General features: G+C 42.2%; 3 protein-coding genes across 33 annotated transcripts; 1 reads left to right on the top strand and 2 right to left on the bottom strand.

The window, feature by feature from the left end:
• Window positions 1-55216: 55216 nt before the first annotated feature.
• On the bottom strand, window positions 55217-60281 carry ci150 (CI150 protein). Its single transcript, NM_001173746.1, is given in 2 exon segments — window positions 55217-57213; window positions 59792-60281. Coding segments are annotated over 2 exon segments (609 nt in total). The 5' UTR covers window positions 60002-60281; the 3' UTR covers window positions 55217-56814.
• Window positions 60282-61124: 843 nt separating this feature from the next.
• tyrp-1b (tyrosinase-related protein 1b) lies at window positions 61125-68138 on the bottom strand. Its single transcript, XM_014206938.1, has 7 exons — window positions 67583-68138; window positions 66624-66946; window positions 65680-65884; window positions 64787-64954; window positions 64094-64273; window positions 63661-63807; window positions 61125-61867 (listed from the first exon to the last, which is right to left on the bottom strand). Exons 1-7 carry the CDS (start codon window positions 67935-67937, stop codon window positions 61677-61679), a joined length of 1569 nt encoding a protein of 522 aa, XP_014062413.1. The 5' UTR covers window positions 67938-68138; the 3' UTR covers window positions 61125-61676.
• A 228072-nt stretch (window positions 68139-296210) lies between these two features.
• LOC106608606 (receptor-type tyrosine-protein phosphatase delta) lies at window positions 296211-939911 on the top strand. 31 transcript variants are annotated; one of them, XM_082977425.1, is made up of 44 exons: window positions 296211-296323; window positions 296465-296571; window positions 296698-296734; window positions 450815-450838; window positions 518173-518246; window positions 533838-533949; window positions 558589-558633; window positions 591194-591241; window positions 664621-664658; window positions 741067-741204; window positions 813280-813425; window positions 815704-815845; window positions 843833-844021; window positions 846054-846071; window positions 848354-848464; window positions 852577-852846; window positions 856916-857497; window positions 859272-859417; window positions 859531-859675; window positions 861471-861776; window positions 862664-862857; window positions 866350-866376; window positions 866987-867104; window positions 867997-868584; window positions 869047-869144; window positions 870395-870651; window positions 871866-871959; window positions 876502-876711; window positions 878226-878386; window positions 883468-883482; window positions 885248-885360; window positions 887444-887485; window positions 888048-888145; window positions 893930-894053; window positions 903943-904118; window positions 907801-907920; window positions 908229-908383; window positions 927423-927708; window positions 928979-929157; window positions 929255-929381; window positions 929629-929754; window positions 930730-930884; window positions 931542-931677; window positions 934603-939911. In XM_082977425.1, the coding sequence occupies exons 10-44, from the start codon at window positions 741117-741119 to the stop codon at window positions 934669-934671; spliced, it is 5811 nt and encodes a 1936-aa protein (XP_082833551.1). In that variant the 5' UTR covers window positions 296211-296323; window positions 296465-296571; window positions 296698-296734; window positions 450815-450838; window positions 518173-518246; window positions 533838-533949; window positions 558589-558633; window positions 591194-591241; window positions 664621-664658; window positions 741067-741116; the 3' UTR covers window positions 934672-939911. The 31 variants fall into 31 exon arrangements, with proteins under 31 accessions (XP_082833551.1, XP_045577605.2, XP_082833549.1 ...); XM_045721649.2 differs by having other exon boundaries at window positions 869044-869144; XM_082977423.1 differs by lacking the exon at window positions 664621-664658 and having other exon boundaries at window positions 869044-869144.
• Window positions 939912-1035346: the final 95435 nt, after the last annotated feature.

The raw sequence follows: 1035346 nt of genomic DNA, 5'->3' as shown, positions 1-1035346 counted from the left end.
CAGTTTTCCACATTGATTCAACGTAATCACGTTGAATTCTGATGTTTTAAATGACGTGGAAACAACATTGATTCAACCAGGTTTTGCTCAGTGGGTTCATACATCAGAAAGTAGAGTCTTGTCTTAAATTACTTCATCCTGGGCCGTGTTCATTAGGAACCAAAGAAGAAGAAAATGTAGCTATCCAATAAGAAACACATTTGTATTCTCTGTTACAAAATGTTTTAACGTTTTTTGGGTGTGTGCCCTAATGAATAACCCTGAAGCTTGTTGAGAGGGAGGGTAGAGAAAGAGGGCTATCCGACTGGGCACACACATCAATTCAACGCATATTCCATGTTGCTTCAATGTAATTTCATTGAAATAACATGGGAACAACGTTGATTCAACCAGTGTGTTGCCAGTGGACTGTTAGATTGACTAGATTTACCAAACAGACAGCTGTTTTACAGCATAGCACGTGGTCCATGTGAAGTCCTCCTACACATGAAATCCTTTTCTTAAGGTGGTTGACAGAAAACAGAAGTGTCCAATTACCAAGGGAAGTCAAGCGGACCGGTTGAAAGGGTGAAACCTTTGTAAGAGGTCTCTGGCTGGGCTTGTTACTGTAGATAGAGCTATGGGATGTCTGTGCGTGCGTGCGCACGTGTGTGGTCATGCTATTGCTAAGCTAAGGCGTTGTCAAGGGTTTACTGATTCACAATTACATGGGAGAATGGCCTCAACCCACTATCTCAAGTCAGCCAGACCTATTTAATCTCCTGTTTCCTTTCTTCACAATTTAAGCCTAACCTAAACAAATACTCATTCCACCAATTGCCCCTATTCAAGTGGGGAAACTTTCCTTTTTAGACATCCATCAATTCATGAACAATTTTGTTATTGTAAATCTAAGAACCACAAACAAAGATAGCATCACAAAAAAGAACACATGCTGCCATCAAATGATGTCAGAAATCCAGAAATATGAGGTTCCAACTGGGAAATAACAACTTGTGACTTTTCATTACTGACCTTTCACCTTTTCAACCAAAATACACTGCTCAAAAAAATAAAGGGAACACTAAAATAACACATCCTAGATCTGAATGAATCAAATAATCTTATTAAATACTTTTATCTTTACATTGTTGAATGTGCTGACAACAAAATCACACAAAAATAATCAATGGAAATCCAATTTATCAACCCATGGAGGTCTGGATTTGGAGTCACACTCAAAATTAAAGTGGAAAACCACACTACAGGCTGATCCAACTTTGATGTAATGTCATTAAAACAAGTCAAAATGAGGCTCAGTAGTGTGTGTGGCCTCCACGTGCCTGTATGACCTCCCTACAACGCCTGGGCATGCTCCTGATGAGGTGGCGGATGGTCTCCTGAGGGATCTCCTCCCAGACCTGGACTAAAGCATCCGCCAACTCCTGGACAGTCTGTGGTGCAACGTGGTGTTGGTGGATGGAGCGAGACATGATGTCCCAGATGTGCTCAATTGGATTCAGGTCTGGGGAACGGGCGGACCAGTCCATAGCATCAATGCCTTCCTCTTGCAGAAACTGCTGACACACTCCAGCCACATGAGGTCTAGCATTGTCTTGCATTAGGAGGAACCCAGGGCCATCTGCACCAGCATATGGTCTCACAAGGGGTCTGAGGATCTCATCTCGGTACCTAATGGCAGTCAGGCTACCTCTGGCGAGCACATGGAGGGCTGTGCGGCCCCCCAAAGAAATGCCACCCCACACCATGACTGACCCACCGCCAAACCGGTCATGCTGGAGGATGTTGCAGGCAGCAGAACGTTCTCCACGGCGTCTCCAGACTGTCACGTCTGTCACATGTGCTCAGTGTGAACCTGCTTTCATCTGTGAAGAGCACAGGTCGCCAGTGGCGAATTTGCCAATCTTGGTGTTCTCTGGCAAATGCCAAACGTCCTGCACGGTGTTGGGCTGTAAGCACAACCCCCACCTGTGGACGTCGGGCCCTCATACCACCCTCATGGAGTCTGTTTCTGACCGTTTCAGCAGACACATGCACATTTGTGGCCTGCCGGAGGTCATTTTGCAGGGCTCTGGCAGTGCTCCTCCTTGCACAAAGGCGGAGGTAGCGGTCCTGCTGCTGGGTTGTTGCCCTCCTACGGCCTCCTCCACGTCTCCTGATGTACTGGCCTGTCTCCTGGTAGCGCCTCCATGCTCTGGACACTACGCTGACAGACACAGCAAACCTTCTTGCCACACCTCGCATTGATGTGCCATCCTGGATGAGCTGCACTACCTGAGCCACTTGTGTGGGTTGTAGAGTCCGTCTCATGCTACCACTAGAGTGAAAGCACCGCCAGCATTCAAAAGTGACCAAAACATCAGCCAGGAAGCAAAGGAACTGAGAAGTGGTCTGTGGTTACCACCTGCAGAACCACTCCTTTATTGGGGGTGTCTTGCTAATTGCCTATAATTTCCACCTGTTGTCTATTCCATTTGCACAACAGCATGTGAAAGTTATTGTCAATCAGTGTCGCTTCCTAAGTGGACAGTTTGATTTCACAGAAGTGTGATTGACTTGGAGTTACATTGTGTTGTTTAAGTGTTCCCTTTATTTTTTTGAGCAGTATATAAAACAATGTCAAACTTTGACAATGTGGATAAAGTAGCTGGTTTGACCAATTCTCAACATTAGCAGATTAGCCAACTTTAATATCGGCGACGTTAGCTAGCTCATCTAGTTAGCTAAAATGTAATTTGGAAGAATTGTTCTGACTTTAAAAGCACTTCAACACAATCATGTCATATTTCCGACTTCAGAACGGAAAATACAAGATTCCAAGGAACATTTAAATGCATCAACAATTAGCCTATACCACCACACCAACATGGGCAATACATCACATTGCATTTACAGTACAATAGCTGTACAATAGCTGACAAAGGTATAAACATATACATTTACTGCATGGATTGCCGCATGATTAGGACCTTTCTTCACTGCATTACAAGCTAGAATTGTCGCCTACAGCTGCTATCCCAGTGCCACAACTCAAGAACCCAACACATGCTATAGACAGCAGAGCTATTCCAAACACCTGCAGCTTTCATTTCCTGTGGGGTTGTGGGTTAGTTACCTAAACACTCCAGACTCAAGAGACATGAGATGGCTGACTAGAGGAAAGGCTTGTCTGGGCTAGTTCCTTAGATGTGAGATCAGATGTGGTGACCTGGTCACGCTTAGCTGAGCAAGGTCAGATTTCAGTGGCCTACTGTAGCGAGCGAGGTTAATGTTGTGTCAGGCGTTTTCAGACCTCAAATGTTGAGAGGAGTCCAAGCCCTGCACTATCTTTTGTGTAGGTCTAGTTTCATCAACAAATTAATAGGTAGGATAGGCACCAACTAAAATGATGAAATTAAGATGGACTTCTCGACATGAGACCAGAAAAGCCAGACAATGTTCGAATTTGGAATGAACTATCAGAAGTCATAAGGGCACAATAGGGTCCAAAATATGAATGTGATACATTTTGACAACGATAGTCACTTCCACGTCTTCCCCAACAGACAATCGTCAACCCCTGACTAATGCTTCAACCCCTGGGCTTTAGTCTATGGTTGTGAAGCCAGTAACTGTCAGTTGTTCAAAAACCTACTACAGTATCACATCGTGGTGTGACTACACGCTGGACGTTGAGAGGTTAAGCGAACAGAAACCGAGCGTGCCATGATGACTCAACTAACATGCCAAGGTAGGGTACGTCACGTTACACAACCCTCCTCATGACATTTCAGTTCATTGCCACTTAATGAGGATTTCCTCGCAGAGTTGGAATACCCGAGGGCGTGCAGTGGGACGGTGGAATGGATTAGAGTATAGAGCACAGAGAGCTGTACTTTCCCTTGTTACAGCAGTCTTTAGTTTGGTTATGGAATACAATGATCTCATGGGAATGCTACAGCTGAAGGGGGCCTTCATATAAGGATGTCAGTAGCAGTACATAAGCAGAACAAATCAGTTGGACGGGCATTTTATTTCTATAAAGGGGCAAGTTTTTTCACAGGACCTCCTGTGTGCACTTGCTCGTGGCCAATTTTTTTTAACGGTTTTATAGTAAAGACCTAACTTAACTGTAATAATGTATTACCTTTTAATGTGGCATGAACACTAACAGTCAAGATGTTTTCATCTGATTATCAAACAAATCACTTCTAAAAGTAGGTTTCCTTCAAACGTTTGTCCCAAATAATTTGGGGACGTTGAAATAATTTCAGCATCCGAACAGTGCACTGTGGGGCTGAAACTATCTCACCGGAGAAAGTATCAGAGCAAAACAGCAAAACAGCACCCCTCTGTCTTACTATATGTAGCCCATGTATCTGATGCTGTCAGGCCAGAAATAGTATGACATGCCCTACTCTATCCAATCAGCATCAGAAACATGTGCTACACATACAGAGACAGAGGGGCGCTGTTTCACTCGCTCGGATGCTTTATGTGAGATTGATGCGACTTTCTGTCAGTGCGTGTCTCGGTCAAATACATTTTCAATATTTAAAAGGTAGACTCTCCCCTAATTTCATGGGAAGCTCTCCTTGCATATCTGAGGTGGCAAATAATTTTGTTTAGTTTAGGTGTTTGTAAGATATATAAGGCTCAAGTAGATTCATTGGAGAAAGAAATTAGACATCTGGAAAATTAACATAGTATAACATTTGACAACTCAACTTCACAAAAATTTGACTCAAAGCGATTGGAATATTGTACCCTGATGACGCACAAAGCCGAAAACGCACTTAGGAGAACAAAACAAAACTACTACAAACATGGAAATCAAGCAGGAAAGTTGCTTGCTTGGCAGATAAGGCAAGAGGAAGCTAGTTATTAGCTCTATTAAGCTGCCAAATAACACAGCTGTTCAGGGTCCTGAGGAAAATAATCTAGTCTTTATAGAGTTTTATGAAACATTGGAGAGGTCTGAAGCGGATGCCCCTGCCACACTGCATGAGTTTTTGAACAAACTCAATTTACAATCATTAACTGATGAGGATAGAGAGTCCTTGGAGAAAGAGATTACATCTGAGGAAATTAGGGAAACCATTTTAAACACTGCTGGGAGGAAATCTAAAGGGCTAGACGGATTCTCTATTGAATTCTATTCAAACTAATTGAGCCTCTTTGCAATATGTTTAATTATGCCATAGAGACAGAAAAGCTCCCAGACACTTGAACAAGCACTGATCACGGTTATGTTAAAATCTGGGAAAGATCCTCTGCTCTGTGGGTCGTGTAGACCAATATCTTTATTGAACACTTCAGAGAAGATTCCTGCAAACTTATACTGTAGCTCTTAGGTTATAAAGTTCTTCCTGACTTGGTTGATATAGACCAAACAAAAACTGCTCATCTCCTGATAATATCAGAAGATGATTTAATATTATGCACTACCTGGATGAAGTTTTACAGAGGATGATTATTGGACCTCAGTGTGTAGGTTTGATTACATTAATGTACAAATGTCCGATAGCTCAGATCCTGACTAATGGAAACGTTTCCTCCCAGTTCTCCCTATCACGTGGCACAAGACAGGGTTACCCCACTATTCCTCTCCTTTTTTCTTTGGCCATTGAGCTACTGGCAGAAGCTTTTAGATCATCCATCCACGGTGTTTGTATAGGTGGGCACGAACATCTGGTCTCGTTATATGCTGATTAGATTATGCTTTACCTCACTAAACCAGAAATTTCACCCCGAGCATTAGTTGACATCCTAAAAGAATATGGGACCTTTTTGAGGATATAAAAAAACCTATAGAAGAGTATAATCATGCCTTTTAACAGGGCAGCTATGCAGAACCCAATCTTAGACCAGATGTTTTCTTGGAGACCTCAAAAAATGTCATATCTAGGATTGCAAATTCCCTCTGAAATGATTAAGGCATATCAACTGAACTATACTCCCCATCTCAAAAAGGTTTGGGAAGAATTGGATAGATGTTGGGATCTAACAGTTCTTCTTACTGGGTGTGTCAATTGTGTAAAGATGAATATATTACTAAAATTCTTGTACATTTTTCAAATGTCGCCCTTTCCTATTCCCAGAGTTTTTTTTCAAACACTTAATTGGAAGGTCTCTTCATTTCAGTGGAAAGGGAAACCCCCCAGAGTGAAACACAACTTTATGCAAACCATACTCAGAAGGAGGACTTACTCTACTTTCTTCCAGTTGTTTCACTGGGCATCTCAGTTAAAGGCTGTGTGGGTATGGCAAAATACAACAACAAGTTTACGCTCTTGGAGACAGATAGAGGAAGAGTGTCTTTGCCCTGTTTCATTGGCATCTATACCTTATAGTAAAGCTTTGCTAGGTCTCATAAACAACCCTTTATTTAAAAACACTTTAAATATATTGATTGAAGTCTGTAAACAAACAGAAGGGCATAGATCAATATATGAACAAACACCTTTCTATAATAACCCCATCTTACCCAAACCCCTGAGAGATGCTATTACATGTTCTTGGTTCAACAAAGGAATTACAATAATTGGTCATCTGTATAGAGAAGGTGAACTACTACCCTTTCAACAACTGGCATCTCATTTCCAGTTACCTCAAAGTCATTACTTCATGTACCTACAGGTTAGGCATTATTTTGCCACTCAGCAGGGAGATAGGATTCAGCCCATGAGTAAACCTATAACTGGTCAACTGTGGCTGGAGAGGAAAGGGATAAAAGGTTTCATTTGTGACATGCACTCTAGTCTTCAAGCTCTGTTGGGGAACGATGAAGCTCTGAAGGCTTGCATGAAGTACCATGATGACCTTGGTCTCATTGTTGAGGATGAGAAATGGGGAAAGCTCTTTTTAGATGCTCAGCCTCTTTCATTTAACACAAGGCACAAGTTGATGCAATTCAATATCTTACATAGGATCTACTTTACACCAGAGTGACTGAATAAGATAAATTCTAAATATAAAAAATGTTGCCCAAGGTGTAAAACGGGGGTGGGCACATTTATGCATATGTTTTTGTCCTGCCCTGAGCTAGGCAATTATTGGGAAGATTATTCTGATCTTATCACAGGTCACTTATACGACTGTATCAAATCAAATCAAATGTATTTATATAGCCCTTCTTACATCAGCTGATATCTCAAAGTGCTGTACAGAAACCCAGCCTAAAACCCCAAACAGCAAGCAATGCAGGTGTAGAAGCACGGTGGCTAGGAAAAACTCCCTAGAAAGGCCAAAACCTAGGAAGAAACCTAGAGAGGAACCAGGCTATGAGTGGTGGCCAGTCCTCTTCTGGCTGTGCCGGGTGGAGATTATAACAGCACATGGCCTAGATGTTCTAATGTTCATAAATGACCAGCATGGTCAAATAATAATAATCATAGTAGTTGTCGAGGGTGCAACAAGTCAGTAACACAAGAGTAAGTGTCAGTTGGCTTTTTCATAGCCGATCTTTGAGAGTATCTCTACCGCTCCTGCTGTCTCTAGAGAGTTGAAAACAGCAGGTCTGGGACAGGTAGCACATCCGGTGAATAGGTCAGGGTTCCAGCAGGTCTGGGACAGCAGATCTGGGACAGGTAGCACGTCCAGCGAACAGGTCAGGGTTCCATAGCTGCAGGCAGAGCAGTTGGAACTGGAGTAGCAGCACGGCCAGGTGAACTGGGGACAGCAAGGAGTCATCAAGCCAGGTAGTCCTGAGGCATGGTCCTAGGGCTCCCGAGAGAGAGAGAGAAAGAAAGAAAGAGAGAGAGAATTAGAGAGAGCATATTTAAATTCACACAGGACACCGGAAAAGACAAGAGAAATACTCCAGATGTGACAGACTGACCCTAGCCCCCCAACACATAAACTACTGCAGCATAAATACTGGAGGCTGAGACAGGAGGGGTCAGGAGACACTGTGGCCCCATCCGATGAAACCCCCGGACAGGGCCAAACAGGTAGGATATAACCCCACCCACTTTGCCAAAGCACAGCCTCCACACCACTGGAGGGATATCTCCAACCACCAACATACCATCCCGGGACAAGGCAGAGTATAGCTCACAAAGATCTCCGCCACGGCACAGCCCAAGGGGGGGCGCCAACCCAGACAGGAAGACCACGTCAGTGACTCAAACCACTCAAGTGACGCACCCCTCCCAGGGACGGCATGGAAGAACACCAGTAACCAAGTGACTCAGCACCCGTAATAGGGGTAGAGGCAGAGAATCCCAGTGGAAAGAGGGGAAACCGGCCAGGCAGAGACAGCAAGGGTGGTTCGTTGCTCCAGCCTTTCCGTTCACCTTCTCACCCCTGGGCCAGACTACACTTAATCATAGGACCTACTGAAGAGATGTGTCTTCAGTAAAGACTTAAAGGTTGAGACTGAGTCTACGTCTCTCACATGGGTAGGCAGACTATTCCATAAAAATGGAGCTCTATAGGAGAAAGCCCTGCCTCCAGCTGTTTGCTTAGAAATTCCAGGAACAATTAGGAGGCCCGCGTCTTGTGACCGTAGCGTACGTGTAGGTATGTACGGCAGGACCAAATCGGAAAGATAGGTAGGAGCAAGCCCATGTAATGCTTTGTAGGTTAGCAGTAAAACCTTGAAATCAGCCCTTGCCTTAACAGGAAGCCAGTGTAGGGAGGCTAGCACTGGAGTAATATGATCAATTTTTTTGGTTCTAGTCAGGATTCTAGCAGCCGTATTTAGCACTAACTGAAGTTTATTTAGTGCTTTATCTGGGTAGCCGGAAAGTAGAGCATTGCAGTAGTCCAACCTAGAAGTAACAAAGGCATGGATTAATTTTTCTGCGTCATTTTTGGACAGAAAGTTTCAGATTTTTGCAATGTTACGTAGATGGGAAAAAGCTGTCCTTGAAACAGTCTTGATATGTTCTTCAAAAGAGAGATCAGGGTCCAGAGTAACGCCGAGGTCCTTCACAGTTTTATTTGAGACGACTCAACCATCCAGATTACCACTAGAACCTTCCATATTCTTCTTGGAGATGACTGTTCTACCAGTTAATATTGGTAGCAAAACCAGATTCATTAAATTGGCAGTCACTGCAGCCAATAAACGTACAGCTATTTTATTGAAGAGTGACACTCCGCCAAGCAAGCAGATGTTGCTAAAAGAACTAACTTCCTATATTCCATCTGAAAGAATGACGTGCAATTTACGTAATAAACCCTTAGAATTTATTGACATCTGGGGGGACTTCCAGCAGTTTCTAGAGTCGTCACCTTAGCTGGCTCGTTATTATTTTCTTCATTAATGTATTATTATTAATATTATTTGTTTTTGCTTTGAATAATACATTTTCTAGCATTGGATGTGAAGGTCATTCTGTTTCATTTTTTGTTGTTGTTAATCATTGAAGCTAATACCGGTAGAGGGGAGGAAGGGGGGTGCTCATGTGTTGGAGAGGGAAGGGTTTTGTATGATGTGCTGTAGCATACTGTTTCGTGTAGCTGGAAGGAATAACGGGAATAATTATCTGTGTCAAATTTGCTGATGATTGTTAAATTGTAAAAAAAATTAAAATAGCCAATAAATAGATTGTAAAAAAACAACAACAAAAAAACAAGTACTCTGCGAGCAGCACCACAGATATTGAGATGAGCAAGATGCAGGACTTATATGTGCTCTCACACATCCACACAAAGTACCTGCTCATGTGCACGGTTCGCTTCACGCTGTTAAAGCGTGGTACCCATGGGACCAAAATAGCGGAGAAGTTGAGCTTCACACTTCAACGCTCTTAGTTGATGCGGACATTGACCCGCTGTGCTACTTACTTTCTGCATCTACGTCATTGCTGAGTCTAACCTTTATATATTTTATTTGGACGGGCAAGGAGGTACAGTAGGGTGGGCCAGGTCCTCTAAGGCCCCTCATAATGCCGGCCCAGTATGTCACAGTAGTCATTTATGCAAGTCTTGACCTATAACAACCTCATCGTCTTATGATAAGCATTGACTGCAACGTTTTCAGACTTTTCACACACACACTGTCGTCTTCTGCATAAGTATCCTTACAGACGTTACAGTGGCTAAATGCAATGTTTGGAAAGACCACATTATATCAAGATCAGCAAGATTTAGGTTTGTTTTGTCCCGTTTGAGTGCAAAACGTATCATTCAGAACTATAAAGCAGCATAGCATTGTCTGGTTAACCAAGAACGGAATGGGGTAGACAGTGGATCAGCACAGTCTATGCTGACAAGCAGCCACATTTTTTTAATTGATGGAATTTAGTTGTTGAAGAAGCCAGTTCTTACACAATGATTCAAAAGGGCAATTCACTTTTGATCCATAACAACACCGTAAAACTTAAATGGGCTCACGACCGTTTCCTGTAGTGTAGGCATTTTTTCACTTGAAATGAAAGTCATATGTCGGATTATTGTCATCACAATGGTATTCAGGGAACAGTTTACTTGAAGGTTGTTATGAATGATACTGCAACACTCATAGAAGTGTCATGGCTGGTTTGCTAAAGCAACTCATGTATGCTACTGGACTACTACACTAGACAAGTAACTTTGCAGGGGGACGCTTATATTCATTTCAATTAAATCTGGGCATAAGTGTGCTGGCTCCACATGAGGCTTACATAAAATTATGTTCTTGTTCTATTTTCCAAACCTACTGCCTTTGCGATTCCCCAGTGCAGCTTACTACTAATATTCACTATTCTGGTATGGAATACATTTTTCTGTTAATCTCAGACATGCCCTAACATGTAAAAAAAGGAAGTGTCACAGAACACTGATACATGTTTGCACACAGGGGCACGGCTGTTATCTTTTGCATGGATCTGGCTTCTACTTTATATGAAAGGCCTTATTGTTGCGCTCGTCGATGGAAGGATCGGACCAAGGTGCAGCGTGGTAGGCGTATATTTTAATTTATTAAATGAACACTGAAACGAAACAAAATAAATCCAAACGAAAATGTAACGTTCAGTGGGGCATACAGCACAGTACCAAAAACAAGATCCCAGAAACTAAGGTGGGAAAAAGGCTGCCTAAGTATGATCCCCAATCAGAGACAACGATAGACAGCTGCCTCTGATTGGAAACCATACCCGGCAAACAAAGAAATAGAAAAACTAGAATGCCCACCCAAATCACACCCTGACCTAACCAAATAGAGAAATAAAAAGTCTCTCTAAGGTCAGGGCGTGACACTTATTATGTAGGCTACACCGAGGAAGACAGTCTACCGACCGGTTGAGCAGGTTATGCTTTCCTGGGTTGAGAGTGCAAAGGGTCAAAGGTCATCGCATACTGAGCCATAGTTAATTCTAATATATGCACAGACAAACTAGTGGACATAATTTAATTTCCTTAGAGGCGGTAATGAAATGTACAGAGGTACAATGCGTTCCATTACCATCAACAGATGCCTTGTTTATTGAACAACTGTCCTGTCTTGTGAAGCAATCGCTTGTCCTTCTTACACCGTGCCTGTATATTGCCTGTGGGTTTATTACTCAGTGCTCTTGATGAAGCACTGTTTTAGAGATTAGTGAGGGCACGTGCTTGCACAATCCTTGAATTGTTGAAGTCAGCATACATTTGTCACTCTGAAAGATCTTGCTCAATCAACACAAAGGACTTAGTGTGTACAGTTCGGGTGGCAAGTGTTGACGTGTGATGTAAGAACCTAGTCACTTGGGATGACGCATCATGTCATGGATGAGATACCTATTTATAAGCGTTAGATAAGGTCGGTATCAACACTGTTTAATGAATGTAATCAAATAACTAATAAAGTCAGGCAATGGGGATTTATGAGGACATATACTGTCTGTTACCTACAGCGGACATTGTCTGTCATTGGTAAACAAGTGGTCCGTTTCTAACAACTTCTTCAATAAATTACATTGCATGAAAGGGTTCTCCCACACCTGCAGAACAGTTCTTTAGGTGCTCATGTTCCCGTTTGCCTCTCCGGTGTCACTTTCCACCCCAGACAGAGCAAAGGAACGAGAACAAGTTGACAAATAAATAAAGTGTATGTCCTAATTTAGATTATAATAACATAGATAATATAACACGTTTCAGTCTCTCATAATAAAGAAACAAGCTTGCAACAACTCTAAATTTTGTGAAAGCCATACTTGGCAAGGATGATAAATGGTATGATTTATGATTTTAACATATAACTAAAGCTTCTTCCTTCTTAAGAGGAGGTTTAAAGGGGCAATGTGAGATTGGTACATACATTTTTGGACCTTTAAATATAGCCATTTCTTCTTGAAGAATTTACTTATAAACGTATCAACCTTATCCCAGATTGCCCCTTTAAGCTTTGCTAGTTTTATGTCTCCTGACTGTCAAATAGAGATGGGAGGTAACCAAATCTAAGGGGTGTGTGTGTGTGTCAGTCAAATATTGAATTGTTTGGGCAGGTTCTGTTTGAGATGGTTGTGTCCACTGACACACCCGGTTTGTGTTTCATCAACGTGTCGACAATGAATTAGGTAAATAGGATATAAATGCAACATAACATGTTGGTGTTAAATCTCTTTCTTCAACATTATGCAATAGTATTATAATCTGCATGTATTATGTATACCTACCTATAAAATCATCTTTGAACATGCAACATGCACATTACTCGCTGTTAGCACCGATTCAGATGAGACGTTGTGATGAAGTAAAGGTGAAGTAAAGATTCAGTCATAATGGCAACCAATCCACATTAAAAACAACGGAGGCACCCAAACTGTTTAAGGGGTTTATCGGCAAGAGAACAAGCAAAAATTAAATGAAATTTTAAAAAAAGAGAAAAAAAAAAGAAATCGACAGGTGGCTTAGGTAAACAGAAGCTAGGTTGCAAAAGCATAGCAGGTGTGTCGGGGAGGGGAGGGTGGAAGAGACCCAGTGTCATGTTGAGTTTAACAGAAATAACACCGATTTTTACCTTATTATTCTCTTAGGTTTCTCAAGGATATATAATGAATAAGGATATATAATTGATATATAAAGCAGTGCTTGATGTTTTTGAATGCGTTTAACATCTTCTTTTTGCAGTTGAGGAAATTGATTGTCAAAGGATACAATCTACATTTTCATGTTTCTTCTATATATTGACCAACAGGGTAAAATTTTACTTGACACGGTCTTGACCATGTTATACGTCATAACAGCTGATATAACTTGTCATAACCTGTCATAAGATGGCCATAACACTGTCATGACACATATTTAGAACTGTTGTGACATGTATTGCATTATTTTATGGCTGGTTATGACATCTACATAAGAGTGTCAAAACCCACAAAACCTACCCTGGTAGTTATTTTATGGCTGGTTATGACATCTACATAAGTGCCAAAACCGATAAAACCTACCACACAAGGCAAAACATTCCATTATCAACAATATGTTTATGTTATGTAAGATTTTTTGAAACTAAACATATTACGTTTTCATTGTAATTACACACAAATTGATGTCAGACATGCACTTAGCCCACAATGCACAATGCTCTGTTGCTGATGACTGGGATGAATGCAGGAACAGATTTCAGGAGCAGGACAAAACACCTTATTTTTGACTGACAACTGACATAAGGGCATGTAAGTGATAGGCCTATCTGGCTAATATGCTTCTTGACGGTATCATAAAGAGTATGTTCTAAGTCCAAGCAAAGTGACACAGAGGGGTCATAATGATTCTTGACACTGTTATAAAGTGCATTTTTTGAGTCCAAGTAAAGTGGCATAGGATGGTCAAAATGCTTCTTATTCTTATTTTCTGCAAGCTTTTTCAAATATGATGAAAAAAAACGACTTTAAAGAATTCATTACAACAAAAACAAAGGACTTACAGTAAGAAGCACACTTCTTGGCAAGGAAAATAAATGAGGGTTGTGACACTCCTATGTAGGTGTCATAACCAGCTATAAAATAAAGCAATATATGTCACAACAGGTATAAATACAGTACCAGTCAAAAGTTTGGACACATAGGTGTCATGACGTTGGCCTGTGGGTAAGGTTTATGACCCCCCCCATAAATACCTTTCCCCCTTCCCCTCTCTTACTGACCCTACTGAAGGACTGCTGTCCTGTTAAATATAGAGAGTCTGGGAACATCAAACAAATGGGGAAAGGTACCACATATTTTGTTAATAAAACCAGTTGGAAATATGCTTGGGAACGTAATGAGTATGTATGTCAGTTCGGTTGTCATCTGAGACATTATGACTGATGACAGGACGACATAAACTGTACCTGGGAAAGTATCCACCCTCTAGTTATCAGAGTCACATGGAATTGTTATGCAATTGAAATGTTTGATATTGAAAATGTTTGTTAGGAGATGAAATGTAATTTTAGCTTCCGAATGAGAGATTTGGGTTTTCATAAGGAAAGTGCCCTGCTCGATCAGTGGCCCAACCCTGTGAAGAGACAGGGGTTATAAACGATGAAACACCTCCCTCCCCCTCTCCACTATATAATCCTTTGACGAAAAGATAACCACGTTGGTTTCAGTACGGGAGGTCTGCAGCCTCTACGTTAGAAGGACACACATGTCAAGTACAGAACTAAGCCAACCTCGGCGTGAGCTCTGGTATGAACTGGTATGAACTTTGAGCTTATTCACTACAGAAGTGCTACTTCCTAGCCGTTGAGTTAGCAGCGGCCGCTGCTAACGTGGGTTAGGAAAGGACGGACGACGGATCCAGTCTAACAACCAGACGAAGATACCACCACGTATCCAATGGACCACCATTGACATTCTTCCGAAAACAGGGAGATCTGTTGGCCAACCCGGCCAGCATCTACGACCAATCTACCGAAGCGCAGCTCAGAGTAAATATTTATTGCATTTTCCTTTTCCAAATGGGCGGTAATTTAGAATGCATAAGATAATGTATTTACGATAGCATAGCTGCTGTTTCTCTGTTCCTAAATCTTCCCGCTCTTTCATTCAAGCCCAACCCCCTTTCCTTTGTGTAACCAGCCATCATATCTGTTCCGTCTACCGGGACGTTTTCTGTATGACATCATTGTATTCTGTGTATTTGTAATTCTGTGTGATTAGTTAGGTATTTAGTAAATAAATAATTAAACCCAATTTTGTATTGCTGATTCAACTTGTTAGCCAGGGTTCGTGAAGATAGCCAAGAATTTACAACTTTCATTATGAGACTGAAAATAAGACAAGGGTTAATATTGACTGCTATCGATGTAAAATATTAAAAAGTATTTTAAGAGTTTATTCGGAAGATAACAGCTCTATAAACGTTCTTCCGTGGTGCCCCGACTTTCTAGTTAATTACATTTACATGATTAGCTTAATCAGGTAATATTAATTACTGAGAAATCATTTTATAAGTTAGCATGTCATATCACTTAATCCGGCATAGCCAAAGACACGACATATGGCACATAGGACACATAGCTCTCAAGAGGACCGCCACAGGAAAGGAAGTCCCAGTGTTACCTCTGCTGCAGGGGATAAGTTCATTAGCCCCAGAAATAGGCATTTAACTGCACCTAAGATTGCAGCCAAAATAAATGCTTCACAGAGTTCAAGTAACATCAGGCCTTCATGGTCAAATTGCTGCAAAGAACCCACTACGAAAATAAACCAATAAGAAGAGAGCCTTGCTTGGGCCAAGAAACACGAGCAATGGACATTAGACCGGCGGAAATCTGTCCTTTGGTCTGTTGAGTCCAAATTGGAGATATTTGGTTCCAACCACCGTGTCTTTGTGAGACCCAGAGTAGGTGAACGGATGATCTCCGCAAGTGTGGTTCCCACCGTGAACATTGGAGGAGGAGGTGTGATGGTGTGGGGGTGCTTTGCTGGTGATTTATTTAGAATTCAAGGCACACTTAACCAGCATGGCTACCACAGCATTCTGCCATCCCATCTGGTTTGCGCTTAGTGAGACTAGCATTTGTTTTTCAACAGGACAATGACCAAAACACACCTCCAAGCTGTGTCAGGGCTATTTGACCAATAAGGAGAGTGATGAGTGCTGCATCAGATGACCTGGCCTCCACAATCACCCGACATCAACCCAATTGAGATGGTTTGGGATGAGTTGGACCAATTGAGATGGTTTGGAACGAGTTGGACCGCAGAGTGAAGGAAAAGCAGCCAGCAAGTGCTCAGCATATGTAGGAACTCCTTCAAGATCGTTGGAAAAGCATTCCAGATGACTACCTCAAGAAGCTGGTTGAGAGAATGCCAAGAGCGTGCAAAGGTTTCATCAAGGGTGGCTACTTTGAAGAATGTAATATATTGAATATATTTTGATTTGTTTAACAATTTTTTGGTTACTACATGATTCCATACGTGTTATTTCATAGTTTTGATGTCTTCACTATTATTCTACAATGTAGAAAATAGTAAAAATAATGAAAAACCCATGAATGAGTAGGTGTATCCAAACTTTTGACTGGTACTGTATATGGGTCATGTCAGTGTTATGACAATATTTTAACAGGTTAAAGTTATTTCAGCGGTTATGACATATTAAGACATGGATATGACCATGTCATAACATGTTATGATGCTGGGTGTCAAGTAAGTTTTTACCAACAAATGAAAAAAATACACCACAAAAGCCTCTAATTAGACTTTTTGTCTCTTAAAGAGGTTAAAGTCGACCATCAATTCAGTAAGCAATGGTTCACTGTCTTAGCAAGATGTCTGAGGGAGATAACATTACCTACAGCAGCACAGTAAAGTGCCCTGAAGTCTGGACAAGGTGTGCGGTCTCACAGAGTAGAGTAATACATTGTGACAGGTTGAAAGTGTAACAGTCGTCGTAAGGAGTGGACCAAAATGCAGCGGGTAAAGTGCTCATCTTCTAATTTATTAAAGGAAAAACAGTCCAATAAGGTGCAGACTATACTGGAAATAACCACCCACAAACACAAGTGAAAACACACAACTAAATATGGCCTCCAATCAGAGATAACAACCAGCTTCCTCTAATTGGAGGTCACTGACAAAACTAACAGAAATAGACAAGCTAGAACATATACCAAAAACCCCGACACACACAAACCAAACACCCCCTGACCAAACTACAATAACAAATACCCCCTTTTACTGGTCAGGACGTGACAGTACCCCTCCCCCCCAAAGGTACAGACCCCGAATGCACCTAAACACAAAAACCCCACACTTAAGGGAGGGTGGCCACCGTCAACGACGGCTCCCTTGCTACACCCCCCCTCCCCAATCCTCCAACCACGGAGGTGGCTCTGGCTCTGGCCTTAGTCCCCATTCTAACCTGCCCACCCCCGCTGAAGGCTCTGGGCTGAAGTGCGTCGCTGGAGACCTCAGGCTGAGGTGCGTCTCTGCAGGCTCCGGATGGGGGACCTGTCGCCGGAAGCTCTGGACGGGGGACATGTCGCCGGAAGCTCTGGACGGGGGACCTGTCGCCGGAAGCTCTGGACGGGGACTGCGCACTGAAGGCCTGATTGGTGGGGCTGGCTTAGGAGGCGCCAGACTTGACACGCACCTCAGGGCTAGTGCGAGGAGCAGAAACAGGAAGTACTGGACTGGGCAGGCGCACTAAAGGCCTGATGCGTGGGGCTGGCTTTGGAGGCACCAGCCTAGTAACACGCACCTCAGGGCTAGTGCGAGGAGCAGGAACAGGACGTACTGGACTGGGCAGGTGCACTAGAGGAAGAGTACAAGGAGCAGGAACAGGATACACTGGGCCATGAACCCTCACCGGCGGTCTGATGCTTGCAACTTGCATCACCGGTCCTGGCTCGATGCTGGCTCTAACATGACACCTGTGAGGAGCTTTCATCAATAGCACCGGGCTGTAGCTGCGCACTGGCGATACCGTGCGTATCTCCGCATAACATGGTGCTTGCTTAATCCGTCGCTCCACATAATAAGCACAGGTGCTCCTTCATGCCCTTTCCGCCAGTACCTCTCTCCGGAATCTCGCGTCAAGCTCCTCGCTTGATTCCTTGACTGGCTCCCTTTTTCTCCACGGCTCTCTCCTGTATGCCCGGGAAGTTAGGTCAGGGCTCCCCCTGACTCAACTAAACTCCCCGTAAGCCCCCCCCAAAAAAATTTGGGGGCTGCCTCCTCTCCTCCTGAAATGGAGGATATAATGCCTCATACCTCCGTCGTTCCCTGTTAGCTAACTCCAGCTCCTCCTTCGGGCGCTGGTACTCCCCAGCCTGGTGCCATGGTCCTTTACCATCCATAATCTCCTCCCATGTCCATGACTCCAAGTAGCTCTCCTGCTGCTCCTTCCTCTGCTGCTTGGTCCTTCTTTGGTGGGTGGTTCTGTAACGGTCATCGTAAGGAGTGAACCAAAATGCAACGGGTAAAGTGCTCATCTTCTAATTTATTAAAGAAAAACCACTTAAACAAAACAAACAACAACAACAACAACAACAACAACAACAACAACAACAACAACAACAACAACAACAAAAAACAGTCCAATAAGGTGCACAGACTATACTGGAAACAACCACCCACAAACACAAGTGAAAACACACAGAACTAAATATGGCCTCCAGAGATAACAACAACCAGCTGCCTCTAATTGGAGGTAATTGACAAAACTAACATAGAAATAGACAAGCTAGATAAACACATAGAAATAGATAATCTAGAACATAAACCAAAAACCCAGAAACACACAAACCAAACACCCCCTGCCACGCCCTGACCAAACTACAATAACAAATAACCCCTTTTACTGGTCAGGACGTGACAGAAAGCCCCGCTATACATGTTGGATTAGTTTAAATATACTCAAGTTAAATTGGCAACCATTAGTCACAGTACTGAGATATTGAGTAAATTGAAAAAATCTAGTAAAGACTTGACAAACTGGACGAATATTTAAATAAATTGGCAAATGTAGAATAGATTTCAATTGTAATCATCCTTATGGTGAAGAACCATCCATCAATCATATTTAAGGGAATAATTGTGTAATTCTCTTGCTTCAGTAAAACATTTACAGTTTTGGTTCAATTTCTGTTGGCACTAATTTCACTCCATACCTATGTAGCTGCAGTCTCCCATTCCCATGGGCTTCTCATATCTCAGCTGATAATGGTCAGCTATGCCCTGGAAGGGAGGAGGGAGAAAATACAAACATTGTGTGCTACCTTTGGTATGTTTGCCTTCTAACTACAGCTTCCAACTCATTATATCACAGCAGCCTGGTAAGTCAATGTTTAGTCAACCTTTTATGATCCCTGTGTGAAGTGATGTAATGACACAGCGAGCTGCACGGTATGTTTACAGAGCTGACGGTTGGGAGACAACCAGGTTGAACACGACAGGGTCACATGCTGCGTAACCTCGGTAAAGGACAATTTATTAACCTGACAGACAATACAGTGAGAAAAGATACCTGGGAAATTGGTAAGAATGATGAACAAGTGGTGGTCTAAGCAACGTTTCAGAAAGAAAGCCTTTTGATGATATTTTTCAATAAAACTGGATGAAAAAATGCATCTGGATTCAAGTAATCATGTAATCAAGAAATCAGGATTTAATGTGTGGAAAGCAAACTTGTATTTTCAGATTTTGACAGTGTAGCCCAATAACTTGGTATTGGCATTAAAGGGTCAATCTGCAACTGGAAAAACAACAAGTGGTTGGCCTGCCACTTCATTTGTTAAACAGCTGAGGGATGTGGCTGGAGAAATGTAACCACTCTCAAAAGCACGGACATTTATAACTTACATTCTTCAAAAATCAATGGCTATGTATCATTAATTGGTGTCAGTGGCTAGGTAAACAAACCCGAAGATTGCAGTCTCTTCTGGTTCATATAGATCGGAAACACTAGGCAAGGAAACACATATGTAATTTGGGTGAGCTATCCCTCTAACATGATCTATAACTAAAGGGCATTTCCATGTAAAGGCCCAATGAGCACTAATGTTGTCACATCTTCTTCTCCTCCTCCTCCCCTCCGGCGTATGAAGTTGCCGGAATAATAACCACCGGTCCTGGGATTCATCATTACGCACACCTGGCACTCATTATTACGCGCACCTGTTAATCATTATGATTCACACCTGGACTTCATTACCTTCATCATTTCCTCCCCTTTATATGTCACTCTCTTATGTTCGTTCACCAGTTGGTATTATTCTTGTGTACCGGTGTGTAGCCGCATGGAATTGTCTCGTTCCTGGTTTTGTTGTTTTATTAAATGTTTCACTTGCACCTGCTTCCCGACTTACAGCTCCATTATTACACATGTGAAGTTCATAGGAGCACATTCAGGTTGGTTTCAAATGAAAGCTAAGAGTCTGAACAAAAATATAAACGCAACATGCAACAATTTCAAAGATTTTACTAAGTTACAGTTCATATGAGGAAATCAGTCATTTGAAATAAATGTATTTAAAAACCTTTAAAAAAGGTAGGGTCGTGGATCATAAAACCAGTCAGTATTTGACGTGACCACCATTTGCCTCATGCAGGGCAATACACATCTCCTTCGCAGAGTTGATCAGGCTAATTGTGGCCTGTGGAATGTTCTCCCACTCCTCTTCAATGGCTGTGCGAAGTTGCTGGATATTGGTGGGAACTGGAACACGCTGTCATACATGTCGATCATGAGCATCCCAAACATGCTCAAAAAACATGCTCAATGGGTGACATGTCTGAGTATGCAGGCCGTGGAAGAACTGTGACATTTTCAGCTTCCAGGAATTGTATAGAGATCCTTGCGACATGGGGCCGTGCATTATCATACTGAAACATGAGGTGATGCCGGCGGATGAAAGGCATGACAATGGTCCTCAGGATCGTGTCACGGTATCTCTGTCCATTCAAATTGCTGTCGATAAAATGCAATTGTGTTCGTTGTCCGTAGCTTATGCCTGCCCATACAGTACCATAACCTCACCGGCAACATGGGGCACTGTTCACAATGTTGACTTCAGCAAACCACTCGCCCACACGACGTCATACGTCTGCCATCTGCCCGATACAGTTGAAACTGGGATCCTCCAATGGCCATCGAAGGTGAGCATTTGCCTACTGCAGGCGGTTATGACGCCGAACTGCAGTCATGTCAAGACCCTGGTGAGGATGACGAGCATGCAGAGGAGCTTTCCCTGAGACTGGTCTTGACAGTTTGTGCAGAAATTCTTTGGTTGTGCAAACCCACAGTTTCTGGTCTCAGATGATCCCGCAGGTGAAGAAGCCAGATGTGGAGGTCCTGGGCTGGTGTGGTTACACGTGGTCTGCGGTTGTGAGGCCGGTTGGACGTACTGCCAAATTCTCTGAAACAACATTGGAGGTGGCTTATGGTAGAGAAATGAACATTACATCTTCTGGCAACAGCTCTGGTGGATATTCCTACAGTCAACATGCCAGTTGCATTCTCCCTCAAAACATGAGACATCTGTGGAATGGTGTTGTGACACAATTGCACATTTTAGAGTGGCCTTTCATTGTCCCCAGCACAAGGTGCACCTGTGTAATTATCATGCTGTTTAATCAGCTTCTTGATATGCCACACTTGTCAGGTGGATGGATTATCTTGGCAAATGAGAAATATTCATTTGCCAAGATACTACACACATTTTTCCACAATATTTGAGAGAAATAAGCTTTTTGTGCATATGGAACATTTCTGGGATCTTGTATTTCAGCTCATGAAACATGGGACCAACAATTTACATGTTGCGTTTATATTTTTGTTCAGTATATATATTATTTTAGAGAAATTACGGCATACATACATTTTTCAACTGTGTTCCATACTAAAACGTATTAATAAGCAAAGGCTTTGATTTCTAGTCAAACAGATGGAAAAGGAGTCTTACAAAACATCTAGCAGAAAAAGTCTTAAAAGATATCAGAAATACATCAAAACACAATAATGCTGAAGTAAAGAACCCCCAACATTTTATGATTCGTTTTTCAGAAATAATTTGCCTTTTGTAAGTTTAAGAAATATTGCCTAGTATCTTGTAGGCAATATTGAGGCGGCAGGTAGCCTAGTAGTTAGAACGTTGGGCCAGTAACCGAAAGGTTGCTTGATTGAATCCCAGAGCTGATAAGGTAAAAATCTGTTGTTCTGTCCCTGAACAAGGCAGTTAACCCACTGTTCCAAGGCTGTAATTGTAAATAAGAATTTGTTCTTAACTGACTTGCCTAGTTAAATAAAAAATAATTGTCATTCTGTTATCAAAAACCCACATATCTTTGAGATTTCCTAATTTTCTCCCTAATGAAGAGGGAGGATCATGAAAGTTCACAGAAGTTACAAGTAAAGGTAGACTTACCATTTAGTTATATTGTGTTTACTAATAACAATTTGGTTTACTGTATGATTCATTAAGTGATTAAAATGTGTAATTCTCTTACTGAATTTGCTACAATGGGGAATCATAGTAATCACAAACCACAGTTGAGTCACCTGCTACTGTCCTCCCTTCCACTGGCATACTGTCATGTTCAGCTCATAGTGTCTCCTGCTACTGTCCTCCCTTCCACCGGCATACTGTCATGTTCAGCTCATAGTGTCACCTGCTACTGTCCTCCCTTCCACTGGCATACTGTCATGCTCAGCTCATAGCTGTTTTCTTTCTCTTTCTGACGTCTGGTGGTCAAAGCAAGAGTGATAAAACAGTCTGGACAACCCCTCCCTCCCTCTCCCCCTATTTCTCATCTCTCTCTCTCCCTCTCTCTCCAGTTAATGTCACCACTCCCAGCTCTTACTGACACCTAGCCATGAGCCCCCTCTCTTTCCATTTACTGTAACCAGCCCCCTCACCCACTGAGCTCTGACTGACACCAGATTTCCATGGATGTTAAAAAGCAGTTGAAATTTGGTCATTCCAAATCTGAACCAATCTTAGACTGTTTCACAAGTTTAGACAGCACAGTACTTGTATTTCCGTTCATTATGGACGCCCATTAGTTCCTGCCAAGGCAGCAGCTACTCTTTAAAAAACATTCAATTACATTTCGCAACAGATTTCACAACACACTAAGTGTGTGCCCTCAGGCCACTACTCTGCTCCCACATATCTACAACACAAAATCCATGTATGTCCGTGTGTGTAGAGTGCATATGTTATTTGTGTGTGTATGCGTGTCTGTGCATGTGTGTGTCTCTTCCCAGTCCCTACTGTTCCATAAGGTGTATTTTTTTAATCCGTTTTAAAAAAATCGGATTTTACTGCTTGCATGAGTTACTTGATGTGGAATAGAGTTCCATGTAGTCATGACTCTATGTAGTACTGTGCACCTCCCATAGTCTGTTCTGGACTTGTGTACTATGAAGAGGCCTTTGGTGGCATGTCTTGTGGGGTATGCATTGGTGTCTTAGCTGTGTGTTAGTAATTTAAGCAGCAGCTCGGTGCATTCAGCTTGTCAACACTTCTTATAAAAACAAGTAGTGATGAAGTCAATCTCTCCTCCACTTTGAGTCAGGAGAGATTGACATTCATATTATTAATGTTAGCTCCCCGTGTACATTTAAGGACCAGCCGTGCTGCCCTGTTCTGGGCCAATAGTAATTTTTCTAAGTCCCACTTTGTGGCACCTGACCACACGACTGTAGTCCAAGTGCAACAAAACTAGGGACTGTAGGACCTGCCTTGTTGATAGTGTTGTTAAAAAGGCAGAGTTACTCTTCATTATGAACAGACCTCTCCCCACCTTAGCTACTGTTGCATCAATATGTTTGACCGTGACAGTTTACAATCCAGGGTTACTCAAAGCAGTTTAGTCTCCTCCACATTATTTATTACAAGATTTAGTTGAGGTTTAGCGTTTAGTGAATGTTTTTTTTTTTTTTTACATTTAGGACTAACTTATTTCTTGCCACCCATCCTGAAACTGACTGTGACTCTTTGTTAAGTGTTACACTGATTTCACTTGCTGTAGTAGCTGACGTGTATAGTGTTGAGTCATCAGCATTACATAGACACACAGGCTTTACTCAGAGCCAGTGGCAGGTCATTAGTATTAGAAAAAGTAAGCTGTCCTGGGCAACGCCTGACTTTACCTGGATCATGTTGGAGAGGCTTCCATTAAAGAACCCCCTCTGTGTTCTGTTAGACAGGCAATCCATAATATAGCAGCGGGTGTAAAGCCATAACACATTTGTTTTTCCAGCAGCAGATTATGATTGATAATGTCAAAAGCTGCACTGAAGACTAACAAAACAGCTCCCATAATCTTTTTATTATCAATTTCTCTCAGCCAGTCGTTTGTGTAAGTGACATGCATGTTGAATGACCTTGCCTATAAGCATGCTGAAAATCTGTTGTTCATTTGTTTACTGTGACATATCATTGTATCTGGTCAAATTTCTCCAAAGGTTTACTAAAGGTTGGTAACAGACTGATTTGTCAGCTGTTTGAGCCAGTAAAGGGTTCTTTGCTGTTATTGAGTAGCGAAATTAATTTTGCTTCCCTCCAGGCCTGAGGGCACACACTTTCCTGTATGGTTAGCTTGAAGAGATGGAAAATATGAGTGGCAATATCGTCAGTTTAACCACATGATTTCTCAATTTACAGTACGTTTGCCAATCGGCTGTGCAGGGCAGACTTATTTCTTTTCCCAAATCCCTCAAACATACAGTTTTTCAATTCCTCATCAATCCGCAGGGATTTAATCGTTTTTACAGTAATTGTCTTAATGGGTGCATGCTTATTAGTAACTGGAATAAGCAATTTCATAAATTTGTCAAGTGCAGCATCTGGTGGCTCCTCACTACACACCATAGACCAGTAATTATTCTTTGGATACTTCGAAATTTCATCAGATTTAGTAAAGATGTGATCAATACATGTTGATGATTTCATTCCTGTGTTATAAAAAATCCCCTGGTTAGTTGACTGATAACCTGAACCTGGTTGAAGGCACTGGTTACAGTTTGAAGCTTTTTCTTGAGTGGGCAGCTTGATGAAAGCCAGTCCATATTTACAGTATAGCACAGTACACTACAATACAGTACAGTAAAGAAAAGTAGAGTATAATTGACTGTATTGTACTGTACTGCACTCTACTTTACTTTAGTGTACTGAACTATACTGTGCTGTGCTCTACTGTGCTCTGCTGTGCTTTACTGTGCTGTACTGTGATGTTCAAACTTGTGAAATATGGACATCTATAATTGCTACAGATTTGGTCCGGACCAACCAAATTTGGTCTTGTTTGGCTCATTAGAATAATAGCCAGTGTGAAGAATAATACCCAAACATAAAAAGAAGGATGTTCTATTTTTCTACCTTTATGTATCTTTTCAGAAAACATTGGCATGAAGAGAATGACATTCATAATGATGTATTTCTGTATAGTACAGATCAGGGACCCATGATGTCATTATTTTACTATCATTTTCTTACCAGGTGTTAGTCCACTTCACTTACTGTAGTTCAATAACCAAAGTATATTTTTTCAAAGTCAAGGTGTCATGTCATAGCTGACACCCCATTATTTCTGCCGAATTTCTGCATTATTTCAGTTTAAAAAAAAATTTAAAACTGAGGGAGATTTTACAGTCATTATGTTACCAAACTTTACATCTGGCACTGTTCTTCGAGTAAATGGGTTTTTGTAAAATTTTCTGTGGCAATTGTTAAAAGTAGTAATTGTGCATAGAGTTTTTTGTTTACATTTGTAATTAATCGGCGTCTCAGCGTCATTCTGTTAACGTGGATTTGCCCAAACTCCCACAATGCTTGACAAAGATGGAACACTGTGTTACATAATGGACCTAACTTAGCGAAGCAAGCTACACTATTATTACAATCCGTCATGTGTTTGTGTTTTGACTTGTTAATGGACCTACTGCATTATTAACTGACGTCGGTCTCTGCCACTTATGTAAAAATAAAGCTACTCCACTGACTAAGTGAAGGAAGTAGGCATAGAAAAACATCCCAAGATGCCCCAATAGGATTTAAGCAGCTTGCACCACTGTTACGGGTCATCATCATCATTCATCGACTGGCTAAACCATTTAATCTGTGAGCAAAATGAGAAAGCCCCTTACGGCAGGGATCATCTAAAAAGCAGCCTGTATAATGCCAAGAAATAACTATACTGAGCTGTAGACAACATTCTATATACATATATATGAAACTTTTTTTTTCACCCCTTTTTCTCCCCAATTTCATGATTTCCAACTGGTAGTTAGTCTTGTCCCATCGCTGCCACTCCCGTACGGACTCGGGAGAGGCTGTAGAAGCTATTCTGAGTAGATCTTAGATTGACTGTGTTACACAGATAAACAGCTATGTTTTGAACCATTTCATGAAATGCAGTCAGTTTCAGAGTAGGTCCTACAATATTTATCATCACTTCAAGTGTTAAAATGACATATTATTGCCATTTCATGTTATTGTCTGGGGAATGATAAGGGGCGTTTGTCAACGGCAGTCAAAATCAGTAATTGTAAACGGCAGTCAAAATCAGTCATTGTAAACGGCAGTCAAAATCAGTCATTGTAAACGGCAGTCAAAATCAGTCATTGTCTTTCACATTGTGAATCACTTCTGTTGTGTATATCATTGTGAGTTTCGAGCCACAATTACGTCCAGATGAAAGCTATGGCATAGCCTATAAAAATCTGTCTTTGTAATGTTATTTATTTTTGCAGCGATTCCTATGCAGCGTTCTATTTTTGTCTTATCAGCCGAGCAGTGTTCCAGTGATGGTTTTAAGAAGTCAAAGACATTCTTGAAAGGTTAGGCAATAAGACAGACCTATAAAAAGGAAAAATGTCTCACAACAGTTCCCATACATAGGTACAGCTACACCTGTTATGTAAATATATACAGTACCAGTCAAAAGTTTGGACACACCTACTCATTCAAGGGTTTTTCTTTATTTTTACTCATTCCTACATTTTAGAATAATAGCGAAGACATCAAAACTATGAAATAACCAGTGGTGTAAAGTACTTAAGTAAAAATACTTTAAAGTACTACTTTATATATGTATATACATTTTTGACTACTTTTACTTTTTTTACTTCACTACATTCCTAAATAAAATTATGCACTTTTTACTCCATACATTTTCCGACACCCAGAAGTACTAGTTACAATTTGAATGCTTAGCAGTACAGGAAAAAGGTCCAATTCACACACTTATCAAGAGAACGTCCCTGGTCATCCCTACTGCCTCTGATCTGGTGGACTCAGTAAACATAAATGCTTCGTAAATTATGTCTGAGTGTTGGTGTGTGCCCATGGCTGTCAAAAAAAGTCATAAAAAAGGTAATTGTGCCGTCTGGTTTGCTGAATATAAGGAATTTGTTGTGTAGAATTAACTTTTACTTTGTACATTTACTTAAGTATGACAATTGAGTACTTTTTTCCACCACTGTACTTAAGTACATTTAAAATCTGATATTTTTAGACTCAAGTACTATTTTACTGGGTTACTTTCACTTTTACTTGAGTCATTTTATATTAAGACATGAAGGTCAATTCGAAGAAAAAAAATGTTTCTTCAAGTGCGGTCGCAAAAAGCATCAAGCGCTATGATGAAACTGGCTCTCATGAGGACCGCCACAGGAAAGGAAGACCTAGAGTTACCTCTGCTGCATAGGATAACTTCATTAGAGTTAACTGCACCTCAAATTGCAGCCCAAATAAATGCTTCACAGAGTTCAAGTAACTGGCACATCTCAACATCAACTGTTCAAAGGAGACTGCATGAATCAGGCCTTCATGGTCAAATTGCTGCAACAACAAAGAACTGCTAAAGGACACTAATAAGAAGAAGAGACTTGCTTGGGCCAAGAAACACGAACAATGGACGTTAGACCGGTGTAAATCTTTATTTAGAATTCAAGGAACACTTAACAAGCATGGCTACCACAGCATTCTGCAGCGATACACCATCCCATCTGGTTGTGCGCTTAGTCAGACTATCATTTGTTTTTCAACAGGACAATGACCCAAAACACACCTCCAAGCTGTGTAAGGGCTATTTGACCACGAAGGAGAGTGATGGAGTGCTGCATCAGAAGACCTGGCCTCCACAATCACCCGACCTCAACCCATTTGAGATGGTTTGGGATGAGTTGGACCGCCGAGTGAAGGAAGAGCAGCTAACAAGTGCTCAGCATATGTGGGAACTCTTTCAAGACTGTTGGAAAAGCATTCCTCATGAAGCTGGTTGAGAGAATGCTAAGAGTGTGCAAAGCTATCATCAAGGCAAAGGGTGGCAACTTTGAAGAATCTTAAATATATAAATATATTTTGATTTGTTTAACACTTTTTTGTTACTACATGATTCCATATGTGTTATTTCCAGAGGTTGAAAAAGTATTAAATTGTCATACTTGAGTAAAAGTAAAGATACTTTAAAGTGATGATGGACTGTCGTTTCTCTTTGCTTATTTCAGCTGTTCTTGCCATAATATGGACTTGGCCTTTTACCAAATAGGGCTATCTTCTGTATACCACCCCTACCTTGTCACAACACAACTGATTGTCTCAAATGCAATAAGAAGGAAAGAAATTCCACAAATTAACTTTTAACAAGGCACACCTGTTAATTGAAATGCATCCCTGGTGACTACCTCATGAAGCTGTTTGAGAAAATGCCAAGAGTGTGCAAAGCTGTCATCAAGGCAAAGGGTGGCTACTTTAAAGACTCTCAAAGATAACATCGTTTTTGGTTACTACATGGTTCCATATGTGTCATTTCATAGTTTTGATGTCTTCACTGTTATACTACAATGCAGAAATTAGTCAAAAGTAAAGAAAAACCCTTGAATGAGTAGGTTTGTCTAAACTTTTGACTGGTACTGTAGGTATCCCTAAATTCGAAGGTGTTGAAAATGTTAAATTCACTCTGGCTTTACAGTACATTATAGGCCAATGTGATTAAAGAAATGTATTTTCTTTTGATTTATTTGTATATACTTCACCTTACCACACATGTAATGGTGAACACAATAATGCATGGCATTGTCCTACATAATGTCAAAACACAAGGTCTCTTTTTTTAACAAGAATTTAGTATGCTCATACGCTACTGTCTTTGCAAAACATGACCTACCAGTGTATCATAGTGGCTGTGCAGTGCTTCAAATCCAGTTCCCCCATTTGATTTACGAGCGTACTCTGGAGAGGAAGCAGCAGGGTTCTGTCCCAAATGGCACCACATTCCCTTTATAGTACACTACTTTTGGCCATGGTCCATAGGGTTCTGGTCAAAAGTAGTGCACTATGTAGGGAATAGAATACCATTTGGGACGGACACTCGTAAGAGCTGCCATATGCCTCTAAAATAGAGTGTGACAGGCAATATACCCTCTTCAAACGGGCATTAAAACCTGTTTACACTCCCATTGCCAGGTGAGTGTTACCTGCCCATTAAATTCCATAAAACATGCAGCTTGACAACCTTGCTGCTGTTTGGGGTCAGTGGTATTGACAGTGCTTCTTGAGTTGGTGTGCAGAGGGTTGTGAGTTCATGACCATGTTGGGATGGATTTTGCATTCCTTTACACTGCACCAATCTGTTCTACTTACCCAAATGCATACATACAGTAAGTAAACATTGAAGGTGTAGGTTACATACAGCTGCAGTCATGATTAACAACAGCCTACACTCTTCATCACTTCTTGGGAGTGGATTCCATGGATGCAATTTTGTGATGCAAATGCTGTCTGTCACCTTTGCACCGTGGAGAGTGGAATGCTGTCCGGCGTCTCCAGGCAATAATTACAGCAGAAATATGTTCACCCCGTGGATTCTTTAGTTTGGTTAAGATCATGCCATGGTGCTGGAGGCTAAAGGGTTTGAACAAGCATGTAAGATACACACTACTAACCTCCTGACTGGATCGCCAAAAATGTGCAGTTTGGCTCGCCAAAAACATGGATATAATTAATGGCACATTATTAAAGAATATAAATACACACACACACACACACACACACACACACACACACACACACACACACACACACACACACACACACACACACACACACACACACACACACACACACACACACACACACACACACACACACACACACACACACATACACACACATATACCTGGTAACTGACTGCACTGTCTAAAGTACAGAGCATTACTCATTGAGGCAAAGGCTTTCAGCTTCTGAAGTGTTGTCAGTTCCATTTAAAAAAATCATATTTCACTTTTGCACGTTTCACACTATAGGGCAGACCGGGACCTTACTGTGCTGGTTCTAGTACAGCTTGTCTTTGCTTGGCTCATTTTGACCCTATAGTGTGCTTTTTGAACTAGAAAATGAAAGGTGCCATTCCTAATCAGTTCAGGTAGTGCATCAAAACCTTTCCTCCAATTTGGTGTCTACTGAACGCGACCTTGATTTGTCCCGATTGTGGTAGTCGTTGTCTTTAATAGGTCTTGGCTACATACACAAGCATCCGATACTGCAGAATGAGTCCTCCTTCACTGACATTGTCTGATATGTTCCATCAGACATGTATCAACCTGTTCGTTGGAACAACAACTTAGACATGCTCAAACCTCATGTTAATCTGTTCTCTTACGGGCAAAGAAAGAATGATAGAATTAGATCGCAAATCATAACTATATCTCGCATCCGCTACAAGACCATGGTGATTGCCTACGGAGCTGTGAAGGGAACGGCACCTCCATACCTTCAGGCTCTGATCAGGCCCTACACCCAAACAAGGGCACTGCGTTCATCCACCTCTGGCCTGCTGGCCCCCCTACCTCTGAGGAAGCACAGTTCCCGCTCAGCCCAGTCAAAACTGTTCGCTGCTCTGGCACCCCAATGGTGGAACAAGCTCCCTCACGACGCCAGGACAGCGGAGTCAATCACCACCTTCCGGAGACACCTGAAACCCCACCTCTTTAAGGAATACCTAGGATAGGATAAAGTAATCCTTCTAACCCCCCCCCCCCCCCCTTAAAAGATTTAGATGCACTATTGTAAAGTGGTTGTTCCACTGGATATCATAAGGTGAATGCACCAATTTGTAAGTCGCTCTGGATAAGAGCGTCTGCTAAATGACTTAATTGTAAATGTAAATAACCATAAAATGATATTGCATGAATCTACTTTATAGCCACATTAAATTAGTTAAATCATCTGACAAGTCTATTTGGGTGTTCTGTACTCTTACTTAGACACCATTATTGCCCAAGCTTCCCTGTTGTTGTGAAATCTGTTGCGTGTTGACGTGCTTAGACAGTGAACTGTCAACAGAAATCAATGCAGGGCTATACTATCACCATCCTTACAACATGCTTTCTCATGACCTGTAGCATGTGCTACCAAACCTGTAGACTTCCAGTCATTGCGCTAACGCTAGTTAGCATTGGTTTGTGAAGCTACCTCTAACTTCCTTCATACTGCACGCAGATACATAAACATGGTATCCACAAGTTAATCTGACTCTGGGAAAGTAGAAAAACGCCTGTATCACAGTATCCCTTTAAAGATGCAGTATTTGTTTTGCACACGTCGCAGCACAGCATGCCACACTCACCTTGGTCAAAACCTGTCGGTACTAAATAATCATCAATGCTGTCAATGACTAATGGTGAGGTGATTCAATAATGGATAATCCTCCCATGTGTTTTTTACCCCTAAGTTCTTGTATTCACATGTACATTTAATTAGACTTGGGGGCGAGGCCTGTTTGCATTTCAATCGATGTCATTCATTCCAATGCTATTTCAATCCATTTAGGTGAAACAGCCTGATACAATAGGAGAACATGTCCCTTTTGAACTTGTGTGACGTCCAATAAGCAAAGTCTCACTTGTGGTTTGAGGGTTATCAGTCACCAATTGTCTACCTGAATGTTCCAGTTTGGCTAGCAGTTACTAGTTGGTATATCTGGTTGGTAAATCTGCTATGCTGTGGACAGAAGACACTTCTTACTGGCAAATACCATAGACAAAAACATTGAGGTTGAAAATATAACTGTGTATTCCATTGAAATGCAAAATACTAACATTCTAATGAATGTTTAATACAGTAAATGCTAACATTTTTTGCCATTATGCCACAGACAATAGCCCTCTTCTGACTACAAATGGGGGTCTTTCAGCCAACCAGTTAGTTATGGAAATCTATCATCCTACTGTTTTCACTGGTGGGCTGTAAAGGAATTCCTGCATTGTGACTAGCTAGCCAACATTCAGAGATTTCCCATGCATTTTCTCCCTCAGTCACCACCAGCAAATGGCTAATGTCAGCTACTTATCTGTGCTTATGCCAGAATTACTTTTCTTTCTACAAACGCTCATCTTCCCATTTCTGTACTGTGCTACTGTGCTACTCACAGTAAGACTTGCTGTGCTATTTCAAAAACCTCCATATCCAAAGAGCAGCATTTTTCATTCTTTCATCAGGTAATGAAATAATGGTTTCCTTTTCCAGAGTAACAGAAAGGGCATATCTTTGAGTGATAAGTGACGTCTTATTCTGTGTATCTTCTGAGATACAGTCTCTGAAGACACTAACAAGAGATGTTGCAAACAAGCTGTGATGTAGAGAGAATTGAAATGAGGAAATACAGCGAACGCTACGAGAGAGTTACTTTCAAACGTTTTTCACCAACATTAAATAAACTTCCACGAGGTTACATTGGGACAATGTGTCCCCACATTTTCCTGTCAGAACAGTGGTTTTAACAATGCTTAACAAACTTTTGCTCTGAGAACAAGAGAGAGGTTCTCAAACGCGAGGCACACAACAATGTATATGCATGTCATCCCACAACAGTCACACGGTCACACATAAATGACTATTTACATATCTGACAACTCATTTGTCTTTATCAGTCTTCCCAGCTGTACGATATGTCTCACTATCCAATGACAATGGTAAATGAGGACTGTGGTAAGGGTTAGACATCCTCCTCAATGAACAGACAAGGTGCCTGTCAGTGGGATGCATAATGCCTGTCAGTGGGATGCATAATGATTAGCCCACCTAAAGATAATCATTAACAGTCACTGCTGAATGCCTGACTTCAATTACCTCTCCTGTCGGTCGCTGCAATGCACAGCCAGCTGGTTACGTCCCAAATGGCACTCCATTCCCCATATAGTGCACTATGTAGGGAATAGGGTGCCATTTTGGGAAGCAGGCAATGTCTCTCTGGCGTGTGTTTGAGTTGAAGTCATTGCAAATTGGCATAGAGCAAAGGTCAGAGTCCTCAGGTAATCAGAAGGAATCAGCTTGTCTGTCCAAATGTTGGTTATTAGGTTATTCAATTATTGCGTCTGAGCTCCTTGAATGTGCAGCTCTCCTTTTCTTTTTCAAGTGTTCTACTCTGCTAGCCAGCACCTCGCCTGAACAGGTGTGCGTTTCTTTCGCCTTCAAATCAGAAGAAATCAAACACATTTACAATGTGTTGTAGAAAATGTAATAATTGCAATTGTCACATCTGACCTCGTGGTGAGGACCAATGAGAAATAGTCAGGGCAGTGTAGGGATGAAGGTTGAAATGTAGCTACTTCATGTGTCTGGTAAAGTACACTGGCATAGGGAGGCTCAAATGCTTTACCTGCAATTGATTCAAATGGCTCATTGGCTCTTTAGCCTCAGTATAAATATAAATCAGATTTACAGTATAAATCACACTGAATCATACTGTAGAGATGAATCAAAATTGAACTGAGTAGCAATAATAGCTAAGTAAATAAGAGCAACCTCAATTCCCTAACTCTTTGCTCCCAAAAAACATGTATTCGTTGAGTAAAAACAAAGCAGTACCCACGACAGCAGAGTGAACATACAGAGTTGTATTTCCTCCTTGAACAGAAGATGCCCCAGGAGTCCTATGAGTAACAGGCTGCTAAGAGGCTTTTCTCCTAAGCACAAAGAGCTGTCTGTTAGGCCGGGGGGATCCGGGGATCCCTGGAGTCAACTGGGCTATCTTCGTGGGGAGTGTATGTGGGGGCTGGGACGGTGGTTGGTGAGTGGCTGAGACAAATGCTCTGTGGTGGTGTCGGCTGGTGTGTGGTGTGTGTTTCAAAAGGTTTCTAACTGTTCAACAACATGCTTACCATGGCTGGGTCAAAGGTATATTCAGAGAGGAAGGCGTGAAGCGAGAGGGATAGCTGGGCCCAAAATCTGTCTTCTCCAGCAAGTGGCATATATTTTGTTTTTGTTTTGAGGTCAATGAGAGTGTCAAATTTGGTTAACAAAAAATGTAATGGCTTATTTTCTTTGTGTGGCTTATTTGATCGATTAGAAGTTTCGTAATGCTTAGGTTGTTACGAGTGTACTGATATACGTAGAACACGTCGCATCCTGGCAATTCTGAGAAAAAACACTTTATATCGGAGTTGTGCCTGTTGTTCCACACGCATATCTGCCCCCTCCCTCATTGGCTAGAATGGTCCCACCTGATCTTGCCTACTCCCGACTGCCTTCTATTTTTTTTCCAATACATTTTTATGAGCAGCCACTTGAGTTTCTGGTCAATATAATGGATATTCTGTGGTATATTAGAGGTAATAAACATTGGGACAGTTCAAAATGGCCCGTAAGAGAAGAAGCTTAAAGAACGGTTAAAGAGTTCAACTGCCTTTTCCATGCATTAAATTGTTTTCCTCAGCTGTAGGCAATGACTTATGGCCACTTAACTCCTTATACTTGTTGGAATTGGCCTATAGGGATAGGGCTAAATCGAAATGTTTCTTACAGAAGAAATGCATATGCATAACCATGGTAGCAATTGAGAGGGAACAGTTTGGAGATTATGGGGAAATTATTAGATTGAGGACACAACAGTTCACCTGACACAAGACTGAATTCAAACATTACAGTGTTGATTTTATGTGAACTGTACATTTACTGTGCTTTTCACCGCATTTGTTGATAACAAAATCTGAAAATACTCTGGATACGTTCAGTAACATGATAAGAATATTCCTGGAAAATGTTGGGTAGGTGCAACATAAAACCATAAAATGGCAAGGGTTTGAGTGAGTGGTCTAACTGGTGTTTCCAAGTGGCCACACACCTCTCCAAAGGATGCACAGTTCCTAAGTAATTTCAATGCACTTTTATGACTCAAAGAAGAGTCTTCCACCATAAGGTGCTTTTTTGAGCTCTCCTAGCCTGTTCTGTTGAGGAACTAGAGCAGGGTCCTTGTAATGGGTGCGTGTCGGTGGCAGGGAAGGCAGGCGCAGGAAAACAAACTTGGTATAAACAGAGTCGTTTAATAAGTGCTCATACAACTCCAAAACCAAAATAATGTAAGTGGGTACAAAACCCGTCGCACACCAACACATGACTTGCACATACATACAATAAAACAATCTCCGACAAGGACATGAGGGGAAACAGAGGGTTAAATACACAACATGTAATTGATGGGTTTGGAACCAGGTGTGAAGGAAGACAAGACAAAACCAATGAAAATGAAAAATAGATCAGTGATGGCTAGAAGGTCGGTGACGTCGACCGCCGAACACCGCCCTAACAAGGAGAAGGACCGACTTCGGCGGGAGTCGTGACAGTCCCTCATCAGGTGGTGATTTTATTTGGCTCCCAAAGTTTTCTGAGCAAAAAATAAATACATGGGGGGGACATAAAAGACAGTAAAAACACTATTAAATCAAATCAAATGTATTCATAAAGCCTCTTCTACATCAGCAGATGTCACAAAGTGCTTATAAAGAAACGCAGCCTAAAACCCCAAATAGCAAGCAATGCAGATGTAGAAGCACAGTGGCCAAGAAAAACTCCCTCGATAGGCAGGAACCTAGGAAGAAACCTAGAGAGGAACTAGGCTCTGAGGGGTGGTCAGTCCTCTTCTGGTTGTGCCGGGTGGAGATTATAAGAGTACATGGCTATTAAGGCCAGATCGTTCTTCAAGATGTTCCTAACTTTCATAGATGACCAGCAGGGTCAAATACTAAGCACAGTGGTTGTAGAGGGTGTAGCAGGTCAGACCCTCAGGAGTAAATGTCAGTTGGCTTTTCATAGCCGAGCATTCAGAGGTCGAGACAGCAGGTGCGGTAGAGGGAGGGAGGAAGAGGGTCGAAAACAGCAGGTCTGGGACAAGGTAGCACGTCTGGCGAACAGATCAGGGTTCAGTAGCCACAGGCAGAACAGCAGAAACTGGATCAGCAGCATGACCAGGAGGACGGGGACAGCCAAGAGTCATCAGGACAGGTAGTCGTAAACGTAATCATAAACGTTGACACTGTATATTTCATGAGTTTTATGATATGGAAATGTGAAGTGCACATTTGGACTCACGGTGTATGGTTTGCTTGTATGACATCAAAGTGGTATTTATTATAATCCTCAATGTCTCATCTTTGAAAATACATAGAGTCCTCACTCAGACACATCTCCCACTGTTGTACTTTTGCAAGCTATAGTAATGTCTACATTTGTTTTTGCCACATTGATTCTATTTCAGACACCTTAATGTCTACTGTTAAATGATATTATGTAAGCTAAACATAAAAAATAAGAAAAATATAAAAACATTTCCTTAAAATATATTATTTTGAGATTACTAATGTTACTGTCCCCACAACAACAACAAAAATACTTAAATACAAATAATTTTGTCCTTGAAACATTTAATTGAAATACTGTGGAATTCCATTCATTTCTATGGAAAACTACTTCTACTGGGGAGTGCCAATATGGCCGACCGGTGGCGTCAAAGCCTCTCAATGGCCATTACATAGTTCCAGCAATCCAGGATTTACTGTATATACAGTAGCGTTCAAAAGTTTGTACACACCTACTCATTCAAGGGTTTTTCTTAATTTTTACTATTTTCTTTGTACATTGTACATTGTACAATAATAGTGAAGACATCAAATCTAGGAAATAACACATATGGAATCATGTAGTAACCAAAAAAGCGCTAAACAAATCAAAATATATTTGATATATTCTTCAAAGTAGCCACCCTTTGCCTTGATGGACTGTCGTATCTTTTTGCTTATTTGAGCTGTTCTTGCCATAAGACTTGGTCTTTTACTAAATAGGGCTGTCTTCTGTATACCACCACTACCTTGTCACAACACAACTGATTGGCTCAAACGCATTAAGAAGGAAAGAAATTCCACAAATTAACTTTCAAGAAGGCACACCTGTTAATTGAAATGCATTCCAGGTGACTACCTCATGAAGCTTGTTGAGAGAATGCCAAGAGTGTGCAAAGCTGTCATCAAGGCAAAGGGTGGCTACTTTGATGAATCTCAACTATAAAATATATTTTGATTTGTGTAACACTTTTTTGGTTACTACATGATTCCATATGTGTTTTTTCATAGTTTTGATGTCGTCACTACTATTCTACAGTGTAGAAAATAGTAAAAAGTAAAGAAAAACCCTTGAATGAGTAGGTGTGTTCAAACAATTGACTGGTACTTAACATCATTGGCAAAAACCCACACAGCGCTGTGAAGCACAGACCCTGAGGTCTGACGTCATGTATAGCATGTTAGTATAAAGCCACTGCATTCCAATTTAGGCGCTTTCAGTGTCCAAATCTGCCGTTTTAAACCCGCATATGGGTACAAGTGTAAAGGGCTACTGGAAGAAGATTTGAAGTATTCTAATATACTTGATTTGTACTCATCGGCTTAGTTAGGCTCTTGTATCACGGTGCATATGTAAAACTAATTTAGGATATAATTCTAGTGTCTGGACTTTCTTCTTGGAAAAACAGAAGCCAAATAACATGAGAGTCTACAACTCAAAGTATGAGTGTTTTTTTGAGAACACACACCACCGAGTCCCGGTCGTAGAGGGGCCGTTGACAGTTATTTGGACCTGCTGACATTACACTGCTCCAAATCCCCTCTCTCCAAATGATCTTCTATTTTTCTTCTTCCTATTTGAATAAGGGGGCTTTAAGTTGTGCCAAGGAACCATTGCCAGTATCAAGGCCTAATCTGCCCAGATATTAGAGGTTCCTCTTGAACCAACCACTGTTTAGAGAGTCTTGATGGTGGAGTGAGGATTAGACCTGGGTTGAAATAGTACTTTAAATAATTTAAAATACTTAATCTGTGCTTGATTAAGCTTGCCTGGCTTAATGGCCCAATAGAATAGTCCTAAAACGGTAAACCCTGCCCATCTGGCACTCTAGGCAGACTAGAGCAAACGCACAAAGTATTTGAAAGATTTCAAATAGTAGTTGAACCCAGTTCTGATGAGGATTGGACGCCTGGGTAGATTGTTTTATATACTACATCGGTTAGAATTGTCTAGCAATAGAAATGTGTTTTTTTTTTGCGGTCTAGCCTCAAATTTGAATAGTGAATTCCTATTTCTGGCTCCCTACGACACTCCAGTTGCAGCAGGATGGTCAACCAGACCTTTGTCTGTTTTGCGCCATCACATCATCAAACTTGAGGCTGAAAGCGATATCTAAGACGGTAAGAAGTGGAGGTCTGTGAAAGAGGAAGATATACTGTATACTGATCTGATAAAGTTAGTTACACGATCACACCAAAACTGGATAACCACTCAGCCAGTAGTGCTAAGAGGATTTAAAACTTAAAGACACTTCTATTGCCTCCTAGACCTATAACAAATCAGCTCCCATCTGATACGATTGAGAACAACAATAGTAATGTAATGATTGCAAACACAGCATAGAGTACAAGCCACTTTTTATACTACATCACCAAAACAGATTTGAATATGTGTAAAATGATTCTACCGTACATATAAATAAGGTTGAATAGTATCAGAGAAATCAGCCATCATTGGAAGAAAATCCATCCTGTGATAGAAATACGAGGGAGGGATCTGGTTGGGAAAAGAGTGATCGGGAGCGTACTTTGTGCTTCTTCCCATGGGAATCGCATCCCTGCTAAGCACTGTCAAAACATTCAAAGACATTTTTATGAGGAAGCGCAGACAGACGGTTTGGAACAGAGGATGATGGGCGCCCCATAATGACAGAACTGGGTTCAAATACTATTTGAAATCTTTCAAATACATTTAGTGTTTGCTTTAGCCTGCCTGGAGTGCCAGATAGGCAGGGTTTGCAATTTTCCGACTATTCTACTTGTTTCATTGTGCAAGGCAAGCTCAATCAAGCTCACTCAAGTATTTGAGATGATATAAAATAGTATTTCAACCTGAAGGACAATAATGAGACATGAATTCAGTCTGAATGAACACATTAATACAACTAGAGAAACTGAGCACTTACAAGAAGCCCAAAAGAGTGACGTGGACGGGGACGTGGGACAAAAACAGAACTAAAATGAAGATTTAATGAAGTAGATCGGTCAGCACCAGCGCTGTCGATGCTCCAGCTAGTGGTAATGGGGAGTCCTCCTGAAGTCTAATAGGATATTTTTTGATGTCAACTACCTTCTTCGACATATGTGTGTCTCTCAAGGGCAGTTGGATATGCAAAAAACACATTTCCATTTCTCCCCACACACTTGTACAGGTTACACACTTGTGTCTGTGTCTCATCTTGTCTGGTCTGTCTTCACTCAGCTCTATCCACTGACTACTGTGTCTGTCTGTCTGTCTGTCTGTCTGTCTGTCTGTCTGTCTGTCTGTCTGTCTGTCTGTCTGTCTGTCTGTCTGTCTGTCTGTCTGTCTGTCTGTCTGTCTGTCTGTCTGTCTGTCTGTCTGTCTGTCTGTCTGTCTGTCTGTCTGTCTGTCTGTCTGTCTGTCTGTCTGTCTGTCTGTCTGTCTGTCTGTCTGTCTGTCTGTCTATGATCTAGCTATATGTTATACACAGTAATCCATGGTCATTTAGTTCATATTGCAGCCTTCTGACTTCTGCAGCCGTCCGTCCGTCCGTCCGTCCGTCCGTCCGTCCGTCCGTCCGTCCGTCCGTCTGTCTGTGTTGTTGGTTTGAGGCTGTGTTTTTTCTTCAGCCAGTCTTAAAAAGCTGCACATTGTTCTTTCCACAATGCATAAACAGGACAGGAAAGGAGCCACGAAAGGCCAATACAATATGGGGTTCTAGATGAATTCTCTGATGGAATGAAGTTAGAAATGACATGATTGCAGTGTAATTATGTTGAATTGGAAATACATGAGATTAAACATTTTTATGAGTAATGTTTTTTTGTAATGTGTTTTGCCACATGGGAACACAGAAACCTTCAAGAGTCAAATTGAATGTATTTACCATATTAACTTTAACCCAAAAAGGTTTTACCAACATGTACCATGAGCTAATATAACCAAAGTCCACAGTGGAAGCCCCTTGCAGTCTGTGGTTCAGGGGGGAGGTCATGTTCTATAGGGCAGAAGATCAAATTCACTTGACCTCTGTAAGACTGTTTATCTGTTGTTGTGGTGTCTGAACACACACTGCTGACCTGAAACTGTCCTCATTGGATCTAAGGTTCAAAGGTCAGTGTCGGAGGTGTTGGGGTGTTGGGGTGGAATTCCCAGCTGTCTACACTAATGAAGTTACAATTTTCCACATTTGTCATATTAGGCATGATAACAATTTCCAAGCTGGTGGAAATAAAATGACATGTGAAGTAAACAATCAACAATCTCTTCAAAGTAAACAAAAATAACTCTTGTTTCTTTCTCTGCAATCTATTACCACTCATGATGCATAACTTAGCAGTCAAAAGCACTGAAGGTGTCAACGTCTTGAAACAGCCTAGTGTTTGATTCCTAATATAGCCATATAGGGCTTCCGGGCTCGAGAGAAGAAACATTTAAAAATGTAAAAAGATCCAATTCAATGAGGAGTTCGTTTTGTTAACTGTATTTTATTTATTTTTTTACAGTTGAAGCTTCCTGGCTGATGTTCCACTGTGTTTATTAATCTACACAGCTCAGTGGATTGATTCTCAGGTTGTGTCCCAAATAGAAGCCTATTCCCTTTAGAGATCAATACTTTGGACCAGGGCCCATGGGGCTCTGGTCAAAATTAGTGCACTTCATTGGGAATAGGCTGCCATTTGGGACAGAGCCTCTGTATAGCGTGGTAGAGGAGAGAGAGCCTCTATCCCAGACAGAAATCAAACAGGACAGACACAGAGGGTGTTGGGAGGTGACCCTACAAACATCAAGGTTAAAGAGGGAGTTGAAACGTGGAGGGAGGGAGAAGGGGGTGGGGGTGAGAGAGGCAGAGAGAGAGAGAGTGGGGGAGAGAGGAGGGGAGAGTGAGAGAGGAGGGAGGCAAAGAGGTGAGGGTGAGGAACTGAAAGAGGAGGGAGGGAGATGGAGATAGGGGTCATGAAGGAGAGGGGTGAGGGAGAGAGAAGGGGTGCAGATGAGATGAGCGAGAGAGGAATGAGATTATACGGTAGAGATAAGAGGATGAGAGAGGGAAAGAGAGGGAGATTATCTGAAAAATAAAGAAAATGGGAGAGAGAAATAGAGTGGGAGGAATGAAACTACATAGACAGGGGAAGGTCACGAGGGGTGGGGGGGGGGGGGGGGGGTCATGCTACCATTGATTTTCATTACTTTTGACAGAGTTGTATCACAACATATCAACATAACAACACAAATCTTCCATCAGTCTGAAAAGGACATCTTCGGCCCATATTCCTGATATTCAATACAGCACTTTGGGGATGGGGACATCCAGATTTTAATCAAGTGGCACATTGTATAATGAGCACTTTAGATGTGACTGTAGTTGAATGCCAATCAGGCAGCCAATCAGATCTACTCCAGCTGTTCTTGCCAGCTGTTCAGTGCATAAGTATACAGAGTAAGAGAGAGCATGAGAGAGGGGGGGTGACACAGACAGACAGGCAGACTGGCAGGCAGAGCTAAACCCCATTCAGCATTTTATCAACTGTTTAACTCCTATATCATCTCCACATTGGATATAAATATGAATTTACAAATGATAAAAAGTTGATGGATGCATTGCTGGCTATATTCAATACAGGTCTTATCGCATATCATTTTGAGTTTTACATTTTTAAATGTTAACGTTTATTTATCCCTATAGGACTCCCAATCACGGATGTGATACAGCCTGGATTTGAACCAGGGACTATAGTGACGCCTCTTGTGCTGAGATGCAGTGCCCTAGACATAGTCAAGGGGAAGGTCGGGGGACTTTAATGCAGGGAAACTTAAATCAGTTGCACATTTATCAGCATGTTAAATGCGCAACCAGAGGGAAAACATTTCTAGACCACCTTTACTCCACACACAGAGACTAGTACAAAGCTCTCCCTCGCCCTCCATTTGGCAAATCTGACCATAATTCTATCCTCCTGATTCCTGCTTACAAGCAAAAATTAAAGAAGGAAGCACCAGTGACTCAGTCTATAAAAAAGTGGTCAGAAGAAGCAGATGCTAAACTACAGGACTGTCTTGCTAGCACAGACTGAAATATGTTCCGGGATTCTTTCGATGGCATTGAGGAGTACACTACATCAGTCAATGGCTTTATCAAGAAGTTAATCGAGGACGTTGTCCCCACAGTGACTGTACGTACATATCCCAACCAGAAGCCATGGATTACAGGCAACATTTGCACTGAGCTAAAGGGTAGAGCTCCCGCTTTCAAGGAGCAGGACTCTAACCCGGAAGCTTATAAGAAATCCCGCTATGCCCTCCGACCAACCATCAAACAGGCAAAGCATCAATACAGGACTAAGATCGAAACGTACTACACCGTCTCCGACGCTTGTAGGATATGGCAGGGCTTGCAAACTATTACAGACTACAAAGGGAAGCACAGCCGAGAGCTGCCTAGTGACACGAGCCTACCAGATGAGCTAAATAACTTCTATGCTTGATTTGAGGCAAGTAACACTGAAACATGCATGAGAGCATCACCTCTCCACAGCCGATGTGAGTAAGACCTTTAAACCGGTCAGCATTCACAAGGCAGGGCCAGACAGATTACCAAGACGTGTACTCCAAGCATGCGCTGACCAACTGGCAAGTGTCTTCACTGACATTTTCAACCTCTCCCAGTCTGTAATACCAACATGTTTCAAGCAGACACCATAGTCCCTGTGCCCAAGAACACTAAGGTAATCTGCCTACATGACTACCAAGCCATAGCACTCACATCTCTAGCCATGAAATGCTTTGAAAGGCTGGCTCACATCAACACCATTATCCCAGAAACCCTAGACCCACTCCAATTTGCATACCACACCAACAAATCCACAGTTGGTGCAATCTCTATTGCACGCTACACTGCCCTTTTGTTTACCTTTATTTAACTAGGCAGAACAGTGGGTTAACTGCCTTGTTCAGGGGCAGAACAACAGATGTTTACCTTCTCAGCTCAGGGATTCAAACTAGTAATCCTTTGTTTATTGACCCAACGCTCTAACCACTAGGCTACCTGCCGCCCCTTACACACCTGGACAAAAGGAATACCTACTGTATGTGAGCTAAGGACCCTGGGAGTAAACACCTCCCTCTGCAACTGGATCCTGGACTTCCTGATGGGCCACCCCAGGTGGTAAGGGTAGGTACAACATATCTGCCACACTGATCCTCAACACAGGTTCCCCTCAGGGGTGCATGCTCAGTCCCCTCCTGTACTCCCTGTTCACTCATGACTGCACGGCCAGGCACGACTCCAACACCATCATTAAGTTTGCTGATGTCACAACAGTGGTAGGCATGATCACCGACAATGATGAGACAGCCTATAGGGAGGAGCTCAGAGACCTGACCGTGTGGTGCAAGGACAACAACCTCTCCCTCAATGTGATCAAGACAAAGGAGATGATTGTGGACTACAGGAAAAGGAGGATCGAGCACGCCCCCATTCTCATTGATGGGGCTGTAGTGGAGCAGGTGGAGAGCTTCAAGTTCCTTGGCGTCCACATCACCAACAAACTAACATGCACACCAAGACAGTGGTGAAGAGGGCACGACAAAACCTATTCCCCCTCAGGAGACTGAAAAGATTTGGCATGGGTCCTCAGATCCTCAAAAGGTTTTACAGCTGCACCATCGAGAGCGTCCTGACGGGTTGCATCACTGCCTGGTATGGCAACTGCTCGGTCCATCCGCCCGCAAGGCACTACAGAAGGTAGAGCGTACAGCCCAGTACATCACCGGGGCCAAGCTTCTTGCCTTCCAGGACCTCTATACCAGGCGGTGTCAGAGAAAGGCCCTAAAATGTTTCAAAGACTCCAGCCACCCAAGTCATAAACTGTTCTCTCTGCTACCACACCGGTACCGGAGCACCAAGTCTAGGTCCCAGAGGCTTCTAAACAGCTTCTTCTCCCAAGCCGTAAGTCTCCTGAACAGCTAATCAAATGGCTACCCAGAGTATTTGCATTGCCCCCCCCCCCCCCTACACTGCTGCTACTCTCTGTTATTATCTATGCATAGTCACTTTAATAACTCTACCTACATGTACATATTACCTCAATTACCTCGACACCAGAGCCCCCACACATTGACTCTGTACCGGTAGCTCCTGTATATAAGCCCGCTATTTTTATTTAATGCTGCACTCATTTGTTATTCTTATCTTTTACTTTTTTCTGTATTTTCTTAAAACTACATTGTTAGTTAAGGGATAGTAAGTAAGCATTTCACTGTAAGGTCTACCTACACCTGTTATATTTGGCGCATGTGACAAATACAATTTGATTTGATTTGATTAGACCGCTGCGCCACTCGGGAGCCCAGTTTGTGTTGTGATTAATGTTGCTGCTGCTTTAATGCTGCCATGTATTGCTAATCAAAGCTTTCATCAAATGCTTGAGACAGGCTTCGCTTTTTGCTGTGCTTGTGCATATTCATGTGGTTACTGCATATTCACGTGTTACAGCTTGCTAAACTAAAAATAGGTCTTGGGCTCAGATTCATTGCAACACAGTCTCTGGTCCAGAGGAGGCTGGTGGGAGTGTAGTGGGCAATAATATTTGACATGTGTATATACAGTATACTGTATATGATATTACAAATACCTCACATGGGACTTGTAATAAGACTAAGCAATTAGCCTATTGAAATGTTTATCTCACTCCATAAAGATAAGTAAAATATACATGCAAACATTAGGCAATGAGTTGACATTGACTAGTAAGAATTGGTCTGAGAATAGTCTATATCAAAGGCGGAGATTTAATTAACATGGTACAATTAATGGATTCACATACAAGGCATGAAGCTTAAGTAACAAGTATTAACAAGCATTACAAAGCATACTTCTAGGCATATAGATCCTAAGGTTAACTTAGAAGACAAAGCATGAACAAAGAGATGCTTACTAGGCCAGAGGTTTAGAAGCCTAGGAAATGAAAATTGATCGTACAACCTTCCTCCATGGACTGAATACAGGATAAGAGAGAGAACGAAGGCATTCAATTCCATTCATAACATCTGGAACCTTTCAACACAAAACCAATCACCTTTGACCAGTCAAACAATACCAAGTTTACAGTGTTACCAAGGTCCAATCTCCACAGGATGTCATAGCATCTAATAGCTTGTGTGGGGGATGAGACCAATGGAAATCAGACAGCATGCCTGAGAGGACAATAGAACCTCGTTGAGCATAATATAGAGTTCACCCTGTCCAGATACAAGTTACCACAGAGATCATACATCCATATAGACAGCATCAGAGTTATCCCCAGTGAATACGTTTCAGATAGATACCAAGCATGGATACTATATCATTATTCTATCACTCATTCAATAGTCAGTCCTTTGGATACTGTAACCGAGATGCATTTTGTTCTCAGAGGACGGAAGGGCTGACTAGTCCTTTGGCATTGTCCTTTGTTCCTAGATCATTTGCCATACAGCTCCAGGTGACAGAGAACACATACGCCTGCAGGAGGAGCTATAGGAGGACAGGCTCATTGTAATGGCTGAAATGGAACAAATTGAACGGTATCAAACATCCACATGAGCCCATCCTCCTATAGCCCCTCCCACCAGCCTCCTCTGGTCTGGTCACAGAAATATTGACTTTACTACAGTTTATACACTGCTTCTACCAGTTGGGGTGGCGAAAGTAGACACATGCGACTTCAGAACTGGGATTTTTTACATGTGTGTCTTGTGTATAATAAACATAACAGATGTACACTAATCGTAGGGGGAAAATGCCTGTCATCAAATATATTTCTGTATGGTCTAATGTTAGGGATGGTCCACACAGTGTACAATTAGGTTGTAATTATAAATTACCATCATTGTGATCTGTTCAATATGCTGCTTATTAAAGAATTCTGCACATTATGACAGAGTAAATGAGGCGAAGAACTTCAAATCAAATCAAATCAAATTTTATTTATCACATGCTCTGAATACAACATGTGTAGACCTTACAGTGAAATGCTTACTTACAAGCCCTTAACCAACAATGTAGTTTTAAGAAAATACCAAAAAATAGTAAGAGATAAGAATAACAAATGATTAAAGAGCAGCAGTAAATAACAATAGCGGGCTATCAGTACAGAGTCAATGTGCAGGGGCATAGATAATAACAGAGAGTAGCAGCAGCGTTCCAGAAGGGGGGGGGGGGGGGCAATGCAAATAGTCTGGGTAGACATTTAATTAGCTGTTCTTCTGGCTTGGGGGTAGAAGCTATTTAGGAGCTTCTTGGACCTGGACTTGGCGCTCCGGTACGCTTGCCGTGCGGTAGCAGAGAGAACAGTCTATGACTTGGGTGGCTGGAGTCTTTGACAATTTTTAGGGTCTTCCTCTGACACCACCTGGTATAGAGGTCCTGGATGGCAGGAAGCTTGGCCCCGGTGATGTACTGGGTCGTACTCACTACCCTCTGTAGTGCCTTGTGGTCGGAGGATGGACCGAGCAGTTGCCATACCAGGCAGTGATGCAACCCATCAGGATGCTCTCGATGGTGCAGCTGTAAAACCTTTTGAGGATCTGAGGACCCATGCCAAATCTTTTCAGTCTCCTGAGGGAGAATAGGTTTTGACGTGCCCTCTTCACCACTGTCTTGGTGTGCTTGGACCATGTTAGTTTGTTGGTGATGTGGAAGCCAAGGAACTTGAAGCTGTCAACCTGCTTCTCTACAACCCCATCGATGAGAATGGGGGCGTTCTCGGTCCTCCTTTTCCTGTAGTCCAGAATCATCTCCTTTGTCTTGATCACGTTGAGGGAGAGGTTGTTGTCCTTGTGCCACACGGTCAGGGCTCTGACCTCCTTCGTATAGGCTGTCTCATCGTTGTCGGTGATCAGGCCTACCACTGTTGTGTCATCAGCAAATTTAATGAAGGTGTTGGAGTCGTGCCTGGCCATGCAGTCATGAGTGAACAGGGGGTACAGCAGGGGACTGAGCACGCATCCCCGATCAGTGTGGTGGATGTGTTCTGACCTACCCTTACCACCTGGGGGCAGCCCGTTAGGAAGTCAAGAATCCAGTTGCAGAGGGAGGTGTTAACTCCCAGGGTCCTTAGCTTAGTGATGAGCTTTGAGGGCACTATGCTGTTGAACGCTGAGCTGTAATCAATGAATAGAATTCTCACATAGGTGTTCCTTTTGTCCAGGTGTGAAAGGGCAGTGTGGAGTGCAATAGAGATTGCATCATCTGTGGATCTGTTGGTGCGGTATGCAAATTGGAGTGGGTCTAGGGTTTCTGGGATAATGGTGTTAATGTGAGGCATGACCAGTCTTTCAAATCAATTCATGGCTACAGACGTGAGTGCTATGGGTCGGTAGTCATTTAGGCAGGTTACCTTAGTGTTCTTGGACACAGGGACTATGGTGGTCTGCTTGAAATATGTTGGTATTACAGACTCAGACAGGGAGAGGTTGAAAATGTCAGTGAAGACACTTGCCAGTTGGTCAGCGCACGCTCGGAGTACATGTCTTGGTAATGCATCTAAGCCCTGCGGCCTTGTGAATGCTGACCTGTTTAAAGGTCTTACTCACATCGGCTGTGGAGAGTGTGATCACACAGTCATCCGGAACAGGTGATGCTCTCATGATGCATGTTTCAGTGTTACTTGCCTGGAAGCGAGCAGAGAAGTTATTTAGCTCGTCTGGTAGGCTCGTGTCACTGGGCAGCTCTCGGCTGTGCTTCCCTTTGTAGTCTGTAGTAGTTTGCAGGCCCTGTCAGATGCGACGAACGTCGGAGCCGTTGTAGTACGATTTTATCTTAGTCCTGTATTGATGCTTTGCCTGTTTGATGGTTCGTCTGAGGGAGTAGCGGGATTTCTTTTATGCTTCCGGGTTAGAGTCCCGCTCCTTGAAAGCGGCAGCTCTACCCTTTAGCTCAGTGCGAATGTTGCCTGTAATCCATGGCTTCTGGTTGGGGTATGTATGTACCGTCACTGTGGGGACGACATCCTCGATGCACTTTGCACTTATTGATAAGCCAGTGACTGATATGGTGCACTCCTCAATGCCATCGGAAGAATCCCGGAACATATTGCAGTCTGTGCTAGCAAGACAGTCCTGTAGTTTAGCATCTGCTTCATCTGACCACCTTTTTATAGCCCAAGACACTGGTGCTTCCTTCTTTAATTTTAGCTTGTAAGCAGGAATCAGGAGGATAGAATTATGGTCAGATTTGTCAAATGGAGGGCGAGGGAGAGCTTTGTACGAGTCTCTGTGTGCGGAGTAAAGGTGGTCTATAATTTTTTCCCTCTGTTTACACATTTAACATGCTAATAGAAAAGGTAAAACTGATTTAAGTTTCCCTGCATTAAAGTCCCCGGCCACTAGAAGCCAGGGACTTTAATGGATGAGCGTTTGTCACGAGAATTTTCAATCCCAATGATAATAACTAACACTTTTTTAAGCTTTGACCAATCCCTGAGGTTTGTAAGACCCTGGGTTTAATAATAATTAGGCAAAGACTCAGCTTATGCAAAAGGTCCGTAAAGTTTATTCACGAGAATGTTCTGAAGTCCATAATACAAAGACATGCCATTTTATAACTCACTCCCTCCCTACCTACTACACGCACATACATACACACAAACAGTAGGTGGGATGTATCTTTTCCCATAGTTCTCACCACTCGTTTATCACTTCCATGCTGGCAGTTCCCTCCTCCCGAGATTAGAGGAACCTTGACAGGACTCCCTTTCTAACCTTGACAGGACCTGTTCTAACCAGGTCAGGTCATACACAGTTTAATTGTTCTCGGTATTTTCTTAGTCACACACACATTTCTACTTGTCTCGACCAAACCTTATTAGACTGAAGTTTATCATTCTAATTCATTATACATGTTACATATCTAATAATTACGTTTCAGGGTGGAATTCTTTAGCCATTACCTTAAACATATAAATTCCCTTATCTGCGTTTTCCTGTTTGCTTATGGTGTTATACAGCTCATTGAGTGCGGTTTTAGTGCCAGCATCGGTCTGTGGTGGTATGTAGACAGCTATGAAAAATACAGATGAAAACTCTCCAGGTAGATAGTGTGGTCTGCAGTTTATCATGAGATACTCTACCTCAGGCGAGCAAAACCTCGAAACTTCCTTAGATATCATGCACCAGCTGTTGTTTCCATAAATGCATAGGCCCCCGCCCCTTGTCTTACCAGAGGCTGATGTTCTGTCCTGCCGATAGAGTGTATAGCCCGCCAGCTTTATGTTCTTAATGTCATCATTCAGCCATGACTTGGTGAAACATAAGATATTACAGTTTTTAATGTCCCGTTGGTAGGATAAACGTGCTTTCAGTTTGTCCCATTTAACAGGATGGAAGGCATGGGCAGGTTAGCCACTCGTCTCCTGATCCTCACAAGGCACCCTGATCTCTTTCCGTGAAATCTGTGTTTCCTTCTCCAGCAAATAACGGGGATCTGGGCCTGATTGGATCATGTTAATGACACTTTGGATCATGTTAATGACATAATAAATATACTTAACAATTCTCCATAGTTTACCTTGTAAAAACCATAGGGGAAGAACTGATCTTTTGCATTTTCAATGTCCTTCGATTGGGAATGTCTGTAGTACTTGGGAATGACCCACTCTAAAATCTGATAAATGTCTAACAGAAAAGTTTACTGTGTGTGGAATGCACCACAATAGACTTGAGGGTAGTACGTTCTCAGAGTGGTGGGCATTTGTATATTGAGCTTCCCATATCTTTCCACAATGGGAATTGTAGTAAACTTCAGACAAAGCATTTCTATTCCGAACCAGAGGCTCCCATTGTTAGTCTAGCTTGTATTGCAACAGGGTGACAGATAACAATACGATAACGTATTCTGATGAGTGATGGGAAAGTGCTCAACTGGGGCTTATTTTACACTAGAGATGCATTAAACATTTGGGACATTTTCCCAACACTTGTGGGCGTCACAGTTGAGAGTTTTCCAGTTATGTATGAGTAGTAATCTAATTGGTCTGAAATATTTGGCGTGGCTGTGAAGTTGACTAGCATTAGCAAATCACAGTGTGGTTAAACTTGACATTCAGTAAGTATTTTTCCTGAGGAAGAAACAAGATATTCATGGTAAAGGACCACCCTTATTAAGTTTTCCACACAGGTTCATAAATCTCCCAACATGCACTCCTTTATGTCTGGGAATGCGTAATGGCAGGCTGACAGTGGATCCGATTTGCTATGGGGGCCACAGATGCAAAAGCATTAGCCAAACCAAGAGATAAAGAATACAATTTGTTGAGCTAGGCATTAACACTAATACTTTGTTTAGATATTGAAAATAATCAATCCAAAATACATTTTCTACCACTTTCAATATTCTCTCAATGCCAGGAAAACATTACCTCATTGATGTAGCACAGCACATAGTATAATGACAGTTATCTTATTAAATGACTTTTAAATTGACTTGGGATTCTTGTTTGAGAAGTCTATATCTGTGCCTTCCTTCCTGTTTAGAGGGGCCCCTGCCTTTGCTGTATGGACGCCCTTTGATCCCCCCACTACACTAACCCATATCCTGTGTCCTGAGTGTCGCATGGTGACAGTTCCCTAGATACCACATGATATTGGTATCCCAAGCCTGGTGGCACAGGCCCAATACAGTGTCTAATTTGTTAATGGATCTCCGTTGGAAGCTCTTTTTCTCATACGCATGTCGGTGTAATTATTTGCTCTGGAGGGAAGTAATTGGGGCCAAGCTACTTGAATGAATAAATCATTGTTTTGGACTTGTGTGATCTTTTTGACTCGGAGATAGCTAGGCCCCCTGTGTTTGTTTCCCATGCGTATCTTTCCCTTTGGATGTAGTTGAGACACTTGCCCCGTTATGGGATCATTCTGTGTGAAACCGGAACAGAAATGTCAGAGGAAATTGTGTAGCAATTGTGAATTATTATGACATTTAGTACAAAGATATGTCTTTTGGAGGAAGGATCTTTGACATAGCCTTGGCATTTCTATACAAAATTAGTATGGAGACAGAAGTGATCTATGTTTGGATATCCCTGAAAATGTGGCCTTACCAAGGCCTCTTTTAATAATATGGAATTACTATGTCAAACAGGTCCGTTTTATGACTTTTAGCTGACTCCCTTAGCTTCCAAAACAATTCTAACATCTCTCTGTGATCTGGCCGACTGCATGGTTATCATACCATTGTATGACGTGAATAGGAAATACAGTACATAGTACAACAGCCATGACATGACAGGACTGAAGGGAGCTGATTATTAGCAGATAGCCTATTCAACCACCTGGTTAGAATATGGTTCATTAACAACTCTGGCAAACAGTTTGACCTGAAGAACCCTATCTTGATAGAACAAACAACACTGAGGATTACAGAGGTGCTGAGAAAAAAGTGGTTCTCTGACCTTTCCTGACGCTCTTGTTGGGGCCTCTTTACGCTGCACTACTTTGAGGACACAAACTAGGTCTAGGAAAGATACGTGTGTGTTATAAACAGACAAATCTAGATTCAAATGTCTCTATAAGAGATGTCCTCCGAAGGTAGTGTGGGAGACATCTACACCACATAACCCCCTCTAAGTGGTACAGTGTAAAGACAAGGCTCTTAAACACCACATGTCCCTGCAAGAATTACATGAATTACCTTAAAGGTGCAATACGCCGAAATCACTCCTGCCATTTCCTGGTTGCTAAAATTCAAATAGTGTATGTGACAAAACAAGCAATGGATAGTGTAGGGAATCATTGTACCATCTAAACCGCTGTGAAATATATTTTCAATAACCAAAAATATAGTATTTTCAGCTGTTTGTAGCTGGTGTACAAAATCAAAAGTTAAAGAGGCAAAAACAAAACTTAAGAACGCGAAGCACAGAAACAGCGCACAAGAACAGATCTGCCACTTCTTAGGCTTGCTTTCAATGAGAATGACAGATCTATAACTCACGTTTCTATGTGATTTTGGTAGCGTCAGTAGACAAAATTTTGCTCTGCTAGCCAAATTGAAAATGGAAGGCTTTTAAAATATCCACACATTTGTGAATCATTGAGTTAATAAAGGGTGCAATACTATGCACAATATGGTTTAGATAAGAAGCTCATGTATAGTTTGAATTTCTATCCTTATTTTGTTTGTCTATATACTATTTACGGTATGCCAAACGCTGCACTCACACATTTACATTTTAGCATATTAGTCATTTAGCAGACAATCTTATCCAGAGCGACTTACAGTTAGTGCATTCATCTTAAGATAGATAGGTGGGACAACCACATATCACAGATATAGAAAGTACATTTTTCTCAATATCTAAGGCTAGTGTAAACAGAAAATGAGCAAATCTGATGTTGAAGATACTGTAGATCTCACTAGACATATTTTACTAATGTAAATCCATCCTTAGTTCAAGGAGTAAATTAAGGGAAAACTAATTAACCATATTCAATACCTTGACTGTCTGTAAATACCGAATTCAATCTTTAAAATTATATTTTGATTCAACAGGCTTTTTTACACTAACAAAATATATGATGTAAAACCTGCCTTTCTTCGACATCAGATTTGCCACTTTTCTGTTGACACTGTCCTTACATTAAGAGTTGATCAAATTGAAGGAGCACTTGCACCCTGTGATTCATTGGGTTGACACACCTCTGCTGAAGGGGAACAGTAAACTGTTGAACCCCATGCTGTGTCAAAGAGAGCCCTTGTCTTTGCATTGTTTGCACTCGCAACCAAGGCCATGTTTAGCTGAGTCAGTATTTAGAGAGATAGACCTGACGTGCTGAATGTTAATGTGAAAGAGACAGTCTTAGAATCTTTTGTCACAAAGGTGCTAAAGGAATATGAGCATGTGGAGAGAAAGTAAGCTTTTAATCCCCGCCTTGGAAATACAAAATACCCAAAACTGTACATGGGTGGTGTACCATTCCCTTCTCTCAGGAATTCCGATGCATAGAAGGGGTTATTAGCAAATCAACCTGAGGAACCTGTTCTTGTTTCTTGAAATCCTCCAATTACTTTATGAGCCACTAGGTCTAGTCATTCTGTTTCCCTGAAGGGGATAGTCAAAGAATAGCCAGTGGCGACAAAGATAAGATTCATTGACAGGAAATGATGATGGTACATTGTCTGTCTCTAATTGAATATGGTCAAACAGAGGTCACACTGTCATTCAAAAAGGCTTTCTGGGGTGGTATGTTTGGCTTTGTTAAGTCTTGACAAGTGTGCTAAAGGCCTAAGAAGCCGAGATAAGGCAAAGTAAACCAAATAAAGCTGCTTTGCTCTTTTAGTCATGGAAATTTGTTGGATCGTCAAGTTAAGGGAATCAAGAGTATGCTCAATTTCCCCCTTGCTTAACACCAGTACAGTGAGATCTCAGACAATATGGTGTGAGGCTGAAGAAGGAGAAAGAGCTATCATAAAAGTGGTAAACAGTATGTGACCAATACTTTAGACACCCAAACATATAGCACAAAAGGCATTTTCTATGCTGCAGCTAAATACAAATCATTGTGGTATTAACTGAGATGTACTGTAATTCCTCCCAATACTTATGCAGTGATTAATACCAATTCAATGCATTCCCTATTTCAGTTTTTAACGGTGATTCTTCACTAATCACTGCACCTCCAAACATGTTATTGGAACCAATATGAAACTTTATTAAACCCCTTGCAAGGGTATTTGTATTTATTTTGCATGCTACCCATCATCAGAATTATCTGTGACTCACAGAGGCGTATGTGACCACAATGGCTGTCTTTAACGCAAAAAGAAAGTGACAAGTGATATAGTATGCAGTTAAATACAGTAGATCATTGTAGTCTCATTCGAAAAAAGAAGTAAGAGGTGATATGCGTTAGCTGCAGTGTTAAATAGAGCAGATGGTGATGTCATCACTGTGTGGGAACTGGAATGTAGTGGGGCTGCTCATCGTACCACAAGGGCCTCCGCTTTCCAATAATGACATTCTATATGTACACTCCGGTCTTGAAATTCAATTATCCCCCTTAGCATCCAACAAGCCAGCGTGATGAATTAAAATGTCCATAAAAATATACTGTGGGTAGCATTCCTTTTCTGTTTCTGTCTTCTCTCTGACGTACATTTGTTTTTAATGACTTGATCCGACTATAATATTGTGTGATGAATACTCCCAAGGTTTGCTTCGTTCATGAGAAGTTAAGTCGTTACTAAAGTGTAATCCCAAATGGTTTTCCTTCCATTAATAGTTCAACGGGTTTTAAAAAGAAAATTAACTACCATTTCCAGAATTTAGGATATGAATCGACCTCTTTGCTTTGTGTTTTTTCAAGTAATGTAAAGTGTGGAGATTAAAAGACAAAGGCCTAGATTTAATCAGATCTAGCGTTAACCGGCGATAGCCGACACCCACATAGCTGATGTTTTGGCGGTGTCGTATGTGCAACTGCATTGGAGCTGCCAAATCAGTGAGCAGCTGCTCACTGTCACGAAGCCACACCCATCCCACTTGCGTTAGAAGTTCAGAATGAGAAAGTGTAGGCTATATAGAAATAATGAAGTTCAAATAGAAAATCATTAAACAAAATAATGAGGATTTCTATCTGCCTAATCGAGGTGTAGATTACTGTACATCTCACAGTGTTCGAATTTGTGAACAAGCCGCTTGTAGATTTGACAGATCTAACGCAGTTCCACCTCCGACACAGCCAAAACAACCATTATGCGGGTGTCAGTTAGCTGGGATCTGATAGAATCTAGCTCTAACTGGGCACAATCGTCCATGGTACATTGGTCAAATTTTTACATGTTGGAACTTAACTAGTCTGACACAAATGGAGCAAGACTGCCTCATCATACAAATCTGCATATAATCGCTTCTGTGGTTTTAATAAATAATCCAAGAATTCTCTCCACTAATCGCATGTTACCACAAAATGGTCATTGTGTGAACCAGTGTGTGTGTGTGTGTGTGAAGGAGTTGTAGAATAAACCAACTGTATACAGAAACTGAGAAAGAAGACCATCACAATATATTATTTATTTTCCCCAACAAACCTTTCAACAACACCAATAAAAACAATAAATTACAACGTTAAAAAGTAAGCAACATGAACCAATAGTCACAGGTAATGTGAATCGACACAGAAAGTTCACAGGAACTTAAAGCTAAATCATCTTTGTACAGAAATAAATGCCATTAGTTTTGTACTTGAATTTTGTTAGTTACCAGTCATTAACTAGTTGACCAGTTCAACATTAAGTTATAAACCGTGATCAACAAATACTATCTAGTAATTAAATTAACCGAGTGTTGTGAACGTCAAGATTTCCGTTTTGTAAATGGTTTGCAATTCATCTCTTGTGGTAAAACAAAACAAAAATAGTAAAATAATGACCTCTTAATAAAAAAGCAAGCAAGAACAATGTATCTGTCCCATGTTTAATATATAAGCATATAACTGTAAAAATTGATGTTTTATTAGAATTTTAATAGCTTCCATATTTAGTAGATGAGCTAAAATACAGTGATTTGGCATGTTCACAAATTGCACTTGAATGATACAACCTCTAGATGAGGGAAAACAGTATTTCTGCCGCACTAAACCAGTCCAGCCGATGTCTCCGCATGGAACCACTAATGCTCCAAATTACCACAAATTCCTTATCTACTACATGAACTTAGTTCAGATGGATGAACGGCTAACCAAAGACATGGTATCTAAGTGAAAAAGAAAAAAGAGACTGAGGTATCAGAGTCTTCGGAGTACAGTCAGAGTGCACTGAATGAACATTTTGTGAAAAAAACACATCACATTTTTGCCAATTCAGTCGTGTTGTTAAAACAACAAAACAAACAACAAAATACTTCTTAAAGGTTAGATTTGTAAGTAAGATTCCCTGTCAAAGAGTCGCCTCAACGCTCCTGGAGGATTCAAGGGGAGGGTCTTGGTGAGAGCACTCGAACGCAACACCAAAGATGATGAGGATGAGAGTGCACTACTTAGCATTACTTTTCTTTTCTTTTCTTTTTGCTTCAGACCTGTTGATTGTGGTTGTAGTTCATATTGTTGGGGCAGATAAATTGCACCTTTGTTGAATTCTCAATGATGTTTAAAGCTCTTCCGAACTGGCGACAAGTGGCTAAGGTTTAGTGAGGTGTAAATGCATCAAAGACAAAAAAGAATTTGGTTTCATAATACAAAATAGCACAACTGAGTATTTGCCCCTTGTAAACCCACTTAAATGGGTTTACAAGGGGTGGCAGGTAGCCTAGTGGTTAGAGCGTTGGGCCAGTAACCGAAAGGTTGTTGGATCAAATCCACAAGATCCTGAACAAGGCAGTTAACTCACTGTTCCCTGGTAGGCCGTCATTGTAAATAAGAATTTGTTCTTAACTGACTTGCCTATTAAATAAAGGTAAACTTAAATGTCACTGTAGAATACTTAGCAGCAGGAAAATAACAGATCATCAAGAGAAACATCCATGTGCTATATTTCCCACAGTGAGCTCAATGAACAAGACAACTTATGAAACATTTGTAATGAACTATTAACATGCCAACTCATAACGCTAGGTAAAATAACCCTGTGGTCTTTGCCTGTGTTGGTAATAGCACTATCCAAAGCAATAGTACTCATCGGAATCCACTCTGACTTGCATGGGTGGCTTGCTGAAAGTCTTGTCCTCTATAATGGGTATATCTGAGAAAAGATGAAGCTCCGTCGGAGATGGGTGGTCTGGAAGGTCCTCGGCTAACTCATCCAACGTATCCAGATAGCTGCCCACGGATATCCCGTCCAATCCGTCACTGTTTCCGTCATGCAGACTGGTGAAGCTGCCGCGTGGAGAGGTGTCGTCCTCGCTGTCCGTTAAGCTGTACAGGCTGCCAGTCAGGCTGCTTTCACGACTGGCTATGCCCCCCTTGTCCTCCATCACCCATTTGAGGGATTCGATGCCCTCGTTGATTGACATCAGCTGCTGCATCAGCTTGACATCGATTGCACGGAGGTGGGCCTGCGTTTTGTGTTAGAAGGAGATTCATTTTAGGACTTTATTATAGATTTTTACGAGAAACATTGACAACTTGAAAGACTTTTTTTTTTACACACAATATCACACTTCCAACAATTAGGCCTACAATCTTATTTGTTTTCTAAATTCACTGCTTTCCTATTCCATTCTTGTGAGAAGAACATCACCAGCATGTATTTTGAGTTGGCAAAGTAATGCTGAAAAGCAAATTGCGGATTGTAAAGACACCACTCTACTCTTTGGCATGTGGACAAGGACAAAGGTATAACAAAAAAGCATGCCACGGGAAATCATTCCATCCTTGGCATGTAACAGCATGGTATGTGAGGGCATAGCAGAATATTCTCGCCCTGACACCCATACAGTACCGCCATTGATTTATCACTTCACCATAAGATTTTCCCTGGCAACTAGTGACAAATAGACAGCCGTTTACACCAATGGACAGTCAGTAGCAGCAGTCTCGAGCCAGTCAAAAAGCATTATGCCAGATGGTGGTTGACAAGGCTGATACAATGGCCCGGACAGCTGGCTGGCTATAAAACAGTGCCATTTTTGGGGGGGAGTGAATCGTGACTAGCTCATAATGCTGCCAGTGTTTGCTTACGGATATAACCTGTCCTTTATGTGTGCACAGACACCCAGCCGGAGCATAGTGGAATTTTACAGAAGCATTAGCAGTGTCAATTAAAATTGGCTTGAAAGGGGTGGTGAATCACAAGATGGGTATAGCTAATGTAATTTACTGCTGCTTGTTTGTTAGTCATTGAAATTGAACTTCATTGATTTAGTATCTAACAATACTTACTTATGATTTATGTTTAAGATATTTTCATAACTCTGTTTAAAACTTGTTACATTATTCTGGACTTTTGTCTAAAACTGGAGTTACAGGCAATGCAGGTCAATCCTATACAGATTTGACAAACTGTTAATCCCTCTATGTATATTGTAAAGTGAACCAGTCAGTTAGCCAAATGGCCAAGAGAAAAGCAGCCTAATTGGATTGAAGAAGTGACAGCAGAGCAAAAGCCTTAGATGGCCCAAATGTGCCATTCACTATAGTAGGGACTAGGGAGCACAGCGGACTATTCTTGTTTTACATTTAATTAAACTGAATGGAATAATACTGGTATTTTTCTACTTTACTCCCAAGAGAGCATGGTGGATGTATTTCAGTCGTTGTCATCAATATCATTTTTGACTGTCCAGTAAGAACACAAAGACTAGCTTTCCTCCATCACGATATGCCTTTGTGTCCAGCAAAATGCACTCCCGGGTGGGGTATCTTCTCTGTTATTATAGTTTACTGGGCCTGTCATCATAATCGTATTATGAACCACCCTTTTAATGACTTCAACATGGAAACTAACATGAGAGAGGTATTTTTCCTCAGTTGGTTAACCAGGCAATGACACAGTACCCTTCTGTACAAATGTCAATTTGACCATCTGTTCAAGGGTCCTAATGCCTTGACTGACCTTAAGCCTTAAAAGGGGTGGGGGGGTCTCCTCAATACAGGGGGTCAAACAAAGCTAGTGGTAGCATGGAATCCAAGTGATAATCAATTTGAATTCCAGGCTATCCTCCTGTATTTTTGTTGAGTTTGGAATTTGTGTAAGTGAGCGTTAACTGAGGTGAGAATTGTCTTCCTGCGTGATACCGGACAATTTATTTAGGATTTTTCATTTAACCCTTATTTAACTAGGCAAGTCAGTTAAGAACTATGCATTGTTGTTGTTATTATGTGTAGAGAGCAAGTGTTAATGGCTTTCGCCAACTGGGTGGCATCACATCTGTAGCTGAGAGAGGGTGAGAAACATCACTAAATCAATAGATTTATAGCTCAATACTCAATAGAATTGGTTATTTAAGAGGTGGGCCAATGTTGATCGTTTTGGGATTGAGACACCGACTCCAATTGTCTTGTTATGTATTAAATGACGGCCAGAAATATGGCAAAAAAACTGTACCCTATAGTGTGTATCCTACTTCTATTTCAGATGATGGAGTTACAGTGGAAGTCAATGAGACATAAACAAGACATGCCACTCACTATTATATACATATTTCCAATGCCTTGCGACCAGGCAGGATTTTAAGTCGTCTATAAACTTCTGAGATGTCAAAAGTATACCCTATGAACATATACCCTATGAACACAATGGCAATACAGTTGGATTGCCATCAGTCGTCTGGAAGTTACTGCATAACATGCTGAGTTATGATATCACAGGTCAGTGAACTAACGTAACGTCTAAGTTCCATTAAAGCCTAAAGCAAACAGCTGCAACAACTAGACTACTGCAGCTAAAAGCTATTTTGTTATCTTGTGTCGATGGTAAATTGCATTTAATGCAATGCACCAATGAATATACAGCATGGTTTTGAAGGAGCAGTGAACTGACTTGAAAAAGCCTGGGTCCGAATTGCAATTGTAACTGCTTCGGTATTCAATAAACTTTATTATAGGCTTACTGCAGGAAACAACTCACAGACCCAACAGCGACAGACGGACATATATTTGAAGATGAATTTTTAAGGCAACCACATAGCCTACCATTTCCTGTTTCAAAAATAATATCTTGCTCTCCAGTCGTTTTAAGTCAGCAGAGTTTGAGCGGTTCTTCGGTGTCGCCGGTTTTCTATCCTCATGTTTGTCGTGATGATGATGTCCTCCCGCTAGGGAACGAATGAGACTTTCAGGAACATTGCGACCCAACTTTTTCTCAATATCCTTAAAATCGGATAACACGTTGTCCTCTTCCATGATAGAATTGCAGTAAGAATATAAACGAAAAGCGGTATATGCTACGTGCAGTAGAAATAACACATAGAGCAAATTATGGGGTTCAGTGGCTTGATGGCTCCGTCTGATTTCACTTCCAAAGAAAAGGTCATAGCCTGGATGGTCTTAGAGGTCTGATGTTGAAAGCGACTGCTATATCCATAGGCGCACAGCAACACAGTTTCCCAATCCAATTCTTATCACCAACTCAAAATATAGTGCGCAATTCAAAACAAAATAGAAACAGCCCCTGTTATTACTGTAGCACAGCCACTACAGACGTGAATTGAGAGATTTGGAAGTCCCTTGCGCCGGGGTGTCAGCCGTGACCATTGAAACAATATTCGTACCACGGAGCGGCACAGTAGGATGACGACGTGCTGCTCAAACACACAGTTTATTACTGAAACCTTACACCCTGGACAAGTGGAACTATAAAACTACGCCTGTTTGCCGTAATGATAAGGCAATTGTCGCAGCATATATTTTTGTGTATTGTGCACAAAATACACCCATATGGTAGCCTACAGTATTTTCACCAGTATCATCAGTTCAATCATACAACGGATTAAATTGCCATTTCATGTCAGCAAAGTAGGCTACAGTAAGCTGTATTTCTGAATTTATTTGAATTCAAACCAATGTTGTGTAGCCATCCTAATGGCCTATTTTTCATACATTGTTATTAAACCAGCATAATAAAATCAAAACATTTTAAAAAGCTATCTTGAACGACTTTAAAGCAAACAAATGAACCTAAGTTTGACCTGATTAATAATGATATATTTCTTCAAAGCAACACATTCATTTTGCCCTTGATTGATTCTTTTTTCAAGTCGTATTGGACTTCACACTTCTACCCCCTTGTGGCAATACATGAGAATTGACATTATCTACACAAGAATGGCAAAGTAGGCTACACAACTTCATGAGAATGAGGATCCTTTCGTTTTTTCTATTCTATTCTATTAAATTACATTCTATTTGTTTCTACTTTGTCCACATAGTAATTTGCTCTTAGCTGTCATGGCACATAAGTAGAGTAAATGTGTATGAATCATGACATTGCACTCCACAAGTATTGCAGAAATTATAATAATGCAAGTCAAATTCTTAACCTTTTATTTTGTTTAACCACCAAATATTGTCAATGGAATTACAAATAAGTTCCATTTTGACCGAAATATGTATACAAATTTACTGAAAACCATCGTTATACTCAGAATCTGTAGTTATACAGGTCAAGGCACTCCTAAAGTAGAATGAGTGATGCAATCAATAAGATTCAATATTATGTACTACAGCAGTCAGCAGTGGTAAAACTTGGCAATGGGAGGACCGCAGTGTGCAGGTTTTTGTTCCAGACTACACTTAATTCAACCCACACCCTGCATCGACAACATTTGGCCACTCCCGGAATACAGTTTGTGATGCATATTCTACGGCACTTGAAACTCAATTTGAAATGATGAAAACATAGCTGCTAACAATACAAAAGTATGAACATATGTGACGCTCAGCTAAGCCTGTGTCATGATCATTAGGCACGAAACGGGAGAAAATTGACAGAAACAGGGATGGACTCATTTTATGTTGCGGAAATGTTGTTGCAAAAAGCGTGCCCTAACGAACATAACACTGTAGTTTCACATACAGCTCAGACCACGGATTGGCCTTTGTCGTCGTCGTAGCGTTGGTACTGTTCTCCCAGCAGGGGCTGGCGGCCATCCAGTTTGCTGTAAGAGTGGGAGCGCACGGCACATGTGGTTGCAGCGAAGATTACAGCGACGACGACCAGGGCCGCCACGATGGCAACGGTGATGATCTCAGTCAAAGTTAAAGGAGCAGCTATAGGGACAAGACAATATTTATAACATTCGTCATATGGAATGTGAAACTCGCAGAGACAGACAGACAGACAGACAGACAGACAGACAGACAGACAGACAGACAGACAGACAGACAGACAGACAGACAGACAGACAGACAGACAGACAGACAGACAGACAGACAGACAGACAGACAGACAGATAGACAGACGGAAGGACTCTTGCCAAAATAGCTACAATGAAGAAACTGTAAGCATAACAAGCTGTAAGCATAACATTGCATATAAAGTCAGGTCCATGATTATTGTCACCAGTGACAAATATGAGCAAACTGTATAAAATATAATAAAAACTGAGCTACAAAACAATGGGACAATATATAACATATGGTGGTGGATCTATTACTTTCTAAACAAAATCTCTTTCTAATTGTATTAGTATAAAATATATAATTTTCCCTTTTTCCCATACAATATAGCTCAGTATTTGTATTATTTATTTTATACAGTCTTTTTTGCTCATCTCATCAAGGCTTCCAATAATTCCGGTCCTGACTGTATATAATAGATAAGACAAATATCCATAATGTATTTATAATGACATTATACACACCTGGCCATTCAGACTGTATTTATATTGACATTATACACAGCTGGCCATTCAGCCTGTATTTATATTGACATTATACACACCTGGCCATTCAGACTGTATTTATATTGACATTAAACACACCTGGCCATTCAGACTGTATTTATAATGACATTATACACACCTGGCCATTCAGCCTGTATTTATATTGACATTATACACACCTGGCCATTCAGACTGTATTTATATTGACATTATACACAGCTGGCCATTCAGCCTGTATTTATATTGACATTATACACACCTGGCCATTCAGACTGTATTTATAATGACATTATACACAGCTGGCCATTCAGCCTGTATTTATATTGACATTATACACACCTGGCCATTCAGACTGTATTTATATTGACATTATACACAGCTGGCCATTCAGACTGTATTTATATTGACATTATACACACCTGGCCATTCAGCCTGTATTTATATTGACATTAAACACACCTGGCCATTCAGACTGTATTTATATTGACATTAAACACACCTGGCCATTCAGACTGTATTTATATTGACATTAAACACACCTGGCCATTCAGACTGTATTTATAATGACATTATACACACCTGGCCATTCAGACTGTATTTATATTGACATTATACACACCTGGCCATTCAGACTGTATTTATATTGACATTATACACACCTGGCCATTCAGACTGTATTTATATTGACATTATACACACCTGGCCATTCAGACTGTATTTATATTGACATTAAACACACCTGGCCATTCAGACTGTATTTATATTGACATTAAACACACCTGGCCATTCAGACTGTATTTATATTGACATTATACACACCTGGCCATTCAGACTGTATTTATATTGACATTAAACACACCTGGCCATTCAGACTGTATTTATATTGACATTAAACACACCTGGCCATTCAGACTGTATTTATAATGACATTATACACACCTGGCCATTCAGACTGTATTTATATTGACATTAAACACACCTGGCCATTCAGACTGTATTTATATTGACATTAAACACACCTGGCCATTCAGACTGTATTTATATTGACATTAAACACACCTGGCCATTCAGACTGTATTTATATTGACATTAAACACACCTGGCCATTCAGACTGTATTTATATTGACATTAAACACACCTGGACATTCAGACTGTATTTATAATGACATTATACACACCTGGCCATTCGGCCTCATAGGAGTAGCCAAGGTTCTCTGGGGCTGTAAGAAACATCTCAGCGTTGGTCACTGGAGGCCAGAAGGGAACCATGTTGTACCCCCTGTTGTGACCAATGGGGGCATTCGCTGAAGGATAGACTGCCAAATCTGCAAAATGTATCAGTTAAGAGTCAGCTTATGAACATGTGCCACTGATGTACAAAGAAAAAAATCCTGCCAGAGATAAACAAAGGGTGCATAGTAATCGTGTAATTGTTGTGTAATTACCATTTTACCATGTAATTTAGAAACGGCCTGTAGCGCATAGTCAACAAGTACATCGAGGATGGAAGAACATCGTATCTTCAGACAAGCAAGCACAGACAAAGCCAATACATGAAGACAACAGATCAGGTATTGAACATGAGATTGATAGGAGGATGGGATCCGTTACCAGGGGCGTGCCTCCTGAGCCACTCGTCAAAGATGGCATCTGTGAAAGTGTGGAGAAGCACGAAGATGGGGTCGTTGGGCGAGAGGTGGGTCTGTCCCCCTGTCCCGTTCAGAAACAGGTGGGCTAGGTTGTGGAGGCTCCGTACCACTGGGTCGTAGTTTCCCTGGGGGGCACTATAGCCTGTGCACACAACACAGGTAGCTTGTGGATTAAATACAGGAAACTGTGCATAGTGGATGTGAATCTCGCCAGTAGCATGTTGGCAGGAGTACACCAGTGAAATGGGTGACGTCACACCTTCCCTAAGACCTAAATCTTTCAGAGTGATTAGACTCTTGCTCTAAGACAGTTGGCTTTGAGTTAATTTGTTATCGTGTGCAGAAGGTTGTTGGTTCACACCCTGCTCGGGACAGAACAGAACAGAATGCACTCTTTTGTGTGTGTGTGTGTGTGTGTGTGTGTGTGTGTGTGTGTGTGTGTGTGTGTGTGTGTGTGTGTGTGTGTGTGTGTGTGTGTGTGTGTGTGTGTGTGTGTGTGTGTGTGTGCACGTGTGTCTGGGTGTATATCATCATGCACAACAACCCTCAACGTTCAGTGTGTGAGCCTATGTACACCACAGGAAGTGTAGTGATAGCTGTGTGTTTCAATGTGAATTACTATATCTATTGGTGTAGACCAGCAATAGCCACTCACCCTCGATGGTGTTCCTGAAGCTCTCTGAAGAGGTGGAGTAGTAGGGAGGGGTGTCAAAGGTGTTCACCTGCAGGCAGTCTGCCACATCCTGGGGCTCAGGGAGACGCTGCACCATGGGGCGGGCCACGTTTCCAGCTGGGTTCCTCCTGATTGGGGTGGTCTCAGTATCTGGGTGGAGAGAGAGGAGAGGGTTAAGAGGGGACTCAGTAACCGTGGTTAATAGAGGGAATAATAAATGGGCTTGGGAAGTTGGGAAGTGCTGAAAGACAAACCAGGGCCATGTTTAAATACTATTTAGATCCTTCATTCTTTTCCTTCCTTCCTTCCTTCCTTCCTTCCTTCCTTCCTTCCTTCCTTCCTTCCTTCCTTCCTTCCTTCCTTCCTTCCTTCCTTCCTTCCTTCCTTCCTTCCTTCCTTCCTTCCTTCCTTCCTTCCTTCCTTCCTTCTGGAAATCACCCATTGGAGAAGGCCCCTCCACTTTGTTGAATCTTGTTCCCTGATGGCTTTTTGAGGAGACGAGGAGAGAGGATGCAAGGAATCGAGGAAAGATTAATTGAGATGGAGCTAGTGCTTGAGGACTAATGTTGACAAGCTCATTGCTTCCCCTGGTGTTCTGACAAGGTGTTGCGCCAACAGCACCAACACTTGAACAAGGCTTAAGCAATAATGATAGTAATCAACAGGTATCACAATATGGAATGGTGAAGTTGCTCAAAGGGACACTACACGTCCCTTGACGTTCTGGTCATTTTTCAACCTTACTGAGCATGTTTCTATAATCTCAGTGACTTTTACGGATTTTAACATCTGTGCCTACAGACAACTTCTACCCAACCAGATAGGGGGTTCTCTTCAAAACGTGGAAGGATATGAGTGCACTACTGAAGGCTTACTGTTGCAGATGGTCCCCAGTGTATCATAGTCCCCCACACTTTCACAGATCACCCTCCAGTTGGAGAAGATGGAGTTGGTGCTGATGGAATTCATATCGAGGTTGCTCCTCGCTCCCAATAGGTCATCTGTGCAGATGTCACAGGTGCTTCCACCAATGGCAAAGTTCCAGTAGGGCAGGGCAAAGGACGGGTCTTGCAGCATATCCTAAATTGAAAGTAGGGTAAGAAAAAATGACATAAAGGGCACACAATTATAATCATATTGTGCAATTAGAAACCCCTTAATAAACTGCAATTAAAATAGTTACAAATAGGCATAGAGGAGTATATAGTGGCTGCATTATTTCCATTCAATTGAACAAACAACATACCACAATCTCAATATTTAGTTGCAACTGATTCAATGTATTTCATTCTATGATTTGCATTGATTGCTATAGCCTAATATATGGTTATGCCAAGATAATGACCAAGATAATGATCTTTAAAAACAATAAACAGTCTTTGTCAGTAATGAACCAATGACTAATACACAATTCAATAAATGACTTGGGCAACAGATGCTCTGTTGTGCCCTATTAGAAGAGAAATCTAGGCTCAGACTAGTAACGCCTAAGCACATTTTCTGCTAATCGTGCTTGATTTTGGCAGGAAATTGCTTCTTCTGGAAAGATATCCTCACCCTTAATGCGGCACTAATTCCAACAAACAATAGGGAAAGTGAAATGACTATTGATGGGCAATAAATACAGATTCAAATGGATTTGCTGGTGGTGAAAATCCATAATAGCGTTAGATGATGGCCTATTAGACTGTGATATACAATTGAATAATCAACCCCCAGTGGTTGGCACACTACAAAAAAAGTTATTTTCATTATGATGCATTATTTCAGTTCATATTTTACATGTATACAGTGACATATTGCCGGTAACCCATCTCACCTGCATGTCACGCTCAAGTTGGAGCAGGTGAAACCTGTGCCAGGTCACAAAACCGGGACCTTCATGAGAGAAGTCGACTCCGCCAAAGCTCGGCTGGCCGGCCCCCAAGAAGGTCTTGCTGACCGAATAGTAGTGGGTCCACACAAAGTAATTGTAGATGGTGATGTTCTCAAACTGCGGGGTGTTTCCATCCGGCCCGAATACCTCCTGGTACCGCCGCGTAGCAATTACAATGTCCGGGTGCACCGCGCGCTTGGCCTGGTCCAGCGCGGTCACGAAAGCTCGCTTCTGATCGGCACTGAGCTGCATCACGTTTCTCCGGACTGAAGGATTAAAACCAGTCATGCGTTAATTAATGAGTACATTCTTTTGTGGGAAGAAATTGAGAAATGATCCACTGGGCACACACTGGTTGCATCAAAGTTGTTTCCACGTAATTTCAATGAAATTACGTTGAATCAACGTGGAATGGACTTTGAATTGACGTCTGTGCCCACTGGGCAGGTAGTCTATCCATAGTACCGTTAACCTTTACGCATAGACCTACACCATTGCCTGAATACAAGGCAAAAAATGTCATTATATCGTACATTAAATGCAACTATATGTAATACATGGACGTTCGTGTCCTTGACATTTGTAAAGTGTTGTATGCTTTCCATAATCCCGTGCAGAAATGTGATTTTCAACCAGCTGAGCGGCCGTGCGTAAAGTACAGTGTGGCGGTGCCTTGTATAGAGGTTGCTTGTAGTAGACTATCATTTACTTATTTTATTCAACATATATATGGACTGTTGATCTCAGTTAAGTTGGTTTAAGTGTGAGATTTACCACAACACTAAATGAGACACATATTGGAGGTTAATAACCCTATGCAGTTTCAATTGCGTAAAAACATCAAATCATTTTGTAATGGAAACTGCCACATTTGTTTTCCAGGGGGATAAAAAAAAACGTACCAACAGCAACCGGTTGGTCACAGTTTAACCCGGCCAATCCATGCCTGCAACGGCCACAATTATAACCGGTGAAATTCCCGTTGCACTGGCAGGTTCGATTGAAGTAGCGGATGGGCCAACGTTCACGGTCATCCCGTCCATCGTGGGGGTACTGGGGGCCGTGTGCACTTGCGTCTGCCGCTATCGAAATGCACTGTCCACGTCCAGTAGCGGACCCGCAGTCGTCATTCGCGACCCCAAGCGGGGATGGACAACACTGACCACTCCGAAGTCCCTCTGGAGTCACACATTCCCTCGGAAACTGCGCGCGCACAAACACTGCGCCCAAGAGCACCAGCAAGCAATACTTCCACATAGCCACGAATAGGCAAAAAGACACACACCAGAAAGTTAGTTAAATGGAAAGATGGATCACTCAATTCTCTTTCTTCAATCACACTAACGTTAGTCAGTACCTTACTCGTAACCTCATCACTTCAAAGTTATTTTTCTGTTTCAATTCACTGCGCGTTTGTCTTTCCATGCCGCCCGACCCTCTCGTACTAATTGCCCCAACACGAGCCAAATAACCCCCTGGCCTTTAAATACTGGATTAGCGCATGACTGCCCGGATTTCTGATCTCCTCGTGATCACATCACATTTCTTACCGGACTGAGAGGGATAGAGGTTAGGTAGTCACGCACACTGTTTCACTAGTCCTACTGTGAAACATCATTTGGCATGTCACCTGTGGAAGCTAGTGAATTAATACTGTCCTCCAGTTTTAACCCCATCAATTAATGTTTATGAATTTCTGGCCTAATTTCACCACATGTTGTCAAAAGGGATTACACTTAAATTACATGGCCACATTGAACACCACAAAATAGAGTGACTGCTCTAAATTAGTATTACAAATCAAAGGAAGTACACTGCAACAACAAAGAAGTGTGGTCTGCTACAGTACATGGTTAAGTGGCCCTTGGAATAAAATGGGACCATATTTACATGTTATTATGCCTACATATATTTATGTTGACCTCATCACTAATACAATCCACTCATCTGGATGTGATTGCAAAAGAGCCCACCTCGACCTAACGATCATTACAATAGTCGTAGAAAAATAGAAGTCACTTTCTCACAGATAACAGTTACATTGTCCTTCGTGATGAACTGCTTACTGTCACTCATTTGTTTCATTACACCTAGTGTCATCAGTTCAGTTGAGTTATTTATTTGCACAGGTAAAACACAACTTTTTATACAACGTTAAAGGTATGCAATGCATGAGCTCTCCTTTAGCTAATCCCTAATTGTTTACGCTTGCAGGTTCTTGAGTTCATGTTGGAATGTGATCATCATACCCAAGTCATTTGACTTCTCACGCAGCACCCCTTCCTCCCTAACTCATTCACCCCCTCCACCCTCGCTTGCCCTTTCCTCCCTGGCTCCAATCATTCCCTCCTCATGTGAGCTGAGAATCCTTCAAGGCCCTTGTGATGATGGCAGCACGGTATAGTGAGGAAGTATAGTTGAATAGCTCTTACAGACCACACGTTACTCTTGCCTCTAGGAATGGAGAGCATTCAGAACCTTTCTATCCCAACTCTCAGCTGATGGCTTCATAGCCAGTTGGCATTTACATATTGTTAATGATCTTTTAGTTGGGACTGCATCATCATCAGCTCAAACACATTCCCCTTTCAAGGTATGTGGAGTTCCATGGATTTGGAACACATTGAGAAGACACCAGCAGAGTTCAGTGTGATAACAAACCAACAAGAACATCACAATAGATGAATCACAAAAAGGCCAAAATATAACCTGCAAGGAATATATTTAAAGTTTCCCACATTACACTGTTTGCTTTGCAGTGGGTTATTCCGAGGGCATCTCCGAATACAGACAGTAGTTGTTTATTGGCACTAATTTGTAGTCATTATTTCATAATAACTAGGACATGCATGGTTTCGTCCTCCTCAGGAGGGTGAACTCCTCCTAATTAGCGAAGGGCCATTTTTCTCGGTGCTATGGTTTGAGAGATAGTTGGGCGAAAACATCAGTTGAGTGCTGGGAAAAAAAGTCCAATGGCAGGTTTTTACCTTTGAATTACCATATGTCTCTTTCCCACTTCAAAGCACAGATAGCACTGTTGGAAAGAACTTGGCAGAAAGCCAACATTCCTTAAAATGCTAAACTGGTACAAAGGGATGGAGAGCCACGTCATTTTGGAAGGTGGACCGTAAGGCCGTAAGGCTGCTAAGAGTGTAAAGGAAGTAGTAATAATGAAAAAGTCAGTGGATAGTGCTCATTCTTAACTCTTTAATGAAAACACTTCAACAGCAAAACAAGAAAAAAACGACCAACAACAGTCCCGTCAGGTACTTACGACTAAAACGGAAAACAACTACCCACAACCCCAAAGGAAAAACAGGCTGCCTAAGTATGGCTTCCAATCAGAGACAACGAAAGACACCTGCCTCTGATTGGAAACCATACCAGGCCGAACATGAAAACCAACACATAGAAATAGAAAACTAGAACAAACCCACATAGAAACAGAAAACCCAAAATACATTCAAAACAAACCCCCCTGCCACGCCCTGACCATTCTACTATGGCAAATGACCTCTTTCACTGGTCAGGACGTGACACTATATCACATACTTTTCTTCATGTAGGCCTAAAAATAGGCACATTTTTGCACATCTGAGTTGGTTTGTTGCCGGTGCTCGGGAATATTTCTATGATATCTTGAAAGAAAAGAGAAACTTGCACACTGCTCTTGGCAGTATCACGTCCGTTTATTCATCTTACGTATCAGCCTTCATGTCGGGCCATTTTTACTCATCTGGCTGCCAGCAGACATACTGGAAGGGAAAAGATTTAGACCAGTCACATGTATTTAACAATGTTAGGGCCATAATACGAGCCAGTGTAAAGATTCTTAAATAGGGTGTGAGGATAAGCAAGATGTAATCCCATTCTAATGAAATACATATGAACATACATTCTTTAGGAGTTGTAAGATCACAGGTTTGTATAGGGAAATGCATATTGTAGATTCATTACAGAACTTTCTTTTGATAACTTAAATCTATATCTGAATCTGTGTTGAACTGCCTTTCCTTGTTTTAAATGAAATGCAAGTGTACTGTCATAATGCAAATTATTTGATAATGTAATAATTTGATGGAATACATATTGTCTCAAAAACAATACAATCTTATTTAGCAGTTCCTGCTTGCTGATAGTCCTGAACCATGATTTATTAATGTAACGGTATTTCATTTCAATGTATATTGAATAATTAAACAAACTAATGTCCTGGAAGGTAATGTTCTCATGCATGTTAGCCATTATAAGGTTCACTTAAGGTCACATCTCTAGGTCAGTGTTTCTTAGTCCTGGTCCTGGGGACCCAAAGGGGTGCACATTTTTGTTTTTGCCCTAGCATACACACCTGATTCCACTAATCAACTCATCATCAAACCTTTGATTTGTATCAACTTACAGTTGTGGCCAAATATATTGGCATCCTTGTTTTCAATTTCAATTTATTTGAGAAGAAATTTGAGAATTATTTAAGAAAAGTGCAAGGGTGCCAATATATTTGTGCAAGTGCATGATTGGAATGAAAGTTCATACATGGTCGAAATTACGGCAATGCTGGGCACTCCCATTATAAATGAGGGCAATCACATACAATACATGTACAACATAATAACAAATCTCTCCATAAGTATTGAATACATATCACCAGGGCCGTAGCCAGGGGATCTGGGAAATTGTAAGACATTTGAAGCTCATTTACTGCATTTCTATACAATAGAAAATCTAAAAGTCTATTTGGAGAACAGCAAAAGCAATAAAAAATGACCACAGCCATTATCACATTGGTTGCTGTAGCTTCATTTACCTCAGTCGATATACAAACACATAGCCTATTAGCTATATGTTTGCCGCTACACATTAACTCACATTAACTCAGCATCGCGATTAAAAACTATAATTTAATACGTAGAGGGATCTGTAACAGAACAAATCTTTTTTTTGACAAAAGGTAAACAAATACGCTGGCTTTACAGAGTTTTTATGTTGTTGTTGCAGTTTTACAGCAAATGTCCTGCAATTCTACACATTTTGCCATGGGGTTGTGGAGGCATTTCTGCAGTTTTTAAAGCAAATTTCCTACAATGCTACACATTTTTCCATTACTTATGCCATGTTATTATCTGAGTGAGAGTGACTAACAAACCAAAGGGGCCCCCTGGAGATCAGGGCCTCTCAACAGTAAATTCCATGTTTTGTTCTTATTTTTATTTTATTTTTTAGAAAAAATTACAGAGGTCTGGACCTTGGTGTCCTTATATGTATTTTCGGCCCTGCATATCACCATTGGTGCAACCCACTCGTATATGAGTTGGGCACTCCCAAGACAATCGACATGAAACTTAAACTAATACACATGCATGTGCACATCCCATGACCAACCAGTATCCCTAATTACCCTTCATTACTACTATTCTGTCTATATGAAGTGTGTGAAGTACACACTTTACAGCCTATTGGATCATGTGACAATATGTGACTGGAGCCCATGGTCAAAAAAGCACAGTGGGAGTCATTAACACTAAATGTAGGAGCTGTTCATATGACTACCTCTTGGATGGAGCCCGCTATCACCCTCCCCCACATTTTCTTCTCCTCCTTCTCCTCTCTTATCCCAGTCATGTGATTATGAGAATCATTCCTTCATATATCCAACTTCACATTAATTCACAGTAGTTAAAGAGGCTACATGGAACCGTTTCCTCTGAGGGTGCTCTTGAGAAAAAGAGGATCCCCTATATGAACAGAAATATTGGACAGAAAAATGGTCAAAAAAGTGCACACCTCCACACACCCTTCAATGTATCGTTTGTCTGAAAATAAGTATTTGTGTGGTTTCATGAGATAATAAATCGATTAATATGAATTCATTCACATGATGACTAATTGCTACAACAGTAGACACATGCTGCATTGGTCTATATAACGTAATGTCTAGCCTGTTTGACTTTGAGAAAAAGTATTATAGGTTTTATAGACCACCTAAGGGTCGGTTCTTGGCCATACAGGAATGCCCTATGGTTAAGGTGGGACTGGCATACAGCATGCCTCTACTCCTAATGGGATGACCAAGCCTCATGACCAGAGCCCTGCGGTGCAGACGGCTCTTGCACATTACACCCCACTGTATCATTACATTTACATTTACGTCATTTAGCAGACGCTCTTATCCAGAGCGACTTACAAATTGGATAGCTCTACTGTGGTTCTCAAGGACTGCTCCTAGTTGCTCCTAGACATTTTGGGGGCCATAAGCAAGATTTAGAATACATTTTCACTTTTAGAATTCATTTCATGCGATTTTACACATTTTGCCGTGACTTATGCCATGTTCATATGATACCTGAGTGAGTGACTAACACCATCAATTGGGGCCCCCTGGAGCTCAGGGCCACTGGGCACGGATTGGTCATGATTACTACAAAGTTTAGATCGCTGGCTAGACTAACTTACCTAGAAATCTCTAAAATGTTAGCTGACATGGGCTAATTGATTAGCTGTCATTGACTGACATAACAAGAGAAACTGCTGATGCAATACCACATTTCGAAATTGCACGTTGTGTAGGCTATTCTACTATGATATCTCTCGACAGGCTATGAAACACTAGCACATTTTTTTCAGCAATATTGCCTGCAACGGAGAGGGGTATGAGACACTGGAGCAACATGGACATAAATAATAGATTTCATATGTAGATCAATTTAAAACACAATTTCTCCATTCATTTACTTATCTCCTATAGCTTGTTCTTGCCAGCTGACTGCCACAGCTGTACTGAAATGTATCAGCTAACAAACAAGCAATAAAGAGGTGTTGCCCCTGCTGTCAGTCAAGTCAATGGCAATGCAGACAAATGGCAATGCAGGTAAACTTCATAATCATAAGTTAGAAATGCCAACCCGTTGCTGTCAGGTGTATAAAATCGAGCACACAATCATGAACTCTCCATAGACGAACATTGGCAGTAGAATGGGCTTACGGAAGAGCTCAGTGACTGTCAACATGGCACCATCATAGGATGCCACCTTTCCAACAAGTCAGTTTGTAAAATTTCTGCCCTGCTAGAGCTGCCCCGGTCAACAGTAAGTGTAGTTATTGTGAAGTTGAAACGTCTAGGAGCAACAACGGCTCAGTGCAAAATGGTAGGCCACACAAGCTCACAGAACGGGACCGCCGAGTGCTAAAGTGCATAGTGTGTAAAAATTGTTGCAACACTCACTACCAAGTTTCAAAATGCCTCTGGAAGAAACGCCAGCTCAAGAACTGTTTGTCGGGAGCTTCATGAAGTGGGTTTCCATGGCCGAACAGCCGCACACAAGCCTAAGATCACCATGTGCAATGCCAAGCGTCAACTGGAGTGTTCTCTGGATTGATGAATCACGCTTCACCATCTGGCAGTCCGACTGGGTTTGGCGGATGCCAGGAGAACGCTACCTGCCCCAATGCATAGTGCCAACTGTAAAGTTTGGTGGAGGAGGATTAATGGTCTGGGGATGTTTTTCAAGGTTCGGCCTAGGCCCCTTACTTCCAGTGTAGGGAAATGTTAATGCTACAGCATTCAATTACTTTCTAGGCTGTTATAGCAGCAAAGGGGGGACCAACTCCATATTAATACCCATTATTTTGGAATGAGATGTTCGACGAGCAGGTGTCCACATACTTTTGGTCATGTAGTGTATATTGCAGGAAGGAAACATTTGAGATGTGAATGGCCAACATTTCACTTCAAAACAGCAGTGGATTTTCTCTCACTACAGCTGTTTTACAAAATATTTTAGAATGGCAGACTGATTACATGACCAGCATTGACCAGATAAAGCAAGCCCTGACCAGACTGAGCCCACGTAAAGCGTGTTTGGTTGATGGCATTCCAGCCTGGATACTAAAAGAGCATGCACACACATTGTTAACACCTCCTACTGGCCGGGGACTGTTCCTGCTGCCTGGAAGATTGCCAATGTGTGTCCCCATACATAAAGTGTCAAACCCATGTACAACGAGTGACTGGAGGCCCATTTCTCTAACGTCATGCCTTGGAAAAATCCAGGAGAGCTTCATTAAAATAAAAAAACTCATGCCCACAGTTTTATCTGAGTGCACAAATCAGTATGCTTACCTACCAAAGTCCAGCACAACTACCGCCCTTGTGAAAGCCACACACTCCTGGCTGACAGCTACAGACTCCAAAAAACCAACAATGGTGAGGGTGTTACTTGCTAATATGTCCAAAGCCTTTGATCGAGTAGATCACACAAAGCTCTTGCAACACCTGTCTGATATTGAACTGTGTCCAAGGTTACTAGCCCGGCTCCACAGCCACACCACAGGAAGAAGGCATAGGGTGATGGCAAATGGCACTTTTAGCCCTGGGTCAGAGGTCACCTCTGGTGTGCCACAAGGGGGCGGGGTCTCACCATATCTGTTCCTCCATCACGTCCACCCGAAAAGTTGTCTTCAGTGACACATTAACCAGCATCAAAGAGGACATTTCCATGGGCTTGGAGGCAAAGCAGCTGGAAGAGTGGGCCGCATCCAACAACATGCTCCTGAATGGGGAAAAGTCTGTGGAAATTGGGATATGTTTTTCTAGAGACCATCCACAACCTGCACCACTAATCCTAGGAGGACAGGAAGTACCAATGGTAACAACAACTAAGTATCTTGGTTTTCATCTAGACTCTAACCTTGGTGGTGACACACATGTGGAGCATTCAGTGAGGAAGGCCTCAAAACGCTTGACTGTTCTTGCCACAAATGGCCTACCCACAGAAGATCTGGTCACAGTCCATACTACACTGGTCAGGCCTTGTCTGGAATACGGTGGAGTGCTGTTAGTTGGATGCAGTAAAAAGCAGCTGGCCCAACTAGACAGGGTGCGGAGGAGGGCCTTGAGGACCATCTCCAGAGGAGGAGCAGTCCAACCACAGCTCCCCTCACTGCAGTGCAGGCAAGAGCAGGCTGCAGTGCATCTGGTGAAGGACATGCGCACACTTGACCATCCACTGAATGACCTGCTCCCTCCAAAAAGAGGTAACTGCACCACAAGCCTCCTGGGAAACAGCCACAAACTGTCCTGTATAACTGCCCGTTTGAACTGCCTGCGAAACGCCACTCTACCCACAGTTATCAGACTGTATAATAACTCTAGCTCTTAAATGGTTCTCCAAATATTTGTATTTTTTTAAATCACATTTTAATATTTCAATTTCCAATCGTTCAATATTCTATTTATGTCACGTATTATGTGTTATGTATTTTAAATGAGTGTTCTGCAATTATTAGTCATGTAAATTCTGCATTTCTTCAGTTTCATCTGTGAGCAAGAATAAATAAACTCAAACTCAATATCTGTGTTCTGATTGAAGGATTTCAAAAAATGACCTACTTGGTGGCGCTGCCGATCAAAATTCCCCAGACAATAAAAACTTGCTAATTTTCAATGGAAAAATGTTGCATCAAACACATATTTTCATTGCCTCTAAATATTGCTAGTGTATCATAGCCTTTAAAGGGACAGAATGGTCATAAACTATCATTCAAATCTGATGTATGTCAAGCTCTATCTTCTAAGTCATGCTTAATGACAACCTTATACAACATGTTGCAGCGTCATACTGATTCCTGTACTTCCTGCAAATTCACTGTGTTGAAAAGAAACGATCTATAATATCCCTGACCTTTTTCGACCAATAATACGTCACACAAAACATTTGGCAAGGGACAGAAGCAACACAGGGAAAATATGTAAGGTTGGAGGGCATAAGTCGAAATATGCAGGCCCAGACAACAGCTACTTTGTTACAGTACAACAATTAAGTCTCACAAAGCTGTCTAGTGATAATCATACTTAGCAGTCACAAGTTACACTAACAAATGGTCCCCTGATAAATCATAGTTTTGGGTTGGCATAGCACTTCATTTGACCACCTAAATCAAGTTGGCGCAACAGTCTCGTACATTGAGGCCAAGTGGTCTTGAGGGAAAGTGATAACCAGACCTGGGTTCATATACTATTTGAAATATTTCAGATAATTGAGCGTTTGGTTTAGACTTCCCGGAGTTCCAGATGGGCAGGGTTTGAACCTTTGGGACCTTTTCTATTAGTTCCATGTCAACAGGTAAGCTCCATCAAGCACAGCTAAAGTATATGAAATCATTTAGTATATTAATATACATTGAGTGTACAAAACATTAGGAACACCCTCCTAATATAGAGTTGCACCCATTTTTGTCCTCAAGACAGCCTCAATTTGTCAGGTCATGGACTCTACAAGGTGTCGAAAACTGTTCCACAGGTAAGCTGGCTCATGTCGACTCCAATGCTTCCCACAGTTGTGTCAAAATGGCTGTATGTGTTAGGTACCCCCCCGGTACTGATGCTCATTCTGTTCACCAGTTCTACGTCACCGGCTTTCTAGGCCTCACTGAACTGGATTCATTATCATCAACCCCGGACTGTCTTGTCTGATTACACACCTGGTTCCCATTTCCCCTGATTAGTATGTTATATATGTGCCCTCTGTTCCCTTGACTTTGTCGGTGATTGTTCCCATGTTCGTTGGTGGTGTGAGTACCTATGCGTTGGTGCAGCTGTTATGCTGCGTGCTTTATATATTGTGTATTACGTGTATCGTCCCGTGTCGTTCAACGAGGTTTACCCTCGCTCTTTTCTTTGGGTACAGCCCTGTGTTTTTGTATACGTGTTTGTTTTGGGTGTATTAAAAACCCCTATTGTGTATTCCTGCATCTGTCTCCAAATCCTTTATACCAGCGTGACAGGATGTGCTTTGGGCAGTGGACCATTCTTGATACACACGGGAAACTGTTGAGCATGAAAAACCCAACAGCGTTGCAGTTCTTGAAACACTCAAACCGGTGTGCCTGGCACCTACTACCATATCCTGTTCAAAGGCACTTAAATATTTTGTCTTGTCCATTCACCCTCTGAATAGCACACATACACAATCCATGTCTCAAGGCTTAAAAATCCTTCTTTAACCTGTCTCCTCCCCTTCATCTACACTGATTGAAGTTGATTTAACAAGTGACATATATAAGGGATCATAGCTTGCACCTGGATTCATATTGTCAGTCTATGTCATGGAAAGAGCAGGTTTTCTTAATTTTTTGTACACTCAGTGTATATCCACATCTTTTCAGAGACGAGAAGGTACAATTTTACAAAGCAAAAATGTTTCGTACACTCAGTGTATGATTATATGAATCATTTAATATATCGTATTTGAACCCAGATCTGGTGGTAACATGTAACAAGTTCATTTTGATGATGGCCATATCTAAAATGTCTAGTAAGGGAAGAAAATCAGAATGGACTAAATATAATCCAACTGATTATTTCATTTCTTTTGACAGTTTTAGTTGGTGTTATTGGCTGTTCGTCTGCTTAAAATTTAAGCTTGCATCTTCTCCATTATCATCAAATGAATAATATCATGCATTCACCAGCAGAGGTCAATGCATCATTTATATCACAAATCAAAACAACTGTTTCTCATTATTGATCCCACTGTGAGTGTTAAATTCCACATCAGTTTGCCATCATTTAGACACTAAGGAGTATATCTGCTCTATTAAAGGGAAGTACATACCTGAAAAACACAGAATCCCCTGTCTTAAGAATACTGTCATATCAGCCTGACATATATACTTGTCAGGCCTGCCATATATACCTGGCATATAGGCCTGAAATATAAACCTGAATTATCGGCCTGAAATATAAACCTGTCAGGCATAACATATAAACCTGTTATATAGGCCTGAAATAAACTCAGCAATATATACCCGACATATAAACCTGTTATATAGGCCTGAAATACATACCTGACATATAGGCCTGACATACCTGACATATAGGCCTGAAATATATACCTGACATATAGGCCTGACATGTATACCTGACATATAGGCCTGACATGTTTACCTGACATATAGGGCTGACATGTATACCTGACATATAGGCCTGAAATATATACCTGTCAAGCCTGACATATATACCTGACATATAAACCTGTCATATAGGCCTGTCATATATACCCGACTTATAAACATAACTTTACACGTATATAGACTTCTAAATATACAAAGACATAAATATGTTTGTCCAACCACCAACAAAGTATTTTCCAACCACCAACAAAGTATTTTCCCAAAACACGTCTGTGTTAGTTTGTTACCAATAAATGTAATATCTAAAGACTAGGCCTACCATCAGTGTGTTATTATATGCCCTTAAAACCCTGCTCAAAGACTTTAAATGAAGAGTATTGAGTTGAGCATGCCAGTTCTTCATAAAACCCTGACCTTACTCATGTCTTATATCAGTCTGCTGGGGGATTTGTAGTTGAATGTCGGATGACCCTTCAATATATCCTTTATAAGGGAACAATACAGTCACAACCCACTGGCACAGACGTCAATTCAACAACATTCAACATGAATTCATTATTACTATCTGTGTTGGTGTTGTGTGACTATGGCACATCATAGTAATCCATGGACAGACACTGATTAAAGGGATGGTTTACCCAAATTAGAAAATGACATCGCCCTACCCTGTAAGCAGTCTATTGACAAAGTATGACACCGATCCATACTTTGGTTTAGTTTACATGGCATCTGTTTCAAATGCTGACTTTTAACATTTGTTGCACAAATCCAATGCAAGTCAATTATATAAGTATATGAACAACTTAATGTAAAGTGATACAAAGTCGAAAAGGGTAATATGTAAACTTTTTAAGTACTTGAAAGTAACAGTGCTTCTGCAACACAGTCGGAAACTGTGCCCATTTCAACAGTAAGCAGAAACTGCCATGAACATAAAGTATGTGAAGAGCGTTTGTTTCACCGGGGAGGGAACTTTTCAGAACCTGGCGTCCACACCCACTAGACAGACATGTTGACAAATGAGCACAGTAGGCCCCTCTCCAAAGTCTCCTTGAATATCGGGTTACTGTCTACTTAGTCTTAGCGCCTCGACCAGTATCTTAAATCTGCTGCTTTCCAATACGAAAGCACTTCAGGTGATTTACATAGCAATAATTTAAACGGTGCTGGAGCCATGACCTGGCGTTAGCAATAAAAACCGGAGAAATACTGTCGAAACCGCTGCTATCACCTGATTGCTTTTTAACCGTCATTAGTCTTGAGGGACAGGCTTCTCAAAGCGCCGTCAGTGAGAAGTTACCTCACCAATGGGAAAACATGGAAATGAGAAAGGAATTAGAGAGAGAGAGAGAGAAGTAGGGATAAATCAATGGGTGGGAGGCTCGTTATGAAGCAGATTATTGCAGACAGTGTTGGTAATTAGCGTGGAATGGTAATTTAGCTCCAGGATGTGCTAGGAACCAACTGGGTTGGAAGGTTAAACCAGTCTGAGCTAATTAAAACGCAGGAGACAGAGGATGGAGAACGAAAGGGAGGTTGCACTACAGTGTGCTCAGTCATGCCAGAGAATTCATATAATGGCAAGATGCTCATGTCTCCTCCCTAATAATGGGAGTCGTTGGCCCAAAGGCAGGACGTCAGGTGACAAACTTAGGTCCAAAATAAGCCCATAGAATTTGGATTTGGCAAGATTTTGGGGAGAGTGAAACCTCTCGCTTCGCCCCTTCCTGTCTGGTCATGCTTTTACACCCCATAGGGCTAGCGTAGGGATTACATAATAGGCACTGATTAAAAGTATAGCGGCATTATTAACCATTTTATTAGACTTTATTCAGTGTTTTCTTACTCACATGTGATCACAATAAACAAATCATGTTCAAAAGAAGACACTGAATAAAGGCTGAACAAATGGCTAATAATACGAAATGGATGCCTGATATATATGTCATTGTGAAGTATCACAATGCTGGTTGATGATACAGTAACAGAGGCCCAAGAGCTGGAAAGACCAGGACCAACAAAGTCCGCAAATACTGTTATAGGGTATGGGTTCATAAGGTGATTAGGGTTGCAAAATCCCCTGCTTTATCTGAAATCCTGGTTGAAGGATTCCCGGATTTCCTCCTTATTCCCCGTAATTCAAGGAATCTTATAAACAGAATTTCTGAAAACAGGAGCATATTGGGAAACTAGTTGGGAATTTTGCAACCCTAATCCTAACTGACTGGACAGCTCTAACAAGAGTGCTATATGGACCACACCTTCTCCAATGGCAGCAATAAGGATACTACAGACTAATAACCAGAAAGAATATGACCAAGTAATAATCTCATCATGACACATGGGCCTTAGAGTAATTTTTGGTGCTACAGCCTACCTAATTAAACTGTCACTGGCTAGTATATGCACAAAAGATTCCTGATAATAGTATTCTCTCTGGTATGCAATCTGGTTTCCGCTCAGGTTATGGATGTGTCACTGCAACCTTAAAAGGTCCTAAATGATGTCACCATTGCCCTTGATTCTAAGAAATGTTGTGCTGCTATTTTTATTGACTTGGCCAAAGCATGACAATCTTGTGGGCCGGCTAAAGCATATTGGTGTCTCTGAGGGGTATTTGGCCTGGTTTGCTAACTACCTCAAGTGCAGTGTACAAAGTCAGAACATCTGCTGTCTCAGTCACTGCCTGTCACCAAGGGAGTACCCCAAGGCTCGATCCTAGGCCCCACGCTCTTCTCAGTTTACATCAACAACATAGCTCAGGCAGTAGGTTGCTCTCTCATCCATTTATAGGCAGATGACACAGTTTTATACTCAGCTGGCCCCTCCCCAGATTTTGAGTTAAACACTCTACAACAAAGCTTTCTTAGTGTCCAACAAGCTTTCTCTGCCTTAACCTTGTTCTGAACACCTCCAAAACAAAGGTCATGTTGTTCGCTAAGAAGAATGCCCCTCTCCCCACCAGTGTGATTACTACCTCTGAGGGTTTAGAGCTCGAGGTAGTCACCTCATAAAAGTACTTGAGTATGGCTAGATGGCACTCCCTTTCGTTCCTTCCCCAGGCATCATTGTTTCTGTTTCCTGTCTGTGTGTTGTTTGTGTTTCTTGTTTTGTATTATGTTTCATTTATTTATTAGAACACTCACTCCCTGAACTTGCTTCCCGACCCTCAGTGCACATCGTTACATTGGCAGGTAAGGGTGCTCTCGAGCAGCTAGATGGGCTTAACCATTCAGCCATCAGATTTGCCACCAATGCTCCTTATAGGACACATCACTGCATTCTATATTCCTCTGTAAACTGGCCATCTCTGTGTACCCAACGCAAGACCCACTGGTTGATGCTTATTTATAAAACCCTCTTAGTCCTCAGTCCTCCCTATCTGAGATACCTACTGCAGCCCTCATCCTCCACATACAACACCCATTCTGCCAGTCACATTCTGTTAAAGGTCCCCAAAGCACACACATCCCTGGGTCGCTCCTTTTTTCAGTTTGCTGCAGCTAGTGACTGGAACGAGCTGCAAAAAACACTCAAACTGGACAGTTTTATCTCCATCTCTTCATTCAAACACTCAATCATGGACACTTTTAATGATACTACTCGATGCTTTGCGTGATGTATTGTTGTCTCTACCTTCTTTCCCTTTGTGCTGACCTCTATGCCTATGTACCATGCTTTATGCTGCTATTATGTTATGCTGCTGCCATGCTGTGTAGTTGTCTCTAGGGTCTCTTCATGTAGTGTTGTGGTGCCTCTCTTGTCGTGATGTGTATTTTGTCCAATTTTTTTTTAAATTCCAGCCCCCGTCCCCAGAGGACACCTTTTGCCTTTTAGTAGGCCGTCATTCGCCTAGTTAAATAAAACTCTCAGCTGTTTACCCGACAAAAAGTGGCGGGGTGCCCACTTAATTGTTTAAATTCTAGAGTAATGATACATGTGGTATCTTTCCGAATATAGGGCAGAGTTTTCTCTAAATATGGAGCTATGGGTTCAGACATTGATGTGTGCTGACTGGAGAGCATGTGGTTCAGGAATGGAAGTTTCTACTTTGTAAGGGATGTGAGTGTGCACAGTAATGCATTTGAAATGAGCTGTCATCTTTTTTGTTCCTCTGTGCATAGATTTTGGAGAATCATATGACAAAGTCATATTCTCTTTGTACCAGGTCAAGTTGGAGGGAAAGAGAGTAGGCCTACTATGGATGGTTGTAACCTAATCTGTCACAAATTACACCCTATTTCTTATGTAGTGCATTACTTTTGACCATAGCTCTACACTCTTAGAAAAAAAGGTGCTATGTAGAACCTTAAAAGGTTATTCGGCTGTCCCCATAGGAGAACCCTTTGAATAACCCTTTTGGTTCCATTCTACAGAGGGTTCTACATGGAACCAAAAAGGCTTCTACCTGGCACCAAAAAGGGTTCTCCTATGGGGACTACCGAGGAACTCTTTTGGAACCCTTTTTAAAGAATGTATTTCACTATCTAGGGCATAGGGACTCAGCCCTACCGCATGTTAATCCACGTCCCGTTTTGCTCTGTAGACACTGTTCTGGTGTTCCATTGTTTAGCTGGAATGGAAGGTTTGTATCCTGTATATTTGAATGTGATACACTACATAACCAAAAGTATGTTGACAACTGTTCGTTGAACATCTCATTCCAAAATCATAGGCATTAATATGGAGTTTGTTCCCCCATTGTTGCTATAACAGCCTCAACTCTTCTGGGAAAGCTTCCCACTAGATGTTGGAAAATTGCTGCGGGGACCTGCTTCCATTCAGCCACAAGAGAATTAGTGAGGTCGGGCACTGATGTTGGGCGATTAGGCCTGGCTTGCAGTGGGTGTTCCAATTCATCCCAAAGGTGTTCAATGGGATTGAGGTCAGGGCTCTGTGCAGGCCCGTCAAGTTCTTCCACACCGATCTCGACAAACCATTTCTGAATCGTCCTCACTTTGTGTATGGGGGCATTGTCATGGTGAAACAAGAAAGGGCCTTCCACAAGTTGGAAGCACAGAATCGTCTAGAATGTCATTGTATTCTGTAGCGTTAAGATTTTCCTTCACTGGAACTAAGGAGCCTAGCCTGAACCATGAAAAACAGCCCCAGACCACTATTCCTCCTCCACCAAACTTTACTGTTGGCACTATGCATTCGGGCAGGTAGAGTTCTCCTGGCATCCGCCAAACCCAGATTCGTTCGTCGTACTGCCAGATGGTGAAGCGTGATTCATCAATCCAGAGAACACGTTTCCACTGCTCCAGAGTCCAATGGTGGCGAGCTTTACACCACTCTAGCCGATGCTTGGTATTACGCTTTGTGATTTTAGGCTAGTATGCTACTGCTTGGCCATGTAAACCCATTTCATGAAGCTGACAAACAGTTATTGTGCTGACCTTGCTTCCAGAGGCAGTTTGGAACTCGGTAGTGAGTGTTGCAACCGAGGACAGACAATTTTTTTGCGCTAAGTGGTTCAGCACTCGGCGGTTCCGTTCTGTGAGCTTGTGTAGCCTACCATTTCCCAGCTGAGACATTGTTGCTGCTAGACGTTTCCACTTCACAATAACAGCTCTATCAGTGCATAAATGTGACTAACTCAAATCAAATCAAAGTTTATTTGTCACGTTCGCCGAATACAACAGGTGTTGACCTTACAGTGAAATGCTTACTTACAGGCTCTAACCAACAGTGCAATTAAAAAAAAGGTATTAGGTGAACAATAGGTAAGTTTATAAGACAGTGAAAAATAACAGTAGCGAGGCTATATACAGGCACCGGTTGGTCGGGCTGATTGAGGAAGTATGTACATGTAGATATGGTTAAAGTGACTATGCATATATGAGGGGGTGGCGGGTGGTGGGAGGCGGGACACAATGCAGATAGCCCGGGTAGCCAATGTGCGGGGGCACCGATTGGTCAGGCTAATTGAGGAAGTATGAACATGAATGTATATCAAATCAAATTTTATTACACATGGTTAGCAGATGTTAATGCGAGTGTAGCGAAATTCTCGTGCTTCTAGTTCCGACCATGCAGTAATATCTAACAAGTAATCTAACAATTTCACAACAACTACCTTATACACACAAGGGTAAAGGAAAGAATAAGAATATGTACATATAAATATATGGATGAGCAATGGCCGAACGGCATAGGCAAGATGCAGCAGATGGTATAGAGTACAGTATATACATATGAGATGAGTAATGTAGGGTATGTAAACATTATATAAAGTGGCATTGTTTAAAGTGACTAGTGATACATTTATTACATCCAATTTTTTATTATTAGTGGCTAGAGATGAGTCAGTATGTTGGCAGTAGCCACTCTGTCACATAATCCATCGTGGTGTTGAAAGGATGACCAAGGCGCAGCGGGAATATGGATGCTCATATTTTAATTTAAAAAAAGGAGTAAAGCATCCACTGAAAAACCAATAAACAAAACCATGAACAGTACTCACGATATGACAGTGCAGCAGGCTAAACCAAAAAAAGCAGTGCTCACAACAATTCCCCACAAACACACAGACAAACACACCCAACTAATATAGGACTTCCAATCAAAGGCAACACCACACAGCTGCCTTCAATTGGAAGTCCACCCCAATTACCTCTACATAGAAACACCCAACCTAGACAGAACAAAGAAAACCCAACTTCTTCTGCCACGCCCTGACCAACACTTGTACACCTACTCCACCTGCTGGTCAGGACGTGACACACTCAATGTTAGTGATGGCTGTTAAACAGTCTGATGGCCTTGAGATAGAAGCTGTTTTTCAGTCTCTTGGTCCCAGCTTTGATGCACCTGTACTGACCTTGCTTCTGGATAATAGCGGGGTGAACAGGCAGTGGCTCGGGTGGTTGTTGTCCTTGATGATCTTTTTGGCCTTCCTGTGACATCGGGTGTCCTTGAGGGCAGGTAGTTTGCCCCCGGTGATGCGTTGTGCAGACCTCACTACCCTCTGGAGAGCCTTGCGGTTGTGGGCGGAGCAGTTGCTGTACCATGCAGTGATACAGCCCGACAGGATGCTCTCAATTGTGCATCTGTCACGACTACTGCCGAGGGCGGTTCCTCTCCCTGTTCGGGTGGCGCTCAGCGGTCGTCGTCACCGGCCTACTAGCTGCCATCGATCCCTTTTTCGTTTTTCTGTTAGTTATGTCTTCATGAGTTACACCTGTTTTCCATTAGTAATTCGTTTTATTATTTAAGCCCGCCTCTCCACCTGTTCTGTGTGCAGGCTTGTTACATGTCGTCACTTTGTATGTTTTGTGGTACATGTATTTTGGACTTCGGGGTTATTGTTTCGCCCTGTTGTGTTTGGACATGTTTCCTCGGTTTTCAGGACTTATTAAATTACATATTGTACCAAATATTTTCCTGCTTCCTGTGCCTGACTCCACACCCACGAAGCCCAAAGTGTTACAGCATCTGTAAAAGTTTGAGTGTTTTTGGTGACAAGCCAAATTTCTTCAGCCTCCTGAGGTTGAAGAGACGCTATTGTGCTTTCTTCACCATGCTGTCTGTGTGGGTGGACCATTTCAGTGTGTCCGTGATGTGTACGCCGAGGAACTTAACTTTCCACCTTCTCCACTACTGTCCCGTCGATGTGGATAGGGGGGTGCTCCCTCTGCTGTTTCCTGAAGTCCATGATCATCTCCTTTGTTTTGTTGACGTTGAGTGTGAGGTTATTTTCCTGACACCACACTCCGAGAGCCCTCACCTCCTCCCTGTAGGCCGTCTCGTCGTTGTTGGTAATCAAGCCTACCACTGTAGTGTCGTCTGCAAACTTGATGATTGAGTTGGAGGCGTGCATGGCCACGCAGTCATGAGTGAACTTGGAGTACAGGAGAGGGCTGAGAAAGCACCCTTGTGGGGCCCCAGTGTTGAGGATCAACGGGGTGGAGATGTTGTTTCCTACCCTCACCACCTCGGGGCGGCCTGTCAGAAAGTCCAGGACCCAGTTGCATAGGGCGGGGTCGAGACCCAGGGTCTTAATGACGAGTTGGAGGGTACTATGGTGTTAAATGCTGAGCTATAGTCGATGAACAGCATTCCTACATCGGTGTTCCTCTTGTACAGATGGGTTAGGGCAGTGTGCAGTGTGATTGCGATTGTGTCTTCTGTGGACCTATTGGGGCGGTAAGCAAATTGGAGTGGGTCTAGAGTGTCAGGTAGGGTGGAGGTTATATGATCCTTGACTAGTCTCTCAATGCACTTCATGATGACGGAATTGAGTGCTACGGGGCGATAGTCGTTTAGCTCAGTTACCGTAGATTTCTTGGGTTCAGGAACAATGGTGGCCCTCTTGAAGCATGTGGGAACAGAAGACTGAGATAGGGATTGATTGAATATGTCTGTAAACACACCAGTCAGCTGGTCTGCGCATACTCTGAGGACGCGGCTAGGGAATAGACAAATAAATACAAGTAAAACTAAATGCATGCTCTTCAACCGATCGCTGCCCGCACCTGCCCGCCCGTCCAGCTTCACTACTCTGGACGGTTCTTACTTAGAATATGTGGACAACTACAAATACCTAGGTGTCTGGTTAGACTGTAAGCTCTCCTTCCAGACTCACATCAAACATCTCCAATCTAAAGTTAAATCTAGAATTGGCTTCCTATTTCGCAACAAAGCATCCTTCACTCATGCTGCCAAACATACCCTCGTAAAACTGACCATCCTACCGATCCTCGACTTCGGCGATGTCATTTACAAAATAGCCTTCAATACCCTACTCAATAAACTGGATGCAGTCTATCACAGTGCCATCCATTTTGTCACCAAATCCCCATATACTACCCACCACTGTGACCTGTACGCTCTCGTTGGCTGGCCCTCGCTTCATACTCGTCGCCAAACCCACTGGCTCCAGGTCATCTACAAGACCCAGCTAGGTAAAGTCCCCCCTTATCTCAGCTCACTGGTCACCATAGCAGCACCCACCTGTAGCACGCGCTCCAGCAGATATATCTCTCTGGTTACCCCCAAAGCCAATTCCTCCTTTGGCCGTCTCTCCTTCCAGTTCTCCGCTGTCAATGACTGGAACGAACTACAAAAATCTCTGAAACTGGAAACACTTATCTCCCTCACTAGCTTTAAGCACCAGCTGTCAGAGCAGCTCACAGATCATTGCACCTGTACATAACCCATCTATTATTTAGCCCAAACAACTACCTCTTCCCCTACTGTATTTATTTATTTTGCTCCTTTGCACCCCATTATTTCTATTTCTACTTTCCACTTTCTTCCACTACAAATCTACCATTCCAGTGTTTTACTTGCTATATTGTATTTACTTTGCCACCATGGCCTTTTTTGCCTTTACCTCCCTTATCTCACCTCATTTGCTCACATTGTATATAGACTTATTATTCTACTGTATTATTGACTGTATGTTTGTTTTACTCCATGTGTAACTCTGTGTTGTTGTGTGTGTCGAACTGCTTTGCTTTATCTTGGCCAGGTCGCAATTGTAAATGAGAACTTGTTCTCAACTTGCCTACCTGGTTAAATAAAGGTGAAATAAAATACAATTAAAATAAATAGCTACACTGTTTGTATTCGGTCATGTTTCCGGTTGCCTTGCCCTGATTAAAAGCAGTGGTTCGAGCTTTCAGTTTTGCACAAATGCTGCCATCAATCCACTGTTTCTGGTTGGGGAAGGTTTTAAATGTCATCGTGGGTACAACATCACCGATGCACTTGCTAATAAACTCGCTCACTGAATCAGCGTATACATCAATGTTGTTATTCAATGCTATCCGGAACATAACCCAGTCCACATGATTGAAGCGATCTTGAAGCGTGGAATCAGATTGGTCGGACCAGTGTTGAACAGACCTGAGCACGGGTGTTTCCTGTTTTAGTTTCTGTCTTTAGGCTGGGAGCAACGAAATGGAGTCGTGGTCAGATTTTCCAAAAGGAGGGCGAGGGAGGGCTTTGTATGCGTCGCGGAAGTTAGAGTAACAATGATCCAGAATTTTTCCAGCACGGGTCACGCATTCTATATGCTGATCAAATTTAGGGAGCCTTGTTTTCAGATTAGCCTTGTTAAAATCCCCAGCTACAATAAATGCAGCCTCAGGATATGTGGTTTCCAGTTTACATAGAGTCAAATGAAGTTCTTTCAGGGCCGTCGAGGTTTGGGGGGGATGGGGGGGGGATGTACACGACTGTGATTATAATCGAAGAGAATTCTCTTTGTAGATAATGTGGTCAGCATTTGATTGTAAGGAATTTTAGGTCAGGTGAACAAAAGGACTTGAGTTCCTGTATGTTGTTAGGATCACACCACGACTCGTTAATCAAAAGGCATACACCCCCGCCCTTCTTCTTACCAGAGAGATGTTTGTTTCTGTTGGCTCGATGCGTGAAGAAACCAGGTGGCTGTCCCGACTCTGATAACGTATCCTGAGTGAGCCATGTTTCCGTGAAACAGAGAATGTTACAATCTCTGTCTCTCTGGAAGACAACCCTTGCTCAGATTTCGTCTACCTTGTTGTCAAGAGACTGGACATTGGCTAGTAGTATACTCGGGAGCGGTGGGCGACGTGCCCGTCTACGGAGCCTGACCAGAAGACAGCTCCGTCTGCCCCTTCTGCGGCGCCGTTGTTTTGGGTCACCTGCTGGGATCCAATCCATTGTCCTGGGTGGTAGACCAAACAGAGGATCCGCTTCGGGAAAGTTGTATTCCTGGTCGTAATGTTGGTAAGTTGACATTGCTCTTATATCCAATAGTTCCTCCCGGCTGTATGTATTAAGACTTAATATTTCCTGGGGTAACAGTGTAAGAAATAATACATGAAAAAAAAAAATACTGCATAGTTTCCAAAGAACGCGAAGCGAGGCGACCATCTCTGTCGGCGCTGGATATATAGTTAAAGTTACTATGCATATATGATAAACAAATCACTTCTATGCCCGTAAAACTGCTGCCATTTCTTCCAGCGGCATTTTGTGACTGACTTGTTGGAAAGGTGGCATTCTATGACAGTGCTACTTTGAAAGTCACTGAGCTCTTAAGTGTCCACATACTTTTGTGTGTATATATATAGTGTATGTGGTTGTCTCACCTAGCTATCTGAAGATGAACGCACTAACTAAAAGTCGCTCTGGATAAGAGCATCTGGTAAATGACTCAAATGTAAATGTTTTACATACAGTACCAGTCAAAAGTTTGGACACACCTACTCACGCAAGGGTTTTTCTTTGTTTTACTATTTTCTATATTGTTGAATAATAGTGAAGACATCAAAACTATGAAATAACACATATGGAATCATGTAGTAAACAAAGTGTTAAACAAATCAAAATGTATTTTATATTTGAGATTCTTCAAAGTAGCCACCCTTTGCCTTGATGACAGCTTTGCACACTCTTGGTATTCTCTCAACAAACTTCATGAGGTAGTCACCTGGAATGTATTTCAATTAACATGTGTGCCTTGTTAAAAGTTAATTTGTGGAATTTCTTTCCTTCTTAACGCGTTTGAGCCAATCAATTGTGTTGTGAGAAGGTACACAGAAGATAGCCCTATTTGGTAAAAGAGCAAGTCCATATTATGGCAAGAACAGCTCAAATAATCAAAGAGAAATGACAGTCCATCGTTACTTTAAGACATGAAGGAAAGTTTCTTCAAGTGCAGTCGCAAAAACCATCAAGAGTTATGATGAAACCGGCTCTCATGAGGACCGCCACAGGAAAGGAAGACCCAGAGTTACCTCTGCTGCAGAGGCTAAATTCCCTAGAGTTACCAACCTCAGAAATTGCAGCCCAAATAAATCCTTCACAGAGTTCACGTAACAGACACATCTCAACATCAACTGTTCAGAGGAGACTGCGTGAATCAGGCCTTCATGCTGGAATTGCTGCAAAGAAACCACTACTTCTGTTGCCAGCAAGCTGGTTAGTAAGCTGCCCACCAGTTCTGGTTTGTATGGAAGCATCCAAGTCAAGAAGTACTTTGTAGAGTTAGGGGTTCAGCCAAACTCTTTTTCTTTTGCAAAGGTAGCAACAGCCAAAAAGTATGCTGGCAGAGCTTAAATGCTCTAAAGCCACAAGCCTGGATGATATTCTTGCATGGTTTCTTATAGATTCTGCTGAGCAAATTGGCCCTTGTGTTATGGATATTGTTCATCTCTCTCTTGAACAAGGCATCTTTCCCAGGGACATGATACAAGCTAAAGTTATACCTCTGTGTAAGAAGGTGATAAAGTCTGACACTGAGAATTATAGGCCTGTATCTACCCTCTGTAACATCAAAGATCCTGGAAAGAGTTGTAAATGAGCAAATGTATGAATATGTTAACAAACAAAGTCTAATGTATGATTTTCATTTGGGTTTTAGAAGAGCATACTCTACTGATTAATGTCTACTTTACTTGACTGACTTCATCAGGAAAGAGATTTATGAGGGAAATCTCTGTGGAATGATACTGCTTGACCTACAGAAGGCCTTTGATACAGTTAACCACTGTCTCCTAATCTCCAAACTGGAGGCACTGGGATTAAGCAGTATCCATCTAGGCTGGGTAAAGTCCTATTTATCAAGAAGGGAGCAAGTAGAAGAGGTTAATGGTTCACTGTCTCAGGCAAAACCAATGAGTTGTGGCGTTCCGCAGGGGAGCGTGCTTGGGCCTCTGCTGTTTTTAACGATATGAAAGATGCTTGTTCTTGACATATTTTTCTTTATGCGGATGACTCTACACTTCTGCTGTCTCACAAAAGTTGGAGAGCATACTTAGCACAGAGCTTACTAACATTAGCAAATGGCTTGGAGATAATAAGCTATCTCTGCAATTATGGAAAACTGAGGCAATTATTTTTGGATCCAGACCTAAATTGAGTAGGTCCTCTGAAATCAGAGTGGAGTTAGGGGGTGAGATGCTGACTACTAAAACCTCTGTTAGCTCCCTGGGATGTATCCTTGATGGAAGCTTGGGAGGTGTGAGCATGGCCAATAAAGTGCTAGGGAAGGTTAATGCCAGGACTAAGTTTTTGGCTAGAAAGTCCAAGCTGCTTGATAAGGACTCCATGAAAGTGCTAGACACTGCCCTCATTCAATGCCATTTTGACAATGCTAGTACTTCCTGGTTTGGGGGCTTATCTAAACTTATGAAATGGAAGCTCCAGATAGCCCAGAATAAGCTGATCAGGGTAGTATTGAAGGTGAGTCCACATACTCACATAGGCAGGAGCTGCTTTCAGGAACTAAACTGGCTGCCTGTTGAGGCTAGAATGTCCCAGATTAGACTAGGTTTGGTTTACAGGAGTATTTATGCTCCTGCGGCCAGATATCTAAGTGATTACTTCCCTCATGTTAGGGATGCACACAATCACAGCACCAGATCAGGTGTTGCTGATGTGTTCTTATACAGGTTCAGGAGTAATGCTGGGAAAGGTACTTTCTTGTATACTGGAGGCTCAGAATGGAATGAGTTGCATCTGCCCATAAAAACAACGTCCTCTCGGGTAGCTTTAAAAAATAAAGTAAAAATATGCTTGATGTCTTCAGTGCCCATATGAATAACCCCTATGATGTAACTGCAATGATGAGATAGATGTTCTTCTTCTCTGTTTTAAAAAAAATTATTTCACTGCCATACTGTGTTTAAATGTGTTCGATCTTGTCTCAAGAGGACCACAATGGAAATAAGTCCCAGACTTTATTGTGTGTTATCCTCGATGATTTTACTTATGTGCATGTATGGCTTTTGAAGTTTTGTGTGCTTGTTTTTTAAAATGGTTGAATTACCCATTACACCAATAAATGACACCAATAAGAAGAAGAGACCTGCCTGGGCCAAGAAACACGAGAAATGGATACTATACCGGTGGAAATCTGTCCTTTGGTCTGATGAGTCCAAAGTTTAGATTTTCGGTTCCAACCGCTGTATCTTTGAGACACAGAGTAGGTGAACAGATGATCTCTGCATGGTGTGGTTCCCACCATAAAGCATGGAGGAGGAGGTATGATGATGTTGTGGTGCTTTGCTGGTGACACTGTCTGTGATTTATTTAGAATTCAAGGCACACTTAACCAGCACAGCTTCCATAGCATGCTGCAGTGACATGCCATCCAATCTGATTTGCGCTTAGTGGGACTCTCATTTGTTTTCAACATGACAATGACCCAAAACATACCTCCAGGTTGTGTAAGGGCTATTTGACCAAGAAGGAGAGTGATGAAGTGCTGCATCAGATGACCTGGCCTCCACAATCACCCAACCTCAACCCAGTTGAGATGGTTTGGGATGAGTTGGACCGCAGAGTGAAGGAATAGCAGCCAACAAGTGCTCAGCATATGTGCTGTCATCAAGGCAAAGAGGTGGCTACTTTGAAGAATCTCAAATCTCAAATATATTTTGATTTGTTGAACACGTTTTTGGTTACTGCATGATTCCATATGTGTTATTTCATAGTTTCGATGTCTTCACTATTATTTTACAATGTAGAAAATAGTAAAAATGAAGAAAAACCCTGGAATGAGTAGGTGTGTCCAAACCTCTGACTGGTACTGTATAGCATTTTGCAAAAAAACATTATTTGTCTCTCTGAAATGAAACCATGAAGTGATTTTGAACAAATACATATCATTGAACATGCCATGATTAAATAGTTGAAAAAACTTACCAATCTCTTTCATAAGTTCTTTAAACAATAAAATCTAAATGACCAACATTTCTGAAAATGGATGTATAGAATTTGGGAAATAAACTCTCCAATTTGACTATCAATCTGTGTGACAAATAAATAATATAAAAAGCATTCAAAACATTACTTCTAATATGGTTTTCTAAATGCATCAAATACTCACACGCCAATTCTAATTGCCTTAAATTTAAACAACAAAGCAAAAAATTACCATGAAATAGAAAGAGGTCATCATTTCATGGAGTCAGTCTGTGAAGGAAGAAACCACATGGAAAAAGTGGTAAGCAAGTTAGATAAAAAAACCCGATTTGCACTAAGTCAAATGAATGTATTGTGTTAGACGTTTTATGATGCTTGTATCTAATCAGTTGGGGTCTCTATAAGCTTCAATATGAGGTCCTAAAATCTAGCATGAAAGTGCATTCTTGTAGCTGTGTAACGGCCGTCGTATGTAGTGGACCAAGGTGCAGCGGGTTGAGTGCTCATATTAACTTTTATTGCGACACGAAACAACAAAACTAACGAACGCACAGTATTGCAGGCTAAACACAGCTATGCAAAAACAACTTCCCACAAAGGACAGGTGACAACAGGGCTACCTAAGTATGACTCCCAATCAGCAACAACGATGTACAGCTGTTCCTGATTGTGAGCCATACCAGGCCAACACAAAGAAATACACAACATAGACAGAGCATAGAAATACAAAACATTGAACATAACCAAAAACCCCGGAATTCTCTAAACAAACACCCCTCTACATAAACACATATCCCAACAAACCCCGAACCACATAAAACAAACACCCCCCTGCCAAGTCCTGACCAAACTACAATAACAAATAACCCCTTTACTGGTCAGGATGTGACAAGCTGTGTGGGCTAATATAGTCAAAATGCTTGCCTTGGGGGGATTTGAGCCAATGGAAAGTTGAGCAAATTGAAGTTGTTTAGCACAAAAAAAGTGACTATGATTGTGTTGAATTGTATTTCGGAAATAAAAATAGACATGGTTTTAAAAAGGTTGTGTTAATATTTCATTCAGTACAAAAGCAAAAAAAGTAGGCGGCTCAACTTGCCCCATACTCAGCGTAAATTGTGCCAAGAGACCACCTTTATGGGACAAGCTATGCTTTCAAAATTGTAATACTGACATTAATTCTGATTATTTACAGAGATACATAACATCCTGAAATATATGTAGATAACTTTGTTAGAAAGAATACTGTATTTCCTTTGACGGAGTGGTGCTGAATGTAAAAAAGGGCTCAACTTACACCACTCTCCCATATATTCATAAATGAAAGCAATTTACACAAATTGAATTCAGAGTCAGACGAGCGACATGTTCAACAAAACAATACACTTGTATTACAGGCGCATAAACCTTAGATACATTCGCAACCAATGGCAAGTGAGAGTATGCATTGTCAATTAAGCTTGGCAGTAAGCCAGAACATAGTTGAGTCAGTCATAATTGAAAAGGTAAAACACCACATTACTTCAGGGCATCCATGGGCAATAGCCCAAAAATTGTTCCTTGACCTTGTGTAAAACGAAACATGACATCACTGCACTGGAAGAAAGGCACAGACATCCACAGATTAGAAAATCTCCCTCCCATTCAATTCCACATATCTAAATCTGCCTCTCTGCACATTCAAGCTCCTTAGCGGCTACATGACAAAGCGCCCAAGGTAGTGATTCACCTGCTCAGTGTCCCTCCAAATGTCCACGCCGGCAAGTCATTTGTTAGTGCTCCATTATGTCACATCGCCAAATGTATTCCATTTGTTATGTGCGCAGGGGTGACGACAGTGGAAATGTTCTTGCTAATTTAATGCCTATTGAGACAGAAGATTGGATGTACTTCAGGGGCCTGCAATGTGTTGCGTGTCGCCAAGCTGCCGATTTCTGCCAGAGATTAATTAAAATGAAATTTTAGGGTGGGGTGGGGAGGGGGACCTGTGACAGTCGCCCTCTCCCGTCCATATTTCTTCATAATTGGAAATGGAAAGTCTCTCAAGGAGCCCCATGGGCCCTGGTCAAAAGTAGTACACTATATAGCGAGCCATTTGGGATGCACAGGGGATTTCTTTGGGAAGCCAAGTTGGGAAAGCTGACGCAATGAAGGCTTTCACCAGAACCCACTCGTGGTCCTTTGAACACTAAACATAGTGACAAAAGGAAGTTAAATTTGAGATGGGATTTCATTCAGGGATTAGTGCCTACATGACTAACTCATCGTCCAATTCATTTTGAGCTGTTCTATATCACAGTCCCATAATTGCCATACAAACCCACTCACTTTGTTTGGTAGGTTAAGTCTCCAAAAATGAACATTGCAGCCACCATTGTGAAGTAATAACATTGCAAGATGCTGTTTTGTAGAATATAAATAGTGACAGGACCAGGAAATGACCACACTAACTGACCCTGGCCCTGCGATAGACTAGCATCCTATCCAGGTACCACGTTTCAGGTATGACCCAGATGCAGACAGTGTCGAAGAAACAAAAGTTTATTTCTAATACAGGGGCAGGCAAACAACAGGTCAAAGGCAGGCAGGGGTCAATAATTCAGGGGGTGCAAAGGGTTCAGAATGGCAGACAGTCTCAGGGTCAGGGCAGGCAGAACGGTCAAAAGCAGGAAAGACTAGAAAACAGGAGCAAGAAACAGGCAGGCACAGGGGAACAAACGCTGGAAGGTTTCACAAACAAAATGAACTGGCAACAGACAGAGAACACAGGTATAAATACTCAGGGGATAATGAGCGACATCTGGAGGGGGGTGGAAACAAGTACAAAGACAGGTGTGACATCAAGCTACCTCATCCTACAGAAACAGGCCACTGGGCACAGACGTCAATTCAATGTCTATTCCACGTTGGGTCAACATAATTTAATTGAAATGACGTGGAAACAATGTTGACTCAACCAGTGTGTACCCAGTGAGAGGAGATGGGCTGGTTCAGACAAGGTTACTTACTTTAAAGGCCCAGTGCAGCCAAAAACCTTATTTCCCAGTGCTTTATATGTACTGTATGTCCACACTATGAGGTTGAAATAATACTGAAATTGTGAAAATGATAATGCCATTTTAGTGGGAGTGCTGTTTGTAAATACACATTTCAGCTTGTTTTGGTGGGATGGAGTTTTGGCCTGCCTGGTGACATCACCAGAAGGTCAATTAGTTAATAGACCAATAAGAAAGAGCACCAAACCTTTCTGCCAATAACAGTTCATTTTCAGTGTTCCTCTCCCCACTCAGATCAGTTGTAGCAAAATTCTTGCTTGACAAATTGCTCTTTGCTAAGAAGCACATTTTTTAAAACCATTTTAATTGAAAACAATCACAGTAAGGTATTTCATTGTTACCCAGAAATGATTTGTGAATGCTGTGATTGGGGACATTGCCATGTGCAAAGTGCCGTCTTTTGGATTCAATGTTAAGCAGGTGTCCTGACTCTCTGTGGTCACAAAAGATCCCTTGGCACTTACCGTAAGAGTATGTTAACCCCGGTGTCCTGGCTAAATTCCCAATCTGGCCCTTATACGATCATGGCCAGCTAATATCCCCCAGCTTCCAATTGGCTCATTAATCCCCCCTTCTCTCCCGTGTAACTATTCCCCAGGTCGTTGCTGTCACGGTTGTCTTCGTCCTCTGATGATATAACGAAATCATCGTTGGAAAATGTGGACCAATACGCAGCAGGTACGTGTATGCTCATCTTGAGAATTTATTAACTTCAAAAATGAACGTACAAAAATCACAAAACAAAAAGAACGAACGAACAACTACAAACAGTCTGGCTAGCATAGGCTCAACACAGAACAATCACCCACAAATCACAAACACAAACACACCCTAATATATGGGACTCTCAATCAAAGGCAGATAGACAACATCTGCCTTCAACTGAGAGTCCCAACCCCAATTAACCAAACATAGACATACACTCACTAGACTCCACATAGAACTACCTAGACATAAACCAAAACCCGGAAATACTAAACCAAACACCCTTTTAACAAACACACCACCCCGAACCACATAAAACAAATACCCTCTGCCACGCCCTGACCAAACTACAAAACAATTAACTTTATATACTGGCCAGGACGTGACAGTACCCCCCCCTTAAAGGTGCTACCCCGGAAGCACCTTAACAAAAAAAAATAACCCCAAACAATACCCAAAAGAAAAATTCCCCCTTACTAAAGGGAGGGAAGGGAGGGTGGCTGCCGTCAACGACGGCACTGTGCTACACCCCCCCTCCCCAACCCACCTATTTTTTGGAGGTGGCTCCGGCTCAGGCCGTTCCAGGCTGTCTGGGCAGTCTGGCAGCTCGGGACAGTCTGGGCAGTCTGGCAGCTCGGGACAGTCTGGGCAGTCTGGCAGCTCGGGACAGTCTGGGCAGTCTGGCAGCTCGGGACAGTCTGGGCAGTCTGGGCAGTCTGGCAGCTCGGGACAGTCTGGGCAGTCTGGCAACTCGGGACAGTCTGGGCAGTCTGGCAACTCGGGACAGTCTGGGCAGTCTGGCAACTCGGGACAGTCTGGGCAGTCTGGCAACTCGGGACAGTCTGGGCAGTCTGGCAACTCGGGACAGTCTAGCAACTCGGGACCGTCTGGGCAGTCTGGCAACTCGGGACCGTCTGGGCAGTCTGGCCACTCCGGCAGTTCAGGGCAGTCTGGCCACTCCGGCAGTTCAGGGCAGTCTGGCCACTCCGGCAGCTCAGGGCAGTCTGGCCACTCCGGCAGCTCAGGGCAGTCTGGCCACTCCGGCAGCTCAGGGCAGTCTGGCCACTCCGGCAGTTCAGGGCAGTCTGGCCACTCCGGCAGTTCAGGGCAGTCTGGCCACTCCGGCAGTTCAGCGCAGTCTGGCCACTCCGGCAGTTCAGCGCAGTCTGGCCACTCCGGCAGTTCAGCGCAGTCTGGCCACTCCGGCAGTTCAGCGCAGTCTGGCCACTCCGGCAGTTCAGCGCAGTCTGACCTCTCTGGCGACTGTTGACTGGCGGGCAGCTCTGACGATGACTGTTGACTGGCGGGCAGCTCTGACGATGACTGTTGACTGGCGGGCAGCTCTGACGATGACTGTTGACTGGCGGGCAGCTCTGACGATGACTGTTGACTGGCGGGCAGCTCTGACGATGACTGTTGACTGGCGGGCAGCTCCGACGATGACTGTTGACTGGCGGGCAGCTCCGACGATGACTGTTGACTGGCGGGCAGCTCTGATGATGACTGTTGACTGGCGGGCAGCTCTGATGAAGACTGTTGACTGGCGGGCAGCTCTGATGAAGACTGTTGACTGGCGAGGCTGGGTTTACGCACTTGCAGTTTAGTGCGGGGAGCGGGAACAGGACGAGTCGGACTGGGTGGACGCACTTCCGGGTCCGCACGAGAGACAGGAGCTGGAAACCCAGGGCTATGGAGGCGCACAGCCGGTCTAGATCTTACCTCCTGCACAACCCGCCTTGGCTGGATGGAACTAGTAGCCCTGTACGAGCGGGGTGCTCGTACAGGGCAGACTGGGCTGTGCAGGGGCCTGATGGTAGCCGTGCGTAGAGCGGGAGTTGGGTAGCCTGGTCCTCGGAGGCGTACCAGCGACCAGATGCGCTGCGCAGGCATCCTCCTACCAGGCTGGATGCCCGCCCTAGCACGGCACCTGCGAGGGGCTGGAATAACTCGCACCGGACTGTGCGTGCGTATGGGTGAGATAGTGCGCTTCTCAGCGAAACATAGCGCTCTCCACCCCATACGCTCCTCCATATAACCACGGGTAGCTGGCTTCCGGCTCTTCTTACGCCTAGCCAAACTACCCGTGTGCCCCCCCCCCAAAAAATTCTTGGGTGTGCCTCTCGTGCTTCTCCATCAGCGCGTCCACTCTGGCCTCGTACCACCGCCTCTCTGCCTTGGCTGCCTCAATTTCCCACTGCGGGCGGCGATAATCCCCAGCCTGATGCCAGGGTCAGGCCCCGTCCAGAACTTCCTCCCAAGTCCACTTCTCCCGCCAGTCCAACTCGAACTCCGTCTGCTCCTTCCTCTGCTGCTTGGTCCTTTGGTGGTGGGTGATTCTGTCACGGTTGTCTTCGTCCTCTGATGATATAACGAAATCATCGTTGGAAAATGTGGACCAATACGCAGCAGGTACGTGTATGCTCATCTTGAGAATTTATTAACTTCAAAAAATGAACGTACAAAAATCACAAAACAAAAAGAACGAACGAACAACTACAAACAGTCTGGCTAGCATAGGCTCAACACAGAACAATCACCCACAAATCACAAACACAAACACACCCTAATATATGGGACTCTCAATCAAAGGCAGATAGACAACACCTGCCTTCAACTGAGAGTCCCAACCCCAATTAACCAAACATAGACATACACTCACTAGACTCCACATAGAACTACCTAGACATAAATCAAAACCCGGAAATACTAAACCAAACACCCTTTTAACAAACACACCACCCCGAACCACATAAAACAAATACCCTCTGCCACGCCCTGACCAAACTACAAAACAATTAACTTTATATACTGGCCAGGACGTGACAGTTGCTATAAATGAGAATGTGTTCTCAGTCAATTTACCTGGTAAAATAAGGGTTAAATAAAATACAACAAATATTTTTGCTAAATGTAAATTAGATCTGTGCTGGGTAACTTCACTAATAATGGCTCACGAAATGTTTCTGCCTGTTCAAGGAGAGACTGCACCAAATGTATAGAGCTCCTTTCAGCTATTTCTCCTGTTCGCTCTGTAATCCTTAGTCAAAGGATCAAACAGGTTTTTTGCCTTTCTCTCGAGACAGAAGATTACAGGCTGTCACTCCAAGGATTTGGGTCGGACCCATGCTGTCTGCGTTCCTGGTGTCTGATATCCTCTCTGCATGAGTACCAGTTAATGGTAAAAAATAACAGGTATTCATGACGCAATTCCATGCATCTGGGAGCCAAGGTGTCCCATTTCGACAGCTCGAGTAATCGGATGCCATAGTATAGAGACGGTAATACATCTATATACTTAACATAACACTTACTTAATGTAACATAAGTAAAACGGTGGAATAAAAATGTCAAGCACTGACACTTCAGTCAGGATTTGGTCCTGTGTGGCTTAGTTGGTAGAATGTTTCACTTACAACGCTAGGATTGTTGGTTTGATTCCCGTTGGAGCCGCACGTATGACTGTAAATTGCTTTGGATAAATGTGTCTTCTAAATGGAATAAATTATATGCCATTTATCTTGAAGACACAACTCCACTATCTACAACAAGGCAATACACCACGAAAAGAACAAACCCCATTTTGATGCATTATATGCTTTGATCTACTCTGTGATGTGTTGTAGAGACGTTAAGCTGTTGCAGGTTGTTTAGCTTTGTAAGGGGTACTGCCCTGGGGTATGTACGTTTTTTCTTATTGTCGTGACTCATTGTTTGGGCTATCAACAATAGCAAAAGGGCACAGAGGTATCTCTATGGAGAACATGGCAAAAGGGTTCATATGCAAGCCTGGGGACCTTGGCTAGTTATTGAAATGACGCACTAGAGGCTGGTGTGTGGTTTTCTGGAAAATGGGGTTGAGAAGTCAATGCTTATAATAAACAACATATTTTACGTGGACATACTGTAGGTATCATGTCAAATTTTGCCAAATTAAATGGAAGTACGACACAATCGAACAGTTTACAAGTGTTTTCCCGCATATAATGGCACCGGAGGGGATGTCTGCCGTTTTACAGGCTCCTAACCAACTGTATTATTTTGTTAAGTTTTAAAAAAATGCAAAAAAACGAACTAATTTCGTACATTTAGTTGCTGCTACCATTGCTGCTAGCATCTCTTATGACCGAAAATAGCTTCTGGACATCAGAACAGCGACTACAGTCGTGGCCAAAAGTTTTTAGAATGACACAAATATACATTTTCACAAAGTATGCTGCCTCAGTGTCTTTAGATATTTTTGTCAGATGTTACTATGGAATACTGAAGTATAATTACAAGCATTTCATAAGTGTCAAAGGCTTTTATTGACAATTACATGAAGTTGATGCAAAGAGTCAATATTTGCAGTGTTGACGCTTCTTTTTCAAGACCTCTGCAATCTGCCCTGGCATGCTGTCAATTAACTTCTGGGTCACATCCTGACTGATGGCAGCCCATTCTTGCATAATCAATGCTTGGAGTTTGCTAGAATTTGTGGGTTTTTGTTTGTCCAACCGCCTCTTGAGGATTGACCACAAGTTCTCAATGGGATTAAGGTCTGGGGAGTTTCCTGGCCATGGACCCAAAATCTCGATGTTTTGTTCCCCGAGCCACTTAGTTATCACTTTTGCCTTATGGAAAGGTGCTCCATCATGCTGGAAAAGGCATTGTTCATCACCAAACTGTTCCTGGACTGTTGGGAGAAGTTGCTCTCGGAGGATGTGTTGGTACCATTCTTTATTCATGGCTGTGTTCTTAGACAGAATTGTGAGTGAGCCTACTCCCTTGGCTGAGAAGAAATCCCACACATTAATGGTCTCAGGTTACTTTACTGTTGGCATGACACAGGACTGATGATAGCGCTCACCTTGTCTTCTCCGGACAAGCTTTTTTCCAGATGCCCCAAACAATCGGAAAGGGGATTCATCAGAGAAAATTACTTTACCCCAGTCCTCAGCAGTCCAATCCCTGTACCTTTTGCACAATATCAGTCTGTCCCTGATGTTTTTCCTGGAGAGTAGAGGCTTCTTTGCTGCCCTTTTTGACACCAGGCCATCCTCCAAAAGTCTTTGCCTCACTGTGTGTGCAGATGCACTCACACCTGCCTGCTGCCATTCCTGAGCAAGCTCTGTACTGGTGGTGCCCCGATCCCGCAGCCGAATCAGCTTTAGGAGACGTGAGCAATACCTTTAAACATGTCAACATTCACAAAGTCGCGGGGTCAGGCGGATTACCAGGACGTGTACTCAAAGCATGCGCGGACCAACTGGAAGGGGCTTCACTGACATTTTCAACCTCTCCCTGTCTGAGTCTGTAATACCAACATGTTTCAAGCAGATCCCCATAGTCCCTGTGCCCAAGATAGCGAAGGTAACCTGCCTAAATGATTACCACCCTGTAGTCCTCATGTCGGGATCCATGAAGTGCTTTGATGACTGGTCATGGCTCACATCAACAGCATCCTCCCGGATACCCTAGACCCACTCCAATTTGCATACCGCCCCAACATATCCACAGATGACGCAATCTCAATCGCACTCCACACTGCCCTTCCCACCTGGACAAAAGGAACACCTATGTGAGAATGCTGTTCTTGACTACAGCTCGGCGTTCAACACCATAGTGCCCACAAATCTCATCACTAAGATAAGGACCCTGGGACTAAACACCTCCCTCTGCAACTGGATCCTTGACTTCCTGACGGGCCTCCCCCAGGTGGTAAGGGTAGGCAACAACACATCTGTCACGCTGATCATCAACACTGGGACCCCTCAGGGGTGTGTGTTTAGTCCCCTCCTGTACTCCCTGTTCACCCACGACTGCGTGACCAAGCACGACTCCAATACCATCATTAAGTTTGCTGACGGCACAATAGTGGTAGGTCTGATCACTGACAACAATGAGACAGCCTATAGGGAGGAGGTCAGAGACCTGGCAGTGTGGTGCCAGGACAACAACCTCTCTGTCAATGTGAGCAAGACAAAGGAGCTGATTGTGGACTATTGGAAAAGGAGGGCCGGACAGGCACCCATTAACATCGACGGGACTGAAGTGGAGCAGTTTGAGAGTTTCAAGTTCCTTGGTGTCCACATCACCAATAAACTATCATGGTCCAAACACACCAGTTGTGAAGAGGGCATGACAACACCTTTTCCCCCTCAGGAGACTGAAAAGATTTGGTATGGGTCCCCAGATCCTCCCCAGTTCTACAGCTGCACCATCGAGATCATCCTGACTGGTTGCATTACCGTTGGTATGTCAACTGCTCGGCATCTGACCGGAAGGCGCTACAGAGGGTAATGCTACAGAGGGTAAAGCTTCCTGACATCCAGGACCTATATACTAGGCATCAGAAGAAGGCCCAAAATATGTTCAAAGGCTTCAGTCACCCAAGTCATAGCACCCAAGCTTCTACCCCAAGCCATAAGACTGCTGAACAGTCTTATGGCTTGTTTTTACACTGCTGCTACTCACAGTTTTTATTCATGCATAGTCACTTTACAAATGACCTTGACTAACCTGTACCCCCACACATTGACTCATTACTGGTACCCCCTGTATATAGCCTCATTATTGTTATGCACATTTCTTGTGTTACCTTTTGATTCGATTTTCTTTACTCTATTTCTTGAACTGCATTGTTGGTTAAGGGCTTGTAAGTAAGCATTTCACGGTTGTATTCGGCGCGTGTGACATACAATTTTATTTGTTTTGTGTAATGATGTTATACACCATCGGATACAACTGAAAATATAACCTCACTCTCACTAGAACTCACCATGTTCTACTACCTCAAATTGTACATTTCAGATCATGTATTCAATGATTTCCGGAGGCCCAAGCTAGGAATTGATTTCCCTAAACTATGTCAAACTTCTCAGACTGAGTGAAATGGATTACCACAGATGACAACAGCTCAAAAATACTAAATCATATCTGTTTGCTCTATAATATTTCCCAACATGAGTCAGAAAATACCTATAATATAACCATATGAAATGGTGACAAAATCCCTCTCAAAACTCAAAAGGGGATCGATAGATTCTGATGCTGCCACAGTGTCTGTGACCAACCATTTGTACTGCAATGCTATAACAAGCTGCAAGGAGACCTCCTTATCTGCAAGGAAACAGACTTATCTGTTAATGTAATATATCATGAATAAGGAGTAGAAAACATAGTAATTCAATTGCCACTTTCAATCGGACTTAGAGCAATTTCTTCAATCCAAAAACTAATAAAAAATGCATCTGTTATTGGTAAATTTCATGGCTCAGGGCAAGTGATTTCCCCGTAACTCCAGATATTAATATTTGAATGACTTCAGTGTTCTATAATATTAATTGTTTGTCTTGGTCAAACTGACCATTCATTCACAATTCTTTCATTTTCTAATGTTATGAAAAATAACTCCTCACTTCCTCTATTCTGAGGATACTAGGGTAGCCTATCTTCTCTTTATTATCTTATTTTTGTAGTAACAACAGCTAGTGGAAGAGACAGACCTGATTCACTGTGAATATGCAAATCTTGTAGACCACACAAGCTAGCCTGCATTACATCATGCATCTTAGTAATGCTATTCTGCATCGAGTCGATAATGCTTCTGGCCTTCAGCTAATACCAACGAGCTAATGATTCCATTCTCCCACCCCTGTTTTCTCTGTTATATTCGGGTTGTGTGGGATGTTATACGGTATATTGATCCTTAGTCAGAAATAGTGCAGACATTCTTTGTAATTCTCACACTGTTTACACAGGAGAGACTATAAGGAGACTGCTTACCTGCAAAACGACTAACCATAATCAAAAACGGACCCTTACCTTAACCTTAGCCAAACCTTCACCCTAACCATAACATAATTTTAACCAATTGTGAAATAAAATATTGGTTTGCAGGTCAGGAGTGTCCGTATAGTATTTTCCTGTGCACACATTTATCCCAATTCTGTGTCCACAGTCATTATGCTATAGCTGAAACAAGGCGTGTGGCTGTACATAGAATATGTTTCGTGTCATGCGACGAGAATTTTTGTTGATGGAAATACTCTAGTCTAAAGTCTGTGTTATGACACTGCCATACACAATACAACACTGCAGCCTTGAAGTTGAATTGAGGTAACGAGTCGACGTCAGAGCAGTGGGTTGACATCTTAAGGGAGATAGAGAGCACATTGAGATAGACAGTACCTTGACACAGAAATCAAATCAAAATCAAACCAAGTCACATTATATTTGTCACATGCGCCAAATACAAGAGGTGTAGACCTTTCAGTGAAATGCTTACTTACAAGCCCTTAACCAACAATGCCGTTTTTAAGAAAAAGTAAGTGTTAAGAAAGTATTTACTTAATAAACTGAAGTAAACAATGAATAATACAAATCTAAATGAAAAAAAGAAGAAAATAGAAAAATAGATAATTTAAGAGCAACAGTAAAATAACAGTAACGAGACTATATGCAGGGGGTACCGGTACAGAGTCAATGTGTGGGGGCAAAGGTTAATTGAGATAATATGTACATGTAGGTAGAGGTAAAGTGACTATGCATAGATATAAACAGAGTACAAAGGGGGCGGGGGGATCAATGCAAATAGTCCGGGTTTCCATTTGGTTAGCTGTTCAGAAGTCTTATGGCTTGGGGGTAGAATCTGTTTAGAAGCCTTTTGGACTTAAACATGGCGCTCCGGTACCACTTGGCGTTCAGTAGCAGAGAGAACATTCTATGACTAGGGTGGCTGGAGTCTTTGACAATTTTTAGGGCCTTCCTCTGACACCGTCTGGTATAGAGGAACTGGATGGCAGGAAGCTTGGCCCCAGTGATGTACTGGGCCATACGCACTACCCTCTGTAGTGGCTTGCGGCCAAGCAGTTGCCATACCGGGCAGTGATGCAACCAGTCTGGATACTCTTGATGGTGCAGCTGTAGAAACCTTTGAGGATCTGATGAGCCATAACAAATATTTTCAGTCTCCAGAGGGGGAATAGGCATTGTTGTGCCCTCTTCACAACTGGTGTGTTTGGACCATGGCAGTTCGTTGGTGATGTGGACACCAAGGAACTTGAAGCTCTAAACCTGCTCCATTACAGCCCCGTCGATGAGAATGGGGGTGTGCTCGGCCCTCCTTTTTCTATAGTACACGATAATCTCCTTTGTCTTGATCACGTTGAGGGAGAGGTTGTTATCCTGGCACAACACTGCCAGGTCTCTGACCTCCTCCCTATAGGCTGTCTCATCGTTGTTGGTGATCAGGCCTACCATTGTTGTGTCGTCTGCAAACTTAATGATGTGTTGGAGTCGTGGTTGGTCATGCAGTTATGGGTGAACAAGGAGTACAGGAGGATACTGAGCACGCACTCCTGAGGGGCCCCGTGTTGAGGATTAGCCTGGCAGATGTGGTGTTACCTACAGTTGAAGCCGGAAGTTTACATACACTTAGGTTGGAGTCATTAAGACTCGTTTTTCAACCACTCCAAAATATCTTGTTAACAAACTATAGTTTTGGCATGTCGGTTAGGACATCTACTTTGTGCATGACACAAGTAACTTTTCCAACAATTGTTTACAGACAGATTATTTCACTTATAATTCACTGTATCAGAATTCCAGTGGGTCAGAAGTTTACATACACTAAGTTGACTGTGCCTTTAAACAGCTTGGAAAATTCCAGAAAATTATGTCATGGCTTTAGAAGCTTCTGAAAGGCTAATTGACATCATTTGAGTCAATTGGAGGTGTACCTGTGGATGTATATCAAGGCCTACCTTCAAACTCAGTGCCTCTTTGCTTGACATCATGGGAAAATCAAAAGAAATCAGCCAAGACCGCAGGAAAAAAATGTGTAGACCTCCACAAGTCTGGTTCATCCTTGGGAGCAATTTCCAAATGCCTGAAGGTACTACGTTCATCTGTACAAACAATAGTACGCAAGTATAAAGACCATGGCACCATGCAGCCGTTATACCGCTCAGGAAGAAGACGTGTTCTGCCTCCTAGAGATGAACGTACTTTGGTGCGAAAAGTGCAAATCAATCCCAGAACAACAGCAAAGGACCTTGTGAAGATGCTGGAGGAAACAGGTACAAAAGTATCTATATCCACAGTAAAACGAGTCCTATATCGACATAACCTGAAAGGCCGCTCAGCAAGGAAGAAGCCACTGCTCCAAAACCACCATTAAAAAAAGCCAGACTACGGTTTGCAACTGCACATGGGGACAAAGATCGTACTTTTTGGAGAAATGTCCACTGGTCTGATGAAACAAAAATAGAACTGTTTGGCCAAAATGACCATCTTTATGTTTGGAGGAAAAAGGGGAGGCTTGCAAGCCAAAGAACACCATCCCAACCGTGAAGTACGGGGGTGGCAGCATGTTGTGGGCGTGCTTTGCTGCAGGAGGGACTGGTACACTTCACAAAATAAATGGCTTCATGAGGAAGGACAATTATGTGGATATATTGAAGCAACATCTCAAGACATCAGTCAAGAAGTTAAAGCTTGGTCGCAAATGGGTCTTCCAAATGGAAAATGACCCCAAGCATACTTCCAAAGTTGTGGCAAAATGGCTTAAGGACAACAAAGTCAAGGTATTGGCCCTGACCTCAATCCCATAGAAAATGTGTGGGCAGAACTGAAAAAGCGTGTTTGAGCAAGGAGGCCTACAATCCTGACTCAGTTACACAAGCTCTGTCAGGAGGTATGGGCCAACATTCACCCATCTTATTGTGGGAAGCTTGTGGAGGGTTACCCGAAACGTTTGACCCAAGTTAAACAATTTAAAGGCAATGCTACCAAATACTAATTGAGTGTATGTAAACTTCTGACCCACTGGGAATGTGATGAAAGAAATATAAGCTGAAATAAATAATTCTCTCTACTATTATTCTGACATTTCACATTCTTAAAATAAAGTGGTGATCCTAACTGACATAAAGACAGGTAATTTTTACTAGGATTAAATGTCAAGAATTGGAAAAACTGAGTTCAAATATATTTGGCTAAGGTGTATGTAAACTTCCGACTTCAACTGTACCCTTACCACCTGGGAGCGGCCCGTCAGGAAGAAGCGGCCGAGTTCTTTGAGCACAGGGCACACCAAGTAATTTCAACATGGATAATTGTGTAATATTTGGTTGATCAATGAGTTTACAACCTATATTCACCCAATCACCCAAAAGTTGAATTTCCAATGTTTTTATAACTATGCTTTCAAACATCTAAAAGCACAACCAAATTCCAATCAAAAACAATTTCTGTGCTTTGGTTTAGTTTTTGGTTTAGTTGTCACCCAAATGTCTATCACTGCGCTTTCAACCATTTAAAAGCAAAGTTCAAATGGGACTATAATGTCAGCTATTTGGTTTATTTATACAGCAGATTGTGTTATCACTGTGCTTCATCTAACAGCAGAACCAAATGACCTGGATTGCAGTTGAGATTACATTACAAATAGGGCAACATGGTGCAAGTGATCAATGCCGTTCAACATTCTGTGTGATAATTTCAGCAATTGTGAAGATCTCCATGGACCTGCGTTGACCTATGCATGCTGTTTTGAACATGCATTCTTTATATGATTACGTCAGAAGAATTCTGGGTTGAATTGAAACAATAGCTGTTGATAACTTTGCAAATGCTATATAGGCCTAATTACCATCGTTGATATATGATTGATAAAGTATGGTGACATTTCATTTGCTATGTTAAACCTACCATTTGGGATGACTTTGATAGCAACAGTGACTCTTCATTTTTAAGTGGAGATCTGATAACAATTGTTCTCATGATAGTACGTTGGCAATAGTCAGTGACAAATATCATAGCTAAGCAAGGCTGGGCTTGGTTAAAACACTGGATGGGAGACCAAAAGGTACCTGTAGATAGATCAATTCTCCAGTAGGAGGTTTTTATTCTGATAGTGGATAGAACGTTAAACATCTGTTTTTAAAGGTATGAATTCAACATGTTTAATACAAGGTTTGTCTATGTTGAAATTTGGTTACCATGATTACATAATGCTGTGGTTTAAATTTCACCCTCAAAACATCCTTTTAAGGTGATTTACTTTTTTCAAATCTAATGTATTTTCCACGTAGATTCCACATCACAGTATGTTGACAAAATATGTTGAAACAACGTTGGTTCAACTAGTTTGTGCTCAGTGAGTGGTGTTTTCTCTTCATAATGCCTAGTCCTCCTTGTATCCCCAACCCCCCTACACACATTTTTTTGGTCTCAAGCAATGAGCACGAAAACAATACCCCTATCTGTTCTCTTTATTTAGGACACTTGCATAACCTAGTCATTGCGGATTACGTGATGCCTGCCCGTTATGAAATTTTCATTGTGTCGCTCTTTGAAGCTGCTGTAATTGGGCGTTTATATGTTTTATATGTTCTGAGCATTTGTCTCCGAGGCCTCCGTGCGCTTTGACGTAATTCCAGTGGCAACTCACTGAAAGCCTCTGAAGTAGAACACACGTTTCCCTTCATTGGCATATGCCCCAGGGGATAACTGTAGATCAGTTGGATTAAAGCATAAACTGATATAGATAGAGGTTTCATCGTTTCCGAATAAACATTGCTTTGCATTGCTTTGCATTGCTTTGCATTGCTTTGCATTGCTTTGCATTGCTTTGCACAAAAGGGCTTCATAGGCAAGGATATTGCTGCCAGTAAGATTGCACCTAAATCAACCATTTATCGGATCATCAAGAACTTCAAGGAGAGCGGTTCAATTGTTGTGAAGAAGACTTCAGGGCGCCCAAGAAAGTCCAGCAAGCGCCAGGACCGTCTCCTAAAGTTGATTCAGCTGCGGGATCGGGGCACCACCAGTACAGAGCTTGTTCAGGAATGGCAGCAGGCAGGTGTGAGTGCATCTGCACGCACAGTGAGGCAAAGACTTTTGGAGGATGGCCTGGTGTCAAGAAGGGCAGCAAAGAAGCCACTTCTCTCCAGGAAAAACATCAGAGACAGACTGATATTGTGCAAAAGGTACAGGGATTGGACTGCTGAGGACTGGGGTAAAGTCATTTTCTCTGATGAATCCCCTTTCCGATTGTTTGGGGCATCTGGAAAAAAGCTTGTCCGGAGAAGACAAGGTGAGTGCTACCATCAGTTTGTGTCATGCCAACAGTAAAGCATCCTGAGACCATTCATGTGTGGGGTTGCTTCTCAGCCAAGGGAGTGGGCTCACTCACAATTCTGCCTAAGAACACAGCCATGAATAAAGAATGGTACCAACACATCCTCCGAGAGCAACTTCTCCCAACCATCCAGGAACAGTTTGGTGACGAACAATGCCTTTTCCAGCATGATGGAGCACCTTTCCATAAGGCAAAAGTGATAACTAAGTGGCTCGGGGAACAAAACATTGAGATTTTGGGTCCATGGCCAGGAAACTCCCCAGACCTTAATCCCAGTGAGAATTTGTGGTCAATCCTCAAGAGGCAGGTGGACAAACAAAAACCCACAAATTCTGACAAACTCCAAGCCTTGATTATGCAAGAATGGGCTGCCGTCAGTCAGGATTTGGCCCAGAAGTTAATTGACAGCATGCCAGGGCGGATTGCAGAGGTCTTGAAAAAGAAGGGTCATCACTGCAAATATTGACTCTTTGCATCAACTTCATGTAATTGTCAAAAGCCTTTGACACTTATGAAATGCTTGTAATTATACTTCAGTATTCCATAGTAACATCTGACAAAAATATCTAAGGACACTGAAGCAGCAAACTTTGTGGAAATTAATATTTGTGTCATTCTCAAAACTTTTGGCCACGACTGTACACTAAGTTGAGCAATTCCAAGGTAACGGAATTGCACTGACTCAGATTTTTCACATACAAATTTATGCCAAACAAAAACCATTGATTTCAAAGTTTTCAAACAAACCAATTTAACAATTTACACAACATTTTTAAAAACATATTTACTGAAAGAACTTTGCAAAGTTTGGTAACAGAATTTCTGTAAAATCTCCTTCCATTTTTTTCATGTGACCACAGTTTCCAGAAACTCTGCTCTGAATTAGGATTCAAAGTTGCCTGCAGAAAGAATGGGGTGTCAGCTATGACATGACACCTTGACTTTGAAATCTATTTTGGTTACTACAGTAAGTGAAGTGGATTTACACCCAGTAATATAATTGCCGTAATGAAATTTCATCATAAATCCTTGATCTGTACTACACAGAAATGCATAATTATGGATATGACTGTCATTCTCTTCATGGTTATGTATCCTAAATAGGTACACAAAGGTAGAAGTATGCAATATCCCCCTTTGCATATGTGGGCATTATTCTACACACTGCCTATTATTTTGGTTGGTCCAGACCAGACCAAATCTGGACCAATCATAGATGTCTATGTTTCACAAGTTTGGACATCAAAGTAGAGCTCAGTAGAGTACAGTAGAGCACAGCACAGAACAGTAGAGAAGAGTTTAGCACAGTATAGTAGAGTTCAGTAAAGTAGAGTATAGTTTAGTACAGTACAGTAAAGTACAGTACAATACAGCTCATGGGTAAGTGTTCGGAACTGAACTCTCCTCTACTCTCCTCTACTCTACATGTTTTACTTTACTGTACTATGCTTTTCAAACGTCTGAAACATAGATGTCTCTGATTGGTTCATATTTGGTCCTGGTCCTGGTCCAAATCAAGGTCCGGACCAAAAATCATCATCTGTGGACGTTTAAATTAAAACGGATCTGGACCGTACCAAAAAAAGATCAAGGCCAGGGCGGACTGACCAAATTACAAGAACTTTTCAACATCCATGGACGTCCGGTGTCAGTACTGAGTGGGTAAGGATGCTGGTGAAGTTTCATTATCCTCCCTCCTCATGAGGGAGATAAAATAGAAAATATCTTAAAGATATGTGTTTTTGGTAACGTAATTTCAATTTCACAGAGCAAAGTTTCTAAAACGTAATATACGTGTTGATATTAGTTGGCAGGTGTTTTTTAAAGTAATTTCTAATACCTTTTAAGACTTGTTATGCTAGATGTTGTCTAAGTCCACTTTTCCATCTGTTTGACCAGAAATTAGCCTTTGCTTATTTCTAATATGTAGGAGAGAAAATGGTTGAAAACTTCATATGCCTTAATAAAAACAAATATAGACTCTTAGCTGTCGTTTGCATGTGTCAGGGATTTCTTCGTCGTCAGACGATATAGCGAAATCATCGTCGGAAAAAGAGGACCAATATGCAGCAGAGTTGGGATAGTTCATTTTGAACATTTAATAAACTCAAAAATTAACATACAAAATAACAAAACGAACTCACGATTACTAGACAGTCCTGTTAGGCTCACACACGCTAAACAAGAAACAATCTCCCAAAAATACACAGACAAACACACCCAACTAATATAGGACTTCCAATCAAAGGCAACACCACACAGCTGCCTTCAATTGGAAGTCCACCCCAATTAACCAAACATAGACATACAACCAGCTAGATCAACATAGAAATACGTAAACAAGGAACAGTGCCCAAAAACCCCGGAATACTTAAATCAAATGCCCTTTTACAAAAAACACCACCCCGAACCACATAAACCAAATACCCTCTGCCACGTCCTGACCAAACTACAATAACAATTAACCCTTATACTGGCCAGGACGTGACAGTAACCCCCCCTAAAGGTGCTAACCCCGGAAGCACCTCAAAAATAACAAACCCCCCCCCCCAAAAAAAAAATCCCCCTAACTAAAGGGAGGGAAGGGAGGGTGGCTGCCGTCATGACGGCACTGTGCTACACCCCCCCTCCCCAACCCACCTATATCTGGAGGTGGCTCTGGTTCTGGCAGTTCCGGGCAGACGACCCACCCCGGCAGCTCCGGGTAGACGGGCCACTCGGGCTGGGCCGGAGGACAGTCGGGCCACTCTGGCAGACCCGGAAGACAGTCGGGCCACTCTGGCAGATCCGGAAGACAGTCGGGCCACTCTGGCAGACCCGGAAGACAGTCGGGCCACTCTAGCAGACCCGGAAGACAGTCGGGCCACTCTGGCAGACCCGGAAGACAGTCGGGCCACTCTGGCAGACCCGGAAGACAGTCGGGCCACTCTGGCAGACCCGGAAGACAGTCGGGCCACTCTGGCAGACCCGGACAGTCTGGGCAGTCTGGCATCGCCGGGCAGTCTGGCATTGCCGGGCAGTCTGGCATCGCCGGGCAGTCTGGCCACTCTGGCATCGCCGGGCAGTCTGGCCACTCTGGCATCGCAGGGCAGTCTGGCCACTCTGGCATCGCAGGGCAGTCTGGCCACTCTGGCATCGCAGGGCAGTCTGGCCACTCTGGCATCGCAGGGCAGTCTGGCCACTCTGGCAGCTCCGGGCAGTCTGGCCACTCTGGCAGCTCCGGGCAGTCTGGCCACTCTGGCAGCTCCGGGCAGTCGGGCCACTCTGGCAGCTCCTGACTAGTGGGTGGCTCTGGCGACTCTTCACTGACGGGCGGCTCTGGCGATTCCTCACCGACGGGCGGCTCTGGCGACTCTTGACTGACGGGCAGTTCTGGCGACTCTTGACTGACGGGCAGTTCTGGCGACTCTTGACTGACGGGCAGTTCTGGCGACTCTTGACTGACGGGCAGTTCTGGTGACTCTTGACTGACGGGCAGCTCTAGCGACGTCGGACTGAGATGACGCACTTGAAGCCTGGTGCGTGGTGCTGGTACTGGACGTACCAGACTGGGAACACGCACCTCCAGGCTAGTGCGGGGAGCGGGAACAGGACAAGTCGGACTGGGCTGACGCACTTCCGGGTCCGCACGAGAGACTGGAGCTGGAAACCCAGGGCTATGGAGGCGCACAGGCGGTCTTGATCTTACCTCCTGCACAACCCGTCCTGGCTGGATGGAACTCGTAGCCTGGACGAGCGGGGTGCTTGTACAGGGCGGACTGGGCTGTGCAGGGGCCTGATGGTAGCCGTGCGTAGAGCGGGAGTTGGGTAGCCTGGTCCTCGGAGGCATACCGGCGACCAGATGCGCTGCGCAGGCATCCTCCTACCAGGCTGGATGCCCGCTCTAGCACGGCACCTGCGAGGGGCTGGAATAACGCGCACCGGACTGTGTGTGCGTATGGGTGAGAGTGCGCTCCTCAGCGAAACATGGTGCTCTCCACCTCATACGCTCCTCCATATAACCACGGGTAGCTGGCTTCCGGCTCTTCCTAAGCCTAGCCAAACTACCCGTGTGCCCCCCCCCAAAAAAAATTATTGGGGGTGTCTCTCGTGCTTCAACGCCAGTCGTGATCCTCGGAAACGTTCCCGGTCCTTACCAGCCATTCTCCATGGGCCCTCTCCGGCCATAACTTGCTCCCATGTCCATTTCTCCCTTTTGTCCAATTCAAAATCCCACTGCTCCTTCCTCTGCTGCTTGGTCCTGGTTTGGTGGGAGATTCTGTCAGGGATTTCTTCGTCGTCAGACGATATAGCGAAATCATCGTCGGAAAAAGAGGACCAATATGCAGCAGAGTTGAGAGAGTTCATTTTGAACATTTAATAAACTCAAAAATTAACATACAAAATAACAAAACGAACTCACGATTACTAGACAGTCCTGTTAGGCTCACACACGCTAAACAAGAAACAATTTCCCACAAATACACAGACAAACACACCCAACTAATATAGGACTTCCAATCAAAGGCAACACCACACAGCTGCCTTCAATTGGAAGTCCACCCCAATTAACCAAACATAGACATACAACCAGCTAGATCAACATAGAAATACGTAAACAAGGAACAGTGACCAAAAACCCCGGAATACTTAAATCAAATGCCCTTTTACAAAAAACACCACCCCGAACCACATAAACCAAATACCCTCTGCCACGTCCTGACCAAACTACAATAACAATTAACCCTTATACTGGCCAGGACGTGACAGCATGCTCCTATGAACTTCACATCTTGGCGTTCGTGGGTCGTTTTACATGGAAATGCTCATTTGCAAACATTGGAATGTGATACAAAACAAGGCAATGGTGTGCTTTAGGACCATGCGGATGCCGCCAAGGCTGGGTAGGCTTTTTGGAGTGTTTATCTAATATATATGCTTTGTGGACTACTGTAGGGAAGTACACCTTGGGACTCTTCAAGAATTTCAAATGTCATATATATATATATATATATGCCCCCCCCCCCCCACTTCTTAAACCAAAGTTACGCTCCTGCACCAAGACATTTGAAATTCTTCAAGAGTCCCAAGGTGTACTTCCCTACAGTATGGACAACCCTGTCCGTATTTATTTCTAAAGGCTGTTGTGGCTTCAATCAACAACAATATGTACTCTTGCCATGATTGAATAACGTGCGGCACCTTTGTCTGACCTTTGTGAGAAACAGACTGCAGAGAACAAAATACATATTGTACAACAGCCCACCGCTAAATGAGACCTGAGACCTCAATCTCATGATGCAAGACGACTTGAATACAGGAAAGAATGGGGTCGATATGATCATTTGTAGCCTGCGAAGAAAAAGCTCCTATTGAAATCTTTATTATGTTGCAATAGTATAACTTTTTTAATTTAGGCCTCCCAAGTGGCGCAGCGGTCTAAGGCACTGCAGTTCTTGAGGCATCACTACAGACCTGGGTTTAATCCCAGGCTGTGTCACACCCGGCCGTGAGACCCATGAGGCGGCGCACAATTGACCCAGCGTCGTGAGGGTTTTGTTCAGCCAAGATTTCCTTGTCCCATTGTGCTCTAGTGACTCCTTGTGGCGGGCAGGGAGCCTGCAAACTGACATTGGTCGCCAGCTGGATGGTGTTCCCGCCGACACATTGGTGTGGTTGGCTTCCGGGTTAAGCGAGCAGTGTGTCATGAAGCAGTGTGGCTTAGCAGGGTCATGTTTCGGAGGACCCATGGCTTTTGACCTTTGCCTCTCCTGAGTCCGTAGGGGAGTTGAAGCGATGGGACAAGACTGTAAATACCAATTGGATATCACGAAATTTGGGAGAAAAGGGTTCAAAGTACAAAAAAATACTATATTGTATGCGGTTCGTGGATAACATAATTGGGGAAGCCAGAAAAAAAGCCATATTACAACCTATGTGGTGTGATAATTGCATTGTTTGCTCTATAACCTGTTAATTCATATGCCTTGCGACCATGATATATAGACCTAAAGGCAGAGAAAATAAGAAAACACAGTGGCAGAATAAATTCAACCACACCTTTGTTTTATCAAAAAACCAGATCGCAACCTCTGTCCGGTTTAGTCCACAAAGCATATTGCATGTAACAGACAGTTACTGTGCATTCGGAAAGTATTCAGACCCCTTGACTTTTCCCCCAAAAATGTTACATTACAGCCTTATTCAAAAATGCATTCAATTGTTTTTTTCCCCTTGTCAATTTACACACAAAAGCCCATAATGACAAAGCAAAAACAGTTATTCTTTTTATATCACATTTGTGATACTAGGCGTATGTCACATGTCACTATTTCACAGGAGCACAATTTTTTTATCAAAATGCATTTTTTGGCAGAAATGCCTTCTGGAACGTCAACTTTCATGTGCCATAATAACAAACTTGTATGCCATCTGTAAATACGAATCAAATTGTTAAATTACGAGTCTAGTTGGTTTAGCCATGGAAAAAGTTAGCAACCTTCCCGCCAGACATGATTGGCTGAGATAATGAGTGGGCTGGACATGCCAAGAGATGAGTTCGGACTGGTCTGCCATGTAGCACGTTTCTGTCTTAATATGAGCTGGTCAGTATGTATAGGTAATCCTTTCTAACGCTGCTTTAAAAAAAAGATATCACCTAGTAGAACTGCATAAGGGTTGCTCTCCCCTTTCTGGAGGACCGAGTTTTGAAATCAGTGGAATTAGAGTATGATAGCTAAGGAGATGGAGACAATTCTGGCATTTGATTGCAAATATGCAACGTGAGCCATTTGCATTTCAAGTTATAGCCTAATATTAGCTAGCTAACATTGAACCTGGTTGGTTAGCTACCTACAGATTCATGCAGGGTAGTAACGTTATGAGTTGGGATTAGGGTTAATTGTTTAGCTAGCTAGCTACATATCTAAACAAAAGACTCCACTAAGCAAGTAACTAATTCAATAGAATGTTTATGATGTCACAGCGACAACTGTCGATAGACATAGCTGGTAAACTGAAAAATGTATGAACACTCAACACCCGTTGAAGATTATATTCTTGATAACATAAAAACAGCCTAACCAGTTATGCTAGGGTGAGAAGTGGTTAGAGTGAGCTGTTCTCTCATTTGTGTCTGGAACCTGTTATGACTAGGCATACCGCTAGTGGCACACCTCGACAACATCCGGTGAAATTGCAGAGCGAGGAATTCAAATTACAGAAATATAAATATTTAACATTCATGAAAATACAAGTGTCATACATCAAAATAAAGCTTAACTTCTTGTTAATCCAGCCGCCGTGTCAGATTTCAAAAAGGCTTTACGGCAAAAGCACACCATGCGATTATCTGAGGACAGCGCCCCGCATACAAAAGCATGAAAAACATTTTTTCAACCAGGCAGGTGCGCCACGAAAGTCAGAAATAGCGATATAGTAAATGCCTTACCTTTGAAGATCTTCTTCTGTTGGCACTCCAAAAGGTCCCAGCTACATCACAAATGGTCATTTTGTTCGATAATGTCCTTCGTTATATCCCCAAAAACTCAGTTTAGCTGGCGGGCTTCATTCAATAATCCCCCGGTTTCCCTCCTTTAAAATGCATACAAAAAGAAACCCAAACGTTACCAATAAACTTCTCCAAACAAGTCAAACAACGTTTATAATCAAACCTCAGGTATCCTAATACGTAAATAAACGATAAAAGTTAAGACGGAGAATCGTTATTTTCTTTACCGGAGTGAAACAACAAAGAACACATTCTCATCCACACGCATGAAAACACTACAGCCAAAATGGGAGCCACTTAGAAAAACTACAACTTCTAGCTCATTTTTCAAAAAACAAGCCTGAAACTCTTTCTAAAGACTGTTGACATCTAGTGGAAGCCCTAGGAACTGTAATCTGGGAGGATATCGCCTTATTATAAACATAACAGCCATTGGAAACAGTGGTAGGCTGAATTTTTTTGGGGGGGGTGGTTTGTTCTCGGGGTTTTGCCTACCATGTCAGTTCTGTTATACACACAGACATTATCTTAACAGTTTGAGAAACTTTAGAGTGTTTTCTATCCAAATCTACCAGTTATATGCATATCTTAGCTTCTGGGCCTGAGTAACAGGCAGTTTACTTTAGGCACACTTGTCATCCGGATGTCAAAATACTGCCCATAGCCCAAAGAGATTAATGGGTGGTACTAAGGCTTAAGAGGTTGTGAACAATGCTAAATGGGTGCAGACCAAGAAGAGCTCTCCAGTAGGTACCAAAACATTCTCGGGCCATTTTCTCAAAAGTGAGGTTAAAAGTTTATAAACTTTCAAAGCAGAATTTCTTTCCCATTGTTCCACAACTGTAGTCTCTACTTTTATCCAATGTAAAAAACACAATTTCAAATTTCGCTACATAAGACCGAATCAAACTGGTCGGTTACATTTACATAAGTATTCAGACCCTTTACTCAGTACTTTGTTGAAGCACCTTTGGCAGCAATTACAGCCTTGGATCTTCTTGGGTATGACGCTACACGCTTGGCACACAAGTATTTGGGGAGTTTCTCCCATTCTTCTCTGCAGATCCTCTCAAGCTCTGGATGGGGACCGTCGCTGCACAGCTATTTTCAGTTCTCTCCAGAGATGTATGATCGGTTTCAAGCCCGGGTTGTGGCTGGGCCACTCAAGGACATTCAGAGACTTGTCCCAAAGCCACTCCTGTATTGTCGTGGCTGTGTGCTTAGGGTTGTTGTCCGGTTGGAAGGTGAACCTTCACCCCAGTCTGAGGTCCTGAGCACACTGGAGCAAGTTTTCATCAAGGTTCTCTCTGTATGTTCATCTTTCCCACGATCCTAACTAGTGTCCCTGCCTCTGAAAAACACCCCCACAGCATGATTCTGCCACCACTAAGCTTCACCGTAGGGATGGTGTCAGGTTTCCTCCAGATGTGATGCTTGGCATTCAGGCCAAAGAGTTCCATCTCGGTTTCTTCAGACCAGAGAATCTTGTTTCTCATGATCTGAGAGTCTTTAGGTGCCTTTTCACAAACTCCAAGCAGGCTGTCATGTGCCTTTTACTGAGGAGTGGCTTCCGCCTGGCCACTCTACCATAAAGGTCTGATTGGTGGAGTGCCGCAGAGATGGTTGGCCTTCTGGAAGCTTCTCCCATCTCCACAGAGGAACTCTGGAGCTTTGTCAATGTGACCATCGGGTTCTTGGTCACCTCTTGGTGGTTCCAAACTTCTTCCATTTAAGAATGATGGAGGCCAATGTGTTCTTGGAGACATTTAATGTTGCAGAAATGTTTTGGTACCCTTCCCCAGATTTGTGCCTCGACACAATCCTGTCTCGGAGCTCTATGGACAATTCCTTCAACCTCATGGCTTGGTTTTTGCTATGCCATGCACTGTCAACTGTGGGACCTTATGTAGACGGGTGTGTGTCTTTCCAAATCATGCCGAATCAATTGAATTTACCACAGCAGGATTCCAATCAAGTTGTGGAAACATCTCAAGGATGATCAATGGAAACAGGATGCACCTGAGCTCAATTTCGAGTCTCATAGCAAAGGGTCTGAATAATTTTGTAATAAGGTAATAACAAAAACCTGTTTTCGCATTGTTATTGTGGGGTATTGTGTGTAGATTGGTGAGTATTTAAAAAAAAAAAAAATTAATTTTAAAATGTGAAAAAATTGAAGGGGTTTGAATAGTTTCCGAATGCACTGTACATGACCTACAGCATGGTCAAGCAAGTTAATGTTTCCAACATTTTCGGACCACAAAACAACTACTGATTTAGAACCACAGAGAGTTACAGGAGCTGCCCCCTCTATTCCATCACCATTTCAACTTCAACATTTCAACATCATCAAATCACCTCAGCTTAGTCCAGTACAGTGACAACAAAAAGATACAAACATATTTTGTCCAATCAACGTTAGTTATATATGATGTCGCTGTCCATGGTTCTGATTTGTGTGTGTGTGTGTGTGTGTGTGTGTGTGTGTGTGTGTGTGTGCGTTTGTGCAAGTTGAAAAACATGTTGACTCACCCTACTTGTAGAGAAACATCTCTTTCAAGTTGTCGAAAAAGTCTATGACTCTGTCATAAGCTTTTGTTTTTTGTTGTCCTAGGCAACCTGGCTGAAATGCTTGCTCGCTAGCTTAACTTCCATTCATGGGCAACGATAGCTAGATCTACTAGCTACATATTGAACTTCCATCCTCTCAGGCCAGGGGCACAACAATGTATGAATTAATCGTTGGATCAGAATCACCGTTATAATCATTGGTCAGTACAGAGAATTAAGTCCAAATCCCTATCTCCATCCATGGCTAATTTAGGAAAGGGCCAACTTTAGCTAGCTAGTTAGCCTCCAAAGGACAACAACACAATGAGATGCAACAAGTCAAGTTGTTTCTGTCAATGACGTAAGATTTTTGATAGGAGTGAAGCCAAAATCCAAGCTGGCTTCCCTTGACACTTTTTTTTGGTGCGCACCCATTCACAGTTGAGCTTACTTTTTTTGTCAAGGGAGGCCAAAAGCTGGCTGGCTTACCTTGCATTCCATTCAACGCTATGGGTGGCAACGATGTCATACTCGTTTTGACCAGACAGCATCAAATAGATGGCCTACACATAGAGAGACAGAGGGGCGCTGTTTTGCTCGCTCACATGCTTTTTCCGGTGAGATTTATTCAGCCTCTTGCGAATTGAAGGAAAATTATGAAACACAGAGACGAAAGATACATTATTTTATGTTCTTTTTTTGGGGGGGGGCGGTGTCAATTTTGTGGGGAAGCATGGCTTACCTTGGCAGCCATGAATACACGCCATGATATCTATACAAGGTGCTCCTTGTCGGACTGGAGTAACAAAATAATATCTACACAACAAGAAAATGATTTACACGAACATAAATGTTCAATGGCAACCCAACCAAATACACATTCCACTAGTGAGCAATTAACCTAAATCAATGTTATTTTTCGGTTTTAAACAACTAATTGACCGATGTCGGTTAAATTATTTTATTTCAATTTTCGTTCGTTTTTTTTCTGTGAGCTCAATGCTCACATTGCATAAATTCTCTAGCAAGAAATCAGATCCAGCCTAAACTGTGCTATTTAGTAGGGAGTTGTAGTTTCCAACAGGCCAACATTCTACAGATTAGTGCATAACTCAATAATAGAAGGTGTTCTTAATGTTTTGTACACTCAGTGAACTTGTCTGGTCTTTGTTTCTTTTATGCCTGCTATGGAAGAGACAGAAGAATGCGAGATCATGAGGTGATATAGAGAGCAACTGTTTCTTCGTGCGTTACCTGAAAATACAATTATTTTATTTAGTTAACCTTTAAGTAGGCAAGTCAGTTAATAACAACTTCTTATAATGACGGCCTACCAAAAGGCAAACATCAAAAAGCACAAATCTCTCAGCACTACATTCCAAACACATCGTGGAAGCATATTGTAATTGCTTGATGGTGAAGTATTCAGTCCAATGTCCTCTGTTCTGTGCAAGTAAACAGAATGGCATCTGAAGGGAAGTTATGCCTCTTTCCTATGTGACTGATTTTGAAGGGAGGCTACTCAGTCATCTCATTGATCAATGGCGTCCCGGTTATTGCTGGATGCCCTTAGGCCTAATTAAATATTAAACCTTTTATTGGCCGCCGCAAAGGAATTACATTTAATACATTTAAAGCGAGGAAAAAAGCATAAAAGATTCCCACTCCCCTACCAACACATAGTTGCGGTTATTGCTGCTCATTCTTTCCCCAGACCAATTTAGATGCATTTAGAATGATGAAAGAGTTGGGAAATTGCCCGTGATGGCTTGAAGCGGAATGGGTAGTATACATCTCAGTCTATCTGGGTGAAATCTAAAACAGGCCCTGACTTCAATGAGATAATGAAAAACAATGATGTTAGAGGATAGAAACCTAGAACAGTTGCAACTTCTGGTACTGTGATAAGGCCTGTTGGATACACTCCTTTAAAGATATACTGTAAGTAAAATTAGAGGTCTTTTCCATTTCAATTCAGACATTTCAATAAGAATACTATTTAATGCTTAAATGTTTAATTGGAATGGACATTTTTTATTTACATCTTGCTTTGATTGATTTTAAATGTAATTTTCCCAATCATGATACAAGTCACAGATGCAACACATCTAAAAGTCCAGTGCAGGCAAAAACTTGATTTTCCTGTGTTTTTATATATATTTGAACACTGAGGTTGGAATAATATTGTGAAATTATGACAATTATGATAATGCCCTTTTAGTGTAAGAGCTGTTTGAAAAGACACATTTCAGTGTTTCAGTGACATCACCAGGCATTAGTTAAGAGACCAATAAGAAAGAGTTCCAAACCTTTCTGCCAAGAATAATTTGTTTTCAGTTTTCCCCTCCCCGCTCAGATCACTCCAAGATTGTCCTAGCAAAATTCTTGCTTGAGAAATTGCCCTTTGCTAAGAAGTTATTTTTGTTATTTTTTTTACCATTTTAATTTAAAACAATTACCGTAGGGTACTTAATTGTTACCCAGAAATAATTTGATATTGAGATAAAAACAGCTGCCTTAGAAAAATAAACAAAAAAACATTTAGCCTATTTTACGATACATAATCATTATAACGTTACATTAAAAAAAAAGATCCAAGTGCACAAATTCTGTGTCTGAGGATACAAATGTCTGAGGATACACTTTGCTTAACGACCGGGTGTTGGGAAGTAATCTGGGACGAGCCGGAACGGGTCAAAAAACATCAGTTTCCGCAGGCAGTGAAATGTGTGATCTCATTCTGTTATAAACAACGGGTGACAGTGTGTTCTACTGTCTGCCCCGGTGAGGTGCCTTTATGGATGGGCTGAGGTGACATTAGCGTATAAATCAGGGACTCCATCATTAATAGAGCCAAGAGTTACAAGTAACAACTCCCAGCAAAAATAAACTGAGGGGAGCACGGTATAAAACATATATTGGCCTTCACTTGGCTGGTATATACATATTTCAACGGTGTAAATCATCTGGTCGGTCACCATCTTGCCATCTTTCGAGATTCTAAACCTTAACAACCGAGTCCCTTATTCCTTCTTCCCCTTTTATGGGGAAATTCAATCGAATGATCTGGAGGAGTGTTAAGAGGTAGAAGGCAACCTGCTCTACCACGGATGGGCCAGGAGAGGGAGCTCCATGCATTGGCTTCATGTACAGTGTACTTCATTCCCTTCACTTAGTGATTCCACACCCCCACTGTTTCTGTTAGCAACGTTACGTCATTGAGTTCTATATCATCCCCAGCACATGCCATATCTGTCATGTCATCACTGATGTGTGTATACAGTATATGGACTGAATTTGTTCAACCTCACAATAGAAGATTAGGGATACGGGCCAAATTTCAACGGATCGTGGTTGAGTCGAGAATGTGATAGAGCTTTGATGTTTGGTGAAAGACATCATGGGAGCTGGCATTTAAGAGAGAGAGAGAGAGAGAGGGAGAGAAGCTACATGGAGTGTATGCATCTGGCTCAGTCTCAAAGGTGTGGAGGGCTCTCTCTCTCTGAGCTGATTGCTAACACTTTCTAAGAGTCTATCCTAACCTTAGGTTATTCTATCTGTTAAGGAGAGATGCTGGCATTTTGTAGTGTATTTAACAATGTTGCTCTCTGTGCCGATTCTCCGGGTGGACAAGCAAGGCCCCGATGGTATGGAGCTGAGCCCGTCAAATGGTTGTGAAACAGCACTGAATGCTGGGAGATTGGACCCTGAGACTGCTTTTTGCTACCTCACTCACACACACACACACACACGTGCCCTGCGCAGACACACACACCCACACACCTCCTTTATGCTATCACTCACACACACAGCAGTGGGGGGCTCGGCCAGATTGCTGTGGCCGAAGATACGCGGGGCGATCATCAATCACGACGGCCTCCCTCTGGTCAAATCAAGTTTGTCCCGGCGCGAACAAAGATGTATGGGAGCTCAGCAAAGGCAGGCCCCTCGCTTGCTGGCAGGCACAGAGGGGCATGCTGGGGCTTTTTCTACGCCCAGTACCGCATCAATCTTGCCACGGACAGACAGATGGATGGATGGATGATGATTAGGCGGAGGCTCCTGGCTCAAAGGGGACGACTGGGACGCTGGTTCCATGGGTGAAGGATTCCTCTCTTCTGCTGTCCACCCACAAAAAAAGAAGAGAAAAACAGCTGGAGCGACCTGGGCTCATTGTTCAAGATAAGCTTGTTCTGTCGAATACCCCTCCAAAGGACGGCTCAGTGTGCCTCCAAATTGTGAGGCTTGATTGAAGTCACCTTGGACAGAGACTTGGTGAGAATCTCCTGCTGCTCTGGTTTCAGTGGCTGTGTCATGTGCTTCCCATGTAACTTATGAATTGTAAAACCACACTTTCCTGATGTCATTCCAGTGTTATCCCATGTTACCTGCTCTCTCTCTCTCGCGCTCTCGCTCTCTCGCTCTCTGAAATGCAGCTCATGAGTTGTAATTTGTTTCCTGACATCCACACGAGGGCTGATTAGCATTGCTTTGAACCAGTCAGAGCACATTAGCCCCAGAACAAAGAGCTGACCCGATAATGGCGATTATAACATTACAGGAGTTACTGACACAGGATCAGAGAAGGCAACTTTTGATTGGCAGATAGGGACCCCATTTTATGAGTCGGTTATCTTCAAATGGCCAGACCAGGTCCAAGAGAAAAGCGTAATAATATTCCACATAGATAGTGAGCCTGCCGTGATTAGGCCTCTGTCAAGCAAGGATACAGAGCCTTTGATGTCTCATCATTATGACTGATCAACGACGGCAGATCTCTGTGAATATACATTAATGTCAGTTGGGCTAAATACTGTACCGGCAGTATCATTAATGGATTGAATGTAGCCTCAGCAAGTAGTTGTAGCGATTTACAAGGCTATCTGCTTACATCTATATTCACAATCCCATTGTCCTTATCTAATCTATCACTGATAGAACCAAATAAACTCAGTAAAAAAAAGACATTTCCCTTTTTCAGGACCCTGTCTTTAAAAGATCATTCATAAAAATCAAAATAACTTCACAGATCTTCATTGTAAAGGGTTTAAACACTGTTCCCCATGCTTGTTCAATGAACCGTAAACAATTAATGAGCATGCACCTGTGGAACGGTCGTTAAGACACTAACAGCTTACAGGCGGTAGGCAATTAAGGTCACAGTTATGAAAACTTAGGACACTAAAGAGGCCTTTCTACTGACTCCAGGGTCCCTGCTCATCTGCGTGAACATGCCTTAGGCATGCTGCAAGGAGGCATGAGGACTGCAGTTGTGGCCAGGGCAATAAATTGCAATGTCCGTACTGTGAGACGCCTAAGACAGCGCTACAGCGAGACAGGATGGACAGCTGATCATCCTCGCAGTGGCAGACCACATGTAACAACACCTGCACAGGATCGGTACATCCGAACATCACACCTGCGGAACAGGTACAGGATGGCAACAATAACTGCCCGAGTTACACCAGGAACGCACAATCCCTCCATCAGTGCTCAGACTGTCCGCAATAGGCTGAGAGAGGCTGGACTGAGCGCTTGTAGGCCTGTTGTAAGGCAGGTCCTCACCAGACATCACCGGCAACAATGTCGCCTATGGGCACAAACCCACTATCGCTGGACCAGACAGGACTGGCAAAAAGTGCTCTTCACTGACGAGTTGCGGTTTTGTCTCACCAGGCGTGATTGTCGGATTCGCGTTTATCGTCGAATGGAATGAGCGTTACACCAAGGCCTGTACTCTGGAGCGGGATCGATTTGGAGGTGGAGGGTCTGTCATGGTCTGGGGCGGTTTGTGACAGCATCATCGGACTGAGCTTGTTGTCATTGCAGGCAATCTCAACGCTGTGCGTTACAGGGAAGACATCCTCCTCCCTCATGTGGTACCCTTCCGGCAGGCTCATTCTGATATGACCCTCAAGCATGACAATGCCACCAGCCATACTGCTCGTTCTGTGCGTGATTTCCTGCAAGACAGGAATGTCATTGTTCTGCCATGGCCAGCGAAGAGCCCGGACCTCAATCCCATTGAGCACGTCTGGGACCTGTTGGATCGGAGGGTGAGGGCTAAGGCCATTCCCCCCAGAAATGTCCGGGAACTTGCAGGTGCCTTGGTGGAAGAGTGGGGTAACATCTCACAGCAAGAACTGGCAAATCTGGTGCAGTCCATGAGGAGGAGGTGCACTGTAGTACTTAATGCAGCTGGTGGCCACACTGTTACTCTTGACCCCCCCTTTGTTCAGGGACACATTATTCAATTTCTGTTAATCACATTTCTGTGGAACTTGTTCAGTTTGTCTGCTGAATTTTATGTTCATACAAATATTTACACACGTTAAGTTTACTGAAAATGAACGCAGTTGACATTGAGGACGTTTCTTTTTTTGCTGAGTTTATTTTGTTACATTGTACAGTTCAGCTATTGCCAGTGTATATTGTACAGTGGATGTGAGGGTTATGCTCCAAATGAAACTTAAGAAGCACGTACTGTATCACAATAGCACTCTCTTAATTAAAATAGATGCAACGTCAAAAGAGAAACTCAATTAAGATTAATGGTGGGTAAATTCGGGTTCTGAATTTTATATAGTACAGTAGCTTCTTAAACATAGCCACATAAACAGTACAACACTTTTAAACTGATCTAAAAAAGATGGACTACGTCTGTCACATCATTTGAGTGTTGTTTTTTTAGAAGGGTAGACACTAAAAGCAAGCTCTTCATCCATGATTGTGGCGGTCAACTGTGCTTGAATACTTCTACTATGTTCCTAAAGTCTCAACTTCCTGTCCAATTTTTTCTGGTTACTTAATGCACTAAATCTACAGTGCTGCATTTCCATTCGAGCAGCTCACGTTCACTTCATCTCCTACTATAGTCAGCCTTCTGTTTGAATTGGCAGAACATGTTCCATTATGACTCTTCATGACACTTACATATGTCATGTCCTATGCAAACAATTTAATAGACATTTTGTAGGATTATGTCCCAATTATCTCTACTTCCTCTCAGTGTGCACTTGTTCACTTCCCTTCACACATTTGAAATTATATGACTAGTATAATAAATATGTTGGAAACTCCCTCTAGCACATGCCTCCACCAATCCCATGCTTTTAGATTTGTTGGAAGTAGTGAAAGAGTGGACACCTCAGGAGAAAGGAGATATTATTGGGACTGCACTGAACTGCTTATAGTGGTGGTGTCAGCAAGTACACTACGATGCTTACTGATGTGTGTGTCACTCAGAGTTTGAGTAATGTACTGCTATGTCTTGGTCAGGGCTGTGACATTTAACTGTGCTGTGGGCAACAGCAAATGCTTTGTTATCCATGCAAGTGTTGTTACTGAACTGAACTCATTTGGGCACTTGGTTGCATTGCATTTCAGTCAATTTTGCAGTACTCTTATTCATCTTACAATAACATAAGCATCCATCCTTTAACACTGTAGTTAGCTCTATGGCCTATTGGTCCACTGGCTCCATTTTTGATCACAAAGAAATGTCAATCATACAGTGATATGATTACACTTATGACAAAATCCTTGAACTGTACTATTCAGCCAATTCATTGTAACTCAGTTCATAGAATCTGTTTCAATAGATGCTACTTATTGCAATTTCCTGTTGCGTGTAGCTGACTAAATGCATGTCATTACATATTGCAGATGTTTCGGTTCACAGTACACTTAGTTTTAATTTGCACACAGTATCAAATAACAAATCATATTTTGGGTGCAAACACAGTTTTGTGTTAGGTTGCAGGGACACATTTAATTTGTTGCCTGAAGAGACACATTTACATCAATTAGACAATGTCATCACAGTAGCGTTTTACAAGCAAATTGAACTGAATTAGATTGCAAGAACATTTGACAAATTTACTCTGATACACTACATGACCAAATTATGTGGACACCTGCTTGTCGAACATCTCATTCCAAAATCATGGGCATTAATAAGGAGTTGGTCCCCCCCTTTGCTGCTACAACAGCCTCCGCTCTTCTGGGAAGGCTTTCCACTAGATGTTGGAACATTGCTGAGGGGACTTGTATCCATTCAGCCACAAGAGTGTTAGTGAGGTCATAACATTGCTACAGTATATGAATTACTTCGAAGTGTAAACTGCCTCCACAACTGACTTACACATTAAAATAATGAAAACTCCAAGTCTGAAGTAAAGGAGATAAGAAACATAAATGCTGAGAGAGAGGGTCAACTGTATCTAACTGATGAAGATATATGTAGTTGTGGGCTATTTACTGTCCAGTGAGGTTAAATTATCTTCATTTCTACCCTTTCTAACACATTAAGTCACGCCATTTCACATATCAGAAGAAAAATAGAATACTATGTTTGATATTTTTCTCATTGTTTTGTCAGTCAGTTTCTATTGACTTTTGTGAAAGGGTCAGTAAGTTTGCTTTTATCAAAATTTTCCATGATGTATCATAAACCACACAAGATAGTTTAACACCGTAGTGCCAATGCTGTTTCCGGCCTTTATACAATCTGTCAGTTCTTAGCAAGCTTTTCATGCCAAAGATGAAAGGAAAGCATGCCTTTTGTTTTTACTGTATAACAAAAGATCAATTAATATAATAAGACAACCCTTAAGGTGAAAGTTCAAGAGATGAAAGGGATTTTGTGAGTGTTGCATTGGAGCGCTGTAGAGCTGTGTACCAGAATAAAAACAAAAAATTATGAATCAGATAATGGCAGTTACAACTTTTACAGAAATTGACATATTTCTTCAGGTTACATAGGTTTTGTATAGGTCTATGGGGGATTTTTAGTAGTACATTTAGGAGATGAACCATTACATGTGAAGAAAGGAAAACACTCCTAGTAGTGTTTTTCCTCCTCCTCCTCTTATGATCCATCATCTAAAACCTAACCTTAATCTAAATGCATATTCGACCATCAGAACACAAGTTTAAGGTTAGACAGAGTAGTCTAAATGTATTAAGGTTAGGGTTAAGGTTATGTTTAGGAACGAGGGTAAGGTTAAGCTTAGGTATAGTTTCGGTGAGGTTAGGGTTCGGGGAAGGCATAATATGTCAAATATATACTGGGTTAAGGGTTAAGGTTATGTTTAGGAACGAGGGTAAGGTAAAGCTTAGGTATAGTTTTGGTGAGGTTAGGGTTCGGGGAAGGCATAATATGTCAAATATGTACTGCTCCAAAAAAATATAGGGAACACTAAAATAACACATCCTAGATCTGAATGAATGAAATAATCTTATTAAATACTTTTTTCTTTACATAGTTGAATGTGCTGACAACAAAATCACACAAATATAATAAATGGAAATCCAATTTATCAACCCATGGAGGTCTGGATTTGGAGTCACACTCAAAATTAAAGTGGAAAACCACACTACAGGCTGATCCAACTTTGATGTAATGTCCTTACAACAAGTCAAAATGAGGCTCAGTAGTGTGTGTGGCCTCCACGTGCCTGTATGACCTCCCTACAATGCCTGGGCATGCTCCTGATGAGGTGGCGGATGGTCTCCTGAGGGATCTCCTCCCAGACCTGGACTAAAGCATCCGCCAACTCCTGGACAGTCTGTGGTGCAACATGGCGTTGGTGGATGGAGCGAGACATGATGTCCCAGATGTGCTCAATTGGATTCAGGTCTGGGGAACGGGCAGGCCAGTCCATTGCATCAATGCCTTCCTCTTGCAGGAACTGCTGACACACTCCAGCCACATGAGGTCTAGCATTGTCTTGCATTAGGAGGAACGCAGGGCCAACTGCACCAGCATATGGTCTCACAAGGGGTCTGAGGATCTCATCTCGGTACCTAATGGCAGTCAGGCTACCTCTGGCGAGCACATGGAGGGCTGTGCGGCCCCCCAAAGAAATGCCACCCCACACCATGACTGACCCACCGCCAAACCGGTCATGCTGGAGGATGTTGCAGGCAGCAGAACGTTCTCCACGGCGTCTCCAGACTCTGTCACGTCTGTCACGTGCTCAGTGTGAACCTGCTTTCATCTGTGAAGAGCACAGGGCGCCAGTGGCGAATTTGCCAATCTTGGTGTTCTCTGGCAAATGCCAAACGTCCTGCAAGGTGTTGGGCTGTAAGCATAACCCCCACCTGTGGACGTCAGGCCCTCATACCACCCTCATGGCGTCTGTTTCTGACCGTTTGAGCAGACACATGCATATTTGAGCAGACACATGCACACATGCACACCTCAAGGAGGTCATTTTGCAGGGATCTAGCAGTGCTCCTCCTGCTCCTCCTTGCACAAAGGCGGAGGTAGCGGTCCTGCTGCTGGGTTGTTGCCCTCCTACGGCCTCCTCCACGTCTCCTGATGTACTGGCCTGTCTCCTGGTAGCGCTTCCATGCTCTGGACACTACGCTGACAGACACAGCAAACCTTCTTGCCACAGCTCCCATTGATGTGCCATCCTGGATGAGCTGCACTACCTGAGCCACTTATGTGGGTTGTAGACTCCGTCTCATGCTACCACTAGAGTGAAAGCACTGCCAGCATTCAAAAGTGACCAAAACATCAGCCAGGAAGCATAGGAACTGAGAAGTGGTCTGTGGTCCCCACCTGCAGAACCACTCCTTTATTGGGGGTGTCTTGCTAATTGCCTATAATTTCCACCTGTTGTCTATTCCATTTGCACAACAGCATGTGACATTTATTGTCAATCAGTGTTGCTTCCTAAGTGGATAGTTTGATTTCACAGAAGTGTGATTGACTTGGAGTTACATTGTGTTGTTTAAGTGTTCCCTTTATTTTTTTGAGCAGAGTAGCAGTGTATACTACCGTTCAAAAGTTTGAGGTCACTGAGAAATGTCCTTGATTGTTTAAAGAAAAGCATTTTTTTTTCTGGACATTTTGAGCCTGTAATCGAACCTACAAATGCTGATGCTCCAGAAACTCAACTAGTCTACACCTCTGCTATCTTCAACCAGGATCTCAGTGATCACTGCCTGTGTCCGTAACAGGTCTGCGGTCAAACAACCACCCCTCATCACTGTCAAACGCTCCCTAAAACACTTCAGCAGGCCTTTCTAATTGACCTGGCCCGGGTATCCTGGAAGGATATTGATCTCATTCCGTCAGTAGAGGATGCCTGGTTATTCTTTAAAAGTGCTTTCCTCACCATCTTAAATAAGCATGCCCCATTCAAAAAAATTTGAACCAGGAACAGACATAGTCCTGGTTCACTCCAGACCTAACTGCCCTTGACCAGCACAAAAAGATAGTGCGGCATACTGCATTAGCATCGAATAGCCCCCGCGATATGCAACTTTTCAGGGAAGTTAGGAACCCACACACACAGGCAGTTAGGAAAGCAAAGGCTAGCTTTTTCGAACAGAAATTTGCATCCTGTAGCACAAACTCCAAAAAGTTCTGGGACACTGTAAAGTCCATGGAGAATAATAGCACCTCCTCCCAGCTGCCCACTGCAATGAGGCTAGAAAACACTGTCACCACCGAATTTCAATAAGCATTTTTCTACGGCTGGCCATGCTTTCCTCCTGGCTACCGCTACCCCGGTCCACAGCCCTGCACCCCCCACAGCAACTTGCCGAAGCCTCCCCCATTTCTCCTTCACCCAAATCCAGATAGCTGATGTTCTGAAAGAGCAGCAAAATCTGGACCCCTACAAGTCAGGAGGACTAGACACATCTGGACCCTCTCTTTCTAAAATTATCAGCTGAAATTGTTGTAACCCCTATTAGTAGCCTGTTCAATCTCTCTTTCCTATCGTCTGAGATCCCCAAAGACTGTAAAGCTGCCGCGGTCATCCCCCTCTTCAAAGGGGGAGATATCTAGACCCAAACTGCTACAGACCTACATCTATCCTACCCTGCCTTTCTAAGGTCTTCGAAAGCCAAGTTAACAAACAGATCACTGACCATTTCGAATCCCACCGTACTTCTCCGCTATGCAATCTGTTTTCCGAGCTGGTCATGGGTGTGCCTCAGCCATGCTCAAAGTCCTAAACGATATCATAACCACCATCGATAACAGCCAATACTGTGCAGCTGTATTCATCGACCTGGCCAAGGCTTTCGACTCTGTCTATCACCACATTCTTATCGGCAGACTCAATAGCCTTGGTTTCTCAAATGACTGCCTTGCCTGCTTCACCATTTACTTCTCTGATAGAGTTCAGTGTGTCAAATCGGAGGGCCTGTTGTCCGGACCTCTGACAGTCTCTATGGGGGTGCCACAGGGTTCTAACCTCGGGCCGACTCTTTTCTCTGTATACACCAATGATGTCGCTCTTGCTCCTGGTGATTCTCTGATCCACCTCTACACAGACGACAACATTCTGTATACTTATGGCCCTTCTTCGGACATTGTGTTAACAAACCTCCAGACGAGCTTCAATGCCATTCAACTCTCCTTCCGTGGCCTCCAACTGCTCTTAACCTGTTAGGGCTAGGGGGCAGTATTGACACAGCCGGATAAAAAACGTACCCGATTTAATCTGGTTACTACTCATGCCCAGTAACTAGAATATGCATATAATTATTGGCTTTGGATAGAAAACACCCTAAAGTTTCTAAAACTGTTTGAATGGTGTCTGTGAGTATAACAGAACTCATATGGCAGGCCAAAACCTGAGAAGATTTCATGCAGGAAGTGGCCTGTCTGAGAAGTAGTGTTTCATCTTGGCTCTTTTTATTGAAGACTGAGGATCTGTGCAATAACGTGACACTTCCTACGGCTCCCATAGGCTCTCAGAGCCCGGGAAAAAGCTGAACGATATCGAGGCAGGCTCTGGCTGAAACACTTTATCGCTTTTGGCAAGTGGCCGCTCAGAGTACTATGGGCTTAGGCGCGTGCCCGAGTCGACCAAATGCTTTCTTTTCTTTTGTCTGTTTACCTAAACGCAGATTCCCGGTCGGAATATTATCGCTTTTTTATGAGAAAAATGGCATAAAAATTGATTTTAAACAGCGGTTGACATGCTTCGAAGTACGGTAATGGAATATTTAGAATTTTCTTGTCACGAATTGCGCCATGCTCGCCACCCTTATTTACCCTTTCGGATAGTGTCTTGAACGCACGAACAAAACGCCGCTGTTTGGATATAACGATGGATTATTTTGGACCAAACCAACATTTGTTATTGAAGTAGAAGTCCTGGGAGTGCATTCTGACGAAGACAGCAAAGGTAATAACATTTTTCTTATAGTAAATCTGACTTTGATGAGTGCTAAACTTGCTGGGTGTCTAAATAGCTAGCCCTGTGATGCCGGGCTATCTACTGAGAATATTGCAAAATGTGCTTTCACCGAAAAGCTATTTTAAAATCGGACATATCGAGTGCATAGAGGAGTTCTGTATCTATAATTCTTAAAATAATTGTTATGCTTTTTGTGAACGTTTATCGTGAGTAATTTAGTAAATTCACCGGCAGTGTTCGGTGGGAATGCTAGTCACATGCTAGTCACATGCTAATGTAAAAAGCTGTTTTTTTATATAAATATGAACTTGATTGAACAAAACATGCATGTATTGTATAACATAATGTCCTAGGGTTGTCATCTGATGAAGATCATCAAAGGTTAGTGCTACATTTAGCTGTGGTTTGGGTTTATGTGACATTATATGCTAGCTTGAAAAATGGGTGTCTGATTATTTCTGGCTGGGTACTCTGCTGACAAAATCTAATGTTTTGTTTTCGTTGTAAAGCCTCGGACAGTGTGGTTAGATTAACGAGAGTTATCTTTAAAATGGTGTAAAATAGTCATATTTTTGAAAAATTGAAGGTTTTGCATTTCTAAGGTATTTGAATAACGCGCCACGGGATTACACTGGCTGTTGAGTAGGTGGGCGTCCCACCTAGCCCATAGAGGTTAAATGCAAATAAAACTAAATGCATGCTCTTCAACCGATCGCTGCCCACACTTGCCTGCCCGTCCAGCATCACTGCTCTGGACGGTTCTGACTTAGAACATGTGGACAACTACAAATACCTAGGTGTCTGGTTAGACTGTAAACTCTACTTCCAGACTCACATTAAGCATCTCCAATCCAAAATTAAATCTGGAATCGGCTTCCTATTTCGCAACACAGCATCCTTCACTCATGCTGCCAAACATACCCTCGTAAAACTGACTATCCTACCGATCCTTGACTTCTGCGATGTCATTTACAAAATAGCCTCCAACACTCTACTCAGCAAATTGGATGCAGTCTATCACAGTGCCATCCGTTTTGTCCCCAAAGCCCCATAAACTACACACCACTGTGACCTGTATGCTCTCGTTGGTTGGCCCTCGCTTCATATTCATCGCCAAACCCACTGGCTCTAGGTCAACTATAAGTCTTTGCTAGGTAAAGCCCCGCCTTATCTCATCTCACTGGTCACCATAGCAGCACCCACCCGGAGCACGCGCTCCAGCAGGTGTATCTCACTGGTCACCCCCAAATCCATTTCCTCTTTCGGCCGCCTTTCCTTCCAGTTCTCTGCTGCCACTGACTGGAACGAACTGCAAAAATCACTGAAGCTGGAGACTCATCATTAAGTACCAACTGTCAGAGCAGCTCACAGATCACTGCGCCTGTACATAGCCCATCTGTAAATAGCCCATCCAACTACCTCATCCTCATACTGTTATTTATTTTTCTCCTTTGCACTCCAGTATCTCTACTTGCACACTCATCTATCACTCCAGGGTTGAATTGCTATATTGTAATTATTTCGCCACCATGGCCTCTTTATTGCCTTACCTCCCTTATCCTACCTCATTTGCACACACTGTATATAGACTTTTTTTCTATTGTATTATTGACTGTATGTTTATTTATTCCATGTGTAACTCTGTGTTGTTGTTTGTGTTGCACTGCTTTGTTTTATCTTGGCCAGGTCACAGTTGTAAATGAGAATTTGTTCTCAACTAGCCTATCTGGTTAAATAAAGGTGAAATAAAAAATAAAATAAAAAAGGTCAGTTTTATTGCTTCTTTAATCAGAACAACAGTTTTCAGCTCTGCTAACATAATTGCAAAAGGGTTTTCTAATGATCAATTACCCTTTTAAAATTCTAAACTTGAATTAGCTAACACAACGTGCCATTGGAACACAGGAGTGATGGTTGCTGATAACGGGCCTCTGTTCACCTATGTAGATATTCCATTAAAAGTCAGCAGTTTCCAGCTACAATAGTAATTTCCAACATTAACAATGTCTAAACTGTATTTCTGATCAATTTGATGTTATTTTAATGGACAAAAAATTTGCTTTTCTTTCAAAAACAAGGACATTTCTAAGTGACCCCGAACTTTTAAATGGTAGTGTATACACACTACCGGTCAAAAGTTTTAGAACACCTACTCATTCGAGGGTTTTTCTTAATTTTTACTATTTTCTACATTGTAGAATAGTAGTGAAGACATCAAAACTATGAAATAACACATATGGAATCATGTAGTAACCAAAAATTATTATATATTTAAGATTCTTCAAATAGCCACCCTTTGCCTTGATGACAGCTTTGCACACTCTTGGAATTCTCTTAACCAGCTACATGAGGTAGTCACCTGGAACGCATTTCAATTAACAGGTGTGCCTTCTTAAAAGTTAATTTGTGGAATTTCTTTCATTCTTAATTCGTTTGAGCCAATCAGTTGTGTTGTGACAAGGTAGTGGTGGTATACAGAAGATAGCCCTATTTGGTAAAATACCAAGTCCATATTATGGCAAGAACAGCTCAAATAAGCAAAGAGAAATGACATCCCATCATTACTTTAAAACAAGAATCTAAAATACAAAATATATTTAGATTTATTGAACACTTTTTTGGTTACAACATGATTCCATATGTGTTATTTCATAGTTTGGATGTCTTCACTATTATTCTACAATGTAGATATTGGTAAAAAAGAAAGAAACCCATGAATGAGCAGGTGTGTCCAAACTTTTGACTGTTACTGTGTGTGTGTGTGTGTGTGTGTGTGTGTGTGTGTGTGTGTGTGTGGTGTGTGTGTGTGTGTGTGTGTGTGTGTGTGTGTGTGTGTATACACAGTTGAAGTTGGAAGTTTACATACACTTAGGTTGGAGTCATTAAAACAAATCTTTCAACCACTCCACACATTTTGTGTTAACGAATTATAGTTTTGGTAAGCTGGTTAGGACATCTACTTTCTGCATAATTCTGCCAACAATTGTTTACAGACAGATTATTTCACTTATATTTCACTGTATCACAATTCCAGTGGGTCAGAAATTCACTTACACTAAGTTGACTGTGCCTTTAAACAGCTTGGAAAATTCCAGAAAATGATGTCACAGCTTTAGAAGCTTCTGATAGGCTAATTGACATCATTTGAGTCAATTGGAGGTGCATCTGTGGATGATTTTCAAGGCCTAACTTCAAACTCTGCCTCCTTGCTTGACAACATGGGAAACTGGTGCACTTCACAAAATAGATGGCATCATGAGGGAGGAAAAATATGTGCATATATTGAAGCAATATCTCAAGACATCAGTCAGGAAGTTAAAGCTTGGTCGCAAATGGGTCTTCCAAATGGACAATGACCCCAAGCATACTTCCAAAGTTGTGGCAAAATGGCTTAAGGAAAACAAAGTCAAGGTATTGGAGTGGGCATCACAAACCCCTGACCTCAATTCTATAGAAAATTTGTTGGCAGAACTGAAAAAGCGTGTGTGAGCAAGGAGGCCTACAAACCTGACTCAGTTACACCAGCTCTGTCAGGAGGAATGGGCCAACATTCACCCAACTTATTGTGGGAAGCTTGTAGAAGGCTACCCAAAACGTTTGACCCAAGTTAAACAATTTAAAAGGAATGCTACCAAATACTAATTGAGTGTATGTAAACTTCTGACCCACTGGTAATGTGATGCAAGAAATAAAAGCTGAAATAAATCATTCTCTCTATTTTTCTGACATTTCACATTCTTACAATAAAGTGGTGATCCTAACTAACCTAAGACAGGGAATCTTTACTTGGATTAAATGTCAGGAATTGTGAAATTGAGTTCAAATATATTTGGCTAAGGTGTATGTAAACTTCCGACTTCAACTGCATATATATATAGTGTACGCTTTATACAAAACATTAAGAACACCTGCTCATTCCATGACATGGACTGACCAGGTGAATCCAGCTGAAAGCTGTGATCCCTTGTTGATCTCACTTGTTAAATACCCTTCAATCAGTGTAGATGAAGGGGAAGAGACAGGTTAAATTAGGATTTTTAAACCTTGAGACAAATGAGACATGGATTGTGTATATGTGACATTCAGAGGGTGAATGGGCAAGACAAAATATTTAAGTGCCTTTGAAAGGGGTATGGTAGTAGATGCCACACACACCGGTTTGTGTCAAGAACCGCAATGCTGCTGTGTTTTTCATGCTCAACAGTTTCTTGTGTGTATCAAGAATGATCCACCACACAAAAGCCATCCTGTCACGGGTGTCGTAGGGTGTAGACCAAAACGCAGCGGGGAAATGTATACTCATCTTCTTTTTATTTAGTGAAGAAGGAAAACACAAACAACGTATACAAAAAACAAACGAACTGGACAGTCTCGTCAGGCACACAGCTAAACAAGAAACAATCTCCCACAATTCCCAAAACACACTCCTAAATATAGGACCTTCAATCAGAGGCAACGATAGACAGCTGCCTCCAATTGAAGGCCCCAATCCCCATTACCAAAACATAGAAATACAAACGCCTAGACAGAACATAGAAATAACTAACATAGAACGATAACCCAAAAACCCCGGAATACATAAATCAAATACCCCTCTACATACACAACCACGCCGAACCATATAAACCAAATACCCCCTCTACATGAACACATACACAAACACACCCTGAACCACATAAAACAAATACCCCCTGCCACGTCCTGACCAAACTATAAGAACAAATAACCCCTTTACTGGTCAGGACGTGACACATCCAGCCAACTTGACACAACTGTGGTAAGCATTGGAGTCAACAATGGCCAGCATCCTGGTTGGAACACTTTTGACACCTTGTAGAGATCATGCCCTGATGAATTGAGGCTGTTTTGAGGGTGTCACGGATCCCTCCGGAACTGTCATTACGCACACCTGGTCCCCATTCTCCCCTGATTTTTAATTGTATAAGTGTGCCCTTGGTTCAGCATTGTCTTGTCAATTATTGTTCGTGTGAGTACCTGTGCAGTGTTGTTTTGGATTTCGTGCCACGTTTATTGTGCAGATGATTACGTGTCTCGTCCTGTGTGATAATCATTGTGCGATTGTGTATTTATTCAAGGTACTCCTCGCTCTTTTGTTTGGGTCTCAACCCTATGTTTTGTATAGTGTTTGTTTGTTTGGTCTTCGTCCCCGTGCCTTTACATGGCAGGCAGTAATTTGGGTATAATAAAAAAAATATATACGCATTCCTGTGCCTATCTCCCGACCCATTTATGCCACCGTGACAGAGAGCAAATGGGGGGGTACAATTCAATATTATGATGGTGTTACAGGTGATACACTGAGTATACAAGACATTAAGAACATGTTCCTAATATTGAGTTCAGCACCCCTGAAAGCAGAAAAAATCCTTCTTTAACTGTTCTCCTTCTCTCCTCTACCCAGATTTAAATGCATTTAACAAGTGACATCAATAAGGGATCATAGCTTTAACCTGGATTTAACCCCGTCATTCTATGTCATGGAAAGAGCATTTTGTACACTCCGTGTATATCCACGTCTTTTAATTTTTACCTAAGAGACGAGAAGGTACAATTTTCCATTGCAAAAATGGGAGCATATTAAACTTGGTTAGGCACTACAGCCTGAGTCATTTTCTGCCGAGTCACTCAGATCAGATCTTTTGCCAATAATTGGGCAAAATATCAGAGTTGTGCTGCAAAATTGGGCTGACTTTGTAAACACAGCCTAATAGTCAGACAAAACACCACATAGTTATTTGTCTGCCGGGCCTGCACAGTAGACCATGAATGTGCTGCACTGAATCCGTTGGTAATTTGGTCAGTGATTGGGTTCCCAGCAGGAGAGCATCCCAACCCCCCCCCCCCCCCCCCCCCCCCCGCCCCAAGAGGAGATTATTTGTTCATATTTATCTGTAACCTCTAATGGTCAGCTAACGTTTTCAAGTAATTAGCCATTTCCCTTTTTTCACCTTTACATTTGCTATGACTTAATGGCCTATGTACAATTAGTGCTCTCTTAGAATTGTCCTGGGATGTACTCATGTTATTCAGTCATTAATTTAGTCGTGTATTTTTATTAAAATGCAGCATCATCAAGGCAGGCTTTGTCTGTCGAGGTCAGTGAATAGTTACCATGACCACTGGTGCCTCTGTATTGGAGAATACAATTCCTCAATTATTCATGTGGTTACAAAAACAGCAGGGTTTTAATTTGACTCTAATAATGCTCCCACCCCTGGCCTCCCTATAACTAATTTGGTGAAGGGTGCAGTGGAACATTCAAAATATACCCGTTATTCCAATTGAGTGTGTGTACCGACAATGTTGGCTTGCTTTACTTGTTTATCCACATTAGCTTTTGCAAAATCAGCAGCTACTCTTTCTGGGCTCCACAAAACATGACATGTAACAAAACGCTGATACAATGTTAGACAAGGACAGTCACACAAATTTAAAACACAACGATATACAGTACAAACAATACGGGGAAAAAATGTATACACACAATACAACTGAAACATAATGTGTGTGTTAGAGTGTTTGTGTGTCCTCTCACTGTCCCCGCCTTTCCATTAGTTGTTGTTTAATCAATTTTTTTAAAGGTAAGTTTGCTGTTTGCTTGAGTAATTTGAGATAAAGGGAGTTCCATGTGATCATGGCTCTGTATAACACTGTTGACGTGAATTCATTTTGGACTTGGGAATGTGAAGAGACCCCTGGTGGCATGTCTTGTAGGGGTGTCTGAGCTGAATGTTATTTGATTATGCAGACAATCTGGAATTTTTGTCACAGTAATATTTCTAATTAAAACTAGTCGAGAAGCAGTTCATCTCTTGTCAACCCTCAACCAGGAAAGACTGGCATGCATGTAGTTGATGTTAGTTCTGCATGTGCAGTTAAGTCCGGTGCGTGCTACTCTGTTTTGAGCCAGCTGCAGCTTTGCTAGGTCTGTCTTTGGTGGACTTGACCAGAGCCTGAACAACTATAACAGTCATACCCCTCCCCATCTTCACAATAACTTTGTCAATATGACTTGACCATGATCATTTACCATCCAATGCTATACCTAGGAGATTCGCTTCCTCAACTTTCTCAATGGTAACTCACTTTATGTAAAACTGCAGATGAGGAATGTTCTGAACCAAATACAATGCTTTTACTTTTAGATGTATTTAAGACCAGTTTACTGTTAATAATTGATTTGATTACTTTTATCTACTATTACATTATATCAACCGAATTACTTTGGATTTTGTAGCAGTTAGATCACACATTTCATCAGAAATAATTACACTCGGACTACTACACTTTTATACACTCTCCTACTAGAACACTGAGGCATTGTGCCTCGTGGTTAGAGCATTGGACTTGTAACCGAAAGGTTGCAAGATCGAATCCCCGAGCCGACAAGGTAAAAATCTGTTGTTCTGCCCAAGAACAACGCAGTTAACCCACTGTTCCTAGGCCGTCATTGAAAATAAGAATTTGTTCTTAACTGACTTGCCTAGTTAAATAAAGGTAGAATTAAAATTGTGGAAGTTTTAAATAAAATAAGAACCCCTTCCCTCTGAGCACCTCTTCCCCCAGGGGGGACACCCATGTTAAGTGAGTATTGCATACACAGGGCCGTTTAAAATGAATTACATTTTTGCCTGATTCCATTTAGTTTTTTCCCAAATTCCGTTTTCTCCATTTAGGTTTTTTCAGATGTCAGTTTTTCACTTTCAAAATTAACCTTTTTAAAAGAAAGAACATCCATTTTTTTTTATTGTCCACCACAATGTTTAAACCACATCAGGAGACATCTTTTGAGGTCTAGGAAAAATAGAAGAAATGTCGATTTTTGGGTGTAATTACCCTTTAATGCAAGTGCACACCAACAAGAGACCGTTGTTTGGTTAGCAATGTTTCTGTAGCTCTCATGTGACTACAAAGTTGGTAAAACAGATGGCCACTGGTTTGATGCAAATAATCATGATATCATTCTGCCAGGTAGGCATAGGCAACGCTGTAGTTAATAATTAATTGGGAAGGTTTTTGGGAAAGCCTTTCCATCTCTGCCAGAAGAAGGTCATCATTAGCATCATCACTAACGGCTACAGAAAGTGTAGACATACGAGCGCAGCGGGCACACACACGCACGCATGCACACACACACACACACACACACACACACACAGACGGGCATTACCATGCCATTTCATAAAGTTGCAGGAAAATACGAATCACTGATGTTGACTGAATGAACTGAATAGGCTACACAACTGTCATAAAAATCTGAATGTCTAAACTACAGTGTGTGGAAAAACTGAAAGAACAAAGACAAAGGACAAAGAGATATTCTATAAGAAGATGGGAATAAAAGGTAGGATCATGTGGACAACACTTTTAGGAAAGGAAATCAACTAAATCATTCATGCTGTGGGTTGAAGATAAATAGATGCATAATTTACTTTTGTAAAACGTTCAGTGTAAATTAATTTTGATTTAAGTTGACTGATGTAATTATCAAACAGTGTTGTAGGAAACTCACAGGTCTACTGTTCAAAGTCAGATAGCAACTCAAATGTTATTATATTGGACTCACCTTGTCTTGTTGGTGTTAAGTAGTGTAACTTTAGTCTGATTCCCTGCTGCAAATCCATTTATTCATTCAAGCTTTGCTAACATCCTTTTTCTGGTTGTTGTGGTCCATCAACAAAATGCAGTCTATGTTCAAATAAGAGAAAATTCATTATTTGTTTTGCTTTCTGAATTTGAAGAATTGCTCTTGTGGTGGAAGGGAGGAACTCGTAAAGAATTAGAAAGTTTTAGGCAGTTATTTGGAAATAGAAATATGATGGTACATCTAATGACAGCTCTTTAACACTAGAACCACTGGGCTTCTCAGCCTCAAAGTACCTGCTAGAAAACGTTCTGTCGGGTGTTTTCTTTAGCCTACACAACAAGCATTTCACTACACCCGCAATAACATCTGCTAAATATCTGTATGTGACCAAAAATATTACATTTTTATCAGATTGACAGATTAACCCACTGTGTTGTTTTTAGGGGTGTGACAACCCGGCTATGCTCATATTTGTTTTCGTGTCCATAAATTGACAGTTGATACTGGTGATGGGAAAAACTCAAGTGTTACCTATCTCCATGCAGGTTTATGGACCCAAAAAATGAGCAGATTAGGTGCAGCGTGGAGGTACAGTATGTGTGTGTGACTGTCTGTGTGTCCTGTTCTTGCAGCAGGCAGACAAATTTGCGCATCAGCGTTTCTTTTTCTTTCCCTACTAGCAAACGTCCTCGCCTATTGATTTATCATAGTAGCAGGCTAACAGAAGGCAGCAGCAATCTAAATGATCAGACCAAAACATGTGATGAGAAGTGATCGGGTGAAATATGAAGAAGTGGACAGAAACAGCTTCGCTCTATCCAATCAGAGCAGCAGGATCAATGCACAGGCCGCCCTTCCCTTTACAGACAGGCAAACTAGCCAGTTGAGTTATTTAGAGCACGGTGCAGAATTCTGAGAAGGAGGATGACGTGCTGTTGCCTTGGCTGCCTCCTTGGCAGCAGTAGCTGCTTTCTTGGTGTTAACAGTACTTAATCATCATTACATTATTGTTCTAAATTCTAGCACCCTCCCCATGTGCTCCTCTGTGTGTGAGTATCCATAGCAATGGCTCTGTATGGTCCCGTGTGGCTCAGTTGGTAGAGCATGTTGTTTGCAACGCCAGGGTTGTGGGTTCAATTCCCACGGAGGACCAGTACGGAGAAAAATGTATGAAATGTATGCATTCACTAGTGTAAGTTGCTCTGGATAAGAGCGTCTGCTAAATGACTAAAATGTAATGTAAATGTATGGGCTGCTCAATGACGAGACATGAGAGAGCTGTTAGCTGACGTTAGCTAGCTACTTTTCGTCATTCTAAACTCAGATCACATAGATCAATATGTCATACCCTCTAAGTTTTGGGCTACAGTGCTGGGAAAGGGGTCAAGATTTCAGTTGTTTGTATACGTTGAGATGAAAAGTAGTTGATGTGGTTACTAAAACATCTGCAATTTTTTTGGTAGCAGATAATTCTATTCTGATTCCAGATTTGAATAGCAGCGATGTAGACCAAGATGTCATACCCTCTAGGTTTTTGTCTAAAGTGGAGGGAAAGTGTTCAAAAGTTCAATTTGTACAAAGTTAGATTTGTTTTTGTTAAAGCAGTTGCTTAAACAGCTCTATCGTTAGATTGGTAAGAGATATCATATGCTTTAACTTTTTGTCTAACTTGTTGGGAAAGAGGTCCAAATTTCAGTTGTTTATAAGAGGAAATGTTGTTGGTTAGTAAACAGATGTATCATTTGAACGGTAGAATTTTTGTTGCTTGAAAAGTGGTCAAAGTAGCTGATGTGTCAAAAATTACGGGACATTGTTTACAATGAATAGAATAGAATGTTTGAAGTCAGGATGTCAAAATGAGACCTTTCAAATGTTGAGGAAATCCCATGAAAGTTGATGAGGACAAAAAGAAGGACAAAAAGTTTAATAGTTTAAAAAGTATAAAATATATTTGACAAACAACTTAATTCAGACCGGTTTACACGTTTTAAAGTTTGAATGACGTTTCTCGCTTAAACAGTGAAAGAGGAGTAGCGTTCCAAATAATAATAAGTATGACAAAGATCTAGAATGGGACATTTGCGTCTCAAGTCCCATGAATTACTTTTTTGCCATGTAGCGGTATAGCTAACTACTGGAACCATATGCAATGTATTTGCCCCAGTCACCCAAAAAAACTATGTTGGGTTTTCAGATTGGTGTATTGTGAGTCTCCTGCCCCTATTTTACAAGTTTCAATCTGATACAATGAGAAGACAATAAGACAGTCATCAGGCACGACTCTTGAAATACCAAATTATAAGCAAAACATCTCACTTATACCTTCCCTATGTTTTATGTATGCCTGCACCTTAACAAATGGTGACATGTACATGTACTATACAGGTAGTCATAAACGCTAACCATGCTGTATGTTTATACCTGGAGTGGGCGTGTGTCTTAAATGCAAACCTTCCATTATGATATGAATAAATGACAGTGAACATAACTTACTTTTTAAATTGTTCAACTCTTGACATTAAAACTTTTTATTTCTTTGCCTGTCTGAATATTTCATACAAATGTTCCGCAGCACTCGAGTGGAGTGTGATCCACTCTTAAGGAAAATTAACCTCTGAATGAATTATGAAAAAGGATTTGTGCATTACTATGCCAGGAGAGATCATATCTAGACTACAATGTTCCAATTCTGGGTAAAATACTCCCTCTGTAAAGCTCTGTGATGCATTTTCTTCGAATTGAGATACTCGGTGACAATATTCCCAGAAAAAAAGTTGACGAAGTGGCAGTTGCTTTGTCTTTTGCTAAAAGTTGCTGGAGGACGTAGCAAAGTAAATGTGGTGACATGACAGAGCCCAAAATGAATGATAGTCCATAATCAATTTAGAATAATAAAAATATTCCAGATTTTTGGGACCATGCTTGCATGATACAATAAATAGTAGAGTACAAATGTTCTGCATTTTTGTGTAATTTTTTTTTTTATTGCTAAGTTTAGACATTAAAATGTTGGAAGAGTTTATGATTCATCTCAAACACTTTTGGAAAAACTGTCAGTCGGCACTTCTGTGGAAATGACAAAAGCTTCTCTGACATGCATTAGTAAAACCCAGACTCATGGGAGGAAAGGATTTCAAGCACGTCTAAAGTGTGAGAATTATTTAACACTTCACTTGATTGTTTTAGAGCACTTCCAGAATGGGAATAAATGTTTTATTTACATGGGAAACCATCATTTATCAAGAGTTAAACATGTTGAACTATCTCCCTGTGCTTAGTTATCTTCAAGCTACTTCCTTTTCCTTGAGAAGTATAAGTCTTGATCCTGTTGTCTTTTGAAAACAATTTACAAAAATGATTGCATTATTCATTTGGCTTTTTTAGTTTGAACCAACTTTCCCCAACGATAGCAGTACTTGCTCTGCAGCTTTCAGAAGCTTCTCCTCCAATTGTCTTACCATCATTGGCACACATTAAATCATGAACAGTCTATTGTTGTTCGACATCTAACTTGTCCTTGTCATTATGAAAAAATATAAACACAAAGACGGCAGTCTGCATGACATTGCCGCAGCCTGGTCCAAATAACAACGTTACCTGCTCTATTTTTTGCACAAAAAAAACATCTGTTTAAAAATGTAATTAGGATATGTCAATCTAGCAAGCCAGGCAAGTAAAATAACTATCTACACAATGTTTTGGTTTTGTTACTAATGTTAGCTTGTTAGCTAGATATCTAGCTGGTTAGCCAGAACATATCTGACGTTTTGAGTTTAACTGTTGCCAATTTTTATTCACCATAACAGGAAAATTAAGGTAATTATTTATGAGTATGGCCAGCTGCTAATTTATTATGTGAATGTCAAGAAATGAAAGCAGTACATTTCTGTCGGAGGAATTTAGAGCAACGATCGTAACAACAGGGTCAAAGGCAACATACCGCAACTCCTGTGTGAATTATTTATTACACAAACTGAAGCACTTTCCCCCCCAGCAGCACACAACCATGACACACTTCCTTAAGCAACACTGATGAAACCATGGTATCAGCAGCGTCTCATCCAGTCACCCTCAATACTTTTTTTTAGAGCGTAAACTGATTTACTCAAGAGATTGGCACTCTGCAACAGCTCTGGTGTGTGATATCTGTATTCATCAACTTCAAGCTGGAATTAAATCATAGTCCAACATCAAATGCCATGACAGAATAACACAAGAAAAATGATTAAATTACAATGTCCCAAGATAAAATAACTTATTTCACTCATCAACATATTCATTGTCTGATAGTGGCACACTGTGGCTTCAAAATTAGATAGCAAGTCAAGCTTTCGCTGAACGTGCCAAGTTTGGATAAGCACTGAAGAGATCCAGTTGTTGAGACATCGTAACCACCTGTCAGCCAGCTATCATAGCAGAAGACACGCCAACCCAACAAGCAGGCAAACAAAATAAAAACCTGCTTCTCCATCGACCCATCTCACTGAAGTGGACAAAAGCCGCTAGAGACAAGACAAAGGACAGAAACCCGACACCAGGGTTGGGTAGGTTACATTACATTCTAAATGTAATATTTTTCAGTTACTAGTTACCCATCCAAAATTGTAATCAGTAACGTAACTTTTGGATTACCCAATCTGAGTAACATAATCTGATTACTTTCAGATTACTTTCAGATTACTTTCTCCTTAAGAGGCATTAGAAGAAGACAGAAAGGATCCATCAAACGCATTTAGTATTTCATCATGGTCGTCTCTGACTTTTGGTCAATCAGGTGGAACAAATTTAAACTTGCACCTTTTTTCAATGCTAAATTGAATGTCATTGAGAAAACAGAAACTCCCAAGATGGCGTAGCAGTCGGATGTGTGTGTTTGTCTTTGTCTTATCCCGTGTCTTATCCCGTGGAAATAGCAATTTTTTTCCGTATATATCTTATTCTCACTTTCTATCTACGAACTAAATATATTTTCCATATCACCGGATTCCTGCCTCTCTGGATCATGACACCGGATCATCGCAGCTAGCTAGTTTCAAACGAGTGGCTACTGTTAGCTAACGCCTCTGTCCCGAAGCAAGCACCAGTTAGCCTTGAGCTAGCCTCGAGCTAGGCCCATATACCAGCTAATTCTAGGGCTACAATACCTCTTTTGCCAATTGGCCTGGACCCTTTATTGTTTACACGGAGCCCTGCCGATCCATCACAACTGGACTGCCGACGTGATCGCCGAATGTGGTCTCAACAGGCTATTCTGTTACGATATCACCGAAGAACCATCTGCTAGCCTCAGCCCGCTAGCTTTCTGAACGCTGTGTCCCCTGCTCGCCTAGCGTAGCAGTGATTACCGAACGGCACCCTGACCCACCTATTGCTGCTCTTTTGACCCTATGATCACTCGGCTACACAGCTGATGCCCCCTGGACTGTTTCAATAACACGGTAGCCAATTTTGTTTACCTGTCAGCCCCAGCCTTGAACTCAGGTCCTGTATGTACCTAACTGACCCTCTCTGCCCATTCATTGCCATTTACCCGTTGTTGTCTTAGCTCTCCTGATCAACACCTGTGATTACTTTATGCCTCTCTCTAATGTCAATATGCCTTGTCTACTGCTTTCTTGGCTTGTTCTTATTGTTTTATTTCACTGTAGAGCCCTCAGTCCCACTCAACATGCCTTAAATAGCTCTTGTTCCACCCCACACACATGCGGAGCCCTCACCTGGCTTAACTGGTGCCTCCAGAGACAAAACCTCTCTTATCGTCACTCAACGCCTCGGTTTACCTCCACTGTACTCACATCCTACCATACCTTTGTCTGTACATTATGCCCTGAATCTATTCTACCATGCCCAGAAATCTTCTCCGTTTATTCTCTGTTCCCAACGTACTAGACGACCAGTTCTTACAGACTTTATCCGTACCCTTATCCTACTCCTCCTCTGTTCCTCTGGTGATAGAGGTTAACCTAGAACCTGTATCCCCCAGTTCCACTCCTATTCCCCAGGCGCTATCATTTGTTGACTTCTGTAACCGTAAAAGCCTTGGTCTCATGCATGTTAACATCGTTTTATTCACTGCTTTAGCACACTCTGCCATTCCTGATGTCCAAGCCGTATTTGAATCCTGGCTTAGGAAGGCCACTAAAAATTCTGAAATTTCCATCCCCAACTATAACATTTTCCACCCCAAGGTAGAACTGCCAAAGGGGTGGAGTTGCAATCTACTGCAGAGATAGCCTGCAGAGTTCTGTCATGCTATCCAGGTTTGTGCCCAAACAGTTTGAGCTTCTACTTTTAAAAATCCACCTTTTCAGAAACAAGTCTCTCACTGTTGCTGCTTGTTATAGACCCCCCTCAGCCCCCAGCTGTGGCCTGGACACCATATGTCAATTAATTGCCCCCCATTTATCTTCAGAGTTTGTACTGTTAGGTGACCTAAAGTGGGATATGCTTAACTCCCGGCCGTCCTACAATCTAAGCTAGATACCCTCAATCTCACAAAAATTATCAAAGAACCTACCAGGTACAACCCTAAATCTGTAAACATGGACACCGTCATTGATATCATCCTGACCAAACTGCCATCTAAATACACATCTGATATGTTCTACCAGAACCTCAGAGATCACTGCCTCATTGCCTGCATCCGTAATGGGTCCGCGGACCACCCCTCACTGTCAAACGCTCCCTAAAACACTTCAGCGAGCAGGCCTTTCTAATAGACCTGGCCCATGTATCCTGGAAGGATATTGACCTAATTCCATCAGTAGAGGATGCCTAGTTATTCTTTAAAAGCGCTTTCCTCACCATCTTAAATAAGCATGCCCCATTCAAAACAATTAGAACTAAGAACAGATATAGCGTTTGGTTCACTGCCGTACTGCATTAGCATCGAATAGCCCCTGAGATATGCAACTTTTCAGGGAAATTAGGAACCAATATACACAGGCAGTTAGGAAAGCAAAGGCTAGCTTTTTCAAGCAGAAATTTGCATCCTGTAGCAGAAACTCCAAAAAGTTCTAGGACACTGTAAAATCCATGGAGAATAAGAGCAGCTGCCCACTGCACTGAGGCTAGGAAACACTGTCACCACCGATAAATCCAAGATAATTGAGAATTTTCAATAATCATTTTTCTACGGCTGGCCATGCTTTCCACCTGGCTACCCCTAACCCGGACAACAGCTCTGCACCCCCCCCAACAGCAACTTGCCCAAGTCTCCCCACTTCTCCTTCACCCAAATCGACAACTACTGTTGTGAAAGAGCTGCAAAAGCTGGATCCCTACAAATTAGCTTGGCCTGGACAATCTGGACCCTCTCTTTCTAAAATTATCCGCCGCAATTGTTGCAAACCCTATTACTAGCCTTCAAAGGGGGAGACACTCTAGAACCAAACTATTACAGACCTATATCTATCCTACCCTGCCTTTCTAAAGTCTTCGAAAGCCAAGTTAATAAACAGATCACCGACCATTTCGAATCCCATTGTACCTTCTCCGCTATGCAATCTGGTTTCCGAGCTGGTCATGGGTGCACCTCAGCCATGCTCAAGGTCCTAAACGATATCATAACCACCATCGATAAAAGACAGTACTGTGCAGCTGTCTTCATCAACCTGGCCAAGGCTTTCGACTCTGTCAATCATCGCATTCTTATCGGCAGACTAAACAGCCTTGGTTTCTCAAATGACTGTCCCACCTGGTTCACCATCTACTTCTCTGACAGAGTTCAGTGTGTCAAATAGGAGGGCCTGTTGTCCGGACCTCTGGCAGTCTCTATGGGGGGCCACAGGGTTCAATTCTCGGGCGGACTCTTTTCTCTGTATATAACAATGATGTCGATCTTGCTGCTGGTGATTCTCTGATCCACCTTTACGCAGACGACACCATTCTGTGTGCTTCTGGCCCATCTTTGGACACTGTGTTAACAAACCTCCAGACGAGCTTCAATGCTGTACAACACTCCTTCCGTGGCCTCCAACTGCTCTTAAATGCAAGTAAAACTAAATGCATGCTCTTCAATCGATCGCTGCCCACACCTGCCCGCCCGTCAGCATCCCTACTCTGGATGGTTCTGACTTAGAATACGTGGACAACTACAAATACCTAGGTGTCTGGTTAGACTGTAAACTCTCCTTCCAGACTCACATTAAGCATCTCCAATCCAAAATTAAATATAGAATCGGCTTCCTATGTCGCATCAAAGCCTCCTTCACTTATGCTGCTAAACATTCCCTCGTATCCTACCGATCCTTGACTTCGGCGGTGTCCTTTACAAAATAGCCTCTAACACTCTACTCAACAAATTGGATGTAGTCTATCACAGTGTCATCCGTTTTGTCATCAAAGCCTCATATACTACCCACCACTGTGATCCTCGCTTCATATTCATCGCCAAATCCACTAGCTCCAGGTCATCTATAAGTCTTTGCTATGTAAAGCCCAGCCTTATCTCAGCTCACTGGTCACCATAGCAACACCCACCCGTAGCACGCACTCCAGCAGGTATATTTCACTGGTCATCCCCAAATCCAACTTATCCTTTGGCTGCCTTTCCTTCCAGTTCTCTGCTGCCAATGACTGGAACGAATTGCAAAAATCACTGAAGCTGGAGACTTATATCTCCCTCACTAACTTTAAGCATCAGCTGTCAGAGCAGCTTACTGATCATTGCACCTGTACACAGCCCATCTGTAAATAGCCCACCCAACTACCTCATCCTCATATTGTTTTTTATTTTTTTGCTCCATTGCAGCCCAGTATCTCTACTTGCACATCTATCACTCCAGCGTTAATGCTAAATTGTAATTATTTTGCCACTATGGCCTATTTATTGCCTTACCTCCCTAATTTTACTACATTTGCACACACTGTATATAGATTTTTCTATTATGTTATTGACTGTACGTTTGTTAATCCCGTGTGTAACTCTGTGTTTGTGTCGCACTGCTTTGCTTTATCTTGGCCAGGTCGCAGTTGTAAATGAGAACTTGTTCTCAACTGGCTTACCTCGTTAAATAAAGTTGAAATAAAAATACGTTTTTCAAAATAATCTATTATCTGAGTACAATATTTCTGCTGGTAATGTAACCGATTACGGTGTTTTTGTGGTCAGGTTACATGTAATCAGTTACTCCCCAACCCTGCCCACCACCTTCAAAACCCAACAGAACTCGACATGTCAGCCAGCAGCCTAGCCTAGCCTAGCAAGGTGTAAATAAACATTTCCAAACTCAGCATCGGGTGTATAACATGGTGTCAGGAATCCACAATGAATGTGGAGGGAAGAGGGGAGCAATCAGCAAGCTTTCCCTCAGCGAGATGGAGGACCCTGCCACACACACAAACAACTAATCAGGCCGGGACAGTGATTGATAGGTCATCCGGCTTTGAAATCTATCACCCCGCCCAAGTGGCTGTCGACTATTGGCCAAACGGATGTCTGAAATGCCGGTAATGTACATCACCTAGATAATTAATTATGCGTAAATTGGGGGATCGGAAAGTTTAAATCTGCCTCACTCTGTCCCCCTTTACGGATGTTCTCAACTCAATGCCCCCAGCTTTACATTTATTTAGGGGAATATTTTTAAATAAAGTCCTGTGTTGATTCTCTAAAGTGATTTATCACGTTTCATCTGATTCCTTCCTGCTGCTGAAAATGCCAGTATGGATTAAATCTATGGCAGCCTTTATTAACATGATAATTAAAAATAATGGTTTTGGTAAGAAATGATAGACGGACCCAGGCAGTGATTCCTTACCTGCATTAAAATAGATGCTATGTGTTCAATAACTGGCCAGGATTATTATTGTATTTCATAACCGCAGGTCATTTCTATAGTAACTCCATAACACTGCACTCACTATAACGGGTAAAATAGTCTGTTAAGTATCTACTCTGGGAGTATGGAATCAGTTTTGTCTTGCCATCAGACACAACCAAAATACCACTTAACAAAACTAGGCCTTGTTCAAATACTTAAAATCCTGCTCCAGTCTTCTTTTCAGCGGATTTACTTAACTAAAGATACATCTAAATAGGTGGTCCAGGTATCCTCATAACATGGCGCAAGTGGGTTATCCAATCACATACAGATCAGTGATTGCCTCAATGAATGAAAGTAGGGAAGGATGCATCTTCTAAGAGTACCAACAGGGCCCTATTTTCACTATGGTCATTGGTGAACACTTAACCTCTCTATAGTATTCAAAAACAGTAATAGCTATGTTCACAGTTCATTAGCAGTAATTCAGAGCTAACTGCACAGTACTTTCTAAAGAAAATTACTGATGGGCCTGAATTTGAGATCTAAATAAATGCTATACATACACAAACAAATGATTAGAGTGGAACAGGTGAAAATGAGAGGGAGGGTAGAGAGAGCGAAAGAGATACAGAGCGAGACAGAAAGAAATAATGCACTGTTTCTTTCTGCTTCCTTAACACTTAATTAGCGAAGATCTTATGTGTCTCAACAGATTTGTTGAGGACACAGTTTGGTATATTTTTAGATCTGTGAAATCACCTGTCACGATGCAAATGCTGCTTTTGCTACATTACCTCACTCTTCAAAGTATGCTGAAACAGTACCAACACGACAAGTAGTCAAAGTGATCTTGGCAGGTTCTTTCCCTTCACTTTTCTCCACAGATTTCTTCAGATTATTTCTCACAAGCTCCTTTATATGACAAAACAAACGTCAAGAAAATAATACTGAATTTGCTCCCATTATTGAACATCAGATTTGGCACTTTGACAAGCTTTCCCGGTTTTGACCTTGTAAACCACTTGTTCTCTGTACTGAACATATTGCCAAATCAAATGTTATTTGTCATATGCTTCGTAAACAGGTGTAGACTAAGAGTGAAATGCTTACTTACGGGCCCTTACCAACAATGCAGAGAAAAATATTGAATATTTATATCACAAGAGATAAATACACGAGTAACGATAACTTGGCTGTAGACACAGGGCAAGTACCGAGTCGATGTGCAGGGGTACGAGGTAATTGAGGTAGATATGTACATATAGTTAGGGATAAAGTGACTAGGCAACAGGATACATAATAAACAGTAGCAGCATGTGATGAGTGGAAAGAGACTTGTGTGAGGTGGAAACTTGCCCGAAGTTGAGCACCCCTCTTCTCGGGTAATGATAGATATCATGTAGCATGGGTTGCATTCATTATCAACACAGGTAAGCCACCCGGGGGCAATTGCCATTGCTTAGGTCTTCCACCCACATGACCGTTTAATTTATCATCGGCCATCTTGACAAGTGTTCCTCATCTCAACACTTATCTGTCCTCCCCGACAGCTCTTCCCCTCCCTCGCAGGGCGAGACATAAAAAAGTGAGGAGAGGTGATTCCAGGCGAGCTCATTTTTCTCTTCTGCTCTCCATCTGATAAGTGTGTTTGCTCTTTTGTGTCTGGGGCCACTCTTAATCAAGGCAAGTTGAAACGTACAAAGGATTTGGAAAACGCACTGATAAAGGGAACATCTGTCTAACGATATATATATATTTTTCTACATGTAGGGGTTACAAACGATAGGCAATTTTGGCCAGGCAGGGAAGGATGCAATAGATAAAAGGTAAGAAAAAGAAAAGCATTAACGCAGATGTATTTCACAAAATCCTTAGCTTTTTGGGGGATAATATAACTTCTGGTCAGAAGTTTTCAGAGCATTCTAACATATCCACATCTATGCAAAGCCTTGGGTCTTATTTTCAGTGATAACATTTACTAAGACAGAATAAACTTAAAAATAACAGTTTTCAATCACCATCATCATATATTTTTGGTGTAAAACGTCGTACCCGAGAAGAAAATGTCAAAAGTAATGGATGTCATCTGAAGATCTGACAGATATTTAGTAAGACACTCACAGCAAATCTTCCCTATATAGCAAACCATACAATAAAAATGACAGGATATCCAAAACAAATGCCGTCACACTTCTTCCTGTTTGTGTGTATGTTCTGTCATCGCCTTGTTGACTGCCTCTTGGAACGTCCAGTTTGACCATTTCAAAGCCTTTTCACAGTGGCATTCAAGCTGTGTTATACCTGTAATCACGTCAGAAAGTAATTTTTAGCTAACGGATTCTGCCGTGACTCCCCACAGGACGGTTCTCTGGGGAAATAATGACTCCCAGCGCTGACATCAGCAACGTGTTTCCTAGTGATCAAACAGGGGCTGGGCCTAAATTGCCCAGCCCCTCAGGATCTGTGCTACAAACAACATAGACTCCTTGATGCCTGCTGCTCATGTGTGACCAGTTCTTGTGGTAGCTTTACAGTTACAGTATTTACAAAATGGCGCACCACAGAGACCAAAGGGCATTACTGTGTATTGAGACATGCCTCCCACTTCCTTTAACTGGTAAGACGAGACACAAGGGACAATGTCTGGTAGTGGTTTCACGGCTTGCATTATGGAGAAAAGTTTGCTCTACTTTCTTTCCACTAAGCTGGTCGGGAAGAGGTGTCGTTTGTTGTCGTGAAATCAAAGCGCAACATATTTTATTTAATGTGGAAGTTGAAATGTGGAATTACGTTTTTAATATGGAGTCATGCTAAATTTAACACAGTACAAAGCAACCCCTTCTGAATTGGTGTGACTCTGTTTCCCATTTTGGGAGCTTGTACACAAAGGAACAACAACGAAAAACAAATGCCTAATTCTGCTTCTCCGTTTTCACTTTCAGAATCAGCATTTGAAACAGTATGCCTCCAAGGGGATAAACCATGTGAAATGATGAGAAGTAATGTTTTATGGACAACACAGCATAGTGTATCCTGCTTTTATCTCTTGGTGGGTAAAATTGCAAGGTTTTGTTTATTGGTCCTTGGAATTAATCAATTAATATGCTTGTACTATACATATTTAAATGTGGGTGCTGCTGAGTTTATGCTCACTAAGACAAATGCACAGACTGCTTACATCCCAGTTGTCTGAACGAGTGAAAAAACCTAGTTTACAGATATAGGAATATCCGCTAAATATATTATGTTATATTTTTAGGTTAACATCATCTTTTATTCTATCCGACGCAAATTGCTCAAGTTCTGATTTTATAATTTACCATACATTGATTATACTCTTAGAATTGGATGTGTTTAAAGCTCAAATGTTACATTATTCTTGTCAGCAAGGCTTTTTACAGTGAGCTGGAGACATCCCACATCCCATCCACCCTCCCCCCTCCCGTCCCCACACACACCCTTTGTAGAATCAACACCGTATCCCAGGGGTTTAATTATTTGTATGTGGAGGGAACGAAAGAAAGAGGGCAGTCTTGATGCATACTGGCCTGCGTCAAGCTCATAAAACAACGCCAGTCAGGTAGGGGCGATCACCATAACATAAATGTGTAAGTAAAGGTCATATAAAATCATGAAGATGCTGTTTCAGTAAGTACTTACTGTATGTGTGGGTGTCAAATCCCCACATCTAACCAGTAGGTAGCTGAGGATATAGAACTTTTCAGAACAATCACATATCTTGGGTGAAATGTGAGGGATATTGTGCATAATAAGAACAGGATATGAGACAAGATGTTGGAGCTTCCGATAGTCATTTTAAAAAGCAAGATGTTTTATAGACCACAGTGTCGGAGGGACAATCAAAAGCTATATCTCACTGTATCTTTAAGTTTTAATGAGACTATCGTGTGTCTGTGGGCTTGTCATGTTGATGCTCTATTTAATGGTGATGCAGTGCCAGGGCAAAACACAGTTCATTTTAGGAGTTTATTTCAGGACCACTGGAAGTTTTGTGCAATCATGATGGCATAATTTAATTCAATAAAATAACCTCAGACTAAAATGTTATTGCAATTAGCATTAAACCTCACTCAGATTATTATTTTTTGATGACCAACTCAAAACATTGTCTATATTTCCATTACTATTATATATGACGGTATGCATTTTGGGGATTTATTCTTTACCTATCTTCAAGTCAATGACTATCTTGGGTGGTTTTTACATTCATGAATATTCAACCGCACACATTCTATATGGTGTAATACATCTGGTAACATGTTTCTAATGCTCGGTGTGGATATGTGTGTGTGTGTGTGTGCTTACAATGTAAGATGAAAGAGTTTGAGAATGTAAAACAACACCTTATTATTAATCTGTTTCTGGTCTGAACTGAAGTGGCCTCCTCATTAATCCCACCTAATTACAGCTGTAACACTTTGGAGAGTCAATGGGAAAACATGAGTGAGAAACACAGCAAAACAACTGGCTGTGTAATTGGCAGTGAGAACAGATGCCCCCTAGATAGCATAGTGTAGGAGCTTGTTTGTGGTTTTTGCGACCCATGAGAGGATGTTGTAATAAACTTGAAATACTTTGAGGCACTACTTTTAAACACAAAACACCTTTCTCCAGAACTAATTCCCTCGTAGCCCTTGACAAAAGCGCCCTCTTTGGCTCATGAGTGGAATGTTCTTAATAATTTTCGCAATTTCATCATTAATAAAGATGTGTTTACATATAGTTTAGTCTTCTGTGATGTGTATATAAAGTGTAATATTGGGATGTAAACTCAAAATGTAATAGATTTCAACTCTATATCTGACATTGTACAGGTGTCTTCTTTTTTAAAGCCCATAACCATGTGTGTGAGGTGTATACTTTTGTTTCAAAGTAGATTTGGGTAAGAATACCAAGAAACACTCTGTGTGACCCTGATTTAGCCCACTGTAGTGAGAGGATGAAATTCTTAAACATTTTAGGGCAGGACATTTTTGGCCATAACAAGACCAAGAAATTTGAGACATGCTGACAAATAAAATGTAAAGCCATTTGGTCCTTACATGTTAAAAAGCAAGCAAGAATGTAAATGGTTAAACCACAGCCACCTGTCACTATAGCGCAATATGATTTTTAATAGCCACTTAATGCCACAATAGTCGCTGCATTGAACCAGAGTGTGATTAAGACACAATTATATTATCACTTTACTCCAAGCACCAAGTTTGGTGAGTACATCAAGGGGAATTATTTGGTTCATTATGCTTTAAGCACATCAGGGATAGCATTAATGCAGCACTAATACATGCTGGAGTGTTGCATGTTATTAGCTCACTGACATTTATTTTGGTCTCTTTTTAAGTGTATTTTCCCTTTCGCTGATGAAAGAGTCAGCATAAAGTCTTACAACACATTGAAAAGTGTTAGTCAGTTACAAAGCTTTTGAAGTACAACTCATACTCACACTACCTCACTTCCACACATAGGAATTGTGGAATTTTAGTGGCTCATAAACACTCAAAGACCTGTTTTCCTCAGCTGATACATTTTACAGGATATATTTCACTAACATTACTTGTTCTTTAAAAGCACCTCACAGTAGCTAATTATGATGCTTTGAGACTATGTGACAATTAACTGTTGAGATATCAAAGCTCACATAGTTAAAGTAAGGTAACATTCATTGTATTTTGACAACTGCAGAAAATCTTACCCTGTATTTCAATCCCTTCATGTGACAAGCAATGCCCATTATTGTAATTCATGCCAATCGCATTAATTACACATAATACATTGCAAATTCAATGTACAATGAAGAATGTACAGTATGTGCATTTTTCCTGCAGTTTTGAGCTAAACCAAACTAATCACCTGGTTTTATTGCCAGAGAGGGCTCTATTATTCTGCTTCTGCTGTATGGCACTTCTGGGTTGTGTCCCAGAAGAGAACCTTTGGGGAAATGGGTCAAATCTTGAAATCTTCTTTTGGATGGAGAACAGTAGAGTCTCAAAATGGGAGTTGATGGTCTGAAAAGGTGTTATAACAACATCTGGAGCAGAGTACAATATTATCTGAAATGTGGGGATGTAACATGCATGAGTATAAGATAAATCAGATAAAAAGCTGCTTTTCTTAAATACAGGGCTATGTTCAGTTGCAAACATTGTTGAACATTGCAGATAGAAATGCCATAAATAGAGCTGATGTGATTCATTATTCTACATGTCAGAAAGGCCTGTTTGTTCATATACAATTTCTATCTGAACGTTCCAAAACGTTATCTCTTGCTGAACGCACACCGGGTTTGTTGAATGAATCAACTGTTAGCTACTTTTGCTTGCAACTTGTTTTACCATGCATCCCCCTAGTTTATCAGGTTACAATGAATCCAATGAATTCCAATGAAATATATGTGCTCAGTGCCATACTCAAATCTCCAGACGTGTCAGCACTGAGGTTATACTTTCATACTGGATTGATTATAAATTGAAACATTTTATGGCTCAAAGAAATGTTGCAAAAGAGGTGGCAAATAAGTCAGGTTGCTCAGCTGATTGGTTGACATACTGTACATTGAGAAATGTTGTAATTAAACTTAATAAAAAGAAGGCATTATATTACCAAAAAAAAAAAAATGACATAAAACACAATGGAAAAATACTTCGTATATTGAAGTTGATGGGTCATTTCGATATTGCCAATAATTTCAATGGCTATTTCACGAGTAAAGAGGAAAAACTCAGAAGTGAAATGACAACACTTGAACAGTGAACCCTCATATTTTTGTATTGTATAAAAGTTCTAATAATGAAAGAGAAGGATTACTGTTTTGAATTTGGTCAAGTTAGTGTGGGAGAAGTGGAAAAACCATGGTTATCTATCAATAATGATAAGACAACCTTGATGGGAAACTATTGAGAAGGGTAGCAGACTGTATTGCCACCCTTATTTGCTATATCTTTAACATTAGAATCACACATTTTCAATTTTGCAATTTAAATAATTTAAATAAAAACCTTGAACACACTTGTTCCAGACTTTTATTTAATATGTGATTTTACATTCTAGCAGTACTTCCAGATAAATATTATAAAAGACTAAAACTGTCTGTGCATTTCATCCTCAAAAGGCCATGATGGTCAAAATGACCTAATGCATATTTAACAGTAGAATAGCAAGGCCACAAGGAGCACCAATAGCCAACAGTCTAATAAATCCATTTAACTAGAAATGCCTCGTTGGACCCCCCTTCGTGCCAGTGTAATTTGGTGGTGTTTATGAAGGTATTAGGTAACATTATAATATGAAATGTAAATATTTGAAGGAATATAATAAGATTTTCATTAATTTCTTACTGTAGGCTATATGTACATAAAAACAAAAACCACTAAAAACACAGAATTTTAAGTGTAAAATACATTTTATTTGTGGAGTCCCTTTGTTACAACTATGGAACAATAATCATGTGCATTGAAACACAGTAAAAACACAAGACAAGCTATCAATGAAGAAAATATAGCCTAAACTTCCGCATAAGCACCAAGCATACTTGTGAATAGTGAAAATCAGCACAAAATAAATAAATTGCATTATAATGCATGTAAGTGTTGATATGACAGCGGTCAAAAATAGTTAATTATTGTCAGTTATTGGACATAATATTTGTGGCCTTGCTCGAGTTCACAGTATGGTGAGCATCTTCATTTAGCTGTTATCTCTTGTCCTAACAGTCACCACAAATCTTTGTCATTTGAACTTGATTGCAACACTTTCCGACAGACAACTGACGTGCATCTGAAACATGTCATCCATATTCCATTCACCCAGCTCAATGTAACATTGATAGGTTTAGGCTACTACATGATACTCAAATTTCCCTATACCCATCATGAGGCTGCTACAACCGGGCCTATGAATGAAAGTTTACAACATGAAGTGCATTCGGAAAGTATTAAGACCCCTTGACTTTTTTCACATTTTGTTACGTTACAGCCTTATTCTAAAATTGATTAAATCATTTTTTTTCAATCGACACACAATACCCCTTAATTAGAAAGCAACATCTGTTTTGTAGAAATGTTTGCAAATGTATGTGTATACATGGCATCGATCACAGCCTCAAGTCTTCTTGGGTATGACGCTACAAGCTTAGCACACCTGTATTTGGGGTATTTCTCCCATTCTTCTCTGCAGATCCTCTCAAGCTCTGTGAGGTTGGATGGGGACTGTCGCTGCACAGCAATTTTCACGTCTCTCCAGAGATATTCAATCAGGTTCAAGTCCGGGCTCTGGCTGGGCCACTCGTGGACATTCAGAAACTTGTCCCAAGTTGTCTTGGCTGTGTGCTTAGGGTCGTTGTCAAGCTGGAAAGTGAACCTTCGCCCCAGTCTGAGGCCCTGAGCGCTCTGGAGCAGGTTTTCATTAAGGATCTCTCTGTACTTTGCTCCATTCATCTTTCCCTCTATCCTGACTGGTCCCGCAGTCCCTGATGCTGAAAAACATCCCCACAACATGATGCTGCCACCAATATGCTTCACCGTATGGATGGTACCAGGTTTCCTCCAGACGTGACGCTTGGCACTAAGGCCAAAGGGTTCAATCTTATTTTCATCACACCAGAGAAACTTGTTTCTCATGGACTGAGAGTCCTTTAGGTGAACTTTTACTGAAGAGTGGCTTCCAACTGGCCACTATACCATAAAGGCCTGATTGGCGGAGTGACCACAGAGGAAATCTGGAGCTTTTTCAGAGTGACCATCAGGTTTTTGGCCACCTCCCTGACCAAGGCCCTTCTCCCCCGATTGCTCAGTTTGGCCGGGTGGCCAGCTCTAGGAAGTCTTGGTGGTTCCAAACTTCTTCCATTTAAGAATGATAGAGGCCACTGAGTTCTTGGGGACCTTCAATGGTGCAGACATTTTTTGGTACCCTTCCCAAGATCTGTGCCTCGACACAATCCTATCTCAGAGCTCTACGGACAATTCCTTTGACATCATGGCTTGGTTTTTGCTCTGATCTACTGTCAACTGTGGGACCTTATATAGACAGGTGTGTGCCTTTCCAAATCATGTCCAAACAATTGAATTTATCAAAACAAATCCAATTTTATTTGTCACATACACATGGTTAGCAGATGTTAATGCGAGTGTAGCGAAATGCTTGTGCTTCTAGTTCCGACCATGCAGTAATATCTAACAAGTAACCTAACAATTTCACAACAACTACCTTATACACACAAGTGTAAAGGAATGAATAAGAATATGTACATAAAAACATATGAATGAGCGATGGCCGAACGGCATAGGCAAGATACAGTTGATGGTATAGAGTACAGTATATACATATGAGATGAGTAATGTAGGGTATGTAAACATTATATAAAGTGGCATTGTTTAAAGTGGCTAGTGATATATTTATTACATACATTTTTCATTATTAAAGTGGCTAGAGATGAGTCAGTATGTTGGCAGCAGCCACTCAATGTTAGCGATGGCTGTTTAACAGTCTGATGGCCTTGAGATAGAAGCTGTTTTTCAGTCTCTCGGTCCCCGCTTTGATCCACCTGTACTGACCTCGCCTCTGGATTATAGCGGGGTGAACAGTCAGTGGCTCGGGTGGTCCTTGATGATCTTCTTGGCCTTCCTGTGACATCGGGTGGTGTAGGTGTCCTGGAGGGCAGGTAGTTTGCCCCCGGTGATGCGTTGTGCAGACCTCACTACTCTCTGGAGAGCCTTACGGTTGTGGGCGGAGCAGTTGCCGTACCAGGCGGTGATACAGCCCGAGAGGATGCTCTCGATTGTGCATCTGTAAAAGTTTGTGAGTGTTTTTGGTGACAAGCCAAATTTCTTCAGCCTCCTGAGGTTGAAGAGGCGCTGCTGCACCTTCTTCACCACGCTGTCTGTGTGGGTGGACCATTTCAGTTTGTCCGTGATGTGTACGCCGAGGAACTTAACTTTCCACCTTCTCCACTACTGTCCCGTCGATGTGGATAGGGGGCTACTCCCTCTGCTGTTTCCTGAAGTCCACGATCATCTCCTTTGTTTTGTTGACATTGAGTGTGAGGTTATTTTCCTGACACCACACTCCAAGGGCCCTCACCTCCTCCCTGTAGGGCGTCTCGTTGTTGTTGGTAATCAAGGCTACCACTGTAGTGTCGTCTGCAAACTTGATGATTGAGTTGGAGGCGTGCATGGCCACGCAGTCATGGGTGAAAAGGGAGTACAGGAGAGGGCTGAGAATGCACCCTTGTGGGGCCCCAGTGTTGAGGATAAACGGGGTGGAGATGTTGTTTCCTACCCTCACCACCTGAGGGCAGCCCGTCAGGAAGTCCAGGACCCAGTTGCAGAGGGCGGGGTCGAGACTCAGGGTCTCGAGCTTAATGATGAGTTTGGAGGGTACTATGGTGTTAAATGCTGAGCTGTAGTTGATGAACAGCATTCTTACATAGGTATTCCTCTAGTCCAGAATGGTTAGGGCAGTGTGCAGTGTGATTGTGATTGTGTCGTCTGTGGACCTATTGGGGCGGTAAGCAAATTGAAGTGGGTCTAGTGTGTCAGGTAGGGTGGAGGTGATATGGTCCTTGACGAGTCTCTCAAAGCACTTCATGATGACGTAAGTGAGTGCTACGGGGCGATAGTCATTTAGCTCAGTTACCTTAGCTTTCTTGGGAACAGGAACAATGGCGGCCCTCTTGAAGCATGTGGGAACAGCAGACTGGGATAAGGATTGATTGAATATGTCTGTAAACACACCAGCAAACTGGTCTGCGCATGCTCTGAGGACGCAGCTGGGGATGCCGTCTGGGCCGGCAGCCTTGCGAGGGTTAACACGTTTAAATGTTTTACTCATGTTAGCCACAGTGAAGGAGAGCCCGCAGGTTTTGGTAGCAGGCCGTGTCAGTGGCACTGTATTGTCCTCAAAGCGAGCAAAGAAGTTGTATAGTTTGTCTGGGAGCAAGACAACGTGGTCCACGACGGGGCTGGTTTTCTTTTTGTAGTCTGTGATTGACTGTAGACCCTGCCAAATACCTCGTGTCTGAGCCATTGAATTGTGACTCTACTTTGTCTCTATACTGACACTTAGCTTGTTTGATTGCCTTGCGGCGGGAATAGCTACACTGTTTGTATTCGGTCATGTTTCCGGTCACCTTGCCCTGATCAAAAGCAGTGGTTCGCGCTTTCAGTTTTGAGCGCATGCTGCCATCAATCCACGGTTTCTGGTTGGGGAAGGTTTTAATAGACGCTGTGGGTACAACATCACCGATGGACTTGCTAATAAACTCACTCACCAAATCAGCATATTCATCAATGTTATTGTCAAACGCTATGCGGAACATATCCCAGTCCACGTGATCGAAGCAATCTTGAAGCGTGGAATCCGATTGGTCGGACCAGCGTTGAACAGACCATGCACAAGCTCCACCACAATCTGGCCACACCAAGTTTGCCCCTGACTTGTGCTTCTGCCTCATCAAGCAGCGCTTCAGAAAGACCAGAGTGAACACTTTGTCTGAGATTGTTGGTGTTGTGAAGGACAGTACTGTGACAGGGGTCAACATCCCACAGCTGGTTGGCCTGGAGGATGGTACGGTTCTGCTGGAAAGCTATGGCTGGCAGCAACACCTGACTCTGTACTTCAGGCCGCTGCCACAGATCAAGCAGTAACAGCACTTCAGGTAAAAAATAATTGTATTTGTTTGAGGTTATTCTTATCTAAACTTGGGAGGCGAATTGATGTTGTGCAGGGTTGTAATATCTTCAGATTTTTTTGTCATTCCCTGTTTTACAGCTTCAATGCTCGGGAGCCAGGTGTTGTTGCCAAGGAGCGTTCTAGGAAGTGCGCAACGCTGACATTCTACCTCCCATAGATGGTCTTCCTATAAAATAACCACCTGGACTGGACACAGCTAGACAAACGTATCTTTTTGACAAGATCAGGGAGTTTTGCGAAGAAGAGGCTATGGACATCACGTGCCCTGCACCAAAGTCAAGGGCAGGACAGAAACAGGCTCTCCGACTATAGATTTCCTTGTTCATGGCGTGGTTTGGACGGACCAGTCATCAGCACTATCTGCAGTGCCCCTATTCACGACTCTCTCCTAACACACGTTGCTATTTTTTTGTTATCCTGCTGCTCAGCCACATTACCCCTGATTGTATGCATATACCTACCTTATCTATCACTGATATTGTTATTGATATTGTTCTTGTACATACTGTATATTTTATTTATATTGACAATATCTACTTGTCTGAATCCTGGCTTAGGAAAAACACCAAAAACTCTGAAATCTCCATTGCTAACTATAACATTTTCCGCCAAGATAGAACTGCCAAAGGGGGCGGTGTTGCAATCTACTGAAAAGATAGACAGCAGAGTTCTGTATTATTATCCAAGTCTGTACCCAAACAATTCGAGCTTCTACTTCTAAAAATTCACCTTTCCAGAAACAAGTCTCTCACTGTTGCCGCTTGCTAAAGACCCCCCACTGCCCCCAGCTGTGCCCTCGATACCATATGTGAATTGATTGCCCCCCATCTGTCTTCTGAGGTCGTGCTACTAGGTGACCTAAACTGGGACATGCTTAACACCCCGGCCATCCTACAATCTAAGCTTGATGCCCTCAATCTCACACAAATTATCAATGAACCTACCAGGTACAACCGCAAATCCGTAAACACGGGCACCCTCATAGATGTCATCCTAAATAACTCGCCCTCCAAATACACTTCTGCTGTTTTCAATCAAGATCTCAGCGATCACTGCCTCGTTGCCTGCATCCGTAATGGGTCTGTGACCAAACGACCACCCCTCATAACTGTCAAACGCTCCCTAAAACACTTCTGCGAGCAGGCCTTTCTAATCGACCTGGCCGGGGTATCCTGGAATGACATTGACCTCATCCCGTCAGTAGATGATGCCTGGCTATTCTTTAAAAGTGCCTTCCTCACCATCTTAAATAAGCATGCCCCACTCAAGAAATTTAGAACTGGGAATAGATATAGTCCTTGGTTCACTCCAGACCTTTCTGCCCTTGACCAGCACAAAAACATCCTGTGGCGTTCTGCATTAGCATCGAATAGCTCCCGTGATATGCAACTTTTCAGGGAAGTTAGGAACAAATATACACAGGCAGTTAGAAAAGCTAAGGCTAGCTTTTTCAAACAGAAATTTGCATCCTGTAGTACAAACTCAAAAAAGTTCTGGGACACTGTGAAGTCCATGGAGAATACGAGCACCTCCTCCCAGCTGCCCACTGCTCTGAGGCTAGGAAACACTGTCACCACCAATAAATCCACTATAATTGAGAATTTCAATAAGCATTTCTCTACGGCTGGCCATGCTTTCCACCTGGCTACCTCCCCGGTCAACTGCCCAGCACCCGCCACAGCAACCCGCCAGCAACCCGCCAAAGTCCCCACTCCTTCACCCAAATCCAGTTAGCTGATGTTCTGAAAGAGCTGCAAAATCTGGACCCATACAAATCAGCCGGGCTAGACAATCTGGACCCTCTCTTTCTAAAATTATCTGCCGAAATTGTTGCAACCCCTATTACTAGCCTGTTCAACCTCTCTTTCGTATCGTCTGAGATTCCCAAAGATTGGAAGGCTGCCGCGGTCATCCCCCTCTTCAAAGGGGGTGACACTGGACCCAAACTGCTACAGACCTATATCTATCCTACCCTGTCTTTCTAAGGTCTTCGAAAGCCAAGTTAACTTCTTTGGGGTAGGGGGCAGTATTTTGACGTCCGGATGCCCGTAGTAAACTGCCTGCTACTCAGGCCCAGAAGCTAAGATATGCATATTATTAGTAGATTTGGATAGAAAACACTCTACTCTCTCCATCCTCTGCTGAAACTGACTAAAAAGGGACACCATGTTCATGTTGATAGTGAAACTCGAGTAGCACCGCATTATTCCTGCCTCATGCACAAATTCATGTTGTTCCACCTATGAACAGAGAAAGTTAAATATTCCCTCGATATTAAAAAAGAACCAAGCCGCCAATAATAACAGTGCAAGCCTATCGATACAGTTGTAGCACCAGTAGATGTAGGAAGAAGGTGCATTTTATGGCGTATAAAAGCGTTGAATAAAAACACTGTTAACAGTGCTGAGTAAGACATTTTTGGTCATCATAGTCATGTTTTTAAAAATGTTAAATCTCACAGTATCAACTTTTCTTTAACTTTCCTTTACGCATGCTATGTTACTGCAGACACGGTAACCGAAGCCATCCGATTGGCCAGCGACAGGCCGATAGTGCGCTTGATTTGCTCTCCGGGCCTGCCGGAACACTTCGCCTAATCGGCGCGCAGGGCAGCTGAATCAAGTGCACCTACCACCAACAGAGCGAGCCGAATAAATACAAATATGAACGCAAGGCTTTGTTGTTGTTTTTTTACAGAAATGTTTGGAGATCGACTAGGAATGCCTTGGAGATTGACCTGTTGGATTAGACGTGGTAGACATTCATATATTGAGTATGAATCAAACAACCTCCAAAGAGTATGTCTGATGCATGAGAAACATTAATTCTCATTCTTAATGGAAAAATCAACCCAAAATCACTCATTCCTTTAATTTACAGTGTTAAATAACACATGTGAGAACAAACACTCTGAAGTCTCTAAAGCTGTTTGAATGATGTCTGTGAGTATAACAGAACTCATATGGCAGGCAAAAACCTGAGAAAAAATCCAACGAGGAAGTGTGGAAATCTGAGGTTTGTAGTTTTTCAAGTGATTGACTATCTAATATAGAGGGTCTGTGGGGTCATTTTGCACTTCCTAAGGCTTCCACTAGATGTCAACAGTCTTTAGAACGTTGTTTCATGCTTCTACTGTGAATGGGGAGAGAATAAGAGCATATGGAGTCAGATGACTGAGAAAATGACATGAGCTCAATCACGCGCGCTCTCGTGAGAGTTAGGTGTGTTCCTTTTCATTTCTGAAGACAAAGGAATCGTCTGGTTGGAATATTATGGAAGATTTATGATAAAAACATCCTAAAGATTGATTCTATACATTGTTCGACATGTTTCTACTAACTGTAATATAACTTTTTTGACTTTTCGTCTGAACTTACTGCGCGAGCACAGTGCATTTGGATTACTCGACTGAACGCGCAAACAAAAAGGAGGTAATTGGACATAAATATGGACTTTATCGAAACAAAACAAACATTTATTGTGGAACTGGGATTCCTGGGAGTGCATTCCGATGGAGATCATCAAAGGTCAGTGAATATTTATATTTATATGCTATTTGTGACTTCTGTTGACTGCAAAATGGCGGGTATCTGTATGGCTTGTTTTGATTATTGAGCGCTGTACTCAGATTATTGCAAAGTTTGCTTTCGCCGTAAAGCTTTTTTGAAATCTGACACAGCGGTTGCATTAAGGAGAAGTTTATCTATAATTCTGTGCATAACACTTGTATCTTTTATCAAAGATTATGATGAATATTTCTGTAAATTGATGTGGTCATTCACCTGAAGTTTTGTAGGCAAACATTTCTGAACATTACACACCAATGTAAAATGGGGTTTTTGGATATAAATATGAACATACATGTATTGTGTAACATGAAGACCTATGAGTGCCATCTGATGAAGATCATCAAAGGTTAGTGATTCATTTTAGCTGTATTTCTGGTTTTTGTGACGCCTCTCCTTGCTTGTAAAATGGCTGTGTGGTTTATCTTGTCTAGGTGCTGTCCTAACATAATCTAATGCTATGCTTTCGCTGTAAAGCCTTTTTGAAATCGGACACTGTGGTTGGATTAACGAGAAGATTATCTTTAAAATGGTGTATAATACTTGTATGTGTGAGAAATTTGAATTATGAGATTTTTGTTGTTTTGAATTTGGCGCTCTGCTATTTCACTGGCTGTTGGCGAGGTGGGACGCTACCGTCCCACATACCCCAGAGAGGTACCGACCATTTCGAATCCCACCGTACCTTCTCCGCTATGCAATCTGGTTTCAGAGCTGGTCATGGGTGCACCTCAGCCACGCTCAAGGTCCTAAACAACATCATAACCGCCATCGATAAGAGACATTACTGTGCAGCCGTATTAATCGACCTGGCCGAGGCTTTCGACTCTGTCAATCACCACATTCTTATTGGCAGACTCGACAGCCTTGATTTCTCAAATGATTGCCTCGCCTGGTTTACCAACTACTTCTCTGATAGAGTTCAGTGTGTCAAATCAGGGGGCCTGTTGTCCGGACCTCTGGCAGTCTCTATGGGTGTGCCACAGGGTTAAATTCTCGGGCCGACTCTCTTCTCTGTATACATCAATGATGTTGCTCTTGCTGCTGGTGATTCTCTGATCCACCTCTACGCAGACGACACCATTCTGTATACTTCTGGCCCCTCTTTGGACACTGTGTTAACAAACCTCTAGACAAGCTTCAATGCCATACAACTCTCTTTCCGTGGCCTCCAACTGCTCTTAAACGCAGGTAAAACTAAATGCATGCTATTCAATCGATCGCTGCCCGAACCTGCTCGCCCGTCCAGCATCACTACTCTGGACGGCTCTGACTTAGAATACGTGGACAACTACAAATACCTGGGTGTCTGGTTAGACTGTAAACTCCCCTTCCAGACTCACATTAAGCATCTCCAATCCAAAATTAAATCTAGAATCGGCTTCCTATTTCGCAACAAAGCACCCTTCACTCATGCTGCCAAACACACCCTCGTAAAACTGACCATCCTACCGATCCTCGACTTCGGCGATGTCATCTATAACATAGCCTCCAAGACTCTACTCAACAAACTGGATGCAGTCTATCACAGTGCCATCCGTTTTGTCACTACACACTACCCACCATTGCGACCTGTACGCTCTCGTTGGTTGGCCCTCACTTCATACTCATCGTGAAACCCGCTGGCTACAGGTTATCTACAAGTCCCGCCTTATCTCAGCTCACTGGTCACCATAGCAGCACCCAATCGTAGCACGTGCTCCAGCAGGTGTATCTCACTGGTCACCCCCAAAGCCAATTCCTCCTTTGGCCGCCTTTCCTTCCAGTTCTCTGCTGCCAATGACTGGAGCGAACTGCAAAAATCTCTGAATCTGGACACTCATATCTCCCTCACTATCTTTAAGCACCAGCTGTCAGAGCAGCTCACAGATCACTGCACCTGTACATAGCCCATCTGTAAACAGCCCATCTATCTACCTACCTCATCGCAATACTGTATTTATTTATTTATTTATTTATCTTGCTCCTTTGCACCCTAGTATCTCTACTTGCACATTCATCTTCTGCACATCTACCATTCCAGTGCTTAATTGCTATATTGTAATTACTTTGCCACCATGGCCTATTTATTGCCTTAACTTACTTCATTTGCACCCACTGTATATAGACTTTTTGTTTTCTTTTGTTCTACTGTATTATTGACTGTATGTTTTGTTTATTCCATGTGTAACTCTGTGTTGTATGTGTCGAATTGCTACGCATTATCTTGGCCAGGTTGCAGTTGCAAATGAGAACTTGTTCTCAACTAGCCTACCTGGTTAAATAAAGGTGAAATATTACATTTACATTACATTACATTACATTTAAGTCATTTAGCAGATGCTCTTATCCAGAGCGACTTACAAATTGGTGCATTCACCTTATGATATCCAGTGGAACAACCACTTTACAATAGTGCATCTAAATCTTTTAAGGGGGGGGGGGGGGGGGGGGTTAGAAGGATTACTTTATCCTATCCTAGGTATTCCTTAAAGAGGTGGGGTTTCAGGTGTCTCCGGAAGGTGGTGATTGACTCCGCTGTCCTGGCGTCGTGAGGGAGCTTGTTCCACCATTGGGGTGCCAGAGCAGCGAACAGTTTTGACTGGGCTGAGCGGGAACTGTGCTTCCTCAGAGGTAGGGGGGCCAGCAGGCCAGAGGTGGATGAACGCAGTGCCCTTGTTTGGGTGTAGGGCCTGATCAGAGCCTGAAGGTATGGAGGTGCCGTTCCCTTCACAGCTCCGTAGGCAATCACCATGGTCTTGTAGAGGATGCGAGCTTCAATTGGAAGCCAGTGGAGAGAGCGGAGGAGCGGGGTGACGTTAGAGAACTTGGGAAGGTTGAACACCAGACGGGCTGCGGCGTTCTGGATGAGTTGTAGGGGTTTAATGGCACAGGCAGGGAGCCCAGCCAACAGCGAGTTGCAGTAATCCAGACGGGAGATGACAAGTGCCTGGATTAGGACCTGCGCCGCTTCCTGTGTGAGGCAGGGTCGTACTCTGCGAATGTTGTAGAGCATGAACCTACAGGATCTGGTTACCGCCTTGATGTTAGTGGAGAACGACAGGGTGTTGTCCAGGATCACGCCAAGGTTCTTAGCACTCTGGGAGGAGGACACAAGGGAGTTGTCAACCGTGATGGCGAGATCATGGAACGGGCAGTCCTTCCCCGGGAGGAAGAGCAGCTCCGTCTTGCCGAGGTTCAGCTTGAGGTGGTGATCCGTCATCCACACTGATATGTCTGACAGACATGCAGATATGCGATTCGCCGCCTGGTTATCAGAAGGGGGAAAGGAGAAGATTAATTGTGTGTCGTCTGCATAGCAATGATAGGAGAGACCATGTGAGGATATGACAGAGCCAAGTGACTTGGTGTATAGCGAGAATAGGAGAGGGCCTAGAACAGAGCCCTGGGGGACACCAGTGGTGAGAGCGCATGGTGCGGAGACAGATTCTCGCCACGCCACCTGGTAGGAGCGACCTGTCAGGTAGGACGCAATCCAAGCGTGGGCCGCGCCGGAGATGCCCAACTCGGAGAGGGTGGAGAGGAGGATATATATATATATATTATATATATATATAAAATATATATATTTTAAATCTGATATTGCTACTATGCAAATAACCATTTGGCTGTACCATTTACATCCACTTAGCAAAACTTACCAAAATATTGATATATAAAATTAATATTGATATGTGTGGTCGTGACATACCACAACAATATGTGACCGTATCAAGTGTCCACCACATATATATAGCGCATGCATCTGTTTATGTACTGTACATGTGCACCTCACTCAGGTTGCACGGCCTTAACTTATGTATGGAATTCTATGTGATAACTGCATGTGTAACAGTATATAAAGTATGCTAATGTACTGGTGTGAAGGCATTTGGACAGTGATGTAAAAATACTTTAAAGTACTACTTAATTTTTTTTGGTGGTATCTGTACATTACTTCACTACTTAAAATTTTGACAACTTTTACTTTTACTTCACTACATTCCTAATGAAAATAATGTACTTTTTACTCCGTACATTTTCCTTGACACCCAAAAGTATTGTCCAATTCAAACACTTATCAAGAGAACTTTCCTGGTCATCCATACTGCTTCTGATCTGGCAGACTCACTAAACACAAATGCTTCGTTTGTAAATCATGTAAGCGTCATCTAATATTTATTTATTAAAAAAGTATCTGGACTCTCTGTTTACCTGGAATTTTTCATTATTGTAGGCTACTACCACTTTTAGTCTTTAGCACATGACCTCATGTGTCACGCCCTGACCTAGGAGAACTGTGTTTTCTCTGTTTAATTATGTCAGGGTGTGTAGGGGGTGGGCATTCTATTTTTTTGTTTCTATGTTTTGGGCGGGCAGCTGTCTATCGTTGTCTCTGATTGGAAGCCATACTTAGGCAGCCTTTTTCCCACTTGGTTTTCGTGGGTAGTTGTTTTCTGTTTCGTTTAGGTAACCTGACAGAACTGTTGGCTGTCGTTTTGTTTCTTTGTCTAAGTGGTTCATTTCATTAAACTTAAATATGAACACTCAACACGCTGCGCCTTGGTACCCTCTATACGACGCCCGTTACATCATGTGAATCCTTAAAGAGATGGTTGGGGCTGACTTAAGTGGTTATGAACAATGCTGAATGGGTGTAGACAAAGGAGAGCTCTCTAGTAGGTACCAAAATATTCAAAGGCCCTTTTCTCAAAAGAGAGTTTACAAGTGTATCAACTTTCAAAGTAGAATTACTTTCCCATTGTTCCTCTGAAATGCCATGTATGATATACCATTTTGAAGCTCCGAGTCTCTACTTTTATCCAGTGTAAAAACTGAAGTTCAAATTGTGCTACATAAGACCAAATCCAGGTGGTGAGTCACATATCAAAACAGCTAACCGCTATACAAAGCCTACATCAGTGTCACCATACTAGCTAACATAAAGTCAACGTAGCTACTAGAACTAACGCATTAGTAAACCCGCTACAATCATGCAGTACAGTATACAGTCAGCAAACAGTTTAGCAGTTACACCGGTGGGCCTCGTGCAACCAAATTAATAAAACCAAAAGCTCACCTGTAGCTAGCTCTGTCTCACTCTCTCTTTTTTGAAGAAATTAATTTGTTCAAAAAATTGTCTTTGAGTCAACTACTCACTGCATTTAATGCACTGCAGTGCTAGCTATATATAGCTTATGCTTTCAGTACTACATTAATTCTCTGATCCTTTGATTGGGTGGACAAGATGTCAGTTCATGCTGCAAGAGGTTGGAGGATGTCTATGGAAGGGGTGAGAACCACGAGCCTCCTAGGTTTTGTATTGAAGTCAATGTACCCAGAGGAGAATGGAAACTAGCTGTCCTCCAGCATAGATTCCCAAACTCGGTCCTGGGGTCCCCCCGGGTGCACGTTTTGGTTTTTGCCCTAGCGCTACACAATTCAAGTAACCAACTCATCATCAAGCTTTGATTATTTGAATCAGCTGTGGCGAGTTCCTCCTTTCACCGAGTACAGTCGTACCATCTGATCCGAAACATTATCCGACACTCACTCACCTGCTGCCTGATATTGATGCTTTCCCAGATATGAAAGTCATTCAGCATGAATCAGATGAATAATCATCAGAGATGTCATGATCCATTTCTTCCCCACCAACTGAGTTTATTTCATTCAGATCTTGTAGCAACACTGACACAGCATGTGCATCCATTCGTCTTGGTCTTGCCATTGTAAATCATGCACGCTCTCACTGTGTAGCCTAATCCAAATAGGCCTAGAGTAGGCCTCGGGGGACTGATATAGGGTACACCATTTTAAGATTAGAATTAGAATAGATTAACACTATAGAATGGCCCTCCCTGTTCTTCATCCGCAAATGGTGATTACAAAATTATCCATTGTTCGCTTACCCTCACTCATCAACTCACCCATTCTGGAGGAAACCTGGCACCTTCCCTATGGTGAAGCATGGTGGTTTCATCCTTGATGAAAACCTGCTTCAGAGCGCTCAGGACCTCAGACTGGGGCGAAGGTTCACCTTCCAACAGGACAACAACCCTAAGCACAGAGCTAAGACAACGCAGGAGTGGCTTCTGAACAAGTCTCTGAATGTCTTTGAATGGCCCAGCCAGAGCCCGGACTTGAATCTAACATCTCTGGAGAGACATGAAAATATCTGTAGAGTGATGCACCTCATCCAACCTGACAGAGCTCAGGGCAGTTCCCTTGGGCCGTTATTCTTCTCAATTTTTACAAATGATTTGCCACTGGTCTTACATGAAGCTAGACTGACTATGTATGCAGATAATTCCACACTCTACATGTCAGCACCCAAAGCTAGTGAGCTCACTGAAATTCTAAATAATACATTCTAAACATATCTAGCCCCTGAAATTGCCTGAAGCAGTAAGGAATTTTAGGGACTCATCTGTCATAAGTGGTTATTATTAATTGAGAGGTTGTCATCATGATGACAATGTAGTACAAAAATTGTGTATAAGTAACAAAACATACAGTATCTAGGTGTATTACTCTTTGAGGAGAATATGAGCTTTCCTTGCAACAATAAAGACTTTTGAGAACATGAAAAGAGTTGTGGGGTAAGGACTAAACTTTGTGGTACACCAGTCCTTATTATATATTGGGATGTAGAGCACAGCAATCAATTTCATCTGATTCTGTGAAATTATATGCTTTTAATTAACACAATTAGAGGGTACTTTAAATCATTATAGTTAATCTAGTTTTCAAATACATCAACATATTTATTGTACTAATAAAAAAGGAAGATTGACATAATGATTGAGTGGATATTATAGAGGAGCCACATCCAATGTAATTGGCCTTATTAAAAGGCATACATATTGTAATGATCAGTGTTAGTTAACCAAGCTAGAAACCCAGTGAAGTAGAATATTAATCACCAATGATAAATATACCCATCTGCTGATGTTGATTAATGGAACCATGCTAACACTATTACCTGACAGAGCAGAGCAGCAAATTGAGATGTCACCCTGCTCACATTAGCAGGCATAAGTGACTTGCATTGTGCTGCTGTCAGTCAGTTTTTGGTGTTGTTTAATTGTACAGTTTGCTTTTAATTTGATTGCTCTTTGAAAAACATTTGCAAATGGCCTTATCCAGTACCTCAAATTCTTTCTGTTTAGATTTGTTTTTATTGTATGCGTTGGACTAAATAAAAAAAAAGGAAGAAAAGTAAATTGGGAACATACTAGTATTTCAAATACAACAACTGCAAATTCCCCAAGCGTTAACACAATACATCATGTAGGGAAAGGGAAAACCTAGTCAACTGCACAACTGAATGCATTCAACCAAAATATATCTTCTGCATTTAACCCAATCCCTCTGAATCAGAGAAGTGCAGGGGGCTGCCTTAATCGACATCCACATCACTGGTGCTAAGCGAATTGAGCATGATTGTGTTTCATTAATACATATAATTCTCTATTATATAGATTTCCTTTTTCGTTCACAATAGAGAGGAGGTATTTTCTTGCTGAAAGAGGTAAGCAATGGCGTGTATTCATGGATGCTAACAGAAGCCAGGCTTCCCAAAACATTTGCCAAGAAAAAAAGAGAAAAACATTAATTAATTGATCTTTCCTCTCTCTGTTTCATAATTTTTCTTCAATTCACAAAAAGCTGAATGTATCTCACTGGAGAAAGAATCCGAGTCAGCGAAACAGTGCCCATCTATCTGATGCTGTCTGGTCAAAGATAGTATTATATTGTTGCCGCCCGTAGCATTGGATGCAAGGGAAGCCAGCGAGCCTTTGGCCTACCTTTTTTTTTAAGTATAAAATAATAGCCAATCAGCATTGAGCTAAACTGAGAGATGCACCATGCAGAAATCACTCCACCATTCCTGGTTTCCTAAATAGTTTGCCTAATTTCAGTTTATGTGATAAAACAAGCAAGTATAGTGTAGAGAATCATTGTACCATCTAAACCGCTGTGAAATATATTTTCCATAACCAAAATGATTGTATTTTCAGCTGTTTGAAGCTGGTATAGTTACAAAACCGACAGTAAAATATGCAAAACAAAACTTAAGAACGGGAAGCAAGGAAATAGCACACACAGAACCAATCTACCACATTTTAGACTTGCTTTCAATGCGAATGACAGATCTATAATGCACATTTCTATGTGAATTTGGTTGGGTCGCCCAAAAGGTTACATAATGCAGTTTTAACTAGCTGGCTCATCGTTGCCCATAAAAGGAATATTCTAGCAAGCAAGCATTTTATCCAGGTAACCTACAACAACAAAAACGAAAAGCCTTTATTACTATTACGACAACATGAAAGAGAGGAGGATGGCATTGGCGTTTCTCTACAAGTGGTGTGAGTCAACATGTTTTTTCTACTTGCAAGCATGCACACGCACCCACACACGTAACACACACACATACACAAAGAAATCAGTACAATGGACATCCACATCATATTTAGCTTACGTTGATTGGACTAAATCTTTTTTTGTATCTTTTAGTTGTCACTGTATTAGACTAAGCATAGGTGAGTTTTTATGTTGAAAAGTTAAAGTTTAAATAGTGCTGGAATATTGGAGGCAGCGTCTGTTTTCTTTGCGACTTGCGGTAGCCTAACTCTCCATGGTTCTAAATCAATACTTGTTTGGTTGTCCGAAAATGTCGGAAACATTACCTTGCTTGACCATGCTGTTAGGCTTTGTGGACTTCACCGGACAGATGTTGCTCTCCGGTTCTGTGTGGTTGAATTTATTCTGCCACTGTGTCTTCTTTGTCTTGGCCTTAGGCCTGTATATCACAGTGGCAAGGCATATGAACTAACTGGTTATAGAGCAAATAAAATAACTAAATAAACCCAATTATCATCAACCCAATTAACATATAGGTTGTAATCAGTGGTGGAAAAAGTACCCAATTGTCATACTTGAGTAAAAGTAAAGATACCTTAATAGAAAATGACTCAAGTAAAAGTCACCCAGTAAAATCCTACTTGAGTAAAAGTCTAAAAGTTTTTGGTTTTAAATATACTTAAGTATCAAAAGTAAATGTAATTGCTAAAATACACTTAAGTATCAAAAGTAAAAGTAAAAGTAGAAATCAATTCAAATGTCTTATATTAAGCAAACCAGACGGAACCATTTTTTTATTTTTTATTTATTTACCGATAGCCAGGGGCATGCTCCAACACTCACACTGTTTAGTGAGTCCACCAGATCAGAGGCAGTAGGGATGACCAGGGATGTTCTCTTGAGTCTGTGAATTAGATCATTTTCCTGTCCTGCTAAGCATTCAAAATGTGATGAGGACATTGGGTGTCAGGTAAAAAGTACACTAAGTTGTCAAAAAGAGTAAAGTAAAGTAAAGATACCCCAAAAAACGACTTAAGTAGTACAAGGTATTTTTACTTAGTTACTTTACACCACTGGTTGTAATATGACTATACTTCCCCAGTGATTTTACCCAGGCATCGCTACTGGGTAAATATTATGTGTTGATTTGTGGGAAAGGTAGAAACATTCCAAAGAGCTGACAAATTCAATACAGTTTAGAGTTCCTTGATACTGTAATCAGATGTTACAGCTCAGTGATACACAACATTGTCTCCCTGTGGTATTCTCCACTTGTATTTTAGTTGTCTTCAGCAACTGGGTGTAATTTGATACTGTCATGGCATTGCCATAATAGACTCATCTCAAATGTCCAATTGGCTTTGGTTCTGTTTTACTTTTCATTAAATAAAAAATTGTTGTTCTGATTGGTCAAAGCTGGGAAAGCCGGGAAGTTGTGCAAATAAGTGGTCCAAATGTATTTGTTTCAGCATTCGAAAATGTTTTGTTTTGTTTGACTGCCATGATCTATGCAATTGACATCAGAGGATGCCAAAATATTCAACTGGTCAAAATTATGTTGAAATCCTCTGTCAGGAATAAGAAAATAATCATAACGTTTTTGCTACGGAATCATATCAAGTGATTAGAGCCATAGTGACAAAAGCTCATGGGATATTTCAGAGGATGTGGTGATTTCCTTTGAATAAGGGGTCTTTATTGTGTGTACTATGCATTCTCTACAATGCATGACAGGGTATAGTGTACTGTACCTTTCGTCTGTGGGTCTGTGGCAGCGTTTACACAGGCAGCCCAATTCCAATTTTTTGCCAATTATTTGCATATGATACCTATCTGATCTTCTCCCTAATGTGTAAACAGCAAAACACAACATGGAATCTGATCTTTTGACTTCCGATTTATACCACCTCTGTATGGCTAAGTTTACACAGGCAGTACAATTCTGATATTTTTCCAAATGATTGGCAAAACATCTGATCTGATTGGTCAAAAGACCAATTAGTGCACAATTATCAGAACTGGCTACCTGTGTAAACACAGCCTATGTGGATCTGCATCCTGATCCAAACCAGATCTTCCATATGCAACATCATGACCTGCTGTAACCATGACAACCATCCAAAGACGTAAAGGAACAGAGACAGGAAATGAGCATTGCATCTGTGTGCTACTTCAGAGACTACATCAGTGTTAATGGGCAAATCTGATATGGGTGTGGACAGTCAGAAAAAATATTGGATATAGAAAGAAAATCCGATTTGGGTTCTTAGGGTGGCTGTGTAAACACTGCCTATGTGGCAGTTGTATGACCACAATTAATAAGTTGGGGGATGTCAGATTTGGCACACTTTTCTCAGAGGTATTTAATTAACTAATGTTCCTATACAGGAGGTCTAATAGCACAACATATACAGCTTTGCATTTCCTTACATACTAAACTACACTTATGCCCACACACCTATATTATCTTCGGGACTGAAGACGGCTGGATATAAGTAGAACACATAGTGCTATATCTATAATAATACTATTATGATTCACAGTACGATGCAATATCTTGACAAGCTGAAAAGCAGCACCAGGACCACACAACATCTTGGGGTTACACTACCAAAGAGAAAAGCTCAAGTATCTAGTCTGTGATGGAGCGAATAGCCCTCCCTGCATCTTCAACGCACAGTATCAACCGCTGGGCGTCACAAGGGCGAAATGTAATTCCTTAATCTACATTAGACAAAATGTCCAGATAAGTGGTAGGGGGGTGGAAAATGATAGCACACTACCACAGTGTGATGCATTTTAGACTGAAAGATACTGAGCCCTATCCAGAGAACTACCCACAAAGAAGCGGACATTGCAGGAGAGAAATAGGCCAGCCGTGTAATTTTCTGAAGTGACACAACAAGCGTATTATGCACTCCTTATCTTTACAGGAGGAAAATGTATTTTGCAGTGCTAGCTGTACAGATATAGGCAGCTCCTACATGTTTTCGGCATGGATACACTGGTGCATGGCATGCTGGGACATCGGAGCTGGCACATTATAGTGCAGCTAATGTGATTGTGAGGAATTAGGTAGAGGTTAGTCTTGCTGATCAATCGCAACAGGAAGCCTAATTTCTTAGGTTAATAACATTAGAATTGGAATATTGGGCATTCGGAGCAGGGACGGACTGGGACCAGAAATCGTCCATGGCATTTCTAACACACACATTTTTTTCCCCTTGAGGACCCCACACCAGCAAATGTTTTCCTTAAAGCTCCCATTACAAGCCAGATAAATATTATTATTAAGTTAGACAGGCTCACTGGACTAAAAATCGATTAGCCCATCTGGCATTTGCCTGAAATGCCAGATGGCCAGTCTGCCCCTGGTTCGGAGCTATAAATAATCCACTGACCTGATAGAAAATAGTGGTTGACCTACTATAAGCCAGAAGCTAAAGGACCAAGGAACTATTTGCTCATTTTTCAGTTATCACTATTTATGGTAAATGTCAACATTAGCATTATCTAGCGTTTTCCTTTCAATTAAAGGCAATGTTTTATTCCTATAGCTTGCACCTGTCAATATGAGACAACGTGATAATAATTCCTAGCAAGTCTAGCTGGAACTGTTGTATGACAGCAGTTGTAACATGACAGGCAGTGCATAAATTGTATTTGCTTTACTATTGTGTGTGAAGCTTGATATTATTAATGCACTATATCTGTCCAATAGAGAGTTAAGTCAACACTAACTGTCATATCAAATCTGTTTTGATCAGAATGGACTCCATTTTGTATGAGTCTCTTTTACTGTAGTAAGAACAGGTGAGTTTGAATGTACGGCTTCAGAACTCTTAATTAGCGCTCACACTTTGCTACTCGAGTCTGCCGAATTAAATAAATAACAGCAAAGTCATTTGAGAAATTAATCTGCCACCCCGCTGAGTGCTGCTGCTGCATACACTTTACACATTCACACTTGAAAGATTACTTCTCATTTCGTACATTTGCTTAAGAGTTGTAGACCAACCACTGACTGAGCCAAAAGCAGTGTGCAAACCAGTCTTTCTCCCTTTTCCAATTTCCCTTTGAAGGATGGAGTGGTTTTTGAAACCTACTCCACACACACAAAAATCAGTTCAAATAGTATACTCAAACCACATCACTGAGGCAGATTCACTCAGAACAGCCTTTTTTATCAATACAAGGTGTTTTGTGTGTCACTAAGCAGGTTTCCATTGACCCAGGTTTATTAGAGCAAGTCGCAAACAACATCATTGTAGATATAGGAGAAATTTCCTAAAGATCGACAACATCTCTATCCGTTCGACAGGGTGTCACATCCTGACCAGTAAAAGGGGTTATTTGTTATTGTAGTTTGGTCAGGGCGTGGCAGGGGGTGTTTGTTTTGTGTGGTTCGGATATTTTGGTTTATGTTCTACATTTTCTATTTCTATGTGTTTATCTAGTTTTTCTATTTCTATGTTGGGGTTTTGGTAGGACCTCCAATTAGAGGCAGCTGGTTGTCGTTGCCTCTAATTGGAAGCCATATTTAGTTGGGGTTTGTTTCACTTGTGTTTTGTGGGTGGTTGTTCCTAGTATAGTCTGTGCACCTTACTGGACTGTTTTCGTCATTTGTTTTGTTTCAGTGTCTTCTCTTTAATAAAGTAAAGAAGATTATCAATATACCCGCTGCATTTTGGTCCACTCCTTACGACACCCGTGACACAGGGGTGGATTTTCTTTACTGCGACAAATGATTATGGGAACGTGTTTTTCGAATACATTATGAGTCTTTTTTTTTTTCCTTTAGGCCCCCACACCGGCCTGTGATGTCATCATGTAAGCATAACAAGTCACATTTTCCTGCCTTTATGTACATATCTACCTCAAATATCTCGTGCCCCTGCACATTGATCTGGTACTGGTACTCCCTGTGAAGCTTAGTTTTTGTGTATTTTATTACTCTTGTGTTACTTACATTTGTTTTACTCTGCGTTGTTAGGAAGGGCTTACAAGCAAGCATTTCACGGTTATGTCTACACCCGTTGCATTCGGCGCATCGGACAAATACAATTTGATTTGACTATGAAGCTCCACTCCACATTTAATTCTAAATGCCTACTGCTTGCAAAATCTGTTTTTTAAAACTATAAAATAATGTTTCTTTGCAGGACAAGGATTGTCCTGACTTTCAAGAATGTCTGAATTGTTTTGCCCTGCTTTTCTGGTTGGCTGGATGCAGGTTTCAACATCCAATTATTTGTTCAAGTTTGACCATAGCACCATGGCACAGACCGTGACGACTTGAGTTGATTAGAATATGGCAATTATTGCATTCTATCCATGCAAGCCTTCGCAGGATACCTGAGACATGAAACCTATAGGTGGGAGGGCTTACAGGCTGTTGAAAATTTATTATTGTGGAAATTGCCTAAATGGGTAATGGAAACACTCCAACCACGTATTCTTTTTTGTTTTTGTCAGACGTCCAGCTGTTTTTATCGACACAAGAAAGTTCAATGGAAACGCACCGTAGCAGGCAATCGTTGCATATATTTCTATGCAAACAAACGATTGTTGACATATGGTCAATATTTTATATTTTCAACATTCATAAAACTTAAATTAAAAAAAAATCTAAATACTACTCATGTTACAGACCAAGTAGTAAAGTTTAATATGACACAAATGTTTGCTTTGTTTCATCTACAGATGGGTAAGACCAAAGTGTCATAAATATGCCACCTTTGATCAATTATTTCTCAATTATGATTTTAGATAAAAATGTAAAATATATGTAAACAATCTTTCCAAACAAAGGACCATCCTATGGTAAAAATTGTTTTGGAAATCACAAAAATCATGGTCTTTTTTTTGTCATCTCAGTGCTCAAATGGATGGCAATGATTTCACAGCACAAACAGTTTCCTATATTTAGACTTTGCCACAACTCCTACGTACTATGCACATATGATCTTATTGAAATGAGACCATACAGCTCAATATCACTTTCTAATTAACTTGTCTCATTGGTCTAAAACGCTAGGCTCCAGTTAGATGGGGCATTGAGTTTGCACGAGTGGGTGGGCCTTCTGACACCACCAGCTGACTTGGCGAGTCACAGGCAAACAGAAGGAAGGCATGCATCATTATTGTGGATTTTGTTTTGCCCAAGTCTCTGCTTAGATGTAACCACACATTAACCCTCTGTAGTAGATGTTCTTATGATAATGGGTTGCTAGTTTGTTTCTATTGAAGTGTTATGTGTACTACCTCATGTCTACAATCAATAAACTATATACATCAAAGTGTCCAACAAAGTTCCTGCAAATTGCTTTAGAAAGATGTATCGAGACCAGATGAATAAAACACGGGTTTGCCAGCCATGTTGAAAACCAGCACTAATCCAAAACATTATGCTTGGTTCTGTGTTCCAAAATGGCTGGCGGCAGTTCCTGCCCATCGTTAACCATTATGCAACAACTCCGGCGGCACTTTGACATCTTCATGTAGCCCAATTTCCAAATATGAATTAGCTTCTGTTCTGAGACCAACAAGCAGCCAAGACTGAGCATTACTCATGCACCCGCTGTATCATAGAGACTTTGGCCTATTACGTACATCTAATTGTATCCCAAGGATGAGTAATGACTGTACCATTTTCTTATTCTCAATGAAGCCAAATTTCTTAATCATGCGTCAGCTGTGACAAACTCCAAACCAGTGAAACCCAAATGGCCCACAGATATATTTGAAATCAATTTAGGGGTTTGTTTTCATAAAGGAGTATTATGCAAAAGAGCATGGAATCAAGCAAAATGGTAATTTTCTATTAGGTTATTAACTAGCGGTTGTATCGTAAGAAAGTTGAAAGAAAAGGTAGGTGGCAAGTCAAGATGTCCTAAATTCAGTTAAAAGAAAAAAAGAAAACGAGACAAAAAAACAAGTACAGCAAAAAAGGCAACAACAAACACTTCTACAAGCTGCCCCCACATACACCATCCCTGATGTGGACAAATCAAAAATAACTAATCAATCCTCCTCTAACTGTAATGGAGGAGGCTTGAATGAACTTGCCCAATCACTATGTAACATCATCAGAGCATCCTTAACTGACTAAGACTACACCCACTGCCCTGGTTGACCCGGTATTGGCCCTCCCTTCCGTCCTTCAAGCACTGGGCCCGGTTGCTCATTTGCATCAGTTAGGAGCGAGGACTGCTTTCCCTCTCCCTCTTCTTAATCAATATGGACTTCCACTCGAAGCGTTCCGAGGCACCAGGACGACAAATGATTAGCAATAATTTTGTTTAGGTTGCCACCAGGGGAAATCTAACTCTCAGGTTTAATGTCCTGTGTGACACAAACTAAGAGGAAGAAAAGGGATCTCCCAGAGAATCTGCAGATCAGCAGTCCGCTTCATCTTCTTCAGAAGATTGGGAGGGAGGGAGGGAAGGTAGTTCACTGTCATCTTACCCAAATGACATTATGATGGGAGTTTGTTCCTTCCCGTCCCGCGGAGATTGGCAAGTGGAGGGCATGATACAGTTCATCAGTCAGCTAACGATGTTGACACTCTTTACCTTGGTCAAATTCACTAGGATCGAAACGAAGAGGGACCCACCTGAATTTGTCCATTAAGAAATGCTTTTTTTGTGTGCACTAATTAATGTGACTAAGTTGGTGGTTGAAAGGATCAGGGCCAGGATGCCATCTCTCTCTATGTTGATTGTCACATGACTTGACAATTATTCATTCACCTACTGAGTTCTTCAGTAGAGATGAAAATCAGATTGATTTGGTAATAACAAAGCGTGAGAGAATGTGATATTTCCTGATCAACTCACAATGATGGTTCGGAAAGAAATTAAATCGAATAAAATGTTGTTTTTAAAAAAAATTATTACAAAACATTAATATCTTAATCTATCACCCAAGGTGAGACGCACTGAATATTCATGCAATGCTACTGAACCATCGACAATGGGCTACTTTGAGAAGCCCTTTCTGAAAATTGTACATTGCCATTCCAGAATGAAAAGCAATCTAAAGATGAGTTATTATTTCCAATGATGCTGTTTGTTAATGTCACTGCTGCATGTGTTGTTTCAGCTTACATTTCCATGTGTATTACTGTATACTGTAGCCTGTATTGAACTATACTGACCACACAGATTCCTGCACTTTTAATGTGAAAATGTATGAGACACAGCAAAAACTCAATAATTCTAATAGAAAGCCCCCCGGTGGTCTTTGAAATCATTAATAACTGTGATAATTTCCCCACTGGACACTACATGATGTATGGCTGTTTATATCTCACAGACAGAAGGAAATAAGAAGTTGGAAGCAGTGAATACTGTGTGGACAACAACATTTATCTACAACTGGGATGAAACGATACGTCACGGTCACAGTCTTATTTTCATCTAAGTACTGTATTATTGAGTGTGCTAATTACTGAAACGGTAAGACTTTTTCAATGTTGGTTTTACTGTGTTGTTGATGGTTTGGAACTCGAGGTGGCAATTTGTGATCACAGCTTCAAGCTATTTGATTTTGCTTTATGTGTGTGGGTTTTAATTGGGGGTACTAAAACATACCTACTCCCTTGATGGAAACATCCACCAATGTCATTGTAACGAAAGTTAAAACTGCATGCTCCTTTCATGTGAGGAAAAAAGTGTAAAAAATGGATACAATCATAGATCTAAAAGAATGTCCTCACAGCCTGATTTTGCTTCTCCCCAACTGACATCTGCCACCTTCATAGAATGCGGAAATGGAGAATCATTCATAACACTGATAAAAAAATAACTACTTCTGGTATTTCAATACAGCACACAACAACATGGCAATAAAAACAGTAACAATAAAAACAGGACCTCAATGAAACACGTCAGCACTGCCATTGCTCAAGATGTTACCCAAGCTATAAAAGATACAGTGGAAAATGTTTTAATATACTGTACACAGTAGAGGTGGTAAAAACAGGTATGTCAGCAGCAAAGGACCAACTCCTTCGAGTCCAGGTGAGAGTGATGAAGGGGCAGACACTAAGAAAAGAGATTGAGGTGGAAACTGTTAATGAATGGGTATTGGAAACCCTAGGTGGAGGCAGTGCTGAAATGCTTACTCGTCTGTGATTAATGTCTACTAGCCTGCTGTAATAGGTACCAAAGGGACTTCGGCTGCCTGCCCCTTTTTATAGAACAGCCCCAAAAGAGAAAGAGATGAACTCCCCATTACAGTTCCTCTTCACCGAAAAGTAGGGCTCAATATGGGCGCCGCGCCCAAGAAGCTGATGTGTTGTAACATTTTATGCAAACCGCAAATCGTTTTGTTGAATCGAATGAAAAGTGGTTCTTGCAAAATAACTGCATTTTTCATTACTCAACATCCAAAACTCACAATGGCCAAGACAGTTGTTTACTGTTGTATAGTATTGAGGTGTCAGGAAAATGTCTTAGTTCAGTGCATCATGTCCCTTGTTTAGAAGAATTGTCAATGGGCTCCAGAGTGGCGCAGCGGTCTAAGGCACTGCATCTCAGTGCTAGAGGCATCACTACAGACCCTGGTTCGATTTCAGACTGTATCACAATCGGCGGTGATTGGGAGTCCTGTATGGGGCGCACAATTGGCCCAGCGTTGTCTCGGTTAGTGCTTGGCAGTTATTGAAAATTTGAATTTGTTTTTAACTGACTTGCCTAGTTTAATTAAGGTTACATTCTAATGGGAGTTTGATTTAGAAGTCCTGGTCTGATCTCTTATGAAGTTGAATTTGGGAAAAAATTATTGTTGAATCATAGGTTCCATTGTCCTCAAAATGATGATATGTTCTGGGTTCATACTTCATTTATTGACTCATGGTCAGTGTGAATTTATGCTCACCCTCAGAAGTTCTCTGTGGGATTTGTACTTATTTTAGGTACAGTTGAAGTCGGAGGTTTACATACACCTCAGCCAAATACATTTAAACTCAGTTTTTCACAATTCCTGACATTTAATCCTAGTAAAAATTCCATGTTTTAGGTCAGTTAGGATCACCACTTTATTTTAAGAATGTGAAATGTCAGAGTAATAGTAGAGAGAATGATTAATTTCAGCTTTTAATTCTTTCATAACATTCCCAGTAGGTCAGAATCCCAGTGGGTCAAAGATCGTACTCAAAAAAGTACGATCTTTGTCCCAATGTGCACTTGCAAACCGTGGTCTGGCTTTTTTATGGCGGTTTTGGAGCAGTGGCTTCTTCCTTGCTGAGCGGCCTTTCAGGTTATGTCGATATAGGACTCATTTTACTGTGGATATAGATACTTCTGTACCTGTTTCCTCCAGCATCTTCACAGGGTTCTTTGCTGTTGTTCTGGGATTGATTTGCACTTTTCGCATCAAAGTACGTTCATCTCTAGGAGACAGAACGCGTCTCCTTCCTGAGCGGTATGACGGCTGCATGATCCCATGGTGTTTATACTTGCGTGCTATTGTTTGTACAGATGAACGTGGTACCTTCAGGCATTTGGAAATTGCTCCCAAGGATGAACCAGACTTGTGGAGGTCTACAATTTTTTTTCTGCGTTCTTGACTGATTTCTTTTAATTTTCCCATGATGTCAAGCAAAGAGGCACTGAGTTTGAAGGTAGGCCTTGAAATACATCCACAGGTACACCTCCAATTGACTCAAATGATGTCAATTAGCCTATCAGAAGCTTCTAAAGCACCATCATGCCTCCTTAAATGCGGAAGACACATTTCAGTTGAAGGAATTCAGTTGTATAAGTGACTAGGTATCCCCCTTTCCCTATTTACAAAAAAATATATGGAGGATTGGAAATGATGCAGACTATTACATTGATATAAGCTACAATCTATCTGCGATATTAAAGCTGATCTACCCCTTAAAATTAAAAAAATGTAATTTTAAAATAGCGTTAGCGCTGTTCCCATAGACCTCCAGTCATTGCGCTAACACTAGTTAGCAATTGCACTAATCCTGGTTAGCAACTTACTTCAAATTGAACTCGGAGACATAAAAATGGTATCTACGAGTTCATCTGGCTCTGGGGAGGTAGATAAAAGGCTTCATTACCAAAATCCCAAACTATCCCTTCAAAGACTTGCGTTAGGCTTTAGATCAGTGGGCTAACAGTATTTGTGTTGCACAAGTGACAGTCACACACATATAGTACATACATGCCTGTGCTCTTGTCTTGTAGGTTTTCAATGTGTGTGTGTTTGTCTGTGGTAAAATCTTGGCACTGTCTGTGAGGCTAATAACCCCAGAAGGAGCCCTATTTGAATCAATGCCAGCTCTCATAAACATGCTGAGAGACTTTTTAACACACTGATTTGGAAACGTACACTTGTTAGTCTATGACCGCGATGCATACAGTGGCAAATAAATTATTCATATCTCTTTTTTGTTCTACACTGTACCTATTCCTTGGAGTAAAGAGCAGAGTGCATCTTGGAATCCTATTACAATCCATTTGACTTTAAAACAACTTTGACTGTGTGTGTGTGTGTGTGTGTGTGTGTGTGTATGTGTGTGTGTGTGTGTGTGTGTGTGTGTGTGTGTGTGTGTGTGTGTGTGTGTGTGTGTGTGTGTGGATGGATGGATGGATGCTGCACAGGTTATGGAGTAACACTATCTTGGCTGCTTCCTCCCAAATAAACATTCATCTTTGCACTCCCTGCACGCTTAGCCCAAACACAGAAATTCACAGAATGAATCTTACTGTGGTCCGTATGCAGTCAGGTACAGAAATCGTCAGAAAAGCAACAATTTATTTTTCAAGGTTATTTTGGAGATTCCACCTGGGTAGAGTGGAAATGCGATAAGGAGGACATGTTTTATTTTGATTTCCATAAAAGAGATTTACATGTTATTTTGTTGTTGTGCCCTTTTCAAATACTGTGTAGTTTTCTTGTATAGTGTTGGAGATTCTTCATTACATTCACAAGAAATATACAGCTACAATACTGCTTGCTGATTGGTCAAAGTGTTAGAATAATGTCAATATCAATTGACAGTCACTTCTTTGTTTTTAGGTTTCTATCTCTGTCTTATCCTACTGTAATGATAATGACCTCAAACTTTACAGAAATAACCTCTCGGTAATTATGTATCTTGCACAACCTAGCCTCGAATATACTGCTACCATTCTGTCACAACCCAACAAACAGAGACATTTCACCATTTCAAACGTTTCTGTCCTTTCACTCAAAAATGACGTAACCCGTCTTTCTTCTCTTCAACACAGCGAATCAATCTGTCTATGAGGCCTTTGTTCAAGTTTTTTTCAGATGAGGTCTTCTGTACAGAATAAAATAAAAAGATTTGGATCTCAGATTAATTGAAGAAGTGCAAGAAAGAGAAGAGAAGCAGTGTGATTGTCCCAAGACCTGGACCAATAATAGTGTCTTGGCTTCAGGGACCCCTCTGGATGTGTCTGTAAGCCTCCAACAATGGAGGGAAAAGAACCAAGTGGTAGCCATCATTGACACCAGGCCCACCCAGCACTGACTAGTTCCATTGTGCCGTGGTACCTCTATTAATTAGTTTTGGCATCATGGAGCTGGTAAACGAATTGATTCTGGTCTTCTGTCAGTCTGTCCACCCAGGGATCACTATATGTGAGGGGAACCTGCAGTTTGAAGTTCTATCAGATGACACAATTTTGGGGAATTTTGTTCACGTTTTGAACAGAAAGGTACCATTTTGTAATGGTTTGTATGGATACAGTCCGAATCCAGAGATTTAGTCAATTTACTTTTAATGTTGACATCTTGCTTGTCAATCAGAAATTAGGATTAGGATGGAACTACCTGTCTTGTGGGTTCGGTAGATTATTTTGATTCCATTTATGTAGCTATATGTTTACATCTTGTAGTGCACAGTAACTGCCACTTTGAGAAGTGACGAAGAAGCTATTTTGACAGGCATTGTAGGTGGATCCAGATGCTGTAATTGCCATGTCCCTGAGATGATTAAAAAAAATAATTGTTTAAACAAAGTTCTTGAAACTATAGGCTTACACAAGTTGAGAGAATTTGGGAGGGATTTATAGAAATCCATACAAGCGCCAACATCTATTTGGAATCATGGCATCTGGCCTTTCTTGTTTGTGAGAACATAATGAACAAATTTTCCCAATCATTCCCAGATTTTTTTTCCAGTCGAGCAACTTCTCACTTGCTATCCAAACTCAGATTTCAAGGTAGCCGTGAAAAGAGTGGTGGCCGTAAGTCAAGCTGCCATCTGCTGTGGCACCTGCGTCATTCCATCCAGACGGGCCCACCACCGGCTCGCCGAAGACATCCCTCACAGCACCGGGAACCTGTCATACATTCTTTATGATGGCCTGACAGGCGGTCACGATTCAGCTTGTTGGGGAAGGGAGACAAATGCAATACTGCCAATATATCAACGGAGACAGGGCAGATTTGATAACTGGTGGCCCTGCCACGACAGACCGAACCAGCAGCATCAGCAACCTGTTGGTGTCCACCGTGATCCTGACTGATAAACAATCTGTCTGCCCGGCCTCAGTCTCCCCGGTCCTCCGAAATCTGATTCAGCTGCTGATGGAACACGAAATGAAAGGATGGTTCTCCAAGTGCTTCTGGAACAAGTGAGCACCCGTTCAAAGTGAACAAGTGTCAAGCTGAGTAGTTATGGCCTTAAAAAACAGGCCATGCATGGTGTTTCTATGGATATACAATTACAGTCTAAATGGAAAGGTTTGTAGATAGAAATGTTGCACTGATGTGTGAGAATTCCATCAAAACACAAAAATCTTCACATTACACACTCTGTATCTAAGCGTGAACACATACAAGATTTCCAACGGATTAATCAAGGCATACATCATCAGTTGCCGGGGTATCTTGAGGCCATTATGAAAATGTCTCAGATGAAGTTTAGCATACGCCCAGTGACCCATATGAGCTAGTGTCGAACTAGCGTAGCATTTGCGTAGCATTAGCATAGAACTAGAGTAGCAGCTACACTAGCACTTCCTGTTAGAAGACAGACGGAAAGGCAGCTGCATGCTAAAGTCCTCATTTGACTCAGCAAAGAGAGAAGCAGAGTGCTGATTCCGTGGAATCCAGCCTTCTCATCAGTGAGGCCAGCTCTGACCATAGGAAATGAAACAGCTCATATGATGTCAAAACGTAAACGCTGAACAGTAGACAAGGTATGAGGTAGATGCGGTTCCATCAAAAGGCATGAAAGGGAGTAGAATGAACTTTACGAGGATGTAACATGGGGGTAGGGGAGATCTCTGTAGATTAGCTTGTGGGTTTTAAACAAGTGTTTATGTTTGTTATGTTCTATCATATAATTCCTATAATCATACACAAACAACATACTGAATATACAGTACTAGTACCAGTCAAAAGTTTGGACACACCTACTCATTCAAGTTTTTTTACTATTTTCTACATTGTAGAATAACAGTGAAGACATCGAAACTATGAAATAACACATGTGGAATCATGTAGTAACCAAAAAAGTGTTAAACAAATCAAAATATATTTTATATTTGAAATTCTTAAAAGTAACCACCCTTTGCCTTGATGACAGCTTTGCACACTCTTGGCATTCTCTCAACCAGCTTCATGAGGTAGTTACCTGGAATGCATTTCAATTAACAGGTGTGCCTTGTTAAAAGTTAATTTGTGGAATTTCTTTCCTTCTTAATGCGTTTGAGCCAATCAGTTGTGTTGTGACAAGGTAGTGGTGCTATACAGAAGATAGCCCTTTTTGGTAAAATAGCAAGTGTATTTTATGGCAAAAACAGCTCAAATAAGCAAAGAAAAATGAGAGTCCATCATTACTTTAAGACATGAAGGTCAGTCATTGCAGAAAATTTCAAGAACTATGAAAGTTTCTTCAAGTACAGTCGCAAAAAACATCAAGCGCAATGATGAAACTGGCTCTCATAAGGACCGCCACAGGAAAGGAAGACCCAGTTACCTCTGCTGCAGAAGATAAATTCGTTAGAGTTAACTGCCCCTCAGATTGCAGCCCAAAAAATGCTTCACAGAGTTCAAGTAACACATCTCAACATCAACTGTTCAGAAGAGACTGTGTGAATCAAGCCTTCATGGTCGAATTGCTGCAAAGGAAACACTACTAAAGGACACCAACAATAAAAAGAGACTTGATGGGGCATGAAACACGAGCAATGGACATTAGAACGGTGAAAATCTGTCCTTTGGTCTGATGTGTCCAAATTTGAGATTTTTCTTCCCAACTGCTGTGTCTTTGTGAGATGCAGAGTAGGTGAACAGATGATCTCCACATGTGTGGTTCCACCGCGAAGCATGGAAGAGGAGGTGTGATGGTGTGGGGGTGCTTTGCTGGTGACACTGTTGGTGATTTATTTAGAATTCAAGGCACACTTAACCAGCATGGCTACCACAGCATTCTGCAGCGATAAGCCATTCCATCTGGTTTTTGCTTAGTGGCACTATGATTTGTTTTTCAACAGGACAATGACCCAAATCACTCCTCCAGGCTGTGTAAGTGCTATTTGACCAATAAGGAGAGTGATGGAGTACTGCATCAGATGACCTGACCTCCACAATCACCCGACCTCAAACACTTGAGATGGTTTGGGATGAGTTGAATCGCAGCGTGAAGTAAAAGCAGCCAATAAGTGCTCAGCATATGTGGGATCTCTTTCAAGACTGTTGGAAAAGCATTCTTCATGAAGCTGGTTGAGAGAATGCCAAGAGTGTGCAAAGCTGTCATCAAGGCAAAGGGTGGCTACTTTGAAGAATCTAAAATGAAAAATATATTTTCATTTGTTCAACACTTTTTTGTTACTACATGATTCCATATGTGTTATTTTATAGTTTTGATGTCTTCACTATTATTCTACAATGTAGAAAATCATAAAAAGAAAGAAAAACCCTTGAATGAGTAGGTGTGTCCAAACTTTTGACTGGTACTGTACGTATTAACAAGTGATAATAATAACACTGGGATTGGACGGACAAAATACTGTTCAGCAAGGGAAAATATTGAGAGACAAGTAGGCTTCACTGTTCCCCGGGCGCCGAAGACGTGGATGTTGATTAAGGCAGCCCTCCGCACCTCTCTGATTCAGGTTGGGTTAAATGCGGAATACACATTTCAGTTGAATGCATTCAGTTGTACAACTGACTAGGTATCTCCTTCTCCTTTCCTTTCATGCTCCCTCTCAGTTTTGCACTTAGTAATGAATATTATTGATGAACATGATACTGAAATGTGTTGTAAAATAATGATCTTGTTCGACACAATACTAATCATGAGTTATGGCAATATTTTAAGTGATAAACATACAATAGTTTCACCACTCTGAAGCATTTATCTGGTAATAGGAGCTCCTTACACTAGGCTAGTCTCTCTGTGTGTTCTACATAAATGTTGTCAGCTCTCATACTAATGAATTATCCATTATTCATGGCGAAGCTCTAATTGAGCACATTCTCCAGTGCACATTGTCTCATCTCTCATCCAGTGTTGGGAAAAAGAGAGATAATATTTAATTTGAAGATTAAAAAACAAGTATTTGCAGGGAGGACTCTCTATTTCTGCCTGTGTCTTTTCTCTGTCTCTCACTTTTCTATATCCCCTCTCTCTTGCGCTCTCTCTTGCTCTCTTTCTTGTTCTCTCTCTCTTGCTCTATCTCTTGCTCTCTCTCTCTCTTCCTCTCTCTCTCGGACACTATCTCTCTTTCGCTTTTCCTCTCCGTCTATTTTCCTCTCTCTCTCTCTCTCTCTCTCTCAATCTCTCTCTCTCTGTCTCTTTTCCTCTGTCTCGCCCCTCTCTCTCTAGCTCTTTTTCTTGCTCTCTCTCACTCTCTTTCTTGCTCTCTCTCTCTCTTGCACTCTCTCTCCGTCTCTTTTCCTCTCTGTCTCTTTTCCTGTCTCTTTCTCTCTCTAGCTCTTACTCTTGCTCTCACTCGCTCTCTTTCTTGCTCTTGCTCTCTCTCTCTTGCTCTCTCTCTCTTTTTCCTCTCTGTCTCTTTTCCTCTCTCTCTCTCTAGCTCTCTTTCTTGCTCTCTCTCTCTCTTTTCCTATCTGTCTCTTTCCTCTTTCTCTCTCTTACGCTCTGTCTCTCGCTCTCTTTCTTGCTCGCTCTCTCTTTCTCTTGCTCTATCTCTTTCGCTCTCTCTCTGTTGCTTTCCTCTCTGTCTCTTTTCCTCTCTCTCTCTAGCTCTCTATCTCTCTCTCTCGCTCTCTCTCTCTTGCTCTCTCTCGCTCTCTCTTTTCCTCTCTGTCTCTTTTCCTCTCTCTCTAGCTCTCACTCTTGCTCTCTCTCTCGCTGTCTTTCTTGCTCTTGCTCTCTCTCTCGCTCTCGCTCTCTTTTTCTCTCTCTCTTCTCCTCTCTCTAGCTCTTTCTTGATCTCACTCACACTCTCTCTCTTGCTATTGCTCTTTCTTGCTCTCTCTCTCTCTCTCTCGCTCTCTCTCTTGCTCTCTCTCGCTCTCTCTCTGTGTCTCTTTCTGTGTGTCTCTCTCTCTGTCTCTCTCTTCCTCTCTCTCTTACACACACACACACACACACACACACACACACACACACACACACACACACACACACACACACTTGGAGAACTGGGAACTGTGAAATGTAAATGCAGACAGCTGCTCCTGCATAGGATTTGCAAGTCAACCCCTCATGTAATGAATAGCCGTCTCCAAATGAAGCGTCATGCAAAGCAGGTGTAGTGAGTGCTGTCAATACTGCACCTCTAAAACTTTGGGAAGCCTGGCTCTGGAGAAGTTAGAATTAATGACACAACAGTCTCCCCAAAAAGGGAGAAGGTGAATCTGACAAATCTTTTTTTGACTCTATTAAAAACAGGAATGGCGTTCTCGCCAGACTTGGAGCCGAGAGGGAATACGACCCATGAGCGTCTCTCCTCCCTTGACAAGTGGATGACACTGTCAGTCGTGAGACGGTGCTCAGTGCTCAAGCAATTGCAGCAAAGCTGTCCACGCCACATGATGGCATAGTGACACAGTGGTATCGTCTTGCCAAAAAGTTACAGTGAACTGGCTGAAACCATTTTCTGATTTCATACCAGTTGGTTATTATGGTGACTTTCTTGGCATTATGTAACTTATTGACATTATTAATAATGAAATATTTCAGTACAATTGTCAGCATTTGGGATTTTATTTCTTACTGTCAAGTTGAAGATTCATTCAATTTACCCTCAATTTTGTTTTTTCTCTTGCCCTAATCCAACACCCTTGATTCTACCCTCAGCTAATCAAGGACCTTGATTAGCTGAATTAGATGTATATGTGTAGGGCTGTAACAAAAGGCTGCATACCCAGTAGCTCTCCAGGAGATCTGCTCTAAATTCTTTATGCCCTTTATTCTGAGATGAAAATACTGAATTACCATGTTAGATATTTTGGATCATAGGTATTCTACTGTACAAAACAGGAGGCTGCTGAGGGGACAACAGTTCATAAAAATGTCCGTAACGGAGCAAATGGAATGGCATCAAACAGCTGGAAACCATGTGTTTGATACCATTCCACCACTTCTGCTCCAGTCATTACCATGAGCCCGTTCTCCCCAATTAAGGTGCCACCAACCTCCTGTGCACCGTTGGTTACAGCACAGCAATGTACTAACAAGAACATTTTACATTTGCATGAATGTGTTTATCATGCACAATACCTTTGACTTGACCCACTTTGTAAAGCCTAAATCAAACATACATACATACATGATGTGTCTGGCCTCTCTCCATGGTATCCCATAGAGTAGTTGTCATGCATTGTTTTCACCTTTATTTAACTAGGCAAGTCAGTTAAGAATAAATTCTTATTTTCAATGACGGCCTAGGAACAGTGGGTTAACTGCCTTGTTCAGGGGTAGAACGACAGATTTGTACCTTGTCAGCTCGGGGATTCAAACTTGCAACCTTTTGGTTACTAGCCCAATGCTCTAACCACTAGGCCACCCTGCTGCCGTTTATGCATGTGTGAAGTGTTTAAACGACAGAAATTCCCTATGTGTTTTTAATGCGTGGATAAACAGATTAGTTCAGCCTAGATAATGCCATTGTTATCGATCTCCTGCGTGTTTATGCTAATTAATAATCCATAAATCTTTACAAACAGATTTAGCCTGAGGTGGAATTAATTGTAAGCTTTCCTTGGTGACTTTTTCCCCCCAATCTAGCTCGGCTAATGTCTTTTAGAATTAACATTGTTCATGACTGATTGGCACTGGCTGGGGAGTAGAGGCAGAATACAGTAAGGCAAGAAAGTAAGGCACAGACAAGAATTTAGAGGGTAAGTTCAATGTAACTGTATTTCAAAATGGCTAACTTCGCACAGTTGTTGTTTTTTGCTCATGTAAAAGAGAAGATGCATTATTCAGTCATGCGAGGCAACTAAATATAAACAGATTAAAGTTTGAACGTTTGAGAGAGCAGTTCTCAAAGGGAATTGGCAATGTAACCCAGTTTCTAAACCTCTCTCCTCCAATGGGATCTTTCACTCCCACAATACTGGAAAAAATAAGATGACCCGTTAGTTGAACAATAACCATTTTGTTATGATGTTGTGTCCATGACGATTCAGTTAACTTACAATTTTCCACCTGGTAGGCACAGCAATGATGTAAACATTCCCTGAGGAAGTTTTTAATTGATCATTCACTGACATGTTATGAAATATTTCTTAAAGAAGTTGGCAGAATAATTATGACTCATTATCATTCCATATTTCTAATACAACAACAGCAAAACCATACCATACTATTGGATCACTTGGACACCAGTCTTCTCAATAGGTTTGCACATTGGATAAAGGCTCACAGAGATGCATTTTGATATTGTTGTGGAGTTAAACAGCTCTTCCAGAAAGCTCTCAGAGTCCAACCTCTGGTTCCAAAACTTTAAGGCTCCAGTGGTAGTGTAATCAATTACGAGTGTATTTCTGGAGATCAAACTTTATTTGTCACATGCGCCGAATACAACAAGAGTAGATCTTACTGTGAAATGTTTACTTACACGCCCTTAGCCACAAGTGCAGTTCAAGAAGAGTTAAGAAAATATTTACCAAATAAACTAAAGTAAAACATTATGAAAGTAGCACAATAAAATACCAATAACGAGGCTATGTAGAGTGGTCCCGTGTGGCTCAGTTGGTTGAGCATGGTGTTTGCAATGCCAGGGTTGTGGGTTCGATTCCCACAGGGGACCAGTACGGAGAAAATGTTTATGAAATGTATGCATTCACTACTGTAAGTCGCTCTGGATAAGAGCGTCTGCTAAATGACAAAAATGTAAAATGGGTACCGGTACTGTGTCATTGTGTGGGGGTACAGGTTAGTTGAGGTAATTTGTAAATGTAGGTAGGGGTGAAGTGCCCCAGACGCATGGAATAATCTACAATCCATGCTTCATCTAGATGTATTAGTGTGACTGAAATAATTTAAAATATTGATAGGAGTGTAAATGCATTTTTTAGGCTGGATCATGTTGTTGTATTGTTGTATGTTTTAGTTATGTAATGTATTGATTGTTGCTACCTTCTTGGTCAGGTCTCCCTTGAAAAAGAGACTCTGGGTCTCAATGGGCTTTTCCTGCTTAAATAAAGGTAAACAAAGTGACTATACATAGATAGTAAAGAGCGAGTAGCAGCAGTGTACAAAACAAATGGAGTGGTGTCAACGTAAATAGTGGTGGAAAAAGTAGCCAATTTTCATAAGAAAATGACTCAAGTAAAAGTGAAAGTCATCCAGTAAAATACTACTTGAGTAAAAGTCTAAAAGTATTTGGTTTTAAATGTACTTGAGTATCAAAAGTAAAAGTATAAATAATTTAAAATGTCTTACAGTGAGGGAAAAAATTATTTGATTCCCTGCTGATTTTGTATGTTTGCCCACTGACAAAGAAATGATCAGTCTATAATTTTAATGGTAGGTTTATTTGAACAGTGAGAGACAGATTAACAACCAAAAAATCCAGAAAACTGATGTATAAGGAAATAAGCAAAGAGGAAACCGCTCACCCAGAGGCGGCGCTCCTAGTGGCCGGAAACTTTAATGCAGGGAAACTTAAATCAGTCTTACCTAATTTCTAGCAACATATTAAATGCGCAACCAGAGGGGAAAAAATTCTAGATCACCTGTACTCCACACACAGAGACACAAACAAAGCTCTCCCTCGCCCTCCATTTGGAAAATCTAACCAGAATTCTATCCTCCTGATTCCAGCTTACAAGCAAAAATTAAAGCAGGAAGCACCAGTGACTTGGTCTATAAAAAAGTGGTCAGATGAAGCAGATGCTAAACTACAGGACTGTTTTGCTAGCACAGACTGGAACATTTTCCATGATTCTTCCGATGGCATTGAGGAGTACACCACATCAGTCACTGGCTTAATCAATAAGTGCATCGAGGACGTCGTCCCCACAGTGACTATAAATACATACCCCAACCAGAAGCCATGGATTACAGGCAACATTCGCACTGAGCTAAAGGCTAGAGCTGCTGCTTTCAAGGTGCGGGACTCTAACCCAGAAGCTTATGATAAATCCTGCTATGCCCTCCGACGAACCATCAAACAGGCAAAGCGGCAATACAGGGCTAAGATTGAATCGTACTACACCGGCTCCGACGCTTGTCTTATCTGGCAGGGCTTGCAAACAATTACAGACTACAAAGGGAATCACAGCCGCGAGCTGCCCAGTGACACGAGCCTACCAGACGAACTAAATCACTTCTATGCTCGCTTCGAAGCAAGCAACACAGAGGCATGCATGAGAGCATCAGCTGTTCCGGATGACTGTGTGATCACACTCTCCATAGCTGACGTGAATAAGACCTTTAAACAGGTCAATATTCACAAGGCTGAGGGGCCAGACGGGTTACCAGAACATGCAGCACATGCTCCAGGCATGTGCTGAGCAACTGGCAGGTATCTTCACTGACATTTTCAACATGTCCCTGATTGAGTCTGTAATACCAACATGTTTGAAGCAGACCACCATAGTCCCTGTGCCCAAGGATGAAAAGGTAACCTGTCTAAATAATTCAACACCATAGTACCCTCAAAGCTCATCACTAAGCTAAGGATCCTGGGACTAAACACCTCCTTCTGGAACTGGATCCTGGACTTCCTGACGGGCTGCCCCCAGGTGGTGAGGGTAGGTAGCAACACATCCGCCAAGCTGATCCTCAACACTGGAGCCCCTCAGGGGTGTGTGATCAGTCCCTTCCAGTACTCTCTGTTCACCCATGACTGTGTGGCCAGGCATGACTCCAACACCATCATTAAGTTTGCAGACGACACAACAGTGGTAGGCCTGATCATCGACAACGACAAGACAGAATAGCACAGTTGGTTAGGAGCACATTAAACGTCTGCCATCCTCTCCGGAACCATTTTATAGTTGATAGTTGATGATACCCTGGTAGATAGAGTGTTGGGCCAGTAACCTAGGTGTTACAGTATTGGGCCAGTAACTGATAGGTACCTAGTTCAAATCCCTAAGTGGACACAGTGAACAATCTGTTGATGTGCCCCTGAGCAAGGCACTTAACTCTAATTGCTCCATGGGTGCTGGATGATTGTGACTCGTGACTTGGATAAGTAAAAAACAAATTTCCAATTCACACGTGTATCAATACACAATTGTGAAATAGGACAAATATAAGCACCCACCTACAGTTGAAGTCGGAAGTTTACATACACCTTAGCCAAATACATTTAAACTCAGGTTTTCACAATTCCTGACATTTAATCCTTGTAAAAATTCTCTGTCTTAGCTCAGTTAGGATCACCACTTTATTTTAAGAATGTGAAATGTCAGAATAATAGTAGAGAATGATTTATTTCAGCTTTAATTTCTCTCAATTAGTATTTGGTAGCATTGTCTTTAAATTGTTTAACTTGGGTCAAACATTTCAGGTATCCTTCCATAAGCTTCCCACAATAAGTTGGGTGAATTTTGGCACATTCCTCCTGACAGAGCTGGTGTAACTGAGTCAGGTTTGTAGGCCTCCTTGCTCGCACACACTTTTTCAGTTCTACCCACACATTTTCTATAGGATTGAGGTCAGGGCTTTGTGATGGCCACTCCAATACCTTGACTTTGTTTTCCTTAAGCCATTTCGCCACAACTTTGGAAGTATGCTTGGGGTCATTGTACATTTGGAAGACCCATTTGCGACCAAGCTTTAACTTCCTGACTAATGTCTTGAGATGTTGCTTCAATATATCCACATAATTTATCTTCCTCATGATGCCATCTATTTTTTGAAGTGCACCAGTCCCTCCTGCAGCAAAGCACCCCCACAACATGATGCTGCCACCCCCGTGCTTCACGGTTGGGATGCTGTTCTTCGGCTTGCAAGCCTCCCCCTTTTTCCTCAAAACATAATGATGGTCATTATGGCCAAACAGTAGTATTTTTGTTTCATCAGACCAGAGCACATTTCTCCAAAAAGTACGATCTTTTTCCCCATGTGCAGTTGCAAACCGTAGTCCGGCTTTTTTATGGCGGGTTTTGGAGCAGTGGCTTCTTCCTTGCTGAGCGGCCTTTCAGGTTATGTTGATATAGGACTCGTTTTACTGTGGATATAGATACTTCTGTACCTGTTTGGCTGAGGTCTTGGCTGATTTCTTTTGATTTTCCCATGATGTCAAGCATGGGAGAGTTTGAAGGTAGGCCTTGAAATACATCCACAGGTACACCTCCAATTTAGTCAAATTATGTAAATTTGCCTATCAGAAGCTTCTAAAGCCATGACATCATTTTCTGGAATTTCCCAAGCTGTTTAAAGGCACAGTCAATTTAGTGTATGTAAACTTCTGACCAACTGGAATTGTGATACAGTGAATTACAAGTGAAATAATCTGTCTGTAAACAATTGTTGGAAAAATTACTTGTGTCATGAACAAAGTAGATGTCCTCACCGACTTGCCAAAACTATAGTTTGTTAATAACAAATTGTGAAGTGGTTGAAAAACGAGTTTTAATGACTCCAACCTAAGTGTATGTAAACTTCTGACTTCAACTGTATTTTATAAGGGAAAACAAATGTCCTAACACTGCTTGATTCACAAATGCCTGAGAGGGTATTGATTTCAGGATGTTTCGATCAAACGCCCCTGGGAAAATACTTGATTTCAAATCAATTGGGGGGAAAAGAAAACCCAGTGATGATGTACAAATGTTGCACCTTTCCCTGTTTAAACTAATGGCTTTACACATTGATTACATAGCTGATGACCTTGGTGTTCAGCTACCACCCATGGAGGATCAATTACCTCAAGCCACAGTTCGAGCTGATAGAAATGCACTGCTAAAGTGAAGGTGATTACAAATCTTTGAGGTGCATGATTGACTTCGGAGTGAACAGTGGGCAAAAATCAAGAGTAAGACGCGGTGAAGATGTCATTACAGCGAATATGTTCTCTTTATTCAACATTTCATTTTACACATAAAACATTTACATGAAAATATGTATTTTTATATTGAGTAAGACATATTTGAAAGAAATTATATGGATTGAGTTAAGCTATCAGGGCATGTATGGGGCTTTGAAAGCCCTGGGTGAACAAAACCATTGTGGCGTCCATTTTATTGCTGCCTCTCATTGAGGTTTAGAGCACTGAGCATAAGACAAAGTTCACAGATATCAAACACATGACCTGCAGAGAATGTTCCATCATTCAGCTGTGAAATTGAGATCTGCAGAGGGGAGAGTGGCTACATGTAGCATAGCCTACGGGATGACCTGGCCCTCTGATTGATCCAACAGTGCTTATAAACCCCTATAGAGCCTCTCTTGTATGGAGTACGACTTATGTATTGTCCCCATCGGAAAGGCATGTTGCTTCCGCAAAAATAATCATTTGGTCAATACCGCTGTGCTCATTCAAGACCATTTAAGACCACGCTTCACCTTGCTGTCAGCCCACAGCACACTCTTAGAAAAAAAGGTGCTATCTAAAACCTAAAAGGGTTCTTCAGCTGTCCCCATAGGAGAGACCTTTGAAGAACCTTTTTTGGTTCTAGGTATAACTCATTTCACAGAGGGTACTGCCTGGAACCATAAAGGGCTCTAACTGGAACCAAAAAGGGTTCTCCTATGGTGAGAACCGAAGAACCCTTTTGGAAGAAGAACCCTTTTTTTCTAAGAGTGGATTTCTCAAGTCAACTGGGGCTTACAGAGGCCAACAACAGGGGCTTACAGAGGCCATTGTATAAGATCTTCTTTGAGAATATCACTCACTTAAAGCTGAAAAGGTTGTACTTTACAAATTTAACCTTGAAACCTAGTGGCCTAACATTTTGGGACGAAAAACTAAAATGGAGTCAGATTCTGTAATACTTTTAGGGCATTTCTGGACAAAAAGCTGACATTTTCTATTGCAACTTTTTTACTGAGCTTTGGTAGGCCTAAATGCACTGCCGACATACCACAGTGACACAAGGTGGACTTTTAGGGCAATCTCTGGACAAAAAGCTGAAATTACCAAAGCTTTTAAAAAGCTGAACGTGGAATGGACATACCACAGCAACACAAGGAGCTGGACATACACACATCATCCCATTGATGAACGACACAAAGAGCTACATACATCTTCCCTTCAATCCCCCCTCATCTATTCACAGCTAAGTCCAAATGGAGTTCCATTCTTCCCTTTTAACAGAGGCCTGTTAAGTTCATCACAAGCTGACAACAGAGGTGAGGACAAGCGTGCTGACAAATTTACAAGGGCAAATGGTAAATAAGTGAAAAGAGGAATGAGTTTAAGATGGAGGGCAGAAGATGCCCCACTCAGTCAAAGACGTATTAGGAGGGTTATAGAGTCAAAGCTACGTTGGGCTTTGATCAGGCAAAAAGGTAAACCGTTTTCAGCCATGTCTGAGGTTTTGGTACATCCCGAACTGATTGAACAGAACAGTATGTTTGTTTTTCTTCTACAATATTTTTTTTGTGAATGGTACTGTCGGGGAAGTTGCTTTATTTTCACTTGCTTATCTTGCCTGCTTGCTTACACCCACATAATATGTAAGTAAGGCTTTGCTAGACATTTATGTTCAAAACAATGCAGGTTTTATTCTAATGTACTTATTGTGGTGATCATGCTGCTTTGTGTTGATACAACAATTGCAGAGTATTACAATCACCCTATTATATAGGCATTTAGCAATTATGTACTTGGAACATTATTGAATTAATTGGCAGCTTTTGGAGCAGTGGCTGTGACAGAAGTTGAGTCTGTGACAAAGCGTCCCCTTTCCATGACAATGCACGTTTGGCAAAGGTCCATCAACCCCCATTACTCATTAGCTGGAGGACCCCAAGTGAGCACTGCATCAGCAGAATCGTCCGGTCCTTCATTGATTACGAAGCACAGCTGGTTATCAGTCTGTGGAGCAACACCGTATTGAATTAACAAGGATTCCCACCGCCAGAGTCCAGCTCTGATAGGCTTTCTCTTCATAATTCATCTTTTTAATTACAGACTGACTAAAGACGAGATGAATGGCAACGCAATTAGTTATTTCAACATCTACTTACTTTAATGTGTTTTATTTCCTACCTGATTCAAAATTCTATGCATTGTACTATTGTACTGCATTGTACAATATGATAGTTGATATGAATGAATAATTGATAACTTGCATAAAGTAAAATGTGGATCACTATACCCCAATGCAAAGGCAGCACAGATTAAGCTTTGCCCTGTAAATCAACCACTCTCTATTTTGAGTTCAAATTGGTAAAACAACACTGCAGAACATGTCTGTGCAGAGGAAAAGTAATGCATGCCTGTAGGTGGTCCTATGACTTTGGGCAAAGTACAGGTGAAGTTGTGCATCTTCACTCACTCCATTTGTCTAGGAAATGGAATACAAAAAAAAACTCTGACCATAATTCTGATGATGCAAAATGTATTGAATTATATATTCCTAATTAAACTCATACAAATCTAATAGAAAGGGTTATCATCAGCACACATAAAATGAAACCAAATTTTATTTGTCACATAGGCCGAATACAGGAGTAGACCTTAATTTGGAATGCTTGACCATGAGCCCTTTACTAACAATGCAGAGTTTTTAAAAAGTAAGTAAGAAAAAGTTGCTAAATAATATAAAGGAAAAATAGTATCACAATAGAATAATAATAACAAGGCTATATAGAAGGAGTAACGGGTCAATGTGCAGGGGTACGGGTTAGTCGAGGTCATTGAGGTTAATATGTACATGTAGGTAAGGGTGAAGGGACTACACAGAGATAGTAAACAGAGATAGCAAACAGAGATAATGCATAGATACACGCATACAGTAATAACTATGTTTTCATTAACTGGTCCAGTGGTGTTTTGGCGACATTTAGAAATGTTGCATTGTAAATAGATGGGATAATTGCCTGATACGGTCTTGTGTCGATAAAAACAGCTGGGCGTAATGACATCACACCTTTTTTTTTTTAAAGTGCTGAATAAAAATTAGGTGTTTGAAGTGTTTCCATTAACCATTTAGGCAAATTGCGCATTAATACATTGGCGACAGCCTGAATGCCCTCCCACCTATCTGTTTCACGTCGCAGGTAGCCCACAAAATCCAGCATGGATAGAATGCAATCATTTATTTGCCATATTCTAACAATTCTCATGTGCTAACGTATCACCACGGTTCGTGCCATGGTGAGACTTGCACTCCTGTAGATCTGAAATAGCTGAATGGTGAAACTTACATCCTGCCAACCAGAAAATAAAGGCGAAGCAATTCAGGCATTCTTGAAAGTCCGGACAATCTTTGTCCTGTGGAGTGCATGGAGCTTTATAGTTACGTGATGACGTCATGTGCCCTGCGTACCTTTGTCACGACTTCCTCCGAAGTCGGTCCCTCTCCTTGTTCGGGCGACGTTCGGCGGTCGACGTCACCGGTCTTCTATAAAATTCCTAGCCGTGCCTGAATCGACGAGCGCCTTATGCTGGGAATGCGGGGAAAACTCAGGAAAAGTGACATACACAAACATATGTGCAACAGAGGGCTCTGGGTGAGAATGGTGCTGGCTCACCTGGTGTGACACCAGAGTGCCCTGCCTGCTGCCTCGACCCCCAGAGGAAGGAACCAACCCGGCACCGACCTGCAGTGTGACCTCTGCTGCCACAGATGGTGCACGAGCTGGAACCCCCTCCGGTCTCCCTGCGCACCGCCCCTCCCAGCTCCATGAGTATCGGAGAGGGGGTGCGAGGGGATGGAACCAACAGACCCCGATCTGAACTTCCGCGGGTAGCCAGCAGGTTATCCAGCAGGATGGACAGGTCCACCAGCTGGTCGAACGTGAGGGTGGTGTCTCTGCAGGCCAACTCCCGACGGACGTCCTCGCGCAGACTGCAGCGATAATGGTCGATCAGGGCCCTGTCGTTCCATCCCACGCCGGCACCCAGGGTCCGAAACTCCAGGGTGAACTCCTGGGCGCTCCTCGTCCCCTGCCTCAGATGGAAGAGGCGTTCACCCGCCGCTCTACCCTCGGGCGGGTGGGTGGTCGAAGACTGCCCGGAAGCTGCGGGTGAACTCCTCAAACTGGTCCAACGCCGCATCTCCCTCTCTCCACACGGCGTTGGCCCACTCCAGGGCTTTCCCGGTGAGGCACGAGACGAGGGCGGACACCCTCTCACGGCCGAAGGAGCCGGGTGGACTGTTGCCAGGTATAAGTCCAGCTGCAAGAGGAACCCCTGGCAGTTCGCAGCTGTCCCATCATATTCCTGGGGAAGGGAGAGACGAATCCCACTGGGACCAGGAGAAGGAGGGGCATGTTGTGGCGACCCCGGCTGTGCTGGTGGAGGCGCTGGGAGAACTTCCTGTCTCTACAGCGGTCCATTGTCTGTGTGTGTGTGTGTGTGTGTGTGTGTGTGTGTGTGTGTGTGTGTGTGTGTGTGTGTGTGTGTGTGTGTGTGTGTGTGTGTGTGTGTGTGTGTGTGTGTGTGTGTGTGTGTGTGTGTGTGTGTGAGAGTGTGCTCATAAAAGTACTGAATTGACCTGTGGAGTAATTAAGAGATTACACAGTGATCCGTTATGCTATAGGGGATTGGCTTCACTCAATACCCTCAGGGTTGCCTCTCGAGATTAGTAAACAGAAAACCAACATAGTCAACGCTGCACTCTGCTGCTAGAGATCCCAGTCAATGTCTTTGTAATCGTCCCCATAATCTTATTTATGTAAGTGTTTGTTATGCCTGCTATATGTGACGGTAGGATGGTGGTTCATTTGACTTTGTTAATTGAGGCATGGTAATGCTACAGGTAGCCTTCTGCTCTGAATGGAGTGAATGCGGGAGTGGGTTTTAAATTCATTGTGGGATTGCGCAGTCGAGTGCTAGTCTGAATTTCAGCTAATGCCTACAAGGGAGAAAGACACAATGGTGTTTTGAGTAGTTTTCTGGAAACGCAGCATCTAATAAATGTACTCTGCATGTAGAGGTCAACCCACTGCTGTCTATTTGATTGTACTTAGTGGTGAACTCTCCACAGCCTCCATACACAAAATGTAGTTGTAGAGGAACTTTTCTTGGATATTACATTTCATGGTTATTGCTAAGGTAACACACATTTTTCTTTGTCTGTCTGTGCGATTGTCAGGCCACATGCCTCTTTCTGTAGACAAGGACCCTGGTGTTCAAGGAACAAGCACGTATGGAGAAACACACACTCACTGGCCCAGTTACACACTTCCCCACCGGGATCATGATTGATGGGCGGATTGGCCATCTGGCAATTCTGGCAAATGCCAGATGGGCCGAGGAATGATGCTAGTCTTAGCACTAACATATCAGCTGCTGCTGCAGAATAGGTTTAGCGAAAACAGAGAAAGACACACACACTGACACAGATTTAGCCTATTACTGCCAGTTAATATTTTGGCTGTATATAGTATGAATTAGCAGTCTAATAAACACATATGCCTAATTAGGGAAGGGAGGATTTGGGGGAACAGGCACTAACTTGCAATAGCACAAAAGTCATTATATTGGCCTTTATAACACATAAGCCAATAGCCATCTACTAGATATTAAAGATAGTCATCATGTATTACAATGAAACACTGAATTAATACATAATAATTGTCTGTGTATTTTAATTGTTTAATCAATGTTTATTGGCTTCTGAATCTCAGTCGCTTCTGCCAGCAAGTTGGTCTTAGTTGGTCTTAGCTCGTCACATCTTGGCAGAAAAATAAGCAGAAGGATTTATATTGAACTCAATAGATGAAAACAGAGAGCGAGAGAGAGAGAGAATTAGTTCCTTGATGTAGCCAAAACATTAAAGAACTGTCAGTCTCTCTCACTCTCTCTCCTTCTCTTTCAATCAATCAATCAATCAATCAATCAATCAATCAATCAATCAATCAATCAATCAATCAATCAATCAATCAATCAATCAATCAATCAAATGTATTTATAAAGCCCTTTTTACATCAGCAGATGTCACAAAGTGCTCTACAGAAACCTAGCCTAAAATCCCAAACAGCAAGCAATGCAGATGTAGAAGGACGGTGGCTAGGAAAAACTCCCTAGAAAGGCAGGAACCTAGGAAGAAACCTACTGTAAAGAGGAACCAGGCTCTAAGGGCTGGCTAGTCCTCTTCTGGCTGTGCCAGGTGGAGATAGCACATGGCCATTAAAGACAGATTGTTCTTCAAGATGTTCAAACGTTCATAGATGACCAGCAGGGCCAATCAGAGGTCGAGAAAGCAGGTGTGGTAGAGACAGAGAGAGAGACAGAGAAAGAGAGAAAGAGCGAGAGAGTCAAAAACAGCAGGACCGGGACAAGGTAGCATGTCCGGTGAACAGGTCAGGGTTCCATAGCCGCAGGCAGAAGTGTTGAAACTGGAGCAGCAGTATGACCAGGTGGACTGGGGACAGCCAGGAGTCATCAGGCCAGGTAGTCCTGAGGCATCGTTCTAGGGCTCAGCTCCTCCGGTAGGTGATGGAAAGAGGGAGAGAGAAAGAATTAGAGGGAGCATGCTTAAATTCACAGGACACCAGATAAGACAGGAGAATTACACAAAATATGACAGAATGACCCTAGCCCCCTGCACATAGACTATTACTGCATAGATACTGGAGGCTGAGACGGGGGGGGATCGGGGGTCGGGGGACACTGTGGCCCCGTCCGACGATACCCCCGGACAGGGCAAACCGGGCAGGATATAAACCCACCCACTATGCTAAAGTGCAGCCCCCACACCACTAGAGCGATATCAACAGACCACCAACTTAATACCCTGAGACAAGGCTGAGTATAGCCCATGATGATCTCCTCCAATGCATGAGCCCAAGGGGATGCAAAACTGGACAGGAAAATCATGTAAAAAGAGACATCAGGGTCCAGAGCAACGCTGAGGTACTTCACAGTTTTATTTGAGATGATAGTTTTTTACATTTTCCAGGTAATTACATTTTTGCTTTTTCAATAGAGGCTTTATTACTGCCACTTTTAGTGAGTTTGGTACACATCCGGTGGATAGGGAGACATGTATTATATTCAACATAGGAGGACCAAGCACAGGAAGTAGCTCTTTCAGTAGTTTAGTTGGAATAGGTCCAGTATGCAGCTTGAAGGTTTAGAGGCAATGACTATTTCCATGAATGTGTAACTCCGTTGATCCTCGGTCCTGGCAGTTCTGTGCAGACTCGGGACAAATTAGTTTTGGAAGAATACACAGATTCAAAGTGGAGTCCATAATTTGCTTTCTAATGATCATGATCTTTTCATCAAAGAAGTTCATGAATTCATCACTGCTAAGTGAAAGCCATCCTCTCTTGGGGAATGCTGCTTTTTAGTGAGCTTTGCGACAGTATCAAAAATAAATTGTTCTTATTCTCCTCAATTAGGTTGGAAAAATAGGATGATAGAGCAGAAGTGAGGGCTCTCCAATACTGCATTGTACTTCCAGTTTGGTGGAGCGCCATTTTTTTCCAATTTTCTGGAAGCTTGCTTCAGGGCTCTGGTATTTTCTGTATACCAAGGAGCAAATTTCTTGTGACAAATGTTTTTATTTTTAGGGGTGTGACCGCATTTAGGATATTTTGCAAGGTTACATTTAGATCCTCAGTTAGGTGGTTAACTGATTTTTGTACTCTGATGTCCTTTGGTAGATGGTGGGAGTCTGGAAGGGCATCTAGGAATCTTTGGGTTGTCTGAGAATTTATAGCACAGCTTTTGATGATCCTTGGTTGGGGTCTGAGCAGATTATTTGTTGTGATTGCAAACGCAATAAAATGGTGGTCCGATTATGAGGAAAAACAGTTAGATCCACAATATTTATTCCATGGGACAAAACTAGATCCAGGTTATGACCGTGGCAATCAGTAAGTCCGGAGAAATGTTGGACAAAACCCACTGAGTCGATAATGGCTCTGAAAGAGTTTTGGAGTGGGTCCGGGGACTTTTCCATGTGAATATTAAAGTCACCAAAGATGTTAATATTATCTGCCATGACTACAAGGTCCGATAGGAATTCAGGGAACTCAGTGAGGAACACTGTATATGGCCCAGGAGGCCTGTAAACAGTAGATATAAAAAGTGATTGAGTAGGCTGCATAGATTTCATGACTAGAAGCACAAAAGATGAAAACACAGTAATTTGAATTTTTTGCTGTCATAAATTTTAGCAACACCTCTGCCTTTGTGGGATGCGTGGGGACATGGTCACTAGAGTAACCAGAAGGAGAAGTCTCATTTAACACAGTAAATTCATCTGGCTTGAGCCATGTTTCAGTCAGGAATATCACATCAAGATTATGATCAGTGATTAGTTCATTGACTATGACTGCCTTGGAAGTGAGGGATCTTACATTAAGAAGTCTTATTTTGAGATGTGAGATATCAAAATCTCTTTCAATAATGACAGTAATGGAGGAGGTCTTTATTCCATCGAGATTGCTGAGACGAACATCGGCATGTTTAGTTTTGCTCAACCTAGATCAAGGCACAGACATGGTCTCAATGGGGATAGCTGAGCTGACTACACTGACTGCGCTAGTAGCAGACTCCACTAAGCTAGCAGGCTGGCTAACAGAATGCTGCCTGGCCTGCAACCTATCTCAAATCAATCAAATTTATTTTTATTGGTCATATGCACATATTTATCAGATGTTATTGCGGGAGCAGCGAAATGCTTGTGTTCCTAACTCCAACAGTGCAGTAGTATCTAACAATTCCCAACAATACACACAAATCTAAAAGTATTTTTTTAAATAAAGAAATATGTAAATATTAGATTGAACAATGTCAGAGTGGCATTGACTAAAATACAGTAGAATAAAATACAGTACATACATATGAGATGAGTAAAGTAGTATGTAAACATTATTAAAGTGACTAGTGTTCCATTATTAAAGTAGCCAGTGATTCCAAGTCTATGTATATAGGGCAGCAGCCTCTAAGGTGCAGGATTGCATAACCGGTTGGAAGCCGGCTACTGATGGCTATTTATCAATCTGATGGCCTTGAGATAGAAGCTGTTTTTCAGTCTCTCGGTCCCAGCTATGATGCACCTGTACTGACCTCACCTTCTGGATGATAATGGGGTGAACGGGCCATGGCTCGGGTGGTTGATGTCCTTGATGATCTTTTTGGCCTTCCTGTGACATTGGGTGCTGTAGGTGTTGTCTTGTCTTTGGCTATGCCGGATTAAGTGGTATGACATGCTATTCTATAAAATCCTTTCTCTGTAATTAATATTACCTGATTGAGCTAATCATGTAAATGTAATTAACTAGAATGTCGGGGCACCAGGAAAGACTGTTTATAGAGCTGTTATCTTCCGAATAAACTCTTAAAGACCTAGTAATATTTTACATCAATAGCAGTCAATATTAATCGTCACCTTATTTCAGTCTCATCTGAAAGTTGTAAATTCTTGGTTATCTTCACAAACCCTGGCTAACAAGTTGAATCATCAATACAAAATTGGGTTTAATTATTTATTTACTAAACACCTAACTAATCACACAGAATTACATATACACAGAATGCAAATTATGTCATACAGAAAATGTCCCTGGTGGACGGAACCTGTATGATGGCTTGTTATACAAAGAGAGGGGGTTGGGCTTGAATGAAAGAGCGGGAAGACTGAGGAACAAAGGGAGAAGCTAAGCTTTCGTAAATACAGTATCTTATGCATTCTAAATTACCGCCCATTTGGAAAAGGAAAATGCAATAAATATTTACTCTGAGCTGCGCTTCGGTAGGTTGGTCGTAGATGCTGGCCGTGTTGGCCAACAGAGATCTTCCTGTCCTCGGAAGAATGTCTCTGGTGGTAAATTGGATACGTTGTAGTATCTTTGTTGTGTGTTAGACTGGATACGTCGTCCGTCCTTTCCTAGCCCACTTTTACAGCTGCTGTTGCTAACTCAACGGCTAGGAGGTCTCACTTCTTTAGTGAATAAGAGTTCAAAGTTCATACCATTCACAACCAATGCTCACGCTGAGGTTGGCTTAGTTCTGTAGTTGACATGTTAGTCCTTTTTAATGTATGGACCGTCATCCTATCGTCCTCGGAACAGGAGGTTACATTTTCGTCAAGGGCTTATATAGTGGAGGGAGAGAAGGGTGTGTTTCATAGTTTATAACCCATGTCTCTTCACAGGGGCGGGCCACTAATTGAGCAGGGCTGTAACCTTATGAAAACCCAATTCTCTCATTTGGAAGCTAAAATTACATTTAATCTTTTCACAAATAGTTTCATTTAAATTGTATTTAAATTGAACACCAATTCCATGTGAATCTGATAACTATAATGTGTAGACTTTCCCAGATACAGTTTATGTCGTCCTGTCATCAGTCATAATGTCTCAGATGACAACCGAACAGACATCATATTCATTAAGTACCAACGCATATTTTCAACTGGTTCTATTACCGAAATATGGTTCCTTTACCCCCACTTGTTTGATGTTCCCAGACTCTCTATGTTTAACAAAGGCTATTCAAGAGTCCTTCAGTAGAGTCAGAGAGAGAGGGAAGGGAGAAAGGTATTTATGGGGGGGTCATAAACCTTACCCACAGGCCAACGTCATGACAGTCCCCCCATGTTGGGTTCAATCTTGCGATTAACCTGCATGTTGCAAACCAACATAAAAATGACCGTGGGTTGTCCTGGTTGTGGACCATCGTTGTGGTCCCCATCTGGTGGTCGACCCGGGTAGGGTTTATGCGAATGACGAAGTCCGCTCCAAGGCTGGGCAGCATATGTCCAGTTGGTGATTGCTGTTGCAGTCCCCCCTCTGGTGGTCAACCCGGTTAGGGTGTCTGCAAATGAAGAAGTCCGCTCCAAGGCTGGGCATGGGATGTCCGGAATGGGATCGCCGTTCCGGACCCGTCGTCTGGTCGTCCAGACTGGAAGATCTGGGTAGTAACTTAGGCAGGTGTTAACTTCTATGGGCTAGGTGGGACGCTAACGGCAAATTCAAAAACAACAAAATGTCATAATTCAACTTTCTCAAACATACAACTATTTTACACCATTTGAAATATACACTTCTCCTTGATGTAACCACATTGTCCGATTTCAAAAAGGCTTTACAGCGAAAGCAAAACATTAGATTATGTTAGGAGAGTACATAGACAAAAATAATCACACAGCCATTTTCCAAGCAAGGACATGTGTCAATAAAACCCAAAACACAGCTAAATGAAGCACTAACCTTTGACGATCTTCATCAGATGACACTCCTAGGACATTATGTTACACAATACATGTATGTTTTGTTTGATAAAGTTCATATTTATATCCAAAAAAAGCATTTTACATTGGCGCGTGATGTTCAGAAAATGTATTCCCACCACAACCTCCGGTGAAAGTGCACATCAATTTACAAAAATACTCATCATAAACGTTGACAAAATATATAACAATTATTTTAAGAATTATAGATAGTCTACCCCTGGATGCAACCGCTGTGTCAGATTTTAAAATAGTTATACGGAGAAAGCACATTTTTCAATATTCTGAGTACATAGCTCAGCCATTACGGTGAGCTATTCAGACACCCGCCAAGTTCGGGGCAACCTAAACTCAGAATTAGTGTTAGAAATATTCTCTTACCTTTGCTGATCTTCGTCAGAATGCACTCCCAGAACTGCTACTTCCACAAGAAATGTTGTTTTTGTTCGAAATAATCCATATTTATGTACAAATACCTCCGTTTTGTTTGTGCGTACAGATCACTTATCCAAAGGCATAACGCGTGAGTGCGGAACGAGAGACGAAAAGTCAAAATGTTCCATTACCGTACTTAGAAGCATGTCAAACGCTGTTTAAAATCAAACTTTATGGTATTTTTTACGTAAAATTGCGATAATATTCCAACCGGACAATAGCATATTCATTCAAGAAGAAAAAGAAGGAACGGCGTGCTCGCGTGACTGCGCATATCCAATCCCTTTGTTGCCAGCCAGTCCACTCAGTAACTGAGCTCCTATTATCTGCCCAGTGACAGGAAAATGCTCAAACCACTTTCTGAAGGCTTTAGACAGCCAATGGAAGCCTTAGGAAGTGCAACGTCCCCCACAGACACTGTAGCTTCGATAGAGAATCAAAAGAAGAACTACAATTCTCAGACTTTCCACTTCCTGCTTGGAATTTTCTCAGGTTTTTGCCTGCCATATGAGTTCTGTTATACTCACAGACACCATTCAAACAGTTTTCTATCCAAATCTACTAATACTATGCATACTCTAGTTTCTGGGCCAGAGTAGTAACCTGTTTAACCTGTTATGGCTAGGGGGCAGTATTTTCACGGCTGGATAAAAAACGTACCCGATTTAATCTGGTTACTACTCCTGCCCAGTAACTAGAATATGCATATAGTTATTGGCTTTGGATAGAAAACACTCTAAAGTTTCTAAAACTGTTTGAATGGTGTCTGTGAGTATAACAGAAGTCATATGGCAGGCAAAAACCTGAGAAGATTTCATGCAGGAAGTGGCCTGTCTGACAAGGTGTCGTTCTTCTTGTCTCTGTTTATTGAAGAGTGAGGATCTTAGCTGTCCCGTGACACTTCCTACGGCTGCCATAGGCTCTCAGAAGGCGGCAAAACGCTGAATCGTGGCTTTGCAGGCTCTGGCTGAAACAAAGTAGCGCGTTTGGGTAGTGGCTGGTTACGTCTAGATGTAAGAGGTTAAATTGGTTACGTTTTTCATCCGGCCGTGAAAATACTGCCCCCTAGCCCAGACAGGTTAATCTTACATCTAGACGTTCCGCTAGCGGAACACCTGCTCCAATATCCAATGATAGGCGTGGCGCGAATTACAAATTCCTCAAAAATACAAAAACTTCAATTTTTCAAACATATGACTATTTCACAGCATTTTAAAGACAAGACTCTCCTTTATCTAACCACACTGTCCAATTTCAAAAAGGTTTTACAGCGAAAGCAAAACATTAGATTATGTCAGCAGAGTACCAAGCCAGAAATAATCAGACACCCATTTTTCAAGCTAGCATATAATGTCACAAAAACCCAGAAGACAGCTAAATGCAGCACTAACCTTTGATGATCTTCATCAGATGACACACCTAGGACATTATGTTATACAATACATGCATGTTTTGTTCAATCAAGTTCATATTTATATCAAAAAACAGCTTTTTACATTAGCATGTGACGTTCAGAACTAGCATACCCCCCGCAAACTTCCGGGGAATTTGCTAACAATTTACTAAATTACTCACGATAAACGTTCACAAAAAGCATAACAATTATTTTAAGAATTATAGATACAGAACTCCTCTATGCACTCGATATGTCCGATTTTAAAATAGCTTTTTGGTGAAAGCACATTTTGCAATATTCTAAGTACATAGCCCAGCCATCACGGGCTAGCTATTTAGACACCCGGCAAGTTTAGCCTTCACCAAAATCAGATTTACTATTATAAAAGTTTGATTACCTTTTGTTGTCTTCGTCAGAATGCACTCCCAGGACTGCTACTTCAATAACAAATGTTGGTTTTGTCCAAAATAATCCATCGTTATATCCGAATAGCGGCGTTTTGTTCATGCGTCCCAGACACTATCCGAAATGGTAAATCAGGGTCGTGCGCATGGCGCAATTCGTGACAAAAAAATTCTAAATATTCCATTACCGTACTTCGAAGCATGTCAACCGCTGTTTAAAATCTATTTTTATGCAATTTATCTCGTAAAAAAGCGATAATATTCCGACCGGGAATCTCCTTTTCGGCAAACAGAGGAAAAATCACAAAGACGCGGGCGGCCGGGGCATGCGCCTAAGCCCACAGTCCCTTGATTGGCCACTTGAGAAACGCGATAATGTGTTTCAGCCTGGGGCTGGGATGACGACATTCTGTTTTTTCCCGGGCTCTGAGCGCCCATGGAAGACGTAGGAAGTGTCACGTTAGAGCAGAGATCCTTTGTAAAAGATAGAGATGGCAAAGAAGTTCAAGAAATGGTCAGACAGGCCACTTCCTGTAAAGGAATCTCTCAGGTTTTGACCTGCCATTTGAGTTCTGTTATACTCACAGACACCATTCAAACAGTTTTAGAAACTTTGGAGTGTTTTCTATCCAAAGCCAATAATTATATGCATATTCTAGTTACTGGGCAGGAGTAGTAACCAGATTAAATCGGGTACGTTTTTTATCCAGCCGTGAAAATACTGCCCCCTAGCCATAACAGGTTAACAACGCACACACACTCATGAAATATATCATTACATTTCCTCCCAAATGAGCGGCGTTGATGCACTAACTGATGGTTGTATGGGGAAGTTGTTTATGGCTCTATCACTTTCTATGTGCCGAAGAAAATTAAACAAAATGAATGAAAGCATAAACAAAACAAAATATAGTTATGCCACCTTAATCATCTAATTGGACTGTATTCTATCTACGTCCATGGTCTTGGCAAAATGACCCTATCATGGCATTGTCTAATGTCATATCTAGGGCTTTCCTAATTTGCGGGGTGTTGCTTAGAGTACTATCCTAAATTGATAACTTTACAGCTGTAAGGCACTAGTTTTGAGCAGTCTACAGGGATGACCTATGGACTTCTGAGAAGAAAACTGGTGAGTGCTGTAGCTGTACAGTTAAAGGCCTCAAAATAAATGTTCAACTTTACTAAGGCTGGTATTTTGCTCGGACCCTTAAGTGATCCTAGCATAAATCCTAATTGGATGTTCCGTTGTGCATGTGCGTTTATGCTTACACAAGCGCACATGTCAAGGGAAGAAAACCAAGTATCCTGGCAGATTACAACTTGTTCAGAATGAGTCTGACGTAGTCAGGTAATTTTTTGGTCAATGCCTGGAGGTCAGTCAGAATTGGTGTCGAGGGAATCTGTAGTGGTTTTACTACCAGTCACTGTCTTCCACTATTGTAGTGGCGTTAGGTATGAAGAAGTCTACTTCATAGCTATGTTATCCACGAGGAGCTAACCTCACGACGGAAGTACTCTAAGTATTAGACCAGTCGTACGTGGTGTGATCATGGTTCATGACTTCTAATAACTTTTCTCCTGAACGGAGGGTTCTATTTATTAGTGGCGTGTATTAACCATTGGAAGAGTGCACTGGAGATTCCCCTCCCCGTGCTGCACTCTGAGTGACTCCTATGTCGTTATTATCAATAGCAATTTAACTTGTGAGGTTACTAATCCTCTTACTGAGTGTTGCTGGACTGACTGTGGTATTGGTACTGGTATTCAAGGGGTCCAGTTGTCCTACCGATTTATTTTGAAATGTTATCCAACAGGAATACATGATTGGAGCATTTTACTAGTTGTCTTTTAGTGGCTACTACACATGGCAAGGAATGATTATGGTTGCCATTTGTTTTGGAGGTGGACAAGTCCACTGGACTTCCTTTACGACCAGTGTGGTACACCTCAGTACTATCTTAGATGTGTTCTAAGATAATCCCCGTCTAGGGGCCTGTCTGCTCCTCACTGTTCTTAAAGGGGAGTTTACAACTAGATTTGATATATGCTCTGGCGGCCTCGTGCGGTGTTGTCCGTAGTTTCGACTCCCCCACCGGCCTCGATAAGGCTCATCATGGGTCTGGGCTACTATCCCCCCCCCCCCCCTTTGTGTCTCGGGACCCCCCCACCAGCAGGTGGTGTTGGTATCTGAGGCGCAAACAAAAAGTTTGTCAGTGGCCGCGTTATTATGAGAATGGCTGTAACCTTTCAACCAAATCTCCTTGTGCTTGTGCTTCATCACCCTCAGTGGCTGTCGAGGTCTGTCAGTCACCACCACGTCCGCGTGTGGCAATCTCTTCAGTACCTGCAAACTGAGACGAGGATATCGGTCTGTGATATTGCAAAGTGTTTCACCAGTGGGAGTCATCGGGTCAGTTGCTGGACTAACGCCATTAGTGTCATTGTAAGGGTTGACAGTCCCCCACAAAGCGGAAGGTGTATCATTGGAAGCAGAGTATACTCTGCGCATCAATGTTTTTTTTGCTGAGACGGCCGCAGTGCTTGTGGAAGTGTCCGAAGGGCAAGAGAAGTTCATCTCAACTACCATATTGCACGACTGCAAGGAGGAGAGAAGTTGCTCATTCACAGAGACAGCTGGCTCGAAATCATGAAAAGAATGGTCAATCAGATTGGCTGATGGAATGTGTCGAGATATCATAATATCCCCTTGGATCGGATTCTGTACCAAGAGGTTTCTAAACGTCTTTTTCCCAAGGGTTGCTTTCGACAGATACCCCTCGTGAATGACTGCATTGCAGCTAGCGTTAGGGGAAGACAGTGTGGTCGGTGGAGAAGGCACTGTGACCATACCTGGTTGGTTTTCCAATCCATCAATGGGAGTAACCGATCCATCAAGTCTGCTCCCAGTAGCAGGGGTACAGTTTTGAGGCTGGTAACATACATAGGGTGAACGAGCGAGATGTCCTGGAAGTGTAGTTTCAGCATGACTCTCAATGTGAGAGTCGAGGTAGTCTGAGTGACCCCTCGAAGTGGTGTCACATCGTTCCACTTTTAACCAACGTTTAGTTGGCTTCAAAGCTCTTTTGAGATCATCGAACAATGTTTGAGAGATGAGTGATATTGTCACACCCGAATCAATTAGCGCATGACAAGTCAAGCAGTCCTCCAGGACTGTTTCCAGGTATGGTCGTTTCGATTCGTGTTTAGTGGATATATTCCCCACAAAGTGAAGTGGTCGTTCGCAACGACGTGATGTGTCATTTCTGTTCAAGGTGGAAGCAGATCGACTTTTCATATTTTGAGTGGGCTTGGCTTTAACCTCCCTGGGCAAGGTGGGACGTTTGCGTCCCACCTAGTCAACAGCCAGTGGAATCGTGTCGCGCGAAATACAAATACCTCATAAATGCTATAACTTCAATTTCTCAAACATATGACTATTTTACACCATTGTATAGATACACTTCTCCTGAATCGAACCACGTTGTCCGATTTCAAAAAGGCTTTACAGCGAAAACAAAACATTAGATTATGTTAGGAGAGTACCCTGCCAAAAATAATCACACAGCCATTTTCAAAGCAACTAGCATGCATCACAAATACCCAAAACACAGCTAAATGCAGCACTAACCTTTGACGATCTTCATCAGATGACACTCCTAGGACATCATGTTACACAATACATGCATTTTTTGTTCGATAAAGTTCATATTTATATATAAAAACAGCATTTTACATCGGTGCGTGACGTTCAGAAAATATTTTCCCTCAAATACTGCCGGTGATCAGCGCCACAATTTACAAAAATACTCATCATAAACATTGATACAAAATTAAACTGTCATTCAAAGAATTATAGATGAACATCTCCTTTATGCAAATGTTATGAAAGATTTCAAAAAAGCTTCACGAGGAAAGCACTCTTTGCAATAATCTGAGTACTGAGCTCAGAAAAATACACTAGGCTATACAGATAGCCGCCATCTTGGTGACATCTAAAATCATACATTGCATTAGAAATATTCCCTTACCTTTGATCATCTTCATCAGAAGGCACTTCCAGGAATCCCAGGTCCACAACAAATGTTGTTTTGTTCGATAAAGTCCATAATTTATGTCCAAATAACTCCTTGTTGTTTGTGCGTCCAGTAAGCTACTCCAAGTGTAGAAAGCGTGCGGACGATGTCACGATGAAAAGTAAAGAAAAGTTGTATTTACGTTCATTCAAACATGTCAAACGTTGCAAAATATCGATCTTTAGGGCCTTCAGAACGTGAAGATTCAATAATATTTAAACCGGACGGTTCCTGTGTCTTGAAAAAGGTTTTGGAACGGGAGGATCCAACCTCGTGAACGCGACCCAAGAAGTGATGTCACCCCCTGCCTCAACAACTTCACCTCCTTGTCATTCAGGCTCTGTTCATCGTAGAAGCTTCAAACAACTTTGTAAAGACTTTCGACATCTAGTGGAAGCCGTAGGAAGTGCACAATTATTACTACGTCACTGTGTATTCAATAGGAAACGACTTGAAGAGAGCTCATGCATTCAGATTTCCACTTCCTGGTAGGATTTCGCTCAGGTTTTTGGTTGCCATATGAGTTCTGTTATACTCACAGACACCATTCAAACGGTTTTAGAAACTTTAGAGTGTTTTCTATGCAAATCTACTAATAATATGCATATCCTAGCTTCTGAGTTTGAGTAGGAGGCAGTTTAATATGGGCACATATTTTTTCTGAAATTGTCAATACTGCCCCCTAGCCCCAACAGGTTTTAACAAAGCGTTTGACCTTTTTCTTCACAACCTTTGTATCAGAGTCTATAGACAAAGCCCGTGGGCTTGTTTCTTGATCAAGCGGGCCCTGGATAGGGTCTCGAGTGAGAGCGGGAGAGGTTTGAATTTTAACGTCCTTGCAATGGGTGTTAATTCCTGCGGACCTGGTGTCCGGTAATTCCCTGTCTAGTCCTTGTGACTTATCTTTTACCCTTTTCTCAAATGTTTCTCGCTTTAGTTCTTCACGTAGTGGAACTTCTGGAGAACATTGGTCTACGTTTTGATCGTCCTTCAACCCTTTGTTACCCTTGTGCTCTGACACTTCGAGTGGGTTGGGTGCAGGAACGTAGCGAACAGGTCGATTGTAGCGGTAGTCGTTTTGAAGGCGATGTACTTCACAGTTCTTTCGACCGCGGCGGTTATTGGATTCGTGGTTTTGTGTTATGCGTCATCTCTCAACGCTCCAATACCTGATAATGCACCCTCTAACTGGAGTGAGCACTCCTGGTCAAACTTCAAAACTGAGTGGTCAGGGCTCTTAGCGTTGCGAGCTTTTGATGCCTCTCTGAGTTGTAAGATAGGCAAGCCAATGTGGGCTGCAGGGCACAAGTAGGTAATGAAGGTGGGATACATGTTTGACAGAAACATTTGTTTGAATGGTAACAGCTCTTCCATTCCTGTTTCAATGAGTAGGCCAAAGTAAGCTGAACGAAGCCTATTATAGTAAGCTTGTGGGTGTTCGTTCCGAGCTTGTTTGACCATGTTAGCCAGTGAGCTATCGTGTTTGCGAGTCGCAGAACCACTGAATTCTAATTTCAAAGCTGTGGCAAGTTTAGCGTAGTCATTTAGCACGTGTTGCTGCTGTAGGCGAATGATCCTCGTCACGTGTCTATTCGACGTTCGCTTCAACAGGTAAACCCTGTCAGAACCCATAGTATTCGGGTAGCCACCTAACGCGTCCTCTATGTCAGCTAGGAACGTCTCAGTATCGTTTGGCAATGTCTGAAACCTATCATCTTCACTCCTTTGAGTAGAGGAGTGTGACCATTCTGGACTTCCTCCAGATGGTACCTAAGGGTGGTATTCTGCTGCATTGCAGAGTCCACTTGAGCGCTTAGAGTACTGATTTTGGACACATGAGTGTCGCACTTGCTCCTTTCGGTCTCAAACTTATCTGTCATGGTTTGCAGATAGAGGTCTTGAGTACAGAGTGAGAGATTCAGTGATGAGATTTCTTCCGCTTGCTTGGAAATCAATATTTCCATCTTCATCACCCGAGTTCTCTCAACATTCATTTGGTCAGCGACTTCAATGAGTTCTGCTGATTTGTCATCCAACTTAGTCATTGTGTTCATCAACTGATCGTCTTTGGTCTGCAGAATTCGGAGTAGAACATTGTTACCTTGAGTAACGTTCAACAAAACTGTCTGCATGTTATCAAATTGTGCGCTCCTGTTTGTAGATAACTCGACAGATTGATCTAGTTTGGAGTGGACTACATCGTATTTAGTTTTGGCTAAATCGAGTTGCTCCTGCAGACGACGATTTTGTTGGAGAGTTTGTGCTCGTTCATCGTCATAAGTATTTGCAATTACTTTCAATTGTTCCGATTTCAAACGCAGTTCCTCGACTAGCAGAATGTTTTCATTTCCTGCTTTTGTCAATAGTTGCTCAGTTCTCTCCACCTGTGCCCTCATGTTAGCCATGTCTTGCACGTGCTTCAGCTGTGCACTGTGGTATTGGACTGATGCCAACCTTTGATGGCAATACATAAGTGCTAAAGTGGAGAGAACCGTCACAAAGCCTGTGTTTGATGGTTGATTTTGGAAAGCGTTCGCAATTTCGGCAGTTTTTTCGCTAATGGCATAATTAGGGTTGGTATTGCTGCTGAGGTCAGAGATCAATCCTTTTATGGGTGGAGGTTCACTAATTAGCAGAGGAGTGGTGACCACCTCCTTTGATAGCTTGCACATTATTAGAAACATTTAGAGGAATAATGTTCCTATTTCTTTTCAAAGTTTGGGTTTGGAATTCATTGGAAGCTGCAAAGACAAGTTTAATCTATTTATAGATGTTGACGAACCATCAGTACTGTACCAGTAATGTGGAAGTTGGACGTGAATGAATATGCAAAAGGAAATTGAATTAATTAATCAATGCCAATGATTAATCCTACCTGGGTAGGTTATCTGGGTATTAAACTTGAATTAACCTGAGAGATTGCTTCATCCAGGTTAATATGAGAAGTTTTAAAGTGTCCCATTTGATTGGAAGAACATTAAGGTATGTTCAACAATTTAACTTATTAAATTGAATGAGACGATAATCCATACAATCTCCATTGATTGGATATTATAAGTGTAAACAGTAGATCAAATGTTGGGAACATTCACCGGTATGTTACACTTCTCCCTAAGGCCGAAGCCACATGGGATTCCCGCTGGGCCGGGACTTCTGTCAGTACTGGATTACTGAATGGGTTTTGCAAAAACCAAATTTTACTGATTGATCAATTTAATGATAAATCAAACCTGTATAGGCTATTTGGGAATTAAACTTTAATTAACCTGAGAGGTTTATTCATCTAGGTTAATGTGTAAAAAGTTTACAATGTCTCATTTAGAAAACTCATAAATTTGGATATTATTTAAAAGATCCACTTGAGAATGTAAATCTGGCAATTTCACTTTTTAGTTCAATTGAATAAGACATGGATATCCGTCTGGATATCATAAGTAACGACTTGAATGTCACCTGACTAATTCTTCTTGAAGGAAAGTACTGGTGACTCTTCAGAGGTCCCTGATTGCACACGCTGAAATCAAATGGAAGTACCCAGGGCGGGACTTCCGTTCCGCAAGGCGGAGGAATTACAATGTGGCACAAGACAAAATGGCTGTTTTCCCTTTGTTAGCTTAGCATCTCGTGCAAGCTAATCCTACTTTTTACGCTTTCAGCATAACATAGGATTCCCTTAGGAAGGGAAAGGTTTTACTTATAACTATTATGTTCAAACCCTTTTCGGCGTTATTTTGACGATGTTTTAACCGGAACGCGAGGCAAACAACGAAATGTGCCGTGGTTTACTCGCGTGGATACGCGAGAGAGACAGAGAGATAATTATCGCTGGTCAAGCTAATATCTACTCAATTTCAATCGGCTGGCTCTTTGTCCTCGCTCGAGAAATTAATAATGACCAACCCTACACGCGTCTGAAACACACGAGGCAGAAATAACCCTGCGTTTGGCCAAATGCTCTATTTCTCAGATAGCTTTATCAGCCCTAGTACAGAAATGTATTCGCTTACGCTACCCACTGACTACGTCAGAGCACAACACGGAGGCATTTCTCCAGAGCATACACCAATAATTCCTGTCTCCAACTCCCATAATGTATATAATAAACGTGGTATACAGTGAGGGGAAAAAGTATTTGATCCCCTGCTGATTTTGTAGGTTTGCCCACTGACAAAGAAATGATCAGTCTATAATTTTAATGGTAGGTTTATTTGAACAGTGAGAGACAGAATAACATTAAAAAAACTGAAAAACACATGTCAAACATGTTATAAATTGATTTGCATTTTAATGAGGGAAATAAGTATTTGACCCCCTCCTTCAGGTAGCCATGACAGGTATTAATTTTATAATATGTATTTAGGTCAATGGTCATCAATAAGGCATTTATTCAGGGTTTTCTTCTTTGCCCAATATATGTTTATTATTCACAACTAGGATGGGAAACACTTTATTTTAAGGATCCGTAATAAACCATTTAATAAGGCATTTGTCACATCCTGACCAGTAATAGGGGTTATTTGTTATTGTAGTTTGGTCAGGATGTGGCAGAGGGTATTTTGTTTATGTGGTTCGGGGTGGTGATTTATTTAGTAGGGTGTTTGTTTAGTTAGGTCCGGATTTTTTGGGGTTATGTTCTATGTTTGTATTTCTATGTGGTTTCCCCTGGTACACCTTATCAACAGCAGGTGAAATATCAAGGGCGCCAAATTTGAAAACAATTAAATGTCATAATTCAAATTTCTCAAACATACAACTATTTTACACCCTTTGAAAGATAAACATCTCCTTAATCTAACCACGTTGTCCGATTTCAAAAAGCCTTTACGGCGAAATAATAAAGTTAGATTATGTTAGGACAGTACATTGAAAATAGCTGTGTGTAATGTTTTGTCAATGCAAAGACAGGCGTCACCAAAAGCAGAAAACCAGCTAAAACTATGCACTAACCTTTGACAATCTTCATCAGATGACACTCCTAGGACATTATGTTAGAAAATACATGCATTTTTTGTTCTATCAAGTTCATATTTATAACCAAAAGCAGCATTTTACAATGGCGTTGATGTTGAGAAAATATTTTCCCTCCAATACCGGCAGTCAATCAGCACAACAAATTAAATAATTACTATTCGAAACCATTGGTAAAATATTATATTGTCATTCAAAGAATTATAGATTAACATCTCGTGAACGCAACCGCATTGCCAGATTTAAAAATAACTTTACTGGGAAATCACACTTTGCAATAATCTGAGTACTGCGCTCAGAAAAATAGGCTTGGCGATACAGACTAGGCACCATGTTGGAGATATCTAAAATCAAAAATACTATGTAAATATTCCCTTACCTTTGATTATCTTCATCAGAAGGCAATTCCAGGAATCCCAGGTCCATAACAAATGTAGTTTTGTTCGAAAAAGCTCATAATTTATGTCCAAAAAGCTCCGTGTTGTTAGCGCGTCCTGTAGGCTACTCAAAAACATGAACGACGCCCGCCGGACTTGTCTTCACCAAAGAGGGAAAAAAATATATTTACGTTCGTTCAAACATGTCAAACGTTGTATAGCATAAATCATTAGGGCATTTTTCAATCAGAACTTCAATAATATTCAAGGCGGACGATTGCATTCTCTTTTAACCTCTCTGGGCTAGGCGGGACAAATTCGTCCCACCTACGCAACAGCCAGTCTAATCCAGTGGCGCGATTTTCAAATACCTTAAAAATCCTATTACTTCAATTTCTCAAACATATGACTATTTTACAGCTATTTAAAGACAAGACTCTTGTTAATCTAACCACACTGTCCGATTTCAAAAAGGCTATACAACGAAAGCAAAACATTAGATTATGTCAGCAGAGTACCAAGCCAGAAATAATCAGACACCCATTTTTCAAGCTAGCATATAATGTCACAAAAACCCAGAAGACAGCTAAATGCAGCACTAACCTTTGATGATCTTCATCAGATGACAACCCTAGGACATTATGTTATACAATACATGCATGTTTTGTTCAATCAAGTTCATATTTATATCAAAAACCAGCTTTTTACATTAGCATGTGACGTTCAGAACTAGCATACCCCCCGCAAACTTCCGGGGAATTCGCTAACAATTTACTAAATTACTCACGATAAACGTTCACAAAAAGCATAACAATTATTTTAAGAATTATAGATACAGAACTCCTCTATGCACTCGATATGTCCGATTTTAAAATAGCTTTTTGGTGAAAGCACATTTTGCAATATTCTAAGTACATAGCCCATCCATCACGGGCTAGCTATTTAGACACCCGGCAAGTTTAGCACTCACCAATATCAGATTTACTATTATAAAAGTTTGATTACCTTTTGTTGTCTTCGTCAGAATGCACTCCCAGGACTGCTACTTCAATAACAAATGTTGGTTTGGTCCAAAATAATCCATCGTTATATCCGAATAGCAGCGTTTTGTTCATGCGTCCCAGACACTATCTGAAAGGGTAAATAAGGGTCGTGCGCATGGCGCAATTCGTCACAAAAAAAATCTAAATATTCCATTACCGTACTTCGAAGCATGTCAACCGCTGTTTAAAATCCATTTTTATGCCATTTTTCTCGTAAAAAAGCGATAATATTCCGACCGGGAATGTCCATTTAGCTAAACAGAGGAAAGTAAACAAAGCTTTCGGTCGACGCGGGCACGAGCCTGAGTCTCACAGTACTGTAACCAGCCACTACCCAAACGCGCTACTTTTTTTCAGCCAGAGCCTGCAAAGCCACGATTCAGCTTTTTACCACCTTCTGAGAGCCTATGGCAGCCGTAGGAAGTGTCACGGAACTTTTAAAGTTTCTTCAAGTGCATTCGCAAAAACCATCCAGCGCAATGATGAAACTTGCTCTCATGAGGACCGCCACAGGAAAGGAAGACCCAGAGTTACCTCTGCTGCAGAGGATAAGTTCAAAAGAGTTACCAGACTCAGAAATTGCAGCCCAAATAAATGCTTCACAGACACATCTCAAAGTCAACTGTTCAGAGGAGACTGCATGAATCAGGCCTTCATGGTTGAATTGCCTCAAGAAACAGCTACTAAAGGACACCAATAAGAATAAGAGACCTGCTTGGGCCAAGAAACACGAGCAATGGACATTAGACCGGTGGAAATCTGTCCATTGGTCTGATGATTCCAAATTTGAGATTGTTGGTTCCAACCCCCGTGTCTTTGTGAAATGCAGAGTAGGTGAACAGATGACCTCTGCATGTGTGGTTCACACCGTGAAGCATGGAGGAGGTGTGATGGTGTTGGTGATTATTAAGAATTCAAGGCACACTTAGCCAGCATGGCTACCACAGCATTCTGCAGTGATACGCCATCCCATCTGGTTTGCGCTTAGTGGGACTATCATTTGTTTTTCAACAGAACAATGACCCAAAACACATTTGACCAAGAAGGAGAGTGCTGCATCAGATCACTTGGCCTCCACATTTACCCGCCCTCAACCCAGTTGAGATGGTTTGGGATGAGTTGGACCGCAGAGTGAAGGAAAAGCAGCCAGCAAGTGCTCAGCATATGTGGGATCTCCTTCAAGACGGTTGGAAAAGAATTCCAGCTGAAACTGGTTGAGAGAATGCCAAGAGTGTGCATAGCTGTCATCAAGGCAATGGGTGGCTAATATATTTGGATTTGTTTAACACTTTTTTGGTTAGTACATGATTCCATATGTGTTATTTCATAGTTGAGGTCTTCACTATTATTCTACAATGTAGAAAATAGTAAAAATATAGAAAAACACTTGAATGAGTAGGTGTGTCACATATATATAATCTAGTATGTGTGAATACTGTTTGTAAATGCCTTATAAAGGCCTTATAAATGGTTTATAATTGAGTCTTAAAATAAAGTAATTTCTGTATTTCATTTTCAATGAATTTGAAAAAAATTCTAAAAACATGTTTTCACTTTGTCATTATTTGGTATTGTGTGTAGATGGTGAGAAGACAAATCTATTTTATCAATTTTGAATTAAGACCGTAACAAAATGTGTGTCACTGTCTTTCACTTAATTGTGGCAGACAGAGTGATAGACAGACAGGCAGGCAGACAGACAGGTAGAGAGACAGAGTGACAACAGAGGAGAACAAGGAGAAGCACAGACAGACCGGAGTGACAGACAGACAGAGTGACAGACAGATAGACAGACAGGCAGCCAAGTGACAGCACAGACGATGCAGAGACAGACTGCACAACAAGGAGACAACAGAAGCACAGTTATACTGGTTGTATCTCCAGTGGTGTTTTTACATGTTGTATTTGTCTTAAACATTAGCTGGTTAAAAAGAGCTGGTTAGAAAGGAGGATGACTTTGTTTCACTTGTACTGTAAAAGTTGAGAAAAGTAATACTACAGTGTACTGCCTATGTTATGTGTGAGTAGAATTTCCGCCTGTGTCTGTAAGTAGTGTGGGGGGTGGGTGCACACACGGTGATGTGGGCTGGTGTGGCTAAAATGCCTGGGCTGAATTTTTGTCCCAGTCCGCCCCTGTCATGAGTTCACACCAATTTCTGACTAATGAAGAGATAGATGTTCAACTTTGTTCATCCTGTCATTTGACAATCCATCTTCATGCAGTGCATGATAATAGCACACAGCTAGGCCTTAAAACTGTCCCTCAGCACTGATGCATGCAGTCTAGCTGTTACATAAATCAACTGATCAAGAAGAATCACTCCCTATTAGAGCTCTGCTACCCGACCAGAGCCCAAAGGCCCCCGACATTATACATCGGGATACGGCCGGGTAAGGCCTGTTTTTTTTTTTATAGATAACTAGGATACGGGTAGGGGTCGGGTATCACTAAATCGATCACTAACATTTTGAAGCTGAGCCATTTGCTCGTGCTCTGCTGCTCAGTACAGTCAAATCTGACTAAGATCATAACGTGGTGTCAGAAATGCTTCAACTATGTCAAATATAAGACAGGAGAGATTATTTCACAGAAAATAGCAATGTTGCTTGAGTTTTGTCTGCGTTTGGAGTGACGAAAAGTAGCTAACAGCTAACTGCTCTCTTATATCTCCTCATTGAGCAGAGCAGCCCAAGAGGAGCCGTTGCTATGGATACTCATAGACTCAGAGCCGCCATGAGCAGAGCGCATGCAGATCGAGCAGTGCACAGGGAGTGAGTGACAGACAGAGGAGCAGCTAATGGATTTACTAACGGTGGAAGTTATTTCTGATTTCGGGTTTCGAGCAGGGCTGGCCCTTAAATTTGAGTAGGGTTGGTCCTGAATGACATGGGCATGGGTAGGGTTCTGGGTCAAAATGCATGCCCGTGCAGGGCTCTACTCCCCATGGGGGCTTTACTGTATCTACCAAAGGCTGAAAAGTAATCTTAGACCAGAAGTTTTAAGTGGGGATTTTTTGTATGTAGGTCTATGAGAGAGTGTCAAATTACGTGAGGCTTATTTGATCTAATAGAAGTTTCGTAATGGTTAGGCTGTTACAAATGTACTGATATAAGTGGATGTACTCGGCATTTCCGGCAACTTTTAGAGAAACAACTTAGTTGTGCCTGTTGTTCACACGCTTATCTGCCATCTCATTGGCTAGAATGGTCCCATCTGATCTCGCCTCTTCCCGCCTGCCTTCCATCTTTAAGGACATGTATTTCCATTGTAAAAGCAGTCACTCAACTATCTGGTCAATATACTAGATCATCTTTGACTGAGTGCCACGCTCAAGGCCTCACCAGCAGTATGTATGCTCCTCTCTGGAATAAAACTGGTATGCCTCAGTGGTTCAATTCCTTCTCAAATAGGCCATAGCAGTAACCTTCATATTCCAGATAGTCTACCGACCAACCAACACCATACCACAGGTCTACAGATCCAAAGAAAAATCAATGACACATTTCTGTCCCGCCAGAGAACAGTCTGTACAGTACCGTGACAAGAATAGAGCCCTCACGTTGTAGGACAAAAGGTCATGTATTGGGTATATATTGTACTTCATTGGGAAATGTAGATTACTTTCAGGCATTAACTCCAAATGAAAGTATGCTTTGACATTGATTGCTCTCAGTTAGATAATAATTTTTCAGCCAGTGCTGGAGGAAGACGAAACAAACAATTTCCTTTGCACTAACATAGGCCAAGTAATGGCCATCAAACTGAGAATTATGAGACAACAATTTCTGCCTAAACATCCTCATAATTACGTTTGAATGGGGTCATCTGTCTTTCATTTGGACAATATGATAGCATCGCCTTGACTAAAGAGAAAGCAGCAAGGAGACTTGCTGAAGACTATCACTTCCTCTTGGGTTTATGGTGGCTTCACCTGTCCCAGATCATGTGATGAAGTTCCCACAAGGTCACCACCTTGTGGATATAAGGACAGAGAGAAATGGATTATGGATTCTCTTGTTTAAGTCTCAGAGGTCAAAATAAGTAGATGTATCGAGCTTTCGACGTCATTCAACACTATGCTGTGATTAATGGTATTGGAAGTTGTGATGTGTTATGGTAGGTTGCCCTGACTTTTGACTACAGTGCACATGTTGGAGCATTCATTGCTAACTGTTCAAAGACTAGGCTAGGTGAATTACATTCTCTGTTCTTGTCAGTTATATTTAACATTTTCAATACACAATTAAGTGAGTGGAAAAGTATTGTTTCGGCTGAAATATGCAAGGACAAACAATCTATATGGAAATGTGGTGGCAAGCACCAACTCAAAGGCTTGACTATATTAGGCCTCATCCTCATTTCCCTGTTTCATCCAAATAATTTAACATCATTTCCGCCTTGGGTGTATTTCCTCATCCCTTACACCCTCGTGAAATATCTCTTTTAAATCTTCAAAATGTGAACAGCATCTATTGGCTGCCTCTGTCACGTTAAACACTTCAAAGTGTGGAAATGAGACAGAATGGGAAGTTCTGAGTCGGAATGCCTGCTCCACATTACATAAGGATATTGTCACTGGTATCTTTTCACTTTCTCTTCATGTGTACAATTGTGTGAGTCTGTGCATAGCGGTGTGTGTGTGTGTCGAGTGCTGCACAGCATGTTGCTCTAACTCTGAAAAGGCAGGTGCCTCAGGAAGATGGAAATATAATTAGAGAAGGGAAAAACATATACGTTTTCCTCCACAATATCAAAAACAATATCTTCCCAGAAAGAAAACAAGCAACGTAGCCTATTATATATGCAGCTCTTATAATGTTAGGTAACACCCAGGCAGTAATTCTATGCTTGTTGCACTGTTAGCTACAGAACTAGTCCAAGTGGTTCATCAAGTCCGCATTTATGCACAACCACAAGTCCAATGAGGTCAATCACCTTAATTAATGAGGAGACAAACTAATGGCTATTGAGACAAGGTCATCGTCAGCAGGGTTGATTTGGGCTGATAATCATGTCTGTATAGTGAGGCAGTATTTTACTTGTGTTGAGGCATATACTGTATAATTAAAAAGATTTCACCTAATGTATTACCAGTGACATGCAGACCTTGGTTCAAATAGTATTTGAAATATGCCATTTTTTTGTTATTTAACCAGCTGTGCTTGATCAAGCTCGCAGGCACAAGCAAACACTCAAATATTTCAAATACTATATGAACCCAGGTCTGTTCACATGTCAACCCGGATTACATGTGATGATTGTACCTGAATAGAAAAGTAAGTGGAGTAGCTCAATGGACTTTTGTAAGCTGTGTTATATTTGAGAGGCCAGCTTGTTAAACTTGAACCTCAAATTTCCTCAACCACTGTTGCTAGTCTTAGGTGCAGGAGAGCACGATTACTGTGGGGAACGCTTGTGTTCCACAACCTGCAAACCAGGATCCATTTGCATCCGAACTGTGAGGTGGTAGAAAGAAAAGGAGAGGGGGAATTAAAACGTAAGGGGTTGCAGAGGCGCCACCTGTCACCGGGGGGTGAGGGGGGCTGCTGTGATGTTGATGTGTCTCAGTGACGGAGGCCGTCGATCTCGAAAAGTCAAAATCCTCAGATGAGCGCCGACCGGGTGGGTGTGCTCGGCTCTTTGTAGGTGTCTCCTTTCATTTTGAAAGTGAGGGAGAGATAAATAGGTTATTGCCTTTCACGACAGAGTCACTAATGTGTTCAAAGATGTCCCAATTTTGGAAGCATTAAAGAGCCTCATCATTTGGGTCCATGATTCCATGATAAGCGTAATTCACAAGCTTTGAATGAATTTGATCTTAAATACTTCCAGAATGTGCCATTAGATAAGTGATAGTTGGGTGTCTGATGAAAAAAGAAACATCAAACAATATGCAGTTCTGTCCCTCATGTCCCTTTGATCGGTCCCTTTGTATTCTATCTAAGGAAAATGCATTTTAAAACTATGGAAGTATGGAAAAAGGATGTAATCTGAATTGTCTATAATGCCATAACCTACTGGAAGGGAAAGGTGAGTACCAGGAACACAAGCGTTTCGCTACACCTGCAACAACATCTGCTACATATATGTATATGCGACCAATCAAATTTCATTTGATTTGAACGTGAACACGATGAGATACATATTAGCTAACTGAAAGAAAAAGATCAATTTTCACTCTTATTCTGAAAGTCACTTAACTCAGCCCTTGTTGAATACTAAGATAATTGTAAGAGCGCTTTCAAACTCTTACTAGCCAGTGACTAAGCCCTTCCACCATGTAGTACAGATTGTTCGAAGAGAAACACTGCCATTTCCAGAATGTCCCAGGACCCTTGATTTGTAGTTTGATTTACAGTTCCCTAACTCCAAGCCAATCTCAGCGATATTGCTAAATCAATACTTTGGTTGACAAATGTGCCCGTTGACAAATGAGGTGTCTGAAATCAACGAAAAACATTTGCTGGCCTCCAGTTTAACAATCCATGTGAAGATAGGGATGCAGAGATGTTTTTTTGGGTCAGGACACTGTCTATGTTTCAACTGATGGATATGTCCAGGGGAAGCAAGTTGAACAAGAGTTCAACGTCAAGAGATACATGGCTTTTATCCGACTCGTTTTGGGAGTTATGAACTTGGTTACTAATTCATCCACTATTGCTGAAGTTCCTTGTCAGTATGTATGAAGGGAGGCTGGGGAGTAATGGAGCTAGGGCGACGTGACTGTGGGAGGTCGGTAGATGAGAGACTGAAATTAGAAGATCAAACTGGATAGACCAATTCTACATTCTGTGTGTCTGAAATGAGATGCGGTACATTACTCTTTTATGTAGAGCCATGTTGAAATTAACATATTCCATCTCTGCTAAACGTGAATAAAAATGATTCTAGGCTCTTTATGAGTCAAACATATTCTTCTGTGTATTCAAAAGCACTTTCCCAACCAGTGCCTTTAAAAGTCATGTCACAAACAATATGGTCATGTATTAAAATATATTTTAGATATATTAATTGCATCCAATAAGAAACCTTGAATGTAGCTCTGCAATATGACATCATCATACACAGCAAGACAACTTCCAGCTTAAAGACATCATCAACCAAACAAACAGCACAATTCTAATCTGCAAAGGCTTTAATACTTGCCTACATTCGGAAGATCCAAAAGTGGCAGTTTTGGCAGATTTGAATTTGTTCCTGTTGCTTTAAGTCAGCAGGACGTCGCCCCACTGTGTATAATGTCATCATATTGCAGAGTCTACATGTCATTCAGGTGTCAGTCTCCTCTGAAAAAGATGTCATGGCTTTATATATAAACAAAGCGGATTTACTTAGAACCCTGTCTTTCAGATAACATGACTCTGTCGTTTAAGTCTTCAGCTGCAGCGTCTTAATTTCGGGGGAAGTCCCATTTAGATGGCAAAGGAAGCTCTTCGGGAGGTCTCAATGCAGGCTAAGCAACTCTGCTGCTTCGCCAGCAAAAGGAATTAGAGACAATAAACGAGTAGACAAATCTGCCATGAATAACTTGGCTGTGAAGATGACAGCCAATTCCCATAAGAGCATGGCAATACATAAGCACATCTCGGTGTCTGGAGGGGGTTCCAGACGACAATCCAATATCTCCCAGCTAAGCAGTAAACGGAACGGTTGAGATGCAGCAGTGGAAGTGACGCTGAGGCTAAAGTTATGGGAAATGGGCCGGGTAATAAGTTCAAGCCAATATTTCAGTTCATACATCAAACATTTGTTTCTGGGCTTAGTGGCGTAGTCCCAGTGATTTTTTTTTCTTTTCTGTAAGCGTTTCTTTTTAAAGAACCTATATGGTTTACACTGTCCCGCGGTATATAACTAGGCTGATTGGGGGGAAAAGAGGATTAAGTCATTGTTAAGTGAATAGGGATTGTATGTTTATGATGTAATCTACCATGTATTATTGAGATTCTTTGTTACCTAAACGTTTTAATAGTTGATCTCAGGTATTGCTACTATTATTCATGTCATGTGGTGTATCTCTTATAGAGTATACCAGAACTGCAGTCACAAATTGCTAGAGGAAAGGGTATTCCGTGTAGTGTTGCTATCTCATGTCTTTCATTGCAATGACAGGAAAACAGTAAAATAGTCACATCATTTAAGGGCTGCCCTCTTAAGACAACTTTATTACAGTAGTTTTCTTTTCTACAGTAATCTTAACGTCAAGATTTTGGGAAGCATTTCTTCTTCCGAAATATCCCAAAAAGGGCTCATGCCAGCATGTCAAAACGCTCAGCTCGCTTAGTAATATCAATGACAAAAGTGTGACAAATGCGGCTGTTGCTTGCTACGTCCAAGGGAGCATTCCTGAGCTGCTCCTGTCACACAACCATCTGCCTCTTGTCAGAGCTTCTTTTCTTCAGCCCTTGAGTCACACCGTTTAGTTGAGCCAAAATGGTGGAAGGTGAGGCTACATCTGAGGCAACCGAGCTCAATCATCAAAGCACCTTGACAGGGACAATTGACGGTTCCTTGACAGGTTTCCTTGGCAGCGTATACGCTTGCCTCCCAAACAACTTTATTTCAAAACATTCAAGTGGACTGAAAGCATATGTGCTTGTGACCTTTTCCCATTTGCCACTATGATAATAATATGAATATTAAAAGCATACGTGCTTGTGACCTTTTCCCATTTGCCACTATGATAATAATTGTATTATTTCAAATGTATCTGAAATTCCTTCATCATTATTATAAAATAATAATAATGATTGCATATGAAACAATGTAATAATAATTTCAAATAGTTGTGTTGTCAGGGTTTTTATATTTCAGGAAACATTTCTCTGAAGAAGTGTGTATTTTTAATTTTTATAACTGTGAGATGTTGTCAGGGTGTCTTGTGATGAAGTGACTTGAACAGCTCACAAAAAGCTCAACCATGCCACGACTCGACAGAATAGGCGTTGTTATGGTGACAGAAAACCCTGTTGTCATAGTCAGAGTGCTCTATAACATCTTGACGTCAAAGGATAAATGGATGTGTAATCACTGGTCACACACTGGTACAGAAAGAAAGCGTAAAAGCCTTGTCCACAATAGATGCCAGCTCAACCATTCTGGCACAACTAACAATTTCATCCCAATTTCAAAGTATTTTGACAGACTCTAACCATTACACAAATGCGGATATTTCCGACGTCATTTCAATGAAACCTAAGTGCAATCTAATTAGGCTCTACGTCTATACCCGAATCAAATAACACTATGCATATTTGCCTTAAAAAATAGCATAAAAGGCTAAATCAATACAACAACCCGGAGAGTGTCTCTGGACGTGTAAAAGTTAGACCATGTTTCAGTGTGTATCACTTGATCTGGGGAGAGTAAAGGAGAGAGTGGAGGAGGGAAGTGTATGGGTCCTCCCAATGGAGTGCTGCCATTTCATACAGCAGTGCCCAGTGATACCTCCTGGGCTGGAACTAATTGGTGCGAGATTAACTTTCCAGTGGGATATAATGACCCCGAGCGCTCCTCACATCCCTGGATCACTGACATCGAAGGAGCCCCGGTTTCCTCTACGCTTCTGGAAGTGATTACTTGGCTCTAGTCTGTCTCCCCTCCACCACACCACAAGCCCTTATGGGACTAAAATAGCTACAGTACATGTGAAAACAGTACTGGCAGTAGTCCCTGTTTAGGTGAATATGCCACTTCCTAAAGAGTTGTTCAACAAATAACTTGTATCTCTCATCTGCAGTGGTAATGTCACGGTTAGATAGCCACTTTTTAGAAGCTTACAGTTTTTTACAATCACTTTGTCACTAATTTCGGAACCTTGATGTCATTTTTCAAAACTCCAGACACAAAACTCACAACCAATGATCAAAATGCACATTTTTCAAAACTCTAACACTTTTTCAAATTACTTGGATACAATACACATAAATCTAAAATCACCTGTTCAAAATTACACAACTTAACATCAAAGTATTGCAATTTCAAAATGCAATTCACACATTACATCTGAGATGACTGTCTATTCATTTCATTACAATGATCTAACTATCAATTGATACAACTGCTCAAAATAATAGGTAACTCTTGCATTACTCTTAATGCATAGTTTTATGGAAACTGACAAACAATATTCCATGTTTAGATCATGAAAGTTTCAGGATAACGAGATCCATTGACACCAATTATTGTGGAACATGAACCAATTGGACTACATTATCTATGGATGTAATATTTCATCATCATTCTTTATCAGACATTGTTTCTATGGTCCAATGTACCACTTTTCCAGATCATGTTTTCAGATTTGACATTACTGTACACTCACCGGCCACTTTATTAGGTACACCTATCTAGTACTGGGTAGGACCCCCTTTTGCCTCCACAACAGCCTGAATTGTTCACGGTGTTGTACGTTAAGAGATGCCCTTCTGTACACCACTGTTTTAAACAGCTATTATTTGAGCATTTGTGGCGTTTCTGTTAGCTTGAATGAATCTGGACATTTTCCTCTGAGCTCTCTCATTAACAAGGTGTTTTTGCCCACAGAACTGCCGCTCACTGAATGTGTTTTGTTTATTGCACCATTCTCTGTAAACTCTAGAGACTGTAGTGCATAAAAATCCCAGGAAGGCAGCTGTTTCTGATACGCTGGAATCACCATGTGTGGCATCAACAATCATACCACGGTCAAAGTTTCTTAGATTACGCATCTTGCTTGTTAGGTCGAACAACAACTAAAGCTCTCTACTCTATATACTCTATATACTATATACTATATATTGAGTTGCAGGCAGCCACATGAATCGCTGTTCGAATGTAACCTTCCTTTATGGGCTAAATCAGGTCTGTAGAGCTGATGGCATGACCTATGTCATTGTGTGGGATAATGTCAGGTTCCACCATGCTCAAATGGTGCCAGCATGGTTTCAGGCCCATCCACAATTTACCACCCTGTACTTACCCCCATACTCTCCTTTCCTAAAACCTGATTGAGGAATTTTTCTCCACATGGAGGTGGAAGGTATATGATAGGCGCCCTCACGAACAAGCCACTCTTCTCCAGGCCATGGATGATGCATGCAATGACATCACGGCAGACCAGTGTCAGGCCTGGATTCGCCATGCCCAAAGATTCTTCCCAAGATGTTTGGCTATTGAAAACATACATTGTGATGTGGATGAGAACCTATGGCCAAATCCACAAGACAGGGTTGAGGGAAATATAGAAGTTCAGTAATCATTCCTTTGTTTTTCTTTTTACAGTAAGCCAGGTGAGGAACACTGCAGTTGATGTTTTACTGTATTTTTTTATTTTTTTTGTAGCTAATTATTTTTGCTTTGATTCAAAGAAACCTATGAGTGATTCTATTGTATTTCATCAATACATTTCAGATTTTGATCAATGATTCCACTGTGTCTGTAGTATTCTCTTTACTAGTCCTTTTACAGTGATGTATTTAAGTGTAGTACCATAATGAAACATGTATCACATATTTTGTTCTACAATATTTAATGATTGAACGAACAACTACACAGTGAAACTATCGATATCTTGTGTGTGGGTGATCTAAATTAATGTTCCTATGGTATTTCATGATAAATTAGTTATTTGAACCAATGATTCTGCAAGTGCAAGGTTTCTTTAAAGATATGAATGCACAATGCAATGTTTTGAATACTGGACAGCCTGTGTTACAAGTGAGGACCATTTTGAGTTGTGTCTAGAGTTTTGAAAAATGACCACAAGGTTCTGAAATTAGTGCCAAAGGGATTGCAAAAAACTGTATTAAATATTTCAAAAGCTTATGTGGCATTACAATAATACAGCAGTAATTATGGACTATTGTGCATTACCATTGAGAATGAGACAGCACACACATCCACATTCTGCTTACTCTGCATTCTACAGTACCATGTTTATAGCATAATTAGTATAATTAGTCCTGATTCAGACTGTGTGTGCGTGTCTCTCTCTCTCTCTCTGTGTGTGTGTGTGTGTGTGTGTGTGTGTGTGTGTGTGTGTGTGTGTGATTTGGTTCCATTAGTTTTACAAAACCCATTGTTTGGTTGTATTTTTAAAGGGCTTCCTCATGAGATGTTTGTCTTGTTTTGTCTTTGAAAACAGTCAAGCCCTCGCATTGATTTGTGTTCTGTGTATTTAATTATTGAGGAATGTGCCTGGCAGAGGATGGAATCCAACTGATGACCCAAACCACAGGCTTTGTCCTTCAGGAGATTCACCTGATTCGTTACCAAGTGTTTTAAAAGCAGCACACTTTACAACTCAAGTTCAGTCTCACCAGGCTCTTATGTACCCTGCTTTAATATTCAGTGGGAAAGTCAACCTGAGCAAATAAAGATATTTATTTCCAAATTAAACCATGTTCATAATTATCCTTAAGGTCTATATGTTGGGGTGTAGGCCTGAGTAGGGTACCAAGGCTCATAAGGCTTTTCAGTCAATCATATTTAATGTCTTTTTTTTTTTTTTTACTTACATAGCTTATTTTTCCACTCACAGCTGTCCCACAGTGTTAGTTATGAAGATGAGATATTATGAAGCAATACAGACAGAACTGAAGTGTCTTGAGTTTTGTCCCCCCCCCCCCCCTTATACTCATAACAGCCTCAATTCGTTGGGGCAATGACTCTATAAGGTGTCAAAAGCGTTCCACAGGGATGCTGGCCCATGTTGACTCCAATGCTTTCCTCAGTTGTGTCAAGTTGGCTGGATGTCCTTTGGGTGGTGGACCAGTCTTAATACACACAGGAAACTATTGAGCGTGAAAAACCCAGCACATACTATCATACCCTGTTCAAAGGCACTTAAATATTTTGTCTTGCCCATTCACCCTCTCAGAATGGCACACATGCACAATCCATGTCTCAATTGTCTCAAGCCTTAAAAATCCTTCTTTAACCTCTCTCCTCCCCTTCATCTACACTGATTGAAGTGGATTTAACTAGTGACATCAATAAGGGATCGTAGCTTTCACCTGGTCAGTCTTTGTCGTGGAAACAGCAGGTGTTCTTAATGTTTTGTATTCAGTGTATAAGCCCACACTAATCATTGTGGATAGAGTATAATTGACAAGCATTGCCTTCTGATACGTTATTCTCCCTTTGTTTTGAGCTCAACAGCCAAATCATCATTAGTCTATGATGTTGAAATACCACACCTTGGGGGCAACAAGTTTTACTTTAAAGGTGAACTGAGCTTAATTGATATGCCAACAAAGACGAGTATATTGATGGATGAAATGTACGTTGTAGTGTTACACTAAATACCTGTCAAATTCCAGTTAGATCTCTCTACTTACATCATATTAGCCATGTTAATATTTTGTGTGCAACTCTGCTGAATTATCGTCAAGAGTCAATCAATTGTTACAACATCAACTGTGCATTTCTTTATCCTTCCATCATATTCTGAGTCACACTTTGAGGGACATCCTGATCATTCCTCCTTCATTGGGAATATGTATTTAGCAACCTCTTGTCCAAGTAGTCTTTCCATGGGAACCTGCTTTGGTTAGCAGTGTACTATAATGCTTACACATATGGGGCTTGTTTTTCTATGTACTAATACACAGTACCCTCTATACTAGCACTTCTGGCTTCTGTGTGTCTGCTGCCATTTGCCCTCCAACTTCACTGTGTGGCTGGTGAAAATGAACAAAATGACAGGCATCCCAGGAGCTTCAAATGGAGAGTTGTTGTCTTTCCTTTTTCTGACATTCTCCTCCCTTCACCCACCCTCCTTCCCTGTTCCAATTTCTACTTTTCCCAAGAGGAGCGCCATAGTTGGCCTTATCAGGGATGCCAGCATGCAATATGGGCCTGGATGGGATTCATGCTTTCTGTAAATCTGTCATTTGTCAAGGGAAAAGAGGCACACATTATGGTGTGAATTTTAGTTGTGTACCCCTGCATCACAATGGTTGGGGTTGACAAGGTGCAGGCCGGGTAACACATTTCACCTGTCAAAAGCAGTCATGTTGACACGAGGAAGAGAGGAAATGTGTCGGTGGGTTAATTCCATGTTGTAGAAAAAGCCATTACTGAGGTAACCAAATGGTCTATGGGTCATGTGTTTTTCTCGGAACACTCAGTGTCTCAACATGCTTCACTGAGTTGTTGCTATTGACAAATTGTCCTTTGTCCGACTTCAGAAACATCTCACCTAATGTTTTTTCAAAGTCTTTGTCCAGGTTTATTGACTGGGATTGATATAAATGAGCAGGGAGACTGACAGAGGCAAGATAGTGTGATTTTCGATCCCAAACAGGTAGGGGGATCACCTTAACCTCTCAACCAATCTCAGGCATACACATCTCACCTATTCTATGTGCAGTTCAGAACCTTTAAGACCAGGGTAGGCTACATGAAAAATCCCACCATGTTATGGATTGTGTTCAAAAGTCAGTGAAAGGGTAAAGATCTGCATAATGTGTTCTGTAGTGAGGTAATTACATTTCAGTTCTTGAATAAATTACTTATTACGTTTAATGGTTTGATAGTTTACATCCTTAACAGTCTAGTGGAGCAATATTTATGCTATTTAGCCACCACTATCATCACCTAAGAATAACAGCACCCTTTGAAGGGCAGTGTGCCTGTCAAGGTTTTGGGGCTTTGGGACCTCCTTGATGAAATGGGGAAGTGCCACCCACTAGTCCTTTATGACTACCTCCAGCAGCAACCTGATTTAACCAGACGGTTTCCTGTTCCTGTATCAACTGGGGCCAGCCTTGCTTAGCTTCAGGAACTAGCCAGTATGGGGATGCAGAAGCATATGGTCTAGAATGTACTACAGTACCAATAACGCTCTGTGTAACATCCTTGTCCTGTGCACAATATCTGGGTTTGCTATTAGTTAAGTTGCTCCTGAAGCTGACATAATGGTTACTCGTCTTCTTATCAAAGGAAAGAGAAACCCGCACACTACTCTTGTTGATATCCATTGTTTACTAAAACGTACGTGTCACGTGAGTTTTAATAACCAAAAGCAGTGTGCGGGTTTCTCATTGGTCACACACCTGCAATGAGAACTCAGATGTGTGAGTGCTTTTTTGAATTTTGAATAACCGTCTTCTTCTCAATATATTTGGCACTGATCTTCAGACCTGGGTTCACTTGAGCTTGTCTGGCACAATGGAATCAAAAGAATAGTAAAAGTGCAAACCCCCCCACCCATCTTGCACTCCAGACACGCTCAATCAAACTCCCAAAGTATTTCTAAGAAAACAATTGTTATTTGAACACTATTTGACACTTTTATTTCAATCCACTAATATAATCATGAAGGCACCTGGAAATGAGTGAATGTTCTTACCTTACACAAGACATACAGAGTTATTGAATGTTCTGATCACCTGATCATTGGCACATTTGACTTACCATATACATATATTCTCCAGTAATGGTCCCTCCAACCCTATTTTTTTTCATCCATACAACTGTGTTATTAAGAAATGAATACCGTTCATTTAGATCAAAGTCTCATGTTTTTCTGGAGTTTGCCTCTCATGTACACGTCATGTGATGAACAGAAAAACATGCATTGTCAGAAAATATGTGAAAAGGGGAAGGAAGTGTATAACCTTCATGTCAAGGAAAGAGAAGACAGCAAGCATCCTAATGGAAACGAGTTTCACATTCCTGTTAACCCTGAGAAATTGATTCTGGGATCTGGTCAATGCCTCCCCCATATTTCAGTCTTATCAGGCACACTGAGCCATTCTGAAGATCTAAGAAGCAGGGCTTCGGGCACAGGCAGACATATTTTACAATTCAGAATGTTAAATACAATTATTTAATTGACATGCCTCGAGGAGACGGACGGGCGAGAGTGTGACACTAATGTAAAGCGAGGCAGTCAAGGCAGATGATGTTCTCGCTGGATAACTTAAAGGCAAATCCAAACTTATTACACTAAAAGGAAAACTTGTCCAGCGAGTTCTGAAGCTCTGAAAGGAGAGGAAACTGAGGTGTGTCAGATAGACAGTCATACGAAGGGGAGAAAAAAAATGCATGCCCATGGACTGTAGTGAAATCATTTACGAGTTCTGCAAGGCTGAAGTTGCTAAGGCGACTTTGATAATCCCCAAAAATGTGATAAGAGGAGAAGGAGCGTGTGCTAGCGTGGTTCAACGTCATTTTAGATTATTGCGTCAATTGTGGATAAACCCAACCATTAACACAGAGGTTTGGGGAGACCACCGTTGTGAAGCTCTGACCTGAAATAATTGCAGCAGAAATCGGAATATTTCCTTACAGAAACTTGGAAAATCAAGTATGTACAGTCAATTATTTCCCCACCATATTAGCATAGCATATCCATATGAAGAAAAAAACTATTTCACAGTTGTCATCTGACATGCTACATGGGATTTACATACTGTATGAAAATGGGTTGGTAACATTATCAAAGTCGGGCATATCAATGGAAAACATGAAACAAATTGAATTAACAGTCGGAATAGGATTAAAAGAATAAATTACCTATCTGATGACTTCTCTCTCTCATCTTGTAGCTCATGCTACAAAACATTATCGAGAAATTCACCACGTCAACCGTCAGGGGTGACTGAAGGACAATCCAAGGCAGGCTATCTATAGTTGATGTGGTTTTTATTTCTTCCCAGTCCAGATAATGTACATTTATTGCTTTTCAAGGACATATTGTAAGACATCCAAGCACTCTGAACACCAAGTAGTGATGCTTCAAAGCAGTGGTGCCCACGGCACGTAGCTGCCAGCATCTAAGCCAACACTGACATCGTCACCCTAGCTTTTGTACCACACAATTTACAAAGCTATTTCGTGGAACCCTGTCATTCTTGATCATACTGAGTAATATTGCTCTTTGCCTGCGGTTTACACTAGAAATACAAGTAATCTCTATGAATGTGAACACTTTGACTTTCATCAGAACAGCTGAGGATCTAATGATGATCCATGTCCAGATCCAAATCTGACAAAAACTAATGCTGCCAACTTTATGTTTGTAGCCATTCATTTACATGCTATTCCCTTGACAGAATACAGACATGCACATTCTATTTTGCAGAAAACTAGCTACCTCAAAGACTGTGTCAAACGTACAGTAAGATCTGTGTCCAAAAGTGTGATATGAAGACCTGTCACAAAAACTTAATCTACAATTGGAGTAAGGACAATATGATGTACAATGGCAAATGCAGGAAAGACACAAGTCATAAAGAACAGGCTTAAGACCTGGGGATCACAGATAGACAATAAAACAAACCCGAATCTAAGACTGTGAAGCCTGAAGTCGATAGCGTCCTATAGCCAGAGGATCAGAAAGGTAAAATGAATTGAGATGTGTCCAGAGAATGTATCACAACTATTGATACATTCAAAGTGAATAATTCTATTGAATTGTAGAGGGATACACAGCCGAGTTAGTTTGGTGGCATTATTTATTTGCTGCATTTGACATTTCATTGAATACTTTCTTGTATTTTCCACCAGTACAATAGGATGACCGTTCCTGGGTGTACACTCAGTTCTGTTTAAATGTTTAGTCTTTGACTATGAGCCAAGAGACAATAACTATACAAGTTAGTGAACAAAATGCAGTTATGACTAGAATGTCAGAATGCTTTTCTTTTCTTTTGTTACTTGCACCTGCATGGGGTAGACCAAATGTTAATTTGGTATTCTGTAAGTAAGATCATGATGAACGCAAAGCTAACAGATCTTAGATCTTAGCAGTAATGTGCTCTATGTTATCTCATGACTTTCCTCCATCAACATTCACAGTAGCTCATAAGGAGGACAATAGAAAATGTGCACCAGTATTCTCAGGATTTTACAAGCATAGTTTCCAGGTGGACTATACAACTACACATTGTATTTTAGTCCAGTACACCCAACAATAGATGTCTTTGATGTAAACAATCAGTGCACTGTCAATACAAGGTCTTTGCCTGTCTTAGAGGTAGAATAAATAAACTATGGGGGAGTTGCCTACCTATCGAGAAGGAGTGAGGCCAAACCCAGCAGAGACCGAGCTGTAAATATGACCTCCCTTCTCTCCTTCCTCCACAGGCCCATGCCTTCAAGAAAACCCTGTGGGGTTTCTGTGGTACTCTGTGTGTGTGTGTGTGTGTGTGTGTGTGTGTGTGTGTGTGGTGTGTGTGTGTGTGTGTGTGTGTGTGTGTGTGTGTGGCTGTGTTTCTGTGTTTCTGTGTGTGTGTGTGTGTGTGTGTGTGTGTGTGTGTGTGTGTGTGTGTGTGTGTGTGTGTGTGTGTGTGTGTGCTTGTCTGCTAGACGAGGGGTGGGGTGGGGGGGGGCTAAGAAAGATATAGAGCCTGCCTACACCTTAGCTCTGAGTTGGCAGCAACCTGGTGTTAAAAATATACTCAGCCTTGCGTCGGTTTTAGAGGGACGATAGATAGAAATAAAACACTAGTTCCACCATTTCTCACCAAACCCACACTGAAATAAAGAGAACAGAAATATCAGCTTTTTAAACAAACACAACTCGACATACTCTTACACAAATAATTATTATGATTTGCCTGCTATGCCATTGCACACACTATTTAAGAAGCCACCTTGGCCTTACCTACAACATTGGGTTTGTCTCAAATGGCACCCTATTTCCTATAGTATACAACTTCTGACATGGTTCTGTAGGGCGCTGGTCAAATGTAGTGCACCTCATAGGGTGCTATTTGGGCCACATCCATTGAGTACATGTCACCTCCATACGACTCCAAACAGTTAGCTTCTCATGGATCACTAACAAGCCAAGGCGACCTTTAGCCAATGTGTAACCTCCGGGAAAGTAAGCAAAAGGAATCCATCCACCGGATACAGTATCTATAGGTCTGTTGGGTGCTTCAAACACAAAGCCGCCCATGACCGATACTGATTGAGTGGGATAATAACAACAACAACGGATAAAAGAGCATCTCAGGAGTACGACCCATGCGGTCTGTGTGAAATGTAGAGACTGATGCAAGCCCTTATGGTGGTGCGTGTGTGCGCGTCTGTGTGCAGGTTATCCTGCTGTCTTGGAAACAGGTCTTACCTAGTCTATCTCGGTCTTCAATGGTCTTGTACACAGAGAGAGTGTATACCCTTGGATATCGGTTCACTCCCCATTCAATACTTGAACTAGGAATTCGTAGAAGCATTGTGTGAAACACTCTTAGTCTTTGCAATGAAAAATGTAGCCTTGTCCGAGCCAGAATGGCCCATCTCTAGCTTCTATAGCCTGAGGCAGCATGATGTACAAGTACCCCCCTGGACAGGACGCTTAGTCTACCGCAGGCCCTTAATGCTGAGTACCAAGCAGAGAAGCATCAAGTCTTTGGTATGACTCAACCAGGGATGAAACCCCAAACCTTCCAACCACAAGGTCGAGTTGGTCTCTCCCAATGACAGGCAAGATCCATCAGCAACTTCTGTAAAGAAATACAGTGCCTTCAGAAAGTATTCACACCCCTTTGACATTTTCCCCATTTTGTTGTGTCACAGCCTGAATTTAAAATGGATTACATTTAGGTTGTTTGTCACTGGCCTACATACAATACCCCATAATGTAAAAGTAGAATTATGTTTTTTGAAATGCTTACAAATTCATTAAAAATGTAAGCTGAAATGTCTTGAGTAAATACGTGTTTCTCATGGCAAGCCTAAATAAGTTCAGGAAGGGCACCTATTGGTAGATGGGTAAATAAGCAGATTAATTACACTTTGGATGGTGTATCAATACACCCAGTCACTACAAAGATAGAGTTGTCCTTCCTAACTCAGTTGCCGGAGAGGAAAGAAACAGCTCAGGGATTTCACCATGATGCCAATGGTGACTGTTAAACAGAGTTTAATGGCTGTGGTAGGGGGAAACTGAGGATGGATCAACATAATAACCTAATTCACAGAGGGAAAAGAAGGAAGCCTGTACAGAATAAAAATATTCCAAAACAAGCATCCTGTTTGCAACAAGGTACTAAAATAATACTGCAAAAAAATGTGCCAAAGCAATTAACTTTTTGTCCAGAATACAATTGTTATGTTTGGGGCAAATCCAATACAACACATTACGCAGTACCACTCTCCATATTTTCAAGCATAGCGGTGGCTGAATCATGTAATGGGTATTCTTGTAATCGTTAAGTACTGGGGGGGTTTTCAGGATAAAAAATAAACAAAATGGAGCTAAGCACAGGCAAAATCCTAGAGAAAAGCCTGGTTCAGTCTGCTTTCCACCAGACACTGTGAGATGTATTTAAGGTTATTATCCTGCTGAAAGGTGAATTCAAGGCCGAATCTACATTGGAGTTGCTTACCAAAAAGACAGTGAATGTTCCTGAGTGGCCAAATTACAGTTTACAGACTTAAATTACAGACGTAAATCTATTTGAAAATGGTTGACCTGAAAATGGTTGTCTAGCAATGATCAACTACCAATTTGACAGAGCTTGAAGAATTTTGAAAAGAATAATGGAGAAATGTTGCACAATCCAGGTTTGGAAAGCTCTTAGAGACTTACCCAGAAAGACTCACAGCTGTAATCGCTGCAAAAGGTATTTCTACAAAGTATTGACTCAGGGGTGTGAATACTTACAGTATGTAAATGAGATATTTCTGTATTTCATTTTCAATACATTTGCAAAGCTTTCTAAAAACATGTTTTTCTTTGTCATTTGTCGATGGAGGAGATACATTTTTTTAAATACATTTTGCATTCAGGATGTAACAACAAAATGTGGAGTAAGTCAAGGGGTATGAATTAATACTTTCTGAAGGCACTGTATAGCATGCAAACATAAAGGAATGTGGAATATGTTATGCTATATATTAATGCATCTGTCAGTCATGGAAGGACTTAAACCATCACTCATTTGCATATAAAAAAAAGCCACAGACAGTGGATTTTCCACTTGCCTCTCTCTAAAGCCTCATTATTGCATGGGACGAAATGACTATATTTGTTGAGACATGTCCAATAATGCATCTGGCATAATATTTCCTAAAGCTATAAATAGCATCATAGAATTCAAATATGGCTTAACTTGGCCGCTTTTATGTGGTCATTAAAGTAGTTACAAACCACTTTCCTTTTTCATGTTTCTGCATAATAAACTCTACAGTTTCCAACTGCTGTTATTTTTTCCTTGTGAAGTGAAGCACATGTGCAAGTGCAAAGCTTGGAGAGTTGTATTGAAGAGTATAAGGCACAGTTAAAAGAACATTGAACATTTTTCATATTGACCATGGATTGGCCATTGCTGCACATATGGAGCAACCAAGTGTATTCAACTAAAGTGGAAGTAGAATGTACAATAAAATACAATCAAATGTATTGTACTTCATAGCGAATAATAGAATAGCTAGGAGTCCTGCCTGCTAGATAGCTCGGTGTCCTGTGATTGAATCGAAATGCATAGCAACAGTCTTTGGTAGAGAATCCTAATATTTAGACAATATGAAGATACAGTGGCTAGTGACATTTATACGTTTTTAGTAGACGTAAACTGTAGGGACCCACAAGATCATCTGAAGGCAGTCAATATTGACAGATGTGTACATTAGCCAATGGGAAAAGTCAGAGAACAACAAGTTTAAATTCAATGAGAGCAGCCCAACAGCCATTTAGTATGAGGGATGATGGTAGCAGACCATACAGACTTTTGACGGGGGACATATGGATTCGGAAAATGGACAACACACTCAAGTTAATGTGGGGGGGGGGTGGGGGCAGAGCGCAAAAGGGGGAGGGTCAAGAGTTGCTCTATGATCTCGAGCTGGTTCTTCATGGATATACAGCACGTACTGTATATATTCACACACCATACATCAATGCTGCATTTCTGTCATGCAATTGAATTGTTATTGGGAATAAATCAAGCTAATGTAAAGTGAGGCCTCTGCCAGCGTCTGCTACACAAAGTGACAGGTATCTCATATGAGTGATAACTTTAACCCATTACAGTCTAAGCCCTGTCTAAGCCGGGGGGGGGGGGGGGGGGGGGGGGCCTTACTGCTATTAGCCCATACAAACACATTGAATAACAGATTCACTACATGGAACAACCGATATGGTCATATTAACCAGAATGGTCATATTAACCAGAATGGACACTCCAGGACACCTAAAGCACCCGATGTCACAGGAAGGCCAAAAAGATCATCAAGGACAACAACCACCCGAGCCACTGCCTGTTCACCCCGATATCATCCGGAAGGTGAGGTCAGTACAGGTGCATCAAAGCTGGGACCGAGAGACTGATAAACAGCTTCTATCTCAAGGCCGTCAGACTGTTAAATAGCCATCACTGACACATAAGAGGCTGCTGCCTATATACATAGACACTGGCCACTTTAATAAATGGAACTGTAGTCACTTTAATAATGTTTACATATTCTGTTCTATTCTACTGTATCTTAGTCTATGCCGCTCTGACATTGCTCGACCATATATTTACATATTCTTAATTCATCATTCCTTTACTTCGATTTGTGTGTATTGGGTATATCTTGTGAAATTGTTAGATGTTACTTGTTAGATCTTACTGCACTGTCGGAGCTAGAAACACAAGCATTTCGCTACACCATCAATAACATCTGCTAAAGACGTGTATGTGACCAATAAAATGTGATTTGATGTGAATGGTTTATTAACCAGCATGGTAATATTAACCAGAATGGTAGCCAAGGAGAGGCCAGTGTTCACATGGAGAAACTGTTGGAATATATACAACACACACACACACACACACACACACACACACAGCTTACTCATCATGTATTTTTGTTCTTCTCTCTCCTCCTCTGACTCTCATAGTCTCTCTCTCTCCCTCTTTCTCTCTCTTTCTCTCTCTCTCGCTTCCTCTTTCTCTCTCCCTCCCTCTCCCTCTCTCTTTCTTTATCTCTCTCTCTCGCTCTCTCTCTGTCTCTCCCTCTCTAGCTCTTTCTCTCTTTCCCGAGCACTGATGCTTCTCTCAATTACACTAGCCTTAGCCAAGGCCAATCGCAGGCTGGCATTTTGTCTCACAGTTCAGCGCCCGCTATTCCCAAAGGGATCTATTAAGTTATGGACCTCTGTGAGAAAGAGCAGGAGAGCAAGTCTCCGAGTGGATTAGTTAATCAATAGTATGTGGAAGCATTGAAATAGATGCATTCATACATTGATATAGGCCAGCTAGTGGGGGGATGGGGGGGGGGGGGCACGTGGGTATTGATCTGGATGGCCCGTGGGTGTGCAACGTTTTGTGTCACACACTCACACACACCAACACTCTTCGCAATGGTGAAGTATTGTACCCGCTTAGCATACAGGGTAGAGTGAGTCCTTGTGAAACCCAGACCAAAAAAGACCATGATTTGGGGGATTTTCACAAAATATAATCCATGCAATGGTTCTTTGTTGACATATATTTGTATCTAAAAGCAAAATTGAGAAATAATTGATCAACGTTGGCATATTTATGACATTTTAGCCTTACCCAGGCCTCCTTTAAGACTTCATTATGTTTAATCTGTTGGTGCTCCAAAGCAAACATTGGTGTTATATGTAACTCTTGCTCTGTAAAATGAGTAGTATTTTTATTTCAATAAAAAATGTTTACATTCATTTATGACTATTGAAAAATATCAACATGAACATTTTAAATTTCCAGAGTGGAATCTCTGTGACTTTTAGAGTTATGATCCAATTTGTAAGCCTTACAATATGAATGTAAAAATGTATTTAAAATGGTCACTTTCTGCTGGTGATTTGCAGGATGTGCAATGATACAAGTAAACGGATGGCTGTGATTGGTTACATTGCCTACTATGCCAATTTCTCTGAATAAAATGGGCCATAACTTTAACACTTGCAGAGATCTCACTCTGGAACTTTTGCATGCACATAGAGTATATTATGTTCAACAATATAAAGGAAAACAATGTATATATTCATATTTACATTTTCAATATTCATAAATTAATGTAAAACATATTTAAAAAAAAAATCAAAATACTACTCATATGACACTTAAACGAGGCCTGGGTAAGGCCAAAATGTCATAAATATGCCAACTCAATTATGCTTGTAAATACAAATGTGAATGATCCCTTATTGATGTCACTTGTTAAATCCACTTCAAACATTGTAAATTAAGGGGAGGATACAGGTGAGGAAGGATATTTGATCCTTGAGACAATTGAGACATGGATTGTGTATGTGTGCCATTCAGAGCAAGACAAAATATTTAAGTGCATTTGAACGGGGTAAGAGTTTCCCGTGTGAATCAAGAATGGTCCCCCACCCAAAGGACATCTAGCCAACTTGACACAACTGTGGGAAATATTGGAGTCAACATGGGCCAGCATGCCTGTGAAAAGCTTTCGACACCCTGTCTGGGTTCGGTAGCACTTCAGTCCTCTCTGTCATAATAAGCAACAGAGGACATCGTATTATATCCCAGAAAAATGGAAGTGCAGTAAATGTGAGTAACCTAATCTATGTTCTTTTAACTGTTAGCTCCAAGGCTATTGTCTGCAATAATCATATGCACATAGAATGTCATTCCACTGTTTGCACTGAAACTGTCTGCCTTAGGAAGAAGCCCACTGTGGGCAACACATTCAGTACCATTGAGTCAAACGTAAATGTCTACCTCAGATCAGCCTCTCAGAATATCACTAAAAACAAACAAGCAACCCAGAAAATGTTAAAAAAAAAATGCCCATATTAATATATGTAGCCTGAGAAACAAGGTTCATGAAATTGACAACTTATTAACATCAGAAGACATTCATGTTCTGGATATCTCCGAAACACTCTTAGATAATTCCTTTGATGATGCAGTAGTCACTATACAAGGTTATAGAATATATAGGAAAGATAGAAATGCAAATGGGGGAGGTGTTGCCATGTACAGTTGTGGCCAAAAGTTTTGAGAATGACACAAATATTAATTTTCACAGTCTGCTGCCTCAGTTTGTATGATGGCAATTTGCATATACTCCAGAATGTTATGAAGAGTGATCAGATGAATTGCAATTAATTGCAAAGTCCCTCTTTTCCATGCAAATAAACTGAATCCCCCAAAAACATTTCCACTGCATTTCAGCCCTTCCCCAAAAGGACCAGCTGACATCATGTCAGTGATTCTCTCGTTAACACAGGTGTGAGTGTTGACGAGGACAAGGCTGGAGATCACTCTGTCATGCTGATTGAGTTTGAATAACAGACTGGAAGCTTCAAAGGAGGGTGGTGCTTGGAATCATTGTTCTTCCTCTGTCAACCATGGTTACCTGCAAGGAAACACGTGCCGTCATCATTGCTTTGCACAAAAAGGGCTTCACAGGCAAGGATATTGCTGCCAGTAAGATTGCACCTAAATCAACCATTTATCGCATCATCAAGAACTTCAAGGAGAGCAGTTCAATTGTTGTGAAGAAGGCTTCAGGGCGCCCAAGAAAGTCCAGCAAGCACCAGGACCGTCTCCTAAAGTTGATTCAGCTGCGGGATTGGGGCACCACCAGTACAGAGCTTGCTCAGGAATGGCAGCAGGCAGGTGTGAGTGCATCTGCATGCACAGTGAGGCGAATACTTTTGGAGGATGGTCTGGTGTCAAGAAGGGCAGCAAAGAAGCCCCTTCCTCCAGGAAAAACATCAGGGACAGACTGATATTCTGCAAAAGGTACAGGGATTGGACTGCTGAGGACTGGGGTAAAGTCATTTTCTCTGATGAATCCCCTTTCCGATTGTTTGGGGCATCCGGAAAAAAAGCTTGTCCGGAGAAGACAAGGTGAGCGCTACCATCAGTCCTGTGTCATGCCAACAGTAAAGCATCCTGAGACCATTCATGTGTGGGGTTGCTTCTCAGCCAAGGGAGTGGGCTCACTCACAATTTTGCCTAAGAACACAGCCAATAATATAGAATGGTACCAAGACATCCTCCGAGAGCAACATCTCCCAACCATCCAGGAACAGTTTGGTGACGAACAATGCCTTTTCCAGCATGATGGAGCACCTTGCCTTAACCTGTCTGGGATAGGGGACAGTATTTTCACGGCCGGATAAAAAATGTACCCGATTTAAACTGGTTACTACTCTTGCCCAGAAACGAGAATGTGCATATTATTAGTAGATTTGGATAGGAAACACTCTAAAGTTTCTAAAACTGTTTGAATGGTGTCTGTGAGTATAACAGAACTCATATGGCAGGCAAAAACCTGAGAAGATTCCAAGCAGGAAGTGGCCTTTCTGCGAATTTGTAGTCCTTCTGTTGCTTGTCTATCGAAACTACAGTATCTGAGCTGTTACGTGACTCTTTCTAAGGCTTCCATTGGCTCTCTAAAGCCTTCAGAAACCGGATTGAGGCGTCTCCTGTCTCTGGGCAGATAACAGCAGCACAGTTTGTCAGTGGACTGCGTGGTGACAGAGAGACTGGAGATTGGCGTTCACGAGACCTCGCCATTTTTTCTCTTCCTTTTTGAATGAATACAGCATTGTCTGGTTGGAATATTATCGCTATTTTATGAGAAAAATACCATAAAAATTGATTTTAAACAGCGTTTGACATGCTTCTAAGTACGGTAAAGGAACATTTTGAAATTTTTGGTCTCGAAATGCACTCGCGCGTTACCTTTTGGATAGTGACCTGAACGCACGAAAAAAACGGGGGTATTTGCACATAACTATGGATTATTTGGAACAAAAACAACATTTGATGTGGAAGTAGCAGTCCTGGGAGTGCATTCTGATGAAGAATAGCAAAGGTAATCCCATTTTTCTAATAGTAATTCTGAGTTTAGGTTGCCCCGAACTTGGCGGGTGTCAAATTAGCTAGCCGTGATGGTTGAGCTATGTACTCAGAATATTGCCAAATGTGCTTTCGCCGAAAAGCTATTTTAAAATCTGACATAGCGATTGCACAAAGGAGTTCTGTATCTATAATTCTTAAAATAATTGTTATGTATTTTGTCAACGTTTATCATGAGTAATTTAGTAAATTCACCGGAGGTTTTGGGTGGGAATGCTAGTTCTGAACATCACATGCTAATGTAAAAAGCACTTTTTTGAAATAAATATGAACTTGATTGAACAAAACATGCATGTATTGTATAACATAATGTCCCAGGAGTGTCATCTGATGAAGATCATCAAAGGTTAGTGCTGCATTTAGCTGTGTTTTGGGTTTTTGTGACATATATGCTTGCTTTGAAAATGGCTGTGTGATTATTTTTGGCTGTGTACTCTCCTAACATTACCTAATCTGGTTCAAGTCATCAGTCAACCTACCAGGGTATTTACAAAGAACAGGAACTAAATGATCCACATGTATCGGTCACATCTTTATGACGAGCATATGTCAATCACTAAGTCATCAGAGTGCGACGTATGTTTGTTGTTGTTGAACGCTGTTGAACGCCGAAACCTAAACTGAAGACCTCGGTGTGTATTTTCAAATATTTTAATTTTCTTTTGAATTCTGCGGCTCTGTTGGGCTAAATTGCTGTGATCGCTGCTATCTGTCCCGGAATCCTGCCAGATTCTGTATGGGGGAGAGACGCGAAAGCCCAGCTTGCTGGCTTGGCGGCCTCAAATAGAGGTCGCTATTGAATGTTTCCAGCGTTGCAGGAGCTGTGTTTACATTGCTTTGTTACAGGACAATGTGGACCACGCTGACTTTCAATGTAGCAACTGCTTGCTTGCGGAGGACTACAGGAGAGAAGTAGCTACTCTTAGCAAGCAAGTAGCAAACCTACATAAGCTACTGAGGAACCCACAACGACCTACCTTTTCTTTTTCTTCCACCCCAGTAGCCGGACGCCGCTCTGTTCTGGTGGAAGTTTCGCCGCCGTGTCGGCTCTCCACAGTCGACTGGCCAGTGCTAGGTAGGGTTCCATCCCCGAAGGGGTCTCCCCCTTCCCTGGAGAGCGGAGCTGTTCTCGACCCAAACAACCAGCCATGGAGGTACCACACTCGCCGTGGAGGTCGAAGAAGGCGTCCTCTGGCAACGGAGGTCTCCATTGAGATGTTGAGCCCGGAACTGACACAGACCAGAAACAGCATTGCCACCCTGGATCCAGAGGTTCTGCCGCCTTCGCCCTTGGTGGCTTCCCAATCAAGATTGGATCCGGAGATACCTGCATCTTCGTCCTCTGTTCTGCCTCCCTCTCCGGGGGCTTCTACCTCAGGTTCAGATCGACGGAGCTCCCTGAGAGACCGGCCCATTCAACATCACCAGCTGTCATCATTGGCAGTTCTATGGTGAAAAACATTTCGGTCCCTAAGGCAAAAACCCTGTGCTACCCAGGAGCACGAGTACTGGACATAACAAGGCTGCTTCAGACTGTTCTACCACAGATGACGGGAGCTGACACTGTTTTAGTCCATGTGGGGTCAAACGACATCAGGAGGGCTAGCTCGGAACATTTGAAAATGTATTTTAAATAGCTGATTTGATCATTAAAAGACTCCAAAAAAAGGCCAATACTTTCAGGTCCAGTACCATCGTTGCTCCACAGGTGTGAAGGATTCAGCAGACTTCAGGCATTACACATCTGGCTAAAAGACTGCTGTAGCTCTGCTGGAGTCACTTTAATTGATAACTTTGACACCTTCTGGAAACAGAAGATACTCTACAGGAATGACGGAGTCCATCCAAATCATCTTAGCTCCTGGACTCTGTCCACGCATTTCAAGGCTGCGTTGAAACAATGACTGGTAAATTATCCAAGACCAGCTCAGTTAATCCCTACCATTGTGACAATAAGTAGTCATAATGCTGCATCAAATGTACATGATTCTAGGGGCATTGGCAAACACTGTAAGTCATTTAATTTATGTACCCCTAATTGCACCGAATACATCTGTTTATCCTACAGCTATTGTAAGCAGTAATCATTAGCCTATTAACCAGAGTTACACTGTTAGCATTGAGGCAGTGAGCAATAGTAGGAAGACCACTTTATGCAGCTCACCCTGCACTATCAGCTCCAATGTAATAACATGAGTAAGTCTACCTCTGATAAGCTTCCCAGTAAAACATTAAAAACAAAGCAAACCAGAAAAGTGCTAAAAATTGCCCATATTATCATATGTAGCCTAAAAAACGAGGTCCATGAAGTCAAGAACGTGCTTGTAACAGATGACATTCATATTCTGAAACTCACTTAGATAATACCTTTGATGATACAGTGGTAGCAATACATGGTTATAACATCTCCCGAAAAGACAGAAATGCCAACGGAGGCGGTGTTGCGGTCTATAGTCAGAACCACATTCCTGTAAGCTTAGACACGATCTAATGTTAAATACTTTGAAGTAACATTGCTTCAGGTTCATCTGCCTCACCTAAAGCCCATTCTTGTGGTAAGCTGCTATTGACCACCAAGTCATAACAGTCAGTATCTGGATAATATGTGTGAAATGCTTGATAATGTATGTGATATAAACAGAGAAGTATATATTTCTGGGTGTTTGAAATATTGACTGGTTATCATCAAGCCGCCCACTCAGGATTTTTTTAAAACTGTAACAAGTGCCTGTAACCTGGATCAGGTTGTCAGTCAACCTACCAGGGTATTTACAAAAACTCAGGAATGAAATCATCAACATGTATTGATCACATCTTTACTAACGCCGTAGATATTTTCTTTAAAGCAGTATCCAGATCCATAGGATGTAGTGATAACAATATAGTAGCCATATCTAGGGAAACCAAAATTCCAAAGGCTGGGCCTAATATAGTGTATAAGAGGTCATACAAGACGTTTTGTAGTGATTCATATGTTGATGATGTAAATAATATTTGCTGGTCTGTGGTGTGTAATGAGGAGCAACCAGACGCTGCACTTGACGGATTTATGAAACTACTTATTCCAGTTACTAATAAGCACACACCCATTATTAAGGTAATGACTGTAAAAACTGTTAAATCCCCTTTGAATGATGTGGAATTGAACAATTGTATGTTTGAGAGGGCTGAGGCAAATGGTATGGCAATTAAGTCTGGCAGCCCAACTGATTGGCAAACGTACTGCAAATTAAGAAATCATGTGACTAAAGTAAATAAAAATAAAAATAAACTACACTATGAAACAAATATAAATTATATAAAGAATGATAGTAAAAAGCTTTGGGGCACCTTAAATTACATTTTGGGAAAAAATGCCAACTCGGCTCCTTCATTCATTGAATCAGATGGCTCATTCATCACAAAGCCCACTGATATTGCAAACTACTTAAATTACTTTTCCATTGGCAAGATAAGCAAACGTATGGATGACATGCCAGCAACAAACGCTGACACTACACATCCAAGTATATCGGACCAAATTATGTAAGACAAGAATTGTACTTTTCAATTCCGTAAAGTCAGTGTGGAAGAGGTGAAACAATTATTGTTGTCTATCAACAATGACAAGAAACCGGGGTCTGACAATCTGGATGGAAAATTACTGAGGATAATAGCAGACGACATTGCCACTCCTATTTGCCACATCTTCAATTTAAGCCTACTAGAGAGCTTGTGCCCTCAGGCCTGGAGGGAAGCTAAAGTCATTCCGCTAGCCAAGAATAGTAAAGCCCCCTTTACTGGCTCAAAAAGCCAACCAATCAGCCTGTTACCAACCCTTAGTAAACTTCTGGAAAAAATTGTGTTTGACTATTTCACAAATTGTGTATGCTATTTCACAGTAAACAAATTGACAACAGAATTTCAGCATGCTTATAGGGAAGGACACTCAACAAGCACAGCACCTACACAAATGACTGATGATTGGCTGAGAGAATTTAATTATAAAATGATTGTGGGGGCTGTCTTGTTAGACGTCAGTGCAGCTTTTGACGTTATCGATCAAAGTCTGCTGCTGGAAAAACGGATGTGTTATGGCTTTACACCCCCTGCTATAATTTGGATAAAGACTTACTTGTCTAACAGAACACAGAGGGTGTTCTTTAATGGAAGCCTCTCAAATATAATCCAGTTAGAATCAGGAATTCTCCAGGGTAGCTGTTTAGGCCCCTTGCTTTTTTCAATTTTTACTAACGACATGTCACTGAGTAAAGCCAGTGTCTATGTATGCGGATGACTCAACGCTATACACGTCAGCTACTACAGCGACTGAAATGACTGCAACACTCAACAAAGAGCTGCAGTTAGTTTCAGAGTGGATGGCAAGGAATAAGTTAGCCCTAAATATTTCTAAAACTAAAAGCATTGTATTTAGAACAAAACACTCACTAAATCCTAAACCTCAACTAAATCTTGTAATAAATAATGTGCAAATTGAGCAAGTTGAGATTACTAAACTGCTTAGAGTAACCCTGTATTGTAAACTGTCATGGTCAAAACATATTGATGCAGTAGTAGCAAAGATGGGGAGAAGTCTGTCTATAATAAAGCGATATTCTGCCTTCTTAACAACACTATCAACAAGGCAGGTCCTACAGGCCCTAGTTCTGTCGCACCTTGGCTACTGTTCAGTCGTGTGGTCAGGTGCCACAAAAACAGACACCAGAACAGGGCAGCATGGCTGGCCCTTGGATGTACACAGAGAGCTAATATTAGTAATATGCATGTCAGTCTCTCCTGGCTGAAAGTGGAGGAGAGATTGACTTCCTCAATACTTTTATTTATGAGAAGTATTTACATGTTGAATGCTGTCTGTCTAAACTACTGACACAGCTCGGACACCCATGCATACCCCAACTAAGGGTACACAGTGTGTTGTGAAAACTGTGAAGGTATTGTAATGTTTCTAAAATTGTATAAACTGCCTTAATTTTGTTGGACCCCAGGAAGAGTAGCTGCTGCTTTGCTAAACGGGATCCATAAGAAATACAAATGGGGTGGCAGGTACCCTAGTGGTTAGAGCGTTGGGCCTGTAACCGAAAGGTTGCTAGATCGAATCTCCGAGCTGATAATGTAAAAAATCTGTGGTTCTGCCTCTGAACAAGGCAGTTAAACCATTGTTCCTAGGCCGTCATTGTAAATACGAATTTGTTCTTAACTGACTTGCCTAGTTAAACAAAGGTAAAATAAAAAAACTAATGTTGCAGACATCTGCTCTAAAGCAGTATCCTCACCCATCGGATGTACAGTGAGGGAAAAAAGTATTTGATCCCCTGCTGATTTTGTATGTTTGCCCACTGACAAAGAAATGATCAGTGTATAATTTTAATGGTAGGTTTATTTGAACAGTGAGAGACAGAATAACAACCAAAAAATCCAGAAAAACACATGTAAAAAATGTTATAAATTGATTTGCATTTTAATGAGGGAAACCCCTCTACAAAACATGACTTAGTACTTGGTGGCAAAACCCTTGTTGGCAATCACAGAGGTCAGACGTGTCTTGTAGTTGGCCACCAGGTTTGCACACATCTCAGGAGGGATTTTGTCCCACTCCTCTTTACAGATCTTCTCCAAGTCATTAAGGTTTCGAGGCTGACGTCTGGCAACTCGAACCTTCAGCTCCCTCCACAGATTTTCTATGGGATTAAGGTCTGGAGACTGGCTAGGCCACTCCAGGACCTTAATGTGCTTCTTCTTGAGACACTCCTTTGTTGCCTTGGCCGTGTGTTTTGGGTCATTGTCATGCTGGAATACCCATCCACGACCCATTTTCAATGCCCTGGCTGAGGGAAGGAGGTTCTCACCCAAGATTTGACGGTACATGGCCCCGTCCATCGTCCCTTTGATGCGGTGAAGTTGTCCTGTCCCCTTAGCAGAAAAACACCCCCAAAGCATAATGTTTCCACCTTCATGTTTGATGGTGGGGATGGTGTTCTTGGGGTCATAGGCAGCATTCCTCCTTCTCCAAACACGGCGAGTTGAGTTGATGCCGAAGAGCTCTATATTGGTCTCATCTGACCACAACACTTTCACCCAGTTGTCCTCTGAATCATTCAGATGTTCATTGGCAAACTTCAGACGGGCATGTATATGTGCTTTCTTGAGCAGGGGGACCTTGCGGGCGCTGCAGGATTTCAGTCCTTCACGGCGTAGTGTGTTACCAATTGTTTTCTTGGTGACTATGGTCCCAGCTGCCTTGAGATCATTGACAAGATCCTCCCGTGTAGTTCTGGGCTGATTCCTCACCGTACTCATGATCATTGCAACTCCACGAGTTGAGAAGGTGAGATCTTGCATGGAGCCCCAGGCCGAGGGAGATTGACAGTTCTATTGTGTTTCTTCCACTTGCGAATAATCGCACCAACTGTTGTCACCTTCTCACCAAGCTGCTTGGCGATGGTCTTGTAGCCCATTCCAGCCTTGTGTAGGTCTACAATCTTGTCCCTGACATCCTTGGAGAGCTCTTTGGTCTTGGCCATAGTGGAGAGTTTGGAATCTGATTGATTGATTGCTTCTGTGGACAGGTGTCTTTTATACAGGTAACAAGGTGAGATTAGGAGCACTCCCTTTAAGAGTGTGCTCCTAATCTCAGCTCGTTACCTGTATAAAAGACACCTGGGAGCCAGAGATCTTTCTGATTGAGAGGGGGTCAAATACTCATTTCCCTCATTATAATGCAAATCAATTCATAACATTTTTGACATGGGTTTTTCTGGATTGTTTTGTTGTTATTCTGTCTCTCACTGTTCAAATAAACCTACCATTAAAATTATAGACTGATCATTTCTTTGTCAGTGGGCATACTTTTCTCCCTCACTGTAGTGATCATAACACAATAGCCATATATAGAAAAAAACTGGACCTAAAGTTGTCTATAAACAATCATATTAATGGTTTTGCAATGATTCCTATGTCGATGATGTAAAACATTTTGTTTGTCTGAATATCCGGGAAGCTGGACTTGAAGCATTTATGAAACTGCTTCTTTGCGTTACTGATAGGCATGCACCCATCAAGAAACTGACTGTTAGAACTGCCAAATCCCCATGGATAGAAGATTAATTGAAAAACTGTATGGCTGAGAGGGATGAGGCAAAGGGAATAGCAAATAAGTCTGACAACACAGCAGACTGGCAAACATACAGTAAATTGAGAAATCACGTAAGTAAACTAAACAGAAAGAAAAAGAAACTATACTATGGAACAAAGATAAATTATACAAAGAATAATAGTAAAAAGCTCTGGAGTACTTTAAATGAAATTCTTGGCAAAAAAGCAAACTTGGCTCCATCCTTCATTGACACAGATGGCTTCTTCATAACAAAACCCTTTGATATTGCCAACCATTTTAATAACTTTTTTGTTGACAAGACTAGCAAACTTAGATATGACATGCAAACCACATGACATATCTAATGGACCAAATTATGAAAATTAAGGGATCGTAGTTTTGAGTTCCACAAACTGGATGTTGAAGAGGTGAGAAAATTATTGCTATCAATAAATAAGGACAAACCACCTGGTACCGACAATCTGGATGGTAAATTGCTGCGGTTGATAGCTGAATACATTGTGACTCCTGTTTGCCACATCTTCAATTTAAGCCTAGAAGACTCCTCCTCTCTGGCACTCGTTGTTGCCAGTTTACTCATTACTACGCACACCTGTCACCATCATTACGCTCACCTGCGCCTCATAAGACTCACATGGACTCCATCACCTTCCTGCTTACCTCCCCCATATCTGTCACTCCCTTTGGTTCTTTCCTCAGGCGTTATTGTTTCTGTTTATATGTTTCATGTCTGTACATGATAAGGGAATTTATATGTTTAAGGTAATGACTAAAGAATTCCAACCTGAAACGTAATTATTAGATTATGTAACATGTATAATGAATAATTAGATTAACGTAATTATTAGACTACGTAAAGTAAAATGAATTGGAGTGATAAACTTAAGTCCAATAAGGTTTGGTCAAGACAAGTAAGGGAGAGAAATGTGTGTGTGACTATGAAAACACAGAGGACAATTAAACTATACATGACCTGACCTGGTTAGAACTTTGAAAAACTTACGACAGGAAAGAGACACTGTCAAGGTCCCTCTAATCTAGGAAGGGAGGGAACGGCATGGAACTGCCAGCTTGGTAGTGATAAATGAAGAATGTGGACTGTGGGGAAAGATACAGCCCACCTACTGTTTGTGTGTGTGTGTGTGCGTGTAAGTAGGTGGGGGTGGGAGGTATAAAATGACGTCTTTGCATTTTTGACTTTAGAACGTTCTCTGAATAAACCTTACGGACCTTCTGCAGAAGCTGAGTCTTTGCCTAATTATTATTAAACCCAGGGTCTTACAAACCTCGGGGATTGGTCAAAGCTTAAATAATTGTTTAGTTATCATCATTGGGATGGAAAATTCTCGGACAGTACACTACTTGTGTTTCTTGTTTTGTTCCATGTTCGTTTATTTATTAAATTCACTCACTGTACTTTGCTTCCTGTTTATTAGCATACACATTACACCCCCAACCAATCAGCACATTGCAAAATTGTGTTTGATCATATACATAGCTATTTTACAGAAAATAAATTAACAGACTTTCAGCATGCTTATAGGGAAGGGCACTCAACATGCTCACCACTGACACAAATGATTGATGATTGGCTGAAAGAAATTGATAGGAAGAAGATTGTGGGAGCTGTTTTGTTAGACTTCAGTGCAGCTTTTGATGTCATTGATCATAACCTATTGCTGAAAAAATGAGGTGTTATAGATTTGCATCCTCTGCCTTATTATGGATTGAGAGTTACCTATCTAATAGAACACAGAGGGTTTTCGATAATGGAAGCCTCTCTCATGCAAACTCAGTTGAGTGTGGTGTACCACAGGGCAGCCGACTAAGCCCATTATTGTTTTCTGTTTTTACAAATGTAACAAGGGTCGTCTAAAGGGGACCAAAGCGCAGCGTGTAGAGTGCTCATATTTACTTTATTAATGAAACACTTAACAAAAACAACAAAATGACCACCAACAGTTCCGTTAGGTAACACATACAAAACGGAAAACAACTACCCACCCCCACACATGAAAAACAGGCTGCCTAAGTATGGCTTCCAATCAGAGACAACAATAGACAGCTGCCTCTGATTGGAAACCATATCTGGCCAAAACATAGAAAACAAAAACATAGAAATAGAAATCTAGAAAACCCCACATAGAAACAGAAAACCAAAACCACCCAAAACACCCACCTGTCACGCCCTGACCACTCTACTATGGAAAATGACCTCTTACAAGGGTCAGGACGTGACAGTACCCCCCTAAAGGTGCAGACTCCAACTGCACCCAAACAAAACAACCCAAACACAAAGGGAGGGCAGGGAGGGTGACAAAAGTCTATGGCGGCTCATGTGCTACACCCAGAACCTTCCTCTCCCTCCAATCCTCCAGCAACGGAGGTGGCTCCGGCTCAGGGCGTAACCCCCGTTCCGCCCGCAGATCCTTCCGCTTCTGTAACACTGGCCTGTGGATCATTATCGGAGGAATTGGACTGTAGATCATTACCGGAAGCTCTGTGCTGTAGACCACCGCCGGAGGTTCTGACCTACAGGCCGCCACCAGAGGATCTGGGCTGCAGGCCGCCGCCGGAGGCTCCGGGCTGCAGGCCGCCGCCGAAGGCTCCGGGCTGCAGACCGCCGCCGGAGGCTCCGGGCTGCAGACCGCCGCCGGAGGCTCCGGGCTGCAGACCGCCGCCGGAGGCTCCGGGCTGCAGACCGCCGCCGGAGGCTCCGGACTGAAGAGCGCCGCCGGAGGCTCCGGACTGAAGAGCGTCGCCGGAGGCTCCGGACTGAAGACCGTCGCCGGAGGCTCCGGACTGAAGAGCGTCGCTGGAGGCTCCGAACTGAGGAGTGTCGCCGGAGGCTCCGGACGGAAAAGCGTCGCCGGAGGCTCTGGACTGGGAGGCATCATAATAGGTTCCGGACTGATGACCGTTGCTGCCTGCTCCATGCCATGGATCATCTCTATAGGTTCTGCGCCAAGGATCATCACTGGAGGCTTCTTACCATGGATTATCTCTACAGGTGCCGGGCCATGGATTATTCCTACAGGCTTCGTGCCATGGTTTATCCCTACAGGCTCCGGACCATTTATAATCCCTCCAGGCTTTTTGCCAAGGATTATTTCTTCAGGTTCCGGGCCATGGATTACCTCTTCAGGCTTCGTGCCATGGAATATCCCTACAGGCTCCTGGCCATGGATCATCACTAGAGGCTTAGTGCCATGGATCATCTCTACAGGCGTCGGACCATCGATTATCACTGGAGGCTTTGTACGTGGAGCAAGAACCAGTCTCACCGGACTGGGGAGACGCACTGAGGACCGAGTGCTCAAAGCAGGCACCGGCCGTACTGGGTTATGGATGCACACTGGAGGGAGAGTGCGAAGAACAGGCACAGGACGTACTGGATTCTGGAGGCGCGCTGGAGGGAGAGTGCGAGGAGCAGGCACAGGACGTACTGTGCTATGGAGGCACACTGGAGAGATAGTGCGAGAGGCAGGCACATGCTCACCACAAAAAGCACGGGGAGTTGACTCAGGCCTCACCCCTGGCCCAGCCAAACTACCCGTGTGCCCCCCAAAAAACAATTTTGGGGGCTGCCTCTCGTTCTTCCCAGGTAGGCTCCGGTATCTCTCGATTACCTGGTCCCAGGTCCAATTTCTCCTCTCCATCCACTCACTATGTGACCAGGTGTCCATTTCAGCCCGGGCCCGCCGCTTGATCCAATCATGGTGGATAGTTCTGTAACAAGGGTCGTCTAAAGGGGACCAAGGCGCAGCGTGTAGAGTGCTCATATTTACTTTATTAATGAAACACTTAACAAAAACAACAAAACGACCACCAACAGTTCCATCAGGTAACACATACAAAATGGAAAACAACTACCCACCTGTCACGTCCTGGCCAGTATATAAGGTTAATTGTTTTGTAGTTTGGTCAGGGCGTGGCAGGGGGTATTTGCTTATGTGGTTCGGGGTGGTGTGTTTGTGTAAAGGGTGTTTGATTTAGTAATTCCGGGTTTTGGTTTATGTTTAGTTAATTCTATGGTTAGTCTAGGTTGTGTGTTTCTATGTTTGGTTGATTGGGGTTGGGACTCTCAGTTGAAGGCAGGTGTTGTCTATCTGCCTTTGATTGAGAGTCCCATATATTAGGGTGTGTTTGTATGTGTGATTTGTGGGTGATTATTCTGTGTATAGCCTTGTGCCTTACCAGACTGTTTATTTGTCGAGTGTTCGTTTTTTGTGTTTTGTATGTTCATTGTTGAGATTAATTAAAAATCAAGATGAGCATTCACGTACCTGCTGCGTATTGGTCCACATTTTCTGATGACGATTTCGCATTATCGTCAGAAGACGAAGACAACAACTGTGACAGAATCACCCACCACCAAAGGACCAAGCAGCAGAGGAAGGAGCAGACGGAGTTCGAGTTGGACTGGCGGGAGAAGTGGACTTGGGAGGAAGTTCTGGACGGGGCCGGACCCTGGCATCAGCCTGGGGATTATCGACGCCCGCAGGGGGAAATTGAGGCAGCCAAGGCAGAGAGGCGGTGGTACGAGGCCAAGTACGCGCTGAAGGAGAAGCACGAGAGGCACCCCCAAGAAAATTTTTGGGGGGGGCACACGGGTAGTTTGGCTAGGCATAAGAAGAGCCGGAAGCCAGCTACTCGTGGTTATATGGAGGAGCGTATGGGGTGGAGAGCGCTATGTTTCGCTGAGGAGCGCACTATCTCACCCATACGCACGCACAGTCCGGTGCGCGTTATTCCAGCCCCTCGCAGGTGCCGTGCTAGAGCGGGCATCCAGCCTGGTAGGAGGATGCCTGCGCAGCGCATCTGGTCGCCGGTACGCCTCCGAGGACCAGGCTACCCAACTCCCGCTCTACGCACGGCTACCATCAGGCCCCTGCACAGCCCAGTCTGCCCTGTACGAGCACCCCGCTCGTACAGGGCTACTAGTTCCATCCAGCCAAGGCGGGTTGTGCAGGAGGTAAGATCTAGACCGGCTGTGCGCCTCCAAAGCCCTGGGTTTCCAGCTCCTGTCTCTCGTGCGGACCCGGAAGTGCGTCAACCCAGTCCGACTCGTCCTGTTCCCGCTCCCCGCACTAGCCTGGAGGTGCGTGTACATAATCTGGTAAGCCCAGTACCAGCACCACGCACCAGGCTACAAGTGCGTCAACCCAGCCTCGCCAGTCAACAGTCTTCATCAGAGCTGCCCGCCAGTCAACAGTCATCATCAGAGCTGCCCGCCAGTCAACAGTCATCATCAGAGCTGCCCGCCAGTCAACAGTCATCGTCAGAGCTGCCCGCCAGTCAACAGTCATCATCAGAGCTGCCCGCCAGTCAACAGTCATCGTCAGAGCTGCCCGCCAGTCAACAGTCATCGTCAGAGCTGCCCGCCAGTCAACAGTCATCGTCAGAGCTGCCCGCCAGTCAACAGTCATCGTCAGAGCTGCCCGCCAGTCAACAGTCATCGTCAGAGCTGCCCGCCAGTCAACAGTCGTCAGAGCTGCCCGCCAGTCAACAGTCGTCAGAGCTGCCCGCCAGTCAACAGTCGCCAGAGAGGTCAGACTGCGCTGAACTGCCGGAGTGGTCAGACTGCGCTGAACTGCCGGAGTGGCCAGACTGCGCTGAACTGCCGGAGTGGCCAGACTGCGCTGAACTGCCGGAGTGGCCAGACTGCGCTGAACTGCCGGAGTGGCCAGACTGCGCTGAACTGCCGGAGTGGCCAGACTGCGCTGAACTGCCGGAGTGGCCAGACTGCCCTGAACTGCCGGAGTGGCCAGACTGCCCTGAACTGCCGGAGTGGCCAGACTGCCCTGAACTGCCGGAGTGGCCAGACTGCCCTGACTGCCCCGAATTGCCAGACTGCCCAGACTGTCCCGAATTGCCAGACTGCCCAGACTGTCCCGAATTGCCAGACTGCCCAGACTGTCCCGAATTGCCAGACTGCCCAGACTGTCCCGAATTGCCAGACTGCCCAGACTGTCCCGAATTGCCAGACTGCCCAGACTGTCCCAAATTGCCAGACTGCCCAGACTGTCCCGAATTGCCAGACTGCCCAGACTGTCCCGAATTGCCAGACTGCCCAGACTGTCCCGAATTGCCAGACTGCCCAGACTGTCCCAAATTGCCAGACTGCCCCGACTGCCCCCCGGCGATGCCAGACTGGTCCGACTGCCCCTCGGCGATGCCAGAGTGGCCCGACAGCCTGGAACGGCCGGAGCCAGAGCCACCTCCAGAAATAGGTGGGTTGGGGAGGGGGGGTGTAGCACAGTGCCGTCGTTGACGGCAGCCACCCTCCCTTCCCTCCCTTTAGAAAAGGGGACTTTTTGTTGGTGTTGCTTGGGGTTATTTTTTGTTAAGGTGCTTCTGGGGTAGCACCTTTAAGGGGGGGGTACTGTCACGTCCTGGCCAGTATATAAGGTTAATTGTTTTGTAGTTTGGTCAGGGCGTGGCAGGGGGTATTTGTTTTATGTGGTTCGGGGTGGTGTGTTTGTGTAAAGGGTGTTTGATTTAGTAATTCCGGGTTTTGGTTTATGTTTAGTTAATTCTATGGTTAGTCTAGGTTGTGTGTTTCTATGTTTGGTTGATTGGGGTTGGGACTCTCAGTTGAAGGCAGGTGTTGTCTATCTGCCTTTGATTGAGAGTCCCATATATTAGGGTGTGTTTGTATGTGTGATTTGTGGGTGATTATTCTGTGTATAGCCTTGTGCCTTACCAGACTGTTTATTTGTCGAGTGTTCGTTTTTGTGTTTTGTTATTTTGTATGTTCATTTTTGAGATTAATTAAAAATCAAGATGAGCATTCACGTACCTGCTGCGTATTGGTCCACATTTTCTGATGACGATTTCGCATTATCGTCAGAAGACGAAGACAATTGTGACACCACCCCCACACATGAAAAACAGGCTGCCTAAGTATGGCTTCCAATCAGAGACAACGATAGACAGCTGCCTCTGATTGGAAACCATACCTGGCCAAAACATAGAAAACAAAAACATAGAAATAGAAATCTAGAAAACCCCACATAGAAACAGAAAACCAAAACCACCCAAAACACCCACCTGTCACGCCCTGACCACTCTACTATGGAAAATGACCTTGTACAAGGGTCGGGACGTGACAACAAATTACCTTCCACTGACCTTGAATAAAGCTTGTGTATTTACGTACGCTCACAACTCAACAGTATACACGTCGGCTGCAACAGTAAAATAACTGAGACACTTAACATAGAACTCCAGTCAGTTTTAGATTGGGTAACTAGCAGTAGGTGCTAAATATCTCAAACTAAAAGCATAATCTTTGGGACAAATCACTCGCTCAACACTAAACCCCGTTTAGATCTGACATTGTTCGTCCAAATATTTATATATTCTTAATTCCATTCCTTTACTTTAGATTTGTGTGATTTGTTGTGTCATTGAGAAATTGTTAGATTTCTTGTTAGATATTACTGCACTGTTGGAGCTAGAAACACAAGCATTTCGCTACACCAGCAATAACATCTGCTAGACACGTGTATGTGACCAATAGCATTTTATTTTATTGATTTTGATTTGATTTTATTGAATAATGTGGCTATTGAGCAAGTTGAGGATATGAAACTGCTGGGTGTAACCCTAGATAGCAAGCTGCCATGGTCAAGACATATAGACTCAATTGTTTCTAAAATGGGAAGAGTTCTGTCCATGATATGGTGTTGTTCTGCCTTCTTGACATCACAATCAACCAGACAGGTCTTACAGGCCCTAGTGTTGTCGTACCTGGACTACTACCCAGCTGTGTGGTCATCTGCGGCAAAGAAGAACATAGGTAAATTGCCGTTAGTCCAGAACAAAGCAGCACATATCGCGCTTAGATGTACACAGAAGGAAAGTTTCAGTAACATGCATGTCAGTCTCTCCTGGCTCAAAGTTGAGTAGAGATTGACTGGTCTTTGTGCGAGGTATTGATGTGTTGAAGGTACCAAACTGTCTGTTCAAGCAGTTGGCACACAGTTCGGACACTCATCGGTACAACACACGACATGCAAGCAAAGGTCTCTTCACAGTCTCCAGGTCCAGAACAGAGGTGGGGAAATGCACAGTATTAAATAGAGCCATGACTACATGGAACTCTCTGCCACCCCAGGTAACTCAAGCTAGCAATAAAATCTGTTGAAAAAAACAGTTAATAGAATACCACACTGCACAAAGGGGACTGTGAAGAGACACAGACATTTTATATATTGAGTATTGTAATTTGCACTGTACTATGTATTAGATCTAGATATTGTGTATGAACTGATATGTAGGCTATGTATGATGTTTTAAAAGTATGTATTTCAGTCCTTGCCTAATAATGTTCTGTACTATGTATTATGTCATATTTTGTGTGGACCCCAGGAAGAGTAGCTGATGCTTTTGCAGCGGCTAATGGGGATCCTAATAAATACTAAAATTATAGAGTCCATGCCCCAATGAATTGAGGCTGTTCTGAGGTCAAAAGGGGAGGGGGTACAACTAAATATTATGAAGGTGTACTTAATGTTTTGTACACTCATTGTATGTCAGCAATCCTTCCGCCAAAGGACTAATCTATGGATTACATTTCATGAAAATCCCCAAAATCATGGTTTCATGAGGAATCACTCAGTAAGCTCCTGTATTAGACAAAGCTTAGCTGAAGTTACTTAGTGTCTCTAAGGATTTTCAAATGTAATCTGGACCTTTGATGATTAATTGTTGTTTCAAATGGATTAATGGCTTTGATACACTGTCTTTTAAAACATCTGCTCCAAAGGTCTGAAGTGGTGGTGTGTGTGTAGGTGTGTGTGTGTCTAGGTGTGTGTGTCTGCTTGTGCATGTCAGTATGTGTCCATGTGTGCAGATATGTACCCAGACCGAGTGCCTTCTCATTACCATAACGTTCTAATATCCTGGTTGGTTTCAGGTGAAAATGACCCTAGAAGATATTCTTATTGTCCTTATGCAAATGATACTTTCGAAGTCACATAGGGACAATGTGACAAACAAGTAAGCTTGTTATCATGTGACTTTGCTGCATCCCTGCACAACTGAGCTCACATACCTTGTTAATATTTAAGCTGGACTGTAGTGTTTTTGCCTTAGTCCCTTAGTCTCAAAGCCCACTGTTAATCTAATTGCTGTGGAAGACAGACCCACTCTTTTCACAGAAGGTCCCTGAAGGTATTAGCTTGGTTTTACACCCAATACTTACTAAGAAAACATTGCCGATTTCTTGGTTATTTTTGTCTTGGTCCTCCACCCAATACTTACCACGAAAGCATTGACGATTACTTGGTTCTTCATGACACATTCATTTTCGAAGAATTCTGTGACAAAAGCTTGTTTCTTGCCACAATACCAAGAAAAATCAAACAATTGCTTGCTTTTTGCCACAATACTTAGTCAGAAAGCCAAGTCTTATTGTAAAGTCTAATGCAAGCAGTATCAATGATAGTCCCGCTATGTTGTGTTTGTATTTAGCAATTACATTTCATTGCCAAGTGGACAAAATAAAGGCCTTACGAGGATGGGGTTTGTTGAGAATGGAGTCTGGAGTGAAAGGGATAATACAACTTTGAGAATCAGTAGGTGACAGGAACATACTTTATATTAAAGGCAATAAAACCACTTAAGCATGCAGTTGAATAGATTTGTACAAACCAGTTTTAATGGCCCCATGACTGATGTACGTTCGTTGAGATCTATCACTCCGTAGACATGATGTGGGGGAGGGAAAATGCTTTCAAATGTACAGTACATTTATCCACGGCTGTTTCTCAGTGTTGAAAATTACAAGTGGGAATCCAAAGGAAATTCTATTACATGGGTGAAGGCCATTCATAAAGCACTCACAGTGGAGGGTTTCATTATACATTTAGAATGTTTATATACAACATATCTGGCAGTAATAACCAAGAGATCAACAATTATATAGTACCATAAATATCAATGATTAAGTCAAGAGGGGTTCCCTATTTAAGTGATAATGCCAGAGAAGCCGGTGTTTGGAGGATATATTGGCACGGGTGTTCTGAGGCCCGAGACGAAGTCAAACCATGCCAATATGTCCTCCAAAATCAAATCAAATTTTATTTGTCACATACAAATGGTTAGCAGATGTTAATGCGAGTGTAGCGAAATGCTTGTGCTTCTAGTTCCGACAATGCAGTAATATCCAATGAGTAATCTAACCTAACAATTTCACAACAATTACCTTATACACACAAGTGTAAAGGAATGAATAAGAATATGTACATAAATAATATATGAATGAGTGATGGTATAGAACGGCATAGGCAAGATGCAGTAGATGGTATAGAGTACAGTATATACATATGAGATGAGTAATGTAGGGTATGTAAACATATGAAAGTGGCATTGTTTAAAGTGGCTAGTGATACATTTATTACATCAAGATGGCAAGATGCAGTAGATGATATGGAGTACAGTATATGCATATGAGATGAGTAATGTAGGGTATGTCAACATTATATGAAGTGGCATTGTTTAAAGTGGCTAGTGATACCTGCACTGGCTTCGAGGGCATTATCACTTTTATACAATGGTTACCAACATATCCAAATAACGATTGACATATTTTAATGAAAATTTTATTTTGATTAATTTATTCATACTATTTCATCCTTCCACAAGATATAGTCCCGAAACAAATCTAGGGTTGCTACCCAAGCCGGTTGGTCATTCGTTGCATTGGTTCGGTTGCCAGAGAAGCGACCCAGTCATTCTGTCTTTTTGTTCTGTATCTATGGACGCGACCCAGTCATTTGTTCTAAATGTTTGATTGCCATACTGGCTGGCAACATTCTTATCCCTTGCTTCCTAGCTGGTCAACTATGGCTAACTTACAGTCACGTTAAACAGTGCAGACAGAATAACAACAGTAGCTTCAGCTGTTTTCGAGTGACATTTATTTGGATACATCCATAACATTGAGCTAATGAAGCACGATTTCCGCTGGCATAGAAAATGTGCTCTCTCGTTGTTCAGAGGAGCTAGCCAACAACACAGCAAACACAATCACTTCAAAATAAAGCTGGAAAGATTGCAAACTAGCTGCACTTCTTTTCGTTGGAGACAGTTGGAGATCAAATTTAAATATTGAAACAATGTTGGAAATGTCAGAGAGACAGACAGTAAAGTGTATACAAATCTCTACTGTTGAAAACGAAATGTTAGTCTAAAAGAAATGTGACATAATGTCTAGATGCTTTTTATAGTGGAGATCAAGTTTATATATTGCCTGGTTGGGCTGATGAGACAGTGGATTGCGCAGTCAGATGGAACAGAGTAAATAGGCATTTTAACGTCATAGATTTAGCCGGTGGTAGCTTGTGGAATAGACACCGGCTGGAATGCGCCTTTAACCAATCATCATTCAGGATTAGATCCCACCCGTTGTACAATGATTCATATTTAATTTTTCATGACAACACTGACAATAGAAGAACCTCCACATAAAGTCAATACAAAACCAAACCTCTAATGGATACTGTGTATCCTACAACCTTGTCCAATGTTTTGAAGATCAAACCCTTCAAAACATTGAACAAACATTTATCTAGTTTGTTTATGTATGATAATATATATCTAGTGTGTGAGCCCCTGTGTTCCAAGCTCACAGTGAATAATTTCACCCAGTGACAAAATGATAAGATGATTCCTATTTCCTGGACCAGGACATCCAGTCTGATCAGGGCATGACTATCCAACAACATGGCAAACCAATCATAACAAAAGTGTTGCTGTTTCTCTCCATTCTCTACCTCTGTCATGTGAATTTCCAATGTTTAGGGCCTCTGCACCCAGCAACGCACAGGCATCATCCTCCTGTTGCCTTGCTAGCCAGCAATATTGTTGATCATTTGTCATTTCCTGTAAAGACTTGAGAATGCTAATTACCTCTTACAGTCTCCATAGCCCATCAATGAGGGAATGAGTACTGACCGCCCCATTAGATGTGGAGGTCTCACAAACCATCAGGTCTTTGTTGTATGTTTGCGCCCCCACCTCTCTCCCTCTCTCTTTCTCTCTCCCTCTCTTTCTCGCTCTCTCTTTCTCTATCTTTCTTTGTCTCTCTCTCTCTACCCCTTCTTTGTTTCTCTCTAGCTCTCTGTCTCCCTCTCATCGACTCCCCCTCTCTCAGACACCCCTGCCAATTGTCATTATTATACACACTCTACCCTATCATCGACAATATTTGTATGCTAATTGGCTGTTTTCACATGGCACCCTAATTAGGGGCTGTGCATGTGACATTATACAATAGCTAATAACCCATGCAGTGCTCTCGGTAGGCAGAGAGATGAGCAGAACCCGTAGCCACCACGCTACACAGCGTGTAAATGTTCTAACCTTTTCCGACACAAGCTTTCGTAACACAGGCTTTAGCTGCTCGGCTGTTCTTATGTTTGCAACAGCCGATCAACACCCCCCCCCCCCCCCCGTGCCTAGGGATAGGGAAGAATATTCTATCGTCATGTTAGTACTTCATATATCACCCTTTTCCCTCGCTGGTCTAACTATACCCCTGGTTTGACAAGAGAGAAAAGTTCAACTGTGTTTATTTTTTTTCACCAGAACTATTTACGATGAAGGTACATAGTGACAGAGATATATTGTGACACGTTTTAACGTTCGGTACTACGTGTTGTTTGTGCATAAGATAAAGTGTATCATTTTCAGTTTCCATCACCCTAGCTGGCTTTAGTTTTGACCCAGAGGATAAAGCTGGAGCTTTGTCACTGTCAAATTCCCTTCATTTTTCTCTCCATACACTGTGCTTTCCCCGGGCACTCCATTGTGTATTTTTATTTTTTTTTCCATTTGTGATAAAATATCCATGGTCTTCACCAAAGGCCCTATTGGCCTTAAGTTCAGATAAAATTAGAAATCTATAATTTAGTTCACACTTCGGAAAACGCTGAGCCAAGTCAATGTTTGGCAGGGGAGAGAGAGGGACACAACTATGTAATCCCTCTCCTGTCTTGGTTGATCAAAACGCTAGTGGCTTGGAAAAGTATCAAACAACAAAAGCATGCATGAATGTACTGGACATGAATAATAAACAGGCTCATTGTTGGTTTTCACATATTTCCGTTATATGGATGTAGAATTAATTAATTGGAAGTACTAAATAAACAATCAAAATGAACTTTTGCATTATATTCTTAGATGTAGATAATTTGCTACAGTGAAGGCATTTTGAAAACTTTTTAATGCCCAAAACGGATTCAACTGTATCTGGTTAATACTCCAACATATTTGACACAATCCTTTGATACCATCAATTATAAGAAATAGAATAAACCCCCCACTTCAAATGGTTTTTGTTCAAGATTCTGCCAGTCGAAATTGTCTCCTCAATGTTCCAAGTTACTTGGAAGTTATTGAATTTTTCGCTCCAATATTACTTGAGTGATCGCTGAGAACACTTCGGCCAATATGAACAGATATTACACCTGGGAAAACTGCTCCCTTTGACGAAGAATAAACTAAACGGAAAGAAATGGTAGGACTATTACCTTGGATGTTAACAGATAAAACAAGCAAAAACATGGCTGCTGTGATTTTTGGGGAGATTTATTTAAACAGACTGTAGGTGTTTTGTTCTGCTCAGGCACTGTGATCTTCACTGCAGAAAAAAATTGAAACTCTAGAAAAACGCTAGGAAAACGCTCCATCGCCTATTTCAGCATCAAGTTAGTTAAGATTACTGTTTTCAACATGTTATACTGTAAATTAGATTTGTGGGTGTTCATCTCTGAAATGGACTGATACTATGAGTGGGGGGCCCTTGGGGAAGAGGGGGGTTGGACGGGGATCAATATTAAGGCAATCATGGGGTGTTTTTGAGGTGTATCACATCTGACCTTGGTTGGATAGATGCGGGCCCTGTACCGATAGAAAATATATCTCAGCTTCCCGACTGGAGTGAAGTCATTTTATGTACACGGCAGTTCACGGAGTCATGGATCAAGGGCCAGAGACAGGCGCAAACGAGGATAGATGGCTATCAGTTTTCTGAGTTTCACTCACTACTGTGCTCGGCCGGAGCTCTCACATCACGTGTCAATCATCGGTATGTCATTGTGTCTTACTCATCATCACCTAAACTCTGTGAGTACCTAATCTGTTGTAACATGTTTACATTGTATTGTAATATTTCATTTGAGTTATCTGACTATATTGAAATTCATCGTTTTTAGTTCTAATATATCTTCATGTTATGTACATGTACAGTGTATGGTATGTGCAACAGATGGGATGCTTACAACTGTATATCTGCAAGCTTTCCTTCAATGGTTTCAGTAATGATCGTATTTTCCAATAATAGTGGCATTACTTCAGTCATAAAAACACAGTCATAATCATTTTCAATTGAATACAATCATCTCGTAACAATCGCGCAGTGGATACAATAACATGAATTTCTGGTAATATCTGTCATGCATCATTTCTACAGCCTTTCCTAATTTCGATGGAGGACCTATCAACATAACAGGATCTTTTCCACCATCTTCTCAACTGGGTGACAGACGGCTTTTACTCCTGTCATACTCTGACTCAAGTCAAAACAGGAGACAGCAAATGATGTGAGGGGTGTTGGGAATATTTCTCCATACCAGCAGAGAATAGTTTCTCTCCGAAGCCACGTTTTTAACAAGACATGTCTAAAAATAAAAGTGAAAAAGTCAAGACACCAACATTGGTGCCACACTGGTGGAGCAAAGAGTAGGGATTATTAGTGTGTTTAACCCTAAAAGAGCCAACAAATCCAATTGTATTTGTCACATGTGCCAAATACAACAGCAGTAGACCTTATCGTGAAATGATTACTTGCAAGCCCTTAAACAACAATGCAGATTTTGTTTTGTAAGTAATAAAATATTTTATTATACTCGGGAGACAAACAAGTTTGGACACTGCATTTCAGTGCTAGAGGTGTTGCTACAGGCAACCTGGTTCGAATCCAGACTGTATCACAACTAGCCGTGAATGGAAGTCCCATAGGGCAGTGCACAATTGGCCTAGCGTCATCCAAGTTGGGCCGGTGTAGGCTGTCATTGTAAATAAGAATTTGTTCTTAACTGGCTTGCCAAGTTAAATAAATAAAAAATAAAAAGCAGCTGCGTAAAAAAGGGTGTCAATGCAAATAGTCCGGGTAGCCATTTTGATTAACTGTTTAGCAGTCTAATGGCTTTGGGGCAGGAGGTGTTAAGGAGTTTTTTGGACCTAGAGTTTTTTGGACCTAGAGTTCTCTCTGCGGTAGCAGAGAGAACAGTCTATGACTAGGGTGGCTGGAGTCTTTGACAATGTTTAGGGCCTTCCTCTGATACCGTCTGGTATAGCGGTCCTGGATGGCAGGAAGCTTGACCCCAGTGATGTACTGGGCTGTGCTCACTACTCTCTGTAGCGCCTTGCAGGTCAGATGCCAAGCTGTTGCTATACCAACCGGTGATGCAACCAGTCAGGATGCTCTCGATGGTGCAGCTGTAATACTTTTTGAGGATCTGAGGACCCATGCCAAATCTTTTCAGTCTCCTGAGGGGGAATAGGTGTTGTCGTGCCCTCTTCACGACTGTCTTGGTGTTTTTGGACCATGATAGTTTAATTGGGATGTGGACACCAAGGAACTTTGAAGCTCTGAACCCACTACACTACAACCCTGTCAAATGAATGGGGGCGTGCTCGGCCCCCCTTTTCCTCTAGTCCACAATGTTTTTGTCTTGCTCACGTTGAGGGAGAGGTTGTTTTCCTGGCACCACACTACCAGGTCTCTGACCTCCTCCCTGTAGACTGTCTCATCGTTATTAGTGATCAGGCCTAGCACCGTTGTGTTTTCAGAAAACTTAAGGATGGTGTTGGAGTAGTGCGTGGCCACGCAGTTGTGGATGAACAGGGAGTACAGGAAGGGACTAAGCATCCACCCCTTAGGGGGCCCCGTGTTGAGGATCAGCGTGTCAGATGTGTTGTTGCCTACCCTGAACACCTGGGGTTGGCCCGTCAGAATGTCCAGGATCCATTTGCAGAGGGAGGTGTTTACTTCCAGGGTCCTTAGCTTAGTGATGAGCTTTGAGCGAAGTTTGGTGTTGAGCGCTGAGCTGTAGTTAACAAACAGCATTCTCACGTAGGTGTTCCTTTTGTCCAGGTGTGAAAGGGCAGTGTGGAATGCAATGGAGATTGCGTCATCTGTGGATCTGTTGCGGCAGTATGCGAATTGGACTGGCTCTAGGGTTTCTGGGATGATGGTGTTGATGTTTGCCATGACCAGCCTTTCAAAGCTCTTAATGGATACAGACGTGAGTGCTACAGGGCGGTAGTCATTTAGGCAGGATACCATGGCATTCTTGGGCACAGGGACTATGGTGGTCTGCTTGAAACATGTATGTATTACAGATTCAGCCAGGGAGAGGTTGAAAATGTAATTGAAGACACTTGCAAGTTGGTCAGCACATGCTCTGAGTACACGTGCAGGTAATCCATCTTGCCCTGTGTCCTTGTGAATGTTGACCTGTTTACTCACATCGGCTACGGAGAGCGTGATCACACAGTCATCCGGAACAGCTGATGCTCTCATGCACGGTTCAATGTTGCTTGCCTCAAAGCAAGCATAGAAAGTATTTAGCGCATCTGGTAGGCTCACGTCACTGGGCAGCTTGTGGCACGCTTTCCCTTTGTTTTTTGTTTTTTTGATTTTTTTTGATTGAACCTTTATTTAACTAGGCAAGTCAGTTAAGAACTAATTCTTATTTACAATGACAGCCTACCGGGGAACAGTGGGTTAACTGCCTTGTTCAGGGGCAGAATGACAGATTTTTACCTTGTCAGCTCGAGGATTTGATCCAGCAACCTTTCGGCTACTGGCCCAACGCTCTAACCACTAGGCTACCTGCCGTAATCCATAATAGTTTGCAAGCCCTGCCACGTCCGACAAGCGTCCGAGCCGGTGTAGTAGGATTCAATCTTAGTCCTGTATTGATGCTTTGCCTGTTTGATGGTTCGTCTGAGGGAATTGCGGAATTTCTTTTTAAGTGGGATTTCTTGAAAGCGGCAGCTGTAGCCTTTAGCTCAGTGCCGATGTTTCCGGTAATACATGGCTTCTGGTTGGGATATGCACTGTGGGGATGACGTTGTCGATGCACTTATTGATGAAGCCGTTGAATGATGTGGTATATTCCTCAATGCCATTGGATGAATCCCAGAACATATTCCATTCTGTGCTAGCAAAACAGTCCTGTACCTTAGCATCTGTGTCATCAGACCTCTTCCGCATTGAGCTAGTCTCTGGTACTTCCTGCTTGTGTTTTTCCTTGTAAGTAGGAATCAGGAGGATATATGTATGGTCAGATTTGCCAAATGGAGGGCGAGGGAGAGCTTTGTACGCGTTTCTATGTGTGAAGTAAACAGGGGTCAAGTTTGACCCCATGGGGTCAAAAATTCTATATTTTCTAAACCCAGCCTCTGAGTATCACAGAAACATAACACTTTGAAAGAATACCAGACAAATGTTTAAAACAAGTGGCTATGGATGCCATTGATCAAAATATATTTAAAAAACATGAAAAACACATTTTGAAACATCAAATCTTACTACAACTGTATGAACAATTTGAAATGAGATGCTTATTTTGGGGAATTTAAACCATTTACTTCACAATAATTTGCAAGTTGGGATCAGAAAATGACCCCGTTGGTGCTTTTACACGTAAGCTAAAACTATGTTGGCGCTTTTAGGATTAAATTAATACAGTGTCCTGTCTAATATGTACAAAATACGACCTCTGTGTATTCATTGTGTCAAAAGGGGATATTTTGCATATAATCAATCAAATGTCCAGCCTATTCTACGCTGTGCTTTCTTTACTGTCCTTGAGTTTCTATATTTATTCAAGACTCATATTCAAGTGCACAGAGCTATGAATTCATATTGATGGGTAGCGGTAGACCACCAGTCTCTTTACATTAGATTTAAGCTGCGGCTTTTCAAGCCAGAGTAACTGATTCTAACACGGTCTTGTTCAACTATTTTGATTAAGAGACTCTTGATTACAAGATGTTCATATGAAGAAACTAATCAAGGAATGCTATGATACTGGGGATTTTCCATTATAACTCATGATTGATGATGGAATGCATTTTTGCGAGCAATAAGTACATTTTCTTGTGGTAAATCCCGATTTTAGTTATAAGTAACACATTATGCAGTGTTAATCCAATGTTTAGTCATCTTTATCAAAACCTTGAGCACAAACCCTCATTTTCTTGGAATAATGTTCTAGGTCTAAAGTGGATTTCACGAAACTCAATCACCAAAGAGAATGCAGTCCCTGTGCATAACTGCAGCAATAGAGATATGTATTGTGGTGCCACCTGTAGATTTTGCACTGTGTAGCCGTTATAATTACAGAATATTTTGACCAATGTTAGCTGAAACTCAACAGAAAAACTTGACATTCATTCCGAGGGTTAAAAAATTGTGCCTAGCACTGAGATTGAAACCGCGATCATCGGCGCAGTAGCTCACGGTTTTGGAAATGGTCATGAAAATAACAATGGTACCTGCACTTATGCACCCAGGAGTCATATTCCGTATGAGAACGGCCTGATGTCACTGCAGCACTGTGTCTGAAATGTCAATTATCAAGCTGTTATTCCTATACACTCCAGCTTGACATATCATCGATATGTCTAATCTGAGTGTTCTTTCATTGAATATTACTAATCATTCATTGGTTAAATGCTCAAATATGGTGGCTTATGACTTCATATTCTAACATACAGCCAGTCATTAACCTCACTTTAGTTTAATAATATCACACACTTTATCCTGCACTTTGTGTTATCTATTTCATTTTAAAGAGTATATTGCCTAGAATAGCAAACATCTGGAGGGTCCAGATTTAGAACTTCAGTCTGTCTATAACGCTTAACAATAAGTTAGGGCTTTGCCGGGGAAATGTACTTTTCAGCCAAGGCAAGCAGTTGAGGTGTTGATGGTGTTAAAACTTCATAAGGGGTGCTTGAACTCGGAACAGGTTTGACACTGCTTGGCAGACGTGACAAAAGAGATATCATGACATTACAGTATTCAACCTTTAGAGATGTCAGTATTTTAGGTCATTCTTTGCTTCTAGAGATAACAGATATAATAATGTCTGTTATAATAAAGAAACTTGCAACACATAGAACACTGACATGTACACCAAGAAAACTGACATACACAACATAACAATATGATCCAATATTAACATTATTCGATACAACTCCATTGGTTACTTTAATCTCAACCTCAATTATTTCATAAAAGACAGTATTGTTCCAGGAATCCATTCTTGATTATATCTGTGGCAGAGCTCTTGAATTATTTAGCTTTAAATACTGGGTATTTCTATTGATATGGCCAATCAATTATGTATTATGTTTCATTATTGTCCCTTTGAATTGATCAGTCTTCTGTACTGGAAATCTAACATATGATGCACTTAAAACCATTTCCTTCACTTTCTGAGTAGATCATTATTTCCCTCCAAACAATACCAGGAAGTATGGAAAATAAACTTTTGATGATGATAATCAAATTAAATCAAATGTATTTATAAAGCCCTTTCTACATCAGCAGATGTCACAAAGTGCGTATACAGAAACCCAGCCTAAAACCCCAAACAGCAAGCAATGCAGTTGTAGAAGCACAGTGGCTAGGAGAAACTCCCTACAAAGGCAGGAACCTAGGAAGAAACCTAGAGAGGAACCAGGCTCTGAGGGGTGGCTGGGTGGAGATTATAAGAGTACATGGCCATTAAGACCAGATTGTTCTTCAAAATAGATGACCAGCAGGGTCAAATAATAATCACAGTGGTTGTAGAGTGTGCAACCAGTCAGCACCCTCAGGAGTAAATGTCAGTTGGCTTTTCATAGCTGAGCATTCAGAGAGAGAGAGAGAGAGAGAGAGAGAGAGAGAGAGAGAGAGAGAGAGAGAGAGAGAGAGAGAGAGAGAGAGAGAGAGAGAGAGAGAGAGAGAGAGAGAGAGAGAGAGAGAGAGAGAAAAACAGCATGTTCGGTGAACAGTTCAGGGTTCCATAACCGCAGGCAGAACAGTTGAAACTGGAGCAGCATCATGACCAGGTGGACTGGGGACAGCCAGGAGTCATCAGGACAGGTAGTCCTGAGGCATGGTCCTAGGGATCAGGTCCTCAGAGAGAGAGAGAGAGTGAGTGGGGGGGGGGGGGGGGGGGGGGAGAATTAGAGGGAGCATACTTAAGTTCACACAAGATAAGACAGGAGAATTTCACCAGATAGGACAGACTGACCTTAGCCCCACGGCACATAGACTATTGCAGCATAGATACTGGAGGCTGAGACAGGGGGGTCGGGGAACTGTGGCCCCGTCCGACAATACCCCTGGACAGGGCCAACAGGACAGGGCCAACTAGGCAGGAGATAATCCCACCCACTTTGCCAAAGCACAGCCCCCACACCACTAGAGGGATATCAACAGACGACCAACTTACTACCCTGAGACAAGGCTGAGTATAGCCCCCCCAAGAAGATCTCCTCCTCCGCACAAGCATGAGGGGGTGCAAAACCGGACGGAAAGTTAATGTCAGTGACTCAACCCACTCAAGTGATGCCCCACTCCTAGGGACGGCATGGAAGGGCACTAGTAAGCCAGTGGAGGCAGAGAATCCCAGTGGAGAGAGGGGAGCTGGCCAGGCAGAGACAGCAAGGGCGGTTCGTCACCCAAGTGCCTTGCCGTTCACCTTTGCAAGCCTGGGCCAGACTACCTGAAATCATAGGACCTATGAAAGAGATGAGTCTTCAGTAAAGACATAAAGGTTGAGACCGAGTCTGCGTCTCTTACATGGATAGGCAGACCATTCCATAGGTCTATAGGAGAAAGCCCTGCCTCTGTTTGCTTAGATATTCTAGGGACAATAAGGAGGCCTGCGTCTTATGACCGTAGTGTACGTATAGGTACATGTATGTACGGCAGGACCAAATCGGTGAGATACTGTAGGTAGGAGCAAGTCCATGTAATGCTTTGTAGGTTAGCAGTAAAAGCTTGAAATCAGCCCTAGCCGTAACAGGAAGCCAGTGTAGAGAGGCTAGCACTGGAGTAATATGATACTTTTTTGTGGTTCTAGTCAAGATTCTAGCAGCAAAAAAATTCCAATTTTTGCAATGTTTCAAAGATGGAAAAAAACTGCCCTTGAAATATTCTTGATATGCTCATTCAAAAGACAGATCAGGGTTCAGAGTATTGCAGAGGCCCTTCACAGATTTATGTGAGATGACTGTACAACCATCCAGATTAATTGCCAGATCAACAGCAGATCTCTTTGTTTCTTGGGACATAGAACTAGCATCTCTGTTTTGTCTGATTTTAAAAGTAAAGAGTTTGCCACCACCCACTTCATTATGTCTGAAATACAGGCTTCCAGGGTATTTTGGGGCTTCACCATGTTTCATCCAAATGTATAGCTATGTGTTGTCTGCATAGCAGTTAAAGTTGACATTGTGTTTCTGAATGACATCACCAAGAGTTAGACTATATAGTGAAAACAATACTGGCCCTAAAACGGAACCTTAAGGAACACCGATAATCCTAAATTGGGGTTTGAGCAGATTATTTGATGTGATTGCAAAAGTAATACAATTGTGGTCCGATAGTCCAGGTATAAGGGCACAAGGCGAGATCCAGATGCAGACACAGCAGGCAGATGTTTAGAGTCTTTGAAGTTTATTTATAATCCAAAAGGAGTAGGCAAGAGAATGTCATGGACAGGCAAAAGGTCAAAACCAGATTCTGAGTCTAAGAGGTAAAGAGTGGCAGACACACTTGATGTCAGGATAGGCAGAAGGGTCAGGCAGGCGGATACGGAGTCCAGAAAAAACAGGCAGTGGTCAAAACCGGGAAGGCTAGAAAAAGAGGATATAAAACAGGTACACAGGAAAGCACGCTGGTTGACTTGAAAACATACAAGACGAACTGGTACAGAGAGACAGGAAACACAGGGATAAATACACTGGGGAAAATAAGCGACACTTGGATGAGGTGGAGACAATCACAAGAATAGGTGAAACAGATAAGTGCGTGACACCAGGATAATGTGGAAAAACATTTAGATCCACAAAATGGGACAGAAATAGATACATGTTATGACTGTGGCAATGCTTAGGTCCGGAGACATGGAGTGGGTCTGTGGACTTCTCAATGTGAATATTAAAGTCACCAAAAATGTGAATATTATCTGACATGACTACAAGGTCCAATACGAATTCAGGGAACTCAGTGAGGAAAGCTGTACATGGCCCAGGAGGCCAGTAAACAGTAGCTATAAAAAGACAAAAAGCTTTTTTATAAATACAGTATCAGTAAAAGGTTTAGACACACCTACTCACTCGAGGATCTTTATTTATTTTTACTATTTTCTACATTGTAGAATAATAATCAAGTCATCACAAAACTATGAAATAATACAAAATAATTTAGTAACCAAAAAAGGGTTAAACAAATCAAAATCTATTCTATATTTAGATTCTTTAAAGTAGCCACCTTTTGCCTTGATGACAGTTTTGCACACACTTCGTCTTCTCAGAACCAGCTTCATGAGGTAGTCACCTGGAATGCATGTAAATTAACAGGTGTGCCTTGTTAAAAGTTCATTTGTGGAATTTCTTTCCTTCTTAATGCGTTTGAGACAATCAGTTGTACTGTGACAATGTAGGGGTGGTATACAGAAGATAGCCTTATTTGGTAAAAGACCAAGTCCATATTTTTGGCAAAAACAGCTCAAATAAGCAAAGAAAAACAACCGTCCATCAGTACTTTAAGACATGAAGGTCAGTCAATCCAGAAAATGTCAAGAACTTTTGAAAGTTTCTTCAAGCACTATGATGAAACTGGCTCTCATGACGACCGACACAGGAAAGGAAGACCCAAAGTTACCTCTGCTGCAAAGGATACATTCATTAGAGTTACCAGCCTCTTCACAGAGTTCAAGTAACAGACACATCTCAACATCAACAGTTCAGAGGAGACTGCGTGAATCAAGCCTTCATGGTCGAATTGCTGCAAAGAAACTACTACTAAAAGACACCAATAAGAAGAAGAGACTTGTTTGTGCCAATAAACACGAGCAATGGCCATTAGACCAGTGGAAATCTGTCCATTGGTCTGATAAGTCCAATTTTTACATTTTTGGTTCCAACCGCTGTGTCTTTGTGAGACGCAGAGTAGGTGAACGGATGATCTCTGCATGTGTGGTTCCCACCGTGAAGCATGGAGGAGGTGTGATGGTGTGGGGGTGCTTTAAAGGTGACATTGTTAGTGATTTATTTAGAATTCAAGGCACACATAACCAGCATGGCTACCACAGCAATCTGCATCGATCTGGTTTGCACTTAGTTGGACTATCATTTGTTTTTCAACAGGACAATGACCCAACACACCTCCAGGCTGTGTAAAGGGTATTTGACCAAGAAGAGTAATTTAGTGCTGCATCAGATGACTTGGCCTCCACAATCACCCGATCTCAACCCAATTGAGATGGTTTGGGATGAGTTGGAACACAGAGAGAAGGAAACAAGAGCTCAGCATATGTGGAAACTCATTCAAGACTGTTGTAAAGCATTCCAGGTGAATCTGGTTGAGAGAAGGCCAAGAATGTGCAAAGCTGTCATCAAGGCAGTGGCTGGCTACTTTGAAGAATCTCAAATGTAACATATTTTGATTTGTTTAACACTTTTTTTGCTCACTACATGATTCCATATGTGTAATTTCATAGTTTTGATGTCCTCACTATTATTCTACAATGTAGAAAATAGTCAAAATTAAGAAAAACCCTTGAATGAGTAGGTATGTCCAAACTTTTGACTGGTGTATATACAGTTGAAGTCGGACGTTTGTATACACCTTAGCTAAATACATTTAAATTCAGTATTTCACAATTCCTGACATTTAATCCTAGTAAAAATTCCCTGTCTTAGGTCAGTTAGGATCACCACTTTATTTTAAGAATGTGAAATGTCAGAATAATAGTAGAGCGAATGATTTATTTCAGCTTTTATTTCTTTCATCACATTCCCAGTGGGTCAGACGTTCACATACACTCAATTAGTATTTGGTAGCATTGCCTTTACATTGTTTAACTTGGGTCAAACAGTTCGGGTAGCCTTCCACAAGCTTCCCACAATTAGTTGGGTGAATTCTGGCCAATTCCTCCTGACAGAGCTGGTGTAACTGAGTCAGGTTTGTAGGCCTCCTTGCTCGCACACACTTTTTCAGTTCTGCCCACAAATCTTCTATAGGATTGAGGTCAAGGCTTTGTGATGGCCACTCCAATACCTTGACTTTGTTGTCCTTAAGCCATTTTTCCACAACATTGGAAGTATGCTTGGGGTCAGTGTCCATTTGGAAGACCTATTTGCGACCAAGCATTAACTTCCTGACTGATGTCTTGAGATGTTGCTTCAATATATCCACATAATTTTCCTCCCTCATGATGCCATCTATTTTGTGAAGTGCACCAGTCCCTCCTGCAGAAAAGCACCCCCACAACATGATGCTGCCACCCCCGTGCTTCACGGTTGGGATGGTGTTCTTTGGCTTGCAAGCATCCCCCTTTTCCCTCCAAACATAACGATGGTCATTATGGCCAAACAGTTTTATTTTTGTTTCATCAGACCAGAGGTCATTTCTCCAAAAAGTACGATATTTTCCCCATGTGCAGTTGCAAACCGTAGTCTGGCTTTTTTATGGCGGTTTTGGAGCAGTGGCTTCTTCCTTGCTGAGCGGCCTTTCAGGTTATGTCGATATAGGACTCGTTTTACTGTGGATATTGATACTTTTGTACCTGTTTCCTCCAGCATCTTCACAAGGTCCTTTGCTGTTGTTCTGGGATTGATTTGCACTTTTCGCACCTAAGTATGTTCATCTCTGGGAGACAGAACACGTCTCCTTCCTGAGCGGTATGACGGCTGCGTGATCCCATGGTGTTTATACTTGCGTACTATTGTTTGTACAGATGAACATGATACCTTCAGGCATTTGGAAATTGCTCCCAAGGATGAACCAGACTTGAAGAGGTCTAAAAAAAAAAAAATTCTGAGGTCTTGGCTGATTTCTTTTGATTTTCCCATGATGTCAAGCAAAGAGGCACTGAGTTTTAAGTTAGGCCTTGAAATACATCCACAGGTACACCTCCAATTGACTCAAATGATGTCAATTAGCCTAACGGAGCTTCTAAAGCCATGACATCATTTTCTGGAATTTTCCAAGCTGTTTAAAGGCACAGTCAACTTAGTGTATGTAAACTTCTGACCCACTGGAATTGTGATACAGTGAATTAATTAAGTGAAATAATCTGTCTGTAAACAATTGTTGGAAAAACTACTTGTGTCATGCACAAATTAGATGTCCTGACCGACTTGCCAAAACTATAGTTTGTTAACAAGAAATTTGTGGAGTGGTTGAGAAACAAGTTTTAATGACTCCAACCTAAATGTATGTAAACTTCCGACTTCAACTGTATATATATAAATTAACAGTTGCTGTCAAAAACGTTTGCATCACCTCCACCTTTGCGGGGGATATGGTCACTAGTGTAACCTTGAGGAGAGGCCTCATTCATCTCAGTAAATTAATCAGGCTTAAACCATGTTTCAGTCAGGCCAATCACAACAAGGTTATGATCAGTGATTAGTTCATTAACTATGACTGCCTTGGAAGTGAGGGATCTAACATTAAATTGTTATATTTTGAGTTGTGAGGTATTATCGCAGTCTCTTTACAGAATGACAGTGACGGAGGAGGTCTTTATTCCAGTGAGATTGCTAAAGCGGACAACGCCATGTTTAGACTTTCCCGACCTAGATCGAGGCACAGACATGGTCTCCATGGGGAGAACAAAGCTGACTACACTGACTGTGCTAGCGGCAGACTTCAGTAAGCTGGTCAGGCTGGCTAACAGCCTGCTGCCTGGCCTGCACCCTTTTCATTTTGGAGATAGAGGAGAAGGAGCCCTGTCTACGTTGATAGATAAGATGAGAGCACCTCTCCAGCTAGGATGGAGTCCGTCACTCCTCAGCAGGCCAGGCTTGGTCCTCTTTGTGGGTGAGTCCTAGAAAGAAAGCCAATTATCTATAAATGCAATCTTTTGGTAGGGGAAGAAAACAGCTTTCAACCAGCGATTGAGTTGTGAGACTGCTGTAGAGCTCATCACTCCCCCTAACTGGGAGGGGGCCAGAGACAATTACTCGATGCTGTCACATCTTTCTAGCTAATTTACACGCTGAAGCTATGTTGCTCTTGGTGACTTCTGACTGTTTCATCCTAACATTGTTGCTGCTGACGTGGATAACAATATCCCTATACTCTCTACACTCGCCAGTTTTAGCCTCAGATCAGATTTTAATGTCGGTAGCCCTGCCCCCTGGTAAACAGTGTATGATCGCTGTATGATTATTTTTAACTCTAATATTGCGTGTAAAGGAGTCGCCAATGACTGGGGTTTTCAATTTGTCAGAGCTAATGGTGGGAGGTTTCGACACCTCAGACACCGTAACAGGTGAAGGAGAGACCTGAGAAGGCTCGGCCTCTGACTCCGACTGGTTGCTTAATGGGGAGAACCGGTTGAAAGTTTCTGTCGGCTGAATGAGCGACACTGGTTGAGCATGCAGACAGCATTTCTTTCCAGGGGCCTTAAGAAAAGTGTCCTGCTGCGGGGACTGTGCAAGAGGATTTATACTACTATCTGTACTTGCTGGTGGCACAGACGCTGTTTCATCCTTTCCTACACTAATATTGCCCTTGCTCAACGATTGCGTCTGAAGCTGGGTTTGCAACTTCGGCTATCCTCACCATAAGGTGATAGTTCTCCTGCATATTATGAGTACAGCGACTGCAATTACTGTAGATGGCATAGCATTAATGTTACTACTTAGATTTTTTGGCTGGTGGAGGTCCTGTAGAACTAAGACGTTGGTAAATTTGTTCAATGAGTTTTGATTAAACGGTTATTAAAAGTAAAACAAAAATAAAAGTTTGGTAGGTAGCCAAGTAGCGACAAACAGCATAGCAACACGGAGACAATGTGTTGCCAGTCACAAATGATGAAGATGATGATGATTATGGTTATGCATTTTATTGTATCCTTTGCTCTTTAATTCTTGTCCCTTTGCTAGGGCCTGTGAGAGTATACCTTTCCCCATGCCTTTTCTTAGAAATAACCCAATCATTAGCCATAGAGAAAAGGTGTATCTAAACGCAAAATAGTAGTATTCAAACACATTTACCTCAGTTCATGTGAGGATGTCAGGGTTTGGGCAAAATTAGGCATGGGACCACTTGAGTGAGCCTATATCCCATCTGCCATTGTCACCTGAGAGCCAAGTTTGACAGGCGATTAGTAAGAGGGAAGCTAACTGTGGAGGTCTACCTCTGTGGCATATGTCTCTCTAATGACACCAGATCAGGACACCATGTCTTCACACCGGACTGAACAGGCCTAATGTACAAAACTGGGAGGTACAGATCTCCAGATATGATGAGTGGACATAATATCTGAGGTGACTTATCATACCGCTCTGTACAAGGAGTGATTGAACAGTTATATTATACAAACCTGACTCTCTTACCATTGAACAATTAACATGTAATTCACAGTGCCGCCCAATTAGGAGGACAAATGTTTACTTTTTAAAAATTTAACAACACCGAGTTGCCTATCCTGGTGCTTGACTGGAACTGTAATGCTGTGCATTTGTCTTCGGAAACACACAAAGGCTTTTCGTCGGTGCTCGTGTGTATTAGTCCATATCCATTTTGGAGTTTCATTAGATGCTGACCTTAATTGATTTCAGCAGCTGTAGTCCAAAACTGTGTTTACGTGAAATGGGAGGCAAAATTAAATGAACATGATTCTGAGTGGTTGCCCGATTGGAAAATAAAATGGTTCCTTGTATGTGTTGGTGTGACCTTAAAGAACGTCAAGTTTTCTTACTGTATATGGCAACCCATTTTCTCAAATGCAATGTAGCGCACATATATAGTACTGTATATACAGTGTATTCGGAAAGGATTCAGACCCCTTGACTTTTCCACATTTTGTTACGTTACAGATTTATGCTAAAATTGATTACATTTTTTAAAATCCTCAGCAATCTACACCAAATACCCCATAATGTCAAAGCGAGAACAGGTTTGTATTTTTTTTTAAATACATTTAAAATATTTGTTAAACAGAAATACCTTAATTACGGAAGTATTCAGACCCTTTGCTATGAGACTTGAAATTGAGCTCAGGTGCATCCTGTTTCCAATGATCATCCTTGAGATGTTTCTACGACTTGATTGGAGTCCACCTGTGGTCAATTTAATTGATTGGACATGATTTGGAAAGGCACTAACTTGTCTATACAAGGTCCCATAGTTTACAATGCATGTCAGAGCAAAAACCAAGCCTTGAGGTTGAAGGAATTGTCTGGAGAGCTCTGAGACAGGATTGTGTTGAGGCACAGATCTGGGGAAGGGTACCACAACATTTCTGCAGCATTGGAGGTCGCCAAGACTCTTCCTAGAGCTTGCTGCCCGGCCAAACTGAGCAATCGGGGGAGAAGGGCCTTGTTCAGGTAGGTGACCAAGAACCCGATGGTTACTCTGTCAGAGCTCTAGAGTTCGTCTGTGGAGATGGGAGAACCTTCCAGAAGGACAACCATCTCTGCAGCAATCATGCCTTTGTGGTAGAGTGGCCAGACGGAAGCCATTCCTCAGTAAAAGGCACTTGACAGCCCGCTTGGAATTTGCCAAAGACACCTAAAAACTCTCAGACCATGAGAAACAATATTCTCTGGTCTGATAAAACCAAGATTGAACTATTTGGCCTGAATGCCAAGTGGTACGTCTGGAGGAAACCTGACACCATTCCTACGGTGAAGCATGGTGGTGGCAGGATCCTGCTGTGGGGATGTTTTTCAGCAGCAGGGACTGGGAGACTAGTCAGGATCGAGTTAAAGATGAACAGAGCAAAGTTTAGAGAGATCCTTGATGAAAACCTGCTCCAGAGCTCTCAGGACCTCAGACTGGGGCGAAGGTTCACCTTCTAACAGGACAACGACCCTAAGCACACAGCCAAGATAACGCAGGACTGGCTTCGGGACAAGTCTCTGAATGTCCTTGAGTGACCCAGCTTCAGTAGAGCCCGGAATTAAACCTGATTGTACATTGCTGGAGAGACCTGAAAATAGCTGGGCAGCAACACTCCCCATCCAACCCTACAGTGCTTGAGAGGATCTGCAGAGAGGAATGGGAGAAAATCCCCAAATACAGGTGTGCCAAGCTTGTAGCGTCATACCCAAGAAGACTCAAGGCTGTAATCGCTGCCAAATGTGCTTCAACAAAGTACAGGCTCTGACACTTATGTAAATGTAATATTTCAGATTTTTTTTATCTTTATAAATGAGCAAAAGTGTCTAAAAACCTGTTTTTGCTTTGTCATTATGGGGTATTATGTGTAGATTGGTGAGAAAAAAAACCAATTCAATCAATTAAAACACTCTTTTTTTAAATTTGGAAAAAGACAAGGGGTCTGAATACTTTCCCGAAGGCACTGTATACAGTGCTTTGCTTTGCTTTGCTTACATTTATAGTGGCTTGCAAAAGTATTCACCCTATTGGCATTTTTACTATTTTGTTGCCTTAAAATCTGAAATTAAAATGGATTTTTTGGGGGGGGTTTGTATCATTTGATTTACACAACATGCCTAACACTTTGAAGATGCAAAATATGTTTATTGTGAAACAAACCAGAAATATGACAAAAACACTGAAAGCTTGAGCGTGCATAACTATTCACCCCCCCCAAAGTCAATATTTTGTAGGGCCACCTTTTGCAGTAATTACAGCTACAAGTTTCTTGGGGTATGTCTCTATAAGCTCGGCACATCTAGCCACTTGGATTTTTGCCCATTCTTCAAGGCAAAACTGCTCCAGCTCCTTCAAGTTGGATGGGTTCCGCTGGTGTACAGCAATCTTTAAGTCATAGCACAGATTCTCAATTGGATTGAGGTCTGGGCTTTGACTAGGCCATCCCCTTAAACCACTTGAGTGTTGCTTTAGCAGTATGCTTAGGGTCATTGTGTTGCTGGAAGGTGAACCTCCGTTCCAGTCTCAAATCTCTGGAAGACTGAAACAGGTTTCCCTGAAGAATTTCCCTGTATTTGGCGCCATGCATCATTCCTTCAATTTTGACCAGTTTCCCAGTCCCTGCCACTGAAAAACAACCCCACAGCGTGATGCTGCCACCACCATGCTTCACTGTGGGGATGGTAATCTCGGGGTGATGAGAGGTGTTGGGTTTGCGCCAGACATAGCGTTTTCCATAATGGCCAAAAAACTCAATTTTAGTCTCATCTGACCAGAGTACCTTCCTTTATATATTTGGGGAGTCTCCCACAAGCCTTTTGGTGAACACCAAACGTGTTTGCTTCTTTTTTTCTTTAAGCAATGGCTTTTTTCTGATCACTCTTACGTAAAGCCCAGCTCTGTGGAGTGTATGGCTTATAGTGATCCTATGGACCGATACTCCAATCCCGCTGTGGAGCATTGCAGCTCCTTCAGGGTTATCTTTGGTCCCTTTGTTGCCTCTCTGTTTAATGCCCTCCTTGCCCGGTCCGTGGGTTTTGGTGGGCGGCCCACTCTTGGAAGGTTTGTTGTGGTGCCATATTCTTTTAATTTTTCAATTATGGATTTAATGGTGCTCCGTGGGATGTTCAAAGTTTAGGATTTTTTTTTATAACCCAACCCTGATCTGTACTTCTCCACAACTTTGTCCCTGACCTGTTTGGAGAGCTACTTGGTCTTCATGGTGCCGGTTGCTTGGTTGTGCCCCTTGCTTAGTGGTGTTGCAGACTCTGGGGACTTTCAGAACAGGTGTATATATACTGAGATCATGTGACAGATGATGTGACACTTAGATTGCACACAGCTGGACTTTATTTAACAAATTATGGGACTTCTGAAGGTAATTGGTTGCACCACATCTTATTTACGGGCTTCATAGCAAAGGGGGTGAATACATATCCTGTTGGGGCTAGGGGGCAGTATTTTCACGGCCGGATAAAAAACGTACCCCATTTAAACGGGTTACTACTCTTGCCCAGAAACGAGAATATGCATATAATTAGTAGATTTGGATAGAAAACACTCTAAAGTTTCTAAAACTGATTGAATGGTGTCTGTGAGTATAACAGAACTCATATGGCAGGCCAAAACCTGAGAAGATTCCATGCAGGAAGTACCCTGTCTGACAATTTGTTGTCCTTCTGTTGCATCTCTATCGACATTACAGCATCTGTGATGTTACGTGACACTTTCTAAGGCTTCCATTGGCTCTATAAAGCGTTCAGAAAGCGGAATGACGTGTCTCCTGTCTCTGGGCAAAGTACAGCAGCAGAGTTTGTAAGTGGCCTGCCTGGGGACAGTGAGACTGAGATGCGCTTCACGAGACTTCTCCATTTTTTTCTTTCAGTCTTTGAATGAATACAACGTTGTCCGGTTGGAATATTATCACTATTTTACGAGAAAAATAGCATAAAATGGATTTTAAACAGCGTTTGACATGCTTCTAAGTACGGTAATGGAATATTTAGAATATTTTTGTCACGAAATGCGCTCGCGCGTTAACCTTCGGATAGTCACCTGAACGCACGAACAAACCTGAGGTATTTGGATATAACTATGGATTATTTGGAACCAAAACAACATTTGTTGTTGAAGTAGAAGTCCTGGGAGTGCATTCTGACGAAGAACAGCAAAGGTAATCCAATTTTTCTAATAGTAATTCTGAGTTTAGGTTGCCCCAAACTTGGTGGGTGTCAAATTAGCTAGCCTGTGATGGCCGAGCTATGTACTCAGAATATTGCAAAATGTGCTTTCGCCGAAAAGCTATTTTAAAATCTGACATAGCGTTTGCATAAAGGAGTTCTGTATCTATAATTCTTAAAATAATTGTTATGTATTTTGTCAACGTTTATCATGAGTAATTTAGTAAATTCACCGGAAGTTTTCAGTGGGTATGCTAGTTCTGAACATCTGTGTCATCTGATGAAGATCATCAAAGGTTAGTGCTGCATTTAGCTGTGGTTTTGGTTTTTGTGACATATATGCGTGCTTTGAAAATGGCTGTGTGATTATTTTTGGCAGGGTACTCTCCTGACATAATCTAATGTTTTGCTTTTGCTGTAAAGCCTTTTTGAAATCGGACAATGTGGTTGGATTAACGAGAGTCTTATCTTTCAAATGGTGTAAAATAGTCATATGTTTGAGAAATTGAAGTTATAGCATTTTTGAGGTATTTGTATTTCGCGCCATGCCGGGACGGAGGTTCGGGTACGTTTTTTATCCGGCTGTGCAAATACTGCCCCCTAGCCCCAACAGGTTTTAACCTGTCTCCTACCCTTCATCTACACTGATTGAAGTGGATTTAACAAGTGACATCAATAAGGGATTATAGCTTTCTCCTAGATTCACCTGGTCAGTTTTTGTCATGAAAAGAGCAGGTGTTCTTATTGATTTGTACACTCAGTGCATATGGCAATTGTATTCCAAACCACTATACACCGTATACACCGTATAGTGAATCTCTATCACCAGCATTTTCATACTTGCTTCAGTCAAAAAGCCTGTGCTACATATGTTATTGATGCAGGCAGACTCAAGAGAGGTCAACATGAAAGCCCATCAAAGGCTTGCCCGTTATAAATAGACCGCGGGGTCTCTGCTGGGTACAGAGGCCTCAACATATTGCTTCACCAAAGCTATGGGCTGCTTCTGAGGCTGCATTCAGTGTCATCGTGGACTGTTAGTGTTTTCAAAAGAACATCCCCGAGACACAACTTTGTATACTATTATTTCATTACACATCAGGACTGTATAACAGCTATTATTTATCTGAAATGTATTTTAAAATATTACTTATTCATTTTTGTTTGTACTGTATGCTATCAACAAACTGCAGGATGGTGGTATTTTAGCACTATTTAGCCCTCTTACATTTTTCCTAAGCCTCAATTGTGTTGATGGCCCCTGTGTGAGGTATGTTTTAGCACTGATGCACTTGTGGACCGTTATGCTTTTCACTCTAATAGCACTCCGTCTGGGTCTTGTCTCCCCGCTCCGACTAAAGCGGCCCAGAATTTATTTACTGAATGTAAGCCATGTTAATTATTGAAGACTGATTGAGATCGCCTCTTAAAAAGCACTCCTGCGGGAGCACACTTACCTTACTGTGCAGTAAGCTATTTAATAGGAGTGGCTTACAGCAGCTAAGCAGACAAGGAGAGTGAGAGGCCATCTATAAATGTAAATGCTTGCAAAAATCGTTTTTTTCAAAGGCGAGATGCACATGGGCTGATAACTTGGCCTATTGGCCACCGAGAGGATAAACGGGGGGTGGTCATAGAGATTCAATATGCAGATGCCCTTATTTAAAACTGTTTCAAAGCTCATTAGGGTGAAAGGGAGACATATCAACCATTTATTTTCAATAACGACAGTGGGGACGAAGGCTGGACTGGAGTAGTGTTGGGTTGATACATCAGCCCTGACCTCATATGCAAGTAGCACGTGACATAGCGATAATTAGGTATCTGTAGGAGCGGGCGGAATCCTAATGAGGTCGAAGCTTCTTCGGTGCTCATTCCGCATGCACAGATTTTTGACTTCTAAGCATTTATTGTCAGTCATTAGAGATTTTTAGATTAAGCGGGCGGATAATGGATGGAGTGTGACCTTCGCCGAATGTCATTTGGAAACGGGGGAAGTTAAATAAACCAAAGTTGCCAGTTACTTAGAGAGACACATCACAGAGATGGCAGGGATTCCTTGAGGTTGAAACAGAAGAGACAGAGGGAAACATGCATTGTTTTAATTACCAGTGCATGTAGCATGCAAATCCTGCCGTGTATTGTTATCAATACTGTATGTGTTTGTTGACCTGGTAGTCATATGGATACCATGAGGCACTTGGAGATTCCACACGTTTTAGCCCAAGGTACTATCCAGAGTATGTAAACATGTATTTATTCCTTTTCATTCATTTAGCAACTGATAACAACCATTCGCTCATTTGTGATAAACAAAAAAGTAGAGTTGAAATTAAAAAGCCGGTTTAGACAGCATTTCACATTTCCATGGTGCCCATTCAGTTGTGAGATAATTTGAGGACAATATTCCCCAAAGATTACTACAGTGTTTCTAGTCCAGCATAATGACTGGAATGGACAGAAGTTCATTTGCATTTGTGGAGTAACTGCCAGTGTGTGATATCAGTACCCACTGCAGCTATCTAATAAGTAAAGACTTGTGCCCTCCTCCAGCATATCTGGCTTCCTTTGTCTCATTTGCTGCAATCTTAATTAAGACTGTCTGTGATGTCCCGGCCGTCACATTCATCTCTCACCATAGCATTCACATGATCAGGGATTAACCTGGAGAACTGTCTGTCGCCAACGATTGCCTCAACATTAGCTGAAACGCATAACAATGGTTGGGGGTTATCTTTGCGAGACCTCATTAGCATACAGCATAATGTTCACATCTTTGTAATTTATTTGAACATAGTTATACTGTAAATGTGTTGGTGGCAGTGTATCAAAATGTCCTACATGCTTTTACAATACAGTGCTGGCGCTATCTTTGCTAAGGACACATTGTCCCCAAACCACCGTCCGTTCTGCGCATGTGGGTCGTTCTTGAATTACGGTGGCATTTGGCCATTGCATTTTATAAAAAAATAATTTTGCTAGATTTTTATTTATTAAAATATATTTGGGTACATTTTCCAATTCTACAATCTGTCAACATCTGTCATCTGATCAAAGCACCGGTTCCAATCCAAGTTCCAATGTCATTCAGCAAACTCCAGGCATTTACATTTGTTGGATGACATGAAAATAGAGCTCTTTGGCCATGCTCACCAGTGTTGGGTTTGCATTGAAATGAGAATGCAGAAAATAACCCCATACCTACTGTAAAATATGGTGGTAGAACTTTGCTGTTATGGGGCTATTTTGCTTTCACTGGTCCTGGGATCCTTGTGAAGGTCAATGGCATCATTAACTTTACCCAGTACCAAGAAATTGTAGCCACAAACCTGGTTGCCTCTGCCAGGAGGCTGAAACTTAGTCACAAGTGGCTCTTCCAGCAAGAAAGTCATCCCAAGCACACGTCAAAATCCACAAAGAAAACATTTTGTAATGGCCTTCTCAGTCTCCGGACTTGAACCCCATTGAAAACTTGCAAACGAAGGATATCAAGGATCTAGAAAGATTTTGTATGAAGGAATGGTCTAAGATCCCTCCCAATGTGTTCTTCAACTCGTAAAACATTTGAGAAAAAGGCTCAGTGCTGTTATCCTCACAATGTGAGGTACTGAAAGGTATTGAAAACAGGGGTTTCAATCATTTTGACACCTACTTTTTGGAGAAAATAAATGATTACGTGTTAAACAAATGTCTTTCTCTGAGCGATTGTATTAGTATCAAATAATATAATTTCCCAATATTTTTTTACATACAATATAGCTCAGTATTTGAATTATTTATTTTATACAGTCATTTTTGCTTATCTTTGTCAAGGGTGTCAATAATTTCGGACCCCACTGTATACCGGTGTTTCAGTTGTTTCACAGTGGACCTGTAATAATAAGGTGTGGCTCATTGCCAATTGATCTCTTTCGCATTGTGTCTGAAAGCTCATATTTCTTACCCTAGGCAAGGCCAGACTGTGGTTAACTCTTTAATCTGGTGAGCGCTAATGACAGCTTCATAGGGACAAGTACTGTACTACCCTCCCCCTCTTCACTCCACACACCCCCCATCCATTATGCCCATTTACAGTGGTCCTCACTACAACACCAAACTACAAAATGCAGCATTTTACACCAATGTATATTCAATGACCTTCCCATCCAAAAATAAGAAAAAAATTGAATACACACTCAAAGTTACACACACTCATTCGTAGTACACACTGTAGGATTGGGTCTAATGAATTCCTAGCCAAACAAAATATGCAAATCCTCTTTGTCCTATAATCCAGGAGAAATCACAAGAGGAGTCAAGAGTGGCAGAGTCACAGAACATGTACCCCTTGAAACGGTGGAAAAACGAATGTTCCATATGATTCAAGTCTCCAAGAATAATATTGATGACTCATAACAGCACCTTGTTCCTGTATAGACCAGAATGGATATCACATGCAGAAATGCATTGAACAACACTGAGTTTCACCCACTCAACTTCGACAGAGAGTATACAGTACACTCTTAGAAAAAAGGGTTTTAAAAGTGTTCATCAGCTGTCCCCATAAGAGAACCCGTTTTGGTTCCAGGTAGAACCCTTTTGGGTTCCATGCAGAACCAAGGGTTCAGTAAAATGTTGAACTTAGCTGAGGTTTCAAAACAATGCTTTTCATTTGTTCATTTTTTTTAAAGTGTGTTTATGTGAATTTTAATCCAATTCAACCTTGCACCCAATTATCAATTTATTTTGTTGCACAGTCTCATCTCCTGTGTGAATGTCACAGTGAGAGTGGTAAAGAGTCAATATAATTTAAGGCTATAGATCACATAGATCGATGCAGCCATGAGATATACATTTCAAATGCAGAGTGATGAATTATACAATAACAATGTAAAAAATAATTGTTCCTCCCACACACTTATACCCACTTTGTCAAAACAACGGCTGATGGAATTAAGATTACATTTTCAATTTTGCCATGACTGTGTCTGCAAGTGTCTGTGTTTGTGAGCAGAAGAGAAGGTAATATACTGGGTTAAAGGTACCCTCTGTAACATACATTTCCAGTCAAAATAAAAATGATATCCATGCTCATAGCACTACTACCTGCCTGGATGAAGAAATTACATTCAAATCACATGGACAACGCGACACTTCCACAGGTGCCATCATTCCCCGGAGGAATACACGCAAACATGTGATGATCCTTCCGCTAGTCACAACACATCCACAAAAGGTCAAGAGTACTTGTGGAATGTAACTCTTGCACGTGGAGAGTGCAACCTTGGGCGGTGAATACAAAGGTTACATCGACCCATGTTGCCATGGAGCCAATGGATGGACATGTTGACAAACTCCCATCGCACCCAATATCTTTCCGTAAGGATGAAAAATCTCCAGGACTTGGTATCAGGGCTCCAAAGTTTGGCAACCTTTAACCATGTGAAATGTATGAGTGGGTGAGGTATCGATACTGTAATCTGTGTTTTCTGCCCCACTGCCCCGATTTCAAATCAATTAAAGGTGTCCTCTACTTGACTTGACCATCAAGTAGAGGACACTGATTTGGTAAACAACTGAGGAATGGGGCTAGGGAAATTTAACTGCTTTCAAATTCATAGACAGAGCTATGGATGCAAGGTCTGGTCATCCATAAGATCAAAACTATAGTTTTAACCATGTTTTGAGGCTATACAGTGTTTGTTTACAATGACATTGTTAGCTAAAATTGAGTAAAAAAGATTGTGTTGGGTTCTGATGGGGTACGACAGTTGAACTAAGCAGATGAGACATTTATGACTTATATTCTTATAAGATTCTAAGTGTATATAATAATTCATTTAAAAATATATATCATACATTTATATAATTTATTTAACATCATCCTCCCCTCTTCGAATAAGTACATTCTCATACACATTTAAACTCATACACTGAGATACACACACGGACTCCATGTACAATATCTGATTATTATGTATGAGTATTGATACAAGTTAATAACCAAAAGTATTGAACACAGCAATCCAGTCCAGTGTGAAAATGACAAATATTACTACATGAATTTCTGTCATATTTCAAACAATGATCAAATCAAGTGTAATTTAGATTCCTATGGCATGTTGTTTTAGTTCCTTTGGTATAACACCAGTTTAATTATCTGTCATGTCAGATATCTGCTCGAAACAGCATTCTATTCCAAATGATATTGCTTTATAGGGTCAATAAGATCAACTGTAGCTGTATCAGAATTGAATCCACATTTTTAAACAAATGTTAAACTCAATTGATATCACATGAATGATTATGCAGATCAAACGCTGGTTAATTGCCGAGGATAGTTGCGCGCAAAGGTTGAACAAGCAGTTTGCCTCCCAGGTTCAAATATCTGCTTCATGTCAATGTTTTAGCAAAACAAGCACAGTGCGCTGCCATGGGAGACGTTTTATATGCGTAACACATCAATTTCTAATGGATTTATTCTCGACATAGAAATCAAGAGATCGGCCAAACAATTTATTGTCTGCGGATCGTTGACGGAGAGTTTAGGGAGGGGGAGGACAAATCCTACCCGAGTTAGTTGCTCTACTAGCCGGCCATCAAGTGGCTAGATAGAGAAATGCAGGGGTGTGCACGCGTGTGTGTGGAAAGTATCTTATCTGGGATGCTGTCTTCCTCGCGCACCCCTCTCTCGCTCGCGCGCTCGGAGAGCCGCTCGCTTTCCAACCGTCGCCAGGAGTGGTAGGCTCCAATTTGACAACAGCAGCGCTTGCTTTCTAAAGAAAGCTTAGCTCTCACTTTTCAGTCTGTCTCATTACCGCTCTCATTGTTTCTTTCGACAGCGAGAAACGGAGCAGGTACCTACTCTCCTCCTCACCCTGTATTATGAATAGCCGTTTTTTTTTTTGCTGCACAAATGTTTATTTTAGCACTTTTTTGGGGGAACCCCGATTCTAACGGAATTTGTTGTGGCTGTTTTGGTGTCTTCTCTCTTTCAGTTCACTTGGAGTCTATTTGGAATAAGAAAGCATTGCTGTTTTCTGACTGGAGAGAAGGAAGATAAGACTCCTCTGGATTTCCTAAGGAATTGTATCTGAACGCCTTGGTAAGTGGTCCTTTGCGTCGCATAGAAAGAGGTCAGGCTATCACAATTGATAAATCCCAGTTTGCCGACATGAGTGTACAATTCAATCACTTATCATTTATTCTCCCTTTTGTCATTTAATTGCAGTTACCGAGGCTTTTGAATTCATCAGCTGGGGTATATAGTAAGTAGCATTTAGACTTTTTCTCGCATTGTTATCCGCAGAGATGTTGCCTACTTTACAGGCTTTTAGAAGTGTCGGGTTCATGAGTTGTGTAAGCAATATTTTAGCAAATTATGTATTGTGGCGTGTTATTATTGACATGCCATGAGCAGACGTTTCAGCTCATCATGGAAGTACGATGTCGGATGCTTTTCAGACGAGCACTTGTTCACTATGCTTAACTATGCCCTTAGTTATGTTGTCTGCTCATATATGAATATATCTGTTCAGCTACCTGCACACTACAGACTCCCCTTTTCAATATTAAATGTTTGCCTTAAATAGCCTAGGCTAGATAAGGAAGTTTATCTCCCAAAGAGATCGGGAGAGGTGGTCCATATATGCCGGGGATGGGCAACTTTGATGGGGGGGGGCACCAAAACTCATACCCACCACATATGCCGTCAACTGATTTGTGCATTCTATTTGTGCAGTTAATCGACTTAACTGTCTTAACGAAATGCATTATACCATTAGCCAGGTCTGTCCCTAGCCTTTTGGGGGCCCTAAGCAAGATTTGGTTGGTTGGCCCCCCCACCTCACAGGCAAAACATTTTACTGGCCTGTCTTGACAGAGAGAAACATTCACGTTTTAAAGTACATTTCCTAGAATTGTAAACATTTTCCTCTGTGGCAGAGAGAACATTTAAAATGTTATACTACAATTCTACAAATTTTTCCATGAGGTGGAGATACAATTTAGCCTTTTTATAGCAATTTTCCTGCAATTCTACTCATTTTGCCATGACTTATGCGATGCTAGTATGATATCTGAGTGAGAGTGACTAACAAAATCAATGGGGGCCCCTTGGTGGTCAGGGCCCCTGGGCATGTGCCCTGCATGCCCGGTCGGTATTCGGCATATGATTACTAGAAGTTTAGATAGCTGGCTAGACGTAACTCACAAATGTAAAAAAATCCCGCTGACATGGCTAATTGAGTGACTGTCAGTGACTAAGAGACAAACTTGAAATTGCACCTTGTGTATTCTACTATTCTAACTCTTAACAGTAAGTTGAGAACCCTAATATATATATATATATTTTAAATGGTCGAGGGCCCCATTTTTGGAAGTTGATCCACCCACGGCCCGCCAGTTGTCCATCCCTGATGCATATCTGTTGTCCACATGGTTGATGAAAACGATGCTGTGATGCTCCACCCTTTTATATATATATGTTAAATATCACAGAATATGTGGGGAAACTTCTCTTGAAAGGTGCTGCTGTTTGTGTTAGGGATGTACATTGGGAGGGGCTGGGGTGTGTAGGCTACTGTATGTATGTGCAAAATCATCACTTGGGGGTGTAAAGTTATTCCAGTGGTGTCATGTCAGGAGAGAGAGAGAGTGTGTGTGTGTGTGTGTGTGTGTGTGTGTGTGTGTGTGTGTGTGTGTGTGTGTGTGTGTGTGTGTGTGTGTGTGTGTGTGTGTGTGTGTGTGTGTGTGTGTGTGTGTGTGTGCGTGCATGCACTCGCTGCTCTCCATTGGATAGACTCTTTACATGTCAAATATTATTGTGGAATCACTGCTGATTGACATAAATAGTATTGCCCACTGCTGCACTGAGAGGGGGCATGTTTGTTTGCCCTCCATCAATGTCATGTGAATCCGCAGCATTTACTACATTCTGTGTTGCATTCTTTTTTGTGGAGAGTGTTGAGTGGTTTATCCCGCGTAATCATGTCTCTCAATTTTAACTCCGATCAAATCAGTGCGATGTGCAATGGCAGTGTATCAAATCAAAAGTCAACTAATTAAATTACCTTACAATGAAACAGCTGTTTGTCTCAAACATTGAAACCCTTGGAGGGGGACACTAAAACCACTTTTCCGTTAATATTGTGCTTCCTGTACACCCAGGAGAGGCAGTTGTGAAAAGCGAAAGAAGGCAAGAGAAAGTCATACATCTCTCCGCTGTACAGCAGAGTGGCACAGGGTTAAGTGAGAATGACCATAAAGGTAACGTGATAGCGTTATAGGTCTCTCTATCCCCGGGGAGATGGAGGGAGGATAGTGTAGCTCATCAATATGGACTACTACAATGAGTCAATCATGATGTAGACACAATTACATGCAGGCAATTACATATTGATAACCATGAATATACTGTATTATTCAAGCTGTGTTATTCAAAGTCACTTTACCATATTTGAGGGTTATATTTTTCATAGCAGAGAGAGGTCAGCAGAGAGAGGTCAGCACTAAGGTTATCTTTGTGGATAGTGATGGCAAGATTTAGCTTGTCTGTGCTAATGTGGCCCTTGTGTAGTAGTTTTTCTGGTGTTGACCATATTTAGTTAGAGCTATCTCATGCTGTAAATGCAAAGAATAGCTTACATGGAAGTGTCTGTCTGTCTGCTTGCAATATTGAGGCCATTGTTATTTTATCATCAAACTATGAATGAAGTATTAATATGGACGTTACTTAAATATGAATTCATACCGCCAAGTCTAATGTCCTTAGCTGGGCTTTAAAATGGTGAAGCCGTCATGTCTCGGTAGATGTTTTGAAGTCGTCTCCTATTTGACCTTGTTTGATTGAGGAAAGTCAACTATACCCTTGAGTAGCACAGCAAGATCACACACACATGATTGACATCACTGCACTACAAAAAGCATAGCAGTTTCACACACATTTCTTTACATGTTACATAATTCATCATCATCATCTAGTGAGGCACTACAGTATTTTTTTATAAGATGAAAAGACAAAGCAGTGACTTTGAAAGCAAGCAGGAAGGCAGTGAAATGTATTTGATCATGCATGCACCTGTCCATTTTCAGCGGTACAGTGGAAACATGCTAACAAGAAGAGGAGCATCATACTGCCAGTGGCAAGAGCAAAAAATACATAAATCCCTAACAGCAACTGAAAAACAAGTTGACATTGCAGCATGTATTTCCCACTACTAGCTCAGCTATCCCTTCCAGGTTGAATTGCAACTTGGCTGAGGCTTTAGGAGATGTGAGGGAACATTCAGTTTTTCTCTGGGAAAGGGGATTTTCAACTTTCACTATTGTCACTCTTTTTTTTCCCGGCAAGTCTTTTTCACGCATTAGTCCCAGGTAAGTATTTTTCCCGCCATCCATTCCCGGCAGCAGCAGTCCCATTTCATAAATTGGCCACCATTTGACAATTTTCTGCCGTTTTCTCCCTGAGTTCTACTTCCTAAGTCTATTTGCTTGCCTTGCATCCATCAGCAAGATATTAGTTAGTTGGAGAAAGACAGCTCTTGCTCATGTGCTTGCTGAGTGGCGGACAAGCATTAATTCCACATTGCTGCAAAGCTCTCCCCCCCTTTAATTATCCTTCAACACCGATAGCTCAACTGCGCGGCTCTGTTGAACACACTTTCATGACTTTTACCTGTTCTTTTTTTCTCCCCGGAGAGAAAGACAGGGAGAAAGGGATTCAACCTATAATTATGGTTTATGAAATTTTTCCAGGTGACATAATCGGGCCATGGCTAAGTATTAGCAGAAGATTGCCATAACAGCAGCAAATTAACAAGTATCAAACTACTTTTACTACTAATTCACTTTAGTATGTAGATGTTTGTTTCCATGCTGAGACAATAGTCTGAATTAACTAATGAGCAGTAAAGTGGAAGGATATGCAAGTGTCCATATTCCCAGCCACTGATTGCAGACATTATCTGCAGTAGAATCCTGCCATTTCATTTACATTTTTAGTAGACTTACAGGAGCAATTAGGGTTAAGCGCCTTGCTGAAAGGCACATCTGACAGATTTTTCACCTAGTCGGCTCCGAGGCCTTTCAGTTACTGGTCCAACACTCTTAGCTGCTAGGCTACCTGCCGCCCTGTTTCCCTATTTCTCTCCACAGTTACTGTAGGCTCATAAATGTTATTTTATTTTTATTTTTATTTGACCTTTATTTAACCAGGTAGGCAAGTTGAGAACAAGTTCTCATTTACAATTGCTACCTGGCCAATTTAAAGCAAAGCAGTTCGACACATACAACAACAGAGTTACACATGGAGTAAAACAAACATACAGTCAATAATACAGTAGAAAATAAGTCTATATACAATGTGAGCAAATGAGGTAAGATAAGGGAGGTAAAGGCAAAAAAGGCCATGGTGGCAAAGTAAATACAATATAGCAAGTAAAACACTGGAATGGTAGATTTGTAGTGGAAGAAAGTGCAAAGTAGAAATAGAAATAATGGGGTGCAAAGGAGCAAAATAAATAAATACAGTAGGGGAAGAGGTAGTTGTTTGGGCTAAATTATAGATGGGCTGTGTACAGGTGCAGTGATCTGTGAGCTGCTCTGACAGCTGGTGCTTAACTTCTATGGGCTAGGTGGGACACTAGCGAAATATCAGGGCGGCAAATTCAAAAACAACAAAATGTCATAATGAAACTTTTTCAAACATACAACTATTTTACACCATTTTAAAGATACACTTCTTCTTGATGTAACCACATTGTCCGATTTCAAAAAGGCTTTACAGCGAAAGCAAAACATTAGATAATGTTAGGAGAGTACATAGACAAAAATAATCACACAGCCATTTTCCTAGCAAGGACATGTGTCAATAAAACCCAAATCACAGCTAAATGAAGCACTAACCTTTGACGATCTTCATCAGATGACACTCCTAGGACATTATGTTACACAATACATGTATGTTTTGTTCGATAAAGTTCATATTTATATCCAAAAACAGCATTTTACACTAGCGCGTGATGTTCAGAAAATGTATTCCCACCAAAACGCCCGGTGAATGTGCACATCAATTTACAAAAATACTCATCATAAACGTTGATAAAATATATAACAATTATTTTAAGAATTATAGATAGACTACCCCTGGATGCACCCGCTGTGTCAGATTTTAAAATAGCTTTACGGAGAAAACACATTTTTCAATATTCTGAGTACATAGCTCAGCCATCACGGTGAGCTATTCAGACACCCGCCAAGTTCGGGGCAACCTAAACTCAGAATTAGTATTAGAAATATTCTCTTACCTTTGCTGATCTTCGTCAGAATGCACTCCCAGGACTGCTACTTCCACAAGAAATGTTGTTTTTGTTCGAAATAATCCATATTTATGTACAAATACCTCCGTTTTGTTCGTGTGTACAGATCACTTATCCAAAGGCATAACGCGGGAGCGTGGAACGAGAGACGAAAAGTCAAAATGTTCCATTACCGTACTTAGAAGCATGTCAAACGCTGTTTAAAATCAATCTTTATGGTATTTTTAACATAAAATTGCGATAATATTCCAACCGGACAATAGCGTATTCATTCAAGGAGAAAAAGAAGGAGGGGCGCGCTCGTGGGACCAAGCATATCCAATCCCTTTGTTGCCAGGCAGACCACTCAGTAACTGAGCTCCTATTATCTGCACAGTGACAGGAAAATGCTCAAACCACTTTCTAAAGACTTTAGACAGCCAATAGAAGCCTTAGGAAGTGCAACGTCACCCCACAGACACTGTAGCTTCGATAGAGAATCAAAAGAAGAACTACAATTCTGACTTTCCACTTCCTGCTTGGAATCAGGTTTTTGCCTGCCATATGAGTTCTATTATACTCACAGACACCATTCAAACAGTTTTAGAAACTTCAGAGTGTTTTCTATCCAAATCTACTAATAATATGCATATTCTCGTTTCTGGGCCAGAGTAGTAACCTGTTTAAATTGGGTACGTTTTTCATCCGACTGTGAAAATACTGCCCCTAGCCCAGACAGGTTAAAGCTAGTGAGGGAGATAAGTGTTTCCAGTTTCAGAGATTTTTGTAGTTCGATCCAGTCATTGGCAGCAGAGAACTGGAAGGAGAGACGGCCAAAGAAGGAATTGGCTTTGTGGGTGACCAGAGAGATATATCTGCTGGAGCGCGTGCTACAGGTGGGTGCTGCTATGGTGACCAGTGAGCTGAGATAAGGGGGGACTTTACCTATCAGGCTCTTGTAGATGACCTGGAGCCAGTGGGTTTGGCGATGAGTATGAAGCGAGGGCCAGCCAATGAGAGCGTACAGGTCACAGTGGTGGGTAGTATATGGGGCTTTGGTGACAAAACGGATGGCACTGTGATAGACTGCATCCAGTTTATTGAGTAGGGTATTGGAGGCTATTTTCTAAATGACATCGCCGAAGTCGAGGATCGGTAGGATGGTCAGTTTTACGAGGGTATGTTTGGCAGCATGAGTGAAGGATGCTTTGTTGCGAAATAAGAAGCCAATTCTAGATTTAACTTTGGATTGGAGATGTTTGATGTGAGTCTGGAAGGAGAGCTTACAGTCTAACCAGACACCTAGGTATTTGTAGTTGTCCACATATTCTAAGTAAGAACCGTCCAGAGTAGTGATGCTGGACGGGCGGGCAGGTGCGGGCAGCAATCAGTTGAAGAGCATGCATTTAGTTTTACTTGTATTTAAGAGCAGTTGGAGGCCACGGAAGGAGAGTTGTATGGCATTGAAGCTTGTCTGGAGGGTTGTTAATAACACAGTGTCCAAAGAAGGGCCAGAAGTATACAGAATGGTGTCGTCTGCGTTGAGGTGGATCAGAGACTCACCAGCAGCAAGACCGACATCATTGATGTATACAGAGAAAAGAGTTGGCCCAAGATTTGAACCCTGTGGCACCCCCATAGAGACTGCCAGAGGCCCGGACAACAGGCCAACAGGCCATCCGATATGTAAGCTACAGCTAGCATACACGGTACTTCTGTGATGTCCCCATGTTCTCCTCCACATACTGTAACTAATGCACCTTGATTACAAGCCCACTTGTTATGACACATCCGATTGCCAACTCCCGGGGGCCATTTTATAATGAGGATGTACTGACAGATACACCTGGCCATGCGCTTTCAGGAAATGTTGATTCATCCCGAGAAAAAAAAAGAAACGTTTCTGCCCGCCAACATGAAGCAAGAAATCTCTCTCCCTCTGTCACATCGCCTCGCCTCTCACTGTGGCAAAAATGTTTTATTTACCCATCTGCTTCATACACTTTTGGGATGTGGCGTGTTTTCTTATTTGGGGGCTTACGTCCTTGCTTGCCAAAGTTTCTCATCACCTGAAGAGTGGCTGCTGGATTTGAAAATGGGACAAAAATATATGGGTCCCTCTGAGGGCCCTGAACCGAATGACTCCCCAGATGGGCTCCTTTTGGCACAGGGTGTCTCATCACCAAGACCCTCCCTTTCAAGCCTAAAAGATGACTTCAGTATACAGTAAGTCCCTGTCAGAAGTTGTCACGTCATGCAATACCATTTTATGGATAGTGGTACAACTGCTCCCAGACTTGGTAGCTGTTTTAGCCAGTGGTGTTAGTGCATTGAGAATCTTGGGTGCCTGTGTGTGTATGTGTGTGTGTGTGTTTTGAATGGTTTGTTGTGGGGGTGGGGCCGTGTTGATTTACAACCAGATCCCTCATGCATATTTTTCAATACAGACATCAACTGTCTGGAGATTTATAGTTGATGGATGCACACGCATCTAATCAACTGTTTCAATCACATACTACATACAGTACACAGTGCATGATCAATTTAATTCACACACAGGACAACATACAGGCAGACACACAAACAAAGCACACACACACAAAAATAACAAACATTTTCTCTGGTGTTGATTGGAAAAGTTGCTTGAAAGGAAACGTCACCTGCACTTCTGCCCACCCGCTTATTTATCAGCCATTCGGCGCCGCTCGTAAATCAGACATTTATTAAGTTGTTAAATGACTACTATTGCCATTAAGCCTGATGTATATGACACGGTAGGAGGGAACATGAGCTATTGCTGTTTCTTCTGGCTATTCAATTAAATTACGTTTTTTTAAAGCCTGTTTTCCCTTTTTTTCTCTCCTTCACCCCTCTCTCCTTCTCTCCTCTCTTCTTCACCCCTCTCCTCTCTTCTTCACCCCTCTCTCCTTCACCCCTCTCTCCTCTCTCCTTCACCCCTCTCTCCTCTCTTCTTCACCCCTCTCTCCTTCACCCCTCTCTCCTCTCTCCTTCACCCCTCTCTCCTCTCTTCTTCACCCCTCTCTCCTCTCTTCTTTACCCCTTTCTCCTCTCTTCTTCACCCCTCTCTCCGCTCTTCTTCACCCCTCTCCCCTCTCTCCTTCACCCATTTACATTTACGTCATTTAGCAGACGCTCTTATACAGAGCGACTTACAAATTGGTGCATTCACCTTCTGATATCCAGTGGAACAACCACTTTACAATAGTACATCTATATCTTTTTTTTTTTTTTGGGGGGGGGGGGTTAGAAGGATTACTATATCCTATCCCAGGTATTCCTTAAAGAGGTGGGGTTTCAGGTGTCTACGGAAGGTGGTGATTGACTCCGCTGTCCTGGCGTCGTGAGGGAGCTTGTTCCTCCATTGGGGTGCCAGAGCAGCGAACAGTTTTGACTGGGCTGAGCGGGAACTGTGCTTCCGCAGAGGTAGGGGGGCCAGCAGGCCAGAGGTGGATGAACGCAGTGCCCTTGTTTGGGTGTAGGGCCTGATCAGAGCCTGAAGGTACGGAGGTGCCGTTCCCCTCACAGCTCCGTAGGCAAGCACCATGGTCTTGTAGCCTCTCTCCTCTCTTCTTCACCCCTCTCTCTGCTCTTCTTCACCTCTCCCTCTGCTCTTCTTCACCCCCCTCTCTGCTCTTCTTCACACCCCTCTCTGCTCTTCTTCACCTCTCCCTCTGCTCTTCTTCACACCCCTCTCTGCTCTTCTTCACCTCTCCCTCTGCTCTTCTTCACACCCCTCTCTGCTCTTCTTCACCTCTCCCTCTGCTCTTCTTCACACCCCTCTCTGCTCTTCTTCACCTCTCCCTCTGCTCTTCTTCACCCCCCTCTCTGCTCTTCTTCACCTCTCCCTCTGCTCTTCTTCACCTCTCCCTCTGCTCTTCTTCACCCCTCTCTCTGCTCTTCTTCACCTCTCCCTCTGCTCTTCTTCACACCCCTCTCTGCTCTTCTTCACCTCTCCCTCTGCTCTTCTTCACACCCCTCTCTGCTCTTCTTCACCTCTCCCTCTGCTCTTCTTCACCCCCCTCTCTGCTCTTCTTCACCTCTCCCTCTGCTCTTCTTCACCTCTCCCTCTGCTCTTCTTTACCCCTCCCTCCGCTCTTCTTCACCCCTCCCTCCGCTCTTCATAACCCCTCCCTCCGCTCTTCTTCACCCCTCTCTCCTCTCTTCTTCACCCCTCTCTCTGCTCTTCTTCACCCCCCTCTCTGCTCTTCTTCACACCCCTCTCTGCTCTTCTTCACCTCTCCCTCTGCTCTTCTTCACCTCTCCCTCTGCTCTTCTTTACCCCTCCCTCCGCTCTTCTTCACCCCTCCCTCCGCTCTTCATAACCCCTCCCTCCGCTCTTCTTCACCCCTCTCTCCTCTCTTCTTCACCCCTCTCTCTTCTCTTCTTCACCCCTCTCTCCTCTCTTCTTCACCCCTCTCTCCTCTCTTCTTCACCCCTCTCTCCTCTCTTCTTCACCCCTCTCTCTTCTCTTCTTCACCCCTCTCTCCTCTCTTCTTCACCCCTCTCTCTTCTCTTCTTCACCCCTCTCTCCTCTCCTCGTGGCATTGCTCTGATAAAATTTAGAAGAGCAGGGATTGATTGCAGGGATGAAGCACAGTGGACCGAGGGGAACACTGCAACGGCTCTATGTTACTGCGGATCAATTCTCGCCTTTGCATACTGTAGAGACTTATACCACCAGACTTAAGCTTTATTCTTTGCTCAGCCTGAAGTAAGGATACACTGTTTACTTCCAAGCACGTAAGCGTGTCAAAGGCGATAACGTGTATGGCTTAACCCAGGGCCTAATGTATTTGTTTGGACTCTGTATGTAACCAGTTGCTTATTCAATACAAAGCAATACCATGGGGATTATTAGAATATGTCTGAATAGGAAGTAGGCCGTAGAGTGCAAATTTAGGTGAAATTGCCAGTAGGTCATTTTCTTTAAATTATATCTTGGTTTGGTTTCTACTCAACTTGAAGAAAATGATGTGGCTGGGTTCACTGCTCAGCACACTTTGAGCAGAGATGAAGTGACTAGTCTTGAATGGTACTGTACTCAGTTGTTTTGCGCGTTACATAATTTCACTGGAAGGCAAGTAGTGCCTCCAACCCAGGGTCAGCCAAGCATGCTCTTGAAATTCACCTCAACTGAGAACTGTGGTGGATATGTTTCCCCCCCCCCCCTTTAGCGTACTTTGCTTTCGCCTGCAGGGAACCAGCAGCAGTCTTGTGCTCACGCTGGCAAAAGTGGACTCCTTTCGGCCATACATGACAGAATCTCACCAATAAGACAAAACTGACTGAAAGAGAAAAGGCAAGATAAGGGGAGACTTGGGACTCTTGAGTATCACCTTGTAGTCAGAATCTAGGCCTTTGTGTGGTTGGAGAACTGTGATAATTAGCGCCACATGTTAGCATGATAGATCATCGCCACGTGATGCTGTATTAAGCGCTAGCATGGCTAATGATTTTTTGCCACATCCAAAGGGAAAACGCCAACCCCATTGTATATTTTGACCTTCTTTGTAGTCTGCATGTACAGTACAACACCAGAGGGGGATTCTGTAAGACTGCTTATTTTGCTCCTAGCCCCTCTGAAGGTTTTCAGAAGGCAGCGATAGGTTGAGTGTTAGCATTGTGTAATCCAGGAGGAACAGAGCAGGAGGAAGAAAGGGGGAGGGTAAAAAAGGAAAGAATATTGCAGGCATGCCGGTGCCAGGCAACTCTGTACAGGTCGATGTTACTGCCCCGACCCGAACATGAGAAATCAATTAGACACTCACTTGTTATCCGAGGGACTTTCACTGTGAGGGAGAGGATGGAGAGAATCAGAAAGAAAGAAGAATGGAGGCGGGAGGTGAACATGGATGCCGGCGCGGCCTGTTCGCTGTAAAAAGATCTTGACCCATATGACCTGCTGCTAACACCTAACCGTTTCAGGCCACGTCCTAATACACTGAAATGACTGCTTTGTTTCAACCTATTTCCTTTATGGTCCAAAATACTAGCCTTCTGAAAGCCTTTGTTGGGGTTTCTACCAGGATTGGAGTTAACTACATTCAGCCAATTTACAAGATTAATTGCAATTCCAATTCAATAATGGAAAAGTTTAATTTATTTACAATGAGGGCTTTCAATTTGTTACATTGTTGGCCTTGTGATGTAAAATGTATATGAGCCTAACCCAGGTATCAACCAAACTGCTCTCTCTTATCAAGTCCTTTCTGATCAGGTGGCCAGGAAGGATAGGAGATGGGGAAAGGATGCTATTGTGAGAGTATTGGGACGTAGCCTTACTTTTGAGTCCTTTCTGATCAGTAGCCAGGAAGGATAGGAGATGGGGAAAGGATGCTATTGTGAGGATATTGTGAAGTAGCCTTACTGTTGTCCTTGCTTACCTCTCCCTACCAGCAGCCTCGGGGCTCTCCGAGCACTATGCTGTAATTACACGTCAGACCTTTCACCCTCTTACTTCACGGCTGCTACTACAGGGACGTTGTCGGCGTGCCAGGGCATCCAGTACTAGCATTTCTTACTGATACAATGAGGGGCACAGTTGGTATTTGTTATATTACACCTCATGGCATCAGTATTATGTCTGTGAATATGCTGGTTTTGTAAACAGGCAACTGTGAAAGAGGATTTTGCACTGTACTGTACTTATAAAAGGACCGTTGTTTGTGAGTTGGTTTGAAAGCAGAGGAGATAATTGATGGACTATTTGAATGTTTTTCATAGGTATTTGTATGTTATTTTTAGTTTAGGTACTGATTATTTTGCATGTTCTTTATCAGGCAATATTTATTTTGCTGAAACCACATTGATTTAATTGAATCTTACAGGGATGAACCTTAATAATGTTGCTAAATTAGATCAATTTTATTATTTTGTGACATTAGCAGTTTCTCATAAGACAATGACTATTCCACTAAGAATATCTCTTTGTTATTGACTATTCCACTTAGAATATATTTTTGTTATTGACTATTCCACTTAAAATATTTTCTTTGTGTTTATATTTTGACGTTTGTATCACTTTACCAAAATGGCAAGAGCTCTTCAATTCTGCTCACTGTACAAACGGTTAATTTTCCATTTAAAATGCATACATTATGGATTTCCCAGAGATCCAGAGAAAATGACCTTACATAATTGAATGAGATGTTTGAAAGAAATGGGCTAATGAATCTTAATGCATATTTGATTGAATGGGGCTTAGCAATGTAAATACAGCGGTTTTGAGCGTACCACTGTCAATGGATTCCACCAGGCCCTAGGGTTCTCTCTTTGATCGCGTCGAAAATAAGCTGCTTTTTGATCATGCCACACCTCGGACATAAATCTACTCTTACGAACGACAGCTCAGAAAAAGAGGAGAGTATAATCTGTACGAACACATAAGCACAGGAGAGCAACCCAGCTGTCATACCACCTTGTATCCCATTACTGGCTTGCCTCTGAAGCTAAGCAGGGTGGAGACTGGTCAATCCTTGGTGTTGGAGGGCAAGTAGGGGCTGTCTTCCCCCTGGTCTAAGGAGACATCAATGCCCCAGGGTAATGAGTAGAGGTGCTATAGACCTGGTGTCCTGGTCTAAGGAGACATCAATGCCCAGGGTTATGAGTAGAGGTGCTATAGACCTGGTGTCCTGGTCTAAGGAGACATCAATGCCCAGGGTAATGAGTAGAGGTGCTATAGACCTGGTGTCCTGGTCTAAGGAGACATCAATGCCCAGGGTTATGAGTAGAGGTGCTATAGACCTGGTGTCCTGGTCTAAGGAGACATCAATGCCCAGGGTTATGAGTAGAGGTGCTATAGACCTGGTGTCCTGGTATAAGGAGACATCAATGCCCAGGGTTATGAGTAGAGGTGCTATAGACCTGGTGTCCTGGTCTAAGGAGACATCAATGCCCAGGGTAATGAGTAGAAGTGCTATAGACCTGGTGTCCTGGTCTAAGGAGACATCAATGCCCAGGGTTATGAGTAGCGGTGCTATAGCCTTGGTCTAAGGAGACATCAATACTCCAGCGTTATGAGTAGAGGTGCTATAGCCCTTGTGTCCGGTTCTAAATCCCCCACCTGGCCTTTCAAACTATCTTGGCCACCTAATCATCCCCAGCTTCCATTGGCCCTATCCGCCTATGCAACTTCCCCAGGTCTTTCCAGTAAAAGAGGACTGGTAAAATGATATTCTCTGATTTGAATAGAAAAATAAAATAAAATGTGTTAGAACCAATTACAATGTACCTCTTTTGAGCTCTCTCTCCCCCCTCTTCCTTAACAACGTACTACCAGTAGGTGAGCAGCACTGAAAAGGGTAAATTCAGTTTGACAGAAAGGGCTGGTCTCGCACTGAGTGAAATGGAAAAGGGTTTTGATAGCAGAAAGCCTAAATGTCGATGCTGGGCTACAGAGCTGCCAGGAATAATGACCATGAAATGCAGCACACTTTAGGTGAATATACTACATAGTAAAAAGAAACTGACAGTTTTTTTTCAGTTTTTTTTAACCAGTATTTTTTTTTTTACCAGAAAAGCAAAACTTTACCGTAATAGTTAATTATGTATACTGAGCTGCTATTTTTTTATTTAACCTTTATTTAACTAGGAAAGTCAGTTAATAACAAATGTGTATTTACAATGACGGCCGACCCCGGCCAAACCTGTATGATGCTGGGCCATTTGTGCGCCGCCCTATGGGACTCCCAATCACAGCCGGATGTGATACAGCCTGGATCCGAACCAGGGACTGTAGTGACACCTCTTGCACTGCAATTCTGTGCCTTATACCGCTGCGCCACTCGTGAGCCCTGCTAACTGAGGTAGAATGACTTAGGGCTGGGCTGTATATTGTATTTTACTATTGTATTGATGCTCGGACAGGTTTGGGTTTTTACTTTACCTTCTATTATGGTATTTCAATGTTTGGTTAGTTAAATGTGATACGCAACCTCCATCCCCTGGAAACACTGACCAACACTTTGGTTCCTACCCTGTCAATAAATCCTCCCTGGCTTAGTCATGTCAAACAACAATGTATTCAAGGTCCTGCCCACTATATTCCGACTAATTTTATTTCCATGATTCCAACAATTCACCAATTAAATAGGTCTAAATATTTTGCACATATCATGCAGCCCAGCATGGCACAGAGTGGAAATTATAAAAGTGCAGGAAATGCTGAATTTTTTTGTTTTGTTTGAAGTTGGATTGAACAGTATAAAACAATCAGAATGAACAGAGCCCCATTAAAAACACTTATGAAACTGGGGAGAAAAGGGTCGGGGGATCACTTATAATTTGTGTTGCAAACCTAGGGTCATGAACTGCTCATAAAAAAATTATTAGAATAATTTTGTAAACTAAGTTGACTTTCTTTCCCCCCTGATAGCTCTGACCTTGCTGATAGCTACTTTAAAGAAAAACGTACTTACCATGACTGTGATACAGTGCATTTGGAAAGTATTCAGACCCCTTAACTTTCTCCACATTTTGTTACGTTACAGCCTTATTCTAAAATGGATTAAATAGTTTTTTTCCCCCCCTCATCAATCTATGCACAATAACCCATAATGACAAAGTAAAACAGGTTTTTAGTCATTTTTGCAAATGTATTAAAAATAAAAGGTATTTAGACCCTTTGAGACTCGAAATTGCTGAGCAGTTGACTCTGAGTGCCCAGCAGATCTGTCGGCATCATGAGTGAATAACAATGAGTGGTATGAGCGATCAGTTCCCCAGGACAGTGCCATAATTGGCAGGGTTTACACAAGTCTCAACTTTCTGAGCACTCCACCGGCCTAAGAAGACAAAAAAATGGTACAGAGGAGGTATGACTCGCCAAAAGGGGATTGCATCTGTTCACACGCTCCCCATCTCCACTCGCACACATTGTGTTTGTACACGCAAGCCCGTGATATGTGGGCCAGATCTCATACATGCCCATGCATGCCAGGCGTGTGTTTTCATGATGCAGCATCATACTGTTGTTAACTTTGAAGCCACCCCTCCCTCACTCCCCCTGTTTTCCCGATCATATGTTCCAGCGAATGAAGGCAGGGATTTGTCAAAACACATCCTTCCTTTTGTCGGCCCGTCAACTTTTTTGGAGGTTGGCCGCCACGGAGATTCACTCAGCCCTGATATTACTGGTGGTGTTCCAATTGTCAAAAAAGAGAGAGGCCGGAGAGGAAACCATGTGTTCTTTTTGGATTCACTCAGAAAAATCTTTATTCATCTATCTACGGTAGAGGACTGTTTGTCATTTCACTCACTACCAGGCTTATTTCTATACTGCTGTACAGTCCTCTCCACTATATGTCATTGTCACTTTGCAGCTCTGGACACCAAAAAATAACTAATACTACATGTAGTATAACCAAGGCACTCTTAATACAGCTAATACTCAGGATATTGCGCCCATTGTGGTGCTGCCATCTTGCAAATCTCCATGCAGGTGGCAAGGCTCAGCAGTGACTGGCGGCTGGCGAACACCTTTCTTTAAGCAGGGCCAGAGAAATGCACGGTTCCGGCTGCTCGCGGGGCTCATTTGTCGGGCTCTTCGATACATAATTGCACCAGGCTCCCGATAAGATCTGTCCCTACACTTCCTTGCTGCTAGGTGTATTTTTAGAACAAAAAAAAAAAAGAGTTGGTGAAGCGCTCTGCATGTGTGCTGTCTGAATTCCAAAACGCAACGCATCCAAGGCTCCGCATTTAATCAGCAGCATCTGGACTGTGCCTGCTTTGAGGAAGAATAAAGGTGAAAGCAGGAGAGAGGAAAAAAATACCTTTTTGTTCTCTGTTGGTTAAGGTCATCGCAAAGCTGCTAAAAAGCCAAATGGGCGAAATACAAAGACAGGCAAGAGGATATTTTCAAGGTGATTTGTAAATATCCAAGATGATAGGAGATGGTGAAACATAGTCAAAGGAAGACAAAAAAGACATTGGGAACTTTCTCAGATGCATCTCTTCCTGGGCAATACATCAGAAAACCTTAGCGTGTTGTGTGTCATTCGACATAGGCCCTGAATCAGAGGTGTTGGGTTAAATGCAGAAGACACATTTCGGTTGAATGTATTCAGTTGTGCACCTGACAAGGTATCTCCCTTTCCCTCACGGTGGCAAGGGATATGAACTAACAGGTTATAGAGAAAACAACGCAATTATCACAACATATAGTTGTAATATGGCTGCTTTCTTCCTGGCTTCCCAAGTGATTTTACCCACGCGTTGCTACTGGATAGGAGATTGTGACACAAAGAAAGACAAAGGCTTTGGGAACTTTCTCAAACCCATCTCTCCCAGGGCGATACAACAGAGAACCTTAGGGTGTTGTGTCATTCAACAGGCTCCAAACTCCCCCCCCCCCCCCATTTTTCCTGAAGAGCACATAAATACATGATAGATAACATTAGGATACATCGAGTCGGAGGAAGGGAAAATCGATAGAAGGTAAACATTTTATTTGCCCAAAGAGCCTTTAGGCAAAGTGCATTTGAAAACACATATTTTATTTTCCCCTGAGCATCTGGAGGGGTTGGAAAAGATGGACTGCAGGTCTAAGCGGGATGGAAAAACAGCAGTGGTTGAGTGAGGGTGGGGAGGTATTCTATGGTGCTATGTTTTGGTCAGAGATCCCCTTCTATGTACCTCTCCTTTGATTACTTAATTCAGTTAGGAGCACGTGTCCATTATCTGATCATATCAAAGGTCAGAGGTGTCCTGTAGACAAATCAATCTCCGTCTAAGGAGGCGCTGAGGAAACACGAACGGAGGGAGAGATGATCCATCTAATGGGCCAGGAGTGAATGAGAGAGGAAGAAGGGGAGGGTGTAAAAAGAAAAACGATGGCATCTGGTGCCTGGAGAGAATTGAGGTGGAGAGTGAGACATTGAGCTGAATTGGGGAATGTGAAATGATCAGAGAGTGTGTTTTCTAGTGGTTGTGAGATAATAAAAAAAAATAAAGACAAATAGTGGAAGATTCCAGTATGGTCATTTAGGTTGATGAGGCAATTATGACTGGATGCCAGTGTCATTGATATACAGTGAGGGAAAAAAGTTTTTGATCCCCTGCTGATTTTGTACGTTTGCCCACTGACAAAGAAATGATCAGTCTATAATTTTAATGGTAGGTTTATTTGAACAGTGAGAGACAGAATAACAACCAAAAAATCCAGAAAAACGCATGTCAAAAATTTTATAAAATGATTTGCATTTTAATGAGGGAAATAACTTTTGACCCCTCTGCAAAACATGACAGTACTTGGTGGCAAAACCCTTGTTGGCAATCACAGAGGTCAGACGTTTCTTGTAGTTGGCCACCAGGTTTGCACACATCTCAGGAGGGATTTTGTCCCACTCCTCTTTGCAGATCTTCTCCAAGTCATTAAGGTTTCGAGGCTGACGTTTGGCAACTGGAACCTTCAGCTCCCTCCACAGATTTTCTATGGGATTAAGGTCTGGAGACTGGCTAGGCCACTCCAGGACCTTAATGTGCTTCTTCTTGAGCCACTCCTTTGTTGCCTTGGCCGTGTGTTTTGGGTCATTGTCATGCTGGAATATCCATCCACGACCCATTTTCAATGCCCTGGCTGAGGGAAGGAGGTTCTCACCCAAGATTTGACGGTACATGGCCCCATCCATCGTCCCTTTGATGCAGTGAAGTTGTCCTGTCCCCTTAGCAGAAAAACACCCCCAAAGCATAATGTTTCCACCTCCATGTTTGACGGTGGGGATGGTGTTCTTGGGGTCATAGGTAGCATTCCTCCTCCTCCAAACACGCGAGTTGAGTTGATGCCAAAGAGCTCCATTTTGGTCTCATCTGAACACAACACTTTCACCCAGTTGTCCTTTGAATCATTCAGATGTTCATTGGCAAACTTCAGACGGGCAAGTATATGTGCTTTCTTGAGCAGGGAGACCTTGCGGGCACTGCAGAATTTCAGTCCTTCACGGCGTAGTGTGTTAACAATTGTTTTCTTGGTGACTATGGTCCCAGCTGCCTTGAGATCATTGACAAGATCCTCCCGTGTAGTTCTGGGCTGATTCCTCGCCGTTCTCATGATCATTGCAACTCCACAAGCTGAGATCTTGCATGGAGCCCCAGGCCGAGGGAGATTGACAGTTCTTTTGTGTTTCTTCCATTTGCGAATAATCGCACCAACTGTTGTCACCTTCTCACCAAGCTGCTTGGCGATGGTCTTGTAGCCCATTCCAGCCTTGTGTAGGTCTACAATCTTGTCCCTGACATCCTTGGAGAGCTCTTTGGTCTTGGCCATGGTGGAGAGTTTGGAATCTGATTGATTGATTGCTTCTGTGGACAGGTGTCTTTTATACAGGTAACAAGCTGAGATTAGGAGCACTCCCTTTATTAAGAGTGAGCTCCTAATCTCAGCCCGTTACCTGTATAAAAGACACCTGGGAGCCATAAATCTTTCTGATTGAGAGGGGGTCAAATACTTATTTCCCTCATTAAAATGCAAATCAATTTATAACATTTTTGACATGCGTTTTTCTGGATTTTTTTGTTGTTATTCTGTCTCTCACTGTTCAAATAAACCTACCATTAAAATTATAGACTGATCATTTCTTTGTCAGTCGGCAAACGTACAAAATCAGCAGGGGATCAAATACTTTTTTCCCCTCACTGTACTGTATATGGTAGTTATGGCATGAATGGGTTTAATGATATCAATGAAACACCAATGAAATGGTAAAGTAAGAACATTAAGTTACAGTTGTGCTTCACTGATAAGAGACATAAACTGTGTCCCAATCGACAAGGGCGCTGCCTTTTCCAGAAGAATAAGTAATAACTTTTCTGAATGTAAGTATAACATTTATTTATTCACCAAATTGTTAAAATCTTTTTACTTTCCTATGAATTTTGAATTCAAATGTTGAGTAACTGTTGTTTATCAGACCGTTGCCAAGCTAGCTAGCTAACACGTTGTACGCGATAGCTTGCTAGTTAATCGATAGGCGATCTTGTCCTGCTTATCGGCTGTTTAGAGATGAGCAACTAAGCTAACGAAACCTATTCGTAAATTGTGTTTTCAATTTAGACCACAATTAGTTGAAAGGAGGTGATAGTAAAGGGCTGGAACAAAAACTTGTAAACTCCTGTCCTGTGTATAAAAAAAACTGTGTCAGTCAATGACAAAATGTTCCCTTACGTACTTAACAAGCTTATGAATGTTGGAGGATAATCTCCTTGAGATGTCCCTCACTTGAGTGTTACTTATTTTGTACAATAGACTGTGTTTTAAGGACTCAGGCACAGATACAGAAAAAACAATGCAAATTTGAAGGACTCATGCACACATACAGAAAAACCAATACAAATTTGAACATTTATTCAAAATCTCTCCACATGTTTCTGGTTTTGAGGCTTGGGCATCTGGTGCCTGTTGTTCATCTGTCTAATCCCCTGCAAGGAGAGAGAAATGCATCAATAATATTACAATACTGTATTCATTTCAATGAATATATATTCCTGGTTGATATGCATTTATATAATTATATTGGACATGTTATCTTTTATCACATACCAGTATTTGTTTCCAATGCATTTAGCTTACATTAGGATGAATTAGCCTAGGCCTTATCTAGTTAGATTGCATAATTTAATCCTTCAATATTAGTTATCAACAAATATATAAAAAAAACATGTTATCTTGAACATCAGTGTCATTTAATATAATATGCATGGGTGTGAAAGTTGAAGGAATGAATCACAATGTAAGCCTACTCATAGAAAAAAACATTAGCAGCTCTAATGCACACATTCGCTTCACAGTGAAACACCACTATTCTGGCCGTTAATTATTCATAAACAGTCACTAAATTATCGCATTTAGCTATTCCAAAATAGGATCCTGTATCATGCATGCAAGGCTGCTTGTCTATCCACAGCGATGGAGCTGCAGACCCTATACTGCAGGATAATTATTCAGGTCGGCGTCAACTTAATTAATTAACAGGTACTAGGATCGATTCTGTTACTTGTTTACTTGTTATTTGTGTCAGATATTTCAATTTTGGGATAGTTGTTCAATGAAATGCTGGCACTAGTTGCTCATGCTGCTACACAGTGGCTACAATGTAAACAAACGTCTCGCTTTTGGGTGGAATGCGAATGCATTGTCACGTGATGATGCCTTCAAGGCCCATCCCAAATGGCAGTTACCTACTGGAAAAGTTCGACCTACTAAGCAAGGTGCCTTTTGGATTGGGACAGATACATAATGTCATTCATGTCCTATAGTTTCTATATTTGACTTGGGTCCCAATGGCATGCATCGCTGACCGCTATTAAATATTGTTTCACTCATAGCCAATTAGTCTCTTCTCACAGCCATTCATTGTACGAAGCGTCCAGAGCTTGGCAAGAGTGACTAACCAATAGTGTTAGAGAATCCCCCTGCTGAGGGCGCTACAGGACGCTATATCGTCGTGTTGTGTGCGCATTTGTTTATTTGCTTTCTGGAGCCGCGCTGTCTGGCTCTCATCATCCTCACCCTTTCACCCCCTCACGTGAGACACACACTCTGCCCATGCATTGATCATGCATCCTTTGATTGGTCAGATGCTCCTAGCTAGCCCAGCACTGGCAAGTCGGGTCGCTGCGTGCTCGCTCAAGTGTATAGTTATTAGCAGCAATAGCTGGGCCTGAATTGTGCATTTTTTTCCAGTGTCAAGAGTGTGGGTGGCATGGGATGCGTGATTACAAAGTAAGTTGTCGCTGTTATCATTGCAGTATGTTCTAGAGTAGCAGTATTCTATGTACCATAATTTCCGGACTATAAGCCGCAACTTTTTTCCCTCGCTTTGAACCTCGCGGCTTAAACAATGACGGCAGTTAATATATGGATTTTTCCCCGCTTTCAATTTTTTTGGAAAGGAGATGACTTCAGTGGTTTCAGTGCATAGGAGAAGGAAGATAGTGACCAATGACTTTCTTGGTAGGCTACTGTTTACTGCTAATTTTTTATTTTTTGTTACAAGCCCACCTACGCAACAGCCAGTGTAATCCCATGGCGCGATATTCAAATACCTTAGAAATGCTATTACTTCAATTTCTCAAACATATGACTATTTTACACCATTTTAAAGACAAGACTCTCGTTAATCTAACCACACTGTCTGATTTCAAAAAAGAAAAACATTAGATTATGTCAGCAGAGTACCCAGCCAGAAATAATCAGACACCCATTTTTCAAGCTAGCATATAATGTCACATAAACCCAAACCACAGCTAAATGCAGCACTAACCTTTGATGATCTTCATCAGATGACAATCCTAGGACATTATGTTATACAATACATGCATGTTTTGTTCAATCAAGTTCATATTTATATCAAAAACCAGCTTTTTACATTAGCATGTGACGTTCAGAACTATCATACCCCCCGCAAACTTCCGGTGAATTTACTAAATTACTCACGATAAACGTTCACAAAAAACATAACAATTATTTTAAGAATTATAGATACAGAACTCCTGTATGCACTCGCTATGTCCGATTTTAAAATAGCTTTTCGGTGAAAGCACATTTTGCAATATTCTGAGTCGATAGCCCGGCATCACAGGGCTAGCTATTTAGACACCCACCAAGTTTAGCCCTCACCAAAGTCAGATTTACTATAAGAAAAATGTTATTACCTTTGCTGTTCTTCGTCAGAATGCACTCCCAGGACTTCTACTTCAATAACAAATATTGGTTTGGTTCAAAATAATCCATAGTTATGTTCAAATATCCTCTGTTTTGTTCGTGCGTTCAAGACACTATCCGAAAGGGTAAAGAAGAACGCCCGACGCGTTTCGTGACAAAAAAATTCTAAATATTCCATTACTGTACTTCGAAGCATGTCAACCGCTGTTTAAAATCAATTTTTATGCCATTTTTCTCGTAAAAAAGCAATAATATTCCGACCGGGAAACCGTGTTTTAGTACAAAGAGAGAGAAAATAAAAACATGGGGTCGCCTCGTGCACGCGCCTCAGTCTCATTGTCATCTGATAGACCACTTACCAAAGGCGCTAATGTTTTTCAGCCAGGGGCTGCCTCGACATCATTCAGCTTTTTCCCGGGTTCTGAGAGCCTATGGGAGCCGTAGGAAGTGTCACGTTACAGCAAAGATCCTAAGTTTTCAATAAAAAGAGTCAAGAAGCCCAAGGAATGGTCAGAGAGGGCACTTCCTGTACAGAATCTTCTCAGGTTTTTGCCTGCCATATGAGTTCTGTTATACTCAGACACCATTCAAACAGTTTTAGAAACTTTAGGGTGTTTTCTATCCAAAGCCAATAATTATATGCATATTCTAGTTTCTGGGCAGTAGTAATAACCAGATTAAATCTCGTACGTTTTTTATCCGGCCGTGTAAATACTGCCCCCTAGCCCTAACAGGTTAAAGCCTATTTATTTTTGTTACAAGCCGTGTTTCATTAAAGCCTATTTATTTTTGTTACAAGCCGTGTTTCGTTAAAGCCTGTGTAAAGTTCATTTGTTTCAATGTACCGGTAGGCACCTGCGGCTTATAGACATGTGCGGCTTATTTATGTTCAAAATAATATTGTTTTTTAAATTCAGTGGGTGCGGCTTATATTCAGGTGCGCTCAATAGTCTGGAAATTATGGTAGTTTGCATCCCTGTTATTAATTTGCTACTAATGATTAGTCACTCAACTACTTCCCTATTTCCTATATATTTAAATACAGTCCTTGCTATTGTGTGTTGCTGTGCAATAGCCTATTTGTATAATATATAGTCATTGACATTATTCTTACTATGCTATTGCCATGCAGAGAGATAATAAATATGCTATACGTGAGATAAATAAATACATAAATGAATATGGTGTTACTAGTAGTGCATGGTACTAAGTAATTATTAGATACAGTCCTCATTGTTCTATCCCATGTCGCATTCTATTGTACTCTGCATATATCTATTCAGGCCAGTGTATTTATCTCCTGTATAGCATATTTATAATTATTATCTCTCTCTTTCTGTCCATTACAGAACCATCCTGATGTTCATCTTCTTCAGTGTTTTTTAAAATAAAGTTCCTGTGTGGTAACTCTCTTTATTCCCTTCTAACCGGGATGGGGTCAGTGGGTGACAAACCAGTAAAAAGTCTGTACTACTAAATTCATTGTTTTTGTAATGTTTTATTCTCCATGACTGTCCATCTTTTCTTTTGATGATTGTTAGTTCTCAAAGATTATATTGTAAACAAATATATAGGTTTTCTACATACAAGACTTTATATCTGGTTTTAGTCATTTAAGTTTACACTGAAAGTGTTTTTCCATCCCAAAAATGGATACAAAAAATGTATAATAATTTCTCCACTGGACTTAGTTGACCCCCCAAAAAACCTTTAGGTGGCCCGCACAAGGATTTCAATGGCAGGAAAATCCCTGGTCTCTGAAATGTTATATTAATCACCTACACCTTATTTAGAACTACCCCATTAACAAATAGTAATAATTACATCAATGGTGCATAAACATTCTAGTGGTGGGCAGGCAGTGATCCTGGACCAGTTTTAATGCCGGCAAGGTGGTTAATTTGGTCCCCCTGAGCACATAATTAGTTAAATTATACCTCGGCACAGCAAAGCACTTGCAGAATGGAGAGACCAGGGTTCCATATGGTACCCGTATTAAAAATGGCGATAGTGGTAGTGTTTTCTCCTGTAAGATTAAAACCCTCTGCGCCATCATTCACCTTAACCTGCTCACGAGACACCATTATGGACGCTTCGTGGGAGATGTTTGCTCAACCACCTAAATTACCATGAGCTACTGTGGAGGTAGACTCATTTTCTGGTCAGGTTAGTGCCGGGTCGGCCTTGACTTTGCAAAAGTCGAAGTACACCACCTGCCTGCCATGAGAGAGAAAGCGCTTCTTCGTCTCAAGACGGATTACACGTTTTTGGACAAGCAAACGCTGCCTAGCTCTTCACCTCGGCTCGCTTCGACACAGTTCCTGAGACAGCTGGCAGATTATCGTTTTCTTTTTTTGTCTCCTTCTCGTGTTTGTGTAATGCAATGAGGAGCATGCTTGTCTGCCTGCCCAAGCAAGTGGACGAACAAGGCAAGCGACTTACACCGTGCTAATTGCTAGTCAGTCAGTCCAGTGAAACGCATGCGCGGTATCTGGAATGAGAGAATCGGGAGAGACTTCTCCTTTGCAACAGCCCGAGTCACAGCAGACTAGGCCTGGGCTTTTAAATGGATTACACTAGTGTGTCATTGCAATTACACGCTGCTAGCAGGTACCGCAACGAGATGAATCACATTTTATGACTTTACAGCAGATATTCCCTCCACCCCTCCTCCCCCTCGTCGTTGAATGGCTTTCTGTCTGCTACATACAGTAGCATCATGGTCTGGATGTGTGATTTGTTTTTTGTTTTTTTGTAACTGCCTAACAAACTGTTATTTTTTTGAGGTTCCACTGCAAATCTGAATTTTGCATGTTGAGCTTAGGAGAGCCTCAGATGGAAAATATGTTTGTGTATGTATCTTTTCTCACACTTTGTATATCTTATTTCAGTGCAGAATGTTTTGGACATGCAACTGGTCTCCATTTCCACATCTTGGAAAATGTTCCCGTTTTCCTTTCTGTTCCCCAAGGACGACGATCTTGGTTCATTTGATAGAAGCTATGGAACTACTGTAAATCAATTTAGTTACTTTGTTTTGTTTTACATATGGCTTAATTCACTAGATTGAGGTTGAAAATAATCAATTATTACTTTAATCAAAATCTATTATATTATTAGGTTGGGGGAAAAAAGGTAAAATACTGCTGTGTGCTAGGAGGCAGGTGGGAAATTTCCAGACCTAATAATATAATAGATTTTAATAGCTATAGCACGCGGATGGGTTTGTCTTGCAGGAAAATGGGAGGATGAAATAGATATATATATATATATATATATATATATATAGATATATATATATTATTAGGTTGGGGGAAAAAAGGTAAAATACTGCTGTGTGCTAGGAGGCAGGTGGGAAATTTCCAGACCTAATAATATAATAGATTTTGATTAAAGTAATAATTGATTATTTTGAACCTTATTTCCCACCTGCCTCCTAGCACACAGCAGTATTTTACCTTTTTTCCCCCAACCTAATAATATATATATATCTATATATATATATATATATATATATATCTATTTCATCCTCCCATTTTCCTGCAAGACAAACCCATCCGCGTGCTATAGCTATTAGCAACTATCAATCAAGTCATTCATATGGACCAAGACGCACTGTAGACCAAAAGAAACACACCAACCCCCTCGCCTTCTTACGTATTGTACAGTATGTCATAAACCTTACTGATAAAGTATGATTTAAAGATGCTCTCTTGGTAAAATGCCCTCTAATTTGTAGTAAAGCTGAACAGAAAATTGGTAGATATGGCAAGGTATGTGTGTGTGCCCGTATGCCAGCAAAAAGGATTAGACATGCTTCAAAGTCAGTGTGTGTGGGAGGTGGCGGCCCACTCACCACTTATCCTCTAGTCTAGAGAGACCATTAAACAAGGGGCGATACGGCTACAGACGGGGTTAAATGCCAGTGACCTGGTCCGCATTGACCCCAAACACACACACACGCACGTGCACACACATACAGATACTGCTCAGACTGAAATATCAGTGTTTCTTTCCATAGCATGTGATATAACCGGTGTCAAGATATTTCAGGACCTAAAGGTCATCCAGATGACCCTATAATTGATTGTTATCGAGTGACTTGCGATCGATACTGCTGTGTCGGGAGACCTTTCACACCTAATGCCTTTGGTAATATCGTCCATCGTCTTTGAGCTCATCAATTAGTCTATCCTCATTTAATTTATTTAACCTTCATTTAACTAGGTAAATCATTGAGAACACATTCTCTTTTACAGTAACAACCTGACCAAGATAGGGACAGATATCTATCTATCAACTAGACCAGTATCGCAATATTTTATTTTCACGAAGCAGACCAAACTTTTTGGTCCTTTGAAAACCTGCTGTATGTAAAATATTGGGTACAGTTTTTCTTTAATTTACAATCTGTAGAAACTAAGAATAGAAAGATTCAGAATGAAAAATATGACGACTGCGTGGTCCCATGGTGTTTATACTTGCGTACTATTGTTTGTGCAGATGAATGTGGTACCTCAAGGCGTTTGGAAATTGCTCCCAAGGATGAACCAGACTTGTGGAGGTCTACAATTGTTTTTCGGAGGTCTTGGCTGATTTCTTTTGATTTTTCTATGATGTCAAGCAAAGAGGCACTGAGATTGAAGGTAGGCCTTGAAATACATCCACAGGTACACCTCCAATTGACTCAAATTATGTCAATTAGCCTATCAGAAGCTTCTAAAGCCATGACATAATTGTCTGGAATTTTCCAAGCTGTTTAAAGGCACAGTCAACTTAGTGAATGTAAACTTCTGACCCACGGGAACTGTGATATAGTGAAATAATCTGTCTGTAAATACTTGTTGAAAAAATTACTTGTGTTATGCACTCAGATGTCCTAACCAACTTGCCAAAACTATAGTTTGTTGACAAGACATTTGTGGAGTGGTTGAAAAATGAGTTTTAATGACTCCAACCTAAGTGTATGTAAACTTACGACTTCAACTGGTCTTCGGGTAGATGGGAGGGGTTGAGGGTAGGTGAAGGGTGGGTCTAAAAACAAAAAAATATCTAATGTTAACCTCTATGGGCTAGGTGGCACGTCACCGTCCCACTCTATTCAACAGCCAGTGGAAGAGCGTGGCGCGAAATACAAAACCTCAAAAATGCAATAATTTCAATTGTTCAAACATACAACTATTTTACACCATTTTAAAGACAAGACTCTCATTAATCTAACCACATTGTCCGATTTCAAAAAGGCTTTACAGCGAAAGCAAAACATTAGATTATGTTAGGAGAGTACATAGCCACAAATAATCACACAGCCATTTTCCAAGCAAGCATATATGTCACATAAACCCAAAACACAGCTAAATGAAGCACTAACCTTTGATGATCTTCATCAGATGACACTCCGAGGACTGCTACTTGCACATTTTTCAATATTCTGAGTACATAGCTCAGCCATCACGGCTAGCTATTTTGACACCCGCCAACTTCGGGGCTCACTAAACTCAGAATTACTATTAGAAAAATGGTATTACCTTTGCTGATCTTCGTCAGAATGCACTCCCAGGACTGCTACTTCCACAAGAAATGTTGTTTTTGTTCCAAATAATCCATAGTTATGTCCAAATACCTCAGTTTTGTTCGTGCGTTCAGGTCACTATCCAAAGGCTAACGCGCGAGCGCATTTCGAGACAAAAAATTCTAAATGTTCCTTTACCGTACTTAGAAGCATGTCAAACGCTGTTTAAAATCAATTTTTATGGTATTGTTCTTGTAAAATAGCGATAATATTCCAACTGGACAATAGTGTATTCATTCAAAGAGGAAAAGAAAAAACAGCATGGTCGCGGAACCGCGCATATCCAATCTCTTTGTCACCAGACAGACCACTGACAAACTGAGCTACCATACTCTGCCCAGAGACAGGAGACGCCTCAATCCGATTTCTGAAGGCTTTAGAGAGCCAATGGAAGCCTTAGAAAGTGCAACCTAACCCCAGAGATACTGTAGTTTCGAAAGGGACTAGAAAGAAGAACTACAAATTGTCAGACAGGCCAGTTCCTGCTTGGAATCTTCTCAGGTTTTTGCCTGCCATATGAGTTCTGTTATACTCACAGACACCATTCAAACAGTTTTAGAAACTTCAGAGTGTTTTCTATCCAAATCTACTAATAATATGCATATTCTCGTTTCTTGGAAAGAGTAGTAACCAGTTTAAATCGGGTACGTTTTTTTATCTGGCCGTGAAAATACTGCCCCCTAGCCTAGACAGGTTAAATATACTGTCTCCGTTGTATGTATAAGCTGTAAGTAGAAGCGTAAGTATTGTTGTCAATGAGTTTAGTCAAATTAGGGGATGGGTGGTAGGGTTAGTGGAAAATAATAAAGAAGAAAAATATGTATATATTTAAAATAATACACTACCCTTCAAAAGTTTTGGGTCACTTAGAAATGTCCTTGTTTTTGAAAGAAAAGCAAAAAAGATTGTCCATTAAAATGACATCACATTGATCAGAAATACAGTGTAGACATTGTTAATGTTGTAAATTACTATTGTAGCTGGAAACTGTAGATTTTTAATGGAATATCTACATAGGTGTACAGAGGCCCGTTGACAGCAACCATTACTCCTGTGTTCCAATGGCACATTTTGTTAGCTAATCCAAGTTTATAATTTTAAAAGGCTAATTGATCATTAGAAAACCCTTTTGCAATTATGTTAGCACAGCTGAAAACTGCTGTCCTGATTAAAGAAGCAATAAATCTGGCCTTCTTTAGACTAGTTGAGTATCTGGAGCATCAGCATTTGTGGGTTCGATTATAGGCTCAAAATGGACAGAAACAAATAACTTTTTCTGAAGTCAGTTTATTCTTGTTCTGAGAAATGAAGGCTATTCCATGCGAGAAATTGCCAAGAAACTGAAGATCTCGTACAACGCTGTGTACTACTCCCTTTACAGTACAGCGCAAACTGGCTCTAACCAGAATAGAAAGAGGAGTGGGAGGCCCCGGTGCACAAATGAGCAAGAGGACAAGTACATTAGAGTGTCTAGTTTGAGAAACAGTCCTCAACTGGCAGCTTCATTAAATAGTACCCGCAAAACACCAATCTCAACATCAACAGTGAAGAGGCGACTCCGGGATGCTGGCCTACTAGGCAGAGTTGCAAAGAAAAAGCCAGACTGGCCAATAAAAAGAAAAGATTAAGATGGGCAAAAGAACACAGACACTGGACAGAGGAACTCTGCCAGTTCAAGCTTGGTTTTATCAGACCAGAGAATCTTGTTTCTCATGGTCTGAGAGTCTTTAGGTGCCTTTTGGCAAACTCCAAGCGGGCTGTCATGTGCCTTTTTCTGAGGAGTGCCTTCTGTCTGGCCATTCTTCCATAAAGGCCTGATTGGTGGAGTGCTGCAGAAATGGTTGTTTTTCTGGAAGGTTCTCCTATCTCCAAAGAGGAACTCTAGAGCTATGTTGGTGTGACCAATGTGTGACCAATTGCTCAGTTTGGTCTGGCGGCCAGCTCTAGGAAGAATCTTGGTGTTTCCAAACTTCTTCCATTTAAGAATGATGGAGGCCACCTTTTTCTTGGGAACCTTCAATGCTGCAGAAATGTTTTCATACCCTTCCCCAGATCTGTGCTTCGACAGAGTCGTGTCTCGGAGCTCTACAGACAATTCCTTTGACCTCGTGGCTTGGTTTTGCTCTGACATGCACTGTCAACTGTGGGACCCTATATAGCCAGATGTGTTTCCAAATAATGTCCAATCAACTGAATTGACTACAGCTGGACTCCAATCAAGTTGTGGAAACATCTCAAGGATGATCAATGGAAACAGGATGCACCTGAGCTCAATTACGAGTCTCATGGCAAAGGGTCTGAATTCTTATTTAAATAAGGTTCTGTTTTTTTATATTTAATAAATGTGTTAACATTTCTAAAAACCTGTTTTCACTATGTCATTATGGTGTAGTGTGTCAATTGATGAGGAAAAAACATTATTTTATCAATTTTAGCGCAAGGCTATAATGTAACAAAATTTAGAAAAAGTCAAGGGTCGAAATACTTTCCGAATGCACTGTATATCTATGTATGTGTGCTATAGCTTGGGAAATCGATACATGTGACTCGAGGTGACAACATAATGATGTTTGTTTCTAACATTAGGTCTATTTTGTTTAAGAAGTGAAATCCGCTTTTGTTTTGTTTCCTTTTCACGCTACTAACGAATATCGTGATACTGGTATCATCCCGGCCCTACAGTCAACCTTTTAATGTCCAACTCAGGATGATACCCAAACACACGCACACCTCAAGCTGTACAAACTTACTTATATCATAGCATATGCACAATATTATCTTACTTAGCTACATGTAGCTAATAATCATTGTGAGCCTGCGTTGAAAAGACATCCAAATGACTCTCTCCGCAACTGACCCATTGGACAATGTACAGTGTTGCTTTCATTACTTACGCCCCGGCTTACTATTAATCATGGGGAACGTACTGTATGAATTAATGCACTGAGGGATTTGCTCTTCTATGGATATGTGTATATTACATTGTCTATCTCAATGTTTGAATTAGCCTGTCGCTGCAACTCAGCGTATGGGGACTGAAGCCATTGAATAATAGGCCGCCCCCATAAACCACATTATTAGAGAGAACTGACTGCCGTTTCATTGTGCGTCATGAAATGGAGCGGAACTGTCATTATCCCATTCATGATATGTCTACGTCTCTGATTGATTTTCATGTACATTTTAAACAGATACCAGCTGAAAGTGAAGGCCAAATTTCTGCTTCTCTCTTGCTCTCTCTCTCTCTCTCTCTCTCTCTCTCTCTCTCTCTCTCTCTCTCTCTCTCTGTGTGTCTGTCTGTCTACTCTGTCTGGCAAACTTTCTCTCTCTCCCACTCACACAGATACACACACCCTTCCATCTCTATCTTATGAGGGCTTACATGAGACAGATTTGAGGAGGAAAAGACAGCCTTCCCATTTAATCTACAGAACCACAGACAGGGTACAGATTCACTTACAGTACACTTTTCCCTCTTTATTTCCATCAAGAAGCAACCTTGTTTGGCAATAAAGAGGGCCATTGTCTGACCATGTGGACGTGAGGTCACCGTGTCCCTCACACTGACAGAGAAACCACTTCACCTCCCTAACAATAGACTAGGTCTGCGTCCCAAATGGCACCTTTCCACTACATAGTGTGCTAATTTTGACCAAAGTCCTATGTGAATAGGGTGCCAATTATGCTGTCTAGACCACAGCCGTCCTATCTACCCTCCAAATCCTTCAAAGCATTATGTCAGACTATCGTATAATGACCATATTACTCTTAAATGTTGCTTCCAGTGTAAAATGTCTAAATACTCTTTTATCTAATCCTACTCAAATACGATTCTCTTAATTGAAAATTACATTTGCAAATGAGTCGTTTAGCACACCGCTTATTCTCCCACGAAGGATTATTTTCAATTATTTTTTGATTGTTCTAAAGAATGGAAGTGAATGTGTTGTATGTATTATGAGCATCTGCTACTAAAAGATCACTCAAAACAATCTCGGTTCACCATCAAATCTATTAACTTCAATGGAAGCCAGCCTCCCCACCAAGCAAACAATAACAATACCCCATAACAATGGATTTATTTTTTATTTTTGGGGTGTTTGTTTTCTTATTTTTCATCCTCGGAGACATGCAGAGGGTAGGTTTGCACTTAGTTTCTCCTGGCATCTGGTTGCCGTGTGTGTTACCAGCTATTGTGATTACGGGAGCCAGAGAGATGAGAAAATAAATTAGCATTCCGCTCCAGGCCATGGCACAATCAAGCTGGAGTGTCTCCGCAGAGAAACACTAGCATCCAAATTTAAACTTGCATGCTGACAGTGTTATGATTCACCTTTCCTACCCCCACCACCACCACACCCGTTCTCACTCGCCTCCCCGTTCCCACCCTCACCTCCGTCTCCTCCCCGAACATGCCGTGCAAAGGCACATGACAAACGGCCGTTGACAAACAGGCATTGGCCCAAGCAAAAAGAAACATGCCCCGGCGAGCCAGATTAATTTTTGATGGACTGTCCGCGGAAGTTTATAAACACATTTTCATTGGAGAAAGAGAAGGAAAGAGAGATGAGAGGGAGGGGAAAAAAAGAGAAACCACAAGATGTTTCTCCACATTAGGCATGCTCCGACACCGGCTGGTGGTGTGAACTTATGGGCAGGGTGGCAGCACCTGCTCCCTGGCAGCTGTAAACATGTCGGCAGGCTCTTATTCCTCCTCGACTACTGGCCCCACCTTCCATTTGGCCCTGCTTTGTTATCACCATATAAGGCCCCCATTGCCTGCATAAAGATGGTGTGCGAGACCAGGGCCCAGTGTTTTCCATTAGCGGACCCCTTTTACGGGAAGGGCCAAGTATATTCTCTGGGCGAGGCCTAAACCCTCACTACCGCACTGCATACTCTGCCAAATAGGCTCTCTGTAATCAAGGACTCAGCTAAAAGAGGAGCTTGATATTAAATTGATATTATAGCTGAGTAGATCAGTAGTTACTTGTTGTGGTAGTATTAACAGCAGCAGTAGTTGACGTAGTAGTAGTAGTAGACCTTGTAGTAGTAGACCTTGTAGTAGTAGTAGTAGACGTTGTTGTTGCAGTAGTAGTAGAGGTTGTAGTAGTAGTAGACCTTGTAGTAGTAGTAAACCTTGTATTAATAGTAGTAGTAGTAGACCTTGTATTAGTTGTAGTAGTAGTCGTAGTAATAACAGCGACAGTAGTAGTAGTTCTAGTAGTAATAAAAGCATTAGTAGTACTAGTAGTTTTAGTGGACTTTTATTCATAGAAAATCTCCTCTCGATCGGATGCCATTCCATTTTTGTTTGCTTTTTTCACATTGATGAGGTATGCAAAAGAGAAAATGTGAAAGTCTTAAAGGCCCAATGCATCCATTTTTGTCTCAATATCATATAATTTCTAGGTAACAACTGATTACCTTAATATAATAGTTTTCCATTAAAATTGTAAAAAAGCAACAAAAATTGCTTTTTAGCAAAAAACTATTTCTCAAGCAAGAATTTTGTTTGGAATGTCTGGGAGTGGTCTGAGTGGGGGACCTAAATGGAAGGGCCTAATGCGAGGGATATGTTACCTGAAAACTATTTGTTATTGGCAGAGAGGTTTGGAACACTCTTTGTTATTGGTCTATCAATTTATACCGCCTGGTGATGTCACCAGGAAAGCCAAAACTCCATCCATGTATCTTCAGTCAGCAGCTATACAGTAAATAACACCGATCACATTTTTTTTCACACTTTTACTGTGTTAGTTTCATCAGCTGTTGTACAATATCATAGAAAACACAAACTGATTTTTGACTGCGCTGGGCCTTTTACATCAAATACATTTGGTACCGCATGCAGATTTTTCCAACAAACAGAAACATTTTCACACATACAAAACCAGCCACCATTTTGATTTGCACCTGGCCAAAGGAAAATGGATACATGAGCTGCATCATTTTGGAATGTTATACATATCACTTGCCACTCTCCCCAAAGACAAAATATTAAAACATCAAGGCAAATCTCTAAGGGGTTCCAGGGACTGAAACACTGACAATAATATATGCAGGAAAAAAATCAATTATAAATACATTGACTTCAGATCAATGTGGGCACTTATTCCCAGTGACAGGACGGAACTATATTATACTCATTAGCGGTAATGCCACAATGAAGAGGGCTGGATGGCATTGCTTTTAATAGTCCTCCCCATGTGTCTGTAAGCAGTTGAAGTTGCCATCTTGCAAGTGGATTTTCTCACTCTTCTCAGCAAAGGTGTTAGAGACCATTTTTGACAAAATCACTAGGCCACTGTGACAATTGCACAGGGAATTATGGGGCTTCGTGAGTTTGATGAAGTGCCTTAATTTCTGCAGTTAGACTCAAAATAATCTACTGAGGTATTGTGAGTAGTTGGAAAATACAGTTTTCTATGCTATTCACTCTATTTAGGCTACTTCTATGTAGCACGTTCTTTTACTTTCCCTGACATGTTCAGTAGTTCAGAGACAAGTTCACTACATTATCTCCGGTCATCTCCATATTAATACAGTACAAAAAATACAATGTTTTCATTTCATATAATTGTCATTTTGAGTAGTATAATTATACAGTGTATATGTAACAAATTGCTTGTTGCAAATTCTAGTCCAGAACAGTTTTTCACAAAGGCAGACAATGCATTACATGTCGTTTTTGGGGAAGAACTATTGGGATTTTATGTATTTTTATTGGTGTATTTGCAGTGGTAAGCTATCCTACCACATACCACAGTTTTTTCACACCTTAGTCAAGTGTATGTCTCAGTAACAAACCAGCTCTTTCCGGCTTCGATATTTCTATTTTGTAAAGAGTTGCCGGCTATGTCTGTGCTTTCAAGGTGTAAAGGCTTATTTGAGCACCGGGGAATATAACCAGGCATGATGGAAACGCAATACAATAGCGATAGCAATTCCAATTAGCATGAACAATCAAGGTATACACACGCTGCCTTTCTTCCCCACTGTAAAAAGGGAGGGGACATGACACCTATTGTCTTTTGTTAACATCTGGCTAGGTAGCTAGCAAACCAAGTGCTATTGCTAACACAATGGGTGACTGCCTACAAGCGGTATTGTCCAAAGCTTGAATGCCACTCTCCAGGATGAAGGATGACTCAGGGTACATCGATCTTCTTCTCTGTTTTTCAGTCGGTGTGTTTATATACTTCGACCTCCAGACACTGGCTTCCTGATTGACCATTGTGAGTTAGATAGTGACGTTTGAAGAGAAAGAGAAAAAAAAAATGTGTACCTCCCAAAGATCCATAGAAATATAATACCGTTGTTGATATGTTTGTGTGCCTGGGTTGGGGACAGTGCCTTGCGCAAAGGCAAATCGACAGATTTTTCACCTGGTCGGCGACCTTTCGGTTACTGGCTCAATTGTAAATTATTCACTGAGTCATACGTCAAATCATTTTCAAAATTCATTGGCATTTTGACATGGAATTGAATCCTCACACTGGTATTTGCCTCTGTAGAGGGAAAACAAGAACTCATTCGATTATATCTCCCTCCCGATATCTTTCACGATTATAGGACAGTAAAGGGAACAAAGTGGGTGTACAAACGGCAATGGGTCGGATTCGATCCCACTCCAAAACTGGCATGTGCTCTAAAGGCAGTAACCTCAGCCACCTCATTCATTACTAGGCTACTGTCCCCTGTGAATTGAGTGACCACTGAACCATCTCTGGTCCCTGCAATCATGAAGGATCAGCGGTCACAGTGACCTGTGACCACAGTAGTGTCCATTCACCAAAGACAAATGGGCTCTTCTCCTGCGTTCTACAAAGAGAAATGTATTAAGTGTTCCTGTCTGTTTGGTTACAAAGCTCCCTTTTTAAATCACACATTTTCTGGCAATGGCAGTGTTCTGTGACATACTTTACGTGTGTCGGCACACTGTTCAGCCATCTTGGGTTTCTGTCTTCATTTCATGTCTTTGAAGTCATCAGATCTTGTACCACATACCGACCACATTGCATGTTTATGCCAATATTCTAGTAATACTCTTTGTGGATTGCTCCAAATACATATATTCATATGAACATATGTTCAACTAGCTATTGGCATATGATTTGTTTGAAATTCACAACAAAGCATCTTCGTACAGAATGTCAGCAAAATTGCATGTTGGCTCTTAGTGTTTCAAACAGAGTTTGCGGAGTGTTTGAGCATCGAAAGATTATCTGTGTGGGACTATCCAAATAGTGTGTGGTCAGTCTTAGTTGACAATGCATCTCAATAGTCTGGTGTTGCTTCCTCTCCTAATCTTCTTTCCTTCATATGCTCCTACGTGAAAGAACTTGGACAGGTGAAAAACAACTGAGTCCACCATTTTGCTTTCATACTCTACCCTGATCAGCACAGATTGAAAGGAGATAAGGAGAGGAGGCCACTTAAGAAGTCTGAGTAACACCCTCTTTGTTTGACCAACCTGATCAACAGAAGGAGGGGAGACAAGGAGAGGAAGTCACTTTAGACTATCGAGACACACCCTGTGTTTTTTTTCTTTGGTCTATCCGTTCTTATCAACATCAGAACACCTTATCATTGGCTTATGAAGGCTCCCCTCCCATTTTATTCACTGTTACTGGTTTGGCCAAATGTTCCAGTTATGCATAGAATAACAAGTGTGAGTTGTGTATGCCAGGAGCTGACAGAAACTGGGTTTGTATAATAAGGTGCTTCAACAGACTTCCCAATGCATCATAATCATGCGCTTGTCTCGTGGTAATGCTAATTGGATCGAACTCCAGATACGGACACCTGGGTCTGCAGCTGACGCTGTCTGTGTGTGTGTTGGAGAGGAGATATGTATGTGTTTGTCTGTGAGTGAATCTGGACTTGGACATCAGTTATATAGATTAAAGGACCTGTGTGTGTGTGTGTGTGTGTGTGTGTGTGTGTGTGTGTGTGTGTGTGTGTGTGTGTGTGTGTGTGTGTGTGTGTGTGTGTGTGTGTGTGTGTGGCTGGAACAACGACCGGTATAGATTTCCGACTTTGATTTAAATTATTTAGATGCCTCAAACTGTAGCTTGAGAAATACATTCCCTCATGCACAGCATGCATACAGTAACCTACACCAAAGGCTCTGAGGACTGTGTGGGTCTGAAGCTAACTTAGCATGCCAAGTCTATGAGTCTTGGAAAGTCTTCCTATAGACTCACATATACTTTCCATGCTAAGCTATCTTTCCACAGACTCACATTGACTTGTCATGCTAAGCTATCTTCCCACAGACTCTGCATACTAAGCTATCTTCCCATAGAGTCACATAGGCTTTCCATGCTAAGCTATGTGACTCTATGGGAAGATCGCTTAGCATGCCAAGTCTATTGGAAGATAGCTTAGCATCCCAGGTCTATTTGAGTCTATATGGAGCTAGCTTAGCACCATGTCTTCTAGATAAGGAGTTAGCCTTGTGCTCTAGCCAGTTCAGCCCAATGGTTGACAGATGGGTTCTTTCCGATTGCCACACACACACACACACACACACACACACACACACACACACACACACACACACACACACACACACACACACACACACACACACACACACACACACACACACACACACACCTCCCGCCTCACGTCTGTGTGTGTAGTGGCTGTGACCCTCTACGTCCATGCCAAGGGTGTACATGTAAATGACCACACTGCAAGATAGCAGACGGATGGATGGACAAATAGATTGATTGATTTGATAGATAGATTGATGGAAAGGCTACACCCATAGACATACGTAGAGGTGGAGGGGTGGAGGGGTGGAGGTGACTCAAGGCCAGCAAAGTGACCTGCCTGCATTTTTACTACTTGGCCCAAAGGAGAGCACAGGGGTTAGGGCCCTGTGGTTCAGTAGCAGAGTGGCATGGCAACAACACGCTCCTAGCACTTCTATCCCTCCCCTGTTAGAGTAAAGTACAGGAGCAGATTGACACGCTCCGGTGCCTCTCCACCCTCCATTTGGCACCCAACATGATTTGTGTTTTATTGGACCTGTTCCCCCTGTCGATCAGAATCTGGGTCTGTCTAAGAGAGCAACTTTCGGAGACTCAATAAAGAGATGAACGGCTGCATTGTCAAGGTGTCTGCCTGCACTGTACCATGAGGGGAGATTGTGTCACCGTGTGTGGTTGTGGAAGTGTCTGCTCTTGTTTTTGTTAGTGTTAATAGGCTAAACCATGTGTGAGTGAGTGTTTATGTATGTATGTATGTATGTATGTATGTATGTATGTATGTATGTATGTATGTATGTATGTATGTATGTATGTATGTATATACACGTACCTACGTATGTATGTATGCCGGTGGCTAGAGAGCGGAGCGGCCACATCCGGCCATCCGCTCACACATCCTGAGCTAGCAGTGCTTGGATTTCTTACCAGCGATGATGATGATGATGGCAGCATCGGGAAACTGAGCCGATGGGTGTGAAATCCTCCCAGCCCGGGGAGACCAGGTATTGATACAAACAGACTACTGCACCAAGTTCAGGTTAACAAGGCAGACTACTGTACCAGCTCAGCGTTCAAAACCATGGTGCCCTCGCAGCTCATCAATAAGCTAAGGACCCTGGGACTGAACACCTCCCTCTGCAACTGGATCCTGGCACATGTGACTAATACAATTTGATTTGATTCAACAAGGCAGACTACTATACCAGGTCAACAAGACAGACCACTGTACCAGGTCAACAAGACAGACCACTGTACCAGGTCAACAAGACAGACCACTGTACCAGGTCAACAAGACAGACCACTGTACCAGGTCAACAAGACAGACCACTGTACCAGGTCAACAAGACAGACCACTGTACCAGGTCAACAAGACAGACCACTGTACCAGGTCAACAAGACAGACCACTGTACCACGGTCAGGTTAACACAGCCACCAGCAAAACTCAATTACACACTGCTAACGCTCACTCACATATATGCACACAAGCAAGAGGGCAGGCACACACACTCACACACACACACACACACACACACACACACACACACACACACACACACACACACACACACACACACACACACACACACACACACACACACACACACACACACACACACACACACACACACACACACACACACACACACACACACACACACACATTTATTTGCACATTACCAAACTTGTCTTACCAGCTCCAGCCTCTCCATGTGAAATCGGATTGCAGTCATGCTCTTATCGTGTTCCCTGATCCCCCTTGACAAGACAGTGTTATCTGGCGTTGCTCGGGGTGAGGTTTGCTGAGAAAGCAGCAACAACCCATCACATTTCAGTCCGCCATCTATATCTATAGAACCACGTAAATACTTACTATTCATATTTCCGCCTGCTGAAAACGAGCACTGCCAACAGAGGAGGCGAGCACGGTGTCGCCCACCTCATCACAATCTCTCCTTTTACCGCTCCCTCCCTTCTTCGATCCACGGAGCGAGGGATGAGGAGGAGGAGGTAAGGAGGAGGGAAAGGGGGGAAAGGTCATCCCACGCCATTAGCCGCGGAGTTTGTAGGCTAGAGGCGGGATAAATAAACAAATATATAAGTAAAAATAGGTGGAGATACTTAGTGACCTAATGAGACCGCTGAGGCCATCCTCAATCAATGCCATGCTCGGGAGACAGTAATCACTACAGCTTCCTTAACACTGTCTTAATTGGATGTCAGTCATTTACACCCAGATCTCAGACCTCCTCCTTGAGTGTGTGTGTGTGTGTGTGTGTGTGTGTGTGTGTGTGTGTGTGTGTGTGTGTGTGTGTGTGCATTCATCGAGTGTGTGTCTCCAACTTGTGTGTGAGTGCATTCCTCCTGTGTGTGTGTGTGTGTGTGTGTGTGTGTGTGTGTGTGTGTGTGTGTGTGTGTGTGTGTGTGTGTGTGTCTGTGTGTGTCTGTGTGTGTGTGTGTGTGTGTGTGTGTGTGTGTGTGTGTGTGTGTGTGTGTGTCTGTGTGTGTGTGTGTGTGTGTGTGTGTGTGTGTGTCTGTGTGTGTGTGTGTGTGTGTGTGTGTGTGTGTGTGTGTGTGTGTGTGTGTGTGTGTGTGTGTGTGTGTGTGTGTGTGTGTGGAAGCGCTCTCTAGTCATTAGCATTGATTTTTCCAGTTGCAAATAGCCATAATTCTGCTCTCATGGTCTTGGTCACTGCGGGCGGATGGTCCAGGCAAGCAGGGGCGCTCTATCCCTGTTCCATCAGCATAAAAAGATGGCCACCATCGATCAGGGGCACCCGGATGGTCTCCTGAAGGATGCCTCTGTCGATGGGACAATCTCAGGTAAGTTATGAGGCCACCCGCCGTTCCAGTTAAGGAACAGACCAATCGTCAGTAGCTGCTACTGCTGTGTCATCTGTTAGCCGTTAGCTGTTAGCTGTTAGTGTTTAAAAGTGTGGCAGTGCGTTGGGTTATTTTGTGTAGTCTGTCAGGAACAAGAGTAGAGGACAAGGATTGTTATTGGGGGAGGGGTGTGTGGGTGTGGAAAATCATGGACGTATTTGTGCACACGTGTGCTTTTATGTTAGCCCACGCACCTTCTTAGTGTGTTTGGTGTTTGAGTTACTGTATGTACCTGCATGTCTGTAGCCTCATCCTTTTGTTTCTTTTGTGTCTATTCTGAAGGCATGTTCTTGAGAAGCACTGTTCTTAGAATTCCATTTTCTATCAACCGTCTCTTTTCAACTTGGATAGTGATTGTCATTCACGGCCACGGAGAGAAGGTTAATAAACGACCATGATGGTATAATCGTAAAAAACTAAGTGTCTAGCCACTTGTGGGGAACGGCCTATCATAAATGCACACATATCCCTTTAGACACGATTGCGCTGTAATAATCAGACTCTGTCGCATCTAGCCAGTCTTAGGCTCTATCCCAGGCTATATAGGCAGTGGCTGCAAGGAATAATGAAGCTAGCCAGCAGTAAACCCCAGTTGGTGTGTGTGTGTGTCTGTCTGTGTCTGTGTGTGTGTGTGAAACTGCTGTGTGTGTGTGTGTTTGTGCATCCATCCATTATTCGAAGTCAGTGTTGATTAAATACAGCAAGACAAGACAGGTGGCTATATTGAATCACGTTCATTATGTTATGTTTGGCTGGCTGTGACTCAGACGTGTAAGCATTGAGACACACGTACTTGTACGCACACACAGCAGTTTCACAAACACACACATTTGCACACACACTGGTTCTCTCTCTTGGTCATGCAATATAATGTACTTCCATTGTGATTAGTTTATAAACATAGAATAGACCCAGGCTAGTTAGATCATATGATTATCCCGTTTTTGCGTACGTATAGGCATAGAACGATTATTAAAACAACACTAGGCTTTTCATGATACAATGGAAAGAGTTCCCAAATTAATTAGCAAAAGACAACAGACAACAGCTGTGCCTTCCAAAACAGAAACCTGGGTCTCACCGAGACGCAATTAATATTCCAAGACGACCGCTGCTAAACCGGTGGCAATTATTTCTAATGCTTCTGTTTTTGCCGCTGAAGTGGTTTAATCATCTTAATGTTTGGGGGGAAAATCTGCCGAATCTCGACATCTTGTTTTTTCCCTTGAATAATAGGGGAGAAATGCTACAAGCCTTAGCATATTAGCGCCACAATCCCCCCATCTCTTCCCTTCATCCCCCCTTCCCTGCTTTCCGTTCCCACCATCCCTCCCTCTCTTGCCTGAACCGAACCCAAGACTTCTGTAATTGTGCCAGCCAGCTGTTTTTTTGGCAGGTGGAGCCGTCCCTTCTACAGCATACGCCACACCGCCTCCTTCTCCCCCTATCCGTCCCTCCCGCACTATGCCTAGTGCACTCAGTGGGGGAGGATCTGGCATTCTGGGTAATATGAGCATAATAACATCAACAAAACATCTCATTCCTCTTCTATTTCGTTGTAGTGGAAGGGCCTCATTGTGTGGGAAGGAGACAATCCTCTCTTTCTCTGTTTGTTTCCACTCCAAACTGCAGGTAGACTTGGTGAATATGTTTTGAATCTGAGAAAAAGGGTCCTGAATGGATACGATCCACATGGGTGTGCAGGCTTTTTGGTCCGGCCCAGTAGTAACACACCTAATTAAACTAATCATGGGCTTGAGGATTAGTTGAATCCGCTGGGTTAGTACAGTGCTGGGACAAAAGCCTGCGCACCCTGTGTGGCATTAGGAACAGAGCACTGAATGTAATGCATAAGATACAGCATCCTCAACAGAAAGTAAACTTCTCTGATTTTGGGTGAGATTTGAGCTGTGTTATAACCACATAATGAGAGAACCAAGGCAACGGCTTTTTAATCAAAGGCTTTTCTCCACTCTATCAGATATATTACAGCCCTCATTACTTCATAAACACACTGGCCCACATTTTACGTCGTTCCGCTTTCTATTAGGTTATTTTGCTCCTAGCGCCAATATCACCCGGCTTTTTATTGCTGCTTCTTTTTCCGTATCCCATGTAGCCGTGGCATTTGAAACGAGGAGTTTGGTTCCATGAATATTTCCTCTCCTCATCTGGCTTAGACATACGTCGACATAATGCATGAGGTTTAAAAATGGATGTAAATAGGGAGGAAAACAGTTGATTGTCAAAGATATTGTATTCTGTGATTCGATAAAAGCAGGAGAAGTTGAAGGGGTCTAAGAGGAAAAAAGTCTGTTTTATTCTGTTCTCTCATCTCTCTTGTTCCCTTTTCTCTCTGTTTCTTCCATGATCTCCATCTGTACTCCCTCTCTCTCTCCCGGTTTTCCCTGCAGTTCTGGATCCCACCGCTGCCACCAAATGCAATCCCTTTCTCTCTGTTTCTTCCATGCTCTCAATCTTTCTTTCTCGCCTTCTCTCTCTCTCTCTCTCTCTCTCTCTCTCTCTCTCGCTCTCTCTCTTGCGCTCACGGGACATTATCCTATGAGTGAAACTGTCACTCACTGATCCCAATGATCCAAACCTCATCGGAGGACAACATCAGACTCACAATTTAATTAGACCCTTACTTCTCCTCGCCTGTAATTGTACGCAGTTCTTCTTAGGCTACCTAGTGCGTCAGGAATTGTGCACAAACGTATCCCCCAGAAAGTGGCCTTTTCTGACAGTCTCTCATTGTCATTGCACCTACTAAAGAGTTTACGAGGTGAGTTGAGAAGACGTCTGTGTAACGGGCGTCATATAAAGTGGACCAACGCGCAGCGTGTTGAGTGCTCATCTTGAAGTTTAATGAAAAATCGAACACTTTACAAAATAAACAAAATGACAGCCGACAGTTCTGTTAGGTACTTAAACGAAACAGAAAACAACTACCCACGAAAACAGTCAATAATACAGTAGAAAAATAAGTCAATATACAATGTGAGCAAATGAGGTGAGATAAGGGAGGTAAAGGCAAAAAAGGCCATGGTGGCAAAGTAAATACAATATAGCAAGTAAAACACTGGAATGGTAGATTTGCAGTGGAAGAAAGTGCAAAGTAGAAATAATGGGGTGCAAAGAAGCAAAATTTAACGAGGGTCGTATAAAGGGGACCAAGGCGCAGCGTGTAGAGTGCTCATAATTACTTTAATGATGACACTTAAACAGAAAACGACAGCCAACATATCCATCAGGTACTACTTACAAAACGGAAAACAACTACCCACACCAACACAGGAAAAACAGGCTGCCTAAATATGGCTTCCAATCAGAGACAACGATAGACAGCTGCCTCTGATTGGAAACCATACCTGGCCAAAACATAGAAAAACAAAACATAGAATGCCCACCCACCTATCACACCCTGACCTAACTAAACAGAGAAAACACAGCTCTCCTAGGTCAGAGCGTGACAGTCTGCCATGGCAAACCTCACAGCGGAAGTCAGACAACAGTGTATTTTTAGAGTTGCGCCAATGAGAGTCGACAGTAGTGACTGTTATATGAAAACTGCTTCCGTTTTAGGAGGCATCATTGACACAGCGGTGGTCTTTGACAGGCCATAGTATAGATGTGGGGCACTACATGTGGTCAGCCTCGTGGCACTGCTGGCTGACATTGAGCCTGAGCTGAGTGCCCAGCCCTCCAAGCCTTGCCAAATTAACAGCATGCCATGGGGCGCCTGGAGGGGACAGTATGTGCTCTGGGGGAACAGCTCCAAGGGCCTCCTCAACACTGATGCATACGAATGGCTACTCAGCTCCCTCCATCCCCCTCTCTTTATCTCTCTGTTTTCTCCTCACACACCCTCATTCTCTACACACAAAAAAGTTGCTATCTAGAACCTATAGGATAACCCTTTGAAGAATCCTTTTTGGTTCCAGGTAGTACCCTTTTTGGTTTCAGGTAGAACCCTTTTCACAGAGGGTTCTATAGTGCCTTCGGAAAGTATTAAGACCCCTTGACTTTTTCCACATTTTGCGATTAAATAAATAAAAATCCTCAGCAATCAACACACAATACCCCATAATGACAAAACTAAAATATATATATATATATATATATATATATATATATATATATATATATAATTTTTTTTCCAGAACCTTTGCTATGAGACTCGAAATTGTTCTCAGGTGCATCATGTTTCCATTGATCATCCTTTCTACAACTTGATTGGAGTCCACCTGTGGTAAATTAATTTGATTGGACATGATTTGGAAAGGCACACACCTGTCTATATAAGGTCCCACAGTTGACTGCATGCCAGAGAAAAAAAAACAAGCCATGAGGTCGAAGGAATTATCCATAGAGCTCCGAGACAGGATTGTGTTGAGGCACAGATCTGGGTAAGGATACCAAAAAATGTCTGCAGCATTAAAGGTCCCCAAGAACACAGTGGCCTCCATCATTCTTAAATGGAACAAGTTTGTAACCACCAAGACTCTTACTAGAGCTGGCCGCCCGGCCAAACTGAGCAATCGGGGGAGAAGGGCCTTGGTCAGGGAGGTGACCAAGAACCCGATGGTTACTCTGACAGAGCTTCAGCGTTCCTCTGTGGAGATGCCAGAACCTTCCAGAAAGACAACCATCTCTGCAGTTGTCCACCAATCAGGCATTTATGGTAGAGTGACCAGACGGAAGCCACTCCTCAGTAAAAGGCACATGACAGCCTCGCTTGGAGTTTGCCAAAAGGCACCTAAAAACTCTAAGACCATGAGAAACAAGATTATCTGGTCTGATGAAACAAGGAATGAAATGCCAAGCATCATGTCTGGAGGAAACCTGGCACCATCCCTACGGTGAAGCATGGTGGTGGCAGCATCATGTTGTGGGGATCTTTTTCAGCGGCAAGGACTGGGAGACCAGTCAGGATCAAGGCAAAGATGAACAGAGCAAAATACAGAGATATCCTTGATGAACACCTGTACCAGAGCACTTAGGACCTCAGACAGGGGTGAAGGTTCACCTTCCAACAGGACAACGACCCTAAGCACACAGCCAAGACAATGCAGGAATGTCTTCTGGGCAAGTCTCTGAATGTCTTTGAGTTGCCCAGCCAGAGCCCGGACTTGAACCCGATCAAACATCTTTGAGGTGACCTGAAAATAGTTGTATAGCAACGTTCCCCATCCAACCTGACAGAGCTTGAGAGGATCTGCAGAGAAGAATGGGAGAAACTCCGCAAATACAGGTGTGCCAAGCTTGTAGCGTCATACCCAAGAAGACAGCTTTAGGCGCTTCAACAAAGTACTGAGTAAAGTGTCTCAATACTCATGTTAATATGATATATATATTTTTTTATAAATTTGATAAAATAAAACAACTGTTTTTGCTTTGTCATTATTTGGGTATTGTGTGTAGATTGATGAGGGTGAAAAAACAATTGAATCCATTTTACAATAAGGCTGTAACCTAACAAAATGTGGAAAATGTCAAGGGGTTTGAATACTTTCCTGAAGGCACTGTGCATGGAACCAAAAAGGGTTCTACCTGGAACCAAAAAGGGTTCTACTTGGAACCAAAAAGGGTGCTCCTATGAGGACAGACGAATAACTCTTTTGTATGTCAACCTTTCTCTCTAATGTCTCTGTAACAGTACCACACTCTATCCCTCTATCTCCTTTTTCTCACTCCCTCTTTTACTCTATCTATCCCTCCCTTTCTTTATATCACTCTCGCTACCGCTGTTTTTCTCATCTCTTTCTTGCTATCTCTGCCTGGCCCCTCCCTCTACCGCTCTCTGTACAGCCACCAGGATTGCACAGCACCGTACGTCACCCTCCTCACCTAATATCCATTCACCGGGAGCCCCACGTCGGCAAGCTAGAATTAATCGTTGCCAAATGAACACAGACGACTTGCGGGTGGACGGGGAGAGAAGAAAGGAAAGAGGCTTTGTGGACGAGGTAAAGCACACTGAGCTGACAGGCAGGGGGCCTCCTTCACTCCTAGTGTTTGTAGGGGGAAAAAAGGCACAGAAATAGGTAAATTACTCCCTCTCTGGTAATGTGCCTTTTTAAATGCAGCTCTCTCATGCTTTCTCTCTCTTTGGGGTGTTGTTAGTTCATGTAATGGACCACCCTCCAGGACTGTGTATGGCCCCGAGACAATAGCGGAGTGCTATATGCTGGGGATAAGCTAAATAATATCCATCAGGCTGGCTTTGATGCCCCCTTACAGGACAAAAGGCAGCAGTGGGGGTCTTTGGGAAGTAGAAATAGTGTCTACTCCACTTGACACAGTGTCCGAGTTTTGTTTTGCCCGTTGGCGACAAATATAATTCATGAGTCTGTAGATACAAAGGGATGGGTCTAATACAACAATGAAGAATTGAGATTGCTCCTATTTTTTTTAACTCTCTGGCCAGACTGTATCTCTTAATTTCTCTCAGTTAAAGTTAAACTAAACTGTATTGTCCATATTTCAATATAGGGTTACCACTAATTGCATTTCAGACCAATCTGTGTTACTGCAGCATAGCACAGACCTGTTGAAATGAGAACGCTGAAGTTCAAACGCTGTCCATGGTCCTGAACATGCCCCATGTAATGTAGGCAGTGGCACCCTCTCTATACAGGGCCTACGCTCTACATTCGCTATCCATGGTCCTGAACCCCATGTAGTGTAGTCACCGTCTAAATTCACTGTCCATGGTGCTGAACATACACTGAGGATACCAAACATTAGGAACGACTTCCTAATATTGAGATGAGCCCCAATTGGTCTGGGCATGGACTCTACAAGGTGTTGAAAGCGTTCCACAGGGATGCTGGCCCTTGTTGACTCCAATGCTTCCCACAGTTGTTTCAAGTTGGCTGGATGTCCTTTGGGTGGTGGACCATGCAGTTTTTCTTTTTTGCTGACGTATAATGGGACAAGAAAATGTTGAAGACATCTTCCATACGGTGTAGTAACCCCTTGTACACAGCTTACACTCTATGTTCACTCTCTATGGTCTCTGCATTTGCTGTCCACAGAACCTACCCCATATAGTGCTGTCAACCTATCCTTACTTACTGCCTTTTCCAATTGCACTCGGTATCCTTACACGGGCCTCCCATGCTGTTTTAGATTGTCTCACTTTACACCAGGCTTTGAAATGGAAAACCGAGTGCACTTCTGCACAAGGCTCGAGGTCAGGGGTCACCGCTCATTTCAGAGCAGACCCATATGGGAGCGTACCCCCTGAGATCACCCGGGTGCACGGCGAGGAGTCTCTCTAGCTCTTGACCTTCCTTTCATTAAGGCCTGACTTCTAAATCTTCCTCTGTCAAGAGTTCAGTCTCTTCCTCTATAGTCACACATAATTCATTACCTCTGGATCCTTCACATTTACATGGCATTGGTCCATATTTATGTGGAGATGTGGAGGTTTTCTTTATATATTTTCTTTTCAGGAGAAGGTACTTTTTCAATGTCAACCTCAATCTTCTAGCAACACACTGCCTCTGCTGCCATTGTGAGCGAGGAATATTAAAGTGCGATTCTCCAGAAGAAAGCCTAACTCTTGAAAATGTGCTGAGCGTGCACTCAGTCCCCCCCTAAATCCTCTCATACTGGTGCGCCGGCTTTTCTCCACCAGTTCAAGTTTCACATCAAACAACACTAACTTCTGTTGGTGCAGAAGGTGCATTAAGAGTGATTCGCGGCCCCACAATGTACATACAGTACATTACCAGGCAACTTATGTCAGGGGAGATTCACCTCCATTATGTATATGATTCTTGACAATCCTCCCCAGATAAGGCCGCATGTGTGACAGCGGAACACGGGCAGGAATACCTGAGGAAATGGAATTGGGGAGGTAGAACATTTGCAATGCTTTTTCTTTCCCCCACGTCAGACTCCCATTCCATCTTCATGATGCTTTTATACATTAAACTATAAGTAATGATTGAGCTAAAGTATATTCCAGTCAGCGATAATAAATAAGCCTAGAGGGGATTTTCAACGGTTTAAAATTTTTATATACAGTATATTTATTTATTTTCGGGGGGGGGGGGGGGGGCACATTCTTTCCCTTCCCATCAATGCTAAGCAGCGGCAGAGGAGAGAGAGAGAGATGAGGCTGAGGCTGGTCTAATGCCTAAAAATCGGTGATCTTATGCAGTGCGTTCTGAATGCAAACCGACTACACAAGCTGCCACTGGCCATGAATTCTGATTAAGCTATGAGAAAGGGAGAGGTAAAGTGCCTTGGGATTTCATAACTCTGTGATTCCACTGCGTTTCACAACTCTGTGAACTCTCGCCTGTGCTGTAACCTATGTAGGTCTCTGTGTGCAGGTAATACTGTATAGTAAAGTGTTATGTATATGTCAGTACATGATGAAGGTGAAGGTAAGTGGGGCTCTGTCTAGTAGATGCTTTACTTTTAGTTGTTGAAAGTGTTTGTATAAAAGAGTAGCAATAGGCATTGAGATGTATAGGAATACATGTGGGAATGGGATTATAAAGAAAGACCGGATAGGAGATTAAGCCAACAGAAACATGGTTCATTCTCTGAGGAGCAGATCAAGTAAGTAGAACTATAGACACAATTGGGAGGCATATTTAATTACTGTTTCAGTGAGCGTGTTAAAAGGAAACTTATTTAGGTTGAAGTATCAATTTCAAAGTTAGTCTGAGAGGCCCATTTTTGGACACTTGAGATAAAGGAATTATTCTCTAAATGGATTTGCTTTGCAGGATCCTTTTACATTCCACATTAGTGAAAATTAAGAAAAACATCTTGTTACATTTTGTCCTTAAATAAAAATGTTCTCCCTTGTTATCACCTCGCAGATGTCATCTCTCGCTCTCTCTCTCTCTCTCTCTCTCTCTCTCTCTCTCTCTCTCTTTGCAGCTCAGAGCGTGAGCTGATTAATTATGTAGGTGTTGAAATTTGGTTGATTAAATAAAGGGTAGGCTGACTTCATTATTCCAACACGTCTTAGACTCCCAGGATAAAAGTAAGAGATCTCATTTAGGGAAGATATGTCCCGAGAACAGGTTTTTTCTTTCACCTCCTCCCTCCTACCCGTCTCTCCCACATGGTCACCTAGGGTACATTTTGCCATCGATCACCTGAAAAAAGTGTCAGAAAAGTTGACAGCCCGATTTTCGTCTCGGTACCAGACAGTCAGTGTCCTTCGACATCAAAAGATGCGGCTACTGACACAGAAAATACAATTATTCTCTGCTGTTATGCAGTTTCGGATGGTTTTGTTTTGAATCCTGTGCAGAATAAGGGATAAGAAAGGGGGTTCACCTTTAACTATATCCACTTCTCTTTCAAAATCCTCAATGTGTATTCATCATCTTCATCAAATCGGGTGAACAAGACTTTTCATTTCAAACCGAATGTAATATCTGATAGTCTGTTCACTAAGGTGTTGAAGGATAGCCTGTGGTTATTATCCCTTCCTTTGTCTTGGGGTCAGGTAGCATTACTTGACTGTACACTAACATTTATCTACCATGGAGGACATTGTTATCAGCCAATCATTTATCCCCTGACTGTTCCCACACAGCCGTAGTGCATGGAACAAAAACCTTGTACACACTCTGTCTCGGCCCTTAAAGCTTGGACAGGCTCCTTATCTGTGCTTAGCGGTAGTTCAGCTCGACAATACGGCACAACATGTATTTGTACATTGCCCTTGTGACATATGATGCATACAGACTGCATTTAGAGCGAAGAAAATGATGAGACTTGAGAGTGAAATGTACTGTCTGCAGTAGAGTGGCGATACGGCGAAAGGAGGGATCAGAACATATGGTCCACCTCCTTCTAAGCAGCATTTCCTGGTAGGATAAACATCACATTTTCAATGAGGTTTGCATTGTGGCTCAGCCTCTTCTGAGAGACTGGGGATAGTATTTTCCGCACATTCACACGCACACGCACACACACATATGCACACGCATATACACATACACACACAGGGATAATTCTCTTATTCTGAATTGAACCCCAGGTGCATCCTATCTTCCCAGCAGGTGCCTGACCAGAGTGAGTTCCCAGGCATCTCTCTCTGAGGACAGTGTCTCACGTTGCTTAAGGGAAATCTGATCCCAAAGCGACATGAACAGAACAAAGTTAACTGAAAGTGTCATAGTTTGATGACTCAAGTATATAAAGTAGAACTCTTGTAGAAGTGAGTAGAACTTGAAAACCACAGCTAGTTTTGATATGGAGTTTGGTGCGTTCAAATGCACAATTCAGATCAGTGCACACTTTACACATTTTGTAGTCTATTTTAGTCAAGTTTATTTGGAGAAAATGGTTGGTGTACACATTAATCTGTTGTGGACATTGCTATGTCTCAAAAACTGTCCATTCAAAGCTCTCAAGTAAATTAGAGAAAGCTTTACAAAAACAAAAACATTTGCTGTGACAGGTTTCACATCCATCCCTCTCCCCAGCCCACACGGCTAGCGTTGCCAGCTAGTCGCTCTTACACAATCTGTGCCTTCATGATCTCAGAGAGCGAGAGAACAAAAGGGAGGGAGGGAGAGAGAGAGAGAGATGGCACTCCACAGCTTCACTGTGGGTCGTTCATACAGTATTAAAACAGAGATGGCCCCGCAGCCGCTCCAACCCGCCGAAGCAATGCCACAGACTCCCTTTGATGTCATGGGGGCCGAGGCGGAAGGGAAAAGAGGGGGAGAAGGAAGGGGAAAGGACGAGGGGAGGGATGGGTAGGCCACAGCTGTTTTAGCCCCTCCACTGTCACAGCTGACAGTGTACTAGCCAACAATAACTTCTTCTCTGTAGTTCAACACCACTCCCCATGGGAGTGCCTCCTGCCTGTCAATACAAACACACTCCAAAAGGGGCTAAGTGAAGCAAAAAATGCATTCACTACATGCTAGTGAGAATTTTAACTCAGGGAAAAAATGTATTATTAATATTGATATTTTTATTTTCTTCGCATTGGATACATTGGTGAAGGAATTAGTCTTGGTGTCTGGCGAGCCTTGAGAATCCAGATGCACACATGTGAAGAGACGACATGTTCCGGAACATCCTTAAGCCACTGCTTCATCCCCAGCACGTCTGGTGGTGGTATGGGAATGTCTGGCTGCGTGCGTCACGCATATCACTTTCCTCCATGTCTGTTCTCTCGGTGGAAGCGTCTCACATGGGGTTCCTGTTCTGATACATCGCCACAGTAGCCAATTAGGCTGCGCAGGCCGTTAGCTGGAGCTGCTGGCGCTCACGTCTCAGTGTTCTATGATGAAGCGCTCAAAACGGATCTTCACTGTGGGTGGCGTCGTCTGCGGTTCATGCTAATACCTCCTTGGCAGTCCCAAGCAAACCCGACCGTGAACTGAGCTTGCGAACAGATTGAGGACGGCATGACTGTCCCTGATTTATTGACCAGACTGACAAGTTCGCTCACTAGGAGGTGATTCCACTGAAAACCAACCTAACTTGGTCACTCCTGACTTTGTAGAACAACCACCTGAGCTATGAAGGCCCATGTTTTGTGCTGTGAAATGGTCATTAATACAGGCAGCACAGCTATGATGAGACTTTTTGGACTGGGCATACATTGGATCCCACATCTGACACCAATGTGGCATATATCTGGGTGACAGAAGGATATAAATGCCAGCCCTAATAACTACCACTGTTCTGGGTGAACTGAATAAAGTGCTGAATAAAGTGTTATAGTTGATATGAGATCCAAATAACTATATATTATTGGCTGGGTTCAGTCTCTCTGCACCTTAGCCACACCGCTAACCTTATGCCTAACCCTAACCTTAACCACACTGCTAACCTTATACCTAACCCTCACCTTAAACTAAAAAGCACATTTTTGTAGCCAATTTTGACTTTGTGGCTGTGGAATCTGACTTTGTGGCTGTGAAATCTGAGTTGTATGCATATCAATGGATGAGTCATTCAAGATAATTACGGTACTCTGGGACCTCCTTCAACCAAAATGTTTCATTTTTCTCTCATTCATAACCCTTTAACAGAATAAATGTCTGGTTTCTAGTTCAGACTGTTCCAACCCCTTCTGTGCGTTTTCTAAGGAGAACATCTTTAGAAATCTGCCTTTGAAGTTCATTTTTAGAACCCCCATGGATTAGAAGTTCTAAGTGGAATAGGGTGAACCGGTTCACATGTACAGTAATGTAAATGTGAATTGTGTGCACTTCATCATATGTGATTCATGGAGAGGACTGGATTTTTCTAATGTTACTCTCTGACTCCTGTCTATAAAATAGGGAAGGACACGGTTATTCGAATATCCAAATGGACGTTTGTATTCGTAAAGTTGTGTAGTTCTGTGTACATAAAAAAAAATATGTTTTGTTGTTACCTATTTTATCATTGAAAAAGCTTTGTCTTGATTACATAAAATGATATACCATGACATTTGACATTCTTCATTTAATTAAATAATAACCTTTTGAATGTCGTTTTTATGACATAGTTTTTATTTAGCCCTTCAGTCAGGCCTGACAACGGTATGCTATTTTCCCCTCTTCAAATAGCGATTACAGGCGCTCACCTAACGGAGGACCTGACACAGATCAATGCAGAACACTCACCAGAAAATGTTTTTTTTGTAACAAAATCTGTTAGCCCAAAACTACCGGAGCAAAGCGCCTGTCCTCTGTTGTACTGCCCTCAGCATATGTGTCATTCTGATTTGTCAAGCGAGTAAAGAGCAACAAAACAGTTATGATATTATTTGAATAGTGAATGAAGTTAAAATTCTCATCCCTAGTATAAAATACAGTGTTGGCTTTTGAATGGGGCCAGAGACCATGAAAATTGAAGACAAATGTATCTATGACTCCTACTCAGAAGTCATGTGTGGTTTTCTGTTTGTATGTCTGTGTGTGTGCCATGACGCCAACAACCGTGTGTTGTCAGTAAACTACAGTACATGCTATCAATACCTTGAGTGGAAGTGTGCCTCTCTGTTCTTGTGTGACTGTACTGAAGCCATAGGTTTACATTCTTAGAAAAAAAATTGCTATCTGGAACCTTAAAGGGTTCTTCGGCTGTCACCATAGGAGAACCATTTGAAGAACTGTTTTTGGTTGCAGGTAAAACCCTTTTGGATTCCATGTGTTCTCCTATGTGGACAGCCGGAGAACACTTTTGGAACACTTTTTTCTAAGAGTGTACACTCGACAGGGACACTGCTGAACACACACAGTACATCGGACGATCAGTTAATTGAAGACATTTGGCCCCGGGGGCAGCAATTCCAGACCCTGCTGCTCAGTAATGACTGTTTAATGCAGTGTTCAGCGGCCTGACATGGGCCTGTTAGCACCTCCTGAAAACTGTTTTTCACGCCGCCACCAAGCGTACAAGGTGTGATATGCTGTGCCTGTCTCTGTGCCATGTGAAAGACTCATAATTTCCTCAACGAAAGCTTCACAAGGAACATACGGATCGAGATTGGGTAACATAAAAGCTTTATTACCGATCTATTGTCCCAGTGTTACTGTAACATTTGCATTTGTATTGGCTAGCTACGTGCCCCTCTCCCCCAACTCAATCGTCATCTGTAGCATTTTGATTTGAGTGATTTAAAAAAATATATTTAATTTTTTACGTTTGCAGCTGTATTAATAAGACTGGTGTATTTATTTCATATAAGATAATGGATATTGTCAGCTATTTGATGTAATACAATGAGGATGTTTGACTTCAATGTGGCAACGTGGCTCTCGGGTACAGTCAGTAGTGAGCCACGGAAGTGGGAGCGCAGCGTATCAAGGCTGTGTTGGTATTCCGACCAAGTTGCACTTTGTCATCCCGAGAGAGAGGCCATACATAATGGATTAATTGTTGCATGCTTTCTCATGTACAGGGTCATGGGTTAGTATTCCATGCAATCATCCAGCGCTCGATAGGTCACCTAAACACCCATGCCACTCACAACCACTTGCGAATCTGCGGAAATCACTCAATTAAGTCCACGGGAGTGCTACAACATACAAAATATGATTCTCAAACTGACGGAACGATCGCTGTTTCAGTATTACTTATCACAGACACATTTGACGCCTGCCTGACTTCTGCCTTTTTTCGCACACTCACACACACACACAGCCGTAGTCTGCCGGGAGAAAGACTTTGTGAATGTCAATGCGATTCAGCGGTGACAGCGAGCCATGTCAGCAGTGAAATGGGTCCTGTGTCGAACGGAATGTAATGACTCAGAAGCCTATCAGGAGTCAGAATGCCGGACAGTCGCCACTTTGTCGTGACGCACCTGGGAAAGGTGACAGACAGGCAGGCTGGCAGGCAGACGCGCAAGCCCTTCAAGGGATGTCCTCTTGCCTGGCTGCAAATATATCCCCCTCCCCATTTTTATTGATGGCTGCTCCCCTGTGAGAAGCTCAGGGATATTGGTTCTGTCTACACCTGAGTAAGAATTCTGGCCCTAGTTTCGTTCTTATACTTTGTCTTTTTAGCATTTGACATCTATTCGAGGGAGATTGAGACCCATAGATCAAAAAGACAACGTTCCAACCTCAAAAGGATGCCAGTATATAAGCTAGTACAATCAAGACTGACGTTGTTATTGAAATATTTGTCCAGATTATTGTTTAGCAACAGAGTTTATTTTATTTGTGTTAGCCAAATGACATAATACTAACTGAAGATCTAGCTTGCCATATAGGAATTTCTTTCCAGATTTAGTCATACCTAGTTCTGGGTTGCCTGCCATGATTTGATAAAAATACATTGTGTCATTATAAGGATAATATGAGCATCCTATTGTAAATGCAATGAAACCATAGCAACAACAAACATGTCCTTTGACAAAGTGATGTAATGTCTATGGAAACAATATTTATCAAGCTGGTTAAATAACCATTTATCCAGGCTGCCAGGTAGATATGCTCCCACACCATTGAAATAATTTGTTTCGATCCATGTTTTAGATAAGAAAAACGGAAAGGCCATCTACTCATAAGCATGAAATGGCAAACAAATTGTATTGCTGTGGGGGGAAATGAAAAGCTTGAAATAGCTCCCCACGTCACAACTGCAAATTGTATTGCTGTGGGGGGAAATGAAAAGCTAGAAATAGCTCCACACGTCACAACTGCAGATGAGGTAATTCTTAAACCAAATAATCAGATGCATAATTAGAATTTAGCACTAACGCTTCTTAAATTAATACAGAAATAGTGTCACATCCAAGCATTCTCAGTTCCCTGTGAACAGTATATTTAGACAATCTTCCCCAGAATATTTGAATTGCATATTACGACAGGCCGCTTATTTCAAAGGCTTGCTACATTACACTTTGATCACCTCGCTGACAAGAGCATGAGCTACTTCTAAGTGTTAAAGGTAATAAGGGAATGCGGGGAAGTGTGGGAGAGTGAGAAGCTTGGATCAGTTTCGTCCCTGGAAGTCCCGAAGATGAGACTCCGTCAGATCAAGCGGGATTTTTTTCTTTGACACCGCCCTACCTAGGTAAATCACAGACAGCCTCAAAAAAAGTCCCAGGAATTGATTGTCAGAGTGAAAGGCGGCCATTTTGTTTCCTAATGACCTAAAGATAAACATCAGCAGTTCGCATGGGGGATACAACATGGAGGAGGATTAGAGGGTGGTAGTCACGTAGCTAAAGATGAAGAAGACGGAACAGAATGCCTGAGATGCACAGGGCTAATGGAATTAACAAGCTGCTTGTTCAAGTTGTTCATACAAAAAGTGCTCCTCTGTGAAGATAAAAGACTGTCATTGTCACTGCCAAGGACATCTTATCAGAAGTATCTATTTTTTGGATCCCAAGATTTGTTAATTCTGATAAGTTTCCGCAGGAGTATACATTTAAGACATCTTTTTTTATATATATTCACTACCGGTGAAAAGTTTTAGAATACCTACTCATTCAAGGGTTTATCTTTATTTTTACTATTTTATACATTGTAGAATAATAGTGAAGACATCAAAACTATGAAATAACACGTGGTAATTAAAAAACTATTAAACAAATGTCACGGGTGTCGTAGGGATTGGACCACAACGCAGCTTGAATATGTATACTCATCTTATTTTTTATTGAAGAAGGAAAACAAAAATAAACACGTATACAAAAACAACGACGAAACAGTCCTGTAAGGCTACTAGGCTATACAAAGAACAACTACCCACAAACCCCATAGAAAAAACACCGCTACTAAATAGGACCTTCAATTAGAGGCAACGAGGAACAGCTGCCTCCAATTGAAGGTCAAAACAATAAACTAGACATAGAAATAGAAAAACTAGAAAATATAACAGAAATACAAAACATAGAACACAACCCAAAAACCCCGACAACACAAAACAAACACAACCCTGCCACGTCCTGACCAAACTACAATAACAAATAACCTATTTTACTGGTCAGGACGTGACAGTACCCCCCCCCCCCCCCAAAGGTGCAGACCCCGGAAGCACCTCACACAAAAATAAATAAACCCCAAAACAAAAAAAAACCTAACTAAAAGGAGGGAAGGGAGGGTGGCCACCGTCACCGACGGTTCTTGTGCTACACCCCCCCTTCCCAACCTCCTACTGCGGAAGTGGCTCAGGCTCCGGCCTTACTCCCCAACCTAACCTGTCCACCCCGCTAAATGCTTATTATATTTTACCCCTCCCAAAGTTTTTGGGCTATGGCGCGTCGCTGGAGACCTCGGGCTGATGCGCGTCGCTGGAGACCTCGGGCTGATGCGCGTCGCTGGGGAGCTCCGGACTGGAGGGCGTCGCTGGGGAGCTCCGGACTGGAGGGCGACTCTGGGGAGCTCCGGACTGGAGGGCGACTCTGGGAGCTCCGGACTGGAGGGCGACTCTGGCTGCGTCGTTTCCAAACTGTAGGCCGTCTCTGTCGGTTCCGGACTGTGGGCCGTCTCTGTCGGTTCCGGACTGTGGGCCATCTCTGTCGGCTCCGGACTGTGGGCCGTCTCTGTCGGCTCCGGACTGTGGGCCGTCTCTGTCGGCTCCGGACTGTGGGCCGTCTCTGTCGGCTCCGGACTGTGGGCCGTCTCTGTCGGCTCCGGACTGTGGGCCGTCTCTGCTGGCTCCAGACTGTGGGCCATCTCTAGACGGGGCACTATCGCCGGAAGCTCTGGACGGGGCACTGTTGCCGGACACTCTGGACGGGGCACTGTTGCCGGACACTCTGGACGGGGCACTGTTGCCGGACACTCTGGACGGGGCACTGTTGCCGGACACTCTTGACGGGGCACTGTTGCCGGACACTCTTGACGGGGCACTGTTGCCGGACACTCTGGACGGGGAACTGTTGCCGGACACTCTGGACGGGGCACTGTTGCCGGACACTCTTGACGGGGCACTGTTGCCGGACACTCTTGACGGGGCACTGTTGCCGGACACTCTGGACAGGGCACTGTTGCCGGCCACTCTGGACGTGGCACTGTTGCCGGAAGCTCTGGACGGGGACTGCGCACTGAAGGCCTGATGCGTGGGGCTGGCTTAGGAGGCACCAGACTAGGGACACGCACCACAGGGCTAGTGTGAGGAGCAGGACGAGCTGGACTGGGCTGACGCACTGGAGGCCTGGTGCGTGGGGCTGGTACTGGAGGTACCAGACTGGAGACACGCACCCCAAGGCTAGTGCGAGGAGCGGGAACAGGACGTACTAGACTGGGCTGATGCACTGGAGGCCTGGTACGTGGTTCTGGCTTTGGAGGCGCCAGACTAGAGACACGCACCTCAGGGCTAGTGCGAGGAGCAGGAACTGGATACACCGGGCCATGAGTAGGCACTGGAGGTCTGGAGCGCACCTCCTGCACAACCTGTCCTGGCTGGATGGTAATAGTAGCCCTGCACGAGCGGAGTGCTGGCACAGGGCGAACTGGGCTGTGCAAAGGCCTGATGGCTGCCGTGTGTAGAGCAGGCGTAGGGTAGCTTGGGCCTAGGAGGCGCTCTGGTGGCCAGATGTGCTGCGCAGGCATCCTCCTTCTAGGCTGGATGCCCACTCTAGCACGGCACTTGCGAGGGGGTGGGATCGCTCGCACCGGACTGTGCGTGTGCATGGGCGAGATTGTGCGCACTTCCGCATACACCAGCGCGCTCCACTCCACACGCTCCCCATAATAAACACGGGGAGTTGGCTTAGGGCTCACCCTTGGCCCAGCCAAACTACCCGTGTGCCCCCCCAATTTTTTTTATTGGGGGTGCCTCTCAGGCTTCCTTGCCAGCCGTGTCCCAGCATAGCGTTCTCTGTCCTCTCCAGCCTTCCTCCATGGTGCTTCTCCCGCTAGTATCTGCTCCCAAGTCCAAAACTCCTTATAACTCTGCTGCTGCTCCTTCCTCCGCTGCTTGGTCCGTTGGTGGTGGGTAGTTCTGTCACGGGTGTCGTAGGGATTGGACCAAATCGCAGAGGGAATATGTATACTCATCTTCTTTTTTATTGAAGCAGGAAAACAAAAATAAACACGTATACAAAAACAACGACGAAACAGTCCTGTAAGGCTACTAGGCTATACAAAGAACAACTACCCACAAACCCCATAGAAAAAACACCCCTACTAAATAGGACCTTCAATTAGAGGCAACGAGGAACAGCTGCCTCCAAATGAAGGTCAAAACAATAAACTAGACATAGAAATAGAAAAAATAGAAAATAGAACACATAGAACACAACATAGAACACAACCCAAAAACCCTGACAACACAAAACAAACACACCCCTGCCACGTCCTGACCAAACTACAATAACAAATAACCTCTTTTACTGGTCAGGACGTGACAAATCAAAATATATTTCATATTTGAGATTCTTCAAATAGCCACCCTTTGCCTTGATGACAGCTTTGCACACTCTTGGCATTCTCTCAAACAGATTCACCTGGAATGCTTTTCCAACAGTCTTGAAGGAGTTCCCACATATGCTGAGCAATTGTTGGCTGCTTTTCCTTCACACTGTTGTTGGACTCATCCTAAACCATCTCAATTGGGTTGAGGTCGAGTGATTGTGGAGAACAGGTCATCTGATGCAGCACTCCATCAGCCTCCTTGGTAAAATTGCCCTTACACAGCCCAGAGGTGTGTTGGGTCATTGTCCTGTTGAAGAACAAATGATAGTCCCACTAAGCCCAAACCAGATAGAATGGTATATCGCTGCAGAATTCTGTGGTAGCCATGCTGGTTAAGTGTGCCTTGAATTCTAAATAAATACCAGCAAAGCACCCCTACACCATAACACTTCCTCCTCCATGCTTTATGGTGGGAAAAACACATGCAGAGATCATCCGTTTACCCACACCGCGTCTCACAAAGACACGACGGTTGGAACCAAAAATCTCCAATTTGGACTCCAGACCAAAGGACAAATTTCCATCGGTCTAATGTCCATTGTTTGTGTTTCTTGGCCCAAGCAAGTCTCTTCTTCTTAATGGTGTCCTTTAGTAGTGGTTTCTTTGCAGCAATTCGACCATGAAGGCCTGTCTCCCCTGAGCAGTTGATTTTGAGATGTGTCTTTTACTTGAACTCTGTGAAGCATTTATTTGGGCTGCAATTTCTGAGGCTGGTAACCTCTGAGCAGAGGTTACTCTGGGTCTTCCTTTTTCCTGTGGCGGTCCTCATGAGAACCAGTTTCATCATAGTGCTTGATGGTTTTTGCGACTGCACTTCAAGAAACTTTCAAAGTTCTTGAAATATTCCATATTGACTGACCTTCATGTTTTAAAGTAATGATGGACTGTCATTTCTCTTTGCTTATTTGAGCTGTTCTTGCCATAATATGGACTTGGTCTTTTACCAAATAAAGCTATCTTCTGTATACCACCGCTACCTTGTCACAACACAACTGATTGTCTCAAACACATTAAGAAGGAAAGAAATTCCACAAATGAACTTTTAACAAGGCACACCTGTTAATTGAAATGCATTCCAGGTGACTACCTCATGAAGATGGTTGAGAGAATGCCAAGCGTGTGCAAAGCTGTCATCAAAGCAAAGGGTGGCTATTTGAAGAATCTTAAATATATTTTGATTTGTTTAACACTTTTTTGGTTGCTACATGATTCCATATGTGTTTTTTCATTGTTTTGATGTTTTATTCTACAATGTAGAAAATAGTAAAAATAAAGAAAATCCCTGTAATGAGTAGGTGTTCTAAAACTTTTCTCCGGTAGTGTATATATATTCTGTCTGCCTCTATGTTGTCATTTGTCACTTTAAGGACTTTAGGTCGGGCTGTTGGTGTCTCTGTGATGTCTGCTGTCCCTAGTGGATAACTGTATGACGTTAGCATATTAAATAGCCTATTATTCCATCTCATCCCCTACACGCTCGAATGAGATGGGTAAATACATTTCTAATTATTTTCGTACAATATTCAATTGCCTTTGTTTATTTTACAGGCCTTGATTTGCTGATGTAAAAGAACAGGCAAATATCTCTGCCTCGTGTCTATTTGCAAAGGCCTCCCAAATTCAAATGAATTAACATAGTTGACCACAGCTCACTGGTACATTTGAACCATTAATGAACGTATTAAAAAGTCATCACCCAACGAGTTCATACTACTCCTTACATCTGATGACTCGTGCTACAAGTGGACATACAAAAGCTACAATAAAACCAACCCACCGTTGAAAATTCCCCCTGCCCAGGCAAACAGGACACGTCTGTCTGACATGAATTCTTTTACGCATTAAACCAACCAAAGACAATTACATACGGTTCAGTTATAAGACAAATCAATTATCTCATTTTATTTGTATTGTGACTTTACTTAGGCAACAAAATAGCTTTGTTTGGTGGCACAAAACACTTTAACTACTCCACTTTTCTCCTTTTCAGCAAGGGCAATTTGGGCTTTCAGCACTGCTGTGGCAGTGTCGCATCAGAATATCAACTCTGGGCCAAAACACTGCCTGCATACATCATAAGCTAAAAATGGGCTAAAAGAGATCTGAAGCAGTTTTTTGACTCAAGATATTATATTCTACATTTGAGCAACACTACCAATGGATATGCCTTCGTGCTGTCAGATGACACATCTATGAAGAACAATGACACACTGAATATGTTATATTTTGTTTTCAGTTTGGATATTTCAATAACGGTATGATTAAAGGGATGGATGTTTGACATCTCCAAATTATACATTTCACACTGGTGTTGAGTATTAAAGAGTCATGATCTTGGTAGGATTTTGTACTACTCCACAAGGTAGGCCTTGAAATACATCCACAGGTACTCCTCTAATGGACTCAAATTATGTCAATTAGCTTATCAGAAGCTTCTAAAGCCATGACATCATTTTCTGGAATTTTCCAAGCTGTTTAACGGCACTGTCAACTTAGTGTATGTAAACTTCTGACCCACTGGAATTGTGATACAGTGAATTTATAAGTGAAATAATCTGTCTGTAAACAATTGTTGGAAAAATTACTTGTGTCATGCACAAAGTAGATGTCCTAACCAACTTGCCAAAACTATAGTTTGTTAACAAGAAATGTGTGGAAAGGTTGAAAAACGAGTTTTAATGACTCCAACCTAGGTGTATGTAAACTTCCGACTTCAACTGTACATATGAGATGAGTAATGCAAGATATGTAAACATTTTTAAGTGAATGAGATACCTTAGAATGGTATAGAAAACAGTATATACATATGAGATGAGTAATGCCAGCTATGCAAGCATTATCTAAGATACCGTAGAATAGTATAGAATACAGTATATACATATGAGATGAGTAATGCCAGATATATAAACATTATTAAAGTGACTAGTGTTCCATTACTTAAAGTGGCCAGTGATTTCTAGTCTATGCCTATAGGCAGCAACCTCAAATGTGCTAGTGGTGGCTGTTTAACAGTCGGATGGCCTTGAGATAGAAGATGTTTTTCAGTCTCTCTGTCCCAGCTTTGATGCACCTGTACTGACCTCGCCTTCTGGATGATAGTGGGGTGAACAGGCAGTGGCTTGGGTGGTTGTTGTCCTTGATGATCTTTTTGGCCTTCTGTGGACATCGGGTGCTGTAGGTGTCCTGGAGGGCAGGTAGTTTGCCCCCAGTGATGCGATGTGCAGACCGCACTGCCCTCTGGAGAGCCTTGCGGTTGTGGGCGGTGCAGTTTCCATACCAGGTGGTGATACAGCCCTACAGGAGGCTTTCAATTGTGCATCTGTAAAAGTTTGTGAGGGTTTTAGGTGAAAAGACACATTTCTTTAGCCTCCTGAGGTTGAAGAGGCTCTGTTGCACCTTCTTCACCACACTGTCTATGTGATTGGTCCATTTCAGTTGTCAGTGATGTGTACGCTGCGGTCCCGTCGATGTAGATAGGGGGGTGCACACAATGTTGTTCCTGAAGTCCACGATCATCTCCTTTGTTTTGTTGACATTGAGTGAGAGGTTGCAATCATCCTCTCGTGAGCCACCAAATATTCCGTAACCCGCAAAGCACAATATTTTTTCTACACCCATTTTCTGGGCTAAAATAAGCAATAATCAAGCCTTTATATGCACCAGTCAATCTGTAAAAGACTTAACCTGGTTGGAATGGCAATCAGAGCCAATTAAAGTCTCCAATGTTGGTCTTTGTAAAGTGCAGTCACATACAGTATGTAATTCAACGACAGGCCCCTGGGGGAACAGTTTGCTTTGTGTCACGGCTTTCTCTCTTATTTTGCTGAATATTTCATAAGCCACCCTACCGAGGGTGGCCTAGCCGTTAAGTGACGCCTGACCTGTCGAGCCTGTGCGATTGTGAAATATGTTCCCCCTCGTCCCTAATTCTAGTCCCCCCCCTCTCCACTCTACCTCAATAGAACAATAGGGGAGAGGATCATACTAGTCATATTGCGTGACTAGAGGAGCGTAATTATATTTGTTTACACTACTATAGATGTTACTGAGCTTTACATGACCATGAGTGAATAACCGGTATTGTTTTTGTCAGATACAAAGGCCTTCTAGTTGTAGCTCAAGCGATTGATCGTTTTTTGCTGGGCTGGACTCCGCCTCTGAGTTGATGTTGTCAACATCAGGATATTAATGATCGGCGTGATAGAGGATATTCTAACGACGCTGCGGATAAGACACAGCATTTGATTGTTTATTGGTAAAGTGCTCATTTAATAACCTTATCAGAACAAATGCTCCACTTATTAAAGTATGGGCAAAGCTTTGGGAGAATAAAATGAAATGAGTGCTAGGATGGATCTTGCCGGAGATGAATCACTCAGACATCAATAGAGTGTGACAGTTAGCCGAGGCAGCCGCTTCCTTCCCATATTTTCCCAGTGCAGACAGTGAAATGGGTGGACCCCATCCATGTAAACACAGCTCTCCTAATATATTTGTAAATGGAAGTATCAGGGTAATTCCGCCACGGCCGTCCCTGGAATATTAAGCACATTATTCGGCTCAGGGACAATGCCTCATATCTCTCTCTCCCTTCCTTCTCACCCAACTCCCTCCCTCCCTCGATAACACGGGAGGATGGTTTCACTCTCTGAGGGAAGAGAGTGCAGCAGAAGCAGCCAACCGTTGTTGGTGCTGTTTCTTTGTTGAGATATTTTTCCTCTCTTCCTCTGTTACGTCCAGTCAGAGCGCATTTCCCAGTCGTCCCTGGAGTATAACACTCGAGAGCCAGTAGCAAATCCCATTATGTCAATACAGCTGGCATGGTCACAGAGCCCAACAAGAGGCGACACACGTGTTTAGCAAGGGGGCACCAAAAGAGTAAACACAGGCTAGTGTCTTGTGTGAGACTTCCCACTGGGCACAGACATCAATTCAACGTCTATTCCACGCGTTGGTTCAACGTCATTTCATTGAAATAACATGGAAGAAAACAACGTTGATTCAACTAGTGTGTGTGCCCAGTGGGTCTTACTATACCAGAACAGTGATGCTTAGTGCCCCCCCCCGCCCCCCCCCCCCCCCCAACACCACCACTGCCCAGTCTACTTTGGAATGAAGTAAACGAGAACTTGAGCAAATATGAAATCTCAGGGCATTAAACTTTCAGAAGATTTAGACTAAACTGGCAGTCCCCTATAGGCACGTTTTATGTTGGAAGTGTAAAGAAACAGTATAAAAAGAGGGATCCAAGTGGGGATGACATGAACCGACTGGATATATTTGGATTTCGTTTTCTTGTTTTGTTTGTGGATTGTATTGGTTTGAACGTGTTAGCTGAGAGAGAAGTCTAAAAGACAATTTGTTCTCGATTTCTCTTTTCACACTTAAGCTAGTGTGTCCATCATGTGAACATCCAAGTTTGTCTCTGATCTTACAGGTGAAGTATGCTCTTGATTCCAGTTGAAATCCCAAAATGTCCGCCTGTCATATCACCTTTTTTTTTCACGTTGCAGTGAATTAACTGTTGGCTATATATTTTCAATCTCAATCAACCTTGAAATGTCATCACTAATAGAGGTTCATATATATTTGCTTAATACAGTAGATTTTCCCAGTGACTCATACAGATCTATATCTGATTGTGACAGTGAGGATATGCCTTAATTAGTGTGATTTGACACAAAGCGATTTGATCACTTCGAGAAAACAAACCATCACAAGATATGCTTGCGGCTTAAAAGGTTTGATCTACAGATGGGGAAGGAAACAGTGCTTTCTTGAGAGGAGGCTCTTAGTTGTGATTGGGAAAAAAGACCCCTGTAGAAATTGCAACACAGTGCAGCTCTTATTTTCCTCCCGATTGATACTAATTGGCAGCGGAGTGTCTTCCTGACAGAGCTCTCGCCCCCAGCACCTCCCGCGCGCGCGAGCATGATGAACTGCCAACTCCGGAAATCATCCCAAGTTTAACTGGGAAGGATCATCAAGGCCTTTAAAAATATGCTGGGAACAAAGTTTTCTCTCTGTTCCCGGGCCTTCTCACAGACTTCTAAGGCATGCTCGCTCTCTCTTTCTCTCCTTCTCCCAGGTCTTGTGAAATGAAATCTTTATATTAGTCATAAACTCGATTACAAGAGACATGACACAGTCATAGGATCTACTAAACAAGCCTGCTTCCTGCGTCTTTATGAAGTGACATGGAACTGTATTTACAGAACAGCAAAGCTATGTATGTAAACCTATACTATATATAATTAGGGTGATTTATGCTACTTAATTACAAATAAAAGAAAAAGAAAAATTTAGACATGGAGACTTAAACCCACCCCATGGTCTCAGAGCTAACAGCTTACTGCGTTTATGTCTGTTTGATATTTCAAGGAGGTTTTCTGTGTGCAGATGCATTGGCTATATCTCACATGCTGGGTTATAGATCTAGAGAAATATTGCCCAAATTAATTTAGCACCCCAGCACTGACAACACACATTTTTCATACAGATGAAATTGACTCCACTTTAAGAGATCATTTTGTTTTTGTTCATGTGGCTTAGGGTACAATTTACTTTTTTCCAGGGCTATGTAATCTGACACTTGACAAAGTGCAGTCGGGTTTAATGGATGAGTGACGGTATCTACCTGGTCTGCCAGTATAACTTTCATTAAAGGCTAGAGGCTGGTCTTTCATATACTGTATCTGCCCCCGGTTCATAAGCCTTCGCCAGCCAGCCAGAGTTATTTTTAGCAGAGTGATATTGTCTGTATGTTTTTTCCAAGACATTTCAAAAGAGAGTTCTGAGGATAAATGTGTTTCTATTCCACCATTTTGGAAAATGGATTGTCAAGATTGACAAATGCAATATGTCCCCGTCCTGTACCTCTGCCTAATATACAGGTAGAGTTATTACAGCCAGGTCAGTTTTGTAACCTTGCTGAAAAAATATTAAGTTGCGATAAAACATTAGCCTGCCACACATCAGCCGCCCCCTAAAATGTTCTTGGGAAAAACATATATTTTTTCTGCCTTTGGTTGCACTTGCCCCCTTGACGGGTCATTAATCGCAAAACGGCCAGGTATCTTTTTGAAGAGGACAGGGTAATGCGGGGGATGCTAAATTGAGTTTATGGTGAACTATTCGATTCAATCTCTGGCAGTAAATCTGTCTCTCATTGGCTAACTTCTCTCATCACAGATGATTTGATTCAGAGCGACTCACTTGAAACAAATCTCCTATGACAGGTCAGGATCCCCTCACAGTCACTGCCCCCTAAAGAGGTCAATGACAAGAATATTTATTTATTTTGCCAAGGCCGGACAATTTTTGGGGGATTTTTTTTCTACCCAAAAGACAAAAACAAGTTGTGTGTGAAAAGGGCTCTGGTAGTGGGTTCGTCGTTTAACGCCCTGCATGAACCGAACAACAACAGACGCTTAAAATATGCTTTAGAGTGCTGTTAAAATGGAAGATAACTGTCTGTACAGTAGAAGACCAAACATGAAGGTCACCTCTCTTTCCCACTTGACTGACTCAGATCATCAATCTCCCCCCAATGAGGGAGTAGAGGTCTAGCTCACTACACACCATCTCTTGTTGTCTGGAGCTCGCCTCACTCCCAGAGGCTATACAGTACCCAGCTTTGCCAAGCCCTCCTAAATGGGCTAAATTGGGGTCTGCCTCAAGGTGCGCCTCTCTAAAAACCCATTGGGTCCCATTCAGTTAATGGTGCCGGGCTTCCCTCAGGCTTGTCTGCAAACTGGATTTACTTGGACCTTCTCCAGCAATTTGGCAACCCTGTCGCTGCTATACCTGCGCAGGTAGTTTTATAGTATTGTCTTTTTTGGCAGCATCGCGCTATGTTAGTACTGTTGTGTAGTGCCTCTGAGAGAAACCAGCATATCTCCATAGGCTGCAGGGCTTTTGCCAAGACCTGGCCAATTTCACTGAAGTCCAAATACCCTCTGCTTTGTATCGTTATGGAGATCGTGTACTATGACCATCTGTCTTTCACAGCACCGAGAGAAATCCCAGAACCCTCTGCTTTAACCTATTAGAGTGAAGGATGTGGTCGACCCATCTCAGCAATTTGCAGTGTTTAGTGTTTTTGGAGTTGCACCAGCTAGTAGTGTACAGAAGTCTTGTCATTGAGTTACATAACACATACCTGTATAATAATATATATTGTAATTTACTGAGCAAAAATATAAATGCAACATGCAACAATTTCAATGAGTTACAGTTCATAAAATTCATAAGGCGCTAATCTATGGATTTCACCTGACTGGGAAGGGGCACAGCCATGGGGAGCCAGACCCAGCCAATCAGAATGAGTTTTTCCCCACAAAAGGGCTTTATTACAGACAGAAATACTCCTCAGTTTCATCAGCTGTCTGGGTGGCTGGTCTAAGACGATCCCACACATGAAAAACATGAAAGTGGAGGTCCTGGGCAGGCGTGGTTACACGTGGTCTGCAGTTGTGAGGCCAGTTGGACGTACTGCCAAATTCTCTAAAATGACGTTGGAGGCAGCTTATGGTAGAGTAATTAACATTTAATTATCTGGCAACAGCTCAGGTGGACATTCCTGTGTTCAGTATGCCAATCGCATGCTCCCTCAAAACTTGAGACATCTGTGGCATTGTGTTGTGTGACAAAATTGCAAATTTTAGAGTGGCTTTTTATTGTCCCCTGTACAAGGTGCACCTGAGTAATGATCATGCTGTTTAATCAGGTTCTTGATATGCCACACCTGTCAGGTGGATGGATTATCTTGGCAAAGAAGAAATGCTCACAAACAGGGATGTAAACAATTTTGTGCAAAACATTTAAGAGAAATAAGCTTTTTGTGCATTTCTGGGATCTCTTATTTCAGCTAATGAAACATGGGACCAACACTTTACATGTTGTGTTTATATTTTTGTTCACTGTACAGTATATATATATATATATATACACTGCTCAAAAAAATAAAGGGAACACTTAAACAACACAATGTAACTCCAAGTCAATCACACTTCTGTGAAATCAAACTGTCCACTTAGGAAGCAACACTGATTGACAATACATTTCACATGCTGTTGTGCAAATGGAATAGACAACAGGTGGAAATTATAGGCAATTAGCAAGACACCCCCAATAAAGGAGTGGTTCTGCAGGTGGGGACCACAGACCACTTCTCAGTTCCTATGCTTCCTGGCTGATGTTTTGGTCACTTTTGAATGCTGGTGGTGCTTTCACTCTAGTGGTAGCATGAGACGGAGTCTACAACCCACACAAGTGGCTCAGGTAGTGCAGCTCATCCAGGATGGCACATCAATGGGAGCTGTGGCAAGAAGGTTTGCTGTGTCTGTCAGCATAGTGTCCAGAGCATGGAGGCGCTACCAGGAGACAGGCCAGTACATCAGGAGACGTGGAGGAGGCCGTAGGAGGGCAACAACCCAGCAGCAGGACCGCTACCTCCGCCTTTGTGCAAGGAGGAGCAGGAGGAGCACTGCCAGAGCCCTGCAAAATGACCTCCAGCAGGCCACAAATGTGCATGTGTCTGCTCAAACGGTCAGAAACAGACTCCATGAGGGTGGTATGAGGGCCCGACGTCCACAGGTGGGGGTTGTGCTTACAGCCCAACACCGTGCAGGACGTTTGGCATTTGCCAGAGAACACCAAGATTGGCAAATAAGCCACTGGCGCCCTGTGCTCTTCACAGATGAAAGCAGTTTCACACTGAACACGTGACAGACGTGACAGAGTCTGGAGAGGCCGTGGAGAACGTTCTGCTGCCTGCAACATCCTCCAGCATGACCGGTTTGGCGGTGGGTCAGTCATGGTGTGGGGTGGCATTTCTTTGGGGGGCCGCACAGCCCTCCATGTGCTCGCCAGAGGTAGCCTGACTGCCATTAGGTACCGAGATGAGATCCTCAGACCCCTTGTGAGACCATATGCTGGTACGGTTGGCCCTGGGTTCCTCCTAATGCAAGACAATGCTAGACCTCATGTGGCTGGAGTGTGTCAGCAGTTCCTGCAAGAGGAAGGCATTGATGCTATGGACTGGCCCTTCCCGTTCCCCAGACCTGAATCCAATTGAGCACATCTGGGACATCATGTCTCGCTCCATCCACCAACGCCACGTTGCACCACAGACTGTCCAGGAGTTGGCGGATGCTTTAGTCCAGGTCTGGGAGGAGATCCCTCAGGAGACCATCCGCCACCTCATTAGGAGCATGCCCAGGCGTTGTAGGGAGGTCATACAGGCACGTGGAGGCCACACACACTACTGAGCCTCATTTTGACTTGTTCTAAGGACATTACATCAAAGTTGGATTAGCCTGTAGTGTGGTTTTCCACTTTAATTTTGAGTGTGACTCCACATCCAGACCTCTATGGGTTGATAAATTGGATTTCCATTGATTATTTTTGTGTGATTTTGTTGTCAGCACATTCAACTATGTAAAGAAAAAAGGATTTAATAAGATTATTTCATTCATTCAGATCTAGGATGTGTTGTTTAAGTGTTCCCTTTATTTTTTTTGAGCAGTATATATATATAAGTTTTGGGTCACTAAGAAATGTCCTTTTTTTGTCAGCTTCGTTAAATTGTACCTGCAAAACACCAGTCTCAATGTCAACATTGAAGAGGCGATTCCGAGATGCTGGTCTTCTAGGCAGAGTTCCTCTGTCCAGTGTCTGTGTTCTTTTACCTATTTTAATCTTTTCTTTTTATTTGCCAGTCTGAGATATGGCTTTTTCTTTGCAACTATGCCTAGAAGGCCAGCATCCCGGAGTCGCCTCTTCACTGTTGACGTTGTGACTAGTGTTTTGAGGGTACTATTAAATGAAGCTGCCAGTTGAGGACTTGTGAGGCATCTGTTTCTCAAACTAGACACTCTAATGTACTTGTCCACTTGCTCAGTTGTGCACCGGTGCCTCCCACTCCTCTTCTATTCTGGTTAGAGCCAGTTTGCGCTGTTCTGTGAAGGGAGCAGTACAAGGCGTTGTACGAGATCTTCCGTTTATTGGCAATTTCTTGCATGGAATATCCTTCATTTCTCAGAACAAGAATAGACTGACGAGTTTCAGAAGAAAATTATTTGTTTCTGGACATTTTGAGCCTGTAATCGAACCCACAAATGCTGATGCTCCAGATACTCAACTATTCTAAAGAAGGCCACTTTTATTGCTTCTTAAATCAACACAGTTTTCAGCAGTGCTAGCATAATTGCAAATGGGTTTTCTAATTATCCTTTTAAAATGATGAACTTGGATTAGCTAACACAACGTGCCATTGGAACACAGGAGTGATGGTTGCTGATAATGGGCCTCTGTATGCCTATGTAGATATTCCATAAAAAATCTGCCGTTTCCAGCTATAATAGTCCTTTACAACATAAACATTGTCTACACTGTATTTCTGATCAATTTGAGATGATTTTAATGGACAAAAAAGATGCCTTTCTTTCAAAAACAAGGACATTTCTAAGTGACCCCGAAGTTCTGAATGGTAGTGTATATGTAATATAATTTTACCTTCAGCTTGAATTGTTGTCTCAAACACAGTTCTCATAGAGAGGTGTTACTTGAAATGTGTCATGGATTCAAAACAGTTGTATTAGCAAATATGCTAACAGTGCATGGCGGCTAATGTTTGGTGAATGGAAGGCCTGTGGGCTTTTTTGTGGCTTTCTTACCCAGGACTCTCACTCCAGTGGCACAAACCTGAATTCCCTGTCGACGTGTACTATCCACTCAGTCAGCGCGGTCAACCAGTTTAGACAAGGCTCAGCAGTCTTGGCCCAAACCTGTCAAAGGCTACTAGGTCATCTGCCTGTTAGCGAATAAAGAGTCCCCTTTCCATTCAGAGCCATTACACTGACACACTGGTTCAGCACCCTAGGACTGTACCCGAGCATGACTCTATGATGACAAATCAAAGCGGTGGCTCTCTTAACATCAGCTTTCAGGCTTCACTTGTGGAGTCAATGCAGGAACTTTCAAGACAATTGGCTTGTAGTATAGCATAATTATATAACATAGTCCTAGCATATAGCGTATGTTCCCAGTTGTAGTTAGATGCGGTTTAGGTTAACGTAGTCTCCAATTAGTACAGAAGACAATGACAATTGCATCTGTCTCTCTACCGTTTCTTTATTATTCACAACTGTGCATGCATTGGCACTTATACATGCTACTGATTAGAGGTCGACCGATTAATCGGCATGGCCGATTAATTACGGCCAATTTCAAGTTTTCATAACAATCGGTAATCGGCATTTATGGATGCCGATTATGACCAATTACATTGCACTCCACGAGGAGACTGCATGGCAGGCTTACCACCTTTTACACGAGTGCAGGTGGTAAGTTGCTAGCTAGCATTAAACTTATCTTATAAAAAACAATCACTCTTAACATAATCACTAGTTAACTACAGATGGTTGATGATTTTACTACTTTATCTAGCGTGTCCTGCGTTGCATATAATCAATACGGTGCCTGTTAATTTATCATTGAATCACTGCCTACTTCACCTAACGGGTGATGATTTAACAAGCGCATTCGCGAAAAAAGCACTGTCGTTCCACCAATGTGTACCTAACCATAAACATTGATGCCTTTCTTAAAATCAATACACAAGAAAAATTTTTAAACCTGCATATTTAGTTAATATTGCCTGCTAACATGAATTTATTTTAAATAGGGAAATTGTGTCACTTATCTTGCGTTCTGTGCTAGCAGAGTCAGGGTATATGCAGCAGTTTGGACCGCTTGGCTCGTTGCAAACTGTGTGAAGACCATTTCATCCTAACAAAGACCGTAATTAATTTGCCTGAATTTTACATAATTATGACATAACATTGAAGGTTGTGCAATGTAACAGCACTATTTAGACTTAGGGCTGCCGCCCATTCGATAAAATACGGAAATGTTCTGTATTTCACTGAAAGAATTATCATTTTGTTTTGTTGAAATGATAGTTTCCGGATTTGACCATATTAATGACCTAAGGCTCTTATTTCTGTGTGTTTACTATATTATAATTAAGTCAATGATTTGATATTTGATAGAGCAGTCTGACTGAGCGGTGGTAGGTAGCAGCAGGCTCATAAGCATTCATTCAAACAGCACTTTCCTGCGTTTGCCAGCAGCTCTTCGCTGTGCTTCAAGCATTGGGCTGTTTATGACTTCAAGCCTATCGTCTCCCGAGATTAGGTTGGCAATACTATAGTGCTTATAAGAACATCCAATAGTCAAAGGTATATGAAATACAAATGGTATAGAGAGAAATAGTCCTATAATAACTACAACCTAAAACTTCTTAAATGGGAATATTGAAGACTCATGTTAAAAGGAACCACCAGCTTTCATATGTTCTCATGTTCTGAGCAAGGAACTTAAACGTTAGCTTTTTTACATGGCACATTTTGCACTTTTACTTTCTTCTCCAACACTGTTTTTGCATCATTTAAACCAAATCAAACATGTTTCATTATTTATTTGAGACTAAATTGATTTTATTTATGTATTATATTAAGTTAAAATGAAAGTGTTCATTCAGTATTGTAATTGTCATCATTACAAATATAATTATAAAAAGCGGCCGATTAATCGGTTCCCGCTTTTTTGGCCCTCCAATAATCGGTAACGGTATCGGTGTTGAAAAATCATAATCGGTCGACCTCTGCTACTGATATTGTAATCTTGTAATTGTCTCTAGTCATGTATTACATTTTTTGGTAAAGGGCCATCAACTGGCCGGAGGCAGATGCAACCAATTATTATTTGTTCAATTTGGATCCCTCTGGATTCCCTTATCTGGAGTATTAATCTACCTGTCTGGACTGTGATATCGAAAGTGATGGATGAATGGATGGTAGCCGGCCAATGCCAATGTCAGCTATTTTTGAGAAGCTATCTGGTTCAGACTCACTCAAGCACTAAACTAAATGCCACAGTCCCTTCAAACATCAAAGGGCCCTTTTTGGATTCATTAATTCCACAGTCGCCGTCCTCCCCGTCAATTATGGGCCTGATTAAAATGTTTTGGAGTAGTTGTTTGAACTATTTTGAAGCCAAAGACCACTTTGCACATCTCAAGAATGGCACTTGAAATCTCCTTGAAAAAAAATGGACTCTAAATATTAATGAACTGTGTGACAGAAACCATTTCTCAGAATTCCATGTTTTATTTACATGGATATAAGGTCACTTTGTCGTACCTGTTGTTTTCTCAGGTAGGATTACATAAAAACAATAAGAATTATGATAGATGGATCTTAGAAGGATCGGCAAACTAATTCCTTCGACCTGATTTAGCTGATCTGGTCGACAAACACGGTTGCATCATTCGGCTAAATTAGGGCTTTATTTGTTTGGTCGTGACTCTTTCTCAGTGAAAGTGGAGAACGACAAATGTGCTGAGAAAAGAGCCACCATTATCTGTGGCGACGTAAACACAGCTCTCTCTACCTTCTCTGTTTGCTGTGATGTAACTGCAACCCAATACACAAGCAATGTTAACCTTGTCTTCAATAAAGTACCTAATTAAATATATTCCCATATTCCACAATTTTGTAGTGACATGTTGTAAGACGTCTCTGTGCGGAAGCATACACCTTCACGGTTATGAGAATGAATACAAATGACGCCATTGAGACCCAGCGTTTTTTTTTTTGCCATGGAGAGATCTAAAGAACGAAGACTTGGCAACTTGACATGAACATTAGAAGAAAAAAACTCCTGTGTGTAAATTCTGTTTTATCGCCATCTTCCCTTCATTCACAGTCAGGCACTAATTTACTTTGTCTGGCCCTTTCACTTGAAAGAGCCTTTGAAGAGCTGGCTTTTGAGCTTGTTTATGAGGGGTAGTCATGCTGTTTATTTTCCCCTCATCGGAATGCCACTTCCTCCAAGTAATTTTAGAGTGAAATTGAAAATGATTGTTTATGATGTTGATGGTGGTAGTGGTGGGGGTGATGATGATGGTGACTGTCTTTTTATTTTCGGCGTTGTCGTCATCACTTTTTGAATCGTTTTTTTTCCTCTTGGTCTACACAACGCACAAGCCTCTGTCAGCTTCCCTGTGACCAAGGTTCAAGCAAGCCAGTGTGCAACCTTGCCTTCTGTTTAGCTGAGTCCCTCATTTTCTGAATTGTTAAGCATCAAAGCCATCAAAAAGCCAATTGCTACTAAACTGAATCCAATAGCAGGACACGCAATTAGTGCGAGCCAGTCTCGGTCTAGGATTGCAATACACAGCGTTTTATCCCCCCTAAAAGTTGTCAATTTACCCCTACAGTAAGACAATTGTGGCTCCCTAAGCAGGGCCCATAGAAAGGCCTGAACACTGTGAGTATGCTAATGTGCAGATGGTGCACTATGCTTCCATGTAGCATTTTGAACCACTTCCCACAGTCCAATTTCTGCTAAACAAAATGCTGATCCATGGGAAATGCTGTCTGAGGAATAACACAGTTAGATTGCAGAGCTCGACTGCACGTAACGGGCCTCAGTTTTTCTGGAGAGGGGATAGCTGGGTATTAATCTAGCTGAGGCGAGAGAAGACAACGTGCTGCGAGAATGCATGGTTGGAGCCGTGTAATCTGAGAGCCACTCTAAACATTTAAATCGTCTTCCTTCATATGATTAATGTTGTGTTTTCTCTTGCCATACTCTCCTCAGGTAGGGACTTGTATCAGACATTTAGTCATTCTATTAGTGTTTTGTGTGTTCTTTAGTCTCGTGCATGGTACACCTTGTATAGGTAGGTGGCTCTCAAACAGAACCTTGATGTCTAAGCTTTATATCCCCTCAGTTTGAGCACCACTCCCACACCAAAACCTGACAACCTGCGCTAGTTACTGGTTTGTCTCGTCCTCATGTCTATCCATCAGAAGACAGAAACATTCCCGAGGCAAAGCAAGCAATCAACAGAGCTGTCATGTGGAGAGGGCATAAATGTGAAACAGTGGTCGTGACAAGCTGCCGTGCAGGTAATAGGTCAGGCCTATTGATTGATCTGTTCATAAAACCCTACATCTTAGGACAAGCTTCTGCCATGACATTTCCAGTTTATACTCAAAACGTGCATGTGCTTTTAAACATTTACACTGTTGACGTGTTTGATCGCTTCCGGTTGCAGTTGTCTCACGAGAGCGCCGCCTGTATTTGGAAAAGGTCTTTGATGAGTTTCCTACTTTAGAATGCGCACAGTGTGGCATATTTTCCTGTGTTTGGAACAGAGGGTCTTATGTTACACTATATGTTACAAGTATGTGGACACCCCTTCAAATTAGTGTATTTGGCTATTTCAGCCACACCCGTTATGGACAGGTGTATAAAATTGAGCACACAGCCATGCAATCTCCATAGACCAAAATTGGCTGTATAATGGCCAGTACTGAAGAGCTCAGTGATTTCAAACATTTTACCGTCATAGGATGCCACCTTTCCAACAAGTCAGTGCGTAAAATGTATGCCCTGCTAGAGCTGCCCCGGTCAACTGTATGTGCTGTTATTGTGAAGTGGAAATGTCTAGGAGCAACAACGGCTCAGCCACGAAGTGGTAGGCCACACAAGCTCACAGAATAGGACTGCCGAGTGCTGAAGCGCATAGCATAAGAATCGTCTGTCCTCAGTTGCAACACTCACTACCGAGATCCAAACTGCCTCTAGAAGCACTGTTCATCGGGAGCTTCATGAAATGGGTTTCCATGGCTGAGCAGCCGTACACAAGCCTAAGATCACCATGCGCATTGCCAAGAGTGGTGTAAAGCTTGTCGCCATTGGACTCTGGAGCAGTGGAAACGAGTTCTCTTGAGTGATGAATCACGCTTCACCATCTGTCAGTCCGATGGACGAATCTGGGTTTGGCGGATGCCAGGAGAACGCTATCGGCCCCAATGCATTGTTCCAACTGTAAAATTTGGTGGATGAGAAATAATGGTCTGGGGTTGTTTTTCATGGTTCGGACTAGGCCCCTTAGTTCCAATAAATAGAAATCTTTACACTACAATGACATTCTAGACGATTCTATGCTTCCAACTTTGTGGCAACAGTTTGGGGAAGGCCCTTTCCCTAAAGCATTACAATGCCCCCGTGCACAAAGCGAGATCCATACAGAAATGTTTTGTCGAGATCTGTGTGGAAGAACTTGACTGGGCCACCCTGCTTGTGGGGGCAGCGGGGTTGTGTGCTAGTGTGCGCAGCTTTTGAATAACCGCGTAAGATGTCGATGACAAAGCAATATTTTTTAAGTGACGTGTGTGTGTGTGTGTGATGAGTTCGCTTCATAAACTGGAGACGCGTGCATGTATATTTCCGTTTCATACAGATGGTTAATTTGATAGGTTGTTATTATGTTATTTGTTATTGGGTGCAATTGAATACTCCAACTCACATCAGCCTTCGTTCAGCTAAGTGACATTATGAGAGTGACTGTGCCATAAAGTAATGGTTATTGTGTAACCTGACATTTACTGGCCAGCTTATCCTGTGATTTTTGAATGCGCTCCATTCATTCATACACAAGGGAGTAGCAGACCTTTCTCCATAAATATCATACCATTATGCTGCCAACCATTTGAAATGTGGACTTGTCATAATTCTACCATTTTGTGCATCCCACTTATTATAAGTTAAGTAGAACTTTTGTACTGTAGGTAACTATGTTATGTAGCAGTGGACTCAATATACCAATGTCTTCAGACCATATTAGTATATACATTTACAGTTGAGTAATTTAGCAGACGCTCTTATCCCGAGCAATTTACAGTAGCGAGAGCATACGTTTTCATACTTTTAGTACTTTTCATACTTTTCTGTCCCCGCGGGAATCGAACCCACAACCCTGGTATTGCAAGCGCCATGCTCTACCAACTGAGCCACACTGTACACGTATAGTATGTTCAATATTCAATATGTAATCACAATTAATCTTCACGATTACTACTCACAGCCTATATACCTTTAGCATATAATCAAAACACAACACACAACAGTTGATCAAAATGTTATTGATATTCCCGCAGAACATTTGACTTCATAAATTTATCGACCTCACCGAGACCTTATTTATACGATTTCAGGAGAGGCATGGTGTTCCTCATCAATCAGAGAGTGAGCCGATATGACCCCCCCCCCCCCCCCCCCCCCCCCCCACATTCCCTCTCTTTCTCGCTCTCCTCTTCTCTCTCTCCCTTACTAATAAGCAGTGCTCTCTTCTTCATGAAAGGGAGAGTATAGAGAAGAGGGAGCTCTCCTCCCGTCTCTCTCAGATGGATAGCGAAGGGTGATGGATGTGTCAGTCAGCTCCATCTCATTCCAGTCAGGTGCTTCGCTCTTTGGCTGCTTGCACCTTATTTAGAGCCAGTTGGGCCATAAACCTCATACAACAGTTTTCCGCTTCTTTTTAAGTCTCCAATTTGTCTCTGAGCGAAGCTCGGATGCTCAGTTGTTTTTCCCAGCCTGTCTCGACGTGTCCGTTTTATTTTTTACTTACAGCTAGAATCCGTAAAAAAACGATCACCCCGTCTCTGTTTTGGCAAAACACTGAGGGATGACCCTGGAGAAATGTAAACAATTTCAAATTCATAGTCAAAGCTATGGGTGCAAGGACTGACCATCCAGGAGATCAACATTATAGTTTAAACCATGTGTTGATGCTATACAGTGTTAGCTAACGTTTACATTGTTTATAAACATTGGAGTTAAACAAGTTTATATTGTGGGTTCTGATGGGGTACGACAGTTGAAATAAGCTCATGAGGCATTTATAAGTTATATTGCTCAATAAACTAAGTCCAAAAATGTATGCGCCAATTAAGGATTCTCGCTTTGTAGACATGCAGTACCTGTTTATGTGTAGATTTCAATTAGAAATGCAAGCAGATGAGCATTACTTGAGAGGAACTCGTGACATTAAGTGGCTTGTTCTGTTGTTCAGTTCCCAACGATGAGCTAGGTTTTGCTGCCCTTGTGTTAGAAATCAGAACAGTCAGTTCAGTACATTTCACCATCTGCTTCTCGGCTTCATTACGTCAATGAATAACAAGCACCAGAGCTACAATCTCCAATTATGCAAAATAGTCCTCAGGCCCAGACTATAAGGTTCTCTCTCTCGCTCTCGCTCTCTCTCTCACTTCCTATCATGTTGTAAAGCAACAGAACATGGATAAAGTCAAAGTCATGGCGTGTTGATCATCTAAACAGAATGTTGGATGAACTTTTAATAGCTACTGTATATTGAAGTACCTCAAGTGATTTCATGCACATTTGTGTGAATGAACATGTGAACAGATTCCTTTCAACAGATTCCTTTAGAAATCAGTGAGTCAATGTATAAAAGTGAACAAGTCCACGTATAAAAGCAATGTGGCCTTGGGTGTAACCCCTGTGTTTAACCAGAGTGGCTATAGTACATAGCCTTGTAGTACTGACACCATTTGCCTTTCTTCATCTTCGGGGGCTAGTTGTTCGAAGGTTCGCGTTTTTTATCATTAATTTTGCTCTGGAGGCAGCTCTGCAGAGTGATCACTAGCTGGCACAGCCAAGTCATGAAATCTGATTTTAAGCCTAACCCTTACCTTAACCCTAACACGGAACCCAAACCGGCTGTGCACGCCCGCCATCGTGCATACATTTATTTTGTCCCCCCACACCAAACGCGATCACGACACGCAGGTTAAAATATCAAAACAAACTCTGAACCAATTACATTAATTTGGGGACAGGTCGAAAAGCATTAAACATGTATGGCAATTTAGCTAGCTAGCTTGCACATGCTAGCTAATTTGTACTAATTTGTCCTGGGTTATAAACATTGAGTTGTTATTTTACCTGAAATGCACAAGGTCCTCTACTCCGACAATTAATCCACACATAAAACGGTCAACCGAATCGTTTCTAGTCATCTCTCCTCCTTCCAGGCTTTTTCATCTTTAAACTTATATGGTGATTGGCATCTAAACTTTCATAGTATTACCACGCCGACCGGCAACAAAGTTCGTATTTCAATCACCCACATGGGTATAACCCATGAGGAGATGGCACGGGGGTACCTGCTTCTATAAACCAATGAGGAGATGGGAGGGGCAGGACTTGCAGCGCGATCTGCGTCAGATATAGGAATGACTTCTATTTTAGCCCTTGGCAACGCAGACGCTTGATGACGCGCGTGAGCAGTGTGGGTGCAATATTTCAATAACATAGATTCCTAAATGTATTTGCAATGCTCGCACACGTGACGTGAGCTGTGTAGTCAGGTTATAACGCTAAACCTAATGCCTAACTTTAAATTAAGACCAAAGAGCACATTTCTGTTTTCATGAATTTTTACAATATAGACCATTTTGAATTTGCAGCTGGTCTATCTAAGGGGAAATCACTCATTTCTGCCTCCAGGACAAGACTCATGACTATAAACGTCAGCCTGCTAGTTGTTCAGTCAAGTGGCTCTTCACTGTTGACCTGGCCATCAACTTTGTCTTTTAAACATATGTGGCTTTACTGTAGCTGTGGGCATTGTCACATTGGAATAGTGAACATTGAATGTTTATAAACAATGTAAACGTTAACAAACACTGTATAGCATCAACACATGGTTAAAACTCGAATGTTGATCTCCTGGATGGTCAGTCCTTGCATCCATAGCTTTGTCTATGAATTTGAGAGTGGTTACATTTCTCCAGGACCGTCCCTCAGTGTTTTACCAAAACAGAGGTGGGGTGCCCGTTTTTTTAACGATTCTAGCTATAAGTAAAAAATAAAAGGACACGTCGAGACAGGCTGGGAAAAACAACTGAGCAACCGAGCTTCGATCTGAGACCAATTGGACACTTAAAAAGAAGTGGGAAAACTGTTGTATGTGGTTAGGGCTAATCTCATTGAATGTGGAAAATTAACTCACCAGTTTATGTAAAGACAATGCAGGTTGGCCTACAATCCATATTGAAGATATCACTGACTACATCTACTCACTTATATTGAGCTGAAATAGGCTGCTTATCCTGCTTTGTAGTTAGACTACTCATCCTGCTTTGCAGTTAGGCTGCTCATCCTGCTTTGCAGTTAGGCTGGCCATCCTGCTTTGCAGTTAGGCTGGCCATCCTGCTTTGTAGTTAGACTACTCATCCTGCTTTGCAGTTAGGCTGGCCATCCTGCTTTGTAGTTAGACTATACATCCTGCTTTGCAGTTAGGCTGCTCATCCTGCTTTGCAGTTAGGCTGCTCATCCTGCTTTGTAGTTAGACTACCCATCCTGCTTTGCAGTTAGGCTGCTCATCCTGCTTTCCAGTTAGGCTGGCCATCCTGCTTTGTAGTTAGACTATTCATCCTGCTTTGCAGTTAGGCTGCCCATCCTGCTTTGCAGTTAGGCTGCTCATCCTGCTTTGTAGTTAGGCTGCTCATCCTGCTTTGTAGTTAGACTACTCATCCTGCTTTGTAGTTAGACTACTCATCCTGCTTTGCAGTTAGACTACCCATCCTGCTTTGCAGTTAGGCTGGCTATCCTGCTTTGTAGTTAGACTACTCATCCTGCTTTGTAGTTAGACTACTTATCCTGCTTTGCAGTTAGGCTGCTCATCCTGCTTTGTAGTTAGACTACACATCCTGCTTTGCAGTTAGGCTGCTCATCCTGCTTTGTAGTTAGACTACTCATCCTGCTTTGCAGTTAGGCTGGCCATCCTGCTTTGTAGTTAGGCTGCTCATCCTGCTTTGTAGTTAGGCTGCTCATCCTGCTTTGTAGTTAGACTACACATCCTGCTTTGCAGTTAGGCTGCTCATCCTGCTTTGTAGTTAGACTACTCATCCTGCTTTGCAGTTAGGCTGCTTATCCTGCTTTGTAGTTAGACTACTCATCCTGCTTTGCAGTTAGACTACTCATCCTGCTTTGCAGTTAGGCTGCTCATCGTGCTTTGCAGTTAGACTACTCATCCTGCTTTGCAGTTAGTGACTTTTGCCAAGAAAAACTCACAGCTGCCAGATAAAGCGGACCTTGCCCTCAAAGACTTGTCAGTCTCTGTGATATTTCTGCATTAATGTGTGTGCGGAATCAAGTTTTCAGACATGGAAATTATTTGTTATTTACTTAAGGAAGAACAGAGCATGACAGGGCAAATCTACCAAGTGATTTTAAGAAGCTTGACTCACAACATTTCCTAAATAATCCATTGCAATGGTAGAGAATCGTTTGTAAGATTATGGTTTTCTAGTCAAAAACGAAAGTCAAAGTCTCTGATAGGCCTGAAGTCAACTGCAGAAGACAACCAAAGCCTATCTCTCAAACACAGATCTATAGCTTAGTTTACCTGATATTATGTTGTCTGCCATACTGAAAAGTTGAGTTTACGCTTTCACTCTCCTAAATTATGCTCTTTTATAGTTGCATATACATTCAGATGAAGTTAACCATCCACTTCACTTCAAAGTGATCGTGAATTGTAGAGCTTAGCCATCATTTCCCTTCTGATTTTCTGGCTTCCTGGGGCTTCTGAAGGAAAACCAAGTCGAATAGAGTTTAAAATGTGCATCTCACACTTGGCTATACGCTCTCTGTACTTTTTTCAATTACAAGGCATGCCAAATGTAAACTGTTTTTGAGCTATTTTTAAGATGTAAATAAGCGATTTTGTGGTAAACAAAGTGTGGACAACCAACTTTCCCTGCCAACATATGGACCAAGCCGTTAGCCTAAAAAAGAGGAGCAGAATACTCCCAAGTCCCCATGTTCTCGTCGCTCTCGTGAGAGCTCTCAAAGGATATGTGCAACAATCTATTCTCAACTGCACTCGCAAGTTTCTACTCTTGCAGCGTAATGACTGACTCACCCTGCTAGACGTCCTTCTAACCTACTCTTCCTGATCTGCATCTCACACGAGCATCGTACTTTCTACATGTCGAAGCAGTCTAATTCCCCCCTTTTGTCTACCTGGCTGATGCATATCTAGCTACGGTATACAGAAGATTGACGATTTCAACCGTCCCTGTCAATCCGCCTGCAAGTTTTTTTTTCTTCGCAGTCAACGTCTTTGACGTCACTGCCACTCCTCATTGTTCCCTGCTCTCTCTCTCCGTCTGCTCTAGAGGGGGAGAATTTCTCTATTCAGATCAGAACTCTGCTGCAATCACATCATGAGTGATGACCTGATCCTACTTAATACGGGCCTCGCTTGAAGTTCCCCGCAGATCTGCAACAAAGGAGCGGGTGCTGACGATGGTGTCAACTCGGGGCTAATGCGTCAGTTTTCAGCAAGAGCACAAGAGCAAAGCAGAGAGGCGTGTTTTTTTTTTCCTTCACATTTTTCCTCCACTTTCCTTCCCCCCCTTGATGCAAACATCTGGGTTGTAGTCGCACCAGCCTCTCTGCTTCCTCTGTTATTGACTCTAATTGGTTGCCGTTGCATCCTGACACAGTTATTGTGTGGTATAAATGAGCGCGTCCTATTGGCTGTGGTGAAAATTAGGGTGGACAACAGATGAACATCAACAAATGGCAATATCTAATTGGAAATGAGAAAAGTCAATGCAAAATTGGATACCTGATAATTGATTGTCATAATGAACGGCATCAGGCCTACGATTTTGTTTATTAATTGCATTGGTGATTACTTGAGTACATTGTCTTAATTTGCTGAAGATTGGACACTATGCAATCATCATCTGCATGCATTTTATTAGTATGTAGTGCCGGTTACTTTAGATCCCATAGAGAAGTTGAAGTGATAGTTTAGACCATACATCAGCGATTACATCGGTCAATTGGTGAAATACCAAGTGCATTTCACAGGGTTGGCTGAGCAAATCCACAAAGTTCCCCTTTGTTGTTACGAGCTTCAAAAAGAGGCAAGACTCCCAGAGACTTATAAACCGGAATTATATCAAACCTGGCCCTACTTTTTATTGCATGTATCACATAAAACACTGCTTTTGTGATATGTGGCAAACAAACATTTTCTTCAAAGCAAGGGAAAACAACAACTGTTGCTAGTAAATTCAAATAAATGGTGCATGTACATGTAACTGACAAAATAAAGGACACACTTGAGTAAATGAGGGATACAAAGTGAATTAAAAGCAGGTGCTTCCACACAGGTGTGGTTCCTGAGTTAATTAAGCAATTAACATCCCATCATTCTTAGGGTCATGTATAAAAATGCCCAGTTGCCCATTATTTTGGCTACCATGGCTAGAAGGAGATATCTCAGTGACTTTGAAAGAGGGGTCTCAAAGGTGTGTAGGGGGTTAAAGGGTTTTTGTGTGTGTGTGTGTGTGTGTGTGTGTGTGTGTGTGTGTGTGTGTGTGTGTGTGTGTGTGTGTGTGTGTGTGTGTGTGTGTGTGTGTGTGTGTGTGTGTGTGTGTGTGTGTGTGTGTGTGTGTGTGTGTCACCAGATCTCAACCCAAATGAACACTTATAGGAGATTCTGGAATGATGCCTGAGACAGCGTTTTCCACCAACATCAACAAAACACCAAATTATGGAATTTCTCATGGAAGAAATTAGAGTTCCAGACACTTTAGAATCTATACCAAGCCACATTGAAGCTGCTCGTGTTGGCCCAATGCCCTATTAAGACACTTTATGTTGGTGTTTCCTTTATTTTGGCAGTTACCTGTATTTACAAATGAACTGACTGGCTATAAGCCAGTGCCAGAATGGGACTGTATTGTTTACAGGTTGTTTATGGATGACCCTTTATTGAGGTTTGTACGATAACTCAGTTAAGTCATATATGCATTTTCTCATTTTCAAGATGTTTTGTATTTAGTGAGTGATTTGTGGAACGTTGTTCTTAGGTACACACCAGTAAACATGGCGGAATGATCTAGAATCAGACTTTCTAGAGAACGCACTATGTCCGTGTGCTTTATTGTCAATTCTCCACGCATAAACAGAAACGCTACACTCACATTGCCATTAGAACATTATCATAACTATAAATAAACATGTTCTGTTCAAAGGTCTGTTTGGCTGCCCCTCGCGCCTCTCCGGAAAAGCTTCAGCAGGAGACGCAACCTTTGAGGTCCTCTTGTGTAGTCGAGCATCTCATCTCAGCGCTCCACCGCTGGGAAGGCGAGTGCACACGCCCTAATTGAAACCCGTATGAGTTTATGAATAAGAAAACACTCAACGCTAAGCCTAACGCTGCCCGTCATTGCGAATGCGGGACGTGTAAAAGTAAGGGAGCGCTGGCTGTTCATGGTGGACTGTTATATTACACACTGCAGATTTAATTCATAGAACAAGCGGACGGTATGAATGGCGGACGGCACCTTGTGTAAAAGAAAACACCAAAAAACGAAGGAAAACATTGCAAATGTTTGATACCGGAGGAGAGACACCGCTCTCTGAACATGTTCAACATATTGGACAGGATACTGATGACTTGCGCAAACAGCGCTCAGCTGTGACAAAGGAAGTTGTCAGTTCTTGAAAGCTAAACAAAAACAAAGATGTGCCCTAATCCTACAGTAATCACCTACTGACTCCATCTCCTTGTCACTTTCCCATTCATCTGCATTGATCTGGAAAAACAAAGATTATACTAGAACAAGGGTTTACCTAAGGGACTAGCTTTCACTTGTCCAATTATTTTAACATCAGTGTGGTTTAAGGAAGACCAAGAAATTAAGACCTAATACATTTTTGGGATTTTGTCCATTGCAGCTGTATGCCATAATGACTAGATTCCAAGTGATTATGTAACAAAAATATTATTCCCATGTTGAAACTTCATTGTAACTACACCAGTATAGAGCGACTTGATATTAAGACTCTGTTGGTTGCATAAAGATGCATTGAAGATAGACTGACACTGGCATCGTGGATATCTAATTACAAGCTATGGAAGTGGGATGGGGGAGGGAGGAGGGACGTAAGCTAATGCACACCCTCCACCACCTTCGAGTCGCTAGCAGCTGTTCAGCACAGAGACTTGGCAGGTACTGATCACCAGGGAGTTAGCGGCTCTTCTCTTTTCCTACCCACATTCCTCCGCTGTAGCTATGGCCTAATTTATCTGTCTCCCTCTTTCTCTCTCCCCACACTTCTCCTCCTCTTTAAGCATCTCCGTATACGCCCTTTACCCATCGCATCAGGCCGAAACAGCGCCGTCGCCTTAGTTTTTGTTTTGTCAATTACATTCCTGCCAATGCCGTCTAACAGACAGTGGTGTCTAAAAAACCTGCCGTCTGCCTATACGATTCGCCACTCCCTGTTCCACCGCTGTCAGGAGTCCGGACGACTAATTATGTAGAGACAGGCTGGCATAATTAGTTATTAGTTATTTTCTTCCCTCGACCGGGACACCGCCGCTGCTAAATACTTATGGATCCCGAGCAGATATTGTTCTCCTCCTTCTGAAATATGCCTTCAATTAGGCTGTCATATCGCCGCGCCCAACCCATGTTCCATCCAGTGCCATCGCTCCGAGTGAGGAGAGAGAGGGGGAATCTGTGACGGCCATTCGTTTCATTTTGAAGGATGCCCCCTCGAAACATCTCATTAGTCAAATAGATCTCTTATTTTATCACCGTTCCATCTCAAATCTTCTGCAGTATATTCTTTCAGAGGAAAGATCTACTCCCACGTCTTCATACAAAGCTCACTTAATTACCATAGATAGTAGTCACATCAATTTCTCAACACAAGTCACATTTTTACAGTGGTATGCTATGTAACCCAGTACAGAACTTACAGCAGGCGTTTACAGTGGAGTGATCAAAGTCCAGTATTTTCGGTTTCTGCTTCATTATGCATTAAGTTGTGGAAGCGTAATGGTCGGCTGACTTTCGGCTATTAAATTGTATAAGCTTGTCTTCGCCTGCAGATCGTCACTCCATGAACTTAAGTCTACTTAATCACCCGCTGGTACTCTTTGGATCATGACTACTCATGTTAATAGCTGGCTTCTCCTAGTAGTATCAAATATGGCATTTAGATAGGATATGTTCCACTTCTCTCCCTTTTGTGGCCTCAAAGTAACTCCCTCAATTCAAAACAACCCAAAGCTCAATTCTGACTTTTGTAGCCTCATTATCCAATCAAATGTTCACCTTCGTGTACAGCCATACATCCCTTGCTCGTTGCTACTTGAGCTGATTAAAGGCAGCTCTAGCGCTAGCACCATTCGGGACGACCCGCCATGATAACAAGGCTGTCAGCCTGACAAACTGGCCAAGCAGGTGTTAGCGCTGGTGTCTGGGGAATCGGGGCAGCTCTCGGCAGCCACGTCGGGGGGGGGGGGGCTTCAGATCTACTTGGTCATGTGGGGGAGTCACAGAGAGGCGCTCTCTTCTACCACACACAATCTGTCCTGTTTCCTGCTAACCGTTCCCTTTCGATGGATGCGGGTCCTCTGCACAGCCAATGACTGCCAATGCGCTCCACTCAGTGACATATGGGGGGATCATTCACTCCCACCCACATAAGTGTTTAATCATTATGCACTAGTGCTTCTCACACCTCATCGACTGAGGCATACATCACAAGTACGTTACAGAGTCTGTAACTGCTCTTAAAGCACCGCGGAAACACAGCGAGGCATGTTAATCCACTGTGACTTTCTCATCCAAAATAGGAATAGACATATTACTTTGCTGTAGATGTAGATGCATGCATATGATGTACATATGAATAATTAAACATATTTAAGCTAATTTTACATGATGCACTTTCCTCGAGCTGGGGAACTTCTTAATCATTCTTACTGACAAATGGCTTGTCCATTTATATAATCATTTATTGAATGAGAATTGTACTTATGTTAAAATGCGTATCACTCGGTGCATGTGATTAGCCACACAGCAAACACAAGCCCAGATAACATAGAGTGGGGTCTGGAATTATTGGATCCCTTGATAAAGATGAGCAAAAAAGACTGTATGAATAAATAATACAAATACTGAGCTATATTGTATGCTTAGAATATTTTCAGACAATTCTATTATTTTATACTAATATTTTGTTTCATTGTATCTGTTGTAGGGCATTGTGTGCTTAGCCATATTTGGTATATTTGGCTTGCTTTGATGATGCGCTTCGTACTCAATTCACTAGAATACTGTCCTTTATCCTGTTTCTTGACTATGGCCAGTTCCCTGAGGAAATGCTTAGTTCCTTCTCAACATACAGCTAGCGTTTTCAACCAACCATTATCCATAATATATTTTTCGGTGTCCCAGACAGTTTTCCCTACAGGGGCAATATACTGTAGTTTATCTTAACCAATCGTATTATTTAATTGTAAATAGGGTTTCAAAGTGAAATCATTACTACTCTTTAATAATTTAGCTGAAACTTGAGACCGTTCAGTCTTTCAAGCCATTTGTCTCCAGTGCAGGTACATGGGCCTGTATCTCAGGCACTGTTTGTGGAGGGGGTATCGGCAAAATCAAAGTTAGCCGGAGCGCGGGGGAATTAACGTGTCCCGCGGGAGCCAGGAGAAGAAGTAAGACGGATACAGCTGAGTGAGCCTTGATAGAAAAAGACAGAAACAGAGGAGAGAACAACGAAGCGTGAGAGATGGGGCTTGGGGCCCTTGGAGAAAGACCAGATGAAGGGAAGAGAATACCACAACACAGAGCCTTGTTGAACCAGTCAGCCCTCCAAAGAATGAGAGGCAGCCTCCAATCAAGTGACAACAAAGAGAAAAAAAACCTTGCCACTTCAAACTCGATGTTAAAACAGTAAAAATCTGAACTTTGTTATGAGTTACGCAATACCCACATCTCAGTACATCCGCCATTCCTGATTAAATGGAACTGTTCGTTTCCTTTAATTTTCCAGGAAACCGTCAGTCTGTGTGGAGTGTAGTAGATCGAGAGAGACTTAATTTGGTATCTTTGCAGGTCGTCCAATTTTGTAGTCCACCTTTGAAGCCCCCCATACATGTCTCGTACAAAGCGAAAGTGACCAGGGTAACCAGGCCCTGTGTTGTTGGCTGGGAATGAGTCGAAACCATGACTTTAAAATGCCACTCCTGATGGAGGGGAATTGACAGCCGAGGGTCTGAATTGCTTCCAGGTCACTGAGGAAGGTCACTGCCAAAGACAGTTGGGATTTACCAAAGGGACTCCTGTTAAATCAGCCGTGGTCCTTTTCTGCTTATATATATTTTGCCCGCTTTTCAAGGCATGGTCTGGTGGTTGATAGGTCTAGTACAGAGAAAAAAAAGTGTATTTATTTGACAGGTTGCTGTCAAAAGTGACATTGTTTGAATAGAACTCTATTGATTAGTCCCAGTTGAATATTTTAATACGTTATCACAAACTTCAACCCTCTGGGTTATTTGTCATCTCATTAAATTAATTCAAACAGTTGAGGCAGACAAAAAAAGGCCTTTTTTAAAAACAATTGTTCTAGCTTTTTTGATTACAAGTGCATACAGTACTTGGAAGGAAGACACAGCAGCATGTGGGTGAGGGATGAATCACTATACATGCGCGTGCACAGGGGTTAGGGTTCTGCCGGGAGTGTGCCCATAAGGTGGATAAAGATAAGAGATGCCCAAGCTGTTCCCTAACGGAACATCTGACGGGCAAAAAGATATATTAAATCCATTGGCTCCATAATTGTATTTTCCAATGGCCCTATAACATGATTTTCAGCATGTTTCCTACCTCGGCATGTCTGCACTGTTCACCCTCTCAGTATGCTGAGGTATAAGTCCAATGCTATAATACCTTTTTGGTGTTCAGGAGATCAACAGCTAAACGTCTCTGATATTATCTGATGGGATGCTGAGAGGATCATAAAATGGGCAATACTGCTTGGTGTGATGGCCGGTTTCCTTCTCTCCAAACTCATTTACAAGACGTGCATACTGTATGGAGCATGTGCAAAATTCATTTTAACCTTCATAATTCAAGTGGTTTTGTAGAGAAGGAATTCTAAGGATAATGACATAGGAATGCATTTATCCAGATATTGTAGACTGTGGCAGGTGGTGTCTTCTTACAACGCCAACAGACTCCAAGGACGCACCTGACAAAGAAAAACATTGATTTTTAGTATTATCCTTCTAATTCCTCGCAATGGTGTAAATCAACACAATTATTAGGCAGGAGCTGCTGTAATCACTCTAACTCTAAGCAGCCATTTAATTACAGGAGTTTTAATCTCACTTGTATGTCAGTCACACAGAACGAAGATTTTGCGAGGGCCTCCGCGATGATTGCGCCCGTAAATCTCACCATTAAAATCGGGAGCCATTATGCTTCGGCGCTCAAATGGCTTGTTCAACAAAACTCAAATCACATGCACAATTTTGCATAGTTCATTACTGTAGTTCATTAAAAAGTGTGTGAGAAAGGGCTCTGAGATTAGGAGGCTGTATAGAGAGAGAGAGAGAGAGAGAGAGAGAGAGAGATCTTGCTCATTATCACCAGTGCTGGTAGTGGAATCGTTGGAATCAGTGATACATATGTAATGGTGCATGACCAAATGTAGATTAAGTAGACTAGAGAAGTGCAATAGTGAGTTGGCAAAAATGACAGTGCTAGGGAGGTTCTTGACTGTGGTTATGGACCCACCTTTCATGGCAAAGCTATGCTGTGTTCTTGCTGAGATGGGAGGATAGTGTGGAAGGAGGAATATGTAGTGGGGGGGGGGGAGGGTCTGTGGCCATGTGTCAAACCCAGGTAATACCCCCATGGCTTATCTGGTTTCAAAGGAAACACAGTTCAGTACCTCTCTCTCTCTTTTCATCTCTCTTTCTCTCTCCCCCCCTTTCCCCGTTTCTATCTCACCCTTCTCCTTTCTCTATATCTCCCTCTCACCATCAGCCTCTCTCTTCTACCCCCCCCCCCCTCCTCTCAGCCATGATAGTGTGTGACAACACACAGGCTCTCCACAGCAGGGGGGGCCGCCCGGCAGGGACCTTACTTTCTCCCGTACACTCTGCTCCTTCCGGCAAGTGTTGACCCTCGCTAACACACACACTCATACATACTAACCGCTGAGTGTGTCAGATAGGTGGTCCTACGACCTGAGCCTCGGTGTCCGACATGCTGAGTGGACACCCGGGTAGTTACTGTGACAGGGAGGACAGCACCTTAGGGCTCTGTGTTGTGTTGTGAGTCCACATTACCACATGCAGCGTTGATCTCTGAAAACGGATACAAGCCACAGTAACAACAACCAAGCTCAGCATTGCAATCTTTCGCATTGTCCCTGTAGAAAACTAATCATGGTTAATAATTGAATTGCATAAAGGGCAAGTTGTCTTCTGAGTCATTCTGAATTGCATTGCATCGCTACAACATCCATTCTCCGCTCTCTTTAGCTTTATGTCAATGCTCATTAACTTAATAATAATAATAAAAATAATTGTATTTTTTACCAGTTAAGTTGACTGAGAACTAGGGCTGACCCCATTTAGTCAACTGGTCGATTGTTTGGTCGATAGGCTGTTCGTCAACATGAGATTTCTTTAGTTGAGCAGTAGCAATAAAAAAGTGTGGTGTACAAGACACCTGTCTGATTCGCGCCTGTCTGAGTGGACAAATCCATTGTGGAGGACATGGGGATGGCACAGTCCATCACTCTAAGACATGCTACTGAAATTGTATATGGTTATATTATGTAAGAACAATAGTAAGAACACTAATAAAAATTATATTATATTATAACAAATGCGCTTTCTCCCGTATTGGATAGCGGTCGCTGTCCGCGGTTCTGAAACATCAGTGCGCTGTTGAATTGCTGCCTTGTTAACCAGCATATTGGTGTTGAGAACAATACGGCGAGGGCAGCAGCGGAGTTAGGAGATGACAAAACAGCCCTTGCTTTAATTGTCTAAGTGAAGGAGAGGAAACCCCAACTTAATCAGGTCCATAATCAATAGCGTAACTGTTAAATGTGCCTGGCTTTATAAATCATCCATATACACTACCGGTCAAAAGTTTGGACACACCTACTCATTCCAGGGTTTTTCTTTATTTTTACTATTTTCTACATTGTAGAATAATAGTGAAGACATCAAAACTATTAAATAAAACGTATGGAATCATGTAGTAATCAAAAAAGTGTTAAACAAATCAAAATATATTTGAGATTTGAGATTCTTCAAAGTAGCTCTCAGTGCAAGAGGCGCCACTACAGTCCCTGGTTCGAATCCAGGCTGTATCACATCCGACCGTGATTGGGAGTCCCATAGGGCGGCGCACAATTGGCCCAGCATCGTCTAGGTTTGGCCGGGGTAAGCCGTCATTGTAAATAAGAATTTGTTCTTAACTGACTTGCCTAGTTAAATAAAGGTTAAATAAAAAATACCATAAATAAATCAAAAATTAACAGGTGTGCCTTGTTAAAAGTTCATTTGTGGAATTTCTTTCCTTCTTAATGCATTTGAGTCAATTAGTTGTGTTGTGACAAGTTAGGTGTGGTAGACAGAAGATAGCCCTATTTGGTTAAAGACTGGAAAATGGAAAATGTCAAGAACTTAGAAAGTATATTCAAGTGTATCTTCAAGCGTAGTCGCAAAAACCATCAAGAGCTATGATGAAACTGGCTCTCATGAGGACCGTCACAGGAAAGGAAGACCCAGTGTTACCTCTGCTGCAGAGGAGAAGTTCATTAGAGTTACCAGCCTCAGAAATTGCAGCCCAAATAAATGCTTCCCAGAGTTCAAGTAACAGACACATCTCACACAGTCACTCACTGTCATTTTTTTAACGCAGCGCTGAAAATCTGAGCCCGGCACAATCAAATCAATTGCGGTCGGACTCCCTCTCGTCATTTGTGTGTCTTAATTATTTCATAAGAATGTGTGCTTTAAGCATCAGACAAGCTCAGTGCATGTAGTTGATTTGATTAAAACACATTAAGATGTGTCTATATATGGAATACAAGATTCTACCACAATTTTTTTTTTTTTGTCGGGGCTGAGAAAACATTCTCATTTACAGCAATGATCTGGGGAATAGTTACAGTGGAGAGGAGGGGGGAATGAATGAGCCAATTGGAAACTGGGGATGATTATGTGGCCATGATGGTATGACGGCCTACACAAGGCAATGACCAACCTGGCTTAGCTGCTGGCCCATGAGTGGTAATACAAGATATGTTCTGTCTAAGTTTTTTGGGGGGAGCCAAAAATAAGCCCTGTACATGTCAGTTGACTGTGTCCAGAATACAAAAAGAAAGTTGTAAATTCTGGCTACATGTATCGATGCTGATAAGTCGGGCGCCAGTCGTTTGTCTCCTGTCAAAACTGTTGTCGAAGTCTCCTCTTCTCCCTTATCACGCTTGGCAGTTTGTACTGTGTATAAATGCAGTTAAAAGGCAAGCGCCTTCTCCTCTGACAGCCAGCCCGATTCCTTAGAGGGGAGCATATTTTTCACGAAGGGCGCCGTCCGTCTGCGTTGAAAAGCTTTATGTCAAAGGCCGGGATGTTATATCTTCTCTCCTCTCGAATCAGGCTGATATGGCCGCTGATTGATTACATTAATTATGTCCTTGTTAGATGTGTCAGAATATCAGAATCGACACACGGCCCTAGTCAAAATATCCAATAGGATTAGTGATTTTTCCAATAGAATCCAATAGGATTTCCTATCACTTCTATCAGAATCCTATTGGACTACTATTTCCTATTGGAAATCAAAAGTAATTTGATTAGATGAAATTTGTTTAGTTTTTTCTATGATTTTATTTGTTATTTTTTTAACAATACATAACATATACATACAAGCAACAACATTCAGAGGCACACAAACATCCACAACGTCACCCCTGCCCAGACCCACCTGCTCACAACTCCATCTCCAGTGGCCGTATCACTCTCCACAAACATGGCATCAAACTGCACCATTTTCTTTCTCTCCACCGCACATGCAACATTTAGATAGTAATTCATTTGGACTTTCCATTGTGTTAGCGATGGAGGATTGGTTGATTTCCAGTATTTAAGTATACGTTTTTTCTAGATGATTGACCAGAAATGTATCGTCGAAACCATCGAGTATCTCACTGCCCCCTCATATGCCATGTCTTGAAATATGCAGACAGACGGGTTAAAAGTACATTTATCCTAGAGGTTTTGTAGGATTTTGTCACGCCAATCAAAATCCTTTTTTTTTCTTAATTGAACCCATTAAATTATAGTTTGTCCTCATTTAGTTCCAGTAAAATACACCAGCATTTACAACAACATTTTTGTTGATCGGAAATTCATTAATTTTTGTTTTATTATCCTGCAAGAAAGCCTGTTCCTTTAACCCTCTTGAGCCATCAAACTCATCTCTGGACCTCAAAGCCAGTCCCACTACATTTTTTCATTTTTCCCCTCTGGTCAGGGACTGATGTTGACCTGTGACACCAGGTGTGTGCAATTAATTATCAAGTAGAACAGAAAACCAGTATGCTCCGGACCTCGTAGGGTAAGAGTTGAGTACCCTTGCTCGAGAGTATCGGGGGGAGGGGTTCCAAATTTGGAATTGTTTTAACATGGTCATACCAAGGATCATTTACAGTTGAAGTCAGAAGTTTACAAACACTTAGGTTGGAGTCATTAAAACTCCACAAATGTATTGTTAACAAACTATAGTTTTGGCAAGTCGATTAGGACATCTACTTTGTGCATGACACAAGTAATTTTTCCAACAATTGTTTACAGACAGATTTTTTTCACTTTTAATTCACTGTATCGCAATTCTAGTTGGTCAGACGTTTACATACACTACGTTGACTGTGCCTCAAAACAGCTTTGAAAATTCCAGAAAATTATGTCATGGCTTTAGAAGCTTCTGATAGGCTAATTGACATAATTTGAGTCAATTGGAGGTGTACCTGTGGTTGTATTTCAAGGCCTACCTTCAAACTCAGTGCCTCTTTGCTTGACATCATGGAAAAATCAAAAGAAATCAGCCAAGACCTCAGAAAAGAAATTGTAGACCTCCACAAGTCTGGTCCATCCTTGGGAGCAATTTCCAAACGCCTGAAGGTACCATATTCATCTGTACAAACAATAGTACGCAAGTATAAACAGCATGGGACCACACAGCTGTCATACTGCTCAGGAAGGAGACGCGTTCTGTCTCCTAGAGATGAACGTACTTTGGTACGAAAAGTGCAAATCAATCCCAGAACAACAGCAAAGGACCTTGTGAAGATGCTGGATGAAACGGGTACAAAACATAACCTGAAAGGCCCCTCAGTAAGAAAGAAGCCACTGCTCCAAAACCACCATAAAAAAGCCAGACTACGGTTGGCAACTGCACATGGGGACAAAGATTGTACCTTTTGGAGAAATGTCCTCTGGTCTGATGAAACAAAAATAGAACTGTTTGGCCATAATGACCATCGTTATGTTTGGAGGAAAAAGGCGGAATGCTTGCAAGCCGAAGAACACCATCCCAACCGTGAAGCACGGGGGTGGCAGCATCATGTTGTGGGGGTGCTTTGCTGCAGGAGGGACTAGTGCACTTCACAAAATAGATGGCATCATGAGGGAGGAAAATGATAAGGATATATTGAAGCAACATCTCAAGACATCAGTCAGGAAGTTAAAGCTTGGTCGCAAATGGGTCTTCCAAATGGACAATGACCCCTAGCATACTTCCAAAGTTGTGGCAAATGGCTCAAGGACAGCAAAGTCAAGGTATTGGAGTGGCCATCACAAAGCCCTGACCTCAATCCTATAGAAAATTTGTGGGCAGAACTGAAAAAGCATGTGCAAGCAAGGAGGGCTACAAACCTGACTCAGTTACACCAGTTCTGTGAGGAAAATAAGTGCAGTTGACAGTGAGAGGAGTTTAGTATAACCATTCACAACCGTGCATACATGTCTAAGAATTGGATTCAGAATGCATAACAAACAGGTGGTATGTAGTTGTGAAATATTTTGTGTAATTCCACGACAATAGTCACAAAGACATATTTTCACCACAAAACCCTCTCATAAACACTGGGTCAGGAGCACTGTTTGGAAGCTCATGAAATCTCAAGTAGACCAAGTCAATCACAAACAAACACCGTTGAGCGTGCTAGACGATGAGGGACGTGTTGACTGGCGTATTGTTATCTCAGTAGTTGTTGATAACTGTCCCGACTGTATTATTAAAAACACTCAACCACTCATTGTACGTTTAACAGGGGTGGAGGTGTAATAGGTAGCGTTCGTTCACCTCACCCACAGCTCAACACAACCTGACACCAGCTGTAGATTGTCTGTCTGGCAAGTAATGTGTGGTAATAACAATGAACTACACTAAAACGGAACTGCAGTCACACTATTGAGTGAGTAAATGAGAGGGAGGGAGGGAGGGAGGGAGGGAGGGAGGGAGGGAGGGAGGGAGGGAGGGAGGGAGGGAGGGAGGGACAGAAAGAAAAATAAAGGGGGGAGGGAAGGAGAGACAGAGAAAGAGAGAGAGGAAAGGGGAAGAGAGCCAGAGAGCTTCAAGCAAAATAACCCAGGCAAGTGATGCACCTCAGAAGGCATATGGGCTGTGTAGCAGTCAAACAGCCCTGGTCCTTCAGACGATTCACCAAGCTCCCTACTCCTCTCCACAGGTCCTGACAGAGCAAACCTTATCTTTACGAGTGGCTGAGAACACCTTGTCTCACACAAAATAGCACACTTAATAAAAGCCTCCCCTCCTCTCCTCACCCTCAACCATGAGCTTCCCCCCTGCTACATTTAACCACTGTTCTCATTTAGCCAGTGAGGAGGAAAGATATGGAATGGACGATGGTCATAGTTGGCCAAAGAAGGATTTGGCTTCATGAGTATTGGCCATAATGGCCGCCACAAGGCAGGTTTGAAGTTTCGGAAGAGTAAGCGAGCACGGAAAGATGAAGATGGAGCGCCTGAGATGAAAAGCCTCTAAATAGGTCAAAACAAGTATGAATATGTTTTCCTTGGCTTTTTATTCTCTGTTTCTTCATCTAATCGTGACTTAATAAGGGGGAAGTTAGAGAAGGTCTCTCTCCCCCCTCCTTATTCAGAGAGCGCTAACTAACAGTGTTGTGAACGGTATGAAGTCAGTCACCAACTCATAAATATCCTCTCAGGGAGCCACATGTTTGCTCGCTTTCATGTTTGTTTGTTTCCCAGTGATATTTTGGTCCATCGATACATATAGTTCTGCACTGTTTCTCCCTCTTTCTCCCTCTTGTGTACAATATTCCACTTCGTTATAATGAAGCCTCATGTATTCTCTCGCATTTCTCCCAGACTCATTTTACGATCTTAGCCCAGGTTGTGGAATGTTCCATGCACATTAGACAGTTATTTTGAGCAGTTCAAAATGCCCCTCTGCAAATTCTTGACACATCATACTGAAGTCTCTCGAGGCAGCTCCACATCATATTTCATTCTCTCTAGGTAGAGCAGATTTTTGATTACAGCTATGAAGCACCAAGGGCAAGAATTGTCTCTGTGTTTCATAACACCCTACCGCCACCAGCACCACACCTGCAGGGCGACGTTCCAACCAACAACTTTCTCTGGCATCTCTCAAAGCTGAGAAAGCCTAGTAATAATACTACTAAGGAAAGCTATGAAAGGATAATAATGAAAATAGGAAGGGGCAGAAAAGTCATAGAAAAAACAAAGGGAAAACAAGCGTGTGTGATAATATTCAAGATGCCATCATTTGATGCGCCTGGCATATGCACTGTGACGTGTGAAGGAGGGAGATAATCCAACAACATACTGTATGTCTGTCTCTGTGTCTGGCTGTTATGTCAGGTGTAAGCTTTACTAAGCACACCAGGTGACTGCAGCAGTCCACCAGATGTTGACGATTGTTTTAGTCACAATTCATCTTGTTGAACACAGAGATTGATGAAAGTACAGGTCGCTCTGTGGTTAAAATGCCCTGTGTTACCTTGTTCTCTCATCTTTAACCAATAGAAAGGACTGTAATGATGGTATCAAGTGTCATCAAGAAAGGAATTTCTTCCGTTGATGCCGATAGAAGTATATTCCCAATAATACATCCCGATGTTAAAATACTTGAGTGGGCACAGCAAATGAAATAGCATCTAAGCTCATTCAAAGCTGTCAAGTATAGTTCATAGACCGTAGAGAAGTCAATACTACGCAGCACAGAGACCAGGGGACTAGGACAATGACTAAATGCGCTCCGCAGAGTCTGGTTCTCATTCCTCTAATGGATCATTTTTCACCTGGCACCTCGGCACTCTAAGATCAACTGAGAGGGATCAGGCCTATTGATCCGGGCTTCCACGCCGATTCCAATCGATGAGCTTCCCTGCATTATAAACCACTGACCCCAATTCCAGCAGCACACCTCAGTGTGATCTCCCGCATTGCTCGGAATCTGTTGTTCAGAGCGTTGCATAATGAATTTATGTTGATACAATTGATTTGCTTTTCTAATTAGCCCAACGTTGATGGAATTTACTTGTCTTTTTAAACATGCGTTGACATACAGTACCAGTCAAAAGTTTTGACACACATCATTCAAGGGTTTTTCTTTATTTTTACTATTTTCTACTTTGTAGAATAAAAGTGAAGACATCAAAACTATGAACTAATACATATGGGATCATGTAGTAAGCAAAACAAGGTTACACAAATCAAAATATATTTTGTTCAAAGTATCCACCCTTTGCCTTGATGACAGCTTTGCACACTTGGCATTCTCTCAACCAGCTTCACCTGGAATGCTTTTCCAAAAGTCTTGAAGGAGTTCCCACGTATGCTGAGCAATTATTGGTTGCTTTTCCTTCACTCTGCAGTCCAACTCATCCCAAACCATCTCAGTTGGGTTGAGGTCGGGTGATTGTGGAGGCCAGGTCACCTGATGCAGCACTCCATCACTCACATTCTTGGTCAAATAGCCCTTACACAGCCTGGAGGTGTGTTGGGTCATTGTCCTGTTGAAAAACAAATGATAGTCCCACTAACCGCAAACCAGATGGGATGGTGTATCGCTGCAAAATGCTGTGGTCGACATGCTGGTTAAGTTTGCCTTGAATTCTAGATAAATCACTGAGAGTGTCACCAGCAAAGCACCCCCAGACCATCACACCACCTCCTCCATGCTTCACCATGGGAAAAACACATGCGGAGATCATCCGTTCACCTTCTCAGTATCTCACAAAGACACGGCGGTTGGAACCAAAGATTCATCAGACCAAAGGACAGATTTCTACCAGTCTAATGTCCATTGCTCATGTTTCTTGGCCCAAGCAAGTCTCTTCTTCTTATTGGTGTCTTTTAGTAGTGGTTTCTTTGCAGGAATTCGACCATGAAGGACTGCGTCACACAGTCTCCTCTGAATTGTTGATGTTGAGATGTGTCTGTTACTTGAACTCTGTGAAGCATTTATTTGGGCTGCAATCTGAGGTAATCTACCTCTAATGAATGTATCCTCTGCAGCAGAGATAACTGGGTCTTCCTAGCGCTTGATGGTTTTTTCGACTGCACTTGACATTTTCTGGATTGACTGACCTTCATGTCTTAATGTTTCTCTTTGCTTATTTGAGCTTTTCTTGCCAAAATATGGAGTTGGTATTTTACAAATTGGTCTTCTGTTTACCAACCCTACCTTGTCGTAACACAACTGATTGGCTCAAACTCATTAAGAAGGAAAGAAATTCCACAAATTAACTTTTAACAAGGAACACATGTTAATTGAAATGCATTCCAGGTGACTACATGATGAAGCTGGTTGAGAGAATGCCAAGAATGTGCAAAGCTGTCATCAAGGCAAAGGGTGGCTACGTTGAAAAATCTCAAATATAAAATACAATTTGATTTGTTTAACATATTTTTGGTTACTACATGATTCCATATGTGTTATTTCATAGTTTTGACATCTTCACTATTATTCTACAATGTAGACAATTGTAAAAATATAGAAAAACCCTGGAATGAGTAGTTGTGTCCAAACTTTTGACTGGTACTGTATACATCCCCAAACCAACACAACACCACCTTACGATGGGGATTATGGTAGATGTGTAACAATGTCTAACAGTGCAGTTGTGTAATGTCAATCACTGTTTCAAGCTGTCAACAGTCCCCCCAGTGTAAACTGGCAGATGACGCACTGACATGTTGAAAAAAGCAGTTGGATCTCTCTGAGATTGCTAAAAGAAATCGCAAGCATCACCATGGTTTCGCTTGCATAATCAAAACAACAAACTTAAAATGCAACCATCTCGCAAGCTCCATGATTGACATTGGAGAGAGAATTGTTACAACAAGCATAACAAAAAACAGGGACGAGAGGCAAAAACTAACTAAATCTCCCTCAAAGTGAAGCATTAAGTTCACCAAGTGGATGTGAATATGTCTGAGTGTCATTGTGATAATGACCCTTTAGCTGATGGAAGCAACCTGAGATTTTAAATATTGATGTGGGTACAATGATGTGGGAAAAAACTAAATAATGGCAATAAGGAAAATAATAACTCATGATCTACAGGGATCCTTTAAATGCACCACAACATTTTTTTTAAATACTTTGGATGCTTAATAAGTGACATCAAACAACAAATATATAAAGATAACTTTATCCCATTACTCAACAATATGAAAGCAAATCTAATTAAATCTTCCCATTAATTTTACAGGTAGAATAAACCTCTTCAGAACGGCATGGCTCCCAAAGTTTTTATATTTATTTTCGGTAATTCCAATTACCCCACCTAAGACATTCATTAAAAAAAGTATTCTCGGTCATAACATAATTGATGTGGGCAAATAACACTCATAGGAAGATATAAAACTTTCCTTTTTATTCTAAAGGGGGTTTTAACATTCCATACTTGGAATTATATCAACGCGCCACCCAAGGCTTTTACTTGCGACATATACAGTAGTTAAATGCACTAAAGAGGGACAATGGGTACATATTGAAGATGCTCATCCCCAGAATATATTCATGTGTCTATTTTCAAAGAATAAAGTTAATACATCTAGACGTTCCGCTAGCGGAACACCTGCTCCAATATCCAATGATAGGCGTGGCGCGAATTACAAATTCCTCAAAAATACAAAAACTTCAATTTTTTAAACATATGACTATTTCACAGCATTTTAAAGACAAGACTCTCCTTTATCTAACCACACTGTCCGATTTCAAAAAGGCTTTACAGCGAAAGCAAAACATTAGATTATGTCAGCATAGTACCAAGCCAGAAATAATCAGACACCCATTTTTCATACAATACATGCATGTTTTGTTCAATCAAGTTCATATTTATATCAAAAAACAGCTTTTTACATTAGCATGTGACGTTCAGAACTAGCATACCCCCCGCAAACTTCCGGGGAATTTGCTAACAATTTACTAAATTACTCACGATAAACGTTCACAAAAAGCATAACAATTATTTTAAGAATTATAGATACAGAACTCCTCTATGCACTCGATATGTCCGATTTTAAAATAGCTTTTCGGTGAAAGCACATTTTGCAATATTCTAAGTACATAGCCCAGCCATCACGGGCTAGCTATTTAGACACCCGGCAAGTTTAGCCTTCACCAAAATCAGATTTACTATTATAAAAGTTTGATTACCTTTTGTTGTCTTCGTCAGAATGCACTCCCAGGACTGCTACTTCAATAACAAATGTTGGTTTGGTCCAAAATAATCCATCGTTATATCCGAATAGCGAAATTCGTGACCAAAAATGTCTAAATATTCCATTACCGTACTTCGAAGCATGTCAACCGCTGTTTAAAATTAATTTTTATGCAATTTATCTCGTAAAAAAGCGATAATATTCCGACCGGGAATCTCCTTTTCGGCAAACAGAGGAAAAATCACAAAGACGGGGGCGGCCAGGTCACAGTCCCTTGATCGGCCACTTGAGAAAGGCGATAATGTGTTTCAGCCTGGGGCTGGGATGACGACATTCTGTTTTTTCCCGGGCTCTGAGCGCCCATGGAAGACGTAGGAAGTGTCACGTTAGAGCAGAGATCCTTTGTAAAAGATAGAGATGGCAAAGAAGTTCAAGAAATGGTCAGACAGGCCACTTCCTGTAAAGGAATCTCTCAGGTTTTGACCTGCCATTTGAGTTCTGTTATACTCACAGACACCATTCAAACAGTTTTAGAAACTTTGGAGTGTTTTCTATCCAAAGCCAATAATTATATGCATATTCTAGTTACTGGGCAGGAGTAGTAACCAGATTAAATCGGGTACGTTTTTTATCCAGCCGTGAAAATACTGCCCCCTAGCCATAACAGGTTAAGAACATTTACAACTTCATTGATAAGAACACTATAACAATATGGAAGAAAATGCAACGTATTCTACAAAACCAATATCACTCCCTAAAAACATGGAACAATCCTTGGATTGATTTTCAGAATTCACTGATAAATTGGTCCACATGGAAAACTAAAGGCATAGAAACCATAAATTACTTGATAATAGGTAATACATTTATAATACATTTATTTCCATAACAGAATTAAAAAGCAATTTTGGACTGACCAATGTAGATATTTTCAAATAAATGCTACTTAAAAGTTTCATATCACAAAATTTCTATTTTAAATCTTTTGGACATCAAAGCAAAGGATATTCATTTGATAGGTAAGCTAAACAAAGCCTCGCAGAGGGCTCTCCAACTGACAATCTATTAGAAAAAAAGAAACGATTTGAACCAAGACTTAAAAAGAACTGATATTTGCACATAATTAACAAAAGTTAGTTAGAGAAAGTGTACACTTAATCCAGTATAAACTAATGTATAGAATGTATTATACGAGAGACAAAATTCACAAATTCTACATACAGCACAATGGCAGAGTCATCTCTTAAGTGTAAAACTAACAATTAAGTGATAATGCCCAAGGAGGATCCTCCAAACACTGGCTTCGAGGGCATTATCACTTTTATACAACAGGTTACCAACTTATTCAAATAATGATTGAAATTTTTTCATCAACTATTTTGTCCTTCCGCAAGATATAGTCCCGACACAAATCTAGGGTTGCTACCCAAGCCGGCTGGTCGTTCGTTCTATCAGCTTGCTTGCCAGAGACACTACTCAGTCATTCAGTCTTTTTGTTCTATATCTATGGACGCACCCCAAATATCGGAGGGACAGAGAGTAAGGTTTATACAAATCTCTGCTGTTGAAAACTACATTTTAGTCTAAAAGAAATGTGAGATAATGTCAAGATGCTTTTTATAGTGGACATAAAGTTTATAAATTGCCTGGCTGGGCTGATGAGAGAGTGGATTGTGCAGTCAGGTGGAGCAGAGTAAATAGGCATTTTAACATCATAGATTTAGCTGGTGATAACCGGCTGGAATGCTGTTTTAACCAATCAGCATTCAGGATTACACCCACCCGTTGTATAATGACTCAATGACTCCATGCCGTCTGGGAATGCTATAAAGTCCAAAAGTTCTTGGCAGAGTTATACATTTGGCTGTAAGAAGTATTGCAATGTAAATGTACTTTTAATCCGTCTGTCTGCATATTTCAAGACATGGCATATAAAGGTGCAGTGAGATCCATGATGGTTTGGACAATACTTTTCTCATCAATCATTTAGAAAAACGTAAACTTTAAAAATGGAAATCAACTAATCTTCCATCGTTAACACAATGGAAAGGTCAAATGCTTTATTATCTAAATGTTGAAAGTGCATGGGTGATGTAGAGAAACAAAAAGGTGCAGTTTAATGCCAAATGGTGGGGACTGACATGGGCGCTGGAGATGGGGGTGTGAGCAGGTGGGTCTGGACAGGTGTGATGTCGTTGATGTTTGTGAGTGTCTGTATGCTGTCATTTGTATGTGTATGTTATGTATTGTTTGAAGAAAAAAAGATCAAATATATTAACAATAGGATGAGGCAGGAAGCAATTATTTATGCTGCTTGTTGACACCGGCGTCAGATAGTGTGGAAAGGTGGCTGGGTGTTAGATCCCTGTGGATAATGGGAGGGTGAACTCGTTCTCTTTCTCCTGCGGCATTTCCAATTCTTCATTATGAAAGGCTACCCGAGGTTAACGGCATGGGGAGGCCTTCCCAGCTGTGAGGATTATTGCCAACCAACACACACAGCTCTCCCAGAATAAAACTTCAGTCTGTAACACAAGGCAAATAATTATCTTAAGGTGAATAACAATATGACGTTATCCTGGCAAGGGACTTTTTAATACTGACCGTGATAGAGGTTCCATTTTCTCCCAACACGTTTCATTTATGAGGTACGCATGTGAAGATGCAGGTCAAATTTGGTTTATAGCTCACGGTTTATGAACAAAAATATATGCAAGTTAGAATGATTTTGCAGAATTACTAAAGAGTTGAAATGGTTGGGGGTAGTTCTTGGATTTTGCTTTGAGGACCTAGTTGGTGCGAGCGTAGCTCCACTGGATAAATGCGTTTTTTTGTTGTTGTGAATGATAAGCCTCCATTTCTATGCTGCCCATTCTCTCGATCGATAAATGCTGCCCCAGGAATAGCCCCCTCCTGTTGACAAAGATTCATATAAATCATAGACGCGTATGTTTTCCTACCCAAAAAGTCATGGATGTGCTGACTTAATGATGTAATAGTATGTAATTGGAGAATGATCTGACTGCCATTAGTCAGACGCTAGCGTTATCTAGCCCTAAGCTTAGGACTGGAACTAGAGTGAGGGTTGAGGTGAGACAGAGAGCAATGTTTCTCGTCTCACCTACCATGCTGTTCCTGTTTGTGACTCGTGTCAGGGTGTGTAGACGTGATCCACCTGAACTCCTTATGATATGTCTAGCTGCATGACGATCTGAATGACCAGGTGTGCTGCTAACCCTTTGTGATTGACACTGAGGTACACAGCAACAGGGAAAGATGTTGTGTATATGCAGGCCTATATGCTTTGGTCTGTATTTTTGAATCAGATTAGAAATTAGTTTTAATGGTTCCCCAGATTATACAATGTAGTCAGTGTTGGTTTCCGAGAACTAGTCCATTTTCAATGGCAATTCTTCATTTGGAAAAAATGTTTTGTCCAGGACAAGGCTTAATCTGTATCTGGCCCATAGGTTCATCTTTCCCTCTTAGTTTATACTGCATGTTGGCTATAGGACATTGAATTTCGTTTGCAAACAATGTCTTAATAATGAGACAAAATACCTACAGTATGTTTACCAGACGTGCTGGTCTATCTAGTTCATTAACCAATCTAAACAGGGTTTTAACATGTTTGTGTTTCTTCCTTCGAGGCTGTAATTGGTTGAATATGCTTGGGAATCGAGTAGTTGTGAGAGGAGGAGGAATTATTCCAGGAACTCAAATCCAAGGGGCAGCAATGGGCACCCCTGTGATAGACATGAATAAGAAGCATAATGCAACTGGACCTCCCATCGCTGTTCCAGTAGATCTTAGTTTATCTGGGTTTAGTTCAAAGACTCTGGTCTCTTTGCGCAGACCTCTCACCTTTAAACTCTGACTACTCTATTTGGATGTTTTCTTGCGTTTGATCTAATCACGAAAGCCTATCAGTGGTACCTCTTCACATGTACTGTATTATAAATAGCACCTCTCAGACAGAGAGTGATTGCACCAATTAGTTAGGGCCCTAGAAGAACTCCATCTTGGGTTAACTCTTTCGCTCGTGAGCCAGATGTTCAAACTGGACTCTTCATAGTGGAATAGTGGGGTAAAGGTAGTGTTTCCTTTACCGTTGTGGCCCGTCCCCCTCCCCCCAACCCATGGTTGAAATCAACAGTTTTGGTGCCAAGTGGATAATAATCTAGGGGGAACACTGTGTTAAGGGAATCTATAAGTAAACCACTCAAAGACTGAGTGAACACATTTAAAAAAAAACATTTGTTTGTTAGTTCACAACGCAGTGAACGAAGGTCTGATCCTGCTAACACATTTTAAAATGACCAGTTCTAGTTCTGTATTGGTTGCTGTTTCTTGCCAGAGGCTCAGTTTGACATGTCTGCTTTCCCACAAGCCCACATCATGAGTCTTGAGAAAAAAAGGGTCAATTGAAGAAATGAAGAAATTGCAATTTAAATATTAATGAAGCCCTTTGTCTTTTTTCCATCAGCCTTTGAGGGATCATGCTATTCCACTATGATTTTGGCAATTACCCCTCATTGCCCTCCCCCCATGTCCAAGGTCACCCCTGTGCACTTGAATGGCACAGTCACCCGTCGGCACAATGCACAACAGAAAGGCTGCCTCAAACTAAAATCATTACACACCTATTGAATAGCAGCACCAGTTTGCATTGTCTACGTTTGATTAATCCTAAAAGTGGCGCTGCATGGTCTGAAAAAACATTGAATGAGAATTTCATGTCAGGGCCTGCCAAAAAAACAATTTATATGTCAAATGGGATCTGAATATGCACAAATAAATACCATGTCGATTCTGAAATCGTTTAGAAGCCTTTTATTTTTTTAACTTCTTGTCGCTCCTGGAAAATGGCTGCCTTTTCAGGCCCATATTTCTGGAGTCCTGAAATGAACGTTTACTGTCACCCAGCATATGATTATGACATCATCAACTAAAGTCCAACACTTCCGCTGCTTTTTGTCCCTCTATCTTTCACATGTAGACTGTTGGATGGCAGCTCTCGAGCACTTCTGTTTTCCAAGTGTCAATTATTTCATCAAATTGAATTACGCCCACTGAGTGTTATTATTATCACTTGTTAAGGCCTCAACATTTGTTTTAATTTAGCCCAATTACAAAGAATAATTGATTGACCAGCCCAATCGAATTAGCATACAGATATGACGCATAATGAACACTCAATTATATTAGCTGCACACATTGAGACTGCCCTATGTGCAAAGACTTGCCCAAATATGTTTTCTCATAGAATGTTTTCTCATGTGTTCATCAGCTTGACATCACAGCACCATTGAGTACAATGTAACGCTACAACCCTTCGAGCTTCGCCACTCTATGGTGCTTCAATTCCACGACGGCATATTTTAAGTGGAGGAGCCCAGTTTCAAGCTGTTTCATACAGAAGTGTCTCAGCTTTTTCCAATGAAGCCTTGTGTCAAAGTCCCACATGTACGTACTGACTAACGGGTACGCCAGTTAACTTTATTCCCCAGTAACTCCCCGGCCTCTGAGCCAGTGGTTCCGCTGAGGATTGGAGTGCTCCAACTTACCAGGCTCCCCTGCACATAATTAGCAGCCCATAAATCACTCATGCTCTTACGCAAGCCGTGAGTGAATATCAACGGCACATCAAATGACAGATTGCAGTCTCACAGTGCCCTTTAGACAAAGCCCTCGACAACATGTTCACTGGTTTCCATATTTCCAGAGCATTTTTCAACGTTGGTTGGAAAAGCTGAGCTCCTACTAGATATACATTGCTCTAGTTAGTCCAAAGTGATACAATTTTGAAAAGGTTATCTGTGGAGTGGGAGGTGGATTCATGACAAAGTGGAAATATTATCACAACTCTCTTTTATACACATACAGACACAAATAAACACACACACACTTTCTCTCACTCACTCGCTCTCTCTCGCTCCCCCTGCCTCTCCTGCTGCCCTGTCTCCCTTCCACTTTCATAGTCTGACACAGCTGACTGGACCACTGGTCTGTATCACAAGGTCTCTCAGTGTCAGAGAGGATGGAGCTGGCAGGACCGTTCCATCAATGAACCGCCCTGGGTTCTACACACACAGAGAGAGATACAGACCCGCGTACAGTGCACACACACACATACACACTCCTGCGTCGTCGGTCAGACTGGGGCTGCCACTAAGTGGGTCAGGGCCAAAAACGCTGCACCTTTGTGTGTAAAGTCATCCTTGTGAGGGGGATTTTGTATGGAGGGCAGGAAAAGGATTACCTTTTTTCTCTCTCTTTGAGCGTCTCGCTCTCTGTGGTCGCTGTACGGTCGCCGGGAACAGCTGCCCCTGCTTCCCTGTCAGGACCGCTGTTCACCTGAACCCGGTTACCAACGCCCGTCCGGCACACAGGAATCAGCACAGTCAACGTGACCACAACAAGCTCTGGCATATGTTGATTCAACCGAGCCCTGTGCCATTTGCAGAGTCCCTATTGAATTAGCTGGTGAACGCACAGACTAGGTTTTCACCTAAGCAATCAGTTCATTGTATTGATTTCACACCTGCAATGGATTATACGTGAGTGCTGTTGTTGTGGGTAGAGTAATTTATTGCTAAATCCTTGATATTAAATTCAAAGGCTATGGTGTCAGAATTAGTAGCATGGCCATTTATTTTCACAAATATTTGCTTCTGTTATTTCCTTAGTTCCAATTTTAGTTTATACAATTATATTAAATCTGTCTGGGGAAACACAAAAAGAAACACATAATTGGTTTTGACAATGACACTGACATGAGGGGAAGCAAATTAAAATCCCTGACTGTCTCAGTCAATCAGGTACTGGGCCTTCAAAAACTCATCAATGAGTCTCTGTGTGTGTGTGTGTGTGCGTGTGTGTGTGTGTGTGTGTGTACGTGTGTGTACGTGTGTGCGTCAGAGACTATATGAGTGTGTTTGTGACCCTACTATCACAGTACACAAGTTGATCCCACATCCTGAAACCATGAACCGCAGTCTTCCAGAAGAATGAAGAAGGTAATTACAAATTAGGCCAGGTTTTGGATCGTGAGGCAGACAGGCATTCTCCAGGGATTCCTCCCGCCTCGGTTTGGCCAAAACAGGCTTAGGCCAACTGAACAATGACTGAGCTGCATTGCCCTAATGCAAACACGACCTATACAATACTGAACCAAACCTCTCTGTCTCATTTTAAAGCTACTGTAGGAGGATGAATGTTCATTATCTGCTGAATCCTAACTTGAATGTCCTAACTCTGTGTGAATCAAATGACAATGACAGTTTTGCACAAAGAAATTGAGTTTTGCATGTTTTCATAATTAGTATTCAGTCCTATGTCAAGAGCACCTTGAAAGGTTCTGAAGAAATCTCAACTAGAGACTGCCTTGTCACAAAAATGACCAAGGCCAGTATCAGGTGTGCAGATGTCATTACTTTGGATTCCTGTCGGAAATATCTTACCTGAAACGATTGTTTTTCAGTTCTTGTGAAAGCAAAACACATTTTGGGATTCCCAGTGTGTTGCAAACTCATCAGGATACCAAATTGATTTGCGAAAACATCCTAACCCCTTTTTACAACCTGAGAGCTATTCTTGGGATAAAAATCATAGCCAAACTCACATGAGATGATACACATGTCCATCAACATCATGACATACTAACGAGCTACCGTGAATAGACAGTTGTGCTCCACCTGTATATCCCCATCCATTGCGATTTGAACGGACAAGCGTCAATGACTCAGTCCCAGAGATGGGCATCATGTACCATCAAGTCTCCAGCCCGGCCTGTCTGTCAGTCTGTGTGTCAGTTAGTGGGCTGATGACATGTTCAAGGTGGCACGACTGCCATGGGATTGTGCCGGTGAACGTCAACCCTGATGAGAATGTGGCCGTCCAACTTTCCAGTTCATGGAGTGTGCAAATCGCAAGGTAGGGATAGAGAGATTGAAATTGAATCGAATATGGCCAGACCACCTCAACAGGGAGAAGGGGTGATGGGTGCTTAAAGAAAGAGATAAAGTGGGAAAGGTAGAGAGGCAGAGAATAATGGGGAGAGATAGTACAGTGTTTCTCCGTCTCTTCTGAGACTGAGTGTATCTAACTGTGTGTATCAAAGTGCTTCTCGTACAGGATGTGTGCTCGACGGAACAAACGCATTTTCATGTACACAAGAGCTTAGCGTTCTCTCTCTTCCTCCAAGATTACTTTGAAGAGACGCCGCTGAAGTAGGAACTAAGTAAACCACATTACCAACATGATACTTTATACATTCCAATCCCTCGTAGGAATTGATAAACACTCTGTATTCACACTCTTCATGCATGTCATTTTAGCCTCGGGCGTGAAACACACTATTTTATTCGGTTATTTATCCCTTTCCCTTCCTTCCTGGTCTAACGATGGGAAGTTTCCAACATTGTGTTCTCAGAGATCTACCCACTGTAGATTTTCCTCCCCGGTTGCTATGGCAACTGGAGTGAGCGGGATTTGGGATGTTAGACTTTCCACATTCATGAACTAGTTCTCAGCTTCCTTCGGGAACGAGTATCTTTTTTGCAAATCCTAGCGGTCTTTAAATATCCACATAAGTCTTCACTTCACTTCTCTTCTGCAAGTTTTTACTCCATCGCAGTAAGAAATCAGGCTACTTACAGAACTGTCTCATTTGGAGCCCACCGTAGTGGGACTTAGTAAGATGGGATCTTAGGTTAATGCATGGTGGTTGGCAATGTTTTACTCACTGTCTGCTTAACATTCTATTCTCTTTCCTCACAATCTGATAAGCTGTTGACTGTCTGTGTTCCTATAAGAAATCAGAACCACTGTAACAAAATAATATATCTTAGAAATCAACGTCAGTATGGGAATATATATCATCACTGTGATTCGGTCCTCATATTACACATGAATATTGTCTTATCAGCTCCTGATACGATGTCAGAGCACTCCTAATACAATTCATCAGCAGGCCTCTTCTTAAATGCCACATTCATATTTCCACCATTTTGTTGTGACATACTAAACTCAGGAAAAAATAAATGTCCTCTCACTGTCAACTGCATTTATTTTCAGTAAACTTAACATGTGTAAATATTTGTATGAACATAACAAGATTCAACAGCTGAGACATAAATTGAACACGTTCCATAGACATGTAACTAACAGAAATGGAATAATGTGTCCCTGAACACAGGGGGGGGGGTCAAAATAAAAAGTAACAGTCAGTATCCGGTGTGGCCACCAGCTGCATTAAGTACTGCAGTGCATCTCCCCCTCATGGACTGCACCAGATTTGCCAGTTCTTGCTGTGACATGTTACCCCACTCTTCCACCAAGGCACCTGCAAGTTCCTGGACATTTCTGGGGGAATGGTCCTAGCCCTCACCCTCCTATCCAACAGGTCCCAGACGTGCTCAATGGATTGAAACCGAGGCTCTTCGCTGGCCATGCCAGAACACTGACATTCCTGTCTTGCAGGAAATCACACACAGAATGAGCAGTATGGCTGGTGGCATTGTCATGCTGGAGGGTCATGTCAGGATGAGCCTGCAGGAAGGGTACCACATGAGGGAGGAGGATGTCTTCCCTGTAACTCACAGCGTTGAGATTGCCTGCAATGACAACAAGCTCAGTCCGATGATGCTGTGACACACCCTCCACCTCCAAATCGATCCCGCTCCAGAGTACAGGCCTCGGTGTAACGCTCATTCCTTCGATGATAAACGCGAATTCGATCATCACCCCTGTTGAGACAAAACCCGCGACTCGTCAGTGAAGAGCACTTTTTGCCAGTCCTGTCTGGTCCAGCGACGGTGGGTTTGTGCCCATAGGCGACGTTGTTGCCGGTGATGTCTGGTGGGGACCTGCCTTACAACAGGCCTACAAGCCCTCAGTCCAGCCTCTCTCAGCCTATTGTGGACAGTCTGAGGACTGATGGAGAGATTGTGCGTTCCTGGTGTAACTCGGGCAGTTGTTGTTGCCATCCTGTACCTGTCCCGCAGGTGTGATGTTTGGATGTACCGATCCTGTGCAGGTGTTACACGTGGTCTGCCACTGCGAGGACGATCAGCTGTCCGTCCTGTCTGTAGTGCTGTCTGAGGCATCTCACAGTACAGACATTGCAATTTATTGCTCTGGCCACATCTGCAGTTCTCATGCCTCCTTGCAGCATGCCTATGGCACGTTCACGCAGATGAGCAGGGACCCTGGGCATCTTTCTTTTGGTGTTTTTCAGAGTCAGTTGAAAGGCCTCTTTAGTGTCCTAAGTTTTCATAACTGTGACCTTAATTGCCTACCGTCTGTAAGCTGTTAGTGTCTTAACGACCGTTCCACAGGTGCGTGTTCATTAATTGTTTATGGTTCATTGAACAAGAATGGGAAACAGTGCTTAAACCCTTTACAATGAAGATCTGTGAAGTTATTTGGATTTTTACAAATTATCTTTGAAAGACAGGTTCCTGAAAAAGGGACGTTTATATTTGGCTGAGTTTATTTATTGTGATGATATTAAACATGGATTCTATTATTATTGTGCTAGGACTGCTTCCTCCCCTCATTTTTTCCAAGTCACAGTGTTACTTAATTGGCATGTCGTCTGAGCGGTTCCATTAAGGTTGGACTTGAAGGAACTGTGGGGACAGTAATGGTCCTCGTAACCCATGATGCAGTCTGTCATCTAGTTAATTAGCATGGGGGAGGAAGGGGGGGAGCCTTGGATAAATGTTACAGCATTCTCTATGACCTATGTCAAGATGGGATACAAACTTCTGCTAACTTCCTAGGGTAAAATTCCATTGTTTTCCAGAAATCCTGGTTGGAGGTTTCCGGATTTCCTGCTTATTCCCTCCTGATTCTGGGAGTCTTCCAACCAGGATTTCTGGGAATTTGGGGAAAGTTACCAGAGTTGTGCACCCCTACAAGGGTATATATACTGTATATACACTCAGCGGCCAGTTTATTAGGTACCCCACGCCCGTTCACAAAAAATAGTTATCTCCTACAGACAGTGAGTCACGTAGCTGTGGCTTGCTACAGTATATAAAGCAGCCAGAGAGGCATCGAGGCATTCAGTTACTGTTCGATTGAATGTTAGAATGGGTAAAATGAGTGACCTAAGTGACTTTGAGCGTGGTATGTTCGTCAGTGCTAGGCACGCCTGATCCAGTATCTCAGAAACGGACAGCCTTCTGGGCTTTTCACACACGACAGTGTCTAGGATTTACAAAGAATGGTGCAACAAACAAAAAACATCCAGTCAGTGGGAGTCCTATGGGCAAAAACGGCTTATTGATTAGAGAGGTCGAAGGAGAATGACAAAAAATCTTGCAAGCTAACAGGCGGGCCACAAACAGACAAATAACAGTGCATTACAACAGTGGTGTGCAGAACGGAATCTCGGAATGCACAACTAGTCAGTCCTTGTCACAGATGGGCTATTGCAGTAGAAAACTACACTGGGTTCCACTCCTATTAACTATAAACAAGAAGAAGCTGTTTCAGTGCGCACGTGATCACCCACACTGGACAATTGAGGAGTGGAAAAACATTGCCTGGTCCGACGAATCCTGGTTCCTGTTGCGTCATGCTGATGGCAGAGTCAGGGTTTGGCGTAAGCAGCATGAGTTCATGGACCCATCCTGTCTGGTGTCAACGGTACAGGTTGGTGGTGTAATGGTGTAGGGAACTTTTTCCTGGCGTACATTAGGTTGCTTGTAGGGCTGTTGCGGTGACCGTATTACCGCCACTCCGGCAGTCATCAGTCATGACCGGAGTCAAATTCCACATGACCGAGTCACGGTAATCTCCTCTTATGCACTCTGGACATGCATTGGTAGTACCCAACACGCAAACAACAATAAGGTCACTAATGGCCTGGTACTCAGGGCTCTATTGTCCCTCTAACCACTCTGACATCAAATGGAATGGATAAACACATAAAACACTCAAAACATTATGTACTTTTAAAACTCACCTCACTGTGATGGATCAATTTGAAGAAAAAAGTTCAACAGTTGAAACTGAGTGGAGAACATGGTCACTGTGGATGTCGTTTCAAATTCTAGCGCAACGAAATGGACAGCGCTTTCTAAGGTGATGAATTCAAAACCCTCATACGCATATTAGAGCTTATGCATAGGTATAGGCCTATATATGAGCCCAAGCCCAAAGAAAATTGAATTAAAATGATTGTGCTGTTATACAATACATAGCCTATACTGTATATTACGCATTGCAGATTAACATTACAAATTGAAGATGTCTTTAGTACATAATTTCTCTAGGCTATACTGCAAAATTAAACATATTCTAGTATTTGCCTTTGAGTGTGGACTGTATTATTATGCATACTGGATGGACTGATTACCTAATGCAACACTCCAAACTTTCTATCAATGAGTCTGGGAGAGAACGTACAGGCCTAGGCGATGCTGTTTGTTCACTGATTGTGCAGGGCGGCTTACAGAGTTGCCTACAATTATAATTAATTTGTGTTGGATTTTGAATAGCCAAATAATAGGGCATTTTTTATATTGTAGGCTGACACATTACCTTTAGTTAGAGAAAATCTCACTTCTATCTCCTCTCTCTCCATTCCTTTCTCGAATGTGCAGAGCGAGGGGCTGTCAACAGTTTATTGAAATATGTTTTGTTGTGAAAACATGTTACTATCGATGTTCCCGAAGAGATTTCACTTGGTTTCCCAAATTAAGCACTGGGTAGCTTTAGGAACAGGGTTGGAGAGTTCGTGGCATACAGAGTTTGGGCGGAATATCACCTGTTGCGCAACGAGAGTCTGCATGCCCCTCAAACAGTCCTTGATGCATGGAGTGAAATAGCCGTCAGGAAAGCAGCCTCCATTTGCTATTTGAGTGCCTGCCCATTTGATAATGGGCCATTCTAAAATCTATGGGGAAAATATGATCACTTGATGAGAGAACTAGAGGTCGACCGATTAATCGGCATGGCCGATTAATTAGGCTCGATTTCAAGTTTTCATAACAATCGGTAATCATCCTTTTTGGACGCCGATTATGGTCGATTACATTGCAATCCATGAGGAAACTGCGTGGCAGGCTGACCACCTGTTATGCGAGTGCAGCGTCAAAAGACCTTGTGGCTGCAAGGAGCCAAGTTAAGTTGCTAGCTAGCATTAAACGTATCTTATAAAAAACAATCAATCTTCACTAGTTAACAACACATGGTTGATGACATTACTAGGTTAACTAGCTTGTCCTGTGTTGCATATAATCAATGTGGTGCCTGCTAATTTGTCATCGAATCACAGCCTTCTTCAACTTCGCCAAACGAGTGAGGATTTTAAAAAAGCGCGTTCGCGAAAAAGCACATTCGTTGCACAAGTTTACCTAACCATAAACATCAATGCCTTTCTTAAAATCAATACACAGAAGTATGTTTTTTTTTAAACCTGCATATTTAGTTAAAATAAATGCATGTTAGCAGGCAATATTAACTAGGGAAATTGTCACTTCTCTTCAGTGCAAGCAGAGTCAGGGTATATGCAACAGTTTAGGCCGCCTGGCTCGTTGCGAACTGTGTTTCTTCCTCAAAGAACGTAATTCATTTGCCAGAATTTTACATAATTATGACATAACATTGAAGGTTTTGCAATGAAACAGCAATATTTAGACTTAGGGTTGCCACCCGTTCAACAAAGTACGGATTCCATATTTCACTGAAAGAATAAACGTTTTGTTTTCAAAATTATAGTTTCCTTGATTTGACCATATTAATGACCAAAGGCTCGTATTTCTGTGTGTTTATTATAATTAAGTCTATGATTTGATATTTGATAGAGCAGTCTGACTGAGTGGTGGTAGGCAGCAGCAGACTCGTAAGCATTCATTCAAACAGCACTTTACAGTGTTTGCGAGCAGCTCTTAGCAATGCTTGATGCACAGCACTGTTAATGACTTCAAGCCTATTAGGCTGGCAATACTATAGTGCCTATAAGAACATTCAATAGTCAAAGGTATATGAAATACAAATGGTGTAGAGAGAAATAGTCGACGCTTCATAATTCCTATAATAACTACAACCTAAAACTTCTTAACTGGGAATATTGAAGAACTGGGAATATTGAACCACCAGCTTTCATATGTTCTCATGTTCTGAGCAAGGAACTTAAACGTTAGCTTTTATACATGGCACAATATTGCACTTTTACTTCCTTCTTCAACACTGTTTTTGCATTATTTAAAGCAAATTGAACATGTTTCATTATTTATTTGAGACTAAATAGATTTCATTTAAGTATTATATTAAGGTCAAATAAAAGGGTTTGTTGTTCATTCAGTATTGTTGTAATTGTCATTATTACAAATATATATAAAAATCGTCCGATTAATCGGTATCGGCTTTTTTTGGTCCTCCAATAATCGCTATCGGTATGGGCGTTGAAAAATCATAATCGGTCGACCTCTAGAGAGAACACTGTGTGCAGCCTGAGGCAAGGAATAGAGGGCAACTTTTTTTTATGACTCAAATCATCAATAGCCTATAGTTGCATCATGCAGCCCATATATGTTTGGATGAGGAGCGTCGCTGCACAGCTATTTTCAGGTCTCTCCAGAGATGTTTGTTCGGGTTCAGGTCTGGGCTCTGGCTGGGCCACATTCAGAGACTTGTCCCGAAGCCACTCCTGCGTTGTCTTGGCTGTGTGCTTAGGGTCATTGTCCTGTTGGAAGGTGAACCTTCACCCCAGTCTGAGGTCCTGAGCGCTCTGGAGCAGATTTTCATCAAGAATCTCTTTAATCCATTCATCTTTGTCTCTATCCTGATTAGTCTCCCAATCCCTGCCACTGAAAAACATCCCCTCACCTCCCTGACCATGGCCCTTCTCCCCCGAAATGCTCAGTTTGACCGGGCGGACAGCTCTAGGAAGAGTCTTTGTGGTTCCAAACTTCTTCCATTTAAGAATGGTTGCCACTGTGTTCTTGGGGGACCTTCAATGCTGCAGAATTTTTTTGGTACCCTGTCCCAGATCTGTGCCTTGACACAATCCTGTCGCGGAGCTCTACGGACAATTCCTTCGACCTCATGGCTCAGTTTTTACTTTGACATGCACTGTCAACTGTGGGACCTTATTTAGACAGGGGTGTGCCTTTCCAAATCCTGTCCAATCAATTGCATTTACCACAGGTGGACACCAATTAAGTTGTAGAAAGATCTCAAGGATGATCAATGGAAACAGGATGCACCTGAGCTCAATTTTCAGTTTCATAGCAAAGGGTCTGAATATTTATGTAAATATGGTATTTCGTTTTTGCTTTGTTATTATGGGATATTGTGTGTAGATTGATGAGGAGAAAAAACTATTTAACCAATTTTAGAATAAGACTGTAATGTAACAAAATGTGGAAAAAGTCAAGGGTTCTGAATACTTTCCAAAGGCACTGTATGTATGTCAGTGTTTCCCATAGATTATGTTCCTGTGCTTAGGCCCCCAAAATCACCATCCAAGGCACAAACATTTCATTTGAAACCAATTGAAGCCAGATTTCATTTTTTGCCCTCAGAACAGCCTTGTTTCAAGTTGGCTAGATGTCCTTTGGGTGATGGAAACTGTTGAGCCTGAAAAACCCAGCAGCGTTGCAGATCTTGACACTCAATCTGGTGCGCTTGGCACCTACTACCATACCCTGTTCAAAGGCACACATACACAATCCATCTTTCAATTGTCGCAAGGCTTAAAAATCCGTCTTTAACCCGTCTCCTCCCCTACACTAATTGAAGTGGATTTAACAAGTGACAACAATAAGGGATCATAGCGTCTGTGCATAACTTTTCATAGATACGACTGTGCATACCTTTTCATAGATATGACTGTGCATACCTTTTTATAAATACGACTGTGCATACCTTTTCATAGATACAACTGTGCATACCTTTTCATAGATACAACTGTGCATACATTTTCATAGATTCGACTGTGCATACCTTTTCATAGATTCGACTGTGCATACCTTTCAATAGATACTACTGTGCATACCTTTTCATAGATACTACTGTGCATACCTTTTAATAGATACGACTGTGCATACCTCTTCTATCTCCATGATGTGTATTCAGTGAGAGTCCGCAGGATACATTTAGCTTCATCCCACAACCGTACCACTTTCTATGTGATGACATACATTATATATATAGACACATCAGTTATATTTAGCGCTGGAATTCACCGCTTGACTGAAACTTTACTGAATGACATTATATAGCCCACGGTGTAATTACAAGGGTTCAGATTCAATTTGTGCTTCACTTGATTGCAGTGCATGTGCCGCGGATCATGCTTCTTCATATATTGCATCTTTCTCCTCCGGCGTGCATTCCAGTGAGCATCAGTAGGCAGAAAGTAGATTTGTCACTTAGATTAAATAACAACATGACATGGCAGTGTTTCTGACCAACAACGAAATTCAGGGACAGTGGAAACATCAGTTTCGCACAGATATTAAACAAGTGCATCTCAGATCAGCTATATTACATTTGAGTGGCGTGATGAAAATATTATTGTAAAGTGTGTGTGTGTGTGTGTGTGTGTGTGTGACTACGCACATTATTTTAGTGTTGTGTAATATAGCAGCATTCCTTTTTGATTCAATTCCACTGGGTCTCAAACTCCTACACACAGTCATTAAATCCAACTTGAGAGGTGTGTGTGCACATGCATGTGTGTGTGTGACCTCTCCACTGTCAGGTCTTTAGGGAGGGGTCAGAGCTAGAGGTTGTAAATCAAGACAGCTGGTCAGATGCCCGACGTTCATGTTATTCCCAGGATGACAGCGTTTGGAGGTATGAAACGGGAGGAGTACAGGTTTCCAAAAGGGATTCGCTCTTATTACGGCCCCCAATTAAGCCCTCAGCAGCTGTAGCACTGGAGGAAACCAGCCATTCATCACTCAGACGTGCATGTACTGTAGAGGGAGATAGTCTGATATCATATGAGCTTACAATGTTGAGGATAACAGTCCTAGCAGAGAGAGCATTCGTATATATAAGGTGATACCCTCAATGTTCTTTTTTGCGTTAAGCCATAATATTATAACCAAAGAAAAATAATCCACGGGTTCTATTTCTGTGATTATAGCATGGCTGTTCTGGGAGTGTCAGAGCTATTTGTTTGCTGCAAAGACCATTATGGTATCGTCTTCTAATGCTGAATAGCAAGGGATTATATAGGCCTTACAATTATCATGTTGTTTATTGTAGTAAGTGTTTTGTATCATTTTCTGTGGAGCAAAATGGAAAAAGTAGACTTTGGTAAGGAAGATGAAGGACAGAGGATGTCTTTATTTGCATAGCACCAATCATACATATAGCTGTGTGCTTGTCGTAGAGCGGGAAAATGTCATGAAGCCATAAAAGAACCGACAACTCTGTATGTCAGATGAGGGGAAAATGTGCGATGAATGAGTCATTCATGTAGTGACAATACAAGGCCTAGATAATGATAAAATAGCTGGGTATATTCACAGGCATGTACAGTAATGCTTGTCAAATTGCGGCGCCCATATTCATTGAATAGATCGACACCTCCCTATTCTGTGCATCATCTCCTCAGGAACATTAATAATCCATTTCAGACCAAAAATGTATTTATTCATGAGTGTATTACACCTGATTCCTCTTGTCGCTTGGAGATGCACTTCCTCAAGTATTATGTATTGAATCGCGCCTTCCTCCCACGCCACCAGCTGCCACCCCTTTCTCCAGTCAACCTCGTTTTCCAGTCGGCGGGCGACTGTGTGAAACCACACAGATATCGGTTCGGATAATCCAACTGTGTTTTTATGCCTCCCTTCACTCTCTCCTCTCTTTTTATCATCGTCGTCCTCGAATGTTTCGTTCTCCCATCAGAGTGCGAGTGTCCTTGAGGCAAGACAGAGAGACGTTGGGCTGTTTCCTGTAGCGCTTGTCACACGCCGTCTGGTCCTTCAAGTGGACGGCTGTGATGTGTTTTAGTGTGAGTAGAGAGAGGAATTTGAGCCAGCCCAGGAATGTTAATGCGTTATCCAGGGATGCGTGTTCGCGCCACACTCAGCTACCTGTGAGGAGGCATCTGTGAGGCACAGACCTTGGCCTACGTCAGGGTTCTCTAACTCTGGTCCTGGAGAGCTGCTTCACTCCTGCCCTTCAGTATAACAGATAATGCTCCTACCTCAGCTAATCATGGTCCAGATTGAAGAATATGGTTACTTTGAATCAGGTGGGTTAATGTCTGTACCTCCATTAGCTCTAGAAGACTGGAGTTAAAGAACCCTTCGCTACTTGAAGTTATTTTCCCACTTCCCCTCCCTCTACTTTATCTAAATGGAAATGGATTTACAGAGGCGCCCCTCTTAAGGAGCTAAATCAATAGGAAGAATATCCATCCATTGATTTGATTATGTGTCATTAGCCTGTACTCCATCAGCTCGCCCTGCAGACAAGCTCGCTCTTTAAGAATGTGGACGTTGAAGAATGAGCCGTCGTCGAATTATGGATTCTACAATTTAACTTTTAGCCCAGACTACCGACACTGCTGCGCTTCACCTCACCTCAGCCCACCTCGGAGATACCATCACTTCCCTCATCATCACCTCTGTCGATACGATCGACAGGATAACTGGTCGAGAAATAGGGCGCTTCCCTCTCTATCTTTACCCTCCCTCTCCCTTTTCCAAGTGGTTCACCTCAGCTAGCCAGACTGCGCTGCTTCCCCCCTCGTATACCGTCACTCACTGAAGGATATGAAGTTTTAGGTCCATCCCGGGCCCTCCTCTCACTGGGGAAATATAAGTTGGCCGTCTATTGCATTACAGTTTTCTAAAGCTGTGCATTAGGAGGTTATCAGATTCCCTGAGGCAGAAATATGGGGTGGGGGGGTATGGTGGGGGAGAGGTGAGTGGGGAATAGCAATTTGCCCTGTGGTTTTAAAAGGCAGGAAATGGCTACCTTGAGAGTGCCTCTTTAAAAAAGGGTTGGGGAGGGGGAACTGTGTAACAACCCTAGTATAACGGTACAAAGGAGAGAGTCAATCAGGGTGTATTGAGTGACACTCGGTGGCTGCCCCCGACCATTGTATTCTCCAGAGAGCATGTTTTGTTTTCCATTAAGAATGTAGTTAGTGTTTGTGGGGAGGCACGCGCGGCAGTAGCCCCCACCTCTCTGGTCTGTGAGAGCTGTGTGTGTGTTTGTCTGTGCGGTCATGCGTTATTGTGTGTGTGTTCCTGTGTGTGTTTATGTGCCTATGTGTGTGTCTGTGTCAAAAGTTTGACTGAAGTATAGCGCGCTCTAATGGGGTGGTTCATGTTATTTACATCTCGCAGAAGCCCTGGCCCAGAGATACTGTACATTTGTTTTAGTCAAGTAGCACTCTAATTGACTAGGCCTCCCATCTCGAAAGAGATAATCACTACAACATGTTAGGCCTAACCATCTGTCGAACCACTGCCATGTGAATAGCAATGGGGTAATTGGGTTGGACGAACATGTATCTTTATGAAAGCCAAAGGAATGCCAACTAGTCTGATTGACTTGCCGATCGCTCAGTATTAGCGTGAAAAGCTCACTGTCCATACTGACTATCCATAATGTGGGAATTACTGTCGCTATTGAGCGTTCTATTTATTTGACATCTTTATGACGTGCTTTAGCAATCCATGGGGAGACATTTAATGTAATGAATGACATAGACATAGTATTCACTAGGGGTGGAACAGTTCAACAAACCCACGGTTTGGTAAGTATTGCGGTTTTGGGGTCATGTTTGCTTATTTTGCAAAAAGTGGAACATTTAATAGCACCCTATTTGTGGCCCAAGTCTAGCTTCTGTGAAACCATTCGCAATGTTCCTGGCATTGTCTGTTGTGACAGGGATTGTTATGTCTTGGACCCATTCCGAAATGAACCTGGGGATTTCCCACCCGGAACCCGATATGCATAAATGAATTTGGTATATAGAGACCAGTTCTGAATGGACAAATTGACCCATTCTGTATAGACCTTTTCAGATCCAGACCTGGTCTGATCCGAGTGATGGAAGCAGCAGAAAAGTCCATTTGTAAGCTACTTTATTAACCGGAGCTGAGAAAGCGTGAGGGAGAGAGAGGTGCCACTCTTGCGGTTTGTGTACTGTAGGTGAGTGAAGCGGGAGAGATGGAGTGACAGACAAAGATAGCAGCAGCCAACCAAGCCGAATCGTGCTTGCAGACTAACTTCTAGCTTGTCATAGCTAAGTTATTTATCATCTAATAGGATCATGTAGTAACTCTCTTGACTGCATCAAACTGAGAGAAGCTAGTTAGCTAACTAGGCTAATTGAGTCTCCATGCACTTTCTCATCTTACAGTTACAAATAACAACAACTCCATTCAAATGATTAAGTAGAATCCTACCTGTTGGCTCTTGGTCATTGTAGCATATCCTTCTGCTTTAACCTCTTGGGGATAGGTGGGACGCTAGCGTGCCACCCGTGGTGCACTCCATCAACAGCAGGTGCATTTCAAGAGCGGCAAATTTGAATCCAAATAAATGTCAAAATTCAAATTTTTCAAAAATACAACTATGTTACACCATTTGAAAGATAAACATCTCCTTAATCTAACCACGTTTTACGATTTCAAAAAGGTTTTACGGCGAAAGCATAAATTTAGAGTATGTTAGGACAGTACATTTACAAGAGTTGTGTGTAATGTTTTGTCAAGTCAAAGACAGGGTCACCAAAACCATAAAACCAGCTAAAATGATGCACTAACCTTTTACAATCTCCATCAGATGACACTCCTAGGACATTATGTTAGACAATGCATGCATTTTTAGTTCTATCAAGTTCATTTTTATATCCAAAAACAGCGTTTTACTATGGCATTGATGTTGAGGAAATCGTTTCTTTAATAATTCCGTCTTCCTTTGATAATCTCCTAATTTGCCTTGCCATACACGGAGGCTTTATGACTGTGGTTCCGAGTTGATGTGATTCGCCGACAACAACAACAAGCATGAGCAGCAGCATACCATTTTTTTCTCTCTCTATCAGAACCAGCTGTGAAGGGCTGCTTGAATACAGAGGGGAGAGGAAGTTATGTTGTTGTTTCTTGGTGTTTTCCATCTTGCTCCGCTGGTAGGAATACTGGGGTGATGTCAGCATAAATATGTCGACATGTTTGGGTTTTTGGCAGCTGCATAGGCTACTGTCGTTGAGCAGTGGTGACATACTGTTAACGTTTTATCAACAACTCTATGTCCATCGCCATTGTGATCTAGTGGGAAGCTAAAATGTTCCCAAACTGGAGATTTAAACGATGATGGATCCTCCTCCAATTCTGGTTTATTGTCCCCACCATTTGCCATTGTAAAACTAGTTACTGGCTGCACCCTACAAGAGGAGAGTTTAAATTGAGTTAAGAATAACCTACAATGTTTTTTCAGCTCAGAGTTACTCAAGAGGCAATGGCATACAACACAGCGTAGGCTATAGGCCTAGTGTTTTTATGTATTCATTCGGGTTTACAGTGCGGACCGAACAGTGGTCCCCATACTGAACGGTACGAATACGTGTACCGTTACAACCCAAGTATTTATAGATAAAACATGCTTACATTTGACCTCAAATTGTACAAATGAAATAGTTTATAAAGTTTTGTCTGTCTGCATAAATAGTATAGCGAAGGCCTATTCTTTGTGTGTAAATGTTTACTGGCAACATATACAACAACAGGCTGAAAAACCACAAATCCCATCTTCAGATACCAAATCTCTGATCAGTCATTTTCGATAGCATCTCACATCCCACTCTCGCTTGGCTACCTACAAATTTGATTGATGGGTCCGCTCCAAGACTTAACTCGACTTTAAACAGAATGGATGAGTCTATGTAAAAGGACTGACAACTGCGAGGAGGGACTGTTCTCATAAGACCATGCATCACTGGTTATGTCCCGTAATGGAGGGCTATAATTGAGTATTAAGGGGCGTTTTGAACAGGCATGGAGAAGTGGCAACGGCCACGTCCCTTACGAACAATATGGCCGCCAAAATGTCCGCCTGCCATATGGTCCAGTCACCCCCATGCCACTCATTCATCTTTGTAATATATTCGGTAGGAAAACGTCCCAAAATGGTCTATGACTCACTCATAGTGTGCAGTGTTAATCATTGTACTCCCCTTCTTTTCCTTGACTTACTAGAAAATTGAGATGTAAAAAAACAAGCGTTTTCAGCAAATATGAAGATTTCTTTTTTTTTATAGTTTTGTTATATCTTCTGGATGAGCCGTAATTTGGTCCAACCCACACAAAATATCCTGTGTGTGTGTGTGTGTGTTAGCTTAGGCTAATTGAAGTGTATAAGAGCCCTAGATAAAGGAGCAATCATCAGTTGGTTATCCATTTATGGACTTCTAAATGAATTGATATGTACTCATTGATTTTTGAACTTACAACTTATAAATGCCTCAAGATCTTAGTTCAACTGTCGTACCCCATCAGAATATGCAGTTGAAGTCACTTAGGTTGGAGTCATTAAAACTTGTTTTTCAACCACTCCACAAATGTATTGTTAACAAACTATAGTTTTGGCAAGTCGGTTAGGACTTCTACTTTGTGAATGACAAAAGTAATTTTTCCAACAATTGTTTACAGACAGATTATTTCACTTATAATTCACTGTATCACATTTCCAGTGGTTCAGAAGTTAACATACACTAAGTTGACTGTGCCTTTAATAAACAGCTTGGAAAATTCCAGAAAATGATGTCATGGCTTTAGAAGCTTCTGATAGGCTAATTGACATCATTTGAGTCAATTGGAGGTGTACCTGTGGATGTATTTCAAGGCCTACCTTCAAACTCAGTACCTCTTTGCTTGACATCATGGGGAAATCAAAAGAATATAGCCACAGTAAAATGAGTCCTATATCAACATAACCTGAAAGGCCGCTCAGCAAGGAAGAAGCCACTGCTCCAAAACCACCATAAAAAATCCAGACTACGGTTTGCAACTGCACATTGGGACAAAGATGGTACTTTTTGGAGAAATGTCCTCTGGTCTGATGAAACAAAAATAGAACTGTTTGGCCATAATGACCATCGTAATATTTGGAGGAGAAAGGCGGAGACTTGCAAGCCGAAGAACACCATCCCAACCGTGACGCATGGGGGTGGCAGCATCATGTTGTGGGGGTGCTTTGCTGCAGAAGGGACTGGTGCACTTCACAAAATAGATGGCATCATGAGGGAGGGAAATTATGTGGATATATTGAAGCAACATCTCAAGACATCAGTCAGGAAGTTAAAGCTTGGTCGCAAATGGATCTTCCAAATGGACAATGACTCCAAACATACTTCCAAATTTGTGGCAAAATGGCTTAAGGACAACAAAGTTAAGGTATTGGAGTGGCCATCACAAAGTCCTGACCTCAATCCTATAGAACATTTTTTTGGCAGAACTGAAAAAGTGTGTGCAAGCAAGGAGGGCTACAAACCTGACTCAGTTACACCAGCTCTGTCAGGAGGAATGAGCCAAAACTCACCCAACTTATTGTGGGAAGCTTGTGGAAGGCTACCCGAAATGTTTGACCCAAGTTAAACAATTTAAAGGCAGTGCTACCAAATACTAATTGAGTGTATGTAAACTTCTGACCCACTGGGAATGTGATGAAAGAAATAAAAGCTGAAATAAATCATTCTCTCTGCTATTATTCTGACATTTCACATTCTTAAAATAAAGTGGTGATCCTAACTGACCTAAGACAGGGAATTTTTACTAGGATTAAATGTCAGGAATTGTGAAATACTGAGTTTAAATGTATTTGGCTAAGGTGTATGTAAACTTCCGACTTCAACTGTACACTTGTTTTACTCAAATGTTTTTAAACAATGTAAATGAAAAAAATTAAAAATATGATTAAAACTATAATTGTTTATATCATGGATGGTCAGTCCTTGCATCCATAATTCTGCCTATAATTTTGAGAGCTGTTACATTTCTCCACCCTGATCACACAAAACAGGGGCGGCGACACACTTTATTATTTCTACTGCTGATTGACCCTTTAAATGATCTGTGCAGGCAGAGCTCGAGACTGATTGCAAACATATGGAACGGTTCTTTAAACAACAATTGCACAATGTCACTCTCTCTCTTGATCGACTCAATTGCCTCAGTGTGCAGGCAGAATTACATTTAATGTTTTCGTGCTCAAACAGAATTATTCCATCCATGTCAAAGCACACACAAGGTAATATCAGGCCACACATATTGAAAGGCAGCTACCTGTGTGAAAAATAGCTTGCCAAGGAAGGAGAAAGAATTGAGGTGTGTTGGCACAACATCAAGCAATTAAAAACATATGGCAGACTGGCAGCGCAAGGAAACGGAAGAGAGCATTCAGTGTTGTCATACGCCACAACGTGAAGTGTTGACGTGGGTGTTGTGTGTATGAGAGAGCAAGACAGAGAGAGACGGGTGCTGTTCCGACTCATATTTGGGTATCGATATTTTAGACTTGTATGAACTCGGGGCACTATCTAATTTATTAAGGACCCCGGGCATTTCTGGAATTGTACTGTATGTGTGTTAGGGAAGAGTGCAAATGTCTGTGTGCGTGAGTGTGGGAGTGCTTATGTATCCCGGGAGGTTTACTGTATTAAAATGCAAGAAGCGATATGAACTCGACGTTCTGGGAACAGCTCTACCTCCCCTCTCTCTCTCTCTCTCTCTATTTCTCCTTACTCTCTCCCTCCCTCCCTCGCTCTCTCTTTCCATCTCTCTCTCTTTCCATCTCTCTCTCTTTCCATCTCTCTCTCTTTCCATCTCTCTCTCTTTCCATCTCTCTCTCTGTCTCTCTCTCTCTCTCTCTCCCACTCTCTCTCTCGCACTCTCTCTCTCTCTTTCTCTCTCGCACACTGTAATAAGATATTGACATGTTGCTTAGTAATGACTGGGGGGTGTAATAAAGCTCATATTGGCTGAAATGAGTCAACGTGGCATTTCCAACCATAGTGACAGGTAAACACAGAGGCTCGCTCAATTCAAATTGGTCCATTTAATTAGTGATCTCTGTTGGGTGTAAATAAGTGTAAATAAGTGTACTATTTTCAGAGATGCTGGCTGTGAGGGATACACAGTGTATTATTGGCATTCTAACGCTCTCCCTGATGTGTTGTAATTAGACCAAGCCATCAGATTCTCATTATGTGGGCTGCACACCCTTGGAATAATCCAGTAGTTGGAACAGGGGACAAAGAACATTAGAGAGACAGGGGACAAAGTATGAATTAGGCTACGCAAGTACACTTTTCGGTTTAGTTACTGTCTGCACACGTGTAGTGAGGTGGGACACTGGGTACACCAGAGTCAGGATTGGGTGACGTAATATGACGCTGTCACTTTTTGATGGCTATCTTGCTATCCCCTCTGTTTTGTGGTACTGTGGATTTTAGTTACTGTACATTTATTTTGAATCTTTCTTTTAATGATTGTAATGATTAGAAGTATATTGTACTTCTAATTTATTTATCAGAAATGGACATTTGTTGAGGAATAGGGAAATAAGTGGTTCTGGTCTGAAACGGTACTGTTCACTGTTTTCAGTTCAATAATTTGACATCACAGAATTGAAATGAAAACCACACTGGCCAAAGACATCAGTTCAACGTCTAGTTTTGATTTACATTTGGTTGAGTTGTCAACTAATGTGAATTTAACTTGAAATCAACAAAAAATGTCACCCTGTCATTCATGTTAAAAAAAATATACACATTGATTGTTTTTTGTTGAAATTACATGGAAGCAACGTTGATTGAACCAGTTTTTGTGCAGTGGGAAGGTCTTGGTATACTAGGAAAAATAAAGCAGCAGTATGACTAATAAACTACAGTATGACTGTCGCACTCCATCAAACTCCAAACTGTTGAAAGTTTCATCTTGTCACCTCAGTGTCCCCTGTTAGGTGCCTTAGGGTCATATTGTGACAAAGCAGTTACCTTACAAATGGCTGGAGGCAGCCAAAGTTACTGCTCTGCTCACAAACACCCTAAGGTCTTGGTAAGGACTAGACTGTCTGTGTGAATATGTTGTCTCTTTATTCAGTTCCAAAATACATTTTCAGACAGTAGAGATGCTCAGAGTGTATATATTTTCTTAACAAACGGACGTGCTTGTTGATATGCAAATGCACTAGGTTTAATTCTGGTCAAAGTTTATCACTGTCACCTGAAGGATAAGCTACTCTGACAGGAAGGCTGAGCCTGTATGAAGTATGCACAATATTATGTATGTTTTTGACATTAAAAACGTTGAACCGTTGACATTCCAAAAGGAAATTTCCCTCCCGAATATTCCACTGCATATTCCACTGCACCAATAAACTCAGTTGACAAAAAACATACCTCACGCCATTAAACAATTATAAAGCTTAATACAGAATCTACATTTCGCCAGGGACGTGGTGTGAGCAGTTGCTCGCCTTTACTCCGATAAGACTTTTTCAAAATGTTGACTGACGTCCCCATGGAATGTTGTAGGAGTCATCACCCGGAACACATCGATAAAATGTGAGACCAGAGCAAATTACGTTTTTTTTCGAAGCTGATAACTTTGTGCTCTCAGTCTCTCTCATACATTTTAGAAATGGCAGCTTGCTGCGTGTCATTTTACACAATCATTTTGATTCACCTCACCAAAGTGTGCTTCACTCGGTCTATTGATTAAAACAGTAGGTCCAACTTGCTCTGAATGGAGCAGCGGTGAGCTTATTTTCACAGGTTCTCATTTCTTAGAATGACTACTCTGTTCTGGCTGTGATTACGTATTGTTAGTGTGCGCTCACCCAATCTGTTTGCGGTGTGTGTCTGTATGCGTGGGGCATTGTGTTTCTGTGTGTGTCCATAGTGTTTGTGTATGTGCATATGTCTGTGTGTGTGTATTGTGTTTGTGTGCATTTTGCGTGTGTGTGCGAGCGTGTCCGTGTTTAAGCTTGTGTGTGAGGACGTGTAATCCATTTGTTTAAATCCATTTGACATGTTCATTAAGCCTCTAAGCCACACACCCTTACAATTTTCCCCTCTCGAAAGCGTCTTTTTGCGCCGTTCAGAGGCTGTAATTATCGTGCTCCACAAATGGGGGGGATGGCACTGAAAACACAGCAGAGCGAGCTTCTCCATGGCTGCCTGCCAGCCTCTCCCTCCTCTCTCTCCTCTTCGTTCTCCTTACACTGGCATCACAGCACCCAGCAACCATGGGCCCCGCCATTCAATCAAAACACAGAACACGGTTTCCAGGGTGAGACCTAGAAAAGAATAAGAAGTAGTTTGGGATGAGAGAAGGCTTGTTTTTGATTATCAAAATCTGATTGCTTTATTTTGGTAAGTTAACGCTATTCTAGTTTAAAAATTTTTTGTTTTTAATGTATTTTTTGCTGTTGCTGTTACATCTTACAGTAACTGGTTTTGCTTGAACACACAACAAGACACTGGAGAGACATAATTCACATATTTTGCACCATTCACATACCAGACATGAATGTACAACACCCTCTATATGCCCCCTAATGTAGTGTTGACAATCTGAAATGGAAAAATCAACCCACCATGTACCATGTCATTCCCCATCTTTGTGCTTTTAGAGAAAATGCAGTAATTTCTGTTTGTTGATGAGGGGAATTAGAGACTGGCTGCCCGTCCGTCCGTTCGCCTGGTGAGGCTGGCACTGCCAAGTTGGCGCTGTGCCCGGCTGCTGGGCTGGTATCCGTGGTCGTCTTCCTGTGCCAGCACCATGATTACCATGATCGGCGAGAGTATTACACTACCACCCAGAGAGAGAGGAACACCTGGACACAGCTTAGGCCCTGCTCACCGCACAATAACAGGCTTTACATCCTACACACTCTATAGACATACAGCATGTACAAGTTATTATTCATTGTGTAGGCAACTAAAGGAACTTATAGGCAATACTGTAATATAACAGGCTTTTCTTAACCTACGCTATCCAGCCATAATGCATAGATAAATGCATTGTTTAGGGAGCCATTTAGTTCTCTATAGGTAAGACTGTAACATTAGATTCATGAGATTGTTGCATTGAATTGGTGTTCTGTACATTTGTATGTGTTGTGGAGGTGAGTTGGACTGATACCCTTGTCATGAGGTAGCTCTGACTGCGTGATGGGAATTTCCTCTTGGCCTAATGGTTAGTGATGGTGGAAAAAAATCTAAACAGTTACATATCGCAATATTATTTTGGACGATATTATGTTGTTGTGACGCGACTAATTAATCTGATGACTGTTATTTATTGAATCAAACTAACTATGTTTCATATCAACGTCACATACTCCTTGATATCTGCAGGAACCCTAGCCCTTATTGATGAATCAACAATACACAAATTGGCTTAATTATTTATTTATTTACTAACTAACTAAATAATAACAGAAAACTCATACACACTTAAATGAGATAAAAAGGTCTAGTGGACTGACATGATATGACAGCTTGTTACACAATGGAAAGGGGGTGGGGAAAGATAAAGAGAGGGAGAGACAAAGAGTGTCAACTTATAGTACATGCATTTGGAAACTACGCTCACAGTAACCAGAATACTTAGCACCCTAACACCCGCTCTGTAACAACCGTCGTTAGGAATGGACCAAGGCGCAGCGGGAATGTGGATACTCATGTTTATTGATAAAAACAAGTAAAGTATCCACTGGAAAACCAAAAAACAATACTCACAACGGCAACAGTGTGGCAGTGCACACAAACAACTACCCACAACCCCAAAGAAAAACACACACCACTATATAAGACTCCCAATCAAAGGCAACTCAACACACCTGCCTTCAATTGGGAGTCTAATCACCAACACAAACCCCTTAACATACAAAAAACCTGCCACATCCTGACCCAAAACTGATACCATACCTCCCTCTGCTGGTCAGGACGTGACAGTACCCCCCCTCAAGGTGCAGACCCCGGGAAATGCACCTAAAAAAAAAAAAAATGTAACCCCAACAAAACCAATAAACAATAACCCCTAAACAATAAGGGAGGGAAGGGAGGGTGGCTGTGCTACACCCTCCCTCCCCAACCCACCTATCCTGGAGGTGGCTCAGACGGGCCGCTCTGGCGGCTCCGGGCAGACGGGCCGCTCTGGCGGCGCCGGGCAGACGGGCCACTCGGGCTGACCCTGGCAGACGGACCACTCGGGCTGGGCCGGAGGACAGGCGGGCCACTCGGGCTGGGCTGGAGGACAGGCGGGCCACTCGGGCTGGGCCGGAGGACAGGCGGGCCACTCGGGCTGGGCCGGAGGACAGGCGGACCACTCGGGCTGGGCCGGAGGACAGGCGGGCCACTCGGGCTGGGCCGGAGGACAGGCGGGCCACTCGGGCTGAGCCGGAGGACAGGAGGGCCACTCGGGCTGGGCCGGGCAGACGGGCCGCTCTGGCGGCTCCGGGCAGACGGGCCGCTCTGGCGGCTCCGGGCAGACGGGCCGCTCTGGCGGCTCCTGACTGGCGGGCGGCTCCTGACTGGCGGGCGGCTCTGGCGACTTACGACTGGCGGGCGGCTCTGGCGACTTACGACTGGCGGGCGGCTCTGGCGACTTACGACTGGGGGCGGCTCTGGCGACTTACGACTGGCGGGCAGCTCTGGCGACTTATGACTGGCGGGCAGCTCTGGCGACTTACGACTGGCGGGCAGCTCTGGCGACTTACGACTGGCGGGCAGCTCTGGCGACTTACGACTGGCGGGCAGCTCTGGCGACTCTTGACTGGCGGGCAGCTCTGGCGACTCTTGACTGGCGGGCAGCTCTGGCGACTTGACTGGCGAGGCTGGGCTGACGCACTAGACTCCTGATGCGTGGGGCTGGTACTGGATGTGCCAGCCTGGAGACACGCACCTCCATGCTAGTGCGTTTAGCGGGAAACACCAGACCGTAGAGGCGCACTGGCGGTCTTGAGCGCAGGGTTGGTATCACCCCTTCCGGCTCGATGCCTACTTCGCCCTGGCACATGCGGGGCGCTGGTACTGTGCCTACCGGCCTGAAAATCCCAGGCCTCACCACAGCCCCAACCCCAAAGCACGGGACCTGTCCAGTCTGCCCTACAAGGGTACGGGGAGCTGGCCTGGGGCTCCAATCTCGCCCCGCCAAATAGCCCTTGTGCCCCCCCTAAAAAATTATTGGGGCTGCCTCTCGGGTTCTACCTGCCTCCCAGGCAGGTTGTCACAGTGGACCCGCAACTGCTCCCATGTCCAGTCAATCCTTTCCGTCAATACTTTCAGCGACCAGGAATCCATCAACTCCCGAGCGCGCTGCTTCCAACATTCCTCCCTCACTTGCCTCTGTCCTCTTCTCCGCTGCTTGGTCCTTTGGTGGTGGGTAGTTCTGTCACAGGTTATGTCGTGGTGTTGAAGAGAGGACCAAAATGCAGCAGAGTTGTGGATACTCATTTTCTTTTAACCCCTGTGCGGCCTCAGGACGGACATCCAGCGAAAAATCATATCACTATTAGCATAACGAAATGTAATAATTCTTTTTTTTTACTTTTTTTTTCAAATTATATCATTTTATAGATACACCTCTCCTGAATCGAACCACGTTGTCCGATTTCAAAAAGGCTTTACAGCAAAAGCAAAACATTAGATTATGTTAGAGGAGTATATCGTAAAAGTAGCCACAGCCATTTTCCGACCAACCACATGCATCACAAATAACCAAAAAACAGCTAAATGCAGCACTAACCTTTGACAATCTTCATCAGATGACACACCTAGGACATCATGTTACACAATACATGCATTCTTTTGTTCGATAAAGTTCATATTTATATATAAAAACAGTATTTTACATCGGTGCGTAATGTTGACTAACTATTTTCCCTCAAATGCATCCGATGAAACAGAGCTACAATTTACTAAATTACTATTCGAAAACATTTTTAAAATGTAATATTGTCATTCTAAGATTTATAGATGAATATCTCTTGAAAGGACCTGTAATGCCAGATTTAAAATTAACTTTACTGGGTAATCATACTTTGCGATGAAAGGGGATGCGATACTCTGAAAAATAGGCTAACGTTACAGGTCAGCGCCATCTTGGAACAATCGCATATCACATCTAGTCTTGTATACTATTGTCAATAATCCCTTACCTTTGTTTGTCTTCATCAGAAAGCACTTCCAGGAATCCCAGGTCCACAACAAATGTATTTTCGTTCGAAAAAATTACTCCTTTATGTTCCAAGAGCTTGTTCTTGTTAGCGCGTCTGAAAGCTGATCCAAATGCTCCGTCGACCACGGGACAGCCATTTCGAGAAAATGCTTTTTTTTCCCATTTAGGTTTGTTCAAACATGTCAAACGTTGTATAACATAAATCTTCAGGGCGTTTTTCAACAAGAGAGCCAATAAGATTCAAGGAGGATGATTGCATTGTGTTTCAAAACGTTTCGAAAGGGGAGGGTAACCAGGGGCGCCGGCGTCATAATGGTGATGGCCCTCTCCGTGTGACCACGTTCCACTGCGTCTCATTCATTCAGTTTTCACAGTAGGAGTCTCAAATCACTTTGTAAAGACTGGGGACATCTAGTGGAAGCAATAGGAAGTGCTCAATGAACCATAGCTCACGGTGTGATTAACCTCTTACATCTAGACGTTCCGCTAGCGGAACACCTGCTCCAATATCCAATGATAGGCGTTGCGCGAATTACAAATTCCTCAAAAATACAAAAACTTCAATTTTTCAAACATATGACTATTTCACAGCATTTTAAAGACAAGACTCTCCTTTATCTAACCACACTGTCCGATTTCAAAAAGGCTTTACAGCGAAAGCAAAACATTAGATTATGTCAGCAGAGTACCAAGCCAGAAATAATCAGACACCCATTTTTCAAGCTAGCATATAATGTCACAAAAACCCAGAAGACAGCTAAATGCAGCACTAACCTTTGATGATCTTCATCAGATGACACACCTAGGACATTATGTTATACAATACATGCATGTTTTGTTCAATGAAGTTCATATTTATATAAAAAAACTGCTTTTTACATTAGCATGTGACGTTCAGAACTAGCATACCCCCCGCAAACTTCCGGGGAATTTGCTAACAATTTACTAAATTACTCACGATAAACGTTCACAAGAAGCATAACAATTATTTTAAGAATTATAGATACAGAACTCCTCTATGCACTCGATATGTCCGATTTTAAAATAGCTTTTTGGTGAAAGCACATTTTGCAATATTCTAAGTACATAGCCCAGGCATCACGGGCTCGCTATTTAGACACCCGGCAAGTTTAGCACTCACCATAATCATATTTACTATTATAAAAGTTTGATTACCTTTTGTTGTCTTCGTCAGAATGCACACCCAGGACTGCTACTTCAATAACAAATGTTGGTTTGGTCCAAAATAATCCATCGTTATATCCGAATAGCGGCGTTTTGTTCGTGCGTTCCAGACACTATCCGAAATAGTAAAGAAGTGTCGCGCGCATGGCGCAATTCGTGACAAAAAAAATCTAAATATTCCATTACCGTACTTCGAAGCATGTCAACCGCTGCAAGCGTCCCACCTAGCCCATAGAGGTTAAACAACACATCCTAGATCTTTATGAAAGAAATAATCTTATTAAATACTTTTTTCTTTACATAGTTGAATGTGCTGACAACAAAATCACACAAAAATAATCAATGGAAATCCAATTTATCAACCCATGGAGGTCTGGATTTGGAGTCACACTCAAAATTAAAGTGGAAAACCACACTACAGGCTGATCCAACTTTGATGTAATGTCCTTAAAACAAGTCAAAATGAGGCTCAGTAGTGTGTGTGGCCTCCACGTGCCTGTATGACCTCCCTACAACACCTGGGTATGCTCCTGATGAGGTGGCGGATAGTCTCCTGAGGGATCTCCTCCCAGACCTGGACTAAAGCATCCGCCAACTCCTGGACAGTCTGTGGTGCAACGTGGCGTTGGTGGATGGAGCGAGACATGATGTCCCAGATGTGCTCAATTGGATTCAGGTCTGGGGAACGGGCGGGCCAGTCCATAGCATCAATGCCTTCCTCTTGCAGGAACTGCTGACACACTCCAGCCACATGAGGTCTAACATTGTCTTGCATTAGGAGGAACCCAGGGCCAACCGCACCAGCATATGGTCTCACAAGGGGTCTGAGGATCTCATCTCGGTACCTAATGGCAGTCAGGCTACCTCTGGCGAGCACATGGAGGGCTGTGCGGCCCCCCAAAGAAATGCCACCCCACACCATGACTGACCCACCGCCAAACCGGTCATGCTGGAGGATGTTGCAGAACGTTCTCCATGGCGTCTCCAGACTCTGTCACATCTGTCACATGTGCTCAGTGTGAACCTGCTTTCATCTGTGAAGAGCACAGGGTGCCAGTGGTGGTCCTGCTGCTGGGTTGTTGCCCTCCTACGGCCTCCTCCACGTCTCCTGATGTGCTGGCCTGTCTCCTGGTAGCGCCTCCATGCTCTGGACACTACGCTGACAGACACAGCAAACCTTCTTGCCACAGCTCGCATTGATGTGCCCTCCTGGATGAGCTGCACTACCTGAGCCACTTGTGTGGGTTGTAGACTCCGTCTCATGCTACCACTAGAGTGAAAGCACCACCAGCATTCAAAAGTGACCAAAACATCAGCCAGGAAGCATAGGAACTGAGAAGTGGTCTGTGGTCCCCACCTGCAGAACCACTCCTTTATTGGTGGTGTCTTGCTAATTGCCTATAATTTCCACCTGTTGTCTATTACATTTGCACAACAGCATGTGACATTTATTGTCAATCAGTGTTGCTTCCTAAGTGAACAGTTTGATTTCACAGAAGTGTGATTGACTTGGAGTTACATTGTGTTGTTTAAGTGTTCCCTTTATTTTTTTGAGCAGTGTATATTTACGCATAGCTGTCTTTCTATATAGTCTATGGGTAGTGGCTCAATGTAAGGCTCTGGTTGTCCACCAGAGGTCACAATGTCCTTCTTAGTTGTAGAGCTTCTCTGGTCTTGGAGTGTTCAAAGTTCTATGACCACTTTTTCATGCACAGCTGCAGACTGTGAATGTTCTGGTCTAGTCTTTACGTCCTTCACTCATGTTGAGATTTGCAGAGCTGTTCGTCGGCTGGTCTATAGAGTTTAAACCATTTTCATCTGTGTAGCCACCGCTCCACGCTGTCTGGTCTCAGTACAAAGTTTCTAACCATTTCAATGTGTGGACCACAGTCCCACGTTTTCTGGTCTCGAGTTGATTATTCAGGGTTCAGCTCCCGATCACTTTACATGCCAGAAGCAACTCGGCATATTTTAGTGTGGTGTTCATAGGTTCCAACCATTTCGTAACGTTCAGCTCAAGCTGTCTGTCAGCGTTTTTAGCGAGTCCTTTTAAGCACTCTGGCCAAAGGGCATGCTGGCACAGACTCTGAGCTCACTGGGGCGTGGATAATGACTGGGCACAAGTTTAGATGACAAACAATTTTCATTTGAAGCCTAAAATCACATTGCAATCTTCACAAAAGTATATGATTAAATATGAGAATGTTTACAACATTTAAATGTAAACCTGATACATAGGACACGTACACTTTCAGAGTTACCATTACCTTGATATACCATCCTTAATGACATCACAAAATAATAAACAATTATTCTTTAAGTCCCCACCGACCATTCCCATTTGGACGTCACAAATGAATGTTCCAATGTCCAATCTTTGACGTTAAAGTTTTTAGGCGGGCCACACTCCCTCCAGACAAAGCATTCCTTTGGTGGATACTGAAAGGCAGAGAGGGGGTCTGGCTATCTGTCAGCCATGTTCCAAGATGATCTGGCATCTTTGATCCTTGCCAAGGAGAGAGAGTCATGACAATGTTGATACTTTTATTTTTAGTTGTTGCTAAGTAGTGTTAGCTAATGGTAGTCGGCTGTACCTGTGCCAAAACTCCTGTATTTTTCATCCTATAGCTTGTTCTCCATCTTCTTTTTAAATAGTGAGCCAACATGTTTTCTTCACTTTTATTTCTGTGACTGATCAAAACTAGTTTTCTCATGGCTCTTGTCTCTCTGCAGCAGACATATGGTGAGCAATATGTTTGAACATCAAATCGCAATAAAATCACAGTATCAAATCACAATAAGATATAGAATTGTGAGAATTGCAATACACTGTGTCGGGACCTAAGTATTGTGATAATATCGGATCGTGAGATCCCTAGCGAATCCCAGCCCTATTAATGGTTAAGCGTTGGTTTTCCCGCATGTGAGACCGGTGTTCAGATCCCACCTGTGACATAGAGGTTTTGGTGTTGGTACAGAATAGCTTTAGAGTATGTGTTTGGTTATTCCAGTAACCTTGTAAATCAGAAAATGCGGATTAACTGGTCCAGGATATTAGCAAAGCAGTTCATGTGTACACTGTCCTTGCTAAATACTAATGCTTATAGACACGCACAGTAGGTAACATGCAACTACTTACTAATGAGAATCGGTCTGCTTTCAAGAACATTCAACCATTAATAATGTATGCTGGTTAAGTATGTAACAGATGTACAATGCATGATTTAGGATTATTATCTTCCTATCCAAACCTCAAATACATTTCACAATGAATATTGCAATTATCCAACCCAACTTCCTTATGAAAACCCACACTCACCTGCAGTTGTTCCCTGGGCGCGTTTTCATCTGGAGGTTGGGTTGTAATTATCCAGTATGCTTTGACAATGGTGCTACACTGTCAAAACCCACCACTGTTTTGCTTGAGTAAACTCTGTAGCCAATCAATGTCTTTAATTAAACAATTAACTACTGAGTACAGGCAGAGAATGATGCCTGGAGGACTACAGTTGTGTACTTCGAGAGTGAGAATGCTGAAACGGCAATAGGAGGACTCAGTATTTCATTGTTTGATAGTGCAATTGTTGTTTGGTTGGGTTTGCCCTGGGTTTGTAATATTCTATCTTGGCAAATGTGATGGGAAAATATTATGGGAAATGGTGTATTATTGTTGTGTTGTCTCTTGGTCTTTAGTCACTCATGTATCCCTATTCAGATGAGTAGAAATGAAAGCAAAATCACTGACCTATACTAATTCATGGTAAGTACGACCAAAATATGACTTAATTAGCTCACCGAGAATTGTTGATGAGATAAAGGAATTCAACACCCAAGTTTTGGAATTCTCCCCCCCCCTTCCATTCAATGCACTCTAGAAGTCAACTGTGGCATTTCCTTGAACTGTCATAACTACAGCTCCAATAACATTGTGATGACCGTGCAAGCATATTCAAAAAACACCTCCGCTCCACAACTACATATTCCATATCCCCCATTAAGCATCTTCCCGGACCACAATCCAGACCCACAGTGAAAAAGAAAACCCTGTCTTCTTTAATATTCTCTATCATAAAGCACGTCTGATTTAGAGGAAAGAAAGTGGGTGGATAGGGTTGAGAGAGAGAAGAAGAGGGTGAGAGAGAGAGAAGAAGAGGGTGAGAAAGAGAGAGAGAAGAAGAGAGTGAGCGAGAGAGAGATAGAGAGAGAGAGAAGAAGAAGAGGGTGCAAAAGAAAGAGAGGTAGAAAGGGAGGAAGAGTGATGGGCTGGCAGAGAGAGAGATACAAACAGAGAGAAATAGACAGGGGAGAAAGTGAAAGAGAGAGAGAGAGACGAGAGAGAGAGTGAAAGATGGAGGGATAGACGAGAGAGAGAGTGAAAGATGGAGAGATAGATGAGAGAGAGAGAGTGAAAGATAGATAGACGAGAGTGAAAGATCGAGAGAGACGAGAGAGCGAGTGAAAGAGCAATAGACTAGAGAGAGAGTGAAAGAGATAGATGAGAGAGTGAACAAAAATAGAGAGATAGTCGAGAGACAGAGTGAGAGAAAAGTTGGGGGGAGGGATACAGACACACAAAGATGGAGATTGTGGGAACAAAACTGGGAGCATGGGGAGTCAGTGACAGAGAAAAAAGGGGTAGAAACAGAAGATGCAGAAAGAGGGAAGGAGAGGGAGACAGAGGGAGACAGGGAAGGAGGGATATAAGGAGGGAGAAAACAGCAGACGGAGAAAGATAGAGATGGAGGCAGAAAGGGGGAGAGAGAGAGCTGCTCCCCTCTTCCCCCAGCCTGTAATAACTTCATGAATGTTTAAGCAGTAAGGTAACATTATTTAAATACCTAGAGGAGGACCCTGGCTCTCAGGCTCAAAGATGACACGGGAGCACAGCACCAGACCAGCCAGATCGTTCAGAATTGACTTCGAAATTGGACGTCTTTCCATGACCTGCCATCAAAACCAGCCAATAGGGGCAACAGTGAGCACTACTACCGTCAAGAAGGCTTGGGTTTTGCTAGGGCATTCTAGACGGGGGGGTGGATGGGCAAAATCCCATGACTCTTAAAAAAATAAAAAAAATACGTTGAAATCTGATGTTTGGAGAAACGTCAAGTAAAATTTCTAAAACTGTGAGATCTTATTGCACCCCACAGGGGATAGAGAGAAGGGAGTGACACAGACTTACACACACAGCAGGTACATACGCACACTCTCTCTCCTCTCTCTCCTCTCTCTCTCCTCTCCTCCTCCTCTCTCCTCTCTCTCTCTCTCTCTCTCTCTCTCTCTCTCTCTCTCTCTCTCTCTCTCTCCTCTCTCTCTCCTCTCTCTCTCTCTCTCTCTCTCTCCACACACACACACACACACACACACCACATACACACACGGAGCAGTGAGCGACGGAAATAATCTGCTGTCATTGGGAAAATGGAGAGGAACAGATGGCGTCACTACGATTGAAACCACCTACAAAGGTTTCCACAACTTCCCTCCCTCTATCTCCCTTTCCCCTCTTTCCTCTTTATCTCCCTTTCCCCCCTTTCCTCTCCCTCCTGTGTGCCAGAGCTCTTCAATGCCATCCAGTCTAAGGGCTCCTGCCAAAGAGGCACAGCCCCCCTGGAAGGCCCACAGCACTATGGGAAGTCAGGCAGGGAGGGATGTGGATAGGGAGAGAGGGGAGGAGGCCTCCAATTTGGCTGTCACCAGCACATACATATCTCAGGAAGAATTGTTTGCTCTCGAGTGCTCTCCTAACACACACATACACATCCATACACACAATTCACACACAGGCAGGCCCTCCTAGGCCACTCACCACAAACAGAAGGCGCCTGGAAAGCTTCCATGTCACACAAACATACTGTACATATATGCCCGGATACGTACATGTAAACCTGAATACATATGTGGAAACATATAAACCTGAAGCAAACCTGAATACATACCTGCAAACACAGTAAAACATTCAAGGTGTCTTATGCAGCGCACATTTCTCATGTGTTTTTGTTCTACCTCATGTTATTTTTAGTATGACATTGTTATTGATTACTGCATTGTTGGGTTTACAGCTTGCAAGGAAGGTATTTCACTGTACTTGTGCACATGACATTAAAACTTGAAACTGAAACAAACACATCCACTCCAGCACAACCAATTTCCCCTTCACCTCCTCCTCTCTCTCCATTGCCCTAAGACAAACGCTGGCTGCTGAGCAAGTCATGTAAATGAGATAGTTAACAGATCAAAAGGCGCAGAGAGGAATTTCTATTTGCGGGACAGGTGTTGATTAGTGCCAGCCAGAGAGGCAAGGTGCAGCTTCCATTAAACCCTAGCTCTAGGGGTTCGATGTGTGTGAGAGAGAGAGCGTGTGTGTGCATTAAGTGTGATGTGTGTCTGCATCCTTAAGCTTTGGTCATTTAGCAGATGCTTTTATCCAGAGCGACTTACAGGAGCAATTAGGGTTAAGTGCCTTGCTCGAGGGCACATCAACTAGGCTAGGGGCAGCAGGTAGCCTATTGGTTAGAGCGTTGGGCCAGTAACTGAAAGGTTGCTGGATCGGATCCCCAAGCTGACAAGGTAAAAATCTGTTGTTCTGCTCCTGAACAAGGCAGCTAACCCACTGTTTCCCAGTAGGCTGTCACTGTAAAAAAAAATATCAATTTTTTTATTTAACCAGGTAAGCTAGTTGAGAACAAGTTCTCATTTACAACTGAGACCTGGCCAAGATAAAGCAAAGCAGTGCGACAGAAACAACAACACAGAGTTACACATGGAAGAAACAAGCGTACAGTCAATAACACAATAGATAAAAAAGAAAATCTATATACAGTGTGTGCAAATGACATGAGGAGGTAAGGCAATAAATAGGCCAAAGTAGCAAAGTAATTACAATTTAGCAGATTAACACTGGAGTGATAGATGAGCAGATGATGATGAGCAGATGATGGTGTGTAAGTAGTGATACTGGTGTGCAAAAGAGCAGCAAAGTGAATAAAAACAATATGGGGGATGAGGTAGGTAGATTGGGTGGGTTATTTACAGATGGACTATGTACAGCTGCAGCAATCGTTTAGCTGCTCAGATAGCTGATGTTTAAAGTTAGTGAGGGAAATGTAAGTCTCCAGCTTCAGCGATTTTTGCAATTCGTTCCAGTCACTGGCAGCAGAGAACTGGAAGGAAAGGCAGCCAAAGGAGGTGGTGGCTTTGGGGATGACCAGTGAGATATACCTGCTGGAGCGCTTGCTGCGGGTGGGTGTTGTTATCGTGACCAGTGAGCTGTGATAAGGCGGAGCTTTACCTAGCATAATCTTATAGATGACCTGGAGCCAGTGGGTCTGGCGACTAATATGTAGCGAGGGCCAGCCAACTAGAGCATACAGGTTGCAGTGATGTGTGGTATAAGGCGCTTTGGTAACAAAATGGATGGCACTGTGATAGACTAAATCCAATTTGCTGAGTAGAGTATTTGAAGCTATTTTGTAGATGACATCGCCGAAGTCGAGGATCGGTAGGATAGTCAGTTTTACTAGGGTAAGTTTGGAGGCGTGAGTGAAGGAGGCTTTGTTGCGAAATAGAAAACCGATTCTAGATTTGATTTTGGATTGGAGATGTTTGATATGAGTCTGGAAGGAGAGTTTACAGTCTAGCCAGACACCTAGGTAGTTGTCCACGTATTCTAGGTCAGAACCGTCCAGAGAAGTGATGCTAGTCGGGCGGGTGGGTGCAGGCAGCGAACGGTTGAAAAGCATGCATTTGGTTTTACTAGTGTTTAAGAGCAGTTGGAGGCCACGGAAGGAGTGTTGTATGGCATTGAAGCTCGTTTGGAGGTTAGTTAACACAGCGTCCAAAGAAGGGCCAGATGTATACAGAATGGTGTCGTCTGCATAGAGGTGGATCAGGGAATCACCCGCAGCAAGAGCGACATCGTTGGTATATACAGAGAAAAGAGTCGGCCCGAGAATTAAACCCTCTGGTACCCCCGTAGAGACTGCCAGAGCTCCGGACAACTGGCCCTCCGATTTGACACACTGAACTCTGTCTGCGAAGTAGTTGGTGAACCAGGCGAGGCAGTCATTTGAGAAACCAAGGCTAAATAAGCATTTGTTCTTAACTGACTTGCCTAGTTAAATAATTTTTTTTTTTACAGATTTTTCAGCTTGTCAGCTTGGGGATTCAAACAAGCAACCTTTCGGTTACTGGCCTAAAGCTCTTAACCGCTAGGTTACCTGCCTCCCATATATCCAAATCAAACAGCAATAATGCCGGAAGAGTGAGTTTATGAAGACGAGATCAGGTGTAGGAGAAAGCGATTACAGGGTATAACCAGTGGAGCTGATGTTGCTTCTATTTAGGGATTTTTAAAAATTAGATTTATTTCACCTTTATTTAACCAGGTAGGCAAGTTAAGAACAAGTTCTCATTTACAATTGCGACCTGGCCAAGATAAAGCATTACTGGATTACTGTGATGGAGATGAGTACAGCACAAACACAATAGCAGTGACGCTACCTAGTAGAGATTACGGTGTTAACCCAATAGCATCAATGCTAACTAGTAGCTAGTACGGTGTTAACACAATAGCAGCGATGCTAACTAGTAGCTAGTACGGCGTTAACACAATAGCAGCGATGCTAACTATTAGCTAGTACGGTGCTATAACACAATAGCAACGATGCTAACTAGTAGCTAGTATGGTGCTATAACACAATAGCATTGAAACTACAGTGGATAATAGTTAGATAATAGTCAGATGCTAACTCTAGTGGATTCTTCCATTGTAAAAAAAATGCATGTTAGTTGACTAAATCAAATATCAACCAACACTGGATGTTGATCTGACAGCTTTTTGTTTTTGGTAGGATACATCTTACATGCTTTGAAGTCAATGTAATGTAGTGTCCTTCGTCTTAGACACACATATTCTGTTGGGTTGTATGTTTGTTCAGTATAAAACAATGTGTTTGTTCATGTATTTGTCCATTGTGCACAACTGACAACTTCCTTTGTCCCAGCCCTGATTTTAGGTTCAATATAGGTACACATACAGTGCCTTCAGAAAGTATTCACACCCCTTGGCATTTTCTACATTTTGTTGTGTTACAGCCTGAATGTAAAATGGATTAAATTGAGATTGGGTGTCACTGGCCTACACACAATACCCCGTAATGTCAAAGTGGAATTATGTTTTTAGAATTGTACAAATTAATTAAAAATGAAAAGCTGAAATTTCTTGAGTCAATAAGTAAGTATTCAACCCCTTTGTTATGACAAGCCTAAATAAGTTCAGGAGTAAAATTGTGCTTAACAAGTCAAATAATAACTTGCATGGACTCACTCTGTGTGCAATAATAGTGTTCAACATGATTTTCGAATGACTACCTCATCTCTGTACCCCACACATACAATTATCTGTAAGGTACAACATTCTAGTTACTCCACAATACTAACCTAGATGAAGGAGTGAAAAGAAGGAAGCCTGTACTGAATAAAAATATTCACAAAACATGCATCCTGTTTGCAATAAGGCGCTAAAGTAAAACTGCAAAAAATGTGGCAAAGAAATTAACTTCATGTCCTGAATACAAAGCATTATGTTTAAGGCATATCCAACACAACACATCACTGAGTACCACTCATAATATTTTCAAGCATGGTGGTGGCTGCATCATGTTATGGGTATGGACTAGGGAGGTTTTTGTTTTTCTGAAAATAAATGGTATAGAGCTAAGCACTGGCAACATTTTAGTGGAACATCCTGGTTCAGTCTGCTTTCCAAAAGACACCAGAAGACAAATGCACCTTTCAGCAGGACAATAATAACCTACAACAGAAAGCCAAATATACAGTGGAGTTGCTTACCAAGACGACATTGAATGTTCCTGAGTGGCTTCTAGTTACAGTTTTTTTATTTAAATCGGCTAGAATATCTATGGCAAGACTTGAAAATGGCTGTCTAGCAATGGTCAACAACCAACTTGACAGAGCTTGAAGAATTTTTTAAAGGAATAATGTGAAAATATTGTACAATCTAGGTGTGCAAAGCTCTTAGAGACACACAGCTTTAATCACTGCCAAAAGTGATTCTAACAGGGGTGCAAACTCAGGGGTGTGAATACTTATGGAAATTAGATATTTCATTTTGAATAAATTAGCCCCCCAAATACATGTTTTCACTTTGTCATTATGATGTATTGTGTGTAGATGGGTGAAGAACAAATATATTAAATCATTTCAGTCTGTAACACAACAAAATGTGGAATAATTCAAGGGGTATGAATACTGTAGATAATCACTTAGACTCCTTGCATCAGCAAGGTGAACATATTTGCTAATTAAAGCTCTAAGCACAATACTTTCTAGTTAGCATTTAGGTAATGCTACACTCTAAGTTCTACACTCTAATGCTACTTAACATTCCATCTGCAATCAGTATTTGGCACGCACCTCACCACCCAATAATCTTTCCCTGACTCTCATTTTGGACCAACCTTTAGATAAGGTTGAAGAACAAATAAATAGCACACAGAGTAACACATCAGTGGCCATTCATCGTGTGTGTGTGTGTTTGTCTAAGGGTTGACAGTGTGTGTTTCTGTGTGTGTCTAAGGGCCGCTCTGCCCATCCCTCTGTAAGAATTTCTCAGAGCTGTTCCCCTGCCTCTCGCACACCCAGATGGCAGAGGGGTCGAAGCACTTTAATGAATTTTCAAAGGAGCCGCATTGGCAATATTAAAAGGAGCGGCTAACCTTCAGCTCAGCTGGCACTGTAGTCTCACACACACACACACACACACACACACACACACACACACACACACACACACACACACACACACACACACACACACACACACACACACACACACACACAGCCCAGAGAGACAGTCAGAGTACACACAGACTCTTGGACAAACAGACACGCACACACATTATGTCTGTTTGAAAAGTTCTGCCAACAGGGAAAAACAATTTGCGTGAATAACAACAGCAACAAAAAACGATGCTAAAAAGCCAGTGTTAATTATCCCGATTAGAGTGACAGCCACTGAGTGCTCCGCTCCCGGGTCAAAGGTCATTTTTAATGATGAGTGCATATGGCTGCCACCACGCTGGCTGACGAGGGAGCACGGTGTAGTGTGGTGCTTCTGTTGATCCATCTGTCCCATGGTAATGACTACACCTGGCCTTGGCTGTGCCTCAACACAGGTAGCACAGGAAAGCAATTAAAAAGCAATATACATGTTTGGATCACGTGCTACGTTGTTTGCTAATTTTCCATAATTATCTGTTGGTTGTGATGATGAAAAGGCCCATTGTGTTAATAGGGTTTGGTAAAGTGCTAGTGTTTATTACATATTTAAGGGTATTTTGACAATCTTGATGAATGACAGGTCATGAACTTAAATATATAGCCGTGGTGTGTGTAGTCTAATGCCATGTGTCTTTTCTGAATAGTCTCTGTATAGATACTGTAGGTCCCTGAACTTTTGCCATGTTTTGTTCAGAAAGGCCTAAGCTTTTTCACCCTTTCCTCAACACTTGAAGAAGGCACTTTAGGGTCCTTAAGCATCTGGGCAAGGCCTTGATGGTGCCAATCGCCAACCCATCACACAAAAGCCCACAGGGATGCCCCCTATTCAAACACATCATCTGAAGGGACAGGCCTGCCCCACGCTGCCAGAGGCGTCAGATCTACAGCCTTTCTCTTTTTTTTCTTCATTTTCTTTCGTTTTTCTTCCCTTCCTCGAGCAAGAGGCTGACTCTTTATCGTTCTCCGTTTGCTGAACTCCGGGTCAGATTTCACTGAGGAGCCAGAGGCCTCTGATATCTCCCTTCTGATCCCTCATCAAGGTCTGCCAAGCAGCCACAGCAGCAGTATGAAAAAAAGAAAGCTGCATTTTGAAAAGTGGTTCAGCGCTTTATTTCCGTGTACAAGGAAATGGCTACAGTATGGCCCTTGGAAAACAAAGCAGACCATGAGAGTTTTATTTTCGACTTCAGCTTTCACTTTTGTGTTTGTTTATGTACCATCTGCTCTGGTTGAGGATGTGGGAATAGTTCCAAATACACAGGACATGATGTTTAAATCCCTTGGTGCAGGGAAACAAAATGTCTCAATCAACAGTATTTTAATATTTATTGGATTTGCAGTACTTCAACTCAACGTGAATATACTGTGTTAAATACATTTAGACAATTATTGAGTTTTCTTGTGCGTGGGGTTGTGACTATCAGATCAATTGACAATCATGTTCAGTTGTTTGGGTCTACTGTAGCTTGACATTTATTGTAACTCATGTATCCAGATATAGGTTGTTCAATGCTTTTATAGAGATACCGTGTTGTACCTGTGTATTCGCAACCCCCAAAACAGCTTCTGAGAGAACGCCACATCTGCTTCAGTGCCTGCTATACTGTCATGCCTCAGTCACCGTTAAACTGGACCAAGCTGATCTGACAACAGCTGATTGAGTTTGAGTTATCTGGTCTTGTGCGTAGGGCTGTGGCGGTCATTACATTTTGTCAGCCAGTTATTGTCATGCAAAAGCCTGCCGGTCTGACGGTAGTTGGCCTTTAATTAATATTATCACTTTTAGCATCTCCAGGCCTTCACACATACATGCGGCATTCAAGCCGCTGATACACACGTTTGGAACGTCTACATTGAAAAAAGTCTAATAAATCAATTTAATAGACACCATCACAATAAATCCATGATTTATTTTTGTCAGGTCTAAATATATTATGATTTGAAGAGAATGTATTTCAGAAGAACAGAATATAAGATGGCCTACTGCATGTTTTCTGGCTATGTGTCACGGTTGTCGTAAGGAGAAGCGGACCAAAGTGCAGCGTGTGTGTCCTTCCACATTTTATTTACACTGTGAAACTATGCGATACATAAACATAAACTAAAGAACAAAACAACAAACCGTGACGTAGAGGTGAAACATACACTACTCAAAAACAATCTCCCACAAACCCAGGTGAAAAAAAAACCCTACTTAAGTATGATCTCCAATTAGAGACAATGAGGACCAGCTGCCTCTAATTGGAGATCATCCCAAACAAAACCCCAACATAGAAATACAAAACTAGACCCTGACAACATAGAAATAGAAAACATAGAGAGAGAAAAACCCTGTCACGCCCTGACCTACTCTACCATAGAAAATAACATCTTTCTATGGTCAGGACGTGACACTATGCTCCATGCCATAGGCTGTAGGCTTGTTTTTTTAGCTGACAAGATATGCTTATTATTTATATTATATTATTTTTATAGTAAGAAGAATATAATTGAACTTTGCTGAATAAAATAGAAAGGATATTTTTCCAACTGCGGAGCGAAGTGGCTATGTTGAACTTAAAAGTGATAATTTGAAACAGGTCCTATACACTAGATTTAGAGTTACTTGGCATCTTTAGATGTGAATGATACAAACCTTAGAATGTCTTAGAAATCATGGGCTACATGATGCGACTAGGCTATTGATGATTTGAGAAAATTCACCCATCAGACTTCTCAAATTAATCTTGTCTTTACGAATATGTAAAATTATACTGAACAAAAATATAAATGCAACAATTTTAACGAGTTTACTGAGTTACAGTTCATAAGGAAATCAGTCAATTTAAATACATTCATTAGGCCCTAATCTATGGATTGCACATGACTAGGCAGGGATGCAGCCTTGGGTGGGCCTGGGAGGCCATGGGCCCACACACTCGGGAGCCAGGCCCAGCCAATCAGAATGAGTTTTTCCCTACAAAAGGGCTTTATTACAGACAGAAATACTCCTCCGTTTCATGAACTCTCCTGGTGGCTGGTTTCAGATGATCCCACAGGTGAAGAAGCATGATGTGGAGGTCCTGGGCTGGTGCGGTTACACATGGTCTATGGTTGTGAGGCCGGTTGGACATACTGCCCAAATCTTTAAAACGATGTTGGAGGCGGCTTATGGTAGAGATATTAACATTAAATTCTCTGGCAACAACTCTGGTGGATATTCCTGCAGTCAGTTTGCCAATTGCATGCTCCCTCAAAACTTGAGGCATCTGAGGCATTGTAGTCCCTAGCCAAAGGTGCACCTGTGTAATGATCATGCTGTTTAATCAGCTTCTTGATATGCCACACCTTTTAGGTGGATGGATTATCTTGGCAAAGGAGAATTGCTGAATAACATCAATGTAAACAACATTTGAGAGAAATAAGCTTTTTGTGCATATGGAACATTTCTGAGATATTTTATTTAACACTTTACATTTTGCGTTTATATTTTTGTTCAGATAGTTTCCATTTAGAATGGCCCATTATCAAATTGGCAGGAACAGCGGCAGGGGAAAAATGACATACGTTTGCACTCGAATAGCAAATGGAGGCCTCTTTCCCACCATTTAGTTTTTCAATGATGCCGGGTAGGCTACTTCAGTTATATAGCGGAGCATTTGCTTAATATGAGCAGCTGAGAAATACATTTAGTAGCAGCTGGGATCCGCCTCTTTTTACTGGCAACCATCAAAACTCTGCTTTCTATTGCAAATAGAAATGTTTGGGCTTATATTAACACTTATTTCATTCCACTCATCAACCACTGTTTTGAGGAGCATGCTCTCGAAAGCGACAGGTGATATTCCGCCCAAACTCTATATGCCATGGGCTCTTCAACCCATGTTCCTGCTTCAACCCAATGCTTTATTTGGGAAACCAAGTGAAATCTGTTCGGTAGCATTGATAGTAACATGTTTTCACAGCTCCTCTACGCCCCGTAGCACTCACTTCCGTCATCATGAAGTGCTTTGAGAGACTAGTCAAGGACCATATCACCTCCACCCTACCTGACACCCTAGACCCACTCCAATTTGCTTACTGCCCCAATAGGTCCACAGACGACATAATCGCAATCACACTGCACACTGCCCTAACCCATCTGGACAAGAGGAATACCTATGTAAGAATGCTGTTCATCGACTACAGCTCAGCATTTAACAACATAGTACCCTCCAAACTCGTCATTAAGCTCGAGACCCTGGGTCTCGACCCCGCCCTGTGTAACTGGGTCCTGGACTTCCTGACGGGCCGCCCCCAGGTGGTGAGGGTAGGTAACAACATCTCTACCCCGCTGATCCTCAACACTGGGGCCCCACAAGGGTGCGTTCTTAGCCCTCTCTTTTACTCCCTGTTCACCCACAACTGCGTGGCCATGCACGCCTCCAACTCAATCATCAGGTTTGCAGACGAAACAACAGTGGTAGGCTTGATTACCAACAACGACGAGACGGCCTACAGGGAGGAGGTGAGGGCACTCGGAGTGTGGTGTCAGGAAAATAACCTCACACTCAATGTCAACAAAACAAAGGAGATGATTGTGGATTTTAGGAAACAGCAGAGGGAGCAGCCCCCTATCCACATTGACGGGACAGTAGTGGAGAGGGTGGAAAGTTTTAAGTTCCTCGGCGTGCACATCACGGACAAACTGAAATGGTCCACCCACACAGACAGCATGGTGAAGAAGGCGCAGCAGCGCCTCTTCAACCTCAGGAGGCTGAAGAAATTTGGCTTGTCACCAAAAACACTCACAAACCTTTACAGATGCACAATCGAGAGCATCCTGTCGGGCTGTATCACCGCCTGGTACGGCAACTGCTCCGCCCCCTAACCGTAAGGCTCTCCAGAGGGTAGTGAGGTCTGCACAACGCATCATCGGGGGCAAACTACCTGCCCTCCAGGACACCTACACCACCCGATGTCACAGAAAGGCCAAAAAGATCATCAAGGACAGCAACCACCTGAGCCACTGCCTGTTCACCCCGCTATCATCCAGAAGACGAGGTCAGTACAGGTGCATCAAAGCTGGGACAGATAGACTGAAAAACAGCTTCTATCTCAAGGCCATCAGACTGTTAAACAGCCATCACTAACATTGAGTGGCTGCTGCCAACATACTGACTCAACTCTAGCCACTTTAATAATGGAAAAATTGATGTGATAAATGTATCACTAGCCACTTTAAACAATGCCACTTTATATAATGTTACATACCCTACATTACTCATCTCATATGTATATACTGTACTCTATACCATCTACTGCAACTTGCCTATGCCGTTCGGCCATCACTCATTCATATATTTTTATGTACATATTCTTATTCATTCCTTTACACTTGTGTGTATAAAGTAGTTGTTGTGAAATTGTTAGGTTAGATTACTTGTTAGATATTACTGCATGGTTGGAACTAGAAGCACAAGCATTTCGCTACACTCGCATTAAAATCTGCTAACCATGTGTATGTGACAAATAAAATTTGATTTGATGAGATATTCTGTAAAGTGTCAGCCAATTAAAAATGCCCTATTACTAGGGTATTCAAATACAAATTCACTTTAATTGTATGCTAACTCTGTTAGCCACCCTGTGCGATCAATGAACCAACAGCATCGCCTAGGCCAATACGTGGATAGAAAGTTTGGAGTGTAGCATATGGTAACCAGTCCACACTCAAAGGCGAGTACTAGAATGTGTTTCATTTTGGAGTATAGGCTAGACCAATTATGTACCAAAGACATCTTAAATCAGTTTTATTTTATGTTTTTCTGCCATGTGTAATATGTGGTAGGCTATGTATTGTATAACAGCACAATTATTTGGGGCGGGGGGGCTTGGGGTCATATATAGGCCTATCCATAAGCTCTAATATGCGTATGGGTGTTTTGAATTAGACCGTAGAAAGCACTGTCCATTTCGTTGCGCTAGAATTTGAAACAACATCCACAGTGACCATGTTTTCCACTCAGTTTCAACTGTTGAACTTCTTTCTTCAAATTGATCAATCACAGTGAGGTGAGTTTTAAAAGCACATACTATTTTGATGATAAGTGTTTGATGTGATTTTCAATTGTATTTGCATTGATGTCAGAGTGGTTAAAGCAGGGGTGTCAAACTCATTCCATGGAGGGCCTATTTTCTCCTGTTTTTACTGTATTTAAAATATATATATATATTAAGCACTTGACAACCAGGTGAGGGGAGTTCCTTACTAATCAGTGACCTTAATTCATCAATCAAGTACAAGGGAGGAGCGAAAACTCACAGACACTCAGCCCTCTGTGGAATGAGTTTGACACCTGTGGGTTACAGGGACAATAGAGCGCTGAGGATCAGGCCATTAGCGACCTGGTGGTCGTTAGCGAATTGGGTACTACCAACGCATGTCCAGAGTGCACAGGAGAGGAGATTACCGGGACTCAACGGTCACGTGGAATTTTACTGACTCATGACTCATGACTGCCTGTGTGGCAGTAATACTGTCACCGCAACAGCCCTACTTGTGCATCATTCATTAAATACTTAAAGTTGAAGTCAAAAAGTTGACAAAATATTCTTGAAAGACCCCGAAAACTTTGGCTAAACTCTTTTGGCTCCCTCATTGGTTCATGTAAACTTCTCGAAGCTCGAGTCTGTCTGAGCTTGGACCAGCTGTACTGTTGCTTCTAACACTTCCTTTATGTCCCTTATCAGACACACAAATAGAAAGAGTGTTAACATGGCATCTGTGGAGGGGGGCCAGATATTAGCAGTGGATATGATGAAAGGAAGGCTGCAGTACATTAAACCATTTTGGTCTCTCCTCCTCTCTCTACTCTCTGGGCTAGATGTTTTAACAGCAAGCCATTTCAGGTCATTATATAGCGCTGTAAAATAAACAGCTGCTCCCATTCCACTTTGTTGAATAGGTTAAATAGTGACATGGTGCAAACAGCAGCTCTTTCGTCATGGCGTAATTGAACAACATGAGACGCCGGTGGTCGGTGTAATAGTGGCTTGGCAAAGCTTTCCGTTGTGTTCATTGCTTTTTGTTTCCAATTAGCAACCACTCATGCAGCAGCAGCCAACACTATTTTAGAGGAACAGGCCCAGCAATTGAATTAAAAGCCTGACCCACTGATGAACGGAAATAAATCAATGGGTTTCAGAGGACACACCAACAGAGACTAGGTGGAAACGAGCTGGCTATTGTCACTCTCACGTGGCTATTGAATGAACTAGACCTCAGGGGTCTTTAACTTTTTCTGGACAAGGAAGCCCCTCCCACACACACCGGCGACCCATGGACCCGATCATGTATTAGCAAAAAAATATAATGTTCACGTCTTGTCTTATCATCAGGTTTCCCAGGCTGTAATTCCCACCTGCTTTAAGGAGACCACCATTGTCCCAGTGCCCAAGAAATACAAGGTGATATGCTCAAATGAAAATCGCCGCTGTTGCGCTCACCTCGGTCATCACAAAGTGCTCTGAGACGCTGGTCGTCACCGATATCAAGGCCAGCATGCCAGGCACACTAAACCCACTCCTATTTGCCTACTGCTCTAACAGATCCAAGGAAGATGCCATTTCCATTGCAATTTACATGACCGGAACACCTAAAGTACCAGTGAAAAGTTTGGACACACCTACTCATACCCGGGTTTTTCATTATTTTTTGTATTTTCTACATTCTATAATAATAGTGAAGACATCAAAACTATGAAATAACACATATGGAATCATGTAGTAACCAAAAAAGTGTTAAACAAATCGAAATATAATTTATATTTGAGATTCTTCAAAGTAGCCACCCTTTGCTTTGATGACAGCTTTGCACACTCTTGGCATTCTCTCAACCAGCTTCATCATGTAGTCACCTGGAATGCATATCAATTAACAGGTGTGCCTTGTTAAAAGTTAATTTGTGGAATTTCTTTCCTTCTGAATGTGTTTGAGTCAATTAGTTGCGTTGTGACAAGGTAGTGTTGGTATACAGACGATTTGGTAAAATACCATATTATGGCAAGAACAGCTCAAATAAGCAAAGAGAAATGACAGTCCATCAATACTTTAAGACATGAAGGTCAGTCAATCCGGCAAATGTCAAGAACTTATTTTGAAAGCTATTGAAGTAGTCCTTGTGCATAGAGTTGAATGGTTTGTTAAACTTTGAAATCAATGTTTTTTTGTTTGGCATACAATTACAGTAGAATTAACGCTAATATTCACTGCATTGACCACTACATACATTTCGAAATCTCCTGTTGTCAACGGAAAAAGGGCAACATAGGATTGTAGTTCTTGGCTTTCCTGCCTTGTCAAAAGTTTCCATATCTTATTAAGGTTCCACACAGCGTAACTAAGACTCTGAAAGCAGCTTAACTGCTTAAAACAGGGCGAAAAAAGCATCTTCCTCTCTTAGTCTTCCCTTATTCACACTGTGGGTATAAGGAGACTCACAAGAGCCTCTGTTCATCCCCATGCCTTTATTTTCACAAATCCCCACTGGCCTAATCCACTTACTTTAGACATGTGCTAGCTTTACTCGATTTGATTGGTGAGGCCATATATTTCTACAGGAAATCTATGGTCTATAATCTCAATGCTGAGCAAGAAACAAAGCTCACTATTAAAACACAAAACGTGTTTATTTGAGAGATTATTGTTTTTAATTTCTTGATGTAAATGGTAGAGAAACAGCCTTTTTCTTGTCTGTTGAGTTATCGTACGTGACGTGACTGTCCCAAAATGTGTAGGTTGTATTTGCGTTCGGCTAAGTGGAAATAAGTATCCTGTGCTCTATCATTCTCGAACGCTACCAAGTCAGGCTGCAGGTAGGTAGCCTAGTGGTTAGAGTGTTGGCCCAACAACCGAAAGGTTGCTGGATCGAATCCCTGAGCTGACAAGGTAAAAATCTGTTCTGCTCCTGAACAAAGCAGTTAACCCACTGTTCCCCGGTAGGCCATCATTGTAAATAAGAATTTGTTCTCAACTGACTTGCCTAGTTAAATAAAGGTTAAAAAAATATAAAACATTTTATAGGGCACTATTGATCTACTATGTGCTGCACCAAACTCCCAATACAGCCTGTTATCTTTCCTCCATTGTCTCTGACTGGCTCTTAGGAAGTATCTCTCTTTCTCTCCCGTTAAAACCCCAGGTGTTTCTTTTTGGGTCTGTCTTACCGCCGTGGTCCCTGAAGGTGTCCAACCACGGTTTAGCAAGAACAGCAATAGACAGTGTGAGGATGTGTTTGAAGCAGACAGCATAGTAATGAATACCCAAGCACTAGGAGTTTGAGTCCTGTTAATTCCCCCCCTAAAAATAAGCCATTCCCTTGTGGGTAGCCAAACTTGGCATTGTAGTCACATTCTCCCAGCACAGTCAATCCCAGAAGATTCTATTCACAAAAATGCAAATAGATGCAGGGAGAAATACATTATCTGTGATAAATCATATTTCTTGAAAATTATGCTTAGCAATACAGTACATCTCTGTGAGCTCACTAAGCAATGCTTACCCACGGAACAGCTTCTGAATCCTTGTGAGCTGAAAAATTCTCTTAGTCTTTGTTTTATTGCAACATTTACAAGCAAAGCAAAACTGTACTCGAGAGCAGCACACTCGTAGAGGGACCAGTTTCTGATGTAAAAATAGTGAGGTAATGGAAATCTATTTTTCGGACTTGTCAGGAAGGGTTCTACAGTGAAGTCAAGAAGCGCGCAACTGTCCTCTTCATAAATCTTAGCCAAAATAAATGTCAGGGAAAGCAGCATTGAAACTGAAGATGTGGCTAAATCCGACTAATTTATCTTGCCGGGCTTCTGCTTCTATTGTAGTGGGATGACCTTAAGGTCTTCATAAAACAGACAAAGGGTTAGAGATGTCTAAGGCCCACTAAATTACTTTCAAGACATACCAGTGGAGGAAGGTTGTGTGTGTGTGTGTGTGTGTGTGTGTGTGTGTGTGTGTGTGTGTGTGTGTGTGGTGTGTGTGTGTGTGTGTGTGTGTGTGTGTGGCACGTCCTGACCAATATTTAGGTATTATTTCTATTATATTTGGTCAGGACGTGGCAGAGGTATATTTGTTTTGTATTATGGGGTTTTGTGTGTGGTGTAGTGGGGTGTATTAGTTTGGTATAGGTTCTAGGTTTGTTTTTCTATGTGTAGTTTTGGGTGCTGGACTCTCAATTGGAGGCAGGTGTTTCTAGTTGCCTCTGATTGGGAGTCCCATAAGTAGGTGTGTGTTTGTTTGGTTTTCGTGGGTAGTTGTTTTTGCACTGCGTGTTGTGTGCCTGCAAAACTGTTCCTGTCGTATATATTGTTTGAATTGTTAAGTGGATGCTCTACTCCTTTATTTTAATTAAAGATGAGTATTCACATACCTGCTGCGCCTTGGTCCATTTCTACAGAAGACAGCCGTTACAGAGTGTGTGTGTGTGTGTGTGTGTGTGTGTGTGTGTGTGGGGGGGGGGGGGGGGGGGATGTGTCGGGGGGGGGGAGTGTGGTGTGATGTGTGATGTGTGTGATGTGTTGAGGTGTCAGAGGTGAACATTTGGTCGTAATGGATGACTGCTGCCCAGTACTTTTTTTATTTTTTATTATCTCCCTCCTTCCCTTTGAATTGGAGGAAACACTGACAATTATTAATACAAGTTGTGCAAACTTTGGATCCTCGGGGGAGAATTCTTTGACTTTTAATGTCCCTCGTTTAATAAATTACAGCCCCCTTCTTGACAGGGACAATTCTTAACCCCCAGTCTGCACCAACGTCTGGGATACTGTCATTTTTCAGGAGCTGGTGACAGCCTTAGCCTGCACTGAAGTTTACTTTGTAATTTGCTGACATTTCTCCTTTCCCCCCCTCATTCTTCCCCTGCCTCCTGCTTACAGATGTGACCAACTGTTCCACAATAGGTAAGACTCATTTTGCTATTTTTCCAACTTAATCCTCAACACTGAAAAGTTTTTATATATTGATCTGCTTTATTATTGTAAAAAGATTTTGGTTTCTATCTAATTAATTGTTGGCATCATTTCTAATCCCCCTTATTTTAATTTTGTACTTTTTTTACCCTCCCCCGATTGGAGTAAACTAACGGACAATATGTCTTCTACTGCTACTTACAGCTATTTTCTCTCACATATACAGTACATGTAGTTAACTAATTATACATACTGTATATTCATAATATCCTCTTTCTGCAAGTGCTGGATTTTCACCCACAGTGGCCAGTCCACCATTCATTCATTCTGATCTGAACTCCAACCCTCCGATGTCCACAGATTAACCCATCTTCCAAGTATAATACCATTTTGCTATTTCCTTTTGCAAACAGTGAGATATGTTTTAAGGGATCTCATTGGGGTCCACCTGTGTTTCCTGAATGCCCAAGTAAAGGAGGGAGTAGGGGCGCGGCTGCGTAGATCCTGCTGTTTGCTCAGGAAGGTATGCAACGCTTTGCAATCCTTCCCTTCGTATTCCCACGTGTGAGTGCGCCGACTTACACAAGCTAGCTATTTCTGGCAGCCGGGTTGTGAGCTCTGCGCCATAAATTTGAAATGTATTCAAATGAGAGTCAAATGGCCCAGATTGTTCAAAGAGGATCTTGCAGTGTTGACTCTAGCAGGGAGCTGCGGTGTCTGTTTCCTAAGACAGAAACTATAGTAAGGGGCCCGGGCCAGGGAGAGAGATCTATCTCTGCCACCACTGGTGGTGAACATGTTCCCTGCCTCAGCTCCCTTTGTCCTCTCTACCACAAACCTCCATGTCACGACAGGAAGGCGCGATCGCCGTGGCGATGACAGCTCTACGAGGACATCTTAGAATTGCGCTCAAAAATATCTATTATGACGCAGTTCATGGCCACTGAATATCTCAAGCTAGTGGGTGCACCACACTTCAAGGAAGTGGTGTTTCGAAAGGATATTGTAACTTGTAAACCACAACATGGTAGACCGTGTCATGTCATTGTCACATCATGAGGGGCGACACACCACAAATATTTCAATTACTTTCAAGGTCAAATTTCATTATTTTCTATCATTTTGAAATACATAATATAATTGAATTGTAGAGTATGTCAAGTGGGGTCCGCAATTATTGACACCCATGATAAAGATGGCCGATAATGACTGTATAACATAAAGAATTCATATATATATATCCACTATATATATATATATATATATATGATTTTAAACTAATAGAAATAATCAGATTATGATGTGATACTGTACTCATGTTCCAGAGTATCACGTCATACAGTACAATAGGAAGTAGTACAGTAGTGTAAACTTTAACTATGGTCCCTGTTGACCAGACATCGACTACAGTGGAGATAAGACAGCCATCCACTCAGCCGTGACTATCGCTCACTGGGATGACACAATTTGCCTGTTGACTAAACAGTATGGGTACACTCACTCAGCCTGGTTCCTCGGTGCATACAGCCCAGCAACAGAATAAAAGGCTACACCGGTATGGTAGGGGTCAGATACATGATTGAATCCCCCATAGCAGGGCCCTAAACCTGGACCGCATGAGCCATCAACACCCCTATTGCTCACAGCAAGGTTGTTTAGAGGGGGAAATCAATCACCTCATCCACAAGGTAGGAGGGAGGGAGGGAGGGAGTGGTCAGCGGAGCAAAATTTGGAAATGAACGGTCACTACCTTCCCATAGCATGCTAACCTATTTTTAGCTTAGCCCCCCTTAATAATACATGTTAAATGCTCTCTTCAAATTAGCATTCCTGCAATAAGCATTAGCATCCAAATAAGCTTGAATGTAAACATTTAAGGAGAGAAGTCACCTCATGTGGTAATTGAAAACAACGCCTCTCCGCCTGCCACTGGTAACCAGTCGGAGCATCTGCGAGAAATGTTCTGGTTCAGCCCTCATTGTTTGAGAGGCAGGCAGCAGTGAGCGACTGACTGACTGCTCGGAGGAGAAAACCCCTGGCTAGCCGGGAATAATAAGTACCCGCGGGAGGCCGACAGATGGACATTTACAGAGAGCCTTGCTGGTAGACTGAGAATCTGTCAAACAGCACGCCAGGCATCTGCGGGTGTTGCGTCTCCAGATTCACGTCCACTATGACAGAAAGATAGGAGTCCTCTTTGGTGAACTGAGCAGGAATGAAGCCCAATGGTCTTTATTTATGCCCTGTTTTCCATGATTAAAGGTTAGAGACAAATATACATTTTGCTCATTATTACGGATACGTGTTTTGGACGCTTGTGCCATATTGAGAATAATTCATAATGCACTAATTGATTGATTAATAATGATAATCATCTGAATAGTTACATGATGGGAGGAGGAACTAGAGCGTTTGATACAAAATGTAATTGTGTTAAAATTGGGACAATGTAATCCTTTATACTAACAAAACAATGTAGTAATGTTGTTTGGGCATAGTTACTGAGGATGTGTAACCATGTACCATGTACTTATTAACCTGTACAGACCTCTTTCAACTGATCATTCATTGACTTATCCTCTATGGGCTAGGTGGGACGCTTGCGTGGGACGCTTGCGTCCCACCTACTCAACAGCCACTTTAAGCCTGTGGCGCGATTTTCAAAACCTTAAAAATCCTATTACTTCAATTTCTCAAACATATGACTATTTTACAGCTATTTAAAGACAAGACTCTCGTTAATCTAACCACACTGTCCGATTTCAAAAAGGCTTTACAACGAAAGCAAAACATTAGATTATGTCAGCAGAGTACCAAGCCAGAAATAATCAGACACCCATTTTTCAAGCCAGCATATAATGTCACCAAAACCCAGAAGACAGCTAAATGCAGCACTCACCTTTGATGATCTTCATCAGATGACAACCCTAGGACATTATGTTATACAATACATGCATGTTTTGTTCAATCAAGTTCATATTTATATCAAAAACCAGCTTTTTACATTAGCATGTGACGTTCAGAACTAGCATACCCCCCGCAAACTTCCGGGGAATTCGCTAACATTTTACTAAATTACTCACGATAAACGTTCACAAAAAGCATAACAATTATTTTAAGAATTATAGATACAGACCTCCTCTATGCACTCGATATGTCCGATTTTAAAATAGCTTTTTGGTGAAAGCACATTTTGCAATATTCTAAGTACATAGCCCAGGCATCACGGGCTCGCTATTTAGACACCCGGCAAGTTTAGCACTCACCATAATCATATTTACTATTATAAAAGTTTGATTACCTTTTGTTGTCTTCGTCAGAATGCACTCCCAAGACTGCTACTTCAATAACAAATGTTGGTTTGGTCCAAAATAATCCATCGTTATATCCGAATAGCGAAATTCGTGACCAAAAATGTCTAAATATTCCATTACCGTACTTCGAAGCATGTCAACCGCTGTTTAAAATTAATTTTTACGCCATTTTTCTCGTAGAAAAGCGATAATATTCCGACAGGGAATCTCCTTTTCGGCAAACAGAGGAAAAAAATCACAAAGGCGGGGGCGGTCGGGTCACGCGCATAAGCCCAGAGTCCCTTGATCGGCCACTTGAGAAAGGCGATAATGTGTTTCAGCCTGGGGCTGGAATGACGACATTCTGTTTTTTCCCGGGCTCTGAGAGCCTATGGAAGACGTGGGAAGTGTCACGTTAAAGCAGAGATCCTTAGTAAAAGATAGAGATGGAAAAGAAGTTCAAGAAATGGTCAGACAGGCCACTTCCTGTAAAGGAATCTCTCAGGTTTTGACCTGCCATTTGAGTTCTGTTATACTCACAGACACCATTCAAACAGTTTTAGAAACGTTAGGGTGTTTTCTATCCATATGTAATAAGTATATGCATATTCTAGTTACTGGGTAGGAGTGGTGTGTTACAGCCTGAATTAAAAATTGATTAAATAAATAAATAAATCACCCATCGACACAATACCCCATAATGACAAAGTTATTTTTTTTTAGAGAAATGTTTGCAAATGTATTGAAATTAAATGCAGAAATATGCCATTTACAATAGTATTCACACCCCTGAGTCAACACTTTTTAGAAGCACCTTTGGTAGTGATTACAGCTGTGCGTCTTTCTGGGTAAGTCTCTATGAGCTCTGTACATCTGAATTGTACAATATTTGCCCATTATTATTTTTTAAATACTTCAAGCTCTGTCAAGTTCATTGTTGATCATTGCTAGAGAGCCATTTCCATGTCTTGCCATTGATTAAAGCCGATTTAAGCCAAAACTTTAACTAGGCCACTCAGGAACATTCAATGTCATCTTGGTAAGCAACTCCAGTGTATATTTGGCCTTGTGTTTTAGGTTAAAGGTGAATTAATCTCCCGGTGTCTGTTGGAAAGCAGACTGGACCAGGTTTCCTCTAGGATTTTGCGTATGCTTATAGCTGTCTTCAGTTTCTTTTTATCTGAAAAAAATGCCCTAGTTCTTGCAGATGACAAGCATACACATAACATGATGCAGCCACCACCATGCTAGAAAATATGAAGAGTGGTACTCAGTGATGTGTTGTTGAATTTGTCCCAAACATAACAAAAAGTAATTTTTTTGCCACAATTGTTGCAGTATTACTTAAGAGCCTTTTTGGAAACATGGTGCATGTTTTGGAATATTTTTATTCCGTACAGGCTTCCTTCTTTTCACTCTTGTCATTTAGGTTACTATTGTGGAGTAACTACAATGTTGTTGATCCATCCTCAGTTTTCTCATATCACAACCATTAAACTCTTTAACTGTTTTATGGTGAATTCCCTGAGCAGTTTCCTTCCTCTACGGCAACCGAGTTTGGAAGGACAGCTGTATCTTTCTAATGACTGGGTGTATTAATACGACCATCTAAAGTGTAATTAATAACTTCACCATGCTCAAAGGGATATTCACCATCTGCTTTTTTTTTTACTCATCTACCAATTGGTGCCCTTCTTTACGAGGCATTCAAAAACATTCCTAGTCTTCTGTGCTTGAAATTCACTACTCGGTTTAGGGACCTTACGGATAATTGTATGTGTGGGGTACAGGGATGGGTTAGTCATTAACAAATCATGTTAACCACTATTATTGAACACGGAATGAGTCCATGCAACTTATTATGTAATTTGTTAAGCATATTTTTACTCCTGAACTTATTTAGGCTTGCCATAGCAAGACATTTCAACTTTTAATTATTTATTCATTTCCAAAATGGTCGACAGGGTATTGTGTGTAGATCAGTGACACAAAATCTAAATGTAATACATTTTAATTTCAGGCTGTAACACATCAATGTGGAAAAAGTAAAGGGGTCTGAATACTTTCTGAAGGCACTTCTGGTCTTGTAGAAACAGTAATTTTCAGTGTAAGGTCTGTCATTTTGAAGCAAAAAATACATCCCTGTATCAATCTCACTCGACTTTCAATTATTACAAGTTAGTTGTAATCTTTTCATTGACGTTTACTGTGTTTGTCCATGGGGGAAGTTTGATAGAGATGTCAGGAGTTTGGGTATGTCCTTGAGCAGACAGTTCCAAATATATCTCTGCCAATGAGTCACACACACCAGGTGATGCTCCAGAATTTTCATCATCATGGAAGCGTACTGTCCCGTTTCACTCGTCTCTCCTTTATTTCCACCATCTGCACTTGTGTCTCCTCCCAACACTCTATACCAAGTCAAAAGAATGCGCCTGTCTTTGCCTAACCCTTGAAGCTCCATCCTTTGAAAACACATCGAAAATGTCTGGCATTCAAAAGGCCTACTACTTTTTTCATATGCACTTCAATGAGAAGCTAAAGGAAAGAATGGCAATGAGGTGAGAGTACAGAGAATTCCTCTTTGTTTGCCCCACAGTGAGTGAAAATAGCACCTTCAGTTCTTTAGACAAGCTGCACGACGGTTATTATTGTATTATGCCTTGCAGGCCTTTCATTCAGATAGAAACTGTGGCATGCTTGATCAGTGTTTCAGCAAGCGGTGGCAAAGGAAAAGTGATTGTCGGCTGCCGGGATAAGCAAACACCATTACATTGTAAAATTCTATAAATAGGTGACAGATGCGATTTACAAATGGTGCGTTTCTCTATTGTGTGTCGGGAGCTGTTTGCGCACCGAATATCTCAGTGAAAGGTCATTCTTAACCACTTAATGTTCAAATTTATGTAACATCGTTCTGGAATGAAAATGACTTCAAAATGGTACTGTTTTCAGGAGTAGGTGCCACAGGTAGATAACTGCCATTAGAGTTTCTACCGATGGGGTGATCCTTCACGAAACCAGGACAATTTTTATTTTTTATCATGAAATGGAATCCACAGAATGTTCCTCTGGAGGAAGGATTGTTATATTTGACATTTGTATCTAAAAGCATAATTGAGAAATGATGAATCAAAGTTGGCATATTTATGACATTTTGACTTTACCCAGGCCTCCTTTAAGGCTCATCTATAGATGCTACGAAGCACAAATTGGTGTCAGATGAAGCTTTACTGCTTAATCTGTAATATGAGTAGTATTTTGTTTTCAATAACAATTTTCTTACATTATTTTATGAATATTGAAAAATGTAAACATTCATATTTAGAACACCATTTTTGATTTGGCTAGTTGTTCAATATATTGTTGAACATAATATACTCTAAGTATCATGACACAAGGCGAGACCCAGATGCAGACACAGGAGGCAGATGGTTGGAGTCTTACAATGTTTATTAATCCAAAAGGCGTAGGCAAGAGAATGGTCGTGGACAGGCAAAAGGTCAAAACCAGATCAGAGTCCAGGAGGTACAGAGTGGCAGACAGGTTCATGGTCAAGGCAGGCAGAATGGTCAAGCAGGCGGGTACAGAGTCCAGAAACAGGCAAGGATCAAAACCGGGAGGACTAGAAAAAGGAGAAGAGCAAATAACAGGAGAACGGGAAAAACGCTGGTTGACTTGGAAAAACATACAAGACGAACTGGCACAGAGAGACAGGAAACACATTTTCATGTGTCGCTGGAGGGGGTGGAGACAATCACAAGGACAAGTGAAACAGATCAGGGTGAGACACTAAGTGCATATAAAGTTCCGGATTGGGATCTCTGCTAGTTTTAACTGGCATAAAATTTGTTTTAAATGTCATTATTTTAATGTATTGTTGAACATAATATACTGTACCGGCATATCAAAGTTCCAGAGAGGGATCTCAGCTAGTTTTAACTGGCATTAAATATGATTATGACACAGAGCGTCTCCACATTTGCCAGTTTATTAGGAGTGGTGGGATTCACACACCAACTGAAACTAAAATAAAAAATACAATTGGAAAAACTATTTAGTAAACTTAAAGAAAACAATTAAGAAAAAAATATATTATCTTTGACTGCAAAACGAAATAAAATAAAAAGCATAAATGATAAATTAAAATGTAAAAATATATATTTTTACTTCAGGCAAAAATCTAATGGGGTTAAATGTGCAATACAATCAGTAGCTAACAGGGAAGAAATCCAAGGGCGAGCGCAGAGCAGGAGTGTGAACAATAAGCGTGAGCAAACCCAACTTGAGCAGTGGTCGGTCAGAAAAGACAAAGCCCAATATGTGATTATTTTGAGTACATTAATTGCTAGAAAGGATAAAAGCATTGTGGTGTCAGAAGATGGCAGCATGTGTGGAACAGAGGTTCAACGGAAAAAACACAACCAACCTCAAAGTTAATCTGAACAGCACCCACAAATAATTTCAGGATAAAGACAAGGTGAGACACCTATAATTTTATTTGGGGATTTCGGTCAGGATTTGACTCCTGGTATCAAATGAACACACATAAGATGTGGAAAATGTGTAGAGAGGCAGGACATTTGCATAAAAACGGATATATTTTCTCTTCGGTCAATGGCATAGTGTGTGGAATTGCAGAAAATAATCTTAAAAGCTGCACATTTTTCTCTCTGTAAAAAAGAAGGGTGGGAACAGTTTGCGGTCACTGTGAGGTGGAGGTTTGTTACTACGCCAATAAATTACAATAACCATCCGGACCTTTGCCACCTAGGACATTTTTGTGAAGGACCATCTCAAATAGTACATGAGTACCTCTGCAATAGGCCTATAACACAAATGTCTCCTAGTCTTCCGTTTATAAGGCTACTTTCTGTCCCTTACACTGAAACTAAATCTGAAACGAAATAAAACTAAAACTGAAAAAAAAGTTATATAAAAAACGTCAAACTGAAACTGAATAAAAACTACTAAATCAGGTTTGAAAACTAACTGAAACTAGTCTGAATTTCAAATAAAAATGTAAAAAACGAATATAAATAACATCTATTAGAAAATCACAATTATAAGAACCTTGTCTCACACACACACACACCACACACACACACACACACACACACACACACACACACACACACACACATACACTTGTCCCCGCAAGTGGGGCTGCTGTTTTTAACAGATGGCTCGTCTTTAACTTTATCGGAAACGACGATGTCACCGGCAGACGCGATAAGTTGTCTCAGTGCCTGGGGAGAGCGTCATCCATCAGTAGCTAACAGCATATGGTGAAGGCACATTGAGGGCTCCCTCTCTGTTGTTCCTTCTATATCTTTCTCTGAGTGTATCTGGTCCTGCATCCAGGCCTCAGATCCACACTTCACAAGACAGAGAAAGGGAAGCACCAAGCACCGGATTCCAAGCTTTGGAGCTTTGGTCCCTTTGCCGGGATTTAATTACATTTTTTGCCAATGGGGAACTTTTAGAGAACACACTGAACTGAGCCAAAGTTATTTGCTGGACACAGTTTGTTGCGATGCCACAACCAGAATACAAAACCACGTCAAATTGTATTTGTTAAATTTTTTATTTGACCTTAATTTAACTAGGCAAGTCAGTTAAGAACTAATTATTATTTTCAATGACGGCCTAGGAACAGTTAACTGCCTTGTTCAGGGGCAGAATGACAGATTTTTACTTTGTCAGCTCGGGGATTCAATCTTGCAACCTTTTGGTTACTAGTCCAACGCTCTAACCACGTCTACCTGCGCCGAATACAACACCGTGAAATTCTTACTTACAAGCACTTAACCAACAATGCATGAAGCGAAAGTAAAAATTCTAATAAAAATTAACACAATAAAATAACAATATTGAGGCAGGTTAGTCGAGGTAATTTGTACATGTAGGTAGGTTTAAAGGGACTATGCATAGATGATAAACAGTGAGTAGCTGCAGAGGGGGGGGGGGTCAATGTAAATAGTCCGGTTGGCCATTTGATTTAATTGTTAAGTAGGCTTATGGCTTGGGGATAGAAGCTATTAAGGAGCCTTTTGGACCTAGATTTGGCGCTCCTGTACCGTGTGCAGTGCGGTAGCAGAGAGAACAGTTTATGACTTGGGTGACTGGAGTCTGGAGTCAATTTTTCAGGGCCTTCCTCTGACACCGCATGGTATATGCCGAGCAGTTGCCATACCATGCGGTGATGCAACCGGCAAGGATGCTCTCGATGGTGCAGCTGTAGAAATTTTGGAAGATCTGGGGACCCATGCCAAATCTTTTCAGTCTCCTGAGGGGGAAAATGTGTTGTTGTGCCCTCTTCATGACTGGCTTAGTGTGTTTGGACCATGATAGTTTGTTGGTGATGTGGGCACCAAGGAACTTGAAACTCTCGACCCGCTCCACTACAGCCCCGTTGATGTGAATGGGACCGTGTTCAGTCCTCCTTTTCCTGTAGTCCACGATCATCTCCTTTGTCTTGCTCACGTTGAGGGAGAGGTTGTTGTCCTGGCACCGCACTGCCAAGTCACTGATCTCCCCCTTATATACTGTCTCATCGTTGTCAGTGATCAGGCCTACCACTGTTGTGTCGTCAGCAAACATAATGATAGTCTTGGAGTGGTGCTAGGCATGGGTGAACAGGGAGGACAGGAGGGGACTATGCACGCACCCCTGAGTGGCACCAGCGTTGAGGATCAGCGCGCCAGATGTGTTGTTGTCTACCCTTATCACCTGGGGGCAGCACAGCAAGTCCAGGATCCAGTTGCAGAGGGAGATGCCCAGTCACAGGGTCCTTAGCTTAGCGATGGGCTTTGTGGGCACTATGGTGTTGAACGCTGAGCTGTAATCAATGAACAGCATTCTCACATAGAGTTGAAGTCGGAAGTTTATATATAAATACATTCAAACTCAGTTTTTCACAATTCTTGACATTTAATCCTAGTAAAAATTCCCTGTCTTAGGTCAGTTAGGATCACCACTTTATTTTAAGAATGTGAAATGTCAGAATAATAGGGTTAAAGGGACTATGTAGAGGGAATTGTTTATTTCATGTTTTATTTCGTTCATCACTTTCCCAGTGGGTTAGAAGTTTACATACACTCAATTAGTATTTGGTAGCATTGCCTTTAAATTGTTTAACTTGGGTCAAACGTTTCGGGTAAGCTTCCACAAGCTTCCCACAATAAGTTGGGTGAATTTTGGCCCATTCCTGGTGTAACTGAGTCAGGTTTGTACGCCTCCTTGCTCACATACGTTTTTTCAGTTCTGCCACACATTTTCGATAGGATTGAGGTGATGGCCACTCCAATACCTTGACTTTGTTGTCCTTAAGCGATTTTTCCACAACTTTGGAAGTATGCTTGGGGTCATTGTCCATTTGGAAAACCCATTTGCGACCAAGCTTTAACTTCCTTACTGATGTCTTGAGATGTTGCTTCAATATATCCACATAATTTTCCTCCCTCATGATGGCATCTATTTTGTGAAGTGCACCAGTCCCTGCTGCAGCAAAGCACCCCCACAACATGATGCTGCCACCCCCGTGCTTCACGGTTGGGATGGTGTTCTTCGTCTTGCAAGCATCCCCCTTTTTCCTCCAAACATAATGATTGACATTATGGCCAAACAGTTCTATTTTTGTTTCATCAGACCAGAGGACATTTCTCCAAAAGGTACAATCTTTGTCCCAATGTGCAGTTGCAAACTGTAGTCTGGTTTTTTTTATGGGGGTTTTGGAGCAGTGGCTTCTTCCTTGCTGAGCGGCCTTTCAGGTTATGACGATATAGGACTCATTTTACTGTAGATTTAGATACGTTTGTACCTGTGTTCTCCAGCATCTTCACAAGGTCCTTTGCTGTCAATCTGGGATTGATTTGCACTTTTCGCACCAAAGTACGATCTTCTCTAGGAAACAGAATGCTTCTCTTTCCTGAGCGGTATGACGGCTGCGTGGTCCCATGGTGTTTATACTTGCGTAGTATTGTTTGTACAGATGAATGTGGTACCTTCAGGCATTTAGGAATTGCTCCCAAGGATGAACCAGACTTGTAGAGGTCTACAATTGTTTTTCTGAAGTCTTGGCCGATTTCTTTTGATTTTCCCATGATATCAAGCAAAGAGGCACTGAGTTTGAAGGTAGGCCTTGAAATACATCCCCGGGTACACCTCCAATTGACTCAAATTATGTCAATTAGCCTATCAGAAGCTTCTAAAGCCATGACATAATTTTCTGGAATTTTCCAAGCTGTTTAAAGGCACAGTCAACTTAGTGTATGTAAACTTCTGACCCACTAGAATTGTGATACAGTGAATTATAAGTGAAATAATCTGTCTGTAAACAATTGTTGGAAAAATTACTTGTATCATGCACAACGTAGATGTCCTAACCCACTTGCCAAAACTATAGTTTGTTAACAAGAACTTTTTGGAGTGGTTGAAAAATGAGTTTTAGTGACTCCAACCTAAGTGTATGTAAACTTCCAACTTCAACTGTAGGTGTTCCTTTTGTCCAGGTGGGAAAGGGCAGTGTAGAGTGCGATTGAGATTGCGGCATCTGTGGATCTTTTGGGGCAGTATTGGAATTGGAGTGGGTCTAGGGTTTCTGGGATGATGGTGTTGATGTGAGCCATGACCAGCCTTTCAAATCACTTCCTGGCTACCGACGTGAGTGCTACGGGGCGGTAGTCATTTAGGCAGGTTACCTTCACTTTCTTGGGCACAGGGACTATGGTGTTCTGCTTGAAACATATAGGTATTACAGACTTGGTCAGGAAGAGGCTGATTGCTTCCTTCCCACTTATTGCATCACCATTAGGGAAGTATGCTGGTGTTGTTTACCATCATCCATTATGCATTTGATTTCATAGTGTGCAACATGGTTGATTCTTCCAAGTCGCTCTGTATTCCCAGACCCAAGGCATAAAATTGAAGTCGGCCCCACCTCAAACAGGCAACCTCTATCCCTCATGGTCACCCTGCCTCAGTATTCAAGGCCAGACACATTACAATGTAGGGCTGTGCTGTGTAACCCCCTAGGGTACCACCCACTCGGCACTGTAGCTTGAATTCCCTGACATAGATTACATTAACTCCCAATTTAGACTCATTGTCTTTAAACATGCCCGTAAGGCGCTGTTTTAATCACCACGCCGCTTTTAATGTTCCCTTCCTCCATTCCTCGCCACTTTTGTCGATGTGTCGTCTAGTCCACCCTCTGACTTGTCTTTTATGGTAAGTGTGTTTAATTATTTCATTTTCATTCATGCCATGTAAAGAACGTGCTCCAATCGAAATTGCTCTCCTTCCGATATGTCACAGCAAGGGTTCTCTAGCTCTTTAGTTTCCCAGCCATCTCTGTATTGTTTATCCAGAGTTTTTTAATTAGTCACATTAATTAACTGATCTTCAAAAGTAGTATTTCTTTGTGCCTTTATATTTCGGCCATTAAACCAAACAATGACAGTCAAAGATCTGACACAGAAAAAAATCTGTTGTGCAAAAGGCTGTGGCATTAGTTTTATATCATGCTGTTAATAAATTATGCAGACCAATGAAGTGACAAGACACGATATAGAGACAACAGTCACATTTCATTCAAGATTACTGACCAATCGTCCTCTCTGAGTGCAATAGCTGAAGGTCTACCAGACAGCCATGTTCAATCCTAATACTGTAAGCATAGCCTCATCTTTGGCATGTCTTTCTGACACATGAATACACACCAACAGTTTGCTGGCAGGACTTTGGAGGTTGACGACCGTTGGACGGAATCCACCCCTTGCTCCCTGAAGGTCAAATGTCAGAGGTTTTTGTGTTTCCCATCCATCTGCCATTCTGGCTCTGATTCTGGCACATAGGCTGGATGTTCTTTTGGCCAGGCGGAATGCTTCATGTGTGGCCAAGCAGAGACATTCTGGCTCCAATGATACCCCAGTCTGATGTGTTTTGCCTGTATATGTAACTTCTACTCCCAGCTTGGTCAAAGCCCGATGTAAGCCTAATCAACCTTAGTTTTGAAAACTGGTGTTTTTTTGTTTTTTTTGTTGAGATGTAGATGTGAAGGCTTTTTGTTGTTCATGGGTATCATTGCTTTTGAAAAATGTATTGCGGTACAGGGATCGTAGGCGAAAGTGGTCACCATTTACTGTAGTGGGTTAATATTTATCATATAAGCGTAATATAGAGACCTCACATGCGACCTGTGATCTTGTGATCCAGTGACCTCTATACCAGGCGGTGTCAGAAGATTTCAAAGACTCCAGCCACCCAAGCCATGGACTGTTCTCTCTGCTACCGGATGGCAAACGGTACCAGTGCACCAAGTCTGGAACCAACAGGACCCTGAACAGCTTTACCCCCAAACCATAACACTGCTTAACAAGACTGCTAAATAGCTAATCAAATAACAACCTTTTACTTCACTGACTGTGCACACACACTTGACTCTATCCACACACTCACACATACACTGAACAAAAATGTGAATGCACAATGTAAAGTGTTGGTCCCATGTTTCATGGGCTGAAATAAAAGATCCCAGACATTTTCCATTCACACAAAAAACATATCTCTCAAATTTGTTTACATCCCTGTTAGTTAGCATTTCTCCTTTGCAAAAATAATCCATCCACCTGGCAGGTGAGGCATATCAAGAAGCAGATTAAACAGCAGATTACTACACAGGCGCTCCTTGTGCTGGGGACAATAAAAAGCCAATGTAAAATGTGCAGTTTTGTCACACAAAACAATGCCACAGATGTTTCAAGTTTTGAGGGAGCGTGCAATTGGCATACTGACTGCAGTGTTGTCCACCAGAGCTTTTGCCAGATCATTTAATGTTAATTTCTCTACCATAAGGCGCCTCCAACGTCGTTTTGGAGAATTTGGCATACGTCCAACCGGCCTTACATCTGCAGACCATGTGTATGGGCAAGCCGTTTCTGACGTCTTCTATTGCCTGCATACACACCCATTGGGCATGTTTGAAATGCTCTGGATCGACATGTACGACAGTGTCTTCCAGTTCCCGCAAATATCCAGCAACTTCGCACAGCCATTGAAGAGGAGTGGGACAACATTCCACAGGCCACAATCAACAGCCAACTCTATGCGAAGGAGATGAGTCACACTGCATGAGGCAAATGGTGGTCAGACCAGATACTAACTGGTTTTCTGATCTACGCCACTACCTTTGTTTTAGGTATGTCATGACTGTCCTGGTGTGATCCAAATGGGCAGATCAGGTTTGCAGTGAATAAACTTCCACCAGACGCCATCTCACCCACAAAGGGAAGGAGGGAACTGGTGTGGGGGTTTTGACACCTCACACCCTGTCGTAAATTTAAGTTAGAAGAAGACTCTCTCCCTCCCTCTTCAAATGCGCATAGGAATGTGCATTTGTTTCACAGACAGTCTTCCCGCCGAAACTCTTTCTAATGCGAATACTGGAACAGTATTTCAAACATAAGTACATGGGGAATGGTCAGTGGGGAGCTCTAGAAAAATGTCATATTGGTTTTTATTTTGTGATGTCATGAAAAATGGTATGGATGAAATACTGTAACTTGGAAAGTAGATCCCCTTTATCTGTCAAGTTTTCATCCTTAACATTGTTTATGAAATATGAACAATTATGAAAGTACTTTTGTTAAGATAGGAATGTGATTTGAAGAGGTATGAGAGAATATATCTCCTATAAACTGTGCATAGTAAATAGCCACGCCCCGAGTGAGGTCAGAGAGCATGTCAGACTGATGGAACCGTCCCCTTTGACCAGAGTGCATAAAGGCTTGGGAGAGAAATCAACCTTCAGACCAGGAAACGTGGTACAGATGATTAGCTGTCTTGAGTCAAATATCTAGAAAAGCGAAGACTATCCTACTATGCTCATCACCAATGGGAACCATCGTCACAGCTGGCTAGCTATCTTCCGGAGTGAACAACAGTAGAAGACGGAAAAGGGGAGATACCTTTCGGACAATCAGAGCCATACCAGCTTGCCGCTGAAAGGCCAGCAACCTTCCTAAGGAGGGCTGCTTCCGACAGAGATAAACAACGATTTCTTATTCCAAACGGGCGGCAGTTTGTGTGCAACCTATATGATTATTGTGAGAATAGTTCTGAAATGTATAGACGATGTATCTTTTTCTCCCTCTCCATGTCGTTGTGTAGAAAGCCACTGTAAGGGTCCTGTGTGTAGCTGGTGTAGAGAGTCAGGCACAGGACAGCAGATATGAGTAATCAACGTTTTTTTACTCAAAAAGACAAATATACAACGTAACATAACGAGCCCACAAAGACGGACCGAATTACAATAAACAATCACTCACAAACACAGAGGGTTTGGGAAACAGAGGGTTAAATGGGAAACAGAGGGTTAAACAGAGGGTTAAATAATAAACAGAGGGTTAAATAATAAACAAGTAATTGGTTGAGTGAAGCAAGGTGTGTAAGACAGACAGAACAAATGGAAAATGAAAAGTGGATCGGCGGTGGCTAGAAAGCCGGTGACGTCGACCGCCGAACGCCGCCCGAACAAGGAGAGGGACCGACTTCGGCGGAAGTCGTGACAGTACCCCCCCTTGACGCGCGGCTCCAGCAGCGCACCGACACCGACCTCGGGGACGACCCGGAGGACGAGGCGCAGGGCGATCCGGATGGAGACGTGGAAATCCCGCAGCAACGAAGGGTCCAGGGCGTCCTCCACCGGCTTGAGGAGAGACACATGGAATGAGGGATTAATATGATAATCTGGGGGAAGCTGTAATCTGTAGCATACCTCGTTCAGTCTCCTCAGGACTTTAAATGGCCCCACAAACCGGGGACCCAGCTTCCGGCAGGGCAGGCGGAGGGGCAGGTTTCGGGTCGAGAGCCAGACCCGATCCCCTGGTGCGAACACCGGGGCCTCGCTGCGGTAGCGGTCGGCGCTCGCTTTTTGCTGCCTCACGGCCCGTTGTAGGTGCACATGGGCAGCGTCCCAGGTCTCCTCTGAGCGCTTAAACCATTTGTCCACTGCAGGAGCTTCGATCTGGCTCTGATGCCAAGGTGCTAGAACCGGCTGATACCCCAGTACGCACTGGAAAGGAGAGAGGTTAGTGGAGGAGTGGCGGAGTGAGTTTTGAGCCATCTCTGCCCAGGGGATGAACGCCGCCCACTCCCCCGGCCGGTCCTGGCAATATGACCGCAGAAACCTACCCACATCCTGGTTTACTCTCTCCACCTGCCCGTTACTCTCGGGGTGAAAACCTGAGGTGAGGCTGACCGAGATCCCCAGACGTTCCATGAATGCTCTCCAGACCCTGGACGTGAACTGGGGACCCCGATCAGAAACTATGTCCTCAGGCACCCCGTAGTGCCAGAAGACGTGTAAGAACAGGGCCTCTGCAGTCTGTAGGGCCGTAGGGAGACCGGGCAAAGGGAGGAGACGGCAGGATTTATTATACCGATCCACAATGACCAAAATCGTGGTGTTGGCCTGTGAGGGAGGAAGATCCGTCAGGAAGTCCACCGACAGGTGTGACCTCGGCCATTGTGGAACGGGTAGGGGTTGTAATTTCCCTCTGGGCAGGTGCCTGGGAGCCTTGCACTGGGTGCACACCGAGCAGGAGGAAACATAAACCCTCACATCCTTGGCCAAGGTGGGCCACCAGTACTTCCCACTAAGGCAACGCACCGTCCGACCGATGCCAGGATGACCAGAGAAGGGTGACGTATGGGCCCAATAGATCAAACAGTCGCGGACAGCAGACGGAACATATAGGCACCCAGCTGGACACTGGGGGGGAGTGGGCTCTGTGTGTAACGCCCGCTCGATGTACGCGTCCAGCTCGCACACCACCAATGCCACCAGGCAAGAGGCCGGAAGTATGGGAGTGTGATCCATGGACTGCTCCTCTGTGTCATACCTGCCTTAGCGTTCTGGGAACCTGGTCTGTAGGATAGAGTGAAAACAAAACGGGTAAAGAACATAGCCCACCTTGCCTGGCGAGGGTTCAGTCTCCTCCCCGCCCGGATGTACTCCAGATTGCGGTGGTCAGTCCAGATGAGAAAAGGGGGTTTAGCCCCCTCAAGGCAATATCTCCACTCCTTCAGAGCCTTGACAACAGTTCCCGGTCCCCCACATCATAGTTTCGCTCCGCCGGGCTAAGCTTCTTCGAAAAGAAAGCACGGTTTGGAGCTTTGGTGGTGTGCCCGAGCGCTGAGAGAGCACGGCTCCTATCCCAGCCTCGGACGTGTCCACCTCCACTATGAACGCCAAAGAGGGAGCCAGATGAACCAGCATGGGAGCTGAGGTAAACAGAGCCTTCAGGTGACCAAAAGCCCTGTCCGCCTCAACCGACTACAACAGCTGCACCGGCCCCCACTTCAGCAGTGAGGTAATGGGTGCTGCTACCTGACCAAAACCCCGGATAAACCTCCGGTAGTAGTTAGAAAACCCTAGAAACCGCTGCACTTCCTTTACCGTGGTGGTAGTCGGACAATTACGCACAGCTGAAATGCGGTCACTCTCCATCTGCGATACCCTAGGAAGGAGACGAACTGTTGGAAGAACAAACACTTCTCAGCCTTGACGGACAGGTCATGCTCCAACAGTCGACCAAGCACCCTGCGCACCAGGGACACATGCTCGGCGCGTGTAGCGGAGTATATCAGAATATCGTCGATATACACCACTACACCCTGCCCGTGCAGGTCCCGGAAAATCTCGTCAACAAAGGCCTGGAAGACTGATGGAGCATTCATCAACCCATACAGCATGACGAGGTACTCATAGTGCCCTGAGGTGGTACTAAATGCAGTCTTCCACTCGTCCCCCTCCCGGATACGCACCAGGTTTTAAGCGCTCCTGAGATCCAATTTTGTGAAGAAGCGTGCATTGACTCGATCGCACTGGCGATGAGAGGCAGCGGGTAGCTGTACCTCACAGTGATCTGATTGATACCTCAATAGTCAATACACGGGTGCAGACCCCCATCCTTCTTCTTCACAAAAAAGAAACTCGAGGAGGCAGGTGAAGTGGAGGGCCGAATGTATCCCTGCCCCAGGGATTCGGAGACATATGTTTCCATAGCCACCGTCTCCTCCTGTGACAGAGGATACACGTGACTCCTGGGAAGTGCTGCGTCTACCAGGAGATTTATCGCACAATCCCCCCATCAATGAGGTGGTAATTTAGTTGCCCTCTTCTTACAGAAGGCGAGAGCCAAATCGGCATATTCTGAGGGAATGCGCACGGTGGAGACCTGGTCTGGACTTTCCAACATAGTCGCACCGATGGAAACCCCCACACACCTCCCTGAGCACTCTTGTGACCACCCCTTGAGAGCCCTGTGTTGCCACGAAATAGTGGGGTCATGACAGGCCAACCAGGGTAAGCCCAGCACCACGGGAAACGCAGGAGAATCAATAAGGAAGAGACTGATTCTCTCCTCATGACCCTCCTGCGTAACCATGTCTAGTGGAGTGGGGGCCTCCCTAATCAGCCCTGACCCTAATGGTCGACTATCTAGGGCATGCACAGGGAAGGGCATATCCACAGGAACAAGGAGGATCCCTAAACTATAGGCAAATGAACGGTCAATAAAATTCCCAGCTGTGCCTGAATCTACTAGCGCCTTATGCTCGGAATGCGGGGAAAACTCAGGAAATGAAATAAACACATACATGTGAGCAACAGGGGGCTCTGGGTAAGCCTGGTGCCGACTCACCTGGGGTGACACGATAGTGCCCTGCCTGCTGCCTCGACTCCCTGAGGAACCCCCCCCCAGCACCGACCAGCAGTGTACCCTCTGCGGCCACAGATGGCGCAGGAAATGGCCCCTCCTCCGGTCACCCTAAGTGCAGCACCTCCCAGCTCCATGGAGCAGAGGTCCTGGGGGATGGAACTGACAGGCCCCGATCCGGACGTCCGTGGGCAGTCAGCAGGTTGTCCAGCCGGATGGAGAGGTCCACCAGCTGGTCCAATGTGAGGGTGGTGTCTTGGTAGGCCAACTCCCGACGGACGTCCTCGCGCAGACTGCACCGGTAGTGATCGATCAGGGCCCTGTCGTTCCATCCCGCGCTGGCTGCCAAGGTCCAAATGTCCAAGGTGAAATCCTGCGCGCTCCTCGTCCCCTGCCTCAGGTGGAACAGACGTAAACTCTGCGTAATGGTCCAACTCCGCATCTCCTTCGCTCCATATGGCGTTGGCCCACTCCAGGGCTTTGCCTGAGAGGCAGGAGACGAGGGCGGACACGCTCTCACACCCCGATGGAGCCGGGTGGATCGTCGCCTGGTTGAGCTCCAGCTGGAGTAGAAACCCCTGGCATCCGGCAGCCGTCCCATCATATTCCCTCGGGAGCGTGAGTCGAATCCCGCTGGGACCCGGTGAAGGAGGGGTGGACAGTGGGACCTGCTGTAGTGGGGCTGGTGGAGATGCTGGCAAACCTCCTCCTCTCTCCCAACGATCCATCGTCTGCAGCACGCGATCCATGGCGGTGCCCAGATGTTGCAACATGGTATCCTGCTGCTGAACGCGCTCCTCCACTGCAACAGGGAGGGCGTCTGCTCCTGCTGAGGGATTCTGTAAGGGTCCTGTGTGTAGCTGGTGTAGACAGTCAGGCGCAGGACAGCAGATATGAGTAATCAACGTTTTTTTACTCAAATAGACAAATATACAATGTAACATAACGAGCCCACAAAGATGGAACGAATTACAATAAACAATCACTCACAAACACAACATGGGAAACAGAGGGTTAAATAATAAACAAGTAATTGGTTGAGTGAAGTCAGGTGTGTAAGACAAAGACAGAACAAATGGAAAATGAAAAGTGGATTGGCGGTGGCTAGAAAGCCGGTGACGTCAACTACTGAACGCCGCCCGAACAAGGAGAGGGACCGACTTTGGCGGAAGTCATCACAGCCACATATTGTACAGGTTTGTTAGGGACCTTTGTCTCATTTATTAAGTGTGTATGTTATCCTGTTATTATTTAGTTATCTAGTAAATAAATCATTAATAATTGCAGATGCAGGAGGTTACGACTGTTCAGAATGATAAGAGGTAATGATTAATAAGATGACTGTTTATCGATGTAATAGATATATAACTTATAGAGTTTAATTCGGGAGATGGTAACTCTTTAAACAACCTCTTCGGCGGTGCCCCCAATTCCTAATTAGTTAATTGTTACATGATTAATTTAAATCGGGTAACAATTAAACATAGTTAATGGATTAAATAAATAACAGTTATCACGACAGGTATCTGTGACCAGCAGATGCAGACAGTGCATTCGGAATTTATTCAGACCCCTTGACTTTTTCCACATTTTGTTATGTTACAGCCTTATTCTAAAATGTATTAAATCGTTTTTTTCCCTCATCAATCTACACACAATACCCCATAATGACAAAGCAAAAACAGGTTTTAGAAATGTTTGCTAATTTAATATATTTTTTTAATGAAATATCACATTTACTTCAGTATTCAGACCCTTTACTCAGTACTTTGTTGAAGCACCTTTGGCAGTGATTACAGCGTTGCTTCACAGCTATTTTCAGGTCTCCAGAGACGCTCTGGAGCAGGATTTCATCAACGATCTCTCTATACTTTGCTCCATTCATCTTTCCCTCGATCCTGATTAGTCTCCCAGTTCCTGCAGCTGAAAAACATCCCCACAGCATGATGCTGCCACCACCAGGCTTCACCATACATATGGTGCCAGGTTATCTCCAGACGTGACGGTTGGCATTCAGGCCAAATAGTTAAATCTTGGTTTAATCAGACCAGAGAATCTTGTCTCTTATGGTCTGAGAGTCTTTAGGTGCCTTTTGGCAAACTCCAAGTGGGCTGTCATGTGCCTTTTACTGAGGAGTGGCTTCCGTCTGGCCACTCTGATTGGTGGAGTGCTCCAGAGATGGTTCTCCTTCTGGAAGGTTATCCCATCTCCACAGAGGAACTCTGGAGCTTTGTCAAAGTGACAGTGTGCAAAGCTGTCATCAAGGCAAAGGGTGGCTACTTTGAAGAATCTCAAATATAAAATACATTTTGATTTGTTTAGCAGTTTTTTGCTTACTACATGATTCCATATGTGTTATTTCATAGTTTTGATGTCTTCACTATTATTCTACAATGTAGAAAATAGTAAAAGTAAAGAAAACCCCTCGAATGTGTAGGTGTGTCCAATCTTTTGACTGGTACTGTATATACAGTGAGAGTACAAAACAGTATATAACACCTTACTAATATTGAGTTGCACCCCCTTTTGCCCTCAGAATAGCCTCAATTATTCAGGGTATGACTCTACAAGGTGTCGATAGCATTCCACAGAGATGCTGGCCCATGTTGATTGTAATGCTTCCCATAGTTTTATCAAGTTTGTTGGATGTCCTTTGGGTGGTGGACCATTCTTCATACACACAGGAAACTGTTGAGTGTGAAAAACCCACCAAATATTTTGTCTTGCCCATTCACCCTCTGAATGGCACACATTCAGAATCCATTTCTCAAGGCTTAACAATCCTTATTGAACCTGTCTCCTACCCTTAATCTAAACTGATTGAAGTGGATTTAACGAGTGACATCAATTAGGGATCATAGCTTTCAACTGGATTCACCTGGTCAGTCTATGTGATGGAAAGAGCAGATGTTCATACTATTTTCAACTGTACACTCAGTGTATGTCTGAGTTGTTTACCAATAGATTATTGTAAAAGTGAACCTCCAATCAGATATCAGACTGACAGGATGTTATCACAACAGATCTTCTGCTTCACAGAGGTGTGACAGAATTGGGGTTGGTGAGATAATTCAGCATTCCTATGAAAATTAAAGGAAATCCTTGCATACAGTGTAAAGAGTCGGTGGCTGGGTCCGCCACTACACCCTCTCTGAGCAATATTACATGTGTATGGATTTGAATCGCTCAAAGGTAGAGCTCTTACTGAGAGCTTTAGTCACCTACTCTGCAGCCTTGAAATGCAACACCCATGTTGTTCTCTTAGTTGCTTGCTGTTAGTCAGTTACATTGCTATACGCTCTGAATGTGCTCCATTATCATTCAAATTGATGCTTTTAGTGCTGGTAAAAATGAACAGTCCAGCACTTGATACTGTAAATCCTCATCTATACAGTTGAAGTCGGAAGTTTACGTACACCTTAGCCAAATACATTTAAACTCAGTTTTTCACAATTCTTGACATTTAATCCTAGTAAAAATTCCCTGTCTTAGGTCAGTTAGGATCACCACTTTATTTTAAGAGAGAATGATTTATTTATTTCATCACATTCCCAGTGGGTCAGAAGTTTACATACACTCAATTAGTATTTGGTAGCATTGCCTTTAAATTGTTTATCTTGGGTCAAACGTTTTGGGTAGCCTTCCACAACCTTCACACAATAAGTTGGGTGAATTTTGTCCCATTCCTCCTGACATAGCTGGTGTAACTGAGTCAGGTTTGTAGGCCTCCTTGCTCACACACGCTTTTTCAGCTTTTTCAGTTTTTTCTATAGGATTGAAGTCAGGGCTTTGTGATGGCCACTCCAATACCTTGACTTTGTTGTCCTTAAGCCATTTCGCGGAGGTCTAAAACATTTTTCTGAGGTCTTGGCTGATTTCTTTTGATTTTCCCATGATGTCAAGCAAAGAGGCACTGAGTTTGAAGGTAGGCCTTGAAATACATTCACAGGTACACCTCCAATTGACTCAAATTATGTCAATTAGCCTATCAGAAGCTTCTAAAGCCATGACATCATTTTCTGGAATTTTTCCAAGCTGTTTAAAGGCACAGCCAACTTAGTGTATGTTCTGACCCACTGGAATTGTGATACAATGAGTTATAAATGAAATAATCTGTCTATAAATAATTGTTGGAAAAATTACTTGTGTCATCCTAACCGACTTGCCAAAACTATAGTTTGTTAACAATACATTCATGGAGTGTTTGAAAAACGAGTTTTAATGACTCCAACCTAAGTGTTTGTAAACTTCCGACTTCAACTGTATGTATGTTAAAAGGACAATCATGTCCCCGCACTCAGAGGCTTCATGCCCATTTGACACTGAAATACAAATATACAAGGTACAGTTTATTTGACACAGAATGAATGAAAATATATTGATTTTGGTCTTCAGTTCACTCTAAAAAAGGTAGGTGCATGACACCTCTGAAAAAGCAGGACTTATGCTTGTAGTAAATGAGCAATATCAGTTTGTATTACACTGAACAATATTGCTCTGGTGTTTATTTCATTCTTTTCTCAGTTGGAGAACTACATGCAAATGCGAGGCCATCTGTTAGCATCATTCATTACAAAGAACAGTGTGTTCATTGGATGTGGCGACAATGTACATTGCTCCCATTAAGTAAAGTTGATATCTCTTTATTTACCTACACTCCTCTGCCTTTCCCCACTCTCTTGCTGCTGAATTGTATCTTGGGCCGTTAATCACTTCACACAGAGGATGGGAGAGAAAGAAAAGCAAGATATGCAGGAATAACAAGCTGACACGGCACCACCACCGACACTGAATAATCTCTCACACGTACCATGTTCCTCCCTCTAGGTTTCTGGCCAAACCGTACCTATTTTTACAGGGTTTCGTTTTTTTTCTGTTGAGCACATATTGGAATGGTGTATCTGGTTTCTAGTTGTGGTTTTATATCATTGTGGGTTGAGTTTGGTGTCATACATCTGATTGTGTTATAGTAGTGACAGATTGGTCTCAATTATGACATTCAGTACATATTGGTAACAGTAATGACATTGGTCTGGGGTGAAATACTAAGTTGTGGTATGCATTATTGAAAACCAGCCATTGAAATGATTCTTCATCCAAGAAACCCTTCTACTGTAACTACACTCAACTAAAACAGATGTAGTCAGAGGATGCTTAACCCGTAAGAGTCTAAGCTATGTAGAATTTTTTAAAGATCCTACCTAGGATCCTACCGAGGATAATCCTGCTATTTGATTTTGAATTTTAAGACCCCTTGAAGTATCCCAAAAATATATACAACAATTATTTGATGTGAAATTATTTTTGGCCTTACTGCTATTAGCCCATACAAACGCATTGAATAAGAGATTCACTACATGGAACAGCAGATAGTCCTCCCAAAAATCAAAGGAAGTTTGTTCTGAGGTGTGTGTCCTATGTCCTATATCTGAGAGATATAAGAAAGACCAGGAAGCATACAAGTCTAAGCCCTGTCTAAGCTGGGTGGTGGGGGGTTCTACTAAGCTATATGGACTTTTTTTAAGGTCATATCAAGGATCATTTTACTATTTGATTTAGAATTTTAAGACTCTATACAAAAAACGTATTTGATAAAAATTGTAAACCCGCTATAGTCTATTGACCAGTGTGTCAATCGAAGTAACATAATAAAAAAATCCCCATCAAACTCTGTCAGTTTAAGCTAGAGATATGTTTTTTTTAATGGGCTGTGTTCCTCCTTTAAAAGTTGCGAGCTTACACTGCGGGACTTAGTGGTGGTACCCAGCGTCAGAGCTTCATTGCTCCAGACCACCACAAGGGGGAGTTAGAGCACTGCATTTGGTTTTTATATGACCAATCATATCGAGTGGTTCCAATGACGAATTTCACATGAGCCATCCATTCCTGGTGACTTTCTTCAGAAAAGTTGGCTGACAAAACATTACGGAAGAAGCAAATGTAAGTTATTATAACATCATAATGAGTCAAGCAAAAAATGTACAATTGAGAGGAATATGTTGGTTAATGTAGGGACAAACGATTGTGAATTTTTTTTGTCATGAAGTTAATTTACAAAAATCGCTATTTAGCAAGTTAGCTGACTAGCTAACATTAACCAGCTAGCTAGCTGGTGTAATGACATGATTATGACATTGTAATTTGTGTTGTTTAAAACCTCTCTAGGGTATGTGGGACGAATACTCAACAGCCAGTGGAATCCCGTGCCGCGATATTCAAATACCTTAGAAATGCTATTACTTCAATTTCTCAAACATATGACTATTTTACACCATTTTAAAGACAAGACTCTCGTTAATCTAACCACACTGTCCGATTTCAAAAAGGCTTTACAACAAAAGCAAAACATTAGATTATGTCAGCAGAGTACCCAGCCAGAAATAATCAGACACCCATTTTTCAAGCTAGCATATAATGTCACATAAACCCAAACCACAGCTAAATGCAGCACTAACCTTTGATGATCTTCATCAGATGACAACCCTAGGACATTATGTTATACAATACATGCATGTTTTGTTCAATCAAGTTCATATTTATATCAAAAAACAGCTTTTTACATTAGCATGTGACGTTTAGAACTAGCATACCCACCGCAAACTTCCGGTGAATTTACTAAATTACTCACGATAAACATTCACAAAAAACCTAACAATTATTTTAAGAATTATAGATACAGAACTCCTTTATGCAATCGCTATGTCTGATTTTAAAATAGCTTTTCGGCAAAAGCACATTTTGCAATATTCTGAGTAGATAGCTCACCATCACGGGCTAGCTATTTTGACACCCACCAAGTGTGGTACTCACCAAACTCAGATTTACTATAAGAAAAATGTGATTACCTTTGCTGTTCTTCGTCAGAATGCACTCCCAGGATTTCTACTTCAATAACAAATGTTGGTTTGGTTCAAAATAATCCATAGTTATGTTCAAATATCCTCTGTTTTGTTCGTGCGTTCAAGACACTATCCGAAGGGTAACGAAGGGTGACACGCCGGCGCGTATCGTGACAAAAAAATTCTAAATATTCCATTACCGTACTTCGAAGCATGTCAAACGCTGTTTAAAATCAATTTTTATGCGATTTTTCTCGTAAAAAAGCGATAATATTCTGACCGGGAAACCCTGTTTTCGTTCAAAGACTAAAAATCTAAAATGGACTCTTCACGTGCACGCGCGCCCCAGTCTCATTGTTCTCAGATTGAACACTTACCAAATGCGCTACTGTTTTTCAGCCATGGGCTGCAAAGTCATCATTCAACGTTCTGCTGCCTTCTGAGAGCCTATGGGAGCCGTAGGAAGTGTCACGTTACAGCAGAGATCCTCAGTTTTCAATAAAGAGAGTGTAGAAGGCCAAGAAATGGTCAGAGAGGGCACTTCCTGTTTGGAATCTTCTCAGGTTTTTGCCTGCCATATGAGTTCTGTTATACTCACAGACACCATTCAAACAGTTTTAGAAACTTTAGGGTGTTTTCTATCCAAATCAAACAATTATATGCATATTCTAGTTTCTGGGCAGTAGTAATAACCAGATTAAATCGGGAATGTTTTTTATCCAGCCGTGCAAATACTGCCCCCTACCCTAGAGAGGTTAATGTTTTAGGGACTCAAACCAGGCTGTCATCTTGGGAAACAGTGGATGTAAAGAATCTAGCTATCTAAAGCATTTACTGCAAATTGAATTTACAATTGTGTAAGCTTGCCTTGCCGTGCAATGCAGCTGAAGTAACATAGCTAGCTAACTATTTACTTGCTTATTGTGTAGTGGAGGATAAAAATAACTGTATGGATGTGTAGCTCGCTACAGTATGTAGCTGATCTGTGTATGGACCCTAAAACGTTAGGTTCTGAACTTATATTCATACCAATCTATGAACCTCAGCTATCATAGTTGTTGTATCAACTTCAAGTCTGAATGGCATTAATGAAGCCTATGGATTGAGTAAAATATAATAACTTTTACACAGAAACTGCCTAATCAGCTCTGCTAGGGCGAGTAAAATAGTCAGAGTGGTCTCATTTGTGTCTGGAATTAGCTAGCAAGCCGTTGTAAGGCCAGAATGCTCAAATTAACCCTACTTCTCGGCCAAACGTCCAGTGTGCGCTCCGAGAGCGAAACGGTCTAAATTTACCCAGAGGGTTTTTCATTTTTCATGGAATAGAAACACCATAATATTAATCAAATGAATAAAGCAAGTACCAGTCAAAAGTTTGCAAACACCTACTCATTAAAGGATTTTTCTATATTTTTACTATTTTCTACATTGTGAAGTAATAGTGAAGACATCACAACTATGAAATAACACATATGGAATCTGTTAACCTCTATGGGCTAGGTGGGACGCTAGCGTGCCACCCGTGGTGCACTCCATCAACAGCAGGTGCATTTCAAGAGCGGCAAATTTGAATCCAAATAAATGTCAAAATTCAAATTTTTCAAACATACAACTATTTTACACCCTTTGAAAGATAAACATCTCCTTAATCTAACCACGTTTTACGATTTCAAAAAGGTTTTACGGCGAAAGCATAAATTTACAGTATGTTAGGACAGTACATTTACAAGAGTTGTGTGTAATGTTTTGTCAAGTCAAAGACAGGGTCACCAAAACCATAAAACCAGCTAAAATGATGCACTAACCTTTTACAATCTCCATCAGATGACACTCCTAGGACATTATGTTAGACAATGCATGCATTTTTAGTTCTATCAAGTTCATATTTATATCCAAAAACAGCGTTTTACTATGGCATTGATGTTGAGGAAATCGTTTCCCTCCAATAACCGGCAGTCAAGTCAGCGTCACAAATTAAATAATTAAAATTAGAAAACATTGGTAAAATATTATATTGTCATTTAAAGAATTATAGATTTACATCTCTTGAACGCAATCAACTTGCCAGATTTAAAAATAACCTTACTGGGAAATCACACTTTGCAATAATCTGAGCACTGCGCCCAGAAAAATACGCGTTGCGATACAGACTAGACGTCATGTTGGGGAGATCTAAAATCGAAAATACTATGTAAATAATCCATTACCTTTGATTCTCTTCATCAGATGTCACTTCCAGGTATCACAGGTCCATAACGAATGTAGTTTTGTTCAAAAAAGCTCATCATTTATGTCCAAAAATCTCCGTCTTGTTAGCACATGATCTAAGCCAGCCGGACTTCTCGTCATGAACGAGGGGAAAAAATATATTTACGTTCGTTCAAACATGTCAAACGTTGTATAGCATAAATCATTAGGGCCTTTTTTAACCAGAACATGAATAATATTCAAGGTGGACGAATGCATACTCTTTTATAACGTATTGGAACGAGGGTACCCAACATGAACTCGCGCACCAGGTGTCTAATGGGCCATCATCGTTCCATGGCTCTTGTTCGGTCAGATCTCCCTCCAGAAGACTCAAAACACTTTGTAAAGGCTGGTGACATCTAGTGGAAGCAATAGGAAGTGCCAAAATATTCCTCAGCCCCTGTGTTTTTCAATGGGATAGGTTTAAAGTCAATACAACACATCAGGTATCCACTTCCTGTCAGAAAATGTCTCAGGGTTTTGCCTGCCAAATGAGTTCTGTTATACTCACAGACACCATTCAAACAGTTTTAGAAACTTTAGAGTGTTTTCTATCCATATATAATAAGTATATGCATATTCTAGTTACTGGGTAGGATTAGTAACCAGATTAAATCGGGTACATTTTTTTTATCCAGACGTGCAAATGCTGCCCCCTAGCCCTAACAGGTTAAGAACAATTTCTTATTTACAAGGACAGACTACTCCTTCCTTCCCATCGGGGGATTGATCCCCGGTCTCCCGTCCGCACGACACAGGGAGTCTTTAGCTAAATAGCCCAGTACTGTACTGTCGACCGTCACATTGTACAGCGCCATATTATCCGTTCCATCCTAACAGAAACCCAGAGGGTTTTTCGATTTTCATGGAATAGAAACACCATAATATTAATAAAATGAATTAAGCAAGTACCAGTCAAAAGTGTAGACACACCTATTCATTCCAGGATTTTTCTTTAGTTTTACTATTTTCTACATTGTAGAATAATAGTGAAGACATCACAACTATGAAATAACACATATGGAATCAGTTAAGAACAAATTCTTATTTACAAGACAGCCCGTCGTGGAATTGAACCCCGGTCTCCCGCGTGCACTCCCCGGCTCTGGTAATGCCAATATTTAAGACTATCTAATGCTTCTCAAAGATGCCCTCTGGTGGTCAAACTAGCACTAACTTGCAGTTACAGAAAAAATGTCTGACAATTAAATGATGTGCCACAGAATGCTGCGGCAGCCAGCAAGGTGTGTCGCAGTATGATGCAACTTTTAAAGGAGGAACCACTGTATGTCTCCCTTCTTCATCTGCGGTGGAAAGTGGCAGAGCTACAGCGCTGTTTATCAGACCAGGAGACATCCCAAAAATCAGTCTTCTCACAAAAACGTCTGTAGCGTCTGAATGGTTTGGCTAATATCACCACTCTATAGAAAGGGGAGCCTCTCACGGTAACGCTGATGCTGTGGCGTCCGAACCATTTGGGCTGCAGACTAATACGACACCACTGTAGAAGGGCGAGACTCTCATGAACACGATGGTGTTCTCCGTTTTCCTCTTTTAAATGTAACCCTTACAAATGAATGTAAGTACTGTAAGGCGGTTGTTTTCTTGCCAACAAAAATAAGGGCTTAAATATGTGTAAAAAATATATATATATATTATTGCTTATGATTTCTTTTTTGACTGTATTTTTGCCATTTATGAATGGATTATTCAATGTGTTTCTATAGGCTATAGTAGTAAAGGCCAAATTCAATATTTTATCAAATAATCTGTACATCTTTTTTGGTGATACCATGGGGATAACATTCTTAAAACTATTCCATATGTGACCCACCACCTGGATTCGGTCCTATTTAGCAATTTTTACAAGTGTAAATGGTGCAGTGAAATAGTTACTTTCATATTGGAGTATTTTATTTAGACATGCAGCTAGCTAGTTAATTTAACAATGGCCATAATCCCAAGTCATATGTTTAGACATGTAGCTAGCTAGCTAAACAATGAACCATAATCCTACTCATACTACCATGCACCATGCATGACTCTGCAGGTAGCTAAAGCTAACCAATTAGGTTTAATGTTAGCTGGATTTCTGAAATACTAATAATATTACTACACAGATCATACACGTAATGTTAGCTAGCGATCCAGCCAGCTAATTTTAGCTAGATAGCTAACAGAACACTTTAACTTACTATGACTACTACGCTTTAACTTACTCTCTGACTAAATTAGAAACAAAGAATATCTGAAAATGTAACTAGAGTCTTACCCGTATACATGGATGAATTTCATGGTTGCCTTAGTTTGAAGATGTATTCCGGAGACAGTGTAAGGGCTGTCTTCAGGAATGGACCAAAATGCAGCGGAGTTAGTATTCATCTTTCAATTTAATTAGAAAGAACACTATAACAAACAAAACAAGGAAACTGACAGCCAACAGTCCTGTCAGGTGCAAACACACAATAACAAGAAACAATTACCCACCCTTTTCTGCCACATCCTGACCCAACTACACCCTCTACTGGTCAGGACGTGACAGTACCCCCCCCCCCCCCTCAAAGGTGCATACCCCGAAATGCACCTACACAAAACACAGAAGAAAAAAAAACAAAACGACTACAAAAAAAATCAAAAAATAAATCCCCTAAACAAAAAGGGAGGGAAGGGAGGGAAGGGAGGGTGGCTGCCGTCAACGACGGCTCAGTGCTACACCCTCCCTCCCCCAACCCACCTATCCTGGAGGTGGCTCAGGTGCGGGACGTAAACCTCGCTCCACCTTCGGCGTCTTCCACTTTGGTGGCGCCGATAGCTGCGCCGGGCAGACGGGCCACTCAGGCTGACCCTGGCAGACGGCCCACTCGGGCTGGGCCGGAGGACAGGCGGGCCACTCGGGCTGGGCCGGAGGACAGGCGGGCCACTCTGGCAGATCCGGCACGGCGGGCCACTCTGGCAGATCCGGCACGATGGGCCACTCTGGCAGATCCGGCACGACGGGCCACTCTGGCAGATCCGGCACGACGGGCCACTCTGGCAGATCCGGCACGACGGGCCACTCTGGCAGATCCGGCACGACGGGCCACTCTGGCAGATCCGGCTCCGGATTCACCAGGCTGGGGAGACATAAAGGAGGCCTGGCTCTGGGCGCAGGCCCTGGACTCACCAGTCTGGGAAGACCCGCTGGAGGCCTGGTTTGAGGAGGTAGCACAGGAGAGACCAGGGTGGAGAGACCCACTGGAGGACTGGTCCGTGGAGGAGGCACGGGTTTGACCAGGATGGGGAAACACACTGGAGGACTGGTCCGTGGAGGAGGCACGGGCTTGACCAGGATGGGAAGACATGCAGGAGGCCTGGTTCTGGGCGTAGGCACAGGACGTGCAGGGCTGGGAAGACATGCAGGAGGCCTGTTTCTGGGCGTAGGCACAGGACATGCAGGGCTGGGAAGACATGCAGGAGGCCTGTTTCTGGGCGTAGGCACAGTCTTTACCAGACAACCAGCACGCACCTCAGGACGAGTATGGAGAGCTGCCTCAGGTGACATCATTCCTACGACACGCTCATTAGGGCGAATGCCGTACTTTATGCACCACACTAGCAGCTCTCTCATCTCTCTCTCTTAATTTCCCCATTAACCCCGTCACAGTCTCTGCCTCGTACCCCTCGCTCACCTCCAATGTCATCCCGACTGGCTCTGGTTCCGACCTTGACTCCACCGACTGTCCCGTGTGCCCCCCCCAAAATTTTTATTGGGGCTGCCTCTCGCGCTCGTTGCGCTCTCTCTCCTCGTAATAGCGCCTCTCCGCTCTCGCCACTTCAATCTCCCACTGCGGGAGGCGATAATCCCCAGCCTGAGTTCATGGTCCCTCTCCGTCCAGGATTTGTTCCCAAGTGCATTGGTCCATCACGCTGTACTCCTGCTGCTCCTTCCTCCTCCGCCGCTTGGTCCTGGTTTGGTGGGTAATTCTGTAAGGGCTGTCTTCAGGAATGGACCAAAATGCAGCGGAGTTAGTATTCATCTTTCAATTTCATTAGAAAGAACACTATAACAAACAAAACAAGGAAACTGACAGCCAACAGTCCTGTCAGGTGCAAACACACTATAACAAGAAACAATTACCCACCCTTTTCTGCCACGTCCTGACCCAACTACACCCTCTACTGGTCAGGACGTGACAGACAGGTGTTTTATACAATAGCCTTCTGTGTTCTCTTTTCGAGTCTCTCCGCATTTGGCAATTATCTTTCTGCTTCCACTGATTTCAAAACTCGGTCAACTATCTCAGCCAATTACGGCTAGAGGGAAGGTTCCTGTATTTTTCCATGGCTAAACCAACTAGGCTTGTAATTTACAGATGGCATACACGTTTGTTATTAAGGCACATGAAAGTTTACATATTTCAGAAGGCATTTATACCAAAAAACACATTAAAAAAAAAGTTCATGTGATGTGTGACATACATACGCCTAGCTTCTTGAAACGGGTCACATATGTCAGATTATACCCCCCCCGCCCCAACGGCTTATACTTTTAAGAATTAAGGAATGGCACAGTTTAAACTGATCTGAGGAACCATCTTTTTTTTGTGTTAACACCTAATTAAAGTGACGACTACATGTGCGTACAGTAGTTTTATACTGTTGCGGCACCTGTTCTAGTAAAAGAGTGATTATCTCCCGTGACAGTTGGGGAGTCATCAGTGACTGAACCATTTTAATTACGCCATTGAAACAGGTAATTTAGAAAGCAACTGTCCAGGGAGGCCCAAAAAATTGTTGGGTGAATTATCATTATAAGAAACCTAATCCTCTCTTGTAAATTGGAATGGCAATATTATTAAGGGCGCGTTGCTTTCATTCAGGCCCTCTAATTCCTCTCACATATCTAGTGGGTAGGCCCTAATGAGAAATAAGAAAGCACTTTACATGGTGCCGTTCACACTGTAGCCAAGGAGAGATTATCTCCTTTCTCTTTCAAATGAATGGCCCTTTTGTAATAAAAACCAAAGGGGATTTAAAAACACATCATTATATAGCTGTCTGGAAAGAGAGGCTGGATTGAAGTTGAGACAGTCTATCAGTTTGCAGTTTGAGTAGGTGTTCAGGGTTAGTGTGAAAGAAAAAGTATGATACTCTTGTCGATGTGAGCGTACAAATACGTTTTACTGTCTAATAAGTTTGCTGTAATAACACATATTCTGTAACAAGCGATGGAGAGGGATATGGTTGAAAAAAAGTTGATGTTTTGAAAAAATTATTGCAAGCAAGGATATGCATCTGAAATAGAGTATGTCCTATTCATGTCAATATTTGTTTAATCTCTCATAATCATCATTGATTCCTTACAGTTTATGGAATTATCTTTGAGTACAGTGACATTTGTGAAAGCAGACTGAACCTTAGAGCGTGATCTGTCTGAAAAGTATGAATTATTTGAGCAAACTCTCTCACCATTGCACTATACTGTACGTATGTGTGCAAAATGTAAACACACGTCTTGGTTTGATATAATCTGTGCATGTGTTCAACATACAGGGAATCTGTCCATCATGTTGCTTTCTCTCAGCGAGACACAGCCAAAGAGTTTAATAGCCAGAATAAATTGGCAATGAAATGAATGAAAAAATATTTGTTATTATACACATGCATAATAAGACAGTCAATACCCTATCGATCAACGTGGATTTTCTATTTACCCATAATGACACTGTATTAAAGGAGCTGATTGATTGTTTTTACACATGGTAGGACACAATTATGACACACACACACACACTCATGTATGCACAAACTCTGCCACACACAATCACGTACCATAATCTTATTATCTCATTCTCCACGGTCTCATTTTTCACAAAAAGCCCCAGGGTATGTGAGTGTCTATGAGAGGGACATTCAGGGCTGCGCTCACACAAGCCTATGCAGCACGCGTCACTGCCAGTGAAGGCCTGCTGTATCTCAGAGCTCAGAGAGAGAGAGAGAGACTGTCACTGGCAAATTGGAGGGGGTGGGGGTATTCGGGTATTGGAGTATAGACCAGACCCGTTCCTTCCCGAATTGCTGCTGGAGACCTTGGCTCCTTGACACTGATCCACGGCTAATTGCCCTGATTGGAGGAGAGCGTTGTGATTTAATTCATTTTTTTCCTCTTCTTTATTCAGGATTCTCTGCAAGCAAAATCCCGCACCACCACATACACGCGCACGCACACACACACACACACACACACACACACACACACACACACACACACACACACACACACACACACACACACACACATTGACACATTTTTGAGGTTATTGATTGTGACTTTTATGAAATGCAAATGAATGAACACACACTCCGTAAGAATTTAATGTGGCAGCTCACACTTCAGGAGGGAATTAACATTGCTCACGCGCTTCCTTAGAAGTCAGACCGCTAAAGTCCTGTTGGGTTTGGCATTTTCAAGGGGGTTGACATGCTTTGAAGACGTGCTCAGTTGTTTTTTTTGTATTTGTTTTTGAGACTTTGATCATGTGTTTCGCCGACCAAACATGACGTTGTGTGCATTTATGGAACTTACTGAGCTCACTGACCCATCTTTGTTTTTCATTGAGTTGCTGCTCCGGCATCTAGGGCCCGAGTGCTCTTTGTTACCCCTGGTGACAGACTCGTAGGTGGTAGGTGTCTGTCCCAAATGCTCCTTCTCTCTCGCCTCCTCCACCGTTTACTCTACAAGTTTACAAAATGGAGGCCCCCTTCGGGGAGGAGGGACTTCGGTTGATGACTGAACCACTCGCAGATGCCCACACTCCATTAGCATCGGATCAATGACACCATCCAATATGGCGTCTCGGACAGGAACCAGCCTTTAACCAAGAAGAGGCCATTTCTACCTACTCCCCTCACACCACCACTAACCCAAGCTTTGATGCTCTGGCTCTAGGCGGTCAAAGGCAGCGACGGGAGCCAATTTAATGTCCAGATATTTGTTTTTCCTTATCTCTCTCAGCATCTCTCCTCTTGGAAATTACCATCTCATATACACCTTCTGTGAAGCTTCACATTAAACAACTGCACATTTCCCAGAGGTGAAGACACTTAGCACTAAATCAAAGTCTTGTAGGTTTAATGTACCACAAGCTTCTAGAGCACTGGCAATGTCAGGGACCAAAGCATAAACCAATAAGTCTGAAGTTTGAATTTAAGAGTTTATATTACTTGTGTGGTATTCGTCTCTTTGTTGAAAAGGTGTTGATTGTTGATATTGGTGAAAGTTTCAAATCAAAGTTTATTGGTCGCGTGTCACGGTTGTCGAAAGGAGAAGCGGACCAAAGTGCAGCGTGTGTGTCGTTCCACATTTTATTTACACTGTGAAACTATGCAATACATAAATAAACTGAATGACAAAAACAACAAACCGTGAAGCAGAGGTGAAACATACACTGACTCAAAAATAATCTCCCACAAACCCAGGTGGGACAAAACCAACTTAAATATGACCTCCAATTAGAGTCAACGATGACCAGCTGCCTCTAATTGGAGATCATCCCAAACAAAGCCCAACATAGAAATACAAAACTAGAACAACCCAACATAGAAATACAAAACTAGAACATAACAACATAGAAAAAAACTAAACTAGAAACCCCCCTGTCATGCCCTGACCTACTCTACCATAGAAAATAACAGCTTACTATGGTCAGGACGTGACATCGCGTAAGCAGATTTGCAGGTGTTATAGCAGGTACAGTGAAATGCTTATGTTACTAGCTCCAAAAGTGCATCAGAATCCCACTGGGCACAGATATCAGTTCAACGTCTAGTTTTGATTTACAATTGGTTGAGTTGCCAACTAACGTGAATTAAACGTGAAGTCAACAAAAAATGTCACCCTGTCATTGGATTTAAGTTGAAAGTTGGCTGAAAAAAAGACTAAATTCCCTTACGTTGATGACTTTTTGAATAATCCAATCAGTTTTCCACGTTGATTCAACTTCATCACATTGGATTTTTGGGTTGAAATTACTTAGTTTTTGCTCAGTGTGATGCTTAGCAAATACAATACAAAAATAATCTAAACAAGAAATCAAGAAAATTCCGAAAAATAAATTGTAAATACGTGGTGTGTATAGACAGTATATAATTAAGCAGTAAAGCCCAAGGAGGTATGGTATAAGGCCTATACTGTCACGTCCTGACCAGTAAAGGGGTTATTTGTTATTGTAGTTTGGTCAGGACGTGGCAGGGGTGTGTTTGTTTAGAGTGTTTCGGGGTTTGTTGGGCTATGTTCTATGTTAGTATATTTCTATGTTTATCTAGTATGTCTCGTTCTATGTTTAGTTAATGGGGTTGACCTTCAATTGGAAGCAGCTGCATCTAGTTGCTTCTAATTGAAGGTCCTATTTAAGAGGGGTGTTTTTCTGTGGGATTTTGTGGGTAGTTGTTCCTTGATTAGGGTTTGTGCACCTGACAGGACTGTTTCGTTTTGTTCTTTTTTTCTATACGTATTTATTTGTTTCTCCTTTTTCAAAATAAAAAGAAGATGAGTATACATTTTCCCGCTGCATTTTGGTCCAATCCTTACGACAACTGTGACATATACAGTATACCACTGCTAAAGGTTTTTTCTTAAGCGCGACGCAATGCGGAGTGCCTGGATACAGCCGTTAGCCATATTGGCCGTATACCACAAACCCCTGAGGTGCCTTATTGCTATTATAAACTGGTTACCAATGTAGTTAGAGCAGTAAAAATAAATGGTCTGATTATAACACGGGTTTCAGCCGATCAGCATTCAGGGCTCGAACAACCCGGTTTTGCCACCCATGGACATTGATTTACCATTAATGTTACGTCTTTGTAGGTCTTCTCCTGTGACTTCTTTAGAAAGCAGCCATAGCTATATCATGTGAAAGTGAAAGGAGAGATATTAGAGCTGTCAACAAAGGCATCATGAGGTGTAATATTTTGCCTCAGGGATCTTCTCACAGCTCACATTTTCTTGTATATTCCATATCAATTGTATAGTGTTGTACTTGGAATATACAGATGCTGCTAAACTTTGTTCTGTCTTCTTTCCTTTTGTTCCAGCCAAGTAAAACTTTTCTAACACATCGCCGTCTACAAGCGCGGTAACGCTGTTAAAATTAGACGGTGCGTGTGTGAACGCGCCCAAACGTGCGATGAACACTAATTCACAACCTTTCACTTTGAGATCTCGCCAGTCTCTTGGCTCTTCGCACGTTTGTATCCCCCCGTTGCCAACGCACAGGTTGAGAACTGAAGGGGATTTCTTCACGTTGAAGTGTAAACCTGTTTACCTCTCTTCTCATCCCCACATGATTCACCATGAGCCACATTGCAGTACTGAAACAGGCTTCAAAAAGTTAAAACACATCTACCCTGTAGACAATTTCTCCTTAACTTAGATACAGTGTTAGAAGGCATGCAGGTATACTGCATGCACAGCAAGTTAATTGACTAGCTGATGTCTCCATGGGTCTATCATGTTGTCCTCTTTTACCGTGTTTTACCTTGTAGTACACGTGACCAGCATGCATGCACTCGTTAGCAAATAGCTCAAGGTATTGATCAAGAATCACTTACCACTTTTTTCTCAGTAAATTCAGTTGTATGATTATTGCCCATTTCACTGAAAAATATTTCTTAAGTAACTTGGCCTAGACCTTGAAAAGAAAGTAGTGGCTTAATGAGCACCATAGTCTAACACCATAGTCCACCCTCATCTAGGCTTGACATTGTTTTCACCTCAGTCCACTAGTAAAGCATTACAATGTAGTATATCAATGCCAGTGGATCTTGGCACCGTTTCCAAACACTCTCCGCTCCCTTTCCTGCCAGTGGTCTACCTGCCACCTCATGGTGTGTGAGGGAGAACACTTCCACTTCCTCTTTCTCTTTGCCGCAGAAAGTCTTGACCAGGCCTGCGGGTCCGTGGTGTGATTCTGTGTGACGTGTACAGGCTGGCCGACTGACAGCCATCTGCTGGACTCGCTCAGCCACCTCTTTTGTCTCCTCTGTCCTCTTCCCTTTCTCTCTCCCTTCTATCTCTCACCACACATCTCTCTGTGACCTTTCATATCACCGGAACAAATGTCAAACAGCACATCTGAGCCGAGCTGGAAATGATTCTACTCTGGCCAGACATCAGTGGGTGTTTTTGTTTTGTAATTTGATGTTTGGAAGGTGTGCATGTGTCAACAGTGGTTTTGGTTTTTGGGGTGATCACAGAACAGAAATTGGTTACTGTAGGTATGTTTCGGTGTTTTGCCACAGTGAGAACTTGGCAAGTGAAATATAAAATATTTCACTCTCCATGGACATTTTTCCAAATGCTTTCCACTTGCTATTCAATTATTATTATGATTAAAAAAAATCTCTCAGGGAAGCGGTATTTCCAAAGATGAGGACTTCACTACAGTGCTCAGGGAAGCAGTATTTCCAAAGATGAGGACTTCACTACAGTGCTCAGGGATGCAGTATTTCCAAAGATGAGGACTTCACTACAGTGCTCAGGGAAGCAGTATTTCCAAAGATGAGGACTTCACTACAGTGCTCAGGGAAGCAGTATTTCCAAAGATGAGGACTTCACTACAGTGCTCAGGGATGCAGTATTTCCAAAGATGAGGACTTCACTACAGTGCTCAGGGATGCAGTATTTCCAAAGATGAGGACTTCACTACAGTGCTCAGGGATGCAGTATTTCCAAAGAGGAGGACTTCACTACAGTGCTCAGGGAAGCAGTATTTCCAAAGATGAGGACTTCACTACAGTGCTCAGGGAAGCAGTATTTCCAAAGATGAGGACTTCACTACAGTGCTCAGGGATGCAGTATTTCCAAAGATGAGGACTTCACTACAGTGCTCAGGGATGCAGTATTTCCAAAGAGGAGGACTTCACTACAGTGCTCAGGGAAGCAGTATTTCCAAAGATGAGGACTTCACTATAGTGCTCAGGGAAGCAGTATTTCCAAAGATGAGGACTTCACTACAGTGCTCAGGGAAGCAGTATTTCCAAAGATGAGGACTTCACCACAGTGCACAGGGAAGCAGTATTTCCAAAGATGAGGACTTCACTACAGTGCTCAGAGAAGAAAAAAAAGGACAAGAACATTATTTGCTCCTGGAATAGCACGTACACGTTCAAGTGTACCTGAGTTATATTTGAGGCGACCAGTAAAGGCAGCTTTAACACACCAACCTAGTTTTCATATCGCAATGTTCATATACTTTTACGAAATTTCATTGACATGATTACCACATTTCATTTAATGAGTTTGTTTGCCCACAGACAGAGTTGCTGTTATTTGATTCACTTGCAGTGCCAGAATGGAAATGTCAGCGTAAGCTTAAAAAAGTCCCTAGGGCACTGTTGCATTTATAATACAATAATATCAGCATGATAGCAACACTTATTTTTTCTTATTAAAAGCATTCAAACTTTTCAGTTCAAAGCTTCTTTTTTTTATTTACTCACATGCCTAAAGTTTGTAAAAGTCATTATCACAGAAACCATGCATCAATGTCTCGATGGATGGTTTTAGCTTAATGTTAATATATATAACAAGATACAGTCTGTGATTCCCTCTGCAGTGCCTCTTTTGTTGGACAAAAAACTGCATGTGGGGATACATTTTTTGGGGGGGGGGGTGGGAGTCTAAGGTCTAGACCTTGTCATTTCTGAGAGGCCATTACTCTTGTGATTTACTGGGTGTGAATTCTAACTGATCACAAATGTGCTGATGGAAGGCTACTATGGATAGTCTATTGTCTGGAGAGCTACTCTGCATACAATGGGCTTGTGTGTGCATGCGATTATGTCTGTCTGTGTGTATGTGGTGTGTCATAATGAGAGCTTCAATGTAGTCCGTGACTGAAAGGTTTATCCACTTCAGACACAAGGACTTTAGACATAAATGACTCACTTTCTCTCAATTTTGGGTCGGATTAATTTATGTCTGAGTATCGATTCCGCTAAACCTAAGAAGGTTTGTCGATGGGATTGCTTTCTTTCATAATCTCTACGCATTTGTATCCTTGTATTCTCTTTCCAGAAATACATACACCACAAGCGCTCGTAATGGATCGCCACCCAACAGCGTCATTGTTATCCTCCGATTAGACTTTTATTCGCTGATGTAAAAAATGACAAGTCACATGCGGCTCTGTTAATATGATCGAGCATCCGTGTTTAACACAATTGGATGTTCTACATGGACAAACTTGTTTACATAGCTAATGATTTTGGATTTCCCACTTGTCTTACACAAGGGAACCTGCAGATCAAGACGCAGTCTATTAGGCCTAGTCGTGGGCAGTCAGAGATAAAAAAAAAAAAACGAACCCACCGCCCTCTAAAGAGCGGCGGGTCGGTCGGGTCAAACCACAGATGGTAGATGTAATTACTACTCCAGAGACCAGGCACTGTTTGATGTTTGCTAAAAGGCTTCTGATAGACCAGCGATTCAAACGCCCTCCTTGTCGGAAAAGCCTTGTACAAACGTGGTCAACATAACCCGGCAAATCCCATAAAAGCGTCTCCAGGAATTCTGACTGTCGACCGACCTGATTAGTATTTTGCACCCAAGCTGTTTGTAGCCAATGGTAAGGTCCCCATCTCGAACATGAAGGGTGGTTCTTCTGTTGTTTTAGGTTTTGCAGGTTTCTTTTCTCCTTCATCTTTTTAGTTGTTGGTGTGTTTAGGAGTTCTCGCCAGTGTATGACTGGGGGGGTGGGTTGGTGCAATGTCACGGACAAATCTCTCCTCTCTCTCTCTCTCTCTCTCTCTCTCTCTCTCTCTCTCTCTCTCTCTCTCTCTGTCTCTCTCTCTCTCTCTCTCTCTCTCTCTCTCTCTCTCTCTCTCTCTCTCTCTCTCTCTCTCTCTCTCTCTCTCTCTCTCTCTCTCTCTCTCTCTCTCTCTCTCTCTCTCTCTCTCTCTCTCTCTCTCTCTCTCTCTCTCTCTCTCTCTCTCTCTCTCTCTCTCTCTCTCTATGCTCCTTTTATCTCTACTTCTCCACCCTCTATGGCACTCTTTCATTTTCCACCCTCTATGGCACTCTTTCATTCTCCACCCTCTATGGCACTCTTTCATTCTCCACCCTCTCTTGCCCTCTCTCTTTATAGCCCTCCCTCTCACATCAGTTGTCTTTCTGAAATCGATAATCAGTGTGCATGGTCGCCAAAGACAACTCACCTGTGATGCTGAATAAATTTACTGGGAGTCACCCAAGCCTTGATCATCACGCACGCATACACACACACACACACACAGGGTTGAGGAGTAATGGATTACATGTAATCTGTTACATGTAAGAGCTTACAAAAAAACAGTAACTGTAATCCATTACGTTACCAGCAAAAATATTCTAATCAAATTACAGATACTTTTGAAAACAAGATGATTACTTTGAGGATTACTTTTAAATTCAGAAAGGATGTTTATTCGGAAACAAATCTTTAACCCTTCTGTTTTCTCAATGACATTCAAATCAGCATTGAAAAACGACGCAAGTTTAAGTTTGTTCCACCTGAGTGAGTCTGACCACAAGTCAGAGACCACTATGAGGACACACCAAATGTGTTTGATGGATCGCGGGAAAAGATCATGAGTAGTCTTTTGTAGGCTACAGTCCAAGCTATGTCTTCCAATGGTACGACTGCTGTCGGCATCCAAAGATTATCCAATTTGAATAAACGCTTGGAGGTAAGGATGACAGCAGTGGTGTAGTCTACATATCTACATAGCACATTGATGTGAATCACACTGCTGCTCTCATTTAGCTATTTGCGCCTTACAGATTGTGGTTCTTGAGGATGGCTGTTCACAAATCTAAATGTGTATTTGAACCCAATAATGGTTGAATTCAAGAAGTTTAAGCTGCCTATCAATCATTGTTTTTGAAACCAGTGGACAGCCAGTGAAAAATGCACTCTTGCGACAGCTGCATAGTGCGGATCCAAGCCTATGGAATAAAAGTGGGGCTTTTATTGCTCAATCTAATTCATGCTGATAAATAATAAATCCATAGGCCTAATGGACACATGCTTAAACTCAAACACCTTTGTTAGACTTAAAGGGACAATCTGTAGTTGCTACATCCCTTTTTGGACTTGTAAATTATATATATTAATATAAAGATATAATTTAATTGTATTATTATATGTAGTAGAAAGCGATGGGTTAGAAGAAGCCTACATAACCAACCCATGAAGTAAAAATATAACATCCATATATGGCCAGCTATGTAAACTTTAACATTGATTTATCCTGCAATAGATGTCGTTGAATTGGTAACATTCATTTTTTGTCTTCTTCTAATGCCTCTTAGGGGGAAAGTAATCTACAAGTAACTGAATGTAATCAGATTACGTTACTGAGTTTGGGTCATCCAAAGTTTTGTTACTGATTACAATTCTGGACAGATAACTAGTAACTGTGATGGATTACATTTAGAAAGTAACCTATCCACACACACCATACTTGATGACCGATGATGGAAGAAAATATACTCTTCTCCCTCTCCCATTCCATCCATCCTCTCCCTTTTCCTTCCTTTCACTCCTTCATTCCATTCCCGCCTGCTTAAGCTCACCTCCTCCGAGTCATTTAGATTTCTCCTAGGTGGTTAAAATTTACTGTGAACTCACAGCTGAGGTTTTAAGCTGATGAATAGCTTTTATTGAACATGAATACATTTATGGACTGAGATTGGTCAGCTCCTTCTCCCTGATGATCATTCTGAGTCGGCCCGAGAATGTGTTAAGCATTAAAATGCACCGAAGGAAACAAAATGCATAGTTGCGATTAAAGGAAAATGATGGGAATTGAGACACCTAAGCTTGTCTGCTGGCTAGAAAAGATGATGTTCAGCTCTGGAAATGATGTGTTTTCAAAGAAAGAAGGGTTTAATGAACATGCAGATTTAATTGCGCTGCTCATGATGACTCAGTGGGTTGTTTGGGTTTAAAGACTGACGAGGCAATTAAGAGTCATGCACTACCGCTAACCTACTTATAATCTAGTCTGGTTCTGTTGTTATAGGTTTCCCCTTTAATCATTCTAACACACGTGCGTGCACACACATACGTGCCAGTGAAATAAAAATGGCAGACGTAAACAGGGGTCACATGCTCCCTGCTCTATCCCCCCCCCCCCCACCCCCCACACACACACACACACACATACACTGCCGTCAGAGTATCGGGGTTGTTAATCTAGCCGTCCATAAACCACCCTCTTTATTTATCCTCTTCCAAAGTAAAGCCACTGACAACAAATCTCCCAAAGTGAGACACCATCAGCACCATTGACCTTCCCATCCCTCTCCCGGCACATCGGCCGCGTTCGATCAATCCGAATGGGCCACCGGTACTAATCTTCTTGAGGCCGGCGGAAGGTAACAGTATTTCACCGTTCAATCTGATGCAATTACCCTCAAAATGAACACGTTTTGGAAAAGCTGGAGAAGCACTGACCTTCTTGTTACAAATAAGTCGGGTTTCAGAGTTGAGGGGGGGCAATAAGAAAACGTGACCCAAGGAAGTGTACCAGATGAGTAAACATTTGTAATGAAAATGTGCTGTCCCCAGACACATACCCTGTTAACAGTGGTGGAAAGTACTTAAGTAGTACTTTAAAGTATTTTTACTTAAGTCGTTTTTTGGAGTGCCGTTACTTTACTATTTATAATTTTGACAACTTTTACTTTTACTTCAGTACATTCCTAATAAAAATAATGTACTTTTTACTCCATACATTTTCCCTAACACCCAAAAGTACTCATTACATTTTGAATGCTTAGCAGGACAGGAAATTGGTCCAAGTCACGTACTTATCAAGAGAACATCCCTGGTCATCCCTACTGCCTCTGATCTGGTGGACTCACTAAACATAAATGCTTTGTTTGTAAATTTTGTCTGCGTGTTGGAGTGTGCCCCTAGCTATCCGTAAATAACAAAAACAAAACGTCTGGTTTGCTTAATATAAGCCATTTGAAATTATTTGTACTTTTACTCTTGATACTTAAGTATATTTAAAACCAAATACTTTTATTAGACTTTTACTCAAGTAGTATTTTACTGGGTGACTTTCACTTTTACTTGAGTAATTTTCTATTAAGGAATCTTTACTTTTACTCAAGTATGACAATTAGGTACTTTTTCCACCACTGCCTGTTAAGCACAGCTCCGTTTCATTCAGAGTTTGAGAGAAGGTGGAGCGACCCAAGGGAACTGGATGCACCTGAGAGTACCATGAACGCCAATGGAAGGACAGGCCTGTCAATAAAGAGGATGGTGTTGAGTGAAAGGCTGTATCAGAGTAAATGAACACTACTGACAAACAGTAACCAGACACACATACAACAACTCAATAAAGAGGTACTATGCTATATATATCACAATAGCGTGTAATGTTTGGTCAAGAGACTGAAATAATGGCAGACCAATATTTTTAAAGAACTACCTAGGCCTAACTGCTGAACCATACTTTTGAGCCACAAAGAGACAATATCATCTTAGCAAGAAGTACATGTTTAAAGCATCACGTAGAAAATGCCTTCTGGGAAGATTAGCAAAGCAGTTACAACCACATTTCGAGATGGGATCACGTCACGCTGAAATTGAATAATGAAACGCAGTGTAATTGCTCTGATTTTTAGCTGGGGTAATTAGTGTAGATATCATTTTTACCCCACACCCTACATGCTATACTACAGATAGTGGTGAGTTCGACCTAGGCTCTGTCTTTGCCATAAGGCAGAGTGAAGCAGCAGTGATGGAGTGATGGATCTTTGAAGATGGAAGCCAGTGGAGCATGGTCAGACCTCGTCATCACTTTCCTTTTGACTATTTTGGAGGATATTTTGGGGAGGCTTCCCTCAGATATCTTTGGAGTCTTAGGTTCATATCCTAAAAAAAACACAAAAAAACCGGCAACAATACAAATCAATTAGGAAAAATGAGGGAATGGAAAATATTTCCTGTGTAATCCTTTTTGGCAGGCTGAGCTGAAAAGGATTTGATTTGTTGACAAAGCTTTTCAAATGTGTAGAAAGCACCCTCTGAGATCTTAAAGGGGTTTTATGCTTATTTCCATCTGACAATTTCCCTTTGGTCAATATGGAGTAAATCAGGCAAACTCCCAATTCAGAGAATGATCTTCACGACTGGGCAGGTTTTTGGGGCTAAGTCTTTAGAGGGGGACGGCTGCCTGCCTGCCATTCAAATACACTGAAGTGGTCCGCTCCAGCAAGGCTAGAGGGAAAGCGACAGCCACTTAGCCAGTCCCCCAGCTACAAGTCGCATTCCTTAGCCCTTATCTAAAGTGACAAGAGGAATCCTCCAGCTCGCTCCTCTCCCCTCCCCACAGCTCAGTCCTGCATTATTTCTCTATGAACCAGCAGCACTAACTCATGTCCCCCCCCCTTAACCCCCTTAGAGATATGCTAACGGAGATGATGGCATTGCTAGAAATTCAGGTGTGTGACTCGTGCCCTTGTTGGGATGTTTTAAAAAAAAAAATACTATTTTGATCATATTTGCTATAGATTCTCTTGGACAAGCTCAGATATGCGTGTTCATCAGAATATTACAGTTTTGAAGTGTCTTAAGTGGTCTCTCACACCATAGCAGGTCCACACATCACCCAAGTGGTACCAGTAGAGTGGATGCGCTTTAGAAGGGATGCGGTGACAAAATGTGGACAAATTAATACAATCGGATACCATAATGATTTATTGGGGCGGCAGGTAGCCTAGTGGTTAGAGCGTTGGGCCAGTAACCGGAAAGGTTGCTGGAGTGAATCCCAGAGCTGACAAGGTAAAAATCTATAGTTCTGCCCCTGAGCAAGGCAGTTAACCCACTGTTCCCCGGGCGCCGAAGACGTGGATGTCAATTAAGGCAGCATCCTACTCCTCTCTGATTCAGAGGGGTTGGGTTAAATGCGGAAGACATTTCAGTCGAAGGCATTCAGTTGTACAACTGACTAGGTATCCCCCTTTCCGTACCACGTGCTAATGTACTGTTTGTATTGATGTACTGTGCCATATCACAGATGCTTCCCATACATGTAATATAATCCCAAAGACACATACTGTATATACAGTATATTTCTTGAAGAGCACCCTTACTTGCTGATTGATCACACGAAAGACAATGGGGCGGTTTCTGGTACACAGATTAAGCCTAGTCCTGGACTAAAAAGCCGCCAGCTCATTGGAGAATCTGTCTAGGAAAACGCTCCAAAATGTCCCCTTCTCATACATCCTGTACATCCTGGCGGCGACCCCACTCTCCGAGAGTGTCTCAGGCGGAATTGGGATATGCAAAAAACACATTTCCAATTCCCATGTGTATTAATACACACTTGTACACCCACCAAATAATTATTATTATTACAAAGATTTCTTGGTAAACTGTTAGCAATATGCTGTATCTCTAATAATCATATAAATCATGAAATCAATTTCACACGACACAACACATTGCACAAACACAAACATGAGGACAAAAGTAACTTGCATAAATTACATTGGCTTCACACAGTATGTACAGTGGGAATATATCAAGGGTGTTCATGTGCAGACAGTTCGTTTCTCCTTGGTGAGAGAAACCGCTGCCATTATTTTTAGAACTACGTTTGTTTCTCATTGCTAAGTGCAAACCAGCCTCATTTCTCTCCGCTCAATTAAAGCATGTATTAATTGCGGTGAGACCCTCGGGATTAGAGTCAGTTGGGTAGTATTCATTAGCTAAGGCTTAGCCTGCGAATGCAAAATAAGAAATGATTGAAACAAATTTTGCTCTAAACAACAAAGAGCAGGCTTCTCCCCTGCGAGCGGCCGATTGTTTGTGTGATCGCCTCGCTCGCTACCGAAATAAAAGGAAGAGCTCCGTCTAATGAACACGGGAAGCTATCCTTACTGCAAAATCAATAGTGACTCGCTCCTTTAAAGCTCTAAACTTTGCGCCTTTGATGCTCTCGAATACATTACCGCTGCAAACTGGGGCACCAGCACTACCCAGCAATAAGCACACAACTCCACACCGCAGGCTCCCTCCTTATCATCCCTGGCTTTTTCCTCCCTCCGCCCCACACTCCCCCCATCCACCACCACCTCTACTACTACTACTACAGTTAGAGCGTTCTGCCTGGCGTGTCCTAGATGCTTTATTACCGGGATTAGGATTCACGCTCTGGGAATTCATCACGTTACACTTTTAGTCCAGACCCCAATAAAGCTGGAAAGAGAGCACATGGCAGGGGCCATCGAGTAAAAAGCTTGTGAAGGTGCAGCCCAAAAGGCAGCCTATTCCCTATATAGTGAGCAAACAAGCAAATCAATTGTAAAAGCTTTAACAAGAGCCAGGTATTTTGTTTAATTTAAAAACAGTATAACATTTTGTATTTCAGTCATCCCACCCCACCTTACCTTTGACCTCCTAACAGCAAATTCAAAAAGTAGTGCACTATAGAGGGAATAGGATGCCATTTGGATCACAGCCACTCTGTCTCTTTCACAGGCATTTGGATCACAGCCACTCTGTCTCTTTCACAGGCACACGAGGGCATGCACACACACCCTCACAGGCACACACACATGGATACAAACTCAGACATCCAATTTTAATTGTATAAGTTATACTTTGGGTTTGATACATGTGTTAAATAAATACAAAGACACTGAATGCAGTATGTTATGCTGCATTACCCCTGTAACCCAATACATGAATTGAATATCTGCTACTGTGGATCTATCTCTTTGTGTGTGTGTGTGTGTGTGTGTGTGTGTGTGTGTGTGTGTGTGTGTGTGTGTGTGTGTGTGTGTACAAAAATGTACAATAGTGATGAAAACATTTAACATTAAATGTTAAATAGCTTGTCAGAAGGTGCTATTGTGTTTTTTTGCCTCTGTATTACATATTGTGTTCTAGTGTGGTTTTGATTGTCAGGTGCACAGTAGAGTTAGTGCACTTCCGTTTGGGTATTAACGCTTTGTGTACAAGCTCTCACATATATATAATATATTTACATTATTCCTGAACCACAATGGATGGCATTATTGTTTATTTGTAACTACATTTTACTGCTGTAACAGTTTGGAAGGGAGTTTACAGTTAAGGCATCCATCTTAACCACGACTCTCCTGAGTGTCTGTAAGTGATTATGAATATGTAATCCCCACATGGCGTGATGCGGCCACATTGGTGTTATGTCATCGTCACTACCCACGGTGCCATTCTGGACTGGCGACGGGCTTGTTAAGTGATAGATTTTTCTACCCTGTGTGCCGATTTGAATGACAAAATGCCAAGATATTAGATTTGAAGCAAAGAGGATGGATTCTGATCTCACTGTCCCCATTAACTAATTGGGAGGCATTGTACGCATGTACAAAAAGGAAATGAGGGGAGTGCTAGCCTCTTGATGTAGCCTCTTGGCGAGAAACAGCCTCAAAATGAGACAGACTGACCCTGTGAAGAGACTATTCCCATGTGACTATTCACACAGCTTTTTATTGGCAGCTTTAAGTGTAAGTTGGCCATTTATGACTTAAAAAGGTACTTTACAGTGGTTTTGTCTTGCCAAAGAAAACTCAATTTATAGCTATGAGAAAGAGTCCCTTTAATATCTGACTGTCTGTCATCTAGTTATGACAATTAAATACATTGACGTTGATTTAGATTTTAAGGAGAGTTTTGCCTTTCAAAGTGTGGGCTTTGTTTGGGAAGTATCTGATTGAACTTTTTCTGTACACAATTTATGTTATGAATATTTGACATTCAACTCTAGTCTAGCAGCTTCAAGTTTTACTCCAATTATTATTTATCTTAATTATCTATAAATTCAACATGAACTCAAAAACAAAGAGGATGAGACATTCTTTCCCGTGTATCTTCTATTTTGGAAAATGGAAAAAGTTAGAGGTGGGATGCCTTTTCAGATAGAGTATGATGACTAGGTATGGACAGTTGTGTATATCTGAATATGTTCAAAGACACCCACGCAAAGTCATAGACAGTGCATGGAAAATATGGCTATATACGGTAGACCGATTGTGAAGTAGGAAGTGAAAGACGGTGTTATGTGTCAGATTATGTCTGTGCTGCAGTCATCCTTAGAGTGAAATCATTAGGAGATGTGTTGTCATTATGGAGGCTTTACATCAACTGAAGGCTGCTTGTAGATACAGTACACATTATATATAGGTGTGAAAAGGTTGAAGGAATGGATGATTGAAGGAATGGAAGTGAATTGTATAGTGACTATCTGACTGTTTGGCCATGGAAGGAAGTTGGCCAAATATATGCCAAGCAGATTAAAAGCATGTTGAAAGAGGTCATGGATAAGCCATCATTTAGCTTGTAAACAAACAGAAAACTCATCAGTAATGAACAAGTGATAGATGATTTAGCTCAGACATTTTAGTCTTGATGGTGGAAATTGTCTTTTTTTTTATCATTTGATTTCCAAAACGGTCAGTCTGCCAGTTTTTTTTGTTATGGCTGCCCTTGTCATTTTGCTTAATGACAGTGACACTGTAAATCGGCAATCACAATGCATCGGCAATCACAGCACAAATCATGTTTGTCATTCTAACAAACGAGGGAAGACTAAACCGTGTAATTGGACAGAGAGAAAACAGGGAGAAAATACACACTGGGATCCAAAATGATTCACATCTTTGATAAAGATGAGCACTAATGACTGTATAAAAGAAATAATTCAAATACTGAGCTATATTGTATGCTCTATATTATTTTATACTAATACAATTGCTCAGAGAAAGAGATTCTGTTTAACAAGTAATAAAAACATATCTCAAAAAGGTAGGGGTCAAAATGATTGACACCCCTAAAGATTATTATAAATAAAGTTTAATATTTGGTCCCATATTCCTAGTACGCAATGTGTCACGGTTGTCGTCGGTGAATGAGGACCAAAACGCAGCAGGTACGTGAATGCTCATCTTGATTTTTAATTATCTTCAAAAATGAACATACAAAATAACAAAACCGAAAAACGAACAACTAACAAACAGTCTGCAAAGCATAGGCTCAACACAGAACAATCACCCACAAATCACACACACAAACACACCCTAATATATGGGACTCTCAATCAAAGGCAGATAGACAACACCTGCCTTCAACTGAGAGTCCCAACCCCAATTAACCAAACATAGAAACACACACACCAGACTAACCATAGAATACAAACACATAGACCATCAACCAAAAACCCGGAAATACTAAATCAAACACCCTTTACACAAACACACCACCCCGAACCACATAAAACAAATACCCTCTGCCACGTCCTGACCAAACTACAAAAACAATAAACCTTATACTAGCCAGGACGTAACACAATGACTACATCAAGCTTATGAATACATTTGCAGTTCATTTTGGTTGTTTCAGATTATTTTGTGTCCAATAGAAATGAATGAGAAATAATGTATTGTGTCATTTTGGAGTCACTTTTATTATAAAAAAGAATAGAATATGTTCGTAAGCACGTCTACATTAATGTGGATGCTACCATGATTACGGATAATCCTGAATGAATCATGAATAATGATGAGTGAGAAAGTTACAGAGGGTCAAAGATCATTCCCCCTAGACATGCTAACCTCTCACTATTATCAATAACAGGGAAGGTTAGCATGTCTTGGGGGTATGTTCTTTGACCCTCTAACTTTCCCGTAATCATGCTAGCATCCCCATTAATGTAGAAGTGTTTAGAAACATATTCTAGTCTTATTTAAAATAAAAGTGACTCCAAAGTGATCATAGCTGTCTGGGATTTCGTCGTCGAAATCATCGTCGGAAAAGGAGGACCAATATGCAGCAGAATTGTGTTGGCTCATCTTGAACATTTATTAGACTCAAAATGAACATACAAAATAACAAAACGAACTCACGATATAGACAGTCTTCTCAGGCTCACATACGCTAGACAAGAAACAATCTCCCACAAATGACAAACACAAACACACCCTAATATATGGGACTCTCAATCAAAGGCAAAGAGAAAACACCTGCCTTCAATTGAGAGTCCCAACCCCAATTAATCAACCATAGAAACACACTCACTAGACTCCACATAGAAATACATAAACATAGACCATAAACCAAAAACCCGGAAATACTAAATCAAACGCCCTTTTACCAAAACACCACCCCGAACCACATAAAACAAATACCCTCTGCCACGTCCTGACCAAACTACAATGACAATTAACCCTTATACTGGCCAGGACGTGACAATAGCTGTGGTGGGAAAATGTGCTTTATGATGTCATAACATGTGAACTCTGCATGTGACAAATAACTTTGCACCATGAAGGAAGTAAGTGGGGAAATACACACACATTATTATTTAGGAGATGGTCTATACATCCAGAAAGGTCAGCGATGAAGAGGTGAATACTCTTAATGCAAATGCTTCCATTTGGAATCAACCATTTTATTGTCATTCAATTCAATCTAAATGGACAACCAACAACTGACATTGGTTGTCCATACTGATAGCTTACTACCTCCCGTACAGAAAAATCTTATCATCATGATGGTGTAATGTCAGTTCTCAACAGCTGACATCATCTGTCTATGATGAGAGTGAACATAGGAAGATGGGGGGGGGGGGGGTTAAAAGAAAGTTACTACTTAAAATAACACTGAAAGTGTTACTGCTTCCTTCTGAAGATATTCCCTCAACCCTAGGATTGTCTCTGGTGCCTCCCGATGGCTCTTGTGATAACACAAACATTGGGATGCCTCAGCATGTTCTTCTCTGCTCTTTGAATGGTAGCTGCTCTTTCCCTTTGGCTCTGGGAATTGGGCTTCCGTCTTAAAAGGCTATTTGATTTTGATATTTTTGTTATTCTAGGGGAGGACGTTCCTCCCTAAGGAAAGGAAGCTTCCTTAGAACACTCTGTTTTGAATCAACCTTCCCCCGATTTAAGAGGCTGTACGAAGGTTTAGTGGGTATTGTTTACCTCAGAGTTTTGCTTGAGTGTTTCTCATAAACTGTCATGGCTGGTCGAAGGAGCGGACCAAGATGCAGCGTGTTCGTAGTTCCACATATTTATTAAAAGTGAAACTGAATGCAATACACTAATAACTTGAAAATAGGAAAACAACAAACCGTGACGCAGAGAGGACAACACACTCACAAAAGATAATAACCCACAAACCACAATGAGAAAAACCCCTACTTAAATATGATCTCTAATCAGAGGCAATGAGGATCAGCTGCCTCCAATTAGAGATCAATCCCAAACAATCCCAACATAGAAATCGACAAACTATAACCTAAATATAGAAATAGAAAACATAGATAAACCACAAACATCCCATCACGCCCTGCCCTACACTACTATAGAAAATGACATCTTACTAGGGTCAGGACGTGACAGTACCCCCTCCCCCCAAAGGTGCAGACTCCGAATGCAAACAAAAACTCAACAAAACAACCACAAAAACACAAAGGGAGGGTAGGGTGGGTGACTAATGTCTATGGCGGCGGCTCTGGTTCCGGGCGTAGTACCCCCACCGCCCGCTGATCCATTGCTTCTGTATGTCCGGAGGAACCAGACCATGGATCATCGCCGGAGGCTTCGGACCGCCAACCGCCACTGAAGGCTCTGGGCTAAAGGCCGCCGCTGAAGACACTGGGCTGCAGACCGCCGCTGAAGGCTCTTGGCTGCAGACCACCGCTGAAGGCTCTGGATTGAGGAGCGTCGCTGGAGGCTCTGGGCTGAGGAGCGTCGCTGGAGGCTCAGGGATGAGGAGCGTCGCTGGAGGCTCAGGGCTGAGGAGCGTTGCTGGAGGCTCAGGGCTGAGGAGCGTCGCTGGAGGCTCAGGGCTGAGGAGCGTCGCTGGAGGTTCCGGACTGGGGACCTTCGCTGCAGGCTCCGTGCCATGGGTCATCACTACTGGTTCCGCATCATGGATAATCACTGGAGGCTTTGTGCCATGGATCATCACTGGATTTTTTGTGCCATGGATCATCACTGGAGGCTTTGTGCCATGGATCATCACTGGAGGTCCGGGCCATGGGTTATCACTGGAGGTCCGGGCCATGGGTTATCACTGGAGGCTTTGTGCCATGGATCATCACTGGAGGTCCGGGCCATGGGTTATCACTGGAGGTCCGGGCCATGGGTTATCACTGGAGGCTTTGTGCCATGGATCATCCCTACAAGCTCCGGACCATGGATCATCACTGGAGGCTTCGTGCCTTGGATCATCCCTACGGGCTCCGGGCCATGGATCATCACTGGAGGCTTCGTGCCAGGGATTAACACTACAGGCTCCGGGCCATGGATCATCACTGGAGGCTTCATGCCATGGATTATCGCTGGAGATGTCGGACCATTGACCATCATTAGAGGCTTCCTTCGGGGCGCTGGAACTGGTCTCACCGGACTGGGGAGACGTACTCCGGACCGCGTGCTCACAGCAGGCACCGGCCTTACCGGGCTATGGTGGCGCACTGGAGGTCTGCTACGTGGAGCTGGCATAGGAGGCGCCAGGCTAGTCACACACACCTTCAGGCTAGTGCGGGGAGCAGGAACAGGATGTACCGGGCTCTGGTGACGCACTGGAGGTCTGCTACGGGGGACTGGTATATGAGGCGCCAGGCTAGTCACACACACCTTCAGGCTAGTGCGGGGAGCAGGAACAGGGCGTACTGGGCTATGGCGGCGCACTGGAGGTAGAGTGCGCGGAGCAGGCACAGGGTACACTGGGTCTTGGAGGCGCACTGGAGGTCTGGAGTGCATGGCCTGCACAACCCGTCCTGGCTGGATGGTCACTGTAGCCCGGCACGGGCGGAGCGCTGGCACAGGGCAAACTGGGCTGTGTTGGGGAATGAGGGCTGCCGTGCATAGAGCAGGCGCAGGAGAAGCTGGGCCGAGGAGACTCACTGGCGGCCAGATGCACTGAGCAGGCACACTCCTTCCTGGCTGAGTGCCAACTCTAGCATGGCAACGCTGCGGAGCCCGTACCAATCGCACCGGACTGTGCGTGCGTATGGGTGATACACTGCGCATTTCCGCATAGCTCGGTGCTTTCCTCGTCACCCGCTCCTCACGGTAAGCACGGGGAGTTGGCTCAGGTCTCCATCCTGACTTAGCAAACCTCCCCATGTGCCCTCCCCAAAAAATATTTTTTGGGCTGCCTCTCACACTTGCCTTTCGGTGCATATAACGCCTCGTAGTATCGTCGCTCTGCCTTCGCTGCCTCAAGTTCCTCCTTCGGTATACTCCCCAGCCTGACTCCAGGGTCCTTTCCCATCCAGGATTTCTTCCCAAGTCCATTTCTCCTGCTGCTCCATTCCACGCTGCTTGGTCCTTTTATGGTGGGTTATTCTGTCACGGCTGTTCGAAGGAGCGGACCAAGATGCAGCCTGTTCGTAGTACCACATATTTATTAAAAGTGAAACTGAATGCAATACACTAATAACTTGAAAATAGGAAAAGAACAAACCGTGATGCAGAGAGGACAACACACTCACAAAAGATAATAACCCACAAACCACAATGACAAAAAACCCTACTTAAATATGATCTCTAATCAGAGGCAATGAGGATCAGCTGCCTACAATTAGAGATCAATCCCAAACAATCCCAACGTAGAAATCGACAAAATAGAACCTAAACATAGAAATAGAAAACATAGATAAACCAAAAACACCCCCTGTCACGCCCTGCCCTACACTACTATAGAAAATGACAACTTACTAGGGTCAGGACGTGACATATACTGTACACACATGGTATAATATAGATTTTTCTTAACCAAAGAAACACGGTAACACTTTATTTGGATAGTCCATCTGTAGATGCTCTACAGAATATCAGTAACATTTCAACTAACTATTTTCTAACCCTAGCCCTTAACCCTTATCCTAACCCTAAACTAACCCCTTACCTTCTTCCTTACTCTAACCTTAACCCTTATCCTAACCCTTATTCTAATCCTTACCGTAACCAATAAAGGGTGACCAAACACAATCGTTATTAATTTCTGGGCAATATTTCTGTCCTTTTAGGGGACCCCATTTTGCCTCGAAGGCAAACGTTCTGAATAACCTCTAACTCTTTCATCTATTGTTCTTAGATAACCATGGAAAAATGTTAGGTAAATGTAATACTTTGCCCATGTTCAAATCTAGAAATCTACATCTACTGTTATTATCTTCCAGACTGCAGTTTGAATGTGAGCTAGAGAGCCACATGTGCTCAGCTCAAGCCCCACATCCATTTGGTAACAAGTTTCTAATGCTGTAAATACATCATGGAGCAACCGCCAGTGCAGTCTAGTTTTGCCGCGGGCACCTTGTGGTAAATGTTGTACAGTAAATGATGTTGGCCGACATACAGAATGCAGGATTAGCTCCAGTACCTGGACAAATGCTTCTAGTATTCATCCCATTCAGAAAAAACACGCCTGACCTAAGAAAAAACGATGCCATTTAAAATACATATTTTTTTATCATGATGGAAATGGAACACTTGAGGTCAAGAGGACAAATGGAGTCACACCAAAATAAGGAACGACAGCGGGCTTCGCTAAAGGAACGCGACGAGGAGACTGCGCCAACACGCAACTATTTATTCTCTGAGAAGCTAATCAGAGAGAGGGAGAAGTAATTCCGATCAGAGCATTGTCATTCCGGGCTAATCCCTCATCACGGTATTTCATCAGGTTTTGGCATTTGGCTATCGCGTTAATTAAGCGCTGGCGCTCCCCTCCACTCGACTGGACCCGGCGTTAGTAATCGCACAAAGTTCATAATGAGAAATCGGCACCGCTTTCAAATATCATCTCACTTTCATATTCTCATTCCCCTTGTCTGTCTGTCTGTCTGTCTGTCTGTCTGTCTGTCTGTCTCTCTGTCTGTCTGTCTGTCTGTCTGTCTGTCTGTCTGTCTGTCTGTCTGTCTGTCTGTCTGTCCCTCTTTCCCTCATATCTTTCTCCCTCTTCCATCACTCCCCAGTCAACGCCCTTCTCTTGTGTGTGTGTGTGTATGTATATATATATATATATATATATATATATATATATATATATATATATATATATAATATATATATATATTTATATATAAATAATTTGTCCATCATGGTGATGCGGGGAGGTAGTACCTTCCACTCCATCACAGGTCCCAGATCAGATCCCATGAAGCGCATCGCTCTTGACCTTACCTGCCTATGGCTCTGTGTAATTGGGCATTAGATCAGAGGCAGCCTGTCTCACCCTCCCTTCTTCACTCCCTCCCTTCTCCTAGTCACAAGAACAGGAGTGTCCGCTCAGTACTTTATCCTCCCTCTCGTACCTCCCTCCCTTCTCCTAGTCACAAGAACAGTAGTGTCGCTCAGTACATCCCTCTCTCCCTCCCTTCTCCTAGTCACAAGAACAGGAGTGTCGCTCAGTACATCCCTCTCTACCTCCCTCCCTTCTCCTAGTCACAAGAACAGGAGGGTGTCGCTCAGTACGTTATCCTCCCTCTCTCCCTCCCTTCTCCTAGTCACAAGATTAGAGAGAGAGAGAGAGCGAGAGAGAGAATGATGAATAGGGAGAAGAAGACAATGGGGCACATTCATTTCTATGAAATGTTTTACACTGCCGATCCCCTTCTCCTGTCCCATAATGCACCTGGTTTTGAACATGACAACACACTGTGTTAGGGTCTTGGATTTGGACTTGGACGTTCCATTCTCCTATACCATGAATGGAAAACAGTGCCTAAATAACTAGTTAGAGGTTTGAGGCATTGTAAATCACTCGTTATGTTGTTAGTTATCCATTTCCTGTTAATTTTACCTTTTCAAAATCATCTGCTCAGGAATCATTCATCTGGAATGAAGAAACTGTACAGTGCTGAAAAACTATTGTTAAAGTGGTTGTGGAATTAACATTCTTTCAGTGCAAAATTACTATGATCTTAATATCATAAAATAGGCATATGTATAACAACCATGAGTGTATAGAATATCACTCACTTAAAAAAGAAAGACACTAATTGTGTGTGAAAGATGCATGATGGGTATTGTACACAGTCTATCTTATTCATGTATACATCTTCACAGCTTTTTGTTTTCTTTTATGAAGATTCAATGTTGAAAAAAAAGACCATGTGAAGACTAATAAACACACACAGCCTGTGAGATATTCAAGTCTTGTCCTATTTACACAGACTCTGCTGCGTCCAGAGCCACAGTTCCATGTTTTTTGTGTGATATACCGGGAGGCGGCGCTGGCTCGTGGGACCCGATTGGCGCATACATTACGAGTCAAATATAATTTTTGGAAGCAGAGTAAACATACTAAGTTTGCCATCTTTAAAATGCGTCGAGAAACACAGTCAATTGACAAGGGCCAGACAAAAATAGACCAAAAGTGTTACCGCCTCTCTTAGCGCTGTGTGTGTTTTGGCATCGCCGTCTCTTGCCTGTCTGTTGATGCCGTCTCAAGTCCGACAAGGAGAATGCGGAAATCATTTGAAGTTTGTTCCCCGGAACCTTCTATCATCCGCCCGAGGATATTTGTCAAGTTGTTCCACCTTTCTGAGTCGTGTCTAATGGGGAAAAGATAACACATTTATGTCTATTTGGTGTTGATGTGTTGACGTGTGTATACCAGGGTTGTGTGAAGCAGACTGGTAAAGGTAGCAAATTTGTCTGGCCTTGTTTTTTTGGCACTGGTTGGCGCGAAAGTGGGCCAAGCACTTGATTCGAGTCCAAGTCATGACAGGGAACACTTCATCAGTCTTCCCCTCTGACTGGTCTGTCTCTCTTTCTCTCTCTCTCTTTTGTATCTCCCCCCTCTCTTTCTCTCCCTCACTTTCTCTTGCTCTTCCTCTATGGCTCTTTTCCTCCCTCCCTCTCACTTTGTCTCCCCCTCTCACTTTCTCCCTCACATTCTCATGCTCTCTTCCTCTCTCCCTCTTTATTTGACACTTGGTCTCTCTCCTCTCTCTCACACTCCCTTTCTTACTAACTCAACATTAAGCAGGTTTCTAAGCTCGAGCTCAAGCTTGGTCCCTTTCAGACAATTTTTGTGATCTCAGTGCTGTTCGTTTATTTATTTGTGCAGTGTGAACACTCCAAAGGAACTCAGAACCCTCAAAGAGCCGCTGAACCAAACTGAGACCATCTCGAGAGGTGGTCTGAGTTCGGTTTGCTTGAATTCCACAGTCCAGTTCCCTTTTTTAGGACAATGTGAACACAAAGCTCCCCAGGTTCGCTTGTCATTATTCCCGCACCACACACTAGACTACTGCAACACCGTTTCGCCTGCCATAAGCCCTCACATTGGTGCCACAAAATAAAAATAAATGTGTGCTGTTTTTGGATATTGATTAGCGATTATCAAGGACGCACAGAAATTCCAAAATGTGTGGAGTTTTTAGTTCAGATGATTTGTTTGCAATATGGGTTCTATAGGCTAAGAGCTTCATAAGCTGTTTATTGATTGTGGGGTTTGAATAGTGTGAGAAGACAATATATTTAGTGAGAATCACAACATAGGGTAGAAAATATTTTCTAGCTCTTAAAGGGGCAGTAGCCACTCGGCGCAGTGGTCTAAGGCACTGCATCTCAGTGCTTGAGGCGTCACTACAGACATCCTGGTTCAATTCCAGGCTGTATCACAACCGGCCGTGATTGGGAGTCCCATAGGGCGGTGCACAATCGGTCCAGTTTTGCCGGGGCCGGTGTAGGCCATCATTGTAAATAAGAATTTGTTCTTAACTGACTTGCCTAGTTAAATAAAGGTTCAATTATATATAGTTTTTTAAATTACAAATATTTAGCAGTCATTCTATTGCTATTTATTCTGTTAATAGTATCTTCTGATTACAATTATTATGTCTTATATTTTAACTAAATGCAATCTATTAGCTTCCAAAATGTAAGTAGGTATATCTAGCTGTCCGATAACACATTCTGATTGAATGGCTTGTCCTGCACTTTGTAAAAACCCAGAGTGCATGTAGGAAAAATATATTGGTTCCCTTCTAAATATAGCAATGTGAATACAAAGAGAACCGGGTTCTTTCGGGGGGGTTTTACCCTGGAGTTCACTTTAAAGAGGACTGAGATTGGTTCTTTTAAAGGGACTATATGTGAAAACACCCTAAACCTCTTATTTCATTGGTTAATTAAAACCACTCTCTCACATGATTAAGACAGGGCTACTGAGACTCATCAAGGACAGGGAGGGAGTGATAATATGAAAGAGAGACAGCGATGGAGAGAGAAAGAGGGTAATAATAGAGAGAGAGAGTGTAAGAGAGAGAGTGTGTGAGAGAGGAGTGGGAGAGAAGAGGGGAGAGAAGAGGGGAGAGAACTTGGGAAAGTGATTCAGCTATGTTGTTAACCATCCTTTTTTGCAAGAGGGTCCTCGTCAGAGTATTTTTAAGTGGTCTCGTCTCCATTGTTCTCCTTGTTCTTGCCTAATTCTGTTAGATAACTCTCTATCTCCCTCGCTCTCTCCCTCCTCCGCTCCCCCTGCCCACTCAGCAAACGGCTAGTCTTCTGCTCTTTATTTCTAAAAGAGTGGTGTGACTAACACACACTCTAACAGGCACACACACACACACACACAGCTAAGATCTGTCCTTTCCCTAGGTGTGGGAGAAATGTGCTGCTTGGAACAGGCTAATTTGTTATTGAGAGGGATGAGCGTGGCCGGGAGCCAAGACAATGGGGTAGTGAATAGTGAGGCTGCCAAGCTACACCCTCTTGTAAGATGCATCGAGAGAGAGAAAGGCATCATCTTGTTTTTGCACACATAGGTACTCCTACAGTAAACACGCGTGCGCACACACATGCAGTATAGGAAATACTCATATGGAAAATCTATTTGCACACATACAAACGTACATCACACATGCATATACACACTCAATTATTTACACAGAAGCACAAACAGTTTAGCAGTTGACTGTCACTTATATGCAATTGTTATGTGTTTTACATGACATATGCACACACTCAAAAATGTCACACCTAAAGATTCACAAACACATTATGAAATCATTCAACCATGGACATAATAACATTTGTTCATTACATTGTAGATACGTCACTCTTCACTCTTGTCTTTCAATCTACTCCCAAAGTTTTCAGCTGAAAAGTGCCTCCGTCTCTATACAGATTAAATGTTTGTCTTTCACTTTCATGCCGAGTGTGAGGTGATGCAACTCATCAGCCCTTCCCTGTAACAGCTAAGAGCAGGAGTGCTCCTCAACAGCACCATATCACAACCCAGAATCTCCCAGTACTGGATCTGAAAACCCATTATCCAACTCCCACATGTCTGAGCCCCTTTCATTTACATGAGGACAATTACAAACGAGAGCGAGTGAGTCTTGAGCGCTCGGTTACAGATATGCAGTCCCTTTTTTCAGAGGAGACTAGAGAGAGGAGGATAGTTATCGCAGGTGAGGTGAGGCAGTCACGTTCCAGTGCCTTCCCAGGCCCCAAAGTGGGTCACAGGAGTGCATGGTGACATTCTTGGAACAACAGCACAGACTAGTGGAGGTGGTGAGCTGCTACATGTAAACAACTGTCTGGGGTCTGATATGCAACGTCTAGTACTGTATTGTTTCAGGCAGAAGTTGTGAAGTCGGCCTTAGGCACAGATATAGGATCAAGTGTGTGTGTGTGTGTGTGTGTGTGTGTGTGTGTGTGTGTGTGTGTGTGTGTGTGTGTGTGTGTGTGTGTGTGTGTGTGTGTGTGTGTGTGTGTGTGTGTGTGTGTGTGTGTGTGTGTGTGTGTGTGTGTGTGTATACATTTGCATGTGCACATTAATTATCCTGCTCGAAATTTGCATGACCCAAAAACGCCCTACCTATCCAAGTTCCTCATAAATCAAACACAGTCCTATCCCCAGCCGCTTCGGTTCCTTTGTCTAGCGAAGGTAATAAATTGATCCCCAGACGGCTAATAAGCAGTGGCATGGGGCAGCGACTTCCCAGGATTTATGCTGCTACAAGTAGCTTTATATAGATTTTTCAAAACAAATCTATTTACTTTTTTCAGGGTACTCCCAGAGCTCAAGAGATTTGAAAGGGGGTAGACTTTGGGTTTGATGACTCAGAGGGGTAATGCATCAGGACAATAGGGGGATAGAGGAGGAAAGTCTATGAGGAAGGAAAGAATAATAACTGAATTATGACAGTGTTTGATTGTATCACGTGTTTTTAATATCACTCAATCTCAATCTATGGATTGAATCACATTCTTGGGCAGAGTTCCAATTCTATTACACCGCAAAATGATTTACTTCCTTGTCTCCTTCCTTCCTTCCTTGATTCCTTCATCATCACTGATCTAAAAATAGCAGATGCGTGTAAACAATATCCCACACCCCCTATGCAGTGACTTTACCTGTCAGTGGTCGTGAAGGAAAGGAGACAGAAGAGAGGTAGCTTTCTGAACAGCTTTGCATCTCACGTGCCAGAGCGAAGCCTTTTAGAGGAAACTGAAACAGTCTTCTTTATGACATAGGTGATATTATGACAGGAAATTGTCTTTTAAAGAATATGATCTACGATATCATCTTCTGCAAAGTTGACTGGAAAAGAAAGAGGGAGGGAGAGAGAGCGAGCAAGAGCGAGAGATGGAAGAGAAAGTGAGAACGGAATGGGATGTTGAGTTTCGGAATGGGATGTTGAGAGCCCTCATGCCAGACAGCCGTGCCCTCCTGTCCTTTATCTAATACCTCTGCTTTGGCCTTAATGTGTTTTCCCTCTCCATCCTCCCTTTTCTTTCTCTCTCTCTCTCTCTCTCTCTCTCTCTCTCTCTCTCTCTCTCTCTCTCTCTCTCTCTCTCTCCCTTTCTGTGTGCTGAAAGCAGGCGTGCCAATGTGACATTTGAATGATTGAGATCACGTTGGCTGAGTGGATTATGATCCCCTTTTGGGAGTGTGGTCTTAAGCCCTGATGGTGAACACTTGCTGATGGAAATTTTATGGACGGAAGGGGGAGGTGGGAAAGTGATGGTATCAAAGCCCCCACCACCCCTTCCTCCTTTATCTGGTCGGTAACACAACCCTCAGAGGTGGGATGCCCCGTCGACGCTAGTTAATCCCTACGTTCTGGGAATGGGGGAGAGAGAGAGAGAGAGAGATGGAGAAAGGCACAGGGGTAGATCGAGGTAGAGGTGCTCGGCTGGAGCGTGCCGCTACATCGGGAGGGGGCTAAGGGAAGCAAGCTGTCAACCGAGCAGCCAACTGCCTTTTTAAACGTCAGATGATATCAAATCAAAGAGCTAGCCTTTTGTACCGTGCTGCTATCGCCTTACCTTGGAGATAAAGCTATATACGTCAGCAGGCCTTGAGCAGACAGCACATTGTCCAATTCACACAAGTATGCCTAGGGATGCAGGTTGTCAAATACTTACCGGAGGACATTTTAATTCAAAGGAATTAAGCCTAGCCATAACATCTGGTGTGTGTGTGTGTGTGTGTGTGTGTGGTGTGTGTGTGTGTGTGTGTGTGTGTGTGTGTGTGTGTGTGTGTGTGTGTGTGTGTGTGTGTGTGTGTGTGTGTGTGTGTGTGTGTGTGTGTGTGTGTGTGTGTGTTGTGACCAGGTGTACAAAATACACTCCCTTCATTTAGAGGAAGTTGTGAAGGCATTGTCCCCACAGTACTACAGCACTATTATCAGTTAGACACACCACCTATGATAGCCTACTGAACAGAAGCCAATGCCATCCGTATTATCTGTTCAATTCAGATCATTGTGTGTCCAGCCACAATTGTCTGCCGTGCAATCTTTGAATGCAAGAGTTCTCATTTGACGGTTGGGCACGTACAGGTGTGATACAACCATATTAATCAGGATCTCTAAGACATTTAAGTTACACATCACTCTACTTTCCACCCAAGTCCTTGTATTTCCGAGTTCTCTTTTCTCATGAATGACATTGAGCATCAACAGCAGAACTAACCTCATTGACGTCCATTGATCTGACATGTGATGCACAGAATCCCACTATATTTAAATGTTTGTGACGTAGTCGTGCGCCACAGAGCCAGCTGTCGGGGGTGAAAACCGGGGGAGAGAAACCAACTCCTTCCTTTCCTCTGCTCGCTTTCATAGACTTGTTTGAGCAGAGCCGAGCAGAGCGCTGACAAGCAAGCCTAAGTTTCTGACAGAATGGTGTCAGCTAAAACTGTGATGTTTCCGCTCTCACAAGTGAATACCGTTCGTTGCACCTGCTGCTGGCAACACAGCTCAGCACAGCTCAGACAGGCTGTTTGCAACTCTGTTGTAATTAGATGTTTTTGGTAGTGCTAGGGATAGTGGATATGTTATTTGGTAGTGTAAGCACAAATGCAAGCTAAGCAGGTGTTTGGGTGTTTGCAGTAGTACTTGTGATCACCCTGTGATGTTTGTATCTAACTACAGTATGACAATATAATGTTCGTTTTACTTGATTATCATTGAAGTCAAAGGGATATTTGACTCTATACTCCAATCTCCTTTGTCATTATAATCAGAATGTCATCATAATCTTGAGCATCCTTATATTCGATTCATATGTATCTGTAATCAACTTAATTTATGACGTTGCTTTCCTTGAATTGATTGAGATTTCACTCTCTGTCTGGCATGACGGGCAGCCCGGAACGTTGAAACGCCTTTACCGCTAACATTATTTTGATGCAGTCTCCCTTTGCCTACCTGCTACATCAAAACCAACCATCCTGGTTTCATATTCATCATCCCATCTCATGTTTGTCCAAGCCTGATAGCGCCATAACGTCTACACCTAGTGGGTGGCGGACAGCGTTTTATTGTAAATTACAGACGTTTATGACCATGGGGATCGGCTAACCCCACGGTTAAACAACCATCAGAATGGTGAAAAAAACATTCTTCCGTCTTTTTGACCGTATTTGTTCGCTTGACCTGCCTTTTGACGTGTACTAGCATATGAGCATTTGAGCAACCTTCCTTCTCCCCTCACAGTGGTTTTTATGAGCTGACCCCAGTGCTTCAGCGTTACTTACAGTTATGGGAAGGTCATAAATGTGGGATTTATGTTTCAGGTGTGGTTGGGAATGCTAATACTTTCTGTCAGAAATAGAGGAGTAGACATAGACTCTGTGTGGTCTGCCGCATACCTAATGCGGTGTGTGTGTGTGTGTGTGTGTGTGTGTGTGTGTGTGTGTGTGTGTGTGTGTGTGTGTGTGTGTGTGTGTGTGTGTGTGTGTGTGTGTGTGTGTGTGTGTGTGTGTGTGTGTGTGTGTGTGTGTGTGACCCCACCTCTTTAAGGAATACCTGGGATAGGATTAAGTAATCCTTCTAACCCCCCCCCCCCAAAAAAATATATATATATAGATGTACTATTGTAAAGTGGTTGTTCCACTGGATATCATAAGGTGAATGCACCAATTTGTAAGTCGCTCTGGATAAGAGCGTCTGCTAAATGACATAAATGTGTGTGTGTGTGTGTGTGTGTGTGTGTGTGTGCGTGCGTGCGTGTGTGTGTGTGTGTGTGTGTGTGTGTGTGTGTGTGTGTGTGTGTGTGTGTGTGTGTGTGTGTGTGTGTGTGTGTGTGTGTGTGTGTGTGTGTGTGTGTGTGTGGTGTGTTTTAGGGAGAAGGGTGTGTGGCAGGATTTTGATGACTGCTTTCAAGCTGTGTGTCTCCTAAGATGAAAGTATTGCACTTCTGTCTATGTTCAGAGACATATTCTGTACATTTTGCATCAGGGGTATATAGAGATATATACAGTAGGCCTATTTATGTTCCATAGCCACAGTTATCAAGAGATAAAACATGTTTTACAAATTGAGATAAAGATGTTGCACAGTCAAGTAAAGAGGCTATCAACCTTTCTTCACCTGGGGTGTATTTACGAGGAGCCAAACAGAAGCAAACAGGCCAAAAAAAAGGGGAGGATCTACCTTAACTTGACCAATAAGCAACTCTCATTTTGTTTAAAAATGTTGTTTATTTGTTTGTTTTTTTATTTTATTTTTTACATTGTGCACTAATGAATACACCCCTGATTCTCTATATTGATTCTGATGTGTTTGCGAAACCCTACTGTTTTCATCACCTCCGAAACATATATATTACTTCTCTATTCTTTCACATGATTTGCAACTCTGGGACACAAAGTCTTTGTGACTCTGAGGCTATCCTAATATGGACACCGTACTGTCATAATATGGACACTTGAGTTGGCAATGGTTTCAGTTTAAAGGAGATAGCTATAGAAACCTGGGCCCAGATTCACAAAACCTTCTTAAGAAGGCGTTTCTTCTAAACTGCCCACTATAGACTTATGAGGAAAGTTAAGCAACGTTGCTATTCCTCAATAAAGTTATTGGAAATGTTCTTAAGTTTTTTCCTATGTTTCTTCCTAAGAAAATAGATCGGAAGGAATAGGATTCTTGAAAATAATATTTTAGGATTTCTTCTTGGAAATGTACTTAACTTTAGGACAGCTAAACCCTTGTCTTGTGAAGAATTGATACTTATGTAACCATTAACGTTTTCTTGCTCCGGCCCACAGACACAGTTGGCTATTGGACATTTAAACACAGCAAGAAAACTAATTAAATGCGTATTATCTAGCTAACTAGTAATTTACAATATATTACAATATTCTAGAAGTGTTAAATATCTAGCGTTAGCTCGTCAATTTGCAAAGAAGAACTTGGCTAACTTTAACGTTGTTAGCTATGTTGGCTAATGTCATTACATGTTAGCTAGCTAGCTACCTAACTTACTGGTCATGCAGTCCCTCTGCCACTGTCTCTCCTATCATGGACAACACCTCCTCTAGTTAGTCCACATGAATGGTGAAGTTCTTAGGAAACATATTTACGAAGTTCCTAAGAAAACTATGAATTCCTAAGAACATTTTGAGGAATTGCACTTACAAACAATCTTATGAACTTCTTATTTTGTTCCTTAAGAAACTTCTTATGTTTTTTTCGTAAGTAGTGTTTTGTGAATCCGGCCCCTGTACTTTTCAGCACTGTGCCTATCTGCTATCACCTTGCTACGGTATCAGCTAACACAATGCTGTGACAGCTTACAACACAAACCTACCAGCTCATAGTTTTGAATTACACTATTTTGGTGCTGAAATTATGGGTGTTTTAATTGCTATAGACAGGAGATATTAGCATAACTTCTTGGGTGGCTGGAGCCGTGTTTCTCTATGTCATTAAGCTAATTATACAAGCTAATTAATCAGTATGCTCCAATGCCGGGCGTGAGAAGCACACTCTTGCCACTCCTTGTGGGCTTGCATAATGAAGGAAGTGATTTTTAGAAATCTTTAGAACCTACTTTGATCTTTTGGAGAGTAAACAGATGATTTTGCATATTAAAGTACTGGTAAAATAGACTGAAGGCTTGGGTGTGGGTAGAACACAAAGGACACAATACAAGCCAAGACTGAATTATTCCCCACCATTTGGTGTGTGACCGAGCGTGTGTGTGAGTGTGTGTGTCGTTGGTGAGGAAGAGCTCTCTCTCTGGTCCTCCGGGGCTCGTCTGTGTTCCTTTACTTCCCCATTATCTCCCAGCTGTCGATCGCTACGCGGCTGAAGACAAATCAATTAAGACTACTCACAGACAGAGGGTGAGACGGAGAGAGGAAGAGAGAAAGGATGACACTGATAATGGAGAGTCTGTGTGTATGTGTGAGAGATAGAGAGAGAGAGATTTGGGGCTGTGTTTGTTTACAAACAAACAAACAATGTCTTTCAACAATGCAAATAACAGTGACTGTACAGTATATGGAGGAAACTGTCACTATATAAATATTTGTGCAGGTATTTTGGGCGGACACCGTAATGAACTGAAAACCATCCTTCCTATCGTCTTCCTGCTCTAAACTGGCATAGGATCTCTGTTTGTATTTTGTATTTTGGTGTTCTCTACAGTCAGTGAAGCAATGAACTCCAGTATTCAGTGTTACTTGGTCAATAGTATTTGGTTGTGTCTCAAATGTCACCCTGTTCCCTACAAAGTGCACTACTTGACTAGGGCCCATAAGAAATATGGCATGCAGCCTGTGTGTGGCATAGACAGCCTCCTATGCTGATGTCACAGATGATCATATTGCCACATCTATTGTCATCACATGGTTGGTTCTGAGCAGGTATTAAAAACATTGACAGTCGTTTAGTGATGTCACCTAAATCCTTCCAATCATCTTCTTTTCCAGGGAAATTCCGAGGAGTTCAGATTCTTTCATTCCTTCTGGTCCGAGGCAGCATTGGTATCAAGTGTTCCTAACAGGTAAGAGCTATGCAGATCAATGATACATTCTCTCATTCAATTTAGCTTTATACTACACTGAACAAAAATGTGACCCACCACCTGGATTCGGTCCTATGTATCACTGCTGTTGAAGAACAATGAGAAAGTAATTCTGCTTTGAAGGTTGATCAACTTGTAACCCCATTTTTGAGAAAATGGCCCTTGAATGTTTTTGTACACCTACTGGAGAGTTCTTCTTTGTCTACACCTATTCAGTATCGTTCAACCCCTCTTAAGCCTTAGCCGCACCCATCTCTTTAAGGATTCACGTATGTGACTCATTTCAGGAGACTAGGCGTATGTCGCACGTCACTACTTCACAGGAGAGCCATTTGAACGAAAAGGTTTTTTTTATCAAAATGTGGTTTTTGGCGGAAATGCCTTCTGGAACATATGAACTTTTATGTGACTTAATAACAAACTTGTATGACAACTGTAAATACAAATAACATAGTTAAATTACGAGCCTGGTTGGTTTAGCCATGATTGGTTGAGATAATTAGAGATAAATGCAGAGAGATGAGTTCGGATTGGCCGGCCATGTAGCACGTTTCGGTCTATAATATGAGCTGGTCAGTATGTGTAGGTAATCCTTTCTAACACAGATTTTTTTTAAAGATATCATATAGTAGAACTGCACAGTGTTACTCTCCAATTTCTGGAGGACAGAGTTTTGAAATCAGTGGAATGCCTGGTGGAATTAGATTATGATAGCTAAGGAGATGCAGAAAATTCTGGCGTTTCATTGCTAATATGCAGAGGGAGTCGAAAAGAGAACACATAGAATGCTGTTGTATTAAACACCTGTCTCTGAATTACATCTTCAAACTACGGGCAACCATGGCATCCATGACAGAAGGGGGAAGCGTCCATCCTTGTATAAGGGTAAGATGGTTTAGATAGCTACATTTTCTGATATTACACCTGAAAGTTGTTTTCATTTCAGGTTAAAGCGTACTGTTAGCTAGCTAACATTAGCTGGCTGGCTTACTAGCTAATGTTACCTATGTGTATGATCTGTGTATTAATATTATTTGTATCTCAGAGCCATTTGCATTGCTAGTTATAGCCTAATGTTAGCTAGCTAGCTAACATTGAACCTAGTTGGTTTGTTACCTGCAGATTCATGCAGGGTAGTAATGTTATGAGTTGGGATTATGGTTCAGTGTTTAGCTAGGTAACTAGCTACATGTCTAAACAAAATACTCCACTATGCAAGTAACCATTTCAATAGAATGTTCATTATGTTACTGCGACAACTGTCGATAGACGTAGCTGATAAATTTGCTCTGGCTATCTACTCCGATTTCAGAGCATTCTTGTCTGAGTTTGCCAGAGTGCAGAATAACTGGGGATTTTACGAACGCTCAACACCCGTTGAATATGTCCAATGTCAGTAAACGTTGGCAAAAAAAGCATAATTAAATTGATGCCAGCAGCACAGTTAGAGTTAACCACGCTCTAGATAACATAAAACAGCCTAACCGGCTCTGCTAGGGCGAGTAAAATGGTCAGAGTGAGCTGTTCTCTCATTTGTGTCTGGAAGTAGCTAGCAACCTAACCAACATTAGCCAATTACCTTCGGTGCTTGACTGCTTTTGTTAGGTCAGAACACTCGGATCAACCCTACTCCTCCGTCAGAGCGTCTAGTGTGCGCTCTGAATGCTCCGAGAGCGTAATGCTCTGAATTTACGAACGGACAATCTGACAACGCTCTGAGTTTACGAACTTTGAGTGCACTCTGGCACTCCAGATAGAATTTACGAACGCACCCATAGTATAAACCAGCCTTTAGTCTTCAAATCTTTGGTTGTTTAGTACATGGCCTCACATGTGAATCCTTAAAGAGATGGGTGGGGCTAAGGCTTAAGAGGGTGTGAACGATGCTGAATGGGTGTAGACAAAGAAGAGCTCTCCAGTAGGTGTACCATTTTCTCAAAAGTTGATCCACGCCCCTACCTTCTGAGCCACGCCCTATCATCTTTCAAAGCATAATTACTTTCCCATTGTTCCTCATCTGTAGTATGTGATATACAATTTTCTAGCTCTGAGTCTCTACTTATATCCAATGTAAAAAAACACCATTAAAAATGCTGCTACGTAGGACTGAATCGAGCCGGTCAGTCACATATGAGGCCATGTGCTAAACAGAGTGAATAAGGTAATGTAGTTAACAACCAAAGATTTGAAGAATAAAAGTGGTGAAAATAGTTGCAAAAAGTAGTAGTATAAATACACTTATCATATATTCTAATCTGACCTTGGTGTTGTTCTTGTTGTTCTTCAAATTACCATCTCTGGTAAACACACACTATATCAAATAAAACGCTTATTTTTCACATGCACAGGATACAGAAGCTGTGTATGGTACAGTGAAATGGTTACTTGCATAGTGGAGACTTTTGTTTAGACATGTAGCTAGCAAGTGAAACAATGAACCATAATCCTACTCATACTACCATGCACCATGCATGAATCTGCAGGTAGCCTAAGTTAATTAACCAACAAGGTTCAATGTTAGCTAGCTAGCAAGCTAACAGTATGCTTGAACTTGCATTGAAAACGACTTTCTCACAAAATTTGAAACGTATAATATCTGAAAATGTAGCTAGACTCTTACCCATAAACATAGATGAATGCTTCTGCCTTTCTATCATGGATGCCATGGTTGCCATTAGTTTGAAAATTTCATCTGGAGACAGGTGTTTTATACAACAGCCTTCTGTGGTCTCTTTTCGACTCTCTCTCTGCATTTGGCAATCATCTCTCTGTTTCCACAGGGAATTCCACTGATTTCAAAACGTGGTCAACTTCTTGATCACCGTTTATTCTCCATCACTGTCATCAGAAGACTCTACAATGTCTGGTTCAATGAAAACGTTTTTACCTAAATCAGGGATTTCCTCATCGTCTGGTACATTTTTAGAGTCAGAGAGAGTCAACGTGGCATGATCGTCCACCAGAAAATAGTCCATCATAACTTTTTCCCACTGATCTTTCTCGATAGGTCCTGTTAACTTCAGGGCAGCAATGTTGAGAGCAGTAGCAACACTTTATCAGTTCTTCATGATATCTTTCAAAAAAGCTGCATTAGAAAGGAGTATCTCCACATACTGAGCAGCTCATGTTATAGACAGAAGCCTGCTACATGGCAGACCAATCTGAACTCAGCATGTCCAGCCCATTAATTATCTCAACCAATCATAGCTAAACCAACTAGGCTCATAATTTAACAATTTTATTCGTATTTACAGATGGCATACACATTTGTTATTAAGGCACATGAAAGTTTGCATGTTCCAGAAGGCATTTCTGCAACAACAAAAAACATTTTGCTAAAAACATTTTTTGTTGAAATGTTCAAATGGCTGTCCTTTGAAGTAGTGACATGTGACACACTCCTAGCTTCTTGAAACAGGTCACAAAATATAAACGCAACATGTAAAGTGTTGATCCCATGTTTCATGAGCTGAAATAAAATAACCCAGACACATAAAAAGCTTATTTCTCTCAAATTTTGTGTAGAAATTTGTTACAAGCATGTTAGTGAACATTTCTCCTTTGCCAAGTTAATCCATCCACCTGACAGGTGTGGTATATCAAGAAGCTGATTAAACAGCATGATCATTACACAGGTGCACCTTGTGCTGGGGATTATAAAAGGGCACTCAAAAATGTGCAGTTTTGTCTCACAACACAATTCCACAGATGTCTCAACTGTTGTGGGAGTGTGCAATTGGCATGTTGACTACAGGAATGCCCACCAGAGCTGTTGCCAGAGAATTAAATGTTAATTTATCTACCAACGTCCTTTTAGAGAATTTGGCAATACGTCCAAACGGACTCAAAACCACAGACCATGTGTAACCACACCAGCCCAGGACCTCCACATCCGGCTTCTTCACCTGCGGGATCGTCTGAGACCAGCCACCTGGACAGCTGATGAAACTGTGGGTTTGCACAACTGAAGCATTTCTGCACAAACTGTCAGAAACCGTCTCAGGGAAGGTTATCTGCATGCTCGTCGTCCTCACTAAGGTCTTGACCTGACTGCAGTTCGGCGTCGTAACTGACTTCAGTGGACAAATGCTCACCTTCGATGGCCACTGGCACACTGAAGAATGTGCTCTTCACGGATTAATACCGGTTTCAACTGTACCGGGCAGATGGCAGACAACGTGTATGGCATCGTGTGGGCGAGCGGTTTGCTGATCTCAACGTTGAGAACAGAGTGCCCCATGGTGGCGGTAGGGTGATGCCCTGGATCGACGTGTACGACAGTGTGTTCCAGTTCCCACCAATATCCAGCTACTTCGCACAGCCATTTTAGAGGAGTGGGACAACATTCCACAGGTCACAATCAACAGCCTGATCAACTTTTTGCAAAGGAGGCAAATAGTCAACTTTTCGTGCTGCATGAGGCAAATGGTGGTCACACCAGATGCTGACTGGTTTTCTGATCCACGCCCCTACCTTTTTTTAAAGGTATCTTTGACCAACAGATGCATATCTGTATTCCCAGTCATGTGAAATCCATAGATTAGGGCCTAATGAATTTATTTCAATTGACTGATTCCTTTTTTAACTGTAACTCAGTAAAAATTGATACGATTGTTCCATGTTGCATTTATATTTTTTCAGTTTTCAGTTTGTAATCATGTTTGTTGAAATGTCAACCCTCCACCAATGCAATATCAAAACAAATCACTAAATTACATGGGGAAATAAAGTGACAACAGTGCATAGGTTGTCTTATAGATGAATTGTCACATCATAGAGATGAATCAACCAATTTACTTCAAAATTGTTGCCAATAATAACAGCTGTACTGTACTGTATGCATGTATATCATACAAACCAGTTTAGCTAAACACCACAGATAAAGCATGCTAGCAGCACCCCCCTCAGGGGCAGCAGGCCTATTGCTGTTCCAGGAGACAGTTGCTCCTCCCCATACAGTCAGTCATATTATATGAACACACTGTTGATGGAATGGAAGCCTATCTCTACTATTCACACATGGTGACTGGTGGGGAGAGGAAATGTGGTCATGCTCAGGTAAAATAATTTGACTAATCTATACTTCCATATTTCCAAGTCCTATTCTTGAAGATCAAGGGCTATAGCATTTATTGGAACTAGCACATTAGAGGCTGCTGCCCTATATACATACACTACCATTCAGAAGTTTGGGGTCACTTAGAAATGTCCTTGTTTTCGAAAGAAAAGCCAATTTTTTGTCCATTAAAACAACATCAAATTGATCAGAAATACAGTGTAAACATTGTTAATGTTGTAAATGACTATAGTAGCTGGAAAAGTCCGATTTTTTTATGGAATATCTACATAGGCGTACAGAGGCCCTTTATCAGCAACCATCTCTCCTGTGTTCCAATGGCACGTTGTGTTAGCTAATCCAAGTTTATAATTTTAAAAGACTAATTGATCATTAGAAAAACATTTTGCATTTATGTTAGCATAGCTGAAAACTGTTGTTCTGATTAAAGAAGCAATAAAACTGGCTTTCTTTAGACTAGTTGAGTATCTGGAGCATCAGCATTTGTGGATTCGATTACATGCTCAAAATGGCCAGAAACAAAGAAATGTATTCTGAAACTCATCAGTCTATTCTTATTCTGAGAAATTAAGGCTATTCCATGCGAGAAAATGCCAAGAAACGGAAGATCTTGTACAACACTGTATACTACTCCCTTCACAGAACAGGGCAAACTGTCTTTAACCAGAATAGAAAGAGGAGTGGGAGGCCCCGGTGCACAACTGAGCAAGAGGACAAGTACATTAGAGTGTCTAGTTTGAGAAACAGACACCTCACAAGTCCTCAACTGGTAGCTTCATTAAATAGTACCCTCAAAACACCAGTCTCAACGTCAGCAGTGAAGAGGCGACTCCGGGATGCTGGCCTTCTAGGAAGAGTTGCAAAGAAAAAGACATAGCACAGACTGGCCAATAAAAATAAAAGAAGCAAAAGAACACAGACACTAGACAGAGGAACTCTGCCTAAAAGCCCAGCATCCCGGAGTCGCCTCTTCACTGTTGACATTGAGACTGGTGTTTTGCGGATACTATTTAATGAACCTGCCAGTTGAGGACTTGTGAGATGTCTGTTTCTCAAATAGTGTAGTTTGAAAAATATTTTTCCTGTATGAATGAATGAATGAATGAATGAATGAATGAATGAATTGTGATGAAATATCATGAATAATCATTAAGTCTGATTAAGATGAGTGTGCCAATGTAAGAATGGATGTGGAAATTGCCTTTAATATTGTAAAAACGGTTTATTGGTTGTAATTGCCAATTGGGTAATTGTATGGGAGGGGCCAAACACTTATATGTACCCATTTGAGTTCCTGTTAGACAGATTCAATTTGGTTTCTCAAGGGGAGGCTTGACTCGAGACTCCACCCGTTGTACTTGGGTTTCGACTTGAGACTTGGAGCTTATAAATTGAGACTTACTTGTAACTCGAATAATAGTGACTCGAATAATAGTGAGCCGAGGCGGTCTCTCCCTGTACTCGCCTGAGGGTCCCAAACCATTCCCTTCCCTAGAAGTGCCTCCTACCCAGTGAGCTGAGAACTCTACCCTTCAGACAGACAACCAACACTGCGCTACTACACTGCCTGTTCAACTGGACTGTTACTGTGTATGTAAACATGACACATGATGTAAGCACGTACTGTAAGCTTTCTCCTAAACAAAAATCACACAACTCCATTAACTAGTGACGCACCAGTATTACATTTTTGGCCTATACCGATATCCAATATTTTCCTTGCCCCAAAAAAATTATACCGATATCTGATATTTAAAAAATGTTGTGGCCTTTTAAGCATTCTAGTGCAGTTAAATAGTTAACACACACACGTGGACGCAGCGGTCTAAGGCACTGCATCTCAGTGCAAGAGGCATCATTAAAGTCCTGGTTCGAATCCAGGCTGTATCACATCCGGCCATGATTGGGAGTCCCATAGGGCGGCGCACAATTGGCCCAGCGTCGTCTGGGCCATCATTGTAAATAAGAATTTGTTCTTAACTGACTTGCCTAGTTAAATAAAGGTTACACACACGCCACACTGACCAAAAAGTTATTTTGTTGGAATTCATGTATATCCCCATTCCCAGTAAACATAATCAAAACCTATTTCTTTCACTTACTTGATGTGCCGTTTAGTTATTCATTTGTTTAGTCGTTTCATTCTCAACCAGAATTGCAATGGAATGCCGTTTGGGTCTTTGCGTGTCAAAAAATATACTATTTAACACTATTTGACGTGTCAAATAACACTATTTGATGTGTGAATTAAGCTTCAGGACCTGAATATGACTGCACGTCACATAATAATTTAACGCGTTCATAATTTTTTTATGTAGTTATTACACATTGATTACACTCACTCGTATTTCATGTCACAACGATTCATCGATACGTATGCTATGATGCTGGCAAAGTTGTCTAGCGCACCTACAGTGCTGGTCATAAAAAAAGCTAGCTAGCTCATGGATGCAAACAGTGTTCTTCCCCAAAAACATAGCAAAACAACATAATCTGTTTCAGTAGCTATAGTTAGCTAGCTAACAATATAGCTAGTTGTCATCATCTAAAATAACCCTAATTTATAAGACAGTTCTTATTTGATTAACTTCTTGCAGATCAGTGGGACGCTAGCGTCCCATTTCGACAACTTCCGGTGAAATTGCAGAGCGCCAAATTCTAATTAAATTACTATAAATATTACATTTTCATGAAATCACAAGTGCAATACATCAAAACAAAGCTTAACTTGTTGTTAATCCAGCCGCCATGTCAGATTTCAAAAAGGCTTTACGGCGAAAGCAAACCATGCGATTATCTGAGGACAGCGCCTAGCACACAAATGCATAACAAATCATTTTCAACCAGGGAGTTGCGACACAAAAGTCAGAAATAGCGATATAATATATGCCTTACCTTTGAAGATCTTCTTCTGTTGGCACTCCAAAAGGTCCCAGTTACATTACAAATGGTCCTTTTGTTCGATAAAGTCCTTCTTTATATACATAAAAACTCAATTTAGCTGGTGCGCTTCCGTCAACAATCCACTCGGTTTCCCTCCTTCAAAATGCATACAAAATGAATCCCAAACGTTACCAATAAACTTATCCAAACAAGTCAATCAACATTTATACTCAAACCTTAGGTACCCTAATACGCAAATAAACGCAAAAATTTAAGACGGAGAATTGTTATTGTCTTTACCGGAGAAAAATACCAAAGAACGCGCTCTCATTCACCCGCTTGGAAACACTACAGCAAAATAGGAGCCACCTAGAAAAACTACAATTTCTGCCTCATTTTTCCAAAAACCAGCCTGAAACTCTTTCTAAAGACTGTTGACATCTAGTGGAAGCCCTAGGAACTGCAATCGGGTACGATTTCGCCCTATTATAAAAGTGCCAGCCATTGAAATCAGTGGTAGGATGAATTTTTTTGGGGAGGATGGTTTATCCTCGGGGCTTCGCCTGCCATTAGAGTTCTGTTATACTCACAGACATTATTTTAACAGTTTTAGAAACTTTAGAGTGTTTTCTATCAAAATCTACCAATTATATGCATATCCTAGCTTCTGGGCCTGAGTAGTAGGCAGTTTACTTTGGGCACGCTTTTCATCTGGAAGTCAAAATACCGCCCCCTATCCCAAAGAAGTTAATGGTGGTTGGACCCATCTATGTGAAGCTAGCCACAATAAGGATTAGCCACAATAGTGGACTTTGCGGTTAGCCTTCAAAATGAAACTATGGCATAATTCTACTATTTGTATTTATTTGCATCACTGTCAATAGAATACTTTTATTTTGAAGGCAAACCGAAAATTCCACGATTTATTTTCATGAACTGAAGTTCAATTTTAATAGGCAAACAACAAGTGGCAACCTTGGTAGTACTTACTCACAAGGTTTCCTAAATCATTGCTAAGAATAATGAAAATGACTGCAGTTTCTACTGGTCATTGTTTTCAGGCTGGTTCTATTGGTGCTAGCTAGGTACCAAGCTAAAGCTAGCTACCCCAGAAGTTGCGGTCGGACAAATTATGCTTTATTACCAACGCGGTATTGTAAACACATCGTTCGTGTCCGGGGTTTGCTTGTTTACATACTTTTTTGTACATCTTTGACAGTGCTACTGTATCTTTTTTGACACACAAAGACGCAAATGGAGTTCCATAGTATGTATGTCGTGAAGCTAATAGCAGTGACACTATTACTGTGTAACTCCGGTGGGGCAACATCTGAAAAATAGCGCACTTGGTAGTGTATACCGGTGCTCGACCAGTCGGCGAAAGCCAACATCACCCACGACAGAGAACCACTGATTGTCAAGGGAAATTAATTCCATTATCTTGGCTTTAATGGATTTCGCCTTTGAGTTGTCTCACTGAAATGTTCTTATTCTTTCAAATGACTGTTCGATCCACACAGCAGACATTGTGTGGTTAGGAATGCTGGGTTAGGTTAGGAATGCTGTGTTGCACATGTTGGGCAAAATGTTACGTGGCGTCATTATGTCATGTACCTATGTTATATAGGTATGCACGGTAGCTTTGACATCAGTTTTTAACATCGGCGTTAAACTAGACATCGGCCAATACCGATGTTCGCATTTTTTCTAATATCGGCCGATTCTGATGTGTATCGTGTATCCCTAGCATTAACACTTTTGTGATCAGTTCATAATGTAGGACCATAGGCCATGTTTTTGAATACACTGATACTTTGTATTCACTATATGTATATTAGCACGTCAGGGAGCAAACAACTCTACTACTCACCCCCCTCGGTCTAATTATTCCATTCAGACCACACCATAACCCACATTTTAACATTCCATGCCCAATATGCTTTCATCGAAACACATATCATCAATATGCATCATCCTATCCATGGCCATTTGTCAAAGATAAACAATATATTGTATTTATTAACATGTACCCCTTCACCTACTCCGGCATGCTTATGAATTATTTAATATGATATCTTATTAACATGTGTTCTGTTAATAATGTCCATATTTATGGAAGTGCCTTGTGGTTGCATGGATAGGCTATTGTTGTTTGTGCCATTATTCATTATAGCTCAGTATTTGTATTATTCATTTTATACAGTCTTTTTCAATCATCTTTATCCTCTTACATCTAGACGTTCCGCTAGCGGAACACCTGCTCCAATATCCAATGATGGGCGTGGCGCGAAATACAAACTCCTCTAAAATCCCAAAACTTCAATTTTTCAAACATATGACTATTTTACAGCATTTTAAAGACAAGACTCTCGTTAATCTAACCACACTGTCCGATTTCAAAAAGGCTTTACAGCGAAAGCAAAACATTAGATTATGTCAGCAGAGTACCCAGCCAGAAATAATCAGACACCCATTTTTCAAGCTAGCATATAATGTCACAAAAAACAAAACCACAGCTAAATGCAGCACTAACCTTTGATGATCTTCATCAGATGACAACCCTAGGACATTATGTTATACAATGCATGCATGTTTTATTCAATCAAGTTCATATTTATATCAAAAACCAGCTTTTTTACATTAGCATGTAACGTTCAGAACTAGCATACCCCCCGCAAACATCCGGTGAATTTACTAAATTACTCACGATAAACGTTCACAAAAAACATAACAATTATTTTAAGAATTATAGATACAGAACTCCTCTATGCACTCGATATGTCCGATTTTAAAATAGCTTTTCGGTGAAAGCACATTTTGCAATATTCTCAGTAGATAGCCCTGCCATCACGGCTAGCCATTTAGACACCGACCAAGTTTAGCCCTGACCAAACTCCGATTTACTATTACAAAAGTTTGATTACCTTTGTTGTCTTCGTCAGAATGCACTCCCAGGACTGCTACTTCAATAACAAATGTTGGTTTGGTTCAAAATAATCCATAGTTATATCCAAACAGCGGCGTTTTGTTCGTGCGTTCAAGACACTATCCGAAGTGTAAATAAGGGTCACGAGCATGGCGCAATTCGTGACAAAAGATTTCTAAATATTCCATTACCGTACTTCGAAGCATGTCAACCGCTGTTTAAAATCAATTTTTATGCCATTTTTCGCGTAAAAAAGCGATAATATTCCGACCGGGAATCTGCGTTTAGGTAAACAGACAAAAGAAAACAAAGCATTCGGTCGACGCGGGCACGCGCCTGAGTCTCACAGTACTGTAACCAGCCACTACCCAAACGCGCTACTTTTTTTCAACCAGAGCCTGCAAAGCCACGATTCAGCTTTTTGCCGCCTTCTGAGAGCCCATGGGAGCCGTAGGAAATATCACGTAACAGCGGAGGTCCTCTGTAATGGATAGAGATAATCAAGAAGGGCAAGAAATTGTCAGACAGGGAATCTTCTCAGGTTTTGGCCTGCCAAATGAGTTCTGTTATACTCACAGACACCATTCAAACAGTTTTAGAAACTTTGGAGTGTTTTCTATCCAAAGCTAATAATTATATGCATATTCTAGTTTCTGGGCAGGAGTAATAATCAGATTAAATCGGGTACGTTTTTTATCCGGCTGTGAAAATACTGCCCCCTAGCCATAACAGGTTAACAAGTTTTTCCATCATTTTGGAGATGACTGGATTTGCGTTGCATCTAAGCAGTGTTCGGTTTCATGGTTTCATGGCCTTGAAGTTACACAAGTTAAATACATTACTATTAAGACTGCCATTCAGACATTCACTGAGTCGTGTAGAGTAGCTGCCTTAAAATGTAAAAGGAAGTCATTTTAATTCTGTATCTAACGGCTTTATACTTTCTTTTTCCAAGAAGCTGGATGTTTGTCTTTAAAAAAAAATGTGACTCAAGTCAGATTACATTGCACAACCACTCACCCTTGAGCTTCCTTTTAATGTTGCAGATTTATAATAAATAATTATGTAACGGTAATAAAATTACTCATGTCAACATGAATACATGACCATAAGGGGCATGTCTAAGATCAATAGGCAGAACTATGTCCCCTTAGAGGATTGTGGGTACAGTTGTAATTGGGGCGCCTGTTAGCCTCCCTGTACCCGTTCCCCAGGCAGGGGAGTACGCCATACGCCAGTGCAAATGCTCTCTGTGTCTACAGAATCTCCATTGAACTCATCAACCGCTGCCGGAAAGTTTTCGAAGCGTGCTATTCGCCTTAAATATATACCCTGGTCTTTTTTTCCATAACACCTTTCTCTTGCGCTCAAGGGAGATGGCTCTTGCTGCACTTATATTTCTTAGTGGTTGTCTTGCAGTCCAGAATAGATTCTTCTTGTTCTGTGTGTTAAATATTCGGACTAAGCACGCCGGGGCATTAGACGCTTTACAGCACATTTCACTCCCCAGGTGGGTGTTTCAGTGTCTCCAGTGTGATGTGGTTTAAAAGCTACTTTCTCTCTGCTCAGGTGGCGAGGTGATCCAAACGAGAGGTGACATTTACAATACATATGTAAAGTAAATACATCGGTTAGGAAAACACAAAGGGGCCATGGACTCAAACTAACTTTGTTGCTAAGTATTTGACACTGGCAAAACTACTGTGTCGTGTACGAGTACTGTAAGTTGTGGAGGCCTGTTATGTATGAGTGGCTGGGTACTTTTAAAGACAACCAGTAACGCTTTTACAGTAGAGCTACCTGCCAGAATATGTAGTATTTGCTTTTAAGACTACACTCAAGTTTAAGTGGCACAAATCAACACCTTTTATGACAACCAACTTCTGCCAATGGCAAACGGAGCGAAGCTATAGTGGACTATAGTTTGAGTTGATGTCAACTGACAGCTAGCCGAATGTCACGTAAAAATGTATCTGCTAAACAAATGCGATACTAACTAATGGTTTTGTCACCAGGTTAATATTTCAAGTAGATATTTAAAATCTTTCACACCTTGTCAGTTGTCGTAAGAAAATGGCACACTTGATGTTGTGTTAAAGGCATTATGTCAGGTACCTAAATGTTTCACCATATTTTCATTGCATAAATCCCACATTTAGGACCCTCAGTAGGCCAGTGAGTAAAGGCATTGCCTCTTTATGATTCCAGCAGCCTGTGTGCATGTGAGAGTATATTAGTGTGTTTGTGTTTAGGCGTGTGTGCGAGAGATGGTGTGAGTGTGTGCGCATTTGCACGTGTATATGTGTACGCTCATGTGTGTATCTATACACACGTGTGTGTGTGTGTGTGTGTGTGTGTGTGTGTGTGTGTGTGTGTGTGTGTGTGTGTGTGTGTGTGTGTGTGTGTGTGTGTGTGTGTGTGTGTGTGTGTGTGTGTGAACATTTCGAGGGAGCTTGCCAGCCAGCCTGACTGAGATGATTTATTATGCAGCTTGAGGGGACTCTTACTCCGGGGGTCATGTGACTGACACGGCAGCAAGGCATGAAGCACCATCGCTCTTCGCCCCTGGGGATAGGGAGCCCTGCCAGCACAGTCCTCCTGCCCAAACTGGCAGTCTCTGCTTCTTTCTGCTTCCTTCTCTCTCTGAGACACACCCTGATCTAACACTGATATTATGATGCAAATATTAAACGCAAATATTAAACGCCACATGCAAATATTATTAATTTAACCCGAGTCATGTCAGATTTGGGCCTGCGTTTAACCACATAAAATATTGCATTGTGATGCCAAGCAAGATATTTTTTTCCATTGAATATGTTATTGAAATCCTGAAACTATACTTCAATCACCTGCTTTAGATAGAGGATACAGCAGGCTAGGTAGAGGACATGGCAGCCTAGGTAGAGAGGACCCGGCAGGCTAGGTAGAGAGGACCCGGCAGGCTAGGTAGAGGACATGGCAGCCTAGATAGAGGACCCGGCAGCCTAGGTAGAGGACCCGGCAGCCTAGATAGAGGACCCGGCAGCCTAGGTAGAGGACCCGGCAGCCTAGGTAGAGGACCCGGCAGCCTTGGTAGAGGACCCGGCAGCCTAGATAGAGGACCCGGCAGCCTAGGTAGAGGACCCGGCAGCCTAGGTAGAGGACCCGGCAGCCTTGGTAGAGGACCCGGCAGCCTAGGTAGAGGACACGGCAGCCTAGGTAGAGGACACGGCAGCCTAGATAGAGGACACGGCAGGCTAGATAGAGGACACGGCAGCCTAGGTAGAGGACACGGCAGCCTAGGTAGAGGACACGGCAGCCTAGGTAGAGGACACGGCAGGCTAGATAGAGGACACGGCAGCCTAGATAGAGGACACGGCAGGCTAGGTAGAGGACCCGGCAGCCTAGGTAGAGGACACGGCAGCCTAGGTAGAGGACACGGCAGCCTAGGTAGAGGACACGGCAGGCTAGATAGAGGACACGGCAGGCTAGGTAGAGGACAGTATAGCAGTTCCAAGCGGAGGTGAGTGGAACAAGTTGGCTAAAACAATCAAAGACCAACATAAAGATAAACATTTCAAAATAACTGATATGATAGCCAGACTCTGTGTGTTTGGTCTTTCACATGTTACAATCCACAAATCTTTAAGGGACTAGCGATAGCATAGCCTACTTAGGTTATCAAGAGTAATCACATCCGAGTCCCAAAGGGCGGCGCACAATTGACCCAGCGTTGTCCGGATTTGCCCGGAGTAGGCCGTCATTGTAAATAAGAATTCGTTCTTTACTGACTTGCCTTGTTAAATAAAGGTTACATTTAAAATAAAAAATACAAATTCAACAATGTTTGTAGCAAACAATTAGCCCATTGGTTGAATGTGTCCTTTGCTATCAAATAAGTGATTAACATGTTTTTATCCATGGTCTCCCATTTTCCACATGTGGGCTGCCATTGTTGTCCATTCTAGACCACGCAGTCATGTGAGAGTTAGCTACCACATAAGTTCCCACTTCTACAGGCGGAAATGGGAGACCCTGGAGAAAAACTTGTTTAAAACACTTATTTGATAGCAAAAGACACATTCAACCCGACGAATCATAAGGATTGTTCCTAGAGATATTGAATATGCCTCTGTTGACAGGACACGTTATTTTGGTGAAACCGAATAGTTTATGTTTAGTTGATCAAGGATGCCAGGCTGCATCCTTACAGAACCAGCCATCTGTAAACAATGGCTCTCTGCAGGATGAAACAACTTAGGCCTTAAGATTAAAGTGATGCTCCAGAACTTTTTGGTGTACTGCGTCATCCATTTCATATGATATGTTGAGCGCTGCAAAATTATTATTATTCTAAAAAATATATTAAATGCAATTCGGATGATTTGTTACGAATCCAATTTCTACAATGTATTACACATTTGTTATGCTTCAGATACCGGACTGCATTTTTAAGAAGGTTTAGTGTCATCCCTGGTCAAAACAGCTTATGTTTGTTAAGAGTTGAGTTGCATCATGTCAGTCCTGGAGGGCTGCAGTGTTTACTGGTTTTCACTGTTTAATCAGTGACTGATCAAATGATACACTGCACAGTTTCTTACATGCTCTATCTTGTCTCCCACTTCTCTCTCTCCTCTATCTCTTTTTGTCATTTTCCTCCTCTCTTTGTCTCTGTCTCTGTGTCTCTCTCTCTGTCTCTTAGGTGGGGGCATAGGGGGTATTGGTCATACTGGTGTTGTTGGCGAGGACGAAGCTTGGGCATCGGGCAGAATGTTGCCACCTGCATGAGTGGAACAGAGGAGCCTCAGTTCTGGGTGAGTTCATGGCCCACATTCATGAAATCTCTGGCACAATAAAACCTTCTGCCCTTCTGCAGGGTATCATGGAGAGCAACTTTCTCAGTGCTGAAAGCACCATAAACAGTGAACACCGGCAAATGTTTTCGAATGAATCTCTGAGTAGGAACGTGTTTGAACTCTGCTTTTTTAGATAGAAGAGTGAGGACAAACCTCTACTAAGCTAGTGTCTCCCTATACTTTAACAATAGCCAACATTCGCGGCTTTGCTCGAACTTGAATGACCTTTTTGATTTTTCATTGAGGGACGATATTTGTCAGGTCAGAATGATTTCTCAATACGGCTTTATAGACTCATTCTATCAGACTCAACTCTTATTTTGAAAGGTTTCATGTCAGCTAATACAACACTGTAGTGTAATGCCTTACCCATACTAGAATCCGATAGTACACTAAGCCCATCTAAAAGCTTGCTCTTCCGCTGTACCAGAAGCTCACCCAATCCATTATAACAGATAGTACTCTGTCTCTGTTTCTTACCCAGATCCTGCTCCCTCATTCCATTTAGATGCAACCGTTTAGTTGCATCTAAGACTTATCAGTCTTCCATTAATCAGATGAATGACATAGTCTATGTCCCAAATGGCAGTCTATTCCCTATATGGTGTACTACTTTTGAAAGTAGTGCACTATGTAGGGAATAGGGTGCCATTTGCGACTCAGCCATCGGAACTCAGGCTGATCTGATGGCAAAGACGTTTAGTTGTCACAGTGGAAAGATCAGCAAGGACTTGTAAATGTCAGCATGAGCGGTGCACGATCTCTACAATATTTGCAACTAATTTGTCACTCTAGATTTTTTCATGTTAACAGTCCCCCACCCCGATATATGCTTGGCTTCTATCGTCACAGGTTTATAGAAGAGAGGATGTGTTTGCGTGTGTGTCCTATCCAGTAGTTTGAAAGTCCAGTCATATTCTCTTTCCTTTTCCTGAAATCTCCCTGACGTCTCTTTGCAGAGCAACAACACGACTCAAAAAACCCAAAGGATAGGAGTCATGATTATCATCATCCTATACATACAGGGAGCTACCACATGGTATACACATGCAGACTCTGAGACATTATGGAAAATACAGTATCTCCCTCTCTGTGCCACAGGCCCTTAATGTGAAACCTGTCCTCTGAAAGAAAGTGAAAAAAATATATGAAAAGTAGAAAGTAAAAGTTTCCCCTCAGCTGGCCTGTACTGTGACAGGACTCACAGTCACAGAACACATTCAGGGAGATATAAATACTGAGCACTGAGGGATTTTTGCTCCATGAATTATTAAGTCCAGTGGCTTTATGTAAGCTTCTGAAAGCTATCTCCCCCAGCTTTACTGTTTCACTCTGCACCAAGCAGCGACTGGGGAACACGGCGGTAGAGAGACAGCACATAAACTCAAACACACATAGATATACATTTGCTGTAGTAGACAGACTGGCAGACTGGCAGACTGGCAGACTGGCAGACTGGCAGACAGACTGGCAGACAGACTGGCAGACTGGCAGACAGACAGACAGACAGACAGACAGACAGACAGACAGACAGACAGACAGACAGACAGACAGACAGACAGACAGACAGACAGACAGACAGACAGACAGACAGACAGACAGACAGACAGACAGACAGACAGACATTGTTTAGTTGATTTTAAGGCTAACAATATTGTTAACAACTTTTACTTTAGTAGAATCTTGCCATTATGATTAAGAGATGGGTGTTGTAAAGACATCACCTGAAAACAAATTGCAGAGGTTTATTTTTTCCCAACACCATGTCCTTTCCACTAACACGGTGTGGATTTGGTAGCACTAAATTATTGATGGCATTACATGACATGGATGGCTGAGTTCTCCTCTCAGCAACATTAAACCTGCTCCTAAAAATAGTTGTTTTCTCTGACTCCTCTTTGACAAAAAGATAGGGACAGTAGCTTTCTGAAAAGGTATTCAGGCATTTGTGTCCGGTGTGTGTGTGTGTGCCTGTTTCTTTGCGCATGTCTGTGTGTTTGTGTCTTTGTGCATATGCATGTGTGTGTTAGTGTGTGTGTACATAGGTTTCTGCCTGACTCAAGTGTGTACAGTATGCTCCACTAATATTGGCACCCTTGGTAAATATGAGCAAAATGGGCTGTGAAAAAAAGATTTGCTGTTTAACCTCTTGGTCTTTCATTCAAAATGTTCACAAAAAATCGAATCTTTAATTGAAATAAAATGATTGAAAAAATGAATGTGAAATAAATGGAAACATTTTTTTTATCCGAAACATGTGTGCCACCATTATTGGCACCCCTAGAAATTCTTATGAGTAAAATCTAACTGAAGTATATTCCCATTCATTTTTTATGTATTTAAGTTCACCTGAGTGATTAAGAACACTGAAGTGGTAAGCCATGACTTGTTTCACTGGGGTATGTAAATATGAGGTGACACACCGGCCAAGTTCCCATAGTCATCCATCACTATGGGAAAGACCCGAGAATACAGTAATGATGTGCGACAAAAGGTTGTTGAGCTGCACAAATCAGGAAATGGCTATAAGAAAATAGCTCAATGGTTGAAAATGCCCATTTCCACTATCAGGGCAATAATTAAGAAGTTTAAAGCAACTGGAGATGTCAACAATGGGCCTGGAAGAGGACGTTTATCTATATTGACCCCAAGCACAGTGAGGAGGATGGAGACGTTAGTTGGGTCTTGGGGTCAGAAAGTCTCCAAAACTACGATCAGACGCCACCTACATAACCACAAGTTGTTTGGGAGGGTTGTCATAAAAATGCCTTTTCGGTCATCAAACAACAAACTCAGGCGCCTACAGTTTGCCAAACGTTACTGGAACTTTCAACAGAACCAGGTTCTATGGCAGATGAGACCAAAATATAGCTTTTTGGAAACAAACACCAGAGGTGGGTTTGGCGTAGACAGAAAGATAGACATGCAGAAAAGTACCTCATCCCCACTGTGAAGTATGGTGGTGGATCTTTGATGTTGTGGGGCTGTTTTTCTTCCAAAGGCCCTGGACAACTACTTAGGATACATGGTATTATGGACTCCATCAAGTACCAGCAGATATTCAATCAAAACCTGGCCGTGGTTGGATCTTCCAGCAGGACAATGATCCAAAGCACACCTCAAAATCAATGGTCTCAGATCCCTTGCCATGTGTTCTCCAACCTCAGTACGCATTATAGGAGACTCAGCGCTGTTATGTTGGCAAAGGGAGGTTGCACAAAGTATTGAATGAAGGGGTGCCAATAATTGTGGCACACATATATTTGAGAATATATTTTTTTATGATAAGAATAAATGTTTTCTTTCAATTAATTTACTTTAAATAATGGTTAGATTTTTGTGAATATTTTGATGGAAAGACCAAGAGGATAAACAACAAAAACATTTTTACAGCCCGTTTTGCTCATATTTACTAAGGGTGCCAATATTAGTGGAGGGCACTGTATGTTTGTTTATGTCTGTGTGTGTGTGTGTGCTCCTTGTTTATTGAAGTAGGACACAGTGACATGGAAAATATGTTTACTAGAAGATATTTCCCCAGTGTTGTTTGATGTAGGAGTGCTGATCTAGGATCCGTTTTGCCTTTTAAATCATAATGAATAAAAGAGGGGACCTAAATCGAAACTCTACTTTGACATGCTTTGTGAATAAGGGCCTTCTCCTTTCTATGGAAGCTAAATCTACAACAATGAGCATTCCAACTGTCTTATTATAACCAACTTAATGTGTAATGTTTTGTATTACTGTGCAGGCTGCTGTGAAATACACATTTAAATTATTAAGTATCATTCAGTTTGAAGATGGCAGTCGTAGGACAGTGCACATTTTATTCAGCTTGTATTGAAAATGTAATGTATTTGTCACGTGTCGAATACAACAGATGTAGTAGACCTTAACGGGAAATGCTTACTTACAGTACGATCCCTTAACCAACAATGGAGTTCAAGAAATAGAGTAAAAAAAATATTTACTACATACACTAAAGTATGTAGTATTCTAAAATTCTATAAAAAGTAACACAATAAAATAACAGTAATGAGGCTATATACAGGGGTGCCGGTACCGTCAGTGTGCGGGGGTACAGGTTAGTCAAAGTAATTTGTACATGTAGGTAGGGGTAAAGTGACTATGCATAGATATTAAACAGAAAGTAGCAGCAGTGTAAAAACAAAGGGGGGGTTGTCAATGTAAATAGTCCAGGCGGCCATTTAATTCATTGTTCAGCAGTCTTATGGCTTGGGGGTAGAAGCTTTTAAGAGAGAACAGTCTATGACTTGGGTGACTGACTATGTTGTTGAACGCTGAGCTGTAGTCAATGAACAGCATTCTCATATAGGTGTTCCTTTTGTCCAGGTGGGAAAGGGCAGTGTGGGGTGCAATAGAGATTGCGTCATCTGTGGATCTGTTGGGGCGGTATGCAAATTGGAGTGGGTCTAGGGTTTCCAGGATGATGGTGTTGATGTGAGCCATGACCAGCCTTTCAAAGCACTTCATGGCTACCGATGTGAGTGCTACGGGGCGGCAGTCATTTAGGCAGGCTACCTTTGCTTTCTTGGGCACAGGGACTATGGTGTCATTAGCAAAGCGAACATAAAAGGCTTTTAGCTAGTCCGTAGTCCGTAATAGTTTGCAAGCCCTGCCACATCCGACGAGCGTCAGAGCCGGTGTAGTAGGATTCAATCTTAGTCCTGTATTTATGCTTTGCCTGTTTGATGGTTCGTCTGAGGGCATCGCAAGATTTCTTATAAGCATCTGGATTAGTGTCCCGCTCCTTGAAAGCCGCAGGTTTAGCCTTTAGCTCAGTGCGGATGTTGCCTGTAATCGATGGCTTCTGGTTGGGATATGTACGTACGGTCACTGTGGGGACGTCGTCGTCAATGCACTTATTGATTTAGCCAGTGACTGAGGTGGTATACTCCTCAATGCCGTTGGATGAATTTTGTAACATATTCCAGTCTGTGCTAGCAAAACAGTCCTGTAGCATAGCATCCGTGTCATCTGACCACTTCCGTATTGAGCGAGTTGCTGGTACTTCTTGCTTTAGTTTTTGCTTGTAAGCAGGAATGAGGAGGATAGAATTGTGGTCAGATTTGCGAAATGGAGGATTAGGGAGAGCTTTATATGCATCTCTTTGTGTGGAGTAAAGGTGGTCTAGAGTTTTTTTTTCATCTGCTTTTACATGCTGGTAGAAATGAAATAAAACTTATTTAAGTTTAAGATTAAGTTTAAGTTTGCCTGCATTAGAGTTCCTGGCCACTAGGAGCGCCACTTCTGGATGAGCATTTTCTTGTTTGCCTATGGCTTTATACAGCTGGTGGTAAATAGACAGCTACGAATTATATAGATGAAAAATCTCTTGGTAGATAGTGTGGACTACAGCATATCATGAGGTACACTACCTCAGGCAAGCAATACCTCGAGACTTCTTTAATATTAGACATCGCGCACCAGCTGTTATTTACAAATAGGCACACACCCCCACCCCGTGTCTTACCAGATGTAGCTGCTCTGTCCTACCGATGCGTGGTTAACCCAGCCAGCTCTATATTATCCGTGTCGTCGTTTAGCCACGACTCGGTGAAACATAAGATATCACAATTGTTTATGTCTCGTTGGTAGGATTGTCTTGATAGTAGATCATCCAGTTTATTTATAGAATGGATGGCAGAGGCGGTTTGCCCGCCCGCCGACGAATTCTCTCAAGGCACCCCGATCTCCACCCCCTGTATTTCTGTCTTTTCTTCACGTGAATGACAGGGATTTGGGCCTGGTCTGTGAAAATGTCAACTTTTGTCAGTGTACCTTTATCAGGAATAAAAAAACCTAGAATAGTGTGTAAGCAGTAACATTTGGTATGTTAGTAGACATTAGTGTGAGGTACGAGTTCTCTCTGGTTATGTCAATTGAAGGTGAAACTCCTGGCCCTGGTCCAGATTCTAGGGATTGTCTTGAGTCAGTTATCCTCAAGAAGCCAAGCTTTGGTCGTTCACCAATACAGAGTAGGTATTTTGCTAGCTAAGTGTTCAATAGACAGAAACAGTGACTATAGGTCTTGGTGGATCATTTACAATAACAAAACTGAAGAAAGGAATTCCGATAGGTATGGAAGAGTTATTATGTTTAGTAGCTTAACTTGATAACTTCTCAGCCAGTTAACTTTGATAAACAGCCACATATACACTGAGTGAACAATACATTAAGAACTGCCTCAATTCATTGGGACATGGACTCTACAAGATGTCTAAAGTGTTCCACAGGGCTGCTGGCCCATGTTGACTACAATGCTTCCCACAATTGTGTCAAGTTGGCAGGATGTCCTTTAGGTGGTGGACCATTCTTAATACACACAGGAAACGGTTGAGCGTGAAAAACCCAGCCGTGTTGCAGTTCTCGACAAAACCGGTGCACCTGGCACCTACTACCATACCCCGTTCAAAGGCATATTTTGATCCTCCTTTCTGGAACAGCCCCCAGGTATTTCAACCAAACCCACAGAATTTCCAAATCAGTTTTTCTCAAAATCAGTTAAGCTACTTTATTAATATGTCTGTCCAAAATGCTTCATTGGTTGAGCAGGTCCTGTTCCTGTATTCAGTATAACAGTATTTATGAGCATTAAATATATACAACAGCAATTTTGGGTAAAATCGCTTAGTTAAAATGCTGAACGGAAATCATGGGTGAAGGAAGAATTCCAGCTGAACTCTATTATTTGATGAGTTTAATTAAATCCCAGAGTTTCTCTCAAGGCGCTTCTAGGGGGTTTCTGTATTTAAGGCAGATTAATTTTTCATTACGCATAACTGGAGTCTGACTTGTAATTAGTGAGTGCATGGCAGCTGAGGGCTGTCTGTTTGCCTTTGGAAATGCAGATGTCTGATCTTTCACTTACCTTGTTCTCTCTACACAACACCTCTCCCCTATTTGACCTAGATAGTTTTTGTATATTTATTTATATGTAGGCCACGTGGTCCTTCATAAATTGATGTAGTTCTGTTCTTGAGCTGTTCTTGTCTATTAATGTTCTGTATTATGTCTTGGTTAATGTTTTGTGTTGACCCCAGGAAGGGTAGCTGTTGCTCTTCCTGTTTTTGATGTAAAGAGTGTGGCTAGACTCCGTTAACCATATTAATGCTAAAGAAGTGGTTTTGATTGCTACTGTTTAGTTACTGCGGTATGGATTTGAGATGTGCCCTATAGGTGAAAGTGTTATAAAATGGAATTATAACTGTTCATAGTGTATTGTCTTCACAAACATTTAAAGCTAGGTTGTCCATGACCCCTACCATGTAAAATGCACATACATGGCCTCTATGACACACATTTATTTCTAAACTTTGATTTATTCAGGGTAGCCCTGACTAGGGTCTCATTCCCACTACAATAAATCGAAACAACTGCAATCCTCAAATAATTAATTCCAAACCATTGTCCTAAACTGCCCTAACGGCACCAGGGACTCAAAATGCAAGGAATTGTGCAGGTTATTCCAACAATGGGGGTCACAAAAAAGAGGATTCACCTAAACTGGTCAAGACCAGAGGGACCTCAAGAGTTAACCCACCCTGCAAGCAGGTTTGATAACTCATTATTTTATACTTTAGCAACAAAGTTAAGTAAATTGGAAGCTTTTGTAGTAGAGCTTTTTAAACAAAAAGGGAGTAATGAAGTGATCTACGGGACTTCAATGAGGATCAGCCAACCTATTATTACAGGATGCAGGGATGAGTGTTTAAACTGTCATCTGTGTTAAAGTGAAGGGCTCTATGGTAAACGACATCCAAAGGTTTAAGAGTAGTGGCTGCTGCAATCTGGTAAATGGCGTCACCATAGTCTGCTTCCTGCTATTTAGGGAGAGTCAAGATCTATTTCTAAAAAAGAAGCCCAATTTAAGTCTTAGCTTTTTAATTAGCTCATCCATATGTTTTTTTGGACATTAAGACTTTTTCAAAACAAATTCCCACATATGTATAGGCGGGAACCCAATCGATGGGAGAACCCTCCAGTGAATAAATATGTAGTTAATCTGAAACATTGTTGTGAGAATTAGAGAACAATATACAGTGCGTTCAGAAAGTATTCCCACCCCTTGACCACATTTTGTTGTGTTACAACCTGAATTTAAAATTGATTAAATAGAGATGTTGTGTCACTAGCCTACACACAATACACCATAATGTCAAAGTGGTATTATGTTTTTAGTCATTTTTGCAAATTAATTAAAAATGAAAAGCTGAAATGTCTTGAGTCAATGAGTATTTAACCCCTTTGTTATGGCAAGTTTAAAACTTTAAGGAGTAAATATTTGCTTAACAAGTCACTCACTCTGTGGGCAATAATAGTGTATTTTTGAATGACTACCTCATCTCTGTACCTCACACATACAATTATCTGTAAGGTCCCTCAATCAAGCAATGAATTTCAAACACAGATTCAACCACAAAGACCAGGGAGGTTTTCCAATGCCTCGCAAAGAGGGGCACCTATTGGTAGATGGGTAAAAAAAAAGCAGACATTGAATATAAGGCAACAAAGTCCCATTGCAGCTCTAACATAGCCTGGTCAACAGTTTGGGCAATGGCATACATAGTGTCATTTGCATACAGATTAATATTACAAGTTTTAACAGATATACCAGTATTATTTATATAAATAGTAAAGAGAACAGCGGTACAGCTTTTGCAATATCCAGAAAACTAGACTTGACACCATCAGAAATCACACATTGAGTCCTGTCTGACAGATAATTCTGTCTGTAGTTTACCTAATGCACGTATTATTGGCACAGCATAGTGTGATTAATAGTGGGAACAAGGATAATTATTACTGTTGGCAAAGATACAACTAATTCCTCAATTATCAACAAGAGAATTAGTGAATATGTAGGTCATTATTAAACAGTTACCCCCTTATAAATCTGATGTTTACTCCAAAAAAGGTCAGCAAGGTGAATATGGGGAACATGTTCATTCACTTTCAGCATCATGTGAAATGGGGGATGACCGTCAATGAAACAAAAGTCCTTGCTATCTTTGAAAAAATGCTAAAGCGAATACTTTTACCTTGTTGGTTCAAATTGGTAAGGGCTTATGTTTACATCATTCAATTACAATACATCCACATGATGGTGCTGTTCCTTATTGAATAACAATCTAAGATCAAACTTGTGATGTCACCAGTTACACTGTGGATTCAGATTGTAACCTTTCATGATTGCTTCATTGAATGAGAACCATAGAGCCACATATAGAGGCTATGAACTGTAGACTGAAAAAAAATTCATAGATTTTGTATAAACAACAATTAACAAATATCACCATATACAAAAAGTATTGTTTATTGATTATTTGTTTGCCTGCATGACAATGTACAGTGGGGGATAAAAGTATTTGATCCCCTGCTGATTTTGTACGTTTGCCCACTTACAAAGAAATGATCAGTCTATAATTTTAATGGTAGGTTTATTTGAACAGTGAGAGACAGAATAACAATTTAAAAAATCCAGAAAAACGCATGTCAAAAATGTTATAAAATGATTTGCATTTTAATGAGGGAAATAAGTATTTGACCCCTCTGCAAAACATGACTTAGTACTTGGTGGCAAAACCCTTGTTGGCAATCACAGAGGTCAGATTTCTTGTAGTTGGCCACCAGGTTTGCACACATCTCAGGAGGGATTTTGTCCCACTCCTCTTTGCAGATCTTCTCCAAGTCATTAAGGTTTCGAGGCTGACATTTGGCAACTCGAACCTTCAGCTCCCTCCACAGATTTTCTATGGGATTAAGGTCTGGAGACTGGCTAGGCCACTCCAGGACCTTAATGTACTTCTTCTTGAGCCACTCCTTTGTTGCCTTGGCCGTGTGTTTTGGGTCATTGTCATGCTGGAATACCCATCCACGACCCATTTTCAATGCCCTGGCTGAGGGAAGGAGGTTCTCACCCAAGATTTGACGGTACATGGCCCCGTCTATCGTCCCTTTGATGCGGTAAAGTTGTCCTGTCCCCTTAGCAGAAAAACACCCCCAAAGCATAATGTTTCCACCTCCATGTTTGACGGTGGAGATGGTGTTCTTGGGGTCATAGGCAGCATTCCTCCTCCTCCAAACACGGCAAGTTGAGTTGATGCCAAAGAGCTCCATTTTGGTCTCATCTGACCACAACATTTTCACCAGTTGTCCTCTGAGTCATTCAGATGTTCATTGGCAAACTTCAGACGGGCATGTACATGTATTCTTGAGCAGGGGGACCTTGCGGGCGCTGCAGGATTTCAGTCCTTCACGGCGTAGTGTGTTACCAATTGTTTTCTTGGTGACTATGGTCCCAGCTGCCTTGAGATCATTGACAAGATCCTCCCGTGTAGTTCTGGGCTGATTCCTCACCGTTCTCATGATCATTGCAACTCCACGAGGTGAGATCTTGCATGGAGCCCCAGGCCGAGGTATATTGACAGTTCTTTTGTGTTTCTTCCATTTGTGAATAATCGCACCAAATGTTGTCACCTTCTCACCAAGCTGCTTGGCGATGGTCTTGTAGCCCATTCCAGCCTTGTGTAGGTCTACAATCTTGTCCCTGACATCCTTGGAGAGCTCTTTGGTCTTGGCCATGGTGGAGAGTTTGGAATCTGATTGATTGATTGCTTCTGTGGACAGGTGTCTCTTTTAGAGGTAACAAGCTGCAGTTAGGAGCACTCCCTTTAAGGGTGTGCTCCTAATCTCAGCTCGTTACCTGTATAAAAGACACCTGGGAGCCAGAAATCTTTCTGATTGAGAGGGGGTCAAATACTTATTTCCCTCATTAAAATGCAAATCAATTTATAACATTTTTGACATGCGTTTTTCTGGATATTTTTGTTGTTATTCTGTTCAATTAAACCTACCATTAAAATTATAGACGGATCCTTTCTTTGTCAGTGGGCAAACGTACAAAATCAGCAGGGGATCAAATACTTTTTTCCCTCACTCTATATATATAGTACCAGTCAAAAGTTTGGACACACCTACTCATTCCAGGGTTTTCTTTATTTTTACTATTTTCTACATTGCAGAATAATAGTGAAGACATCAAAACTATGAAATAACACATTTGGAATCATATAGTAAGCAAAAAAGTGTTAAAAAAATTGAAATGTATTTAATATTTGAGATTCTTCAAAGTAGCCACCCTTTGCCTTGATGACAGCTTTGCACACTCTTGGTATTCTCTCAACCAACTTCATGAGGTAGTCACCTGGAATGCATTTCAATTAACAGGTGTGCCTTGTTAAAAGTTAATTTGTGGAATTCCATTCCTTCTTAATGCGTTTGAGCCAATCAGTTGTGTTGTGACAAGGTAGGGGTGGTATACAGAAGATAGACCTATTTGGTAAAAGACCAAGTCCATATTATGGCAAGAAGAGCTCAAATAAGCAAAGAGAAACGACAGTCCTTCATTACTTTAAGACATGAAAGTCAGGTAATCTGGAAAATTTCAAGAACTTGCAGTCACAAAAACCATCAAGCGCTGTGATGAAACTGGCTCTCATGAGGACCACCACAACAAAGGAAGCCCCAGAGTTACCTCTGCTGCAGAGGATAAGTTCATTGGAGTTAACTGCACCTCAGATTGCAGCACAAATAAATGCTTCACAGAATTCAAGTAACAGACACATCTCAAAATCAACTGTTCAGAGGGCACTTCGTAAATCAGGCCTTAATGGTAGAATTGCTGCAAAGAATCCAATACTAAATGCCACCAGTAAGAAGAAGGGCCAAAAAACACGAGCAGTGGACATTAGACTGGTGGAAATCTGTCCTTTTGGTCTGATGTGTCCAAATTTGAGATTTTTGGTTGAAACCGCTGTGTCTTTGTGAGATGCTGAGTAGGTGAACAGATGATCTCTGCATGTGTGGTTCCCACTGTGAAGCATGGAGGAGGAGATGTGATGGTGTGGGGGTGCTTTGCTGGTGACACTGTCTGTAATTTATTTAGAATTCAAGGCAAACCTAACCAGCATGGCTACCACAGCATTCTACAGAGATACGCCATCCCATCTGGTTTGCGCTTAGTGGGAATATCATTTGGTTTTCAACATGGGAATGACCCAACACACCTCCAGGCTGTGTAAGGGCTATTTGACCAAGAAGGATAGTGATGGAGTGCTGCATCAGATGATCTGGCCGCCACAATCACCCAACCTCAACCCAGTTGAGATTGTTTGGATGAGTTGGACAGCAGAGTGAAGGAAAAGCAGCCAACAAGTGCTTAGCATACGTGGGAACTCCTCAAGACTGTTTTAAAAGCATTCCAGGTGAAGCTGGATGAGAGAATGCCAAGAGTGTGCAAAGCTGTCATCAAGGCAAAGAGTGGCTACTTTGAAGAATCTAAAATCTAAAATATATTTTGATTTGTTTTACACTTTTTAGTTACTCCATGATTCCATATGTGTTATTTCATAGTTTTGATGTATTTACTATTATTCTACAATGTAGAAAATAGTCAAAATAAAGAAAAACCCTTGAATGAGTAGGTGTGTCCAAACCTTTGACTGGTACTGTACTGTATATACACTGAGTATACAAAACATTAAGAACACCTGCTCTTTCCATGACATAGACTGACCAGGTGAATCCAGGTGAAAGCTATTATCCCTTATTGATGTAACTTGTTAAATCCACTTCAATCAGTGTAGATGAAGGGAAGGAGACAGGTAAAGAAGGATTTTTAAGTCTTTGGACAATAGAGACATGGATTGCGTATATGTGTGCCATTCAGTGTTAAGAATGTGTTACTTATGTTTACTCTACTCAGTGTATATCTTATTTATCATTTGTTTACCTAATGCATTTGATTTGCTTAAATTCTCATTGTCAAAGTGAGCTTTCATATTTTTTAGACAATAATGAAAAATAGACAAATAGCATTTTAAAATAGTTACTTTTAATTGTTTAGGGAATTATCTGGTTATTTAATCTTGGACAGATGAGGCTTTGTAATACAGACGTACCACATTTGAGTTATTTCAAGCACACTTAGGGTTATCTAGAAACATACATTTCACATTTGAAGAAGACTATTGTGGTAAGTATGATTATATGTTGCAAGAAACAAAAAAAGATTTATAAGAATGTGATATTCTATGTAGTTCAATACATATCCAGCAGATGGCAGTCTAGCAATGTAAAATATCTCTCTCTCTCCCCCTGAAAGACTCTACTCTCCCTTTAAGCACTTTTGAAATATAAATGTTCTACCCCTCCACTTCAAGATGGAGCCAGGTCTTTCACTTTAGATGACGTCTCCCGTCGTGTGCGGGAATGAAAAGTGATGGCGAGAACTTTTATTTTCTGCGGTAATGAAGTACAAAGCCTGTGTGTGCATGCAAAGGAGCTCATGCAAGATTAATGTTCTCCCGAAAGAAGTCCCCCCCCCTCACCGCAACCTCCCTCTTCCTCACATTTGTTTAGTTTTTTGTTGTTTTATTTTTTCACCTCCTCTTCCACTTCCTCCCTCTCTCGCTCCTCTCGTGCTCCTCTCGTCTCAAGTCCGATGGCGTCACCCTCGCCATCTGTCTGTTCACCGGTCCGTGTCGTTGACAGAGTACCGCGGTAGGAGAGCGGGAGTCTGTGGACTAGCACGTCTTGAATCCCGCACTTCCTCTCATCCTTTCACACCACCACCACCACCAGTTTTGTCTATCAAAAGCCTCGCCACCTCCATTCTTCATTCTGTCCATCAAAGACATGCATCATTTCAGCCCACATCACGGTTTGTTCATCTGATGCAATGGAGAGACTGTTCTTCTCATTCTAAAATAACTCCTCGTATTTCTCTGTCCCAAAATAGAAACATAGAGTTGTGTAGAAGGTAGATTATATAAAAGAGGATTTGATGAATTAGCCATTTGTCATTGTTTTAATTTCACTGATGTTAATGTTTTGAGGGTGAAGTACCACTTAAAACAAGGTTATAAAAATACTGAATAACTTATAACTTAATGCATTTTATTATGTGGACTGTAGGCGTCTATTTGTCTCTCTGCTGCCAAACCCGCTTGCTTGGTTGATTTCATGTTCCTGCATTTATTCTTCATCCATGGAGCCTCCAACTCAACAGTATGAGAATGTATGCCTGAGCTTATCACAGACGCCTTCCACATGGGGAGTGCCAGAAGAGGCGGACACATACACACACACACACACACACACACACACCACACACACACACACACACACACACACACACCACACACACACACACACACACACACCACCCCCCCCCCCCGAGCCAATGCAGCTCTTTTCAGGGCGTGCATTTAAAAAATGGGACACCTTGAGCATACATTTTTATTTTGTTCACGTGTGTCTAGTGCATGCAAGTGCATACATGCATCTGGGTGTTCAACACCCATATAGGCCAATACCCTCCTGGGAATTGGCCTATATGGATAGGGCTAAATTGAAATGTTTTTTATAGACGAAATATGAAATGCATATGCATAACAATGGTAGCAATTGAAAGGGAACAGTTTGGATATAATGGGAAAACTATTAGACCAAAGGTGGGGGCACAACAGTTCACCTTGACACAAGACTGAATCCAAACATTACACTGTTGATTTTATGTGCATTTTACATTTACTGTACTTTTCATCACATTTGTTGATGACAAAATCTGAGTATACTCTGGATACATTCAATAACATAATATGAATATTCCTGGAAATATGGGGTAGGTGCAACATTACAAGGGTTTGAGTGAGCGTACTAACTGTCTCCAAGTGACCACACACCTCTTCAGTGTGCACTTAAGTTAATTCAATGCAGTTTTATGACACAAGAATATTCTTCAACTCTAAAGGTCCTTGTTTAGCTCTACTAGCTGTGCCGTTTAGGAACTAGAGCAAGCACACTTGTAGTTATTTTGTTTAGAACACAACCCTTCATCCCCACCATCACACAATTACTGTTGTTGTTTACGCAATCCAAAAATTGTCCATTATAAATAGCAATCTTGGTCAGGTGGACATCGTCTGAAAGCCTGTTCTATTATCAACATGACTAGCTAAGTTATAAAATAGGATATTACAGCGTTAGGCTTTCACAATGCAATTCAGGGAAATGGATCATCATTTTTGTTCTCATAGAGAAAAGTCATTCAGGTGCGTGTTTCACAACAACTTTTCTTCACAATAGATAAACATAGGCTCATTTTGTTCAAAACAACCCAGGGTTTGACGCCATGTCATCTTGTGACTGTACATCAAACATAGTGGCCATAAACATTGACACTGTATATTACATGAGTTTTATGATATGGAAATGTGAAATGCATATTGGGTGTTTGGCTTGCTTGTATGACATCAAAGCAGTATTTATTATAATCCTCAACGTATCATCTTTCAAAAGACATAGTCCTCTTAATTTACAGCATTTCCCTCAGACAACAAAACATTTTGCAAAATTTGGCAAATTAGCAGGAGGGATGCGGGCAACTTCTTGCCGCGCACAGGGCTCAAGTTCAAAACGTCTGTCAGTCAAAACCCTGTGAAGCGCAGAGCCAGAGCTTTGACGTCATGTATAGCATGTTACAGTACATCCACTGCGTTCCAATTAAGGCATTTATCAGTGCCCAAATCTGTCATTTTCAACCTGTATACAGGTATGAGTTCAAAGGGCTAAGTGGGTGTGTGCGTTCTCTTTAATTGATTGAGTGATTGTGTGCGTCTTGAGGGTGAGTAGGCAGATTCTATAGAAGACACCCAAGCCATCATTTGACAGGCGTCCGTTCTCTTGACTGTAAAGGCCTATCTTCTCTTCTCCGACATCTCCAGCTTCTCCTACATCCCCAACATGCATCTCCAGCATCTTAGGTGGTGTCGTATCCTTGTCTTCTTTCATTCTCCTCCACTGATCTAAAGACAAAGCTGGCTTAAAGCAATATGTTCAAAGCCTTATATAGGGTCCCTTAGAAGGACATGCATGGAGGGGAAGCCTCTTTTGACTATTGCATTCATCTGATGTGATTGATTTGGATCATTCATTCATTCATTCATTCATTCATTCATTCATTCATTCATTCATTCATTCATGACTAAACAATGTTGCTATTATTCATTAATTCATTAATTTAATGAAGCTGTCAGTTGTCCATGGATGGCATTTTCCATGTACTATCATGGATTTTTTTGTATTGCCAGACTTGCCTGCAACACATAATTCAACACGTTTCAAGTTGTATTAGTCGTATGTACGGGATACACATGGTATACACCGTCCAACTAAATAACAATCCAATCACAAACTATCCCTGGTGAAAGCTGAGTAGATTAAAGTAATTTTCTTTTCTCACATTGGAATGTTATTTTTCATAAAAAGGAAAAGTAATAAAAAAATGTTTGCCAAGATAAGACTTCGCTAAGAACCCCATCTTTCTTGAGAAATATTCTAAACATAAATACATTTTCTTCAGTCTTCCCCCATATATGCCAAGTGCTTTTAATATGCTGGCAATATTCAAACAGTGATAACCGAAGGGAAGCTACTGTATCTACAAGGGGTTTGGAAGCCACATATAAATGCTATTGCGTGCTTCTTTCACATGCTTTGCTTGCTGTTTGGGGTTTTAGGCTGGGTTTCTGTACAGCACTTTGAGAATATCAGCTGATGTACGAAGGGCTATATAAAAATAAATTTGATTTGATTTGATTTGTGTGTTATATTATATTTATGCGGCCTATCATTTAAGAGGCCCAGTACTGTGGGTAAATACAGGCTAATAGGATATATTGTATTAAATATTGTATGGATGAGGGGGGTGAAGAAAGGGTCATGGGTTTACCCAAAGGCTTTTCAACCATGATCAAAGTCCTTTTGAATATTGCATTCAAAAGAAAGTGTCATAAATGTATGCTGTCAAAAAATGCAATGTTAAAAATGCAAACATAGCCTTGGTTAAACAGCACAAATGACTATCTTTGTAGCCACAGTTGCAACAATTTTCTGTGAGTTTAGGAATACAATTTACATAATAATGGCCCATTTCTAGGATAATATTCAAAATTGATGACCTTAGTATATTTGTATCATAAAAATATAATGTTATGCAAATTATACACCAGGAACTGGATCCCACACTCCTAGGTCAACAAAGTCAAGGTTTCACAAGGTAGACCTACTGTGAACATACTTACTGTACCTCATATGTCCTCATAATGCTGTTTGGAATCTCATCTTCACTACCGGTAGTCATCATAATGGAGTAAGAGACACGTGGGTTGGGTGATAGGAGACAGCCCTCAACATTTCACAAGGTAGACCTACAGTATACCGTTTTTGGAGAATGTTTATGTCATACGTCCTCGTAATGCTGTTTGGAATCTCAGGTTCACTACCAGTAGTCCTCATAGTGATGGAGTATGAAGACAAATGGGTTGGGAGATAGGAGATAGCCCTGGCGCCGTGAAGCTACCATGTCCACACTTGTAAATCAGGCCCATTGAGGAAGGATAATGCTGATGATTATGACAGCCCAATCGCTGGGGAGTAGGGGGAGATTTGAGTTATGGGTTTGGGGAGGATGCCCAGAAACTAGACAGGATTCGGAATGGAGAAATACTGCCACCGAAAGAACACGTCCCCCCAGATGGATACTAATGCTGCGGCTGGCACCGGTGCCTCTGGACTAAACAAGGACCATTAGCTCCGCAAAATCAATGGAATATTCACATCTGATATTTTGGTGTCTACTTTCCATCATCATGGTATGTTTTCTTGGAGAGATACTTAAAGGTAAGGTAGCATAAATGTAACCACATATAACATATGGATTTGCATTAGTATATATTTTTTTGTATTAGTATTTTGCCTTTACCTCCCTTATCTCACCTCATTTGCTCACATTGTATATAGACTTATTTTTCTACTGTATTATTAACTGTATGTTTGTTTTACTCCATGTGTAACTCTGTGTTGTTGTATGTGTCGAACTGCTTTGCTTTATCTTGGCCAGGTCGCAATTGTAAATGAGAACTTGTTCTCAACTTGCCTACCTGGTTAAATAAAGGTGAAATAAAATAAATAAATAAAGTATACGGATCAAAATTCCCAATGTAAAGTTACACCTTTTTAAGTCATTCTATTTTTCAAGTTATTTCAAGGTATTATCCGAGAGCTGCCCAGTGCCACGAGCCTACCAGACAAGCTAAATAACTTCTATGCTCGCTTCGAGGCAAGTAACACTGAAACATGCATGAGAGCATCAGCTGTTCCGAATGACTGTGTGATCACGCTCTCCGCAGCCGATGTGAGTAAGACCTTTAAACAGGTCATCATTCTCAAGGCCGCAGGGCCAGACGGATTACCAGGACGTGTATTCCGAGCATGCGCTAACCACGTGGCTAGTGTTTTCACTGACATTTTCAAAATCTCCCTGTCTGAGTCTGTAATACCAACATGTTTCAAGCAGACCACCATAGTCTCTGTGCCCAAGAACACTAAGGTAACCTGCCTAAATGACTACTGACCCGTAGCACTCACATCTGTAGCCATGAAATGCTTTGAAAGGCTGGTCATGGTTCACATCAACACCATTATCCCAGAAACCCTAAACCCACTCCAATTTGCATACCGGCCCAACAGATCCACAGATGACGCAATCTATTTTGCACTCCACACTGCCCTTTCACACCTGGACAAAAGGAGCACCTATGTGAGAATGCTGTTCATTGACTACAGCTCAGCGTTCAACACCATAGTGCCCTCAAAGCTTATCACTAAGCTATGGACCCTGGGACTCCCTCTGCAACTGGTTCCTGGACTTCCTGACGAGCCGCCCCCAGGTGGTAAGGGAAGGTAACACATCCGCCAAGCAGATCCTCAACACAGGGGCCCCTCAGGGGTGCGTGCTCAGTCCACTCCTATACTCTCTGTTCACTCATGACTGCACGGCCAGGCACGACTCCAACACCATAATTTTGTTTGCCGATGACACAACAGTGGTAGAGCTGATCACAGACAATGATGAGACAGCCTACAGGGAGGAGGTCAAAGACCTGACCATGTGATGCAAGGACAACAACCTCTCTCTCAACGTGATCAAGACAAGGAGATGATTGTGGACTGTAGGAAAAGGAGGACCGAGCACGCCCCCATTCTCATCGACAGGGCTGTAGTGGAGCAGGTTGAGCGCTTCAAGTTACTTGGCGTCCACATCACCAAAAAACTAACATGGTCCAAGCACACCAAGACAGTCGTGAAGAGGGCACGACAAAACCTATTCCCCCTCAGCAGACTGAAAAGATTTGGCATGGGTCCTCAGATCCTCAAAAGGTTTTACAGCTGCACCATTGAGAGGTCCTGACGGGTTGCATCACTGCCTGGTTTGGCAACTGCTCGGCCTCCGAACGCAAGGCACTACAGAGGGTAGTGCATACGGCCCAGTACATCACCAGGGCCAAGCTTCCTGCCATCCAGGACCTCTATACCAGGCGGTGTCAGAGGATGGCTCTAAAAATTGTCGTAGACTGTTCTCTCTGCTACCGCATGGCAAGCGGTACTGGAGCACCAAGTCTAGGTCCATGAGGCTTCTAAACAGCTTCTACCCCCAAACCATAAAACTCCTGAACATTTAATCATATTGCTACCCAGACTATTTGCATAAGGGCTTATAAGTAAGGTCTACACCTGTTGTATTCGGCGCATGTGACAAATACAATTTGGTTTGATTTAAAACCAATCAGAATTCCGAAAAATGCCAAAGTCATGTTTTTCTGGGGTGTTATGTATTTTGGAGGACTCTGCAAGCTAGCCTAGTCCATATATTGTAAACGCCAACAGAAATAACTGCAAATGCATTACTTCACATTAAACTAAATATACTGAACAAAAATATAAAAGCAACATGGAAAAGAGTTCATATAAGGAAATAATTTAATTGAAATAAATTCATAAGGCCCCTATTTCTGTTTTTATTTTTAATACATTTTAAAAAATGGTCAGTGAGGTGTTGTGTGTAGATTGATGAGGAAAGAAATTAATTTAATCAATTTTAGAATAAGGCTGTAATGTAACAAAATGTGGAAAAAGGGATGGTGTCTGAATACTTTCCGAATGCACTGTACGTTAAAGTAAACCAACGTTTTGGAAATACATAACGCAAACTAACCAGTTATCAAATAATGTTACCGGTATATGCAGATATCTTATACAGCAAGCCAGCCAGCTAAAGTTAATTATTTTAGCCTGCTAGCTAACCTATCCAGCTAACTAGCCTAGCTAGCCAACCAGTCGACATAGCTAGCTAAGAAGTAAGCCAGATAACAACTAGTCTAGCACAGGCAGGAACCCACAGAACACAACAACAACAAAAATAACCCACAGAACACAACAACAACAACAACAAAAAGCCAGCAGTTATAAAGGAAGAAGAGCGGAGACTGAAGAGCCAAGGAGAGACATTCAGAGGGCCAAGCCGTTTCACTGGCTGAGGGAGAGTCAGTTAATCCAATAGATATATGGTGAAGTAAATCTATATTGAATTTACCCGGTTTATCTCATCACTGCTGACATTTGTGATAGAAATCATTCCGAATCCTGCCTCCACTGGTTATACTAAGCCATCGAAGTCCTCTGGGTTGAAATGGGCACTGCATAAAATAGACGATTCCCTTACTCCTATCCGCTCGCTTCAACCGGACAAACCGGTCCCACTTCAAAGCTAGCTTCTGGTTTTTAGGCCACAAATGAGTCGTAACCCCGTCCTTGTGGTTATTACTGCTCTATTACTGCACTACGTCAGTGGAAGTGCAGTTAGAGCGAGATTATTTTGTGTGTGAGTGAGTGTGTGTGCACTTCTGTGTGTGCGAGGGAGCGTGCATGTCCGTGAATACTTGTTTGCAACCTGCTTGGCACATCATCAATGTCACCTGCAGAGTGCCACTGGCCCCAGATCAGTGGTGGAGTTTCTCAAGTACCTTCAGAGATTAAACCAGAACCTCACCTTGTCTCTGCCTGTCCACTGCAGGTCCCCTCAGAAACCTTTGAGAAGGGTTTAATTTCACTAGATTAATAGAGAAGGCCTGTGAGTTTCCCTGGACTACCTCAGACTTCCTACATTCGGGATCTTCTCCAAACCCTTATCAGGGGTCTCATTACACCAGTTATGAAGGAGGGATGAAGCTGGGGGATGTCTTAGATATACTTTGATATGCCACTGACTGACATAGTTCCAGTTATGCACCTGCCCACTTTAATGCTGTTGTGGTGGCCGATGCACAAATTACCTGAGTCATTTAGGCCTTGTTCTTTGTCCACTCTGCTCTGTCAGTGTATACTACTCAAATTCAAATGTCAATGATTTTCAAAATTAGGTATGCTAAAATGCCACTTTACTTTGTCACTTACATTGTACATTACTATATAAAAACACAAATTTAAATGACATGCTAAATGTTTTGCTATGTCTTCTCTGCAAACTGAAAAGAAAAGACATTTACAGGATAGACTGCTATAACGCTTAATGGCAAAATCTCAATATGGAAATATCATCAACAAGAGCTTTAACTAGTAGAGCACAGATCCGGTAGTCAGATTATTGTAGGCCTGTGTCACATTTGCCTTTAGGGCTGAAGGATGATGCAGTGCCATTGATCGCCAACCATGATAATATAATCAGGCACAAAGCCTGACAAGTGTAGGGCTAGATATTTCAGAGATGCAGACAGCGAAGCGCTGCCACAGGTCATAAACCATCAAATTTCCTTCTTGATCTTTCCCTCTGTTTGGCCTCGTCCAATATTAATTCAAATAACAATGCCTTTTTGGGTGCCATTTTTATGGTTATCGCTCTATCTCACCAATGTGCTGATGTTACAAAGCTAATGTATTCAAAGGTAACCTATGGCTCGGGTCCTGTCCAGCTGCCTTCGCCCCAGTCACTTGTCTATGCACTGAGTTGATAAGTACCGAGTTTCATTTTCCCCATGGCAGAGCACAGTAAAAAAACGGGGAGTAATAATTGCTCTGGGCCGAGACGAGGACAGCTAAATATGCTTGATTGCATCCTAAGCCTCAATGCTGTGTAATGAAATATGGCTGTGCCCCGGACAGGAAACTGTGCCGATATCTTTCTTGTCACTTTTTCTGCTATTATAATTTTATTTTTTTCGTCTTTTGCCTTGCTCGGCCAACCCAACCTCTGTGCCATCTTCTGGCACAGAATCCATCAAAACGTTGTTCATTTTCATTTAACATTATCTTTGTGATAATGTTATAATTATAGGGCCAAATCGGGTCCTAATTATTTATTCCTTGCCACATCAAAATGGCCGTCCTCTAATATCCCCCAGTTCTACATTTCAATATGTGTGTTCATTAGTATGGACAGGGCTTATCAGGTGAACAAAGTAAAGGGGAATTATGAAACCAACAGTATTGTTTCAGGCAGGATTTGAGGGCCGAGACTGAACCACCCCCCTTACTTGCGTAACCACTTTTTTCCATCCTCTGTTTACGGGAGAGTTGGGTAAGTTGAGTACTTTTTTACCTTCAGCATCACTCCATCAAGGGAAATATAGTATTCTTTCTAACAAATATATCTACATATAATTCAGGATGATATATATCAAATCAAATCAAATTGTATTTGTCAAATGCGCCGAATACAACAGGTGTAGACCTTAGTGAAATGCTTACTTACAAGCACTTAACCAACAATGTTGTAAGAAAAATAATGGTTAAGTAAAAAATAGATGTAAATCTATTGAAAATATAAGTAACAAATAACTAAACAGCAGCAGTAAAATAACAATAGCGATACTATATACAGGGGGTACTGGTACAGAGTCAATGTGCAGGGGCACTGGAAATGATCAGAATGTATGTAAACGTTACAGTTTTGAAAGCATAGCTTGTCCAAAAAAAGTGGTGTCTTGGCACAACTTACCCCAGGTATGGGGCAAGTTATGCTGCAGGACAGGGCTAGTTAAGCCACCAACAAATGTCTGTACTGAATAAAATATTACCACTACCATTTTAAAACCATGTCTATCTTTATTTTCCAAACCCAATTCAATACAATTCCAAACAATTTTTGTGTTTTAATAATTTGAAGCATCTTATAACACAAGCTTAACACCGAACAAACACTTTGTACTTTTTTGAAACACTTTTAACATTCACCAGGCCCTGTTGTTACCTCATATCCCAGCAATAATGCCTTGCAAACACTTCAATTTGCTCAACTTTCCATTAGCTAAATCATGGGCTCAACTTACCCCAAGGCAAACATTTGTACTATATTAGCCCACTCAGCTACAAGAATGCACATTCATGCTAGGTTTAGGACCTCATATTGAAGCTAATAGAGACCCCAACTGATGTATAGAACTATTTTACTTTGGTTTAGATACAAGCATCATGAATGTTCTAACACAAAAAAAAAATTTGACTTGGGAAAATCCGTTTTTTGTATTTAACTTGCTTACCACTTTTTCCATGTGGTTTCTTCCTTCACATACTCCTTGAAATAATGACCTCTTCCTAAATATTTGGTCAAATTATTCATTTTGTGAATGGTTTCCTAGAAACAAGGGCAGCTCAACTTACCCCTTTGGCTCAACTTACCCCGCTCTCCCCTACTTGTAAAATGTATTTAAAGTAATTGAAAGCAGTGGTTTATGCAAATGCAGACATCTGAGAAGGTTTAGGCCATGAGAAGTTCAGGTTGATTTCTCAGCTATGATTAACATTCACATCTTAGATATGATTAATCCAATGATCATAAAATTCCTGGGGAAATTAAAAGAACTGCACTCACACATTTCAAATCAGTGGTCGTGCCATGGCAACTCATGTCCGCCACAGTTTCCACAGTTTTCAAGGAGGTCCTTCTCATACAATTAAACCCACCACCATCATGATGTCTTAAGCATGATGACTGAAATTAGGGTGCACCCAATTGGCAAAACAAAATAATTGTATCATTCATTATGAGTCATTTTGTCGGAACAACCTAAAGCACATTTCTCCGTTGGTTCAATAAGCAGCTAATCATTTACAAGAATATTAGTCCACAGGCTTGTATGGGCACTGCAGCATCTGCTAATGCATTTAGCAGGAAATAGCCAGAAAAAATCTTCCAGGCACAGTAAATAGTATATTTTCTGAATAACTCACAATTGTAATTTAAGGAGAATGTAATTACATGTTTTCATCATAGGCCCCAAAGCTGATCAATATTTCTGCTAAGTAATAGTACCTGCCAAGCGGGAGTTTGGCACCGAAATGGTTCCAATGATAAGACATTGTTTTGTTGTTACATAATGGTTAATTCTATAAACAAATCAACATTGAAATATGATGATATGCTTTATTAATAATAGTATTTCTGTGACAAGATGTTATGTTTCCTGAGTCATAGATGTTTAGGGTGGCCGGTAGCCTAGCGGTTAAGAGCGTTGGGCTGGTAAATTAAAGGTTTCTGGTTTGAATCCCTGAGCTGACTAGGTTAAAATTATGTCAATGTACCCTTGAGCAATGCACTTAACCCTAGTTGCTCTGTATAAGAGTGTCTGCTAAATTAGAAAAATGTTAATTTTTTCTCTCTCTCTCATGTCGTTCCAGTTCTCTTTCCTGAGACGACAACCACAGGATGAGGCTTGAGAGGAGGTAAGAGTTTGAGATGGATGTGGTGTTGTGTTGAAATGTGATTGTCAATTTGGAGCCATTCTGTCCATACAGTGAGTCCCAGAGCTGCCTGAGTAGGTTAACAAGCCTGACACTGGTAGCCCACACCATCATTTTGTTAAGGTGTGGACAATAGATTAGCCACAATGGGTATAACAATACAATAAATGTATTATGATTTCAGTTAGCCTTTGGATTGGGATTAATTCCATTTGAAAATCAGTCATTTCAGATAATTTACACCTAAATTAAATAGTCTCTCTCTGAATTGAAAACAAACATATAAAATAGTCCTCACTGAAATAATTTCCAATCAATCTCTTACATTAAAACAGAATCAACCCCAAATCAGATGGCTGAGCTCGGATCATTGTTCTGCCATCTCTCCCTTGGTTAGTGAAGAGAAAAGTCTGTATCTGCCAAGCCAAGCCTTTTAGAGAGACAGAGAGTGAGAGGGAGACTGACTGGCTCTGATGAGGCCAGACTGGCCGTGCCTTGTGCTGTGTGCCAGGCTTCAGAAGCCTGATTGATAGAGCGTGATGAGACTGTCGCAGAGGAGAGAGACTAGAAGAGATAGACTGGATAGGGATGTGGCTGGTGAGGAGGATGTATTTGGAATATCAGAAGAAAGAAGTAGTGGAATGAAGTGGCTGGCTGGATTGCGTTATGGACTTCTGATGAATTAGGTGGGCAGCATATTGAGGCTGCACAAGTTTGAGGCGAGTTGAATTAACAGTTTAATTATCATTTGTTAACATATTGTTTGGATCATTCCACAACTCTGATAACGGTCTACGTTGCTCTTCAAAACATTAAACCACTAAGACTTTGTCTAAGAAAATTACATCTAATATAGTTGATTTCCTTCACCTGCTTTGGACATAATTTACAGTCATTTAGCAGACACTCTTACCCAGAGTGACTTATAGTAGCGAGTGTATACATTCTCATACTGGTCCTCTGTGGGAATTGGACCCACATCCCTGGCATTGCAAGTGCCTTGCAACGCCAACTGAGCTACATGGACAGAGGATTGTAAATACATGGTACATTTGCAAGGCAAATAGTGTAGCGCTAAATCTCTGTACTGGGAGTTTCCCAGCTTTGATGCACCTGTACTGACCTCGCCTTCTGGATGATAGTGGGGTGAACAGGCAGTGGCTCGGGTGGTTGTTGTACTTTTTGGCCTTCCTGTGACATCGGACACTGTAGGTGTCCTGGAGGGCAGGTAGTTTGCCCCAGATGATGCATTGGGCAGACCGCACCACCCTCTGGAGAGCCCTGCAGTTGCGGGCGGTGCAGTTGCCACTGCGGTCTCGTCGATGTGGATAAGGCGGTGCCCCCTCTGCTGTTTCCTGAAGTCCACAATCAGCTCATTTGTTTTGTTGACGTTGGGTGAGAGGTTATTTTCCTGCCACCACACACCCAGGGTCCTCACCTCCTCCCTGTAGGCTGTCTCATCATTGTTGTTAATCAGGCCTACTACTGTTGTGTCGTCTGCAAACTTGATGATTGATTTGGAGGCGTGCGTGGCCACGCAGCCATGGGTGAACAAGGAGTACAGGAGGGGGCTGAGCATGCATCCTTGTGGGGCCCCTGTATTGAGGCTCAGCGAAGTGGAGGTGATGTTTCCTGCCTTCACCACCTGGGAGGCGGCCCGTCAGATAGTCCAGGACCCAGTTACACAGGGCGGGGTTCAGACTCAGGGCCTCGAGCTTAATGATGAGTTTGGAGGGTACTATGGTGTTGAATGCTGAGCTATAGTCAATGAACAGCATTCTTACATAGGTATTCCTCTTGTCCAGATGGGATAGCGCAGTGTGTAGTGTGATGACTATTGCATCGTCTGTGGATATGTTAGGGCAGTAAGCAAATTGTGGGTCTAGGGTGTCAGGTAAAGTAGAGGTGATATGATCTCAAAGTACTTCATGATGACAGAAGTGAGTGTTACGGGGCAATAGTCATTTAGTTCAGTTGGCCTCTCACATATTTGTAGGGAAACCAAGAGAGGGAAAGGGGGATACCTAGTCAGTTGTACAACTGAATGCATTCAACTGAAATGTGTCTTCCGCATTTAACCCAACCACTCTGAATCAGAGAGGTGCGGAGGGCTGCCTTAATCGACATCTATGTCCTCGTTGCCCGGGGAACACTGGGTTAACTGCCTTGCTCAGGCATTTTTACCATGTCAGCTCGGGGAATCAATCCAGTAACCTTACTGGCCCAACGCTCCTACCCGCCAGGCTAACTGCCGCTAGCTGAGAGGCAGAGGGCGAGCGAGAAAGAGAATGAGAGAGAATAGCATAAGGAACGTGAGTGTGCACGTGAGTAACTGAGCTAGAGTGAGAAGAAGAGAGCGAACGTGAAAGAGAAAGCGAGAGAGAGCTAGTGAGAAAGCAATGGAGAGAGAGATTGGAGATCCAGTAGCACTAGCGAGTCGAGGTCTTATCTCCCGCCCACCAAGCCCTGGCGCCGGGTTCCACTCCCTCCTGGCGGGGCTCCCCTTTAGCCTCGCTAAGCAAGGCGCCCAGGTGAAATGAGCAATTCCCATTCAGAAGCGGAGGCACCTCGGAGACTCGCCTCGCGAAATGGCTGCTCACTTTGGCAGATCAATGCCCTCTCTTCCCTGTGCACTGCCGCAGAGTGATAGCCAGCAACAACAAAAAAAGGAAGGCGGAAAAAAACGAGGGAGAGAGTGTGGGAAAGAGCGAGAGAAACGTTATCAGAGAATTTAATGATATTTGCCAAGGTCTCACTGACTGAGCGCTGTTGAAGGGAGATGGGGCGCTTTGCATAAACTCAAAGGCTGTGCGATATTGCTGTCCGCTGTGAAAGTGGCGGCGCCAGCCCCGCCGGATATGAGAATATTCCAACAGGCTGCTCTGAAATTTCTTCCAATGTGAATGATATTAATGATAATCACTTTGAATTACAGGGGTGTAACGAATAAAATCCCAGAATGACTCAACATTGCAGAGACTCGTCTGTCTAACCTTTACACTACATAGAATATGTACTTTATAATACCAAACATTGCTGATAGATAGAATCAAGTGACAATGTACTCATAGCACACAGACTAAGTATTATGCCTGGTGTTGTCCTACCTCTGTTAATGGATGTGCTTCCATCAATGCAGCAGTAACTCATACCAAAATTGCAGCTGTTTCTACAAATCATAACTCCTTACTTTAACATGATCAACTGTTTCAGTTTCCTTTAGTGATAGTAATATGTCAGTGGCCAACTTATTTCAATTAAAATAATTTTTTATACATTTGACAAGAACAGTATTGAAAATCATATACAATGGGGAGATGGGTTTTCCGTAAACACCAAAAACAGATATGCGTTGTACATAGCATTACTCTCAAACCTCTGTCGTCCTTTTTAAACGAAGCCTTGCCAACAAAGAACAATATGTAACCATAGAAGAACCTTGAAAAACTATTAGAATTAGCACTTATGGCATGCTTCATAAACTGTACCGTAAAAAAATATTGCTCTTGTTCCCAATAGCCTTACACGGAACCCAAATCGGCTGTGTGCGTGCGCCATCGTGCATAAAATGATTTTGTCCCCCCACACCAAACGCGATCACGACACGCAGGTTAAAATATCGAAACAAACTCTGAACCAATTACATTAACTTGGGGACAGGTCGAAAAGCATTAAACATTTATGCCAATTTCACTAGCTAGCTTGCACTTGATGGCTAATTTGTCCTATTTAGCTAGCTTGCTGTTGCTAGCTAATTTGTCCTGGGTTATAAACATTGAGTTGTTATTTTAACTTAAATGCACAAGTTCCTCTACTCCAACAATTAATCCACAGACAAAACGGTCAACCGAATCTTTTCTAGTCATCTCTCCTCCTTCCAGGCTTTTTCTTCTCTGGACTTTATATTGCGATTGGCAACTTTCATAAATTAGGTGCATTACCGCCACCGACCTCGTTTGTCTTTCAGTCACCCACGTGGGTATAACCAATGAGGAAATAGTACGTGGGTACCTGCTTCTATTAAACAATGAGGAGATGGGAGAGGCAGGACTTGTAGTGCGATTGGGTCACAAATAGAACTGACTTCTATTTTAACCCTTGGCAACGCAGACGCTCGTTGGCGCACACGAGCAGTGTGGGTGCAATAATTTAATTTGATAGATTTCTACATTTATTTTGCCATGCTCGCGCACTCAACGCGCGCGGTGTAGTCAGGGTATTAGGACTCTGTAGTTTCTACTAGATTGTTGTGTGCTATTGGTGAAGCTAGAAGTAAGCCACCATTTTGTAAAAAATACACTGTGATTAGTTGATGGAAGTTAACATGTTAATGAGACAGGTCTTGGATCAGTTTAAGAAGGACTCTTCTTGTCACATTTGGTTGAACACTGACAAGGCCGAATTGTCCACTGATGATAACAAACTGACTAGGTACACATTCTGGCTTGTTGTTTCTTGGTGTCAGTCCCCTCAGGGTAACTAAAATCGTTTTATTTAGGAAACCACGACCTGGTCCAGAAATATACCTAACTCCTACTCCCTATATATAGTAACCCCTACTCCCTATAGGTACTAACCCCTACTCCCTATAGGTACTAACCCCTACTCGCTATAGGTACTAACCCCTACTCCCTATAGGTACTAACCCCTACTCCCAATAGGTACTAACCCTACTCCCTATAGGTACTAACCCTACTCCCTATAGGTACTAACCCCTACTCCCTATAGGTACTTATCCTACTCCCTATAGGTACTAACCCCTACTCCCTATAGGTACTAACCCCTACTCCCTATAGGTACTAACCTCTACTCTCTATAGGAACTAACCCCTACTCCATATAGGTACTAACCCCTACTCCCTATAGGTACTAACCTCTACTCCCTATAGGTACTAACCCTACTCCCTATAGGTACTAACCCTACTCCCTATAGGTACTAACCCCTACTCCCTATAGTTACTTATCCTACACCCTATAGGTACTAACCCTACTCCCTATAGGTACTAACCCCTACTCCCTATAGGTACTAACCCCTACTCCCTATAGGTACTTATCCTACTCCCTATAGGTACTAACCCCTACTCCCAATAGGTACTAACCTCTACTCCCTATAGGTACTAACCCTACTCCCTATAGGTACTAACCCTACTCCCTATAGGTACTAACCCCTACTCCCTATAGGTACTTATCCTACTCCCTATAGGTACTAACCTCTACTCCATATAGGTACTAACCCCTACTCCCAATAGGTACTAAACCCTACTCCCTATAGGTACTAACCCCTACTCCCTTTAGGTACTTATCCTACTCGCTATAGGTACTAACCCCTACTCCCTATAGGTACTTATCCTACTCCCTATAGGTACTGACCCCTACTCACTATCGGCATGTGCAAATCGTACATGTACATGTACAAATCGGATTGGAAAATATTACACCTTCCAGTGCTTTCAGATGTGCAGTAGGTGACTAGATGTGACCCATTGTTCATAATGACACAGTTTCTACTCAACCGACATCGCCCCAACTAACATTATACGCGCAAATTCTGAGAAACAGCTAATTCTCTGTATCCCTATTTTTTTTATAGCTTTGCTGCGTCATTTCCACAGGTTCAGAAACCATTCGGCGTCAAGCAGCCCACGTTGAATACAGTAACGTCCTAAGAAGACATGCCGGATATGAATCGCTGTTGATTACAGAGCGAGAATAAGGCAGAGAGATTAGAGAAAGGAGGCCTGCTTCCGAGCATAGTGCACAGACGTGTCGGCACAGAAATCCAAGTTTTGTGTGCAATCTTGGCAGAAGCAGGTGCGAGGGGTTGAATCCACCCCACCATCAGCTGTCATAGCCATAATATACTGCATTTATTGGGAATATAATGTGCCGCCACATCTCGGGGAGGAAATGTCAAAGCACCTATATTGCAGAGCTATTCAGAGGCAACTTTGTCAGCGTTTCCCGCCAAACAGGGGAAGAAAATATGGTGAGAACAACAAGTAGCTCTCACTATTAATGTCAAAGAGAGAAAGGCGAAGAGATTGAAGGCGGGGGAATAGGAGGATTCTAAGAGGAAGGCAAGGAGAGATTTAAACATAGAAAGGGTGACAGAGATAGACAGTGGAGAAACAGCGAGAGGGAGAGGTGGAAAGTGAAGGGGGAGAAAATAGAGATGTATAGAGGAGAGACTGACAGACAAACGAGCAAAGAAGCTGACAGAAACAGAGTGACATTGAGAGAATATGCGAGAGACGAGATATTTAGTTAAAGAAAGGGCAAAGAGAGAGTAAGAGAGATCTAATCTTCAGGCTTGTTAACCTTTACGTCAATGACTGTAATAAAAGTTATGACTTTCAAATGGGAAATTATCACAATACTGAACAGGCTGAGACAGCAACTTGCATGTAAATAAAGAGAATGTCTTGAAATATTTGCTAGCGTCAGGATTTTTCGAAGCACGCCTTGAGCACCACTTGACCCTGGGCATCCCCCAAGTGTTTGTGTGTGTGTTTGCATTAGTGTGCTAGTGAATGTGTGTGTGTGTGCATGTGGATGTGACCACTGTTTTGCCCAAGACAGAAATATAGGGGAAAACATTCACAGGATGCACAATATAATAATTTTCAAGGGACACAACAAATGATCAATTCACCACAGTGGTGTGTCCACATTGTTATTCATAACTCAACATCCTATTGACAGTATAACCTCATCAGGATCCACACTGACATATTTACACTGTACAACACTATAAGCTTCATGTCTGAAGACGGTTCTGCAGTAACCCATCATTCCACTGTAACTCAAACAGGGTAGATATAATTATTAATTTAGCCAATGTCACCCAGTAACACATTCAACTGTAACTCAAACAGGGTAGATAAAGTTACTAATTTAGCCAATGTCACCCAGTAACACATAATTTGACTGTAATTCAAACAGGGTAGATAGAATTATTTGTATCTACACTGTATATACACTGACTAACAGGGGGTGCTGTTTTGAAGCCACTGCATCTCCATCTTGGCACTGCGTCACCACTGTAAAAAAAAATATATAGATTTTGGAATATATAGAAATGCAATGTCTAAATTTGTTTTTGCCACGTTTATTCTATTTTAAACACCTTAATGCATACTTTTACATTTTCTAATGTGAACTACACGGAAATAAAAAAAAAAATATGTATAAACATTTTCCCCAGTTAATTTTTTTGAAAGTTCTGTTAGTGTCCCCATTACAAAAAAAATACTTAAATACATGTCATTCTTTCGATAAAACATTTAATTGAAATACTGTATAATTCCATTCATTCCTACGGAGGACTGCTTCTTCTCAGGAGTGCCAGTCTGGCCTACTGGTGGCTTCAACGCCTCTCACTGGACAATACTTAGCATCAGTGATCGAAGGTTAATATACACTGAGTGTACAAACATTAGGAACACCTGCTCTTTCCATGACATAGGCTGACCAGGTTAATCCATGTGAAAGCTATGATCCCTTCAATCAGTGTAGATGAAAGGGTGGAGACAAGTTAAAGAAGGATTTTTGAGCCTTGAGACAGTTGAGACATGGATTGTGTATGTGTGCAATTCCGTCAAAATATTTAAGTGCCAATGAACAGGTGCACCGGTTTGAGTGTGTCAAGAACTGCTGCGTTTTTCACGCTCAACAGTTTCTCGTGTGTATCAAGAATGGTCCACCACCAAAAGGATATCCAGCCAACTTGACACAACTGTGTAAGGCATTGTCAACATCATCCCTGTGCAACGCTTTCAACACCTTGAGGCTGTTCTGAGGGCAAAAGGAGGTGCAACTCAATATTAGGAAGGTATTCATATTGTTTTGTACACTCAGTGTACATCGTTGGGTAAATAGTTATTAAGCCAATGTCGCCCAGTAACCCCTCATTCCACTATACCTCAAACAGGGTAGATCGAGTTAAGCCAATTTTGCCCAGACATAAGTGGTTGGTCGGGAAAGGAATTTGACCAGCAGCTGGGTGATGGGGTTGTGATTTGCATCCACCTCACCCCTTGTCATACTAATTAAGCAGATCTACTGTTACGGCCAACACGTTCCATAGGTACTCATACGTGCAGCAAATTCAATGACTACTCTACGCTGAATTTCCTCCATGTGAAAGCCAATAGTCTTGTTTGCAGTAGAGACTGCTGGTATGTTTGCTATGGCATTCATGCGTCTACTGGTGATTTGGGATCTTTGTATGTTCAAATATTAGAGACATTTGTTGAAAAGTCATGTGTTGTACCTTTATTACATATTGGTGTCACATGAACAAGCTGGTAAAAAGGGATTCGTTGGTTATATCAAGTTGGTGATACATCGTTTTAATATTCATTCTACAAAGTCTCGACAGCAGGAGAATCCATATGTAGATGATGGCAGGATCACATGATAGCAGGTAATCATTAGTCCATCATTTGCCCGAGCGAAGGAGCAATTGATTGGCTTTTCAATTTCACTCTCACTTCTCAGTGTCGACAACCTTCCCCCTAGTCATAATTCAAAAACACCAAGGATCATTAATCGGTGGACACACTCTCCACTCTACCTTTCACATGCCAAAAAAGGTCCCATCAATCAAAACAGATCGCCTGATACCTTCACACTTTGCATGTACCTCTTTCAATTTCCCTTCCAACGTGTGGTTCCTTTTTCCCGAGATCGGGTAATTGGATGACACATTTTGAATATGGCTATAATGGAACTCGATAGGTTTTTGAAGGAAGGCAGATGTGAGCAGATCTTTGTCCATCATGGAGAATGCTGCTAACAGAAAGCATGGCGTTGATGCCTATGATGGCAAAAGCCAATAGTCAATAACATTCTCACTTTGATGTATCCTCTCTCTCTAGAGGTGCCGTTTTTCCAAACGGCAAACACTGCACAGTAGGCCTGCAATCTATACATTTCCATTTCATGCTGGATATTTTCATGTTGATTTCAACAAAAGAACAATAACAGCAAGCTTGGTTATTCTGAACTCCTACCTGCACAATCTAAAATAAACTGTTTGACATAGAAAAATGTAATTTACAGATGGCAACTGTATGTTCTCACAACTCCTTGATTTGTCGCCCTTGGCTTTTTGCACGGCTTAGCCAAAGGGGCAACGCATCCATGTCACCGAATCTGTGTTGAATTAGAATGTCTCATAAAGGCCTGCTGGATAAATGCCACTCTCTCATGTCATTTCTACCATTCAGTTGGCACATTCACTCTCGTCCCCTATATGATTATAAAAACTGACTGTGGGTACTAACTGGCTCTGACTCTATTGCTCTTTCTCAACATCTTCCACATTATTAAAATGCTAATCGCGCCTACAATCAAGCAGCCCAAAACCACACAGTCAGAACACACAATAGATGTTTTCATGTTTCCCACTATCGCAGGACTTGTTTACATCGGCGTCAGTCAAGATGCTCCGCAGGTACATTAACTTGCTTTGTCGCAGACAATAGCTGCGATGATTGCCCCGGAGCTTGTCGCTCGCCAAATCTTAGTTGTACACGGGGAGGCAATTATTAATGAAGGCGATGAATAGAATATTTGAATATCTGAACGAGTTAAAAAGGGATAGAGGACGAGGTGCGTCATAATTTATACGGCACAGAGAAGAAGTGCCGACAAGCTTGAGCGACTTCAAAAGTTTTCAATGGGAAATGAGATGCAGGAGTATGACTTTCTCACAAGCTCCTCATACCATTACTTTTAGCTCTGCAGTGTGTGCTAATACCGAGCTAGCGTTAGCTTCTGGAACACACAACCGCCCCCGAAAGACTAGACATAAAGTAAAAGAGTAAGTAAGCTGTGACATGTAACGACTACAAGATCTGCCGTTTCTGATCTGCACTTCTTCCTTTGACGTTCTCATTTGTTTCCACACCTGTGTCATTCACAGCTTTACGTCTTTAGCTAATTTCATGGTCTAGGGGTTTGGATGGATGGCTCAGGTGTGACTTATACACTCCTGGAAGAAAGGAGGGAGGGAGGGAGGGAGGGAGGGAGGGTGACTGAGAGATGGCTAGGGGGAGTGAAGCAAATGGATGACATGCTTACACAAATGGCAGATTTGAAATACTGTTAGCTTTGAGAATGACTTAAACTGCCACCAAATCATCCCCTAAACCTTGAACTCCACTATAACTCCACTATATAGTAATGACCTAAAACACAGTCTGTGGGTATTGAGGGTATAATGTTACGCAGTTGTTTCAGTCAATTTACACAGTAACCCATGTAATGTACAGTCATTGTCATGTAGATGTGTGTGTAATGGATTGTTCCTAGTTAAGCCATATCCGTAGAAACATCACGGTGGGTTTTGGGGACTTAATAATGCCATGTTAGAGACTTGTTTCAGTCAATCTATTTATTAACACCTGAAATGTATGTCCCCCTAGTTCATCCATATCCAACCATCATACAAACCACTTAAATATGACCCTGCAACCTTTTCCAAGAAACCTCTTAAAACACAAATCTCTATTACATAGCAAGACCTTTTTCAAATAGTAGTATATCTATTCATGCTGTAAATAGAAATCCTACCATCAAAATACCATCAAAACAGCAAATAGGTGCATTTGATCTTAGACAACCGTCACGCCAACGGTTGTCTAAAAACTGTACATGTAATTACTATTGATGCGGCTAGAAATTCTTTAATAGCCTTGCGTGACCTCACACCCAGTTCAAAGAGCTTTCACATGTCAATAAAATGGCTGTCCTTGTTCTGAAGCAGAATCAACAATAGCCTTTTAGCTTTTCAGAGTATCTGCCGGTCTAACAGCTTATTTATAAAAACAGGGGAGAAAAGAGCAATTACTCTGGAGGGAAATCAATTCTTGGAGATCCACACGTTGGGGTTACCAATAAAAGGATCAAAGCCAGTATATATTTTGCTCACAAGGAGGAAAATTAGTTTGGGCTTTAAATATATTTTTTGACCAATCAAGATTTCATTTTGCTCAAAGATATCGAGTGACTCTGCTAGTGTGGCTAGAGCAGAGACAACAATACTTTAAAAGATTTCCTTGTAGTGACACAGCCATTGAGTTTTTCATTTTCACATTGTGCAGTCTCTTTTCCATCAAAGCATCACATTGGAATCCATTCTACAGACATCATTTGAAGTAATTGATTGTACACACCATCATAATTTGAGCTGCAATACCGTCGGAGGACAACAAAAGGCTATGTTTACTTTCAAAACTAGCAGCATTAGCATGGCCCGTGAGTTGCCTAATGTCCGTGCTATGGGCAAGTGTCGATCAAATAGCAGAGTGTTATTTCGCCAGACTTTCTTGTTGGCAGAGGTAATTGAGATGCTCTCAAAAGGAGACAAAAGTGTTTGGTGTTTTTCAAGCGTGGTATAAACAAACCAATTCCAGATAAGGCTAAATACCATTAGGACCGCATTAGAGGAATCGTTCAGTGTCTTTGGAGTATTTATTTGTTCCTAAATGTAGTTTCTTACTCGACCTGGAGGAGAAAAGCTGAATAGGAACTAAAGTATCAAGGTTTCTGACAAAACAGGGAACGTATCACCTCCACATAAAATAAGTAAGTGTACTACAGCAAAAATGCATGTCCTACGAACAAATCATTCAAATATAGACAATAACCCCGTATTCATCCACAGTTTATATGCGAGTAAAGTCATACACTATAAAAAAAATTCACGACAGCTGTGATGGAAACAGGAAGTTTCAGTACTGTATAATAACTGCTGACAGATCATTTGTTTGTCCGACATGGTGGGATCTTTTTGAGTCTGTAAAAGGAACTATGCGAGATATGGCGGTGGAAACGCCTTTATGTGCAAATATTGATATATAATAAGTAAACTTGGAGTCACGCGATGATATGGTGTGTGGTCCTCCATGAATCAGGAAACCATGCATTTTATTAGGCTACAGATGAAATAATTCATGATGAACTTCACAGGGTGGTGAAGCTCCTTGATGCTCCTTTCCAATAAATATCAAGGGTTTTATTCTGGTGACATGGTGATCGATGCTTGACTGCCATTTGATAAATGAAACTATTCTCGTTCTTATCCATACTAATCTCATCATGTAGACTAGATAACCTGCACAGCCTACCCGCACTGTATCTGCAAGCTGTTGGTTAGAGCGAACGTGCCTAGACCAGAGTAGGCACATTTTCTATTAAACACAACATTTTCTTTATGCGGATTTTTGAATATTTACATGAAAATCTGTTGCCAATTGGATGGAAACCTAGCTACTGACAATATATTTTTTTGTCCCACACTAGTATTGTGCATACCAGGGTTGGGGTCAATTTCATTTAAATTAAAGTCAATTCAGGAAGTACACTTAAATTCCAATTCCAGTTCTCTGCAATGCTTTTTATTGACGAAAATGTGGAATTGCAATTGGAATGTGTTTTTCTTATGTATTGACTGTCATTTAAATGAATTGACCCTAACCCTGGTATGTATATCACTCATTTCGGTTGACACACTTAAATGGATATTTCAGGATTTTGTCAATAAAGCCCTTTGTCTACTTCCCCATGAAAATGGTATCGAAGAGTTCATCTGACTCTGGGGAAGTAGATAAAGGGCTTCATTGACAAAATCCCGAACAATCCCTTTAATTCTGTGATTTCACTACATCCACATGTTAGACACACTAGACAGAGCAGAAGTGAGTCACATTTCACACTTAGCTCATTTGAATTACTGTAATATCTCCATTGTGCCCCATTGTTATCATCCCCACTGAAATGTACTGTGTGAGATATTGGGATTTAAATTAATATGCTAATTGCCATTTGGATTCAGCAGCCCACAATGGTATACTCAAATAAGTGCATGTAATTATCAAGATTAGAATGTCGCAAATGTTTGAAGACACCGGCGCATATCACGGAATGAAAGAAATGCCCATAGACATATCATTGCGATCGATGATGAGCTGTAAGTTATCGTCGCTATTGCTACATATAACTCCTCCATATACAGCACTGTAAAGTAGTTCCCACTTGTGACGACTCACACACGTCTTCCATCACTGTATTAGCTGTCAATCCTCATTCATCCGCCAGACATGAGTGTGTTCCAGATAGATCCCCCATATGTCAGAACCACAGTCTCTATTTCCCATAGTCCTCAGTGACTGGCAGGCTTCGGCGTACCATGAAAGCTGGGTTTGTGATGCCCAAAATTACCTCATAGCAAAAACCCAGCAGACTCGGTTGGCATAGTCACGGCAGCCTTTTAAATAGGGTTAGTGTGGGTTTGACTGACAGACTTAGCTAGTCCATTCCCTCAAGGGAAAAAAAAGTGGAAAGGATTTCAGGTTTCAGGGCAGGGACATACTCTAAAAAATGTATAATAGTGTGAATGTGTACTCAATCTAGTGTGGAGGGGAACTAGTCAGGGAATAGGGTGTCTGAGATGCAGCTACTGTAGTTTGTTAGCACAGGGTTTGACAGTTTAAACTCCTACTGTTCCTACTGCTCATACTCTAATGCTAATTCCAGAATGATATGCCAAACATACAGTAATCCCTTTAATAATTTGTGGGATACAGCTGCCTATGATGACAGTATTGAGTAACCCAAAACATTTGTGAACACATAATCTGTGTAATCTAACAAGGAGTCTCGGAGGCAACTAGCGAAAAATAAACCCAACTCTCTTAAGACAATTGAAGAGTTTCTTTCCAAAATGCTATATATCCATTTTCAGAAATTCACTTTTATTTTTGAAAGAACTTATGAAAGATATTGGTGTGTTTTTTCACTATCTAATCATGGCATGGGGTTGTTAAAGGACATACATGTATTTGTTTGATATCTATCACAAGATGGTTTCATTTAAGATAGACAAATAATCATGTTTCTTTGCAAAACGCTATATAGCCGCCTCACTCTGAGAAATAAGTAGTACTGCTTGGTTTTACACAGTCGAATGTAACAAATAAGTCACTCTTTTTATAAAGAACTGTATAAAATATACATTTGTGGCATCAATATAAAAATTCATTTTTTTATCAATACAGTAATATGAGATCTGTATGTAAAACTTTTAAATTGGAAATTTAGCAGATGCTCTTATTCAGAACTACTTAAAGTCAGTGCATTCATCTTCAGATACCAAGGTGAGACAACCACATATTACAGTCAAATATACAGGATACAAACAATCCATTCCAACTAAACAGTGCCATCTGAAAGTATTCATACCCCTTGCCTTATTCCACATGTTGTTGTGTTACAACCTGAATTAAAAATTGATTAAATATAAAACATGTTCTAACCCATTTACACGTAACCCATAATGACAAAGTGAAAACATGTTTTTAATTTCTTTTGCAAATTTTATGAAAATGAAATATCTAATTTACATAAGTATTCACACTCCTGAGCCAATACATGTTAGAAACACCTTTGGCAGTGATTACAACTGTGAGTCATCCTGGGTACGTGTCTAAGAGCTTTGCACACTTGGATTGTACAATATTTGCACATTCTTTTTTGAAAATTCTTCAAGCTCTGTCAATTTGGTTGTTGATCATTGCTATACAGCCATTTTCAAGTCTTGCCATAGATTTTCAAGCCAGCTTAAGTCAAAACTGTAACTAGGCCACTCAGGAACATTCAGCGCTGTCTTTGTTAAGCAACTCCAGTGTATATTTGGCCTTGTGTTTTAGGTTATTGTCCTGCTGAAAGGTGAATTTGTCTCCTAGTGTCTGTTGGAAAGCAGACTGAACCAGGTTTTCCTCTATGATTTGGCCTGTGCTTAGGTCTATTCTTTTTTATCCCACTATCCCTTAGTCCTTGCTGATGACAAGTATACCCATAACATGATGCAGCCAACAACCATTCTTGAAAATATGAATAGGGGTACTCAGTGATGTATTGGTTTGGATTTGCCCAAAACATAACGCTTTGTATTCAGGACATAAAGTTAATTTCTTTGCCACATTTTTTTACTTTAGTGCCTTGTAAACAAGATGCATGTTTTGAAATATTTGTATTTTGTACAGGCATTATTCAACTCACTGTAATTTAGGTTAGTATTGTGGAATAACTACAATGTTGTTGTTCAATGTTCCCTCCAAAAAATCTTGCCACTGAGCAAATTTCAAGTCTCTTTGTTGCCTCTTTGATTAATGCCCTCCTTGCCTGGTCCGTGAGTTTTGGTGGACTGCCCTCTCTTGGCAGGTTTGTTGTGGTGCCATATTCTTTCCATTTTTTAGTAATGGATTTAATGGTGCTCCGTGGGATCTTCAAAGTTTCGAATATTTTTGTATAACCCAACTCTGATCTGTACTTCACAACTTTCTCCCTGAGCTGTTTGGAGAGCTCCTTGGTCTTCATGGTGCTGCTTGCTTGGTTGTGCCCCTTGCTTAGTGGTGTTGCAGACTCTGGGGCTTTTCAGAACAGGTGTATATATACTGAGATCATGTGACACTTAGCTTGCACACAGGTGGACTTTATTTAACTAATTATTTGACTTCTGAAGGTAATTGGTTGCCCCAGATCTTATTTAGGGGCTTCATAGCAAAGGGGGTGAACACATAGGCATGGACCACTTTTCCGTTTTAATTTTTTAGAATTTTTTGAAACAAGTAATTTTTTTCATATCACTTCACCAATTTGGACTATTCTGTGTATGTCCATTACATGAAATCCAAATAAAAATCTATTTAAATTACAGGTTGTAGTGCCATAAAATAGGAAAAATGCCAACGGGGATGAATACTTTTGCAAGGCACTGTACTTATGTAAATAAGTAATTTCTGTTTTTTATTTTCAATGAATTTGCAAAAAAAATAAAAAACATTTTGTCATTATGGGGTATTGTGTGTAGATTGCTGAGGATTTAAAATAATATATATTTTAGAATAAAGCTGTAATGTAACAATGTGGAAAAGTCAAGAGGTCTAAATACTTTCCGAAGGCACTGTGTGTGTGTGCGTGTGCGTATATATATATATATATATATATATAATATACACACACACACACTCCGGACTCCGACATTGCTCGTCCTAATATTTCAATATTTCTTAATTCCATTCTTTTACTTTTTAGATTTGTATGTATTGTTGTGTGTTGTTAGATATTACTGTACTGTTGGAGCTAGGAATACAAGCATTTCGCCACACCCGCAATAACATCTGCTAAATATGTGTATGCGACCAATAAAATTTGAAAATGATGTGAGTTGTTAAGCAAATGTTTGCTCCTGAACGTATTTAGGCTTGCCATAACAATGGGGTTCAATACTTATTGACTCAAGACATTTCAGTTTTAAATGTTTTATTAATTAGTAAAAAATTCTAAAAGCATAATTCCGCTATTACATTATGGGGTATTGTGTGTTGGCCAGTGACCCAAAATCTAAATGTAATCAATTTTGATTTCAGGCTGTTACACAACACAATGTGGAAAAAGTCAAGGGGTATGAAGGCTTTCTGAAGGCATTTTTCAACAAAAAACGTTTTAATACACACCTAAAATCTATGAATGTAAAATCATAGAAGCAATAATTTCAATGTGAAAAAAAAGTGAATATATATTTTGGAAAAAACTTCAATTATAGTTCTGTGTAGTAGTCACTTGGCTCGCTAATACACAGAGCACAGTGTGATAGTAATTACTGTTAGTAAACAATGCACTTTGCAGAGATTATTGCATGCACTCCGCGTCCTCAATTTGTTTGGTAATTCTCACAAGTGATTAAGTGGTGAAGCTTGGACAGCTGTTCAAGATGAGTTCATTGGCGTGTTTAATTAATTGCACTTGAGATAATTATTCAATCATTACTTTGATTAATTTCTGCTTCCCGGATTATGTGTCAAACGTCTGGATTGATATCAATAGTTTGGAAAGCAGGTCCGAACAAACAGGTCCAATATGTTCTGTGGGTATTTTTTGTCCTAGAAATGCTTTGATTACTTTCTGTATTAACATATTGTCTTCTGTTGTCTTGGACATTCGGAAAATGTACCTTCATGATTCCAAAAAGATTCATTTGTGCTCTGCAGTATCACTTCAAGGTTTTGACATGTTTTTGCTAAATACTAAGCCTCTAGGTCAAAACATTTAACTGTGGAACACTGCTTAATAGTGAATCTGCTCATGTATTTTTCTTACTTTCAAACATGCATGTTTAGGATTCATTCCCAACCGTATCTCAGTCTCAGTGCTGCTCTGTCACTTTTTATTCCAACGTTGTGATTTGATTCTGTCCGCATATTGGTTGAAACATGCTTATCCTCTGCTCCATAGATACACTGGGTTGTGGCGACGACATCCAGCTGAAGGAAAGCCTCGGGTTCGGGACCATTTTTCTGTCATGCCACTTTGCATGGCTACCTCTTGATAATACCCCCAAAAATCTAATTAATTGTGCAGGGGGATGGGAGATGGGGAAGTACCGAAAAGAGCCTTGAGAAACACATGAAGCTCTCTCTTTCCCCTGTTGCATGTGAAAACACAGTGACAATCAAACCGCCAGAAGCATGAAACAAGCCCCAAAATCACAGGCTTTGTTTTGAAGTTTTGTGCCAGTAGGCTCTTCTAAGAAAAATGCATCGGGACAGAATCAACCATAATGAAATTCTCTCCTCAAAGACAGTCTGCTTTTAAATTACCATAACATTAAACCACTATGTTTATCAGTAACTTGACAAAGTGGCTGAGCAGCGCATTACATGTCTGTCATTGTCGTGTAAACCTATACTTAAAACAATCAAACAGCATCTTGATTTAGGCCTAGATACAGCGTGTTTAGAAAGTATTCAAAACCCTTGACTTATTCCAAATTCTTTTTGTGTTACAACCTGAATTCGAAATGGATTAAATTTGTTTTTCTCTCAGCGATCTACACACAATGCCCCATAAGGACAAAGTGAAAACATGTTTTCAGAAATGTTTGATAATTTATTGAAAATGAAATACAGAAATATCTCATTTACATAAGTATTCACACCCTAGTCAATACACATTAGAATAACCTTTGCAGTGACTACAGATGTGAGTCTTTCTGGGTAAGTCTCTAAGAGCTGTGCACACCTGGATTGTACAATATTTGCACATTATTATGTTTTTAATTGTTCAAGCTCTGTCAAGTTGTTTGTTGATCATTGCTAGACAGCCATTTTCAAGTCTTGCCATACATTTTCAAGCCAAATATAAGTCAAAACTGTAACTAGGCCAGTCAGGAACATTCAATGTCATCTTGGTAAGCAACTTCAGTGTAGAGCTGGCCTTGTGTTTTATGTTATTGTCCTGCTGAAAGGTGGGTTTGTATCTGTGTCTGTTGGAAAGCAGACTGAACCATCCTGTGCTTAGCTCTATTACATTTAGTTTTATCCCAAAAAATGTCCTTGTCCTTGCTGATGACAAGTATACCCATAACATGATGCAGCCACCACCATGCTTGAAAATATGAAGAGTGGTACTCAGTGATGTGTTGTGTTGGACTTGCCTCAAACATAACACTTTGTATTCAGGATATAGTTAATTTCTTTGCCAAATGTTTTGCAGTTTAACATTATTGCAAACAGGATGCATGTTTTGGAATATTTGTATTTTGTACAGGCTTCCTTCTTTTCACTCTGTCCTTTAGGTTAGTATTGTGGAGTAATTACAATGTTATTGATCCATCCTCAGCATTCTCCTATCACAGCCATTAAACACTGTAACTGTTTTAAAGTTACCATTGGCCTCATGGTGAAATCCTCTCCGGCAACTGAGTTAAGAAGGATGCCTGTATTTTTGTAATGACTGGATGTATTCATACACCAACCAAAGTGTAAATATTAACTTCACCATGCTCAAAGAGATATTCAATATCTACTTTTTTAAATGTTTACCCATCTACCAAGAGGTGCCCAGGTCTTTGTGGTTGAATCCATGTTTGAAATTACTGCTCGACTGAGGGTACATTACTTATAATTGTATGTGTGGGGTACAGAGATGAGATAGCAATTCAAAAATCCTGTTGAACACTATTATTGCACACAGAGTGAGTCCATGCAATTTATTATGTGACTTGGTGAGCAAATGTTTACTCATGAACTTATTTAGGCTTGCCATAACGAAGTGGTTGAAAACTTATTGACTCAAGTCAGTGGAGCTTTTCATTTTTAATTAATTTGTAAACATTTCTAAAAACATAATTCCACTTTGACATTATGGGATATTGTGTGTCTTCCAGTGGCACAAAATCTACATTTAATGCATTTAAAATTCAAGCTGTAACACATTTTCTTGGGGAAAAGTCAAGGGGTGTGAATAATAATTTCTGAAGGCACTGTTTGTAAATTGTCCATCTCTTTGCCAGCTGGCTGTGCGATGTGGTACATTTCTTGTAAAGGTCAGTTTTTCAAAGAAACATTGAACAATATACAGTATCTGATTCATAATGGGGAAACTATTTAATTGGTCTAATTTGACTTAAATTGAAATGGAATCCAACCCATTCACTTAAAGCAACCTCTGTTCTCAGCTGCCACTGAGGTGAAGTGTGAACTCCTGACTGTATTTCTTTGTGAGAAGACATCCTCAGGTGATTTCCTGTCCACACTCCTAACAACATCCCTTCTTTGTCCTCACGTCTTTTGCCCTACTATAGTGTGTTCTTAACTAGAGACTCACTCACAACACATTGCCTGTTGATGGTTACACACGGGGCAATAAGGCAGTGGCACATTTAAAGTGTCCCTTGGCACTCTGGTGTCTCTGGGTAACTCACTGGCAGATGGTGTGAACGAGCCTATTGGTGTCAGTGATAGACACTATCGCCGGACAGGAAATGTGCAATAACAACAACAGTGTAGTTTTGTTAGGGTGGATGGGAGGCTGGGCTGGAGACATTGTTCAGTGTTGCAGTCAGTCAAAACACTTCTGGTTGGCAACTCTTTCAAATAAAATGAAATTGTATTTATCACATGCGCCGAATACAACAGGTGAAGGTACACCTTACCGTGAAATGCTTACAAGTCCTTAACCAACAATGCAGAGTTTTAAGAAAGTAAGTAGGAAACATTTGCTAAATAAAAAGGAAAAATAGTATCACAATGAAATTCCACTGGATATCATAAGGTGAATGTACCAATTTGTAAGTCGCTCTGGATAAGAGCGTCTGCTAAATGACGTAAATGTAAATTAAATAACAATAACGAGGCTATATACAATGGGTACCAAGTCAAAGTGCAGGGGTACGGGTTAGTCGAAGTAACTGAGGTAATATATACGTGTAGGCAGTGCTTAATTTGTAACTCGGGAGGTCCCAGAACACATAGTGAGCGCGGGTGGGGGGGGGGGGGGGGGGGGGGGGGGGGTTATTCGGGGGGGGGCTCTGAGGTGCCGGAACACATTGAGAATAAAAGTGCAAACTCAACGTAGGACACAAGTAGCCTACTATCTATGGTGGTGAAAAGACAGCACTCCCAAAGGTGATAATTAATTCAAGGCATTTTAGACGTCACTGCAGTATGCCCATATACTTGAGTATAGCTGCGGGGCTTACACAAGTCCGTATTTCTTATAGCCTAATTTTCATGACATCAATGTACAGGAACATTTTTAGACGACAATACAGAACACCCACCATATGCACACATACTCAGATGTGGGGCTTACAAGACCAGAATTTCATATAATTTACAAGACATCAATGTAGCAGTAGAACAAATATCACAATATTGGAATATATCTTCAAATAAGAGACATCAATGTAAGCTACAGCAGAACACGCATATGAAAATATATAGGCCTCCTGCCTATGTGATAATGTGAAGCACATATTCAGATTACAAACTTGTTCTGTGCTGTGAAGGTAAAGGTAAAAAAAATGTCCTACCTTAGTTTTCAAAACCTCCCACAATGACTCTCCCCATGTCAAGTCCATTTAACTCCTGAGAGTCAACTTCTTGCTCAAAGCCATGAGCGAGCATGTGGCTGTGATGTTTAGCCTCCTTCTAAGGCTGTTCTGAAGACTCTGGCTGTAGTGTCTATTTTTTTCTACATTTTGAGTGTTAACCTGGGTGTCCTCCTAAGCCTTGTCTACAAAGCTTGATGCCACCAGGCATGTTCAAAAACCAGGTTTCTGAGGGCTCTTTATTGTTGTTTATTACATCTGATGCATAGGATGTTAATTTACTGAACATTCCACCCACTCTTTTGCTAGTTTAATCCCTCCAGTCATTTCTAGACCCAAACTCCCTACCTTTTTATATGTTGTACAATTTAACTTTGAATTCTGCGTGACAAGCCAGGCGTTATATGTTTGCTTGTTCTTAAACTGCAAATTGCACCTGCTCCGAGCACTTCGTTGGTGGATGCACTGCCCCCCCTGTCCCCCAGATCCCTGTCTCCCTCTCCCGCTGAGTCTGACTCGCTAGTAGGACTACTAGATGGTGGAGGTGCCGGTGGTGATGCTGAACTGGCAGGATTAGCCTTGCCATCAGGAACAGTTTGCACCTCAATCCTCTTCTCCGGCATGGAAAGTTCTTCGGCTCGTTCTGGGTTCGATTCCCCATCTTTCTCTGGATTTTTGGGTTGAAAAATGTCCAACTCAATTGCCTTTTCTTATCAATGTTTTATTTGGCCTTCCCACAACTCTAATTCAGTAGGGAGATGACTAGGCTATGTGACATGATTACGTAGGGACCTCTTCACTAGCTGACCACCACTACCAAGACCTGTGTCAAGATAATTTACTGACAACACCAGCAGGTCTGGAATCAGTGTGGCAGGATAGGAGGATTACAAAGAAGGACCGCGCTTTTACATGATGGTCTTTCTGTGGGGGGCGGGAGAAGTAACAATGGGACAACTTGATTTAATGCTGATCGCTGTTATTATAATGTATGCAGTGCTAACAGTGAAATAATTAATAAATCATGCCGTGAGAGGTACCAGATCTGGGCAAATAGGTGCCGGAACAAACAAAGTCAAATCAGAGAGGTACCGGATTCTGTTCCGGAAGGATCCGGCTCAAATTAAGCACTGCGTGTAAGTAGGGGTAAACGTGACTAGGCAGGATAGATAATAAACTGAGTAGCAGCAGCGTATGTGAAGGTGTGTGTGTGTGTGTGTGTGTGTGTGGTGTGTGTGTGTGTGTGTGTGTGTGTGTGTGTGTGTGTGTGTGTGTGTGTGTGTGTGTGTGTGTGTGTGTGTGTGTGTGTGTTTGGCGTCAACATGCATGTGTGTGTGGCCTCCTGAGTGGCACAATGGTCTAATGTACCACTAGAGATCCTGGTTCGAGTCCAGGCTCTGTCGCAGCTGGCCGTGACCGGGAGACCCATGGGGCGGTGAACAATTGGCCCAGCATCGTCCGGGTTTGGGGAGGGTTTGGCCGGTAGGGATGTCCTTGTCCCATCGCTCTCTAGTGATTCTTTTGGTGGGCCAGGTACATGCACGCTGACACGGTCGCCAGGTGTATGGTGTTTCCTCTGAAACATTGGTGTGTTTCGGAGGACGCACGTTTCTTGACCTTCGCCTCTCCCGAGTCCATACGGGAGTTGCAGCAATGAGACAAGACTGTAACTACCAATTTGATACCATGAAATTTAGGAGAAAAAGGGATAATAAAATAGAAAATAAAGAAATAAAATAATATCTGTGTATGACCATGAGTGTGTGTGCATGGAGTCCAATGAGTGTACATCGAGATTGTGCAAGAGTGTAATTAAATAATAAAATAAGGGTGTCAAATGCAAATAGTCTGGGTAGCAATTTGATTACCCTGGCTTGGGGTTAGAAGCTGTTAAGGAGCCTTTTGGTCCCAGACTTGGCACTCCCGTACCTCTTGCCATGCAGTAGCAGAGAGAACAGTCTATGACTTGAGTGGCTGGAGTCTTTGACAATTTTTAGGGCCTTCCTCTGACAGCATCTGGTATAGAGGTCCTGGATGGCAGGAAGCTCAGCCCAAGTGATGTACTGTAGCGCTTAGCGCAGTTGCCATACCAAGCAGTGACGCAACAAGTCAGGATGCTCTCGATGGTGGAGCTGTAGAACTTTTTAAGGATCTGAGGTCCCATGACAAATATTTTCTGCCTATTGAGGGGGAACAGGCATTGTTATGCCCTCTTCTGTCTTGGTGTGTTTGGACCATGACAGGTCCTTAGTGATGTGGACACCAAGGAATTTGAAGCTCTCGACCTGCTCCACTACAGCTCCGTCGATGTGAATGGGAGCATGCGCAGTCCTCCTTGCATTGTAGTCCGCGATTAGCTCTTTTGTCTTGCTCACGTTGATCCCTATAGGCTGTCTCATCGTCATCGGTGATCAGGCCTACCACCATCTGCAAACTTAATGATGGTGTTGGAGTCGTGCAAGGTCATGCAGTCGTGGGTGAACAGGGAGTACAGGAGGGGACTAAGCATCCACCCCTGAGGGGCCCCCGTGTTGAGGGTCAGCGTGGCAGATGTGTTGTTGCCTACCCTCATCACCTGGGGGCGGCCCATCAGGAAGTCTAGGATCCAGTTGCAGAGGGAGGTGTTCAATTCCAGGGCCCTTAGTTTAGTGATGAGCTTGGAGGGCACTATGGTGTTGAACGCTGAGCTTTAGTCAATGAACAGCATTTTCACGTGAGTGTTCCTTTTGACCAGGTGGGAAAGGACAGTGTGGAGTGCAATAGAGATTGTGTCAATTGTCGATTTTTTTTGGAGCGGTACAAAAAAAGGGAGTGGGTCCAGAGTTTCTTGGATGATGCTTTTAATGTGAGCCATTACCATCCTTTCAAAGCATTTCATGGCTACAGATGTGAGTGCTACGGGGCAGTAGTCTTTAGGCAGGTTACCTTGGCGTTTTTTGGCAAAGGGACTATGGTGGTCTGCTTGAAACATGTAGGTATAACAGACTGAGTCAAAGAGTGTTTGAAAATGTCAGTGAAGACACTTGCCAGCTGGTCAGCACATGCTGTGAGTACGCGTCCTGGTAATCTGTCTGGCCCTGCAGTCTTGTGAATGTTAACCTGTTTAAAGGTCTTACTCACGTCGGCTACGGTGTGCTACACAGTCATCTGGAACAGCACGGTTCTCATGCATGGTTTGTCGGAGGGCATAGCAGGATTTATTATAAGCGTCCGGATTAGTGTCCCACTCCTTGAAAGCGGCAGCTCTAGCTTTTAGCTCAGTGCAGATGTTGCCTGTAATCCATGGCTTCTGGTTGGGATATGTACGTACGTTAACTGTGGGGACGACGTCGTTGATGCACTTATTAATGAAGCCAGTGATTTATGTGGTATACTCCTCAATGCCATCGGATGAGTCCCGGAACATATTCCAGTCTGCGCTAGTGACACAGTCCTGTGGCTTAGCATCCGCTTCAACAGACAATGGTACTTCCTGTTTGAGTTTTTGCTTATAAGCAGGAATGAGGAGGATAGAGTTAAGGTCAGAGTTGCCAAATGGAGGGTGAGGGAGAGCTTTGTATGTGTCTCTGTGTGTGGAGTAAATGTGACAAGAGTTTTTTATCTCTAGTTGCACATCTGGCAGAAATTAGGCAAAACGGATTTCAATTTCCTGCATTAAAGTCCCCGGCCACTAGGAGTGCCGCCTCAGGATGAGCATTTTTTTGTTTGCTTATGGCCTTATACAGTTCGTTGAGTGCGGTGTTAGTGCCATACTTTGGTTTGTGGTGGTGATGTGGACACCAAGGAATTTGAAGCTCTCGACTCGCTCCACTACAGCCCCGTCGATGTGAATGGGAGCGTGCTCAGTCCTCCTTGCCTTGTAGTCCACGATTAGCTCTTTTGTCTTGCTCACGTTGAGGGAGAGGTAGTTGATTCCCCCAACCCCCCCCCCCCCCCCCCTCTCGCGTCCGACTCATTAAAGAAGAAAAATCCTTGTCCAGTTCGAGGTGAGTTATCGCTGTTCTGAGGTCATAGGAAATGATGGATGAAACATTAAGTACAAAAATTTTCAAAAACAGTGCAAAAAGTAAAACAAGGTAAAACAAGTAGCACAATTGTTCAGGAGCCCGTTAAACGGCGGCCATCCCCTCCAGGATGAGTGTTAACTCTATTTTGTCTGGCACTTGTTTATTTTATTTTGAAGGGCTTTCAATTTATTGATTGAATACTTTTATAATATAGAGCACTTCTATTTTTGGCACTTCCAATCTAATCGAGTAACTCCAAGAATGTATCTGTATTTTGTTTGCAAAAATCACAGCTTGTAAAAGCAAGTCTGTTTGACATTATCCCCAAATCTGTGTCTGGATCTCATTTTAGTAGCTGCACACACACACACACACACACACACACACACACACACACACACACACACACACACACACACACACACACACACACACACACACACACACACACACACACACACACAGTCCCTCAACAGTCCGCCGACTCATCTCCCACACTCCCAGGCTCCGAAACAGCCACGGCTGTCCCAACATGACATCATCAGGGTCCAGAGTGTCCGGCGTAGTTGTTGGACCGGCTCCAGGCGGAGCACATCCAGCCAACGCCTCGCCAGCGTGTCACTCAGAGCCCCAGACAGGCAGGACAGTGAGTGTGATAGCCCAGGGATGGGAGTCGGGGAGTGGGGAAGAGAGGGAGTGGGAGATTGACAAGGCCCCTGACACCCACAGGGGATTAAAGTGTCTGAGGAGATGAGCCTAGGGGTTGGCTCAAGGGGCCTAGGGGTCTTAGTCTGTTCAGTTCAGTCTAGAATTAACAGCCTAGACCAGTTGAACATGTCATTAGCAACTGGCATCACCTTATGCATTGAGTTTAATGACAGATTCAGTTGAAGTCTCTAAATTTCCTTTCTAAGGACTAAACTGATTCTAACTAATGATCAACCAACTTAATTAATAACCACCTAGTTTATCTTTTATATTACCTTGAGTATGACTTACTATGTGTAAACCACCTCAAAGTGTTTGGCAAGTAACCGACATGTCGGTAGTTCAAATCCCCGAGCCGACAAGGTGAAAAATATGTTGATGTGCCCTTGAGCAAGGTACTTAAACCTAATTGCTCCAGGGTCGCCGTTGATAATGGCTGATGCCTGGCTCTGACCCCACTCCCGAGGGTGTCTCAGAGGGAGCTGGGATATGCAAAAAATAACATTTCCAATTCACACATGCTTAAAGTAGGACAAATAAAAGCACCCACCAAATAATTATTTTATAATTGCATCAAACAATAGCTGCTCTACTTGAAAATGACTTGATTAGTGAACCTGTTGACTTCTAACTGCCTCAACTTCCTCATTGTCCAATGAACTCATTAAGATGCAAAGTAACCCAGTGCTATACTGTGATAGAAAGGGTTCATCATGGTCTTGTTGAAAGTGCATATGCAGCATACGCAATAGGACTAACAAGCTGACCTCAGTCAAATATTACACAACACACTTGATCTCTTGAACGTCAGAACATATTGCCTGAATAAATCTAAAGATGTGGCTGACATGTAGCATATCACCCTCCATAAAATACCTGCCGCTGATCAAGGTAGAAGGATCATGACTTTACCCAGAGTTGGCTTGGTAGCGAGGCCACTTCAGTGTGACAGACATTTCCAATTAAAATGGGTAAATAACTTTTGGATTCATCTATTTCACCTGGCCCAAGATTTATCAGTCCATCTTCCTTTAAATCCGCTCACCCCCAAAATGGTAATATCACAGATTTGGATTCCCCGGTAAAATGTATTCCGCGCTCCAATATCCTGCCTCCATTTTAATCTCTCCTACTTCTCAGTGGTCTGACACAAGGCAACCCAACATGGGTCCTAAAAACACTTATATTACAAACAATACAATAAGACAGACAGCTAAAGCAATGTCCCCAACCTCTGTTTCTGCTCCTTTTATTTGTTTTTGTAAACTATGGTTGGTTTGCCAAATGTAAGCTTCAATACTTTTATTTTTTTGCTGTAGTAATCTTCCAAGGCTCACCTTGGGCGGAAACCAAGATTGAGAATTGCTCAATATTATCATAAACATATTCTCATAAACCACAAGCCTGTATGTCACTGTATCAACTCCCCAAGCATTAGTTGTTGTTAGGACAAATCGCTAGCTTCAGCCAACATTCAAAAAAGAAATTATGATAGCAGGGTGGAACTTCTGAACAAACTCCTGTTTTGGCGGTAAATCAATGAAGTGACTCATTAACGTGATGAATGGCCACAAAATCCCCAGGTTCCCTGCATCAAAGGACCCCCTGGCATCCCTCTTGTGGGCCATTCCGGGTGAAAGCAGAGCATTTAAAATGTGCTGCCCCTAGGTGCTGAGGCAAGCAGCTCCGCCAGCAAAATGTTCCTTTTTTCATCTCCTGATGCTCCATGGACCCATTCTACTGTTAACATAAAATCGTTGAATTTAGCTGGGGATTCAGGCACTCTCTAAATTTGAGAAGGTACAAAGAGCGGGGGGGTCATCGTTTTAAACTAAACTAAATAGGCTCCATTATTATTCAGTAGTGAGTAATTACACTTAAAGTTGACAACACTCTCAGGCTTCAAATCCATCTTGTTGACCGTGAAGGCAACTAATTAAGTGGAATTATAGTTTATAATGGTGGGGATCAATAGGAACGATTTGGACGATGCATCATTGTCAGGCCGGGACTCAAGGAGATACGCTTTGCTGTGCGGTGTGAGATAAAGCAGTCGGTAGTGACGTTTTTGTTGTTGTTGTTGCATTATGTGCCTTCCAAAACTGTATGCATACACCGTAGTCTCAGATTTGCTGATGCAGAGCAGAAAACCTCACAGTGCACGTATTTGTAGGCGTGTTTGATTTTGTGACTCCCAGTCTGTTGTAAACCCTATGGATGCAACCTATGATATAATGCAGGATTCCCCAACTGGCGGCCCGCCAAGTTTTCTGAGCAAAAAATGTATTATGCTGGGCGTAATAGACTGTAGAAACACCAGGAAATCAGCTCCAAGTGATTTTAATTGAAGAAATCTGTTCCAAAGTATTCCCACGCATAATAGAGACAGGTGATCGTATACAAATATAAGCAAGGCTTGATATGATTATGTTTTAGTCAAACATTATATCTGTTTGGACTTCTTGTAGTCAATACGTTCTGGCCATCTACGTTCTGGCCGTCTGACCATCCGCTCAAGAAAAAATTGGCCCGCGGCTGAATCTAATGGATGATCCCTGATATAGTGTCATTTTAAGGACCAATCAAGCATCATCATCATCATAATAATAATCATCATCATTCATGATCATTCATGATCAACATCACTATTGTCATCATTCCAAAGGGACAAATCATGTTTACACTGTAAAATATTGTAGGTTAATTTTATAAGTTTACATACAGGTGCACTCCATTGGCCAAACTGAGGCCCTATACTAAGATTTATGTTTTGTAAACAAAGTATTGGCATAGACATTTGCCAGCGGCCGCCCAGCTGTTTACGAACTGTGGGCGGAAACAGAGATTGAAGGACTGCACCATTCGGAGACATTGTTACCTATTGACTACTTAATGACACCACCAAAGAAACGTGTGCGTGCAAAATGTGTCAAACATTTCTCAAAGATGAGCAAACAAGCAAACTACCAGATGGCGAATTCAGTAGACTGATTGTACAACAATGGCTCTGGCTTACAACAAAAGAGTGATGGCTGAATTACAGTGTAATGAGTAGAACATCCGAGACTCCCTTTGCAACCTGAAGCAATTATCACATTCAGCTGTTGCTTACAGTATATTGACTTCTTTCAAGATAACTCCTACATCTGATGCACAACACCTCGGGCTGTATAAATGCTGACTGGCCACAAAAAGCCACTTTCAAAATCTGTAACGCAACAAAAACTCTGTGTGTGTGTGTGTGTGTGTGTGTGTGTGTGTGTGTGTGTGTGTGTGTGTGTGTGTGTGTGTGTGTGTGTGTGTGTGTGTGTGTGTGTGTGCATTGTCACACACTCCAAATAAGCAGACATATAACAGAATCAAGCTGATTGAAGGGTGCTGACAATTTAGTGCCTTGAGCCCAGGCAGCCTTTCCCAGCAGCTGAAGATTATACAGAGAGGTGTCAGAAAAGACTGGCCACTAGGATTTACTGTTTTTTCCAGTTTTCGTTTCTCAGTAAAAAATGATCAGGTTTTGGGGTTATATCAAATATAACATTTCCATTACACTACCAGAAGGCAATCAGTGCTGTTGCACTAATACCAATGCAATCAGTTATGTTTTCCCAGTATAACACTGATTAAGTAATCGGCATATAAATGTAATTTTTTGTCACATACCGGTACTGGTGTTTGGTATCGGTATGTCCACGTGTTTGTATTGAATTAGGCCCTTTGTATGCCAACACATTTCAAATGAGTTTACTAAAGCTTAAGTGTGATGTGACATTTAATTTACCTCTTCATTTCTACTTCAAATAAAGAGGCATGGTGATACAAACATCGAGTCATATCTGAAAGGCTAAACAACTCTATTTGAACCTGACAAGAATAGGTCAGTATGCCTATTATCTAGTCTATATGAAGTTCAACTTAAAGTTGAAGAAGTTCATTTTACCTCTCGAAACTCTAGCCACAGGCTTACATCAGGGTATCATCATCCTGTTCTCGAGCAAAAGTACCTCAGTAGTTATCTAATTAACTGTAATTATGCTAGGCCATTCTCAGAATCGATTAAAATGAGACCACTTTGAGAACACTTATCAGACAAGAGTCCTTCTCTCCCTGCCACTCCGAATTGAATGGACTTGATGGGACAGTTTCTATGGAGACCAACAACTGAATAAGGGCAAATTGGGTGAAGTTAAGTTTAGTGGCGAGGTGCTATGGAGATAAGGTTAAAGGTCCTTGGTACAGTACAATATGATGACAGCGGAAGGCTGAAAAATAGTTGCAGGTGTGGAGGCTAAAGAATGACATAAAAAGGATGGAGGATTCCCATCGATCAAAGACATCATTTTTTTCTATGTCCAAACTAGCATACAATGTAGAATGCTGCCCAATACATTGGTTCTCTCTATGTAGTATGCTAGTGTGGACACAGGAATAGAACCCAGAAGTAAATAAATAGTACCATTAGTATAAATGATAAAGTAAAGCTAACATATCCCATACAGCGTGTGCTCACAGAGACAACTCTGTGTACTTCCCTACCGGATTTTTGATTCTCCCACTTCCATTACCTTAAGCCCTGTAATCTTGATGTTTTGACGGGGAGGGAGATTGCATTGGAGGGCATCACGTTCAAACAGGGCAGCTTAGTCTGGTACAGTATAGTAACGTGCAGCACACACCACCACTGTGCTTTTTCAGATATGGAAGTTTTAGGATTCTGCACCTGGCAAAAGAGAGGAGTCGATGGAGTAAACGCCTTATATGAGTAATTACTTTCTATTGAATGGAGGGTAGCAGCTCAGTTAATGTCTGCCAGTGAAAGGATGTTTGAGATTCTGCAAAGCTGCTATAGGTGAGCGCACAAGTAAAAAAGTCTTACAAATGTGATCTCATTGGACAATGCTGCTGTAAAACTAAGCAAGGTGATTCGTATGATGAATTGTGTACACGTTTACAGTATTTACATTATCATCAGTACATGTACAGTATTAAACAGTATACATTTGAGGTAGAAGTCATCAGTCAAGCATCCAGCGTTTACACTTCATATTCATCACTGTAATTGCCTACCATTCCAAACTGACGTAACCCTGTGGAAGTTCATTGCTTACCATTCCAAACTGACGTAACCCTGTGGAAGCTCATTGCTTACCATTCCAAACTGACGTAACCCTGTGGAAGCTGATTGCTTACCATTCCAAACTGACGTAACCCTGTGGAAGCTCATTGCTTACCATTCCAAACTGACGTAACCCTGTGGAAGCTCATTGCTTACCATTCCAAACTGACGTAACCCTGTGGAAGCTCATTGCTTACCATTCCAAACTGACGTAACCCTGTGGAAGCTGATTGCTTACCATTCCAAACTGATGTAACCCTGTGGAAGCTCATTGCTTACCATTCCAAACTGACGTAACCCTGTGGAAGCTCATTGCTTACCATTCCAAACTGACGTAACCCTGTGGAAGCTCATTGCTTACCATTCCAAACTGACGTAACCCTGTGGAAGCTCATTGCTTACCATTCCAAACTGACGTAACCCTGTGGAAGCTCATTGCTTACCATTCCAAACTGACGTAACCCTGTGGAAGCTCATTGCTTACCATTCCAAACTGACGTAACCCTGTGGAAGCTGATTGCTTACCATTCCAAACTGACGTAACCCTGTGGAAGCTCATTGCTTACCATTCCAAACTGACGTAACCCTGTGGAAGCTCATTGCTTACCATTCCAAACTGACGTAACCCTGTGGAAGCTCATTGCTTCCCACACTCAAACTATTTGATTTCTCCAAAAGTGAAATAGCATCTCCACTTGAGTTCGTGGCCCAGGAAGTGAGTGCCAACAACAGTGTCCATATAGCTAAATATTGACTGCACCACCCAATTCCAAGGCATCATTCGGCAGTCTCACTCGCTCTGTGAAACATGAAATAAATTATCACAAATCTCAAATATGTTTTTCCCTCCTTCGTCTTCTCCCAGGAGGACTGATGGTCTTTTGTTTTATTCAGTTTAGTTTTGCGGAGCTCCGATCAGATGCATTCCCTTGAAGGACCCGTCTGTTTTTTTTGCAACGGCCTCACTCAAATCCTTATACTTGATGGGAAAAGAACCAAAAGAAAATGTGTACCTCCCTATGGTTAGTCGGAGAGCGTCACACTCCAGTGTATTACGGAGCTGAATCGATATCTGAATTTTAACACATCGGTGGCATCTGATGCGTCCGCCTCCAGGGCCTGAATTTTCTCTAACTCTCTCTCTCTAATGATTAACAATGAGGTAGATAACAAAGCCGTATTTGACAGTCAAACTGATTCGGTTATGTTTGAGTGGCCCTTGGGTTCAGACAGTCTTTTAACACGAGACTCACTCAAACTCGATCAATTCTTGCTATCTTTGTCCATCTTCAAGGCTACCTGCTAGTGTTGGCCTGGGCTCACTGATACCATGAATAGGTTGTTGTCGCTGTTTGGAATGGAATTGTATTCTTGTCCTTTGCCCTTCAGACACAGCCTTTCAGACACAATATTAAGGGTGTACTTTCCCTGAACTCTGTCTATTCAGTGTTTTCCCATGACTATGACCATGCATTTTTCAGGTTTGGACTTCATGTTGTGGTTTGATGGTTTGATAAGTTTATCAGAGTTTGTTGATTGAATATCTCTTGAGAACTGGCTTCACAGGTGCTACCAACATACAAAATGGTCTTACATCTAACACACTATCAACATGCTATCACGAGCTGAGTGAACCATCTGGCACTGTGTACTGTAGTTCTAGTTACATTTTCCAATTTGGTCTCTGGAGCGCTCGGGTGCTTTAGTCTTCATTAAGGGGAGTTCCTTGTTGATCAATCACTGTCGCTTGGGCTTCTCTGTAATTGCGGGCTTCCTTAATCATGACAGACATCTCATCCTCTTCATTGTCACACAGGTCTCAGGAGAGAGAATGTTCCATGACTTTCACACCTTCAACCTCAAGGTAAGCCTCCATGCTTTATAACTCAAGATTGGTTTTGGAATGTTGCTCTATCAGTCTACAGTTGATATAAAGGACTGTGGGTTTGATTCTGTAATAGCTGCCTGTCTATCGAATGTACACAAGGAGGACAGACATTGTGTGTAGACATTGACACATGTCTACGCTGTATCACAGTGCAACTCGCTATGTTTACTGGGATGTGACAACTCATTCTGACAACACAAAAGTGACATGAATGTAAAACAGCACACTGTCGCAATACCAAGATAGCTACAATACAGTACTGACATACACAACAGACTACATTTAACTTGCCACATGAATGCAATGTCTTATTTATCCACATGTGCACACACCTGTCTGATTGTGAAAACTGGAAGTGTCTTCCTGTGAGGGGAGTGGTTACATGGTTGTATGTTGTTACAGTCATGAAAACCATTACTAAGGAAAATGAGCTACTGTGCAAATACTGCAATGCGGGTTTGATTGAGTTTATCCTGCTAACATAGTTTGGTAGATGAAGACAGACATGAAGAAGACAGCGGCATTGTGGGTAAATTGTAGATAATATAAGACTTCTTATTGTACGGACTTGTCTTTTCCAAAAGTCTAATATTACACTGAAACACTGAATCGTATTCAAATGAGAATGTTATCTGGCTGACGGATAATATCATAGGTTACTATTTATACTGCAAAATGAGCAAGAAGGCAAATTGTAATTTGTATGAAGAAAAATCCCATTGTATTGAAAATGCCATTCCATTTTCAAACTATGATAAAGTAACACTCATTAGATATGGTTGCCTGCCAGCCGAATTCATTATTTTTGTTGCAGAGTTCGACACACATTTGATTTCCTTAGTCTTTAAATTGACAATTATATGTGAGGCCTTACTCTTGAGAAATCCAGAATGTCTCATTTTACTCACTGGCTTATGAGTTAACATTGAGACTCATCCTATTCATTTTGACAACATATTGACAGACATGTCAATGACCTACAGGTACATTCTATGACACATAGACAATGAGTAACCAAATATATCTGCAATATGAACTAAACAATGAAGTTGTCTGTGTCAAAAGTACTGTCTGTTAGTGAACTCCTGATGTAACTTCAACAATGACCTAAGGGGAGCGAGCACAAATAACAAGGTGTTGTGTGATAGTTCCCTAGGTTTTTATTTGACAGCAGACCTGTATGCAGTACAGTATTAACTATGGCATGTTTGAATGAGACAGTCCTCAAGTGTGGATGGATTAACTTGGAAAATGCTCACTAACAGGGATGTAAACACATTTGTGCACAAAATTTGAGAGAAATTTCTGGGATTTCTTTGTTACGGCTCATAAAACATGGGACCAACACTTTACATGTTGCATTTATATTTTTGTTCAGTGTATATACACTGAGTATACAAAACATTAAGAACCATGGCATAGACTGACCAAGTGAATCCAGGTCAGGTGGTTTGGAGATGACATAGCCTAATACAGACAGAATGTATTCTCAGATATTACATTTTCTCTGTTATGCCGTGTAGACTGACCTGACATGCATGATTGTTGATGACACTCCGATGTTCAGATGAATGGAATTAAATGGCAGTGGTGGCAGTGGTGTAAAGTACTTAAGTAAAAATACTTTAAAGTACTACTTAAGTCGTTTTTTGGGTATCTGTACTTTACTATTTATATTTTTGACAACGTTTACTTTTACTCCACTACATTCCTAAAGAAAATAACATACTTTTTACTACATACATTTTCCCTGACACCCAAAAGTATTTGTTAAATTTTTTTATGCTTAGCAGGACAGGAAAATGGTCCAATTCAAGCACTTCTCAAGAAAACATCCCTGGTCATCCCTACTGCCTCTGAAATTAAATTGTGTGTGTGAGTGTGTGAGTGTTGGCCTGTGCCCCTGGCTATCTGTAAATAAAAAATACAAATAAGACAATTATTCCTTCTGGTTTGCCAGAAGGAATGTGAAATGATTTATACTTTCACTTCGACTTTTGATATTTAAGTATATTTTAGCAATTACATTTACTTTTGATACTTAAGTATATTTAAAACCAAATACTTTTAGACTTTTACTCAAGTAGTATTTTACTGGATGACTTTCACTTTTATTGGAGTCATTTTCTATTAAGGTTTCTTTACTTTTACTCAAATATGAAAATTGGGTAATTTTTCCATGTCACGGCTATAGAAAGGATCTGACCAAAGTGCAGCGTGTGTTTTGTTCCACATATTTATTTAATCCGTGAAAACTATGCAATACATCAAATAACTGAAATCTACAAAATAACAAACCGTGACGCAGAGGAGAAACAAACACTACTCACAAATAATCACCCACAAAAACAGGTGGGACAAACATCAACTTAAATATGACCTCCAATTAGAGACAACAACGACCAGCTGCCTCTAATTGGAGATGATACCAAACAAAACCAACATAGAAATACAAAACTAGAAACTGAACATAGAAATACAAAACATAGACAAACACCCCCTGTCACGCCCTGACCTACTCTACCATAGAAAATAACCACTTACTATGGTCAGGACGTGACATTCCATTACTGTTAAATAGTCTATAATGCGCACCACAGCAGCACTCAACTCAGACAGCGGTGTGAAGCCTACTCCAGCTGCTGGCAAAGTCATTCAAAGCCTATACTTTATCACTCCGGATGTAACTTTCCAGCGATACTATTTTTGACAATTAATGTTGTTATTAAAACAAAATGAGACAACCTCATAGTAGAATAGTTTACTTATTTACCTAGTCAGCTTGTGTGTTCTATCTGAGAAAACTCTTCCTCTTGAGGCGCATTCAAGTTGCGAGAGCCATAGGAAGGAAACATGTACTCTGACAAGCAGTCAATGTACAGCTATTAATGCAATCGCAGGAAAACACTTTTGAAAGTTGTTTTGGCCTTTGTTAAAAAAGTGGGGGATCCCAGTTTTACATTACTACCACGTTTATTTCCCTACTACTTCAGTTGACAACTGGAGTTTAAAGCATCGTTTAGGTGTAGCTGTGCAACAGAGCTCTTAAAGTGGCAACATCGAAGCCAGTGGCCATCGAAGCTGAACATTTGTCCACTGAAGTCGGTTACGACGCCAAACTGCAGTCAGGTCAAGGTGAGGATGACGAGCACCCAAATGAGCTTCCCTGAGATGGTTTCTGACAGTTTCTGCAGAAATTCTTTGGTTGTGCAAACCCACAGTTTCATCAGCTGTTTGGGTGGCTGGTCTCAGCTTTTATATTTTCCCCAGCACAAGGTGCACCTTTGTAATGATCATGCTGTTTAATCAGTTTCTTGATATGCCACGTGTTAGGTTGATGGATTATTTTAGCAAAGGATAAATGCTCACTAACAAGGATGTAAACACATTTGTGCACTACATTTGAGAGAAATCAGCTTTTTGTGCTTCTGGAAGATTTCTTGTATCTTTTATTTATTTTATTCCAACACTTTACATGTTACGTTTATATTTCTGTTCAGTGAATATTTGAACAATATATCAGGTGATTTCCTGCAGTTTTCCATACATTTTCCTCTGTTATCTGTATGACTATATAATCTAATGTAAGTCTTTCTGTTCCATCTCATTTCACAACACCACAGTCCAGTGCCCTCATAATGGTCCCCTTCGCCAGAATTTTCCCCTACACTATTTATGCAGCGTGACAGGAAAAGCACAACATAATCAGCCTCTGAATTTGTATTTAATGATAGGGCATAATGATTTGGATACTTATTCATTCATTCAACCCCCTACCCACACACAATCACACTCTGGTGTGGGCACATGCACACGCCCCAATCCCATAGCCTCGTTTTGATCAATTTCGCTCCCTGAAATCTGTCTGCATCTACATTTTTGCCGACCGCGCTTGCTCCCACCAATCCGCTTCTGACGAATGACCTCTCCGCAGCCAATTTTTTCACTACGCTCACCCACTGTTGTTGACACATTGTAGCAAATAGGCTTATTTTGACTTCACATCAAAGGAACATTATGATGAAATATGGGCATTTTCTCTTTTTATATATATTTATTACAGTGGTCCTCCTGCTTTTTCTACCCTACGAAATGTCATTAGCAACAACACAACGAAACTAAGATGGAATTACAGTTTTGCATGCGTCGGGCCAAACAGCCCCCTGTGAAAATTCTATGTGAAATTGGAGCCCAAGACTAAAGTTTGCACCAAACAGTGTCAGATTCTGATGTGTATGTATTGAGTCCATAGTCATTTGAATGCATTAAGTAATGAGCTTTTAAAAGAGAGGCCTATTTGAAAGATGTTACATGACACATGCAACTATCTCTGGTGTCTTGAATTTGTGGCCATATCTGATAACAAAACAGAATAGTTAATAAACTGAATGACAATGGTTTAGAGGGATAAGGTGTATATACAAATGTACAAATGACAATAATCACATTTAATCATGAAGCAATTGATAGCATTGATTTAATCATGAAGCAATTGTATTATAAATTGATCCTTGATTACTATTAATATTGAATTAATTTATATTTCCCATGCATAGTACTTGAGGAAATAGTGATACATTGAGTGTCTTTTTACCAGATATATTTCTTCCCAAATGTAAGTAACTTTCCCCAACAAGTCCTAATATGCAACATGCCCCCCGTATAAATCACACTCCTATCAGTTAGTGTCCTTTAAATGAGAGCACTTACAATAGTAGTTCTCCTTGGCATACAATAATCCAGAAGCCCCCTGTTTTTGATTTATGTTTTATAGAAAAATACTTAATGTCTTTCTTGGTGTCCCGCCATTGGTCTTTCTCATTGCTCTCAGCGTATGTATATGTTATTGATAGAGTTGTGAGTGATGACGAAACAAATCCCCATTGTGTCGCTTTCAAGGAAGATGCAGAATGTGATACGTCTGGGAGATAGAAAGGGAAAGAGGGGGCCAGTTTCAAGGAGTGCAACAGCTAAGTGTCCTTCCCCCTCTCTGCTTTGAAAGCTCTTTCCTTTTCTCTCTGGGAGAGGACAAGCATCTGAAGGCTTTGAGCTACTGCTTCCGTCAACACGGAGGCCAACCAGCCCAGGGAAGACTAGTGTCACTTTAACAGGACATGGCCTAATAACCTGTCAATTTACACATCCCCCACTAAGTCCACTACTGTCAAAGGCTTCCACTGTAGACATTAACACACTGTGTGGGAAAAGTGCTACCCAACACACAACACAATGTGGATTACATTTGTGCTGGAACTCATGCATTTTAGAATGATTGAAAGGCGATTACTCATTGATTCCATTGCCACACGGCTTGGTTCAGATCATTTCCGAGCAGCTGGCGATGTACTGCTCACAAATCCATCTAAGAACGAAGTGTTACTTCGTACACCCCCTACTGTCAATTGACTGGCACATTTTAATAAACAAATCAAATATTCTGACACAATAGAACCAACTGCATAATTTCTACCGTTGAAATGAGTAATAGGTCATGCTTACCCCATATGTAAAAGAAACATCCATTAGTCTTCAGATGTGGATTGATTAATTCATTAGTATAACAGATTATCATACACTTAGTTCTATTCTCAAAATGTCTATAATGTATACCAACCGTTCATGATACATTTCTATGGAAACATATGCCACAATCATTCCAGTACATCATGGCCATTGAACATTCATCTGAGTGGTTTTACTAGAGGAGAAATCCGCTTCAAAGCTAACTGAGTCTTGATCATTGGTAATTCAGCTCACAGTACAGGGGGCAGGCTAAGAAAGCTGAACTCCTCCTACAGTCGACGATGAGTGTTTCATTAAACGATGATGAGTGTTTCATTAAACATTGACAAGCCGTTCAGAGGGAAGCTGCCAGGCTAACACACAAACAGATGCCTAATGAGGGCTGGGATGGACCTATCATTGTCAGCCATGATATGACTGCATGCAAAATATTAGATATTATATTACCAGGAAGAGAAAGTCATTGTAGAAAGTTTTCAGCCACTATAATGAAAAGAGGTAACATAAGAAATATGAAATATGGTGACATAAGCTGATTATCAGGTTGTGTTAACTAGAGATGTCACTAGAGATGTCACTGATAGGAACTGAAACCTAGATATCAGTGCATGCTCATCTATCTGGGAAAACAGTATAGTGATAGACATTATCCACGTTAACGCTGATGATTTTGAAATGTTAAAATGAAGAATAACTCACACTGAAGAAACACACGACAGTGTGCGCATATAACAGCATACTGCCACATGAGCTGCCACAGAATCATCTAATGAGAAATGCGTTTTAAATTTAAAATGTAATCAGTAGGATTACCCCACGCAATCAGCTCTTCTTCATTTCACCTGAGCGAGCCCCAAATAAGCGCCTTCAATGGGAGAATTATTGCCAGCAGCTTATCAAAGCGGGATTGCGTTTTGACTTTGATTAATATAGTGAAGGCTGATAATGTCTAAGTTCAAAATGTTCTCCTCACCAAACATTCTATAAATATTGAACTTGAGAGTTTGCTTTTTGTGTTTCTTTATGCCTTAGAGTTCTTTCAAAGACATGAACAGTTTTAGATTTTGTGAAATAGGTTTAAAATTAGATTAAATAGTTATATATGTGATACTAGTAAAACAATAGATTTACTAACTAATATAGGCCATGCTTATGCCGTACAACATAGCAAATGTAAGCCTGCCTTCATATTCAAAATACCTCAATGCCTGCCACATGCTTCATTCCTATGCAGTGTTCGAAGCTGGAACATCACCCTGACAAGCGAGCAAGCCAGGGATCGGAAAATGACTTAAATGTTTGCTGCTCAAAATTCCAAATGACTGATAAGCAGTATCTATGACTCCAGTGAACATTGGGATTATGCCGGATATGTGAGTAGGAGAGGGTTGGAGAACGCCAAGGTGTTATGACTGTTGCTCATCTGAAGCCACAGCCTCTCCACACTGAACTTTTTTTTTAGGTCACTTCAAATCAAGTCAAATGTTATTTGTCATGTGCAACGAATACAGGTGTAGACCTTACTGTGAAATGCTTACTTACAAGCCCTTAACCAACTATGCAGTTCAAGAAATAAAGTTAAGAAAATATTTACTAAATAAACGAAAGTATTATTATTTTTTTAAATGTATCAAAAAGTAACACAAGAAATTAGATTACAATAACGAGTCTATATACAGGGGGTACCGGTACTGAGTCATTGTGTGGGGATACAGGTTTGTTGAGGGAATTTGTAAAGTGACTATTTATAGGTAATAAACAGTTAATAGCAGCAGTGTAGAAACAAGGGGATCAATGTAAATAGTCCAGGTTAATAGATTAATTGTTCAGCGGTCTTATGGCTTCGGGGTAGAAGCTGTTAAGGAGCCTTTTGGTCCTAAACTTGGCGCTCCGGTACTGCTTGCCTTGCGGTAGCAGAGAGAACAGTCTATGACTTGGGTGACTGGAGTCTTTGAATATTTTTTGGGCCTTCCTCTGACACCGCCTAGTTTATAGGTCCTGGATGTCAGAAAGCTTGGCCCCAGTGATGTACTGGGCCGAACGCACTCTACCCTCTGTAACGACATACGGTCAGATGCCGAGCAGTATGGATGCTCTCGATGGTGCAGCTGTAGAACTTTTTGAGGATCTGGGGACCCATGCCAAATCTTTTCAGTCAGGCTCCTGAGGGGGAAAAGGTGTTGCCATGCCCTCTTCACAACTGTCTTGGTTTGTTTTGACCATGATAGTTGGTTGGTAATGTGGAAACCAAGGAACTTGAAACTCTCGATCCGATCCACTTCAGCCCCGTAGATGTTAATGGGGGCCTGTTCGGCCCTCCTTTTCCTATAGTCCACGATCAGCTCCTTTGTCTTGCTCACACACTTGCTGCCATGGTCCCATTTATTTGAATACCGTAATTAACAAATAAGTTGAATCATCCATGATAATTCTATCTGTTGAGGCCTACTTCAGAAACACCAATAATAGGATTGCCATGCCTACCACTGTGTCCCATCACCCCCCCATCACCAACTGCCAACCCTGACAGAAACTTAAACTGATTTTGCCTCGTTCTCTCAGAAAACTGTTAAGTTCATTATCTTCTGCTGCAGAATCAACTTTTTTGAATAGCTCGCCCAAATATTCTCAACAGTTTCCAGTTTCCATTTGAATTGCCTTTGTCTGCTATAGGACTACTGTTTCCTCATTTAGATATGGCCAAGCATTATTTTACCCGTTGCATTGTGAACTGACAAATGATTTCCAGTGTTATCTTTCTAATACTCGGCTTTGTCTTCTGATTCTCATTCTGATTTACATTGCCGATACTGCCTGCGTCAATTAACGAACACAATGATAAAGAACAAACAGCCAACTCTGAATTCAATCATTATTAGCGTACTGCTTAAATGTTTTTGTCACTTATTTGAACTTGGAACTAAAGGAATTTCTGACTTGTTTAATCATTCTGAGAGGTGAATATGAAGGGAAGTATTAAGGGAAAGGTAGAATCTACTCAGATGTTGATCATATGGAGCATTGTGAAATACGGGATATGTGAGTTTACCATGGATTTGACGCCTGTCCTGCCTCTGAAAGAAAATTGCACTAAATATATTTTAAAGCTCTCACATGCTCTCACTAAGTTGAACAGTAGTACAGCATAGAACTTGCACACATGTGTCTATTGAATGTGCTGTTATTGGCTTCAGAAATAATGGACCTCACTTTGAATATGAATGAAGAAAGATCACTGTAATTTGAAATGACACCGTCATGCACTTAACTTTGAGACGAGCAACAGCCTCCATTTATTTGCGCTTGTCCTCCGCTGGCAGTCATGACACCCCTATTATGTGTGACAAGCCGTCTTCTGCTAACTGACAGACAGTTTAGGGGAATAATTCCACAGCAGGTCCAGCTGAGGACAGTTTGGAAAGCCAAATGATCCACAAAGACCAGACATAATGAATCCTTGTGCATGGAGGCATGGAGGGGTGAAAAAGAGCTTGACAGTTTTTCAGACACATCTGTCTCGATCCTTGCCCCTAAAAACTGTTTTCCTTTGGCGGAAAAATAGGTCAGCTGTGAACACCTGGCTGAATCTGCTGAAGATTTTCGAAGTGGGCTTTTAATTAACGGACCATGCTGGGAATTGTGTGGATTTAAGATCTGTTCTGGCCAACGCTGCACAGTTCATGTCGGATATTCAGTGTGGAGGTGGTGAAGTAGCTGTTTTAGAAACAGACTTTTCCCACGAAAGGGAAGGGGTAGGCAGGAGTGTGCCAGCTTGGCCCACATTCAGATTCTGTATTATTGAGATTACACCACAGTGACTGCTTAATTAAACATTTGCCCGTCTAATGACTTTGCTGGAGAGGGAATTATATGTCTAAATGCAGAAGAATGTACATTTACCCCGAACAGAAATCGATGGGGCATATAGTTTTGGCGCCCAATGTATTTTCTTGTTTAGGGCGAATGTTTGCATATTGACTCAATCCGTCTATCAATGGCTCAACATTTATCGAGCTGCAGGCTCATTCTTCTTCGTCTTAATGCATTGATTGGTGGTGTTCTACCAGTGTGCTTACTTTGTGCTTTTTGTTAGTCCAAATAAGGGGATTTATAAGTGAATGACTGGTGAATGGTGTATTGTCATTTTAAAATGTACACGTATGTCATGTGTTTTTGTGTCGGCGTGTGTGCGTTTACGTGCGGGCACCAAGTGTTTCCACCCATCAAACCTCTACCTGATGTATTCACTCATACCTGTTAGTTTCAAAAGGAAATGAAAGATGCAAAAAAATGCCAAATGCCAAACATTTGAGGAAAAGGTGCAGTTTAAAAAATGATTAGCACATTTTTAACTTTGTGCAGCTGCAAACTTTGCTAAAGGTGCGACCACTTTGGAAATATGTCCATAACGTTTATTTTTCTGATGACTTAAAACGGACACCAAATGATGTACAGTCTATTTCTAGCCTTGGCCTTGAGTAATACTTTCCCAGATCCACATTGTGCATGTTTGTGTCACTTCTTCATACATTTTACATGAGATTGAGTTAACATAAAATATTGAGTGTTTACAAATTTAAACTGTTATGTGTAAAGAGGACATTAATATTTTAGGATCTTTCCAACTTCCTGATTTTTTTTAACTGTCACCGTTCTTCTTTGGTATGCATTGAGGACATCAAGAAAATATTGCAATAATCCTCCACATCCATTTTCTCGGAGATTGAAATTAAGTATCTGTGCTGATATTTCTCTGTAGTTCAGTTGGTAGAGCATGGTACTTGCAACACCAGGATAGTGGGTTTGAATCCCAGAATCACCCATACATAAAATGTATGCGCTCATGACTCACTTTGGATAAAAGTGTCTGGTAAATGGCATATATTATTAAACCAACAAATACTTCACACCACAACATTCCTTAAAAACAAATTCTGAGTTCTCTATTGTCTTTAACGAGGGATACTTAAAATGTATTCTAATTGAGAATTTGGATGCCAGTTAAGTTGGGACATGAATTAGGTATTTTAAACAGTGTCAATGTGACTCGTCTCACAAGTTTCCCCCCTATCGAAGTCTCAAAATTAAGTTAAGACCTCAACCAAAAGCTTCAGGACATGCAGCAAAGTCAAAGCCAGTCATATTACTTCCTTAGCTTTTGGCTTCCCCTCTGTGTGATAAGCCCCTCCCTCTAATGAGAATACGGGGACTAATAAGGGTCTTATCTGCTCTTGATATTAGATATTAACACCTCATCAAAGTAAAGCCAGCGGTAGTCTCTCCTTTCCCCCTTCGAAAATATACATTAGCCTAGCAATGTCTCCAAAATATATCTTTTGGAACCCAAATTAAAGTTGGAGTTGAATGGCCAAGAGCAGATTGCCTCTCCTCACTCAAGAAAAATGTAATTTGCCTGACTGTGAATACATAAAACTGTACTCAGAAAATATCCCCCCAAAAATGTTGCATTAATGAACTTCTCATACTGAATTTACGCATTGATTTTAGACTCAAAACAAGGCAAATGTACTGTGCATCAATAATGTACAGAGGAACTGCTTGAATATGAAAATGGGTCAGGACGAGACAGTGACATGGACCATTCATGGATTCTTCAGCGCTGAAGAAATGTTCAGCCATCTGAGATAATGTGGAATCTTGGGACAGATGATTTAAATAGCACGACCCGTCATTGGCCAGGTACTGTCATGTAATCCTTGCCGTCACTCCTTGAAAAAGTAAAGTGTAAGTTCTCATACATACAGTAACATCCTCTACCAATGTGAATATGCAGCGCTAACAAGTCCCCAGGCCTGCACCTTTTAATAACATTATTCAATCAAATGTAATCAAAACCAGTATCTGCAGGAGGGTGAAACTACATTCTTCCTACACTGCGAAAAAGCCTCATCAAGACTGTTTCAGATTGTAAACATTGTTGTAATGAAATCATTATTTCAGTGAAAATGTTGAGTTGTTGAATCGTACCCCTGGAAGATTCATTGGCCCTTGGTTAACCTCACCACGGCTAACCTCACTGAATGTTCATAGAAATCACATTCTGAGAAATTTCATTTTCACTCTGAGAAATCATGAGGTTCACTGAGGCATCATAACATGTAGGTGTTAGTGTTACCTTGAATCAATATGATCATGCTGATCAGGAAATAGCCTTTGTATGAACCTTCATGAAAACCATGAACAACAGAAGAGGCAGAAATCAATATTTGAGGTGCCATATTGAAACATCAATGTGTTTTTGCCTGGCATGTGTATGATAAGTGTATCAAAACATTTATTATTTAATAATATTTGCCATTTTTAGAAAGGACACTTCATTTTCTCCAAATGCGACTAAAAGGAGAGTAAGTGCTATCTGGAGTTAGTGCAAAGTTCTGGAATTATTATCATCCCTTGTGGCATATTGTGTCAGGTTGTATAAAAAAGGAAAATATAGCTCGGAGAGATAAAAAATAAATTACTTCAGTGTGGCAAGGAAAAAAAAGATTGTGAGATTCATCAAGTCAAGATGGAAATGTCTACTAAAGAGAAATCTAAGTGCCTTAGAGCAAGCAGTGATTGGCAATGCAGTGATTTTCCCCCTTCGCGATCTATTGATAAGATGTTCTAGCACCTTTGATCAATGTCATTTTTACATGGATTTTTTCACAATATGGCATAATGTCATTATCACATAAAGTATGACAGCAGTCATGTATTTCTTTTAGAGACACATTTTCAAAGGGCCTTGCATATTAATTTACTACTGTAGTCACTTCATTTCCATTCCTATGGAAGAACATTTCTGAAATGTTCTGTGCGTTATTAATAGTTTGCGTTGCACTTTTAATACCCCACAGAATTCCCAGTAAAAAAAAAAGCTTAATTGGCAAAATCTATAATTGTACAAGTGAACGTGTTCGATAGATTAAGGTTAAACTATCAGGGATATGTTCTCCATCCGTCTAAAGCCAATTTTACACATTCTGTGAAAGCAGTAGTTAGAAAACTGGAGTCAATATTGATTGATCTAGGGCCTTGGCAATTACCTCCATGTGCAGAAGACTATGTTAAGGTCCCCATTATCTTTGCTCATTTTATGGGTCACTGGTCTGGCTTTCGCTGAAATAAATGACCGGGTAAACACTTTCCTCACCTTGATAAGATTTATGACTGGAGTAAAAGGTTTGCATACGTAGGCGCCACGGGACCACAAATGACCCTCGCTTGGGTTTTGAACTGTAATGAATTTAGGTAAAGGGGGGCATGTTAACAAACACGTCAACTTCCTTGCTATGAAAATGTTGACATTTGGAGACAAACGAGGTTAGGATGTCAATCGCCAATCATAATGTGGCATGGGATAACATTTGTTTTGGAGGACTAACACTAGTACACTTGTAGGTAGTTGATAATGTACACAATGTTTGCTGCTTCCCTTTCATATACACTTGGAAAATATAGTAATGTTTGATTCTGAAATATAGACTTAGACTTGGAAACACAATGTAAGCTAAAGTGTCAGCCCCCAGACATTTCATCAGATACAGCGTATCGGCTGGCCTCCGGTGGCCACCAGGTTGATCAGGGCACGGCTTTGTCATGTTCTTAAGATCCCAAATAAATCCAATTCCATTGGAATAATCACCCTAATGACAAATCAATGGCCTCTCTCAGTGCTCCAGCTCCCACAGCGCCAATCACAAAGATTAATTCATCAACGGGCCCGAGACAAGTCCCTGGGGTACCCACCCATGTAATCAAACAAGAGTCCAACCAGTCCTCCATTATTACCAGGCTTGTGCTGATAATGTTAGCTTGGGGCAGGGGGTTTTGTGTGTGTGTGTGTTTATGAAGATGGTGTGGGGGAGATGAAAGTGCTATAGTCTTATCCTCTGCACTGTGTATAGTCTTATCCTCAAACCCATGCATGTATTTTCTGCACCGTGCTTAGTCTTATCCTCGAACCCCTGCATGTAGTTTCTGCACCGTGTATAGTCTTATCCCCGAACCCATGCATGTATTTTCTGCACCGTGCATAGTCTTATCCTTTGACATTACTCTGTAATGTCAAAGTGGAAGAAAAATTGTTGTGTTTGTCAAACATTTATGAAAATTAAAACATATCTTAATTAGATACAGTGGGGGAAAAAAGTATTTCATCCCCTGCTGATTTTGTACGTTTGCCCACTGATAAAGAAATGATCAGTCTATAATTTTAATGGTAGGTTTATTTGAACAGTGAGACACAGAAAAACAACAAAAATATCCAGAAAAACGCATGTCAAAAATGTTATAAATTGATTTGCATTTTAATGAGGGAAATAAGTATTTGACACCCTCTCAATCAGAAAGATTTCTGGCTCCCAGGTGTCTTTTATACAGGTAACGAGCTGAGATTAGGAGCACACTCTTAAAGGGAGTGCTCCTAACCGCAGCTTGTTACCGGTAAAAAAGACACCTGTCCACAGAAGCAATCAATCAATCAGATTCCAAACTCTCCACCATGGCCAAGACCAAAGAGCTCTCCAAGGATGTCAGGGACAAGATTGTAGACCTACACAAGGCTGGAATGGGCTACAAGACCATCGCCAAGCAGCTTGGTGAGAAGGTGACAACAGTTGCTGCGATTATTCACAAATGGAAGAAACACAAAAGAACTGTCAATATCCCTCGGCCTGGGGCTCCATGCAAGATCTCACCTTGTGGGGTTGCAATGATCATGATAACGGTGAGAAATCAGCCCAGAACTACACGGGAGGATCTTGTCAATGATCTCAACGCAGCTGGGACCATAGTCACCAAGAAAACAACTGGTAACACACTACGCCATGAAGGACTGAAATCCTGCAGCACCCGCAAGGTCCCCTGCTCAAGAATACATATACATGCCCATCTGAATTTTGCCAATGAACATCTGAATGATTCAGAGGACAACTGGTGAAAGTGTTGTGGTCAGATGAGACCAAAATGGAGCTCTTTGGCATCAACTCAACTCGCCGTGTTTGGAGGAGGAGGAATGCTGCCTATGACCCCAAGAACACCATCCCCACCGTCAAACATGGAGGTGGAAACATTATGCTTTGAGGGTGTTTTTCTGCTAAGGGGACAGGACAACTTCATCGCATCAAAGGGACGATGGACGGGGTCATGTACCGTCAAATCTTGGCTGAGAACCTCCTTCCCTCAGCCAGGGCATTGAAAATGGGTTGTGGATTGGTATTCCAGCATGACAATGACCCAAAACACACGGCCAAGGCAACAAAGGAGTGGCTCAAGAAGAAGCACATTAAGGTCCTGGAGTGACCTAGCCAGTCTCCAGACCTTAATCCCATAGAAAATCTGTGGAGGGAGCTGAAGGTTCGAGTTGCCGAACATCAGCCTCGAAACCTTAATGACTTGGAGAAGATCTGCAAAGAGGAGTGGGACAAAATCCCTCCTGAGATGTGTGGAAACCTGGTGGCCAACTACAAGAAATGTCTGACCTCTGTGATTGCCAACAAGGGTTTTGTCACCAAGTACTAATTCATGTTTTGCAGAGGGGTTAAATACTTATTTCCCTCATTAGAATGCAAATCATTTTATAACATTTTTGACATGCGTTTTTCTGCATTTTTTTGTTGTTATTCTGTCTCTCACTGCTGAAATAAACCTACCATTAAAATTATAGACTGATCATTTCTTTGTAAGTGGGCAAACATACAAAATCAGCAGGGGATCAAATACTTTTTTCCCCCACTGTACGTATTCAACCCTCTGAGTCAAAACATGTTAGAATCACCTTTGGCAGTGATGACAGATGTGAGTCTTTCCTGGTAAGTCTCTAAGAGCTTTGCACACCTTGATTGTACAATATTTGCACATAATGCTTTAAGAAATTATTCATGCTCTGTCAAGTTGGTTGTTGATCGTTGCTAGACAGCCATTTTCAAGTCTTGCCATAGACTTTCAAGTCGATTTAAGTAAAAACTGTAACTAGGTCACTCAGAAACTTTCAATGTCGTCTTGCTAAGCAACTCCAGTGTATATTTGGCCTTGTGTTTTAGGTTATTGTCCTACTGAAAGGTGAATTTGTCACCCAGTGTCTGTTGAAAAGCAGACTGAACCATATTTTCCCCAAGTATTTGGCCTGTGCTTAGGTCTATTCTGTTTATTTTTATCTTAAAATAGCTCCCTAGTCCTTGCCGATAACAAGCATACCCATAACATGATACAGCCACCACCATGCTTGAAAATATGAAGAGTGGCACTTAGTGATGTGTTGGATTTGACCCAAACAAAACATGGTGGTGGCTGCATCAGGACATAAAGTTAGTTTCTTTGCCACATTTTTTGCAGTTTTACTTTAGTGTATTATTGCAAACAGGATTCATGTTTTGGAATATTTTTATTCTGTATAGGCTTCCTCCTTTTCCCTCTGTCAAATAGGTTAGTACTATGGAGTAATTACAATGTTGTTGACCCATCTTCAGTTTTCTCCTATCACAGCCATTAAACTCTGTAACTGTTTTAATGTCACCGTTGGCATGGTGAAATCCATGAGCGGTTTCCATCCACTCCGGCAACTGAGTTAGGAAGGACGCCTGTATCTTTGTAGTGACTGGGTGTATTGATACACCCTCCAAAGTGTAATTAATAATCTTCACCATGCTCAAAGTGATATTCAATGTCAGGTTTTTTTATTTATACCCATCTACCAATAGGTGCCCTTCTTTGCGAGGCATTGGAAAACCTCCCTGGTCTTTATTGTTGAATTTGTGTGTGGAATTCAGTGCTCAACTGAGGGACCTTACAGATAATTGTATGTGTGGAGTACAGAGATGTGGTAGTCATTCAAAAATCATGTTAAACACTAGTATTGCGCACCGAGTGAGTCCATGCAACTTAATATGTGACTGTTAAGCAAATGTTTACTCATTAACTTGTTTAGGCTTGCCATAACAAAGGGGTTGAGTACTTATTGACTCAAGACATTTCAGCTTTTCATTTTTAATTCATTTGTAAACATTTGTAAAAACAAAATTCCGCTTTTACATTATTATTGTGTTTAGACAAGTGACACAATCTCAATTTAATCCATTTTAAATTCAAGCTGTAACACACCACAATGTGAAAAAAGTAAAGGGGTTTGAATACTTTCTGAAGGCACTGAGTAACATACACATCCCATTCACACCCTACTTATAATGTACTGAGGAACATTCATATCCTACTTATAATGTTCTGAGGAACATTCACTTTCTACTTATAATGTACTGAGGAACATTCACATCCTACTTATACTGTTCTGAGGAACATTCACATCCTACTTATAATGTACTGAGGAACATTCACTTTCTACTTATAATGTACTGAGGAAAATGCACATCCTACTTAAAATGTACTGAGGAACATTCACAATGCACTTATAATGTACTGAGGAACATTCACATCCTACTTATAATGTACTGAGGAAAATGCACATCCTACTTATAATGTACTGAGGAACATTCACATCCCCCTTATAATGTTCCGAGGAACATTCACATCCTAGTTATAATGTACTGAGGAACATTCACATCCCCCTTATAATGTTCTGATGAACATTCACATCCTACTTATAATGTACTGAGGAACATTCACATCCCCCTTATAATGTTCCGAGGAACATTCACATCCTAGTTATAATGTACTGAGGAACATTCACATGCTACTTATAATGTTCTGAGGAACATTCACCATGTACTCGTAATGTACTGAGGAACATTCACATCCTACTTATAATGTACTGAAGAGCATTCACATCCTACTTAAAATGTACTGAGGAGCATTCACATCCTAATTATAATGTACTGAGGAACATTCACAATGTACTAGTAATGTACAAATGGAACATTCACATCCACCTTATAATTTTCTGAGGAACATTCACATCCTACTTATAATGTACTGAGGAACATTCGATTCTACTTATAATGTACTGAGGAACATTCACAATGTACTTGTAATGTACTGAGGAACATTCATATCCTACTTGTAATGTACTGAGGAACATTCACAATGTACTTGTAATGTACTGAGGAACATTCACATCCTACTTGTAATGTACTGAGGAACATTCACAATGTACTTGTAATGTACTGAGGAGCATTCACATCTACTTATAATGTACTGAGGAACATTCACATCCTACTTAATGTACTGAGGAACATTCACATTCTACTTGTAATGTATTGAGGAACATTCACATGTACATATGCACAACCTTGCAGAAGTAATGTGCATTCCAATATCCAGCTATAGGCTGTGATAGTATCCAAGCTGTGTTTGAGTACTCAGTTATGGACATTAAGGCCAGGCACCACAGGCTGCAATTACATTTTTCACCTACTTATCAGTTTTGAGGTTTGTTGATATTTTGGTCCCTTAATATTTTTTATTTTTGTAAACGTAGCAATCAAATAAAAACTTGATGAAAATGTTTATTTTCTATATTTTCTAGGTTTATCACACCGTCATGAACATTTTAATGCATTTTAACCACTTTAAAATGGACATACATCAATCATTTCAAAACTCACTACATTAAATTACACATAATTTAAAAGCCCATTTCATAGAGAATGTTACAAACTGGACTATATTTAGTTACTTTGAAGAGTTGGTGATTGGGCTTAATGGGTGTTTGCGGTTGTTAGTCTTTATTCAGTGTACTTGTCTTTAACTGGCATTTCCCAAAAGTCAGAGTCTTCCCACACATTTTCCTCAGCCTCAGAAGCATCTGCATTGACCACATGTTGTGTAGTTATCCTTTAGCTATATTCTCCAGACTTGCCCATAGGGAATTGTTGATACATTTTTTATTATAGATAACATTTTCTTTGGAAAATTGCGCCAAAAATAAATTTTACTTGCATTTCGCTAGTATTTTACAGATAGAAAGATGAAAAAAGTATGTTTCCATAATCTGTTCTGGGCAAGTCTGGTCCTGTAGTGTCCTAACAAAATGAAACCAAAATATTTGGACTGACTTTATCCAGTGTCCAGAAAAATGGATTTCCGCGAAATGCAAATATGCACATATTTAATGAGATATTGCCTCATTTGTGTATTTTTTATTCTATAAAAAAAAAAAAAAGTAGTAGAAAAATGTTTTATATTTGTGTCTACATTCAACTGGTAAAAGTTGATTTGTAATATGATTAATACAATACATTAATCATTAATACCCCACTATGTGTGTGTGGTGCTTGGCCTTAATAAATGAACAGATCACATCAAAAGATTGAAAATATGAAATAATTACATACAATGGACCTCAACTCAACAAATAATGGTGGTTCAAAGGTCATTTATTTCTCTTGACATTATTAATTCAATCAAAACAGGTAATTCCTATTTTCTGGGCTGATGAGCACTGTGAGAATGCATCTATAAAAATTAATATTTAATTGAAAATACCTTTTTTATTTTTGCCTTAGCTTACTCAATGCATGGATGTCTGGGTCTTATCAAATGGGCACCTTAGTTTCACAAATAATCCCTCCCAGATAGCAGGCTATCTGTTAATGTTGGTCTTCTTCTCTGCCTGCTCCCCTAATGTAGCTCCACTGCCCATAAGCAGACATTGAGTGATTAGCACTCCTCTGCCATTGACATCATTTGCATTTTAATAGACCATAATTACAACTCTGGGAAAATAAATGGCAGTTTGAAGAATGTTTGAATTACTCCGCAACTCTTTGGCCTGGCCTCGTCACAAGTTGTCAGTCAGAGCACAAGCTGTAACAAGCTGTAACGACTTCAGTGTTTTATATCTAGGAAGTAACTACAATCCTAAATAACCAGTCAGACAATAGTGCTATATCAGTATATAAGGCTTACTGGGTACACTTATTATTAACCTAGTCCTGTGCTAAAAAGCAAGCTCAATGGAGAATCTCCATTTAAAAATTAATATTACATTTCTGATTAACTACATACATTACTTAACCTGCAGAGATCAAATCAAATCGTATTAGTCACATGCGCCGAATACAACAGGTGTAGACCTGACAGTGAAATGCTTATCTACGAGCCCCTAACCAACAATGTAGTAAAACAAATATATATATGAATAAGAAATAAAAGTAACAAGTAATTAAAGAGCAGCAGTAAAATAACAATAGCAAGACTATATACAGGGGGGTACCGGTACAGAGTCAATGTGCGGGGGCACTGGTAAGTCGAGGTAATTGAGGTAGTATGTACAGTTGAAGTTGGAAGTTTACATACACCTTAGCCAAATACATTTAAACTCAGTTTTTCACAATTCCTGACATTTAATCCAAGTAAAAAATCCCTGTTTTAGCTCAGTTAGGATCACCACTTTTTTTAAGAATGTGAAATGTCAGAATAATAGCAGAGAGAATGATTTATTTCAGCTTTTATTTCTTTCAGCGCATTCCCAGTGGGTCAGTCATTTTACATACACTCAATTAGTATTTGGTAGCATTGCCTTTAAATTGTTTAACTTGGGTAAAACGTTTGGTAGCCTTCCACAAGATTCCCACAATAAGATGGGTAAATTTTGGCCCATTCCTCCCGACAGAGCTGGTATAACTGAGTCAGGTTTGTAGGCCTCCTTGCTCGCACACAGTTTTTCATTTCTGCCCACAAATTTTCTATAGGATTGAGGTCAGGGATTTGTGATGGCCAATACCTTGACTTGTTGTCCGTAAGCCATTTTGCCACAACTTTGGTAGTATGCTTGGGGTCATTGTCCATTTGGAAAACCCATTTGCGACCAAGCTTTAACTTCCTGACTGATGTCTTGAGATGATGCTTCTATATATCCACATAATTTTCCTACCTCATGATGCCATCTCATTTGTGAAGTGCACCAGTCCCTCCTGCAGTAAAGCACCCCCACAACATGATGCTGCCACCCCCGTGCTTCACGGTTGGGATGGTGTTCTTTGGCTTGGAAGCCTCCCCCTTTTTCCTCCAAACATACCAATGGTCATTATGGCCAAACAGTTCTATTTTTGTTTCATCAGACGACCAGAGGACATTTCTCCAAAAAGTACGATCTTTGTCCCCATGTGCTGTTGCAAACCGTAGTCTGGCTTTTTTATGGTGGTTTTGGAGCAGTGGCTTCTTCCTTGCTGAGCGGCCTTTCAGGTTATGTCGATATAGGACTTGTTTTAGATACTTTTGTACCTGTTTCCTCCAACATCTTCACAAGGTCCTTTGCTGTTGTTCTGGGATTGATTTGCACTTTTCGCACCAAAGTACGTTCATCTCTAGGAGAAAGAACGCATCTCCTTCCTGAGCGGTATGACGGCTGTGTGGTTCCATAGTGTTTATACTTGCGTACTATTGTTGGTACAGATGAATGCGGTACCTTCAGGCATTTGGAAATTGCTCCCAAGGATGAACCAGACTTGTGGAGGTCTACAGTTCTTTTTCTGAGGTCTTGGCTGATTTCTCTTGATTTTCCCATGATGTTAAGCAAAGAGGAACTGAGTTTGAAGGTAGGCCTTGAAATACATCCACAGGTACACCTCCAATTGACTCAAATGATGTCAATTAGCCTATCAGATACTTCTAAAGCCATGACATCATTTTCTGGAATTTTCGAAGCTGTTTAAAGGCACAGTCAACTTAGTGTATGTAAACTTCTGACCCACTGGAATTGTGATACAGTGAATTATTAGTGAAATAATCTGTCTGTAAACAATTGTAGAAAAAATTACTTGTGTCATGCACAAAGTAGATGTTCTAACCGACTTGCCAAAACTATAGTTTTTTAACAAGAAATTTGTGGAGTGGTTGAAAAATGAGTTTTAATGATTCCAACCTAAGTCTATTGTAACTTCTGACTTCAACTGTACATGTAGGTAGAGTTATTAAAGTGACTGTGCGTAGATGATAACAATAGAGAGTAGCAGCGGTGTAAAAAGGGGGGGAGGGGGCATTGCAGATAGTCTGGGTAGCCATTTGATTAGATGTTCAGGAGTCTTATGGCTTGGGGGTAGAAGCTGTTTAGAAGCCTCTTGGACCTAGACTTGGCGCTCCGGTACTGCTTGTCGTGTGGTAGCAGAGAGAACAGTCTATGAATTGGGTGGCTGGAGTCTTTGACAATTTTTTGGGCCTTCCTCTGACACTGCCTGGTATAGTGGTCCTGGATGGCAGGAAGCTTTGCTGGGCCGTACGCACTGGGCCGTACGCACTACCCTCTGTAGTGCCTTGTGGTCGGAGGCCAAGCAGTTGCCATACAAGTCAGTGATACAACCAGTCAGTATACTCTCGATGGTGCAGCTGTAGAACCTTTTGAGTATCTGTGGACCCATGCCAAATCTTTTCAGTCTCCTGAGGGGGAAGAGGTTTTGTTGTGCCCTCTTCATGACTTGTGGACACCAACGAACTTGAAGCTCTCAACCTGCTCTGCTATGAGAATGGTGAGAATGGGGGTGTCCTCAAGCCAAAATCATCAATCCACAATCATCTCCTTTGTCTTGATCACAATGAGGGAGAGATTGTTGTCCTGGCACCACATGGCCAGGTCTCTGACCTCCTCCCTGTAGGCTGTCTCGTCGTTGTTATGTCATCTGAAAACTTAATGATGAGTGAACAGGGAGTACAGGAGGGGATTGAGCACACACCCCTGAGGGTGGATCAGCGTGGCGGATGTGTTGTTACCTTCCCTTACCACCTGGGGGCGGCCCGTCAGGAAGTCCAGGATCCAGTTGCAGAGGGAGGTGTTTTGTCCCAGGGTCCTTAGCTTATTGATGAGCTTTGAGGTCACTATGGTGTTGAACGCTGAGCTGTAGTCAATGAATAGCATTCTCACATAGGTGTTCCTTTTGTCCAGGTGGGAAAGGGCAGTGTGGGGTGCAATGTAGATTGCATAATCTGTGGATCTGTCAGGGTGGTATGCAAATTGGAATGAGTCCAGCGTTTCTGGGATAATGGTGTTGATGTGAGCCATGACCAGCCTTTCAACTGTGAGAGACGGAATCTAAAACAAAAATCCAGAAAATCACATTGTATGATTTTTAAGTAAATCATTTGCATTTTATTGCATGACATAAGTATTTGATACATCAGAAAAGCAGAACTTAATATTTGGTACAGAAACACTTTTTTTGCAATTACAGAGATCATACGTTTCCTGTAGTTCTTGACCAGGTTTGCACACACTGCAGCAGGGATTTTGGCCCACTCCTCCATACAGACCTTCTCCAGATCCTTCAGGTTTCGGGGCTGTCACTGGGCAATACGGACTTTCAGCTCCCTCCAAAGATTTTCTATTGGGTTCAGGTCTGGAGACTGGCTAGGCCACTCCAGGACCTTGAGATGATTCTTACGGAGCCACTCCTTAGTTGCCCTGGCTGTGTGTTTCGGGTCGTTGTCATGCTGGAAGACCCAGCCACGACCCATCTTCAATGCTCTTACTGAGGGAAGGAAGTTGTTGGCCAAGATCTCGTGATACATGGCCCCATCCATCCTCCCCTCAATATGGTGCAGTCATCCTGTTCCCTTTGCAGAAAAGCATCCCCAAAGAATGATGTTTCCACCTCCATGCTTCACGGTTGGGATGGTGTTCTTGGGGTTGTACGCATCCTTCTTCTTCCTCCAAACACGGCGAGTCGAGTTTAGATCAAAAAGCTCTATTTTTGTCTCATCAGACCACATGACCTTCTCCCATTCCTCCTCTAGATCATCCAGATGGTCATTGGCAAACTTCAGATGGGCCTGGACATGCGCTGGCTTGAGCAGGGAGACCTTGCGTGCGCTGCAGGATTTTAATCCATGACGGCGTAGTGTGTTACTAATGGTTTTCTTTGAGACTGTGGTCCCAGCTCTCTTCAGGTCATTGACCAGGTCCTGCCGTGTAGTTCTGGGCTCATCCCTCACCTTCCTCATGATCCTTGATGCCCCACGAGGTGAGATCTTGCATGGAGCCCCAGACCGAGGGTGATTGACCATCATCTTGAACTTCTTCCATTTTCTAATAATTGCGCCAACAGTTGTTGCCTTCTCACCAAGCTGCTTGCCTATTGTCCTGTAGCCCATCCCAGCCTTGTGCAGGTCTACAATTTTATCCCTGATGTCCTTACACAGCTCTCTGGTCTTGGCCAATGTTGGAGGGGTTGGAGTCTGTTTGATTTAGTGTGGACCGGTGTCTTTTATACAGGTAACGAGTTCAAACAGGTGCAGTTAATACAGGTAATGAGTGGAGAACAGGAGGGCTTCTTAACGAAAAACTAACATGTCTGTGAGAGCCGGAATTCTTACTAGTTGGTAGGTGATCAAATACTTATGTCATGCAATAAAATGCAAATTAATTACTTAAAAATCATACAATGTGATTTTCTGGATTTTTCACAGTTGAAGTGTACCTTTGATAAAAATTACAGACCTCTACATGCTTTGTAAGTAGGAAAACCTGCAAAATCGGCAGTGTATCAAATACTTGTTCTCCCCACTGTACGTACGGTCACTGTGGGGACGACATCATCGATACACTTATTGATGAAGCAAATGACTGATGTGGTGTACTCCTCAATGCCATTGGAGGAATCCTGAAACATATTCCAGTCTGTGCTAGCAAAACAGTCCAGTAGTTTAGCATCTGCTTCATCTGACCACTTTTTTATTGATCGAGTCACTGGTGTTTCCTGCTTTAATTTTTACTTGTAAGCAGGAATCATCCATGGGGTTTAGTTAACCTGTCAGCAGAAAGCCCATGTGATGCTGTAAGCAAGAGTGACAACAGAATAACACTCACCCAGACCTAATCTTTCATTTGAGGATTATCAGATTAGAGTACCCAGGTTGTTTATAGGCTTGGTGACTATCGAAAAAGTTGATCTGTCAAGTTTATCTTTACACTTGTCGCGTCGAGACGGTGCTGGCCTTACAGTGGGCTGTGTAGGGAGATAAGACAGGTGCTGAATAGAGCCTGAAAATGAGAAATTTGTCAACGTTTAACTGGGCCGACACTTTATCTAGTTTGAGAATGGACCCCACCAAAAGCCTGAACGGCCTGTCATATTCTACCAATTCCCTTGACCCTGTGTGTGTGAAGGAGTAGCCCCTTTTTTATTTAGCTGGGAGATATAGCATAAATATTGCTCAGTTTAGTCTCGGGCCAATACTACAGACGGACAACTTTGAAAGGAAGTGCTATCTGTGTGTCAGTCAGTCAACTCCAAATCACATATCCCCTTTTGTGTTAATTCTAAGAATTTGATGATATGAGTTTCGGTCTGTCAAAGCAAGCCAACCCTCAAGGAAGTGCAGAGGTTGCTAATTCAGGCTAACTACTTTGTTTCCCTTTGCAGTGCGTGTCTACTTTGGCTCTATCACAACCTCTCAAAATGTTGTTGTCAGAAAGACTGAGTAACCGCGAGAGGGGAGATGACTATCTTTATAAATCCACTATTATCCGATTTGCAAGTCAAGGTGCAAATGTTTTGATATCGTCTGTGGCAGGCTGTGAAGTTGCATTCACTATTACTCTGGAGACGGCCAACGCTATGCAAACTGTCTGACTGACAATGAACTGTCTGACTGACAATGAAGGGTACATTGTGCCAAAGGCCTAGTAGCAAAAATAGCAGTATGATTCCAATCATTTGAAACATTACTGACTTACAATATTAGTTTATTATCCAGATAAAGTCTCCATGTGATATTTTTTTTTATTGACTAGACTCAAAAGCCTTAGATTTGTTTAGAACGTTGAGACTTTAGGGAATTTCCTCTTGCCTTCCCCACAGGAGAGCAGCAAGATACCTACTGAGGCAAGGTGAATCAATTTATGGCCAATGCTTTTGTTTGCGCTGACCACAAAGGAGATTAGTTGAATCCGCAACTCAATCATAGCATGAAGGTAAATGGAAGGAGCTTGCATTCGTGGTGAACATTATTAATTTTCAGTTTTTCATTTAGAAAATCTATTATCTCAGAAGAGGTGACAAAGTAGGGACAAACAAAACTTTTTTGCAGGCTCTGATTATAGTGAGGGGGCTTGGTGGAATATTTTTTGGGATACAGGGGGTCCACCTATTAAAACTAATAGGATGTAACGACTTACTCAGGTAAATCATTGAATAGGAGCCAACATGCAAGAGGCCATGACACAACAGTATAAAACTATTGTCAGCATCAACATTGATCTTGTTGTTGGCTTGTTGAACTGACTACAACATACATTAAATACACAGTAAATCTGGAGTCACCTCAGCTTGTATATATAGAACGACAGTACTATACTGTGTGTGCTTGCATGGAGCTCACATAGCATTTCCACCTGCGATTCACCAGTTTTCAAATGGAAAATGGTAGTTGTAACTATGAAGCTAAATCGTTTGTATTTCATTTTACTGTAGCTTTTCAATAGAACATGTGTGACAAAAGTTCTGTCTTCACTTCATGTGGAGATTTCCATGTAATTCATAAAGCCTTCACCCACACGTTAGCTTCATGCCATAGTATGTGTGGATCATCCAAATCCCTTGGAATGCAGGGGCATTGCATAGGCCAAGCAACATACGCTCGTATCCAGCCAAGACCTCGCTTTTTCTTTCAAAACAGGGCCAACGGAGCTTCAGCTTAAAGACATAATAAGGCTTTCCCCTTTTTCCTTCATTACCATTTTATTTATGTCACACAGCACCAGTTTGTCACTCCCGGCCAAAGTGATTAATTCACCTGGCGAGCATATTATTTTGGCGAATACAGTCGCTATAAATTTCTCTCATATTTCACGCCAAAGGTTTAATGAGAATAACGCCCATTTCCCATTGCCAAAATATTGAAAATATTGGATATTCTGTATTGTATGAATGACTTCCTGGAATTATATTATGACTCTGAGCAGTATTTATGCAAAATGTGCATGACTTGCAAGTCTAATAGACAGACTGCCGGTAGAAGTGTGTCAGATTTAAACGAGTGTCGGGGGGAACCAAGAGAAATGGGACCCTCTTATCTGATTGTATTTACATGCAGATGGAATCCCTCAGGTTGAATTTGCCTGTGTGCCGGAGTGAGACTTGTGGACATTCATGCCTCTCTGGCCCACAAAATGACCACTCACCATGCTCTTCTTTCAAGTAATTACTTTTGGCTTGTACCGTTTAGGTTTGCAATTAATTCAAACAGTGTCTGAAATCCAAGGTAGTCATGTGTATCGTGTTACTCAGATACCAAAGCATGTAATTACTTTTGGATTAATAAAATAGTCACTGCTCGGTGTTCAGTGACCTGAAATGGAGATGATAATCGGAAGTCTGATGTGTTCTGATGATTAGGGTCAAACCCATAGAGATAAAATAGCATGTGATGACATCAGAGGTCACCGTTGACTACAAGGGCAACGATATGTGAAACATAATGATTGAATGATCTATATGCTTTCTATATTGATTGATTGCTTGCGTGATTTATTTGATAAGCTTTCCGCCACAGATACAACATATTGAAATAGGTCTGAATTTCACTAGTAGCTGAATAGAAGAATCACATACAAAACAGTATTGCAACTGAATAAGGCCAAAGTGCACTTGTAAAGTGTAATGTAAATGTCAAACGGATGAAATTGAAACGGTTCAAGGCCATATAATTGTTCCTGGCCCCAATATTCCCTAACAGCTTACCCAAGGAGCAGACGAAGCCCTTAACAAGGCCTTTTGTCAAATAGCATGGCAAATCAGTTACTCTCAATGACAGAATCCAGACCCTCAATGACAGAATCCAAGGACTAAAGCCAACGCTTTGATATTCGTGGTGAACTCTCCTTGACCCGGCACATTCGTTTGATCCTTGTTCTCTCCCACGGTGCTAAATTCACATTTGGTATCATTAGTGAGGGACAAAAATGTGTTTTGGCAGCGGAATATATTGCCTTGCATTAGGCTTTAGGTATCTCGTTTGAGTCATTTTGACACCATAGAGCTAGCAAGGAGTCTATTCAGGCATTCAATTTAATATTTGCATTGGGTTTTACGCTCCCACAGGACTCTTATCCCATGCTGTAGGACTCACATTTAATAAGACAGAAGTAGTGGTAAGGTTGTCATACAGTAAACGTCAGAACATCCAGTTCTATCGTTATTTCTGAGATTATACCTGAGCCGTGTTCCCAGTATGTATAATGACACAGGATGAGACACAGATGCAGACACAGGAGGCAGATGGTTTGAGTCTCAGAGATGTATTATATACAAGTGGTAGGCAAATGGCAGGTCCAGGACAGGCAGAGATCAGTAATCCTAATGAGAGGCAGGCAGGCGTAGAACGGCAGACAGGCTCAGGGTCAGGGCAGGCAAAAACAGGTCAGAACCGGGAAGACTAGAACACAAACTAGAGAGAAGGAAAAACATTGAAAAACACACTGGGACGACTTGACGAGACAAGACGAATTGGCAACATGCAGGTATAAATACACAGGGGATAATGGGGAAAATAGGAGACACCTGGTGGGGGGTAGAGACAAGCACAAGACAGGTGAAACAGATCAGGGTGTGACAATAAGAGTACTTTTTTTTACCAATACATAACTTCTTATTGTTTCTAATTAATAACTAGTTAATTTATAACTTAGGAATTTGATTATTTAGGCATTGGCATCATTATAGTATATTAATAATTAAGGAGAGACATTTGTTAAACTCTCTATATAATTATCCAATTAAACAAACGCAAACAGATGCAGGCCTGTAACCACTGGAGTAGTATGCAGTTCCTTAGTACTACAGGCAACCACGTGTGGCACGCTCGTTTTGACCCACAGGGGGACAGAGCGGGCGGATCACTAAGAGCGAGGCGGTATAATGACTTGTAACAAACCCCTTCTTCTTAATCAGTGCGAACTTCTCTGGTAGACAGTAAAGATCAACAATGTTAATATTAAGCTTCAATACTTGCTTAACTAAATTTGAAATGTTTCTTTATGATGAGCAACTTACTCTACAACCTACTGTACAACGTTGCATCGCTGGAGCCCAACCCACCAAATCCTGAAAAACATGAGAACAAAAGACAGCATCCTGAATGGATTCCCTATCGCCACCAGAGGCAAGTGCAGTCTGTGCCACAGATGTCTCCCACATGGAGTGGACACAACTCACTTGTGGTTATTTTCCCAAATATTTATTTATTTCTCAGGTTGGTAAAAGAAAACAGCTGTTAGCCCAACTGCCTGCTGGTTGTGTTCCTGGGTCTGTGTTTGACAATACACAATCTCTTGGCACCCTGGACCTGAGCTCAGGTGCAATACCCTGTGAGCCATTTGGTACACCAACTCATATGGGTTCGCAATGGAGGCCGATGAGGCCCGCACCTGGAGATCCCACCGCTACAACCAATGTGCTGGCTGGATCCCACCAGTGACACCGGTGTGCAGGCTGATAGTGTCAAAATCAAATCAAATCAAATGTATTTATATAGCCCTTCGTACATCAGCTGATATCTCAAAGTGCTGTACAGAAACCCAGCCTAAAACCCCAAACAGCAAGCAATGCATGTGAAAGAAGCACGGTGGCTAGGAAGAACTCCCTAGGAAAAACTCCCTAGAAAGGCCAAAACCTAGGAAGAAACCTAGAGAGGAACCAGGCTATGAGGGGTGGCCAGTCCTCTTCTGGCTGTGCCGGGAGGATATTATAACAGAACATGGTCAAGATCTTAACATTTTCATAAATGACCAGCATGGTCAAATAATAATAATCATAGTAGTTGTCGAGGGTGCAACAAGCACGTCCGTTCAACAGGTCAGGGTTCCATAGCCGCAGGCAGAACAGTTGAAACTGGAGCAGCAGCACGGCCAGGTGGACTGGGGACAGCAAGGAGTCATCATGCCAGGTAGTCCTGAGGCATGGTCCTAGGGCTCAGGTCCTCCGAGAGAAAGAAAGAAAGAGAGAAAGAGGTAATTAGAGAGAGCATATTTAAATTCACACAGGACACCGGATAAGACAAGAGAAATACTCCAGATGTAACAGACTGACCCTAGCCCCCCGACACATAAACTACTGCAGCATAAATACTGGAGGCTGAGACAGGAGGGATCAGAAGACACTGTGGCCCCATCCGATGATACCCCCGGACAGGGCCAAACAGGCAGGATATAACTCCACCCACTTTGCCAAAGCACAGCCCCCACACCACTAGAGGGATGTCTCCAACCACCAACTTACCGTCCTAAGACAAGGCCGAGTATAGCCCACAAAGATCTCCGCCATGGCACAACCCAAGGGGGGGGCCATATTGTCAAGCTTTTGCTGGGGATTGACAGTGATTCCAGTCCTGTCACTCCCTCTCTCGTATGTTAATTCAATTAGGATGGCTAAGAATTCCTCTGACAATATGTAGCCTGACAAATTGACCAAATATGCTGTTCATGTACTGTATGTATATCACAACAGATAATCAGATATATCATAACAGATTGGATGATACAATAAATGACTTCCTCAGACAAACTCTTGATATTTCTTGTCTTTTTAGGACCTGCAAAGTTTTGTATTAAAGCCTGAGGTGACATCTACCATATCTAGGATCGTCTTTTCCTGGTCATAATATATACTGCTCAAAGAAATAAAGGGAACACTAAAATAACACATCCTAGATCTGAATGAATGAAATAATCTTATTAAATTATTTTTTCTTTACATAGTTGAATGTGCTGACAACAAAATCACACAAAAATAATCAATGGAAATCCAATTTATCAACCCGTGGAGGTCTGGATTTGGAGTCACACTCAAAATTAAAGTGGAAAACCACACTACAGGCTGATCCAACTTTGATGTAATGTCCTTAAAACAAGTCAAAATGAGGCTCAGTAGTGTGTGTGGGCTCCACGTGCCTGTATGACCTCCCTACAACGCCTGGGCATGCTCCTGATGAGGTGGCGGATGGTTTCCTGAGGGATCTCCTCCCAGACCTGGACTAAAGCATCCGCCAACTCCTGGACAGTCTGTGGTGCAACGTGGCGTTGGTGGATGGAGCGAGACATGATGTCCCAGATGTGCTCAATTGGATTCAGGTCTGTGGAACGGGCAGGCCAGTCCATAGCATCAATGCCTTCCTCTTGCAGGAACTGCTGACACACTCCAGCCACATGAGGTCTAGCATTGTCTTGCATTAGGAGGAACCCAGGGCCAACCGCACCAGCATATGGTCTCACAAGGGGTCTGAGGATCTCATCTCGGTACCTAATGGCAGTCAGGCTACGTCTGGCGAGCACATGGAGGGCTGTGCGGCCCCCCAAAGAAATGCCACCCCACACCATGACTGACCCACCGCCAAACCGGTCATGCTGGAGGATGTTGCAGGCAGCAGAACGTTCTCCACAGCGTCTCCAGACTCTGTCACGTCTGTCACATGTGCTCAGTGTGAACCTGCTTTCATCTGTGAAGAGCACAGGGCGCCAGTGGCGAATTTGCCAATCTTGGTGTTCTCTGGCAAATGCCAAACGTCCTGCACGGTGTTGGGCTGTAAGCACAACCCCCACCTGTGGACGTCGGGCCCTCATACCACCCTCATGGAGTCTGTTTCTGACCGTTTGAGCAGACACATGCACATTTGTGGCCTGCTGGAGGTCATTTTGCAGGGCTCTGGCAGTGCTCCTCCTGCTCCTCCTTGCACAAAGGCGGAGGTAGTGGTCCTGCTGCTGGGTTGTTGCCCTCCTACGGCCTCCTCCACGTCTCCTGATGTACTGGCCTGTCTCCTGGTAGCGCCTCCATGCTCTGGACACTACGCTGACAGACACAGCAAACCTTGCCACAGCTCGCATTGATGTGCCATCCTGGATGAGCTGCACTACCTGAGCCACTTGTGTGGGTTGTAGACTCCGTCTCATGCTACCACTAGAGTGAAAGCACCGCCAGCATTCAAAAGTGACCAAAACATCAGCCAGGAAGCATAAGAACTGAGAAGTGGTCTGTGGTCACCACCTGCTGAACCACTCCTTTATTGGGGGTGTCTTGCTAATTGCCTATAATTTCCACTTGTTGTCTATTCCATTTGATTTCACAGAAGTGTGATTGACTTGGAGTTACATTGTGTTGTTTAAGTGTTCCCTTTATTTTTTTGAGCAGTGTATATATATTTTTGGGTGAAACAAAATAGTACTTACATCATTATAAAACAGATGTTGTGGATGCCTTTGAGTCAGGTTTGTCTGGTGCGGCGACTGTCATTTCCTTGAATGGGTTGTTACTTTTGGTAGCAGTGAGTTTTCATTCCAGATTCCACTTAAAATAGAAACAGATAATTTAAGGTTCTGAGAACATAATGAAGAGTGACAATGTTTGTGGGCGTGGTCAGCGATGTAAAAGCACTAAATTGCTTCCTTAGTCCTCTCCTTCCTTCATTCCCCCTTTCTCCAATGGCATTCTGCTCACCCCATAGTAAATTCATTACATGGGCTGTGGCCCCCAAATCCCACCATGAGCAATCTGTATGTTTCTAACTAAATCAACAGGCTCCACAGGAGCCTGAGGACGCCACTGAACACTCATGTGTACCATCGTCAAAGCTCTGCTTTATTGCGTTTCTTTTTTTTGTTGTATTTTCTTCTCCGCAAAACACTACAGAATTGCTAACGCTAACTCCGTCCCCTAATGCTAGCGTTGGAGCACGTTGGCCCAGCTTTGTAAGATCGCAATAGTCTATTAAGAGTTCATGCTTTTTGATCCCCAAAATATAGGTTCACGTTGTGAACATTGCAGATATAGGTGTTTTAAATAGAGATGACATGATTCTACATGGCATTTAAGCATGTACAATCTACATCACATATTATCTGAATGCAATGCTGTAACCCACTGATTGCAAGCCTGGTTATACAGTAGGTGCCCATCGCTGAGGTCTTTGGATGAGGCAGTTGTAGAGTTCTTGTGTGTGCGTTCGTTTGTGTGTGCGTGCGTGCATGTATGTGCATGGCTGTGTGTATGCACCTGTATGATGGAGTTGAAGAGAGGTTAAAGGCTCTCTTCAACATTTATTTTGTCAAACAGGATATTCTTGGTAATAGACTGTCTGTTCAGCATTCTTCAGGATCCATCCATAATTGCCCGTCATCGCTCCTGCCTGAACATATTGACAAACATAAATCTCACAATGTCGGATGGGCACATCCACAGATTTCCGTCGCGAGACGTCTCAATGATGAGCTGGATCCGACATAGGGAGCAGCGTCACAGGTCAGACTGAGCAAACATCCAAGATGGATCTGTTGACACTTTGTTCTGCATATCTCTATTTAATGATATTATATTTCAATTCCCGGGCAAAGAAAACACCATTACCCAAAGCAGTCATTCGTAACGAGCCATTCTGCAACAGACTCCAGCTTCCTTGGTGGTATAGTATTGTAATTACCCTGCATATGACACACAGTTTGACAGGGTTTTTGTTTGTTTCCTCATATGCTACAACTGTTGACAATATGTGAATTTGTTTTTCACTTGATGATGTTCATATACAAAACTGATTGTCTTCCATTGGCATTCATCGTAATCTATGATTTCACCAATGAAAGTATGATATTTAAAAATATGCCCCTGTGTGACTTTGATTGCACCGATGCTGTGTCAACAATATTCCGCTCCATTTACGATTAAAATATCAATTCAAGTTTATCAGAGCTTCGCTACGAAACCGTTGGGTTCAACTGGTTAAAATCGGACAAATAAGGTTTACTGGTGAGGAGCTGTCATTGTTGTGACTTTAGACAGTCATATTGAACATTGAATCTGGGGCATGCATCTCCATTGTGTCAATCTCCACTTCCTGATAGAAACTGAAAGTGGACAAATGGGACAGCCTCCCATTACAGAAGCAACTGCAAATCTGTTTCAGGACAGCACTTCGCTTAATTTCCGACATCGCCCCAAGCCTCAACCCATCTTTTAATGGAGTTTCAAAAGTATTGAGAGCATTCGATACTTTCAATAGTCTGTGTACAGTTGTTGGCCATCCCAATTCATATGCCACAGAATGAAAAGGTTATCATTTTAATGGAAGGACAGTCAGGTTGAGGAAGGGACAAAGAGGTCAACAGAACTGGAGTAAGTGGCCCCTTGGGGTACCACACAAGGCAATTGAAAAGGCCCCTCAAACAAAAGCCAGAGGAAATTGATTTGTGCATTATTAATGTTCAAGTGCATGGCAATGCTAGTGCTTGACCCAGTAGTGGACCTGTCCAAACCGATTAGGGGCCTTTGGAAAATTGGACTGTATGCGACTGTGCGTATTTGGTTGATCAAAGTCTCGCAATATTTCACCTCAATAACATTAGTTCCCTGACCAAAACACCCAGGGGTCATATATATATATACAGTGAGGGGAAAAAAGTATTTGATCCCCTGCTGATTTTGTACATTTGCCCACTGACAAAGAAATTATCAGTCTATTATTTTAATGGTAGGTTTATTTGAACAGTGAGAGACAGAATAACAACAAATAAATCCAGAAAAACGCATGTCAAAAATTTTATAAATTGATTTGCATTTTAATGAGGGAAATAAGTATTTGACCCCCTCTCAATCAGAAAGATTTCTGGCTCCCAGGTGTCTTTTATACAGGTAACGAGCTGAGATTAGGAGCACACTCTTAAAGGGAGTGCTCCTAATCTCAGTTTGTTACCTGTATAAAAGACACCTGTCCACAGAAGCAATCAATCAATCAGATTCCAAACTCTCCACCATGGCCAAGACCAAAGAGCTCTCCAAGGATGTCAGGGACAAGATTGTAGACCTACACAAGGCTGGAATGGGCTACAAGACCATCGCCAAGCAGCTTGGTGAGAAGGTGACAACAGTTGCTGCGATTATTCACAAATGGAAGAAACACAAAAGAACTGTCAGTCTCCCTCGGCCTGGGGCTCCATGCAAGATCTCACCTCGTGGAGTTGCAATGATCATGAGAACGGTGAGGAATCAGCCCAGAACTACACGGGATGATCTTGTCAATGATCTCAAGGCAGCTGGGACCATAGTCACCAAGAAAACAATTGGTAACACACTACGCCGTGAAGGACTGAAATCCTGCAGCGCCCGCAAGGTCCCCCTGCTCAAGAAAGCACATATACATGCCCGTCTGAAGTTTGCCAATGAACATCTGAATGATTCAGAGGACAACTGGGTGAAAGTGTTGTGGTCAGATGAGACCAAAATGGAGCTCTTTGGCATCAACTCAACTCGCCATGTTTGGAGGAGGAGGAATGCTGCCTATGACCCCAAGAACACCATCCCCACCGTCAAACATGGAGGTGGAAACATTATGCTTTGGGGGTGTTTTTCTGCTAAGGGGACAGGACAACTTCACCGCATCAAAGGGACGATGGACGGGGCCATGTACCGTCAAATCTTTGGTGAGAACCTCCTTCCCTCAGCCAGGGCATTGTAAATGGGTCGTGGATTGGTATGCCAGCATGACAATGACCCAAAACACACGGCCAAGTCAACAAAGGAGTGGCTCAAGAAGAAGCACATTAAGATCCTGGAGTGGCCTAGCCAGTCTCCAGACCTTAATCCCATAGAAAATCTGTGGAGGGAGCTGAAGGTTCGAGTTGCCAAACGTCAGCCTCGAAACCTTAATGACTTGGAGAAGATCTGCAAAGAGGAGTGGGACAAAATCCCTCCTGAGATGTGTGCAAACCTCTGACCTCTGTGATTGCCAACAAGGGTTTTGCCACCAAGTACTAAGTCATGTTTTGCAGAGGGGTCAAATACTTATTTCCCTCATTAAAATGCAAATCATTTTATAACATTTTTGACATGCGTTTTTCTGTTTTTTTTGTTGTTATTCTGTCTCTCACTGTTCAAATAACCTATCATTGATAATTTCTTTGTCAGTGGGCAAATGTACAAAATCAGCAGGGGATCAAATACTTTTCCTCCTCACTGTATATATATATTATATATATATAGTGCCCCTATTTGATTAAACAATGGCAAGCCTGTTTTACATAGTTGCAGGGGTGTACATAAGGACCACACTTTATAAGCTATTAAGAACACATCCATAAGTATGTTATAAACAGGTACAAATCAAATCAAAATCAAATTTTATTTGTCACATGCGTCAAATACAACGGGTGTAGATTTAACCGTGAAATGCTAGCTTACAAGCCCTTCCCAACGATGCAGAGTGAAATAATAATAATAATAATAAAAATAGTAACACAAGATTAATAAAATTCACAAGAATGAAGCTAGAAACAGGAAGTACCAGTACCAGATCAATGTGCAGATGTACAAAATATTTGAGGTAGATATGTACATGAAGGCAGGGTAAAGTTACTAGGCATCAGTATAGATAATAATTAGAGTAAAATAAAGAACAAAGTAGCAGCAGCAAATTATGAGGGTAAAAGTGTGTGTGTGCGTCCGTGCGTGTATGTGTGTATGTGTGTGTCGGTGGGTGTGTGCGTATGTAGAGTATGTGAATGTTTGTGGGTTTTGTGTGAGAGTGTGTAAATATACATCATGCAGTGCATTCGGAAAGTATTCAGACCCCTTGACTTTTTCCACATTTTGTTATGTTACAGCCTTACTCTAAAATGTATTCAATTGTTTTTACACATAATACCCCATAATGACAAAGCAAAAATATTTTTTTTTGCAAATGTATGACAATATCACATTTACATAAGTATTCAGACTCTTTATTCAGTACTTTGTTGATGCACCTTTGGCAGCGATTACAGCCTTGAGTCTTCTTGGGTGTGATGCTACAAGCTTGGCACACCTGTATTTGGGGAGTTTCTGCCATTCTTCTCTGCAGATCCTCTCAAGGTTGGATGAGAAATGTTCACGTCTCTCCAGAGATGTTCGATCGGTTCAAGTCTGGGTTCTGGCTGGGCCTCTCAAGGACATTCAGAGACGTGTCCCGAAGCCACTCCAGCATTGTCTTGGCTGTGTGCTCAGGGTCATTGTCTTGTTGGAAGGTGAACCTTTGCCCCAATCTGAGGTCCTGAGCACTTTAGAGCAAGTTTTCATCTATGATCTCTCTGTACTTTGCTCCGTTCATCTTTCCCTTGATCCTGACTAGTCTCCCAGTCCCTGCCGCTGAAGAACATCTCCACAGCATGATGCTGCCACCACTATGCTTCACCATAGGGATGGGGCCAGGTTTCCTCCAGACGTGACGCTTGTCATTCAGGTCAAAGAGTTCAATCTTGGTTTTATCATACCAGATAATCTTGCTTCTCATGTTCTGAGAGTCATTAGGTGCCTTTTTGCAAACTCATAGTGGGCTGTGATGTGCCTTTTACTGAGCAGTGGCTTCTGTCTGGCCACTCTGCCATAAAGGCCTGATTGGTGGAGTGCTGCAGAGATGGTTGTCCTTCTGGAAGGTTCTCCCATCTCCACAGAGGAACTTTGGAGCTCTGTCAGAGTGACAATCAGGTTTTTGGTCACCTCCCTGACCAAGGCCCTTCTCCCCCGATTGCTCAGTTTGGCCGGGCGGCCACTTATAGGAAGAGTCTTGATTGTTCCAAACTGCTTCCATTTAAGAATGATAGAGGCTACTGTGTTCTTGGGGACCTTCAATGCTGCAGAAATGTTTTGGTACCCTTCCCCAGATCTGTGCCTCGACACAATCCTGTCTCGGAGCTCTACGGGGAATTGCTTCGACCTCATGGCTTGGTTTTTGACATGCACTGTCAACTGTGGGACCTTGTATAGACAGGTGTGTGCCAAATGATGTCCAATCAATTTAATTTACCACAGGTGGACTCCAATCAAGTTGTTGAAACATCTCAAGGATGATCAATGTAAACAGGATGCACCTGAGCTCAATTTCGAGTCTCATAGCAAAGGGTCTGAATACTTATGTAAATAAGTCATTTCTGTTTTTTATTTTTAATACATTTTCAAACATTTCTAAAAACCTGTTTTCATTTTGTCATGATGGGGTATTGTGTGTGGATTGATGAGGAACATTTTTTATTTAATCCATTTTAGAATAAGGCTGTGAAGCAACAATATGTGGAAAAAGTCAAGGGGTCTGAATACTTTCCAAATGCACTGTATAGTCTTGTGAGTGTGCATAGAATCAGCACAGATAGTCTGGGTGTCACGTCCTGGCCAGTATAAGGGTTAATTGGTATTGTAGTTTGGTCAGGACGTGGCAGAGGGTATTTGTTTTATGTGGTTAGGGGTGGTGTTTTTCTAAAAAGGGCATTTGATTTAAGTATTCCGGGGTTTTTGGGCACTGTTCCTTGTTTACGTATTTCTATGTTGATCTAGTTAGTTGTATGTCTATGTTTGGTTAATTGGGGTGGACTTCCAATTGAAGGCAGCTGTGTGGTGTTGCCTTTGATTGGAAGTCCTATATTAGTTGGGTGTGTTTGTCTGTTTAATTGTGGGAGATTGTTCCGTGTATAGCATCATTTCCATATAATAAAGAAGATGAGTTTACACATACCTGCGGCATTTTGGTCCTCCTTAACCGACGACAAGCGTGACACTGGGTTACCATTAATTAACTATATAGCAGTCTTATGGCTATTTAGTAGTCTTATGACTTGGGGGTAGAAGCTGTCTCTGAGCCTGTTGGTCTGAGAGCCGATGCTCCGGTAACGTTTGCAGGACGGTAGCAGCTTGAACAGTCTATGGCTTGGGTGGCTGAAGTCTTTGGCAATTTTTCAGGTACCGCCTGATATAGAGGTCCTTGATGGCAGGGAGCTCGGCTCCAGTGATGTACTGGGCTGTCCGCACCAACTTTTTGAGGATCCAAGGGCCGATGATAAATATTTTCAGCCTCCTTAGGGGACGAGGCGCTGTCGTGCCCTCTTCATGACTTTGCGGGTGTGTGTGGACCATGTTAATTAAGGCTTTAGTGATGTGGATGCCAAGGAACTTGAAACTCTCGACCCACTCCACTACAGCCCTGTTGATGTGGATGTGCTCTCCCCTCTTTCTGCTCTTTCTGCTGTAGTCCACCTTGGTCTTACTGACGTTTAGGGAGAGATTGTTGTCATGGAACCACACTTCTCAGTCTCATTGCCGTCAGTGATCAGGCCTACCACCGTCGTATCGTCAGCAAACGTGATGATGGTGTTGGAGTCTTGCGTGGCCACACAGTTGTGTGTGAACAGGGAGTACAGAAGGGACTACGCACACACCCTTGAGAGGCCCCAGTGTTGACGGTCAGTATGGCGGAGGTGTTGTTACCTACCCTCACCACCTGGGGCGTGTCCCGTCTCGAAGTCCAGGATCCAGTTACAGAAGGAGGTGATCATTCCCAGGGTCCCCAGCTTGGTGATGAGCTTGGAGGGGACTGCGGTTTTGAACGCTGCACTGTAGTCTATGAACAACATTCTCACACACTTATTTCCCTTCTTGAGAGAGGGCATTGTGAAGTGCAATTGAGATTGTGTCATCTGTGGATATGTTGGGGTGGTATGCGAATTGAAGTGGGTCCATGGTGTCTGGGATGATGGTGTTGATGTGTGTCATAATTAATGGTAACCCAGACTATCTGCACTGACTCTATGCACACTCGCTAGCCTTTCAAAGCACTTCATAATTGTAGATGTAAGTGCTACAGGGCGATAGTCATTTAGGCAGGTTTTGGGGATGTTCGTTTTTTAAATGACACGAAGCCTAACTGGCTTAGCATCCATTTGCAGGTTTCTCTTCACAAAGATCAAAAGCCTTTTCACTTATTTGTCTCTTCCGCCTTCAAATAGTGTTTTATTCAGTCTACCTTATTCTGGCTTGAGAACATTACATCAGTCAACTATGACAGAGACAGGCAATGCGAATGATTCACTTGTCATTCTTTGTTGAGATTGCAATGTCTAGCAATGAGAAACCAGTTGACTGATGACTTGCCTTGAGGGACTTTGGGGTCTAACTCTTGAAAGCTGATCAACACAGATGTAACGATTCACCGGTTCAAATTGTTCAGATATGAATGCATCGATACGCGGCACCCCTAACCGATCTTACGTTAGATTGTATTTCGATTGTTCAGGTTTACCATCAGCAAAAGTTTTTGTATTGTTTTGCTTGTAACAATCAGTATATATGTAATTTTTTATGAAAAGGGTAAAGTTAATAATTTCATAACAAGGATAATGAGGACAACAATCACTTTTGCAACTCACACTGCCTAGTCGAAGTGGGAGAAGAAGAGCTCACTACGAGTCCACACACGCACACACAGAAGTCAGCTCAGACAGATCCATCGTTGAGTGGCCCATCCCATGAGCTCCATCAGCAGTAGATTGTAATTTAAATTGGAAAATGAATGTGTTAATGCAACAAATGTTAGTGAATCGAATCATATCGCAACGAACCGAATTGCATCGATTCGTTCCTCTAATCAAACCCAAATCACACCAATACATATCGAATCCATTTGAAAGGGATCGATGCACATCCCTACTGATCAATATATTAGTCAGTGCTAGACATTCAGTGTTGAATTTGAAACTTTTTGAATCTTCACCATACAGCTCCTTGACAACCCCAACCACCTCAAAATGACATACTGAGTGTTTAAGACATCTACTCTTCTGCCCTCTCTGTGTACACCATATGCTCATTTCAGCTGCCCCTGCCGAAGAAATTGGTTGAAGACCCAATCCCGATGCCCACCTAAAGAAGATTAACTGAAATGTTCACTGACATTTCTGGGGCTCTGGGAAACTTGTGGAACAAATATCAGAAAGTCGCTAGACTCACTAGACTCGCCATTCTCATTGCGTATGATACAAAGTCATAAAGTGATTGCTTTGCGCTATCCGGGCGCACCACACATTTGACAAAAGACTGACAGCTATATTTTCCATTGATAATGGGGCATGTATGCATTAAACTCTGGCATTGAGAGAAATGGAAAAGGCCCCCTGGGTAGAGGCCGCATGCGGGAGGATATGGAGGGAAAAAAGGTGCCTCATATATCAGCTGTCAGATGGCTATGAAGATACCATCTGACTTGACAGCTTCAAAATGCCAGTGTAGTTTATTGTCTTTCGCAAAGTGAGTGTGAAAGCTGCTACTTTTGGCCCCAGCAGTGACATTAGTGGGAACTTTGTATCTCAATGCTAATCTGCATGCAACCCAGCAGTGGTATGTACGTTTAGGCAGCGGTAAAAGTGACTGGGCAGCAGGATAAATAATAATAATAATAGTAGTAGTAGTAGCAGCGTGTGCAGTATAGGTGAATATGTGTGTACCGGTGACGGTGATGAGAAAATGGCTAATATGACAGGCCTGTGGTTGTCAGGCAGGTCATGAAAAATATGATGGATACCTTATACAGTTAATAAAGATCCTTCAAAGTGGTTGAGTTGGGTTTTAGCAGGTGAGTCTAGTAGTAGGAGCAGCATAGAGAGCATCCAAAGATAGCTAGTGTAGCTGTTCAGTTTTTTACTGATGGACCTTGGCATATTTGTACCACGCTCCCCCTCTCTCACTAGCACCATGGGCCCCGTAGCTCATCGGCTGCCAAGCTACAGTCACACAGGGAGTCCACTGCTTATTTTCTCTGCCCTCTACTGGACCATATGGAGCACGAGGGTCACAGGGACACTGTGTATCACTGGTGTGTGTGTGTGTGTGTGTGTGTGTGTGTGTGTGTGTGTGTGTGTGTGTGTGTGTGTGTGTGTGTGTGTGTGTGTGTGTGTGTGTGTGTGTGTGTGTGTGTGAGCGCATGTAGATTTGGCACAAAGATAATTTTGCTGACATTAGCATTTTTGCAATAGCCAAGAATACTTGTTCGTATATCCCCTCGATAAGAATTTAGAACCAGAAATCAGTCCATAATATCTTCAACCTCAACTGGGGCGGCAGGCAGCCCAGTGGTTACGGCGCTGGGCCAATAACCAAAAGGTTGCTGGATCAAATCCTTGAGCTGACAAGGTAAAAATGTGTCATTCTGCCCCTGAACAAGGCAGTTGACCCACTGTTCTTTACTGACGTACCTAGTTAAATAAAGGATAGTTTATTTATTTATTTTTAAATATCCATGACTGAATTTGACAAAATGTGATGATTCTTTCACAAGGCTTGCCCAAGAATTCTACATTTCCATATTCATCATTTGAACGTCAGACAAGACACCGGAATGCCAAATATTCCCATTCCCTGTGTCAATGCTACGGATCCTCTGTCATGAGAGTGAATAAAATCCATGATGATAAATGTAAATGCTTGGGGTCAGAGACAGTGTGTGGAGGGAGATGATGAAGTGGCCTTTTTAGCGCTCATTTAGTGATCCAGGGTCAGCTTGTTGGGGCCAAGCCGCAACACTGTAACAACTAGTCATTTAATCACCTTATTAATTCACCCATCAGAACCGTAACGACACCACCGTTAGCCGATTCATCTCCAAATTTGATTTAGCCTGTTACACCCTGATCTGTTTCACCTGTCTTGTGCTTGTCTCTACCCCCCACCAGGTGTCTCCTATTTTCCCCATTATCCCCTGTGTATTTATACCTGCATGTTGCCAATTCGTCTTGTCTCGTCAAGTCGTCCTAGCGTGTTTTTACTTCTCTCTAGACTGTGTTCTAGTCTTCCCGGTTCTGACCTGTTTTTGCCTGCCCTGACCCTGAGCCTGCCTGCCATTCTACACCTGCCTGCCTCTCATTAGGATTACTGATCTCTGCCTGTCCTGGACCTGCCATTTGCCTACCACTTGTATATAATACATCTCTGAGACTTGAATCATCTGGCTCCTGTGTCTGCATCTGGGTCTCATCCTGTGTTGTTATATAGCCGGCCTCCGCTCATCATAAGTTACTGCTTCCATTTTCAATCAATACGGTCCCCTTAGCACCTCCAGACTCCCCCAAAAGATATGCAGCAGCGGGGGTGTCAAGAGAGTCAATGCAGAGAAAATGTCAGCCCAGGCCAAAGGGCCGAACATCAATCATCATACTCCATGTGTGTGTAGATGAGCAGGCTTGTACGAAAAGCCAAGGGCGTCGTGTAGCACACCGTTCTCTCAACCACCGCTTTCAAATTTGCCAACAATCTGTCCATTACTTTAGCCTGCCAGCAATCGTTATCTCACGCATTGGAGAGTTAATTATCGTAGGCACATAGCCTATTTATTTATGAATGGCTGCCTATTCTATTCCAGCAGTGTATTTTAAACACCCTCCAACAACGCAGCTCTGAAAGTCAATTATCCTTTCCCGCATTATTCAACCTGATAAATGTTTGACTAGTCCCTCTCCGACAAAAGCTGCAAATGCATTAGCATCGATTGTTTTAAGATGGACCAGCTGAGTTCTTTTTCTTGGATACATCGCGTGGCCGGAATGTATCCCATTTCTAAGGGTACTACAGACATGATCAAGTTAGAAATGACATCACACTGTTGTATGAAAGGTGTGGCGTAGGGAACATGAGACTAGAGACAAAGAAATCCTATAGACAATAACAGGGATTGAGTATGTTAGTATTACGGCAGACTCCAGTAGCTCTCCCCCCCCTTTTCTTCTTGTTTGCATTGCCGGATTGGGCCGCCTTCTCCAGTGGACCTTGTCAGAATCCTCCCCGCTCTCGCTGTAGGGCAAAAGCGGGCAGCGCTGCTCACTCGAGGGGAAAGTGAACAGCTGTGCGCCTGACAGCTGGGGCAGTCATGACATCCCGTCACTGAATATCAGGCACGGCCTCGGACGCGGAGAAGGGGTCCTTCCACAACCTGGATGAGGCACAAGCTTCAGCCTCCCACTGAGAACAGGAACAACAGACCTCCTTTTTTGTCGGTTTTATAGCGATAATGCGAGAGGTAATGAGTTTCTCTTCGGTCTATTGCCCATATAATAGTCACTAATTTGCCTTCCCAAACAAGTCCAGCTGAGCAAATTAGATAACGTTATGTTCATGAAAAATGAGCAGTGATAAGAGCTGTTTGTCTTTGGTGATCCAGTTCAAGCTATTAATTTACAAGCCCTATGTCTTGATTTTATAGCTGGCATAATATCTTATAGCCTGAGTTGAGTGCTTGATATATCATTCACTGGAAGTGTGGGTATCTCCCAGAAATAGCCATGAATCTCGCTGATATTTTCAATAATTCATACTTCAATGTGCTACATGTTTAATAGTCTTCCACGAACACAAAACGACTCATATTACTCCTTCCCCATATTTCTTTATCATCTGAGCTACTGTTTTCCCATTTGGCTTTAAAGAAAAATGATAGACAAGTCAAACATTGCAAATATTTGTAATGACAAATTGAAATATGGGTTTTGGTGAGGGACCATTGCATATGCACAACGGGGGAAATAAACAATTTCAATGTGTTATGCAAATTAACATATCACCTTCAGACCCTATTTTAATTGCACTTTAAATTCCTGAATAAATACCTCTATTCAGATGAGTGCCTGCAGTGCACCCCTGTAGAGTAGGATGCAGTGCACCCCTGTAGAGTAGGATGCAGTGCACCCCTGTAGAGTAGGATGCAGTGCACCCCTGTAGAGTAGGATGCATCGCACCCTTGTAGAGTAGAATGCAGTGCCTTAAAAAGTATTCAGAAAGTATTCATACCTCTTGACTTATTATACATTTTGTTGTGTTACAGCCTGAATTCAGAGTCTGGGAGTGTCATTGCAAAGGGGTGTAAATACTTATGTAAATGAGGTATTTCATTTTTTATAAAAAAAAATTTTTTAAATACAGAAAACATGTTTTCACTTTGTCAGTATGGGATATTGTGTGTACATGGATGAGAAAAAAATATATTTAATCTATTTTGAATTCAGGCTGTAACAGAACAAAATGTGGAATACTTTCTGAAGGCACTGTATGTGTGAGGACTATAGGTACAGATATTATGATATTATGATTATATGAGGTAACCCACTCTGTATTCCCGGGAGTCTGAAATAAACTTCCATAGGTATGACAGGTGTGGACAGTAGCAATACACAACAGTAGAAGAAGGGTAGGACAGCATAAATTCAGTTTAGACTAGGGCTTGAGATGACAGCCATGAATTCAGTTTAGACTAGGGATTGAGAGAACAGCCATTAATTCAGTTTAGACTAGGGCTTGAGAGGACAGCCATTAATTCAGTTTAGACTAGGGCTTGAGAGGACAGCCATGAATTCAGTTTAGACTAGGGCTTGAGAGGACAGCCATGAATTCAGTTTAGACTAGGGTTTGAGAGGGTTATATGGCCTGAGAGGAAGGAAGCGGCAGTTTCTCCATCAGACATCTTGATTGGACTTAAAGTGTTGCATGAATGTTAAACCATTAGCCCCTTTATTGAAAACTTTTCACATTCCACACTGTCTTATTAATTTGATGATAAACATTAAGTGTGAGTGGACGAAACATTCTAATATTGTTGCACCCTTTTGCCCTCAGAACAGCCTCAATTCGTCGTGGCATGGACTCTACAAGGTGTCGAAAACGTTCCACAGGGATGCTGGCCCATGTTGACTCCAATGTCAAGTTGACTAGATGTCCTTTGGGTGATGGACCATTCATGATACACATGGGAAACTGTTGAGTGTGAAAAACCCAGCAGCATTGCAGTTCTTGACACACTCAAACCGGTGCGCCTGGCACCTACTACCACACACCGTTTAAAGGCACTAAATTATTTTGTCTTGTCCATTCACCCTCTGAACGGCACACATACACAATCCATTTCTCAATTGTCTCCAGACTAAAAATTGTTCTTTAACCTGTCTCCTCCCCTTCATCTACACTGATTGAAGTTGATTTAACTAGTGATATGAATAAGGGACTATAGCTTTCACTTGGATTCACCTGGTCAGTCTATGTCATGGAAAGAGCAGGTGTTCTTAATGTTTTGTACACTCAGTGTATATCATGGGGCCATAAACATGATCATGAATATGTCTGTTTCATGGAAGTCCAAAATCATGGTTAAAACCCCCTATAGTCGATGTCCGTGCCCCCGTGGAAATCTAATTAGCATAATAATAATACAAAAAACACAGATCTGTCAGTTTAAGCTAGGTATCTGTTGTTTTTGTATTGCATGCGTCTCAATCCACTACATCTGCCAATGTCGCATTTTTGCATCTTCTGTGAAAGGCAACAGAGCTAGAGCGGCGTTTGTCAGACCATGAGACCTCCCAAAAATCGGTCTTCTCACAAAATCAGCAGTAATGTCCGAAGAGTTTGGCCTACAAACTCCATGGAAAGATGAGACTCTCACAAACACGATGGTGTTCTTCGTTTTGCTCTACAACCCCCACAAGCGTCTGAAGTCGGTACAGTCAATCTGCCAACTTCTGTCTGTAGCGTCCGAACAGTTTGGGCTACACACTAATATTACCCCTCCTTGGAAACATGAGACTCTCACAAACATTATTTTGCTCTAGCACCCCCCCCCCCCCCGCCACCCCCCAAGCTTAGACAGGGCTTAGACTGTAATGGGTTAACAGAAACATGAGGTTGTTTTTAGTTCATTAACACCAACTGTTGAAGTTCATATCACGTCTTGCATTTTCTTATGACTGTAAATCCATTAAAAAGGGCTTAGCCTACAGTGCCTTCAGGAAGTATTCACACCCCTTGTCTTTTTCACGTTTTGTTGTGTTACAGCCTGCATTTAAAATTGATTAAATTTAGATATTTTGTCACAGGCCTACAAACAATACCCCATAATATCAAATATATACACTGCTCAAAAAAATAAAGGGAACACTTAAACAACACAATGTAACTCCAAGTCAATCACACTTCTGTGAAATCAAACTGTCCACTTAGGAAGCAACACTGATTGACAATTAATTTCACATGCTGTTGTGCTAATGGAATAGACAGCAGGTGGAAATTATAGGCAATTATCAAGACACCCCCAATAAAGGAGTGGTTCTGCAGGTGGGGACCACAGACCACTTCTCAGTTCCTATGCTTCCTGGCTGATGTTTTGGTCACTTTTGAATGCTGGCGGTGCTTTTACTCTAGTGGTAGCATGAGACGGAGTCTACAACCCACACAAGTGGCTCAGGTAGTGCAGCTCATCCAGGATGGCACATCAATGCGAGCTGTGGCAAGAAGGTTTGCTGTGTCTGTCAGCGTAGTGTCCAGAGCATGGAGGCACTACCAGGAGACAGGCCAGTACATCAGGAGACGTGGAGGAGGCCGTAGGAGGGCAACAACCCAGCAGCAGGACAGCTACCTCCGCCTTTGTGCAAGGAGGAGCAGGAGAAGCACTGCCAGAGCCCTGCAAAATGACCTCCAGCAGGCCACAAATGTGTCTGCTCAAACGGTCAGAAACAGACTCCATGAGGGTGGTATGAGGGCCCGATGTCCACAGGTGGGGGTTGTGCTTACAGCCCAACACCGTGCAGGACGTTTGGCATTTGCCAGAGAACACCAAGATTGGCAAATTCACCACTGGCGCCCTGTGCTCTTCACAGATGAAAGCAGGTTCACACTGAGCACGTGACAGACATGACAGAGTCTGGAGACGCCGTGGAGAACGTTCTGCTGCCTGCAACATCCTCCAGCATGACCGGTTTGGCGATGGGTCAGTCATGGTGTGGGGTGGCATTTCTTTGGGGGGCCGCACAGCCCTCCATGTGCTCGCCAGAGGTAGCTTGACTGCCATTAGGTACCGAGATGAGATCCTCAGACCCCTTGTGAGCCCATATGCTGGTGCGGTTGGCCCTGGGTTCCTCCTAATGCAAGACAATGCTAGCCTGTCAGGGCTAGGGGGCAGTATTGACACGGCTGGATAAAAAACATACCCAATTTAATCTGGTTACTACTCCTGCCCAGTAACTAGAATATGCATATAAGTATTGGCTTTGGATAGAAAACACCCTAAAGTTTCTAAAACTGTTTGAATGGTGTCTGTGAGTATAACAGAACAAAAACCTGAGAAGATTTCATGCAAGAAGTGGCCTGTCTGACAAGGTGTCGTTCTTCTTGCCTCTGTTTATTGAAGACTGAGGATCTCTGCTATAACGTGACACTTCCTACGGCTCCCATAGGCTCTCAGAAAGCGGCAAAAAGCTGAATCGTGGCTTTGCAGGCTCTGGCTGAAAAAAAGTAGCGTGTTTGGGTAGTGGCTGGTTACAGTACTGTGAGACTCAGGCGCGTGCCCGCGTCGACCGAATGCAGAATGAAGATCATCAAAGGTTAGTGCTGCATTTAGCTGTCTTCTGGGTTTTTGTGACATTATATGCTAGCTTGAAAAATGGGTGTCTGATTATTTCTGGCTGGGTACTCTGCTGACATAATCTAATGTTTTGCTTTCGTTGTAAAGCCTTTTTGAAATCGGACAGTGTGGTTAGATTAACGAGAGTCTTGTCTTTAAAATGGTGTAAAATAGTCATATGTTTGAGAAATTGAAGTAATAGCATTTCTAAGGTATTTGAAAATCGCGCCACGGGATTACACTGGCTGTTGCGTAGGTGGGACGATTTCGTCCCGCCTAGCCCAGAGAGGCTAGTCCTCATGTGGCTGGAGTGTGTCAGCAGTTCCTGCAAGAGGAAGGCATTGATGCTATGGACTGGGCCGCCCGTTCCCCAGACCTGAATCCAATTGAGCACATCTGGGACATCATGTCTCGCTCCATCCACCAACGCCACGTTGCACCACAGACTGTCCAGGAGTTGGCGGATGCTTTAGTCCAGGTCTGGGAGGAGATCCCTCAGGAGACCATCCGCCACCTCATCAGGAGCATGCCCAGGCGTTGTAGGGAGGTCATACAGGCACGTGGAGGCCACACACACTACTGAGCCTCATTTTGACTTGTTTTAAGGACATTAGATCAAAGTTGGATCAGCCTGTAGTGTGGTTTTCCACTTTAATTTTGAGTGTGACTCCAAATCCAGACCTCCATGGGTTGATAAATTGGATTTCCATTGATTCTTTTTGTGTGATTTTATTGTCATCACATTCAACTATGTAAAGAAAAATGTATTTAATAAGATTATTTCTTTCATTCAGATCTAGGATGTGTTGTTTAAGTGTTCCCTTTATTTTTTTGAGCAGTATATATTTTTTTATGAATAAATGAATAAAAAATAAAAAGCTGAAATGTCTTGAGTCAATAAGCATTTATCCCCTTTATTATGGCAAGCCTAAATAAGTTCCGGAGTAAACAATTGCTTGAAAAGTCCCATAAGTTGCATGGACTGTCTGGGACCACTTTTCACATTTCCTCCAAAAAGATAATGACAAGACCCGGGAATTACAATATTTTCTCCCAATGTCACACTAATACAATTCCACAATATACACAACATACACAGCAGCAGATTGGCATTTTTTTAAACTGGTGTTGATAAACAACTTGGCGCTGTGAGGAGACAAGGAAACAGCCATTGAGCCTAGAAAGAGCCGACAGAGAGAGAAACTCACCTTAGTTATGATCAACTGAATGATGAAAATAGTGGAATAAAGTAGGCTAATGCAATTGAAGGCATGTATCAAATTATTGCTTATACTGAAACTCAGAAAGTCATATCCAACCATACCTAGATGATCATTTCAGCACCGTTTTGATTACGACAGCCATCATGCTGCTTTGAGACAATGTGGGACTTGTCTAGATACATCAATCAATCAATGTCAGATTTGTGTTTTCACTGAATGCCCCTTTTGGATATTTGGTAACAATTAGGCTAGGGAAATGTTAGCTAAACTGACGAGTTTCAGAAGAATGTACTTTGTTTCTGGCCATTTTGAGCCTGTAGTTGAACGCACAAATGCTGATGCTCCAGATACTCAGCTAGACTAAAGAATGACAGTTTTATTGCTTCTTTAATCAGAACAGTTTTCAGCTGTGCTAACATAATTGCGAAAGGGTTTTCTAATGATCAATTAGCCTTTTAAAATGATAAACTTGGATTAGCTAACACAACGTGCCATTGGAACACAGGAGTGATGGTTGCTGATAATGGGCCTCTGTATGTCTATGTAGATATTCAATTAAAAATCAGCCGTTTCCAGCTACAATAGTCATTTACAACATTAACAATGTCTACACTGTATTTCTGATCAATTTGATGTTATTTTAATGGACAAAAAATGTGCTTTTCTTTCCAAAACATGGACATTTCTAAGTGAGCCCAAACCTTTGAACATTAGTGTATGTAAATGAGATGTTTATGTATTTCATTTGACACCCATTTGCACACAAAAATAAATACATGTTTTCACTTTGTCATTAGGTGATATTGTGTGTAGATGAGTGAAACAAAAATCAATTTAATCGGTTTTGAGTTCAGGCTGTAACACAACAAAATGTGGAATAAGTCAAGGTGTATGAATACTTTTTGAAGGCACTGTATATCGCATTAGACATCAGGACACATCCACCAAGAGTTCACATCATCCCATTTCCATTTCAAAGTTGTCCATATGACAAAACCAATTCACAGGGGTTGATTAAAGTTGATTTAAGCCAACATTGCATGTTTTACATGCTCTATGTTTCCATGATGTCAATGGGACCCTCTTCCCTGTTGGCGAGGGCATTAGGAATTGTAGAATCACTGCACATCTTGAGGAACCAGTGAAGTTGAAGTTGAAGTGAGTTAAGACTATGGCTATAAATAGACTATTTTCTTTGCCTGGCTGAAGATTGAGCAGTGTTCTCAACACCGGAGGAGCATATGCTCGGGTAGCAGCTTGCTTCGGTCTCAGATGTTCCTTAACAGTTGATTTCCTAATGTCGCGATTCTTGTTTTGCCGTTTTGTTTTTGCAAATTATTTCTCAGCTCGTTCCGCTCTGGCACTTCGGAGTTAGAAGAGCCCCCATGATTTTTCTAGAACCGTGCGCTGCGCCGACCCTGAACAAACTGTGTAAATGCCTGACATCGACCCACAGCTGTGTAGCACATTGATTCCTGAACGCCATTAGATGTTCACCTCACCTCATGGTCACCTCATATTCTGTTTATATAATGTTGTTAATCACTATCTATATACTAGTGATGCACCGATATGACATTTTTGGCCAATACCGATATCCGATATTTTCCTTGCCAAAACCCCCGATACCGATAACCGATATTTAAAGCATTCTAGCATTCTTTTAAGCATTCTAGTACAGTTAAATCGTTTACACACACACATTGACTCAGCGCTCTAAGGCACTGCATCTCAGTGCAAGAGGCGTCACTACAGTACCTGGTTCGAATCCAGGCTGTATCACATCCGGCCGTGATTGAGAGTCCCATAAGGCTGAGCACAATTGGGCCGTCATTGTAAATAAGAATTTGTTCTTAACTGACATGCCTAGGTAAATAAAGGATACACACACACACACCACACTGACCAAAAAGTAATTTTCTTTGCATTTACGGATGTCCCCGTGAACAGTAAAACCTAATCAAAACCTATTTCTTTCACTTACTTGCTGTGCTGTTTCGTTGTTCATTTGTTCTGTCGTTTCATTCTCAACCAGGATTTCTATGGAACGCCGTTTGGGTCCTTGCATGTCAAAAACGATACACATCAAATAACACTAAGGATTAGCCACAATAGTGGACTTTGCGGTTAGCCTTCAAAATAAAAGTATGGCATAATTCTACTTTTTGTATTCATTTCCATCACTGTCAATGACATGCTTTTATCTTGAAGGCAAACCGCAAATTAAACACATAACCTGGTCCTGTCGTACCTCACTAGCCAGATGAAGCTAGCTGGCTGCTTATAACGTTAGCTTTGGGCAACAGGGTAAAGTAGCTGTCTAGCTATTGATTTTCATGAACTGAAGTTCAATAGGCGAACAACAAGTGGTAACCTATCTAATACTTACTCACAAGGATTCCTAAATCATTGCTAAGAATAATGAAAATGACTTCAGTTTTTACTGGTCATTGTTTTCAGGCTGTTTGTATTGGTGCTAGTTAGGTACCAAGCTAAAGCTAGCTACCCCTGATGTTGCGGTCAAACAAATGATGCTTTATTACCAATGCGGTATTGTAAACACATCGTTCGTGGCCGGTGTTTGCTTGTTTCCTCATTTCTTTGTACAGCTTTGACAGTGCTGATGTATCTTTTTTGACACGCAAAGACTCAAACGGCATTCCATTGTATGTATGTCGTGAAGCTAATAGCAGTGATGCTATTACTGTGTAACTCCGGTAGGGCAATATCGGAAAAATAGCACACTTGGTGGTGTTAACCGGTGCTCGACCAGTCGGTGAAAGCCAACATCACCCACGACAGAGAACGGTTGATTGTCAAGGGCAATGAATTCCATTATCTTGACTTAAATGGATTTCGCCTTTCAGTTGTCTTGCTGAAATGTATGACTTGTTGACTGTTCGATCCACACAGCAGACATTATGGGCTAGTTTAGGAATGCTGTGTTGAACGTATAGCGCAAAATTTTACGTTGCGTCATTACATCATGTACCTTAGTTATATAGGTATGCACGTCAGCTTTGACATCTGTTTTGCACATTGGCGTTAAACTAGACATCGGCCAATATCGATGTTGGCATTTTTAGCTAATATCGGCCAATTACGATATATACACTGATATATCGTGCATCCCTAGTATATACAGTACCAGTCAAAAGTTTAGACACACCTACTCATTCCAGGGTTTTTCTTTATTTTTTACAATTTTCTACAATGTAGAATAATAGTGAAGACATCAAAACTATGAAATAACACAAAGAAAAAAAGTGTTAAACAAATCTAAATATATTTTATATTTGAGATTCTTCAAAGTAGCCACCCTTTGCCTTCATGACAGCTTTGCACACTCTTGGCATTCTCTTAACCAGCTTCACCTGGAATGCTTTTCCAACAGTCTTGAAGGAGTTCCCACATATCCTGACAACTTGTTGGCTGTTTTTACTTCACTCTGTGGTCCAACTCACCCAGTGTTGAGGTCGGGTAATTCTGGAGGCCAGGTCATCTGATGCAGCATTCCATCACTCTCCATATATATACAATTGAAGTCGGAAGTTTACATACACTTAATTAAGTTGGAGTCATTAAAACTCGTTTTTCAACCACTCCACATATTTCTTGTTAACAAACTATAGTTTTGGCCTGTCGGTTAGGACATCTACTTTGTGCATGACACAAGTAATTTTTCTAACAATTGTTTACAGACAGATTATTTCACTGTATCACAATTGCAGTGGGTCAGAAGTTTACATTCACTAAGTTGACTGTGCCTATAAACAGCTTAGAAAATTCCAGAAAATGATGTCATGGCTTTAGAAGCTTCTGATATGCTAATTGACATCATTTGAGTCAATTGCAGTTGTACCTGTGGATGCATTTAAAAGCCTACCTTCAAACTCAGTTCCTCTTTGCTTGACATCATAGAAAAATCTAAAGAAATCAGCCAAGACCTCAGATTTTTTTTTTTAGACCTCTTCAAGTCTGGTTCATCCTTGGGAGCAATTTCTAAATGCCTGAAGGTACCACGTTCATCTGTACAAACAATAGTACGCAAGTATAAACACCATGGGAACATGCAGCCGTCATACCGCTCAGGAAGGAGACGTTCTGACGTTGTGTCTCCTAGAGATTAATGTATTTTGGTGCAAAAAGTGCAAATCAATCCCAGAACAACAGCAAAGGACCTTGTGAAGATGCTGGAGGAAACAGATACAAAAGTATCTATATCCACAGTAAAACAAGTCCTCTATCGACATAATCTGAAAGGCAGCTCAGCAAGGAAAAAGCCACTGCTCCAAAACCGCCATAAAAAAGCCAGACTATGGTTTGCAACTGCACATGGGGACAAAGATTGTACTTTTTGGAGAAATGTCCTCTGGTCTGATGAAACAACAATATAACTGTTTGGCCATAATGACCATCATTATGTTTGGAGGAAAAAGGGGTATGCTTGCAAGCCGAAGAACACCATCCCAACCGTGAAGCATGGGGGTGGCAGCATCATGTTGTGGGGGTGCTTTGCTGCAGGAGGGACTAGTGCACTTCACAAAATAGATGGCATCATGAGGGAGGAAAATGATGTGGATATATTGAAGCAACATCTCACGACATCAGTCAGGAAGTTAGAGCTTGGTCGCAAATAGGTCTTCCAAATGGACAATGACCCCAAGCATACATCCAAAGTTGTGGCAAAATGGCTTAAGGACAACAAAGTCAAGGTATTGGAGTGGCCATCACAAAGCCCTGACCTCAATCCCATAGAAAATTTGTGGGCATAACTGAAAAGGCGTGTGCAAGCAAGGAGGCCTACAAACCTGACTCAGTTACACCAACTCTGCCAGGAGGAATGGACCGAAATTCACCCAACTTATTGTGGGAAGCTTGTGGAAGGCTACCCAAAACGTTTGACCCAAGTTAAACAATTTAAAGGCAATGCTACCAAATACTAATTGAGTGTATGTAAACTTCTGACCCACTGGGAATGTGATGAAAGAAATAAAAGCTGAAATAAATCATTCTCTCTACTATTATTCTGACATTTCACATTCTTAAAATAAAGTGGTGATCCTAACTGACCTAAAACAGGGAATTTTTACTTGGATTATATGTCAGGACTTGTGAAAAACTGAGTTTAAATGTATTTGGCTAAGGTGTATGTAAACTTCAGACTTCAACTGTATATATATATATTACATTTACATTTACGTCATTTAGCAGACGCTCTTATCCAGAGCGACTTACAAATTGGTGCATTCACCTTATGATATCCAGTGGAACAACCACTTTACAATAGTACATCTATATATTTTTTGGGAGGGAGGGTAGTGGGTGGAGGGTTAGAAGGATTACTCAATCCTATCCCAGGTATTCCTTAAAGAGGTGGGGTTTCAGGTGTGTCCGGAAAGTGGTTTTTGACTCCGCTGTCCTGGCAGAGTCAATATATATATATTTATTTATTTATTTCAGCTCATCTTAATAGACCTACTACTGTACATTTCATTTTATTTTCCAAATGATATACTGTCTATCCACACCACGTGTCTATTTTCTAACACATGCTCACTCTAATGTAGACCTGGATTGTTATTTCTTGATTTGTTGTTTAGATTTTTTTGATTAGTTGTTTATTCGTATTGTATTTGGGAGACATTTTAATGCATTGTTGGAGCTAGTAACACAAGCATTTCGCTGCACCTGCCATAACACTTGCAAATCTGTGTATGCGACCATTGAAGTTCGATTTGATTTGATTGATTGATTGATTCGAGCATTTCCCCCTGTGTCTGTGTGGCCAAATAAGCTTTTTGCTGAGCGAATTGTCCTGTGAGTTCCAGTCACACTGCTGATATTTAGGTGCATTAGTGGTCTCCTTATCTGGTAAATGAGATTTGAAAGTCAACTTCCATTGTAGCTTCGCTATCTGATTCGTATTCCATAAACAAGACCAGCACCTCTACTGTGGTTAAAACTCATCCTGTGCCATTTTGTCCTCAAAACACAATCCATGCCAATAGTAATCTTAGTAGACAGTAGACTAACATCAATATGGGACCCAGAAAACAACACAATGGGAATGATGAGTGCCTTTGTATTGCCTGTCACACTGAATTTATGTAGCCCACTTTTCTTATATCCACTGCTCGCCATTGTTGTTCTATGTAACATGCAATTGGTGTGTGCTTTCAGAAAATACAGTACCGGACCCGTATAACAACATTATATTCCTGTAACATTTGCTTCCTTTTGTATGGGATTTGTGTTGGTCTGCCTGATAGTCTAAAAGCTCATGACAAACATAGTACAATACACTGTATGATTTTGTCAGATCTGACAATGAGGAACTCCTGAGGGAATCTGTCATTTGCCCTGATATTGACACATTTGTCTCAAACCACTAGCGTTTTCCCCAGCCATCCAGAAAAGATAAAGCTTTGTCACATCTTTGTGGGCTAGGCCAGGGTTTCCCAATCTGAGTACAAACTGTACATTTGTTACTTTATTTTCAGGAGAATAAAAAGTTCTGTCTGTTCCATAATTCTGGAGTTTCCTATTGAGGTTGAAATAGTTTTGTTTGACTGGGCACATTTGCATGTTCAACTCAATCTGGCCCAGTGAAGAATGAGGGCTGTATCTCCTGTAATGTGCAGCAGTGACAATTTGCAGCAGTACTCACTGAACCTTAGGTCCTCCACTGATCTCAGTATGAACCTATTCCACCACAGCACACACACACACACACACACACACACACACACACACACACACACACACACACACACACACACACATTCACCTTGCATGAATAATAATGATTGATAATACTTCAAAATGCAGGTAGCCTAGTGGTTAGGAGCGTTGAGCCAATAACCGAAAGGTCGCTGTTTCAAATCCCTGTGCAGACTAGGTGAAAAATCTTAGACTAGGTGAAAAATCTGCTGATGTGCCCTTGAGCAAGGCACTTAAACCTAATTGCATCAGGGTCGCCATCAATAATGGCTGATTCCTGGCTCTGACCCCACTCTCCGAGGGTGTCTCAGGGGGAGTGGGATATGCAAAAAAATGAATTTGCACTTGCATATGTGTGAAATAGGACAAATGTAAGCACCCACCTAATTATTATTATTATATACATTCTCAGAACTAATTAGAATGTATTTCTATTGAGAGTGCATGTTCCAGAAAATTCCATTCATCTTAGTTTTTTGTCCTGTCTCCTATTTTGTAATTGGCATCGTGCTGGTAGCCTCTTGCCGCTGCTATTTCCATTCTCCCATTTTAACATTCGTGATCAGTACCACAGAGCTTTGAGAAAACAGCCACCAGAGGCTGACCACTACCCCAAAGGACCATGCCCTCGTTTGTCATTCCTGAGCTAGTCTCACAATCCACGCTGGCAAGGTGAAATTTTCTCGGTATTTCCCATATTTACATATTAACAAACGTACAACTCCCCCCATAGCCCAACTGCAGCTTTCTAAATTGTCAAATTGGTGTAAAATGTATGTGATGCAAGGTGAGTAAAGGGCACCTGAAGCTGGAGTGTACCTCTGGATGATCCATGATGATCCATGAACACACAGTATAATTACTGCTCCTAGCTGAATGAGCCATGAGCCAACAGAGACCTTCTGACCTTGGAGAGAGAAAGAGAGAGAGTAAAAAAAGAGGCCGGTGTCGGGCACTGAACTGTTTTGCCATCGAGGAGTCGACCCAAAACAGCTCTATAAAAAGCATTACGTGCCAGCTGCTTTCACCCACATTCAATGGCAATGTACAGAAATGTACACAAAACTAGCTCAAGGCACAGACATTGCTAATGTTAGAGAACTTGTAAGTGGATACATGAGGAGACCATAACCCTAGTAAAATGATCAGCAGGGTTGTAGAACTTACAAAAGGGTTAGAGGTTGTGTCCATACTGGTAATTTTGTCTTAATTTATGACATAACTAGTGGATGTTTAATTCAATATAGCTCAATAAAGTAATAAAACAAACTGTAAACACTTTCTCCCAAACAATGTAGAAATCAATAATTTTCTATGGCAAAGCAACTCGCACCAACTGTTCAATTAGTCATGTAACGCAACGCAAGCAGACTGTCTGTTTGCATATTCTTTAGCTAAGCTTGGACATGTAGTATTGTCCAAACCTATTAGACACACCCGGGGAGAATCTGCTGGCGAGGCCCCGTGCCACAGAAAGATATTGATGAATAAGTACATGCCGCCTTTCACGGTACAGATGTTGCCCTGGATTTACCTCACTGATTTCCCCACCCTAACCTAGCAGCATCTGTTGTTTTGCTCTGTTCTCAGATAGATGGGAAATACAATGAAAACCAGGGTTCCGGTAACTTTCTGAAAATTCCCAGGTTCGGAAGGAAATAAGCAGAAAGTCTCGTATCGTTCAACAAGGATTTATGGAAAAACCTGGGCAGAGACCAGATAGTGGTGACTGTTTGAAGTCTGATGGCCTGGAGAAAGAAGCTGTTTTTCAGTCTCTCGGTCCCGACTTTGATGTACCTGTACTGTCTCTACCTTCTAAATGGTAGCGGGGTGAACAGGCCGTGGCTCGAGTGGCTGAGGTCCTTGATGATTTAATTGGCCTTCTTGTGAAACCGGGTGCTGTAGATGTCCTTGAGGTCAGGCAGTGTGCCCCCGGTGATGCGTTGGACTGACCACACCACTGTTTGGAGAGCCCTGTGGTTGTGGATGGTGCAGTTGTCTACCAGGCGGTGATACAGCCCGACAGGATGCTCTCAATGGTGCATCTGTATAAGTTTGTCAGGGTCTTAGGGGCCAAGCCAAATTATTTTCGGCCTACTGAGGTTAAAGCGACGCTGTGCCTTCTTCCTCCACACTCCAAGGGAATCCCTCACATAATGAAACCTTACGGAGAGCATATTTAGAAGCAGTCAATTGAAACTCTATTCTGAGTGACCCCATCCTTGGAATAGCTGAACGAGAGTCTCCATTACCGTTCCAAGTGTGACATTGGGGTTGTTTCCGTATCCCCTCCTTCCCCCGAGATCGGAGATTTCAGATTTTACATAAATTGGATGAATGACTCCACCAGATTATAGACTCTGCCATATTAGCTTCAATCAGTGAAGTGAGTCCAAGTAGGGAAGAGTCAGACAGAGTTATTACCTGTGGCACCAACGCTATTCCTAATTGATTTTACAAGCCAGCTTAGGCTCTAATTGCTGATTTGCTTTGGGATATTTGTGATTCAAAGGGCTTAAATACGTTTTGTGGAACACTGGTTGGAGATTCCTGTACATGGTAGAACAAATAAGACTGGAGTTGAATAAGCACCAGCCAGTTGTTGTATTGAACATTTAGAATGACTCTTAAACTTAGATGCACTCGGACTTGCATAAAGTACAAACACATGGACCTGTACACACTGATATGCTGACAATATAAAGACTATGAGCCATTCAAGAATCAGCTAAATGTTTATGTACAGTTTGTCCTGAAATAACAATATATTTGAAACAAGTCATTAGACCAAATTTTGCCCAATTTATAACTTGGCATGATGATACTTGAAATTCTGTCAAGGCCCATAATAATCTATCAGACTGATAACATACCATAGATCTAGCTCTCTCATGAGGAGAAAATTAACAATTGCATTTCCTTTCCAACCAACACCATACTGACCAAACTTTGATATAACTTTGAAAGTACAGTTCTTGTACTATTAATTCCACAGTGAAAGTTGTGTAGCACTCTTAGGAGTATGTGCAGACGGTATGGGCAGACAGCACTATTTATACTGAACAAAAATATAAACGCAACATGCAACAATTTCAAATAGTTTTCTGAGATACAGTTCATATAAGGAAATCAGTCTATTGAAATAAAAGAATTAGGCCCTAATCTATGGATTTCACATGACTGGGCAGGGGCGCAGCCAAGGGTGTTCCTGGGAGGGCATAGGCCCACCCACCGGGGAGCCAGGCCCAGCCAATCAGAATGAATTTATCACCACAAAAGGGCTTTATTAAAGATAGAAATAGTCCTCAGAAAACATTTCCAGCATGTAGTTTGGAAGCTATAATAAGAATGGGTCTCTTGGCATCCTCCTCCAAGCAGCCCGACCACGAAGACGGTCTGAGGTAAAAGATAAATGTAACTCCAGAGCATACTATATTTTTATTTTATTTTTTATTTTTATTCCCAGCCCCGTCCCCGCAGGAAGCTTTTTGCCTTTTGGTAGGCCGTCATTGTAAATAAGAATTTGTTCTTAACCGACTTGCCTAGTTAAATAAAGGTTAAATAAAAAATAAAAATAAATACTGAAGCGAAACAAATAAACATAATACATAGAGATGTGTTGTCCGGGCCAAATGAATATGTGTATTATTCTATTTACAATACGTCGACTGCAATAAGGTCGAAATGCAGCATGGCCTGAGGTGAAGTGATTCCTTCCTGGTTTGAAAGGAGAGGAGATTTGGCTTGTTAGTTCTGATTTGTTGCCACGTTACACCACTTGCTTATTTCCATGCTGCATTTTTATTAGCTTTTGTTTCTTATGCAGTCATTTTTATGCAGGAGGAAGACTGAAATTCAAAATGGCTAAAACTCTGAATTGAAGGAGGCATAGAGGTAATTTGCCAGCTAATGAAATGTCCACAATGGACACGTTCTTTTGGTTTATGCTGCATGTGTAACTTTGAAATTACTTTAATTGAAAAATGTATAACCTCTTGACTGCATGGTATTTCGAATATAGTTCTGATGCAACCATATTTCACTATTTGTGTAATAAAAACATCACAAGACGGTGTCAAAATAACCTAGTTTTATTACAAAGACATCTCAGCTAGTTTAATACGCATACACTATGATCTAAACAGACCGTACATTGTTTTGTTTTTTATGTGTGAAATGTAGTGGATGGTGTCTTTCTACCACAATCCCAACATCTAATACTCTCATGTGTTTTCATTGTTTTGGCCTTTCGTGGGAATGGCTGATGGCAGGAATCAGACAGCATATATGCAGTTTCATAAGCTTAGCCAGGCAGAAAATAGACTGGTGGAGGGAGATGGGTTGGGGCTGATGGGGTGGTGTGGGGAGGTACTGTGGAAATAATGTGTCACTCACAAGGCAGAGAGACTGTTGCCAGACTGCAGCCGAGCCCTGACCCAGAACTGCAGTCATGATAAGCTTTAGCGTTTTCTACCTTCCACCATAATCAATAGCCGCTCTGGACCCACTGATCGTTTGAGGTAAGGTAACCAGAAAAAAAGGTGATGAACCGACCAGGGAATGGAATTTCTCCTGCATTCCGAAGCCTTTCGGGAGCCCACTTCGGGCCCTTTTCTATGTCCAAATGTTGATGTAAGTATTCCGAGTGGTTTCAGGCAGACTACAGTAAATATGTGGCCTTGAATGGGCTAAAAAGTCATTATTAAAACATGGCTGGGGAAGCCGCTCTGAGCTAATGATGCTTTGCTATTACAGTGGGGCAGAGGAAGGTCATTCCATCCATTTACAGATATGTTTTAGGCAGAGACGCATTACTTGTCTTCTGTTTCCCCTACCGGTAAAAGAGAGTCTGGGGGGGCTCCTCACAGTATTCTCCTGAAAGGAAGTGAAAGGAAGTTCTCAAGCCAATATGACGTGACTATGAGATGTGGCTGTATCTAAGGGGGATTCTCATTTAGCTTAGCCTGCTAGCTAGCTACATTTCGTTAGCTAGCTAGTTAGCTAGCTAGCTAGCAATTGCTGTGAAGTCACTGAAATGATTTGAAATAACGATTGAGGTAGCTATGTAATCTAACTCAACACTTAATTACTAGAAAGTAATTTAAATAACAATAAATAAATGTTAACTTACTTGTTTGTGGGAATTTGATTTATGAACTCATCAAATATGTGCTTACTGCCCTACCGAAACACTGCTAACCAAACAACATTGAATTTTAGGGCAACTACACTAGATTTTTTCCCAGAACACAAAAGTCATCCCCTGATGTGGTTTAAGTATTGTTGTGGACACAGAAAATCAAATTTTGTCTAATCTAATCTAATCAAATTTTTGAAAAACTGGTGGAACCAGGAAAAAAGTGAGAGAAATCGAAAACCTGGAAAAACAAAGCGATGAAAATGGAATTTGGTGAGAAAAAAAAAAGAATTAGGCAAAAAATGTATAAAGCCCGACCAACGTTTTTTGCTGTGCATGACTGCACTTTAGACTGCGTGTCATCCTGCAGCACAGCATTTTGGGGAAAGTTGAGGTCACGTCCAATATTGGCTATGCACTCGGGGGAAAGAGGTTGGGCCATCTTAGAAATGTTTTAAAGTAATATAATATAATATATACAATTTAGCAGATGCTTTTATTCAAAGTGACTTACAGTCACGCGTGCATAAATGTGTATGTATGGGTGGTCCCAGCAATCGAACGCACTATCCTGGCATTGCAATGCTCTACTAAGATGCATGACAAGGTTATAAATGCTTTGTGAAGACTCAATTTAATATGATTCATAAAACCTTTATTAAGTGGTGCTTATGCCACCTTTTATAAAGCACATGTTTTTGTCATATTTGACATTGTGGGTTATGTCACACGGTTATGCTACATTTATGAACCCTTTATTGTCACAAACTTCGTCGTCTGAAGAGGAGAAATCATCGGACCAATATGCAGCGGTTACATTGCTCATCAGCTTTTTATTAGAAGGAAAAAACAAAACACTAAACAAACGACGAAAAACAGTCCCATAAGGTGCTCAGACTATACAAGGAAACAACCACCCACAAACACAAGTGAAAACACACACAAGTAAATATGGCCTCCAATCAGAGATAACAACAAACAGCTGCCTCTGATTGGAGGTCATTGACAAAACTAACCTAGACATAGAAAAACTAGAAAAACCACATAGAAATAGGAAACATAGAACATAAACCAAAAACCCCAAAACACACTAAACAAACACCCCCTGCCACGCCCTGACCAAACTACAATAACAAACAACCCCTTTTACTGGTCAGGACGTGACATTTATAGAGCATGACATACGGTTATAGATCATTTGTGGCACATTTATGTAGTGTTTATGAAGGCTTTATCAAGCAGTTATAAGCTGCTCGTAATTTGAAACAGGACCAAAGCATTTATGAAATGCTTATGTATTGCTTATGAATGTGGAATTTATGAGTTAAAAATGTTTTATGAAGTCTTTATGAGGAACTTATTTCCAAAATGCTACGTAGACCAATTTTTCACATTTGTGTTTTTTCATCAGAAATTAATGCTTATGGGTGCCTTTGTGTCTTAAGAAAAGTAGTGTTCAAAGATGTTTTGTTAATAGATTTTAGATATGTATTTAAATGGGTTTTGTTATGTAATTTATGTGAGTGATACAACCATCCCAGCTCTGGAGATTTTTGCTGTGAAGAGACAGAATCGTAAGATCATTTGTTTTGGTACTGTCCATACGTAGCTTTTTTTTGGTTGCAGGTTCAGGAATGGCTGAAGAATTGCAACATTTACCGAGAGTTAACTCTGCAAATAAACATGCTGAAAAGTCATAGATCAATAATATAATAATACTCTTAGCAAAAATGTTTCTCATTAATTTATAATCTTTAGAAATTATGGGAATAGAAAGGTTCAGAACTTTTGTGAAACATCACAGCACAGTTGAAAAATATATGATAAATAGAAATAAAAAGTGGATGGTGTTCAGAAATAGATGGGAGGGGTTGACGGAAGCTGAAGGTTGGGACTAAAACAACAAAGAAAACAAGATAACTAAGTGTTGTTGTCCATTAGTTTGCTCCAATTAGGGGATGGGTGGTAGAGTTAAGGGAAAATAATAAAGGAAAATATATTTAAAAATGTAAAAATAATATACACTACGGTTGAAAATGGGTCACTTAGAATGTCCTTGTTTTTGAAAGAAAATTTTAAAAAATTGTCCATTAAAATAACATCAAATTGATCCGAAATACAGTGTAGACATTGTTAATGTTATAAATGACTATTGTAGCTGGAAACTGCAGATTTTTAATGGAATATCTACATAGGAGTACAGAGGCCCATTATCAGCAACCATCACTCCTGTGTTCCAATGGCACGTTGTGTTAGCTAATCCAAGTTTATCATTTTAAAAGGCTAATTGATCATTAGAAAACCCTTTTGCAATTATGTTAGCACAGCTGAAAACTGTTCTGATTAAAGAAGCAATAAAACTGGCCTTTAGACTGGTTGAATATCTGGAGCATTAGCATTTGTGGGTTCGATTACTGGCTCAAAATGGCCAGAAACAAAAAACTTCCCTTCTGAAACTCGTCAGTCTATTCTTGTTCTGAGAAATGAAGGCTATTCCATGTGAGAAATTGTCAACAAACTGAAGATCTCATACAACACTGTGTACTACTCCCTTCACAGAACAGCGCAAACTGTCTCGAACCAGAGGAGTGGGAGGCCCCGGTGCTCAACTGAGCAAGAGGACAAGTACATTAGAGTGTCTAGTTTGAGAAACAGACGCCTCACAAGTCCTCAACTGGCAGCTTCATTAAATAGTACCCGCAAACACCAGTCTCAAGGTCAACAGTGAAGAGGCGACTCCAGAATGCTGGCCTTCTTGGCAGAGTTCCTCTGTCCAGTGTCTGTGTTCTTTTGCCCATCTTTATCTTTTATTTTTATTGGCCAGTCTGAGATATGGCTTCTTCATTGCAACTCTGCATAGAAGCCCAGAACCCCGAAGTCGCCTCTTCACTGTTGATGTTGAGACTGGTGTTTGAGGGTACTATTTAATGAAGCTGCCAGTTAACAATGGCTACACAGTATTTCTGATCAATTTGATGTTATTTTAATAGACAAAACATTTGCTTTTCTTTCTAAAACAAGGACATTTCTAAGTGACCCCAAACTTTTGAACGGTAGTGTATATATATATATATATATATATATATATATATATATATATATATATATATATATATATATACACTGCTCAAAAAAATAAAGGGAACGCTTAAACAACACATCCTAGATCTGAATGAAAGAAATAATCTTATTAAATACTTTTTTCTTTACATAGTTGAATGTGCTGACAACAAAATCACACAAAAATAATCAATGGAAATCCAATTTATCAACCCATGGAGGTCTGGATTTGGAGTCACACTCAAAATTAAAGTGGAAAACCACACTACAGGCTGATCCAACTTTGATGTAATGTCCTTAAAACAAGTCAAAATGAGGCTCAGTAGTGTGTGTGGCCTCCACGTGCCTGTATGACCTCCCTACAACGCCTGGGCATGCTCCTGATGAGGTGGCGGATGGTCTCCTGAGGGATCTCCTTCCAGACCTGGACTAAAGCATCCGCCAACTCCTGGACAGTCTGTGGTGCAACGTGGCGTTGGTGGATGGAGCGAGACATGATGTCTCAGATGTGCTCAATTGGATTCAGGTCTGGGGAATGGGCGGGCCAGTCCATAGCATCAATGCCTTCCTCTTGCAGGAACTGCTGACACACTCCAGCCACATGAGGTCTAGAATTGTCTTGCATTAGGAGGAACCCAGGGCCAACCGCACCAGCATATGGTCTCACAAGGGGTCTGAGGATCTCATCTCGGTACCTAATGGCAGTCAGGCTACCTCTGGCGAGCACATGGAGGGCTGTGCGGCCCCCCCAAAGAAATGCCACCCCACACCATGACTGACCCACCGCCAAACCGGTCATGCTGGAGGATGTTGCAGGCAGCAGAACATTCTCCACGGCGTCTCCAGACTCTGTCACGTCTGTCACGTGCTCAGTGTGAACCTGCTTTCATCTGTGAAGAGCACAGGGCGCCAGTGGCGAATTTGCCAATCTTGGTGTTCTCTGGCAAATGCCAAATGTCCTGCACGGTGTTGGGCTGTAAGCACAACCCCCACCTGTGGACGTCGGGCCCTCATACCACCCTCATGGAGTCTGTTTCTGACAGTTTGATCAGGCACATGCACATTTGTGGCCTGCTGGAGGTCATTTTGCAGGGCTCTGGCAGTGCTCCTCCTGCTCCTCCTTGCACAAAGGCGGAGGTAGCGGTCCTGCTGCTGGGTTGTTGCCCTCCTACGGCCTCCTCCACATCTCCTGATGTACTGGCCTGTCTCCTGGTTGCGCCTCCATGTTCTGGACCCTACGCTGACAGACACAGCAAACCTTCTTGCCACAGCTCGCATTGATGTGCCATCCTGGATGAGCTGCACTACCTGAGCCACTTGTGTGGGTTGTAGACTCCGTCTCATGCTACCACTAGAGTGAAAGCACCGCCAGCATTCAAAAGTGACCAAAACATCAGCCAGGAAGCATAGGAACTGAGAAGTGGTCTGTGGTCCCCACCTGCAGAACCACTCCTTTATTGGGGGTGTCTTGCTAATTGCCTATCATTTCCACCTGTTGTCTATTCCATTTGCACAACAGCATGTGAAATGTATTGTCAATCAGTGTTGCTTCCTGAGTGGACAGTTTGATTTCACAGAAGTGTGATTGACTTGGAGTTACATTGTGTTGTTTAAGTGTTCCCTTTATTTTTTGAGCAGTGTATATATATATATATATATATATATATATATATATATATATATATATATATATATATATATTATAGTATGTATGTATGTATAAATGTATAAAACTAATATATGGGGGATTGGAAATTATGCAAAAAATTGCATTGATAGAAGCCACAATCTATTTGCAATATTAAAGCTGATCCACCCCCTAAAAAAAGGGTTTTGACAAAAAATGCTGTATATCCATTGTTTTTCTGGAATGGAATGTTCGCTGTGTATTTTACAGACAGTTCTCACATTACTGTATTAAATCAAATCAAATTGTATTAGTCACATGCGCTGAATACAACAGCTGTAGACCTTACAGTGAAATGCTTACTTATGAGCCCCTAACAAACAATGCAGTTTAAAAAAAATGTACAAAATACGAATAAGAATTTGAAATAAAAGTAGCAAGTAATTAAAGAGCAGCAGTAAAATAACAATAGCAAGACTATGTACAGGGGGGTACCGGTACAGAGTCAATGTGCGGGGGCACCGGTTAGTCAAGGTAATTGAGGTAATATGTACATCTAGGTTATAAAAGTGACTATGCATAGATGATAACAACAGAGAGTAGCAGCGGTGTAAAATATGGGGGGGGGGGGGGGTGCAGTGCAAATAGTCTGCCCCTGTAGCCATTTGATTAGATGTTCAGGAGTCTTATGGCTTGGGGGTAGAAGCTGTTTAGAAGCCTCTTGGACCTAGACTTGGCGCTCCGGTACCACTTGCCTTGCGGTAGCAGAAAGAACAGTCTATGACTAGGGTGACTGGAGTCTTTGACAATTTTTAGGGCCTTCCTCTGACACCGCCTGGTATAGAGGTCCTGGATGGCAGGAAGCTTTGCCCCAATGATGTACTGGGCCGTACGCACTACCCTCTGTAGTGCCTTGCGGTCGGAGGCCGAGCAGTTGCCATACCAGGCAGTGATGCAACCAGTCAAGATGCTCTCGATGGTGCAGCTGTAGAACTTTTTTGAGGATCTGAGGACCCATGCCAAATCTTTTCAGTCTCCTGAGGGGGAATAGGTTTTGTCATGCCCGATTCACGACTGTCTTGGTGTGCTTGGACCATGTTAGTTTGTTGGTGATGTGGACACCAAGGAACTTGAAGCTCTCAACCTGCTCCACTACAGCCCCGTCAATGAGAAGTTAGTTCTGTAATAAACATGTAATTATTAGTCAGGTTTGACTGTGTAAAACCTGCAGTGCTACTTTTTTCTCTAAGAGTGAGGAGTACAATATGTAGCATTTTACAACAGGTGGGGAAGGCTCTATCAACAGTAGCTGTGATTCTACTCTAGACAAATTACTTCAAAACCATTAACTGCCTGAGCAGGGATCCGTCCCCAATGCCAGAACCCTCCAGGCAATGTTCATCACTGGAGCTTGAATCCCCATCATGTTCATAGACCCAACCGTTCCTCTTCCAGTCTATGCAAAATAAGCATTTTCCCAGGTGTGAAGCCGTGCCATCAAGCCAACTGGATCCTCTGTCTGTATGGTCCCATGTGGCTATCAACAAATCCGATCCAAGACCTGTACCAGTGGGTGACAACACTATGGGGGTAAAAGCATCTGCGGATAGCAGGAGGGAACACAACACAATGGTTGTGACAGGTCCAGGAACAGCAGCTGAAGGCAGCTTGGTTTCTTTATCCTGTGCCAGTGCATGGACTGTAGAGCAATTTGGTAAACTGACAATCAATGATACTAAATGGATTCCATGGGGAGAAACATTCCTCCTATTGTCAGTGTTCTGACATCATTTACTATGACCATAATAAACTATTGAGTCAGATTTGTACAAAATGCTAAGGAGACCAACCTTTATTTGAATAAGGGAAAATATTTTTAAATATGAACGATCCTGTCATATATAATGACACCTCTGTCACAACATGATTCAGCCTGACACAGACATCATGTAAAGTATAGGGTTGCAGATACTTAGACTAGAGACTGTGACATCATGTAAAGTATAGGGTTGTAGATACTGAGACTAGAGACTGTGACATCATGTAAAGTATAGGGTTGTAGATACTGAGACTAGAGACTGTGACATCATGTAAAGTATAGGGTTGTAGATACTGAGACTAGAGACTGTGACATCATGTAAAGTATAGGGTTGTAGATACTGAGACTAGAGACTGTGACATCATGTAAAGTATAGGGTTGTAGATACTGAGACTAGAGACTGTGACATCATGTAAAGTATAGGGTTGTAGATACTGAGACTAGAGACTGTGGCATCATGTAATGTATAGGGTTGTAGATACTGAGACTAGAGACTGTGACATCATGTAAAGTATAGGGTTGTAGATACTGAGACTAGAGACTGTTATAGCTCTCAAAGACTAGCTTAGTCTATCAAACCCCATTAACAGACATACAGGGAAATACCCCACTGACTTCACCTGTCAATGCACTCAAACTACCAAACGATAGTCTAGAGTAAAGTATCCCCATTTGTTAAAATGCTACAACAGTAACACCAGCACTGTTTTCACATCCATGTCCTGGTTTGCTATTCAAGACAGGTGGAAAATGTCCACAGACGTTTTATTCTTTCGAAAACAATACAACATGTGGACGGGGCACCGGAGACAACATGGTCTGTACTGAAAAACGGTGCTGGTGGCCAGTTGTTGCATTTCACAATGCAGCAGCCCTGTCAGCCACCAATCTGTTTTGTTTGCGTTCAATGAAAGAAAATACCAGTTGGAGAGATTTAATCTCTCATTCGCAGCCACGCTGCGTCGTGGATATTTTCGACAAAGACATATGGAACGGCAAACTGCACAGCAGCAGGCAGCTCAACCTGGAACTCAGAAACACACACAAACACACACACACTGGCAAAGCAGGCAAAATCAGCATGAGGCAAATGGCAAACCCCAGAAGAGGAAGTGAACAAGAGATATCTTTTGTCAGAGTGCACTAAAAGAGCAGCAAGCATTTCCCTTGTTTTGAAAACATTTGGATGACATCGGTTGCAAATATACCTGTACCCATTTCAGAATTTTGTCTTCACTTCTGGCATGAGCGGATTTTATCCTCTCTCCCCCAAAAAAATTTAGTTGCTTGGACATTTTTCATAGTGTATCACTAGTTAAAAAATAAAATGTATTCTCTTTGACTAAGTCTGTTTGGGGGGAAATAGTATTTCACCTTCAGTCCATTTGCAACAGGGGGGAAACCAACATGCCTTTCAAAGTTTGTTTGACTTGAGCAGATTCCCTGTCTGGCTCTCTGGCAGCTGGACTGATGGCCAGCCCGGTGGAATGGCAGCTGTTGGAGGCTTTTTAAATTGCACCCGGGTTGATTGGTGGTTGTCAGGAGGGCGCGGCCAGAGAATTCTTCTTCTTCTTCTTCTTAGAGAGAGAGAGAGAGAGAGAGAGAGAGAGAGAGAGAGAGAGAGAGAGAGAGAAGAATAGGGGTAAAGGGGAGGAGGTGGAGGGATGGCGTGATCGCCCACCAAAGGAAACTGACCCTGAGCCCAAGGTCCGTGGTTTTACAGATCCTCGAAATCAGGAATTAGTTTAGGCTTCACTGGTTTCAATCTCTGTCTCTCTCTGTTTCTCTCATTCTGCCTTTGGTGATGCTGTTGTGCAGCAGATGGGATTTTTAAGGAGGTCGTTACATGTGCAACTTTCATTATATGTAGATATTAAAGACATAAACTAGGATCTGCCGTAAAGCTGCAGCTGGATGGGTATTGTGTTTATTTAACACATTAGTCCAACCTGGTGTTGTGGTTCTGTTTAACGTGTTGCTCCCAATCTGACTTTAATAGATCCTGTATGGTTCTTTTTCAGTTTTACACAGTGTTGGTGTGAGTTCTATAGTCAATATCGTAGAATGTTCAGGATTGCTTGTGGGTTTTAGGTGGCGATGTGTTTGTAAATCCTCTGTCTTACTGTACCCCTTTCAGATTGATACTCTTAAGGAAATTGCTGTAGGCCAGTGTTGAATCTCAGAGACAGAGATGGTGTAAATACCATTTGACTATAATTTCAACCATGATCTGTCTGGAATTAAAATAGCATTGCACTGCATTTCTGACACTGCTGAATTAAACAGTGTGCCACACATCATCAAATTAAGTCAGTCAACCATGTATTCATAAATAAAATGTGTTATTTTATTTGAACGGATATTGTAGCACATTCAGTCGACTTGTTGGTGTAGTATGATCCTGGAGGGTTTTTACTCAATGATATTCAGTAATGGCATTGCATATGGTGAATACTGAAAACCGTTCTATAGCAGAAAGGAAACCTTTGTGACTGTGGATGAGAGTAATTTCAGACTGGCACAGGTCTATTTCAGGGGAAGATACCTCTCTCACAGTGGCCAGTTTCATTTTCGTGGGGCTCCTGAAATTCAAGATGGTGCGCTGCCGTGCACACTCTCATAACATATCAGCACACAGGAAACAGATGGATTTCAACCCAATTTGTGTCTCAAAGCGGGCACCCTGCAGGGTCCTGATAGTGCCTCGGAGGCCCCATTCATGCAGAATTATTGGTTATAAATCATGGAGGGAGTCAGAATCTGACAGTTAGCCCCCTCGCTGCCTGCTGATCACTACAATTAATCTGGAGCGACATTCCTTCTCGTCATGCCGCCACCAGTCCCAGAGATAGGGCCAGTTTTAGAGGAATTTATCAAACCTGTTGATTCAGTCTATTCCTTTCACACCCCACCCCTCCCCTATCGTATCACCTCCATGTTTCTGCAATCCAATTGGGGCTACTGTATGTACACAGTGCCTCCTCTGGCAAATGCTTACTGACCTTTCACAGACGGCAGCTAGTCATCAATCAAATTAGAGAGCATCTATTATCATCAGTAGGGGAGAGCAGATGGTTGGGTTGTTTTGAAATGGGCCTTTCTACCATTTTCAAGCAAACAGTAGCATTGCAGCTTGACTGATTTCCAAGAAGCAATTTGTATGAATGTATGCATATGTATCAATAATGAAGCGTAGTTTTCAATCACTCACTGAAACATTGCCTATAGAAGGGATCAAATGAAATTGTATTGGTCACATACACATATTTAGCAGATGTTATTGCAGGTATAGTGAAATGCTTGTTGATCATCATCTAGATTCAGCTGTGGGACGATTTCTTTTTGAGTGGATGGGCCAGAACATAATTATATGAAGATATTTCACTAAAACATAATCATTTCAAACCTTGCTTACATTTGGATACGATCACAAGTCTCGCTATTATGCATGAGAATATTTGGGAACAGATTTCCGAAATTAAAATCACTTGGAGCTGATTTGCTGTCTTTTATGTCCAACAATAAAATTAAATAAAAATTAATAATTTGTTCAGAAAACTTGGGGGGGGCAAAATAAAACCACCCACGGGGCCAAATTTGGGGGACCCTGGCCTATATGTATATTTTGTAGGACCAAACTATTCCTTTGCGGATGTAATTTGGTGTTTGTCCTGGTGTTTGTTGTGACATCTTCTGGAATGTTTCACTGACTAGGGGGACTATTGTGCCTGTGCTGTAACCGGTCCAAAAAAGTACAGCAGAAGGCATTTCCATTGCCTCATTTGTAAAAGGGATACCCCTATTTGCCTGCTGGACAAATGTGTCAGTATCAACCATTTTTTGCCCATGTAAAAAACCAAGCCCCAATTCCTTCAAACATTTCACCAGTTCAGCTGATATGAATATGGCAGTATTGTTACAGTCCCTTCAGAAAGTATTCACACCCCTTGTTGCAACCTGAAGTTAAATTGATTAAATAGATAATTTTGGGTTCACTGGCCTACACACATAATGTCGACTTGGAATTGTTTTTAGAATTTTTACAAATTAATAAAAAAGGAAAAGCTGAAATGTCTTGAGTCAATAAGTATTCAACCTCTTTGTTGTAGCAAGCCTAAATAAGTTCAGGAGTAAACATTTGCTTAACAAGTCACATAATACATTGCATGGACTCATTCTGTATTTTAACAATAGTGGTTAACATGATATTTGAATAACTACAGTACCCCATCTCTATACCCCACACATCTGTAAGGTCCCTCAGTCGAGCATTGAATTTCAAACACAGATTCAACCACAAAGACCAGGGAGGGTTTCCAATGCCTCACAAAGAAGGGTACCTATTGGTAGATGGGTAAAAAAGTTATTAATTACACTTTGGATGGTGTATCAATACACCCAGTCACTACAAGATACAGGGGCAAATTGTTTGGGGCAAATCAAATAAAACACATTACTGAGTACCACTTTCCATATTTTCAAACATAGTGGTGGCTGCATCATGTTATGGGAATTCTTGTAATCGTTAAGGACTGGGGAGATTTTCTGGATAGAAAAGAAACGGAATGGAGCCAATCACAGGCAAAATCATAGACGAAAACCTGGTTCAGTGTGCTTTCCACCAGACACTGGGAGATGGATTCACCTTTCAGCAGGACAATGATCTAAAACACAAGGCCAAATCTAGACTGGAGTTGCTTACCAAGAAGACAGTGAATGTTCCTGAGTGACCGAGTTACAGTTTTGACTTAAATCTACTTGAAAATCTATGGCAAGATGTGAAAATGCTTGTCTAGCAATGATCCAGAACCAATTTGGCTGAGCTTGAAGAACTTGGAAAAGATTAATGGGCAAATGCTGAACAATCCAGTGGTGGAAAGCTCTTAGAGACTTACAACACGGGAGTGGCTTCTTGAATGGCCCAGCCAGAGCCCAGACTTGAACCAGATCGAACATCTCTGGAGAGACCTGAAAATAGCTGTGCAGCGACGCTCCCCATCCAACCTGACAGAGCTTAAGAGGATCTGCAGAGAAGAATGGGAGAAACTCTCCAAATACAGGTGTTCCAAGCTTGTAGTGTCATACCCAAGAAGACTCAAGGCTGTAATCACTGCCAAAAATGCTTCAACAAAGTACTGAGTAAAGGGTCTGAATACGTATGTAAATTATCCCCCCCCCCCCCCCCAAAGAAGTTTTTGCTTTGTCATTGTGGGGTTTTGTGTGTAGATTGACGAGGAAAAAAAATATTTGATCCCTTTTAGAATAAGGCTGTAACGTAATAAAATTTGAAAAAATCCAGGGGTATGAATACTTTCCAAATCCACTGTATATCAAATGACCATTTCTCCTTAACGACTGTACAGTATGCATATAAACAAAGCTTAAATTCCAACCGTCACCACTTTGACAGTAGCATTCACATACAACACTTATAGCCTCCATATACTCTGCAATCATACGCTCAGGCCAAAATCAATTACGCTGGCAACAGCACAAAACCTCTACTTTATCTTTCGACTGGCCAGAAAGGGGGAAACTGAGAATACAGATTTCCTGTTTATCGGAAGAAGAACTCATTTTGTTTCTTCGACTGCAAGTGAACCGCGGATTAATGTAGGAGACCTTGAGTGGCACTATATGCACGCAATCAGTAGCAATGCGCCCAAGCCACAATCTCTGACCTTTTGAGTGGCGTCCACATTTTAATTAAGCAGTCGCTAAAATGAAAGCATCTCAGTGCCCCCCACTCCTCTCTGAAACTACCCCACTCTCCCTTTGTAGAATGAACTTTTTTGCCCAGGGAAGTAAATGGGAGACAAACCACATCGGAGCAGTGATTGAATATCGCCGTGGGAAGTTCTTAACAAGGCAGAATTAGGAGGCGTAAATGCAGACACATATGCCTGCCAAATGTAATCTGCTCGTAATAAATGCTTTGCCCTTTATACTGTATGAAGCAACAGACACAAGTATTGGATTCTCACTGTGTTAGTACAACTCACAATGTGTTTGGTTGATTATGATTAAGAAGTCGTGTAAGTTTCCATGTATGCGTTGTGTCATGAGACCAAGTTTCATATTCCCATTTAAACAGTAGAGGTTGATTGATTGATTTGTGATCTAATGTGTATTTCTTTTGCCTTACAGCTCTTGAATCATTGGGACAGTTGCTTGGGTGCTTGAAGGTAGGCTAGTGTGTTTTGTCGTGTTCGTGTTGATGTGATAGTGATCTCATATGCAATTTGCAGATACACATCATGATGGTCCATAAGTCACATTGATTCTGTCAGAAACGTAGACCTTTGGTTGACACTAAGTTCATTATAATGACTCATAGAGACTGACAAAGCTGGCATGTACATTGTCATGTGACAGTGAGTGAGGGTGTGTTTTTGTCAAGTCAAGTGAAATGGTCACATACACATGTTTAGCAGATGTTATTGTGAGTGTAGCGAATTGCTTGTGTTTCTAACTCTAACAGTGCTGTAATATCTAACAAGTAATATCTAATAATTTCACAGCAATACACACACATCTAAAGTAAAGGAATGGAATTAAGAATATATAAATATTTGGGTGAGCAATGTCAGAGCGGCATAGACTAAGGTACAGTAGAATAGGATAGAATACAGTATACATATATACATATGAGATGAGTGATGCAAAATATGTAAAGGTTATTAAAGTGACTAGTGTTCCATTATTAAAGTGGCCAATGATTTGAAGTCTATGTATATAGGGCAGCAGCCTCTAATGTGCTAGTGATGGCCGTTTAACAGTCTGATGGCCTTGAGATAGAAGCTGTTTTTCAGTCTCTCGATCCCAGCTTTGATGCACCTGTACTGACTTCGCCTTCTGGATGATAGCGGGGTGAACAGGCAGTGGCTCGGGTGGTTGTTGTCCTTGAGTATTTTTTTGGCCTTCCTGTGACATCGGGTGCTGTTGGTGTCCTGGAGGGTGGTCCTGGTTGGACACACCGCACCACCCTCTGGAGAGCCCTGCGGTTGCAGGCGGTGCATTTGCCGTACCAGGCAGTGATACAGCCCGACAGGATGCTCTCAATTGTGCAATTGAACTTGACGCTTTCCACCTTCTCCACTGCAGTCCCATCGATGTGGATAGGGGGGTGCTCCCTCTGCTTTTTTCTGAAGTCCTCTATCAGCTTCTTTGTTTCCTTGACGTTGGGTGAGAGGTTATTTTCACACTCCCAGGGCTCTCACATCCTCCTTGTAGGCTGTTTTGTCATTGTTGGTGATCAGGCCTACTGCTGTTGTTTCATCTGCAAACTTGATGATTGAGTTGGAGGTGTGCGTGGCTCGCACTCATGTGTGAACAGGGAGTACATGAGGGGGCTGAGCACTCATCCTTGTGGGGCCCCTGTGTTGAGGATCAGTGAAGTGGAGGTGGGGGCAGCCCGTCAGGAAGTCCAGGACCCAGTTGCACAGGGTGGGGTTCAGACCCAGGGCCTCAAGCTTAATGATGAGCTTAGGGGTACTATGGTGTTGAATGCTATAGTTAATGATCAGCATTCTTACAAAGGTATTCCTCTTGTCCAGATTGGATAGGGTAGTGTGCAGTATGATGGCGATTGCATCATTTGTGGATATATTGGGCCGGTAAGCAAATTGAAGTGGGTCTAGTGTGTCAGGTAAGGTAGAGGTGATATGATCCTTGACTTGTCTCTCAAAGCACTTCATGATGACAGAAGTGAGTGCTATGGGGCAATAGTCATTTAGTTCAGTTACCTTTGCTTTCTTGGATACAGGAACAATGGTCGACATCTTGAAGCATGTGGGAACAGCAGACTGTGATAGGGAGAGATTGAATATGTCTGTAAACACTACAGCCAGGTGGTCTGCGCATCCTCTGAGGATGTGACTAGGGATGCTGTCTGGGCCGGCAGTCTTGCGAGGGTTAACGTGCTTAAGTGTCTTAGTCACGTCGGCCATGGAGAAGGAGAGCCCACAGTCCTTGTTAGCGGGCCATGTCGGTGGCCTTGTGTTGTCCTGAAAGTGGGCAAAGGTGTTTAGCTTGTCCGGAAGCAAAACGTGACGTGGCTGGTTTTCCCTTTGTAGTCGGTGATTGTCTGTGACCCTTATGTCTGAGCCGTTGAATTGTGACTCCACTTTGTCTCTATACTGACGTTTTGCCTGTTTGATTGCCTTACGGAGGGAATAACTACACTGTTTGTATTCGGCCGTATTCCCAGTCACCTTGCCATGGTTAAATGTCATGGTTCGAGCTTTCAGTTTTGTGCGATTGCTGCCATCTGTTCACTTTTTCTGGTTAGGGTAGGTTTTAATAGTCATAGTTGGTACAACATCTCCTATACACTTCTTGATAAACTCAGTCACCGTATTAGTGTATTCGTCAATATTATTCTCGGTGGCTATTCGGAACATATCCCAGTCCGCGTGTTCAAAACAATCTTGAAGTGTGGATTCTGATTGGTCAGACTAGCGTTGAATAGCACGGGTACTTCTTGTTTGAGTTTCTGCCTATAGGAAGGGCAGTGTAAAATGGAGTCGTGATCAGATTTGTTGAAGGGAGGGCAGGGGAGTGTTTTAGCAGCGCAATGTGTTGATGGAACTTCGGTAACGTTTTCCTCAGATTTGCTTTGTTAAAATCCCCAGCTACAATAAATGCGGCCTCAGGATATGTGGTTTCCAGTTTGCATAAAGTCCAGTGAGGTTTCTTTGAGGGTCGTCATGGTATCGGCTTGAGGTGGAATACACACGGCTGTGACTATAACCGAAGAAAATTCTCTTGGGAGGTAATATTGTCGGCATTTGATTGTGAGGTATTCTAGGTCAGGTGAACAAAAGGACTTGACTTGATTGTTATCACAATCACACCATGAGTAGTTAATCATGAAACATACACCCCTGCCCTTCTTCTTCCTGGAGAGATATTTATTCCTGTCTGCGCGATGAACTGAGAACCCAAATGGCTGTACGGACTCTATAACCCAAGAGAGCCATGTTTCCGTGAAACAGAGTATGTTACAGTCCCTGATGTCTCTCTGGAAGGAAATCCTCGCCCTGAGCTCATCAACTTTATTATCCAGAGACTGAACATTGGCAAGTAATATACTCGGAAGCGGTGGGTGGTGTGCGCGCCTCCTGAGTCAGACTAGTAGTCCACCCCGAATACCTCTCTTACGCCGGCGGTGTTTTGGATCGGCCTCTGGAACCAGTTCAATTGCCCTGGGGGGTATGAATAAAGGATCTGATTTGGGAAAGTTGTATTCCTGGTCGTAATGCTGGTAATGCTGGTGACTTACCTCCATATCCAAAAGTTCTTCCCATCTGTATGTAATAACACCAAAAAATATTCTGGGCTAATAATATAAGAAATTACTCATAAAAAAACAAAATACTGCAAAGTTTCCTAAGCGCTAGAAGCACGGCAGCCCTCTCTGTTGGCGCCATTTTTTGTGTTTGTGTGTGTCTGTGTGTGTGGCAAGGGGGCTGTGTGTGTATGTCTATCTGTATGTGAGCGTGAGGCGGGGGGGGTGGCTGTGTGTTTGACATAGTGACATCACAATCTCTGCTCCAGTGTAGCTAGGTCCCACTGTAACATGTTGGTCCTGACCAGTGTTACATCAAATCATTCGGATGATGCAGTGCAAGAATAGCTCTGAGTAATAACACATTTTCAACCCCCATCATATCCCAGCTGTTTTTCTACAATGGAGGCATATAGTGCCATTTTACAGTAGCTGAGTAATAACAAATTTTCAACCAGCATCATATCCCAGCTGTTTTTGTACAATGGAAGCATATCATACCATTTTACAGTAGCTGAGTAATAACACATTTTCAACCACCATCATATCCCAGCTGTTTTTCTACAATGGAGGCATATAGTGCCATTTTACAGTAGCTGAGTAATAACAAATTTTCAACCAGCATCATATCCCAGCTGTTTTTGTACAATGGAAGCATATCGTACCATTTTACAGTAGCTGAGTAATAACACATTTTCAACCACCATCATATCCCAGCTGTTTTTCTACAATGGAAGCATATCGTACCATTATACAGTAGCTGCCTTCTTTATATTAACTTGAATTGTCTGTGGACTGCATTTGTGCTGGCACAGGCAGAATAGAAGTCTTAGAGAGAGAAAGAATCATAGAAAACAGAGAGAGAAAGCCCACTTCTCTATTCTCCATACTATTTAATTATAATTGTGCGAGAGATCGGCGTGCCGCTTTAGCAGTCGCTGAGTTCTGCCCAGCCAATAAGAACTTGCGCTCAGCTGCATCTGACAGTGATAAATGACGCCACGGCCATCTCCCTCATCCCATCGTCCCTTTTAGCAGCTGAGCAGTGCATTATGGGAATGCACCGAGGCTGGCGCGGCCTTGGAATGGGACTTCGGGCCGTTCATTAAAAACGCGGATTCACATGGTGACACGTGTGTGCGCTCGGAGTGTGTGTGTGTGTGTGTGGATTTAGGAGCTTCTCAACATGAATCAATGATTTATTTTTTATTTTTATTTCACCTTTATTTAACCAGGTAGGCAAGTTGAGAACAAGTTCTCATTTACAATTGCGACCTGGCCAAGATAAAGCAAAGCAGTTCGACACATACAACAACACAGAGTTACACATGGAGTAAAACAAACATACAGTCAATAATACAGTAGAAAAATAAGTCTATATACAATGTGAGCAAATGAGGTGAGATAAGGGAGGTAAAGGCAAAAAAGGCCATGGTGGCAAAGTAAATACAATATAGCAAGTAAAACACTGGAATAGTAGATTTGTAGTGGAAGAAAGTGCAAAGTAGAAATGTAAATAATGGGTGCAAAGGAGCAAAATAAATAAATAAATACAGTAGGGGAAGAGGTAGTTGTTTGGGCTAAATTATAGATGGGCTATGTACAGGTGCAGTGATCAGTGAGCTGCTCTGACAGCTGGTGCTTAAAGCTAGTGAGGGAGATGTGTTTCCAGTTTCCGAGATTTTTGTAGTTCATTCCAGTCATTGGCAGCAGAGAACTGGAAGGAGAGGCGGCCAAAGGAGGAATTGGCTTTGGGGGTGACCAGAGAGATATACCTGCTGGAGCGCGTGCTACAGGTGGGTGCTGCTATGGTGACCAGTGAGCTGAGAGAAGGGGGGACTTTACCTAGCAGGGTCTTGTAAATGACCTGGAGCCAGTGGGTTTGGCGACGAGTATGAAGCAAGGGCCAGCCAACGAGAGCGTACAGGTCGCAGTGGTGGGTAGTATATGGGGCTTTGGTGACAAAAATAGATGGCACTGTGATAGACTACATCCAATTTATTGAGTAGGGTATTGGAGGCTATTTTGTAAATGACATCGCCGAAGTCGAGGATCGGTAGGATGGTCAGTTTTACGAGGGTATGTTTGGCAGCATGAGTGAAGGATGCTTTGTTGCGAAATAGGAAGCCAATTCTAGATTTAACTTTGGATTGGAGATGTTTGATGTGAGTCTGGAAGGAGAGTTTACAGTCTAACCAGACACCTAGGTATTTGTAGTTGTCCACATATTCTAAGTCAGAACTGTCCAGAGTAGTGATGCTGGACGGGCAGACAGGTGCAGGCAGCGATCGGTTGAAGAGCATGCATTTCGTTTTGTATTTAAGAGCAGTTGGGAGGCCATGGAAGGAGAGTTGTATGGCATTGAAGCTCGTCTGGAGGGTTGTTAACACAGTGTCCAAAGAAGGGCCAGAAGTATACAGAATGGTGTCGTCTGCGTAAAGGTGGATCAGACTCACCAGCAGCAAGAGCGACATCATTGATGTATACAGAGAAAAGAGTTGGCCCAAGAATTGAACCCACCCCAATAGAGACTGCCAGAGGCCCAGACAACAGGCCATCCGATTTGACACATTGAACTCTATCAGAGAAGTAGTTGGTGGACCAGGCAAGGCAATCATTTTAGAAACTAAGGCTATTGAGTCTGCCGATGAGGATGCGGTGATTGACAGCGTCGAACGCCTTGGCCAGGTCAATGAATACGGCTGCACAGTATTGTTTCTTATCGATGGCGGTTACGATATCGTTTAGGACCTTGAGCGTGGCTGAGGTGCACCTATGACCAACTCTGATACCAGACTGCATAGCGGAGAAGGTGCGGTTGGATTCGAAATGGTCGGTAATCTGTTTGTTGACTTGGCTTCCGAAGACCTTAGAAAGGCAGGGTAGGATAGATATAGGTCTGTAGCAGTTTGGGTCAAGAGTGTGTCCCCCTTTGAAGAGGGGGATGACCGCAGCTGCTTTCCAATCTTTGGGAATCTCAGACGACATGAAAGAGAGGTTGAACAGGATAGTAATAGGGGTTGCAACAATTTCGGCAGATCATTTTAGAAAGAAAGGGTCCAGATTGTCTAGCCCGGCTGATTTGTAGGGGTCCAGATTTTGCAGCTCTTTCAGAACATCAGCTGACTGAATTTGGGAGAAGGAGAAACGGGGAAGGCTTGGGCGAGTAGCTGTGGGGGACCGCGGTAGGGGTAGCCAGGTGGAAAGCATGGCCAGCCGTAGAAAAATGCTTATTGAAATTCTCAATTATAGTGGATTTATCGGTGGTGACAGAGTTTCCTATCCTCAATGCAGTGGGCAGCTGGGAGGTGTTCTTATTCTCCATGGACCAAGCTAGCCTTGGCTTTTCTAACTGCCTGTGTATATTGGTTTCTAACTTCCCTGAAAAGTTGCATATCACGGGGGCTGTTCGATGCTAATGCAGAACGCCACAGGATGTTTTTGTGTTGGTTAAGGGCAGTCAGGTCTGGAGAGAACCAAGGGCTGTATCTGTTCCTGGTTTTACATTTCTTGAATAGGACCTTGAGGCACATGCTTATTTAAGATGGTGAGGAAGGCATTTAAAAAAAATAACCAGGCATCCTCTACTGACGGGATGAGGTCAATATCCTTCCAGGATACCCGGGCCCGGTCGATTAGAAAGGCCTGCTCACTGAAGTGTTTCAGGGAGCGTTTGACAGTGATAAGTGGAGGTCGTTTGACCGCTGACCCATTACGGATGCAGGCAATGAGGCAGTGATCGCTGAGATCTTGGTTGAAAACAGCAGAGGTGTATTTAGAGGGCAAGTTGGTTAGGATGATATCTATGAGGGTGCCCGTGTTTACGGCTTTGGGGTGGTACCTGGTAGGTTAATTGATAATATGTGTGAGATTGAGGGCATTGAGCTTAGATTGTAGGATGGATGGGGTGTTAAGCATGTCCCAGTTTAGGTCACCTTGCAGCACGAGCTCTGAAGATAGATGGGGGGCAATCAGTTCACATATGGTGTCCAGAGCACAGCTGGGGGCAGAGGATGGTCTATAGCAAGCGGCAACGGTGAAAGACTTGTTTTTAGAGAGGTGGATTTTTAAAAGTAGAAGTTCAAATTGTTTGGTACAGACCTGGATAGTAGGACAGAACTCTGCAGGCTATCTCTGCAGTAGATTACAACACTGCCCCCTTTGGCCGTTCTATCTTGTCTGAAAATGTTGTAGTTAGGGTTGAAGATTTCAGAGTTTTTGGAGGTCTTCCTAAGCCAGGATTCAGACACGGCTAGGACATCCGGGTTGGCAGAGTGTGCTAAAGCAGTGAATAAAACAAACTTAGGGAGGAGGCTTCTAATGTTAACATGTATGAAACCAAGGCTATTATGGTTACAGAAGTCATCAAAAGAGAGCGCCTGGAGAATAGGAGTGGAGCTAGGCACTGCAGGGCCTGGCTTCACCTCTACATCGCCAGAGGAACAGAGGAGGAGTAGGATAAGGGTACGGCTAAAAGCTATGAGGATTGGTTGTCTATGACGTCCAGAACAGAGAGTAAAAGGAGCAGGTTTCTGTGGCGATAAAATAGTTTCAAGGTATAATGTACAGACAAAGGTATTGTAGGATGTGAATACAGTGGAGGTAAACCTAGGCATTGAGTGATGCTGAGAGAGATATTGTCTCTAGAAACATCATTGAAACCAGGTGATGTCATCACATGTGTGGGTGGAGGAACTGAAAGTTTGGGTAAGGTATAATGAGCAGGGCTAGAAGCTCTACAGTGAAATAAGCCAATAAACACTAACCAGAACAGCAATGGACAAGGCATATTGACATTAAGGAGAGGCATGCTTAGTAGAGTGATCATAAGGGTCCAGTGAGATTCAGACAGCTAGACGGGCCATAGGTAGCAAGCTGGCAGAAGATGGAGGTAGGTCTGTTTTTAGCCACCTCGTGCGTTTCCGTCTGTAGATTAGTGGGGTTCCGTGTGGTAGAGGGGACCAATCCAATTGGCAAAATAGTTATAGTTATAGTGGCCCAAGAAAATTGTCCGATAGACCTATTCAGATAGCAGCCGATAAGACAGCTAACGATTAGCAGGCCCAGATGGGCGTTCAGGTTACTTTGCGACAGAGGGGCCAGTTGGATAACTCCCTCGGGCAGATAACGTCGGTAGTCCAGTCGTGAAGGCCTGGTGGGGCTCTGCATCGGCAGTAAAACGGGTCCAGATAGGTGATTGTGGCCCAGGAGTGGCTGATGGAACTCTTCAGCTGGCTAGCTCCAGAATAATTGATGTTGCTCTGGGACCGACGTTAGCCAATAGTCACTCGGATAGCAGCTAACTAGCTGCAAGATCCAGGTGTAAATGTCCAAAGCTTGCGATAGAAATCCGGGGATATGGAGAGACAAATAGGTTCGGTATGCTCTGGTCTGAGTCGCGTTGTACAAAACTGGCGATAGCTTTTTGAGCTAAGGGATAGCTGATGACCGCCAACCGTGGTTAGCTGAATACTAACGCTAGCTTCTGGCTAGCTTCTGGCTAGCTTCTGGCTAGCTTCTGTTGTGGATTTCAGATTTGAAGTGAATATTCTTTATTTATTTTTTTATTTGGTGAGGCGGGTTGCAGGAGAGTGTTTTGAAGTTGAGTTTTTAGAAAAAAAATATATAAAAAGATATGCCAAGAAAGATATATATAAATATATATAAATATGTAAATATATATATATACACGGGACACGACAAGACAAAGACAAAGGACGTCTGACTGCTATGCCATCTTGGAACAATGATCTCCTTCAAACCAAATAGACATGCAAGTCAATTCACATCCATCCACATCCAAATTGTGAGAACCTGTGGTTATAGATAGTGGGCCTTTGGATGTGTGCCAGTTTCCGTTTGACTTCTGCTACACCACAATATCATGTCATTTGGTTTACCATGACATTTTGTCAGTCAGACAATCCATGTATTATTGGTTTCCTGCTGATGTTGAATGGAAGGTAACCCCCTTAATGTGGTGAATAACCCACTGAGCTTCCATTGAACCCCTGTGAAAGATGCAACAATAAACATTAGAACCTCTGCTGTGGTGGAAATCTCAAGTTAGCAGCCGCAAAATAACTGCTGCTATTTTAATATCAGATAAAGAGTATCAGACCATAGCCTTGTTATTATTGATCTTACTTAATGCTCTTTTCAAAATGAAATGGAAGATATAATGTAACATTTTATTTAGATATTCAGACTGAATTCAACTAGATGGATAAGTGACATAGTTCTGTAATATACAAACATTAAAGACACCTTCCTAATATTGAGTTGCACCCCACCCTTCTTCCCTCAGAATAGCCTCAATTTGTTTGGCATGGGCTCTACAAGGTGTGGAAAGCGTTCCACAGGGATGCTGGCCCATGTTGACTCCAATGCTTCCTATGGTTGTGTCAAGTTGGCAGGATGTCCATTGAGTGGTGGACCATTCTTGATACATACAGGAAACTGTTGAGCGTGAAAAACCCAGCAGCATTGCTGTTCTTGACACAAACTGGTGAGCCTGGCACCTACTACTATACACCGTTAAACGGCACTAAAATATTTTGTCTTGCCCATTCACCCTCTGAATGGCACACATACCCAATCCATGTCTCAACTGTCTCCAGACATAAAAATCATTCTTTATCCTGTCTCCTCCCCTTCATCTACACTGATTTGAAGTGGATTTAAGAAGTGACATCACAATAAGGGATCATAGCTTTTACCTGGATTCACCGGGATTCACCATGTAATGGAAAGAGCAGGTGTTCTTAATGTTTTGTATACTCAGTGTATACGTTATATTATGTTTTAGAAGTAATTATTACACATACAATGGCAACTCTTTATTAATTAAGATTCATTTTACTAAAAATGTATTATAAAAGAGTTTCTAAGTGTCAACTGAAATGTTTTATTGCAAAAATGTTCATATGCAACATTTTTGCAAAACCATTGTAATGGATCATACCTCTCAGGAGACTGTATAGGGAAAGCAGCGTATGGACTTCTGTTAGCCAACATAGGCTTCCTCTGTGTGGTACTATCCTACTGTACTGAGGTGTGGTTGAAACAGACTGAGGTAGTTGAGGCATAATTAGTAATCTGCCTTGGACACGTCAGCTCCTGTTAGTGCTTCGGTTTTAATTCCTTTTGTCTGTTCTCTCCCGATAGCCTTTCCCCGCGCTTCGTAGAGCTGTGTGTGTGTGTGTGTGTGTGTGTGTGTGGTGTGTGTGTGTGTGTGGTGTGTGTGTGTGTGTGTGTGTGTGTGTGTGTGTGTGTGTGTGTAAAAGAGATCATTTGTGTAAGTGTGTCAGTTGAGTGAATAGCAGAGTCTGTGCACATATGGGCATATTTGTGTGATATGAGTGTTTGTGTGTGTGTGTGTGTGTAGACATGCGTCTCAGGCAGGGGCAAGGTGATGAAAGGAGCTTTGAAGATACACGGCTAGAAGGGAAACCCACAATACATCCTCTCTCCCCCACTCTCTCTCTCTCCATCATCTCTCTCCATCCACCTCTCTCTCTCATCCTCTCCCTCCCGCTCTCGCTCCAACCTCTCTCTCTCTCTCTCTCTCTCTCTCCCTCTCTCTCTCTCCCCTTCTCTCTCTCGCTCCAACCTCTCTCTCCTTCTCTCTCTCGCTCCAACCTCTCTCTCCTTCTCTCTCTCGCTCCAACCCTCTCTCTCCTTCTCTCTCTCTCTCTCTCTCTCTCCCCCCTTCTCTCTCTCTCTCCCCTTCTCTCTCTCGCTCCAACCTCTCTCTCTCTCTCTCCCCCTTCTCTCTCTCGCTCCAACCTCTCTCTCCTTCTCTCTCTCTCTCCCTTCTCTCTCTCGCTCCAACCTCTCTCTCTCTCTCTCCCCTTCTCTCTCTCTCTCTCTCTCTCCTTCTCTCTCTCTCTCTCTCTCTCTCTCCTTCTCTCTCTCGCTCCAACCTCTCTCTCCTTCTCTCTCTCGCTCCAACCTCTCTCTCCTTCTCTCTCTCGCTCCAACCTCTCTCTCCTTCTCTCTCTCGCTCCAACCTCTCTCTCCTTCTCTCTCTCTCTCTCTCTCTCTCTCTCTCTCTCTCTCTCTCTCTCTCTCTCTCTCTCTCTCTCTCTCTCTCTCTCTCTCTCTCTCTCTCTCTCTCTCTCTCTCTCTCTCTCTCTCTCTCTCTCTCTCTCTCTCTCTCTCTCTCTCTCTCTCTCTCTCTCTCTCTCTCTCTCTCTCTCTCTCTCTCTCTCTCTCTCTCTCTCTCCCGTGCCTCGCCTCAGTGCCAGTGTTGGCTGAACTCTCGCTTTCCCTAGATGTAGGGTTGACAGGGCTGGACTGAGGGACGATGCATCGGGCATGTGAATTAGTCTGGAAGAGGTAGGGGAGACGTCCCTGGAAATCAGGGATTACTCTAGCCGTGGATTAAAGGCTACATTAGATACATGTGATACATCAATCAGAGTGGAGACTGCAATATCACACGCCATTTAAGGGTTATTACATGCCTATTCATGTGTCATTACATGCTTATTCATTTGGTATAGCATCTTCATAAGCACTTTGGGGTGTTATGGTATTATTAGCTCATCTATGTCTATAGAGTTTTGGACTCTTAGTAATAATATTGCGTGACTAAGATGGTTTAATGGCAACATAACTTTAAAAAGTTAAACAGTTTAAGCAAAGTTAAACAGCTAGTAACCAAATAGTTTTAATTTCTCTATTTATTTAGTCTTTAACTATCCAGTGAACCCTCTTTGTTATAAAATCCATGGTAACAGCCTTCATAAAGGGTATCTAATTGTAAAGTGCTACCAAATTCACCTTTGCAAGAAAGATGATTTGATATTCCATCCTTTCTTCTGTTGGTTCTCTTCTGTCGCACTCCACTTAGCATTTTAAGTTACCGACACAACTTAGTCCAACTGAGCAGTGGGGTTCAGGTGTGAGTTGCAGTATGGGTTGCTGCCGGCGGCTGTTTTAGCTAACACTCCCTCAGCTGTAACACATGGCTGACGGAGGATAGCTATTGTTGCCTTCTTGGTTTGTCATGCTATTTGGGCCCGACAGGGAAGAGACACTGGGCTATGTGCACATACGACACTGTGTATGATGTTATTGTGTTGGATTTTTGTATTGCAATGTAGTTCTGCACAAATGTTGAAATGTGAACGTTGTTATATTTGTCTACCCATCTGTCTGTCTGTCTCTCTTGCGCTTTCTCTCTGTCTGTTTATCTATACTTGTAGGGTCTTAATTAGAGCCAGTTTGCTACAGGAGGAAATTAAGCTCGTTGAGAGAATGTGAAGGTGAAGCTGGTTGAGAGAATGCCAAGAGTGTGCAAAGCTGTAATCAAGGCAAAGAGTGGCTACTTTGAAGAATCTCAAATATAAAATATATTTTAATTTGTTTAACATTTTTTGGGATACTACATGATTCCATATGTGTTATTTCATAGTTTTGATGTCTTCACTATTAGTGTAGAATGTAGAAAATAGTCTAAATAAAGAAAAACCCTTCAAATGAGTAGGTGTTCTAAAACATTTGACTGGTAGTGCAGATAAGTAGTGCACTATGTAGAGAACGAAGTGCCAATTGGGATGCAGCCTGCATCTGTTCCCTACTCCCTCAAATCCCAGCAGAATTGGCTGATTGTAATTCACAGGCCATTGTTTGGAGAGGTCGGGCGGCTTGTTTGCTATTGATTTTATCTAAAGGCTCCTATATTTTACTGTGCACATATCAGAGCAATTGTTTTGAAGTATGCAGGGAAATCAATAACCCTAGCTGAGGGGCCCGTCTTTACCGCGCGACTTTCAATGGCTCCAATTTATGTTTTAATTACCATGATCTACTCAGGAGTTTGAAGCTCGACGTGGGTTCTCAGAGTGCACCTCGCAATCATGACCTATATCCAACACTGTTCACTTGGATGACTCTTTGTCATCCACGTATTATTCATTATAGGAGCACATCAAACGTACTGTAGTGGAAAAACAACCATATAATTGTGGTCTCCATATGAATATATCAGTTAACAACATGGCTCCTAGACAGATTGTATGCCTCCTGCATCTTTATTAGAGATAGTCAGCTGAACTCATGCCATCAGGAATGATTGGCCAACTTACTCTGCCATAAAAGTGGCTGCTGCTGGTCGAGCTGAAAGCAGTCAAATATATTTATATTGAGTACTATAATTAAGACAGATCAATACAACTGCAGTAACTCTTACTCCTGATTCCCAGGGTGGTGGTGGTGTGTGTGTGTGTGTGTGTGTGTGTGTGTGTGTGTGTGTGTGTGTGTGTGTGTGTGTGTGTGTGTGTGTGTGTGTGTGTGTGTGTGTGTGTGTGTGTGTGTGTGTGTGTGTGTGTGTCAGGGTGGCCGTGAACCCGTCACACAAAGCATACACCACACACTCAGCCTGTGAAATTACTACCAAGTCTTATCATAGTCGGATCAGTGGGTCTCTTGTGAAATCTGCTATGTTCCATTAACAGCAATGTGATATACGTTGTCATTGGCGAGAATGTACTTTATGATGTTTTATGGAGTGTTGTGCCTATAAAGTAACGCTAATCAATGCCTTATACCGTATACAGAGTAGCATTGTAGTAATAGAAGATAACACAAGGTCATACAATTCACTATGTTAGGCTGTAATTTATCAAAAGTGGTATCTATCAAAGTATCTGACAAGTTAGGAAAAAGTATTCTTCACACATTGCAGTAAAGCACTTCAGTTTGTGCCCAGAAACATGAACGATCCCAGAAAAAATCCCAAGTGATTCCACTTTACCCCCAAGGTATCCTCAAATACCATCTTGTATATACCAGAGCCCTATAGTGTGCTGTTTGTCAAGCCTCTAAAACATCACAGTTGTATGTTAATACAGTGCAGGAAGAATCCTAGAGTATCTGTCCAACAACAGCTGGCACCAGCGACGTGGTTCGGAGGCTGCAGACAACTGAATCATCTACATCTAGACACTGACAGTACTTTAGCGAGCTGTGTTTCATCAGAGTCTGCCTCTTGTTACGTGTATCATCAGGATGGCAAACAAACTGGCCAGGATGATTTAATGGAAAAGGACAAACTGTTGTGAGTGGAATAGATGCATTCTTACCCAAAGCAATTCAAGTGCATTTATCAGACTTTTTGATGAATGAATGGTGCTGTTTAAGGTAATGGCTACCAACAAGATGCAATGCATCTGATATACGATTAATAAGTGTACCTGTAGTAATTGTAGTGATTATAACCATGCATTAATATACCACCAGTGTATGTTGTTTTTAACATGAATACATGTACAGCTTTACTGCCTTATACAGGACAATTGACATGTCATGAATGCTTATAACAAGTCTTGGAACACACAATCAGTTTAATTAAGGACTTATTCACAGACCGTTAAACAAAAAAACGTCACCCAATCAACAAGTCTGACTCATCAATCGATCGCTCTAGCTGGCCTGGTTCAATTTGAACCAAGCGCACCCCTCCTTTTCTCCATCTCCCTTATTCCCTTTGAAAAAAGGCTAGCCAGCAAGGAGACTGACCCTTCCTCCTTCCCTTTTGCTTCGGACCTTCTCATATTCTAAAGCCCAGCACCAGGGGCAGAGCTTATCAGCTACAGGGGATCAGGCAATCTCCTCCACTTCAGAACGGGAGTCCATTGTGTCCGACTGCTGTCTCTGGATAATCTGTGTGGCTAGCTGACAGATATGCCGTGGACACACACACACACACACACACACACACTCACACACAGATCTACTGGGGTCAAGCACGATAACGGGATTACAGGGAGAGATTGAGGTCTGGGTCTGGGGCTTGTTAAATAAAAGGAGAGAGGGGATGGAGAGATTACAAGCAGAGGGGATGAAAGAGAGAAGGGACTGGTATTAGGTGCGATTGAGCGCTTGTCGGGGGGTTTTGGCTGGAGATTAAGATGAGGAAGGAGATTGAGTGTCAGTCCACACACACAGACACAAATACACAGACACCATTCCCTTCCACTACCTTATAAATTTAATTTAATATGCCATCAAATTAAATGTCCAATCAAACAGCATTGCACATAGGTCAACCTACAATGGCAGACTGTGAAAACAGCAGACAGTCATTTAGTCCAGTCATTATGCTATACTCCCTTGGCTTTCTTAGTGACAAAACTTTTTATTTCGTTTTATCGTTTTTCTTTTTCAAATAAATGCATATAAAGATAATCCCGACCCATCCCCTCAGTCCCCATCCACCAACCAGCATATTCCTGCCCCACCCGGAAACAGTCCCTTGATAACAGACCTTGATAATTACTTGAAATGTTTGTTCTAATCTTTCTGGATTGACAGATTGGGGGAGTAGGCATTTTTTTTAAATATATATTATATTTCTTGAATTGCGCTAGGCAAGCTCAATCAAGGCCAGATAAAGTATTTGACCCCAGATCAAGTTGATAGTGATTTATCAGGCTGTTATTCAGTCTACTTTATACAGCTCAGACGAGAGAGAGAGAGATCTACTTCACGGCATGTTTCCATGCCAATAATGCCCTTGAATTGAAATTGGAGAGAGAGAGAGAGAGAGAGAGAAGAGAGAGAGAGAGAGAGAGAGAGAGAGAGAGAGAGAGAGAGAGAGGAGAGATGAGAGAGAGAGAGGAGAGAGAGAGAGAGGAGAGAGAGAGAGAGAGAGAGAGAGAGAGATGAGAGAGGAGGAGAGAGAGAGAGAGAGAGAGAAGAGAGAGAGAGAGAGAGGTCAAGCAGAATTCTAAGAGGCCGTGATGCACATACAGAGACCCTGGTAGGCAGTGACACAGAGCTAATGCCTTGTCACACAGACCTGTCAGCAGATTAGCCAGTGGATTACACCACAGCCATTAGATGTGCATGGAGCGAAAGGGCACAAACACAGGAGAGGAGAAGAGAGGGAATGGGAGAGAAGTGGATGGGAGGTGTGGCAAGAGAGTGGAGAGAAGGGAGGGCAGGAGAAGGGAGGGAATGGAGGAGCGATAAATGTGGAAAAGAGAGTGTAGGAGGGAGGAGAGTGGAGGGTAGGGAGTAAAGAGAAGAAGAGAAAATGGATATGGGAAGTAAGTTGTTTGGAGAAGGTAAGAATAGATCAACATGAAAAGTGGCGTGGAGAGAATAGACGAGAAGAGGAAAAGGAAAAAGTGATAAGATAGGGGATGGAGGGGAATGAAGACGAGGTAGAAAATGCAGAGAAGAGGAGTGGAAAGTGTATAGCGGCTCAAAAATAGGAGGAGAGGATGGGAGGAGAACAGACGACAACAGGGGCGAGGAGGAGCGGTGAGAAGTGGAAAAAGTGAGTGCATGCACATTTGCACCAAGAGGAAGGGTGGAGAGGAGAGAAGAGTGATGGAAATGAGGGGACCTGGGGAAAATTAGAAGGGGAAGAGAGGATAGAGAGGGATGTGAAGCAGAGGAGAGGAGGAGGCACAAGTACATTTAAAAGTAGAAGAGAGAAACACACATGTTGACCAGAGATATAGAACATTGAGACTAATTGATGTTGAAGAACAGCAGATGAAAAGAAGAAAGAGAAGTGCTAAGAAGGGAGGGGAAAAGGTGAAGATATAGAACCAGGAAATGCAATAGAAAAAAAGTTGATTCAACCAGTTGACATGGAGAACTGCCCATCCTCTACTATGTTCATCTGTCAAGTCAGTCCAGATCAAATCCAAAGTGACCTATCGGTTAATCATGACGTCAATGTGGGTATTATCTGGATTATAAATACAAAATAAACACATGGAGTGACGCAGAATATTGAATACAAAATGTTGTCACATAATATGCATGTTTTGGTCAAACTCTCCAAAATAATATTGACATCTTAGTTGTGCATATACAAACCCACCCTGTCGAACCTTACGTAACAACAACATTGTCTGTCAGAGAGATTATTGTCTGTGCTTGCAATGTAAAGTCTGGATCAGAAAGGATGTTGTGTTGCGTAACAATTACAGCATTGATTTTCAGCATGTGAAACTTGGCTCTGGTATTAGTACAGCGAAGCAAAGATTACATGTACTGGATATGATATGTTGTGCAATGGGGCATGTATTGACATAAGCCTTGTGTACCCTCCACTCCACGGTAAGCCGTAGCAGACAGTTTTGGGACCAAAGTCGAAACGTTAATGGAATAGGTTTGCTTAATGCCCTCATTCGGCAAAAGTGAGACGCACAGTGAATAAGATGAACTAGTGTGGTAGCTAGGAAACCTGAAAAAAAGGTTTACAATTTAGAACTTTGCATTGATGGTTGTATTAGTAAGGCTATAATTGGGTGAACTCGCGTGCCTATGTCGGTTATTATGACATTCTATGATATTGTTATAAAGGTCTTATGACATAAGATCATTGCTCAGTAGTTGACCGGAGTAACCATGCAAAGAGAAAACAAAAAAGGATTAAAAACATTTCAAGGACATACCCATGCTCACATCAAGTGTCACAAACATTTAGAACACCTATCAAGAAAAGTATTCCCACTTTACCTCCATTCCAGTCAGATGAGATTGATCATCCACATCACCAATCCCCAACACTCGGCTCCAGTGAAGAGGTGTCAGCCATCTCAGCTGGTGTTTTTTCTTGGGATAATCGACTTGCCATCCCCACCACAATACCCCACTCCCCCAGTCTAATGAGCTGTAATTGCCCCTGCGTGGGCTTCTTTGGGACCCATAGTTATCTACGAAGAGTAAGAGGAAATATGCCAGGTTAACTAGGGCTAATGGGAATTTCTGATGTGCATTGTGAGGGGTGATTGTGTTGATAAATGTCTCATGTATCATGGCGTGTATCTGTATATGAGCTGCTGTACAGAATATACGGCATACAGTGTGAATGCTCAACACAGAGAATCCATGCAAACACATGGATTTAGTGACTGAGTGAGTGTGTGTGTGTGTGTAGTGTGACAGGAAGGCTTATGCCATTCAGGGCACATTTGCTGGTTGAGTGATTTGAATGTGTGCTCCTCCCTTGGAATGAGCTGAGTCTTAGGAAAGCCATGGCGGGTGTGGGGGGGGTGGGGGGGGGGGGGGGGGGGGGGGAGTGGGGGGTGTCTAGATGGGTTAACCCCCCAGTGTTATTTAGACAGTTATTATGATAAGCACCACACACACAAACACACACACACGCACGCCCGCGTGGGACGAACAAACACAATCACAGCAAACATTCATATGCATACACACACGCTCACACAAGCGCATAAACACACACACGCGCTCATATAGCATCCACACAGTCACATGAAGCACATGCACAAGGTGGGAATTGACAACCTATAAAACAAGTTTTAACACACTAAGTCCCAACTCATCCGGGATGGGAGCCATTTTCCTCTTTTAAAAGTCTCCACATTGAGTACCCAGATGAAAGTTGGATATGCACTGAATTAGCCAGTGAGAAAAACTCAATTTCCTTTGCGATTTTACGATCGTTTAATTGTGAAACAATTAAGATATTATAGGCGCCAGGGAGTACACTAAACCGAGAGGCAGCTGGGAGCAATCCCATAAACCCTTCGGCCCGTGAACGAGTCACCTTGCCTTTCTCTCTCTCGGCTCGCTCTCCTCCTTTGCACTCCTCCTCTCCCTCACCACTGGCTTCCCCTCGCCTTCCTCTTCTCTATCTCTAATTGCCTCCCCTCATGTTCCTCCTCTCTCTCTCCTGCTATGCCTCCCATCTCTCTCTCTCTCTCTCCTCTTGCCTCCCTTCCCATTCCTCCTCTGTCTCTACAGTATCTCTGCTTGCCTCCCCCTCCCGTTTTCTCCTCTCTCTCTCCTCTCTCTCTCCACCCGTTCCTCCTCTCTCTCTCTCCACCTGCCTCCCCTCGCGTTCCTCCTCTCTGAACTCCGCTTTCCTGAAGTGCCGCCTGACGTAGGTAGCATTCAGCCTCGCCAAACACAAATAAACTTACTTAGTCTCCCCTGAGCTTCTACAAGCTCTCCTACAGTACCTTCACCAACCAATCAAGTGCCTCTCAAAGGGATCCGTTGGCTGCCTATCCGAAGGCCTAATTGTGATCAAGATGGTGAAAGGAGGAAGCGAGGACATTTTCCATTACAACTTTGATGATGTCAGTGGATGAATAATTAGCATGTGTGTTATTTATTACAGTATGGAAGAGAAAGAGATGGAAAGTGAGGAGAGAGCAAAAAGGAAGATGTAAACTTTAGGGGGCAGCAAACAGTAAGAGGTTTATACATTATCATAGGCACAATGAATTAAATAATAATCATATATACATGGGACATATATAGCGCTTTACCATTTTTTTTATAGGGGTTGATGCATATTTTTGTTACAGGAAATTGGAACCTCTTTGCTATACTGAGTGTACAAAACACTAACAATACCCACTCTCTCCATGACAGACTGACCAGGTGAATCCAGGTGAAAACTATGATCCCTTATTGATGTCACTTGTTAAATTCACTTCAATCAGGTGTAGATGAATTGTAGGAGACAGGTTAAAGAAGGATTTTTAAGCCTGGGGGAGGGGGTGTTCTTAATGTTTTGTACACTCAGTGGTATACGGATGTAGGATCACAGATGTAGGATCTTAATTTGATCACTCTTTCGTTGCTGAGAGTTTTGCTGCACTTCAGGACGTACACACTTGTAGTGTATTTGAGGTTTAAAAAGGCTTCTAAAGTTAGTAATTTCCACTTTAAAATGTCAGACTTAAAAAATGTATCAACCTCTACTAAAAGTTTTCCATTATTATTATCTGAATTAATGTTTACATTTCCTGTTTTCCTGCTGTAGCAAACTGGCTCAAATTAAGATCCTACATCTGTACAAAGTTCAACTATATTCCTAGTTAGAAAACAACATTAATATTTGACTACACTTGTAGATAATTTTATAATCTCATCAAAATGAGAACACTGAATGACCATTAACTTTTCCTTACGTACCAATAGTAATATAAATCCATGTATGTATAGCATCGATGACCTTGCACTGTCCCCTTACTTCAATGGACACGACACCCTGTTTGTTTATGCAGAACTCACATCACTCCCCAAACATCAAACTTCATGTTTACTCTCTCAAACACTCTCCCATCAATCCTCCCTCAACCCCTCTCCCCCCACCCCCCCTCCATAGAGGGGCATCGGAGGTGTGAAATTGATAAAGGGGCGCTTGTGAAAATGTCATAGGGGAATTGGCCGGTAGGCTCTCCACTTTGTGCTGTTGGGTGCGGGCGGTGATGGATCGGGCCGGTCGAGAGCGCCTTTTCATGGACACTGAACTGTAAAATGGAGGACCGGGGCAGACACAATAGCCGTGATCAATCGGCCACGCCCGGAGAGTTCTGGTTAATGCCTGTTGCTTGCACGGTGAGAGGTGAGCCTGGCTATGTACACACAGAAAAGAGAGAGAGAGCATGGGAGGGTCATATCATGACAGAATCAGCTTTTGGAGAGGGGAGGGGAATGGGTAGAGAGAGAGTAGAGTGGATGATTTGTGAGGAAGAGAGGCAGAGAGAGAGTAGAGTGGAGGATAGGTGAGGAAGAGAGGCAGAGAGAGAGTAGAGGATAGGTGAGGAAGAGAGGCAGAGCGAGAGTAGAGGATAGGTGAGGAAGAGAGGCAGAGATAGAGTAGAGAGTGGAGGATAGGTGAGGAAGAGAGGCAGAGATAGAGTGGATGATAGGTGAGGGGAGAGAGGCAGAGATAGAGTGGAGGATAGGTGAGGGAGAGAGGCAGAGAGAGAGAGTAGAGTGAAGGATAGGTGAGGAAGAGAGGCAGAGATAGGGTAGAGTGGAGGATAGGTGAGGAAGAGAGGTAGAGATAGAGTGGATGATAGGTGAGGGATAGAGGCAGAGATAGAGTGGAGGATAGGTGAGGGAGAGAGGCAGAGAGAGAGAGTAGAGTGAAGCATAGGTGAGGAAAGAGAGGCAGAGATAGGGTAGAGTGGAGGATAGGTGAGGAAGAGAGGTAGAGATAGAGTGGATGATAGGTGAGGTGAGAGAGGCAGAGATAGAGTGGAGGATAGGTGAGGGAGAGAGGCAGAGAGAGAGAGTATAGTGAAGATAGGTGAGGAAGAGAGGCAGAGATAGAGAGTGGAGGATAGGTGAGGAAGAGAGGCAGAGAGAGAGAGTAGATGATATGTGAGGAAGAGAGGCAGAGAGAGTAGAGTGGAGGATAGGTGAGGAAGAGAGGCAGAGAGAGAGAGTAGAGTGGAAGATAGGTGAGGTAAGAGAGACAGAGAGAGGGGGAGAGAGAGAGTAGAGTGGAGGATAGGTGTGGGAAGAGAGGCAGAGAGAGAGAGTAGAGTGGAGGATAGGTGAGGAAGAGAGAGCAGAGAGAGAGAGTAGAGTGGAAGATAGGTGAGGAAGAGAGACAGAGAGAGGGGGAGAGAGAGAGTAGAGTGGAGGATAGGTGGGGAAGAGAGGCAGAGAGAGAGTAGGAGTGGAGGATAGGTGAGGAAGAGGCAGAAAGAGAGTGGAGGATAGGTGAGGAAGAGAGGCAGAGAGAGTAGAAGTGGAGGATAGGTGAGGAAGAGAGGCAGAGAGAGTAGAGTGGAGGATAGGTGAGGAAGAGAGGCAGAGAGAGTAGAGTGGAGGATAGGTGAGGAAGAGAGGCAGAGAGAGTAGAGTGGAGGACAGGTGAGGAAGAGGGGCAGAGAGAGTGGAAGATAGGTGAGGAAGAGAGGCAGAGAGAGAGAGAGTGGAAGATAGGTGAGGAAGAGAGGGCAGAGAGAGGGTAGAGTGGAGGACAAATCCTCACACACACACACATACACACACACACACACACACATCCATACCACCACATCAACCAATGCAGATCTGCACCGTATCCCCACTCCGCTGAATCCTTTCTTGGGACTTGGTTCTCTCTCTCTCTCCGTGGTCTCTCTCCCTCGGCTGTCAAAGAGAAGACAATATTCTTCAGCAGACAGGAACTGTCAGAAACACGCACACTGCACGGCCACTGCCACTGCACGGCACGCTTCCACGTTAACCCAATTCAGCTCTAATGGAATCTGATTGCCTTTCAAGCCCATCACAAGACATCCTGAATCCACGTTAAACCCGAACAGAGCTCGGAGCTCTTTCAGCGCCTGTCGCGATCGCGAAGTGTGATGGATCTTTTGTAATAAGGCATTGTCTAATAATGATGACTGTGCATACTTTACTGTAAGGAGCAGGTTACTGACTATGACCATACGCCTCGGGCAAAAATAGGTCACTACAAAAGCATTGCCGGTAGAAGATGAGTTGTTACTCACATGTCAAGGTAGAATGGGTTAGTAGAAGTGAACACAACCAAGTTCATATACAGTAGAACTATGGCAGCTGAAAAAAATATATAGCCTCTCTATCTGGTTCAAATTCAGTACAGTTTCATATCGTGTTACAGTACAGTTGGGGGCATAGCTATAAAAAGGCATTTTAAAGCAATATTACAGATTGTGTAAGATTTAACAATAGGGCTGCTTGGATTCAAGTCAGTATATCAACAATATATCAACAGCACTCAACCCAAATGAAACGTAATCATTGCAATCAATCTTTTTCAAGGTTCGAGGGCAAACTTAGCAACAGCTCCAAACAAAGTCTCATAGCCCTCTTCTTTGTCTTTTTTTGGATCATGAACTCAGCAACTATTAGGTGTTCCAAATCTCGACAAAACTGTTAATTGACCATTAAGTAAGACAATACGTTGCACCGTCCATCATTGCCAACGCGCTCGGAGACATTCTGAGAAGAGAGACATACTGGATTTCTTGGCTGAGATTCACTGGGGGGTTTGTTGGGTGTTTGGTGTACGTTGTCATGCCTTTGGGGTGTTGTCTGTAATACCACCTTGGTGGTTGGTTGTCACCTTCGGCATTTAGCCGAATTGTTGTGCTTGGCCAGTGGCCATTTACAAGTCAATTTCGTCTGTCGTCTCGACACGTCGGATTACATTTATCCGCTTAGGAGATCGTTAATCCAAAGAGTGAGAGAGGCAATAGCCTGATGGCAGGGAATTAATTTTACGATGACTGGTTTACTTGATTGGAAAAGGGGTGGGTTTTTAACGGCACATTGCGGTTTTTGGTGGGGATACAAGTTCTGTCGCTCTACCCCTGGGTTATAAATAGTGTTGTCCTGAGATGCACAAACAGAGAGTAATGACGTGACGTAGGAATCATCTATAAAGGCACAGCACCCTTTGCAAGGATACACACACCCTTGACCTGGCCTGTGCCTTAGGGTTCTGTATAAGGATGTATAAGGATTACATATTGGATATTCTTGCATGGTCTCGCTATATGACGTCTGTTACAACTCCCTGTGTAGCCCTAATGTGTACAGCTATTGATTTGCCCATAATACAGATGTTAGAAGATCATTTTATAATCCAGGGGTCAATCCATTTTAACTCAATCATTTCTTGTAATCAATTGGAAATTCTACTCATAAATTGGACCAAAAATACTCATTAAGAAATAATGGACAATTCATTCATACTGTACATCATTCATTGATCCAAAGTCTGATTAAAATGCTCAATCTTGATACAACTAAACACAGTATGTGCTGGTGGGCCTTTGTGGGAAATCCATGACTTTATCGCTCAGTAGCTCCTTTAACTCTCTATCTAACTTGTCTAACAAGGAAATCAATTTGGTATCCGACTTCTTTTTTTTCTTCTCCGGTGGACAATGTGAACTCACACAACAACAAGTTGGAGCTTTAAGAGGTGGTTTATATCCTTGCTGAGATAAACACTACCCCAGTATAGAAGTCTTGTCCAAGTCAATACATTGATTTGCGGCATAACAGCTGTCATATAGTCTGGCTCATGGCTCAGAGAGAGACCACTGTGGTAGGAGGCTGGTGCCCATGCAAGACCCAGATTGACTTGTAGTATTTGATAAAGTGGCTGTCATTCAGGACATTCTATCCCCACTGTCTCAAAGCTCATTATTTAGCAAAGCCCCAAAACGACAGTAACACCCTTTCAACCAATGAGTTTCAGCTGTTCATTCATGATAATTAACTGTCTATATATTACGTGTAAACAGTTGCAACCTCGTGAAAGGAAACCTTATTGTAAAAGCGTTGCCAATATAAATATCGTCATTTGGGTTGATAAAGTCAACAAAACTATAATATATTTGCTGTGTAAAAAAACAAACAAACATGGCTACCAGTTCAGATCAGCCTTATGTTCAGTATAATTGCAGGTAATCAAAGGCACCAATTTGCATTATGGGACTTGATGATGTATCCAATAAAGCATACCCACGGGACCGCCCATAAATGTGGAAATTCAAAAAGCTCGTCAGTGTTTTTGTGATTAGTCAAGGTCTCCAGAGATCTACTGAACCACGGTGAGGGTGAGAAAAGTTCGACACTGATCTCGTTGCTGTTGTTGCAATGTTTGTCTAGATAACCTGGTTCAAGCATTCATGACATTACCCTGAAGAAGGCACAGTGATGCCGAAACGTTGGTGTTCTACCCAATAAATTACTGGGAGTTCATGTATATAGAGTGTGCAGCTCTCTTTATTTATTTGTGTTGTTGTTGACATACAGCATGTGGTGGTGAACCCATAGTGGGTGAAGGGGTTTCCCACTTTATATACAGTAATGTAGGTACATGTTGATGAATCGTGTGGCTCAGTTGGTAGAGCACGGCACTAGCAATATCAGCATTGTGGGTTTGATTCCCACAGGGGACAAGTGCAAATATGCGACAGAAATGCCCATTCCTCCTGACAGAGCTGGTGTAACTATTTTGCCACAACTTTGGAAGTATGCTTGGCATCATTGACCTATTTGCGACCAAGCTTTAACTTCCTGACTGATGTCTTGAGATGTTGCTTCAATATATCCACATCATTTTCTTTCCTCATGATGCCATCTATTTTGGGAAGTGCACCAGTCCCTCCTGCAGCAAAGCACCCCCACAACATGATGCTGCCACCACCGTGCTTCACGGTTGGGATGGTGTTCTACGGCTTGCAAGCATTCCCCTTTTTCCTCCAAACATAACAATGCTCATTATGGCCAAACAGTTCTATTTTTGTTTCATTAGACCAGAGGACAAAAAGTACAATGTGCAGTTGCAAATCATAGTCTGGCTTTAATTATGGTGGTTTTGGAGCAGTGGCTTCTTCATTGTTGAGCGGCCTTTCAGGTTATGTCGATATAGGACTCGTTTTACTGTGGATATAGTAACGAGTGAAAAATAAAAATTATAGAAGATATCCTTTTGTTAAACTATCCTTTAGTGAAAGGAGAATGTCCACAAGTATTATGGCTGCTGTTCACAAGGTCTGCAAACCAAATTTTGTACCCGTTTCCTCCAGCATCTTCACAAGGTCCTTTGCTGTTGTACTGGGATTGATTTGCACTTCTTACTCCAAAGTATGTTCATCTCTAGGAGACAGAATGCGTCTCCTTCCTGAGCGCTATGATGGCTGCGTGGTTCCATGGTGTTTATACTTGCGTACTATTGTTTGTACAGATGAACGTGGTACCTTCAGGCGTTTGGAAATTGCTCCCAAGGGTGAACCAGACTTGTGGGGATCTACAATATTTTTTCTGAAGACTTGGCTGATTTCTTTTGATTTTCCCATGATGTCAAGCAAAGAGGCACTGAGTTTGAAGGTAGGCCTTCAAACACATTTACAGGTACACCTCCAATTGACTCAAATGATGTCAATTAGCCTATCAGAAGCTTCTAAAGCCATGACATCATTTTCTGGAATTTTCCAAGCTGTTTAAAGGCACAGTAAACTTCTGACCCACTGGAATTGTGATACAGTGAAATAATCTGTCTGTAAACAATTGTTAGAAAAATGACTTGTGTCATGCACAAAGTAAATGTCCTAACCGACTTGCCAAGACTATAGTTTGTTAACAAGAAATATGTGGAGTGATTGAAAAACTAGTTTTAATGACTCCAACCTAAGTGTATGTAAACTTCCGACTTCAACTGTATGTAGCGTCAGAATAATCCATATAGGCACACTATTGAGTTAAAGTCCTTTTAACATTGTTCAGCTTATGATATTCACCATCTGCTCCAGATGTGGTGTCACCCTAGGAACTTCAACGTTCACTACTTCACCGGACGTAATAGGGAACAAACTTGACTTCTCTCATTCAAAAGGAGAGAAATACTGTGTCACAGCCAAGCATCTGGATTGTCTTGGTTTCGAATCCATCTTATTGAAAGACAGTTGGTTTATGGACTCTCGCCGTCTAGTCCTACATGACAAAGTTCACCCATTATAGGTAATGAGTTATCTTGATAAATCCACCCTTGCCCTCATTTATCAACAATAGCCTGCCGTATTACACCCCTCGACTGTGCCAAGAGCAGAAAAAACACCAGGTGAGACCCAGAACGGGATTGTAAATCCACTAACTAGTCTCATCCAATTATATTCAAAGAGAGAAAGGGCTTGAAAACGGTAGCTGTAGACGTATTGCATCCGTATCTTGTACTGCTGTTATAGCTTGCATTGTACAGATGTAGGATCTTAATTTGAGACAGTTTGCTACAGCAGGAAATGAATCCTGTGGCAACAGGACATTTAAATTATTATGTGGATTATAATTCATGGACATTTTTCTGCATTGCAGGAAAGTTATACTGCAAAAGGGTGATCAAATGAAGATCCTACATCTGTAGTGCATCTGATAATGTCTACTTGAGTTAGTCTATAGGTTAGTCACTATAGAATGTTTAAACTAAAGTCATGCAGTGTTTGTAGTACATTGCAAGCAATGCCAACACATTTCTAATGTGCTGTGGTATCTCAAAGAATGCATACAATGTATACTGTACTCTGTAGTAACTCGCGACTGTTCTAATAGCCTACAACTGGAGAGACCGAGTTCAAAGACTACATGCAAATATGATGTTAAGGTAAGCTTCTATGGAAATGACCATTCAAATTGGTGAATTTGTGGATGTTTGACTTTTTCACCCACAGTGTGGCACGCTTGAAGTCGTCTCCAAAAGCCTTTAAAATAGTGCGTGTTGAGATGTGATTGATTTGTTGTATTTGTTTATTGTCAAATATAATGGAGCACCAAACTCTGTCTGTGCTTAGGCTACAGTGCATTTTTTGAGTTGTATTTATGGACTCGTTTATGTTGTTTTTGTTTTGTATAGAGAATAAAATAATACTGTAGTTTATTTAGATTGAATTGACTCTGAATATACCTGCCTATTTTGTGAGGGACGCACGAATCTCATTTAATTAAATTTAGCATACGTGCACATTTACAACAGGGATACAAGTAGTTATTTGAATTATGTTTATGACTATTGTAGTATACTAGGCGATTTGGGGGATCTGGGTATTCGTTTACTGTTTACTGTATTTACTGCTGTAAATTCTACACCAGTAGGCTGCGGCCTATGATAGGCTACCAGAATGAAATAAATATAGTACATTAATACCCTTTATCGATAGATGATTGCGTTCATAAAACATTCATAGTCATTGTATTTGCTCCTCAGAAGAAATAACATCGTTGTAATGATGACGGTGCTGTTTTAGTAGGCATACTAGTAGGTTTCGATAGTGATATTACAGTTTAATTGGAAAACGACGTTTTTCGATTTAAAGCCGCATTCCTCGCGTTCGCACAGGAGACGCGGGCCATATCTATGTTGTTGCCTATTTTTGGAACACATTTTTGTTTCCCCGAGGTCCTAACTGAATAGTCGGCAGGGCGAACTATATCCCTTGGTTTTACAGGCATTCAAAAGGGCACACAAATAAATGCAAAAACGCTTGTCACAAAATCAGGTGAAAGTGATCCTTTTTTCCGTTACAGTTTTTCCAGTACAATTGCGCACAACACCTGTGCTCACTGAGTGAGTTTAGCCACTAGGGGCCTCCTAGCCTACTCTACAACTCTACAGTGAGGGAGGGAGGGGAAGGGAGGGCAGGGGGGATGTCAGGAGACCAGTGATGCCACAAAAAGACAGGCTATTCTCTCCCCTTTGCCTCATAGTGTGGAAGAATACATAAAACACAGAACAATTTACATTTTTGACTCCACTGGGCCTTTAACAGCATAAAAGGTTACCACAGAAACATTAGATAATGATAAGGTTAAAATGCTGTGTGCTGGCCTGCTGCTTATTTGATAAAATGTAGGCCTATTTTTATATGTGAAAGATATCACATTTTGGGTTAATTGCTTGTTTTATATGCCTTATATAATTGTATTCTATTTTCTTGGTTTGAGAATTTTCTAGGACAGATTGATGTGTGCATGCACGAAACACAGTACATATGCATGGCTTGGCGTTTGGTTATCCTACAGTACATTCAGTTGCCTTATAGCTCACTATGGGGTTGTATTGCGTTTGTAGCTTTGGGTGAAATGAAAAGTCAATAAGAGAGGTTGGAGTAGTGAGGTGTTGAAAATTGATTTTAAGTGCTCTGTAATTGTGTGTGTGTGTGTCTGTGGTTGAGCAGTCTTTATCAGTTTGTAGGCAGTAAGCACTCTGAGAGCTCACCTGTCTTCTATGTTTTACAGTTTCTAGCTCCAACAATTAGCACTCGCCCAATTTTGACACAACGCTATTAGCGCCTGTCGCAACTCGATCGATTTCCAATTTCGCTGTTACGACAGCTGCCTTCAAAAGAGGAGACGAAATGAATATGCGTTAACGTGGAAGAGCCTAGTCGATTTAAGTGGTTCAACCCAAAGAGAGCTGACGTGAGAGATGAGTTACGTTGTTTTGAAAGCAGTGTTGAAGCGGCCATCTTTTCTGAACCTGTCCTTGGCTGCGTGTCCCTGTGAAATCCTTTGAAACAATTCATGGTGTTGTCTGAAGAGCCTTTTCATCATAACTCTCAGAAACCAAGTTTCTATGACTGAGTGCGGCAGGGAAAGAGTGTATTGTGCATCGATGAGAGCCAGGCAGTTGCTCGTTAATTTGCAGTGTAGTTCATGCTGGGACTGAACATTATGATACAGGACACAAGAAGAGCCAAAGGATTAATAGATTCCCTTGCAGGTGAACCAAGCAGAGTGATTTAGCTAAAAAAATCAGCATCTAGTCTCTCAGCCAGACTGAACCAAGTACCCTCTTAAAGAAGTGGTCTCTCAATGTACAATGCTATTGTTCCACCACACCATTCTATTGCAGAAGGGGAAGCAAAAAGAAAAGTATGTTTGCAAAGTGTTTTGTGTGTGTGTTTGTTTGTGTGTGCGTGTGCGCCTGTGTTGCCTGTGACCACTGCTTGTGGAGTGTTAAACCAAAGCTGAGGCCTTCCATTCCGAGCTGTGGAATGAAAAATCAACACTTACATAATGTAAACGGATACCTAAACGCAGGGCTGCAATTATGGGGCGCCAACCTGGTTGGAGAGAGAAGGCCACAGAGTGCCAATAGGTCTGCTAACAATCACCACCTCGGTTTGCATTGCCCTGTAATCGACTGGTGTAATCTAATTTATTTGTGCCAGCAGGCCTAAACTCCCCCCCCCCCGGCTGGCGCGAGATGAGTTTTGACTGCAGCGGTCTTGGTGAAAAACATGGCGGGGCTGCTGCTGTGAGGATGTGTGTGTGCATGCAAGTGTGTGTATTTAATAGCGTGCCTATGTATGTGCGTGTGCGCCTTCATGCGCGACAGTGTGTGTCAGGGGGACCTATTCTATGAACCCAGTTTACCAAGGAGCACCTGATGCAATGTGACAATGAGAAATTAGTTTGATTCAGCAGGACACTGATCAATCCCACAGCATAATAAAGTAATCATGCCTTCCTCCACCCCTCCTTCCTGGTTCACTTGGCTGCAGCCCGCGCCGTATGTTTCATTCAGCCATCTACTGATTTACCCATGTTTACATTCCCTTGCCTAACCCCCTTTCTACCCAACTACTGTTCAAGGGTGGTTGCGTGATTTAAAACAAGTTGCATCCCTAATGGCGCCCCATTCCCTATGTAGTGCACTACTTTCGCCAGGGCCCATAGGGTACCCATAGGCCTCTGGTCAAAAGTAGTGCACCACATAGGGTATAGGGTGCCATTAGGAAAGCATTCAAAGAAGTCTGCCACGGGGCATTGGCTTTACACAGAGGGAAACACTAGCACGGTATTGATATTCAGCTTATACCGCTGGGGTCAGAGTAATAAGAAGCCTATTTTCACGCCCCGCCGGCATCACCTCTGCTGTCCATCACCCTGTCAAGACGGAGAACGATCCATAAATATTGTCTGGCGAGGAGTCTTTGCTTAGCACTAACACCAAACACATACACAGCGCACACACTCACGCCGGTGCAAGAGTGCACACTCACACACAGACATGCGCGCACACACACACATTTTCTCTCTCTCTCTCTCTCTCTCTCTCTCTCTCTCTCTCTCTCTCTCTCTCTCTCTCTCTCTCTCTCTCTCTCTCTCTCTCTCTCTCTCTCTCTCTCACCAATACACGTCTTTACACCTTTGAGTAGTATTATCCTCTCCTCTGTCTCTCCCTCTGGTTTCATGGTGGAGAATGCAGTCTTAAGGCTATAGGGGCAATCAGCCCATCACCTACGTATTACAAATGGGAGGGGATGCCACGACTGCCTGTCTCTGTATCTGTTTTTCACTGGTGGATTGTGTTTCAAAAGATACGATGCCACATGTCAGTTGTCAGGAGATAGGCAGGCGGCTGCTGATATAGATTTGCATTGGGGTCAGTAAGGATGGGATTCTGCCCTTGACCTCCATTTTGGCTCGACAGAATGCCAGTCGTTACCAATCGTTAGCAGTTAGCATGAACCAACTGGAAACCAATGGAAATAAATGGAAAGGAACCACCTCAAACAGTTTAGCTGTTCTGGATGCTAATGTGATCATTACCTTCGACACTTGGCTAAGTAGCTGGGTAGACTTAGGCTTAATATAACAAGATTTAAATTTTGACCCAAAATGGCTGTATTTTTGCCCTTGCTATCGTCTCCTTTTCCCTTATCTGTAATTTTGGGACAGAACAGAATCTGCAAAGGGGTTCATTTAAATAACGGACTGAACGAGGGAAATAAAAGGCAGGAGAAATGGAAGTCACGCCGCCCGCTCTGCGCATTCACGTCACAGTGCTTTATCAAATTATTCCACAATAGCAGCCACACAAGTGATGGAATTTCAATTAAAGTATGACAGTTTTAAAATGTGTTTCTCGCGCGTTAGGGGGAAAAAAAGGGATTTGGCACAGAAGTCTATATTCCCTGTTGGTTTCTCTCTTTCGCTCACTTTTTTGCTTTCTTCCTCTCTCTCTCTGTCTATTTCTGTCTCTCTCGCTCTCTCTCTCTATCTCTCTCGCTCTCTCACTTTCTTGCTTTCTTCCTCCCTCTCTCTCTCTGTCTCTCTGTATCTCTCTCTCTGTCTCTCTCTCTGTTTGTCTGTTTATCTTTCTCTCTCTCTTTTTCTCTCTCTTTCTCCCTCGACCCTCACTCCCTTCCCCTCTCTATCTTTCTCAGAAGGGAACGACTAGGGTTTCAGCCCACAGAAGTCTATATTCTCTGTTGGTTTCTCTCTCTCACTTTCTCTCTCTTTCTCACTTTCTTCCTCTCTCTCTCGCTCTCTTTCCATCTCTCGCTCTCTTTCTCTCTCTCGCTCTCTCTCTCTAGCTTTCTCTCTAGCTTTCTCTCTCTCTCTATTTCTCAATTTATTCCTCTCTCTCTGTCTCTCTCTGTCTCTCTCTGTCTCTCTCTCTGTCTCTCTCTCTGTCTCTCTCTCTGTCTCACTCTCTCTCCCTCTCTCTCTCTCTCTGTCTCTCTCTGTCTCTGTTTCTCTCTCGCTCTGTCTCCCTCTCTCTCTGTCTCTGTGTCTCTGTCTCTGTCTCTCTCTCGCTCTGTCTCTCTCTCTCTCGCTCTGTCTCCCTCTTTCTCTCTCTGTCTCTCTCTGTTTCCCTCTGTCTCTCTCTGTTTCTCACTGTGTCTCACTGTCTCTCTCTCCATTTCTCACTTTATTCCTCTCTCTCTGTCTCTCTCGCTTTCTCTTTCTATCTCTGTATCTGTCTCTCTCTCTCTGTCTCTGTCTCTCTCTGTCTCTCTCTCTCGCTCTCTCTCGCTCTCTCTCCCTCTCTCTCTCTGTCTCTCTCTGTCTCTCTCTGTCTCTCTCTCTCTCTGTCTCTGTCTCTTTCTGTCTCTCTCTGTGTCTCTGTCTCTCTCTCTCTCCATTTCTCACTTTATTCCTCTCTCTCTGTCTCTCTCGCTTTCTCTTTCTATCTCTGTATCTGTCTTTCTCTCTATCTGTCTCTCTGTCTCTCTCTCTCTGTCTCTCTCTCTCTCTCTCTCTATTTCTCACTTTATTCCTCTCGCTGTCTCTGTCTCTTTCTATTGCTGTCTCTCTCTTTGTCTCTCTGTTTGTCTCTCTCTCTGTCTCGCTGTCTCTCTCTCTCTCTCTCTTCTAGCTATCTCTCTCTCCCTCTACCCTCTCTCCCTTCCCCACTCTATCTCTCACAGAAGGGAATGACTAGGTTGAAACACTTTAGTTCTGAGGCACTCTACTGTAGTTATAATGATAAAGGGGGCTTTGGGAGAACGTTCAAGATGGAGTATCTTGGTTGATAGGCTTTTTCCAAGCACAATTACACTACCTGCTGTGAGAGATGGTGGGGTGGCAACAGATAAGTGCTAGGGACAGAGACTTGGCTCAGAGTAACCAAGTCTGACTAGTGGCTAGCTCATAAACTGGGGAAGTTCAACCTGTATTTGACCCTCAGGGTCAAATATACAGTCTGGAAAGGGATCGTTATGCACTCGTTAACACATACACATAGGCATGGCACCACACACACACACACACACCCACCCACTAAAATCCTGTAGAGAGGTACATAACAGATGATCATGGACAACAGTGGAGGACGTTTTGTCAGAAGGGAGATGGCTTCTCTTTAGATCTCGTTTTTCTCTGCTGAGGCAGTCAACTCTTTGATATTCTTCCACCTTTTAGCCCACAGATGGTTCGGCCATTTCTTACATCAGATCAAGAATCAAATGAGGTCCCTTCTGTGTTTCGGCTTTGTGTGTGAAACAAACAACAACAAAAACAAAGCATATTTTGCATTGGAAGCAGAGATGAAGAAAAATTATGGTTTAGCCTAGCTCTTCCATTTGTTTCATTAGGAAACTGTCTACAGGGGGTACAGTTCTATTAGGAAACTGTCTACAGGAGGTCAAGTTCTCTTAGGAAACTGTCTACAGGAGGTCAAGTTCTATTAGGAAACTGTCTACAGGAGGTCAAGTTCTCTTAGGAAACTGTCTACAGGAGGTCAAGTTCTATTAGGAAACTGTCTACAGGAGGTCAAGTTCTCTTAGGAAACTGTCTACAGGAGGTCAAGTTCTCTTAGGAAACTGTCTACAGGAGGTAAAGTTTTATTAGGAAACTGTTCTACAGGAGGTCAAGTTTTATTAGGAAACTGTTCTACAGGAGGTAAAGTTCTATTAGGAAACTGTCTACAGGAGGTCAAGTTCTCTTAGGAAACTGTCTACAGGAGGTCAAGTTCTCTTAGGAAACTGTCTACAGGAGGTCAAGTTCTCTTAGGAAACTGTTCTACAGTTGGTCAAGTTCTATTAGGAAACTGTTCTACAGGGGGTAAAGTTTTATTAGGAAATGTTCTACAGGAGGTGAAGTTCTATTAGGAAACTGTCTACAGGAGGTCAAGTTCTCTTAGGAAACTGTCTACAGGAGGTCAAGTTCTCTTAGGAAATGTTCTACAGTTGGTCAAGTTCTATTAGGAAACTGTCTACAGGGGGTAAAGTTTTATTAGGAAACTGTCTACAGGAGGTAAAGTTTTATTAGGAAATGTTCTACAGGAGGTAAAGTTCTATTAGGAAACTGTCTACAGGAGGTAAAGTTCTATTAGGAAACTGTCTACAGGAGGTAAAGTTCTATTAGGAAACTGTCTACAGGAGGTAAAGTTCTATTAGGAAACTGTCTACAGGAGGTAAAGTTCTATTAGGAAACTGTCTACAGGAGGTAAAGTTCTATTAGGAAATGTTCTACAGGTGGTAAAGTTCTATTAGAAAGTGCACTGACTGAGGCCAAAAGGAATTTCACAACTGAGGAATGCATTTAACAGTGATGGATGTTCATAATTTTAAAATGTTCCCAGATTTTCCCTGCAATACATGAAGCTACAAATATTCTAATCTTGGTATCTTGAGGTATCACATTGGTATGTTAGCTATTCTAAAAATCCAAAGATCAAAGCTGATGTGTCGTGTGTACTGTTCACACTGCCTCTCTCTCTCTCTTTCTCTCTCTTTCCACATAGACCCACACCATCACACACATTCTATATAGAAAATATGCATAAAAGGAAGCAAAAAAAGGAAAAACAGCTGGCAAGGGGCTTACATGGCTTAACAGCAAACATGACATGTCAGGGCCCTCGCATGGCTATACGCTAGCTCTCACGTCTTTATTATGATTCCCTTTTTATAGTTTGGTAGGGCTTCGGGAAACTCAATTCCCCTCACTTTGGAGGTCATGAGTCGCAGTTGGAATTATGTTATTGCGGCCCTCCCTCTCTCTATCCCTCTCTCTATCCCTCTCTCTATTCTCAATTATAGCAGAGCCCCTTTGAAGAAGCCAGGCGGAACTAAAATGACTTTTTATGTCCGGCGTAATGACCGCCATTTGGAAGGGGAGAAAGAGAGAGAGAGAGAGAGAGAGAGAGAGAGCGATAGAGATAGACAGAGAGAGAAAGAATGCTGCAGGGAGTGAAAATGGCTCCGGTCACTCTGCCGTTGATTTCACCAGACAGACATAACCCTTAAAGCTTGTCCTTCCTCCTCCTCCATCTTCCTTTCTCCCTCCATCACCCTCTCTCTCTTTCTGTGCGGCAGGCCCTGATACAGACCAGTGCATCAAGGCTCCTCTCCCCTCTGTAGTTCACTATTCATTTAGACCAAAGGAAGCTTAGCAGCTTTAATGCGGATTACGAGATGAATTGTGCCAGGAGACACGCAGTATATTCTCTTTAGGGGGAGGGATGATGTGTGTATGGGGGGCTGCTGCCACAGGCCACGGTGTGTTTGTGTCATCACCTGGCCAAGCAGCTGGCTCTCTTTTACAGTTCAGCTCTAATGAGCCTTGACAGTTTGGAGGCTGGAGTAATGGCGTTTTTTGCTGTGTCATTATTAATCTATTATTTATATAGATTGGAGTTTTTTGGGAGAATTTCATCCCCGAAGTATGGCAAAGGAATTTGTCCTGTGGGAAAACGAAATTGTACTCTGCTCTCGAATGAATAAAAATAGATTTTATATTGAGATACACGATTATGACAGCTATACCGTCTCTTTTTCATTTCTGGCTTGTGTTTGTATTTGGCGAACGCGCCGGTTCTTTCATATGTGGTAGACCTCTCCGGTTTGTCATGTTGACGCGTTTGGATGACGCAAATGTTTCTGACTCCATTCTCAGCATGAGTCACCTTCCCTATTCTTTTTTGTCTTCTTTCGCCTGGTGATATTTTTGGCATCCGATTCATGATGACAGGTGAAGGCTGTGTTTGTATCTTCAAAGTGAGCCTGGTGCTAGCAGACGCTACATACGTGGCCTTTTCATGTATATTTTAAGAAGTATTTCAAAGGGGTTTCGCTTGTTGCATCACGCAGGGCGAGACGTTAACGTACTAGAGACAAGGCCTTGTTTATATTTAGTCGGCTCGAAAAAATACGGCTTGGATGACCCGCCGGCATATTTATAGGGTGGTTGTCTGTAAATGTGTCCAACATTGGAGGCCATACTTGTCCATTAAGGTGGTTTTTAAAGCCCATACATTATTTGACTATACCTACATATTTGTTCACATATATCATTTCTATATTTGACAAAAATATGTAGTGGTGTAGCTGCCATTAAGGTTACAATGTAGCAATAACAGCAAACTAGGTTTCACCCTGTAAGCCTAGCTGGATATTAACTAAGTTTGGATGAGAGGATAGAAAGGAAATTAAATACCTCATAAGAAGATATAGATAGATATATGGGCAAGTTTAGCCGCAGGCACGTGATAGGTCAGGTTACTGTTCAAAGTATTTCAGACTGGGACAAATTAAGCTGTCACAAATAGAGACAGAAACGATATACATACCCTTCCGATGAGGTCATGATATTATTTACTACCCGGAGTATTATTGGACGGGGATGATAATCTAGCCACATTATGATAATGCACATCATTTGGCTCCAACGGTAACATTTGATGTCAGCAACGACCAGATGCTCTGATGTTCGGTAGCAGTAGATTTTTGTCCCCTGACGGAAATAAAGTCATCAAGCTGATGACTCATCAGATTTCTGCCATTCTGAAGGGAAACACAAGGTACACATCACTGAGCATGCACAACGGTGGTCTTGTCGCTATGCAAAGGATTGGGCTACCTCTATAGTGAAAGACACACCATTGATTTAAGGACTGTCAGCTCTCCTTGAACTGACTAACTCAGTAGTTGTAGGTTAATGTGCGGTTCAAGGTCACACATACCAGGAATGCAACTCAATGCTGACTACGCAATCCTCTACCTGCCTCGGCCTAGTAGATGCATGTGTGGATCAACCCTGCAGCCTAAAGGACCATTCCAAGGAGGATTAAACTGCATAGTAACTGGACATTGCTTGGGCATAACTGTTGGAATGTGCATATGTGACATACAGGTAACTGCTAAAATAAAGGAAACCTCAACATAAAGTGTCTTAATAGGGCCGTTGGGCCACCATGAGCAGCTAGAACAGCTCCAATGCGCCTTGGCATGGATTATACGAGTGTCTGAAACTTTATTGGAGGGATGCAACACCATTCTTCCATGAGAAATTCCATCACTTGGTGTTTTGTTGATGGTGTTGGAAAACGCTGTGTCAGGTCTTGTTCCAGAATCTCCAATAAGTGTTCAATTGGGTTGAGATCTGGTGCACACACACACACACACACACACACACACACACACACACACACACACACACACACACACACACACACACACAATTTAAACACCTTATGCTCTTTTGAGAGCTGAGATCTCTTCTAGCCATGGTAGCCAAAATAATGACCCTACGCATGATGGGATATTAATTGATTAATTAACTCAGGAAACACACCTGTGTGAAAGCACCTGCTTTTCAATATACAATATCCCTCAATTACTCAAGTGTTTCTTTTATTTTGGCAGTTACCTGTAGTTATTCCAACATGTGAAAATGATTAACACTGAATTATTCATTTAAAGATGCATTATGCAGAAATCGATCCAACATTTCCTGATGGCTAAAACAAGCAGTCAATATAATATATTGTCCTTAACCAAAAATATTGTATATTCAGCTGTTTGAAGCTGATGTACCAAATCCAAAAGGAAAACATGCAAAAACAAAACTTCAGAATGGGAGCATTGAAATATGTAACGATGTGTGCTGAGAGTCAGGAAGCAAGTATTTTAATAAATAAACGCAACATAAAACAAAACTAGAAACACGAACAATGCACAGACATGAAACAGAAACAATAACGACTGGGGAAGAAACCAAAGGGAGTGACATAAAGGGCAGGTAATCAAGGAGGTGATGGAGTCCAGGTGAGTGTCATTATGCGGGTAACGCTGGTGACAGGCGCCCTAACGAGCAGCCTGGTGACCTAGAGGCCGGAGAGGGAACACACGTGACAATACCCCCTCCCCGGCTCGTTCGGCTCCAGCCACAGGACGCCAACCACAGGGACAATCCCGGCGAGCCGGAGAGGACCGGTCGCCTCCGCCGAGGCGCAGAAACCTGATGAGCCAGCTGAGACCTCCCTGGTTGCCTCAGTTGAGGCACGGGAACCTGTTCACCCAGCTTAGGCATGAGACACTATCGAACCCGCTGAGGGCTCCCAGGTATCTCCGGCTCCGACATCCGGACCCGACATCACCCCCAACACAAAAACTAAAAAAAACACTCCCTGATGCTTCCCTTTGTTGAGTCGTCATTCTGTAACGATGTGTGCTGAGAGATGGGAAGCAAGTTCAGAGGTGGAACGACCCCCAGATGTGTGTGTTCAGCGTGAAGGATTGGTGTCGCAAGGATGAATACAGTAATCAAGTGCTGATTCCACAGGACCGCAGGTGATGAAAATTGGGATTTAATGCACCTCTAGGCTCAAGGGAGGAAGTGTTTGTGTTTAAGAGAGAGACTTTATCCTCCTCGTCCGACAGAATGAAGTGCTCTTGTCAATCCAGTCCAAAGAGAGAAATTGAGGGATGGAAAGGGAAATAGAGGGATGGAAAGAGAGTGTTGAAGACAGGGCCTAACACACCTCCACACTCCCTGATAGACAGTTAGACATGTCAGAGGGAAAGAGTTAGTAAAAAAGTCAAACTCAAACCATTGAAATACAGCAGTTAAATAGAGATGGACAGGTAGATGCCACAGAGTAAATGAGAAAGGAAAGAACCAGAAAAAATAGACATCCATTTCGACAGAGAAAGAGAGCGAGAGGAAGTGAGTGGGAAGAGAAGAAGAGGGACATTATCAATCTTGCGGAGAAGAATGAGGACAAGGATGACAGAAAAAGAATAAGTGAGGGAGCGAGAAAGAGAGATCTAGAGTCTAATCAATGAAAAGGAATTAAAGTCTTTGAAAAACAAACTTTTATCCACTCTGTAAGTATGAATGAAGTGCCTCACTTGCCAAAACCAGGCTGACTCTCAACTTGTGAAATGGCTGACTTTATGTCATTTTCTGTGTCAATGTGAAGTTAGATTACTACCCTCAGGTTTGTTGGATTAAAAAATATGTTTGAACTATTTCCCAAATAAACCAACATGAGGGTAAAATGGTTGGCACTTCTGATTTATCGTAGCTGGCTGTTGCTCTCTCTTCCGAAAATCGCTTTTTAATATTCCAAATCGATTTCCCTCCTCTCCACAGTTGGTTGTGTATCAGAAAGAAACCAGGAAGAGAAAGAAAGGAGCATGTGGTGATGGGAGTGTCCGCTTTCGTATCACTGGCTTATTCTGTCACACTTCATGGAAAGGTTCATTTCAGTAGTCATGAAAACATGACAACAATACAATCCTGTCTTCCACCCGGGTCCCTCCGTTCCCCCCCATCCGCCCCTTTGCTGTTTTGGAAATGTTCCCAACTGTCCATTGTGATAAACTCAACAGAGAGCTGTGAAGGAGGATGCCCTGTGCTAGTGGTTAAAGCATTGTTGTCTGCCGCTCTGCTAGTCTGCATAACATTGAGAATAATTCACTGTTGTTCTTTTTCGACTATTGTTTCCAATTGTAGCAGTCACCACCACTCCAAAATACCCAGAAGGGCTAGACGGCTGACCAAACACATGCCAGAAAACTTTGTCACTCTGCCTTCCACTGACTAGGCGTACTGTACCTAAATATAAATCTCACCAATAATGTACTGTATGTATTTCCTGTTCATGTCTTGTTATTCTCCATTGTGCTCAAGAAACCTTTGGGCAAACGAAAGGCCATAGTTTTCTTTCACGACAAGTCAGTGAACAGAAATGTGCAAGTTTGTTGAATAGAACATTACAGAGGCATTGGAAACTGTGACCATTCTCATTCCTCTCAACAGGCTTGGGGTTCTGTCATCATGGGCTCTTACCACTCAATCCCTCGCTTCCTTCCCTCTCTCCCTCCCTCTCTTGCCACTCCTTCCCACCCCCTCTCGCCCCTCCTTTCTCTCCCTCTCTCGCCCCATCCTTTCGTCTCTCCCCCTCTCTCCCCTTCCCCCCATTCCATCTCTCCCCCTCCTTCCCTCCCTCTCTCGCCCCCCCTTCCCTCCCGCTCTCCCCATCTTTCCCCCCTCTCTCTCGCCCCTCCTTTCCTCCCTCTCTCGCCCCTCCTTTCCTCCCTCTCTCCCCCCTCCTTTCCCTCCCTTCCCTTCCCCTCCTCTCCCCCTCCTTCCCCCTCCTTTCCTTCCCTCTCTCCCCCCTCATTCCCTCCCTCTCTCCCCCTCCTTTCCCTCCCTCTCTCCCTCCTCCTTCCCTTCCTCTCTCCCCCCTCATTCCCTCCCTCTTTCCCCCTTCCTTTCCCTCTCTCTCTCGCCCCATCCTTTCCCTCCCTCTCTTGCCCCATCCTTTCCTCTCTCCCCCTCTGACCCTCCTTCCCTCTTTCTCCCTCCTTCCCCTCTCCTCTTCCCCTCCTTACCTCTCTCCCCCTCCCTCCTTCCATCTCTCCACCTCCTTACCACTCTCCCCCTCCCTCCTTACCGCTCTCCTCCCCTCTCCTCCTTCCCTCTTGTTGTTTGTATCTGCCATCTGCTATGGCTGCACGACTCCACTGCCTCTGTCATCAGTGGCACCAGTACCCACTCACTATACTCCCCCACTTCTGAGATAGATCCCTGTCCGGTTCGTCTCAATACTTCTTGCCTTTAATTGTGTCTCTCTGCCTGTCCCAGCGGACTTCATTACCCAAGCATCTTTAGGATTCTCACTCTAGTTTGCCTTTTGAGCATGTTGGAGGCGTTTGCAGCTTATTTCTTGTCTCGGCAGTAGACAGAATTGAAAGTCTTGGATGTCTCTGTGAGATAGAGACCAGGACATTCCCAGGATTTAAAGGCTATGTTTATCATGGTGGCTTGCCAACCAAATGGAGGAAAGGTCAAACTGGTCTGTAGCACCGATTTTTTTAAACGTAATGGATTCAGTGTAACTTTATTACCCTTAAAGGCTCAGACACACCAATAGCGTTTGCTGGCGTGAGTGTACTTAGCACCTCTGAACAGAGCGCCGGCAGTAATTTGCGAACTGAGTGCGCACCGATTTTACATGTAGAATCGTGAAAATGTCAGCAGTCAGATGTCTACAGCCGGTGGTCCCTACACAGCACGCTGAATTATCGGTAGACAAATGCTACATCCACATTTGGTGCAATGTGTGCAAACTAGGGGAGAATGACTGCCCCCTCTCATTGAAGCCATGGAAGATCAAGGCCGATTGCGGTACTTTGGGCATTGTTAGCAGAAAACCCCCATTATAGTGAATCGAAAAATGGCAGTGGTGGAAAAAGTCCCCAATTGTCATACTTGAGTAAAAGTAAAGATACCTTAATATAAAATGACTCAAGTAAAAGTGAAAGTCACCCAGTAAAATCCTACTTGAGTAAAAGTCTAAAAGTATTTGGTTTTAAACATACTTAAGTATCAAAAGTAAATGTAATTGCTAAAATATACTTAAGTTTCAAATGTATTATATTAAGCAAACCAGACGGCACCATTTTCTTGTTTTTTTTATTTACGGATAGCCAGGGGCATGCTCCAACACTCCAACACTAGTGCGTCCACCAGATCAGAGGCAGTAGGGAGGACCAGGGATGTTCTCTTGATAAGTCTGTGAATTAGAAAATTTTCCTGTCCTCCTAAGCATTCAAAATGTAATGAGTACTTTTGGGTGTCATGGAAAATGTATGGACTAAAAAGTACACTATTTTTTTTCAGGAATGTAGTGAAGTAAAAGTTGTCAAAAATATAAATAGTAAAGTACAGATACCCCAAAAAACTACTTAAGTAGTACTTTCAAGTATTTTTACTTACAGTTGAAGTTGGAAGTTTACATACACTTAGGTTGGAGTCACTAATACAAGTTTTTCAACCACTTCACAAATTTCTTGTGAACAAACTATAGTTTTGGCAAGTCTGCTAGGACATCTACTTTGTGCATGAAACAAGTAATTTTTCCAACAATTGTTTACAGACAGATTATGTCACTTATAATTCACTGTATCACAATTCCAGTGGGTCAGACATTTACATATATTAAGTTGACTGTGCCTTTCAACAGCTTGGAAAATTCCAGAAAATGATGTCATTGCTTTAGAAGCATGTGATAGGCTAATTGACATAATTTGAGTCAATTGGAGGTGTACCTGTAAATGTGTTTGAAGGCCTACCTTCAAACTCAGTGCCTCTTTGTTTGACATCATGGGAAAATCTAAAGAAATCAGCCAAGACCCCCACAAGTCTGGTTCATCCTTAGGAGCAATTTCCAAATGCCTGAAGGTACCAGGTTCATCTGTACAAACAATAGTATGCAAGTATAAACACTATGGGACCACGCAGCCGTCATACCGCTCAGGAAGGAGACGCGTTCTGTCTCCTAGAGATTAACGTACTTTGGTGCAAAAAGTACAAATCAATCCCAGAACAACAGCAAAGGACCTTGTGAAGATGCTGGAGGAAACCGTTACAAAAGTATCTATATCCACAGTAAAACAAGTCCTATATCAACATAACCTGAAAGGCCGCTCAGCAAGGAAGAAGCCACTGCCCCAAACCGCCATAAAAAGCCAGACTATGGTTTGCAACAGCACATGGGAACAAAGATCGTACTTTTTGGAAAAATGTCCACTAGTCTGATGAAACAAAAACAGAACTATTTGGCCATAATGACCATCGTTATGTCTGGAGGAAAATGGGGGAGGCTTGCAAGCCAAAGAACACCATCCCAACTGTGAAGCATGGGGGTGGCAGCATCATGTTGTGGGGGTGCTTTGCTGCAGGAGGTACTGGTGCACTTCACAAAATAGATGGCTTTATGAGGAAAGAAAATTATGTGGATATATTGAGCAACATCTCAAGACATCAGTCAGGAAGTTAAACCTTGGTCGCAAATGGGTCTTCCAAATGGACAATGACCCCAAGCATACTTCCAAAGTTGTGGCAAAATGGCTTAAGGACAACAAAGTCAAGGTATTGGAGTGGCCATCACAAAGTCCTGACCTCAATCCTGTAGAAAATGTGTGGGCAGAATTGAAAAAGCGTGTGCGAGCAAGGAGGCCTACAATCTGACTCAGCTACACCAGCTCTGTCAGGAGGAATTGGCCAAAATTCACCCAACTTATTGTGGGAAGCTTATGGAAGGCTACCCAAAATGTTTGACCCATGTTAAACAATTTAATGGCAATGCTACCAAATACTAATTGAGTGTATGTAAACTTCTGAATGGCTAGGAATTTTATGAAATAAATAAAAGCTGAAATAAATAATTCTCTCTACTATTATTCTGACATTTCACATTCTTAAAATAAAGTGGTGATCCTAACTGACCAAAGACAGGGAATTTTTACTAGGATTAAATGTCAGGAATTGTGAAAAACTGAGTTTAAATGTATTTGGCTAAGGTGTATGTAAGCTTCCGACTTCAACTGTCAGTACTTTACCCCACTGACAAATTGCAATCTTCGTGTAAATAAATAACATATTTGAAGATAATCATGGTACCAATAATTGCTTCTAATACACCAGATGTATGTCCTTGACCCAATTATTTTAAAATCACACACAAAAGAAGTTAGTCGCAAATGGCAGCCTACAGTACCCTGGTCGGCCTTCCTGGAGTAGCTCAAACTCTGCACTTTATGTCTCCATGAAACGCCATCGCAACCGACTTTATTTGGCTTCAATGCGCTATTGAGTCTTCACAAAGCAATGAATGGTGTCACTTAAGCGATGCCTCTGTCCATTCATATATACAGTCATTGTTGCTAGCCTTAGAGGTAATGCAATACAACTTTTCTTTGGTTAAACTAATTCCTACAGTGGATTGTTTTTTAATTTATTCTATGAATAGAACCCAAGTCCCTAATTTCTATACTCTTGAGTTAATATTTGACTTCATTAAATGTGGGGGAGTAAATCTCAGCATCTCAGCATAAGAACCCAACTGAAGTGAGGTGATTAGCTTTAGAAATGGGTCTACTCATTTAGGATTTTATGGATGCCTGATGCCTCTGTTCAATACAGGCCTATTATTTCTCTTCAATACAGGCCTATTATTTCAAACTACGCTCATTAAGCCAAAGCGGAATTAGGCAAGCTGTGTGAGGTCTGCGTCCCAAATGGCACCCTATTCCCTATGTGGTGCACTACTTATGACCAGGGCCCATATGGTAGTAGTGCACTGCATAGGGAATAGGGTGCCATTTGGGACACATTTGCAACAGTCATGCAGAAGTCGGCGGTAAAGCTAAACTTGGCTTCATTAAGCAGTCTGACGTAAAGTACGGCAACTCGATACTGAAGAGAGTAGTGTATTTAGCTGATTTGTCCTGTCGTGACTCACGGGATGTTGATATTTTGTTTGGTCTGAATCGAGTTCTAAAAATCAAGAAGTGAGATCTCATGTTGGCGCACGGTTGCATTTGCACAGCCAGTTCGAGAGCTCATTTGAAGCATTAGCCTACATTCATGGCTGTGAGTCACGCTGGTGATTGCGGTTGGATTATACAATGACAGGATATTCCAAATAGAAATGTTCTAGCACTACTTCATATATATATATATATATATATATAATATATATATGAAGTAGTATATGAAGTAGTATAGTATATGAAGTAGTGTATATATATATATATATCAAACTGTCCACTTAGGAAGCAGCACTGATTGACAATAAATTTCACATGCTGTTGTGCAAATGGAATAGACAACAGGTGGAAATTATGGGCAATTAGCAAGACACCCCCAATAAAGGAGTGGTTCTGCAGGTGGGGACCACAGACCACTTCTCAGTTCCTATGCTTCCTGGCTGATGTTTTGGTCACTTTTGAATGCTGGCGGTGCTTTCACTCTAGTGGTAGCATGAGACGGAGTCTACAACCCACACAAGTGGCTCAGGTAGTGCAACTCATCCAGGATGGCACATCAATGCGAGCTGTGGCAAGAAGGTTTGCTGTGTCTGTCAGCGTCGTGTCCAGAGCATGGAGGCACTACCAGGAGACAGGCCAGTACATCAGGAGACGTGGAGGAGGCCGTAGGAGGGCAACAACCCAGCAGCAGGACCGCTACCTCCGCCTTTGTGCAAGGAGGAGTATTTAATAAGATTATTTATTTCATTCAGATCTAGGATGTGTTGTTTAAGTGTTCCCTTTATTTTTTTGAGCAGTATATATATATTATGGGGTCTTCTCCTTTTCATTCATTACATGACTTGGACACTTACTTGACGAGCTCAGTAGCGGTTTAATTTGGACATTTATCTGACACAGTTGAAAACGTATAACAGACTATCACAGACAGTTGGCCATTCTGAAAATGCCCATCAAGAAAAAGGGAGAAAAGTCCATAGTTTTGGCATCAACCTCATCTCCGCAGTTCAAGCTGTGTCTCATAAAATGCCTGGCTGTCAAAGCCCCCTCCAGTTAGACTGCTATGCAAAGGGAACTTCTTATGTCCCATTAACTGAGGGATGTTAGGAGGCGGCCAGCGAAATAGGAAGGCTATTGTAGATGGCTTCCATTGATTTTTTTTGTTCCACCTTTTTTTTCATCCTGCTTCCGCTTCAAGTCTTTAGGATTGGGGGAGTGCATTTGGAGGGAAGGAGGGAGGAAGTAAGGAGAGTGGATGGAATCTGACTGGTTATTGACTGCGTTCAGTCAGGGCTCCCCGATGTCACACCCGCTCACTGCTCCCCGCTGTCACGACAGCCACTGCTGGTGGCATTGATTTGCATGGTGCTCCAAATGAAATGGATACCCCTGAGCTAGTTTTTTTTCTCCTTCCTATTTTGCTTATTGCAATTAGCTGTAGGCGATAATGACACGCAAGTCAATCCATTTTAATGCTGAACAACTCTGGGGAACAACCATGGCACAAACTACACACATTCCCGCACGCGTACGCACACACACACACACACACACACACACACACACACACACACACACACACACACACACACACACACACACACACACACACACACACACACACACACACACACATACACACACACATACACACACACACACCCAACCCCTCTCGTATAGGCTACCTTTCTTGCTTATCACCGTCCTGTGATAACTACTACCTTTAGCTTCATATGCTGTTTGACTTCCAGGCCTGAACATCAGTACACTCTTTGAAAAAAAGGTGCTACCTAGAACCTAAAAGGATTATTCTGCTGTCCCCATAGGAGAACCCTTTGAGGAACCCTTTTTTGCTCTAGGTAGAACCCGTTTCAGTTCCATGTAGAAACCATTCTACAGAGGGTTCTACGTAGAACCCAAAAGGGTTCTACCAGGAACCAAAAAGAGTTCTCCTATGAGGACAGCCAAAGAACCATTTTGGAATCCTTCTTTCTAAGAGTGTAGACTGTTTGACTTCTGCCCCTGAACATCAGTAGACTGTATGTGGTGATGGAATGTACACATAAAAATGTATATCTTGTGCCTCCCGAGTGGCGCACCGGTCTAAGGCCCTGCATCGCAGTGCTAGAGGCATCACTACAGACCCGGGTTCGATCCCGGGCTATATCACAACCGGTCGTGATTGGGAGTCCCATAGGGCGGCGCACAATTGGCCCAGTGTTGTCCGGGTTAGGGGGGGGGGTTTACTTGGCTCATCGCCCTCTAGCGACTCGTTATAGCGGGCCGGGCGCCTGCAGGCTGACCTCAGTCGTCAGTTGAACGGTGTTTGCTCCGACCCATTGGTGCTGCCAGGTTAAGCAAATGGGTGTTAAGAAGCGTGGTTAGGCGGGTCATGTTTCGGTTGATGCATGACTCGATGTACGCCTCCCAAGCCCATTGGGGAGTTCCAGCGATGAGACAGGATCGAAATTGGGGAGAAAAAGGGGGTCCAATGTAAAAAATGTGATCCCTTGCGTCAATACATCCAGCGTCGGTCAGGACAGCGGCTAAAAATTGGCAGCCCTTATTTTCATTGACACTGTGGCCCATCGCATTCCTTCCCATTCATACACAGGCACACAATATTTCCTGAGACATTTAGTTTTTAGATTATCCTGCGGCGCGATAACAAAAAGCCAGCGAACCACAAGCCACTGTATTATTCAGCTACGATAACAGAGTATCCCGATCTTCAGCCCCATTCCTTCCCAGGGCTTTGAGAGCCAGAGCCTTTATGGATTGTGCAGAGGGCTTCGTCGAGGCAGTTTATTGCTGATATACTGAACAAGGATTCCATGCAGGTGCAGCAGGATTCCCCAGTGTTTGAAACAGGCAGACACAAAATGTCCGACTAGCTGCACTTAAAAGCCATGAACTGGTGCCTAGTGATTACGTGTAATTGTCCTACAACTGAAACTGTTTCCCTCCAGGTTCATAGCAACCTTAACAGGCTAGGAAGTGGGTGGAAATAGCCTGAAAATGAAACAAAACCCCACACAGAGCCACACACTCATATGTGCACATATTGTGTTAGTTCCGGGGCTTCAAATGAGACAGGCACGAAAAGATATGTTCACGCTGTCGCGGGTTGGATCTGTGGACAGTGCGGAAACCGATATGGTTCAGTGCCAGCTAACATCAGGGATAACAGATCCTTGACGCAGAATGAGCAGACACCAGATATATGATATCAGGACTCAGCACTCGTTCCACGAAATAATGGCCAATATCCCAACATAGGGGATTGCTGCCAGAATACTGTTGTTGTGTCGTGACTGCAAGAAAAGAGAAAGAGATAGCTAAATCTGTCATTTGTTCCATACAGTGCTATATACAGTTTATTTTTACAAAGTTCAACTAGTGCTTCTGAGGTTTAGTCAGTGGTGGGAATTATATGTTATTCCAGTTGTCTATTCCTTTGGTGTGTCATTAAGCCTCGATCCTAAAACAATGACAGGTGCGGACTGAGCCAGTCATAACGACTCAACATATTAAGTTGTTTGTTTTGAGTGCCGCTACAAATTGTGTTGTCTGCGCCGGAGCTCCACCGTCCAGGTAGACTAAATGAGGTTATTGATAATCCGCTCACTTTCCCCGTCGGCTTTTGACCCCAGGGCTGCGACCATTGAGAGAGGACCGGAGTCAGTGTCAGGGTGGGGTCAGTGGGTTGTTCTCCGGTGCTGCTCAGACACACCAGAACATTGATTTAGTCTAGTGCTGTTGTAGGTGGGTTTTATGGTGTATTGGATTGAGAGCTGTACTGATCTAGGCCTATACTTTCCTCAAATGAATGGTTTGCGAGGGAGGTTTGTCTGGCTTGCATTTTTTTTTGCCGAACTAATGGTTATCAGTAAGTTATTTCAACTTCACCATTTTCCCCTTTGACCTCTTATGACCGACCAGTCAACCAACTTTACACTTTTCACCTCTCTTGTTAAGCTTTCGACTACATCTCACTCCCTTGGCATTATCCAGTACTTTCCGAGATGCTTGAGTTGCCAAATAACTCACGAGTGCTAGTTCGCCAGTCCAGTCAGTCAGTGAGGCTTCTCTCTCGGCAGAACCCCTCTTTAGTGGACTCCCTTTTATAACTCGAGACTTCCCGCTGACTCCGGTGCTTTCTGAAGTATTTGGGAAGATGGGCCCTCGATGGGCGCTCTCAGCCTCCTGCCGGAGGTCAGTGTTGTTGACCACATCTGCCGACGGAGCTCTCAAACTGCCAGGGACAATTTGATTCAGCTCTGCTCAGTAGAACAGCAGGCTTAGGTTGGCAGTGCCAACTTCTCTATTGAGGAACATAAGCCCCATTGACTGCAGCTGACTAGGGCTAACTGTGCCTGGTCTCAAGAGCACCGGATGTTTTCGACCCGATCCCTTTCGAAAATCAACTGTGATGAAACATGATTGTGGAAATGGGTTTTAGCTTTTAATGTTTTCCTAGATAATGAATTGTATGTACCTTACAAATCCAATGACTCAACTTTATTTGGCCTTTTAGTTTGTCATTTGCCTGGTAAGGAATCTTATATACGCTACGGTTCAAAAGTTTGGGGTCACTTAGAAATGTCTGGCAATTTTGAGCCTGTAATCGAACCCACAAATGCTGATGCTCCAGATACTCAACTAGTCTAAAGAAAGACAGTTTTATTGCTTCTTTAATCAGAACAACAGTTTTCAGCTGTGTTACTATAATTGCTAAAGTGTTTTCTAATGATCAATTAGCCATTTAAAGTTATAAACTTGGTTTAGCTAACACAACGTGCCATTGGAACACAGGAGTGATGTTTGCTGATAATGGGCCTCTGTATACCTATGTAGATATTCCATTAACAATCTGCTTTTTCCATCTACAATAGTCATTTACAACATTAACAATGTCTATGCTGTATTTCTGATAAATGTTATGCTATTTTAATGGACAAAACTGTGCTTTTCTTTAAAAACAAGGACATTTCTAAGTGACCTCAAACATTTGAACGGTAGTGTACCTTGTAAACCCAATGACTTAGCATGTAGTTACTGGGATATAACACACTGTATGTGTGTGTTTGTGAGCGTGTGTATGTTCTCATGTGTTTGTGTGTGTGTGCTTTGGTGTTTGTTCCGCAGAATCTTCTCCTATAGGCAATAACACGAATAGAGCTATGGGTAAAAAAATTCTGGCTAATTAAATGCAGAAGGGTCATGTGGCGCACAAAAGTCAAACATACGAGCTCAATAATGCTCTACATATCGATTTGCGAGTTATTCATTATTTGTTTTGGAAGTAGGTAAAGTTCTTTGGGAAAATCATTTTGCTCTGAGGTAAAAAAAATAAAGAAATGTTTTGACAGATCATCAATGATTACAGAATACAATAGTCCATTTCATGCTGCTGATTTATTTGTCTGTTATTTTTTTCTTCCCCTTTTTTTTTTATAAACGATGCTTAAAGCAAGACCAAGCACTCCCGTGAGTATTGGAATTTGGCCGGTGTGGCCAGTCTCCTTTCAAATGTGAAAATGAAGATTTATGTTGTCCTGCCGTGTAAGTGATGCTGGTTGGAGAGTAAGGACTCAAACGGATATGATGGAAAAGGGATATATTTCATGCTATGCCAGATATCACTCATCACAGACCCAAGAATGGCCTTGCCAGCAGCAGTGTGACATTGACAAAACACAGTGTCTAGAATCTCAACAACAAAAAAGTCTGGCTGTATTTATGATGTTCAAGAAAAGAAAACAACACGAGCCTGTTTTTCTTCACATATGTCACTTTCTGTAAGGAAGACAACCATGTCATATGGCACTTCACCTGTGGACATAACGTTAGCATAGTGTTAGCAGACATTTTGCGGCACGCCTCCAAACCTCTATGGATCTTCACGGAGGAGCATTGGTATTGTCCTTGCACCGGTCTGATCCAGGGATCCAAGCGGTAACTGATAGCCATGCCGGAGCTTGCCAGCCTTGCCACTTATCACTTCTGAAATCGGTCCACGCCGTTTCGCTTCTGCCGCTGTGACACAGGTCCAGGAACAGTGACCTTGGGAGCTCTCTCACACTCACACACACACTCTCTCTTTCACTCTCTCTCTCTCTTAACTGGCACTGCATCCATATGTTGTTGCGGTTGTTCCGTGGGATTAGTTTCCCTGTTAGACCTTGCTTGGTCAGACATACATACAGATAGGCTTGCTTGTGGAGTAGTGTTTCTAACGGTGAGGTTTGTGAGGGAACTTAGTCCCTCAACACTGGATTCTTCCAGAGAGGGTGTTCTGTTCTCTGATTGATTGGATTGAGATTCCAGTGGATTCAGAGAGGGTGTTCTGTTCTCTGACTGGTTGGATTGAGATTCCAGTGGATTCAGAGAGGGTGTTCTGTTCTCTGATTGGTTGGATTGAGAATGATGCATTTACATAATTGTGTTTTCATGCATTGCAGTTTTTTAAATTAATAGTAGTTAGCCATGTTTTCAGAGTATAACATTTGTCTTCCATTTCATTCACTTTTATGTTGTTGTTGTTTTTGCCCGTGTCTGCACCTTACTGGTAAGATGAGATGTATCGAGACCTGGTCATCAGGTCTGCGAGAAACACCACACTGACTGTCTGTTGTTTGAGCAAAGTACTCAATGGCTGTCTCCCAAATGGTAAACTTCCCTATCTAGTGCACTACTTTTGACCAGGGCACATAGGACTTGGAATAGGGGGACATTTGGGGCGCAGACTTTGACTCAGCTGAAGAGCATAAGTACCTCTGTCCAACACACAGATAGTCACACCGAGACAGACACCCAGACAGACACACAAGAGACCTCCCACACCACTACAGACACACATCTCGAAAGTCATACATTAAACATGTATTCAATCACAACACTGTCAGCATTCAACTGAAACCTCAACTGATCCGTTGCAATCACCTTCCAGGGGTACACACACACACATATATATATATATATATATATATATATATATATATATATATATATATATATATATATAATGCACCATCAGTAATGCATTGGTATGTTAACACTACCTCAACCCCCCCACTTCCCCATATTGCGTAACTAACCCCCTGAATGTTTGTTTAGCTGCCTGCTTGCCTATCCTTTATGAAGCATGGGGGGCACATGTTCTGCCTACTGTTAAACCATAGAACTAGCAAGATGTTGAATGGAGGAGGTGAATGTTGGATGGACGTGTGTGTGTGTGTGGGGGGGGGGGGGGGGGGGATTGCTGTGTGTGTGTCTGTGTTCAAATAATGAGGCAGACACTGTGGGATTAGCCTCTCTGGGTATCAGCCAGCAGGGAGCATCTGCAGTCGTCCTTTATACCCAACAACCACCACACACACCCCTCCCCCTCCCCCACCCCCCCCTCCCTTCAATTAGGGAGGGTTATGTACGGAATACCAGCACAATCTGAGATCTATGTCGGACACAGCAGATCACACGCCCGGCTATTTAAGTCTGCCTCATTTAAATCCTACCACATTTAAGTCCAACCATTGCCCTTCCACCCCTGTCTGGTGACGTTATTTCAGATGGTTCCGGAATAGTCCCGCTCTCACGTCTCCCAAGACTGGAATGTGGACAAGGAGGGGCGCAGGGCTTTTAGGTGTATCAGGGGTTCATCCTTTGCTGGGTTGGTAGTTCCAACAACGCACAAAAACTGTCCCAGTGGACATTGAATCATTTGGGAGTCCCGAAGGGTGGAGTGGAATGGGAACTTCTAGCAATAAGACCCAATGGTTTCTTTCCCTCTCTTTTTATGGCAGAATAGTCGAAAGGTATGGTGTCATACTTTGACAATGACATTTTATAGCCTTCAAGATGGATGAAAGATGGCTCACTCGAACACTTTTAAAGCCATCTATGTATGTACCCTCAAGGTGAATTTACACCATCTTGTGTTTACAAGTTCGATGCCTCAGTATGAGAATGGGGTCCATCTCCAGCACTTTTCCCTGTATAGAAAGCCCACCGGGCCGGCTGAAAGACTTCTTCTCAGTGATATTGATTAGCTGGTTAGTCCATGAAAATCCAGGAACAGGACAGACTCTGAGCTCCCTTCCTCTGGCATGTCGCTGTGTATTAGTGTGTCTGCGCTCTCTCTCTCTCTCTCTCTCTCTCCCTCTCTCTCCGCTTTTGATTTCTCTCTTCCCCCTCCCTCACCTCTCTAACCCCCCCTCTCCCCCGTCTTTCCCTACCTTTCTCTCTTCCTCTCTCTATGCCTATTTCCCTCTCTCTCTGCCCCCCTATCCCTCTCTTTCCCTGTGCTATTCTCATATGTTGTACTATTCCACTTCAGTCCAACAGCCATTTGGAGACAGGATCCCAGCTGTTCCGAGTCAAGGTTTGCTTCTTTTTTACCTGGTAGGGTAGGAGAGAGGGAGAGAGGGAGACAGAGGGAGACAGAGGGACAGAGACAGAGAGAGGTGCAAGGGCAGTAGGGGGCATATATTTCCCAGCTGTTAGTATACAGACATCGTCTCAGCTCTGCTGTCAGAGATTACCCACACAAAGCTTGGGCACTCTCCCCCCCCCCCCCCCCCCCCCACACACAGCCAGCCCTTTTAATTATTTTGTCTACAACACATTTTGACTAGCCTATGTAATTGTAAAATATGGACCTTGTAGAAGTAAAAATGGCATGAAATCAGAAGAACGCAAGGCAGGTTGACCTGCTCAGAGTGTAGATATAATTATTTTGTGGCAGACCCGGGTTTGATCCCGGGCTGTGTCGCAGCCGGCCGCTGGCCGGCGACCGGGAGACCCATATAGATTTACCACATAGGGCCTTTGCATTTAAACGTGTGAAAGCAACAGCAAACGTTTAATTGAGAAATATAATTCATTTTAATTCATTTTAACAACAAAAAAGCTTCAGAAGTAAATTAACAATTTCAAGCAATTGTTACGTAAGACCAGTAGGCCTATGCTAGTAATTGTTGCCCCATTGCTGGTGAGCTTGCAAAGTAAACAGTTCATGTTCTTAATCACCAAACAATTTTTCGACTGAAAAAAAAAGCTGCATATTTATTTATCATGGCAATCCTCTCTTCCTACAATTTAATGTTTCTGCTGCACCAAATCCTATAGCTGTACAGCAAATCAGCAATCTGTTGGCTAGCGCACCCGACCTGTGTTGATTGACAGTTTGCTGGTCCAATCAGAGTGTAATCACAAGGGTGGTACTGCAGCTGCTGTCTCTGGCTGCGTGTGGAGTAGGCCTAATCCACGTAGACTCTGTGCCACAAAATGAGTGACAAAACATTACATTAACCTGACCCCATAATTTCAAGTCATCAGTCTAAAGTTAAACTCTTGTCCCGAGTTTTGAGGCTCCAAGTCCAAGTCAAGTCTCAAGTTATTTCATTTTCTATCAACTCGTGTCCAAGTCATGTGACTCGAGTCCACAACTGTGCTAGACAGACGTCTATCAGTTGCACTTGAGAGTGCTTCCAGAAACACCTCCTCAAAGGGGTCGTTGTTGCTGCAATGCTGATGCCATGTCCATCGCAAGCTCTGGCGCCATTTTCCCCCTTGGTGAGGATGTAAAGTTTCCCACTGTACACCACTGGAATGTGTGGTGGGATAAGGTGCTAGCAAGCAGTGTGTATTACTTTAGAACCTGGCATGAAGCAGTATTCCCAGGCAGTATAACCGAACCTCCACTGTGCCCATTTGCCATTTTCAAAACAGAGACAGGGAGGCAGGGATAGGTTCCGAGCTCTGTCGCCAACGGAAATCAAACCACTCCAAGAAGCGCCATTGACAAAGGCAAGCAGAGAGCGAGCACTCCCATTTTGGATTATTTAATTCACTGTTACAGGCGAGCATGCTGCTTTTCCGGACCCGCTTCACCATAGCGATGCCCCCTAACACACAATATCAAGTTGGCCCATATGAGATATTCATATTGTGTGAGATTGTGGCTTTTTTAGCCAAGTCTCTGCTTTCTACACATAATGCCCTTTTCCCCACTAAAAATACTGAGAATGTCTGTATTGTATATTTGCATATTTATGAGAATGGGCGTCGCAGTTATTAAGTTAACTGGTTCTGCAGTCTGGATTATGAAAGCACATAAAAAGTGAAAGTCAAATTATATTTCTCCAATGATATCTTCTTCCCCTTGTACTGCGAAGCATTACAGTTCACCAAATCCTACGAGTGAAATGTAAAGCCTCTCTAAAGTTTAAATGTGGAAGGTGATTTTGTCTTCATGGTTTGTTTGTACAGATTTGGGCCATTGAAGAAACCCCTGTCAAGGAAGTCTTATTCAATAGTTTCCTCTGTCTTCTATATTTAGCTGAGTTTCATAGAGCATTCATAGAGTATTCATAGGGCATTAATAGGGCATTCATACAAACAACTGCGTGACTATGTAACTATTGTTGCAAGAGTCATCGAAAGGGTAGTACATTCCAGACGAACAAACAGGATTAAATGAAACCTAATCTAACCCTAATGTACCCAGAAGAGAACAGAAAGCGATATCTCTAGAACACAGCCTAACAAAAGGCAGAATGTGATAGGTAGGTACATACAATCAACCCAGTATCATCAAACCTGAACTAACCCCATTCCACCAAGGACAGAACAGAACAGCAATGGCACATTTTAGGCTCACAATTTGGAGCCAACGCTGAGTGGTTGTGCGTTTGCTGGGAAGAGAGAGGCAGAATGTGGTAGGTAGGTCGCTAGCTAGCTAGGCAACTAGATTAGGCATTTTTGCTACACACTAACCTGCCCACTAATAAACACGAACCACTAGTATGGGCTTAATTAGGACGAGGCAGGGAGACCTACACTGAACACTCAGCCCCAGACGAGTAATTTGTGGGCACATTGAGACTGGGCCTCTAAAACCCAGTCATTATCCAGTAGAAAATACAACCTTCCCAGGTCACATCACTTTGTTTGCCGCAGTAAAACAAGTTTATTTCGGTATTGAGGCGCCGTGAAAGTGCCCCGAGTCCACTCGTCTGGGTTTTATGGAGCACAGCGCTGAGGAATTCAATAAATTGTGTAATTTGAGTATGCGAGTGTGTGTGTGTGTGTGTGTGTGTCTAGGATTATTTGTGTATAGGTGTGTGTGGGTATTTTACTGGGGATCTATTCTCAGTGGGGGAGTTTCCACTCTAACTATCAGTGCAGATTAGGCCCCATATGAAGACTGTATATTGTTTATGATACCCCTTTGAGCTAACCAGCCACCCCACACTGAAATAGAAGAGTTCATACTGGCGCGTCTCCAGTCTCCCATACGCTGCACATGTGACTCAAATCAAATCAAATGTTATTGGTCACATACACATGGTTAGCAGATGTTAATGTGAGTGTAGCGAAATGCTTGTGCTTCTAGTTCCGACTATGCAGCAAAATCTAAAAGTAATCTAACAAATTCACAAAAACGACCTAATACACACAAATACACACAAATGTAAAGGGATGAATAAGAATATGTACATATAAATATATGGATGAGCGGTGGCGTGCGGCATAGGCAAGATGCAATAGATGGTGTAGAATACAGTATATACAAATGAGATGAGTAATGTATGATATGTAAACATTATTAAAGTGCCGTTATTTAAAGTGACTAGTGAAACCTCTATGTAAACATTATTAAAGTGGCGTTATTTAAATTGACTAGTGGGCTCTCCTTCTCCGTGGACATCTCCGATGCACTTGCTAATAAACTCGTTCACCGAGTCAGAGTATACATCATTGTTATTGTCTGCGGCTATCCGGAACATATCCCAGTCCACGTGATCGAAGCAATCTTGAAGCGTGGAATCTGATAGGTCAGACCAACATTGTATTGACCTGAGCACAGGCGTTTCCTGTTTTAGTTTCTGTCTATAGGCTGGGAGCAACAAAATGGAGTCATGGTCAGATTTGCTGAAGGCAGGGCGTATGCGTTGCGGAATTTCGAGTAGCAATGATCCAGAAAGCTACCAGCTCTTGTCGCGCATTTGATATGCTGATAGAATTTAAGTATGGTTCTTTGGTTAGCGTTGTTAAAATCCCCAGCTACAATAAATGCAGCCTCAGGATGTATGGTTTCCAGTTTACATAGAGTATAAGATCGCATGTCCAGGGTGGAGGTCCGAACAAAGGATCCGCTTCGGGAAAGGCGTATTCCTGGTCGTAATGATGGGAAGTTGACATCGCTTTTATATCCAATAGTTCTTCCCGGCTGTATGTAATAACACTTGAGATTTTCTGGGCTAACAATGTAAGAAATAATACATAAAAAAAACAAATAATTTCATAGTTTTCTAAGGACCTGAAGTGAGGCGACCATCTCTGTCGGCGCCATCTTGCAACCAACTGACTGGGTTTGTGCGACAATACTGTTCGCCCTCTGAGCTGAAGCCTAGACATTAGAATACATTACACTGGAACACCGTCGATGTACTACATAAAACTCAAACTATCCGTCCACACAGGGAGAAAGAAAAATCATCCACGTAGTGGCCTTACAATTTGAGTTCACCCTTGCGGTTTGTTCCAGCTACATTTCCGGCAAAATATTTTTTACAGTTTATAGCCGCTCCATTTCACTGGGCACCGTTCGGAATGTGTAGTTGTTTTTTCCCCCTAATAGATCGATAGCTCTAATACCACAGTTTAATTCATGTGTCTATTTTAGAGTATTTGTCCCCTTATTAAACAGCTTTTGTTGTCGAAAGAGTTAGTTGTTTTTTGCTGATATTATGATGAATACTATGCCCGTAGCAAACACAGCGGTGTGACCTAAAGGATCAATCCTCTTTGAGTTTTCTCAGAATCAAGGTAGCTCTTTATTTTAGTTGCCTTATACCCAATGCATTTGCCCTAATATAGTGCACGTGGGCAATAATTTTTTTACGTAGATCTGACCTCACATTGCAGATAGAAGTAAAATGCATGCTGGTTGATATAATCTAATCCGACGATGTAGTTCAATACTGGCCTGTGTGACTGAATATTTTCTAGACTCTTCTTTTCTCTATTCAAGCAAACACCGTGAACAGAATGTTTGCTTTGAGATTCATAGACATGACGCGCCTGAGCGCTAAAAGTAACACTTTCCCTGATTTGGACAGGATCCACGCTGCAAGTACCTCATCCTTCTCCTGAGTGCCTCCTGCAATCTGGAATGCGTGGGAGTAACCTCTACCAAACGGTCGGGTCTTATCCGGGGAAAAGTGGGCCGCACTCTCAAAGACACACATCCACACTCCATCAAACACGTAACCGGGCGAGCGTGGGTGGCGCCGGAATATACACAACACAGCGGCCTCTTCACCTATTTATCCCACTTAATTTTCTCAGCTCTTCACCTCTAACCTTTCACTATGCTGGTGTTTGTATTGGAAGGATTGCCACCACTGTCTGTGAACTGTCTGTCCAGGCTCCCCCTGGGGAATCTGGCAGTGTTTACTGAACAGACATGCTACTACACACACACACACACACACACACACTCCCTCCCCCCTCCTCCCCTCCTTGAGGCTACTTGTGTCTGGTGTATAGTGTGTGTATAGCGGAGTGTAGTGCTCACCAGTCCTAATGTTTTATGGATGGTACTCATTATCAAGACAATGCCACTTAAGGGCTGTCATTCACAGGCTAATGTGTCGGTAAAATCTCTATGAGAGAGAGAGAGAGAGAGAGAGAGAGAGCGGAGTGAGGAGGTAGAGAGAGAAAGAGCGGACTGAGGAGGTAGAGAGAGCGGACTGAGGAGGTAGAGAGAGTGGACTGAGGAGGTAGAGAGAGCTAGGGTTGAGGAGTTAGAGAGAGCTAGGCTGAGGAGGTAGAGAGAGAGAGAGAGAGAGGATTGAGGAAGTAGAGAGAGAAAGAGAGCGGATTGAGGAGGTAGAGCGAGAGAGCGGCTTGAGCAGGTAGAGAGAGAGAGAGCGGATTGAGTAGGTAGACAGAGATGGGAGGAGTAGACAGAGATAATTGAAGAGTGAAGGGGAGGGAGGGGGATAGAAGAGGGAGCAAGACTGTCTTGTGAGGGGAGGAAATCTCTTCCACACATACAAAATATTCCCATAAATACACCCCCACTTGCTCAAACATACTCTCACACAATCGTGCACAGAAACAAGATATAATCCCACTGAACAGCATGTTAGTCTCTTTTCAGCAATGACACCAAAACCTAACTCCTCAGCCCTTTTGATCCCCTCAGACCAGACTATATTGACCTCCCAGTGATATGAGCTGCTTGCATTATATTACAGTGTCACCCCATCCAGCAGTGGATGTCTAGAAGATTAATGGCGGCGCTAACCTCGTATTTATCATCCGGGCCGAGGAGTAATGTGACACCTTCCTAATCGGAATATATTTCATTGGACTGTTATGGTGCTCGGTCCTGGCGCCTGCGAGTGTGTGTATGGGGGAGGGGGAGAGGGTTGTGTGCCTGCGTTCATCTAACAGCGCTATCTCCCCTCCCTTTAATTAAATAAAGACGATGTTCTTCTCACTCTCACTCTGGGGCCAAGCTCAGAAGATCCTCTCCTCTGATCCTCTCGTCTCCTCATGCTTATCTGGGTACCCGTCTCCCTCTATCCCCCTTCTCCCTCCCTTCGTCTCTTTTTGGCACTCAGCAGAAATCAAGATGGATGTCCCCAGTGTAGATGAGCGATAGAGAGTCCAAAAGGGTGAGATTGGGCTTGATCATGCCTCTGGCCCTAGTCAGATTGGCTTTAGTACACCGAGGTTTGGCAGTCACACAGGGTTATACACCCAGTCTCTGAAGAGTCTGAGGAGAACTGGAGGATCGTTATGGCTTAGGGTTCCCGTGAGTCAGGGCTATGTACCAATAGTCTCTTATCCCGAAGTGTGCACTTGTTCGCTTCCCTTCATGCATTTTGTTAAAAAGAAAAATGCTATTGCAACCTCTTTGCAATAAGGAATTGAGACCAAAAGCTCAAGAGAAATTTCAAGTGTTTAATACCAAGGATGCCGTCAGCTGAGTGCATACATTTAGAAAGCTCACAACACGTCTTATTCTCTTCCCTCCCTTCGGTCGTCACCTCCCCAGCTATACATTTTATGATCCCAATGAGTTTCCCTCCTTTCCTCTGTGGAATGTCCATGGTACTCTCTTTGTTTAGCTAGATGTCAGAATCACACCCTGTCCATCTTCTGGGCCTGACCCTGCTCTCTGATCCTAGGCAATTACCTCTTATCTGATTAGGTCAACCTTTAAAAATGAGCATACACACAGTTTCATGGCCAAGACTCCATTTAATACTCACAGTAATCATTCACTAAACAGGATACAAACAAACGACAGTTTAACTTGAAACATGTTACATTTTAACAGAATCCATCAATTTGAAAGGAAATGACTGGTACTGTACAGTATATGGAAACTTAACCATGCCTAAACCAATTCAATGCTTTTAAGTGTGTAGGGATTAGGGAATGAGTGCACAGTTCAGGAAGGAGGGAGAGAATACAAGGACTTACCCAGGATGTCATAAGAATTCTGTAATGAAGGGTGTTCGCTATAGGACGAAATCTAACAGAAACATGCAGTTGATGGATATTATGGATATGTCATTATGTTATGGATTTCACGTGATATTCAAAATGGTACGACAGCTTGCCAGTTGTAGTGTATATGATTGTGATGGCAATTTCATGATTGCTTAAAAAGGACACTGGTTTGAATTGAATGAACAGTATTTTAACTGCTTTGAAAATGTGCAATCAGAGAGTAGCCTTTGGTTGTGATGGCATTTAAATGATTACAGATAGAGAAAAAGGATTGTAAGTTTATCAACTCAAAGTGACATCAGAGGAATATTCTGTTGCAGCATCAACATCAGCGTGCACGCACACTCACTGATTACTTGGCCGGCATACTAATGGTGCATATGATACTGTGGACAAATTGACATGTTTTCCTGGCCATCTGTGCTTCTGTGTCTCTCTCCCCTTCTTTTTCTCTCTCTCCATCTCTTTCTCTCACTCCCCCTCTCTCTCTTCACACTCTCTCTCTCGCTCTCTCTCTCTCTCTCGCTCTCTCCCCCCTCCCTCCCTCCCTCCCTCCCTCTCTCTGACCCGACACACAGCCTGACTTTGATGCTGTTCCACAGCGTTGATTATTCAGGTTATACCCACTTTTCCCTAGTAATTCATTAATGTAGTAGGAGAGGTATGACAAAGTGGTTGACTGTGTTTTTTCTGTCTGCTTGTGTGCGTGTGTGTTTATCTAGGTGGTTGAATGGCTCTTGTTTTGTGCTTGCGTGTGTATGTGTCTCTATATTAGTGTGTGTGTGTGTGTGTGTGTGTGTGTGTGTGTGTGTGTGTGTGTGTGTGTGTGTGTGTGTGTGTGTGTGTGTGTGTGTGTGTGTGTGTGTGTGTGTGTGTGTGTGTGTGTGTGTGTGTGTGTGTGTGTGTGTGTGTGTGTGTGTGTGAAAATAAGTGGAGGGATTGGTCATGGATAAAGGGGTTGTGCAGTGCAGAGAGAGAGAAAGTCGCCAAAATGAATAAATAAAGAATAACAATCCTATCCTGGTAATTGCCTGTTACACACAAAGATAAATGTCAAAGCCTCTGGCCAATTATAGGCAGTTACTAGGTAAAGCCCACAGTCTTATGGCATGGCCATTACAGAACAATCTCTGTCTTAGTCAAGCATTCAAAGCAATGGATGGCTTATGTTCTAATCAGCAATCACATCAGTAGCAAGCACTTGAGATTGAATGCTGGAAGAGAGCATACACACACACATGCTCACACACACACCCTCGCGCAACGAGGTCTGTTCTTCCCCCGCTCAGAGATTATGCAGCCTGCTTTCTTGTGTACTCTTTGCCAATCTGCCATTTATGTGCGTGAATACATTTCAACCCTTTGAAGGTTTTTGTCCCCTTGCCAAGCCCATTGTAAGAACACCAAAGTCAAAAAAGTTAGCCGACGAAGTTTGAAGCGAGAGATTAGGATAAGACCGGCTCCCCCCCTACAAACAGACGGTAGCCAGTCGGGTATCCATCGCCGTGTGGCAAGAGAACCACCTTTGAGGCGAGGAGATGAACTTCAAACACCTTGTGTGAAGAAGGGAGAGCTAGTAGGAGAAATGAGGCAGAGGTGAATGTTCCAGACACATTGTCGCTGTACGGTTGTCGGTTGAGTCACAGGCGCCATCGGGATGCTTCGTTTCTGATATTTTAAGGTCAGATGGCTGATTAGACTGCTTGCAGGTGAAAAGAATGGTACTTTGACAAAAGAAGGCATTTTCTGATGCTTTTGTGTTCAGTTCGGAACATATTTGACTGACTCAGAAGGTCAAATATACCCAAGAGGGATATCTGATTTGTTGAACTGTTATGGCTGCTGACTTCATTTTTTAACTGCTTTTTCGTCAACACAAACCACATTTCGAAACCTTAAAGGGCAAAGGCTTGTTGAGTTTGTGCTTGGCTATGTAACTATCAAGTCCTCACGGCTCCAAGTACACACAGCGCTATATTAGGTTCTGTTCCCAGTTTTCACATCTCAACTCTAATTGTGCAGTTCTCAAAGGAGCACACACTGCACAGAAGACTTGGTTGTTTTCTTGTTTGTTTCTCGGCCTCTTCCTCACTAAAAACTTAATATATTCTTCTTTGTCGTGGCCAACAGGGTGCAAGGACATCATCCAAGACTCGTGAAGTCAGTATCACTATGCCCCTGAGCACCTTGGCATCTTCTTAACACCAGTCCCCATCTTTGAATGTTTATTCTTCCCCTGGAGGAGGGACAGTTTAGTCGTAGTAGCAGTTACCAGCTGCTAGCGGTCCCAATCCATTTCAATAGCCTCCAGTTAGCTTTCTCAATGCTGCTGCAAGCCATTTAGTGACACCTCAATCACACGCAGGCTAACTGCCAGCGACTGGCCAATGCCCCCAATGTCCTCCTGAGATCTCAATTTTCTGACAATCCCAGAGTGAGATAAAGAATAGAGAGAGAAAGACAGGGTCTTTAGTGGAGGCATCCCGAAAATCAGGTCAAATTGTTCATCAGCAAACTGCAGACTGATTATTCTCCCCCAATGATACTCTACCACAGGGGAAAGATGTCCCTCTCCTTACCCAGCCATTCTCACAGAGGTCTATGCATGTGTACAAGTTCTAGATCTACTCGTATCAACCGTCTTAACTGCCAGTTGGTATCAACTGTTGTTTGTAGTTCCTTTGAAAGAAGAGTGTGAGAAGGGATGCCAAAAACATGAGGTAGATTGATGGTTTGCAATTAGCTTTGGTGTTCTTTATGTTTCAGAATCTTACTGTTTTACTGGTGTGGACTGAGGGAGGATCCTGAAAAATGAATTCCACCCTTAACATTTTGGATGCCAAGAGTGTGCAAAGCTGTCTTCGAGGCAAAGGGTGGCTACTTTGAAGAATATAAAATCTAAAATATATTTTGATTTGTTTAAGACTTTTTTAGTTACTACATGATTCAATGTGTGTTATTTCATAGTTTTGATGTCTTCACTATTGGTCTAGATTGTACAAAATAGTAAAAATAAGGAAAAACCCTTGAATGATAAGGTGCATCCAAACTTTTTACTGGTACTGTATATAGCAAAATACATTGCCTGTAGTGCCTCCCTTACTTTTCTGACAGATTTGTTTTGATTGCGGCCCTGCAAATGGCTGTGGCTGACACTTCGAAGTCTGAAAATGTTAGCATCATTAGCTTGCTAGCTTTCTTTTGTCAGGGTTTGAAGGAGTTGTCAGGGATGTTGTGAAATGATGTGTATATGCGGTTTCAACAGCAGAGGGAAAATGTTTTGACTGCGCCTAGCTTCCAACGTACATTATGACTAACACGCCACGCAGTATGCTGTCTATGCTGTCTATGTCTAACTGTATTGCAGTCTTGCGACAAGGGGAAAGAAGCAGCATTTCTATCACACAAGAAGAGCAGAATTTGCATGGCATTAGCGGAAGTGCATCTTTTCTCGGCTAATTTCCACCGACTAAATAGCAGGGGTTGATCGCAGAGGTACGTCAAACACAACAATGCCTTCCCTCACATGAAACAAAAGGAGAAGTTAAAAGGCTATACATCACGACGCTGGGCTGCATTATTGAACATGAGAATGTATAGCTCATTAATGTCAGTGTTTGCTCGTAGTCTGACAAGAAACAAGCGAGTTCTGCCAACTAAAACCACAGTTTGTGTGCAAAGTTCTGAATTGTGGAGCAACCTTTTTGGAATGTTTGGCGTTGTGTCATGAGTGAACTTCGCATGTGGATGATAGTAGACGATTGAACAGACACGTCACACGGTAGTTACCTCCAAGAACTTGAGTCATTTCTCTCATCGTAACATAACAGTCCATCACAGAAAAGGTCATACATGAAGCGGTAATTACAGCCCTCGTGGGTCCCTACTACAGCAATGGACTCTCTCAATATGGGAGGCCTAGTGCACTATACGTGGTTGACCTTGTTAGTTGCCCTGAAAAATAGCATCTGCTAAACAACTGCAATGTACTGTAAACAAACGCTTCAGGCCTATTGTCACAATGAAACAAGGCAGCCTCTGCAAATCAGTGGCTACACACACACACACACACACACACACACACACACACACACACACACACACACACACACACCTTTTCCCTGTAGAACGTCAGTGGCAAAATCTAACTGGCAGCGACTCTTATTTAAAGATCCTAATTGAGACTTTCAATATGTAATAATGTAGTAGTTAATCCCCTGCTCCTGGGTCAGATCTCTCTTCAGATACCACATGGGCAGGTAGAGTGGGGCTGGGTTCCACCAATGGGAGCCTCAGATGCTCTCTTTGGCACAGGCAGCCATTATAATGATAAGGCGTAGACAGTCAGTTAATGGAAACCTAAACTCTTGGAAAGGAGGCTATGGCAGTTGGGATGATGCACTGTCAGACCTGTGTGTGTGTGTGTGTGTGTGTGTGTGTGTGTGTGTGTGTGTGTGTGTGTGTGTGTGTGTGTGTGTGTGTGTGTGTGTGTGTGTGTGTGTGTGTGTGTGTGTGTGTGTGTGTGTGTGTGTGTGAGAGAGGGTTTGTACAGTTTATACAACTGCGTAAAAGAATATGCGCCTGTGAGGAAATTGGCATTATTTCTCTGGTTGTAAGTCTTTCGAGGAAGTTAATCAAATGTTTACATTTGCATATTGAATATACACTGCTACCTCACAGTCTATGTTCAAGTGAGAAGAAAATAAGCAAACAGACAGCGTTCCCTTGGTAAATGGAGAAATGCCGGTGTAGGAAGAGGCACTTATCAAACGTTCCTTTCAAATGTGCTGGTTTTGCAAATATGACTCACAAGATGAAGATTGGTACTGCTTATCTTGTTTCAAAAGCAAACACTCAACTTGCATGGGTACAACCACATCTAAAATGATTTAAAGTGTAGATATGTACATTATAGTGGCGGCTGGTGGGAGGAGCTATATGAGGACGGGTTCATTGTAATAATGTCAGGTCAACCCAAATTAATTGTTTTTGCACTGTTAAAAATGGTTCTCTCCTGCCGGTGTTCAATCGTAATGTTTGTAGTGCTAGGCCCGTAAGTTAGGAAAGCACATTTTGCTCCCACGGTCTGTGGGAACTGTAGCTTAGCGTAGCTAACGTTTGTCCAAATGAGGTCCAAAATCATACAGAAATATTGTGTTTTCAGTGAAATTACTCTGGAAAACGCATATCAAAGCATATGTTTCTAAACGAATGGGTCCAGCAAAATATTGAAACACGTTTCAACCCTATTATCCAAAATGTAAGCGAGCGAAAAGAACAACACTGCTTCATTGCTTTGCTGCTTATTCAGCAAAGTCGTCCAATATCTGTGATAATATTTGATGTCCAGTCAGCAGCCATTTTGGCAGCGCTGTATTTTCACATAACAGGCTCTGATAAGCTTGTGTTTTGCTAATGCGTCCTGGCTATTGTGTCAGTAGCAGACTTGTGCTGTTTTTCATAGACCAATAACAATTTGTTTCTAGTCTCTTGGGAGTTGGGCATGAAACAACAGTATTGGTAAGAATGTGCAAAACACTCACAGCATTTAATCAAGCCAAGTGCTGCCGGTACAACATCAACATGAGATAACCTATCGCGTGTACTTATGGGAGGTAGAAATGTTAGCCATGCCACTACCGGTATATTATGGAACACATTTGTGCTAAGCTAATGGAGTGGATATGGGTGGACGGATACACCCTCCCTACCATAGTGCAATAGGCCACGCACATATAATGTACCGTTACATTTAGCTCAGGATACATCACAGCAAATTAGCATTTAGATAATGTGAGCTTCTAGGCATTTTAATTACAACATTGCCCTTTGAGCGTAGTGTGTACACCTTAAGCGGTCTTTTTTACATTATCTGTGTTTGCTTAATAACTATTGCGTTTCTAAAACAAGCCTGCTTGGTACGAAAGCTGCTAAGATGTCACCGTGGCAAAATACCTTGATATTCACAGTGAACTGGTTGTATGGGAGATAAGGAGTGATTGTTGTGAAGCTATGAAATGGCATTGTGCATTAGGGTCTAGTTTATGAAGTATGTAATTGCAGTGGTTTTTTTGTAAGAGCGGGCTCTGTTGGTTTCTGCCAGAATGCCGCACTAGTCACAGAGGAATGCTGTTTTGTCTATTCAGAGAAGCACACCCACTCTCATGGCTTCTGGGTTTTCCATAAAACTGCATGAGTGCAAGGGCAGGGGGTGGGAATGGTCTCTCTACCTCTAGGCCTTCCTCCCTTTCTCTCCTCCCTCTCTCTCTCTGTGTGTCTCTCTCTCCATTCTCTATCCCTCCCTGGCTCCCTCCCTCCCTCGCTCTCTGTCTATCCCTTCCTTTCACTCTCCATCTCCCTCTCCATCCTCTCTCCCTCTCTTTACCCCTTCCCTTTCTTTCTCACTTTCTCTCTTCTCCTCTCTTCTCTCTCCGCTTTCCTCTCTCCTCTCTCGGAAGTGATATTATTCATCCTCCCACAGACCGTGGCTGGGTGGTGGGGTAGATGTCAAGATGCCAGGAGTGTATGGTGCAGAGGCGCTGTGTGTGAACAGAGGATCACGTTCTCATACTCCAACCATGGCTCATTTGTCCAATAGGGTCTGGCTGCAGCAGATAGCTTCTCACGCCACAGATGTTGTGAGACATACAAGCTCAGACAGGATGTCAAAATCGTGCCAGAGAGCATGGTGTTTTACCGCCACCAACAGCACAGGGGGTGAAATTACATATAGGATTATAAAATACACTATATGACCAAAAGTATGAGATGCTCGTCAAGCATTTCATTCAAAAAGCATGGGCATTAATATGGAGTTGTTCCTCCCCTTTGCTGCTATAACAGCCTCCACTCTTCTGGGAAGGCTTTCCACTAGATGTTGGAACATTGCTGCGGGGACTTGCTTCCATTCAGCCACGAGCATTAGTGAGGTCGGGCACTGATGTTGCGCGATTAGGCCTGGCTAGTGTTGGGTGTCCACATACTTTTGGACATGTAGTACTGTAGTACATGTAGTACTAGCTAGTGTGTGCTAGGTAGTTAGCTAGTGTGTACTAGAGCTAGTGTGTACTAGAGCTAGTGTTGTACGAGATAGCTAGCTAGTGTGTAGGTACTAGCTAGTTAGAGTGTACTAGCTAGCTAGCCTAGCTGGTGTGTATTTAAAAAACAATTTATTTTACTAGGCAAGTCAGTTGATGAGTACTAGCTAGCGTGTACTAGCTAGCTGCACAAGCAACAGTGGTTAACATAACGCCCTGGACCAGAGCTAGTGCCCCGACTGGTATGTGCGTAGCACATTGACTCCCTGGAACAATGCTACTGACTCACGTGATACACGAGACCAAGGAACGTCTACACCACTCTGGGAAGCGACAACTCCAGACTGCTATAGTGTGCCCAGTTCTATCATCCCCTCTCCACCCTTATTCTGTTCTCCTCCTCCTCCCCTCTCTCTCTCTCTCTCTCTCTTTCTTTATTTTCCCACCTCACTCTCTCTGCCTGATCCTTCCTCTCCTCCTCAGCCACCTCTTTATATTTCTCCCTCTCCCTCCATATCCCCTGTTTTCTGGTTCATAATATGTAACATGATTTGGCCCTCCCCTGTTCATGCTGCATAAATATAATCCTGGCGATTCCAGGTTGGCGGCTGTTGGCTCTCTCTCTCTCTCTCTCTCTCTCTCTCTCTCTCTCTCTCCTCTCTCTCTCTCTCTCTCTCTCTCTCTCACACAGACACACAAACACACACAATGGGTTCTTGAGATGCTGCACATTTGTACGGTAATGAGTTTCTTTCCCTGTGAAACACGGCGCTCATACAGAAGAGTCCTTCAATCGACGGCGGCAACGCGGGCACAAAACACAATGCACTTCCAAATCGGCCTTACCGCAACAGCAAACAAACACACGGCCCCTTGAGTGCATGGGGGAACCCTAAGAAGAGGAAAATAAAGATTTCAATAGATTGCAGAAGGGAAGTCGCAAGCTATTGACAATCGGCTCGCAAGAGCTTATGTATGCCATGCTTTTATCATTGTCCCATTGAAAAGGCATTAAAGTTTTCTATGGGATTGATTTAACCATGTGTTGGCCAATGTCATCAAGGTCAATTGAAAAACAGACAGTTGTGTGTGCGTGTGCACGTGTGTGTGTGCGCGTGTGTGCGTGTGCGTGTGCGTGTGTGTGTGTGTGTGTGTGTGTGTGTGTGTGTTTGACTCTGTATGCCAGTGTGTAGCGGAGCAGCCCAACAGGGCACTGGGATAATCACTCACCAGTCTGTTGGTCAGGGTCGTGTACTGGGGGACCATCCATCTGAACAGCTGCTCTAAGACTGAGATAGAGGAGTAGAGGAGGGCGGGGGAGAGAGGGAGAGGGAAGGGTAAAAAGAGGTAGAGGAGATATAATGTGGGTAAGAGAGAGAAAGAAAGTGAGAGAAATAAGAGAAGAAAAGAGGGACAGGTTAAAATATAGAGGAAGTGTGAGAGAGAGCCAGTGCTAGCTAGTTTGGTGAGATTGCTATTTGGACAAGGACATAGTAGGTCTAGTACTGATGAGAAGTATTTGGACAAGGACATGGTAGATCTAGTATTGATGAGAACTATTTGGACAAGGACATGGTAGGTCTAGTATTGATGAGATAACTATTTAGACAAGGATATGGTAGGTCTAGTATTGATAAGATACCTATTTGGACCAGGACATGGTAGGTCTAGTATTGATAAGATACCTATTTGGACCAGGACATGGTAGGTCTAGTACTGATGAGATAACTATCTGGACAAGTATTTGGTAGGTCTAGTACTGATGAGATAACTATTTGGACAAGGATATGGTAGGTCTAGTATTGATAAGATACCTATTTGGACAAGGTAGGTGTATTTTTTTTTTTTTACCATGTAAGTTGACTGAGAACATTCTCATTTACAGCAACGACTTGGGGAATAGTAGGGGGGATGGATGAATCAATTGGAAGCTGGGGATGATTAGGTGGCCATGAAGGCCAGATTGGGAATTTAGCCAGGACACCAGGGTTAATGTGGGATCTTTATTGACCACAGAGAGTCAACATCCCATCCAAAAGACAGCACCCTACAGAGGCTATCGTCCCCAATCACTGCCCTGGGGCATTGGGATATTTTCTTAGACCAGAGGAAAGGGTGTCTCCTACTGGCCCTCCAACACCACTTCCAGCAGAATCTGGTTTCCCATCCAGAGACTGACCAGAACCAACCCTGCTTAGCTTCAGAAGCAAGCCAGCAGTGGGATGCAGGGTTGTATGCTGCTGGCAAATTGATGAAATAACTATTTGGACAAGGACATGCTAGGTCTAGTATTGATGAGATAACTATTTGGACCAGGACATGGTTGGTCTAGTATTAATGAGATAACTATTTGTACCAAGACATGGTAGGTCTAGTACTGATGAGATAACTATTTGGACAAGGACATGCTGTGTCTAGTATTGATGAGATATCTATTTGGACCAGGACATGGTTGGTCTAGTATTAATGAGATAACTATTTGTACCAAGACATGGTAGGTCTAGTACTGATGAGATAACTATTTGGACAAGGACATGGTTGGTCTAGTATTAATGAGATAACTATTTGGATAAGGACTTGGTAGGTCTAGTACTGATGAGATAACTATTTGGATAAGGACTTGGTAGGTGGGCTGAATTCACATAGGATCACTATAGTAAACTGAAAATATATGTACTTGGCCTCTGTTCCATTGTTAGTTTCTCTTGCAGCTATGAAACACCAGCTTGTTAAAACTGTTGAATTCAGTTAAACTCGCCCTGCTAAGATCTAGTCACAGATAGCAACTTTGAAAGATATATGCACCTAATTATCATTGACCTTTGGTGATTAGGTAAACAAACAAATCTCCCTTGAGGCTTCTCAAAGTTCAAACTCCTGAACAGAAGCGAGACTGCAGAGGTGAAATGGCTTTGGCATTTCCTGTACCCACACCTGGGGACAAGATACTGTCACTTCCTTGTTCCAGCCACAACAGGTGCTTTTAAACCCAATTACTGGCGCAAGAAATGTCAGAACCCGTCACTCATAACAACAAAGAGTGGGATGCTAGAGAGAATGTTAGCTTGCTAGCTTGTAAGCCTTGACATAAACAAACACCGGCAACGTTCTAATAAACAGGGAGACAACAGAGGAACTCGGGTGGGACGAGCATCTCTGAAAACATGACATATGACCGTCAGAGGCTTGTTTGACTGAGGTCGGAAGGAGGGTGGGGAAAAGTAAATAAGTTTCACAAATAAACTCCTTTAAGCTGCGGTTGTCAGAAGCTTTCATGTGGAGGCTGCACTTGAGGGCATAGCTTAGCTTAGCTTGAGGAATGTTATTACACATGCCTACTGATCTGGTGGCGATGCGTGAGAAACGGTCCTGACGCTAGTCTTAAATCAAACCGCCCCTTTGTGAGAGAGAGAGATGTATGGAGGGAAGGAAAGAGAGAAAAGGACAGTGACAGGAGGTATGTGCGAGTGAGAGAGAAAAGAGAAAAGAGAGAGAGAAGGGCAGAAGAATGATTGTGAAAGAGAGGGGAAGAGAAAATTGAAGCAGGTCATGGAAGAAGATGGAAGGAAGGAGACTTTTTTGAGAGAGAGAAAGAGAGACCGAGAGAGAGAGATGAGCGGAAAGAGGTAAGGTAAAAGACTACTGCATGTGTCATGCGTAATAGGTGCAGCCAGCATCCCGAGCTCATGGGCTGCCACTCTGACTTAGCCCGCACCCTTTTTGACAGGGGGCGGACGGTTGCTAGGGGGACTTATGCCTCTGTTGAGCTTTCCAATGGGATACATTCTGTAACTCCAATCATGTGACACATAGCAATAACCCTGAGGGAATCTTGAGTGGGTGTAAATGCCGCTTCATGCAAACTTTTTTGAACTCTATTAAAGTCATATTTCTCCACTGTGGAAACATGGTTGAAACGGGTAGACGCGGAGGGTGAGGGATGGGTACATGATGCCCTATGTCATCTGTAGAGATGCCATTTGACCTTGCGGTTGAAATCGGTGGGCGAACGCTCTTTCACGGTACAGCGGTTCTGCCTTAATTAAGCTGGAAAGAGTCCTTGAGCACTTGACTCTTACCTCTTGTGTGGCATCTGGAAGATACTGTTCAAAACAACTGAGCTATAGCCTTACGTTGTTGGAGTATAAACTTTAAGGAACCTGCCATGTTTTAGTTATGATTTTGGACTATGTAATGACTGTATTGTTTACCCCTGACCAAACAAGGAAAGAGAACAGTTCATCAAAGGCAAAAACTGTATTTGTTTTGCACCAATTCCTTGTAGCAGTTCTGTCTTTGCGTGTGTGGACACAATTAAGGAAGGGGTTGACTTAATAGTCGTGCCTGGTATTTTTGTGGGCATTTTTTGGGGAGAACAACAACAGTTTCCATGCAATCCATTTTATAAGATGGGCAAGGCATTGCATGTTATTCACAAACATAAAGAACCCTCTTGAAACCCAATGTACTTATTTGGAGCAAAACTGAGGCAAGGCGCACGAAGATGAGTCGGTTATGAGGGTTGGTTATGGGGTATTGTTTTTTTGTTTTTTTACCCCAGACCAAACTTGTTATTAACAGTTGCATCCATAAGATTCTGATGTTAGCATTTGGTTCCCATCAATTTGTGTTATATTGTGGATATACTAGCATGCTATGATAGCACGCTAACAAAGAATGTCCCATCACAGATGGCATTAGCTACTATAACAGCATGCCTTCAGGGTCATGGCCACCCCAGCATGATGGTCACTTACGTTGAAATAGATGACAAGGGATTCCGTGTTAGCTTCTGTTTGAACAACAATGAGCAAACGTTTACTCGATCAAACACTGTTTGGTAGTTCACACAGCAGTATCAAAAAGCTTGGAATCTAAATTGTTAGTCATTGTGTGAAACACAGAACTCCCACATGCAATAGTAGAAGACACAAAACAGGCTATCCTTTCTATAGAGAATCCCCCTCTTCATTGTTTCCCTCTTCTATCAACCTCTCAGGGAGTGATAACAATCAGGGGAGAACAAACGATAACTCACCAACCCTCTCTCTCTCTCTCTTTATTTCTCTCCTCCGACACTGCCTGGCAATATCTTCCCCTTTTTCTAATTAACATTGTGCATGTTGTCGGCCTTTTGTTTAATAATGCATGATCCTATCACAACCCGGCTCTTTGAATGGAACACCGCTGAATAGTAACACAATAATACCGCTGAGAGGCTTGGAAAGAAAGGACAGTATTTTTTTCTCTCTTTTTTTCCCCCGGCAATAAATGTTCAAGGGAAGCATTCAGCATCGCTGTATGTGTGAAATTGAACTGACACATGAAACACAGCGGCCATATTAGGGAACAAAAGCTTTTGTGTCGAAGGTCAGAGGTAATATCTGAGGTAGCAGTGTGCGTTGGGTAACGCCAGCGATGCTGCTGTTGTTGTTGGTTAGAGCTCAGCCCTGTAGGAAACACACCCACACATGAACGCACCCACATACACACATGCATGCAGGTACTATCATACACACTGCCAACAGGCTGCACCATTCTAGCTACAGCCATGCTGTTCAGAGGGTGACTAAGTGCACCTTGCCTACTCCCTTTGACTGTATTCTGTGACAAGACCTTAATGCTGGAACAAAAGTCCACATACGACATCAGAGTAGCCATTGTCCAATTTTGTCAACTACTTTGTTCACATTAGGGGTGCCTGTGTTCACATGGATGGCACAGCCTTCCTCTCCCATGGTTGGTGCTTACAAAACATGCAGATGGCTTTGTTTCTCTGTATCAGCATGTGAAGGGCGGTGGAAGGAGCAAGGGAGGGCTGCTGAGTACTGTGTATAGTGAGGACTCCTAATGTCATGTCATTGTGGAAGTTCACACGACATTAATTAACTCAAAGGCTATCAGCCCCGACTTTGGAAGGATGGCTACTGCATGCAAGGCAAAAGTCAGAGAAGACGTCAGTGACCTTGAATAGAAGAGCTTTGTGTAATGCCGTTGCTTACTATGGATTACACTTTCAGTGATAACCCTGTCCTTACACAGTGTAATGGAATGAAATACACTATAAATACTCTAGTCATGCGGAAAATCTGTTTGTGTGTGCTCGTATGTGTGTGTGTGTGTATGTGAGCCATTGTATGTGTGTGTGTGTGTGTGCGTGTGTGTGTGTTTTTTTTGTGTGAGGGTGTGAGGGTGTGTTGGTTGAGATTGCCTCAAATTGATTCAGTTTGCCACGCGTACCGCGGCCGCCACCGGCCTCACAGCGCTCTGAGACAGGTAGTCCTGTCTATCTCCCCATGATACAAATCGAATGTGACAGGTGCACTATCGCCCTGTCTTTTCTGCCATTTACAGTCAAAGGAATAAAAGTTCTCCCGCAGGGGGAGAGAAAGGACGGGGAGATGGGTAGCAGGGAAATTAGGTACTTTGTCATCGTCTACTCCACTGATTGAGCTTTGGGTTTTCTAGATGTTTTATTTGTTTATAAATCATCAGATAAATAGCCGGGTGAACAAGCCCCATACGTAAAGGGATTATGTGATTCCTGTAATGCGTTTGTGTGGGTAAACAGTGCCATGTCTAGGCCTGTGGTGTGGCTAATGCGCAAATGGTTGATGCTATCCGTCAATTAGCCTTCGGTGTTAACCTCTATGGGCTAGGTGGGACGCTAGCGTGCCACCCGTGGTGCACTCCATCAACAGCAGGTGCATTTCAAGAGCGGCAAATTTGAATCCAAATAAATGTCAAAATTCAAATTTTTCAAACATACAACTATTTTACACCCTTTGAAAGATAAACATCTCCTTAATCTAACCACGTTTTACGATTTCAAAAAGGTTTTACGGCGAAAGCATACATTTAGAGTATGTTAGGACAGTACATTTACAAGAGTTGTGTGTAATGTTTTGTCAAGTCAAAGACAGGGTCACCAAAACCATAAAACCAGCTAAAATGATGCACTAACCTTTTACAATCTCCATCAGATGACACTCCTAGGACATTATGTTAGACAATGCATGCATTTTTAGTTCTATCAAGTTCATATTTATATCCAAAAACAGCGTTTTACTATGGCATTGATGTTGAGGAAATCGTTTCCCTCCAATAACCGGCAGTCAAGTCAGCGTCACAAATTAAATAATTAAAATTAGAAAACATTGGTAAAATATTATATTGTCATTTAAAGAATTATAGATTTACATCTCTTGAACGCAATCAACTTGCCAGATTTAAAAATAACCTTACTGGGAAATCACACTTTGCAATAATCTGAGCACTGCGCCCAGAAAAATACGCGTTGCGATACAGACTAGTCGTCATGTTGGGGAGATCTAAAATCGAAAATACTATGTAAATAATCCATTACCTTTGATTCTCTTCATCAGATGTCACTTCCAGGTATCACAGGTCCATAACGAATGTAGTTTTGTTCAAAAAAGCTCATCATTTATGTCCAAAAATCTCCGTCTTGTTAGCACATGATCTAAGCCAGCCGGACTTCTCGTCATGAACGAGGGGAAAAAATATATTTACGTTCGTTCAAACATGTCAAACGTTGTATAGCATAAATCATTAGGGCCTTTTTTAACCAGAACATGAATAATATTCAAGGTGGACGAATGCATACTCTTTTATAACGTATTGGAACGAGGGTACCCAACATGAACTCGCGCGCCAGGTGTCTAATGGGACATCATCGTTCCATGGCTCTTGTTCGGTCAGATCTCCCTCCAGAAGACTCAAAACACTTTGTAAAGGCTGGTGACATCTAGTGGAAGCAATAGGAAGTGCCAAAATATTCCTCAGCCCCTGTGTTTTTCAATGGGATAGGTTTAAAGGTAATACAACACATCAGGTATCCACTTCCTGTCAGAAAATGTCTCAGGGTTTTGCCTGCCAAATGAGTTCTGTTATACTCACAGACACCATTCAAACAGTTTTAGAAACTTTAGAGTGTTTTCTATCCATATATAATAAGTATATGCATATTCTAGTTACTGGGTAGGATTAGTAACCAGATTAAATCGGGTACATTTTTTTTATCCAGACGTGCAAATGCTGCCCCCTAGCCCTAACAGGTTAACCCGCTAAATGTCAAACTGTAAAAGAGGTCGGAGGTCAAATGATGTGTCCATCTGACGACTCCCAGTTTTAGTTTACCTCCGACAAGTTCACCTAGTCAGTTTGGGTACATTCCAAATACACATTTTTAGATCAGATCTACATTGATTATTAGATCTTTACAATGCCTGGGAAAAGTGTTTTACATCTCAGAAACCACAACATATCGGTCACCAGGGATCAAGACCTGGCTTTAGCAAATGGATGATGTGGAATCGAGTGGGTTACTTGCTAATGCTATCATGCTTTGTCACATCGATTTTCCCCATCCACATAGTGGCACTTGATAAAGGAAGGGGTAACATGAGCGTAAACACGAGCCGAGCCTAGCCTACACTTTTAGAAAAAAGCATCCCAAAAGGGTTATTCGGCTGTCCCGCTAGGATAACACTTTTTTGTTCCAGGTAGAACTCTTTTGGTAGAACTGCAGGTAGAACTCCCAATAAGAGAACCCTTTGAAGAACCCATTTTGGTTCCAGATAAAAACCCTTTTGGTGCCAGGTGGAACTCTTTCGTGTTCCATGTAAAACCCTTACCACAAAAGGTTCTATATGGAACCCAAAAGAGTTCCACCTGGCACCAAACGTTTTTTTTACCTGGAACCAAAATGGGTTCTCTTATGACGACAGCTCTAGAATCCTTTTAGATTCCTGATAGCACCTTTTTTTCAAAGAGTGTACTCTGTCATAGATTTTATGTGTACTCCAAGCAGCGCTTGATAAAGGAGGTGTTGCTAGCATGTACTAATGCTACTGTAGCTTACTCCATCAAAATGTATAGATGTGTCTTTTTTGTTGTTGGTCCTAATCTATTTGGAGACACTTGAAGCTATTAAAGCTTTGGCTAAGTGGTGTAAGATGGGGCATAAATATGAGCTGAATGGTTTTAAGGGTACTAAGAGCAATGGTGGCATTTTATCACTCCATAGTCAGTGGATAGCACTTGTCTCACCATAAACTCAATAAAGAACGAGAGCAGAGGTTAGGTGCTGTGTCTCGCGTGGCTCAGTTGGTTGAGCATGACGCGTGCAATGCCAGGGTTGTGGGTTTGATTCCCCTGGGGGACCAGTACGGAGAAAGAGTGTGATGAATTCGTTCCCTACACTACTGTAAGTTGCTCTGGATAAGAGCGTCTGCTAAATTACCAAAATGTCAAATGTCTGTGACTTGAATGGCTAGTTGTATGGTTCTCTGGGGACCGTTTGAGTTAGTCACCCATAGTAGGCTAAACAGGTTAGCATTCCGCTGCTAGCATGTTGAATGTATGTGAATAGTTCAGAAATATTCTTATTACACACAATATATTTGATTAGAGCACGTGTGCCCTTTCATCCGTGTATGTGCGAGCACTAATGTATGTTCTGAAGTGCCAGAATATAGCCTGCGAGCACATCACCCTCTCTCCTCTTTAGCTGTCAGAGCCTACTGAGTCTGTGTGGGTATGTCAGAAATCTGCACTAGATAGATAAAGTACATGAAGCCAAACCGCTTTATTTCATATCTCTCTCTCTCTTTCTCCCCTCCCCCCACAGGCTGTGAATATCCTGCATCTGAGAAATCAGACCACTGAGGCTGCCAAAGCATGCTGGTGCCAAGCTGTCCCATGATGCACATAGCCAGACCCGTGCTGCTCGTCCTGGGTCTTCTCCTCCTCCTCGCCAACGCTGAAAGTAAGTGTCACTTCTTCTCTCTCCTCCACTCTTTGTCCTCTGTTTGCGCCCTTGTAGGGAAGAAAGATGTCTCTTATAAGTGGTCTTATGATATCTAAGTGTCAAGTGTTATTACACACACCAACTCACACACACTTCCATGCATTCTCCCTCTATCTCCCTCTCTCTACCCAACACCCTGATGAGTACAAGGCCATGTCCATGCCCCTACATTCTAATCCAATATGGAGATAATTATCCATATCTGGGACCCAAAGAACAACCGTAGATATACTGTGCCTTCAGAAAGTATTCACACCCCTTGACTTTTTCCACATTTTCTTGTGTTACAGCCTGAATTTAAAATGGAATACATTTAGATTTTTGGTAATTGGCCTACACACGATATCTCAAAATGTAAAAATGGAATTATGTTTGAAAAAATTTGTACAAATTAATAAAAACTGAAAAGCTGAAATGTCTTCAGTCAATAACTATTCAACCCCTGGGTTATGGCAAGCCTAAATAAGTTCAGGAGTAAAAGTCACATAATAAGTTGCATGGACTCACTCTGTGGAATAATAGTGTTTAACATGATTTTTGAATGACTACCTCATCTCTGTACCCCACACATACAGTTATCTCTGCAATCCCTCAGCTGAACAGTGAATTTCAAACACAGATTCAACCACAAAGACCAGGGAGGTTTTCCAATGCCTTGCAAAGAGGGGCACCTATTGGTAGATGGGTATAAAAAAAACACCCAGTCATAACAAAGATACAGGCATCTTTCCTAACTCAGTTGCTGGAGCGGAAGGAAACTGCTCAGGGATTTCCTTCCTCTCTGGCAAGTCCCTTGTTTCATCCTGTTTGCAACAAGGCACTAAAGAAATACTGCAAAAAAAATATGGCAAAGCAATTGACTTTTTGTCCTGAATACAGTGTTATGTTTGGGGCAAATCCAATACAAGACATTACTGAGTACCACACTCCATATTGGCTGCATCATGTTATGGGTATACTTTTGATCGTTAAGGACTGGGGAGTTTTTCAGGATCAAACAAATGAATGGAATGGAGCTAATCACAGGAAAAATCCTAGAGAAAAACTTGGTTCAGTCTGCTTTCCACCAGACACTGGGAGATTAATTCACCTTTCTGCAGGACCGTAACCTAAAATTCAAGGCCAAATCTACACTGGAGTTTCTCACCATGTTGACAGTGAATGTTCCTGAGAGGCCAAGTTTCAGTTTTGACCTAAATCTACTTGAAAATCTATGGCAAGACCTGAAAATGGTTGTCTAACAATAATCAACAACCAACTTGACAGAGCTTGAAGAATATTGAAAATAATAATGGCAAACGTTGCACAATCCAGGTGTGGAAAGTTCTTAGAGACTTACCCAGAAAGACTCACAGCTGTAATCGCCTCCAAAGGCGCTACAAAAATAGCTAAAAACATGTTTTTCACTTTGTCATTATGGGGTATTGTGTGTAGATGGGTGAGATTATTATTATTTATTTAATCCATTTTGAATTCAGGCTGTAACACAACAAAATGTGGAAATAGTCAAGGGGTATGAATACTTTCTGAAGGTACTGTAAACATGACATTTCGACCATGAAAATACGTTGAATTGGAATTACATGATGTTGGGAGTTGAAATCTGAGCATTGAGGTGTGACAGCAGTGTGACAGTAGTTTCAGACTCCATTGAGGTGTGACAGCAGTGTGACAGTAGTTTCAGACTCCATTCAGGTGTGACAGCAGTGTGACAGTAGTTTCAGACTCCATTCAGGTGTGACAGCAGTGTGACAGTAGTTTCAGACTTCATTCAGGTGTGACAGCAGTGTGACAGTAGTTTCAGACTCCATTGAGGTGTGACAGCAGTGTGACAGTAGTTTCAGACTCCATTCAGGTGTGACAGCAGTGTGACAGTAGTTTCAGACTCCATTCAGGTGTGACAGCAGTGTGACAGTAGTTTCAGACTCCATTGAGTTTCTCCCACTCCATTTTCCCTGGTTAACACTACTTCCCATGAATCACTACGTTCCAGGAAGCAGGTGCATGTGAATCAAAGTTTTATTACATCTGTCACACGGAGCGTTCACCCAAGGTCATAGACGAGGGAATAGCAAAAGTTAAATTGATGGGCGAGACTTGAAACTTTGTGGTTGAGAAACGTTCCCTGCAATCTGTTTCATGCTCTATACTCCCTCCCATTGCATGTCACTGTGGGAGAAAGATGAATGGGAAAGTTGTTTTTCACTTCAGGTGAGAATCTTGTGTCTCAAGGATTCTGGTTTTTATTGACTTTGCCATCATAATCATAGCAGCTTTTGATGTGCTTTCTATTGAGCACAACTATCAATCTTTTGGAAATAGAATAGACCATGCAACAAGGCATGAACTCAAAATGGTGGATGTTGTCATGTACACATAGTTGAGGTGACAAATGTGTCATACAAAATCAAATAAAGGAAAGCCAACTAACAGACATCCAATCTTGCGTCGCCAGTGGACATTCCAGGGGTGAATTTGAGCACAGATGTTACCAATGAGACAACCACAAGTGCACTTGGCCATCCAACCCCCTATACCCTACCTCCCACCTTCCCTTCTCTCCCTGTTACGGTCTGCGTGCTAACAGCTGCTCTTATAGCCCTTTGGACAGCTGTGCTGGTTCATCACTTCCAAGCCAAAACAAATTCACCGTGAGGGAAGGCGACAGCTGTCTAGCAATGACTGAGTAACGCAGGAGACAGGGGGTTGGGGATCGGGGGTTGTATGACAGGCCATTGTTGCCAGCTGAGGTGTGAGTGCACAGAGAGCCAAGTAGATCCAAACCATCTTGAAGTAGTACATATTTTCTAAGGGATCCAGCTATATTCTTCTCTCAGCTTTATCCAGCTTTAATACTCAGCTTAAGTATGTATTTTACTCTTTGTTGTGTTGGACCCTTTCTTGCGGATATTCCTTCTCCCTCTATCCTTTCCTCCCACGTCCCTTCTTTCTGTCCCTTTTTGTGCCTGTGCGTTAGCCCCAGACAAGCGACCGCATCCTTGTATTTTCCCTCTCTAGTGTGCCACTGCATCTGCATAAACACTTCAGCTGCTCAGCTCAGCTCCAGGGTTCTCCCCAATACCGCTCGAGCCGTGAGAGGAAAGACCAAAATAAGGACGGAATAACCCTCCCCCCGCCTCACTTTAACCCTCTAAAACCCCCTAGAGAAAAAAGGGAAGCTGCCTGCCTCCGTCAGTGCAGTGCGTTAGCCCAACTGGGGTGTGTTAGCCCCGCGTGCTAAGGGATACGGCGGAGGATATGAGAAACGCGAGAGGGCGAAAATGGCTGACTCTGCCTGCTCAACAGATGGCACCATCCTTGGAGCCAGTCCTGTGTGTCCATGCCCGGCTGACTGCACTAACCTCTCCCGCAAAGGCGGGGAAAAAAGAGTAACAAATGTCCCCGGACAGGACACACACACACGTAGGAAGGGTTTTGGCGCTAACGAATGCTATATGGCAATGCATTGTTCGGTTAGTATGTGGATACTAGGCATGGATAGAAAGGGCCCTTTGTTGGCTTAGGACCGTGACTATGTTTGTGGTTTTTCTGTTGTTTTACCTCCAGAACCTCTCACTCTCTCGCTGTCTCTCTCTTCCTCTCCCTCTCCTTTTCTCCAAACCCTGCATGGTTAATTTGTGTGGACAATTGGGTTCAGGACTATTGAAGGAGGGCATACTAGGGCTCACCAGGGACAATAATAATTGTCCCTGGTGAGCCTGGAAGAGAGAGAGAGCGAGAAGCAGTGGTGGCGGCAAGCAATTATTCTGTGCCTGGTTGAACAATGTCTAGGACGATGAAGATTAGATATGGTTTGTGTCCGAAATGGCACCTTATTTTGGCCATGGCCCATAAGGCAAGAAGTACATAATCTAGTGAACGGTGTCCTATTTGGGACAGAGCTACTGGTTTGAGGAGACTAAACAGCTCTGCGATTCATTAGCGACATTAAATGCAAGAGCTACCAAACAGCACCAACAGCACCGAACAAAACACAATTAGTCCTCGAGGTTGATAGAGGTCTCTAATGGTTTTGCCTTCGTGCTTGTTTGTTTGCCCTCTGCCATTTTTCCCATTGTGCTCTTAAACTCACTGGTGTTGACCATCCATTGATCATTATTGATCATTGATACATGTCGCTTTAAATACCTCTTAAACCCATCCCTCTAAGGGGCCCTGGTCAAAAGTTGTGGACTACACTATATAAGAAATAGGGAGCCAATTGGGAGGTAACTTATGTCACCCTGGGGCCTAATGCTGGTTGAATTGATTATCTCTACTGATGGTGTGTCGTATCCCAGCGGAGTGAATGCTCCTCTTTTAACGCCTCAAATAACTATCGACAGGCTCCCCCGGATCTCTGTAAACACTGTTTACGTGCCCAAACTTCTCTATCTCTCTCGCTCTCCTTCACACACACAGGCTTGCGACCCAAATAGCACCATATTCCCTTTATAGAGCACCTATGCTCCTGTGGGTCCTGGTCCAAAGAAGTGTACTATAAAGGGAATAGGAGACCATTTGAGACGCAGGCACTCTATTAGAGAGAGAGAGAGCGAGAGAGAGAGAGAGAGAGAATTTCAGGAGGCAGACTAGCGTGTCTTCATGCAGCGGTTCTGAGGGCTCAACTCGAATCAGGGGGCAGGCTAGCGCGTTTCTATGCAGAGGTCAAATTGTGCACGGCTCTGCAGTGAACATAATGTGCAATATAATTACTCAGTACACTGTGAGGAACAGGCTTTCCCATAGTGTCATTATTTGATATGAAAGAGGCAGTCGTCACGGGCGTTATCAAAGGGCTCAAGCTCGACCACGTCTTTGTGTCATTCAGATGGCTGTCAGTGTCAGTGTGTGAATAGATTCTAGAATATTGGATGGAATAATATGATACATATTTTCCTGGAATGTTTATGTCAATTGTCATTACCTCAATGCACTCTGGGATATGTATTCATCCATAGAGCCACACATTTATAGGACTACTGGCAGGCACGTACACACACATAGGAATGCACACACACACACAGGAACACACACACACAGAGGCTCATGTGAGCACACTGAGTAGCACCTCCCAGCCAGATTAAGGGCTAATGATAATGCATTCCCCTGATGCCAGGTAGTTAGTTGTACATCGTGTGTTTTATGCATACCTCCCGTAATATGAATTATTGTGAAATAGGGTTGTATTTGCATATGGGCTTTCAGGTTGTGCTGAAATTAGCATTTTCACAACAGTTCAAATGAAATCCCACTGCTTAATTTGTCAGCATGGTAATTTGATTTAAATTGAGTCCATTCCACTCCCTACTAAACTCATAGTCATACCCTCATGTTGTCATTGTACTTCTGCATGCAACACACACACGCAACACACACACGCAACACACACACACACAATCACACAATCAAACACACCCACGTATTACACGATAACATATTTCCCCAGAATTACATTAAATAAGGGAGAATGAAACTACTGACATTGTAATTATTACAAAAAACAGTCACAACTTCACAACTTTTCAGGAGCCCGTAAAATGGCTGCTATTCCCTCCAGCGCCATTTGATAAAATAGTAGGGTGGTACGTCCGGTACATCACTGGGGCGTGTCAGAGGAAGGCCCTAAAAATGGACTCCAGCCAAGTCATTATTTTTGCTACCGCATGGCAAAAGGGACCGGAGCAGAAAGTCTGGGACAAAAAGGCTCCTGAACAGCTTCTACCCCAAGCCATAAGACTGCTGAACAGGTAATCAAATGGCTAACCGGACGATTTGCATTGACACCTTTTTTTTTGCACTGGCTCTATGCACACTCACTGGACTCTACCCTCACACTCACACATACCTCATTGATACTCCAACACACACATAAACACACACTCACACACTACATAGGCTCAAAAATGCAAGACACACACACACATGCATATTGACACCACTCACACATAGACACACTTTCACACTTCATACGCTGCTGCTACTCTGTTTATTATCTATCCTGATTGCCTAGTCACTTTTACCCCTACCTACTGTACATGTACATATTACCTCAATTACCTCAGCTACCTTGTACCCCCGCACATTCACTTGGTACCAGTACTCCTTTTATATAGCCTCGTTATTGTTATTTAATTGTGTTTCTATTACATTTTTTGCTAATCTTTTCTTACTTTTTAACTATGCATTGTTGCGAAAGGGCTCATAAGTAGGAATTTCACTGTAAAGTCTAGTCAGTGCATTCAGTATTCAGTGCATATGACAAATACAATTATATTTGATTTGATTTAAACCCTCCTCATCAACGGTGTCTAATTACAAACCTGTGGTTTAGTTGCATGCAATCTGATCACAAGACCATGGAAACGTAATTAAGCACAATGTTATCGTGGCCATCCGAGATGATTTGTGCTACCAGGGCTTTGCTATGCTAAATTAATAATCAGTAGTAATCGTTTTCTCCGGTAGAAGTACGGTACTCTACAAACTGTCTGTACTTCTCGTTCTTATCGTTACTTTGTAATTACCATGTAATTACTCCGTAAGACACTGTGGGCACTCACCGTTTATGCTCGGAATGCTTGTTTGTCTAGTAGGGCTGTGAAGATACCAGTATCGAAATATATTTTTCATGGCAGAAAATGTAACACAAAGCACACTAAACCCTTTGGTCCTTTAAAAACCTGCTGGATGTAAAATATTGTGTGCTATAGCTTGGAAAATAAGTAAATGTGACTCTGGATGACAACATAATGATGTTTGTTTCCAACATTAGTCTGTTTTCCTAAAGAAGTTAACCTACTTCATGTTTTGTTTCCTTGCCACGGTACCAACGACTATCTCAGTACTGTATTCGTCCTGGCCCTATTATCTAGTAGAAAGCCCCTGGTAGTCCGTTATTTGACACTATTAGCCTAGCTATGGATTGCTGTAATTTGGCCATCCACAGTACCAAACAAAGTTCGGACCAATTTCCAAAGCTCTTCGGCATATTTGTCCACCGAAAAAAGACTTACAAATATATATTTTCCCCATTTACAATACCCACCTAATTCAAACCAAAATGGAACGGAATTCCCACAGATTTTACCTCAGGTTTGGCATATTTGTCCACCAATGAAGGAATATAAAGCCTGATTTAAGCTGGATGCTCCCATTAAGAGAACACAAATGGCCAGGTTTCAGACGGTCTAGCATGCCTTTGATGCCGGGATCAGCCGGTGAGCCGAACACAATGCCAGCTGTTTTGCGTATCCCCGGCTTACGCTTGGCACAACGTTTAGCATGCTGGCATATGCTAAAGCGGATCACTCCTTTATATACCAATGCACCCTGTAACAATGCGTGACATCACTAGAGTGACTGTGCAATTAATAGATTGGGCCTTTGGGATGCTTGGATTTGGTGCTGTCTTGAATGGATGTGCTTTACCGTCACATAATTATTCCTCTTACAGAGTAAAAGGTAGTGTTTTGGTGGGTACGTCAAAATGGATGATCAATGTTAGTACATTAGTACGGATGTTACGAATGAAAAAAGGTTAAACAATCCACGTTTGTCTTTTTGATGCCTGTGAGTGTGAAAATCACCTCGTTATCTGGGACAGGTCTAAATTAACTCCCAAGTTGTCGACTCTTAAGAACCTGAGGATGGGAGAGCTATATCAGAACCTCTTAGCCTAGCTTATACCAGAAGGATATGTGCAGCCATGAACTATCAAGAAGTAAGACCATGATTTGAGATGGAATGCACAAGATATTTATGGGACAAATCATGCAGGTGTTCAGTCCTGGCCAGGGCCCTTTGCTGACATTCACTTGCTTTTCCCTCCAGGTCAGTGTGAGCTATGTTGTGAGGTTCACTGAGGCCAGCCCCCTGAGGTACAGTAGGGGTCCAGTGTCAGCTAACTCCCACAGTGGTAATTTGAATGGCTAGTTAGGGGTTTGATGAGGAGGGGTGTTCTGTACTAGACTTTTCCCTTTTGGGATATATATATACATTTTTATTTACCTTTATTTAACTAGGCAAGTCAGTTAAGAACAAATTCTTATTTTCAATGACGGCCTAGGAACAGTGGGTTAACTGCCTTGTTCAGGGGCAGGACGACAGATTTGTACCTTGTCAGCTCGGGGATTCAAACTTGCAACCTTTCGGTTACTCGTCCAACACTCTTACCACTAGGCTACGCTGCCACCCCATGAAGTCCACCCCACTAGATAATATGAAGTCTAACTCTTGTATTATCTAGTGGTTTTATACTGATCTATATGCCCTACTTATATGGCACAAGCAAAATCATCAACATATCCCATATCCCCATTCAAGCCAAGGTATTGGAATGTCGGTTGAAATGTTAGGAATCCCAACCCTCCACTAGGAGCTGCAGGAGTGGAGGAGCTGCAATAAAGCCATAGTCGGTTTGGTTGTAGAGGGATCACATTCAATCCATTAACGGCTTAATAACCTATGCTGGGCTAATTAGTCAGATGCGTGACAACAACCTCACCGCCAATTAACAGACCCCGGATCAGGGTGGTTTAGCAGATATCCTCCTGAGCCGAACGTGTCTCCGAACGCGCTCATGGAGATTGTTTTTAGCAACCTTATTAACTAAATATAATAATAACTGTATCAACCGAGTTCTGCATATCAGATGCAGGCACCTCGGCTAAGGTTATGGGTGCAGCTTTTTATTATTTATGGAGAAAATCTGAGTAAACGTAGGAAAATAAAGAGAGACTGGGAGAGTTGGGAAGAGCAAGACAACACCTGATTGTATCAGGGCCCGATGCCTCCCCTTAAAACGTCAAAGGCCCCTCTGCCTATGGCTGGATATATGGCCGTGTCTGAGGGAGGCCCCTTACCGTGGCTGAAGGTCGTAAAAGCCCTAACATTCTTGAAGCTGTGTGTGGAGGGGAAGGGAATGTGTGTCTGTGCCTGTGTTTGTGCATACATCTGTGAGTGTGTGCTTGTGTGTGTTCACAAGAGTATATGTTTGTATGTACTTTAGTGTGTGTGTCCATTTACGATAGATAGTACCTTCACACTTTTCATTCTCTCTCCATACCATTGTGTCGAGGGGGTGGTTGACAACTGGCCTGGGGCCTGTTCTTTCGTTTCAGTCTGGGGGGCCACAGGGGTGTGGGGAGGCACATTTCACTGATCCCAGTACAGCGCATTAACATGTCAGCAGGGAGTACCTAGGGGCTGCAGAGGGGTTAATGGTGTAAAGCTTTCTTCTCAGTGAAGTGGCCACAAGGTCACGTCTATAACCTTTTGCTTATTTCACTCCATCCCCGAAATGGAGCCACCACCACCTCTGGTCTCTCCTTATCTAAATGGGTTAGCATAGGTGATAGTGAGTGTCCTCGCTCACACATTCTCTCTTCCCATGTCAACTGTTTTTCCACCTTTCTCTTTATCTCGCTCTCTAAACTTTATTTTTCTCTGTCCCTCTCTTTATTTTTCTCTTTCTTTCTCTCCCATTACCTCACTCGCTCTCTCTCACTCACTCACTCACTCACTCACTCACTCACTCACTCACTCACTCACTCACTCACTCACTCACTCACTCACTCACTCACTCACTCACTCACTCACTCACTCACTCACTCACTCACTCACTCACTCACTCTGCCTCAGAAACAGCTTAGTTCTATTTGTCTGCTTTGACGTATGAGTGTGTTGCTGTTTAGGCTTTCATGTAGTACATGTTATGGTCGATGAGGGGGAAAGATTCCAATGAGAGGTGAAAATACTCTCACGCCTAGGCTTTTCCACTTGAAACTGAGCCAAGGCCTTGATTCTAATGGTGCAATGCACTAAGTGCCCATCCGACCGCCGCTGCGGAATATTGACATGCCGACAGGCACGTAACACACACACACACACACACACACAAAGCAAAATGTTTCCGCTAGTGGGTAGCTGACCAGATTCAACTGCTCCCGCTAAAGACAGATAAGCATGCACTCACAAGCACACACGGTTTATCTTGCACATACACAGAGAGGGACAACCCTTACTCACACACATGCCCATTCTCTCACAGAAACACCCACAGAACACACCCACACACACCGTTGGCATCACCCCACTGATGAGATGTTTATATGGCATCCATCAGATCCTCACTAGGACTGCTCCATCCCCTAAACATTCCAGGCCCGCCCTCTCAGGGGTCACATCCATTTCATTCATCATAATTTGCCTGCTAATTAATTGCCCTCTCCTCACCATCAGTCATTTAATATGAATATTGACTAATAATAAGTGTTGCTAATTAGTGAAGGACAGGGGTTGGGTGACGTCAATGCGGGAAAGTTTATCTGTGCTGTCTGTCGGACGAGACTTTCTCTCTCTCTCTAACTCTCTCTCTTTCTCGGTCTCTGTCTCTGTTTCACTCTCTCTCTGTCTCTGTTTCACTCTCTCTCTCTCTCTCTGTCTGTCTCTGTTACACTCTCTCTTTCTCTCTCTCTCTCTCTCTGTCTGTCTCTGTTACACTCTCTCTTTCTCTCTCTCTCTCTCTCTCTCTGTTTCACTCTCTCTCTCTCTCTGTTTCACTCTCTCTGTCTCTGTTTCACTCTCTCTGTCTCTGTTTCACTCTCTGTCTCACTCCCTCCCTCTCTCTGTCTGTCTCTGTTTCACTCCGTCTCTCTCTCTCTCTCTCTCTCTCTCTCTCTCTCTCTCTCTCTCACTCTCTCTCTGTTTCACTCTCTCTCGCTCACTCTCTCTCTTTATGTTGTGTTGAGATGCCTCTCCAATGCATATGAGAGGGCAGCTGTCAAACTGCCTACACAGATTTCTTTAATTACACATTCCAAATCAGAGAGAGGGGGGGGGGGAGTCATTTCACAATGCATGATCTGTTGCCTCTCGTTATGACGGAGCCCTTTAATCGGCTATTTTTTCCCCGATTATTCAAGCGGAAACATCCGTAAAAAGAATAGGCTGCAGTTTTGCCATTAAAGCCACATGTGGAAATTACAGCAGTTTGCCAGAGGGAGCGGAAAGGGAATCGGGAAAGTATTTAGCCATTAGCGGGGAACGAGGAGCCACTGGAAAGCCTGGTTTAACAGGGCCACAGTATGTGTGAGTGTGGTGATTTCCCCTCTACCCAGAGAGAGAGCTGTGGTTTGGCAGTAATAGATAGCTGTTTAGAGAGATGCCAAGGACTTTTGATTGATGGGCTGTGGTGGAATACCCCCCACCCGGCTGAACCGCGAATTTGTCAAAGGCAGGCATGGGAGACGCCAAATACTGCAAAGCACCTTCACCCCTACAATGATATACAGGTTACTCAGAGAGCCCAATCCAGACCAGTCCACTTGGCCTAACATGCACACATTTGTACTTTATTTAACCGGGAAAGTCAGTTAAGAACAAATTCTTAACTGGAACAGTGGGTTAACTGCTTTGTTCAGGGGCAGAACGACAGATTTTTACTTTGGCAGCTCAGGGATTTGATCTAGCAACCTTTTGGTTACTGACCCAACACTCTAACCACTAGGCTACCTGCCACCCCGAAATGATTGCATATGTAATCATGCACTTGCAGCTGTGTTCACCCCCACACATACATAAATAACCATGCAAAAATATTTGTACACACATGCTGGCACGTGCACACATTCATTCCCACCACAGGAGGCTGCTGAGGGGAGGACAGCTAATAGTAATGGCTGGAATGGACTGAATGGAATTGTATCATATGTTTGATGTGTTCGATACCATTCCATGAAAACCGTTCCAGTCATTACTATGAGCCTGTCCTCCCCAATTAAGGTGCCCCGGCCGCCTGTGATTCCCACACATACAGTATGAAATATACAGTACACACACACACACACACACACACACACACACACACACACACACACGATGTCAGTTAAGGCAACACTAATACGTCCTCTAATGCATCCAAAGGGAAGACTATTGTGTATTTACATAAACATAACAAAATAAGACCCTATCCAACTCTAGGTCAAATCTGTACAATTCCACTTCAACAGTAGAATGATGGTTGATGGTTGACAGGCCACAACAGGGTCATACCACCCATGCGTCCAGTGGCTTTTTCACTAGATAAAAACACAATGAAGCGACTCAACGAGGGCCACAGACACAAGCTTGCACGGCCAGGGTGATCTGGCAGCCTATGTAATGTATGTTAATGGTGGATGAATAACCAGAGAGCAGCAGAGGTGGCAGGCTGCTACCCCCCCCCCCCCCCCCCCCCCCCCCCCAGGTCGGTAGAGCAGGAGTAAAGAAGGAAAGAGGGAGAAAAGGGAGAAAGGATAAGGTAAGGGAGTATGAGAGAGAGTACCAAAGAGCATAATGGGAATTATAGAGAAAGAGGCAGACCATTATGCAGAGATTGCTTGACACGATTGCTTTTACATTTCCGCCTTTTAAAAGAAAGATCTAGTGGTTCCTGTTGAATCAGTTGCCTGAGCAGTACTTTACTGTGTTTGGTAGTATGGTTGATACATGGGGAATGTCCAGGGCCGGATTAAAGCAGGGGATTACCAGGGCTGAAGCCGGCACTAGAAAAAAGTTTTATATATATAGATTTGTTTTTGTTTTTACCATGAAATCTTCATTTAATCAGAACCAGTCTTTTTGATCTGACATAACAGGTTTATATTTACCAATACCATATGTTGGTGTAGTAGTGCTTGTAGTATAAAAAGTAAATTAAAAAGGAATTAGTGCATGTGCAAAAAATAAGTGAACCCCAAGTTGCATTCGTTAAATCAAGTAGGTAAGTAGTATCAGGTGGGTAAATAATTTGGTACAAAATTAACCAATCAAAGGAGAGATTGTTAGGAAAGAGTTTGGTCGGGACTGGTCAGAAATCTGGTCAGTTTGGTGTTACCCATTCAGGTGAATGCGAAGCACACCATGCCTAGAGGAAAGGAGATCTCAGAGGACATCAGGACGAGGGCAGCACATCAGTCTGGGGAAGGCTATACAATCATCCCCCAAAAATTTGAGCTCCATCAGTCCACTGTGAGGCAAATCATTTACAAATTGAGAGTATTTAACATGACAGCAACTCAGCCTAGAAGTGGACGCCCTTCCAAAATATCCCCAAGAGCCACAAGAACAACAGTAAATCAGATAAAAGCCAACCCAAACATAACATCTAGAGATTTGCAGACCTCTCTTGCTGCATCTCAGATAACTGTGCATGCTTCAACAATAAGAAGAACACTGAATCGAAATGCCATTCATGGGAGGGTTGCTTGGAAGAAACCTCTGCTGTCAAAAAAAGAACCAATCTGCCCATCTTAACTTTGCAAGAAACCACCTGGACAAACCTGAATGTTTCTGGAAGTCCATTCTCTGGACCAATAATTGACTATGGTCACAATCAACACCGCTATGTTTGGTGAAAACCCAACACTGCCTACCACCAAAATAACCTTATCCCAACAGTCAAGCATGGTGGTGGGAATGTCAAGATCTGGAGCTTCTTTTCCTCCTCTGGGCCTGGATGACTCCACATCATTAAGGGAACCATGAATTCTGAGGTATACCAGGAGATTCTTGAACAGAAAATGGATCTTCCAACAAGACAATGACCCAAAGCATTCAAGCAAATCTACCAAATAATGGTTCAGGAGAAAGAAGATTTGTGTTTTGGATTGGCCAATTCAAAGTCCTGACCTAAATCCAATTGAGATGCTGTGGATTAGGACCTGAAGCGGGCAGTTCATGTTAGACACCACTCAAACCTCACTCAATTGGCTACGTTTGTATAGTGCCTTGCATCAGTATTCACCCCCCTTGGATTTTTGGGGGGTTTGTATCATTTGATTTACACAGCATGCCTACCACTTTGAAGATGCAAAATATGTTTTATTGTGAAACAAAAAAAAGAAGAAAACTTGAGCATGCATAACTATTCACCCCCCAAAAGTCAATAATTTGTAGAGCCACCTTTTACAACAATTACAGCTGCAAGTCTCTTGGGGTATGTCTCTATACGCTTGGCACATCTAGCCACTGGGATTTTTGCCCATTCTTCAAGGCAAAACTGCTCCAGCTCCTTCAAGTTGGATGGGTTCCACTGGTGTACAGCAATCTTTAAGTCAAACCACAGATTCTCAATTGGATTGAGGTCTGGGCTTTGACTAGGCCATTCCAAGACATTTAAATGTTTCCCCTTACACCACTCGAGTGTTGCTTTAGCAGTATGCTTAGGGTCATTTTCCTGTTGGAAGGTGAACCTCCATCCCAGTCTCAAATCTCTGGAAGACTGAAACAGGTTTCCCTCCAGAATTTCCCTGTATTTAGCGCCATCCATCATTCTTTCAATTCTGACCAGTTTCCCAGTCCCTGCTGATGAAAAACATCCCCACAGCATGATGCTGCAACCACCATGCTTCACTGTTTGGATGGTGTTCTCGGGGTGATGAGAGGTGTTGGGTTTGCACCAGACATAATGTTTTCTTTGATGACCAAAAAGCTCAATTTTAGTTTCACTTCACCAATTTGGACTATTTTGTGTATGTCAATTACATGAAATCCAAATAAAAATCAATTTAAATTACAGGTTGTAATGCAGCAAAATAGGAAAAATGCCAAGGGGGATGAATACTTTCGCAAGCCACTGTAAATATGAGTGGGCAAAAATCCCTCAAAACAGATTTCAGAGACTGCTTACCGGCTATAAGAGACGTTTACTCCAAGTTATCGCTGCAAATGGAGGTGCCATTGACTGAAGGAGTGCACATATTTTTGCACACATCACTTTTGTTAAATAAACATTGAAAATGTATCATGTTTTGGCGGTTGCTGTCATTTACTTAGAACGTCTTTTACGAATTGGGGTTTAGATAAGGATTTTATATGTTTCTTTTAATATTTTATAACAGAATACTGACCAGCCCTGTAGGGTTCACATACTTTCAAGCAGCACTGTATATATATTTGTTATTGCAACCGCCAACCACAGGAGGATCCAGTAGCCCAGTCTCAGTGAGTGTAGACAGCCTGCTGCTACCTGTTGCTGCTCTGCTAATCATCAGGTGGGGTGAAGAGGTAGGGGGTACCACGTGGGTAACTGGGGAGGGGGCTTGCCTTGACTGTGTAACTGATTAGTAACAGGGGGCAACAACAACAAAAAGCCCCAGGGCCTATGATTTCTGGGAATGTAAAATTATGTTTACTGAGGGGAAGGAAGAATTTGCATGGAAAGTAATATCAAGGAGTATTAGTTTTAATCCATTGATTAACTAGAGCATAATTTGGTCATGACAGGTTCTCAACGTTAATAAAGTACACCAACGATAACCGTGCCAACCTAATCTCACGGGCCCCAAAGTTTGGAAATTAGTTTTGAAGATAAACAGATTAAGAATATTATGAAACCTCTGAATTGCATGTAAATTGCTAATTAATCTTCTGTTTCATCTCAAATATCTGTTGATTACTATACCTTTTTTTTTAAATTAACGACACCTGTTGCGACTTGCATGCGTAGCTGACTAACCAAATGCAACAGAGGGACACTGAGGGACACAAGCTGAACAACCAATGTAGGATATTGAGGGGCCCATACATCATTGTTAGGCCATTTGAGTAACGTTTTATTGTTCCAAACAAACACCATTTATGACTTCATTGTATTAGTAAATGGGGATAGATAAAGGAAAGGATCTGCTTGGTGCTAAGTGGTGATGCATATTATAATCTTACTGGTTGATGGTATAAGCCATTCACAACACTAAAATCACAAGAGCTGTTATATCCTTCCCTATTATGGAATTAGACAAAATACCATCTGCAATTGGCAGGGTATAACAAATTGAAACATAACTATGTTAGAGGAACAGTTATCACAACAGAGTTGGTGAACCTGAGTGTCAAGGGAAAATAGGCCAAGACAACCTGTCAGTCGTCAAATCCTCTGGGTATTTCTACCAGAAGAAGATATCGTGTTCCGCCTCTGAGAAAGTCATGAAGGTATCTAAAAACGTGCTTTTTTTTCTCATCTCAAAGACAATAAATAGCAAATAAAGAAGCTAAATAGAAGCACTGAAGGATATATTCATCTTTAAAGGGGCTGGCCGCCTTGTAGATGCCGGCAGCTTTGTTTTGACGCGCTCATTGTGTGGCATCTTTGAAATCTACAAGGGAATTTGCTCGGTATTCATTTCATTTTTGGTCGTTCACAAAAAGACACGGCTAACAGTGCTTGAGATGGGCTTAAGAAAAAAGGATGCCTCTGTCTTTGATTCTATGATAAAAAAAATCTTGTACCAGGGGCTAGACAATTCATGTCATTGTTTGTATTTGTCTCAAGAATTCAATTCGTCTTGGTTTGTATGGCCATTGCCTTGCATTATAACTGTGCGACAAAGCAAGAGCACGTCACCCCGCACCTCCGCTCTCTCCACTGGCTTCCTGTTGAAGCTCGCATCCGCTACAAGACCATGGTGCTTGCCTACGGAGCTGTGAGGGGAACGGCACCTCCGTACCTTCAGGCTCTGATCAGGCCCTACACCCAAACAAGGGCACTGCGTTCATCCACCTCTGGCCTGCTCGCCTCCCTACCTCTGAGGAAGCACAGTTCCCGCTCAGCCCAGTCAAAACTGTTCGCTGCTCTGGCACCCCAATGGTGGAACAAGCTCCCTCACGACGCCAGGACAGCGGAGTCAATCACCACCTTCCGGAGACACCTGAAACCCCACCTCTTTAAGGAATACCTAGGATAGGATAAAGTAATCCTTCTAACCCCCCCCCCCCCCCCCCCCCCCTTAAAAGATTTAGATGCACTATTGTAAAGTGGTTGTTCCACTGGATATCATAAGGTGAATCCACCAATTTGTAAGTCGCTCTGGATAAGAGCGTCTGCTAAATGACTTAAATGTAAAAAATGCAATGTAAATGTAAAGCATCGGGTTATTGAGAATTTTGGAATGTAGCATTAGCTTATGGTAGATATAGACGTACAGTAAGCCAAAAGAGCCACATTAACGGTGATTGTCTGCCTCAGTAAGAGGATCAGGAGAACTTCCCATTAGAGAGAAATGATACAGGGGACCCAGACAGACCGCAAGCAGAAATCAGAGGCAGGCGAAGACAGTGCCGCTTAGACACTACTGGACATCTTACGCCTCGATCACACTGACAGCGTCATTGCATTTTGGTAAACCAGAAGTACATTAATTTCCAATGGAATGCTCCATTTGCCTTGCAGCATTGCGTTGCAGAGGCAGTTGCAGTGCGTTCTGTGTGGTGCATACATTGGATTTATCGAACATGTGCATCAAACTGTATGCATAGACGGCTTGACAGAAATGGTAGCAGAAGGTGAATGTTGAATTTTTGTTGCACACATATCCAGATGATGCTGCGTACCATTTTGCTAAATGACGCTGTCGGTGTGACCGAGGCGTTAAAAACCCCACCAACAATAACAGTAGAAAACAAGGCTTTAGCCATACTTCCCCTCTTGCGTCATAGTGGTCTTTTAAAAGGTTGCTGTGCCAGGCTATGCTAGTGCTGCTAATGATGTTAAGTTGAAGAAACACACCACAGACTACAGTAGGCATCTTTTTTGCATGCTACTATTTACGAAGCGAATCCATCCAGCGGTCAGTGCACTACGTCTGTACCCGATCCGTGATTATCTGTTGTGTGATAATTAAATTGTCCTTCTCCAGCTTGATGTGGATTAATAATCGTCCGCTAATACTGTCCTGACATTTTCACTGCATCAACTCAATATTGTTTAGCGCAACAGCGGCGATAATTATGACGAGAGGGAGAGAGGGGGGAGGAAGAGTGGGAGAAAGGGAGAGAGGGAAATAGGGAGAGAGAGAGAGATGGCTTGGCCTTCCCATTAGTCATAGCTAGGCCTTCCAACTGTTGTCGCAGTGGCAGATTTTTTACTTGAAACTCTGGGCCAGAATCCTTTGGCCCTTGTTGTTTTCCTATGAAGAAAAAGATGAACTCATGTTACTTTCGTTACATCATTAAAATCAACCAAAGAGAAACATTTTCAAGAACCTGAACTAGGGCCTACTATAAATACAGGGATTGGGAGGAGGTGGAGCGGGCATAGAGTCACGCTACCACCTCAACTTCCTCCACTGCCTATCTCTGAGCGTTTCTCTCTCCCCTGGTATTCAAGTATTCTCCCTCTTTCGTTCCCATTTGCTGCTAGTCTGATTAGGTTATTTACTCCAGTTTACCTCCCAGTATTTCATTACATAGGCCAGCAGCTGATAGGGACTGCTTCACACAGGACAGGTGAAGATAAAAAGTTAGGGACAAAAGATGATAAATGTCGGAGCGCGGCCGAAATGCAATCTGGCCGCCACGATGCAGAGATGCTCTAATGGCTTCTAGCGAAGAAGGGGGCAGGCACTGTCGAGATGGCAACGTGATGAATGGCACCAGCCTAGCAGGGAGGACTGTAGGCTAGACAAACAGGGAAAACGGCAAAGGATCCAGGCAAAAAAAAACGAGGATGGGCATGAAAGGGAAGCCAATTTCTTCTGAACTCGTCTCCTTGTGACAAATTCAGTCCGGAAGGGCCAGGGAGGGAAATTGTTTTTTGGGGATGAGTTCCAACCCACCCCCCTTCTGCAAAGAAGAAGCTATATGGATTCTAACAATGCCATGGCACAGGTAGAATGATTCATGAAAGACTCCCCAAGTGCTGCTGCTAAAAAAAAAAAGGCCACCCAGAACCACACCTAGTCATAGTGCCAACATACCTGTATCATGGAAATGTTGACATGACAAATTGCCTGCATGATATTACCAGTTGTCACACCAAACACTTGTTTCACTGGTATTATGGTAGCCATTTTGAAGTCTCTCTCACATTGAGCTGATAGCCAGGTAAAGCGACCTCTACACTCTAATTGAACTACATTCATCTTAGTTCTATGTACCAGAACCCTATCCCAATCTGCACAAAACAGTGGTGCCCATGACAAGTGTCACATTGGGTCAACGACGCCAACTGTGCCCATGTGTGATTTAATGAGGTGCCATAACGGGGGTGATGCCCACTTCCCAGTGCCACTGGGTGGCAGTTTGTGCCATGGTGGCATCTTCACTGACCCCTCCAACACACGCAATGGGTGGCCATTTTCCTTTCCTCTTAAAGGAGGTTTGTTTTTTCTCTAATTGCGCCTCTCCTCCACATGGACAAGGCCCTTGTGCATTGAACCAAATTTTAGAAGCATTGTTGGACACTTTTCAATTGGCAATGGTGGAGTCCACAGTGGTTGTTAGAGGTTATGGGTAATGTTACAATTCCTACGAAATGGTGAAGAATGTGTTATCATGATGGTGAATTGTTGAGCAGAAGAGAGGGAAGGGAATTATGCCTGACTTGCTGAAGATGGCACCCCTTGCTGTAATTAAAACAGCTAACTATTCAATCTAGCTACTGTAAGAACACGCTGGTTGATGTTGTGGCTTCAGTTCGGTGTGCCAATGAATCCAACCACTTTGAGGTAGAGATAAAACACATGTTTTACAACTCACTTGACGCGCTAAGTGAACTGGCTTTCCCTAGAATATTCATGAAGCTAACAAACAGTAATGCTGACTCAATGTGAGTATTTAACCTTTCTGCCTGTTAAAGTGAAGTGAAGTGATGACAGGGCCTGCCAAGCTTTAGAGGGCATCAGGATACCTCATGGCATTTCATTAAATAGCATTGGCTTTTCATTGAGTTCTGTGTGTTGTTGTGTCTCTGTCTTTCTCTGCTTTGTGTTTTCACCACTCCCCGTCTAGAATAAAGACAATAGCTGGAGGGTTTACTAAGAGTTTGTTAACTGCCTTGTTCTGGGGCAGAACGACAGATTTTTACCTTCTCAGCTCTGGGATTCGATCTTGCAACCTTTCAGTTACTGGCCCAACGCTCTAACCACTAGGCTACCTGCCACCCCAATGGGAAACTGCACAAAGCTTAGGAGTTTTTGCATGTCTAATGAAATTAGAAATGTGTCCGTTACTAAAGTAACACAGTCCATCAGTCCAAAGGCTACTTCCCAAGTCCGTAACAGACTACTTGCTGTATAGGTGTGTAATAATAATATTAATTAGGTTGGTGCTAATATTTGTCAAGTGTGTATTATAAGCTGGTGGGAATTGGAAATGTGTTTCTTGCATATGCCAACTCCCCCTGAGACACCACCGGGAGAGTGGGGTCACAGCCAGGGTCTGACATTATCAACGGTGACCCTGTAGTAATTAGGGTACCTTCGAACTAGCGAACTTTCGGTTACTGGCTCAACAACGCTCTAACCGCTGGGCTACCTGCCTCCCCTACCTGTGTGACCTTACCTGAAAACCCAACCGTTACTGAAACAGGGAACCACCTGGGAATGTTAATACAACTGCCAGTTAAAACTCTGATACAAACCCAGTCAATAATAACTGTACTGTTATGGTAAACCTCTGAGGTAAACCTCAGGTCCTTTCCTGTGGTCTTCTAGGTATCTTCTCAGTGCAGTTACCCAATGGCCTTAAAACAAGCCTTTGGAGGTGCTGGAAATATCGGACTCACTCTTGTTTTCTGCCATTTGGGTACATATCATCCACTGCTGTGATAGCCATTGTTCTCTTGCTCAAGCCATTGTTCCTCCATCATCATATGCGCTGCGTCTCGGCTTGCTTTATTTTGACAGTTCTTTAGTGTGGTTGAGAGCGAAGCAGGCTATTCCAAAGTCATATTTTCAATATTTCCAGTTCAGTTTTAGCTGTGTATGTTAAACTGTGTGTATATATATATATATATATATATATATTGTATATCTACCATTTTCTCCCCTTGCGGGCACGCTGGGTTTAATACCAACATATAACATAACATTTTACTGACAGTAGCCTGCACTGCATTACATTCTGATTGGACTACAAGAGATACTGAAGATTTTAAATGGATGGGACTTATTTTATTTTGTTTGGAAGCTCTGCAGACCACGCAAAACAGGCACAGTCGGTCACTAAGGGGATTGGCAAATACACACACACACACACACACACACACACACACACACACACACACACACACACACACACACACACACACACACACACACACACACACACACACACACACACACACACACACACACACACTCAAACACTAACACACACGCACAGTGAAAACAGAGGGGATCCCACATACGTAACCATTTGGTGATAGCTTGCAAATTGAGTGGTAACATGGTGCTAGCAACAAAACACACACACTCAGACCCACACAGACTCTCTAACAACAAAACACACACACTCAGACCCACACACACTCTCTAACAACAAAACACACACACTCAGACCCACACACACTCTCTAACAACAAAACACACACACTCAGACCCATACACACTCTCTAACAACAAAACACACACACTCAGACCCTCAAACACTCTCTAACAACAAAACACACACACTCAGAACTACACACACTCTCTAACAACAAAACACACACACCCAGACCTACACACACTCTCTAACAACAAAGCACACACACTCAGACCTACACACACTCTCGAACAACAAAACACACATACTCAGACCTACACACACTCTCTAACAACAAAATACACACACTCAGACCCACAAACACTCTCTAACAACAAAACACACACACTCAGACCCACACACACTTTCTAACAACAAAACACACACACTCAGACCCACACACACTTTCTAACAACAAAACACACACACTCAGACCCACACACACTTTCTAACAACAAAGCACACACACTCAGACCCACACACACTCTCTAACAACAAAATACACACACTCAGACCCACACACACTTTCTAACAACAAAACACACACACTCAGACCCACACACACTTTCTAACAACAAAACACACACACTCAGACCCACACACACTTTCTAACAACAAAGCACACACACTCAGACCCACACACACTCTCTAACAACAAAATACACACACTCAGACCTACACACACTCTCTAACAACAAAACACACACACTCAGACCTACACACACTCTCTAACAACAAAACACACACACTCAGACCCTCAAACACTCTCTAACAACAAAACACACACACCCAGACCTACACACACTCTCTAACAACAAAGCACACACACTCAGACCCACACACACTCTCTAACAACAAAACACACACACTCAGACTTACACACACTCTCTAACAACAAAACACACACACTCGGACCTACACACACTTTCAAACAACAAAACACACACACTCAGACCCACACACACTTTCTAACAACAAAACACACGCTCTCTAACAACAAAACACACACACTCAGACCCACACACTCTCTCTAACAACAAAACACACACACTCAGACCTTCACACACTCTCTACCAACAAAACACACACACTCTCTAACAACAAAACACACACACTCTCTAACAACAAAACACACACATTCAGACCCACACATACTCTCTAACAACAAAACAAAACACACACACTCAGACCCACACACACTCTCTAACAACAAAACACACACACTCAGACTTACACACACTCTCTACCAACAAAACACACACACTCTCTAACAACAAAACACACACACTCAGACCCACACACACTCTCTAACAACAAACCACAGACATTCAGACCAACACACACTCTCTACCAACAAAACACACACACTCAGACCCACACACTCTCTAACAACAAAACACACACATTCGGACCAACACACACTCTCTACCAACAAAACACACACACTCAGACCCACACACACTCTATAACAACAAAACACACACACTCAGACCTACACACACTCTCTAACAACAAAACACACACACTCTCTAACAACAAAACACACACACTCTTAAGCAAACAAACACACACTCTCTAACAACAAAACACACACACTCAGACCCACACACACTCTCTAACAAAAAAACACACACACTCAGACCCACACACACTCTCTAACAACAAAACACACACACTCGGACCTACACACACTCTCTAACAACAAAACACACACACTCAGACCTACACACACTTTCTAACAACAAACCACACACACTCAGACCTACACACACTCTCTAACAACAAATCACACACACTCAGACCCACACACACTCTCTAACAACAAAACACACACACTCAGACCCACACACACTCTCTAACAACAAAACACACACACTCAGACCCACACACACTCTCTAATAACAAAACACACACATTCAGACCCACACACACTCTCTAACAACAAAACACACAAACTCAGACCCACACACACTCTCTAACAACAAAACACACACACTCAGACCTACTGTGCACACACTCTCTAACAACAAAATACACACATTCAGACCCACACACACTCTCTAACAACACAACACACACACTCAGATGCACACACACTCTCTAACAACAAACCACACACACACTCTAACAACAAAACACACACACTCAGACCCACAAACACTCTCTAACAACAAAACACACACACTCAGACCCACACACACTTTCTAACAACAAAACACACACACTCAGACCCACACACACTCTCTAACAACAAAGCACACACACTCAGACCCACACACACTCTCTAACAACAAAATACACACACTCAGACCCACACACACTTTCTAACAACAAAACACACACACTCAGACCCACACACACTTTCTAACAACAAAACACACACACTCAGACCCACACACACTTTCTAACAACAAAGCACACACACTCAGACCCACACACACTCTCTAACAACAAAATACACACACTCAGACCTACACACACTCTCTAACAACAAAACACACACACTCAGACCTACACACACTCTCTAACAACAAAACACACACACTCAGACCCTCAAACACTCTCTAACAACAAAACACACACACCCAGACCTACACACACTCTCTAACAACAAAGCACACACACTCAGACCCACACACACTCTCTAACAACAAAACACACACACTCAGACTTACACACACTCTCTAACAACAAAACACACACACTCGGACCTACACACACTTTCTAACAACAAAACACACACACTCAGACCCACACACACTTTCTAACAACAAAACACACGCTCTCTAACAACAAAACACACACACTCAGACCCACACACACTCTCTAACAACAAAACACACACACTCAGACTTACACACTCTCTACCAACAAAACACACACACTCTCTAACAACAAAACACACACACTCTCTAACAACAAAACACACACATTCAGACCCACACATACTCTCTAACAACAAAACAAAACACACACACTCAGACCCACACACACTCTCTAACAACAAAACACACACACTCAGACTTACACACACTCTCTACCAACAAAACACACACATTCGGACCAACACACACTCTCTACCAACAAAACACACACACTCAGACCCACACACACTCTATAACAACAAAACACACACACTCAGACCTACACACACTCTCTAACAACAAAACACAAACTCAAGCCCACACACACTCTCTAACAACAAAACACACACACTCAGAACTACACACACTCTCTAACAACAAAACACACACACTCTGTAACAACAAAACACACACACTCAGACCCACACACACTCTCTAACAACAAACCACACACACACTCTAACAACAAAACACACACACTCAGACCCACACACACTCTCTAACAACAAACCACACACACACTCTAACAACAAAACACACACACTCTTAAGCAAACAAACACACACTCTCTAACAACAAAACACACACACTCAGACCCACACACACTCTCTAACAAAAAAACACACACACTCAGACCTACACACACTCTCTAACAACAAAACACACACACTCGGACCTACACACACTCTCTAACAACAAAACACACACACTCAGACCTACACACACTTTCTAACAACAAACCACACACACTCAGACCTACACACACTCTCTAACAACAAATCACACACACTCAGACCCACACACACTCTCTAACAACAAAACACACACACTCAGACCCACACACACTCTCTAACAACAAAACACACACACTCAGACCCACACACACTCTCTAATAACAAAACACACACATTCAGACCCACACACACTCTCTAACAACAAAACACACAAACTCAGACCCACACACACTCTCTAACAACAAAACACACACACTCAGACCTACTGTGCACACACTCTCTAACAACAAAACACACACACTCAGACCTACACACACTCTCTAACAACAAAATACACACATTCAGACCCACACACACTCTCTAACAACACAACACACACACTCAGATGCACACACACTCTCTAACAACAAACCACACACACACTCTAACAACAAAACACACACACTCAGACCCACACACACTCTCTAACAACAAAACACACACACTCTCTAACAACAAAACACACACACTCAGACCCACACACACTCTCTAACAACAAAACACACACACTCTCTAACAACAAAACACACACACTCAGACCCACACACACTCTCTAACAACAAAACACACACTCTCTAACAACAAAACACACACACTCAGACCAACACACACTCTCTAACAACAAAACACACACACTCTCTAACAAAAAAACACACACACTCAGATCTACACACACTCTCTAACAACAAAACACACACACTCAGACCTACACACACTCTCTAACAACAAAACACACACACTCTCTAACAAAAAAACACACACACTCAGACCTACACACACTCTCTAACAACAAAACACACACACTCGGACCCACACACACTCTCTAACAACAAAACACACACACACTCAGACCTACACACACTCTCTAACAACAAAACACACACACTCAGACCCACACACACTCTCTAACAACAAAACACACACACACTCAGACCCACACACACTCTCTAACAACAAAACACACAAACTCAGACCCACACACACTCTCTAACAACAAAACACACAAACTCAGACCCACACACACTCTCTAACAACAAACCACACACACTCTCTAACAACAAAATACACACACTCAGACCCACACACACTCTCTAACAACAAAACACACACTCTCTAACAACAAAACACACACACTCAGACCTACACACACTCTCTTAACAACAAAACACACACACTCTCTAACAACAAAACACACACACTCTGACCCACACACACTTTCTAACAACAAAACACACACACTCAGACCCACACACACTCTCTAACAACAAAACACACACACTCGGACCTACACACACTCTCTAACAACAAAACACACACACTCAGACCTACACACACTCTCTAACAACAAAACACAAACATTCAGACCCACACACTCTCTCTAACAACAAAACACAAACATTCAGACCCACACACTCTCTCTAACAACAAAACACACACACTCAGACCCACACACACTCTCTAACAACAAAACACACACACTCGGACCTACACACACACTCTAACAACAAAACACACACACTCAGACTTACACACTCTCTACCAACAAAACACACACACTCTCTAACAACAAAACACACACACTCTCTAACAACAAAACACACACATTCTGACCCACACACACTCTCTAACAAAAAAACACACACACTCAGACATACACACACTCTCTAACAACAAAACACACACACTCGGACCTACACACACTCTCTAACAACAAAACACACACACTCAGACCTACACACACTTTCTAACAACAAACCACACACACTCAGACCTACACACACTCTCTAACAACAAATCACACACACTCAGACCCACACACACTCTCTAACAACAAAACACACACACTCAGACCCACACACACTCTCTAACAACAAAACACACACACTCAGACCCACACACACTCTCTAATAACAAAACACACACATTCAGACCCACACACACTCTCTAACAACAAAACACACAAACTCAGACCCACACACACTCTCTAACAACAAAACACACACACTCAGACCTACTGTGCACACACTCTCTAACAACAAAACACACACACTCAGACCTACACACACTCTCTAACAACAAAATACACACATTCAGACCCACACACACTCTCTAACAACACAACACACACACTCAGATGCACACACACTCTCTAACAACAAACCACACACACACTCTAACAACAAAACACACACACTCAGACCCACACACACTCTCTAACAACAAAACACACACACTCAGACCCACACACACACTCTCTAACAACAAAACACACACTCTCTAACAACAAAACACACACACTCAGACCAACACACACTCTCTAACAACAAAACACACACACTCTCTAACAACAAAACACACACACTCTCTAACAAAAAAACACACACAATCAGACCTACACACACTCACTAACAACAAAACACACACACTCTCGAACAAAAAAACACACACACTCAGACCTACACACACTCTCTAACAACAAAACACACACACTCGGACCCACACACACTCTCTAACAACAAAACACACACACACTCAGACCTACACACACTCTCTAACAACAAAACACACACACTCAGACCCACACACACTCTCTAACAACAAAACACACACACACTCAGACCTACACACACTCTCTAACAACAAAACACACACACTCAGACCCACACACACTCTCTAACAACAAAACACACACACACTCAGACCCACACACACTCTCTAACAACAAAACACACACACTCAGACCTACACACACTCTCTAACAACAAACCACACACACTCAGACCTACACACACTCTCAACACACAAACTCAGACCCACACACACTCTCTAACAACAAAACACACACTCTCTAACAACAAAACACACACTCAGACCTACACACACTCTCTAACAACAAAACACACACACTCTCTAACAACAAAACACACACACTCAGACCCACACACACTTTCTAACAACAAAACACACACACTCAGACCCACACACACTCTCTAACAACAAAACACACACACTCGGACCTACACACACTCTCTAACAACAAAACACACACACTCAGACCTACACACACTCTCTAACAACAAAACACAAACATTCAGACCCACACACTCTCTCTAACAACAAAACACAAACATTCAGACCCACACACTCTCTCTAACAACAAAACACACACACTCAGACCCACACACACTCTCTAACAACAAAACACACACACTCGGACCTACACACACACTCTAACAACAAAACACACACACTCAGACTTACACACTCTCTACCAACAAAACACACACACTCTCTAACAACAAAACACACACACTCTCTAACAACAAAACACACATTCAGACCCACACACACTCTCTAACAACAAAACAAAACACACACACTCAGACCCACACACACTCTCTAACAACAAAACACACACACTCAGACTTACACACACTCTCTACCAACAAAACACACACACTCTCTAACAACAAAACACACACACTCAGACCCACACACACTCTCTAACAACAAAATACACACACTCAGACCTACACACACTCTCTAACAACAAAACACACACACTCAGACCTACACACACTCTCTAACAACAAAACACACACACTCAGACCCTCAAACACTCTCTAACAACAAAACACACACACCCAGACCTACACACACTCTCTAACAACAAAGCACACACACTCAGACCCACACACACTCTCTAACAACAAAACACACACACTCAGACTTACACACACTCTCTAACAACAAAACACACACACTCGGACCTACACACACTTTCTAACAACAAAACACACACACTCAGACCCACACACACTTTCTAACAACAAAACACACGCTCTCTAACAACAAAACACACACACTCAGACCCACACACACTCTCTAACAACAAAACACACACACTCAGACTTACACACTCTCTACCAACAAAACACACACACTCTCTAACAACAAAACACACACACTCTCTAACAACAAAACACACACATTCAGACCCACACATACTCTCTAACAACAAAACAAAACACACACACTCAGACCCACACACACTCTCTAACAACAAAACACACACACTCAGACTTACACACACTCTCTACCAACAAAACACACACATTCGGACCAACACACACTCTCTACCAACAAAACACACACACTCAGACCCACACACACTCTATAACAACAAAACACACACACTCAGACCTACACACACTCTCTAACAACAAAACACACAAACTCAAGCCCACACACACTCTCTAACAACAAAACACACACACTCAGAACTACACACACTCTCTAACAACAAAACACACACACTCTGTAACAACAAAACACACACACTCAGACCCACACACACTCTCTAACAACAAACCACACACACCCTCTAACAACAAAACACACACACTCAGACCCACACACACTCTCTAACAACAAACCACACACACACTCTAACAACAAAACACACACACTCTTAAGCAAACAAACACACACTCTCTAACAACAAAACACACACACTCAGACCCACACACACTCTCTAACAAAAAAACACACACACTCAGACCTACACACACTCTCTAACAACAAAACACACACACTCGGACCTACACACACTCTCTAACAACAAAACACACACACTCAGACCTACACACACTTTCTAACAACAAACCACACACACTCAGACCTACACACACTCTCTAACAACAAATCACACACACTCAGACCCACACACACTCTCTAACAACAAAACACACACACTCAGACCCACACACACTCTCTAACAACAAAACACACACACTCAGACCCACACACACTCTCTAATAACAAAACACACACATTCAGACCCACACACACTCTCTAACAACAAAACACACAAACTCAGACCCACACACACTCTCTAACAACAAAACACACACACTCAGACCTACTGTGCACACACTCTCTAACAACAAAACACACACACTCAGACCTACACACACTCTCTAACAACAAAATACACACATTCAGACCCACACACACTCTCTAACAACACAACACACACACTCAGATGCACACACACTCTCTAACAACAAACCACACACACACTCTAACAACAAAACACACACACTCAGACCCACACACACTCTCTAACAACAAAACACACACACTCTCTAACAACAAAACACACACACTCAGACCCACACACACTCTCTAACAACAAAACACACACTCTCTAACAACAAAACACACACACTCAGACCAACACACACTCTCTAACAACAAAACACACACACTCTCTAACAAAAAAACACACACACTCAGATCTACACACACTCTCTAACAACAAAACACACACACTCAGACCTACACACACTCTCTAACAACAAAACACACACACTCTCTAACAAAAAAACACACACACTCAGACCTACACACACTCTCTAACAACAAAACACACACACTCGGACCCACACACACTCTCTAACAACAAAACACACACACACTCAGACCTACACACACTCTCTAACAACAAAACACACACACTCAGACCCACACACACTCTCTAACAACAAAACACACACACACTCAGACCCACACACACTCTCTAACAACAAAACACACACACTCAGACCTACACACACTCTCTAACAACAAACCACACACACTCAGACCTACACACACTCTCTAACAACAAAACACACAAACTCAGACCCACACACACTCTCTAACAACAAAACACACAAACTCCGACCCACACACACTCTCTAACAACAAAATACACACACTCAGACCCACACACACTCTCTAACAACAAAACACACACTCTCTAACAACAAAACACACACACTCAGACCTACACACACTCTCTTAACAACAAAACACACACACTCAGACCCACACACACTTTCTAACAACAAAACACACACACTCAGACCCACACACACTCTCTAACAACAAAACACACACACTCGGACCTACACACACTCTCTAACAACAAAACACACACACTCAGACCTACACACACTCTCTAACAACAAAACACAAACATTCAGACCCACACACTCTCTCTAACAACAAAACACAAACATTCAGACCCACACACTCTCTCTAACAACAAAACACACACACTCAGACCCACACACACTCTCTAACAACAAAACACACACACTCGGACCTACACACACACTCTAACAACAAAACACACACACTCAGACTTACACACTCTCTACCAACAAAACACACACACTCTCTAACAACAAAACACACACACTCTCTAACAACAAAACACACACATTCTGACCCACACACACTCTCTAACAAAAAAACACACACACTCAGACCTACACACACTCTCTAACAACAAAACACACACACTCGGACCTACACACACTCTCTAACAACAAAACACACACACTCAGACCTACACACACTTTCTAACAACAAACCACACACACTCAGACCTACACACACTCTCTAACAACAAATCACACACACTCAGACCCACACACACTCTCTAACAACAAAACACACACACTCAGACCCACACACACTCTCTAACAACAAAACACACACACTCAGACCCACACACACTCTCTAATAACAAAACACACACATTCAGACCCACACACACTCTCTAACAACAAAACACACAAACTCAGACCCACACACACTCTCTAACAACAAAACACACACACTCAGACCTACTGTGCACACACTCTCTAACAACAAAACACACACACTCAGACCTACACACACTCTCTAACAACAAAATACACACATTCAGACCCACACACACTCTCTAACAACACAACACACACACTCAGATGCACACACACTCTCTAACAACAAACCACACACACTCTCTAACAACAAAACACACACACTCAGACCCACACACACTCTCTAACAACAAAACACACACACACTCAGACCCACACACACTCTCTAACAACAAAACACACACACTCAGACCTACACACACTCTCTAACAACAAACCACACACACTCAGACCTACACACACTCTCTAACAAGAAAACACACAAACTCAGACCCACACACACTCTCTAACAACAAAACACACACTCTCTAACAAAAAAACACACACACTCAGACCTACACACACTCTCTAACAACAAAACACACACACTCGGACCCACACACACTCTCTAACAACAAAACACACACACACTCAGACCTACACACACTCTCTAACAACAAAACACACACACTCAGACCCACACACACTCTCTAACAACAAAACACACACACACTCAGACCCACACACACTCTCTAACAACAAAACACACACACTCAGACCTACACACACTCTCTAACAACAAACCACACACACTCAGACCTACACACACTCTCTAACAACAAAACACACAAACTCAGACCCACACACACTCTCTAACAACAAAACACACAAACTCCGACCCACACACACTCTCTAACAACAAAATACACACACTCAGACCCACACACACTCTCTAACAACAAAACACACACTCTCTAACAACAAAACACACACACTCAGACCTACACACACTCTCTTAACAACAAAACACACACACTCTCTAACAACAAAACACACACACTCAGACCCACACACACTTTCTAACAACAAAACACACACACTCAGACCCACACACACTCTCTAACAACAAAACACACACACTCGGACCTACACACACACTCTAACAACAAAACACACACACTCAGACTTACACACTCTCTACCAACAAAACACACACACTCTCTAACAACAAAACACACACACTCTCTAACAACAAAACACACACATTCTGACCCACACACACTCTCTAACAAAAAAACACACACACTCAGACCTACACACACTCTCTAACAACAAAACACACACACTCGGACCTACACACACTCTCTAACAACAAAACACACACACTCAGACCTACACACACTTTCTAACAACAAACCACACACACTCAGACCTACACACACTCTCTAACAACAAATCACACACACTCAGACCCACACACACTCTCTAACAACAAAACACACACACTCAGACCCACACACACTCTCTAACAACAAAACACACACACTCAGACCCACACACACTCTCTAATAACAAAACACACACATTCAGACCCACACACACTCTCTAACAACAAAACACACAAACTCAGACCCACACACACTCTCTAACAACAAAACACACACACTCAGACCTACTGTGCACACACTCTCTAACAACAAAACACACACACTCAGACCTACACACACTCTCTAACAACAAAATACACACATTCAGACCCACACACACTCTCTAACAACACAACACACACACTCAGATGCACACACACTCTCTAACAACAAACCACACACACTCTCTAACAACAAAACACACACACTCAGACCCACACACACTCTCTAACAACAAAACACACACACACTCAGACCCACACACACTCTCTAACAACAAAACACACACACTCAGACCTACACACACTCTCTAACAACAAACCACACACACTCAGACCTACACACACTCTCTAACAAGAAAACACACAAACTCAGACCCACACACACTCTCTAACAACAAAACACACACTCTCTAACAACAAAACACACACACTCAGACCTACACACACTCTCTAACAACAAAACACACACACTCTCTAACAACAAAACACACACACTCAGACCCACACACACTTTGTAACAACAAAACACACACACTCAGACCCACACACACTCTCTAACAACAAAACACACACACTCGGACCTACACACACTCTCTAACAACAAAACACACACACTCAGACCTACACACACTCTCTAACAACAAAACACAAACATTCAGACCCACACACTCTCTCTAACAACAAAACACAAACATTCAGACCCACACACTCTCTCTAACAACAAAACACACACACTCAGACCCACACACACTCTCTAACAACAAAACACACACACTCGGACCTACACACACACTCTAACAACAAAACACACACACTCAGACTTACACACTCTCTACCAACAAAACACACACACTCTCTAACAACAAAACACACACACTCTCTAACAACAAAACACACACATTCAGACCCACACACACTCTCTAACAACAAAACAAAACACACACACTCAGACCCACACACACTCTCTAACAACAAAACACACACACTCAGACTTACACACACTCTCTACCAACAAAACACACACACTCTCTAACAACAAAACACACACACTCAGACCCACACACACTCTCTAACAAAAAAACACACACACTCAGACCTACACACACTCTCTAACAACAAAACACACACACTCGTACCCACACACACTCTCTAACAACAAAACACACACACACTCAGACCTACACACACTCTCTAACAACAAAACACACACACTCAGACCCACACACACTCTCTAACAACAAAACACACACACACTCAGACCCACACACACTCTCTAACAACAAAACACACACACTCAGACCTACACACACTCTCTAACAACAAACCACACACACTCAGACCTACACACACTCTCTAACAACAAAACACACAAACTCAGACCCACACACACTCTCTAACAACAAACCACACACACACTCTAACAACAAAACACACACACTCGGACCTACACACACTCTCTAACAACAAAACACACACACTCAGACCTACACACACTCTCTAACAACAAAATACACACACTCAGACCCACACACACTCTCTAACAACAAAACACACACTCTCTAACAACAAAACACACACACTCAGACCTACACACACTCTCTAACAACAAAACACACACACTCTCTAACAACAAAACACACACACTCAGACCCACACACACTTTCTAACAACAAAACACACACACTCAGACCCACACACACTCTCTAACAACAAAACACACACACTCGGACCTACACACACTCTCTAACAACAAAACACACACACTCAGACCTACACACACTCTCTAACAACAAAACACAAACATTCAGACCCACACACTCTCTCTAACAACAAAACACAAACATTCAGACCCACACACACTCTCTAACAACAAAACACACACACTCAGACCCACACACACTCTCTAACAACAAAACACACACACTCGGACCTACACACACTCTCTAACAACAAAACACACACACTCAGACTTACACACTCTCTACCAACAAAACACACACACTCTCTAACAACAAAACACACACACTCTCTAACAACAAAACACACACATTCAGACCCACACACACTCTCTAACAACAAAACAAAACACACACACTCAGACCCACACACACTCTCTAACAACAAAACACACACACTCAGACTTACACACACTCTCTACCAACAAAACACACACACTCTCTAACAACAAAACACACACACTCAGACCCACACACACTCTCTAACAACAAACCACAGACATTCAGACCAACACACACTCTCTACCAACAAAACACACACACTCAGACCCACACACACTCTCTACCAACAAAACACACACACTCAGACCCACACACACTCTATAACAACAAAACACACACACTCAGACCTACACACACTCTCTAACAACAAAACACACACACTCAGACCCTCAAACACTCTCTAACAACAAAACACACACACTCAGAACTACACACACTCTCTAACAACAAAACACACAAACTCAAGCCCACACACACTCTCTAACAACAAAACACACACACTCAGAACTACACACACTCTCTAACAACAAAACACACACACTCTCTAACAACAAAACACACACACTCAGACCCACACACACTCTCTAACAACAAACCACACACACACTCTAACAACAAAACACACACACTCAGACCCACACACACTCTCTAACAACAAACCACACACACACTCTAACAACAAAACACACACACTCTTAAGCAAACAAACACACACTCTCTAACAACAAAACACACACACTCAGACCCACACACACTCTCTAACAAAAAAACACACACACTCAGACCTACACACACTCTCTAACAACAAAACACACACACTCGGACCTACACACACTCTCTAACAACAAAACACACACACTCAGACCTACACACACTTTCTAACAACAAACCACACACACTCAGACCTACACACACTCTCTAACAACAAATCACACACACTCAGACCCACACACACTCTCTAACAACAAAACACACACACTCAGACCCACACACACTCTCTAACAACAAAACACACACACTCAGACCCACACACACTCTCTAACAACAAAACACACACACTCAGACCCACACACACTCTCTAACAACAAAACACACACACTCAGACCCACACACACTCTCTAACAACAAAACACACACACTCAGACCTACTGTGCACACACTCTCTAACAACAAAACACACACACTCAGACCTACACACACTCTCTAACAACAAAATACACACATTCAGACCCACACACACTCTCTAACAACACAACACACACACTCAGACGCACACACACTCTCTAACAACAAACCACACACACACTCTAACAACAAAACACACACACTCAGACCCACACACACTCTCTAACAACAAAACACACACACTCTCTAACAACAAAACACACACACTCAGACCCACACACACTCTCTAACAACAAAACACACACTCTCTAACAACAAAACACACACACTCAGACCCACACACACTCTCTAACAACAAAACACACACACTCTCTAACAACAAAACACACACACTCAGACCTACACACACTCTCTAACAACAAAACACACACACTCTCTAACAACAAAACACACACACTCAGACCTACACACACTCTCTAACAACAAACCGACACACACACTCTAACAACAAAACACACACACTCAGACCTACACACACTCTCTAACAACAAAACACACACACTCAGACCCACACACACTCTCTAACAACAAAACACCACACACTCAGACCCACACACACTCTCTAACAACAAAACACACACACTCAGACCCACACACACTCTCTAACAACAAAACACACACATTCAGACCAACACACACTCTCTACCAACAAAACACACACACTCAGACCCACACACACTCTCTAACAACAAAACACACACACTCAGACCCACACACACTCTCTAACAACAAAACACACACACTCAGACCCACACACACTCTCTAACAACAAAACACACACACTCAGACCCACACACACTCTCTAACAACAAAACACACACACTCAGACCTACACACACTCTCTAACAACAAAACACACACACTCAGACCTACACACACTCTCTAACAACAAAACACACACACTCAGACCACACACACTCTCTAACAACAAAACACACACACTCAGAACTACACACACTCTCTAACAACAAAACACACACACTCTCTAACAACAAAACACACACACTCAGACCCACACACACTCTCTAACAACAAACCACACACACACTCTAACAACAAAACACACACACTCAGACCCACACACACTCTCTAACAACAAACCACACACACACTCTAACAACAAAACACACACACTCTTAAGCAAACAAACACACACTCTCTAACAACAAAACACACACACTCAGACCCACACACACTCTCTAACAACAAAACACACACACTCAGACCTACACACACTCTCTAACAACAAAACACACACACTCAGACCTACACACACTCTCTAACAACAAAACACACACACTCAGACCCACACACACTCTCTAACAACAAAACACACACACTCAGACCCACACACACTCTCTAACAACAAAACACACACACTCAGACCCACACACACTCTCTAACAACAAAACACACACACTCAGACCCACACACACTCTCTAACAACAAAACACACACACTCAGACCCACACACACTCTCTAACAACAAAACACACACACTCTTAAGCAAACAAACACACACTATCTAACAACAAAACACACACACTCAGACCTACACACACTCTCTAACAACAAAATACACACATTCAGACCCACACACACTCTCTAACAACACAACACACACACTCAGACGCACACACACTCTCTAACAACAAACCACACACACACTCTAACAACAAAACACACACACTCAGACCCACACACACTCTCTAACAACAAAACACACACTCTCTAACAACAAAACACACACACTCAGACCAACACACACTCTCTAACAACAAAACACACACACTCTCTAACAAAAAAACACACACACACTCAGACCTACACACACTCTCTAACAACAAAACACACACACTCGGACCCACACACTCTCTCTAACAACAAAACACACACACACTCAGACCTACACACACTCTCTAACAACAAAACACACACACTCAGACCCACACACACTCTCTAACAACAAAACACACACACTCAGACCCACACACACTCTCTAACAACAAAACACACACACACTCAGACCCACACACACTCTCTAACAACAAAACACACACACTCAGACCTACACACACTCTCTAACAACAAACCACACACACTCAGACCTACACACACTCTCTAACAACAAAACACACACACTCAGACCCACACACACTCTCTAACAACAAACCACACACACTCTTAAGCAAACAAAACACACACTCTCTAACAACAAAACACACACACTCAGACCTACACACTCTCTAACAACAAAACACACACACACTCTAACAACAAAACACACACACTCTCTAACAACAAAACACACACACTCAGACCCACACACACTCTCTAACAACAAAACACACACACTCAGACCCACACACACTCTCTAACAACAAAACACACACACACTCTAACAACAAAACACACACACTCTCTAACAACAAAACACACACACTCAGACCTAACAACAAAACACACACACTCAGACCCACACACACTCTCTAACAACAAAACACACACACACTCTACAACAAAACACACACACTCTCTAACAACAAAACACACACACTCAGACCTACACACACTCTCTAACAACAAAACACACACACTCAGACCCACACACACTCTCTAACAACAAAACACACACACTCTCTAACAACAAAACACACACATTCAGACCCACACACTCTCTAACAACAAAACACACACACTCAGACCCACACACTCTCTCTAACAACAAAACACACACACTCTCTAACAACAAAACACACACACACTCTAACAACAAAACACACACACTCAGACCTACACACACTCTCTAACAACAAAACACACACACTCAGACCCACACACACTCTCTAACAACAAAACACACACACTCAGACCCACACACACTCTCTAACAACAAAACACACACACTCAGACCCACACACACTCTCTAATAACAAAACACACACATTCAGACCCACACACACTCTCTAACAACAAAACACACAAACTCAGACCCACACACACTCTCTAACAACAAAACACACACACTCAGACCCACACACACTCTCTAACAACAAACCACACACACACTCTAACAACAAAACACACACACTCAGACCCACACACACTCTCTAACAACAAACCACACACACACTCTAACAACAAAACACACACACTCTTAAGCAAACAAACACACACTCTCTAACAACAAAACACACACACTCAGACCCACACACACTCTCTAACAAAAAAACACACACACTCAGACCTACACACACTCTCTAACAACAAAACACACACACTCGGACCTACACACACTCTCTAACAACAAAACACACACACTCAGACCTACACACACTTTCTAACAACAAACCACACACACTCAGACCTACACACACTCTCTAACAACAAATCACACACACTCAGACCCACACACACTCTCTAACAACAAAACACACACACTCAGACCCACACACACTCTCTAATAACAAAACACACACATTCAGACCCACACACACTCTCTAACAACAAAACACACACACTCTTAAGCAAACAAACACACACTATCTAACAACAAAACACACACACTCAGACCTACACACACTCTCTAACAACAAAATACACACATTCAGACCCACACACACTCTCTAACAACACAACACACACACTCAGACGCACACACACTCTCTAACAACAAACCACACACACTCTCTAACAACAAAACACACACACTCAGACCCACACACACTCTCTAACAACAAAACACACACTCTCTAACAACAAAACACACACACTCAGACCAACACACACTCTCTAACAACAAAACACACACACTCTCTAACAAAAAAACACACACACTCAGACCTACACACACTCTCTAACAACAAAACACACACACTCAGACCTACACACACTCTCTAACAACAAAACACACACACTCGGACCCACACACTCTCTCTAACAACAAAACACACACACACTCAGACCTACACACACTCTCTAACAACAAAACACACACACTCAGACCCACACACACTCTCTAACAACAAAACACACACACACTCAGACCCACACACACTCTCTAACAACAAAACACACACACTCAGACCTACACACACTCTCTAACAACAAACCACACACACTCAGACCTACACACACTCTCTAACAACAAACCACACACACTCAGACCTACACACACTCTCTAACAACAAAATACACACACTCAGACCCACACACACTCTCTAACAACAAAACACACACTCTCTACCAACAAAACACACACACTCAGACCAACACACACTCTCTACCAACAAAACACACACACTCAGACCCACACACACTCTCTACCAACAAAACACACACACTCAGACCCACACACACTCTCTAACAACAAAACACACACATTCGGACCAACACACACTCTCTACCAACAAAACACACACACTCAGACCCACACACACTCTATAACAACAAAACACACACACTCAGACCCACACACACTCTCTAACAACAAAACACACAAACTCAGAACTACACACACTCTCTAACAACAAAACACACACACTCTCTAACAACAAAACACACACACTCAGACCCACACACACTCTCTAACAACAAACCACACACACACTCTAACAACAAAACACACACACTCAGAACTACACACACTCTCTAACAACAAAACACACAAACTCAGAACTACACACACTCTCTAACAACAAAACACACACACTCTCTAACAACAAAACACACACACTCAGACCCACACACACTCTCTAACAACAAACCACACACACACTCTAACAACAAAACACACACACTCAGACCCACACACACTCTCTAACAACAAACCACACACACACTCTAACAACAAAACACACACACTCTTAAGCAAACAAACACACACTCTCTAACAACAAAACACACACACTCAGACCCACACACACACTCTAACAACAAAACACACACACTCTTAAGCAAACAAACACACACTCTCTAACAACAAAACACACACATTCAGACCAACACACACTCTCTACCAACAAAACACACACACTCAGACCCACACACACTCTCTAACAACAAAACACACACACTCAGACCTACACACACTTTCTAACAACAAACCACACACACTCAGACCTACACACACTCTCTAACAACAAATCACACACACTCAGACCAACACACACTCTCTAACAACAAAACACACACACTCAGACCCACACACACTCTCTAACAACAAAACACACACACTCAGACCCACACACACTCTCTAATAACAAAACACACACATTCAGACCCACACACACTCTCTAACAACAAAACACACAAACTCAGACCCACACACACTCTCTAACAACAAAACACACACACTCAGACCTACTGTGCACACACTCTCTAACAACAAAACACACACACTCAGACCTACACACACTCTCTAACAACAAAATACACACATTCAGACCCACACACACTCTCTAACAACACAACACACACACTCAGACGCACACACACTCTCTAACAACAAACCACACACACACTCTAACAACAAAACACACACACTCAGACCCACACACACTCTCTAACAACAAAACACACACACTCTCTAACAACAAAACACACACACTCAGACCCACACACACTCTCTAACAACAAAACACACACTCTCTAACAACAAAACACACACACTCAGACCAACACACACTCTCTAACAACAAAACACACACACTCTCTAACAAAAAAACACACACACTCAGACCTACACACACTCTCTAACAACAAAACACACACACTCTCTAACAAAAAAACACACACACTCAGACCTACACACACTCTCTAACAACAAAACACACACACTCGGACCCACACACACTCTTTAACAACAAAACACACACACACTCAGACCTACACACACTCTCTAACAACAAAACACACACACTCAGACCCACACACACTCTCTAACAACAAAACACACACACACTCAGACCCACACACACTCTCTAACAACAAAACACACACACTCAGACCTACACACACTCTCTAACAACAAACCACACACACTCAGACCTACACACACTCTCTAACAACAAAACACACAAACTCAGACCCACACACACTTTCTAACAACAAAACACACACACTCAGACCCACACACACTCTCTAACAACAAAACACACACACTCGGACCTACACACACTCTCTAACAACAAAACACACACACTCAGACCTACACACACTCTCTAACAACAAAACACAAACATTCAGACCCACACACTCTCTCTAACAACAAAACACACACACTCAGACCCACACACACTCTCTAACAACAAAACACACACACTCGGACCTACACACACTCTCTAACAACAAAACACACACACTCAGACCTACACACACTCTCTAACAACAAACCACACACACTCAGACCTACACACACTCTCTAATAACAAAACACACACGCTCTCTAACAACAAAACTCACACACTCAGACCCACACACACTCTCTAACAACAAACCACACACACACTCTAACAACAAAACACACACACTCAGACCCACACGCACTCTCTAACAACAAAACACACACACTCAGACCTACACACACTCTCTAATAACAAAACACACACTCAGACCCACACACACTCTCTAACAACAAACCACACACACACTCTAACAACAAAACACACACACTCAGACCCACACACTCTCTAACAACAAAACACACACACTCAGACCTACACACTCTCTAACAACAAAACACACACACACTCGGACCTACACACACTCTTTAACAACAAAACACAGACATTCAGACCTACACACACTCTCTAACAACAAAACACACACACTCAGACCCTCACACACTCTCTAACAACAAAACACACACACTCAGACCTACACACACTCTCTAACAACAAAACACACACACTCAGACCTACACACACTCTCTAACAACAAAACACACACACTCAGACCCTCACACACTCTCTAACAACAAAACACACACACTCAGACCTACACACACTCTCTAACAACAAAACACACACACTCAGACCTACACACACTCTCTAATAACAAAACACACACACTCTCTAACTACAAAACACACACATTCAGACCTACACACACTCTCTAACAACAAAACACACACACTCGGACCTACACACACACTCTAACAACAAAACACACACACTCGGACCTACACACACTCTTTAACAACAAAACACAGACATTCAGACCCACACACTCTCTCTAACAACAAAACTTACACACTCAGACCTACACACACTCTCTAATAACAAAACACACACACTCAGACCTACACACACTCTCTAACAACAAAACACACACATTCAGACCTACACACACTCTCTAACAACAAAACACACACTCTCTAACAACAAAACACACACACTCAGACCCACACACACTCTCTAACAACAAAACACACACACTCAGACCCACACACACTCTCTAACAACAAAACACACACACTCAGACCTACACACACTCTCTAACAACAAAACACACGCTCTCTACCAACAAAACACACACACTCGGACCTACACACTTTCTAACAGCAAAACACTCACACTCAGACCCACACACACACTCTAACAACAAAACACACACACTCAGACCCACACACACTCTCTAACAACAAAACACACAAACTCAGACCCACACACACTCTCCAACAATAAAGCACACACACTCTCTAACAACAAAACACACAAACTCAGACCCACACACACTCTCTAACAACAAAACACACACACTCAGACCCACACACACTCTCTAACAACAAAACACACGCTCTCTACCAACAAAACACACACTCGGACCTACACACTTTCTAACAGCAAAACACTCACACTCAGACCCACACACACTCTCAAACAATACACACACACACATTCAGACCTACACACACTCTCTAACAACAAAACACACACGCTCAGACCCACACACACTCTCCAACAATAAAGCACACACACTCTCTAACAACAAAACACACAAACTCAGACCCACGCACACTCTCTAATAACAAAACACACACACTCAGACCTACACACACTCTCTAACAACAAAACACACACACTCAGACCTACACACACTCTCTAACAACAAAACACACGCTCTCTACCAACAAAACACACACTCGGACCTACACACTTTCTAACAGCAAAACACTCACACTCAGACCCACACACACTCTCTAACAACAAAACACACACATTCAGACCTACACACACTCTCTAACAACAAAACACACACACTCAGACCTACACACACTCTCTAACAACAAAACACACGCTCTCTACCAACAAAACACACACTCGGACCTACACACTTTCTAACAGCAAAACACTCACACTCAGACCCACACACACTCTCTAACAACAAAACACACACACTCAGACCCACACACACTCTCTAACAACAAAACACACACACTCAGACCCACACACACTCTCTAACAACAAAACACACAAACTCAGACCCACACACACTCTCCAACAATAAAGCACACACACTCTCTAACAACAAAACACACAAACTCAGACCCACACACACTCTCTAACAACAAAACACACGCTCTCTACCAACAAAACACACACTCGGACCTACACACTTTCTAACAGCAAAACACTCACACTCAGACCCACACACACTCTCAAACAATACACACACACACATTCAGACCTACACACACTCTCTAACAACAAAACACACACGCTCAGACCCACACACACTCTCCAACAATAAAGCACACACACTCTCTAACAACAAAACACACAAACTCAGACCCACGCACACTCTCTAACAACAAAACACACACACTCAGACCCACACACACTCTCTTACAACAAAACACACGCTCTCTAACAACAAAACACACACACTCAGACACACACACACTCTCTAACAAAAAAGCACACACTCAGACCCACACACACTCTCTTACAACAAAACACACACTCTCTAACAAAAAAGCACACACACTCTCTAACAACAAAACACACACACTTAGACCCACACACACTCTCTAACAACAAAACACACACATTCAGACCTACACACGCTCTCTAACAACAAAACACACACACTCAGACCGACACACGCTCTTTAACAACGAAACACACACACTCAGAACCACACACACTCTCTAACAACAAAACACACACATTCAGACCGACACACGCTCTTTAACAACGAAACACACACACTCAGACCCACAGACACTCTCTAACAACAAAACACACACACTCAGACCAACACACTCTCTAACAACAAAACACACACACTCAGACCAACACACTCTCTAACAACAAAACACACACACTCAGACCAACACACTCTCTAACAACAAAACACACACACTCTTTAGCAACAAAACACACACACTCAGACCCACACACACTCTCTAACAACAAGACACACACATTCAGACCGACACACGCTCTTTAACAACAAAACACACACACTCAGACCCACACACACTCTCTAACAACAAAACTCACACACTCTGACCTACACACGCTCTCTAACAACAAAACACACTCATTCAGACCCACACACACTCTCTTACAACAAAACACACACACTCTGACCTACACACGCTCTCTAACAACAAAACACACTCATTCAGACCCACACACACTCTCTTACAACAAAACACACACTCTGACCTACACACACTCTCTACCAACAAAACACACACACTCTCTAACAACAAAACACACAAAATCAGACCCACACACACACTCTAACGACAAAACACACATACTCTGACCTACTGTACACACTCTCTAATAACAAAACACACACACTCAGACCTACACACTCTCTAACAACAAAACACACACACTCAGACCCACACACACTCTCTAACAACAAAACACACACACTCAGACTTACACACACTCTCTACCAACAAAACACACACACTCAGACCCACACACACTCTCTAACAATGAAACACACACATTCAGACCCACACACACTCTCTTACAACAAAACACACACACTCGGACCTACACACGCTCTCTAACAACAAAACACACACACTCAGACCCACACACACTCTCTAACAACAAAACACACAGACTCAGACCCACACACACTCTCTAACAACAAAACACACACACTCTCTAACAACAAAACACACACACTCAGACCCACACACACTCTCTGACAACATAACACACACACTCAGACCTACACACTCTCTCAAAAAACAAAACACACACACTCAGACCTACACACACTCTCTAACAACAAAACACACAGACTCAGACCCACACACACTCTCTAACAACAAAACACACACACTCAGACCCACACACGCTCTTTAACAACAAAACACACAAACTCAGACCCACACACTCTCTAACAACAAAACACACACACTCAGACCCACACACACTCTCTAACAACAAAACACACACACTCAGACCCACACACACTCTCTGACAACATAACACACACACTCAGACCTACACACTCTCTCAAAAAACAAAACACACACACTCAGACCTACACACACTCTCTAACAACAAAACACACAGACTCAGACCCACACACACTCTCTAACAACAAAACACACACATTCAGACCCACACACACTCTCTTACAACAAAACACACATACTCAGACCGACACACACTCTCTAACAATGAAACACACACATTCAGACCCACACAGACTCTCTTACAACAAAACACACACACTCGGACCCACACACCCTCTCTAACAAAAAAGCACACACACTCTCTAACAACAAAACACACACACTCAGACCCACACACTCTCTAACAACAAAACACACACACTCAGACCTACTGTACACACTCTCTAACGACAAAACACACACACACTGAGACCTACTGTACACACTCTCTAACAACAAAACACACACACTCAGACCACACACACTCTCCAACAATCAAAGCACACACACTCTCTAACAACAAAACACACAAACTCAGACCCACGCACACTCTCTAACAACAAAACACACACACTCAGACCCACACACACTCTCTTACAACAAACACACACCGCTCTCTCAACAACAAAACACACACACACTCAGACCCACACACACTCTCTAACAAAAAAGCACACACACTCTCTAACAACAAAACACACACACTTAGACCCACACACACTCTCTAACAACAAAACACACACATTCAGACCTACACACGCTCTCTAACAACAAAACACACACACTCAGACCGACACACGCTCTTTAACAACGAAACACACACACTCAGACCCACACACACTCTCTAACAACAAAACACACACATTCAGACCGACACACGCTCTAACAACAAAACACACACACTCAGACCAACACACTCTCTAACAACAAAACACACACACTCAGACCAACACACTCTCTAACAACAAAACACACACACTCTTTAGCAACAAAACACACACACTCAGACCCACACACACTCTCTAAAACACACACACTTCAGACCGACACACGCTCTTTAACAACAAAACACACACACTCAGACCCACACACACTCTCTAACAACAAAACACACACACTCTGACCTACACACGCTCTCTAACAACAAAACACACTCATTCAGACCCACACACACTCTCTTACAACAAAACACACACACTCTGACCTACACACGCTCTCTAACAACAAAACACACTCATTCAGACCCACACACACTCTCTTACAACAAAACACACACACTCGGACCTACACACACTCTCTAACAACAAATCACACACACTCGGACCTACACACTCTCTCTAACAACAAAACACACACACTCGGACCTACACACACTCTCTAACAACAAAACACACACACTCGGACCTACACACACTCTTTAACAACAAAACACACACACTCAGACCCACACACACTCTCTAACAACAAACCACACACACACTCTAACAACAAAACACACACACTCAGACCCACACACACACTCTAACAACAAAACACACACACTCTCTAACAACAAAACACAGACATTCAGACCTACACACACTCTCTAACAACAAAACACACACACTCAGACCCTCACACACTCTCTAACAACAAAACACACACACTCAGACCTACACACACTCTCTAACAACAAAACACACACACTCAGACCTACACACACTCTCTAACAACAAAACACACACACTCAGACCTACACACACTCTCTAACTACAAAACACACACATTCAGACCTACACACACTCTCTAACAACAAAACACACACACTCAGACCCACACACACTCTCTTACAAAAAAACACACACTCTCTACCAACAAAGCACACACACTCTCTAACAACAAAACACACACACTCAGACCCACACACACTCTCTAACAACAAAACACACATACTCAGACCCACACACACTCTCTAACAACAAAACACACACTCGGACCTACACACACACTCTAACAACAAAACACACACACTCGGACCTACACACACACTCTAACAACAAAACACACACACTCGGACCTACACACACTCTTTAACAACAAAACACAGACATTCAGACCCACACACTCTCTCTAACAACAAAACTTACACACTCAGACCTACACACACTCTCTAATAACAAAACACACACACTCAGACCTACACACACTCTCTAACAACAAAACACACACATTCAGACCTACACACACTCTCTAACAACAAAACACACACTCTCTAACAACAAAACACACACATACTCAGACCCACACACTCTCTCTAACAACAAAACACACACATTCAGACCTACACACACTCTCTAACAACAAAACACACGCTCTCTACCAACAAAACACACACTCGGACCTACACACTTTCTAACAGCAAAACACTCACACTCAGACCCACACACACTCTCTAACAACAAAACACACACACTCAGACCCACACACACTCTCTAACAACAAAACACACAAACTCAGACCCACACACACTCTCCAACAATAAAGCACACACACTCTCTAACAACAAAACACACTAACTCAGACCCACACACACTCTCTAACAACAAAACACACACACTCAGACCCACACACACTCTCTAACAACAAAACACACGCTCTCTACCAACAAAACACACACTCGGACCTACACACTTTCTAACAGCAAAACACTCACACTCAGACCCACACACACTCTCAAACAATACACACACACACATTCAGACCTACACACACTCTCTAACAACAAAACACACACGCTCAGACCCACACACACTCTCCAACAATAAAGCACACACACTCTCTAACAACAAAACACACACACTTAGACCCACACACACTCTCTAACAACAAAACACACACATTCAGACCTACACACGCTCTCTAACAACAAAACACACACACTCAGACCGACACACGCTCTTTAACAACGAAACACACAGACTCAGACCCACACACACTCTCTAACAACAAAACACACACATTCAGACCGACACACGCTCTTTAACAACGAAACACACACACTCAGACCCACAGACACTCTCTAACAACAAAACACACACACTCAGACCAACACACTCTCTAACAACAAAACACACACACTCAGACCAACACACTCTCTAACAACAAAACACACACACTCTTTAGCAACAAAACACACACACTCAGACCCACACACACTCTCTAACAACAAGACACACACATTCAGACCGACACACGCTCTTTAACAACAAAACACACACACTCAGACCCACACACACTCTCTAACAACAAAACTCACACACTCTGACCTACACACGCTCTCTAACAACAAAACACACTCATTCAGACCCACACACACTCTCTTACAACAAAACACACACACTCTGACCTACACACGCTCTCTAACAACAAAACACACTCATTCAGACCCACACACACTCTCTTACAACAAAACACACACTCTGACCTACACACACTCTCTACCAACAAAACACACACACTCTCTAACAACAAAACACACAAACTCAGACCCACACACACTCTCTAACGACAAAACACACACACTCAGACCTACTGTACACACTCTCTAATAACAAAACACACACACTCAGACCTACACACTCTCTAACAACAAAACACACACACTCAGACCCACACACACTCTCTAACAACAAAACACACACACTCAGACTTACACACACTCTCTACCAACAAAACACACACACTCAGACCCACACACACTCTCTAACAATGAAACACACACATTCAGACCCACACACACTCTCTTACAACAAAACACACACACTCGGACCTACACACGCTCTCTAACAACAAAACACACACACTCAGACCCACACACACTCTCTAACAACAAAACACACACACTCAGACCTACACACACTCTCTAACAACAAAACACACACTCTCAGACCTACACACTCTCTCAAAAAACAAAACACACACACTCAGACCCACACACACTCTCTAACAAGAAGACACACACATTCAGACCGACACACGCTCTTTAACAACAAAACACACACACTCAGACCCACACACACTCTCTAACAATGAAACACACACATTCAGACACACACACACTCTCTTACAACAAAACACACACACTCGGACCTACACACGCTCTCTAACAACAAAACACACACACTCAGACCCACACACGCTCTTTAACAACAAAACACACACACTCAGACCCACACACTCTCTCTAACATCAAAGCACACACACTCAGACCTACACACACTCTCTAACAACAAAACACACACTCAGACCTTCACACTCTTTCTAACAACAAAACACACACACTCTCTAACTAATGAAACACACACATTCAGACCCACACACACTCTCTTACAACAAAACACACACACTCGGACCTACACACACTCTCTAACAACAACAAAAAACACACTCAGACCGACACACACTCTCTAACAATGAAACACACACATTCAGACCCACACACACTCTCTAACAACAAAACACACACACTCAGACCCACACACCCTCTCTAACAAAAAAGCACACACACTCTCTAACAACAAAACACACACACTCAGACCTACTGTACACACTCTCTAACGACAAAACACACACACACTCAGACCTACTGTACACACTCTCTAACAACAAAACACACACACTCAGACCCACACACTCTCTAACAACAAAACACACACACTCAGACCTACTGTACACACTCTCTAACGACAAAACACACACACACTCAGACCTACTGTACACACTCTCTAACAACAAAACACACACACTCAGACCAACACACTCTCTAACAACAAAACACACACACTCAGACCCACACACTCTCTAACAACAAAACACACACACTCAGACCCACACACACTCTCTAACAAAAAAGCACACACACTCTCTAACAACAAAACACACACACTCAGACCCACACACACTCTCTTACAACAAAACACACACATTCAGACCTACACACACTCTCTAACGACAAAACACACACACACTCAGACCTTCACACTCTCTCTAGCAACAAAACACACACACACTCAGACCCACACACACTCTCTAACAACAAACCACACACACTCTCTAACAACAAACCACACACACTCTCTAACGACAAAACACACACCCACTCACTCTTTCACACACTCTCTTACAACAGACCACACACACTCTCTAACAAGAAGACACACACATTCAGACCGACACACGCTCTTTAACAACAAAACACACACACTCAGACCCACACACACTCTCTAACAATGAAACACACACATTCAGACCCACACACACTCTCTAACAACAAGACACACACATGCAGACCGACACACGCTCTTTAACAACAAAACACACACACTCCTACCCACACACACTCTCCAACAATAAAGCACACACACTCAGACCCATACACACTCTCTAACAACAAAACACAAACACTCAGACCTACACACACTCTCTTACAACAAAACACACACACTCGGACCTACACACACTCTCTAACAACAAAACACACACACTCGGACCCACACACACTCTCTAATAACAAAACACACACACTCAGACCCACACACACTCTCTAACAACAAAACACACACACTCGGACCCACACACACTCTCTAACAACAAAACACACACACTCAGACCCACACACTCTCTCAAACAACAAAACACACACACTCAGACCTACTGTGCACACACTCTCTACCAACAAAACACACACACTCAGACCCACACACACTCTCTAACAACAAAACACACACACTCAGACCTACTGTACACACTCTCTAACGACAAAACACACACACACTCAGAACTACTGTACACACTCTCTAACAACAAAACACACACACTCAGACCCACACACACTCTCTAACAAAAAAGCACACACACTCTCTAACAACAAAACACACAAACTCAGACCCACACACACTCTCTAATAACAAAACACACACACTCAGACCTACTGTACACACTCTCTAACGACAAAACACACACACACTCAGACCTACACACTCTCTAACAACATAACACACACATTCAGACCGACACACGCTCTTTAACAACAAAACACACACACTCTCTAACAACAAAACACACACACTCAGACCAACACACTCTCTAACAACAAAACACACACACTCAGACCCACACACACTCTCTAACAACAAAACACACACACTCAGACCCACACACACTCTCTAACAACAAAACACACACTCAGACCCACACACACTCTCTAACAACAAAACACACACACTCAGACCTACACTCACTCTCTAACAACAATACACACACACTCGGACCTACTGTGCACACACTCTCTAACAACAAAGCACACACACTCTCTAACTACAAAACACACACACTCAGACCAACACACTCTCTAACAACAAAACATACACACTCAGACCCACACACACTCTCTAACAACAAAACACACACTCAGACCCACACACACTCTCTAACAACAAAACACACACACTCAGACCCACACTCACTCTCTAACAACAATACACACACACTCGGACCTACTGTGCACACACTCTCTAACAACAAAGCACACACACTCTCTAACAACAAAGCACACACACTCTCTAACTACAAAACACACACACACTCAGACCCACACACACTCTCGAACAACAAAACACACACACTCAGACCTACACACACTCTCTAACAACAAAACACACACACTCAGACCCACACTCACTTTCTTACAACAAAACACACACACTCAGACCTACACACACTCTCTAACAACAAAACACACACACTCAGCCCCACACACACTCTCTAACAGCAAAGCACACACACTGACCTACACACACTCTCTAACAACAAAACACACACACTCAGACCCACACTCACTCTCTAACAACAAAACACACACACTCAGACCTACTGTGCACACACTCTCTAACAACAAAGCACACACACTCTCTAACTACAAAACACACACACACTCAGACCCACACACACACTCTCGAACAACAAAACACACACACTCAGACCCACACACACACTCTCTAACAACAAAATACACACATTCAGACCCACACACACACACTCTAACAACAAAACACACACACTCAGACCCACACACACACACTCTAACAACAAAACACACACACTCAGACCCACACACACTCTTTAACAACAAAACACACACACTCAGACCCACACACACTCTCTAAAAACAAAACACAAACACTCGGACCTACACACACTCTCTAACAACAAAGCACACACACTCTCTAACTACAAAACACACACACACTCAGACCCACACACACTCTCGAACAACAAAACACACACACTCAGACCCACACACACTCTCTAAAAACAAAACACAAACACTCGGACCTACACACACTCTCTAACAACAAAGCACACACACTCTCTAACTACAAAACACACACACACTCAGACCCACACACACTCTCGAACAACAAAACACACACACTCAGACCCACACACACTCTCTAACAACAAAACACACAGACTCAGCCCCACACACACTCTCTAACAGCAAAGCACACACACTGACCTACACACACTCTCTAACAACAAAACACACACACTCAGACCCACACTCACTTTCTTACAACAAAACACACACACTCAGACCCACACACTCTCTAACAACAAAGCACACACACTCTCTAACTACAAAACACACACACTCAGACCCACACACACTCTCGAACAACAAAACACACACACTCAGACCGACACACACTCTCTAACAACAAAACACACACGCTCTTTAACAACAAAACACACACACTCAGACCCACACACACTCTCTAACAACAAAATACACACATTCAGACCGACACACGCTCTCCAACAATAAAGCACACACACAGACCCACACACACTCTCTAACAACAAAACACACACACTCAGACCCACACACACTCTCTAACAACAAAACACACACACTCAGACCCACACACACTCTTTAACAACAAAACACACACATTTAGACCCACACACACTCTCTAAAAACAAAACACAAACACTCAGACCTTCACACACTCTCTAACAAGAAAACACACACACTCAGTCCCACACACACTCTCTAACAACAAAACACACACACTCAGACCCACACTCACTCTCTAACAACAATACACACACACTCGGACCTACTGTGCACACACCTCTCTAACAACAAAGCACACCACACTCTCTAACTACAAAACACACACACACTCAGACCCACACACACTCTCGAACAACAAAACACACACACTCAGACCTACACACACTCTCTAACAACAAAACACACACACTCAGCCCCACACACACTCTCTAACAGCAAAGCACACACACTGACCTACACACACTCTCTAACAACAAAACACACACACTCAGACCCACACTCACTTTCTTACAACAAAACACACACACTCAGACCTACACACACTCTCTAACAACAAAACACACACACTCAGCCCCACACACACTCTCTAACAGCAAAGCACACACTCAGACTCACCCACACTCTCTAACAACAAAGCACACACACTCTCTAACTACAAAACACACACACACTCAGAACCACACACACTCTCTAACAACAAAACACACACACTCAGACCCACACACACTCTCTAACAACAAAGCACACACACTCTCTAACTACAAAACACACACACACTCAGACCCACACACTCTCTAACAACAAAACACACCCACTCACTCTTTCACACACTCTCTAACAACAAGACACAGACATTTATACCGACACACACTCTCTAATAACAAAACACACACATTCAGACCGACACACGCTCTTTAACAACAAAACACACACACTCAGACCCACACACACACACTCTAACAACAAAACACACACATTCAGACCGACACACACTCTCTAACAACAAAACACACACACTCAGACCAACACACTCTCTAACAACAAAACACACACTCAGACCCACACACACAGTCTCTAACAACAAAACACACACACTCTCTAACAAGAAAACACACACTCAGTCCCACAGACACTCTAACAACAAAACACACACACTCAGACCTACACACACTCTCTAACAACAAAACACACACACTCAGACCCACAGACACTCTCTAACAACAAAACATACACACTCTCTAACTACAAAACACACACACACTGAGACCCACACACACTCTCGAACAACAAAACACACACACTCAGACCCACACTCACTTTCTAACAACAAAACACACACACTCAGACCTACACACACTCTCTAACAACAAAACACACACACTCAGACCTACACACACTCTCTAACAACAAGACACACACACTCAGACCCACACACACTCTCTAACAACAAAACACACACACTCAGACCCACACACACTCTCTAACAACAAAACACACACACTCAGACCCCTTCACACTCTCTAACAACAAAGCACACACACTCTCTAACTACAAAACACACACACACTGAGACCCACCCACACTCTCTAACAACAAAACACACACACACACTCAGACCTACTGTACACACACTCTCTAACAACAAAATACACTCACTCAGACCAACACAGATAATCTTTTACAAAAAACAAAAACATACCGACTCAGACCCACACACACTCTTCCTACCTCTGTCTCACACTCCGTTGGTTTTGCCAGCACACACACACAATCAAAAAGTAGAATCTTTAAAGTGATCTGAAGTTATTCATTCTCTGTATTATTTTAATGAGGTCCCCCAGAGGGTTCTTGTTTTGCAGTTTGCGGTGACATTGCCCTGCTCCCATCCCAGTTCCATCACTCTCTACCGCCCACTTTCATTTGTTTGTCATTTGTGGGTCTTTAAAGACTAAGTAACAGCTACAGAAACACACACAAAATCAACTGGGTACATTTTTGGTGCACAATTATGCTTCAAAGCGGCTCGCCACGTTGTTTTGGTGTACAATGAGTGTGGTTTTGTAGTTGACTCATCTGGAAACATAGATACATTTCAAATGGAGCACAGCTAACAAAAACAATGTATTCGTCATTATAACATACCCTCTGCCTGACATGTGTAAGTATGTAAGTACAAAACAAATTTGTTGTATGTAATTTAACAAGCCATCACATATATAGATAGTTGTGGTATCTCCACTGTAAATTCCATTTATATTGGCATCAGGGAGATTACACTTCCACTGTTAAAATGATATTAATTTGATGTTAACTCCAACACAATCAATGCTCATCTCAAAACCACTGACCTACTCGTTTGGGGTCGAGTGTTTTGATGAAATCAAAGGGAGTTAAGAAGCGGGACAATTTCCTGCACCTTATTAGCATAATGATATAAACGCTGGAGCGTTTTGCCATGAATCAATACAGACAGTCACATTAGTGTATTAATTTGCTTCTTTTTTATTAAACGGTCATCAAAGGTCAGTGTCTCTCCTGATTAAGGATAAAAATAACAAAACCAATTGCCTGGGGATGTATCAGGCTTACTGTCTGGCCTCCTTGAGGCTGTCATTAGCTTTGTGTAAAGCTTGCATATGGAGTACATTTTCGATTTTTCATAGTGGTCACTCTTTTCTGTTGGCACACACGTATGGTGTACAGTGGTATAAAGTACTTAAGTAAAAAATGCATTAAAGTACTACTTAAGTAGTATTTGGGGTATCTGTACTTTACTATACTATTTATATTTTTGACATCGTTTATTTTTACTCCACTACATTCCTAAAGAAAATATGTACTTTGTGTTCTATACAAAAAAACACACATTTTGAATGCTTAGCAGGACAGGAAAATGGTCCAATTCACACGCTTATAAAGAGAACATCCCTGGTCATCCCTACTGCCTCTGATCTGCGGACTCACTAAACACAAATACTGCATTTGTAAATGATGTCTGAGTGTTGGAGAGTGCCCCTGGCTATCTGTAAAGAAGCCTTTTTTTTATTGTGCTGTTTGGATTGTTTAATTTACGGAATGTGAGATGATTGATACTTAAGTATATTTTAGCAGTTACATTTACTTTTGATACTTGATATTTAAAACCAAATACTTTTAGACTTTTACCCAATTAGTATTTTACTGGGTGGCTTTCACTTTTACTTGAGTCATTTTTTATTAAGGTATCTTTACTTTTACTCAAGTATGACAATTGGGTACTTTTTCCACCACTGACTGTGTATATTCTACACAGTGCGTCATACATTATCATGAATCCTTGCAAGGCATGTCTGTCAGTTTATCTATATTATTTCATCTTCATTCTCCATTAAAATAAATAAACAAATAACGAAAGTGCCATGGAGATTGATGAATTTGTACACATCTGAGCATGGCTGGACTGCTCTTGTTGTGATGCTGACCCACTGTGACGGGGGATCCCACTTATGAAATAAGATAGATAAACTGACAGACATGCCTTGCAGGGATTCATGATAATGTATGATACACTTGGTTGACCAAGGAAAACAGTGGGTTCTATGACAGCCTCCCACAGAATTATAGAATTATGCATTAACACCCCACCCTCAACAACGGAGATCATGCATCATCATACCCCCCCCCCCTGTCCAGTTCTGTATTCCCCTTTGCAGAAGTGCTAATACTAATAGTCTTCTTCCGTACTCTAATAAAGGTGAAGTAAATAAAATAAATAAAAACTCTCTAGAGAAGTGGTTAGAGATGGCTAATACACAGCATGGTACAGTATGTGCTAGTCTTCTGCAAGAGCCAGAGAAAACACAGTGTGTATGGAATGTGACATTTGTTACGGCTTGACAACTGGCGTCCGTCGGAAATGGCTTGGCACCAGTTGGCCATAACATTTTTGTCTGTTTATGTACACTGTCGAATGCCCTGGAAGGATTCTCGACATAATCCATCTGTGCTTCTATGGAAGCAAATATGAGGCAGACTTTTCCGCTCTGCGGTCGGGGGGAAAGACAATTACATGAAAGTTCATGCTTTTCTAGCAATAGTATGTGTAGTATAACCAGATTTATTGGAGTCTTGTTTTGTTTTTGACCATCCTTCTGCTATTTGTTTGATTTCAGGCAAGGATATTGTGATATAAATGGGCTTTTGGCTATATGGATTACAATCAGAGCGTTGGAGACCTACCAACATATGATTTTTCACTGCTCTGTGTCATTTTGGAATATATAATTTGTTTACAACCCTGTAAGTGAGCATTTCTCATTTGCCAAGGTAATCCATCCACCTGACAGGTGTGGCATATCAAGAAGCTGATTAAATAGAATGATCATTACACAGGTGCCCCATGTGCTGGGGACAATAAAAGTCCACGCTAAAATGTGCAGTTTTGTCTCACAACACAATGGCACAGATGTCTCAAGTTTTGAGGGAGTGTGCAATTGGCATGCTGACTGAGGAATGTCCACCAAAGCCTTTGCCAGAGAATTCAATTTTAATTTCTCTACCATAAGCCGCCTCCAACGTCGTTTTAGAGAATTTGGCAGTATGTCAAATCAGATCAAATTTGATTGGTCACATACACATATTTAGCAGATGTTATTGCGGGTGTAGCGAAATGCTTGTGTTCCTAGCTCCAACAGTGCATGTCACGCCCTGACCTGAGAGAGACGTTTTGTTTCTCTATTTTGGTTAGGTCAGGGTGTGATTTGGGTGGGCATTCGAGATTTGTAGTTCTTTGTTCTATTCTATGTTTTCTATTTCTATGTTGTCAGGTTTTTGTAGTTCTTTGTTCTAGTCTATGTTTTCTATTTCTATGTTGTCAGGTTGTAGTTTTGTATTTCTATGTTGGGTTTTGTTTGGGATGATCTCCAATTAGAGGCAGCTGGTCCTCGTTGTCTCTAATTGGAGATCATACTTAAGTAGGGTTTTTTTCCACCTGGGTTTGTGGGAGATTATTTCTGAGCTAGTGTATGTTTCTACTCTGCGTCACGATTTGTTGTTTTTGTTCGTTCAGTTTATTTTTGTATGTATTGCAAAGTTCCACATTTTATTTTCACTGTGAAACAACACACACGCTGCACTTTGGCCAGCTTCTCCTTACGACAACCGTGACAGTGCAGTAGTATCTAACAATTAACAACAATACAGTGGCTTCACCCCCTTGGCATTTTTCCTATTTTGTTGCCTTACAACCTGGAATTAAAATAGATTTTTGGGGGGCTTGTATCATTTGATTTACACAACATGCCTACCACTTTGAAGATGCAAAAAAAACATTTTTCTTTCTGAAACAATCAAGAAATAAGACAAAAAATCTGTATTTAGCGCCATCCATCATTCCTTCAATTCTGACCAGTTTTCCAGTTCCTGCCGATGGAAAAACATCCCCACCGCATGATGCTGCCACCACCATGCTTCACTGTGGGGATGGTGTTCTCGGGGGGATGAGAGGTGTTGGGTTTGCGCCAGACATAGCGTTTCTCTTGATGGCCATGAAGCTCAATTGTAGTCTCATCTGACCAGAGTACCTTCTTCCATATGTGTGGGGAGTCTCCCACATGCCTTTTGGTGAGCACTTTAAGCAATGGCTTTTTTTCTGGCCACTCTTCTGTAAAGCCCAGCTCTGTGGAGTGTACAGCTTAAAGTGGTCCTATGGACAGATACTCCAATCTCCACTGTGGAGCTTTGCAGCTCCTTCAGGGTTATCTTTGGTCTCTTTGTTGTCTTTCTGATTAATTCCCTCCTTGCCTGGTCTGTGAGTTTTGGTTGGCGGCCCTCTCTTGGCAGGTTTATTGTGGTGCCATATTCTTTCAATTTTTTAATAATGGATTTAATGGTGCTCCATGGGATGTTCAAAGTTTCTGATTTTTTTATAACCCAACCCTGATCTGTACTTCTCCACAACTTTGTCCCTGACCTGTTTGGAGAGCTCCTTGGTCTTCATGGTGCCACTTGCTTGGTGGTGCCCCTTGCTTAGTGGTGTTGCAGACTCTGGGGCCTTTCAGAACATGTGTATTTATAGTGAGATCATGTGACAGATCATGTGACACTTCGACTGCACACAGGTGGACTTTATTTAAGTAATTATGTGACTTCTGAAGGTAATTGGTTGCACCAGATCTTATTTAGGGGTTTCAGAGCAAAGGGGGTGAATACATATGCACGCACCACTTTTCTTATTTTTTATTTATTTTTTATTTTTTAAACAAGTAATTTTTTCATTTCACTTCACCAACTTGGACTATTTTGTGTATGTTCTTTACATGAAACCCAAATAAAAAATAATTTAAATTACAGGTTGTAATGCAACAAAATAGGAAAAACGCCAAGGGGGATGAATAGTTTTGCAAGGCACTGTACACACAGATCTAAATGTAAAAGTATGTAATTAAGAAATATATAAATATTAGTACGAGCAATGTCGGAGTGGCATTGACTAAAATACAGTAGAATAAAATACAGTATATACATATAAAATGAGTAAAGCAGTATGTAAACATTATTAAAGTGACTAGTATTCCATTATTAAAGTGACCAGTGATTCCATGTCTATGTATAGAGGGTTAGGGTTAGGGTTAGTCTCTAAGGTGCAGGGTTGATTAACCGGGGGTAGCCAGCTAGAGATGGCTATTTAACAGTCTGATGGCTTTGAGATAGAAGCTGTTTTTCAGTCTTTGATGCACCTGTACTGACCTCGCCTTCTGGATGGTAGTGGGGTGAACAGGCCGTGGCTCGAGTGGTCAATGTCTTTGATGATCTTTTTGGCTTTCCTGTGACATCGGGTGCTGTAGGTGTCCTGGAGGGCAGGCAGTGTGCCCCCGGTGATGCGTTGGGCAGATCACACCACCCTCAGGAGAGCCCTTCGGTGTGGGCGGTGCAGTTGCCATACCAGGCCGTTATACAGTCTGACAGGATGCTCTCAATTGTACATCTGTAAAAGGTTGTGAGGGTCTTAGGGGCCAAGCTGAATTTCTTCAGCCTCCAGTGGTTCATCAGATCTATATTTTATGGCCAACTGGTGATGTAATCAAAATGTTTCCGTATGGTTAGTCATTTAGCAGATGCTCTTATCCAGAGCAATTAGGATTAAGTACCTTACTCATCGGCACATTGACAGATTTTTCACCTAGTCAGCTCAGGGATTTGAACATGCTACCTTTCGGTTACTAGCTCAACACTCTTAACCTCAAGGCTACCACCACATGCATTTGAAACATGCATTTGCAACACTTTTGATTGGGTATGGTTATTTTAGTTTGAACTAGACAGTACATCCTTACACTACCATTACACTGGAATACGAAAGTACATGTTATCGTTTCATCATCTATTTTCAAGTCCTCACTGCCCTCGCGTGATAACCGCTGTCCAGTTTGTGGTTGTGGTCCATTTAATGAATTGTTCCATTGCACAGCGGATAACAGAATGAACTAATACATTTTTGTGTTAGTGGGCTGCCACTGCCTATCCTATCAGATAATTAACTTTCACAAATGCACTGTGCCGTCTACCAAGCAGAGCAAGGCTGCTGCACAATTAGAATAACTTGTCCTTGCACACTCTTATTTCCACCCATTATAAGAAAGACAAACAAATAGAGGCAAATTTCATACTTCTTGGCAACCAAACTTTCAAACCCCTTATTTGTCAACCAACCAGCCTGCAATTTCGCTATTCATACACAAATGAATGAATAATAAATGAATTGGTATGAAAACTGAAAGTCTGAAGGAAGCGATGTCTTCTGCATGATATTTTGCTGCTTCCCCATTCAACAAGCCAAGCCCAGATGTTCCGAATTCCAACAGGAGGGCTAATGTTTCCACCTCAATCGCTTTTCATGACTCTTGGCCTCATGCCGACACTGGCACATTTCAATATTCATTCACCTCCTTCTGTTTGGTTTCCACTACAAAGGGAGGTTTCTTTTCATGTGTGCCGTTACCACCGCTGTAGCGATCCGGTTCCGCTTTTAGCACCGGGGGGCCATTTGAACAAAACCATCTGTTTTAGTGTGCCGTTTTTATTAAGTGACAAACTGGATCCCCCCTACCTTACTAATGTGTCTCGTGGGACACGGTGGCGGAAGGCAGTGGTTGGTGGTGTGTGTGTGTGTGTCTTAATGGGTAGACACATCTGGCCAGAGGATGGTTTGTTCTGCAGTCGCTCCACATCAAGACACTTTTGATCGTGTGTTTCAAACGACCTCTGAAACTCTGAGGAACAGGCGGTGGAGCACAATAGCTGTTATCGATTCAGTACAGTACCTGGGCATTGGGATACATAGTACAACTTGGAGCCTTGTATTTATCCTTCAAAGACTGAGGTATAGGAAACTTGTATTAATTCCCTCCAATCTACAGTATGCGGCTTATTGGATAAAAAGGACTTATTCCTTCAGGTTATAAGAAAACATTTTTGGGCTGGTTATTCTACAATGACCATTTTAGCCTTAAGCCACAATGCTGTTTTCCATTAAGCTTACTAAGTGGTACAGTATCATTGAATAGATAGTCACATTTGCTTAATGGACACTTCCAGGGACAATCTTTTCCCCTCTTCCTTCTGGAAGGCGGAGAAGGCAAAGAAAACATGAACTTTCATGCCTTCCACACTCCTCTTCCCTCCCATTCGGCGGTGCTCTTCCTCCCTCTCTCTCCCACATGCTGGAATATCCTCACACCTCTCCACCCGCTACTTGGGATAGTGTAAAAATGTGTGAGTGTTTCTGTGTAGTTCTGTGTGTGGAGAAGGGGAGGGGAGGCACATAGAACAGAGTTCTGTAGTGCAGTGTACTGCCGTATGGAAGACGAGAGACCATTATCTATTCTTTCTAAAGCAGTTCTCTCTTTTGTACAGAGTGCCCCTGTCCCCAGAGCCCCAGAGCTCAGACCTCACAGAGCAGTGCCACAGAGCATGAGTAATGCAGTCTGACTAACACTGAGAATAGTCCCATATAATTTGAATGGGGTTGAAGGGGAGGAGGGATGAGTGCTGATCGGTTATCTCTTATTGCTTTGGACTTTTACCTATCATCTCCTAAAATATAATACAGTTACTGTGTTTATAATAATGTTATTAAGTTGCCTCCTTGTATTTGTTGATTAATACATTTCACGTGTTGTGTTTTTGTGCTCAGATCACATATGCAGTAGCAGTAGTGCGGCTCGTATTATGAACTTTATTATGTGTGACAAGCACGGAGATATTGACAGAAGAGCATCGCAACACCCCGAACAGTACAGTATTAAGCATCCTCAGTGAATTCGTGTACTTTTCCTTATCCAGTAATTAACAATAATTCGGGGACATATCCCTTTTCAAGTAATCAGTTATTGCAATAAGAATTCCAGTTCCATTTAAGGCGAGATTACCGATGAGCATGCAATGCAAATCAGTAAACATTTCTAATTAAGCCTTGCTTCCTCCCTCTCGCCTGGCCCTTTGTGAGTACACACTGTTGTTTCTCCACCAGCAACGAAAAAGGCAGTTTTTATCACTAGTGTGCAGATGTAAAGCTGTTTTGTGCGGCTCAAAAATGCTTGACAGTTAGGAATGCCATGTGAGTTGTGTTATGTTTATTTTGCAGAGGTGTGTGTGTGTGTGTGTGTGTGTGTGGTGTGTGTGTGTGTGTGTGTGTGTGTGTGTGTGTGTGTGTGTGTGTGTGTGTGTGTGTGTGTGTGTGGCGGTCTGTGTTAGCCGTCCCCTCTTTTTTCTTGTAGGAAAGGGATTTATAAAGTAGGATCATTATTTTCATCATAGACACTGGTCCAAAATGCTAATTAGTCCAGAGAGAGGCTAGCACTCATTCAAATGCTCACTCATTTACATAGCACAACTAAAATATCCCCTCTTGCCTGCATATTGGAGTTATTACTGTCCATATAACGTGACCAGAAAAATGTCTCGCCTCTAACTAGGGCCCAGAGTTTTTACCCATTTGTTCATGTGGTCAGGTGTGCCACGATCAAACACCACCACCCTCTTGCCGCCATTACACTGCTTCCACTCCTCTTTCTCCTTGGCCAGTCTTTGATGGCGACAGTTTCCATTTTGTTTGACTTGGCGAGGGTTACGATCATTCATCAATATTTCCGAACTGATACGGCGTGGCTTTAAGACATCAAATGAGGTTAATGGTGTCTTTAAATGCTCCCTTTCTTCCCCTGTACGTCCAAACAGGAGCGGGTATTTGTCAGACTACCATCCAAAGTGATAGGATTAATTATAGTACTTCCCTTTCCCTCAGCCCTTCACTCCCACCAAGTGAAAAATTCGGAAATGGGCCCTTTCATGCAAATTAAATTGAAAATGTCACTCAGTGTAATTGTTGAAACTGAGCGGTCCTGGACCGGATGTCTACTGTGGGAAAGAGGTATGAACAGGCGCTTCTCGACCTCTCGATTCATACTCTTAAATCGTCTGGCTGTTATAACACTAAAGAGGTATGAACAGGCGCTTCTCGACCTCTTGATTCATACTCTTAAATCGTCTGGCTGTTAGAACACTACCCGTGGCGAAGGCTCAATAGCTTGAAATGTTTTTGCCTTTGCGAATCGAATCTCCGCTCTCAGATCATTTTGAGGAGAATGTCTCGGGGCTATGTTTGGCTGGACGCTAAGCCAAAGTCAAACAAACTGGTCATAAATGTAGACTTTTAGCGTGACTTATTCAGGCTTATTCTCAAAACAGAAGCATTGCCTGAGGAGAATTTTGCATCATAATTTCTTATTTTCCACAAAGCTTTGAAAATGCATGTTGTAACAAAGGTATGATATACTTTTTTCCAAATCAAATCAGTTTAAAACCAGTGTGACCTCTGAATGATTACTGTAGTTTAGCCAAAACAGTGGCCATATTTTGTGACAGGAGCTCCCAGTGCACATTTGACCTGTTGCATCATGCCTCCGTAACTTCTCTAGAAAAGGTAGTTAAAAGGCAGTCTCAAATCACAGAGCACTAATCAAATAATTTGGCAAAATAATGGGGACTTCTTACCAACTCCTCTCCGAGCTCTCTCACACACTGGGCTTTCTGTTGTGCCAATAAGAATTGAGAAAGCAATGTGTGCTTTTCGTAGCTAGCCACAGTAACAAGCTCTGTACCAGCAGCTGTCTCTACAGCAACAGCAGACATATTTTATATGTTAATCTCCCATAATGCTCAGAGATGGATCCCAACTGATCTCAACTTTTGAGCCCACCATGACCTCATTGATGGATCAGACTATTACTTAAAGTGAGCTAGCTAGGGGGAGTGGCTAGAATGAATGTGACCACGTTTTCCTCAGGAGGTCAGGTGGAAACCTTTTTAGATTAGAATAAAACCTTTACTATCCAAGATTTTCCATTCGTCTGCCTCCCATTAGACATTAAGGTAATCACATAAAAAAAAACATCACATTTACAGTGAGGGGAAAAAAGTATTTGATCCCCTGCTGGTTTTGTACGTTTCAACAAGAAACGTCTGACCTCTGTGATTGCCAACAAGGGTTTTGCCACCAAGTACTAAGTCATGTTTTGCAGAGGGGTCAAATACTTATTTCCCTCATTAAAATGCAAATAATTTTATAACATTTTTGACATGCGTTTTTCTGGATTAGTTTGTTGTTATTCTGTCTCTCACTGTTCAAATAAACCTACCATTAAAATTATAGACTGATCATTTCTTTGTCAGTGGGCAAACGTACAAAATCAGCAGGGGATCAAATACTTTTTACCCCCACTGTAGCAGTCTGAGCAGTAAAGAGTGCAGGCTACAGAGGAGGCTGGGAAGATCCTGCTATAGCCCAACGGCTCTGTTAAAAAGTACTTAACCCACCCTCCCCCTTTTAAGATCCAGCAATAAAAACCCACTGCCAGTCGTGAAAGTCTCTCTGCCACACATGTCCCCGGACACGGTGTTGTTAAGAGCGGCAATGGCTTTTCAGTCACCAAATTATTAATACTGTGTCTACCCAGGTTAAATTGAGTGGGATGCTCTGAAGCATGACTTCTTTTTCATTAAACTTAGTGAATACGGACAAGGTTATATAATGACCCGCTGGAGAGTAGAACAGCGTTAGCGCAGGCACAACATCACTAACCTTTTAGCTTGCGCCGGGCTTTACATTTTTCATTTGTTTGCAGGCGACAGCTTAGCAGCGGATTAGCAGAGCTAGCCTCTGTATTAATTTAGGTAGATTCAAGGCAAGCACAGCGAAGAAGCTACTGAGGTGCCTATCCAAAGTTATGACCGGGCATGATGGGTAATTGTAAGTGTTGTTTTTTTGTTGCTGTCATCCTCTCCTAAAATATTCTGACCATAGACAAGCACAAAATGTTTTTTGGTTTGTTCGTTTGTTTGTTTTTTACTCAAAAGCAATTTCTTTCCCCTTGTCATAACCATTGGCTATAAGCCCTTTTTCAGACACCCAAATGGCATGACTAACAGATTTTTTGACAGAACAATATTTGATGTCACACCCTTGTCTTGACTTTGCTAAATATATATTTGATAAATGACGACTCCAATGTAGATGCTGTAATTTTACCTTTGTCCCTATAAAGTCAGACAGGGAGACAAAATATATATATATGGTGGTACAAAGCTCTTTCTTTTGTGTTGGCACTGCTTGTAGATATCTTTATCTATTTATATAAAACAGAGGACCTGACCGGAGAAGATGCAGCGCAGTCTCCCTCAGGTTTCTGTGGCGTCCCCTCTGCATTTAAATCTACATTTAGACAATAGCTAGTAGCAGAGGCATCATCGTCTGCCTCGCTCCTGAGCTCTCCCATTTCATTCGCTGAGCAAAACAACAGATCGTGGTATGTTTAAAAGGAGTAGGAGTAGTTAGGAGGCACTGGGTCTGATATTTTCTGCTCCCCCCTAATCCCCAATGGTGAAGGTTAGTGATCCTAGATCTGTGGTGAGGGACAACATCTGGGGGTTTGATTATGATATCTACCACCCTTGTCTCTGAAAACACCATTTCCTCAGTGTCACACCTCAATCATTCCCCATAATGAGATTACTTTTCCCCTCCCTCTCACCGCCATCCCGAGTCCCCGTACATGTCATCATGGTCCATCACAGCCCACGCAGGGAGAGGCGTAGAGCCGTAATAGATGCCCTCCCTTGCAAACAGCCCAACAGCATATCAATTACCCATCAAGCCCTGCTCAGTCAGATGCCACGATGCAACCACTCCCCAGCCCAGCAGACGATAAGATAACGTGCAAACGCAGATGTAATGGCACTTTTTCTGTTGGATCCCGTCTGGTGTGTGTGTGTGTGTGTGTGTGTGTGTGTGTGTGTGTGTGTGTGTGTGTGTGTGTGTGTGTGTATGTGTATGTGTATGTGTATGTGTGTGTATGTGTGTGTGTGTGTGTGTGTGTGTGTGTGTGTGTGTGTGTGCTGATTTCCCAGTCACATATGTCAATGGAGGCCCAGCTGCCAGCCTGTTGATGTGCCCTTTTCATTACAGGCAACACATCTTATGTCATTTCTTTATAAACCCTTCAGGTTAATTTGTTCAGTTTCAGTACTGCTGACGATCATACATACACACACACACACACACACACACACACACACACACACACACACACACACACACACACACACACACACACACACACACACACACACACACACACACACACACACACACACACACACACACAGATGAGGTGACTCAGCCGCTCCTAGTATTATTGCCGCTGTGTGGCCCCTAATGGCCCACTGAAGTGATTGATAAAAGGAAAACAGTTGTTGGACACAGGGACAGATGGAGTCACAACTCATACTGCATCTCGCCTCTCAGGCTGAGCAGGGATGTCTCACGCTGCCAAGCCTTTTAGAAAAAATAGTTACAAAACGGGTTTTTCGGCTGTTCCCATAGGAGAACCCTATTTGGTTCGAGGTAAAATTATTTTTGGGTCCGAAAACGGTTCTACTTGGAAAGAAAGGGTTCATTTCAATCCTTTTACAGTATCACAACCATTTCTGAGAGCAGATTACCTCAGAGTGTAATCCCTCGCATGTGTTGTGTGTCCATGGGGCCATACTGTATGTGTACAATAAATTAATTATTTGTAAAAGAGAGAATTGCAATTCTTTGAAGAAATCAACAATGAATCAAGCAATTCATTTTGTGGAATTAGATGCTCAATCAAACAATGGCCCCAGATGACGTGGGTACGAGGTGCTGATTCAGAGCAACATTAAAAAAGAAGGGTTAATGTCATATAGTGTGAAATTCAATTAAAAATCAACTGTAAATCTCTCATGGCTGTCGACACATGCCACAGTCGGACAAAGAAAACACTGTTCCTGTCTACTATTCTCACTCTCTCCTCCCCTTTACATTTCTGTACCTCATTGCCTTTACACTTGACTAGTTGTGCTGAATTGCGAGCACCAATTAGGGCTTAGAGAACCCTCACATGGACAATCAGAGCCTTGCCAGGGCCCTTATCAAGTGCATGTCTCATTTACGCGGGATACAAGCCTGATGCCAAGTGGGTGGTTTTCCAAGGATTATCAATGTGAAGTAGCGAGATGTTCTCCACACACTGTTAGACACGTGAGGTCGTGGCTGTTATGTGGGATAGTTATCCAAAAGTTAGGTGACTCTATAAGAGGAGGTTAGAAAATCGTCCTCCGACCCCTCTTCCTGGATAGTCTGTCTGTGATCTAGCACACCTGTTGCTACTACTTGATTCCCATGATTACCTTGATTAGCTCAATCAGGTGTGTTGGAGCAGGGCTGGAACAAAATCCTGCATGCCCAGAAGCTCTTCGGGAAGGAGGTTTGGCCACCCCTGTTCTGGAAGATTCTGAGGTGGAAAGCTGGTTATAGCTCTTCTATTTAGCGAGGCGGCGTCAGTCCAATGTCAGTGTTAGCGTTAGCATGCTAGCTGCCAAGAACCATGTCGAGCATCAATCATCGCCTGACTTCTGTTTCTCTGTAATGTTTGGGGAAATGGTGGCCTCGCTCATTAGAGACAAAATGGGGGGCCAGGGGCCAGGAGATGTAAGGCATCTACACAGCAGATAACATGGGACTCATGGACTCATCTTACAATGTGAATATTTTGAGTTCTGAAAACATCTGACAAACCTTGATTTGGGAGTGAACTATCACTTTAAGACAGTAGCTGGGGGTACGGCCTATTCCTTTGTTCAAAAGAGAAATAAATAGTTAACAACAAGGACGGGTGGCAACAAGGACACATGGCACATGGCACAAAGCGACTTACTTGCCCATTTGTTAATTAACATAACACTTGCAACTGCCGTAAACTGATTCCTTTGTCTAACTTTTTAAAAGGAGTGGTAGTGTGTGATAATGTGGAGTGTGAGAGCATTGCTGGAAATGGATATAAAGACCATATGTGGTTTCATGTAGCTCCAACCTTATTTCCAGTGTATTAGTGCTGCAAACTGCTTAGTGTTAAGTGCTTCATTTTTCCTACTTGTATGGGATCCATGTTATGCATAATTCATGTGTGGATGGGCCTGACTCTGGAGGTACCTTAGATAAATATTTAAACACCAAAGTACCCACTACAATGTGACAGGCGGGCCCCACATTCTACCAGACACATCTCTGGCACTCCGGCACTCCCTCCTATTCACTAACACAGTGCAGAACTTCACACACAAGCATAGAGCATGGTAGCCTCGCTCATTAGAGACAAAATGGAGGGGCTAGGAGATGTATGTCCCGTAAGGCAGCATACACATAATGTACTGTGTGATATAAAACAGCTTGTCTAGACAGATGTGGCTAGGAGCGCTGAATGAAATATGTCTGTATAATATGACTGGCTCACTGTAATGTAATGTTCAGGATACCAGTGACTCATGTTCATACACAACAAGAGAGGGAAAAGGTTACTGTGCCATTCTGTAGAGTCGGCTTCGATACACCCGGCTGCTAGCTTAGCCTTCTTCCCTTTTAGCGACTGTTTCTCTTGCTAATGGTTGCTAAATGAAATCAAATTGTGTTCGTCACATGCTTCGTCAACAAAAGGTGTGGATTAACAGTGAAATACTTACTTACAGGCCCTTCCCAACAGGGCAGAGAGAAGAAAATAGAGAAATAATAGAAAAGTAAGATAATAATTAAAGCAATAGTAAATACACAATGAGTAATGATAACTTGACTATATACAAGGGGTACCAGTACTGGGTCGACGTGCAGGGGTACAAGGTAATTGAGATAGATATCTACATAAAGCTAGCAATAAAGTGACAATTACCAGGAATATTGTGCAAAATAGCATAACAACAAATCCATACCTTAATGTCTGATTCCCAATAAGGAACTCAAAGTACCTTTAATAAGATGTTGATTGGCTAGGTTGGTTGTCTTTCTTATGGTAGCATCAGGCTAGGTGGTAGTTGACAACTTTTGTTATTGTGGTTAGCTTTGAATCAGTCCAGCTAGGAGCTTGCCACCTGTGCAGGCCTTTATTAACACATCTCAGACTTGAAGGAGTTGTGTGTATTTATTGCGGGAACATGCATCTTGAACCTTATCCTCGTCCTGTTTTTACTTCCTGCCTCCTGTACATTGTGGTCGTTCAGAAATAAAATGATTTCTGCTGTCATAATGTTTCAAATGTCACCGGGCGTTTTTCTGTCAGTCAATGTAAAAATTAGCATGGCAAGGTTTGGCCTTGACTGGCTGGCTTGACTGTACACGCTAGATACAATGAGCACAGCCTGTGGTCTACTCAATGTCAACCTTCACCTTCGAAAAGGGTCAACCGGCAACGAGATTGGAGTCAGCAGGAAGATGATGGAATTAGCATTTCTACCATAACAGAATGTGATAAACAGCTGCTGTTTAACTTGAACACTCACTGGGTGTGGATGTGAAGTAGCGAGATGTTCATTTTCAGTTGGTATTTACAACATGAATTCCCATTGAAGTATGCTCATGAAATGACTGAATACAACCAACAGTGTGTTTTCAGTCCATAGGCAGACACACTGTTTAAATGTCAATACATCACTAAACCTTCGCCCCAAATCTTTTCTTCCTCCACTTTATATATGCAGGCCCTATACAGTATTGCACTCTAAATCGATGACTTAATTTACAACACGGATTATATCTGTATTCCTGCTTCTCTTGATTGCATCCTTATACAAGTATCTGATCTTATGTTTCCACACTGAGAAAGCAATGCAGGCTCCAAACAGAGTCTGGCTTGACCTCCAAAGACAATCCTCTTAGCGATACCGTGCAACTGCTGAAATCTGCAACTTTGTGACCTTCTGGTGTGAGCACATTGATAAGGGAGAGAAATCGCTTGCTCTCTGCAACACTTAGCCCGAGCACTAACTATTTATGTCCACTCTCTCTCCCTCCCTCTCTTCTTTCCAGCACCACCAAAGTTTTTAAGAACCCCCAATGACCAAACTGGCGTGCAAGGAGGCGTGGCGTCCTTCATTTGCCAAGCGACGGGAGACCCACGCCCCAAGATCGTTTGGAACAAGAAGGGGAAGAAAGTCAGCAACCAGAGATTTGAGGTATTAGGTCTATTGTTCTGATGTAAAATGCTCGACAAAAACGGGAATGCTCAACAGTGCTTTTGGTCTTCCCCCAAACCCCTAACACATAATCCATTTCCCCCCCTCTCGCCCAAACCTCCTTTGCCACCACGCATTAGCAGGCTCTAATAATCACGCTGGCCCAGGCTGTCTGACATGCTTGAATTATAATGAGCAAGTACACAGAGATCTGGTGACAGATTTGTAATTAAAGAAAGAAAGGATGAAAGAAAGAAAAGGAGGAAGAAATGGTGTGCCCCAGATACCTATATTAATGCTGTGTTTGGCTGCCTTATGCAAAACGAGAGCGATGTAGCTCTGTGGTTCAAAGCTCTTTTGCTTCGTGGCATCTTTATCTAAATGCATGTCCCCCTCCCTGCTTGGTTTGGCTGCAAGCTTTGATTTGTTCTTCTCTTTAATCGCCATGACAATAACACGTCATCTCCGAACACTGATAAGATTTCTATTAATTTCTGTGTCATTCCCTTTCGGAGTGTATCATAGTGTCGTCGTCCCCCCCCCCCCTCCGCTTCTTGCCACACTACTACTCAGCAGTAGTGGCTTATCTGGGTTTGGAGAACCTTCTCGCATCTTTGGCGTCTCACACGCCGGCAGAAATCGAATCTTATCAGAGTGCATCGCATTTGCGCCGCTCCACGTGCTGAATGCTAACACGCTAGCTTGCTAACACTCCCTTCGCCGCCGCGAGGTTTGCTTGCGTGCATGCAACCACCCTCATTCCCCCACTCACGTGCCGCCGCCTCCTCATCCCTAACAAAGCCCATTTCCCTTTACAGAAACACTGAGACTTTCTCAATCCCATTTTCTTTCTCTTTGAGTTTGAAATGGGGAAGGGAGCACTTTTACTTACCATCATCACATGCTCTTGCAATGATTGCCCAAATGTACCATTGTCGCTTGGCCACTGAACCGTCAAGGTGTTTTGTTAAACTAACACGTGAAATGATATGCTCTGAACTGTACCAATGAGTATCGAGGCCGGCCTCTGTACATGTGTGTCATGGTGTGTGCTTGTGTGTCTGTCTGCGTGTGTGTATGAAGCAGAGGTTCTTACCAGTCCATTGTTGTATGTAAACCTACCTAAAAATGCTTAAAAATGAGTTATGATACAGGGCTTTCTAAAAACAGTGAGTATACAGCATGCAACGATAGCTGTAAAAGCTACAAAACACCTGTTTGTGAACATTTTATGTGTAGTCCGTCCAAAACAATCGGTCATGTCTTTTTGTACTACTATCACGTCATGGTGATAACAATTGTTCGTTACTGTTTATTGAACCACATTTAATTGTTTGTTAATGTTCTGTCCCATTTTATATATTTCAATGTGATACATTTTTTTTTTGAAATAGTGTGTTAACTTTAAGAGTGGGGCGAACCAAAATTAACATAAAATATAAAAACAGACATAAAAGTTAAAGTAATTAAATTCCTGACTGGCCAATAGATACTTTCCCATTCTTAAAGTTAGTTGTCCACTTTGGTTATGTTCCCAATAATTAGTACACAAGATAAACTCACATTTCAGATTGAAAGTTGATGTCAGAAAGCTGTGAGCCATCTTTGAATGGATATTATGTTTAATCTTCCAATACATCACTATATAATAATAAGCTCTCTGAACACAACTTCTCTGGTAATAACTATACCAGTGGGTAGCCAATCATAAACACGAACAACAATCTAAGGGCATAACTAGCCATACAAAACATTGATCAATATTGACAATGATGTAATTATTATCTACATGCTACAGACATGAGATATTTTCCTCATACACTCACAATGCGATACACACGTGGGTTCTATATTAATTGCCTAAAAATCCATCCTCTCCTCGTCTCCTCCCCTTCACCTGCACATAATTGAAAAGACATGCCTCAGGCTGACTTTCACCTGGTCAGTTGTTTCAGGTTAGAGGAATAAATGAGAGAAGGTGAGTGGTGGATGGACTTTTTAGACAATTCAGAAAGAGCACATATACTCCCAAACACTCACTCAAATAAGGTGCTTTTATTAAGAGCTGATATTAGGATATAATATGAGGGTATACTATCCATAGCAGCTTTCATAGTTTTCTGACGGGAAGCACAGTGTGTTTGACACCGTCAAGTGATGTAGGCCAAATGTGTTTATTCTCTGCTGCAGGAGTGGTTGGAATTGCTCTGCGCAAGCTTCCGTCACCGATTGTGAACAAAAAAACTCCTTTAACATATCTTGTTTCTCGCACCTGCAGGTGATTGAGTTCGATGACGGCTCTGGCTCGGTGTTGAGAATTCAGCCCTTGCGTACGCCCCGAGACGAAGCCATATACGAGTGCGTCGCCTCCAACACTGTTGGAGAGCTGAGTGCAACTACGAGACTCACTGTTTTACGTGGTAGGTGCTGCTTTCTCCGCAACCGAAATGCTAACTCTTGTTCATTTAACTTTGTTTCTTCAACTAACCAACCAGGTAAGCTAGACTTTCTTTGTTTCTATGTCTCTGCTGTCCTCCTTCTTTTCCCTTTCAACACATATAGTTGAATATTAGGTTTTGGTTCCACTCATGTTGAATGTACTGACTTAATTAGTCTTACTCAATTAGTAACTTAGCTAAATAAGTTGGATTTTCTAAATCAATTAACACATTTTCAAACATTTTTGTGACACGATAATTAAGATGCTGGTTGAGTTATGCAAAGTAGTTCCTATTTCTGGCTCTTGGTGTTCTAATGGAAAGTTGAGCGATATTCAAATCACATTTAATTTGGCTTATCTGCTTCTGCTTTAATATTCACTTAACTGGAGAGAAAGGAATGGCTCTTTGAATCAGGTTTAAAACAATGAAATGTCTCAAATGTAAGTAGCTCATTCCATCATATAGGTCATGAATTATCATGTTTTAGCTCCTCTTGTAATTTAACTGTATAACTAAATAAGTTTCCTATATTTGGTTGTAACTTTGTAATAATATATGCACTGTCATAGGAAGTGAAAATTCACAATAGTTTACTTTGAATACAAACATTTGTCGCATATCAGAAGTTATTTGCTTGCACCACAATCATAATCACTAGCACATACTGTACATATAAAAAGCAAATGCTTATCTTGATTCCACACAACATCCTATTGAAATGCTAAAGCCCACTGTCCCGGGACTCAAAAAGACAATGTGCTTTTAGACCTATCTCTCTAAAGCAGACTTGTTATGTTCTGAATGGAGAAAATGCCTATAAAATGCCTTGGCGCTCTGAATGAGGTGTGTTCCATTATCCCCCACAATTACACAGCATGGAAAATGAGTTCCTATTGAGTGGGGAGCTCCCCACCTAAAGGAATGAGCTGGCTCGGCGACTCTCTGAAGCGCCTTGTCATCTCTTCCTTATCTCCACCGCCGAGGCGAACACAAGGCCCCTGGCACGGTCCCCGAGGGCCCACTGAAAGGGAAAGGTGGCAGATTCCCATGCAGCCTCTCCCCATGTTTACACTATGGCTCGGTGTGTGTGTGTGTGTGTGTGTGTTTTATGAATTTGTGTGGAAACACACAATAACATGCAGGCACATACTGTATATATACACACACACACACACACACACACACACACACACACACACACACACACACACACACACACACACAGAGACAGGCGAGGGAAATGAGTGTCATTGTATCTGCTTCACAGAACCTATGCCTCTCAGCTCGACTAAGGCATTAGCATGTAAAGTGGCTTCAGAAAATATTCACACCCGTTGACTTTTTCCACATTTTGTTGTGTTACAGCCTGAATTTCAAATTGATTAAATAGTGAATTTGTGTTACTGGCCTACACACAATGCCCCATAATGACGAAATGGAATTATGGATGGTGTATGAGTCACTACAAAAATACAGGTGTCCTTCCTAACTCAGTTGCCGGAGAGGAAGGAAACCACTCAGGGATTTCACCTTGAGGCCAATGGTGGTTTTAAAACAGTTACAGAGTTTAATGGCAGTGATAGGAGAAAACTGAGGATGGATCAACAACATTGTAGTTACTTCACAATACTAACCTAAATAACAGAGTGAAAAGAAGGAAGCCTGTACAGAATACAAATATTCTAAAACATCCATCCTGTTTGCCATAGGGAACTAAAGTCAAACTGCAAAAAATGTGGCAAAGAAATTAAATCCAACTGAGTACCACTCTTCATATTTTCAAGCATGGTGGTGGCTGCATCATGTTATGGGTATGCTTTCAGCAGGACAATAACCTAAAACACACTGGAGTTGCTTACAAAGATAGCATTAAATGTTGCTGAGTGGCCTAGTTACAGTTTTGACTTAAATCGACTTAAGTATCTATGGCTGTCTTGCAATGATCTATAAAAACAAAGAGAGTTGCACACTATGTATAAACACAGTAATTTATTGGGTAAAACACCAACGTTTTGGCATCCCTGTGCCTTCTAGCAATGATCAACAACCAACTTGACAGAGCTTGAAGAATGTTTTATATTGTACAATGCAGGTGTGCAAAGCTCTTAGCCAGAAAGACTCACAGCTGTAATCACTGACAAAGGTGATTCTATCATGTATTGACTCAGGGGTATGAATACTTAGGTAAATTAGATATTTATATATTACATTTTCAATACATTTGCTAACAAATTTAGACATGATATCACTTTGTCATTATGGGGTATAGTGTGTGAAAAAAATACATATTTAATCCATTTTGAATTCAGGCTATAATGCAACAAAATGTGGAATGAGTAAAGGGGTATGAATACTTTCTGAAGGCACTCTAGTTATGTTACCAGTCCCTAGTTCCCTATCTCTCCTTGTGTCCTATCACCGCTTTGAAGGTGAGCGAAGCCACATAGGCCGTAGCAGAAAGCCCTTCTGTGTTGCAATAAAGTAATGCTTTCTGATCAAGCCAGATGAGAGCCAGATCTCTCTCACTCATGCATGCACCAGACGCCCAGATATACACACACACTTTCACATCCACATCCACACAAACCCTCAACAGATTTGCCAAACTCTACCTGAATGAACACATTCAACAACAAAACAAATCTAGTCTTAACACCTGCTTTACTCTAGAATGTGTTTCTGACCAGCAAAACCGACCAAAGTCAAACATTGTTGAAGTTGTGTTTCAGAATGCAATTTTATTTGGAGGCCTCATGTCTTATTCATGTAGTCTACTGAGCTAGAATGCGAGTGCCCGTTGCAAGGTCAAGCTTTTACGTTAGAGAGTGGGGTTGTGGGGTACAGTTATAGGGCAATGTAAGGGTAGTGTACTTTTACAATGTTAAAGAACAATGCATAATACATAACACAAAAAGCCATAGACATACTATTTTCTTTCAGCTCTGTTCCAAAAATAGTCTACGTATCTCCAACATGGTCCTGTATCTCCCTTGGAGAATATGTCTGTATTTGCGGCCATTTTGTTAAAGAGCCATTTACAAAAATCCTCTGCCTTGTACTTTATTTGGGGCTTGATACACCAAAAAGTAAAATCTGAGTTCAATCTGTTGGCGTAGCTAGGAGCTTTGGAGATTCTATCTCTAACCTTGTATTCCTCTTGCCGAGACGCGACAGACGCAATAGATACATAAACGAATCACAGATGAAGACACTACTAATCCAGTGATACATATAAACTGATTGTTCATTTAGTTCATTTGAGCTCCAGTGGCCTGTGCTAGGAGATTGGTTAGCATCTGTTTCTGGTAGCTAGCTCCAGGGGGAGATAATGGATAATTCCATAAAGAGGGAAAAGTAACATTGTTGTAATTGCCACAGCAATGAAGAGTCAGGCCTGCGAGGTGAAGAATCCAGTGGCAGAGATATTAGCATTTGGGTGGGCTGCGGACTTGATGGGAAACGCCATTAGTAATGAACTTCTCTGGCTTAGAGAAAGTCATTTGCATGAAAGGCAAACCTGCGAGTGTAATGATGTTTGTACCCAGAATCTACTTTTCCAATGAATGAGGGACCTAATTTGCATATTGCATTTTTTCCTGCTTCTTTCTCTTCCCCTCCATTTTGATCAACTCGGAGATGACTTAAGTCATGTCATATGTGCTACGGGTGTTTGAATGAAGGTTATATGATTTGAGGTGGAAATTGGGAAATGGTCGAAGAGGAAAGGTGATAAGAGAAGTCAGAGAAGCACAGCAAATGGAGTCGTGGTGTTGATGATATCCATGTATAGTGTTAGATTTTAACATTTGATGTTTTTTGTCTGATTTTACATAAGGTGTTCTTGTACTGTAGGATATTTTTCATATTCCCCCAGGATACACAGAGCACGATAAGACATTGATTCCCAAAGGAGAAAATTATTGCATCAGCCAATATGTCAGCCAAGTGTCCATACACTTTAGATAGACAGAGAACCATCAGTTTGTCATTCTAACTGCTAATCTATATCTACAGTATATTACATGTCAACCGGAGCATTTAGCCATAGATTTTCAATAGTAGGCAGGTCAATTTAAATAATTGCCTTTCAATGTAGGCACCAAACACAAGCACAGACCTCATGTTACTTCAGCAGCACAATCGTATGCTATTATCATGTGCTATGGCTATGTCAATTTTCTTCATGGCAGATTCATTCATGATTAAGAATGGTAATCTATCCATTTATTCCCATTATACTGTGAATCGTAATTTCTCTCGCCACTCTCACAAGCGTGCAGATGTTCTCAACTTGACAGAGTGTAAAATAGGAAGTCGCTCTACTCTGACGGAAAAAAGGCCAAAACAAATTGCATAATTTCCATTTGTAAGATGTGTCGCAGGGTGCTCTCGCTCTGTAAAAGTGGGCACGTTGTAGGGAAGGATAATATTTTCAGAAGAAGAAGCCTATAGACTACAACTTAGTTTACATGCTTAGCTTTCTACATCTTGCGGTTTTCAAACACTCGAGTAGAGTACAGTTTGAATAGTGTAATATGGAATGTGTATTAGGGAATGAAGTGCTGCTTCTGTAAAGAGAGGAGAAAGTGAATATTATGAAGTTCCACCCACGTAAACCAATAAGAATGTCTATAAAAAAGTAATTTGTGTATTGCTATGTATTTGTAGGCCGTACTGACATAAATTCACCACAGTGATAAACTTAAACCAATGTTCCCAGTCTGAAGTTCAGAGTAGAACCCAGACAAATTATATCCTATTCTTTCTTTTATCATTCCCTCGAGTTGCAGTGCCCAGGCTGAGTTTGCTCTTTGAATCCAACAAGGAACAGAATATGTCCAGACCAATAATATTCTTAAGCACTCCCCTACCCACACAGATACATCACAATGTTTGTCCTCTTCACCATACTATTGTGCAGGGATTGTGTCGTGTTGTAGGGTCTTAATACTAATTCTTCACATGACTTTGTTTCTCTACTCTGTACTTTCTACTCTGTAGCCTACATCCCAGGTTGTACTTAAAACAAGCACAGCCTGACCGGAAAAAAAACATTAACTGAGCGTTCAAATTGCTCGTGAAGCAAATTGCTGCCTCAGCTGTCTTGGACTGCCAGAGCAAGGCACGCGGTGGGGGCGAAGCAGGTGGCTATTGTAAAATTGCTGTGCCTGAGATCGCTATGTTTGCGAAAGGCAATGCAGAAGGTGAACAAGGTAGCATAGTGGGCCAGGAGAGAGAACACAATTCTGCTTGGTTCACCGGCAAGTTCTGTAGATACCCCATGCTACAATACAGAACACTCAGAACACTCAATTGGGCTGCAGAAGTATCAATAAATAGGGGCTTTCAAAATCCTGCTGACTTCAACCCAGGTGAACTCCTTTTGAGGGGAGAAATAAGGAATAATTATAAAGTGCCTGAGACAGCATTTTAAGTGTAGCATAATGTTTGGTACGGTCATACAATTTCAATTTCCTTTCTGGTTCCTGAGCATTTGAGCATCAAGTGGCGCATGGCAGTTGGTTATTTGAATGAGAGCAAAAAGTAGTCATCAGGTCTAATTGAACAGACACAGATTATTTACGTTTCCCCATTTTGGATTTAGGATTTTCTTCTAAACTGTGGTGGTCCCATGTGATCCCGTGTGGCTCAGTTGGTAGAGCATGGTGTTTGGAATGCCAGGGTTGTGTTCTCATTTCCCAGGGGACAAGTACAAAAAAATTATGAAAATGTATTCATTACTTTAAGTTGCTCTCAATCATCTGCTAAATGACCAAAATGTAAATGTAAAAATTTCAACTCATCAGCAGATGAAGGTATTTTATCAATATTGTCCCTGTCTTCTATAAATCTGTCCAGATAGATAGCTCTTGCATTATGCACATTTTTCAATCAACCGCAAGCCTCGGAATGATTGTAAAATTGTGGTGACGCTGCACATTATAATATAAATCTGTTGGCCAAAAAGGCGAGTCTTGTATTGGCTCTCCCCTCAAATCTAAATCTCCTCAGTCTCGTTCGTCACCAAAAATGGAACAGATAATGACAAGTTATTTATGATTGTAATTTATAAAATTGAGTCGACAGTCCTCAAAGAAATTGATCTCTCGGCGGAAGATAATTCTCTCCTAAATTTCCCTGCTTAATTAGTCTAGGGTGGCGAATTGGTATTGGTACAGCACTGAGCGTGATTTAAGACAAAAAAAGAGTGCTGGTGTGGTGTTTAGCTAGAAATGACCTGCGGCTGGCTGCTATCAAGATGGATGTGCTTCTTTATGGTCCAATAGCGAGTGAGAAAACATCTGCTGAAGCCACAAAGGGACTGGGATTGCACTGTTAAAATGATAGATAATGTGGTGGTCAGGATGGTGGAGTATTATCAAAATAAAAGTAAACATGACCCCCTATAAATTAATCATTATCGATTCGGACAGATGGGGCTAGTATTTTCTGCTTGGTGCCCCACTATATCAGTGTCCTCTGTAATGACCTCAAGTTTTAAAATGGGAAGCGCAATTAGTTGCTTAATGATTTGAAAATGCTAATTTCTTGTCACATCTCCTGGCAACAATTATTTTACTTGTTAATAGCCCCAAAAGGTTGGAGAATACAAAAAAAACAACGGCCACTAACTAATCTCCTACATGGACAGGCCAGACAAGCAAATTTCAAGGCCAAAACATTCCAATACCCAATTTTGGTGAGAGATACCTATCGCATACTGTAGGTTTCATCCCACTAATGGCACTACCATACAAATCAAAGGACTTGACAGGAAATTAATAATAGCTCAATAATTTCAATTATCTCCATTAGTTCTGTTGCTCTATATCATGTTACAAACCTGGAAGGTATGCGTGTAAGTAGCTATCTGCACACACCAGTCACAATCATCGCAATTGACAAGGGGCTGTTTGGTGGAATGTGTCATCGTCAACGTTAACGGGAAGCATTCCGTGGGCAGTGGGGACTTGAAGGTCGTAAAGTGGGAGTGTATTAGCCTGAGCCAAGGAGTCAAGGGGTGCTAATGTAGGCGCTTTGCTTTGATCTCAGCCATACTCAAGTCATTTTCTAGTACATTAATCGGGCAATTTAGGGTCACTTCTAATGCATCTAATGATGCTCTTGAGAAACTCTTCAAGCCTGCCTGCAAGGGTACTGCTAATTAAAGCCAAACATCTTTAGACTGGTAAAAAAAACAAGGTAGGGAACAAATAGCCCAACTTTTGTTGAATGGTTTTCCATAGTTGTCAACATACGATCTTGGGTTATTTCGATTTTATTGATTTATTTAAAAGGTACAATGCAGACGTTTTTATCTCAATTTCAAATCATTTCTGAGTTACAATTAAGTACCATACCAAAAGAAGCAAAAATAGCTTCTTAGCAAAGAGAAATTCCTCAAGCAAGAATTTAGTTAGGACTGTCTGGTGATGTCACCAGGCAGGCCAAAACTCCATCCCACCTAAACAGGCTGAAATTTCAACCGGTCTTTTCAACAGCTCTTACACTAAAAGGGCATTATTATAATTTTCAAAATTTCACAGTATTATTCCAACCTCGTAGTGTGGAAATACTGTATACAGTGAGCTCCAAAAGTATTGGGACTGTGCAATATGTTTTGTTGTTTAGGCTCTGTATTCCAGCACATTGAAGTTGAAATTACACAATGACTATGGTGTTATAAGAGGTTAAAGTACAAACTGTAAGCTTTAATTTGAGGGTATTTTCATCCATATCGGGTTAACCGTCTAGAAATTGCAGCACTTTTTTTACAATAACAGGATAGGTTAGCATTTTTAGGGGGTGGGGGGTGGTGTGATATTTATGACTCTAACTTTCTCACTCATCATTATTCACGATTCATTCAGGATTATCCATAGCATCCACATTAATGTAATATTTAGAAACTTATTCTATTCTTATTTACAATAAAAGTGACTCCAAAATGACACAAAACATTATTTAACATAAATTTCCATTGGGCACAAAATAATCTGAAACATGGTAAAAATAAACAGCAAATGCATTCAATTATTTGTAAAGTCACAAGCTTAATGTAGTCATTGCTTTCTAGAAATATGGGACCAAATACTTAACTTTTTACTACTTTAACACACATACAGTGCCTTTGGAAAGTATTCAGACCCCTTGATTTTTTCCACATTTTGTTACGTTACAGCCTTATTCTAAAATTGATTAAATAAATACAAATACTCATCAATCTACACACAATACCCCATAATGACAAAGCGAAAAAGGTTTTTAGGATTTTTTGCAAATGTATTCAAATAAAAAAAACTGAAATCTTATTACATAAGTATTCAGACCCTTTGCTATGAGACTCGAAATTGAGCTGTGGTGCATCCTGTTTCCATTGATCATCCTTGAGAAGTTTCTACAACTTGATTGGAGTCCACCTGTGGTAAATTCAATTGATTGGACATGATTTGGAAAACAAACACCTGTCTATATAAGGTCCCACAGTGCATGTCAGTGCAAAAACCAAGCCATGAGGTCGAAGGAATTGTCCGTAGAGATCCGAGACAGGATTGTGTCGAGGCACAGATCTGAGTAAGGGTACCAGGCCTTAGTCAGGGAGGTGACCAAGAGGTCACTCTGATAGAGCTCTAGAGTTCCTCTGTGGAGATGGAAGAACCTTCCAAATGGACAACCATTTCTGCATCACTCCACCAATCAGGTCTTTATGGTAGAGTAGCCAGACAGAAGCCACACCTCAGTAAAAGGCACATGACAGCTCGCTTGTAGTTTGCCAAAAGGCACCGGAAGACTCTCAGACCATAAGGAACAAGATTATCTGGTCTGATGAAACCAAGACTGAACTCTGTGGCCTGAATGCCAGGTATCACGTCTGGAGGAAACCTGGCACCATCCCTACTGTAAAGCATGGTGGTGGCAGCCTCATGCTGTGGGGATGTTTTTCAGCTCAAGGACTGGGAGACTAGTCAGGATCGAGGCAAGGATGAACAGAGCATTGTACAGAGAGATCCTTGATGAAAACTTGCTCCAGAGCACTCAGGACCTCAGACTGGGGCAAAGGTTCACCTTCAAACTGGACAACAACCCTAAGCACACAGCCAAGACAACGCAAGAGAGGCTTCGGGACAAGTTTCTGAATGTCCTTGAGTGACAAGTCTCTGAATGTCCTTGAGTGACTCAGCCAGAGCCCAGACTTGAACCCGTTCAAACATCTCTGGAGAGACCTGAAAATAGCTGTGCAGTGACGCTCCCCATCCAACCTGACAGAGCTTGAGAGGACCTGCAGAGAAGAATGTGAGAAACTCCCCAAATGTGTACCAAGCTTCATACCTAAGAAGACTTGAGGCTGTAATCACTGCCAAAGGTGCTTCAACAAAGTACTGAGTAAAGGGTCTGAATACTTTATTTTTTAAATAAATTAGCAAACATTTCTAAAAACCAGTTTTTGCTTTGTTATTATGTGGTATTGTGCATAGATTGATGAGGGAAAAAGCTATTGAATCAATTGTAGAAAAGGGCTGTAATGTAACAAAATTTGGAAAAAGTCAAGGGGTCTGAATACTTTCCGAATGCGCTGTATAAGTGAATTTGTCCCAATACTTTTGGTCCCCTAATATGGGGGGACTATGTACAAAGAGTCCTGTAATTTCTAAATGGTTCACCCAATATGGATGAAAATACCATCAAATTAAAGCTTGACAGTCTGCTCTTAAACTTCATAGTCTGGAGGTCACTGTATACATAACACAGCAATATTATGTTTTTGACTGCACTGGGCCTTTAACATTTATTTTAGCTGGGTAACTCCCTTTGAACCAATGCGTCTTTTTCAAGGGAGCCCTGCATGTACACAAATCATACAAATTTACAACATTTACAAATACAATGCAAAAATAAATTATATTTACATATTTACAAACCATATAAGTAAAGCAATCACACTTATGTTAGACAAAAGCATTGGAGTTATTTGCAGTGTCACATGACATTCTTTGCTAATTCATAGAATTTTGGTGGATGTATGGAACACATTGGGAACAAGTCTCTCGAACCAAACGTTTCTCACGAGTTTCAAACTCATTTTGCGAGGTTCAAGTGTCCTATGAATAGACCTTGAGCCTAGAAATAACCATTTATGTAATGCATGCAACAAAACCACCAACGTCCCGTGGAGAAATCCCAACTTCTGCGGCAGTAACTTTGGGAAAACTTCTGTCTGTTTATTAGAAAAGAATGATGTAACCTGACTCCATTAAGGCCTTTTGGGACCCAAGATGTCCGTTCTGCCTAGTGTTAGCCCAAGTATGAGTAATCTCCCTTTTCTGTAGCATACTCGTAGCCCCAATCTTTTCAATAATGTATAACTTTTTTTTCTCCTGTTGCCATTTATGTAGCCCTTCTCAGGTGGACATGAACTTGTATAAAGTCTGTTTTCTCAGACATTTACTGTGGATATTCTCTGGAAAATGCATCAAGACGATACCATGCCCAAATGGATGAGAACTGAGCCATGGCCTGTAAAATAGCTCAGTGCTGTTACACTAAAATGGTTCAGGGAGAAAATTGGTAAGTGTTCTTATATTGGAGAGTATGGTTTGCAAGTTAAAAAAGGGTGCATGTCGTCATTCAAGGAGTAATCTGACTATAATTCTATACTATTTTGGTGTCCAAAATATGTCTTCCTTGCACATTACATACACAAAACCACTCAGATTTTTTACTTAACTTTAGCACATGCTCTTTTTGAAATGTATCTGTCCGCAAAAAAAAAATCTGCCCAGCCCGTATCAAACCCAAAAAATTAATCGATGAATACTGCAAATAAGTAATGTGCTTTATGCACAATTTACATTTGTGACCAACAGCCTCAATTCGGTCATATGTAGCAAAATTTGAAATTGTGTTTTTTACATTGGATAGAATTAGACTCAGAGCTAGGAAATTGTACATCATACACTACAGGTGAGGAACAATGGGAAAGTAATTCTGCTTTGAAAGATGATAAACTTGTGACCCCACTTTTGAGAAAATGGCACTTGAATATTTTGGTACATCTACTGGAGAGCTCTTCTTTGTCTACGCCCATTCAGCATCATTCGCACCCTCTTAAGCCTTAGTACCACCCATCTCTTTAAGGATTCACATGTGAGGCCATGTGGTAAACACACGCTATATCAAATAAAATCTATCTTTATTTTTCACATGCACAGGAAAAAGAAGGTGTAAACGGTACAGTGATAGTACTTGCATACTTGCATAGTAGCAATATCAAAACCAGAAAGTGTCCACATAAAAATATTTTATAAATATTTGTATCATTATTAGATGACGCTTACCCAGACACACTTGTCTAAATTCATGGGTAATGTGAAGGAAATGCTAAAACCACTCCTCATCCACACCTAGCTAAGTGGATGGGCATGTACACATGTTCATGAAATACAATCGTTGGCCGTAATCACCCCCAGACACATCTGCTAATTTGATGGGTCATGTAATTATCCGGCCAACGTAGTAGCTAGCTAGCTAAACAATAAACCGGCATAACCCCAACTCATACTACTACCAATACAAACATTGTCATAACTGTAGTATGAATCTGCAGGTAGCTAAGTAAAAAATAGGTTTAATGTTAACTAGCTAACATTAGCTTTGCAAACACCTGCTCCAATATCCAATGATGGGAGTGGCGCGAAATACAAATTCCTCTAAAATCCGAAAACTTCCATTTTTCAAACATATGACTATTTTACAGCATTTTAAAGACAAGACTCTCGTTAATCTAACCACACTGTCCGATTTCAAAAAGGCTTTACAGCGAAAGCAAAACATTAGATTATGTCAGCAGAGTACCCAGACAGAAATAATCAGACTACCCATTTTTCAAGCTAGCATATAATGTCACAAAAAACAAAACCACAGCTAAATGCAGCACTAACCTTTGATCTTCATCAGATGACAACCCTAGGACATTATGTTATACAATACATGCATGTTTTGTTCAATCAAGTTCATATTTATATCAAAAACCAGCTTTTTTACATTAGCATGTGACGTTCAGAACTAGCATACCCCCCGCAAACCTCCGGTGAATTTACTAAATTACTCACGATAAACGTTCACAAAAAACATAACAATTATTTTAAGAATTATAGATACAGAACTCCTCTAAGCACTCGATATGTCCGATTTTAAAATAGCTTTTCGGTGAAAGCACATTTTACAATATTCTCAGTAGATAGCCCGGCATCACAGGGCTAGCTATTTAGACACCCACCAAGTTTAGCACTCACCAATATCAGATTTACTATTAGAAAAGTTTGATTACCTTTCCTGTTCTTCGTCAGAATGCACTCCCAGGACTTCTACTTCAATAACAAATGTTGGTTTGGTCCAAAATAATCCATCGTTATATCCAAACAGCGGCGTTTTGTTCGTGCGTTCTAGACACTATCCGAATGGTAAATAAGGGTCGCGCGCATGGCGCATTTCGTGACAAAAGATTTCTAAATATTTCATTACCGTACTTCGAAGCATGTCAACCGCTGTTTAAAATCAATTTTTATGCCATTTTTCTCGTAAAAAAAGCGATAATATTCCAACCGGGAATCTGTGTTTCGGCAAATAGAGGGAAAAACACAAAGACGGGGGCGGCCAGTGCACGAGCCTAAGCCCTTTGTCCTCTGATAGACCACTTAGCAAAAGCGCTCGTGTGTTTCAGCCAGGGCTTTGAATTACGTCATTCAGCTTTTTCCCGGGCTCTGAGCGCCCATGGAAGACTTAGGAAGTGTCACGTTAGAGCAGAGATCCTTTGTAATGGATAGAGATGGCAAAGAAGTTCAAGAAATGGTCAGACGGTACTTCCTGTACAGAATCTTCTCACGTTTTGGCCTGCCAAATGAGTTCTGTTATACTCACAGACACCATTCAACAGTTTTAGAAACTTTGGAGTGTTTTCTATCCAAAGCTAATAATTATATGCATATTCTAGTTTCTGGGCAGGACTAATAATCAGATTAAATCGGGTACGTTTTTTATCCAGCCCTGAAAATACTGCCCCCTAGCCATAACAGGTTAACTTGCAATAAAAATGACTTTTTGACAAAATTAAAAACGTATATCTGAAAATGTAACTAGACTCTTCGCCGCATACATGGATGAACGCTTCACGGCAGACTGGAACCCTTTAACTCTGTTTTGTTTGTAGCTACATCTTGTTTGGCCAGCTTTGTGTAAACTCACTCCAGTTCACACTGACCGTGGCGTGTGTAGAAAGTAGCCCATCACTTTTTTCTACTGATCATTCGACAGCGCCTGATAAATTCAGGGCATCAATGCTTTTGAGAAAAGTAGCAAAACTTTTGTAGTTCTCGATTGCTAGCATTATATCTTTCAAAAACGGTGCGGTAGAAAGGACTGTCAAGCACATACGGAACAGCTCACGTTATTGACAGAAGCGTGCTACATGGCAGACCAATCCAAACTCATCTCCCAGAATGTCCATCCCATACATTATCTCAGCCAATTATGGCTAGTGGGAAGGTTCCTCACTTTTTCCATGGCTAAACCAACTAGGCTCGTAATTTAACAATTTTATTCATATTTATGGATGGAATACAAAAAATGCATTTTGATAAAAAAAACATATGTTTACATTCAAATGCTGCTCCTGTAAAGTAGTGACGTGCAGCATGCGCCTAGTTTCCTGAAACGAGTCAAATTTTTGTAATTTAGCAGACACTCTTATCGAGAGCAGTTATGGTTAAGTGCCTTGCTCATGGGCACATCGACAGATTTTACACCTATTCGGCTCGGGGATTCAAATCAGCGACCTTTCAGTTACTGGTCCAATGCTCTTAACTCCTAGGCTACCTGCCGCCAGGTCATTAGGAATGCCCGTTTGACCAAACTGACCTTGCTGTTTCTTAATGTAAGGTACATAAAGGTTAATGAACCAATAGGATATCTCACAGGCCGACCTTCTTGCTTGTTTTCCTGCCCGGCTGGGAGGCTCACCTGCTCTCCAACACTCCGCTGGCCTCCCACTCCCCTGGCCTCCTATAGATATGTTGTGGAGCTAGACAGGCTAATATGTGGGTGTTATTTGCTAGTTAATGATTAGTGGATGCGATTGTATTTCTTATCTCAAGACTGTACTCCTTATCTCATGTGTCTTGGATGCTTCCATTCTCACCCTATTGGGAAGGGAGAGAGAGGGGGAAAGGGACAGTGAGATAGAGAAAGACTGTGTGTGTGTGTGTGTGTGTGTGTGTGTGTGTGTGTGTGTGTGTGTGTGTGTGTGTGTGTGTGTGTGTGTGTGTGTGTGTGTGTGTGTGTGTGTGTGTGTGTGTGTGTGTTTGGGGGGTAATAGTCTGATCTGATTTTCCTTGTTGGAGCTTCATGGGAATAGAATATAATATTTTTTATCTCAACGCTACATTTCATTTCATAAATTATACCTGGAATACCCATATTATTATATTCCTGGAATAGCAAGACAGCTTTGAATGTAAAGAATACATACTAATACAGGTAACTGCCAAAATAAAGAAAGCCGCAACATAAAGTGTCTTAATTGGGCGTTGGGCCACCATGAGCAGCCAGAACAGCTTCAATGCGCCTTTGCATAGATTCTACAAGTGTCTGGAACTTTATTGGAGGGATGCGACACCATTCTTACACAATAAATTTCATAATTTGGTGTTTTATTGATGGTGGTGGAAAATGCTGTCTCAGGCACCGCTCCAGAATTTCCCATGAATGTTCATTTGGGTTGAGATCTGGTCTTCACACAAAACTAACACACACGTTAAACCCCCTATACTCCTTTGAGACCACTCTTTCAAAGCCACTGAGATCTCTCCTTCTAGCCATGGTAGCCAAAACAATGGGCAACTGGGCATTTTTATACATGACCCTAAGCATGATGGGATGTTATTTGCTTAAGTTCCTCAGGAACCACATGCTTTCTATATACTGTGTTTCCTTTATTTTGGCATTTACCTGTACATGATGGGAAGCACATAAATACAGTTCAAAAACAGCTCTTCAAAGCAGAACATACAGTTGAAGTCGGAAGTCTACATACACCTTAGTCAAATACATTTAAACTCAGTTTTCCACAATTCCTGACATTTAATCCAACTAAAAATTCCCTTTAAGCTTTTATTTCTTTCATCACATTCCCAGTGGGTCAGAAGTTTACATACACTCAATTAGTATTTGATAGCATTGCCATTAAATTGTTTAACTTGGGTCAAATGTTTCGGGTAGCTTCCTACAATAAGTTGGGTGAATTTTGGCCCATTCCTCCTGACAGAGCTGGTGTAACTGAATCAGGTTTGTAGGCCTCCTTGCTCGCACACGCTTTTTCAGTTCTCCCCACAAAATGTTTATGGGATTGAGGTCAGGGCTTTGTGATGGCCACTCCAATACCTTGACTTTGTTGTCCTTAAGCCATTTTGCCACAAATTTGGAAGTATCCTTGGGGTCATTGTCCATTTGGAAGACCCATTTGCGACCAAGCTTTAACTTCCTGACTGATATCATGAGATGTTGCTTCAATATATCCACATCATTTTCCTATCTCATGATGCCATCTATTTTGTGAAGTGCACTAGTCCCTCCTGCAGCAAAGCACCCCACAACATGATGCTGCCACCCCCGTGCTTCACGGTTGGGATGGGGTTCTTCGGCTTGCAAGCCTCCCCCTTTTTCCTCCAAACATAACGATGGTCATTATGACCAAACAGTTCTATTTTTGTTTCATCAGACGAGAGGACATTTTTCCAAAAAGTATGATCTTTGTCCCCATGTGCAGTTGCAAACCGTAGTCTGACTTTTTTATGGCGGTTTTGGAGCAGTGGTGTCTTCCTTGCTGAGCGGCCTTTCAGGTTATGTCGATATAGAACTCGTGTGGATATAGATACATTTGTACCTGTTTCCTCCAGCATCTTCTCAAGGTCCTTTGCTGTTGTTCTGGGATTGATTTGCACTTTTCGATCTCTAGGAGACAGAACGCGTCCTCTTCCTGAGTGGTATGACAGCTGCGTGGTCCCATGGTGTTTATACTTGCGTACTATTGTTTGTACAGATGAACATGGTACCTTCAGGCATTTGGAAATTGCTCCCAAGGATGAACCAGACTTGTGGAGGTCTACAATTTTTTTCTGAGGTCTTGGCTGATTTCTTTGAATTTTTCCATGATGTCAAGCAAACAGGCGCTGAGTTTGAAGGTAGGCCTTGAAATACATCCACAAGTACACCTCCAATTGAATCGAATGATTTTCATTTTCTGGAATTTTCCAAGCTGTTTCCAAGCTGTTTCCAAGCTGCACAGTCAACTTAGTGTATGTAAACCTCTGACCCACTGGAATTGTGATACAGTGAATTATAAGTGAAATAATCTGTCTTTAAGCAATTGTTGGAAAAATGACTTGTGTCATGCACAAAGTAGATGTCCTAACCGACTTGCCAAAACTATAGTTTGTTAACAAGAAATATGTGGAGTGGTTGAAAAACTTGGTTTAATGACTCCAACCTAAGTGTATGTAAACTTCCGACTTCAACTGTATATAATACATACCCCAAGTGATTTGAAACAGGTTAGACGCACAATAATAGGGACATTAAAACATGAAGAGACTGAAATGACTGAAAGTCCTCATGGCATTAAGTGTTAAGGGCATCATCACAGAGCATCTTTATGAAAGAAACAGCACTACTGCACTGTTTATGTATTCCTAGCCACGGCTTCTTTATTTATGAATGCTTAATGTGCTCAAAGGAGAGAATGTAAGTTGAGGGACTGTTAAAACCAGAGCTCCCGAGCGTACGCCTCCCGGGTGATGAAGAAAAAAATAAAGAGACTTGCATCTCTGCTTTGTGCTTGGTAAATAGCTCGAAGCTTTTCTGAAGTAGCTTCTTTTTTTTTCTTCCTCTGCTCCTCTTCTTGATATTAGTAATCATAACAGAAAAAATTGCTGAATGCAGATAAGTTGACGAAGAAGACATTCCCCCCCCCCCCCCCGCCCTAAACAAATGAGGTTCCGTTTTCTAAGGTAAACGGATTCATCGCTCAGGGTACGAGACAGCAAATGGAATATGCTAAGTGAAATCCCAGAGAGAGGAAGAGAGAGAATGAGATATACAGATGCCTGACGGAAATAAAAAGACAAACTCATGTCAAGATAGGAGGAAGGAGTCAAAGGAAAAAAAGGCTGAAAAGAGAGGTATTTAAAGAAAAAGTGGTAGATGGAGGAAGCGACTACCTCTTTATCTACTCCTCTCTTTTCAGCTCCCTCCCTCCCTTCCTCCCTACCTCTCTCCCTCCCTCCGTCCGTGCTCCCTTTAAGTGATCTCCACCACTCAAAGGTAGTACATCCGCCTGAACTGACGTGCTGTCTGCAAAGCTAGGCGAGCATTTGAGCGTAGACAGAGCTTTGTTCCTGACTGCCTGCCTGACCAGGCCTGTGGAGAGAAGGCCCCAGTGCCTGTGGAGAGAAGGCCCCAGTTCCCATCCTGCTCCATCTCTCCTTTTCATCATTCTCTTTATCCGTCCATTTCAGCCCGACCCCTGGGGCATCCAACACACTCTCACTCCCTACCTCTCTACCTACTCCCCTCTTTCACCCTCCCTCACTCTGCTCCCTGTGCTTATGTGGAAATGGAGGGATATCATGGCTAATCCGTCATGTTTATAAAGGTCGCAGCTCAGAGAGTATGCACAGGCACCAATGTGAGCCTCACAGTGGTATCATATACATTTCTGTTGCACTCAGGTCAGCTGATGTGATCTGCTAGTCTGCTAGACATCGATGGCTGTAATAGATTGGCGACTGGGGCTACATGGACTGCAGGCATGGAGAAACAGTGGGTGGGGTCAGTTTAGAGGGGCTGGCCTTAGAAATCCCACCCCTCCCCTATCTGTCAGGCTGCAATGGAAGGGATGTTTGGTTTGGCAGAAGCAGTGTTGAGCTCGGTACAGTGCGATTTCTGTGTGAGGCCATTTGTCCTCGTAATGAACCTGTCATATAAAAAGAGCATTAATTTATCCTGGTATTGACCAGACTGAGCATTTTGCATACATTTATGGGGGAAAACCGTTTTTTAAAAGAGGCTCTAGTTTACTGTTAGCTAATCGGTTTTAAAGCTCCTCTCTATACATTGACTCCTGTACATTTTCAGTGTCATCCTGAATGAAGAATGAGTGGGCGTGTTCGTCTGTGAAGGAGGTTTTGAAAAATAGAAAATAAAGCAGCCGATGATTAATTGATTGACTCAGCAATGGAGTCCCCATAATCTTACGCATTAGCCGAGGGTGTTTTAATAGCAAATAAGAAACATTGAATTAATTATAGAATCTAAAAGGGGATTTACACATGAAACAATCAGTGGAGAGAGCGAGTGGGGAGAGGATGCTATTTTTCACTGAGACAGAATGGACACCTGAGGTTGGAGAGCTTTCTCCTTCCCCCACCCTCTAACCTCGTCTCTCTCTCTTCCTCCCTCCCTCTCTCCATCTCTTCCTCTTGTGCTTTCCTTCCTCTCTCCTTCCTCTTACTCCTAGAGAAATTCCCATGCATATTTGTAATGGGATACCTCGCTTCTTGTCAAAGCTGATACATTACGATCGTTAATGAACAGACCGGACACAATTTCACAACTCGAATTCTATTTGACCCCTCAGGCGATGGAGGTGAAAAACACATTTCAGCAGCTGTTGAAAGTGACTCATTTTCACACTTGGTCCCTGCATTTTTCGCAAATTAACTTTATGTGCTCTGTAAATTAGTTGCATCCCTTTGTTTTGCTGGATACAGTTGATGCCACTCTGTTTGGGAGGCATGGTAAAACGTAAGGGTATGAACAGATAAACGTTAAAACGTTTAAACAAAATCGGGATCCTTAACCTTAAAAAAAATCCCTAATGGAAACCCCCCCCCCCCATCCATCCCATTCCATTACGAGATAGAGCTTTTGATTGCCGATAGATAGGCCTAGTGCACGGTTCTCACTCTCTCTGCCTGGTGGCTGACCTGCTTTTACTGCCCCACCCCCTCTCTCCTTCCGTCACTATCACGCAATAAAAGATGCGAGTGTTGGTGTCCTCGGAAGTACAGCAACTAATCAGTCTCCTCCATTCCCAAAATACTGAATCTTAAGTCGATTCCTAGCTGAAGATCTGTTTTCTTTCTACTAAATGTCTTGGTAAGCCACGGTATTTAATAAACTTTAAAGTACTTTTTTAGGAGAGAGTGGTCTGCGTGCAGGTAGCTCGAGATTACACGACTATCAACACCAGCTGTACTTGGCTCACAGTACCAAATACCTAATACTATTTACCCAGAGTGTCACCTGCACACAGTCGTCTGTATCACACATGGCAAGGAAATGGCTGAACATTATTCCACCTCGAACAAAAGCATGACCAAAAACACTCAGTAGATTATTGACAGAAAGCTGGATTTTGAGTACCGGTCTGTTTACACAGCGGTAACTGGGTCAGGGGTTTTCGCTACAAATTTGAACTATTCATTTGCTTTCTAAATTCACAAGGAATTAGGGAGGACTGACAAGTCCTGCGGGTAGATTTTATTATTCTCTGTTTGTTTTTGTTGCTTTAGAACCACTAGCGTAGTATTTCCACAGATCAGATCAAATGCCTTTTTACCTGGAAGGAAGCCTATTTGAGGATGTAGCTAGTCAGAACCAGGTGATTGTGTGCGAGTGAAGATCTAAACAGAGAATCCGATATTGTATAAAATGGAAGAGGCTTTTAGTTCGATCGAGATGACCTAATACGATTCACATGATGCAATACACCCAGATTATGCTCAATCAGTCCCGTGATTAATCTGCCATACCTTGGAGTGAATGCCATATACTATATTTTGTGGTCTTCTATTTTACTGTATTTGATGTGTGCTGTCTTACATTGTTAAGGTCATCACTTTCACTTGCATCTTAAGTATTCGACATTGAGATGTTTATAATCTGAGAAGCAATCCAACGGAATCCCATAAGAGGGGGGGGGGGGGGATCAAGTTGCAGTATGATAAGTCTTAAACAAGCCCTGTATGTACAGCAGTGTGTCTTGAAGGGATATGTGTTTGAGTAGCTCGCACCGAAGTGCTATCAGTAAAGACAAGTCGACAAATCAGTATCGCAAACTCTTGGTGGTCAATAACCATTTATGCTCAAGAGCTCAAGCCTAATCTCTCTAATACACACACACACACACACACACACACACACACACACACACACACACACACACACACACACACACACACACACACACACACACACACACACACACACACACACACACACACACACACACACACACACACACAGAACAGCTATCTTAATCCGCATGGAGAGCACACCGTCAGCACACCTTTTATCAGTTGGGATGTGTTAAAAGCATCATTTAGGTGACAGCTTTCCTGTTCAATACAGTGCCAGAGAAAGAAGGCAGTGAAACCAAAACGTCAGCAGTTAGGACTGTTTTATATTGTGTCAATCTCTTTCATTTCCTAGACCCTTTATTCATGATGTGCTTTCCCCACCTGTTCTGCTTGACATATAAATACAAATGTAATTTAAAAATCTATTTATATCATTATAGGATATGAATTCTATTAAAGCATATTTCTTGTGGCCAAAATAACCCTGGAAGGGTAAGTTTATAAGGGAAATCTGATTTCAGAGACGTGCCTCACTTAACCTGTAGCCCTGTTTCTGTTTCAAATGGAACAGGAGTACGTGGTTGGCAGGCACAAGTGAAACTCCACGTTAAAAAGCAAAAGGAATAAGCGAATTAAATGACAGTAAAACATTGCTCACACTGGGTCGAGGGCACAAGATAAATCAGTTGTATGATCGAGAGAATGATATCGCGGTGCAATGGCCTTGTAAAAAATACATATAGGGACCAGTTTCACCTCTGTAGAGGGTTTATGGAGGAAATGATGGATGGGCATGTGGAGAAACACAGCCAGACAATATTCTGTCTATAAAAATGCTCTCTTTGAGGTGGAACTGTCACATTTTGGAATATTTCAATCCAGCTGTACATAGCTGATAAAGCAAATGTGGGTAGATTGAGAGGCCTGTCATCGTTGATTTGCTAGACTGTAAAATATCACCTTTTTACTGCGGTGAGAAGTGCACCTTGTAAGTGGAGCAGGGGAAAACAACAGCAGGGAGGATGAGAGATGTAGGGGAAAACAGAGAATGAGAGACAGCAAAAAGGAGAGCAAATGGCGTCATAGATTTGGCACAAAGAGAAATTACTGGCTGCCTTTGTTACTGAAGAGCTCTTACATCTGGTCGAGTAATTTTGAGAGAAAACAAAAGCATAATTAACAGTTCCCTCTCGAATGCCAACATAATTAAATAAATTAGTTGAACGGGTGCAGAGAGAGGAACATTTTGTTGAAGAGGATTCAGGTTCGCCCTTTAGCGGGTGTACTAACTGGTTGTATTGAACTTTGTGGGGGGAAAAAACAGTTTGCCAAATTAGAGCGAATGATGTCGTAGTACAAGAAGCTGTCCTACTCAACTACTCAACATTGCTTATATTTCTTCAAAAGTTTGTGTCTCAACCAAAAGCCCCTTAAAAATATATAGTCCATGGCAAAGCTAAAGAAAAAGTGTTCTCCCGTCACAAAAGACGATCAGCACAATAGAATACCAAATCCTAGGCATGTGGCCCTCTGGGTCACATACAGTATTGAAACAGAAGGGCTGGCACGGATGAACTCAATAACGTTAGTGTTGCACGGTCTGTGCTCTTTGTCAAAAGCCATTTGCCCACACATCCTTCACTGTTGGACATCTGCCAGTGTCCTGGGGTAATGGTCAAGTCCTGAGTGCGTTACGGTGCCAGTCATCCTTAGATCGCCTTTTCTGGCAGGTTTTCTTGGCCTGCAGATTTCACTCCCTCATCTATGCCCTGAGAGATGATTTGTTAGATGATTTATCCTGGACTCTGGCACCATTTCCATTTTATCCTCTCCCGAGGCCACTGCACTCTGTCTTTCATTCTCTCGTTCCTTCTCGTTCCCGCTCTCTCCATTCTGTGTGCGTTGCATGCCTGCACTTGTAGGTCACTATTATCCAAGTCCATAAAGCAACCAAGACTTAATTAGAACTAATTTCCATTTAATGCCCAATCAGCAATGCATGCCATGTACTCCGCAAGCCAGGCCCAACTAAATGATTGTCATTGGAGGAGTGTTGGAGAAGCAAAAGAGATGGTTGGTTAACATTCCGAACCCGGGAAATTCTTCATCTTCCAGGCTGTTGCTTTATTTATTTGGTGCTTTGATCGCAGCTACATTTCTAATTAGTGTGCCTTAACTGAACATTGCACACTATACTGAGGAGAAAAGGCTGTGGCTGCTGTGTGATTTAGGGGTGGAAGCAAATAGTTACTACCGTCACCCTCAAAAGGAAATGTGAAATGTATTGTGCCTTTTTGTGCTGCCTGAAAAACCTTATCTCAAGACCAAAAATAATAATAATATCACATTCTAAACTGGGCATGCTGTACAATAAAGCTAAAAGGAGTGAGAAATATAAGATGGATGGGTGTCATACTTGAACAGTTCCCCCAACTGACTTTTCAGCATTACGATAATCCGCCATCTTCAGGCAGGAGTGATTCCCAAACAACAATGATTCTCAGCACGCTTTTTCGCCACTGACCTGTGACAGCCTCTTTAAGTAGATTGTATCCGCTCAAAAAGGTCCAACAAATATATCTTATTTTAGCCTGCAGGGATTTTCCCAGAAGAATAACCTAAAGCCTGGGGTGAAAAGTCTGGTTCCGCCAAGGGGGGGGAAAAAGGCCTGACTGAATCCAATCCTTGTGCGGCAGGCACGGAATTAATGCCGAAATGTGACCAGAAAGGTTTATGTCTTTATGGATTCATTTTTTTTTGGGGGGGGGGGGGGGGGGAAGTCCACCGCACAACAGAAAAGGCTTATTTATTTCCTCCCCTCAAATCCCTCTGTACTTATTAGGTCATTTTGAAATTGAATGAAGTGTGAATTATAGAAACCACTACCGTGACCTCGCTGTATTAGAAGCGTTGACTGCCAGATTTATTAAATATTCCACTCACAACTCAATGTTCTAGTCAGGATCATGTGAGAGTGGTTAACTAGCAAATAATGGCACACAGCAAGTGCACACTTCCTGACTTCCTCTCCCCAGTTCAAGTGTGTGGAGTGTCAACAGGAAGCTGTCCGTCAAAGAAGTGGTTTCTAATAGCTGTGTAAATATGATGTTAAAATGTGGTAAATATAGCATGGCAGAAGTAGACATCCAGCCCCTTGGTTCACCTCGCTGAGATAACGGCATTAGGCTCACAACGTTCTGTAAACATGGTAACCCCTCCTTCTTCACTCTTCCATCTCTCACTCATCCACCGTTAGCTCAGTTTGTGTAAGTTGGTCTGGTAAACAGTAACTAATCACATCCCAAATGTTAGCCTGGTCTGCCGAGACTCAATTAGCCAGATTTAATTAGCGGTCCTCCCAAAGAGAATATTACTTATGTTTGTCAGTTGTAATTACACCACTGTGCAAAGGGAGTGTCGCACCGGTGCGTTTTGGGTGCGTTCTTTGGGGTTAGGGGAGAAGTGTTTGGTGGTGGCAGTCGAGACAAATTAGGGGGCTGGTTAGAATTTAGAAGCCTTTCCAAATGAGTGACTTAAAAATATACGTGTATGGCTTCCCTTATCATCAAGGAGAAAGCAACATTTTGTTTGGGAGACAGTACGGAGACGTATGACTGATCGATAGACATCATTTGCTAATAGCCTGAGCTTATGTCCAATGACCTAGGGTCTTAAGCCAAAACATGCTCACTGAGGTACTATTTGAGCCAATGTCTTTTTTTTTCTATCCTCGCATACTTGGCACCTGATGGCCTGACTGGTTAATGTGTGCAAATTGTCATTGCAAGTGCTTTTATATCAAGCACCAGCTCTCAGCAGTTCTTTAGAAGGTGACTTACTCCCCTCCATCTCATTTAGTGTGTAGATCCATTGTTGAATACAGTATGGTCTTGAGCAAAGTTATTAAACTACCCTCATCTTAAACTGTCCTTGAGCTTTCGTTTTTTTTTTCTCCTGTGAGGTGAAAAGAAACCCTCACAGAGGTCTCTTTATGCTGCATTTTACATCAATGCACAGAGAATGGAGATGTCATGCATGCTGAACACCGACACACACACACACACACAAATTCAACGTTTTCCAATTTCCAATTCTATCACAGGAAACAGCCTAGAGTTCCCTGAGCGGTAATGAATTAGCCCGTGTTGATAATTTATGCAACCACAAGTCGAAATCCCAAGCCCTGCCTATTAGCAGAACTGCAAACATAGCACATAGTAAAATTGCTAGCCACTTTGCCCCGTTAGATTAATGAATTAATTCCTTTTTAAAACTTTGTCAATAACTCCACCGTTTTTCAAAAAGGCGTACAACAAACATCATGTTGCATAAATTAACTAGCGATTATTCTCGTTTTATTTGGCTCTCTTGGCCTCCTGAAGAAAATACTGCCGCAGCTCGGCCCAATTTCAGTTGTTAATCACACCAGAAGTGGAGGAAAGGTGTTTAATTTCCTCCTTTATTAGCACAATGCTAATTATTTACATTTATCCTGTAGTGAGTGTATACATTTTCATACTTTTTCATTCTGGCCCCCCGTGGGAATCAAAACCCACAACCCTGGCTTTGCAAGCGCCATGCTCAAACAACTGATCCACACGGTTCATTCTATGAGGTAACATTGTATACTGGGAGTGGCAGAGGAAGGCGAAAAGGGACTGTGGGAATGCAAAAGGGGCCTTTTTGGTATTTTTAGATCACAGGGGTAGTTTTAGAGTTAGTTTTAGAGTTATGATGTCATGACTTGTCATGACTGATTTTGGAATTCTGACAAAGACCACACAGTGGATATATTTGAACATGTAGGCGTTGTCCTGCGGCATTCTCTTTCAACTAGCTTTGTCTATGGAGTAAAATTAACAAGGGTATTGCTTTGCCCAGCACGAGAGCCATTTTGATTGATCAGCGGACGGCACAATTATGATCTCCTGAGCACATATTTGCCCCCTCAACCCTACATTGTACTTTTCTCCGACAATGATTTTCAGGCTGCACGGATTGTGACATCCCATTATGATATTCAACATACGTCCTCCAAGGCATGCTCCTGGTTATTGTGTTCGAGCAGGTAGCTTTTGACTCGCTTTAGAAATCGACTGATTTTCCATTCGACCTTGGAACGGCCTGTGGAAAGCTCGGGAGAGGGAGATACCTCACTCAATTAACTCCTCTCCTCCACCTCATCCTCCCCTCAAACGAACACCTCTTTCATTAGGCTGTTTCGTTAATGGTACTTTAACACAGAGGTGCATTCTATGAAAGAGAAATGTACCATCCTTGTCTTTTTTCCGTGTCTTCTTTTTACTTGGAATCTAAAACCATTTCCCGTTATTTTATGCCGTGTGGGCAACGGCTGTAACCAGTTGATTTAATGTCACATTTGATGTATTAACCTGCAAAGTTTTTAAAGTATTCTTCTTGACCAGCTTTCTTAACTGCATACCCCTAAGTCATGAGAGGAGGTGTGCTTCAAAATAGTTTAGAAGTTAAACATATTTGTGAGAAAAAATTTTGTTAGGCTTTCGAAATGTAAGTTATTTGAACTTTTTTTTTCTCATTATTTTTAACAATCAAAGTAAATCATTTGACTCACTGGTTTAGTTTAACAATATCATTTCATTGTCCCTATTTTAGATTTGGACTATCAGTATTAAAATGTATGGGCCTGCATGAGTATCCACCATTGCCACAAGTTCAAGCCAATCCGATACCAAATCCATACCTTTATTGATGGTTAATTACCATACAATGAGAGAGCATGTTTTGTGGTGACTTATTTTTGTATATCCCGAAGACTCCTTACTAAATAAAAGTGGAATTTGTGTATTTCCTCAACACACTCTGTGGCTCTTTCTCCTGTCCTCTCTCTCTCTCTCGCTCGCTCTCTCTCTCTCTCTATCTCTCTCTCTCTCGCTCGCTCTCTCTCTCTATCTCGCTCTCTCTCTTTCTCTCTCACTAGTTGCCTTGTGGTCAGTTACTTATTTCCACTTGTTTGCGGTGTGATTGATTGTAACTCAAGATCTTAGTAGAGTGCAGATAGCCAGTAGCGTCGCCTCAACAGGTAGCTCAATACGCCGCAATGGAACTAAAATTAGCAGCGCACAACACTATTCAAGGTAGGATCACATATTCACAGATGTGTGAGAGTGAGTCTCTTTACGTAGGATGAGGAAACATGATGCCAGCAAACTTTTAAATGGACCAACCCCCAGGCATACCTCATTTCTTTAATGGCCAATGATCAAGAAGAAGACACTTAGGATACTTAGCACCTTAGATTGAGGATGTATGCTAAACTGTGTGTTTGTGTCATGATGTATTGCTAATTACACATAAAATAGTTGTGTCTTATTAAAACCCCTTTCCCCTTCCCTTAATTACTCTGAATCGCAAAGACTTGGCAATTAGTTTTAGCCGCCCCAAAGACACTCTCCAAGTTCATTTTTTAGAAGTTGACTGTCAAACCTATATGAATATAAATAGAATGGCATTCTATTTCTGTGCTTATGCCCTCATCACCAGCATCCACTCGTTAAAGTAAACCTTGGTTCAGGTTGGGACATTAACTTGAAGAGGGAAGTTTTGAAGCTCAAAACTACGTTCCTAATTTGTAATGAAGTCCAATTCTTGAAAAGGATGTACCCACCATGGTATCCTCTCCTGCCAGATAACCAAAAGGATTGTTGGAAGGGAGCCACGACTGTTGTCAGCTGCACAGAGGCAGCGGCTGCTCAAAGCTGTTTCCAGCCTGATGTGTGTCTCATGAAACTTTAATGAAGAGAGTGAGTCAGAATAGGTGGCTTTTGCGAGAGGGAAGGAAAAAGATGCTAATTAGCCATATCATGATGGGAAGAGTGAAGCTTTAAGGTGTGCTTCAGCCTCACTGGTATGCCAACCGCATTGGTTCTGTGTGTCATATTAGTGCTTTAGCGTTAACTTAACCAAGGTAAAGCAATAGCCATTTTGGATGGGATATGTGCCCCAGCGCTCTCTGTAAAAGCCTTCTCTCGCTGTGAAAGAGAGTCAGCTTCCTGCTAAGAGCCTCAAGGGCCAGAAAAGCTGATGTAGGCCTTTGATTGTCTTTGTTTTGTTAAACGGAACATTTTTTGCTCAGGAGCGGGAGCTGCATTAGTTATCTTGTCTTGCATCTCGAAGAACAGCGAGAGGAGCAGTCCCCCTTTCTGATAGCAGCACTTTGTGGCACAGGCAGAGGAAGAGACAGGTTCATGTGGCAGAGACACATGCACACTCTCTTGTCACACCATCCAATATGCAGTTGTACACACGCTGAGATGCAGTTCAAACACTCAAAACACACCCCAAGTGTCAACTGTCTGAAAAATCTGTTGTGTTTTGTGTGACATTTTTAGAATGCAGAGCCTTGCTGAATATTGTGACTAGTGGTTATGTAAATGTTCAATCTCAATTTTCATCTTATTTGTATTATTTGAAGGTTTATGCAAAGTATAACTCGGATGGAATCAGAAAATAGTATTATGTCACTGATTAACTGTTTAGAACTTGACAATAGTATGAACGCAGTGCACGCATGCATACACATCTCACTATGTCACTTTCCCTTGCTCGCTCTCTATCTCTCTCTCTCTCTGTCTCTGTCTGTCTTGCTCTCCCACTCACACACACGTTCTTGTTGATTCTAATCTCCTATTGATTGTGATTATGTCTGCTGTCTTCCTTTAGCTCTCTCCCCCTCCCACTCCTCTCACTTGCACTCAATGAGCTCACAGCTATGGTTTCCTCTCGGTTTTCACAGAGGACCAACTGCCTGCTGGTTTCCCCACCATTGACATGGGCCCCCAGTTGAAAGTGGTAGAGCGAACTCGCACGGCCACCATGCTCTGTGCCGCCAGCGGCAACCCTGACCCAGATATCTCCTGGTTCAAAGATTTCCTGCCCGTCAACACCACCAACAACAATGGACGCATCAAGCAGCTCAGATCAGGTAGGGTGTCACTGCCGCCACCGGATATAAACCGGGAGTACTATTTTATATTTGCACCCCAATCCCTTCCGTTTCTGGTCTCTCGTTCACCTCCTCCTCCTCTTCTTCTTCTTCTTTGGCTTTGATTTAGTAGGTAATGGCATTGTTTCTACTGCTGCTTCCTCCTCCTCAACTGTGTGTGTCCTGGTGTGTCTCGTCTGTTCCTCCCACCCCTGCCTCCGGTTTTGTCATGGCTCTGTCGGTTATCTCTATGTTTGTTGCCGCTTCAGTCTGACTCTCTCATTGCTCACTGCTGTGACTGTTCTTCTGACGAGTTTCTTTTCTGTTGGTTTAGTTGATTACCTTTGACTGCCCCGGTGCAGTGTTGGACGGATCCATTCTCTTCTTTTGATTTCCTCAGTTTTTATCACTTGATTTCTCTTAAACGATTAATATTCAACGTTGGGCTTCATTCAGAACTTGCAAAGGAGCACCCATGGTTTTTTAGCAATTTAGTTGCTTTCTAAGACAGCAAGAGAAAATTGACTAACGGAGTGAACAGGCCGACATTTAGACAATTTCCTTTCTAATTCTTTTTCCTTTTGGTTGTGATTTAACAACAAAAGGTCCTTTCAAACTAACAGTTGTACTAAATCAGGAAAGAAAAGCTAACCTAACTTCGATGAAGGCAACTTTTCCTTCCGGAATGTTTTCCAGCCATAAGTAGCCACAGTAGTGTGTGAGACTTGTGTCTAGCTTTCCCAGTCCCTTGACTCTCTCTGGATATACTCAATGCTTTTCCGCGTAGACTCCAGCTTTCGCTTCCCTATGCCTGCGGCTTATTCCCAATATTTCCACATCCTGATCCCCTGAATATTCAAAGTTTCCTTTTGATATTGATATAGCATTAGACATTATATATGCTTATCGTTACTTAACTCGTAGTTTGGCGAGCAATATTTGCCAATAGCAAGCTGTTTAAGATTTCTCACTACTTCTGGTACACTTAGTCTTCTATGTTTGACCACCTGTCTTCCCAGATTCCACAGCTGTCCTTTGTTAAATTGTCTTGTTAACCCTCCTTTGCCTGTTGTCAACAGAAACTGTGTAAATTAACACTTTTTTATGTGCGACTTTCATTCTCCTGTGACGTAGAGTTGATAAAGATTTAACTCTGACAAAAAAAAAACCGATGTAACTAAACCTAAGGAATATAATCATATTTTTATGCTGTCTTTCTTCTCTCCGTATTTAAATCTACAGAATCCTTTGGTAAGTGCTTAGTTCTGAAGCACACTTCACTCCCCACTAATTTTTCTTCATGTTATAACTATTAATAAAATGCATGGCATGCATTTTACTAACAGTTAGTGTAGACACAAAGATAACCCTAGTGGACACACATATACTCCCCCCCCCCACCCCCCACAAAGTTTTCCTATAAGCCATACAGGCACCTTTTCAAGAGCACACACATTTCACCCAGCTTAAGCCCAATATATGCCATATCCACCACCTTTGTAATAGAACCTACCTATCTAGCCTCACTGTATGGTATCCTCTCACTCAATCACTCACCCACTCACCCACTTACCCACTCACTCAATCATGTAAAGCCTACTAGCATTATAGAGATTTAAGCAGATGTTTAACGATTACTATGAGGTCAAGCTAAAGGGTTCTAAGTCTCTTAAACGAGTCTCTTCCCTCTCATATTCCAACTCCTCCAAGCCTTCCCTTCAGTAGATGGTCTTCAGAAGCCATGCCACTTCCAAAATGGCTGCTCCCCTGAGGCACACCACTGCACAAGTTCTCTGACCTTCTCTGACCTATGATACCTTCCTATGATGAATCCTGTCTTTTTTTAACCAATAGAGTAGAGTTCTCTCTCTTTCTATCTCTCTCTCTTTCTTCTTTCTCTTTCCTCTAGTACTCATTATTTACGTACTCTGATAAATCTAATTTGATTCTTCTTCCAAAGCCCCCAGACTCTATCTTCTCGTACTAATGCTTCTTCTTTCTAATCTTATTTGCATTCATATTATCCACCCAGGTGGTACACCAATAAGAGGTAAGAGTGCTGAACTGACGTTCACAGAATGAACAAAGCAACTTCATTCTTGCTGTCGTCCCATCCATCCGCCCGTCCGCCTCCATTTTTGTCCTGTTTCCCGACTCCGAATCCCATTTAGTTCTCATTATCGACTTTCCTTTTTATTTGTCCTGTTCCGTTGACTTCATCCAATCTCCATTTTTTGTCTATGCTTTACTTCCTCCTTTGAATTTTGATTTGAAGAGCCTTTTTAAAAAAAACTCAGTTGTGATATGCTTGCTCTGGCTCAAAGAAGCATATCCAATGACAACTTATTTTTTTCGAACTCAAATTTTTATTTCATTTTTTTGTTTAATTTTTGGCCATAGCGACTCATGTGTCCCTCTTTTTGTCCAACTAAAACAACCAAACATTTTTCCCCCTTAGCTGCTCTTGTTCAGCACTAAAATGATGCACAGATGCTGTGGAATCACGCAGGCATGCTGAAGACAACATTGCCTTTCCTCTGCTTTTTTCTCCCAAAGAACTCTTTCTGTCTTTGCAAGTCTATTTTTTTTATTTCTTCTATTTGCTTTCCTCTCCTGTACCTTCTGTAAAAAAAAAAAAAAAAAAAAAAAAAGCCCAAACAACTACTTTTTTGATAAAGTTTCTCCGGGTGCTTTTTTCTCTTTCACCTATTTTTCTTACTTTTATTGGGTTTGAAGGCTATTTTACTTTTTGACGTTTTTTTTATTCTTCAAGGTTTTGGGGAAGGCAAACAGTTGAGTCAGGCGAGGACCTGGCAGGTCCATTTTTGCCATTTGGGAGTTGGAGAGTGATTGATGCATAAGCCATTTTCCCCCTGGTCATATGACACCACACTGCGGATCCCATTGGTGGATTTTTATGGGTGTCTTTTGTAGCTTTCACAAGCTAACGCAGTCAGTGGTTGGTTGCCTTCTTGTCGGCTCAAGGCCATCATTTTGAATTTTGTCTTCTAATACAATTGCATTTTATTTTTCAGCTAAGGGTTGTCAAAAGGTTGTAAGTTGTGCCAACATACATTTCTTGCTCTTTGGAAAACATCTGCATGTCAAACATTTTGTGACAGAGGGTGATATATTTGTAATACGATATTATGATGAGTATTTTTTTAACATATCTCAGCGGCATTTCCCCCCCCCCCCCCCGTTTTTTGTAAGTGCTGCATTTTTCTAACCAACTTTGACTGGATGAAGTCCTAAATCATTTGATTGATATTGGATCTGTGATTAAATATGGTAAAATTCATACCCAAATATATTGTTTTAATTGTCCTCCCTTGTTATGCTACTTTTGTATACTGTAAACCTCTTTTGTTTGATCCATGCTTCCTTGAAGCAGTTTCACTCATTCCCATATTGACAGTCCAGTGAAATGTTGTACATTGCAGGGCTTGCCCCTATCCCTCAAAGTCGAGCTATACTATGACATATTTTAACACTGGCCTTAAAGTTGAGTGCCTTTTTAGACCCTGCAACATGTATGTAGGTTTGTTTGTATCCCCTGATGTCAATAATGAGGTAAATGTTAAATATTAAATGTTTTTCCATGGTTGTTAAATGTCATTTTTTTCCCCTAAGATTTCTGTAGGCCTGACATTGTAGCAATCCGACTGCAACTATCCATGATTACTATAATTCAAATGTATTTTGTTAATAATGACAGAATAAACGTAATAAAGATGTCACACATTTAATACATCAGACTAGGGGAATGTTAGGGGAAAATCTGTCAAGTTACAAGAAGAATGCCTATTTGCTCAACAAATATGGTTGTGTTGGTCAATGGTAAAGTGAACTATCCTCTGCGCAAATGATCCCTACAGATACAAAAAATCCCTCTACGCTAGTTACAATGGTAGCCGATTTTACTCTGTACCCTCATCGATTAAAAAAAAGAGCAAGTCTAGGAGTGAGGGGGCCACAATGACATGTTGGCCCCTGAGCAGTCTAAAAGAGCAAGTCTAGGAGTGAGGTGGCCCCAATGACATGTTGGCCCCTGAGCAGTCTAAAAGATCAAGTCTAGGAGTGAGGGGGCCCCAATGACATGTTGGTCCCTGAACAGTCTTAAAGATCAAGTCTAGGAGTGAGGGGGCCCCAATGACATGTTGGTCCCTGAGCAGACTAAAAGAGCAAGTCTAGGAGTGAGGGGGCCCCAATGACATGTTGGCCCCTGAGCAGTTTTACAACAAGCACGTTTTTTTTATGTTTGTCAACTCAATTCAAAATGGCAGACACTTAACCAATGGTGTCCGGCACCTATCTTCTATTCCCACGCAGGGGCCCTCCAGATTGAGCAGAGCGAAGAGTCCGACCAGGGGAAGTACGAGTGCGTCGCCACTAACAACGATGGAACCCGCTATTCTGCCCCCGCCAATCTATACGTTAGAGGTAGGAAAGCAATGAACAAACAACAACGGTATTCATCTTTGGAAGAAAAACATTTTAGTGGTATATTATGGTACGGTATATTATAGTACAACTGGTGTTGGAACTGGGTAATTCTGGGTACTGGAGTTACTGATCCAGTCCAGAGGTCCATGTCCAATGAGGTGCTTGTAAGTATGGCTGTTTTGTTCTATTAGACCTACCTGCACTGATTTGAACCTGTGTGTTCTGTTTTGTGTTTTTCTGTTCTTTTTCCTAAGTCTAACTCCAATGACTTGACTGCTTGGTGTGTTTACCTACTAATTGACCTTTACTCCTAAATGTACCTTGAGGGGAAATGGGTGGACAATCCCTCCACCAATCCCCTCTATTCATAGTAGCAGATCCTCTCTGATCTTTCTGTTTCTCTTCTCTTTTGAGCAACATTGGAAGGACACCTTTAACTCTCATCTCTCTTTGTCAATACAGTATTAAAAGTGCTGAGATTATATTAAATAGTAATTGTATGTAGTTATCATTAAATCTTTAATTTTGACGCCAGGTTGAAAATTGCAACAACTTTAATGTCTATGCTAGTGTTGATAACATCAGCACATACATTTATTTGCTGATTTTCTTATAAGTGATAATTCATTGATAGGTATCACTGTGTATTCTGGCTTTCATATCACCTTCTTGAGCTATTACAAATCTTTATTCCAATTGTCATGAACTGTCTATGTGAAAGTCCAGTGGAATAAATGTTTTTGTGTGTTTTTTTATAAATTCTCTACTGATAAAATGAAGGTCTTATGTGATGCCGTGTGCATTGTTACCTTTTCATATAGATCAGTTGTTAAACGTAATGGATATTCGTTTTTTCATATTAAATGGAATACTTTTTCATAAATTTTGTATGAATATTTTAACTGGCAGCTGTAGGTATTTTTCTTTAAAAAACTAAGCTCTATGATTCTGTCCGAGCCTTGTGGTTTGCAGTGTCATCGCAGATCATCAATCTAAAACACAGTCAATGACAATACCTAGAATACTGAATAAAGAACTAATTAATTTTTTTTTATTGTGTGGAACAAACTTAAAGTGGATATTGACCAAATAAATGCACAGAGATGTCTTTCTGGATATCATATTATTACATTTTGTATTGCTCACATTTTCAACATGCAGAACATTTGTATGTAAAACCCAACCTGAGTATAGCATGTTAATCCTTAGCACTCGATATAAGCCAACCACATGACTGGGACAGGATTATATGATATGCTAAACATAGCAAATTATTTCAGCCCTCAAAATGCTTAACATTTTTAATTGGTGCTATAGGACCTCTGCCTCTAAACCAGGGTGTGAGGGCAATGCAGCGGACTCCCTGTCCCCATGTGACAGGAAGTCCTTCACATTTTTTACGTAGCAGTTTGAACGCCTTGAACATGGCCTTTTTACTCTCTCTGTGTCTCCCTTGTTTCCTTCTCCTTTCCTCATTTCATTGTGTTCTGCATCAAACCCCCTACATCCCTCAGAGCTGCGAGAAGGTTGGTGTGTTTTTACTTTTATACAAAACTGAAACTAAAGAAACTAATTTATTGCAACCGTCCAAAAACACAATTCTCAAGAATACAAATCAAATAAATTTTTCTCTCTCAGTTTGTTCTCTTCTTGGTTCATTATCATTTTTATTACCGATAGCCTTGTATTACTACTGTTGTTTCTGCTGAGTTTCTCAGTTCATCTTTTCCATGAAGAATGCCCTTGGTCTTGGCTACGATGCTTGACTGTCCAAAAAGTGGTGCATGTCGTGGGAGGAAATGTGCATCTTCGGGGTGGTGGGAGGGTGTGGGATAATATTTGCATCTTCGGGGAGTATTTGCATGGTGACCTGTTTATGCTCAAGCTAGAGATCCCCCCCTCCCCTCTGCTCTCAGCCCCACCCTCCCCTCTGCTCTCAGCCCCACCCCTGCCCCTTGCCCATCGGTGTCCTTAGCTTGTCAGTGTTCCTGCTTGGTTACTCAGGCCAACGGCGTGACAATGGCAGGTGGCACAAAAAACCTCAGCGGCAACATGAGCCGCAGCACCGGAGCTGGAAGGGTGTCCTCCATCACTGCAGGCTCCTGGAATGAAGCGCTGCCACGCTCTGCAGCCTGCCTAGCTAAGACTGGATGCACATTTTCCCTCTGTTGCTCTTCATCATAGTCTCAGAGAAAGACATGTTTTAAAAGCTATAAGCTAAATTCCCCTTTGTTATAATCAGTGGTGAGGTTTAGCGCTCAGCTGTTAGCCTTGTGAGATGTACGCTGCCTCTGCAAAGGATTTTTCCTACAGAGGCGTTCATGAAAGAATGATGTATTTGGAGCATTAGCTGCAAGACTTGACAAATGTAATGATATTCAAATTAGTATGATAACATTATGTCATGGGGGAGCAGGATCCAATTGGATATTAATTAAATATGAAGCGAGTGAAAAGTTGTATTTAATAATGCAAGTAGTAGTTTCTGAGATTCCTTGTCTCTGGAGAGGCACAATCTGCTTAGCAGAATGTGCTGTATTAAATGTGATGGCGGTTGAACGCATGAGCTAATTCTACATGTAGATGCAGGCTTTTAGCTTTAGCAAACAATGCTATTAGCAAACAATGCTATTTTAGCTAGCGCTCAGTTTTACATCACATCACGTTAATGCATATTAATGACCACATACTGCGGGAAAACCCAATGGCTCTCGCCATTACATTAGTCAAGGCTCATTTTTGTGCCCCATATTGGAGAGGAGCTTGTTTAATTTTAATTAAAAGTGATTGGGACGATGGGAGTGTTTCACCCTTTATTAGTATCACCGAGGTTCACCGCCAAAGCACCTGAGTGATTAATCTTTCCAAGGCGCATGGAAGAGCAAACAGCATTCCCCAAATTCTCCCACCATTACGCATCTGCGTATCAAAGGAGATCGGCATATTGGGACCTATATTCATTCTGAGTATTATAAGCAGTAACACTGACTTCGTTCCTTTAATCAAATTTCTCACTAGACATTTTTTTAATCCAAACCCATTCCCCCTCTGTATCTGCCCCAGCCCCTGTCCCTTAAATATGCTTATCCTATATGGTGTGTTTGAATCGTATGTGGTTAACTAACTTAGTTAAACCTCAGAAAACGTTGTGATTTGTGTTGAGTTGCCTCTGCCTATCCCTGTCCTGTCCTGTCCTGTCCTGTCCTGTCATACTGTTGCAGTTCCCCTAATCTGTCCTGTGACACTGTACATTTGTCCTGCCCTAGCAACTCTAGCTTAATAATAGCCAGTAGTGTTAATTTCCCAGAAACCCAACGCTGCCAGCCTAAACCTTACCTCCCTCCTGCCAGCCTAACTCTAACCGTCCTCCTCATGTTTGATATCTGTTTTTTTTGTTGTTACTATTTTTTCCCCTCTCAATCCTCCTCTCTCCTTCCCATTCCCAAACATGGTTGCCTCTAAGCCAGCTATGTGCTTGTGTGCATGACAGAGGTCCAAGCCACCACGACAAGCTCCAACCTTTTACCTCATAATGGATGCTGTTTCTTTTCATTTTCTTTTCAATATCAAATTTGGATATGTTTTTTCTTGTTGTTTCTACTCGAACATGGTTATTTTGGAATGTGTATCCACTTTTTTGATCTGAGAAGCAGAGTTGCACTCTATTCCATGTACCGTAGTTGGATGTGTTCCCACCACGGGCCGTAGTATGTGTGATGTGAGAATGTGACGCGGCACATTTACTTCACATCAACTGGAAGAACGCAGCATTGAAGTTGTTCTCTTGTACACTTCACTCTGCCATGCTGTCGACGCTCCAGTTCCTCTGTGCTGTTCTCTTTATGTCTGTATGGATGGTGTCATTTGTGCATGGTGTTTGTGTAATCATTAGTCCGTAGCTAGTCGTCCCATCTTTGAGGCCTGGACTGTGTTAAATATATTACATTAGATATAAAAGTAAAATTTCGGGCAAGTTGTAAATGTAAATATTTTGTTATCCGTCTGTATACTGTAAACTTATGAGTCTCTTTTTTTCTCGGCCGTTGATGGGAAACCTTGGCCTTGTGCGGTTTGTACGAGATGTTACCGCTGCCTTTTGTCTTTTGCAGTGCGCCGGGTACCCCCGCGGTTCTCCATCCCGCCCACGGACAACGAGATCATGCCTGGAGGCAGTGTCAACATCACCTGTGTGGCGGTGGGCTCCCCTATGCCCTACGTCAAATGGATGCTGGGAGCCGAAGACCTGACGCCCGAGGACGACATGCCCATTGGACGAAACGTTTTGGAGCTCACTGACGTCCGCCAGTCGAACAACTATACCTGCGTGGCCATGTCCACTCTGGGGGTCATCGAGGCGGTGGCGCAGATCACGGTGAAAGGTAACGCACGTTTACTTCTTTCTGTCATGTATTGTTGGTCTCAGGAAGAGGGTTCCTAAAGCCTGGGATGTGTTGACGCCAGCCTCAGTGGATTAGATGCTAGATTGAGAATCAGTGAAAGGCTTATCTCACAACCAGGGGAGTTAAACGCCAGAGCTCTATATCCCTGTTGGTGGTGTGTGTGGTTGTGTGCGTGTGCATGTGCGTGCGTGCGTGCAACATAGTGTGTATTGTTTGGTCTTCTCAGTAGGCAGGGTACTTATTGGAGTGTAATCATCTCCTCCAATGCATACCAGGGAGAGAGATTCCAGATTGTCGTCCTCGTGTACACACACCAACACACAGAAGTACACGCACACACACGGCTTTGTTTCTCCCAGACATAACAGAGGGATATTAGTCACAATATAACCAAGGCTGCCAGGAACTTCCCCCAATTTTACAATTGAGATGGCATAAAAAGAGAGTCCATCGCCCTCATATCTTTCGACTCGTGTCACTGGTGTAAGTATTAAAGCAATAAATTAACCCACTACATTATTTAAGAGATACACATTGGAATTCTCTGGTTAACAGAAGCTTCCGGGGCTTTTAGCCTTTTATCTGCTTAATAAGAGTTCAAATATGGTTATAATGCACTGATGTGGCATACAAATGCAAGGTAAAAAATGTATACACTGAGTGTACGAAACATTAAGGACACCTTCCTAATATTGAGTTGTACTCCCCCCTTTTGCCCTCAAAACAGCCTCACTTCATCTGGGGCTAACAACACCCGTGCCAATATATCCTTCAAACACCGGCTTCTCCGGTATTATCACTTAATTATACCATGGCTTTGTTGAATACTCCTTTCTGATTGGCTTGAAGGGCATTCTAGAGCATCCATTATTTCCCTATAAAGCACAGTATATTTGCACAGTAGAATTCACTGGCTATAGTTAATTTTTACATGTTTTGTTTGAGCTGCTTTTGAAAGCAAAAGTCAAATAGAAAACAGTATTGTTATTGTTAACTACAATTTTCATAATAGCAAGCTAGGACTGATGGTATTGTTAGCTAAACTAGCAAGTCTGTTTGTTTCATTACCACGGTAACTACTGTACCTATCTAGTGAACTTGGTAGCTACTTCAGTGGATGTTGAACCCATTTCTACCAGCAATGAACCCATTTCTAGTGGCAAATGTGTTAAATTATAGCCATGGTATAAAACATCATTCCTTATTTTACATGTATTTTTATTTCACCTTTATTTCACCTTTATTTAACCAGGTAGGCTAGTTGAGAACAAGTTTTAATTTACAACTGCGACCTGGCCAAGATAAAGCAAAGCAGTTCGACTCATACAACAACACAGAGTTACACATGGAATAAACAAACATACAGTCAATAATACAGTAGAACAAGTCTATATATACAGTGTGTGCAAATGAGGTAGGATAAGGGAGGTAAGTCAATAAATAGGCCATGGTGGCGAAGTAATTACAAAATAGCAATTAAACACTGGAATGGTAGATGTGCAGAAGATGAATGTGCAAGTAGAGATACTGGGGTGCAAAGGAGGAAGAGAAATAAATAAATGCAGTATGGGGATGAGGTAGTTGGATGGGCTATTTACAGATGGGCTATGTACAGGTACAGTGATCTGTGCGCTGTTCTGACAGCTGATGCTTAAAGCTAGTGAGGGAGATATGAGTCTCCAGCTTCAGTGATTTTTGCAGTTCGTTCCAGTCATTGGCAGCAGAGAACTGGAAGGAATGGCGGCCAAAGTAAGAATTGGCTTTGGGGGTGACCAGTGAGATATACCTGCTGGAGCGCGTGCTACGAGTGGGTGCTGCTATGGTGACCAGTGAGCTGAGATAAGGCGGGGCTTTACCTAGCAGAGACTTGTAGATGACCTGGGGCCAGTGGGTTTGGCGACGAGTATGAAGCGAGGGCCAGCCAATGAGAGCATACAGGTCGCAGTGGTGGGTAGTATATGGGGCTTTGGTGACAAAACAGATGGCACTATTTATAGTCTAACCAGACACCTAGGTATTTGTAGTTGTCCACATATTCTAAGTCAGAACCGTCCAGAGTAGTGATGCTGGACGGACGGGCGGGCAGGTGCGGGCAGCGATTGGTTGAAGAGCATGCAGGCCACGGAAGGAAGAGTTGTATGGCATTGAAGCTCGTCTGGAGGTTACTTAAGTGTCCAAAGAGGGGCCAGAGGAATACAGAATGGTGTCATCTGCGTAGAGGTGGATCAGAGAATCACCAGCAGCAACAGCGACATCATTGATGTATACAGAGAAGAGAGTCGGCCCGAGAATTGAACCCTGTGGCACACCCATAGAGGCTTCCAGAGGTCCGGACAACAGGCCCTCCGATTTGACACACTGAACTCTATCAGAGGAGTAGTTGGTGAACTAGGCGAGGCAATCATTTGAGAAACCAAGGCTGTTGAGTCTGCCGATAAGAATGTGGTGATTGACAGAGTCGAAAGCCTTGGCCAGGTCGATGAATACGGCTGCACAGAAATGTCTCTTATCGATGGCGGTTATGATATCGTTTAGGACCTTGAGCGTGGCTGAGGTGCACCCATGACCAGCTCTGAAACCAGATTGCATAGCAGAGAAGGTACGGTGGGATTCTAAATGGTCAGTAATCTGTTTGTTAACTTGGCTTTCGAAGACCTTAGAAAGGCAGGGTAGGATAGATATAGGTCTGTAGCAGTTTGGGTCTAGAGTGTCTCCCCCTTTAAAGAGGGGGATGACCGCGGCAGCTTTCCAATCTTTGGGAATCTCAGACGATACGAGAGGTTGAACAGGCTAGTAATAGGGGTTGCAACAATTTCGGCAGATCATTTTAGAAAGAAAGGGTCCAGATTGTCTAGCCCGGCTGATTTGTAGGAGTGCAGATTTTGCAGCTCTTTCAGAACATTATCTGGATTTGGGTGAAGGAGAAGCTGGGGAGGCTTGGGCGAGTTTCTGTGGGGGGTGCAGGACTGTTGACCAGGGTAGGGGTAGCCAGGTGGAAAGCATGGCCAGCCGTAGAAAAATGCTTATTGAAATTCTCAATTATAGTGGATTTATTGGTGGTGACAGTGTTTCCTAGCCTCAGTGCAGTGGGCAGCTGGGAGGAGGTGCTCCTCTTCTCCATGAACTTTGCAGTGTCCCAGAACTTTTTTGAGTTTGTGCTACAGGATGCAAATTTCTGCTTTAAAAAGCTAGCCTTAGCTTTCCTAACTGCCTGTGTATATTGGTTCCTATCACGGGGGCTATCGATGCTAATGCAGAACGCCACAGGATGTTTTTGTGCTGGTCAAGGGCAGTCAGGTCTGGAGAGAACCATGGGCTATATCTGTTCCTGGTTCTACATTTTTTAATGGGGCATGCTTTTTTAACTTCTATGGGCTAGGTGGGACGCTAGCATGGTTGGTTAAGGCATATTGAGCAGGGCTAGAGGCTCTACAGTGAAATAAGACAATAATCACTCACCAGGACAGTAATGGACAAGGCATATTGATATTAGGGAGAGGCATGTGTAGCCGAGTGATTATAGGGGTCCAGTGAGTGGTTGGGCTGGCTGGAGACACGGCGATTCAGACAGCTAGCAGGCCAGTGCTAGCAAGCTAGCAGAAGGGCCTTAGAGGGACGTCGCAACGGAGAAAAGTCTGTTTTAGCCTCCTCGGGCGGTGATGTCGATAGACCAGTCGTGATGGATTAGTAGGCTTCTGAGTAGCAGAGGGGTCCAAGTCCAATTGGCAAAATAGGTATAGTGGCCAGCTAGCAGGCTGGCAGATGGGGGATTCTGGTTCGGAGGTAAATAAAAATACTTTAGGAAAAAACAGATCCACACCACATTGGGTGAGGCGGGTTGCAGGAGAGTATTTTGAAGTTGAGGTTTAGAAAAATATTAAAAAAAGAAATGCGAAGAAAAAGATAGAAAAATAATTATTCATGGGACACGACAAGACGAAGGACAAAGACGTCTGACTGCTACGCCATCTTGGATAGAAATACATAGAACGTATAGCACCTCGTTGATTATCCCTTGCATATATATGTTATCTGTTTGTTTTTCCAGCATTGCCCAAGCCTCCCGGCGTTCCCGTGGTGACGGAGCGCACGGCCACGAGCATCACGCTGACGTGGGACTCAGGCAACCCTGAGCCTGTCTCCTACTACATCATCCAGCACAAGTCCAAGTTCTCAGAGGACACATACAAGGAGATCGACGGCGTGGCCACCACTCGCTACAGCGTGGGCGGCCTCAGTCCTTACTCGGACTACGTGTTCCGGGTGCTGGCGGTGAACAACATCGGGCGTGGGCCGCCCAGCGAGGACATCGAGGCCAAGACGGCTGAGCAAGCGCCCAGCACTGCGCCCAGGCAGGTCAGGGGTCGTATGCTCAGCGCCACCACGGCTATTATCCACTGGGACGAACCAGAGGAGGCCAACGGGCAAATTATGGGCTACCGTGTCTACTACACCATGGACTCTGCCCAGCAAGTCAACACATGGGAGAAGCAGATAGTGCGTGGATCAAACTTCCTCACCATTCAAGGCCTCATCCCCAACAAGACCTATTACATTAAGGTCCTGGCCTACACGTCCGTGGGTGATGGACCTCTTTCTGCAGATCTCCAGATCATAGCCAAGACGGGAGGTAAGATTTGTGTGTGGCCTGTGTGTGTTTTTGTGGACCAAAGCCTTTAAATTGACAATTATGTTAACTGTATATGAGTTGGGCTATACATTCTTGTAGGAGCTGAAGCTCCGCAATCTGTGAGTTATGAGTAAACAAACAAATCATCTAACTCTACAAGGGAGAGAATATCAACGGGCTAATTTGACAGCCAAGTGTCTTTCTGGGAAAGCACATCACTCACTCAGTCTTTTTAGTCAGATAAAAGTATCCTCGGTTTTCACCACAGCTGTAAACACATTTGAAATCTCTTTTTGGCACGCACATGCTCTTGAGTGCCAAGCAATTTCAATTTGGCATTCTGAATGACAAAAATCATAGTTTATTAAACATTATAAACTAGGTGGTTCAAGGCCTGAATGCTGATTGTCTGCCAGCCGTGGTATATCAGACCATATACCACGGGTATGACAAAACATGTATTTTTACTGCTCTAATTACGTTGGTAACCAGTTTATATAAAGCAATAAGGCACCTCGGGGGTTTGTGGTATATTGCCAATATAGCACGGCTAAGGGCTATAATAACTGCCATTAGCCGTGGTATATTGGCCGTATACCACACCCCCTTGGGCATTATTGCTTAATTATACAACAAGTGGTTTGGAATTCCCATTGTTAGAGCCTTTCCTGCCTGTGATATACTACACAATATAAACATGTCCAGTACATTCATAAAACGTGCCATTGTTTAAGTCGTTACCTAGCAATGCACTACTACTACTACTACTACTTTTACAGATCCACTGTCTCATCTGCCCAGACATGCAACTTATAAACTTGATCACTGTAAAAAGTATCTAGACATTATCTCCGACATTTGCAACATTGTTGTAATATTGAAATTCAGGCAGGCTGCTTTTCTCAGCCACTCGAAATCATGAATCTGCATCATTTTTATTGATATATACAAAGGAAAGTAAATAGAGAGACAGGTCAAATTAAATGAAATGCAGCTAGTTAGCTGTCTTTCCAGCTTCAGTATGAAGTGATTGTGTTAGCTGTGTAATTGGCTAGTTAGCAAGTGGGGAATGAGCCTCCATAGCAAACATTTTTGTTTGTCATAGCAACCTGCAAAGTTCTGGAACTATCATCCAGCGCTTGGGTAGTTTTGCTTTACATGGCAGTCAATACAAATAGAACTAACGACCAGAGGATGCCTGAAATAGCACTTAGTTGAAAAACTGATGGTTCAGGAAATAATCTAGATTTTTTTAATGCTGGTAACCCATTTTATAAAAGCAATAATACACTCGAGTCCATATGTTATGACATTTTTATCATGGCTGTGGTGGTCTATCCCACCCTGTTTCGCCCCGTGGCTATGACCACGTCCCAGCCATGATAAAAAATTCATAACACATGGCCTCTCATGTATTATTGCTTAAGTATAAAATCAGACTTGAGACCTTGAATACTTCTTGAGCATAATTTAGACTGCCAATCATATATATTTAAACTTGTTTTCCTTAAATTATTTTCTAATCCAATATGATGAAATTGTGTCTGTTTAGGGAAATAACAGTAATTGCACAGTAATAACAGGTAGTTGCACTCACAGGTAATAGTAATAATGTATTAATAACAAGTTACTACTAATGTTATTAGTAGTAAAAAATAGCCACAGTAGTGCCAGCAGCAGCACTCGTCAAATACCTTTAGCAGCGGTATGGTGGGCGTTGCAATGAGTATCATTAGTTTAGTGGGCCAAATGTGTATTTGTATTTCTTTCCCAGTCCCTTCTCAACCGACCGACTTCAAAGGGGAAGCCAAATCTGAAACAAGTATACTGCTATCGTGGATAGCCCCAGCACAGACCGGACAAGACAATCAAATCATGGGATATGAACTTCTCTACAAGAAGGGGGATGACAAGGAGGAGGTAAATGGTTTCTCATATTCAAAAAACAGCTATACTGCCCCAAATATATCTTACGTCCAATGGTACACGTTTTCTTGAAGTCCTAAACTGATGACATACCATTTTCTCAACAGAAACGCATCAGCTTTGAGCCTACCACCACGTACCTGCTGAAGGACTTGAAGCCCTTCACTACTTATACTTTCCAGCTAGCCGCGCGCAGTAAGCACGGTATCGGGGCCTACACCAATGAGATCTCCGCAGAAACCCCTCAAACACGTAGGTCCTCTTCCATGTCTCAGCTCTGGCCAGACAGTTTACCACTGGATGTGGAAACTCCTTGGAGAGAAATACATTCTTAAATTTTCAAACGCATCTACCTTTGCCAATTTAGAATTGCATCCGCTAATTCCAATACCTTTTGCCAAAAACAGGTCAATGACATGATAAAAAATAAATGTCATCGAAAGAGATGGATAACTCTTAATAAAAATAAATGTCATCGAAAGCGGTGGATGACCTTGAAAATGGACTAGTTCTGCAACGATTGGAGCTGAAACAGTGTGTTTTGTTGTCTACCTGGCAATGCACCTATTCACTTTGAAATGGCTGCATGGACAGAGTTCAACAGACAAGGTCAAACTATATACAGAATCTACTCCTCTTCAACACCTTTGATGTGCAAAACATCCCAATCCAAAATAGAGCTTTGAATTATTCATGAAAAATTATATTTCCTATTTATCTGACTGTCTGTTGTTTTTCATTAACGGAAGTGCATGTTATCCCGCTATTGGAAGCCTTGTCTCTTGATTTTGCATGTAAGCCACGTCAGAGTATTTGCGTATTGAGACTGAGCTTTCTATGGAAATAAAATTCTGCCAATTTTATCTGGAGGTCAGAGGGGTTTCCCTTTCTCAGTAGCATAATTGGTGATGCCAACCCCTTAACAATTTTTTTGTTTTTACAAAAAATTGGATGGACTACAAATTCCATAGAAAGCTCAAAAGCAAGTAGTATCACTGAAGATAGAGAATTACCGTATTACCACACGATAAGACCTCAGGTTTATTGAAATGATAAAATTGATCAAGGCACCAAATTAAAGCTAAGTACAAACAAGTAGTGTATTGACTATTAGAAAATAGAACATTACATTCCAAAAACTGATTTGAAATATAACTTTTTTATATATTTAAAATAAACCGGAGGTCTGTGCAAGACAAAAAGGCAGAGAACAGGTAGGTATTAAGTTCAAAAAGTCCTAACGCGATGGGAGGTACCAAGAAAAGATGTCTGCATGCCAATGTGTTGAGACTTTCAAAAGTCAGGCATATCACCTTGGGAAGTTCTCTTTTGTACGATCAGGCTTTTACCACAAACCAACAGGCTTCGGAAAGGTTGGTGACCAATACAACTTTTTACACCTTGCTAGAGTTTAAGCATCAACCTTTATGTTTTTGGATTTGTGGTAACTGCTTGGCAAATGTATGATATTTGTTTGGAGTTTATTAGGATTTTATGTGATCAAGAGTACTTTTACTGAGCAGTCATTTGATAAGTTTATATGAAATTTGGGCTTAGTCTTGGTTATAAGCCGAAGATATGAATCCCTAGAGTGATAATCGTTTTTAGGAAAAAATGTCACATTTTTCATTTACAAAGGTAGGTTACATGTTGTGAAGGTGTACTATTATCTCATGACTACCCCATCCATACATCGTCATTGTGTGTCTTTTTATTAATTGAGTTGACCTTGTTTGAAAAAGTGTTAGTCTTTTGTCTTTGCATTTTGTCTCATCTTGATTGTGAAATCTCATTGACTTTTGATACCACTTCTTTGCAAACATTGTTTCAGTGCTTGTGCTTCGTCCTCATTTTGTCATATTTATTTTCCCTTTCCCTTTTCTTTATTGTTTGTTCGTTTCCACCACCCTCATCCCAACCCAAAAAAACTTCAACCTACCTGTGAAACCCCTCCTCGAAACAAACAAAATCAAACAAAACCCCAACTAAAATGGTTGATCCAATCAAACAAAACCCTGCTCCTCTTCCTATCCACTCCTACAATCAGAGCCCTCAGCTCCACCTCAGGATATCAAGTGCTCTAGCCCCAGCTCCACCAATATCCTGGTAAGTTGGCGGCCACCTCCTACGGAGTTACAGAATGGGATCATAGTTAAGTATGCCGTCCAATACGCCGCCACTGAAGGGGAGGACACCACCACCCGAAAAATATCCGACATCCCTCCAGAAAGCTCCCAGTACCTCTTGGAAAACTTGGAAAAATGGACGGAATACCGTGTGACAGTGACTGCTCACACAGATGTGGGTGAAGGACCTGAAAGCTTACCGCAACTCATCCGCACCGAGGAGGATGGTATGTTTTTCCAAAACCGCTGCCCCCGTTGCAAATCCAGTCTGCCCTCTAACCTCTAACCCCCTTCAGATACTGTCTAACAGCATCAACAGTCCCTCTGACCTAGCATCCCTCTCTTCTTCTTCCTCCTGCTTCTATCAAAGTTGGCAACACTCCTAACTCTCATTATGAGCCCACTTTTACTAACTTCGACCACTTCTGTGCAACTTTTTTTTACTAAACAGACTGCCCTAACTTTTTTGTAAAGCTCATTTAACTTTTTGTCCGTATTTTTCTGCCTTTATCCCCAAAAACTCAATTTCAACATATGGTATGGCATTTTCTCCTGCATCGAAGCACTTCAGGCCTTTGACTTCCAGTCCCAAACTGTCTTTTTTTGTATGAGAAAAAAAACTTTTGATTTTAACAGTTTTTTTTTTAATGAATTTGACTAAATGTGAAGTTATGGACAGTGGAAAGGGAAGGTTTATTTTTTTAAAGGGCCAAAAAAACAACACATTTTTTTAAATATATATTTTATTTAACTTTTTCTTCACGCTTCATAGCCAAAATTCTTGCAGGGTGCTTCAAGCTTTTGAAGCATCCCCTTTGGCTCCTCTTTTCAATTTTAACAAACACATTTTTATTCCATGTTTTTAATCCACTACTCCCATTTTTGAATGTTTCCAGATTAGGTCAATTGTCAGACCTGTTTTTGGGGTTGTTTTTCTTTTCCCTTGCCATTGTTGAAATATTGATATCATACAGTGCTTGTTGCCGTATGCTCCCCTTTTGTAGATTTTTTCCCCCCAGCATTTTGCTCTTTGGAGTTGGCCAGACATTCAAAGGGGAGAAGGGGTTCTCTATAATCTTGACCTTCTTTCTTTTATCCTATGGTGTTCCTCCAGTTCCCAGCGGCCCGCCTCGTAAAGTCGAGGTGGAGACTGTCAACTCCACGTCAATAAAAGTAATCTGGCGCTCGCCGATGCCCACCAAGCAGCACGGGCAGATCCGAGGGTACCAGGTGCACTATGTCAGGATGGTTAATGGGGAGCCCATGGGACAGCCAGCCATCAAGGACATCTTGATTGACGATGCGCAGGTAAGCACCCTCCTCCTCCGCCTTCCGCCCAAAACTCGCAGGTTCTCTCACCTTGAGAAGTTCTCAGACACAAGGACAGAGCATAAGAGTCACACCTGCCAGAGTGAAAATACAAGGATACGCTACTCAGCCGTATAAAGTGTTGTTAAAACCACACGTTTTTACGATATGGTTTAAACCTGATGACACCAATTAGTTTTTCTCAGGATCTTTGAAACTGAGTCACCCATTGAGTAAATATATGATAGATACACATTCATACATTTGTGTGCATTTATAGGAATAGACCTACGCAGTATGGGACTCACCATCTGTTACTCTCAATATCTAGTGGAGACAATCACAGGAACTACAGTGCATTCGGAAAGTATTCAGACCCCTTGACTTTTTCCAAATTTTTTACGTTACAGCCTTATTTTAAAATGGATTAAATGGTTTTTTCCCCCCACATCAACTGAACACAATATCCCATAATGATAAGGCAAAACCCTTTTTTTTTTATGTTTGCAAAAATATTAAAAAAAAAACAGATATCACATTTACAATACCTTGCGAAAGTATTCACCCCCTTGGCATTTTTCCTATTTTGTTGCCTTACAACCTGTAATTAAAATAGATTTTTGGTGGGTTTGTATCATTTGATTTACACAACATGCTTACCACATTGAAGATGCAAAATATTTTTTATTGTGAAACAAACAAAAAAACAGAACTTTTCACCCCCCAAAGTCAATACTTTGTAGAGCCACCTTTTGCAGCAATTACAGCTGCAAGTCTCTTGGGATATGTCTCTATAAGCTTGGCACATCTAGCCACTGGGATTTTTGCCCATTCTTCAAGGCAAAACTGCTCCAGCTCCTTCAAGTTGGATGGGTTCCTGCTGTTGTACAGCAATCTTTAAGTCATACCACAGATCCTCAATTGGATTGAGGTCTGGGCTTTGACTAGGCCATTCCAAGATATTTCCCCTTAATCCACTCGAGTGTTGCTTTAGCAGTATGCTTAGGGTCATTTTCCTGCTGGAAGGTGAACCTCCATCCCAGTCTCAAATCTCTGGAAGACTGAAACAGGTTTCCATTAAGAATTTCCCTGTATTTAGCGCCATCCGTCATTCCTTCAATTTTGACCAGTTTCCCAGTCCCTGCTGATGAAAAACATCCCCACAGCATGATGATGCCACCACCATGCTTCACTGTGGGGATGTTGTTCTCGGGGTGATGAGAGGTGTTAGGTTTGTGCCAGACATAGCGTTTTCTTTGATGTCCAAAAAGATCCATTTTAGTCTCATCTGACCAGAATCTCTTCTTCCATATGTTTGGGGAGTCTCCCACATGCCTTTTGCTTATTTTTTTCTTTAAGCAATGGCTTTTTTTCTGGCCATTCTTCCGTAAAGCCCAGCTCTGTGGAGTGTACGGCTTAAAGTGGATATATGGACAGATACTCCGATCTCCGCTTCAATCTCCAAGCTTTGCAGCTCCTTCAGGGTTATCTTTGGTCTCCTTGTTGCCTCTCTGATTAATGCCCTCCTTGCCTGGTCCGTGAGTTTTGGTGGGCGGCCCTCTCTTGGCAGGTTTGTTGTGGTGCCATATTATTTCAATTTTTTAATAATGGATTTAATGGTGCTCCATGGAATGTTCTAAGTTTCTGATATTCTTTTATAACCCAACCCTGATCTGTACTTCTCCACAACTTTGTCCCTGACCTGTTTAAAGAGCTCCTTGGTCTTCATGGTGCTGCATGCTTGGTGGTGCCCCTTGCTTAGTGGTGTTGCAGACTCTGGGGCCTTTCAGAACAGGTGTATACATACTGAGATCATGTGACAGATCATGAGACACTTAGATTACACACAGGTGGACTTTATTTAATTAATTATGTGACTTCTGAAGGTAATTGGTTGCACCAGATCTTATTTAGGTGCTTCATAGCAAAGGGGGTGAATACATATGCACAAACCACTTTTCCGTTTTTATTTATATAAAAAAATTTGAAACAAGTTATTTTTTTCATTCACTTCACCAATTTGGACTATTTTGTGAATGTCCATTACATGAAATCCAAATAAAAATCAATTTAAATTAGAGGTTGTAATGCAACAAAATAGGAAAAACACCAAGGGGGTGAATACTTTTGCAAGGCACTCCACATTAGTATTCATAGCATTTATTCAGTATTTTGTTGATGCACCTTTAACAGCAATTACAGCCTTGTCTTCTTGGGTATGATGCTACAAACCTGCATTTGGGGAGTTTCTCCCATTCTTCTCGGCATATCCTCTCAAGCTCTGTCAGGTTGATTGGGGAGCGTTGCTGCACAGCTATTTTCAGGTCTCTTCAGAGATGTTCGATCGGGTTCAAGTCCGGGCTCTGGCTGGGCAGCTCAAGGACATTCAGAGACTTGCATTGTCTTAGCTGTGTGCTTAGGGTTGTTGTCCTGTTGTAAGTTGAACATTCACCCCAGTCTGAGGTCCTGAGCGCTCTGGAGCAGGTTTTCATCAAGGATCTATCTGTACTTTGCTCCATTAATTTTTGCCTCAATCCTGACTAGTCTCCCAGTCCCTGCACGCTGAAAAACATCCCCACAGCATGATACTGCCACCACCATGCTTCACCGTAGGGATGGTGCCAGGTTTCCTCCAGACGTGACACATGGCATTCAGAGCTCTGTCAGAGTAACCATCGGGTTCTTGGCCCTTCTCCCCCGATTGCTCAGTTTGGTCAGGCGGCCAGCTCTAGGAAGAGTCTTGGCGGTTCCAAACTTCTTCCATTTAAGAATGATGGAGGCCACTGTGTTCTTGGGGACCTTCAATGCTGCAGACATTTTTTGGTACCCTTCCCTAGATCTTTGCCTCGACACAATCCAATCCTGCTCTATGGACAATTCCTTTGACTGTGGGACCTGATATAGACAGGTGTGTGCCTTTCCAAATCATGTCCAACCAATTCAACTTATCACAGGTGGACTCCAATCAAGTTGTAGAATCATCTCAAGGATGGTCAATGGAAACAGGATGCACCTGAGCTCAATTTCAGAGTCTCATAGCAAAGGGTCTGAGTATTTACATAAATTAATATTTATTTATTTATTTTTCGTCAATAATGTCTAAAAACCTGTTTTCGCTTTGTCATTATGGGGTATTGTGTGTAAAAAAAAATAAAAATAATATAATTAATTTCGGAATAAATCTGTAACGTAACAAAATGTGGAAAAAGGGAAGGGGTCTGAATAGTTTCCGAATGCACTGTATGGGGAATTAATTGAAATGCGATGAATCACACATCCTTAAATGCAATGGAACTGACATAATCGACAACTTACTGGTGGTCAGTGAATAACATCTCTTAGGGGTAAAATCATCCGTCAGTATATGTGTCTTGTCTGTGGCTTCTCCTCTACTTCTCTCTCTACTCTACTATCTCAATAGTGACCGCTGACTCTGTACTTAGCCTTTGTTTTGTTTTCTCTCTTCTTTCCTCTCTCTCACATCTTAATCAGTGGGAATATGATGATTCAACTGAACATGTGAGTAGATACAGAGACCTGATACAGAGTTAATCCCATTCCCCTGCATGCTCTGTGTCTCCTCTGTTCCTGACCTTCGCATGGTTTTGACTGTATTGAACCTCACATTACCTCCTAACTGTTCTGAATCCAGCTAAGACAATGGAATGGCTTGACTAACAGAAATCCATAGCCAACATTACAAGGCTATTCATGAATGCTTAGCGGTGTTGATTATAATAAACAAGATTTTCGAAAGGGGACCTAGTTTCAAAAAGATAATCCTGTATGTTACCATTGGTACTGCACTACTTACACCCTTGCCTTTTCAATTCATGGAGTGACCTATGCTGACACGTCCACCAGTCCAGATTGTTTGCATGGAGCGAAGGATCATATGCATTGAGCAAAGAATGGTGGACTATATAGTGGCAGGACAGATTTGTACCAACCATGTTCATTGCCAGTCATTCACTAATTAGTGAGCTGATATCTGTGAGATAATGTCCTCTGAATTAATTACAGCATAAATGCATGCACAAAAATATGACCCCCACCCCGCAAAAATGGCCAAATTGCAGCACAATCCCTAGCAAGAGTTCTAAAAAATCCCTATTATTCTAATCTACAGGAAATGGTCATCACAGAGCTGCAGGCTGAGACTATGTACTCAGTTGCCGTGGCAGCCTACACGACAAAGGGAGACGGAGCTCGCAGCAAGGCCAAGCTGATCACCACCACTGGCGCAGGTAAGGGAACTGTCATCACTGACAAATCTCCCCCTGCCCCTCTGCTAATGTACCCTGTGATCATCCCAAAATGCATTTGTGCTGCAGAGAGCTGTGAAAATTGCACCCAGTGAAAGGAAGCAAAAAAAATGCTAATCGACCTTTCCCCCCATGGCTATTAAAGTGTGAATGCGGCTAATTGCCACCTCAATTATGACAACAATTGTAATTCCGCTCAGCTGCCGCTTTGACATTGGAATGCTCACAGGGGTTAAGGAACTAATGAAAAAATCAGGTGGGGAAATAGGGGAAGAAAAATACTTCCGAATTAATGGCAGCCCGACAGTCTGTTCTGCTCTCATTGGTTTCTTTTGAGAGAGAGGCATGACACAATCCAAATGGCAATTCAGAAATACTTTGCTGTGTGTGTTTGACATATAATTGCGCTGTCGTCTAATCTCGTCTGTAAAGCCTTCCACCTGCCTCCACCGGCGTACAGATACAAATGGCTAGTGTGTGTGTGTGTGTGTGGGGGGGGGGGGGGGGGGGGGGGGGATGGGATGGGGGGATAGGAGCCTTCACTCAGTAAAGGCTTCACAGGTATGCCATATTGGTTAGGTATCAAAGCAAACAGCATTAGCATTTATGCAAACAGGGTGTTAGCTATCTACTGCTCCCTTGGTGGGGTATGACTACTCATGAAGTCATAACCCTTTACGCTGTTATGAGTAGGAAAGGAGATCAGATTTTGCTGTCATGCATTATGGCTTGGGTTGTTTTGTGATGTCATCATCCTCTCATAATTGTCATAATGTCTGTTGGATATTGCTTTTAAAATGCTATGGCAGTTTGAATGGTTTCTTTGCATGGTATTTGTATTAAAAATTGTGTTTTGTCACTGCTCTTCTCTTAGTACCTGAAAAACCACGACTCATGGTCAGCCCCACCAGTATGGGCACTGCCCTTCTCCAATGGCACCCCCCGGCTTTAACCCACGGCCCCCTGCAGGGCTACCGCCTCCGCTTCGGCCGCAAAGATGTCGACCCTCTGACCATCATTGAGTTCCCAGAGCGTGAGAACCACTACACCACCAAAGAGATCCACAAGGGGGCATCATACACCTTCCGCTTGTCCGCCCGTAACAAGGTGGGCTTCGGCGAGGAGACGGTCAAAGAAATCAGCACCCCTGAAGATATGCCTAGCGGCTTCCCACAAAGCATTGTAGCCGAGGGCGGCACTACCACCACCATTCAGGTGAGCTGGAATCCACTGTTACTGGCGGAGCGCAACGGCGTTATCGTGAAGTATGCCCTGCAGTACAAGGACATCAACAGCCCTCGGAGCCCCTCGGAACTCTTCATCACCGCCCCGGAGTCCACTGTCATCCTTGACAGCCTCAAGGCAGACACCACTTACGATATCAAAATGTGTGCCTTCACCAGCAAAGGCTCCGGTCCCTATAGCCCCAGTGTCCAGTTCAGGACACAGCCCTTGGATCAAGGTAGGACCCCACCCCAATTCAACCTCCCGCCCACCAATCCAACTTCACCCCACAGCCACCACCAACAGCAACCACCTCGTCAAGCCATAGTGGCAGAAGAACAAACAGATTCATCCGATCTCAGGATTGTTTTAAAATCATCTGTATGTATACATAGCCCTCCCACCCCATAAGAAAGAAAGATATCATGAACAGGTGGAGTAAGTATATGTGTCAAATGTCTTGTCAGCCAAGCCAAAGGTGAGCCATTAGGTTAAAGAGCTGCTGTTAATTAAAAGGTAAGATAAAAGTAAGCTAAGGTAAGATGGGAGTACTGTAGCCCTGCTAAGACCACTCTAGTGCTGGTTTCAGACTGGTTGTAACGGGAAACATGTTCAGGTAAGAGGTTTGTTGCTCCGGAATCCATTAGAGAGGTTTGTTTGTTTCATGTCTAAATCATCTGCTCCCCCTTTCTTTCAGCAGTGTTTGCAAAAAATTTTCATGTGAAAGCTGCCATGAAGACAGCTGTGCTCCTCACCTGGGAGATCCCAGACAACTATAATGCAGCTCAGCCCTTCACAGTAAGAGCTTTTGTTATTTTAAACAACAATGTTTGAGGACAGCAATCCAGAAAATATTACTTGTTTCTGATTGGCTTAAAGGGCATTCAAGAGTGTGCATTATTTCCTGAAAGCAAAAGTTGAATTAAAAACATTATTGGCATTGTTGAATTCGATTTTCATAATAGCAAGCTAGGACTGATTGGTTTGGTTAGCTAAACTAGCAAGTCTGTTTGTTTGGTTAGCAAGGCAACTACTGTAGCTTCACTAAATGACCAAAAGTATGTGGATACCTGCTCGTCGAACATCTCATTCAAAAATCATGGCCTGGCTCGCAGTTGGCGTTCCACATCTTCCCAAAAGTGTTCGATGTGGTTGAAAAACAGCCCCAGACCATTATTCCTCCTCCACCAAACTTTACAGATGGCACTATGCATTGGGGCTGTTGGCACTGTGCAGTTCTTGTGCTAACTTTGCTTCCAGAGGCGGTTTGGAACTCGGTAGTGAGTGTTGCAACCGAGGACAGACGAATTTTGAGCTCTAGGTGCTTCAGCACTCGGCCCGTTCTGTGAGCTTGTGTGGCCTACCACTTCATGGTTGAGCCATTGTTGCTCCTAAACATTTCCACTTCAAAATAACAGCACTTACAGTTGACCGGGGCAGCTTTAGCAGGGCAGAAATTTGATGAACTCACTTGTTGGAAAGGTGGCATTCTATGACTGTGCCACATTGAAAGTCACTGGGCTCTTCAGTAAGGTCATTCTACTGCCAAGGATAGCATAGCTGTGTGCTCGATTTTATATACCTGTCAGGAACGGGTGTGGCCGAAATAGCCAAATCCACTAATTTTAAGGGGTGTCCACATACTTTTGTATATATAGTGTATCTAGTAAACTTGCTAGCTACTTCAGTGAATTTTGAACCGATTTCTACCTGCAAATTAACACGTCTAGCGACAAATGTGTTCAATTATAGCCATGGTAGAAAAGGGACAATCAACTCAGGGCTGTATGTGTTCTCTGGAAAATATTCCAACTCCGTGGAAGGTTAGTTCAACTCCGCTAGCAGGTCGTGGAACACACCTTCCACGTCATTCATTATTTTACATAGAATGCATAGCCCTTCGTTGATTATCACTTACATATAAATATCTTAACAAGCTACCGTATTGAGCAGAAGTTCAGACATGTCCCTGACTAAACAGACCTCAAGTGTCGAATTAGTGCATACCCTCAACATTCACACACCCTTTCCTTCCATCACACATCCAGATCCTTTATGATGACGGCCAGAGCGTGGAGGTGGACGGCAAGCTCACTCAGAAGCTGATCACGGGTCTGCAGCCCGAGACACAGTACTCTTTCCTGCTAACCAACCGGGGCAACAGCGCTGGCGGTCTCCAGCACCGCGTCTCCACCATGACCGCCCCTGACATCCTGCGCACCAAGCCCTACCTGATTGGCAAGACCAACTTGGACGGCAAAGTCACTGTAGAGCTACCCTCAGTCCAGACTTCGGAGAAAGTCAGGTGAGTGGCGGGGATTAAAACTAATGCTAACGCTAATCGCTAATTGCAGACTTGTACTTACAGAGCTGGCTATTTAGCCTAATTTGATTGCACTTAATTAATGTGTCTCGGTGGCTGACCTAATCCGTTTATTTACCTTCAGCTCATCTTTTGGTTCAATTATATCAGCATGATACCATTAAAGCTTACTTCTCCTTATTGCTCAATGTCACATTATCTGTATAGTTGCACCTAATAACTGAAAGGAACAAGATTTTTCACAGATTTCTCACCACTTTGTTTGTTTGACAGGGTTTGAAAGGTCAGAACATCAGCACTGAACTTCATTGCTTTCTTTAGAATTGTACTCTGTATTTTACATTCATTGCATTGTATCAAGCCTGTTCCTCTTGTTCTCTCTTCCTCAACACAGAGAGGATGACACCATGAATTCTCCCATCCAATTTATCCCACTCCCCAGTATTAAGTCTTGTAATGTCTCTCCCTGACTTTCCAAATAAGCTCTGGGTTGTCAAAAGGCCAACATGCAGATCCAATTGTAGACTGGCATTTCAAACCCATTTCGGGTTTTGATCTTGCTGGATGCGCTCGGGCTCACTCTCCCCCGTGCCAGAGCTTAAGCTAATTAGCTTCCCATTAGCCTGCCACACTGCCTTCCTGGCTAAAGCTAGCTAGCACTGTGCCCAGCCAGGAGAAGCCCTCAAAAAAAGTCTGGCAGAGGCTATTATCTCCCTTGCCGCCCGATGGAGGGATGAAAATCCCTCTAATTCCAGCTCCTCTTCTCTCCCTCGCGAAGGGCTGCTAATTAGCCCACGGAGTCTTCAGCGAGGTGTGACAGTGTGCCCGACTTTTCTGATCATGCTTCAATTAAAAGACAAACATGGAAGAAAACCAACTCTTAATGGAATGATAACGGTCTAGCGTAACTCGCTAATGTCACAATCATTTGTTGCCTTTGTCTGTTGTCCTCAACACCTCCTACCCTATTACACCTACAGGATTAGTGGGAAGCTCCTCAACAAAAAGACTTGTTATGGTCCCCATGGAGGCTAAACATTGTTGTGTCTGAAGCGGAATGCTTTGATCTTGGTTTGTTTTGTCTAGACTCAGCATGTGACCATGTAAAAATGGTGCATTGTAAACGTATTGTTGAGTGAACTGACAATGACCTTGAAAAGCTTGTTGTTTTCTTACTTTCCCCTCTCATTTTCTAGGGGATACTACATAGTGGTGGTGCCTCTGAAGAAACAGCGCACAGGAAAGTTCCACAAACCCTGGGACAGTCCAGATGAGATGAACCTAGAAGAGGTAGGTACCACAACATAGTCCAATAAATGTATACAGATTCCAAAAAGTCCTTATTAAACATTACCATTCGATTCCTGTTATGTATATATGTATGTATGTATGTATGTATGTATGTATGTATGTATGTATGTATGTATGTATGTATGTATGTATGTATGTATGTATGTATGTATGTATGTATGTATGTATATATATATATATATATATGTATGTTTTTTAACTAGGCAAGTCAGTTAATAACAAATTCTTATTCACAATGATGACTCAATACTGAGTGAATTACAATGGAATTAACTTCAACCCAAATCCAGTAGAGACTGCCTAGGTCTCATCGCTCTCTCAAGTCTTACTAAAAAGAAAGGTGGTAGGAAGAACTCGGCTCTTAACTCTGCAGATAGGAGAGGATGGGGGTGGGGAAACCTCGGGACAGGGCTCGTTGATTGATGCAAATAGCTGCAGAGAGCATTATTCATATGGAAATGAGGTAGAACATGGAGTAGTCATCAAGTGCACTGCAACTCAACCCCCCCCCCCCCCTTCCCACCCCCTCTCTCCCTCTCAACTGAAATTACCTTGAAGAGCTGCATCAGGCCTCTGTGTCTGTCCTTATTCAAGGGAAAGGTATCACATTGGTTATGCACAAAAGTACTTGACAACATTTATATTTAGCCGGTCTAGGTATTTGAGAAGCTTTCATGCACTGTGTATGCTCAGGTACATTAGTGGAGAAAGCTTACGTAAGGATTTGTCCGTCAAACCGTAAAGTGTGCATGCTCTTTGTGATGCGTCAAACGCATATAGACCGTCTCTCAGCTATGTTAATGGCCCTCACCACACCACACACTCACCTGCCTAACACATGTGAAACATTCCTAACACTCATAAGATACTATGGATGGCATTCAATGAATTGCAGTAAGTGGGTCTCCAGATAGCGCTTCCAGAAGTGTCTTTGGACAGCTCAGTGTTCAACACCATAGTGCCCTCAAAGCTCATCAATAAGCTAAGGACCCTGGGACTAAACACTTCCCTCTGCAACTGGATCCTGGACTTCCTGACGAGCCGCCCCCAGGTGGTAAGGGTCGGTAACAACACATTCGCCACGCTGATCCTCAACACAGGGGCCCCTCAGGGGTGCATGCTCAGTCCCCTCCTGTGCTCCCTGTTCACGCATGACTGCACAGCCAGGCACGACTCCAACACCATCATTAAGTTTGCCGATGACACAACAGTGGTAGGCCTGATCACCGATAATGACGAGACAGCCTATAGGGAGGAGGTCAGAGACCTGGCCATGTGGTGCAAGGACAACAACCTCTCCCTCAACGTGATCAAGACAAAGGAGATGATTGTGGACTACAGGAAAAAGAGGACCGAGCATGCCCCCTTCTCATCGACGGAGCTGCAGTGGAGCAGGTTGAGAGCTTCAAGTTCCTTGGTGTCCACATCACCAACAAACTAACATGGTCCAAGCACACCAAGACAGTCATGAAGAGGGCACGGCAAAACCTTTTCCCCCTCAGGAGACTGAAAAGATTTGGCATGGGTCCTCAGATCCTCAAAAGATTCTGCAGCTGCACCATCGAGAGCATCCTGACTGGTTGCATCACTGCCTGGTATGGCAACTGCTCGGCCTCCAACCGCAAGGCACTACAGAGGGTAGTGCGTACGGCCCAGTACATCATTGGTGCCAAGCTTCCTGCCTCTATACCAGGCGGTGTCAGAGGAAGGCCCTAAACATTGTCATAGACTGTTCTCTCTGCTACCGCACGGCAAGCGGTACCGGAGCGCTAAGTCTAGGTCCAAGAGACTTCTAAACAGCTTCTACCCCCAAGCCATAAGACTCCTGAACATCTAATCAAATTGGCTACCCAGACTATTTGCCTTGCCCCCCCCCCCCCCCTTTACACCGCTGCTACTCTCTGTTGTTACCATCTATGCATAGTCACTTTAATAACTCTACCTACATGTACATATTAACTCAACTAACCGGTGCCCCCATCACATTGACTCTGTACTGGTACGCCCCTGTATATAGTCTCACTATTGTTATTTTACTGCTGCTCTTTAATTACTTGTTACTTTTATTTCTTATTCTTATCCATATTTTTTAAAACTGCATTGTTGGTTAGGGGCTCGTAAATAAGCATTTCACTAAGTTCTACACCTGTTGTATTCGGCGCATGTGACTAATACGATTTGATTTGATCCAGGACATACTGCTGTATAATTAAAATGCTCTTTCAAAGCACAATTCAGAAATCCACTATCTGCAATTGATCGAATCCCAACATAATTGTGAACGGAATGGTTTTAGCACCTTTTGCATTACTTGACTTTTGGTGTAATTAGATATGAGATGGCTCAAGTATAGATTCATATGCATAAAATAATTTACTTGTCACGTGTGCCGAATACAATAGGTGTAGACCTTACAGTGAAATGCTTACTTATGAGCCCCTAAACAACAATGAAGTAAAAAAAAAATACGATTAAGAATAAGAAATAAAAGTAACAAGTAATTAAAGAGCAGCAGTAAAATAATAATAGTGAGACTATACACAGGGGGGTACCGGTACAGAGTCAATGTGCGGGGGCACTGGTTAGTTGAGGAAATATGTACATGTAGGTAGAGTTATTAAAATGACTATGCATAGATTATAACAACAGAGAGTACCAGCAGTGTAAAGGGGGTGGGGGGGAGCAATGCAAATAGTCTGGGTAGCCATGCTGTTGTCTCGCTGAGTCTCATCTGCCGATTTTGGCTGAGGTGTCACACCTTGAACGATTGCCCAAAAGTCGCCCCCTCCCGTCAGAATTGATTTGTTTGTCAATATCGGGCTCTCACCTTTTCACAACTTTTCCCAAGGGCGGCTGGATTTAGCCGTGTTGACATGGGAGATGATTGAAGACATTATCGGACAGTGCCACCAGCCCTTGTCCCAAAGCCAGTGCAGACACTTGACAGGCGCACACACACTCCAGAGAGAGAGAGATATGGAGTTACAGAGTTATGACCAAGTAGCTGGCTTGGCTCACGTTGATACGATGTGTTCATTTCGGGAAGTCAAGCAGACATGAAACCCTTACATACATTCCCTTAATCACTTATTTATGTCAGTTTTCATTGGGCATGAATCAGCGTTATCTTGTAGCCTATAGCAATAACAGTTGAGCGTAGAACTGCATACCATTACACTTTCCCATAAGAGCAAGCCAAGTTCTGTCTTTTTTGTGCGGAAGCAATCATACTCCCATTGTAAAAGTGTGACCTAATTCACATTCTGTCCAGGTTGCCTGGTGTTGCTAGTAGGTAAATAATGACAGGCCGTCCTATTAGTGCAGTGCAACAATGCAATTTGAGTCGTGGGGGAGACGGGGGGCAGAGAGGGGGTTAGCCTGGTTCGAATATGCTGAAGCAGCATTTTTCTGTTATGATACAATGCAGTCGTCTTGGGGACTCACTCCTGTATTTTGATTTGGATGTTGCGTAAGGCTCCCGGCCACTTACATAATGGGAGTGTGTGTGTGTGTGCGCGTTTGTGTGTGTGTAATTACCCATGCTAAGCAAGCAACAGAACACCACTGCATTGTTGTTTAAGTGATACCTTGAGGCCAGGGGTAGACAACCCTGTTCCTGGAGTGCTGCAGGTACTGCAGGATTTCGTTCCAACTATGCACCACACCAGACCAACTGAGTTAATTGATCAGTTAAGTGATTGCCTAAATTCAACACACCTGGTCTTGCAGGTCGGTTAAATCAAAAACATAGTACAATTGGTGCGCTTAGCACTTTCAATGAGTAACCCCACTTATATTAACCCCCGTTGTTTAGCATGCCACATGGTATTTGCTAATATACAATTAAAATAAGTGCATTCCAGTGACTATAAGCCATCATGCAATTGTGATGGTTCTGGTATCTGAGGAATGTATCAACGTAATATATCCTTACCTATCCACAAGTACTGCAAATTTAGTCAGTTTACAACATATTTGCCTCTCTTTTCTTCAAAGGTTATGCAATGCTTTAGCACTTTAGCACTCGTCCTCTTTTTATCGCCAATGGAGCCAAAAAATAAAAATGTGTTGTGACATCAGGGCCAAGGATTTCACCCTGAGCCAGTCAGGAACACAATACACACACATGTACACTCACACACACACACAAACACACAGAAACGGCAGAGCCACTGGAACGTCAAAACATTGTCTCCTTTCTTTAAAAAAAAATCAGATTTTTGATGACTTAATCCCTTTGTAATGTTTGACAGTACTAATGATTATTCTAGAATCTCATTTAGGTAAATCCACACATGTCGAAAATCCTTGCCGTGTAAGACAAATGAAATACAAATGGTAATATTTCCTCTTCCGTTGCAATCAGTAGTTTGAGCTTTTGTAATCAGGAGGGATGTAACACAGATTTGATCTGTGTGTGTGTGTGTTTGTGTCCACGTTTGTGCGACTGTAAAACAACTGTCTTTGTTCCTTTTTATCGACTGTCATTTGCACTGCATCGTTTCTACTCTTCACTTTTAGCTGCTGAAAGAGATTAACCGAACAAGCCGAGGCCTTCGCTTCCGGAGGCAAGCTGAGCCCAAAGCCTACATCGCTGCCTACTTCAAAGACCTTCCCACCGACTTCACTCTGGGAGACACCAAGATCTATGGTGACTTTGAAAACAAGCAGCTTGCCAACGGCCAAGAGTACATCTTCTTTGTGCTTGCTCTCCTCGATATCTCTGAAAATGTAAGTATATGCCTTTTTATTCTTTTTTTTTCTTTTTTTTTCTTAGAAATCTCCTCACTCACTCACTCACTCACTCACTCACTCACTCACTCACTCACTCACTCACTCACTCACTCACTCACTCACTCACTCACTCACTCACTCACTCACTCACTCACTCACTCACTCACTCACTCACTCACTCACTCACTCACTCACTCACTCCATAAAGGAATTAGTTCAAACAGGCACTACAGTCGACCCTCTGGCGATTTCCTTTGCCAGGGATCTTTCGCCTTCATGCTTAAAGTTGCATGTTAAACGTCAAAGACCCAAACCCACTGTGTCTTGGCAGGGGGCACCTCCCTTGGATGGATGCGTTACGTCGAGTCCTTTTGAGCTCCGGTCTCTGAAAAAGGGGCACGGCAAAGAACGGAGTCTGCTACTGCAGAGGGGACATTCCACAGAGGCTCCTGCCAATCGCAGGAATATCTCTATAACGGGCCTCCTCTTTAATTGCGCGCCTACGGGCGAATGCCTTTATCTCCTCCACTGCAGCTAGTGTGTGTGTGTGTCTAAGGAGAAAGGGGCATGATTAGTTGACTAAACGCGGAAGAATGATGGATTTGATGAACTGGGAGGTTTTAAGGCAGTCTGTCTTGGACTCCGCCAGTCCTGACTACAGGTAAAGGAGGATGATAACGGCAGGTGGGTGGGCTGACAAAATGGGAGGGAATCTCCAATTTGTCCACCACAGCACTGATTGGCTTTTTCTTTGCCCCAAAGCCCCAGTCTTTATTTCGTTCCCCTCAGAATGATGTGACGGAACTCAATCAGGGCAGAAATTAGAGATATTAGAGATACAGTATTACCACATACCCATATCGTTTGAAGAGGTGAATTCGTAAATTAGCATTGACACAATAACTTTGAATAGGCTAATGGTGGCCTAGACGTCACATACAGGTTGTCCCAATGTCTTTGAGAAAGTCAGACTGACCGAATCTACGTGTTCTAAGATGAAGTTGGAAACTTTTGAACTCGGAAACTTTCAGTGGCCTCACAGAAGGGCTGAGTTCTATTGATCGGAGTTCCTCTGCGAGGATAGAGATGTGAGAGAGTGCAGGTTGTTTTTCTAGACACTGTAGAGGAGGAGATCATTTTATGTTGAGGAACGATAAGGAACCTAGTCTGAACTGGGATCACAAAATGTGTTTTCAAAGTCACGGTAGGCAGAGGAATAGTGGCATTGGAGTCAGCCAAAAGTATTTCCTATTCTATTCTGCACAACTTGGCTAACTACATTGTGGTGCTAAAATAATTTCCCAAGTTCGTCCTCTACTCTACTCTGCTGTACTCTACTTACATGTAGTTACTAGCCTATTAAATGTTATTATTCTTTTTTTTATATAAATGATCCCACTGGTAGTTATACACATGTGGTTTAATGCCTCTGTCACATAATCTGTAGTCTGAGAGCCTTAACAAAATAACAGGGTGATGACTAATACCACTCCCCTTCCTCTCCTTCCCAGACCATGTATGCCACAAGCCCCTACTCTGACCCTCTTGTGTCAGCTGACCTCGACCCCCAGCCAATCATTGACGAGGAGGAGGGACTTATCTGGGTGGTGGGCCCAGTACTCGCTGTTGTCTTCATCATCTGCATCGTCATCGCCATCCTCCTGTACAAGAGGTAAGGACTGGAGCAAGAGACACACACACACACACACACACACACACACACCACACACACACACACAAGAAGGTGAAAGAGATAGAGACACATTAAGTATGTTCAAATACACTGTCACACACAGTCTACCTTCAGAAATGATACACGCTCAATCACATGCACAGGCGCACACACACACATATACACATGCACTTTCAATCACACACACACACACACACACACACACACACACACACATTTACATGTATACAAGCACTCTCAATCAAACACATATAGTGGCTTGCGAAAGTATTCACCCCCCTTGGGATTTTTCCTATTTTGTTGCCTTACAACCTGGAATTTAAATGGATTTTTGGGGGGTTTGTATCATTTGATTTACACAACATGCCTAGCACATATTTTTTTATTGTAAAACAAACAAAAAAATCAAGAAAACTTGAGCGTGCGTAACTATTCACCCCCCCCCCCCCCAAAGTCAATACTTTGTAGAGCCACCTTTTGCAGCAATACAGCTACCAGTCTCTTGGGGTATGTCTCTATAAGCTTGGCACATCTAGCCACTGGGATGTTTGCCCATTCTTCAAGGCAAAACTTCTCCAGCTCCTTCAAGTTGGATGGGTTCCTGCTGGTGTACAGCAATCTTTAAGTCATACCACAGAATCTCAATTGGATTGAGGTCTGGGCTTTGACTAGGCCATTCCAAGACATGTAAATGTTTCCCCTTTAACTACTCAAATGTTGCCTTAGCAGTATGCTTAGGGTCATTGTCCTGCTGGAAGGTGAACCTCCGTCCCAGTCTCAAATCTCTGGAAGACTGAAACAGAATTTCCCTGTATTTGGCGCCATCCATCATTCCTTCAATTTTGACCAGTTTCCCAGTCCCTGCCGATGGAAACATATCCCCACAGCATGATGCTCCCACCATGGTGTTCTTGGGTGATGAGAAGTGTTGGGTTTGCGCCAGATATAGCGTTTTCCTTGATGGCCAAAAAGATAAATTTTAGTCTCATCTGACCAGAGTACCTTCTTCCATATCTTGGGGAGTCTCCCACATGACTTTAGGCAAAAACCAAATGTGTTTGCTAATTTTTTCTTTAAGCAATGGCTTTTTTTCTGGCCACTCTTCCGTAAAACCCAGCTCTGTGGAGTGTACGGCTTAAAGTGGTCCTATGGACAGATACTCCAATCTCCGCTGTGGAAATTTGCAGCTCCTTCAGGGTTATCTTTGGTCTCTTTGTTGCCTCTCTGATTAATGCCTTCCTTGCCTGGTCCATGAGTTTTGGTGGGCAGCCCTCTTTTGGCAGGTTTGTTGTGGTGCCATATACATTACATTTTTTTATAATGGATTTAATGGTGCCTCATGGGATGTTCAAAGTGTCTGATTTTTTTATAACCCAACCCTGATCTGTACTTCTCCACAACTTTGTCCCTGACCTGTTTGGAGAGCTCCTTGGTGTTCATGGTGCTGCTTGCTTGGTGGTGCGCTTTGCTTAGTGGTGTTGCAGACTCTGGGGCCTTTCAGAACAGGTGTATATATACTGAGATCATGTGACAGATCATGTGACACTTAGATTGCACACAGGTGGACTTTATTTAACTAATTATGTGACTTAATTGGTTGCACCAGATCTTATTTAGGGGCTTCATAGCAAAGGGGTTGAATACATATGCATGCACCACTTTTCAGTAAAAAATAAAAATATACTGCTCAAAAAAATAAAGGGAACACTTAAACAACACATCCTAGATCTGAATGAAAGAAATAATCTTATTAAATACTTTTTTCTTTACATAGTTGAATGTGCTGACAACAAAATCACACAAAAATAATCAATGGAAATCCAATTTATCAACCCATGGAGGTCTGGATTTGGAGTCACACTCAAAATTAAAGTGGAAAACCACACTACAGGCTGATCCAACTTTGATGTAATGTCCTTAAAACAAGTCAAAATGAGGCTCAATAGTGTGTGTGGCCTCCACGTGCCTGTATGACCTCCCTACAACGCCTGGGCATGTTCCTGATGAGGTGGTGGATGGTCTCCTGAGGGATCTCCTCCCAGACCTGGACTAAATTATCCGCCAACTCCTGGACTGTCTGTGGTGCAACGTGATGTTGGTGGATGGAGCGAGACATGATGTCCCAGATGTGCTCAATTGGATTCAGGTCTGGGGAACGGGCGGGCCAGTCCATAGCATCAATGCCTTCCTCTTGCAGGAACTGCTGACACACTCCAGCCACATGAGGTCTAGCATTGTCTTGCATTAGGAGGAACCCAGGGCCAACCGCACCAGCATATGGTCACACAAGGGGTCTGAGGATCTCATCTCGCTACCTAATGGCAGTCAGGCTACCTCTGGCGAGCACATGGAGGGCTGTGCAGCCACCCAAAGAAATGCCACCCCACACCATGACTGACCCACCGCCAAACCGGTCATGCTGGAGGATGTTGCAGGCAGCAGAACATTCTCCACGGCGTCTCCAGACTCTGTCACGTCTGTCACGTGCTCAGTGTGAACCTGCTTTCATCTGTGAAGAGCACATTGCGCCAGTGGCGAATTTGGCAATCTTGGTGTTCTCTGGCAAATGCCAAACGTCCTGCACGGTGTTCGGCTGTAAGCACAACCCCCACCTGTGGACGTCGGGCCCTCATACCACCCTCATGGAGTCTGTTTCTGACCATTTGAGCAGACACATGCACATTTGTGGCCTGCTGGAGGTCATTTTGCAGGGCTCTGGCAGTGCTTCTCCTGCTCCTCCTTGCACAAAGGCGGAGGTAGCGGTCCTGCTGCTGGGTTGTTGCCCTCCTACGGCCTCCTCCACGTCTCCTGATGTACTGGCTTGTCTCCTGGTAGCGCCTCCATGCTCTGGACACTACGCTGACAGACACAGCAAACCTTCTTGCACAGCTCGCATTGATGTGCCATCCTGGATGAGCTGCACTACCTGAGCCACTTGTGTGGGTTGTAGACTCCGTCTCATGCTACCACTAGAGTGAAAGAACCGCCAGCATTCAAAAGTGACCAAAACATCAGCCAGGAAGCATAGGAACTGAGAAGTGGTCTGTGGTCCCCACCTGCAGAACCACTCCTTTATTGGGGGTGTCTTGCTAATTGTCTATAATTTCCACCTGTTGTCTATTCCATTTGCACAACAGCATGTGAAATGTATTGTCAATCAGTGTTGCTTCCTAAGTGGACAGTTTGATTTCACAGAAGTGTGATTGACTTGGAGTTACATTGTGTTGTTTAAGTGTTCCCTTTATTTTTTTGAGCAGTGTATATTTGAATTTTTTTAAACAATCTGTCCATTACATGAAATCCTAATAAAAATCCTATGAAATTACAGGTTGTAATGCAACAAAATAGAAAAAACGCCAAGGGGGATGAATACTTTTGCAAGGCACTGTACACACACACAGAGAAAAAATCTGAGCATCTCTTGTTCTGGAACCCCGGCAGAAGCTGGCCGTTTGCTGTCACCGCTCATCAGTTAGGCGTAGGAGGGGAGTGCTCAGAGTATCTGCTACGTGTCAGTGCATGCGAATGCTGCTTTAGAACAGGCCCTCAGGCCACCTCTGTACCCCCCCCCCCCCACACACACACACACACACACACACACAAGAGAACCACACTCCTGGCTTGCTTGGTCGACCCCTTGTTGCCCTGGTGCTTCACAAGGACACATCTCTCTCTATCCTAGCTTCTCCCTTGTCTATTTTCAACCTTGAGCGAATACTGCTTTGGGCCACGTGGAGCAGTCTCCATAGCATCCACATTGAATGACACTGTAGAGCATATTAACGCATTACTGAGAGAATCAGTCTTGAGAGAAGACTTTGGTGAATCTGGGCTTATAGTCAGTCCATCAATAGGTATGTTGTCCACTCAACACCACGCAAGAACATGCGAAGTATCCCTGAATGCATAGGTATTCATTAAATATACCAACATCAATCCAACATTAAAAATACCAATACCAATCCAACATCATTGAGTCTTATGGCTATTTACCTTAAAATGTTAGGCGTGTGTGACTATTTGGTTGTCCCAGGGCTTCCATGTTGGACGGGCAATGTCAGAGGCACCCGAGAAGAGCATTGAATTATCTTTCGGGCATGGAATTAATGTAGAGGGGAGGGGGGGCTTCTCTGGTTTCTGTTTGTGCCCAGGCAGATTTACACAACAATGACCAAGTCAATGTCACCAGCGTGTCGGGACTTTCCGGTCCATAACCAGGAGATATATCACTTGTCAAGATCAATGTGATAGAATTGGTGCCCTGTGTGAAGAGAAAATGACAACATTACTGTGTGTGTTGAGGCAGGGGAAAGGACAAGATCATAGCAACACAGCATCGCTGATGAACTGTATAAATCAGTCACAGGAAGATGCACACCTACATCCACACTTGGACACAGATCATAAACATTTTTATGTTCATCTGAGCTGAAAATCATGGTTCCTTGTGTTCCAGACCCCAAAACAGATCACAACGAATATAAGTGGCTTTTTTTTACGACGGGTAAGGGGAAAGGCCATATAAACTCAAATGATATTATCTAGGTTTTTCTATGGAGTTTCTTCAATACTCCATGCAGGCACATTATTTGTATTGTCATGTGTTGTTGCCTTGATGCAGCTATTCTTCAACATAGAAACAGACACCCAAAGACCTTCCATGCTTGAGTGACAATCAACCACCTGAAAGGATCCCCCCCCCCCCCCCCCCCAAAAAAAAGAGATATATCTTTGGATTGTACCTGTGATGAAATTATAGTATTTGAAACAACAAATAACCAAAGGGGCATAATTGAGCGTGGTGTCAGTAGCGAAGCAACGCTAATCTTGCACGCCAATCAACATTGAGATACGATTGTTATTTTTTGTAGTTAGACACATATATTTCCACTTGTTTAACAGGAAATGGTACATTACAGTATAAAATATGAACGCTATACTTCAACTTCAGCCTATGGGGCGTGATACTGTTGTCAAGATTATTCAGTCGTCATAGCGACGGGTCATGTCGTGCCAGCTAACATCCTGTCATGCTTTCTTTTCCCTGCTTACGAATGGAGCAGCAAACCAGACAGGTAAGAGCGAAAGGATGTGATATGCTGACAATACCACAACCCCCACCTCAACCCTCAACCCCCACCTCAATACCACAACCCCCACATCAACCCTCAACCCCCACCTCAATACCACAACCCCCACCTCCCCTATTTGAATTGACACTGTATATTTGATCAGCCAGGACAGTTCATCTTAAAGATTTTAAGTGATCTTTCATTGCTTTCGTTACTCTCACCCTACATTACATTAAAACATCAATACATTTGATATTATTCCCATTTGACGAGAACCTACCTTGTCATTAGAGTTGACACATTGTAAAGTCCTCATCTTGATTTTCACTGAATACTGAGCCATCTCACCAACACGTCTGATTGTCCTGTCTGTCTCAATACAAAGGGGTCATTTCTTGATGAACGCAACCGCTAGAAATCCCTTTTTCTTAGATTCCAACACCTTTTGTCCGCAAGAGACAACTTACTTGCCTGCCTAGAACAGACCTGCATGCATTACAATGCCTTGACTGCTCCCCCTCACTTTCTCCTTAATTCTCAAAATGCTAGTTGGCATGAACATTGAATGCCAATAATATATTAAAAAAATAGATATATTTCTTCAACAGTATGACGTCACAGCCAAATGTACTCACTGGCCAGGAAAGCACTTTAACAGCATTTTTCCAGCTTTCCCCGCACAACTACTCCCCAAATTAGCCCTTGCATCGCTAGATGGCTATTACATTGTAGGTTCTGGTTAAGGTAGATTCACCACACTCTAACAATGTTAGACATAGACTCTTTGTTCAGATGTACCCATGCTATCATTTTCAGCCTTTTTCCCCCCCCGTATTCTCCACCAAATGTAGCAAATCGTATGGAGGCTTGATTCATTCTGTATGGTCCCGCCTGCATGTGTTAAAACGCATGCAACGATGACCTCAGAGGGCGGTATCGACCTCGCACGACCCATTTCGTCTTTTGTTGTTGTTCCTGACCATTACACCATTGATCCCCAAGGCTGTTTACACAAGCCTCATTGCTTCGCATATAATGCAAAGGTCACAGGCCAGTGATTTTACTTAGCCCTGACTAGGAGAGGTTGGAGGTCAGAAGTCAAATGATGATGAACTATTTAAAAGGTCACTCGTAGCAGAGTGATAGTCTCCCTTGTACTCTGTACACTTCTCGTTACACAGATCAAATGTATTGAGTCTTTGGGCAAATCCCTTTGTCAAAGCTCTTTGATAACGATTGCAAGTGGTAAAAAGTATTATATCCCCTATATAAATGGATTATAGTTCATTGATGAAATCTCCATCTTCCGTGTAGGTTTTTCTTAGGTCTGAATACATTTGGCACCTCGATATCTTCTTATGAGCATGATGTGGAATTATTTAAACTCCGTTCTTATTGTCAGAAGGAATTAAAGATGCACTGAAGTTAATCACTGGGCTTTAACTTTATGCCTCTAGAATTGTTAATCTGATAAGCATTTATGAACATTACGATATATGTCCCACTAAGAGTAGCATTCATCCCCACGTATACTAAAGATAACACAATCTGTCGGATTAAAGGAGGACTTGAACTATCCTGGAACATCTGATGTAATTCATCATTAAGACATTATATTGTATATGTAAAATGCATACATTTGATTATATTAATGTAAGGGAATATCTTCAACGGGGAAGGAAAATGCACCAAATCAATTATATAACTTAAAAAATTAAAAAGGCTGAAATAACAGTATTGATGTTTTACATGTTTTTTTCCCCCACAGGAAAAGGGCAGAGTCCGAAGCTAGAAAGGGAAGTCTGCCCAACAGTAAGGAGATGCTGTCTCATAACCCCACCGACCCTGTGGAGCTTCGACGCATGAACTTCCAAACGCCTGGTAAGGGCTCACGCCCATCACTTCCATCTCACCCATTGTGAAAGCAAACATCAACAACACCAACCACTGCAGGGCTTCTAATATCCAATTCACTCAATGACTTTTTAAAGTCAAAATAAAGTCAGAATAAGATGAATGTAGTTACTAATCTTTACCTGACTTAAAGGAGCAGAATGTAATTCATGTAATTTTATCAAATTGTGAATGAGGTTAGTTATCATTGGGGGACTGTGTGAATGTGATCTCCTAAATGCTAAACCAACACTTCTCACGGAGTTCTTGTGACTAGAACATTCTGTGGGGTCAATGTTCAAAGTGTGGAAAATGGACAGGTGGCAGAGAAAAAACACAGTCAAAAATGAGAGAGAGTGAGATGCTGGAGAATGTGGTGAAAGACCAACGCTTTCATGGCAGTCATCTGTCTGTGCGGCCTTTGCCAAGCTAGCACTAGTCTCCTCAGAGTGACAGCTTAGCATGTTGGAAGTCAGAGTTAGAGGTGAGTTGAAGACTACAATACTATTACAGTGTCATAATACCATATCACATCCTGTATTAGGCCAGTGGAGGGAAGAGCGGACCAGTGACAAGCTGTGAACACAAACGTCCCCTCCCTTTTGACCTTCTGCGGCGAGGTGAACATCCGTCATGCCTGAGCTGCCTGGTCAAGGGACCCTTTTTGTCACCGAGGGGGAAAAGATGGCCGTCACAGTCTATTTGTCCAGAGGAGAGCCAATGTATTCTCTCCCAGCTACCTTTTTTGAGTGAAGAGACACGCTCAACTTGGTAGTGAGAGCAGTATGACAGGTGTTTGGGTACTGCTAAGAATGTTGGAATGTTAAAGCCATATTTTTCAGGTCAGCTTGTATGAAAGAGGAATAAATTATAAAGACTATGAATATTTATGAAACCCCTACTCTCAATGACCTTATATCCATTACTGGCCATTACAAACTTGGCAAGAGGGGGCCTTTTTCCCCCTCTGTTTCCACTTTGAGAAGCAAAGTTCAGAGTGATCTAAACCTCCACACTTTCCCCATTCTGGAACCATTCCTGAATCCTCTACAACCATCTTGATTAGTCTCACACACCCTTCTCATTTTCTAAAGAGCCTCTCAAAGTGTCTCTCGACTTGCTGGAGAGGTCCAAACATCTTTGTCTCCCTCTTTTATAGCTTCCTCTCCAATGCTGATTGGTGCTACATTATACCGCGTTTCTCTTCCAACCCTCACTCCCTCCCTCTTTTCATCCCTCTCGCACGTCGCTGCTCCTCAATGCACATTTCCATTCTGAGGACGCTTGATGTGTGCATGATGCCACTCGGCGAACGATTGTTCCATTGTCAACTGGCGGCTAAAAATGAGTCTTGAGCGGTAGGGGCCGATAGAAACACCCTCTCAGAGAGAGAGAGAGAGAGAGAGAGAGAGAGAGAGAGAGAGCGCGAGTGAGAGCACACGAGAAAATAGGCCCCGTTTTTTTCCTTTAGCTAATGGCTACTTGTGTTATCAGTGTAGATGAAAAGACCACTGACAGACACCTGTCTCAGATGGGAGAGTGGGCAAAACGGTGCCTGTGTCCCGGCTATTATGAAACCTCAGCTATCTGGGACACGGTGACAGCCCTTTGTGCAGACACTGCCGTCACGAACCCTGAAGTGCTAACACTATTTACATTCAACAATGTCAGTTCTACCTTGTCAAAGTAAAATCCACTAAAGTTTTTATGCAAGGTGAAACTTCCTGCCTGCAGGCATTGTATGACATCGGATGGTCAGAATGGATTTCATTATAGGATTGTGTGATCGCTTGACTCGGTTCTTCAGTGTCTTCGAATTGCCTCTTCTGCTCTGTTTTGTTGAGTGTTTTAATTTCTTTCCCCCTGATTTACGTATTGTGGCGTAGGCTAGCTTCTAGCATGTCAATGTGTGCTGTACTAACTGATCAATGGGACATTTTAGATGATACAATGTAGAACTTTAGTTTCCTTCAGACCCCTTCCCCAACTGTTTCTAGCCCTAAAACAAAATAATCATCACATTGCTACAATCGTCTGCAACATTTTATTTATACCGCCGTTTCCTCCGCAGGTTCAGGTGACCCTAGTTACCCCAGTAACTTCCATTTGTCAAGTTAGTTGGTCTTGTTTATGCATTTGTCACATTCTTCTTTTCTCTCTTTTGTTTTGTTCCGTTTTGTTTTCCATCCCGCTGTCTTCCTCCTTTCTACATAGGCTTGTAGTCAATCTCACCCCCATCTAATCCACACGTTACTCATTGCCATGTCACCTATCGCAGGAGGCAGAGTTAAAAAAATGACACCCCCAGTCATCAATCAAAGCAGACAACATTTCGGCTTAACTTTTTGATTCGTTTCGTTGTCGTTTGGTTTGTTTGTGCATTTGTTTGTGTCTTGCGTCATGTTAACTCTCGCCGGTCTCTTCGGCGTAAATAACATTCTTCTCTCACAGTAGGAAGTGTTACAGGAAGTGAAGTGTGCTTCATTAATTGTCATTGGCTTCTTTTCCTGTCATATCTTCCTATGAGCATGCCACTGCTTTGAGTGAAAAACTGGCCTAACAACGATCACTTCCACCTCTTACACACATGCTGCTTTTCTAATGATTCACTGGTTGTAACTGTGGTAGCAACCCCTTACCCCTGGCGACTGACCTCTTGTCTGTTTGATTGATAGGCATGGCCAACCACCCACCAATCCCCATTTTGGACCTGGCCGATCATCTGGAGCGATTGAAAGCCAACGACAACCTGAAGTTTTCACAAGAATACGAGGTAAACATGAGGCTTCAGTATGTTTCCTATCTGTTTGTGTCCTACCTGTTTACATATTTATGTCAGATTGGAGATGTTATCGGAGAAAGATGACTGTTTTTCGATGAACTAAGATGCCATCTGTCATTCAGAACAAAGGGTTGGTATATTAAAGGCTTTCGACATTTGATTATGCTATATGTCCTGTTTGGGACTGACTTATGCACCCCTGCTACAGTGTATGTGAAAACATGAACATGATTCCAATAATCTACGTGCTTGTTAGCATATGCAACCCTAACAGTTTAGGCTCATGTGTACAAGAGAGAGGCTGGCTGCCCTCTAAACTCATTGTGTCACTCATTGTCACTCATTGTGTAATGTGTCATGGAGTTTATTTAAGCCTCAAGTCTCGCCATGTAATGTTATTTTTCCGGAAACCTTTAATCCAGTCATTACAAAAGTGTCACAGCCCTGACACCCTACCGTTCAGCAAAGCCAGTCCTCACATGGCAGCTGGCATACGGGGAAAAAAATGAAAATGGCTTCCCGTGGAGAACCTGTTCACCGGTCACACCCGGGAAACCCAAATCCCCAATCCTTCCAATCTGCCCCATGCAAAGTGAAAATGAAACATTCATCCAGTGACAGCAGGCTTGATTGAAAGGACCGTCATCCCCATGCCGCCATATCTCGGAACAGTAATCATTTTGGCATTTAATATGGACGCAGCTTGGAAAAGGTCAGCATCTCACCAACGCACCATGAACTCATTAGCCCGCAGACAGGGTGACGTGACTCGTCAGCCAGGATTCGCCAAAGTCTCTCATCTTCGACCGGGGAGGGAGAAGGGAAGTGGAGGCTGGGGTTGTCTTCGGTTCAGTGCGTTCACAAAAACATAATCTTATTTCTGTGATTTCATTAGACAATGAAACCTAGTGGGTTTGATTGATTAGAGCAGAATGTCAGGGGCCAAAAGTAAAGTTACTGTGGCCAGGTTTTTCCCACCCCTCACACACTCATCACTCTCGGCAGCCACTTCACAAATGGGGAATTAAATACCTTTAAAGCCCAATAAATCTCCCCCGTTTTTCCACCGCCGCTTGTCATTGCTAGATGGATTCTGTACGAAACACAATGGGAGTAAATCTAAATAGATGGACTTGCGTACGCCTGAATGTCACTGAAGCTGCAGAATTGTGCTAGAGCGCCAGGGTCCTTTCAGGGGCAATGCGTGTGATGGAACTACAGTCGACCTCTATCTCTCCCTCCCCTCTTGTTCTCTCTCTGTCTCTGTCTCTGCCTTTGTCTCAATCTCTGGCTCTGCCTCCAACTCACTCTCCCTGTCCCTTTCACTCCCTCTCTCTCTCTCTCTCTCTCTCAGTGGGCTGTACCACCACTGCTCCGAACCATGAGATCACGATGTGGCTGGCTGCCAAGCTCCCCCGACCATTATTGCAGCTTAAGTACATTGCATTTTAATTCTGAGACAGATATTTTCACAAGGAATAAAAAGTAATTTTCTGAGCACAATGAAACAAGGGTTCTTTATAATGAGCAAAGTAACGACCTACTGTTTCAACATACAGTACCAGTCAAATGTTTGGACACACCTACTCATTCAAGGGTTTTTCTTTATTAATACATTGTAGAATAATAGTGAAGACATCAAAACTATGAAATAACACATATGGAATCATGTAGTAACCAAAAAAGTGTTAAACAAATCAAAATATATTTTATATTTGAGATTCTTCAAAGTAGCCACCCTTTGCCTTGATGACAGCTTTGTACACTCTTGGCATTCTCTCAACCAGCTTCACCTGGAATGCTTTTCCAACAGTCTTGAAGGACTTCCCACATATGCTGAGCACTTGTTGGCTGCTTTTCCTTCATTCTGTGGTCCAACTCATCCCAAACCATGTCAATTGGGTTGAGGTCAGGGAATTGTGGAGGCCAGGTCATCTGATGTAGCCCTACATCACTCTACTTCTTGGTCAAATAGCCCTTACACAGCCTGGAGGTGTGCTGGGTCATTGTCCTGTTGAAAAACAAATGATTGTCCCACTAAGCGCAAACCAGATGGGATGGTGTATTGCTGCAGAATGCTGGTTAAGTGTGCCTTGAATTCTAAATAAATTACAGACAGTGTCACCAGCAAAGCACCATCACACCACCTCCTCCATGCTTCACTGTGGGAACCACACATGCGGAGATCATCTGTTCACCTAGTCTGCGTCTCACAAAGAAACGGTGGTTGGAACCAAAAATATCCAATTTGGACTTCAGACCAATGGACAGATTTCCACCGGTCTAATGTCCATTGCTTGTTTTTCTTGGCCCAAGCAAATCTCTTCTTCTTATTGGTGTCCTTCAGTAGTGGTTTCTTTGCAGCAATTTGACCATGAAGGCCTGATTCACATAGTCTCCTCTGAACAGTTGATGTTGAGATGTGTCTGTTACTTGAAGCATTTATTTGGACAGCAATCTGAGTTGCAGTTAACTCTAATGAACTTATCCTCTGCAGCAGAGGTAACTCTGGGTCTTACTTTCCTGTGGCGGTCCTCATCAGAGCCAGTTTCATCATAGCGCTTGAGGGTTTTTGCAACTGCATTTGAAGAAAACTTCAAAGTTCTTGAAATGATCCGCATTGACTGACCTTCATGTGTCTTAAAGTAATGATGGACTGTCGTTTCTCTTTGCTTATTTGAGCTGTTCTTGCCATAATATGGACTTGGTCTTTTACCAAATAGGCTATCTTCTGTATACCAACCCTACCTTGTCATAACACATTTGATTGGCTCAAATGCATTAAGAAGGAAAGATATTCCACAAATGCACTTTTAACCAGGTACACCTGTTAATTGAAATGCATTCCAGGTGACTACTTTGAAGAATCTTAAATATAAAATATATTTTGATTTGTTTAACACTTTTTTGGTTACTACTTGATGTGTTGTTTCATAGTTTTGATGTCTTCACTATTATTCTACAATATAGAAAATAGTAAAAATAAAGTACAACCCTTGAATGAGTAGGTGTGTCCAAACTTTTGACTGGTACTGTATTTGGATGAAAATACGTCAGCTTAGCCAAAAGTTTGTCCTGACTGACTCACACTGCATTCTGGTCCCACAGTGTAAATTATTCAGATAATGAATGTCACACAGCTGGGATTTGGTCTTACTCACAACGTTCACATGATCTTAACCCTAAGTCAAGAGGGCACTACAAAGCCTGTTCACTCTCCGGAGACTGAAAATATTTGGCATAGGTCCTCACATCCGCAAAAGGTTCTACAGCTGCACCATCGAGAGCATCCTGACTGGTTGCATCACATCCTGGTATGGCAACTGCTCGGCCTCCGACCGCAAGGCATTTCAGAGGGTAGTGCGTACGGCCCAGTACATCACTGGGGCCAAGCTTCTTGCCATCCAGGACCTTTATCCCAGGCGTTGTTAGAGGAAGGCCCTAAAAATTGTCAAAGACTCCAGCCACCCTAGTCATAGACTATTATCTTTGCTACTGCACGGCAAGCGGTACCAGTGCTCCAAGTCTAGGTCCAAAAAGCTTCTTAACAGCTTCTACCCCCAAGCCATAAGCCTCCTGAACAGCTAATCAAATGGCTACCCAGACTATTTGCATTGCCCCCCCCCCCCCCCCCTTTTTATGCTGCTGATACTCTCTGTTTATTATCTATACATAGTCACTTTAATAACTCTATCTACATGTACATATTACCTCGACTAACCAGTGCCCCCACACATTGACTCTGTACCGGTACCCCCTGTATATTGCCTCGCTATTGTTATTTTACTGGTGCTGTTTAATTATTTGTCACTTTTATTTTATTTCTTAAAAGGAATCACTAACCTGACATGACTGGATTGGTGTAAACAACATTTCCACTAGCTTAATTTCACCAATTATGTCATGTCACTGCCAGATCAGTTATTATTTATTGAGGAAGGAAGGATGCTTTTAAATAATATTTGAAAAGTTTTCCCTCTCTATGCCTTCTGTCTGCCCTTTGGCTTCTAATACCCTTTATTCCTAGTAGTAAGCATAATCCAGCTCATAACTCCTTTACTGGAAACATTAAAAGTTAGAGACTCCGATCGTTAAAGAACACAGCCCAATATTTCCTCTGACATGTGAAATGGAACACTATCTTTCACAACATGGTGTTTTCTCCCAAATGGCTAGTGGTATTACATTTTATAGCCCATTTATTTACGCTGAGGGATCGTTTTCAATCCAGGCTTTACAGAGCTATAAAAGGATTAGATTGCTGATTCTTTTGGTTGTACTCAACTGTACGGCTCTTCTGTGTACCGTAAACACTAACCCGATAGAAGGACCAAGGATGGTGGAGAGAAAACATGGCCTTTGTGGAAAACCTAATCTAGAATGGCTAAAATAGTGGACTCTTATCGTATCCTAGCCAATAGAGAGAGAATGACCTTTGACTAAAAGCATATTTGAAAGTCAACACATTCCTCCATGTTTTTTCCCTCCTTCATTTATGCCGTGAAGACAGTACTCTCTCTCCGTGCTTTTGAGACCAATGTTCAGCCATTGTATGCTTCTCTGCCAACTGTAATTAGACATTTGTCAACCCAAACATTGCTTGCAGGCAGGCAAAAGTCTATTTTCAAAAGACAGTGAAGAGTCGGAATACATTTTGTTTCAAAAGTAAATAACTTGAGGTCGGTCAATGCTATAATATTGTGAAGTGTGCTTTTTCCTCACAATTCTGAATAAGCAAAACCTTAGGACCCATAGGGCTCTAATCAATAGTAGTGCACTATATAAGGAATAGGGTGCCATTTGGAGACAGCGCCAACCATCCTTCAGTTTAGACTGACAAAAAGGAGGCTCAGTTAAAACCATGACCTTCATCTGATTTCACATTAAATAGCTGTACCCCATTATGAATGTATTAGTATGTTTTAATTGTGCCATTCACTTTAGCAAGTGAAAGCACCCAACTTTTAAAGAGTAATTCAGCAGGACCGAGCTTGGAAAACCCTGCGCTAGATGATGAGGGAAATACACTGACACGGGGGCAGGAAAAGTGAAATGTACAGTGTATTTATGGTACAGTTTATCCCTCTTCTCCATTTCAGAACCAGTCTGACCAGTGTACAGTATACAGGATGCATGTAAGCATGCGTCACTGGATACGTAGGGACGCATAATATGGAATGATGGCGATAGAATGCACCAGCCAGCTTTGGGACGGCTAAATTTACCAGGGCTTGTCACTTACACAAAATGTCTGTCATGCTACATGCCAAAATAACCCTGGACGCTTTGGAAAATTGCTGTTAAGGCAGTGGAACGCGGGCCTAGAGTTTCAAGCTGATAATCCTGAAGAGTGTAAATACCGTCAAGCTTGAAGGCATAGTTCACCCAAATGACAAAATGACATATATTCGGGATATTGACTTGCATTGGTTTTGTGCCAGAAATGAAAAACAATATATATTTGGAGACAGTGGCCAGGTAAACCAAACCAAAGCATGGATTGCTGTCATACCTTGTCCATCTGCTACTTACAGGGCAAGGAAACCAATATGAAATGTTGTAATTTGGGTGAACTATCCCTTTAAATGTGTCTCATGAATCTACACAGTACTATAAAATGTTTTTTTTTGCTAATCCTCTGAATTATTATTATTATTGATCCTAGTTTGAATCCGTAGTATTTCTCTGGGAGATGGAGCTAAATGGTGGTATTGAGCACAATATACTACTGTAAGTGATAAAGGAAAGTAATGAATATAATCTCTCTACTTACAGTCCATCGACCCCGGGCAGCAGTTCACGTGGGAACACTCCAACCTGGAAGTCAACAAACCAAAGAACAGATATGCTAACGTGATAGCATATGACCACTCCAGAGTCCTGCTATCAGCTATTGACGGTAAGCAGCTCTCCCCTTGTCTTGAAATGGCTGTCGAGTAAGTCCACTTCCATACCACTGTCTTCTGTCCCCTAGGAGTATTAGCATACATTGAGTTATGCTATCTATGAAATCATATATACACTGCTCCAGTTTTGCAGGTCAATTTAAGATTTCCATTACATTCCTATATGAGGATTTACTTAATAAATATCGTATGTTGTCATCAGTGTTTTTTTCACTCTCATAGCTTTTCCTCCACTTCCCCAAGTATCTTCAGACTATCAGCCATGATGTTTTATTCAACCTGTAAAGGACCTCAACTGAACTCTTTCAGGCATATCTGCATGATATATTTCTATCGGTAGTTTGTTTCAGCTAACAGCGATTTTTTTTTTTTGAAGAGCTAGTTAATCCATCTCTCTTCTCTCACGCACACACACACACACGCACACACACACGCACACGCACGCACACGCACACACATGCACACACACACACACGTCTAATTATCCATTTCCATGACATTTTTCCCATAGACAAAAGAAGAACATTAACAGACTTCTGCTCTCCCAGTAAGTGGATGCTAATGGGAAGAAAGCAGATAAAGTCTCTTTGCAGTCTCCCAGAAAGCCCATGCAGCTGAGAGTGTTGATGGATCCCATTAACTAGGCATAAACACACATCGAAGCCTTTGTGAGGGAGGAAACCGCTACTCCGCCAGACAGGCTTGTGGGACTTCCCCCCCGGAGCTCCGAACAAAGCCTTTGGCAACCAGGACTTCTTTGTTTACTTTGATTGAGTTATTTTGGCGCGAGGGACTTGTCTGTATAAGTAGATCACCAAGCAAGCGACTGACTGTCGAGATTGGAATGGAGGAAGTTTTCCTCGGCTGCTTTTGTAATCCACTGATGTGTGGTAAAGTGTATGGTAGACTATTAGCATTGGCTATGCTAGAGGGGAATTGGGTGACACTTAACTTGACCCCTCGGTCCTTACAGGCCCACATAACAATGTCATGATAATGTCATAACAGATGTCATAAACAGTCACAACACATGTTCAGCATCATCTGTTGACTTATCATAGTCATTAATCATGTCCACATCATGTTGTTGTTGTTGTGTGCCGTAAGACATGAGTACCACTTCATTAAGTAATTTGTACGCTTCCACAGGACTTTCATTTAGTTAGCCAACCTTTGTGTCTTCCTCCCACTTTCAACTCCAAACCATCCATCAAAATGTCTCCTTTCATTTTGACATTCCTTACCAGATGAATACACATTATGTAAGCAGACATCTGTATAGTCAGTTTTCCACTGTAGTCTGCTTCAAAGCTGTCCCTGGACTCTATTCTTAACTCTGTTGAGACGCAGTTCAAAGTGGACCAACTTGAGTCACTGGCCAGCCCTTTCTCAAAAGGTCAGTGCAGCTAAAAGTGGGAAAACACAACATAATCACGGTTTTCCGTGCTTGATCAAGGAGCTTTTAAAGTCCAGGCATACCGGTTATTCTCCAATTGTTGAAATTGTGACGGCAGGTTGATGATGTAGCAGCAGAGAGAAGCAAACTCAGCAAATGTTATTTGTCACATGCTTCGTAAATAACAGGTGTAGACTAACAGTGAAATGCTTACTTACGGGCCTTTTCTAACAATGCAGAGAGAAAGAAATTCGAAATAGCGTATATTGATATTCTTTTATAATAACATGAGGAATAAATACACAATGAGTAACGATAACTTGGCTATATACACGTGTACCAGTACCGAGTGGATGTGCAGGGGAACAAGGTAATTGAGGTAGATATGTACATATACATACGGTTAAAGTGACTAGGCAATGGGATAGATAATAAACAGTAACATCAGGGTATATGATGAGTCAAAAGAGATTAGTTCAAAAAGGGTCAATGCAGATAACTATTTAACTTACGGTTGACCAGTCTTATTTATTTTTTTATTTTTTTTATTTCACCTTTACAGTGAGGGGAAAAAAGTATTTGATCCCCTGCTGATTTTGTACGTTTGCCCACTGGCAAAGAAATGATCAGTCTATAATTTAATGGTAGGTTTATTTGAACAGTGAGAGACAGAATAACAACCAAAAAATCCAGAAAAACGCATGTCAAAAATGTTATAAGTTGATTTGCATTTTAATGAGGTAAATAAGTATTTGACCCCTCTGCAAAACATGACTTAGTACTTGGTGGCAAAACCCTTGTTGGCGATCACAGAGGGCAGACGTTTCTTGTAGTTGGCCACCAGGTTTGCACACATCTCAGGAGGGATTTTGTCCCACTCCTCTCTGCAGATCTTCTCCAAGTCATTAAGGTTTCGAGGCTGACGTTTGGCAACTTTTCTATGGGATTAAGGTCTGGAGACTGGCTAGGCCACTCCAGGAGCTTAATGTGCTTCTTCTTGAGCCACTCCTTTGTTGCCTTGGCCGTGTGTTTTGGGTCATTGTCATGCTGGAATACCCATCCACGACCCATTTTCAATGCCCTGGCTGAGGGAAGGAGGTTCTCACCCAAGATTTGACGGTACATGGCCCCGTCCATCGTCCCTTTGATGCGGTGAAGTTGTCCTGTCCCCTTAGCAGAAAAACACCCCCAAAGCATAATGTTTCCACCTCGATGTTTGCCGGTGGGGATGGTGTTCTTGGGGTCATAGGCAGCATTCCTCCTCCAAACACGGCAAGTTGAGTTGATGCCAAAGAGCTCCATTTTGGTCTCATCTGACCACAACACTTTCACCCAGTTGTCCTCTGAATCATTCAGATGTTCATTGGCAAACTTCAGACGGGCATGTATATGTGCTTTCTTGAGCAGGGGGACCTTGCAGGCGCTGCAGGATTTCAGTCCTTCACGGCGTAGTGTGTTACCAATTGTTTTCTTGGTGACTATGGTCCCAGCTGCCTTGAGATCATTGACAAGATCCTCCCGTGTAGTTCTGGGCTGATTTCTCACCGTTCTCATGATCATTGCAACTCCACGAGGTGAGATCTTGCATGGAGCCCCAGGCCGAGGGAGATTGACAGTTCTTTTGTGTTTCTTCCATTTGCGAATAATCTCACCAACTGTTGTCACCTTCTCACCAAGCTGCTTGGCGATGGTCTTGTAGCCCATTCCAGCCTTGTGTAGTTCTACAATCTTGTCCCTGACATCCTTGGAGAGCTCTTTGGTCTTGGCCATGGTGGAGAGTTTTGGAATCGGATTAATTGCTTCTGTGGACAGGTGTCTTTTATACAGGTAACAAACTGAGATTAGGAGAGCACTCCCTATAACCTCTTGGGGCTAGGTGGGACGCTAGCGTGCCACCCGTGGTGCACTCCATCAACAGCAGGTGCATTTCAAGAGCGGCAAATTTGAATCCAAATAAATGTCAAAATTCAAATTTTTCAAAAATACAACTATGTTACACCATTTGAAAGATAAACATCTCCTTAATCTAACCACGTTTTACGATTTCAAAAAGGTTTTACGGCGAAAGCATAAATTTAGAGTATGTTAGGACAGTACATTTACAAGAGTTGTGTGTAATGTTTTGTCAAGTCAAAGACAGGGTCACCAAAACCATAAAACCAGCTAAAATGATGCACTAACCTTTTACAATCTCCATCAGATGACACTCCTAGGACATTATGTTAGACAATGCATGCATTTTTAGTTCTATCAAGTTGATATTTATATCCAAAAACAGCGTTTTACTATGGCATTGATGTTGAGGAAATCGTTTCCCTCCAATAACCGGCAGTCAAGTCAGCGTCACAAATTAAATAATTAAAATTAGAAAACATTGGTAAAATATTATATTGTCATTTAAAGAATTATAGATTTACATCTTTTGAACGCAATCAACTTGCCAGATTTAAAAATAACCTTACTGGGAAATCACACTTTGCAATAATCTGAGCACTGTGCCCAGAAAAATACGCGTTGCGATACAGACTAGACGTCATGTTGGGGAGATCTAAAATCGAAAATACTATGTAAATAATCCATTACCTTTGATTCTCTTCATCAGATGTCACTTCCAGGTATCACAGGTCCATAACGAATGTAGTTTTGTTCAAAAAAGCTCATCATTTATGTCCAAAAATCTCCGTCTCGTTAGCACATGATGTAAGCCAGCCGGACTTCTCGTCATGAACGAGGGGAAAAAATATATTTCCGTTCGTTCAAACATGTCAAACGTTGTATAGCATAAATCATTAGGGCCTTTTTTAACCAGAACATGAATAATATTCAAGGTGGACGAATGCATACTCTTTTATAACGTATTGGAACGAGGGTACCCAACATGAAGTAGCGCGCCAGGTGTCTAATGGGACATCACCGTTCCATGGCTCTTGTTCGGTCAGATCTCCCTCCAGAAGACTCAAAACACTTTGTAAAGGCTGGTGACATCTAGTGGAAGCAATAGGAAGTGCCAAAATATTCCTAAACCCCTGTGTTTTTCAATGGGATAGGTTTAAAGTCAATACAACACATCAGGTATCCACTTCCTGTCAGAAAATGTCTCAGGGTTTTGCCTGCCAAATGAGTTCTGTTATACTCACAGACACCATTCAAACAGTTTTGGAAACTTTAGAGTGTTTTCTATCCATATATAATAAGTATATGCATATTCTAGTTACTGGGTAGGATTAGTAACCAGATTAAATCGGGTACATTTTTTTTATCCAGACGTGCAAATGCTGCCCCCTAGACCCAACAGGTTAAGAGTGTGCTCCTAATCTCAGCTCGTTACCTGTATAAAAGACACCTGGGACCCAGAAATCTTTCTGATTGAGAGGGGGTCAAATACTTATTTCCCTCATTAAAATGCAAATCAATTTATAACATTTTTGACATGCGTTTTTCAGGATTTTTTTGTTGTTATTCTGTCTCTCACTGTTCAAATAAACCTACCATTTAAATTATAGACTGAACAATTCTTTGTCAGTGGGCAAACGTACAAAATCAGCAGGGGATCAAATACTTTTTTCCCTCACTGTATTTAACCAGGTATGCCAGTTGAGAACAAGTTCTCATTTACAACTGCGACCTGGCCAAGATAAAGCAAAGCAGTGTGACACAAACAACAACACAGAGTTACACATTGAATAAACAAATGTACAGTCAATAACACAATAGAAAAAAAGTGTATATACTGTGTGTGCAAATGGCATGAGGAGGTAAGGCAATAAATAGGCCATAGTAGGGAAGTAATTACAATTTAGCAAATTAACACTGAATTGATAGATGTGCAGATGATGATGTGCAAGTAGAAATACTGGTGTGCAAAAGAGCAAAAAAGTAAATTAAAAACAATATGGGGATGAGGTAGGTCGATTGGATGGGCTATTTACAGATGGGCTGTGTACAGCTGCAGCGATCGGTTAGCTGCTCAGATATCTGATGTTTAAAGTTAATGAGGGAGATATAAGTCTCCAACTTCAGCAATTTTTGCAATTCGTTCCAGTCATTGGCAGCAGAGAACTGGAAGTAAAAACGGCCAAAGAAGGTGTTGGCTTTGGGGATGACCAGTGAGATATACCTGCTGGAGCGCGTGCTACGGGTGGGTGTTGTTATTGTAACCAGTGAGCTGAGATAAGACGGGGCTTTACCTAGCAAAGACTTATAGATGACCTGGATCCAGTGGGTCTGGCGACGAATATGTAGCGAGGGCCAGCCGACGAGAGCATACAGGTCGCAGTGGTGGGTGGTATATGGGGCTTTGGTGACAAAATGGATGGCACTGTGATAGACTGCATCCTTTTTGCTGAGTAGAGTGTTGGAGGCTATTTTGTAAATGACATCGCCGAAGTCGAGGATCGGTAGGATAGTCAGTTTTCGAGGGTATGTTTGGCGGTGTGAGTGAAGGAGGCTTTGTTGCGAAATAGTAAGCCGATTCTAGATTTAATTTAGGATTGGAGATGTTTAATATGAGTCTGGAAGGAGAGTTTACAGTCTAGCCAGAGACCTACGTATTTGTAGTTGTCCACGTATTCTAAGTCAGAACTGTCCAGAGTAGTGATGCTAGTCGTGCGGGCAGCGATCAGTTGAAAAGCATGCATTTAGTTTTACTAGCATTGAAGAGCAGTTTGAGCCCACTGAAGGAGTGTTGTATGGCATTGAAGCTCATTTAGAGGTTTGTTAACACAGTGTCTAAAGAAGGGCCAGATGTATACAGAATGGTGTCGTCTGCATAGAGGTGGATCAGGGAATCACCCGCAGCAAGAGCGACATCGTTGATGTATACAGAGAAAAGAGTCGGCCCGAGGTTAGAATATACACAGAAAACAGTTGGCCTGAGAATTGAACCCTGTGGTACCCCCATAGAGACTGCCAGAGGTCCGGACAACAGGCCCTCCGATTTGACACACTGAACTCTATCTGAGAAGTAGTTGGTGAACCAGGCGAGGCAGTCATTTGAGAAACCAAGGCTGTTGAGTCTACCGATAAGAATACGGTGATTGACAGAGTCGAAAGCCATGGCCAGGTCGATGAAGATGGCTCCACAATACTGTCTTTTATCGATGGCGGTTATGATGTCGTTTAGTACCTTGAGCGTGGCTGAGTTACACCCGTGACCAGCTCGGAAACCGGATTGCACAGCCGAGAAGGTACGGTGGGATTCGAAATGGTCAGTGATCTGTTTATTAACTTGGATTTCAAAGACTTTAGAAAGGCAGGGCAGGATGGATATAGGTCTGTAACAGTTTGGGTCTAGAGTGTCACTCCCTTTGAAGAGGGGGATGACCGCGGCAGCTTTCCAATCTTTAGGGTTCTCGGACGATACGAAAGAGAGATTGAACAGACTGGTAATAGGGTTTGCAACAATGGCGGCGGATCATTTTAGAAAGAGAGGGTCCAGATTGTCTAGCCCAGCTGATTTGTATGGGTCCAGGTTTTGCAGCTCTTTCAGAACATCTGCTATCTGGATTTGGGTGAAGGAGAAGCTGGGAAGGCTTGGGCAAGTAGCTGCGGGGGGTGCGGAGCTGTTGGCCGGGGTTGGGGTAGCCAGGAGGAAAGCATGGCCAGCCTAAGAGAAATGCTTATTGAAATTCTCGATTATCGGTGGTGACAGTGTTTCCTAGCCTCAGTGCAGTGGGCAGCTGGGAGGAGGTGCTCATATTCTCCATGTACTTTCCAGTGTCCCAGAACTTTTTGGAGTTAGAGCTACAGGATACAAATTTCTGTTTGAAAAAGCCAGCCTTTGCTTTCCTAACTTGAGGGTAGAAGCTGTTTATAGCTTGAGTGTAGAAGCTGTTCAGGGTCCTGTTGGTTCCAGACTTGGTGAATCGCTACCACTTGCTGTTGACTTGGGTGGCTAGAGTCTTTATCCCTTTTTAGGGCCTTTCTCTGACACCGCCTGGTATAGAGGTCCTGGATGGAAGTGAGCTCGGCCCCCAGTGATGTACCGTAGGTTGTTATCCTGGAACCACACTGCCAGATCTCTGACCTCCTCCCTGTAGGCAGTCTCATCGTCGTCGGTGATCATTCCTACAACCGTCATGTTGTCTGCATACTTATTGATGGTGTGGGAGTCATGCGCAGCCACGCAGTCGTGGGTAAATAGGGAGTACAGCAGGGGACTATGCACGCACCCCTGAGGAGCCCCTGTGTTGAGGGTCAGCATGGCGGATGTGTTGTTGCCTAGCTTCACCACCTTGGGGCGACCCTTCAGGAATTCCAGGATCCAGTTGCAGAGGGAGGTGTTTAATCCCAGGATCCTAAGCTTTGTGGTGAGCTTGGATGGCACAATGGTGTTGAACGCTGAGCTGTAGTCAGTGAACAGCATTCTCACGTATGTGTTCCTTTTGTCCAAGTGGGAAAGGGCAGTCTGGAGTGCAATAGAGATCGCGTAATCTGTGGATCTGTTGGAGTCCAGGATGTCTGTGATGAAGATGAGGTTGATGTGAGCCATGGCTAGCCTTTCAAAGCATTTCTTGGCTACAGATGTGAGTGCTACAGGTGATAGTCATTTAGACAGGTTACCTTGATATTTTTTTGATAATTTTTTATTTAATTTAACCTTTATTTAACTAGGCAAGTCAGTTAAGATCAAATTCTTATTTACAATGCCGACCTACCCCGGCTAAACCCGGACGATGCTGGACCAATTGTGCGCCACCCTATGGTACTCCCAATCACGGCCAGATGTGATGCAGCCTGGATTCAAACCAGGTACTGCAGTGACGCCTCTTGCGCTGAGATGCAGTGTCTTAGACCACTGTACCACTCGGGAGCAATTTTTGGGCACAGGGACTATGGTGGTCTGCTTGAAATATGTAGGTATTACAGACTGGGTCAGGGAGAGGTTGAAAATGTCAGTGAAAACACTTGCCAGCTGGTCAGTTCATGCTCTGAGTTCGCATCCTGGTAATCCGTCTGGCCCTGCGGCCTTGTGAATGTTAACCTTTTTAAAGGTCTAGCTCACATCATTTATGGACTCATGACCTCTTGCCTGGGGTTACAGGCCAACCTAGTACTCTGAAAGAGAACTTTTTCCAAAAGTTACTTCATTGTGGATTATGCCAAAATAAATGGAAAGCCATTAAAATTCCTAACACACATGGCACTTTCAGACAGTTTTAAGACAAGCTGCCAATTTTGTATGTGATTCTTCGATCATTTGCCAAGTTTTAATATCTGCACCATATTATTAGTTGTGTTTCTTTCTTGATAACGATATTGAAAGTGTTGCAAGCAGATGGTTGCGTTCTCCACAAATCATGAGTGACACTTCGACTGTCTTCCAAGAAACCATTTAGCAAATATGCGTCCGGCACTCTTGTTTTCATTAAATCATGATAGTGTCTCTTTTTCCCTGCCCGTCCCTTACATTTTGAAAGCTGGGGGCTTAATTGTCTTTATCCCTTGTCCATCATGGAACTATACAGCCAGGCAACAGCTGTACTAAAGGGTTTAGGAGAGAAAAGGAAGGGAGGAAGAGAAAAAAAAGAAGAGTAAGAAATGTTGGGGTTTGAATGAGCTCACATTCTCTTTTTTTGGTTGGACTAAATAAGTTACCTGGGAGAAAAGGGGAAGGGAGGAGAGCTGGAGCGTGGGTGGGTTGACTGTGGAAACGTGGCGCCCATGCAGATGAGACTTATCTTCGTAGTCCATGTGTGCACCGGGCCCTCAACTGCCAGTCCCGAAGCATTGACTAACTGTCAGCTCCATCTTCTCGTCTTCCCGGATTGGAAAAGACCACGGCGCTTTCATTTAGCAAGCGGTGAAAAAAGAAGAGAGTAGGAGGTTTTGTTGTTTGTTTTTCTCTCTGTGAGGTTGAGGAGAGAGGTGGGGAGAAGGCGTTTTTCAAAGCCAAACTCTATCTCTCAAGTTCACGGTAGATAGCGAAAATGCTCTTTTTGGAATCATCGTTACATTCAAGAGTAAGATAACAATTGACACAGTGATTCAACAAGTAGGCCGCCATTTTGTGTAGATAGATGACACAAAAGGCACACAATGGCAAAGATTAAACGAAAAACACAGTATAGACTGTTTGCCTGGGTAGTGCCTGAGTAAGAAAACTGGAGTTGTGTCCTTTTAGTTTGAAAGAACTCAGTCAGGATTAAGTGTTGTTTATTGTCAAATCAACTGAAGGTATTGAGTCGGACTAGCAGGAGTCTAAACCTCTAAGCACTACCATAGTGGGACTTTCACAGAACCTGCTAGTGGATGGACTAACATTATTGATCCCTCTGAAGCTAAAGCCACTGTTTTGTGTCGCTCATTGGGTTTTCCCTGTGTGTCGTACAACCAAGGTTAATCACTCTCCACACACACACACACACACACACACACACACACACACACACACACACACACACACACACACACACACACACACACACACACACACACACACACACTCATCATCATCCATTCTAATCTCTTTCCCTCCTCTTTCCAAGGTATCCCTGGAAGTGATTACATCAACTCCAACTACATTGACGGCTACAGGAAGCAGAATGCGTACATTGCCACGCAGGGCTCGCTGCCTGAGACGTTTGGCGACTTCTGGAGGATGATCTGGGAACAGCGGAGTGCCAACATCGTCATGATGACCAAGCTGGAGGAGAGATCCAGGGTAAGCACAGATTTGGGATCAGCCCTATGGGATCTATTATTGTTGATTTGATTGTCATGCTTTGAGTAGAATGTGTCTTTAGCAGAGGTCTAGGTCTATTGCACAGATCCATGTTATTCTACCCTGACATTAGTCATAGTCGAAGAAACAACATTTAGTAATTCTCTGAATTTCAATATATGGCACACATATGTGTTATATTATTGGATTTGTAAACTAGAAAAAGTCAGGCACTGAAATGTGTAACTATGCCATTGTTATATGTTCTACCTCAGGCGTCTATATTTTAATATCAGTGTACATGGTCTGTAAAGCAAGTATACCGGAATATAATTAGAGATTCCAGATATACTTGTCAGATGCAAAATAGGTACAATTCAATGTGCCTGTTTTCCATTGTTTACGTCCAATCTTTATTGAAACGGCAACATTATACCTTAACTCATGACTCCTCATGGCTCCTCCATTTTCTTCTGTGATGTAAATTCCCTGCCTTAACATTTTCTTTGACCTGCCCATTCTTCCTTTCATTCTGTGTTCCTATTTCTTTGTGTATTTTGTGTCATGTTCCTTCAGATGCCCTCATATTTCTATTCTAAGGCAAGACATCTTGCATTCTGTTGCCAGTGGATGTCACTCACTCCTTTCTTTGCCACAACATGAGTTTTCCTTTTGTTATTTTTCGTATTAGTGCTGCTATACCGTTATTGTAGTTAGTCGCATGGCCACTAGGCTAGCCAGCAGAACTGCTTTAAAGGGACAATCTGCAGTTGCTACATCAATTTTTTTTTAACTTTGAAATTAATAATACATACTCATTGATTGTTGAAGAATAAAACAATTACATGCCTCATAAGCTTAGTTCAATAGTCGTACCCCATCAGAACACAAAATATTAGCTGGTTTTGCTCCTTTCTTTGTAAACAATGTAATTGTAAACAAACACTGTAGAGCCTAAAAAACATGGTTAAAACTATAATTTTGTATGGATGGTCAGAGCTCTGTCTATGAATTTGAGAGTGGTTACCTGTGTGGTTACAGCCCCGTCCCTCAGCTATTACCAAAATAGTTGTGGGGTGACCGCTTAGTTATTGTCTGAACTGCTAAACGACAATACCGCAATGAAGGTTTGAACGGCAGATTGCCCCTTTAAGCTAAAGCTGAATTTGTCGCTAATGCTAAATGTCAGTCACTCGGCACAAGAACCAAGCACACAGCACTTTTCACTCTTTCAAGGTTGAAAGACACACTTGTGTCTGACACTGCAAGGTCTCTTATGTATGTTTGAAATCACAAAGAAACAAAGACTGCATGGTCTCCACAAGTTGCAAGGTCGCTACTTACACACTATTCCTTCTCTAAAGATCTGAATGAACTTGTTTACCAAGGTCTCTCAAGAGGAGAACAATTCAATGTATTCTACCTGACATTTCACTGTATTACCTGGTAGAACTCAATGAATAGTTGTTGTGAGTGGATTGCTTTCACTATTCGCTAGCCTATATTGTAGACCCGAGTGCATGTTTTGATGTCTGGTTCTAGTTGTCTGTTGTGAATACATACAAAAGCTGCCTTGTAGAACTCTGTCAAGCTTTAGCAGCTTGTTTGACAGCATTTTGATTATTTAATATGCTTCATTGTGTAGTTAACATCCTTTGGAGAAAAAAAAGAAAAAAAGAAAAATGCATGAAATGAAATGTATGTATTCACTACTGTAAGGATAAGCTGCTCTGGATAAGAGCGTCTGCTAAATGACTAAAATGTAAATGTAACTGAAGCTCTCTCGGTATATTGCCCGTATCCCAAGGATGGACATTGACTCGGAGCAGATGCTCTCACACGCTATATATACAAACGTATGTGGACACCCCTTCAAATTAGTGGATTTGTCTATTTCAGCCACACCAATTGCTGACAGGTGTATAAAATGGATTACACAGCCATGCAATCTTCATAGACAAGCATTGGCAGTAGAATGGTCTTATTTGAAGAATTCAGTGACTTTCAACGTGGCACTGTCATAGGATGCCACCTTTCCAACAAGTCAGTTCATCAAATATTTGCCCTGCTAGAGCTGCCCCAGTCAACTGTAAGTGCTGTTATTGTGAAGTGGAAACTTCTAGGAGCAACAACGGCTCAGCCGCGAAGTGGTAGGCCACACAAGCTGACAGAATGGGACCGCCAAGTGCTGTCCTTAGTTGCAACACTCACTACCGAGTTCCAAACTGCCTCTGGAAGCAACATAAGCACAAGAACTGTTCATCAGGAGCTTCATGAAATGGATTTCCATGGCTGAGCAGCCGCACACAAGCCTAAGATCACCATGCGCAATGCCAAGCGTCGTCTGGAGTGGTGTAAAGCTCGCCGCCATTGGACTCTGGAGCAGTGGAAACGCGTTCTCTGGAGTGATGAATCACACTTCACCATCTGGCAGTCCGACGAAAGAATCTGGGTTTGGTGGATGCCAGGAGAACGCTACCTGCCCTATGCATAGTGCCAACTGTAAAGTTTGGTGGAGGAGGAATAATTGTCTGGGGCTGTTTTTTATGGTTCGGGCTAGGCCCCTCAGTTCCAGTGAAGGGAAATCTTAACGCTACAGCATACACTGACAGGCCTAATCGCCCAACATCAGTGCTCGACCTCACTATCGGTCTTATGGCTGAATGGAAGCAAGTCCCCGCAGAAATGTACCAACATCGTGTACCAATGATTTTGGAATGTTCGACGAGTAGGTGTCCACATACTCTTGGTCATGTAGTGTATTTTTTACTTGGTTGTTCTCATCCCAAATACTTTCCTAAATTTGTGGAAATGTATATTTAAATTTTTGTATAATCTTATATAATCTTAGATTATTGAAATTGTGTATCATTACTGCACCATGTAAGAGGGTTTCGAGACATCTTTTCTGTTGATTATACACTGATAATAAAAATGATCTATTCTCAGTTGAGTTTCAGCAGCAGTATATTACCTTCCACTGTATGTAAGATGAGGGTAGTATAGTGTATGAGGTAAGGCATCTGCATGAAGACTTGAGTTCACCGTGCTTCCCTTTTGCAGCAAAACGACAATACTGTAATGGAGGTTGTGTTTTATTGCCTGTTTGCTGGACAACAAAAATGCTATAACCATAATAAACGTTTGCCTGTAATGTGATTGGAAAACTGCAGTTAAGATTGTAATTATAGAACCTGTCAGGCTAATAAATAGCACAGTCGGGCTTGAGTGGAACGTCTTAGCTGGGCCTGTTCTCCTCCACTGTGAAATCACACAAGTCAGCACGGCAGCGTAGGAAAGACTCAGCAGCCTCGCTCCGCTCTTTGCCTCACCTCGACTTTCCTTCATGAAGCTGGATGAGCATGCGTCAGTTATTTCTATTAGGGTCCGTAAAGTTCTATCGCCAGACAGTCGTTCAGAGGACAGAAATGGAGCATTGAGGATCAGATCAGATCAGAACTTTGTCCTACTGTTGTTAGGGATGTGTAGCAGGGGGGAGTCCTGCCCATTGAAACTGAGGGGGGCACAGACCCTCTAAGATTAACTTTCTGTACACTGAAAATATAGAACACATCGTTTATTTGACATACTTCAAACAAAGTAGTTACATCATGCCTCTATTTGTTGGAACCTGGAGTTGTTCAAAGTTTTTACCAAACCCCTTATTTTCTCTGAATTTCAGGTGAAATGTGACCAGTACTGGCCCACTAGAGGGACGGAGACATACGGCCTCATCCAGGTGACACTGTTGGACACGGTGGAGCTGGCCACATACTGCGTCAGGACATTTGCGCTTTATAAAGTACGTTTTATTTCTTATTATTAATTTAACCGTTAACTTTATTTCACCCGGAAGTCAGACACCAAATTCCGGTCTGTACCAAGAACTCAGAGAACTAACACAGTCCAACCATTTCCTTGTTCAGTGAAGTCTATTAAACTTAGTTAAACTGAGAACCATAGCCACGGGCCAGTAGCTTTACTCTATTCCCCTGACATCATTGGTGCAGCGTCTTTGAGATGTTATAAAAATCAACAACAAAAAACTGGACCACACCTCCTGTCCACTAAAGGCATTGAAGTATTATTGACTTTTCCTCTGTCTATCAGAATGGCTCCAGTGAGAAAAGAGAGGTGAGGCAGTTCCAGTTCACGGCCTGGCCGGACCACGGGGTACCCGAGCACCCCACTCCGTTCCTGGCCTTCCTCAGACGGGTCAAAGCCTGTAACCCCCCAGACGCAGGGCCGATGGTGGTACATTGCAGGTAAGCGAGGCTCCTGATTTTGCTATCATAGGCTATGTTAGCCTGCTGAGCTAAGGACTTCTGATCTCAGACAAGGTTACTCGTCATTCAAGCGCTGTTCACTGAATCACAGGTGTAGATAAAGACACAGGGAGAGAGAAAGAGACAAGGAAGAGAGAGCATAAAAAGAGGAGGAGGGTAGGAGGAATGACAAGACTAGATGACATGAGCTGCATATCACCGACTGAGAGCCAGAGGGAGTCCTCCTTCTAGCTTTACCCGATGTTTCTTTTTTCTTCTTGATTTAAAGGTATTTACTACAACAGAGTAAGAATTACCGATGTCAGTGCCCTTGGCGAAACTTAAACATCCCTTCTCCACACACACACACAAATACACACACAAACCTGTCCTCCCCACACTAACATGCCGGCATCAGAGGTCCACGAGCATCCAGCTTATCCCTGGGGTTATTACAAAACACTAAAGCACTTATTTCACACCCCGAATGAGAAGGAGGACCAAACTCCAGACAAAAAAGAGTCTGGAATGCAGCCGTCTGCATCTCCTCAGACTGGGGATTTATACTGTAGGAGGCTCTGCAGTGTGTGTGAATGCGTGTCGGGGTGAGAGAGAGAGAGAGACAGACCAAGAGATAGATAAAGGCAGAGAGAGGAGGACATAGGAAATGGAACTGAAATAGAGCGAGTGAGAAGATACAAATTTATGTCGGGGAAAAAAAGACAAAAAAAGGGGATTACCAAATAATTTTAATGACCACATGCTGGAGTTAATTAGACCTAGTCGCAGAATCAGTATAAATTGAAAAATCCCAACTTTTTACGGCGAAGCAGAATGCAGGAATTAATGTCACTCTGCAGATGGGGTTTTTAATTCCTTGCCACTGCATCAGATAAAGAGAGTGCAGAGCTTCAAATCCTTATGGAAGTGTCTCGCACAATCCCAGATCCCCCAATGCTTTGTCAGACCACCATTTTGAAAATATGATTTTCCCCCCAAATTTAAAAAATACCTCCACTAGCCACTAATCCACTGCTTTTAAATTTGTGTGAAGTAGTAAACGAGTGCACACTTCAAAATAAAATAGATATTATTGGGACACACACACTTATATTTTAGGATATATATATATATTAACCTTTATTTAATTGGCAAGTCAGTTAACCTGTAGTCAACAGCCAGTGGAATCGTGTGGCGCGAAATACAAATACCTCAAAAATGCTATAACTTCAATTTCTCAAACATATGACTATTTTACACCATTTTAAAGACAAGACTCTCGTTAATCTAACCACATTGTCCGATTTCAAAAAGGCTTTACAGCGAAAGCAAAACATTAGATTGTCAGGAGAGTACCCTGCCAAAAATAATCACACAGCCATTTTCAAAGCAAGCATATATGTCACAAAAACCAAAACCACAGCTAAATGCAGCACTAACCTTTGATGATCTTCATCAGATGACAGTCCTAGGACATTATGTTATACAATACATGCATGTTTTGTTCAATCAAGTTCATTTTTATATCAAAAAACAGCTTTTTACATTAGCATGTGATGTTCAGAACTAGCATACCCACCGCAAACTTCTGGTGAATTTACTAAATTACTCATGATTAACGTTCACAAAATACATAACATTTATTTTAAGAATTATAGATACAGAACTCCTTTATGCAATCGCGGTGTCAGATTTTAAAATAGCTTTTTGGCGAAAGCACATTTTGCAACATTCTGAGTACATAGCCCGGCCATCACGGCTAGCTATTTTGACACCCACCAAGTTTGGGGTTCACCAAACTCAGAATTAATATTAGAAAAATTGGATTACCTTTGATGTTCTTCGTCAGAATGCACTCCCAGGACTTCTACTTCAACAGCAAATGTTGTTTTGTTTCTAAATAATCCATAGTTATATTCAAATAGCTCCGTTTTGTTCGTGCGTTCAGGTCACTATCCGAAGGGTGACGCGTGAGCGCATTTCGTGACAAAAAATGTGCAAATATTCCATTACCGTACTTCAAAGCATGTCAAACGCTGTTTAAAATCAATTTTTATGCTATTTTTCTCATGAAATAGAGATAATATTCCAACCGGGCGACACTTTATTAATTCAAAGGCTGAAAGAAAAAAATTGAGAATTCTCATGAACGCGCACAGTGTCACTGTCCCCAGGCTGACCACTCACAAATTCTCCTGCTGTTCTTCGCCCAGAGACAGCAGACACCCCATTACACTTTCTGGCGCCTTCTGAGAGCCAATGGAAGCCTTAGAAAATGTCACGTTACAGCAGAGATGATGTATTTTCGATAGAGATGCAACAGAAGGACAACAAATTGTCAGACAGGGCACTTCCTGTATGGAACCTTCTCAGGTTTTGGCCTGCCATATGAGTTCTGTTATACTCACAGACACCATTCAAACAGTTTTAGAAACTTTAGAGTGTTTTCTATCCAAATCCACTAATTATATGCATATTATCGTTTCTGGGCAAGAGTAGTAACCAGTTTAAATCAGGTACGTTTTTTTATCCGGCCGTGCAAATACTGCCCCCTAGCCCCAACATGTTAAGAACAAATTCTTATTTACAATAACGGCCTACACCGGCCAAACCCGGATGACGCTGGGCCAATTGTGCGCCGCCCTATGGGACTCCCAATCATGGTCGGTTGTGATACAGCCTGGAATCGAACCAGTGTGTCTGTAGTGATGCCTCAAGCACTGAGATGCAGTCCCTTAGACCGCTGCGCCACTCGGGAGCATAGAGAGTTTGAGAGATGGCTGGTCCATCATGTCCTCTATCTTGCTAAGATGTTGATGGCAGCACAGACCATTTGCAAGTCTAAACAAAAGCCGTTGATTGTTTTGTGGCGTATAATTAACTGTATTGTACAGACCTCTGAGCTTTTAGTAAATTAGCTTGTCAGGCTATTGCTAGTAAAAATAACAGGCCTTTTACCATTCCCCCTGTAAGAACTCAGTATTGCAACAGACTCAGGCTGACCAAAGAGAGAGTCATAGTCAGTGTGGTGTGTGTGACCCAATCCCATTGAAACATGTATAGTTTTCACACAACACAAACACGTGTACCATGAGTGTCATTTCTCTTGACGGTTTGTTTAAAATATTTTCCATAGAGACATTCTCTCAAACATGCATCGACACACAAAAACGTACACAAAACACACGCACAATCATTTAATCTCTAATGACCCCTAGAGTCGAAGGAACAGAATTCATTTGACAAACACACACAACACACAAACAATCGTTTCATCTGTAATGGCCTTTGGACTGGAAGGAGCAGAATTAAAGTCTGACCAAAGTGGACCATGTCTCAAGGCCTGCAATCGATTTAGTTGCTTTGTTGTCACGCCCGAGAAAGAGACGTCAATTTACCCAGGCTTCAACGGGACTTGCCTTGTGAAAACGTGACATCGTAGACAATGAGATGAGGTTAAGTGGTTGGTGTTCTGTTTTTAACATTGGCTTGTGCTTTGCGTCTTTTATTAATTGAAAATGGCCGCCTTTTGTTGAAGACATCACTGTTAGTGTATGGCAATTAGGAGCATTAGGGGTTTGAGTTGAATTCGTTTTTGATAATGAGTGATAAAGAGACAAAATAATTCCGTTGGATTATCATTATATTACAATTTATTCAATTTGATGTTGTAGGACTTCCCACTGTATGATATACCCATTGCCATCACAGTGTGTTAAAAGTTCACTTTATGGCCAAGTTCTTTAGTTGAATGATTGACTAATGTGAGGTTGCTCAGTTTACAGTCTGAAGGTTGTTAGAGAGTATCTTTAATTAGGTATTTGTTCGATAACATCTCAAGTCCTGTTGCCAACCTTCAATAAAGCGTCAGAAAAATGTAAATGTCCGAGAGAGAAGGGAACACAGGATCAGAGTAACCTGTCCCTATATTTCAACAGAATATTTAATGTTGCACGAGCAGAACATTCTCCCCAAGGAGCAGTGAAGAAGGATATTATTAAAAGTACATCCATGTGTTCCCACTGAAGAACTCTCTCTCTCTTCCCTTCTCTCTCTCTTCCCTTCTCTCTCTTTCCTTATGTTTTCCCTTCTCTCTCTTCCCTTCTCTCTTCCCTTTTCTCTCTCTCTTTCTCTTCCCTTCTAACTTCCTCTCTCTTCCCTTCCCTTCCCTTCTCTCTCTCTTTCTCTTCCCTTCTAACTCCCTCTCTCTCTTCCTTTCTCTCCATCTTCCCTTCTCTCGCTCTCTATGTGTTCACTTCTGTCTCTCTCTTCCCTTCTTTCTCTCTCTCTGTTCCCTTCTGTCTCTCTCTTCCCTTCTCTCTCTCTCAGTTCCCTTTTCTCTTCCCTTCTCTCTCTTGGCCTACCTCTTTTCTTTCTCTCCTCTGTCTGTATTTCTGTCTCTCTCTCTCTTTCTCCCTCTCATAAGGTGAGGTCATTGTTTCTTAGTTTCTTGTGTGTGTTCCCCCACCCCCACGGAGTAGTAAAATAGGTTCTGTGTCTCAACAGTTCCATGTTGTTCTTGGTAACCCACAGGGTCGAGGACCGTTGTGCTCCTATTGGAACTGGGGCCGTTGAGGCATTATGGGCGCACAGGGAGAGGTCACAACGGATTCGCTGGCCCTTTCTGCAGCTCTTTCCGACACAATAAGCTCCACATGTTTAATTCTGGGTTTCCCAGGACATAGACATATCTGATATTGGCAGAAAGCTTAAATTCTTGTTCATCTAACTGCACTACAGTAGCTATTACAGTGAAATAATATCATGTTATTGTTTGAGGAGAATGCACAATTTTGAACATGAATGTTATTAATAAACAACTTAGGCACATTTGGGCAGACTTGATACAACATTTTGAACAGAAACTCAATGGTTCATTGGATCAGTCTAAAACTTTGCACATACACTGATGCCATCTAGTGGCCAAAATTTAAATTGCACATGGGCTGGAATAATACCTTATGGCCTTTCCCTTGCATTTCAAAGACGATGGTACAAAAAAATACAAAAGAACGTTTATTTTTTTCTTTGTATTATCTTTTACCAGATCTATTGTGTTATATTCTCCTACATCCCTATCACATTTCCACAAACGTCAAAGTGTTTCCTTTCCAATGGTACCAAGAATATGCATATCCTTGCTTCACGGCCTGAGCTACAGGCAGTTAGATTTGGGTATGTCATTTTAGGCGAACATTTTAAAAAGGGGGCAGATCCTTAAAGGAAAGGTTCACACATTTTGAATGTTATATTGTTTTTGTGCATCAATAACTGATGTTCTATTGATTCCCTGGGTCATTTCATGTTTTCATGTGTATCTAAGTTATTGGCGTTCAAGCAGGCAGAAATCTGGCCGGTATGACGAAGCACCGTGATAAAGTTGCTCTCACAACACTGGAAGTGGGAATACGATTTTTAGATCGCAAAAAGGTCTATCATACATTTTAGATTTCAGTACTGGCCTATGTCATAACTTTGTAGGATGTCTTCTCTTGAATGAGCCATTGATCTTATTTTTATGATATTCCTACCTCGAGAAATGTGTAATTTAATGGAGGGGTGCATTGCATGGTGCCGTCGCCAGAGATATTATAGAAAGGGGATAGGAATCCAATGAATGAAGGAACATATAACGCCCCACCCAGAAAACTGTCGCGTTCACTTTGTCATGCTGTGTCACACGGTTGCTAAGCTAATCGTCACGCAATCCCTTCTTCAAAGTCAGTGTATATAGCAAGAAAGGTGTCTATTTTCCTCGTAAGTATGTAATGTCACGATTCCAAAGATATATGATACTACAAATAGCAAATTAATTATCTCACATCTTGGAAAAGATTTGTAAAATGTTGTACTTCTTGTTGACGAAATTCGTGCTAATGTTGGGTTTTTGAGCAAGTGCCCAATAGACTCCCATTCACTCATTGAAGGAGAGCGCTCCTTGTTCCAGAATCACACAGAAAGCACCGCATGGCCAATTGCCGTAGCATGGGCAGCGTTTCTCATCTCCTCAAAAGTATATCTGCCGTTGCGAATGTTAGACTCCACTCTGTGAGGCACATCAATCTGCAGGTTGAACATGTTGAGATTGTAGATTCCTTAGTGCAGTTTTTTAGGTGATTTTACAGCTAACTAGCTATGTTACATGCTCTCTTTCTAAAATGATCTGCCGAAATTGTTGTAACCCCTATTACTAGCCTGTTCAAATCAAATGTATTTATATAGCCCTTCTTACATCAGCTGATATCTCAAAGTGCTGTACAGAAACCCAGCCTAAAACCCCAAACAGCAAGCAATGCAGGTGTAGAAGCACGGTGGCTAGGAAAAACTTCCTAGAAAGGCCAAAACCTAGGAAGAAACCTAGAGAGGAACCAGGCTATGAGGGGTGGCCAGTCCTCTTCTGGCTGTGATGGGTGGAGATTTTAACAGAACAAGGCCAAGATGTTCAAATGTTCATAAATGACCAGCATGGTCAAATAATAATAATAACAGTTGTCGAGGGTGCAACAAGTCAGCACCTCAAGAGTAAATGTCAGTTGGCTTTTCATAGCCGATCATTGAGAGTATCTCTACCACTCCTGCTGTCTCTAGAGAGTTGAAAACAGCAGGTCTGGGACAGGTAGCACATCCGGTGCTACCTGTCCCAGACCTGCTGGGACAGGTAGCAGGGTTCCATAGCCGCAGGCAGAACAGTTGAAACTGGAGCAGCAGCACGGCCAGGTGGACTGGGGACAGCAAGGAGTCATCATGTCAGGTAGTCCTGAGGCATGGTCCTAGGGCTCAGGTCCTCCGAGAGAGAGAAAGAAAGAGAGAGAGTTAGAGAGAGCATACTTAAATTCACACAGGACACCGGATAAGACAGGAGAAATACTCGAGATATAACAGACTGACCCTAGCCCCCCGACACATAAACTACTGTAGCATAAATACTGGAGGCTGAGACAGGAGGGGTCAGGAGACACTGTGGCCCCATCCAATGATACCCCCGGACAGGGCCAAACAGGAAGGATATAACCCCACCCACTTTGCCAAAGCACAGCCCCCACACCACTAGAGGGCTATCTTCAACCACCAACTTACCATCCTGAGACAAGGCCGAGTATAGCCCACAAAGATCTCCGCCACGGCACAACCCAAGGGGGGGGGGGGGGCGCCAACCCAGACAGGAAGACCACGTCAGTGACTCAACCCACTCAAGTGACGCACCCCTCCTAGGGACGGCATGGAAGAACACCAATAAGCCAGTGACTCAGCCCCTGTAATAGGGTTAGAGGCAGAGAATCCCAGTGGAGAGAGGGGAACCGGCCAGGCAGAGACAGCAAGGGCGGTTCGTTGCTCCAGAGCCTTTCCGTTCACCTTCACACTCCTGGGCCAGACTACACTCAATCATAGGACCCGCTGAAGAGATGAGTCTTCAGTAAAGACTTAAAGGTTGAGACCGAGTCTGCATCTCTCACATGGGTAGGCAGACTATTCCATAAAAATGGAGCTGTATAGGAGAAAGCCCTGCCTCCAACTGTTTGCTCAGAAATTCTAGGGACAATTAGGAGGCCTGCGTCTTGTGACCGTAGCGTACGTGTAGGTATGTACGGCAGGACCAAATCGGAAAGATAGGTAGGAGCAAGCCCATGTAATGCTTTGTAGGTCAGCAGTAAAACCTTGAAATCAGCCCTTGCCTTAACAGGAAGCCAGTGTAGGGAGGCTAACACTGGAGTAATATGATCATTTTTGGGGGTTCTAGTCAGGATTCTAGCAGCCGTATTTAGCACTAACTGAAGTTTATTTAGTGCTTTATCCGGGTAGCCGGAAAGTAGAGCATTGCAGTAGTCCAACCTAGAAGTAACAAAAGCATGGATGAATTTTTCTGCATCATTTGTGGACAGAAAGTTTCTGATTTTTGCAATGTTACGTAGATGGAAAAAAGCTGCCATTGAAACAGTCTTGATATGTTCTTCAAAAGGGAGATCAGGGTCCAGAGTAATGCCGAGGTCCTTCACAGTTTTATTTGAGACGACTGTACAACCATCAAGATTAATTGTCAGATTTAACAGAAGATCTCTTTGTTTCTTGGGACCTAGAACAAGCATCTCTGTTTTGTCCGAGTTTAAAAGTAGAAAGTTTGCAGCCATCCACTTCCTTATGTCTGAAACACAGGCTTCTAGCGAGGGCAATTTTGGGGCTTCACCATGTTTCATTGAAATGTACAGCTGTGTGTCATCCGCATAGCAGTGAAATTTAACATTATGTTTTCGAATGACATCCCCAAGAGGTAAAATATATAGTGAAAACAATAGTGGTCCTAAAACGAAACCTTGAGGAACACCGAAATTTACAGTTGATTTGTCAGAGGACAAACCATTCACAGAGACAAACTGATATCTTTCCGACAGATAAGATCTAAACCAGGCCAGAACTTGTCCGTGTAGACCAATTTGGGTTTCCAATCTCTCCAAAAGAATGTGGTGATCGATGGTATCAAAAGCAGCACTAAGATCTAGGAGCACGAGGACAGATGCAGAGCCTCGGTATGACATCATTAAAAGGTCATTTACCAACTTCACAAGTGTAGTCTCAGTGCTATGATGGGGTCTAAAACCAGACTGAAGCATTTCGTATACATTGTTTGTCTTCAGGAAGACAGTGAGTTCCTCTCTTTCGTATCGTCTGAGATTCCCAAAGATTGGAAAGCTGCCGCGGTCATCCCCCTCTTCAAAGGGGGTGACACTCTTGACCCAAACTGCTACAGACCTATATCTATCCTACCCTGTCTTTCTAAGGGCTTCGAAAGCCAAGTTATCAAACAGATTACCGACCATTTCGAATCCCACCGTACCTTCTCCGCTATGCAATCTGGTTTCAGAGCTGGTCATGGGTGTACCTCAGCCACGCTCAAGGTCCTAAACGACATCATAACCGCCATCGATAAGAAACATTATTGTGTAGCCGTATTCATCGACCTGGCCAAGGCATTCGACACTGTCAATCACCACATTCTTATTGGCAGACTCGACAGCCTTGGTTTCTCAAATGATTGCCTCGCCTAGTTTACCAACTACTTCTCTGATAGAGTTCAGCGTGTCAAATTGGAGGGCCTGTTGTCTGGACCTTTGGCTGTCTCTATGGGTGTGCCACAGGTTTCAATTCTCGGGCCGACTCTCTTCTCTGTATACATCAATGATGTAGCTCTTCCTGCTGGTGATTCTCTGATCCACCTCTACACAGACGACACCATTCTGTATACTTCTGGCCCCTCTTTGGACACTGTGTTTACTTCTCTAGGGTATGTGGGACGGTAGCGTCCCACCTCGCCAACAGCCAGTGAAATAGCAGAGTGCCAAATTCAAAACAACAAAAATCTCATAATTCTAATTTCTCACACATACAAGTATTATACACCATTTTAATGATAATCTTCTCGTTAATCCAGCCACACTATCCAATTTCAAAAAGGCTTTACGGCGAAAGCATAGCATTAGATTATGTTAGGACAACACCTAGACAAGAAAAACCACGCAGCCACTTTCCAAGCAAGTAGAGGCGTCACAAAAACCAGAAATACAGCTAAAATTAAACACTAACCTTTGATGATCTTCACCAGATGGCACTCATAGGACTTCATGTTACACAATACATGTATGTTTTGCTCGATAAAGTTCATATTTATATCCAAAAACCCCATTTTACATTGGCGTGTACTGTTCAGAAATGTTTTGCCTCCCAAAACGTCCGGTGAATGAACACATCAATTTACAGAAATACTCATCATAAACGTTGACAAAATATACAACTGTTATTCAAAGAATTATAGATACACCTCTCCTTAATGCAACCGCTGTGTCAGATTTCAAAAAAGCTTTACAGCGAAAGCACACTTTGCAATAATCTGAGTATAGTGCTCAGTCACAAACCAAACCCGCCATTTTGTGGAGTCAACAAAACTCAGAAATAGCATTATAAATATTCACTTACCTTTGATGATCTTCATCGGAATGCACTCCCAGGAATCCCAGTTCCACAATAAATGTTCATTTGTTTCGATAAATTCCATATTTATGTCCAAATTCCTCTTTTTTGTTCGCGCGTTCAGTCGAGTAACCCAAATGCACTGTGCTCGCGCAGTAAGTTCAGACGAAAAGTAAAAAAAGTTATATTACAGTTCGTAGAAACATGTCAAACAATGTATAGAATCAATCTTTAAGATGTTTTTATCATAAATCTTCCATAATATTTGAACCGGACGATTCCTTTGTCTTCAAAAAGGAAAAGGAACACAGCTAACTCTCACGGGAGCGCGCGCCACTGAGCTCATGTCATTTTCTCAGTCATCTGATTCCAAGACCTCTTATTCTCTTCCCATTCACAGTGGAAGCATGAAACAACGTTCTAAAGACTGTTGACATCTAGTGGAAGCCTTAGGAAGTGCAAAATGACCCCACAGACACTGTATATTGGATAGGGAATCACTTGAAAAATTACAAACCTCAGATTTCCACACTTCCTGGTTGGATTTTTTCTCAGGATTTTGCCTGCCATATGAGTTATGTTAAACTCACAGACATCATTCAAACAGTTTTAGAAACTTCAGAGTGTTTGTTCTCACATGTGTTATTTAACACTGTAAATTAAAGGAATGAGTGATTTTGGGTTGATTTTTCCATTAAGAATGAGAATTAATGTTTCTCATGCATCAGACATACTCTTTGGAGGTTGTTTGATTCATACTCAATATATGAATGTCTACCACGTCTAATCCAACAGGTCAATCTCCAAGGCATTCCTAGTCGATCTCCAAACATTTCTGTAAAAAAACAACAACAAAGCCTTGTGTTCATATTTGTATTTATTCGGCTCGCTCTGTTGGTGGTAGGTGCACTTGATTCAGCTGCCCTGCGCGCCGATTAGGCGAAGTGTTCCGGCAGGCCCGGAGAGCAAATCAAGCGCACTATCGGCCTGACGCTGGCCAATCGGATGGCTTCGGTTACCATGTCTGCAGTAACATAGCATGCGTAAAGGAAAGTTAAAGAAAAGTTGATACTGTGAGATTTAACATTTTTAAAAACATGACTATGATGACCAAAAATGTCTTACTCAGCACTGTTAACAGTGTTTTTATTCAACGCTTTTATACGCCATAAAATGCACCTTCTTCCTACATCTACTGGTGCTACAACTGTATCGATAGGCTTGCACTGTTATTATTGGCGGCTTGGTTCTTTTTTAATATCGAGGAATATTTAACTTCACTGTTCATAGGAGGAACAACATGAATTTGTGCATGAGGCAGGAATAATGCGGTGCTACTCGAGTTTCACTATCAACATGAACATGGTGTCCCTTTTTAGTCAGTTTCAGCAGAGGATGGAGAGAGTAGAGGGCTGTTGAGAGGCATATCCTCAGTCTGCTGCTCTCTCCCTCTGCTGAGACTGACCATCAGATGCAGGCACCATCAGCCATGTAAAATGAAAAGCAAATTATTCTAATGTATTCTCACTCTGCTGTGCTCGCAAGTAATACAACAACTGATCTATTACCGGTGTGATCATATAGTCTACCTCAAATTTTTAAATAGATTTATTTTTTAAATGGTCCAAACAGAGGGCAATTCAAGCAAGCACAATATGCGGTGATAATGTATTGGGCATATAACCTACTAAATAAACCTCATTGCTTAAATACTGTTTTAAATAGGTTAATGTTGCAGAGGCTTAGGCTCCGTTTTTTTAAGTTAAGTAAAAAAGAAAATATGAGTGGTAGATCTCGGGCTCGTATTTTGACTCAAAAAGTGATCTTGACTCAGAAAAGGGTTGGTGACCACTGGTCTAGTCTGTCAGCACCAACAATAGTTCAAAGTTCATGTTAGAGTGGTGTCTCAAATGAAGAGGAGGAAGGAGTAAACATTTGTCTGAAGGAAAGAAGTCTAGTCTCCTACAAGGCCGTTGGAAGTCTGTGTCTGTCTGTCTGACCTTGCTGCCTCATCGCACAGTGAAATGGAGTATTCTCCTTGAGGCACTTTGGAAGGCGAAACTGTGGTCGCGTCTCAGACATCACGTGATGGGTTAAAAATGTGTCATTGGCTGCGTCTGAAATGGCGCTTTATAATGCACTGCTTTTGACCAGGGCCCGTAGGGGATAGGATGCCATTTTGAACACAGCCAGTGTCTCCTTTTGAGGTTGTGGAGTACAATGTAAGCTTACTGCAGAAGGTTGAATAGACACACATTTTCCTTTATACATAGAATCCTGTGTTGCTATGACTTTGTCTCTGATGCAACTGCTTTGCCATTCAGACAGTCTCTTGCATTTAGTGCTGATACACTAAAAGTCATGCTAAATAGAAGGGCAGCATTTTGATACAAACTGTAAATGTGAAGATAATTGCACAGTCTTTCGGTGGTCGCCTTTATAAGCTAGAGAGTTTGTATGACCGAACTAGATTTGGTGACAATACAACATGTAATTAATTTTACTGTTGTCCAGGCTTTATCTACTCTGGGTCCAGTTACAGCTGTTTTTAACAGTGTACAATCCCCCCATTCCCCACACTCTGAAAAAACCCTGAAACCACTTTAGCCTGCCGCTGATGTATGCAGACGTCCAAAGCAGCTGGCCGCGCCTGTCGGAGCAGCCAGAGACAGGTCGTTAGTGCTGGGGGGAACGTGGAAAACAGGCCCAGAATCAGGGCCAGCCAGCCCCTATAACTGCCAAACGTAAAGAACCTCTCAATCGCTTGCTCTCTACCCTCTCCCGCACTCTCTCTTTCTCGCTCTCTACCGATAACGGAAGAGGCGAGTCAAGCGTCTATGTCACCCCCCTCCCCCCTTCTCCTCCTCTTCTTCCTCCACCTCCCCATCTTTCTGGCTCGACGCTGTCACTCTGTCACTTGCTTGCTCACAGGTCATCACTCTCCGGCGTTTGGGACTGGACTGTAAAGCGGTGAAGGATTGGAAACAGCTGGGGCTGGGGTAGAAAATGTCTCGCGCTTGCCGTGTTTTCTCCCCCCGCCGTGCTGCTCCTTAAACCCTGGATGTGATTCATATCCCCAAATATTCCTGAGAACATTTCACACACTATTTCAGACTCACACACACACACACACACACACACACACACACACACACACACACACACACACACACACACACACACACACACACACACACACACACACACACACACACACAAACCAATCGCTTCTCAAGATGCGCAGAAACACCCGTGAGACTCTGGTAACTACAGTTGAAGTCAGAAGTTTACATACACTGTGGTTGGAGTCATTAGAACTCATTATTCAACCACTCCACAAATTTCTTGTTAACAAACTCTAGTTTTCCAAGTCGGTTATGACATCTACTTTGTGCATGACACAAGTAATTTTTCCAACAATTGTTTACAGACAGATTATTTCACTTATAATTCACTGTATTACAATTCCAGTGGGTCAGAAGTTTACATACACTAAGTTGACTGTGCCTTTAAACAGCTGGGAAAATTCCAGAAAAGTATGTCATAGCTTTAGAGGCTTCTGATATGCTAATTGACATAATTTGAGTCAATTGGAGGTGTACCTGTGGATGTATTTCAAGGCCTACCTTCAAACTCAGTGCCTCTTTCCTTGACATCATGGGAAAATCAAAAGAAATCAGCCAAGACCTCAGAAAAAAGATTGTAGACCTACACAAGTCTGGTTCATACTTCCAAACGCCTGAAGATACCACGTTCATCTGTACAAGCAATAGTACGCAAGTATAAACACCATGGGACCACGCAGCCGTCATACCGCTCAGGAAGGAGACGCGTTCTGTCTCCTAGAGATGAACGTACTTTGGTGCGAAAAGTGCAAATCAATCCCAGAACAACAGCAAAGGACCTTGTGAAGATGCTGGAGGAAGCAGGTACAAAAGTATCTATATCCACAATAAAACAAGTACTATATCGACATAACCCGAAAGGCAGCTCACCAAGGAAGAAGCCACTGCTCCAAACATGCCATAAAAAAAGCCAGACTACGGTTTGCAACTGCACATGGGGACAAAGATTGTACTTTTTGGAGAAATGTCCTCTGGTCTGATGAAACAAAAATAGAACAGTTTGGCCATAATGACCATCGTTATGTTTGGAGGAAAAAGGGGGACGCTTGCAAGCCGAAGAACACTATCCCAACCGTGAAGCACGGAGGTGGCAGCATCATGTTGTGGGGGTGCTTTGCTGCAGAAGGGTCTGGTGCACTTCACAAAATAGATGGTATCATGAGGGAGGAAATTTAAGTGGATCGATTGAAGCAACATCTCAACACATCAGTCAGGAAGTTAAAACTTGGTCGCAAATGGGTCTTCCAAATGGACAATGACCCCAAGCATACTTCCAAAGTTGTGGCAAATGGCTTAAGGCCAACAAAGTCAAGGTATTGGTGTGGCCTTCATAAAGCCCTGACCTCACTCCTATAGAAAATGTGTGGGCAGAACTGAAAAAGCGTGTGCGAGCAAGTTACACCAGCTCTGCCATGAGGAATGGGCCACAATTCACCCAACTTATTGTGGGAAGCTTGTGGAAGGCTACCCAAAATGTTTGACCCAAGTTAAACAATTTAAAGGCAATGCTACCAAATACTTATTGAGTGTATGTAAACATCTGACCCACTGGGAATGTGATGAAAGAAATAAAAGCTGAAATAAATAATTCTCTCTACTATTATTCTGACATTTCACATTCTTAAAATAAAGTGGTGATCCTAACTGACCTAAAACAGGGAATTTCTTCGAGGATTAAACGTCAGGAATTGTGAAAAACTGAGTTTAAATTCATTTGGCTAAGGTATATGTAAACTTCCGACTTCAGCTGAACCTTAAGAGTCGCAACAAAGCCTGTGTCGAAACACGTCCCCAAATCAATCAGGGAACGTCGGCCATTTTAAAAGCAAGCACATAATGTTTTGTTGCGACAAATGACTCCCTTATGTGTCTTAATTCTCTCTCCCATGCCGCCTCCGCTGCACCATGGCACATTAGCCAGACTTAGGCCCCGGAGACTATCTTAACTCAGTCTTGAATTTTTTTCCCTCCCTTTTTTCCCGTTTGTATAAATGAAAAACAAATGCTCTATCAGGGGAAGAAAGGCAGGGGAGCGTGGCTCGCACCTCGTAGCCATGTCGACTTAATGAGTTGAATAACCTATTTACTTTAGAGCAGCCAGCCAAGGACTGTCTTGTCAATGCTCGGCTGGGGGACACAAGAGCTTGTCAGGCGGACTGGAGTTCATACTCCTCAACGATGCCATTGTGAAGAAAATTGAATAAATACTGTCAAAAAAATAACCTCACTATGAAAGTTAAGACGGGGAAGTGGCAAAAATGTTTGTGTTCAAAACGTATTTTGCGTGGCGAAAAAAAGAAAAATAGCATAATATGAAAATTAGACATATCCTCAGCTGTCTGTCCTTGTCGTTAAGTTTATGCTGCTATCTATTCTGAATAGAACTGAAACATTAGCGACACATTTTCCCTCTTTTCCTTTGACATTTTTTTCTGGCTCTAATGTGACAATGTGCCGATGGGATTCTTAATGAAGAGGCCTGCTTTTCAGTGCCTTCTTGAGAGCCATTAGGTGCTTTTAACACATTGCGCTAAGCTAATGGCAGTAATTGAAGTCAGCTGCTCTACTCTCTTACAAAGATACCCGGCAAATGTACCCGCATCTCAGTGACACAGGGAAAACAGTGAAGCACATTTGTTTGTGTGTGTGTGCCATGTTTGTGATTTGTGTGTTTTCTGTGTGTGTGCCATGTTTGTGTGTGTGTGTGCGCCATGTGTGTGTGTGTGTGTGTGTGTGTGTGTGTGTGTGAGAGAGAGCCATGTGTGTGTATTTGTGCCATGTTTGTGATTTGTGTGTGTGTGTGCCATGTTTGTGTGCCATGATTGTGTGTGTGATGTTTTGTGTGTGTGCCATGTTTGTGCCATGTTTGTGTGTGTGTGTGTTTGTCTGTGTGTGTGTGGACGTGTTTAACTTTTCTTGTGGGGACCAGAAGTCCCCACATGAATAGTAAACAAACAAACATTTGACCAACTGAGGACATTTTGTTGGTCCCCACAAGGTCAAGTGCTATTTCTAGGGGGTTTAGGGTTAAGGTTAAGATTAGTATTAGGGTTATGAGCTAGGGTTAGTTTTAGGTTTAGGAGCTAGGGTTAAGGTTAAGTTTTTGGGTTAAGGTTAGGGTTAAGGTTAGGGTTAGGGTAAAAGTATGGGTTCGAGTTAGGGTTAGGCAAAATAGGATTTGTATGGGACTGAATTGTGAGTCCCCACAAGGTTAGCTGTACAAGACTGTGTGTGTTTGTGTGTGTTTGTGCTTTTCGACACTTCAGATAGAGGTTAAATTGAAATGTAAAATGTAATTAAATAGTGATTAGCTCAGATCAGGTTGGAGAGGACTGTAGGTGGGGGGTGCTCTGTGATTGCAGTGCCAGCAGAGAGCCACAATGCAGACTGCAGGCCAGCCCCGATTCACAAAACGTACGAAAAATTACTATTCTTCAATAAAGTTTTTGGAAATGTTCTTACGTTTTTTTCCTATGCTTCTTAAGAAATTTGACTCTCAAAAATAATGTTCTTGGATTTCTTCTTGGAAATGTTCTTAATTCCAAGATACAGTGCCTTCCGAAAAATATTTACACACCTTGACTTTTTACACATTTTGTTGTGTTACAAGGTGTAATTAAAATGGATTTAATTGTCATTTGTTGTCAACGATCTACACAAAATACTCTGTCAAAGTGGAAGAAAATGTGTAAAAAATCTATGAAAAATAAATCACTAATAATGTTATCTTGAGTAGATAAGTATTCAACCACCTGAGTCAATACAAGTTAGAATCACCTTTGGCAGCGATTACAGTCTTTCTGGGTAAGTCTCTAAGATATTTGTTCACCTGGATTGTACAACATTTGCACATTATTCTTTGAAAAAATATCTTCAAGCTCTGTCAAGTTGGTTGTTGATCATTGTCATTTTCAATCTTGCCATAGATTTTCAAGTCTATTTAAGTTAAAACTATAGCTAGGCCACTCAGGAACATTCAATGTCGTTTTGTATATTTGGCCTTGTGTTTTAGGTTATTGTCCTGCTGAAAGGTGAATTTGTCTCCCAGTGTCTGTTGGAAAGCAGACTGAACCAGGTTTTCCTCTAGGATTTTGCCTGTGCTTAGCTCTATTCCATTTCTTTTTATCTTAAAAAGCTCCCTAGTCCTTGCCAATGACGAGCACATGATGCAGCCACATCCATGCTTGAAAATAATAACAGTGGTTCTCAGTGAAGTGTTGTGTTGGATTTGCCCCAAACATAATGCTTTGTATTCAGGACATAAAGTTAATTTCTTTGCCAAATGTTTTGCGGTTTTACTTTCGTGCCTTATTGGAAAATGGATGAATGTTTTGGAATATTTGTATTATGTACAGGCTTCCTTCTTTTCACTCTGTCATTGATGTTAGTATTGTGGAGTAACTACAATGTTGTTGATCCATCCTCCGTTTTCTCCTATCACAGCCATTAAACTCGGTCACTGTTTTAAAGTCACCATTGGCCTGATGGTGAAATCCGTGAGCGGTGTCCTTCCTCTCTGGCAACTGAGGAAGGAAGGACGTCTGTATCTTTGTAGTGACTGGCTGTATTGATACAGCATCCAATTTGTAACTTCACCATGCTCAACTGGATGTTCAAAGTATGCTTTTTTAATTGTATTTTTTATCTACCAATAGGTGCCCTTCTTTGCAAGGCATTGGAAAACCTCCCTGGTCTTTGAATCTGTGTTTGAAGTTCACTGCTCGACTGGCGGAACCTTACAGATAATTGTATGCGTCCATGCAACTTATTGTGTGTCTTGTTAAGTACATTTTTGGTCCTGAACTTATTTAGGCTTGCCATAAGTAAGGGGTTGAATACTTATTGACTCAAGACATTTCAGCTTTTCCTTTGAATTCATTTGTAAATATTTCTAAAAACATTATTCCACTTTGACATTATGGGATATTATGTGTATGTGTGGAAAAAGTTAAGGTGTGTGAATACTTTCTGAAGGCACTCTAGCTAAACCCTAAACCCTAAGCTAATTAAAACAATTGAACATGTTTCATTCACTCACAAACTTCATCTGAAAGTTTCAGTAGTGATTGTTTTAAACCCCAAAACATATTTTCGTACTGTCATCTTAGTAAGAAATGTGCGAGCATGATTGTCATTGCTAGCAATATCGCTATCTAGATCGGTTGCCTAGCGACAATCATCTAGAAGTTCGTAAGAAGATATTTGAGAAGTTCGTAAGAAAAATGTGAAATCTTAAGATATTGTTGAGGAATTGCACTTACGAACTTCTTTTTTTTATGAAGCTTCTTAAGTTTTTGTTGAAGTGTTTTGTGAATCTGGGCATGTCCAGACAACTGCAGCCAAAGCCATTCTCCAACTCCCACTGGTTCCGCAGCACCACTTCAGATTTGATTATACTCAAAGTCAAAATGGTCAGCACTGCAGCAGCCAAGGGGTTAGCAATGTGGCCAAGGTATTAGAGTAGCCAGGGAACTTCTCAGCTCCCCACAGCTGAGACAGGGCACCTCTCTCAGCATTGAACTGTCACTCATTATCAACCAATGGAGAGTAGTCATTCTCATCATGGACTTACACAGCACATAGCAGACAACAAAGCTATATTGGTTAGGGGGTATAGTAAACAAGAAGGTTACAGTGCAATCTGGGGGCAGATTTCAGGAATGACCATCAACATGACTTGTTGCAACTACAGAGGAAATTGTGACGCTATTGGCCCACTATCTCAATAGAGTTCTTCCCTCAAAGGTTATTCAAGTGTCTCTTCAGTCAAGCTGGACAAGCCACTAAAACAGGTCAAGTCATCTTTTGTCAATGCGGCTCAAATCAAGACAATAGCATGTCAACCTTGTCAGTTCTAGCCATTTCCCTTCCTCTTCGTGTGTATTTGGGGGCACAGTGCTGAGGTGTGCAGCACAGAATGTTGTCTCTTAAGTGTCGCTTTGTTTTGTCTTTAGTGCCGGGGTGGGCCGCACGGGCTGTTTCATCGTGATCGACGCTATGCTGGAGCGCATCAAGCACGAGAAGACAGTGGACATCTACGGCCACGTGACGCTGATGCGCGCCCAGCGGAACTACATGGTGCAGACGGAGGACCAGTACGTGTTCATCCACGACGCGCTCCAGGAAGCCGTCACATGCGGCACCACCGAAGTGCCCGCCCGAAACCTCTATGCCTACATCCAGAAGCTGACTGGGATCGAGGGCGGAGAGAACGTCACGGGCATGGAGCTGGAGTTCAAGGTGAGCTGGTCTGCGTTGTATTATTTCCATGGAATTTAATAAAAAAAATATATAATTGGAAAAATCCACACAAAAATGCCATTTATTTTCAAGGGGAATTATTTTAGTACAGTGCATCTAGTTGTAAAAGTAGCTTGTACAGGAGGCTTACATGAGTAAGCATGCAATTATAAAAAATATATTGCAAAAGGAATAAATAAACTGATAAAGGGTGCAATGCTACAGACAAACAGCCAACTTAAAGATATTGGACAGCCTGGATGCTAACCCAAAACCAATGTGCTCCAGCTCATATCCTGCTTTATAGTTCCAAAGGGGCCATGCCGACAAAAGAGGAACTAGCTATATAAATAATATAAGAAAATAAATATTCTAGCAAGCGCCAGTAACTTTTTATGTCCAATTTTATCAGATCGCAAACATTAATTTCTTGTGTTTACTGAAAGTAAATAGTTTCATGTAAAAACCCCAACCCCCTTGTTCCAACCAACCCACCCGTCATAGTCAGCCAGTCTGCGGTGTGTTATATGTGCTGTATGTAATGCTTTTTGGCCTTGCTTGTCACGCACCCCTAAGAGATGATACAGGTTAGATTACCCATGGCCCTGTCCACATCGGGCTGGCTGCGGCATGAATCGTTTTGTTTAATCACAACATGCAATTCTTTGCTCCCCACTGCAAATCTGAGGACCAACAATAATTCCCTTGATTCTCCTTTACATACTTAAAGGGCAATTCCACCACTTTTCAACCTCATTTTCATTATCTCCAGCACAATACCAGTGTCTACATATGTGAAAACGGCACATTTAAACATTTTATAGAAAAAAATATCAAGTAAAAAAGTTATACCCGATGACATCATCAAAAGTTGAAACATTTAAAACTCATTGCCGGTTTAGAAAATACCCATTTTCTTTAACTTTTAATGCTACCATTTGATGTCGAAGAGAAGCATTTTTGGGGCCTTTCTTCTTATCTTTTCAACCACAGATCATAGAAACGCAGTGTTTTCACATATGTAGACACTGGTTTGGTGCTGGAGATGATGAATATGAGGTTGAAAAGTGTAGCCTTTTCCCGTTCAGAATGTTTGGCAGCCGAGAACCCATAATCCTAATAAGTCCTTCCCTCACTTTTGCCAGCATTATATTACACAAGCCCCCTGTTTTTAATGTCAACCACAAGCCAGACTCTAGGGAAATAAAGGAGAGAGCTGCATTAGCCAGCAGTCACCTAAAGGCAGTGCTTCTTATCTTCCTCTCTGCAGCGTTTAGCCAACACTAAAGCCCATACCTCGCGATTCATCAGTGCCAATCTCCCCTGCAACAAGTTCAAGAACCGCCTTGTGAACATAATGCCATACGAGTCCACGCGAGTGTGTCTTCAGCCAATCCGAGGGGTGGAGGGCTCCGACTACATCAATGCCAGTTTCATTGATGGATACAGGTGACGAGAGCTTCTTTCAACGTTGACCAACTGAGACTCATAGTAGTCCACTTTTACCTTGTATTTTGTGATACTGAATATTTGTATATTGTTTCAGGCAACAGAAAGCCTATATTGCCACGCAAGGGCCGCTAGCGGAGACGACAGAGGACTTCTGGAGGATGCTCTGGGAGCATAACTCCACCATCGTAGTCATGCTAACGAAGCTCAGAGAAATGGGCAGGGTATGTTATGCTAAACTATGTTGTTTCTGTGCATTCTGTTGGCCATGCTGCTACTACTTTAACATGATAACATAACCGACGATACATATAGAAATGAACTATGCGAACATGCTAAATAAATTGAATTCAGACCAACAATGGGCTATCGTAAACAGCATGTACAGCCACACTCTGCTGGAATTCCATTGTACCGTATGAGGTAATCTCACTCATGGGGTTTGTTTCTGTTGTTTTTCCCCCGCTGCAGGAAAAATGCCACCAGTATTGGCCAGCAGAGAGGTCGGCCAGATACCAGTACTTTGTGGTGGACCCCATGGCTGAGTACAACATGCCCCAGTACATCCTGAGAGAGTTCAAAGTGACTGACGCCAGGGTAAGTACTATACTGTTGTACACCCGTCTTTTACTGTCCAAACGCTCACTGAGATTTGACAGTGCTATGAAGCGTTCCTGACTTTGTAGTTTTTGTCAAAATATATCAGATTCGTTGTTTATTGTGTGGAGTTTGGTCAAACGCATAAATCTGTCTACTTTGAAGTTTTTGTCTTTGAATATCTCTGCCTCTGTTTCATGATAAAAACTTGGCAGCGCCCGCTACCATTTCTTTGAGCCATTTGATTTTAACGGTTCAGATTGAGACTTGGACTGACAGTTGGCCGACTCCTACTGTGCAGTAGTCCTCAAGCCAACATCTGGGACCCATATCAAATAAGTTGTTTATACCGAACTGGAGGTTTTTAAATGAATATATGCATAAATATATTTGAGGGAATTATGACATGTGTCAAAGGTGTAAAAACAAATACGGCACATGGCAGCCTTGAGCCGCTGGGACTTAATTCCATCAAAGGCTTACACTGATAAATGGTGCAGGCTTCTCCTTTGTAGTGTGTGTTACACTGGAACCTCAATGGGATTGCTTCCCCTTATCAAAGGGATACAATATCACTTAACTAATGCACACCCTCAAAGACAGCTTTTCACGAGCCTGCCAAAGCTCAGGCACATCAAAGGACTTAGCGTCTTTAGTATTCATATTTTAATACATTCAGGTGAAAATTACAGATATCTTTAGTAACAAACACCTGTCTCTGGTGCTTATAACTTTGTGCCTCGGGGCTCCCTGATTCGTTAATGACCGATATTGATATCTTCAATAGAAAAGCACACAAAAGCCAGCGTCATTACTGAGGCATATTGAGATCGTCCGTTTTCTTTTTTTCCCTTGACTATCTTCTTATGTGGCCTGTTTGTCAAGTGCTATGTGCAGGTTGTCTTGACTTCATCCTCTTGGCTTGACGTTCCCATTCAAGTGAACACACTGTATTCTCTCTCCCTATTTGTCCAGGACGGACAGTCACGGACGGTAAGGCAGTTTCAGTTTACAGACTGGCCCGAGCAAGGAGTGCCAAAATCGGGAGAGGGCTTCATCGATTTCATTGGCCAAGTTCATAAAACAAAAGAACAGTTTGGCCAAGATGGGCCTATATCAGTCCATTGTAGGTGAGGAGCCACATTCAAAACAATATTTTATGGAGTTTTATATAATTTACAAACAGTTTATAATGATAAGCAAGTACAATAACAGACCACAACGTTTAATGGTATTTAAAAGATTTAGCTCAACTTGCAGTGGAAACAGTGGTGCTTAACTTTGATCTTACCAGGATAAAAGATCAGATTAAAGATCTATCCACACATTAAATTAGCTCCCAGACACCCCACAGCAGACCTGTGAGATATCATGGCAAGTGGGGAACATTAATATATAAACAGTCTCGTGAACAAAGACAAATAATGCAGTTAGTTTATAAATAGTCTAGTCTAGATTGTGTTGTTTTGTCTAGACTATGTTGTTTTGACGAGGCTGTTTTGTCTGGTCATGTGTTGTTTAGTCTGGTCATGTGTTGTTTAGTCTGGTCATGTGTTGTTTAGTCTGGTCATGTGTTGTTTAGTCTGGGCATGTGTTGTTTTGTCTGGTCATGTGGTGTTGTCTGGTCATGTGGTGTTTTGTCTAGACTGTCATGTTTTGTCTGGTCATGTGGTGTTTTGTCTGGTCATGTGGTGTTTTGTCTGGTCATGTGGTGTTTTGTCAGGTCAGCTTGGAGGTTCTCAGACTGTTTATTTTCTGTCTGATTATCTTTTGATTGTTTCTCGCAGTGCGGGTGTGGGTAGGACCGGTGTCTTCATCACCCTCAGCATCGTATTAGAGCGGATGAGGTACGAGGGCGTGGTGGATATCTTCCAAACAGTGAAAATGCTCCGGACACAGAGACCAGCCATGGTGCAGACAGAGGTGAGATACCCTTTTTACCTGTAATCTCCACACCTCTCACCTTAAGGAGGACAACCAAACATGATACATAACCTACCTACCTACCACACTATACACTGACCATACCGAACATTAGGAACACCTTCCTAATATTGAGTTGCGCCCCCCCCCCCCCCTTTTCACTCAAAACAGCCTCAATTCTTTGGGGCATGGACTCTACAAGGTGTTGAAAGTGTTCCAAAGGGATGATGGCACATTTTGACATCAATGCTCCCCATTGTTGTATCAAGTTAGCTGGATGTCCTTTGGGTGGTGGACCATTCTTGATACACACGGGAAACTGTTGAGCATGAAAAACCCAGCAGCATTGCAGCTCTTGACACAAACCCCTGCTCCTGGCACCTACAGTGAGGGAAAAAAGTATTTGATCCCCTGCTGATTTTGTACATTTGCCCACTGACAAAGAAATGATCAATCTATAATTTTAATGGTAGGTTTATTTGAACAGAGAGACACAGAATAACAACCAGAAAATCCAGAAAACGCATGTCAAAAATGTTATAAAATGATTTGCATTTTAATGGAGGGAAATAAGTATTTGACCCCTCTGCAAAACATGACTTAGTACTTGGTGGCAAAACCCTTGTTGGCAATCACAGAGGTCAGACGTTTCTTGTAGTTGGCCACCAGGTTTACACACATCTCAGGAGGGATTTTGTCCCACTCCTCTTTGCAGATCTTCTCCAAGTCATTAAGGTTTCGAGGCTGACATTTGGCAACTCGAACCTTCAGCTCCCTCCACAGATTTTCTATGGGATTAAGGTCTGGAGACTGGCTAGGCCACTCCAGGACCTTAATGTGCTTCTTCTTGAGCCACTCCTTTGTTGCCTTGGCCGTGTGTTTTGGGTCATTGTCATGCTGGAATACCCATCCACGACCCATTTTCAATGCACTGGCTGAGGGAAGGAGGTTCTCACCCAAGATTTGATGGTATATGGCCCTGTCTATCGTCCCTTTGATGCGGTGAAGTTGTCCTGTCCCCTTAGCAGAAAAACACCCCCAAAGCATAATGTTTCCACCTCCATGTTTGACGGTGGGGATGGTGTTCTTGGGGTCATAGGCAGCATTTCTCCTCCTCCAAACACGGCGAGTTGAGTTGATGCCAAAGAGCTCCATTTTGGTCTCATCTGACCACAACACTTTCACCCAGTTGTCCTCTGAATCATTCAGATGTTCATTGGCAAACTTCAGATGGGCATGTATATGTGCTTTCTTGAGCAGGGGGATCTTGCGGGCGCTGCAGGATTTCAGTCCTTCACGGCGTAGTGTCTTACCAATTGTTTTCTTGGTGACTATGGTCCCAGCTGCCTTGAGATCATTGACAAGATCCTCCCGTGTAGTTCTGGGCTGATTCCTCACCGTTCTCATGATCATTGCAACTCCACAAGGTGAGATGGAGCCCCAGGCCGAGGGAGATTGACAGTTCTTTTGTGTTTCTTCCATTTGTAAATAATAGCACCAACTGTTGTCACCTTCTCACCAAGCTGCTTGGCGATGGTCTTGTAGCCCATTCCAGCCTTGTGTAGGTCTACAATCTTGTCCCTGACATCCTTGGAGAGCTCTTTGGTCTTGGCCATGGTGGAGAGTTTGGAATCTGATTGATTGATTGCTTCTGTGGACAGGTGTCTTTTATACAGGTAACAAGCTGAGATTAGGAGCACTCCCTTTAAGAGTGTGCTCCTAATCTCAGCTCGTTACCCGTATAAAAGACACCTGGGAGCCAGAAATCTTTCTGATTGAGAGGGGGTCAAATACTTATTTCCCTCATTAAAATGCAAATCAATTTATAACATTTTTGACATGCGTTTTTCTGGATTTTTTTGTTGTTATTCTGTCTCTCACTGTTCAAATAATCCTACCATTAAAATTATAGACTGATCATTTCTTTGTCAGTGGGCAAACGTACAAAATCAGCAGGGGATCAAATACTTTTTTCCCTCACTGTACTACCATACCCCGTTCAAAGGCACTTACATTTTTTGTCTTGCCCATTCACCCTCTGAATTGCACACATGCACAATCCATATCTCAAGGCTTAAAAATCCTTCTTTAACCTGTCACCTCCCCTTCATTTATGCTGATTGAAGTGGATTTAACAAGTGACATCAATAAGGGATCATAGCTTTCACCTAGTCAGCCTATGTCATTGAAAAAAAAAAAGATGTCATGAATGTTTTGTACACTCAGTGTATACTATTAACTATTAGGCAGGTAACAACCCACAGTTATTTATAAGTAGTACGTCTCAAATTTACCATGTACTGGGTTGAGCAAACAACCCACAGCACCACACACTTAGCATTTAAACGGAACACACAGGATTATCCTTGAATTGAAATGACTGCAGTTACCCAGCACAGTGAATTATCAACATAATCTGTGCACTTCAGGTAGCTACTTCTCTACTGTTACATGGTGAAGTCAGCAGTCATATTGAGTCAGTCAGCAGTCATATTTCCTCTGTGTTTTCAATCCAAGACTCTATACAAATTGATGCTCATGAGATACAGAATTCCACTTGCCGTCTACAAAATATCCTTTGAATGGATGACAGACAACTGTTTCCAAGATCTATTGAAAAGATACACAATAGCTTACAAGTGGCTCTCTGAAATTGCTTAAAAGCAGCAATCTTCTACTCTGTGGTGAACTAAGAACGTTTTTATTTATCTCATTTCTGAGCAGCGGCAAATGAAAATGTGAACGTGGCAGACGGAGAAAGAGAGAATGATTGAGGCCATGGAAACTAAAGATCATACATATGGACAGAGAGAGAAAAGAAAGACAGCGAGACAGACAGATAAATAAATGAATAGGACCTGGTTGGAAAATGGTGACAAACATTTTGGACCAATGTCTAATTTTCTTTCTCTCCTTTCTCCTCAGGATCAATACCAGTTCTGTTACAGAGCTGGCTTGGAATACCTTGGAAGCTTTGACCACTATGCAACGTAAGAGTCCCTGTCCCGGAGGAAAAGCAGAAGGCCCTTGGACAACCCCAGCGAGCCTCTCTTCTGAGCCATAATTTCCTGCTTGAGAAAGTACTTCTTAACTCCTAACTAAAGACTCAATTTAGGCCTAGATTCAATCAGATCAAGTGTTAACCGGCGATAGCAGACACCCGCATCGCAGATGTTTTGGCGGTGTCGGAGGTGGAACTGCGTTGGAGCAGTCAAATTGGTGAGCAGCTGCTCTTGTGATCATTGTCACGAAGCCACACCCACCCCACTTGCATTAGAAGTTCAGAGCGAGAAAGTGTAGGCTATATATAAATAATTACACTCAAATAGAAAAATCAGTAAAGTAAATAATGAGGGTTTCTATCATCATAATGGTGTAGATTCCATCTCACATTCCAGTGTTCGAACTTGTAAACAAGGCTGCATTGGAATTCTGTTAATGCGACTCCATGCAGCCCATGGCAATGCCCACTTTAGGTATAATGCCAGGAGCCACTTGTGGATTTGACAGCTCTAATGCATTTCCACCTCCAACACCGTCAAAACAACCACTACACGGATGTCGGCTAAAGCGGATCTGATTGAATAGAGCCCTAAGTGTTAGATGTGAGACACAAAAATTTCAAAAAATTCGTAAAGATTATTCCTGGAGGACCAAGTGTTTCCCAAAACCCATGGAACTCATCCTGACACGGGAAACAGAGAGGGAATCCTGACTGTTGAAGCATCTTATGGAATTATTTTTTTTCTGTTGCTTCAAGGATTCGTCTTGGGTTAAAAAAACTGAAAGAAACAAACAAAATAACACAACGTACTATTACATCAACAAGTAATGCATCATATTACGAACCACCAGAGAGAGAAATGGAGGCACACAGAATGGCTTAAAACTTGATGCACATTGTAAAGAGACATTTCTGTTCCACAATCAAACTACACAGAGACATCTATCCATTGAAAAAGAAGACACCAGTGCTTGGTCCACTATGAAAAAAATACCCCGTTTCCTGTCGCAACGTTCATCATTTAAAGAATTGGGGGGGAAAGGGGGAATGTTTAAAGATATATGAAACAAATAAAACCTATTGATTTAGTTTTTTAGTACTTTATTATACAGTTGATATGTGCTTTATTTTAAACTGTGTGAAATTTGATTTTTTTTTTAACAAAACGTATCACTCGAAAAAGTGAATCAAACAAAGTATTTGCGTAATCGTTCACTTTTCTCTTCCGAGTATTTTTTTAAGCTGTAGAACTGTTCTAATGTATGCACCGTCATGCAGAGAAAGTCTTTGCTCTTTTAGTTTTTCTTGCAAATTTTGGGGGTTTGTTTGTCTCAATATGTGCAGTCCTGTATTCACACTACCAAATGTTGACTTTGTTACAGGGTTTTTTAGTTTTTTCTTATTTGTCCAATATCGGATACACAATAACTTACTTACACACTCATGCGATAAACTGGGGCTTTGTGGAATCAACAGGGATGAGCAAAGTATGAAGTTGCTGCTACCGATTATCTTAGTTCTTCCATGTTAGAATGAAGGTAAAAGATGAGCACCTGATGGATAAGATACATGATATACATATTTATGGTATATAGAAGATGACAGATATGAATGATATATTAATTATAATATGATCATAACCTATAACATATGTATACTGAAATAAAGTACATATATAAAACGAATGGATTGTATATGAAAGCTTCCACAATGAGGTGTCTATACTTTGGGGGAAATTAAGAGATTTTTCACTGGAATGCACATCAGTAGGACAAAACGTATTCTGATTCAATGCATATTTTCTTGTGCAATAAATAGGTATATTATGAATAGGGTTCATATGGATACTTTGTTAGTCAAGACGTTGTTGTGGTGAGGCATGTAGGTGGGGAATGTGTCACTCGACGTATCACCAGTGCATTTAGATACACTCATAAAGTTTGTAGTTCCATAGCAGGGGGTCGCTTAGACTAAGTCAATGTTCCATACACTAGGACAAGGTACAACGACGTCACTTTCTTCTTGAGGTGTTCAAACGCTCAAAAGCGTAACATGTTTTCATTTTGCATTTAGAGTGCCTTATATTTCTGTCTTTTTATAACGTTCATTTAACACATTATTGTAATATTTGAGTAGTCCATGCATATAGTACATATAACTGTATATTTAATTTTTATCTTAAGTATTCATTTGTTACATAATATGAAATTATATATGCAAATGCATACATGGCAAGGCTTTCTATTTTCAGTTTCTGTGGCCTTCTTGTGGCTCAGTGAAAATAATTAAAAAAAATAGCATTCTATGGGAAGGAGACCGATGTTTACCCCCCCCCCATTCGCATTGTCCTTTTGTACTCATTTCAAGTTCTTAAATCTATAAAAAGATCCAGCACTTAATTGGGATAGATGTATATTCAAAGATAGGCAAGCAGTCAATGTGCATTTTAAACAAACTAGGACTATTAAGAATGTTAGGAAAATTAAGGGAGTCAAAGCCAAATGCCTGTTGTCAACAAAGACATGCATCATGGGACAATTAGCGGAGTCCATGAGCTTTTACTGACCTTAACAGTGAAAAGCACTTTATCTATTTCCAATGAGTCAAACGGACTCCAGGAAACGGACAGTGTACAGTATATAGACACTCAGCCAAAGGGTCCCTCCACTATGCCTTAGGCTGGAAAGTATTAGACTGATACATGTATTTGCAATTATAAACAGTTGCAGAAATATACAAACTGTTGGACCAGTTAGTGTTACAAATCTGACAGTACTTAATTGTGTTTTACATCTGCTAGTGCGGAAGATGTACAGTACCAGTCGGAGTTTGGACACAGCTACTCATTCAAGGTTTTTCTTTATTTGTATTATTTTCTACATTGTAGAATAATAGTGAAGACATCAACACTATGAAATAACACATATGGAATCATGTAGTATCCAAAAAATTGTTAAACAAATCAAAATATTTTTTTGATTTTAGATTCTTCAAAGTCGCCACCCTTTGCCTTGATGACAGCTTTGCACACGCTTGACATTCTCTCAACCAGCTTCACCTGGAATGCTTTTCCAACCGTCTTGAAGGAGTTCCCACATATGCTGAGCACTTGTTGGCTGCTTTTCCTTCACTCTGCAGTCCAACTCATCCCAAACCATCTCAATTGGGTTGAGGTCGGGTGATTGTGAAGGTCAGGTCATCGGATGCAGGACTACATCACTCTCATTCTTGTTTAAATTGCCCTTACACAGCCTGGAGGTGTGTTGCGTCATTTGCTGTTAAAAAAACCAAATTATAGTCCCACTAAGCTCAAACCAGATGAGATGGTATATCGCTACAGAATGCTGTGGTAGCCATGCTGTTTAAGTGTGCCTTGAATTCTAAATAAATCACAGACAGTGTCACCAGAGAAGCACCCCCACACCATCAGACCTCCTCCTCCATGCTTCACGGTGGGAACCACACATGCGGAGATCATCCGTTCACCTACTCTGTGTCTCACAAAGACACAGCTGTTGGAACTAAAAATCTCAAATTTGGACTCATCAGACCAAAGGACAGATTTACACCTGTCTAATGTCCATTGCTCATCATTCTTGGCCCAAGCAAATCTCTTCTTGTTGGTGTCCTTTAGTAGTGGTTTATTTGCAACAATTCGAACATGAAGGCCTGATTCACACAGGCTCCTCTAAATAGTTGATGTTGAGATGTGTCTGTTTCTTGAACTCTGTGAAGCATTTATTTGGGCTGCAATTTCTGAGGCTGGTAACTCTAATGAATGTATCCTCTGCAGCAGAGGTAACTGTGGGTCTTCCTTTCCTGTGGCGGTAGATCCAGTTTCATCATAGTGCTTGATGGTTTTTGCGACTGCACTTGAAGAAACTTTAAAAGTTCTTGAATTGTTTTCTCTTTGCTTATTTGAGCTGTTCATGCCATAATATGGACTTGGTCTTTTACCATCTAGGGCTATCTTCTGTATGCCACCCCTACCTTGTCACAACACAACTGATTGGCTCAAACACATCAAGAAGGAAAGAAATTCCACAAATGAACTTTTAACAAGGCACACCTGTTAATTGAAATGCATCCCAGGTGACTACCTCATGAAGCTGGTTGAGAGAATACCAAAGTGTGCAAAGCTGTCATCAAGGCAAAGAGTGTCTACTTTAAAGAGTTTATTTAACACTTTTTTTTGGTTACTAGATGAGTCCATATGTGTTATTTCAAAGATTTGATGTCTTCAGCATTTTTTCAAAAATTTAGAAATAGTAAAAATAAAGAATGAGTTGGTGTATCCAAACTTTTAATTACGTTTTTTGGGTTGAGGACACAACATATAATTTGGACCCCACATTTATTTGACCCTCGTGCTCTTTGATGGCTTTGTGGATGTGCATTCCAGGTGCTTTCTTTCCCTTTTAATTTCAAGCAGCTAAATTGTTTAGTTTTTTAAAATTAGTTGCTTTTTTTCAACTCTTTTGTCATTACCGTATAAAAGTGCTATTATTATTTAACCTCGATGCCATATTTTATGTACTTAGTTCAGCAGTCTGTGCACATTAACTGATCCACAACTTTTATTTTGTTTTCCCATCTTGATTTTTTTATTTCAATTATGCATGGTGAAACATTGCAGAATGGCCGCAGCCGGCCTAATAGGAAGAATTGCACTTTCTTTATCTTTGTACTATGCACTGCCCTATTGATTCTGAACCCAATAATATATTACTTGAACCCATCTGTAAGAATCTCCTTCAACGTTCACTTTGTGTGTATGTAAATAACACATAAAAAGGATCGACTTTGAAAAAGACAAAAAAAAAGTTTGTGGAAAAAAAGCATCCGTGATTATTCCAGAAGACAACTTTCAGAAATTTGTCCCAACCATCTGTTATTAACTAACGTGGCTTCGCCATTCAAGCTTGGAGTGTCATTACAGAAATAAACGTTGTGTTCTCTCTGCTCTCTCTATCTATCTCTCGTCTGGATGCATAGACTGAAATTAATTCATGAAATTGTAAAAAAAAAAAGGCTTGTTAAAAGAATCATACAATTACCTCTTATTAGTTGTAAGTGTAAACTGTTTTTTTTTCTGAATGAATGGAGTGCTTTTTATTTTCTTAATTAGGTTACATTGGTGGTGAAAGAAGTCTGTATGAAAATCAGTTCTTTGCTGACACAAGTTCCATTTGTTATAAATGAATTCTATTAAAAAAGTCAGTGTTATGCACCATGGTCTTATTTTTTTCCTTCTATCTCACATTGACTTTGAAAGACTGATGAAAGATATTTTACCTGTCACTGTCAGTGTCACAAATTATATCCAGAGTTTGCCTTTCAACAGAAAAGGGGCCTCATCATCCCATAATTTTTATTGTGCAGTTAACTCTGTCAGAGACACATTAGCTGAAACCTGGGTTTGAATTGTACATCTACCCATGACCACCATTGGAAATTGGAAGGAACCAGGGAGACAATTGAAATTGTAATCCAAGACACACTATACAAAGCTTGTGATGGCCAGGTTTCATAAGTTGCAATAGCATTTCATTTCAGCTGCTGAATTGCCTGTTGTGTTAGAAATAGATATAGGGAAGTAGTTAGGCCATCGCTGGACAGTCCATTTCCACTATGCTATCCCAATCGATAGGGGTAGCGGTAGCTGGAGAAGATGTTCGGAGTTGATTAACAAGGAGTGATCTTCCCTTTTCCCCTCCCCTTTTTGTGTCACAAAGTGTAATGAATTCACACACCAGAACAATAGGCGGACACAGCCCACACAGTAGGTGGCGGCATGCACCTCTAACAGATCAGTGTGGTGCTAGGAAAACAACCTCTTACTCAACGTCAACAAAACAAAGGAGATGATCGTGGACTTCAGGATACAGCAGAGGGAGCATCCCCCTATCCACATCGATGGGACAGCAGTGGAGAAGGTGGAAAGTTTTAAGTTCCTCGGCATACACATCATGGACAAACTGAAATGGACCACCCACACAGACAGCGTGGTGAAGAAGGCGCAACAGTGCCTCTTCAACCTAAGGAGGCTGAAGAAATTTGGCTTGTCACCTAAAACCCTCACAAACTTTTACAGATGCACAATCAAGAGAGTCCTGTCGGGCTATATCACCGCCTGGTATGGCAACTGCACCGCCCACAACAGCAAGGCTCTCCAGAGGGTGGTGCGATCTGCACAACGCATCACCGGGGGGAAACTACTGCCTTCTAGGACACCTATAGCAACCAATGTCACAGGAATGCCAGAAAGATCATCAAGGACAGCAACCACCCGAGCCACTGCCTGTTCAACCCGCTACCATCCAGAAGGCGAGGTCAGTACAGGTGCATCAAATCTGGGACCGACAGACTGAAAAACAGCTTCTATCTAATCAGACTGTTAAATAGGCAACACTAACACAGAGAGGCTGCTGCCTACTCTACATACAGACTTGAAATCACGGGCCACTTCAATGCCACTTTAATAATGTTTACATATTTTGCATCACTCATCTCATATGTATATAATGTATTTTATACCATCTATTGCATCTTGCCTATGCCACTCTGTCATTGCTCATCCATATATTTATATGTATATATTCTTATTCCATTCCTTTACTTAGATTTGTGTGTATTTAGTAGTTGTGGAATTGTTAGATTTCTTGTTTGATATTGCTGCACTGTCGGAACTAGAAGCACAAGCATTTTGCAACACTTGCAATAACATTTGCTAACCATGTGTATGTGACCAATAACATTTGATTTGATTTGAATGTTTGCGGACCACCATAATACTGTAGATGAAGAAGATTGACTGGTGATTGCTGCTCGAGTAGCCTCCCCGACCCAGCAGGGTTTTCCCACATGTAGGTGAATCCTTTTCATTTGGTATGCCTTTCAAATGTTCCTTTTGTATGTTATTACTTTGTCACCATCTGAACATCAATGACCCTGGATCCTTCCCACTAGGCACAGACATCAATTCAACGTCTATTCCACGTTGGTTCAAAGTAATTTAATTGAAATGATGTGGAAACAACGCTAAATCAACCAGTGTGTGCCCAGTGGGTGGTGAGTATGCTGTCTCCCCTAGTGACATACACACAACACCCACTGTGCTTCAGACTCCACTTGTTTTTTAATATAAAGTTAGCTGCTTTGATGTTTCAGAAGCACCATGTGGTAAATATGCCTATAGACACCTAACATATTACAATCGTACAGCAAAGAAGCAGAATGGCATGAGAAGTAACTATTTCCAAATACTGAAGTTCTATTTGAAAATTCACTTCAGCTAATGATCCTCTACAGTGAGGGATTGATTTCTGTGATTTTTTTTATGATCAAATTGCTTTACGTTGTATTGAGGGAAACTTACCTCAGCCACTATCCATGTGTAGCACCCATCTGGGTGATATTGCGACACTGCATTAGTTATAGTTACTCCCTCTATTTAAGGTACAATGGTTCCTCATTTAAAAGTTGCGAGCTTGCACCGCGGGACTTAGAGGTACCCAGAGTCACGGCTTCATTGCTCCAGACCACCACAAGGGGGAGTTAGAGCACTCATTTTATATTTGGCTCCCAACGTTTTTATATGACCAATCATATCGAGTGGTTCCAATGATGAATTTTGACGCCAGCCACCCTTGCCTTGTGGCGTTCTTCAACAAAGATGGCTGACAAAACATTACGGTGGAACCAGATGTTAGTTGTTATAACATCATAACGAGTCAAGCAAAACATTTACAATTGAGAGGAATATGTTAGTTAATGTAGAGGCAAACGTTTGTGCATATTTTTTTGTCATAAAGTTAATTTACAAAAATCGCTATTTAGCAAGTTATCTGACTAGCTAACATTAGCCAGCTAGCTAGTGTTAGGAGAATGAATTTGTAATTTGTGTTGTTTAATGTTTTAGGGACTCCTGAGAAAACCAGCAAACCAGGCTGTCGTCTTGTGAAACATTGGATGTAAAGAATCTAGCTAGCTAAAGCATTTATGTCAAGGTCTCAGAGCGAGTGACGTCACCGATTGAAACGCTGTTAGCGCGCACCCCGCTAACTAGCTAGCCATTTCACACCGGTTACACCCAACTTGAAAAAAATCTGAATATACACATTGTGAGATATTTGGCGAAATAGACAGACATGCCTATATTTCCCCCATAGGAATCAATGGGAAGACCGCAGAGTTCCAATATAATTTTTTTTGTTTACATTTTAACTATAAAACAAAGTGAGCAGGCCTCATTGCCAACAATAGCGAAGCAGACGTTGAACAATAAGCTGGGAATAGAACGTTCGGAAGGCGAGTTGGTGCCACGGTGCCCGATAGAACTAATAGGAGCTGGCAGGGTGAAAATGCACTAAAATAAGGCCTGTTTTTTTGTGATTACTTCAAAACGACGGCAAGCAGTTGGGAAATATGATCATATTATGAAACTCGCTCCATGGCGGATGCAATGAACTAGTTTTTAATCAGAAAAGAAAGTTGTTAAAAATGTAATGTGTCCAGCCTACTATCTACATGGATTTCAGAGCACTCTTGTCTGAGTGTACCAGAGCGCAGAATTATTACTTTACGAACGCTCAACACCCGTTGAATATGGCCGGTGTCAGTAAACGTCGGGAAAAAAGCGTAATTCAATCGTTTCAAGCAACACATTTACAGTCACCAACACTCTGGTTAACACGAAAACTGCCTTACCAGCTCTGCTAGGGCAAGTAAAATGGTCAGAGTGGTCTCATTTGCGTCTGGAAGTAGCTAACCAATGTTAGCTTGGGTGCTTGACTGCCGTTGTAAGGCCAGAACGCTCAAATCAACCCTACTCCTTGGACCGAACGTCAAGTGTGCGCTCCGAGAACAAAACGGACAATTTTTCTCTGAATGGAAACACCATAATATTAATCAAATTAGTTAAGCATTTCAGTCAATCCCATATACTATGTTATTCCAAAAAAGTTTTTAAATTCTCTGGTAACGCCAATACGGAATACTATCAAATGCTTCTCAAAGATGCCCTCTGGTGGTCAAACTAGCAATAACTTGCACTAACAGAAGAAATGGCTGAGAATTTGATAACGTGCTACAGAATGCTGCAGCAGCACGCAGGGTGTGCCGCGGTATGACGCAACTTTTAAAGGAGGAACCACTGTACACAGCTATTTGTATTGATGTCTCTAACTGAAGTTTAGATGTCATCCTTGGAAGAATAGGTCATAAATCCCTCTCTATTTTTCTTCTACCTATCTACCTATTGAGGAATATCAATTGCTTTGAAGTCTATATACAATACCATTCAAAGGTTTGGACACACCTAGTCATTCAATGATTTTTCTTTATTTGTAATATTTTCTACATTGTAGAATAATAGTGAATACGTCAAAACTATGAAATAACCCATATGGAATCATGTAGTAAGCAAAAAAGTGTTAAACAAATCAAAATATATTTTATATTTGAGAATCTTCAATGTAGCCACCCTTTGCCTTGATGACAGCTTTGCCAACTCTTGGCTTTCTCTCTACCAGTTTCATAAGGAATGCTTTTCCAACAGTCTTGAAGGAGCTCCCACATATGCTGAGCACATGTTGGCTGCTTTTCCTTCACTCTGCAGTCCAAGTCATCCCAAACCATCTCAATTGGGTTGAGGTCAGGTTATTGCTAAAATCTCAGATTGCTCTTTCAAAGGCACAGAAGACCTAAGGTTCGAAACGTTGTTATAATAAAATAACGTGGGAGCATGAGCAGCAGTGTACAGCATTTTCCTTTCTGTTTTCCACAGTCTGTAAGATTCCCTGCTGTTCATTGGTTAGTTGAATGATATTCTGTATTGTTCCAATGACCGTCCTATGTCCTGACCTATGCACATTACAAATGATAGTGTCAGGGGCAAAGATTTGATGCACTTGCTTCATTCCATTGCTTGCTATTCATTGGTGCTCTTCACTTCATTGTAAAGGAATGAAAACAAAGCAGAGTTAAATAATTAAATTATCAAATAACAATTACAAATCTGATAACACACCACAAAACATAGCTGAAAGGTCACCATGGAAACAGCCATGTTCGGATCTCTCAGCTACTGGTAAGACTATGACAAGTTGAATCAGAAAATTGTCTTGCTACCAGATAAGAAAATGTCATTCAACACTGTAGATAATGAAAACTGTCAAGGCTGACTTGGGTGCCAAGGTAAATTATTATCTGGGTTCCAATAAGAAATGCATTGTGATTTCCAATATGAGCTTCACTGATGTTACATTGGATGTAATAATATCTCCATATTTCAATAGTTACATGATCAGTGATATTATACGATGTGTCTCACACAAGGCTGCTCAATTTCAAAGACTCTTAAAAGCAGTTACACTTTAAAACCACCCAAACAAAAATGATCAGCATACTGTCATTAGTTATCAATGATAGTCTTTGTTGTCAAAATAATGTTTTTCAAAATAATGTTTTTCAAAAGTGTGGACACTGCCAACCAATGACCACAGCAATAGAGAGCATATGCTGCAGGGATTGATGCCTACTGGCAACCTGGTATCATAGGTTAGAAGTAACAGAGTAAATATAAATCAGAGACACTCAAATTAGTATGATATATTATGATTGGTATGCTTACATAAGAAAGATGGTTACTTGAGGCAAAAACGAAAGCAGGGTGGTTGGTTGGGTGCATAACGCGAACATCTCGCAACCCAAAGGTTGTGAATTTGAATCTCATAATGGGCAACTTCAATATTTTAGCTAATTACGAACTTTTCAAGGACTTACTACTTTTTAGCTAATTGGTAACTAATTACAATGTTAGCTAACCCTTCCCCCTAACCTTTTAGCTATCCCTTCCCCTAACACTTTAACCTAACTCAAAACTTAACCCTAACATTAACCTTATACATATAGTACATTTTTCAAATTCGTAACATATTGTCCGTTTTTCAAATTTATCACATATAATGCGGTACATATAATACAAAATGGGTGATGGACATCCAGAAATGAATACCTAACATCCAAAACGTAACATATCATACTAAATGAAGGGTCTCAAATTTACATACAGAATAATACGAAAGGCATAGAGACCAGGTTGTTACTGGGGGTTGGTGGAGGGCTTTTCTTCAAGACAGGACATCTCTTGTCTGACCCTGCATCGAAGTTTCGAGCCATTTTTCCATAATCGGTTTGTGCTGGGAATTGCATACATGAGTTTCAGACAGGAACACGGGCCACTCCATGTCAGTGCTCATGAGTAAAATCATGAATAATTATTTTCATTGCATTATAGCTACTACTGTAAGATTCGTCTCCCAGACTTTTATAACTACCAACAATTCCCCATCCCTTGTCCCCAGGCAATTCCGCTATGCACGCTACAGGAAGATAGAACCCCATAGGCCCAGGGGACTAAGACAGCACATCAGGAAACCTCTGTGGAAACCTGTGTTGTCTGCTATCCACCAACAGTTCCCTGTCTCTTGAACAATTACAGAGGGTTCCAGTGGCCCAATTTGGATAATGATTGACAATAAAAATGTTTTAATTAAATAACTCTGTTTTGTAATCTAACAACAAAAGTAATGACAGTGTCACTTTTCAGTGCCTGCTAAAGCCTGCTATGTAATTGCTATGGTAAAAATAAAACAGCACTCTATACTCTATACATATTAGTGCTTAAAATTCAATCATTTTAATGAACATTGACATTCCTTTGTGTAATATGAATAGAATAATGCCCAGACACAAGATAGAGGTGGTTGTTTATCTAGAAGACTTATACACGTTGTTCAGTGGTTGTACAGCAACTGATTTCCATAAAGTGTAGTACCAATGGTTCACCATGAGGTGTCGTATTACTGATACTGTCATAAACAATACATGTCATTCATGTCAGTGTTGTGCCCAGAACATTACAATTACATTTCTTTAATTTATGAATATCACCTATCAAACTAGTGTTACCGACTAATGGTGTTACGAAAGTTAAATCAGTAAGGCTGGTCTGAATGGATCACTTCATCACATCCCTTGTCACGACTTCCACTGAAGGTGGCTCCTCTCCCTATTCGGGAGGTGCTCGGCGGTCGTCGTCGCCGGCCTACTAGCTGCTACCGATCCATTTTTCCTTTTCGTTTGTGTCTGTCTGTTTTGTTTACACCTGTGTCCTATTAGTTAATTTCGGTGGGTTTATTAACCTCCGCTGCCTGCTATTCTTTGTGTGGGATTATTTGCTGTTGTTGCTCTGCTAGGGGTGCGTGTTTGCGCCACAGGGTTTTTTTTCCCCTCACGGTCGTGTTGTACCATTTGTAGTGTATTTAGGAGTAGAGGTTTCTCCTCCGTGTGTTACGTTTATTTCCCTGTGTGTGGCGACTTCGTTGGGTGTGCTTCCCCACCTGTTGTTGTCGTGTTTTGGGATGTTCAATAAACGATTATGCTACTGGAAATTCCTTGCTCTCCTGCACCTACCTCTTCTTAGGAGGCACCTAACAGAATCCCGCACCATATCATGGAGTCAGCAGGAGCTGACGCGCTCTCCACTTCCATGGAGGAGCGCGTGCAACACCACAGTTCTCCACCATCTGGGGACTGCCATGGATCAAGTGATGGCGACGATGGAGAGATGGGAGAAGGGTGGCCTCCCTAACCCTCCACCAGCCACACTCCAACCAGCACCACCACCTTCTCCGACATTGTCTTGCCCCAGCGGTATTCGGCTCGATGGGACGGCTGCCGGGTGCAAGGGGTTCCCGCTCCAGCTGGATCTTTACCTGGCAACTGTTCACCCGGCTCCTTCGGGAGGTGAGAGCGTGAACGCCCTCGTCTACTGCCTGGGCCAATGCGGTCTGGGATGGACCAGACTCGGGGAGGGACCACTACCCAGAGCTCACCCGCCGCTTCCGGGCCGTGTTCGACCATCCACCTGAGGGTGAACGTCTGTTCCATTTACGGCAGGAGACGAGGAGCGCCCAGGACTTCGCTCTGGAGTTCAGGACCTTGGCCGCTGGCGCGGGGTGGAACAACAGGGCCCTGATTGACCACTATTGGTGCAGTATACATGAGGACGTCCGCAGGGAGCTAGCATGCAGAGACGCCACCCTCACCCTGGACCAGCTAGTGGACATGTCCATAAGGTTGGACAACTTGCTGGCTATGCGCGGGCGTCCGGATTGGGTCCTGTTGGTTCCACCCCCCAGCGACTCCGCTCCAACACACATGGAGTTACGGGCCGCTGCAGCAAGGGCGGAGGAGGAGGAGCTCCTTCCTGCACTAGGTGTGGTCGGACAGGGCACACTTCCGACCGTTGCTGGAGGGGCTCGTCTGGGAGTCGAGAAGGCAGGCCGAGCACTGTTCGGACACCCCAGGTGAGTCAGCACCAGGCTCACCCAGAGCTCCCTGTTGGTCACATGTATGTGTTGATTTCTTTCCCTGAGTTTTCCCCCCATTCCCAGCATAAGGCGCTAGTAGATTCAGGCGCAGCTGGGAATTTTATGGACCGCGGTTTCGTGCATCGGTTAGGGATTCCCCTGGTTCAGATGGACAAACCCTTCTCCGTGCACTCCCTAGATAGTCGACCATTAGGGTCAGGGGTGGTCAGGGAGGCCACGGCTCCACTGGACATGGTTAGGCAGGTTGGCCTTTCACACCCCACTATTTTGTGGCAACAGAGGGCTCTAAAGGGGTGGTCAGAGGAGTGCTCAGGTAGGTGTGTGGGAGTTTCAATCGGTGCAACGACGGGGGAGAGTCCAGACCAAATCCCAACCGTGCGCATTCCTCTCGAATATGCCGATTTGGCTATCACTTTCTGTAAAAAGAGGGTGACCCAATTACCACCCCATTGACGAAGGGATTGTGCGATAAACCTCCTGGTAAATGCCGCACTTACCCGGAGTCACGTGTATCCCCTGTCACAGGAGGAGATGGTGGCTATGGAAACATATGTCTCTGAATCTCTGAGGCAGGGGTACATTCGGCCCTTCACGTCACCCGCCTCCTCGAGTTTCTTTTTTGTGAAGAAGAAGGATGGAAGTCTGCGTCCGTGCATTGACTATAGAGGTCTAAATTCCATTACGGTGGGGTACAGTTACCCGCTACCTCTCATCGCCACAGTGATTGAGTCATTTCACGGAGCACGCTTCTTCACAAAACTGGATCTCAGGAGCGCGTATATCTTAGTGCGTATCTGGGAGGGAGATGAGTGGAAGACAGCGTTTAGTACCACATCCGGCCATTATGAGTACCTCGTCATGCCGTATGGGTTGAAGAATGCTCCAGCCATCTTCCAATCCTTTGTAGACGAGATTCTCAGGGACCTGCACGAGCAGGGTGTGGTGGCCTATATCGATGACATTCTGATATATTCCGCCACACGTGCCGCACATGTGTCTCTGGTGCGCAGGGTACTTGGGCGACTGTTGGAGCATGACCTGTACGTCAAGGCTGAGAAATGTGTGTTCTCCCAACAGGCCGTCTCCTTCCTGGGGTATCGCATTTCCACATCAGGGTGGGTGATGGAGTGTGACCGCATTGCTGCCATGCGTAATTGGCTGACTCCCACCACGGTAAAGGAGGTGCAGCGGGTTTTTAGGGTTTATCCGGGGTTTATCCGGGGTTTTGGGCAGGTGGCTGCTCCCATTACCTCACTGCTGAAGGGGGGACCGGTGCGTCTGCAGTGGTCGGCTGAGGCGGACAGAGCGTTTTGTCGCTTGAAGACTCTGTATACCGAGGCTCCCGTATTGGCTCATCCGGATCCCTCTTTAGCATTCATGGTGGAGGTGGATGCATCCGAGGCTGGGATTGGAGCCGTGCTCGCACAGCTCTCGGGCGCGCCACCGAAGCTCCGCCCCTGCGCTGTCTTTTCGAGGAAGCTCAGCTCGGCAGAGCGTAACTATGACGTGGGGGACCGGGAGTTGCTGGCTGTCGTAAAAGCTCTGAAGGTGTGGAGACATTGGCTTGAGGGGGCTCAACACCCTTTCCTCATCTGGACTGACCACCGTAATCTGGAGTACATCTGGGCGACGAGGAGACTGAACCATCGCCAGGCAAGGTGGGCTATATTTTTTACCCGATTCAGATTTACGATCTCGTATAGACTAGGTTCCCAGAACGCTAAGGCAGACGCACTGTCCCATCTGTATGATACAGAGGAGCGGTTCGTCGATCCCACCCCCATACTTCCGGCCTCGTGTCTGGTGGCACCGGTGGTGTGGGAGGTGGACGCGGACATCGAGCAGGCATCTCGGTCAGAGCCAACTCCACCTCAGTATCAAGCTGGACAGAAGTATGCCTCGCTTGGTGTTCGCGACAGGTTGATTCTGTGGGCTCACATGTTACCCTCTTCTGGTTATCCGGGTATCGATAGAACGGTGCGATGCCTTAGGGGGAAGTACTGGTGGGCCACTTTAGCTAAGGACGTGAGGGTTTATGTCTCCTCCTGTTTGGTGTGTGCTCAGTGCAAGGCTCCTAGGCACCTGACCAGAGGGAAGTTACAACCCCTCACCGTTCCACAGCGGCCTTGGTCACACCTGTCAGTGGACTTCCTGACCGATCTTGTGGGGCCATTTAAAGTCCTGAGGAGAATAAACAAGGTGTGTTATAGGTTACAGCTCCCCTTATTACCCTATTAACCCCTTGTTTCATGTCTCTCTCCTCAGGCCGGTGGTAGCTGGTCTGCTTCAAGAAGCTGAGGTACGGGAGGTCCCTCCGCCCCCCCCAGACATCGAAGGGGCCCCGGCATATGCAATGCGATCCATACTGGATTCCAGGCGTCGGGTGTGGGGCCTGCAGTACCTCGTGGATTGGGAGGGGTACGGTCCGGAGGAGAGATGCTGGGTGCCGGTGGAGGACGTCTTGGACCCATCTCTGCTGAGTGAGTTTCACCGCCTCCATCCGGATAGCCCTGCGCCTCGTCCTCCGGGTCGTCCTTGAGGCCGGCATCGGCGCGCTGCGGGAGCCGCACATCGGGGGGTTACTGTCACGACTTCCACCGAAGGTGGCTCCTCTCCCTGTTCGGGTGATGCTCGGCGGTCGTCGTCGCCGGCCTACTAGCTGCTACTGATCCATTTTTCCTTTTCATTTGTGTCTGTCTGTTTTGTTTACACCTGTGTCCTATTAGTTCATTTCGGAGGGTTTATTAACCTCCGCTGCCTGCTATTCTTTGTGCGGGATTATTTGCTGTTGTTGCTCTGCTAGGGGTGCGTGTTTGCACCACAGGGTTTTTTCCCCTCACGGTCGTGTTGTACCGTTTGTAGTGTATTTAGGAGTAGAGGTTTCTCCTCCGTGTGGTACGTTTATTTCCCTGTGTGTGGCGACTTCGTTGGGTGTGTTTCCCCACCTGTTGTTGTCGTGTTTTGGGATGTTCAATAAACGATTGTGCTAATGGAAATTCCTTGCTCTCCTGCTCCTGACTCCTGCACCTACCTCTTCTTAGGAGGCACCTAACATCCCTTCCCAGCTCACTTATTAGCATAGCAGCTATTTACAGTATATGGTAGTGGTTTTAATGATACCTCATCAGCATAAATAGCAGGTATTTATATGGTAGTATATATAATGTTACCTCATTAGTATAGCAGGCATTTACATAGTAGCTGTTATATTACTGTATCAGCATAGCATGTATTTATATGGTCCCTGTTTTGTTACTGCAACAGCATAGCAGGTATTAACAGTGTATGGTAGCTGTTATGTCACCACATCAGCAAAGCAGGTATTTATATGGTAATGTTTATAAAGTTACCTCATTAGCATATCAGGTATCCATTGTAGTGTTTATAAAAGGTACCTCATAAGCATAGCAGGTATTGATATGGCAGTGTTCATGTTGTCCCATCAGCAAAGCAGGTATTTATATGGTAGTGATAATGTTACTAATGTTGAGGAACTAGAGCAAGCACAATTGTAGTTGTTTTGTTTGGAACACAACCCTGAATCCCCGCCTTTACACAATTACTGTGGTTGTTTACACAATCCAATCTGGGTCAGGTGGGCATCATTTGAAAGCTTTTTCTATTGCCAACATGACTAGCTAAGTTAGGCTTTCACAATGCAATTCAGGGAAACAGATCGCAATTCCTGATCATCTGTGTAGGCATGCAGCCGGAAAAGTGATGGTCCCAGACCATTATGCCAGTTGCAGTCTGGCATTTTCCGGTAGAGCATTCCCTGATTTTCCCAAAGTCTTGAATGGCTACATTAGGAACATACTTTGGAAAGGTATTATCAAATGTGTGAGAACTACCCGCCTCAATTTGAATTTGAGAAAACTTGCTTGATTTGAACGTAGGTGCCCTTTTGTTTCTCCATGCTGGCATGTGTATCCACACAACAGACATGGCAAGAGGTGAACAGGGACATAAATTGGCTACGACAGACAACGTACTTGTCAGCATCAACACTGAAAAATAAGTAGATAATTAATTAGTGCATGTATACCACCATTATTCATATTTTTATATCTTTGCATTGAGTTGGATGAATCCTCTGATGACTCAGGGCCAGCAGACAGCTCATCCTCCCCCTGGTTCCAGGATCGATCTCCACTCTCACTGGGTTCAGGGCTGGAGTCCTCACTGGGTTCAGGGGTGGAGGGTCTGACATCAAAAACCAACTCCTTGATTTCTGTCCCAACACAAACCATCACAGGGCCTGCCTGGACAGCTATAATAGAAAAAATTATGAGAAAATCCGAAACCAATTAATAGTTTTATAATACCACATGATTATTGTAGGAGAAGCTAGAATTACAGTTGAAGTCGGAAGTTTACATACACTTAGGTTGGAGTCATTAAAACTCGTTTTTCAACCACACCACAAATTTCTTGTTAACAACCTATAGTTTTGGCAAGTCGGTTAGGACATCTACTTTTTGCATGACACAAGGCATTTTTCCAACAATGGTTTACAGACAGATTATTTCACTTATAATTCATTGTATCACAATTCCAGTGGTTCAGAAGTTAACATATACTAAGTTTACTGTGCCTTTAAACAGCTTTGAAAATTCCAGAAAATTATGTCATGGCTTTAGAAGCTTCTGATAGGCTAATTGACATCATTTGTGTCAATTGGAGGTATACCTGAGGATGTATTTCAAGACCTACCTTCAAACTCAGTGCCTCTTTGCTTGACATCATGGGAAAATCAAAAGAAATCAGCCAAGACCTCAGAAAAAAGATTGTAGACCTCCACAAGTCTGGTTCATCCTTGGGAGCAATTTCCAAATGCCTGAAGGTACCACGTTCATCTGTACAAACAAGAGTACACAAGTATAAACACCATGGGACCATCAGCCGTCATACCGCTCAGAAAGGACACGTGTTCAGTCTCCTAGAGATGAATGTACTTCGGTGCGAAAAGTGCAAATCAATCCCAGAACAACAGCAAAGGACCTTGTGCAGATGCTGGAGGAAACAGGTTCAAAAAGTATGAATATCCACAGTAAAACGAGTCCTATATCGACATAACCTGAGAGGCAGCTCAGCAAGGAAGCAGCCACTGCTCCAAAACCGCCATTAAAAAGTCAGACTACAGTTTGCACATGGCGACAAAGATCTTACTTTTTTGAGAAATGTCCTCTGGTCTGATGAAACAAAAATAGAACTGTTTGGCCATAATGACCATCGTTATGTTTGGAGGAAAAAGGGGGAGGCTTGCAAGCCGAAGAACATCATCCCAATCGTGAAGCATGGGGGTGGCAGCATCATGTTGTGGGGTGCTTTGCTGCAGGAGGGACTGGTGCACTTCACAAAATAGACGGCATCATGAGGGAGGAAAATTACGTGGATATATTGAAGCAACATCTCAAGACATCGGTCAGGAAGTTAAAGCTTGGTCACAAATGGGTCTTCCAAATGAACAATGACCCCAAGCATACTTCCAAAGTTGTGGCAAAATGGCTTAAGGACAACAAAGTCAAGGTATTGGAGTGGCCATCACAAAGCCCTGACCTCAATCCTCTAAAAAAATGTGTGGGCAGAACTGAAAAAGCATGTGTGAGCAAGGAGGCCTACAAACCTGACTCAGTTACACCAGCTCTGTCAGGAGGAATGGGCCAGAATTCACCCAACTTATTGTGGGAAGCTTGTGGAAAGCGTTTCGCCCAAGTTAAACAATTTAATGGCAATGCTACCAAATACTAATTGAGTGTATGTAAACTTCTGACCCACTGGGAATGTGATGAAAGAAATAAAAGCTGAAATAAATCATTCTCTCTGCTATTATTCTGACATTTTACATTCTTAAAATAAAGTGTTGATCCTAACTGACCAAAGATAGGGAATTTGTTACTAGGTTTAAATGTCAGGAATTGTGAAAAACGGAGTTTAAATATATTTGGCTAAGGTGTATGGAAACTTCTGACTTCAACTGTATAATCTAGAGAGTGCTAACACGTGGCCAATCACTGCCATTAGTAACTTAGCTTGCAATAATGCAGTTTGTGCATAATACAATTCACATTGAGAAATACCTGATGGAGGGTGTAGAGTCCTCAGGTTACACTGTTTCAGGTCCAGGTAGCACTGTGTTCTACACTGTCATGTTGCTGGTGGTGAAACTTCTGCAGCCTAAAATTCAACCTCATCTTCATCTTCACCATCAACTGGTGCTGAGACAGGCACACCAGGCTCAGGTCTGTGCACCTCTCTTAGGGCCTTCAGAAATATAACTTAATGGCGGGGATCACGTGACCAATGGGAGTTATGGTCGATAGTCACTAGAGCGCTGCAAAGCCAATATCTCTTTTTCATATTTATTACATTATTTTGATAAGGAACTGTTAAACAACAAGCCCAAGACTGACTACCAATGCCGACTACTCAAGACTAGTAAAACAGCGCTTCTCCGACTTCTTCCCTTATTGTTATGTGTCAGAAGACAGCCCTCAGGACTGAAACTGAGGCCTTCATAGCTGGCGCGATTTCTGAGGTGTTAGCCAATCAACAGAACTCTCTCAAGGATATGCTACAATGGGTGTTAGCTGAGGCGGTGGAACCACTCAACAGAAAACATCAATAAACTTTAGCGGCTGTTGAAGCTCTTACAATCAACGTTGAGAGAAGGATGAAAGTGATTGACAATCTGTCTACTAAAGTAGACAATCTGAAAGGTGAAAATAAGGAAAGTCAATGACTGTTCTTCACAACTGTAGAAGATGGCTGAAATGGAGGACTGTTCACATCGCTCAAATGTAAGATAAATGTATTTGAAAGAAGGAGATGAGACTGATGATCCAATTGAATTCCTACAGAGAATGATTCCTAAATGGATCCTATCCATATCTCACAAGGTTGATATAGAAAGAGCCCACCGCATCTACTCTGGACCTGGGACTAGTAATGCTTCAGACAGACCGAGGACGCTGATATTCAAGGTCCTCTGGTATAACGACAGCCACGCAATTCTACAAGGAGACAGAGCAGCAGAGCTCATTCACCACGCTGGTAAGGAACTGCGGTTTTTCCCTGACTACAGCACGCACATCTCCCAACGCCGCAAAGTCTTCAACGAAGTCCGGAACAAACTCAGACTGAGGGGCATCCAGTCATTCCTCGTCTATCCAGCAACGCTCCGGGCCACACACAGGGGAGAGCGCCTGTCATTCACCACAGCACAAGACACCGAGGAGTTCGTGGCATCACTTGGAGAGGACAACCATGAGCACCACAGTGAGCTAGTTAGTTTGTGCTACGTTAAGGCGAAATCGTTCAGTCAATTGAGCATTTCTTGCCATTCTCTTATCTCCATTGTGTCAGTTAATGCAAGATATTTAGGAAATGGAGTGAGTCATTCAGGGGTATTGGTAGGGTTTTAGTGATCGACACTGCTGCGTTCAGTCACGGGTCTAACATTGAGTGGAGAGGGCAGACTGTTGTCTCCTAACCTGTCAGGGAGGGGAGGGGATCTTTGTTTCAATTGTTTTGATACATTTTGCAGGGTTATTGGGGTGGAATGGCAATCTGAAGGGTTTTGTAATTTTATACATCATTTAATCCAACAATGGATATGTTTACTATTCTTTCCTGGAATATCTGGTTTACAATTATTTAGTTGACAACTGAATAGTCATTTTATAGCTATCATAAGTTACTTTTCTCCCCTTTTATCCATCAACCTGGTATTCACATCACCACAGATGGATCATGGCTAATTTAGTGATCATTTCCTGTAATCTGAGGGGTTCTAATGAGCCAACTAAGATAATTAAATGCCTTGATGTATTACATAGGAATATAATTGGCATTGCTCTATTACAAGAGACACATCTTTTAGAGGGTGATGTCCATGGACTTCAAAACAAATACTACAAACTGGCAGCTACTTCCTACTTTACATCTAAATCTAAAGGGATCCTTGTTCTACATAAACGCAATCTACCCCTTACAATTGAAAAAAGTGGAAATTATAAACAGAAGATTTACTTACATATGTTCCACTCTGTATGGAAGGAAAATCGCATTTGTATTTATGTATGCTCATGTGAGAAAGATTTTCTCCCTTCTGTAACCAGAAGACTGATCAATGTATCGGATTATAAGCTTATTATTGGAACTGACATGAATGCCTTTATTGATTCTATGATAGATAGATCTGGACCTTCTCATAGCTCATCACAAGTGAATGCTTCCCTGGCACTTAAACAATTTCTTAAAGATCTTCATCTTAATGACTCCTGGAGATGTCATAATCTGACAACTAAGGACTATATATGCTTTTCTGCTAGATTTAAGACTTTCTCGAGAATTGACTGGGTTTTAAAATCTACTGATATTACAGGTAAAATGGATTTTATAAAAACATTACCGGCCATTCTATCTGATCATAATCCCATTCTTTATCAATTTCAAATCTTCCCAATGAAAAAGCGTGCACTTAGATGAAGGTTTAGTAATACTTTACTACACAACTCTGACTTCATCATACAGTTTAGATCCAATTTAAAATATTTATTTGAAATAAATTACCACTCAGTGGAGGACTCAACTATGGTATGGTTAGCTGTAAAATGTTTCAAAAGAGAAAACTAGACATTTTTCCTATAATTTACATAAATTGGAAAATCATTGTAAAATGCTGGAAGACTCTCTTAAAAATAACTATTCAACAGAGAGAGAAATTGAGCTTAAAACAAGTAGACTGTGTAATATTCATATGTGTAAACATACTGAATTATAATTGGATGCATTTTACCGCCGTACCATACTGTGCTATGATTGGTTAAGACCACCCAGATGGTTAGGTCATGGTCAGTTGATCATGGTTGGAGATAAGTGAACATGCAAGTTGTAGCTAGCTAATAAAGAGCTACGTTAAGAAATATCCTGTGGTACTGCATTTTATTATTTTGTACAAAGCGTGCAAAACAAGACAGACTGGAACTTAATGACCTGTTGCGATGTAGAGCAAAATTCATTATGCAGAGGGTTCGACAAAAATACTATTTTGAAGGGAGTAGGCCTAGCCACTTACTGGCGCTGCAGCTTAAACATACTGAAACAATATCCTCAATACAGCTGATCAGATCTCCTACTAAGGGACTGATATCTGATCCTACAGAAATACACATTTTAAAGCATATTATTCAGATTTATACAGTTCGTCACATAGCTTTGATACTTCTGCTTGACGGCAGTTCGTAGAGAACTTTACGTTGCCCAAACTCTCTCAAGAAGAAACAGTTTTATCAGAGGAACCTGTCACTTTATCTGAACTGAAACCTCCAGATCAAGCATAAAATGGCTTTAATTCCACATGTTGGATTTAGACAGTGGCGTGTATTCATGGTTATAGAGCAAACAACGCAATAATCACAACACATAGCTTGTAATATTGCTTTTTTGGGAGGGGGGGGCTTGGCTTCCCCAGTGATTTTTACCCACGCACCGCTACTGGATTTAGAATGCACGTTAGTGAATGAGAGAAAACAGACGGGCGGCAAGCGTCAACGGCGTCATGCCTTTCAAATTAAGTTCAACAAAAACCCAACACGTAAAGAGTTGTATCCATGTCTTATGAGCTGAAATAAAATATCCAAGACATTTTCCATAGGCACGAAAAGCTTATTTCTCTCAAATTGTGTGCACAAATTTCTTTGGATTCCTGTTAGTGGACATTCTTGCGGTCAGTCTACCAATTGCAGGAGGATGGATTATATTGGCAAAGGAGAAATGCTTACTCTCTTTGGTTTCAGTTTAAGATCCCCCTCCGTATCACCCTCTATTTGCTCTTGTGGCTGAATGAAAGCAAGTCCCCGCAGCAATGTTCCATCATCTAGTGGAAAGCCTTCCCAGAAGAGTGGAAGCTATTACAGCAGCAAAGGGGGGACCAACACCATATTAATGCCCATGATTTTGGAATGAGATGTTCGCCGAGCAGGTGTCAACATACTTTTGGTCATGTAGTGTATTTAGTATGGTTTTTGCGGTCCTTCAATGGAATGCTAGAAGCTTAATAGCTAATGGAATAGAGGTAATAGAGGTAACATTGTAATAGTTATTTTTTTATAACGCCTGCAAACCTCTCATGTTAGCACAGTTAGAAGGGATTTATAGGAAGTTATTATGTTGTGGTGATTTTAATGCCCATAATGAAATCAGGGGAAGTACGCATAAAGATAACAACGTGAGTAGAGTTGAATAATTTATGGACAACAGGGGATTACTATGTATTAATGATAGGAGGGGAACAAGAATCAATGTTGTGAGGGGTACAGAGTCATTCTTGGACTTAGGGAGTAAGGGAGTAGGGAGTAATCATTTTCCGGTTCGATATAAGGTCAATATGGATGTGTGTATGCAGAGTAGAGTCAATGACGTGAGGTGGTGATTTGAGAAGGCTGACTGGAAGATGTTCAAGTACCTGTGTGAGCGGGCAGGACAAAAGTTATCAATGGATGGGTCTGTGGATGAGTGCCATGAGAAAGTAATGTCTGTAATTATATCAGCTTCAGATGTGATTGTTCCAGTGTGTTCGGGGGGAGGAAGACGGCGGGTGGTGCCATGGTAGACAGACGAGAGCTCAAAGGTGGTGCGGGAAAGGATATAGCTATATGGGCACTTAGGAACGGCTCGACAGAAGTTAATCTCATGGAGTATCAAAGGAAGAGAGCGGTGGCCAGAAGATTGATTAAGGCTGCGAAAAGGGAGGCATGGTGTAAATTTTGCTACACTATTGGGCCAGAGTTGGTGTGATGTTCAAATAAATCACCCCCAGCCAGTGGTCCCAGTTGAGCATTACTTATTATCTGTAGTTAAATAGGAAACAGCACGTTAGTTGTGCAGGGCTTAATGATGTTGATGGCTGTCGATGGTAAAATCTGTAGCATGAAAACAACTGTGTTAGCAGTGGGCTTATGTGACCATTACATCGGTGCATGCTAGCTAACACACTTATATATAGCAATCATATACCAACACACATCCCAGAAAGCACCTCAATCACTAACAGGTACCATATACCCACACATGTATAAATCAGCAATGTACAGCAAACTTGTACACATTGTAAAATATAAAAATATAAAACAGTATTCAGAATGTGACCTACCCCTTGCATCACATTTTCATACTGGGGAGACCTGACGTTCGCGATCTCCGCCTATCTGCAAGCGGGGCCAATAACAACACACCTTATTGTCATCTAAATTGAACCAACCAATAAGAATGCTTGAACATTAAATACACCTTTCTTTAGAGGCAAGTGAAAACATAACCAACCTTGTTACATGAGCACCTGTGTGATAAGAGTAGGGAGGAGACTACGGCTGACCCCAATTGGTTGACTGTTCCATTGTTTGGTCATTAGGCTTTTGGTCAACATAGATTGTTTTAGTCGAGCAGAAACAAATATATACAGTACCAGCCGAAGGTTTGGACACACCTACTCATTACAGGGTTTTTCTTTATTTTTTATATTTTCTACATTGTAGAATAATAGTGAAGACATCAACACTACGAAATAACACGTACGGAATCATGTAGTAACCAAAACATTTTAAACACCTCAAAATATATTTTATATTTGAGATTTTTAAAAGTAGCCACCCTTTGCCTTGATAACAGCTTTGCACACTCTTGGCATTCACTCAAGCAGCTTCATGAGGTAGTCACCTGGAATGCATTTCAATTAACCTGTTTGGGCTAGGGGGCAGTATTGAGAATTTTTGAAAAAATATGTGCCCATTTTTAACTGCCTCCTACACCAACTCAGAAGCTAGAATATGCATATTATTGTTCAGGTTTGGATAGAAAACACCCCAAAGTTTCTAAAACTGTTTGAATGGTGTCTGTGAGTATAACAGAACTCCTATGGCAGGCAAAAACCTGACAAGGTTTCATGCAGGAAGTGGCCTGTCTGACAAGGAGTCGTGCGTCTTGCATCTGTTTATTGAAAAGTAAGGATCTTAGCTGTAACGTGACAATTCCCAGGGCTCCAATAGGCTCTCAGGACGCGGGAAAATCATGAAGGTTGACGAGGCAGCCTCAGGCTGAAACAGATTATCATCTTATTCAAGTGTCCCATTAGGTGACAATGGAGTGAGGCGCGTGCGCGATTAGCCCCCGTGGAGTATTTTAATTCGGCTGTTTAGTTTATTGCAGATTCCCGGTCTGAATATTATCGCTTTTCTACGAGATAAATGGCATAAAAATTGGTTTTAAACAGCGGTTGACATGCTTCGAAGTACGGTAATGGAATATTTAGACATTTTTTGTCACGCCATGCGCTATGCTCGTGACCGTGGATTACCATTCTGATAGTGTCTAGAACTCACGAACAAAACGTCGCTGTTTGGATATAATGATGGATTATTTGGGACCAAACCTACATTTGTTATTGAAGAAGAAGTCCTGGGACTGCATTCTGATGAAGAACAAGAAAGTTAAGAACATTTTTCTTATAGGAAATGTGATTTTGGTGAAGGCTGAACTGCGTGGGTGTCTAAATAACTAGCCCTGTGATGCCGGGCTATGTACTTAGAATATTGCAAAATGTGCTTCATCCGAAAAGCTATTTTAAAATCGGACATATCGAGTGCATAGAGGAGTAATGTATCTATAATTCTTAAAATAATTGTTATGCTTTTTGTGAACGTTTATCGTGAGTAATTTAGCAAACTGTTAGTAAATTCCCCGGAAGTTTGCTAGTTCTGAACGTCACATGCTAATGTAAAAAGCTGGTTTTTGATATAAATATGAACTTGATTGAACAAAACATGCATGTATTGTATAACATAATGTCCTAGGGTTGTCATCTGATGAAGATCATCAAAGGTGAGTGCTGCATTTAGCTGTCTTCTGGGTTTTGGTGACATTATATGCTGGCTTGAAAAATGGGTGTCTGATTATTTATGGCTTGGTACTCTGCTGACATAATCTAATGTTTTGCTTTCGTTGTAAAGCCTTTTTGAAATCGGACAGTGTGGTTAGATTAACGAGAGTCTTGTCTTTAAATAGCTGTAAAATAGTCATATGTTTGAGAAATTGAAGTAATAGGATTTTTAAGGTTTTGAAAATCACGCCACAGGCTGCAAGTGGCTGTTACGTAGGTGGGACGAATTCGTCCCGCCTAGCCCAGAGAGGTAACAGGTGTGCCTTGTAAAAGTTAATTTGTGTAATTTCTTTCCTTCTTAATGCATTTGAGCCAATCAATTGTGTTGTGACTTGGTAGGGGTGATATACAGAAGATAGTCCTATTTGGTAAAAGACAAAGTCCATTTTATGGCAAGAACAGCTCAAATAAGACATGAAGGTCAGTCAATGCAGAACATTTCCAGAAGTTTCTTCAAGTGCAGTCGCAAAAACCATCAAGCACTATGATGAAACAAGAAAGGAAGACCCAGAGATACCTCTGCTGCAGAGGATAAGTTCATTAGAGTTAACTGCACCTCAGATTGTAGCCAACATAAATGTTTCACAGAGGTCAAGTAACAAACACATTTCACATTTCAACGGTTCAGAGAAAACTGAGTGATTCAGGCCTTCATGGTCGAATTGCTGCAAAAAAACAGCTACTAAAGGACACCAATGATAAGAAGAGACTTGCTTGGGCCAAGAAACACGAGAAATGGACATTAGACGGGTGAAAATCTGTCCTTTGGTCTGATGAGCCCAATTGTGCGATTTTTAGTTTCAACCGCAATGTCTTTGTGAGACACAGAGTAGGTGAACTAATGATTTCGCATGTGTGGTTCCCACCGTGAAGCATGGAAGAGGAAGTGTGATGGTTTGGAGGTGCTTTGCTGGTGACACTGTCTGTGATTTACTTAGAATTCAAGGCACACTTAATCAGCATGGCTACCACAGCATTCTGCAGAGATACGCAATTCCATCTGGTTTGTGCTTAGTTAGACTATCATTTGTATTTCAACAGGACAATGACCCAAAACACACCTCCAGGCTGTGTAAGGGCTATTTGACCAATAAGGAGAGTGATGGTGCTGCATCAGATGACCTGGCCTCTACAATCACCCCACCACAACCCAATTGAGATGGTTTGGGATGAGTTGGACCGCAGAGTGAAGGAAAAGCAGCCAACAAGTGGTCAGCATATGTGGGAACTCATTCAAGACTGTTGGAAAAGCATTCCTGATGAAGCTAGTTGAGAGAATGCCAAGAGTGTGCAGAGCTGTCATCAAGGCAAAGGGTAGCTACTTTGAAGAATCTTAAATCAAAAATATATTTTGGTTTGTTTAACACTTTTTTGGTTACTCATGATTCCATATGTGTTATTTCATCATTTTGATCTTTTCACTATTAATATAGAACATTGTAAAGATAAAGAAAAACCCTTGAATGAGTAGGTGGGTCCAAACTTTTGACTGGTACTGTATATATATATATATATATATATATATATATATATATATATATATATATATATATATACACTGCTCAAAAAAATAAAGGGAACAGTTAAACAACACAATGTAACTCCAAGTCAATCACACTTCTGTGAAATCAAACTGTCCACTTAGGAAGCAACACTGATTGACAATACATTTCACATGCTGTTGTGCAAATGGAATAGACAACAGGTGGAAATTATAGGCAATTAGCAAGACACCCCCAATAAAGGAGTGGTTCTGCAGGTGGTAACCACAGACCACTTCTCAGTTCCTATGCTTCCTGGCTGATGTTTTGGTCACTTTTGAATGCTGGCGGTGCTTTCACTCTAGTGGTAGCATGAGACGGAGTCTACAACCCACACAAGTGGCTCAGGTAGTGCAGCTCATCCAGGATGGCATATCAATGCGAGCTGTGGCAAGAAGGTTTGCTGTGTCTGTCAGCGTAGTGTCCAGAGCATGGAGGCGCTACCAGGAGACAGGCCAGTACATCAGGAGACGTGGAGGAGGCCGTAGGAGGGCAGCAACCCAGCAGCAGGACCGCTACCTCCACCTTTGTGCAAGGAGGAGCACTGCCAGAGCCCTGCAAAATGACCTCCAGCAGGCCACAAATGTGCATGTGTCTGTTCAAACGGTCAGAAACAGACTCCATGAGGGTGGTATGAGGGCCCAACATCCACAGGTGGGGGTTGTGCTTACAGCCCAACACCGTGCAGGACGTTTGGCATTTGCCAGAGAACACCAAGATTGGCAAATTCACCACTGGCGCCCTGTGCTCTTCACAGATGAAAGCAGGTTCACACTGAGCACATGTGACAGACGTGACAGTCTGGAGACGCCGTGGAGAACGTTCTGCTGCCTGCAACATCCTCCAGCATGACCGGTTTGGCAGTGGGTCAGTCATGGTGTGGGGTGGCATTTTTTGGGGGGGCCGCACAGCCCTCCATGTGCTCGCCAGAGGTAGCCTGACTGCCATTAGGTACCGAGATGAGATCCTCAGACCCCTTGTGAGACCATATGCTGGTGCGGTTGGCCCTGGGTTCCTCCTAATGCAAGACAATGCTAGACCTCATGTGGCTGGAGTGTGTCAGCAGTTCCTGCAAGAGGAAGGCATTGATGCTATGGACTGGCCCGCCCGTTCCCCAGACCTGAATCCAATTGAGCACATCTGGGACATCATGTCTCGCTCCATCCACCAACGCCACGTTGCACCACAGACTGTCCAGGAGTTGGCGGATGCTTTAGTCCAGGTCTGGGAGGAGATCCCTCAGGAGACCATCCGCCACCTCATCAGGAGCATGCCCAGGCGTTGTAGGGAGGTCATACAGGCACGTGGAGGCCACACAAACTACTGAGCCTCATTTTGACTTGTTTTAAGGACATTACATCAAAGTTGGATCAGCTTGTAGTGTGGTTTTCCACTTTAATTTTGAGTGTGACTCCAAATCCAGACCTCCATGGGTTGATAAATTGGATTTCCATTGATTATTTTTGTGTGATTTTGTTGTCAGCACATTCAACTATGTAAAGATAGAAGTATTTAATAAGATTATTTCATTCATTCAGATCTAGGATGTGTTATTTTAGTGTTCCCTTTATTTTTTTGAGCAGATATATATATATATATATATATATATATATATATATATACACAGTGGGGAGAACAAGTATTTGATACACTGCCGATTTTGCAGGTTTTCCTACTTACAAAGCATGTAGAGGTCTGTAATTTTTATCATAGGTACACTTCAACTGTGAGAGACGGAATCTAAAACAAAAATCGAGGAAATCATATTGTATGATTTTTAAGTTATTATTTTGCATTTTATTGCTGTAACAGTGCATTCCGGCGAAGATCAGTGAGTTTTGTTGACTCCAGAACTTGGCGGGTAACTGTATAGCTTGCTTTGATGGCTGAGCTCTGTACTCAGAATATTGAACAATGTGCTTTCGCCGTAAAGCTATTTTGAAATGTGACACAGCGGTTAAGGAGAAGTGTATCTATAATTCTTTCAATAACTGTTGTAAATTTGATCAATGTTTATGATGAGTATTTTTGTAAATTGATGTGCTCATTCACCGGACGTTTTGGAGGCAATACATTTTCTGAACATCACGCACTAATGTAAAATGGGATTTATGGATATAAATATGAACTTTATCGAACAAAACATACATGTATTGTGTAACATTGAGTCCTGGGAGTGTCATCTGATGAAGATCATCAAAGGTTAGTGATTAATTATAGCTGTATTTCTGTTTTTTGTGACGCCTCTCCTTGCTTGGAAAATGGCTGTGTGGTTTTTCTTGTTTAGGCGCTGTCCTAACAATCTAATGTTATGCTTTCACCGTAATGCCTTTTGGAAATCAGACACTGTGGTTGGATTAAGGAGAATCATATCTTTAAAATATTGTATTATACTTGTATGTGTGAGAAATTAGAATTATGAGTTTTTTGTTGTTTTGAATTTGCCGCCCTGCTATTTCACTGGCTGTTGAATAGTGTGTCCCACATGTCCCAGAGAGGATAAACACAAACTCACTTCCTTGACAACAACTCTGCACTGCTTCGCTTACAAGAAATATGAATGCCTTGACTTCTGCTGAGGCCATATCACCGTAAATGCTACATGGACAATGCAGATGTCGGATTGTACAATGCATTTCGCCCAGATGCACAATGCACTTCTATCGCCAGAATGCACTTTCTCCAAACAATTTTTGGACATTCATTGTGTGAATTGTTTGCATTAGATTTTTTTGTGTATATCTGTTCCCTATTACATATATCACCAGTAGTACATTTACCATAAATTCCTATACATTTTAATATATAATGTTTGTTACTTTGGTTTCGGTCATTTCTTTAACGCATTCAATATTGTTATTTCAGTCTTCCTGTTCTCACTGTCGGAGTGGACATATTGTTTGCAGAGTGCACAACCTATGCTACACTTGTGAAAAACAAGTTTTGGTTTATTTAATTCCATTTACGAGTTCTGTCAATTTAGTCATTCTCTTTTGTTTGGAGCGCTCCTGTCAATGTTGAGTAAGAACATGCATGCTTAGAAGTAGACCTATAGGCTACCTGGCCTGCATGCAAATGTAGACATATAACTGTGACCATTTGGAGAACTGATAGTATATCTGATTGGCTTAACATACCACCACTAATGGCTTACCACACCACCACATCCATTGAGAATTACAATAGTTCCTCAATGTATTTGAAAAATCTTTCCAGCTCTCTCCCTTTCGATAACCACTCAGTGTGAAAGGGAAAAATGTCATGCTCTCATCCAGTGAAAACATCATGTCTTCAGTTCTTGACTTGGACTGAAATAGGTTCCGGTACTCATTTTGGATGCTGGGCCTGTTTATATTTCGGTACAGGAGCTCCATAATACTTTTGAGGTAATATTCTATAAGAGGAACAGGAGCTCAAGCAGTAGAACATTTGAGGAGCTGGTAATCAGCTCCGGTTTGCTCCTGCCCAAGTCAAACACTGCTTATTATCCCTTGCGCAAATAGCCTACAGCTGTGTCTGTCCTGAACTCACTGGCATGGGAAACTCCGAGTGCCCAGAATATTTTATACAATGTTGAAAGTTCGCTAGCACAAGCTTCAGGTCAGGCCACCAGCAGAGTGGGGGAGAATAGTTTGGTCAGGTTACACTTTTTTTCTTCTGGTTATCTAGATCTCTGGCGACCTCTTGAGGCATCAAACCATAATCTTAAAGCATCAGACAAGCTCAATGCCTATAGTTGATTTTATTAAAACACATGGGGTGTGTCTATACGTGGAAAAATACACGTTTAACATTTTTTTGCAATCTATTGGAAGCAGATGACTTTCTGTCGACGGAAAAAACATTTAGTTGGGAACAGCCCTAGAGGAGACTTTGGGAAAAGTTAAAGGGGCATGGAGATGTTTTAAAGAAAAAAGCGGAGTCAGGGGAAGCTATGGATGCAGAGTTTTCTATGTATGAGATGACAAGGGTGTTAGAGAGCCGTGGGCGGACTGCTCCTGGAGAAGATAGAGGGTGTTATGTGATGTTTAAGCATGCATGATTCCAACAGTGTGTTGGAATCAGTGTTAGGGTTGTATAAGGTGTGGAGGACTGATACCTACCTTGTAGAAACGTGCAGTGTTGTTGCAATTTGTAAAACCAGGTAAAGATCCTGCTAGGGTGAATAGTTATAGCCTATCCCGAGGACACCCAATATGTGTAAGTTGATGGAAAAGATGATAGTGAATAGGATGATGTATTTATTGGAAGTTAGGGGTTTAATGAGCATAGCACATGGTAAATTCAGGCGAGAGAGTTCTGCCATGGATAACCCGGTGACAGTTAGTACAGAGATAGCCAAGGCCCTGACAATAAAAGAGGTGATGAGTGTTGTGTATTTTGACATTGAGAAAGTTTACGAGACCATGTGGAAGGAAGGGTTGTTGATCAAATTGAGTGCTTTGGGCATTGGGGAACGTCTGTATAACGGGATCATGGACTTCCTGTTTGATTGGGTCATATGGGTGAGGGTGGGGTCAGAATTGTTAATGTGATTTGAAGTGGACAATGGTACTCCTCAGGGGAGTGTGGTTAGTCCTGTGCTGTTCTCCCTGATGATAGATGACATATTTAAGGAGGTGGGACAGGGAGTGGGTGTGGCCTTATATGCTGATGTTGGGAATGTGGAATATGTGATCAGGAAGATGCAAAAAGCTGTGGGAGTTGTGGAAGATTGGTCTCTATCGTGGGTGTTAATGACATCTGTGGCCAAGTCCTGCTTTTTGTTGTTTTCTAGGAGCAAGGTTAAAACCTCTTTGGGATAGGGGCAGTATTTTCACGTCCGGGTGAAAAGCGTTCCCAAAGTAAACTGCTTGCTACTCAGGCCCAGAAGCTAGGATATGCATATAGTTGGTAGATTTGGATAGAAAACACTCTACAGTTTCTAAAACTGTTAAAATAACATCTGTGAGTATAAAATAACTTATTTGGCAGGCAAAACCCCAAGGACAACCCCCCCTAAAACAAATTGAGGTCACTGTGTTTTCTATTGGGTTTCTATGGGAAACTAAATTTATGAGGCACCTGGTTGCAGTTCCTATGGCTTCCACTAGATGTAAACAGTCTTTAGGAATTGGTTGATGTTTTTCCTTTGAGAAATGAAGAAGTACGGCTATTCAGAATCAGTGTCAAGCCAAGTGGACTCTTGTTTGGTGCGCACGACCTGGAGCTCGCTCCATTTTGATTTTATCCGCTATTGAACACAGTATATTCCGTCTTCAATTGTATCGATCGTTTACGTTTTAGGATACCTAAAGTTGGATTAGGAAAGTTGTTTGAAATGTTTGGACGAAGTTTACAGGTAACTTATTAGATCATTTGTAGTCATGTTGGGCGAGTTGGAAATGGTGTATTTCTGAATCAAACGCACCAATAAATGGACATTTTGGGGATATAAAGAAGGAGTTTATCGAACAAAAGGACCATTTGTGATGTTTCTGGGGCATATTGGTGTGCCAACAGAAGAAGATCTTCAAAGGTAAGGCATGAATTATATCGTTATTTCTGACTTTCGTGTCACACCTGCTTGGTTGAAAAATGATTTTCATGTGTTTGTATGATGGGGCGCTGTCCTCAGATAATCGCATGGTTTGCTTTCGCCATAAAGCCTTTTTGAAATCTGTCTTGGTGGCTGGATTAACAAGAAGTTAAGCTTTATTTTGGTGTATTGCACTTGTGATTTTATGAAAGTTAAATATTTTGAATAATTTAATTTGAATTTTGCGCTCTGCAATTTCACCGGATGTTGTCGAAACACACCATCTCACGTCCTCACGTAACAGGTTTTAAAGATGTTAGGCAGCAAAAATACGGTCAGGACATAGGTAGGGTGTCTGAGTTTAAGTATTTAGGTATGTGCTTTGAGCAGACACTTACGTGAAAGAGACATGTTGAGTATATTGAAATTAAGTGTAGGAAGGTGCTGAACCTCATGAGTGCATGGGCAGGATATGATTGGGGTCGGATATACAAACACTGTTGTGTATGTTTCAGCCATTGATCAGGTCATCGTTGGATTATGGGTGCTTTGTATATCGATCAGCAGCCAAAACGGTACTACAGCGCATGGATATTATACAGTCAAGGGCCCTGAGATTGTGTGTGGATGCCTTCAGGATGACACCTGTTGAAGCATTGCAGGTGCATAGTGAGAACTGTCACTGAGGATAAGGGGGGACAAACTTAGCATACTGGGAGAGGTTTAAAGGGAGTTCAGAAGAACATCCTGTTGTCATGGCTACTAGGGAATACTGGGAGTGAGGAGCGGCTAAGCAGAGGGCGTACGGGTGGACAATTTGGCAAAAAGTTGTAGAATATGTACTGGGGGAGAAAGCGATAGGGCCGGCAATTGCTTTGGGGAACGTTCTTTTGTAGCTGTTTCTGAAACCAAGTGTAGATGTTGATATGATTGAGGTTAGGAGAGAATGGGGTGAGGATGTGAGATGGTGTGTGGAGAGATATGTATATAGATAATTGGTTGTATTTGTTTTTAACCTGTTAGGGCTAGGGGGCAGCATTTGCACGTCTGGATAAAAAAAATGTACCCGATTTAATCTGGTTACTAATCCTACCCAGTAACTAGAATATGCATATACTTATTATATATGGATAGAAAACACTCTAAAGCTTCTAAAACTGTTTGAATGGTGTCTGTGACTATAACAGAACTCATTTGGCAGGCAAAACCCTGAGACATTTTCTGACAGGAAGTGGATACCTGATGTGTTGTATTGACTTTAAACCTATCCCATTGAAAAACACAGGGGCTGAGGAATATTTTGGCACTTCCTATTGCTTCCACTAGATGTCACCAGCCTTTACAAAGTGTTTTGAGTCTTCTGGAGGGAGATCTGACCGAACAAGAGCCATGGAACGATGATGTCCCATTAGACACCTGGCGCGCGAGTTCATGTTGGGTACCCTCGTTCCAATACGTTATAAAAGAGTATGCATTCGTCCACCTTGAATATTATTCATGTTCTGGTTAAAAAAGGCCCTAATGATTTATGCTATACAACGTTTGACATGTTTGAACGAACGTAAATATATTTTTTCCCCTCGTTCATGACGAGAAGTCCGGCTGGCTTAGATCATGTGCTAACAAGACGGAGATTTTTGGACATAAATGATGAGCTTTTTTGAACAAAACTACATTCGTTATGGACCTGTGATACCTGGAAGTGACATCTGATGAAGAGAATCAAAGGTAATGGATTATTTACATAGTATTTTCGATTTTAGATCTCCCCAACATGACGTCTAGTCTGTATCGCAACGCGTATTTTTCTGGGCGCAGTGCTCAGATTATTGCAAAGTGTGATTTCCCAGTAAGGTTATTTTTAAATCTGGCAAGTTGATTGCGTTCAAGAGATGTAAATCTATAATTCTTTAAATGACAATATAATATTTTACCAATGTTTTCTAATTTTAATTATTTAATTTGTGACGCTGACTTGACTGCCGGTTATTGGAGGGAAACGATTTCCTCAACATCAATGCCATAGTAAAATGCTGTTTTTGGATATAAATATGAACTTGATAGAACTAAAAATGCATGCATTGTCTAACATAATGTCCTAGGAGTGTCATCTGATGGAGATTGTAAAAGGTTAGTGCATCATTTTAGCTGGTTTTATGGTTTTGGTGACCCTGTCTTTGACTTGACAAAACATTACACACAACTCTTGTAAATGTACTGTCCTAACATACTCTAAATTTATGCTTTCGCCGTAAAACCTTTTTGAAATCGTAAAACGTGGTTAGATTAAGGAGATGTTTATCTTTCAAAGGGTGTAAAATAGTTGTATGTTTGAAAAATTTGAATTTTGACATTTATTTGGATTCAAATTTGCCGCTCTTGAAATGCACCTGCTGTTGATGGAGTGCACCACGGGTGGCACGCTAGCGTCCCACCTAGCCCATAGAGGTTAAGGATATATTCAGATGGTTCAAAGGATCCAGTCAGAGGTAGGCTGGGGGCAGGGGTGTCTATCCAAGATTTCAATTTTAGAGTATGTAACCGGTTACCTGATTATGTGTCAGTGTATGCGGCCGAGTTGATGGCCATGATTATAGGTTTGAGATGGGTGGAGGAGGTGAAACCACTCAGTGGTGATCTGCTCTGATATAGCTGCAGCGTTGAGTAGTGTGAAGACAAGCAGGTCGGATGGGGAGACTTGTTTATTGAAATGATGGTGCTGTTAATGGGATTGGAGAAGATGGGAGTAGTGGTAATCTTTTGCTGGGTTCCTGCCCATGTGGGTGTGGAGGGTAATGAGAAGGCTGATGTGGTGGCTAAGAGTGAGGTGAGAAGAGAGGTGGTAGATATTCAGGTCCCGTTGGGTCGCAGGGAAGTAAAGTCCTTGATCCGGCCAAAAGGGCTCGATCTTTGGCAAAGGGAGTTGGATACTAGTAGTAAGGGGAGGCAATTTTATCACATTCACCGGTCAGTTAAGGAAGAGCTGGGGAGTATGGGATGTGGAGGAGAGGAAGTTGTGAGGAGTAGACTACAGTTTTGGCACACAGGTTTGAAAGCCACTTTGTGGATGATAGGGAGACATGAAACAGGTCTGTGTGATGAGTGTTTAGTAGAGGAAACGGTGGAGCATGTGTTGATATTTTGTGAACTATATGACGTAGATAGGGAGAGATTGTGTGAAAGCATTAGAGAGGCTGGACTGGGTTTGGGTTTGGGTGGTGTAGTGGGGGGAGGGTACTGGTGTCTTGGGCTCTATTTCACTTTCTTAGAGGAACAGGACTAATGAAGAGAATTTACTGTAGGTAGTCCGTGACTGGCCTCACACTCCAGTACAGTAGGTGATGGTGTATGCACCTTAAACGTTGGATGCAATCTGCCAACCCAAGAAGAAGACATCTTCCTTCACAGCTCTGCGCTGCTTCCGTAAAGGTATATCTACTTTGGATGCGTTAGTGAAGGTAAGCAATGAAGTTGAAAAAACTCTGGTCATGAAAGAAATAATGGCTATTGTCTTTTTTGACATAAAAAGGCGAATGACACTATATGCAAAGAAGGCCTACTGATTAAGATGGAAAGATTTGGTATTGGAGGGAGATTATATAACCTGGTTTTGGCCTTATTTAATCACTCTTTTCAAGTTAAAATAGGATCAATGTTATCCGATGCCTATGGAGTTGACAATGGTATTCCTTAAGGCAGTGCTATCAATCCTATTTTTTTCAACATTATGATTAACAATGTATTTTAGAACGTAGGTAGGGGTATTGAGGCTTCCCTATATATGACTAGTTTCAGGAAACTAGGCATATGTCGCAAGTCACAACTTCACAGGAAAGGCAGAAATGCCTTCTTGAGCATTTGAACTTTCATGTGCCTGAATAACAAACGTGCATGGCATCTGAAAATACAAATAAAGTTGTTAAATTACGAGCCTAGTTGGTTTAGCCACAGAAAAAGGCAGGAACCTTCCCTCTAGCCATGATTAGCTGAGATAATGAATGGGCTGGACATGCCGAGAAATGAGTTTCGGATTGATCTGCCGTGTAGCATCTTCTGTCTATAAAATGAGCTGCTTGTTATGTGTAGATAATCCTTTCTACTGCAGTTTTTTCAAAATATATGACATATGTATATATATATATATATATATATATATATATATATATATATATATATATATATATATATGACATAACATTGCTGCCCTGAATTTATCAGGTTCTATTGACTAAGGTCAGTGGGAAAAAGTTGTGATGGACTACTTTCAGGAGGATGATCGTACCATGCTGACTCTCTGACTCTGAAAATGAATCAGACGATGGGAACAAGAGTGACTCTACGCAACGGGCCAAGCAAGCTATACAAATAAAACAGAAATGACACAGAACGTCTTATTTAATGAAAGGGGTTGCAATCTGCTGTGAAGGGTTCATCCATGTATACAGGTAAGAGTAGCTGCAGTTTCAGATATTATAAGTTCCTAATTTTGTCAGAAAGTTGTTTTCATTGCAAGTTAAAGCTTACTGTTAGCTAGCTAGCTGACGTTAGGTGGCTGGCTCACTAGCTAACGTTGAACCTATTTGGTTATCTTTAGCTAGCTATGACAATCGGTTTGTATTGCTAGTACTCTATGGATTGGGATTATGGTTCATTGTTTAGATAGCTACATGGTCAAACAAAATAACCTAAATTAAAGTGTACTGTTAGCTAGCTAGCTGACGTTAGATTGCTGGTTCGATAGCTAACATTACGTGTATGATCGGTGTGGTAATATTATCACAGAAAGCCATTTGAGAGAGAGAGCTGGCCCAAGCAAGCACTTGTTCAGAGTGAGCGGTCTGTCTACCAGAAGATGGTTGCTGACTGCAAGACCACCTGTTAATACCTGCAGTTGTCTCTGGGGGGGCCTTGCTGAACCAGCAAGCAAAGACATCAGGATGCATTACAGATTATATTTTGCTCAACAAGTAAGCAACATTTCCTCCTTTCTACTGTTTAAGGACATAGATAGATGTACACAAACACACAAAATATATAATATATTGTGGAGTACAGCAGGTCAGCCACCCGAGGGAGACCCGTCGAGGCCTGGTGACAGACAAAGTATACATCACGAGTCGATGGCTCCATCTGCTGGACGTGCCAGATCTCGACGGGCTCTCCGGCCAGGACTAATTGGGGCTGATTGGGAGTTGGTGAGTACTCAAGGGCTGATTGCCCACCAGCTGTACAAGTCCCATACAGCTGCCAGAAGGGCAGCACACAGGGGAGAGAATGGGGGAAGAAAGGACTCCCATATAGTTGGGGACGGTTGCAGAGATAACAGGAGTGAGTTCAGTTTTTGATCCCCACAGGATCAACAGTGAAAAAACATCACCAAATGGACATGATGAAAACACCACAACGAGCGATGGAGAGGAAGCACAGTCACTGCCCGGCCATCCCGAGTTCATCGGGCCAGTCAATTTTGCATTTCTGCAGTATTTTTGAGCAAGGTCCTAAACGATATTGTAACCGCCATCAATAAGAAACAATACTGTGCTGCCGTATTCATTGACCTGGCCAAGGCTTTCGACTCTGTCAATCACCACATCCTCATCGGCAGACTCAATAGCCTTGGTTTCTCAAATGATTGCATTGCCTGGTTCACCAATTACTTCTCTGATAGAGTTCAATGTGTCAAATCGGATGGCCTGTTGTCAGGGCCTCTGGTAGTTGCTATGGGGGTGCCACAGGGTTCAATTCTTGGGCCAACTCTTTTCTCTGTATACATCAATGATGTCGCTCTTGCTGCTGGTGAGTCTCTGATCCACCTCTACGCAGATGACACCATTCTGTATACTTCTGGCCCACAACCCTCCAGACGAGCTTCAATGTCATACAACTCTCCTTCAGTGGCCTCTAACTGCTCTTAAATACAAGTAAAACTAAATGCATGCTCTTCAACCGATCGCTGCCCACACCTGCCCGCCCGTCCAGCATCACTACTCTGGACGGTTCTTACTTAAAATATGTGGACAACTACAAATACCTAGGTGTCTGGTTAGACTGTAAGCTCTCCTTCCAGACTCACATCAAACATCTCCAATCCAAAGTTAAATCTAGAATTGGCTTCCTATTTCACAACAAAGCATCCTGCCAAACATACCCTCGTAAAACTGACCATCCTACCAATCCTCGACTTCGGCGATGTCATTTACAAAATAGCTTCCAATACCCTACTCAATAAACTGGATGCAGTCTATCACAGTGCCATCCGTTTTGTCACCAAAGCCCCATATACTACCCACCACTGCGACCTGTATGCTCTCGTTGGCTGGCCCTCGCTTCATACTCGTCGCCAAACCCACTGGCTCCAGGTCATCTACAAGTCTCTGCTAGGTAAAGCCCCGCCTTATCTCAGCTCACTGGTCACCATAGCAGCACCCACTCGTAGCACGCGCTCCAGCAGGTATATCTCACTGGTCACCCCCAAAGCCAATTCTTACTTTGGCCGCTTTTCCTTCCAGTTCTCTGCTGCTAATGACTGGAACGAACTACAAAAATCTCAAACTGGAAACACTTATCTCCCTCACTAGCTTTAAGCACCAGCTGTCAGAGCAGCTCACAGATCACTGCACCTGTACATAGCCCATCTATAATTTAGGCCAAACAACTACCTCTTCCCCTACTGTATTTATTTATTTTGCTCCTTTGCACCCCATTATTTCTATTTCTACTTTGCACTTTCTTCCACTACAAATCTACCATTCCAGTGTTTTACTTGCTATATTGTATTTACTTTGCCACCATGGCCTTTTTTGCCTTTACCTCCCTTATCTCACCTTATTGGCTCACATTGTATATTGACTTATTTTTCTACTGTATTATTGACTGTATGTTTGTTTTACTCCATGTGTAACTCTGTGTTGTTGTGTGTGTCGAACTGCTTTGCGTTATCTTGGCCAGTTCGCAATTGTAAATGAGAACTTGTTCTCAACTTGCCTACCTGGTTAAATAAAGGTGAAATAAAATAAAATAAAAACATTTTAAGAATGTGAAATGTCAGAATTATAGTAGAGAGAATTATTTATTTCAGCATTTATTTCTTACATCACATTCCCAGTGGGTCAGAAGTTTACATACACTCAATTAGTATTTGGTAGCATTGCCTTTAAATTGTTTAACTTGGGTCAAACGTTTCGGGAAGCCTTCCACAAGCTTCCCACAATAAGTTGGGTGAATTTTGTCCCATTCCTCCTGACAGAGCTGGTGTAACTGAGTCAGGTTTGTAGGCCTCCTTGCTCTCACACGCTTTTTCAGTTCTGCCCACACATTTTCTATAGGATTGAGGTCAGGGCTTTGTGACCCCTTTACGACCAAGCTTTAACTTCCTGAATGATGTCTTGAAATGTTGCTTCAATATATCCACATTGTTTTCCTCCCTCATGATGCCATCTATTTTGTGAAGTGCACCAGACCCTCCTGCAGCAAATCACCCCCACAACATGATGCTGCCACCCCTGTGCTTCACGGATGGGTTGGTGTTCTTCGGCTTTCAAGCCTCCCCCTTTTTCCTCCAAACATAACGATGGACATTATGGCCAAACAGTTCTATTTTTGTTTCCTCAGACCAGAGGACATTTCTCCAAAAAGTACGATCTTTGTCCCCATGTGCAGTTGCAAACCGTAGTCTGACTTTTTAATGGCGGTTTTGGAACAGTGGCTTCTTCCATGCTGAGCGGCCTTTCAGGTTATATCGATATAGGACTCATTTTACTGTGGATATAGATACTTTTGTACCTGTTTCCTCCAGCATCTTCACAAGGTCCTTTGCTGTTGTTCTAGGATTGATTTGCACTTTTCGCACCGAAGTACGTTCATCTCTAGGAGACAGAACGCGTCTCCTTTCTGAGCGGTATGACGGCTGATGGTCCCATGGTGTTTTATACTTGCGTACTATTGTTTGTACAGATGAACATGATACCTTCAGGTATTTGGAAATTACTCCCAAGGATTAACCAGACTTGTGGAGGTCTACAAGTGTATGTAAACTTCCGACTTCAACTGTATAAGGTGAGTGAAAAGGAACACACAACCATAATTCACAAGGGTTACGTACTGAACATAACAAATAGAACTGTTATTATGGGTTCACATGACAATTAACTTGGCATACGCTACGCAATGTATGTGATTTGACACTCTCATGCGCAAATTTTGACTAGAATTGTTTCACGTAGCTGCATAGACATGATAAAAATACATGTATTTTCTAATTTGATTCAATTAATATGACACCGTTGACACAAGGCCAGACTGTTTTCTCTCATTCACTACCATGCATTCTGATTCCAGCGTGGACACGCTCGTTCATGCTCGTAAAAAAAACCCTGCTTTTCATTTGATTTGGGCTTGATTTGAGCTTTACAATAACTACAATTCATGTGAGCTTCTTTGCGAGGCATTGGAAAACTTCCCTGGCCTTTGTGGTTGAATCTGTGTTTGAAATGTACTGCGATTTTAGCATGAAAATCTTGGTGGGGCAAACAACAAAATAATAATATGGGTTGCATGCCAGCAAAGCCACTACACAACACAACATAACACATTAATTGCACTATAACGATACAAACGGGCCTACGTAAAGCTGTCCCAACAGCAGTGTCCCAACAGCAGGACCAACACCTTACCACTGCTACATCTGGCTATCAGCGGAGCCTCTTCTGGCAGCGAAACAGTTCATTCAGCCTCATTTACTTCATAAAAAAAAAACAACAGCTGATATGGGGTGGCAGGTAGCCTAGAGGTTAGAGTGTTGGGCCAGTAACCGAAAGGTTGCTGGATTGAATCCTTGAGCTGACATGGTAAAAATCGGTTGTACTGCTCATTGTTCCCCAGTAGGCCGTCATTGTAAAAAATTATTTGTCCTTAACCTGTTAGGGCTAGGGGGCAGTATTTGCACGGCTGGATAAAAAAATGTACCCGATTTAATCTGGTTACTAATCCTACCCAGTAACTAGAATATGCATATACTTATTATATATGGATAGAAAACACTAAAGTTTCTAAAACTGTTTGAATGGTGTCTGTGAGTATAACAGAACTCATTTGGCAGGCAAAACCCTGAGACATTTTCTGACAGGAAGTGGATACCTGATGTGTTGTATTACCTTTAAACCTATGCCATTGAAAAACACAGGGGCTGAGGAATATTTTGGCACTTCCTATTGCTTCCACTAGATGTCACCAGCCTTTACAAAGTGTTTTGAGTCTTCTGGAGGGAGATCTGACCGAACAAGAGCCATGGAACGATGATGTCCCATTAGACACCTGGCGCGCGAGTTCATGTTGGGTACCCTCGTTCCAATACGTTATAAAAGAGTATGCATTCGTCCACCTTGAATATTATTCATGTTCTGGTTAAAAAAGGCCCTAATGATTTATGCTATACAACGTTTGACATGTTTGAACGAACGTAAATATATTTTTTCCCCTCGTTCATGAAGTGAAGTCCGGCGGGCTTAGATCATGTGCTAACAAGACGGAGATTTTTGGACATAAATGATGAGCTTTTTTGAACAAAACTACATTCGTTATGGACCTGTGATACCTGGAAGTGACATCTGATGAAGAGAATCAAAGGTAATGGATTATTTACATAGTATTTTCGATTTTTGATCTCTCCAACATGGCCGTTTGTCTGTATCGCAACGCGTATTTTTCTGGGCGCAGTGCTCAGATTATTGCAAAGTGTGATTTCCCAGTAAGGTTATTTTTAAATCTGGCAAATTGATTGCGTTCAAGAGATGTAAATCTATAATTCTTTAAATGACAATATAATATTTTACCAATGTTTTCTAATTTTAATTATTTAATTTGTGGTGCTGACTTGACTGCCGGTTATTGGAGGGAAACGATTTCCTCAACATCAATGCCATAGTAAAACGCTGTTTTTGGATATAAATATGAACTTGATAGAACTAAAAATACATGCATTGTCTAACATAATGTCCTAGGAGTGTCATCTGATGGAGATTGTAAAAGGTTAGTGCATCATTTTAGCTGGTTTTATGGTTTTGGTGACCCTGTCTTTGAATTGACAAAACATTACACACAACTCTTGTAAATGTACTGTCCTAACATACTCTAAATGTATGCTTTCGCCGTAAAACCTTTTTGAAATCGTAAAACGTGGTTAGATTAAGGAGATGTTTATCTTTCAAAGGGTGTAAAATAGTTGTATGTTTGAAAAATTTGAATTTTGACATTTATTTGGATGCAAATTTGCCGCTCTTGAAATGCACCTGCTGTTGATGGAGTGCACCACGGGTGGGACGCTTGCGTCCCACCTAGCCCATAGAGGTTAACTGACTTTCCTAGCTAAATAACGGTGAAATCAAAAAATGTGTTTTCTACTGACAATTGAGATGTACAAACTATTGCATAAGGGGATGAAAAGCAGATAAGAGGCAATCTATAATTTCGATTAAGACATTAATGAGCCAGTTAGGACGGACATAGTCAATATAACTATTTGTTCAGCACTTCTGAAATGTACAGAATTCAGAACATGGGCTATTCTCCCTGTACACCAAGTCAGAACTGTAGGAAAAATAAAGGAGGCATATAAGCAGACACATTTTTTTTGTACCTTTATTTAACCTGTTGGGTCTAGGGGGCAGCATTTGCACGTCTGGATAAAAAAAATGTACCCGATTTAATCTGGTTACTAATCCTACCCAGTAACTAGAATATGCATATACTTATTATATATGGATAGAAAACACTCTAAAGTTTCCAAAACTGTTTGAATGGTGTCTGTGAGTATAACAGAACTCATTTGGCAGGCAAAACCCTGAGACATTTTCTGACAGGAAGTGGATACCTGATGTGTTGTATTGACTTTAAACCTATCCCATTGAAAAACACAGGGGTTTAGGAATATTTTGGCACTTCCTATTGCTTCCACTAGATGTCACCAGCCTTTACAAAGTGTTTTGAGTCTTCTGGAGGGAGATCTGACCGAACAAGAGCCATGGAACGGTGATGTCCCATTAGACACCTGGCGCGCTACTTCATGTTGGGTACCCTCGTTCCAATACGTTATAAAAGACTATGCATTCGTCCACCTTGAATATTATTCATGTTCTGGTTAAAAAAGGCCCTAATGATTTATGCTATACAACGTTTGACATGTTTGAACGAACGGAAATATATTTTTTCCCCTCGTTCATGACGAGAAGTCCGGCTGGCTTACATCATGTGCTAACGAGACGGAGATTTTTGGACATAAATGATGAGCTTTTTTGAACAAAACTACATTCGTTATGGACCTGTGATACCTGGAAGTGACATCTGATGAAGAGAATCAAAGGTAATGGATTATTTACATAGTATTTTCGATTTTAGATCTCCCCAACATGACGTCTAGTCTGTATCGCAACGCGTATTTTTCTGGGCACAGTGCTCAGATTATTGCAAAGTGTGATTTCCCAGTAAGGTTATTTTTAAATCTGGCAAGTTGATTGCGTTCAAAAGATGTAAATCTATAATTCTTTAAATGACAATATAATATTTTACCAATGTTTTCTAATTTTAATTATTTAATTTGTGACGCTGACTTGACTGCCGGTTATTGGAGGGAAACGATTTCCTCAACATCAATGCCATAGTAAAACGCTGTTTTTGGATATAAATATCAACTTGATAGAACTAAAAATGCATGCATTGTCTAACATAATGTCCTAGGAGTGTCATCTGATGGAGATTGTAAAAGGTTAGTGTATCATTTTAGCTGGTTTTATGGTTTTGGTGACCCTGTCTTTGACTTGACAAACATTACACACAACTCTTGTAAATGTACTGTCCTAACATACTCTAAATTTATGCTTTCGCCGTAAAACCTTTTTGAAATCGTAAAACGTGGTTAGATTAAGGAGATGTTTATCTTTCAAATGGTGTAACATAGTTGTATTTTTGAAAAATTTGAATTTTGACATTTATTTGGATTCAAATTTGCCGCTCTTGAAATGCACCTGCTGTTGATGGAGTGCACCACGGGTGGCACGCTAGCGTCCCACCTAGCCCCAAGAGGTTAACTCGGCAAGTCAGTTAAGAACAAATTATTATTTTCAATGACGGCCTAGGAACAGTGGGTTAACTGTCTTGTTCAGGGACAGAATGACATATTTTTACCTTGTCAGCTCCGGGATTCGATCTTGCAACCTTTCGGTTACTAGTCCAATGCTCTAACCACTAGGCTACCTGCTGCCCTGATAATAATATTAATGCTTGTGTAATGGTATAGCTTCCGTCCCTCTCCTCGCCCCAACCTTTGCTTGAACCAGGGAACCTCTGCACACATCAACAGCAGTCACCCACGAAGCATCGTTACCCATCGCGCCACAAAAGCCACGGCCCTTGCAGAGCAAGGGGAACAACTACTTCAGGTCACAGAGCGAGTGACATCAATCGATTGAAACGCTATTAGCGCGCACCACCGCTAACTAACTAGTCATTTCACATCGGTTACACTTGCAGTTAGCCACTGATTCCTTCCAAACCACTCATTGTTGAATTTGCGATTTTCAACTTGTTGTGTAATGTTTATGTCCAATGGCCGATGAGCCCTGATATGTTTTATCTATAATTTCTCTTCATTATTTCTCTTCATATGACAAGGATTAAAAAGGATCTCCTAGTTGATTGTCGACTTGATTCATGATGATGACTGATAGCTAAGATTTTGAAAACATGATGTTGACGTGATCAGTCCAATCCAAGCTACTGTAGATATAACTGGATTTTACTTCATTTTAACTGTGACTAATGACCTTGAGCCTTCTTGGATGGGCACTTCTAATGTAACTCTATGGCAGCACTCAAGGGGCTTACATTTTTTAACTCTACCCTTAGACTTGGCAGTTTTCAATTTTTTTATTTCACCTTTATTTAACCTGGTAGGCCAGTTAGAAAAAGCTCTTATTTTGTAACGACTGCCTGAAGAGAGAGTGGACCAAAACGCAGCGGAGTTAGTGTTCATCATATTTAATTAAGCAAGAACACTATACAAAAACAAAACAAGAAAGTGACAGCCAAACAGTCCTGTCAGGTGAAACACAATGACAGAAACAATTACCCACAAAACCGCAACAGAAAAACATGCACTTATGTGTGACTCCCAATCAACAACAACGAACTTCAGCTGTGCCTGATTGGGAGCCACACACGGCCCAAAACAAAGAAATACAAAAACATAGAAAAATAACATAGAACGCCCACCCAATGTAACACCCTGGCCTAACCAAAATAAAGAACAAAAAACCCCTCTATGGCCAGGGCCTTAGAGTACCCCCCCCAAGGTGCGGACTCCGGCCGCAAAACCTGACACTGAAGGGGAGGGTCTGGGTGGGCCTTCTTACGGCGGCGACTCAGGTGTGGGACGTGGCCTCTGCCCCACCCTTGGCGTCGCCCTCTTAGGTGGCGCACCTGGCCGCGCCGACGGTCTGGTGGGCGACCCTGACTTCGCCCGGCTGGCGGACGACCTTGGCTGTGCCCGGCTGGCGGGGGCGGCGATGGCTGCGCCCGGCTGGCGGGTGTCCCTTGCTGCGCCCGGCTGGTGTGCGACCCTTGCTGCGCCCGACTGGCGGGCCACTCTGGCAGATCCGGACAGGCGGGCCATTCTGGCAGATCCGGCACGGCGGGCCACTCTGGCAGATCCGGCACGGCGGGCCACTCTGGCAGATCCGGCACGGCGGGCCACTCTGGCAGATCCGGACAGGCGGGCCACTCTGGCAGATCCGGACAGGCGGGCCATTCTGGCAGATCCGGACCGGCAGGGCACTCTGGCAGATCCGGACCGGCGGGCCACTCTGGCAGCTCCGAACAGGCGGGCCACTCTGGCAAATCCGGCACGGCGGGCCACTCTGGCAGATCCGGACAGGCGGGCCACTCTGGCAGATCCGGACCGGCGGGCCACTCGGGCAGATCCGGCACAGCGGGCCACTCTGGCAGATCCGGCACAGCGGGCCACTCTGGCAGATCCGGCACGGCGGGCCACTCTGGCAGATCCGGACAGGCGGGCCACTCTGGCAGATCCGGACAGGCGGGCCATTCTGGCAGATCCGGACCGGCGGGGCACTCTGGCAGATCCGGACCGGCGAGGCACTCTGGCAGATCCGGACCGGCGGGCCACTCTGGCAGCTCCGGACAGGCGGGCCACTCTGGCAGATCCGGACCGGCGGGCCACTCTGGCAGATCCGGCACAGCGGGCCACTCTGGCAGATCCGGCACAGCGGGCCACTCTGGCAGATCCGGCACGGCGGGCCACTCTGGCAGATCCGGACAGGCGGGCCACTCTGGCAGATCCGGACAGGCGGGCCATTCTGGCAGATCCGGACCGGCGGGGCACTCTGGCAGATCCGGACCGGCGGGGCACTCTGGCAGATCCGGACCGGCGGGCCACTCTGGCAGCTCCGAACAGGCGGGCCACTCTGGCAGCTCCGAACAGGCGGGCCACTCTGGAGGCCTAGTCCTGGGAGGTGGCACCGGACGGACCAGGATGGGGAGATCCACTGGAGGCCTGGTTCGAGGAGGAGGCACAGGCTTAACCAGGATGGGGAGACCCACTGGAGGCCTGGTCCGAGGAGGAGGCACAGGCTTAACCAAGATGGGGAAACCCACTGGGGGCCTGGTCCTAGGAGGAGGCACAGGACTGACCAGGATGGGGAGACCCACTGTAGGCCTGGTCCAAGGAGGAGGCACAGGCTTAACCAGGATGGGGAGACCCACTGGAGGCCTGGTCCGTGGAGCAGGCACAGGACAGACCAGGATGGGGAGACCCACTGGAGGCCTGGTCCGAGGAGGAGGCACGGTCTTGACCAGGATGGGGAAACCCATTGGAGGACTGGTCCGAGGAGGAGGCACAGGCTTAACCAGGATGGGGAGACCCACTGGTGGCCTGGTCCTAGGAGGAGGCACAGGACTGACCAGGATGGAGAGACATGCAGGAGCCCTGGTTCTGGGCGTAGGCACAGGACGTGCAGGGCTGGGAAGACATGCAGGAGGCCTGTTTCTGGGCATAGGCACAGGATGTGCAGGGCTGGGAAGACATGCAGGAGGCCTGTTTCTGGGCGCAGGCACAGTCTTCAACAGACGGCCAGCACGCACCTCAGGACGAGTATGGAGAACTGACTCAGGTGACATCAATTCACTGACACGATCCGTAGGACGAATGCCGTGCCTTATGCACCAAACCAGCAGGTCTCTCATCTCTCTCTCCTCCAATCTCCCCATCAACTCCTTCACTGTCTCTGCTTTCCACCCTTCGCTCACCTCCAACGTCAACCCGACTGGCTCTGGTTCCGACCTCGGCACCGCCGACTGTCCCGTGTGCCCCCCCCCCCAAAAAAAATCTTGGGGCTGCCTCTCGTGCCTGTTGTGCTCTCTCTCCTCATACCATCGCCTCTCCGCTCTCGCCGCTTCGATCTCCCACTGCGGGAGGCGATACTCCCCAGCCTGAGTCCATGGTCCCTCTCCGTCCAGTATTTGTTCCCACGTCCATGAGTCCATCATGCTGCTCTCCTGGTGCTGCTCCTTCCTCCGCTGCTTGGTCCTTTTGTGGTGGGTAATTCTGTAACGACTGCCTGAAGAGAGAGTGGACCAAAACGCAGTGGAGTTAGTGTTCATCATATTTAATTAAGCAAGAACACTATACAAAAACAAAACAAGAAACTGACAGCCAAACAGTCCTGTCAGGTGAAACACAATGACAGAAACAATTACCCACAAAACCCCAACGGAAAAACATGCACTTATGTGTGACTCCCAATCAACAACAACGAACTTCAGCTGTGCCTGATTGGGAGACACACACGGCCAAAACAAAGAAATACAAAAACATAGAAAAAGAACATAGAACGTCCACCCAATGTAACACCCTGGCCTAACCAAAATAAAGAACAAAAAAACCCTCTCTATGGCCAGGGCGTTACACATTTACAACTGCGACCTGGCCAAGATAAAGCAAAGCAGTGTGACAAAAACACAGAGTTACACATGGGAAAAACAAACGAACAGTCAATAGAAAAATATATGTACAGTGATTTAGTGTCCCCATGAGTAACAGAAAACTGAGTCAATCACGGCACAACTAGAGAACAATACCAACCCCTACGCTTTGTATTTTACGCTGGCTGCCCCACCTTCACAGAAAGCACTGAGCTAAGCTGAAACAACAGCATTTTGGAGCTGCCTTACTCAGGAAAGCAAAAAAAGAGACCATGTTTGTATGCGGCTTTATTAACTAAATGTATTTTTTTTATTGACTCAAGACATTTCAGCGTTTCATTTTTATTAATTTGTAAACATTTACATACATTTGCCATTATGGAGTAGTGTGTGTAGGCCAGAGACAAAAAAATAGCAATGTAATCCATTTTAAATTCAGGCTGTAACACAACAAAATGTGGAAAAAGTCAAAGGGTGTGAATACTTTCTTGGTCTCCACAATTATACAGAAATTGCCCCAATTGGATTACCAATTTTTTTCAATAAACCTGCCAAGGCAGATGTTCACTTTACAGTAGACAGAAGACACATTTTGATCAAGTCACTCTATTGTCACTTTACTTATTTTTCCACTGAAGACTGCGTGTCAGATGCACAGAGCAGATGTTTAATTATTGTTTCTCAAGACTCAGCAGAATGATTAAATCAACCAGCCATTCACAACACCACACACAAGTCATTTCTCATTTATCCGTTCTTTAACAAAGACAGCTTGCCAGGCTCCAGTGGTGCTTTTCTCAGTCAAAATTTGGGCTGATACCTTTTCAAGCAAAGGCTGATATGAGTACTGAAGTAGCTTCTGTGAAAACAAATAAAATTTGTCCAATAAAGCACTTTGTGATGTGGGTCCTAGTTGTACGTTTGTCTCTTTCCATCTCCTCATTTCTCAAACCACCCTGAAGTTAACCTGCTCCAGCAAACTCTACACGCCTTACATCTTTGCCCTCTCTGTCTTCAGATGAAGACCTCATCTCTTTCCCAATTTGACATGACTCTCAAAACTTCCCTCTGTCAGTCTCTCTATCACCCTTTGTCGTTTGGATTTTGCCCTTGGCCCATCTCCGTGACTTCAGTACCCGTGTCTGTCAGATTTTAAAACTCTTTGTCAGGAAATGGTATCTATCAAATATTCAGTGAGTTATGACGATCGCCTAGGCTTCAATCCTCTTAAAAATGTATGTAATGTCGGATGCAGTTGTTAACATTGTTAAATTGATTAAATTAATCAATGTAAATGTATTGTAATGCAACTTGATTAATCTAAAACTTGATTCCTCTGATCTACATTACTTTTCTTTCCATTTTCTTCTCTTACTGTGGAAACCAGTTTTGACTGTGTAGAACTGTTAATCTCTCCATATCAGTTTCACATATCAGGGAAGAAGCAACGTTAAAAGACTACGGCACTTCCAGAAGTCTCAGACTGACTAAACACACAACAATGCACCAGAGTGTTTCTGTCGAGCAAATAAAATGGACAGCCACGGCTCTGCGAACAAGGACCCCCCCGGACCAAACCTGCCAGAATGGAGGAAAGCCGAAGCCTCTGATCCAGTAAGGGGAGAGGCACCATGTCCTGGATGAGGCGGATGATCACATTACATATGGAAGTTCACCATCGTATGGACTTGGAGCTCAGCCAAGACGACAAGCTCAGATAAGAGCTGTCACTGCACCCAACGCTAAACTGGGTGTGCATGCACATCACATTACTGCCCCGTTCTGGGCACAAGGAACCATCGAGCTACAAGTAATTGTGAAAAGAGAGAAGAAAAATGGGTGTATTTACAACATAAATATGAGAAGTAAAGAATGTGTAGCAACTTTTCATTGGTCAAGAAAGTCTTCAAGCATTACGTTCACTGCAGCGGTTGGATCATAAACTGTATCTTGCTTTTCTATCATCTACCAGTGTTTCAATGAACTATGCTTCAATCTGATAGGTTTATTATCTCTCTGACTGAACCGTATGGTGTGCACCCATTTGTCCACATTAATTTATAATGTTACAAGGGCAAACAGATGGGTTGAGAGAAAGTGACAGAGAAACCAGGTGTAATGTATATGGCCATATACAGTGGGGCAAAAAAGTATTTAGTCAGCCACCAATTGTGCAAGTTCTCCCACTTAAAAAGATGAGAGAGGCCTGTAATTTTCATCATAGGTACACTTCAACTATGACAGACAAAATGAGAAAAAAAATCCCGAAAATCACATTGTAGGATTTTTAATGAATTTATTTGCAAATTATGGTGGAAAATAAGTATTTGGTCAATAACAAAAGTTTATCTCAATACTTTATTATATACCCTTTGTTGGCAATGACACAGGTCAAACGTTTTCTGTAAGTCTTCACAAGGTTTTCACACACTGTTGCTGGTATTTTGGCCCATTCCTCCATGCAGATCTCCTCTAGAGCAGTGATGTTTTGGGGCTGTCGCTGGGCAACACGTACTTTCAACTCCCTCCAAAGATTTTCTATGGGGTTGAGATCTGGAGACTGGCTAGGCCACTCCAGGACCTTTGAAATGCTTCTTACGAAGCCACTCCTTCGTTGCCCGGGCGGTGTGTTTTGGATCATTGTCATGCTGAAAGACCCAGCCACGTTTCATCTTCAATGCCCTTGCTGATGGAAGGAGATTTTCACTCAAAATCTCACGATACATGGCCCCATTCATTCTTTCCTTTACACGGATCAGTCGTCCTGGTCCCTTTGCAGAAAAACAGCCCCAAAGCATGATGTTTCCACCCCCATGCTTCACAGTAGGTATGGTGTTCTTTGGATGCAACTCAGCATTCTTTGTCCTCCAAACACGACGAGTTGAGTTTTTACCAAAAAGTTCTATTTTGGTTTCATCTGACCATATGACATTCTCCCAATCCTCTTCTGGATCATCCAAATGCTCTCTAGCAAACTTCAGATGGGCCTGGACATGTACTGGCTTAACCTCTCTGGGCTAGGCGGGACGAATTCGTCCCACCTACGTAACAGCCACTTGCAGCCTGTGGCGCGATTTTCAAAACCTTAAAAATCCTATTACTTCAATTTCTCAAACATATGACTATTTTACAGCTATTTAAAGACAAGACTCTCGTTAATCTAACCACACTGTCCGATTTCAAAAAGTCTTTACAACGAAAGCAAAACATTAGATTATGTCAGCAGAGTACCAAGCCAGAAATAATCAGACACCCATTTTTCAAGCCAGCATATAATGTCACCAAAACCCAGAAGACAGCTAAATGCAGCACTCACCTTTGATGATCTTCATCAGATGACAACCCTAGGACATTATGTTATACAATACATGCATGTTTTGTTCAATCAAGTTCATATTTATATCAAAAACCAGCTTTTTACATTAGCATGTGACGTTCAGAACTAGCATACCCCCCGAAAACTTCCGGGGAATTCGCTAACATTTTACCAAATTACTCACGATAAACGTTCACAAAAAGCATAACAATTATTTTAAGAATTATAGATACAGACCTCCTCTATGCACTCGATATGTCCGATTTTAAAATAGCTTTTTGGTGAAAGCACATTTTGCAATATTCTAAGTACATAGCCCAGGCATCACGGGCTCGCTATTTAGACACCCGGCAAGTTTAGCACTCACCATAATCATATTTACTATTATAAAAGTTTGATTACCTTTTGTTGTCTTCGTCAGAATGCACTCCCAGGACGTCTACTTCAATAACAAATGTTGGTTTGGTCCAAAATAATCCATCGTTATATCCGAATAGCGGCGTTTTGTTCGTGCGTTCCAGACACTATCCGAAATGGTAAAGAAGTGTCGCGCGCATGACGCAATTCGTGACAATAAAATTCTAAATATTCCATTACCGTACTTCGAAGCATGTCAACCGCTGTTTAAAATCAATTTTTACGCCATTTTTCTCGTAGAAAAGCGATAATATTCCGACAGGGAATCTCCTTTTCGGCAAACAGAGGAAAAAATCACAAAGGCGGGGGCGGTCGGGTCACGCGCATAAGCCCAGAGTCCCTTGATCGGCCACTTGAGAAAGGCGATAATGTGTTTCAGCCTGGGGCTGGAATGACGACATTCTGTTTTTTCCCGGGCTCTGAGAGCCTATGGAAGACGTGGGAAGTGTCACGTTAGAGCAGAGATCCTTAGTAAAAGATAGAGATGGAAAAGAAGTTCAAGAAATGGTCAGACAGGCCACTTCCTGTAAATCTCTCAGGTTTTGACCTGCCATTTGAGTTCTGTTATACTCACAGACACCATTCAAACAGTTTTAGAAACTTTAGGGTGTTTTCTATCCATATGTAATAAGTATATGCATATTCTAGTTACTGGGTAGGAGTGGTAACCAGATTAAATCGGGTATGTTTTTTATCCAGCCGTGTCAATACTGCCCCCTAGCCCTAACAGGTTAAGCAGGGGGACACGTCTGGCACTGCAGGATTTGAGTCCCTGGTGGCGTAGTGTGTTACTGATGGTAGGCTTTGTTACTTTGGTCCCAGCTCTCTGCAGGTCATTCACTAGGTCCCCCCGTGTGCTTCTGGGATTTTTGCTCACCGGTCTTGTGATCATTTTGACCCCACGGGGTGAGATCTTGCGTGGAGCCCCAGATCGAGGGAGATTATCAGTGGTCTTGTATGTCTTCCATTTCCCAATAATTACTCCCACAGTTGATTTCTTCAAACCAAGCTGCTTACCTATTGCAGATTCAGTCTTCCCAGCCTGGTGCAGGTCTACAATTTTGTTTCTGGTGTCCTTTGACAGCTCTTTGGTCTTGGCCATAATGGAGTTTGGAGTGTGACTGTTTGAGGTTGTGGACAGGTGTCTTTTATTCTGATAACAAGTTCAAACAGGTGCCATTAATACAGGTAACGAGTGGAGGACAGAGGAGCCTCTTAAAGAAGAAGTTACAGGTCTGCGAGAGCCAGAAATCTTGCTTGTTTGTAGGTGACCAAATACTTATTTTCCACCATAATTTGCAAATAAATTCATTAAAAATCCTACAATGTGATTTTCGGGATTTTTTTTCTCATTTTGTCTGTCATAGTTGACGTGTACCTATGATGAAAATTACAGGCCTCTCTCATCTTTTTAAGTGGGAGAACTTGCACAATTGGTGGCTGACTAAATACTGTTTTGCCCCACTGTAGCTGGAGAGGTAACTGTAGCAGCCAGTAGCACTAGCAGTTCAAAGACCTGAAGGTTAATACCACTACCTCAGCTTCTTGCCAATCTCCTCCCCATCTCAACCTCTGCAGTCCTGCCATCTGTTCATGCTTCCCTGCCACTGGTTACCTCATCCCCTGTCCCCTCTATTAGCCTCAGAGAGTCCTCTGCTGCAATGCACTCATCAGCCAGGACATTAACAAAAAAAGCACTTTCACCTCTGGCTGCTATTCCAGCAAATAGGAAAAGTATGTATGACGAAATATACACAAAACACAACGAAAACATGGTTCTGCAAAATGTGGGTGATTGTGGTTTTCTGTCAACATAGCAGGCAGTGGAGGCTGCTGAGGGGAGGATAGCTCATAATAATGTCTGGAATGGAAAATCATGAAAATCATATTTTGGTACCATTCCATTTACTCCATCCAGAGTGGTCCTCCCATCAGCAGCCTCCACTGATAGTAGGTGAGCTGGGAGTTCCATCCAATTTGAGATTTCCGACCTAGATTAGACCCTTATCGTAAGAATCTCACCTCTCTTAAAACTTTCTGGCAAACGATATACAGTTTGAGTAAATGTGAACGTTATGGTAGCACTAATCAATTACCCCGTCAATGCTGTCTGTTGGGTGGCAGACAGAAACAGGGAAATATGATTTACGGGAGGTCCCGACAGCTTTTGTTGCAATGTACGGCAATAATGCACATAACATTCCATGCTCGGCTGAAATCCTTCTACATGCCGGTGCCTCGCCATGGGTATAAGTAGGCTACAAAGCTTGTTGGACTCAGGGTATATTTTTTCTTGACCTCCTAGGGCAGCGTGTCAATTATTCTTGGCATAGCTGTGTGGAGGACTTCATTCACCTAATCAAAATAAATTGCCAGGGCAGCAGAAAGTGAATGGAGCTAAGCCCCCAATATTCTAAGGAGAAGGCAGGTGGGGGTGGGTGGGGGGTGGGGGGGGGGGGGGTGGTGTTTCAGCAGCAAACAAATCCATTACCAAAAGGTAAATGGGACGCATCAGCAATTTTGGCCCTATTTGAATGGTTCTGGCCCGTGACCACCCCCGCATAGAATTCCTCCTTTTCTCGACGAGGGAGCTGATGGCCAAAGTGTTTTTTTCTCTCACCCCCCAGTCAATCTTACATAATACGTGTTGATAAAACTCTTCCTCGTACGGCTGCTGCGCTAACCAAAAATGCCTGTGACTAACTCACTGTAATGAGAAAATTCAGTTTCCTCAGTTTAATGGGAAAAATATAGAGGAAGAGTCAGTTTAAACTTTTATGCAATGCTGTAATGCGGGCTTAACCAACTCCTGCAGAGGGGGGACAGGGGACGGACGGACGACATAATTAAAATAAGCTGTCATGTTTTTTTTCGACCGTCTGTTATAGTAATTTCTCAGTCAGGGGTGTGTAGGAGTGTGTGTAATTTCAGCTGATTGTGGAGACAGTTCCGCAATGAGTAGATCTTTTTTATTCACTAACACAGCGAGGGAGCACTTCGTTTTTTCCCCTCACTATTGCACACCTTTAATTTACTTATTTTCTCTCTCAGGGGTCTTAATTGTTTAAATTGTTGCCAGACAAGCAGTTTTCATAAAAAAATGCATTGTAAAGGATTAACAGTGAAGACCATAATAGTCAGAATACATATGATTTTATACTGTATTTCTACATTCCCAGTGGGCAAAACTGGTTGAATCAACATTGTTTCCATGTCATTTCAACAAAGATGACTTTGAATCAACGTGGACAATCAATGTGGACAACTGATTTCATTTGCAAAAAGTCATCAACGTAAGAGAATTTAGTCATCACAGAAATGTTCTTGAGCCTATTCCCCCTCAGGAAACAAAAAAGATTTGGTATGGGTCCTGAGATCCTCAAAATGTTCTACAGCTGCAACATCGAGAGCATCCTGACTGGTTGCATCACTGCCTGGTACGGCAATTGCTCAGCCTCTGACCGCAAGGCACTACAGAGGGTAGTGCGTACGTCCCAGTACATCACTGGGGCTAAGCTGCCTGCCATCCAGGACCTCTATACTAGGCGGTGTCAGAGGAAGGCCCTAAAAATTGTCAAAGACCCCAGCCACCCCAGTCATAGACTGTTCTCTCTACTACCGCATGGCAAGCGGTACCGGAGTGCCAAGTCTAGGACAAAAAGGCTTCTCAACAGTTTTTACCCCCAAGCCATAAGACTCCTGAACAGGTAATCAAATGGTTACCCGGACTATTTGCATTGTGAGCCCCCCCAACCCCTCTTTTTATGCTGCTGCTACTCTCTGTTTATCATATATGCATAGTCCCTTTAACTATACATTCATGTACATACTACCTCAATTGGGCCGACCAACCAGGGCTCCCGCACATTGGCTAACTGTCTGCATTGTGCATTGTGTCTGCATTGTGTCCTGCCACCCACCACCCGCCAACCCCTCTTTTACGCCACTGCTACTTTCTGTTCATCATATATGCATAGTCACTTTAACCATATCTACATGTACATACTACCTCAATCAGCCTGACTAACCGGTGTCTGTATGTAGCCTCGCTACTTTCATAGCCTCGCTACTGTATATAGCCTGTCTTTCTACTGTTGTTTTATTTCTTTACTTACCTATTGTTCACCTAACACTTTTTTTCACTATTGGTTAGAGCTTGTAAGTAAGCATTTCACTGTAAGGTGTATACCTGTTGTATTCGGCGGACAAGACAAATACACTTTGATTTGATTTGATATTGAATTCACGTTAGTTGACACCTCAACCAAATTTAAATCAAAACTAGATGTTGAACTGACTTTTGTGCCCAGTGAATTGTCAATCATAGTTCTAATTAAAAACAACATTTTAAGTGAGAAGTATACTTTGGTCTGATGCCAAAAAATAAATGAAATTCACTTGCCCACCACAATGCGTACTTCGCCCATGCTCTACCAAGGTTTTCCAAGCTAACCCTTTTTACATCTGTGCAATCCCACAGTAACATAATTACAGCTGGGACTAAAATGTATGTCAAACAAAACCAATGATTGCAAAGTTAAACAAACCATACAACTCCATGCACAAGGACTACTTGACGAATTTCCACAGCAATTCTTTACAAAAACAAATTTACTTGAAGAACAGTAAAGTCAGGTAACAGAACGACGGTTTGTGCTGTTTGTGCATCGGCACTGTTCTTCAAGTAAATGTGTCTCAGCATCATTCTGCTACCATGGAATTGCCAATCTTACTTTCAATGCAACCAATAGATGTGTTACTGAATATTAAACCGCATGTGAGTCAATTGCAGTTGATAGCTTGTATGGGGTTCTGGCCTTAATTTAACAGTTTAAGGGCCATGTGTCAATCATACTGTAGAATAATTCTTTCCGAGTATAAATAGTAATGACGGATGTTCTTTTCCACAAAACAGACTTGTTTCATCTGTCTTTTTCAATAGATATTTGAAAAATATATCTTTATTGGCAATTGATGTTGAATGAGCTGAGAGTTGACTCGGCTCTGAAACTGAATTTCCAAACCTGATATACTGTACAGAAATGAAACTTGATGCAGTATATGTAAAATTATATTTTAAATGACTACACTGACTTCAAATTATGTCGCCACCACATCTGTTGCTAATGTCATTGCAGTTATCGGTTGAAAACCTCTTCAAACGCTACACCAATGATGTTGTTAGAAAATAACAGCTATCTGAGACTAGTCTGAGAATCCCTATCCCCCTACGCAGCTGGTGGCAGATTCCATTTTCCTCACCAAGCGGGGGATCCCATCTGAAGCATTAAAATGCAGGAAATTGCTGTGTCATTTAAAATAAATTTGGTGGCACCTTCCTCTGTGTGGCCTATAGTTTATCCACAGGGTGAAGAATTCTCGGTGACACAAGGAGATGGGTTTCTTATTAAGCGCATGCTAATGACTTTGTGGTCCTAGCCGCTGGGTTCCTGAGTGGGCCACGGAGAGAGCCGTGAACATTAGCATCCGATACGCTGTGGGACAATGGGGGCTATGGGGGGATGGAGAAAAGGCACTGAAGTATATTAAAGGGGAGAAGGACTTATCTGTCGTCCTTGTGGCCCTATTCTAGAAACTGCGTTTTTGGGAAATGGCAATGGATCTTAGATGGTCAACCAAGGTGGTTGCTAATGACAGTGCACATGTAAGAGAGTTTGTAATAATTTGACAAGTTCAAAACAGAAACGCCACTTCAAAATGTTTTTTTGTGTATTGGAAACTTCAATCATCTACAACCATATGGTTGGTTCAGCTATGTGATTTCACATACAGCCATCAGAGTGGTAACCATGCTGAATAGTTAGATGTTAAACTCTGATGCACAAATCGAGGATTATTAAAATATAGGTCATTAATAGCCTAAGGGAAAAATAAAAATTGTGATGCTTTCTGTAACATCTGTGTGAATGTGAATATAAAGTTATGCTAGCATTTCTAGGTACAAGGCAATGCAAAGGCCAGTTATCTTAACTTGTAGTATTCATGGTCTAATTACCATCCAGTGGGCCTCCATTGATTCTGTTAGTCACTCTCACTCAGATATCATGTTAAAAACTTGCTACAAACTTTCTTTAAAAATGCACCATTTTCTCCACACCTCATGGCAAAATTGCAGGAAATTGTATAATTGCAGGAAATTTACTCTAAAACTTTATTTTCTCCGCTGTCAAGGTGGGGGCTGGTAAAATGCTTTCAAATCAAAACAAATCAAATTGTATTGGTCACATACACATGGTTAGCCGATGTTATTGTGAGTGTAGCGAAATGCTTATACTTCTAGATCCAACAGTGCAGCAGTATCTAACAGGTAATATCTAACAAATTCCACAACAAAACCTAATACACACAATCTAGTTAAGGAATGGGTTAAGAATATATAAGTCTAAAATATATGGATGAGCAGTGAGAGCGGCTAAGATGCAATAGATAGTATAGAATAGATAGTGTAGGATACATTATACAGTATGAGATAAGTAATGCGAGATATGTAAACATTCTTAAAGTGGCATAATTAAAATGACTAGTGTTCCATTTATTAAAGTGACCAATGATATCAAGTCTGAAGGACGGCAGCCGCCTCTCTGTGCTAGTGATGGCTGTTAAAAAATCTGATGGCCTTGACATAGAAGCTGTTTTTCAATCTCTCTGTCCCAGCTTTGATGCACCTGTACTGACCTCGCCTTCTGGATGGAAGCGGGGTGAACAGGCAGTGGCTCGGGTGGTTATTGCCCTTGATGAACTTTTTTGCCTTCCTGTGACATCAGGTGTTGTAGGTGTCCTGGAGGGCAGGTAATTTGCCCCCTGGTGATGCGTTGTACGGACCGCACCACCCTCTTGAGAGCCAGAGGGCTGTTGCGCCTTCTTCATTACACTGTCTATGTACGTGGACCATTTCAGTTTGTCAGTGATATGAACACAGAGGAACATAAAACTCTCCACTGCTGTCCTGTCGATGTGGATAGGGGGTGCTCCCTTTGCTGTTTCCTGAAGTCCACGATCATCTCTTTTGTTTTGCTGACATTGAGTGAGAGGTTATTTTACTCCGAGGGCCCTCACCTCCTCCCTGTAGGCTGTCTCGTCATTGTTGGTAATCAAGCCTACCACTGTTGTGTCGTCTGCAAATTTGATGATAGAGTTGGAGACATGCATGGCCACGCAATCGTGGGTGAACAGGGAGTACTGGAGGGGGCTGAGAACGCACCCTCGTGGGGTCCCAGTGTTGAGGATCAACGGAGTGGAGATGTTGTTTCCTACCTTCACCACCTGGGGGCAGCCCGTTAGGAAGTCCAGGACCCAGTTGCACAGGGCGGGGTCAAGACCCAGGGACTCAAGCTTAATGATGAGTTTGGAGGGTACTATGGTGTTGAATGCTGAGCTGTAGTCAATGAACAGCATTCTTACATAGGTATTCCTCTTGTCCAGATGTGATAGGGCAGTGTGCAGTGTGATGGCAATTGTATCGGCTGTGGACCTATTGGGGCGGTAAGCAAATTGGAGTGGGTCTAGGGTGACAGGTAGGGTGGAGATGATATGATCCTTGACAAGTCTCTCAAAGCACTTCATGATGAAGGAAGTGAGTGCTACTGTCATTTAGTTCAGTTACCTTGGCTTTCTATGGAACAGCAACAATGGTGGCCATCTTGAAGCATGTGGGGACAGCAGACTGGGATAGAGATTGATTGAATATGTCCGTAAACACACCAGCCAGCTGGTCTGCGCCTGCTCTGAGGACGCGACTAGGGATGCCGTCTGGACCGGTAGCCTTGCGAGGGTTAACACGTTTAAATGTTTTACTCACGTCGGCCACGTTGAAGGAGAGCCCACAGTCTTTGGTAGCGGGCCGTGTCGGTGGCACTGTATTGTCCTCAAAGTGCGCAAAGAAGTTGTTTAATTTGTCTGGTAGCAAGAACTTAATGTTTTGCTCGCAAGGTGGGGTCCCCCCCGACAAAATTTAACCTAGGGCCCCCAAAATGCTAGGGCCGGCTCTGATTGCATGTGTGGGCATGGATGTTGGTACGCAGACCCGCGAGCCGCTGCAGCCCCTCATGATGAGTTCAGATTTTTCTGCAGCCCCCACAACCTTAAAAGTTGCCCATCTCTGCATTAAAGAATATTATTTTAGATTGACCTGCTATGATTTATTTTGCATCTGTTTTGATGCTGCCATGCATGTAATCATTTTATTTCTGTCACGACTTCCGCCGAAGTTGATGCCTCTCCTTGTTCGGGGGGCTTTCGGCAGCCGACGTCACCGGCTTTCTAGCTGCCACCGATCTACTTTTCTTTGTCCATTTATTTTGTCTTGATTGTACACACCTGGTTTCCATTACACTATAATTTATTCCCTATTTAACCCTCTGGTTCCCACATGGTTTTGTGCGTGTTTGTTCTTTGTTATGTGGTCACTCTTTTGTGTCGAGCTGGATTGTTTTCCCTGTATGGAATTAGTTTGTGATTTATTCGAGTAAACTATGTTTTTACTCAGTTCTGTGTCCTGCGCCTGACTCCGTCCTACCCGCAGCACACTGACACATGACAATTTCACCTATCTTTACTAAATGTGCATTACTTATTTCAGTGTGTGTGAGCATATCCATGTGTTTAGTCTGCTTGTACTGCAGTTGGAGAGGTCAAATAGTTTGCTTCACAGTTCCATGTCCTTTACATAGTCGTATGTTCTGGAAGAGAATGTTGAACGTCATAGCAGTAGTGCATTTATCATATCTATTGATGACATTCATCAATACAATACCGCCTGATGAACACTGTTCTTTATATAAAAAAATACATATTTCTCAGACTGTTGGACAATGTCAAGCGCAATCAGTGTCGTTGCAATTATCGGCCTAATCAATCAAAATCATGGCGGAGGGAACAGAATGAAATCCATCGCCGAAGACATTACCATTGAGGTGGGAAAGCGATCGTTTAAGAGCGATTGACTCCAAGTCTTCCATTTGGAATGTAGAGGCTAGTTTGGTGGTAGGGAACACTGGAGTGCATTAGGACATCTATTAGCCATCGAAACAGTTAGGACAGGCTACCAAGCGAACGGCCGTCACCTTAGGAACACGACTGAGTTGTTTACTAGAACAGCAGCGTTCCCCGTGGCACTTTTGTGTCCCTCTCCCAATGTGGGAATGATGGGAATATGTGTGGACAGACACTACGAGGAACAGTGCGGTGTCATCATCACACTTTTTGTTCTCCCTCTCAATCTCTCTCTCTCTCTGTCCTTCTCACTCCCTCCATCTCTCTCACTCCCACTATCTGTCATTCCCCCAGTCTCTCTCTCAGGTTGGGGGCATAAGGGATGGCTATGTTTTCTCCCCGCTTTTACACCAGTAAAAAGACTCTCTGTTTGCGATGCAGAGCATGGGTATTGGGCAGAGCACAGGAATATGGCGTGTCTCCCACACACCTCGTACCAGAGGGAGGAGGAGGAGGGAGAAAGGGAGATTTTGCATGCAGGCAGGATTAGCTTAATTAAAGTGTCAGCCTGAGAAAATTGTAGACGTGCCTGGGTTAATGTCTGGGTATAGCACCATGCCTGGCTCATCTTGGCTATGATGAGATATTTGGCTGCAGTATCCAGCTCTATGTTTCCTGGGGTGGCGGGGGGCATAGGCTACTATCCTGCCCGCATATTATAGGGATGCCAATTGTATAACCCCAACAGTCATTATATTTATTACGCCGGGGGTTCCATCCCAAAGAGCACCCAATTCCCTATATAGTGCACTATTTTTGGGCTCCGGTAAAAAGTAGTGAGCTATCTAGGGAATAGCGTGCCATTTGGGAAGCAGGCCGGGACAGCAAGGTGGAAGCTGCAGGTTAGGTAATTGCTTAATGACATTATGGCCATTTACATTAAAAATTCACATTTAATATCCAGTTGTATTATTGGAACAGCAGTTGTATAAAGCTTGATTAATAGAGATTACTGTACATCCAAACCTCTGAGAGCTTTGGTGAATGTTAATGACTGTTATTACACCCAGCCAAACACATTCGCCATAGGTTGTCATAGCTAGTTCTTCCCCTCTCTCTGTGCCTAAATTGAAATGCATCGGTGGGAGAGTGCTGTAACCGTGAGTTAACACTGAGGCTCAATCTGAAATAAAAAAAAAGGTTCAACCCCCACAGCCGCCAAGTCGGGCCCGCTCATTGAGAAAAGTACATTTTCCTTGCTAACTAAGTATACATTTGTTCATGGCAGAACTGTTATTTTGCTCCCGAGGCATGGCTCAAAATGACTACCTTAAGCAGGTCTCACTCTGCTCCACTGCCATCTCCAATAAAAAACATTGTATAAACCTCCATTTGGAATGGTTAAAGGGTTGTATTTCTAAGAAAGCTTTCTGAGAAATACAACCACACAATTATATAGTTGCTAATGCTGTGGAGCACCCTGTAGAGTGCGGTCGTCATTTTGATAGTTCTGTCTTGGAAATGGTCTGAAGTCAATTGCTATGCAACTGTTACCTATTTATTGGAATTTTTTGGAACTTTTTTATTATTTATTGGAACTGTTACTTGCTCATTTGGAGCTACTCTAGGAAGGTGAAGATGTCTTCCTCTGAGATTTAGAGATTTTGTTTACAAACTTGAAACATACCACCATATCCTTTAGTTTTCTTCTTCAACTGCCAGCTTTATCTCCCTCTTCTTAATCCAAACTTTACTACAAACAATATGGCATGATTGTTTACTTTCCATACATTAATAACTAGTCTAACACAATTGCAAGCTTTATGGGAAACACAACCAATGGGCGATTATGAGAATAAACTGCCGCAATTCACATTTAAAAGGAGATTTTAATAGACTGCAATTCCATCCCAGCAAGAGTGCATCAAGTGAGTAGTGCCAACATTTTTTGTGGGAAATCTGTGGTAATACGACCAATTATTTGTTATTACAGTCTTGAGAATTCCCAGGGGTCCAACTTAGTCAAAAGTGTTTAGCTTGAACTTGAATAATTGGCTCTCCTGTTGAAGGTGCAGACCTCGACTTCCTGTGATAACGTGAGATAAATCAGTCCCCCTGAGAGAGCGTAGCTTCTAGCTTCTCATCTATAGCTCCATACACCGCTACTGCATAAATTAGCTCTGTATTTGAATTAGCAATAGCTGAAAAACAAACTTTGGGGGCTCTACGGTGCGTCTTTGAACTAATTGTCTTCATCTCAAGTAGACTTAAGCCTGTTTCACAGGGAAATCAACCACAGCGTCAAAATAATGTGTTTCCCTTACCTTGTGTGATGTGTGTGGCTTGTAGTATGATGTTTATCAATTATGTTATATGGAAATGAAGTGTAGGCCTATGATATTACACATAGGAAGCTTCCCTTTGTAAAACATTATTACCTTGATAAACATACTAACAATGTAACCCTAAATCTGAAATACAGTGACCTTGTTTTGCCTCTATTATGAACCTGAAAAAAACATAAATGCTCAAATTCCCCAAACCAAGCTTTTCTGTCCTTGCACTAAATTAGCAGTATCTTAAACTCACGTTTCAATGCCAAGCGGGAAATAAAATGTGTACTGGTCAAGCGATATCTGTGGGAGGGATATTTATCTAATGGGCTTGTCTTGAGGAATTACTTTGGCAATAAAACATTGCTTATGCACGGACATGTAGTGGGTTCCATGGGAGACGGTTGACGCTAATGTGCTAACAGTTGTGGTAAAGTGCTACTATTCAGAGAGGAGACAGGTCTGAACTCTATGATCGTTCCTCTTCCTATAGACCAATTCATCATAAGAATTATGAGCAGTACTTATATGGCTTCAGTAACTTTTAAACGTTTGTTTAAAGAGGAAGTTCAGTATGTTAGAACTTCATATTAGATGGTTCTTCACCCTGAAAGTAGCTGAAGTTTGTTGTGACCGAGTTAAAGAAAAGCAAACCATGGATTACTTTTCCCCCCTGGCCTATAGACTAATCTCAGGGTGAGGAACCAACTAAAATCAAGTTTCAAAATACGGAACCTCCCCTTTTAGTGCCCCTCAAGCAGTAATTTGAGCCAGGTTTCTCATAGGACTAAACCAAACCTGCAAAGTGAGCAAAAGCTCTCCTCATTGCTGCTTGTCTTAATCCAGCTATACTTCCTCATTTAATTTACATTTTAGACCAGATAATCCCTATTTTGAATAAATATATGTTGGTGTATATTATCATTATTGTATATAATAATATATAGTTTCATTCAACACAAATATTTAAACGTTCGCTGGAGGAGGAGGAGTATAAAGCTTTTTATCTCTTAAATTCAAAGTGGCAAATGCACAAAACACTTACTGCCCGAGGTTAATGAAAACAAGGGTTCATTGCAAGTCGGCTGCAACCTGCCCTCTGCGCACGACATACAGAAGAAGTCAGACATTAAAGATACAATAGCATCTGGCCAGAGGTGAAATCGGCCGTCATAACAATGACACAAAGAATGAGTATTCTGGGAGAAAATGGTGATTATACTTAACATTCAAACAGTCCCCTTTCACCAACTCCATGTGGCAGGCTCTTCAGATTCAATTAAGTGGACAAATGCTAGCACCTAGGCAAATGTAATTTGTGTGTCATGCGTAGCTATTGTGTGAAGCCGTGTACTGCACAATAGAAAGTCTAATTGCATGACACTACGTCTCATGATCAGCATTACAATACATCTATAGAGAGATTCATGAAAGCGCCATGAGAAAATGTATTACAATTCTATACGGCAAGAGAATAGCATGATAGCTGGAATATGAGTAAATGTGTCATCTACCAATATCTACCAATACAGTCCAATCGTCTACCATTCTTCAATATCTTATAAAAAATGTTGACAACATTCTTCATCAACGAATGCAGATGAAGGCTGTGTAAACCTTGGTTAAGTGATGCACTAAGAGTACAATAAAGTGTGATTTATTTATTGTTGTTACTTTGTACAATGAAATGACTCAAATATCATTAGATACTTGAGGTGAAAATCTTGTGTGAAACCCTTTACTTGAAGTTTGTCTTGCTACAGTAGGAGATGAACTTCTACGGTCTACCTGTTGCTATCACGTTACTCCATTTAGTTAAAGACCCCTCTCCATTCTCAAATGGTGAGTCAGCAGTTTGTTTCGACGAGGTCCCGCCCTCAATGCCAGTACAATGACATGGCACTTGGTTATATCTGGCTGAGGCTGTACCTGACAATGACAGGACCTCTATGGGTGCTATGCCACATCCCCAGTCACCTGCTACCCGACTAAAAATGTAACTACAATGCCTTGAGAGAGATTCATGAATAACAGCCCTATGTACTGAGAAACACAAAGGCACGTGCATGTGCAGTTTTTTACTTTAGTTAATAACCAGGAGAATATCTTGAGGTTGAGAACATCAACCTTGAAGTCAATGGCAATACGGCAAGACAAAGGGATGATAGCTGTAAAATGAGACAATGTGTCAACTGCCAATGTCAAGCAATACAGTCTGATTTTCTACTGTTCTTCAATGGTTTATCTGAAATGGATTTTGACAACATTCTTCGTCATTGAACATAGACGAAGGCTCTGTGTCAACTGACATTGGTTACTGTAAATGATGCATTAAAGTGTGTGACTTATTTGTTGTTGTTACATTGTTCAATGAAACAAAACTTTAATGAGCCAATCAATTGTGTTGTGACAAGGTAGGGGTGGTATACAGAAGATAGCCCTGTTTGGTTAAAGACCAAGTCCATTTTATCGGAAGAACAGCTCAAATAAGGAAAGAGAAATGACAGTCCATCATTACTTTAAGACATGAAGGACAATCAATCCGGAAAATTTTTGAGCAGTCACAAAAACCATCAAGCGCTATGATGAAACTGGCACTCATGAGGACCGCCACAGGAAAGGAAGACCCAGAGTTACCTCTGCTGCAGAGGATAAGTTAATTAGAGTTAACTGCACCTCAGATTGCAGCCCAAATAATGCTTTCACAGAGTTCAAGTAACAGACACATCTCAACATCAACTGTTCAGAGGAAACTGTGTGAATCAGGCCTTCATGGTTGAATTGCTGCAAAGAAACCACTACTAAAGGACACCAATAAGAAGAAGAGACTTGCTTGGGCCAAGAAACAAGAGCAATGGACACTAGACGGGTGTAAATCTGTCCATTGGTCTAATGAGTCTAAATCTGAGATTTTCAGTTCCAACTCCGCATCTTTGTGAGACACAGAGTAGGTGAACGGATTATTTCAGAATGTGTGGTTCCCACTGTGAAGCATGGAGGAGGTGTAATGGTGTGGTGATGCTTTGCTGGTGACACTGTCAGTGATTTATTTAGAATTCAAGGCACACTTAACCAGCATGGCTACCACAGAATTCTGCAGCGATACGCCATCCCATCTGGTTTGCGCTTAGTTGGACTATCATTTGTTTTTCAACAGGACAATGAAGCAAAACACACCACCAGGCTGTGGAAGGGCTATTTGACCAAGAAGGAGAGTGATGGAGTGCTGCATCAGATGACCTGGCCACCACAATCACCCAACCTCAACAGAATTGAGATGGTTTGGGATGAGTTGGACTGCAGAGTGAAGGAAAAGCAGCCAAAAAGTGCTCAGCATATGTGGGAACTCTTTCAAGAATGTTTGAAAAGCATTCCTCATGAAGCTGGTTGAGAGAATGCCAAGAGTGTGCAAAACTGTCATCAAGGCAAACGGTGGCTACTTTAAAGAATCCTAAATATAAAATATATTTTCTGGGGGACGAGGTGAGAGCACAGGGAAGGTGCTTCGTTGAGATAGAAACAAAGTAGCAAGAGATTATGAAAGAAGATTTATGGATTGTTTGTGCTCTGTTCATGCTCTGAAAATGTTGGAGCCCAGAGAAGATACGTTTCTGAGGTGAGCAGGACGATTATCAAATAACATTTTAATCGTCACATACACATGGTTAGCAGATGTTATGGCGAGTGTAGCGAAATGCTTAGGCTTCTAGATATGACAGTTCAGCAGTATCTAACAGGTAATATCTAGCAATTCCACAACAAAACCTAATACACAGAATCTAGTAAAGGAATGGGTTAAGAATATATAAGTCTAAAATATATGGATGAGCAGTCACAGAGCGGCTAAGATGCAATAGATAGTATAGGATAGATAGTGTAGGATACAGTATCCATTATATACATATGAGATGATTAATGCGAGATATGTAAACATTCTTAAAGTGACTAGTGTTCCATCTATTAAAGTGGCCAATGATATCAAGTCTGTTGGTAGGCAGCAGCCTCTCTGTGTTAGTGGTGGCTGTTGAACAATCTGATGGCCTAGAAATAAAAGCTGTTTTTCAATCCCTCTGTCCCAGCTTTGATGCACCTGTACTGACCTCGCCTTCTGGATGGAAGCTGGGTGAACAGGCAGTGGCTCAGGTGGTTATTGTCCTTGATTATCTTTTTTGCCTTCCTGTGACATCGGGCATTGTAGGTGTCCTGGAGAGCAGGTAGTTTGCCCCCGGTGATGCGTTGTACAGACCGCACCACCATCTGGAGAGCCTTGCGGTTGTGGGAGGTGCAGTTGCCGTACCAGGCGGTGATACAGCACGACAGGATTCTCTCAATTGTTCACCTGTAAAAGTTAGTGAGGGTTTTTGGTGACAAGTCACATTTTTTCAGCTTCCTGAGATTGAAGAGGTGCTGTTGCCCCTTATTCATCACACTGTCTGTGTCCGTGGACCATTTCAGTTTGCCGGTGATATGAACACAGAGGAACTTAAAACTTTCCTCCTTCTCCACTGCTGTCCTGTCGATGTGGATAGGGGGCTGCTCCCTTTGCTGTTTTCTGAAGTCAACGATCATCTCTTTTGTTTTGCTGACATTGTGTGAGAGGTTATTATCCTGACACCACACTCCGAGGGCCCTCACCTCCTCCCTGTAGGCTGTCTCGTCATTGTTGGTAATCAAGCCTACCACTGTTGTGTTGTCTGCAAACTTGATGATTGAGTTGGAGGCGTGCATGGCCACACAATCATGGGTGAACAGGGAGTGCAGGAGGGGGCTGAGAACGCACCCTTGTGGGGCCCCAGTGTTGAGGATCAGCGGAGTGGGGATGTTGTTTCCTACCTTCACCACCTGGGGGCAGCCCGTCAGGAAGTCCAGGACCCAGTTGCACAGGGCAGGGTTGAGACCCAGGGTCTCATGCTTAATGATGACTTTGGAGGGTACTATGGTGTTGAATGCTGAGCTGTAGTCAATGAACAGCATTCTTACATAGGTATTCCTCTTGTCCAGGTGTGATAGGGCAGTGTGCAGTGTGATGGCGATTGCATCGTCTGTGGACCTATTGGGGTGGTAAGCAAATTGGAGTGGATTTAAAGTGACAGGTAGGGTGGAAGTGATATGATCCTTATTATGGGTATGAGATGCATCAGATGACCTGGCCTCCACAATCACCCCACCTCAATCCAATGGAGATGGTTTGGGATGAGTTGGTCCGCAGAGTGAAGGAAAAGCAGCCAAGAAGTGCTCAGCATATGTGGGAACTCTTGGAAAAGCATTGTAGGTGAAGCTGGTTGAGAGAACGCTAAAAGTGTTCAAAGCTGTCATCAAGGCAAAGGGTGGCTACTTTGAAGAATCTCAAATATAAAGTATATTTTGATTTGTTTTGCAGTTTGTTGGTTACAACATGATTCCATATGTGTTATTCCATAGTGTTTATGTCTTTACTATTATTCTGCAATGTAGAAAGTAGTAAACATGAAGTAAAACCCTGGAAGGAGTAGGTGTGTCCAAACGTTTGACTAGTACTGTATATACAGTCAGAGGAATTATTGTAAGGTAGAATGGAACTGGAGGAAACTTAAATAATATTATACATACACAGTTGAAGTCAGAAGATTACCTACACCTTAGCCAAATACATTTAAACTCCGTTTTTCACAATTCCTGACATTTAATCCTAGTAAAAAAGTCCCTGTCTTAGGTCAGTTAGGATCACCACTTTATTTTAAGAATGTGAAATGTCAGAATAATAGTAGAGAGAACTATTTATTTCAGCTTTTATTTCTTTCATCATATTCCCAGTGGGTCAGAAGTTTACATACACTCAATTAGTATTTGGTAGCATTACCTTTAAATTGTTTCACTTGGGTCAAACATTTCGGGTAGCCTTCCACAAGCTTCTCACAATAAGTTTGGTAAATTTTGGCCCATTCCTCCTGACAGAGCTGGTGTAACTGAGTCAGGTTTGAAGGCCTCCTTGCTCGCACACGCTTTTTCAGCTCTGTCCATACATTTTCTATAGGATTGAGATTAGGGCTTTGGGATGGCCACTCCAATACCTTGACTTTGTTGTCCTCAAGCCATTTTGCCACAACTTTGGAGGATGATTTGGGTCATAGTCCATTTGGAAGACCCATTTGCGACCAAGCATTAACTTCCTGAGTGATGTCTTGAGATGTTACTTCAATATATCCACATCGTTTTCCTCCCTCATGATGCCATCTATTTTGTGAAATGCAGCAAAGCACCCCCACAACATGATGCTGCCACCCGCGTGCTTCATGGTTGGGATGGTGTTCTTTGGCTTGTAAGCCTCCCCCTTTTTCCTCCAAACATAACGATGGTCATTATGGCCATACAGTTCTATTTTTGTTTCATCAGACCAGAGGACATTTCTCCAAAAAGTACGATCTTTGTCCCCATGTGCAGTTGCAAACCGTAGTTTGGCTTTTTATGGCGGTTTTGGAGCAGGGGCTTCTTCCTTGCTGAGCGGCCTTTCAGGTTATGTCGATATTGGACTCGTTTTACTGTGGATATAGATACTTTTGTACCTGTTTCCTCCAGCATCTTCACAAGGTCCTTTGCTGTTGTTCTGGGACTGATTTGCACTTTCGCACCAAAGTACATTCATCTCTAGGAGACAGAACGCGTCTCCTTCCTGAGCGGTATGACGGGTACCTGGTCCCATGGTGTTTATACTTGCATACTATTATTTGTACAGATGAACGTGGTACCTTCAGGCGTTTGGAAATTGCTCCCAAGGATGAACCAGACTTGTGGAGGTCTACAATTTTTTTTCTGAGGTCTTAGCTGATTTCTTTGGATTTTCCCATGATGTCAAGCAAAGAGGCACTGAGTTGGAAGGTAGACCTTGAAATACATCCACAGGTACACCTCCAATTGACTCAAATGATGTCAACTAGCCTATCAGAAGATTCTAAAGCCATGACATTTTCTGGAATTTTCCAAGCTGTTTAAAAGCACAGTCAACTTAATGACTCTCCCGTAAGTGTATGTAAACTTCCGATTTCAACTGTACATACACTACCGTTCAGAAGTATAGGGTCACTTAGAAATGTCCTTGTTTTTGAAAGAAAAGCACATTTTTTGTCCATTAAATTAACATTGATCAGAAATAGAGTAAACATTGTTATTTTGGAAATGACTATTGTAGCTGATTTTTTATGGATTATCTACATAGGCATACAGAGGCCCATTATCAGCAACCATCACTCCTTTGTTCCAATAGCACGTTGTGTTAGCTAATCCAAGTTTTTAGACTAGTCGAGTATCTGGAGCATCAGCATTTGTGGGTTCGATTACAGGCTCAAAATGGCCAGAAACAAGTACTTTCTAATGAAACTCATCAGTCTTTTCTTGTTCTGAGAAATGAAGGTTATTCCATGCGAGAAATTGCCAAGAAACTGAAGATCTGGTTCAATGCTGTGTACTACTCCCTTCACAGAACAATGCAAACTGGGTCTAACCGGAATAGAAAGAGTGGGTGGCCCCGGTGCACAACTGAGCAAGAGGACAAGTACATTAGAGTGTCTAGTTTGAGAAACAGACGCCTCACAAATCCTCAACTGGCAGCTTCAATATGTAGTACCCGCAAAACACCAGTCTCAGTGTCAAAAGTGAAGAGGTGACTCCTGGATGCTGGCCTTCTAGGCAGAGTTGCAAAGAAAAAACTTTCTCAGACTGGCCAATACAAATAAAATATTAAGATGGGAAAAAGAACAGACACTGAACAGAGGACGATTGGAAAAATGTGTTATGGAGAATAAATCTAAATTTGAGCTGTTCGAATCACAAAGAACAAAATTCGTGAGACGCAGAAATAAATGAAAAGATCCTGGAGGAGTGCTTGATGCCATCTGTCAAGCATTGTGGAGGCAATGTGATGGTCTGGGGGTGCTTTGGTGGTGGTAAAGTGGGAGATTTGTACAGGGTAAAAGGGATCTTGAAGAAGGAAGGCTATCACTCCATTTTGCAACGCCATGCCAAACTCTGTGGACGGCGCTTAATTGGAGCCAATTTCCTCCTACAACAGGACAATGACCCAAAGCACAGCTCCAAACTATGCAAGTACTTTTTAGGGAAGAAGCAGTCAGCTGGTATTCTGTCTATAATGGAGTGGCAACCACAGTCACCGGATCTCAACCCTATTATTATGTACACAGTTATGTACATACAGTGCACTCGGAAAGTATTCAGACCTCTTCCCTTTTACCACATTTTGTGATGTTACATCCTTATTCTAAAATTGATCAAACAATACCCCATAATGACAAAGCCAAAACAGGTTTTACTTTTTTTTTTTTACGTTAATACATTTACATAAGTAATCAGATCCTTTGCTGTGAGACTCATAATTGAGCTCAGGTGCATCCTCTTTCCATTGATCATCCTTGAGATTTTTCTACCACTTGATTGGAGTCCACATGTGGTTAATTCAATTGATTGGACATGATTTGGAAATGCATACACCTGTCTATATAAGGTACCACAATTGACCTTGCATGTCAGAGCAAAAACCAAGCCATGAGGTCAAAGGAATTGTCCTTAGAGCTCCAAGACAGGATTGTGCGAGAGGTCCCGGATGAGCTCCCATTATGTTACGCACCCCTCTTCTTGGAGGGAACGCAACACTCTGCTACACTCAACTCCCCGTGGAGTGAAAGAGGTATGTGACTGTAGGTGCAGGTAAGGATGACAGAGGCAGAGAATATTACCGTTTACAGGGAATTTATTTCCTTCACACGGTAATAAGGAAAAGGGGCTGGACGGAACCAAAACAAAGAAAGTAAATGTAAAAGAGCCCCCTCCCCTACCTATCCACCCATTACTTACGTATGCTTAACGTCACCTGGCGCGCTAACCAAAATACAGGGGGTGGTCCACCCAGGTCTTACCTAGTGTGCATAGACATAGTAAATACTACGGGTATATGTATGCCCGCAGGCCTCTTGCCTAAACACTCCCAAGGTGCCTTCCCTTTCCGCCCTGGGAACAAAAAAAGTATAATTACTAACATAACATGAACAATTTCTATAGTCACAAACACAGTCCTTTTGGCATACACATACCTCAGCAGGACATACCAAGAAGCTGTCTCTAGCCTAACAAAGGAACACTGGCTTTTATCCATCTGCAGAAGGAGTTTGTAATTGCCGACAGCTGTATCCCCTAACGAGAGGGCGGGATCAGAGCTCCAATCTGCTGGGGCCGACCAATCAGCTGCTTGGGGGGAATCCAGGAAGCCATTTCCTGAAATACTAAAACAAACCCAAAACACAGAAACTGGGGAACGTAACAGTACCCATGACAGAGCTCTAGAGTTCCTCTGTGGAGATGGGAGAACCTTCCAGAAGGACAACCTTTTTTGCAGCACTCCAACAATCAGGCCTTTATGGTAGAGTGTGCAGCCGGAAGCCACTCCTCAGTAAAAGGCACTTGACAGCCCGCTGCGAGTTTGCCAAAAGGCACTTAATAAAGGACTCACACCATGAGAAACAAGATTATCTGGTCTGATGAAACCAAGATTGAACTCTTTGGCCTGAATGCCAAGCGTCACGTCTGCAGGAAACCTGACACCATTCCTATGGTGAAGCATGGTGGTGGCAGCATCATGCTGTGGGGACGTTGTTCAGCGGCAGGGACTGGGAGACTAGTCAGGATCTAGGGAAACAATGAACGGAGCAAAGTACAGGGAGATCCTTGATGAAAACCTAATCCAGAGCACTCAGGACCTCAGACTGGTGTGAAAGTTTACCTTCCAACAGGACAACGACCCTAAGCACACAGTCACGACAATACAGGAGTGGCTTTGGGACAAGTCTCTGAATGTCATTGAGTGGCCCAGCCAGAGCTCGGACTTGAACCCGATCTAATATCTCTGGAGAGACCAGAAAATAGCTGTGCAGTGACGCTCCCCATACGATCTGACAGAGATTGAAAGTTTCTGTAGAGAAGATTTGGAGAAATTCCCTTAATACAGTTGTGCCAAGTTTGTAGTGTCATACCTCCCTGCCTCCCTGCGGACCTGGCATCCTTTCACTCCCTCCTCTCTACATTTTCCTCTTCTGTCTCTGCTGCTAAAGCCACTTTCTACCACTCTAAACTCCAAGCATCTGCCTCTAACCCTAGGAAGCTCTTTGCTACCTTCTCCTCCCTCCTGAATCCTCCTCCCCCTCCCCCCCCCCTCCTCCCTCTCTGCGGATGACTTCGTCAACCATTTTGAAAAGAAGGTTGACGACATCCGATCCTCGTTTGCTAAGTCAAACGACACTGCTGGTCCTGCTCACACTGCCCTACCCTGTGCTTTGACCTCTTTCTCCCCTCTCTCTCCAGATGAAATCTCGCGTCTTGTGACGGCCGGCCGCCCAACAACCTGCCCACTTGACCCTATCCCCTCCTCTCTTCTCCAGACCATTTCCGGAGACCTTCTCCCCTACCTCACCTCGCTCATCAACGCATCCTTGACCGCTGGCTACGTCCCTTCCGTCTTCAAGAGAGCGAGAGTTGCACCCCTTCTGAAAAAACCTACACTCGATCCCTCCGATGTCAACAACTACAGACCAGTATCCCTTCTTTCCTTTCTCTCCAAAACTCTTGAACGCGCCGTCCTTGGCCAGCTCTCTTGCTATCTCTCTCAGAATGACCTTCTTGATCCTAATCAGTCAGGTTTCAAGACTGGGCATTCAACTGAGACTGCTCTTCTCAGTGTCACGGAGGCTCTCCGCACTGCTAAAGCTAACTCTCTCTCCTCTGCTCTCATCCTTCTAGACCTATCTGCTGCCTTTGATACCGTGAACCATCAGATCCTCCTCTCCACCCTCTCCGAGCTGGGCATCTCCGGCACCGCGCACGCTTGGATTGCGTCCTACCTGACAGGTCGCTCCTACCAGGTGGCGTGGCGAGAATCTGTCTCCGCACCACGTGCTCTCACCACTGGTGTCCCCCAGGGCTCTGTTCTTGGCCCACTCCTATTCTCGCTATACACCAAGTCACTTGGCTCTGTCATATCCTCACATGGTCTCTCATATCATTGCTATGCAGATGACACACAATTAATCTTCTCCTTTCCCCCTTCTGACAACCAGGTGGCGAATCGCATCTCAGCATGTCTGGCAGACATATCAGTGTGGATGACGGATCACCACCTCAAGCTGAACCTCGGCAAGACGGAGCTGCTCTTCCTCCCGGGGAAGGACTGCCCGTTCCATGATCTCGCCATCACGGTTGACAACTCCCTTGTGTCCTCCTCCCAGAGTGCTAAGAGCCTTGGCGTGACCCTGGACAACACCCTGTCGTTCTCCACCAACATCAAGGCGGTGACCCGATCCTGTAGGTTCATGCTCTACAACATTCGCAGAGTACGACCCTGCCTCACACAGGAAGCGGCGCAGGTCCTAATCCAGGCACTTGTCATCTCCCGTCTGGATTATTGCAACTCGCTGTTGGCTGGGCTCCCTGCCTGTGCCATTAAACCCCTACAACTCATCCAGAACGCCGCAGCCCGTCTGGTGTTCAACCTTCCCAAGTTCTCTCACGTCACCCCGCTCCTCCGCTCTCTCCACTGGCTTCCAGTCGAAGCTCGCATCCGCTACAAGACCATGGTGCTTGCCTACAGAGCTGTGAGGGGAACGGCACCTCCGTACCTTCAGGCTCTGATCAGGCCCTACACCCAAACAAGGGCACTCCGTTCATCCACCTCTGGCCTGCTCGCCTCCCTACCTCTGAGGAAGCACAGTTCCCGCTCAGCCCAGTCAAAACTGTTCGCTGCTCTGGCACCCCAATGGTGGAACAAGCTCCCTCACGACGCCAGGACAGCGGAGTCAATCACCACCTTCCGGAGACACCTGAAACCCCACCTCTTCAAGGAATACCTGGGATAGGATAAAGTAATCCTTCTAACCCCCCCCTTAAAAGATTTAGATGCACTATTGTAAAGTGGTTGTTCCACTGGATATTATAGGTGAATGCACCAATTTGTAAGTCGCTCTGGATAAGAGCGTCTGCTAAATGACTAAAATGTAAAATGTAAATGTATACCCAAGAAGACTCACGGCTGTAATCACTGCTAAAGGTGAGTAAAGGGTCTGAATACTTATGTAAATGTGATATTTCAGTTTTATATATATATAAAACTGAATACTGAATACTTATGTATTCAGTATATATAAAACTGAAATATCACATTTACATAAGTATTCAGACCCTTTACTCACCTTTAGCAGTGATTACAGCCTTGAGTCTTCTTGGGTATGACGCTACAAACTTGGCACAACTGTATTTGGGGAATTTCTCCCATTCTTCTCTACAGATCCTTTCAATCTCTGTCAGATCGTATGGGGAGCGTCACTGCACAGCTATTTTCAGGTCTCTCCAGAGATATTCGATCGGGTTCAAGTCCGAGCTCTGGCTGGGCCACTCAATGACATTCAGAGACTTGTCCCAAAGCCACTCCTGTATTGTCGTGACTGTGTGCTTAGGGTCGTTGTCCTGTATATATATAAAATATATAACATCACATGACGTCATAAGGTCAAATATATAAAAATATATATTTGCAAAGAAATAAAAAAAAACTGTTTTTGATTTGAAATTATGGGGTATTGTGTGTAGATTGATGAAAAAAAAACTCAGATATAATCAATTTTAGAATAAGGGTGTAATGTAGGGAAATGTGGAAAAAGTCAAGGGGTCTGAATGCTTTCCGAATGCACTGTATATATCAGATATTCTCTCAAAATATCATAATGTGTCTTAAGTTTCCTCCAATTCCACTCTACCTTGCAACAATATCTCTAAACAGGGGATTTGTTGTGTGTAGGTGTGTGTGCCTCAGGGACCAACCCAGGAACTAGACACAACTTCCAGGAGACCATGACACAATGTCCCAAGAGCGTGTACATCCTCGGGACAAACCAGGAACTACACAAAACCTCCATGGGACCATGACACATCATCCCAAGAATGTCTTAAAAACGTTCTCGGGGACATCCCCGGGACAAACCGGGAACTAGACAAAATCTCCAGGGAACCATGACACAACGTCCCAAGAATGTCTTAAAAACGTTCTCGGGGACATCCCCGGGACAAACCGGGAACTAGACAAAATCTCCAGGGAACCATGACACAATGTCCCAACAACATCCTAAAAATGTCTTCGGGGATGTCCCCGGGAACTAGAATTAGCTCCCTCAGAGAACGTTCCCTTGGAACCATCACATGACGTCCTAAGGTCTAGTACAAAATGAACATCCTTAAAAAGGTCCTAACATGGTCCTCAGTGATGTAATGGGAACTTACAAGGAACTAGACAAAGGTCCCAGAGAACATTCCCTTGGGACCATCATGCAACAATCGTATAACCTTCTCAGAACGTCAGAGGGACCTAATGGGAACATCGCTGAATTTAACAGATCAAATATCCAAGCAGTCCACAGGTAGGTTTTTTTAAAATAATTATTTTTATTAAACCTTTATTTAACTAGGCAAGTCAGTTAAGAACAAATTCTTATTTACAATGACGGCCTACACCGGCCAAACCCAGAAGACGCTGGGCCAATTGTGCGCCGCCCTATGGGACTCCCAATCACGGCCGGTTGGGATACAGCCTGGATTCAAATCAGGATGTCTGTAGTGACGCCTCAAGCACTGAGATGCAGTACCTTAGACCGCTGCGCCATTCGGGAGCACCCCTGGTATAGAATAGCAAAGATTTAATCTATGATATAGTCTAGGCAAACACTACATGAAATCACCTGTGATAAGAACAAACTTCACCAAGAGAGCATCATTTAATTGAGTCTTTAATATTAGTAGTTGGAGTAAACATGGTAGAGTAAAAATGCTTATAATACATAACATAGATAGTGGAGTAGTTGTACTACATTAATCCATTGAGTTTGCTGACTACATATTTGATAGTCCTTTAATTGAGCATTTAATATGGGATAAATTCCATTATTGGGTATTCCATTTCTGTACTTCATTTTCAACAAGTTTGCAAACATTTCTAAAAACATGTTTTCACTTTGTCATTATAAGGTATTGTGTGTAGATGGGTGAGAAAAAAATGATATTTAATCAATTTTGAATTTAGGTTGTAACACAACAAAATGTGGAATAAATCAAGGGGTATGAATACTTTTTGAAGACACTGTATTATGGAATATGAGATGAAACTAACCCAGTAATTACTTGTATTGGCAATATTCTTTAATAAGCTATGCAATTCAAATGTTATACATTATCATATTTGACAATAGGTTATAATCATTATAAAAATGTAACCATGGCTTTATTAATCAGAATAGGATTTTAATCAAATATGTGCCTTTATAAAGTGCTTAGATGTTTATTTGCCGCAAGACTGCGTTTCTGACGTCCAAATTAAATAATAGTTATGTGGAATCTCAAACACTATAGCGGGTCTAACCTAACTACCTGGAAGGCATGTGCTTCTGCGTAAGGTGCGTGTTGTTACCGAACCAGAAAAAAAGTGTGAATAAAGTCAATACAATTTTACTCATTTTATGAATGAAGTTACTGGGTATAAACATATCACATCCTCATCACACAATTCACTGGCGACACTAAAATCTGTTTAGTAGAGGTTCAGAGATAGGAGCATATCTCCCTGTCAAGCATATTCCGAGTGATACCATGATGTGCAGTGCATGCACACACGTTAATTCTACAGCGCAGATGGCTTGACCAATCATTTTCCTTTGCAGGATAGGTTGTCACAGAATATGATAGCTGCAAAATTTAGAATGCAGCTATAATTTTTTTCTCAAGGATTATTCTGAGGGTCTCTATATAAAAGTTGCTGGCCCCGAACCCAGGGCCGGTTTAATGCAGGGGCTTACCGGGGCTGAAGCCCCTGGGCCCAGGCCCGTGGGGGCCCAAGAGGCAGTAACATTCAGGAAATATATACTGTATTTATTGTATATATATATTTTATATTTTTCCACTGCAACCACTAACCACAGGAAGACTCAGGAGCCCGCTCACAATGAGTATAGATAGCCTGCTGATCATCAGATGGGGGAGGAGAGAAGGTAGGTGGCCCACGTGGGTAACTGGGGGGCCCTGTCCTGATTGGGTAACTGCATAATAAATACATGTGACTGGTCAATTGCGTGAGTCAGGGGCTTGGCACAAGCCTGTAGGGGGCATAAGAGGCAATTATAATTTTTTTATCCAACCAACCACAGGAGCCCGCTCTCAATGTTCAAAATACAACAGAGAGAATAATTTAGCCACAGAGGATCTATAGTTTATAAAAAATAACTGATTAAGTTTTTATCACAAGTACATACAGGTATCTGCCAAAATTAATAAGGAAACACCAACATAACTAGTCTTAAAAGGATATTGCGCCACCACAAGCTGCCAGAACAGCTTCAATGCACCTTGGCATAGATTCCACAAGTGGACCTAAACCATGCCAAGAAAATGCACCCCACACCATAACATGTACTCGAAATCCCTTGTTTACTCAAGTGTTTCCTTTATTTTGGCAGTTACTGGTATGCCTACAGTAGGGAAGGCAGCAGTTTGGGCAGCATTCAGGCCAAATATAGGCTACAGATTGTTGGGTTGTAGCCATAGACATGTAATCCATAGATGGGTTTTGTAACCTCTTACCCTGGAAATTTGACTGTTAAAGTCATGGGTACGCTATAGGTATAGCGTATAGCGTTCCCTTCCATCCAGAACCTCTATACCAGGCGGTGTCAGAGGAAGGCCCTAAAAATTGAACAAAGACTCCAGCCACCCTAGTCATAGACTGTTCTCTCTGCTACTGCACGGCAAGTGGTACCGGAGCGCCAAGTCTAGGTCCAATAGACATCTAAACAGCTTCTACCCCCAAGCCATAAGACTCCTGAACAGCTAATCAAATGGCTACCCAGAATTTTTGCATTGCCACCCCCCTTCTACGCTGCTGCTACTACTATCTTTTATTATTTCTGAAAAGTCACTTTAATATCTCTACTTACATGTACATAATACCTCAATTACCTCGAAACCGGTGCCCCTGCAGATTGACTCTGTATATACATACAGTGGCTATTTTGTTGCCTTACAACCTAGAATTAAAGTAGATTTTTGGAGGGGTTTGTATCATTTGATTTACACAACATGCCTACTACTTTGAAGATGCAAAATATTTTTTGGGGTGAAAAAAACAAGAAATTAGACAACAAAAAAAACAGAACTTGAGCGTGCATAACTATTCACCCCCCTAAGTCAATACTTTGTAGAGCCACCTTTTGCATTAATTACAGCTGCAAGTCTCTTGGGGTATGTCTCTATAAGCTTGGCACATCTAGCCACTGGGATTTTTGCCCATTCTTCAAGGCAAAACTGCTCCATCTCCTTCAAGTTGGATGGGTTCTGCTAGTGTTCAGCAATCTTTAAGTCATACCACAGATTCTCAATTGGATTGAGGTCTGGGCTTTGACTAGGCCATTCCAGACATTTAAATGTTTCCCCTTAAACTGCTTAAATTTAGCCGTATGCTTTGGGTCATTGTCCTGCTGGAAGGTGAACCTCCGTCCCATTCTCAAATTTCTGGAAGACTGAAACAGGTGTCCCTCAAGAATTTCCCTGTATTTAGCGCTATCCATCATTCCTTCAATTCTGACCAGTTTCCCAGTCCCTGCCAATGAAAAAGAGCCCCACAGCATGATGCTGCCTCCACCATGCTTCACTGTAGGGATGGTGATGAGAGGTGTTGGGTTTGTGCCAGACATAGCATTTTACTTGATGGCCAAATAGTTCAATTTCAGTCTCATCTGACCAAAGTACTTTCTTCCATATGTTTGGGGAGTCTCCCACATGCCTTTATGCGAACACCAAACGTGTCTGCTTATTTTTTTCTTCAAGCAATGGCTTTTTATGGCCACTCTTTTGTAAAGCCCAGCTCTGTGGAGTGTACGGCTTAAAGTGGTCCTATGGACAGATACTCCAATCTCCGCTGTGGAGCTTTGCAGCTCCTTCAGGGTTATCTTTGGTCTCTTTGTTGCCTCTCTGATGAATGCCCTCCATGCCTGGTCCGTAAGGTTTTGGTGGGCAGCCCTCTCTTGGCAGGTTTGTTGTGGTGCTATATTCTTTAAATTGTTTTAATAACGGATTTAATGGTGCTCCATGGGATGTTCAAAGTTTCTGATATTTTGTATAACCCAACCCTGATCTGTACTTCTCCACAACTTTGTCCCTGACCGGTTTTGGAGAGCTTCTTGGTCTTCATGGTGCCACTTGCTTGGTGGTGCCCCTTGCTTAGTGGTGTTGCAGACTCTGGGGCCTTTCAGAACAGGTGTGTATATATACTGAGATCATGTGACAGATCATGTGACACTTAGATTGCACACAGGTGGACTTTATTTAACTAATTATGTGACTTCTGAAGGCAATTGGTTGCACCAGATCTTATTTAGGGGCTTCATAGCAAAGGGGGTGAATACATACGCACACACCACTTTTCCGTATAATTTTTTTTAGAATAAGTCATTTTTTTCATTTCACTTCACAAATTTGGACTATTTTGTGTATGTCCATTACATGAAATCCAAATAAAAATCAATTTAAATTTCAGGTTGTAATGCCACAAAATAGGAAAAACGCTAAGGGGGATGAATACTTTTCCAAGGCACTGTAGCCCCGCTTTTTTTATTTACTGCTGCTCTTTAATTATTTGTTATTCTTATCTCACACTTTGTTTTGTGTTTTCTTAAAACTGCATTGTTGGTTAAGGGGTTGTATGTAAACATTTCACTGTCTACAGCTGTTGTATTCGTCGCATGTGACAAATAAAATTTGACCTAAACATCGATGTAAAAATATATCCAGTTACCTTGTGTTTTTTGAGTTGTGGTAGTTTCAACGCTACGTATGCCCCCTAATCGACTATTGATTTATTACCACTCGACAAAACAACACGTTTTTTGGTGCGTGTGCAGTTTAGAAGGTGTTAATTTAAATGAAATAAAAGTAATATAATTACTATTGTGCACACTGAGTATACCAAACATTAGCAACTCCTTCCTAATATTGAGTTGCCCCTTTTTTGCCCTCAGAATAGCCTCAATTCGCCAGGGCAAGGTGTCGAAAGCATTCCACAGGGATGCTGTCCCATTTAGCAAACCAACGCTTCCCACAGTTGAATCAAGTTGGCTGGATGTCCTTTGGGTGGTGGACCGTTCTTGATACACACGGGAAACTGTTGAGCGTGAAAAACCCAGCAGTGTTGCAGTTCTTGACACAAACCGGTGAGCCTGGCACTTACTACCATACACCGTTCAAAGGCACTTAAATATTTTGTCTTGCCCATTCAACCTCTGAATGGCACACATACACATTCCATGTCTCAAGGCTTAACAATATGTATTTAACCTGTCTCCCCCCTTCATCTACCCTGATTATTATTGACATCAATAAGGGATCATAGCTTCACTGGATTCACCTGGTCAGTCTATGCCATGGAAAGAGCAGGTTTTTCTTAATGTTTTGTACACTCAGTGTATGTGTAAATAGTACATTTTATGTTGAATTTTTCAATATCACAAACTATTTCTGCAAATTGGTTATTGATTTGGACACTTTAAAACTGTGTTTTGACATTGGGCTATTTATCAGTATGCCTTGTCAACAGGAAGCAGCGACAGCATCATTATCAACTTAAGTTTTAGGAATATAAATTGAACTTTCAGTATTAACTTCCAAGGATATTGTACTTAATCAGTTTAAACTACTGAATGAGTCCAAAAATGTCCTGTGATTGATTTGTTTTGATGATATACTAGAAATCACCAAAACGGGTTTGCCCTGCCTTCTAAGAGAGGAAATTTGGCACTATAAGCTCGACCTGTTACTATCATGAGCCACCATTTATACTGAACAAAAATATAAATGCAACATGTAAAGTGTTGGTCTCGTTTTTCATGAGCTGAAATAGAAGATCACAGAAATGTTCCATACACACAAAAATATAATTTCTCTGAAATTTTGTGCAGGAATGTGTTAGTGAGCATTTCTTCTTTGCCAAGATAATCCTACCACCTGAGGTGTGGCATAGAAGCTGATGAAACATGATCATTACACAGGTGCATTTAAAAGGCGACTCTAAAATGTGCAGAATTTTGTCACACAATAAAAGGCCACTCTAAAATGTCCTGTTCTGTTACACAACACAATGCCACAGATGTCTCAAGTTTTGAGGGAGCGTGCAATTGGTATCCTGACTGCAGGAATGTCCAGCAGAGCTGTTGTCAGAGAATTTTATGTTAATCTACCATAAGGCGCCTCTAACGTTGTTTTAGAGAATTTGGCAGTACGTCCAACCGGCCTCACAACCGCAGACCACGTGTAACAATGTCAGCCCAGGACCTCTACATTCGGCTTCTTCACCTGCGGGATCGTCTGAGACCAGCCACCCGGACAGCTAATGAAACTGAGGAGTATTTCTGTCCGTAATAAAGCCCTTTCGTGGGGAAAAACGTATGGCTGGGCCTCATGGCTGGGCCTGGTTCCCCAGTGGGTGGGCCTGGCTCCCAAGTGGGTGGGCCTATGCCCAGTCATGTGAAATCCATAGATTAGGGCCTAATTTATTTATTTCAATTGACTGATTACCTTATATGAACTGTATCTCAGTAAAATCGTTGAAATTGTTGCATGTTGTGTTTATATTTTTGTTCAGTATAGTTAAGGACACCTGTCCATTCTCAAATGGTAGAGTCTGCAGTTTTTTTCAATGAGGTCCCACCCTCAATGCCTCCTCAATCACATGGCACCTGGTTATATCTGGCTGAGGCTGTACCTGACAATGACAGGACTTCTATGGGTGCTATGCCACATCCCCAGTCACCTGCTGCCCGACAAAAAAAATGTACTGCAATGTCTTGAGAGAGGCTCATGAATAACAGACCTATGTACTGAGAAACACAAAGGCACCTGCATGTGTACAGTTTTTTACTTTCATTAACCAGGAGAATATCTTGATTTTGAGAACTGATGACAACAGACAGATTGGATCACAATTACAGCTGCTTGAAAATACTGAGGATGACATGTTGTAATCTAGAGGGGATGGCAGACACTATAATATTAAATGTGAATATGTCACGGCTGTCGAAAGGAGCGGACCAAAGTGCAGCGTGGTTGTAGTTCCACATTTTATTATATCCGTGAAACTTTGCAAAATATAAATAACTGAATATAACAAAACAACAAACTGTGACGCAGAGAGAAACAAACACTACTCAAAATATAATAACCCACAAAACCCAGGAAGAAAAACCCCTACTTAAATATGATCTCCAATTAGAGACAACGAGGACCAGCTGCCTCCAATTGGAGATCAACCCCCCAAAAAACTGAAATAGAAAAACAAGAACTCAAACATAGAAATACAAAACATAGAAAAACACAAAACACCCCCTGTCACGCCCTGACCTACTCTACCATAGAAAATAACCTCTTACCATTGTCAGGACGTGACAGAAACTCCATCCAATTGAATTACCTGTATTTTGATTTTGATAGCCTCCACTTTAAATTAAGTTGATCTAACATTGTTGTTTACATAGAACTTTGGAAATAACTTCATAATTGACAGTTAGGCCTGCATATCTTAATATTATACATGCCTGTGCATTCAAATGACAAAAAGAACAACAAATCCTATATAACCTCACTATAATGTGCTTCCTATACTCAGCATTGAAAATAAACACTCCAGGAATTATGTATTAAAACTTCCCAGCTGTCTCATAATACGTCAAGCCCACATTGTGAGCGGTAAATACACAAATTAGACTTAATTTATGTTGATAGAAGAGAGTGGGAGCAACTGGTAAATACTAAGTACGAGCATAGCCAATGTTTGGGGAAGAGAGCACATCTCTGAGTTGGCAGAGCCATGCGTGGGATGGATTAGTGTCTTCGTGTTTATTTCGCTTTAATAGGATTTGATTTTATAGATTTTTTTGGCAATCCCCCTCCTCCAAACTCATCATTTGAGAATGGCTGGATAAATAATGTGGATTAAGAGTGTCGTCTTAACAAGATGGCCACCGTGTTGCTTCAGGAAGATATTAGACTAGAATGTCTCCAAACTATTGAAAACAGGATGTTCTTTATAAATGGGGATTTGGGAAAATAGCTAGTTCTTTCATCTGAAAAGTATTCTTCACAAATGTTGGAGTGGTCTTCATTTTTGGATGACTAACACAAAAGGAATATCAGATGGGATGGTGGGAAGTAGAGTAATTATCGCTGACAATAGGAATTCTAAGTGATGTCATGTCAGCTTAATTGAACACTGTAAAAATTACAGTAGCAATCCCACCCAGATATTGGATATTACAGTAAAGTCCCATTTCAGACCAAAATAAAATGTATATTGTTTAAAGAACTAGTACCGTGACTAAAACAACAGATGTTGAAATCGCAAACACGTGTAGCTACAGTATGTGTATGCAGAACAGCAACTCTAGAAAGACAAAAAATATGACATCTCAATGTATCAAGACGGAGACATTGCATATTGTTTTTGTTGTCCCACTACTATATTGGGGTCACATGTCCTGTAGCTATTTCTCACTGGAATGCTGTGCCAAAAATGTGTCTGTCTTCCCATATTTATGGGTGGATCACGGTTAAGGCAGTGGTTGTAAGGATATCCAAGTCAGTTACATTCTATCAAATAATGCCAATTTGCATGTGACATTGTCATATGAAAATCTTATCACAATACCACAGTCCCCCTTAAAAAAAATACACAAACATATGAGGTACACAATTATGAATTATGGGAAATCTGAATTATGAACAAATCATGTCAGCTTTTTTAATGTCACTTGGAGATGGTATTTCTAATCTAACTCATACTATACTAACGATTTGTTTTCAGTGAGCTTTGAAACTTGTTACATGAGTCATATAACAAGTTATAAAACCTCCCAACCTGGCACAGGAAAATAATGAGGCAACAAATCTAGAAGGCCCTGCAGAGGAGCAGTCCTTTTGATGATATGTTTTCATGCTCATTGAAAGAACATCACATTGTAAAGGGAATGTATTACCTTTTGTTAATGCAACTCGTCATACTGCATAGCAGTGGTACCAAATGGGGTGATGCTTAATATAAAGCGATGCACATATTGTAAAACAACTAAACATCCATTCATCATACGTAACTCAATTTGTACCTATGAATAATTCACATAAAGTGCACATATGGATGAATGTTCATTTGTATGTGAGATAGAGTCCTTATTTGAAACAATTACAAAGCATTCACCCCGCCTTTGTTTTGGTAAAAAGCTGAGAGATGGGCCTGGAAATATTGAACCACTCTCAAATTCATAGACTGAGCTGTGGATGCAAGGACTGAGCATGCATGATATCAAAATGATAGTTTTAACCATGTTTTGTGGCTACAGAGTGTTTGTTTCCATTTACAATGTTTCGAAACATTGGAGTTAAACAAGCTTATATTTTAGATTATTTATTTATTTATTTAACCGTTATTTAACTGGGAATGTCGGTTAAGAACAAATCCTTTTTTACAATGACGGCCTACAAAAAAAGTAAAATGATGGGTTGTGATGGGGTAGGACAGTTGAACTAAGCTCATGAGGCGTTTATAAGTTAAATTCTTCAAGAATCAATGGGTATATATCATTCATTTATAAGTTCAATAATGCATGTAGCAACTAAGGATTCTAGCTTTAAGTTAACCATGTAAACTTGCTGCGTGTCTTTGAGTTTAAGAATACATTTTTGCAGGCTATGTGTACATACAGTGTCAGCTTAGCTGAAACATTATTTAGCACACAAGGTAACAGACACAAAACGTATTTATTTGACTGCCAAGCGACTTGGCCCAGATGTTCACATTATCTTCTTATACAAACATACCCCAAACTCTCCTTACGAGAAGATGTTGACAGACTGCTATCATTGCATTGAGCTACACAGTTTAAATATTCCACAAATGATTTAAGTGGACGATGAGTCAAGCCTCTAAGGATTCCCACAAACAATGTTAAAATATATCTAGAGACAGTTTCTCACGCTTTGAGGAGTGAGAGACAGGGTTGTTTTAGTGGATTGAGGTTTGACCTTTGTCAGCACACTTTCTTCCACAAATTACACAGAGGTGATCATGTTTTGAATTGAAACATCTCTTTGCCGTTTGAAGTGGCAGTCCCCAACACCCTCAACTTGGCAGCCATTTTATGGTAGCCATTAAACCCTGAAGTGTTTCGAGGTGTTAACATGATCGAGGCTAAGACAGAAAAGCCACAATTTAGCTGTTCACAGGGACCCAGTGACATATCTTGACAATTGCCATTTTACTTTTTAATAAATGGAAAATTCCCAAGAGCCAGTGGCACAGATTAATTTTGGACAGAGTGCAGATACAAGAGCTCTAGGCATCGTCTAAACTGTAAGTTTATGATATATATTTCTTCCTCTAATATCACAAGGCAGCAAAAGAGCTTCCCTTGGACTTCAGACTTTCAAACTTTTGTTATATTTTCCCCTTATCTGTAGTAATTCCACTGACAGCCTGCAGATACATTCAGAGCTGTCTGGGCCTGCTGCAATGACAGCTCCCGGAAATCCTCAGTGGCAAAGAAACTCCACTTTTCAGATGATTTCTTACTGTAGTTCTGAAGCTACATACCCATTTTAGACACTTTGTTCTAACACTGGACTATCACTAGGTGATGTTAAAGAATGTAGTTGGTGAAATATATATAATTGCTATAATTACTTGTTAAAGCTATACAACGCAAGGCATTAACACAGAACTTGACGTGACTTCATAGGGGAAGTGTGTTTCTAAAGTAGAAACTGTGAGAGGGAAGAGAAGAGAATGAATGGGTGTTTTTCATGCCATATACTACAGTGTCTCCTGGTCCAGAGAAAGAAAATCACCCACTATGTAATATGTCAAACCTGCACTCAGGAGCCATCACAATCCTTGTGATTGAGCTGTTTCACTTCTGACTTTCAAAAACTTTCCCAGACATCATAACTCAACCATTATTTTCAGACTTGAGGGAGAGACGTCCAATGGGGGTAATGTCATATCCCTTACCGAAAAAAAAACAGGCTTCTGGCAAACAGTTGTGGCAAACCATTGGCCAATTTTCCACAAATTTGCGGGAAGCTCAAATTTTCACATTTAAATTTGTTTTGTGGCAAACTATTGCGGCAAATTTGCAGCGGCTTGTGAACTTTTGGCAAACAATTCTGTGAAACTTGTGGAAAAACATTCTAACGTTTGCTGCAAATTTGCTGCAAACTCAGTATGAATATGCAAATTAGATCAGGTTTTTGTTCTATCTACATAAACCAAATCACATATAACTTGAAATGAACTTGCTTCTCACAGAGAAAACTAAACATACAAAATTTACTAAATAACATGTATTCATTGTCTTAACAGATAAATCCAATACAACTTGAAATCATTTGAATGGTAATGAAGAAAAGAGCAAAGACTGGATATTTCCCAAATAAATTGTTTATTTAATCTTTTTATGTAGCTACAACATTTACATGAGAGAAATGTGAACACTATGGGGATGTTGACCTTAGGATGTTTAAAGGGGAAACTACAGAATTTACATGAGCCAAGTGGCACATGAGCAAAAAGGCAGTTTAAAAGAGGATTAGCAAAACAGAAATAATTAAAACTAAATCAAACCCAGTTCAACATTATTGCCTTTTGTCCTAATCAGAAAACACAAAACCAACAAAATTAGCATATTGGAAACAATTACTGAAAACATGTTCTATTTTGGCATCTTAAAAGGTAGACTCAGTGGCTAATGCGTGGGTTTGGCTTTGGTAAAGCAAGGTCAGCTGTAACAAAGTTGCCTTGATGTTGCTATGCTTCTCACTGAAAATGGCATTCTATATATTTTTCAGCAAAGAAACAATGTTTCTGCCTTGTATAAATGCTACTAAATCAACCTTTAAATGTGTGGCCAACTGTTCCTAGAGATCCAGCGTATACAAGATTTTTCTCCAGCCAAGCCTCACCACAACTGATTCAAACTAATCAACTAATTATGATCTTCAATCTAGACTGGGGACTTCATCATTAAGAAACAGTTGTCTACTAGTTGTCTCTTCTTCCTGACTCAGGTGTGTAAGGCTTGGGTGGAAGAAAAGCAACAACATGTAGATATCCCTAATATGGTTATTTATTTCTCCAAAAGTCATTATTGTTAACTTATAGACATGCACGCAAGAAACCTTGAACTGGTGCACACTATCTTTCTCTTACCTCAGTTTGATTGAAAGCCTCAATCTGATTTTTTGCCTTGTAACTGATTGCTTCTAGAAAGAGAGAAGGGACAACAACAATTTTTTTTAACCAGGTAGGCTAGTTGAGAACAAGTTCTCATTTACAACTGCGACCTGGCCAAGGTAAAGCAAAGCAGTGCGACACAAACAACAACAGAGTTACACTTGGAATAAACAAACATACAGTCAATAATACAATAGAAAAAGTCTATATACAGTGTGTGCAAATGAGGTAGGATAAGGGGGGTGGGGCGAGGCAATAAATAGGCCATAGTGGCGAAATTATTACAGTATGGCAAATTAAACACTGGGGTGATAGATATGCAGAAGCGTGCAAGTAGCGGTACTGGGGTGCAAAGGAACAAAATAAATAAAACATGATCAAGATGAGCTAGTTATTAGTTTAAAGCAATGAAAGATCGAATTGTTACAAAGAATTAACGTACAGACTACATTTATGAGAATAATACATGCTTTACCTTATCAAGCTTGAAGACGTTACACTAATTTATCACCCCAAAACGTGTTATGAGTGAATGCACCACAAACTTCTTTCCAAGGTGTTGATGCATCCTGCTCCCAATACAGCCTCTTCCAACACCACGTGTCGGGGAATGGTATCCATCTGCAAAAGTGAAGTTTGGCTTTGATGTCAAGTCAGCTCATATTGTTGCTACCTTAGCTGTTGTGCTAGCTAACATGCTACTGAACACTGACACTAGCAAATTGACATGGTATTAAAAGACGGCAATGTATTCACCTAAACATGTAAGTGTTTAGGAACAAATCATTATTAGCTAGCTAACTATTGCATTAACTGTGCAAAAATATAATAGCTGATGCTAGCTAGCTAGCTAAGCACTAGCCAGACAAGGGCGCTGACAGATTGAAACTGGTATTGCAGTGCCTTAAGGTTCCACTCAAATATAATATTGTTGTGTAATTATTTTGTATCATTTCTGGTAGTAAGGCAGTGTACTGTAAGTGTACTTGAGGTCACCTTAGCCCAACTAGGATATTGCCAGATGTACTTTAACTACCTAGAACAAGGGGATATATCCTCTCCAAAGCCAAGATGAGCCACTCACTTGAGACACACACACGCACACGCACACGCACACACACACACACACACAAACACACACACTGGTGGCGGCTCTCCCATGCACCAGTAACCCTAATGGCCAGTCCTGTCAGCATCCCTTAACCTCTTCTCAGACTTCACCTTAACCCCCCCCCTCCTCCTTATCATTCCCCCTTTCCCTCCCTTATTCAGAGCTGTCTTGCTTGCAATTTATTTTCCCCTTGTCCCCATGCTGAGAAAAGAGCAGTGTCAAGACACAACCTCAACAGCTCCTTAATGGCTACATTCAAGTGAAAGAGCTGCAACCAATGTACACTGTTGTGTGCATATCAACAAACAGTAATTGCATTGAGATAATGATACTGCTATCATCCCAACAAGCTAGTTCAGTACAGCTTTAAGCTTGACCGGTATAATTACCGTTGTCGTTAACATCACATTGCAGTTGGTGGGCAATTGAGGGCACTGAAATTGAGTTGATTATAAAAGCACATATAACACTTCAAATAGTGATCTTTGAATGTCTAGACGTACTACCGCTGTCTATTAAGGGTAGGTGAAGGAAATATTCTTTCACTAATTGATACAAGCAACCACATTCCAATAAAACCTAGCATTTAAGTCCAACAAATTCTGGAAAAAACACACCAAATAGCAGTGTAAATGCTTGTCACAGTTTTTTGGCAAGCAAATTCTACAAAAAAGGCACATTAAATGCATTCAGTTGAGTGTAATTAAAGTTTTTTATATATTAAATGGGTATATAATGACTAGAACAGCAGATTGACTGCAAAGTTATTTTTGTTTTGTGTTGAATGGACAATAAAAGCTACTATATACTGTACTAAGTGGCATTTAATAATGAGATGACTTTGTCTGGAAAGTAATTATGTAATTGTAAATGGGAAAAATGTCTCAGTTGTGTCTTACAAATGCAGTAAAATGTTCTTTAAATGTCACAAAACTAGAAATTAAATCAATCATCAAATCACATTTTATTGGTGACATAAACATGGTTAGCAGATGTTAATGTGAGTGTAGCGAAATGGTTGATATGTAAGATATGCAAACATTATTTAAAGTGCCATTGTTTAAAGTGACTAGTGATCCATTTATTAAAGTGGCCAGTGATTGGGTCTCATTGTAGATCTTTTTGGCCTTCCTGTGACATCGGGTGCTGCAGGTGTCATGGAGGGCAGGTAGTTTGCCCCCGGTGATGCGTTGTGCAGACCGGACCACCCTCTGGAGAGCCTTGCGGTTGAGGGCGGTGCAGTTGCCGTACCAGGCGGTGATACAGCCCGACAGGATGCTCTCGATTGTGCATCTGTAAAAGTTTCTCAGGGTTTTTGGTGACAAGCCAAATTTCTTCAGCCTCCAGATGTTGAAGAGGTGCTGTTGTGACTTCTTCACCACACTGTCTGTGTGGGTGGACCATTTCAGTTTGTCTGTGATGTGTACGCCGAGGAACTTAAAACTTTCCACCTTCTCCACTGCTGTCCCTTCGATGTGGTTAGGGAGGGTGCTTCCTCTGCTGTTTCCTGAAGTCCATGATCAACTCCTTTTATTTGTTGACAGTGAATGAGAGGTTGTTTTCCTGACACCACCTCCTCACTGTAGGCTGTCTCGTCGTTGTTGGTAATCAAGCCCGCTACTTTTGTCTCGTCTGCAAACTTGATGATTGAGTTGGAGGTGTGCATGGCCACGTAATTGTGGGTGAACAGGGAGTACAGGAGGGGGCTGAGCACACACCCTTGTGTGGCCCCAGTTTTGAGGGTCAGCGAAGTGGAGATGTTGTTTCCTACCTTCACCACCGTCAGAAAGTCCAGGACTAACGCTACAGGGCGGTAGTCATTCAAGATGGCGCCGACAGAGATGGTCAACTCGCTTCGAGTCCTTAGGAAATTACGCAGTATTTTTTTTATGTATTATTTCTTACATTGTTACCCCAGGAAATCTTAAGTCTTATTACATACAGCCGGGAAGAACTATTGGATATAAGAGTGGCGTCAACTTACCAACATTATGACCAGAATATGACTTTCCCAAAACGGATTCTCTGTTTGGACCACCACCCAGGACAATGGACATAATCCCAGAAGCGGACCAAAAACAACGGTGCCGCAGAAGGGGCAGACGGAGCGGCCTCCTGGTCAGGCTCCATAGACGTGCATATCGCCCACCACTCCCGATTATACTACTCGCCAATGTCCAGTCTCTTGACAACAAGGTACAGTTGAAGTCAGAAGTTTACATACACCTTAGCCAAATACATTTCAACTGAGGTTTTCACAACTCCTGACATTTAATCCTTGTAAAAATTCCCTGTCTTAGGTCAGTTAGGATCACCACTTTATTTTAAGAATGTGAAATGTCAGAATAATAGTAGAGAGAATGATTTATTTCAGGCTTTTATTTCTTTCAGCACATTCCCAGTGGGTCAGAAGTTTACATGCACCTAATTAGTATTTGGTAGCATTACCTTTAAATTGTTTAACTTGGGTCAAGCGTTTCGGGTAGCCTTCCACAAGCTTCCAACAATAAGTTGGGTGAATTTTGTCCCATTCCTCGTGACAGAGCTGGTGTAACTGAGTCAGGTTTGTAGGCCTCCTTGCTCGCACACGCTTTTTCAGTTCTGCCCACACATTTTCTACAGGATTGAGGTCAGGGCTTTGTGATGGCCACTCCAATACCTTGACTTTGTTGTCCTTAAGCCATTTTGCCACAACTTTGGAAGTATGCTTGGGGTTATTTTCCATTTGGAAGATCCATTTGTGACCAAGCTTTAACTTCTAACTGATGTCTTGAGATGTTGCTTCAATATATCCAATGTGGCAAAGAAGGGGGTTGAGTGATAAATGGCAGATATGTGAGAGCAGAACTAATAAACTGGCTCTGTCCTCTCACTAAAATGGCCACCCCGATCAGAACTACAGATCACAAAATGGCTGACAATTCCCAGAAGCAAGGGGAACGCTCAGGAGGTGGAGTTGACCCACAGAGAAGGGGTCAAGACAAGCCAGGAAGAGAGAGAGGAGGGGCTGGAAGGATCTGTGAACCATAGAGAAAGAGACAATATATATCGGCTTTATTTACTGTGTATGAGCTGGACTGTTTGGACTTACCTGTTAGCGTTTGGACCTGGACCTACCGAGAACCCGATTCGTGTACTGAACCCTGCTATCCTTGATCTCACTTGCGGCCTGCGTGGATCAGGAAGGAGAAACAAACATACAGGTACTCTCCTGTTCGAAAGAACTCTCATTCTGGGGTGATTTTGGTGACGGTTTCCCGCTTAATTTGTGACAAATTCTCCTAATCTTGAAGAGGTTTGTCACACCACATCATTTTCCATCCTCATGATGCCATCTATTTTGTGAAGTGCACCAGTCCCTCCTGCAGCAAAGCAACCCCACAACATGAAGCTGCCGCCCCCGTGCTTCACGGTTGGGATGGTGTTCTTCGGCTTGCAAGCGTCCCCCTTTTTTCTCCAAACATAACAATGGTCATTATGCCCAAACAGTTCTATTTTTGTTTCATCAGACCAGAGGACATTTCTCCAAAAAGTACGATCTTTGTCCCCATGTGCTGTTGCAAACCGTAGTCTTGCTTTTTATGGCAGTTTTGGAGCAGTGGCTTCTTCCTTGCTGAGTGGCCTTTCAGGTTATGTCAATATAGGACTTGTTCTACTGTGGATATAGATACTTTTGTACCTGTTTCCTCCAGCATCTTCACAAGGTCTTTTGCTGTTGTTCTGGGATTGATTTGCACTTTTTGCACAAAAGTACATTCATCTCTAGGAGACAGAATGCATCTCCTTTCTGAGCAGTATGACGGATGCGTGGTCCCATGGTGTTTATACTTGCGTACTATTGTTTGTACAGATGAACATGGTACCTTCATGTTGATTTTTGGTCCGGACTGGCCTTGATTTGGCCCAAACATAAGCGTCCATTATTGGTTCACTCGCTATTATTTTGGGGAGATTTGCCTTCAAACAAGACTAAATTTGCTTGGTCCTGACCGGACCAAATCTGAACCAATTATAAGTGTGGAGAACACTGTACAGTAAAGTAAAGTTCAGTACAGTACACAGTAGAGCACACTAAAGTTGAGTACAGTGTATTGTACTGTACTATACTCTACTTTACTATATTCTACGGTACTCTACTATACTGTACTGTACTGCATTCTACTGAGCTCTACTATGCTGTACTTCGATTTCCAAACTTGTGATACATACATGTCTATGATTGGTTCAGATTTGGTCCGGTCAGGACCAACCAAATTTAGTCTTGTTTGAAGGCAAATCTATTCAAAATAATAGCGAGTGCATAGATTAATACCCAAATATGCATAGGAGGATATTGCATATTTCTACCTTGTGTACCTATTTAGGATACATCACCATGAAGAGAATGACATTCATATCCATCATTTTGCATTTCTGTGTGGTACAGATCAGGGACCCATTATGAAATTCCGTTACTGCAATTCCGTTACCGGGAGTAAATCCACTTCACTTACTGTAGTTCGATAACCAAAGTCAAGGTGTCATGTCATAGCTTTCACCGCATTCTTTCTGCAGACATCTTTGAATCTTAATTCAGAGGAGATATTTAAGTGTTTTTGGAAAACGTGGTCACAAAAAAAACTGAGGGAGATTTGATTGAAATTCTGTTACCATACTTTGCATCAGCACAGGTCTTCTTTCAGTGTAAATTGTTAAAAATAGTCCTTGTGCATAGAGTTTTGAAATCAATGGTTTTTGCTTGGCAAAAATTGTAAGTGAAAATCTGAATCTCAGTGCAATTCCTGGAATTGCCCACAATGAATTGAGGAATGACCTACCATACTAGTCCCGAAGACATGTTGATATAGTATTCAAAATGACGTACCACCTCGAACAGCTAATGTGTATGTTATATATTAATGTTCACACCCCAAATTAGCTTGATTAATTGGAGCTCATTCGTTGATTAGCATACATTGATTGAATTATTGAAGGATATATACTCAATCTTCCATGCAATAAGTGTGGTTGTATTCAATCAGGTCTAAAAATAGAACTGGACCATTTACATGATGTATTGTATTTTGGACCACTTCCAGCAATCGTGGTATTAGAAAAAGTCTCTTAAAACACCATCGGGGAGTTGATTGATGAGGTATCGCAAGAAAATACATCTGCCATCCTGTGACTTTTATTGCTTTTATTGTTGCCAAAACATATGGTCGCCATTAGCACGAAAACCACTGGGTTTCATTAAAAAAATATAAAGCTGGGAGCAGCTGCAGTCTGTGCACGAGGGACTCGGCGAAGGTGGATGTTGAGGGGGCCAAATTCATAGCGGAAACCAGGCATCCTGCCCTATGATGTCATGCTCTTATTGACTCCATGGCTAGCAAGTGGAAGGATGCAGAAGGTCTGTATGTCAACCCTCACTGTTATTTGAAGTGATACATGCTTCGGAGCGCACCATGATCACACAGTCGAGGAATGGAGACTAGTAGAAGGGGTCAAAAGGCTCAGTTCTCAGAAAACAACCACACACTGAACCTTCTGAATGGCCTCTTGTTACACTCTGGTATGGTGTAGTTTGGAGTAGTTAGGTCTATATCTCTGCCTTTTGAGAGGAGCTGGCTAGTGTACCTGTAGACTTCCATCAGTTGCGCTAAGCTAACGATAACTTCAATTATCTCCAAACTGCACGCAGAGACATAAAAATGGTATCCATAAGTTCATCTGACTCCAGGTAAGTAGAAAAACGATTTTCATCTTGAAATCTCGCAGTATCCCTTTATGTACCTGCAAGGATCTCACTGTTTGATCCACTTTAAGAGCTATTTCTCTCTCCGGGGTATGGCATTAAGCAGTATTGAGACTGTGATGTTAGGTCACTGCCTTGACTTTAATGCCATGTTGAGAGGGATTATGGGAATGAAATAGCCACCCCCCCAATAACTCAACACCGAAACAGAATGAATTCATTGCGTGTGTCTGTGTCTGTCTGTGTTTGCAGGCACATGCATGTAGGTGTGTGTGCAAACTCTCGCCACTGAAAACACACAAGGTGTCTGCTTGTAACTGATGAAGTGTTACACAAAATTGCACACACTCTTCGGATTCCCCGATGTATAAAATCACCTGTAAGGAGGCTGACGAAGAGCAAAAGGACAAATGTTAACTCTGTCCCTGCATACTCTAGCTAGCGTGGGAAGGAAAACACTTCAACATGTGTTTTCCCGTACGTTATAACTACATTGTGTACATTAGTGAAGGCTGGATTGTCTTCTGGGGATTGCAAAAATCACATTAAATGTTTTCCTTAAAATGTGGTAATCATGCTTTGCCTGAGGAGCGGGGGGTGATGGAGCACGTGTGTAGTATATGGTGGGAGTTAGGGCACAGTGAGGAATACAGCTGCTCTACGCCCCTTTATGCATTATAAACATCGATGGGTACAATGGAGGAGAAGGAGGAGGAGGAGGAAAGGGGATGTTGCTCTTCCTCATCATGTACTAGGTAATCCAATGATTTACTACTTAACAACATGATTCATGTGCTGCCGCCCATGAAGATGATCTCACTAAATGGCAGGTGGTTTGGACAGTAGCCTATCTTATCAAAGGGAGGCTGCTGGAACTGTTTGTTTGCGCTACTTGCAGTACTTACTAGGTGATCTAAGCAACCTATAAACCTATTAGTTTATTTGCGAAAACTTGAATTTGTAAATACTGCAAATGGATGTAATTCTGCCTGCTTAGCGAGTACGACTTCCTCCTTCTACAGCTCCACAGGAGGTTTGTGGCACCTAAATCAGGAAGGACGGGCTCATGGTAATGGCTGGAGCAAAATAAGCGTAATGGTAAAAATACATCAAACACATGGTTTGATGCCATTCCATTCGCGCCGTTCCAGTTATTATTACGAGCCATCCTCCCCTCAGCAGCCTCCACCATACGGCTCTTACCAAGGCTCGATCCCGCGACCTCTGCCCTGCTAACACACATAATCACCCTCCTGAAGCAGTCGCACCCACAAAAAGCTAGCTATTCGGCAGCGGTCGAAGTGAGGTGGGATTTTCAAAGATCCCCATCTGCGACACAAACAGGTTTAACCGTTGTAAATAGTATTAGAATGTATAGATACACTAGTAAGATACAGTACATTGAACAAAATGTAAAGTGGAATCATAAGGTATCATGAAGGATAGGAGATGAAGGAAAGAAGCTGCAGTGAATAATTGCGTAGTGACTTATTTGTCCTGAAGATACTTAAAAGCCACCCATCAAGGATAAAACAAACCCTAGACCGGTTAGATATAGTTCATTGCTAGGTTATGAATTAAACCCATTGTGCATTAACTCCCTTTAATGTGGTCACACCTGGTGCAAAATCACAATATGATTCCGAATATCTCATTAATGGTCTGACTGGTTGGAAATCAGACATTAATAATATTATTCCAATCACTGACTGTGTAACTGAAGAAAATACAGCATTTATTTTTTGATCCCTGGGATATTAATCATAACCACACAGCAATCTTAGTCTTATGCATTTCATGTGGCCGGGTCAAGGGGAGTTAAATAAACACGCTGATGTCACTCACTAAATGTGCGGGTTGAGTGACGAGCAATAATAAGCATTCCCTTTTACCTTAAGTACCTTAAAATACGCGGCCCGAAGATAATTCCACATGAAACAGACTTCCCACAGTGATTTCCCTACTTATTCCCTGCATTCCAACGTTTCACGTTTTCCTATTTGCATGGGCCCCATGACTTTGGATGTTGGGCCATGAATAAAAATTGTAGGAAATGTATCCTACCACCTCATTTTATAGTTCCGTAGTCTTATTCCCATTTATAAAGTATTTTGAAACCTTTATAAGTACAAGGCAGGGACTCAGATGCTATCAGGGGTATGTGACACTACAATTCATCTTGCTCTGTGCAATCCAACCTTTCTCAACAAACTGAAGCAGTACAAACGTGGATCATTTGTAAGCATAGGGAGTGGAATTTGGACTCCACTTTTATAGGCTCTAGAGGTGGCTGCAAGTTATACAGACAAGGCAAGTTATGGGAGGTACAAATACATTTTGTTAGCGAATTGTAAATCGAATACGACTCAAAACTCACAAAATGTATAGGACCATGATAGGTAGATGTATCTGTCAGACAGGCAGACAGACAGTCTATCTATATTTGTCTGTCTGTCTGTCTGTCTGTCTGTCTAAACTTGTGCACAAACGCCAGACATTTTGCATCCATCAATAACTAATGGCACTTGGACCATATCAAAAGGGCTAATCAGAGTGCAGTTAGGTGGAGATTCACTAGTCTGTCGTCTGACACTATCAGGAGAGCTATTCTCGTGAGAGATTTCTTTTGAATGAACATCCTTGGGTGTCCAGTCGCTCTGTTTTTGCTTGAAAGATGGTAATTGCAATCAAAAGTCTTCCGATTTCAGAAGGTCTTGGTGGTCAAACCGTGGGGAACCATTATCTTTTGTGAGGGGGCTTTTAGTGCTTGACAACTGACATTAATTACAGTACTTACAGTTCCTTTTAATTATGACAAATTATGCAGCGTATTTAATAATGGTCCACAGACGCCAAATGTTGAGATGATAGGTAGATTGATAGTTGGATAGATTGGCGGAACATTCTTTGGTGCTCTGCCCAAAATTAACACAGCAATTATTGAGTTTTTATAGCTCGCAAAGGGAAGGCTCACTTTCACTCTTGTACGCCCCAATAGGAAGGGAAAAACACTATAAACGCTCAAAACTTTAGGATGGGGAATCTGGATTCCTAAAACTGTTTCATTTATGGTTGTAAATGTATATTCTCATTGCTGTGGTGGGTCTCCCTATTGTATAGTGATTGATTTCACTTCTCTCCCTTCTCTCTCATTACTAAACAGAGACAAGGGACTTGGCCAGAACCGCTGATGCAATGTTTAACATTATATACCCCATTCATCCTAGGATAACTGAAATTACATAGTCAAACTGTTAACCCTTTACATTATGCTATACTTTATAAAGGTTGTATTAGTTTATAAAACTGAAATAATATAGTCAGACTGATAACACTTAAAGAATGCTTAATAAAGGGTTTATAGGTTGTTTATTAAGTATTTATCCTTTAAAAATCATTGTCAGTATACCTTAATGTAAAGAGTTATTGTCAATCTAAACCAAAAGATTGTTTGCTCAATGGCCAATTTACAGTTTTACCGACATATGTGTCATGGTATTTCTACTCAGGTTCTGTGTCTACAGGAATTAACCTTTTACTGCACTGGGCTACATCAGGGCCACAAATAATGTTTCTTGGTAGTCTTAAACAAATTGACTTTGTAACAAAAGTATACTGTCACGGCTGTCGAAAGGATCGGACCAAAGTGCAGCGTGGTTGTAGTTCCGCATTTTATTAAATCCGTGAAACTTTGCAAAACATAAATAACTGAATTTACAAAACAACAAACCGTCACGCAGAGAGAAACAAACACCACTCAAAAGATAATCACCCACAAAACCCAGGAAGAAAAACCCCTACTTAAATATAATCTCCAATCAGAGGTAACGAGGACCAGCTGCTCCATTTGGAGACCAACCCAAAAAACAACAACATAGAAATAGAAAAACTAGAACTAAACAAAGAAATAGAAAACACTCTACCATAGAAAATCACATCTTACTATGGTCAGGACGTGACATATACACCTCACACGCATGGTTATGGGGCTTAAAAAGAAGAAGACACCTGTACCCATGTCAGATATTGAGTTGAAATGTATTCCATTTTTAGTTTGCATCCCAATATTACACTTTT

Source organism: Salmo salar, chromosome 07 (genome assembly GCF_965601325.2).
Source record: "Salmo salar chromosome 07, fSalSal1, whole genome shotgun sequence".
NCBI classification, from domain to species: domain Eukaryota; kingdom Metazoa; phylum Chordata; class Actinopteri; order Salmoniformes; family Salmonidae; genus Salmo; species Salmo salar.
Note: the sequence above shows the minus strand (reverse complement) of the source record. Positions and strands in the feature narration are given on the sequence as shown.

Coding starts and splice junctions, on each gene's coding strand:
- tyrp-1b (XM_014206938.1), bottom strand. CDS start 67,937: ATGTGGAAGTATTGCTTGCTGGTGCTCTTGGGCGCAGTGTTTGTGCGC. Junction 65,885..66,623: donor AACTTGAGCGTGACATGCAG/GTGAGATGGGTT, acceptor CTTTCAATTTAG/GATATGCTGCAAGACCCGTC. Junction 63,808..64,093: donor GCTCAGGAGGCACGCCCCTG/GTAACGGATCCC, acceptor TACATTTTGCAG/ATTTGGCAGTCTATCCTTCA.
- LOC106608606 (XM_082977423.1), top strand. CDS start 741,117: ATGCTGGTGCCAAGCTGTCCCATGATGCACATAGCCAGACCCGTGCTG. Junction 867,105..867,996: donor GATCACCACCACTGGCGCAG/GTAAGGGAACTG, acceptor CTCTTCTCTTAG/TACCTGAAAAACCACGACTC. Junction 871,960..876,501: donor ATGAGATGAACCTAGAAGAG/GTAGGTACCACA, acceptor CTTCACTTTTAG/CTGCTGAAAGAGATTAACCG.